At 43.5% G+C, this 1,004,338-nt stretch overlaps 5 protein-coding genes, 2 long non-coding RNA genes, 2 other non-coding genes and 3 pseudogenes across 35 annotated transcripts in view; 6 read left to right on the top strand and 6 right to left on the bottom strand.

Moving 5' to 3' along the window:
* LOC140453925 (dynein axonemal heavy chain 6-like) overlaps nucleotides 1-11,419 on the top strand; it is a 754,975-nt gene extending 743,556 nt beyond the window's left edge. Inside the window, exon 48 of the mRNA XM_072548780.1 lies at nucleotides 11,402-11,419. Coding sequence (XP_072404881.1) covers nucleotides 11,402-11,419 — 18 coding nt within the window. The remainder of the gene's footprint in view (nucleotides 1-11,401) is intronic.
* Nucleotides 11,420-30,350: 18,931 nt separating this feature from the next.
* Nucleotides 30,351-627,700, bottom strand: LOC140455488 (uncharacterized). 9 transcript variants are annotated; one of them, XM_072550428.1, is made up of 5 exons: nucleotides 624,895-627,700; nucleotides 613,847-614,080; nucleotides 593,480-593,713; nucleotides 40,239-40,472; nucleotides 30,351-31,048 (listed from the first exon to the last, which is right to left on the bottom strand). In XM_072550428.1, exons 1-5 carry the CDS (start codon nucleotides 625,008-625,010, stop codon nucleotides 30,907-30,909), a joined length of 960 nt encoding a protein of 319 aa, XP_072406529.1. In that variant the 5' UTR covers nucleotides 625,011-627,700; the 3' UTR covers nucleotides 30,351-30,906. The 9 variants fall into 9 exon arrangements, 1 of the variants encoding a protein (XP_072406529.1); XR_011952885.1 differs by lacking the exons at nucleotides 30,351-31,048; nucleotides 40,239-40,472; nucleotides 593,480-593,713; nucleotides 624,895-627,700 and adding exons at nucleotides 598,307-600,798; nucleotides 616,850-624,886; XR_011952892.1 differs by lacking the exons at nucleotides 30,351-31,048; nucleotides 40,239-40,472; nucleotides 593,480-593,713; nucleotides 624,895-627,700 and adding exons at nucleotides 611,361-611,968; nucleotides 616,850-624,886.
* On the bottom strand, nucleotides 40,853-51,841 carry LOC140455460 (uncharacterized). The gene is made up of 2 exons (XR_011952858.1): nucleotides 51,313-51,841; nucleotides 40,853-43,720 (listed from the first exon to the last, which is right to left on the bottom strand). It is a non-coding gene; the product is annotated as an uncharacterized lncRNA (long non-coding RNA).
* On the top strand, nucleotides 54,281-54,465 carry LOC140472985 (U2 spliceosomal RNA). The gene has a single exon (XR_011958005.1). It is a non-coding gene; the product is annotated as a U2 spliceosomal RNA (small nuclear RNA).
* LOC140472977 (U2 spliceosomal RNA) lies at nucleotides 57,345-57,535 on the bottom strand. The gene has a single exon (XR_011957998.1). It is a non-coding gene; the product is annotated as a U2 spliceosomal RNA (small nuclear RNA).
* LOC140455429 (uncharacterized) lies at nucleotides 58,368-91,959 on the top strand. 9 transcript variants are annotated; one of them, XR_011952852.1, is made up of 4 exons: nucleotides 58,368-61,173; nucleotides 68,898-69,219; nucleotides 71,988-72,221; nucleotides 74,099-74,688. XR_011952852.1 is itself a non-coding variant. In XM_072550303.1 (4 exons), the coding sequence occupies exons 1-4, from the start codon at nucleotides 61,058-61,060 to the stop codon at nucleotides 90,625-90,627; spliced, it is 597 nt and encodes a 198-aa protein (XP_072406404.1). In that variant the 5' UTR covers nucleotides 58,368-61,057; the 3' UTR covers nucleotides 90,628-91,959. The 9 variants fall into 9 exon arrangements, 1 of the variants encoding a protein (XP_072406404.1); XR_011952848.1 differs by having other exon boundaries at nucleotides 68,891-69,219; XM_072550303.1 differs by lacking the exons at nucleotides 68,898-69,219; nucleotides 74,099-74,688 and adding exons at nucleotides 88,530-88,763; nucleotides 90,615-91,959.
* Nucleotides 74,706-88,149, top strand: LOC140455457 (uncharacterized). Its single transcript, XR_011952856.1, has 2 exons — nucleotides 74,706-77,154; nucleotides 77,340-88,149. It is a non-coding gene; the product is annotated as an uncharacterized lncRNA (long non-coding RNA).
* Nucleotides 152,387-152,555, bottom strand: LOC140473036 (U2 spliceosomal RNA; annotated as a pseudogene).
* Nucleotides 522,705-522,873, top strand: LOC140473005 (U2 spliceosomal RNA; annotated as a pseudogene).
* LOC140455424 (endogenous retrovirus group 3 member 1 Env polyprotein-like) lies at nucleotides 525,245-529,730 on the bottom strand. Its single transcript, XM_072550288.1, has 2 exons — nucleotides 529,542-529,730; nucleotides 525,245-527,242 (listed from the first exon to the last, which is right to left on the bottom strand). The coding sequence occupies exon 2, from the start codon at nucleotides 526,744-526,746 to the stop codon at nucleotides 525,793-525,795; it is 954 nt and encodes a 317-aa protein (XP_072406389.1). The 5' UTR covers nucleotides 526,747-527,242; nucleotides 529,542-529,730; the 3' UTR covers nucleotides 525,245-525,792.
* LOC140455465 (uncharacterized) lies at nucleotides 627,570-661,451 on the top strand. Of its 11 annotated transcripts, XM_072550382.1 has the most exons (4): nucleotides 627,570-630,246; nucleotides 630,432-633,762; nucleotides 641,618-641,851; nucleotides 658,472-661,451. In XM_072550382.1, the coding sequence occupies exon 4, from the start codon at nucleotides 658,836-658,838 to the stop codon at nucleotides 660,300-660,302; it is 1,467 nt and encodes a 488-aa protein (XP_072406483.1). In that variant the 5' UTR covers nucleotides 627,570-630,246; nucleotides 630,432-633,762; nucleotides 641,618-641,851; nucleotides 658,472-658,835; the 3' UTR covers nucleotides 660,303-661,451. The 11 variants fall into 11 exon arrangements, 5 of the variants coding, with proteins under 5 accessions (XP_072406483.1, XP_072406452.1, XP_072406473.1 ...); XR_011952870.1 differs by lacking the exon at nucleotides 658,472-661,451 and adding an exon at nucleotides 643,739-645,009 and having other exon boundaries at nucleotides 627,570-633,762; XR_011952869.1 differs by lacking the exon at nucleotides 658,472-661,451 and adding an exon at nucleotides 643,705-645,009 and having other exon boundaries at nucleotides 627,570-633,762.
* A 52,807-nt stretch (nucleotides 661,452-714,258) lies between these two features.
* LOC140472995 (U2 spliceosomal RNA) lies at nucleotides 714,259-714,427 on the bottom strand (annotated as a pseudogene).
* Between the last annotated feature and the right edge of the window lie 289,911 nt (nucleotides 714,428-1,004,338).

The following is a 1,004,338-nucleotide window of genomic DNA, read 5'->3' as shown; positions in this document are numbered from 1 at the left end:
TCCACTTTCAAGGAGCTATGAACTTGCACCCCAAGGTCTCTTTGTTCAGCAACACTCCCTAGGACCTTACCATTAAGTGTATAAGTCCTGCTAACATTTGCTTTCCCAAAATGCGGCACCTCGCATTTATCTGAATCAAACTCCATCTGCCACTTCTCAGCCCTTGACCCATCTGGTCAAGATCCTGTTGGAATCTTAGGTAACCCTCTTCGCTGTCCACTACACCTCCAATTTTGGTGTCATCTGCAAACTTAATAACTGTACCTCTTATGCTCGCATCCAAATCATTTATGCAAATGACAAAAAGTAGAGGGCCCAGCACCGATCCTTATGGCTCTCCACTGGTCACAGGCCTCCAGTCTGAAAAACAACCCTCCACCACCACCCTCTGTCTTCTACCTTTGAGCCAGTTCTGTATCCAAATGGCTAGCTCTCCCTGTATTCCATGAGATCTAACCTTGCTATTCAATCTCCCATGGGGAACCTTGTCAAACACCTTACTGAAGCCCATATAGATCACATCTACTGCTCTGCCCTCGTCAATCTTCTTTGTTACTTCATCAAAAAACTCAATCAAATTTGTGAGACATGATTTCCCACACACAAAGCCATGTTGACTATCTCGAATCAGTCCTTGCCTTTCCAAATACATGTACATCCTGTCCCTCAGGATTCCCTCCAACAATTTGCCCACCACCGAGGTCAGGCTGACTGGTCTATAGTTCCCTAGTTTGTCCATACCACCCTTCTTAAACAGTAGCACCACACTTGCCAACCTCCAGTCTTCCGGTACCTCACCTGTCACTATCGATGATACAAATATCTCAGCAAGAGGCCCAGCAATCACTTCTCCCGCTTCCCACAGAGTTCTCGGGTACACCTGATCAGGTCCTGGGGATTTATCCACATTTAACCGTTTCAAGATATCCAGCACTTCCTCCTCTGTAATCTGGACATTTTGCAAGATCTCACCATCTATTTCCCTACATTCTATATCTTCCATATCCTTTTCCACAGTAAATACTGATGCAAAATATTCATTTAGTACCTCCCCCATTTTCTGTGGCTCCACACAAAGGCCACCTTGCTGATCTTTGAGGGGCCCTATTCTCTCCCGAGTTACCCTTTTGTCCTTAATTTTTTGTAAAACCCCTTTGGATTCTCCTTAATTCTATTTCCAAAGCTATCTCATGTCCTCATTTTGCCCTCCTGATTTGCCTCTTAAGTATACTCCTACTTTCTTTATACTCTTCCAAGGATTCACTCGATCTCTCCTGTCTGTACCTGACATATGTTTCCTTTTTCTGAACAAAACCCTCAATTTCTTTCGTCATCCAGCATTCCTTATAGTTACCAGCCTTCCCTTTCCCCCTGACAGGAATATACTTTCTCTGGATTCTCGTTATCACATTTCTGAAGGCTTCCCATTTTCCAGCTGTCCCTTTACCTGCGAACATCTGCCTCCAATCAGCTTTTAAAAGTTCTTGCCTAATACCGTCAAAATTGGCCTTTCTCCAATTTAGAACTTCAACTTTTAGATCTGGTCTATCCTTTTCCATCACTATTTTAAAACAAATAGAATTACGGTCACTGGCCCCAAAGTGCTCCCCCACTGACACCTCAGTCACCTGCCCTGCCTTATTTCCCAAGAGTAGGTCAAGTTTTGCACCTTCCCTAGTGGGCACATCCACATACTGAATCAGAAAATTGTCTTGTACGCACTTAAGAAATTCCTCTCCAACTAAACCTTTAATACTATGGCAGTCCCAGTTGATGTTTGGAAAGTTAAAATCCCCTACCATAACCACCCTATTATTCTTACAGATAGCTGTGATCTCCTTACAAGTTTGTTTCTCATTTTCCCTCTGACTATTGGGGGGTCTATTATACCATCCCAATAAAGTGATCATCCCTTTCTTATTTCTCAGTTCCACCCAAATAACTTCCCTGGATGTATTTCCAGGAATATCCTCCCTCAGCACAGCTGTAATGCTTTCCCTTATCAAAAATACCACTCTCCCTCCTCTATTGCCTCCCTTTCTATCCTTCCTGTAGCATTTGTATCCTGGAACATTCAGCTGCCAGTCCTGCCCATCCCTGAGCCATGTTTCTGTAATTGCTATGATATCCCAGTCCCATGTTCCTAACCATGCCCTGAGTTCATCTGCCTTCCCTGTTAGGCCCCTTGCGTTGAAATAAATGCAGTTTAATTTATTAGTCCTACCTTGTCCCTGCCTGCCCTGATTGTTTGACTCACTTCTGTTCTCAACTGTACCCATCTCAGATTGATCTCTTTCCTCACGATCTCCCTGGGTCCCACCCCCCCACCTCACTAGTTTAAATCCTCCCAAGCAGCTCTAGCAAATTTCCCTGCCAGTATATTAGTCCCCTTCCAATTTAGGTGCAATCCATCCTTCTTGTACATGTCACTTCTACCCCAAAAGAGATTCCAATGATCCAAAAATGTGAATCCTTCTCCCATACACCAGCTCCTCAGCCATGCATTCAATCCACATGAAGTTCCAGCTGGGATTAGAATGCCGAAGGGTTAACTTCAAAGACACTAATCTTCTAAATCAGTTAAGATTCACGTTCATTTAATAGAGTCAAGAAGTCCATAAATCCCAGACTTTTCCCGACAGCCTTTCTAAATTAAATGTACATTAGCCACCCTCCAGACCTCTGGGCATTTAACCTCATAGACTCATAGAACTCTCCAGCACGTAAACAGATCCTTTGGTCGAACTCATCCATGCCGACCAGATATCCTATATAAATCTAGTTCCATTTACCGGCATTCGGCCCATTTCACTGTAAAGGAGAAAAGGAGAACTGCAGATGCTGGAGACCAGAGTCGAGATTGTGCTGCTGGAAAAGCACAGCATCCCTCATTCCTGATGAAGGGTCCTGTTTGAAACATCGATTTTCCTGCTCCTCGGATACTGCCTGACCTGCTGCGCTTTTCCAGCATCACACTCTCAATCCATATCCCTCTAAAGCCATCATATTCATCCACCTTTTAAATGTTGGCATTGTACCAGCCTCCACTACTCCCTCAGGCAGCTCATTCCATGCACGTACCACCCTCTGCGTGAAAAGGTTGCTCTTTAAGTCCTTTTATACCCTTTTATGTCTTTCCCCTCTCACCTTAAACGTATGCTGTCCAATTTTGGACTTCCCAACCCCAGGGAAAAGACCTTATCTATTTATCCTATCCATGCACAAATTAGTTCGTCTGAGACAGGTAAGAAGGGGTAAGATTAAGGAACCTTGGATGATGAGAACAGAGGAACTTCTCATCAAAAGGAAGAAGGCAGCTTATGTAAGGTGGAGGAAGCAAGGATCTGCACAGCTTCAGAGGATTACAGGCTTGCTAGAAAGGAGCTCAGACGTGGACTGAGGAGAGCCAGAAGGGGCACGAGAAAGTCTTGGCAAGATGGATTAGGGGGAACCCGCAGAATGGTGTGTTGTTTCCCTGGTGCTAGGATCAAGGATGTCTCAGAGAGGGTGCAGAATGTTCTCACGGGGGAGAGGGGCCAGCAGGAGGTCATTGTCCACATTGGAACCAACGACATTGGAAGGGAAAAGATTGAGATTCTGAAGGGAGATTATAGAGAGTTAGGCAGAAATTTAAAAAGGAGGTCCTCAAGAGAAGTGATATCTAGATTACTCCCAGTGCTACGAGCTAGTGAGGGCAGGATTAGGAGGATAGAGCAGATGAATGCATGGCTGAGGAGCTGGTGTATGGGAGAAGGATTCACATTTTTGGATCATTGGAATCTCTTTTGGGGTACAAGTGACCTGTACAAGAAGGACAGATTGCACCTAAATTGGAAGGGGACTAATACATTGGCAGGGAAATTTGCTAGAACTGCTTGGGAGGATTTAAGCTAGTAAGGTGGGGTGGGGGGTGGGACCCAGGGAGATAGTGAGGAAAGAGATCGATCTGAGATGGGTACAGCTGAGAACAGAAGTGAGTCAAACAGTCAGGGCAGGCAGGGACAAGGCAGGACTAATAAATTAAACTGCACTTATTTCAATGCAAGGGGCCTAACAGGGAAGGCAGATGAACTCAGGGCATGGTTAGCAACATGGGACTGGGACATCAAAGCAATTATGGAAACATGGCTCAGGGATGGGCAAGACTGGCAGCTTAATGTTCCAGGATACAAATGCTACAGGAAGGATAGAAAGGGAGGCAAGAGAGGAGGGAGAGTGGTATTTTTGATAAGGGAAAGCATTACAGCTGTGCTGAGGGAGGATATTCCTGGAAATACATCCAGGGAAGTTATTTGGGTGGAACTGAGAAATAAGAAAGGGATGATCACCTTATTGGGATTGTATAATAGACCCCCCAATAGTCAGAGGGAAATTGAGAAACAAACTAGTAAGGAGATCTCAGCTATCTGTAAGAATAATAGGGTGGTTATGGTAGGGGATTTTAACTTTCCAAACATCGACTGGGACTGCCATAGTATGAAAGGTTTAGATGGAGAGGAATTTGTTAAGTGTGTACAAGATAATTTTCTGATTCAGTATGTGGATATACCTACTAGAGAAGGTGCAAAACTTGACACAATCTTGGGAAATAAGGCAGGGCAGGTGACTGAGGTGTCAGTTGGGGAGCACTTTGGGGCCAGTGGCCATAATTCTATTCGTTTTAAAATAGTGATGGAAAAGGATAGACCAGATCTAAAAGTTGAAGTTCTAAATTGGAGAAAGGCCAATTTTGATGGCATTAGGCAAGAGCTTTCGAAAGCTGATGTTCACAGGTAAAGGGACAGCTGGAAAATGGGAAGACTTCAGAAATGAGAAAGCAAGAATCCTCCAAGAATCCAGATAGTCACCCTCCTGTCAGGGTGAAAGGGAAGGCTGGTAGGTATAGGGAATACTGGATGACTAAAGAAATTGAGGGTTTGGTTAAGAAAAAGAAGGAAGCATATGGCAGGTATAGTCAGGAGAGATCGAGTGAATCCTTAGAAGAGTAAAAGAAAAGTAGGAGTATACTTAAGAGGCAAATCAGGAGGGCAAAACGGGGACATGAGATAGCTTTGGCAAATAGAATTAAGGAGAATCCAAAGGGGTTTTACAAAAAATTAAGGACAAAAGGGTAACTCGGGAGAGAATAGGGCCCCTCAAAGATCAGCAAGGCGACCTTTGTGTGGAGCCACAGAAAAAGGGGGAGGTACTAAATGAATATTTTGCATCAGTATTTACTGTGGAAAAGGATATGGAAGATATAGACTGTAGGGAAATAGATGGTGAGATCTTGCAAAATGTCCAGATTACAGAGGAGGAAGTGCTGGATATCTTGAAACGGTTAAAGGTGGATAAATCCCCAGGACCTGATCAGGTGTACCCGAGAACTCTGTGGGAAGCGAGAGAAGTGATTGCTGGGCCACTTGCTGAGATATTTGTCGATAGTCACAGGTGAGGTGCTGGAAGACTGGAGGTTGGCAAACGTGGTGCCACTGTTTAAGAAGGGCGGTAAAGACAAGCCAGGGAACTATAGACCAGTGAGCCTGACCTCAGTGGTGGGCAAGTTGTTGGAGGGAATCCTGAGGGACAGGATGTACATGTATTTGGAAAGGCAAGGACTGATTCAGGATAGTCAACATGGCTTTGTGTGTAGGAAATCATGTCTCACAAACTTGATTGAGTTTTTTGATGAAGTAACAAAGAAGATTGACGAGGGCAGAGCAGTAGATGTGATCTATATGGACTTCAGTAAGGCGTTCGACAAGGTTCCCCATGGGAGACTGGTTAGCAAGGTTAGATCTCATGGAATACAGGGAGAGCTAGCCATTTGGATACAGAACTGGCTCAAAGGTAGAAGACAGAGGGTGGTGGTGGAGGGTTGTTTTTCAGACTGGAGGCCTGTGACCAATGGAGTGCCACAAGGATCGGTCCTGGGCCCTCTACTTTTTGTCATTTACATAAATGATTTGGATGCGAGCATAAGAGGTACAGTTATTAAGTTTGCAGATGACACCAAAATTGGAGGTGTAGTGGACAGCGAAGAGGGTCACCTCAGATTCCAACAGGATCTGGACCAGATCGGCCAATGGGCTGAGGAGTGGCAGATGGAGTTTAATTCAGATAAATGCGAGGTGCCGCATTTTGGGAAAGCAAATGTTAGCAGGACTTATACACTTAATGCTAAGGTCCTAGTGAGTGTTGCTGAACAAAGAGACCTAGGAGTGCAGGTTCATAGCTCCTTGAAAGTGGAGTTGCAGGTAGATAGGATGGTGAAGAAGGCGTTTGGTATGCTTTCCTTTATTGGTCAGAGTATTGAGTACAGGAGTCGGGAGGTCATGTTGCGGCTGTACAAGACATTGGTTAGGCCACTGCTGGAATATTGCGTGCAATTCTAGTCTCCTTCCTATCGGAAAGATGTTGTGAAACTTGAAAGGGTTCAGAAAAGATTTACAAGAATGTTGCCTGGCTTGGAGAATTTGAGCTATAGGGAGAGGCTGAACAGGCTGGGGCTGTTTTCCCTGGAGCGTCGGAGGCTGAGGGGTGACCTTATAGAGGTTTACAAAATTATGAGGGGCATGGATAGGATAAATAGACAAAGTCTTTTCCCTGGGGTCGGGGAGTCCAGAACTAGAGGGCATAGGTTTAGGGTGAGAAGGGAAAGATATAAAAGAGACCTCAGGGGCAACTTTTTCACACCAAAGGTGGTACGTGTATGGAATGAGCTGCCAGAGGAAGTGGTGGAGGCTGGTACAATTGCAACATTTAAGAGGCATTTGGACGGATATATGAATAGGAAGGGTTTGGAGGGATATGGGCCGGGTGCTGGCAGGTGAGACTAGATTGGATTGGGATATCTGGTGGGCATGGACGGGTTGGACCGAAGGGTCTGTTTCCATGCTGTACATCTCTATGACTCTATAACCCAAAGGCATTTTATCATACATGAGGAATAAGAGAATGCTCAGGGTGAAGGTAGGGCTGATCAGGGATGGCAGAGGGAACTTGTGCATGGAGTCTGAGCAGATAGGGTAAGTCCCAAATGAGTTTTTTGCTTCGGTTTTCACCAAGGAAAGGGAACTTGTTGTAAATGAAAACTTAGCGGAGCTGGGACACAGTCTTGACCAGATCAAGATTGATGAAGTTGGTGTGCTAGAAATTTTGGAAAACATTCATATTGATAAGTCCCCAGGGCCAGACCAGATTTATCCTAGGCTGCGCCGGGAAGCGAGAAAGGAAGTTGCTAAGCTGCTGGTGAGGATATTTTCCTCCTCACTCTCCACGGGAGTCGTACTGGAGGATTGGAAGGAGGCGAATGTTGTTCCACTTTTCAAAAAGGGTAATAGGGAAATCCCTGGCAATTATAGACCAGTCAGTCTTATGTCTGTGGTCAGCAAAGTTGTAACATAGAACATAGAACAGTCCAGCACAGAACAGGCCCTTCAGCCCACGATGTTGTGCCGACCATTGATCCTCATGTAAGGTAAACCTAATGTATGAACCCTCAAATTTCTGTGACCATATGCATGTCCAGCAGTCTCTTAAATATCCCCAATGACTTTGCTTCCACAACTGCTGCTGGCAACACATTCCATGCTCTCACAACTCTCTGTGTGAAGAACCCGTCTCTGACATCCCCTCTATACTTTCTGCCAAACAGCTTAAAACTATGACCCCTTGTTTTAACAATTTCTGCCCTGGGTAAAAGTCTCTGGCTATCAACTCTATCTATGCCTCTCATTATCTTGTACAACTCAATTAGGTCCCCTCTCTTCCTTTTTTCCAATGAAAAACGTCCGAGCTCAGTCAACCTCTCTTCATAAGATAAGCCCTCCATTCCAGGCAGCATCCTGGTAAACCTCCTCTGAACCCTCTCCAAAGCATCCACATCTTTCCTATAATAGGGCGACCAGAACTGGACACAGTATTCCAAGTGCGGTCTAACCAAAGTTTTATAGAGCTGCAACAAGATCTCACGGCTCTTAAACTCAATTCCCCTCTTAATGAAAGCCAAGTTGTGGAAAGAATTCTGAGGGATGGGATTTATGACTATTTGGCAAAGCATAGTGTGATTATAGGCAGTCAGCATGGCTTTGTGAGGGGCAGGTCATGCCTCACAAATCTTATTGAGTTCTTTGAGGAGGTGTCAAGACAGGTCGACAACGGTGTATTTGGATTTCAGCAAGGCATTTGATAGGGTTCCCTACGGTAGACTCATTCATAAAGTCAGGAAGTATGGGATACAGGGAGATTTGGCTATCTGGATTCAGAATTGTTGGCTGACAGAGGCAGAGTGTGGTTGTTAATGGAAAATATTCTGCCTGGAGGTCAGTGTCGAGTGGGGCCCCGCAGAGCTCGGTTCTTGGGGCCTCTGCTCTGTAGTTTTTATAAAGGACTTGGATGAGAACGTTGGAGGGTGGGCTGGTAAATTTTCAGATGACACAAACGTTGGAAGTGTCATCGATAGTATAGAGGGCTACTGCAGGCTACAGCGTGACATAGACAGGACGCAGAGCTGGGCTGAGAAATGGCAGATGGAGTTCAACCTGGGTAAATGCGAAGTGATGCATTTTGGAAGATCGAACTCAAATGCTGAATATAGGATTAAAGACAGGGTTCTTGGCAGAGTGGAGGAACAGAGGGATCTGGGTGTGCAAATACATAGATCCCTTAAAGTTGCCACCCAAGCGGATAGGGTTGTTAAGAAAGCATATGGTGGTGTTTTGGCTTTCATTAACAGGGGGATCGAGTTTAAGAGCCGCGAGGTTTTACTGCAGCTCTACAAGTCCCTGGTAAGACCACACTTGGAATTGTGTCCAGTTCTGGACGCCCTACTATGGGAAAGATACAGAGGCTTTGCAGAGGGTGCAAGGAAGGTTTACCAGGATGCTGCCTGGACTGGACAGCTTGCCTAATGAAGAGAGGTTGACTAAACTCAGAATTTTCTCTCTGGAGAGAAGGAGGAAGAGAGGAGACCTGATCGAGATATGCAAAATAATGAGAGGAATAGATAGAGTCAATAGCCAGAGACTTTTCCCCAGGGCAGGATTGACTGGTACGAGAAGTCATAGTTTCAAGAAATTCAGATGAAGGTATAAAGGAGACATCGGAGATAGGTTCTTTACGCAGAGAGTTGTGAACGCATGGAATGCGTTGCTAGTTGGGGTGGTGGAAGTGAAGTCATTGGGGACAATTAAGCAATTGCTGGACATTCACATGGATAGCAGTGAGTTGAGGGGTGCTTAGGTTAGTTACTATATTTTACATTAGGATTAAGTCTCGGTACAACATCGTGGGCCTAAGGGCCTGTTCTCTGCTGTACTTTTCTAAGTTCTATGCATCTCATGATTTTATAAACCTCTATAAGGTCATCCCTCAGCCTCCGTCGCTCCAGGGAAAACAGCCCTAGCCTATTCAGACTCTCACTATAGCTCAAACCCTCCACCTCTGACAACATCCTCATAAATCTTTTCTGAGCCCTTTCAAGTTTCAGCGCATCCTTCATATTGGAGGGAGATCAGAATTGCATCTGACTACTTTATTGACTCAATTAAATGAAAATGAATCTGAATTGATTAAATGATTATTGCTTATGAAGCTAACCGTATCTCATTCTAATCCCAGCTGGAACTTCACGTGGATTTACAGGCTGAATCATGTCACATTCAAATTTCCTCCTAACAGCTCCTTTTTTCAGCTCCTTGTCCGAAAACCCAAGGTCGCTGGCCAACAAATGCTGATCAACCATTTACTTTATTGTCCACCACCATCGATATTGGCCAGATGTCCTGGTTAGCATCGTAAAAGTGGGTGGTTAGACCATCTGTAGTAATCGATCCTTTATTCCAGGTGTTTATTACCCCAATTGCTAAATCTAACTTTCTGAAGGTATAGACATGTTCAGCATAGAAATAAATCCTTGATCCAACTTATTCATGCTGACCAGATATCCCAACCTAATCTAGTCCCATTTACCAGCACTTGGCCCATATCCCTTTAAACCCTTCCTATTCATGTGCCCATCTCGATGCCTTTTAAATATTGTAATTGCACTAGCCTCCACCACTTTCTCATTCCATACACACACCACCCTTTGTGTGAAAAAGTTATCCCTCAGGGCCTTTTTAAACCTTTCCCCTCTCACTTTAAACCTATGCCTTCTATTTTGGAACTCCCCTACCCTGTGGGAAAGGCCTTGTCTATTTATCCTATCCATGCCCCTCATGATTTTATAAACTTGTTTAAAGTCACCCCTCAGCCCCCGACACTCCCAGGGAAAATAGCTCCAGCCAGTTGATAAAGCTGTTAAGGAGGCAAATGGTGTTTTGGCTTTCGTTAGCAGGGGGATTGAGTTTAAGAGCCGCAAAGTTTTGATGCAGCTGTGTAAAACCCTGGTCAGACCACACTTGGAATATTGTGTCCAGTTCTGGCCGCCTCATCAGAGGAAGGACACAGATGCTTTAGGGAGGGTGCAGATGGGATTTACCAGGTGCGACCTGGGTTGGAGGGCGTGTCTTATGAAGAGAGGTTGAGTGAGCTAGGGCTGTTCACACTGGACAGAAGAGGAAGAGAAGTGACTTGATAAAGGTGTGCAAGGTAATGAGAGGCATGGACAGAGTAGATAGCCAGAGACTTTTCCCCAGGGTAGAAATGGCTGACACGAGGGTCATAATTTTAAGGTGATTGGAGGAATGTATAGGGGAGATGTCATAAGACGGTTCTTTACACAGAGAGTGGTGGGTGTGTGGAATGCACAGCCAGGAGTGGTAGTAGAGTCAGAGACATTAGGGACATTTAAGCGACTGCAGGACAAGCACATGGATAGCAGTAAATTGGAGGGTGTGTAGGCTAGGTTGATCTTAGATTAAGGTAAATGCATGGCACAACATTGTGGGCTGAAGGGCCTGTACTGTGCTGTACTGTTCTATATTCTGTATTCTATTCAGCCTCTCCCTGTCACACAAACCCTCCAATCCTGGCAACATCCTTTACTGAACCCTTTCAAGTTTCTACTGCCACCCCTTTTGCTCCTTTCTTACATGGTAACTGAGACAGATCAGCTTTATGACTAATAACATTTGAATTATAATTAGGGCATGGGAGATAATCCAGATCCATAAGTGTATTTGTACGCTGGAGCACTAAATCCACAATCCTCCCACTAGGCAGGTCAATACGTTCTTTTAAGACTCAAGTTTGTTGGTATAAGAGTGAACTGGGTTAACAAGTTCAAAGAAGGTTTGTAGCTCAGCTTGAGGTTCTGGAGTTAAGTTTGCCGCTGAGCTGGAAGGTTCATTTTCAGATGTTTCATCACCATATTAGGTAACATCATCAGTGAGCCTCCGGTGAAGCACTGGTGTTTGTGACCCACCTTCTATTTATGTGTTTTTGGTGTTTGTGACCCACTTTCTTTTTATGTGTTTAGGTTTCCTTGGGTTGGTGATGTCAATTCCTGTGATGATGTCAGTTCCTGTGGAGTAGTAATTTCTTGTTCTTTTTCTCAGAGGGTGGTAAATGGGGTGAACTGAGGTGACCAGGTTCCGTGTATCCTTTGAGCCTGTTCCTGAATCACTGCTAGGTGTTCAGGTAGGAAGGGGATATCATAAGAACACTGGCTCAAATACTGTGTCAAATTATCCTTTCAATTCTCCATGACCTGTAGGTCAACTCTGCCTTTCTTGTATATTTCTGCTAATGCCATTTTCCCTGTTCTTGCTGGTCATTTGGAGACACTGGATACTGCAAAGGCAATGGGCCCTGACAACATTCTTCAATAGTACTGAAGACGTGTGCTGCAGAACTTGCCATTTCCTAGCCAAGCTGTTCCAGTAGTGTTACAACACTGGCATCTACCTGACAATGTGGAAATCTGCCCAGGTATACCCTGTACAAAAAACGCAGGACAAACCCAACCCGACCAATTACAGACAATCAGTCTACTCTCCATCCTCAGTAAAATAATGGAAGGGGTCAGAAACAGTGCAATCAAGCAGCACCTGCTCAGCAATAACCTGCTCAGTGACGCCCAGTTTGGGTTCCATCACAGCCACTCAGCTCCTGACCTCATTCCAGCCTTGGGTCAAACATGGACAAAAGAGCTGAAAATCCAGAGGGGAGGGGAGAGTGACAGCCTTTGATATAAGGCTGCATTTGACTGAGTGTGGCATCAAGGGGCCCTGGCAAAACTGGACTTAATGGGTGTCAGGGGGCAAGCATTCCGCTGGTTAGAGTCATACCTGACACAAAGGAAGATGGTTGTGGTTGTAGAGGGTCTGTCATCTCAGCTCCAGGGCATCTCTGCAGGGGTTCCTCAGGGTAGTGTCCTAGGCCCAACCATCTTCAGTTGCTTCATCAATGACCTTCACTCTATCATAAGGTCAGAGGTGGGGATGCTCGCTGATGATTGTACAGTCACCACCATTTCAAACTCCTCAGATACTGAAGCAGTCCGTGCTAAAACGTAACAAGATCTGGACAATATCTAGGTTTGGGCCAACAAGTGGCAAGTAACATTCATGCCACACAAATGCCAGACAAATGACCATCACCAGTAAGAGGCACTCTAACCACCAACCCTTGACATTCAACGGTATTACCATCACTGTCAACATCCTTGGGGGTTACCATTGACCAGATATTCAACTGGACTCACCACATAAACACAATGGCTACAAGAGCAGGTCAGAGACTAGGGATACTGCGGCAAGTAACTCACTTCCTGACAACCCAAAGTCTAGCGACCATCTGCAAGGCGCAAGTGATGCAGTATTCCCCACTTGCCTAGATGTGTGCAGCTCCAACATCACTCAAGAAGCCTGACACCATCCAGGACAATGCAACCTGCTTGATTGGTACCACACCTCAAGGGTTAAAGTGGTGGCCAGCCTTCTACAAAATTGAATAAAGAGCTGCCCCAGTTGTCACTGTTCTGTTGGCATTAGTTCTGTAGCTCAGAATCAATTGTGTTGAGCTTCAGCTGTGATGAGATCTTCACCTGCCTTCTACCTTTCATATCCAAACAGGCGTGGGCGGCACGGTGGTTAGCACTGCTGCCTCACAGCGCCAGAGACCCGGGTTCAATTCCCGCCTCAGGCGACTGACTGTGTGGAGTTTGCACGTGGGTTTCCTCCGGGTGCTCCTGTTTCCTCCCACAGTCCAAAGATGTGCAGGTCAGGTGGATTGGCCATGCTAAATTGCCCGTAGTGTTAGGTAAGGGGTAATCGTAGGGGTATGGGTGGGTTGCGCTTTGGCGGGTCAGTGTGGACTTGTTGGGCCGAAGGGCCTGTTTCCACACTGTAATGTAATCTAATCTAATCAAAAGGCATGTGTCCTTGGTCATAATAATCACAAACTGTTTGAGCCTTTTAGATGTAATTCCAGGCTTGTCAGATGCTACTTTAACCATTATCTTCACATCAGCTCTCAGTAACTTAGCTTGGTTGATCATAGCATCTTGTTCGAGGTCGCGGATTTTCTGCTGGTCTTTGACCTGCTATCTTGGCCCATTCAACTGTTTGCAGGATTGTCTTGTAAATGGTTTCACTCTCTGTCTCACTGGTCCTACCCTGTTACAATGTTCCCTGGCAGTCTCATAGCCCTTCTTGTCATTAACTCATACGGAGTTAATGTAGTCATTCCGCTTGTTGTTGCTCTGAGTCCCATCAGGATACTGAGAATTAGATCTGCCCATCCTTTCCATGTCGTAGAGTCACAGAGTCCTCCAGCAGGAAGAAAGGCTGTTTGACCCAAACTGGCCCATTCCATCCAGAATGTCCGTCCACGCTAACACCATTTCCCTGTACTTGGCCCATACCTTTCTAAATCTTTCCTATCCATGTATTTGTTCAAATGCCTTTTAAATGTTGTTAATGTACCCACCTCAACAACTTCCACATGCTTACCAACCTCAGTATAAAAAGATTGCCTCTCAGGTTCCCTTTTATGTTTTCCCCTCTAAACTTAACTGTTGCCCTCTGGTCCATGATTCCCCAACCCCTGGGAAAATGATTGAGTACATTCATCCTATCCATGACTCCTGTGATCTTACGCACCTGTATAAGGACCCCCTCAGTCTCCTACGCTCTAAAGAAAAAGTCCTAGCTTGTCCAACCTCTGCCTATAATTCAGACCTTTGAGTCTAGGCAACACCCTTGTAAATTGCTTCTGGTTTCTTTCCAGTTTAATAATGTCCTTCCTATAATAAGATGACCAAAACTGAATGCAATACCCCAAGTGCAGCCTCACCAACTTCCTGTACTACAACGTAACTTCCCAACTTCTACACTCAGTGCCCTGACTGATGAAGGCCAGTGTGCCAAAAGTCTTCTTCGCTGCTTTGTCCACCGGTGACTCCACTTTCAGAGAACCGTGCACCTGAACTCCAAGGTCCCTCTGTTCCACTACCCTCCTTAAGGCCCTACCATTCACCATGAAATTTCTATCTTGGTTTGACTTTTTAAAATGCAAGCCTCACACTTATCTATATTAAACTCCGTTTGCCATTTATCTCGGCTTACTTCCCCAGCTGATCAAGGTCCTGCTGCACTTTCTGATGGCCTTCCTCACTGTACATGATACCAGTTAGTTTAGTAGGAGAAAGTGAGGACTGCAGATGCTGGAGATCAGAGCTGAAAAATGTGTTGCTGGAAAAGCACAGCAGATCAGGCAGCATCCAAGGAACAGGAGAATCAACATTTCGGGCAAAAGCCCTTCTTCAGAATTCCTGAAGAAGGGCTTATGCCCAAAATGTCGATTCTCCTGCTCCTTGGATGCTGCCTGACCTGCTGCGCTTTTCCAGCAACACATTTTTCAGCAGTTAGTTTAGTGTCCTGAATGGCTTTAGCTAAAACCTCCTTAAGGACTGGTTCATTCATTCACCCATGTCTGAACTCTGTGGATGATACAGAATGTGGAACGTTTGCTTCATGCTCAACCGTTTGCAAACTTCCTTGATCAGTTTCCCTGCAACATGTGCTCCCTGATCTGATTCTATCCATAATAAATCCATTAACATTGTTTGAGCAATGTGCCAGTGCCTCATCATTTAAAATATGATTGATTGCTCTTCAGGTCAAAAGATCAAGATTTGAGAAGGGCATGTACCCACCCAGTTGGTCTGATATTTTGGTTGGCAGCCATATCGTCCAATCCAGTTCTCTTCAAATTTCAAATAATAATTTGCCCTTTCCATTTTTCCGGTCAAAATAAACAATCTCGTACCTCTTGACATTAAACTTCATCTGCCAGATTGTGGCCCATTCTCTGAGCTAATCAATATCCATCAGCAAACTCTTTATCTCCTCGTCACTGCTTGCATGCCCACCTATTTTGGTATTGTCTGTGAACTTTGTTGTGTTAGTCTGAGCCTGCTTGCAGATTATTTATATACATGGTAAATAGTTGAGGTCTGAGAACAGAACCCACTAGTTCCAGTTCACCATCCAAAGCAGGATCCATTTATCCTGACACTCTGGTTTCTACTGGTTAGCCAATCCTTTATCCAAGGAAATGTTCTACTCTTAACCTTCTGGATCAGTCTTTTATGCGGCACATCGTCAAATGCCTTCTGGAACTTGAGATATACCACATCCACCAGATCTCCATCATCTACCTTGCTGGTTACATTCTCCAAGAATTCCAGCAAGTTTGTCAATCATGACTTGGCCATCATGAAATTGTACTGACACTGGTGTTCAGTTATTTCCTCCTTTATGATTTGACCCCTGCAACATCCCTACTACAGAGGTCAAACTAAGTGGTCTGTATATTCCCACTTTTTGCTTTGTAGAATAAGATGTCACATCAGGATGTTTGCAATCACCTGATACCTTTCCAGAATCCAGGAAATGTTGGAAAATCTTGACTAACGCATCCACAAGCTCTGCTGCCACCAATTTTAATACCCTAGGCTGCAGGCCGTCAGGCCTCGGAGACTCGTCTGCCTTTAATCTCATCAGTTTACTTAATACCGTCTCCCTAGTTATATTATTTCATCGAGTTCCTCTGCAGTAACTGCAGTATTTGGAAATAAATCATTATTTTCCACCGTGAAACAGATGCAAAATATTGGTTTAGTGTTTCTGCGTTTTCAATTATTATCTCACCATTTTCGACCGATAAAGGACTGACATTTACTTTCACTATTCTCTTCCTCATTATATATTTATAGAAGTTTCTCATATCTGTGCTTATATTTCCTGCTATATTCCTTTTGAAGTTCACTTTAGCTCTTTGATTTTGTTTTTAGTAACCCTTTGCTAATGTTTAAAGTTCTCCTGAACCTCCAAAGTGTTACTAACTTTTGCAATGTGAAATGCCCTGATTTTTGCCTTTATGTTAACCTTGACTTCTTTGTTAAGTCATGGATAATTTTTCACCTTTTTACAATTCCTCTTCCTTTCAGGAATATACTTTGATTGAGATGCATCAAATATTTCTTGCAGCATTTGCCATTGTTCTTCCACTCTCCTACTCTTTTATAGAATATAGATTTTTGCCCAGTCCGCTCAGGCCACCTCCTTCCTCAGGCCTGTAGAATTACTTGGCCTAAAACTGAAACTCACGTATGCAACTTTCTTTTCACTCTTTTAATCTGAATTTGAAACACTAGAATATTGTGGTCATCTTCCAAGAGGAAGACTACAAGACTGTCATGATGAGAACCAGGGCGAGGTGGATCTCATTGACAATGAGATTGGGGTTGTTGACCTGAACCTAACAGGGAACCTTGGCTGACAGATATAAATGTGATGTTAGCATGATTGCTATTTGCCAGTATTCTGGGGGCTTCTGATTAATAAAGAAATATCATCAGGCGATTTAGAAACTCCTGAGTTCAGGGAACTGACTGTGGGTTGGCTGGTCACAGCCAGTGTGTTACTGTTGTATTTGATAACAGATTCCTAAACTGGCTGGTCACAGCCAGTGTGTTACTGTTGTATTTGATCACGGATTCCTAAGCTGGCTGGTCACAGCCAGTGTGTTACTGTTGTATTTGATAACAGATTCCTAAACTGGCTGGTCACACAGACAGTGAATACTGTTATATTTTAGTTCTCATTGGGAACTTGTTTTTGTTTTGCCCCTGTATTTTACTGGATGGTTGCAGTCTGTGTGTTACTCTTTTTCTCTTTTTACTTTTTGAGAAAAGGACAATGTTAATTTTGTGGTAGGGCTTAGCCCTTGGACTCTAGTTTTCTTTGTTTTTTTGTATGTGTCTTCACTGCTTTTGGTGTTTGGACTGAGCCCTTGTGGAAGACATACATTTTACCAGAGGAGCTGTTCCTGTGGGGAGGCCTAGCCCTGGGACTGGGCCTCTGAAGGTTGAACAACTGTGTTCCTGTGAGTGGGCCTGGTTTTCCCAGGCTGGGCCAGGACTCCATGGAGACTGAATACCTGTGTGCTGTGGGGTGTGCATTTGCTGCCTTCAGGAGTGGACTCTGCAGTTTGGAATTGTGAGAAACAAAGCTCACACACTTCAATAATTTCAGTCCGAGACAAAATCTGAATCAGCAGTGTCCTTTATTTTACACTTGCAAGTGGGTGAGATGTCCAGTGCCTATAAGGTAGAGGACATACACACACCAAGTTCAATTCATACATAATATTTATATGATTTGATGTCTTTTGTTTTACATTGCTCCTCCCCTGCTTACATCGTCCACTTCCCTAAGACCGGCTCCCATTACCCCTGTTTATCTCTTGCCTTATCCGGCCTTGTCTGTGACAAAATGCTTATTCCTGGCCTCACAAGGCTGTTTGACCTCATCCTGCTGTAGGTCATTGTTAGGCATATTCTTTCTTCATCATTATCTATCCCCTTCATCTGTGCCTTTCCCGAGGCCGTTCTGATCCCTATGACCCTTTTAATTGGGGTTTGTTCCTGTGTTTTTGTAAAAGTGGGAAGCAGATGTTTATACCTACTGTTTGTACAGGCGTATTTAGCTTAACTTCATCCCCTCACAACATCTTATCTATTTGCCCGTAATGTCTACCATTGTTTTGCTGGCACATCTCATTCTGACATACAATTTTAGCTAATACAAAAACAATTATATATTTCCTCCACGTCGTTTCCATTCTTGTCGACTCAGCTCTTGGCTAAAACAATTACACACTGGTGTGAGCTCATTTACTTTGTAAAATGGAATTGCAGAAGTAACATTATTTCCCACACATCCCACAATTCCCCCTCTTTCTTTAATTACCATTTGTTATCTTCTGCAAATATTTTGTTTTTAAGCATCGCCCCCGAAATTCGCAAGCATCATCCCGGAGATTTCATCCATCTTGGTCTCCCTCATCTCCTCATTATTTAGTCGATAATGTCCTTCAGCCTGATTCTCTTTTAGGGGCATCTGTTTCATTAAGGCTGTTTCAATCAGTCTTTGGGTGAGTCCTCGTATACAGGGTATGATACAACAACCAATGGCCACTAATACCCCGACTACTACTATCAGGGAAGTAAGGATAGAACCACCACCCCCTTCCATTTTCCAAACCATGATTCAAGCCATGCTGTGAGAGATGTATTAACTCCTGAATTCTCAGCCAGTTCCTCTGCTAAGGTAGTCAATCCCCTTAAGGCCTGAGTAATTGAACCATCAGGTGCAGTGTTATTAGGAATAAAGGTTCAACAACTTCCTCCTAACATCACACACACGCCCCCTTTTCCCGCTAAAATCATATCAAGGGCTATTCTGTTTTCCCATGCCATCCTACTTGTCGCATCAAGCTGTTCTGATATTCCTTTAACCGCATCTCTTGTATAATTTATAAATCGCTGTTGATTATAGAAAATGTAACTTATCCAATCTATATTTTTATTAATGATTATCCACCAGAAGAGAGCTGACTCAAAGCCAGCTGCAATCTGGTTATGAGCCTTGAATTCATCCGGTACTCCCCTTGGGACTCCTACCGAATCAAGATAAATCCTGTCATCGAAAGAAGTGTCTAACAGTAATCTCTTACCCCTTCCCTTTTTCCCTACTATCTTTTTCTTCTCAAATGCCAGGGTAAATGGAATTGCCAATTGTACAATTGCACATATCCCTCTCCAATCCGGAGGGAGGGTGGGTCTCAATATTTTGCCCCCACAGTCCCACCACAGATCCGCTCAGGGAACCTTTAATGCTGAGTAGTTCCCTCCCTTCTCCGTTTCGGTGACATTCTTAATCTCTGTACATAGTTTCAGCTCCCCCAAATCTTTCAACCGACTTGTACCTCGTCTACGCACACATGATGTGTGATTTCCAACTGCGGCAGAAAACAGGGGGGGACCTTTTGCATCTTTCTTCTCCAAGGGAGGGAACATCAAAGATCGGGAAGTACAATTCCTATCATTCCATGCAGTCTCATCCTGATACAGGGCTATCATACATTTCATGCCCTTCCTGTCTCGCTTCCACCCGAGCGGAAAGGAAATCACCTGGGCCACTGGCCGACCGGAGGCACATGCCGAGCAATTGCTTTTGTTCAGACTTTTCACAGTATACTTTACCCATTCAACCCAGGCATTTGCATCCCCGTATCCAGTTTCTATTTCAATGGTCTGTTTCAAGTCCTTTACCTCTTTAAATTTTACTACAACTCAGCAGAACAAAGGACACGATACCCAACAGGAGCAAAACTAATGTAGTGTACAAAATCCCATGCAAGGACTGCACAAAACACTACATCGGACAAACAGGAAGACAGTTAACGATCCGTATACACGAACACCAACCAGCCACGAAACGATACAACCAGCTATCCTTAGTAGCCACACACACAGACGACAAGCAACATGAATTCGACTGGGACAACACTACTATTATAGGGCAAGCCAAACAGAGAACAGCCAGGGAATTGCTAGAGGCACGGCACTCATCCACAGACTCTATCAACAAACAAATCGACCTGGACCCAATATACCGGCCACTACAGCGGACAGCTCGAACTGACAACCGGAAGCAGCAGAGACAGGCCACTATAAATGCCGGAGAAAACAGCACAGAAGCGCTTCACAGGAGGCTCCCAAGCACTGAGGATGTCACCTAGACAGGGGACGAAACGTTTGCAAGACAAATTCCCAGCTCGGCGAACAGAACCACAACAACGAGCACCCGAGCTACAAATCTTCTCCCAAACTTTGAACATATATTTTAGTCTGGATTAGTGGTGCTGGAAGAGCACAGCAGTTCAGGCAGCATCCAACGAGCAGCGAAATCAACGTTTCGGGCAAAAGCCCTTCATCAGGAATAAAGGCAGTGAGCCTGAAGCATGGAGAGATAAGCTAGAGGAGGGTGGGGGTGGGGAGAGAGTAGCATAGAGTACAATGGGTGAGTGGGGGAGGAGATGAAGGTGATAGGTCAAGGAGGAGAGGGTGGAGTGGATAGGTGGAAAAGAAGATAGGCAGGTCGGACAAGTCAAGGAGACAGTAACTGAGCTGCAAGTTTGAAACTAGGATGAGGTGGGGGAAGGGGAAATGAGGAAGCTGTTGAAGTCCACATTGATGCCCTAGGGTTGAAGTGTTCCGAGGCGGAAGATGAGGCGTTCTTCCTCCAGGCGTCGGGTGGTGAGGGAGCGGCAGTGAAGGAGGCCCAGGACCTCCATGTCCTCGGCAGAGTGGGAGGGGGAGTTGAAATGTTGGGCCACGGGGCGGTTTGGTTGATTGGTGCAGGTGTCTCGGAGATGTTCCCTAAAGCGCTCTGCTAGGAGGCGCCCAGTCTCCCCAATGTAGAGGAGACCACATCGGGAGCAACGGATACAATAAATGATATTGGTGGATGTGCAGGTGAAACGTTGATGGATGTGGAAGGCTCCTTTAGGGCCTTGGATAGAGGTGAGGGAGGAGGTGTGGGCACAGGTTTTACAGTTCCTGCGGTGGCAGGGGAAAGTGCCAGAATGGGAGGGTGGGTCGTAGGGGGGTGTGGACCTGACCAGGTAGTCACGGAGGGAACGGTCTTTGCGGAAGGCGGAAAGGGGTGGGGAGGGAAATATATCCCTGGTGGTGGGGTCTTTTTGGAGGTGGCGGAAATGTCGGCGGATGATTTGGTTGATGCGAAGGTTTGTAGGGTGGAAGGTGAGCACCAGGGGCGTTCTGTCCTTGTTACGGTTGTAGGGGTGGGGTCTGAGGGCGGAGGTGCGGGATGTGGACGAGATGCGTTGGAGGGCATCTTTAACCACGTGGGAAGGGAAATTGCGGTCTCTAAAGAAGGAGGCCATCTGGTGTGTCCTATGGTGGAACTTGTCCTCCTGGGAGCAGATACGGCGGAGGCGGAGAAATTGGGAATACGGGATGGCATTTTTGCAAGAGATAGGGTGGGAAGAGGTGTAATCCAGGTAGCTATGGGAGTCAGTGGGTTTGTAAAAAATGTCAGTGTCAAGTCGGTCGTCACTAATGGAGATGGAGAGGTCCAGGAAGGGGAGCGAGGTGTCAGAGATAGTCCAGGTAAATTTAAGGTCAGGGTGGAATGTGTTGGTGAAGTTGATGAATTGCTCAACCTCCTCACGGGAGCACGAGGTGGCACCAATGCAGTCATCAATGTAGCGGAGGAAGAGGTGGGGCGTGGTGCTGGTTTAATTACGGAAGATCAACTGTTCTACATAGCCAACAAAGAGACAGACATAGCTGGGGCCCATACGTGTGCCCATGGCTACGCCTTTGGTCTGGAGGAAGTGGGAGGATTCAAAGGAGAAATTGTTCAGGGTGAGGACCAGTTCGGCCAAACGAATGAGAGTGTCAGTGGAAGGGTACTGTTGGGGACGTTTGGAGAGGAAAAAACGGAGGGCTTGGAGGCCCTGGTCATGGCGAATGGAGGTGTAGAGGGATTGGATATCGATGGTGAAGATAAGGCGTTGGGGGCCAGGGCAACGGAAGTCTTGGAGGAGGTGGAGGGCGTGGGTGGTGTCTCGAACGTATGTGGGGAGTTCCTGGACTAGGGGGGATAGGACAGTGTCAAGGTAGGTAGAGATGAGTTCAGTGGGGCAGGAGCATACTGAGACAATGGGTCGGCCAGGGTGGTCAGGCTTGCGGATCTTGGGAAGGAGGTAGAACCGGGCAGTGCGGGGTTCCCGGACTATGAGGTTGGAAGCTGTGGGTGGGAGTTCTCCTGAGGTGATGAGGTTCTGTATGGTCTGGGAGATGATGGTTTGGTGATGGGGGGTGGGGTCATGGTGGAGGGAGCAGTAGGAAGAGGTGTCCTCGAGTTGGCGTTTGGCCTCAGCGGTGTAGAGGTCAGTGCGCCAGACTGAGGTCAGTGCCTCAGCTGAGGGCCACACTCTCTCAGAATTGCAAAGGACCCACTCTCTACTACATCCTCAGGAGAATTCATACTCTCAACAAACAGTATTTCAATTCCATCTCAAACATCAAAAACTGTAAGTACAACAAACTTTTATCCACCCACCTCCATAACCAGCGCTCCTCAAACATTCCAGAAGATTCCCCTGGCCTCGGAAACGCCATTAGCCATGCGGCTGACACAGCTACCACCCCCACGCTGAGTGATGATGTCACTTCCGCCCACATCATGGCCACTCCCACAGCCACTTCCGGCCCTCACATCATCGCTGATGCCACACGCTCAGTGACTTCTGCCACCCCTACTGCCATGATCACCACCACTTCCACCCCCACCAGCGCCACTCACCTGCATTCTGCTGACACGGCCCCCACAGACCCCACAGTCACTATCCCCACCCCCCAGAACCCCGAGGGCAACATCACCCCTGCTCATGCCTTCACCCCCATTCCCCCCACCATCACACCCACTCCAGGTACTGGCTCCGACCCCACTCCCAGCTCCACACCCACACCAGATCCCAGCTCCCGGCCCTGGCGAGTTTTCACCATCCCCCCAGACCTCCCCCTCACTGAGGGCGAATGATCAGTCCTCAGCAAAGGACTCACCTTCATCCCCCTCCGTCCACGCATCAATGAATTTAATACATGACATGACATCGAACAATACTTCCGTCGCCTCCGCCTCCGAGCTTACTTTCACAATCAGGACTCCCGCCCACCTTCCGAGGACCCCTTCGCCCACCTCCAACACACTGCATCCACCTGGACACCCCGCACTGGCCTATTACCTGCCCTCGACCTCTTCATTTCCAACTGCCGCCGGGACATTAACCACCTCAACCTGTCGACCCCCCTCCCCCACTCCAACCTCTCACCCTCACAACGCGCAGCCCTCCAATCCCTCTGCTCCAATCCCAACCTCACCATCAAGCCAGCGGATAAAGGGGGCGCAGTGGTAGTCTGGTGCACTGACCTCTACACCGCTGAAGCCAAACGCCAACTCGAGGACACCTCTTCCTACTGCCCCCTCAACCATGACCCCACCCCCATCACCAAACCATCATCTCCCAGACCATACAGAACCTCATCACCTCAGGAGATCTCCCACCCACAGCTTCCAACCTCATAGTCCGGGAACCCCGCACTGCCCGGTTCTACCTCCTTCCCAAGATCCACAAGCCTGACCACCCTGGCCGACCCATTGTCTCAGCATGCTCCTGCCCCACTGAACTCATCTCTACCTACCTTGACACTGTCCTATCCCCCCTAGTCCAGGAACTCCCCACATACGTTCGAGACACCACCCACGCCCTCCACCTCCTCCAAGACTTCCGTTTCCCTGGCCCCCAACACCTTATCTTCACCATGGATATCCAATCCCTCTACACCTCCATTCGCCATGACCAGGGCCTCCAAGCCCTCCGTTTTTTTCCTCTCCAGACGTCCCCAACAGTACCCTTCCACTGACACTCTCATTCGTTTGGCCGAACTGGTCCTCTCCCTTAACAATTTCTCCTTTGAATCCTCCCACTTCCTCCAGACCAAAGGTGTAGCCATGGGCACACGTATGGGCCCCAGCTATGCCTGTCTCTTTGTTGGCTATGTAGAACAGTTGATCTTCCGTAATTACACCGGCACCACTCCCCACCTCTTCCTCTGCTACATTGATGACTGCATTGGCGCCACCTCGTGCTCCCGTGAGGAGGTTGAGCAATTCATCAACTTCACCAACACATTCCACCCTGACCTTAAATTTACCTGGACTATCTCTGACACCTCGCTCCCCTTCCTGGACCTCTCCATCTCCATTAGTGACGACCGACTTGACACTGACAATTTTTACAAACCCACTGACTCCCATAGCTACCTGGATTACACCTCTTCCCACCCTATCTCTTGCAAAAATGCCATCCCGTATTCCCAATTTCTCCGCCTCCGCCGTATCTGCTCCCAGGAGGACAAATTCCACCATAGGACACACCAGATGGCCTCCTTCTTTAGAGACCGCAATTTCCCTTCCCACGTGGTTAAAGATGCCCTCCAACGCATCTCGTCCACATCCCGCACCTCCGCCCTCAGACCCCACCCCTCCAACCGTAACAAGGACAGAACGCCCCTGGTGCTCACCTTCCACCCTACAAACCTTCGCATCAACCAAATCATCCGCCGACATTTCCGCCACCTCCAAAAAGACCCCACCACCAGGGATATATTTCCCTCCCCACCCCTTTCCGCCTTCCGCAAAGACCGTTCTCTCCGTGACTACCTGGTCAGGTCCACACCCCCCTACGACCCACCCTCCCATTCTGGCACTTTCCCCTGCCACCGCAGGAACTGTAAAACCTGTGCCCACACCTCCTCCCTCACCTCTATCCAAGGCCCTAAAGGAGCCTTCCACATCCATCAACATTTCACCTGCACATCCACCAATATCATTTATTGTATCCATTGCTCCCGATGTGGTCTCCTCTACATTGGGGAGACTGGGCGCCTCCTAGCAGAGCGCTTTAGGGAACATCTCCGAGACACCCGCACCAATCAACCAAACCGCCCCGTGGCCCAACATTTCAACTCCCCCTCCCACTCTGCCGAGGACATGGAGGTCCTGGGCCTCCTTCACAGCCGCTCCCTCACCACCCGACACCTGGAGGAAGAACGCCTCATCTTCCGCCTCGGAACACTTCAACCCCAGGGCATCAATGTGGACTTCAACAGCTTCCTCATTTCCCCTTCCCCCACCTCATCCTAGTTTCAAACTTGCAGCTCAGTTACTGTCTCCTTGACTTGTCCGACCTGCCTATCTTCTTTTCCACCTATTCACTCCACCCTCTCCTCCTTGACCTATCACCTTCATCTCCTCCCCCACTCACCCATTGTACTCTATGCTACTCTCTCCCCACCCCCACCCTCCTCTAGTTTATCTCTCCATGCTTCAGGCTCACTGCCTTTATTCCTGATGAAGGGCTTTTGCCCAAAACGTTGATTTCGCTGCTCGTTGGATGCTGCCTGAACTGCTGTGCTCTTCCAGCACCACTAATCCAGTATTTGATTTTCAGCATCTGCAGTCATTGTTTTTACCATATATTTTAGTCTGCCTACCCTGGGGAGTTCAGTATAATCTACTTGTATACTCTGGAAAGGTCTCAATCCTGGGTCTCTTCCTCCCGGGGTCTGTTTTCTCAAGACTTTCTTATTTATCTTTTTGCGTATGATACATCCCTCACATATTTGTTTAGCAATTGTATACATTCCTTTACATCCATATTCCCTAAGAACTAAATCACACATTGCTTGTACTCCCCAATGGCTGCCTTGGTGTAGGACAGCCATAATCTCATGCATCATCATTTTGTTTCACATTCTCCTTCCATCAGGTAACCTCCAATGCCCATCTGCTGTTTTTACAGCCCCTAAATCTCTCAATTCTTTTTCTTCGCTTTCAGTAAATATGGGAGCTTCCCAGGACCTGGGACAGTAGGTATTAGGGAATGAATCACCACTTCTTGTGGGTTCAGGGCTGCTTCCTTAGCCACTTCATCGGCTAATCTATTTCCCCTAACTTCTAGTTCATTTCCTTTCTGATGACCATTTGCATGCACTACTGCTATTTCTCAGGAAAGTAATTGGGACTGAAAGACCCGTTTAATCAATTCTTCATGTACTAATTCTTTCCCGCGGCTATTGATCAGCCCTCGTTCCTGCCAAATCTTACCGAAAGTGTGCACAACACCAAATGCATATTTAGAGTCAGTGTATACTGTTCCCTCTTTATTCTCTAATGCCCTAAGGGCTCTTTCCAATGCATAGAGTTCACAAGTCTGAGCTGACCACCCATTTGGCAACCTTTCTGCCTCCACCACACTACTGTTTGTCCCGTCTACGACTGCATACCCATTATATCTTTTCCCTTCAATCACCCGGGATGATCCATCTATAAAAAGTTTAGCCCCTGCATGAAGTGGAACATCTCTCAGGTCCATGCGGACCTTAGTTTGGTATTCTATAATGTCAAGGCAATCGTGCCCTGGATTCTGAGGAGAGTCTCCTTCCCCTTTCCAAAGAAAGGCAGCTGGATTTAAACAATTGTCAGTGATCAACACTAGATCATCCTTTTCTATTAATATTGCCTCATATGTCAGAATCCGCGAGTCTGTCAACCATCGCCCAGCTTTTTGGTTTAGGATTGTTCTCACTTGGTGTGGAGTGCTTACTATTAGGGCTCCCCCAAATGTAAGCTTTCTGCTTTCCTCCACCAACAGTGCAGTGGCAGCCACAGCCTGCACACACTCAGGCCACCCCCGGGATACTGGATCCAGTAGCTTCGAAAGATATGCTCCTGGCTGTCTCATTCCTCCCCACCTCTGGGTCAATACTCCCAAAGCCGCTCCCTTATCTACGGTAGCAAAGAGGTGGAAAGGTTTATCTAGAGAAGGTAAGGCTAATACGGGGGCATGGATCAGATCTCTTTTGAGTTTCTCAACTAGTTCTTTTTCCTCATCATCCTAACTTAGACAATTTAGTTCCCCCTCTAATAGTTTGAGATATAATTTCTTAGTCTTCTGTCCATAGGAATCAATCCACAATCTGCAATAACCCGTTAGACCCAAAAATTTGCGTAACTCCCATTTAGTGCTGGGCAGCGGCATTCCCACTATTCCCTCTATCCGTTCCGGGCTTATCTTTGGCTTTCCCTCACTAACTAAATGTCTCAAGTATTTCACTTCTTGCTCCACATATTGTAGTTTGTTTTTAGTCCATGCTGACCCAGGAAATTCAGTAATTTGTTAGTGGCTTCTACTACACTTTCTCTTCTTTTTCCTGTTACTAAGAGGTTGTCTACATACTGCAACAGGGTAGTCCACTTGGGGCTGCTAAATTTCTCCGATATTTGTTCTAACATCTGTCCAAATAAATTCGGGGATTCCATAAACCCCTGGGGACGCACAGTCCACCGGTGTTGCTGTTTCTGTCCTGTCTTAGGGTCTTCCCACTCAAAGGCAATCAAATTCCTACTTTCCTCTGCCAAGGGACAAGCCCAAAAGGCATCCTTTAAATCTATCACACTAAACCATTTGTGGTCATGAGGGATCTCACTTAATAAGGTATAGGGGTTTGGCACCACTGGGTGCCTGATCTGTACTATTCGATTTAATGTTCTCAAATCCTGCCCCGATCGATAAGTTCCATCGGATTTCCGCACTGGTAGTATTGGAGTATTATAAGGAGACATACATGGCTCCAACAGTCCATCTCTAATCAGTCCCTCAATTACTGGCTGCAGTCCTCGTTTACCTTCTATGGAAATGGGATATTGTCGCTCACAGACAACATCCCCTTTCCTTTTTTTTAAAATTTACTTCAAGGGGAGGGATCTGTAGTTTTCCACGATTCCCTTCCCTAGCCCATACAATAGGGTCTATCTCTCTCTCCATATCCTCTGTCAACATTGCCATTTGGACATCTAATTCTTTTTCCTGAATTCCAATCTCCAGTCCTAAGAGGATAATTAAATCTCTCCCTAATAAGTTACTTCCTATCTCAGGGATATACAACAATTCCCCTGTGACCCTATCCTTAGGACCTTCTATCATCATAGGTTCAAATACTGGAACAGTAAATCCCTCCCCTTTAACCCCTGAAACAGTAATTGACCGTGTCGACATTCCTACTTTCTTTGGTTTAAAATTCAGCGATGACCGTGCTGCCCCCGTATCTACTAGGAAGACTACCTCTTCCCTATAGGGTCCCACCTTCAGGTTTATCAAGGGTTCCTGGTTGGCCCCCGAGGGCAGGAACCCCTGACACCCCTCTACTTCATCAAAATTCATAAGCGGAATTGCCCTCTCTTCCCTTTACAGAGCCGGACATTCCCGCTTAAAGTGCCCTATCTTTTTGCAATAATAGCATCCTGCCTGTGGAGACCTCCAGCTCTGCCCCTGTCGCTCGAACCCTCTATCAAACACTCCCCCTTGTCCTCTCTGTCTGACCTGCTGCCACCCACCGCTCCAATTGCTCACTATTGGTCCCACTCTTTTCTTAACTACCTCATCAACCGTAGCTACCATCATTTTCACCTTCTGTTTCTGTCTCTCATCCTCTCTCTTTACAAACACTTTCTGTGCCTCTCTTAATTCATCTAATGGCTTTTCACTCCACCCTTCTATCTTCTGTATCTTTCTCTGTATGTCTGGCCATGCCTTTGTCACAAAATGGACTTTCAAAAGACCCTGTGCCACTGGGTCCTCAGGGTTCATTCCAGAATATTTCCACATTGAGTCTCTTAATCTTTGCAAGAAAGCTGAGGGAGTCTCATCTTTCTCCTGTCTAACTTCAAAGGCTTTAGTCAAATTCTGTGACTTCGGAACTGCCTCTCTTATTCCTTTTAGAATCAGGTCTTTCAATTCCCTCATTTCTTCTCTATGCTCCGGATTTTGATTTTCCCACTGGGGGTCTCTGAGGGGAAACTTCGTCTCTCCCTGTCCAGCATCCCCATCTCCAATCGGATGTTCCCTGTCCCATATTTTAATGGCTGCTCCCCGTATAAGTCCCCTTTCTTCCCCAGTAAATAGTATATTCAAAATAGACATTAACTCAGCCCAGGTATGCAGATTGGGCCCCAAAAATTGATCAATTTGTTCAGCCCCACCGGATCCTCAACCAGGACATTCATTTCTTCTTTAAATGTTCTGACCTCCCCACTGCTGAGGGGGGCACTTACAAACCCAATCTCTTTGTCCCCTATTGGTACCTCCCGAAGGGGATAAGTCGTTACGTTCTTCCCTTTTTTTTTGTTTTCCCCCCCGTAGGCTTTGATTTAGATCCTCCGGAGCCCTCCTCTATACCTACTGTAGCTGTGCTTTCTTTTACTGAGGATTGAGGGTCAGGAACAACAACATCCACGTCCACTGCCCCTTCATCCTCCTCTCGTGAATCATCTGTTTCCTGTCCCTGTCTGTCTGTCTCGCCTCCTCCCTCATTTTCACCTAACCTGATTTTATGGTACGGGGGGGCAAGCAGCCAAGAGGATCCCAGGGACTAGGTGGGACAGAGGGGGAATCCTTTGTCTTTACTACCGTCATTCCCAAACTGCCCTTCCAACAGGACGCATAGTCCGCCTCCTCTTGACTAAAAGGTTGTTTTTTATTCACATACAAATCTAAATACTGACATGCCCAATCCTCGTCCGAACCATACTTTGACCAGAAGACAGCCGGATGAAGGATTGGGTCTTTGGTCCATACGAAACAACAATATTTAATCATTTTCTTTTTATCTTTTGCCCTTGTACAAGTATTGCTTGTCCATTCCCGCAACATCCTCCCCAACGGACTTTCAGGAGGAATGTTACCAGGGACTTTTTCTTCTTCCTGTACTCCGTGACAGCTACTCTGCCTACCCCCCATTTCCCGGGGCCCTCGCTAGTCCCTCAGCGAGTAAATACCCCTTGTCCCGGCCACCAAGACAATACTTAAAAGTCAGGTTTCTTATCTTGGTCTGTGCACAGAGTTGCATGGCCCCTTGTCGCCGTATTTTCTATCGAACGCCTATCCCTGTCTGATTCAGATGTCTCTCTTGTGGGATTCGTACCAGTTGCCCAAGGGAGCAGACCAAACCAGGACACGAGACCGCTCCTCAATGGGGAACGGGACGCGTCTTTCCACTGTCCAAGGCCAGCCACTCCCCCCGGTGATGGAAGAAAATCCCGGACAGCCCCCAATTGTGAGAAACAAAGCTCACACACTTCAATAATTTCAGTCCGATACAAAATCTGAATCAGCAGTGTCCTTTATTTTACACTTGCAAGTGGGTGAGATGTCCAGTGTCTATAAGGTAGAGGACATACACACACCAAGTTCAATTCATACATAATATTTATATGATTTGATGTCTTTTGTTTTACATTGCTCCTCCCCTGCTTACATCGTCCACTTCCCTAAGACCGGCCCCCATTACCCCTGTTTATCTCTTGCCTTATCCGGCCTTGTCTGTGACAAAATGCTTATTCCTGGCCTCACAAGGCCGTTTGACCTCATTCTGCTGTAGGTCATTGTTAGGCATATTCTTTCTTCATCATTATCTACCCCCTTCATCTGTGCCTTTCCCGAGGCCGTTCTGATCCCTATGACCCTTTTAATTGGGGTTTGTTCCTGTGTTTTTGTAAAAATGGGAAGCAGATGTCTATACCTACTGTTTGTACAGGCGTATCTAGCTTAACTTCATCCCCTCACAACATCTTATCTATTTGCCCGTAATGTCTACCATTGTTTTGCTGGCACACCTCATTCTGACATACAATTTTAGCTAATACAAAAACAATTATGTATTTCCTCCACATCGTTTCCATTCTTGTTGACTCAGCTCTTGGCTAAAACAATTACACACTGGTGTGAGCTCATTTACTTTGTAAAATGGAATTGCAGAAGTAACATTATTTCCCCCACATCCCACAGAATGGACTCCATTTTGGACCATGCACCTTAAACTGGAGTGGACTGTACATTTTGAAGACTCTATTTGGACTGTGTACCAGAAAGGACTCTTTTTTTTTGGTAATTAACTGTATTGTGTTGTTTGTTGGGTCTATCACTTGCACTGTCTTGTGTGTTCCTGGGTTTGACAGGCCTTACTGTGAGCTGGGAGGTTCATGGGTCATCCTGAAAGCTGTCACCCCGAAAGCCAGAGGGTGGGTAGGCCATCCTGATGCCAGTCGCCCTGAGAGCCAGATGGTGGGTCGGCCGTTCCGAGCGCTGTTGTCCCGAGAAGGGGTAATCGGGACGGGCTGTCCTAGAGGTGGTCGAAAGGTGTGTCAGAGCAGCCGAGAGCCAGAAGGCGCATCGGGGCAGGCTGAGATCTGGAAGGCATTTGGACTGCCCTGCATGTTGTCGTCCCAGGGGAGGGGACAGGCTGTCCTAGAGGTGGCCGTAAGGTGTGCCAGGATAGCCCACTGGCCGGATGGCGCATCGGGATTGGTGAGAGCCCAATGGTACGTAGGGGCAGACTGAGAGCTAGAAGGCAGGTAGCCGTCCTCATTGCTGTCACCCCGGGCAGGTACCGGGGCGGGCTGTCCTAGAGTCCAAGGGCTAAGCCCTACCACAAAATTAACATTGTCCTTTTCTCAAAAAGTAAAAAGAGAAAAAGAGTAACAGACAGACTGAGGATGGTTAGTGAAGCTGTGGAAGGTGGATCGGCTGTCCTGACCGCTGTCACTGTGGGCAGGTACTGGGGCGGGCTGTCCTAGAGGTGGTCAAAAGGTGTGTCAGGGCGGACCGAGAACTGGAAGGGGCATGGGATGGACTGAGAGCTGGAAGGTGTATAGGGGCGGGCTGCCTTAGAGTGGCCGGACGGTGGGAGGGACAGGGGCTTGCTGGGTCGGTATTGTCTGCACTTTTGTTTGTAACAATATTGTCTCATGTACAAATGTCATTGTCACTGTCTTGTCATATGTGGAACTGGAATTTGAGGTTTATCCTCATCTCTCTGTAAACTGGTTGAACGGTAGGGTTTGGGGCCTGGCTTTGCTGCTCCTCTCCCTTGTAAAATTGCTGTTGTGTACAGCTGTAAATGTTAAGTTTTCCTTTTTGTAAACTGTTTTGTAATGTTTTAATAAAATAGTAAATAAATAAATAAATGAGACGTTAGCATGATTGCTATTTGCCAGTATTCTGGGGGCTTCTGATTAATAAAGAAATATCATCAGGCGATTTAGAAACTCCTGAGTTCAGGGAACTGACTGTGGGTTGGCTGGTCACAGCCAGTGTGTTACTGTTGTATTTGATCACGGATTCCTAAACTGGCTGGTCACAGCCAGTGTGTTACTGTTGTATTTGATAACAGATTCCTAAACTGGCTGGTCACAGCCAGTGTGTTACTGTTGTATTTGATAACAGATTCCTAAACTGGCTGGTCACAGCCAGTGTGTTACTGTTGTATTTGATCACGGATTCCTAAACTGGCTGGTCACAGCCAGTGTGTTACTGTTGTATTTGATAACAGATTCCTAAACTGGCTGGTCACAGCCAGTGTGTTACTGTTGTATTTGATCACGGATTCCTAAACTGGCTGGTCACACAGACAGTGTGTTACTGTTGTATTTGATAACGGATTCCTAAACTGGCTGGTCACAGCCAGTGTGTTACTGTTGTATTTGATAACGGATTCCTAAACTGGCTGGTCACAGCCAGTGTGTTACTGTTGTATTTGATAACGGATTCCTAAACTGGCTGGTCACACAGACAGTGAATACTGTTATACTTTAGTTCTCATTGGGAAACTTGTTATTTTTGCCCCTGTATTTTACTGGATGGTTGCAGCCTGTGTGTTACTTTTTTTGTTTTTTGAGCAAGGACGATGATGGTTTTTGTGGCAGGGCTTTGTCCTTGCACTATGGTTTGTAGTGTTTTCACCTTTCTGCGTGGTTAAGAAGTTTAAGAAAAGCTATTCCTGTTGCATTTGAAGTGAATGAGAAGTGATAATTTGTTTGAAACTTCTTTCAAAATGCCTGGGCCTCAGGCAGAAGTTCTAACAGTGTTTTGTTATTTCAGTTGATAACAATGGACCGTCTGGTGAGCTAGAGATCAGGGGTGGAGTCAGGATGCGATCAGATAAAGAATTGGTCCACCTCAGTGCTCTCACAAGTGAGCAAACCATAATGCCAGAAGTAACCTCAAACCTGTGCAGGAAACTTGGATATCGTATTGAAATTAACAAAAGATTAACAGCTACAAGGGTTTACCAACAAAAATGATGACACACACTCAGGTAAGCGTGATACTTTACGAATCAAATCAAGACCTTTTTGACAGAGATTGTATTTGGACTGAGCTCCTGTGAGTTAAAAAAAATGAAAACGAAACATATAAACAGGGAATACAGAAGGTCTTCTCAGTCGAGGGACTGACCTTGAGCTGTATGGTCAGAGCCCGTGCACTGTGCACATATAAATAAACAGTGACTTGATGATGGGATACTTACCTCTGTGCAATTATTCCAAAGACCATTTATTAGTCCTTCTTTGTTACATAATACCAAATCTAAAGTAGCCAGTTCTCTGGTAGGCTCCATGACAAGTTGCTGTGGGAAACAATCCCTTATACATTCAATGGACCTTGCTTTGAGCCTTCCCTTGCCAAGTTGAATAATCTAATCAATGTTCATGTTCAAATCACCTGTAATTACTTTTGAGTCCTTCTCAATCCCTCATTATTGAAGAACATAGGAACATAAGAACTAAGAGCAGGAGTAGGCCATCTGGCCCTTCAAGCCTGCTACACCATTCAATAAGACCATGACTGATCTTTAATGGCCTCAGCTCCACTTACCCACCCTCTCACCCTAACTCTTAATTCCTTTCCTGGTTTATACTATGCTAAACTTTGGCAGTATTGTTTTGGAGCCTGAAAATTACTCCGAGCAAGGGATCTCTTCCCTTATCTTTTATTTCCACCCTTGACCCTAGTGCCAATATCATTTGTTACCACAGCCTTGATGCCATGCTTAAACAATGAAACAACTCCACCTCCTGCTCTTTCTTGTCTAACCTTTCAGAGTACTGAGTACCCTTGGACATTTAACTCCCAGTTCTGAACTTCCTGTAACCATGATTCAGTAATCCCCACCAGGTATACCCATTTGTCTGTATCTGTGTTATCAGCTCCTTGACTTTATTCCGAATACTGTGTGTGTTTAGGTCCAAGGTTTTTAAATCAATCCTACTTGTTTGTCTTTCTCTTTCAATATTTTCTTGTGCACCACGCTTTCCATACTCTCCATCCTTATTTATTAATTCATAATACTGAACCTCACCTCTGTCATTTACTCCAACTTGCAACTCACATTTTGATCTTTTAAGAATCCTTCTCTCACCATAAATCATTAGACTGACCCTGCCTGTTTGTCCTATTAGTCTTTACTGACTGCATACCTTGTGACCTGTTACATTGGATCCTAACCCTCTGCCTTAATGTATAAATCCATTCAAGTTGCACTAGTAACCATCCCCACCAGGATGTTGGTGCCCCTCCAGTTAAAATGCAACCTGTCTTTTTTGTACAGATCCCACCTAACTTGGATGATGCGGTTAATGCGAAGGTTGATCGGATGGAAGAGATCCCAATCTCCATATGGCCAAGCTCCCTGAACCCTCCGTGCAGGACCTCATCGTTCTTCCTTTCTATGTCATTGGTACAAGTGTGTACCATGACGTCTAGCTGTTCACCATCCCTCTTCAGTATGTCCTGAGCACGCTTAGAGACATCCTTGACTCTGGCAACAGGGAGGCAACACATGTCTTGGTGTCTTGTTTGTGGCCATAGAAATGTCTATCTGTGCCTCTAACTATTGAGTCATTGACTACCACTGTTTACCTGCACTTCAACCTCCCCTGCTGGCACTGTTCTATCTACTGCTGTTGTCATCCCTGATACGGAGTCCCCCTGAACGGTATCTAAAGTAGCTCACCTGTTTGTGATGGGGACAGCCACGGGGCCTCCTGCATTGTTTGTCCCTTGTGACCATCCTGTATCTATCTGCCTCAGCTTTGGTATGGCTACTTCCCTGAAACAGATGTCTATGACCCTCTCGGCCTCCTACCTGCTCAATCTGAGTGCCAGTTAATTTAAACAATCTGTTAAAAACTGTAGCTGTACACACTTCCTCCAAATGTAACCATCTAGGATAATTGAACTCTCCCAGAGGTGTCAAATAGGAGAAAGTGAAGAAGACTGCAGATGCTGGAGATCAGAGTCACTTTCTGACAGAGTTGCCAGATGTCACACATAGAGCACCTGATGCCTCTTACCAATTTTTTCACCTGGTTATGATTTAATCAAGAGAAGTGTCTATGTAAATCTCCCTTATTGTTTTAGCTTTAGCTAATAAAGCAGTTACTTGACCATTTTCTCACTATCTCAGTTCTAAAAGGTCATCCCTTCACTTGGAGGCTGTGCCCTCAGGGCCTATGAATGACAACATTTTCCTTATGCTCACTCAGTCCAGGCCTCTTAATATTCTGTAGATTTCAATGAGATCTTCCTCCTTCTCCTTCAAAACAGCATTGATTATGGACCCTGTGTCCTCAATCACTGCACATGTGACATCTTCCTGTGTGCCAGCTATGTCTCCAACCGGGGAGAGTATGCCCCCGATACTCATTGATTCCAATTTTGCTCAGGCTCCTTCATGCCATTCCTAATCAAATGAGACCCTGCTATCAAGGCCGTCCCTTTCCCCTCCCCTCTGGGTTTCAGCTCTTTTGACCATGTTTGAACCAAGGCTGTAATGAGGTCAGGAGCTAAGTGGCCCTGGCACAACCCAAACCAGGCATCAGTGAGTAGGTTAATGCTGCTTGCACGTGCTGCTTGATATCAATACTGATGGCAATTTTCATTACTTTGCTGAAGATCGAGGGTAAACTGATGGGGCGGTAGCTGGCCAAGTTGGCTTTGTTCTGCTTTTTGTGTGCAGATAAATGCATCTTTACTGTATGATCCAGTGATTCCAGGTGTGACTTTACCACAGCAGCAAGACATCCCTGCTCTATATTTGAACCCTTTTGCTAGGAATGCCAACTTATTTCTTTCCTTCTTTCCTGCCTGCATGCTTATCTTCAGCAACTGGTGCACAAAGACACAGACATCTCTTTATACATTCCCTTCTCTCAATTTATAGCCATTCAGATAATAATGTGCCTTCCTGCTTTAGCTACGGAAGTGGATAACCTCACATTTATCCACATTATACTTCATCTGCCATGTATTTGCCCACTCATTCAGCCTGTCCAAATCACGCTGCATTTGAATGTGATCCCAATCAAGTTCATTCTTTCTATACAGTGAAACTCAAGGAAAGGTAGCAGTATGTCCAACTCAGAATTGATTAGGAAATAAATTTCAATGAAATGAGAAATTGAGAACGGAACAAAAGTACATTTTGCTGTAATTTTTTAGCTTTGGTTGAGTGGTTAAGAAGTTTAAGAAAAGTTATTCCTGTTGCATTTGAAGTGAATGAGAAGTGATAATTTGTTTGAAACTTCTTTCAAAATGCCTGGGCCTCAGGCAGAAGTTCTAACAGTGTTTTGTTATTCCTGTTGATAACAATGGACTGTCTGGTGAGCTCGAGATCAGGGGTGGAGTCAGGATGCGATCAGATAAAGAATTGGTCCACCTCAGTGATCTCACAAGTGAGCAAACCATAATGCCAGAAGCAACCTCAAACCTGTGCAGGAAACTTGGATATTGTATTGAAACTAACAAAGGATTAACAGCTACAAGGGTTTACCAACAAAGATGATGACACACACTCAGGTAAGGGTGATACTTTATGAATCAAATCAAGACCTTTTTGACAGAGTTTAGGAGCTACACAGCTTTGCATTGGAGTTTCTGCAATTTGAATTTGTTGATTATATTGACCTAGCATTTCTGGTGATGCTACTCAACATGGAACCATTCATTCGAATAGTTTACTATTAGCACTCCAATCAACTTCAGGATCCAGATCTGCACATGGAAGGATGTGCATTGCAATTGACAGACAATGGAAAAGATGATTGGTGATCTGTCCGGTTTCACTTGAACTGGCCAACACACTGCTGGTTTGATGGAGGGAGGGTGTGAATGGCGCGGGTGAGGGTAGACTCCCCAAGTAGAGACTGGTTAGTAATGCACTTGAAGGAGTTCCATATACTGGATTAGTGATGCTGGAAGAGCACAGCAGTTCAGGCAGCATCCAACGAGTAGCGAAATCGACATTTCGGGCAAAAGCCCTTCAGTCGATTCCGCTGCTCGTTGGATGCTGCCTGATCTGCTGTGCTCTTCCAGCATCACTAATCCAGTATTTGCTTTCCAGCATCTGCAGTCATTGTTTTTACCTTGTTGAAGGAGTTCCAACCAAGTTTGTTCATTATATTCCCAAATCTCATTCAGGATTTCCTGATGAAGCTCTATCTGTGTTTAGAATTTTGACCTTTCGTAGATAATTTGGTCAGTTAACCTTGTGAGAGAATGGATCTGAAGGTGTTGTTTTTCATTTTTAGTAGTTCAGTATCTGCTGAGTTTGTCAACAAAGACTCACTTGTTAGTTTCCTATTCACCACTGCATTCTGCAAAGCCCTTTCATCAATTAAATCGCCTTGAAATATCCTGTTATGATGCTCAAAATGCATAGTTAATTTTCAAACAACAAAGCTGTCAGCTGGAATATGTGCTCAGTTCTCTGGAGTGATACTTGATCTGATGAAGGGCTTTTGCCCGAAACGTTGATTTCGCTGCTCGTTGGATGCTGCCTGAACTGCTGTGCTCTTCCAGCACCACTAATCCAGTATTTGATTTTCAGCATCTGCAGTCATTGTTTTTACCTAGGTGACTGTTTTGCCAACTAAGTCACAGAGAGTCTGCAGTTTGGAGCTTTATTAATATAAGTCAAATTAATTTTGATTTGTTAATGGTTGTATATTTAAACCAAAACATAGGAGCAAATTGCTGCAGATGCTGGGATCAAAAAATATTCTGATGAAGAGTCACCTCGACTCAAACGTTAGCTTTGAGAGTGTGGTGCTGGAAAGGCACAGTAGGTCAGTCAGCATCAGAGGAGCAGGAGAATCAATGTTTCAGGCAAAAGCGTTGTGTGAGGAATGTTACCTTGCTGTCTCTCCACGGATGTCGCCTTGATTGATGTTCGCATATTAAGTCACAGATCATGTCCCAGCTGTATAGCTAAAACCAGACGTCTTGCTTGTTGGCTTATTAGGCAAATCCACACACATCAAAGACATGGAGGGCTCGGCTGAATCTATTGCTTTCTTCTCTACGTGTCACGTTTCATCGAGGCAGTGTCCTAGGCCCAAGCATCTTCAGCGAGTGGTTAGAATATGCAGTGCACTGCCCGAGAGAGAGGGTGCTGGAGGCAGATTCAATGGTGACTTTGGTCGGAGGGTCGGACACTTATCTGAAGAGAGAATATTTGCTGCAGGGCGAGTGGGACTGGGGAAGTTGCTCGTGCAGAGAGCTGATGCAGACATGACAGGCTGAATGTATCATTCAATGCGTGCAGTTCTGCAGTTGGTTACCGGCTCTTCAAAAACGCTGTGCTGCAAGAACGGGCGTTTTGCTCAAGCAATCAGGCTAGCAAAAGCGCGCGAAAACAAAACATGTAAGCATTCTTATTCAGTTTACAAGTTGCGGAATCACGCTTCCCTTTTCCCATCCTATCACAACCTCACTTGTTTTTCTCTAATTTTCCTCATCTGACTACCCTGCTGTCCTTGTCCTTGTCCTTGTCTGTTACAGCCTGTCTGTTATTTTATCCAGTTCCCCTTGTCATACTATAAGCTTATTGTGAAATGCCCCTACTGCTTCTTTTGTGGTCAGCTACAACACTTTAAAGTTATTTCTTAGTTTAAAACTATTTCTTAAACAAAAACCTCTATATTCGTTAAAATCTTAGCCTTAAGTATGCTGCAAGAATCCCGCCACCGTTTGTGTAATGTTCCCCTTCCCCTCCCCCCACAACACCCCGTCACCCATCTGCAAAAACAACATCTCTAACCACCACCACCACCTGCAGAAACTACATTTCTAATCTCCCACAATCCCCCCTTTTTCTTTTTCTCTAACTGTTGTTTCTGCACTAATTAAGTCTCCTTTAATTCATTTTGTTATGTTCTGCCCTCTTATGCCTTTTGGCGATGAGGTTCACAATCTTATACACTGTATAAAAGCATCTGATGATGTATTTGGGTTCCTTCCCTAAGGGATATCATCAGTCGGCTCATTACCCATTTTAGGACATTGTATCCTACCACCAGACCCACTAATATCAATAATCCATAGATACCCAGATTGACTAACCACCTTCCCCAATTAGCGCACAGGTACCACCTTCCTCTGCCAGAATATAATCTAGAACCATCCTGTTCTGAAGAGTTGTTAGCCTAGTGGCAATCATTTCGGTCGTTATGGCTGCTACTTGGGATTGGGCATCAGAAGTATTGTTGGCCAACTCTTCCAGGGAAGCCGCCAACTTTTGTATTTCTACTCCTGCTCGAGCGGCCCCATACATAGGTATCAAAGTCCAGAGGAGGCGATCTCCTTCGGTTACTTTCCGGGTTACTCACCTTCCTCCCTGTTTATTCCGAGGTATTTTTGGGGCTCTCTTTAACAGCCTCAAGTGGGGAATTATTTAGGCGAGGTAGCAGCAGCCACTCCAGCCTTTCTGGCTTTGAGATAGTGTTTGATCAACATCATAACATACGTGAATTCCTACACATTCGGTCACATTCGGGAATAAATGGATAGGCCTTCAGGCCGCATACCCAATATGTTCAGTTTAATATTTGGGGAATGGTCGTGGCAGTGGCTTGACTGGTGTAGACACAAGATGATTTTCCGAATCAGAAGGGTGCGATATCATTATGATTACAGAAACAAGTGGTATTTACTGCTCCTTTCGGGGGTGGGGGGGGGGATCTCTAAGGCCATCAATAGCACCCAGAGTTTTTGGGGCTGGTCGAGGGAACCATCCTGCAAAGTTATAATTATCCCTGTCAGATCTCCATTTTGTATTGTTTGAGCCCGAGTCAAATTATTGTACATCATACACTTCTCTTTCGGTAAGTGGTATTACCGTGAGAGGAATTCCGGCTTCCCCATGGTGTGGGATCTCAGCCCATACCCAACAGTCGGTATGCCCCTTTAGCTTAGCACAGTTCTGACATAAAGCGGGAAAATGATTTTTCCCATCCCCCCTTAGCAGCTAGTGCCAATATTATCGTGTCAATATAAAGCTGACCACTCATTCCAGCTCACAACCCTATCTGTCTATTCCCTAACCCTTTGTATGCCAGGGAGGAGGGAGTCCATGCAACACTTACAATTGTTTTGGGATACAGTTTTTGAACCAATATTTAATAGTCTCTTATCTCAGTCCATTCTTTTTGCTCAGCTTGACTTTCAGAGGGTTGTCTGTAGGATGAGCTAACCACTCTGCCGAAGGGGAAGGAGCGTCCACGGGGCCCTCAACATGCGTGTGATGACTCCACCCTTTTTCAGCAGTTCGGACGGCTGTTTCAGTAGTCAGGAGGGTTAGGAACGGTCCCTCCCAGCTTGGGTGCAGTTTGGTATCTTTCCAGGTGTTTATCAGGACCCAATCACCCGGTCGTATCTGATGTACTGTGAACTCAAGTGGAGGTGTCTGGGTCAACAGACCCTTCTTCCTAAGGACAGACAAAGAAGAGCAGAGCGCCACAATGTAGTTATTTAAAGAACTTATCATTGAACTCTACAGTTAGTAATTGTCCTGTCACTTCCTCATCATCTCTAATTAGGGTTGGCTGAAAAATAGGCACCAAGAATTCTTCCTGAAGAAGGGCTTATGCCCGAAACTTCGATTCTCCTGCTCCTTGGATGCTGCCTGACCTGCTGCACTTTTCCAGCAACACATTTTCAGCTCTGATCTCCAGCATCTGCAGTCCTCACTTTCTCCACCAAGAATTTTACTCCGGAAACCTTGTGATTCTTGTTAGTCAATTTAACACCGGTAGGTCTTGTGAGAAACAAAGCCCACTCACTTCAATAATTTCAGTCCGAGACAAGATCTGAATCAATAGTGTCATTTATTTTACACTTGCAAGTGGGTGTGATGTCCAGTGTCTATAAGGCAAGGGACATACACACACCAAATTCAATTCATACACAACATTTATATGATTTGATTTCTTTTGTTTTACACTGCTCCCTCCCCTGTTTACATCTTCCACTTCCCTAAGACCGACCCCCATTACCCCTGTTTATCTCTTGCCTTATCCGGCCTTGTCTGTGACAAAATGCTTATTCCTGGCCTCACAAGGCTGTTTGACCTCATCCTGCTGTAGGTCATTGTTAGGCATATTCTTTCTTCATCATTATCTACCCCCTTCATCTGTGCCTTTCCCGAGGCCGTTCTGATCCCTATGACCCTTTTAATTGGGGTTTGTTCCTCTGTCTCTGTAAAAGTGGGAAACAGATGTACCTACTGTTTGTACAGGCGTATTTAGCTTAACTTCATCCCCTCACAACATTTTATCTACTTGCCCGTAATGTCTACCATTGTTTTGCAGTCACATTTCATTCTGACATACAATTTTAGCTAATACAAAAACAATTATATATTTCCTCCACATCGTTTCCATTCTTGTTGACTCAGCTCTTGGCTAAAACAATTACACACTGGTGTGAGTTTATTTTACTTTGTAAAATGGAATTGCAGAGGTAACATTAATTTACCTGTATCCCACAATTTCCCCCTTTTCTTTAATTTCCATTTGTTATCTTCTGCATTTTTCTTTTAGGGGCACCTGTTTCATCAAGGCTGTTTCAATCAGTCTTTGGGTGAGCACTCATATACAGGGTATGATACAACAACCAATGGCCACCAATATCCCGACTACTACTATCAGGGAAGTAAGGATAGAACCACCACCTCCTTCCATTTTCCAAACCAGGACTCAAGCCATCCTGTGAGAGATGTGTCTACTCCTGGATTCTCAGCCAGTTCCTCTGCTAAGGTAGTCAATCCCCTTAAGGCCCGAGTAATTGAACCATCAGGTGCAGTGTTATTAGGAATAAAGGTACAACAGCTTCCTCCTAACATCATACACACACCCCCTTTTCCCGCTAAAATCATATCAAGGGCTATTCTGTTTTCCCATGCCATCCTACTTGTCGCATCAAGCTGGTCTGATATTCCTTTAACTGCATCTCTTGTATAATTTATAAATCGCTGTTGATTATAGAAAATGTAATTTATCCAATCTACATTTTTATTAATTGTTACCCATCAGAAGAGAGCTGACTCAAAGCCTGCTACAATCTGGTTACGAGCCTTGAATTCATCCGGTACTCCCCTAGGGACTCCTACCGAATCGAGATAAATCCTCTCATCGAAAGAAGTGTCTAACAGTGATCTCTTACTCCTTCCCTTTTTCACTACTATCTTTTCCTTCTCAAATGCCAGGGTAAATGGAATTGCCAACTGTACAATTGCACATATCCCTCTCTAATCTGGAGGTAGGGTGGGTCTCAATATTTTGCCTCCACAGTCCCACCACAGATCCGCTCGGGGAACCTTCAGCGTTGAGTAGTTCCCTCCCTTCTCTGTTTCGGTGACATTCTTAATCTCTGTACATAATTTCAGCTCCCCCAAATCTTTCGACCGACTTGTACCTCGTCTACGCACACACGATGTGTGATTTCCAACTGCGGCGGAAAATAGGGGGGGGAGCTTTTGCATCTTTCTTCTCCAAGGGAGGGAACATCAGAGATCGGGGAGTACAATTCCTATCATTCCATGCAGTCTCATCCTGATACAGGACTATCATACATTTCATGCCCTTCCTGTCTCGCTTCCACCCGAGCGGAAAGGAAACCACCTGGGCCACTGGCCTCCCGGAGGCACATGCATAGCAATTGCTCTTGTTCAGACTTTTTACAGTATACTTTACCCATTCAACCCAGGCATTTGCATCCCCGTACCCAGTTTCTATTTCAATGGCCTGTTTCAAGTCCTTTACCTCTATAAATTTTACTACTTTAGGATCAGCGGGAGGGGTGAAAGATTGTATCTTATTACCCAGTAGTTCTGCCCGTTTTTCCTGTCCTACGCTAATTCAAAAACAATAGCCCAAGAAATCCTTCCCATTTGCTTTCATTTCTATCCCAAACGTTTCATTTTGTTGTATCTCATAGGTGCCCCCCCCCCAGGATTGTTTCGTGCCATGTGGTTTTCCTAATCGTTAGGTATATTGGGTTACACTTTTTATCGGGACAGTCGCGAGCTGGTCGGAAGGGGGCCCGGTGTACTGTGACAAGACCATTATACTAAGTACCATCTTCCAAGGCCATCCCCATAGGACTTAAGATGTATCTCAGAGCTGCGGTACTGTCTCTGATTATCTACATCTCCACAATTTACTAAGCTGCATACATCAGCGTCTATTACTTGTGGATTATCAGATTCAGGAACCGTTAATAATACATATGAAAATGATATTTGACGAAATCCCAATACTAAAAGGGCTAGCATCATAATTCTAGCAGCATTCCCAGTATTCTAAACATCATGCTGAAGCACAAAAAGACTTAATATACAATCTTACAGAAATAATCCTGCACTCGTGTCACCACTGTATAATTAGTTACTCAAAGTCTCTTTAGTCTGAGTTTCAGCGGGTCTTGCGTTGATTCGGCTGTCCAGACTTCTTCCTCAACTGGAGATTCCACTGGCCCTTTGATCCGAGTGTAGTGAGTCCAGCCTTTCTCCGTCGTCCTTATTGCCGTTTCGGTAGTAAAAAAAGCCTGGTATGGCCCTTGCCAGTCTGGCTGCAATTTAGTCTCTGTCCATGATTTTACTAAGATTCAATCGCCCGGCTGGATGGGATGAACGGTGAATTCAAGGGGTGGAGTCTGTGCCAATAAACCCTGTTTCCTGAGGAAAAACAAAGAGGAGGACAAGCCCAGTATATACTTCTTTAAAAACAAATCTTTAGTTTTGGGAATTGGCAATTCTCCATTCGTTCCCAAGTAAGGTAATCCAAATAAGATTTCATAGGGGGATAGTCCCAAATCTTTCCTTGGGGCTGTTTGTACTCACAAAAGAGCTATAGGTAAACATTTGGTCCAAGGGAGTCTGGTTTCTATTATCAATTTAGAGAGCTGTCGTTTGAGTGTTTGGTTCATTCTCTCAACCCTTCCCGATGATGGTGGGTGCCACGGAGTATGGAACTCCCAGGAAATTCCCAACCCTTTCATTACCCCCTGTAACACTTTAGAATTAAAGTGAGTTCCTTGGTCGGAATCTATACGATTCACTAGCCCATATCGGGGAATTATGTGCTCCAATATTGTTTTAGACACTCCACTCGCAGTGGCGGTAGCTAGGGGGTATGCCTCAATCCAACTAGATAAATGATCTACTATGACTAGCATATATTTTAGTCTCCCTACCCTGGGGAGTTCAGTATAATCTACTTGTATACTCTGGAAAGGTCTCAATCCTGGGTCTCTTCTTCCCGGGGTCTGTTTTCTCAAGACTTTCTTATTTACCTTTCTGCATATGATACATCCCTCACATATTTGTTTAGCAATTGTATATATTCCTTTACATCCATATTCCCTAAGAACCAAATCACACATTGCTTGTACTCCCCAATGGCTGCCTTGGTGTAGGACAGCCATAATCTCATGCATCATCATTTTGTTTCACATTCTCCTTCCATCAGGTAACCTCCAATGCCCATCTGCTGTTTTTACAGCCCCTAAATCTCTCAATTAATTTTCTTCGCTTTCAGTAAATATAGGAGCTTCCCAGGACCTGGGACAGTAGGTATTAGGGAATGAATCACCACTTCTTGTGGGTTCAGGGCGGCTTCCCTAGCCACTTCATCGGCTAATCTATTTCCCCTAACCTCTGGTTCATTTCCTTTCTGATGACCATTTACATGCACTACTGCTATTTCTCGGGGGAGTAATAGGGATTCGAAGACCCATTTAATCAATTCTTCATGTACTAATTCCTTCCCCCACCTCTGGGTTAATACTCCCAAAACCGCTCCCTTATCTACGGTAGCAAAGAGGTGGAAAGGTTTATCTGGAGAAGGTAAGGCTAACACGGGGGCATGGATCAGATCTCTTTTGCCTCATCATCCCAACTTAGACATTTTGATTCCCCCTCTAATAGTTTGAGATATAATTTCTTAGTCTTCTGTGCATAGGAATCAATCCACAATCTGCAATAACCCGTGAGACTCAAAAATTTGTGTAACTCCCGTTTAGTGCTGGGCAGCGGCATTCCCACTATTCTCTCTATCCGTTCCGGGCTTATCTTTCGCTTTCCCTCACTAACTAAATGTCCCAAGTATTTCACTTCTTGCTCCACATATTGTGGTTTGTTTTTAGATACCCTCAGTCCCTGCTGGCCCAGGAAATTCGATAATTTGTTAGTGGCTTCTACTACTCTTTCTCTTCTTTTTCCTGTTACTAAGAGGTTGTCTACATACTGCAACAGGGTAGTCCCCTTGGGGCTGCTAAATTTCTCCAATATTTGTTCTAACATCTGTCCAAATAAATCCGGGGATTCCGTAAACCCCTGGGGAAGCACAGTCCACTGGTATTGCTGTTTCTGTCCTGTCTTAGGGTCTTCCCACTCAAAGGCAAACAAATTCCTACCTTCCTCTGCCAAGGGACAAGCCCAAAAGGCATCCTTTAAATCTATCACACTAAACCATTTGTGGTCATGAGGGATCTCACTTAATAACGTATAGGGGTTTGGCACCACTGGGTGCCTGATCTGTACTATTCGATTTAATGTTCTCAAATCCTGCCCCGATCGATAAGTTCCATCGGATTTCCGCACTGGTAGTATTGGGGTATTATAAGGAGACATACATGGCTCCAACAGTCCATCTCTAATCAATCCTTCAATTACTGGCTGCAGTCCTCGTTTACCTTCTATGGAAATGGGATATTGTCGCTCACAGACAACGTCCCCTTTCCTTTTTTTTAAAATTTACTTCAAGGGGAGGGATCTGTAGTTTTCCACGATTCCCTTCCCTAGCCCATACAATAGGGTCTATCTCTCTCTCCACATCCTCTGCCAACATTGCTATTTGGACAACTAATTCTTTTTCCTGAATGCCAATCCCCAGTCCTAAGAGGATAATTAAATCTCTCCCTAATAAGTTACTTCCTATATCGGGGATATACAACAATTCCCCTGTGACCCTATCCTTAGGACCTTCTATCATCATAGGTTCAAATACTGGAACAGTAAATCCCTCCCCTTTAACCCCTGAAACAGTAATTGACCGTGTCGACATTCCTACTTTCTTTGGTTTAAAATTCAGCGATGACCGTGCTGCCCCCGTATCTACTAGGAAGACTACCTCTTCCCTATAGGGTCCCACCTTCAGGTTTATCAAGGGTTCCTGGTTGGCCCCCGAGGGCAGGAACCCCTGACACCCCTATTCTTCATCAAAATTCATAAGCGGAATTGCCCTCTCTTCCCTTTTCAGAGCCGGACACTCCCGCTTAAAGTGCCCTATCTTTCCGCAATAATAGCATCCTGCCTGTGGAGACCTCCAGCTCTGCCCCTGTCGCTCGAACCCTCTATCAAACACTCCCCCTTGTCCTCTCTGTCCGACATGCTGCCACCCACCGCTCCAATTGCTCACTATTGGTCCCACTCTTTTCTTAACTACCTCATCAACCGTAGCTACCATCATTTTCACCTTCTGTTTCTGTCTCTCATCCTCTCTCTTTACAAACACTTTCTGTGCCTCTCTTAACAATTCATCTAATGGCTTTTCACTCCACCCTTCTATTTGCTGTATCTTTCTCTGTATGTCTGGCCATGCCTTTGTCACAAAATGTACTTTCAAAAGACCCTGTGCCACTGGGTCCTCAGGGTTCATTCCAGAATATTTCCACATTGAGTCTCTTAATCTTTGCAAGAAAGCTGAGGGAGTCTCATCTTTCTCCTGCCTAACTTCAAAGACTTTAGTCAAATTCTGTGACTTTGGAATTGCCTCTCTTATTCCTTTTAGAACCAGGTCTTTCAATTCCCTCATTCCTTCTTAATATTCTGGGTTTTGATCTTCCCACTGGGGGTCTCTGAGGGGAAACTTCGTCTCTCCCTGTCCAGCATCTCCATCTCCAATGGGGTGTTCCCTGTCCCATATTTTAATGGCTACTCCCCGTAAAAGTCCCCTTTCCTCCCCAGTAAATACTATATTCAAAATAGACATTAACTCAGCCCAGGTATACAGACTGGGCCCCAAACATTGATCAATTTGTTCAGACAACCCTACCGGATCCTCAACCAGGACCGTCATTTCTTTTTTAAATGTTCTGACCTCCCCACTGCTGAGGGGGACACTTACAAACCCAATCTCTTTGTCCCCTATTGGTACCTCCCGAAGGGGATAAGTCATTACGTTCTTCCCCCTTTTTTTTTGAAGAAATATTGCAATATTTCTAGCTCCCCATAACTTCAAACACCAATTCATAACTTTAAAGCCTGTTCCAAACTTTTAAATATATTTATATATTTACGTTCATTTATTCAGTATTTAATATTCAAAATGTAAAATGCATACAGTTCTCAATTTTGAAATCCACTGTAATCACCCAGTTTTAGTCCCTTAATTTAAATCCAAAATTAGTTTTCTTAACTGACCAATCATTGCTCAATTACAATACTATAGGTCGTGAAATAATCAGAGCTGCCTTAAAAGAATTTGTCTATTCAAGTTAAAAAAAAACTTCTGATGCATGAACAATGGCCGAATCCAAGGTCACAGATATTAACCATAGAATTTTGTTTTTACTACAATCTAATGTTGAATTGAAACTTCAACTGTCCTCCATAAATCGCTTTTATGTATAGATAAAAGAGATTAGTTAGAAACTGATAGTAAGGCAGTCATGACCTGTAAGAAGAACAGGAAGTATCATTCTTTTTTTTCATAATCTCTATAGAATCCTTAACCTTAAAAGAAATCATGTTAAGTTTCCATAATAAAAATCAGATTCAAAACAGTCCTGGAACTCAAGCTCCATGGAATAAAATGCAAACATTCAATCACCAACAAACAAATGTGCATTCAAACCAAATCACAAAGGGTTAAACTTTCTACCAGCTGTACAGCTCTTTTCATTCTCTCTCTCTCTCTCTCTCTCTCACTCATTGACAAACAAATACAGATATTTACAAACCCAGTCTTTGTCCGACCTGTCTTTTGGCCAGAAGAGGCGGGACGAAGAATGGATTCCTTAGTCCATACGAAGCAACAATATTTAATCATCTTTTTCTCTTGTACAAGTATTATTTTGCCAATTCCACAACATCCTGCCCAAAGGACTTTCTGGAGGTATGTTGTAAGGGACCCCGCCTCCATTTCCATTGCTTTTTCCTTCTTTTGTTTTCCCGGAGGCTTTTTCCTTACCCACGGCACAACCCATATTGAGTTCCTTCATTAGTCCCTTATTAACTACTAAAACTCAATCCCGGCCACCAAGGCAATACTTAAAAGTCAGGTTTCTTACCTTGGTCTGTGCACAGAGTTGCCTAGCCCCTTTGTGCCGTATTGTCTATCGAGCTCCTATCACTGTCTGATTCAGATGTCTCTCTTGTGGGATTCGTACCAGTCGCCCAAGGGAGCGGACCAAACCGGGACACGGGACCGCTCCTCAATGGGGAACGGGACGCGTCTTCCCAGTGTCCAAGGCCAGCCACTCCCCCCGGTGATGGAAGAAAATCCCGGACAGCCCCCAATTGTGAGAAACAAAGCTCACACACTTCAATAATTTCAGTCCGAGACAAGATCTGAATCAATAGTGTCATTTATTTTACACTTGCAAGTGGGTGAGATGTCCAGTGTCTATAAGGCAGAGGACATACACACACCAAATTCAATTCATACACAACATTTATATGATTTGATTTCTTTTGTTTTACACTGCTCCCTCCCCTGTTTACATCTTCCACTTCCCTAAGTCCGGCCCCCATTACCCCTGTTCATCTCTTGCCTTATCCGGCCTTGTCTGTGACAAAATGCTTATTCCTGGCCTCACAAGGCTGTTTGACCTCATCCTGCTGTAGGTCATTGTTAGGCATATTCTTTCTTCATCATTATCTACCCCCTTCATCTGTGCCTTTCCCGAGGCCGTTCTGATCCCTATGACACTTTTAATTGGGGTTTGTTCCTCTGTCTCTGTAAAAGTGGGAAACAGATGTTTATACCTACTGTTTGTACAGGCGTATTTAGCTTAACTTCATCCCCTCACAACATCTTATCTACTTGCCCATAATGTCTACCATTGTCTTGCAGTCACATTTCATTCTGACATACAATTTTAGCTAATACAAAAACAATTATATATTTACTTTGTAAAATGGAATTGCAGAAGTAACATTAATTTACCTGTATCCCACAGTCTAAAACTTAGGGATGACCGTGCCGCTCCCGTGTCCACCAAAAATACTGCCTCCTCCCCTTCAGGTCCCACCTTTAGACTTATCAAGGGGTCCTGGTGGGTTTCAGGAGGAAGGAACCCCTGATTCCCCTATTCCTCATCGAAGGTCATTAGGGAAACGGTTTCCCTTTCTCGTGCTAATCCTGGGCATTCCCATTTAAAATGCCCCACTTTTCCGCAATGGTAACATCCTGCCTGTTGCCTCCTACCCCGGATGTCTGACCTTTGTCTTTCGTGTCCTCCCCTATCCTTCCTGTTATCCCCTGATCTCATTCTCCTTTTTGTTATTTCTTCTACTGCTGCCACCATCATTTTGTCTTTCTGTTTCTGCTTCTCGTCTTCCCTTTTCACATACACTTTCTGTGCCGCACATAACAGCTCTTCCATCTGTCTCTCACTCCACCCATCTAATTTCTGTAATTTCTTTTGTATGTCCGGCCATGATTTAGTCACAAGAAACTGGACCTTTAGGAGTCGCTGAGCTACCGGATCATCGGGATCCATTCCCGAATATTTCCTTGTGGTCTCCTTGAGCTTAGAAGAAATGCAGAAAGGGTTTCATCCTTCTCTTGTCATACTTCGAAAGCCTTAACAAAGTTTTGTGATCTAGGTGCCGCCTCTTTAATTCCCAATATTACCATTTCCCTTAGATCCCACATTGATTCTCTATTGTGTGTTCTATTATTATTCCAGTGAGGATCGGCATTCGGGAATTTCTGATCTGCCGGGACTACATTTAGTCCGGCCGGATGCCTCTTTTCCCATTCCCGTAAGGCTGCTCTCCTGATCATACCTCGTTCTTCCCCTGAAAATAGGGTTCCTAGAATTGCCATCAGTTCTCCCCAGGTATATAAATTGTGTCCTAGGAATTGATCTAACTGCACAGCCAGTCCCACCGGATCCTGTATCAAACTTTTCATTTCCTTCTTCAGGAATCCTGAAGAAGGGCTTATGCCCGAAACATTGACTCTCCTGCTCCTTGGATGCTGCCTGACCTGCTGCGCTTTTCCAGCAACACATTTTCAGCTCTGACCTCCAGCATCTGCAGTCCTCACTTTCTCCTCCTGTGTGTTTCTTTCCGATTGACATATTTACTTAGATCTTGGCACAGCCAATCTTCATCGGACCCATATTTGGGCCAAAAGAAATACCAGACTCCTTATTGCATTCTTGAGTCCAGACGAAACAACAGTAGTTTATCATTATAGCCTTATCTTTCCCCCGCGTCCGGGAGTTGTGTACCCAATTTCCCAATATTTTTCCCAAAGGACTGTTGGGCGGAATATATTCCCCTCTAACGTTATTTACAGATCGATCGTTACACAGGCAACTCCCCATGCCTCCCATTGTTGCTAATTTAATTAATCTTAACGAGGTCCGGTGTCAGCTTCTTCTGCACCCCCTTCAGGGTCCTGACTAGACACCTTACTTGTCCAATTAATCTGACCAATTATATACTTTTTGAGACTTCAACTGTTCTCCATAAATCACTTTTATGTAAGGATAAAAGAGATTAGTTAGAAACTGATAGTAAGGCAGTCATGACGTGTAAAAAGAACAGGAGTTAACATTTTATTTCCTTAACCTTAAAAGAAATCATGTTAAAATTTCCATAGTAGAAATCAGATCCAAAACAGTCCCGGATCTCAAACTCCAGGGAACAAAGCACAAACATTCAATCACCAACAAACAAATGTGCATTCAAACCGAATCACAAAGGGTTAAACTTTCAACGAGCTGTACAGCTCTTTTCTCTCTCTCTCTCTCTCTCTCTCTCTCACACACACACACATACACAAACACACACACCGTGTCTCACAGACACTTTGAGCTTCCCCCAACGGCTCCTCTAGCTTTTGGATATTTTTCTGGATGTCTGGCCATAAGTTAGTTATGAAGTGTACCCTCAGTAGCCCTTCAGCTACTAGCCCTTCTGACACGAGCTGTTTTCCAATGACATATGCTTTATTTTATATCTCGCCAATTCCCCATACATTTCATACGTCCCCGACCACCAAGGCAATACATAAAGGTCTATTTTCTTACCTTGGTCTGTGCACAGGATTACCTGGTCGTTTCAACGTGACAGTCCTGCGGCAATGCCTGCAGCAACTACCGCTGCCTACCCTGGTCGCCCGGATATATCTTTTAAGACCTTTCATTACCGGGATCTTGTGCACAAGAGTTACCCGACCGAACCCGCCACGTCTGCCAGTCTTGTTTCCAGGGTCTCCCAGTCCGGATCACACTCGCCCAAACCGCGAACAACAAGCAAGGGAGTCAGAGATCACGCATATCGGCGAGGTGCATCTCCCCCGTCGTCCCAAGAGGGTCGAGCAGTCAGAGTTTTGGATCCTGGAACGAGCTCCTACGTGTATGACTTTGGTGAATTTCTGCAAATACCTGGAATGCCCTGCCAGTAGCAGTAGTGGACTCTCCCTCTTTATAGGTATTTAAGCGGGCATTGGATAGGTATGTGGAGGATAGTGGGTTAGTGTAGGTTAGGTGGGCTTTGATCGGCGCAACATCGAGGGCCGAAGGGCCTGTACTGCGCTGTATTCTTCTATGTTCTATGTTCTACCTTGTAGACGGGGCTGTGGCAGGGACCTTATTGGGGTGTCCACGATAATGAGGGCCACGGAGGGCATTTTTGCTGAGTTTGCAGATGGCACAAAGATAGCTAGAGGGACAGGTAGTTTTGAGGAAATGGGCAGGCTGCAGAAGAGCGTGGACATGACGGGCGAGTGGGGAAAGAAGAGAGCGAGTGTGCGGTTTTGCACTTGGGTGGCAAGAACAATCGGGTAGACGATTTTCTGAACGGGGGAAAGGCTTTGCAAATCTGAAGCGCAGAGGGTCTCGGGAGTCCTAGTTCCGTGTCGTTTCAAGATTAACATGCAGGTTCATCCGATGGTTCGGAAGGCAACTGCAGTGTCAGCATTCATTTCAAGCGGGCGAGAAAACAGGAGCAGAGACGTGCTGCTGAGGCTGCATCAGGCTCTGGTCTGAGCACAGGTGGAATATTGGGAGCAGTTTTGTGCCCTGTACTGGGTGATCCACCGGACCAAACCTGTGCTGTACCGGGCAGGAAGATCTCTGAGAGTCTCGCACTCCTCAGGGATACGATCGCCTACGTGCAGGACAGGGGGGTGGACACCTGCCTCATCAGCCTGGACCAGGAGAAAGCCTTTGACAGGATATCGCATACATATATGAGGGATGTCCTCTCCAAAATGGGCTTTGGGGAGGGAATCGGAAATTGGATCAGACTGCTCTACACCAACATTGTCAGTGCAGTCTCAATCAATGGGTGGGAATCAGATAGCTTCCCTGTAAGATCTGGAGTCAGGCAGGGATGCCCCCTCTCACCCGCCTTGTTTGTGTGTTGCATAGAGCCATTTGCCGAATCCATCAGGAAGGATGTGAGCCTGAGAGGGGTGACTATTCCTGGCAGCGGGGGCCTGCAGGTTAAGGCCTCCCTGTACATGGATGACGTCGCTGTTTTCTGCTCGGATCCGCTGTCCGTGCACAGACTCGTGTGCATCTGCGACCAGTTCGAACGGGCCTCAGGGGCCAAGGTAAACCGAGGCAAGAGCGAGGCCATGCTCTTCGGGAACTGGGCCGACCAATCCTCTATCCCCTTCACCGTCAGGACTGACCACCTGAAGGTGCTGGGTATTTGGTTCGGGGGGGCTGGGGCGTGCGCCAAGACCTGGGAGGAGCGGATCAGGAAGATGAGACAGAAACTAGGCAGATGGGGGCAACGGTCGCTCTCCATCGCGGGAAAAAACCTGGTCATCAGGTGTGAGGTCCTCGCAGTATTGCTATATGTGGCACAGGTCTGGCCTATCCCCAGGACCTGTGCCGCCGCAGTCACCCGGGCCATCTTCCAATTCATTTGGAGATCAAAGATGGACCGGGTCCGAAGAGACTCTATGTACAAAGACCGGTGCAATGGGGGAAAAAACACGCCCAATGCCACCCTCACCCTGATGGCCACCTTTGTGTGTGGCTGCATCAAGCTGTGCGTGCATCCCCGGTACGCAAACACCAAGTGTCACTACGTACTGAGGTTCTACCTGTCCCCGGTGTTGCGAAGGATGGGCCTGGCCTCGCTGCCGCGGAACGCTCCGAGTAGTTGGACCGTTCCGTATCACCTGTCCTTCGTGGAGAAATTTATGAGGAAAAACACCTTTGACCACAAGTCCATCAGGAAGTGGTCAGCACGTAGCGTCCTTGAGACCCTTCGGGAAAAGGAGAGGGCGGATCCTGTCGAGCGGTTCCCTGAGCAGACTGTCAAAGCCATTTGGCAGAATGCCTCATCGCCAGAACTTTCCAACAAGCACCAAGACGTGGCTTGGCTGGTGGTGAGAAGGGCTCTGCCTGTGAGATCCTTTATGCACGCCCGGACTCTCTGCCGCACCGCACGCTGCCCTCGAAGTGGCTGCGGGGGGGACGAGACTGTCACACACCTCCTTCTGGAATGTGCCTATGCAGAGGAAGTCTGGAGAGGAATGCAGTGGTGCTTGTCGAGGTTCGTCCCGAGCAGCGCCGTGACGCGGGACTCCGTGCTCTACGGCCTGTTCCCCGGGACTCACACCGAGACGAACATTAACTGCGCCTGGAGGATCATCAACTCGGTGAAGGACGCTCTCTGGGCGGTCCGAAACCTGTTGATCTTCCAGCTGAAGGAGTTGACCCCGACCGAGTGTTGCAGACTGGCACATTCCAAGGTCCAAGACTACGTGTTGAGGGACGCGCTGAAGCTTGGGGCAGCTGCCGCCAAGGCGCGGTGGGGAAAGACCACCGTGTAAGATCGGCCTGCCGAAAGAAGAACAGGGGGCCCATACAGACGTTTTTTTGGGCTCTGCTGATGCCTCAGCCAAATATATGTATATATACAAGATTGAAAAAATGCACAGGATTGTAAAGGACAAGAATAAAGTCGAATCTGTGTTTGTAAATATGGACATATGTATGGCATGATCCAATGTACAGACCATCAAATCATTTATGAATAAAGTATATTTTTGAAATATAAAAAAAAAATCTGTTCTTATCAGTTTAATATCTGATACGTCCCTTATCTGGGGACCATATATTAAATTGATTTTTGGAGCAGGGAGATGGAATAGGGGCTTGCTCCGTCCACTCCACGCATCGACCTGGTATTGCAGTACCTCCGGGAACGGTGCACCCCTCATCTATCAATCTAAAAACAGTTTCATGTTTATAGCTCAGGCTTTTGGTGCTTTGTGTCCGCTGGATGGGTTTGAGTACCAAGTGCTTCATTTCTCACACCTCACAACCGTAGCTGCCCACCAGCTTTTCCTACTCGCGAACGACATTTCAGAAAAACAAGAGAAGGTCGACTGTGCTACCTAACCCTATCCCACGAGAATCTACCTTTTGTAGCAGCCTGCCGTAAGATGTGAAGCGATCCAGAAGAGATTATTGACGCAAAGGTGACTGCACTTAAATGAAAAGTGCTGGGAATGGCAACCGTGATGGAACTCGCAGCCAAGGAAGATCAACACCTCACAAAATGGTGGCTAAGAGTTCACAAAATGGTGGCCCAGGGACAAGCACCAACGCAGACACAAAACTGCCACTGCTGTGGAAACACATGTCAGGCAGCAGCAAATTGCTGGTAGAAAGAAGCTGTGTGCAGAAACTGCAGCATTAAAAAAGAATATATTAAGTGGGTGCGCTTGGGGGACCAAGTACCAATAAGCTGCAGCGAAAGTACAGGAAGAAATCCTAAATGGTACAAAAAGGGTAAGAAGACAAAAGCCCAGACGCACAAACCAATGAGGTGTTGTTGTTGTTACAGATACTGGCGATACCTGCCGACGCCCCGGTCGCTCCCTTACTGAACTGCAAACCGGTAAGAATGGAGGTGGACACCGGTTTCATTGATACGGCTGAGTCACGTTGCGCTGCAACCTTCAGAAACTGCGCGAGGAACACACACAGGTGAAGTGGTGCTTTCACGGTGGGAACGTTCAGTTATACGGTCAGTCTGAAGACACAGCCTGCGCGTCATCAAAGGAAATCTTACAGCTTTATGGGCAAGAATGTGGTTGGACAGAATCAAATTCAACTGGGCCGAAGGCAATCACTAGTCAAGATTCTGAGAGCGACTGATCAAGAATTCTAAAGAAGCACGCTATTGTTTTCAATGGGGTAGACAAGCAGGACGCCGGGAGCCTTTGATAAGGTTCCACGAGGTAGGCTGTTGGAGAAAATGCAGAGGCATGGAATTGAGGGTGATTTAGCAGTTTGGCTTAGAAACTGGCTTTCTGAAAGAAGGCAGCGAGTGGTGGTTGATGGAAAATATTCAGCCTGGAGTCCGGTTACTAGTGGTGTGCCACAAGGGTCTGTTTTGGGACCACTGCTGTTTGTCATTTTTATAAATGACTTAGACGCAGGCATAACATAGGTGGATGGATTTGTAAATTTGCAGACGACGCTAAAGTCGGTGGAGTAGTGGTCAGTGTGGAAGAATGTTACAGGTTGCAGGGGGACTTGGATAAACTGCAGAATTGGGCTGAGAGGTGGCAAATGGAGTTCAATGCAGCTAAATGTGAGGTGATGCACTTTGGGAAGAATAACAGGAAGGCAGAGTACTGGGTCAATGGAAAGATTCTTGGTAGTGTGGATGTGCAGAGGGATCTTGGAGTCCCATGTACGTAGATCCCTGAAAGTTGCCACCCGGGTGGATAGTGCTGTTAAGAAGGCTGTTAGGTTTCACTCGTAGAGGGATTGAGTTCCGGAGCCGCAATATCATGCTGCAACAGTTCACCTGCTGGTGTGTGCTAGGCGGTTTCCTTTCCCCTTGCTCAACGACCTATTTGCTGAACTAGCCGGAGGTCAGCTTTTCAGTAAAATTGAGCCCGGTAAACCCTACCTCCAGATGAGTGTAGATCCTGAGTTTAAATGAATGAGACACAATCTTATTGAAACATATTGGATTCTTACGTGGCTCGACAGGGTAAATGCTGAGAGGGCATTTTCCCTCATGGGAGTGTCTAGGACTGAACAGAATAAAGAGGCACCACTTTAAGAGTGAGATCAGGAGGAACGTCTTCTCTCAGAGGGTTGTGAGTCTTTGGAATTTGTTGTCACAGACAGCTGGCACACGCCGCTTGTGTGAGACTGACTTAGAATGCTGCCAGTTCTGGCTGAGGCAGCAAAGTGCAAAAGAAGGCAAGGGGGTGTTGTGCCAGTCCCTGCGTACACAGCCCAGGTGCCGGATAATCTGCAGTGCTCCTACCTGCCTTATTATCTTTCCAGGCCAGTTCCGGTCAGCATACATTGGTTTGTTTGTTCTACGTTTTCTCACGTGCTGTTGTCGAGTTAGTGCTGTCTCTTTGCTTTTCCCAGTGAGAATTGACTCTCTGAGTAACCTGCCTCTGACTCAGTCATTCGTGATAGCACACACGATTCTGTCGCGGCTCAGTGAATCGGAAAGTGGCTGAAACTCACAGTCCCTTGCCTCGTTTTTCCGGTCAGTCACATGCGTACCTATCGGTTCCGCCTGCCCTTGCACTCTGATGAAAAACATGCGCCTTAAATACGTCCCGATTATTTTTGTCCTAGCTCACAGTGTTCTCGAAATCTCTCTTTCAAGTCATCAAAATCAAAACGACTGAACCCCTAGATAGCTTCATCCCCAGCAGCATGCAGCAACGTAGCACAGTCGACCTTCTCTTGTTTTTCTGAAATGTCGTTCGCGAGTAGGAAAAGCTGGTGGGCAGCTACGGTTGCTGCAACTCCCAAATTCTGACACCACGTGGTGTGATCGGGGCCCGGCGTTGGCGGGACGGTGCAGCACGCAGCAGGGGTGAGGGGATGACATTGAGAGCAAGTGTCAAGGTGCGCAAGAGACAGAGATGGCGAGAGAAGGATAGGGAGCGGGAGCTGAACAGCCACCTTAGAACAGGCGAGTTTGAATCGACTCACGCCCGGCTGGATGTGAGGTGTGAGAAATGAAGCACTTGGTACTCAAACCCATCCAGCGGACACAAAGCACCAAAAGCCTGAGCTATAAACATGAAACTGTTTTTAGATTTATAGATGAGGGGTGCACCATTCCCGGAGGTACTGCAATACCAGGTCGATGCGTGGAGTGGACAGAGCAAGCCCCTATTCCATCTCCCTGCTCCAAAAATCAATTTAATATATGGTCCCCAGATAAGGGACGTATCAGATATTAAACTGATAAGAACAGATACTACACTTGATCTTAGCCAAAAGGCCGAGAAGCGATAACTACAATACCGCGGACTGCCTCAAGTCCCATTTGTCCTCCATGTTTTCAATCAGCTTGATTCTGTTCAAAGACTTGTAGGTCACTGCTGACAGTTTCCCTGTCGCCGTAGTCCTCCCAGGATTTCTAACTAGAGCAGCAGGTCCGTTTACAGCAGTTGCTTTTTTCCCCCTGTCAGTGAACCACTGCCTCATGGTCATGTAGAGATCGTCAGTATCTCACCAATCAGGTGGGTCAGGGCTAAGCTTACGTGACTTCTCACGTGACCAGCACAGCGTTTTTGAGGAGGCGGTAACCAACTGCAGAACTGCACGCATTGAATGATACATTCAGCCTGTCATGTCTGCATCAGCTCTCTGCACCAGCAACTTCCCCAGTCCCTGCAGCAAATATTCTCTCTTCGGATAAGTGTCCGACCCTCCGACCAAAGTCACCATTGAATCTGCCTCCAGCACCCTCTCTCTCGGGCAGTGCACTGCATATTCTAACCACTGGCTGAAGGTGCTTGGGCCTAGGACACTACCTCGATGAAACGTGACACGTAGAGAAGAAAGCAATAGATTCAGCCGAGCCCTCCATGTCTTTGATGTGTGTGTGGATGTGCCTGCAGTTAGTACAGGCCCTTCGGCCCACGATGTCGTGCCGAGCAGTTTTCTTAATCTAAGATCAACCTAACCTACACACCCCTCGATTTACTGCCGCCCAGCGTGTGGCTCGTCCAGCAGTCGCTTAAATGTCCCTGACAGTTTGTGGGAGATTAGAAATGTAGTTTCTGCAGGTGGTGGTGGTTAGAGATGTTGTTTTTGCAGATGGGTGACGGGGTGTTGTGGGGGGAGGGGAAGGGGAACATTACACAAACGGTGGCGGGATTCTTGCAGCATACTTAAGGCTAAGATTTTAACGAATATAGAGGTTTTTGTTTAAGAAATAGTTTTAAACTAAGAAATAACTTTAAAGTGTTGTAGCTGACCACAAAAGAAGCAGTAGGGGCATTTCACAATAAGCTTATAGTATGACAAGGGGAACTGGATAAAATAACAGACAGGCTGTAACAGACAAGGACAAGGACAGCAGGGTAGTCAGATGAGGAAAATTAGAGAAAAACAAGTGAGGTTGTGATAGGATGGGAAAAGGGAGGCGTGATTCCGCAACTTGCAAACTGAATAAGAATGCTTACATGTTTTGTTTTCGCGCCTGATTTTGCTAGCCTGATTGCTTGAGCAAAACGCCCGTTCTTGCAAGGCCGTAAAGAATAAGATGTTCTTGTTTCTAAGGCTTTGCCTCAGGCTGAATTGTGAGTGAGTTTTGTTTCTCACAGTTGCCGAAGGGCCTGTTGTTGCGCTGCTCTGTTCGACGTTCTAAAAATCTCAGCTGTTACCAATGTGAAAAATCCCTGCCTCCCCTCAAGGCAAACGATTGGAGCAGGTTCGAATTCTGACCGAAAAACCTCACTGTCAGGAAATCTCGGCTCACCTTTTCGAACAGAAACTCTTACAGACTAATCCATCTTGTCTTGGAAAATGCGAACTCCCATCCCCCAGCCCACCTCGTGCAAATGAACAGCACGACGGAGGAAGTGAAGATCAATTTACAGCAAATCAGCCTTTATTGGTTCGGCTCCCGCTCCAAACATTCCAATTCGGTCTGCTTCCTTAGAATTGCAAATCAAGATTCAAGAGTGCTAATTGCAGCGCTAACAGCAAGCTAATGGTTTGATAGCGGCTGTGCAATCAAAAAGCAACGTCTCAAATGCAAAACAAGGCAAAACACCCAGTAAGCAAAACCTCAGCATCTGTGGAGAGAAAGCAGAATGAACGCTTCGAGTCCAGTGACCCTTCTCCCGAAGGGTGCAGCGAGTTCTGTTTTCGTCTAGACATTACGACCTGCAGCACCGCGCGTGGAGTCAGGGATCAACTGCACCTTCACTCTATTGGTAGGCACTGAGCACGTACATCGATGCATGCATCAGGACGAGACGGAACCTGAACCAAACGGACGGAGGCTCCGAAGCTCTCTCCCACCCTCTCACCTTCAGTGCGCACTTGGATCCATCCATCCGGCTGCTCCGCATCAGGAAGCATCGGTAGCGCGGCCTCAATCAACAGGTGGGAATCAGAAAGCTTCCCCACACAGTCACACGGCACAGAAGAGGCCCTTTGGCCCTCCGAGTCCGCACTGACAAAGCTACTCTAAGTCTGCTCTAGTCCCACTTTCCGGCGCTTGGTCCGTAGCCAGGAAAAGTTATGACATTTCCAGTGCTCATCCGAGTAGTTTTTCAAGGTTTTGAGGTTCCCCGCCTCGCTACCCTCCCGAGCAGTGCATTCCAGACCGCCGCCATCCTCTGGGAAACAGCTGCTTTCTGTCATGACCCCAAGACCACGGAAGGTCTGGCGGCCCATAAGACGTAGGAGCAGAATCAGGCCATTCGGCCCACGCTCCGCCACTCGGTCGTGGCTCACAGGTTTCTCAACCCCGATTCTCCTGCCCTCTCCCCACAACCCTGGATCCCCTTATAATCAAGAACTTCTCTATCTCTGTCTTAAATGCAACCTCATCTCGGCCTGAAGGGGCGACCCTTCACCCTGAGGCTGTACTTCCAGGTCCTCGTCTCGCCTACTAGTGGGACCATCTTCTTCACGTCCACTCTGACCAGGCCTCCCAGTAGCCCGTAAGGATCAGTCAGATCCCGCCTTACCTTTCGAAACACCATCGGGTAGAGACCCAGAGACCTCATGTGACAAACCCTTCAGCCCCAGGGGGAGCACGCTTGTAAACCTCCTCTAGACTCCCTCCAACACCAGCGCATCCCTTCCTTCGGTACAGGGCACAAAACTGCTCCCAATATTCCACCTGTGCTCAGACCAGAGCCTGATGCAGCCTCAGCAGCACGTCTCTGCTCCTGTTTTCTCGCCCGCTTGAAATGAATGCTGACACTGCAGTTGCCTTCCGAACCATCGGATGAACCTGCATGTTAATCTTGAAACGACACGGAACTAGGACTCCCGAGACCCTCTGCGCTTCAGATTTGCAAAGCCTTTCCCTCGTTCAGAAAATCGTCTACCCGATTGTTCTTGCCACCAAAGTGCAAAACCGCACACTCGCTCTCTTCTTTCCCCACTCGCCCGTCATGTCCACGCTCGTCTGCAGCCTGCCCATTTCCTCAAAACTACCTGTCCCTCTAGCTATCTTTGTGCCATCTGCAAACTCAGCAAAAATGCCCTCCGTGGCCCTCATTATCGTGGACACCCCAATAAGGTCCCTGCCACAGCCCCGTCTACAAGGTATTTGCAGAAATTCACCAAAGTCATACACGTAGGAGCTCGTTCCAGGATCCAAAACTCTGACTGCTCGACCCTCTTGGGACGACGGGGGAGGTGTACCTCGCCGATATCCGTGATCTCTGACTTCCTTGCTTGCTGTTCGCGGTTTGGGCGAGTGTGATCCGGACTGGGAGACCCTGGAAACAAGACTGGCAGACGTGGCGGGATCGGTCGGGTAACTCTTGTGCACAAGATCCCGGTAATGAAACGTCTTAAAAGATATATCCGGGCGACCAGGGTAGGCAGCGGTAGTTGCTGCAGGCATTGCCGCAGGACGGTCACGCTGAAACGACCAGGTAATCCTGTGCACAGACCAAGGTAAGAAAATAGACCTTTAAGTATTGCCTTGGTGGTCGGGGACGTATGAAATGTATGGGGAATTGGCGAGATATAAAATAAAGCATATGTCATTGGAAAACAGCTCGTGTCAGAAGGGCTAGTAGCTGAAGGGCTACTGAGGGTACACTTCATAACTAACTTATGGCCAGACATCCAGAAAAATATCCAAAAGCTAGAGGAGCCGTTGCGGGAAGCTCAAAGTGTCTGTGAGACACGGTGTGTGTGTGTGTGTGTGAGAGAGAGAGAGAGAGAAAAGAGCTGTACAGCTCGTAGAAAGTTTAACCCTTTGTGATTCGGTTTGAATGCACATTTGTTTGTTGGTGATTGAATGTTTGTGCTTTGTTCCCTGGAGTTTGAGATCCGGGACTGTTTTGGATCTGATTTCTACTATGGAAATTTTAACATGATTTATTTTAAGGTTAAGGAAATAAAATGTTAACTCCTGTTCTTTTTACACATCATGACTGCCTTACTATCAGTTTCTAACTAATCTCTTTTATCCTTACATAAAAGTGATTTATGGAGAACAGTTGAAGTCTCTAAAAATATATAATTGGTCAGATTAATTGGACAAGTAAGGTGTCTAGTCAGGACCCTGAAGGGGGTGCAGAAGAAGCTGACACCGGACCTCGTTAAGATTAATTAAATAGCAACAATGGGAGGCATGGGGAGTTGCCTGTGTAACGATCGATCTGTAAATAACGTTAGAGGGGAATATATTCCGCCCGACAGTCCTTTGGGGAAAATGTTGGGAAATTGGGTACACAACTCCCGGACGCGGGGGAAAGATAAGGCTATAATGATAAACTACTGTTGTTTTGTCTGGACTCAAGAATGCAATAAGGAGTCTGGTATTTCTTTTGGCCCAAATATGGGTCCGATGAAGATTGGCTGTGCCAAGATCTAAGTATATATGTCAATCGGAAAGAAACATACAGGAGGAGAAAGTGAGGACTGCAGATGCTGGAGGTCAGAGCTGAAAATGTGTTACTGGAAAAGCGCAGCAGGTCAGGCAGCATCCAAGGAGCAGGAGAGTCAATGTTTCGGGCATAAGCCCTTCTTCAGGATTCCTGAAGAAGGAAATGAAAAGTTTGATAGAGGATCCGGTGGGACTGGCTGAGCAGTTAGATCAATTCCTAGGACACAATTTATATACCTGGGGAGAACTGATGGCAATTCTAGGAACCCTATTTTCAGGGGAAGAACGAGGTATGATCAGGAGAGCAGCCTTACGGGAATGGGAAAAGAGGCATCCGGCCGGACTAAATGTAGTCCTGGCAGATCAGAAATTCCCGAATGCCGATCCTCACTGGAATAATAATAGAACACACAATAGAGAATCAATGTGGGATCTAAGGGAAATGGTAATATTGGGAATTAAAGAGGTGGCACCTAGATCACAAAACTTTGTTAAGGCTTTCGAAGTATGACAAGAGAAGGATGAAACCCTTTCTGCATTTCTTCTCAGCTCAAGGAGACCACAAGGAAATATTTGGGAATGGATCCCGGTGATCCGGTAGCTCAGCGACTCCTAAAGGTCCAGTTTTTTGTGACTAAATCATGGCCGGACATACAAAAGGAATTACAGAAATTAGATGGGTGGAGTGAGAGACAGATGGAAGAGCTGTTATGTGCGGCACAGAAAGTGTATGTGAAAAGGGAAGACGAGAAGCAGAAACAGAAAGACAAAATGATGGTGGCAGCAGTAGAAGAAATAACAAAAAGGAGAATGAGATCAGGGGATAACAGGAAGGATAGGGGAGGACACGAAAGACAAAGGTCAGACATCCGGGGTAGGAGGCAACAGGCAGGATGTTACCATTGTGGAAAAGTGGGGCATTTTAAATGGGAATGCCCAGGATTAGCACGAGAAAGGGAAACCGTTTCCCTAATGACCTTCGATGAGGAATAGGGGAATCAGGGGTTCCTTCCTCCTGAAACCCACCAGGACCCCTTGATAAATCTAAAGGTGGGACCTGAAGGGGAGGAGGCAGTATTTTTGGTGGACACGGGAGCGGCACGGTCATCCCTAAGTTTTAGACTGTGGGATACAGGTAAATTAATGTTACTTCTGCAATTCCATTTTACAAAGTAAAATAAACTCACACCAGTGTGTAATTGTTTTAGCCACGAGCTGAGTCAACAAGAATGGAAACGATGTGGAGGAAATATATAATTGTTTTTATATTAGCTAAAATTGTATGTCAGAGTGAAATGTGACTGCAAAACAATGGTAGACATTACGGGCAAGTAGATAAGATGTTGTGAGGGGATGAAGTTAAGCTAAATACGTCTGTACAAACAGTAGGTATAAACATCTGTTTCCCACTTTTACAGAAGACAGAGGAACAAACCCCAATTAAAAGGGCCATAGGGATCAGAACGGCCTCGGGAAAGGCACAGATGAAGGGGGTAGATAATGATGAAGAAAGAATATGCCTAACAATGACCTACAGCAGGATGCGGTCAAACAGCCTTGTGAGGCCAGGAATAAGCATTTTGTCACAGACAAGGCCGGATAAGGCAAGAGATAAACGGGGTAATGGGGGCCGGTCTTAGGGAAGTGGAAGATGTAAACAGGGGAGGGAGCAGTGTAAAACAAAAGAAATCAAATCATATAAATGTTGTGTATGAATTGAATTTGGTGTGTGTATGTCCTCTGCCTTATAGACACTGGACATCACACCCACTTGCAAGTGTAAAATAAATGACACTACTGATTCAGATTTTGTCTCGGACTGAAATTATTGAAGTGTGTGAGCTTTGTTTCTCACAATTGGGGGCTGTCTGGGATTTTCTTCCATCACCGGGGGGAGTGGCTGGCCTTGGACACTGGGAAGACGCGTCCCGTCCCCCATTGAGGAGCGGTCTCGTGTCCCGGTTTGGTCCGCTCCCTTGGGTGACTGGTACGAATCCCACAAGAGAGACATCTGAATCAGACAGTGATAGGAGCTCGATAGACAATACGGCACAAAGGGGCTAGGCAACTCTGTGCACAGACCAAGGTAAGAAACCTGACTTTTAAGTATTGCCTTGGTGGCCGGGATTGAGTTTTAGTAGTTAATAAGGGACTAATGAAGGAACTCAACATGGGTTGTGCCGTGGGTAAGGAAAAAGCCTCCGGGAAAACAAAAGAAGGAAAAAGCAATGGAAATGGAGGCAGGGTCCCTTACAACATACCTCCAGAAAGTCCTTTGGGCAAGATGTTGTGGAATTGGCAAAATAATACTTGTACAAGGGAAAAAGATGATTAAATATTGTTGCTTCGTATGGACTAAGGAATCCATTCTTCGTCCCACCTCTTCTGGCCAAAAGACAGGTCGGACAAAGACTGGGTTTGTAAATATCTGTATTTGTTTGTCAATGAGTGAGAGAGAGAGAGAGAGAGAGAGAGAGAATGAAGAGAGCTCTACAGCTGGTAGAAAGTTTAACCCTTTGTGATTTGGTTTGAATGCACATTTGTTTGTTGGTGATTGAATGTTTGCATTTTATTCCATGGAGCTTGAGTTCCAGGACTGTTTTGAATCTGATTTTTATTATGGAAACTTAACATGATTTCTTTTAAGGTTAAGGATTCTATAGAGATTATGAAAAAAAAGAATGCTACCTCCTGTTCTTCTTACAGGTCATGACTGCCTTACTATCAGTTTCTAACTAATCTCTTTTATCTTTACATAAAAGTGATTTATGGAGGACAGTTGAAGTTTCAATTCAACATTAGATTGTAGTAAAAACAAAATTCTATGGTTAATATCTGTGACCTTGGATTCGGCCATTGTTCATGCATTAGAAGTTTTTTTTTAACTTGAATAGACAAATTCTTTTAAGGCAGCTCTGATTATTTCACGACCTATAGTATTGTAATTGAGCAATAATTGGTCAGCACTACTTAAGAAAACTAATTTTGGATTTAAATTAAGGGACTAAAACTGGGTGATTACAGTGGATTTCAAAATTGAGAACTGTATGCATTTTACATTTTGAATATTAAATACTGAATAAATGAATGTAAATATATAAATATATTTACAAGTTTGGAACAGGCTTTAAAGTTAGTCAAGCATGAATTGATGAATTGGTGATTGAATTATGGGGAGCTAGAAATATTGCAATATTTCTTCAAAAAAAAGGGTAAGAACGTAATGACTTATCCCCTTCGGGAGGTACCAACAGGGGACAAAGAGATTGGGTTTGTAAGTGTCCCCCTCAGCAGTGGGGAGGTCAGAACATTTAAAAAAGAAATGAAGGTCCTGGTTGAGGATCCGGTGGGGCTGTCTGAACAAATTGATCAATTTTTGGGGCCCAGTCTGTATACCTGGGCTGAGTTAACGTCTATTTTGAATATAGTATTTACTGGGGAGGAAAGGGGACTTTTACGGGGAGTAGCCATTAAAATATGGGACAGGGAACACCCCATTGGAGATGGGGATGCTGGACAGGGAGAGACGAAGTTTCCCCTCAGAGGCCCCCAGTGGGAAAATCCAAATCCGGAGCATAGAGAAGAAATGAGGGAATTGAAAGACCTGATTCTAAAAGGAATGAGAGGCAGTTCCAAAGTCACAGAATTTGACTAAAGTCTTTGAAGTTAGACAGGAGAAAGATGAGACTCCCTCAGCTTTTTTTTTGCAGAGATTAAGAGACTCAATGTGGAAATATTCTGGAATGAACCCTGAGACCCAGTGGCACAGGGTCTTTTGAAAGTACATTTTGTGACAAAGGCATGGCCAGACATACAGAGAAAGATACAGAAGATAGAAGGGTGGAGTGAAAAGCCATTAGATGACTTGTTAAGAGAGGCACAGAAAGTGTTTGTAAAGAGAGAGGATGAGAGACAGAAACAGAAGGTGAAAATGATGGTAGCTACGGTTGATGAGGTAGTTAAGAAAAGAATGGAACCAATAGAGAGCAATTGGAGCGGTGGGTGGCAGCAGGTCGGACAGAGAGGAAGGGGGAAAGGGAGAGGGAGAGGGAGAGGACAAGGGGGAGTATTTGATAGAGGGTTCGAGCGACAGGGGCAGAGCTGGAGGTCTCCACAGGCAGGATGCTATTATTGCGAAAAGAAAGGGCACTTTAAGCGGGAATGTCCGGCTCTGAAAAGGGAAGAGAGGGCAATTCCGCTTATGAATTTTGATGAAGAATAGGGATGTCAGGGGTTCCTGCCCTCGGGGGCCCACCAGGAACCCTTGATAAACCTGAAGGTGGGACCCTATAGGGAAGAGGTAGTCTTCCTAGGAGATACGGGGGCAGCACGGTCATCGCTGAATTTTAAACCAAAGAAAGTAGAAATGTCGACATGGTCAATTACTGTTTCAGGGGTTAAAGGGGAGGGATTTACTGTTCCAGTATTTGAACCTATGATGATAGAAGGTCCTAAGGATAGGGTCACAGGGGAATTGTTGTATATCCCTGAGATAGGAAGTAACTTATTAGGGAGAGATTTAATTATCCTCTTAGGACTGGGGATTGGAATTCAGGAAAAAGAATTAGTTGTCCAAATGGCAATGTTGACAGAGGATGTGGAGAGAGAGATAGACCCTATTGTATGGGCTAGAGAAGGGAATCGTGGAAAACTACAGATCCCTCCCCTAGAAGTAAATTTTTAAAAAAAGGAAAGGGGACGTTGTCTGTGAGCGACAATATCCCTTTTCCATAGAAGGTAAACGAGGACTGCAGCCAGTAATTGGAGGATTGGTTCGAGATGGACTGTTGGAGCCATGTATGTCTCCTTATAATACCCCAATTCTACCAGTGCGGAAATCCGATGGAACTTATCGATTGGTGCAGGATTTGAGAACATTAAATCGAATAGTACAGATCAGGCACCCAGTGGTGCCAAACCCCTATACCTTATTAAGTGAGATCCCTCATGACCACAAATGGTTTAGTGTGATAGATTTAAAGGATGCCTTTTGGGCTTGTCCCTTGGTGGAGGAAAGTAGGAATTTGTTTACCTTTGAGTGGGAAGACCCTAAGACAGGACAGAAACAGCAATACCAGTGGACTGTTCTTCCCCAGGGGTTAACGGAATCCCCGGATTTATTTGGACAGATGTTAGAACAAATATTGGAGAAATTTAGCAGCCCCAAGGGGACTACCCTGTTGCAGTATGTAGACAACCTCTTAGTAACAGGAAAAAGAAGACAAAGAGTAGTAGAAGCCACTAACAAATTATTGAATTTCCTGGGCCAGCAGGGACTGAGGGTATCTAAAAACAAACCACAATATGTGGAGCAAGAAGTGAAATACTTGGGACATTTAGTTAATGAGGGAAAGCGAAAGATAAGCCCGGAACGGATAGAGGGAATAGTGGGAATGCCGCTGCCCAGCACTAAACGGGAGTTACACAAATATTTGCGTCTCACGGGTTATTGCAGATTGTGGATTGATTCCTATGCACAGAAGACAAAGAAATTATATCTCAAACTATTAGAGGGGGAACCAAAATGTCTAAGTTAGGTTTGTGAGGAAAAAGAACTAGTTGAGAAACTCAAAAGAGATCTGATCCATGCCCCCGTGTTAGCCTTACCTTCTCTTGATAAACCTTTCCACCTCTTTGCTACTGTAGATAAGGGAGCGGCTTTGGGAGTATTAACCCAGAGGTGGGGGAAGGAATTAGTACATGAAGAATTGATTAAATGGGTCTTAGAATCCCTATTACTCCCCCGAGAAATAGCAGTAGTGCATGTAAATGGTCATCAGAAAGGAAATGAACCAGAGGTTAGGGGAAATAGATTAGCCGATGAAGTGACTAAGGAAGCAGCCCTGAACCCACAAGAAGTGGTGATTCATTCCCTAATACCTACTGTCCCAGGTCCTGGGAAGCTCCTATATTTACTGAAAGCAAAGAAAATGAATTGAGGGATTTTGGGGCTGTAAAAACAGCAGATGGGCATTGGAGGTTACCTGATGGAAGGGAAATGTTAAACAAAATGATGATGCGAGAGATTATGGCTGTCCTACACCAAGGCAGCCATTGGGGAGTACAAGCAATGTGTGATTTGGTTCTTAGGGAATATGGATGTAAAGGAATATATACAATTGCTAAACAAATCTGTGAGGGATGTATCATACGCAAAAAGGTAAATAAGAAAGTCTTGAGAAAACAGACCCCGGGAGGAACAGACCCAGGATTGAGACCTTTCCAGAGTATACAAGTAGATTATACTGAACTCCCCAGGGTAGGGAGACTAAAATATATGCTAGTCATAGTAGATCATTTATCTGGTTGGGTTGAGGCATACCCCCTAGCTACCGCCACTGCGAGTGGAGTGTCTAAAACAATATTGGAGCACATAATTCCCCTATATGGGATCGTGAACCATATTGATTCCGACCAAGGAACTCACTTTACCTCTAAAGTGTTACAGGGGGTAATGAAAGGGTTGGGAATTTCCTGGGAGTTCCATGCTCCATGGCACCCACCATCATCGGGAAGGGTTGAGAGAATGAACCAAACACTCAAACGACAGCTCTCTAAATTGATAATAGAAACCAGACTCCCTTGGACCAGATGTTTACCTATAGCTCTCTTGTGAGTACGAACAGCCCCAAGGAAAGACTTGGGACTATCCCCCTATGAAATCTTATTTGGATTACCTTATCTGGGAACGAATGGAGAATTGCCAATTCCCGAAACTAAAGATTTGTTTTTAAAGAAGTACATACTGGGCTTGTCCTCCTCTTTGTTTTTCCTCAGGAAACAGGGTTTATTGGCACAGACTCCACCCCTTGAATTCACCGTTCATCCCATCCAGCCGGGCGATTGAATCTTAGTAAAATCATGGACAGAGACTAAATTGCAGCCGGATTGGCAAGGGCCGTACCAGGCTTTTTTTACGACCGAAACGGCAATAAGGACGACGGAGAAAGGCTGAACTCACTACACTCGGATCAAAGGGCCAGTGGAATCTCCAGTTGAGGAAGAAGTCTGGACAGCCGAATCAACGCAAGACCCGCTGAAGCTCAGACTAAAGAGACTTTGAGTAACTAATTATACAGTGGTGACACGAGTGCGGGATTATTTCTGTAAGATTGTATATTAAGTTTTTTTGTGCTTCAGAATGAGTTTAGAATATTGGGAATGCTGCTAGAATTATGATGCTAGCCCTTTTAGTATTGGGATTTCATCAAATATCATTTTCATATGTATTATTAACGGTTCCTGAATCTGATAATCCACAAGTAATAGACGCTGATGTATGCAGCTTAGTAAATTGTGGAGATGTAGATAATCAGAGACAGTACCGCAGCTCTGAGATACATCTTAAGTCCTATGGGGATGGCCTTGGAAGATGGTACTTACTATAATGGTCTTGTCACAGTACACCGGGCCCCCTTCCGACCAGCTCGCGACTGTCCCGATAAAAAGTGTAACCCAATATACCTAACGATAAGGAAAACCACATGGCACGAAACAATCCTGGGGGGGGGGGCACCTATGAGATACAACGAAATGAAACGTTTGGGATAGAAATGAAAGCAAATGGGAAGGATTTCTTGGGCTATTGTTTTCGAATTAGTGTAGGACAGGAAAAATGGGTAGAACTACTGGGTAATAAGATACAATCTTTCACCCTTCCCGCTGATCCTAAAGTAGTAAAATTTATAGAGGTAAAGGACTTGAAACAGGCCATTGAAATAGAAACTGGGGATGCAAATGCCTGGGTTGAATGGGTAAAGTATACTGTGAGATGTCTGAACAAGAGTAATTGCTATGCATGTGCCTCCGGTCGGCCAGTGGCCCAGGTGGTTCCCTTTCCGCTCGGGTGGAAGCGAGACAGGAAGGGCATGAAATGTATGATAGCCCTGTATCAGGATGAGACTGCATGGAATGATAGGAATTGTACCTCCCGATCTCTGATGTTCCCTCCCTTGGAGAAGAAAGATGCAAAAGATCCCCCCCTATTTTCCGCCGCAGTTGGAAATCACACATCGTATGTGCGTAGACGAGGTACAAGTCAGTCGAAAGATTTGGGGGAGCTGAAATTATGTACAGAGATTAAGAATGTCACCGAAACAGAGAAGGGAGGGAACAACTCAGCATTAAAGGTTCCCCGAGCGGATCTGTGGTGGGACTGTGGGGGCAAAATATTGAGACCCACCCTACCTCCAGATTGGAGAGGGATATGTGCAATTGTACAATTGGCAATTCCATTTACCCTGGCATTTGAGAAGGAAAAGATAGGAGGGAAAAAGGGAAGGGGTAAGAGATTACTGTTAGACACTTCTTTCAATGACAGGATTTATCTCGATTCGGCAGGAGTCCCTAGGGGAGTACCGTATGAATTCAAGGCTCGTAACCAGATTGTAGCAGGCTTTGAGTCAGCTCTCTTTTGGTGGGTAATAATTAATAAAAATATAGATTGGATAAATTACATTTTCTATAATCAACAGCGATTTATAAATTATACAAGAGATGCGGTTAAAGGAATATCAGAACAGCTTGATGCGACAAGTAGAATGGCATGGGAAAACAGAGTGGCCCTTGATATGATTCTAGCGGGAAAAGGGTGTGTGTGTGTGATGTTAGGAGGAAGTTGTTGCACCTTTATTCCAAATAACACTGCACCTGATGGTTCAATTACTCGGGCCTTAAGGGGATTGACTACCTTAGCAGAGGAACTGGCTGAGAATTCAGGAGTAGACACATCTCTCACAGGATGGCTTGAGTCCTGGTTTGGAAAATGGAAGGAGGTGGTGGTTCTATCCTTACTTCCCTGATAGTAGTAGTCGGGATATTGGTGGCCATTGGCTGTTGTATCATACCCTGTATATGAGTGCTCACCCAAAGACTGATTGAAACAGCCTTGATGAAAGAGGTGCCCCTAAAAGAAAAATGCAGAAGATAACAAATGGTAATTAAAGAAAAGGGGGAAATTGTGGGATACAGGTAAATTAATGTTACTTCTGCAATTCCATTTTACAAAGTAAAATAAACTCACACCAGTGTGTAATTGTTTTAGCCACGAGCTGAGTCAACAAAAATGGAAACGATGTGGAGGAAATATATAATTGTTTTTGTATTCGCTAAAATTGTATGTCAGAATGAAATGTGACTGCAAAACAATGGTAGACATTACGGGCAAGTAGATAAAATGTTGTGAGGGGATGAAGTTAAGCTAAATACACCTGTACAAACAGTAGGTATAAACATCTGTTTCCCACTTTTACAGAGACAGAGGAACAAACCCCAATTAAAAGTGTCATAGGGATCAGAACGGCCTCGGGAAAGGCACAGATGAAGGGGGTAGATAATGATGAAGAAAGAATATGCCTAACAATGACCTACAGCAGGATGAGGTCAAACAGCCTTGTGAGGCCAGGAATACGCATTTTGTCACAGACAAGGCCGGATAAGGCAAGAGATAAACGGGGTAATGGGGGCCGGTCTTAGGGAAGTGGAAGATGTAAACAGGGGAAGAGCAGTGTAAAACAAAAGAAATCAAATCATATAAATGTTGTGTATGAATTGAATTTGGTGTGTGTATGTCCTCTGCCTTATAGACACTGGACATCACACCCACTTGCAAGTGTAAAATAAATGACACTATTGATTCAGAGACAATGTGTTGCTGGAAAAGTGCAGCAGGTCAGGCAGCATCGAAGGAGCAGGAGAATCGAAGTTTCGGGCATAAGCCCTTCTTCAGAAAGAATTCTTGGTGCCTATTTTTCAGCCAACCCTAATTAGAGGAGATGAAGAGGAAGTGACAGGACAATTACTAACTGTAGAGTTCAATGATAAGTTCTTTAAATAACTATATTGTGGCGCTCTGCTCTTCTTTGTCTGTCCTTAGGAAGAAGGGTCTGTTGACCCAGACACCTCCACTTGAGTTCGCAGTACATCAGATACGACCGGGTGATTGGGTCCTGATAAAGACCTGGAAAGATACCAAACTGCACCCAAGCTGGGAGGGACCGTTCCTAACCCTCCTGACTACTCAAACAGCCGTCCGAACTGCTGAAAAAGGGTGGAGTCATCACACGCATGTTGAGGGCCCCGTGGACGCTCCTTCCCCTTCGGCAGAGTGGTTAGCTCATCCTACAGACAACCCTCTGAAAGTCAAGCTGAGCAAAAAGAATGGACTGAGATAAGAGACTATTAAATATTGGTTCAAAAACTGTATCCCAAAACAATTGTAAGTGTTGCTTGGACTCCCTCCTCCCTGGCATACAAAGGGTTAGGGAATAGACAGATAGGGTTGTGAGCTGGAATGAGTGGTCAGCTTTATATTGACACGATAATATTGGCGCTAGCTGCTAAGGGGGGATGGGAAAAATCATTTTACCGCTTTATGTCAGAACTATGCTAAGCTAAAGGGGCATACCGACTGTTGGGTATGGGCTGAGATCCCACACCATGGGGAAGCCGGAATTCCTCTCACGGTAATACCACTTCCTGAAAGAGAAGTGTATGATGTACAATAATTTGACTCGGGCTCAAACAATACAAAATGAAGATCTGACAGGGGTAATTATAACTTTGCAGGATGGTTCCCTCAACCAGCCCCAAAAACACTGGGTGCTATTGATGGCCTTAGAGATCCCCCCCCCCCCCCGAAAGGAGCAGTAAATACCACTTGTTTCTGTAATCAGAATGATACCGCACCCTTCCGATTAGGAAAATCATCTTGAGTCTACACCAGTCAAGCCATTTCCACGACCATTCCCCGAATATTAAACGGAACATATTGGGTATACGGCCTGAAGCCTATCCATTTATTCCCGGGGAAAAATACATTCGCGTGACCGAATGTGTAGGAATTCACGTATGTTATGATTTTGATCAAACACTGTCTCAAAACCAGAAAGGCTGGAGTGGCTGCTGCTACCTCGCCTTTATAATTCCCCATTTGAGGCTGCTAAAGAGAGCCCCAAAAATACCTCGGAATAAACAGGGAGGAAGGCGAGTAATCCGGAAAGTAACCGAAGGAGATCGCCTCCTCTGGACTTTGATACCTATGTATGGGGCCGCTCGAGCAGGAGTAGAAACACAAAAGTTGGCGGCTTCCCTGGAAGAGTTGGCCAACAATACTTCTGATGCCCAATCCCAAGTAGCAGCCATAACGACCGAAATGATTGCCACTAGGCTAACAACTCTTCAGAACAGGATGGTTCTAGATTATATTCTGGCAGAGGAAGGTGGTACCTGTGCACGAATTGGGGAAGGTGGTTAGTCATGGGGAAGGTGGTTAGTCAATCTGGCTATCTATGGATTATTGATATTAGTGGGTCTGGTGGTAGGATACAATGTCCTAAAATGGGTAATGAGCCGACTGATGATATCCCTTAGGGAAGGAACCCAAATACATCATCAGATGCTTTTATACAGTGTATAAGATTGTGAACCTCATCGCCAAAAGGCATAAGAGGGCAGAACATAACAAAATGAATTAAAGGAGACTTAATTAGTGCAGAAACAACAGTTAGAGAAAAAGAAAAAGGGGGAATTGTGGGAGATTAGAAATGTAGTTTCCACAGGTAGTGGTTAGAGATGTTTTTGCAGATGGGTGATGGGGTGTTGTGGGGGATGGGGAATGGGAACATTACACAAACAGTTGCGGGATTCTTGCAGCATACTTAAGGCTAAGATTTTAACAAATATAGAGGTTTTTGTTTAAGAAATAGTTTTAAACTAAGAATTAACTTTAAAGTGTTGTAGCTGACCACAAAAGAAGCAGTAGGGGCATTTCACAATAAGCTTATAGTATGACAAGGGGAACTGGATAAAATAACAGAGAGGCCGTAACAGACAAGGACAAGGACAAGGACAGCAGGGTAGTCAGATGAGGAAAATTAGAGAAAAACAAGTGAGGTTGTGATAGGATGGGAAAAGGGAAGCGTGATTCCGCAACTTGTAAACTGAATAAGAATGCTTACATGTTTTGTTTTCGCGCGCTTTTGCTAGCCTGATTGCTTGAGCAAAACGCCCGTTCTTGCAGCACAGCGTTTTTGAAGAGCCGGTAACCAACTGCAGAACTGCACGCATTGAATGATACATTCAGCCTGTCATGTCTGCATCAACTCTCTGCACGAGCAACTTCCCCAGTCCCACTCGCCCTGCAGCAAATATTCTCTCTTCGGATAAGTGTCCGACCCTCCGACCAAAGTCACCATTGAATCTGCCTCCAGCACCCTCTCTCTCGGGCAGTGCACTGCATATTCTAACCACTCGCTGAAGATGCTTGGGCCTAGGACACTACCTCGATGAAACGTGACACGTAGAGAAGAAAGCAATAGATTCAGCCGAGCCCTCCATGTCTTTGATGTGTGTGTGGATGTGCCTGCAGTTAGTACAGGCCCTTCGGCCCACGATGTCGTGCCGAGCAGTTTTCTTAATCTAAGATCAACCTAACCTACACACCCCTCGATTTACTGCCGTCCAGCGTGTGGCTCGTCCAGCAGTCGCTTAAATGTCCCTGACAGTTTGTGGGAGATTAGAAATGTAGTTTCTGCAGGTGGTGGTGGTGGTTAGAGATGTTGTTTTTGCAGATGGGTGACGGGGTGTTGTGGGGGGAGGGGAAGGGGAACATTACACAAACGGTGGCGGGATTCTTGCAGCATACTTAAGGCTAAGATTTTAACGAATATAGAGGTTTTTGTTTAAGAAATAGTTTTAAACTAAGAAATAACTTTAAAGTGTTGTAGCTGACCACAAAAGAAGCAGTAGGGGCATTTCACAATAAGCTTATAGTATGACAAGGGGAACTGGATAAAATAACAGAGAGGCTGTAACAGACAAGGACAAGGACAGCAGGGTAGTCAGATGAGGAAAATTAGAGAAAAACAAGTGAGGTTGTGATAGGATGGGAAAAGGGAGGCGTGATTCCGCAACTTGCAAACTGAATAAGAATGCTTACAGGTTTTGTTTTCGCGCCTGATTTTGCTAGCCTGATTGCTTGAGCAAAACGCCCGTTCTTGCAAGGCCGTAAAGAATAAGATGTTCTTGTTTCTAAGGCTTTGCCTCAGGCTGAATTGTGAGTGAGTTTTGTTTCTCACAGTTGCCGAAGGGCCTGTTGTTGCGCTGCTCTGTTCGACGTTCTAAAAATCTCAGCTGTTGCCAATGTGAAAAATCCCTGCCTCCCCTCAAGGCAAACGATTGGAGCAGGTTCGAATTCTGACCGAAAAACCTCACTGTCAGGAAATCTCGGCTCACCTTTTCGAACAGAAACTCTTACAGACTAATCCATCTTGTCTTGGAAAATGTGAACTCCCATCCCCCAGCCCACCTCGTGCAAATGAACAGCACGGCGGGGGATGTGAAGATCAATTTACAGCAAATCAGCCTTTATTGGTTCGGCTCCCGCTCCAAACATTCCAATTCGGTCTGCTTCCTTAGAATTGCAAATCAAGATTCAAGAGTGCTAATTGCAGCGCTAACAGCAAGCTAATGGTTTGATAGCGGCTGTGCAATCAAAAAGCAACATCTCAAATGCAAAACAAGGCAAAACACCCAGTAAGCAAAACCTCAGCATCTGTGGAGAGAAAGCAGAATGAACGCTTCGAGTCCAGTGACCCTTCTCCCGAAGGGTGCAGCGAGTTCTGTTTTCGTCTAGACATTACGACCTGCAGCACCGCGCGTGGAGTCAGGGATCAACTGCACCTTCACTCTATTGGTAGGCACTGAGCACGTACATCGATGCATGCATCAGGACGAGACGGAACCTGAACCAAACGGACGGAGGCTCCGAAGCTCTCTCCCACCCTCTCACCTTCAGTGCGCACTTGGATCCATCCATCCGGCTGCTCCGCATCAGGAAGCATCGGTAGCGCGGCCTCAATCAACAGGTGGGAATCAGAAAGCTTCCCCACACAGTCACACGGCACAGAAGAGGCCCTTTGGCCCTCCGAGTCCGCACTGACAAAGCTACTCTAAGTCTGCTCTAGTCCCACTTTCCGGCGCTTGGTCCGTAGCCAGGAAAAGTTATGACATTTCCAGTGCTCATCCGAGTAGTTTTTCAAGGTTTTGAGGTTCCCCGCCTCGCTACCCTCCCGAGCAGTGCATTCCAGACCGCCGCCATCCTCTGGGAAACAGCTGCTTTCTGTCATGACCCCAAGACCACGGAAGGTCTGGCGGCCCATAAGACGTAGGAGCAGAATCAGGCCATTCGGCCCACGCTCCGCCACTCGGTCGTGGCTCACAGGTTTCTCAACCCCGATTCTCCTGCCCTCTCCCCACAACCCTGGATCCCCTTATAATCAAGAACTTCTCTATCTCTGTCTTAAATGCAACCTCATCTCGGCCTGAAGGGGCGACCCTTCACCCTGAGGTTGTACTTCCAGGTCCTCGTCTCGCCTACTAGTGGGACCATCTTCTTCACGTCCACTCTGACCAGGCCTCCCAGTAGCCCGTAAGGATCAGTCAGATCCCGCCTTACCTTTCGAAACACCATCGGGTACAGACCCAGAGACCTCATGTGACAAACCCTTCAGCCCCAGGGGGAGCACGCTTGTAAACCTCCTCTAGACTCCCTCCAACACCAGCGCATCCCTTCCTTCGGTACAGGGCACAAAACTGCTCCCAATATTCCACCTGTGCTCAGACCAGAGCCTGATGCAGCCTCAGCAGCACGTCTCTGCTCCTGTTTTCTCGCCCGCTTGAAATGAATGCTGACACTGCAGTTGCCTTCCGAACCATCGGATGAACCTGCATGTTAATCTTGAAACGACACGGAACTAGGACTCCCGAGACCCTCTGCGCTTCAGATTTGCAAAGCCTTTCCCTCGTTCAGAAAATCGTCTACCCGATTGTTCTTGCCACCCAAGTGCAAAACCGCACACTCGCTCTCTTCTTTCCCCACTCGCCCGTCATGTCCACGCTCGTCTGCAGCCTGCCCATTTCCTCAAAACTACCTGTCCCTCTAGCTATCTTTGTGCCATCTGCAAACTCAGCAAAAATGCCCTCCGTGGCCCTCATTATCGTGGACACCCCAATAAGGTCCCTGCCACAGCCCCGTCTACAAGGTAGAACATAGAACATAGAACATAGAAGAATACAGCGCAGTACAGGCCCTTCGGCCCTCGATGTTGCGCCGATCAAAGCCCACCTAACCTACACTAACCCACTATCCTCCACATACCTATCCAATGCCCGCTTAAATACCTATAAAGAGGGAGAGTCCACTACTGCTACTGGCAGGGCATTCCAGGTATTTGCAGAAATTCACCAAAGTCATACACGTAGGAGCTCGTTCCAGGATCCAAAACTCTGACTGCTCGACCCTCTTGGGACGACGGGGGAGATGCACCTCGCCGATATGCGTGATCTCTGACTCCCTTGCTTGTTGTTCGCGGTTTGGGCGAGTGTGATCCGGACTGGGAGACCCTGGAAACAAGACTGGCAGACGTGGCGGGTTCGGTCGGGTAACTCTTGTGCACAAGATCCCGGTAATGAAAGGTCTTAAAAGATATATCCGGGCGACCAGGGTAGGCAGCGGTAGTTGCTGCAGGCATTGCCGCAGGACTGTCACGTTGAAACGACCAGGTAATCCTGTGCACAGACCAAGGTAAGAAAATAGACCTTTATGTATTGCCTTGGTGGTCGGGGACGTATGAAATGTATGGGGAATTGGCGAGATATAAAATAAAGCATATGTCATTGGAAAACAGCTCGTGTCAGAAGGGCTAGTAGCTGAAGGGCTACTGAGGGTACACTTCATAACTAACTTATGGCCAGACATCCAGAAAAATATCCAAAAGCTAGAGGAGCCGTTGCGGGAAGCTCAAAGTGTCTGTGAGACACGGTGTGTGTGTTTGTGTATGTGTGTGTGTGAGAGAGAGAGAGAGAGAGAGAAAAGAGCTGTACAGCTCGTTGAAAGTTTAACCCTTTGTGATTCGGTTTGAATGCACATTTGTTTGTTGGTGATTGAATGTTTGTGCTTTGTTCCCTGGAGTTTGAGATCCGGGACTGTTTTGGATCTGATTTCTACTATGGAAATTTTAACATGATTTCTTTTAAGGTTAAGGAAATAAAATGTTAACTCCTGTTCTTTTTACACGTCATGACTGCCTTACTATCAGTTTCTAACTAATCTCTTTTATCCTTACATAAAAGTGATTTATGGAGAACAGTTGAAGTCTCAAAAAGTATATAATTGGTCAGATTAATTGGACAAGTAAGGTGTCTAGTCAGGACCCTGAAGGGGGTGCAGAAGAAGCTGACACCGGACCTCGTTAAGATTAATTAAATTAGCAACAATGGGAGGCATGGGGAGTTGCCTGTGTAACGATCGATCTGTAAATAACGTTAGAGGGGAATATATTCCGCCCGACAGTCCTTTGGGAAAAATATTGGGAAATTGGGTACACAACTCCCGGACGCGGGGGAAAGATAAGGCTATAATGATAAACTACTGTTGTTTCGTCTGGACTCAAGAATGCAATAAGGAGTCTGGTATTTCTTTTGGCCCAAATATGGGTCCGATGAAGATTGGCTGTGCCAAGATCTAAGTAAATATGTCAATCGGAAAGAAACACACAGGAGGAGAAAGTGAGGACTGCAGATGCTGGAGGTCAGAGCTGAAAATGTGTTGCTGGAAAAGCGCAGCAGGTCAGGCAGCATCCAAGGAGCAGGAGAGTCAATGTTTCGGGCATAAGCCCTTCTTCAGGATTCCTGAAGAAGGAAATGAAAAGTTTGATACAGGATCCGGTGGGACTGGCTGTGCAGTTAGATCAATTCCTAGGACACAATTTATATACCTGGGGAGAACTGATGGCAATTCTAGGAACCCTATTTTCAGGGGAAGAACGAGGTATGATCAGGAGAGCAGCCTTACGGGAATGGGAAAAGAGGCATCCGGCCGGACTAAATGTAGTCCCGGCAGATCAGAAATTCCCGAATGCCGATCCTCACTGGAATAATAATAGAACACACAATAGAGAATCAATGTGGGATCTAAGGGAAATGGTAATATTGGGAATTAAAGAGGCGGCACCTAGATCACAAAACTTTGTTAAGGCTTTCGAAGTATGACAAGAGAAGGATGAAACCCTTTCTGCATTTCTTCTAAGCTCAAGGAGACCACAAGGAAATATTCGGGAATGGATCCCGATGATCCGGTAGCTCAGCGACTCCTAAAGGTCCAGTTTCTTGTGACTAAATCATGGCCGGACATACAAAAGGAATTACAGAAATTAGATGGGTGGAGTGAGAGACAGATGGAAGAGCTGTTATGTGCGGCACAGAAAGTGTATGTGAAAAGGGAAGACGAGAAGCAGAAACAGAAAGACAAAATGATGGTGGCAGCAGTAGAAGAAATAACAAAAAGGAGAATGAGATCAGGGGATAACAGGAAGGATAGGGGAGGACACGAAAGACAAAGGTCAGACATCCGGGGTAGGAGGCAACAGGCAGGATGTTACCATTGTGGAAAAGTGGGGCATTTTAAATGGGAATGCCCAGGATTAGCACGAGAAAGGGAAACCGTTTCCCTAATGACCTTCGATGAGGAATAGGGGAATCAGGGGTTCCTTCCTCCTGAAACCCACCAGGACCCCTTGATAAATCTAAAGGTGGGACCTGAAGGGGAGGAGGCAGTATTTTTGGTGGACACGGGAGCGGCACGGTCATCCCTAAGTTTTAGACTGTGGGATACAGGTAAATTAATGTTACTTCTGCAATTCCATTTTACAAAGTAAATATATAATTGTTTTTGTATTAGCTAAAATTGCATGTCAGAATGAAATGTGACTGCAAGACAATGGTAGACATTATGGGCAAGTAGATAAGATGTTGTGAGGGGATGAAGTTAAGCTAAATACGCCTGTACAAACAGTAGGTATAAACATCTGTTTCCCACTTTTACAGAGACAGAGGAACAAACCCCAATTAAAAGTGTCATAGGGATCAGAACGGCCTCGGGAAAGGCACAGATGAAGGGGGTAGATAATGATGAAGAAAGAATATGCCTAACAATGACCTACAGCAGGATGAGGTCAAACAGCCTTGTGAGGCCAGGAATAAGCATTTTGTCACAGACAAGGCCGGATAAGGCAAGAGATGAACAGGGGTAATGGGGGCCGGTCTTAGGGAAGTGGAAGATGTAAACAGGGGAGGAGCAGTGTAAAACAAAAGAAATCAAATCATATAAATGTTGTGTATGAATTGAATTTGGTGTGTGTATGTCCTCTGCCTTATAGACACTGGACATCTCACCCACTTGCAAGTGTAAAATAAATGACACTATTGATTCAGATCTTGTCTCGGACTGAAATTATTGAAGTGTGTGAGCTTTGTTTCTCACAATTGGGGGCTGTCCGGGATTTTCTTCCATCACCGGGGGGAGTGGCTGGCCTTGGACACTGGGAAGACGCGTCCCGTTCCCCATTGAGGAGCGGTCCCGTGTCCCGGTTTGGTCCGCTCCCTTGGGCGACTGGTACGAATCCCACAAGAGAGACATCTGAATCAGACAGTGATAGGAGCTCGATAGACAATACGGCACAAAGGGGCTAGGCAACTCTGTGCACAGACCAAGGTAAGAAACCTGACTTTTAAGTATTGCCTTGGTGGCCGGGATTGAGTTTTAGTAGTTAATAAGGGACTAATGAAGGAACTCAATATGGGTTGTGCCGTGGGTAAGGAAAAAGCCTCCGGGAAAACAAAAGAAGGAAAAAGCAATGGAAATGGAGGCGGGGTCCCTTACAACATACCTCCAGAAAGTCCTTTGGGCAGGATGTTGTGGAATTGGCAAAATAATACTTGTACAAGAGAAAAAGATGATTAAATATTGTTGCTTCGTATGGACTAAGGAATCCATTCTTCGTCCCGCCTCTTCTGGCCAAAAGACAGGTCGGACAAAGACTGGGTTTGTAAATATCTGTATTTGTTTGTCAATGAGTGAGAGAGAGAGAGAGAGAGAGAGAATGAAAAGAGCTGTACAGCTGGTAGAAAGTTTAACCCTTTGTGATTTGGTTTGAATGCACATTTGTTTGTTGGTGATTGAATGTTTGCATTTTATTCCATGGAGCTTGAGTTCCAGGACTGTTTTGAATCTGATTTTTATTATGGAAACTTAACATGATTTCTTTTAAGGTTAAGGATTCTATAGAGATTATGAAAAAAAAGAATGATACTTCCTGTTCTTCTTACAGGTCATGACTGCCTTACTATCAGTTTCTAACTAATCTCTTTTATCTATACATAAAAGCGATTTATGGAGGACAGTTGAAGTTTCAATTCAACATTAGATTGTAGTAAAAACAAAATTCTATGGTTAATATCTGTGACCTTGGATTCGGCCATTGTTCATGCATCAGAAGTTTTTTTTTAACTTGAATAGACAAATTCTTTTAAGGCAGCTCTGATTATTTCACGACCTATAGTATTGTAATTGAGCAATGATTGGTCAGTTAAGAAAACTAATTTTGGATTTAAATTAAGGGACTAAAACTGGGTGATTACAGTGGATTTCAAAATTGAGAACTGTATGCATTTTACATTTTGAATATTAAATACTGAATAAATGAACGTAAATATATAAATATATTTAAAAGTTTGGAACAGGCTTTAAAGTTATGAATTGGTGTTTGAAGTTATGGGGAGCTAGAAATATTGCAATATTTCTTCAAAAAAAAAGGGGAAGAACGTAATGACTTATCCCCTTCGGGAGGTACCAATAGGGGACAAAGAGATTGGGTTTGTAAGTGTCCCCCTCAGCAGTGGGGAGGTCAGAACATTTAAAAAAGAAATGACCGTCCTGGTTGAGGATCCGGTAGGGTTGTCTGAACAAATTGATCAATGTTTGGGGCCCAGTCTGTATACCTGGGCTGAGTTAATGTCTATTTTGAATATAGTATTTACTGGGGAGGAAAGGGGACTTTTACGGGGAGTAGCCATTAAAATATGGGACAGGGAACACCCCATTGGAGATGGAGATGCTGGACAGGGAGAGACGAAGTTTCCCCTCAGAGACCCCCAGTGGGAAGATCAAAACCCAGAATATTAAGAAGGAATGAGGGAATTGAAAGACCTGGTTCTAAAAGGAATAAGAGAGGCAATTCCAAAGTCACAGAATTTGACTAAAGTCTTTGAAGTTAGGCAGGAGAAAGATGAGACTCCCTCAGCTTTCTTGCAAAGATTAAGAGACTCAATGTGGAAATATTCTGGAATGAACCCTGAGGACCCAGTGGCACAGGGTCTTTTGAAAGTACATTTTGTGACAAAGGCATGGCCAGACATACAGAGAAAGATACAGCAAATAGAAGGGTGGAGTGAAAAGCCATTAGATGAATTGTTAAGAGAGGCACAGAAAGTGTTTGTAAAGAGAGAGGATGAGAGACAGAAACAGAAGGTGAAAATGATGGTAGCTACGGTTGATGAGGTAGTTAAGAAAAGAGTGGGACCAATAGTGAGCAATTGGAGCGGTGGGTGGCAGCATGTCGGACAGAGAGGACAAGGGGGAGTGTTTGATAGAGGGTTCGAGCGACAGGGGCAGAGCTGGAGGTCTCCACAGGCAGGATGCTATTATTGCGGAAAGATAGGGCACTTTAAGCGGGAGTGTCCGGCTCTGAAAAGGGAAGAGAGGGCAATTCCGCTTATGAATTTTGATGAAGAATAGGGGTGTCAGGGGTTCCTGCCCTCGGGGGCCAACCAGGAACCCTTGATAAACCTGAAGGTGGGACCCTATAGGGAAGAGGTAGTCTTCCTAGTAGATACGGGGGCAGCACGGTCATCGCTGAATTTTAAACCAAAGAAAGTAGGAATGTCGACACGGTCAATTACTGTTTCAGGGGTTAAAGGGGAGGGATTTACTGTTCCAGTATTTGAACCTATGATGATAGAAGGTCCTAAGGATAGGGTCACAGGGGAATTGTTGTATATCCCCGATATAGGAAGTAACTTATTAGGGAGAGATTTAATTATCCTCTTAGGACTGGGGATTGGCATTCAGGAAAAAGAATTAGTTGTCCAAATGGCAATGTTGGCAGAGGATGTGGAGAGAGAGATAGACCCTATTGTATGGGCTAGGGAAGGGAATCGTGGAAAACTACAGATCCCTCCCCTTGAAGTAAATTTTAAAAAAAAGGAAAGGGGACGTTGTCTGTGAGCGACAATATCCCATTTCCATAGAAGGTAAACGAGGACTGCAGCCAGTAATTGAAGGATTGATTAGAGATGGACTGTTGGAGCCATGTATGTCTCCTTATAATACCCCAATACTACCAGTGCGGAAATCCGATGGAACTTATCGATCGGGGCAGGATTTGAGAACATTAAATCGAATAGTACAGATCAGGCACCCAGTGGTGCCAAACCCCTATACCTTATTAAGTGAGATCCCTCATGACCACAAATGGTTTAGTGTGATAGATTTAAAGGATGCCTTTTGGGCTTGTCCCTTGGCAGAGGAAGGTAGGAATTTGTTTGCCTTTGAGTGGGAAGACCCTAAGACAGGACAGAAACAGCAATACCAGTGGACTGTGCTTCCCCAGGGGTTTACGGAATCCCCGGATTTATTTGGACAGATGTTAGAACAAATATTGGAGAAATTTAGCACCCCCAAGGGGACTACCCTGTTGCAGTATGTAGACAACCTCTTAGTAACAGGAAAAAGAAGAGAAAGAGTAGTAGAAGCCACTAACAAATTATCGAATTTCCTGGGCCAGCAGGGACTGAGGGTATCTAAAAACAAACCACAATATGTGGAGCAAGAAGTGAAATACTTGGGACATTTAGTTAGTGAGGGAAAGCGAAAGATAAGCCCGGAACGGATAGAGAGAATAGTGGGAATGCCGCTGCCCAGCACTAAACGGGAGTTACACAAATTTTTGAGTCTCACGGGTTATTGCAGATTGTGGATTGATTCCTATGCACAGAAGACTAAGAAATTATATCTCAAACTATTAGAGGGGGAATCAAAATGTCTAAGTTGGGATGATGAGGCAAAAGAGATCTGATCCATGCCCCCGTGTTAGCCTTACCTTCTCCAGATAAACCTTTCCACCTCTTTGCTACCGTAGATAAGGGAGCGGTTTTGGGAGTATTAACCCAGAGGTAGGGGAAGGAATTAGTACATGAAGAATTGATTAAATGGGTCTTCGAATCCCTATTACTCCCCCGAGAAATAGCAGTAGTGCATGTAAATGGTCATCAGAAAGGAAATGAACCAGAGGTTAGGGGAAATAGATTAGCCGATGAAGTGGCTAGGGAAGCCGCCCTGAACCCACAAGAAGTGGTGATTCATTCCCTAATACCTACTGTCCCAGGTCCTGGGAAGCTCCTATATTTACTGAAAGCGAAGAAAATTAATTGAGAGATTTAGGGGCTGTAAAAACAGCAGATGGGCATTGGAGGTTACCTGATGGAAGGAGAATGTGAAACAAAATGATGATGCATGAGATTATGGCTGTCCTACACCAAGGCAGCCATTGGGGAGTACAAGCAATGTGTGATTTGGTTCTTAGGGAATATGGATGTAAAGGAATATATACAATTGCTAAACAAATATGTGAGGGATGTATCATATGCAGAAAGGTAAATAAGAAAGTCTTGAGAAAACAGACCCCGGGAAGAAGAGACCCAGGATTGAGACCTTTCCAGAGTATACAAGTAGATTATACTGAACTCCCCAGGGTAGGGAGACTAAAATATATGCTAGTCATAGTAGATCATTTATCTAGTTGGATTGAGGCATACCCCCTAGCTACTGCCACTGCGAGTGGAGTGTCTAAAACAATATTGGAGCACATAATTCCCCGATATGGGCTAGTGAATCGTATAGATTCCGACCAAGGAACTCACTTTAATTCTAAAGTGTTACAGGGGGTAATGAAAGGGTTGGGAATTTCCTGGGAGTTCCATACTCCGTGGCACCCACCATCATCGGGAAGGGTTGAGAGAATGAACCAAACACTCAAACGACAGCTCTCTAAATTGATAATAGAAACCAGACTCCCTTGGACCAAATGTTTACCTATAGCTCTTTTGTGAGTACAAACAGCCCCAAGGAAAGATTTGGGACTATCCCCCTATGAAATCTTATTTGGATTACCTTACTTGGGAACGAATGGAGAATTGCCAATTCCCAAAACTAAAGATTTGTTTTTAAAGAAGTATATACTGGGCTTGTCCTCCTCTTTGTTTTTCCTCTGGAAACAGGGTTTATTGGCACAGACTCCACCCCTTGAATTCACCGTTCATCCCATCCAGCCGGGCGATTGAATCTTAGTAAAATCATGGACAGAGACTAAATTGCAGCCAGACTGGCAAGGGCCATACCAGGCTTTTTTTACTACCGAAACGGCAATAAGGACGACGGAGAAAGGCTGGACTCACTACACTCGGATCAAAGGGCCAGTGGAATCTCCAGTTGAGGAAGAAGTCTGGACAGCCGAATCAACGCAAGACCCGCTGAAACTCAGACTAAAGAGACTTTGAGTAACTAATTATACAGTGGTGACACGAGTGCAGGATTATTTCTGTAAGATTGTATATTAAGTCTTTTTGTGCTTCAGCATGATGTTTAGAATACTGGGAATGCTGCTAGAATTATGATGCTAGCCCTTTTAGTATTGGGATTTCGTCAAATATCATTTTCATATGTATTATTAACGGTTCCTGAATCTGATAATCCACAAGTAATAGACGCTGATGTATGCAGCTTAGTAAATTGTGGAGATGTAGATAATCAGAGACAGTACCGCAGCTCTGAGATACATCTTAAGTCCTATGGGGATGGCCTTGGAAGATGGTACTTAGTATAATGGTCTTGTCACAGTACACCGGGCCCCCTTCCGACCAGCTCGCGACTGTCCCGATAAAAAGTGTAACCCAATATACCTAACGATTAGGAAAACCACATGGCACGAAACAATCCTGGGGGGCGGGCACCTATGAGATACAACGAAATGAAACGTTTGGGATAGAAATGAAAGCAAATGGGAAGGATTTCTTGGGCTATTGTTTTTGAATTAGCGTAGGACAGGAAAAACGGGCAGAACTACTGGGTAATAAGATACAATCTTTCACCCCTCCCGCTGATCCTAAAGTAGTAAAATTTATAGAGGTAAAGGACTTGAAACAGGCCATTGAAATAGAAACTGGGTACGGGGATGCAAATGCCTGGGTTGAATGGGTAAAGTATACTGTAAAAAGTCTGAACAAGAGCAATTGCTATGCATGTGCCTCCGGGAGGCCAGTGGCCCAGGTGGTTTCCTTTCCGCTCGGGTGGAAGGGAGACAGGAAGGGCATGAAATGTATGATAGTCCTGTATCAGGATGAGACTGCATGGAATGATAGGAATTGTACTCCCCGATCTCTGATGTTCCCTCCCTTGGAGAAGAAAGATGCAAAAGCTCCCCCCCTATTTTCCGCCGCAGTTGGAAATCACACATCGTGTGTGCGTAGACGAGGTACAAGTCGGTCGAAAGATTTGGGGGAGCTGAAATTATGTACAGAGATTAAGAATGTCACCGAAACAGAGAAGGGAGGGAACTACTCAACGCTGAAGGTTCCCCGAGCGGATCTGTGGTGGGACTGTGGAGGCAAAATATTGAGACCCACCCTACCTCCAGATTAGAGAGGGATATGTGCAATTGTACAGTTGGCAATTCCATTTACCCTGGCATTTGAGAAGGAAAAGATAGTAGTGAAAAAGGGAAGGAGTAAGAGATCACTGTTAGACACTTCTTTCGATGAGAGGATTTATCTCGATTCGGTAGGAGTCCCTAGGGGAGTACCGGATGAATTCAAGGCTCGTAACCAGATTGTAGCAGGCTTTGAGTCAGCTCTCTTCTGATGGGTAACAATTAATAAAAATGTAGATTGGATAAATTACATTTTCTATAATCAACAGCGATTTATAAATTATACAAGAGATGCAGTTAAAGGAATATCAGACCAGCTTGATGCGACAAGTAGGATGGCATGGGAAAACAGAATAGCCCTTGATATGATTTTAGCGGGAAAAGGGGGTGTGTGTATGATGTTAGGAGGAAGCTGTTGTACCTTTATTCCTAATAACACTGCACCTGATGGTTCAATTACTCGGGCCTTAAGGGGATTGACTACCTTAGCAGAGGAACTGGCTGAGAATCCAGGAGTAGACACATCTCTCACAGGATGGCTTGAGTCCTGGTTTGGAAAATGGAAGGAGGTGGTGGTTCTATCCTTACTTCCCTGATAGTAGTAGTCGGGATATTGGTGGCCATTGGTTGTTGTATCATACCCTGTATATGAGTGCTCACCCAAAGACTGATTGAAACAGCCTTGATGAAACAGGTGCCCCTAAAAGAAAAATGCAGAAGATAACAAATGGAAATTAAAGAAAAGGGGGAAATTGTGGGATACAGGTAAATTAATGTTACCTCTGCAATTCCATTTTACAAAGTAAAATAAACTCACACCAGTGTGTAATTGTTTTAGCCAAGAGCTGAGTCAACAAGAATGGAAACGATGTGGAGGAAATATATAATTGTTTTTGTATTAGCTAAAATTGTATGTCAGAATGAAATGTGACTGCAAAACAATGGTAGACATTACGGGCAAGTAGATAAAATGTTGTGAGGGGATGAAGTTAAGCTAAATACGCCTGTACAAACAGTAGGTATAAACATCTGTTTCCCACTTTTACAGAGACAGAGGAACAAACCCCAATTAAAAGGGTCATAGGGATCAGAACGGCCTCGGGAAAGGCACAGATGAAGGGGGTAGATAATGATGAAGAAAGAATATGCCTAACAATGACCTACAGCAGGATGAGGTCAAACAGCCTTGTGAGGCCAGGAATAAGCATTTTGTCACAGACAAGGCCGGATAAGGCAAGAGATAAACAGGGGTAATGGGGGTCGGTCTTAGGGAAGTGGAAGATGTAAACAGGGGAGGGAGCAGTGTAAAACAAAAGAAATCAAATCATATAAATGTTGTGTATGAATTGAATTTGGTGTGTGTATGTCCCTTGCCTTATAGACACTGGACATCACACCCACTTGCAAGTGTAAAATAAATGACACTATTGATTCAGATCTTGTCTCGGACTGAAATTATTGAAGTGAGTGGGCTTTGTTTCTCACAAGACCTACCGGTGTTAAATTGACGAACATGAATCACAAGGTTTCCGGAGTAAAATTCTTGGTGGAGAAAGTGAGGACTGCAGATGCTGGAGATCAGAGCTGAAAATGTGTTGCTGGAAAAGTGCAGCAGGTCAGGCAGCATCCAAGGAGCAGGAGAATCGAAGTTTCGGGCATAAGCCCTTCTTCAGGAAGAATTCTTGGTGCCTATTTTTCAGCCAACCCTAATTAGAGATGATGAGGAAGTGACAGGACAATTACCAACTGTAGAGTTCAATGATAAGTTCTTTAAATAACTATATTGTGGCGCTCTGCTCTTCTTTGTCTGTCCTTAGGAAGAAGGGTGTGTTGACCCAGACACCTCCACTTGAGTTCACAGTACATCAGATACGACCGGGTGATTGGGTCCTGATAAACACCTGGAAAGATACCAAACTGCACCCAAGCTGGGAGGGACCGTTCCTAACCCTCCTGACTACTCAAACAGCCGTCCGAACTGCTGAAAAAGGGTGGAGTCATCACACGCATGTTGAGGGCCCCGTGGACGCTCCTTCCCCTTCGGCAGAGTGGTAAGCTCATCCTACAGACAACCCTCTGAAAGTCAAGCTGAGCAAAAAGAATGGACTGAGATAAGAGACTATTAAATATTGGTTCAAAAACTGTATCCCAAAACAATTGTAAGTGTTGCATGGACTCCCTCCTCCCTGGCATACAAAGGGTTAGGGAATAGACAGATAGGGTTGTGAGCTGGAATGAGTGGTCAGCTTTATATTGTCACGATAATATTGGCGCTAGCTGCTAAGGGGGGATGGGAAAAATCATTTTACCGCTTTATGTCAGAACTATGCTAAACTAAAGGGGCATACCGACTGTTGGGTATGGGCTGAGATCCCACACCATGGGGAAGCCGGAATTCCTCTCACGGTAATACCACTTACCGAAAGAGAAGTGTATGATGTACAATAATTTGACTCGGGCTCAAACAATACAAAATGGAGATCTGACAGGGATAATTATAACTTTGCAGGATGGTTCCCTCGACCAGCCCCAAAAACTCTGGGTGCTATTGATGGCCTTAGAGATCCCCCCCCCACCCCCGAAAGGAGCAGTAAATACCACTTGTTTCTGTAATCATAATGATATCGCACCCTTCTGATTCGGAAAATCATCTTGTGTCTACACCAGTCAAGCCACTGCCACGACCATTCCCCAAATATTAAACTGAACATATTGGGTATGCGGCCTGAAGGCCTATCCATTTATTCCCGAATGTGACCGAATGTGTAGGAATTCACGTATGTTATGATGTTGATCAAACACTATCTCAAAGCCAGAAAGGCTGGAGTGGCTGCTGCTACCTCGCCTAAATAATTCCCCACTTGAGGCTGTTAAAGAGAGCCCCAAAAATACCTCGGAATAAACAGGGAGGAAGGTGAGTAACCCGGAAAGTAACCGAAGGAGATCGCCTCCTCTGGACTTTGATACCTATGTATGGGGCCGCTCGAGCAGGAGTAGAAATACAAAAGTTGGCGGCTTCCCTGGAAGAGTTGGCCAACAATACTTCTGATGCCCAATCCCAAGTAGCAGCCATAACGACCGAAATGATTGCCACTAGGCTAACAACTCTTCAGAACAGGATGGTTCTAGATTATATTCTGGCAGAGGAAGGTGGTACCTGTGCACTAATTGGGGAAGGTGGTTAGTCAATCTGGCTATCTATGGATTATTGATATTAGTGGGTCTGGTGGTAGGATACAATGTCCTAAAATGGGTAATGAGCCGACTGATGATATCCCTTAGGGAAGGAACCCAAATACATCATCAGATGCTTTTATACAGTGTATAAGATTGTGAACCTCATCGCCAAAAGGCATAAGAGGGCAGAACATAACAAAATGAATTAAAGGAGACTTAATTAGTGCAGAAACAACAGTTAGAGAAAAAGAAAAAGGGGGGATTGTGGGAGATTAGAAATGTAGTTTCTGCAGGTGGTGGTGGTGGTTAGAGATGTTGTTTTTGCAGATGGGTGACGGGGTGTTGTGGGGGGAGGGGAAGGGGAACATTACACAAACGGTGGCGGGATTCTTGCAGCATACTTAAGGCTAAGATTTTAACGAATATAGAGGTTTTTGTTTAAGAAATAGTTTTAAACTAAGAAATAACTTTAAAGTGTTGTAGCTGACCACAAAAGAAGCAGTAGGGGCATTTCACAATAAGCTTATAGTATGACAAGGGGAACTGGATAAAATAACAGACAGGCTGTAACAGACAAGGACAAGGACAGCAGGGTAGTCAGATGAGGAAAATTAGAGAAAAACAAGTGAGGTTGTGATAGGATGGGAAAAGGGAGGCGTGATTCCGCAACTTGCAAACTGAATAAGAATGCTTACATGTTTTGTTTTCGCGCCTGATTTTGCTAGCCTGATTGCTTGAGCAAAACGCCCGTTCTTGCAGCACAGCGTTTTTGAAGAGCCGGTAACCAACTGCAGAACTGCACGCATTGAATGATACATTCAGCCTGTCATGTCTGCATCAGCTCTCTGCACGAGCAACTTCCCCAGTCCCACTCGCCCTGCAGCAAATATTCTCTCTTCAGATAAGTGTCCGACCCTCCGACCAAAGTCACCATTGAATCTGCCTCCAGCACCCTCTCTCTCGGGCAGTGCACTGCATATTCTAACCACTCGCTGAAGATGCTTGGGCCTAGGACACTGCCTCGATGAAACGTGACACGTAGAGAAGAAAGCAATAGATTCAGCCGAGCCCTCCATGTCTTTGATGTGTGTGGATTTGCCTAATAAGCCAACAAGCAAGACGTCTGGTTTTAGCTATACAGCTGGGACATGATCTGTGACTTAATATGCGAACATCAATCAAGGCGACATCCGTGGAGAGACAGCAAGGTAACATTCCTCACACAACGCTTTTGCCTGAAACATTGATTCTCCTGCTCCTCTGATGCTGACTGACCTACTGTGCCTTTCCAGCACCACACTCTCAAAGCTAACGTTTGAGTCGAGGTGACTCTTCATCAGAATATTTTTTGATCCCAGCATCTGCAGCAATTTGCTCCTATGTTTTGGTTTAAATATACAACCATTAACAAATCAAAATTAATTTGACTTATATTAATAAAGCTCCAAACTGCAGACTCTCTGTGACTTAGTTGGCAAAACAGTCACCTAGGAGAAACAATGACTGCAGATGCTGAAAATCAAATACTGGATTAGTGGTGCTGGAAGAGCACAGCAGTTCAGGCAGCATCCAACGAGCAGCGAAATCAACGTTTCGGGCAAAAGCCCTTCATCAGATCAAGTATCACTCCAGAGAACTGAGCACATATTCCAGCTGACAGCTTTGTTGTTTGAAAATTAACTATGCATTTTGAGCATCATACCAGGATATTTCAAGGCGATTTAATTGATGAAAGGGCTTTGCAGAATGCAGTGGTGAATAGGAAACTAACAAGTGAATCTTTGTTGACAAACTCAGCAGATACTGAACTACTAAAAATGAAAAACAACACCTTCAGATCCATTCTCTCACAAGGTTAACTGACCAAATTATCTACGAAAGGTCAAAATTCTAAACACAGATAGAGCTTCATCAGGAAATCCTGAATGAGATTTGGGAATATAATGAACAAACTTGGTTGGAACTCCTTCAACAAGGTAAAAACAATGACTGCAGATGCTGGAAAGCAAATACTGGATTAGTGATGCTGGAAGAGCACAGCAGATCAGGCAGCATCCAACGAGCAGCGGAATCGACTGAAGGGCTTTTGCCCGAAATGTCGATTTCGCTACTCGTTGGATGCTGCCTGAACTGCTGTGCTCTTCCAGCATCACTAATCCAGTATATGGAACTCCTTCAAGTGCATTACTAACCAGTCTCTACTTGGGGAGTCTACCCTCACCCGCGCCATTCACACCCTCCCTCCATCAAACCAGCAGTGTGTTGGCCAGTTCAAGTGAAACCGGACAGATCACCAATCATCTTTTCCGTTGTCTGTCAATTGCAATGCACATCCTTCCATGTGCAGATCTGGATCCTGAAGTTGATTGGAGTGCTAATAGTAAACTATTCGAATGAATGGTTCCATGTTGAGTAGCATCACCAGAAATGCTAGGTCAATATAATCAACAAATTCAAATTGCAGAAACTCCAATGCAAAGCTGTGTAGCTCCTAAACTCTGTCAAAAAGGTCTTGATTTGATTCATAAAGTATCACCCTTACCTGAGTGTGTGTCATCATCTTTGTTGGTAAACCCTTGTAGCTGTTAATCCTTTGTTAGTTTCAATACAATATCCAAGTTTCCTGCACAGGTTTGAGGTTGCTTCTGGCATTATGGTTTGCTCACTTGTGAGATCACTGAGGTGGACCAATTCTTTATGTGATCGCATCCTGACTCCACCCCTGATCTCGAGCTCACCAGACAGTCCATTGTTATCAACAGGAATAACAAAACACTGTTAGAACTTCTGCCTGAGGCCCAGGCATTTTGAAAGAAGTTTCAAACAAATTATCACTTCTCATTCACTTCAAATGCAACAGGAATAACTTTTCTTAAACTTCTTAACCACTCAACCAAAGCTAAAAAATTACAGCAAAATGTACTTTTGTTCCGTTCTCAATTTCTCATTTCATTGAAATTTATTTCCTAATCAATTCTGAGTTGGACATACTGCTACCTTTCCTTGAGTTTCACTGTATAGAAAGAATGAACTTGATTGGGATCACATTCAAATGCAGCGTGATTTGGACAGGCTGAATGAGTGGGCAAATACATGGCAGATGAAGTATAATGTGGATAAATGTGAGGTTATCCACTTCCGTAGCTAAAGCAGGAAGGCACATTATTATCTGAATGGCTATAAATTGAGAGAAGGGAATGTATAAAGAGATGTCTGTGTCTTTGTGCACCAGTTGCTGAAGATAAGCATGCAGGCAGGAAAGAAGGAAAGAAATAAGTTGGCATTCCTAGCAAAAGGGTTCAAATATAGAGCAGGGATGTCTTGCTGCTGTGGTAAAGTCACACCTGGAATCACTGGATCATACAGTAAAGATGCATTTATCTGCACACAAAAAGCAGAACAAAGCCAACTTGGCCAGCTACCGCCCCATCAGTTTACCCTCGATCTTCAGCAAAGTAATGAAAATTGCCATCAGTATTGATATCAAGCAGCACGTGCAAGCAGCATTAACCTACTCACTGATGCCTGGTTTGGGTTGTGCCAGGGCCACTTAGCTCCTGATCTCATTACAGCTTTGGTTCAAACATGGTCAAAAGAGCTGAAACCCAGAGGAGAGGGGAAAGGGACGGCCTTGATAGCAGGGTCGCATTTGATTAGGAATGGCATGAAGGAGCCTGAGCAAAATTGGAATCAATGAGTATCGGGGGCATACTCTCCCCGGTTGGAGACATAGCTGGCACACAGGAAGATGTCACATGTGCAGTGATTGAGGACACAGGGTCCATAATCAATGCTGTTTAGAAGGAGGAGGGGGAAGATCTCATTGAAATCTACAGAATATTAAGAGGCCTGGACTGAGTGAGCATAAGGAAAATGTTGTCATTCATAGGCCCTGAGGGCACAGCCTCCAAGTGAGGGGATGACCTTTTAGAACTGAGATAGTGAGAAAATAGGTCAAGTAACTGCTTTATTAGCTAAAGCCAAAACAATAAGGGAGATTTACATAGACACTTCTCTTGATTAAATCATAACCAGGTGAAAAAATTGGTAAGAGGCATCAGGTGCTCTATGTGTGACATCTGGCAACTCTGTCAGAAAGTGACTCTGATCTCCAGCATCTGCAGTCTTCACTTTCTCCTATTTGACACCTCTGGGAGAGTTCAATTATCCTAGATGGTTACATTTGGAGGAAGTGTGTACAGCTACAGTTTTTAACAGATTGTTTAAATTAACTGGCACTCAGATTGAGCAGGTAGGAGGCTGAGAGGGTCATAGACATCTGTTTCAGGGAGGTAGCCATACCCAAAGCTGAGGCAGATAGATACAGGATGGTCACAAGGGACAAACAATGCAGGAGGCCCCGTGGCTGTCCCCATCTCAAACAGGTGAGCTACTTTAGATACCGTTCAGGGGGACTCCGTATCAGGGATGACAACAGCAGTAGATAGAACAGTGCCAGCAGGGGAGGTTGAAGTGCAGGTAAACAGTGGTAGTCAATGACTCAATAGTTAGAGGCACAGATAGACATTTCTATGGCCACAAACAAGACACCAAGACATGTGTTGCCTCCCTGTTGCCAGAGTCAAGGATGTCTCTAAGCGTGCTCAGGACATACTGAAGAGGGATGGTGAACAGCTAGACGTCATGGTACACACTTGTACCAATGACATAGAAAGGAAGAACGATGAGGTCCTGCACGGAGGGTTCAGGGAGCTTGGCCATATGGAGATTGGGATCTCTTCCATCCGATCAACCTTCGCATTAACCGCATCATCCAAGTTAGGTGGGATCTGTACAAAAAAGACAGGTTGCATTTTAACTGGAGGGGCACCAACATCCTGGTGGGGATGGTTACTAGTGCAACTTGAATGGATTTATACATTAAGGCAGAGGGTTAGGATCCAATGTAACAGGTCACAAGGTATGCAGTCAGTAAAGACTAATAGGACAAACAGGCAGGGTCAGTCTTATGATTTATGGTGAGAGAAGGATTCTTAAAAGATCAAAATGTGAGTTGCAAGTTGGAGTAAATGACAGAGGTGAGGTTCAGTATTATGAATTAATAAATAAGGATGGAGAGTATGGAAAGCGTGGTGCACAAGAAAATATTGAAAGAGAAAGACAAACAAGTAGGATTGATTTAAAAACCTTGGACCTAAACACACACAGTATTCTGAATAAAGTCAAGGAGCTGATAACACAGATACAGACAAATGGGTATACCTGGTGGGGATTACTGAATCATGGTTACAGGAAGTTCAGAACTGGGAGTTAAATGTCCAAGGGTACTCAGTACTCTGAAAGGTTAGACAAGAAAGAGCAGGAGGTGGAGTTGTTTCATTGTTTAAGCATGGCATCAAGGCTGTGGTAACAAATGATATTGGCACTAGGGTCAAGGGTGGAAATAAAAGATAAGGGAAGAGATCCCTTGCTCGGAGTAATTTTCAGGCTCCAAAACAATACTGCCAAAGTTTAGCATAGTATAAACCAGGAAAGGAATTAAGAGTTAGGGTGAGAGGGTGGGTAAGTGGAGCTGAGGCCATTAAAGATCAGTCATGGTCTTATTGAATGGTGTAGCAGGCTCGAAGGGCCAGATGGCCTACTCCTGCTCTTAGTTCTTATGTTCCTATGTTCTTCAATAATGAGGGATTGAGAAGGACTCAAAAGTAATTATAGGTGATTTGAACATGAACATTGATTAGATTATTCAACTTGGCAAGGGAAGGCTCAAAGCAAGGTCCATTGAATGTATAAGGGATTGTTTCCCACAGCAACTTGTCATGGAGCCTACCAGAGAACTGGCTACTTTAGATTTGGTATTATGTAACAAAGAAGGACTAATAAATGGTCTTTGGAATAATTGCACAGAGGTAAGTATCCCATCATCAAGTCACTGTTTATTGATATGTGCACAGTGCACGGGCTCTGACCAGACAGCTCAAGGTCAGTCCCTCGACTGAGAAGACCTTCTGTATTCCCTGTTTATATGTTTCGTTTTCATTTTTTTTAACTCACAGGAGCTCAGTCCAAATACAATCTCTGTCAAAAAGGTCTTGATTTGATTCGTAAAGTATCACGCTTACCTGAGTGTGTATCATCATTTTTGTTGGTAAACCCTTGTAGCTGTTAATCTTTTGTTAATTTCAATACGATATCCAAGTTTCCTGCACAGGTTTGAGGTTACTTCTGGCATTATGGTTTGCTCACTTGTGAGAGCACTGAGGTGGACCAATTCTTTATCTGATCGCATCCTGACTCCACCCCCGATCTCTAGCTCACCAGACGGTCCATTGTTATCAACAGAAATAACAAAACACTGTTAGAACTTCTGCCTGAGGCCCAGGCATTTTGAAAGAAGTTTCAAACAAATTATCACTTCTCATTCACTTCAAATGCAACAGGAATAGCTTTTCTTAAACTTCTTAACCACGCAGAAAGGTGAAAACACTACAAACCATAGTGCAAGGACAAAGCCCTGCCACAAAAACCATCATCGTCCTTGCTCAAAAAACAAAAAAAGTAACACACAGGCTGCAACCATCCAGTAAAATACAGGGGCAAAAATAACAAGTTTCCCAATGAGAACTAAAATATAACAGTATTCACTGTCTGTGTGACCAGCCAGTTTAGGAATCCGTTATCAAATACAACAGTAACACACTGGCTGTGACCAGCCAGTTTAGGAATCTGTTATCAAATACAACAGTAACACACTGGCTGTGACCAGCCAGTTTAGGAATCTGTTATCAAATACAACAGTAACACACTGGCTGTGACCAGCCAGTTTAGGAATCCGTTATCAAATACAACAGTAACACACTGGCTGTGACCAGCCAACCCGCAGTCAGTTCCCTGAACTCAGGAGTTTCTAAATCGCCTGATGATATTTCTTTATTAATCAGAAACCCCCAGAATACTGGCAAATAGCAATCATGCTAACATCACATTCATTTATTTATTTACTATTTTATTAAAACATTACAAAACAGTTTACAAAAAGGAAAACTTAACATTTACAGCTGTACACAACAGCAATTTTACAAGGGAGAGGAGCAGCAAAGCCAGGCCCCAAACCCTACCGTTCAACCAGTTTACAGAGAGATGAGGATAAACCTCAAATCCCAGTTCCACATATGACAAGACAGTGACAATGACATTTGTACATGAGACAATATTGTTACATACAAAAGTGCAGACAATACCGACCCAGCAAGCCCCTGTCCCTCCCACCTTCCGGCCACTCTAAGGCAGCCCGCCCCTATACACCTTCCGGCTCTCAGTCCATCCCATGCCCCTTCCAGTTCTCGGTCCGCCCTGACACACCTTTTGACCACCTCTAGGACAGCCCGCCCCAGTACCTGCCCACAGTGACAGCGGTCAGGACAGCCGATCCACCTTCCACAGCTTCACTAACCATCCTCAGTCTGTCTGTTACTCTTTTTCTCTTTTTACTTTTTGAGAAAAGGACAATGTTAATTTTGTGGTAGGGCTTAGCCCTTGGACTCTAGGACAGCCCGCCCCGGTACCTGCCCGGGGTGACAGCAATGAGGACGGCTACCTGCCTTCTAGCTCTCAGTCTGCCCCTACGTACCATTGGGCTCTCACCAATCCCGATGCGCCATCCGGCCAGTGGGCTATCCTGGCACACCTTACGGCCACCTCTAGGACAGCCTGTCCCCTCCCCTGGGACGACAACATGCAGGGCAGTCCAAATGACTTCCAGATCGCAGCCTGCCCCGATGCGCCTTCTGGCTCTCGGCTGCTCTGACACACCTTTCGACCACCTCTAGGACAGCCCGTCCCGATTACCCCTTCTCGGGACAACAGCGCTCGGAACGGCCGACCCACCATCTGGCTCTCAGGGCGACTGGCATCAGGATGGCCTACCCACCCTCTGGCTTTCGGGGTGACAGCTTCCAGGATGACCCATGAACCTCCCAGCTCACAGTAAGGCCTGTCAAACCCAGGAACACACAAGACAGTGCAAGTGATAGACCCAACAAACAACACAATACAGTTAATTACCAAAAAAAAAAGAATCCTTTCTGGTACACAGTCCAAATAGAGTCTTCAAAATGTAGAGTCCACTCCAGTTTAAGGTGCATGGTCCAAAATGGAGTCCATTCTGTGGGATGTGGGGGAAATAATGTTACTTCTGCAATTCCATTTTACAAAGTAAATGAGCTCACACCAGTGTGTAAGTGTTTTAGCCAAGAGCTGAGTCAACAAGAATGGAAACGATGTGGAGGAAATATATAATTGTTTTTGTATTAGCTAAAATTGTTTGTCAGAATGAGATGTGCCAGCAAAACAATGGTAGACATTACGGACAAATAGATAAGATGTTGTGAGGGGATGAAGTTAAGCTAGATACGCCTGTACAAACAGTAGGTATAAACATCTGCTTCCCACTTTTACAAAAACACAGGAACAAACCCCAATTAAAAGGGTCATAGGGATCAGAACGGCCTCGGGAAAGGCAGAGATGAAGGGGGTAGATAATGATGAAGAAAGAATATGCCTAACAATGACCTACAGCAGGATGAGGTCAAACAGCCTTGTGGTCCAAAATGGAGTCCATTCCAAACTACAGAGTCCACTCCTGACAGCAGCAAATGCACACCCCACAGCACACAGGTGTTCAGTCTCCATGGAGTCCTGGCCCAGCCTGGGAAAACCAGGCCCACTCACAGGAACACAGTACATTGTACAGGTGCAGTTAACTCACAGGGGTTTGATCCACTCCTGAAGGCAAGGTCTTCACCCAAACCTCCAGGATACAGCAAGTGCTCACCTCCCAGCACACACACAGATGTTCAACCTTCAGAGGCCCAGTCCCAGGGCTAGGCCTCCCCACAGGAACAGCTCCTCTGGTAAAATGTATGTCTTCCACAAGGGCTCAGTCCAAACACCAAAAGCAGTGAAGACACATACAAAAAAAGGCACAGATGAAGGGGATAGATAATGATGAAGAAAGAATATGCCTAACAATGACCTACAGCAGGATGAGGTCAAACAGCCTTGTGAGGCCAGGAATAAGCATTTTGTCACAGACAAGGCCGGATAAGGCAAGAGATAAACAGGGGTAATGGGGGCCGGTCTTAGGGAAGTGGACGATGTAAGCAGGGGAGGAGCAATGTAAAACAAAAGACATCAAATCATATAAATATTATGTATGAATTGAACTTGGTGTGTGTATGTCCTCTACCTTATAGGCACTGGACATCTCACCCACTTGCAAGTGTAAAATAAAGGACACTGCTGATTCAGATTTTGTCTCGGACTGAAATTATTGAAGTGTGTGAGCTTTGTTTCTCACAATTCCAAACTGCAGAGTCCACTCCTGAAGGCAGCAAATGCACACCCCACAGCACACAGGTATTCAGTCTCCATGGAGTCCTGGCCCAGCCTGGGAAAACCAGGCCCACTCACAGGAACACAATTGTTCAACCTTCAGAGGCCCAGTCCCAGGGCTAGGCCTCCCCACAGGAACAGCTCCTCTGGTAAAATGTATGTCTTCCACAAGGGCTCAGTCCAAACACCAAAAGCAGTGAAGACACATACAAAAAAACAAAGAAAACTAGAGTCCAAGGGCTAAGCCCTACCACAAAATTAACATTGTCCTTTTCTCAAAAAGTAAAAAGAGTAACACACAGACTGCAACCATCCAGTAAAATACAGGGGCAAAACAAAAACAAGTTCCCAATGAGAACTAAAATATAACAGTATTCACTGTCTGTGTGACCAGCCAGTTTAGGAATCTGTTATCAAATACAACAGTAACACACTGGCTGTGACCAGCCAGCTTAGGAATCCGTGATCAAATACAACAGTAACACACTGGCTGTGACCAGCCAGTTTAGGAATCTGTTATCAAATACAACAGTAACACACTGGCTGTGACCAGCCAGTTTAGGAATCTGTTATCAAATACAACAGTAACACACTGGCTGTGACCAGCCAACCCACAGTCAGTTCCCTGAACTCAGGAGTTTCTAAATCGCCTGATGATATTTCTTTATTAATCAGAAACCCCCAGAATACTGGCAAATAGCAATCATGCTAACATCACATTTATATCTGTCAGCCAAGGTTCCCTGTTAGGTTCAGGTCAACAACCCCAATCTCATTGTCAATGAGATCCACCTCGCCCTGGTTCTCATCATGTCAGTCTTGTAGTCTTCCTCTTGGAAGATGACCACAATATTCTAGTGTTTCAAATTCAGATTAAAAGAGTGAAAAGAAAGTTGCATACGTGAGTTTCAGTTTTAGGCCAAGTAATTCTACAGGCCTGAGGAAGGAGGTGGCCTGAGCGGACTGGGCAAAAATCTATATTCTATAAAAGAGTAGGAGAGTGGAAGAACAATGGCAAATGCTGCAAGAAATATTTGATGCATCTCAATCAAAGTATATTCCTGAAAGGAAGAGGAATTGTAAAAAGGTGAAAAATTATCCATGACTTAACAAAGAAGTCAAGGTTAACATAAAGGCAAAAATCAGGGCATTTCACATTGCAAAAGTTAGTAACACTTTGGAGGTTCAGGAGAACTTTAAACATTAGCAAAGGGTTACTAAAAACAAAATCAAAGAGCTAAAGTGAACTTCAAAAGGAATATAGCAGGAAATATAAGCACAGATATGAGAAACTTCTATAAATATATAATGAGGAAGAGAATAGTGAAAGTAAATGTCAGTCCTTTATCGGTCGAAAATGGTGAGATAATAATTGAAAACGCAGAAACACTAAACCAATATTTTGCATCTGTTTCACGGTGGAAAATAATGATTTATTTCCAAATACTGCAGTTACTGCAGAGGAACTCGATGAAATAATATAACTAGGGAGACGGTATTAAGTAAACTGATGAGATTAAAGGCAGACGAGTCTCCGAGGCCTGACGGCCTGCAGCCTAGGGTATTAAAATTGGTGGCAGCAGAGCTTGTGGATGCGTTAGTCAAGATTTTCCAACATTTCCTGGATTCTGGAAAGGTATCAGGTGATTGCAAACATCCTGATGTGACATCTTATTCTACAAAGCAAAAAGTGGGAATATACAGACCACTTAGTTTGACCTCTGTAGTAGGGATGTTGCAGGGGTCAAATCATAAAGGAGGAAATAACTGAACACCAGTGTCAGTACAATTTCATGAAGGGCAAGTCATGATTGACAAACTTGCTGGAATTCTTGGAGAATGTAACCAGCAAGGTAGATGATGGAGATCTGGTGGATGTGGTATATCTCAAGTTCCAGAAGGCATTTGACAAGGTGCCGCATAAAAGACTGATCCAGAAGGTTAAGAGTAGAACATTTCCTTGGATAAAGGATTGGCTAACCAGTAGAAACCAGAGTGTCAGGATAAATGGATCCTGCTTTGGATGGTGAACTGGAACTAGTGGGTTCTGTTCTCAGACCTCAACTATTTACCATGTATATAAATAATCTGCAAGCAGGCTCAGACTAACACAACAAAGTTCACAGACAATACCAAAATAGGTGGGCATGCAAGCAGTGACGAGGAGATAAAGAGTTTGCTGATGGATATTGATTAGCTCAGAGAATGGGCCACAATCTGGCAGATGAAGTTTAATGTGAAGAGGTACGAGATTGTTTATTTTGACCGGAAAAATGGAAAGGGCAAATTATTATTTGAAATTTGTAGAGAACTGGATTGGACGATATGGCTGCCAACCAAAATATCAGACCAACTGGGTGGGTACATGCCCTTCTCAAATCTTGATCTTTTGACCTGAAGAGCAATCAATCATATTTTAAATGATGAGGCACTGGCACATTGCTCAAACAATGTTAATGGATTTATTATGGATAGAATCAGATCAGGGAGCACATGTTGCAGGGAAACTGATCAAGGAAGTTTGCAAACGGTTGAGCATGAAGCAAACGTTCCACATTCTGTATCATCCACAGAGTTCAGACATGGGTGAATGAATGAACCAGTCCTTAAGGAGGTTTTAGCTAAAGCCATTCAGGACACTAAACTAACTGGTGAAAAATGTGTTGCTGGAAAAGCGCAGCAGGTCAGGCAGCATCCAAGGAGCAGGAGAATCGACATTTTGGGCATAAGCCCTTCTTCAGGAATTCTGAAGAAGGGCTTTTGCCCGAAATGTTGATTCTCCTGTTCCTTGGATGCTGCCTGATCTGCTGTGCTTTTCCAGCAACACATTTTTCAGCTCTGATCTCCGGCATCTGCAGTCCTCACTTTCTCCTACTAAACTAACTGGTATCATGTACAGTGAGGAAGGCCATCAGAAAGTGCAGCAGGACCTTGATCAACTGGGGAAGTAAGCCGAGATAAATGGCAAACGGAGTTTAATATAGATAAGTGTGAGGCTTGCATTTTAAAAAGTCAAACCAAGATAGAAATTTCATGGTGAATGGTAGGGCCTTAAGGAGGGTAGTGGAACAGAGGGACCTTGGAGTTCAGGTGCACGGTTCTCTGAAAGTGCAGTCACCGGTGGACAAAGCAGCGAAAAAGACTTTTGGCACACTGGCCTTCATCAGTCAGGGCACTGAGTGTAGAAGTTGGGAAGTTACGTTGTAGTACAGGAAGTTGGTGAGGCTGCACTTGGGGTATTGCATTTAGTTTTGGTCATCTTATTATAGGAAGGACATTATTAAACTGGAAAGAAACCAGAAGCAATTTACAAGGGTGTTGCCTAGACTCAAAGGTCTGAATTATAGGCAGAGGTTGGACAAGCTAGGACTTTTTCTTTAGAGCGTAGGAGACTGAGGGGGTCCTTATACAGGTGCGTAAGATCACAGGAGTCATGGATAGGATGAATGTACTCAATCATTTTCCCAGGGGTTGGGGAATCATGGACCAGAGGGCAACAGTTAAGTTTAGAGGGGAAAACATAAAAGGGAACCTGAGAGGCAATCTTTTTATACTGAGGTTGGTAAGCATGTGGAAGTTGTTGAGGTGGGTACATTAACAACATTTAAAAGGCATTTGAACAAATACGTGGATAGGAAAGATTTAGAAAGGTATGGGCCAAGTACAGGGAAATGGTGTTAGCGTGGACGGACATTCTGGATGGAATGGGCCAGTTTGGGTCAAACAGCCTTTCTTCCTGCTGGAGGACTCTGTGACTCTACGACATGGAAAGGATGGGCAGATCTAATTCTCAGTATCCTGATGGGACTCAGAGCAACAACAAGCGGAACGACTACATTAACTCCGTATGAGTTAATGACAAGAAGGGCTATGAGACTGCCAGGGAACATTGTAACAGGGTAGGACCAGTAAGACAGAGAGTGAAACCATTTACAAGACAATCCTGCAAACAGTTGAATGGGCCAAGATAGCAGGTCAAAGACCAGCAGAAAATCCGCGACCTCGAACAAGATGCTATGACCAACCAAGCTAAGTTACTGAGAGCTGATGTGAAGATAATGGTTAAAGTAGCACCTGACAAGCCTGGAATTACATCGAAAAGGCTCAAACAGTTTGTGATTATTATGACCAAGGACACATGCCTTTTGATTAGATTAGATTACATTACAGTGTGGAAACAGGCCCTTCGGCCCAACAAGTCCACACCGACCCGCCGAAGCGCAACCCACCCATACCCCTACAATTACCCCTTACCTAACACTACGGGCAATTTAGCATGGCCAATCCACCTGACCTGCACATCTTTGGACTGTGGGAGGAAACAGGAGCACCCGGAGGAAACCCACGTGCAAACTCCACACAGTCAGTCGCCTGAGGCGGGAATTGAACCCGGGTCTCTGGCGCTGTGAGGCAGCAGTGCTAACCACCGTGCCGCCCATGCCTGTTTGGATATGAAAGGTAGAAGGCAGGTGAAGATCTCATCACAGCTGAAGCTCAACACAATTGATTCTGAGCTACAGAACTAATGCCAACAGAACAGTGACAACTGGGGCAGCTCTTTATTCAATTTGTAGAAGGCTGGCCACCACTTTAACCCTTGAGGGACGATTGTTCCTGGCTGTGGAAGCAGTGATTGGTAGCTCAATGTGAGAGGAACTCTGGTGTTACCTCAACCAAAGCAGAATGGAGTGCTGAACATGACCGTAGGGGAACAGATTTGGAAGAGGCGTTTGAATTTATTTGTGAATAGGAAAGGTGTGTTTACATGGGATGGGTAATGGCTTTTGCCATACCCTAAATTCCCCTCCATTCAATGTGAGAGAGGACATTTGAAACCTTTTCGATCACTTGTACTTGTTCGTCAATGGGGGAACAGTGATGATGGATGGATAGGGGAAACCCACCCCGACGAAATAAATGTCACTACAACGTCACCTCCTTCCACAATAAAGACCACAGACAATCTCCTACCTGACAGTTATCATTCCAACTGCACCGCCAAACAACTTGCCACGTCCATGTCTGAGCATGAGTCTTAGACTGAGGAACGGTCTGGTCTTAATCAATGATAATAAAATACTATAATGTACAACGTGAGTTAGTGCCTGTAGTCGTATACATTTCCAGTATCAGCCTGCCCAAGTGGTTCATCCCACACCAGACACTGATATATGACCTTTATTACTCAAATGATGACTGTAGCAGCTCAGTTCGATCGTGGGGTGTAGCACTCAGTGGTCACACCCTGAGTTTTTCAAGGAAAATTAGATCCTAAGGCTAATTCCATAAATCTAGCAGCCCTGGATCAGAACATCTGATACTGAGCCCCCAACTTAAGAAAATCATAACTGAAGAGCAAAGAATTCAAAGCATGAAACTAAATGCCAATCAGAGCCAAACAAAACTGATCCAAAATCTGCCCACTGTATTGGAGAGTCATTCAGTAACCATTAGTTAAGTTCAGGAAAAACATCTCAGATGATGCTAGTAGGAATGATGTCTGTAGCACCAATGGTGCTTGAACAGACACAGGAGAGACTAAGGCAGTTTAATGAGGGTAACAAATGAATATTTATTCAATGTTTCACAATAAAGGAACCACTGGTTGTCAGCTCATGGTTCAGACATATATACACAGCACTAATAGAATCATAGAATCTTCAGTTCAGAAGAACGTCATGCCATCCATCCTGTCTGTACCAGCTCCTAATACAGCTACCCAGCTAGTCCCACCATCCAGCCCTATCTCCGCAGCCCACTAACTGCATCACTTTCAAATACATATCCAGCTGTATGAAACCTCCGATGGAATCTGCCTCCACTCTCCAGGCAGCATGTTCCAAATTATACCAACTCTCGAAGTAAAGAAGGTTCTGCTTATCTCACTCCTAGATCTCTTACTGACAATCTTCAAACTGTGACCCCTAGATTTTTTTATTCATTTGTGGGACTTGGGTGTTGCTGGCTGGCCAGCATTGATAACCCATCCCTATTTGCACTTGAGAATGTGGTGGTAGACTGACCTCTTGAATCGCTGCAGTCCACTTGCTGTGGGTTGACCCACAATTCCAGTAGGGAGGGAATTCCAGGAGTTTGACCCAACGACTGTGAAGGAACAGTGGTGCATTTCCAAGTCAGGGTGGTGAGTGGCTTGGAGGGGAACTTGCAGGTGGTGGTGCTCCCAAGTACCTGCTGCCCCTGTCCTTCTTGACGAAAGTGGTCATGGGTTTGGAAGGTGTTGTCTAAGGATCTTTGATGAATTTCTGTAGTGCATCTTCCAGATAGTACACACTGCTGCTACTGAGTGCCGGTGGAGGGACTGAATGTTTGTCGGTGTGGTGCCAATCAAGCAGGTTGCATTGTCCTGGATGGTGTCAGGCTTCTTGAGTGATGTTGGAGCTGCACACATCTCGGCAAGTGGGGAATATTGCATCACTTGCGCCTTGCAGATGGTCACTAGACTTTGGGTTGTCAGGAAGTGAGTTACTTGCCGCAGTATCCCTAGTCTCTGACCTGCTCTTGTAGCCATTGTGTTTATGTGGTGAGTCCAGTTGAATATCTGGTCAATGGTAACCCCCAGGGATGTTGACAGTGATGGTAATACCGTTGAATGTCAAGGGTTGGTGGTTAGAGTGCCTCTTACTGGTGATGGTCATTTGTCTGGCATTTGTGTGGCATGAATGTTACTTGCCATTTGTTGGCCCAAACCTAGATATTGTCCAGATCTTGTTACGTTTTAGCACGGACTGCTTCAGTATCTGAGGAGTTTGAAATGGTGGTGACTGTACAATCATCAGCGAGCATCCCCACCTCTGACCTTATGATAGAGTGAAGGTCATTGATGAAGCAACTGAAGATGGTTGGGCCTAGGACACTACCCTGAGGAACCCCTGCAGTGATGCCCTGGAGCTGAGATGACAGACCCTCTACAACCACAACCATCTTCCTTTGTGTCAGGTATGACTCTAACCAGCGGAATGCTTGCCCCCTGACACCCATTAAGTCCAGTTTTGCCAGGGCCCCTTGATGCCACACTCAGTCAAATGCAGCCTTGATATCAAAGGCTGTCACTTCCCCTCCCCTCTGGAATTTCAGCTCCTTTGTCCATGTTTGACCCAAGGCTGGAATGAGGTCAGGAGCTGAGTGGCTGTGATGGAACCCAAACTGGGCGTCACTGAGCAGGTTATTGCTGAGCAGGTGCTGCTTGATTGCACTGTTTCTGACCCCTTCCATTATTTTACTGAGGATGGAGAGTAGACTGATTGTCTGTAATTGGTCGGGTTGGGTTTGTCCTGCGTTTTTTGTACAGGGTATACCTGGGCAGATTTCCACATTGTCAGGTAGATGCCAGTGTTGTAACACTACTGGAACAGCTTGGCTAGGAAATGGCAAGTTCTGCAGCACACGTCTTCAGTACTATTGAAGAATGTTGTCAGGGCCCATTGCCTTTGCAGTATCCAGTGTCTCCAAATGACCAGCAAGAACAGGGAAAATGGCATTAGCAGAAATATACAAGAAAGGCAGAGTTGACCTACAGGTCATGGAGAATTGAAAGGATAATTTGACACAGTATTTGAGCCAGTGTTCTTATGATATCCCCTTCCTACCTGAACACCTAGCAGTGATTCAGGAACAGGCTCAAAGGATACACGGAACCTGGTCACCTCAGTTCACCCCATTTACCACCCTCTGAGAAAAAGAACAAGAAATTACTACTCCACAGGAACTGACATCATCACAGGAATTGACATCACCAACCCAAGGAAACCTAAACACATAAAAAGAAAGTGGGTCACAAACACCAAAAACACATAAATAGAAGGTGGGTCACAAACACCAGTGCTTCACCGGAGGCTCACTGATGATGTTACCTAATATGGTGATGAAACATCTGAAAATGAACCTTCCAGCTCAGCGGCAAACTTAACTCCAGAACCTCAAGCTGAGCTACAAACCTTCTTTGAACTTGTTAACCCAGTTCACTCTTATACCAACAAACTTGAGTCTTAAAAGAACATATTGACCTGCCTAGTGGGAGGATTGTGGATTTAGTGCTCCAGCGTACAAATACACTTATGGATCTGGATTATCTCCCATGCCCTAATTATAATTCAAATGTTATTAGTCATAAAGCTGATCTGTCTCAGTTACCATGTAAGAAAGGAGCAAAAGGGGTGGCAGTAGAAACTTGAAAGGGTTCAGTAAAGGATGTTGCCAGGATTGGAGGGTTTGTGTGACAGGGAGAGGCTGAATAGAATACAGAATATAGAACAGTACAGCACAGTACAGGCCCTTCAGCCCACAATGTTGTGCCATGCATTTACCTTAATCTAAGATCAACCTAGCCTACACACCCTCCAATTTACTGCTATCCATGTGCTTGTCCTGCAGTCGCTTAAATGTCCCTAATGTCTCTGACTCTACTACCACTCCTGGCTGTGCATTCCACACACCCACCACTCTCTGTGTAAAGAACCGTCTTATGACATCTCCCCTATACATTCCTCCAATCACCTTAAAATTATGACCCTCGTGTCAGTCATTTCTACCCTGGGGAAAAGTCTCTGGCTATCTACTCTGTCCATGCCTCTCATTACCTTGCACACCTTTATCAAGTCACTTCTCTTCCTCTTCTGTCCAGTGTGAACAGCCCTAGCTCACTCAACCTCTCTTCATAAGACACGCCCTCCAACCCAGGTCGCACCTGGTAAATCCCATCTGCACCCTCCCTAAAGCATCTGTGTCCTTCCTCTGATGAGGCGGCCAGAACTGGACACAATATTCCAAGTGTGGTCTGACCAGGGTTTTACACAGCTGCATCAAAACTTTGCGGCTCTTAAACTCAATCCCCCTGCTAACGAAAGCCAAAACACCATTTGCCTCCTTAACAGCTTTATCAACTGGCTGGAGCTATTTTCCCTGGGAGTGTCGGGGGCTGAGGGGTGACTTTAAACAAGTTTATAAAATCATGAGGGGCATGGATAGGATAAATAGACAAGGCCTTTTCCCCAGGGTAGGGGAGTTCCAAAATAGAAGGCATAGGTTTAAAGTGAGAGGGGAAAGGTTTAAAAAGGCCCTGAGGGATAACTTTTTCACACAAAGGGTGGTGTGTGTATGGAATGAGAAAGTGGTGGAGGCTAGTGCAATTACAATACTTAAAAGGCATCGAGATGGGTACATGAATAGGAAGGGTTTAAAGGGATATGGGCCAAGTGCTGGTAAATGGGACTAGATTAGGTTGGGATATCTGGTCAGCATGAATAAGTTGGATCAAGGATTTATTTCTATGCTGAACATGTCTATACCTTCAGAAAGTTAGATTTAGCAATTGGGGTAATAAACACCTGGAATAAAGGATCGATTACTACAGATGGTCTAACCACCCACCTTTACGATGCTAACCAGGACATCTGGCCAATATCGATGGTGGTGGACAATAAAGTAAATGGTTGATCAGCATTTGTTGGCCAGCGACCTTGGGTTTTCGGACAAGGAGCTGAAAAAAGGAGCTGTTAGGAGGAAATTTGAATGTGACATGATTCAGCCTGTAAATCCACGTGAAGTTCCAGCTGGGATTAGAATGAGATACGGTTAGCTTCATAAGCAATAATCATTTAATCAATTCAGATTCATTTTCATTTAATTGAGTCAATAAAGTAGTCAGATGCAATTCTGATCTCCCTCCAATATGAAGGATGCGCTGAAACTTGAAAGGGCTCAGAAAAGATTTATGAGAATGTTGTCAGAGGTGGAGGGTTTGAGCTATAGTGAGAGTCTGAATAGGCTAGGGCTGTTTTCCCTGGAGCGACGGAGGCTGAGGGATGACCTTATAGAGGTTTATAAAATCATGAGATGCATAGAACTTAGAAAAGTACAGCAGAGAACAGGCCCTTAGGCCCACGATGTTGTACCGAGACTTAATCCTAATGTAAAATATAGTAACTAACCTAAGCACCCCTCAACTCACTGCTATCCATGTGAATGTCCAGCAATTGCTTAATTGTCCCCAATGACTTCGCTTCCACCACCCCAACTAGCAACGCATTCCATGCGTTCACAACTCTCTGCGTAAAGAACCTATCTCCGATGTCTCCTTTATACCTTCATCTGAATTTCTTGAAACTATGACTTCTCGTACCAGTCAATCCTGCCCTGGGGAAAAGTCTCTGGCTATTGACTCTATCTATTCCTCTCATTATTTTGCATATCTCGATCAGGTCTCCTCTCTTCCTCCTTCTCTCCAGAGAGAAAATTCTGAGTTTAGTCAACCTCTCTTCATTAGGCAAGCTGTCCAGTCCAGGCAGCATCCTGGTAAACCTTCCTTGCACCCTCTGCAAAGCCTCTGTATCTTTCCCATAGTAGGGCGTCCAGAACTGGACACAATTCCAAGTGTGGTCTTACCAGGGACTTGTAGAGCTGCAGTAAAACCTCGCGGCTCTTAAACTCGATCCCCCTGTTAATGAAAGCCAAAACACCACCATATGCTTTCTTAACAACCCTATCCGCTTGGGTGGCAACTTTAAGGGATCTATGTATTTGCACACCCAGATCCCTCTGTTCCTCCACACTGCCAAGAACCCTGTCTTTAATCCTATATTCAGCATTTGAGTTCGATCTTCCAAAATGCATCACTTCGCATTTACCCAGGTTGAACTCCATCTGCCATTTCTCAGCCCAGCTCTGCGTCCTGTCTATGTCACGCTGTAGCCTGCAGTTGCCCTCTATACTATCGATGACACTTCCAACGTTTGTGTCATCTGAAAATTTACCAGCCCACCCTCCAACGTTCTCATCCAAGTCCTTTATAAAAACTACAGAGCAGAGGCCCCAAGAACCGAGCTCTGCGGGGCCCCACTCGACACTGACCTCCAGGCAGAATATTTTCCATTAACAACCACACTCTGCCTCTGTCAGCCAACAATTCTGAATCCAGATAGCCAAATCTCCCTGTATCCCATACTTCCTGACTTTATGAATGAGTCTACCGTAGGGAACCCTATCAAATGCCTTGCTGAAATCCAAATACACCGTTGTCGACCTGTCTTGACACCTCCTCAAAGAACTCAATAAGATTTGTGAGGCATGACCTGCCCCTCACAAAGCCATGCTGACTGCCTATAATCACACTATGCTTTGCCAAATAGTCATAAATCCCATCCCTCAGAATTCTTTCCACAACTTGGCTTTCATTAAGAGGGGAATTGAGTTTAAGAGCCGTGAGATCTTGTTGCAGCTCTATAAAACTTTGGTTAGACCGCACTTGGAATACTGTGTCCAGTTCTGGTCGCCCTATTATAGGAAAGATGTGGATGCTTTGGAGAGGGTTCAGAGGAGGTTTACCAGGATGCTGCCTGGAATGGAGGGCTTATCTTATGAAGAGAGGTTGACTGAGCTCGGACGTTTTTCATTGGAAAAAAGGAAGAGAGGGGACCTAATTGAGTTGTACAAGATAATGAGAGGCATAGATAGAGTTGATAGCCAGAGACTTTTACCCAGGGCAGAAATTGTTAAAACAAGGGGTCATAGTTTTAAGCTGTTTGGCAGAAAGTATAGAGGGGATGTCAGAGACGGGTTCTTCACGCAGAGAGTTGTGAGAGCATGGAATGTGTTGCCAGCAGCAGTTGTGGAAGCAAAGTCATTGGGGATATTTAAGAGACTGCTGGACATGCATATGGTCACAGAAATTTGAGGGTTCATACATTAGGTTTACCTTACATGAGGATCAATGGTCGGCACAACATCGTGGGCTGAAGGGCCTGTTCTGTGCTGGACTGTTCTATGTTCTATGTTACAACTTTGCTGACCACAGACATAAGACTGACTGGTCTATAATTGCCAGGGATTTCCCTATTACCCTTTTTGAAAAGTGGAACAACATTCGCCTCCTTCCAATCCTCCAGTACGACTCCCGTGGAGAGTGAGGAGGAAAATATCCTCACCAGCAGCTTAGCAACTTCCTTTCTCGCTTCCCGGCGCAGCCTAGGATAAATCTGGTCTGGCCCTGGGGACTTATCAATATGAATGTTTTCCAAAATTTCTAGCACACCAACTTCATCAATCTTGATCTGGTCAAGACTGTGTCCCAGCTCCGCTAAGTTTTCATTTACAACAAGTTCCCTTTCCTTGGTGAAAACCGAAGCAAAAAACTCATTTGGGACTTACCCTATCTGCTCAGACTCCATGCACAAGTTCCCTCTGCCATCCCTGATCAGCCCTACCTTCACCCTGAGCATTCTCTTATTCCTCATGTATGATAAAATGCCTTTGGGTTATAGAGTCATAGAGATGTACAGCATGGAAACAGACCCTTCGGTCCAACCCGTCCATGCCCACCAGATATCCCAATCCAATCTAGTCTCACCTGCCAGCACCCGGCCCATATCCCTCCAAACCCTTCCTATTCATATATCCGTCCAAATGCCTCTTAAATGTTGCAATTGTACCAGCCTCCACCACATCCTCTGACAGCTCATTCCATACACGTACCACCTTTGGTGTGAAAAAGTTGCCCCTTAGGTCTCTTTTATATCTTTCCCTTCTCACCCTAAACCTATGCCCTCTAGTTCTGGACTCCCCGACCCCAGGGAAAAGACTTTGTCTATTTATCCTATCCATGCCCCTCATAATTTTGTAAACCTCTATAAGGTCACCCCTCAGCCTCCGACGCTCCAGGGAAAACAGCCCCAGCCTGTTCAGCCTCTCCCTATAGCTCAAATTCTCCAAGCCAGGCAACATTCTTGTAAATCTTTTCTGAACCCTTTCAAGTTTCACAACATCTTTCCGATAGGAAGGAGACTAGAATTGCACGCAATATTCCAGCAGTGGCCTAACCAATGTCTTGTACAGCCGCAACATGACCTCCCGACTCCTGTACTCAATACTCTGACCAATAAAGGAAAGCATACCAAACGCCTTCTTCACCATCCTATCTACCTGCAACTCCACTTTCAAGGAGCTATGAACCTGCACTCCTAGGTCTCTTTGTTCAGCAACACTCACTAGGACCTTAGCATTAAGTGTATAAGTCCTGCTAACATTTGCTTTCCCAAAAGGCGGCACCTCGCATTTATCTGAATTAAACTCCATCTGCCACTCCTCAGCCCATTGGCCGATCTGGTCCAGATCCTGTTGGAATCTGAGGTGACCCTCTTCGCTGTCCACTACACCTCCAATTTTGGTGTCATCTGCAAACTTAATAACTGTACCTCTTATGCTCGCATCCAAATCATTTATGTAAATGACAAAAAGTAGAGGGCCCAGGACCGATCCTTGTGGCACTCCATTGGTCACAGGCCTCCAGTCTGAAAAACAACCCTCCACCACCACCCTCTGTCTTCTACCTTTGAGCCAGTTCTGTATCCAAATGGCTAGCTCTCCCTGTATTCCATGAGATCTAACCTTGCTAACCAGTCTCCCATGGGGAACCTTGTCGAACGCCTTACTGAAGTCCATATAGATCACATCTACTGCTCTGCCCTCGTCAATCTTCTTTGTTACTTCATCAAAAAACTCAATCAAGTTTGTGAGACATGATTTCCTACACACAAAGCCATGTTGACTATCCTGAATCAGTCCTTGCCTTTCCAAATACATGTACATCCTGTCCCTCAGGATTCCCTCCAACAACTTGCCCACCACTGAGGTCAGGCTCACTGGTCTATAGTTCCCTGGCTTGTCTTTACCGCCCTTCTTAAACAGTGGCACCACGTTTGCCAACCTCCAGTCTTCCAGCACCTCACCTGTGACTATCGACAAATATCTCAGCAAGTGGCCCAGCAATCACTTCTCTCGCTTCCCACAGAGTTCTCGGGTACACCTGATCAGGTCCTGGGGATTTATCCACCTTTAACCGTTTCAAGATATCCAGCACTTCCTCCTCTGTAATCTGGACATTTTGCAAGATCTCACCATCTATTTCCCTACAGTCTATATCTTCCATATCCTTTTCCACAGTAAATACTGATGCAAAATATTCATTTAGTACCTCCCCCTTTTTCTGTGGCTCCACACAAAGGTCGCCTTGCTGATCTTTGAGGGGCCCTATTCTCTCCCGAGTTACCCTTTTGTCCTTAATTTTTTGTAAAACCCCTTTGGATTCTCCTTAATTCTATTTGCCAAAGCTATCTCATGTCCCCGTTTTGCCCTCCTGATTTGCCTCTTAAGTATACTCCTACTTTTCTTTTACTCTTCTAAGGATTCACTCGATCTCTCCTGACTATACCTGCCATATGCTTCCTTCTTTTTCTTAACCAAACCCTCAATTTCTTTAGTCATCCAGTATTCCCTATACCTACCAGCCTTCCCTTTCACCCTGACAGGAGGGTGACTATCTGGATTCTTGGAGGATTCTTGCTTTCTCATTTCTGAAGTCTTCCCATTTTCCAGCTGTCCCTTTACCTGTGAACATCAGCTTTCGAAAGCTCTTGCCTAATGCCATCAAAATTGGCCTTTCTCCAATTTAGAACTTCAACTTTTAGATCTGGTCTATCCTTTTCCATCACTATTTTAAAACGAATAGAATTATGGCCACTGGCCCCAAAGTGCTCCCCAACTGACACCTCAGTCACCGGCCCTGCCTTATTTCCCAAGATTGTGTCAAGTTTTGCACCTTCTCTAGTAGGTATATCCACATACTGAATCAGAAAATTATCTTGTACACACTTAACAAATTCCTCTCCATCTAAACCTTTCATACTATGGCAGTCCCAGTCGATGTTTGGAAAGTTAAAATCCCCTACCATAACCACCCTATTATTCTTACAGATAGCTGAGATCTCCTTACTAGTTTGTTTCTCAATTTCCCTCTGACTATTGGGGGGTCTATTATACAATCCCAATAAGGTGATCATCCCTTTCTTATTTCTCAGTTCCACCCAAATAACTTCCCTGGATGTATTTCCAGGAATATCCTCCCTCAGCACAGCTGTAATGCTTTCCCTTATCAAAAATACCACTCTCCCTCCTCTCTTGCCTCCCTTTCTATCCTTCCTGTAGCATTTGTATCCTGGAACATTAAGCTGCCAGTCTTGCCCATCCCTGAGCCATGTTTCCATAATTGCTTTGATGTCCCAGTCCCATGTTGCGAACCATGCCCTGAGTTCATCTGCCTTCCCTGTTAGGCCCCTTGCATTGAAATAAGTGCAGTTTAATTTATTAGTCCTGCCTTGTCCCTGCCTGCCCTGACTGTTTGACTCACTTCTGTTCTCAGCTGTACCCATCTCAGATCGATCTCTTTCCTCACTATCTCCCTGGGTCCCACCACCCCACCTTACTAGCTTAAATCCTCCCAAGCAGTTCTAGCAAATTTCCCTGCCAATGTATTAGTCCCCTTCCAATTTAGGTGCAATCTGTCCTTCTTGTACAGGTCACTTGTACCCCAAAAGAGATTCCAATGATCCAAAAATGTGAATCCTTCTCCCATACACCAGCTCCTCAGCCATGCATTCATCTGCTCTATCCTCCTAATCCTGCCCTCACTAGCTCGTAGCACTGGGAGTAATCTAGATATCACTTCTCTTGAGGACCTCCTTTTTAAATTTCTGCCTAACTCTCTATAATCTCCCTTCAGAATCTCAATCTTTTCCCTTCCAATGTCATTGGTTCCAATGTGGACAATGACCTCCTGCTGGCCCCTCTCCCCCGTGAGAACATTCTGCACCCTCTCTGAGACATCCTTGATCCTAGCACCAGGGAAACAACACACCATTCTGCGGGTTCTCCCTAATCCATCTTGCCAAGCCTTTCTCGTGCCCCTCCTGGCTCTCCTCAGTCCACGTCTGAGCTCCTTTCTAGCAAGCCTGTAATCCTCTGAAGCTGTGCAGATCCTTGCTTCCTCCACCTTACATAAGCTGCCTTCTTCCTTTTGATGAGAAGTTCCTCTGTTCTCATCATCCAAGGTTCCTTAATCTTACCCCTTCTTACCTGTCTCAGACGAACTAATTTGTGCATGGATAGGATAAATAGATAAGGTCTTTTCCCTGGGGTTGGGAAGTCCAAAATTGGACAGCATACGTTTAAGGTGAGAGGGGAAAGATATAAAAGGGTATAAAAGGACTTAAAGAGCAACCTTTTGACGCAGAGGGTGGTACGTGCATGGAATTAGCTGCCTGAGGGAGTAGTGGAGGCTGGTACAATGCCAACATTTAAAAGGTGGATGAATATGATGGCTTTAGAGGGATATGGATTGAGAGTGTGATGCTGGAAAAGCGCAGCAGGTCAGGCAGTATCCGAGGAGCAGGAAAATCGATGTTTCAAACAGGACCCTTCATCAGGAATGAGGGATGCTGTGCTTTTCCAGCAGCACAATCTCGACTCTGGTCTCCAGCATCTGCAGTTCTCCTTTTCTCCTTTACAGTGAAATGGGCCGAATGCCGGTAAATGGAACTAGATTTATATAGGATATCTGGTCGGCATGGATGAGTTCGACCAAAGGATCTGTTTACGTGCTGGAGAGTTCTATGAGTCTATGAGGTTAAATGCCCAGAGGTCTGGAGGGTGGCTAATGTACATTTAATTTAGAAAGGCTGTCGGGAAAAGTCTGGGATTTATGGACTTCTTGACTCTATTAAATGAACGTGAATCTTAACTGATTTAGAAGATTAGTGTCTTTGAAGTTAACCCTTCGGCATTCTAATCCCAGCTGGAACTTCATGTGGATTGAATGCATGGCTGAGGAGCTGGTGTATGGGAGAAGGATTCACATTTTTGGATCATTGGAATCTCTTTTGGGGTAGAAGTGACATGTACAAGAAGGATGGATTGCACCTAAATTGAAGGGGACTAATATACTGGCAGGGAAATTTGCTAGAGCTGCTCGGGAGGATTTAAACTAGTGAGGTGGGGGGGTGGGACCCAGGGAGATAGTGAGGAAAGAGATCAATCTGAGATGGGTACAGTTGAGAACAGAAGTGAGTCAAACAGTCAGGGCAGGCAGGGACAAGGTAGGACTAATAAATTAAACTGCATTTATTTCAATGCAAGGGGCCTAACAGGGAAGGCAGATGAACTCAGGGCATGGTTAGGAACATGGGACTGGGATATCATAGCAATTACAGAAACATGGCTCAGGGATGGGCAGGACTGGCAGCTGAATGTTCCAGGATACAAATGCTACAGGAAGGATAGAAAGGGAGGCAAGAGAGGAGGGAGAGTGGTATTTTTGATAAGGGAAAGCATTACAGCTGTGCTGAGGGAGGATATTCCTGGAAATACATCCAGGGAAGTTATTTGGGTGGAACTGAGAAATAAGAAAGGGATGATCACCTTATTGGGATGGTATAATAGACCCCCCAATAGTCAGAGGGAAAATGAGAAACAAACTTGTAAGGAGATCACAGCTATCTGTAAGAATAATAGGGTGGTTATGGTAGGGGATTTTAACTTTCCAAACATCAACTGGGACTGCCATAGTATTAAAGGTTTAGTTGGAGAGGAATTTCTTAAGTGCGTACAAGACAATTTTCTGATTCAGTATGTGGATGTGCCCACTAGGGAAGGTGCAAAACTTGACCTACTCTTGGGAAATAAGGCAGGGCAGGTGACTGAGGTGTCAGTGGGGGAGCACTTTGGGGCCAGTGACCATAATTCTATTTGTTTTAAAATAGTGATGGAAAAGGATAGACCAGATCTAAAAGTTGAAGTTCTAAATTGGAGAAAGGCCAATTTTGACGGTATTAGGCAAGAACTTTTAAAAGCTGATTGGAGGCAGATGTTCGCAGGTAAAGGGACAGCGGGAAAATGGGAAGCCTTCAGAAATGTGATAACAAGAATCCAGAGAAAGTATATTCCTGTCAGGGCGAAAGGGAAGGCTGGTAACTATAAGGAATGCTGGATGACGAAAGAAATTGAGGGTTTTGTTCAGAAAAAGGAAACATATGTCAGGTACAGACAGGAGAGATCGAGTGAATCCTTGGAAGAGTATAAAGAAAGTAGGAGTATACTTAAGAGGGAAATCAGGAGGGCAAAATGAGGACATGAGATAGCTTTGGAAATAGAATTAAGGAGAATCCAAAGGGGTTTTACAAAAAATTAAGGACAAAAGGGTAACTCGGGAGAGAATAGGGCCCCTCAAAGATCAGCAAGGTGGCCTTTGTGTGGAGCCACAGAAAATGGGGGAGGTACTAAATGAATATTTTGCATCAGTATTTACTGTGGAAAAGGATATGGAAGATATAGACTGTAGGGAAATAGATGGTGAGATCTTGCAAAATGTCCAGATTACAGAGGAGGAAGTGCTGGATATCTTGAAACGGTTAAATGTGGATAAATCCCCAGGACCTGATCAGGTGTACCCGAGAACTCTGTGGGAAGCGGGAGAAGTGATTGCTGGGCCTCTTGCTGAGATATTTGTATCATCGATAGTGACAGGTGAGGTACCGGAAGACTGGAGGTTGGCAAGTGTGGTGCTACTGTTTAAGAAGGGTGGTATGGACAAACTAGGGAACTATAGACCAGTCAGCCTGACCTCGGTGGTGGGCAAATTGTTGGAGGGAATCCTGAGGGACAGGATGTACATGTATTTGGAAAGGCAAGGACTGATTCGAGATAGTCAACATGGCTTTGTGTGTGGGAAATCATGTCTCACAAATTTGATTGAGTTTTTTGATGAAGTAACAAAGAAGATTGACGAGGGCAGAGCAGTAGATGTGATCTATATGGGCTTCAGTAAGGTGTTTGACAAGGTTCCCCATGGGAGATTGAATAGCAAGGTTAGATCTCATGGAATACAGGGAGAGCTAGCCATTTGGATACAGAACTGGCTCAAAGGTAGAAGACAGAGGGTGGTGGTGGAGGGTTGTTTTTCAGACTGGAGGCCTGTGACCAGTGGAGAGCCATAAGGATCGGTGCTGGGCCCTCTACTTTTTGTCATTTGCATAAATGATTTGGATGCGAGCATAAGAGGTACAGTTATTAAGTTTGCAGATGACACCAAAATTGGAGGTGTAGTGGACAGCGAAGAGGGTTACCTAAGATTCCAACAGGATCTTGACCAGATGGGTCAAGGGCTGAGAAGTGGCAGATGGAGTTTGATTCAGATAAATGCGAGGTGCCGCATTTTGGGAAAGCAAATGTTAGCAGGACTTATACACTTAATGGTAAGGTCCTAGGGAGTGTTGCTGAACAAAGAGACCTTGGGGTGCAAGTTCATAGCTCCTTGAAAGTGGAGTCGCAGGTAGATAGGATAGTGAAGAGTACAGGAGTTGGGAGGTCATGTTGTGGCTGTACAGGATATTGATTAGGCCACTGTTGGAATATTCTGTGCAATTCTGGTCTTCTTCCTATCGGAAAGATGTTGTGAAACTTGAAAGGGTTCAGAAAAGATTTATAAGGATGTTGCCTGGGTTGGAGGATCTGAGCTACAGGAGAGGCTGAACAGGCTGGGGCTGTTTTCCCTGGAGCATCGGAGGCTGAGGGGTGACCTTATAGAGGTTTACAAAATTATGAGGGGCATGGATAGGATAAATAGGCAAAGTCTTTTTCCTGGGATTGGGGAGTCCAGAACTAGAGGGCATAGGTTTAGGGTGAGAAGGGAAAGATATAAAAGAGACCTAAGGGGCAACTTTTTCACACCAAAGGTGGTACATGTATGGAATGAGCTGCCAGAGGATGTGGTGGAGGCTGGTACAATTGCAACATTTAAGAGGCATTTGGATGGGTATATGAACAGGAAGGGTTTGGAGGGATATGGGCCGGGTGCTGGCAGGTGGGACTAGATTGGATTGGGATATCTGGTCTGCATGGACAAGTTGGACCGAAGGGTCTGTTTCCATGCTGTACACCTCTATGACTCTATTTACAGGCTGAATCATGTTACATTCAAATTTCCGCCAAATCTCCTCCTTTCAGCCCTCAGCAAAATCTTTAGTTATGTTCTCAAAACCTCAAGCTTGTGAGATACAATTCCCATTGTTGATACCAGCTCCAATCCCGCAGGAACCCAGCTCTTCCTCCCTCCACTCAATTTGTCTCGTCCCTTCCCATGTACAGGAGAAAGTGAGGGCTGCAGATGCTGGAGATCAGAGCTGAAAATGTGTTGCTGGAAAAGCGCAGCAGGTCAGGCAGCATCCAAGGAGCAGGAGAATCGACGTTTCGGGCATGAGCCCTTCCGAAAAGTCGATTCTCCTGCTCCTTGGATGCTGCCTGACCTGCTGCGCTTTTCCAGCAACACATTTTCAGCCCTTTCCACTTACACCCATCATTCCTCTGGCACTTTATGTCATGGAATAGAACATACAAAAGTACAGCACAGAACAGGCCCTTCGGCCCATGATGTTGTGCTGAGGATTAATCCTAATCTATAATAAAATAACCTAACCTATGTTCCCCTCAACTCACTGCTATCCATGTGCATGTCCAGCAGTCACTTAAATGTCCCTAATGACTCTGCTTCCACAATCACTGCTTGCAACGCGTTCCATGCCTTCACAACTCTCTGCATCTCCTCTATACCTTCCTCCTAATAGCTTAAAACTATGAAACTATGACCCCTCATGCCAGTCAGTCCTGCCCTGGGGGAAAGTCTTTGGCTATTAACTCTATCCATACCTTCCATTACCTTGTATACCTTGGTCAGGTCACCTCTCTTCCTCCCTCTCCCCAGAGAGAAAAGTCCAAGCTTCGTCAATGTTCTTGTAAGACAAGCCTTCCAGTGCAGTCAGCAACCTGGTAAACCTTCTTTGCACCCTCTCCAAAGCCTCCATATCTTTCCTATAATAGGGTGACCGGAACTGAACACAATATTCCAAGTGTGGTCTCACCAGGGTTTTGTAGAGCTGCAGCAAAACCTCGCGGCTCTTAAACCTGATCCCCCTGTTAATGAAAGCCAAAACACCATATGCTTTCTTAACAACCCAATCCACTCGGGTGGCAACTTTGAGAGATATATGCACCTGAACACCAAGACCCCTCTGTTCCTCCACATTGCCAAGAATTCAGCACTCAAGTTCGACCTTCCAAAATGCATCATTTTGGGGGGATTCAAGATGACGGCGACCCAGTAGGTCTGAGTCTGCTGAGCTCTGCCCAGGACCCAGGCAAAGTGGGGTATCTACCCTCCCCTCACTTTTTAAACTACTAAAAATAGCTGTTTCCCTATAGCTACAGTCATTCTGCATCAAACTTTAACAGTTTGGTACATTTTAAAATGACCAAAGGTAAAGGACCACGAAGTTCACAACAGGCAGGGACCTGGCAATGCTGTGCTTCAGTCATGGAGGGTCTGTGTGTAACTTCGGATCACCCGAAAAAGCAAAAGAATTTTTGGATGCTCTCAAATAGACTGATGGACTTGAACTACATGGACAATGATTTTATTTGACCCCCTTTTTTTCCCTCCCCACTTTCTCTTTTCCATCCTTCCTTGGGGGTGGGGTTCTTTCTTTTAACTCTTACGTATAACTCACTTGGTTTATCCGGCTGTTGGGGGATGTTTCTGAGTTTTCTTTTCTTTAATATTTGCTGGGATTGTAATTTTATTTTTTTAATTTATAGTCCTGTTTTGTAAAGAGTGCCTCGGTAATAATATTGAGAGACGGGTTGGTTGCCCACTTCTAATTTTTGTATTATAAGATATTGGCATTTGTTTATCTTACATTACGATGTCTGGGCCGAGGGCATGGCTCTAGCTGGGAGGTGTTATGGTGGGATTATTGGAAGGTAGGAGTGCCCCCTGTGGACAAGGGGGAAAGTCTCCTCTTGATTATGTCTTACTTTTTTTTAGGAGTAGTTCTTAGTTGTTTTTAGTTGTTTTAAAGGTTGTATTTTTAAGTTAATGTGAATTGTTTATGGTCTCTACTCAATGCTTTTTGATTGGGGTTCTTCCTCCTGGGGGTTCTCAGACTTTCTTGAACGATCATGGCTAGTCATTCCTTTAAATGGTGCACCTGGAATGTCAAAGGGGAGCCACTGGCCAATTAAAAGGAAAAAGATATTATCAAGTCTTAAAAAAGAGAACATTGATGTAGCCCTTTTACAGGAGACACATCTACTTGATCAGGAGTATTCGAAGCTGCAGCAGGAGGATTTGATCAGGTGTTCTTTTCATCTTTTAGCTCAAAAAAGTAGCAGAGTGGCCATTCTTATCCGGAAACATTTTCCCTTCCAAATGCTAAGCCAAATAAAAGATAAGTCTGAACGGTATATATTACTTAAAGCCCTAACATATGGATGTTGAATGTATATCGCCCCCGGCACATCCTTTTAAATTTGTAACAGACGCGCTCTCCAAGTTGATGGCTCTCAGGGTGCCTCACATAACTATAGGGGGAGATTGTCATTGTATTATCGACCCCGAGGTGGACAGGATATGTAGGAGCTCTGCGGGTATATCTCTGAGATCTAGGCAGTTGGCTGATCTGAATAGGGAGTTGGGACTGGTAGATGTGTGGAGGTGTTTTCACCCTGAGGGCAGAGATTTTACTTTCAATTCTAACCCACACAAGTGCCATACCAGAATCGATATGTTTTTTGTCCCCTCGACCTTTCTGAATTCAATATTGTCTTGTAAAATAGGAAATACTACTATTTCAGACCCCGCAGCAGTGTATATGGAGGACTAGTGGTGAGAAGATGGTTTCCCGACACTGGCACATGGACCTTTTCCTATTGAAGGATGGTAAACTCATAGAATATTTCTCACAGGAATTTAAAATTTTCTGGGGTATCAATTCAGGTCTGGCCAGTAACCTATCGGTGATGTGGGAGACTGCTAAGACATATGCACATGGCTTGGTTATCTCATATTCTGCGACCCGGAAAAGACAAAAGGGAGAACAATAGTGACTGCTAGAGGCTCGCCTGAAGGCAGCTGAGTCAGCGTATGCTGATAGGCCATCCACAACTACAGTGGTTAGCACTGCTGCCTCACAGTGCCAGAGACCCGGGTTCAGTTACCGCCTCAGGTGACTGACTGTGTGGAGTTTGCACATTCTCCCCGTGTCTGACTGGGTTTCCTCCGGGTGCTCCGGTTTCCTCCCACAGTCCAAAGATGTGCAGGTTAGGTGAATTGGCCATGCTAAATTGCCCGTAGTGTTAGGTAAGGGGTCGATGTAGGGGAATGGGTGGGTTACGCTTGGGCGGGGCAGTGTGGACTTGTTGAGCCGAAGGGCCTGTTACCACACTGTAAGTAATCTAATCTAATTACAGTGGATTACAGCCCTCAGGGCTACTTTGAATACTGCACTTAGTCAAACAGCAAAGAGGGAGATTCTATTTGTGAAGCAGAGATTATTTGAGGATGGCGATACCTTGCGAGAAAGAAAAAGGCTCCCCAGTCCTTTACGTTTATTAGAGAGAGTGCTGGTACCCTGACTTGTGATCCTAAAAACATCAATGCAGCCTTTAGAAAGTTCTACTTCGAGTTACATAAGTCGGACAGCTCTGAGGATAGAGCGAGGAAGATGAAGGCTTTTTTTAAAAAATCTGGCCCTTTCGGGCTTAACCTTGGAGTAGGTGTCACTTTTGAATGCTGCCCCAAGAATCCTGGAAGTCCAGGAGGTGGTGAGGCAGCTCCAGAGCGGTAAACCACCCAGGCCAAACGAATTTCAGGCTGAGTTTTATGAAGAATTTACAGACGAATTGGCTGGACCACTTACAGATATGTTTAATTATTCATATAGTCAGGGTAGCCTCCCGCCCTCCCTGAGAGAAGCAAATATCTCTCTCATTCTTAAGGAAAAGATCCAGACGACTGTACTTTGTACAGAGCTATGTTGCAGATCTACTAATAATATTAGAAGAGTGTTAAACATGGTATAAGTCTGCCACAGGGAACGATACTGGGATTAGTCGTCTCCCTAGATGCAGAGAAGGCATTTGATCAGGTAGAATGGCCATATCTATTTTATACTATGGAACGGTCTTTGCCAAGTGGGTCGCAGTATTATAAAACGACCCTAGAGCAGCAGTGATTACCAACGGCGTAACATCAGATAGCTTTAGTGTTGGCAGAGGTTGTCATCAAGGGTGCCCTATCTCACCACTACTATTTACACTAGTGATTGAACCACTGGTGGAAGCTATCCAAACTAACCCTAATATAACAGCCCCGGAGGGAGGATCGGGTTTAGCATAAGATCACTCTTTACGCAGACGACATCCTTGTTTTCTTAAATGACCCATCGATATCTGTGCCCCGCTTAATTCAAGTGGTTAACTTGTTTGGTACGTTTTCGGGTTACAAAATTAACTTTATGAAATCAGAGGCCATACTGCTAGGAGGTCTTACCAGCACATCCAATTTTCCAGATGGATCCCGCTTCCCTTTTCAGTGGTCACTGAGAGGTTTTCTCTATTTAGGTATTTTTATTACCCCTGTATTTGGTCAGCTATACAAAGCTAATTATATGCATTAATTAGAGAAAATAAGGCAGGACCTCCAACGCCTGGGAAGATCTCCCGATATCCTGACGAGGAAGAAGAGGTTTGGTCAAGATGAATATTCTACCTCACCTACATACCCCATGAGAATGCTTCCTCTGATGTTGCTGAGACAGGCGCTGCGTAAGCTTTATGGTTGGCTCGGCTCCTTTATTTGGAACCATAGGCAGCCTCTTATTAAATTAGATAAGTTGCACCTCCCACAAGTAAGGGGAGGTCTAGATTTTCCGGATTTCAGAAGGTACCAACTGGGTTCTCTGTTATCATATGTTGCTGATTGGGTCTCTTGTGACATACAATCAATTTGGTTGGATATTGAGGTTTCCCAAGCAAAATGCCCCCTCATCAATCTATTATTTATGGATAAGATGAGAGTTATTACAGATCATTATAAAACCCAAATGTATTAAATACAATCAAAGCTTGGAGGATGATGCGATAGAATGAGGGTAATTTACAAAAAACCTCCCCTTCTACTCCTATAGTGGGAACGTTGGGATTTCAGCCAGGCTTGACTGACGCTGGATTTAAAATTTGTGAGACCAGAGGTATCTACTGTTGGGAGATCCGTTCGATGGGGAGGTCATATTCTCCTTCGAACAGTTGCGCCAGAATTTCGGGTTGCCTAGCAAGGGCCTTTTTCGGTATTTTCAAGTACGAGACTTCATACAAAAAATGACCACATTGATGACCAATCGGAACAAATCAGATATGGAAAGGAGAGTCCTTCGGCCATTGGGTGCACCCTCAGTCAGCAATCTCTACCACTCGCGAGGTAATAAGGTATCGACGGACATGGAACTGTTATGTAAAACCTGGAATCAAGAATTCGGGATGGAAATCTCCTTAGAGATATGGGAGGATAGCTGGGAAAATGCCAGGAAGGTCTCTACCTGTAATAGAACATAGAACATAGAAAAATACAGCGCAGTACAGGCCCTTCGGCCCTCGATGTTGCGCTGACCGAAGCCTACCTAACCTACACTAGCCTACTATCCTCCATATGCTTATCCAATGCCCTTTTAAATGACCATAAAGAGGGAGAGTCCAGCACTGCTACTGGCAGGGCATTCCATGAACTCACAACCCACTGAGTAAAAAATCTACCCCTAACATCTGTCCTATACCTACCCCCCCTTAATTTAAAGCTGTGTCCCCTAGTAACAGCTGACTCCATACGCGGAAAAAGGTTCTCACTGTCAACCCTATCTAAACCTCTAATCATCTCATACACCTCTATCAAATCGCCCCTAAACCTTCTTTTCTCCAATGAGAAAAGTCCCAAGTGCCTCAGCCTTTCCTCATATGATCTTCCTACCATGCCAGGCAACATCCTGGTAAACCTCCTCTGCACTCGTTCCAATGCCTCCACATCCTTCCTATAGTATGGCAACCAAAACTGCACACAATACTCCAGATGAGGCCGCACCAGAGTCTTATACAACTGCAACATGACCTCAGGACTCCGGAACTCAATTCCTCTACCAATAAAGCCCAGTACACCATATGCCTTCTTCACAGCACTATTTACCTGGGTGGCAACTTTCAAAGATCTGTGTACATGGACACCAAGATCCCTCTGCTCACCCACACTACCAAGTAGTCTACCATTAGCCCAGTAATCCATCTTCTTGTTACTCCTACCAAAGTGAATGACTTCACACTTAGCTACATTGAATTCCATTTGCCACCTTACTGCCCAGCTCTGCAACTTATCTATATCCCGCTGTAACCTGCCACATCCTTCTTCGCTGTCCACCACTCCCCCGACTTTTGTGTCATCCGCAAACTTGCTCACCCAGCCTTCAAGCCCCTCCTCCAGGTCATTTATAAAAATGACAAACAGCAATGGTCCCAAAACAGATCCTTGTGGAACACCGCTAGTAACTGCGCTCCAAGATGAACCTATACCATCAACTACTACCCTCTGTCTCCTTCCAGCCAGCCAATTCCTAATCCAAACCTCTAATGCACCCTCAATGCCATATCTCCGTAGTTTTTGCATTAGCTTGCCATGGGGTACCTTATCGAACGCCTTGCTAAAATCCATGTACACCACATCTACTGCTTTACCCTCATCCACTTCCTTGGTCACCTTCTCAAAGAATTCAATAAGGTTTGTGAGGCACAACCTGCCCTTCACAAAACCATGCTGACTATCATTGATCACATTATTCCTATCCAGATGTTCATAAATCCTATCCCTTACAATTCTCTCTAAGACTTTGCCCACAACAGAAGTGAGACTCACTGGCCTATAGTTACTCGGGCTGTCCCTACTCCCCTTCTTGAACAAGGGGACCACATTCGCTATCCTCCAGTCTTCTGGCACTATTCCCGTAGACAACGACGACATAAAAATCAAGGCCAATGGCTTCGCTATCTCCTCCCTAGCTTCCCATAGGATCCTAGGATAAATGCCATCAGGCCCAGGGGACTTATCTATGTTCATCCTTTCCAGTATTCCCCAGACCTCTTCCCTACGTACCTCAAGACCATCCATTCTAATCACTTGTGACTCAATATTCACATCAGCAACAGTGTCCTGAGTGAACTCAGGGTATTCAACTGAAGATACCTCATAGGGCTCATATGGCACCAGAGCAGCTTGCAAAGTTCAAGGAAGGAGCATCCCCAAAGTGCCCTAAATGTAAAATAGAATTTGGGACTCTCACTCATTGTTTGTGGACATGCCATAAGATTCGTAGATATTGGGATAGCGTAGCGAATGCCTTGCCAAAGATTTTGGGATTGGAGATTGGCCTGGACACAGTGTCTCTCTTTTTGAGCTTTCCAAATTTTCCTTCTGCAGATGCATACGGGAAGAAACTATTAATATTCTTTCCTTTTGTGCGAGGAAAAATATTTTAGTAAGTTGGATATTGGAAAGTCCCGCAGGACTTTCAAATTGGCAGAGGGTAGTTATAGATTATACTCCCCTGGACTTCCTTGTAAGTATGGTGCATCAAACAAACAGAATTAGGACATGGCAGTCCTTTTTGAACGACACCGATGCAGATGTATCAGCCATACTGTTTAGGGCCTTTTAGCCGTGAGGATGATGTTCGTTGGTTCAAGGGCCCCTGGGAGGAAGAATCCCGAATAAATACGGGTTTTGTTATGACTTGATATAATTTTATTTTGAATGCATATCTATTTATTTTTTACCTTCCTTTTTTTTCTTTTAGTGTTGTTAGTAATGTACGATACTGTGGGTTTTTTTTATATCGAGAGTCTTCTTTTTTATATCTTATTTTGAGTTTTGGTAGTTTGTCGAGTAGATTAGTAATTAGTTATTTTAAATTTTATATTGGTGCTGTTATTATACTGTAAAGTGGATACACTACTTTGTATTAATTTTGTAATTTTGTAAAGTAATTCAAAAATCTTTTTCTTTTCAGTCAATATATTTACAAAAAAAACATCACTTTGCATTTATCCAGGTTGACCTCCATCTGCCATTTCTCAGCCCAGCTCTGCGTCCTGTCTGTGTCGCGCTGTAGTCTGCAATAGCTCTTGACACAATTATCAGCACCTCCAACCTTTGTGTCATCTGCAAATTTACCAGCCCACCCCTCAACCACCTCAGCAAAGTCATTTACAAAATCTACAAAGAGCAAAGGCCCAAGAACAGAGTCCTGCGGGACACCACTCACCACTGACCTCCAGGCAGAATACTTTTCATCTACAACCACTCTCTGCCTTGTGTCAGCAACCAATTCTGAATCCAGATAGCCAAATCTCCCTGTATCCCACACTTCCTGACTTTATGAATGAGCCTACCATGGGGAACCTTGTCAAATGTCTTGCTGAAGTCCAAGTACGCCACATCCATTGCTCGACCTTCGTCGACCTGTCTTGTCACCTCCTCAAAGAACTTAGTAAGATTTGTGAGGCATGACCTCACAAAGCCATGCTGACTGCCTTTAATCATGCTATGCTTTTCCAAATTCTCATAAATCCTATCCCTCAGAATTCTTTCCAAAAGCTTGCTGACCACAGACCAGAGACTGACTGGTCTGTAATTGCCAAGGATTTCCCTATTCCCTTTCTTGAAAAGAGAACAATATTCACCTCCCTCCAATCCTCCAGTAAAACTCCCCTGGAGACTGAGGAAGCAAAGATCTTTACCAATGGCTTAGCAACTTCCTTTCTCCCTTCCCGGAGCAGCCTAGGATAAATCTGGTGTGAGAGATAAACCTGGTCTGGCCCTCGGGACTTATCGATCTTAATGCTTGCCAAAATTTCCAGCACATCAACTTCATCAATCTTGATCTATTCAAGCCTGTTTCCCAGCTCCTCAAAGTTCTCATTCACAACAAGGTCCCTTTACTTAGTGAAAACCGAAGCAAAAAACTCACTTAGGGCTTCCCCTCTCTGCTCAGACTCCACGCACAAGTTGGCGAAACTGAGGACTGCAGATGCTGGAGATCACAGTCAAGATTAGATCCTGCTCATCGGATGCTGCCTGACCTGCTGTGCTTTTCCAGCACCACTCTAATCCATGCATAAGTTCCTTATACTATCCCTGATCGGCCCTACCTTCTGCCTGACCATTCTCGTATTCCTCATGTATGAGTAAAATGCCTTCAGGTTCTTCCTAATCCTTCCCACTAAGCCGTTTTCGTGACCCCTCCTGGCTCTCCTCAGTCTATATCTGAGCTCCTTTCTAGCAAGTCAGCAATCCTCTAAAGCTGTGCTAAAACCTTGCTTCGTCCGCCTTCTTCCTTTTGATGAGAAGCTTCATTGTTCTTGCTATCCAAGGCACCTTAACCTTACCCCTTCTTGCCTGTCAAAGAGGAACAAACTAGTGTATCACTTGCAACAACTGCTCCTTAAATAATCTCCACAAGTCTATTGTACCCTTTCTGTGGAACAATTGCTCCCAATCTGTACTTCCCAACTCCTGTCTGATAGCGTCATAATTTCCTTTTCCCCAATTAACTATATTTCCAAAGTAACTGTTCCTTTCCCTCTCCAAGGCTATGGTAAATGTGAGGCAGTTGTGGTCACTGTCTCCCACTGCAAGATCTGACACCTGTCCTAGTTCATTGCCGAGCACCAAATCCAAAATGGCCTCTCCCTTTGTCGGTCTGTCTACGTACTGAGTAAGGAAACCCTCCTGAACACACCTGACAAAAACAGCTCCATCCTAACCATCTGCACTAAGGAGATTCCAGTCAATATTGGGAAAGTTGAAGTCACCCATAACAACAACCCTGCTACATCTGCATTTTTCCTAAATCTGTCCACCTATGAGTTCTTCGATCTCCCAACTGCTATTAGGGGGGTCTGTAGAAAACCCCCAATGCGGTGGCTGTTCCCTTGCTGTTCCTAACTTCCACCCATACTGACTCAGTAGACAAACCTTCCTCAACAACCTTCGTTTCTGGAGCTGTGGCGCACTCTCTAATGAGCAATGCTACACCTCCTCCTCTTTTTCCACCCTCCCTTTTTCAAATTATTTTTAAATGTTCTGAACACTGGAGCATCCAGCAACCATTCCTGCCCCTGTGAAACCCACATCTCCGTTATGGCCACAACATCATTGTCCCAAGTACTGATCCATCCTCTAAGTTCGTCACTCTTATTTCTGACACTCCTTGCGTTAAAGCAGACACACTTTAACCAAGCCCTTTGTTTCATCAGATGAAAAACCTTCCTGATAGATTCACTACATCCTGTCATTGCCTCATCTACAAATACACCCCTCTCAGATATGTAGCTCTGAGTCAGTTTCAGCAATTCCAGTTTGCATGCTTCAGCACCTCCCCATCCCCTACCACCCTCCTCCACCCGGCCGAGCTCATCCTCACACTGAAACATCCCCATCCCCCACCACCCTCCTCCACCCGGCCGAGCTCATCCTCACCCTGAAACATCCCCATCCCCCACCACCCTCCTCCACCCGGCCAAGCTCATCCTCACCCTGAAACATCCCCATCCCCCACCACCCTCCTCCGCCCCGCCGAGCTCATCCTCACCCTGAAACATCCCCATCCCCCACCACCCTCCTCCGCCCCGCCGAGCTCATCCTCACCCTGAAACATCCCCATCCCCCACCACCCTCCTCCACCCGGCGGAGCTCATCCTCACCCTGAAACATCCCCATCCCCCACCACCCTCCTCCACCCAGTCGAGCTCATCCTCACCCTGAAACATCCCCATCCCCCACCACCCTCCTCCACCCGGTCGAGCTCATCCTCACCCTGAAACATCCCCATCCCCTACCACCCTCCTCCGCCCCGCCGAGCTCATCCTCACACTGAAACATCCCCATCCCCCACCACCCTCCTCCACCCAGTCGAGCTCATCCTCACCCTGAAACATCCCCATCCCCCACCACTCTCCTCCACCCGGCCGAGCTCATCCTCACCCTGAAACATCCCCATCCCCCACCACCCTCCTCCACCCGGTCGAGCTCATCCTCACCCTGAAACATCCCCATCCCCTACCACCCTCCTCCACCCGGCCAAGCTCATCCTCACCCTGAAACATCCCCATCCCCCACCACTCTCCTCCACCCGGCCGAGCTCATCCTCACCCTGAAACATCCCCATCCCCTACCACCCTCCTCCACCCGGCCAAGCTCATCCTCACCCTGAAACATCCCCATCCCCCACCACCCTCCTCCGCCCCGCCGAGCTCATCCTCACCCTGAAACATCCCCATCCCCCACCACGCTCCTCCACCCAGTCGAGCTCATCCTCACCCTGAAACATCCCCATCCCCCACCACCCTCCTCCGCCCCGCCGAGCTCATCCTCACCCTGAAACATCCCCATCCCCCACCACGCTCCTCCACCCAGTCGAGCTCATCCTCACCCTGAAACATCCCCATCCCCCACCACCCTCCTCCGCCCCGCCGAGCTCATCCTCACCCTGAAACATCCCCATCCCCCACCACGCTCCTCCACCCAGTCGAGCTCATCCTCACCCTGAAACATCCCCATCCCCCACCACCCTCCTCCGCCCCGCCGAGCTCATCCTCACCCTGAAACATCCCCATCCCCTACCACCCTCCTCCACCCCGCCGAGCTCATCCTCACCCTGAAACATCCCCACCCCCCACCACGCTCCTCCACCCAGTCGAGCTCATCCTCACCCTGAAACATCCCCATCCCCTACCACCCTCCTCCACCCAGTCGAGCTCATCCTCACCCTGAAACATCCCCATCCCCTACCACCCTCCTCCACCCGGCCGAGCTCATCCTCACACTGAAACATCCCCATCCCCCACCACCCTCCTCCACCCGGCCGAGCTCATCCTCACCCTGAAACATCCCCATCCCCCACCACCCTCCTCCACCCGGTCGAGCTCATCCTCACCCTGAAACATCCCCATCCCCTACCACCCTCCTCCACCCCGCCGAGCTCATCCTCACCCTGAAACATCCCCATCCCCCACCACCCTCCTAGACCCCGCCGAGCTCATCCTCACCCTGAAACATCCCCACCCCCCACCACGCTCCTCCACCCGGCCGAGCTCATCCTCACCCTGAAACATCCCCATCCCCCACCACCCTCCTCCACCCGGCCAAGCTCATCCTCACCCTGAAACATCCCCATCCCCCACCACTCTCCTCCACCCGGCCGAGCTCATCCTCACCCTGAGCAACTTCTCCTTTCACTCCTCTCACTTTCGTCTGGTCAAAGGGGTGGCCATGGGTACCAGCATGGGTCCAATGCCTGCCTCTTTGTGGGGTCCGTGGAACATTTCTTGTTCCAGTCCTATTCAGGCCCTCACCCACAACTCTTTCTCTGGTATATCGCTGATATTATTGGCACTGCTTCCTTTTCATGTCCAGAATTGGAAAGGTTTATTAATTTCACTTCCAATTTCCACCTGGCTCTCACCTTCACCTAATCCAAAGGGATTCCTCCCATGGCAAAAGTGAGGACTGCAGATGTTGGAAATCAAGAGTCTAGATTAGAGTGGTGCTGGAAAAGCACAGCAGGTCAGGAAGCATCCAAGAAGCAGGAAACTCGACATCTCAGGCAAAAGCCTTCATCTCCCATCCCTTTCTCAACATTTCTGTTGCTATTTCTGGGGATAGGCTGACCACCAATACTCACTACAAACTCACTGACACCCAATTATCGTGACTATACATTCTCACACCCTACTTTCTGTAAAAACTCTATTATCCCAGTTCCTCCATCTCCACCATACCCGTTCTGATAATGTGTTGCTGGAAAAGCGCAGCAGGTCAGGCAGTATCCAAGGAGCAGGAGAATCGACATTTCGAGCATGAGCCCTTCTTCAGGATTCCACGGCACGGCGGCACGGTGGCACAGTGGTTAGCACTGCTGCCTCACAGCACCGGAGACCCGGGCTCAAATCCCACCTCAGGCGACTGACTGTGTGGAGTTTGCACGTTCTCCCCGTGTCTGCGTGGGTTTCCTCCGGGTGCTCCGGTTTCCTCCCACAGTCCAAAGATGTGCAGGTCAGGTGAATTGGCTATGCTAAATTGCCTGTAGTGTTAGGTAAGGGGTAGATGTAGATGTAGATGTAGATGTAGGGGTATGGGTGGGTTACGCTTTGGCGGGGCGGTGTGGACTTGTTGGGCCGAAGGGCCTGTTTCCACACTGTAAGTAATCTAATCTAATTCAAGTCAGATGACCCAGAGCTTTCCAGTAAATCCAGATATGACCTCCACAAGGCCATTAGAAATTCCAAGAGGCAAGACTGGACCAAGTTAGAGTTCCAAACTAACCACACAGGCACCTGTCACCTCTGGCAAGGCCTACATGAAATAATGGGATACAAAATGAAGCAGAGCAAAATAGTAATCAAAAACACAACCCTCCCTGATGGACTCAACACCTTTTATTTTCAGTTCGATCAGAATGTAAGTGGTGTGAAGTCACCTTCCCCGAGAGCCCCGGATTACTTGCTCCCTCAGTCACTGCTTCAAATATCAGATAAGTTTTTGCTGACATCTTTAGTCTCTCTTTCCTACAATCTGAAAACCACCATCATACCAGTTGCAAAGAAAACTCATACAAGCGTGCATCAATGACTACTACCCAGTAGCTCTGACCTCAACAATTATGAAGTGCTTTGGAAGGTTAGTCATGGCCCACATCAATTGTAGCCTCCCAGCCTGCCTTGATTCTCTGCAATTTGCCTATCAATGAAACAGGTCCACAGCGGATGCCATTTCCGTGGCCCTACACCCATCCTGGAACATCTGGATAATACAATACCTATGTCAGGCTCCTACATTATTAACTATAGCCCCATCTTCAACACTATAATCCCAACCAATCTAGCCTCAAAACTCAAGGTTTGTGTAAAGATTTGTAGCTCAATGCTGGTTGTCATAGTTGTGGGTATGTTCGCTGATCTGGGAAGTTGATTTGCAGATGTTTTGTCCCTTGTCTAGGTGATATCTTCAGTGATTTGGAGTCTCCTGTGAAATGTTGCTGGACTGTGTCTTCTGGAATTTATTTGGTTCATTCACATGATTACAATTTAAACACATGTCTCACCAAAATAAAAGTCCCAAAACCCATCATGTGTAAGACAAATGTAATTTTTCCATGCAAAGACTGCACGAAACACTTTATAGGGCAGATAGGCAGCAACTACCAATCCGCATCCATGAACGCCAACGAGCCACTAAATGCCACGACCAGCTGTCCCCAGCAGCCATACACACAGATGACAAAGAACACAAATTCGACAGGGACAACACAATGATCGTAGCACAAGCTAAACAGGACAGTCAGAAAATTTCTAGAAACATGGCACTCAGCCACGGACTCATTCAACAAACACATTGACCTCGACTCAGTATACTGGCCACTACAATGAATAACTGGAACTAGCAACCGAAAGCAGCAGAACTAAAATCAAACAAATTCCAAAAGACACAGTAGTCGCGCTTCACAGGAGGGTCCAAAGCACTGAAGATGTCACCTAGACAGGGGTTTAAAATGTCTGCAAATGAACTTCCCAGCTCAGTGAACATATCCACAACTGCAGTAACCTCAGAACTCTGAGACTTAGGTCTCAGCTGTGCCCTCTGCAACTACGTCCTGAACTGCAAACCACAATCAGTGAAGATAGACAACAGCACCTCCTCCATGATAATCCCTGCAAGGATATGTACTCAGCCCCCTACTGTACTCCCTGTGCACCCATGGCTGTGTGGTCAAATTTCGTATGAATGCCACCTACACATTCGCTGATGACACCACCGTTGTAGGTCAGATATCAAACTATGATGAGTCAGAGTATAGGAAGGAGATAGAATGCTAGGTGTCGTGTTGCAAAGATAACAATCTCTCCCAGTGTCAGCAAAACAAAAGAACTGACTATTCACTTCAGGAAGAAAGGAGGAGGACCATGCCCCTGTCTAAATCAATGGAGATGATATGGAGAGGATTGAAAGCACCAAATTCCTAGAAACTCTCATGTTTATGGAATCACAGGGTATTACAACATAGAATCTCCCTGGATCTCCCGCGTAGATGCAATGGTCAAGAAGGCACAACAATGGCTTTAATTGTCTGGAGGCTTAGGAACTTTGGCATGTCCAAAAGGACATTTATCAACATTTGCAGAAACACCACAGAGAGCACTTTATCCGGATGTATAACTGCCTGATACGGTAACTGCTCTGCCCAGTACCGTAGGACACCATCGAAAAGTGTACTCACTTCAGGCCACCACAAAAGTCAGCCTCCCATCCATGGACTCCTACACTGCTCATTGCCACAGAAAGGCTGGCAAAAACATCAGAAATCCCTCCCATCCCGGTGACACTGTCTTCCAACACCATCAGAGACCCCTCCCATCCCGGTAACACTGTCTTCAAACACCATCAGAGACCCCTCCCATCCCGGTAACACTGTCTTCAAACACCATCAGAGACCCCTCCCATCCCGGTAACACTGTCTTCAAACACCATCAGAGACCCCTCCCATCCCATAACATTCTCTTCCGACACCATCAGAGACCCCTCTCACCTCGGTAACACTCTCTTCATCATCATCACCAGAGACCCCTCCCCCACCCCCGGTAACACTCTCTTCCCTCATTTTCCGTGGGGCAGAAAATACAGAAGCTTAAGCACTTGTACCAACAGGTTGACAAACAGCTTCTTCCCTGCTGTTATTAGATTGCTGAATGGACCTCTCTCTAATTCCAAACCAAATATTGATCTTGCTTTTGTGCACCTCCTGTGCAGCTGTAACCTTGTATGCCTCACTGTCTAATGACCCTATGATCTGTATGTCCTTCTATGTTATGATCTGTCTGTACCGCTTGCAAAACAAATCCTTTCACTGTACTTAGGTACATGTGACAATAATAATCAAATCAAATGAAAATTTTGTTAGCTTTCTGCATGGTCTGTTCCCTCTGGCTCACCTTGGTCCACTCGTCCTTCACTCCTGACACCACCTTGTTCCCTGGCCAACTTCTCTGTCTCAGGTTTGCTGCAATGCTCTAACGAGGCTCAGCAGAAGCAGGAAGAACAGCACCTCATTATCTACCTGTTAACTCTATAGTCTCCTGGACTCAATATTGAGGTTCAACAACTTTGGGTCTTGAGGCACCTTTTCCCATGTCCTTAGCCCAGCATTCTTATCACATGCACTGCTATTACACACATCACATTGTCAGTCATTGATTGTCCCCATTAGCAGCTATTCACTCTCCTAGGCTGACTGTTTTTCCTTCCTTTGTCTGTCCAACTGTTCTTATCTCTCTTTGACCTCTATCTCCACCTATTATTTACTCCTTACCCCCTCCTCCATCATAACTTCTGGACAAAAACTAACTTTTACCTAGCTACCATCAGATCTGAAGAAAGGCACAATATGTTAATTTTGATTTCTCTCCACAGATACTCCAGACCTGCTGAGATTTTCCAACAAATTCTGTTTTAGTTTCTGATTTCCAGTGTCTGCAGTTTTTTTCATTTTTGTATGAGGAGTTGGGACATCATGTTGAGGTTATAGACGACTTTGATGAGTTTTGAAGTACTGTGTATAGTTCGAGTCACACTGCTAAAGGAAGGATATTATTAAATTGGAGAGGGTTCAGACAAGATTTACAAGGATGTTGCCAGGACTGCAGATTTGAGTTCTAAGGAGAGAATAGTCTGGGACTTTTTTCACTGGCATAGGTGGTTGAGGGGTGACCTTAAAGAGGTTTACAAAATCATGAGAGGCATAGATAAAGTGAATGGCAAAGGTTGTTTCCCCAGGTTGGCAGAGTTGAAAACTTTGGGGCATATTTTTCAGGTGAGAGGAGAAAGACTTAAAAGACCTGAGGATATCTTTTTCCTAGGCGGAAGTGGGTACTGCAGATGTTGGAGTCAAGATTAGAGTGGTGCTGGAAAAGCACAGCAGGTCAGGCAGCATCGGAGAAGCAGGAAAATCGACGTTTCAGGCAGGATCACTTCATGAGAAATGTTGACTCTCCTGCTCCTCCGATGCTGCCTGACTGCTGTGCTTTTCCAGCATCACTCTAATCTTGACTGGTAACTTTTTTGCACAGAGGATGATTTGTATGTGGAGTGAACTAATACAGAAAGTGGTGAATGCAAGTACAGTTACAACATTTAAAAGACCTTTGGATAGTTACATGAACAGGAAAAGGTTAGAGGAATATGAGCCAGCTGCATGCAAATGAGATCAGTTTTGTTTCAGAAACTTGAGTCGGACTGAAGGGTCTGTTTCTGTGCTGCATGACTCGATGACTCTATCAGCATTAGTTAGTTAGGCTCCATAAAAATGCACAGATGATGATGTAGCAGGCTGATGGAGTTCCATCAAAATGCAACAAGGCTAAACCAACATTCACCCTGAGGCCTTATCTGGAAATAGAAATGAGGATAACCTCCATACCACACCAAGAAAGACAAAGCAATGGGGTTTAGTTGAGGCAGGGAATGAAGCAAGGCTTTGGGGAGGAGATAGGTTCGCACCTCGGAGGATAGGGAGTGGGGAGACCAAGGGAACAAGTGCCTTGCCACTTTTGGAAAGTGTGTAAAACAGGAAAGTGTTTGTCTTAAACAGACAATTGTGGAATTGGATTAATGTTTCGTTCAGGTGGCTTACAATGTAAAAATACCTGATGAAACCTGTTTGAGTTAGAGTGCAACTTTGGAACCTTTTCTAGGGGAGACTCTCCCAGTGCTGGTTCAATAAATAATTGTTGTACTTCAAGGCTCCTGAGATTATTTGTAAAATAATGAGCCCTTCCTGAAGAAGGGCTCATGCCCGAAACGTCGATTCTCCTGCTCCTTGGATGCTGCCTGACCTGCTGTGCTTTTCCAGCAACACATTTTCAGCTCTGATCTCCAGCATCTGCAGTCCTCACTTTCTCCTGTAAAATAATCTACCACAATAAAATGTTTACTCTTATTTCAAGGGTGTTAGAGTATAAGAGTTGGGAAGTCTGACAGCACCTGTACCACATCTGCAGTATATGAGCAGTTTTGGCCCCCAAATTTAAAGAATGATATTCTTTCATTGGAGGCAGTTCAAAGAAGGTTCACTAGGTATGGAAGGATTGTGTTATGAGCAAGGTTAAACAATGTGGGACTCTACTCACTGGAGTTTAGAGGAGTGAGAGGTGATCTCATTGAAACATGTAGGATTCTTAAAGGGTCTGTGATGCTGGAAAAGCACAGCAGGTCAGGCAGCATCCGAGGAGCAGGAGAATCAATGTTTCGGGCATAAATCCTTCATCAGGAATGAGGCTTATGCCTGAAACGTCGTTGCTCCTGCTCCTCAGATGCTGCCTGACCTGCTGTGCTTTTCCAGCATCTCACTCTCGATTCTGATCTCCAGCGTCTGCAGTCCTCACTTTTTCTTTCTTAAGGGGCTTGACAGGGTAAATAATGAGAGTATGTTTCCCCTCAGGGGAGAGTCTAACACAAGAGGGCAGAATCTCCGCATAAAAAAGCGATAATTTAAAACTGACATAAGGAGGAATTTCTTAGTCTTTGGAACTTTTTGCCACAGAGAGCTATGGGGTTGATGCCCTTGTGTACATTTGAGGCTGAGACAGATAGACTGTTGGTTTTAGGGGAATCATGGGTTTTGGGGAAAAGGCAGGTATGTGGGCATGAGGAATGTCAGATTAGCCCTGATTCTATTGAATGGTGGAGCAAGCTCGAGTTGAACAGCCTACTCCTGTTTTTATTTCTTATGGTCTTATCGATTCCAACAATTTCCTAACATCACACGTTAATCTAACTGGTCTACGGTTTCCCACTTTCTGCCTCCTTCCTTTTTCAATAAGAATGTTATATGTTGGAACCTTTCTTTATGGAATTAGCAAATTTCGCAGTATCATAACCTAATGTGCAGTGGATGTGATCTATATGGACTTCAGTAAGGCGTTCGACAAGGTTCCCCATGGAGACCGGTGAGAAAGGTTAGATCTCATGGAATACAGGGAGAACTACAGTGAGTCTAACGGTTTAAAAACCTTAGTTCAGGTGTGGGGGCTTCCATTTGCCGAGAGGTGCAAGGGAGGAGCGAAGGACGTCTGGGGGGTTTTTAAGTGGGTGAGATCTAACCCACTTAAAAACTCCCCAGAAGTCCTTTGCTCAGGGTAGTTGCATGTTCCTCCTGCAGAATGTGGCAGGTGAGAGACACTTCACATGTCTCTGTCGACTATATTTGCAGGAAGTGCACACCCAACTCCAGCTCCTTGAAATCCGAGTTGGGGAACTGGAGCTGGAGCTGGAGCTGGATGAACTATGGATCATCCAGGAAGCTGAGGAGGAAATTGAGAGGATGTACAGGGAGGTGGTCACTCCCCAGACACAGGATAAGGACAGCTGGGTTACTGTCGGGGGGGGAAAGGGAACCGATGATCACAGCAGGGATCCCCTGTGGCTGTTCCCCTCAGCAATAAGTATACCGTGTTGGATACTGCTGGTGGAGGCAGCCTACCAGGGGAAAGCCATAGTTGTCAGGTCTCTGGCACTGAGCCTGGCACTGTGGCTCAGAAGGGAAGTGAGAGAAATAGAAAAGCGCTCGTAGTAAGGGACTCAATAGTTAGACAGATTGACAGGAGATTTTGAGGTCAGGAATGGGAGTCCCAGAAGGTACGTTGCCTCCCTGGTGCCAGGGTCCAGGATGTCGCCGATCGGGTTCACGAGATTCTTAAGGGGGAGGGTGAGCAGCCAGAAATCGTGGTACATAACGGCACCAATGATATAGCCAGGAAAGGGATTGAGGATCTGAAAAGTGACTCCAGAGAGTTAGGTTGGAAGCTGAAGAGCAGGACGAGTATAGTAGTGATCTCGGGTTTGCTACCGGTGCCACGAGATAGTGAGTTGAGGAACAGTCAGCAAAATGCAGCTTAACACGTGGCTGCGAGGCTGGTGCAGGAGGGAGGGCTTCAGATACCTAGACCATTGGGATACCTTCTGGGGAAGGTGGGACCTGTACATGAAGGACGGGTTGCACCTGAACTGGAGGGGCACAAATGTCCTGGGTGGGAGATTTGCTCGTGCGATTCGGGAGGGTTTAAACTAGTTTGGCAGGGGGGTGGGAATCGGAGCCACATGTCTGAGAGGGGGTCAGCTGCAGACAGGATAGTGACAGGATATATTGAATCCATCAGGAAGGTTTCTCACACGATGAAACAAAGGGATCGGTTAAAGTATGTCTGCTTTAATGCAAGGAGTGTCCGGAATAAGAGTGATGAACTTAGAGCATGGATCAGTCAAACATAAAACGTAGAAAAGTACAGCACAGATGTTGTGAAACTTGAAAGGGTTCAGAAAAAACTTACAAGGATGTTGCCATGGTTGGAGGATTTGAGTTATAGGGAGAGGTTGAATTGGCTAGGACTGTTTTCCCTGGAGTGTCGGAGGCTGAGGGGTGACCTTATAGACCTTATACAATCATGATGGGCATGGATAGGATAAATCGACCAAGTTTTTTTCCCTGGGGTGGGGGAGTCCAGAACTAGAGGGCATAGGTTTAGGGTGAGAGGTGAAAGATATAGAAGAGACCTAAGGGGCAGCTTTTTCACTCACAGGATGGTACGTGTATGGAATGAGCTGCCAGACGAAGTGGTGGAGGCTGGTACAATTGCTGGAGGGATATGGGCCAGGTGCTGGTAAGTGGAACTTGACTGGGTTGGGATATCTGGTTGACATGAACGAGTTGGACCAAAGGGTCTGTTTCCGTGCTTTACATCTCTATGACTATGACTCGATGACCCTATGATGGGTGACTAAGGCTATGGGGACTTTTCTGCTATAAATTACAACCATTTGCTCAGTACGTTTTCCCTAATTATGATGATTGTTCGAAGTTCCTCTTTTTCTATAACCTAAGCATTACCTATTACTATTCGGATAATACCAGCATATTCTGCAGTGAAAGCTGAGGCAAATATTGACTTTGTGTCTCTGTCATTTCTGTGTTCCCACTATTAACTCCCCGGTCTCATCCTACAAGGGACCAGTATTTATTTTAGCTGGCTACGCAGACAATTTCACCCTGGGTGGAGAAAAACTGCTTCAAGCAGGTCAACACGTCTGCTCCATCCGTTTCATTTTGTTTCCCATTTGTGCTTCCTTAATTTACCTTTAGTGATGTCCTGAACTCCCAGCCCTAGTGCAGACTTTGCGTGGCATCCTCCCAACCCAGCATGCCTGTCTCTAGGCCCGGTGTGTCTGTCTCCCAGCCCGGTGTGGTGGTCTCTCGGCCTGGTGTGGCGGTTTATCGGCCCGGTGTGTCTGTCTCCCAGCCCGGTGTGGTGGTCTCTCGGCCTGGTGTGGTGGTCTCTCGGCCTGGTGTGGTGGTCTCTCGGCCCGGTGTGGTGGTCTCTCGGCCCGGTGTGGTGGTCTCTCGGCCTGGCGTGGTGGTCTCTCGGCCTGGTGTGGTGGTTTCTCAGCCTGGTGTGGTGGTCTCTCGGCCCGGTGTGGTGGTCCCTCGGCCCGGTGTGGTGGTCCCTCGGCCCGGTGTGGTGGTCTCTCGGCCCGGCGTGGTGGTCTCTCGGCCCGGTGTGGCGGTCTCTCGGCCCGGTGTGGCGGTCTCTCGGCCCGGTGTGGTGGTCTCTCGGCCCGGTGTGGTGGTTTCTCGGCCTGGTGTGGTGGTCTCTCGGCCCGGTGTGGTGGTCTCTCGGCCTGGTGTGGTGGTCTCTCGGCCCGGTGTGGCGGTCTCTCGGCCCGGTGTGGTAGTCTCTCGGCCCGGTGTGGCGGTCTCTCGGCCCAGTGTGGTGGTCTCTCGGCCTGGTGTGGTGGTCTCTCGGCCTGGTGTGGTGGTCTCTCGGCCCGGTGTGGCGGTCTCTCGGCCCGGTGTGGTGGTCTCTCGGCCTGGTGTGGTGGTCTCTCGGCCCGGTGTGGTGGTCTCTCGGCCCGGTGTGGTAGTCTCTCAGCCCGGTGTGGCGGTCTCTCGGCCTGGTGTGGTGGTCTCTCGGCCTGGTGTGGTGGTCTCTCGGCCCGGTGTGGTGGTCTCTCGGCCCGGTGTGGCGGTCTCTCGGCCCGGTGTGGCGGTCTCTCGGCCCAGTCTGGCGGTCAGCATGACCTCATCCTGCTCTTCTAGCCTTGAGGTGAAGGCCGACACGGTCTGGAGACTGGGTGCTGGCATGGACTGGGTTGGAAGGACTGTTATTCTGAACTTTTATTTCTTCATTTTTCTAACTTGGTTTGCCTAAAAATATGTATTTATAAATCTGTAAATAGGTACCTTTGTACCTAAGATGTCACTGTAAGTGGTGACTTGTAAACTTATCACCGCACTCATTTGAGTACATGTGAGAATAAAGCTAATTCTAACAAACAATTCTCTTCATTTTTTTATACACTTATAGAAGCTGCTTTTATATTTGCTTTGTTTTATTTTGTAATTTATTTTTGCTCTTTTTACATCTTTTTAAGTAACCCTTTAGTGATCTTTGAAAGTTTCCCAATCTTCCGGTATGCCACTCACATTTGCAATATGGTATGCTTTAGCCGTTGTGTTTATATTATCCTTAACCTCCTTGTTTAGTGACCAGTGGAGAGCCACAAGGATGGGTGCTGAGTTCACTACTTTTCATCATTTATATAAATGATTTGGATGCAATCATAAAAGGTATAGTTAGTAAGTTTGCAGATGACATCAAAATTGGAGACAGCGAAGAAGGTTACCTCAGATTACAACGGGATCTTGATCAGATGGGCCAATGGGCTGAGAAGTGGCAGATCGAGTTTAATTTAGATAAATGTGAGGTCCTGCATTTTGGGAAAGCAAATCTTAGCAGGATGTATACACTTAATGGTAAGGTCCTCGGGAGTGTTGTTGAACAAAGAGATCTTGAAGTGCAGGTTCATAGCTCCTTGAAAGTAGAGTTGCAGGTAGATAGGATAGTGAAGAAGGCATTTGGTATGCATTCCATTAATCGTCAGAGCTTGGAGTACAGGAGTTGGGAGGGCATGTTGCGGTTGTAAAGGTTGTGAGTTAGGCCACTTTAGGAATATTGTGTGTCATTTTGGTCTCCTTCCTATCAGAAGGATGTTGTGAAACTTGAAAGGGATCAGAAAATTTTTACAAAGATGTTGCCAGGGTTAGAGGATTTCAGCTAGAGGGAGAGATTGAATAGGCTGGGGCTGTTTTCCCTGGAGCGTCCAAGATTTAGGGGTGACCTTAGAGAGGTCTATAAAATCTTGAGGGGCATGGATAGCATAAATAGACAAGGTCCTTTCCCTGGGGTGGGGGAGTCCAAAACTAGAGGGCATACGTTTAAGGTGAGAGGGGTAAGATATAAAAGAGACCTAAGGGCCAACTTTAGCGTGCAGAGGAGGGTATGTGTATGGAATGAGCTGCCAGAGGAAGTGGTGGAGGCTAGTACAATTGGAACAATTAAAAGGCATCTGGATGGGTATATGAATAGGAAGGGGTTGGAAAGTTATGGGCCAAGTGCTGACAAATGAAACTAGATTAGGTTGGGATATCTGGTCAGCATAGATGAGTTGCACCAAAGGGTGTGTGTTTCCGTGCTGTATGACACAATGGCATTGAAAAGTTTACAGCTGTAGCCTGAACAGTTTTAGCAAAGAATAATCAAGAAAGTTAACAGATTGCTGGCCTTTATATCTAGAAGACTAGAGTAGAACAATGCAAAAGTTATGCTGCAACTATACAAAACCCTAGTTAGACCCTACTTGGAGGATTGTGAGCATAACTTTAAGAATTATTTAGATCCTTAGTAAGGATAGGAAGGCCTAGGAGGGAACACAATGTAGGTTTAAAGAATGATACCATGGTATCAGGTGACAAATTATGCGGTGAGATTATCTAAATTAGGTCTGTATTCTCTAAATTTATGAGGTTTGAACTGATCAGTTGGAAGTCTTTCAGGTATTAACAGAGAAAGACAGGGTAGATAAGAATAAACTATTTCCACTTGCTGGAGATTTTTAAATTTGTTTCTGGGATATTGTTGTTACTGTTCCAGTCAGCATTTCATGTCCATCTACAATTGCCAAGAGGGCAGTTAGGGTCAACCATAATGTTGTAGGTACGGAGTCACATAGAATACAAAACCTGCAATGTGGAAGCAGGCCATTCAGCCCATCGAGGTCACACTGCCCCTCCAAAGAGCATTCCACCCACACCCACACCCACACCCGATCACCATGCATTGCCAATGACCAACCCACACATCCCAGGGCAATATGGGCAATTTAGCATGGCCAATTCACCTAACCTAAATATCTGTGGGAGGGAACCAGAGCACATGTAGGCTAGACTACGTAAAGATGTCAATTCCCTTTCCTAAAGGATATTACTGAACCAGGTGGACTTTTCCTGACAATTAACAAAGGCTTCACATGCACCATTAGACTCTTGATTGCAGATTTTTCCTGAAGTCACATTTCACCATCTGTCTGGGTGGGAACAATTGCCTGCCATTCTGGTTTAATTACCTAGCAACAATGTCACAAAGCCTACATCACCTCTGATTCCAGAGCTGGGGGCATAGTCTAAGAATCAGGGCCACACCATTTAGGAGAGATGTTCAGAAGCGCTTCTATGTGCAAGGGTGGCAGGGCTTGGGAACTCTCTTCCACAAACAGCAGTGGATGCTGGATCAGTTGTTCATCTTAAATCTGAGATGATTTATTGTTAAGCAAAGTTATTAAGGGATCAGACCAAAGGCACCTCTTTGAATGCAACAACAGGTTCAAGGAACTGAGTGGCTGACTCCTTTTCCTATGTTCCAATACAAGTGATGAACAGTGATTGGATGGGTTGAGCTCATTTTCCTTGGAGAAGTGGGGGGGGGGGGGGAACTGAGAGGAGACATTGAGGTACATAAAATTAAGAGAGGCATATACAGAGGAGACACATAGGAACTTTTCCCTTGATGAAAGGATCAATAACCAGGGGGCATCGACCTTAGAGTCACAGAGATGTACAGCATGGAAACAGACATAAAACATAGAACACAGAACAATACAGGGCAGTACAGGCCATTTGGCCCATGGATTTGTGTCAACCTGAGGTACCGACCTGAAGCCCATCTAACCTCCACTATTCCATCATCATTCATATATTTATCTAATGACCACTTAAATGCCCTTAAAGTTGGTGAGTCTCCTACTGCTGCAGGCAGTGTGTTCCACGCCCCTACTACACCCTGAGTAAAGGAACTACCTCTGACATCTGCCCTATGTCTATCACCCCTCAATTTAAAGCTATGTCGCCTTGTGCTAGCCATCACCATCAAAGGAAAAAGGCTCTCACTGTCCACCCTGTCTAATCCTCTGATCATCCTGTATATCCCTATTAAGTCATCTCACCTTTCCTCATAAGACCTTCCCTTCATCCCAGGCAAAATCCTGGGAAATCTCCTCTGTGCCCTTTCCAAAGCTTCCATATCCTTCCTATAATGCGGCAGCCAGAGCTGAGTGCAATACTTCAAGTGCAGCTACACTAGAGTTTTGTACAGCTGCAGCATGACCTCACAGCTCCAAAACTCAATCCCTCTACCAATAAAAGTTAACACACTGTACACCTTAACAATCCTATCAACCTGGATGGCAACTTTCAGGGATCTATGCACATGGACACCAAGATCTCTCTACAAATCCACACAACCAGGAATCTTACCATTAGCCCAGTGCTCTGTATTCCTGTTACTCCTTCCAAAGTGAATCACTTCACACTTTTCTGCATTAAACTCCATTTGTCACCTCTCTGCCCAGCTCTGCAGCTTAGCTATGTTCCTCTATAGCCTGCAACATCCTTCCACACTGTCCACAACTCCACTGGGTTTAGTGTCATCCACAAATTTACTAACCCATCCTTCTACTCATTCATCCAGGTTATTTATAAAAATGACTAAAAGCAGTAACCTTTCAGTCCAACTCGCCCACGCTGACCAGATATCCTAAATTAATCAAGTCCCATTTGACAGAACTTGTCCCATATTCCTGTGAACCCTTCCTATTCATATACCCATCCTTTTACATGCTGTAATTGTACCAGCCTCCAGTACTTCCTCTGGCAGCTCATTCCACACACGCACCACCCTCTGCACGAAAACGTTGCCCCTTAGGTCCCTTTTATATCTTTCACCTCTCATCCTAAACCTATGCCCTCTAGTTCTGGACTCCCCCACCCCAGGGAAAATACTTTATCTATTTACCCTATCCATGCCCCTCATGATTTTATAAACCTCTATAAGGTCACCCCTCAGCCTCCGATGCTCCAGGGAAAACAGCCCCAGCCTGTTCAGCCTCTCCCTATAGCTCAAATCCTCCAACTCTGGCAATATCCTTGTCAATCTTTTCTGAACCCTTTCAAATTTCATAACATCTTTCCAATAGGAGGGAGACCTGAATTGTGCACAATATTCCAAAAGTGGCCTTAGGTAAGGGGCAGTATGTTTAGTGGGGATGTGAGGAATATTTTTCACTCAGATTGCAGGAGGAATCTGGGACTCATTACCTAGCAGGATGGTAGAGGCAGAAACCCGTATAATTTTTCAGAATTATCTAGATGTACACTTGCATTGCCAAGCCATATGAGGCAATGGACCAAGTGCTGGAAAATGGGATTAGAATAGTTAGGTGTTTTCTTTTCAAGAGCACAGACTCAATGGGCTGAAGAGACATACACAGAACATAGAACTCAGAACTTTGCAGTGCAGTACAGGCCCTTCAGTCCTCAAAGTTGCCCCGACCTGTGAAATTAATCTGATGCCCATCTAACCTATACCGTTCCATTATATCCACAGAACATAGAACATAGAATAGAGAACAGTACAGCACAGAACAGGCCCTTCAGCCCACGATGTTGTGCTGACCACTGATCCTCATGTACACACCCTTAAATTTCTGTGACCATATGCATGTCCAGCAGTCTCTTAAATGTCCCAATGACCCTGCCTCCACAACTGCTGCTGGCAACGCATTCCATGCTCTCACAACTCTCTGTGTAAAGAACCCGCCTCTGACATCCCCTCTATACTTTCCTCCAACCAGCTTAACACTATGACACCTCGTATTAGTCATTTCTGCCCTGGGAAATAGTCTCTGACTATCGATTCTATCTATGCCTCTCATTATCTTGTATACCTCAATTAGGCCCCCTCTCCTCCTCCTTTTCTCCAATGATAAAAGTCCGGGCTCAGTCAACCTCTCCTCATAAGATAAGCCCTCCAGTCCAGGCAGCATCCTGGTAAACCTCCTCTGAACCCTCTCCAAAGCATCCACATCTTTGTTATAATAGGGCAACCAGAACTGGACGCAGTATTCCAAGTGCGGTCTAATCAAAGTTTTATAGAGCTGCAACAAGATCTCATGACTCTTAAACTCAATCCCCCTGTTAATGAAAGCCAAAACACCATATGCTTTCTTAACAACCCTGTCCACTTGGGTGGCCATTTTAAGGGATCTATGTACCTGCACCCCAAGATCCCTCTGTTCCTCCACACTGCCAAGAATCCTATCCTTAATCCTGTACTCAGCTTTCAAATTCGACCTTCCAAAATGCATCACCTCGCATTTATCCAGGTTGAACTCCATCTGCCACCTATCAGCCCATCTCTGCATCCTGTCAATGTCCCGCTGCAGCCTACAACAGCCCTCTATACTGTCAACGACACCTCCAACCTTTGTGTCATCTGCAAACTTGCTGACCCATCCTTCAATCCCCTCATCCAAGTCATTAATAAAAATTACACACAATAGAGGCCCAAGGACAGAGCCCTGTGGAACACCACTCACCACAAGACTTCCAGGCAGAATATCTTCCTTCTACTACCACTCGCTGTTTTCTGTTGGCCAGCCAATTCTGTATCCAGACAGCTATGTTCCCCTGAATCACATTCCTCCTGACCTTCTGAATGAGCCTACCATGGGGAACCTTATCAAATACCTTGCTGAATTCCATATACACCACATCCACAGCTTGACCCTCATCAACTTTTTTAGTCAAATCCTCAATGAACTCGATAAGGTTTGTGAGGCATGACCTGCCCCTCACAAAGCCGTGTTGACTGCATTTAATCAAACCATGCTCTTCCAGATGGTCATAAATCCTATCCCTCAGAATCCTTTCTAACATCTGGCAGACGACAGACATGAGACTTACTGGTCTGTAATTGCCGGGGATTTCCCTATTTCCTTTCTTGAAGAGAGGAATTACATTTGCCTCTCTCCAGTCCTCAGGTACGACTCCAGTGGAGAGTGAGGATGAAAAGATCTTCGCAAGTGGCGAAGCAATTACATTTCTCGTTTCCCAAAGCAGCCGAGGGCAAATCTGGTCCGGGCCTGGCAACTTGTCAATCTTAATGTTTGACAAAATTTTCAGCACATCAGCTTCCTCTGTCTCTATCCATTCCAGCATGCACACCTGCTCTTCAAAGGTTTCATTCACTACAAAGTTTGTTTCTTTCGTAAAGACAGAAGCAAAAAACTCATTTAGGTCTTCCCCTACCTCCTCAGACTCCACACACAAATTCCCTATGCTATCCCTGATCGGCCCTACTCTTTCTTTGACCATTCTCTTATTCCTCACATAAGTGTAAAATGCCTTTGTGTTCTCCCTAATCCGTTCTGCCAAGTCTTTCTCGTGCCCCCTCCTGGCTCTCCTCAGACCATTTTTAAGTTCCTTCCTCGCCTGCCTGTAATCCTGTAGAGCTGAGCTTCACCCTAGCTTCCTCCACTTTATGTAAGTTACCTTTTTCCTTTTGACGAGAAGCTCCACTGCCGTCATCATCCAAGGTTCCTTTATCTTACCACTTCTTGCCTGTCTCAGAGGGACATATATATATTCATCACTTGCAACAACTGTTCCTTAAACAGTCTCCACATGTCTATAGTGCCTTTACCATGGAACAATTGCTCCCAATCCATGCTTCCTAACTCATGTCTAATCACATCATAGTTTCCTCTTCCCCAATTAAATATCCTCCCATTTTGCCTAATCCTCTCCTTCTCCATAGCTATGTAGAATGTGAGGCAGTTGTGGTCACTATCACCAAAGTGCTCTCCCACCACAAGATCTGATACCTGTCCCGGCTCGTTTCTGAGCACTAAGTCTAGAATGGCCTCTCCCCTCGTCGGCCTGTCAATGTACTGAGTTAGGAAACCCTCCTGAACACACCTTACAAAAACAGCTCCATTCAAATCTTCTGCTTGAAGGAGGTTCCAATCAATATTGGGAAAGTTAAAGTCACCCATTACAACAACCCTACTACGTCCACACTTTTCCAAAATCTGCCGACCTATGCTTTCTTCCATCTCCCTGCTGCTATTGGGGGGCCTGTAGTAAACCCCTAAAGAGGTGACTGCTCCCTTGCTGTTCCTAATTTCCACCCATACTGACTCGGTAGGCAGATCTTCCTCGACAATGGAAGCTTCTGTAGCTGTGATCCCCTCTCTGATTAGTAGTGCTACACCCCCTCCTCTTTTTCCCACCTCCCTATTGTTTTTAAATGCTCTAAACCCTGGAACATCCAGCAACCATTCCTGCCCCTGAGAAACCCATGTCACTGTTATGGCCACAACATCATAGCACCAGGTAAAAACAATGACTGCAGATGCTGGAAACCAGATTCTGGATTAGTGGTGCTGGAAGAACACAGCAGTTCAGGCTGCATCCAAGTAGCTTCGAAATCGACGTTTCGGGCAAAAGCCCTTCATCAGGAATAAAGGCAGTGAGCCTGAAGCATGGAGAGATAAGCTAGAGGAGGGTGGGGGTGGGGAGAAAGTAGCATAGAGTACAATGGGTGAGTGGGGGAGGGGATGAAGGTGATAGGTCAAGGAGGAGAGGGTGGAGTGGATAGGTGGAAAAGAAGATAGGCAGGTAGGACAAGTCCGGGCAAGTCAAGGGGACAGTGACTGAGATGGAAGTTTAGAACTTGGGTGAGGTGGGGGAAGGGGAAATGAGGAAACTGTTGAAGTCCACATTGATGCCCTGGGGTTGAAGTGTTCCGAGGCGGAAGATGAGGCGTTCTTCCTCCAGGCGTCTGGTGGTGAGGGAGCGGCGGTGAAGGAGGCCCACGACCTCCATGTCCTCGGCAGAGTGGGAGGGGGAGTTGAAATGTTGGGCCACGGGGCGGTGTGGTTGATTGGTGCGGGTGTCCCGGAGATGTTCCCTAAAGCGCTCTGCTAGGAGGCGCCCAGTCTCCCCAATGTAGAGGAGACCGCATCGGGAGCAACGGATACAATAAATGATATTAGTGGATGTGCAAGTAAAACTTTGATGGATGTGGAAGGCTCCTTTAGGGCCTTGGATAGAGGTGAGGGAGGAGGTGTGGGCGCAGGTTTTACAGTTCCTGCGGTGGCAGGGGAAAGTGCCAGGATTGGAGGGTGGGTTGTTTGGGGGCGTGGACCTGACCAGGTAGTCGTGGAGGTTTTTCCAAACCCACCGACTCCCACAGCTACCTGGGTTACACCTCTTCCCACCCTACCACTTGCAAAAATGCCATCCCGTATTCCCAATTCCTCCGCCTCCGCCGGATCTGCTCCCAGGAGGACCAGTTCCACCACAGAACACAGCAGATGGCCTCCTTCTTTAGAGACCGCAAATTCCCTTCGCACGTGGTTAAAGATGCCCTCCAACGCATCTCGTCCACATCCCGCACCTCCGCCCTCAGACCCCACACCTCCAACCGTAACAAGGACAGAACGCCCCTGGTGCTCACCTTCCACCCTACTAACCTTCGCATAAACCAAATCATCCGCAGACATTTCCGCCACCTCCAAACAGACCCCACTACCAGGGATATATTTCCCTCCCCACCCCTTTACGCCTTCCGCAAAGACCGTTCCCTCCGCGACTACCTGGTCAGGTCCACGCCCCCAAACAACCCACCCTCCAATCCTGGCACTTTCCCCTGCCACCGCAGGAACTGAAAATCTGCGCCCACACCTCCTCCCTCACCTCTATCCAAGGCCCTAAAGGAGCCTTCCACATCCATCAAAGTTTTACTTGCACATCCACTAATATCATTTATTGTATCTGTTGCTCCCGATGCGGTCTCCTCTACATTGGGGAGACTGGGTGCCTCCTAGCAGAGTGCTTTAGGGAACATTGTCGGGACACCCGCTCCACCTCATCCTCTGGCAGCTCATTCCATACACGTACCACCCTCTGCATGAAAAAGTTGCTCCTTCGGTCTCTTTCATATCTTTCCCCTCTCACCCAAAACCTATGCCCCCTAGTTCTGGACTCCCCGACTCCAGGGAAAAGACTTTGCCTATTTATCCTATCCATGCCCCTCATAATTTTGTAAACCTCTATAAGGTCACCCCTCAGCCTCTGACGCTCCAGGGAAAACAGCCCCAGCCTGTTCAACCTCTCCCAGAAGCTCAGATCCTCCAATCCTGGCAACATCCTTGTAAATCTTTTCTGAACCCTTTCAAGTTTCACAACATCTTTCCAATAGGAAGGAAACCAGAATTGTACGCAATATTCCAAAAGTAGACTAACCAATATCCTGTACAGCCGCAACATGACCTCCCAACTCCTGTACTCAATACTCTGACCAATAAAGGAAAGCAGACCAAACGCCTTCTTCACTATCCTATCTACCTGCGACTCCACTTTCAAGGAGCTATGAACCTGCACGCCAAGGTCTCTTTGTTCAGCAACACTCCCTAGGACCATACCATTAAGTATAGAAGTCCTGCTAAGATTTGTTTTCCCAAAATGCAGAATTTAGAGAAAATCTAGAAGTAAGTCTGTCAATGATCATGAATCCATTGCTGGGGAAAACATATTTTGTTCACTAATGTCCTTCAGGGGAGGCAACTGCCATCCTGACCTGGCCTGGTCTACATGTGACCCCAGACCCACAACAAGCTGCTTGGCTCTTAACTGCCTCTGGGTAATTAGGAATGGGAAATAAATGCTGGCCTGTGCCTTCATCTCATGACTAAAAACAAATTGATTTTGTTTAAATTTTCAATGATAAGGAGGGAGAGTACATCAGATTAGTGTAGTTGATGAGTGAACATGGATTTCATAATTCCAGATTCCAGCATCCGCAGTAATTTGCTTTTATACTTTTATGGATTTCATAATGACTGACAATTTGAACATCAGAAATCTCCAAACTTACGGAATCAAACAGAGTGGTCACATGATTTTAAACTAGATCAGGAAAAGGAAACAAACAGAAGTGTTAAACAGACTAGGTGCTCTTGAGTTAATACCTTCAAATCCCACCCTGAAGTCCCGTTTAATTCACTGATGGCCCTGAGGAATGGGAATCTGCGTTTTTACCGGGGTGAATCCAGCCTCTCAGTGTCGTGGTTGATAAAGTCTCAGACCCGTTGTTAACGCAATGCAACAGTTTATTTGAGCTTAAAACTCCAGGATCCTGGACAAGTTAGAAAGGAAGGAATATTGATGTGCTGTAAATAATTAATGAATTATTGTAAGATTATTATTGCATCCCTTCTGAATTTCGACAGGACCTGTTTAGGATCTTTCTGCAAACACAACAGGAGGTTTTTACCTGAACAGAAGAACCGGTGATTCCAGGAGTGTCGGCCCAGGAGACAGGACCATTCGGAGGCTGATGCTCCATCGAGTGGATCCATCCACAGGGTCCAGAGGTTAATCCAGAGAGAGAGCTGTGTCCGGGGAAGCCCAGCAGACACCAACACACACAGCCGCCAGGATGACACTGAGATCCAGCACCCCATAGTCTGACCCGATCCCACAGAGTATTTACTCTGAAACAGCAGGTCGGAGGTCACAGTCCAGAGTGTGATGCTGGAAAATCACAGCACCCCAGGGTGTCAAATCTTCATCATTGGAGGTCACTTTAGGGCTGATACCGAAACGACAGTTTTCCTGCTCCTCAGAAGCTGCCTGACCTGCTGTTCTTTTCCAGCGCCACTCTAATCTTGACACAAAGGGCTGACAATGGAAACATCCAATAGAGCACCACGCCCAACAACTGAATAAACCTCCCCCCGCCTTGGCTTTGTTTCAAAATATTAACATGTTGTTAGCATAATGTCCTTGGGGGAGGGGGTAGGGAGACGGATAGATTTGCACCAGCACCAAGCTGGATTCTGAATAACCTTCACTGGGTTTGAAACATTGCTTTGTTTGTGCAGATGCTGCCAGATCTGCTGAGTTTCTCCAGCAATTTGTGGTTTTGTGTGCGCACGTGGTAGGTATGTTTTGTGCAAAATTTGGGGTTTGAATTGCAGACCGACGCAAAGAGAAATGAAGCAGCTTACAAACTTTAAAAAGAAAGTGCGGTTCACACATGCAGACAAAGCACCAAAAACCTGAGCTATATACATGTTTTTAGATTGATAGATGAGGGGCGCACCGTTCCCGGAGGTACTGCAATACCAGGTCGATGTGTGGAGTGGACGGAGCAAGCCCCTATTCCATCTCCCTGCTCCAAAAATCAATTTAATATATGGTCCCCAGATAAGGGACGTATCAGATATTAAACTGATAATAGGATTCTTTTATCTCAAAAATCCACTTTGTTCATAAAATCATTTATAAGTACATACAGAGGTTCTAAATTTGTTCTGCGCATTCTTTGCAGAGAAAAACAAATGGCGCATTCCTCAAAGCATCCGTGCTGTTGCAAAAACAAAGGTATTTCATACTCATACAGGAAACAATTTATGTTAATTTCAATGCAACAAGAGTCTGCTAACTGAACAGACCCTCACGGCGGTTTTTCCCCACTGCATCTCGTCAGTAGCTGCCCTTGTCCCAAGCTTTAGTTTGTCCCTCTTGATGTTGTTTTGAACTTTGGAAAGGACCAGTTTGCAACACTCGGTCAAAGTCAGCTCCTTATCACTGGAAAACCAACAAGTTTCAGAGAGACTATAAAGCAAGTCGATGGTTTGCCAGGCAGTGCATAGGTGTTCTGCTAAATGATTTTTTTAACTGTCTGCTCAGGAAACTATCCACAGGATCAACTCTCTCAAGATGCTACGTGCTGACCCCTGCCTGATGGACTTGTGTTCAAGACTTTTTTTTTAAATCCTTAGTTGGAGGAACAGCTGATACAAATTGTCCAACTATTTGGAGTGTTCTGCAGAAACAAGATCAGACTTATCCTTCACAACATAAATTCTTTACAGTGCGGATAGAGGCCTCTCAGCCAGTTAATTCTGCACTGACCCCTCAAAGAGCATCCCATCCAAACCCAGTGCCCCAAATTATCTCCGTATCCCAGCTATTAACCATGGCTAATCCACATAGCCTTCGCATCCCTGAACAGCCAATCCACCTGGCCTGCACATCTTTTTACTGTGTGGAACCCACACAGACACAGGGGAAATGTGCAAACTCTACACAGCCGGTCAACCAAGGCTGGAATCAAATACAGGTCCCTGGTGTTGTCAGGTAACAGAACTAACCATGGTGCCAGCTCTGCACCAGGGTGAAAGGAACTTCAGTACCTTGTGACATTTAGTGTTTGTGAACCAAAGGTCTGCACACAGCTTGATGCAGACACACACAAAGGTGGCCCTTAGGAGGAGGATATGTGCTCCTCCATTTGGGGTGGTACAGTGGCTCCGTGGTTAGCACTGCTGCCTCACAGCACCAGGGACCCATGTCTGCTGGGCTTCCTCCGGGTGCTCCAGTTTCCTCCCACAATTCAAAGATGTGCAGGTTAGGTGAATTGGCCATGCTAAATTGCCCATTGTGTTCAGGAATGTGCTGCTGGTCAAGGGAGAAATGATTGATCAGCCCAGTTCCCAAGGAAGATAGTCCCCTGGGATGGATGGGATTTATCCAATGATAAATGATTTGGATGCAGGCATAGGTGGATGGGCTAATAAGTTTGCAGATGACACTAAAGTCAGTGGAGTAATGGACAGTGCGGAAGAATGTTGCTGGGGCACTCGGATAAACTGCAGAATTGGGCTGAGAGGTAGTAAATGGAGTTCAATGCAGAAATGTGAAGTGATTCAGTTTGGGAAAAATAACAGGAAGGCAGAATACTGGGTCAATGGAAAGATTCTTGATAGTATAGATGAGCAGCAAGATCTCGGTGTCCATGTACACAGATCCTTGAAAGTTGCCACCCAGGTTGATAGTACCTTTAAGGCTGCATATGGTGCCTTTATTGGTTTTATTGGTCGAGGGATTGCGTTCCGGAGCCGTGATGTCATGCTGCAACTGTACAAAACACTAGTGGTGCCTCACTTGGAGTATTGTGTACAGTCCTGGTTACCCCATTACAGGAAGGATTTGGAAGCATTGGAAAAGATGCGGAGGAGATTTACCAGGATGTTGCCTGGTCTGGAGGGAAGGTCTTATGAGGAAAGGCTGAGGGACTTGGATCTGTTCTCATTGCAAAGAAGATAGCTAAGAGGCGATTTAATAGAGACATACAAAAGATGATCAGAAGATTAGATAGAGTAGACAGTGAGAGTCTTTTTCCTATGATGATGATGTTGTCTTGTATAAGGAGGCATAGCTGAGGGGTGATAGATTTAAGACAGACGTCAGAAGCAGATTCTTTACTCAGAGAGTGGTATGGTGGTGGAAAGAAGGTTTACCAGGATGCTGCCTGGACTGGAGCTTATGAAGAGAGGTTGACTAAGCTCGGACTTTTCTCTCTGGAGACAAGGAGGAAGAGAGGTGACCTGATCAAGGTATACAAGATAATGAGAGGAATGGATAGAGTCAATAGCCAGAGATGTTTCCCCAGGGCAGGATTGACTGGCACGAGGGGTCACAGTTTTAAGCTATTAGGAGAATGGTACACTTCCGAGCAGCGAGAGGCGGGAGCCAGGAGGAGGTGACATTGGTGCGAGGTGATTGTCGGGAAAGCCAGTAAGTATATTTAAACTTCTTACCTTCAGGCCAGCGAGGGAGAAGCGAGCAAAGGACTTCTGGGAAGGGTAAGAAGATCAGTTTATATTTGCGTGGTTGCGTTACCCGAGACACTACTCTGGTAGTGTCTCCCACCCATTGTCCTCTTCTAACCTAAAAAAACATTGTGGGAGCCAGATTGACAAGGTGAGGTAACTAGTTTATTTCTGAATCCTTTTTTTTAGTAGTCACTTCAGGAGTTCGAATAGTGGGAATGGAGTTTAGGGCAGTGGAATGTTCCTCCTGCAGAATATGGGAGGTAAGGATGACCACTAGTGTCCCTGCTGACTACACCCAACACCAGCTTCTCGAAAACAGAGTTAGGGAACTGGAGCTGGAGTTGGAAGAATTTCGGATCATTCGGGAGGCAGGGGTTATTGACAGGGCTTAGAGAGGTAGTCGCTCCCCAGATAAAAGAAAAAGACAGATGGGTGACAGTTAGGGGACAGAAAGGGAACAGGCACGCAGTGCAGGGATCCCCTGTGGCCATCCTCCTCAATAATAAGTATACTGTTTTGGATATTCTTGGGGGGATGACTTACCAGGGGAAAGCAGTGGGGCAACTGCTGCTCAGAAGGGAAGGGGGAAGAGGAGCAGAGCAGTAGTCATTGGGGACTCGATAGTTAGGGGGACAGATAGGAGGTTCTGAGGGGACGAGAGAGACTCACGGTTGGTGTGCTGCTCCCGGGTACCATGGTCCGTGATGTCTCTGATCGTGTTTTTGACATCCTTCGGGGGGAGGAAGAGCAGCCCAAGTCGTGGTCCACATTGGCACCAACGACATAGGTCAGAAGAGAGATGGGGACTTGAGGCAGAAATTCAGGGAGCTAGGATGGAAGCTTAGAACTAGGACAAACAGAGTTGTTTTCTCTGGTTTGCTGCCCGTGCCACGTGCTAGTGAAGTGAGAAATAGGGAGAGAAAGGAGTTGAACATGTGGCTACAGGGATGGTGCAGGAGGGAGGGTTTCGGGTTTTTGGATAATTGGAGCTCTTTTTGGGGTAGGTGGGACCTCTACAAGCAGGATTGTCTTCATCTAATCCAGAGGGGTACCAATATCCTGGGTGGGAAATTCGATACAGCTATTAAGGTGGATTTAAACTAATACAGCAGGGGGATGGGAACCAAAATTGTAGGACAGATATAAGAAGAGGATGAGAGTAGGGAGTTCCCAAATCAAGTATCTGACACTGGCAAGTGAGAACCTGGATTGAAGTGTGTGTACTTCAACGTGAGGAGCATCTAAAATAAAGTGGGTGAACTGGCAGCGTGGGTTGGTACCTGGGACTTCGATGTTGTGGCCATTACGGAGACATGGATAGAGCAGGGATAGGAATGGCTCTTGCTGGTTCCGGGATTCAGATGTTTCAGTAAGAACAGAGAAGATGATAAAAGAGGGGTAGGTGTGGCATTGTTGATCAGGGACAATATTACAGTTGTAGAAAGGATGTTTGGGGACTCATTAACTGAGGGAGTATGGGCTGAGGTTAGAAACAGGAAAGAAGTCACCACGCTGGGAGTTTTCTATAAGCCTCTGAATAGTCCCAGAGATGTAGAGGAAAGGATAGCAAAGATGATTCTCGATAGGAGTGAGAGAGGCAGGGTAGTTGTCATGGGGGACTTCAACTATCCAAATATTGACTGGGATCACTACAGTATGAGTACTATAGATGGGTCAGTTTTTGTCCAGTGTGTGCAGGAAGGCTTCCTGACACAGTCTGTAGACAGGCCTACAAGGGACAAAGCCACGTTAGATTTAGTACTGGGTAACGAGCCTGGCCAGGTGTTAGATTTGGAAGTGGGTGAGCTCTTTGGAGACAGTGATCACAATTCTGTCAGGTTTACTTTAGTGATGGAAAGGGATAGGTGTACTCCACTGAGCAAGAGTTACAGCTGGGGGAAGGGAAATTACAATGCAATTGTAGAAGATACAGTGATACTTGAATCTAGACTAGAAGAGATTGAAATTCACAAGGAAGAGGTATTAGAAATACTGCAGAGTGTGAAAGTAGACAAGTCCCCTGGGCCGGATGGGATCTATCCTGGGATCCTCTGGGAAGCAAGGGAAGAGATTGCCGAGCCTTTGGCATTGATCTTCAAATCATCATTGTCTACAGGAATAGTGCCTGAGGACTGGAGGATAGCAAATGTGGTTCCCTTGTTCAAAAAGGGTAGTAGAGACAACCCTGGTAATTACAGACCAGTGAGTCTCACTTCAGTTGTTGGTAAAGTGTTGGAAAAGGTTGGAAGAGATAGGATTTATAACCATCTAGAAAAGAATAATCTGATCAGGGACAGTCAGCACTGTTTTGTGAAGGGTAGGTTATGCCTAACGAATCTTATTGACTTTTTTGACAAATTGACCAAACAGGTAGATGAGAGTAAACCAGTTGATGTGGTGTATATGGATTTCAGCAAGGCGTTCGAAAAGGTTCCCCACAGTAGGCTATTATACAAAATGCGGAGGAATGGGATTGTGGGAGACATAGCAGTTTGGATCAGTAATTGGCTTACTGAAAGAAAACAGAGAGTTATAGTTGATGGAACATGTTCATCTTGGTGTCCAGTTACTAGCGGCGTACCACAAGGGTTGGTGTTAGGTCCACTGCTGTTCGTCATTTTTATAAATGACCTGGATGAGGGCTTAGAAGGGTGGGTTAGTAAATTTGCGGACGACACTAAGGTCGGTGGAGTTGTGGATAGTGACGAAGGATGTAGCAGGTTGCAGAGAGACATAGATAGGATGCAGAGCTGGGCTGAGAGGTGGAAAATGGAGTTTAATGTGGACAAGTGTGAGGTGAAGAAAGGCTTATGCCCGAAACATTGATTCTCCAGCTCCTTGGATGCTGCCTGACCTACTGCACTTTTCCAGCAACACACTTTTCAGCTCTGATCTCCAGCATCTGCAGTCCTCATTTTCTCCAAGTGTGAGGTGATACACTTTGGACGCAGTAATCGGAATGCAAAGTACTGGGCTAATGGTAAGATTCTTGGGAGTGCAGATGAGCAGAAAGATCTCGGTGTCCATGTACACAGATCCCTGAAAGTTGCCATCCAGATTGACAGGGTTGTTAAGGAGGCATACAGTGTTTTGGCCTTTATTAATAGTGGGATTGAGTTCCGGAACCAGGAGGTTTTGCTGCAGCTGTACAAAGCTCTGGTACGGTCACACTTGGAGTATTGTGTACAGTTCTGGTCACCACATTATAAGAAGGATATGGAAGCTTTGGTAAGGGTGCAGAGGAGATTTACGAGGATGTTACCTGGTATGGAAGGAATGTCTTACGAGGAAAGGCTGTTCTCGTTAGACAGAAGAAGATTGAGAGATGACTTAATAGAGACATACAAGATAATCAGAAGGTTAGATAGGGTGGACAGGGAGAGCCTTTTTCCAAGTATGGGGACGGCAAACACGAGGGGACACAACTTTAAAGTGAGGGGAGATAGGTATAAGACAGATGTCAGAGGGAGTTTCTTTACTCAGAGGGTAGTAAGGGTATAGAATGCTTTGCCTGCAACGGTAGTAGATTTGCCAAGTTTAAGTGCATTTAAGTCGTCATTGGACAGGCATATGGACGTATATGGAATAGTGTCGGTGGGATGAGCTTCAGATTAGAATGACAGGGCGGCACAACATCGAGGGCTGAAGGGCCTGTACTGCACTGTAATGTTCTATGTTCTATGTTCAGAGGGGACGTCAGAGGAGGATTCTTTACGCAGAGAGTTGTGAATGCATGGAATGCGTTGCCAGCGGTGGTGGTAGAAGCAGAGTCATTGGGACATTTAAGTGACTGCTGGACATGCACATGGATAGCAGTGAAATGAGGGGTGTGTAGGTTAAGTTATTATATTTTATGTTAGGATTAATCCTCAGCACAACATCGTGGGCCAAAGGGCCTGTCCTGCACTGTATTGTTCTATGTTCTGTGTCCTAATATGACACTGCTGCTGCCTTGAGTTACCTTGTATCCTGAGGCCAGTTCAAACTTGTTGCAGATGCTCATGAGTCTGCTCTTGGAGGCACAGTGCTTATATGGCCAGCAGTGTTCACTTCCGTTTCTGATCAATGGTAACCCTGGGATAGTGATTGGGAGGTGGGCTTCAATGATGCTGAGTCAAAGAAGGTGGTGCTGAAAAAGTGCAGGCGGTCAGGCAGCATTCAAGGAGCAGGAGAATCGACGTGTTGACCATTAGCTCTTCATCAGCTTATGCTCAAAACGTTGATTCTCCTACCCCCCCCCCCCCCCCCCAACGGATGCTCCCCCCCCAACAGATGCTGCCTGACCAGCTTTTCCAGCACCACACTCTTCGACACTGATCTCCAGCATCTGCAGTCTTCACTTTCACCCCCTTTAATGATGCAACCATCAAATGCCAAAGGTCAACATATTGTCTCTTGTTCTAAGATGGTCATGGCCTGGCACATGTGTGGGACAAATGCTACTTGTCACTTGTCATCACAAATCTCGGGCTATTGTTCAGGTCTTGCTGTCTTTGGACATGCACTACTCCAGTACCTGAGGATTCGGGAAAGGTGCTGAACAACGTGCAGTCATTGGTGGTCTTTGGAGACAGCACTTTCCTGGGTGGCAACATCAGTGTGCCTTGAGACATAGAGTCACATAACATGGAAACAGACCCTTCGGCCCAACTTGTCCATGCTGACCAGGTTTCTTAAAATGAACTCGAGTCATAGAGTCCTACAGCACGGAGACATGTCTTTTGGCCCAAATTGGTCTATGTTGACCAAAATGTCTGCCCTCCATAATCTCATTTCCCTGCACTTGGCCCATATCCTTCTCAGAGAAAGTGAGGACTGCAGATGCTGGAGGTCAGAGCTGAAAATGTGTTCCTGAAGAAGGGCTCATGCCCGAAACGTCGATTCGCCTGCTCCTTGGATGCTGCCTGATCTGCTGCGCTTTTCCAGCAGCACATTTTCAGCCATATCCTTCTAATCCTTTTCTATCCATGTATTTGTTTAAATGCCTTTTAAATGTTATTGATGTATATGCCTCCACCACTTCCGCTGGCAGCTTATTCCATATGCATATCACCCTCTGTGTAAGAAAGTTGCCTCTCAGGTTCCCTTTTATGCCCTCTTGTCCTCCAATCCCCAACCCTGGGAAAAAGACTCAGTGCATTTACCCTGTCCACACCTCTCATAATCTTATACATCTCTAAAAGGTCCCCCCTCAGTCTCCTATACTCTAAAGAAAAACATTCTAACTTGTTCAACCTCTCCCTAAAACTCAGACCATGGAGTCCAGACAATATCCTTGTAAATTTCTTCTGCATTCTTTCTAGATTAGTAACGTCCTTCCTACAACAAGGTGACCAAAACTGAACGCAATACTCCAAGCGTGGTCTCACCAACATCCTGGATAACAGCAACATAACTTCCCAACTTCTATACTCAATGACCTGACTGATGAGAGCCAGTGTACCAAAAGCCTTCATCACTGCCCTGTCTTCCTGAGACACCACTTTCAGAGAACTGTGAACCTGAACTCCAAGGTCCCTCTGTTCCATGACACTCCTTAAGGCCCTACCATTCACCGTGAAATTCCTACCTTGATTTGACTTTCCAAAATGCAAGACCTCCCACTTATCCATACTAAACTCCATAAACTCCCCCAGCTGGTCAAGGTCCTGCTGCAATTTCTGAGAACCTTCCCCACTGTCCATGATGCTGCCTAGTTTAGTGCCAACAGCAAATTTACGAATGCCTTGGACATTTTCATCCAAATTATTGATATAGGTGACAAACAGCAATGGACCCAGCACTGACCCCTGAGGTTCTTCACTATTCACAAGCCTCCAGTCTGACAAGCATCCTTCCACTATTACCCTCTGCGTCCTACCATCAAATCAATTTTGAATCCAGTTTGCCAGCTCACCTTGGATTCCATGTAATCTAGCCTTCAAGAGCAGCCTGCCATATGGAACCTTATCAAAGGCCTTTCTCTAATACATATAGACTATGTTCACTGCCCTGCCATCATCAACCTTGCTGGTCACTTCATCAAAGAACTCTAACAAATCTGTGAAGCATGATCTCCCACTCACAAAGAAACTAGTCCCATTTGCCTGTATTTGGCTCATATTCCTATAAGGTAAAAACAATGACTGCAGATGCTGGAAACCAGATTCTGGATTAGTGGTGCTGGAAGAGCACAGCAGTTCAGGCTGCACCTTGGATGCTGCCATATTCCTCTAAGCCTATGCTAACTAAGTAGCTGTCGAAATTCCTTCTAAACGTTATAATTGTACTCACCCGTACTACTTCCTCTAGCAGCTTGTTCAATATACATACACCCTTTATCTATTGCCCCTCATGATTTTATAAACCTCAACCATGTCACCCCTACATCTCTGCCGATTCAACCTCTCCTTATAACTCAAACACTCCAGTCTCGGTAGCACCTTTGCAAATCTGTTTTGCACCCTTTCCAGTTTAATAACATCCTTCCTGTTGCAAGGTGACCAGAATTGTAAATAGTATTCCAAATGTGGCCTCACCAAACATGACTTTCCAACACCTGTATTCAATGTTCTCACCGATGAAGACAAGTATACCATTTGCACCACCCTGTCTCCCTGACGCCACTTTCAAACAATTATGTCCCTAGATCCCTTGGTCTCCCTGTTTGAGAACACTCCCCAAGAGCCCTTCCATTAACTGTGTAAGTCCTGCCCTGGTTGTCTTACCAAAATGCAATATTTCGCATTTATCTGAATTAAATTCCATCTGCCATTCCTCAGCCCACTGGCCCAGTTGTACTCGTAGATAAATGTCTTCACTGTCCACTATACTCCAATTTCGCTGTCATCTGCAAACTTACCAATCATGCCTCCGTATTTTTAGCCAAATAATTTATATAAATAATGAACAACAGTGGACCCAGCACCGATCTTTGCAGCACACCGCTGGTCACAGGCCTCCAGTTGGAACAACTCTCTCCCACCATTCTCTTTCTCGCACTGTCAAGACAATTTTGTATCTAACTGGCTAGCCCTCCCTGAATTCCTTGTGATCTAACCCGACTTAACCATCTTCCATGCGGAACCTTCTGAAGGCTGTGCTAAAGTCCATGGCAACATAAATGTGTCTGCTATTGCATGGGAATCAACAGGGGACAAAGTCTGATATAGGAGAAAATTTGAAATAGCAGAATCTGAATCTGAATAAGTGCATACACGAGTCAATGCATTGAAATTGAGGAAAGCAAATTTTGAGGAACAGCATTGAATCCCTAACGAGCAACAGTAGGCTAACTGGAAAGAGCAAATTAATGCAAAAGCTGGAATGTGTACTGAAAACAACAAATGTTGGAGGTCAGAGTGGGTCAGACAGCACTGGCGTGCTTTGACTCTCCAAAATAATGCCCTTGTCCACCTTTTCCCTCCAACTCCACATTTGTTATGGTTAATCACCCTAACCTGCACACTGCAGGGGAATTTAGTACAGCCTATTCACCCTACCTGCATGTCCCTGAACTGTGGAGGGAATCCCAAGCAACCACCAGAAACGCACTCAGACATGGGGAGAACATGCAAACTCCACACTAGCCCAAGGCTGAAAATGAGCTTGGGTCCCTGGTGCTGTCAGGCAGCAGTGCTACTAGTTACCTGATGAAGGAGCAGCACTCTGAAAGCTAGTACTTCAAATAAACCTGTTGGGGCTATAGCTGGTGGCATGGTGGCTCAGTGGTTAGCACTGCTGCCTTACACCACCAGAGACCTGGGTTCAATTCCCGCCTCAGGTGACTGTCTGTGTGGAGTTTGCACATTCTCCCCATGTCTGCGTGGGTTTCCTCTGGGTGCTCAGGTTTCCTCCCACAGTCCAAAAAGTGTGCAGGTCAGGTGAATTAGCCATGCCAAATTCCCTGTAGTATTAGGTGAAGTGGGGAATGGGTCTGGGTGGGTTGCACTTTGATGGGTTGGTGTGGACTTGTTGGGCTGAAGGGCCTGTTTCCACACTGTAAGTAATCTAATCTAAAAAATAATGTGGTATTGTGTGATTTTTAACTTTGACCAGCACCAGCATCTCCACATCATAACTACTACACCAACAAAGTTTAAGAAGTATTGAAAGCAATGGCAGCCAGTTGTCAAAATCTGTGTTCTTTTGAATTTTATACCTTCCTGCCCTGATTAGGAAACCTGAAACATTGTTGCCAGTCTTGCAGCACGTGGTATTAACAAGTTTGGATGCTGTTTACCATATCAAAACATTGAAGTGGACAAGAAAGGTATTGGTGTGTAATAACGGAACTACGAAGTTCAGTATAATTTTTGTTTGCTGATTTTAGATGGGCTTTCTCACGGATAACTGCAAACCCTAATTAAAATTACTTGTTCTTTTCTAAGAATCTGTTTTCAGCTATACAGCTGTGACATTATCTGTTACTGATCATTCAAATATCAACCAAGGAATCCATTCCAGGAGAGAAAAGGAACAATTACGTTCTGTTCTTTTGGCTGATTTCCAATAGTTTTGGTTGTTTCTTTTCAGCAAATTGGAAGCTAAAAGCCAAGTCGAACAAGCACAACTTGATTTCGACATGTCAGTGTAATGAAGGGGCAGCACTCTGAAAACTAGCGTTTCCAAATAAACCTGTTGGTCTATAACCTGGTGTTGTGTACAAAGTTAAAAATCACACAACACCAAGTTATACTCTGGCAGGTTTATTTGGAAGCCTAGCTGCCAGAGGAAGTGGTGGAGGCTAGTACAATTGCCACATTTAAAAGGCACCTGAATGGGTATATGCGGAGACATTTCTTCAACCAGAGAGCGGTGGGCCTGTGGAATTCATTGCCGCAGAGTGCAGTGGAGGCTGGGACGCTAAATGTCTTCAAGGCAGAGATTGATAAATTCTTGATGTCACAAGGAATTAAGGGCTACGGGGAGAATGTGGGTAAGTGGAGTTGAAATTCCCACCAGCCATGATTGAATGGTGGAGTGGACTCGATGGGCCAAATGGCCTTTCTTCCACTCCTATGTCTTATGGTCTTATGAATAGGAAGGGTTTGGAGGGATTTGGGCCAAGTGCTGGCAGGTGGGACTATATTGGGTTGGGATATCTGGTCAACATGGACGAGTTGGACCGAAGGATCTGTTTCCGTGCTGTACCTTTCCATGACTCGAAGCACAACTTCAAGTAGTACATTGGTGCAATGTCCTGACTGTATCCAAAGTGGCATTATCTCAACCAGTTTCTTTGATGTTAACCTGTGTGTAGATGAGTGAGCTGCTTCTTTTACAACAATCATTTAAAAGCAACATTGAAGAAACTGGAAACATTACCAATGTGACACCAGTGTGATTAGTTTAAACACTGAGAAGTCCATGCAAGCAAGTGTGAAGTTTATCCATTGGAAACAAAGACATTCCGCAGATCAGGTCTGACATTTCAACATAAAATACCACAAAAGACTTCACACATCTGATTGCTGCATGTTTACACCAACCCAGTAAGTTAAAGATATAAGCTAATAACATGATCAAAAGTAATATGACTTTCATGAATAAAGCTCCAAACTGCAGACTCTCTGTGATGTATTTGGCAAAACAGTCACCTGGTCAAGTATCACTCCAGAGAACTGTGCACATATTCCAGCGAGGCAAAAGTGAGGACTGCAGATGCTGAAAACCAGAGTTTAGATTAGAGTGGTGCTGGCAAAGCACAACAGGTCAGGCAGCATCCGAGGAGCAGGAAAATTGACGTTTCGGGCAAAAGCCCTTCATCAGGACGCTGACAGCTTTATTGTGTGAAAATTAATTTCTGCATTTCCAGCATCTTAATAGACTTGAATATTTCAAAACTATTTAATTGATGAAAAATCTCTGCACAATCCAGTAGGAAAGAAATAAACACATCTTTTTTGAGAAACCCAGCAGAAACTATTAAAAAATGAAAAATAAGAATTCAACTCTCTCACATGGTGAACTGACCAAATTATCTTTCAAAAACTCTGATTTCTGGACACAGAGCATCGGAGTCAAAGAGGGTGGCGCTGGAAAAGCACAGCTGGTCAGGCAGCATCCGAGGAGCAGGAGAATCGGCATTTAGGCACAAGCCCTTTGTGCCCGAAATGTTGATTCTCCTGCTCCTTGGATGCTACCTGACCTGCTGTGCTTTTCCAGCACTACACTCTCGACTCTGATCTCCAACATCTGCAGTTCTCACTTTCTCATAGAACACAGAACATCGTCAGGAAACCCTGAATAAGTTTTAGGAATGAAAAGAAATGAGAGGTTGATTGGGAACTCATTCAAAGACAGTGCTAATCTGTCTTGACTGGGGAGTCTGATCCCCGCGGTGCCCAATGGAAACTGAACAGCGTGTGTCTGTTGAGACTGTGGTGCTGGAAAAGCACAGCAGGTCAGGCAGCATCTAAGGAGCAGGAGAATTGATGTTTTGGGCATAAGCCCTTCATCAGAATGTGCTGGCCAGTTCAAATGGAACCAGACAGATCACCAACCTGTTCCACTGTCTGTCAATAGCAAAGTGCATCCTTCCCTGTGCAGGTCTGGATCCTAAAGTTGATTGGAGTGCTAACAGTAAGCTATTAAAGTGAATAGTTCCATGTGAGTTGCACCACCAGAAATGTTAGCTCAATATATTCAAACTGTAAAACCTCCAAAGCTCCTACTGTCTGTCAAAAAAATTTAGATTCAATCCATAAGTTATCATGCTTACCTGAGTGTGTGTCATCATCTTTGAACCCCACTCCTCCAACCACAACAAGAGCAGAATCCCGCGGTCCTCACCTTCCGCTTCACCAGCATCATCCTCTGCCATTTCCGCCACCTACAAATGGACCTCACCGCCAGAGATATATTTCTTTCCCCTCCCCTATCCACTTTCCACAAAGACCATTCCCTCCACGAGTTTCTTGTCAGGTCCATGTCCTTCACCAACCTATCATCCCCACCTCCCGGCACCTTCCACTGTCACCATAAGAATTGCAAATCCTGCACCCACATCTCCCCCCTCACCTCCATCCAAGGCCCCAAAAGAGTCTTCCACATCCATCAGAGATTTACCTGTACTTCCACACATGTCATCTACTGTATCCGTTGCTCTCTATGTGCTATTCTCTACGTTGGGGAGACAGGACGCCTACTCGCAGAGCACTTCAGAGAACATCTCTGGGACACCCGCACAAAGCAACCCCACTGCCCTGTGGTCGAACACTTTAACTCCCCCTCCCACTCCCCCAAGTACATGCAGGTGCTGGGACTCCACCGCAGCCAAACCCTGACCACCCGATGCCTGGAGGAAGAACGCCTCATCTTCCGTCTTGGGACCCTCCAACCATACGGCATCAATGTGGATTTCACCAGTTTCCTCATTTCCCTCCCCTCACTTTATCCCAGGTACAACTTTCCAACTTGGCACCACCCTCTTAAGCTGTCCTACCTGTCCAACTCCCTTCCCACCTATCTGCTCCAGCCTCTTCTCTCATCTATCACCTTCACCCCACCTTCATCTTACTATCGTGTTCCTAACTACCTTCCCCCCAGCCCCACTTTGCTCCCATTTATCTCTCAGCCCCCTTGGCCCACAAGCCTCATTCTTGATGAAGGGCTTATGCCTAAAATGTCGATTCTCCTGCTCTTCAGATGCTGCCTGACCTGCTGTGCTTTTCCAGCACCACAATTTCAACTCTGATCTCCAGCATCTGCAGTCTTCACTTTCTCATCTATGACTCTTTAAGTGTCACTTGACCCAAAATGTTAACTCTGCTTGTTCTGCACAGAAAGGGAGGAGAAAGTGAAGACTGAAGATGCTGGAGATGATGCTGATCAAGAGTTAATGCTCGAAATATTGACTCTCCTGCCTGACCGGCTGTGCTTTTCCAGCACCACACGTTTTGACTCTTCCTCTGCACAGATGCTGCCTGAGCTGCTGAATTTTTCCAGCAATTTCTGAGTTTGTTTCAGACAATGCTCAAGAAGCTTGACACCATGCAGACCAAAGGAGCCCAATTGATTGTCACTAAATCCATGACAGCTGCACCACCAACACTTAACAGTAGTAGTATTTACCATCAATGAGATGCAACAATTTAGATTTAGATTTTATTGTCACATGTACTCAAATACAGAAGTACAATGAAAAGTGTGCAAAATTGCCATACATTAAGCCATCTTATGTACAAAGATACAATGTAGTAAAAGAAAGAAATAAAGTTAAAAAGCTAAGCAGAGATTCAACAAAGATCTTTGGAAAGCATAGAACATAGAACATTGCAGCACAGTACAGGCCCTTCGGCCTTCGATATTGCGCCAACCTGTGGAACCAATCTGAAGCTCATCTCACCTACACTATTCTATTCTCGTCCAACTTGCCTTTCCAATGACCATTTAAATGCTCTTAAAGTTGGCGAGTCTACTACTATTGCAGGCAATGCGTTCCACACCCCTACCACTCTCTGACATCTGACCTATATCTATCACCCCTCAATTTAATACTGTGTCCCCTCATGCTAGCCATCACCATCCGAGGAAAAAGGCTCTCACTATCCTGCCGATGTAACTCTCTGATTATCTTATATGTCTCAATTAAGTCACCTCTCAACCTTCTCTCGAACAAAAACAGCCTCATTTCCCTCAGCCTTTCCTCGTAAGATTTTCCCTCCATAGCAGGCAACATCCTAGTAAATCTCCTCTGAACCCTTTCCAAAGCTTCCACATCCTTCCTATAATGCAGTGTCCAGAACTGTCCACATTACTCCAGGTGCGGCCACACCAGAGTTTTGTGCAGCTACAGCATGACCTTGTGGCTCCAAAACTCAATCCCTCGACCAATAAAAGCTAACACACTGTATGCCTTCTTAACAACCCTATCAACCTGGGTGGCAACTTTCAGGGATCTATTTACCTGGACTCCAAGATCTCTCTGCTCATTTACACTATCAAGAATCTTACCATTAGCCCAGTATTCCTGATAATGCTAAATTCTGCATTCCTGTTACTCCTTCCAAAGTGAATCTCCTCTTACTTTTCCGTATTAAACTCCAGCTCTGCCCAGCTTATTGATGTCTCTCTGTAACCTACAACACCTTTCGTCGCTATCCACAACTCTACTCAGCTTAGTGTCATCTGCAAATTTACTAACCCATCCTTCTGTGCCCTCATCCAGGTCATTTAAAAAAAATGACAAACAACCGTGGGCCCAAAACAGATCCTTGCGGAACCCCATGTGCACCTGAACTCCAAGGATGAACATTTCCCATCAACCACCACCCTCTGTCTTCTTTCAGCTTGCCAATTTGTGATCCGAGCCATTAAATCATCCTCAATCCCATGCCTCTGTATTTTGTGCAGTAGCCGACCATGGGGAACCTTATCAAATGCCTTACTGAAATCCATATACACCACATCAACCGCTTTACCCTCATCCAACTGTTTGGTCACCTTCACAAAGTACTCAATAAGATTCGTGAGGCACAACCTACCCTTCACAATCCGTGTTGACTATCCCTAATGAACATATTCCTTTCCAGATGATTATAAATCCTATCTGTTATAACACTTCATCCACAACTGAAATAAGACTCACAGGTCTATAATTTTCAGGGTTTTCTCAACTCCCCTTCTTGAACAAGGGGACAACATTTGCTACCCTCCAGTCTTCTGGCACTATTCCTGTAGACAATGAAAACATAAAGATCAAAGTCAAAGGCTCAGCAATCTCCTCCCTGGCTTCCCAGAGAATCCAAGGATAAATCCCATCCAGCCATCTATTTTTACACTTTCCAGAATTGCTAACGCTTCCTGTTTATGAACCTCAATCCCGTCTAGTCTAGTAGCCTGTATCTCAGTATTCTTCTTGACCATATTGTCTTTTTCTCGTGTGAATACTGATGAAAAGTAGTCATTGAGCGCTTCCCCTATCTCCTCTGACTCCACGCACAACTTCCCATTACTATGCTTGATTGCCCCTAATCTTACTCTCGTCATTCTTTTATTCCTGATATGCCTGTAGAAATGGTGTAGGTTTGCTCGCTGAGCTGTAGGTTTGATATCCAGACGTTTCATTACCTGGCGAGGTAACATCATCAGTGGCGACCTCCAAGTGAAGCGAAGCTGTTATATCCTGCTTTCTCTTTATATCTTTCTCCTAAATGTGGTTCCTGGGGTTTGTGGTGATGTCATTTCCTGTTCGTTTTCTGAGGGTTTGATAGATGGCATCTAGATCTATGTGTTTGTTTATGGCGTTGTGGTTGGAGTGCCAGGCCTCGAGGAATTCTCTGCCATGTCTTTGCTTAGCCTGTCCCAAAATAGATGTGTTGTTCCAGTCGAAATGGTGGTTTTTTTCATCCATGTGTAGGGCTACGAGGGAGAGAGGGTCATTTTGTGATGACAAAGGTGTCATCTACGTAGCAGACCCAGATTTTTGGTTTGATGGTTGGTATCCCAACCATCCATCAAACCAAAAATCTGGGTCCACTACCTTGTCATCACAAAACAAAACAAGATAGAAGAGACATTTAGCATCATCAACAACACCCTCACAGGCATAAAGTTCACCAAGGAGGAAGAAACCGACAACAAACTCGCATTCCTGGACGTCACAGTCGAAAGAACGGACAACGGAGAACTACAAACCTGCGTATACAGAAAACCCTACAAACCCTAACCAAATACTTAACTACACCAGCAACCATCCCAACACACACAAACGAAGCTGTATCAGAACACTATTCCAACGAGCCACCACACACTGCAGCACAGACGAATTTCAGAAAACAGAGGAGAACTACCTATACAAAGTATTCAAGAAGAATGGATACTCAAAAAATATAGTGCACAGATTCCTCAAGAATAAACAACGACAAGCAGACCAAACACAGCCAGAAACTCTAACCACCTTACCATACATCAAAGAAGTTTCAGAAAAGACAGCCAGACTACTAAGACCCCTCGGAATCCTAGTAGCACACAAACCCACCAACACCTTCAAACAAAAACTAACAAACTTAAAAAACCCAGTACAACCCATGGACAAAACCAACGTCATCTACAAAGTCCCATGCAAGGACTGCCACAAACACTACGTAGGACAAACAGGAAGAAAGTTAGCCACCAGGATACACGAACACCAGCTTGCAACAAAATGACATGACCCTCTCTCCCTCGTAGCCCTACACACGGATGAAAAAAACCACCATTTCGACTGGGACAACACATCTATCCTGGGACAGGCTAAGCAAAGACATGCCAGAGAATTCCTAGAGGCCTGGTACTCCAACCACAACACCATAAACAAACACATAGATCTAGATACCATCTATCAACCCCTCAGAAAACAAACAGGAAATGACATCACCACAAACCCCAGGAACCACATTTAGGAGAAAGTTATAAATAGAAAGCAGGAGACAACAGCTTCGCTTCACTTGGAGGTTGCCACTGATGATGTTACCTCGCCAGGTAATGAAACGTCTGGATATCAAACCTACAGCTCAGCGAACAAACCTACACCCTAAACCTCAACCTGAGCTAAAATCCTTCACAAACCTTGCACCTGTAGAAAGCTTTAGGGATTTCCTTGCTCTATCCACCAATGACCTCTTAAGTCTCTTCCTGGCTCTTCTTAAATCCCTCTTTAGATCTTTCCTGGCTAACTTATAACTCTCAAGCATTCTAACTGAGCCATCACATCTCATCCCAACATAAGCCACCTTCTTCCTCTTGAAGAGAGATTCAACTTCTTTCGTAAACCACGGCTCCCACCCTCGACCACTTCCTACCTGCCTGACAAGTACATACTTCTCAAGGACACGCAGTAACTTGTCCTTGAATAAGCTCCACCTATCAATTGTGCCCATCCCTTGCAGTTTCCTTCCCCATCCTATGCATCCTAAAACTTGCCTAATTGCATTGTAATTGTCTTTCCCAGTGGTATACACCTATCCCTTTCTATCACTAAAGTAAACACAACTGAATTATGGTCACTATCACCAAAGTGCTCACCAACCTCCAAATCTAACACCTGGCCTGGTTCCTTATCCAGTACCAAATTTAATGTGGCCTTGCCCCTTGTTGGCCTGTCTACATACTGTATCAGGAAACCCTCCTGCACACATTGGTCAAAAACTGACCCATCTAAAGTAGTCAAACTATAGTATTCCCAGTCAATATTTGGGAAGTTAAAGGCCCCCATAACAACTACCCTGTCACTCTCGCTCCTATCCAGGAATATCTTTGCTATCCCTTCCTCTACATCTCTGGAACTATTCAGAGGCCTATAGAAAACTCCCAACAGGGTGACCTCTCCTTTCCTGTTTCTAACCTCAGTCCATACTACCTCAGTACAGGAGTCCTCAAGCGTCCTTTCTGCAACCATAATACTGTTCTTGACTAACAGTACCACATCTTCCCCTCTTTTACCATCTTCTCTGTTCTTACTGGAACATCTAAACCCTGGAACCTGCAATAACCATTTGTGTCCCTGCTCTACCCATGTCTCTGAAATAGCTACAACATCAAAATCCCAACCCATGCTGCAAGTTCACCCACCTTATTCCAGATGCAGCTGGTGTTAAAGTAGCACACTTCAAACCAACTTCTTGCTTGCTGGTGCTTTCTTGCAATCTTGAAATCTTAGTTCTGACTGCAGTACTCTCAACCTCCTGTATAATCAAACGCAAATTTCAGTTCCCATCCCCCTGCTGAATTAGTCTGAACTCCCCTGAAGAGCATTAGCAAACATCCCCCCCACCACAATGGTACCCTTCTGGTTCAGGTGAAGACCATCCTGTTTGTAAAGGTCCCACCTCCCCCAGAAAGAGCCCCCAATTATCCAGAAATCCAAAACTCACCCTCCTGCACCATCCCTGTAGCCACATGTTCAACTCCTCTCTCTCCCTATCCCTCACCTCACTAGCATGGGGCACGGGCAACAAACCAGAGACAACAATTCTGTTTGTTGTAGCTCTAAGCTTCCATCCTAGCTCCCTGAATTTCTGCCTTAAATCCTCATCCCTTTTCCTACCTATGTCATTGATGCCAATGTGGACCACGACTTGGGGCTACTCCCCCTCCCCCTTAAGGATCCCAAAAACACGATCTGAGATATCACTGACCCTGGCACCTGGGAGGCAACACAGCAACCGTGAGTCTCCCTCGTTCCCACAGAACCTCCTATCTGTTCCCCCTAACTATCGAGTCCCTAATGACTAATGCTCCGCTCATCTCCCCCCTTCCCTTCTGAGCAACAGGGATAGACTCTGTGCCAGTAACCTGTGTCCCATTGCTTACCAAGTCGTCTACCCCAATGGGATCCAAAACAATATACTTGTTGTTGAGGGGTATGGCCACAGGGGTTCCCTGCACTGCCTGCTGGTTCCCTTTCCAAATCCTGATGCCCACTCACCTTTTTCTTTTACCTGAGGTGTGACTACCTCCCTGTAACTCCTCTCAATAACCCCCTCCGCCTCCCGAATGATACGAAGTTCATCCAGCCCCAGCGTCCGAATTTCATCAAGTATCTTCTAAACTCTCAACCAGTTTGGATCAGAAATTGGCTAGCTGAAAGAAGACAGAGGGCAGTGGCAGATTGGAAATGTTCATCCTGGAACATTTACTAGTGGTGTACCGTTAGGATTTGTTTTGGGCCACTGCTGTTTGTAATTGTTATAAATGATGTAGATGAGGGCGTAGATGGATGGGTTAGTAAATTTGTGGATGACAGTAAGGTCGGTGGAGTTGTGGATAGTGCTGAAGGATGTTGCAGGTTACAGAGGGACATGGATAAGCTGCAGAGTGGGGCTGAGAGGTGGCAAATGGAGTTTATTGGGGAAAAATGTGAGGTGATTCACTTTGGAAGGAGCAACAGGAATAAAAAGTACTGGGCTAATGGCAAGATTCTTGGTAGTGTGGATGAGCAGAGGGATCTCGATGTAAATATGCGTAGATCCCTGAAAGTTGCCACCCAGGTTGATGGGGCTGTTAAGAAAACATACGGTGTGTGTAATCTTCTATTGGTAGAGGGATTGAGTTTCAGAGCCATGAGGTCATTTTGCAGCTGTACACAACTCTGGTGCGGCCACACTTGGATATTGCGCACAGTTCTGGTCACTGCATTGCAGGAAGGATATGGAAGCATTAGAAAGGGTTCCGAGGAGTTTTCCCAGAATGTTGCCTGGTATGGAGGGAAGGTCTTATAAGGAAAGACTGAGGGATTTGAGGCTGTTTTCATTAGAGAGAAGAAGGTTAAGAGGTGACTTAATAGAGGCATACAATATAATCAGAGGATTAGGTAGGGTGGACAGTGAGAGCCATTTTAGACCATAAGACCATAAGACCATAAGACATAGGAGTGGAAGTAAGGCCATTCGGCCCATCGAGTCCACTCCGCCATTCAATCATGGCTGATGCGCATTTCAGCTCCACTTGCCAGCGTTCTCCCCGTAGCCCTTAATTCCTCTAGACAACAAGAACCTATCAATCTCGGCCTTGAAGACATTTAGCGTCCCGGCTTCCACTGCACTCCGTGGCAATGAATTCCACAGGCCCACCACTCTCTGGCTGAAGAAATGTCTCCGCATTTCCGTTCTGAAATGACCCCCTCTAATTCTAAGGCTGTGTCCACGGGTCCTAGTCTCCTCGCCTAACAGAAACAATTTTCTAGCATCCACCTTTTCAAAGCCATGTATTATTTTGTACGTCTCTATTAGATCTCCCCTTAATCTTCTAAACTCCAACGAATACAATCCCAGTATCCTCAGCCGTTCCTCATATGCTAGACCTGTCATTCCAGGGATCATCCGTGTGAATCTCCGCTGGACACGTTCCAGTGCCAGTATGTCCTTCCTGAGGTGTGGGGACCAAAACTGGACACAGTACTCCAAATGGGGCCTAACCAGAGCTTTATAAAGTCTTAGTAGTACATCACTGCTTTTATATTCCAACCCTCTTGAGATAAGAGACAACATTGCATTCGCTTTCTTAATCACAGACTCAACCTGCCTGTTTACCTTTAGAGAATCCTCGACTAGCACTCCCAGATCCCTTTGTGCTTTGGCTTTATTAAGTTTCTCACCATTTAGAAAGTAGTCCATTCCTATATTCTTTTTGCCAAAGTGCAAGACCTCGCACTTGCTCACGTTAAATTCCATCAGCCATTTCCTGGACCACTCTCCCAACCTGTCTAGATCCTTCTGTAGCCTCCCCACTTCCTCAGTACTACCTGCCTGTCTACCTAACTTTGTATCATCGGCAAACTTCGCTAGAATGCCCCCGGTTCCCTCATCCAAATCATTAATATATAATGCGAACAGCTGTGGCCCCAGCACCGAACCCTGCGGGACACCGCTCGTCACCGGCTGCCATTCTGAAAAAGAACCTTTTATCCCAACTCTCTGCCTTCTGTTAGATAGCCAATCCTCAATCCATCCCAGCAGCTCACCTCGAACACCATGGGCCCTCACCTTGCTCAGCAGTCTCCCGTGTGGCACCTTATCAAAGGCCTTTTGAAAGTCCAGATAGACCACATCTACTGGGTTCCCCTGGTCTAACCTACTTGTTACCTCTTCAAAAAATTCCAACAGGTTTGTCAGGCATGACCTCCCTTTACTAAATCCATGTTGACTTGTTCTAATCAGACTCTGCTCTTCCAAGAATTTAGAAACCTCATCCTTAATGATGGATTCTAGAATTTTACCAACAACCGAGGTTAAGCTGATTGGCCTATAATTTTCCATCTTTTGCCTTGATCCTTTCTTGAACAAGGGGGTTACTACAGCCATCTTCCAATCATCCGGGACCTTTCCTGACTCCAGTGACTCTTGAAAGATCTCAACCAATGCCTCTGCTATTTCCTCAGCAACCTCTCTCAGAACTCTAGGGTGTATCCCATCGGGGCCAGGAGATTTATCAATTTTAAGACTTTTTAACTTTTCTAGCACTATCTCTTTCGTAATGGCAACCATACTCAACTCAGCCCCGTGACACCCTTTAATTTTTGGGATATTACTCATGTCTTCCACTGTGAAAACTGACGCAAAGTACTTGTTAAGTTCTCCTGCTATTTCCTTATCTCCCATCACTAGGCTCCCTGCATCAGTTTGAAGTGGCCCAATGTCTACTTTTGCCTGTCGTTTGTTTCTTATGTACTGAAAGAAACTTTTACTATTATTCTAATATTACTGGCTAGCCTACCTTCATATTTGATCCTCTCATTTCTTATTATACTCTTTGTTATCCTCTGTTTGCTTTTGTATCCTTCCCAATCTTCTGATTTCCCACTGTTCTTAGCCACTTTATAGGATCTCTCTTTTTCTTTAATACATTTCCTGACTTCCTTTGTCAGCCAAGGTTGTCTAATCCCTCCCCGGTTAATCTTTCTTTTCTTGGGAATGAACCTCTGTACAGTGTCCTCAATTATACCTACAAACTCCTGCCATTTTTGCTCTAGTGTCTTCCCGGTTAGCCTCTGCTTCCAGTCTATTTTAGTCAGTTCCTCTCTCATGCCCTCATAATTACCTTTATTCAACTGTAACACCATTACATCAGATTTCGCCTTCTCCCTTTCAAACTCCAGACTGAACTCTACCATATTATGGTCGCTACTTCCTAAGGGTTCCCTTACTTTAAGATCTTTTATAGAGTCTGGTTCATTGCAAAGCACTAGGTCCAGAATAGCCTGCTCTCTTGTGGGCTCCATGACAAGCTGTTCCAAAAAGCCATCCTGTAAGCATTCCATGAATTCTCTTTCTTTAGATCCACTAGCAACATTATTTACCCAGTCCACCTGCATATTGAAGTCACCCATGATCAATGTAACCTTGCCTTTCTGACATGCCTTCTCTATTTCCCGGTACATGTTGCGTCCCTGGTCCTGACCACTGTTAGGAGGTCTGTACCCAACTCCAATTATGTTTTTTTTGCCTTTGTGGTTCCTCAATTCCACCCACACAGACTCCACATCATCCGACGCTATGTCATTCAATACCATAGATTTAATTTTGTTCTTAACTAACAAGGCAACCCCACCCCCTCTGCCCACCTCTCTGTCTTTTCGATTTTCCTTTGATGGTGATGGCTAGGAGGAGGGGACATAGCTTTACATTGTGGGGTGGTGGATATAGGACAGATGTCAGAGGTAGTTTCTTTATTCATAGTAGTTAAGGGCGTAGAAAGCCTTGCCTGCCACAGTAGTAGACTCATCAACTTTAAAGGCATTTAAATGGCAATTGGATAAACATATGGATAAAAATAGAATTGTGTAGGTTAGATGGGTTTCACAGGTTGGCACACATCGAGGGCCAAAGGGCTTATACTGCACTATAATGTTCTGTGCTCTATTATTAAATTGGAGAGGATTCAGACAGGATTTACAAGAATGTTACCAGGATTGGAGGTTTGAGTTCTACGGAATAGGCTGGGACATTTTTTCCCTGGAGTATAGGAGGGTGACCTTATAAAATCATGAAGGACATAGATAAGATTTGGAAAACATTAAGATTGATAAGTCTTGGAAAACCTTAAGATTGATAATTGTCCAGGACCAGACCAGGTTTATCCTAGGCTGCTCCGGGAAGAGAGAAAGGAAGTTGCTAAGCCACTGATGAAGATCTTTGCCTCCTCACTCTCCATGGGAGCTGTACCGGAGGACTGGAAGGAGGCAAATGTTGTTCCCCTTTTCAAGAAAGGTAATAGGGAAATCCCTGGCAATTACACACCAGTCAGTCTTAGGTCTGTGGTCAACAAAGTTGTGGAAAGAATTCTGAGAGATAAGATTTATGACTATTTAGCAAAACATAGCGTGATTAAAGGCAGTCAGCATGGCTTTGTGAGGGGCAGGTCATGCCTCACAAATCTTATTGAGTTCTTTGAGGAGGTGTCAAGACAGGTTGACGACGGTAGAGCAGTGAATGTGGTGTATACGGACTTCAGCAAGGCATTTGATAGGGTTCCCCACAGTAGGCTCAATCATGAAGTCAGGAAGTATGGGATACAGGGAGATTTGGCTATCTGGATTCAGAATTGGTTGGCTGAGAGAAGGCAGAGAGTGGTTGTAGATGGAAAATATTCTGCCTGGAGGTCATTGTTGAGTGGGGTCGCAGGGCTGTGTTCTTGGGGCCTCTTTGTAGTTTTTCTAAATGACTTGGATGAGGAGGTTGAGGGGTGGGTTAGTAAATTTGCAGATGACACAAAGGTTGGAGGTGTCGTCGATAGTATAGAGGGCTACTGCAGGTTGCAATGTGACATAGACAGGATGCACGGCTGGGCTGAGAAATGGCGATTGGAGTTCAACCTGGATAAATGCAAAGTGATGCATTTTGGAAGGTCGAACTCGAATGCTGAATATAGGATTAAAGACAGGATTATTGGCAGTGTGGAGGAACAGAGGGATCTGGGTGTGCAAGTACATAGATCCCTCAAAGTTGCCACCCAAGTAAATAGGGTTGTTAAGAAAGCATATGGTGTTTTGGCTTTTATTAACAGGGGGATTGAGTTGAAGAGCCGTGAGGTTTTGCTGCAGCTCTACAAGTCCCTGGTGAGACCACACTTGGAATATTGTGTCCAGTTCTGGTCGCCCTACAATAGGAAAGATACAGAGGCTTTGGAGAGGGTGCAAAAAAGGTTTACCAGGATGCTGCCTGGACTGGAGGGCTTGCCGTATGAAGAAAGATTGAATAAGCTCAGAAAATTGGAGGTATACTGGACAGCTTAGAGGGTTACCTCAGATTACAACAGGATCTTGACCAGATGGGCCAATTGGCTGAGACGTGGCAGATGGAGTTTAATTCAGATAAATGTGAGGTGCTGCATTTTGGGAAAGCAAATCTTAGCAGGACTTATACACTTAATGGTAAGGTCCTAGAGAGTATTGCTGAATAAAGAGACCTTGGAGCGTAGGTTCATAGCTCCTTGAGTGGAGTCGCAGGTAGATAGGATAGTGAAGAAGGCGTTTGGTATGCTTTCCTTTATTGGTCACAGTGGTGAGTATAGAAGTTGGGAGGTCATGTTGCAGCTGTACAGGACATTGGTAAGGCCACTTTCGGAATACTGTGTGCAATTCCAGTCTCCTTCCTATCAGAAGGATGTTGTGAAACTCGAAATGGTTCAGAAAAGATTTACAAGGATGTTGCCAGGGTTGGAGGATTTGAGCTAAAGGGAGAGGTTGAATAGGCTAGGGCTGTTTTCCCTGGAGTGTCAGAGGCTGAGGAGTGACCTTATAGAGGTTTATAAAATTATGAGGGGCTTGGATAGGGTAAATAGGCAAAGTCTTTTCCCTGGGGTGGGGTAGTCTAGAACTAGAGGGCATAGATTTAGGGTAAGAGGGGAAAGATATAAAAGAGACCTAAGGGGCAATGTTTTCACGCAGAGGGTGGTACGTGTATGGAATGAGCTGCCAGAGGAAGTGGTGGAGGCTGGTACAATTGCAACATTTAAGAGGCATTTGGATGGGTATATGAATAGGAAGGGTTAGGAGGGATATGGGCCGGTGCTGGCAGGTGGGACTAGATTGGGTGGGGTTGTCTGGTTGGCATGGACGGGTAGGACCGAAGGGTCTGTTTCCATGCTGTACATTTCTATGACTCTGTGACTCTATAATAGGAAAGGTTTAGAGGGATATGGGCCAACTGCAGGCAAGTGAGACTACTTTAGTTTGGGATTTTTGATTAGCATGAACAAGTTGGACTGACAGGTCTGTTTCTGTGCTGTATCACTCTATGACCCTATAAATATTATGTGGAGATGAAGATGTTGGATTGGGGTGGACAGGGTAAAAATCACACAACACCAGGTTATAGTCCAACAGGTTTATTTGGAAGCACTAGCTTTCGGAGCATTGCATCAGGTAGCTGTGGAGCAAGATCATTATACACAAAATTTATCGCAAAAGTATGGTGGTCTCTCAGCCCAGGATGGTGGCCTTTTGGCCTCGAATGGTGGTCGCTCAGCCTAGGATGGTGGTCACTCAGCCCAGCATGGTGGTTTTGTGGCCCAGGATGGTGGTCTCTCGGCCCAGCATGGCTGTCCCACCCCAACATAGTGGTCTCTCGTCTTAGGATGGTGGTCACTCAGCCCAGCGTATTGATCGTTCGACCCAGCATGGTGGTCTCTCAGCACAGGATGGTGGTCGCTTGACCCAGCATGGTGGTCACTTGACCCAGCATGGTGGTCTCTCAGCACAGGATGGTGGTCGCTTGACCCAGCATGGTGGTGACTTGACCCAGCATGGTGGTCGCTCGGCCCAGTGTAGTGGTCTCTTGGCCCAGGATGGGGGTCTCTCAGGATGTGTCCTCGCAGCCTGGCGTGGCGGTCACTCAGTCTGGCGTGGCGGTCTCTCGGCCTGGTGTGGCGGTCTCTCGGCCCGGTGTGGTGGTCTCACGGCCTGGTGTGGTGGTCTCTCGGCCCGGTGTGGCGGTCTCTCGGCCCGGTGTGGTGGTCTCTCGGCCTGGTGTGGTGGTCTCTCGGCCCGGTGTGGTGGTCTCTCGGCCCGGTGTGGTGGTCTCTCGGCCCGGTGTGGTGGTCTCTCGGCCTGGTGTGGTGGTCTCTCGACCCGGTGTGGCGGTCTCTCGGTCCGGTGTGGCGGTCTCTCGGCCTGGTGTGGTGGTCTCTCGGCCTGGTGTGGTGGTCTCTCGGCCTGGTGTGGTGGTCTCTCGGCCTGGTGTGGTGGTCTCTCGGCCTGGTGTGGTGGTCTCTCGACCCGGTGTGGCGGTCTCTCGGCCCGGTGTGGCGGTCTCTCGGCCTGGTGTGGTGGTCTCTCGGCCTGGTGTGGTGGTCTCTCGACCCGGTGTGGCGGTCTCTCGGCCCGGTGTGGTGGTCTCTCGGCCCGGTGTGGTGGCTTAGTGACAGGAAACAGTGAGTTATGATAGCAGGCTGATTGTGTGACTGGAGCCTTATTACATGGTGACATCTTGCAAAATGTCCAGATTACAGAGGAGGAAGTGCTGGATGTCTTGAAACAGTTAAAAGTGGATAAATCCCCAGGACCTGATCAGGTGTATCCAAGAACTCTGTGGGAAGCTAGAGAAGTGATTGCTGGGCCTCTTGCTGAGATATTCGTATCATCGATAGTCACAGGTGAGGTGCCGGAAGACTGGAGGTTGGCAAACGTGGTGCCACTGTTTAAGAAGGGTGGTAAAGACAAGCCAGGGAACTATAGCCCAGTGAGCCTGACCTCGGCGGTGGGCAAGTTGTTGGAGGGAATCCTGAGGGACAGGATATACATGTATTTGGAAAGGCAAGGACTGATTCGGGATAGTCAACAGACCAAGCCCCCATTCCATTTCCCTGATCCAAATATCCATTTAATGTATGGTCCCCACGTAAGGGACGTAACAGATATTAAGCCGATAAGAACAGGTTTTCTTTGTCTCAAAAATATACTTTATTCATAAAATCACCAAAAGTACATACAAAGATTCTAAATTTTGTTCTGAGCACTCTTTGCAGAGAAAAGGAGGTCACAGGCCTCCAGTTGGAACAACTCTCTACCACCATTCTCTTTCTCCTACTGTTGAGGTAATTTTGTGTCAAACTGGCTCGCTCTCCCTCAATTCCATGTGATCTAACCCGATTAATCAGTCTACCATGTGAAACCTTGCAGAAGACCGTGCTAATGTACATGGAGATAACAATGTGTCTGCAATTGCATGGATATCAACAAGGTCATCCATGGGAAACTGATAAAGAAGTTAAAGCACTTGGGATTCAGGGTAACTTGGCGAAAGTGAGGACTGCAGATGCTGGAGATCAGAGTCAAGCGTGTGGTGCTCTCTAGTTTCATTTTCCAGCAGCCCAATGTCCACTTTTGCCTCTCTTTTACCGTTTATATATCTAAAGAAAGTCTTACAGTCTTCCGCTATATTACTGGCTAGTTTACCCTCATATTTAATCTTCAAGTAGAGTCATAGAGTCATAGAGATGTACAGCATGGAAACAGACCCTTCGGTCCAACCACCCATGCCGACCAGATATCCCAACCCAATCTAGCCCCACCTGCCAGCACCCGGCCCATATCCCTCCAAACCTTCCTATTCATATACCCATCCAAATGCTTCTTAAATGTTGCAATTGTACCAGCCTCCACCACATCCTCTGGCAGCTCATTCCATACACGTACCACCCTCTGCATGAAAAAGTTGCCCCTTCGGTCCCTTTTATATCTTTCCCCTCTCACCCTAAACCTATGCCCTCTAGTTCTGGACTCCCTGACCCCAGGGAAAAGACTTTGCCTATTTACCCTATCTATGCCCCTCATAATTTTGTAAACCTCTATAAGATCACCCCTCAGCCTCCGACGCTCCAGGGAAAACAGCCCCAGCCTGTTCAGCCTCTCCCTATAGCTCAAATTCTCCAACCCTGGCGACATCGTTGTAAATCTGCCAGCAGTTGATGGTGATGAAGAGATGGTGGAGGCTTTAGTGATGATCCTTCAGGAATTGCTAGAATCAGGCAGGGTCCCAGGAGACTGGAAAATTGCTAACATGACCCCCCTGTTAAAAAAAGGAAAATAAGGCAAAAGCTGGAAGATTACAGACCAATTAGCCTAACCTCAGTCGTGGATAAGATTCTGGAATCCATTGTGAAGGAAGTGTATGATAAAATAGGGCAGAGTCAGCACGGTTTCATCAACAGGTGGTCATGCCTGACAACTCTTTGAGAATTCTTTGAGGAGGCAATGAGCAGGTTAGACAAAGGAGAGCCAATGGATGTTATCTCCCTGAACTTCAAGAAAACATTTGATAAGGTGCCATACAGGAGGCTACTGAGTAAGGTAAGGGCCCATGGTGTTAGGGGCAAGGTGCTAGCATGGATAGAAGCTTGGCTACCAGGCAGAAAGCAGAGACTGGAGTAAAAGGGTCCTTCTCAGGGTGGCAGCTGGTGACAAGTGGTGTTCTGCAAGGCTCAGTGTTGGGACCACAACTTTTCACTTTATACATTAACGATTGAGATGAAGGAACTGAGGGCATTCTGGCTAAGTTTGCAGATAATACAAAGATAGATAGAGGGGCAGGTAGCATTGAGGAGGCAAGGAGGCTGCATAAGAATTTGGACAGGCTAGGAAAGTGGGCAAAGAAGTGGCAGATGGAGTACAATGTGGGAAAATATGAGGTCATACACTTTAGTAGGAAGAACAGAGGCATGGACTATTTTCTGAATGGGGAGAAAATTCAGAAGTCTGAAGTGCAAAGTGACTTGGAGGTTCGAGTCCAGGATTCTCTCATAGTAAACCTGCAGGTTGAGTCAGTAGTTAGGAAAGCAATTGCAACAGTAGCATTTTTTTTTGAGAGGACTTGAATATAAAAGCAGCAATATACGTCTGATGGTTCAGAATTGGATGGCTTTCCATCAGAGGCCATCAAATGTGCAAAAGGTGTCCTGTTAAACCATCTACATGAACTACTGTGCCAGTGCTGGAAACAGGGAGCACTGCTGTATGACATGAGAGACTGTAACATTGTCACCCTATATAAGAATAAAAGGGATAGAAGCGACTGTAACAACTACAGGGGAATCTCTTTGCTGAGCATCGTTGGGAAGGTATTCACCCCATGGTCCTGAACAGACTGCAGAAAATCACCAAAAGGGGATATCCAGAGTCTCAGGTTTCAGGTCAGAACGCTCCACAATAGACAGCTACAATGAGAAATACACAGAGCAAAGACAACCACTCTACGTTGCCTTCATTGACCTCATGAAGGCCTTCGACCTTGCGAGCAGAGATGGCCTGTTCAAAATCCTCACCAGGATTGGTTGTCCCTGAGGCTCCTCAGAATAGTTCAGTCATTCCACACAGACATGAAGGGTGGCGTTCAGTTTGACAGCTCTTCCTGGGAGGCCTTCAACATTTGTAGCGGTGTGAGGTAGGGTTGTGTGCTCGCTCCCACCCTGTCTGGCATCTTCTTCACAGACATGCTGAAGCACACCTTTGGAAGATCAACTGATGGTGTCTACCTCCACACCAGATCGTTTGGGAGGCTGTTCAGTCTTTCCCGGCTGAGGGAGAAAACCAAGGTTTGTTAAGTACTCATCGGGGACATGTTTACACACAACACGGCACTGTCAACACACTCTGAAGAACAACTGCAACGCCTCATGGACAGCTTCTCAAGAACCTGCCAGGACTTCAGCTTGACCATCAGCCTGAAGACGACCAATGTGTTGGGTCAAGATGTTGACCAACCCCCTGTCATTACCATCAACAATTACGAGCTGGAGGTAGTCTGCGAGTTTACATACCTTGGCTGCACCATCACAGACAGTCTCTCCCTAGACTCCAAGATCAAGACAGATCGGACGAGCAGCCTCAACATTGATCAGGCTGACAGATTGAGAGAACAGAAAGCTGATGATGCACACCAAGGTTGCAGTCTACAGGGCCTGCACCCTCAGCACACAGCTGTACGGTAGCAAGACCTGGAGCCTCTACTCCAGATAAGAGCAATGTCTCAATGCCTTCCACCTTCACAGCCTGAGACGCATCCTGGACATGAAGTGGACTGACTGAGTCACCAACAATGAGATTCTGGCCCGGGCCCAGTTACCCAGCCTCTTCACCCTGCTCCAACAATGCTGCCTCCGCTGGCCGGGCCATGTACATCACATGTCAGACAGGAGGGTCCCAAAAGACGTGTTGCATGGGAAACTAGCCTCTGGCAACAGAGCACAAGGGCGGCCCCGTCTTCGCTTCAAAGATGTCTGCAAGAGAGACATGAAGTTCACCAAGCATCACAGCTGGGTCTGCAGGGGCTGACCGGTCCTCCCAGTCACCGCTCATTTCAATTCCCCAAACCATTCCCTTTCCAACATGACCATCCTTGGCCTTCTCCATTGCCAAAACAAACCACAGATCCTATTGGAGGAACAACACCTTATCTTCTGCCTGGGCACCTTACACCCCAAAGGACTCAACATTGAGATCTCCAATTTTGAATGACCTCCCTCCCCATCCCCTGACTTCCTTCCCAGCCCCTTCCCCTCCCTGCCACTGCTCCCAGCCACCAACCGGATCCATTCCTCCCATTGACCAATAGGTCATACCCTCTATCTGTCTTCACCTATCCCCACTTCATCACCCTGTCCCTACCACGCCCTTTATCTGCAGCTTCCCCTACACCCACCCCAGTCTAGAATTAGGGTTACACCCAAAATGTTGACTTCTCCACCTCCTGATGCTGCCTGGCTCACTGTGTTCTTCCAGCCTCCTGCCTGTCTCCTTTAGATTCCAGCATCTGCAGTTTTTTTTGTCTCTATTTAGCAATGGTTACAGCATTACACAACACAATGGAGGGTCTCCTCAATGTGAAGGGAGAATGTCATCTCCAAACAGTCCAAACGTGTGATGGTCACTCTTAACAATAATGTCATGGACACGTGCATCTGCAGCAGCGAAGTGGGGCAGTTGGGGTAAACTATGTTCTTCCCTTGTATTGGTTCCTTCACCAACTGCTGCAGACCCAGTCTGGAATGTATTGTGTCGGGGGTTGGGGGGGAGGGGGCGGAAATTGAGGCAGGCAATGTTACAATCTTTAAAATGTTTAAACTAATGCAGCAAGGGGATGGGAAACTGAATTGTAATCCCAGCCATCCCGTATTCCCAATTCCTCTGCCTCTACCGTATCTGCTCCCAGGAGGACCAGTTCGACCACAGAACACACCAGGTGTCCTCCTTCTTTAGAGACCGCAATTTCCCTTCCCACATGGTTAAAGATGCCCTCCAACGCATCTCATCCACATCCCGCACCTCCGCCCTCAGACCCCACCCCTCCAACCGTAACAAGGACAGAACGCCCCTGGTGCTCACCTTCCACCCTACCAACCTTCGCATAAACCAAATCATCCGCCGACATTTCCGCCACCTCCAAACGGACCCCACCATCAGGGATATATTTCCCTCCCCACCCCTTTCCGGCTTCCGCAAAGACCGTTCCCTCTGCGACTACCTGGTCAGGTCCACGCCCCGCTACAACCCACCCTCCCATCCTGGCACGTTCCCCTGCCACCGTAGGAATTGCAAAGTCTGCACCCACACTTCCTCCCTCACCTCTATCCAAGGCCCCAAAGGAGCCTTCCACATCCATCAAAGTTTTACTTGCACATCCACTAATATCATTTATTGTATCCGTTGCTCCCGATGCGATCTCCTCTACATTGGGGAGACTGGGCGCCTCCTAGCAGAGTGCTTTAGGGAACATCTCCGGGACACCCGCAGCAATCAACCCCATCGCCCATGGCCCAACATTTCAACTCCCCCTCACACTCTGCCGAGGACATGGAGGTCCTGGGCCTCCTTCACCGCCGCTCCCTCATCAACAAGCCTGGAGGAAGAACGCCTCATATTCCGCCTTGGAACACTTCAACCCCAGGACATCAATGTGGACTTCAACAGTTTCCTCATTTCCCCTTCCCCCACCTCATCCCAGTTCCAAACTTCCAGTTCAGCACTGTCCCCATGACTTGTCCTACCTGCCTATCTTCTTTTCCACCTATCCACTCCACCCTTCTCTCTGACCTATCACCTCCATCCCCTCCCCCATTCACCTATTGTACTCTTTACTACCTTCCCCCACCCTCCTCCCTGACCTATCACCTTCATCCCCTCCCCCATTCACCTATTGTACTCTATGCTACTTTCTCCCCACCCCCACCCTCCTCTCATTTATCTCTCCACCCTTCAGGCACTCTGCCTGTATTCCTGATGAAGGGCTTTTGCTCAAAACGTCGATTTTACTGCTCCTTGGATGCTGCCTGACTTGCTGCGCTTTTCCAGCAACACATTTTAAAGTAGTTGTTATGGGGGTCTTTAACTTCCCCAATATTGACTGGGAATACTATCATTGTTTTTACCTGGGAATACTATAGTTCAAGTTGTTTAGATGGATCAGTTTTTGTTCAATGTGTACAGGAGAGTTTTCTGACACGGTATGTAGACAGGCCAACAAGGGGCGATGCCAAATTGGATTTGGTACTTGGGAATTAACCCGGCCAGGTGTTAGATTTGGAGGTAGGTAAGCACTTGGTGATAGTGACCATAAATCAGGTTTACAATAGCAATGGACAGGGATAGTAATATAGCACAGGGAAAGAGGTATAACTGGGGGGAAAGCAATTATGATGTGATTAGGCAAGATTTAAGATGTATCAGATGGGGAAGGAAATTGAAGGGAATGGACACATTGAAATGTGGAGCTTATTCAAGGAACAGCTAGTGTGGGTCCTTGATAAGTATATACCTATCAGGCAAGGATGTAGCTGTGGAGAAAGGGTGCCATGGTTTACTAAAGAAGTTAAAGCTCTTGTCAAGAGGAAGAAGGTTTATGTGAGGATGAGGTGTGAAGGCTCAGTTAGGGGCTGGAGAGTTATAAGTTAGCCAGAAAAGACCAAAAGAGCCAGGAGGATACATGAGAAGTTGTTAGTGGATAGGATTAAGGAAAACTCTAAGGCTTTCTACAGGTATATCGGGAATAAAAGAATGACTAGAGTCAGTTTAGGGCCAATCAAAGATAATAGTGGGAAGTTGTGTGTGGAATCTTAGGGCATAGAGGAAATGCTTAATGAATACTTTTGGTCAGTATTCACATTGGAAAAGGGCAATGTTAGTGAGAATATGAAGATACAGGCTACAAGACTAGATGGGATTGCAGTTGACAACAACGAGGTTTTAGCAATTTTGGAAAATCTGAAACTAGATAAGAAATCTGGGCCAGATGGGATTTAACTTTGGATTCTCTGGGAAGCCAGGGAGGAGATTGCAGAGCCTTTGGTTTTGATGTTTATGTGTCGACAAAAGTAGTGCCAGAAGACTGGAGGATAGCAAATATTGTTCCCTTGTTTAGGAATGGGAGTCAGGACAACCCTGGTATTTATAGGCCAGAGAGCCTGACTTCAGTTGTGGGTAAGGTGTTGGAAAAGGTTGGAAGAGGTAGGATTTATAATCATCTGGAAAGGAATAATTTGATTGGGGGTTTTGTGAATGGGAGGTCATGCCTCACTAACCTTATTGAGTTCTTTGAGAAGGTGAAAAAAACAGGTGGATGAGGGTAAGTCCGTTGATGTGGTGTATTTGGACTTCAGTAAGGCGTTTGATAAGGTTCCACACGGTAGGCTATTGCACAACATAAGGAGTTTCGGGATTGAAGGGGCTTTAACAGTTTGGATCAGAAATTGGCGAGCTGAAAGAAGTCAGAGGGTGTTGGCTGATAGGAAATGTTCATCCTGGAGCTCAATTACCAGTGGTGTTCCACAATGATCTGTTTTGGGACCACTGCTGTTTGTCATTTTTATAAATGATCTAGATGTGGGCAGAGAAGGATAGGTTAGTAAATTTGCAGATGACACTAAGGTAGGCAGAGTTGTGGATAGTGCCAAAGGGTGTTGCAGGTTACAGAGGGACATAGATAAGATGCAGAACTGGGCTGAGAAGTGACAAATGGAGTTTAATGTAGAAAAGTGTGAGGTAGTTCACTTCAGAAGAAGTAACAGGAATGCAGAGTACTGGACTAATGGTAAAATTCTTGGCAGTGTGAATGAACAGAGATATCTTGGTGTCCTGGTGCATAAATCCCTGAAAGTTGCCACCCAGGTTGATCGGGTTGTTAAAAAGGCATATGGTGTATTGGTGTTTATTGGTAGGGGATTGAGTTTTGGAGCCACGAGGTCATGCTTCAGCGGTATAAGACACGAGTAAGGCCGCATCTGGAGCATTGTGTACAGTTCTGGTCACCCCATTATAAGAAGGATGTGGAAGCTTTGGAAAGGATTTAGAGGAGATTTGCTGGGATGTTTCGTGTTATGGAAGGAAGGTCTTATGAGGAAAGGCTGAGGCAACTGAGGCTGGAGAGAAGGAGGTTGAGAAGTGACTTAATTGAGACATATAAGATAATCAGAGGGTTAGATAGGGTGGACAGTGAGAGCCTTTTTCCTCAGATGGTGAAGGCTAACACAAAGGGACATAGCTTTAAATTGAGGGGTGATAGATTTAAGAGAGAGATCAGGGGTAGTTTCTTTACTCAGAGTAGTAGGGGTGTGGAATGGCCTGCCTGCAACAGTTGTAGACTCACAAATGTTAACGGCATTTGAATGGGCATTGGACATACATATGGATAATAATGGAATGGTGTAGGTTAGATGGGCAGCAGATAATTTTCACAGCTTGGTGCAACATCGAGGGCCGAAGGGCCTGTACTGCACTGTAATGTTCTATGTAAATGAATGAGCACTTGAAGTATCATAACATTGCAGACCAAGTGCCAGAAAGTGAGACTAATGTCGATTTAGAGTATTTTTGGTGGGTATAGACTTAATGGGCTGCAGGTCCTCTTCTATACCATACGATTCTATGATTTCTAGGTGTAATTGTATAATTGCAGCAAGGAACCCCTGCTCCTGTACTCGAATCCTCTCACTTTGAGGGCCAATATACCATCTGCCTTCTTTACTGCCTGCTGCACCTACACACTTACCTTTGGTGACTGGTGTATGAGGAGACTCAGATTTCATTACACATCACCCCTCACAATTCACAGCCATTCAGATGATAACCCACCTTGGATTTATCCACGTTATACTTTGTAGAATCATAGAAAATTGCAGTACAGAAGGAAGGAATTTGGCCCATCATATCGGTACTGGATTCCAAAAAAAAGCTTCACAGCTAGTCCCATTCTCCAGCCATCTAATTTTATCCTTTTTAAATATATACCCACTCTCTTTTTGAAACCTTCGATGAAATTCACCTCCACCACTCTCCCAAGCAGTGCATTCCAAATCCCAACAACTAACTGACTAAAGAAGTTACTCTTCATCACTTTCTTGCTGAAAACTTTGAAATTATCACCCTAGTAACTGACATACCAACTAGTGGAAAAATAATCTCCTTTTTTACACTATCATGAATTATTCACCTGCCATACATTTACCTATTAAGGGTTTCCTGACAATGCCATATTTGTATTTAACGTTCAAACCTTTCATGGATAACTTGGCCAGTTTTCCTTGCAAAAAAATGGAACTGCTGATGATTTTCATTTTTAACATTTCACTTTTTGCTGTGTTTATTAACAAAGATGTATTTGTTTTCTTTCTACTCACTACTGGGTTGTGCAAAGTTCTTCAATCTGTTAAATAGCTTGGAAATATTCAGGTCAATAGTGATGCGCAAAATATAGATATTAATTTTCACACAACAAAGTTGCTATCTGGAATATGTGCTCAGTTTTTTGGACTTGGAGGTGCCGGTATTGGATTGGGTTGGACAAAGTTAAAAATCCTACAAGCCCAGGTTCTAATCCAACAGGTTTATTTGGAAGCAGTAGCTTTTGGAGCGCTGCTCTTTCATCAGGTGGTTGTATGGAGTGATGCTTGACCAGGTGACTGTCTTGAAAAATGCATAGCAGGTCAAGCAGCATTAGAGGAGAAGGAGAGTCAATGTTTCAGATCACAAGTAAACCTGTTAGACTATAACCTGGTGTTGTGTGATTTTTAACTTTGTACACCCCAGTCCAACACCGGCATCTCCAAATCATAAACTAATCACATTGTTGTTCCATTGCTTATGTCTCCAGTTACTTCAATGCTGCTGCTAATTGATTGCTGTAAAACAATAGCTCAGACATCTACATACTGTACACATTAACATCAAAGAAACTGCTTGAGATTATGCCACTTTGGATGCAATCAATTCACTGCATCAACGTACTGCTTGAAATTGCCCTGGTTAGGTTTGATTTCTAGTTTCCAATTAATTACCAAAATCCTTGTTGTAAAATTACCAAATGCCAGTGAGATAGAACAGAGAACATTACAGCATAGTACAGGCCCTTTGGCCCTCAATGTTGTGCCAACCTGTGGAACCAATCTGAAGCCTATCTATCCTACACTATTCCATTTTCATCGATATGTCCAGCAACCATTTAAATGACCTTAAAATTGGTGAGTCTACTACTGTTGCAGGCAGTACTATGTCCCCTCGTGCTAGCCATCACCATCCAAGGGAAAAGGCTCTCCCCGTCCACCCTATTAAACCCTCCAATTATCTTATATGTGTCAATTAAGTCACCGCTCAACTTTCTTCTCTCTAACGAAAACAGCCTCAGGTCCGTCAGCCTTTCCTAATAAGACTTTCCATCTACTCCAGGCAACATCCTAGTAAATCTCCTCTGAACCCTTTCCAAAGCTTCTACACCCTTCCAATAATGCAGTGACCAGAACTGTACGCAATACTACAAGTGCGGCCGTACCAGGGTTTCATACAACTGCAGCATGACCTCATGGCTCTGAAACTCAGTCCCTTTACCAATAAAAGCTAACACACCGTATGCCTTCCTCACAACCCTACCAACCCGGGTGGCAACTTTCAGGAATCTATGTACATGGACATCTGCAAATTTACTAACCCACCTTCTATGCCCTCATCCAAGTCAATTATAAAAATGACGAACAACAGCGGCCCCAAAACAGGTCCTTGCAGTACACCACTACTAACTGAACTCCAGGATGAACATTTCCCATCAACCACTACCCTCTGTCTTCTTACAGCTAGCCAATTTAGAACATAGAACAATATAGTGCAGAACAGGCCCTTCGGCCCTTGATGTTGCGCCGACCTGTGAACTTTTCTCAGCTCGTCCCCCTACACCATCCCAAAATCATCCATGTGCTTATCTAAGGATTGTTTAAATCTCCCTAATGTAATTGAGTTGACTACCTTAGCAGGTAATGCATTCCATGCCCTTACTACTCTCTGTGTAAAGAACTTGCCTCTGACATCTGTCTTAAATCTATCACCCCTCAATTTGTAGTTATGCCCCCCTCGTACAAGCTGATGTCATCATCCTAGGAAAAAGACTTTCACTGTCCACCTTATCTAATCCTCTGATCATCTTGTATGTCTCTATCAAATCCCCTCTTAGCTTTCTTCTTTCCAATGAGAACAGACCCAAATCTCTCAGCCTTCCCTCCAGATCAGGCAACATCCTGGTAAATCTCCTCTGCACCTTTTCCAATGCTTCCACATCCTTCCTGTAAGGGGTGACCAGAACTGTACACAATATTCCAAGTGTGTACGCACCAGCGTTTTGTATCGTTGCAGCATGATATTGCGGCTCCGGAACTCAATCCCTCTACCAATGAAACCTATCACACCATATGCCTTCTTAACAGCACTATCCACCTGGGGGGCAACTTTCAGGGATCTATGCACATGGACTCCAAGATCCCTCTACACATCCACACTACCAAGAATCTTTCCATTGACCAAGTACTTTGCCTTCCTGTTACTCTTCCCAAAGTGCATCACCTCACATTTAGCTGCATTGAACTCCATTTGCCAGTTCTCAGCCCAATTCTGCAGTTTATCCAAATCCCCCCTGCAACCTATAACATTCTTCCAAACTGTCCACTACTCCACCGACTTTAGTGTCATCTGCAAATTTACTAATCCATCCACCTATGTTATGCCTGCGTCTAAGTCATTTATAAACAGCAGTGGTCCCAAAACAGATCCTTGTGGAACACCACTCGTAACCGGACTCCAGGCTGAATATTTTCCATCAACCACCACTCGCTGCCTTCTTTCAGAAAGCCAGTTTCTAAGCCAAACTGCTAAATCACCCTCAATTCCATGCCTCTGCATTTTCTCCAACAGCCTACCATGTGGAACCTTATCAAAGGCTTTACTGAAGTCCATGTACACCACATCAACTGCTCTACCCTCATCTACATGTTTGGTCATCTTCTCAAAAACCCTAACCCTAACCCTATCGCAGGTTAGCACTGCTGCCTCACAGCGCCAGAGACCCGGGTTCAATTCCCGCCTCAGGCGACTGACTGTGTGGAGTTTGCACATTCTCCCCGTGTCTGCGTGGGTTTCCTCCGGGTGCTCCGGTTTCCTCCCATAGTCCAAAGATGTGCAGGGCGGGTGAATTGGCCATGCTAAATTGTCCGTAGTGTTAGGTAAGGGGCAGATGTAGGGGTATGGGTGGGTTGCGCTTCGGCGGGGCGGTGTGGACTTGTTGGGCCGAAGGGCCTGTTTCCACACTGTAAGTAATCTAATCTAAAATAAAATGACCTGCTCTTGACGAAACCATGTTGACTACCTAAAATAAAATTGTTGCTTGCTAGATGATTATAAATCTTATCTCTTATAATCCTTTCCAAAACCTTTCCGACAACAGAGGTAAGGCTCACTGATCTGTAATTACCTGTGTCATCTATGCTGCCCTTCTTGAATAAGAGCACAACATTTGCAATCCTCCAGTCCTCAGCTACTAAACCCGTAGACAATGACGACTCAAATATCAAAGCCAAAGTCTCTGCTATCTCCTCCCTAGCTTCCCAGAGAATAGTCGGATAAATCCCATCTGGCCCAAGGGACTTGTCTACTTTCACTCCTTCTGGAATTGATAACACCTGTGCGTAACTAACCTCAATCCTTTCTAGTCTAATATCTGGTACCTCATTTTTCTCCTCTACAATATTCTCCTTTTTCTGAGAAAACACTGATGAGAAATATTCATTTAGCCCCTCTCCGCTCTCCACAGGGTCCACACTCAACTTTCCACTTCTGTCTTTGACTGGCCCTATTCCTAGCTGAATCATCCTTTTATTCCTCACATACCTATGGAAAGCTTTAGTGTTCTCCTTTATTCTATTTGCTAAAGATTGCTTTTGTCCTCACTTTGCTCTTCTTAACTCTCTCTTTAAATCCTTCCTAGCTGATCTGTAACACTCCATCGCCTCATCTGTACCATCTTGCCTCATCAACACATAAGCCTCTTTCTTCTCCTTAACAAGAGATGCAATTTCTGTTGTAAACCACAGTTGCCTTACATTATCACTTCCTCCCTGCCTGACAGGGACATACCTATCAAGGACACGTAATATCTGTTCCTTAAACCAGCTCCACATTCCCATTGTCCCCATCCCCTGCATTTTGCTACCCCATTCTATGCATCCTAATTCTTGCCTAATCACATTATAATTGCCCTTGACCCGTCGATAACTCTTGGCCTGTGGCATGTACCTATCCCTTTCCATTGCTAAACTGAACATAACTGAATTATGGTCACTCTCTCGAAAGTGCTCACCTACAACTAAATCAAACGCCTGGCCTGGTTCATTACCAAGCACGAGATCCAGTGTGGCCTCCCCTCTTGTCAGCTCTTCAACATACTGTATCAGGAAACCCTCCTGTACACATTGCACAAAAATGGACCTATCCGACGTACTAGAGCTATAACATTTCCAATCAATGTTGGGGAAGATAAAGTCCCCCTTAATGTGGGCGGCACGGCGGCACAGTGGTTAGCACCGGGTTCAATTCCCGCCTCAGGCGACTCTCTGTGTGGAGTTTGCACATTCTCCCGTGTCTGCGTGGGTTTCCTCCGGGTGCTCCGGTTTCCTCCCACAGTCCAAAGATGTGCAGGTCAGGTGAATTGGCCATGCTAAATTTCCCGTAGTGTTAGGTAAGGGGTAGATGTAGAGCTTCAAACACTGCGGCATATCCGGGAGGGGGAGAGTTACCTGGACGCTTTGTTTCAGGAGGCAGTCACACCTGGGAGATTAATTAATTCCCACTCAGCTAGTGATCAGGCACAAAAGAGTGTGACTGTAAGTGAGGCAGGTAGGGGGACCCAGAGTTCAGGAGTGGAGGAGCCTCAGCCCTTGACCTCGTCCAACAGGTACGAGATTCTTGCTCCCTGTTCGGATGAGGAAAAGGGCTCTGGACAGGATGAGCCAACTGACCAAGGCACCATGGTGCAGAAGGCCATTCAAGAGGGGGGAGCTAATAGACAGGTAGTGGTTATAGGGGATTCTATAATTAGGGGGACAGATAGTATCCTTTGCAAGCCGGATCGGGAGTCTCGCATGGTGTGTTGCCTGCCCGGTGCCAGGGTGCGAGACATCTCTGACCGGCTTGAAAGGATATTGGAGCGGGAGGGGGAGGATCCAGTTGTTGTGGTCCACGTTGGTACCAACAACATAGGCAAGACTAGGGTGGAGGACCTGTTTGGGCATTACGAAGCACTAGGCAGGAAATTGAAGCACAGGTCCTCAAGGGTCATAATCTCCGGATTACTGCCCGAGCCACGTGCCAATTGGCATAGGGACAAGAAAATTAGGCAAGTAAACACGTGGCTAAGGGATTGGTGTGGGAAAGAGGGATTCCACTTCATGGGGCACTGGCATCAGTTTTGGAACAGGGGGGATCTGTACCGTTGGGACGGTCTCCACCTGAACCGATCAGGTACCAATGTTCTGGCGAAGAGGATAAATAGGGTGGTCAGTAGGACTTTAAACTTCTGAGTTGGGGGGAAGGGAAAGTGAAAGCGACAGGGAGTATGGAGGTAAATGGAAAGATAAGCAGCAGGATAGCATGTTTCCAGGCGGATTTAAAATTGAGGCAGACTGAGAATGCAGAAAAAAGCAAGGATAACTTAGGACATATGACTTACAACATCTCTAATAAGGAAGTTAGCATTAAGGCACTTTACCTGAATGCTCGTAGCATTCATAACAAAGCCGATGAATTAATGGCACAGATAATAGTGAATGATTATGATGTAGTAGGCATCACAGAGACTTGGTTACAGGGGGGTCAGGACTGGCAGTTAAACCTCCATGGTTTTTCGACTTATCGAAAAGACAGAGAGGTGGGCAGAGGGGGTGGGGTTGCCTTGTTAGTTAAGAACAATATTAAATCTATGGTATTGAATGACATAGCGTCGGATGATGTGGAGTCTGTGTGGGTGGAATTGAGGAACCACAAAGGCAAAAAAAACATAATTGGAGTTGTGTACAGACCTCCTAACAGTGGTCAGGACCAGGGACGCAACATGTACCGGGAAATAGAGAAGGCATGTCAGAAAGGCAAGGTTACATTGATCATGGGTGACTTCAATATGCAGGTGGACTGGGTAAATAATGTTGCTAGTGGATCTAAAGAAAGGGAATTCATGGAATGCTTACAGGATGGCTTTTTGGAACAGCTTGTCATGGAGCCCACAAGAGAGCAGGCTATTCTGGACCTAGTGCTTTGCAATGAACCAGACTCTATAAAAGATCTTAAAGTAAGGGAACCCTTAGGAAGTAGCGACCATAATATGGTAGAGTTCAGTCTGGAGTTTGAAAGGGAGAAGGCGAAATCTGATGTAATGGTGTTACAGTTGAATAAAGGTAATTATGAGGGCATGAGAGAGGAACTGACTAAAATAGACTGGAAGCAGAGGCTAACCGGGAAGACACTAGAGCAAAAATGGCAGGAGTTTGTAGGTATAATTGAGGACACTGTACAGAGGTTCATTCCCAAGAAAAGAAAGATTAACCGGGGAGGGATTAGACAACCTTGGCTGACAAAGGAAGTCAGGAAATGTATTAAAGAAAAAGAGAGATCCTATAAAGTGGCTAAGAACAGTGGGAAATCAGAAGATTGGGAAGGATACAAAAGCAAACAGAGGATAACAAAGAGTGTAATAAGAAATGAGAGGATCAAATATGAAGGTAGGCTAGCCAGTAATATTAGAAATAATAGTAAAAGTTTCTTTCAGTACATAAGAAACAAACGACAGGCAAAAGTAGACATTGGGCCACTTCAAACTGATGCAGGGAGCCTAGTGATGGGAGATAAGGAAATAGCAGGAGAACTTAACAAGTACTTTGCGTCAGTTTTCACAGTGGAAGACATGAGTAATATCCCAAAAATTAAAGGGTGTCACGGGGCTGAGTTGAGTATGGTTGCCATTACGAAAGAGATAGTGCTAGAAAAGTTAAAAAGTCTTAAAATTGATAAATCTCCTGGCCCCGATGGGATACACACTAGAGTTCTGAGAGAGGTGGCTGAGGAAATAGCAGAGGCATTGGTTGAGATCTTTCAAGAGTCACTGGAGTCAGGAAAGGTCCCGGATGATTGGAAGATGGCTGTAGTAACCCCCTTGTTCAAGAAAGGATCAAGGCAAAAGATGGAAAATTATAGGCCAATCAGCTTAACCTCGGTTGTTGGTAAAATTCTAGAATCCATCATTAAGGATGAGGTTTCTAAATTCTTGGAAGAGCAGAGTCTGATTAGAACAAGTCAACATGGATTTAGTAAAGGGAGGTCATGCCTGACAAACCTGTTGGAATTTTTTGAAGAGGTAACAAGTAGGTTAGACCAGGGGAACCCAGTGGATGTGGTCTATCTGGACTTTCAAAAGGCCTTTGATAAGGTGCCACACGGGAGACTGCTGAGCAAGGTGAGGGCCCATGGTGTTCGAGGTGAGCTGCTGGGATGGATTGAGGATTGGCTATCTAACAGAAGGCAGAGAGTTGGGATAAAAGGTTCTTTTTCAGAATGGCAGCCGGTGACGAGCGGTGTCCCGCAGGGTTCGGTGCTGGGGCCACAGCTGTTCGCATTATATATTAATGATTTGGATGAGGGAACCGGGGGCATTCTAGCGAAGTTTGCCGATGATACAAAGTTAGGTAGACAGGCAGGTAGTACTGAGGAAGTGGGGAGGCTACAGAAGGATCTAGACAGGTTGGGAGAGTGGTCCAGGAAATGGCTGATGGAATTTAACGTGAGCAAGTGCGAGGTCTTGCACTTTGGCAAAAAGAATATTGGAATGGACTACTTTCTAAATGGTGAGAAACTTAATAAAGCCAAAGCACAAAGGGATCTGGGAGTGCTAGTCGAGGATTCTCTCAAGGTAAACATGCAGGTTGAGTCTGTGACTAAGAAAGCGAATGCAATGTTGTCTCTTATCTCAAGAGGGTTGGAATATAAAAGCAGAGATGTACTACTAAGACTTTATAAAGCTCTGGTTAGGCCCCATTTGGAGTACTGTGTCCAGTTTTGGTCCCCACACCTCAGGAAGGACATACTGGCACTGGAACGTGTCCAGCGGAGATTAACACGGATGATCCCTGGAATGACAGGTCTAGCATATGAGGAACGGCTGAGGATACTGGGATTGTATTCGTTGGAGTTTAGAAGATTAAGGGGAGATCTAATAGAGACGTACAAAATAATACATGGCTTTGAAAAGGTGGATGCTAGAAAATTGTTTCTGTTAGGCGAGGAGACTAGGACCCGTGGACACAGCCTTAGAATTAGAGGGGGTCATTTCAGAACGGAAATGCGGAGACATTTCTTCAGCCAGAGAGTGGTGGGCCTGTGGAATTCATTGCCACGGAGTGCAGTGGAAGCCGGGACGCTAAATGTCTTCAAGGCCGAGATTGATAGGTTCTTGTTGTCTAGAGGAATTAAGGGCTACGGGGAGAACGCTGGCAAGTGGAGCTGAAATGCGCATCAGCCATGATTGAATGGCGGAGTGGACTCGATGGGCCGAATGGCCTTACTTCCACTCCTATGTCTTATGGTCTTATATAGGGGTATGGGTGGGTTGCGCTTCGGCAGGGCGGTGTGGACTTGTTGGGCCGAAGGGCCTGTTTCCACACTGTAAGTAATCTAATCACCCTATTCCTTTCACTCGTACCAAGGATAATGTTGCTAATCCTCTCTTCCACATCTCTGGAACTCTGCAGAGGCCTATAAAAATCTCTAAGAAGCGTGACTTCTCCTCTTCTGTTTCTAACCTCAGCCCAAACTACCTCAGTGGACGAGTCCTCATCAAAAGTTCTCTCAGACACCATTACCTTCCTGATGAAGGGCTTTTGCCCGAAATGTCGATTTCGCTGCTGCTCCTTGGATGCTGCCTGAACTGCTGTGCTCTTCCAGCACCACTAATCCAGAATATGGTTTCCAGCATCTGCAGTCATTGTTTTTACCACCATTATACTGTCCTTGACTAACAAGGCCACGCCTCCCCCTCTTTTCCCACCTTGCCTGTTTTTCATGAAACATTTATTCCTCACCCTGCTCTATCCATGTCTCCGAAATGGCCACAATATTGAAGTCCCAGGTACCTATCCATGCTGCAAGCTGCCTACCTTATTTCGGATACTTCTGGCGTTGAAGTAGATGCACTTCAAACCATGCCACTGTCTGTCAGCATATTCCTGTGACCCTGAAATCCTGGCCCTCTCCTTCCTACTCTCATCCTCCTGTGCACTGCAGCTACACCTCCGGTTCCCATTCCCCTGCTGAGCTAGTTTAAACCCACCCAAATAGCAACAGCAAATTTCCCACCCAGGATACCCCGCTAGTACAAGTGAAGACCGTCCTGTTTGTACAAGTTCCACCTTTCCCAGAATGAGCCCCAATTATCCAAAAACCTGAAACCCTCCCTCTTGCACCATCCTTGCAGCCACGTGTTCAGCTGATATCTGCCCCTATTCCTTGCCTTGCTATCTCGTGGCACAGGTAACAATCCAGAGATGACAACTCTGTTTGTTCTAGCTCTCAGCTTCCACCCTGGCTCCCTGAAATCCTGCCTTACATCCCTATCCCTCTTTCTATCTATGTCATTGGTACCTACATGGACAACGATTAGAGGCTGGCCACCCTCTCCCTTCAGGACCCAAAGGTATGATCTGAGACATCCGGACCCTGCACCTGGGAGGCAACACACCAACCGCGAGTCTTGTTCATTCCCTACAAACCTATCTGAGCCTCGAACTATTCAGTCTCCAATGACTAACACTCTCCTCCTTTCCCTCCTTCCCTTCTGTGCAACAGGGACAGGTTCTGTGCTAGAGATCTCGGTGTCCAGGTACACAGATCCTTGAAAGTTGCCACCCAGGTTGACAGGGTTGTTAAGAAGGCATACAGTGTTCTAGCTTTTATGAATAGAGGGATCGAGTTCCAGAACCATGAGGTTATGTTGCAGCTGTACAAAACTCTGGTTCAACTGCACTTAGACTATTGTGTACAGTTCTGGTCACTACATTATAAGAAGGATGTGGAAGCTTTGGAAAGGGTGCAGAGGAGATTTACGAGGATGTTGCCTGGTATGGAGGGAAAGTCTTACGAGGAAAGGCTGAGGGACTTGAGGCTGTTTCCATTGGAGAGAAGGTTGAGGGGTGACTTAATAGCGACATATACGATAATCAGAGGGTTAGATAGGGTGGACAGGGAGAGCCTTTTTCCAAGTATGGTGACGGCGAGCACGAGGGGGCATATCTTTAAATTGAGGGGTGATAGATATAGGACAGATGTCAGAGGTAGTTTCTTTTCTCAGAGAGTAGTAAGGGTATGGAATGCTTTGCCTGCATCGGTAGTAGATTCGCCAACTTTAAGTGCATTTAAGTTGTCATTGGACAAACATATGGATGTACATGGAATAGTGTAGGTTAGATGGGCTTCAGATTGGTATGACTGGTCGGTGCAACATCGAGGGCTGAAGGGCCTATACTGCGCTGTAATGTTCTATGTTCTATGTTCTATAGAGACCTCAGCCCCACTGCTTGCCCCTGGTAAGTTGTTGCCTCCCGAACAGTATCCAAAACAGTATTCATGTTTATCAGGGGAACGACCACAGGGGATCCCTCCACTGACTGTTTTTCCCCCTTTCGAACAGTTACCCAGCTTTCTTCTTGCCTAGGAGTAACTATTTCCCTGTAACTCCTATCGATCACAGCCTCTGTCCCCCGAATGATCCAAAGTTCATCCAGCTTCCGCTCCAGTTCCCTAACACGGTCTTGGAGGAGCGAGAGTTGGATGCACTTCCTGTAGATGTACTTGGATGGGACACTATTGGTGTCCCTGACCTCAAACATCCTGCAGGAGGAACATTGCTCTCCCTGCACTGCCATCCCTGCTCGTCCCCTAGTCACAAAGTAAAAAAGAGATGCTTACCTGATATGTCCCTGGTCTTTAAGGTTAGAGGAGGTGGTTGGGTGTGAGGCCCTACAAAAGTAGGGTCTCGGGTTGAGAAGACACTAACTTATATAGCAATAAGAAGTCCCTCCTTTCCCAGAAACTTCTGCTCTCTGACTTCAAATTTAAAAGCACAAATCAGTGACTCACCGCTCCCGGAGAGTTTGCTAAATCACCCTCAATCCTAAGCCTCTGTATTTTCTGAAATAGCCTATCGAGGAAACCTTATCATACACTTTACTGTAATTCATTTCCACCGCATCAACTGCATTACCCTATCCACATGTTTGGTCACCTTCTCAAAGAACCAAAGAATCCAACAAACTTTCATTGAAATACATGAACAGCTCAAAAGGACCAACAGTTGGAAAAGGACCAAAGCACCAACAATAAGTTGTAAAAAAAAAATTGCTTGCGGGATATGGGTGTTGTTGGCTAGCCAGTATTTATTGCCCATTCTAAGTTGCCCTTCAGAAGGTGATGGTGAGCTGCCTTCTTAAACCACTGCAGTCCATGTGCTGTCGGTAGACCCACAATGCTCTTAGGAAGGGAATTCCAGAATTCTGACCCAGCGATAGTGAAGGAACAGCAATATATTTCCAAGTCAGGACAGTGAATTACTTGAAGGGAAACTTGCATGGGGTGGTGTTCCCATGTAGTTGCTGCCTTTATCCTTGCAGATGGAAGTGGTCAAGGGTTTGGAAGATGCTGTCTAAGGATTTTGAGTGAATTGCTGCATTTTGTAGATACAGGTAATCCAGTTGCATTCCTCTGCAACCTCACACTATAGAAAATCATGCTGTAGAAGATTGGTAAAAGAAAGTGACTATGCCCATTCAGTAGAAAGTTCGCATTATTGAACAACATCCACAATTCGTCAATCGTGTTATCGCCAATTTGCGCTGACAAAATACATGTCATAGCAGAGCAACCTGTAGTACACAATACTGCTACTGAGTATTGGTCTTGAGGGAGTGGATGCTTGTGGATATGGTGCCAATCAAGCGGGTTTAGAGTCAAGCTTTTGAGTTTTGTTGGAGCATCCAGGCACCTAAGGTGGAATACAGACTACTTTCTTTTATCCAAATGTGAGAATGTGGAACTCACAGGTTGTGGTCAACAGAAATAGCATAGATGCGTTTTTTAAATTCATTTATAGGATGAGGGCAGCACTGGCTAGGCCAGTATTTATTGCTCATCCTAGATTTCCTGGAGGGCAATTAAAAGTCAACTGCATTGTTGAGAGTCTGAGTCACACGCTGGTCAGACCAGGTAAAGATGCAGTTTCCTTCCCTAAAGGATATTAGTGAACCAACTGGGTTTTTCTAATAATCATGAGAAGACTCTTAATTCCAGATGTATTGATTGAATTCAAATTCCACCATCTGCTAGAGTGAGATTTGAGCCTCGGCCCCCAAAACATTGCCTGAGTCTCTCCATTAACAGTTCAGGAATAATGCCACTACATCATCACCTCCCCTTTAAGGAAGGCCAGATAAGCATAAGAGAAGTGAGGGAGAAGAGTCTAGAAGGCTACTTCAAAATATTTAAATGAGGGATGACAGGAGGTTTGAATAGAACATAAACACAAATCGGTCAATTGGCCTGTTCCTATGACATAGATCCTTTGTAATCTTGTAAATCGGGCACTTGGGATGTGAAATAGCTTGTGGTACAATACCTCAGGTTCCAGCATATAGCAGAAGAGTGGCAAGAGATTGGTGTAACTTGGCAAGCCTGTCAGGTTTCAACTTATAACTCTGTTGATATGTGATTTTCCAAACTGGTTAGTGCTAGTGTAAAAGCTGTTATTTCTCTCAAGCTCACAAGCCGAGAGTGGAGCCACAATGTCAATGGAAAGCTGGGTAGTTTATTTGGTAATTCAGTGTTTTAATGGAAAACCACACTTGTATTAAGGGGCAGCCAAACAGAATAAATACCCCGGGCAACACTGCTGGTCAACATGAAACGTGAGCATTTCCTATTCTGGGCCATTTTGACTGGTACCTCTGTAGTCAATGCTGCTGAGCAGACATACACAGGAGTGGCAGGCCTAGCCTCCTACAGCCCAGTTCAATCAGTTGAATAGAAATACCTGCCCACTGCACCTTATAACAATCTTGAACATGATGCTTGAAAGGTTAGGCAAATCAGAGTCAAGAATAGCTTTCAAAGGGAACATTTGCAGGGATGTAGGGAAAAGGCAGGGTACGGGACGAGTTACTTTTTTTATAAAAGGCAAACTCCTTCTGTGGTTTTCATCAGTGAGACAGAGCTCAGGAGTGGAAAAGATAGCTGTCATTGTAAAGCTTCATCTAAAGATTATTTTAGTGTCTGAGTACTGATCAAAAACAAAAAGACAACATTTAATCTGCCGAATTCAGTTCTCTCTTGAACACAACTTAATTAAATCTGTCATGTCATGTTTTTGTTCAGAGTGGGTTCTTTCTTGATTATATGATTTATTGAGCTATGTCGCTTGATTAAACTTAAAATATAAGCCATAAGTACTAATTTAACCTGGAGCAGTGTTTTGTAGAGGAATAAGACAGTGCTATTTCCTCGGTCTGAAAGAAACAAAAATGGCCTTTAGTAAAGTGATATCCTCTTCTTGTCGGATGTGGGAGTTTAGGGAGACTTTACGGGTTACTGAGGATTATATCTGCAACAAAATGCTGTTGGTTGCAAATCCGAACAGGTCAAATAGATCGGTTGGAGAGGTAGTTAGAGGCAATGAGGAATTTACAAGAGCAAGGGGATGTGATGGAAGGCAGTTTTAGGAAGGGGGAAACTCTCAGATACAGTCACATAGATGGGTTAACTCCAGGAAAGGTAAGAGAGGGAGGCAGATAGTGCAGGAGTCTTCTGTGGCTATCCCCATTTCAAACATGTATGCTGTTTTGGAATATGTTGGGGGTGATGGATTTTCAGGGAAACATAGCACGAACAGCCTAGTTTCTGGTATTGAGACTGGCTCTAATGCAATGAGAGGTACATCGTGTTCCAAGTGATTGTGTTAGGGGACTCTCTAGTCCGAGGTACATACAGACGTTTCTGTGGCCAGCGGCGAAAAATCAGAATGGTGTGTTGCTTCCCTGGTGCCAGGATCAAGGATGTCTCACAGGGGGTGCAGAATGTTCTCAAGGGGGAGAGGCACCAGTAGGAGGTCATTGTACACGTTGGAACCAACGACATAGGAAGGGAAAAGGTTGAGGTTCTGAAGGGAGATTACAGAGAGTTAGGCAGGAATTTAAAAAGGAGGCCCTTGAAAGTAATATCTGGATTACTCCCAGTGCTATGAGCTAGTGAGGAGAGGAATAGGAGGATAGAGCAGATGAATGCATGGCTGAGGAGCTGGTGTGTGGGAGAATGATTCACATTTTTGGATCATTGGAAGCTCTTTTGGGGTAAAAGTGATCTGTACAAGAAGGACAGATTGAACCTAAATTGGAAGAGGCTTAATATACTGGTAGGGAGATTTACGAGAGCTGCTCGGGAGGATTTAATCTAGTAAGGTGGGGGGGGGGGGGGGGCGGTGGTGGGACCCAGGGAGATAGTGGGCGGCACGGTGGCACAGTGGTTAGCACTGCTGCCTCCCAGCGCCAGAGACCCGGGTTCAATTCCCGCCTCAGGCGACTGACTGTGTGGAGTTTGCACGTTCTCCCCGTGTCTGCGTGGGTTTCCTCCGGGTGTTCCGGTTTCCTCCCACAGACCAAAGATGTGCAGGCCAGGTGAATTGGACATGCTAAATTGCCCATAGTGTTAGGTAAGGGGTAGATGTAGATGTAGGGGTATGGGTGGGTTATGCTTCGGCGGGGCGGTGTGGACTTGTTGGGCCGAAGGGCCTGTTTCCACACTGTAAGTAATCTAATCTAATCTAAAAAAGAAAGAGATCAATCTGAGACTGGTACAGTTGAGAACAAAGGCAAGTCAAACGGTCAGGGCAGGCAGGGACAAAGCAGAGAGGAAGGTAGGACTGATAATTTAAACTACATTTATTTCAATGCAAGAGGCCTAATGGGAAAGGCAGATGAACTCAGTGCATGGTTCAAAATATGGGACTGGGATATCATTGCAAGTACAGATGCTCAGGGATGGACAGGACTGGCAGCTTAATGTTCCAGGATACAAATGTGACAGGAAGGATAGAAAGGGAGGCAAGAGAGGAGGGGGAAGTGGCATTTTTGATAAGGAATAACATTACAGCTGTGCTGAGGGAGGATATTCCCAGAAATACATCCAAGTTATTTGGGTGGAACTGAGAAATAAGAAAGGGATGATCACATTATTGGGATTGTATTATAGACCCCCTAATAGTCAGAGGGGAATTGAGAAACAAATTGTAAGGAGATCTCAGTTATCTGTAAGAATAATAGGGTGGTTATGGTAGGGGATTTTAACTTTTCAAACATAGACTGGGGCTACCATAGTGTTAAGGGTTTAGATGGAGAGGAATTTGTTAAGTGTGTACAAGACAATTTTCTGATTCAGTATGTGGATGTACCTACTAGAGAAGGTGCAAAGGTTGACCTAATCTTGGGAAATAAGGCAGGGCAGGTGACTGAGGTGTCAGTGGGGGAGCACTTTGGAGCCAGTAACCACAATTCTATTAGTTTTTAAATAGTGATGGAACAAGATAGACCAGATCTAAAAGTTGAAGTTCTAAATTGGAGAAAGGCCAATTTGATGGTATAAGGTAAGAACTTTCAAAAGCTGATTGGAGGCAGATGCTGAAAATGTGTTGCTGGAAAAGCGCAGCAGGTCAGGCAGCATCCAAAGAGCAGAACAATCGACATTTCGGGCATGAGCCCTTCTTCAGGATTGAGGAAAGTGTGTCCAGCAGGCTAAGATAAAAGGTAGGGAGGAGGGACTTGGGGGAGGGGCGTTGGAAATGCGATAGGTGGAAAGAGGTCAAGGTGAGGGTGATAGGCCGGAGTGGGGGTGGGGGCGGAGAGGTCAGGAAGAAGATTGCAGGTTAGGAAGGCGGTGCTGAGTTCGAGGGATTTGACTGAAACCAGGTGGGGGGAGGGGAAATGAGGAGACTGGAGAAATCCGAGTTCATCCCTTGTGGTTGTAGGGTTCCTAGGCGGAAGATGAGGCGCTCTTCCTCCAACCATCGTGTTGCTATGGTCTGGCGATGGAGGAGTCCAAGGACCTGCATGTCCTTGGTGGAGTGGGAGGGGGAGTTGAAGTGTTGAGCCACGGGGTGGTTGGGTTGGTTGGTCTGGGTGTCCCAGAGGTGTTCTCTGAAATGTTCTGCCCAAAACGTCGATTCTCCTGCTCCTTGGATGCTGCCTGATCTGCTGCGCTTTTCCAGCAACACATTTTCAGCTCCGATCTCCAGCATCTGCAGTCCTCACTTTCCCCTGGAGGCAGATGTTCGCAGGTAAAGAGATGCTGGAAAATGGGAAGCCTCAGAAAAGAGATATCAAGAGTCAAGAGAAAGTATATTCCTGTTCGAGTGAAAGGAAGGGCTGGTAGGTATAGCGAATGCTGGATGACTAAAGAAATTGAGGGTTTTGTTCAGAAAAAGAAGGAAGCATATGTAAGGTATAGACTGGATAGATCGAGTGAATCCTTAGAAGAATATAAAGGCAGTAGGAGTATACTTAAGAGGGAAATCAGAAGGGCAAAAAGAGGAGATAGTTTCGGCAAATAGAGTTGAGGAGATCCAAAGGGTTTTTACAAATACATTAGAGACAAAAGGGTAACTAGGGAGAGAATAGTGCCCCTCAAAGATCAGCAAGGCGGCCTTTGTGTAGAGCCGCAAGAGATGGGGCAGAAACTAAATGAATATTTTGCATCAGTATTTACTGTGGAAAAGGACATGAAAGATATAGAAAGTAGGGAAATAGATGGTGATATCTTGAAAACTGTCCATATTAGAGAGGAGGAAGTGTTGGATGTCTTGAGATGCATAAAGATGGATAAATCCCTAGGACCTGATTAGGTGTAACCTAGAACTCTGAGGGAAGCTAGGGAAATGATTGCTGGGCCTCTTACTGAGATATTTGTATCATTGATAGTCAAGGTGAGGTGCCGGAAGAATGGAGTTTTGCTAACGTGGTGCCACTGTTTAAGAAGGATGGTAAGGACAAGCCATGGAACTATAGACCAGTGAGCCTGACGTCGGTTGTGGGCAAATTGTTGAAGGGAATCCTGAGGGACAGGATGTACATGTGTTTGGAAAGGCAAGGACTAATTAGGGATAGTCAACATGGCTTTGTGCGTAGGAAATCATGTCTCACAATGTTGATTGTGTTTGTTGAAGAAGTAACAAAGAGGATTGATGAGGGCAGAGTGGTAGATGTGACCTATATGGACTTCAGTAAGGCGTTCAACAAGGCTCCCCTGGGAGACTGTTAGCAAGATTAGATCTCATGTAATACAGGAAGAACTAGACATTTGGATGCAGAACTCGCTCAAAGGTGGAAGGCAGAGGGAGGTGGTGGAGGGTTGTTTTTCAGACTGGAGGCCTGTGACCAGTGGAGTGCCACAAGGATCAGTGCTGGGTCCACTACTTTTCATCATTTATATAAATGATTTGGATGAGAGCCTTGGACGCTCCAGGGAAAACAGCCCCAGCCTGTTCAGCCTCTCCCTGTAACTCAGATCCTCCAACTCTGGCAACATCCTTGTAAATCTTTTCTGAACCCTTTCAAGTTTCACAACATCTTTCCGATAGGAAGGAGACCAGAATTGCATGCAATATTCCAACAGTGGCCTAACCAATATCCTGTACAGCTGCAACATTACCTCCCCACTCCTGTACTCAATACTCTGACCAATAAAAGAAAGCATACCAAATGTCTTCTTCACTATCCTATCTACCTGCGACTCCACTTTCAAGGAGCTATGAAGCTGCACTCCAAGATCTCTTTGTTGAGCAACACTTCCTAGGACCTTACCAATAAGTGTGTAAGTCCTGCTAAGGTATGCTTTCCCAAAATGTAGCACTTCACATTTACCTAAATTAAACTCCATCTGCCACTTCTCAGCCCATTGGCCCAACTGGCCAAGATCCTATTGTAATCTGAGGTAACCTTCTTCGCTGTCCACTACACCTCTGATTTTGGTGTGATCTGCAAACTTACTAACTGTACCTCTTACGCTCATATCCAAATCATTTATATAAATAACAAAAAGTAGTGGACCCAGCACAGATCCTTGTGGAACTCCACTGGTCACAAGCCTCCAGTCTGAAAAACAACCCTCCACCACCACCCTCTGTCTTCTACCTTTGAGCCAGTTCTGTATCAAAATGGCTCTATGACTCTCAGTGACTTTAACAATTGGTGTCATGTTGGCCCAGATAATCCATTTCAGATGTGAGCTAGGAGAAAGTGAGGACTGCAGATGCTGGAGATCAGAGCTGAAAATGTGTTGCTGGAAAAGCGCAGCAGGGCAGGCAGCAGGTCTTCAGGAAGGGCTCATGCCTGAAACATCGATTCTCCTGCTCCTTGGATGCTGCCTGACCTGCTGAGCTTTTCCAGCAACACATTTTCAGCTAAGGTGTGAGCTGCTCAGCTTGAGACTGTCTGTGTCATAATGGTCAGAATTTGGAGATGCCAGTGTTGGACTGGGGTGTACAAAGTTTAAAATCACACAACACCAGACTATAGTCCAACAGGTTTAATTGGAAGCACACTAGCTTTCGGAGCAACGCTCCTTCATCAGGTGATAGTGGAGGGCTCAATCCTAACACAGAATTTATAGCAAAGATTTACAGTGTGATGTAACTGAAATTATACATTGAAAAATTGATTGTCTGCTAAGCCTTTCAACTGTTAGAATACAGTGATAGTTTCACTTCTTTCATGTGTAAATCACGAAACCTTTTTTTTAAAAGTTGCATTCTCGGGTTAGCTGTTAACAATGGTGATAGCTAGACAATATGTTGAAGGTGTTGGCCCCCTGTGTTCTCTGTCTATGCCATGGCAGGCATAGGCAGCAGAGAAAAGTGGCTGAGCAGAGGCTGATAGCTAAGTTCAGTACCCATAGGGAGGGCCTCAACCAGGACCTTGGGTTCATGTCACATTACAGGTGACCACCATTGTACTATACACACACACAGATACTCCTACACACACACACATTCTCACACACACACAGGCACTCCTATATACACATACACACAGGCACTCCTATACACACGTACACACAGACGTGCACACAGACACCCACACACACCCTTACAGACACACACACTCCCACACTCACACATGCACCCCCTCACAGACTTAAGACACTCTGCACTCACTACACACACATACACTTTCTCATACTCACAACCCCCAACCCAGACAGACACACACACTCAGGCAGACAAAGACCTACATGCACACATATATTTTGTGAGGTGAATTTGTACTTGCAGGGTTACATTGTACTTCGCTCAAAAACTGCATACATTCATGTAGAATTCTGAGCTCAAAAACTGCATGAATTTATGTAAAACTCTGTTAGCTTACTTTTTAGATTAGAATCAATCTAAACATTATGGCATAGACAGAGAACACAGCGGGCCAATACCTTCAACATATTGTCTAGCTATCACCATTGTTAACAGCTAACCCGAGAATGCAACTTTTTAAAAAAAAGGTTTTGAGATTTACACATGAAAGAAGTGAAACTATCACTGTATTCTAACAGATGAAAGGCTTAACAGACAATCAATTTTTCAATGTATAATTTCAGATACATCACACTGTAAATTTTTACTCTAAATTCTGTGTTAGGATTGAGCCCTCCACTATCACCTGATGAAGGAGCGTTGCTCCAAAAGCTAGTGTGCTTCCAATTAAACCTGTTGGACTATAACCTGGTGCTGTGTGATTTTTAATAATGGTCAGACTGATTCTAATCTAAAAAAATGGATTTACAGAATCTTACAAGGATTCATGCAGTAATTGAGCAAAGTAAAATGTAATTCTGCAAGTACAATTTCACCCCACAAACGTAGATGTATATGTGTGCGTGTGTGAGTGAGAGAGAGAGAAAGAGAGAGAGAGAGAAAGAGAGAGTGTGTGTGTATGGTAGGGGGAAAGTAGGAGTGGTTATGAGTGTCTGTGTGAGAGTGTGTGTTTGTGTGTGTGTAAAGGGGTATAAATCTGTGAGAGGGTGTGTGTGAGCATATGAGAGAGGGTCTGCATGAGTGTATGGGTCTGTAGGAGAGTGTGTGTATAATTGCCTGCCTGTAGGAGTGTGTGTGTGTGTGTGTGTGTGGAGGAGAGCGTCTGTGTGTCTGTGTCTATCTGTGTGTGTGCACCTGTCTATATGTGTGCGTCAGTATGTGTGCGTGTGTGTCTATAGTGTAATGGGGTCCCCTATAGTGTGACATGAACCCAAGGTCCAGGTGAAGGCCCACCCCCTTGGGTACTGAACTTGGTTATCAGCCTCTGCTTGGCAACATTTCATTGTTGCTTGTCCCAAAGTCCGCCTTGGAGGATGGTCACCCGAAGGTCCAAGGTTGAATGTCCTGGACCGCTAAAATGTTCTCTGACTGGGAGGGAACACTCCTGTCTGTTGATTGTTGTGCGGTGTCCAATCATCCATTTCCATAGCGTCTGCTTGGTCTTGCCAATGTACCATGCTTCAGGGCACCCTTGCCTGCAGCGTATGAGATAGACAACGTTGGCTGAGTCGCAGGGCAGCTCACACCTTCAATGCATTATCTGGGATGTCATGACACCAATTGTTAAAATTCACTTGAGAATGTAACTTTAAATGTTCTGCGATTTACACATGAAAGAAGTGAAACCAACATGGTCATTCTAAAAGATAAGAGATTTAGCAAACAATCCAGGTCTTTTTCAATATATAATTTCAGTTACATCACACTGTAAACTTTTGCTATAAATTCTGTGTTTTATGATCTTATACTCCTCAACTACCTAATGAAGGAGCAGCACTCCGAAAACTAGTGCTTCGAAATAAACCTGTTGGACTACAACCTGGAGTTGTGTGATTTTTAACTTTGCTTTCTTGATGTAGACATGGATTGATTAACTGCCTGAAGTACCGGTTGATACATTGCTAGAATCACATTCTGGATTAGTGGTGCTGGAAGAGCACAACAGTTCAGGCAGCATCCAAGGAGCTTCAAAATCGACGTTTCAGGCAAAAGCCCTTAATCAGGAATAAAGGCAGTGAGCCTGAAGCATGGAGAGATAAGCTAGAGGAGGGTGGGGGAGGGGAGAGAGTAGCATAGAGTACAATGGGTGAGTGGGGGAGGGGATGAAGGTGATAGGTCAAGAAGGAGAGGGTGGAGTGGATAGGTGGAAAAGGAGATAGGCAGGTAGGACAAGTCCACTTCAACAGTTTCCTCATTTCCCCTTCCCCCACCTCACCCTAGTTCCAAACTTCCAGCTCAGCACTGTCCCCATGACTTGTCCAGACTTGTCCTACCTGCCTATCTCCTTTTCCACCTATCCACTCCACCCTCTCCTCCCTGACCTATCACCTTCATCCCCTCCCCCACTCACCTATTGTACTCTAAGCTACTTTCTCCCCACTTCCACCCTCCTCTAGCTTATCTCTCAACACTTCAGGCTCACTGCCTTTATTCCTGATGAAGGGCTTTTGCCCGAAACGTCGATTTCGAAGCTCCTTGGATGCTGCCTGAACTGCTGTGCTCTTCCAGCACCATTAATCCAGAATCTGGTTTCCAGCATCTGCAGTCATTGTTTTTACCTCATTGTTAGAATCTCAGTCAGGAGAAGCAGCATGCAGAACCCATACTTGGAAACAAATCACTACTGTTTACTGGCCCTCGACTCATCAAATTCTGTAAATTACAATCTATATCCATTCAGCATGACCGCTGAATTTGGTGTACATCCCTCCAAACCCTTCCTATTCATATACTCATCAGATGCCTTTTAAGTGCTGAAATTGTAACAGCCTCCACCACTTCCTCCAGCAGCTCATTCCACACATGCACCACCCTCTATGTGAAAAGAGTTAGTGTGCGGCCACAGGGCAATGGGGTTATTTAATGTGTGTGCCCTGGAGATGTTCTCTGAAATGTTCCACAAGTTGGCGTCCTGTCTCCCCAGTGTAGAGGAGACCACATCGACAGTAATGGACACAATAGATGAGGTGAAAGTGAGGACTGCAGATACTGGAGATTGGAGTAGAGAGTGTGGTGTTGGAAAAGCACAGTAGGTCGGGCAGCATCCAAGGAGCAGGAGAATCGATGTTTGGGCTTCCTGATGAAGGGCTTTGGCCCAAAAAGTCGACTCTCTTGCTCCTCGGATACTGCCTGACCTGCTGTGCTTTTCCAGCACCACACTCTTGAAGGAGATGAGATGTTTGGAATTGCAGGAAAATCTCTGCCGGATGTGGAAAAATCCTTTGGGGCCTTGGACGGAGGTGAGGGGGGAGGTATGGGCGCAGGTTTTACACTTCCAGCAGTGGCAGGGCAAGGTACTGGGAGCAGAGGATGGGACCTTATGAAGGAGTCATGAAGGGAATGGCCTCTTTCGAATGCTAATAGGGCTGGGATGGGAAATATATCCTGGTGGTGGAGTCTGACTGTAGGTGATGGAAATGGCAGAGGATGATGCATTCTATTCCAGAGGTTGGTGGAGTGAAAGGTGAGGACCCGGGGGGCTCTGTCCATGTTGCGGTTGGAGGGGTGGAGTTCAAGGGCGGATGTGCGGAAAGTGAAGGAGATGCGCTGGAGGGTGTTGGCCATGTGGGATGAGACTCCTTGAAGAAGGAGGTAAAAACATTGACTGCAGATGCTGGAAACCAAATTCTGGATTAGTGGCGCTGGAAGAGCCCAGCAGTTCAGGCAGCATCCAAAAAGCTCCAAAATCGACATTTCGGGCAAAAGCCCTCCATCAGGAATAAAGGCAGTGAGCCTGAAGCATGGAGAGATAAGCTAGAGGAGGGTGGGGGTGGGGAGAGAGTAGCATAGAGTACAATGGGTGAGTGAGTGGGGGAGGGGATGAAGGTGATAGGTCAAGGAGTAGAGGGTGGAGTGGATAGGCGGAAAAGGAGATAGGCAGGTAGGACAAGTCCGGACAAGTCATGGGGACAGTTACTGAGCTGGAAGTTTAGAACTAGGGTGAGGTGGGGGAAGGGGAAATGAGAAAACTGTTGAAGTCCACATTGATGCCCTGGGGTTGAAGTGTTCCGAGGCGGAAGATGAGGCGTTCTTCCTCCAGGCGTCTGGTGGTGAGGGAGCAGTGGTGAAGGAGGCCCAGGACCTCCATGTCCTCGGCAGAGTGGGAGGGAGAGTTGAAATGTTGGGCCACGGGGCGGTGTGGTTGATTGGTGCGGGTGTTCCGGAGATGTTCCCTAAAGCGCTCTGCTAGGAGGCGTCCGGTCTCCTCAATGTAGAGGAGACCGCATCGGGAGCAACGGATACAATAAATGATATTAGTGGATGTGCAAGTAAAACTTTGATGGATGTGGAAGGCTCCTTTAGGGCCTTGGATAGAGGTGAGGGAGGAGGTGTGGGCGCAGGTTTTACAGTTCCTGCGGTGGCAGGGGAAAGTGCCAGGATTGGAGGGTGGGTTGTTTGGGGGCGTGGACCTGACCAGGTAGTCGCGGAGGGAACGGTCTTTGCGGAAGGCGGAAAGGGGTGGGGAGGGAAATATATCCCTGGCAGTGGGGTCTGTTTGGAGGTGGCGGAAATGTCGGCGGATGATTTGGTTTATGCGAAGGTTGGTAGGGTGGAAGGTGAGCACCAGGGGCGTTCTGTCCTTGTTACGGTTGAAGGGGTGGGGTCTGAGGGCGGAGGTGCGGGATGTGGATGAGATACGTTGGAGGGCATCTTTAACCACGTGAGAAGGGAAATTGCGGTCTCTAAAGAAGGAGGCCGTCTGGTGTGTTCTGTGGTGGAACTGGTCCTCCTGGGAGCAGATACGGCGGAGGCGGAGGAATTGGAAGTACGGGATGGCATTTTTGCAAGAGGTAGGGTGGGAAGAGGTGTAACCCAGGTAGCTGTGGGAGTCGGTGGGTTTGTAAAAAATGTCAGTGTCAAGTCGGTCGTCACTAATGGAGATGGAGAGGTCCAGGAAGGGGAGGAAGGTGTCAGAGATGGTCCAGGTAAATTTAAGGTCAGGGTGGAATGTGTTGGTGAAGTTGATGAATTGCTCAACCTCCTCGCGGGAGCACGAGGTGGCGCCAATGCAATCATCAATGTAACGGAGGAAGAGGTGGGGAGTGGTGCCGGTGTAATTACGGAAGATCAACTGCTCTACATAGCCAACAAAGAGACAGGCATAGCTGGGGCCCATACGTGTGCCCATGGCTACCCCTTTGGTCTGGAGGAAGTGGGAGGATTCAAAGGAGAAATTGTTAAGGGTGAGGACCAGTTCGGCCAAACGAATGAGAGTGTCGGTGGAAGGGTACTGTTGGGAACGTCTGGAGAGGAAAAAACGGAGGGCTTGGAGGCCCTGGTCATGGCGGATGAAGGTGTAGAGGGATTGGATATCCATGGTGAAGATGAGGCGTTGGGGGCCAGGGAAACGGAAGTCTTGGAGGAGGTGGAGGGCATGGGTGGTGTCTCGAATGTATGTGGGGAGTTCCTGGACTAGGGGGGATAGGACAGTGTCGAGGTAGGTGGAGATGAGTTCAGTGGGGCAGGAGCATGCTGAGACAATGGGTCGGCCAGGGTGGTCAGGCTTGTGGATCTTAGGAAGGAGGTAGAACCGGGCTGTGCGGTGTTCCCGGACTATGAGGTTGGAAGCTGTGGGTGGGAGATCTCCTGAGGTGATGAGGTTCTGTATGGTCTGGGAGATGATGGTTTGGTGATGGGGGGGTGGGGTCATGGTTGAGGGGGCAGTAGGAAGAGGTGTCCTCGAGTTGACGTTTGGCTTCAGCGGTGCAGAGGTCAGTGCGCCAGACTACCACTGCGCCCCCTTTATCCGCTGGCTTGATGGTGAGGTTGGGATTGGAGCAGAGGGATTGGAGGGCTGCGCGTTGTGAGGGTGAGAGGTTAGAGTGGGGGAGGGAGGTAGACAGGTTGAGGCGGTTAATGTCCCGGCGGCAGTTGGAAATGAAGAGGTCGAGGGCAGGTAATAGGCCAGAACAGGGTGTCCAGGTGGATGCAGTGTGTTGGAGGTGGGCGAAGGGGTCCTCGGAAGGTGGGCGGGAGTCCTGATTGTGAAAGTAAGCTCGGAGGCGTAGGCGACGGAAGAATTGTTCAACATCACGGCGTGTATTAAATTCATTGATGCGTGGACGGAGGGTGATGAAGGTGAGTCCTTTGCTGAGGACTGATCGTTCGTCCTCAGTGAGGGGGAGGTCTGGGGGGATGGTGAAAACTCAGCAGGGCTGGGAGCTGGGATCTGGTGTGGGTGCAGAGGTGGGAGTGGGGGCGGAACCTGTAACTGGAGTGGGTGTGATGGTGGGGGGAAGGAGTCCTTCTGGGATATTCTTGAGTGGAATTGCTCTTCCTGGGAGCAGATGGTGGAGGGAGTAAGGGATTGCATTTTTACAGTAGTGGGGGTGGGAGGAGGTGTAGTCCAGGTAGCTGTGGGAGTCAGTGGGTTTGACATAGATTCTGGATTAGTGCTGCTGGAAAAGCACAGCAGTTCAGGCAGCATCTGAGGAGCAGTAAAATCGACGTTTCTGGCAAAAGCCCTTCATCAGGAATACAGGCAGAGTGCCTGAAGGGTGGAGAGATAAATGAGAGGAGGGTCCCGTATTGAGTTGCTCACTGGAAATGGAGATGGAGAGGTCCAGGAAGGGGAGGGAGGTGTTCGGGATGGTTCAGGTGAACTTGAGGTTGGGGCAAAAGGTGTTTGTGAAGTTGATGAATTGTTCAACCTCCTCATGGGAGCACGAAGTGGCACTGATACAGTTATTGATGTAGCAGAGGAACAGGTGGGGAATGGTGCCGGTGTAACTGTGGAAGATGGACTGTTCCACTAACCTACGAAGAAATGGGCAAAGCTGGGGCCCATTTGGGTGCCCATGTCCAACCCTTTGGTCTGAAGGAAGTGAGAGAATTCGAAGGAGAAATCTTTGAGGGTGAGGACAGTTCAGCCAATCAGTTGAGTGTACTGGTTGGATCGGCAGGAGAGGAAGAACCAGAAGGCTTGGAGTCATTCGTCATGGCAGATGAATGCGTATAGAGACTGGATGTCCGTGGTGAAGATGAGGCATTGGGGGCTGGGGAACCAAACGTCGTGGAGGAGTTGGAGGGCATGGGTGGTGTCCCAAATATACGAGGGGAGATCCTGGACCAAGGGGGACAAGGACGGTGTTAAGGTAAGAGCAGATACTTTTGATGGGGCAGGAGCAGGCAGAGACGATGGGTCGATCGGGGTAGTCAGGTTTGTGAATTTTGGGTAGGAGGTAGAACTGGGCAGTGTGTGGGTTTCTGGGACTATGAGTTTGGAGGCTGTGGGTGGGAGATTCCCTGTGGTGATGAGGTTGTGGATGGTCTGGGAGATGATGGTTTGGTGATGGGAGGTGAGGTCATGGTCAAGGGTACAGTAAGAGGAGATGTCTGTGATCAGGAAAGCATACTGTGATAATACTATAAAAATTGAAATTAGTGCTATATGGATATAACGAAGCTAAATGAGGAGTTAGAAAGCACAGTGTACAAAGCTATAACTGTTCGGCCAGTGAAGAATGAGGCCTGGGCTTGGCATTAAGATGTCATAATCCAGAGGAAGAAATACAAAGTGAATCTCACTAAGACATCGATTAAGCTACAGCTTTTCGCTCATATATTATGTTCCCACCTTCCAATATGTATACAGAATTGACATAGTGAATTGATTAAAATCCTTCTCTTCACTGTCGATTTTTCGAAAGGTGCGAGGGAGGAGTGGAGGACTGCTGAGAAGGTGAGTAAAACTGTTTTAAATACTTACCTCAGGTGTCGGGGCCTTCATTCGTCAAGAGGTGCTAGGAAAGAGCGGAGGACTGCTGGGAAGGTGAGTAAAAAACAATTTTTTTGAATAAAGCGGCGAGGAGAGAGGGCGGGGAGAAAGGAGGGCTGCCAGGAAGGTTTTAAGTGCGTGAGATCTAAGGTTGTTGAGGAAGGTTTGTCTCCTGAGTCAGGACGGGGGGAAGTTAGGAACAGCAAGGGTGCAGCCACCTCATTGGGGGTTTTCGACAGATCCCCCCCAATAGCAGTAGAGAGATTGAAGAACTCGTAGACCGGCAGATTTAGGAAAAATGCAGATGTAGCAGGGTTGTTGGTATGGGTGACTTCAACTTTCCCAATATTGACTGGAACCTCCTGAGTGCAGAAGGTTTGGATGGAGCTGTTTTTGTCAGGTGTGTTCAGAAGGGTTTCCTTACTCAGTACGTAGACAGACCGACAAAGGGAGAGGCCATTTTGGATTTGGTGCTCGGCAATGAACCAGGACAGGTGTCAGATCTTGTGTTGGGAGAACACTTTGGGGACAGTGACCACAACTGCCTCACATTTAGCATAGCCTTGGAGAGGGAAAGAAGCAGTTACCAAGGGAAGATATCTAATTGGGGAAAAAGGAAATTATGACGATATCAGACAGGAGTTGGGAAGTAGAGATTTGGAGCAATTGCTCCACAGAAAGGGCACAGCAAACATGTGGAGACTATTTAAGGAGCAGTTGTTGCGAGTGTTGCACGAATTTGTTCCTCTGAGACAGGTAAGAAGGGGTAAGATTAAGGAACCTTGGATGACGAGAACAGACGAGCTTCTCATCAAAAGGAAGAAGGCAGCTTACATAAGGTGGAGGAAGCAAGGATCTAGCACAGGTTTAGAGGATTACAGGCTTGCTAGAAAAGAGCTCAGAAATGGACTGAGGAGAGCCAGGAGGGGACACGAGAAAGGCTTGGCAAGAAGGATTAGGGAGAACACAAAGGTATTTTAGTCATATGTGAGGAATAAGAGAATGATCAGGGAGAAGGTAGGGCCGATCAGGGATAGCGGAGGGAACTTGCACATGGAGTCTGAGCAGATAGGGGGAAGACTTAATTGAGTTTTTTGCTTCAGTTTTCACTAAGGAAAGGGACCTTGTTGTGAATGAGAACTTTGAGGAACTGGGATACAGGCTTGAACAGATCGAGATTGATGAAGTTGATGTGCTGGAAATTTTGGAGGAGAAAGTGAGGACTGCAGATGCTGGAGATCAGAGCTGAAAATGGGTTGCTGGAAAAGCGCAGCAGGTCAGACAGCATCCAAGGAACAGGAAAATCGGAATGAAGAAAGTGTGTCCAGCAGGCTAAGATAAAAGGTAGGGAGGAGTGACTTGGGGGAGGGGCATTGGAAATGCGATAGGTGGAGGCCAGAGTGGGGTGGGGGCGGAGAGGTCAGGAAGAAGATTGCAGGTTAGGAAGGCAGTGCTGAGTTCGAGGGATTTGACTGAGACAAGGTGGGGGGAGGGGAAATGAGGAAACTGGAGAAATCTGAGTTCATCCCTTGTGGTTGGAGGGTTCCTAGGTGGAAGATGAGGCGCTCTTCCTCCAACTGTCGTGTTGTTATGGTCTGACAATGGAGGAGTCCAAGGACCTGCATGTCGGTGGAGGAAGTCCTCGTCTTCCGCCTAGGAACCCTCCAACCACAAGGGATGAACTCAGGTTTCTCCAGTTTCCTCATTTCCCCTCCCCCCACCTTGTCTCAGTCAAATCCCTCGAACTCAGCACCGCCTTCTTAACCTGCAATCTTCTTCCTGACCTCTCCGCCCCCACCCCACTCTGGCCTTTCACCCTCACCTTGACCTCCTTCCACCTATCGCATTTCCAACACCTCTCCCCCAAGTCCCTCCTCCCTACCTTTTATCTTAGCTTGCTGGACACACTTTCCTCATTCCTGAAGAAGGGCTTATGCCCGAAACGTTGATTCTCCTGTTCCTTGGATGCTGCCTGACCTGCTGCGCTTTTCCAGCAACACATTTTCAGTGCTGGAAATTTTGGCAAACATTAAGATTGATCAGTCCCCAGGGCCAGAGCAGATTTATCCTAGGCTGCTCTGTGAAGCAAGAAAGGAGGTTGCTAAGCTGCTGGCGAAGATCTTTGCCTCTTCACTCTCCACTCGGGTCACACCAGAGGATTGCAAGGAGGCAAATGTTGTTCCCCTTTTCAAGAAGGGTAATAGGGAAATCCCTGACAATTACAGACCAGTCAGTCTTACGTCTGTGGTCAGCAAAGTGTTGGAAAGAATTCTGAGGGATAGGATTTATGGCTATTTGGAAAAGCATAGTGTGATTAAAAGCAGTCAGCATGGCTTTGTGAGGTAAAACAAGGACTGCAGATGCTGGAAACCAGAGTCTCGATTAGAGTGGTGCTGGAAAAGCACAGCAGGTCAGGCAGCATCCGAGGAGCAGGAAAATCGACGTTTCGGGCAAAATCCCTTCATCAGGAATATAGGCAGAGTGCCTGCCGAGTGGAGAGATAAATGAGACGGGGCTGGGGGGTGGGGAGAAAGTAGCATAGAATACAATAGGTGAATGGGGGGTCGGGTTGGAGGTGATAGGTCAGAGACGAGGGTCGGGGAAGGTAGCAAAGAGTACAATGGATGAATGGGGGGGGGGAATGAAAGTGATAGAGAGAGAGGGGGGTGGAGTGATAGGTGGAAAAGAAGATAGGCAGGTAGGACAGGTCAAGAGGGCAGTGCTGAGCTGGAAGGTTGGAACTGGGGTGAGGTTGGGGAAGGGGAAATGAGGAAACTGGTGAAGTCCACATTGATGCCCTGGGGTTGAAGTGTACCGAGGCGGAAGATGAGGCGTTCTTCCTCCAGGCGTTGGGTGGTGAGGGAGCGTTGATGGAGGAGGCCCAGGACCTGCATGTCGTCAGCAGAGTGGGAGGGGGAGTTGAAATATTGGGCCACAGGGCAGTGGGGTTGATTGGTGTGGGTGTCCCGGAGATGTTCCCTAAAGTGCTCTGTGAGGAGGCGTCCAGTCTCCCCAATGTAGAGGAGACTGCCTCAGGAGCAACGGATACAATAAATGATATTGGTGGATGGGCAGATAAAACTTTGAGGATGTGGAAGGCTCCTCTGGGGCCTTGGATGGTGATGATGAAGGAGGTGTGGGCGCAGATTTTGCAATTTCTGCGGTGGCAGGGGAAGGTGCCAGGAAGGGAGGGTGGGTTGTTGCGGGGTGTGGACCTGACCAGGTAGTCACAAAGGGAACAGTCTTTGCGGAAGGCGGAATGAGGTGGGGATTTGTGAGGGACTAACAATCCTTAGATAAGCACATGGATGATGATGGATAGTGTAGGGGGACAAGCTGAGAGCAGTTCACAGGCTTTGACGAAGTCCATATACACCACATCCCCTGCTCGACCTTCGTCGACCTGTCTTGTCACCTCCTCGAAGAACTCAATAAGATTAGTGAGGCATGACTTGCCCCTCACAAAGCCAAGGGACTTCAGCAAGGCACTTGATAAGGTTCCCCATGGTAGGCTTATTCATAAGGTCAGGAGGTATGGGAAACAGGGAGATTCGGCTGTCTGGATTCAGAATTGCCTGGCTGACAGAAGGCAGAGAGTAGTTGTAGATGAAAAGTATTCTGCCTGGAGGTCAGTGTTGAGTGGGGTCCTGCAGGGCTCTGTTCTTGGGCCTCTGCTTTTTGTAGTTTTTATAAATGACTTGGATGAGGAGGTTGAGGGGTGGGCTAGTAAATTTGCAGATGACCAACGGTGGGAGGTGCTGTTGATAGTATCATAGAACATTGAACAATACAGCTCAGAACAGGCCCTTCGGCCCTCGATGTTGCGCTGACCTGTGAACTATTCTCAGCTCATCCCCCTACCCTATCCCAAAATCATCCATGTGCTTACCTAAGGATTGTTTAAATCTCCCTAATGTGGCTGAGTTGTCTACATTAGCAGGTAGGGCATTCCACACCCTCACCACTCTCTGAGTAAAGAACCTGCCTCTGACATCTGTCTTAAATCTATCACCCCTCGATTTGTAATTATGCCCCCTCGTACATGCTGATGTCATCATCCTAGGAAAAAGATTTTCACTGTCTACCCTATCTAATCCTCTGATCATCTTGCATGTCTCTATCAAATCCCCTCTTCGCCTTCTTCTTGCCAATGAGAAGAGGTTCAAGTCTCTCAGCCTTTCCTCATAAGACCTTCCCTCCAGACCAGTCAACATCCTGGTAAATTTCCTCTGCATCTTTTCCAATGCTTCCACATCCTTCCCAGAATATGGGGACCAGAACTGTACACAATATTCCAAGTGTGGCCACACCCTAATCATCAGCGTTTTGTATAGTTGCAGCATGATATTGCGGCTCTGGAACTCAATCCCTCTACGAATGAAACCTAACACACCGTATGCCTTCTTAACAGCACTATCACCCTGGGTGGCAACTTTCAGGGATCTACATACATGGGACTCCAAGATCACTCTGCACATCTTTCCATCGACTCAGTACTCTGCCTTACTGTTATTCTTCCCAAAGTGCATCACCTCACATTTAGCTGCATTGAACTCTATTTGCCACCTCTCAGTCCAATTCTGCAGTTTATCCAAGTCCCCCTGCAACCTGTAACATTCTTCCACACTGACCACTACTCCACCGTGAAAATTTACAATCCATCCACCTATGCAGGCGTCTAAGTCATTTATAAACAGCAGTGGTCCCAAAACAGATCCTTGTGGCAAACTACTAGTAAACGGACTAGTATTTTCCATCAACCACCACTCGCTGCCTTCTTTCAGAAAGCCAGTTTCTAAACCAAACTGCTAAATCACCCTCAATTCCATGCATTTTCTCCAACAGCCTACCATGTGGACCTTATCAAAGGCTTTACAGAAGTCCATGGATACCACGACGGTTGGAGGAAGAGCGCCTCATCTTCCGCCTAGGAACCCTCCAACCACAAGGGATGAACTCAGATTTCTCCAGTTTCCTCATTTCCCCTCCCCCCACCTTGTCTCAGTCAAATCCCTCAAACTCACCACCACCTTCCTAACCTGCAATCTTATTCCTGACCTCTCCGCCCCCACCCCCACTATGGCCTATCACCCTCGCCTTGACCTCCTTCCACCTATCACATTTCCAACGCCCCTCCCCCAAGACCCTCCTCGCTACCTTTTAGCCTGCTGGACACACTTTCCTCATTCCTGAAGAAGGGCTCATGCCCGAAACGTCGATTCTCCTGCTCCTTGGATGCTGGCTGACCTGCTGTGCTTTTCCAGCAACACATTTTCAGCTCTGATCTCCAGCATCTGCAGTCCTCACTTTCTCCTCCATGTATACCACATCAACTGCCCTACCCTCATCTACATACTTGGTCACCTTCTCAAAAAACTCAATGTGGGACATGACCTGCCCTTGATGAAAGCATGTTGACTATCTGAAATCAAATTGTTGTTTGCACGATGATTATAAATCTTATCTCTTAGAATCCTTTCCAAAACCTTTCCTACAACAGAAGTAAGGCTCACTGGTCTATAATTACCTGGGTCATCTCTACTGCCCTTCTTGAACAAGAGCACAACATTTGCAATCCTCCAGTCCTCTGGTATCAAACCTGTGGACAATGATGACTCAAATATCAAAGCCAAAGGCTCTACTATCTCCTCCCTAGCTTCCCAGAGAATTCTCGGATAAATCCCGGCCTTGTCTACTTTCACTCCTTCTAGAATTGATAACACCTGTTCATAACTAACCTCTATCCTTTCTAGTCTAATATCTCGTAACTCATTCTTCTCCTCTACAATATTCTCCTTTTCCTGAGTGAAAACCGATGAGAAATATTCATTTAGCCCCTCTCCGTTCTCCACAGGGTCCACACTCAACTTCCCACTTCTGTCTTTGACTGGCCCTATTCCTACCCTAATCATCCTTTTATTCCTCACATACCTATAGAAAGCTTTAGGGTTCTCCTTTACTCTATTTGCCAAAGACTGCTTTTGTCCTCTCTTTGCTCTTCTTAACTCTCTCTTTAAATCCTTCCTAGCTGATCTGTAACTTTCCATCGCTTCATCTGAACCATTTTCCCTCATCAACATATAAGCCTCCTTCTTCTTCATAACAAGAGATGCAATTTCTGTTGTGAACCACAGTTGCCTTACATTATCACTTCCTCCCTGCCTGACAGGGACATACCTATCAAGGACACACAATATCTGTTCCTTAAACCAGCTCCACATTCCCATTGTCCCCATCCCCTGCATTTTGCTACCCCATTCTATGCATTCTAATTCTTGCCTAATCATATTGTAATTGGCCTTGCCCCATCTTTAACTTTTGACCTGTGGCATGTACCTATCCCTTTCCGTCACTAAACTAAACGTAACTGAATTATGGTCACTCTCCACAAAGTGCTCTCCTACAACTAAATCAAACGCCTGGCCTGGTTCATTACCAAGCACGAGATCCTGTGTGGCCTCCCCTCTTGTCCGCCCTTTGACATACTGTGTTAGGAAACCCTCCTGTAGACATTGGACAAAACTGATCCATCTGACGTACTAGAGTTGTAGCATTTCCAAGGACTATTGCAGGCTGCAGCGCGACATAGACAGAGCTGGGATAAGAAATGGCAGATGGAGTTCAACCTGGAAAAATGTGAAGTGATGCATTTTGAAAGGTCGAACTTGAATGCTGAATATAGGATTAAAGACAGGATTCTTGGCAGTGCGGAGAAACAGAAGGATATTGGCATTTAAGTACATAGATCCCTCAAAGTTGCCACCCAAGTGGATAGGGCTGTTACGAAAACATGTGATGCTTTGGCTTTTATTAACAGTGGGATCGAGTTTAAGACTCGTGAGTTTTTGCTGCAGTTCTACAAGTCCCTGGTGAGACCATACTTGGAATATTGTGTCCAGTTCTGGTCGCCCTACTGTAGGAAGGATACAGAGGCTTTGGAGAGGGTGCAAAGAAGGTTTACCAGGATGCTGCCTGGACTGGAGGGCTTGCCTTATGAAGAAAGGTTGAATAAGCTCGGAGCTTTCTCTCTGGAGAGAAGGAGGAAGAGAGGTGACCTGACAGAGATATACAAGGTAATGAGAGGCATAGATAGAGTTAATAGCCAGAGATCTTTCCCAGGGCAGGATTGACTGGCACGAGGGGTCATAGGAGAATGGTGCAGAGGGGACGTCAGACGAAGGTTCTTTACGCAGAGAGTTGTGAATGCATGGAATGCGTTGCCAGTGGTGGTGATGGAAGCAGAGTCATTAGGGACATTTAAGCAACTGCTGGACGTGCACAAGGACAGCAGTGAATTGAGGGATGTGTAGGTTAAGTTATTTTATTTTACATTAGGACTAATGCTCGGCACAACATCATGGGCCAAAGGGCCTGTTCTATGCTGTACTTTTGTATATGTTCACTGTCATATCCTTTTCCAGCCTTGCTCCAACATCTCTCAAAAGAAGTCCTCAAAACATGCAAACTGCACTTTCTACGATTTTATTTTGAGCTCTTTATTCCCCAAACTCTACCAGTATCTTTGAGCAGGGAGGAGAAAATGAGGTCTGCAGATGCTGGAGACCAGAGTTGAAAAATGTGGTGCTGGAGAAACACATCAGGCCAGGCAGCATCCGAGGAGCAGGAGAATCGACATTTCGGGCATAAACCCTTCTTCAGGAATCTGAACTCATTCCTGAAAAAGGGCTTATGCCCGAAATGTCGATTCTCCTGCTCCTCGGATGCTGCCTGGCCTGCTGTGTTTTTCCAGCACCACATTTTTCAACAGTATCTTCTAGCAGCCAAGAACTGAATCCCAACCACCACCTTCCCCCCCCCACCCCCACCGCAACTTTTAGCTGTGTTCACTCGACTTTAGTTTTCTTTTATTTTTCTCCCTCTTCCTTATAAAGGTTCATTAGCAATGGATTCTGAACATGGGCAGCCTCATATAAGTGTGAGTTAAAGAGATTACACAACACAAGTCATTCAGCGATGCCAACTGACAATTCTGAGCCAGTATCAGGCTGTAGCAGACTTTGGCCGAATCATGTGACAATGTCTGGACAGAATAAGTTCATTTCGCCAGAAGGTAAAAACAAGGACTGCAGATGCTGGAAACCAGAGTCTAGATTAGAGTGGTGCTGGAAAAGCACAGCAGGTCAGGCAGCATCCGAGGAGCAGGAAAATCGACAATAGACAATAAGTACAGGAGTAGGCCATTCTGTCCTTCGAGCCAGCACCACCATTCATTATGATCATGGCTAATCGTCCTTAATCAGTATCCTGTTCCTGCCTTATCCCCATAACCCTTGATTCCACTATCCTTGAGAGCTCTATCCAACTCTTTCTTGAAAGTATCCAGAGACTTGGACTCCACTGCCTTCTGGGGCAGAACATTCGACACACCCACCACTTTCTGGGTGAAGAAGTTTCTCCTCAACTCTGTTCTAAATGGCCTAACCCTTATTTTTAAACTGTGTCCTCTGGTTCGGGACTCACCCATCAGCGGAAACATGTTTCCTGCCTCCAGAGTGTCCAATCCTTTAATAATCTTATACTTCTCAATCAGATCCCCTCTCAGCCTTCTAAACCCAAGGATATACAAGCCCAGTCGCTCCAATCTTTCAACGTAAGATAGTCCCGCCATTCCGGGAATTGACCTCGTGAACCTTCACTGTCCTCCCTCAATAGCCAGAATGTCTTTCCTCAAATTTGGAGACCAAAACTGTGCACAATATTCCAGGTGCGGTCTCACCAGGACCCTGTACAGCTGCAGAAGGACCTCTTTGCTCCTATAGTCAATCCCTCTTGTTATGAAGGCCAGCATGCTATTAGCTTTCGTCACTGCCTGCTGTACCTGCATGCTTGCTTTCATTGACTGATGTACAAGAACACCTAGATCTCCTTGTACCGCCCCTTTACCTAACTTGACTCCATTTAGGTAGTAATCTGCCTTCCTGTTCTTGCCACCAAAGTGGATAACCACACATTTATCCACATTAAACTGCATCTGCCATGCATCTGTCCACTCACCTAGCCTGTCCAGGTCACCCTGTAATCTCCTAACATCCTCCTCACATTTCACCCTGCCACCCAGCTTTATATCATCAGCAAATTTGGTAATATTACTTTTAATACCATCATCTATGTCATTAATGTATATTGTAAAAAGATGCGATCCCAGCACTGATCGCTGTGGTACCCCACTGGTCACCGCCTGCCATTCTGAAATGGAGCCATTTATCACTACTCTTTGTTTCCTGTCAGCCAACCAATTTTCAATCCAAGTCAGTATTTTTCCCCCAATACCATGCACCCTAATTTTGCTCACTAACCTCCTATGTGGGACTTTATCATAGGCTTTCTGAAAGTCCAGGTACACTACATCCACTGGATCTCCCTTGTCCACCTTCAGAGTTACATCCTCAAAAAATTCCACAAGATTAGTCAAGCATGATTTCCCCTTCATAAATCCATGCTGACTCTGACCTATCCTGTTACTGCTATCCAGATGTGTCGTAATTTCATCCTTTATAATTGACTCCAGCATCTTTCCCACCACTGAGGTCAGACTAACTGGTCTATAATTCCCTGCTTTCTCTCTCCCTCCTTTCTTAAAAAGTGGGACAACATTAGCCACCCTCCAATCTGCAGGAACTGATCCTGAATCTATAGAACATTGGAAAATTATCACCAATGCCTCCACAATTTCTCGAACCATCTCCTTCAGTACCCTGTGGTGTAGACTACCAGGTCCCGGGGACTCATCAGCCTTCAGACCTAACAGTCTCTCCAACACCATTTCTTGGCAAATATAAATTCCCTTCAGTTCAGTTCCTTCAGCCACTATTACCTCTGGGAGATTACTTGTGTCTTCCCCAGTGAACACAGATCTGAAGTACCAAATCAACTCTTCTGCCACTTCTTTGTTCCCCGTAATATATTTACCTATTTCTGCCTTCAAGGGCCCAATTTTAGTCTTCACCATTTTCTTTCCTTTCACATACCTAAAAAAGCTTTTACTATCCCCCTTTATATTTTTGGCCAGTTTACCTTCATACCTCATTTTTTATCTGCGTATTTCCTTCTTAGTTATCCTCTGTGGTTCTTTAAAACCTTCCCAGAACTCCGTTTTCCCACTCATCTTTGCTATGTTATACTTTTTCTCTTTTGACTTTATATTTTCTTAACTTCCCTCATCAGGCACAGCCAACTCTGCCTCCTCTTAGGATCTTTCTTCCTTTTGCACCATTGAACTTTGGCCAGCTCCTCCCTCATAGCTCCAGAGTTACCTTTATTCAACTGAAATATTGTCACTTCCGATTGTACCCTCTCCCTTTCAAATTGCAGATTAAAGCTTATTGTATTATGGTCACTACCTCCTAATGGCTCCTTCACTTTGAGGTCCCGGTTCAAATCTGGTTCACTGCACAACACCAGACTAGAGCCTTCTCCCTGGTCGGCTCCAGCACAAGCTGTTCTAAGAATCCATCTCAGAGACACTCCACAAACTCCCTTTCTTGGGGTCCAGTACCATCCTGATTCACCCGGTCTACCTGCATGTTGAAATCCCCCATAACAACTGTAGTAATATCTTTGCGACAGGCCAATTTCAGCTCCTTATTCAACTTACACCCTAAATCCAGACTACTGTTTGGGGGCCTGTAGATAACTCCCATGAGGGTCTTTCTACCCTTAGAATTTCTCAGCTCGATCCATACTGACTCTACATCCCCTGATTTTAGGTCCTCCCGCACAAGGGACTGAATATCATTCCTTACCAACTGGGCCATCCCACCCCCTCTGCCCGTCAGTCTGTCCTTACGATAGCAAGTATAGCCTTGAATATTCATTTCCCAGGCCCTGTCCACTTGAAGCCATGTCTCCGTTATCCCCACAACATCGTAACTGCCAATTTCCAAATGAGCCTCAAGCTCATCCATCTTATTTCTAACGCTTCGTGCATTCATATATAATATTTTTAATTTGTTACTGCCCTCACCCTTCCTATCAATCCCTATTTCACTCAACCTTATGGCATGATCCCTTTTTGAGCTTTCTGCTCCATTGATACCGTTGTCTTTCTTGACTTCTCTTGTTCTAACTTTCCTTGCAATTTCCTTCTTAAACCTCCAGTTTGTCCCCTCCCCGCCGTTATTTAGTTTAAACGCAGCTGTGTTGCAGTGGCAAACCTGCCTGCCAGAATGCTGGTCCCCCATCTATTAAGGTGCTCTATAGAATAGAGCTCTATTCCTGATGAAGACCTTTTGCCCGAAACGTCGACTTTCTTGCTTCTGGGATGCTGCCTGAACTGCTGTGCTTTTCCAGCACCACTCTAATCTAAACTCTCATTTCGCCATAACCTCAGTGACATCGTCAGAGAACAATGAAGGAGGCTTCATATCCATCAACCTTGCCTAGGGCCGATCAATGAAATAAAATACAATGGGATTTGGAGAGGATGACACAAAGCTATAAGGGTATGGCTCCCGGAATGACGGACTTCTGTTACGTGGGTAGACAGATGTTGGGATAGCTAAGAGGAGATTCCATTTGAGCTGAAAAATGTGTTGCTGGAAAAGCACATCAGGTCAGGCAGCATCCAAGGAGCAGGAGAATCGACGTTTCAGGCATAAGCCCTTCATCAGGAATGAGGAAGGTGTGCCAAGTAGGCTAAGATAAAAGGTAGGGAGGAGGGACTTGGGAGAGGGTCGTTGGGAATGCGATAGGTGGAAGGAGGTTAAGGTGAGGGTGATAGGCCGGAGAGGGGGTGGGGGTGGAGAGGTCGGGAAGAAGATTGCAGGTCAAGAAGGCGGTGCTGAGTCCAAGGGTTGGGACTGAGATAAGGTGGGGGGAGGGGAGATGAGGAAGCTGGAGAAATCTGCATTCATCCCTTGTGGTTGGAGGGTTCCTAGGCGGAAGATGAGGTGGTCTGGGTGCTTCATCTAGGTTAGAAGTTTGGCACAACATTGTGGGCCGAAGGGCCTGTTCTGTGCTGTATTGTTCTATGTTCTGTGTTCTTCCTCCAGGCATCGTGTTGCCATGGTCTGGCGATGGAGGAGGCCAAGGACCTGCATGTCCTTGGCGGAGTGGGAGGGGGAGTTAAAGTGTTCTGCCACGGGGCGTTTGGGTTGGTTGGTGCTTGTTGGTCTGAACATAGTCCGGAGTCCATGCGGGGTCAGTCGGTCCCGTAGACAGATGCTGAGGAAGGAGATGTGAGTGAGTGAGTCTGTTTGAGGACGTGGCTGAAGAGCTTCAGGGCAGAGATGACCCCCAAGTCCCTCCTCCCTACCTTTTCATCTTAGCCTGCTTGGCACACCCTCCTCATTCCTGAAGAAGGGCTTATGCCCGAAACGTCATTTCTCCTGCTCCTTGGATGCTGCCTGACCTGCTGTGCTTTTCCAGCAACACATTTTTCAGCTCTGATCTCCAGCATCTGCAGTCTTCACTTTCTCCGTGTTGATTTTAACCGACTGTGAATCCCTTTGCATGGATGCCTTCTTTGACGAAGCTTTCTTCCTCCTTCTACAAGGATTTCAGTGAGTCCCTCCTCACTGCACCCCCCAGACATCTCCTCTGCCCTGAAGCTCTTCAACCACATCCTCAAACAGACTCACTACCACAGCCACATCTCCTTCCTCAGCACCTGTCTACGGAACCGACTGACCCCACATGGACTCTGGACTACGTTCAGACCAACAACCCCACCGCATTTCCTCCACTTCCCGCTCCTCCGCCCTTGAACCCCGTCCCTCCAATCGCCACCAGGACAGAACCCCACTGGTCCTACCTACCAACCCACCAACCTCCAGATACATCGTATCATCCTTCGTCAGTTCCGCCACCTCTAAACAGACCCCACCACCAAGGATATATTTTCCTCCCCTCTCCTATCAGCGTTCCGGAAAGACCATTCCCTCCGTGACTCCCTCATCAGGTCCACACCCCCCACCAACCCAACCTCCACTCCCAGCACCTTCCCGTGCAACCGCAAGAAATGCAAAGCTTGCGCCTGCACCTCCCCCCTCACTTCCCTCCAAGGCCCCAAGGGATCCTTCACAAATTCACCTGCACCTCCACACACATCAGTTACTGCATCCGCTGCACCCGATGTGGCCTCCTCTACATTGGGGAGACAGGCTGCCTACTTGCGGAACGTTTCAGAGAACACCTCTGGGACACCAGCACCAACCAACTTAACCTACAATCTTCTTCCCGACCTCTCCACCCCCACCCCCTCTCCGGCCTATCACTCTCACCTTAACCTCCTTCCACCTATTGCATTCCCAACGCCCCTCTCCCAAGTCCCTCCTCCCTACCTTTTATCTTAGCCTGTTTGGCACACCTTCCTCATTCCTGAAGAGGGGATTATACCCGAAACGTCGATTCTCCTGCTCCTTGGATGCTGCCTGACCTGCTGCACGTTTCCAGCAACACATTTTTCAGATCTGATCTCCAGCATCTGCAGTCCTCACTTTCTCCTAGGAGATTCTATTTGACAGGGATATTTAAAACCATGGAATCTTGACCTCGAAAGGGAGAGGTGAACTGTTCCGATTAATGCAAAGATCGAGAACCAGGACAACAATTTCAGGTGACTATCAAAAGAATCAACAGTAACACAAGAGGGAGTTGATGACCTAGTGGTTTATCCTTCTTTTAGCAGTGTGACTTCAATTGTGCACAATACTTCAAAAGTGACCACACCAATGTCCTCTACAACCTCAACATGACGTCCCAACTCCTGATAAAAAAAGGAAAAAACTGTGGACGCTGGAAATCAGAAACAAGAATTCTGGGCAGCATGGTGGCACAGTGGTTAGCAATGCTGTCTCTCAGCGCCAGAGACCTGGGTTCAATTCCCGTCTCAGGCAACTGTCTGTGTGGAGTTTGCACATTCTCCCCATGTCTGCGTGGGTTTTCTCTGGGTGCTCTGGTTTCCTCCCACAGTCCAAAAATGTGCAGGTTAGGCGAATTGGCGATGCTAAATTGCCCGTAGTGTTAGGTGAAGGGGTAAATGTAGGGGAATGGGTCTGGGTGGGTTGCGCTTCGGCGGGTCAGTGTGGGCTTGTTGGGCTGAAGGGCCTGTTTCCACACTGTAAGTAATCTAATCTAAAACAGAATTTGCTGGAAAATCTGAGCAAGTCTGGAGAGAAATCAAAGTTAACATATCGGGTCCTTCTTCAGAACTGATGGTAGCTAGGTAAAAGTTGTTTTTTGTCCAGAAGTTATGATGGAGGAGGGGGTAAGGAGTAAATAATAGGTGGAGATAGAGGTCAAAGTGAGGGAAAAATAACAGTCAGCCTAGGAGAGTGAATAGCTGCTAATGGGGACAATCAATGACTGACAATGTGATGTGTGTAATATCAGTGCGTGTGATAAGAATGCTGGGCAAAGGACATGGGAAAAGGTGCCTCAAGACCCAAAGTTGTTGAACCTTAATATTGAGTCCAGGAGGCTGTAGAGTTAACAGGTAGATAATGAGGTGCTGTTCTTCCTGCTTCTGCTGAGCCTCGTTAGAGCATTGTAGCAAACCTGAGACAGAGAAGTTGGCCAGGGAACAAAGTGGTATCAGGAGTGAAGGACGAGTGGACCAAGGTGAGCCAGAAGGAACAGACCATGCAGAAAGCTAACAAGATTTTCATTTGATTTGATTATTATTGTCACATGTACCTAAGTACAGTGAAAGGATTTGTTTTGCAAGTGGTACAGACAGATCATAACATAGAAGGACATACAGATCATAGAGTTATTAGACAGTGAGGCATACAGGGTTACAGCTGCACAGGAGGTGCACAAAAGCAAGATCAATATTTGGTTTTTTGTACCCCCACACTACCACCTAACAGCAGTAGTGCTTATATTTTCCCCAGCACCCATGATGTGTGTGTGCAGTGAAAGACAACAGGTGTATAAATCTTTATTCATTTCCCACCACCAGGAAGAAAGAAAAAACCCAAGTGGCAAGTGACAAGCAGTGCCCTTCACATCAAAGGGCAATGCTGCATGATCAAAAAGTGAAGGCGAGGGCAGGGATTAAATCAAAATAGAGTTGGAGGGGGAAATAAAACACCACTCCCTGCGGTGCCCACCTCTCCCTGAACAGCTTAAGGGTATCATTAGACACCACGTGCTCCTTCTGCAGAGACACCGGGCTCGATGATCAATATTTGGTTTGGAATTAGAGTGAGGTCCATTCAGCAATCTAATAACAGCAGGGAAGAAGCTGTTCTTCAACTTCTTGGTACAAGTGCTAAAGAGAGTGTTACCAGGGTGAGAGGGGTCTCTGATGATGTTGGAAGAGAGTGTTACCAGGGTGGGAGGGGTCTCTGATGATGATGCAGAGTGTTACTGGGTGGGAGGGGTCTCTGAAGGTGTTGGAAGAGAATGTTACCAGGGTGGGAGGGTCTCTGATGATGATGAAGAGAGTGTTAGTAGGGTGGGAGGGGTCTCTGATGATGTTGGAAGAGATTATTACTGGGGTAGGATGGGTCTACGATGATGATGAAGAAAGTGTTACCGGGGTGGGAGGGGTCTCTGATGATGATGATGCGAGTGTTACCAGGGTGGGAGGGGTCTCTGATGATGTTGAAGAGAGTGTTTACAGGTTGGGATCGGTCTCTGATGATGATGAAGAGGTTTTACCAGGGTAGGAGGGGTCTCTGATGGTGTTGGAAGAGAGTGTTGCCAGGGTGGGAGGGGTCTCTGATGATGATGCAGAGTGTTATTGGGTGGGAGGGGTCTCTGAAGGTGTTGGAAGAGAATGTTACCAGGGTGGGAGGGTCTCTGATGATGATGAAGAGAGTGTTACCGGGGTGTGAGGGGTCTCTGATGATGATGAAGAGAGTGTTACCGGGGTGTGAGGGGTCTCTGATGATGTTCGATGAGTGTTACCAGGGTAGGGAGGGGTCTCTGATGATGTTCGATGAGTTTTACCAGGGTAGGGAGGGTCTCTGATGGTGTTGGAAGAGAGTGTTACCGGGGCGGGAGGGGTCTCCGATGATGATGAAGCGAGTGTTACAGGGGTGGGAAGGGACTCTGATGATGTTCAATGAGAGTGTTACCAGGGTAGGAGGGGTCTCTGATGGTGTTGGAAGAGATTGTTACCTGGGTGGGAGGGTCTCTGATGCTGATGAAAAGTGTTACCGGGGTGAGAAGGGTCTCTGATGATGATGAAGAGAGTGTTACCGGGGTGGGAGGGGTCTCTGGTGATGTTGGAAGAGATTGTTCCTGGGTTGGGAGGAGTCTCTGATGATGTTAGATGAGAGTGTAACCAGGGTAGGAGGGGTCTCTGATGGTGTTGGAAGAGAGTGTTACCGGGGAGTGGGTGGTCTCTGATGATGATGAAGAGAGTGTTACCAGGTTGGGAGGGGTCTCTGATGATGTTGGAAGAGAGTGTTACCGAGGCGGAAGGGGTCTCCAATGATGTTCAATGAGAGTGTTACCGGGATAGGAGAGGCCTCTGATGGTGTTGGAAGAAAGTGTTACCAGGGTGTGAGGGGCCATTGATGATGATGAAGACAGTGTTACCGGGGTGAGAGGGGTCTCTGATGATGATGAAGAGAGTGTTACCAGGTTGGGAGGGGTCTCTGATGATGGTGGAAGTGACTGTTACCTGGGTGGGAGGGGTCTCTAATGACGTTGGATGAGAGTGTTACCTGGGTAGGAGAGGTCTCTGATGGTGTTGGAAGACAGTGTTACCAGGGTGGGAAGGGTCTCCGATAATGTTCAATGAGAGTGTTACCGGGATAGGCGAGGCCTCTGATGGTGTTGGAAGAGGGTGTTACCGGGGTGGGAGGGATCTCTGATGATGATGAAGACAGTGTTACCAGGGTGGGAGGAGTCTCTGATGAAGTTGGAAGAGATTGTTACTGGGGTGGGAGGGGTCTCTGATGATGTTGGAAGAGAGTGTTACCTGGCTGGGAGGGGTCTCTGATGATGTTCAATGAGTGTGTTACTGGGGTAGGAGGGATCTCTCATGGTGTTGGAAGAGAGTGTTATGGGGAGGGAGAGGTCTCTAATGATGATGAAGAGAGTGTTACCGGGGTGGGAAGGGTCTCTGATGATGTTCAAGGAGTTAATTGGGTAGGAGCGGTCTCTGATGGTGTTGGAAGAGAATGTTACCGGGGTGGGAGGTGTCTCTGATGATGATGAAGAGAGAGTTACCGGGGTAGGCGAGGTCTCTGATGGTGTTGGAAGAGAATGTTACTGGGGTGGGAGACGTGTCTGATGTTAGATGAGAGTGTTTCCGGGTTAGGAGGAGACTCTGATGGTGTTGGAAGAGATTGTTGCCGGGGTAGGAAGGGTCTCTGATGGTGTTGGAAGAGAATGTTACTGGTGTGGGAGGGCTCTCTGATGATGATGAAGACAGTGTTACCGGGTGGGAGAGGTCTCTGATGGTGATGAAGAGAGGGTTACCAGGTTGGGAGGGGTTTCTGATGGTGATGAGGAGAGAGTTACTGGGGTAGGAGGGGTCTCTGAAGATGATGTTGATAGTGTTACCAGGGTAGGAGGGGTCCCCGATGTTGATGAAGAGAGTGTTACAGGGGTATGGGGGGGGTCTCTGACGATGATGAGGAGAGTGTTACCGGGGTGTGAGGGGTCTCTGATGATGATGAAGAGAGTGTTACCGGGGTGTGAGGGGTCTCTGATGATGATGACGACAGTCTTACAGGGGTATGGGTAGTCTCTGATGATGATGAAGACAGTGTTACAGGGGTGTGGGGAGTCTCTGATGATGTTGGAAGAGAGTGTCACCAGGTTGGAAGGGGTCTCTGATGATGATGAAGAGAGTGTTACCAGGGTAGGAGGGGTCTCTGATGATGATGAAGAGAGTGTTACCGGGGTGAGAGGGGTCTTTGATGATGATGACGACAGTCTTACAGGGGTATGGGGGGGATCTCTGATGATGTTGGAAGAGAGTGTTATCAGGTTGGGAGGGGTCTCTGATGATGATGAAGAGAGTGTTATCAGAGTGAGAGGGGTCTCTGATGGTGTTGGAGAGAGTGTTACCAGGGTGTGAGGAGTCTCTGATGATGATGATGAAGAAGACAGTGTTACCGGGTGGGAGCGGTCTCTGATGATGATGAAGAGAGTGTTACCAGGTTGGGAGGGGTCTCTGATGATGTTGATGAGAGTGTTACCAGGGTGAGAGGTGTCTCTGATGATGATGAAGAGAGTGTTACTGGGGTAGGAGGGATCTCTGATGGTGTTGGAAGAGAATGTTACTGGTGTGGGAGGGCTCTCTGATGATGATGAAGAGAGTGTTACCGGGGTGGGGGGGGTCTCTGATGATGATGAAGAGAGTGTTACCGGGGTGGGAGGGGTCTCTGATGATGATGAAGAGAGTGTTACCAGGTTGGGAGGGGTCTCTGATGATGTTGATGAGAGTGTTACTGGGGTAGGAGGGATCTCTGATGGTGTTGGAAGAGAATGTTACTGGTGTGGGAGGGCTCTCTGATGATGATGAAGAGAGTGTTACCGGGGTGGGAGGGGTCTCTGATGATGATGAAGAGAGTGTTACCGGGGTGGGAGGGGTCTCTGATGATGATGAAGAGAGTGTTACCAGGTTGGGAGGGGTCTCTGATGATGTTGATGAGAGTGTTACCAGGGTGAGAGGTGTCTCTGATGATGATGAAGAGAGTGTTACTGGGGTAGGAGGGATCTCTGATGGTGTTGGAAGAGAATGTTACTGGTGTGGGAGGGCTCTCTGATGATGATGAAGAGAATGTTACTGGTGTGGGAGGGCTCTCTGATGATGATGAAGAGAGTGTTACCGGAGTGGGAGGGGTCTCTGATGATGATGAAGAGAGTGTTACCGGGGTGGGAGGGGTTTCTGATGATGCCTTCCACTGCTCCAGTATTAGAATTATTTGCAAGGAACTGTTCCCAGTCCACTTTGGCCAGATTCTGCTTTATTTTAATAAAATATGCCTTTCCCCCCACCGTCCAAAGCACCTTTTGCAAGCCATCTTTTCACTTGTCCTTAAGTAATCTGAACAATGTTGTTTTCACTATCACGAAAATGTTCCCCCACTGCTACATCAAACACTTTGACAAACGGTCAGTGAGACTTGAAACGTCAGCTCTTTTCTCTCCTTACAGATGCTGCCAGACCTGCTGAGATTTTCCAGCATTTTCTCTTTTGGTTTCAGATTCCAGCATCCACAGTAATTTGTTTTTACTCATCCAGCTTCTTTCCCCAGAATCAGTTCCAACACTATGCTGTCCTATGTTGCACCTTCTACATGTTGCTACAAAAAAAACCTCCTGGATTACATTCCAAGAAATCCAGCCAGTCTAAACTCTTTCACTTGGTACTTCTGACTGCAGACTGTCATAAATGCTTAGCCTTATCTTTGCACTGATGTGCTCGGGTCCTCCATAATTGAGGATGGAGGCATTTATTCAGTCTTCTCCTCCAGGGAGTTGTTTAATTGTCTGCCTCTATTCACGACCAGACATGGCAAATTGCAGAGCTTAGATCTGAACTGTTGGTTGTGAGATCACTTGGCCCTGTCTATCATTGTGTGCAATTCTGGTCTCCCTCCTATCAGAAGGATGTTGTGAAACTTGAAAGGGTTCAGAAAACATATACAAGGTTGTTGCCAGGATTGCAAGGTTTGAGCTACAGGGAAAGGCTGAATAGGCTGGGACTGTTTTCCCTGGAGTGTTGGAGGCTGAGGCATGCCCTTATAAAATCATGAGGGACGTGGAAAGAGTGAATAGACAAGGTTTTTTCCCCAGGGTGTGTGGGTCCAGAACAAGAGGACATAGGTTTAGGGTGAGAGGGGAAAGACTTGAAGGGGATATAAGGGGCAACTTTTTCCCACAGAGAGTGTTGCGTGTATGGAATGAGCTGCCAGAGGAAGTAGTGGAGGCTGATACAATGATGGGTATACGAACAGGAAGGGTTTAGAGGGATATGGGCAAAGTACTGGCAAATGGGACTAGATTAGATTAGGATATCTGGTTGGCATGGGTGAGTTAGACTGAAGGGTCAGTTTCCATGATGTATACCTCAGAATCATAGAAATGTACATCATGAAACAGACCCTTCGGTCCAACCCGTCTATGCCAACCAGATATCCCAACCCAATCTAGTCCCACCTGCCAGCACCTGGCCCATACCCCTCCAAACCTTTCCTATTCATATATCCATCCAAATGCCTTTTAAATGTTGCAATTGTACCAGCCTCCACCACCTCCTCTGGCAGCTCTTTCCATACACGTACCACCTTTGGTGTGAAAACGTTGCCCTGTAGGTCTCTTTTATATCTTTCCCTTCTCACCCTAAACCTATGCCCTCTCGTTCTGGACTCCCCGACCCCAGGGAAATAGACTTTATCCTATCCATGCCCTTCATAATTTTGTAAACCTCTATAAGGTCACCCCTCAGCCTCCGACGCTCCAGGGAAAACAGCCCCAGCCTGTTCAGCCTCTCCCTGTAGCTCAGATCCTCCAACCCTGGCAACATCCTTGTAAATCTTTTCTGAACCCTTTCAAGTTTCACAACATCTTTCCAATAGGAAGGAAAGCAGAATTGTATACAACAGTCCAACAGTGGCCTAACCTCTATGACTATCTGCTGTTTAGCAAATAACTGTACTTTGTCACTGCATCATGCAGACACATCATTTGTAGGTGTGCCCAGTGCTGCTCCATTGAACCTCTTAATTGTTCGATATGCTGGGCCATGCGATTACAGATTGCCTTCGAGTACAATTTGCTTGCTGATGGCCAACAGCATCTCATGGATGCCCAGAATTGAGTTGCAAGATCTGTCAGAAATCTATTGTATTTAGCAATGTGATAATACTGTGCAATAGGATGAAAGATATTGTCAATGTGGTGTTCCAACTTTGTCTCCACAAGGATTGTAGAATGATCATTGTTAGGTTGAAGTCAAGTACATCTTTTTCCATGTTGTTCAGTCCTTATCACTTGTGCAGACCCAGGCAGGAGGAAGCTATGTGCTTTAGGGTCAGCTCAGTAAGTGGTGTTGTTGCCAAGCCACTCTTGGTGGTTAACATTGAAATGTCCCACAGCCTCCCTGACATTACAAGTGCTGGGCATCGCTTTTCCAATTAATTTTCTTCCCGTGGGGCCCACATTTCTGGTTGGTGTTTTATTCTCTCCCTCAATCTCTGAGTACTCATCCCTTGTCTCCTCGATGGTCTCCCATTGATCACCCGAGCACTTGCGACTTTAATTTTAGCGCCAAGACCAACCGTCAGATCCCGTCTCCATGGCAACTCCCGCCAAGAACCGCCGGCGGGTATTTAAGGCGCGGCCGGTAACACCCTTTCCCCAGAGACTGCCCCGTGCGGGAGAGGGGAGGGGGGAGGAGGGAGGAGGGAGGAGGGAGGAGGGAGAGGGGGAGTGGAGAGTGGGGAGGGGAGGGGAGGGGAGGGGGAGGGAGGGAGGAAGGGAAGGGGAAGGGGATGGAGGGATGGGGATGAAAGAGCGAACAGAGACAGATTTTAAACAAAGAGGGTGGTGCTTGGGGAAAGGGTGCGTGTGGCCTCCGGAAAAAGATAAATTTTGAAGCAAAACATATTCCCGAGCGGTAACGGCACTGGAAAGGCTGGGGGTTGGGGCTGGGGCTGGGGCTGGGGCTGGAGATGTTTGGGGGCTAACGCCCTGATATCATTTATTGTATCCGTTGCTCCCAATGCGATCTCCTCTACATTGGGGAGACTGGGCACCTCCTAGCAGAGTGCTTTAGGGAACATCTCCGGGACACCCGCACCAATCAACCACACCGCCCCGTGGCCCAACATTTCAACTCCCCCTCCCACTCTGCCGAGGACATGGAGGTCCTGGGCCTCCTTCACCGCCGCTCCCTCACCACCAGACGCCTGGAGGAAGAACGCCTCATCTTCCACCTCGGAACACTTCAACCCCAGGACATCAATGTGGACTTCAAATGACCTAGAATCAGGGAATGTAGAGTCAGTGTGGATAGAGCTGAGAAATACTAAGGGTAAAAAGACCCTCTTGGGAGTTATCTACAGGTCCCCAAACAGTGGTCTGGATGTCGGAGGTAAGTTAAATCAGGAGCTGAAATTGGCCTGTCGCAAAGATGTTACTACAGTTGTTATGGGGGATTTCAACATGCAGGTAGACTGGGAGAATCAGGATGGTACTGGACCTCAAGATAGAGACTTTGTGGAGTGCCTCAGAGATGGATTCTTAGAACAGTTTGTGCTGGAGCTGACCAGGGATAAGGCAATTCTGGATCTGGTATTGTGCAACGAACCAGAATTGGTCAAGGACCTCTAAGTGAAGGAGCCATTGGGAAGTAGTGACCATAATACAATAAGCTTCAATCTGAAATTTGAAAGGGAGAGAGTACAATTGGAACTGACAATATTTCTGTTGAATAAAGGGAACTATGGAGCTATGATGGAGGAACTGGCCAAAGTTCAATGGTGCAATACCTTAGCAGGGATGACAGTGGAGGAACAATGGTGTATATTTCTGTGTATAATGCAGAAGTTGCAGGATCAGGTCATTCCAAAAAGGAAGAAAGATCCTAGGAGGAGGCATTGGTGGCCGTGGCTGACGAGGGAAGTGAAGAAACATATAAAGTTAAAAGAGAAAAAAGTATAACATAGCAAAGATAAGTGGGAAAACGGAAGACTGGGAAGCTTTTAACATCAGAGGATTACTAAGAAGGAAATACGCAGAGAAAAAATGAGGTACGAAGGAAAAATGGCCAATAATATAAAGGAGGATAGTAAAAATTTTTTTAGGTATGTGAAAGGCAAAAAAATGGTTAAGACTAAAATTGGGCCCTTGAAGACAGAAACAGGGGAATACATTACAGGGAACAAAAAAATGGCAGAAGAATTGAATTGGTACTTCAGATGTGTGTTCACTGGGGAAGACACAAGCAATTTCCCTGAGGTAACAGTGGCTGAAGGACCTGAACTGAAGGGAATTTATATTTGCCAGGAATTGGTGTTGGAGAGACTGTTAGGTCTGAAGATTGATAAGTCTTCAGGGCCTGATGGTCTACACCCCAGGGAACTGAAGGAGGTAGCTCGAAATTGTGGATGCGTTGGTTATTATTTTCCAGAGTTCGATAGATTCAGGATCAGTTCCTGCAGATTGGAGGGTGGCTAATGTTATACCACTTTTTAAGAAACGTGGGAGAGAGAAAGCAGGGAATTATAGACCAGTTAGTCTGACCTCAGTGGTGGGAAAGATGCTGGAGTCAATTATAAAGGATGAAATTACGACACATCTGGATAGCAATAACAGGATAGGTCAGAGTCAGCATAGATTTATGAAGGGGAAATCATGCTTGACTAATCTTCTGGAATTTTTTGACGATATAACTCAGGAGATCCAGTAGATGTCGTGTACCTGGACTTTCAGAAAGCTTTTGATAAAGTCCCACATAAGAGGTTAGTGAGCAAAATTAGGGCGCATGGTATTGGAGGCAAAGTACTAACTTGGATTGAAAGTTGGTTGGCTGATAGGAAACAAAGAGTAGTGATAAACGGCTCCATTTCGGAATGGCAGGCAGTGACCAGTGGGGTACCGCAGGGATCAGTACTGGGACCATAGCTTGTTACAATATATGTTAATACCATCTTCTATATCATTAGTAATAACATTAGCAAATTTGCTGATGATACTAAGCTGGGTGGCAGGGTGAAATGTGATGAGGATGTTAGGATTTTACAGTGTGACCTGGACAGGTTGGGTGAGTGGTCAGATGCATGGCAGATGCAGTTTAATGTGGATAAATGTATGGTTATCCACTTTGGTGGCAAGAACAGGAAGGCAGATTACTACCTAAATGGAATCAATTTCGGTAAAGGGGCAGTACAGAGAGATCTGGGTGTTCTTGTACGCCAGTCAATGAAGGTAAGCATGCAGGTACAGCAGGTAGTGAAGAAGGCTAATAGCATGCTGGCCTTCATAACAAGATGGATTGAGTATTGAAGCAAAAACGTTCTTCTGCAGTTGTACAGGGCCCTGGTGAGACCACACCTGGAGTACTGTGTGTAGTTCTGGTCTCCATATTTGAGGAAAGACATTCTGGCTATTGAGGGAGTGCAGCGTAGGTTCATGAGGTCAATTCCTGGAATGGCGGGATTACCTTACACTGAAAGACTGGAGCGACTGGTCTTGTATACCCTTGCGTTTAGAAGACTGAGAGGGGATATGATTGAGACATATAATATTATTTAAGGATTGGACACTCTGGAGGCAGGAAACATGTTTCCGCTGATGGGTAAGTGCCGAACCAGAGGACACAGCTTAAAAATACAGGGTAGACCATTTAGGACAGATGAGGAGAAACTTCTTCACCCAGAGAGTGGTGGCTGTGTGGAATGCTCTGTCCCAGAGGGCAGTGGAGGCTCAATCTCTGGATTCATTTAAGAAAGAGTTGGATAGAGCTCTCAAGGATTGTGGAATCAAGGGTTATGGAAATAAGGCAGGAACAGGATACTGATTAAGGATGATCAGCCATGATCATATTGAATGGTGGTGCAGGCTCGAAGGGCAAAATGGCCTACTCCTGCATCTATTGTCTATTGTCATTACAGTAGTACCACAATCCTATGCATCAATTAGCAACAATCTTGTGACATGTTTGCAAGTAACAAGAAATTTATTTATTTAAACTGCTAACCATCCCTTCTGTCCAGATCTGAGCAATAGACGTTTTTTTAAACCCCTGCACCAATTTTTATTTTTTTGTCTCCTTTCCAGGTTTGGGTCAGTCCTACAGCACAGAGATGCCCTTTTGTCCAAACTGGTTCATGCTGACCAAAATGTCAGTCCACACTAACCCCATTTACCTGCAGTTAGCCCATATCCTTCTAAATCTTTCTTATCCACATATTTGTCCAATGTCTTTTTAAATGTTAATGTCTACCAGTTTGGCTGGCAGCTCATTCCATATGTGTACCACCCTCTGTCTGAAAAGAAATTTCCTCTCTGGTTCCCATTTATTCTTTTCACCTTACCTTTAAACTGATGCCCTCTAGTCCTTGGTTTCCCCAACCCTGGTGGAAAAGACTGCATTCACCATATCCATACCTTTTCGTAGACTTCTGAGATTCCCCTTCAGTCTTCTATGCTGTAAAGAAAAACAGCCTGGCTTGTCCAATCTCTATAATTCAGTCCCTTGGGTAAGATATTGCATTGACACAATTGTACTGTTTGCTCAAAAAACTGAGCTTAAAGAACAAGTGTCAAATGTACTTCAGGTGGTCTGTCTGCTATGACGGTAGAGTGAAGTGGAGGTGCTGGGGGTGGATTAGGTCAGAAGTCACATGACATTAGGTTATCGTCCCAATGGATTTATTTGAAATCACAAGTTTTTAGAATGCTGCTCTTTTTGTCAGGTTGGATTACAATCTGGTGTTTTATGATGATTTCTGACCATAACCATTCAGCAGTGTTCTACTTTGTTTCAATCACTTGATAATCTGCCAAAATGTCCATGGCAGTGGAATTTTTCTTCAAGCTTACGATGACTGTTGCTTGTAGAGGGGGAAAGAAGCCACCTGAGAAAGCTTCTCTGCATTTTATACGGATCACGTCTTGGGTTTGAGAGCAATGACATTCGCCCTTACTCCAGACGATATCAGATGGGATGCTTGTTTCCTAACACTAAGGAAACCCATGAGTGAAGCAAGTGACAAGCATAGGCTGAAATTTGAGCCTACCAGCTGTTTATATTGATCAAAGCTTTCTAGTAAGAAACCCTGGGGACTGAGAATTGATGCTTATATTTTGAAGAGTTGCAAATTCAAATTTCATCCTCAATGGTATTCTTCTAATCCATTTCAATGGTGGTGGAAATCAACTAGAGATGGAGCTATTCCATAGGGGCTTTGAGAATAGATAAAGTAATGTGTTTTGTGGTTTTTCAAGCTACTGTCTATTTTTGGGGTGTTCCTTGTTAAATATATTACGGCCAGAGCAGGAGAGAGAATCAACTGACCACATCCTGTTGAGACCTGCTTCTATCACCAATAGGACAGTAGTACTAGCAGAGGATGTAACACTTAATTTCCAGTGGCAAACAAGATTTGGATTTGATGTAGCTCCAGTGCACCTCTGCAATTGATTTGAAGTCCAGACTTTTCAGGACCATGTACCACAAAACTGGATTCTTGGACAGCAAGAGACGAAGCAGTTGAATTTATTGTCAAGTGTACCAAGGCACAATGAAAAGCTTTGTCTTGCGAGCAATACAGGCAGATCACATAGTTAAGGAGCATCGATAAGTAAATAATAGGTAAACCGGCAAAAACACAGGTACAGGCGAATGTGAAGAGTTTGAGTCCATTCAGTATTCTAACAACAGTAGGGTAGAAAATGTTTCAAAACTGGTTGGTGCGTGTGTTCAGGCTTCTATACCTTCTCCCTGATGGTAGAGGTTGTAGAAAAACATTGCCAGGGTGGGATGGATCATTAAGAATGCTGGTGGCCTTTCCTTGACAATGGGTGTGGTAGATGGATTGTATAGATTGGAGATTGGCCTTTGATTGTCTGGGCCGAGTTCACCACTCTCTGTAACAGTCTCTGACCTTGAATGGGACCGTTACCATACCAGGTAGTGATAATCCAGACAGAAAGCCCTTGGTGGCACATCTATAAAAGTTGGCAAAAGTATTTGCCATTATGCCAAATGTCCTTAACTGAGGAAGAAGCGTTGTTTGGCCTTTGTAACCAGTGCGTCCACATGAATCCAAGAAAGCTTGATGTGAATGACCTCACTCAGGAGCTTGACACACTCTACTCGTTCCACCTCCATGCTGTTAATGTAAAAGGGGTGCATGAGTAATATCCTGCCAAAAGTCAATAATTAGTTCCATTGAGAGCTAGGGTGTTGTCAGTGCAGTATGTTTCCAGGTCTTCCACCTCCCATTAGTAATCTGTTTTGTTGCCATCTGAGATGACTATGGTGGTGTCATCAGCGAACTTGTAAATGGCATCAGTCTGACATTGTGACTACAGTAGGGGGCTGAGTACACCCCCCTGGGGGTGGCTCCAGTGCTGAGTGTTTGGATGAAATATTGTCCCCAACCTTACTGAGTTTCCTGTCCCACTGGCCAGAGAGGATCCAGTTGCAGATAGTGGGGCTAAGTCTGAGATCACTCAAGTAATCAGTCTCAAGGGGTTAATGGTGTTGAAGGCTGAACTGTAGTCAATGAGTAGGATTCTTACATAATTGTTCTTGATATGAGGGAGGATTTAAGGGCAAGTGATATGGCATCTGAAGCGGATCCATTGGTCCGACAGACAAATTTGGAGTGGGTCAAGAGTAGTGGGAGAGGCTGGAGTTCATTAATGCCATGACTAGTCTTTCAAAGCACTTCATGACCACTGAAGTTAGGGCCACTGGGCAGTAGGCATTGAGACATACTGCATGAATCACCTTTAGGCACAGGGATGATGTTGGCCCTCTTGAAAACAGGCAGGGATAGTGGCCTGCTGCAGGGAGAGGTTGAAGATGTCCAAGAAGACCTCTCAGTTAATCTGCGCATGCTGAGTGCATGGCCTCGTACTCCGTCTGGTCACATCACTTTCCTTGGATTCGCACAAAGGAAAATTGATCTGACTTCTGATGCAGTGACTGGAATAGGTTTATCAGGAGTTGTCAGAATAGGTATTGCCTCTCCACTGAAGTTCTGCTTAATGTGAACAGAGAAGGCATTGAGACGATTTGGGAAGGATGTGTCATCGTCTGCTATCAGGTGCTATCTCCCAGTGGGCAGTGTAATGGAGCAAACCACCTGGTACTGGGTCGTTGACACACCTACCACACTGATGGATCTCCAGTGGGGAATGGAGATCCAAGAAGTTAGCTCCCCTTTTTGCAAAGGACAGCAAGGTGACTCAGATTCAGTTTTTTACAACTGATTCACCCAGGTTAATTTCTTGGAGTGGTGAGTATCTCGCAGGAAGCGCACTATCTTTTTTTTCCTAACATAGAAATAGGACATAGAAAAGTACAGCACAGAACAGGCCCTTTGGCCCACAATGTTGTGCTGAGGATTAATCCTAATGCGCATGTCCAGCAGTCACTTGAATGTCCCCAATGACTCAGCTTCCACCACTACTGCTGGCAATGCATTCCATGCATTCATAAATCTGTATAAAGAACCTTCCTCTGACATCTGGTCTGTACCTTTCTCCAAATATCTTAAAACTATGACCCTTCGTGCCAGTCAATCTTGCCCTGGGAAAAGTGTCTGGCTTTGATTCTATCCATTCCTCTCATTATCTTGTGCAACTTGATTAGATCGTCCCTCTTCCTCCTTCTCTCCAGAGAGCAAAGTCAGAGCTTAGTCAACCTTTCTTCATAAGGCAAGCCCTCCAGTCCAGGCAGCATCCTGGTAAACCTTCTTTGCACCCTCTCCAAAGCCTCTATCTTTCCTGTAGTAGGGCAATCAGAACTGGACACAATATTCCAAGTGTGGTCTCACCAAGGACTTGTTAGAATTGTAGCAAAACCTTACGGCTCTTAAACTCCATCCCCCTGTTAATGAAAACCAAGCCATCATATGCTTTCTTAACAACCCTATCCACTTGGGTGGCAACTTTGAGGGATCTATGCACTTGAACACCAAGATCCCTCTGATCCTCCACACTGTCAAGAATCCTGTCTTTAATCCTATAATCAGCATTTGAGTTTGGCCTTCCAAAATGCATCACTTCACATTTATCCAGGTTGAACTCCATCTGCCATTTCTCAGCTCTTGTCTATGTCGTGCTGCAGCCTGCAATAGCCCTCGATACTATCAACGGCACCTCCAAGCTTTGTGTCATCAGCAAATTTACTAACTCACCCCTCAACCACCTCATCCATGTCATTTATAAATATTAGTATGTCGGGTCAGTTGCACTTAGGCCTGGTCTTAATGGGTCAGAGTCTGAGTCTCCGTCTCTGCGTTTTCTTTCCTGCCTTTGCTATACAGTACAGGCCCTTTGGCCCTCGATGTTGCGCTGCCCTATCATACTAATCTGAAGCCCATCCCACCTACACTATTCCATGTACGTCCATTTGCCTGTCCAATGACAACTTAAATGCACTTAAACTTGGCGAATCTACTACCGATGCAGGCAAAGCATTCCATACCCTTACTACTCTGAGTAAAGGAACTACCTCTGACATCTGTCTTATACTTATCTCCCCTCACTTTTTAAAGTTGTGTCCCCTCGTGTTTGCCATCCCCATACTTGGAAACAGGCTTTCCCTGTCCACCCTGTCTAACCCTCTGATTATCTTGTATGTCTCTATTAAGTCACCTCTCAACCTTCTTCTCTCTAATGAAAACAACCTCAAGGCCCTCAGCCTTTCCTCATAAGACATTCCTTCCATACCAGGCAACATCCTAGTAAATGTCCTCTGCACCCTTTCCAAAGCTTCCACATCATTCTTATAATGCGGTGACCAGAACTGTACACAATACTCCAAGTGTGGCCGTACCAGAGTTTTGTACAGCTGCAGCAAAGCCTCCTGGTTCCGGAACTCAATCCCTCTATTAATAAAGGCCAAAATACTGTATGCCTCCTTAACAACCCTGTCAATCTGGGTGGCAACTTTCAGGGATCAGTGTACATGGACACAGATCTCTCTGCTCATCTGTGCTCCCAAGAATCTTACCATTAGCCCAATACTTTGCATTCCGATTAATCCATCCAAAGTGTATCACCTCACACTTGTCCACATTAAACTCCATTTTCCACCCCTCAGCCCAGCTCTGCATCCTATCTATGTCTCTCTGCAACCTGCTACATCCTTCGTCACTATCCACAACTCCACCGACCTTAGTGTCGTCTGCAAATTTACTAACCCACCCTTCTAAGCTCTCATCCAGGTCATTTATAAAAATGACGAACAGCAGTGGACCCAACACCGACCCTTGCGGTACGCCGCTAGTAACTGGACACCAAAATGAACATGTTCCACCAACTATAACCCTCTGTTTTCTTTCAGCAAGCCAATTACTGATCCAAACTGCTATGTCTCCCACAATCCCATTCCTCTGCATTTTGTGTAATAGCCTACTGGAGGGAGCCTTATTGAATGCCTTGCTGAAATCTATATACACCACATCAACCAGTTTACTCTCATCTACCTGTTTGGTCACTTTGTCAAAAAACTCAACAAGATTCGTTAGGCACGACCTACCCTTCACAAAACCATGCTGACTGTCCCTGATCAGATTATTCTTTTCTAGATAAGATTTATAACCATCTCTTATAACCTTTTCCAACACTTTACCAACAACTGAAGTGAGACTCACTGGTCTGTAATTACCAGGGTTGTCTCTACTACCCTTTTTGAACAAGGGAGTCACATTTGCTATCCTCCGGTCCTTAGGCACTATTCCTGTAGACAACAATGATTTGAAGATCAATGCCAAAGGCTTGGCAATCTCTTCCCTTGCTTCCCAGAGGATCCTAGGATAGATCACATCCGGCCTAGGGGACTTGTCTACTTTCACACTCTGCAGTATCCACCACCATTAATCCAGAATCTGGTTTCCAGCATCTGCAGTCATTGTTTTGACCTAGTTGATTTTAACCCTACTGCGAATCCTCTTACAAGGATGCCTGCCTTGAAGAAGTTTCTCTCTCTCTCTCTCTCTCTCTCACACACACACACACACACACACACATTCTTTCCACGTTTCAGGCTCTCTGTCTTTATTCCTGATGAAGGGCTTTTGCCCAAAACGTCGATTTTACTGCTCCATGAATGCTGCCTGAACTGCTGTGCTCTTCCAGCACCACTAATCCAGAATCTGGTTTCCAGAATCTGCAGTCATTGTTTTGACCTAGTATTTCTAATACCTCTTCCTTCTGAACCTCAATCTCTTCTAGTCTTGATGCAAGTATCTCCATCTTCCTCACCAGCATTTTCATTTTCATTTTCTATAGTGAACACTGTCGAAAAATATTGATTTAGTGCTTCCCCTATCTCCTCTGACTCCACACACAACTTCCCACTATTATCCTTGATTGGCCCTAATTTAACTCTCTGCATTCTTTTATTCCTGACATATCTATGGAAAGCCTTGGGGTTAACCCTGATCCTATCCGCCAACAACTTCTCTTGTCTCCTCCTGGCCTTTCTGAGCTCTTTTTAGGTTTTTCCTGACTTCCTTGTAACCTTCAAGTGCCCTAACTGAATTTTCACATTTTGTCCTAACATAAGCCGCTGCCTTCTTGACCAGGGATTCCACTTCCTTAGTAAACTACAGCTCACGCGTTCTATATCTTCCTCCCTGCCTGACAGGTACATACTTATCTAGGACAGACAGGAGCTTTTCCTTGAATAAGCTCCACATTTTTAATGTGCCCATCCCCTACAGTTTCCTTCCCCATTCTACGCTTCCTAAATCTTTATTAATTGCATCGTAATGTCCCCCCCCACCAGCTGTAACTCTTGCTCAGTGGAGTACACCTATCCCTTTCCATCACTAAACCTGACACAATTGTGATCGCTGTCTCCAAAGTGCTCACCTACTTCCAAATCCAACACCTGGCCAGGCTCGTTACTAAGTCTAAAGTGGCTTCGCCCCTTGTAGGCCTGTCTACATACTGTCAGGAAGCCCTCCTGCAGACACTGGACAAAAACTGACCCATCTATAGTACTCATACTGTAGTGATCCCAGTCAATATTTGGATAGTTGAAGTCCCCCATGACAACTACCCTGCCTCTCTCACTCCTATCGAGAATCATCTTTGCTATCCTTTCCTCTACATCTCTGGGACTATTCGGAGGCTTATAGAAAACTCCCAGCGTGGTGACTTCTTTCCTGTTTCCAACCTCAGCCCATACTCCCTCAGTTAATGAGTCCCCAAGCATCCTTTCTACAACTGTAATATTGTCCCTGATCAACAATGCCACACCTACCCCTCTTTTATCATCTTCTCTGTTCTTACTGAAACATCTGAATCCCAGAACCTGCAACAGCCATTCCTGTCCCTGCTCTATCCATGTCTCCGTAATGGCCACAACATCGAAGTCCCAGGTACCAACCCACGCTGCCAGTTCACCCACTTTATTTCGGATGCTCCTCGTGTTGAAGTGCACACACTCAATCCAGGTTCTCACTTGCCAGTGTCAGATAATTGATTTGGGAACTCTCTACTCTTATCCTCTTCTGTACCTGTCCTACAATTTTGGTTCCCATCCCCCTGCTGTATTAGTTTAAATCCACCTTAATAGCTGTATTGAATTTCCCACCCAGGATATTGGTACCCCTCTGGATTAGATGAAGACAATCCTGCTTGTAGAGGTCCCACCTACCCCAAAAAGAGCTCCAATTATCCAAAAACCCGAAACCCTCCCTCCTGCACCATCCCTGTAGCCACATGTTCAACTCCTTTCTCTTCCTATTCCTCACCTCACTAGCACGTGGCACGGGCAGCAAACCAGAGAAAACAACTCTGTTTGTCCTAGCTCTAAGCTTCCATCCTAGCTCCCTAAATTTCTGCCTCAAGTCCCAATCTCTTTTCTGACCTATGTCATTGGTGCCAATGTGAACCACGACTTGGGGCTGCTCTCCCTCCCCTCGAAGGATCCCAAAAACAAGATCAGAGACATCATGGACCCTGGCACCCGGGAGGCAACACATCAACTGTGAGTCTCTCTCGTCCCCTCAGAACCTCCTATCTGTCCCCCTAACTATCGAGTCCCCAGTGACTACTGCTCTGCTCCTCTTCCCCCTTCCCTTCTGAGCAGCAGGTGTCCCACTGCTTTCCCCTGGCAAGTCATCCCCCCCCCTCAACAGTATCCAAAATGGTATACTTATTGTTGAGGGGAATGCCTACAGGGGATCCCTGCACTGCCTGCCGGTTCCCTTTCTGTCCCCTAACTATCACCCATCTGTCTTTTTCTTTTATCTGGGGAGCGACTACCTGAATCCTGTCAATAACCCCTGCCTCCCGAATGATCCGAAGTTCATCCAACTCCAGCTCCAGTTCCCTAACTCTGTTTTCGAGGAGCTGGTATTGGGTGCACTTCCCACAGATGTAGTCAGCAGGGACACTAGTGGTGATCCTTACTTCCCACATTCTGCAGGAGGAACATTCCATTGCCCTAAACTCCATTCCCACTATTCTAACTCCCGAAGTGACTACTAAAAAAAGGACTAGGAAATAAACTAGTTACCTTGTCAATCTGGCTCTCACAACCTTTATTTTTCGGTTAGAGGAGGACGATGGGTGGGAGACACTACCCGAGTAGTGTCTCGGGTAAAGCAATCACGCAAATATAAACTGATCTTCTTACCCTTCCCAGAAGTCCTTTGCTCGCTCCTCCCTCGCTGGCCTGAAGGTAAGAAGTTTAAATATACTTACTGGCCTTCCCGACAATCACCTCGCACCAACGTCACCTCCTCCTGGCTTCTGCCTCTCGCTGCTCCGAAGTGCTCAGAGTATTTTGGATGCTTTTTGATATTAGTCTTATGAGCCATTTCCTGAACATAGGGACCTACTGTATCATGGAGGGGGTTCTCCCTGAGTCCCAGAAACCTGGGATGCCCCACTCAGCCCACTTTAGTTAATTGGAGCTGTTATGGAGAAGAGGTACTGCTAATGTCACTGGGCGAGTAATCTAGAAACTGGGATTAAATCCATAGACATGAGGTTCACATCCGACCTTGCCCCACTGAGATGTTCAAGGCTTAAATTGTTCTGCTGACATTAAGAAATTTGATCTCCAGGGGAGTGTGTTTTCTGCCTTGCAGGCAGGATGCAACAATTTAATAATACTCTGTAAATGCTGTTGTTTAAGGAATAACCTAAACACGCACTGCTTGAAGAATAATCTAATCACACATTAGATTATTTCCAGAAATGATTTCACATGTTTTAGGATAACATGTGACTATGGGGGAATGGCAGTGGGTGGTGTATTGCATTCATGACTGACTGACTGTGATGTAAAATCCTGTTTTAAAGGGAGGACTGTTCCCTTAATCGAAGGACATTTCTTGACATGGCTCAGCAAGCCTCGTGAAGAGTATTAAGTGATTCTCCAAAAAAAGCTTGTACTTGCTGAAATAAATTGTGGCTGTTTAAAGCTGGCGTGTAAGAATCTCAAGAAAGGAGCCTAACATTTTGCGATGAGAGTGGGATTCAAACATATATATGAAACCTCTAGGCAGATTTGAGCAAGTGATGGTCTGCATGACAGTAATGGGAGATGATGGGCCCACTAGGTAAAATTTACCTTGATCTCTCACTAAACCTATCACTCATTCGTCCCCTCAGACGCCGTAGTAATGGAATCTGAGAACGTATGCACTTGTACACCAATGAGTTGTCTCAGGAAGGTTAGAGTCCTCAACTATAAGTTCTCAAAGGGAGGTTAGTCCTCCTTGAAATTTGGAGGGTAGAGTCCTTGAATCGTAGTGTTAGGTACATTAGTCAGAGGGAGTTGGGTCTGGGTGGGTTCCTCCACAGAGGGTCGATGTGGACTTTGGGCCGAAGGGCCTGTTTCCACACTTTAGGGAATCTAATCTAATGAAAAAAGTAATATCACTGAGACAATTTTGGATCAATTTGTGCCCCCAGTGGTGGGATGTCAATTTGAGGCCAGAGGATTTTACTCTACCCCTCCAGGCCCCTGATCCATGTAACCCTTTGCTATGATTTCACTGAGCTAGCAGCCACCTTTGCTCCCTTCCTGGGATCCACTGTCACCATTACCATAATGGGCACATTGAATGTAAGAAAGGATCAGTCCTCTTAGTGGACATTCCTGTCCACCTCTGTGTCATCAACCAGGTCTGTTTTTTCTCCGGACCACCTTGTCTGTGAACAAGGGCTATAAAGCAAAGGCCATGGGATTCTTAGCACACTGTTTCCTGCAGCAGTCAGTACCCAGTGTCACTGACATGCCCCAACAACTGACCGAGGGGAATTTAACTGATTTATTCCAGTCCTTTCACCATAGTGGGCCCACTCTGCCACCCTCAACCCCAACACCACCCCTCGGAAGATCCCTTTCCTGATCTCTGTTCGGCCTCGAACATGAGCTAGGATACTTCCCCATAGAGCCTATAAAGATCCAGATTATACCAGGACAAAACTGCCTTCAATACCCCCAGAATCCCCTAAGACCAGAAGCAATAGAAGGGATATCAACCTTGATAGATACGTCCCTCCAAGGTGTTCTAGTCCCCTGCAACACTCTCATTCTACCTGTCCCAAAGCAAGGATGCCCAGATTGGTGATTGGGACAGAGTCTCAGACAGATCAATACAATCATCCAGCCTTTACACCCGGTTGTGCCAAATCCTGCATTGATTCTTAGCAGTATCCCTGCTAGCACCTGTATTTTCACTCTGTTGACCTACAGCATGCTTTCTTCACTCTCCCTGTGAGCAGATTCCCAAGATTTATTTGCCTTTACCTTCTGTCTTGGAAATTAAATCAACTTGACTCAATTATTAACAAGAGCAAAGAAAGGATCTTTATTTTAAATCCGGCAGGATTGACTCATTACACTAAGCCAGATGCCTCAATGCAAGAAGTACTAAACATTGTACAGATGCTTGCCTTATAGCGTTCCTTATCACACTCAAGGGCAAAGACTGGGGGAAACTCAAGTTGTTATCCTCTCATCCCCTGGTCCTAGACGTAACTGTTGTTCAGCTTTCGCTGAGTTTGACTATCGCAAGGTTGAGTTGAATGTTTACCGAATTCAAACAGAGATAAGCTAACTGCAGACCTTCATCAAAGCATCATTTACAAAGCTCAGTACAGCATTGAATTTAGGCAAAGCATTCTCTTTTAAATTTCACAGTTAATGGATAATCAATTTCACAGTAAATGGATAATTTTCCATTACACCTTCAAAGGTCAGCAGTACACTTGGACGTGCCTCCCTCAGGGATTTGTCCATTCACCCACTTTTATTCTTCGGCTCCTGGGCAGTGTCACCTTTGTCCAATACGTTGATGACTTGCTCCTAGCTAGCCTTTCGGAATCGGCTCACTTCAGATACCAACCATCTCCTGAACGCCCTCCATTGTTGGGGATCTGTCATACCAGCCAACAAGATTCAGCGCACTGAGCACAGTCACATTCCTGGGACCCTTGCTGAGTGTTTCTGATAGACAATCGACCCTGGAGCATATTGCACCCATTTTCATGACCGCCCCCCTCTGCCCACAAGCACCAAGCAAATGTGTGCTGCCTTAGGCCTAGTTAACTACTGCTGACAGTGGCTCCCTAATGTAATGTTAAACTCCAAACAGTTAACCACTTTGGCTCAAACAAGGCTTCAAACACCTTCACCCTAAATGAAGAATAAAAGTCAGCTTTCACTGAATTAAGAATGGCCCCTTGCCAGTGCCCCAGCATTCGGAAGATCATTGTATGACAGGCCCTTCCAGCTGTATACCACTACTCTAGAGGACTGTGCAACTGCTGTTTTAACCCCAAACCCACAGGGATAGACAGTGGCCTATTACTCAACTCGCCTTGACCCTATTGCTATGGGCCTCCCACCCTGCTCACAAATTCTCCTGGCTATCTACTCCCTTGTAACGGCTGCTTCCAATATCACTCTCCAAAAACCCTGACTGTCTATTCATCACATGCTATTGTAGTCCTTCTGATTTCCCATCAGACCCAACACCTTACACAGGCTTGACTGAGTCGTTATGAGGTAGCTCTTCTCAATGACCCCCTTCTGACCTTCTACTGCTCAGCTGTGAACCCAGCGACCTTCCTGAGTATCCCTCCAGAGGAGATCCCAGGACACCCAATGATTGCTTTCAGAGCAACCACTTCTTAATCTGCCCTTGACCAAACCTCGTAGGCTCTCCAAAACCCACACCGGATTTTACCCACTTTGTGGATGGTAGTTCCTCTATCACTCTTAGGAGTATCCCATTTAGGACACACAATCATGACCCTTTGCCACCTTGGAATTGGCCTCCTTCAATCCCCCAGTATCTGCTCAGAAAGCAGAACTCTTTGTTCTCACACTGGCTTGTATCCTGGCTACAGGAAAATCTACATACACACCCGCAGTTTGCTTTTGGTGTGGCCCATAACTTTGGCCAGCTATGGTCAGAATGTGGATTTCTAATCTCCTCAGGGACATCTATTCAGAACTCACTATGTCCAAAATCTCCTTAAAGCCATCCTCCTCTCCAAGCAATTGGCCATAATCAAATGTGCTGCCCATGTAATGAACAATATGGACATTGGCAGTGCCAGAGCAGATAGAGCTGCTAAAAATTCTATGGTGTCCTCTGGGAACCGGCAAGTGCTAAGTCAACCACCTACCTCAAACACTGTGCAGTGTTTACAGGGGGACACGCTGACCTAGAAAAACAAATAAGGAAGATGCATGGGTGTTTGCACTCCTTGTCAAAAGGCCTCTGGATCACCTCAGCTGACCAAGTATCTAGGAGAAAGTGAGGACTGCAGATGCTGGAGATCAGAGCTGAAAATGTGTTGCTGGAAAAGCGCAGCAGATCAGGCAGCATCCAAGGAGCAGGAGAATCGACGTTTCGGGCATGAGCCCTTCATCAGGAAGAAGGGCTTATTCCTGATGAAGGGCTCATGCCCGAAACGTCAATTCTCTTGCTCCTTGGATGCTGCCTGACCTGCTGCACTTTTCCAGCAGCACATTTACTGCTCTGGCCAAGTATCTATACCTGATGTTTTATTACCAATGCTTATGAACTGTCTTCATACTGATACCCACCTTGGGAAGGAGGGAATGTGTCACGTACATGTTCGCACCCCCGTCTGGCCGAAGCAACCCAAAACTGTGTCAGATCATGTCTAAAATATCAACAAAATAATGCCTGTTAAGGGTGTGGTGCATGACAGGGGGAACATCCTTGCTTGATGGCCCATGTGTGTATTCAGCTTGCTTTCATTGAATTGCAGTGTGTACATTACTGTAAGTATTGTCTTGGTGATGTATTTAGTAGATGGATTGAAGCCTTTACAACCTCTAATAATAAAGCCTCAACGATAGTAACATTACTGTTGACCAAGATCATAAGGAGTTGGAGTTCCTCTGCAGTTTAGTTCAGACAATGGCCCCCATTTTGTCGGGAAAATCCACAACGAGCTATGTGAGGTGCTGCATATCCAGCAGCAATTCCATTGTGTTTACCACCCACAGGTGGCAGGAATAGTGGAAAGGGCAAATGGACTCTTGAAACCAAACTAAATTAATGTCTGAAACAGGCCTCTAACTGGTTGAAGATCTTGCCTTTGACTCTGCATCACGATCCAGTAGGACCCCTTGGGATGCGCATGCTGACACAGACCCACCTACTCATGTAGACTTTATTATGGAAGAGGAAATGCAAAGATACTTTGAGCAGCTAACATTGTCACCAAAGATTCTCCATTCACAGGTAAAGCACACCTTCGGACCACCATCACAAGCGACGGGTCAAAACTCAGACAACCAGAATGAATCCTCAGATGGAAGACCTCGTGCTGATCAAAGACTGGGATCGCCCCCAAGCTTGGACCCAGGTGGAAGGGACAATTGTAGGTGTGTCTTCAGATGCCAGTGTCAATCAAAGTCCATGGACAGTGACTGGAGTGACTGTAAATGAGGGGCCTCTCAGATGGCCTAAACACTATATTCTCTCTCTGTATGGTTTCATGGCTGCCATCGTGGTATTAGGCCTGGAGGACAGCTTGTTTTATAAAGCCTATGTATATTTACATGGTAATCAAACTGTTACCTGCTTGCCCTGTCAGTGTAGGTGTTATTTGTAGCCATTCCTGGGTGGACCCCCCTCAACCTATACACCACAGATACTTCAGATGCCCCCCCTTCCCCCCCACCCCCCCACCCGTGTAGGTCAAAGCAGGAAGTTTCAGAAGGGTGCCATTAGGATGGTGCATAGAGCTGATAGACTCAGACTCAGACCCCTAGCTGCATAAGGACCCTGGGAAGAAATGGTATGATTTGTTATGATCCCATGAGCTATCCACTTTGCATCTCAGGACAGGAGTGGGGCTGAACCTACGCTTTGGTTCCCATGAATGTTTTTGGGCATGAGGCGATGTGCCGCAGGCATTGTCAGCTTCGAAATCGACGTTTCGGGCAAAAGCCCTTCATCCTTCATCATTCATTCCTGATGAAGGGCTTTTGCCCGAAAGTTCAATTTCGAAGCTAATTGGATGCAGCCTGAACTGCTGTGCTCTTCCAGCACCACTAATCCAGAGTCTGATTTCCAGCATCTGCAGTCATTGTTTTTACCTCGCAGGCATTGTCAGGTGAGCCATGGAATAGTCACCTGCACCTGTGACAAGGAAAGGTGTTTAAATGTCACTGCAGGAAGACCATTTATTTGTGTGCACTGTAACAGAGCCCATGTCAGTTCAGCCGTTTGTTCATATCCTTCGTATGATTACCAACTGATCGGATCAGGAGGAAACTCCAGCCAGGAGAGAAACTGGAGACATAAACAGTTTGCGACTGCCAATAACTGAGCAATAAAATGCTACCAGGCCTAAAGAGGGTTTCTATTCCTTCTCAAGCGTACCTTTTACTCTGGCCACCCCGTCTCTCCTGGTCCTGTTCGCTGTAGGGGCAGTAGAACCACTCACTGCCCCATGCCCACAGAAGGTACTACCTGCCGTAGAATAGTTACACGAGCTGTTAGTGAGGATTTTTGTGTTGATTGGAAGGACCCAGTAACTCTAGGATCTTCCCTTGGCAATGGCTACCAGGGGGCACTGTCCCTCTGAGGGTTAGCAGGAGCAATAGTAACAAAGAACTGGAATTTCCTCACTTGTGGATTAACTATCCTGGGAAACGGTACAGTGAGGGGACTAGAGGCAGTTAATCAGGAATTGGTGGTGTAAGGATTTATGCACAACAGACTAGATATGCAGTAGACTATCAATTGGCCCAACAAGGGGGAGTGTGTACAATAGTAAGAGACAAATGCATCACCCATGATACAGATGAATTATACAACATTACCCACACAATCCAATCTATTAATAACCAATTGGATAACTTTCAGACAAGGACCCAAGAACGGTGATGGCTGGCTAGGGTGGTGACTGGGAGGATCCTGGGGATCCGATCTACTGCATGGACTAGTAATTCTTGTTATAATCGTATGTTGTGTGTCAATAACTTGCTTAAATACAGGCTGTCAGGTTCTTATGAATAAGTTGGTAGTGCTTTCTTCAGCTCCATTTAGTTGGTTAGTGGAATGATAAAAGAAGGGAATGAGATGGTAAAGGGTTAATTTGTTCTGCTGAGATGTAAGAAATTGGATGTCCCTGGTGGTTTTCTGCCTTGCAGGTAGTATGTGACACGGTGGCAAAGTAGTTAGCACTGCTGCCTCACATCACCAGAGACCCACGTTCAATTCCCGCCTCAGGCGACTGACTTGGAGTTTGCAAATTCTCCCCATGTCTGCGTGGGTTTTCTCCGGGTGCTCCGGTTTACTCCCACAATCCAAAAATGTGCAAGTCAGGTGAATTGGTCATGCTAAATTGCCTGTAGTGTTAGGTGCAGGGGTAAATGTAGGGGAATGGGTCTGAGTGGGTTGCACTTCGGCAGGTCGGTGTGGACTTGTTGGGCCGAAGGGCCTGTTTCTACACTGTAAGTAATCTAAATCTAATCTAATTCTAACTGCAGCATTTACAGAGTAGGATTAAAGGAATAACCTAATCTCACACTGTTTTCAGAAACCATCTAATCACAGGTGATACAGAACAGTCCAACTAGATTACATTAGATTCCCTACAGTGTGGAAACAGGCCCTTCAGCCCAACCTGTCCACGCCGACCCTCCGAAGAGTAACCCACCCAGACCCATTTCCCTCTGACTAACGCACCTAACACTACGGGCAATTTAGCATGGCCAATTCACCTAACCTGCACATCTTTGGACTGTGGGAGGAAACCGGAGCATCCGGAGGAAACCCACGCAGACACGGGAGAATGTGCAAACTCCACACAGACAGTTGCCCGAGGCTGAAATCGAACCTGGGACCCTGGTGCTGTGAAGTAGCAGTGCTAACCACTGTGCCACCCCCAACTACTTTGAGCGTTCCGCAGCAGCGAGGCCAGGCCCATCCTTCGCAACACCGGGGACAGGTAGAACCTCAGTACGCAGTGACACTTGGTGTTTGCGTACCTGGGATCCACGCACATCTTGATGCAGCCACACACAAAGGTGGCCATCAGGGTGAGGGTGACATTGGGCGTGTTTTTCCCCTGTTGTCCAGATCTTTTTACATGGTGTCCCTTTGGACCCGGTCCATCTTTGATCTCCACATGAAGTGGAAGATGGCCCGGGTGACTGCCACAGCACAGGTTCTGGGAATAGGCCAGACCTGTGCCACATATAACAATACTGACAGAACCTCACACTTGATGACCAGGTTTTTATCCACGATGGAGAGTGACTGTTGCTCTCATTTACCTAGTTTCTGCCTTAATTTGCTGATACACTCACTCGTCCCAAGACTTGGCGCATGACCCAGCCTCTCAGAACCAAATACCCAGCACCTTCAGCTGGTCAGTCCTAACAGTGAAGGGAATAGAGCAGAGGTGGGGAACCTTTTCATGTTGGAAGGCCACATTATGTTAGTTGTAATCTAATAAGGCCGCATCCAAGAAACTTCAATTATATATTCTTCAAAATTCACATTATTTTTTAAAAGTCTAACTACTATAGTACAAATTAACAAAAAAAATGAAAAAAAAGTTAATTCTAAAGTTAACTAACCTTATAATGACTTTGTTGTGACTGCTTTTTGTATGAAAACATTTGAATATTTGGTTGCCGTGTGGAGGTCTGCAGGTTTAGCTGATCCTTTAGATGGGTATCCGTCATTTGTGACCTTAAGGGCATCTTGATTTTGGTTACATAGGAGAATGTAGATTCGCAGCAATAAGTGGTTGAAAAGCAAGAAAGCATTTTTCGTGCATGTCGCTGAAAGCATGGGTATTCTATTGCATTTTTCCATATTTCAATTTGATCTTTCTCAGCGTCAAATAAGGACTTTAAAATGTCATCTTCTGAGAGCGCAATCATTTCCATCTGTAGTTCTTTAGGAGCCTTGGAGACATCAACTCGGTGAGGTTGAAATGCTAATTTGAGTGTGATGTCATGTTTTTCAAAGTCAGAGAAACTTTCATTGTATTCTCCAATTAATAAGTCTATAACAGCTGCGTATTCTTCAAATGATTCGCAAGAATCCTCCTGTTCATCAATGATCTTTGCTAACTGGGGAAAATGTTCATCTAAAACTTCCTTTTGAAGACGTGTTTTGAAAAAAGATAGCTTTTTTCGAAATGCTTGGATTTGTTTTCCACATTTCTTATATAGACCTAGTTTTACCTTGCAAAGAAATATTCAAGTCATTTTGCTTTGTCATGATATTACACAGAAATGCAGCATTTCTATAGAAATCTTCCATGAATTAGCATTCTGGATTAGTGGTGCTGGAAGAGCACAGCAGTTCAGGCAGCATCCAAAGAGCAGCAATTATCTGTTCTTGCAAAGATAAAATTTGTGCTAACACCTGTTCCTGCGATAGCCAACGCTCTTTAGAATGATACGGCAAATCCACACTGAATACCTCATCATCCAACTTCAGCATGTTACGAAAATGACGATGCCGTGTTGCATTTGTATGAATATAGTTAACAATACTTATAACTCGTTTTTTTTAGATTAGATTAGATTAGGTTAGATTAGATTAGATTACTAACTGTGTGGAAACAGGCCCTTCGGCCCAACAAGTCCACACCGCCCCGCCGAAGCATAACCCACCCATACCCCTACATCTACCCCTTACCTAACGCTATGGACAATTTAGCATGGCCAATTCACCTGGCCTGCACATCTTTGGACTGTGGGAGGAAACCGGAGCACCCGGAGGAAACCCACGCAGACACGGGGAGAACGTGCAAACTCCACACAGTCAGTCACCTGAGGCAGGAAATGAACCCGGGTCTCTGGCGCTGTGAGGCAGCAGTGCTAACCACTGTGCCAGAGTAGTTGGGGGTGGCACAGTGGTTAGCACTGCTGCCTCACAGCGCCAGAGACCCGAGTTCATTTCCTGCCTCAGGTGACTGACTGTGTGGAGTTTGCACATTCTCCCCGTGTCTGCGTGGGTTTCCTCCGGGTGCTCCGGTTTCCTCCCACACTCCAAAGATGTGCAGGTCAGGTGAATTGGCCATGCTAAATTGCCCATAGTGTTAGGTAAGGGGTAGATGTAGGGGTATGGGTGGGTTGCGCTTCGGCGGGGCGGTGTGGACTTGTTGGGCCGAAGGGCCTGTTTCCACACTGTAAGTCATCTAATCTAATCTAAAACTCGTTGCAAAGTGTCACTTAAAATAGTAGATTTAGCACCGAGATTTTGCTGATGTAAGATACAATGAAAAGAAATGAGAGCATCTGGATCTGATAATACTACTTTTTATCTGTGCAATAAACCCTTCATATTTTCCTGTCATGGAAGGTGCACTGTCTGTACATACACTCACTAAATTAACCAAATTCAGTTTAAATTCACGACATTTATCTTGAAAGTTTGTGAAGATATCTATTCCTCGTGTTCTACCTGTAAGAGCGCCCAAAGCCAGTAACTCTTCGTACCAAATAAAATCTTCTGTTATGGCCCGAATGGAGTATAAAACCTGCACTGAGTCAGTAGTATCAGTTGATTCATCCAAAGCGATTGAATAATATGTGCTTTCCTTTTGGAGTATTTGTTGGAGGAGTTGTGTTACGTTGAGGGCTAATTCATGCTGCCGATCAGTTATGGTTCTCCTTGAAAGAAACAGTTGTTTGTACTTTGGAACATTATTGGGGTCTAAGCACCCCACAACTTCGACAATACATTCTTTTACGATTTCCACATCGCTGAAAGGCTTCCCCCTTTTCCCGAGTATATAAGCTACTTTATATGTTGCTTCAGTGGCATTTTCTCCGGGTCTTAATAGTGCTTCAAATAATAGTACTTTTGCTTTTCATCTTTGAATTTCTGCAATGCCACCTTCCACACCTCCCTCTAATTTAAATATTTGTGGACCTTATGAGTGGAATAATGCTGATAAGCATTATATTTCTGAAATGTTGATATTGCAGTATCATCCTTTCTTTAGCAGACACAAAATAGCATTGCAGTTCCCAATCCTCATTAAAACCTGTTTTCTTCCTTCAGCGTTCTCCTGGTCATCTTTGACATGACGGGCTGTTAAGTGACAAAATAAAAAAAAAATCAGTGTTGATATGGTTAGACTGTGTTACCATTCTCAAATTTCACTTCAAATGGAAAGCCAGGTGCACTGTTGTCATAAGTTGATAAACACTGGCGTACTGGATATCCACAGGCTCTCTCCAACCAGCCTCAGGCGGTAGTGGCACCAGTCAGGCGGGGAAGATAACGTACATTCTAGAGTCGCATTATAACTAAATCATGAGCATAGCAGGTGTCGAAATAGCTCTTATGACTTACTAAATTTTTAATTGTGGCGGTCAGTCTGTGAGGATTATTTCATTGAATTTTCTTTTACTCTCTGGTATTTTAAATGCATTCATTTTAAGATCAAAATAAAAATAATAAAGGACAAAAAAACATATTAATAAAAAATAAAAGATTTGTTCTGCAAAATTTGGATTCATTCAAAAGGCCACACACGATGGTCTAGACAGAATGGGACAATTGGGCACAGCCGTTTTGGCGACAGTCGTTGTGGGTCTTGGAAAATAAATGTTGATTGATTCATCATCATTCAAGGGTAGAACTTTAAAGGGTTTTAAAACTAACTTTATTGAAAAATAAAAACATTAAATCTGTTAATCACTAAAAACTGTATCGTAGCTTTATTTAGTTCATTTTGTAATTATGAGCAAGGCTCCTCAAGTACTCGATAACATCCATGTTTTCAAATCTAAGAAGTATTATGTATCCTTCTAGCTGCATCTCTATACTTTTTAAATTTCTGTGGAGGTTCATGCTGAGCTAGTAACCCTTCATAATATGCATCTCTACCCTTCTGTATTTTACACTGGCCATCTATTTGTTTCCATATGGTGGGAGGTTGCATGCGAAGTTCGTATTGTAATTGACGGGGTGGGCTGCCTCCGCATGATTGTTTGTGCGGTCTTTCCCGTTTAATATTCTCTGATGAAGGTTCTAAATCTCATGGAGAAATAGAGGAGTTTGTGTTCCATTTCCTCGTCTGGTCTGACAACCAACATATGTATCTTCAAACCAGTTCAGTAAATCTTGAAGTTCTTGCAGCAGTTCGGTTGCTAGAGCATCCAGATCTTCATCAATCTTGTTCAAAGGTTACAAAGGCAAGGGCAATAATCATTCTAGCTTTTAACCCGAAATCAGGATCAGTGTTATACAAACCAGTGAACCCCAATCTAGCTAAATGTTTTTGCATGTTTTGAGCTAAATGAAAAAAAAAGCATCCTTTTTATTTGATCATCAGGAAATATGTCCTTCATAGCACTGTGCACAGCTTGTTCAAAATTGCAGACGACTAAAATGGGTTTCAAATTGGGTTCCATTTCTTTCAATGACTCTAACATTCTCACGTATGTGGTGTATGAGACCCGGGTTCATTTCCCGCCTCAGGCGACTGACTGTGTGGAGTTTGCACGTTCTCCCCGTGTCTGTGTGGGTTTCCTCCGGGTGCTCCGGTTTCCTCCCACACTCCAAAGATGTGCAGGTCAGGTGAATTGGCCATGCTAAATTGCCCATAGTGTTAGGTAAGGGGTAAATGTAGGGGTATGGGTAGGTTGCGCTTCGGCGGGGCGGTGTGGACTTGTTGGGCCGAAGGGCCTGTTTCCACACTGTAAGTAATCTAATCTGATCTAATCTATTGCTGTTGCTTGTTGGGCAAAAGAACATACACTAAAAGGTTTTTTTTGCCAGAATTACATAAATCTGAGAAAAGAGGCTGGGAGCAATACTGAATGTGCCATTGGCAAACCACATATCAGATGTTGGAGTGGTGGAGCCAGCTCTGTCTTCCGAAGGTTAATATCCGGTCGGGACCTGGTCAGCTATCGCATGGTAAAAAATTTTCTTCCACAACTGTTTGAGGGACATATATTCTGTAGCATTCTGGCACAAATTGTTGCAAATCAGTTGGATTGGTGGGGTGTTCATCCCTGAATTACACTTTCTGCATATTATTTTCCTCAAAGCAGACATATTAGGAATGACGAGGACGGCTGGACTAGCTTGGGATATGTCTGTCAAATATGCATTAACAACTACAGTCGGTGACTCGAGTCTCCTCTGCTCTCTTTTTTTGTATTTTAGTTTTCACAAGTGTAACCTCTAATTGTGCAGCAGAGGCTTCATGCGAATGGTTGTTCAGCTCCCTCACCATCTCTTCAGCTTTAGTATCGAGCCATTATATGCAAATTTTTCTTTACCATGTTTTGTTAATACCTCCTCAGTCAGCCATATGGATAAAACGATTAAAAAAAAATAAAAAGATGGCAAAGGAATGAAACACATGTGGCAGCGCACCCACAGTTAACTCAACTGAGGCTGCGGACTAACTGTAGCTTGAGCAAACAGCTAAACAAGGAGAGAGCTAGATTTTCCGGTTTCCAAATATGTACTAGCTCAATTTATACAAAGGAAATGCAAATAGCAACATACCTATTGGTCTTTTCGAGGCTGCATGCTCAACTACTATCTACAAAAACACTTAGTACAAAAAAACGCATGCAATTATATGTTCATATGTACAAATAGTATATTTATGTTGAAATTAAACTTATCTACACCATTCGATAAACATGCGTGGTTATTCAACATAACAACAGATGGTTATATAACAGATATATTGTAATTTTGTTACACTAAAGCTGTCCATATAGACAGATTTACAAATTAAAGAAATGTTCTGAGCGCCAAAATGTCCATTGCCAAATGGGCTGGCGCCAAATAGGTTTGGCGCCCAAACAGCCGTGCCATAATGCCAGTGCCAAAACGTACCAAACTCGGCCTAGAAGGCCGCATGCAGCCTTAAGGTGGCAAGTTCCTCACCCCTGGGATAGAGGATTGGTTGGCCCAGTTCCTGAAGATCATGGCTTTGCTCTTGCCTCGGTTTACCTTGGCCCCCGAGGCCCGTTCGAACTGGTCACAGATGCACATGAGTCTGTGCACGGACAGCAGATCTAAGCAGGAAACAACAACGTCATCCATGTACAGAGAGGCCTTAACCTGCAGCCCCCGCTGCTAGGAATAGTCACCCCTCTCGGGCTCGCATCCTTCCTGATGGACTTGACAAATGGCTCTATGTAGCACATAAACAAGGCAGGAGAGAGAGGGCAGCCCTGCCTGACTCCAGATCTGACTGGGAAGCTATCTGATTCCCACCCATTGATTGAGACTGCACTGACAATGTTGGTGTAGAGCAGTCTGATCCAATTGCAGATTCCCTCCCCAAAGCCCATTTTGGAGAGAACATCCCTCATATACGTATGCGATATCCTGTTGAAGGCTTTCTCCTGGTCCAGGCTGATGAGGCAGATGTCCAACTCTCTGTCCTGCACATAGGCAATTGTATCCCTGAAGAGTGCGAGACTCTCAGCGATCTTCCTGCCTGGTACAGCACAGGTTTGGTCAGGGTGGATCACTGATCCCAGAGCAGACCTGACCCAGTTGGTGATGACAAGATTTTGTAATCTGTGTTTAATAGTGAGATTGGTCTCCAATTTCTAATTTCCTCCCTCTCCCCCTTCCGCTTGTAGATGAGGGTGATGATGCCTTTCCTCATGGATTCACTCATGGTACCTGCCCGAAGCATACTGACATATACCTCCAGCAGGTCCTGGCCGATCAAGTCCCACAGAGCAGAATAGAGCTCGACCGGTAAGCCATCGCTTCTGGGAGTTTTATCCTTTTGGAAGGACTCTTAAGGCCTTGGTCAGCTAATCCAGGGAAAGTGGCTGGTCCAGCCTCTCTCGTGTCCCGTCGTCTAAGACCTCCGAGATAGAGGACAGGAACAACTGGGAGGTCGTGCTGTCGGTCGGCTTCGAGTCATACAGACTGGCATAGAAGGATTTGCTGATGTCAGCCTGAGATGACATTACCGAGCCATCTTCTTTCTTCAGGCTGCTGAGCACGGAGCTCTCTTTGTGCACCTCCTGGAAGAAGAAACGTGAGCACGTCTCGTCCTGCTCCACTGAGCGGACTCTGGACCGGAAGATTATCCTGGAGGCCTCCGAGGCAAAGAGCGAGGCTTGCTGGCCCTTCACCTCCTGGAAGTCCTCCGTGACATCAACCCCCAATGTCTGCAGCAGGAGCAGGTTTTGCATACTTTCCTGGAGTTGGGGCAGTTTCCCCGCCTCTCTCTCACCTCCTGAACACCTTGAGGATGAAGAACCTCTTCATGTTCCCTTTTACTGTTTCCCACCAGTCAGCCGGAGACTCAAAGAGGGGCTTCATGGTTCTCCAATCTGCGTAATCCCTCTTGCGCTCCTCAATGTTTCCTGGGGACAACAGCTTAGTGTTCAGTTTCTGCGTTCCCTTACCAGCCCGCTGCTCATCCTGTAGGTGACAGTTGGCCAGCAGGAGGCAGTGGTCAGAGAAGAACACCGGCTTGACGTCTGTGGATCTGACCGAGAGCGTTTGTGTCCCGAGCGGATAGACCCGTCTGCCCGTGACCAGGTGTATCTACGCTGTGCTCTGTCTGCAGGGGTGATGAAGACATCGTGCAGCTTGACATCTTTTACTGTGTTCATCAGGGCTCTGGACGTGGCATCCAGTTTACTGTCCCCCCACCCCCCCCCCCCCCGCTGGATCGTCTATCTGCATCAATGATGCAGTTGAAGTCTCCGGCCAGAATGACTGGCCTGGACGTAGCCAGCAACAGTGGAAGCTGCTGCAGGACGGCCAACCGTTCACTCTTACCCACTGGGGCGTACACATTGATTAGTCTCAAGAGGGTGTTTCTGTATTTAACGTCCGCGACGAGGAGGCGCCCGCCCACCACCTCCTTAACCTCGGAGCTGGTGAAGTTGCCTCCTCGCAACAAGATGCCCAGGCTTGAGGAGGGGTTATCATTGCCCCCCGACCAAACTGATGGCCCATAGGTCCACAAGCTCGACCATCTCCTGTAACTGCTGAGGTGCAGTATCCCACACTCCTGCAGAAACAGGACGTCGGCTTTAATGTTGGCCAGGAAGGCCGACGTTGAAACACATCGCGTAGCCGATTTGATGCTATGCACGTTAATACAGGCAATTTTTATCACCATTTTAACAGTTTGAGGTTACCCATGTCCATTTGTTGCTGGTCCTGCCCCTCTGCGGTAGCTGTCTGCATCCCCGTGGTGAACACGAACTGCTGGACCCTCACGGGGCTGAGGTAGCTGTCCAGCTCCTCACTGGGGCCGTTTTCCCGCTCCGGTGTCATCTGGCTGGGACCAGGGTTTGCGCAGTCCGGTTCTATATCTGACAGTGGGGCTGTCAGAGGGTCGCTGCTCCCAGTGAGCTGGAGCTGTGGGGTGCTAGATACCTCCTGGCTTTCACTTTGTGGGGGGTGGTCTTTACCAGTTGCCTCAGGAGGTTCGTCATTTTCTGTTTGGCAGGTGCTGCCCTCCTTTCTCCCTGCAGCGCTCTGTCTCTTTTGGTGATGACCCTCCTGTGCCCGTCCACACCTGCCAAAGAGCTGTCTGTGTCTTCCCTGTGCAGCTGCCATTTCCCCTTTAGGAGGTTTTGGCGGTTTGGTGGGTTTTCTTCCTCCTGTTTTTTACAGGAATCTATTCCTCTGCCTCCTTCATTCCCTCCTCCTCCATTGCGTCTGTCTGTCCTGTCGGAGCTTCGCTTGGCCGCTGTCCCTCTCCAGTAGCTGACATCTGCTCCTCTCCGGCCTGCCCTTCCTTTTGTGTGCCCCCAGACACTGTTCCCTTGCTGGTTAGTGGTGCCTTGCTGTCCTTTTGTGGCCCACCCCTGGCCATCTGCAGGTAGGTGGCGGCCCCGCGTCCTGGGCACGCCTTGTACACGTGGCCCATCTCTCCGCACAGATTGCAGTTCTTAGCCTCTTTGTATTCCTTGGTCGGGTGACCCTCCTGCTTACAGTTCCGACAGATCGTGCCCTTACAATCGGCCGCCATGTGGCCTGACATCCCGCAGGTTTGGCACACTTTCGGCTGCCCTGCGTACGTTATGTGCCCTCTGCTCCCTCCGATAGCAAAGCTGGAGGGTGGGTGGAGGATGGTGCCGACCCTCAGGGTTACCCTGACCTGCCGTTTGCTAGTCCAGATCCCGAAAGGGTCAACCACATTGACGCTTTCTCCCTTTCTGCTGGAACATAGAGGTTGTACATGTGGATCGTAACAACCCGACTCCTCTGTGCAGGAAGCACACACAACGGGACGGCCGACAAGACGGAGAACAGAGGCTCCCCTTCCTTTTCTTTGAAGACCTTCAGGAGCTACTCCTGTTGCTTCACACTCCAGAAGGTGACGTTAAAGTAGCCTGCCCCAGGGAAATCCTGCAGGCAGTACACATCCTTTTTTGTTATTTCAAAAATATACTTTATTCACAAAATTATTTGGATCTCTATACAATCGGTTATGCCATTCATGTGCACAGGCAGTACACACCCTTTTTTAATTTCAAAATATACTTTATTCATAGAAATAAATCTTTGGTACCTGTACAATTTGTCATGTCGTTCATAGATATATCCATTGCATGTCTTAACATTACAGAGAACAGATTGAATTAATCGAATTTACAGTTATCCTATTTACAGTTCCCTTTATTAACCATCCAGTCTCTTATTATTTAGCTGTGTCTCCAGCAGAACCCACCTACTGAGTGGTTGCCCTGTTATACGATAGCAAAGGAACCTTCTTTAACCCCCAGTTTATGGGGTTACCATTGTCCATTTGACTGTCCTGTCTCTGGGTTAGCTGTCTGCAACCCCATGGTGAGCACGAACTGCTGGACCTTGGCTGGGCTGAGGGAGTACACACTTTTTTTTATTTCAAAAATATGCTTTATTCATAAAATACTTTGATAGTCTGTACAGTTGGACATGCCATACATATGTAAATATTCCATTTCTTTGCATACCGAAACAGAGTAATCATTCCTATTTACAGGTCTGTACGATTACATTTTTAGCTGAGGTGTCAGCAGAGCCCAAATGACTGCACGGGCCCCCTGTTTTTCTTTAGGCAGGCAGACGTTACACGGTGGTCTTTCCCCACCGCGTCTTGGCGGCAGCTGCCCCAAGCTTCAGCGCGTCCCTCAACATGTAGTTCTGGACCTTGGAATGTGCCAGTCTGCAACACTCAGTCAGGGTCAACTCCTTCAGTTGGAAGATCAACAGGTTTCGGACCGCCCAGAGAGCGTCCTTCACTGAGTTGATGATCCTCCAGGCGCAGTTGATGTTCGTCTTGGTGTGCGTCCCGGGGAACAAGCCGTAGAGCACGGAGTCCCGTGTGCCGAACCTGCGGGATGTCAGCCGCTTCGAGGGCAGCGTGCGGTGCAGCAGAGAGTCTGGGCGTTGCATAAAGGATCTCACAGGCAGAGCCCTTCTCACCATCAGCCAAGTCCTGGTGCTTGTTGGAAAGTTCTGATGATGAGGCATTCTGCCAAATGATGATCCAGTGATGATCTCTGCTAGCTCTGATGACTCGCAACTCAACACTCGTTCTGATAAGAATAGACATTTGCTCTTCGTCAAAAGGCCGAGAGGTTACCTGGAGCTGTGGGTACCTCCTGGTTCTCCCCGGGTGTGTGCTGGGCTTTACCAGTTCCGTCAGAGGGTTCGTCGTTTCCTGGTTGGGAGGGTGTTACCCTCCTTTCTCCCTGCGGCGCTCTGTCTCTTCTTCTGGTGATGACCCTCATCGCGCCCCTCTTCACCATTTGAAGAGCTGCCTGTATCCTCCTCGTGCACCTGCTGTTTCCTCCTTTGCTGGGAGGTTTTGGGGACCTGGTGGGTTTTCCTTTTCCTGTTTTTCACAGGTATCTATTCTTCTGCCTCCTTGGTTCCCTCCTCCTCCATTGCCTCTGCCTGTCCAGCTGGAGCTTGGGTCAGCTGCTGGACCTCTCCGCTGGCTGCCATCTGCTCCGCCTCAGCCTGTGCTTCCTTCTGGGTGCCCCCAGACTCCGTTTCCCTGCTGTCTGGTTGGATCTGCTGGTCTTTGGGGGTCCACGGCTCACATTGCCACCTCTGGCCATCTGTGTGTAGGTGGCAGCCTGTCGTCTTGGGCCGGTCTTGTACATGTGACCTGCCTGTCCACACGGTTGTTAACCTCCTTACAGTCCTTGGTCAGGTGACCCTCCTGCTTACAGTTCCTGCAGATGGTCACCTCACAGCCCACTGCCATGTGTCCTGACCTCCTGCAGGTTTGGCACACTTTAAGCTGCTCTGCATGTGTGAAGTAGCCCCTGCTCCCTCCGATTGCGAAGCTGGAGTCAGGATGGGGCATGTTCCCACTGGGGTCCACCCTCAGGGTTACCTTGACCTGCTGATTGCTGGTCCAGATTCGGAATGGCTCCACTACATCAGTGCTGTCTCCTCCCACCTGGGCGTACCCTCTCAGGAAGGTCAGGACATCAGCTGCTGGGACGTGGGGGTTGTACATGTGGATTGTAACAACCCGACTCCTCTGTGCAGGAAGCACGCACAATGGCACCGTAGACAGGATGGAGAACAGAGGCTCCCCTTCCTTCTCCTTGAACACCTTCAGGAGCTGCTCACATTGCTTCGCATTCCTGATGGTCACGTGGAAATACCCAGCACTGGGGAAATCCTGCAGGCAGTACACGTCTGCATGAAACAAGGCGAGCCAGTCTAGCTGGATGGCGGTGTCTGGAACTCTGTCACTGATCTATGTTTCCATGAAAACAAGGATGCAGCAGTCTCTGAACTCACAGAGAAACCTGCCTCAGATGGATGCAGTCCAACCTGTTGTCCAGGGAGCAGACACAAGAGCAGAGTGGGTGGGAGAGCTGGCCGGCTAGGGTTTGCTTTTAGCCTAGCATGAACTCCTGCCTGCCTTACCCCGCTTCCCCTTCCTTGTACACCGCTTCCAATGTTTTAACACCCGGCCACCGGCATCAGGCGAGGCTGAGGACTGAAGGCCTGGTCTCTGCAACGAACCAAGATCACGTAACCCTTCAACAGCTATCCATTCGGGTTTGTTTTTGGCTGGATCGTGGACTGTAGCAGTGTTTACAGACTGTAACAGTATCTGCAAACACCAGGTTTCCTGCTCCTGTTCCTTTAGAAAACTGAACATTAAATAGCCCAAGGTCAGGAGAGGCTGCTGTGAGCTGCTGCTGTGCTGCCATTATGTTCTACTAAGGGGGAAAGCTGTTTTCTATCAGTCTGTGTCCTCAACCTTTGATCTCTATAGATCACTCTCTCTGTTCCAAAGAAAACAGCCTGAGCTTATCCAGCCTCCTTTATAGCTGAAATGCTCCATCCCAGGGAACATCCTGGTGGATGTCCTGTATACTCCTTCCTGTCAATCACTTTCTTCCTATAGTGTGGTGACCAGAACTGCACACAGTACTCCAGCTGTGGCCTAACTAGTCCTGGGCAGCTCCAATAGAGCCTCCCTGGACTTTATACTCACTACTATGGTTGATAAACGCAAGTGAATTCTATGCCTTCTCAATTATGAAAATGAGTACGTAGGGTCAGTTGCACTCAGGCCTGGTTTTGTGGGTTAGAGTCTGAGTCTGTGTTGCATTTTCTTTCCTGAATTTGCTGAGGGAGTGTTTTGAATGCTTTTTGGCATTAGCCTTGTAGCCTTCCTGAATATGGAGATGTACTGTATCATGGAGGGATTTTCCCTGAGCCCCAGAAACTTGGGGGATGCTCAACTCAGCCCACTTTAGTTATTTACAGAATGTAGAATGTTACAGTGCAGTACAGGCCCTTCAGCCCTTGATGGATCCACAGGTTGGTGCAACAATCTGAAGCCCATCTCACCTACACTATTCCATTTCTTCCATAGTTTATCCAAATACTGATTAAAATCCCTTAACCTTTGTGAGTCTACTACTGTTGCAGGCAGGCCGTTCCACGCCCCTACTACTCAAAGAACAAAGACAATTTACAGCCCAGGAACAGGCCCTTCGGCCCTCCAAGGTGATCCAAATGTACTGACTAAACCTGTTGGTCAATTCCTAAGCATCTGTATCCCTCTGCTCCCCACCTACTCATGCATCTGTCCAGACGCATCTTAAATGAATCTACCGTGCCTGCCTCTACCATATCTGCTGGCAATGCATTCCAAACGCCCACCACCCTCTGTGTGAGGTACTTACCGCATGTATTTCCCTTAAACTTTCCACCTCTCACCTTGAAAGTGTGATTGAATCCTTCACCCTGGGAAAAAGCTTGTCTCTATCTACCCTGTCTTTACCCTTCAGGATTTTGTAAACCTCAATCAGGTCCCCGCTCAATCTCCTTTTTTCTAGTGAAAACAAACCTAACCTACTCAACCTCCTCTTCGTAGCTAGCACCTTCCTTACCAGGCAACATCTCGTAAACCTTCTCTGCACCCTCTCCAAAGCGTCCACATCCTTTTGGTAAAGTGGTGACCAGAACTGTATACGGTATTCTAAATGTGGCCGAACCAATGTCTTGTACAATTTTAACATGACCCGCCAGCTCTTATACTCAATACCCCGTCCGATGAAGGCAAGCATACCATATGCCTTCTTGACCACGCTATCCACCTGTGCAGCAACCTTGAGGGTACAATGGACCTGCACTCCCAGATCTCTCTGCTCTTCAACTTTTCCCAAGGCTCTTCCATTCATTGTATAATTCACTCTGGAATTGGTCTTTCCTAAATACATCACCTCACATTTGCCTGGATTGTACTCCATCTGCCACTTTTCCGCCCAATTCTCCAGACTATCTATATCCTCCTGTATTCTTTGACAGTCCCCTATGCTTTCTGATATTCCACCAATCTTCGTGACATCTGCAAACTTGCTGATCATACCAACAGTGCCCTCTTCCAGATCATTTATGTATATTACAAACAACAACGGCCCCAACATTGACCCCTGTGGAACACCACTGATCACCTTTCTCCATTTCGAGAAACTCCCTTCAACTACTACTCTCTGTCTCCTGTTGCTCAACCAGTTCTTTACCCACTGAGCTAGAACACCCTGCACACCATGTGACTTCACTTTCTCCAATCGTCTACCAATGGGAACCTTATCAAACGCCTTACTAAAATCCATGTATATGACACCAACAGCCCTTCCTTCATCTAACAACTTGGTCACTTCCTCAAAGAACTCTTAAGTTGGTAAGGCACGATCTCCCCCACACAAACCATGTTGCCTATCACTGATAAGCCCATTCTTTTCTAAATATAAATAGATCCTATCCCTCAGTACCTTCTCCAACTTCGCCACCACTGATGTACAGGGGGACAACATGAGCAACCCTCCAGTCCTCCGGCACCTCACCTGTGTTTAAGGATGTCACAGAGATATCTGTCAGGGTCCCAGCTATTTCCTCTCTCGCCTTCATCAGTAACCTGGGATAGATCCCATCACGTCCTGGGGATTTTTCTACCTTAATAACCTCTAACCTACCCAACACATCTTCCCTACTTATGTCAACGTGATCCACAACATGAACACTGATGCTAAGTAATCATTCAGAATCTCACTCATTCTCTCAGGTTCGATACACAGCCTTCCTTCGTTATCCTTTAGTGGACCAATCCTTTCTCTGGTTACCCACTTGCTTCTTATATAAGAATAAAATGCTTTGGGATTCTTCTTAATTCTGCTCTCTAAAGCTATTTCATGACCCCTTTTCGCCTGCTTGTTTCCTTGTTTAAGACTTGTTCTACTCTTCCGATAGTCTTCTCGGGCCCGTTCTGTTCTTAGCTGCCTAGACCTTATGTACACTTCCCTTTTCCTCTTGGCTAGTCGTACAATTTCTCCTGTCATCCACAGTTCACGAATCTTGCCCTTCCTATCCCTTGCCTTCAACGGGACATGCCTATCCTGCACTATCTTTAACCTATCTTTGAAAGCCTCCAATATCTCAAATGTGGACTTCCCTTCAAATAGTTGTGTCCAATCCACATTTCCCAGCTCCTGCCTGATTTTGATATAATTGGCCAGTTTAGTACTCTTCCCTTCTCTTCTCTTCTTTATCCACGTGTATTCTAAAACTTACAGAATTGTGGTCACTGTTCCCAAAGAAATCCCCCACCGCAACTTCTGCCACCTGTCCTGGCTCATTTCCCAATACCAGGTCCAATGTGGCCCCTTCCCTCGTCAGACTATTGACATGCTGCTCTAGAAAGCTATTCTGGACGCTTCTAACAAATGCTACCTCATCCAGACCTCTGACGTTAAGTGTATCCCATCGCCACTACCCTGTTGCCTCTACATCTTTCCATAATCTGTTTACCTATTTGTTCTTCCAACTCACGCTCACTGTTGGGAGGCCTGTAATACAGCCCCAACAGTGTAACTGCACCTTTCCCTCCATACCAGGCAACATCCCAGTAAATCTCCTCTGAACACTTTCCAAAGCTTCCACATCCTTCCTATAATGCGGTGACCAGAACTGTACCTAGTACTCTAAGTTGACCGCACCAGAGTTTTGTACAGCTGCAACATGACCTCATGGTTCCGAAACTCAATCCCCCTACCCGTAAAAGCTAATACACCGTATGCCTTCTTATCAACCTGGGTGGCTACTTTCAGGGATTTATGTACCTGTACACAGAGATCCCTCTGCTAATCTACACTGCCAAGAATCTTACTGTTAGCCTATTAAACTGTTTATTCCTGTTGCTCCTTCCAGGATGAATCACCTCACACTTTTCTGCATTAAACTCCATTTGCCACCTCTCAGCCCAGCACTGCAGCTGATCTATGTCCCTCTGTAACCTGCAATATCCTTTGGCACTATCCACAACTCCACCAACCTTAGTGTCATTCACAAATTTACTAACCCATCCTTCTAGGCCCTCAAACAGATCACTTATAAAAATGACAAACAGCAAAGGGCCCAAAACAGATCAATGCAGTACACCACTAGTAACTGAACTCCAGGATGAGCATTTCCTAGTGAAGTTATTGGAACTGTTACGGAGAAGAGGGCATAGAGTCATAGAGATGTACAGCAGGTTGTGGGAATGTCACTGGCAGGGACGTTCCCCCAGTGGATCGGTGCTAGCTGAGTAGTGAGGGGTGGCAAAGGTGTGAACAGCACAGTCAGAGGGCCATGGTCAGTGCCACAATCCCAGCAATGATAACAATGAACGCTATCAGTCCCTGTAGTAGGGCTGTACCCCATGACGCCAGCCAAGAGGCTGCCTAGTCCCATAGGTCCCTGTGGGAGCTCTGATCACACAGGACAGAAGCTGCCTCTGGATATATTGGGCCAGGTGTGTGATGTTTTCACTGGGGTCAGGAATGTAAATGCAGCAGTCAGCACCAATGAGGTCATATGTACCACCTTTTGCAGCGAGCAGGTAGTCCAGGGCCATCCTGTTCTGCAGAGCCACAGTACGGAGGGCAACAGCCTCTGCATTCAGCTGGGCGAGTGCGTCTGCTGTGGAGTTCGCCACCTCCTCTAGTGTGGCGGTGAGTTTGTGGGCTCCCATGTGCAACCGCAGGGTTGTATAGGGGGTGTCATCGGGTTGAGGGCAGCAAGGGCACGTCTGCTGTGGGTCATGGGCCTTGGGAATGGAAGGGACTGGGTCGGAATGGATGAATGGGCACTGATTGGGGTGTGAGCAGCACGGCTCTGGCCTGGTCATGCTTTACATTAATGCTGCTGCTGAGGGCTTGTACATAATTCAGCAAGGCCTCTTGTGTTAGGGGAAGGGCTGTGTCCGTGGAGAGCTTTGGGGACCTGGTAGTGGTGGGCATACGTCGCTCCAAGAGCACCTCAAAAGGGGTGAGTCCGGTCATGGGGTTTGCTTGACGACATATAGTGTAAAGAGTTAGCAGCAAGGCATCAGTCCTGTGTTTTGGGGGATCTTGGTCAGTGTGGTTTTAAGGGTGTCATTCATCTGCTTGATCATGCCTGATGTCTGGGGTTGGTAGGGGATGTGGTGTCTCCACAGTAGCCCCAATGCCTCACTAATGTCAGTCGTGAGCCAATCAGTGAAGCGAGTCCCCTGTCTGTCTGTGTTACTGGGGGCCCTGAATCTGGGGATGACATCCCTTAGGAAGCATTTTCCCACTGCCCGTGTGCTACCCTTTTCTTGTTCTCTCTAAATGGATGGAAGCATTCCCCACATGTCGATGATGACAAAGATGTATTTACAATCTTGTTGTTGGAACATGTGAACAAAGTCCATCTGCAAGTGGCTGAAAGGCCCCTCAGGAGCTGGTAATGTGGTTATACCTGGCAACAGGCTTTCCTGTGTTGTTCTGCAGGCTCTGTAACAGCAGGGCTTGGGCAGCTGCAGCAAATCCTGGTGTGTACCAGGATTATGTGACAGCGTATTGTAGTTGTCTCTCTGCTGAAGTGATGAACCCTCTCTGTTTCCAGAGTGTGCCAAAGTTGTGAATGACTCCGAAGTCGGTGTGAATGTTGGCTGTGTGACCTTTATCAATGACACGAGCCCTAGTGAATGCGAACAGCTCTGCAGCCTGTGTGGGTGTGCCATCTGGTAGCGCAGCTGATTCCAGGATTGTGAAAGGTTTGCACACGCCATAACCTGCCAGTGTGCGATGGTCTGAGGGCCTGAAGGATGAGCCATCCGGAGAGAGAATGAGGTCAGGATTGTCTAGAGCTGTTTCAGAGAGGCCGGGGTGCGGTATGATGACCTGCTGAACCAGGTCTAAGCAGTTGTGGTCTTCCGCAATGGCGTCCTGAGTGAATGGGAGCAGGGTGGTGGGGTTCAGGGACAGGTTAGCTTTGAACAGTAAAGCGACCTCATAGCCAGTTCTCCGGGTGGAGTGAAATGTTGGGTTGCTGCTGAATTGAGCAGCAGGGAGACTGAATGGGGAACCAAAACAGTGCATGGGTGATCCAGCACGATGGGAGTGGCCTTCTCTACTGTTACTGTGGCTGCTGCCACAGCGCTCTAACACACCGGCATTCCCCTTACAACAGGTGGGAAGTGTACAGAGTAAAAAGCAACAGGGCACTGGAGATCCCCATGGAGCTCTGTTAAGATTAGATTAGATTGCTTACAGTGTGGAAACAGGCCCTTCGACCCAACAAGTCCACACTGACCCTCCGAAGAGCAACCCACCCAGACCCATTCCCCTACACTTACCGCATTCACCTAACACTACAAGCAATTTAGCATGGCCAATTCACCTGACCTGCACATTTTTGGATTGTGGGAGGAAACCGAAGCACCCGGAGGAAACCCACGCAGTCACTGGGAGAATGTACAAACTCCACCCAGACAGTCGCCTGAAGCGGGAAGCGAACCCAGGTCTCTGGTGCTTTGAGGCAGCAGTGCTAACCACTGTGCCACCATGCTGCCTTGTCATCTGTGTATGTGGCTACTAGGGGCAGCCGGTCATGGCGCTTAGTGGTCAGCTGGTGTCTGTGGATGTGGACCGCCAGCCCTACACCTGACTGCATGCAGTCCTTGCACGGAATCCTGCAAACCATGTCTGTCCTGCACATAATGGGTATAGGATCGTTCAACAACCAAATATTTAACAGATCAACAGAACACCTATGTGCTCTCCCATCTTGGGGCTCATTGCATCACTGCTTCTGCTAAGACTAAAACAAACAGCCCTTCCACAAATCCTACCCAAACTCTGGATGAGATACATGGATGACACTTTTATTATCATTAAGAGAACAGAAATCAACACCTTGGTCACAGGGATCAGATTTACAAGAGAGGAGGAAACCAACAATCAACTCTCATTCCTCGATGTGATGGTGAAAAGAACATGGAATAGTTAATGCACTACAAAAGTGTACAGAAAAGCCGCACACACTGACCAGGTCCTGAACTACAACAGCAACTATGTAAACACACAAAAGAGAAGCTGTATTGGGACCCTGTTCAAAAGGTCTACAGCACACTGCAGCACTCTCGACATATGAAGGGACCTTTAAAGTTTATTTGCCAACTTCATCAGCAGATTTCTCCAGCTTCCTCATCTCCCCTCCCCCCACCTTATCTCAGTCCCAACCCTCGGACTCAGCACCGCCTTCTTGATCTGCAATCTTCTTCCCGACCTCTCCGCCCCTACCCCCTCTCAGGCCCATCACCCTCACCTTAACCTCCTTCCACCTATCGCATTTCCAACGTCCCTCCCCCAAGTCCCTCCTCCCTACCTTTTATCTTAGCCTGCTTGGCACACCCTCCTCATTCCTGAAGAAGGGCTTATGCCCGAAACATTGATTCTCCTGCTCCTTGGATGCTGCCTGACCTGCTGTGCTTTTCCAGCAACACATTTTTCAGCTCTGATCTCCAGCATCTGCAGTCCTCACTTTCTCCTCTTTCATCAGCAGATACCTAACAGACAAACCAATGTGATGAGGACATGCCACGACCTAACTCACTAGCCACTCTACATTAAAAACACCTCAGAACTGACAGCCAGATGCCTCCGGTCACTGGGATTCACGGCAGCCCGTAAACTGACAGCCACACTCGGACAGCAACTCATTAGGACAAAAGACCTGATACTCATCATGTGCCAGACAAATACAATTTACAGGATTCCACGCAAAGACTGCACAAAACACCATACAGAGCCAACAGGCAGACAACCAGCAATCCGCATCCATGAACACCAACTAGGCACCAAATGCCACAACCAAATGTCCCCAGTCGTCGCACACAGACATCATGGGCCACAAATTTGACTGTGCCAACACAACAATCATTGGACAAGCCCAAACAGAGGACAGCCAGAGAACTCCCAGAAGCGTGGCACTCATCCACAGACTTCATCAACAAGCACACAGACCGAGACCCAACATACCGGCCACGACAACGAACAACCTGAACTGACAACCGGGAGTAGCAGGAACGGAACCAAACAAATTAGAAGCGACACAGTACAGCCGCGCTTCACAGGAGGCTCCAGAGCTCTGCAGATCTCACCCAGAAAGAGGACGAAACGTCTGCAAATCAACCTCCCAGCTCGGCAAACATACTCACAACTATGACTGGTTCTGAAAAAATATGGAATTTTTTTTAAAATAAGAAAGTCACAAGAAATTATTCATAATCATTGCATTGTATTTTCATTTATTTATGTTTATGTTTAGAAATATTTGCCTAAAATACATTAATTACATTATTAAAGTATTGGCCTCAGTAATTTATTCATTCTTTACTGTTCGAGGGAATTATATCAATAAACATTAAGTTATTAAGCCAATACTGTCTTGGTTTCAGTGTGCATGCTAATTAAGCTCTCTTGTACTTGCAGTCTCAGTAGCAATTCCAAGTTGGTACTGCTATCCAAATTCATCAGCCTTCTAATTATAAATTCAGCTTTCACATGTCATTCAAATACTTTTCTCTTTATTTGTTGGGTATATTTATTTTCTGAAAGAGAATATCATGGGGCAGTAACTTTTCAATTGTAATGTGGAACAATGGGAAAGACCTGTTTCCTCCCCTGCACACATCACTTTGATCAGCTCAAAATGACAATAACAGAGGCTAGGAAGGTGGATGTGGTCTCAATTGTTCAGCTTCTAGATTTAAAAAACTCATCCTAGTGACAGAAGGCAGTAGTTGGAGCCGTAAGAAGAATGAAGAATGTCCTGCTCACAGCCCTAATGCCATTTTATCAGGTATTAACGATAATAACTTCAGTTCTTGTCTATCAAAGTACTAATCCAAGGTCTCGCAGATTTCATGCATTTCTTTTCTACTCCACCCTCTTCAGATCAACACGTACCTCTGGGCATTGGGATGTTCAGCTGAGAGACACTTTGGCTATACCATCAAACTACTAGATCGTTCAATTTGCTAAATATGATGGAATTCTGCACGCTAGTTTTCCTCTATTGCTGTGGTTCTGTTCGCTGAGCTGGGAATTTGTGTTGCAGACATTTCGTCCCCTTCTAGGTGACATCCTCAGTGCTTGGGAGCCTCCTGTGAAGCGCTTCTGTGATCTTTCCTCCGGCATTTATAGTGGTTTGTCTCTGCCACTTCCGGTTGTCAGTTCCAGCTCTCTGCTGACACGTGGTGTAAGGATTCAATTCTTTCGGCATTCGTGCAGGAACCAGAGTTATTCATATGTGGCGCTTAGGTGGTTGACACAGGATTCCCATTTCCTGGCTTGTCTTAGCATCTCTCACCTGTAGGTGTTCAAAGTTTGTGAGAAGATTTGTAGCTCGGGTGCTCGTTGTTGTGGTTCTGTTCGCCGAGCTGGGAATTTGTGTTGCAGACGTTTCGTCGCCTGTCTGATAACTGAGACAGTAATTGCACAGAAAACACAGCAGCATAGCCATAACAACATTTTGGGAAGAGAGCTCAGGAAACTTTGTGCCAGATTTTAAATTATTTGGATTTCCTATTACAATTTTTGATAATTAGGTTGCATCTTCTGACACAACCAGAAATTATGAAGCAGTAAATGCTGGAAATCAGACAGCACCTAAGAATAAAACAAACCAGATGTTGGATACAAACCCCTCGGATTCACTGACACAGAGGTAGAAGGGCAGAGTATAGTCTGGGACTTCCAGGGCAGGAGCAGAGACCAGTCACTGTTTTAATTCGGTTAATGCCTGTTCCATCTTTGGTGTCCAGTGCACTTTCGTTGGCTGCTTTGGTGAGGTTGCCTCTGGTAGGGGCTGGTCAATGGCACAGTGGTCCGCGATCCAGTGCTTTCAATAATTCACCATCCCCAGGAAAGCCTGCAGCGGAGTTCTTGTGGCTGGCGGGGAAGCTCAGTGATGGCCGTGGCTTTCTCTCTAGATAGTGCCCTGAGGCCATGTGAGAGTTTGTACCCCAAGTACTGTATTGTGTACCGGCAGAGTTGCATTTTCTCCATGGAGACCCTGTGTCCATTCTTTGCCAGACAGCAGAGCAATGCGACAGTGTCCTGCATACATGATTCAGTGGAGGTGGAGGCCAGTAACAAACTCTGTGATTTGGAAGAGGGTGCTGTGGTGTGGCAGGTGTAGGGTGGAAAGGGTATGGTGTAGACTGTGTGGGGCTCTCCATGTAACCCTGGGGAAGCCGTGTCCATGTGTACTGGCAGCTGCCATACATAAAAGCGAAAAGGTACTGACTCGGGACAATTAGATGGAGGAAAAAGGCCGAACAGAGGATGGTCAGTATGGGGCAGCATGGTGGAACAGTGGTTAGCACTGCTGCCTCATAGTACCAGGGTCCCAGGTTCAATTCCAGCCTTGAATGACTGTCTGTGTGGAGGTTGCATATTCTCCCGATGTCTATGTGGGTTTCCTCCCATTGGCCAAAGATGTGTGGGTCAGGTGAATTGGCCATGCTAAAATGCCCATAGTGTTAGGTGCATTAGTCAATGGGTCTGGGTGAGTTACTCTTTGGAGGGTCAGTGTGGACTGGTTGGGTTGAAGGGCCTGTCTCCACACTGTAGGGAATCTAATCTTAAAAAAAATTGTTTCTAAACTTGATACTGAAGATATTGGGTCAGTAAATTTGCAGATGATACGAAGATAGGTGGAGTTGTGGACAGTGAGGAGGGCTGTTGTCGGCTGCAGAGGGACTTAGATATGATGCAGAGCTGGGCTGAGGAGTGGCAGATGGAGTTCAACCCTGCCAAGTGTGAGGTTGTCCATTTTGGAAGAACAAATAAGAATGCGGAATACAGGGTTAATGGTAGGGTTCTTAGTAAGGTGGAGGAGCAGAGGGATCTTGGGGTCTATGTACATAGATCTTTGAAGGTTGCCACTCAGGTGGATAGAGTTTGTAAGAAGGCCTATGGAGTATTATCGTTCATTAGCAGAGGGATTGAATTCAAGAGTCGCGAAGTGATGTTGCAGCTGTACAGGACTTTGGTTAGGCCACAGTTGGAGTACTGTGTGCAGTTCTGGTCGCCTCACTTTAGGAAAGATGTGGAAGCTTTGGAGAGAGTGCAGAGAAGATTTACCAGGATGTTGCCTGGAATGGAGAGTAGGTCGTACGAGGATAGGTTGAGAGTTCTCGGCCTTTTCTCGTTGGAACGGCGAAGGATGAGGGGTGACTTGATAGAGGTTTATAAGATGATCAGAGGAATAGATAGAGTAGACAGTCAGAAACTTTTTCCCCGGGTACAACAGAGTGTTACAAGGGGACATAAATTTAAGGTGAAGGGTGGAAGGTATAGGGGAGATGTCAGGGGTGGGTTCTTTACCCAGAGAGTGGTGGGGGCATGGAATGCGCTGCCCGTGGGAGTGGTAGAGTCAGAATCATTGGCGACCTTTAAGCGGCATTTGGATAGGTACATGGATGGGTGCTTAATCTAGGTTAGAGGTTCGGCACAACATCGTGGGCCGAAGGGCCTGTTCTGTGCTGTATTGTTCTATGTTCTATGTCACAGAAAAGCAGATTGTGGAGGCAGGGATACTCTCATTCGTGTCCGGGAACACTGGCCACCTGGGTTTTGGGATGGGTGTATTACAGGGACTGGTCGTTGGAGCCAGGACACCCTGTAGTAGGAGGGAGTCAGTCACCAGCTTGATCCCTTCTACTGCCGCTGGGAATAGTGGGTATTGCCGTAGAAACGGCAGGATGGCTCTCTGTTTGAGTGTGACTCTGACAATGTGGCGGGGTGAGGCAGACCTCACCTGGCCTGCATGGTTGGGGTGTTGCGCCCATAGTGATGCCGGGAGGTCCGCTAGCAACAGGGGGTTTTTGTAGGAGGGGGCAGTGCCTGGGGTGTGGTTGTAAACATGGCCTGGGGTGTTGTAGGAGCACAGCGTACACAGAACTCATCCTGCCCAAGTTGGGCAACCTCTACCAGGGGGATGGGACCAGACTAAAGGGTGCAAATTGGACGGGTATAGTTATAAAAGAGACCCCAACCCTGGTTCAACCAAAATGACTCTTAAATGCATGTGAACAGGACCAGGTGCAGCTGGACTTAGAAGTGTCGGAGGTTTCAGGACTGTGGGAAATTGCTACCCGCAGCATGGAGTAGTGTCTATGGGATTTCCAGCGTGAGACCCTAAGGGGAGCAGTGGATGCTGGCATCCAACTTGCACAATGTCTGCCCACCCAGGAGGGTCACTGGGCATGAAGCAGAAATTATTGCAGTATTGGGGACAGTGACGGGTCCTATGCTGAAGTTGACAGGATCAGATAGTAACCGTACCATGGGTACTCCATATTCTCTGATGAGATGCAGCAATCTTTAAAGTTATGTGGGCCCCCCAAAAACAAAATTTAATTATGCCAGTATAATTTTCTGAATGCAGTGTTGGTGGTTTGGGAGATCTAGAACAGTCTTTAGAGTCGGTTTTACAATTTTCTTTTGTATTTTAATTAAGCCATATAAAGTTCACGTTTATTCTCATGCAGAATCGTTCTGTACCTCAGTCCAGGATGCCAAGTGTTACTTTCGCTGTATTATACCATATCATTGAATTTTAATGTATTATTTTTTAAATAAACATACTGCCGTAAACTCTAATAGAGAAGCAGTGTACAGTCTGATGCCAATTTAGTTATAATCCAACTGTTTTGATCTACTTTAGTCAATTCTTTGACTCGTTAGAGAGTGCCAGTCATGGTGTCTAAGAAGGGAGGGAGCGTTAATACCTTATTAATAAAACTTAAGCAGAAGTTTCATTTCATAAGCACTAATGGTTCCTTAAAAGAAAAACCATCATGGATCACCAAATGCAAAATAAATCAAGTCATCTCTGGATCTTGAGCTGCAGGGATTGAAACAGACATTCGAACACTAAGCAAATGTGCATACAAGTCCAAACAGAGTCAAAGTTTCTCCAAGGTTTAGTGAGTAATTGCAACCGGGCACTAGGACCCTGTTTAGACTAACATGAACTTTGACAGTCAGTCCCTCTCTCTCCCCCTCACCCCTCTCTCCCTCACTCTCCCTCTCGCTCTCTCCCTCCCTCCATCTCCCCCTCTCTCTCTCTCTCCCCTCTCTCGCTCTCCCTCTCTCCCTCTCCCTCTCTCCCTCACTCTCCCTCTCTCCCTCCCTCCATCTCTCTCCCCCTCTCTCTCCCCCCTCTCGCCTTTCCCTCTCTCCCTCTCTCTCTCTCTCCCCTCAATAACAAGGTAAGTGGTCAGGTCCTGAGAGAAGGGGGCTGGGAGGCATCATTTTTTCCCGAGTTTTCTGGACTCTGATTTAAGGCGGGTGGGGGTTGGGGGGGGGGGGGGGGTGGGGGTTGGGAGGGGAGGGGAGGGGGTTGGGGGGGTGGGGGTTGGGAGGGGAGGGGAGGGGGTTGGGGGGGGTGGGGGTTGGGGAGGGGAGGGGAGGGGGTTGGGGGGTGGGGGGTTGGGGGGTGGTGGGGGTTGGGAGGGGAGGGGAGGGGGTTGGGGGGGGTGGGGGTTGGAGGGGAGGGGAGGGGGTGGGGGGGGGTGGGGGTTGGGAGGGGAGGGGAGGGGGTTGGGAGGGGAGGGGGTGGGGGGGTGGGGGTTGGGAGGGAGGGGAGGGGGTTGGGGGGGTGGGGGGTTGGGAGGGGAGGGGAGGGGGTTGGGGGGGGTGGGGGTGGGGGTTGGGGGGGGAGGGGTGGGGGTTGGGGGGGGAGGGGAGGGGGGTTGGGGGGGTGGGGGTTGGGAGGGGAGGGGTGGGGGTTGGGGGGGAGGGGGTTGGGAGGGGAGGGGAGGGGGTTGGGGGGGTGGGGGTTGGGGGAGGGGAGGGGGTTGGGGAGGGGAGGGGGTTGGGGAGGGGAGGGGGTTGGGGGGGGGTGGGGGTCGGGAGGGGAGGGGAGGGGGTTGGGGAGGGAGGGGGTTGGGGGGGGTGGGGGTTGGGGGGGGGTGGGGGTTGGGAGGGGAGGGGAGGGGGTTGGGGAGGGGAGGGGGTTGGGGGGGGTGGGGTTGGGAGGGGAGGGGAGGGGGTGGGGGGGGTGGGGGTTGGGAGGGGAGGGGAGGGGGTTGGGGGGGTGGGGGTTGGGAGGGGAGGGGAGGGGGTTGGGGGGGGTGGGGGTTGGGGGGGGGGAGGGGGTTGGGAGGGGAGGGGGTTGGGGAGGGAGGGGGTTGGGAGGGAGGGAGGGGGTTGGGAGGGAGGGGGTGGGGAGGGGAGGGGAGGGGGTTGGGAGGGGAGGGGAGGGGGTTGGGGGGGTGGGGGTTGGGGAGGGGAGGGGGTTGGGGGGGGGGGGGGGGTTGCTCACCACTTCCTGAAATTTATTTAACTCAGCGACGGAGAGTTGCCAAACCTACCTTCCCGATTCTGCTCCCAGACAATATTGGCTGGAGACCTACCTTACTCTCTGAATGTAAGTGGTTACCCCGATGCTTGCTACTTCCTTGAGAGAGTCGGTGTCCTCGGTCCCCTGCCTCAGCAGGACAAGTTAGACCTGACCCCTGGGGCAATCCTTCTCCAGAGGTTTAGGGTCCCATAACCTCATGGATCTCTGATTTGAGCTGGGAATGGAGAAGAGACTGCAGCACTGACATATACGGAAACAAACAGGACTAACACAAGACAGACAAACGACAGCAGGGCCCCTGTCAATTTCCCACGATGTGTGGATTTCTTAGTATTAAAGTGTAAATGTAATCGGCGATCTCTGTGTCTATCTTGCCATATTTTCTCTGCCCGACCCTTTTTCCCTGGCTGGATCAGAATCGTGACACATCCTGGCTCCAGTTGGATCACGCGTGAGCCAAATTGTTTCTTTTAAATTTAGTTCATGAATTTGGGAGTCCACTTGACTACCACCTCAGGCCAAGTCTGTGGTTGCTCAACCTTCGAATTGCTGCAGTAGCTGCCAAATCAGTTTACAGTTTTGTTGATTAATTTATTCGCTTACCCAACTACCTCCCCACACAAGTCATGGGAGCTGAAGCCAATTTGCCGCAGTTGCTAGATAAGAATTGTGGCCACCCTCCACAGTCGTCCAGCCTTTCTCTGGTCTGACCCGCTGGGGTAGGGCCGGCTGCCAGTGCCAATTTGAAACATCGTATTCGCTTACCCTGTTGAAAAAAAAAGGGGCAGGTGACTAACGCCAAATTGTTGGAGAAATTAGTCCAATGAAGCAGAGACCACACAAACCAGATCAGGTGAAATTGACAAGCTGTTTATTATAAGTGATATCGCTGGAAGAGGAATTGACGAGGCTGACCCAGAACTGACAGTCAGTGCAGGTAGTTCAAGGGTTCTCTTCCTCGAGCTGAGGGTGAAGCCAGGTTTTATAGGAATCTTGGACAATGAGGTTAATTAAAATGGGGAAAGATATAATGTATTGGGAAATGGAATAATCCCGTTACAATGGTGATAATTGTAAAGCCGTTCTTGGAAGAATGTCCTGATAGTATTGACAATGTAACATCCTGACAGTATCAGTGAGTTCCTGATGGGATCAGGAGATTCCAGCACTCTTTGGTAGGGGAGCATGGCTCTTTTGAAACAGAGGTGTTTCCATTGTTCGTGTCTTGGGAGCGATGTCCTTGGTGATGCCTCTCCTTCTGACGTGTCCTTTGTGTGGCTTAGGTATTGCTGTGTTATGAGACTGCCCTCCAGGCTTTGGGACAGCTGTGTTTACCAGGTATTGATAGTGGGTTTTAGGAAGTGTATTCCCTTGTCTGCAAGTGCTGTCTGGTTTCACTTGTCAGTCTGTTCGGTCACTGCTGAGGCATTCTGGGTTATTCTGGTATAGTTTGGCCAAGTTTGCTTTCCTATATTCTGTGTGGGCCTACAATGGGTAGGCAGGGTGGCAGAGCTTTCCCCACAGTACATAACTCTCATTCCAGCTTTTTTGTCTTTGTGGTTCCTGAACTCCACCCACACAGGCTCCACATCATCTGACTCTGTCATTCAGTGCCATAGATTTAATTTCATTCTTAACTAATTAGGCAAGCTCACCTCTGCCAATCTCCCTGGTTTTTTGATCAGTTGTATATCCTTGGATGTTTAACTGCCAGTCCTGGACCCCCTGCAACCACCTCTCTGTGATGCCTACCACTGATGATTTATGCTGTTAATTCATCTACTTTGTTACGAATACTACGAACATTCCAGTAAAGCACCTTAATGTTAACTTTATATCCTCATGATTTCCATCACCTCTAGTAATATCCTTTTCGCTTCATTCCTAGTCTGCCTCGAACTTAAACCATACACACGTGCTAACCTGCTGCTTATCTTTCTACATGACTCCTTACCCCCGTTGCCCTTTCCCTTTCCCTCTTCCCCACCCCCCCACTCACGAGTTTAAAGTCCTAGTGACCACCCTATTTATCCTGTTCACCAGAACACTGCTTCCAGGTCGGTTCAGGTGAGACCGTCCCATCAGTACAGATCCCGCCCAGTTCTAAAACTGATGCCAATGTCCCATGAATGGAATCCCTCTTTCCCACACCAATTTCTTAGCCATGTGTTTACTTCCCTAATCTTCTTATCTCTATGCCAATTAGCACGTGGCTCGGCCAATAATCCAGAGATTACGACCCTCTAGGACCTCAAGTGTCCATTGTGCAGCTGCCCCTCGTTTTGTTGTGGGGGCCCTGTGTAGTTTCTGGATGGTTTCCAATTCCCCCAAGTGCTTTGTTTCCTCCCCCTCCTCCTCCATTGACTGGATTCTTGGGTGGAGGTTGAGTCGGTTTCTGTGCTGGTTCCCTGTCTCTCCTCTCTCTCTGTCCCTCCTTCTGTGGAATCCTCACTTTGTTTTTTTCCTTCTTGCTGGAGGATGACCCCTTACTGTCGTTTTGGGGGTGCTCTGTTCACATTGCTACTGCTCACCATTTTGAGGATGTGCCCCCCCCCCCACCATGGTCTTGGATATGTCTTATACAGGGTCTGCTCCCCCTACCACAGGTTGTGGTTCCTTGCATTGCTGGCAGTCTCTGGTCAGGTGCCCGTCCTGTTTATAGTTCCTGTACACAGTCATCTTGCACTCGGCCGTGATGTGCCCTGACCTCCCACAGGTTTTCCCCGCCTCTCTCTCGCCTCCTAAACACCTTGAGGATGAAGAATCTCTTGATGTTCCCTTTTACTGTTTCCCACCAGTCTGCTGGGGAATCAAAGAGGGGCTTCACGGTTCTCCAACCTGCGTAGTTCCTTTTGAGCTCCTCAATGTTTCCCAGGGTCAACAGCTTTGTGCTCAGCTTCCACGTTCCCTTATCCCGCTGCTCGTCCTGTAGGTGACAGTCGGCCAGCAGGAGGCAGTGGTCAGATAAGAACACCGGCTTGACGTCGGTGGATCTGACCGAGAGCGTTCGGGACACAAACAGGTAATCTATTCTTGAGCGGATAGACCCGTCTGCCCATGACCAGGTGTATCTACGCTGTGCTCCATCTGCAGGGGTGCTGAAGATGTCATGCAGCTTGGCATCTTTGACCGTTTCCATCAGGGCTCTGGATGTGGCGTCCAGTTTACTGCTCCCCCCCGCCAGGTCGTCTATCTGCATCACTGATACAGTTGAAGTCTCCGGCCAGAATGACCGGCCTGGACATAGCCAGCAACAGTGGAAGCTGCTGCAGGACGGCCAACCGTTCACTCTTACCCACTGGGGCATACACATTGATTAGTTTCGACAGCGTTTCTGTACATGACATCAGCAACGAGGAGGCACCCACCCACCACCACCTTAACCTCGGAGATGGTGAAGTTTGCCTCCTCGCAACAAGATACCCAGGCCTGAGGCATGGCTATTGTTGCCCCACGACCAAACTTCTGCTGCTTGGAATCCATCGCACTCCAACAGAATCTTCTTCACTCACACAGTCTGATCAACTGATGTACACTCCTCCACTACCTTCAGTTACCCTGACTGTGTTCCGAATCCCCTGGCGTGGCCTGTGGGTGGCTGCTGAGGGGCCATTGTTCCAGGTTAGCTTCTCCCTGATTTGGTGAATATGATATATGCCCATGATGCCTATGCCCTAACCCTCCCCAACTTTTTTTACAACTAATGAAACATGATTATGTGAATCCCAGGTGGCAAATTAGATCGGGTTCAGAGGCCTGTTATGCTCCAACCTCTTTCCCATGGTAGGGGTTAGGAGTGTTTAAACGCCCTGACCATGATGTGGTTAGGAAAAAGAACCTGAGATACAATGGTCATGAAGACCAATGTTTCAGAGACGAGTGATTATGCAGAGGACTGCAAGAGATCAATCATTTTAAATAAAAGTGAAAATGGAGCTGACCTGTCGGACAAGAGACCACTTTAAATGTAGGTAATAGAAATGAAGGTGAAAGCAAAGGGGAGGTAGGGATCTGATTTGGAGACTATCCAATGTGCAGAAAATTTGAAGGACTTAGCCAACTTCGAATTTTATCAGTATGCAAAGAAATAAAGTTGTGATGTGGTGGTGCCAGTGTTGGACTGGGTTGAACAAAGTTAAAAATCACACAACAGTAGGTTACATAGGGGAAAAAGTGAGAACCGCAGATGTTGGAGATCAGAGTCAAAGCGTGTGGTGCTGGAAACTCTTAGCTGGTCAGGCAGCATCTGAGGAGCAGGAGAGTTGAGTCCACAGGTTTATTGGGAAGGACGAGCTGTTGGATTGTTGCTCCTTTATCAGGAAGAAGTGAGATCCATTTGAGTTTTGATATATCAGAAACAGTTACACCTTGCCTTGTCTGGCTGTCTGGAGCTGTTTCATCACTTGGATCACTGAATCAGTGCATTTGTCAAAAACAGAGGGTCTGAATCCTTTCTGGGTTAAAAATCACAACACCAGGTTATAATCCAACAGGTTTAATTGGAAGCACTAGCTTTCAGAGCACTGCTCCTTCATCAGGTGGTTGTGGAGGGCTCAATTGTAAGGCACAGAATTTTTGGCAAACGGTTAGTGTGATTTAACTGAAATTATACATTGAAAAATACCTTGATTGTTTGTTGAGTCTTTTATCTGTTAGAATATCATGATAACTTAACTTCTTTCATGTATAAATCACAAAACTTTTTTTTATAAGTTGCATTCTCAGGTTAACTGTAACAATGTGGGTCTTTGTGTCTGTGTGTGTGTGTCTGTCTGGGTTGGGGGATTGTGCGTGTGTGAGAGAGAGAGTGTGTGTGTGTGTATGTTTTTATATGTGTGTGTGTATGTGTGTGTGTATATAGGATGTGTGTCTTACTGTGAGGGGGTACATGTGGGATTGTGTGTCTGGGGTGGGTTGTGAGTGTCAGAGAGTGTATATGTGTGTGCATGAGTGTAGAGTGGTCTAAGTCTCTGAGAGGATGCATGTTTGAGTATGGGAGTGTGTGTCTGTAAGGTTGTGTGTGTGTCTGTGCGTGTCGTGTGTGTATAGGAGTGCCTGTGTGTGTGTGTAGGAGTAACTGTGTGTGCATAGTGCAATGGTGGTCACCTGTAATGTGACATGGACCCAAGGTCCCGGTTGAGGCCCTCCCTATGGGTACCGAACTTAGCAATCAGCCTCTGCTCGGCCACCTTTCGCTGCTGCCTGTCCCGAAGTCTGCCTTGGAGGATGGTCACCCGAAGGTCCGAGGTCGAATGTCCTGGAACACTGAAGTGTTCCCCAACTGGGAGGGAACATTCCTGTCTGTTGATTGTTGTGCAGTGCCCATTCATCTGTTGTCGTAGCCTTTGCTTGATTTCTCCAATGTACCATGCCTCCGGGCATCCTTGCCTGCAACGTATAAGATAGACAATGTTGGCTGAGTCACATGAGTACCTGCCATGTACAAGGTGGGAGATGTTCCCACGTGAAATGGTGGTATCCATGTTCATAATCTGACACGTCTTGCAGCGCCTACCGTGACAGGGTTGTATGGAGTTGTCCTGAGAGCCGAGCAGCTTGCTATGAACAATGATCTGTTTGAGGTTTGGCGGTTGTTTAAAGGCAAGTAGTGGAGGTGTGGAGAAGGTCTTGGTGAGGTGCTCATCCTCACTGATAATATGTTGCAGGTCACAGAGAACATGGCATAGTTTTTCAGCCCCTGGGAAGTACTGAACAACGAAGGGTACCCTGTCAGTCGCAGCACGTGTCTATCTCTTGAGGAGGTCATTACGGTTCCTTGCTGTGGCACGTCGGAACTGGCGGTTGATGAGTTGGGCATCGTACCCTGTTCTTGTGAGGGCATCCCTGAGTACTTCCAGGTCTCTGTCACGTTCCTTCTCATCTGAGCAGATCCGGTGTATGTGTAGGGCTTGTCCATAGGGGATGGCTGTTTTAATATGTTTAGGGTGGAAGCTGGAGAAGTGTAGCATTGTGAGGTTGTCTGTGGGTTTGCGGTAGAGTGTGGTGCTGAGGTGTCCATCCTTGATGGAGACGCATGTGTCCAAGAATGAGGCAGATAGTTGAGAGTAGTCCATGGTGAGTCTGATGGTGGGATGAAACTTGTTGATATCTCTGTGTAGTTTTATCAGTGACTCCTCGCTATGGTCCAGAGGAAGAAAATGTTGTCAATGTACCTAGTGTATAATGTTGGTTGGAGATCCTGCGTAGAGAAAAAGTCTTGTTCGAACCTGTGCATGAAGATGTTGGCATATTGGGGTGCAAATTTGGTCCCCATAGCTGTTCCATGTGTCTGGATGAAGAACTGGTTGTCAAAGGTGAAGATGTTATGATCGAGGATAAAACAGATGAGATGTAGGATGGTGTTTGGAGATTAGCAGTTATTGGTATTGAGTACTGAGGCTGTTGCCGTGATGCTATCATTGTGGGGGATACTGGTGTAGAGTGCGGAAATGACGAGGAATGTTCCCGGTTCGACTGGTCCATGGGTGCTGAGTTTCTGTAAGAAATCTGTAGTGTCGCGACAGAGGCTGGGAATCTCCCGTACAATAGGTTTCAAGATGCCTTTGACGTAGCCGGAGAGACTCTCACAAAGGGTCCCATTGCCTGACACGATGGGACATCCTGGTGTGTTGGCTTCGTGTACCTTTGGAAGGCAGTAGAAGTTGCCGACATGAGAAGTACGTGGGATAAGGGAGCGTAGGGAACTCTGAAGGACTGGATCCAAAGTCCTGATCAATGTGTTTAGTTCACGGGTGTGTTCTTTGGTCGGATCGGCCGGTAGTTGCCTGTAGTGTTCCTGGTTGTTCAGTTGTCGGTACACTTCCTTGCAGTAATCTGTTCTATTCTGAATGACAATGGCTCCTTCTTTATCTGCTGGTTTGATGACAATGTTATGATTGGTTTTGACAGCATGGATGGCATTGCATTGTGAACGGGTGATGTTTTGCTCGACCTTGTGGGTGCGGCTGATGAATCTGGCATTTATATATTACCTGACTGTTTGAGCATACATGTCAAGCCCAGGGCAGCGGCCCTCCGGTGGGGTCCATGTTGACTCGTTCTTTGGTCACTCCTCTACAATAGACAATAGGTGCAGGAGTAGGCCATTCTGCCCTTCGAGCCATTACCACCATTCATTATGATCATGGCTGATCATCCTCAATCAGTATCCCCATAACCCTTGATTCCACTATCTTTAAGAGCTCTATCCAATTCTTTCTTGAAAGTATCCAGATACTTGGCCTCCACTGCCTTCTTGGGCAGAGCATTCCATACACCCACCACTCTCTGGGTGAAGAAGTTTCTCCTCAACTCTGTTCTAATTCTTAAACTGTGTCCTCTGGTTCATGACTCCCCCATCAGTGGAAACATGCTTCCTGCCTCCAGAGTGTCCAATCTTTTAATAATCTTAGACGTCTCAATCAGATCTCCGCTCAGCCTTCTAAACCCAAGGATATACAAGCCCAGTTGGTCCAATATTTCAACGTAAGATAGTCCCGCCATTCCGGGAATTGACCTCGTGAACCTATGCTGCACTCCCTCAATAGCCAGAATGTCCTTCCTCAAATTTGGAGACCAAAACTGTGCACAATATTCCAGGTGTGGTCTTACAGGGCCCCCTACAGCTGCAGAAGAACCTCTTTGCTTCTCTACTCAATTCCTCTTGTTATGAAGGCCAACATTCTATTCGCTTTCTTCACTACCTGCTGTACCTGCATGCTTGCTTTCATTGACTGGTGTACAAGAACACCCAGATCTTGTTGTACTGCCCCTTTACCTAACTTGACTCCATTTAGATAGTAACCTGCCTTCTTGTTCTTGCCACCAAAGTGGATAACCACACATTTATCCACATTAAATTGCATCTGCCATGCATCCGTCCACTCATCCAGCCTGTCCAGGTCACCCTGTAATCTCTGAACATCCACCTCACATTTACCCTGGCACGCAGCTTTATATCATCAGCAAATTTGCTAATATTACTTTTACGACCTTCATCTATATCATTAATGTATATTGTAAAAAGCTGCGGTCCCAGCACTGATCCCTGCGGTACCCCACTGGTCACCGCCTGCCATTCCGAAAGGGAGCCGTTTATCACTCCTCTTTGTTTCCTGTCAGCCAACCAATTTTCAATCCAAGTCAGTATTTTGCCCCCAATATCATGCGCCCTAATTTTGCTCACTAACCTCCTATGTGGGACTTTATCAAAGGCTTTCTGAAAGTCCAGGTACACTACATCCACTGGATCTCCCTTGTCCATCTTCAGAGTTACATCCTCAAAAAATTCCACAAGATTAGTCAAGCATGATTTCCCCTTCATAAATCCATGCTGACTGACCTATCCTGTTAATGCTATCCAGATGTGTCATAATTTCATCCTTTATAATAGACTCCAGCATCTTTCCCACCACTGAGGTCAGACTAACTGGTGTGTAATTCCCTGTTTTCTCTCTCCCTCCTTTCTTAAAAAGTGGGACAACATTAGCCACCCTCCAATCCACAGGAACTGATCCTGAATGTATAGAACATTGGAAAATGATCACCAACACATCCATGATTTCTAGAGCCACCTTCTTCAGTACCCTGGGATGTAGACCGTCAGGTCCCGGGGACTTATCAGTCATCAGACCTAACAGTCTCTCCAACACCATTTCCTGGCAAATATAAATTCCCTTCAGTTCAGTTCCTTCAGCCACTATTACCTCAGGGAGATTGCTTGTGTCTTCCCCAGTGAACACAGATCTGAAGTACCTATTCAACTCTTCTGCCATTTCTTTGTTCCCCGTAATATATTCACCTGTTTCTGTATTCAAAGGCCCAATTTTAGTCTTAACCATTTTTTTCCTTTCACATACCGAAAAAAACTTTTACTTATCCCCCTTGATATTTTTGGCCAGTTTACCTTCATACCTCATTTTTTCTCTGCGTATTTCCTTCTTAGTTATCCTCTGTTGTTCTTTAAAAGCTTCCCAGTCCTCTGATTTCCCACTTATCTTTACTATGTTATACTTTTTCTCTTTTCACTTTATATGTTTCTTAACTTCCCTCGTCAGCCACGGCCGCCCATGCCTCCTCCTAGGATCTTTCTTCCTTTTTGGAATGAACTGATCCTGCAGCTTCTGCATTATACACAGAAATATCCACCATTGTTCCTCCACTGCCATCCCTGCCAAGGTATTCCACCATTGAACTTTGGCCAGCTCCTCCCTCATGGCGCCATAGTTCCCTTTATTCAACAGAAATATTGTCACTTCCAATTGTACCCTCTCCCTTTCAAATTGCAGATTAAAGCTTATTGTATTATGGTCACTACCTCCTAATGGCTCCTTCACTTAGAGGTCCCTGATCAAATCCGGTTCATTGCACAAGACCAGATCCAGAATTGCCCTCTCCCTGGTCAGCTCCAGCACCAGCTGTTCGAAGAATCCATCTCGGAGGCAGTCCACAAACTCTCTTTCCTGATTCTCCCAGTCTACCTGCATGTTGAAATCCCCCATAACTATTCCAGTTCATCAATGGGATCACTGGCACCTTGAAAGAATTCCTGGAGTGTCATTCGTCTGATGAACTCCTCCGTGTCTGCTGCAAGAACCAACCGTTTCGGCGGTGGGGCAGAAGTTGAGATCCCTGCTTAGGACTTCAATCTCTTCCAGTTGAAGGGTGTGGTCTGATAAGTTGATAATAGACTTCCTCGCAGTGATAATGTTGTCTACTGTGGTGTCAGGGTGGGCTTTGCAATTACTGGTGAGAATGCCAAGTTTCACCAGTTTTTTGTTCTTGGTGTGCGTGTACGTGGTGTAGTTTTGTTGCCTTATCTGTTTGGCAATATCAGGTAATTGTAATGCTGTATCCTGAGCGCAGGATCAGAGCGTGGACTCCATCTAATTTTGCGGTTGTGGCGCCTCCGGCATCTCCAAATCCTTTCGCTCTGGGGTGTCTGGATGAAATCCTCCCTGTCCTCCTGTTGGTGTGCTATCAGTCCCCCTATTGGAGAAATGTGGAATTGCCATCTGAGTGTTTGTGTTGGTTGTTTCATCCTTGGTTCCCATAGTTGTGCTTTGCCGTGCCATCTATTGGATACATCTGGAATTACCATCCGGATAGTTTGGTCAGTCTGTAATTCTCTCTGTTTCCCTGTTGGGTAACTATCATTCCCCCTATTGGAGGCACCAGGAATTGCTGTCTAGCAATCTGAGGACTGTTTCTTCAGTCCGTACTAACCTTTTTGCATTGTCTCATGTCCATGGTGCAGGGATGTTGTTAGGGGTCTGAGTTATAGTGAGTCAGGAATGTTCGGTTTGCCTGTCTGTCAGGGAGTTCTTGGGAATCTGTGAATTATCCATATTGTCACTGAGTAGTGAGTGATTTACAATCTGTCAGACAATCTCCTATTTGGCCATTTAAAATCATTAGAACACAAAGCATAGAATGTTACAGTGCAGTACAGGCCCTTCGGCCCTCGATTTTGCATCGACCTGTAAAAATAATCTGATGCCCGTCTATCCTACACCATTCCATCATTATCCATCTATATGGCCAATGCTCATCTAAATGCTCTTAATGTCGGCGAGTCAACTACTGTTGCAGGCAGGCTGTTCCACACCCCTATTACTCTGAGTAAAGAAACTACCCCTGATCTCTGTCCGAAATCTATCACCCCTCAATTTAAAGTTGTGTCCCCTCGTGTTAGCCTTCACCATCCAAGGAAAAAGGCTCTCACTGTCCACCCTATCTAACCCTTTGATTATCTTATATGTCTCACCTCTCAACCTTCTCTCCAACCAAAACAGCCTCAGTTTCCTCAGCCTTTCCTCGTAGGACCGACCATACCAGGCAACAGCCCAGGAAATCTCCTCTGAACCCTTTTCCAAAGCTTCCATATCCTTCCTATAATGCGGTGACCAGAACTGTACACAATACACCAGATGCGGCTGCACCAGTGTCTTGTAAAGCTGAAGGATGACCTCATGGCTCTGAAACCCAATCCCCTACCAATAAACACCAATACACCATAATGCCTTCTTGACAGCCTTATCAATCTGGTGGCAACTTTCAGAGATTTATGCACCTGGACATAGAGATCTCTGTTTATCTACACTGCCAAGAATTTTACCATTAGCCCAGTACTCTGCATTCCTGTTACTTCTTCTAAAGTGAACTACCTCACACTTTTCTGCATTAAGCTCCATTTGCCACATCTCAGCCCAGCTCTGCATCTTATCTATGTCCCTCCTGTTACCCACAACATCCTTTGGCTCTATCCTCAACTCTGCCTACCTTAGTGTCATTTGCAAATTTACTAACCCATCCTTCTATGCCCACCTCCAGATCATTTATAAAAATGACAAACAGCAGTGGCCCCAAAACAGGTTCTTGCAGCACACCTTTGGTAACTGAGCTCCAGGATGAACATTTCCCATCAGCCACCACCCTCTGTTTTCTTTCAGTTCGCCAATTTCTGATCCAAACCACTATTCATTATGATCATGGCTGATCATCCTCAATCAGTATCCTGTTCCTGCCTTATCCCCATAACCCTTGATTCCACTATCTTTAAGAGCTCTATCCAACTCTTTCTTGAAAGTATCCAGATACTTGGCCTCCACTGCCTTCTGGGGCAGAACATTCGACACACCCACCACTCTCTGGGTGAAGAAATTTCTCCTCAACTCTGTTCTAAATGGCCTACCCCTTATTTTTAAACTGTTGCCTCTGGTTCTGGGCTCACCCATCAGCGGAAACATGCTTCCTGCCTCCAGAGTGTCCAATCCTTTAATAATCTTATACGTCTCAATCAGATCCCCTCTTATCCTTCTAAACTCAAGGGTATACAAGCCGATTGGCTCCAATCTTTCAATATATGATAGTCCCGCCATTGCAGAAATTGATTTCCCCTTCATAAATCCATGCTGACTCTGACCTATCCTGTTAATGCTATCCAGATGTGTCGTAATTTCATCCTTTACAATTGACTCCAGCACCTTCCCACCACTGAGGTCAGACTAACTGGTCTATAATTTCCTGTTTTCTCTCTCCCTCCTTTCTTAAAAAGTGGGACATTAGCCACCCTCCAATCCGCAGGAACTGATCCTGAATCTGTAGAACATTGGAAAATGATCACCAATGCATCCATGATTTCTAGAGCCACCTCCTTCAGTACCTTGGGATGTAGACCATCAGGCCCTGGGGACTTATCAACCTTCAGACCTAACTGTCTCTCCAACACCAATTCCTGCCTAATATAAATTCCCTTCAGTTCATCCATTACCCTAGGTCCTTTAGCCACTATTATATCTGGGAGATTGCTCGTGTCTTCCCCAGTGAAGACAGATCCAAAGTACCTATTCAACTCTCTGCCATTTCCTCGTTCCCCATAATAAATGCACCTGTTCGTGTTTTCAAGGGCCCAATTTTAGTCTTAACCATTTATTTCCTTTCACATACCTTTTTAAAAAAAAACAGCTTTTACTCTCCTCCTTTATATTTTTGGCCAGTTTGCCTTCATACCTTGTCTTTTTTCTCCATGTATTGCCTTTTTAGTTATCCTCTGCTGCTCCTCAAAAGTTTCCCAGTCCTCCGGTTTCCCACTCATCTTTGTTATGTTTCTTCTCTTTTACCTTTATATAGTTCTTCACTTCCCTCATCAGCCATGGCCAACCCTGCCTCTCCTTCGGATCTTTCTTCCTCTTTGGAATGAACTGATCCTGCACCTTCTGCATTATACCCAGAAATACCTGCCATTATTGCTCCACTGCTCGGGTATTGAACCATTGAACTTTGGCCAGCTCCTCCCTCATAGCTCCATAGTTCCCTTTATTCAACTGCAATACTGACACTCCCGATTCTCCCTTCTCCCTCTCACATCGCAGATTAAAACTTATCATATTATGGTCACTACCTCCTAATGACTCCTTTACTTTGAGGTCCCTGATCAAATCTGGTTCATTACACAATACCAGATCCAGAATTGCTTTCTCCCTGGTAGGCTCCAGTATAAACTGTTCTAAGAATCCATTTCGGAGGCACTCCACAAACTCCCTTTCTTGGGGTCCAGTACCATCCTGATTCTCCCAGTCTACCTGCATGCTGCAATCCCCTATAACAACTGTAGTAATATCTTTGCAACAGACCAATTTCAACTTCCTATTCAACTTACACCCTACATCCAGGCGACTGTTTGGGGGCCTGTAGATAACTCCCATTAGGGGCTTTCAACTCTGAGAATTTCTCAGCTCTATCCATACTGACTCTACATCCTCTGATTCTATTCCCTCCCCTCTGCAAGGACTGAATATCATACCTCACCAACAGGGCCACCCCACCCCCTCTGCTCGTCAGTCTGTCCTTACGATATCAAGTATAGCCTTGAATATTCATTTCCCAGGCCCTGTCCACTTGAAGCCATGTCTCAATTATCCTCGCAACATCGTAACTGCCAATTTCCAACTGAGGCTCAAGCTCATCCACCTTCGTTCTTATGCTTTGTGCATTCATGTCTAATATTTTTAATTTGTTACTCCCCTCACCCTTCCTATCAATCCCTATTTCACTTGACCACAACGTATGATCTCTTCTTGAGTTTTCTGCTTTGTTGATTCTGTTGTCTGTCTTAACTTCTGTTATTCTCACTCTCTCTTTAACTTAGAACATAGAACATAGAAGAATATAGCGCAGTACAGGCCCTTTGGTCCTCGATGTTGCACCGATCCAAGCCCACCTAACCTACACTATCCTCCATATGCCTATCCAATGCCCGCTTAAATACCCATAAAGAGGGAGAGTCCACCACTGCTACTGGCAGGGCATTCCATGAACTCACGACTCGCTGAGTAAAGAACCTACCCCTAACATCTGTCCTGTATCTACCACCCCTTAATTTAAAGCTATGCCCCCTTGTAATAGCTGACTCCATACGTGGAAAAAGGTTCTCACGGTCAACCCTATCTAAACCCCTAATCATCTTGTACACCTCTATCAAGTCACTCATAAACCTTCTTTTCTCCAATGAAAACAACTCCAAGTGCCTCAGCCTTTCCTCATACGATCTTCCTACCATACCAGGCAACATCCTGGTAAACCTCCTCTGCACCCGTTCCAGTGCCTCCACATCCTTCCTGTAGTATGGCGACCAAAACTGCACACAATACTCCAGATGCGGCCGCACCAGAGTCTTATACAACTGCAACATGACCTCAGGACTCCGGAACTCAATTCCTCTACCAATAAAAGCCAGTATGCCATATGCCTTCTTCACTGCACTATTTACCTGGGTGGCAACTTTCAAAGATCTGTGTACATGGATTCCAAGATCCCTCTGCTCATCCACACTACAAAGTATCCGACCATTAGCCCAGTACCCCATCTTTTTGTTACTCTTACCAAAGTGAATCACCTCACACTTAGCTACATTGAACTCCATTTGCCACCTTTCTGCCCAGCTCTGCAGCTTATCTATATCCTGCTGTAACCTGCCACATCCTTCCTCACTGTCAACAACTCCTCCGACTTTTGTATCATCCGCAAACTTGCTCACCCAACCTTCTAACCCCTCCTCCAGGTCATTTATAAAAATGACAAACAGCAATGGTCCCAAAACAGATCCTTGTGGAACACCACTAGTAACAGCACTCCAAGATGAACCTTTACCATCAACTACTACCCCCTGTCTTCTTCCAGCCAGCCAATTCCTAATCCAAACCTCCAACTCACCCTCAATGCCATACCTCCGTATTTTTTGCAGTAGCCTACCATGGGGAACCTTATCAAACGCCTTACTCAAATCCATATACACCACATCTACCGCTTTCCCCTCGTCCACCTCCTTAGTCACCTTCTCAAAGAATTCAATAAGGTTTGTGAGGCACGACCTGCCCTTCACAAAACCATGCTGACTATCCTTGATCACATTATTCCTATCCAGATATTCATAAATCCTATCCCTTACAATTCTCTCTAAGACTTTGCCCACAACAGAAGTGAAACTCACCGGCCTATAGTTACTAGGGTTATCCCTACTCCCCTTCTTGAACAAGGGAACCACATTTGCTAGCTTCCAGTCTTCTGGCACGATTCCTGTAGACAATGAGGACATAAAAATCAAGGCCAATGGCTCTGTAATCTCCTCCCTTGCTTCCTAGAGAATCCTAGGATAAATGCCATCAGGCCCAGGGGACTTATCTATTTTCACCCTTTCCAGAATTTCCAACACCTCTTCCCTACATACCTCAAAGCCATCTATTCTACTTAATTGTGACTCAGTATTCTCATCTGCAACAATATCCTGTTCCTGAGTGAATACTGATGAAAAGTATTCATTCAGTGTCTCCCCAATCTCTTCAGCCTCCACACGCAACTTCCCACTACTATCCTTGACTGGACCTATTCCTACCCTAGTCATTCTTTTATTCCTGACATACCTATAGAAAGCCTTAGGATTTTCCCTAATCCTACCAACTAAGGACCTTTCATGTCCCGTCCTTGCTGCTCTTAGCTCTCTCTTCAGGTCCTACCTGGCTACCTTATAACTCTCAATCACCCCAATTGAACCTTCACGCCTCATCTTTACATAGGCCGCCCTCTTCCATTTAACAAGGGATTCCAATTCCTTATTAAACCACGGCTCCCTCACACGACCCTTTCCTCCCTGCCTGACAGGTACATACCTTTCAAGGACACTCAAACGTTGCTCCTTGAATAAGCTCCACATATCAATTACGCCCTTGCCTTGAAGCCTACTTCTCCAAGCCACGCAACCTAATTCATGCCTCACCGCATCATAATTTCCCTGCCCCCAGCTATAACTCTTACCCTGCAGTGCACACTTATCCCTCTCCATCACTAAAGTAAAAGTCACCGAATTGTGGTCACTGTCCCCAAAGTGCTCACCTACCTCTAATTCTAACACCTGGCCTGGTTCGTTACCCAGAACCAAATCCAGTATGGCCTCACCTCTTGTTGGCCTGTCTTCATATTGTGTCAGGAAACCCTCCTGCACACATTGGACAAACACTGACCCATCTAACGAACTTGAGCTATAGCTTTTCCAATCAATATCAGGAAAGTTAAAGTCCCCCATAACAACCACCCTAATACTTTCACTCTTCTCCTGAATCATCCTCGCAATCCTTTCTTCTACATTTCTAGGACTATTAGGAGGCCTGTAAAAGACTCCTAACAGGGTGACCTCACCTTTCCTATTCCTAACCCCAGCCCAAACTACTTCAGATGGCGAGTCTTCATCCATCGTCCTTTCCACCGCTGTAATACTATCTTTGACAAGCAATGCCACACCTCCCCCTCTTTTACCCCCACTTCTGACCCTACTAAAACATTTAAAGCCTGGAACCTGCAACTGCCAGTCCTGTCCCTGCTCTACCCATGTCTCCGTAATAGCCACAACATCGAAGTCCCAGGTACCAACCCACGCTGCAAGTTCACCTACCTCATTTCGTATACTTCTTGCATTGAAGTATACACACTTCAAGCCATTCTTCTGTTTACAGGCACCCTCCTTTGACATTGATGCCATATTCCTAACCTCCCTACACTCCAGGTCCTGCACCCTAAGCTACAGTCTAGGTTCCCATGCCCCTGCAGAGTTAGTTTAAACCCCCTCCAAGAGCACTAGCAAACCTCCCGCCAAGGATACTGGTACCCCTCAGGTTCAGGTATAGACCATCCTGTTTATAGAGGTCCCACCTTCCCCAGAAAGAACCCCAGTTATCCAAATACCGGAATCCCTCCCTCCTGCACCATCCCTGTAGCCACGCAGAACTTCCTTCTTAAATTTCCAGATTGTCCCCTCTGCCCCAGTTCTTAGTTTAAACATACCTGTGTTACAGTAGCAAACACGCATGAACACAACCATCAGTGTTGTATCATCTTAAACACAAGAGACAAAAAGGAGAAAGGGGTGAGACTATTTCAATGGATTCACCCCTAAGAGAACAGCGAAACCATTGCACAGAGACACAGGCATAGACATACAAGTGCATACACTCATGTGTATCAGCACACAGACTCAGCTACAAGCACACAGACAGATCGACAGAGATAAAAACATTTGCGGAAACACAGACAAATGCAGAAACTAACAGGCACACACTGAGACACTAACACACACATACGTACACTCATACAGAGACACTGAAACATGCGCACATGCTGACACACACACAGATGTACAAGCGTATGGACACACAGGGAGAAAAGCTGTAACATATAGAGTAAGGGAGAGAGAGAAAGTTCTGGGCCTCTCTCCAGATTGCTCCCTCTGTGTTTAATGTGATACAATGCCACCCTCAGCTGTCTTCCACACACCATGGAACAGTGGAGGGTGAAAATCATCTGGGGTTCAGTCTGAGAGAGTAACTCTCAGCAGTGTCAGCAGAAACACACACACACACACACACACACACACACACACACTATGCTGGTGTGGAGAGGATTGTAATTGTACTGAGGCTCTTCAGAGTGAAACATACTCAGGTTCAGAATTGATTCGGAGATGCCGGTGTTGGACTGCAGTATACAAAGTTAAAAATCACACAACACCAGGTTATAGTACAACAGATTTATTTGGAAGCACACTAGCTTTCAGTGCACTGCTCCTTCATCAGATGGTTGTGGAGTACAAGATTGTAAGACAGAATTTATAGCATGTGTGATGCAACTGAACTTAAATATTCCAGGTGTTTTTCAATATATTAGTCAATATATAAGTGCCTTTTAGAATGAACATGTTGGTTTCAGTTCTTTCATACGTAAATGGAAGAACGTTTAAAAGTTACATTCTCAAGTGAACTTTAACAATTGGTGCCATTGCTGTAGGTTTGCTCGCTGAGCTGGAAGGTTCATTTCTAGACGTTTCATCACCCTACCAGGTAACATCTTCAGTGGGCCTCAGGCGAAGCAGTGTACATGATTCCTGCTTTCTATTGATATGTTTGGTTTACTTTGGGTTGGTGATGTTATTTCCTGTTCTTTTTCTCAGGGGGTGGTAGATGGGGTCTACGGTGTTTTGTCGGCCCAGTTAATGCATGGAAGGTGTGAGGTGCCATGCGTGAAACTGTGTGCCACAACGGTCAGACTGATTTTAATCTAAAATATGGATTTACAGAATCTTACAAGGATTCATGCAGTCTTTGAGCAAAGTAAAATGTAATTCTGCAAGTACAGATTCACCCCACAAACTTGTTTGCACGGGAATGTGTGGTTGGGGGTTGGGGTTTATGAGTGTCTGAGAGTGTGTGTGAATGTAAAGGGGTACAAGTCTGTGAGAGGGTGCGTGTGGAATTGTATGTGTATGTGTGTATAGTGCATTGGTGGTCACCTGTAATGTGACATGAACCCAATGTCCCGGTTGAGGCCCTCCCTATGGGTACGGAACTTAGCTATCAGCCTCTGCTTGGCCACTTTTTGCTGCTGCCTGTCCACCTTGAAGGAGGGAAACCCATAGGTCCGAGGAATGCTGAAGTGTCCTCCGACTGGGAGGGAACATTCCTGTCTGTTGATTGTTGCGTGGTGCCCATTCATTTGTTGTTGTAACCTTTGTTTGGTTTCCCCAACGTACCATGCCTCCGGGCATCCTTGCCTGTAGCGTATAAGATAGACAACGTTGGCTGAGTCACATGAGTACCTGCCGCGTACAAGGTGGGAGGTGTCCCCAGTGTAATGGTGGTGTCCATGTCCACACTCTGACATGTCTTGCAGCGTCCACCACAACAAGGTTAAATGGTGTTGTCCAGAAAGCCAGGTAGTTTGCTACAAACAATGATCTGTTTGAGATTCGGTGGTTGTTTAAAGGTGAGCAGTGGAGGTGTGGGGAAGGTCTTGGTGAGATGCACATCCTCATTGATAATGTGTTGCAGGCTGTGGAGAAAATGGTGCAGTCGTTCAGCTCTTGGGAAGTACTGGACAATGAAGGCTACCCTGTCGGTTGCAGCACGTATCTGTGTCCAGAAGAGGTCACAGTGTTGACTCAGACACCACTATTACACATGGGGACACCTCCCATCATGTACGTGACAGCTACTCATGCGATTCAGCCAACGTTGTCTATCTCATACACTGCAGGTAAGGATGCCCCGAGGCATGGTACATTGGGGAAACCAAGCAGAGGCTACAACAATGGATGAATGGGCACCACACAACAATCAACAGACAGGAGTGTTCTCTCCCAGTTGGAAAATACTTCAGTGGTCCGGGACCATTCAACCTTGGATCTTCAGGTGACCATCCTCCAAGGTGGACCTCTGGGCAGGCAACAACACAAAGTGGCTGAGCAGAGGCTGATAGGCAAGTTCAGTATCCATGGGGATGGCCTCAACCGGGACCTTGGGTTCACGTCACACTGCAGGCGACACCATTGCACACGCACACACAGACCCTATCTCATACACTTGCACACTCACAAATGCACCATCTCACAGACTTATACCCGTTTACACTCACGCACGTACACACACTCTCTCACAGACACTCATAAGCCCTGCATCCCCCCACATGCACACATGTACACATACAAGTTTGTGGGGTGAATTTGTACTTGCAAGAATTGCATTTTACTTTGCTCAAAAACTGCATGAATCCTTGTAAGATTCTGGAAATCCATTTTTAGATGAGAATCAGTCTGACCATTGTGGCACAGACAGCCTCACACAGGGCAGCTAACACCTTCAATGTATTATCTGGGCCGACGTGACACCAATTGTTCAAGTTCACTTTAGAATGTAACTTTTAAATGTTCTGCTGTTTACATATGAAAGAACTGAAACCAACATCTTCATTCTAAAAGATGAGAGGCTTAACAAACAATCCAGGTCTTTTTTTCAATATATAATTCCAGTTTCATCACACTGTAAATTTTTACTATAAATTCTGTGTCTTACGATCTTATTCTCCACAATCTCCTGATGAAGGAGCTGCGTTCCGAAAGCTAGTGCTTCCAAATAAACTTGTTGGACTCTAACCCCATGTTGTGTGATTTTTAACCAAGTTCAGAAGTGCATGTATTTCCTCTGCATTGTCTTTGGGCAATTTTGCTGGCATGATGCACATTAAAGGTTGAAAAGTGTTTGCTGGAAAAGCGCAGCAGGCCAGGCAGTCTGAGGAGTAGGAGAATCGATGTTTCGGGCATAAGCCCTTCTTCAGGAATGAGGCTGGTGTGCCAAGCGGGCTGAGATAAAAGGTGGGGGGAGGGGGAAAATTTGGGGGAAGGGTGTTGGGAATACAATAGGTGGAAGGAGGTGAGGGCGATAGGCCGGAGAGGGGGTGGGAGCGGAGAGGTCAGGACGAAGATTGCAGGTCAAGAGGGCGGTGCTGAATCCAGGGGTTGGGACTGTGACAAGGTGGGGGGAGGGGAAATGAGGAAGCTGGAGAAATCTGCATTCATCCCTTGTGGTTGGAGGGTTCCTAGGCGGAAGATGAGGCGCTCTTCCTCCAGGCGTCGTGTTGCCATGGTCTGGCGATGGAGGAGGCCAAGGACCTTCATGTCCTTGGCGGAGTGGGAGGGGGAGTTAAAGTGTTCAGCCACGGGGCGGTTGGGTTGGTTGGTGCTGGTGTCCCAGAGGTGTTCCCTGAAATGTTCCGCAAGTAGGCGGCCTGTCTCCCCAATGTAGAGGAGACCACATCGGGTGCAGTGGATACAGTAAATGATGCGTGTGGAGGTGCAGGTGAATTTGTGATGGATATGGAAGGATCCATTGGGGTCTTGGGGGGAGGTGAGGGGGGAGGTGTGGGCGCAATTTTGCACTTCTTGCGGTTGCAGGGGAAGGTGCCGGGAGTGGAGATTGGGTTGGTGGGGGGTGTGGACCTGACGAGAGAGTCGCGGAGGGAGTGGTCTCTCCGGAACGCTGATAGGGGAGGGAAGGGAAATATAGCCCTGGTGGTGGGGTCTGTTTGGAGGTGGCGGAAATGACAACGGATGATACGATGTATCCGGAGGTTGGTGGGGTGGTAGGTGAGGACCAGTGGGGTTCTGTCCTGGTGGTGCAGTGAGAGAGGGACTCACTGAGATCCTTATACAGGGAGGAGGAGAGCTTCTTCAAGGAAGGCATCCTTACAAGGGGATTCACAGTAGGTTAAGACCAACTAGGAGAAAGTGAGGACTGCAGATGCTGGAGACCAGAGTTGAAAAGTATGGTGCTGGAAAAGCGCAGCAGGCGCTGCCTGTCATGATGCACATTAAATACAGTATTCCCTTGCAGCTATGTTCATGCACCTTGGATTGAACCATTCTGAAAGGAGATGTGGTGAATTTTATTGCACTTACATTCTCTTTTACGCTGTTCCATCAGTAACCTCCTCAACCTTTCACAAAATCGTAAAATCCCTATAGTGTGAAAACAGGCCACACCAACCTTCCAAAGACCATCCAAACCAGACCCTCCAACTCCATCCGAACCCGATGTGGAAGTACTAAGGACTTGGCACATTGCTGCATGATGGGATACTTGACCACGGTAAAAGGTATCTTGATTTTCAGCGTCTTGCTTACTCAGAAAATACTGCTGGCGATAAAGACTGAGGTTGTGTAATTATAATTTGATGAAATGTAGGGAGTATATCAGAGGCTCGTTAGTGGGGGTGCTTCCTGAGCTCGTTAACTTCTCTGTCCTTGAGCAACAAGGAGAGAGCTGCACTGTCCTTATCTTTATCATGAATTATTGTAAACTGCGGAATGGAAGCAAAGTTGTTTGTATCATTGTTTAAGTATAGGCTGACTTTTCAGCTCAAGAGAGAGTGCAGTGAGACAGTGGAGACGGTCTCAGCCTCTCACTGAATTCATGAAAAAATAAAACTTCTTGAAATAAGACTCGAATTCTTAGTTTTAGTGAAGAAAAAGATGTATGTATGTTTAGATCAGAGTGGTGCTGGAAAAGCTCAGCTGGTCAGGCAGCATCCGAGGAGCAGGAAAACCAATACTTCGGGCAAAAGCCCTTCATCAGGAAAAGAGGCAGGAGGCCTCCAGGGTAGAAAGATAAATGGGGGGGGGGGGTTGTAGGGGAGGAGATAACAAAGAGTACAATGGGTGAATGGGGGTGGAGGTGATAGGTCAGAGGGTTGGATGGAGGGGACAGGTGGAAAGGAAGATAGGCAGGTAGGACAGGACAGGTCATGAGGGCGATGCTGAGCTGGAAGGCTGGAACTGGGGTGACATGGGGGGGGGGGAAAGGGGAAATGAGGAAACTGTTGAAGTCCACATTGATGCCCTGGGGTTGAAGTGTTCCGAGGTGGAAGATGAGGCGTTCTTCCTCCAGGTGTCTGGTGGTGAGGGAGCAGCGGTGAAGGAGGCCCAGGACCTCCATGTCCTCGGCAGAGTGGGAGGGGGAGTTGAAATGTTGGGCCACGGGGCGGTGTGGTTGATTGGTGTGGGTGTCTCGGAGATGTTCCCTAAAGCGCTCTGCTAGGAGGCGTCCGGTCTCCCCAATGTAGAGGAGATCGCATCGGCAGCAATGGATACAGTAAATGATATTAGTGGATGTGCAAGTAAAACTTTGATGGATTTGGAAGGCTCCTTTAGGACCTTGGATGGAGGTGCGGGAGGAGGTGTGGGCGCAGGTTTTACAGTTCCTGCGGTGGCAGGGGAAGGTGCCAGGATGGGAGGGTGGATTGTCGGGGGGCGTGGACCTGACCAGGTAGTCACGGAGGGAACGGTCTTTGCAGAAGGCGCAAAGGGGTGGAGAGGGAAATATATCCCTGGTGGTGGGGGCTTTTTGGAGGTGACGGAAATGTCGGCGAATGATTTGGTTGATGCGAAGGTTGGTAGGGTGGAAGTTGAGCACCAGGGGCGTTCTGTTCTTGTTACGGTTGGAGGGGTGGAGTCTGAGGGCGGAGGTGCGGGATGTGGATGAGATGCGTTGGAGGGCATCTTTAACCACGTGGGAAGGGAAATTGTGGTCTCTAAAGAAGGAGGCCATCTGGTGTGTTCTGTGGTGGAACTGGTCCTCCTGGGAGCAGATATGGCGGAGGCGGAGGAATTGGGAATACGGGATGGCATTTTTGCAAGAGGTAGGGTGTGAAGAGGTGTAATCCAGGTAGCTGTGGGAGTCAGTGGGTTTGTAAAAAATGTCAGTATCAAGTCGGTCGCCATTAATGGAGGTGGAGAGGTCCAGGAAGGGGAGGGAGGTGTCAGAGATGGTCCAAGTAAATTTAAGGTCAGGTTGGAATGTGTTGGTGAAGTTGATGAATTGCTCAACCTCCTCACGAGAGCACGAGGTGGTGCCAATGCAGTCATCAATGTAGCGGAGGAAGAGGTGGGGAGTGGTGCCGGTGTAATTACGGAAGATCAACTGCTCTACGTAGCCAACAAAGAGACAGGCATAGCTGGGGCCCATACGTGTGCCCATGGCTATCCCTTTGGTCTCGAGGAAGTGGGAGGATTCAAAGGAGAAATTGTTAAGGGTGAGGACCAGTTCAGCCAAATGAATGAGAGTGTCGGTGGAAGAGTACTGTTGGGGACGTCTGGAGAGGAAGACAAATTCAGTGACTTCCGCCCCTCTACTGCCATGATCACCACTACTTCCGCCCCACCAACGCCACTCACCTGCATTCTGCTGACACGCCCCCCACAGACCCCACTGTCACTATCCCCACCCCCCAGAACCCCGAGGGGAACACTACCCCTGCTCATGACTCCACCCCCATTCCCCCCACCATCACACCCACTCCAGTTACAGGTTCCGCACCCACTCCCAGCTCTACACCCACACCAGATCCCAGCTCCCAGCCCTGCCAAGTTTTCACCATCCCCCAGACCTCCCCCTCGCTGAGGACGAACGATCAGTCCTCAGCAAAGGACTCACCTTCATCCCCCTCCACCCACGCATCAATGAATTTAATACACTCCGTGACATCGAACACTTCTTCCACCGCCTACGCCTCCGAGCTTAATTTCACAATCAGGACTCCCGCCCACCTTCCGAGGACCCCTTCGCCCACCTCGAACACACTGTATCCACCTGGACACCCCGCGCTGGCCTATTACCCGCCCTCGACCTCTTCATTTCCAACTGCTGCAGGGAAATTAACCGCCTCAATCTGTCTACCATCTCCCTCCCCTACTCCAACCTCTCACCCTCACAACGCACAGCCCTCCAATCCCTCTGCTCCAATCCCGACCTCACCATCAAGCCAGGAGATAAAGGGGGTGCAGTGGTAGTCTGGCGCACTGACCTCTACACCGCTGAAGCCAAATGTCAACTTGAGGACACCTCTTCCTACTGCTCCCTCGACCATGACCCCACCCCCCCATCACCATACCATCATCTCCCAGACCATACAGAACCTCATCACCTCAGGAGATCTCCCACCCACAGCTTCCAACCTCATAGTCCGAGAACCCCGCACTGTCCGGTTCTACCTCCTTCCCAAGATCCACAAGCTTGACCACCCTGGCCGACCCATTGTCTCAGCCTGCTCCTGCCCCACCGAACTCATCTCTACCTACCTCGATGCTGTCTATTCCCCCCTAGTCCAGGAACTCCCCACATACATTCGGGACACCACCCATGCCATTCACCTCCTCCAAGACTTCAGTTTCCCTGGCCCCCAATGCCTCATCTCCACCATGGACATCCTCATGACCTGTCCTACCGGCCAATCTCCCTTCCCACCTATCCAGTCCACCCTCCCATCTGACCTATCACCTCCATCTCCATTCACCTGTTGTACTCTTTGCTACCTCTTCCCCCCCAACCCCCCATTTATCTCTCTACCCTGGAGGTTTCCTGCCTCTATTCCTGATGAAGGGCTTTTGCCTGAAATGTCGATTTTCCTGCTCTTTGGATGCGGCCTGACCTGCTCTGTTTTTCCAGCACCACTCCAATCTAGACTCTGGTTTCCAGCATCTGCAGTCCTCACTTTTGCCTAGATGTATGGATGTGTCTGGTATCGGAAGTAGAAATTGAGTGAATAAATCCCCAGGACCTGATCAGGTGCACCCGAGAACTCTGTGGGAAACTAGAGAAGTGATTGCTGGGCCTCTTGCTCAGATATTTGTATCATCGATAGTCACAGGTGAGGTGCCGGAAGACTGGAGGTTGGCTAATGTGGTGCCACTGTTTAAGAAGGGTGGAAAGGACAAGCCAGGAAACTATAGACCAGTGGGGGGGGGGGACAAACTGGATGTTTAAGAAAGAAATTGAAGGGAAGGTTAGAACAAGGGAAGTCAAGAAAGACAACTGTCTCAATGAGGCAAAAAACTCAAAAAGGGATCATGCTGTAAGGTTGAGTGAAATAGGAGTTGATGGGAAGGGTGAGGGCAGTAACAAATTAAAAATACTATACATGAATGCATGAAGCATTAGAAATAAGATGGGTGAGCTTGAGGCTCTTTTGGAAATTGGCAGATACGATATTGTGGGGATAACTGAGACGTGGCTTCAAGTGGACAGAGCCTGGGAAATGAATATGCAAGGCTACACGTGCTATCGTAAGGACAGAGGGGGTAGGGTGGCCATGTTGGTAAGGAATGATATTCAGTCCCTTGTGCGGAGGGGACCTAGAATCAGGGGATGTAGAGTCAGTGTGGATAGAGCTTAGAAATACTGAGAGTAAAAAGACCCTCTTGGGAGTTATCTACAGGCCCCCAAACAGTGGTCTGGATGTCGGAGGTAAGTTAAATCAGGAGCTGAAATTGGCCTGTCGCAAAGATGTTACTACAGTTGTTATGGGGGATTTTAACATGCAGATAGACTAGGAGAATCAGGATGGTATTGGACCTCAAGAAAGAGACTTTGTGGAGTGCCTCCAAGATGGATTCTTAGAAAAGCTGGTGCTGGAGCCGACCAGGGAGAAGGCAATTCTGGATCTGGTATTGTGCAACAAACCAGAATTGGTCAGGGACCTCGAAGTGAAGGAGCCATTGGGAAGTAGTGACCATAATACAATAAGCTTCAATCTGCAATTTGAGAGGGAGAGGGTACAATTGGAAGTGACAATATTTCTGTTGAACAAAGGGAACTATGGAGCTATGTCGGAGGAGCTGGCCAAAGTTCAATGGTGCAATACCTTAGCAGGGATGACAGTGGAGGAACAATGGTGTATATTTCTGTGTATAATGCAGAAGTTGGAGGATCAGTTCATTCCAAAAAGGAAGAAAGATCCTAGGAGTAGGCAAGGGTCGCCGTGGCTGACGAGGGAAGTTAAGAAACATATAAAGTTAAAAGAGAAAAAGTATAACATAACAAAGATAAGTGGGAAAACGGAGGACTGGGAAGCTTTTAAAGAACAGAGGATTACTAAGAAGGAAATACGCAGAGAAAAAATGAGGTACGAAGGTAAACTGGCCAATAATATAAAGGAGGATAGTAAAAGCTTTTTTAGGTATGTGAAAGGCGAAAAAATGGTTAAGACTAAAATTGGGCCCTTGAAGACAGAAACAGGGAAATATATTACGGGGAACAAAGAAATGGCAGAAGAATTGAATTGGTACTTCAGATCTGTGTTCACTGGGGAAGACACAAGCAATCTCCCAGAGGTAACAGTGGCTGAAGGACCTGAACTTAAGTGAATTTATATTTGCCAGGAATTTGCGTTGGAGAGACTGTTAGGTCTGAAGGTTGATAAGTCCCCAGGGCCTGATGGTCTACATCCCAGGTACTGAAGGAGGTGGCTCGAGAAATCGTGGATGCGTTGGTGATTATTTTCCAGAGTTTGATAGATTCAGGATCAGTTCCTGTGGATTGGAGGGTGGCTAATGTTATACCACTTTTTAAGAAAGGTGGGCGAGAGAAAACAGGAAATTATAGACCAGTTAGTCTGACCCCAGTGGTGGGAAAGATGCTGGAGTCAATTATAAAGGATGAAATTACGACAGATCTGAACAGCAGTAACAGGATAGGTCAGAGTCAGCATGGATTTATGAAGGGGAAATCATGCTTGACTAATCTTGTGGAATTTTTTGAGGATGTAACTCTGAAGATGGATGAGGGAGATTCAGTAGATGTGGTGTACCTGGACTTTCAGAAAGCTTTTGATAAAGACCCACATAGGAGGTTAGTGAGCAAAATTAGGGCGCATGGTATTGGGGGCAAAGTACTAACTTGGATTGAAAGTTGGTTGGCTGATAGGAAACAAAGAGTAGTGATAAACGGCTCCAATTCGGAATGGCAGGCAGTGACCAGTGGGGTACCGCAGGGATCAGTACTGGGACCGCAGCTTTTTATAACATATGTTAATGATATAGAAGATGGTATTAGCAATAACATTAGCAAATTTGCTGATGATACTAAGCTGGGTGGCAGGGTGAAATGTGATGAGGATGTTAGGAGATTACAGGGTGACCTGGACAGGTTAGGTGAGTGGTCAGATGCATGGCAGATGCAGTTTAATGTGGATAAATGTATGGTTATCCACTTTGGTGGCAAGAATACGAAGGCAGATTACTACCTAAATGGAATCAATTTAGGTAAAGGGGCAGTACAGAGAGATCTGGGTGTTCTTGTACACCAGTCAATGAAGGTAAGCATGCAGGTACAGCAGGTAGTGAAGAAGGCTAATAGCATGCTGGCCTTCATAACAAGAGGGATTGAGTATAGAAGCAATGAGGTTCTTCTGCAGCTGTACAGGGCCCTGGTGAGACCACACCTGGAGTACTGTGTGCAGTTCTGGTCTCCAAATTTGAGGAAAGACACTCTGGCTATTGAGTGAGTGCAGCGTAGGTTCACAAGGTCAATTCCCGGAATGGCGGGACTACCTTACGCTGAAAGACTGGAGCAACTGGGCTTGTATACCCTTGAGTTTAGAAGACTGAGAGGGGATATGATTGAGACATATAAGATTATTAAAAGATTGGACACTCTGGAGGCAGGAAACATGTTTCCGCTGATGGGTGAGTGCCGAACCTGAGGACACAGCTTAAAAATACAGGGTAGACCATTTAGGACGGAGATGAGGAGAAACATCTTCACCCAGAGAGTGGTGGGAGTGTGGAATGCTCTGCCCAAGGGGGCAGTAGAGGCCCAGTCTCTGGATTCATTTAAGAAAGAGTTGGATAGAGCTCTCAAGGATAATGGAAATAAGGCAGGAACAGGATACTGATTAAGGATGATCAGCCATGATCATATTGAATGGTGGTGCAGGTTCGAGGGGCAGAATGGCCTACTCCTGCATCTATTGTCTATTGTCAGTGAGCCTGACATTGGTGCTGGGTAAGTTGTTGGAGGGAATCCTGAGGGACAGGATGTACATGTATTTGGAAAGGCAAGGACTGATTCAGGATAGTCAACATGGCTTTGTGTGTGGGAAATCATGTCTCACAAACTTGATTGAGTTTTTTTAAGAGGTAATAAAGAGGATTGATAAAGGCAGAGCGGTAGATGTGATCTATATGGACTTCAGTAAAGCATTCAACAAGGTCTGTCATGGTAGATTTGTCAGCCAAGTTAGATCTCATGGAATACAGGGAGAACTGGCCATTTGGATACAGAACTGGCTCAAAGGTAGAAGACAGATGGTGGTGGTGGAGAGTTGTTTTTCAGACTGGAGGCCTGTGAGCAGTGGAGTGCCACAAGGATCGGTGCTGGGTCCTCTACTTTTTGTCATTTACATAAATGATTTGGATGTGAGCATAAGAGGTACAGTTAGTAAGTTCGCAGATGACACCAAAATTGGAGGTGTAGTGGACAGCGAAGAGGGTTACCTCAGATTACAACAGGATTTGGACCAGATGGGCCAATGGGCTGAGAAGTGGTAGATGGAGTTTAATTCAGATAAATGCGAGGTGCTGCATTTTGGGAAAGCAAATTTTAGCAGGACTTATACACTTAACGGTAAGGTCCTAGGGAGTGTTGCTGAACAAAGAGACCTTGGTGTGCAGGTTCATAGCTCCTTGAAAGTGGAGTCGCAGGTAGATAGGATAGTGAAGAAGGCGTTTGGTATGCTTTCCTTTATTGGTGAGAGTATTGAGTACAGGGAGGCCATGTTACGGCTGTACAGGACATTGGTTAGGCCACTGTTGGAATATTGCATGCAATTCTGGTCACCTTCCTATTGGAAAGATGTTGTGAAACCTTAAAGGGTTCAGAAAAGATTTACAAGGATGTTGCCAGGGTTAGAGGATCTGAGCTACAGGGAGAGGCTGAACAGGCTGGGGCTGTTTTCCCTGGAGCATCGGAGGCTGAGGGGTGACCTTATAGAGGTTTACAAAATTATGAGGGGCATGGATAGGGTAAATAGACAAAGTCTTTTCCCTGGGGTGGGGGAGTCCAGAACTAGAGGGCATAGGCTTAGGGTGAGAGGGGAAAGATATAAAAGGGACCTGGTTGGCATGGACAAGTTGGACCAAAGGGTTTGTTTCCGTGCTGTTCAGGATCCCAATTAATACAGGATCTGAAAAAACAAAAGTAAAGGAGGAAGTGGTGCGTGGGTGAGTCTTGGCTGAAAGGGGGACTGGGCCTCGTGCTCCCCCTCGGGGTGGGGGTGGAGTGTAGAGACTGACTGGCTGGGGACTCCAGCTGAGCCAAGACTATTGAAAGGTTGCGGCAGCATCATGGAGAAGGCTGAATGTGCCTGAGCAGTGAGAGAGACTAATAAGAGACAGCGACCCAGTCGGAATAGGCTCGAGACTTTAAGACCTTGTGGAGAGAAGAGAAATAAGGCTGAGTGCTGAGAGTAGATTCGTGCATAAGGGTGCAAATATTCTCTGTCCTTTTCCTTCCTTGGTCGGAGATGTCTCTGTCTAGATTACGGAAATGGGAAATCAAGCCAGCAGTCAGTGTCTGTCTGCAATCATGGATGTGAAGCACCCAGAAGATGGCACAAAGATGGAAAAATGAACAAAACAAAGAAAACTGTGAGGCAATAAGATCACGGCAACAGGTAGGAGATCCCACTGTTCCATCGGGATCACTGACTGATACGGTGCTTCATGGAACATGAGATTCCAGGAACGTCATTCCTCTTTATAACCATCTTTATGGCTGCTCTCAGGGCCATTGGCTTTTGACTTCAGTAAAATTAAGGAATGGCAAGAAATTACTCAGGAAGGAGTTGGTGATCCCAGTTGGGACAAATGCTATATGATGCATTGTTTTGTTAAATGGTTAGAGGTTGCTAGGCATCAAAAAGTATGTTGCTAGAAAAGGACAGCACCTCAGGCAGCAGCCGAGGAGCAGGAAAGTCAATGTTTCGGGCATTAGCCCTTCTTCAGGAATGTCCTCCTGCTCCTCGGATGCTGCCTGACCTGCTGTCCTTTTCCAGCACCACACGTTTTTGACTCTGATCTCCAGCATTTGCAGTCCTCACTTTCTCCCAGTTGCTAAGCATCATCAACCTCCCAAAGTGAAACCTAAGAAAGATGCTGCTGCACAGAAGGAAGCACCTTCCAGTGCTGCGATGGGGCTAAAGCCCTGGCTTGAATCTCAGGAGGATACAGTTACAGGGAACATTCTCCTGGCAGCGACTGTGCGAGAACAGCAGCCCTGGCCTCGTCAACCTCCACATGACGAGGATGTAGTCTATACTCCACGTGACCAGGGTGTTGTCCATACTCCCCGTGACCAGGATGTTGTCCATACTCCACACGATCAGGATGTAGTCTATACTCCACGTGACCAGGGTGTTGTCCGTACTCCAATGACCAGGATGTAGTCCATACTCCACATGACCAGGGTGTTGTCCATACTCCCCGTGGCCAGATGTAGTCCATACTCCACACGACCAGGATGTAGTCTATACTCCACGTGACCAGGATGTAGTCCATACTCCCCGTGACTAGGATGTAGTCCATACTCCACGTGCCCTGGATGTAGTCCATATTACTGGCCTGCCTACAGCCCCACCTGATTCTACCCAACCCACTCTGATGCGGACTCTCAGTCAGACTGAAATGTGTCACCTGGATATGGCATCTGAGACACCCTCCGCCCTCTGATGCATATAAACCTTCTAGTTCCAGCCCTCCCATCACCGAACCTCCCCGACTGATGGTCAGTGATATAGCAATCCTGAAGCCTTGATCTCCCTCTGAGGTTAGAAGCATTATCAATGAGGCCCCTAACCCAATTAAAGAAGCCAATTCCCTTCCATAGCTGGCTGGTCCAAACCTGCCAAATCTATAACCCCTTGCCTAGGGATGTTCTTCTCCAATGTAAAGCTGCAGATGGCACCTTCTGGGGGATTCCTTTTCAGTCCAGGCCAGGGAAAATGGGGATTGGATCAAGGAACCCACAGAGGAGCAGCAGGGTCAGGGAAATATTCCCCGGGATGAGTGGCTCCAGAACCGAGCTCTGCAGGCCATTCCACATGGGGCCAGGCAGCACAGTGACTCTGGGGAGGTCACTCCATGCCTTCAGAAGAAAGGGGAACCCATGTTGATATCTTATCCTGTTTTAAGGACACATGGTAATCATCCGCAGGAGTGCCTCTGGAAGGAATGATCCTTTGGGAGTACAGACTCTGTTAAATTGTGTTGAGCCCCAGATAGCTCAGACTTTCAAGTTTACCAACCTCACCAGGTAAGGCATGATCTTCCCCGCACAAAACCATGTTGCCTATCACTGATAAGCTCATTCTTTTCCAAATATAAATAGATTTCATCTCTCAGTGCCTTCTCTAGCAACTTCCACAGCACTGACATCAGGCTCATTGGTCTGTAGTTACCTGGAATGTACAGGGGGACAACGTGAGCAACCCTCCAGTCTTCCGGCACCTCTCCTGTATTTAAGGATGCTACAAAGATATCTGTCAGGGCCCCAGCTATTTCCTCTCTCGCCTCCCTCAGCAACCTGGGATAGATCCCATCCGGTCCTGGGGAATTGTCCACCTTAATATCCCTTAGCCTACCCAACACATCTCCCCTACTTATGTCAACGTGATCCAGACTAATCAAACTTCTATTTCTAATCTCAACATTCATCATATCCTCTCCTCAGTGAACACTGATGCAAAGTAATCATTGAGAATCTCACCCATTCTCTCAGGTTCGACACACAGCCTTCCTTCATTATCCTTTAGTGGACCAATCCTTTCTCTAGTTACCCTCTTATATAAGAATAAAAGGCCTTGGGATTTTCCTTAATTCTGCTCACTAAAGCTATTTCATGACCCCTTTTAGCATGCTTGATTCCTCATTTAAGACTGGTTCTACTCTTCCGATATTCTTCCAGGGCCCGTTCTGTTCTTAGCTGCCCAGAATTTATATACTCTTCCCTTTTCCTCTTGGCTAGTCGTACAATTTCTCCTGTCATCCACATTTCACGAATCTTGCCTTTCCTGTCCCTTATTTTCAAAGGGGCCTGCCTGTCCTGCATTATCTTTAACCTATCTTTGAAAGCCTCTCACATCTCAAATGTGGACTTTCCTTAAACTCCAACACACCGTATGCCTTCTTAACAACCCAATCAATCCAGGTGGCAACCTTCAGGGATTTATGCACCTGGACAACGAGAGGTCTCTGTTCAGCCACACTGCCAAGAATTTTACCATTAGTCCAGAACCCTGCATTCCTGTTACTTCTTCTGAAGTGAACCACCTCACACTATTCTGTATTAAACTCCATTTGCCACTTCTCAGCCCAGCTCTGCATCTTATCTATGTCCCTCTATAACGCACAACATCTTTCAGCACCATCCACAACTCTGCCTACCTTAGTGTCATCCATAGATTTACTAACCCATCCTCCTATGCCCACATGCAGATCATACAGACCACAGCAGGGACCCAAAACAGATCCTTGCAGCACACCACTTTTCGTAACTGAACTCCAGGATGAACATTTCCCATCAACCACCACCCTGTCTTCTTTCAGCTAGCCAATTTCTGATCCACTAAATCACCCTCAATCCCATGATTCCCCTGGCCTCTGGACACCTCCATAACCAGTGCTCCTCAAACATTCCAGTAGATTCCCCTGGCCTCTGGATGTTCTGAGACGCCATTAGCCATGCGGCTGGTGCAGCTGCCACCCCTAAGTTGATTGATGATGTCACTTCCGCCCCCATCACGGCCACTCCCACAGCCACTTCCGCCCCTCACAACTCCTCATGCACCACATGTGACATCACTTCCGCCCCTCACATCATCGCTGATGTCACACGCTCAGTGATTTCCACCCCCCCTACTGCTGTGTCTGCCACCACTTCCGCCCCCCACCAACACCACTCACCTGCATTCTGCTGACACGCCCCCCACAGACCCCACTGTCACCATTCCCGGCCCCCAGAACCCCGAGGGGAACTCCACCCCTGCTCATGACTCCACCCCCATTCCCCCACCACCACCGACTCCGGTTACAGGCTCCGCCCCCACTCCCAGCTCCACACCCACAGCAGATCCCAGCTCCCAGCCCTGCCGAGTTTTCACCAGCCCTCCAGACCTTCCCCTCACTGAGGACGAACGATCAGTCCTCAGCAAAAGCCTCACCTTCATCCCCCTCCGCCCACGCATCAATGAATTTAATACACTCCGTGACATTGAACACTTCTCCCTCCGCCTCCGAGCTTACTTTCACAATCAGGACTCCTGCCCACCTTCCGAGGACCCCTTCGCCCACCTCCAACACACTACATCCACCTGGACACCCCGTGATGGCCTATTACAACCCTCGACCTCTTCATTTCCAACTACTGCCAGGACATTAACTGCACCAACCTGTCTACTCTCCTCCCCCACTCCAACCTCTCATCCTCCAGCCCTCCAATCCCTCTGCTCCAAACCCGACCTCACCATCAAGCCAGCAGACAAAGGGGGCGCAGTGGTAGTCTGGCGCACTCACCTCTACACCACTGAAGCCAAACGTCAACTCGAGGACACCTCTTCCTACTGCCCCCTCAACCATGACCCCAACCCCCATCACCAAACCATCATCTCCCAGACCATACAGAACCTCATCACCTCAGGAGATCTCCCACCCACAGCTTCCAACCTCATAGTCCGGGAACCCCGCACAGCCCGGTTCTACCTCCTTCCCAAGATCCACAAGCCTGACCACCCTGGCCGACCCATTGTCTCAGCATGCTCCTGCCCCACTGAACTCATCTCTACCTACCTCGACACTATCCTATCCCCCTAGTCCAGGAACTCCCCACATACGTTCGAGACACCACCCATGCCCTCCACCTCCTCCAAGACTTCCGTTTCCCCGGCCCCCAATGCCTCATCTTCACCATGGATATCCAATCCCTCTACACCTCCATCAGTCATGACCAGGGCCTCCAAGTTCTCCGTTTCTTCCTCTCCCAACGTCCCCAACAACACCCTTCCACCGACACTCTCATTCGTTTGGCCGAACTGGTCCTCACCCTTAACAATTTCTCCTTTGAATCCTCCCACTTCCTCTAGACCAAAGGGGTAGCCATGGGAACCCGTATGGGCCCCAGCTATGCCTGTCTCTTTGTTGGCTACATAGAGCAGTCCATCTTATGTAATTACACCAGCACCACTCCCCACCTCTTACTCCGCGACATTGATGACTGCATTGGCGCCACCTCGTGCTCTCGCGAGGAGGTTGTGCAATTCACCAACTTCACCAACACATTCCACCCTGACCTTAAATTTACCTGGATCATCTCTGACACCTCCCTCCCCTTCCTGGACCTCTCCATCCCCATTAATGACGACCGACTTGACACTGACATTTTTTACAAATCCACCGACTCCCACAGCTACCTGGATTACACCTCTTCCCACCCTACCTCCTGCAAAAATGCCATCCCGTATTCCCAATTCCTCCACCTCCACCATATTTGCTCCCAAGAGGACCAGTTCCACCACAGAACAAACCAGATGGCCTCCTTCTTTAGAGACCGCAATTTCCCTTCCCACGTGGTTAAAGATGCCCTCCAACGTATCTCATCCACATCCCGCACCTCCACCCTCAGACCCCACCCCTTCAACTGTAACAAGGACAGAACGCCCCTGGTGCTCACCTTCCACCCTACCAACCTTCACATAAACCGCATCATCCATCGACATTTCCGCCACCTCCAAACGGACCCCACTACCAGGGATATATTTCCCTCCCCACCCCTTTCCGCCTTCCGTAAAGATTGTTCCCTCCGTGACTACTTGGTCAGGTCCACGCCCCCCTACAACGCACTCTCCCGTCCTGGCACCTTCCCCTGCCACCGCAGGAACTGCAAAACCTGTGCCCCACACCTCCTCCCTCACCTTTATCCAAAGTCCTAAAGGAGCCTTCCACATCCACCAAAGTTTCACCTGCACATTCACTAATATCATTTATTGTATCTGTTGCTCCCGATGTGGTCTCCTCTATATTGGGGAGACTGGGCGCCTCCTAGCAGAGCGCTTTAGGGAACATCTCCGGGACACCCGCACCAATCAACCACACCGCCCCGTGGCCCAACATTTCAACTCCCCCTCCCACTCTGCTGAGGACATGGAGGTCCTGGGCCTCCTTCACCGCCGCTCCCTCACCACCAGACACCTGGAGGAAGAACGCCTCATCTTCCGCCTCGGAACACTTCAACCCCAGGACATCAATGTGGACTTCAACAGTTTCCTCATTTCCCCTTCCCCCACCTCACCCTAGTTCTAAACTTCCAGCTCAGTAACTGTCTCCATGACTTGTCCGGACTTGTCCTACCTGCCTATCTTCTTTTCCACCTATCCACTCCACCCTCTCCTCCCTGACCTATCACCTTCATCTCCTCCCCCACTCACCTCTAGCTTATGCTCCTCTCTCCCCACCCCCACCCTCCTCTAGCTTATCTCTCCACGCTTCAGGCTCACTGCCTTTATTCCTGATGAAGGGCTTTTGCCCGAAATGTCGATTTTACTGCTCCTCAGATGCTGCCTGAACTGCTGTGCTTTTCCAGCACCACTAATCCATGTGCAATAGCCTACCATGTGAAACCTTATCAAATCCCTTACTAGAGTCCATCAACACCACATCAACCGCTTTACCTTCACCTGTTTTGTCACCCTCTTCAAGAACTCAATAAGGTTAGTGAGGCACGACCTACCCTTCACAAAACCGTGTTGACTATCCCTAATCAAATTATTCCTTTCCAGATGATTATAAATCCTATCTCTTAACCTTTTCCAACACATTTTCCACAACTGAAGTAAGGCTCACTGGCCTATAAGTTCCAGTGTAGTCCCGACTCCCCTTCTTAAACAAGGGAACAACATTGGCTATCCTTCAGTCTTCTGGCACTACGCCTGTTGACAATGATGACAATAAAGATTGAAGCTGAATGCTCTGCAATCACCTCCCTGGCTTCCCAGAGAATCCAAGGATAATTCCCATCTAGCCTCGAGATCTTATCTATTTTCAAATCTTCCAAAATTGTCAAAACCTCCTCTTTATCTATCTAATCTTGGAGCCTGGATCTCTATATTCTCACCAACATTGCCCTTTTTCAATGTGAATACTGAGGGGAAAATATTCATTAAGCACTTCCTCGGTGTCCTAAGATTCCACACATAACTTCCCACTACTATCTTTGATTGGCCCTAATCTTACTCTCGTCATTCTTTTATTCCGGATATACCTCCAGAAGGCGTAAGGATTTTCCTTGATCCTATTCACCTACAACTTCTCATGTCCCTTCCTGGCTCTCATCTTTGATCTGTATAACTCTCAATCCCCCTAACTGAGCCTTCACACCTCATCCTCACATAAGTCACCTTCTTCCTCTTGACAAGAGCTTCAACTTCTTTAGTAAACCATGGCTCCCTCTCTCGACAACTACCTCCCTGCCTGACAGGTATATACTTATCAAGGACCCACAGCAGCTATCCCTTGATATCCAGCCCCTACAGTTTCTTTCCCTATCTGATGCATCCTAAATCTTGTTTAATGGCATCATAATTTCCTCTCCCCCAGTTATACCTGTTTCCCTGCGGTCAGGGTTTCCTTGGATGTGGAAGCCAGTGTAGGTGACAGTGGTGGAAGTGTATCATTTCCATCAGAGAGAAGCCTGTGAGAATGTGTCATGGGGTGTCCTTGGTCATATTAGAACATAGAACATAGAAGAATACAGCGCAGTACAGGCCCTTCGGCCCTCGATGTTGCGCCGATCAAAGCCCACCTAACCTACACCAACCCACTATCCTCCATATACCTATCCAATATTATTTGTTTTGAAATCGTGTCACCTGCCATACATACACTAAGTTGGTGAGAGTGGCTATGTTGTGTGCCAAAGACTTTTCACTGGTTTACATGGACCAGCCGGTTTTATCTGTGGCTAGTAGAACATAAGGAGTAGGCTATCTGACCCCTTGAGCCTGCTCCACCATTCGATAAGGTCATGGCTGATCTTTACAGGCCTCAGCTTCACTTACCCACCCTCTCACCATAACCCTTAATTACTTCATTGTTCAAAACATATGTATCTTAGCTTTAAAAACCTTTACTGAAGCAACATCAACTACTTCACTGGGCATGGAATTCCATACATTCACAACCCTCTGGGTGAAGAAGTTCTTTCGCAATTCAATCCTAAATCTGCTCCGTCTAATTTTGAGGCTATGCCCTCTTGTCTTAGTTTCACCTGCCACTAGAAACATCCTCTGTATTCCATTCATAATTTTAGATTTTTTTTTAGATTCCCTACAGTGTGGAAACAGGCCGTTCGGCCCAATAAGTTCACACCGAACCTCAGAAGAGTAACCCACCCAGACCCATTTCCCTACATTTACCCCTGACTAATGCACCTATCACTACGGGCTAATTTAGCACGGCCAATCCACCTGATCTGCACAGCTTTTGGAATGTGGGAGGAAACCGGAGCATCCGGAGGAAACCCATGCAGACACGGGGAGAATGTGCAAACTCCACACAGACAGATGCCTGAGGCTGGAATCGAACCCAGATCCCTGGCACTGAGATAGCAGTGCTAACCACTGAGCCACTGTGCCACCCTTCATGTTTCTATAAGGTCCCCTCCCCTCCATTCTTAAATTCCAATGAATAGAATCCCAGTCTACTCAATCTCTCTTCCATAAGCCAACCCCCTCAACTCTGGAATTAACCTAGTACACCTCCTCTGCACCCCCTCCAGGACTAGTACATCCTTTCTCAAGTAAGGAGACCAAAACAGCACGCAGTCCTCCAGGTGTGGCCTCACCAGCATCCTGTACAGCTGCAATGTAACTTCCTTGCTCTTAAACTCAATCCTTTAGCAATGAAGAACAAAATTCCATTTGCCTTCCTAATTACCTGTTGTACCTGCAGACCAACCCTCTGTGATTCAAGGACACCCAGGTCCCTCTGCACAGCAGCATGCTGCAACATTTTACCATTCAAGTAATAGTCCTTTTTACTATTCTGCTACCAAAATGGATGACTTCATATTTATTAACATTGTATTCCTTCTGCTGGACCTTTGCCCACTCACTCAATGTATCTGTGTTCCTCTGCAAAGTTTCACAGTCCTCTGCCGACTCTGCTCTGCCACTCATCTTAGTGTCATTTGCAAACTTTGACACACTACACGTGGTCCCCAATTCCAAATCATCTATTAATTTTGGTCCCAACACTGAGGCACACCAGAATAGTACTCACGTATTCCCCACTCATTGCTTCATGTTAATCAACCAATCCTGTATCCATGCGAATACTTTACCTGTAACACCATGCATCTAATGCAGCAGCCCTTTTGTGCAGCGCCTTGTCGAATGCCTTTTGGAAATCTAGGTACACCACATCTACTGGTCCCTGTTGTGCACCGTGCTTGTAATGTCTTCATAGAATTTAAAAAGATTTGTTAAACACAATCTGCCCTTTATGAACCCATGCTGTGTCTGCCCAACAGGACAATTTCTATCGAGATGCCTTGCTATTTCTTCCTTGATAATAGACTCAGGCATCTTCCCCACTTCAGAGGTTAAGCTAATCAGTCTATAATTCCCTGTCTTTTGTCTATCTCCCTTTCCACACAATGGCTGTTTTTCAATCTACTGCTCCACAGTCAAGTGAATTTTGGAAAATTACCACCAGTGCACTTGCTATTTCTCCTGCCATTTCTTTTAGTACCCTGGGATGCAGGGCGCGAAGACTTGTCTATCCTTAGCTCTATTAGCTTACCCAACATTACCTCTTCGAAATAGAACATAGAAATGTACAGCACAGAACAGGCCCTTTGGCCCACAATGTTGTGCTGAGGATTAATCCTAATCTAATATAAAATAACCTAACCAACACATCCCTCAATTCACTGCTATCCATATGAATGTCCAGCAGTCACTTAAATGTCCCCAATGACTCTGCTTCCACCACCACCACTGGCAACGCATTCCATGCATTCACAACTCTCTGAATAAAGAACCTTTCTCTGATGTCCCCTCTGCACCATTCTCTTAATATCTTCAAACTATGACCCCTTGTGCCAGTCAATCCTGTCCTGGGGAAAAATCTCTGGCTATTGACTCTATCCATGCCTCTCATTCTCTTGTACACCTTGATCAGGTCTCCTCTCTTCCTCCTTCTCTCCAGAGAGAAAAGTCTGAGCTTAGTCAACCTTTCTTCATGAGGCAAGCCCTCCAGTCCAGGCAGCATCCTGGTAAACCTTCTTTGTACCCTCTCTAAAGCCTCTGTATCTTCCCTACAGTTGGGTGACCAGAACTGGACACAATATTCCAAGTGTGGTCTCACCAGGGACTTGTAGAGCTGTTGAAAAACCTCGTGGCTCTTAAATTCGTTAATAAAAGCCAAAACACCATATGCTTTCTTAACAACCCTATCCACTTGGGTGGCAACTTTGAGGGATCTATGTCCTTGCACACCCAGATCCCTCTGTTCCTCCACACTGCCAAGAATCCTGTCTTTAATCCTATATTCAGAATTCGAGTTCGACCTTCCAAAATGCATCACTTTGCATTTATCCAGGTTGAACTCCAATCCCCATTTCTCAGCCCAGCTCTGCATCCTGTCGATGTCACACTGCAGCCTGCAGTAGCCCTCGATACTATCAACGACACCTCCAACCTTCGTGTCATCTGAAAATTTACTAACTCACTCCTCAACCTCCTCATCCAAGTCATTTATAAAAACTACAAAGAGCAGAGGCCCCAAGAACAGAGCCCTGCTGGACCCCACTCACCACTGTCCTCCAGGCAGAATACTTTCCATTAACAACCACTCTTTGCCTTCTGTCAGCCAACAATTCTGAATCCAGATAGCCAAATTAGATTACAGATTACATTACAGTGTGGGAACAGGCCTTCGGCCCAACAAGTCCACACTGACCCGCTGAAGCGCAACCCACCCATACCCCTACATTTACCCCTTACCTAACACTACGGGTAATTTAGCATGGCCAATTCACCTGACCTGCACATCTTTGGACTGTTGGAGGAAACCGGAGCACCCGGAGGAAACCCACGCAGACACGGAGAGAACATGCAAACTCCACACAGTCAGTCACCTGAGGCGGGAATTGAACCCGGGTCTCTGGCGCTGTGAGGCAGCAGTGCAAACCACTGTGCCACCGTGCCACCCACAAATCTCCCTGTATCCCATACTTCCTGACTTTATGCATGAGCCTACCGTGGGGAACCCTATCAAATGCCTTGCTGAAATCCAAATACACCACATCCACGACTCTACCGTTGTCGACCTGTCTTGACACCTCCTCAAAGAACTCAATAAGATTTGTGAGGCATGACCTGCCCCTCACAAAGCCATGCTGACTGCCTTTAATCACACTATGCTTTGCCAAATAGTCATAAATCCTATCCCTCAGAATTCTTTCCAAAACTTTGCTGACCACAGACGTAAGACTGACTGGTCTATAATTGCCAGGGATTTCCCTATTACCCTTCTTGAAAAGTGGAACAATATTCGCCTCCTTCCAATCCTCCAGTACGACTCCCGTGGAGAGTGAGGAGGCAAATATCGTCACCAGCAGCTTAGCAACCTCCTTTCTCGCTTCCCGGCGCAGCCAAGGATAAATCTGGTCTGGCCCTGGGGACTTATCAATCTCAATATTTTCCAGAATTTCTAGCACATCAACTTCATCAATCTTGATCTGGTCAAGATTGCGTCCCAGCTCCTCTAAGTTTTCATTTACAACAAGTCCCTTCCCTTGGTGAAAACCGAAGCAAAAAACTAATTTAGTTATAGTATTGACATTCAATCAGATAATGAATTTCAGATCAATATTGCATTGCAGTTGGTTAGCAGGCATGTGATCTGTCTGCCCGTACCGGGCCCCAGTCCAACACTGGACCCCAGGCCAACAGCAGGCCCCACTCTGCACAGGGCCCCAGTCCAACACCAGGCCCCAGCCTGCACGTGGCACCAGTCCATCACCAAGCCCCAGTCCAACAATCGGCCCCAACCCCACACCATGCATCAGTCCAACAACAGGCCCCACCCCTGCACCAGTCCAACAATGGCTCCCACTCCCCACTGAGCCTCAGTCTGCACGTGTCTCCCCCTGTGGTGCTTCTCAGTGACTGCTAAAAAGAGAAAAAAAAGAAAAGAAAGCAAAAGAAAAGGCTTTGGGTGGAGGATCCTACTCTGCCATCATGTTGCTGAAAATATTAGGTCAGTGTAATATGCCCTGTTAGAGTGTGGGGTGGGTGTAATGTATCCTGTTAGAGTGTGGGGTGGGTGTACAATACCCTGTTAGAGTGTGGGGTCAGTGGAATATACCCTGTTAGAGTGTGGGGTGGGTGGGTGTACAATACCCTGTTAAGAGTGTGGGGTCAGTGTAATATGCCCTTTTAGAGTGTGGGGTCGGTGTAATATACCCTGTTAGAGTGTGTGTTCGGTGTAATATACCCTGTTAGAGTGTGGGGTCAGTGTAATATACTCTGTTAGAGTGTGGGGTCGGTGTAATATACCCTGTTAGAGTGTGGGGTCAGTGTAATATACCCTGTTAGCGTGTGGGGTCAGTGTAATATACCCTGTTAGAGTGTGGAGCCGGTGTAATATACCCTGTTAGAGTGTGGGGTCAGTGTAATATACCCTGTTAGAGTGTGGAGTCGGTGTAATATACACTGTTAGAGTGTGGGGTGAGTGGGTGTACAATACTTTGTTAGAGTGTGGGGTCAGTGTAATATACCCTGTTAGAGTGTGGGGTCAGTGTAATATACCCCTGTTAGAGTGTGGAGGCGGTGTAATATACCCTGTTAAAGTGTGGGGTCAGTGTAATATACCCTGTTAGCGTGTGGGGTCAGTGTAATATACCCTGTTAGAGTGTGGGGTGGGTGGGTGTACAATACTCTGTTAGAGTGTGGGGTCAGTGTAATATACCCTGTTAGAGTGTGGGGTCGGTGTAATATACCCTGTTAGAGTGTGGAGCCGGTGTAATATACCCTGTTAGAGTGTGGGGTCAGTGTAATATACCTTGTTAGAGTGTGGAGTCGGTGTAATATACACTGTTAGAGTGTGGAGTCGGTGTAATATACACTGTTAGAGTGTGGGGTGAGTGGGTGTACAATACTTTGTTAGAGTGTGGGGTCAGTGTAATATACCCTGTTAGAGTGTGGGGTGGGTGTAATATACCCTGTTAGAGTGTGGGGTCAGTGTAATATACCCCTGTTAGAGTGTGGAGGCGGTGTAATATACCCTGTTAATGTGTGGGGTCAGTGTAATATACCCTGTTAGAGTGTGGGGTCAGTGTAATATACCCTGTTAGAGTGTGGGGTCAGTGTAATATACCCTGTTAGAGTGTGGGGTGGGTGGGTGTACAATACTCTGTTAGAGTGTGGGGTCAGTGTAATATACCCTGTTAGAGTGTGGGGTCAGTGCAATATACACTGTTAGAGTGTGGGGTGAGTGGGTGTACAATACCCTGTTAGAGTGTGGGGTCATAGAACATAGAACATAGAACATAGAACATAGAACAATACAGCACAGAACAGGCCCTTCGGCCCACGATGTTGTGCCGAACCTCTATCCTAGATTAAGCACCCATCCATGTACCTATCCAAATGCCGCTTAAAGGTTGCCAATGAATCTGACTCTACCACTCCCTCGGGCAGCGCATTCCATGCCCCCACCACTCTCTGGGTAAAGAACCCACCCCTGACATCTCCCCTATACCTTCCACCCTTCACCTTAAATTTATGTCCCCTTGTAACACTCTGTTGTACCCGGGGAAAAAGTTTCTGACTGTCTACTCTATCTATTCCTCTGATCATCTTATAAACCTCTATCAAGTCACCCCTCATCCTTCGCCGTTCCAACGAGAAAAGGCCGAGAACTCTCAACCTATCCTCGTACGACCTACTCTCCATTCCAGGCAACATCCTGGTAAATCTTCTCTGCACCCTCTCCAAAGCTTCCACATCTTTCCTAAAGTGAGGCGACCAGAACTGCACACAGTACTCCAACTGTGGCCTAACCAAAGTCCTGTACAGCTGCAACATCACCTCACGACTCTTGAATTCAATCCCTCTGCTAATGAACGATAATACTCCATAGGCCTTCTTACAAACTCTATCCACCTGAGTGGCAACCTTCAAAGATCTATGTACATAGACCCCAAGATCCCTCTGTTCCTCCACCTGACCAAGAACCCTACCATTAACCCTGTATTCCACATTCTTATTTGTTCTTCCAAAATGGACAACCTCACACTTGGCAGGGTTGAACTCCATCTGCCACTCCTCAGCCCAGCTCTGCATCATATCTAAATCCCTCTGCAGCCGACAACAGCCCTCCTCACTGTCCACAACTCCACCTATCTTTGTATCATAATATACCCTGTTAGAGTGTGGGGTCAGTGTAATATACCCTGTTAGAGTGTGGGGTCAGTGTACAATACCCTGTTAGAGTGTGGGGCCAGTGTAATGTACCCTGTTAGAGTGTGGAGTCGGTGTAATATACCCAGTTAGAGTGTGGGGTGAGTGAGTGTACAATACCCTGTTAGAGTGTGGGGTCAGTGTAATATACCCCTGTTAGAGTGTGGGGTCGGTGTAATATACCCTGTTAGAGTGTGTGTTCGGTGTAATATACCCTGTTAGAGTGTGGGGTCAGTGTAATATACTCTGTTAGAGTGTGGGGTTGGTGTAATATACCCTGTTAGAGTGTGGGGTCAGTGTAATATACCCTGTTAGCGTGTGGGGTCAGTGTAATATACCCTGTTAGAGTGTGGAGCCGGTGAAATATACCCTGTTAGAGTGTGGGGTCAGTGTAATATACCCTGTTAGAGTGTGGAGTCGGTGTAATATACACTGTTAGAGTGTGGGGTGAGTGGGTGTACAATACTTTGTTAGAGTGTGGGGTCAGTGTAATATACCCCTGTTAGAGTGTGGAGGCGGTGTAATATACCCTGTTAAAGTGTGGGGTCAGTGTAATATACCCTGTTAGAGTGTGGGGTCAGTGTAATATACCCTGTTAGCGTGTGGGGTCAGTGTAATATACACTGTTAGAGTGTGGGGTGAGTGGGTGTACAATACCCTGTTAGAGTGTGGGGTCAGTGTAATATACCCTGTTAGAGTGTGGAGTCGGTGTAATATACACTGTTAGAGTGTGGGGTGAGTGGGTGTACAATACCCTGTTAGAGTGTGGGGTCGGTGTAATATACCCTGTTAGCATGTGGGGTCAGTGTAATATACCCTGTTAGAGTGTGGGGTCAGTGTAATATACCCTGTTAGAGTGTGGAGTCGGTGTAATATACCCTGTTAGAGTGTGGGGTGAGTGAGTGTACAATACCCTGTTAGATTGTGGGGTCAGTGTAATATACCCTGTGAGAGTGTGGGGTGGGTGGGTGTAATATACCCTGTTAGAGTGTGGGGTCAGTGTAATATACCCTGTTAGAGTATGGGGTTGGTGTAATATATCCTGTTAGAGTGTGGGGTCAGTGTAATATACCCTGTTAGAGTGTGGGGTGGGTGTACAATACTCTGTTAGAGTGTGGGGTCGGTGTAATATACCCTGTTAGAGTGTGGGGGTCAGTGTAATATACACTGTTAGAGTGTGGGGGCGGTGTAATATACCCTGTTAGATGTGGGGTGGGTGTAATATACACTGTTAGAGTGTGGGGTCGGTGTAATTAACCCTGTTAGAGTGTGGGGTGGGTGTAATATACCCTGTTAGAGTGTGGGGTGGGTGTAATATACCCTGTTAGAGTGTGGAGGCGGTGTAATCTCCCCTGTTAGAGTGTGGGGTCAGTGTAATATACCCTGTTAGAGTGTGGGGTGGGTGTAATATACCCTGTTAGAGTGTGGAGGCGGTGTAATCTCCCCTGTTAGAGTGTGGGGTGGGTGTAATATACCCTGTTAGAGTGTGGGGTCAGTGTAATATACCCTGTTAGAGTGTGGGGTCAGTGTAATATACCCTGTTAGAGTGTGGGGTGGGTGTAATATACCCTGTTAGAGTGTGGGGTCAGTGTAATACGGCACGGGGGGCGGCACGGTGGCACAGTGGTTAGCACTGCTGCCTCAGAGCGCCGGAGACCCGGGTTCAATTCCCGCCTCAGGCGACTGACTGTGTGGAGTTTGCACGTTCTCCCCGTGTCTGCGTGGGTTTCCTCCGGGTGCTCCGGTTTCCTCCCATGCTCCAAAAATGTGCAGGTCAGGTGAATTGGCCATGCTAAATTGCCCGTAGTGTTAGGTAAGGGGTAGATGTAGATGTAGGGGTATGTGTGGGTTACGCTTCGGCGGGGCGGTGTGGACTTGTTGGGCCGAAGGGCCTGATTCCACACTGTAAGTAATCTAATATACCCTGTTAGAGTGTGGGGTGGGTGTAATATACTCTGCTAGAGTGTGGGGTGGGTGTAATATACCCTGTTAGAGTGTGGTGGGTGTACAATACCCTGTTAGAGTGTGGGGTCGGTGTAATATACCCTGTTAGAGTGTGTGTTCGGTGTAATATACCCTGTTAGAGTGTGGGGTCAGTGTAATATACTCTGTTAGAGTGTGGGGTCGGTGTAATATACCCTGTTAGAGTTTGGGGTCAGTGTAATATACCCTGTTAGAGTGTGGAGCCGGTGTAATATACCCTGTTAGAGTGTGGAGTCGGTGTAATATACCCTGTTAGAGTGTGGAGTCGGTGTAATATACACTGTTAGAGTGTGGGGTGAGTGGGTGTACAATACTTTGTTAGAGTGTGGGGTCAGTGTAATATACCCTGTTAGAGTGTGGGGTGGGTGTAATATACCCTGTTAGAGTGTGGGGTCAGTGTAATATACCCCTGTTAGAGTGTGGAGGCGGTGTAATATACCCTGTTAATGTGTGGGGTCAGTGTAATATACCCTGTTAGAGTGTGGGGTCAGTGTAATATACCCTGTTAGAGTGTGGGGTGGGTGGGTGTACAATACTCTGTTAGAGTGTGGGGTCAGTGTAATATACCCTGTTAGAGTGTGGGGTCAGTGCAATATACACTGTTAGAGTGTGGGGTGAGTGGGTGTACAATACCCTGTTAGAGTGTGGGGTCATAGAACATAGAACATAGAACATAGAACATAGAACAATACAGCACAGAACAGGCCCTTCGGCCCACGATGTTGTGCCGAACCTCTATCCTAGATTAAGCACCCATCCATGTACCTATCCAAATGCCGCTTAAAGGTCGCCAATGAATCTGACTCTACCACTCCCTCGGGCAGCGCATTCCATGCCCCCACCACTCTCTGGGTAAAGAACCCACCCCTGACATCTCCCCTATACCTTCCACCCTTCACCTTAAATTTATGTCCCCTTGTAACACTCTGTTGTACCCGGGGAAAAAGTTTCTGACTGTCTACTCTATCTATTCCTCTGATCATCTTATAAACCTCTATCAAGTCACCCCTCATCCTTCGCCGTTCCAACGAGAAAAGGCCGAGAACTCTCAACCTATCCTCGTACGACCTACTCTCCATTCCAGGCAACATCCTGGTAAATCTTCTCTGCACCCTCTCCAAAGCTTCCACATCTTTCCTAAAGTGAGGCGACCAGAACTGCACACAGTACTCCAACTGTGGCCTAACCAAAGTCCTGTACAGCTGCAACATCACCTCACGACTCTTGAATTCAATCCCTCTGCTAATGAACGATAATACTCCATAGGCCTTCTTACAAACTCTATCCACCTGAGTGGCAACCTTCAAAGATCTATGTACATAGACCCCAAGATCCCTCTGTTCCTCCACCTGACCAAGAACCCTACCATTAACCCTGTATTCCACATTCTTATTTGTTCTTCCAAAATGGACAACCTCACACTTGGCAGGGTTGAACTCCATCTGCCACTCCTCAGCCCAGCTCTGCATCATATCTAAGTCCCTCTGCAGCCGACAACAGCCCTCCTCACTGTCCACAACTCCACCTATCTTTGTATCATAATATACCCTGTTAGAGTGTGGGGTCAGTGTAATATACCCTGTTAGAGTGTGGGGTCAGTGTACAATACCCTGTTAGAGTGTGGGGCCAGTGTAATGTACCCTGTTAGAGTGTGGAGTCGGTGTAATATACCCAGTTAGAGTGTGGGGTGAGTGAGTGTACAATACCCTGTTAGAGTGTGGGGTCAGTGTAATATACCCTGTGAGAGTGTGGGGTGGGTGGGTGTAATATACCCTGTTAGAGTGTGGGGTCAGTGTAATATACCCCTGTTAGAGTGTGGGGTCGGTGTAATATACCCTGTTAGAGTGTGTGTTCGGTGTAATATACCCTGTTAGAGTGTGGGGTCAGTGTAATATACTCTGTTAGAGTGTGGGGTCGGTGTAATATACCCTGTTAGAGTGTGGGGTCAGTGTAATATACCCTGTTAGCGTGTGGGGTCAGTGTAATATACCCTGTTAGAGTGTGGAGCCGGTGTAATATACCCTGTTAGAGTGTGGGGTCGGTGTAATTAACCCTGTTAGAGTGTGGGGTGGGTGTAATATACCCTGTTAGAGTGTGGGGTGTGTGTAATATGCCCTGTTAGAGTGTGGAGGCGGTGTAATCTCCCCTGTTAAACTGTGGGGTCAGTGTAATATACCCTGTTCGAGTGTGGGGTCAGTGTAATATACCCTGTTAGAGTGTGGGGTCAGTGTAATATACCCTGTTAGAGTGTGGGGTGGGTGTAATATACTCTGCTAGAGTGTGGGGTGGGTGTAATATATCCTGTTAGAGTGTGGGGTCAGTGTAATATACCCTGTTAGAGAGTGTTGTCAGTGTAATATACCCTGTTAGAGTGTGGGGTCAGTGTAATATACCCTGTTAGAGTGTGGGGTCAGTGTAATATACCCTGTTAGAGTATGGGGTTGGTGTAATATACCCTGTTAGAGTGTGGGGTGGGTGTAATATATCCTGTTAGAGTGTGGGGTCAGTGTAATATACCCTGTTAGAGTGTGGGGTCTGTGTACAATATCCTATTGGAGTGTGGGGTGGATGGGTGTACAATATCCTGTTGGAGTGTGGGGTCGGTGTACAATACCCTGTTGGGGTTTGGGGTCGGTGCACAATATCCTATCGGAGTGTGGGGTGGGTGGGTGTACAATACCCTGTTGGAGTGTGGGGTGGGTGTACAATACCCTGTCGGAGTGTGGGGTGGATGGACAATACCCTGTCGGACTGTGGGGTGGGTGGGTGTACAATACCCTGTTAGAGTGTGGGGTTGGTGTACAATACCTTGTCGGAGTGTGGGGTGGGTATACAATACCCTTCGGCGTGTGGGGTCGGTGTACAATACCCTGTCAGTGTGGGGTGGGTGGGTGTACAATATACTGTTAGAGTGTGGGGTCGGTGTAGAATACCCTGTCGGAGTGTGGGGTCGGTGTAGAATACCCTGTCGGAGTGTGGGGTCGGTGTACAATATCCTGTCGAAGTGTGGGATGGGTGTACAATATCTTGTTAGAGTGTGGGGTGGGGGTACAATACCCTGTCGGAGTGTGGGGTCAGTGTACAATATCCTGTTGGAGTATGCAGTCGGTGTACAATATCCTGTTGGAGTGTGCAGTCGGTGTACAATACCCTGTTGGAGTGTGGGGTGGGTGTACAATACCCTGTTGGAGTGTGGGGTGGGTGTACAATACCCTGTTGGAGTGTGGAGTTGGTGTACAATATCCAGTTGGAGTGTGGGGTCGGTGTACAATACCCTGTTGGAGTGTGGGGTCGGTGTACAATACCTTGTTGAAATATGGGGTGGGTGTCCAATACACTGTTGGAGTGTGGGATGGGTGTACAATACCCTGTCGGAGTGTGGGGTGGGTGTACAATACCCTGTCAGAGTGTGGGGTGGGAGTACAATACCCTGTCGGAGTGTGGGGTGGGTGTACAATACCCTGTTGAAATGTGGGGTGGGTGTACAATACCCTGTCGGAGTGTGGGGTGGGTGTACAATACCCTGTCGGAGTGTGGGGTGGGTGTACAATAACCTGTCGGAGTGTGGGGTGGGAGTACAATATTCTGGATTAGTGGTGCTGGAAGAGCACAGCAGTTCAGGTAGCATCCAAGTAGCTTCGAAATCGACGTTTTGGGCAAAGGTACTTCATCAGGAATAAAGGCAGTGAGCCTGAAGCGTGGAGAGATAAGCTAGAGGAGGGTGGGGGTGGGGAGAAACAATGGGTGAGTGGGGGAGGAGATGAAGGTGACAGGTCAAGAAGGAGACGGTGGAGTGGATAGGTGGAAAAGAAGATAGGCAGGTAGGACAAGTCCGGACAAGTTATGGGGACAGTTACTGAGCTGGAAGTTTAGAACTAGGGTGAGGTGGGGGAAGGGGAAATGAGGAAACTGTTGAAGTCCACATTGATGCCCTGGGGTTGAAGTGTTCCGAGGCGGAAGATGAGGCGTTCTTCCTCCAGGTGTCTGGTGGTGAGGGAGCGGCGGTGAAGGAGGCCCAGGACCTCCATGTCCTCGGCAGAGTGGGAGGGGGAGTTGAAATGTTGGGCCACGGGGCGGTGTGGTTGATTGGTGCGGGTGTCCCGGAGATGTTCCCTAAAGCGCTCTGCTCGGAGGCACCCAGTCTCCCCAATGTAAAGGAGATCACATCGGGAGCAACGGATACAATAAATGATATTAGTGGATGTGCAAGTAAAACTTTGATGTTTGTGGAAGGCTCCTTTAGGGCCTTGGATAGAGGTGAGGGAGGAGGTGTGGGCGCAGGTTTTACAGTTCCTGCGGTGGCAGGGGAAAGTGCCAGGATTGGAGGGTGGGTCATTTGGGGGCATGGACCTGACCAGGTAGTAGCGGAGGGAACGGTCTTTGCGGAAGGTGGAAAGGGGTGGGGAGGGAAATATATCCCTGGTAGTGGGGTCTGTTTGGAGGTGGCGGAAATGTCGGCGGATGATTTGGCTTATGCGAAGGTTGGTAGATTGAAAGATGAGCACCAGAGGCGTTCTGTCCTTGTTACGGTTAGAGGGGTGGGGTCTGAGGGCGGAGGTGCGGGAATCCCTGCCCCGATTCCCACCCCCACGCCTAACCCCGCCCCCATTCCCAGCTCTAGCCCCACACCAGGTCCTAGCTCCCAGCCCTATCGAGTTTTCACCATCCCTCCAGAACTACCCCTCTCTGAGGATGAAAGATCAGTCCTCAGCAGAGGCCTCACCTTCATTCCCCTACGTTCCCAGATTAACGAGTTCAACACGCGGCTGACATCGAACAATTCTTCCGCCACCTTCGCCTCCGCGTCTACTTCTTCAACCAAGACACTTGCCCACCCTCTGACGACCGCTTCTCCTGCCTCCAACACCATCCCATCCACCTGGACACCCCGTGCTGGCCTCTTATCTGTCCTCGATCTCTTCATAGCCAACTGCCGCCGCGACATTAACCTCTCCATCCCTCTCACCCACTCCAACCTCTCACCCTCGGAACGCGCAGCCCTCCACTCCCTCCGCTCCAACCCCAACCTCACTATCAAACCAGCAGACAAGGGAGGCGTGGTAGTAGTTTGGCGCACCGACCTTTACACTGCTGAAGCTAAACGCCAGCTCGCGGACACCTCCTCCTACTGCCCCCTTGACCATGACCCCACCTCCCACCACCAAACCATCATCTCCCAGACCATCCATAACCTCATCACCTCAGGGGATCTCCCATCCACCGCCTCCAACCTCATAGTCCCACAACCCCGCACCGCCCGTTTCTACCTCCTGCCCAAAATCCACAAACCTGACTGCCCCGGCGACCCATTGTCTCAGCCTGCTCCTTCCCCACCAAACTCATCTCTGCACACCTCGACACGGTCCTGTCCCCCTTAGTCCAAGAACTCCCCACCTACGTTCAGGACACCACCCACACCCTCCACCTCCTCCATGATTTTCGCTTCCTCGGTCCCCAATGCCTTATCTTCACTATGGACATCCAGTCCCTGTACACCTCCATCCCCCATCACGAAGGACTCAAAGCCCTCTGCTTCTTCCTTTCCCGCCGTACCAACCAGTACCCTTCCACTGACACCCTCCCTCGACTGACTAAACTGGTCCTCACCCTGAACAACTTCTCTTTCCAATCCTCCCACTTCCTCTAAACCAAAGGAGTAGCCATGGGCACCCGCATGGGCCCCAGCTATGCCTGCCTCTTCGTAGGATATGTGGAACAGTCCATCTTCCGCAGCTACACTGGCACCACCCCCACCTTTTCCTCCGCTACATCGATGACTGCCTCGTACTCCCACAAGGAGGTTGAACAGTTCATCCACTTTACCAACACCTTCCACCCCAACCTCAAATTTACCTGGACCGTCTCAAACTCCTCCCTCCCCTTCCTAGACCTCTCCATTTCTATCTCGGGCAACCAAATCAACACGGACACTTACTATAAACCGACTGACTCCCACAGCTACCTAGACTACACCTCCTCTCACCCTGCCCCCTGTAAAAACGCCATCCCATATTCCCAATTCCTTCGTCTCCACCGCATCTGCTCCCAGGAGGACCAGTTCCAATACTGTACAACCCAGATGGCCTCCTTCTTCAAAGACCACAATTTCCCCCCTGACGTGATCGACGATGCTCTCCACCACATCTCCTCCACTTCCCGCTCCTCCGCCCTTGAGCCCCACCCCTCCAATCGCCACCAGGACAGAACCCCACTGGTCCTCACCTACCACTCTACCAACCTCCAGATACATCATATCATACGTCGTCATTTCTGCCACCTCCAAACGGACCCCACCACCAAGGATATATTTCCCTCCCCTACCCATCAACGTTCCGAAATGACTACTCCCTCCGTGACTCCCTCGTCAGGTCTGCAACCCCACCAACCCAACCTCCACTCCCGGCACCTTCCCCTGCAACCGCAAGAAATGCAAAACGTGCGCCCACACCTCCCCCCTTACTTCCCTCCAAGGCCCCAAGGGATCCTTCCTTATCCACCACAAATTCACCTGCACCTCCACACACATCATTTACTGCATCCGCTGCACTCGATGTGGCCTCCTCTATATTGGGGAGACAGGCCACCTACTTGAGGAACATTTCAGAGAACACCTCTGGGACACCCGGACCAACCAACCCAATCACCCCGTGGTTCAACACTTCAACTCCCCCTCCCACTCCACCAAGGGCATGCAGGTCATTGGACTCCTCCATCGCCAGACCATAGCAACATGGCGGCTGGAGGAAGAGCGCCTCATCTTCCACCTAGGAACCCTCCAACCACAAGGGATGAACTCAGATTTCTCCAGTTTTCTCATTTCCCCTCCCCCCACCTTGTCTCAGTCCCAACCCTTGAACTCAGCACCACCTTCCTAACCTGCAATCTTTTTCCTGACCTCTCCACCCCCCACCCGACTCCAGCCTATCACCCTCACCTTAATCTCCTTCCACCTATCGCATTCCCAACCCCCCTCCCCCAAGTCCCTCCTCCCTACCTTTTATCTTAGCCTGCTTGGCACACTCTCCTCATTCCTGAAGAAGGGCTCATGTCCGAAACATCGATTCTCCTGTTCCTTGGATGCTGCCTGACCTGCTGCACTTTTCCAGCAACACATTTTCAGCTCACAGGTAGGAGTGCAGCCTCTTGTGGTTGAAAAGCCAGTGGAAAAATAAGACAACTGAGGTATTTACCTAAATGCTCATAGTATTTGTAACAAAGTAGATGAATTAACAGCAGAAATCATCATAAATGTTATGATGTGGTAGGCATAACAGAGACATGATTACAGGGGGTTCAGGACTGGCAGTTAAACATCCAAGGAAAAGGATAGCAAAAAGATGGCAGAGGAGGTGGAGTTGCCTTGTTAGTTAAGAACGAAATTAAATCTATAGCACTGAATGGCATAGGGTCAGATGATGTGGAGTCTGTGTGGGTGGAGTTGAGGAACCACAAAAGCAAAAAAACCATAATGGGAGTTATGTACAGACCTCCCAGCAGTGGTCAGGACCAGGGGTGCAAGATGTTCCAGGAAATAGAAAGGGCATGTCAGAAAGGCAAGGTCACGGTGATCATGGGGGACTTCAATATGTAAATGGACTGGGTGAATAGTGTTGCCGGTGGATCCAAAGAAAGGGAATTCATGGAATGTTTACAGAACTGCTTTTTGGAACAGCTTGTGATGGAGCCCACAAGGGAGCAGGCTATTCTGGACTTAGTGCTATCTAATGAGCCAGACTTTATAAAAGATCTTAAAGTAAGGGAACACTTAGGAAGCAGCGATCATAATATGGTAGAGTTCAGTCTGCAGTTTGAAAGAGGGAAGGCAAAATCAGATGTAATGGTGTTACAGTTAAATAAAGGTAATTATGAGGGCATGAGAGAGGAACCAATGAAAATTGACTGGAAGCAGAGCCTAGTGGGGAAGACAGTAGAGCAACAATGGCAGGAGTTTCTGGGTGTAATTGAGGGCACAGTGAAGATCTGCGTCCCCTCAAGAGGGGCCTCGTGGTTCAAGATCGGTCAAAGGGATCGACAAATGCGGTCTATTCAAAAAGCAAGGGTCATTAGTTTATTGAATTAAGGTGCCTTGACGCAATTCTATCTAGCAACACAGAGATTGAAGCTTCTGTGTTCCGTGATGAAGTTGCGCAATTACATTTGAAAATTAGACATTATCTATATGTTTTTAAAGAAATAGTACGGCCTTAATTACAAGAAAGACCAATCACATATAATAAGGTGACATGATTTACAGCAAGTTAATCCAATGATACTTCCTGTGAAAGGGTTCTTAATTACAGGAAAGGTTCAATCAACTGTAATAAGGTGACATGATTGAAGACAGGCTAACCCAATGGTATTCTATGCTAAAAGATATCTTATTTATGTAAATTATCATGCCATGTACTGGTTCAAGGTTCATTCAAATGGTCAATTAATGTGTCAGTATTCAGCTTTTGAAAACTCTATTGTCCTCTTATCTCTGAACTGCAACTTAATTCTACAAATCAGCAGTATGTTCACAGGCCATTTTATAGTATTCTTTTAAATCGAGGAACCATCTTGTCATAATTAAAATCTACATATTTTGTTGCCTCAAAATTCAAATTTTAGATCCTCAACAGTACAGAGGTTCATCCCAAAGAAAATAAAGATTACCCGGGGAGGGGTTAGATAGCCAGGGCTGACAAAGGAAGTCAGGAAATGTATCAAAGAAAAAGAGAGATCCTATAAAGTGGCCAAGAGCACTGGGAAATCAGAAGATTGGGAAGGCTACAAAAACAACAGTGGATAGCAAGGAGAGAAAAAAGGAAGGAGAGGATCAAATATGAAGGTAGGCTAGCCGGTAATATTCAAAATGATAGTAAAAGTTTCTTTCAATACATAAGGAACAAACAAGAGGCAAAAGTAGACATTGGGCCGCTCCAAATTAATGCAGGAAGGCTAGTGATGGGAGATAAGGAAATAGCTGGAGAACTTAATAAGTACTTTGCGTCAGTCTTCACAGTGGGAGACGTGAGTAATATCCCAATAATTAAGGAGAGTTGGGGGCAGAGTTGAGTATGGTAGCCATTACAAAAGAGAAAGTGCTAGAAAAACTAAAAGGTCTAAAAATTGATAAATCTCCTGGCCTCGATGGGCTACATCCTAGAGTTCTGAGGGAGGTGGCTGAGGAAATAGCGGATGCTCTGACTGTGATCTTTCAAAAATCACTGGAGTCAGGGAACGTCCCAGATGATTGGAAAATCTCTGTTGTAACCCTCTTGTTCAAGAAAGAATCAAGACACAAGATGGAAATTTATAGGCCGATTAGCCTAACCTCAGTTGTAGATAAAATTCTTGGCAGTGCAGGGTCACATTAGAACAAGTCAGCATGGATTTAGTAAGGGGAGGTCATGTCTGACAAACCTGTTATAATTCTTTGAAGAGATAACAAGTAAGTTAAACCAGGGAAACCCAGTGGATGTTATCGCCTAGACTTCCAAAAGGCCTTTGATAATGTGTCTCATGGGAGGCTGCTGAGAAAGGTGAGGGCCCATGGTGTTTGAGGTGAGCTACTGGTAGTCTGGCGCACTGACCTCTACACCGCTGAAGCCACTCGCCAACTTGAAGACACCTCCTCCTACCCCCCCTCGACCATGACCCCACACCCCCATCACCAAACCATCATCTCCCAGACCATACAGAACCTCATCACCTCAGGAGATCTCCCACCCATAGCTTCCAACTTCATAGTCCAGGAACCCCGCACTGCCCGATTCTACCTCCTTCCCAAGATCCACAAGCCTGACCACCCTGGCCCACCCATTGTCTCAGCATGCTCCTGCCCCACTGAACTCATCTCTACCTACCTCGACACTGTCCTATCCCCCCTAGTCCGGAACTCCACACGTACTTTTGAGACACCACCCACGCCCTCCACCTCCTCCAAGACTTCCATTTCCCTGGCCCCCAATGCCTCACCTTCACCATGGATATCCAATCCCTCTGCACCTCCATCCACCAAGACCAGGGCCCCCGTTTCTTCCTCTCCCCAACTGGACGCCTCCTAGCAGAGCGCTTTAGGGAACGTCTCTGGGACACCCGCACCAATCAACCTCACCGCCCTGTGGCCCAACATTTCAACTCCCCCTCCCACTCTGCTGGTGACATGGGCCTCCTTCACCGCCGCTCCCTCACCACCAGACGCCTGGAGGAAGAACGCTTCATCTTCCGCCTCGGAACACTTCAACCCCAGGGCATCAATATGGACTTCAACAGTTTCCTCATTTGCCCTTCCCCCACCTCACCCCAGTTCCAACCTTCCAGCTCAGCACTGTCCCCATGACCTGTCCTACCTGCCTATCTCCTTTTCCACCTATCCACTCCACCGTCCTCTCTGACCTATCCCCTCCGTCCCCACCTCCATTCACCTATTATATTCTATGCTACTTTCTCCCCACCCCCACCCTCCTCTCACTTATCTCTCCACGCTTCAGGCTCTCTACCTGTATTCCTGATGAAGGGCTTTTGCCCGAAACATCGATTTTCCTGCTCCTTGGATGCTGCCTGAACTGCTGTGCTCTTCCAGCACCACTCTACTCCGGAATATGATTTGAAGAGCATTGTGATATATGGCTTGGAGTGCATTGTGATATATGATCTGGAACACAGCGTGATATATGATATGGGGTGCATTGTGATAAATGATATGGAATACATTGTGATATATGATATGGAGTGCATTGTGATGTCTGATATGGAATACATTGTGATATATGATTTGGGGTGCATTGTGATATATAATATAGAATGCATTGCGATATATGGTATGGAATACATTGTGCTATATGATATAGTGTGCATTGTGATGTATGATTTAGAGTGCTATGTGATATATGATTTGGAGTGCACTTTGATGTGTAATATAGAATACATCCTGAGATATGATTTGGTGTGCATTAATGTGTGTGATATAGAATACATTCTGATATATGATTTGGTGTGCATTTTGATATATGATACAGAATGCATTGGAGTGAATTGTGCTTTATGATAGGGAGTGCATTGTGATGTATGATATAGAATACATTGTGATATATGCTATGGAATACATTATGATATTTGATAAGGAGTGCATTGTGATGTATTCCCCAGGCTGATGGGGACTGCATAAAGATAAAAGAGAAGTGTAACATACCAAAGATGAGTGGGAAGCCAGAGGACTGGGAAACTTTTAAAGAGCAACAGAGGATCTCCAAAAAGGCAGTACGCAGAGAAAAAAATGAGGTATGAAGGCAAACTGGCCAAAAATATAAAGGAGGATAACAAAAGCTTTTTTAGGTATGTGAAAGGAAAGAAAATTGGGTCCTTGAAGACACGAACGGGTGCATTTATTATGGGGAACAAGGAAATGGCAGAGAGTTGAATAGGTACTTTGGATCTGTCTTCACTGGGGAAGACATGAGCAATCTCCCAGATATAATAGTGGCTAAAGGACCGAGGGTAATGGATGAACTGAAGGGAATTTATATTTGGCAGGAAATGGTGTTGGAGAGACAATTAGGTCTGAAGGTTGATAAGTCCCCAGGGCCTGATGGTCTACATCCCAAGGTACTGAAGGAGGTGGCTCTAGAAATCATGGATGCATTGGTGATCATTTTCCAATGTTCTACAGATTCAGGATCAGTTCCTGCGGATTGGAGGGTGGCTAATGTTGTCCCACTTTCTAAGGAACGAGCGAGAGAGAAAAAAGGGAATTATAGACCGGTTAGCCTGATGTCTGTGTGTGAAAGATGCTGGAGTCAATTATAAAAGATGAACTTACGACTCATTTGGATAGCAGTAACAGGATAGGTCAGAAACAGCATGGATTTACGAAGGGGAAATCGTGCTTGACTAATCTTGAATTTTTTGAGGATGTAACATTGAGGATGGTCAATGGAGAGCCAGTGGATATAGTGTACCTGGACTTTCAGAAAGCCTTTGATAAAGCCTTTGATAAGGAGATTAGTGAGCAAAAGTAGGGCACATGGTATTGGGGGCAAAATACTGACTTGGATTGAAAATTGGTTGGCTGGCAGGAAACAAAGAGGAGTGATAAACGGCTCCCTTTCGGAATGGCAGGCGGTGACCAGTGGGGTACCGCAGGGATTAGTGCTGGGACCGCAGCTGTTTGCAATATACATTAATGATATAGATGAAGGCATTAAAAGTAATATTAGCGCATTTACTGATGATATAAAGCTGGGTGGCAGGGTGAAATGTGAGGAGAATGTTAGGAGATTACAGGGTGACCTGGACAGGTTAGGTGAGTGGTCAGATGCATGGCAGATGCAGTTTAATGTGGATAAATGTGTGGTTATCCACTTTGGTGGCAAGAACAGGAAGGCAGATTACTATCTAAATAGAGTCAAGTTAGGTAAAGGGACAGTACAAGGAGATCTGGGTGTTCTTGTACATCAGTCAATGAAGGTAAGCATGCAGGTACAGCAGATAGTGAAGAAGGCTAGTAGCTAATGGCCTTCATAACAAGAAGAATTGAGTATAGAAGCGAAGAGGTCCTTCTGCAGCTGTACAGGGCCCTGGTGAGACCGCACCTGGAGTACTGTGTGCAGTTCTAGTCTCCAAATTTGTGGAAGGACATTCTGGCTATTGAGGGAGTGCAGCGTAGGTTCATGAGGTCAATTCCCGGAATGGCAGGACTATCTTACGCTGAAAGATTGGAGCGACTGGGCTTGTATACACTTGATAAAAACAATGACTGCAGATGCTGAAAATCAAATACTGGATTAGTGGTGCTGGAAGAGCACAGCAGTTCAGGCAGCATCCAACGAGCAGCGAAATCAACGTTTCGGGCAAAAGCCCTTCATCAGGAATAAAGGCAGTGAGCCTGCAGCATGGAGAGATAAGCTAGAGGAGGGTGGGGGTGGGGAGAGAGTAGCATAGAGTACAATGGGTGAGTGGGGGAGGAGATGAAGGTGATAGGTTAAGGAGGAGAGGGTGGAGTGGATAGGTGGAAAAGAGGATAGGCAGGTCGGACAAGTCAAGGAGTCCGTAACTGAGCTGGAAGTTTGAAACTAGGATGAGGTGGGGGAAGGGGAAATGAGGAAGCTGTTGAAGTCCACATTGATGCCCTGGGGTTGAAGTGTTCCGAGGCGGAAGATGAGGCTTTCTTCCTCCAGGCGTCTGGTGGTGAGGGAGCGGCGGTGAAGGAGGCCCAGGACCTCCATGTCCTCGGCAGAGTGGGAGGGGGAGTTGAAATGTTGGGCCACGGGGCGGTTTGGTTGATTGGTGCGGGTGCCTCGGAGATGTTCCCTAAAGCGCTCTGCTAGGAGGCGCCCAGTCTCCCCAATATAGAGGAGACCACATCGGGAGCAACGGATACAATAAATGATATTGGTGGATGTGGAGGTGAAACTTTGATGGATGTGGAAGGCTCCTTTAGGGCCTTGGATAGAGGTGAGGGAGGAGGTGTGGGCACAGGTTTTACAGTTCCTGCGGTGGCAGGGGAAAGTGCCAGAATGGGAGGGTGGGTCGTAGGGGGGTGTGGACCTGACCAGGTAGTCACGGAGGGAACGGTCTTTGCGGAAGGCGGAAAGGGGTGGGGAGGGAAATATATCCCTGGTGGTGGGGTCTTTTTGGAGGTGGCGGAAATGTCGGTGGATGATTTGGTTGATGTGAAGGTTTGTAGGGTGGAAGGTGAGCACTAGGGGCGTTCTGTCCTTGTTACGGTTGGAGGGGTGGGGTCTGAGGGCGGAGGTGCGGGATGTGGACGAGATGCGTTGGAGGGCATCTTTAACCACATGGGAAGGGAAATTGCGGTCTCTAAAGAAGGAGGCCATCTGGTGTGTCCTATGGTGGAACTGGTCCTCCTGGGAGCAGATACGGCGGAGGCGGAGAAATTGGGAATACGGGATGGCATTTTTGCAAGAGATAGGGTGGGAAGAGGAGTAATCCAGGTAGCTATGGGGGTCAGTGGGTTTGTAAAAAATGTCAGTGTCAAGTCGGTCGTCACTAATGGAGATGGAGAGGTCCAGGAAGGGGAGCGAGGTGTCAGAGATAGTCCAGGTAAATTTAAGGTCAGGGTGGAATGTGTTGGTGAAGTTGATGAATTGCTCAACCTCCTCGCGGGAGCACGAGGTGGCGCCAATGCAGTCATCAATGTAGCAGAGGAAGAGGTGGGGAGTGGTGCCGGTGTAATTACGGAAGATCAACTGTTCTACATAGCCAACAAGGAGACAGGCATAGCTGGGGCCCATACGTGTGCCCATGGCTACGCCTTTGGTCTGGAGGAAGTGGGAGGATTCAAAGGAGAAATTGTTAAGGGTGAGGACCAGTTCGGCCAAACGAATGAGAGTGTCACTCTCATTCGTTTGGCCGAACTGGTCCTCACCCTTAACAATTTCCCCTTTGAATCCTCCCACTTACTCCAGACCAAAGGCGTAGCCATGGGCACACGTATGGGCCCCAGCTATGCCTGTCTCTTTGTTGGCAAAAACCGCCTCAACCTGTCGTCCCCCCTCCCCCACTCCAACCTCTCACCCTCATAACGCGCAGCCCTCCAATCCCTCTGCTCCAATCCCAACCTCACCATCAAGCCAGCGGATAAAGGGGGCGCAGTGGTAGTCTGGCGCACTGACCTCTACACCGCTGAAGCCAAACGCCAACTCGAGGACACCTCTTCCTACTGCTCCCTCGACCATGACCCCACCCCCCATCACCAAACCATCATCTCCCAGACCATACAGAACCTCATCACCTCAGGAGATCTCCCACCCACAGCTTCCAACCTCATAGTCCGGGAACCCCGCACTGCCTGGTTCTACCTCCTTCCCAAGATCCACAAGCCTGACCACCCTGGCCGACCCATTGTCTCAGCATGCTCCTGCCCCACTGAACTCATCTCTACCTACCTCGACACTGTCCTATCCCCCCTAATCCAGGAACTCCCCACATACATTCGAGACACCACCCACACCCTCCACCTCCTCCAAGACTTCCGTTTCCCCAGCCCCCAACGCCTTATCTTCACCATGGATATCCAATCCCTCTACACCTCCATCCGCCACGACCAGGGACTCCAAGCCCTCCGTTTTTTCCTCTCCAAACGTCCCCAACAGTACCCTTCCACTGACACTCTCATTCGTTTGGCCGAACTGGTCCTCACCCTTAACAATTTCTCCTTTGAATCCTCCCACTTCCTCCAGACCAAAGGCGTAGCCATGGGCACACGTATGGGCCCCAGCTATGCCTGTCCCTTTGTTGGCTATGTAGAACAGTTGATCTTCCGTAATTACACCGGCACCACTCCCCACCTCTTCCTCTGCTACATTGATGACTGCATTGGCGCCACCTCGTGCTCCCGCGAGGAGGTTGAGCAATTCATCAACTTCACCAACACATTCCACCCTGACCTTAAATTTACCTGGACTATCTCTGACACCTCGCTCCCCTTCCTGGACCTCTCCATCTCCATTAGTGACGACCGACTTGACACTGACATTTTTTACAAACCCACTGACCCCCATAGCTACCTGGATTACTCCTCTTCCCACCCTATCTCTTGCAAAAATGCCATCCCGTATTCCCAATTTCTCCGCCTCCGCCGTATCTGCTCCCAGGAGGACCAGTTCCACCATAGGACACACCAGATGGCCTCCTTCTTTAGAGACCGCAATTTCCTTTCCCATGTGGTTAAAGATGCCCTCCAACGCATCTCGTCCACATCCCGCACCTCCGCCCTCAGACCCCACCCCTCCAACCGTAACAAGGACAGAACGCCCCTAGTGCTCACCTTCCACCCTACAAACCTTCGCATCAACCAAATCATCCAACGACATTTCCGCCACCTCCAAAAAGACCCCACCACCAGGGATATATTTCCCTCCCCACCCCTTTCCGCCTTCCGCAAAGACCGTTCCCTCCGTGACTACCTGGTCAGGTCCACACCCCCCTACGACCCACCCTCCCATTCTGGCACTTTCCCCTGCCACCGCAGGAACTGTAAAACCTGTGCCCACACCTCCTCCCTCACCTCTATCCAAGGCCCTAAAGGAGCCTTCCACATCCATCAAAGTTTCACCTCCACATCCACCAATATCATTTATTGTATCCGTTGCTCCCGATGTGGTCTCCTCTATATTGGGGAGACTGGGCGCCTCCTAGCAGAGCGCTTTAGGGAACATCTCCGAGGCACCCGCACCAATCAACCAAACCGCCCCGTGGCCCAACATTTCAACTCCCCCTCCCACTCTGCCGAGGACATGGAGGTCCTGGGCCTCCTTCACCGCCGCTCCCTCACCACCAGACGCCTGGAGGAAGAACGCCTCATCTTCCGCCTCGGAACACTTCAACCCCAGGGCATCAATGTGGACTTCAACAGCTTCCTCATTTCCCCTTCCCCCACCTCATCCTAGTTTCAAACTTCCAGCCCAGTTACTGACTCCTTGACTTGTCCGATCTGCCTATCCTCTTTTCCACCTATCCACTCCACCCTCTCCTCCTTAACCTATCACCTTCATCTCCTCCCCCACTCACCCATTGTACTCTATGCTACTCTCTCCCCACCCCCACCCTCCTCTAGCTTATCTCTCCATGCTGCAGGCTCACTGCCTTTATTCCTGATGAAGGGCTTTTGCCCGAATCCTTGTATACACTTGAGTTTAGAAGACTGAGAGGGGATCTGATTGAGACATATAAGATTATTAAAGGGTTGGACACTCTGGAGGCAGGAAGCATGTTTCCGCTGATGGTGGAGTCCCGAACCAGAGGACACAGCTTAAAAATAAGGGTTAAGCCATTTAGAACAGAGTTGAGGAGAAACGTCTTCACCCAGAGAGTGGTGGGTGTATGGAATGCTCTGCCCCAGAAGGCAGTGGAGTCTAAGTCTCTGGATACTTTCAAGAAAGAGATGGATAGAGTTCTTAAAGATAGTGGAATGCAGGGTTATGGGGATAAGGCAGGAACAGGATACTGATTGTGGAAGATCAGCCATGATCATAATGAATGGTGGTGCTGGCTCAAAGGGTCAAATGGCCTACTCCTGCACCTATTGTATAATATGTAATACATTGTGAGATATGATTTGGAGTGCACAGTGTTATATGATATACAATGCATTGTGATATATGATTTGGATTGAAATGTGGTATATGATATGGAGTGCATTGTGATGGATGATATGGAATCCATTGTGATATATGATTTCGAACACAGTTTGACATATGATTTGGAGTGCATTGTGATGTGTAATATGTAATATATTGTGATATATGGTTTGGAACACAGTGTGATATATGATATGGAATACATTGTGATATCAGATTTGGAGTGCATTGTGATGTATGGTTTGGAATACATTGTGATGTATGATATGAAACACTGTGTGATATATGATTTTGAATGCAGTGTGATATATGATTTAGAATGCAGTGTGATATAAGATATGGAATACATTGTGATATATGATTTGGAGGGCATTGTGATGTATGATATGGAACACATTGTGGTATATGATTTGGAGTGCATTGTGATGTATGATATGGAATAAATTGTGGTATATGATTTGGAGTGCATTGTGATATATGATCTGGAACACAGTGTTATTTATGATTTGCAATACATTGTGATATATGGTTTGGAACATAGTGTGACATATGATTTGGAGTGCATTGTGATATGTGATTTGGAGTGCATTGCAATGTATGATATGGAACACAGTGTGTTATATGAATGTGAGTGCATTGTGATGTATGATATGGATTACATTGTGATGTATGATGTGGAACACTGACATATGTTGTTCAGTGCATTGTGATGTATGATATGGAATACATTGTGATATATGATTTGGAGTGCATTGTGATGTATGATATGAAATACATTGTGATATATGATTTGGAACACAGTTTGATATATGGTTTGGAGTGCATTGTGATGTATGATATGGAATACAATGTGATATATGATTTGGAACACTGATATATGATTTGCAGTGCATTGTGATGTATGATATGGAATATCATGTGATATATGATTTGGAGTGCATTGTGGTGTATGATATGGAATACATTGTGGTATATGATTTGGAGTACATTGTGATGTATGATATGAAATACATTGTGGTATATGATTTGGAGTACATTGTGATATATGATCTGGAACACAGCGTGACTTATGATTTCGAGTGCATTGTGATGTATGATATGGAACAGTGTGATATATGATTTGGAGTGCATTGTGATGTATGATATGAAATACATTGTGATATATGATTTGGAACACAGTTTGACATATGATTTGGAGTGCATTGTGATGTATGATATGGAATACAATGTGATATATGATTTGGAACACTGATATATGATTTGCAGTGCATTGTGAGGTATGATATGGAATATTGTGTGATATATGATTTGGAGTGCATTGTGATATATGGTTTGGAACACTGATATATGATTTGGAGTGCATTGTGATGTATGATATGGAATACAGTGTGATATATGATTTGGAACACTGATATATGATTTGGAGTGCATTGTGATGTATGATATGGAACACAGTGTGATATATGATTTTGAGTGCATTGTGATATATGGCTTGGAACACTGATATATGATTTGGAGTGCATTGTGACGTATGATATAGAATACATTGTGACATATGATTTGGAACACTGATATATGATTTTCAGTGCATTGTGATGTATGATATGGAATACATTGTGATATGTGATTTTGAGTGCATTGTGATGTATGATATGAAATACATTGTGATATATGGTTTGGAGTGCATTGTGTTGTATGATATGGAATACATTGTGACATATGGTTTGGAGTGCATTGAGACAGATTATCTGGAACACAGTTTGATTTATGATTTCGAGTGCATTGTGATGTATGATATGGAACAGTGTGATGTATGATTTGGAGTGCATTGTGATATATGATATGGAATACAGTGTGATATATGATTTGGAGTGCATTGTGATGTATGATATGGAAAACAGTGTGATATATGATTTGGAGTTCATTGTGATGTATGATATGGAATACAGTGTGATATATGATATGGATTACATTGTGATATGTGATTTGGAGTGCATTATGGTATATTATTTGGAGTGCATTGTGATGTATGATATGGAATACAGTGTCATATATGATTTGGAGTGCATTGTGATATATGGTTTGGAACACTGATATATGATTTGGAGTGCATTGTGATGTATGATATGGAATACAGTGTGATATATGATTTGGAATGCAGTGTGATGTTTTGGAGTGCATTGTGATGTGTGATATGGAACACAGTGATATATGATATATGATATGGAATACATTGTGATATATCATTTGGAATACAGTTTGATCTATGATATGGAATACATGGTGATGTATGATGTGGAACGCTGATATATGATTTGCAGTGCATTGTCGTGTATGATTTGGAATACAGTGTGATATATCATTTGGAGTGAATTGTGATATATGGTTTGGAACACTGATATATGATTTGGAGTGCATTGTGATGTATGATATGGAATACATAGTGATATGTGATTTGGAGTGCATTGTGATGTATGATATGGAATACATTGTGATGTATGGTTTGGAGTGCATTGTGATGTATGATATTGAATACATTGTGATATATGGTTTGGAGTGCATTGTGATATATGGTTTGGAATGCAGTGTGATATATGATTTGGAGTGCATTGTGATGTGTGATATGGAATACAGTGTGATATATGATTTGCAGTGCATTGTGATGTATGAAATGGAAAACATTGTGATGTATGATGTGGAACACTGTTTAATGTGTTGCAGTGCATTGTGATGTATGATATGGAATGCAGTGTGATATATGTTTTGGAGTGCATTGCGATATATGGTTCAGAACACTGATATATGATTTGGAGTGCATTATGATGTATGATATGTATTACATTATGATATGGAATACAGTGTCATATCTGATTTGGAGTGCATTATGATGTACGATATGTATTGCATTATGATATGGAAAACAGTGTCATATCTGATTTGGAGTGCATTGTGATGCATTATATGGAATACATTGTGATATATGATTTGGAACACAGTTTGAAATATGATTTGGAGTGCATCGTGATGAATGATATGGAATACAATGTGATAAATGATTTGGAACACTAATATATGATTTGTAGTGCATTGTGATGTATGATATGGAATATTGTGTGATATATGATTTGGAGTGCATTGTGATATATGGTTTGGAACACTGATATATGATTTGGAGTGCATTGTGATGTATGATCTGGAATACATTGTGATGTATGATATGAAACACTGTGTGATATATGATTTTGAATGCAGTGTGATATATGATTTAGAATGCAGTGTGATATAAGATATGGAATACATTGTGATATATGATTTGGAGGGCATTGTGATGTATGATCTGGAACACAGTGTTATTTATGATTTGCAATACATTGTGATATATGGTTTGGAACATAGTGTGATATATGATTTGGAGTGCATTGTGATATGTGATTTGGAGTGCATTGCGATGTATGATATGGAACACAGTGTGTTATATGAATGTGAGTGCATTGTGATGTATGATATGGATTACATTGTGATGTATGATGTGGAACACTGACATATGTTGTTCAGTGCATTGTGATGTATGATATGGAATACATTGTGATATATGATTTGGAGTGCATTGTGATGTATGATATGAAATACATTGTGATATATGATTTGGAACACACTTTGATATATGGTTTGGAGTGCATTGTGATGTATGATATGGAATACAATGTGATATATGATTTGGAACACTGATATATGATTTGCAGTGCATTGTGATGTATGATATGGAATATCGTGTGATATATGATTTGGAGTGCATTGTGGTGTATGATATGGCATACATTGTGACATATGATTTGGAGGGTATTGTGATGTATGATATGGAATACATTGTGGTATATGATTTGGAGTACATTGTGATGTATGATATGGAACAGTGTGATATATGATTTGGAGTGCATTGTGATGTATGATATGAAATACATTGTGATATATGATTTGGAACACAGTTTGACATATGATTTGGAGTGCATTGTGATGTATGATATGGAATACAATGTGATATATGATTTGGAACACTGATATATGATTTGCAGTGCATTGTGATGTATGATATGGAATATTGTGTGATATATGATTTGGAGTGCATTGTGATATATGGTTTGGAACACTGATATATGATTTGGAGTGCATTGTGATGTATGATATGGAATACAGTGTGATATATGATTTTGAGTGCATTGTGATATATGGCTTGGAACACTGATATATGATTTGGAGTGCATTGTGACGTATGATATAGAATACATTGTGACATATGATTTGGAACACTGATATATGATTTTCAGTGCATTGTGATGTATGATATGGAATACATTGTGATATGTGATTTTGAGTGCATTGTGATGTATGATATGAAATACATTGTGATATATGGTTTGGAGTGCATTGTGTTGTATGATATGGAATACATTGTGACATATGGTTTGGAGTGCATTGAGACAGATTATCTGGAACACAGTTTGATTTATGATTTCGAGTGCATTGTGATGTATGATATGGAACAGTGTGATGTATGATTTGGAGTGCATTGTGATATATGATATGGAATACAGTGTGATATATGATTTGGAGTGCATTGTGATGTATGATATGGAAAACAGTGTGATATATGATTTGGAGTTCATTGTGATGTATGATATGGAATACAGTGTGATATATGATATGGATTACATTGTGATATGTGATTTGGAGTGCATTATGGTATATTATTTGGAGTGCATTGTGATGTATGATATGGAATACAGTGTCATATATGATTTGGAGTGCATTGTGATATATGGTTTGGAACACTGATATATGATTTGGAGTGCATTGTGATGTATGATATGGAATACAGTGTGATATATGATTTGGAATGCAGTGTGATGTTTTGGAGTGCATTGTGATGTGTGATATGGAACACAGTGATATATGATATATGATATGGAATACATTGTGATATATCATTTGGAATACAGTTTGATCTATGATATGGAATACATGGTGATGTATGATGTGGAACGCTGATATATGATTTGCAGTGCATTGTCGTGTATGATTTGGAATACAGTGTGATATATCATTTGGAGTGAATTGTGATATATGGTTTGGAACACTGATATATGATTTGGAGTGCATTGTGATGTATGATATGGAATACATAGTGATATGTGATTTGGAGTGCATTGTGATGTATGATATGGAATACATTGTGATGTATGGTTTGGAGTGCATTGTGATGTATGATATTGAATACATTGTGATATATGGTTTGGAGTGCATTGTGATATATGGTTTGGAATGCAGTGTGATATATGATTTGGAGTGCATTGTGATGTGTGATATGGAATACAGTGTGATATATGATTTGCAGTGCATTGTGATGTATGAAATGGAAAACATTGTGATGTATGATGTGGAACACTGTTTAATGTGTTGCAGTGCATTGTGATGTATGATATGGAATGCAGTGTGATATATGTTTTGGAGTGCATTGTGATATATGGTTCAGAACACTGATATATGATTTGGAGTGCATTATGATGTATGATATGTCTTACATTATGATATGGAATACAGTGTCATATCTGATTTGGAGTGCATTATGATGCATTATATGGAATACATTGTGATATATGATTTGGAACACAGTTTGATATATGATTTGGAATGCATTGTGATATATGGTTTGGAACACTGATATATGATTTGGAGTGCATTGTGATGTATGATCTGGAATACATTGTGATGTATGATATGAAACACTGTGTGATATATGATTTGGAATACAGTGTGATATATGTTTTGGAGTGCATTGTGATGTATGATATGGAAAACAGTGTGATATATGATTTGGAGTTCATTGTGATGTATGATATGGAATACAGTGTGATATATGATATGGATTACATTGTGATATGTGATTTGGAGTGCATTATGGTATATTATTTGAAGTGCATTGTGATGTATGATATGGAATACAGTGTCATATATGATTTGGAGTGCATTGTGATATATGGTTTGGAACACTGATATATGATTTGGAGTGCATTGTGATGTATGATATGGAATACATAGTGATATGTGATTTGGAGTGCATTGTGATGTATGATATGGAATACATTGTGATGTATGGTTTGGAGTGCATTGTGATGTATGATATTGAATACATTGTGATATATGGTTTGGAGTGCATTGTGATATATGATTTGGAGTGCATTGTGATGTGTGATATGGAATACAGTGTGATATATGATTTGCAGTGCATTGTGATGTATGAAATGGAAAACATTGTGATGTATGATGTGGAACACTGTTTAATGTGTTGCAGTGCATTGTGATGTATGATATGGAATGCAGTGTGATATATGTTTTGGAGTGCATTGCGATATATGGTTCAGAACACTGATATATGATTTGGAGTGCATTATGATGTATGATATGTATTACATTATGATATGGAATACAGTGTCATATCTGATTTGGAGTGCATTATGATGTACGATATGTATTGCATTATGATATGGAAAACAGTGTCATATCTGATTTGGAGTGCATTGTGATGCATTATATGGAATACATTGTGATATATGATTTGGAACACAGTTTGAAATATGATTTGGAGTGCATCGTGATGAATGATATGGAATACAATGTGATAAATGATTTGGAACACTAATATATGATTTGTAGTGCATTGCGATGTATGATATGGAATATTGTGTGATATATGATTTGGAGTGCATTGTGATATATGGTTTGGAACACTGATATATGATTTGGAGTGCATTGTGATGTATGATCTGGAATACATTGTGATGTATGATATGAAACACTGTGTGATATATGATTTTGAATGCAGTGTGATATATGATTTAGAATGCAGTGTGATATAAGATATGGAATACATTGTGATATATGATTTGGAGGGCATTGTGATGTATGATCTGGAACACAGTGTTATTTATGATTTGCAATACATTGTGATATATGGTTTGGAACATAGTGTGATATATGATTTGGAGTGCATTGTGATATGTGATTTGGAGTGCATTGCGATGTATGATATGGAACACAGTGTGTTATATGAATGTGAGTGCATTGTGATGTATGATATGGATTACATTGTGATGTATGATGTGGAACACTGACATATGTTGTTCAGTGCATTGTGATGTATGATATGGAATACATTGTGATATATGATTTGGAACACAGTTTGATATATGGTTTGGAGTGCATTGTGATGTATGATATGGAATACAATGTGATATATGATTTGGAACACTGATATATGATTTGCAGTGCATTGTGATGTATGATATGGAATATCGTGTGATATATGATTTGGAGTGCATTGTGGTGTATGATATGGCATACATTGTGACATATGATTTGGAGGGTATTGTGATGTATGATATGGAATACATTGTGGTATATGATTTGGAGTACATTGTGATGTATGATATGGAACAGTGTGATATATGATTTGGAGTGCATTGTGATGTATGATATGAAATACATTGTGATATATGATTTGGAACACAGTTTGACATATGATTTGGAGTGCATTGTGATGTATGATATGGAATACAATGTGATATATGATTTGGAACACTGATATATGATTTGCAGTGCATTGTGATGTATGATATGGAATATTGTGTGATATATGATTTGGAGTGCATTGTGATATATGGTTTGGAACACTGATATATGATTTGGAGTGCATTGTGATGTATGATATGGAATACAGTGTGATATATGATTTGGAATGCAGTGTGATGTTTTGGAGTGCATTGTGATGTGTGATATGGAACACAGTGATATATGATATATGATATGGAATACATTGTGATATATCATTTGGAATACAGTTTGATCTATGATATGGAATACATTGTGATGTATGATGTGGAACGCTGATATATGATTTGCAGTGCATTGTCGTGTATGATTTGGAATACAGTGTGATATATCATTTGGAGTGAATTGTGATATATGGTTTGGAACACTGATATATGATTTGGAGTGCATTGTGATGTATGATATGGAATACATAGTGATATGTGATTTGGAGTGCATTGTGATGTATGATATGGATTACATTGTGATGTATGATGTGGAACACTGACATATGTTGTTCAGTGCATTGCAGTGCATTGTGATGTATGATATGGAATATAGTGTGAAGTGTGATATGGAATACATTGTGAGAAATGATTTTCAGTGCATTGTGATCTATGATATAGAATACATTGTGATATATGATTTGCAGTGCATTGTGATGTATGATATGGAATACATTGTGATATATGATTTGGAACACAGTTTGATATATGGTTTGGAGTGCATTGTGATGTATGATATGGAATACAATGTGATATATGATTTGGAACACTGATATATGATTTGCAGTGCATTGTGATGTATGATATGAAATACATTGTGAAAAATGATTTGGAACACAGTTTGACATATGATTTGGAGTGCATTGTGATGTATAATATGGAATACAATGTGATATATGATTTGGAACACTGATATATGATTTGCAGTGCATTGTGATGTATGATATGGAATATTGTGTGATATATGATTTGGAGTGCGTTGTGATATATGGTTTGGAACACTGATATATGATTTGGAGTGCATTGTGATGTATGATGTGGAATACAGTGTGATATATGATTTGGAACACTGATATATGATTTGGAGTGCATTGTGATGTATGATATGGAACACAGTGTGATATATGATTTTGAGTGCATTGTGATATATGGCTTGGAACACTGATATATGATTTGGAGTGCATTGTGACGTATGATATAGAATACATTGTGACATATGATTTGGAACACTGATATATGATTTTCAGTGCATTGTGATGTATGATATGGAATACATTGTGATATGTGATTTTGAGTGCATTGTGATGTATGATATGAAATACATTGTGATATATGGTTTGGAGTGCATTGTGTTGTATGATATGGAATATATTGTGACATATGGTTTGGAGTGCATTGAGACAGATTATCTGGAACACAGTTTGATTTATGATTTCGAGTGCATTGTGATGTATGATATGGAACAGTGTGATGTATGATTTGGAGTGCATTGTGATATATGATATGGAATACAGTGTGATATATGATTTGGAGTGCATTGTGATGTATGATATGGAAAACAGTGTGATATATGATTTGGAGTTCATTGTGATGTATGATATGGAATACAGTGTGATATATGATATGGATTACATTGTGATATGTGATTTGGAGTGCATTATGGTATATTATTTGGAGTGCATTGTGATGTATGATATGGAATACAGTGTCAGATATGATTTGGAGTGCATTGTGATATTTGGTTTGGAACACTGATATATGATTTGGAGTGCATTGTGATGTATGATATGGAATACAGTGTGATATATGATTGGAATGCAGTGTGATGTTTTGGAGTGCATTGTGATGTGTGATATGGAACACAGTGATATATGATATGGAATACATTGTGATATATCATTTGGAATACAGTTTGATCTATGATATGGAATACATTGTGATGTATGATGTGGAACGCTGATATATGATTTGCAGTGCATTGTCGTGTATGATTTGGAATACAGTGTGATATATCATTTCGAGTGAATTGTGATATATGGTTTGGAGTGCATTGTGTTGTATGATATGGAATACATTGTGACATATGGTTTGGAGTGCATTGAGACAGATTATCTGGAACACAGTTTGATTTATGATTTCGAGTGCATTGTGATGTATGATATGGAACAGTGTGTTGTATGATTTGGAGTGCATTGTGATATATGATATGGAATACAGTGTGATATATGATTTGGAGTGCATTGTGATGTATGATATGGAAAACAGTGTGATATATGATTTGGAGTTCATTGTGATGTATGATATGGAAAACAGTGTGATATATGATTTGGAGTTCATTGTGATGTATGATATGGAATACAGTGTGATATATGATATGGATTACATTGTGATATGTGATTTGGAGTGCATTATGGTATATTATTTGGAGTGCATTGTGATGTATGATATGGAATACAGTGTCATATATGATTTGGAGTGCATTGTGATATATGGTTTGGAACACTGATATATGATTTGGAGTGCATTGTGATGTATGATATGGAATACAGTGTGATATATGATTTGGAATGCAGTGTGATGTTTTGGAGTGCATTGTGATGTGTGATAGGGAACACAGTGATATATGATATATGATATGGAATACATTGTGATATATCATTTGGAATACATTTTGATCTATGATATGGAATACATTGTGATGTATGATGTGGAACGCTGATATATGATTTGCAGTGCATTGTCGTGTATGATTTGGAATACAGTGTGATATATCATTTGGAGTGAATTGTGATATATGGTTTGGAACACTGATATATGATTTGGAGTGCATTGTGATGTATGATATGGAATACATAGTGATATGTGATTTGGAGTGCATTGTGATGTATGATATGGATTACATTGTGATGTATGATGTGGAACACTGACATATGTTGTTCAGTGCATTGCAGTGCATTGTGATGTATGATATGGAATATAGTGTGAAGTGTGATATGGAATACATTGTGAGAAATGATTTTCAGTGCATTGTGATCTATGATATAGAATACATTGTGATATATGATTTGCAGTGCATTGTGATGTATGATATGGAATACATTGTGATATATGATTTGGAACACAGTTTGATATATGGTTTGGAGTGCATTGTGATGTATGATATGGAATACAATGTGATATATGATTTGGAACACTGATATATGATTTGCAGTGCATTGTGATGTATGATATGAAATACATTGTGAAAAATGATTTGGAACACAGTTTGACATATGATTTGGAGTGCATTGTGATGTATAATATGGAATACAATGTGATATATGATTTGGAACACTGATATATGATTTGCAGTGCATTGTGATGTATGATATGGAATATTGTGTGATATATGATTTGGAGTGCGTTGTGATATATGGTTTGGAACACTGATATATGATTTGGAGTGCATTGTGATGTATGATGTGGAATACAGTGTGATATATGATTTGGAACACTGATATATGATTTGGAGTGCATTGTGATGTATGATATGGAACACAGTGTGATATATGATTTTGAGTGCATTGTGATATATGGCTTGGAACACTGATATATGATTTGGAGTGCATTGTGACGTATGATATAGAATACATTGTGACATATGATTTGGAACACTGATATATGATTTTCAGTGCATTGTGATGTATGATATGGAATACATTGTGATATGTGATTTTGAGTGCATTGTGATGTATGATATGAAATACATTGTGATATATGGTTTGGAGTGCATTGTGTTGTATGATATGGAATATATTGTGACATATGGTTTGGAGTGCATTGAGACAGATTATCTGGAACACAGTTTGATTTATGATTTCGAGTGCATTGTGATGTATGATATGGAACAGTGTGATGTATGATTTGGAGTGCATTGTGATATATGATATGGAATACAGTGTGATATATGATTTGGAGTGCATTGTGATGTATGATATGGAAAACAGTGTGATATATGATTTGGAGTTCATTGTGATGTATGATATGGAATACAGTGTGATATATGATATGGATTACATTGTGATATGTGATTTGGAGTGCATTATGGTATATTATTTGGAGTGCATTGTGATGTATGATATGGAATACAGTGTCAGATATGATTTGGAGTGCATTGTGATATTTGGTTTGGAACACTGATATATGATTTGGAGTGCATTGTGATGTATGATATGGAATACAGTGTGATATATGATTGGAATGCAGTGTGATGTTTTGGAGTGCATTGTGATGTGTGATATGGAACACAGTGATATATGATATGGAATACATTGTGATATATCATTTGGAATACAGTTTGATCTATGATATGGAATACATTGTGATGTATGATGTGGAACGCTGATATATGATTTGCAGTGCATTGTCGTGTATGATTTGGAATACAGTGTGATATATCATTTCGAGTGAATTGTGATATATGGTTTGGAGTGCATTGTGTTGTATGATATGGAATACATTGTGACATATGGTTTGGAGTGCATTGAGACAGATTATCTGGAACACAGTTTGATTTATGATTTCGAGTGCATTGTGATGTATGATATGGAACAGTGTGTTGTATGATTTGGAGTGCATTGTGATATATGATATGGAATACAGTGTGATATATGATTTGGAGTGCATTGTGATGTATGATATGGAAAACAGTGTGATATATGATTTGGAGTTCATTGTGATGTATGATATGGAAAACAGTGTGATATATGATTTGGAGTTCATTGTGATGTATGATATGGAATACAGTGTGATATATGATATGGATTACATTGTGATATGTGATTTGGAGTGCATTATGGTATATTATTTGGAGTGCATTGTGATGTATGATATGGAATACAGTGTCATATATGATTTGGAGTGCATTGTGATATATGGTTTGGAACACTGATATATGATTTGGAGTGCATTGTGATGTATGATATGGAATACAGTGTGATATATGATTTGGAATGCAGTGTGATGTTTTGGAGTGCATTGTGATGTGTGATAGGGAACACAGTGATATATGATATATGATATGGAATACATTGTGATATATCATTTGGAATACATTTTGATCTATGATATGGAATACATTGTGATGTATGATGTGGAACGCTGATATATGATTTGCAGTGCATTGTCGTGTATGATTTGGAATACAGTGTGATATATCATTTGGAGTGAATTGTGATATATGGTTTGGAACACTAATATATGATTTGGAGTGCATTGTGATGTATGATATGGAATACATTGTGATATGTGATTTGGAGTGCATTGTGATGTATAATATGGAATACATTGTGATGTATGGTTTGGAGTGCATTGTGATGTATGATATTGAATACATTGTGATATATGGTTTGGAGTGCATTGTGATATATGGTTTGGAATGCAGTGTGATATATGATTTGGAGTGCATTGTGATGTGTGATATGGAATACAGTGTGATATATGATTTGCAGTGCATTGTGATGTATGAAATGGAAAACATTGTGATGTATGATGTGGAACACTGTTTAATGTGTTGCAGTGCATTGTGATGTATGATATGGAATGCAGTGTGATATATGTTTTGGAGTGCATTGTGATATATGGTTCAGAACACTGATATATGATTTGGAGTGCATTATGATGTATGATATGTATTACATTATGATATGGAATACAGTGTCATATCTGATTTGGAGTGCATTATGATGTATGATATGTATTGCATTATGATATGGAACACAGTGTCATATCTGATTTGGAGTGCATTGTGATGCATTATATGGAATACATTGTGATATATGATTTGGAACACAGTTTGATATATGATTTGGAGTGCATTGTGATATATGGTTTGGAACACTGATATATGATTTGGAGTGCATTGTGATGTATGATCTGGAATACATTGTGATGTATGATATGAAACACTGTGTGATATATGATTTGGAATGCAGTGTGATATATGATTTAGAATGCAGTGTGATATAAGATCTGGAATACATTGTGATATATGATTTGGAGGACATTGTGATGTATGATATGGAACACATTGTGGTATATGATTTGGAGTGCATTGTGATGTATGATATGGAATAAATTGTGGTATATGATTTGGAGTGCATTGTGATATATGATCTGGAACACAGTGTTATTTATGATTTGCAATACATTGTGATATATGGTTTGGAACATAGTGTGATATATGATTTGGAGTGCATTGCAATGTATGATATTGAACACAGCATGTTATATGAATGTGAGTGCATTGTGATGTATGATATGGATTACATTGTGATGTATGATGTGGAACACTGACATATGTTGTTCAGTGCATTGTGATGTATGATATGGAATACATTGTGATATATGATTTGGAGTGCATTGTGATGTATGATATGAAATACATTGTCATATATGATTTGGAACACAGTTTGATATATGGTTTGGAGTGCATTGTGATGTATGATATGGAATACAGTGTGATATATGATTTGGAGTGCATTGTGATGTATGATATGGATTACATTGTGATGTATGATGTGGAACACCTGACATATGTTGTTCAGTGCATTGCAGTGCATTGTGATGTATGATATGGAATATAGTGTGAAGTGTGATATGGAACACATTGTGATATATGATTTTCAGTGCATTGTGATCTATGTTATAGAATACATTGTGATATGTGATTTGGAGTGCATTGTGATGTATGATATGGAATACAGTGTGATATATGATTTGGAGTGCATTGTGATGTAAGATATGGATTACATTGTGATATATGATTTGGAGTGCATTGTGATGTATGATATGAAATACATTGTGATATATGATTTGGAACACAGTTTGATATATGGTTTGGAGTGCATTGTGATGTATGATATGGAATACAATGTGATATATGATTTGGAACACTGATATATGATTTGCAGTGCATTGTGATGTATGATATGAAATACATTGTGATATATGATTTGGAACACAGTTTGACATATGATTTGGAGTGCATTGTGATGTATGATATGGAATACAATGTGATATATGGCTTGGAACACTGATATATGATTTGGAGTGCATTGTGACGTATGATATAGAATACATTGTGACATATGATTTGGAACACTGATATATGATTTTCAGTGCATTGTGATGTATGATATGGAATACATTGTGATATGTGATTTTGAGTGCATTGTGATGTATGATATGAAATACATTGTGATATATGGTTTGGAGTGCATTGTGTTGTATGATATGGAATACATTGTGACATATGGTTTGGAGTGCATTGAGACAGATTATCTGGAACACAGTTTGATTTATGATTTCGAGTGCATTGTGATGTATGATATGGAACAGTGTGATATATGATATGGATTAAATTGATATGGATTAAATTGTGATATGTGATTTGGAGTGCATTATGGTATATGAATACAGTGTCATATCTGATTTGGAGTGCATTATGATGTATGATATGTATTGCATTATGATATGGAACACAGTGTCATATCTGATTTGGAGTGCATTGTGATGCATTATATGGAATACATTGTGATATATGATTTGGAACACAGTTTGATATATGATTTGGAGTGCATTGTGATATATGGTTTGGAACACTGATATATGATTTGGAGTGCATTGTGATGTATGATCTGGAATACATTGTGATGTATGATATGAAACACTGTGTGATATATGATTTGGAATGCAGTGTGATATATGATTTAGAATGCAGTGTGATATAAGATATGGAATACATTGTGATATATGATTTGGAGGGCATTGTGATGTATGATATGGAACACATTGTGGTATATGATTTGGAGTGCATTGTGATGTATGATATGGAATAAATTGTGGTATATGATTTGGAGTGCATTGTGATATATGATCTGGAACACAGTGTTATTTATGATTTGCAATACATTGTGATATATGGTTTGGAACATAGTGTGATATATGATTTGGAGTGCATTGTGATATGTGATTTGGAGTGCATTGCAATGTATGATATGGAACACAGCATGTTATATGAATGTGAGTGCATTGTGATGTATGATATGGATTACATTGTGATGTATGATGTGGAACACTGACATATGTTGTTCAGTGCATTGTGATGTATGATATGGAATGCATTGTGATATATGATTTGGAGTGCATTGTGATGTATGATATGAAATACATTGTCATATATGATTTGGAACACAGTTTGATATATGGTTTGGAGTGCATTGTGATGTATGATATGGAATACAGTGTGATATATGATTTGGAGTGCATTGTGATGTATGATATGGATTACATTGTGATGTATGATGTGGAACACTGACATATGTTGTTCAGTGCATTGCAGTGCATTGTGATGTATGATATGGAATATAGTGTGAAGTGTGATATGGAATACATTGTGATATATGATTTTCAGTGCATTGTGATCTATGATATAGAACACATTGTGATATGTGATTTGGAGTGCATTGTGATGTATGATATGGAATACAGTGTGATATATGATTTGGAGTGAATTGTGATGTAAGATATGGATTACATTGTGATATATGATTTGGAGTGCATTGTGATGTATGATATGAAATACATTGTGATATATGATTTGGAACACAGTTTGATATATGGTTTGGAGTGCATTGTGATGTATGATATGGAATACAACGTGATATATGATTTGGAACACTGATATATGATTTGCAGTGCATTGTGATGTATGATATGAAATACATTGTGATATATGATTTGGAACACAGTTTGACATATGATTTGGAGTGCATTGTGATGTATGATATGGAATACAATGTGATATATGATTTGGAACACTGATATATGATTTGCAGTGCATTGTGATGTATGATATGGAATATTGTGTGATATATGATTTGGAGTGCATTGTGATATATGGTTTGGAACACTGATATATGATTTGGAGTGCATTGTGATGTATGATGTGGAATACAGTGCGATATATGATTTGGAACACTGATATATGATTTGGAGTGCATTGTGATGTATTATATGGAACACAGTGTGATATATGATTTTGAGTGCATTGTGATATATGATTTGGAACACTGATATATGATTTTCAGTGCATTGTGATGTATGATATGGAATACATTGTGATATGTGATTTTGAGTGCATTGTGATGTATGATATGAAATACATTGTGATATATGGTTTGGAGTGCATTGTGTTGTATGATATGGAATACATTGTGACATATGGTTTGGAGTGCATTGAGACAGATTATCTGGAACACAGTTTGATTTATGATTTCGAGTGCATTGTGATGTATGATATGGAACAGTGTGATGTATGATTTGGAGTGCATTGTGATATATGATATGGAATACAGTGTGATATATGATTTGGAGTGCATTGTGATGTATGATATGGAAAACAGTGTGATATATGATTTGGAGTTCATTGTGATGTATGATATGGAATACAGTGTGATATATGATATGGATTAAATTGTGAAATGTGATTTGGAGTGCATTATGGTATATTATTTGAAGTGCATTGTGATGTATGATATGGAATACAGTGTCATATATGATTTGGAGTGCATTGTGATATATGGTTTGGAACACTGATATATGATTTGGAGTGCATTGTGATGTATGATATGGAATACAGTGTGATATATGATTTGGAATGCAGTGTGATGTTTTGGAGTGCATTGTGATGTGTGATATGGAACACAGTGATATATGATATATGATATGGAATACATTGTGATATATCATTTGGAATACAGTTTGATCTATGATATGGAATACATTGTGATGTATGATGTGGAACGCTGATATATGATTTGCAGTGCATTGTCGTGTATGATTTGGAATACAGTGTGATATATCATTTGGAGTGAATTGTGATATATGGTTTGGAACACTGATATATGATTTGGAGTGCATTGTGATGTATGATATGGAATACATAGTGATATGTGATTTGGAGTGCATTGTGATGTATGATATGGATTACATTGTGATGTATGATGTGGAACACTGACATATGTTGTTCAGTGCATTGCAGTGCATTGTGATGTATGATATGGAATATAGTGTGAAGTGTGATATGGAATACATCGTGAGAAATGATTTTCAGTGCATTGTGATCTATGATATAGAATACATTGTGATATATGAAATGACATGCATTGTGATGTATGACATGGTATACATTGTGATATGTGATTTGGAGTGCATTGTGATGTATGATATGGAATACAGTGTGATATATGATTTGGAGTGCATTGTGATGTAAGATATGGATTACATTGTGATGTATGATGTGGAACACTGACATATGTTGTTCAGTGCATTGTGATGTATGATATGGTATACATTGTGATATATGATTTGGAACACAGTTTGATATATGGTTTGGAGTGCATTGTGATGTATGATATGGAATACAATGTGATAGATGATTTGGAACACTGATATATGATTTGCAGTGCATTGTGATGTATGATATGAAATACATTGTGATATATGATTTGGAACACAGTTTGACATATGATTTGGAGTGCATTGTGATGTATGATATGGAATACAATGTGATATATGATTTGGAACACTGATATATGATTTGCAGTGCATTGTGATGTATGATATGGAATATTGTGTGATATATGATTTGGAGTGCATTGTGATATATGGTTTGGAACACTGATATATGATTTGGAGTGCATTGTGATGTATGATGTGGAATACAGTGTGATATATGATTTGGAACACTGATATATGATTTGGAGTGCATTGTGATGTATGATATGGAACACAGTGTGATATATGATTTTGAGTGCATTGTGATATATGGCTTGGAACACTGATATATGATTTGGAGTGCATTGTGACGTATGATATAGAATACATTGTGACATATGATTTGGAACACTGATATATGATTTTCAGTGCATTGTGATGTATGATATGGAATACATTGTGATATGTGATTTTGAGTGCATTGTGATGTATGATATGAAATACATTGTGATATATGGTTTGGAGTGCATTGTGTTGTATGATATGGAATACATTGTGACATATGGTTTGGAGTGCATTGAGACAGATTATCTGGAACACAGTTTGATTTATGATTTCGAGTGCATTGTGATGTATGATATGGAACAGTGTGATGTATGATTTGGAGTGCATTGTGATGTATGATATGGAATACAGTGTGATATATGATTTGGAGTGCATTGTGATGTATGATATGGAAAACAGTGTGATATATGATTTGGAGTTCATTGTGATGTATGATATGGAATACAGTGTGATATATGATATGGATTACATTGTGAAATGTGATTTGGAGTGCATTATGGTATATTATTTGAAGTGCATTGTGATGTATGATATGGAATACAGTGTGATATATGATTTGGAATGCAGTGTGATGTTTTGGAGTGCATTGTGATGTGTGATATGGAACACAGTGATATATGATATGGAATACATTGTGATATATCATTTGGAATACAGTTTGATCTATGATATGGAATACATTGTGATGTATGATGTGGAACGCTGATATATGATTTGCAGTGCATTGTCGTGTATGATTTGGAATACAGTGTGATATATCATTTCGAGTGAATTGTGATATATGGTTTGGAGTGCATTGTGTTGTATGATATGGAATACATTGTGACATATGGTTTGGAGTGCATTGAGACAGATTATCTGGAACACAGTTTGATTTATGATTTCGAGTGCATTGTGATGTATGATATGGAACAGTGTGATGTATGATTTGGAGTGCATTGTGATATATGATATGGAATACAGTGTGATATATGATTTGGAGTGCATTGTGATGTATGATATGGAAAACAGTGTGATATATGATTTGGAGTTCATTGTGATGTATGATATGGAATACAGTGTGATATATGATATGGATTACATTGTGATATGTGATTTGGAGTGCATTATGGTATATTATTTGGAGTGCATTGTGATGTATGATATGGAATACAGTGTCATATATGATTTGGGGTGCATTGTGATATATGATATGGAAAACAGTGTGATATATGATTTGGAGTTCATTGTGATGTATGATATGGAATACAGTGTGAAGTGTGATATGGAATACATTGTGAGAAATGATTTTCAGTGCATTGTGATCTATGATATAGAATACATTGTGATATATGATTTGCAGTGCATTGTGATGTATGACATGGTATACATTGTCATATGTGATTTGGAGTGCATTGTGATGTATGATATGGAATACAGTGTGATATATGATTTGGAGTGCATTGTGATGTAAGATATGGATTACATTGTGATGTATGATGTGGAACACTGACATATGTTGTTCAGTGCATTGTGATATATGATATGGAATACATTGTGATATATGATTTGGAGTGCATTGTGATGTATGATATGAAATACATTGTGATATATGATTTGGAACACAGTTTGATATATGGTTTGGAGTGCATTGTGATGTATGATATGGAATATAATGTGATATATGATTTGGAACACTGATATATGATTTGCAGTGCATTGTGATGTATGATATGAAATACATTGTGATATATGATTTGGAACACAGTTTGACATATGATTTGGAGTGCATTGTGATGTATGATATGGAATACAATGTGATATATGATTTGGAACACTGATATATGATTTGCAGTGCATTGTGATGTATGATATGGAATATTGTGTGATATATGATTTGGAGTGCATTGTGATATATGGTTTGGAACACTGATATATGATTTGGAGTGCATTGTGATGTATGATGTGGAATACAGTGTGATATATGATTTGGAACACTGATATATGATTTGGAGTGCATTGTGATGTATGATATGGAACACAGTGTGATATATGATTTTGAGTGCATTGTGATATATGGCTTGGAACACTGATATATGATTTGGAGTGCATTGTGACGTATGATATAGAATACATTGTGACATATGATTTGGAACACTGATATATGATTTTCAGTGCATTGTGATGTATGATATGGAATACATTGTGATATGTGATTTTGAGTGCATTGTGATGTATGATATGAAATACATTGTGATATATGGTTTGGAGTGCATTGAGTTGTATGATATGGAATACATTGTGACATATGGTTTGGAGTGCATTGAGACAGATTATCTGGAACACAGTTTGATTTATGATTTCGAGTGCATTGTGATGTATGATATGGAACAGTGTTATGTATGATTTGGAGTGCATTGTGATGTATGATATGGAATACAGTGTGATATATGATTTGGAGTGCATTGTGATGTATGATATGGAAAACAGTGTGATATATGATTTGGAGTTCATTGTGATGTATGATATGGAATACAGTGTGATATATGATATGGATTACATTGTGATATGTGATTTGGAGTGCATTATGGTATATTATTTGAAGTGCATTGTGATGTATGATATGGAATACAGTGTCATATATGATTTGGAGTGCATTGTGATATATGGTTTGGAACACTGATATATGATTTGGAGTGCATTGTGATGTATGATATGGAATACAGTGTGATATATGATTTGGAATGCAGTGTGATGTTTTGGAGTGCATTGTGATGTGTGATATGGAACACAGTGATATATGATACGGAATACATTGTGATATATCATTTGGAATACAGTTTGATCTATGATATGGAATACATTGTGATGTATGATGTGGAACGCTGATATATGATTTGCAGTGCATTGTCGTGTATGATTTGGAATACAGTGTGATATATCATTTCGAGTGAATTGTGATATATGGTTTGGAGTGCATTGTGTTGTATGATATGGAATACATTGTGACATATGGTTTGGAGTGCATTGAGACAGATTATCTGGAACACAGTTTGATTTATGATTTCGAGTGCATTGTGATGTATGATATGGAACAGTGTGATGTATGATTTGGAGTGCATTGTGATATATGATATGGAATACAGTGTGATATATGATTTGGAGTGCATTGTGATGTATGATATGGAAAACAGTGTGATATATGATTTGGAGTTCATTGTGATGTATGATATGGAATACAGTGTGATATATGATATGGATTACATTGTGATATGTGATTTGGAGTGCATTATGGTATATTATTTGGAGTGCATTGTGATGTATGATATGGAATACAGTGTCATATATGATTTGGAGTGCATTGTGATATTTGGTTTGGAACACTGATATATGATTTGGAGTGCATTGTGATGTATGATATGGAATACAGTGTGATATATGATTTGGAATGCAGTGTGATGTTTTGGAGTGCATTGTGATGTGTGATATGGAACACAGTGATATATGATATATGATATGGAATACATTGTGATATATCATTTGGAATACAGTTTGATCTATGATATGGAATACATTGTGATGTATGATGTGGAACGCTGATATACGATTTGCAGTGCATTGTCGTGTATGATTTGGAATACAGTGTGATATATATCATTTGGAGTGAACTGTGATATATGGTTTGGAACACTGATATATGATTTGGAGTGCATTGTGATGTATGATATGGAATACATTGTGATATGTGATTTGGAGTGCATTGCGATGTATAATATGGAATACATTGTGATGTATGGTTTGGAGTGCATTGTGATGTATGATATTGAATACATTGTGATATATGGTTTGGAGTGCATTGTGATATATGGTTTGGAATGCAGTGTGATATATGATTTGGAGTGCATTGTGATGTGTGATATGGAATACAGTGTGATATATGATTTGCAGTGCATTGTGATGTATGAAATGGAAAACACTGTGATGTATGATGTGGAACACTGTTTAATGTGTTGCAGTGCATTGTGATGTATGATATGGAATGCAGTGTGATATATGTTTTGGAGTGCATTGCGATATATGGTTCAGAACACTGATATATGATTTGGAGTGCATTATGATGTATGATATGTATTACATTATGATATGGAATACAGTGTCATATCTGATTTGGAGTGCATTATGATGTATGATATGTATTGCATTATGATATGGAACACAGTGTCATATCTGATTTGGAGTGCATTGTGATGCCTTATATGGAATACATTGTGATATATGATTTGGAACACAGTTTGATATATGATTTGGAGTGCATTGTGATATATGGTTTGGAACACTGATATATGATTTGGAGTGCATTGTGATGTATGATCTGGAATACATTGTGATGTATGATATGAAACACTGTGTGATATATGATTTGGAATGCAGTGTGATATATGATTTAGAATGTAGTGTGATATAAGATATGGAATACATTGTGATATATGATTTGGAGGGCATTGTCATGTATGATATGGAACACATTGTGGTATATGATTTGGAGTGCATTTTGATGTATGATATGGAATAAATTGTGGTATATGATTTGGAGTGCATTGTGATATATGATCTGGAACACAGTTTTATTTATGATTTGCAATACATTGTGATATATGGTTTGGAACATAGTGTGATATATGATTTGGAGTGCATTGTGATATGTGATTTGGAGTGCATTGCAATGTATGATATGGAACACAGCATGTTATATGAATGTGAGTGCATTGTGATGTATGATATGGATTACATTGTGATGTATGATGTGGAACACTGACATATGTTGTTCAGTGCATTGTGATGTATGATATGGAATACATTGTGATATATGATTTGGAGTGCATTGTGATGTATGATATGAAATACATTGTGATATATGATTTGGAACACAGTTTGAGATATGGTTTGGAGTGCATTGTGATGTATGATATGGAATACAGTGTGATATATGATTTGGAGTTCATTGTGATGTATGATATGGAATACAGTGTGATATATGATATGGATTACATTGTGAAATGTGATTTGGAGTGCATTATGGTATATTATTTGAAGTGCATTGTGATGTATGATATGGAATACAGTGTGATATATGATTTGGAATGCAGTGTGATGTTTTGGAGTGCATTGTGATGTGTGATATGGAACACAGTGATATATGATATGGAATACATTGTGATATATCATTTGGAATACAGTTTGATCTATGATATGGAATACATTGTGATGTATGATGTGGAACGCTGATATATGATTTGCAGTGCATTGTCGTGTATGATTTGGAATACAGTGTGATATATCATTTCGAGTGAATTGTGATATATGGTTTGGAGTGCATTGTGTTGTATGATATGGAATACATTGTGACATATGGTTTGGAGTGCATTGAGACAGATTATCTGGAACACAGTTTGATTTATGATTTCGAGTGCATTGTGATGTATGATATGGAACAGTGTGATGTATGATTTGGAGTGCATTGTGATATATGATATGGAATACAGTGTGATATATGATTTGGAGTGCATTGTGATGTATGATATGGAAAACAGTGTGATATATGATTTGGAGTTCATTGTGATGTATGATATGGAATACAGTGTGATATATGATATGGATTACATTGTGATATGTGATTTGGAGTGCATTATGGTGTATTATTTGGAGTGCATTGTGATGTATGATATGGAATACAGTGTCATATATGATTTGGGGTGCATTGTGATATATGATATGGAAAACAGTGTGATATATGATTTGGAGTTCATTGTGATGTATGATATGGAATACAGTGTGAAGTGTGATATGGAATACATTGTGAGAAATGATTTTCAGTGCATTGTGATCTATGATATAGAATACATTGTGATATATGATTTGCAGTGCATTGTGATGTATGACATGGTATACATTGTGATATGTGATTTGGAGTGCATTGTGATGTATGATATGGAATACAGTGTGATATATGATTTGGAGTGCATTGTGATGTAAGATATGGATTACATTGTGATGTATGATGTGGAACACTGACATATGTTGTTCAGTGCATTGTGATGTATGATATGGAATACATTGTGATATATGATTTGGAGTGCATTGTGATGTATGATATGAAATACATTGTGATATATGATTTGGAACACAGTTTGATATATGGTTTGGAGTGCATTGTGATGTATGATATGGAATACAATGTGATATATGATTTGGAACACTGATATATGATTTGCAGTGCATTGTGATGTATGATATGAAATACATTGTGATATATGATTTGGAACACAGTTTGACATATGATTTGGAGTGCATTGTGATGTATGATATGGAATACAATGTGATATATGATTTGGAACACTGATATATGATTTGCAGTGCATTGTGATGTATGATATGGAATATTGTGTGATATATGATTTGGAGTGCATTGTGATATATGGTTTGGAACACTGATATATGATTTGGAGTGCATTGTGATGTATGATGTGGAATACAGTGTGATATATGATTTGGAACACTGATATATGATTTGGAGTGCATTGTGATGTATGATATGGAACACAGTGTGATATATGATTTTGAGTGCATTGTGATATATGGCTTGGAACACTGATATATGATTTGGAGTGCATTGTGACGTATGATATAGAATACATTGTGACATATGATTTGGAACACTGATATATGATTTTCAGTGCATTGTGATGTATGATATGGAATACATTGTGATATGTGATTTTGAGTGCATTGTGATGTATGATATGAAATACATTGTGATATATGGTTTGGAGTGCATTGTCTTGTATGATATGGAATACATTGTGACATATGGTTTGGAGTGCATTGAGACAGATTATCTGGAACACAGTTTGATTTATGATTTCGAGTGCATTGTGATGTATGATATGGAACAGTGTTATGTATGATTTGGAGTGCATTGTGATGTATGATATGGAATACAGTGTGATATATGATTTGGAGTGCATTGTGATGTATGATATGGAAAACAGTGTGATATATGATTTGGAGTTCATTGTGATGTATGATATGGAATACAGTGTGATATATGATATGGATTACATTGTGATATGTGATTTGGAGTGCATTATGGTATATTATTTGAAGTGCATTGTGATGTATGATATGGAATACAGTGTCATATATGATTTGGAGTGCATTGTGATATATGGTTTGGAACACTGATATATGATTTGGAGTGCATTGTGATGTATGATATGGAATACAGTGTGATATATGATTTGGAATGCAGTGTGATGTTTTGGAGTGCATTGTGATGTGTGATATGGAACACAGTGATATATGATATGGAATACATTGTGATATATCATTTGGAATACAGTTTGATCTATGATATGGAATACATTGTGATGTATGATGTGGAACGCTGATATATGATTTGCAGTGCATTGTCGTGTATGATTTGGAATACAGTGTGATATATCATTTCGAGTGAATTGTGATATATGGTTTGGAGTGCATTGTGTTGTATGATATGGAATACATTGTGACATATGGTTTGGAGTGCATTGAGACAGATTATCTGGAACACAGTTTGATTTATGATTTCGAGTGCATTGTGATGTATGATATGGAACAGTGTGATGTATGATTTGGAGTGCATTGTGATATATGATATGGAATACAGTGTGATATATGATTTGGAGTGCATTGTGATGTATGATATGGAAAACAGTGTGATATATGATTTGGAGTTCATTGTGATGTATGATATGGAATACAGTGTGATATATGATATGGATTACATTGTGATATGTGATTTGGAGTGCATTATGGTATATTATTTGGAGTGCATTGTGATGTATGATATGGAATACAGTGTCATATATGATTTGGAGTGCATTGTGATATATGGTTTGGAACACTGATATATGATTTGGAGTGCATTGTGATGTATGATATGGAATACAGTGTGATATATGATTTGGAATGCAGTGTGATGTTTTGGAGTGCATTGTGATGTGTGATAGGGAACACAGTGATATATGATATATGATATGGAATACATTGTGATATATCATTTGGAATACATTTTGATCTATGATATGGAATACATTGTGATGTATGATGTGGAACGCTGATATATGATTTGCAGTGCATTGTCGTGTATGATTTGGAATACAGTGTGATATATCATTTGGAGTGAATTGTGATATATGGTTTGGAACACTGATATATGATTTGGAGTGCATTGTGATGTATGATATGGAATACATAGTGATATGTGATTTGGAGTGCATTGTGATGTATGATATGGATTACATTGTGATGTATGATGTGGAACACTGACATATGTTGTTCAGTGCATTGCAGTGCATTGTGATGTATGATATGGAATATAGTGTGAAGTGTGATATGGAATACATTGTGAGAAATGATTTTCAGTGCATTGTGATCTATGATATAGAATACATTGTGATATATGATTTGCAGTGCATTGTGATGTATGATATGGAATACATTGTGATATATGATTTGGAACACAGTTTGATATATGGTTTGGAGTGCATTGTGATGTATGATATGGAATACAATGTGATATATGATTTGGAACACTGATATATGATTTGCAGTGCATTGTGATGTATGATATGAAATACATTGTGAAAAATGATTTGGAACACAGTTTGACATATGATTTGGAGTGCATTGTGATGTATAATATGGAATACAATGTGATATATGATTTGGAACACTGATATATGATTTGCAGTGCATTGTGATGTATGATATGGAATATTGTGTGATATATGATTTGGAGTGCGTTGTGATATATGGTTTGGAACACTGATATATGATTTGGAGTGCATTGTGATGTATGATGTGGAATACAGTGTGATATATGATTTGGAACACTGATATATGATTTGGAGTGCATTGTGATGTATGATATGGAACACAGTGTGATATATGATTTTGAGTGCATTGTGATATATGGCTTGGAACACTGATATATGATTTGGAGTGCATTGTGACGTATGATATAGAATACATTGTGACATATGATTTGGAACACTGATATATGATTTTCAGTGCATTGTGATGTATGATATGGAATACATTGTGATATGTGATTTTGAGTGCATTGTGATGTATGATATGAAATACATTGTGATATATGGTTTGGAGTGCATTGTGTTGTATGATATGGAATATATTGTGACATATGGTTTGGAGTGCATTGAGACAGATTATCTGGAACACAGTTTGATTTATGATTTCGAGTGCATTGTGATGTATGATATGGAACAGTGTGATGTATGATTTGGAGTGCATTGTGATATATGATATGGAATACAGTGTGATATATGATTTGGAGTGCATTGTGATGTATGATATGGAAAACAGTGTGATATATGATTTGGAGTTCATTGTGATGTATGATATGGAATACAGTGTGATATATGATATGGATTACATTGTGATATGTGATTTGGAGTGCATTATGGTATATTATTTGGAGTGCATTGTGATGTATGATATGGAATACAGTGTCAGATATGATTTGGAGTGCATTGTGATATTTGGTTTGGAACACTGATATATGATTTGGAGTGCATTGTGATGTATGATATGGAATACAGTGTGATATATGATTGGAATGCAGTGTGATGTTTTGGAGTGCATTGTGATGTGTGATATGGAACACAGTGATATATGATATGGAATACATTGTGATATATCATTTGGAATACAGTTTGATCTATGATATGGAATACATTGTGATGTATGATGTGGAACGCTGATATATGATTTGCAGTGCATTGTCGTGTATGATTTGGAATACAGTGTGATATATCATTTCGAGTGAATTGTGATATATGGTTTGGAGTGCATTGTGTTGTATGATATGGAATACATTGTGACATATGGTTTGGAGTGCATTGAGACAGATTATCTGGAACACAGTTTGATTTATGATTTCGAGTGCATTGTGATGTATGATATGGAACAGTGTGTTGTATGATTTGGAGTGCATTGTGATATATGATATGGAATACAGTGTGATATATGATTTGGAGTGCATTGTGATGTATGATATGGAAAACAGTGTGATATATGATTTGGAGTTCATTGTGATGTATGATATGGAAAACAGTGTGATATATGATTTGGAGTTCATTGTGATGTATGATATGGAATACAGTGTGATATATGATATGGATTACATTGTGATATGTGATTTGGAGTGCATTATGGTATATTATTTGGAGTGCATTGTGATGTATGATATGGAATACAGTGTCATATATGATTTGGAGTGCATTGTGATATATGGTTTGGAACACTGATATATGATTTGGAGTGCATTGTGATGTATGATATGGAATACAGTGTGATATATGATTTGGAATGCAGTGTGATGTTTTGGAGTGCATTGTGATGTGTGATAGGGAACACAGTGATATATGATATATGATATGGAATACATTGTGATATATCATTTGGAATACATTTTGATCTATGATATGGAATACATTGTGATGTATGATGTGGAACGCTGATATATGATTTGCAGTGCATTGTCGTGTATGATTTGGAATACAGTGTGATATATCATTTGGAGTGAATTGTGATATATGGTTTGGAACACTAATATATGATTTGGAGTGCATTGTGATGTATGATATGGAATACATTGTGATATGTGATTTGGAGTGCATTGCGATGTATAATATGGAATACATTGTGATGTATGGTTTGGAGTGCATTGTGATGTATGATATTGAATACATTGTGATATATGGTTTGGAGTGCATTGTGATATATGGTTTGGAATGCAGTGTGATATATGATTTGGAGTGCATTGTGATGTGTGATATGGAATACAGTGTGATATATGATTTGCAGTGCATTGTGATGTATGAAATGGAAAACATTGTGATGTATGATGTGGAACACTGTTTAATGTGTTGCAGTGCATTGTGATGTATGATATGGAATGCAGTGTGATATATGTTTTGGAGTGCATTGTGATATATGGTTCAGAACACTGATATATGATTTGGAGTGCATTATGATGTATGATATGTATTACATTATGATATGGAATACAGTGTCATATCTGATTTGGAGTGCATTATGATGTATGATATGTATTGCATTATGATATGGAACACAGTGTCATATCTGATTTGGAGTGCATTGTGATGCATTATATGGAATACATTGTGATATATGATTTGGAACACAGTTTGATATATGATTTGGAGTGCATTGTGATATATGGTTTGGAACACTGATATATGATTTGGAGTGCATTGTGATGTATGATCTGGAATACATTGTGATGTATGATATGAAACACTGTGTGATATATGATTTGGAATGCAGTGTGATATATGATTTAGAATGCAGTGTGATATAAGATCTGGAATACATTGTGATATATGATTTGGAGGACATTGTGATGTATGATATGGAACACATTGTGGTATATGATTTGGAGTGCATTGTGATGTATGATATGGAATAAATTGTGGTATATGATTTGGAGTGCATTGTGATATATGATCTGGAACACAGTGTTATTTATGATTTGCAATACATTGTGATATATGGTTTGGAACATAGTGTGATATATGATTTGGAGTGCATTGCAATGTATGATATTGAACACAGCATGTTATATGAATGTGAGTGCATTGTGATGTATGATATGGATTACATTGTGATGTATGATGTGGAACACTGACATATGTTGTTCAGTGCATTGTGATGTATGATATGGAATACATTGTGATATATGATTTGGAGTGCATTGTGATGTATGATATGAAATACATTGTCATATATGATTTGGAACACAGTTTGATATATGGTTTGGAGTGCATTGTGATGTATGATATGGAATACAGTGTGATATATGATTTGGAGTGCATTGTGATGTATGATATGGATTACATTGTGATGTATGATGTGGAACACCTGACATATGTTGTTCAGTGCATTGCAGTGCATTGTGATGTATGATATGGAATATAGTGTGAAGTGTGATATGGAACACATTGTGATATATGATTTTCAGTGCATTGTGATCTATGTTATAGAATACATTGTGATATGTGATTTGGAGTGCATTGTGATGTATGATATGGAATACAGTGTGATATATGATTTGGAGTGCATTGTGATGTAAGATATGGATTACATTGTGATATATGATTTGGAGTGCATTGTGATGTATGATATGAAATACATTGTGATATATGATTTGGAACACAGTTTGATATATGGTTTGGAGTGCATTGTGATGTATGATATGGAATACAATGTGATATATGATTTGGAACACTGATATATGATTTGCAGTGCATTGTGATGTATGATATGAAATACATTGTGATATATGATTTGGAACACAGTTTGACATATGATTTGGAGTGCATTGTGATGTATGATATGGAATACAATGTGATATATGGCTTGGAACACTGATATATGATTTGGAGTGCATTGTGACGTATGATATAGAATACATTGTGACATATGATTTGGAACACTGATATATGATTTTCAGTGCATTGTGATGTATGATATGGAATACATTGTGATATGTGATTTTGAGTGCATTGTGATGTATGATATGAAATACATTGTGATATATGGTTTGGAGTGCATTGTGTTGTATGATATGGAATACATTGTGACATATGGTTTGGAGTGCATTGAGACAGATTATCTGGAACACAGTTTGATTTATGATTTCGAGTGCATTGTGATGTATGATATGGAACAGTGTGATATATGATATGGATTAAATTGATATGGATTAAATTGTGATATGTGATTTGGAGTGCATTATGGTATATGAATACAGTGTCATATCTGATTTGGAGTGCATTATGATGTATGATATGTATTGCATTATGATATGGAACACAGTGTCATATCTGATTTGGAGTGCATTGTGATGCATTATATGGAATACATTGTGATATATGATTTGGAACACAGTTTGATATATGATTTGGAGTGCATTGTGATATATGGTTTGGAACACTGATATATGATTTGGAGTGCATTGTGATGTATGATCTGGAATACATTGTGATGTATGATATGAAACACTGTGTGATATATGATTTGGAATGCAGTGTGATATATGATTTAGAATGCAGTGTGATATAAGATATGGAATACATTGTGATATATGATTTGGAGGGCATTGTGATGTATGATATGGAACACATTGTGGTATATGATTTGGAGTGCATTGTGATGTATGATATGGAATAAATTGTGGTATATGATTTGGAGTGCATTGTGATATATGATCTGGAACACAGTGTTATTTATGATTTGCAATACATTGTGATATATGGTTTGGAACATAGTGTGATATATGATTTGGAGTGCATTGTGATATGTGATTTGGAGTGCATTGCAATGTATGATATGGAACACAGCATGTTATATGAATGTGAGTGCATTGTGATGTATGATATGGATTACATTGTGATGTATGATGTGGAACACTGACATATGTTGTTCAGTGCATTGTGATGTATGATATGGAATGCATTGTGATATATGATTTGGAGTGCATTGTGATGTATGATATGAAATACATTGTCATATATGATTTGGAACACAGTTTGATATATGGTTTGGAGTGCATTGTGATGTATGATATGGAATACAGTGTGATATATGATTTGGAGTGCATTGTGATGTATGATATGGATTACATTGTGATGTATGATGTGGAACACTGACATATGTTGTTCAGTGCATTGCAGTGCATTGTGATGTATGATATGGAATATAGTGTGAAGTGTGATATGGAATACATTGTGATATATGATTTTCAGTGCATTGTGATCTATGATATAGAACACATTGTGATATGTGATTTGGAGTGCATTGTGATGTATGATATGGAATACAGTGTGATATATGATTTGGAGTGAATTGTGATGTAAGATATGGATTACATTGTGATATATGATTTGGAGTGCATTGTGATGTATGATATGAAATACATTGTGATATATGATTTGGAACACAGTTTGATATATGGTTTGGAGTGCATTGTGATGTATGATATGGAATACAACGTGATATATGATTTGGAACACTGATATATGATTTGCAGTGCATTGTGATGTATGATATGAAATACATTGTGATATATGATTTGGAACACAGTTTGACATATGATTTGGAGTGCATTGTGATGTATGATATGGAATACAATGTGATATATGATTTGGAACACTGATATATGATTTGCAGTGCATTGTGATGTATGATATGGAATATTGTGTGATATATGATTTGGAGTGCATTGTGATATATGGTTTGGAACACTGATATATGATTTGGAGTGCATTGTGATGTATGATGTGGAATACAGTGCGATATATGATTTGGAACACTGATATATGATTTGGAGTGCATTGTGATGTATTATATGGAACACAGTGTGATATATGATTTTGAGTGCATTGTGATATATGATTTGGAACACTGATATATGATTTTCAGTGCATTGTGATGTATGATATGGAATACATTGTGATATGTGATTTTGAGTGCATTGTGATGTATGATATGAAATACATTGTGATATATGGTTTGGAGTGCATTGTGTTGTATGATATGGAATACATTGTGACATATGGTTTGGAGTGCATTGAGACAGATTATCTGGAACACAGTTTAATTTATGATTTCGAGTGCATTGTGATGTATGATATGGAACAGTGTGATGTATGATTTGGAGTGCATTGTGATATATGATATGGAATACAGTGTGATATATGATTTGGAGTGCATTGTGATGTATGATATGGAAAACAGTGTGATATATGATTTGGAGTTCATTGTGATGTATGATATGGAATACAGTGTGATATATGATATGGATTAAATTGTGAAATGTGATTTGGAGTGCATTATGGTATATTATTTGAAGTGCATTGTGATGTATGATATGGAATACAGTGTCATATATGATTTGGAGTGCATTGTGATATATGGTTTGGAACACTGATATATGATTTGGAGTGCATTGTGATGTATGATATGGAATACAGTGTGATATATGATTTGGAATGCAGTGTGATGTTTTGGAGTGCATTGTGATGTGTGATATGGAACACAGTGATATATGATATATGATATGGAATACATTGTGATATATCATTTGGAATACAGTTTGATCTATGATATGGAATACATTGTGATGTATGATGTGGAACGCTGATATATGATTTGCAGTGCATTGTCGTGTATGATTTGGAATACAGTGTGATATATCATTTGGAGTGAATTGTGATATATGGTTTGGAACACTGATATATGATTTGGAGTGCATTGTGATGTATGATATGGAATACATAGTGATATGTGATTTGGAGTGCATTGTGATGTATGATATGGATTACATTGTGATGTATGATGTGGAACACTGACATATGTTGTTCAGTGCATTGCAGTGCATTGTGATGTATGATATGGAATATAGTGTGAAGTGTGATATGGAATACATCGTGAGAAATGATTTTCAGTGCATTGTGATCTATGATATAGAATACATTGTGATATATGAAATGACATGCATTGTGATGTATGACATGGTATACATTGTGATATGTGATTTGGAGTGCATTGTGATGTATGATATGGAATACAGTGTGATATATGATTTGGAGTGCATTGTGATGTAAGATATGGATTACATTGTGATGTATGATGTGGAACACTGACATATGTTGTTCAGTGCATTGTGATGTATGATATGGTATACATTGTGATATATGATTTGGAACACAGTTTGATATATGGTTTGGAGTGCATTGTGATGTATGATATGGAATACAATGTGATAGATGATTTGGAACACTGATATATGATTTGCAGTGCATTGTGATGTATGATATGAAATACATTGTGATATATGATTTGGAACACAGTTTGACATATGATTTGGAGTGCATTGTGATGTATGATATGGAATACAATGTGATATATGATTTGGAACACTGATATATGATTTGCAGTGCATTGTGATGTATGATATGGAATATTGTGTGATATATGATTTGGAGTGCATTGTGATATATGGTTTGGAACACTGATATATGATTTGGAGTGCATTGTGATGTATGATGTGGAATACAGTGTGATATATGATTTGGAACACTGATATATGATTTGGAGTGCATTGTGATGTATGATATGGAACACAGTGTGATATATGATTTTGAGTGCATTGTGATATATGGCTTGGAACACTGATATATGATTTGGAGTGCATTGTGACGTATGATATAGAATACATTGTGACATATGATTTGGAACACTGATATATGATTTTCAGTGCATTGTGATGTATGATATGGAATACATTGTGATATGTGATTTTGAGTGCATTGTGATGTATGATATGAAATACATTGTGATATATGGTTTGGAGTGCATTGTGTTGTATGATATGGAATACATTGTGACATATGGTTTGGAGTGCATTGAGACAGATTATCTGGAACACAGTTTGATTTATGATTTCGAGTGCATTGTGATGTATGATATGGAACAGTGTGATGTATGATTTGGAGTGCATTGTGATGTATGATATGGAATACAGTGTGATATATGATTTGGAGTGCATTGTGATGTATGATATGGAAAACAGTGTGATATATGATTTGGAGTTCATTGTGATGTATGATATGGAATACAGTGTGATATATGATATGGATTACATTGTGAAATGTGATTTGGAGTGCATTATGGTATATTATTTGAAGTGCATTGTGATGTATGATATGGAATACAGTGTGATATATGATTTGGAATGCAGTGTGATGTTTTGGAGTGCATTGTGATGTGTGATATGGAACACAGTGATATATGATATGGAATACATTGTGATATATCATTTGGAATACAGTTTGATCTATGATATGGAATACATTGTGATGTATGATGTGGAACGCTGATATATGATTTGCAGTGCATTGTCGTGTATGATTTGGAATACAGTGTGATATATCATTTCGAGTGAATTGTGATATATGGTTTGGAGTGCATTGTGTTGTATGATATGGAATACATTGTGACATATGGTTTGGAGTGCATTGAGACAGATTATCTGGAACACAGTTTGATTTATGATTTCGAGTGCATTGTGATGTATGATATGGAACAGTGTGATGTATGATTTGGAGTGCATTGTGATATATGATATGGAATACAGTGTGATATATGATTTGGAGTGCATTGTGATGTATGATATGGAAAACAGTGTGATATATGATTTGGAGTTCATTGTGATGTATGATATGGAATACAGTGTGATATATGATATGGATTACATTGTGATATGTGATTTGGAGTGCATTATGGTATATTATTTGGAGTGCATTGTGATGTATGATATGGAATACAGTGTCATATATGATTTGGGGTGCATTGTGATATATGATATGGAAAACAGTGTGATATATGATTTGGAGTTCATTGTGATGTATGATATGGAATACAGTGTGAAGTGTGATATGGAATACATTGTGAGAAATGATTTTCAGTGCATTGTGATCTATGATATAGAATACATTGTGATATATGATTTGCAGTGCATTGTGATGTATGACATGGTATACATTGTCATATGTGATTTGGAGTGCATTGTGATGTATGATATGGAATACAGTGTGATATATGATTTGGAGTGCATTGTGATGTAAGATATGGATTACATTGTGATGTATGATGTGGAACACTGACATATGTTGTTCAGTGCATTGTGATATATGATATGGAATACATTGTGATATATGATTTGGAGTGCATTGTGATGTATGATATGAAATACATTGTGATATATGATTTGGAACACAGTTTGATATATGGTTTGGAGTGCATTGTGATGTATGATATGGAATATAATGTGATATATGATTTGGAACACTGATATATGATTTGCAGTGCATTGTGATGTATGATATGAAATACATTGTGATATATGATTTGGAACACAGTTTGACATATGATTTGGAGTGCATTGTGATGTATGATATGGAATACAATGTGATATATGATTTGGAACACTGATATATGATTTGCAGTGCATTGTGATGTATGATATGGAATATTGTGTGATATATGATTTGGAGTGCATTGTGATATATGGTTTGGAACACTGATATATGATTTGGAGTGCATTGTGATGTATGATGTGGAATACAGTGTGATATATGATTTGGAACACTGATATATGATTTGGAGTGCATTGTGATGTATGATATGGAACACAGTGTGATATATGATTTTGAGTGCATTGTGATATATGGCTTGGAACACTGATATATGATTTGGAGTGCATTGTGACGTATGATATAGAATACATTGTGACATATGATTTGGAACACTGATATATGATTTTCAGTGCATTGTGATGTATGATATGGAATACATTGTGATATGTGATTTTGAGTGCATTGTGATGTATGATATGAAATACATTGTGATATATGGTTTGGAGTGCATTGAGTTGTATGATATGGAATACATTGTGACATATGGTTTGGAGTGCATTGAGACAGATTATCTGGAACACAGTTTGATTTATGATTTCGAGTGCATTGTGATGTATGATATGGAACAGTGTTATGTATGATTTGGAGTGCATTGTGATGTATGATATGGAATACAGTGTGATATATGATTTGGAGTGCATTGTGATGTATGATATGGAAAACAGTGTGATATATGATTTGGAGTTCATTGTGATGTATGATATGGAATACAGTGTGATATATGATATGGATTACATTGTGATATGTGATTTGGAGTGCATTATGGTATATTATTTGAAGTGCATTGTGATGTATGATATGGAATACAGTGTCATATATGATTTGGAGTGCATTGTGATATATGGTTTGGAACACTGATATATGATTTGGAGTGCATTGTGATGTATGATATGGAATACAGTGTGATATATGATTTGGAATGCAGTGTGATGTTTTGGAGTGCATTGTGATGTGTGATATGGAACACAGTGATATATGATACGGAATACATTGTGATATATCATTTGGAATACAGTTTGATCTATGATATGGAATACATTGTGATGTATGATGTGGAACGCTGATATATGATTTGCAGTGCATTGTCGTGTATGATTTGGAATACAGTGTGATATATCATTTCGAGTGAATTGTGATATATGGTTTGGAGTGCATTGTGTTGTATGATATGGAATACATTGTGACATATGGTTTGGAGTGCATTGAGACAGATTATCTGGAACACAGTTTGATTTATGATTTCGAGTGCATTGTGATGTATGATATGGAACAGTGTGATGTATGATTTGGAGTGCATTGTGATATATGATATGGAATACAGTGTGATATATGATTTGGAGTGCATTGTGATGTATGATATGGAAAACAGTGTGATATATGATTTGGAGTTCATTGTGATGTATGATATGGAATACAGTGTGATATATGATATGGATTACATTGTGATATGTGATTTGGAGTGCATTATGGTATATTATTTGGAGTGCATTGTGATGTATGATATGGAATACAGTGTCATATATGATTTGGAGTGCATTGTGATATTTGGTTTGGAACACTGATATATGATTTGGAGTGCATTGTGATGTATGATATGGAATACAGTGTGATATATGATTTGGAATGCAGTGTGATGTTTTGGAGTGCATTGTGATGTGTGATATGGAACACAGTGATATATGATATATGATATGGAATACATTGTGATATATCATTTGGAATACAGTTTGATCTATGATATGGAATACATTGTGATGTATGATGTGGAACGCTGATATACGATTTGCAGTGCATTGTCGTGTATGATTTGGAATACAGTGTGATATATATCATTTGGAGTGAACTGTGATATATGGTTTGGAACACTGATATATGATTTGGAGTGCATTGTGATGTATGATATGGAATACATTGTGATATGTGATTTGGAGTGCATTGCGATGTATAATATGGAATACATTGTGATGTATGGTTTGGAGTGCATTGTGATGTATGATATTGAATACATTGTGATATATGGTTTGGAGTGCATTGTGATATATGGTTTGGAATGCAGTGTGATATATGATTTGGAGTGCATTGTGATGTGTGATATGGAATACAGTGTGATATATGATTTGCAGTGCATTGTGATGTATGAAATGGAAAACACTGTGATGTATGATGTGGAACACTGTTTAATGTGTTGCAGTGCATTGTGATGTATGATATGGAATGCAGTGTGATATATGTTTTGGAGTGCATTGCGATATATGGTTCAGAACACTGATATATGATTTGGAGTGCATTATGATGTATGATATGTATTACATTATGATATGGAATACAGTGTCATATCTGATTTGGAGTGCATTATGATGTATGATATGTATTGCATTATGATATGGAACACAGTGTCATATCTGATTTGGAGTGCATTGTGATGCCTTATATGGAATACATTGTGATATATGATTTGGAACACAGTTTGATATATGATTTGGAGTGCATTGTGATATATGGTTTGGAACACTGATATATGATTTGGAGTGCATTGTGATGTATGATCTGGAATACATTGTGATGTATGATATGAAACACTGTGTGATATATGATTTGGAATGCAGTGTGATATATGATTTAGAATGCAGTGTGATATAAGATATGGAATACATTGTGATATATGATTTGGAGGGCATTGTGATGTATGATATGGAACACATTGTGGTATATGATTTGGAGTGCATTTTGATGTATGATATGGAATAAATTGTGGTATATGATTTGGAGTGCATTGTGATATATGATCTGGAACACAGTTTTATTTATGATTTGCAATACATTGTGATATATGGTTTGGAACATAGTGTGATATATGATTTGGAGTGCATTGTGATATGTGATTTGGAGTGCATTGCAATGTATGATATGGAACACAGCATGTTATATGAATGTGAGTGCATTGTGATGTATGATATGGATTACATTGTGATGTATGATGTGGAACACTGACATATGTTGTTCAGTGCATTGTGATGTATGATATGGAATACATTGTGATATATGATTTGGAGTGCATTGTGATGTATGATATGAAATACATTGTGATATATGATTTGGAACACAGTTTGAGATATGGTTTGGAGTGCATTGTGATGTATGATATGGAATACAGTGTGATATATGATTTGGAGTTCATTGTGATGTATGATATGGAATACAGTGTGATATATGATATGGATTACATTGTGAAATGTGATTTGGAGTGCATTATGGTATATTATTTGAAGTGCATTGTGATGTATGATATGGAATACAGTGTGATATATGATTTGGAATGCAGTGTGATGTTTTGGAGTGCATTGTGATGTGTGATATGGAACACAGTGATATATGATATGGAATACATTGTGATATATCATTTGGAATACAGTTTGATCTATGATATGGAATACATTGTGATGTATGATGTGGAACGCTGATATATGATTTGCAGTGCATTGTCGTGTATGATTTGGAATACAGTGTGATATATCATTTCGAGTGAATTGTGATATATGGTTTGGAGTGCATTGTGTTGTATGATATGGAATACATTGTGACATATGGTTTGGAGTGCATTGAGACAGATTATCTGGAACACAGTTTGATTTATGATTTCGAGTGCATTGTGATGTATGATATGGAACAGTGTGATGTATGATTTGGAGTGCATTGTGATATATGATATGGAATACAGTGTGATATATGATTTGGAGTGCATTGTGATGTATGATATGGAAAACAGTGTGATATATGATTTGGAGTTCATTGTGATGTATGATATGGAATACAGTGTGATATATGATATGGATTACATTGTGATATGTGATTTGGAGTGCATTATGGTGTATTATTTGGAGTGCATTGTGATGTATGATATGGAATACAGTGTCATATATGATTTGGGGTGCATTGTGATATATGATATGGAAAACAGTGTGATATATGATTTGGAGTTCATTGTGATGTATGATATGGAATACAGTGTGAAGTGTGATATGGAATACATTGTGAGAAATGATTTTCAGTGCATTGTGATCTATGATATAGAATACATTGTGATATATGATTTGCAGTGCATTGTGATGTATGACATGGTATACATTGTGATATGTGATTTGGAGTGCATTGTGATGTATGATATGGAATACAGTGTGATATATGATTTGGAGTGCATTGTGATGTAAGATATGGATTACATTGTGATGTATGATGTGGAACACTGACATATGTTGTTCAGTGCATTGTGATGTATGATATGGAATACATTGTGATATATGATTTGGAGTGCATTGTGATGTATGATATGAAATACATTGTGATATATGATTTGGAACACAGTTTGATATATGGTTTGGAGTGCATTGTGATGTATGATATGGAATACAATGTGATATATGATTTGGAACACTGATATATGATTTGCAGTGCATTGTGATGTATGATATGAAATACATTGTGATATATGATTTGGAACACAGTTTGACATATGATTTGGAGTGCATTGTGATGTATGATATGGAATACAATGTGATATATGATTTGGAACACTGATATATGATTTGCAGTGCATTGTGATGTATGATATGGAATATTGTGTGATATATGATTTGGAGTGCATTGTGATATATGGTTTGGAACACTGATATATGATTTGGAGTGCATTGTGATGTATGATGTGGAATACAGTGTGATATATGATTTGGAACACTGATATATGATTTGGAGTGCATTGTGATGTATGATATGGAACACAGTGTGATATATGATTTTGAGTGCATTGTGATATATGGCTTGGAACACTGATATATGATTTGGAGTGCATTGTGACGTATGATATAGAATACATTGTGACATATGATTTGGAACACTGATATATGATTTTCAGTGCATTGTGATGTATGATATGGAATACATTGTGATATGTGATTTTGAGTGCATTGTGATGTATGATATGAAATACATTGTGATATATGGTTTGGAGTGCATTGTCTTGTATGATATGGAATACATTGTGACATATGGTTTGGAGTGCATTGAGACAGATTATCTGGAACACAGTTTGATTTATGATTTCGAGTGCATTGTGATGTATGATATGGAACAGTGTTATGTATGATTTGGAGTGCATTGTGATGTATGATATGGAATACAGTGTGATATATGATTTGGAGTGCATTGTGATGTATGATATGGAAAACAGTGTGATATATGATTTGGAGTTCATTGTGATGTATGATATGGAATACAGTGTGATATATGATATGGATTACATTGTGATATGTGATTTGGAGTGCATTATGGTATATTATTTGAAGTGCATTGTGATGTATGATATGGAATACAGTGTCATATATGATTTGGAGTGCATTGTGATATATGGTTTGGAACACTGATATATGATTTGGAGTGCATTGTGATGTATGATATGGAATACAGTGTGATATATGATTTGGAATGCAGTGTGATGTTTTGGAGTGCATTGTGATGTGTGATATGGAACACAGTGATATATGATATGGAATACATTGTGATATATCATTTGGAATACAGTTTGATCTATGATATGGAATACATTGTGATGTATGATGTGGAACGCTGATATATGATTTGCAGTGCATTGTCGTGTATGATTTGGAATACAGTGTGATATATCATTTCGAGTGAATTGTGATATATGGTTTGGAGTGCATTGTGTTGTATGATATGGAATACATTGTGACATATGGTTTGGAGTGCATTGAGACAGATTATCTGGAACACAGTTTGATTTATGATTTCGAGTGCATTGTGATGTATGATATGGAACAGTGTGATGTATGATTTGGAGTGCATTGTGATATATGATATGGAATACAGTGTGATATATGATTTGGAGTGCATTGTGATGTATGATATGGAAAACAGTGTGATATATGATTTGGAGTTCATTGTGATGTATGATATGGAATACAGTGTGATATATGATATGGATTACATTGTGATATGTGATTTGGAGTGCATTATGGTATATTATTTGGAGTGCATTGTGATGTATGATATGGAATACAGTGTCATATATGATTTGGGGTGCATTGTGATATATGATATGGAAAACAGTGTGATATATGATTTGGAGTTCATTGTGATGTATGATATGGAATACAGTGTGAAGTGTGATATGGAATACATTGTGAGAAATGATTTTCAGTGCATTGTGATCTATGATATAGAATACATTGTGATATATGATTTGCAGTGCATTGTGATGTATGACATGGTATACATTGTGATATGTGATTTGGAGTGCATTGTGATGTATGATATGGAATACAGTGTGATATATGATTTGGAGTGCATTGTGATGTAAGATATGGATTACATTGTGATGTATGATGTGGAACACTGACATATGTTGTTCAGTGCATTGTGATATATGATATGGAATACATTGTGATATATGATTTGGAGTGCATTGTGATGTATGATATGAAATACATTGTGATATATGATTTGGAACACAGTTTGATATATGGTTTGGAGTGCATTGTGATGTATGATATGGAATACAATGTGATATATGATTTGGAACACTGATATATGATTTGCAGTGCATTGTGATGTATGATATGAAATACATTGTGATATATGATTTGGAACACAGTTTGACATATGATTTGGAGTGCATTGTGATGTATGATATGGAATACAATGTGATATATGATTTGGAACACTGATATATGATTTGCAGTGCATTGTGATGTATGATATGGAATATTGTGTGATATATGATTTGGAGTGCATTGTGATATATGGTTTGGAACACTGATATATGATTTGGAGTGCATTGTGATGTATGATGTGGAATACAGTGTGATATATGATTTGGAACACTGATATATGATTTGGAGTGCATTGTGATGTATGATATGGAACACAGTGTGATATATGATTTTGAGTGCATTGTGATATATGGCTTGGAACACTGATATATGATTTGGAGTGCATTGTGACGTATGATATAGAATACATTGTGACATATGATTTGGAACACTGATATATGATTTTCAGTGCATTGTGATGTATGATATGGAATACATTGTGATATGTGATTTTGAGTGCATTGTGATGTATGATATGAAATACATTGTGATATATGGTTTGGAGTGCATTGTGTTGTATGATATGGAATACATTGTGACATATGGTTTGGAGTGCATTGAGACAGATTATCTGGAGCACAGTTTGATTTATGATTTCGAGTGCATTGTGATGTATGATATGGAACAGTGTTATGTATGATTTGGAGTGCATTGTGATGTATGATATGGAATACAGTGTGATATATGATTTGGAGTGCATTGTGATGTATGATATGGAAAACAGTGTGATATATGATTTGGAGTTCATTGTGATGTATGATATGGAATACAGTGTGATATATGATATGGAATACATTGTGATATATCATTTGGAATACAGTTTGATCTATGATATGGAATACATTGTGATGTATGATGTGGAACGCTGATATATGATTTGCAGTGCATTGTCGTGTATGATTTGGAATACAGTGTGATATATCATTTCGAGTGAATTGTGATATATGGTTTGGAGTGCATTGTGTTGTATGATATGGAATACATTGTGACATATGGTTTGGAGTGCATTGAGACAGATTATCTGGAACACAGTTTGATTTATGATTTCGAGTGCATTGTGATGTATGATATGGAACAGTGTGATGTATGATTTGGAGTGCATTGTGATATATGATATGGAATACAGTGTGATATATGATTTGGAGTGCATTGTGATATATGGTTTGGAATGCAGTGTGATATATGATTTGGAGTGCATTGTGATGTATGATATGGAATACATTGTGATATGTGATTTGGAGTGCATTGTGATGTATAATATGGAATACATTGTGATGTATGGTTTGGAGTGCATTGTGATGTATGATATTGAATACATTGTGATATATGGTTTGGAGTGCATTGTGATATATGGTTTGGAATGCAGTGTGATATATGATTTGGAGTGCATTGTGATGTGTGATATGGAATACAGTGTGATATATGATTTGCAGTGCATTGTGATGTATGAAATGGAAAACATTGTGATGTATGATGTGGAACACTGTTTAATGTGTTGCAGTGCATTGTGATGTATGATATGGAATGCAGTGTGATATATGTTTTGGAGTGCATTGCGATATATGGTTCAGAACACTGATATATGATTTGGAGTGCATTATGATGTATGATATGTATTACATTATGATATGGAATACAGTGTCATATCTGATTTGGAGTGCATTATGATGTATGATATGTATTGCATTATGATATGGAATACAGTGTCAAATATGATTTGGGGTGCATTGTGATATATGATATGGAAAACAGTGTGATATATGATTTGGAGTTCATTGTGATGTATGATATGGAATACAGTGTGAAGTGTGATATGGAATACATTGTGAGAAATGATTTTCAGTGCATTGTGATCTATGATATAGAATACATTGTGATATATGATTTGCAGTGCATTGTGATGTATGACATGGTATACATTGTGATATGTGATTTGGAGTGCATTGTGATGTATGATATGGAATACAGTGTGATATATGATTTGGAGTGCATTGTGATGTAAGATATGGATTACATTGTGATGTATGATGTGGAACACTGACATATGTTGTTCAGTGCATTGTGATATATGATATGGAATACATTGTGATATATGATTTGGAGTGCATTGTGATGTATGATATGAAATACATTGTGATATATGATTTGGAACACAGTTTGATATATGGTTTGGAGTGCATTGTGATGTATGATATGGAATACAATGTGATATATGATTTGGAACACTGATATATGATTTGCAGTGCATTGTGATGTATGATATGAAATACATTGTGATATATGATTTGGAACACAGTTTGACATATGATTTGGAGTGCATTGTGATGTATGATATGGAATACAATGTGATATATGATTTGGAACACTGATATATGATTTGCAGTGCATTGTGATGTATGATATGGAATATTGTGTGATATATGATTTGGAGTGCATTGTGATATATGGTTTGGAACACTGATATATGATTTGGAGTGCATTGTGATGTATGATGTGGAATACAGTGTGATATATGATTTGGAACACTGATATATGATTTGGAGTGCATTGTGATGTATGATATGGAACACAGTGTGATATATGATTTTGAGTGCATTGTGATATATGGCTTGGAACACTGATATATGATTTGGAGTGCATTGTGACGTATGATATAGAATACATTGTGACATATGATTTGGAACACTGATATATGATTTTCAGTGCATTGTGATGTATGATATGGAATACATTGTGATATGTGATTTTGAGTGCATTGTGATGTATGATATGAAATACATTGTGATATATGGTTTGGAGTGCATTGTGTTGTATGATATGGAATACATTGTGACATATGGTTTGGAGTGCATTGAGACAGATTATCTGGAGCACAGTTTGATTTATGATTTCGAGTGCATTGTGATGTATGATATGGAACAGTGTTATGTATGATTTGGAGTGCATTGTGATGTATGATATGGAATACAGTGTGATATATGATTTGGAGTGCATTGTGATGTATGATATGGAAAACAGTGTGATATATGATTTGGAGTTCATTGTGATGTATGATATGGAATACAGTGTGATATATGATATGGAATACATTGTGATATATCATTTGGAATACAGTTTGATCTATGATATGGAATACATTGTGATGTATGATGTGGAACGCTGATATATGATTTGCAGTGCATTGTCGTGTATGATTTGGAATACAGTGTGATATATCATTTCGAGTGAATTGTGATATATGGTTTGGAGTGCATTGTGTTGTATGATATGGAATACATTGTGACATATGGTTTGGAGTGCATTGAGACAGATTATCTGGAACACAGTTTGATTTATGATTTCGAGTGCATTGTGATGTATGATATGGAACAGTGTGATGTATGATTTGGAGTGCATTGTGATATATGATATGGAATACAGTGTGATATATGATTTGGAGTGCATTGTGATATATGGTTTGGAATGCAGTGTGATATATGATTTGGAGTGCATTGTGATGTATGATATGGAATACATTGTGATATGTGATTTGGAGTGCATTGTGATGTATAATATGGAATACATTGTGATGTATGGTTTGGAGTGCATTGTGATGTATGATATTGAATACATTGTGATATATGGTTTGGAGTGCATTGTGATATATGGTTTGGAATGCAGTGTGATATATGATTTGGAGTGCATTGTGATGTGTGATATGGAATACAGTGTGATATATGATTTGCAGTGCATTGTGATGTATGAAATGGAAAACATTGTGATGTATGATGTGGAACACTGTTTAATGTGTTGCAGTGCATTGTGATGTATGATATGGAATGCAGTGTGATATATGTTTTGGAGTGCATTGCGATATATGGTTCAGAACACTGATATATGATTTGGAGTGCATTATGATGTATGATATGTATTACATTATGATATGGAATACAGTGTCATATCTGATTTGGAGTGCATTATGATGTATGATATGTATTGCATTATGATATGGAACACAGTGTCATATCTGATTTGGAGTGCATTGTGATGCCTTATATGGAATACATTGTGATATATGATTTGGAACACAGTTTGATATATGATTTGGAGTGCATTGTGATATATGGTTTGGAACACTGATATATGATTTGGAGTGCATTGTGATGTATGATCTGGAATACATTGTGATGTATGATATGAAACACTGTGTGATATATGATTTGGAATGCAGTGTGATATATGATTTAGAATGCAGTGTGATATAAGATATGGAATACATTGTGATATATGATTTGGAGGGCATTGTGATGTATGATATGGAACACATTGTGGTATATGATTTGGAGTGCATTGTGATGTATGATATGGAATAAATTGTGGTATATGATTTGGAGTGCATTGTGATATATGATCTGGAACACAGTGTTATTTATGATTTGCAATACATTGTGATATATGGTTTGGAACATAGTGTGATATATGATTTGGAGTGCATTGTGATATGTGATTTGGAGTGCATTGCAATGTATGATATGGAACACAGCATGTTATATGAATGTGAGTGCATTGTGATGTATGATATGGATTACATTGTGATGTATGATGTGGAACACTGACATATGTTGTTCAGTGCATTGTGATGTATGATATGGAATACATTGTGATATATGATTTTCAGTGCATTGTGATGTATGATATGGAATACATTGTGATATGTGATTTTGAGTGCATTGTGATGTATGATATGAAATACATTGTGATATATGGTTTGGAACACAGTTTGAGATATGGTTTGGAGTGCATTGTGTTGTATGATATGGAATACATTGTGACATATGGTTTGGAGTGCATTGAGACAGATTATCTGGAACACAGTTTGATTTATGATTTCGAGTGCATTGTGATGTATGATATGGAACAGTGTGATGTATGATTTGGAGTGCATTGTGATATATGATATGGAATACAGTGTGATATATGATTTGGAGTGCATTGTGATGTATGATATGGAAAACAGTGTGATATATGATTTGGAGTTCATTGTGATGTATGATATGGAATACAGTGTGATATATGATATGGATTACATTGTGATATGTGATTTGGAGTGCATTATGGTATATTATTTGGAGTGCATTGTGATGTATGATATGGAATACAGTGTCATATATGATTTGGGGTGCATTGTGATATATGATATGGAAAACAGTGTGATATATGATTTGGAGTTCATTGTGATGTATGATATGGAATACAGTGTGAAGTGTGATATGGAATACATTGTGAGAAATGATTTTCAGTGCATTGTGATCTATGATATAGAATACATTGTGATATATGATTTGCAGTGCATTGTGATGTATGACATGGTATACATTGTGATGTGTGATTTGGAGTGCATTGTGATGTATGATATGGAATACAGTGTGATATATGATTTGGAGTGCATTGTGATGTAAGATATGGATTACATTGTGATGTATGATGTGGAACACTGACATATGTTGTTCAGTGCATTGTGATATATGATATGGAATACATTGTGATATATGATTTGGAGTGCATTGTGATGTATGATATGAAATACATTGTGATATATGATTTGGAACACAGTTTGATATATGGTTTGGAGTGCATTGTGATGTATGATATGGAATACAATGTGATATATGATTTGGAACACTGATATATGATTTGCAGTGCATTGTGATGTATGATATGAAATACATTGTGATATATGATTTGGAACACAGTTTGACATATGATTTGGAGTGCATTGTGATGTATGATATGGAATACAATGTGATATATGATTTGGAACACTGATATATGATTTGCAGTGCATTGTGATGTATGATATGGAATATTGTGTGATATATGATTTGGAGTGCATTGTGATATATGGTTTGGAACACTGATATATGATTTGGAGTGCATTGTGATGTATGATGTGGAATACAGTGTGATATATGATTTGGAACACTGATATATGATTTGGAGTGCATTGTGATGTATGATATGGAACACAGTGTGATATATGATTTTGAGTGCATTGTGATATATGGCTTGGAACACTGATATATGATTTGGAGTGCATTGTGACGTATGATATAGAATACATTGTGACATATGATTTGGAACACTGATATATGATTTTCAGTGCATTGTGATGTATGATATGGAATACATTGTGATATGTGATTTTGAGTGCATTGTGATGTATGATATGAAATACATTGTGATATATGGTTTGGAGTGCATTGTGTTGTATGATATGGAATACATTGTGACATATGGTTTGGAGTGCATTGAGACAGATTATCTGGAACACAGTTTGATTTATGATTTCGAGTGCATTGTGATGTATGATATGGAACAGTGTGATGTATGATTTGGAGTGCATTGTGATATATGATATGGAATACAGTGTGATATATGATTTGGAGTGCATTGTGATGTATGATATGGAAAACAGTGTGATATATGATTTGGAGTTCATTGTGATGTATGATATGGAATACAGTGTGATATATGATATGGATTACATTGTGATATGTGATTTGGAGTGCATTATGGTATATTATTTGAAGTGCATTGTGATGTATGATATGGAATACAGTGTCATATATGATTTGGAGTGCATTGTGATATATGGTTTGGAACACTGATATATGATTTGGAGTGCATTGTGATGTATGATATGGAATACAGTGTGATATATGATTTGGAATGCAGTGTGATGTTTTGGAGTGCATTGTGATGTGTGATATGGAACACAGTGATATATGATATGGAATACATTGTGATATATCATTTGGAATACAGTTTGATCTATGATATGGAATACATTGTGATGTATGATGTGGAACGCTGATATATGATTTGCAGTGCATTGTCGTGTATGATTTGGAATACAGTGTGATATATCATTTCGAGTGAATTGTGATGTATGGTTTGGAGTGCATTGTGTTGTATGATATGGAATACATTGTGACATATGGTTTGGAGTGCATTGAGACAGATTATCTGGAACACAGTTTGATTTATGATTTCGAGTGCATTGTGATGTATGATATGGAACAGTGTGATGTATGATTTGGAGTGCATTGTGATATATGATATGGAATACAGTGTGATATATGATTTGGAGTGCATTGTGATATATGGTTTGGAATGCAGTGTGATATATGATTTGGAGTGCATTGTGATGTATGATATGGAATACATTCTGATATGTGATTTGGAGTGCATTGTGATGTATAATATGGAATACATTGTGATGTATGGTTTGGAGTGCATTGTGATGTATGATATTGAATACATTGTGATATATGGTTTGGAGTGCATTGTGATATATGGTTTGGAATGCAGTGTGATATATGATTTGGAGTGCATTGTGATGTGTGATATGGAATACAGTGTGATATATGATTTGCAGTGCATTGTGATGTATGAAATGGAAAACATTGTGATGTATGATGTGGAACACTGTTTAATGTGTTGCAGTGCATTGTGATGTATGATATGGAATGCAGTGTGATATATGTTTTGGAGTGCATTGCGATATATGGTTCAGAACACTGATATATGATTTGGAGTGCATTATGATGTATGATATGTATTACATTATGATATGGAATACAGTGTCATATCTGATTTGGAGTGCATTATGATGTATGATATGTATTGCATTATGATATGGAACACAGTGTCATATCTGATTTGGAGTGCATTGTGATGCCTTATATGGAATACATTGTGATATATGATTTGGAACACAGTTTGATATATGATTTGGAGTGCATTGTGATATATGGTTTGGAACACTGATATATGATTTGGAGTGCATTGTGATGTATGATCTGGAATACATTGTGATGTATGATATGAAACACTGTGTGATATATGATTTGGAATGCAGTGTGATATATGATTTAGAATGCAGTGTGATATAAGATATGGAATACATTGTGATATATGATTTGGAGGGCATTGTGATGTATGATATGGAATAAATTGTGGTATATGATTTGGAGTGCATTGTGATATATGATCTGGAACACAGTGTTATTTATGATTTGCAATACATTGTGATATATGGTTTGGAACATAGTGTGATATATGATTTGGAGTGCATTGTGATATGTGATTTGGAGTGCATTGCAATGTATGATATGGAACACAGCATGTTATATGAATGTGAGTGCATTGTGATGTATGATATGGATTACATTGTGATGTATGATGTGGAACACTGACATATGTTGTTCAGTGCATTGTGATGTATGATATGGAATACATTGTGATATATGATTTGGAGTGCATTGTGATGTATGATATGAAATACATTGTGATATATGATTTGGAACACAGTTTGAGATATGGTTTGGAGTGCATTGTGATGTATGATATGGAATACAGTGTGATATATGATTTGGAGTTCATTGTGATGTATGATATGGAATACAGTGTGATATATGATATGGATTACATTGTGAAATGTGATTTGGAGTGCATTATGGTATATTATTTGAAGTGCATTGTGATGTATGATATGGAATACAGTGTGATATATGATTTGGAATGCAGTGTGATGTTTTGGAGTGCATTGTGATGTGTGATATGGAACACAGTGATATATGATATGGAATACATTGTGATATATCATTTGGAATACAGTTTGATCTATGATATGGAATACATTGTGATGTATGATGTGGAACGCTGATATATGATTTGCAGTGCATTGTCGTGTATGATTTGGAATACAGTGTGATATATCATTTCGAGTGAATTGTGATATATGGTTTGGAGTGCATTGTGTTGTATGATATGGAATACATTGTGACATATGGTTTGGAGTGCATTGAGACAGATTATCTGGAACACAGTTTGATTTATGATTTCGAGTGCATTGTGATGTATGATATGGAACAGTGTGATGTATGATTTGGAGTGCATTGTGATATATGATATGGAATACAGTGTGATATATGATTTGGAGTGCATTGTGATGTATGATATGGAAAACAGTGTGATATATGATTTGGAGTTCATTGTGATGTATGATATGGAATACAGTGTGATATATGATATGGATTACATTGTGATATGTGATTTGGAGTGCATTATGGTATATTATTTGGAGTGCATTGTGATGTATGATATGGAATACAGTGTCATATATGATTTGGGGTGCATTGTGATATATGATATGGAAAACAGTGTGATATATGATTTGGAGTTCATTGTGATGTATGATATGGAATACAGTGTGAAGTGTGATATGGAATACATTGTGAGAAATGATTTTCAGTGCATTGTGATCTATGATATAGAATACATTGTGATATATGATTTGCAGTGCATTGTGATGTATGACATGGTATACATTGTGATATGTGATTTGGAGTGCATTGTGATGTATGATATGGAATACAGTGTGATATATGATTTGGAGTGCATTGTGATGTAAGATATGGATTACATTGTGATGTATGATGTGGAACACTGACATATGTTGTTCAGTGCATTGTGATATATGATATGGAATACATTGTGATATATGATTTGGAGTGCATTGTGATGTATGATATGAAATACATTGTGATATATGATTTGGAACACAGTTTGATATATGGTTTGGAGTGCATTGTGATGTATGATATGGAATACAATGTGATATATGATTTGGAACACTGATATATGATTTGCAGTGCATTGTGATGTATGACATGAAATACATTGTGATATATGATTTGGAACACAGTTTGACATATGATTTGGAGTGCATTGTGATGTATGATATGGAATACAATGTGATATATGATTTGGAACACTGATATATGATTTGCAGTGCATTGTGATGTATGATATGGAATATTGTGTGATATATGATTTGGAGTGCATTGTGATATATGGTTTGGAACACTGATATATGATTTGGAGTGCATTGTGATGTATGATGTGGAATACAGTGTGATATATGATTTGGAACACTGATATATGATTTGGAGTGCATTGTGATGTATGATATGGAACACAGTGTGATATATGATTTTGAGTGCATTGTGATATATGGCTTGGAACACTGATATATGATTTGGAGTGCATTGTGACGTATGATATAGAATACATTGTGACATATGATTTGGAACACTGATATATGATTTTCAGTGCATTGTGATGTATGATATGGAATACATTGTGATATGTGATTTTGAGTGCATTGTGATGTATGATATGAAATACATTGTGATATATGGTTTGGAGTGCATTGTGTTGTATGATATGGAATACATTGTGACATATGGTTTGGAGTGCATTGAGACAGATTATCTGGAACACAGTTTGATTTATGATTTCGAGTGCATTGTGATGTATGATATGGAACAGTGTTATGTATGATTTGGAGTGCATTGTGATGTATGATATGGAATACAGTGTGATATATGATTTGGAGTGCATTGTGATGTATGATATGGAAAACAGTGTGATATATGATTTGGAGTTCATTGTGATGTATGATATGGAATACAGTGTGATATATGATATGGATTACATTGTGATATGTGATTTGGAGTGCATTATGGTATATTATTTGAAGTGCATTGTGATGTATGATATGGAATACAGTGTCATATATGATTTGGAGTGCATTGTGATATATGGTTTGGAACACTGATATATGATTTGGAGTGCATTGTGATGTATGATATGGAATACAGTGTGATATATGATTTGGAATGCAGTGTGATGTTTTGGAGTGCATTGTGATGTGTGATATGGAACACAGTGATATATGATATGGAATACATTGTGATATATCATTTGGAATACAGTTTGATCTATGATATGGAATACATTGTGATGTATGATGTGGAACGCTGATATATGATTTGCAGTGCATTGTCGTGTATGATTTGGAATACAGTGTGATATATCATTTCGAGTGAATTGTGATATATGGTTTGGAGTGCATTGTGTTGTATGATATGGAATACATTGTGACATATGGTTTGGAGTGCATTGAGACAGATTATCTGGAACACAGTTTGATTTATGATTTCGAGTGCATTGTGATGTATGATATGGAACAGTGTGATGTATGATTTGGAGTGCATTGTGATATATGATATGGAATACAGTGTGATATATGATTTGGAGTGCATTGTGATGTATGATATGGAAAACAGTGTGATATATGATTTGGAGTTCATTGTGATGTATGATATGGAATACAGTGTGATATATGATATGGATTACATTGTGATATGTGATTTGGAGTGCATTATGGTATATTATTTGGAGTGCATTGTGATGTATGATATGGAATACAGTGTCATATATGATTTGGAGTGCATTGTGATATTTGGTTTGGAACACTGATATATGATTTGGAGTGCATTGTGATGTATGATATGGAATACAGTGTGATATATGATTTGGAATGCAGTGTGATGTTTTGGAGTGCATTGTGATGTGTGATATGGAACACAGTGATATATGATATATGATATGGAATACATTGTGATATATCATTTGGAATACAGTTTGATCTATGATATGGAATACATTGTGATGTATGATGTGGAACGCTGATATACGATTTGCAGTGCATTGTCGTGTATGATTTGGAATACAGTGTGATATATATCATTTGGAGTGAATTGTGATATATGGTTTGGAACACTGATATATGATTTGCAGTGCATTGTGATGTATGATATGGAATATTGTGTGATATATGATTTGGAGTGCATTGTGATATATGGTTTGGAACACTGATATATGATTTGGAGTGCATTGTGATGTATGATATGGAATACATTGTGATATGTGATTTGGAGTGCATTGTGATGTATAATATGGAATACATTGTGATGTATGGTTTGGAGTGCATTGTGATGTATGATATTGAATACATTGTGATATATGGTTTGGAGTGCATTGTGATATATGGTTTGGAATGCAGTGTGATATATGATTTGGAGTGCATTGTGATGTGTGATATGGAATACAGTGTGATATATGATTTGCAGTGCATTGTGATGTATGAAATGGAAAACATTGTGATGTATGATGTGGAACACTGTTTAATGTGTTGCAGTGCATTGTGATGTATGATATGGAATGCAGTGTGATATATGTTTTGGAGTGCATTGCGATATATGGTTCAGAACACTGATATATGATTTGGAGTGCATTATGATGTATGATATGTATTACATTATGATATGGAATACAGTGTCATATCTGATTTGGAGTGCATTATGATGTATGATATGTATTGCATTATGATATGGAACACAGTGTCATATCTGATTTGGAGTGCATTGTGATGCCTTATATGGAATACATTGTGATATATGATTTGGAACACAGTTTGATATATGATTTGGAGTGCATTGTGATATATGGTTTGGAACACTGATATATGATTTGGAGTGCATTGTGATGTATGATCTGGAATACATTGTGATGTATGATATGAAACACTGTGTGATATATGATTTGGAATGCAGTGTGATATATGATTTAGAATGCAGTGTGATATAAGATATGGAATACATTGTGATATATGATTTGGAGGGCATTGTGATGTATGATATGGAACACATTGTGGTATATGATTTGGAGTGCATTGTGATGTATGATATGGAATAAATTGTGGTATATGATTTGGAGTGCATTGTGATATATGATCTGGAACACAGTGTTATTTATGATTTGCAATACATTGTGATATATGGTTTGGAACATAGTGTGATATATGATTTGGAGTGCATTGTGATATGTGATTTGGAGTGCATTGCAATGTATGATATGGAACACAGCATGTTATATGAATGTGAGTGCATTGTGATGTATGATATGGATTACATTGTGATGTATGATGTGGAACACTGACATATGTTGTTCAGTGCATTGTGATGTATGATATGGAATACATTGTGATATATGATTTGGAGTGCATTGTGATGTATGATATGAAATACATTGTCATATATGATTTGGAACACAGTTTGAGATATGGTTTGGAGTGCATTGTGATGTATGATATGGAATACAGTGTGATATATGATTTGGAGTGCATTGTGATGTATGATATGGATTACATTGTGATGTATGATGTGGAACACTGACATATGTTGTTCAGTGCATTGCAGTGCATTGTGATGTATGATATGGAATATAGTGTGAAGTGTGATATGGAATACATTGTGATATATGATTTTCAGTGCATTGTGATCTATGATATAGAATACATTGTGATATGTGATTTGGAGTGCATTGTGATATGTGATTTGGAGTGCATTGCAATGTATGATATGGAACACAGTGTGTTATATGAATGTGAGTGCATTGTGATGTATGATATGGATTACATTGTGATGTATGATGTGGAACACTGACATATGTTGTTCAGTGCATTGTGATGTATGATATGGAATACATTGTGATATATGATTTGGTGTGCATTGTGATGTATGATATGAAATACATTGTGATATATGATTTGGAACACAGTTTGATATATGGTTTGGAGTGCATTGTGATGTATGATATGGAATACAATGTGATATATGATTTGGAACACTGATATATGATTTGCAGTGCATTGTGATGGGTGGGTTGCGCTTCAGCGGGGCGGTGTAGACTTGTTGGGCCGAAGGGCCTGTTTCCACACTGTAAGTAATCTAATCTAATCTAATCTAATCTAATGTGTAATCTAATCTAATCTAATCTAATATCTAATGAAATACAGTGTCATATCTGATTTGGAGTGCATTATGATGTATGATATGTATTGCATTAATACTAAATCAATACTTTTCATCAGTATTCACTCAGGAACAGGACATTGTTGCCGATGTGAATACTGATTCACAATTAATTAGAATGGACGGCTTTGAGGTATGTAGGGAAGAGGTGTTGGAAATTCTGGAAAGGTTGAAAATAGATAAGTCCCCTGGGCCTGATGGCATTTATCCCAGGATCCTCTGGGAAGCTAGGGAGGAGATAGCGGAGCAATTGGCCTTGATTTTTATGTCATCGTTGTCTACAGGAATAGTGCCAGAGGACTGGAGGATAGCGAATGTGGTCCCCTTGTTCAAGAAGGGGAGTAGGGATAACCCTAGTAACTATAGGCCGGTGAGTCTCACTTCTGTTGTGGGCAAAGTCTTAGAGAGAATTGTAAGGGATAGGATTTATGAACATCTGGATAGGAATAATGTGATCAAGGATAGTCAGCATGGTTTTGTGAAGGGCAGGTTGTGCCTCACAAACCTTATTGAATTCTTTGAGAAGGTGACCAAGGAAGTGGACGAGGGTAAAGCGGTAGATGTGGTGTATATGGATTTTAGCAAGGCGTTTGATAAGGTACCCCATGGCAGGCTAATGCAAAAACTATGGAGGTATGGCATTGAGGGTGCATTAGAGGTTTGGATTAGGAATTGGCTGGCTGGAAGGAGACAGAGGGTAGTAGTTGATGGTATAGGTTCATCTTGGAGCGCAGTTCCTAGCGGTGTTCCACAAGGATCTGTTTTGGGACCATTGCTGTTTGTCATTTTTATAAATGACCTGGAGGAGGGGGCTTTTCTAATTGGAGAAAAGAAGGTTTAGGGGAGATTTGATAGAGGTGTACAAGATGATTAGGGGTTTAGATAGGGTTGACAGTGAGATGTATGATGTGGAACACTGACATATGTTGTTCAGTGCATTGTGATGTATGATATGGAATACATTGTGATATATGATTTGGAGTGCATTGTGATGTATGATATGAAATACATTGTGATATATGATTTGGAACACAGTTTGATATATGGTTTGGAGTGCATTGTGATGTATGATATGGAATACAATGTGATATATGATTTGGAACACTGATATATGATTTGCAGTGCATTGTGATGTATGATATGAAATACATTGTGATATATGATTTGGAACACAGTTTGACATATGATTTGGAGTGCATTGTGATGTATGATATGGAATACAATGTGATATATGATTTGGAACACTGATATATGATTTGCAGTGCATTGTGATGTATGATATGGAATATTGTGTGATATATGATTTGGAGTGCATTGTGATATATGGTTTGGAACACTGATATATGATTTGGAGTGCATTGTGATGTATGATGTGGAATACAGTGTGATATATGATTTGGAACACTGATATATGATTTGGAGTGCATTGTGATGCATGATATGGAACACAGTGTGATATATGATTTTGAGTGCATTGTGATATATGGCTTGGAACACTGATATATGATTTGGAGTGCATTGTGATGTATGATATAGAATACATTGTGACATATGATTTGGAACACTGATATATGATTTTCAGTGCATTGTGATATATGATATGGAATACATTGTGATATGTGATTTTCAGTGCATTGTGATGTATGATATGAAATACATTGTGATATATGGTTTGGAGTGCATTGTGTTGTATGATATGGAAAACATTGTGACATATGGTTTGGAGTGCATTGGGACAGATTATCTGGAACATAGTTTGATTTATGATTTCGAGTGCATTGTGATGTATGATATGGAACAGTGTGATATATGATTTGGAGTGCATTGTGATATATGATATGGAATACAGTGTGATATATGATTTGGAGTTCATTGTGATGTATGATATGGAATACAGTGTGATATATGATATGGATGACATTGTGATGTGTGATTTGGAGTGCATTATGGTACATTATTTGGAGTACATTGTGATGTATGATATGGAATACAGTGTCATATATGATTTGGAGTGCATTGTGATATATGGTTTGGAACACTGATATATGATTTGGAGTGCATTGTGATGTATGATATGGAATACAGTGTGATATATGATTTGGAATGCAGTGTGATGTATGATATCGATTACATTGTGATGTATGATGTGGAACACTGACATATGTTGTTCAGTGCATTGTGATGTATGATATGGAATACATTGTGATATATGATTTGGAGTGCATTGTGATGTATGATATGAAATACATTGTGATATATGATTTGGAACACAGTTTGATATATGGTTTGGAGTGCATTGTGATGTATGATATGGAATACAATGTGATATTTGATTTGGAACACTGATATATGATTTGCAGTGCATTGTGATGTATGATATGAAATAAATTGTGATATATGATTTGGAACACAGTTTGACATATGATTTGGAGTGCATTGTGATGTATGATATGGAATACAATGTGATATATGATTTGGAACACTGATATATGATTTGCAGTGCATTGTGATGTATGATATGGAATATTGCGTGATATATGATTTGGAGTGCATTGTGATATATGGTTTGGAACACTGATATATGATTTGGAGTGCATTGTGATGTATGATATGGAGTACAGTGTGATATATGATTTGGAACACTGATATATGATTTGGAGTGCATTGTGATGTATGATATGGAACACAGTGTGATATATGATTTTGAGTGCATTGTGATATATGGTTTGGAACACTGATATATGATTTGGAGTGCATTGTGACGTATGATTTAGAATACATTGTGATGTATGATTTGGAACACTGATATATGATTTTCAGTGCATTGTGATGTATGATATGGAACACAGCGTGATATATGATTTTGAGTGCATTGTGATGTATGATATGAAATACATTGTGTTATATGATTTGCAGTGCATTGTGTTGTATGATATGGAATACATTGTGACATATGCTTTGGAGTGCATTGAGACAGATTATCTGGAACATAGTTTGATTTATGATTTCGAGTGCATTGTGATGTATGATATGGAACAGTGTGATATGTGATTTGGAGTGCATTGTGATATATGATATGGAATACAGTGTGATATATGATTTGGAGTTCATTGTGATGTATGATATGGAATACAGTGTGATATATGATATGGATGACATTGTGATGTGTGATTTGGAGTGCATTATGGTACATTATTTGGAGTACATTGTGATGTATGATATGGAATACAGTGTCATATATGATTTGGAGTGCATTGTGATATATGGTTTGGAACACTGATATATGATTTGGAGTGCATTGTGATGTATGATATGGAATACAGTGTGATATATGATTTGGAATGCAGTGTGATGTATGATATCGATTACATTGTGATGTATGATGTGGAACACTGACATATGTTGTTCAGTGCATTGTGATGTATGATATGGAATACATTGTGATATATGATTTGGAGTGCATTGTGATGTATGATATGAAATACATTGTGATATATGATTTGGAACACAGTTTGATATATGGTTTGGAGTGCATTGTGATGTATGATATGGAATACAATGTGATATTTGATTTGGAACACTGATATATGATTTGCAGTGCATTGTGATGTATGATATGAAATAAATTGTGATATATGATTTGGAACACAGTTTGACATATGATTTGGAGTGCATTGTGATGTATGATATGGAATACAATGTGATATATGATTTGGAACACTGATATATGATTTGCAGTGCATTGTGATGTATGATATGGAATATTGCGTGATATATGATTTGGAGTGCATTGTGATATATGGTTTGGAACACTGATATATGATTTGGAGTGCATTGTGATGTATGATATGGAGTACAGTGTGATATATGATTTGGAACACTGATATATGATTTGGAGTGCATTGTGATGTATGATATGGAACACAGTGTGATATATGATTTTGAGTGCATTGTGATATATGGTTTGGAACACTGATATATGATTTGGAGTGCATTGTGACGTATGATTTAGAATACATTGTGATGTATGATTTGGAACACTGATATATGATTTTCAGTGCATTGTGATGTATGATATGGAACACAGCGTGATATATGATTTTGAGTGCATTGTGATCTATGATATAGAATACATTGTGATATGTGATTTGGAGTGCATTGTGATATGTGATTTGGAGTGCATTGCAATGTATGATATGGAACACAGTGTGTTATATGAATGTGAGTGCATTGTGATGTATGATATGGATTACATTGTGATGTATGATGTGGAACACTGACATATGTTGTTCAGTGCATTGTGATGTATGATATGGAATACATTGTGATATATGATTTGGTGTGCATTGTGATGTATGATATGAAATACATTGTGATATATGATTTGGAACACAGTTTGATATATGGTTTGGAGTGCATTGTGATGTATGATATGGAATACAATGTGATATATGATTTGGAACACTGATATATGATTTGCAGTGCATTGTGATGGGTGGGTTGCGCTTCAGCGGGGCGGTGTAGACTTGTTGGGCCGAAGGGCCTGTTTCCACACTGTAAGTAATCTAATCTAATCTAATCTAATCTAATGTGTAATCTAATCTAATCTAATCTAATATCTAATGAAATACAGTGTCATATCTGATTTGGAGTGCATTATGATGTATGATATGTATTGCATTAATACTAAATCAATACTTTTCATCAGTATTCACTCAGGAACAGGACATTGTTGCCGATGTGAATACTGATTCACAATTAATTAGAATGGACGGCTTTGAGGTATGTAGGGAAGAGGTGTTGGAAATTCTGGAAAGGTTGAAAATAGATAAGTCCCCTGGGCCTGATGGCATTTATCCCAGGATCCTCTGGGAAGCTAGGGAGGAGATAGCGGAGCAATTGGCCTTGATTTTTATGTCATCGTTGTCTACAGGAATAGTGCCAGAGGACTGGAGGATAGCGAATGTGGTCCCCTTGTTCAAGAAGGGGAGTAGGGATAACCCTAGTAACTATAGGCCGGTGAGTCTCACTTCTGTTGTGGGCAAAGTCTTAGAGAGAATTGTAAGGGATAGGATTTATGAACATCTGGATAGGAATAATGTGATCAAGGATAGTCAGCATGGTTTTGTGAAGGGCAGGTTGTGCCTCACAAACCTTATTGAATTCTTTGAGAAGGTGACCAAGGAAGTGGACGAGGGTAAAGCGGTAGATGTGGTGTATATGGATTTTAGCAAGGCGTTTGATAAGGTACCCCATGGCAGGCTAATGCAAAAACTATGGAGGTATGGCATTGAGGGTGCATTAGAGGTTTGGATTAGGAATTGGCTGGCTGGAAGGAGACAGAGGGTAGTAGTTGATGGTATAGGTTCATCTTGGAGCGCAGTTCCTAGCGGTGTTCCACAAGGATCTGTTTTGGGACCATTGCTGTTTGTCATTTTTATAAATGACCTGGAGGAGGGGGCTTTTCTAATTGGAGAAAAGAAGGTTTAGGGGAGATTTGATAGAGGTGTACAAGATGATTAGGGGTTTAGATAGGGTTGACAGTGAGATGTATGATGTGGAACACTGACATATGTTGTTCAGTGCATTGTGATGTATGATATGGAATACATTGTGATATATGATTTGGAGTGCATTGTGATGTATGATATGAAATACATTGTGATATATGATTTGGAACACAGTTTGATATATGGTTTGGAGTGCATTGTGATGTATGATATGGAATACAATGTGATATATGATTTGGAACACTGATATATGATTTGCAGTGCATTGTGATGTATGATATGAAATACATTGTGATATATGATTTGGAACACAGTTTGACATATGATTTGGAGTGCATTGTGATGTATGATATGGAATACAATGTGATATATGATTTGGAACACTGATATATGATTTGCAGTGCATTGTGATGTATGATATGGAATATTGTGTGATATATGATTTGGAGTGCATTGTGATATATGGTTTGGAACACTGATATATGATTTGGAGTGCATTGTGATGTATGATGTGGAATACAGTGTGATATATGATTTGGAACACTGATATATGATTTGGAGTGCATTGTGATGCATGATATGGAACACAGTGTGATATATGATTTTGAGTGCATTGTGATATATGGCTTGGAACACTGATATATGATTTGGAGTGCATTGTGATGTATGATATAGAATACATTGTGACATATGATTTGGAACACTGATATATGATTTTCAGTGCATTGTGATATATGATATGGAATACATTGTGATATGTGATTTTCAGTGCATTGTGATGTATGATATGAAATACATTGTGATATATGGTTTGGAGTGCATTGTGTTGTATGATATGGAAAACATTGTGACATATGGTTTGGAGTGCATTGGGACAGATTATCTGGAACATAGTTTGATTTATGATTTCGAGTGCATTGTGATGTATGATATGGAACAGTGTGATATATGATTTGGAGTGCATTGTGATATATGATATGGAATACAGTGTGATATATGATTTGGAGTTCATTGTGATGTATGATATGGAATACAGTGTGATATATGATATGGATGACATTGTGATGTGTGATTTGGAGTGCATTATGGTACATTATTTGGAGTACATTGTGATGTATGATATGGAATACAGTGTCATATATGATTTGGAGTGCATTGTGATATATGGTTTGGAACACTGATATATGATTTGGAGTGCATTGTGATGTATGATATGGAATACAGTGTGATATATGATTTGGAATGCAGTGTGATGTATGATATCGATTACATTGTGATGTATGATGTGGAACACTGACATATGTTGTTCAGTGCATTGTGATGTATGATATGGAATACATTGTGATATATGATTTGGAGTGCATTGTGATGTATGATATGAAATACATTGTGATATATGATTTGGAACACAGTTTGATATATGGTTTGGAGTGCATTGTGATGTATGATATGGAATACAATGTGATATTTGATTTGGAACACTGATATATGATTTGCAGTGCATTGTGATGTATGATATGAAATAAATTGTGATATATGATTTGGAACACAGTTTGACATATGATTTGGAGTGCATTGTGATGTATGATATGGAATACAATGTGATATATGATTTGGAACACTGATATATGATTTGCAGTGCATTGTGATGTATGATATGGAATATTGCGTGATATATGATTTGGAGTGCATTGTGATATATGGTTTGGAACACTGATATATGATTTGGAGTGCATTGTGATGTATGATATGGAGTACAGTGTGATATATGATTTGGAACACTGATATATGATTTGGAGTGCATTGTGATGTATGATATGGAACACAGTGTGATATATGATTTTGAGTGCATTGTGATATATGGTTTGGAACACTGATATATGATTTGGAGTGCATTGTGACGTATGATTTAGAATACATTGTGATGTATGATTTGGAACACTGATATATGATTTTCAGTGCATTGTGATGTATGATATGGAACACAGCGTGATATATGATTTTGAGTGCATTGTGATGTATGATATGAAATACATTGTGTTATATGATTTGCAGTGCATTGTGTTGTATGATATGGAATACATTGTGACATATGCTTTGGAGTGCATTGAGACAGATTATCTGGAACATAGTTTGATTTATGATTTCGAGTGCATTGTGATGTATGATATGGAACAGTGTGATATGTGATTTGGAGTGCATTGTGATATATGATATGGAATACAGTGTGATATATGATTTGGAGTTCATTGTGATGTATGATATGGAATACAGTGTGATATATGATATGGATGACATTGTGATGTGTGATTTGGAGTGCATTATGGTACATTATTTGGAGTACATTGTGATGTATGATATGGAATACAGTGTCATATATGATTTGGAGTGCATTGTGATATATGGTTTGGAACACTGATATATGATTTGGAGTGCATTGTGATGTATGATATGGAATACAGTGTGATATATGATTTGGAATGCAGTGTGATGTATGATATCGATTACATTGTGATGTATGATGTGGAACACTGACATATGTTGTTCAGTGCATTGTGATGTATGATATGGAATACATTGTGATATATGATTTGGAGTGCATTGTGATGTATGATATGAAATACATTGTGATATATGATTTGGAACACAGTTTGATATATGGTTTGGAGTGCATTGTGATGTATGATATGGAATACAATGTGATATTTGATTTGGAACACTGATATATGATTTGCAGTGCATTGTGATGTATGATATGAAATAAATTGTGATATATGATTTGGAACACAGTTTGACATATGATTTGGAGTGCATTGTGATGTATGATATGGAATACAATGTGATATATGATTTGGAACACTGATATATGATTTGCAGTGCATTGTGATGTATGATATGGAATATTGCGTGATATATGATTTGGAGTGCATTGTGATATATGGTTTGGAACACTGATATATGATTTGGAGTGCATTGTGATGTATGATATGGAGTACAGTGTGATATATGATTTGGAACACTGATATATGATTTGGAGTGCATTGTGATGTATGATATGGAACACAGTGTGATATATGATTTTGAGTGCATTGTGATATATGGTTTGGAACACTGATATATGATTTGGAGTGCATTGTGACGTATGATTTAGAATACATTGTGATGTATGATTTGGAACACTGATATATGATTTTCAGTGCATTGTGATGTATGATATGGAACACAGCGTGATATATGATTTTGAGTGCATTGTGATCTATGATATAGAATACATTGTGATATGTGATTTGGAGTGCATTGTGATATGTGATTTGGAGTGCATTGCAATGTATGATATGGAACACAGTGTGTTATATGAATGTGAGTGCATTGTGATGTATGATATGGATTACATTGTGATGTATGATGTGGAACACTGACATATGTTGTTCAGTGCATTGTGATGTATGATATGGAATACATTGTGATATATGATTTGGTGTGCATTGTGATGTATGATATGAAATACATTGTGATATATGATTTGGAACACAGTTTGATATATGGTTTGGAGTGCATTGTGATGTATGATATGGAATACAATGTGATATATGATTTGGAACACTGATATATGATTTGCAGTGCATTGTGATGGGTGGGTTGCGCTTCAGCGGGGCGGTGTAGACTTGTTGGGCCGAAGGGCCTGTTTCCACACTGTAAGTAATCTAATCTAATCTAATCTAATCTAATGTGTAATCTAATCTAATCTAATCTAATATCTAATGAAATACAGTGTCATATCTGATTTGGAGTGCATTATGATGTATGATATGTATTGCATTAATACTAAATCAATACTTTTCATCAGTATTCACTCAGGAACAGGACATTGTTGCCGATGTGAATACTGATTCACAATTAATTAGAATGGACGGCTTTGAGGTATGTAGGGAAGAGGTGTTGGAAATTCTGGAAAGGTTGAAAATAGATAAGTCCCCTGGGCCTGATGGCATTTATCCCAGGATCCTCTGGGAAGCTAGGGAGGAGATAGCGGAGCAATTGGCCTTGATTTTTATGTCATCGTTGTCTACGGGAATAGTGCCAGAGGACTGGAGGATAGCGAATGTGGTCCCCTTGTTCAAGAAGGGGAGTAGGGATAACCCTAGTAACTATAGGCCGGTGAGTCTCACTTCTGTTGTGGGCAAAGTCTTAGAGAGAATTGTAAGGGATAGGATTTATGAACATCTGGATAGGAATAATGTGATCAAGGATAGTCAGCATGGTTTTGTGAAGGGCAGGTTGTGCCTCACAAACCTTATTGAATTCTTTGAGAAGGTGACCAAGGAAGTGGACGAGGGTAAAGCGGTAGATGTGGTGTATATGGATTTTAGCAAGGCGTTTGATAAGGTACCCCATGGCAGGCTAATGCAAAAACTATGGAGGTATGGCATTGAGGGTGCATTAGAGGTTTGGATTAGGAATTGGCTGGCTGGAAGGAGACAGAGGGTAGTAGTTGATGGTATAGGTTCATCTTGGAGCGCAGTTCCTAGCGGTGTTCCACAAGGATCTGTTTTGGGACCATTGCTGTTTGTCATTTTTATAAATGACCTGGAGGAGGGGGCTTTTCTAATTGGAGAAAAGAAGGTTTAGGGGAGATTTGATAGAGGTGTACAAGATGATTAGGGGTTTAGATAGGGTTGACAGTGAGATGTATGATGTGGAACACTGACATATGTTGTTCAGTGCATTGTGATGTATGATATGGAATACATTGTGATATATGATTTGGAGTGCATTGTGATGTATGATATGAAATACATTGTGATATATGATTTGGAACACAGTTTGATATATGGTTTGGAGTGCATTGTGATGTATGATATGGAATACAATGTGATATATGATTTGGAACACTGATATATGATTTGCAGTGCATTGTGATGTATGATATGAAATACATTGTGATATATGATTTGGAACACAGTTTGACATATGATTTGGAGTGCATTGTGATGTATGATATGGAATACAATGTGATATATGATTTGGAACACTGATATATGATTTGCAGTGCATTGTGATGTATGATATGGAATATTGTGTGATATATGATTTGGAGTGCATTGTGATATATGGTTTGGAACACTGATATATGATTTGGAGTGCATTGTGATGTATGATGTGGAATACAGTGTGATATATGATTTGGAACACTGATATATGATTTGGAGTGCATTGTGATGCATGATATGGAACACAGTGTGATATATGATTTTGAGTGCATTGTGATATATGGCTTGGAACACTGATATATGATTTGGAGTGCATTGTGATGTATGATATAGAATACATTGTGACATATGATTTGGAACACTGATATATGATTTTCAGTGCATTGTGATATATGATATGGAATACATTGTGATATGTGATTTTCAGTGCATTGTGATGTATGATATGAAATACATTGTGATATATGGTTTGGAGTGCATTGTGTTGTATGATATGGAAAACATTGTGACATATGGTTTGGAGTGCATTGGGACAGATTATCTGGAACATAGTTTGATTTATGATTTCGAGTGCATTGTGATGTATGATATGGAACAGTGTGATATATGATTTGGAGTGCATTGTGATATATGATATGGAATACAGTGTGATATATGATTTGGAGTTCATTGTGATGTATGATATGGAATACAGTGTGATATATGATATGGATGACATTGTGATGTGTGATTTGGAGTGCATTATGGTACATTATTTGGAGTACATTGTGATGTATGATATGGAATACAGTGTCATATATGATTTGGAGTGCATTGTGATATATGGTTTGGAACACTGATATATGATTTGGAGTGCATTGTGATGTATGATATGGAATACAGTGTGATATATGATTTGGAATGCAGTGTGATGTATGATATCGATTACATTGTGATGTATGATGTGGAACACTGACATATGTTGTTCAGTGCATTGTGATGTATGATATGGAATACATTGTGATATATGATTTGGAGTGCATTGTGATGTATGATATGAAATACATTGTGATATATGATTTGGAACACAGTTTGATATATGGTTTGGAGTGCATTGTGATGTATGATATGGAATACAATGTGATATTTGATTTGGAACACTGATATATGATTTGCAGTGCATTGTGATGTATGATATGAAATAAATTGTGATATATGATTTGGAACACTGATATATGATTTGCAGTGCATTGTGATGTATGATATGGAATATTGCGTGATATATGATTTGGAGTGCATTGTGATATATGGTTTGGAACACTGATATATGATTTGGAGTGCATTGTGATGTATGATATGGAGTACAGTGTGATATATGATTTGGAACACTGATATATGATTTGGAGTGCATTGTGATGTATGATATGGAACACAGTGTGATATATGATTTTGAGTGCATTGTGATATATGGTTTGGAACACTGATATATGATTTGGAGTGCATTGTGACGTATGATTTAGAATACATTGTGATGTATGATTTGGAACACTGATATATGATTTTCAGTGCATTGTGATGTATGATATGGAACACAGCGTGATATATGATTTTGAGTGCATTGTGATGTATGATATGAAATACATTGTGTTATATGATTTGCAGTGCATTGTGTTGTATGATATGGAATACATTGTGACATATGGTTTGGAGTGCATTGAGACAGATTATCTGGAACATAGTTTGATTTATGATTTCGAGTGCATTGTGATGTATGATATGGAACAGTGTGATATGTGATTTGGAGTGCATTGTGATATATGATATGGAATACAGTGTGATATATGATTTGGAGTTCATTGTGATGTATGATATGGAATACAGTGTGATATATGATATGGATGACATTGTGATGTGTGATTTGGAATACAGTGTGATATATGATATGGATTACATTGTGATATGTGATTTGGAGTGCATTATGGTACATTATTTGGAGTACATTGTGATGTATGATATGGAATACAGTGTCATATATGATTTGGAGTGCATTGTGATATATGGTTTGGAACACTGATATATGATTTGGAGTGCATTGTGATGTATGATATGGAATACAGTGTGATATATGATTTGGAATGCAGTGTGATGTATGATATCGATTACATTGTGATGTATGATGTGGAACACTGACATATGTTGTTCAGTGCATTGTGATGTATGATATGGAATACATTGTGATATATGATTTGGAGTGCATTGTGATGTATGATATGAAATACATTGTGATATATGATTTGGAACACAGTTTGATATATGGTTTGGAGTGCATTGTGATGTATGATATGGAATACAATGTGATATTTGATTTGGAACACTGATATATGATTTGCAGTGCATTGTGATGTATGATATGAAATAAATTGTGATATATGATTTGGAACACAGTTTGACATATGATTTGGAGTGCATTGTGATGTATGATATGGAATACAATGTGATATATGATTTGGAACACTGATATATGATTTGCAGTGCATTGTGATGTATGATATGGAATATTGCGTGATATATGATTTGGAGTGCATTGTGATATATGGTTTGGAACACTGATATATGATTTGGAGTGCATTGTGATGTATGATATGGAGTACAGTGTGATATATGATTTGGAACACTGATATATGATTTGGAGTGCATTGTGATGTATGATATGGAACACAGTGTGATATATGATTTTGAGTGCATTGTGATATATGGTTTGGAACACTGATATATGATTTGGAGTGCATTGTGACGTATGATTTAGAATACATTGTGATGTATGATTTGGAACACTGATATATGATTTTCAGTGCATTGTGATGTATGATATGGAACACAGCGTGATATATGATTTTGAGTGCATTGTGATGTATGATATGAAATACATTGTGTTATATGATTTGCAGTGCATGGTGTTGTATGATATGGAATACATTGTGACATATGGTTTGGAGTGCATTGAGACAGATTATCTGGAACATAGTTTGATTTATGATTTCGAGTGCATTGTGATGTATGATATGGAACAGTGTGATATGTGATTTGGAGTGCATTGTGATATATGATATGGAATACAGTGTGATATTTGATTTGGAGTGCATTGTGATGTATGATATGGAAAACAGTGTGATATATGATTTGGAGTTCATTGTGATGTATGATATGGAATACAGTGTGATATATGATATGGATTACATTGTGATATGTGATTTGGAGTGCATTATGGTATATTATTTGGAGTGCATTGTGATGTATGATATGGAATACAGTGTGATATATGATTTGGAGTGCATTGTGATGTATGATATGGAACACAGTGATATATGATATATGATATGGAATACATTGTGATATATCATTTGGAATACAGTTTGATCTATGATATGGAATACATTGTGATGTATGATGTGGAACGCTGATATATGATTTGCAGTGCATTGTCGTGTATGATTTGGAATACAGTGTGATATATCATTTGGAGTGAATTGTGATATATGGTTTGGAACACTGATATATGATTTGGAGTGCATTGTGATGTATGATATGGAATACATTGTGATATGTGATTTGGAGTGCATTGTGATGTATGATATGGATTACATTGTGATGTATGATGTGGAACACTGATATATGATTTGCAGTGCATTGTGATGTATGATATGAAATACATTGTGATATATGTTTTGGAACACAGTTTGATATATGGTTTGGAGTGCATTGTGATGTATGATATGGAATACAATGTGATATATGATTTGGAACACTGATATATGATTTGCAGTGCATTGTGATGTATGACATGAAATACATTGTGATATATGATTTGGAACATAGTTTGACATATGATTTGGAGTGCATTGTGATGTATGATATGGAATACAATGTGATATATGATTTGGAACACTGATATATGATTTGCAGTGCATTGTGATGTATGATATGGAATATTGTGTGATATATGATTTGGAGTGCATTGTGATATATGGTTTGGAACACTGATATATGATTTGGAGTGCATTGTGATGTATGATGTGGAATACAGTGTGATATATGATTTGGAACACTGATATATGATTTGGAGTGCATTGTGATGTATGATATGGAACACAGTGTGATATATGATTTTGAGTGCATTGAGACGTATGATATAGAATACATTGTGACATATGATTTGGAACACTGATATATGATTTTCAGTGCATTGTGATGTATGATATGGAATACATTGTGATATATGGTTTGGAGTGCATTGTGTTGTATGATATGGAATACATTGTGACATATGGTTTGGAGTGCATTGAGACAGATTATCTGGAACACAGTTTGATTTATGATTTCGAGTGCATTGTGATGTATGATATGGAACAGTGTGATATATGATTTGGAGTGCATTGTGATATATGATATGGAATACAGTGTGATATATGATTTGGAGTGCATTGTGATGTATGATATGGAATACAGTGTGATATATGATATGGATTACATTGTGATATGTGATTTGGAGTGCATTATGGTATATTATTTGGAGTACATTGTGATATATGATTTGGAACACAGTTTGATATATGGTTTGGAGTGCATTGTGATGTATGATATGGAATACAATGTGATATTTGATTTGGAACACTGATATATGATTTGGAGTGCATTGTGATGTATGATATGAAATACATTGTGATATATGATTTGGAACACAGTTTGACATATGATTTGGAGTGCATTGTGATGTATGATATGGAATACAATGTGATATGTGATTTGGAACACTGATATATGATTTGGAGTGCATTGTGATGTATGATATGGAATATTGTGTGATATATGATTTGGAGTGCATTGTGATGTATGATCTGGAATACATTGTGATGTATGATATGAAACACTGTGTGATATATGATTTGGAATGCAGTGTGATATAAGATATGGAATACATTGTGATATATGATTTGGAGGGCATTGTGATGTATGATATGGAACACATTGTGGTATATGATTTGGAGTGCATTGTGATATATGATCTGGAATACATTGTGATGTATGATATGGAACAGTGTGATATATGATTTGGAGTGCATTGTGATATATGATATGGAATACAGTGTGATATATGATTTGGAGTGCATTGTGATGTATGATATGGAATACAGTGTGATATATGATATGGATTACATTGTGATATGTGATTTGGAGTGCATTATGGTATATTAATTGGAGTACATTGTGATATATGATTTGGAACACAGTTTGATATATGGTTTGGAGTGCATTGTGATGTATGATATGGAATACAATGTGATATTTGATTTGGAACACTGATATATGATTTGGAGTGCATTGTGATGTATGATAGGAAATACATTGTGATATATGATTTGGAACACAGTTTGACATATGATTTGGAGTGCATTGTGATGTATGATATGGAATACAATGTGATATGTGATTTGGAACACTGATATATGATTTGCAGTGCATTGTGATGTATGATATGGAATATTGTGTGATATATGATTTGGAGTGCATTGTGATGTATGATCTGGAATACATTGTGATGTATGATATGAAACACTGTGTGATATATGATTTGGAATGCAGTGTGATATAAGATATGGAATACATTGTGTTATATGATTTGGAGGGCATTGTGATGTATGATATGGAACACATTGTGGTATATGATTTGGAGTGCATTGTGATATATGATCTGGAATACATTGTGATGTATGATATGAAACACTGTGTGATATATGATTTGGAATGCAGTGTGATATATGATTTAGAATGCAGTGTGATATATGATTTGGAGGGCATTGTGATGTATGATATGGAACACATTGTGGTATATGATTTGGAGTGCATTGTGATATATGATCTGGAACACAGTGTTATTTATGATTTGCAATACATTGTGATATATGGTTTGGAACATAGTGTGACATAAAAATCAAGGCCAATTGCTCCGCTATCTCCTCCCTAGCTTCCCAGAGGATCCTGGGATAAATGCCATCAGGCCCAGGGGACTTATCTATTTTCAACCTTTCCAGAATTTCCAACACCTCTTCCCTACATACCTCAAAGCCGTCCATTCTAATTAATTGTGAATCAGTATTCACATCGGCAACAATGTCCTGTTCCTGAGTGAATACTGATGAAAAGTATTGATTTAGTATTAATGCAATACATATCATACATCATAATGCACTCCAAATCAGATATGACACTGTATTTCATTAGATATTAGATTAGATTAGATTAGATTACACATTAGATAAGATTAGATTAGATTAGATTACTTACAGTGTGGAAACAGGCCCTTCGGCCCAACAAGTCTACACCGCCCCGCTGAAGCGCAACCCACCCATCACAATGCACTGCAAATCATATATCAGTGTTCCAAATCATATATCACATTGTATTCCATATCATACATCACAATGCACTCCAAACCATATATCAAACTGTGTTCCAAATCATATATCACAATGTATTTCATATCATACATCACAATGCACACCAAATCATATATCACAATGTATTCCATATCATACATCACAATGCACTGAACAACATATGTCAGTGTTCCACATCATGCATCACAATGTAATCCATATCATACATCACAATGCACTCACATTCATATAACACACTGTGTTCCATATCATACATTGCAATGCACTCCAAATCACATATCACAATGCACTCCAAATCATATATCACACTATGTTCCAAACCATATATCACATGTATTGCAAATCATAAATAACACTGTGTTCCAGATCATATATCACAATGCACTCCAAATCATATACCACAATTTATTCCATATCATACATCACAATGCACTCCAAATCATATACCACAATGTGTTCCATATCATACATCACAATGCCCTCCAAATCATATATCACAATGTATTCCATATCTTATATCACACTGCATTCTAAATCATATATCACACTGCATTCCAAATCATATATCACACAGTGTTTCATATCATACATCACAATGTATTCCAGATCATACATCACAATGCACTCCAAATCATATATCAGTGTTCCAAACCATATATCACAATGCACTCCAAATCATATATCAAACTGTGTTCCAAATCATATATCACAATGTATTCCATATAAGGCATCACAATGCACTCCAAATCAGATATGACACTGTGTTCCAAATCATAATGCAATACATATCATACATCATAATGCACTCCAAATCAGATATGACACTGTATTCCATATCATAATGTAATACATATCATACATCATAATGCACTCCAAATCATATATCAGTGTTCTGAACCATATATCACAATGCACTCCAAAACATATATCACACTGCATTCCATATCATACATCACAATGCACTGCAACACATTAAACAGTGTTCCACATCATACATCACAATGTTTTCCATTTCATACATCACAATGCACTGCAAATCATATATCACACTGTATTCCATATCACACATCACAATGCACTCCAAATCATATATCACACTGCATTCCAAACCATATATCACAATGCACCCCAAACCAAATATCACAATGTATTCAATATCATACATCACAATGCACTCCAAACCATACATCACAATGTATTCCATATTATACATCACAATGCACTCCAAATCACATATCAGAATGTATTCCATATCATACATCACAATGCACTCCAAATCATATATCAGTGTTCCAAACCATATATCACAATTCACTCCAAATGATATATCACACTGTATTCCAAATCATACACGACAATGCACTGCAAATCATATATCAGCGTTCCACATCATACATCACAATGTATTCCATATCATAGATCAAACTGTATTCCAAATGATATATCACAATGTATTCCATATCATATATCATATATCACTGTGTTCCATATCACACATCACAATGCACTCCAAAACATCACACTGCATTCCAAATCATATATCACACTGTATTCCATATCATACATCACAATGCACTCCAAATCATATATCAGTGTTCCAAACCATATATCACAATGCACTCCAAATCATATATGACACTGTATTCCATATCATACATCACAATGCACTCCAAATAATATACCATAATGCACTCCAAATCACATATCACAATGTAATCCATATCATATATCACACTGTATTCCATATCATACATCACAATGAACTCCAAATCATATATCACACTGTTTTCCATATCATACATCACAATGCACTCCAAATCATATATCACACTGTATTCCATATCATACATCACAATGAACTCCAAATCATATATCACACTGTTTTCCATATCATATATCACAATGCACTCCAAATCATACATCACACTGTTCCATTTCATACATCACAATGCACTCGAAATCATAAATCAAACTGTGTTCCAGATAATCTGTCTCAATGCACTCCAAACCATATGTCACAATGTATTCCATATCATACAACACAATGCACTCCAAACCATATATCACAATTCACTCGAAATGATATATCACACTGTATTCCAAATCATACACGACAATGCACTGCAAATCATATGTCAGCGTTCCACATCATACATCACAATGTATTCCATATCATAGATCAAACTGTATTCCAAATGATATATCACAATGTATTCCATATCATATATCACTGTGTTCCATATCACACATCACAATGCACTCCAAAACATCACAATGCATTCCAAATCATATATCACACTGTATTCCATATCATACATCACAATGCACTCCAAATCATATATCAGTGTTCCAAACCATATATCACAATGCACTCCAAATCATATATGACACTGTATTCCATATCATACATCACAATGCACTTCAAATAATATACCATAATGCACTCCAAATCACATATCACAATGTAATCCATATCATATATCACACTGTATTCCATATCATACATCACAATGCACTCCAAATAATATACCATAATGCACTCCAAATCACATATCACAATGTAATCCATATCATATATCACACTGTATTCCATATCACACATCACAATGCACTCCAAAACATCACAATGCATTCCAAATCATATATCACACTGTATTCCATATCATACATCACAATGCACTCCAAATCATATATCAGTGTTCCAAACCATATATCACAATTCACTCTAAATGATATATCACACTGTATTCCAAATCATACACGACAATGCACTGCAAATCATATATCAGCGTTCCACATCATACATCACAATGTATTCCATATCATAGATCAAACTGTATTCCAAATGATATATCACAATGTATTCCATATCATATATCATATATCACTGTGTTCCATATCACACATCACAATGCACTCCAAAACATCACACTGCATTCCAAATCATACATCACACTGTATTCCATATCATACATCACAATGCACTCCAAATCATATATCAGTGTTCCAAACCATATATCACAATGCACTCCAAATCATATATGACACTGTATTCCATATCATACATCACAATGCACTCCAAATAATATACCATAATGCACTCCAAATCACATATCACAATGTAATCCATATCATATATCACACTGTATTCCATATCATACATCACAATGAACTCCAAATCATATATCACACTGTTTTCCATATCATACATCACAATGCACTCCAAATCATATATCACACTGTATTCCATATCATACATCACAATGAACTCCAAATCATATATCACACTGTTTTCCATATCATATATCACAATGCACTCCAAATCATACATCACACTGTTCCATATCATACATCACAATGCACTCGAAATCATAAATCAAACTGTGTTCCAGATAATCTGTCTCAATGCACTCCAAACCATATGTCACAATGTATTCCATATCATACAACACAATGCACTCCAAACCATATATCACAATTCACTCGAAATGATATATCACACTGTATTCCAAATCATACACGACAATGCACTGCAAATCATATATCAGCGTTCCACATCATACATCACAATGTATTCCATATCATAGATCAAACTGTATTCCAAATGATATATCACAATGTATTCCATATCATATATCACTGTGTTCCATATCACACATCACAATGCACTCCAAAACATCACAATGCATTCCAAATCATATATCACACTGTATTCCATATCATACATCACAATGCACTCCAAATCATATATCAGTGTTCCAAACCATATATCACAATGCACTCCAAATCATATATGACACTGTATTCCATATCATACATCACAATGCACTTCAAATAATATACCATAATGCACTCCAAATCACATATCACAATGTAATCCATATCATATATCACACTGTATTCCATATCATACATCACAATGCACTCCAAATAATATACCATAATGCACTCCAAATCACATATCACAATGTAATCCATATCATATATCACACTGTATTCCATATCATACATCACAATGAACTCCAAATCATATATCACACTGTTTTCCATATCATACATCACAATGCACTCCAAATCATATATCACACTGTATTCCATATCATATATCACAATGCACTCCAAATCATACATCACACTGTTCCATATCATACATCACAATGCACTCGAAATCATAAATCAAACTGTGTTCCAGATAATCTGTCTCAATGCACTCCAAACCATATGTCACAATGTATTCCATATCATACAACACAATGCACTCCAAACCATATATCACAATGTATTTCATATCATACATCACAATGCACTCAAAATCACATATCACAATGTATTCCATATCATACATCACAATGCACTGAAAATCATATATCAGTGTTCCAAATCATATGTCACAATGTATTCTATATCATACGTCACAATGCACTCCAAATCATATATCAGTGTTCCAAGCCATATATCACAATGCACTCAAAATCATATATCACACTGTGTTCCATATCATACATCACAATGCACTCCAAATCATATATCAGTGTTCCAAATCATATATCACACTGTATTCCACATCATACATCACAATGCACTCCAAATCATATATCAGTGTTCCAAACCATATATCACAATGCACTCCAAATCATATATCACACAATATTCCATATCATACATCACAATGCACTGCAAATCATATATCAGTGTTCCAAATCATATATCACATTGTATTCCATATCATACATCACAATGCACTCCAAATCATATGTCAAACTGTGTTCCAAATCATATATCACAATGTATTTCATATCATACATCACAATGCACTGCAAATCATATATCAGTGTTCCAAATCATATATCACATTGTATTCCATATCATACATCACAATGCACTCCAAACCATATATCAAACTGTGTTCCAAATCATATATCACAATGTATTTCATATCATACATCACAATGCACTCCAAATCATATATCACAATGTATTCCATATCATACATCACAATGCACTGAACAACATATGTCAGTGTTCCACATCATACATCACAATGTAATCCATATCTTTCATCACAATGCACTCCAAATCATATATCACACTGTATTCCATATCATACATCACAATGCACTCCAAATCACATATCACAATGTATACCATGTCATACATCACAATGCACTGCAAATCATATATCACAATGTATTCTATATCATAGATCACAATGCACTGAAAATCATTTCTCACAATGTATTCCATATCACACTTCACACTATATTCCATATCATACATCACAATGCACTGCAATGCACTGAACAACATATGTCAGTGTTCCACATCATACATCACAATGTAATCCATATCATACATCACAATGCACTCCAAATCACATATCACTATGTATTCCATATCATACATCACAATGCACACCAAATCATATATCAGTGTTCCAAACCATATATCACAATTCACTCCAAATGATATATCACACTGTATTCCAAATCATACACGACAATGCACTGCAAATCATATATCAGCGTTCCACATCATACATCACAATGTATTCCATATCATAGATCAAACTGTATTCCAAATGATATATCACAATGTATTCCATATCATATATCATATATCACTGTGTTCCATATCACACATCACAATGCACTCCAAAACATCACACTGCATTCCAAATCATATATCACACTGTATTCCATATCATACATCACAATGCACTCCAAATCATATATCAGTGTTCCAAACCATATATCACAATGCACTCCAAATCATATATGACACTGTATTCCATATCATACATCACAATGCACTTCAAATAATATACCATAATGCACTCCAAATCACATATCACAATTTAATCCATATCATATATCACACTGTATTCCATATCATACATCACAATGAACTCCAAATCATATATCACACTGTTTTCCATATCATACATCACAATGCACTCCAAATCATATATCACACTGTATTCCATATCATATATCACAATGCACTCCAAATCATACATCACACTGTTCCATATCATACATCACAATGCACTCGAAATCATAAATTAAACTGTGTTCCAGATAATCTGTCTCAATGCACTCCAAACCATATGTCACAATGTATTCCATATCATACAACACAATGCACTCCAAACCATATATCACAATGTATTTCATATCATACATCACAATGCACTCAAAATCACATATCACAATGTATTCCATATCATACATCACAATGCACTGAAAATCATATATCAGTGTTCCAAATCATATGTCACAATGTATTCTATATCATACGTCACAATGCACTCCAAATCATATATCAGTGTTCCAAGCCATATATCACAATGCACTCAAAATCATATATCACACTGTGTTCCATATCATACATCACAATGCACTCCAAATCATATATCAGTGTTCCAAATCATATATCACACTGTATTCCACATCATACATCACAATGCACTCCAAATCATATATCAGTGTTCCAAACCATATATCACAATGCACTCCAAAACATATATCACACTGCATTCCATATCATACATCACAATGCACTGCAACACATTAAACAGTGTTCCACATCATACATCACAATGTTTTCCATTTCATACATCACAATGCACTGCAAATCATATATCACACTGTATTCCATATCACACATCACAATGCACTCCAAATCATATATCACACTGCATTCCAAACCATATATCACAATGCACCCCAAACCAAATATCACAATGTATTCAATATCATACATCACAATGCACTCCAAACCATACATCACAATGTATTCCATATTATACATCACAATGCACTCCAAATCACATATCACTATGTATTCCATATCATACATCACAATGCACTCCAAATCATATATCAGTGTTCCAAGCCATATATCACAATTCACTCCAAATGATATATCACACTGTATTCCAAATCATACACGACAATGCACTGCAAATCATATATCAGCGTTCCACATCATACATCACAATGTATTCCATTTCATAGATCAAACTGTATTCCAAATGATATATCACAATGTATTCCATATCATATATCATATATCACTGTGTTCCATATCACACATCACAATGCACTCCAAAACATCACACTGCATTCCAAATCATATATCACACTGTATTCCATATCATACATCACAATGCACTCCAAATCATATATTAGTGTTCCAAACCATATATCACAATGCACTCCAAATCATATATGACACTGTATTCCATATCATACATCACAATGCACTTCAAATAATATACCATAATGCACTCCAAATCACATATCACAATGTAATCCATATCATATATCACACTGTATTCCATATCATACATCACAATGAACTCCAAATCATATATCACACTGTTTTCCATATCATACATCACAATGCACTCCAAATCATATATCACACTGTATTCCATATCATATATCACAATGCACTCCAAATCATACATCACACTGTTCCATATCATACATCACAATGCACTCGAAATCATAAATCAAACTGTGTTACAGATAATCTGTCTCAATGCACTCCAAACCATATGTCACAATGTATTCCATATCATACAACACAATGCACTCCAAACCATATATCACAATTCACTCGAAATGATATATCACACTGTATTCCAAATCATACACGACAATGCACTGCAAATCATATATCAGCGTTCCACATCATACATCACAATGTATTCCATATCATAGATCAAACTGTATTCCAAATGATATATCACAATGTATTCCATATCATATATCACTGTGTTCCATATCACACATCACAATGCACTCCAAAACATCACACTGCATTCCAAATCATATATCACACTGTATTCCATATCATACATCACAATGCACTCCAAATCATATATCAGTGTTCCAAACCATATATCACAATGCACTCCAAATCATATACGACACTGTATTCCATATCATACATCACAATGCACTTCAAATAATATACCATAATGCACTCCAAATCACATATCACAATGTAATCCATATCATATATCACACTGTATTCCATATCATACATCACAATGCACTCCAAATAATATATCATAATGCACTCCAAATCACATATCACAATGTAATCCATATCATATATCACACTGTATTCCATATCATACATCACAATGAACTCCAAATCATATATCACACTGTTTTCCATATCATACATCACAATGCACTCCAAATCATATATCACACTGTATTCCATATCATATATCACAATGCACTCCAAATCATACATCACACTGTTCCATATCATACATCACAATGCACTCGAAATCATAAATCAAACTGTGTTCCAGATAATCTGTCTCAATGCACTCCAAACCATATGTCACAATGTATTCCATATCATACAACACAATGCACTCCAAACCATATATCACAATGTATTTCATATCATACATCACAATGCACTCAAAATCACATATCACAATGTATTCCATATCATACATCACAATGCACTGAAAATCATATATCAGTGTTCCAAATCATATGTCACAATGTATTCTATATCATACGTCACAATGCACTCCAAATCATATATCACACTGTATTCCAAATCATACACGACAATGCACTGCAAATCATATATCAGCGTTCCACATCATACATCACAATGTATTCCATATCATAGATCAAACTGTATTCCAAATGATATATCACAATGTATTCCATATCATATATCAAATATCACTGTGTTCCATATCACACATCACAATGCACTCCAAAACATCACACTGCATTCCAAATCATATATCACACTGTATTCCATATCATACATCACAATGCACTCCAAATCATATATCAGTGTTCCAAACCATATATCACAATGCACTCCAAATCATATATGACACTGTATTCCATATCATACATCACAATGCACTTCAAATAATATACCATAATGCACTCCAAATCACATATCACAATTTAATCCATATCATATATCACACTGTATTCCATATCATACATCACAATGAACTCCAAATCATATATCACACTGTTTTCCATATCATACATCACAATGCACTCCAAATCATATATCACACTGTATTCCATATCATATATCACAATGCACTCCAAATCATACATCACACTGTTCCATATCATACATCACAATGCACTCGAAATCATAAATTAAACTGTGTTCCAGATAATCTGTCTCAATGCACTCCAAACCATATGTCACAATGTATTCCATATCATACAACACAATGCACTCCAAACCATATATCACAATGTATTTCATATCATACATCACAATGCACTCAAAATCACATATCACAATGTATTCCATATCATACATCACAATGCACTGAAAATCATATATCAGTGTTCCAAATCATATGTCACAATGTATTCTATATCATACGTCACAATGCACTCCAAATCATATATCAGTGTTCCAAGCCATATATCACAATGCACTCAAAATCATATATCACACTGTGTTCCATATCATACATCACAATGCACTCCAAATCATATATCAGTGTTCCAAATCATATATCACACTGTATTCCACATCATACATCACAATGCACTCCAAATCATATATCAGTGTTCCAAACCATATATCACAATGCACTCCAAATCATATATCACACAATATTCCATATCATACATCACAATGCACTGCAAATCATATATCAGTGTTCCAAATCATATATCACATTGTATTCCATATCATACATCACAATGCACTCCAAATCATATGTCAAACTGTGTTCCAAATCATATATCACAATGTATTTCATATCATACATCACAATGCACTGCAAATCATATATCAGTGTTCCAAATCATATATCACATTGTATTCCATATCATACATCACAATGCACTCCAAACCATATATCAAACTGTTTTCCAAATCATATATCACAATGTATTTCATATCATACATCACAATGCACTCCAAATCATATATCACAATGTAATCCATATCTTACATCACAATGCACTCCAAATCATATATCACACTGTATTCCATATCATACATCACAATGCACTCCAAATCACATATCACAATGTATTCTATATCATAGATCACAATGCACTGAAAATCATATATCACAATGTATTCCATATCACACTTCACACTATATTCCATATCATACATCACAATGCACTGCAATGCACTGAACAACATATGTCAGTGTTCCACATCATACATCACAATGTAATCCATATCATACATCACAATGCACTCCAAATCATATATCACACTGTATTCCATATCATACATCACAATGCACTCCAAACCATATATCAAACTGTGTTCCAAATCATATATGACAATGTATTTCATATCATACATCACAATGCACTCCAAATCATATATCACAATGTATTCCATATCATACATCACAATGCACTGAACAACATATGTCAGTGTTCCACATCATACATCACAATGTAATCCATATCATACATCACAATGCACTCACATTCATATAACATGCTATGTTCCATATCATACATTGCAATGCACTCCAAATCACATATCACAATGCACTCCAAATCATATATCACACTATGTTCCAAACCATATATCACAATGTATTGCAAATCATAAATAACACTGTGTTCCAGATCATATATCACAATGCACTCCAAATCATATATCACAATGTAATCCATATCTTACATCACAATGCACTCCAAATCATATATCACACTGTATTCCATATCATACATCACAATGCACTCCAAATCACATATCACAATGTATTCTATATCATAGATCACAATGCACTGAAAATCATATATCACAATGTATTCCATATCACACTTCACACTATATTCCATATCATACATCACAATGCACTGCAATGCACTGAACAACATATGTCAGTGTTCCACATCATACATCACAATGTAATCCATATCATACATCACAATGCACTCCAAATCATATATCACACTGTATTCCATATCATACATCACAATGCACTCCAAACCATATATCAAACTGTGTTCCAAATCATATATCACAATGTATTTCATATCATACATCACAATGCACTCCAAATCATATATCACAATGTATTCCATATCATACATCACAATGCACTGAACAACATATGTCAGTGTTCCACATCATACATCACAATGTAATCCATATCATACATCACAATGCACTCACATTCATATAACATGCTGTGTTCCATATCATACATTGCAATGCACTCCAAATCACATATCACAATGCACTCCAAATCATATATCACACTATGTTCCAAACCATATATCACAATGTATTGCAAATCATAAATAACACTGTGTTCCAGATCATATATCACAATGCACTCCAAATCATATACCACAATTTATTCCATATCATACATCACAATGCACTCCAAATCATATACCACAATGTGTTCCATATCATACATCACAATGCCCTCCAAATCATATATCACAATGTATTCCATATCTTATATCACACTGCATTCTAAATCATATATCACACTGCATTCCAAATCATATATCACACAGTGTTTCATATCATACATCACAATGTATTCCAGATCATACATCACAATGCACTCCAAATCATATATCAGTGTTCCAAACCATATATCACAATGCACTCCAAATCATATATCAAACTGTGTTCCAAATCATATATCACAATGTATTCCATATAATGCATCACAATGCACTCCAAATCAGATATGACACTGTGTTCCATATCATAATGCAATACATATCATACATCATAATGTACTCCAAATCAGATATGACACTGTATTCCATATCATAATGTAATACATATCATACATCATAATGCACTCCAAATCATATATCAGTGTTCTGAACCATATATCGCAATGCACTCCAAAACATATATCACACTGCATTCCATATCATACATCACAATGCACTGCAACACATTAAACAGTGTTCCACATCATACATCACAATGTTTTCCATTTCATACATCACAATGCACTGCAAATCATATATCACACTGTATTCCATATCACACATCACAATGCACTCCAAATCATATATTAGTGTTCCAAACCATATATCACAATTCACTCCAAATGATATATCACACTGTATTCCAAATCATACACGACAATGTACTGCAAATCATATATCAGCGTTCCACATCATACATCACAATGTATTCCATATCATAGATCAAACTGTATTCCAAATGATATATCACAATGTATTCCATATCATATATCATATATCACTGTATTCCATATCATACATCACAATGCACTCCAAATAATATATCATAATGCACTCCAAATCACATATCACAATGTAATCCATATCATATATCACACTGTATTCCATATCATACATCACAATGAACTCCAAATCATATATCACACTGTTTTCCATATCATACATCACAATGCACTCCAAATCATATATCACACTGTATTCCATATCATATATCACAATGCACTCCAAATCATACATCACACTGTTCCATATCATACATCACAATGCACTCGAAATCATAAATCAAACTGTGTTCCAGATAATCTGTCTCAATGCACTCCAAACCATATGTCACAATGTATTCCATATCATACAACACAATGCACTCCAAACCATATATCACAATGTATTTCATATCATACATCACAATGCACTCAAAATCACATATCACAATGTATTCCATATCATACATCACAATGCACTGAAAATCATATATCAGTGTTCCAAATCATATGTCACAATGTATTCTATATCATACGTCACAATGCACTCCAAATCATATATCACACTGTATTCCAAATCATACACGACAATGCACTGCAAATCATATATCAGCGTTCCACATCATACATCACAATGTATTCCATATCATAGATCAAACTGTATTCCAAATGATATATCACAATGTATTCCATATCATATATCAAATATCACTGTGTTCCATATCACACATCACAATGCACTCCAAAACATCACACTGCATTCCAAATCATATATCACACTGTATTCCATATCATACATCACAATGCACTCCAAATCATATATCAGTGTTCCAAACCATATATCACAATGCACTCCAAATCATATATGACACTGTATTCCATATCATACATCACAATGCACTTCAAATAATATACCATAATGCACTCCAAATCACATATCACAATTTAATCCATATCATATATCACACTGTATTCCATATCATACATCACAATGAACTCCAAATCATATATCACACTGTTTTCCATATCATACATCACAATGCACTCCAAATCATATATCACACTGTATTCCATATCATATATCACAATGCACTCCAAATCATACATCACACTGTTCCATATCATACATCACAATGCACTCGAAATCATAAATTAAACTGTGTTCCAGATAATCTGTCTCAATGCACTCCAAACCATATGTCACAATGTATTCCATATCATACAACACAATGCACTCCAAACCATATATCACAATGTATTTCATATCATACATCACAATGCACTCAAAATCACATATCACAATGTATTCCATATCATACATCACAATGCACTGAAAATCATATATCAGTGTTCCAAATCATATGTCACAATGTATTCTATATCATACGTCACAATGCACTCCAAATCATATATCAGTGTTCCAAGCCATATATCACAATGCACTCAAAATCATATATCACACTGTGTTCCATATCATACATCACAATGCACTCCAAATCATATATCAGTGTTCCAAATCATATATCACACTGTATTCCACATCATACATCACAATGCACTCCAAATCATATATCAGTGTTCCAAACCATATATCACAATGCACTCCAAATCATATATCACACAATATTCCATATCATACATCACAATGCACTGCAAATCATATATCAGTGTTCCAAATCATATATCACATTGTATTCCATATCATACATCACAATGCACTCCAAATCATATGTCAAACTGTGTTCCAAATCATATATCACAATGTATTTCATATCATACATCACAATGCACTGCAAATCATATATCAGTGTTCCAAATCATATATCACATTGTATTCCATATCATACATCACAATGCACTCCAAACCATATATCAAACTGTTTTCCAAATCATATATCACAATGTATTTCATATCATACATCACAATGCACTCCAAATCATATATCACAATGTAATCCATATCTTACATCACAATGCACTCCAAATCATATATCACACTGTATTCCATATCATACATCACAATGCACTCCAAATCACATATCACAATGTATTCTATATCATAGATCACAATGCACTGAAAATCATATATCACAATGTATTCCATATCACACTTCACACTATATTCCATATCATACATCACAATGCACTGCAATGCACTGAACAACATATGTCAGTGTTCCACATCATACATCACAATGTAATCCATATCATACATCACAATGCACTCCAAATCATATATCACACTGTATTCCATATCATACATCACAATGCACTCCAAACCATATATCAAACTGTGTTCCAAATCATATATGACAATGTATTTCATATCATACATCACAATGCACTCCAAATCATATATCACAATGTATTCCATATCATACATCACAATGCACTGAACAACATATGTCAGTGTTCCACATCATACATCACAATGTAATCCATATCATACATCACAATGCACTCACATTCATATAACATGCTATGTTCCATATCATACATTGCAATGCACTCCAAATCACATATCACAATGCACTCCAAATCATATATCACACTATGTTCCAAACCATATATCACAATGTATTGCAAATCATAAATAACACTGTGTTCCAGATCATATATCACAATGCACTCCAAATCATATATCACAATGTAATCCATATCTTACATCACAATGCACTCCAAATCATATATCACACTGTATTCCATATCATACATCACAATGCACTCCAAATCACATATCACAATGTATTCTATATCATAGATCACAATGCACTGAAAATCATATATCACAATGTATTCCATATCACACTTCACACTATATTCCATATCATACATCACAATGCACTGCAATGCACTGAACAACATATGTCAGCGTTCCACATCATACATCACAATGTAATCCATATCATACATCACAATGCACTCCAAATCATATATCACACTGTATTCCATATCATACATCACAATGCACTCCAAACCATATATCAAACTGTGTTCCAAATCATATATGACAATGTATTTCATATCATACATCACAATGCACTCCAAATCATATATCACAATGTATTCCATATCATACATCACAATGCACTGAACAACATATGTCAGTGTTCCACATCATACATCACAATGTAATCCATATCATACATCACAATGCACTCACATTCATATAACATGCTGTGTTCCATATCATACATTGCAATGCACTCCAAATCACATATCACAATGCACTCCAAATCATATATCACACTATGTTCCAAACCATATATCACAATGTATTGCAAATCATAAATAACACTGTGTTCCAGATCATATATCACAATGCACTCCAAATCATATACCACAATTTATTCCATATCATACATCACAATGCACTCCAAATCATATACCACAATGTGTTCCATATCATACATCACAATGCCCTCCAAATCATATATCACAATGTATTCCATATCTTATATCACACTGCATTCTAAATCATATATCACACTGCATTCCAAATCATATATCACACAGTGTTTCATATCATACATCACAATGTATTCCAGATCATACATCACAATGCACTCCAAATCATATATCAGTGTTCCAAACCATATATCACAATGCACTCCAAATCATATATCAAACTGTGTTCCAAATCATATATCACAATGTATTCCATATAATGCATCACAATGCACTCCAAATCAGATATGACACTGTGTTCCATATCATAATGCAATACATATCATACATCATAATGTACTCCAAATCAGATATGACACTGTATTCCATATCATAATGTAATACATATCATACATCATAATGCACTCCAAATCATATATGTGTTCTGAACCATATATCGCAATGCACTCCAAAACATATATCACACTGCATTCCATATCATACATCACAATGCACTGCAACACATTAAACAGTGTTCCACATCATACATCACAATGTTTTCCATTTCATACATCACAATGCACTGCAAATCATATATCACACTGTATTCCATATCACACATCACAATGCACTCCAAATCATATATTAGTGTTCCAAACCATATATCACAATTCACTCCAAATGATATATCACACTGTATTCCAAATCATACACGACAATGTACTGCAAATCATATATCAGCGTTCCACATCATACATCACAATGTATTCCATATCATAGATCAAACTGTATTCCAAATGATATATCACAATGTATTCCATATCATATATCATATATCACTGTGTTCCATATCACACATCACAATGCACTCCAAAACATCACACTGCATTCCAAATCATATATCACACTGTATTCCATATCATACATCACAATGCACTCCAAATCATATATCAGTGTTCCAAACCATATATCACAATGCACTCCAAATCATATATGACACTGTATTCCATATCATACATCACAATGCACTCCAAATCATATATCACACTGTATTCCATATCATACATCACAATGCACTCCAAACCATATATCAAACTGTGTTCCAAATCATATATGACAATGTATTTCATATCATACATCACAATGCACTCCAAATCACATATCACAATGTAATCCATATCATATATCACACTGTATTCCATATCATACATCACAATGAACTCCAAATCATATATCACAATGTTTTCCATATCATACATCACAATGAACTCCAAATCATATATCACACTGTTTTCCATATCATACATCACAATGCACTCCAAATCATATATCACACTGTATTCCATATCATATATCACAATGCACTCCAAATCATACAACACACTCTTCCATATCATACATCACAATGCACTCGAAATCATAAATCAAACTGTGTTCCAGATAATCTGTCTCAATGCACTCCAAACCATATGTCACAATGTATTCCATATCAGACAACACAATGCACTCCAAGCCATATATCACAATGCACTCAAAATCATATATCACACTGTGTTCCATATCATACATCACAATGCACTCCAAATCATATATCAGTGTTCCAAATCATATATCACACTGTATTCCACATCATACATCACAATGCACTCCAAATCATATATCAGTGTTCCAAACCATATATCACAATGCACTCCAAATCATATATCACACAATATTCCATATCATACATCACAATGCACTGCAAATCATATATCAGTGTTCCAAATCATATATCACATTGTATTCCATATCATACATCACAATGCACTCCAAATCATATGTCAAACTGTGTTCCAAATCATATATCACAATGTATTTCATATCATACATCACAATGCACTGCAAATCATATATCAGTGTTCCAAATCATATATCACATTGTATTCCATATCATACATCACAATGCACTCCAAACCATATATCAAACTGTGTTCCAAATCATATATCACAATGTATTTCATATCATACATCACAATGCACTCCAAATCATATATCACAATGTATTCCATATCATACATCACAATGCACTGAACAACATATGTCAGTGTTCCACATCATACATCACAATGTAATCCATATCTTTCATCACAATGCACTCCAAATCATATATCACACTGTATTCCATATCATACATCACAATGCACTCCAAATCACATATCACAATGTATACCATGTCATACATCACAATGCACTGCAAATCATATATCACAATGTATTCTATATCATAGATCACAATGCACTGAAAATCATTTCTCACAATGTATTCCATATCACACTTCACACTATATTCCATATCATACATCACAATGCACTGCAATGCACTGAACAACATATGTCAGTGTTCCACATCATACATCACAATGTAATCCATATCATACATCACAATGCACTCCAAATCACATATCACTATGTATTCCATATCATACATCACAATGCACTCCAAATCATATATCAGTGTTCCAAACCATATATCACAATTCACTCCAAATGATATATCACACTGTATTCCAAATCATACACGACAATGCACTGCAAATCATATATCAGCGTTCCACATCATACATCACAATGTATTCCATATCATAGATCAAACTGTATTCCAAATGATATATCACAATGTATTCCATATCATATATCATATATCACTGTGTTCCATATCACACATCACAATGCACTCCAAAACATCACACTGCATTCCAAATCATATATCACACTGTATTCCATATCATACATCACAATGCACTCCAAATCATATATCAGTGTTCCAAACCATATATCACAATGCACTCCAAATCATATATGACACTGTATTCCATATCATACATCACAATGCACTTCAAATAATATACCATAATGCACTCCAAATCACATATCACAATTTAATCCATATCATATATCACACTGTATTCCATATCATACATCACAATGAACTCCAAATCATATATCACACTGTTTTCCATATCATACATCACAATGCACTCCAAATCATATATCACACTGTATTCCATATCATATATCACAATGCACTCCAAATCATACATCACACTGTTCCATATCATACATCACAATGCACTCGAAATCATATATTAAACTGTGTTCCAGATAATCTGTCTCAATGCACTCCAAACCATATGTCACAATGTATTCCATATCATACAACACAATGCACTCCAAACCATATATCACAATGTATTTCATATCATACATCACAATGCACTCAAAATCACATATCACAATGTATTCCATATCATACATCACAATGCACTGAAAATCATATATCAGTGTTCCAAATCATATGTCACAATGTATTCTATATCATACGTCACAATGCACTCCAAATCATATATCAGTGTTCCAAGCCATATATCACAATGCACTCAAAATCATATATCACACTGTGTTCCATATCATACATCACAATGCACTCCAAATCATATATCAGTGTTCCAAATCATATATCACACTGTATTCCACATCATACATCACAATGCACTCCAAATCATATATCAGTGTTCCAAACCATATATCACAATGCACTCCAAATCATATATCACACAATATTCCATATCATACATCACAATGCACTGCAAATCATATATCAGTGTTCCAAATCATATATCACATTGTATTCCATATCATACATCACAATGCACTCCAAATCATATGTCAAACTGTGTTCCAAATCATATATCACAATGTATTTCATATCATACATCACAATGCACTGCAAATCATATATCAGTGTTCCAAATCATATATCACATTGTATTCCATATCATACATCACAATGCACTCCAAACCATATATCAAACTGTGTTCCAAATCATATATCACAATGTATTTCATATCATACATCACAATGCACTCCAAATCATATGTCACAATGTAATCCATATCTTACATCACAATGCACTCCAAATCATATATCACACTGTATTCCATATCATACATCACAATGCACTCCAAATCACATATCACAATGTATTCTATATCATAGATCACAATGCACTGAAAATCATATATCACAATGTATTCCATATCACACTTCACACTATATTCCATATCATACATCACAATGCACTGCAATGCACTGAACAACATATGTCAGTGTTCCACATCATACATCACAATGTAATCCATATCATACATCACAATGCACTCCAAATCATATATCACACTGTATTCCATATCATACATCACAATGCACTCCAAATCATATATCACAATGTATTCCATATCATACATCACAATGCACTGAACAACATATGTCAGTGTTCCACATCATACATCACAATGTAATCCATATCATACATCACAATGCACTCACATTCATATAACATGCTGTGTTCCATATCATACATTGCAATGCACTCCAAATCACATATCACAATGCACTCCAAATCATATATCACACTATGTTCCAAACCATATATCACAATGTATTGCAAATCATAAATAACACTGTGTTCCAGATCATATATCACAATGCACTCCAAATCATATACCACAATTTATTCCATATCATACATCACAATGCACTCCAAATCATATACCACAATGTGTTCCATATCATACATCACAATGCCCTCCAAATCATATATCACAATGTATTCCATATCTTATATCACACTGCATTCTAAATCATATATCACACTGCATTCCAAATCATATATCACACAGTGTTTCATATCATACATCACAATGTATTCCAGATCATACATCACAATGCACTCCAAATCATATATCAGTGTTCCAAACCATATATCACAATGCACTCCAAATCATATATCAAACTGTGTTCCAAATCATATATCACAATGTATTCCATATAATGCATCACAATGCACTCCAAATCAGATATGACACTGTGTTCCATATCATAATGCAATACATATCATACATCTTAATGTACTCCAAATCAGATATGACACTGTATTCCATATCATAATGTAATACATATCATACATCATAATGCACTCCAAATCATATATCAGTGTTCTGAACCATATATCGCAATGCACTCCAAAACATATATCACACTGCATTCCATATCATACATCACAATGCACTGCAACACATTAAACAGTGTTCCACATCATACATCACAATGTTTTCCATTTCATACATCACAATGCACTGCAAATCATATATCACACTGTATTCCATATCACACATCACAATGCACTCCAAATCATATATTAGTGTTCCAAACCATATATCACAATTCACTCCAAATGATATATCACACTGTATTCCAAATCATACACGACAATGCACTGCAAATCATATATCAGCGTTCCACATCATACATCACAATGTATTCCATATCATAGATCAAACTGTATTCCAAATGATATATCACAATGTATTCCATATCATATATCATATATCACTGTGTTCCATATCACACATCACAATGCACTCCAAAACATCACACTGCATTCCAAATCATATATCACACTGTATTCCATATCATACATCACAATGCACTCCAAATCATATATCAGTGTTCCAAACCATACATCACAATGCACTCCAAATCATATATGACACTGTATTCCATATCATACATCACAATGCACTCCAAATAATATACCATAATGCACTCCAAATCACATATCACAATGTAATCCATATCATATATCACACTGTATTCCATATCATACATCACAATGAACTCCAAATCATATATCACACTGTTTTCCATATCATACATCACAATGAACTCCAAATCATATATCACACTGTTTTCCATATCATACATCACAATGCACTCCAAATCATATATCACACTGTATTCCATATCATATATCACAATGCACTCCAAATCATACAACACACTCTTCCATATCATACATCACAATGCACTCGAAATCATAAATCAAACTGTGTTCCAGATAATCTGTCTCAATGCACTCCAAACCATATGTCACAATGTATTCCATATCAGACAACACAATGCACTCCAAACCATATATCACAATTCACTCGAAATGATATATCACACTGTATTCCAAATCATACACGACAATGCACTTCAAATCATATATCAGCGTTCCACATCATACATCACAATGTATTCCATATCATAGATCAAACTGTATTCCAAATGATATATCACAATGTATTCCATATCACATATCACTGTGTTCCATATCACACATCACAATGCACTCCAAAACATCACACTGCATTCCAATCATATATCACACTGTATTCCATATCATACATCACAATGCACTCCAAATCATATATCAGTGTTCCAAACCATATATCACAATGCACTCCAAATCATATATGACACTGTATTCCATATCATACATCACAATGCACTTCAAATAATATACCATAATGCACTCCAAATCACATTTCACAATGTAATCCATATCATATATCACACTGTATTCCATATCATACATCACAATGAACTCCAAATCATATATCACACTGTTTTCCATATCATACATCACAATGCACTCCAAATCATATATCACACTGTATTCCATATCATACATCACAATGCACTCCAAATCATACATCACACTGTTCCATATCATACATCACAATGCACTCGAAATCATAAATCAAACTGTGTTCCAGATAATCTGTCTCAATGCACTCCAAACCATATGTCACAATGTATTCCATATCATACAACACAATGCACTCCAAACCATATATCACAATGTATTTCATATCATACATCACAATGCACTCAAAATCACATATCACAATGTATTCCATATCATACATCACAATGCACTGAAAATCATATATCAGTGTTCCAAATCATATGTCACAATGTATTCTATATCATACGTCACAATGCACTCCAAATCATATATCAGTGTTCCAAGCCATATATCACAATGCACTCAAAATCATATATCACACTGTGTTCCATATCATACATCACAATGCACTCCAAATCATATATCAGTGTTCCAAATCATATATCACACTGTATTCCACATCATACATCACAATGCACTCCAAATCATATATCAGTGTTCCAAACCATATATCACAACGCACTCCAAATCATATATCACACAATATTCCATATCATACATCACAATGCACTGCAAATCATATATCAGTGTTCCAAATCATATATCACATTGTATTCCATATCATACATCACAATGCACTCCAAATCATATGTCAAACTGTGTTCCAAATCATATATCACAATGTATTTCATATCATACATCACAATGCACTCCAAATCATATATCACAATGTAATCCATATCTTACATCACAATGCACTCCAAATCATATATCACACTGTATTCCATATCATACATCACAATGCACTCCAATTCACATATCACAATGTATTCTATATCATAGATCACAATGCACTGAAAATCATATATCACAATGTATTCCATATCACACTTCACACTATATTCCATATCATACATCACAATGCACTGCAATGCACTGAACAACATATGTCAGTGTTCCACATCATACATCACAATGTAATCCATATCATACATCACAATGCACTCCAAATCATATATCACACTGTATTCCATATCATACATCACAATGCACTCCAAACCATATCTCAAACTGTGTTCCAAATCATATATGACAATGTATTTCATATCATACATCACAATGCACACCAAATCATATATCACAATGTATTCCATATCATACATCACAATGCACTGAACAACATATGTCAGTGTTCCACATCATACATCACAATGTAATCCATATCATACATCACAATGCACTCACATTCATATAACATGCTGTGTTCCATATCATACATTGCAATGCACTCCAAATCACATATCACAATGCACTCCAATCATATATCACACTATGTTCCAAACCATATATCACAATGTATTGCAAATCATAAATAACACTGTGTTCCAGATCATATATCACAATGCACTCCAAATCATATACCACAATTTATTCCATATCATACATCACAATGCACTCCAAATCATATACCACAATGTGTTCCATATCATACATCACAATGCCCTCCAAATCATATATCACAATGTATTCCATATCTTATATCACACTGCATTCTAAATCATATATCACACTGCATTCCAAATCATATATCACACAGTGTTTCATATCATACATCACAATGTATTCCAGATCATACATCACAATGCACTCCGAATCATATATCAGTGTTCCAAACCATATATCACAATGCACTCCAAATCATATATCAAACTGTGTTCCAAATCATATATCACAATGTATTCCATATAATGCATCACAATGCACTCCAAATCAGATATGACACTGTGTTCCATATCATAATGCAATACATATCATACATCATAATGCACTCCAAATCAGATATGACACTGTATTCCATATCATAATGTAATACATATCATACATCATAATGCACTCCAAATCATATATCAGTGTTCTGAACCATATATCGCAATGCACTCCAAAACATATATCACACTGCATTCCATATCATACATCACAATGCACTGCAACACATTAAACAGTGTTCCACATCATACATCACAATGTTTTCCATTTCATACATCACAATGCACTGCAAATCATATATCACACTGTATTCCATATCACACATCACAATGCACTCCAAATCATATATCACACTGCATTCCAAACCATATATCACAATGCACTCCAAACCATATATCACAATGTATTCAATATCATACATCACAATGCACTCCAAACCATACATCACAATGTATTCCATATTATACATCACAATGCACTCCAAATCACATATCACTATGTATTCCATATCATACATCACAATGCACTCCAAATCATATATCAGTGTTCCAAACCATATATCACAATTCACTCCAAATGATATATCACACTGTATTCCAAATCATACACGACAATGCACTGCAAATCATATATCAGCGTTCCACATCATACATCACAATGTATTCCATATCATAGATCAAACTGTATTCCAAATGATATATCACAATGTATTCCATATCATATATCATATATCACTGTGTTCCATATCACACATCACAATGCACTCCAAAACATCACACTGCATTCCAAATCATATATCACACTGTATTCCATATCATACATCACAATGCACTCCAAATCATATATCAGTGTTCCAAACCATATATCACAATGCACTCCAAATCATATATGACACTGTATTCCATATCATACATCACAATGCACTTCAAATAATATACCATAATGCACTCCAAATCACATATCACAATGTAATCCATATCATATATCACACTGTATTCCATATCATACATCACAATGAACTCCAAATCATATATCACACTGTTTTCCATATCATACATCACAATGCACTCCAAATCATATATCACACTGTATTCCATATCATATATCACAATGCACTCCAAATCATACATCACACTGTTCCATATCATACATCACAATGCACTCGAAATCATAAATCAAACTGTGTTCCAGATAATCTGTCTCAATGCACTCCAAACCATATGTCACAATGTATTCCATATCAAACAACACAATGCACTCCAAACCATATATCACAATTCACTCGAAATGATATATCACACTGTATTCCAAATCATACACGACAATGCACTGCAAATCATATATCAGCGTTCCACATCATACATCACAATGTATTCCATATCATAGATCAAACTGTATTCCAAATGATATATCACAATGTATTCCATATCATATATCACTGTGTTCCATATCACACATCACAATGCACTCCAAAACATCACACTGCATTCCAAATCATATATCACACTGTATTCCATATCATACATCACAATGCACTCCAAATCATATATCAGTGTTCCAAACCATATATCACAATGCACTCCAAATCATATATGACACTGTATTCCATATCATACATCACAATGCACTTCAAATAATATACCATAATGCACTCCAAATCACATATCACAATTTAATCCATATCATATATCACACTGTATTCCATATCATACATCACAATGAACTCCAAATCATATATCACACTGTTTTCAATATCATACATCACAATGCACTCCAAATCATATATCACACTGTATTCCATATCATATATCACAATGCACTCCAAATCATACATCACACTGTTCCATATCATACATCACAATGCACTCGAAATCATAAATCAAACTGTGTTCCAGATAATCTGTCTCAATGCACTCCAAACCATATGTCACAATGTATTCCATATCATACAACACAATGCACTCCAAACCATATATCACAATGTATTTCATATCATACATCACAATGCACTCAAAATCACATATCACAATGTATTCCATATCATACATCACAATGCACTGAAAATCATATATCAGTGTTCCAAATCATATGTCACAATGTATTCTATATCATACGTCACAATGCACTCCAAATCATATATCAGTGTTCCAAGCCATATATCACAATGCACTCAAAATCATATATCACACTGTGTTCCATATCATACATCACAATGCACTCCAAATCATATATCAGTGTTCCAAATCATATATCACACTGTATTCCACATCATACATCACAATGCACTCCAAATCATATATCAGTGTTCCAAACCATATATCACAATGCACTCCAAATCATATATCACACAATATTCCATATCATACATCACAATGCACTGCAAATCATATATCAGTGTTCCAAATCATATATCACATTGTATTCCATATCATACATCACAATGCACTCCAAATCATATGTCAAACTGTGTTCCAAATCATATATCACAATGTATTTCATATCATACATCACAATGCACTGCAAATCATATATCAGTGTTCCAAATCATATATCACATTGTATTCCATATCATACATCACAATGCACTCCAAACCATATATCAAACTGTGTTCCAAATCATATATCACAATGTATTTCATATCATACATCACAATGCACTCCAAATCATATATCACAATGTAATCCATATCTTACATCACAATGCACTCCAAATCATATATCACACTGTATTCCATATCATACATCACAATGCACTCCAAATCACATATCACAATGTATTCTATATCATAGATCACAATGCACTGAAAATCATATATCACAATGTGTTCCATATCACACTTCACACTATATTCCATATCATACATCACAATGCACTGCAATGCACTGAACAACATATGTCAGTGTTCCACATCGTACATCACAATGTATTCCATATCATAGATCAAACTGTATTCCAAATGATATATCACAATGTATTCCATATCATATATCATATATCACTGTGTTCCATATCACACATCACAATGCACTCCAAAACATCACACTGCATTCCAAATCATATATCACACTGTATTCCATATCAGACATCACAATGCACTCCAAATCATATATCAGTGTTCCAAACCATATATCACAATGCACTCCAAATCATATATGACACTGTATTCCATATCATACATCACAATGCACTTCAAATAATATACCATAATGCACTCCAAATCACATATCACAATTTAATCCATATCATATATCACAATGCACTCCAAATCATATATCACACTGTTTTCCATATCATACATCACAATGCACTCCAAATCATATATCACACTGTATTCCATATCATATATCACAATGCACTCCAAATCATATGTCACAATGTATTCCATATCATACAACACAATGCACTCCAAACCATATATCACAATGTATTTCATATCATACATCACAATGCACTCAAAATCACATATCACAATGTATTCCATATCATACATCACAATGCACTGAAAATCATATATTAGTGTTCCAAATCATATGTCACAATGTATTCTATATCATACATCACAATGCACTCCAAATCATATATCAGTGTTCCAAACCATATATCACAATGCACTCAAAATCATATATCACACTGTGTTCCATATCATACATCACAATGCACTCCAAATCATATATCAGTGTTCCAAATCATATATCACACTGTATTCCACATCATACATCACAATGCACTCCAAATCATATATCAGTGTTCCAAACCATATATCACAATGCACTCCAAATCATATATCACACAATATTCCATATCATACATCACAATGCACTCCAAATCATATATCAGTGTTCCAAACCATATATCACAATGCACTCCAAATCATATATCACACAATATTCCATATCATACATCACAATGCACTGCAAATCATATATCAGTGTTCCAAATCATATATCACATTGTATTCCATATCATACATCACAATGCACTCCAAACCATATGTCAAACTGTGTTCCAAATCATATATCACAATGTATTTCATATCATACATCACAATGCACTCCAAATCATATATCACAATGTAATCCATATCTTACATCACAATGCACTCCAAATCATATATCACACTGTATTCCATATCATACATCACAATGCACTCCAAATCACATATCACAATGTATTCTATATCATAGATCACAATGCACTGAAAATCATATATCACAATGTATTCCATATCACACTTCACACTATATTCCATATCATACATCACAATGCACTGCAATGCACTGAACAACATATGTCAGTGTTCCACATCATACATCACAATGTAATCCATATCATACATCACAATGCACTCCAAATCATATATCACACTGTATTCCATATCATACATCACAATGCACTCCAAACCATATCTCAAACTGTGTTCCACATCATATATGACAATGTATTTCATATCATACATCACAATGCACACCAAATCATATATCACAATGTATTCCATATCATACATCACAATGCACTGAACAACATATGTCAGTGTTCCACATCATACATCACAATGTAATCCATATCATACATCACAATGCACTCACATTCATATAACATGCTGTGTTCCATATCATACATTGCAATGCACTCCAAATCACATATCACAATGCACTCCAAATCATATATCACACTATGTTCCAAACCATATATCACAATGTATTGCAAATCATAAATAACACTGTGTTCCAGATCATATATCACAATGCACTCCAAATCATATACCACAATTTATTCCATATCATACATCACAATGCACTCCAAATCATATACCACAATGTGTTCCATATCATACATCACAATGCCCTCCAAATCATATATCACAATGTATTCCATATCTTATATCACACTGCATTCTAAATCATATATCACACTGCATTCCAAATCATATATCACACAGTGTTTCATATCATACATCACAATGTATTCCAGATCATACATCACAATGCACTCCAAATCATATATCAGTGTTCCAAACCATATATCACAATGCACTCCAAATCATATATCAAACTGTGTTCCAAATCATATATCACAATGTATTCCATATAATGCATCACAATGCACTCCAAATCAGATATGACACTGTGTTCCATATCATAATGCAATACATATCATACATCATAATGCACTCCAAATCAGATATGACACTGTATTCCATATCATAATGTAATACATATCATACATCATAATGCACTCCAAATCATATATCAGTGTTCTGAACCATATATCGCAATGCACTCCAAAACATATATCACACTGCATTCCATATCATACATCACAATGCACTGCAACACATTAAACAGTGTTCCACATCATACATCACAATGTTTTCCATTTCATACATCACAATGCACTGCAAATCAGATATCACACTGTATTCCATATCACACATCACAATGCACTCCAAATCATATATCACACTGCATTCCAAACCATATATCACAATGCACTCCAAACCATATATCACAATGTATTCAATATCATACATCACAATGCACTCCAAACCATACATCACAATGTATTCCATATTATACATCACAATGCACTCCAAATCACATATCACTATGTATTCCATATCATACATCACAATGCACTCCAAATCATATATCAGTGTTCCAAACCATATATCACAATTCACTCCAAATGATATATCACACTGTATTCCAAATCATACACGACAATGCACTGCAAATCATATATCAGCGTTCCACATCATACATCACAATGTATTCCATATCATAGATCAAACTGTATTCCAAATGATATATCACAATGTATTCCATATCATATATCATATATCACTGTGTTCCATATCACACATCACAATGCACTCCAAAACATCACACTGCATTCCAAATCATATATCACACTGTATTCCATATCATACATCACAATGCACTCCAAATCATATATCAGTGTTCCAAACCATATATCACAATGCACTCCAAATCATATATGACACTGTATTCCATATCATACATCACAATGCACTCCAAATAATATACCATAATGCACTCCAAATCACATATCACAATGTAATCCATATCATATATCACACTGTATTCCATATCATACATCACAATGAACTCCAAATCATATATCACACTGTTTTCCATATCATACATCACAATGCACTCCAAATCATATATCACACTGTATTCCATATCATATATCACAATGCACTCCAAATCATACATCACACTGTTCCATATCATACATCACAATGCACTCGAAATCATAAATCAAACTGTGTTCCAGATAATCTGTCTCAATGCACTCCAAACCATATGTCACAATGTATTCCATATCAAACAACACAATGCACTCCAAACCATATATCACAATTCACTCGAAATGATATATCACACTGTATTCCAAATCATACACGACAATGCACTGCAAATCATATATCAGCGTTCCACATCATACATCACAATGTATTCCATATCATAGATCAAACTGTATTCCAAATGATATATCACAATGTATTCCATATCATATATCACTGTGTTCCATATCACACATCACAATGCACTCCAAAACATCACACTGCATTCCAAATCATATATCACACTGTATTCCATATCATACATCACAATGCACTCCAAATCATATATCAGTGTTCCAAACCATATATCACAATGCACTCCAAATCATATATGACACTGTATTCCATATCATACATCACAATGCACTTCAAATAATATACCATAATGCACTCCAAATCACATATCACAATTTAATCCATATCATATATCACACTGTATTCCATATCATACATCACAATGAACTCCAAATCATATATCACACTGTTTTCAATATCATACATCACAATGCACTCCAAATCATATATCACACTGTATTCCATATCATATATCACAATGCACTCCAAATCATACATCACACTGTTCCATATCATACATCACAATGCACTCGAAATCATAAATCAAACTGTGTTCCAGATAATCTGTCTCAATGCACTCCAAACCATATGTCACAATGTATTCCATATCATACAACACAATGCACTCCAAACCATATATCACAATGTATTTCATATCATACATCACAATGCACTCAAAATCACATATCACAATGTATTCCATATCATACATCACAATGCACTGAAAATCATATATCAGTGTTCCAAATCATATGTCACAATGTATTCTATATCATACGTCACAATGCACTCCAAATCATATATCAGTGTTCCAAGCCATATATCACAATGCACTCAAAATCATATATCACACTGTGTTCCATATCATACATCACAATGCACTCCAAATCATATATCAGTGTTCCAAATCATATATCACACTGTATTCCACATCATACATCACAATGCACTCCAAATCATATATCAGTGTTCCAAACCATATATCACAATGCACTCCAAATCATATATCACACAATATTCCATATCATACATCACAATGCACTGCAAATCATATATCAGTGTTCCAAATCATATATCACATTGTATTCCATATCATACATCACAATGCACTCCAAATCATATGTCAAACTGTGTTCCAAATCATATATCACAATGTATTTCATATCATACATCACAATGCACTGCAAATCATATATCAGTGTTCCAAATCATATATCACATTGTATTCCATATCATACATCACAATGCACTCCAAACCATATATCAAACTGTGTTCCAAATCATATATCACAATGTATTTCATATCATACATCACAATGCACTCCAAATCATATATCACAATGTAATCCATATCTTACATCACAATGCACTCCAAATCATATATCACACTGTATTCCATATCATACATCACAATGCACTCCAAATCACATATCACAATGTATTCTATATCATAGATCACAATGCACTGAAAATCATATATCACAATGTGTTCCATATCACACTTCACACTATATTCCATATCATACATCACAATGCACTGCAATGCACTGAACAACATATGTCAGTGTTCCACATCGTACATCACAATGTATTCCATATCATAGATCAAACTGTATTCCAAATGATATATCACAATGTATTCCATATCATATATCATATATCACTGTGTTCCATATCACACATCACAATGCACTCCAAAACATCACACTGCATTCCAAATCATATATCACACTGTATTCCATATCAGACATCACAATGCACTCCAAATCATATATCAGTGTTCCAAACCATATATCACAATGCACTCCAAATCATATATGACACTGTATTCCATATCATACATCACAATGCACTTCAAATAATATACCATAATGCACTCCAAATCACATATCACAATTTAATCCATATCATATATCACAATGCACTCCAAATCATATATCACACTGTTTTCCATATCATACATCACAATGCACTCCAAATCATATATCACACTGTATTCCATATCATATATCACAATGCACTCCAAATCATATGTCACAATGTATTCCATATCATACAACACAATGCACTCCAAACCATATATCACAATGTATTTCATATCATACATCACAATGCACTCAAAATCACATATCACAATGTATTCCATATCATACATCACAATGCACTGAAAATCATATATTAGTGTTCCAAATCATATGTCACAATGTATTCTATATCATACATCACAATGCACTCCAAATCATATATCAGTGTTCCAAACCATATATCACAATGCACTCAAAATCATATATCACACTGTGTTCCATATCATACATCACAATGCACTCCAAATCATATATCAGTGTTCCAAATCATATATCACACTGTATTCCACATCATACATCACAATGCACTCCAAATCATATATCAGTGTTCCAAACCATATATCACAATGCACTCCAAATCATATATCACACAATATTCCATATCATACATCACAATGCACTCCAAATCATATATCAGTGTTCCAAACCATATATCACAATGCACTCCAAATCATATATCACACAATATTCCATATCATACATCACAATGCACTGCAAATCATATATCAGTGTTCCAAATCATATATCACATTGTATTCCATATCATACATCACAATGCACTCCAAACCATATGTCAAACTGTGTTCCAAATCATATATCACAATGTATTTCATATCATACATCACAATGCACTCCAAATCATATATCACAATGTAATCCATATCTTACATCACAATGCACTCCAAATCATATATCACACTGTATTCCATATCATACATCACAATGCACTCCAAATCACATATCACAATGTATTCTATATCATAGATCACAATGCACTGAAAATCATATATCACAATGTATTCCATATCACACTTCACACTATATTCCATATCATACATCACAATGCACTGCAATGCACTGAACAACATATGTCAGTGTTCCACATCATACATCACAATGTAATCCATATCATACATCACAATGCACTCCAAATCATATATCACACTGTATTCCATATCATACATCACAATGCACTCCAAACCATATCTCAAACTGTGTTCCACATCATATATGACAATGTATTTCATATCATACATCACAATGCACACCAAATCATATATCACAATGTATTCCATATCATACATCACAATGCACTGAACAACATATGTCAGTGTTCCACATCATACATCACAATGTAATCCATATCATACATCACAATGCACTCACATTCATATAACATGCTGTGTTCCATATCATACATTGCAATGCACTCCAAATCACATATCACAATGCACTCCAAATCATATATCACACTATGTTCCAAACCATATATCACAATGTATTGCAAATCATAAATAACACTGTGTTCCAGATCATATATCACAATGCACTCCAAATCATATACCACAATTTATTCCATATCATACATCACAATGCACTCCAAATCATATACCACAATGTGTTCCATATCATACATCACAATGCCCTCCAAATCATATATCACAATGTATTCCATATCTTATATCACACTGCATTCTAAATCATATATCACACTGCATTCCAAATCATATATCACACAGTGTTTCATATCATACATCACAATGTATTCCAGATCATACATCACAATGCACTCCAAATCATATATCAGTGTTCCAAACCATATATCACAATGCACTCCAAATCATATATCAAACTGTGTTCCAAATCATATATCACAATGTATTCCATATAATGCATCACAATGCACTCCAAATCAGATATGACACTGTGTTCCATATCATAATGCAATACATATCATACATCATAATGCACTCCAAATCAGATATGACACTGTATTCCATATCATAATGTAATACATATCATACATCATAATGCACTCCAAATCATATATCAGTGTTCTGAACCATATATCGCAATGCACTCCAAAACATATATCACACTGCATTCCATATCATACATCACAATGCACTGCAACACATTAAACAGTGTTCCACATCATACATCACAATGTTTTCCATTTCATACATCACAATGCACTGCAAATCAGATATCACACTGTATTCCATATCACACATCACAATGCACTCCAAATCATATATCACACTGCATTCCAAACCATATATCACAATGCACTCCAAACCATATATCACAATGTATTCAATATCATACATCACAATGCACTCCAAACCATACATCACAATGTATTCCATATTATACATCACAATGCACTCCAAATCACATATCACTATGTATTCCATATCATACATCACAATGCACTCCAAATCATATATCAGTGTTCCAAACCATATATCACAATTCACTCCAAATGATATATCACACTGTATTCCAAATCATACACGACAATGCACTGCAAATCATATATCAGCATTCCACATCATACATCACAATGTATTCCATATCATAGATCAAACTGTATTCCAAATGATATATCACAATGTATTCCATATCATATATCATATATCACTGTGTTCCATATCACACATCACAATGCACTCCAAAACATCACACTGCATTCCAAATCATATATCACACTGTATTCCATATCATACATCACAATGCACTCCAAATCATATATCAGTGTTCCAAACCATATATCACAATGCACTCCAAATCATATATGACACTGTATTCCATATCATACATCACAATGCACTCCAAATAATATACCATAATGCACTCCAAATCACATATCACAATGTAATCCATATCATATATCACACTGTATTCCATATCATACATCACAATGAACTCCAAATCATATATCACACTGTTTTCCATATCATACATCACAATGCACTCCAAATCATATATCACACTGTATTCCATATCATATATCACAATGCACTCCAAATCATACATCACACTGTTCCATATCATACATCACAATGCACTCGAAATCATAAATCAAACTGTGTTCCAGATAATCTGTCTCAATGCACTCCAAACCATATGTCACAATGTATTCCATATCATACAACACAATGCACTCCAAACCATATATCACAATTCACTCGAAATGATATATCACACTGTATTCCAAATCATACACGACAATGCACTGCAAATCATATATCAGCGTTCCACATCATACATCACAATGTATTCCATATCATAGATCAAACTGTATTCCAAATGATATATCACAATGTATTCCATATCATATATCACTGTGTTCCATATCACACATCACAATGCACTCCAAAACATCACACTGCATTCCAAATCATATATCACACTGTATTCCATATCATACATCACAATGCACTCCAAATCATATATCAGTGTTCCAAACCATATATCACAATGCACTCCAAATCATATATGACACTGTATTCCATATCATACATCACAATGCACTTCAAATAATATACCATAATGCACTCCAAATCACATATCACAATGTAATCCATATCATATATCACACTGTATTCCATATCATACATCACAATGAACTCCAAATCATATATCACACTGTTTTCCATATCATACATCACAATGCACTCCAAATCATATATCACACTGTATTCCATATCATATATCACAATGCACTCCAAATCATACATCACACTGTTCCATATCATACATCACAATGCACTCGAAATCATAAATCAAACTGTGTTCCAGATAATCTGTCTCAATGCACTCCAAACCATATGTCACAATGTATTCCATATCATACAACACAATGCACTCCAAACCATATATCACAATGTATTTCATATCATACATCACAATGCACTCAAAATCACATATCACAATGTATTCCATATCATACATCACAATGCACTGAAAATCATATATCAGTGTTCCAAATCATATGTCACAATGTATTCTATATCATACGTCACAATGCACTCCAAATCATATATCAGTGTTCCAAGCCATATATCACAATGCACTCAAAATCATATATCACACTGTGTTCCATATCATACATCACAATGCACTCCAAATCATATATCAGTGTTCCAAATCATATATCACACTGTATTCCACATCATACATCACAATGCACTCCAAATCATATATCAGTGTTCCAAACCATATATCACAATGCACTCCAAATCATATATCACACAATATTCCATATCATACATCACAATGCACTGCAAATCATATATCAGTGTTCCAAATCATATATCACATTGTATTCCATATCATACATCACAATGCACTCCAAATCATATGTCAAACTGTGTTCCAAATCATATATCACAATGTAATCCATATCTTACATCACAATGCACTCCAAATCATATATCACACTGTATTCCATATCATACATCACAATGCACTCCAAATCACATATCACAATGTATTCTATATCATAGATCACAATGCACTGAAAATCATATATCACAATGTATTCCATATCACACTTCACACTATATTCCATATCATACATCACAATGCACTGCAATGCACTGAACAACATATGTCAGTGTTCCACATCATACATCACAATGTAATCCATATCATACATCACAATGCACTCCAAATCATATATCACACTGTATTCCATATCATACATCACAATGCACTCCAAACCATATCTCAAACTGTGTTCCAAATCATATATGACAATGTATTTCATATCATACATCACAATGCACACCAAATCATATATCACAATGTATTCCATATCATACATCACAATGCACTGAACAACATATGTCAGTGTTCCACATCATACATCACAATGTAATCCATATCATACATCACAATGCACTCACATTCATATAACATGCTGTGTTCCATATCATACATTGCAATGCACTCCAAATCACATATCACAATGCACTCCAATCATATATCACACTATGTTCCAAACCATATATCACAATGTATTGCAAATCATAAATAACACTGTGTTCCAGATCATATATCACAATGCACTCCAAATCATATACCACAATTTATTCCATATCATACATCACAATGCACTCCAAATCATATACCACAATGTGTTCCATATCATACATCACAATGCCCTCCAAATCATATATCACAATGTATTCCATATCTTATATCACACTGCATTCTAAATCATATATCACACTGCATTCCAAATCATATATCACACAGTGTTTCATATCATACATCACAATGTATTCCAGATCATACATCACAATGCACTCCAAATCATATATCAGTGTTCCAAACCATATATCACAATGCACTCCAAATCATATATCAAACTGTGTTCCAAATCATATATCACGATGTATTCCATATAATGCATCACAATGCACTCCAAATCAGATATGACACTGTGTTCCATATCATAATGCAATACATATCATACATCATAATGCACTCCAAATCAGATATGACACTGTATTCCATATCATAATGTAATACATATCATACATCATAATGCACTCCAAATCATATATCAGTGTTCTGAACCATATATCGCAATGCACTCCAAAACATATATCACACTGCATTCCATATCATACATCACAATGCACTGCAACACATTAAACAGTGTTCCACATCATACATCACAATGTTTTCCATTTCATACATCACAATGCACTGCAAATCATATATCACACTGTATTCCATATCACACATCACAATGCACTCCAAATCATATATCACACTGCATTCCAAACCATATATCACAATGCACTCCAAACCATATATCACAATGTATTCAATATCATACATCACAATGCACTCCAAACCATACATCACAATGTATTCCATATTATACATCACAATGCACTCCAAATCACATATCACTATGTATTCCATATCATACATCACAATGCACTCCAAATCATATATCAGTGTTCCAAACCATATATCACAATTCACTCCAAATGATATATCACACTGTATTCCAAATCATACACGACAATGCACTGCAAATCATATATCAGCGTTCCACATCATACATCACAATGTATTCCATATCATAGATCAAACTGTATTCCAAATGATATATCACAATGTATTCCATATCATATATCATATATCACTGTGTTCCATATCACACATCACAATGCACTCCAAAACATCACACTGCATTCCAAATCATATATCACACTGTATTCCATATCATACATCACAATGCACTCCAAATCATATATCAGTGTTCCAAACCAAATATCACAATGCACTCCAAATCATATATGACACTGTATTCCATATCATACATCACAATGCACTCCAAATAATATACCATAATGCACTCCAAATCACATATCACAATGTAATCCATATCATATATCACATTGTATTCCATATCATACATCACAATGAACTCCAAATCATATATCACACTGTTTTCCATATCATACATCACAATGCACTCCAAATCATATATCACACTGTATTCCATATCATATATCACAATGCACTCCAAATCATACATCACACTGTTCCATATCATACATCACAATGCACTCGAAATCATAAATCAAACTGTGTTCCAGATAATCTGTCTCAATGCACTCCAAACCATATGTCACAATGTATTCCATATCATACAACACAATGCACTCCAAACCATATATCACAATTCACTCGAAATGATATATCACACTGTATTCCAAATCATACACGACAATGCACTGCAAATCATATATCAGCGTTCCACATCATACATCACAATGTATTCCATATCATAGATCAAACTGTATTCCAAATGATATATCACAATGTATTCCATATCATATATCACTGTGTTCCATATCACACATCACAATGCACTCCAAAACATCACACTGCATTCCAAATCATATATCACACTGTATTCCATATCATACATCACAATGCACTCCAAATCATATATCAGTGTTCCAAACCATATATCACAATGCACTCCAAATCATATATGACACTGTATTCCATATCATACATCACAATGCACTTCAAATAATATACCATAATGCACTCCAAATCACATATCACAATGTAATCCATATCATATATCACACTGTATTCCATATCATACATCACAATGAACTCCAAATCATATATCACACTGTTTTCCATATCATACATCACAATGCACTCCAAATCATATATCACACTGTATTCCATATCATATATCACAATGCACTCCAAATCATACATCACACTGTTCCATATCATACATCACAATGCACTCGAAATCATAAATCAAACTGTGTTCCAGATAATCTGTCTCAATGCACTCCAAACCATATGTCACAATGTATTCCATATCATACAACACAATGCACTCCAAACCATATATCACAATTCACTCGAAATGATATATCACACTGTATTCCAAATCATACACGACAATGCACTGCAAATCATATATCAGCGTTCCACATCATACATCACAATGTATTCCATATCATAGATCAAACTGTATTCCAAATGATATATCACAATGTATTCCATATCATATATCACTGTGTTCCATATCACACATCACAATGCACTCCAAAACATCACACTGCATTCCAAATCATATATCACACTGTATTCCATATCATACATCACAATGCACTCCAAATCATATATCAGTGTTCCAAACCATATATCACAATGCACTCCAAATCATATATGACACTGTATTCCATATCATACATCACAATGCACTTCAAATAATATACCATAATGCACTCCAAATCACATATCACAATGTAATCCATATCATATATCACACTGTATTCCATATCATACATCACAATGAACTCCAAATCATATATCACACTGTTTTCCATATCATACATCACAATGCACTCCAAATCATATATCACACTGTATTCCATATCATATATCACAATGCACTCCAAATCATACATCACACTGTTCCATATCATACATCACAATGCACTCGAAATCATAAATCAAACTGTGTTCCAGATAATCTGTCTCAATGCACTCCAAACCATATGTCACAATGTATTCCATATCATACAACACAATGCACTCCAAACCATATATCACAATGTATTTCATATCATACATCACAATGCACTCAAAATCACATATCACAATGTATTCCATATCATACATCACAATGCACTGAAAATCATATATCAGTGTTCCAAATCATATGTCACAATGTATTCTATATCATACGTCACAATGCACTCCAAATCATATATCAGTGTTCCAAGCCATATATCACAATGCACTCAAAATCATATATCACACTGTGTTCCATATCATACATCACAATGCACTCCAAATCATATATCAGTGTTCCAAATCATATATCACACTGTATTCCACATCATACATCACAATGCACTCCAAATCATATATCAGTGTTCCAAACCATATATCACAATGCACTCCAAATCATATATCACACAATATTCCATATCATACATCACAATGCACTGCAAATCATATATCAGTGTTCCAAATCATATATCACATTGTATTCCATATCATACATCACAATGCACTCCAAATCATATGTCAAACTGTGTTCCAAATCATATATCACAATGTAATCCATATCTTACATCACAATGCACTCCAAATCATATATCACACTGTATTCCATATCATACATCACAATGCACTCCAAATCACATATCACAATGTATTCTATATCATAGATCACAATGCACTGAAAATCATATATCACAATGTATTCCATATCACACTTCACACTATATTCCATATCATACATCACAATGCACTGCAATGCACTGAACAACATATGTCAGTGTTCCACATCATACATCACAATGTAATCCATATCATACATCACAATGCACTCCAAATCATATATCACACTGTATTCCATATCATACATCACAATGCACTCCAAACCATATCTCAAACTGTGTTCCAAATCATATATGACAATGTATTTCATATCATACATCACAATGCACACCAAATCATATATCACAATGTATTCCATATCATACATCACAATGCACTGAACAACATATGTCAGTGTTCCACATCATACATCACAATGTAATCCATATCATACATCACAATGCACTCACATTCATATAACATGCTGTGTTCCATATCATACATTGCAATGCACTCCAAATCACATATCACAATGCACTCCAATCATATATCACACTATGTTCCAAACCATATATCACAATGTATTGCAAATCATAAATAACACTGTGTTCCAGATCATATATCACAATGCACTCCAAATCATATACCACAATTTATTCCATATCATACATCACAATGCACTCCAAATCATATACCACAATGTGTTCCATATCATACATCACAATGCCCTCCAAATCATATATCACAATGTATTCCATATCTTATATCACACTGCATTCTAAATCATATATCACACTGCATTCCAAATCATATATCACACAGTGTTTCATATCATACATCACAATGTATTCCAGATCATACATCACAATGCACTCCAAATCATATATCAGTGTTCCAAACCATATATCACAATGCACTCCAAATCATATATCAAACTGTGTTCCAAATCATATATCACAATGTATTCCATATAATGCATCACAATGCACTCCAAATCAGATATGACACTGTGTTCCATATCATAATGCAATACATATCATACATCATAATGCACTCCAAATCAGATATGACACTGTATTCCATATCATAATGTAATACATATCATACATCATAATGCACTCCAAATCATATATCAGTGTTCTGAACCATATATCGCAATGCACTCCAAAACATATATCACACTGCATTCCATATCATACATCACAATGCACTGCAACACATTAAACAGTGTTCCACATCATACATCACAATGTTTTCCATTTCATACATCACAATGCACTGCAAATCATATATCACACTGTATTCCATATCACACATCACAATGCACTCCAAATCATATATCACACTGCATTCCAAACCATATATCACAATGCACTCCAAACCATATATCACAATGTATTCAATATCATACATCACAATGCACTCCAAACCATACATCACAATGTATTCCATATTATACATCACAATGCACTCCAAATCACATATCACTATGTATTCCATATCATACATCACAATGCACTCCAAATCATATATCAGTGTTCCAAACCATATATCACAATTCACTCCAAATGATATATCACACTGTATTCCAAATCATACACGACAATGCACTGCAAATCATATATCAGCGTTCCACATCATACATCACAATGTATTCCATATCATAGATCAAACTGTATTCCAAATGATATATCACAATGTATTCCATATCATATATCATATATCACTGTGTTCCATATCACACATCACAATGCACTCCAAAACATCACACTGCATTCCAAATCATATATCACACTGTATTCCATATCATACATCACAATGCACTCCAAATCATATATCAGTGTTCCAAACCAAATATCACAATGCACTCCAAATCATATATGACACTGTATTCCATATCATACATCACAATGCACTCCAAATAATATACCATAATGCACTCCAAATCACATATCACAATGTAATCCATATCATATATCACATTGTATTCCATATCATACATCACAATGAACTCCAAATCATATATCACACTGTTTTCCATATCATACATCACAATGCACTCCAAATCATATATCACACTGTATTCCATATCATATATCACAATGCACTCCAAATCATACATCACACTGTTCCATATCATACATCACAATGCACTCGAAATCATAAATCAAACTGTGTTCCAGATAATCTGTCTCAATGCACTCCAAACCATATGTCACAATGTATTCCATATCATACAACACAATGCACTCCAAACCATATATCACAATTCACTCGAAATGATATATCACACTGTATTCCAAATCATACACGACAATGCACTGCAAATCATATATCAGCGTTCCACATCATACATCACAATGTATTCCATATCATAGATCAAACTGTATTCCAAATGATATATCACAATGTATTCCATATCATATATCACTGTGTTCCATATCACACATCACAATGCACTCCAAAACATCACACTGCATTCCAAATCATATATCACACTGTATTCCATATCATACATCACAATGCACTCCAAATCATATATCAGTGTTCCAAACCATATATCACAATGCACTCCAAATCATATATGACACTGTATTCCATATCATACATCACAATGCACTTCAAATAATATACCATAATGCACTCCAAATCACATATCACAATGTAATCCATATCATATATCACACTGTATTCCATATCATACATCACAATGAACTCCAAATCATATATCACACTGTTTTCCATATCATACATCACAATGCACTCCAAATCATATATCACACTGTATTCCATATCATATATCACAATGCACTCCAAATCATACATCACACTGTTCCATATCATACATCACAATGCACTCGAAATCATAAATCAAACTGTGTTCCAGATAATCTGTCTCAATGCACTCCAAACCATATGTCACAATGTATTCCATATCATACAACACAATGCACTCCAAACCATATATCACAATGTATTTCATATCATACATCACAATGCACTCAAAATCACATATCACAATGTATTCCATATCATACATCACAATGCACTGAAAATCATATATCAGTGTTCCAAATCATATGTCACAATGTATTCTATATCATACGTCACAATGCACTCCAAATCATATATCAGTGTTCCAAGCCATATATCACAATGCACTCAAAATCATATATCACACTGTGTTCCATATCATACATCACAATGCACTCCAAATCATATATCAGTGTTCCAAATCATATATCACACTGTATTCCACATCATACATCACAATGCACTCCAAATCATATATCAGTGTTCCAAACCATATATCACAATGCACTCCAAATCATATATCACACAATATTCCATATCATACATCACAATGCACTGCAAATCATATATCAGTGTTCCAAATCATATATCACATTGTATTCCATATCATACATCACAATGCACTCCAAATCATATGTCAAACTGTGTTCCAAATCATATATCACAATGTATTTCATATCATACATCACAATGCACTGCAAATCATATATCAGTGTTCCAAATCATATATCACATTGTATTCCATATCATACATCACAATGCACTCCAAACCATATATCAAACTGTGTTCCAAATCATATATCACAATGTATTTCATATCATACATCACAATGCACTCCAAATCATATATCACAATGTATTCCATATCATACATCACAATGCACTGAACAACATATGTCAGTGTTCCACATCATACATCACAATGTAATCCATATCTTACATCACAATGCACTCCAAATCATATATCACACTGTATTCCATATCATACATCACAATGCACTCCAAATCACATATCACAATGTAAACCATGTCATACATCACAATGCACTGCAAATCATATATCACAATGTATTCTATATCATAGATCACAATGCACTGAAAATCATTTCTCACAATGTATTCCATATCACACTTCACACTATATTCCATATCATACATCACAATGCACTGCAATGCACTGAACAACATATGTCAGTGTTCCACATCATACATCACAATGTAATCCATATCATACATCACAATGCACTCCAAATCACATATCACTATGTATTCCATATCATTCATCACAATGCACTCCAAATCATATATCAGTGTTCCAAACCATATATCACAATTCACTCCAAATGATATATATCACACTGTATTCCAAATCATACACGACAATGCACTGCAAATCATATATCAGCGTTCCACATCATACATCACAATGTATTCCATATCATAGATCAAACTGTATTCCAAATGATATATCACAATGTATTCCACATCATATATCATATATCACTGTGTTCCATATCACACATCACAATGCACTCCAAAACATCACACTGCATTCCAAATCATATATCACACTGTATTCCATATCATACATCACAATGCACTCCAAATCATATATCAGTGTTCCAAACCATATATCACAATGCACTCCAAATCATATATGACACTGTATTCCATATCATACATCACAATGCACTCCAAATAATATACCATAATGCACTCCAAAGCACATATCACAATTTAATCCATATCATATATCACACTGTATTCCATATCATATATCACAATGCACTCCAAATCATACATCACACTGTTCCATATCATACATCACAATGCACTCGAAATCATAAATCAAACTGTGTTCCAGATAATCTGTCTCAATGCACTCCAAACCATATGTCACAATGTATTCCATATCATACAACACAATGCACTCCAAACCATATATCACAATGTATTTCATATCATACATCACAATGCACTCAAAATCACATATCACAATGTATTCCATATCATACATCACAATGCACTGAAAATCATATATCAGTGTTCCAAATCATATGTCACAATGTATTCTATATCATACGTCACAATGCACTCCAAATCATATATCAGTGTTCCAAGCCATATATCACAATGCACTCAAAATCATATATCACACTGTGTTCCATATCATACATCACAATGCACTCCAAATCATATATCAGTGTTCCAAATCATATATCACACTGTATTCCACATCATACATCACAATGCACTCCAAATCATATATCAGTGTTCCAAACCATATATCACAATGCACTCCAAATCATATATCACACAATATTCCATATCATACATCACAATGCACTGCAAATCATATATCAGTGTTCCAAATCATATATCACATTGTATTCCATATCATACATCACAATGCACTCCAAATCATATGTCAAACTGTGTTCCAAATCATATATCACAATGTATTTCATATCATACATCACAATGCACTGCAAATCATATATCAGTGTTCCAAATCATATATCACATTGTATTCCATATCATACATCACAATGCACTCCAAACCATATATCAAACTGTGTTCCAAATCATATATCACAATGTATTTCATATCATACATCACAATGCACTCCAAATCATATATCACAATGTAATCCATATCTTACATCACAATGCACTCCAAATCATATATCACACTGTATTCCATATCATACATCACAATGCACTCCAAATCACATATCACAATGTATTCTATATCATAGATCAGAATGCACTGAAAATCATATATCACAATGTATTCCATATCACACTTCACACTATATTCCATATCATACATCACAATGCACTGCAATGCACTGAACAACATATGTCAGTGTTCCACATCGTACATCACAATGTATTCCATATCATAGATCAAACTGTATTCCAAATGATATATCACAATGTATTCCATATCATATATCATATATCACTGTGTTCCATATCACACATCACAATGCACTCCAAAACATCACACTGCATTCCAAATCATATATCACACTGTATTCCATATCATACATCACAATGCACTCCAAATCATATATCAGTGTTCCAAACCATATATCACAATGCACTCCAAATCATATATGACACTGTATTCCATATCATACATCACAATGCACTTCAAATAATATACCATAATGCACTCCAAATCACATATCACAATTTAATCCATATCATATATCACACTGTATTCCATATCATACATCACAATGCACTCCAAATCATATATCACACTGTTTTCCATATCATACATCACAATGCACTCCAAATCATATATCACACTGTATTCCATATCATATATCACAATGCACTCGAAATCATATGTCACAATGTATTCCATATCATACAACACAATGCACTCCAAACCATATATCACAATGTATTTCATATCATACATCACAATGCACTCAAAATCACATATCACAATGTATTCCATATCATACATCACAATGCACTGAAAATCATATATTAGTGTTCCAAATCATATGTCACAATGTATTCTATATCATACGTCACAATGCACTCCAAATCATATATCAGTGTTCCAAACCATATATCACAATGCACTCAAAATCATATATCACACTGTGTTCCATATCATACATCACAATGCACTCCAAATCATATATCAGTGTTCCAAATCATATATCACACTGTATTCCACATCATACATCACAATGCACTCCAAATCATATATCAGTGTTCCAAACCATATATCACAATGCACTCCAAATCATATATCACACAATATTCCATATCATACATCACAATGCACTGCAAATCATATATCAGTGTTCCAAATCATATATCACATTGTATTCCATATCATACATCACAATGCACTCCAAATCATATGTCAAACTGTGTTCCAAATCATATATCACAATGTATTTCATATCATACATCACAATGCACTCCAAATCATATATCACAATGTAATCCATATCTTACATCACAATGCACTCCAAATCATATATCACACTGTATTCCATATCATACATCACAATGCACTCCAAATCACATATCACAATGTATTCTATATCATAGATCACAATGCACTGAAAATCATATATCACAATGTATTCCATATCACACTTCACACTATATTCCATATCATACATCACAATGCACTGCAATGCACTGAACAACATATGTCAGTGTTCCACATCATACATCACAATGTAATCCATATCATACATCACAATGCACTCCAAATCATATATCACACTGTATTCCATATCATACATCACAATGCACTCCAAACCATATCTCAAACTGTGTTCCAAATCATATATGACAATGTATTTCATATCATACATCACAATGCACACCAAATCATATATCACAATGTATTCCATATCATACATCACAATGCACTGAACAACATATGTCAGTGTTCCACATCATACATCACAATGTAATCCATATCATACATCACAATGCACTCACATTCATATAACATGCTGTGTTCCATATCATACATTGCAATGCACTCCAAATCACATATCACAATGCACTCCAATCATATATCACACTATGTTCCAAACCATATATCACAATGTATTGCAAATCATAAATAACACTGTGTTCCAGATCATATATCACAATGCACTCCAAATCATATACCACAATTTATTCCATATCATACATCACAATGCACTCCAAATCATATACCACAATGTGTTCCATATCATACATCACAATGCCCTCCAAATCATATATCACAATGTATTCCATATCTTATATCACACTGCATTCTAAATCATATATCACACTGCATTCCAAATCATATATCACACAGTGTTTCATATCATACATCACAATGTATTCCAGATCATACATCACAATGCACTCCAAATCATATATCAGTGTTCCAAACCATATATCACAATGCACTCCAAATCATATATCAAACTGTGTTCCAAATCATATATCACAATGTATTCCATATAATGCATCACAATGCACTCCAAATCAGATATGACACTGTGTTCCATATCATAATGCAATACATATCATACATCATAATGCACTCCAAATCAGATATGACACTGTATTCCATATCATAATGTAATACATATCATACATCATAATGCACTCCAAATCATATATCAGTGTTCTGAACCATATATCGCAATGCACTCCAAAACATATATCACACTGCATTCCATATCATACATCACAATGCACTGCAACACATTAAACAGTGTTCCACATCATACATCACAATGTTTTCCATTTCATACATCACAATGCACTGCAAATCATATATCACACTGTATTCCATATCACACATCACAATGCACTCCAAATCATATATCACACTGCATTCCAAACCATATATCACAATGCACTCCAAACCATATATCACAATGTATTCAATATCATACATCACAATGCACTCCAAACCATACATCACAATGTATTCCATATTATACATCACAATGCACTCCAAATCACATATCACTATGTATTCCATATCATACATCACAATGCACTCCAAATCATATATCAGTGTTCCAAACCATATATCACAATTCACTCCAAATGATATATCACACTGTATTCCAAATCATACACGACAATGCACTGCAAATCATATATCAGCGTTCCACATCATACATCACAATGTATTCCATATCATAGATCAAACTGTATTCCAAATGATATATCACAATGTATTCCATATCATATATCATATATCACTGTGTTCCATATCACACATCACAATGCACTCCAAAACATCACACTGCATTCCAAATCATATATCACACTGTATTCCATATCATACATCACAATGCACTCCAAATCATATATCAGTGTTCCAAACCATATATCACAATGCACTCCAAATCATATATGACACTGTATTCCATATCATACATCACAATGCACTCCAAATAATATACCATAATGCACTCCAAATCACATATCACAATGTAATCCATATCATATATCACACTGTATTCCATATCATACATCACATTGAACTCCAAATCATATATCACACTGTTTTCCATATCATACATCACAATGCACTCCAAATCATATATCACACTGTATTCCATATCATATATCACAATGCACTCCAAATCATACATCACACTGTTCCATATCATACATCACAATGCACTCGAAATCATAAATCAAACTGTGTTCCAGATAATCTGTCTCAATGCACTCCAAACCATATGTCACAATGTATTCCATATCATACAACACAATGCACTCCAAACCATATATCACAATTCACTCGAAATGATATATCACACTGTATTCCAAATCATACACGACAATGCACTGCAAATCATATATCAGCGTTCCACATCATACATCACAATGTATTCCATATCATAGATCAAACTGTATTCCAAATGATATATCACAATGTATTCCATATCATATATCACTGTGTTCCATATCACACATCACAATGCACTCCAAAACATCACAGTGCATTCCAAATCATATATCACACTGTATTCCATATCATACATCACAATGCACTCACATTCATATAACACGCTGTGTTCCATATCATACATTGCAATGCACTCCAAATCATATATCAGTGTTCCAAACCATATATCACAATTCACTCCAAATGATATATCACACTGTATTCCAAATCATACACGACAATGCACTGCAAACCTGTTGGACTACAACCTGGTGTTGTGTGATTTTTAACTTTGCTTTCTTGATGTAGACATGGAACTGAAATTATATATTGAAAAAGACCTGGATTGTTTGCTAAGTCTCTTATCTTTTAGAATGACCATGTTGGTTTCACTTCTTTCATGTGTAAATCGCAGAACATTTAAAGTTACATTCTCAAGTGAATTTTAACAATTGGTGTCATGACAGCCCAGATAATGCATTGAAGGTGTGAGCTGCCCTGCGACTCAGCCAACGTTGTCTATCTCATACGCTGAAGGCAAGGATGCCATGAACCATGGTACATTGGCAGGACCAAGCAGACGCTATGGAAATGGATGATTGGACACCGCACAACAATCAACAGGCAGAAGTGTTCCCTCCCAGTCAGAGAACATTTTAGCGGTCCAGGACATTCAACCTTGGACCTTCGGGTGACCATCCTCCAAGGCGGACTTTGGGACAAGCAACAATGAAATGTTGCCAAGCAGAGGCTGATAACCAAGTTCAGTACCCAAGGGGGTGGGCCTTCATCTGGACCTTGGGTTCATGTCACACTATAGGGGACCCCATTACAGTATAGACACACACGCACACATACTGACGCACACATATAGACAGGTGCACACACACAGATAGACACAGACACACAGACGCTCTCCTCCACACACACACACACACACACTCCTACAGGCAGGCAATTATACACACACTCTCCTACAGACCCATACACTCATGCAGACCCTCTCTCATATGCTCACACACACCCTCTCACAGATTTATACCCCTTTACACACACACAAACACACACTCTCACACAGACACTCATAACCACTCCTACTTTCCCCCTACCATACACACACACTCTCTCTTTCTCTCTCTCTCTCTTTCTCTCTCTCTCACTCACACACGCACACATATACATCTATGTTTGTGGGGTGAAATTGTACTTGCAGAATTACATTTTACTTTGCTCAATAACTGCATGAATCATTGTAAGATTCTGTAAATCCATTTTTTAGATTAGAATCAGTCTGACCATTATTAAAAATCACACAGCACCAGGTTATAGTCCAACAGGTTTAATTGGAAGCACACTAGCTTTCGGAGCAACGCTCCTTCATCAGGTGATAGTGGAGGGCTCAATCCTAACACAGAATTTATAGTAAAAATTTACAGTGTGATGTATCTGAAATTATACATTGAAAAATTGATTGTCTGTTAAGCCTTTCATCTGTTAGAATACAGTGATAGTTTCACTTCTTTCATGTGTAAATCTCAAAACCTTTTTTTAAAAAAGGTGCATTCTCGGGTTAGCTGTTAACAATGGTGATAGCTAGACAATATGTTGAAGGTGTTGGCCCCCTGTGTTCTCTGTCTATGCCATAATGTTTAGATTGATTCTAATCTAAAAAGTGAGATAACAGAGTTTTATATAAATTCATGCAGTTTTTGAGCTCAGAATTCTACATGAATGTATGCAGTTTTTGAGCGAAGTACAATGTAACCCTGCAAGTACAAATTCACCTCACAAAATATATGTGTGCATGTGGGTCTTTGTCTGTCTGAGTGTGTGTTTCTGTCTGGGTTGGGGGTTGTGAGTGTGAGAAAGTGTATGTGTGTGTAGTGAGTGCAGAGTGTCTTAAGTCTGTGAGGGGGTGCATGTGTGAGTGTGGGAGTGTGTGTGTCTGTAAGGGTGTGTGTGGGTGTCTGTGTGCACGTCTGTGTGTACGTGTGTATAGGAGTGCCTGTGTGTGTGTGTGAGAATGTGTGTGTGTGTGTGTGTAGGAGTATCTGTGTGTGTGTATAGTGCAATGGTGGTCACCTGTAATGTGACATGAACCCAAGGTCCTGGTTGAGGCCCTCCCTATGGGTACTGAATTTAGCTATCAACCTCTGCTCAGCCACTTTTCTCTGCTGCCTATGCCTGCCATGGCATAGACAGAGAACACAGGGGGCCAACACCTTCAACATATTGTCTAGCTATCACCATTGTTAACAGCTAACCTGAGAATACAACTTTTTAAAAAAAAGGTTTCGTGATTTACACATGAAAGAAGTGAAACTATCACTGTATTCTAACAGATGAAAGGCTTAGCAGACAATCAATTTTTCAATGTATAATTTCAGTTACATCACACTGTAAATTTTTGCTATAAATTCTGTGTTAGGATTGAGCCCTCCACTATCACCTGATAAAGGAGCGTTGCTCCAAAAGCTAGTGTGCTTCCAATTAAACCTGTTGGACTATAGTCTGGTGTTGTGTGATTTTAAGCTTTGTACACCCCAGTCCAACACTGGCATCTCCAAATTCTGACCATTATGACACAGACAGTCTCAAGCTGAGCAGCTCACACCTTAGCTGAAAATGTGTTGCTGGAAAAGCGCAGCAGGTCAGGCAGCATCCAAGGAGCAGGAGAATCGACGTTTTGGGCAGAACATTTCAGAGAACACCTCTGGGACACCCAGACCAACCAACCCAACCACCCCGTGGCTCAACACTTCAACTCCCCCTCCCACTCCACCAAGGACATGCAGGTCCTTGGACTCCTCCATCGCCAGACCATAGCAACACAATGGTTGGAGAAAGAGCGCCTCATCTTCCACCTAGGAACCCTCCAACCACAAGGGATGAACTCGGATTTCTCCAGTCTCCTCATTTCCCCTCCCCCCACCTGGTTTCAGTCAAATCCCTCAAACTCAGCACTGCCTTCCTAACCTGCAATCTTCTTCCTGACCTCTCCGCCCCCACCCCCACTCCGGCCTATCACCCTCACCTTGACCTCTTTCCACCTATCGCATTTCCAACGCCCCTCCCCCAAGTCCCTCCTCCCTACCTTTTATCTTAGCCTGCTGGACACACTTTCCTCATTCCTGAAGAAGGGCTTATGCCCGAAACATCGATTCTCCTGTTCCTTGGATGCTGCCTGACCTGCTGCGCTTTTCCAGCAACACATTTTCAACATCTGCCTCCAATCAGCTTTTGAAAGTTTTTACCGAAGGCCGTCAAAATTGGCCTTTCTCCAATTTAGAACTTCAACTTTTAGATCTGGTCTATCTTGTTCCATCACTATTTAAAAACTAATAGAATTATGGTTACTGGCCCCAAAGTGCTCCCCCACTGACACCTCAGTCACCTGCCCTGCCTTATTTCCCAAGATTAGGTCAACCTTTGCACCTTCTCTAGTAGGTACATCCACATACTGAATCAGAAAATTGTCTTGTACACACTTAACAAATTCCTCTCCATCTAAACCCTTAACACTATGGTAGCCCCAGTCTATGTTTGAAAAGTTAAAATCCCCTACCATAACCACCCTATTATTCTTACAGATAACTGAGATCTCCTTACAATTTGTTTCTCAATTCCCCTCTGACTATTAGGGGGTCTGTAATACAATCCCAATAATGTGATCGTCCCTTTCTTATTTCTCAGTTCCACCCAAATAACTTGGATGTATTTCTGGGAATATCCTCCCTCAGCACAGCTGTGATGTTATCCCTTATCAAAAATGCCACTTCCCCCTCCTCTCTTGCCTCCCTTTCTATCCTTCCTGTCACATTTGTATCCTGGAACATTAAGCTGCCAGTCCTGTCCATCCCTGAGCATCTGTACTTGCAATGATATCCCAGTCCCATATTCTGAACCATGCCCTGAGTTCATCTGCCTTCCCCATTAGGCCTCTTGCATTGAAATAAATGTAGTTTAAATTATCAGTCCCACCTTCCTCTCTGCTTTGTCCCTGCCTGCCCTGACCGTTTGACTTGCCTTTGTTCTCAACTGTACCAGTCTCAGATTGATCTCTTTCGTTACTATCTCCCTGGGTCCCACCTCACCCCCCCCCCCACCCCCCCCTTACTAGATTAAATCCTCCCGAGCAGCTCTCGTAAATCTCCCTACCAGTATATTAAGCCTCTTCCAATTTAGGTTCAATCTGTCCTTCTTGTACAGATCACTTTTACCCCAAAAGAGCTTCCAATGATCCAAAAATGTGAATCATTCTCCCACACACCAGCTCCTCAGCCATGCATTCATCTGCTCTATCCTCCTATTCCTCTCCTCACTAGCTCAATGCATCAGGAGTAATCCAGATATTACTTTCAAGGGCCTCCTTTTTAAATTCCTGCCTAACTCTCTGTAATCTCCCTTCAGAAGCTCAACCTTTTCCCTTCCTATGTCATTGGTTCCAACGTGTACAATGACCTCCTACTGGTGCCTCTCCCCCTTGAGAACATTCTGCACCCCCTGTGAGACATCCTTGATCCTGGCACCAGGGAAGCAACACACCATTCTGATTTTTCGCTGCTGGCCACAGAAACGTCTGTATGTTCCTCGGACTGGAGAGTCCCCTAACACAATCACTTGGAACACAATGTACCTCTCATTGCATTAGAGCCAGTCTCAATACCAGAAACTGGGCTGTTCGTGCTATGTTTCCCTGAAAATCCATCACCCCCAACATATTCCAAAACAGCATACATGTTTGAAATGGGGATAGCCACAGAAGACTCCTGCACTATCTGCCTCCCTCTCTTACCTTTCCTGGAGTTAACTCATCTATGTGACTGTATCTGAGAGTTTCCCCCTTCCTATAACTGCCTTCCATCACATCCCATTGCTCTTGTAAATTCCTCATTGCCTCTAACTACCTCTCCAACCGATCTATTTGACCTGATAGGATTTGCAACCAACGGCATTTTGTTGCAGATATAATCCTCAGTAACCCGTAAACTCTCCCTAAACTCCCACATCCGACAAGAAGAGCATATCACTTTACTAAAGGCCATTTTTGTTTATTTCAGACCCAGGAAATAGCACTGCCTTATTCCTCTACAAAACACTGCTCCAGGTTAAATTAGTACTTATGGCTTATATTTTAAGTTTAATCAAGCGACATAGCTCAATAAATCATATAATCAAGAAAGAACCCACTCTGAACAAAAACATAACATGACAGATTTAATTAAGTTGTGTTCAAGAGAGAACTGAATTCGGCAGATTAAATGTTGTCTTTTTGTTTTTGATCAGTACTCAGACACTAAAATAATCTTTTGATGAAGCTTTACAATGACAGCTATCTTTTCCACTCCTGAGCTCTGTCTCACTGATGAAAACCACAGAAGGAGTTTGCCTTTTATAAAAAAAGTAACTAGTCCCCTACCCTGCCTTTTCCCTACATCCCTGCAAATGTTCCCTTTGAAAGCTATTCTTGAATCTGATTTGCCTAACCTTTCAAGTATCATGTTCAAGATTGTTATAAGGTGCAGTGGGCAGGTATTTCTATTCAACTGATTGAACTGGGCTGTAGGAGGCTAGGCCTGCCACTCCTGTATATGTCTGCTCAGCAGCATTGACTGCAGAGGTACCAGTCAAAATGGCCCAGAATAGGAAATGCTCACGTTTCATGTTGACCAGCAGTGTTGCCCGGGGTATTTATTCTGTTTGGCTGCCCCTTAATACAAGTGTGGTTTTCCATTAAAACACTGAATTACCAGATCAAATAGACTACCCAGCTTTCCATTGACATTGTGGCTCCACTCTCGGCTTGTGAGCTTGAGAGAAATAACAGCTTTTACACTAGCACTAACCAGTTTGGAAAATCACATATCAACAGAGTTATAAGTTGAAACCTGACAGGCTTGCCAAGTTACACCAATCTCTTGCCACTCTTCTGCTATATGCTGGAACCTGAGGTATTGTACCACAAGCTATTTCACATCCCAAGTGCCCGATTTACAAAATTACAAAGGATCTATGTCATAGGAACAGGCCAATTGACCGATTTGTGTTTATGCTCTATTCAAACCTCCTGTCATCCCTCATTTAAATATTTCGAAGTAGCCTTCTAGACTCTTCTCCCTCACTTCTCTCATGCTTATCTAGCCTTCCTTAAAGGGGAGGTGATGATGTAGTGGCATTATTCCTGAACTGTTAATGGAGAGACTCAGGCAATGTTTTGGGGGCCGAGGCTCTAATCTCACTCTAGCAGATGGTGGAATTTGAATTCAATCAATACATCTGGAATTAAGAGTCTTCTCATGATTATTAGAAAAACCCAGTTGGTTCACTAATATCCTTTAGGGAAGGAAACTGCATCTTTACCTGGTCTGACCAGGGTGTGACTCAGACCCTCAACAATGCAGTTGACTTTTAATTGCCCTCCAGGAAATCTAGGATGAGCAATAAATACTGGCCGAGCCAGTGCTGCCCTCATCCTATAAATGAATTTAAAAAACGCATCTATGCTATTTCTGTTGACCACAACCTGTGAGTTCCACATTCTCACATTTGGATAAAAGAAAGTAGTCTGTATTCCACCTTCGGTGCCTGGATGCTCCAACAAAACTCAAAAGCTTGACTCTAAACCCGCTTGATAGGCACTATATCCACAAGCATCCACTCCCTCAAGACCAATACTCAGTAGCAGTATTGTGTACTACAGGTTGCTCTGCTATAACATGCATTTTGTCAGTGCAAATTGGCGATTGACGAATTGTGGATGTTGTTCAATAATGCGAACTTTCTACTGAATGGGCATAGTCACTTTCTGTTATCAATCTTCTACAGCATGATTTTCTATAGTGTGAGGTTGCAGAGGAATGCAACTAGATTACCTGTATCTACAAAATGCAGCAACTCACTCAAAATCCTTAGACAGCATCTTCCAAACCCTTGACCACTTCCATCTGCAAGGATAAAGGCAGCAACTACATGGGAACACCACCCCATGCAAGTTTCCCTTCAAGTAATTCACTGTCCTGACTTGGAAATATATTGCTGTTCCTTCACTATCGCTGGTCAGAATTCTGGAATTCCCTTCCTAAGAGCATTGTGGGTCTACCGACAGCACATGGACTGCAGTGGTTTAAGAAGGCAGCTCACCATCACCTTCTGAAGGGCAACTTAGAATGGGTAATAAATACTGGCCAGCCAACAACACCCATATTCCACAAGCAATTTTTTTTTACAACTTATTGTTGGTGCTTTGGTTCTTTTCCAACTGTTGGTCCTTTTGAGCTGTTCATGTATTTCAATGAAAGTTTGTTGGATTCTTTGGTTCTTTGAGAAGGTGACCAAACATGTGGATGAGGGTAATGCAGTTGATGCGGTGGAAATGAATTACAGTAAAGTGTATGATAAGGTTTCCTCGATAGGCTATTTCAGAAAATACAGAGGCATAGGATTGAGGGTGATTTAGCAAACTCTCCGGGAGCGGTGAGTCACTGATTTGTGCTTTTAAATTTGAAGTCAGAGAGCAGAGGATTCTGGGAAAGGAGGGACTTCTTATTGCTATATAAGTTAGTGTCTTCTCAACCCGAGACCCTACTTTTGTAGGGCCTCCCACCCAACCACCTCCTCTAACCTTAAAGACCAGGGACATATCAGGTAAGCATCTCTTTTTTACTTTGTGACTAGGGGACTAGCAGGGATGGCAGTGCAGGGAGAGCAATGTTCCTCCTGCAGGATGTTTGAGGTCAGGGACACCAATAGTGTCCCATCCAAGTACATCTACAGGAAGTGCATCCAACTCTCACTCCTCCAAGACCGTGTTAGGGAACTGGAGCGGGAGCTGGATGAACTTTGGATCATTCGGGGGGCAGAGGCTGTGATAGATAGGAGTTACAGGGAAATAGTTACTCCTAGGCAAGAAGAAAGCTGGGTAACTGTTCGAAAGGGGGAAAAACAGTCAGTGGAGGGATCCCCTGTGGTCGTTCCCCTGAAAAACATGAATACTGTTTTGGATACTCTTCGGGGGGGAACGACTTACCAGGGGCAAGCAGTGGGGCTGAGGTCTCTATAGAACATAGAACATAGAACATTACAGCGCAGTATAGGCCCTTCAGCCCTCGATGTTGCGCCGACCAGTCATACCAATCTGAAGCCCATCTAACCTACACTATTCCATATGTTTGTCCAATGACAACTTAAATGCACTTAAAGTTGGCGAATCTACTACCGATGCAGGCAAAGCATTCCATACCCTTACTACTCTCTGAGAAAAGAAACTACCTCTGACATCTGTCCTATATCTATCACCCCTCAATTTAAAGCTATGCCCCCTCGTGCTCGCCATTACCATACTTGGAAAAAGGCTCTCCCTGTCCACCCTATCTAACCCTCTGATTATCTTATATGTCTCTATTAAGTCACCCCTCAACCTTCTCTCCAATGGAAACAGCCTCAAGTCCCTCAGCCTTTCCTCGTAAGACCTTCCCTCCATACCAGGCAGCATCCTAGTAAATCTCCTCTGCACTCTTTCCAAAGCTTCCACATCCTTCTTATAATGTGGTGACCAGAACTGTACACAATAGTCCAAGTGCTGTTGAACCAGAGTTTTGTACAGCTGCAGCATAACCTCATGGTTGTGGAACTCGATTCCTCTATTAATAAAAGCTAGAACACTGTATGCCTTCTTAACAACCCTGTCAACCTGGGTGGCAACTTTCAAGGATCTGTGTACCTGGACACCGAGATCTCTAGCACAGAACCTGTCCCTGTTCCACAGAAGGGAAGGAGGGAAAGGAGGAGAGTGTTAGTCATTGGAGACTGAATAGTTCGAGGCTCAGATAGGTTTGTAGGGAATGAACAAGACTCGCGGTTGGTGTGTTGCCTCCCAGGTGCAGGGTCCGGATGTCTCGGATCATACCTTTGGGTCCTGAAGGGAGAGGGTGGCCAGCCTCTAATCATTGTCCATGTAGGTACCAACGACATAGGTAGAAAGAGGATAGGGATGTAAGGCAGGATTTCAGGGAGCCAGGGTGGAAGCTGAGAGCTAGAACAAACAGAGTTGTCATCTCTGGATTGTTACCTGTGCCACGAGATAGCGAGGCAAGGAATAGGGGCAGATATCAGCTGAACACGTGGCTGCAAGGATGGTGCAAGAGGGAGGGTTTCAGGTTTTTGGATAACTGGGGGTCATTCTGGGAAAGGTGGGACTTGTACAAACAGGATGGTCTTCACTTGTACCAGCGGGGTATCCTGGGTGGGAAATTTGCTGTTGCTATTCGGGTGGGTTTAAACTAGCTCAGCAGGGGAATGGGAACCGGAGGTGTAGCTGCAGTGCACAGGAGGATGAGAGTAGGAAGGAGAGGGCCAGGATTCCAGGGTCACAGGAATATGCTGACAGACAGTGGCATGGTTTGAAGTGCGTCTACTTCAACGCCAGAAGTATCCGAAATAAGGTAGGTGAGCTTGCAGCATGGATAGGTACCTGGGACTTCAATATTGTGGCCATTTCGGAGCAATAAATGTTTCATGAAAAACAGGCAAGGTGGGAAAAGAGGGGGAGGCGAGGCCTTGTTAGTCAAGGATAGTATAATGGTGGTAAAAACAATGACTGCAGATGCTGGAAATCAGATTCTGGATTAGTGGTGCTTGAAGAGCACAGCAGTTCAGGCAGCATCCAAGGAGTAGCAGCGAAATCGACATTTCGGGTAAAAGCCCTTCATCAGGAATATAATGGTGGCTGAGAGAACTTTTGATGAGGACTCGTCCACTGAGGTAGTGTTGGCTGAGGTTAGAAACAGGAGAGGAGAGGTCACGCTTCTTAAAGATTTTTATAGGCCTCTGCAGAGTTCCAGAGATGTGGAAGAGAGGATTAGCAACATTATCCTAGGTAGAAGTGAAAGGAATAGGGTGATTAGATTACTTACAGTGTGGAAACAGGCCCTTCGGCCCAACAAGTCCACACCGTCCCGCCGAAGCGCAACCCACCCATACCCCTACATCTACATCTACCCCTTACCTAACACTACAGGCAATTTAGCATGGCCAATTCACCTGACCTGCACATCTTTGGACTGTGGGAGGAAACCGGAGCACCCGGAGGAAACCCACGCAGACACGGGGAGAATGTGCAAACTCCACACAGAGAGTCGCCTGAGGCGGGAATTGAACCCGGGTCTCTGGCGCTGTGAGGCAGCAGTGCTAACCACTGTGCCACCGTGCCGCCCACAGTGGTCATTAAGGGGGACTTTATCTTCTCCAACATTGATTGGAAATGTTATAGCTCTAGTACGTCAGATAGGTCCATTTTTGTGCAATGTGTACAGGAGGGTTTCCTGATACAGTAGGTTGAAGGGCTGACAAGAGGGGAGGCCACACTGGATCTCGTGCTTGGTAATGAACCAGGCCAGGCGTTTGATTTAGTTGTAGGTGAGCACTTTCGAGAGAGTGACCATAATTCAGTTATGTTCAGTTTAGCGATGGAAAGGGATAGGCACATGCCACAGGTCAAGAGTTATCGACGGGTCAAGGGCAATTATAATGTGATTAGGCAAGAATTAGAATGCATAGAATGGGGTAGCAAAATGCAGGGGATGGGGACAATGGAAATGTGGAGCTGGTTTAAGGAACAGATATTATGTGTCCTTGATAGATATGTCCCTGTCAGGCAGGGAGGAAGTGATAAGGTCAGGGAACCATGGTTTACAACAGAAATTGCATCTCTTGTTAAGAAGAAGAAAGAGGCTTATGTATTGATGAGGCAAGATGGTACAGATGAGGCGATGGAGTGTTACAGATCAGTTAGGAAGGATTTAAAGAGAGAGTTAAAAAGAGCAAAGAGACGACAAAAGCATTCTTTAGCAAATAGAGTAAAGGAGAACCCTAAAGCTTTCTATAGGTATGTGAGGAATAAAAGGATGATTCAGGTAGGAATAGGGCCAATCAAAGACAAAAGTGGGAAGTTGAGTGTGGACCCTGTGGAGAGCGGAGAGGTGCTAAATGAATATTTCTCATCAGTGTTTTCTCAGAAAAAGGAGAATATTGTAGAGGAGAAAAATGAGGTACCAGATATCAGACTAGAAAGGATTGAGGTTAGTTACGCACAGGTGTTATCAATTCTAGAAGGAGTGAAAGTAGACAAGTCCCTTGGGCCAGATGGGATTTATCCGACTATTCTCTCGGAAGCTAGGGAGGAGATAGCAGTGCCTTTGGCTTTGATATTTGAGTCGTCATTGTCTACGGGTTTAGTACCTGATGACTGGAGGATTGCAAATGTTGTGCTCTTTTTCAAGAAGGGCAGCAGAGATGACACAGGTAATTATAGACCAGTGAGCCTTACTTCTATTGTAGGAAAGGTTTTGGAAAGGATTATAAGAGATAAGATTTATAATCATCTCGCAAGCAACAATTTTATTTTAGATAGTCAACATGGTTTCGTCAAGAGCAGGTCATGTCTCATAAACCCCATTGAGGTTTTTGAGAAGGTGACCAAGCATGTCGATGAGGGTAGGGCAGTTAATGTGGTGTACATGGACTTCAGTAAAGCCTTTGATCAGGTTCCACATGGTAGGCTGATGGAGAAAATGCAGAGGCATGGGATTGAGGGTGATTTAGCAGTTTGGCTTAGAAACTGGCTTTCTAGAAGAAAGCAGCGAGTGGTGGTTGATGGAAAATATTCAGCCTGGAGTCCGGTTACTAGTGGTGTTCCACAAGGATCTGTTTTGGGACCACTGCTATTTATAAATGACTTAGACGCAGGCATAACATAGGTGGATGGATTAGTAAATTTGCAGATGACACTAAAGTCGGTGGAGTTGTGGACAGTTTGGAAGAATGTTATAGGTTGCAGGGGGGATTTGGATAAACTGCAGAATTGGGTTGAGAACTGGCAAATGGAGTTCAATGCAGCTAAATATGAGGTGATGCACTTTGGGAAGAATAACAGGAAGGCAAAGTACTTGGTCAATGGAAAGATTCTTGGTAGTGTGGATGTGTAGAGGGATCTTGGAGTCCATGTACATAGATCCCTGAAAGTTGCCCCCCAGGTGGATAGTGCTGTTAAGAAGGCATACGGTGTGATAGGTTTCATTGGTAGAGGGATTGAGTTCCGGAGCCGCAATATCATGCTGCAACGATACAAAACGCTGGTGCGTACACACTTGGAATATTGTGTACAGTTCTGGTCACCCCTTACAGGAAGGATGTGGAAGCATTGGAAAAGGTGCAGAGGAGATTTACCAGGATGTTGCCTGATCTGGAGGGAAGGTCTTGTGAGGAAAGGCTGAGAGATTTGGGTCTGTTCTCATTGGAAAGAAGAAAGCTAAGAGGGGATTTGATAGAGACATACAAGATGATCAGAGGATTAGATAAGGTGGACAGTGAAAGTCTTTTTCCTAGGATGATGACATCAGCTTGTACGAGGGGGGCATAACTACAAATTGACGGGTGATAGATTTAAGACAGATGTCAGAGGCAAGTTCTTTACACAGAGAGTGGTAAGGGCATGGAATGCACTACCTGCTAAGGTAGTCAACTCAATTACATTAGGGAGATTTAAACAATCCTTAGATAAGCGAGAGAGTAGCGAATGTTGTGCCCCTGTTCAAAAAAGGGAATAGGGATAACCCCGGGAATTACAGGCCAGTTAGTCTTACTTCTGTGGTAGGCAAAGTAATGGAAAGGGTACTGAGGGATAGGATTTACGAGTATCTGGAAAGACACTGCTTGATTAGGGACAGCCAGCACGGATTTGTGAAGGGTAGGTCTTGCCTTACAAGTCTTATTGAATTCTTCGAGGAGGTGACCAAGCATGTGGATGAGGGTAGAGCAGTGGATGTAGTGTACATGGATTTTAGTAAGGCATTTGATAAGGTTCCCCATGGTAGGCTTATGCGGAAAGTCAGGAGGCATGGGATAGAGGGAAATTTGGCCAATTGGATAGAAAACTGGCTAACCGGTCGAAGGCAGAGAGTGGTGGTAGATGGTAAATATTCAGCCTGGAGCCCAGTTACAAGTGGAGTTCCGCAGGGATCAGTTCTGGGTCCTCTGCTGTTTGTAATTTTTATTAATGACTTAGATGAGGGAGTCGAAGGGTGGGTCAGTAAATTTGCAGATGATACGAAGATAGGTGGAGTTGTGGACAGTGAGGAGGGCTGTTGTCGGCTGCAGAGGGACTTAGATATGATGCAGAGCTGGGCTGAGGAGTGGCAGATGGAGTTCAACCCTGCCAAGTGTGAGGTTGTCCATTTTGGAAGAACAAATAAGAATGCGGAATACAGGGTTAATGGTAGGGTTCTTGGTCAGGTGGAGGAACAGAGGGATCTTGGGGTCTATGTACATAGATCTTTGAAGGTTGCCACTCAGGTGGATAGAGTTTGTAAGAAGGCCTATGGAGTATTATCGTTCATTAGCAGAGGGATTGAATTCAAGAGTCGTGAAGTGATGTTGCAGCTGTACAGGACTTTGGTTAGGCCACAGTTGGAGTACTGTGTGCAGTTCTGGTTGCCTCACTTTAGGAAAGATGTGGAAGCTTTGGAGAGGGTGCAGAGAAGATTTACCAGGATGTTGCCTGGAATGGAGAGTAGGTCGTACGAGGATAGGTTGAGAGTTCTCGGCCTTTTCTCGTTGGAACGGTGAAGGATGAGGGGTGACTTGATAGAGGTTTATAAGATGGAATAGATAGAGTAGACAGTCAGAAACTTTTTCCCCGAGTACAACAGAGTGTTACAAGGGGACATAAATTTAAGGTGAAGGGTGGAAGGTATAGGTGAGATGTCAGGGGTGGGTTCTTTACCCAGAGAGTGGTGGGGGCATTGGCGACCTTTAAGCGGCATTTGGATAGGTACATGGATGGGTGCTTAATCTAGGTTAGAAGTTCGGCACAACATCGTGGGCCGAAGGGCCTGTTCTGTGCTGTATTGTTCTATGTTCTATGTTCTATGTTCTATGTTCTAAGCACATGGATGATGGTGTCGGGGGACGAGATGAGAAAAGTTCACAGGTCAGCGCAACATCAAGGGCCGAAGGGCCTGTTCTGCACTATATTGTTCTATGTTCTAAATTGGCTCGCTGTAAGAAGACAGAGGGTAGTGCTTGATGGGAAATGTTCATCCTGGAGTTCAGTTACTAGTGGTGTACTGCAAGGACCTGTTTTGGGGCCGCTGTTGTTCGTCATTTTTATAATTGACTTGGATGAGGGCATAGAATGTGGGTTAGTAAATTTGCAGATGTCCATGTACATAGATTCCTGAAAGTTGCCACCCGGGTTGGTAGGGTTGTGAGGAAGGCATACGGTGTGTTAGCTTTTATTGGTAGAGGGACTGAGTTTCAGAGCCATGAGGTCATGCTGCAGTTGTATGAAACCCTGGTACGGCCGCACTTGTAGTATTGTGTACAGTTCTGGTCACTGCATTATTGGAAGGGTGTAGAAGCTTTGGAAAGGGTTCAGAGGAGATTTACTAGGATGTTGCCTGGAGTAGATGGAAAGTCTTATTAGGAAAGGCTGACGGACTTGCGGCTGTTTTCGTTAGAGAGAAGAAAGTTGAGCGGTGACTTAATTGACACATATAAGATAATTGGAGGGTTTAATAGGGTGGACGGTGAGAGCCTTTTCCCTTGGATGGTGATGGCTAGCACGAGGGGACATAGTACTGCCTGCAACAGTAGTAAACTCACCAATTTTAAGGTCATTTAAATGGTCGCTGGACATATCGATGAAAATGGAATAGTGTAGGATAGATAGGCTTCAGATTGGTTCCACAGGTTGGCACAACATTGAGGGCCAAAGGGCCTGTACTATGCTGTAATGTTCTCTGTTCTATCTCACTAGCATTTGGTAATTTTACAACAGGGATTTTGGTAATTAATTGGAAACTAGAAATCGAACCTAACCAGGGCAATTTCAAGCAGTACGTTGATGCAGTGAATTGATTGCACCCAAAGTGGCATAATCTCAAGCAGTTTCTTTGATGTTAACGTGTACAGTATGTAGATGTCTGAGCTACTGTTTTACAGCAATCAATTAGCAGCAGCGTTGAAGGAACTGGAGACGTAAGCAATGCAACAACAATGTGATTAGTTTATGATTTGGAGATGCCGGTGTTGGACTGGGGTGTACAAAGTTAAAAATCACACAACACCAGGTTATAGTCTAACAGGTTTACTTGTGATCTGAAACATTGACTCCCCTTCTCCTCTAATGCTGCTTGACCTGCTGTGCATTTTTCAAGACAGTCACCTGGTCAAGCATCACTCCACACAACCACCTGATGAAAGAGCAGCGCTCCAAAAGCTACTGCTTCCAAATAAACCTGTTGGATTAGAACCTGGGCTTGTAGGATTTTTAACGTTGTCCAACCCAATCCAATACCGGCACCTCCAAGTCCAAAAAACTGAGCACATATTCCAGATAGCAACTTTGTTGTGTGAAAATTAATATCTATATTTTGCGCATCACTATTGACCAGAATCTTTCCAAGCTATTTAACAGATTGAAGAACTTTGCACAACTCAGTAGTGAGTAGAAAGAAAACAAATACATCTTTGTTAATAAACACAGCAAAAAGTGAAATGTTAAAAATGAAAATCATCAGCAGTTCCATTTTCTTGCAAGGAAAACTGGCCAAGTTATCCATGAAAGGTTTGAACATTAAATACAAATATGGCATTGTCAGGAAACCCTTAATAGGTAAATGTATGGCAGGTGAATAATTCATGATAGTGTAAAAAAGGAGATTATTTTTCCACTAGTTGGTATGTCAGTTACTAGGGTGATAATTTCAAAGTTTTCAGCAAGAAAGCTAGGAGAGTGATGAAGAGTAACTTCTTTAGTCAGTTAGTTGTTGGGATTTGGAATGCACTGCTTGGGAGAGTGGTGGAGGTGAATTTCATAGAAGGTTTCAAAAAGAGAGTGGGATATATTTAAAAGGGATGAAATTAGACGGCTAGAGAATGGGACTAGCTGTGAAGCTTTTTTTGGAATCCAGTACAGATATGATGGGCCAAATTCCTTCCTTCTGTACTGCACTTTTCTATGATTCTACAAAGTATAACATGGATAAATCCAAGGTGGGTTATCATCTGAATGGCTGTGAATTGTGAGGGGTGATGTGTAATGAAATCTGAGTCTCTTCATACACCAGTCACCAAAGGTAAGCGTGTAGGTGCAGCAGGCATATGGTATATTGGCCCTCAAAGTGAGAGGATTCGAGTACAGGAGCAGGGGTTCCTTGCTGCAATTATACAATTACACCTAGAAATCATAGAATCATATGGTATAGAAGAGGACCTGCAGCCCATTAAGTCTATACCCACCAAAAATACTCTAAATCGACATGAGTCTCACTTTCTGGCACTTGGTCTGCAATGTTATGATACTTCAAGTGCTCATTCATCTACATAGAACATTACAGTGCAGTACAGGCCCTTCGGCCCTCGATGTTGCACCAAGCTGTGAAAATTATCTGCTGCCCATCTAACCTACACTATTCCATTATTATCCATATGTATGTCCAATGCCCATTCAAATGCCGTTAACATTTGTGAGATTACAACTGTTGCAGACAGGCCATTCCATACCCCTACTACTCTGAGTAAAGAAACTACCCCTGATCTCTCTCTTAAATCTATCACCCCTCAATTTAAAGCTATGTCCCTTTGTGTTAGCCTTCACCATCTAAGGAAAAAGGCTCTCACTGTCCGCCCTATCTCACCCTCTGATTATCTTATATGTCTCAATTAAGTCACTTCTCAACCTCCTTCTCTCCAGCCTCAGTTGCCTCAGCCTTTCCTCATAAGACCTTCCTTCCATAACACGAAACATCCTAGCAAATCTCCTCTAAATCCTTTCCAAAGATTCCACATCCTTCTTATAATGGGGTGACCAGAACTGTACACAATGCTCCAGATGCGGCCTTACCAGTGTCTTATACTGCTGAAGCATGACCTCGTGGCTCCAAAATTCAATCCCCTACCAATAAACACCAATACACCATATGCCTTTTTAACAACCCGATCAACCTGGGTGGCAACTTTCAGGGATTTATGCACCAGGACACCGAAATATCTCTGTTCATTCACACTGCCAAGAATTTTACCATTAGCCCAGTACTCTGCATTCCTGTTATTTCTTCTGAAGTGAACTACCTCACACTTTTCCACATTAAACTCCATTTGTCACTTCTCAGCCCAGTTCTGCATCTTATCTACATCCCTCTGTAACCTGCAACACCCTTTGGCACTATCCACAACTCTGCCGACCTTAGTGTCATCTGCAAATTTACTAACCTATCCTTCTCTGCCCACATCTAGATCATTTATAAAAATGACAAACAGCAGTGGTCCCAAAACAGATCATTGTGGAACACCACTGGTAATTGAGCTCCAGGATGAACATTTCCTATCAGCCAACACCCTCTGACTTCTTTCAGCTCGCCAATTTCTGATCCAAACTGTTAAAGCCCCTTCAATCCCGAAACTCCTTATGTTGTGCAATAGCCTACCGTGTGGAACCTTATCAAACGCCTTACTGAAGTCCAAATACACCACATCAACGGACTTACCCTCATCCACCTGTTTTTTTCACCTTCTCAAAGAACTCAATAAGGTTAGTGAGGCATGACCTCCCATTCACAAAACCCCCAATCAAATTATTCCTTTCCAGATGATTATAAATCCTACCTCTTCCAACCTTTTCCAACACCTTACCCACAACTGAAGTCAGGCTCTCTGGCCTATAAATACCAGGGTTGTCCTGACTCCCATTCCTAAACAAGGGAACAATATTTGCTATCCTCCAGTCTTCTGGCACTACTTTTGTCGACACATAAACATCAAAACCAAAGGCTCTGCAATCTCCTCCCTGGCTTCCCAGAGAATCCAAAGTTAAATCCCATCTGGCCCAGATTTCTTATCTAGTTTCAGATTTTCCAAAATTGCTAAAACCTCGTTGTTGTCAACTGCAATCCCATCTAGTCTTGTAGCCTGTATCTTCATATTCTCACTAACATTGCCCTTTTCCAATGTGAATACTGACCAAAAGTATTCATTAAGCATTTCCTCTATGCCCTAAGATTCCACACACAACTTCCCACTATTATCTTTGATTGGCCCTAAACTGACTCTAGTCATTCTTTTATTCCTGATATACCTGTAGAAAGCCTTAGAGTTTTCCTTAATCCTATCCACCAACAACTTCTCATGTATCCTCCTGGCTCTTTTGGTCTTTTCTGGCTAACTTATAACTCTCCAGCCCCTAACTAAGCCTTCACACCTCATCCTCACATAAACCTTCTTCCTCTTGACAAGAGCTTCAACTTCTTTAGTAAACCATGGCACCCTTTCTCCACAGCTACATCCTTGCCTGATAGGTATATACTTATCAAGGACCCACACTAGCTGTTCCTTGAATAAGCTCCACATTTCAATGTGTCCATTCCCTTCAATTTCCTTCCCCATCTGATACATCTTAAATCTTGCCTAATCACATCATAATTGCTTTCCCCCCAGTTATACCTCTTTCCCTGTGCTATATTACTATCCCTGTCCATTGCTATTGTAAACCTGATTTATGGTCACTATCACCAAGTGCTTACCTACCTCCAAATCTAACACCTGGCCGGGTTAATTCCCAAGTACCAAATCCAATTTGGCATTGCCCCTTGTTGGCCTGTCTACATACCGTGTCAGAAAACTCTCCTGTACACATTGAACAAAAACTGATCCATCTAAACAACTTGAACTATAGTATTCCCAGGTAAAAACAATGATAGTATTCCCAGTCAATATTGGGGAAGTTAAAGACCCCCATAACAACTACTTTAAAATGTGTTGCTGGAAAAGCGCAGCAAGTCAGGCAGCATCCAAGGAGCAGTAAAATCGACGTTTTGAGCAAAAGCCCTTCATCAGGAATACAGGCAGAGTGCCTGAAGGGTGGAGAGATAAATGAGAGGAGGGTGGGGGTGGGGAGAAAGTAGCATAGAGTACAATAGGTGAATGGGGGAGGGGATGAAGGTGATAGGTCAGGGAGGAGGGTGGGGGAAGGTAGTAAAGAGTACAATAGGTGAATGGGGGAGGGGATGGAGGTGATAGGTCAGAGAGAAGGGTGGAGTGGATAGGTGGAAAAGAAGATAGGCAGGTAGGACAAGTCATGGGGACAGTGCTGAACTGGAAGTTTGGAACTGGGATGAGGTGGGGGAAGGGGAAATGAGGAAACTGTTGAAGTCCACATTGATGTCCTGGGGTTGAAGTGTTCCAAGGCGGAATATGAGGCGTTCTTCCTCCAGGCTTGTTGATGAGGGAGCGGCGGTGAAGGAGGCCCAGGACTTCCATGTCCTCGGCAGAGTGTGAGGGGGAGTTGAAATGTTGGGCCATGGGCGATGGGGTTGATTGCTGCGGGTGTCCCGGAGCTGTTCCCTAAAGCGCTCTGCTAGGAGGCGCCCAGTCTCCCCAATGTAGAGGAGATCGCATCGGGAGCAACGGATACAATAAATGATATTAGTGGATGTGCAAGTAAAACTTTGATGGATGTGGAAGGCTCCTTTGGGGCCTTGGATAGAGGTGAGGGAGGAAGTGTGGGTGCAGGCTTTGCAATTCCTACGGTGGCAGGGGAACGTGCCAGGATGGGAGGGTGGGTTGTAGGGGGGCGTGGACCTGACCAGGTAGTCGCAGAGGGAACGGTCTTTGCGGAAGGCGGAAAGGGGTGGGGAGGGAAATATATCCCTGATGGTGGGGTCCGTTTGGAGGTGGCGGAAATGTCGGCGGATGATTTGGTTTATGCGAAGGTTGGTAGGGTGGAAGGTGAGCACCAGGGGCGTTCTGTCCTTGTTACGGTTGGAGGGGTGGGGTCTGAGGGCGGAGGTGCGGGATGTGGATGAGATGCGTTGGAGGGCATCTTTAACCATGTGGGAAGGGAAATTGCGGTCTCTAAAGAAGGAGGACACCTGGTGTGTTCTGTGGTCGAACTGGTCCTCCTGGGAGCAGATACGGTAGAGGCAGAGGAATTGGGAATACGGGATGGCTGGGATTACAATTCAGTTTCCCATCCCCTTGCTGCATTAGTTTAAACATTTTAAAGATTGTAACATCGCCTGCCTCAATTTCCGCCCCCTCCCCCCCAACCCCCGACACAATACATTCCAGACTGGGTCTGCAGCAGTTGGTGAAGGAACCAATACAAGGGAAGAACATAGTTTACCCCAACTGCCCCACTTCGCTGCTGCAGAAGCACGTGTCCATGACATTATTGTTAAGAGTGACCATCACACGTTTGGACTGTTTGGAGATGACATTCTGCCTTCACATTGAGGAGACCCTCCATTGTGTTGTGTAATGCTGTAACCATTGCTAAATAGAGACAAAAAAAACTGCAGATGCTGGAATCTAAAGGAGACAGGCAGGAGGCTGGAAGAACACAGTGAGCCAGGCAGCATCAGGAGGTGGAGAAGTCAACATTTTGGGTGTAACCCTAATTCTAGACTGGGGTGGGTGTAGGGGAAGCTGCAGATAAAGGGCGTGGTAGGGACAGGGTGATGAAGTGGGGATAGGTGAAGACAGATAGAGGGTATGACCTATTGGTCAATGGGAGGAATGGATCCGGTTGGTGGCTGGGAGCAGTGGCAGGGAGGGGAAGGGGCTGGGAAGGAAGTCAGGGGATGGGGAGGGAGGTCATTCAAAATTGGAGATCTCAATGTTGAGTCCTTTGGGGTGTAAGGTGCCCAGGCAGAAGATAAGGTGTTGTTCCTCCAATAGGATCTGTGGTTTGTTTTGGCAATGGAGAAGGCCAAGGATGGTCATGTTGGAAAGGGAATGGTTTGGGGAATTGAAATGAGCGGTGACTGGGAGGACCGGTCAGCCCCTGCAGACCCAGCTGTGATGCTTGGTGAACTTCATGTCTCTCTTGCAGACATCTTTGAAGCGAAGACGGGGCCGCCCTTGTGCTCTGTTGCCAGAGGCTAGTTTCCCATGCAACACGTCTTTTGGGACCCTCCTGTCTGACATGTGATGTACATGGCCCGGCCAGCGGAGGCAGCATTGTTGGAGCAGGGTGAAGAGGCTGGGTAACTGGGCCCAGGCCAGAATCTCATTGTTGGTGACTCAGTCAGTCCACTTCATGTCCAGGATGCGTCTCAGGCTGTGAAGGTGGAAGGCATTGAGACATTGCTCTTATCTGGAGTAGAGGCTCCAGGTCTTGCTACCGTACAGCTGTGTGCTGAGGGTGCAGGCCCTGTAGACTGCAACCTTGGTGTGCATCATCAGCCTTCTGTTCTCTCAATCTGTCAGCCTGATCAATGTTGAGGCTGCTCGTCCGATCTGTCTTGATCTTGGAGTCCATGGAGAGACTGTCTGTGATGGTGCAGCCAAGGTATGTAAACTCGCAGACTACCTCCAGCTCGTAATTGTTGATGGTAATGACAGGGGGGTTGGTCAACATCTTGACCCAACACATTGGTCGTCTTCAGGCTGATGGTCAAGCTGAAGTCCTGGCAGGTTCTTGAGAAGCTGTCCATGAGGCGTTGCAGTTGTTCTTCAGAGTGTGTTGACAGTGCCGTGTTGTGTGTAAACATGTCCCCGATGAGTACTTAACAAACCTTGGTTTTCTCCCTCAGCCGGGAAAGACTGAACAGCCTCCCAAACGATCTGGTGTGGAGGTAGACACCATCAGTTGATCTTCCAAAGGTGTGCTTCAGCATGTCTGTGAAGAAGATGCCAGACAGGGTGGGAGCGAGCACACAACCCTACCTCACACCGCTACAAATGTTGAAGGCCTCCCAGGAAGAGCTGTCAAACTGAACGCCGCCCTTCATGTCTGTGTGGAATGACTGAACTATTCTGAGGAGCCTCAGGGACAACCAATCCTGGTGAGGATTTTGAACAGGCCATCTCTGCTCGCAAGGTCGAAGGCCTTCATGAGGTCAATGAAGGCAACGTAGAGTGGTTGTCTTTGCTCTGTGTATTTCTCATTGTAGCTGTCTATTGTGGAGCGCTCTGACCTGAAACCTGAGACTCTGGATATCCCCTTTTGGTGATTTTCTGCAGTCTGTTCAGGACCATGGGGTGAATACCTTCCCAACGATGCTCAGCAAAGAGATTTCCCTGTAGTTGTTACAGTCGCTTCTATCCCTTTTATTCTTATATAGGGTGACAATGTTACAGTCTCTCATGTCATACAGCAGTGCTCCCTGTTTCCAGCACTGGCACAGTAGTTCATGTAGATGGTTTAACAGGACACCTTTTGCACATTTGATGGCCTCTGATGGAAAGCCATCCAATTCTGAACCATCAGACGTATATTGCTGCTTTTATATTCAAGTCCTCTCAAAAAAAAATGCTACTGTTGCAATTGCTTTCCTAACTACTGACTCAACCTGCAGGTTTACTATGAGAGAATCCTGGACTCGAACCTCCAAGTCACTTTGCACTTCAGACTTCTGAATTTTCTCCCCATTCAGAAAATAGTCCATGCCTCTGTTCTTCCTACTAAAGTGTATGACCTCATATTTTCCCACATTGTACTCCATCTGCCACTTCTTTGCCCACTTTCCTAGCCTGTCCAAATTCTTATGCAGCCTCCTTGCCTCCTCAATGCTACCTGCCCCTCTATCTATCTTTGTATTATCTGCAAACTTAGCCAGAATGCCCTCAGTTCCTTCATCTCAATCGTTAATGTATAAAGTGAAAAGTTGTGGTCCCAACACTGAGCCTTGCAGAACACCACTTGTCACCAGCTGCCACCCTGAGAAGGACCCTTTTACTCCAGTCTCTGCTTTCTGCCTGGTAGCCAAGCTTCTATCCATGCTAGCACCTTGCCCCTAACACCATGGGCCCTTACCTTACTCAGTAGCCTCCTGTATGGCACCTTATCAAATGTTTTCTTGAAGTTCAGGGAGATAACATCCATTGGCTCTCCTTTGTCTAACCTGCTCATTGCCTCCTCAAAGAATTCTCAAAGAGTTGTCAGGCATGACCACCTGTTGATGAAACCGTGCTGACTCTGCCCTATTTTATCATACACTTCCTTCACAATGGATTCCAGAATCTTATCCACGACTGAGGTTGGGCTAATTGGTCTGTAATCTTCCAGCTTTTGCCTTATTTTCCTTTTTTTAACAGGGGGGTCATGTTAGCAATTTTCCAGTCTCCTGGGACCCTGCCTGATTCTAGCAATTCCTGAAGGATCATCACTAAAGCCTCCACCATCTCTTCATCACCATCAACTGCTGGCAGATTTACAACGATGTCGCCAGGGTTGGAGAATTTGAGCTATAGGGAGAGGCTGAACAGGCTGGGGCTGTTTTCCCTGGAGCGTCGGAGGCTGAGGGGTGATCTTATAGAGGTTTACAAAATTATGAGGGGCATAGATAGGGTAAATAGGCAAAGTCTTTTCCCTGGGGTCAGGGAGTCCAGAACTAGAGGGCATAGGTTTAGGGTGAGAGGGGAAAGATATAAAAGGGACCGAAGGGGCAACTTTTTCATGCAGAGGGTGGTACGTGTATGGAATGAGCTGCCAGAGGATGTGGTGGAGGCTGGTACAATTGCAACATTTAAGAAGCATTTGGATGGGTATATGAATAGGAAGGTTTGGAGGGATATGGGCCGGGTGCTGGCAGGTGGGGCTAGATTGGGTTGGGATATCTGGTCGGCATGGGTGGTTGGACCGAAGGGTCTGTTTCCATGCTGTACATCTCTATGACTCTATGACTCTACTTGAAGATTAAATATGAGGGTAAACTAGCCAGTAATATAGCGGAAGACTGTAAGACTTTCTTTAGATATATAAACGGTAAAAGAGAGGCAAAAGTGGACATTGGGCTGCTGGAAAATGAAACTAGAGAGCACCACACGCTTGACTCTGATCTCCAGCATCTGCAGTCCTCACTTTCGCCAAGTTACCCTGAATCCCAAGTGCTTTAACTTCTTTATCAGTTTCCCATGGATGACCTTGTTGATATCCATGCAATTGCAGACACATTGTTATCTCCATGTACATTAGCACGGTCTTCTGCAAGGTTTCACATGGTAGACTGATTAATCGGGTTAGATCACATGGAATTGAGGGAGAGCGAGCCAGTTTGACACAAAATTATCTCAACAGTAGGAGAAAGAGAATGGTGGTAGAGAGTTGTTCCAACTGGAGGCCTGTGACCTCCTTTTCTCTGCAAAGAGTGCTCAGAACAAAATTTAGAATCTTTGTATGTACTTTTGGTGATTTTATGAATAAAGTATATTTTTGAGACAAAGAAAACCTGTTCTTATCGGCTTAATATCTGTTACGTCCCTTACGTGGGGACCATAAATTAAATGGATATTTGGATCAGGGAAATGGAATGGGGGCTTGGTCTGTTGACTATCCCGAATCAGTCCTTGCCTTTCCAAATACATGTATATCCTGTCCCTCAGGATTCCCTCCAACAACTTGCCCACCGCCGAGGTCAGGCTCACTGGGCTATAGTTCCCTGGCTTGTCTTTACCACCCTTCTTAAACAGTGGCACCACGTTTGCCAACCTCCAGTCTTCCGGCACCTCACCTGTGACTATCGATGATACGAATATCTCAGCAAGAGGCCCAGCAATCACTTCTCTAGCTTCCCACAGAGTTCTTGGATACACCTGATCAGGTCCTGGGGATTTATCCACTTTTAACCGTTTCGAGACATCCAGCACTTCCTCCTCTGTAATCTGGACATTTTGCAAAATGTCACCATGTAATAAGGCTCCAGTCACACAATCAGCCTGCTATCATAACTCACTGTTTCCTGTCACTAAGCCACCACACCAGGCCGAGAGGCCACCACACCAGGCCGAGAGACCGCCACACCGGGCCGAGAGACCGCTACACCGGGCCGAGAGACCACCACACCAGGCCGAGAGACCACCACACCGGGCCGAGAGACCGCTACACCGGGCCGAGAGACCACCACACCGGGCCGAGAGACCACCACACCAGGCCGAGAGACCACCACACCAGGCCGAGAGACCGCCACACCGGGCCGAGAGACCGCCACACCAGGCTGAGAGACCACCACACCAGGCCGAGAAACCACCACACTGGGCCGAGAGACCACCACACCAGGCTGAGAGACCACCACACCAGGCTGAGAGACCACCACACCAGGCCGAGAGACCGCCACACCGGGCCGAGAGACCGCCACACCGGGCCGAGAGACCACCACACCGGGCCGAGAGACCACCACACTGGGCCGAGAGACCACCACACCGGGCCGAGAGACCGCCACACCAGGCTGAGAGACCACCACACCAGGCCGAGAGACCACCACACCAGGCTGAGAGACCACCACACCAGGCCGAGAGACCGCCACACCGGGCCGAGAGACCGCCACACCGGGCCGAGAGACCACCACACCAGGCCGAGAGACCGCCACACCGGGCCGAGAGACCGCCACACCGGGCCGAGAGACCACCACACTGGGCCGAGAGACCACCACACCGGGCCGAGAGACCGCCATGCCAGGCCGAGAGACCACCACACCAGGCCGAGAAACCACCACACCAGGCCGAGAAACCACCACACCAGGCCGAGAGACCACCACACCAGGCTGAGAAACCACCACACCGGGCCGAGAGACCACCACACCGGACCGAGAGACCGCCATGCCAGGCCGAGAAACCACCACACCGGGCCGAGAGACCACCACACCGGGCCGAGAGACCACCACACCGGGCCGAGAGACCACCACACCGGGCCGAGAGACTGCCACACCGGGCCGAGGGACCACCACACCGGGCCGAGAGACTGCCACACCGGGCCGAGGGACCACCACACTGGGCTGGGAGGACACATCCTGAGAGACCCCCATCCTGGGCCAAGAGACCACTACACTGGGCCGAGCGACCACCATGCTGGGTCAAGTCACCACCATGCTGGGTCAAGTGACCACCATGCTGGGTCAAGCGACCACCATCCTGTGCTGAGAGACCACCATGCTGGGTCGAACGATCAATACGCTGGGCTGAGTGACCACCATCCTAAGACGAGAGACCACTATGTTGGGGTGGGACAGCCATGCTGGGCCGAGAGACCACCATCCTGGGCCACAAAACCACCATGCTGGGCTGAGTGACCACCATCCTAGGCTGAGCGACCACCATTCGAGGCCAAAAGGCCACCATCCTGGGCTGAGAGACCACCATACTTTTGCGATAAATTTTGTGTAGAATGATCTTGCTCCACAGCTACCTGATGCAATGCTCCGAAAGCTAGTGCTTCCAAATAAACCTGTTGGACTATAACCTGGTGTTGTGTGATTTTTACCCTGTCCACCCCAATCCAACATCTGCATCTCCACATAATATTTATAGGGTCATAGAGTGATACAGCACAGAAACAGACCTGTCAGTCCAACTTGTTCATGCTAATCAAAAATCCCAAACTAAAGTAGTCTCACTTGCCTGCAGTTGGCCCATATCCCTCTAAACCTTTCCTATCATACAGTCACAGAGTCATAGAAATGTACAGCATGGAAACAGACCCTTCGGTCCTACCCGTCCATGCCAACCAGACAACCCCACCCAATCTAGTCCCACCTGCCAGCACCGGCCCATATCCCTCCTAACCCTTCCTATTCATATACCCATCCAAATGCCTCTTAAATGTTGCAATTGTACCAGCCTCCACCACTTCCTCTGGCAGCTCATTCCATACACGTACCACCCTCTGCGTGAAAACATTGCCCCTTAGGTCTCTTTTATATCTTTCCCCTCTTACCCTAAATCTATGCCCTCTAGTTCTAGACTACCCCACCCCAGGGAAAAGACTTTGCCTATTTACCCTATCCAAGCCCCTCATAATTTTATAAACCTCTATAAGGTCACTCCTCAGCCTCTGACACTCCAGGGAAAACAGCCCTAGCCTATTCAACCTCTCCCTTTAGCTCAAATCCTCCAACCCTGGCAACATCCTTGTAAATCTTTTCTGAACCATTTCGAGTTTCACAACATCCTTCTGATAGGAAGGAGACTGGAATTGCACACAGTATTCCGAAAGTGGCCTTACCAATGTCCTGTACAGCTGCAACATGACCTCCCAACTTCTATACTCACCACTGTGACCAATAAAGGAAAGCATACCAAACGCCTTCTTCACTATCCTATCTACCTGCGACTCCACTTTCAAGGAGCTATGAACCTACGCTCCAAGGTCTCTTTATTCAGCAATACTCTCTAGGACCTTACCATTAAGTGTATAAGTCCTGCTAAGATTTGCTTTCCCAAAATGCAGCACCTCACATTTATCTGAATTAAACTCCATCTGCCACGTCTCAGCCAATTGGCCCATCTGGTCAAGATCCTGTTGTAATCTGAGGTAACCCTCTAAGCTGTCCAGTATACCTCCAATTTTCTGAGCTTATTCAATCTTTCTTCATACGGCAAGCCCTCCAGTCCAGGCAGCATCCTGGTAAACCTTTTTTGCACCCTCTCCAAAGCCTCTGTATCTTTCCTATTGTAGGGCGACCAGAACTGGACACAATATTCCAAGTGTGGTCTCACCAGGGACTTGTAGAGCTGCAGCAAAACCTCACGGCTCTTCAACTCAATCCCCCTGTTAATAAAAGCCAAAACACCATATGCTTTCTTAACAACCCTATTTACTTGGGTGGCAACTTTGAGGGATCTATGTACTTGCACACCCAGATCCCTCTGTTCCTCCACACTGCCAATAATCCTGTCTTTAATCCTATATTCAGCATTCGAGTTCGACCTTCCAAAATGCATCACTTTGCATTTATCCAGGTTGAACTCCAATCGCCATTTCTCAGCCCAGCCGTGCATCCTGTCTATGTCACACTGCAACCTGCAGTAGCCCTCTATACTATCGACGACACCTCCAACCTTTGTGTCATCTGCAAATTTACTAACCCACCCCTCAACCTCCTCATCCAAGTCATTTAGAAAAACTACAAAGAGGCCCCAAGAACACAGCCCTGCGACCCCACTCAACAATGACCTCCAGGCAGAATATTTTCCATCTACAACCACTCTCTGCCTTCTCTCAGCCAACCAATTCTGAATCCAGATAGCCAAATCTCCCTGTATCCCATACTTCCTGACTTCATGATTGAGCCTACTGTGGGGAACCCTATCAAATGCCTTGCTGAAGTCCGTATACACCACATTCACTGCTCTACCGTCGTCAACCTGTCTTGACACCTCCTCAAAGAACTCAATAAGATTTGTGAGGCATGACCTGCCCCTCACAAAGCCATGCTGACTGCCTTTAATCACGCTATGTTTTGCTAAATAGTCATAAATCTTATCTCTCAGAATTCTTTCCACAACTTTGTTGACCACAGACCTAAGACTGACTGGTGTGTAATTGCCAGGGATTTCCCTATTACCTTTCTTGAAAAGGGGAACAACATTTGCCTCCTTCCAGTCCTCCGGTACAGCTCCCATGGAGAGTGAGGAGGCAAAGATCTTCATCAGTGGCTTAGCAACTTCCTTTCTCTCTTCCCGGAGCAGCCTAGGATAAACCTGGTCTGGTCCTGGACAATTATCAATCTTAATGTTTTCCAAGACTTATCAATCTTAATGTTTTCCAAATCTTATCTATGTCCTTCATGATTTTATAAGGTCACCCTCCTATACTCCAGGGAAAAAATGTCCCAGCCTATTCCGTAGAACTCAAACCTCCAATCCTGGTAACATTCTTGTAAATCCTGTCTGAATCCTCTCCAATTTAATAATAGAGCACAGAACATTATAGTGCAGTATAAGCCCTTTGGCCCTCGATGTGTGCCAACCTGTGAAACCCATCTAACCTACACAATTCTATTTTTATCCATATGTTTATCCAATTGCCATTTAAATGCCTTTAAAGTTGGTGAGTCTACTACTGTGGCAGGCAAGGCTTTCCACGCCCTTAACTACTATGAATAAAGAAACTACCTCTGACATCTGTCCTATATCCACCACCCCACAATGTAAAGCTATGTCCCCTCCTCCTAGCCATCACCATCAAAGGAAAATCGAAAAGACAGAGAGGTGGGCAGAGGGGGTGGGGTTGCCTTGTTAGTTAAGAACAAAATTAAATCTATGGTATTGAATGACATAGCGTCGGATGATGTGGAGTCTGTGTGGGTGGAATTGAGGAACCACAAAGGCAAAAATACCATAATTGGAGTTGTGTACAGACCTCCTAACAGTGGTCAGGACCAGGGACGCAACATGTACCGGGAAATAGAGAAGGCATGTCAGAAAGGCAAGGTTACATTGATCATGGGTGACTTCAATATGCAGGTGGACTGGGTAAATAATGTTGCTAGTGGATCTAAAGAAAGAGAATTCATGGAATGCTTACAGGATGGCTTTTTGGAACAGCTTGTCATGGAGCCCACAAGAGAGCAGGCTATTCTGGACCTAGTGCTTTGCAATGAACCAGACTCTATAAAAGATCTTAAAGTAAGGGAACCCTTAGGAAGTAGCGACCATAATATGGTAGAGTTCAGTCTGGAGTTTGAAAGGGAGAAGGCGAAATCTGATGTAATGGTGTTACAGTTGAATAAAGGTAATTATGAGGGCATGAGAGAGGAACTGACTAAAATAGACTGGAAGCAGAGGCTAACCGGGAAGACACTAGAGCAAAAATGGCAGGAGTTTGTAGGTATAATTGAGGACACTGTACAGAGGTTCATTCCCAAGAAAAGAAAGATTAACCGGGGAGGGATTAGACAACCTTGGCTGACAAAGGAAGTCAGGAAATGTATTAAAGAAAAAGAGAGATCCTATAAAGTGGCTAAGAACAGTGGGAAATCAGAAGATTGGGAAGGATACAAAAGCAAACAGAGGATAACAAAGAGTGTAATAAGAAATGAGAGGATCAAATATGAAGGTAGGCTAGCCAGTAATATTAGAATAATAGTAAAAGTTTCTTTCAGTACATAAGAAACAAACGACAGGCAAAAGTAGACATTGGGCCACTTCAAACTGATGCAGGGAGCCTAGTGATGGGAGATAAGGAAATAGCAGGAGAACTTAACAAGTACTTTGCGTCAGTTTTCACAGTGGAAGACATGAGTAATATCCCAAAAATTAAAGGGTGTCATGGGGCTGAGTTGAGTATGGTTGCCATTACGAAAGAGATAGTGCTAGAAAAGTTAAAAAGTCTTAAAATTGATAAATCTCCTGGCCCCGATGGGATACACCCTAGAGTTCTGAGAGAGGTTGCTGAGGAAATAGCAGAGGCATTGGTTGAGATCTTTCAAGAGTCACTGGAGTCAGGAAAGGTCCCGGATGATTGGAAGATGGCTGTAGTAACCCCCTTGTTCAAGAAAGGATCAAGGCAAAAGATGGAAAATTATAGGCCAATCAGCTTAACCTCGGTTGTTGGTAAAATTCTAGAATCCATCATTAAGGATGAGGTTTCTAAATTCTTGGAAGAGCAGAGTCTGATTAGAACAAGTCAACATGGATTTAGTAAAGGGAGGTCATGCCTGACAAACCTGTTGGAATTTTTTGAAGAGGTAACAAGTAGGTTAGACCAGGGGAACCCAGTAGATGTGGTCTATCTGGACTTTCAAAAGGCCTTTGATAAGGTGCCACACGGGAGACTGCTGAGCAAGGTGAGGGCCCATGGTGTTCGAGGTGAGCTGCTGGGATGGATTGAGGATTGGCTATCTAACAGAAGGCAGAGAGTTGGGATAAAAGGTTCTTTTTCAGAATGGCAGCCGGTGACGAGCGGTGTCCCGCAGGGTTCGGTGCTGGGGCCACAGCTGTTCGCATTATATATTAATGATTTGGATGAGGGAACCGGGGGCATTATAGCGAAGTTTGCCGATGATACAAAGTTAGGTAGACAGGCAGGTAGTACTGAGGAAGTGGGGAGGCTACAGAAGGATCTAGACAGGTTGGGAGAGCGGTCCAGGAAATGGCTGATGGAATTTAACGTGAGCAAGTGCGAGGTCTTGCACTTTGGCAAAAAGAATATAGGAATGGACTACTTTCTAAATGGTGAGAAACTTAATAAAGCCAAAGCACAAAGGGATCTGGGAGTGCTAGTCGAGGATTCTCTAAAGGTAAACAGGCAGGTTGAGTCTGTGATTAAGAAAGCGAATGCAATGTTGTCTCTTATCTCAAGAGGGTTGGAATATAAAAGCAGTGATGTACTACTAAGACTTTATAAAGCTCTGGTTAGGCCCCATTTGGAGTACTGTGTCCAGTTTTGGTCCCCACACCTCAGGAAGGACATACTGGCACTGGAACGTGTCCAGCGGAGATTCACACGGATGATCCCTGGAATGACAGGTCTAGCATATGAGGAACGGCTGAGGATACTGGGATTGTATTCGTTGGAGTTTAGAAGATTAAGGGGAGATCTAATAGAGACGTACAAAATAATACATGGCTTTGAAAAGGTGGATGCTAGAAAATTGTTTCTGTTAGGCGAGGAGACTAGGACCCGTGGACACAGCCTTAGAATTAGAGGGGGTCATTTCAGAACGGAAATGCGGAGACATTTCTTCAGCCAGAGAGTGGTGGGCCTGTGGAATTCATTGCCACGGAGTGCAGTGGAAGCCGGGACGCTAAATGTCTTCAAGGCCGAGATTGATAGGTTCTTGTTGTCTAGAGGAATTAAGGGCTACGGGGAGAACGCTGGCAAGTGGAGCTGAAATGCGCATCAGCCATGATTGAATGGCGGAGTGGACTCGATGGGCCGAATGGCCTTACTTCCACTCCTATGTCTTATGGTCTTATGGTCTTATGGTCTAAAATGGCTCTCACTGTCCACCCTACCTAATCCTCTGATTATATTGTATGCCTCTATTAAGTCACCTCTTAACCTTCTTCTCTCTAATGAAAATAGCCTCAAATCCCTCAGTCTTTCCTTATAAGACCTTCCCTCCATACCAGGCAACATTCTGGGAAAACTCCTCGGAACCCTTTCTAATGCTTCCATATCCTTCCTGCAATGCAGTGACCAGAACTGTGCGCAATATCCAAGTGTGGCCGCACCAGAGTTGTGTACAGCTGCAAAATGACCTCATGGCTCTGAAACTCAATCCCTCTACCAATAGAAGATTACACACACCGTATGTTTTCTTAACAGCCCCATCAACCTGGGTGGCAACTTTCAGGGATCTACGCATATTTACATCGAGATCCCTCTGCTCATCCACACTACCAAGAATCTTGCCATTAGCCCAGTACTTTTTATTCCTGTTGCTCCTTCCAAAGTGAATCACCTCACATTTTTCCCCAATAAACTCCATTTGCCACCTCTCAGCCCCACTCTGCAGCTTATCCATGTCCCTCTGTAACCTGCAACATCCTTCAGCACTATCCACAACTCCACCGACCTTACTGTCATCCACAAATTTACTAACCCATCCATCTACGCCCTCATCTACATCATTTATAACAATTACAAACAGCAGTGGCCCAAAACAAATCCTAACGGTACACCACTAGTAAATGTTCCAGGATGAACATTTCCAATCTGCCACTGCCCTCTGTCTTCTTTCAGCTAGCCAATTTCTGATCCAAACTGGTTGAGAGTTTAGAAGATACTTGATGAAATTCGGACGCTGGGGCTGGATGAACTTCGTATCATTCGGGAGGCGGAGGGGGTTATTGAGAGGAGTTACAGGGAGGTAGTCACACCTCAGGTAAAAGAAAAAGGTGAGTGGGCATCAGGATTTGGAAAGGGAACCAGCAGGCAGTGCAGGGAACCCCTGTGGCCATACCCCTCAACAACAAGTATATTGTTTTGGATCCCATTGGGGTAGACGACTTGGTAAGCAATGGGACACAGGTTACTGGCACAGAGTCTATCCCTGTTGCTCAGAAGGGAAGGGGGGAGATGAGCGGAGCATTAGTCATTAGGGACTCGATAGTTAGGGGGAACAGATAGGAGGTTCTGTGGGAACGAGGGAGACTCACGGTTGCTGTGTTGCCTCCCAGGTGCCAGGGTCAGTGATATCTCAGATCGTGTTTTTGGGATCCTTAAGGGGGAGGGGGAGTAGCCCCAAGTCGTGGTCCACATTGGCATCAATGACATAGGTAGGAAAAGGGATGAGGATTTAAGGCAGAAATTCAGGGAGCTAGGATGGAAGCTTAGAGCTACAACAAACAGAATTGTTGTCTCTGGTTTGTTGCCCGTGCCCCATGCTAGTGAGGTGAGGGATAGGGAGAGAGAGGAGTTGAACATGTGGCTACAGGGATGGTGCAGGAGGGTGAGTTTTGGATTTCTGGATAATTGGGGGCTCTTTCTGGGGGAGGTGGGACCTTTACAAACAGGATGGTCTTCACCTGAACCAGAAGGGTACCATTGTGGTGGGGGGGATGTTTGCTAATGCTCTTCAGGGGAGTTCAGACTAATTCAGCAGGGGGATGGGAACTGAAATTTGCGTTTGATTATACAGGAGGTTGAGAGTACTGCAGTCAGAACTAAGATTTCAAGATTGCAAGAAAGCACCAGCAAGCAAGAAGTTGGTTTGAAGTGTGCTACTTTAACACCAGCTGCATCTGGAATAAGGTGGGTGAACTTGCAGCATGGGTTGGGATTTTGATGTTGTAGCTATTTCAGAGACATGGGTAGAGCAGGGACACAAATGGTTATTGCAGGTTCCAGGGTTTAGATGTTCCAGTAAGAACAGAGAAGATGGTAAAAGAGGGGAAGATGTGGTACTGTTAGTCAAGAACAGTATTATGGTTGCAGAAAGGACGCTTGAGGACTCCTGTACTGAGGTAGTATGGACTGAGGTTAGAAACAGGAAAGGAGAGGTCACCCTGTTGGGAGTTTTCTATAGGCCTCTGAATAGTTCCAGAGATGTAGAGGAAGGGATAGCAAAGATATTCCTGGATAGGAGCGAGAGTGACAGGGTAGTTGTTATGGGGGCCTTTAACTTCCCAAATATTGACTGGGAATACTATAGTTTGACTACTTTAGATGGGTCAGTTTTTGACCAATGTGTGCAGGAGGGTTTCCTGATACAGTATGTAGACAGGCCAACAAGGGGCAAGGCCACATTAAATTTGGTACTGGATAAGGAACCAGGCCAGGTGTTAGATTTGGAGGTTGGTGAGCACTTTGGTGATAGTGACCATAATTCAGTTGTGTTTACTTTAGTGATAGAAAGGGATAGGTGTATACCACTGGGAAAGACAATTACAATGCAATTAGGCAAGTTTTAGGATGCATAGGATGGGGAAGGAAACTGCAAGGGATGGGCACAATTGAAAGGTGGAGCTTATTCAAGGACAAGTTACTGCGTGTCCTTGAGAAGTATGTACTTGTCAGGTAGGTAGGAAGTGGTCGAGGGTGGGAGCCGTGGTTTACGAAAGAAGTTGAATCTCTCTTCAAAGAGGAAGAAGGTGGCTTATGTTGGGATAAGGTGTGATGGCTCAGTTAGAATGCTTGAGAGTTATAAGTTAGCCAGGAAAGATCTAAAGAGGGATTTAAGAAGAGCCAGGAAGAGACTTAAGAGGTCATTGGTGGATAGAGCAAGGAAATCCCTAAAGCTTTCTACAGGTGCAAGGTTTGTGAAGGATTTCAGCTCAGGTTGAGGTTTAGGGTGTAGGTTTGTTCGCTGAGCTGTAGGTTTGATATCCAGACGTTTCATTACCTGGCGAGGAAACATCATCAGTGGCAACCTCCAAGTGAAGCGAAGCTGTTGTCTCCTGCTTTCTATTTATAACTTTCTCCTAAATGTGGTTCCTGGGGTTTGTGGTGATGTCATTTCCTGTTTGTTTTCTGAGGGGTTGATAGATGGTATCTAGATCTATGTGTTTGTTTATGGTGTTGTGGTTGGAGTACCAGGCCTCTAGGAATTCTCTGGCATGTCTTTGCTTAGCCTGTCCCAGGATAGATGTGTTGTCCCAGTCGAAATGGTGGTTTTTTTCATCCGTGTGTAGGGCTACGAGGGAGAGAGGGTCATGTCATTTTGTTGCAAGCTGGTGTTCGTGTATCCTGGTGGCTAACTTTCTTCCTGTTTGTCCTACGTAGTGTTTGTGGCAGTCCTTGCATGGGACTTTGTAGATGACGTTGGTTTTGTCCATGGGTTGTACTGGGTTTTTTAAGTTTGTTAGTTTTTGTTTGAAGGTGTTGGTGGGTTTGTGTGCTACGAGGATTCCGAGGGGTCTTAGTAGTCTGGCTGTCTTTTCTGAAACTTCTTTGATGTATGGTAAGGTGGTTAGGGTTTCTGGCTGTGTTTGGTCTGCTTGTCGTTGTTTATTCTTGAGGAATCTGTGCACTATATTTTTTGAGTATCCATTCTTCTTGAATACTTTGTATAGGTAGTTCTCCTCTGTTTTCTGAAATTCGTCTGTGCTGCAGTGTGTGGTGGCTCGTTGGAATAGTGTTCTGATACAGCTTCGTTTGTGTGTTGGGATGGTTGCTGGTGTAGTTAAGTATTTGATCAGTGTTTGTCGGTTTTCTGTATGCGCATGTTTGTAGTTCTCCGTTGTCCGTTCTTTCGACTGTGACGTCCAGGAATGCAAGTTTGTTGTCGGTTTCTTCCTCCTTGGTGAACTTTATGCCTGTGAGGGTGTTGTTGATGATGCTAAATGTCTCTTCTATCTTGTTTTGTTTTGTGATGACAAGGTAGTGGACCCAGATTTTTGGTTTGATGGATGGTTGGGATACCAACCATCAAACCAAAAATCTGGGTCTGCTACGTAGATGACACCTTTGTCATCACAAAATGACCCTCTCTCCCTCGTAGCCCTACACATGGATGAAAAAAACCACCATTTCGACTGGAACAACACATCTATTTTGGGACAGGCTAAGCAAAGACATGGCAGAGAATTCCTCGAGGCCTGGCACTCCAACCACAACGCCATAAACAAACACATAGATCTAGATGCCATCTATCAAACCCTCAGAAAACGAACAGGAAATGACATCACCACAAACCCCAGGAACCACATTTAGGAGAAAGATATAAAGAGAAAGCAGGATATAACAGCTTCGCTTCACTTGGAGGTCGCCACTGATGATGTTACCTCGCCAGGTAATGAAACGTCTGGATATCAAACCTACAGCTCAGCGAGCAAACCTACACCATTTCTACAGGCATATCAGGAATAAAAGAATGACGAGAGTAAGATTAGGGGCAATCAAGCATAGTAATGGGAAGTTGTGCGTGGAGTCAGAGGAGATAGGGGAAGCGCTCAATGACTACTTTTCATCAGTATTCACACGAGAAAAAGACAATATGGTCAAGAAGAATACTGAGATACAGGCTACTAGACTAGACGGGATTGAGGTTCATAAACAGGAAGCGTTAGCAATTCTGGAAAGTGTAAAAATAGATGGCTGGATGGGATTTATCCTTGGATTCTCTGGGAAGCCAGGGAGGAGATTGCTGAGCCTTTGACTTTGATCTTTATGTTTTCATTGTCTACAGGAATAGTGCCAGAAGACTGGAGGGTAGCAAATGTTGTCCCCTTGTTCAAGAAGGGGAGTTGAGAAAACCCTGAAAATTATAGACCTGTGAGTCTTATTTCAGTTGTGGATGAAGTGTTATAACAGATAGGATTTATAATCATCTGGAAAGGAATATGTTCATTAGGGATAGTCAACACGGATTGTGAAGGGTAGGTTGTGCCTCACAAATCTTATTGAGTACTTTGTGAAGGTGACCAAACAGTTGGATGAGGGTAAAGCGGTTGATGTGATGTTTATGGATTTCAGTAAGGCATTTGATAAGGTTCCCCATGGTCGGCTACTGCATAAAATACAGAGGCATGGGATTGAGGATGATTTAATGGCTCGGATCACAAATTGGCAAGCTGAAAGAAGACAGAGGGTGGTGGTTGATGGGAAATGTTCATCCTTGGAGTTCAGGTGCACATGGGGTTCCGCAAGGATCTGTTTTGGGCCCACGGTTGTTTGTCATTTTTTTTAAATGACCTGGATGAGGGCACAGAAGGATGGGTTAGTAAATTTGCAGATGACACTAAGCTGAGTAGAGTTGTGGATAGCGACGAAAGGTGTTGTAGGTTACAGAGAGACATCAATAAGCTGGGCAGAGCTGGAGTTTAATACGGAAAAGTAAGAGGAGATTCACTTTGGAAGGAGTAACAGGAATGCAGAATTTAGCATTATCAGGAATACTGGGCTAATGGTAAGATTCTTGATAGTGTAAATGAGCAGAGAGATCTTGGAGTCCAGGTAAATAGATCCCTGAAAGTTGCCACCCAGGTTGATAGGGTTGTTAAGAAGGCATACAGTGTGTTAGCTTTTATTGGTAGAGGGATTGAGTTTTGGAGCCACAAGGTCATGCTGTAGCTGCACAAAACTCTGGTGTGGCCGCACCTGGAGTAATGTGGACAGTTCTGGACACTGCATTATAGGAAGGATGTGGAAGCTTTGGAAAGGGTTCAGAGGAGATTTACTAGGATGTTGCCTGCTATGGAGGGAAAATCTTACGAGGAAAGGCTGAGGGAAATGAGACTGTTTTTGTTCGAGAGAAGGTTGAGAGGTGACTTAATTGAGACATATAAGATAATCAGAGAGTTACATCGGCAGGATAGTGAGAGCCTTTTTCCTCGGATGGTGATGGCTAGCATGAGGGGACACAGTATTAAATTGAGGGGTGATAGATCTAGGTCAGATGTCAGAGAGTGGTAGGGGTGTGGAACGCATTGCCTGCAATAGTAGTAGACTCGCCAACTTTAAGAGCATTTAAATGGTCATTGGAAAGGCAAGTTGGACGAGAATAGAATAGTGTAGGTGAGATGAGCTTCAGATTGGTTCCACAGGTTGGCGCAACATCGAAGGCCGAAGGGCCTGTACTGTGCTGCAATGTTCTATGTTCTATGCTTTCCAAAGATCTTTGTTGAATCTCTGCTTAGCTTTTTAACTTTATTTCTTTCTTTTACTACATTGTATCTTTGTACATAAGATGGCTTAATGTATGGCGATTTTGCACACTTTTCATTGTACTTCTGTATTTGAGTACATGTGACAATAAAATCTAAATCTAAATTGTTGCATCTCATTGATGGTAAATACTACTACTGTTAAGTGTTGGTGGTGCAGCTGTCATGGATTTAGTGACAATCAATTGGGCTCCTTTGGTCTGCATGGTGTCAAGCTTCTTGAGCATTGTCTGAAACAAACTCAGAAATTGCTGGAAAAATTCAGCAGCTCAGGCAGCATCTGTGCAGAGGAAGAGTCAAAACGTGTGGTGCTGGAAAAGCACAGCCGGTCAGGCAGGAGAGTCAATATTTCGAGCATTAACTCTTGATCAGCATCATCTCCAGCATCTTCAGTCTTCACTTTCTCCTCCCTTTCTGTGCAGAACAAGCAGAGTTAACATTTTGGGTCAAGTGACACTTAAAGAGTCATAGAGGAGAAAGTGAGGACTGCAGATGCTGGTGATCAGAGTTGAAATTGTGGTGCTGGAAAAGCACAGCAGGTCAGGCAGCATCTGAAGAGCAGGAGAATCGACATTTTAGGCATAAGCCCTTCATCAAGAATGAGGCTTGTGGGCCAAGGGGGCTGAGAGATAAATGGGAGCAAAGTGGGGCTGGGGGGAAGGTAGTTAGGAACACGATAGTAAGATGAAGGTGGGGTGAAGGTGATAGATGAGAGAAGAGGCTGGAGCAGATAGGTGGGAAGGAAGTTGGACAGGTAGGACAGCTTAAGAGGGTGGTGCCAAGTTGGAAAGTTGTACCTGGGATAAAGTGAGGGGAGGGAAATGAGGAAACTGGTGAAATCCACATTGATGCCGTATGGTTGGAGGGTCCCAAGACAGAAGATAAGGCGTTCTTCCTCCAGGCATCGGGTGGTCAGGGTTTGGCTGCGGTGGAGGCCCAGCACCTGTATGTACTTGGGGGAGTGGGAGGGGGAGTTAAAGTGTTCGACCACAGGGCAGTGGGGTTGCTTTGTGCGGGTGTCCCAGAGATGTTCTCTGAAGTGCTCTGCGAGTAGGCGTCCTGTCTCCCCAACGTAGAGAATAGCACATAGAGAGCAATGGATACAGTAGATGACATGTATGGAAGTACAGGTAAATCTCTGATGGATGTGGAAGACTCTTTTGGGGCCTTGGGTGGAGGTGAGGGGGGAGATGTGGGTGCAGGATTTGCAATTCTTATGGTGACAGGGGAAGATGCCGGGAGGTGGGGATGATAGGTTGGTGAAGGACATGGACCTGACAAGAAACTCGTGGAGGGAATGGTCTTTGTGGAAAGTGGATAGGGGAGGGGAAAGAAATATATCTCTGGCGGTGGGGTCCATTTGTAGGTGGTGGAAATGGCAGAGGATGATGTTGGTGAAGCGGAAGGTGAGAACCACGGGGTTCTGTCCTTGTTGTGGTTGGAGGAGTGGGGTTCAAAGATGATGACACACACTCAGGTAAGCGTGATAAATTATGGATTGAATCTAAATTTTTTTGACAGACACTAGGAGCTTTGGAGGTTTTACAGTTTGAATATATTGAGCTAACATTTCTGGTGGTGCAACTCACATGGAACTATTCACTTTAATAGCTTACTGTTAGCACTCCAATCAACTTTAGGATCCAGACCTGCACAGGGAAGGATGCACTTTGCTATTGACAGACAGTGGAACAGGTTGGTGATCTGTCTGGTTCCATTTGAACTGGCCAGCACATTCTGATGAAGGGCTTATGCCCAAAACATCAATTCTCCTGCTCCTTAGATGCTGCCTGACCTGCTGTGCTTTTCCAGCACCACAGTCTCAACAGACACACGCTGTTCAGTTTCCATTGGGCACCGCGGGGATCAGACTCCCCAGTCAAGACAGATTAGCACTGTCTTTGAATGAGTTCCCAATCAACCTCTCATTTCTTTTCATTCCTAAAACTTATTCAGGGTTTCCTGACGATGTTCTGTGTTCTATGAGAAAGTGAGAACTGCAGATGTTGGAGATCAGAGTCGAGAGTGTCGTGCTGGAAAAGCACAGTAGGTCAGGTAGCATCCAAGGAGCAGGAGAATCAACATTTCGGGCACAAATGGCTTGTGCCTAAATGCCGATTCTCCTGCTCCTCGGATGCCGCCTGACCGGCTTTGCTTTTCCAGCGCCCCCCTCTTTGACTCTGATGCTCTGTGTCCAGAAATCAGAGTTTTTGAAAGATAATTTGGTCAGTTCACCATGTGAGAGAGTTGAATTCTTATTTTTCATTTTTTAATAGTTTCTGTTGGGTTTCTCAAAAAAGATGTGTTTATTTCTTTCCTACTGGATTGTGCAGAGATTTTTCATCAATTAAATAGTTTTGAAATATTCAAGTCTATTAAGATGCTGGAAATGCAGAAATTAATTTTCACACAATAAAGCTGTCAGCGTCCTGATGAAGGGCTTTTGCCCGAAACGTCAATTTTCCTGCTCCTCGGATGCTGCCTGACCTGTTGTGCTTTGCCAGCACCACTCTAATCTAAACTCTGGTTTTCAGCATCTGCAGTCCTCACTTTTGCCTCGCTGGAGTATGTGCACAGTTCTCTGGAGTGATACTTGACCAGGTGACTGTTTTGCCAAATACATCACAGAGAGTCTGCAGTTTGGAGCTTTATTCATGAAAGTCATATTACGTTTGATCATGTTATTAGCTTATATCTTTAACTTACTGGGTTGGTGTAAACATGCAGCAATCAGATGTGTGAAGTCTTTTGTGGTATTTTATGTTGAAATGTCAGACCTGATCTGCGGAATGTCTTTGTTTTCAATGGATAAACTTCACACTTGCTTGCATGGACTTCTCAGTGTTTAAACTAATCACACTGGTGTCACATTGGGAATGTTTCCAGTTTCTTCAATGTTGCTTTTAAATGATTGTTGTAAAAGAAGCAGCTCACTCATCTACACACAGGTTAACTTCAAAGAAACTGGTTGAGATAATGCCACTTTGGATACAGTCAGGACATTGCACCAACGTACTGCTTGAAGTTGTGCTTCGAGTCATGGAAAGGTACAGCACGGAAACAGATCCTTCGGTCCAACTCATCCATGTTGACCAGATATCCCAACCCAATATAGTCCCACCTGCCAGCACTTGGCCCATATCCCTCCAAACCCTTCCTATTCATAAGACCATAAGACATAGGAGTGGAAGTAAGGCCATTTGGCCCATCGAGTCCACTCCACCATTCAATCATGGCTGATGGGAATTTCAACTCCACTTACCCACATTCTCCCCGTAACCCTTAATTCCTTGTGACATCAAGAATTTATCAATCTCGGCCTTGAAGACATTTAGCGTCCCGGTCTCCACTGCACTCTGCGGCAATGAATTCCACAGGCCCACCGCTCTCTGGTTGAAGAAATGTCTCCGCATATACCCATTCAGGTGCCTTTTAAATGTGGCAATTGTACTAGCCTCCACCACTTCCTCTGGGAGCTAGGCTTCCAAATAAACCTGCCAGAGTATAACTTGGTGTTGTGTGATTTTTAACTTTGTACACAACACCAGGTTATAGACCAACAGGTTTATTTGGAAACACTAGTTTTCAGAGTGCTGCCCCTTCATTACACTGGCATGTCGAAATCAAGTTGCGCTTGTTCGACTTGGCTTTTAGCTTCCAATTTGCTGATAAGAAACAACCAAAACTATTGGAAATCAGCCAAAAGAACAGAACGTAATTGTTCCTTTTCTCTCCTGGAATGGATTCCTTGGTTGATATTTGAATGATCAGTAACAGATAATGTCACAGCTGTATAGCTGAAAACAGATTCTTAGAAAAGAACAAGTAATTTTAATTAGGGTTTGCAGTTATCCGTGAGAAAGCCCATCTAAAATCAGCAAACAAAAATTATACTGAACTTCGTAGTTCCGTTATTACACACCAGTACCTTTCTTGTCCACTTCAATGTTTTGAAATGGTAAACAGCATCCAAACTTGTTAATACCACGTGCTGCAAGACTGGCAACAATGTTTCAGGTTTCCTAATCAGGGCAGGAAGGTATAAAATTCAAAAGAACACAGATTTTGACAACTGGCTGCCATTGCTTTCAATACTTCTTAAACTTTGTTGGTGTAGTAGTTATGATGTGGAGATGCTGGTGCTGGTCAAAGTTAAAAATCACACAATATTTTTTAGATTAGATTACTTACAGTGTGGAAACAGGCCCTTCAGCCCAACAAGTCCACACCAACCCATCAAAGTGCAACCCACCCAGACCCATTCCCCACTTCACCTAATACTACAGGGAATTTGGCATGGCTAATTCACCTGACCTGCACACTTTTTGGACTGTGGGAGGAAACCTGAGCACCCAGAGGAAACCCATAGGGAGAATGTGCAAACTCCACACAGCCAGTCGCCTGAGGCGGGAATTGAACCCAGGTCTCTGGTGGTGTAAGGCAGCAGTGCTAACCACTGAGCCACCGTGCCACCAGCTATAGCCCCAACAGGTTTGTTTGAAGTACTAGCTTTCAGAGTGCTGCTCCTTCATCAGGTAACTAGTAGCACTGCTGCCTGACAGCACCAGGGACCCAAGCTCATTTTAAGCCTTGGGCTAGTGTGGAGTTTGCATGTTCTCCCCATGTCTGAGTGCGTTTCTGGTGGTTGCTTGGGATTCCCCCCACAGTTCAGGGACATGCAGGTAGGGTGAATAGGCTGTACTAAATTCCCCTGCAGTGTGCAGGTTAGGGTGATTAACCATAACAAATGTGGAGTTGGAGGGAAAAGGTGGACAGGGGCATTTATTTGGAGAGTCAAAGCACGCCAGTGCTGTCTGACCCACTCTGACCTCCAGCATTTGTTGTTTTCAGTACACATTCCAGCTTTTGCATTAATTTGCTCTTTCCAGTTAGCCTACTGTTGCTCGTTAGGGATTCAATGCTGTTCCTCAAAGTTTGCTTTCCTCAATTTCAATGCATTGACTCATGTATGCACTTATTCAGATTCAGATTCTGCTATTTCAAATTTTCTCCTATATCAGACTTTGTCCCCTGTTGATTCCCATGCAATTGCAGACACATTTATGTTGCCATGGACTTTAGCACAGCCTTCAGAAAGTTCCGCATGGAAGATGGTTAAGTCGGGTTAGATCACAAGGAATTCAGGGAGGGCTAGCCAGTTAGATACAAAATTGTCTTGACAGTGCGAGAAAGAAAATGGTGGGAGAGAGTTGTTCCAACTGGAGGCCTGTGACCAGCGGTGTGCTGCAAAGATCGGTGCTGGGTCCACTGTTGTTTATTATTTATATAAATTATTTGGCTAAAAATACGGAGGCATGATTGGTAAGTTTGCAGATGACAGCAAAATTGGAGTATAGTGGACAGTGAAGACATTTATCTACGAGTACAACTGGGCCAGTGGGCTGAGGAATGGCAGATGGAATTTAATTCAGATAAATGCGAGATATTGCATTTTGGTAAGACAACCAGGGTAGGACTTACACAGTTAATGGAAGGGCTCTTGGGGAGTGTTCTCAAACAGGGAGACCAAGGGGTCTAGGTACATAATTGTTTGAAAGTAGCATCAGGGAGACAGGGTGGTGCAAATGGTATACTTGTCTTCATCGGTGAGAACATTGAGTACAGGAGTTGGAAAGTCATGTTTGGTGAGGCCACATTTGGAATACTATTTACAATTCTGGTCACCTTGCAACAGGAAGGATGTTATTAAACTGGAAAGGGTGCAAAACAGATTTGCAAAGGTGCTACCGAGACTGGAGTGTTTGAGTTATAAGGAGAGGTTGATTCGGCAGAGATGTAGGGGTGACATGGTTGAGGTTTATAAAATCATGAGGGGCAATAGATAAAGGGTGTATGTATATTGAACAAGCTGCTAGAGGAAGTAGTACGGGTGAGTACAATTATAACGTTTAGAAGGAATTTCGACAGCTACTTAGTTAGCATAGGCTTAGAGGAATATGGCAGCATCCAAGGTGCAGCCTGAACTGCTGTGCTCTTCCAGCATCACTAATCCAGAATCTGGTTTCCAGCATCATTTATCTTATAGGAATATGAGCCAAATACAGGCAAATGGGACTAGTTTCTTTGTGAGTGGGAGATCATGCTTCACAGATTTGTTAGAGTTCTTTGATGAAGTGACCAGCAAGGTTGATGAGGGCAGGGCAGTGAACATAGTCTATATGTATTAGAGTAAGGCCTTTGATAAGGTTCCACATGGCAGGCTGCTCTTGAAGGCTAGATTACATGGAATCCAAGGTGAGCTGGCAAACTGGATACAAAATTGATTTGATGGTAGGACGCAGAGGGTAATAGTGGAAGGATGCTTGTCAGACTGGAGGCTTGTGAATAGTGAAGAACCTCAGGGGTCAGTGCTGGGTCCATTGCTGTTTGTCACCTATATCAATAATTTGGATGAAAATGTCCAAGGCATTCGTAAATTTGCTGTTGGCACTAAACTAGGCAGCATCATGGACAGTGGGGAAGGTTCTCAGAAATTGCAGCAGGACCTTGACCAGCTGGGGAGTTTACGGAGTTTAGTATGGATAAGTGGGAGGTCTTGCATTTTGGAAAGTCAAATCAAGGTAGGAATTTCACGGTGAATGGTAGGGCCTTAAGGAGTGTCATGGAACAGAGGGACCTTGGAGTTCAGGTTCACAGTTCTCTGAAAGTGGTGTCTCAGGAAGACAGGGCAGTGATGAAGGCTTTTGGTACACTGGCTCTCATCAGTCAGGTCATTGAGTATAGAAGTTGGGAAGTTATGTTGCTGTTATCCAGGATGTTGGTGAGACCACGCTTGGAGTATTGCGTTCAGTTTTGGTCACCTTGTTGTAGGAAGGACGTTACTAATCTAGAAAGAATGCAGAAGAAATTTACAAGGATATTGTCTGGACTCCATGGTCTGAGTTTTAGGGAGAGGTTGAACAAGTTAGAATGTTTTTCTTTAGAGTATAGGAGACTGAGGGGGGACCTTTTAGAGATGTATAAGATTATGAGAGGTGTGGACAGGGTAAATGCACTGAGTCTTTTTCCCAGGGTTGGGGATTGGAGGACAAGAGGGCATAAAAGGGAACCTGAGAGGCAACTTTCTTACACAGAGGGTGATATGCATATGGAATAAGCTGCCAGCGGAAGTGGTGGAGGCATATACATTAATAACATTTAAAAGGCATTTAAACAAATACATGGATAGAAAAGGATTAGAAGGATATGGCTGAAAATGTGTTGCTGGAAAAGCGCAGCAGGTCAGGCAGCATCCAAGGAGCAGGCGAATCGACGTTTCGGGCATGAGCCCTTCTTCAGGAACACATTTTCAGCTCTGACCTCCAGCATCTGCAGTCCTCACTTTCTCTGAGAAGGATATGGGCCAAGTGCAGGGAAATGAGATTATGGAGGGCAGACATTTTGGTCAACATAGACCAATTTGGGCCAAAAGACATGTCTCCGTGCTGTAGGACTCTATGACTCGAGTTCATTTTAAGAAACCTGGTCAGCATGGACAAGTTGGGCCGAAGGGTCTGTTTCCATGTTATGTGACTCTATGTCTCAAGGCACACTGATGTTGCCACCCAGGAAAGTGCTGTCTCCAAAGACCACCAATGACTGCACGTTGTTCAGCACCTTTCCCGAATCCTCAGGTACTGGAGTAGTGCATGTCCAAAGACAGCAAGACCTGAACAATAGCCCGAGATTTGTGATGACAAGTGACAAGTAGCATTTGTCCCACACATGTGTCAGGCCATGACCATCTTAGAACAAGAGGCAATATGTTGACCTTTGGCATTTGATGGTTGCATCATTAAAGGGGGTGAAAGTGAAGACTGCAGATGCTGGAGATCAGTGTCGAAGAGTGTGGTGCTGGAAAAGCTGGTCAGGCAGCATCCGTGGGGTAGGAGAATCAACGTTTTGAGCATAAGCTGATGAAGAGCTAATGGTCAACACGACGATTCTCCTGCTCCTTGGATGCAGCCTGACCGTCTGCGCTTTTTCAGCACCACCTTCTTTAACTCAGCATCATTGAAGCCCACCTCCCAATCACTATCCCAGGGTTACCATTGATCAGAAACGGAAGTGCTGGCCATATAAGCACTGTGCCTCCAAGAGCAGACTCATGAGCATCTGCAACAAGTTTGAACTGGCCTCAGGATACAAGGTAACTCAAGGCAGCAGCAGTGTCATATTAGCACACAGAACATAGAACAATACAGTGCAGGACAGGCCCTTTGGCCCACGATGTTGTGCTGAGGATTAATCCTAACATAAAATATAATAACTTAACCTACACACCCCTCATTTCACTGCTATTCATGTGCATGTCCAGCAGTAGCTTAAATGTCCCAATGACTCTGCTTCTACCACCACCGCTGGCAACGCATTCCATGCATTCACAACTCTGCGTAAAGAACCTACCTCTGACGTCCCCTCTGAACATAGAACATAGAACATTACAGTTCAGTACAGGCCCTTCAGCCCTTGATGTTGTGCCGCCCTGTCATTCTAATCTGAAGCCCATCCCACCTACACTATTCCATATACGTCCATATGCCTGTCCAATGACGACTTAAATGCACTTAAACTTGGCAAATCTACTACCGTTGCAGGCAAAGCATTCTATACCCTTACTACCCTCTGAGTAAAGAAACTACCTCTGACATCTGTCTTATACCTATCTCCCCTCACTTTAAAGTTGTGTCCCCTCGTGTTTGCCGTCCCCATACTTGGAAAAAGGCTCTCCCTGTCCACCCTATCTAACCTTCTGATTATCTTGTATGTCTCTATTAAGTCATCTCTCAATCTTCTTCTGTCTAACAAGAACAGCCTTTCCTCGTAAGACATTCCTTCCATACCAGGTAACATCCTAGTAAATCTCCTCTGCACCCTTACCAAAGCTTCCATATCCTTCTTATAATGTGGTGACCAGAACTGTACACAATACTCCAAGTGTGACCGTACCAGAGCTTTGTACAGCTGCAGCAAAACCTCCTGGTTCCGGAACTCAATCCCACTATTAATAAAGGCCAAAACACTGTATGCCTTCTTAACAACCCTGTCAATCTGGATGGCAACTTTCAGGGATCTGTGCACATGGACACTGAGATCTTTCTGCTCATCTGCACTCCCAAGAATCTTACCATTAGCCCAGTACTTTGCATTCCGATTACTGCGTCCAAAGTGTATCACATCACACTTGGAGAAAATGAGGACTGCAGATGCTGGAGATCAGAGCTGAAAAGTGTGTTGCTGGAAAAGCGCAGTAGGTCAGGCAGCATCCAAGGAGCTGGAGAATCAATGTTTCGGGCATAAGCCTTTCTTCACCTCACACTTGTCCACATTAAACTCCATTTTCCACCTCTCAGCCCAGCTCTGCATCCTATCTATGTCTCTCTGAAACCTGCTACATCCTTCGTCACTATCCACAACTCCACCGACCTTAGTGTCGTCCGCAAATTTACTAACCCACCCTTCCAAGCCCTCATCCAGGTCATTTATAAAAATGACGAACAGCAGTGGACCTAACGCAAACCCTTGTGGTACGCCGCTAGTAACTGGACACCAAGATGAACATGTTCCATCAACTATAACCCTCTGTTTTCTTTCAGTAAGCCAATTACTGATCCAAACTGCTATGTCTCCCACAATCACATTCCTCCGCATTTTGTATAATAGCCTACTGTGGGGAACCTTTTCGAACGCCTTGCTGAAATCCATATACACCACATCAACTGGTTTACTCTCATCTACCTGTTTGGTCAATTTGTCAAAAAAGTCAATAAGATTCGTTAGGCATAACCTACCCTTCACAAAACAGTGCTGACTGTCCCTGATCAGATTATTCTTTTCTAGATGGTTATAAATCCTATCTCTTCCAACCTTTTCCAACACTTTACCAACAACTGAAGTGAGACTCACTGGTCTGTAATTACCAGGGTTGTCTCTACTACCCTTTTTGAACAAGGGAACCACATTTGCTATCCTCCAGTCCTCAGGCACTATTCCTGTAGACACTGATGATTTGAAGATCAATGCCAAAGGCTCGGCAATCTCTTCCCTTGCTTCCCAGAGGATCCCAGGATAGATCCCATCCGGCCCAGGGGACTTGTCTACTTTCACACTCTGCAGTATTTCTAATACCTCTTCCTTGTGAATCTCAATCTCTTCTAGTCTAGATTCAAGTATCTCTGTATCTTCCTCGCCAACATTTTTATTTTCTATAGTGAACACTGTCGAAAAATATTTATTTAGTGCGTCCCCTATCTCCTCTGACTCCACACACAACTTCCCACTATTATCCTTGATTGGCCCTAATGTAACTCTCATCATTCTTTAATTCCTGACATCCCTATGGAAAGCCTTAGGGTTAACCCTGATCCTATCCGCCAACAACTTTTCATGTCTCCTCCTGGCTCTTTTGAGTTCTCTTTTTAGGTCTTTCCTGATTTCCTTGTAACCTTCAAGCGCCCTAACTGAGTTTTCACATTTTGTCCTAACATAAGCCTTCTTCTTCTTCTTGACCAGGGATTCCACTTCCTTAGTAAACCACAGCTCATGTGTTCTATATCTTCATCCCTGCATGACAGGTACATACTTATCTAGGACACACAGGAGCTTTTCCTTGAATAAGCTCCACATTTTTAATGTGCCCATTCCCTGCAGTTTCCTTCCCCATTCGACGCTTCCTAAATCTTTCCTAATTGCATCGTAATATCCCTTCCCCCAGCTGTAACTCTTGCTCAGTGGAGTACACCTATCCCTTTCCATCACTAAAGTAAACCTGACAGAATTGTGATCGCTGTCTCCAAAGAGCTCACCCACTTTCAAATCTAACACCTGGCCAGGCTCGTTACCCAGTACTAAATCTAACGTGGCTTTGTCCCTTGTAGGCCTGTCTACATACTGTGTCAGGAAGTCTTCCTGCATACTGGACAAAAACTGACCCATCTATAGTACTCATACTGTAGTGATCCCAGTCAATATTTGGATAGTTGAAGTCCCCCATGACAACTACCCTGCCTCTCTCACTCCTGTCAAGAATCATCTTTGCTATCCTTTCCTCTACATCTCTGGGACGATTCGGAGGCTTATAGAAAACTCCCAGCGTGGTGACTTCTTTCCTGTTTCCAACCTCAGCCCATACTCCCTCAGTTAATGAGTCCCCAAGCATCCTTTCTACAACTGTAATATTGTCCCTGATCAACAATGCCACACCTACCCCTCTTTTATCATCTTCTCTGTTCTTACTGAAACATCTGAATCCCGGAACCAGCAAGAGCCATTCCTATCCCTGCTCTATCCGTGTCTCCGTAATGGCCACAACATCGAAGTCCCAGGTACCAACCCATGCTGCCAGTTCACCCACTGTATTTTGGATGCTCCTCACGTTGAAGTACACACACTTCAATCCAGGTTCTCACTTGCCAGTGTCAGATAATTGATTTGGGAACTCTCTACTCTCATCCTCTTCTGTACCTGTCCTACAAATTTGGTTCCCATCCCCCTGCTGTATTAGTTTAAATCCACCTTAATAGCTGTATCGAATTTCCCACCCAGGATATTGGTACCCCTCTAGTTTAGATGAAGACAATCCTGCTTGTAGAGGTCCCACCTACCCCAAAAAGAGTTCCAATTATCCAAAAACCCGAAATCCTCCCTCCTGCACCATCCCTGTAGCCACATGTTCAACTCCTTTCTCTCCCTATTTCTCACCTCACTAGCACGTGGCACGGGCAGCAAACCAGAGAAAACAACTCTGTTTGTCCTAGTTCTAAGCTTCCATCCTAGCTCCCTGAATTTCTGCCTCAAGTCCACATCTCTCTTCTGACCTATGTCGTTGGTGCCAATGTGGACCATGACTTGGGGCTGCTCTTCCTCCCCCCGAAGGATGTCAAAAACACGATCAGAGACATCACGGACCATGGTACCCGGGAGCAGCACACCAACCGTGAGTCTCTCTCGTCCCCTCAGAACCTCCTATCTGTCCCCCTAACTATCGAGTCCCCAATGACTACTGCTCTGCTCCTCTTCCCCCTTCCCTCTGAGCAGCAGTTGCCCCACTGCTTTCCCCTGGTAAGTCATCCCCCCAAGAATATCCAAAACAGTATACTTACTGTTGAGGAGGATGGCCACAGGGGATCCCTGCACTGCGTGCCTGTTCCCTTTCTGTCCCCTAACTGTCACCCATCTGTCTTTTTCTTTTATCTGGGGAGCGACTACCTCTCTAAGCCCTGTCAATAACCCCTCTGCCTCCCGAATGATCTGAAATTCTGCCAACTCCAGCTCCAGTTCCCTAACTCTGTTTTCGAGAAGCTGGTGTTGGATGTAGTCAGCAGGGACACTAGTGGTCATCCTTACCTCCCATATTCTGCAGGAGGAACATTCCACTGCCCTAAACTCCATTCCCACTATTTGAACTCCCGAAGTGACTACTAAAAAAAAAGGATTCGGAAATAAACTAGTTACCTCACCTTGTCAATCTGGCTCCCACAATGTTTTTTTAGGTTAGAGGAGGACAATGGGTGGGAGACACTACCCCAGAGTAGTGTCTCGGGTAACGTAACCACGCAAATATAAACTGATATACTTACCCTTCCCAGAAGTCTTTTGCTCGTTTCTCCCTCGCTGGCCTGAAGGTAAGAAGTTTAAATATATTTACCGGCCTTCCCGACAATCACCTCGCACCAACGTCACCTCCTCCTGGCTCCCGCCTCTCGCTGCTCCGAAGTGTACCATTCTCCTAATATCTTAAAACTGTGACCCCTCGTGCCAGTCAATCCTGCCCTGGGGAAACATCTCTGGCTATTGACTCTATCCATTCCTCTCATTATCTTGTATACCTTGATCAGGTCACCTCTCTTCCTCCTTGTCTCCAGAGAGAAAAGTCCGAGCTTAGTCAACCTCTCTTCATAAGCTCCAGTCCAGGCAGCATCCTGGTAAACCTTCTTTCCACAACCATACCACTCTCTGAGTAAAGAATCTGCTTCTGACGTCTGTCTTAAATCTATCACCCCTCAGCTATGCCTCCTTGTACAAGACAACATCATCATCCTAGGAAAAAGACTCTCACTGTCTACTCTATCTAAACTTCTGATCATCTTTTGTATGTCTCTATTAAATCCCCTCTTAGCTATCTTCTTTGCAATGAGAACAGATCCAAGTCCCTCAGCCTTTCCTCATAAGACCTTCCCTCCAGACCAGGCAACATCCTGGTAAATCTCCTCCGCATCTTTTCCAATGCTTCCAAATCCTTCCTGTAATGGGGTAACCAGGACTGTACACAATACTCCAAGTGAGGCCCCACTAGTGTTTTGTATAGTTGCAGCATGACATCACGGCTCCGGAACGCAATCCCTCGACCAATAAAACCAATAAAGGCACCATATGCAGCCTTAAAGGTACTATCAACCTGGGTGTCAACTTTCAGGGATCTGTGTACATGGACACCGAGATCTTGCTGCTCATCTATACTATCAAGAATCTTTCCATTGACCCAGTATTCTGCCTTCCTGTTATTTTTCCCAAACTGAATCACTTCACATTTCTGCATTGAACTCCATTTACTACCTCTCAGCCCAATTCTGCAGTTTATCCGAGTGCCCCTGTAACATTCTTCCGCACTGTCCATTACTCCACTGACTTTAGTGTCATCTGCAAACTTATTAGCCCATCCACCTATGCCTGCATCCAAATCATTTATCATTGGATAAATCCCATCTGTCCCAGGGGACTATCTTCCTTGGGAACTGGGCTGATCAATCATTTCTCCCTTGACCAGCAGCACATTCCTGAACACAATGGGCAATTTAGCATGGCCAATTCACCTAACCTGCACATCTTTGAATTGTGGGAGGAAACTGGAGCACCCAGAGGAAGCCCAGCAGACATGGGTCCCTAGTGCTGTGAGGCAGCAGTGCCAGCCACGGAGCCATTGTACCACCCCAAATGGAGGAGCACATATCCTCCTCCTAAGGGCCACCTTTGTGTATGTCTGCATCAAGCTGTGTGCAGACCTTTGGTTCACAAACACTAAATGTCACAAGGTACTGAAGTTCCTTTCACCCTGGTGCAGAGCTGGCACCATGGTTAGTTCTGTTACCTGACAATACCAGGGACCTGTATTTGATTCCAGCCTTGGTTGACTGGCTGTGTAGAGTTTGCACATTTCCCGTGTCTGTGTGGGTTCCACACAGTAAAAAGATAAGCAGGCCAGGTGGATTGGCTGTTCAGGGATGCGAAGGCTATGTGGATTAGCCATGGTTAATAGCTGGGATACGGAGATTAGATTAGATTACTTACAGTGTGGAAACAGGCCCTTCGGCCCAACAAGTCCACACCGCCCTGCCGAAGCGTAACCCACCCATACCCCTACATCTACATCTACCCCTTACCTAACACTATGGGCAATTTAGCATGGCCAATTCACCTGACCTGCACATCTTTGGACTGTGGGAGGAAACCGGAGCACCCGGAGGAAACCCACGCAGACACGGGGAGAACGTGCAAACTCCACACAGTCAGTCGCCTGAGGCGGGAATTGAACCCAGGTCTCAGGCGCTGTGAGGCAGCAGTTTGGATGGGATGCCCTTTGAGGGGTCAGTGCAGAATTAACTGGCTGAGAGGCCTCTATCCGCACTGTAAAGAATTTATGTTGTGAAGGATAAGTCTGATCTTGTTTCTGCAGAACACTCCAAATAGTTGGACAATTTCTATCAGCTGTTCCTCCAACTAAGGCTTTTAAAAAAAAGTCTTGAACACAAGTCCGTCAGGCAGGGGTCAGCACGTAGCATCTTGAGAGGGTTGATCCTGTGGATAGTTTTCTGAGCAGACAGTTAAAAAAATCATTTAGCAGAACACCTGTGCACTGCCTGGCAAACCATCGACTTGCTTTGTAGTCTCTCTGAAACTTGTTGGTTTTCCAGTGATAAGGAGCTGACTTTGACCGAGTGTTGCAAACTGGTCCTTTCCAAAATTCAAAACAACATCAAGAGGGACAAACTAAAGCTTGGGACAAGGGCAGCTACTGACGAGATGCAGTGGGGAAAAACCGCCGTGAGGGTCTGTTCAGTTAGCAGACTCTTGTTGCATTGAAATGAACATAAATTGTTTCCTGTATGAGTAGGAAATACCTTTGTTTTTGCAACAGCACGGATGCTTTAAGGAATGCGTCATTTGTTTTTCTCTGCAAAGAATGTGCAGAACAAATTTAGAACCTCTGTATGTACTTATAAATGATTTTATGAACAAAGTGGATTTTTGAGATAAAAGAATCCTATTATCAGTTTAATATCTGATACGTCCCTTATCTGGGGACCATATATTAAATTGATTTTTGGAGCAGGGAGATGGAATAGGGGCTTGCTCCGTCCACTCCACGCATCGACCTGGTATTGCAGTACCTCCGGGAACGGTGCACCCCTCATCTATAAATCTATAAACATGTATATAGCTCAGGTTTTTGGTGCTTTGTCTGCATGTGTGAACCGCACTTTCTTTTTAAAGTTTGTAAGCTGCTTCATTTCTCTTTGCGTCGGTCTGCAATTCAAACCCCAAATTTTGCACAAAACATACCTACCACGTGCGCACACAAAACCACAAATTGCTGGAGAAACTCAGCAGATCTGGCAGCATCTGCACAAACAAAGCAATGTTTCAAACCCAGTGACGGTTATTCAGAATCCAGCTTGGTGCTGGTGCAAATCTATCCTTCTCCCCACCCCCTCCCCCAAGGACATTATGCTAACAACATGTTAATATTTTGAAACAAAGCCAAGGCGGGGGGAGGTTTATTCAGTTGTTGGGCGTGGTGCTCTATTGGATGTTTCCATTGTCAGCCCTTTGTGTCAAGATTAGAGTGGCGCTGGAAAAGAACAGCAGGTCAGGCAGCTTCTGAGGAGCAGGAAAACTGTCGTTTCGGTATCAGCCCTAAAGTGACCTCCAATGATGAAGATTTGACACCCTGGGGTGCTGTGATTTTCCAGCATCACACTCTGGACTGTGACCTCCGACCTGCTGTTTCAGAGTAAATACTCTGTGGGATCGGGTCAGACTATGGGGTGCTGGATCTCAGTGTCATCCTGGCGGCTGTGTGTGTTGGTATCTGCTGGGCTTCCCCGGACACAGCTCTCTCTCTGGATTAACCTCTGGACCCTGTGGATGGATCCACTCGATGGAGCATCAGCCTCCGAATGGTCCTGTCTCCTGGGCCGACACTCCTGGAATCACCGGTTCTTCTGTTCAGGTAAAAACCTCCTGTTGTATTTGCAGAAAGATCCTAAACAGGTCCTGTCGAAATTCAGAAAGGATGCAATAATAATCTTACAATAATTCATTAATTATTTACAGCACATCAATATTCCTTCCTTTCTAACTTGTCCAGGATCCTGGAGTTTTAAGCTCAAATAAACTGTTGCATTGCGTTAACAACGGGTCTGAGACTTTATCAACCACGACACTGAGAGGCTGGATTCACCCCGGTAAAAACGCAGATTCCCATTTCTCAGGGCCATCAGTGAATTAAACGGGACTTCAGGGTGGGATTTGAAGGTATTAACTCAAGAGCACCTATTCTGTTTAACACTTCTGTTTGTTTCCTTTTCCTGATCCAGTTTAAAATCATGTTTGATTCCGTAAGTTTGGAGATTTCTGATGTTCAAATTGTCAGTCATTATGAAATCCATAAAAGTATAAAAGCAAATTACTGCGGATGCTGGAATCTGGAATTATGAAATCCATGTTCACTCATCAACTACACTAATCTGATGTACTCTCCCTCCTTATCATTGAAAATTTAAACAAAATCAATTTGTTTTTAGTCATGAGATGAAGGCACAGGCCAGCATTTATTTCCCATTCCTAATTACCCAGAGGCAGTTAAGAGCCAAGCAGCTTGTTGTGGGTCTGGGGTCACATGTAGACCAGGCCAGGTCAGGATGGCAGTTGCCTCCCCTGAAGGACATTAGTGAACTGTTAGAAACGAAAATCGCTTCTTAATAATCGCTCTAGACAAATTCAGGAAAACAAAGTTTTATTAGCAAGTCTGCAGAGTCGGGCACCCTTCTGAGTAAAAGGCGCGCTGAGGCTTACAAAGTTTCTCATTATATACAGTACAAATCCCTCCCCTCCTTGGCTCTAACAAGCCATGAGGTTCACATTCTTAAAAACATCATTATTCTTCGATTTACACCCTTATCACAAAGTCTGCAACAAATGCCTCCAGACCCTCCCCTTCCTGGCTCTAACGAGCCATGAGGTTCACATTCTTAAAAACATCATTATTCTTTGATTTGCACCCTTATCACAAAGTCTTCAGAGTCTCCAAAGTTGTTTCTCTCACCCTGCAGTATTATCAGTCAAGGACTCATTCTTCCCTGCCTGTGTTAATGGTTTCATCAATCAAGGGCCTGTTTGTTTTTACTCTGCTCACAAATTGTCAGCATTCTGCACAATTTAAACTATTCTACTTTTGAGTATACAAAATGTTTTAGAAAAGAAACAAAAGTTTTGTCTTTTATTATAGATCAGTCTGTGGTCCAGGCACATCTTAAAGTTTAAACCGAAATTACCTCTCACAATTCCACCCTTTTCTTTCTTTAAGATGTGCCTGACCAAGATAGCCCCCCCTCCTCAAGGGCCCGGGAAATCCTTGGTCTTTCGCAGCAACATCACTTTAAGTTCCCGTGTCCCATGTTGTGGAACCACCACTGCCTGGAGTCGGGAAATATTTTTCTGAATTAAAAACTGAATACAGGGAGTTAGGCAGGGTAATACGAGAAGAAGAATCATGCTCCCCCCAACCACCAGCAACGCCGTGCGCCACCAGCTACCACCTAGGAGACCATCCCACCATCCGATGCCACTAAGAGGACGCCAAGATTGTACTGGCACATGGGCCAATTTCCGAATTTCATCGGAAATTTTCAAAACCGCTTTACCATTATCGTCAATTTCTAGACAGCAGTTAGTCAGGTTAAACTTCCCGTACACACCCCCCTCCGAGGCCAACAGATAATCCAAGGCAAGACGGTTTTGATATATAGCAGCCCTCATCTGATCCTGCTGCTTAGCCAGCAACTCCAGGGCCAGGGCAGTCCGGTTAGTAATAACCTCTACGACTGCTTGGAGCCTGATAATTCGATTTAACATATAGATAGGAGTACGGTATCCCCATGATCCGTCCTGTGCCCATGTAGCTGGCCCGTAGTATTCAATAATCCGGGCCGGTGGCCACTCATCCCCCCAATCACCGACTTGGATATCCCTTGGCGACCTACGGAGGGAGTCAAAGAGTTTAACTCCCAAATCATCGCCTTCCTCCCGGGGTAATAGGAAGAACGCCGGTCATATTAGACCCAGGAAGCATACCCCAGCCCATCCCATGGGCAGTGTGGAGTATGCCTGATTACCGCATATCCAAAATAGGCCATCTGGAGCAGGCCCTCCCTGCCTCACAACGTCATCCCACAGCTCCTTTACCACAGGGACGTCCTCATAAGGACTAGGACCACTGCAATTCCAGTAATCAGTCCCCAGCTCGTCAGAGGAGGAATCAGTACGTAATGGAACGCAATTTCCATGATCCCGGTTTGCAATGTACCAAGTAATATCCTCAGGCCACCATACTCGCGTGGTTGCATCCAATACATTCTGACAGGGACTAATCCCTACCTCCAGTGTCCCCTTGCCTTCAATACAGAACCGGCCCTCAGGGCTGTTTGTCAGTCTCCACCCCTGGCTTTTTCTATCGTTGACACAGGTCCAAGTGGTTTGTAGCAACTCCCCTATGTCTAAGCTTTGACCAGTCCACGGCCATTGTTCCGACATATGCGGCCCCCCACAAACCCAGCAATTGCTAACATTTAAAACAGTGGCTATTCTAGAGGTGAGATCAATAAACAGGTTTTGTGTAACATCAGGGAGTTCAATCTTTCCTTCTACCTCTTCGTATACAGATGGCACTTTAGAGAGCACGACCGTTCCCTGACGGTCTTGCTCCTTCCCCAACCCCCGATCAGTGATCTGTATCTTGGTCTCCTTGACTCTGTCAACCTGCTCCCTGAGCAACACGGAGGATATGTCCCACCTCCCAGTTTTGCTAATAGACACCCAGCGGTCATTTATAGGGCATCCACGGATTTTGCCACCGTATCCTTTATTATATACCTGATAATAGGGTCTCCCATCCTCCCAACATTCGTGTCGTGCACTCACATCGTAACACCTATCGTCCACATAGGAATGGGACACAATGTTCCCGAGTAGATTCAAATCCCAAGTCTTACTATAGTTCGACATTTGTCACATCTCCCCTCACCCTCCCCCACATACAGGAGTAAATTGATCAATATCCCCACCAATACAGTCCAAGTAGAGTTCATTATTGCTGTCTTTTCAGTTTTACCACCAACGGCTTGTCCCCTTGCTCGCATGTCCAAGTGCTTTCTTCTTCAGATGGAACAGGCCCCTTTATCCTCGATGCGTGGACCCACCCTTTCTCTTTCGTCCGAACAGCTGCTTCAGTTGTTAACAGAACCAGGAACTGTCCTTCCCACCGCGGCTGGAGCTTTTCGGCCTTCCAGGTCTTAACAAGTACCCAGTCTCCGGGCTCCACCTTATGCAAGAGGAAGTCGAGCGGCGGAGTGTGAGCCAGGAGACCTTTCCTCCGGAGTTCTCTTGGGCAAATTTGACCTCAGTGGGATCCCTCCTGCGCCACGTGGTGTACCACAGATTGAGGTCACCTTTGATATTGACGCAAATGGCATCTTGAATGTCTCTGCTGTGGACAAGAGCACTGGCAAAGAGAGCAAAATCACCATCACCAATAACAAGGGCAGGTTGAGTAAGGAGGAGATCGAGAGGATAGTGCAGGAAGCGGAGAGGTACAAAGGTCAGGATGATATGCAGCGTGAGAAAATTACAGCCAAGAATTCCCTGGAGTCGTACGCATTTAACATGAAGAGTTCAGTGGAGGAAGAGAAAACGAAAGGCAAGATCAGTGAGGAAGATAAGAACAAAGTCATCGAAAAGTGTAACCAGGCCATCTCCTGGCTGGAGGCAAACCAAACAGCAGAGAAGGAGGACTTTGAGCAGCAGTTGAAAGATTTGAAAAAAAAAATATGCAAGCCCATCATTGCCAAACTTTACCAGGGAGGTATGCCCGAAGGGCCATTCTCAGAACAAGTCAGAAAGGACCCTTCTGGTGGACCAACAATTGAAGAGGTTGATTGAAACTTTAACTCTCTTCAAAGTAATATCATTTTCAGTTGGTCTCTCTTCTCCACCATTCCATCCCCCCACCTCCCTGAAATTGCAACAGTCCTTTAGAATTTCTCGGGGCTTCTGTAAACCCAGTTGATTTGGACATTTGCACAGTTAGGTAAATGATGGCCTACATTTCTGAAGTTTGGGTGTTTGAATGGTAGCAATTAAACGTGTCAATGGTGAATTTTTCTGCAAACTGTTTCCTGTATGTTTTATACATTGAGTAGTTTACACCCTTTTAGCTGCTAATGGAGTTCTTTCTCAGTTTTCTGCACACTACAAGAATGCACCGTATGATTCAGAAATTCAGTCAGTTGTCACTAATCCTGAGAAGTTATTGTTTAGACAGGTTATACTTACAGTTAAGCAAGCCAGCTATTCTTTCTGTCATGTAGTTGGAACAGTGTTCCCTTATATACAACAGAGATTCTATTTTCATACAGACCACAAGAAGGTGGTGTTATAACAATTGGCAGCCTTTGCAGACTTAATTTGTATGCAATTATTAGGGAAAGTAATCACAATTAAATATCTTTGGTGGAAAATGCATAACATCCGAGCAGTGGCTATCAATAATACAATTTCTCTCCGTGCACAACCAATTTTCAGATGATGTCCTTTGTGTTCTCCAAAAGCTTGTTTAACCATTTGAATCATTAAGTGGATAGGACCAATTTTCATGCATTGTGTGTCTGTTGCTGTCATAAATGTTTTTTTGTTTGCAGCAAAATTTAAGTTTTTTTTTGATACCTTCCAGACATTGATTCTCTCACAATCTTTTCCATTTTTATGACTTTTCTTTCAACTCTGTCTGTTTTTTTTTCCCTTGGTTAATCATTCTTTGATATTCCCTTCCTGGAATCGTTTTTCCTCACTGAGGAAACTGGGAGTCATGAACTATTTTCATAAAAGTGTGCAGTTGTTCATTAGTTGTCTTTTCTATTAAACTTCTTTCTGAGTCCACTCCAGTTAACTCTGCACAATGCCTACCTTCTTCGAGTTTATAGCACAGTTGTTTTCAACCCAGGTTTCTTACTCTTAACATGAATGCTAACTTCTATCATATTATGGTCACTGTAACCTTTAGAGTTTATTTTTACTTTGTGATCATGTATTAAACCTTCCTCAGTATATATTATCAGACGCAAAATAGCTTGATTCCCATTTGGATGTAGAACATATGATTCTAGAAAAGTGTCCTTCTGACTTCCTTAGGCAACTTGATTTTCCCAATCTACATGAAAATTAAAATCACCAGTGATAAATATACTGCCTGTTTTTTACACACCTTATTTTCTCCCTGAACTATTCTGTCCCAAAGAAAGCTACTGTTGATGGGTCTGTGGACAACTCCCAGCAGCATCTTTACCCATTATTTTTATAAGCTCCCACTTATATGGATTTTACAACATATGTTTCCAAGATCATTTCCTGCTACTTATACTTATTCTATCTACAAATAACAAAACATACCCCAGCCCATCCCTTAATCGCCTTAGATCCCTTATTTCCCATTTCCGAGGACTTCGTATTTCTCCCGTGATAATCTATCACAATGTAGCCAATTCCCGGACCTTCAGTCCCGTGATCGCCCAGGTTCCTTTGCAGGCACCCCCGGTCTTTGGATTCCTGTGTCCTACGTCTCTGTGACACAGATCACAGGCACCCCGTAGGTACACGTTCCTCCTCAAACACGGTCTCTGCAAAATCCCTCACAGGCAAGCCCCGGTCTCTAGATACCTGAGTCCCACGTCTCTGTAGAAAAATCCACAGGCACCCCGTAGGTCCCCAGGCCTCCGGAAACACGGTCCCCGCAAGTTTTTTCTTACCTGGGTTCGGTGCACCGAAATTACTCGATCGTTAACCGTCCCCACTGCCTCGGTTACACCCCTCCTTTGTTTTCCTGAGCCTCCCGGATATCACTCGCTCAAGCCGCGCGGGGCGACAAGCAAGGAATCAGGGACTGCTGAAATCAGCAGGGTGCACCTTCTCCGATGTCCTTCCTCAGCCCCCCCCGCGGCCGGAGTGTTGATCCCGGACGACGAGCCCCCAAGTTGTTAGAAACGAAAATCGCTTCTTAATAATCGCTCTAGACAAATTCAGGAAAACAAAGTTTTATTAGCAAGTCTGCAGAGTCGGGCACCCTTCTGAGTAAAAGGCGCGCTGAGGCTTACAAAGTTTCTCATTATATACAGTACAAATCCCTCCCCTCCTTGGCTCTAACAAGCCATGAGGTTCACATTCTTAAAAACATCATTATTCTTCGATTTACACCCTTATCACAAAGTCTGCAACAAATGCCTCCAGACCCTCCCCTTCCTGGCTCTAACGAGCCATGAGGTTCACATTCTTAAAAACATCATTATTCTTTGATTTGCACCCTTATCACAAAGTCTTCAGAGTCTCCAAAGTTGTTTCTCTCACCCTGCAGTATTATCAGTCAAGGACTCATTCTTCCCTGCCTGTGTTAATGGTTTCATCAATCAAGGGCCTGTTTGTTTTTACTCTGCTCACAAATTGTCAGCATTCTGCACAATTTAAACTATTCTACTTTTGAGTATACAAAATGTTTTAGAAAAGAAACAAAAGTTTTGTCTTTTATTATAGATCAGTCTGTGGTCCAGGCACATCTTAAAGTTTAAACCGAAATTACCTCTCACATGAACAAAATATGTTTTCCCCAGCAATGGATTCATGATCATTGACAGACTTACTTCTAGATTTTCTCTAAATTCTGCATTTTGGGAAAACAAATCTTAGCAGGACTTATACACTTAATGGTATGGTCCTAGGGAGTGTTGCTGAACAAAGAGACCTTGGCGTGCAGGTTCATAGCTCCTTGAAAGTGGAGTCGCAGGTAGATAGGATAGTGAAGAAGGCGTTTGGTATGCTTTCCTTTATTGGTCAGAGTGGTGAGTACAGGAGTTGGGAGGTCATGTTGCGGCTGTACAGGATATTGGTTAGGCTACTTTTGGAATATTGCGTACAATTCTGGTTTCCTTCCTATTGGAAAGATGTTGTGAAACTTGAAAGGGTTCAGAAAAGATTTACAAGGATGTTGCCAGGATTGGAGGATCTGAGCTACTGGGAGAGGTTGAACAGGCTGGGGCTGTTTTCCCTGGAGCGTCAGAGGCTGAGGGGTGACCTTATAGAGGTTTACAAAATTATGAGGGGCATGGATAGGATAAATAGGCAAAGTCTTTTCCCTGGAGTCAGGGAGTCCAGAACTAGGGGGCATAGGTTTTGGGTGAGAGGGGAAAGATATGAAAGAGACCTAAGGAGCAACTTTTTCATGCAGAGGGTGGTACGTGTATGGAATGAGCTGCCAGAGGATGAGGTGGAGGTTGTTACAATTGCAACATTTAAGAGGCATTTGGATGGGTATATGAATAGGAAGGGTTTGGAGGGATGTGGGCCAGTGCTGGCAGGTTGGACTAGATTGGGTTGGGATATCTGGTCGGCGTGGACGGGTTGGACCGAAGGGTCTGTTTCCATGCTGTACATCTCTATGACTCCATGACTCTAGTAGTTTCTTTACTCAGAGAGTAGTAAGGGCGTGGTCCGGCCTGCCTGCAGCAGAAGTAGACCCAATGATGTTAAGGGCATTTCGATGAGCATTGCACATATATTTTGTATGCAATAACCAATGCTGTGGCTTAAATGTAAAATCATTTTGCTTTCATGCTGGGTTATAACATTCAGACAGTTGGCACTTAACAAATGTTAAAATAAATAAATGTTAAAGTAAAAATTAAAAAATTTAATCAAAAAAAAACCAGAAGGTATGTTGCCTCCCTTGTGCCAGGGTCCGGGACGTCTCCGATCGGGTGTATAAGATTCTAAAAGGGTTGGGCGAACAGCCAAAAATCTTGTTACATATTGGCACTAATGATATAGCCAAGAAAAGGATTGAAGATATAAAAAGTGATTTCAGAGAGTTAGGATGGAAGCTGCAAAGCAGGAAGAACAGAGTAGTGTTCTCTAGTTTACTACCGGTGCCACGAGATAGCGAGGCAAGGAACAGGGAGCGGGCGCAGCTTAATACGTGGCTGCGCAGCTGGTGTAGGAGGGAGGGCTTCAGATATGTAGATAATTGGGATGCCTTCTGGGAAGGTGGGACTTGTACAAGAAGGATGGGTTGCATCTGAACTGCAAGGGGAGCAATGTCCTGGGTGGAAGGTTTGCTCGAGAAGTTCGAGAGGGTTTAAACTAGTATGGCAGCGGGGTGGGAACCTGAGCTGTATACCGGAGGTGAGAGTCGATGCAGATGAGGCAATAACAAGAGGTAGACCAGCTAGTGGGAAGGATTTTCCTGGCAAGGAACCAAGGTATCGGTTAAAGTGTGTTTGCTTTAACGCAAGGAGTATCATGAATAAAAGTGATGAACTTAGAGCATGGATCAGTATCTGGTGCTATGATGTTGTGGCCATAACAGAGGCATGGGTTTCTCAGGGGCAGGAATGGTTGCTGGATGTTCCAGGGTTTAGAGCATTTAAAAACAATAGGGAGGGGGGAAAAAGAGGAGGGGGTGTAGCACTACTAATCAGAGGGGGTATCACAGCTACAGAAGCTTCCATTGTCGAGGAAGATCTGCCTACCGAATCAGTATGGGTGGAAATTAGGAACAGCAAGGGAGCAGTCACCTCTTTAGGGGTTTACTACAGGCCCCCCAATAGCAGCAGGGAGATGGAAGAAAGCATAGGTCGGCAGATTTTGGAAAAGTGTGGACGTAGTAGGGTTGTTGTAATGGGTGACTTTAACTTTCCCAATATTGATTGGAACCTCCTTCAAGCAGAAGATTTGAATGGAGCTGTTTTTGTAAGGTGTGTTCAGGAGGGTTTCCTAACTCAGTACTTTGACAGGCCGACGAGGGGAGAGGCCATTCTAGACTTAGTGCTCAGAAACGAGTCTGGGCAGGTATCAGATCTTGTGGTGGGAGAGCATTTTGGTGATAGTGACCACAACTGCCTCACATTCTACATAGCTATGGAGAAGGAGAGGACTAGGCAAAATGAGAGGATATTTAATTGGGGAAGAGGAAACTATGATGTGATTAGACATGAGTTAGGAAGTATGGATTGGGAGCAATTGTTGAACGGTAAAGGCACTATAGACATGTGGAGACTGTTTAAGGAACAGTTGTTGCAAGTGATGAATAAATATGTCCCTCTGAGACAGGCAAGAAGTGGTAAGATAAAGGAACCTTGGATGACGAGAGCGGTGGAGCTTCTCGTCAAAAGGAAAAAGGGAGCTTACATAAAGTGGAGGAAGCTAGGGTGAAGCTCAGCTCTACAGGATTACAAGGTAAAAACAATGACTGCAGATGCTGAAAACCAAATACTGGATTAGTGGTGCTGGAAGAGCACAGCAGTTCAGGCAGCATCCAACGAGCAGCGAAATCGACGTTTCGGGCAAAAGCCCTTCATCAGGAATAAAGGCAGTGAGCCTGAAGCATGGAGAGATAAGCTAGAGGAGGATGAGGGTGGGGAGAAAGTATAGAGTACAATGGGTGAGTGGGGGAGGGGATGAAGGTCATAGATCAAGGAGGAGAGGGTGGAGTGGATAGGTGGAAAAGAAGATAGGCAGGTTGGACAAGACAAGGAGACAGTTACTGAGCTGGAAGTTTGAAACTAGGATGAGGTGGGGGAAGGGGAAATGAGGAAGCTGTTGAAGTCCACATTGATGCCCTGGGGTTGAAGTGTTCCGAGGCGGAAGATGAGGCGTTCTTCCTCCAGGCGTCTGGTGGTGAGGGAGCGGCGGTGAAGGAGGCCCAGGACCTCCATGTCCTCGGCAGAGTGGGAGGGGGAGTTGAAATGTTGGGCCACGGGGCGGTTTGGTTGATTGGTGCGGGTGTCTCGGAGATGTTCCCTAAAGCGCTCTGCTAGGAGGCGCCCAGTCTCCCCAATGTAGCGGAAACCACATCGGGAGCAACGGATACAATAAATGATATTGGTGGATGTGCAGGTGAAACTTTGATGGATGTGGAAGGCTCCTTTAGGGCCTTGGATAGAGGTGAGGGAGGGGTGTGGGCACAGGTTTTACAGTTCCTGCGGTGGCAGGGGAAAGTGCCAGAATGGGAGGGTGGGTCGTAGGGGGTTGTGGACCTGACCAGGTAGTCACGGAGGGAACGGTCTTTGCGGAAGGCGGAAAGGGGTGGGGAGGGAAATATATCCCTGGTGGTGGGGTCTGTTTGGAGGTGGCGGAAATGTCGGTGGATGATTTGGTTGATGCGAAGGTTTGTAGGGTGGAAGGTGAGCACCAGGGGCGTTCTGTTCTTGTTACGGTTGGAGGGGTGGGGTCTGAGGGCGGAGGTGCGGGATGTGGACGAGATGCGTTGGAGGGCATCTTTAACCACGTGGGAAGGGAAATTGCGGTCTCTAAAGAAGGAGGCCATCTGGTGTGTCCTATGGTGGAACTGGTCCTCCTGGGAGCAGATACGGCAGGGGCGGAGAAATTGGGAATACGGGATGGCATTTTTGCAAGAGATAGGGTGGGAAGAGGTGTAATCCAGGTAGCTGTGGGAGTCAGTGGGTTTGTAAAAATTGTCAGTGTCAAGTCGGTCGTCACTAATGGAGATGGAGAGGTCCAGGAAGGGGAGCGAGGTGGCAGAGATAGTTCAGGTAAATTTAAGGTCAGGGTGGAATGTGTTGGTGAAGTTGATGAATTGCTCAACCTCCTCACCGGAGCACGAGGTGGCGCCAATGCAGTCATCAATGTAGCAGAGGAAGAGGTGGGGAGTGTTGCCGGTGTAATTACGGAAGATCAACTGTTCTACATAGCCAACAAAGAGACAGGCATAGCTGGGGCCCATACGTGTGCCCATGGCTACCCCTTTGGTCTGGAGGAAGTGGGAGGATTCGAAGGAGAAATTGTTAAGGGTGAGGACCAGTTCGGCCAAACGAATGAGAGTGTCAGTGGAAGGGTACTGTTGGGGACGTCTGGAGAGGAAAAAACGGAGGGCTTGGAGGCCCTGGTCATGGCAAATGGAGGTGTAGAGGGATTGGATATCCATGGTGAAGATAAGGCGTTGGGGGCTGGGGAAACGGAAGTCTTGGAGGAGGTGGCGGGATAGGACAGTGTCAAGGTAGGTAGAGATGAGTTCAGTGGGGCAGGAGCATGCTGAGACAATGGGTCGGCCAGGGTGGTCAGGCTTGTGGATCTTGGGAAGGAGGTAGAACCGGGCAGTGCGGGGTTCCCGGATATGAGGTTGGAAGCTGTGGGTGGGAGATCTCCTGAGGTGATGAGGTTACAGGATTACAGGCAGGCGAGGAAGGAACTTAAAAATGGTCTGAGGAGAGCCAGGAGGGGGTATGACCAAGGCTTGGCAGAACGGATTAGGGAGAACACAAAGGCATTTTACACTTATGTGAGGAATAAGAGAATGGTCAAAGAAAGAGTGGGGCCGATCAGGGATAGCATAGGGAATTTGTGTGTGGAGTCTGAGGAGGTCGGGGAAGCCCTAAATGAGTTTTTTGCTTCTGTCTTTACGAAAGAAACAAACTTTGTAGTGAATGAAACCTTTGAAGAGCAGGTGTGCATGCTGAAATGGATAGAGATAGTGGAAGCTGATGTGCTGAAAATTTTGTCAAACATTAAGGTTGACAAGTCGCCAGGCCCGGACCAGATTTGCCCTCAGCTGCTTTGGGAAACGAGAAATGTAATTGCTTCGCCACTTGCGAAGATCTTTTCATCCTCACTCTCCACTGGAGTCGTACCTGAGGACTGGAGAGAGGCAAATGTAATTCCTCTCTTCAAGAAAGGAAATAGGGAAATCCCCAGCAATTACAGACCAGTAAGTCTCACGTCTGTCGTCTGCCAGATGTTAGAAAGGATTCTGAGGGATAGGATTTATGACCATCTGGAAGAGCATGGTTTGATTAAATGCAGTCAACACGGCTTTGTGAGGGGCAGGTCATACCTCACAAACCTTATCGAGTTCATTGAGGATTTGACTAAAAAAGTTGATGAGGGTCGAGCTGTGGATGTGGTGTATATGGACTTCAGTAAGGCATTTGATAAGGTTCCCCATGGTAGGCTCATTCAGAAGGTCAGGAGGAATGGGATTCGGGGGAACATAGCTGTCTGGATACAGAATTGGCTGGCCAACAGAAAACAGCGAGTGGTAGTAGAAGGAAGATATTCTGCCTGGAAGTCTTGTGGTGAGTGGTGTTCCACAGGGCTCTGTCCTTGGGCCTCTATTGTGTGTAATTTTTATTAATGACTTGGATGAGGGGATTGAAGGATGGGTCAGCAAGTTTGCAGATGACACAAAGGTTGGAGGTGTCGTTGACAGTATAGAGGGCTGTTGTAGGCTGCAGCGGGACATTGACAGGATGCAGAGATGGGCTGATAGGTGGCAGATGGAGTTCAACCTGGATAAATGCGAGGTGATGCATTTTGGAAGGTCGAATTTGAAAGCTGAGTACAGGATTAAGGATCGGATTCTTGGCAGTGTGGAGGAACAGAGGGATCTTGGGGTGCAGGTGCATAGATCCCTTAAAATGGCCACCCAAGTGGACAGGGTTGTTAAGAAAGCATATGGTGTTTTGGCTTTCATTAACAGGGGGATTGAGTTTAAGAGTCATGAGATCTTGTTGCAGCTCTATAAAACTTTGATTAGACCGCACTTGGAATACTGCGTCCAGTTCTGGTTGCCCTATTATAAGAAAGATGTGGATGCTTTGGAGCGGGTTCAGAGGAGGTTTACCAGGATGCTGCCTGGACTGGAGGGCTTATCTTATGAGGAGAGGTTGACTGAGCTCGGACTTTTTTCATTGGAGAAAAGGAGGAGAAGAGGGGGCCTAATTGAGGTATACAAGATAATGAGAGGCATAGATAGAATCGATAGCCAGAGACTATTTCCCAGGGCAGAAATGACTAACACGAGGGGTCATAGTTTTAAGCTGGTTGGAGGAAAGTATAGAGGGGATGTCAGAGGCGGGTTCTTTACACAGAGAGTTGTGAGAGCATGGAATGCGTTGCCAGCAGCAGTTGTGGAGGCAGGGTCATTGGGGACATTTAAGAGACTGCTGGACATGCATATGGTCACAGAAATTTAAGGGTGCATACATGAGGATCAGTGGTCAGCACAACATCGTGGGCTGAAGGGCCTGTTCTGTGCTGTACTGTTCTCTGTTCTATGTTCAATGTTCTGTGAATATAATGGAACGGTATAGGTTAGATGGGCATCAGATTAATTTCACAGGTCGGTGCAACTTTGAGGACTGAAGGGCCTGTACTGCACTGCAAAGTTCTGAGTTCTATGTTCTGTGTATGTCTCTTCAGCCCATTGAGTCTGTGCTCTTGAAAAGAAAACACCTAACTATTCTAATCCCATTTTCCAGCACTTGGCCCATTGCCTCGTATGGCTTGGCAATGCAAGTGTACATCTAGATAATTCTGAAAAATTATACGGGTTTCTGACTCTACCATCCTGCTAGGTAATGAGTCCCAGATTCCAACTGCAATCTGAGTGAAAAATATTCCTCACATCCCCACTAAACATACTGCCCCTTACCTAAGGCCACTTTTGGAATATTGTGCACAATTCAGGTCTCCCTCCTATTGGAAAGATGTTATGAAATTTGAAAGGGTTCAGAAAAGATTGACAAGGATATTGCCAGAGTTGGAGGATTTGAGCTATAGGGAGAGGCTGAACAGGCTGGGGCTGTTTTCCCTGGAGCATCGGAGGCTGAGGGGTGACCTTATAGAGGTTTATAAAATCATGAGGGGCATGGATAGGGTAAATAGATAAAGTATTTTCCCTGGGGTCGGGGAGTCCAGAACTAGAGGGCATAGGTTTAGGGTGAGAGGTGAAAGATATAAAAGGGACCTAAGGGGCAACGTTTTCGTGCAGAGGGTGGTGCGTGTGTGGAATGAGCTGCCAGAGGAAGTACTGGAGGCTGGTACAATTACAGCATGTAAAAGGATGGGTATATGAATAGGAAGGGTACACAGGAATATGGGCCAAGTTCTGTCAAATGGGACTTGATTAATTTAGGATATCTGGTCAGCATGGGCGAGTTGGACTGAAAGGTTACTGCTATTAGTCATTTTTATAAATAACCTGGATGAGTGAGTAGAAGGATGGGTTAGTAAATTTGTGGATGACACTAAACCCAGTGGAGTTGTGGACAGTGTGGAAGGATGTTGCAGGCTATAGAGGAACATAGCTAAGCTGCAGAGCTGGGCAGAGAGGTGACAAATGGAGTTTAATGCAGAAAAGTGTGAAGTGATTCACTTTGGAAGGAGTAACAGGAATACCTGATGAAGGGCTTTTGACCGAAACGTCGATTTCGCTGCTCGTTGGATGCTGCCTGAACTGCTGTGCTCTTCCAGCATCACTAATCCAGTATAAGGTGTACAGTGTGTTAACTTTTATTGGTAGAGGGATTGAGTTTTGGATCTGTGAAGTCATGCTGCAGCTGTACAAACCTCTCGTGTAGCTGCAGTTGAAGTATTGCACTCAGCTCTGGCTGCCGCATTATAGGAAGAAATGGAAGCTTTGGAAAGGGCACAGAGGAGATTTCCCAGGATTTTGCCTGGGATGAAGGGAAGGTCTTATGAGGAAAGGTGAGGGGCTTGAGGTTGTATTTGTTTGAGAGAAGAAGATTAAAAGATGTCTTAATAGAGATATACAAGATGATCAGAGGATTAGACAGGGTGGACAGTGAGAGCCTTTTTCCTTTGATGGTGATGGCTAGCACAAGGGGACATAGCTTTAAATTGAGGGGTGATAGACATAGGGCAGATGTCAGAGGGAGTTTCTTTACTCAGAGTGTAGTAGGGGCGTGGAACACACTGCCTGCAGCAGTAGGAGACTCACCAACTTTAAGGGCATTTAAGTGGTCATTGGATAAATATATGAATGATGATGGAATAGTGGAGGTTAGATGGGCTTCAGGTCGGTACCTCAGGTTGGTACAAATCCGTGGGCCAAATGGCCTGTACTGCCCTGTATTGTTCTGTGTTCTATGTTTTATGTCTGTTTCCATGCTGTACATCTCTGTGACTCTAAGGTCGATACCCCCTGGTTATTGATCCTTTCATCAAGGGAAAAGTTCCTTTGTGTCTCCTCTGTATATGCCTCTCTTAATTTTATGTACCTCAATGTCTCCTCTCAGTCCCCCCCTCTGCTCCAAGGAAAATGAGCTCAGCCCATCCAATCACTGTTCATCACTTGTATTGGAACATAGGAAAAGGAGTCAGAACCTGTTGTTGCATTCAAAGAGGTGCCTTTGGTCTGATCCCTAAATAACTTTGCTTAACAATAAATCATCTCAGATTTAAGATGAACAACTGATCCAGCATCCACTGCTGTTTGTGGAAGAGAGTTCCCAAGCCCTGCCACCCTTACACATAGAAGCGCTTCTGAACATCTCCTAAATGGTGTGGCCCTGATTCTTAGACTATGCCCCCAGCTCTGGAATCAGAAGTGATGTAGGCTTTGTGACATTGTTGCTAGGTAAGTAAACCAGAAGGGCAGGCAATTGTTCCCACCCAGACAGATGGTGAAATGTGACTTCAGGAAAAATCTGCAATCAAGAGTCTAATGGTGCATGTGAAGCCTTTGTTAATTGTCAGGAAAAGTCCACCTGGTTCAGTAATATCCTTTAGGAAAGGAAATTGACATCTTTACGTAGTCTAGCCTACATGTGCTCTCGTTCCCTCCCACAGATATTTAGGTTAGGTGAATTGGCCATGCTAAATTGCCCATATTGCCCTGGGATGTGTGGGTTGGTCTTGGGAAATGCATGGTGATCGGGTGTGGGTGTGGGTGTGGGTGTGGGTGGGATGCTCTTTGGAGGGGCAGTGTGACCTCGATGGGCTGAATGGCCTGCTTCCACATTGCAGGTTTTGTATTCTATGTGACTCCATACCTACAACATTATGGTTGACCCTAACTGCCCTCTTGGCAATTGTAGATGGACATGAAATGCTGACTGGAACAGTAACAACAATGTCCCAGAAACAAATTTAAAAATCTCCAGCAAGTGGAAATAGTTTATTCTTATCTACCCTGTCTTTCTCTGTTAATACCTGAAAGACTTCCAACTGATCAGTTCAAACCTCATAAATTTAGAGAATACAGACCTAATTTAGATAATCTCACCTCATAATTTGTCACCTGATACCATGGTATCATTCTTTAAACCTACATTGTGTTCCCTCCTAGGCCTTCCTATCCTTACTAAGGATCTAAATAATTCTTAAAGTTATGCTCACAATCCTCCAAGTAGGGTCTAACTAGGGTTTTGTATAGTTGCAGCATAACTTTTGCATTGTTCTACTCTAGTCTTCTAGATATAAAGGCCAGCAATCTGTTAACTTTCTTGATTATTCTTTGCTAAAACTGTTCAGGCTACAGCTGTAAACTTTTCAATGCCATTGTGTCATACAGCACGGAAACACACACCCTTTGGTGCAACTCATCTATGCTGACCAGATATCCCAACCTAATCTAGTTTCATTTGTCAGCACTTGGCCCATAACTTTCCAACCCCTTCCTATTCATATACCCATCCAGATGCCTTTTAATTGTTCCAATTGTACGAGCCTCCACCACTTCCTCTGGCAGCTCATTCCATACACATACCCTCCTCTGCACGCTAAAGTTGGCCCTTAGGTCTCTTTTATATCTTACCCCTCTCACCTTAAACGTATGCCCTCTAGTTTTGGACTCCCCCACCCCAGGGAAAGGACCTTGTCTATTTATGCTATCCATGCCCCTCAAGATTTTATAGACCTCTCTAAGGTCACCCCTAAATCTTGGAGGCTCCAGGGAAAACAGCCCCAGCCTATTCAATCTCTCCCTCTAGCTGAAATCCTCTAACCCTGGCAACATCTTTGTAAAAATTTTCTGATCCCTTTCAAGTTTCACAACATCCTTCTGATAGGAAGGAGACCAAAATGACACACAATATTCCTAAAGTGGCCTAACTCACAACCTTTACAACCGCAACATGCCCTCCCAACTCCTGTACTCCAAGCTCTGACGATTAATGGAATGCATATCAAACGCCTTCTTCACTATCCTATCTACCTGCGACTCTACTTTCAAGGAGCTATGAACCTGCACTTCAAGATCTCTTTGTTCAACAACACTCCTGAGGACCTTACCATTAAGTGTATACATCCTGCTAAGATTTGCTTTCCCAAAATGCAGGACCTCACATTTATCTAAATTAAACTCAATTTGCCACTTCTCAGCCCATTGGCCCATCTGATCAAGATCCCGTTGTAATCTGAGGTAACCTTCTTCGCTGTCTCCAATTTTGATGTCATCTGCAAACTTACTAACTATACCTTTTATGATTGCATCCAAATCATTTATATAATTGATGAAAAGTAGTGGACTCAGCACCCATCCTTGTGGCACTCCACTGGTCACTAAACAAGGAAGTTAAGGATAATATAAACACAACGGCTAAAGCATACCATATTGCAAATGTGAGTGGCATACCGGAAGATTGGGAAACTTTCAAAGATCACTAAAGGGTTACTTAAAAAGATGTAAAAAGAGCAAAAATAAATTACAAAATAAAACAAAGCAAATATAAAAGCAGGTAGTGAAAGCTTCTATAAATGTATTTAAAAAATGAAGAGAATTGTTTGTTAGAATTAGCTTTATTCTCACATGTACTCAAATGAGTGCGGTGATAAGTTTACAAGTCACCACTTACAGTGACATCTTAGGTACAAAGGTACCTGGTCACAGATTTATAAATACATATTTTTAGGCAAACCAAAGTTAGAAAAATGAAGAAATAAAAGTTCAGAATAACAGTCCTTCCAACCCAGTCCATGCCAGCACCCAGTCTCCAGACCGTGTCGGCCTTCACCTCAAGGCCAGAAGAGCAGGATGAGGTCATGCTGACCGCCAGACTGGGCCGAGAGACCACCACACCGGGCCGAGAGACCACCACACCAGGCCGAGAGACCACCACACCGGGCCGAGAGACCACCACACCGGGCCAAGAGACCACCACACCGGGCCGAGAGACCGCCACACCGGGCCGAGAGACCACCACACCAGGCCGAGAGACCACCACACCAGGCCGAGAGACCGCCACACCAGGCCGAGAGACCACCACACCGGGCCGAGAGACCACCACACCGGGCCGAGAGACCACCACACTGGGCTGAGAGACCACCACACCGGGCCGAGAGACCACCACACCAGGCCGAGAGACCGCCACACCAGGCCGAGAGACCACCACACCGGGCCGAGAGACCACCACACCGGGCCGAGAGACCGCCACACCGGGCCGAGAGACCGCCACACCGGGCCGAGAGACCGCCACACCAGGCCGAGAGACCACCACACCGGGCCGAGAGACCGCCACACCAGGCCGAGAGACCGCCACACCGGGCCGAGAGACCACCACACCGGGCCGAGAGACCACCACACCGGGCCGAGAGACCACCACACCAGGCCGAGAGACCGCCACACCGGACCGAGAGACCGCCACACCGGGTCGAGAGACCACCACACCGGGCCGAGAGACCGCCACACCGGGTCGAGAGACCACCACACCGGACCGAGAGACCACCACACCAGGCCGAGAGACCACCACACCGGGCCGAGAGACCGCCACACCGGGTCGAGAGACCACCACACCGGGCCGAGAGACCACCACACCAGGCCGAGAGACCACCACACCAGGCCGAGAGACCACCACACCGGGCCGAGAGACCACCACACCAGGCCGAGAGACCGCCACACCGGGCCGAGAGACCACCACACCAGGCCGAGAGACCACCACACCGGGCCGAGAGACCGCCACACCAGGCCGAGAGACCACCACACCGGGCCGAGAGACCACCACACCAGGCTGAGAGACCGCCACACCAGGCCGAGAGACCACCACACCGGGCCGAGAGACCACCACACCGGGCCGAGAGACCACCACACCGGGCCGAGAGACCACCACACCGGGCCGAGAGACTGCCACACCGGGCCGAGAGACCACCACACCAGGCTGAGAGACCGCCACACCAGGCCGAGAGACCACCACACCGGGCCGAGAGACCACCACACCGGGCCGAGAGACCACCACACCAGGCTGAGAGACCACCACACCGGACCGAGAGACCGCCACACCGGGCCGAGACACCACCACACCAGGCCGAGAGACCGCCACACCAGGCCGAGAGGCCACCACACCGGGCTGGGAGACAGACACACCGGGCCGAGAGACCACCACACCGGGCTGGGAGACAGACACACCGGGCCGAGAGACAGGCATGCTGGGTTGGGAGGATGCCACGCAAAGTCTGCGCTGGGGCCGGGAGTTCAGGACATCACTAAAGGTAAATTAAGGAAGCACAAATGGGAAACAAAATGAAACGGATGGAGCAGACGTGTTGACCTGCTTGAAGCAGTTTTTCTCCACCCAGGGTGAAATTGTCTGCGTAGCCAGCTAAAATAAATACTGGTCCCTTGCAGGATGAGACCAGGGAGTTAATAGTGGGAACACAAAAATGACAGAGACACAAAGTCAATGTTTGCCTCAGCCGTTATGTACCACGATTTCTGGCTGCTCACCCTCCCTCTTTAGAATCTCGTGAACCCGATCGGCGACATCCTGGACCCTGGCACCAGGGAGGCAACATACCTTCTGGGACTCCCGTTCCTGACCTCAAAATCTCCTGTCAATCTGTCTAACTATTGAGTCCCTTACTACGAGCGCTTTTCTATTTCTCTCACTTCCCTTCTGAGCCACAGTGCCAGGCTCAGTGCCAGAGACCTGACAACTATGGCTTTCCCCAGGTAGGCTGTCCCCACCAGCAGTATCCAACACGGTATACTTATTGCTGAGGGGAACAGCAACAGGGGATCCCTGCTCTGATCATCGGTTCCCTTTCCTCCCCCTGACAGTAACCCAGCTGTCCTTATCCTGTGTCTGGGGAGTGACCACCTCCCTGTACATCCTCTCAATTTCCTCCTCAGCCTCCCGGATGATCCATAGTTCATCCAGCTCCAGCTCCAGCTCCAGTTCCCCAACTCGGATTTCAAGGAGCTGGAGTTGGGTGCACTTCCTGCAAATATAGTCGACAGAGACATGTGAAGTGTCTCTCACCTGCCACATTCTGCAGGAGGAACATGCAGCTACCCTGAGTAAAGGACTTCTGGGGAGTTTTTAAGTGGGTTAGATCTCACCCACTTAAAAACTCCCCAGAAATCCTTCGCTCCTCCCTCGCACCTCTCGACAAATGGAGGCCCCGACACCTGAACTAAGGTTTTTAAACCGTTAGACTCACTGTAGTTCTCCCTATATTCCATGAGATCTAACCTTGCTCACCAGTCTCCTATGGGGAACCTTGTCAAATGCCTTACTGAAGTCTATATAGATCACATCCACTGCACATTAGGTTATGATACTGCGAAATTTGCTAATTCCATAAAGAAAGGTTCCAACATATAACATTCTTATTGAAAAAGGAAGGAGGCAGAAAGTGGGAAACCGTAGACCAGTTAGATTAACGTGTGATGTTAGGAAATTGTTGGAATCGATAAGACCATAAGAAATAAAAACAGGAGTAGGCTGTTCAACTCGAGCCTGCTCCACCATTCAATAGAATCAGGGCTAATCTGACATTCCTCATGCCCACATACCTGCCTTTTCCCCAAAACCCACAATTCCCCTAAAACCAACAGTCTATCTGTCTCAGCCTCAAATGTACACAAGGGCATCAACCCCATAGCTCTCTGTGGCAAAAAGTTCCAAAGACTAAGAAATTCCTCCTTATGTCAGTTTTAAATTATCTCTTTTTTATGCGGAGATTCTGCCCTCTTGTGTTAGACTCTCCCCTGAAGGGAAACATACTCTCATTATTTACCCTGTCAAGCCCCTTAAGAAAGAAAAAGTGAGGACTGCAGACGCTGGAGATCAGAGTCGAGAGTGAGATGCTGGAAAAACACAGCAGGCCAGGCAGAATCTGAGGAGCAGGAGAAACGACGTTTCAGGCATAAGCCTCATTCCTGATGAAGGATTTATGCCCAAAACATTGATTCTCCTGCTCCTCAGATGCTTCCTGACCTGCTGTGCTTTTCCAGCATCACAGATCCTTTAAGAATCCTACATGTTTCAATGAGATCACCTCTCACTCCTCGAAATTCCAGTGAGTAGAGTCCCACATTGTTTAACCTTGCTCATAACACAATCCTTCCATACCTAGTGAACCTTCTTTGAACTGCCTCCAATGAAAGAATATCATTCTTTAAATTTGGGGGCCAAAACTGCTCATATACTGCAGATGTGGTACAGGTGCTGTCAGACTTCCCAACTCTTATACTCTAACACCCTTGAAATAAGAGTAAACATTTTATTGTGGTAGATTATTTTACAGGAGAAAGTGAGGACTGCAGATGCTGGAGATCAGAGCTGAAAATGTGTTGCTGGAAAAGCACAGCAGGTCAGGCAGCATCCAAGGAGCAGGAGAGTCAACATTTCTCATGAAGTGATCCTGCCTGAAACGTCAATTTTCTTGCTCCTCCGATGCTGCCTGACCTGCTGTGCTTTTCCAGTACCACTCTAATCTTGACTCCAGCATCTGCAGTACCGACTTCCGCCTAGTGAAAAAAAAATCCTCAGGTCTTTTAAGTCTTTCTCCTCTCACCTTAAAAATATGCCCCATCGTTTTCAACTCTGCCAACCTGGGGAAACAACCTTTGCCATTCACTTTATCTATGCCCCTCATGATTTTGTAAACCTCTTTAAGGTCACCCCTCAACCACCTATGCCAGTGAAAAAAGTCCCAGACTATTCTCTCCTTAGAACTCAAATCTGCAGTCCTGGCAACATCCTTGTAAATCTTGTCTGAACCCTCTCCAATTTAATAATATCCTTCTTTTAGCAGTGTGACTCGAACTATACACAGTACTTCAAAACTCTTCAATGTCATCTACAACCTCAACATGATGTCCCAACCCCTCATAAAAAAATGAAAAAACTGCAGACACTGGAAATCAGAAACTAAAACAGAATTTGTTGGAAAATCTCAGCAGGTCTGGAGTATCTGTGGAGAGAAATCAAAATTAACATATTGTGCCTTTCTTCAGATCTGATGGTAGCTAGGTAAAAGTTAGTTTTTGTCCAGAAGTTATGATGGAGGAGGGGGTAAGGAGTAAATAATAGGTGGAGATAGAGGTCAAAGAGAGATAAGAACAGTTGGACAGACAAAGGAAGGAAAAACAGTCAGCCTAGGAGAGTGAATACCTGCTAATGGGGACAATCAATGACTGACAATATGATGTGTGTAATATCAGTGCGTGTGATAAGAATGCTGGGCTAAGGACATGGGAAAAGGTGCCTCAAGACCCAAAGTTGTTGAACCTCAATATTGAGTCCAGGAGGCTGTAGAGTTAACAGGTAGATAATGAGGTGCTGTTCTTCCTGCTTCTGCTGAGCCTCGTTAGAGCATTGCAGCAAACCTGAGACAGAGAAGTTGGCCAGGGAACAAAGTGGTGTCAGGAGTGAAGGACGAGTGGACCAAGGTGAGCCAGAGGGAACAGACCATGCAGAAAGCTAACAAGATTTTCATTTGATTTGATTATTATTGTCACATGTACCTAAGTACAGTGAAAGGATTTGTTTTGCAAGCAGCACAGACAGATCATAACATAGAAGGACATACAGGTCATAGGGTTATTAGACAGTGAGGCATACAAGGTTACAGCTGCACAGGAGGTGCACAAAAGCAAGATCAATATTTGGTTTGGAATTAGAGAGAGGTCCACTCAACAATCTAATAACAGCAGGGAAGAAGCTGTTTGTCAACCTGTGGGTACAAGTGCTTAAGCTTCTGTATTTTCTGCCCCACGGAAAATGAGGGAAGAGAGTGTTATGGGGGGGGAGGGGTCTCTGATGATGATGAAGAGAGTGTTACCGAGGTGAGAGGGGTCGCTGATGGTGTTGGAAGAGAATGTTACGGGATGGGAGGGGTCTCTGATGGTGTTTGAAGACAGTGTTACCGGGATGGGAGGGGTCTCTGATGGTGTCGGAAGACAGTGTCACCAGGGTGGGAGGGATTTCTGATGTTTTTGCCAGCCTTTCTGTGGCAATGAGCAGTGTAGGAGTCCATGGATGGGAGGCTGACTTTTGTGGTGGCCTGAAGTGAGTACACTTTTCGATGGTGTCCTACGGTACTGGGCAGAGCAGTTACCGTATCAGGCAGTTATACATCCGGATAAAGTGCTCTCTGTGGTGTTTCTGCAAATGTTGATAAATGTCCTTTTGGACATGCCAAAGTTCCTAAGCCTCCAGACAATAAAAGCCATTGTTGTGCCTTCTTGACCATTGCATCTACGCGGGAGATCCAGGGAGATTCTATGTTGTAATACCCTGTGATTCCATAAACATGAGAGTTTCTAGGAATTTGGTGCTTTCAATCCTCTCCACATCATCTCCATTGATTTAGACAGGGGCATGGTCCTCCTCCTTTCTTCCTGAAGTGAATAGTCAGTTCTTTTGTTTTGCTGACACTGGGAGAGATTGTTATCTTTGCAACACGACACCTAGCATTCTATCTCCTTCCTATACTCTGACTCATCATAGTTTGATATCTGACCTACAACGGTGGTGTCATCAGCGAACGTGTAGGTGGCATTCATACGAAATTTGACCACACAGCCATGGGTGCACAGGGAGTACAGTAGGGGGCTGAGTACATATCCTTGCAGGGATTATCATGGAGGAGGTTCTGTTGTCTATCTTCACTGATCGTGGTTTGCAGTTCAGGACGTAGTTGCAGAGGGCACAGCTGAGACCCAAGTCTCAGAGTTCTGAGGTTACTGTAGTTGTGGATATGTTCACTGAGCTGGGAAGTTCATTTGCAGACATTTTAAACCCCTGTCTAGGTGACATCTTCAGTGCTTTGGAGCCTCCTGTGAAGCGCAGCTGTACTGTGTCTTTTGGAATTTGTTTGATTTTAGTTCTGTTGCTTTCGGTTGCCAGTTCCAGTTATTCATTGTAGTGGCCAGTATACTGAGTCTAGGTCAATGTGTTTGTTGAATGAGTCCGTGGCTGAGTGCCATGTTTCTAGAAATTTTCTGGCTGTCCTGTTTAGCTTGTGCTACGATCATTGTGTTGTCCCTGTCGAATTTGTGTTCTTTGTCATCTGTGTGTATGGCTACTGGGGACAGCTGGTCGTGGCATTTAGTAGCTAGTTGGCGTTCATGGATGCGGATTGGTAGTTGCTGCCTATCTGCCCTATAAAGTGTTTCGTGCAGTCTTTGCATGGAAAAATTACATTTGTCTTACACATGATGGGTTTTGGGACTTTTATTTTGGTGAGACATGTGTTTAAATTGTAATCATGTGAATGAACCAAATAAATTCCAGAAGACACAGTACAGCAACATTTCACAGGAGACTCCAAATCACTGAAAATATCACCTAGACAAGGGACAAAACATCTGCAAATCAACTTCCCAGATCAGCGAACATACCCACAACTATGACAACCAGCATCGAGCTACAAATCTTTACACAAACCTTGAGTTTTGAGGTTAGATTGGTTGGGATTATAGTGTTGAAGATGGGGCTATAGTTAATAATGTAGGAGCCTGACATAGGTATTGTATTATCCAGATGTTCCAGGATGGGTGTAGGGCCACGGAAATGGCATCCGCTGTGGACCTGTTTCATTGATAGGCAAATTGCAGAGAATCAAGGCAGGCTGGGAGGCTACAATTGATGTGGGCCATGACTAACCTTCCAAAGCACTTCATAATTGTTGAGGTCAGAGCTACTGGGTGGTAGTCATTGATACACGCTTGTATGAGTTTTCTTTGCAACTGGTATGATGGTGGTTTTCAGATTGTAGGAAAGAGAGACTAAAGGTGTCAGCAAATACTTATCTGATATCTGAAGCAGTGACTGAGGGAGCAAGTACATCCGGGGCTCTCGGGGAAGGTGACTTCACACCACTTATATTCTGATCGAACTGAAAATAAAAGGTGTTGAGTCCATCAGGGAGGGTTGTGTTTTTGATTACTATTTTACTCTGCTTCATTTTGTATCCCATTATTTCATGTAGGCCTTGCCAGAGGTGACAGGTGCCTGTGTGGTTAGTTTGGAACTCTAACTTGGTCCAGTCTTGCCTCTTGGAATTTCTAATGGCCTTGTGGAGGTCATATCTGGATTTACTGGAAAGCTCTGGGTCATCTGACTTGAATGGTGCACACCTGGTCTTTAGTAGGCAATGGATTTCTTGCTTCATCCAAGGTTTCTGTGTGGGGAACAAACGGATTGACTTCTTTAGCACGCAGTCCTCGACACACTTGCTAATGAAGTTTATGATGTTAGTGTCATTCTCGTCTAGGATGTTTGCTGAATTCTTGAATGTGGTCCAACTCACCAATTCCAACAAGGAGGGGAGGGGAACATGTGTCTGGTGGTGGCCTCCTTGGAAGTGACAGAAATGATGGTTAATGATCCTCTGGACATGGATGCTGGTGGGTTGGTGGGCGAGGATAAAGGGAACCCTATTGCTCCTTTGGAAGGAAAGACAGGGAGTTAGGACAGAAGGGCGAGTGATCAGTCAAACTCACCTAAGGGCCCTGTCAACAATGGTGCTGAGGATTCTTCGGTTGAGGAAGCAGGTGGACATTTCGGAGGCCGCCTTGTCAAAGTTGGCATTATCAGAACAGGGAGAAAGTGAGAGCTGCAGATGCTGGAGATCAGAGCTGAAAATGTGTTGCTGGAAAAGCGCAGCAGGTCAGGCAGCATCCAAGGAGCAGGAGAATCGACGTTTCAGGCCCGAAACGTCGATTCTCCTGCTCCTTGGATGCTGCCTGACCTGCTGCGCTTTTCCAGCAACACATTATCAGAACGGGTATGGTGGAGATGGAGGAACTGGGATAATAGAGTTTTTACAGAAAGTAGGGTGTGAGAATGTATAGTCACGATAATTGGGTGTCAGTGAGTTTGTAGTGAGTATTGGTGGTCAGCCTATCCCCAGAAATAGCAACAGAAACGTTGAGAAAGGGATGGGAGATGAAGGCTTTTGCCTGAGATGTCGAGTTTCCTGCTTCTTGGATGCTTCCTGACCTGCTGTGCTTTTCCAGCACCACTCTAATCTAGACTCTTGATTTCCAACATCTGCAGTCCTCACTTTTGCCATGGGAGGAATCCCTTTGGATTAGGCGAAGGTGAGAGCCAGGTGGAAATTGGAAGTGAAATTAATAAACCTTTCCAATTCTGGACATGAAAAGGAAGCAGTGCCAATAATATCAGCGATATACCAGAGAAAGAGTTGTGGGTGAGGGCCTGAATAGGACTGGAACAAGAAATGTTCCACGGACCCCACAAAGATTTGAGTCTAAATTTGAGTGGGAGCAGCGGCCGAGGAAAAGCGAACCCGGGAGACTACAGCTAAGGTAAGACAGTTTGTTTCAAAATTACTTACCTGTAGCGGGCAGCGGAAGTGAGGTTGGAGCGCATAGCTGGGCGGGAAGGTAAGTGATTAGTATTTGAGTGGGTGTGTTCTAGACCCCAGGTCCTACTTTCGTAGGGCCTCCTCTAACCTAACTTTAAAGTCCACAGGTAAGTGACTCAGTGTTATTGACTCAGTGTTCTTGTTTTTGGGACAAAGTGTACAGTCATGGCAACGCAGGCGGTGGAATGTTCCTCCTGCAGGATGTTTGAGGTAGGGGTGACCACCGATACTCCTGCCGACTTCGTCTGCAGGAAATGCAGTCAGATCCTGATCCTCACCGAACGAGTTAGGGAACTGGAACTGGAGCTGGATGAGCTGAGGATTATTCGAGAGGCTGAGAGGGTGATTGATAGAAGCTACAGGGACATAGTTACGCCGGAGAACAGAGGTAGCTGGGTAACAGTTAGAGGTGGGAAGGGGAAGAAGCAGGCAGTGCAGGGTTCCCCTGTGGTCGTTCCCCTAAAAAATAAGTATACAGCTTTGGAAACTGTTGGGGGGGTCAGCCTTGCAGGTGTAAGCTGCAGTGAAGGGGTCTGTGGCTCTGAGACTCAGAAGGGAAAGGGAGAGAGGAGGAGAGCGCTAGTTATAGGGGACTCTCTAGTTAGAGGGACGGACAGGCGGTTCTGTGGACATGGGCGAGACTCTCGGATGGTTTGTTGCCTCCCGGGTGCTAGGGTCCGAGACGTCTCGGACCGTGTCTTCAGAATCCTTAAGGGGGAGGGTGTGCAGCCAGAAGTCGTGGTACACATTGGCACCAACGACATAGGTAGGAAGAGGGGTGGGGAGGTCATTCAAGAGCTCAAGGAGTTAGGCTGGAAGCTAAAAGCTAGGACAGACAGAGTCGTCATCTCTGGGTTGTTGCCGGTGCCACGTGACAGTGAGGCAAAGAATAGGGGGAGAGTGCAGTTGAACACGTGGCTGCAAGGATGGTGTAGGAGGGAGGGCTTCAGATATTTGGACAATTGGACTGCATTCTGGGGAAGGTGGGACCTGTATAAACAGGACGGGTTGCACCTGAACCAGAAGGGCACCAATATCCTGGGGGGTAGGTTTGCTAGCACTCTTCGGGGGGGTTTAAACTAATTTGGCAGGGGGATGGGATCCGGACTTGTAGTCCAGCAAGTAAGCTAGCTGTGTGTCAGGATGCCCAAGACTGTAGGGAGGCTGTGGAGAAGGTAGCACTGACAGGGACTACTTGCGGACACAGAGATGGGCTCAAGTGCGTATACTTCAACGCAAGGAGTATCAGAAATAAGGTGGGTGAACTTAAGGTGTGGATCGGTACCTGGGACTACGATGTTGTGGCCATCACGGAAACATGGATAGATGAGGGACAGGAATGGTTGTTGGAGGTTCCTGGTTACAGATGTTTCAGTAAGATTAGGGAGGGTGGTAAAAAAGGAGGGGGGGGGGTGGCATTGCTAATTAGAAATGGTATAACGGTTGCAGAAAGGAAGTTTGAGGGGGATCTGCCTCTGGAGGTAGTATGGGCTGAAGTCAGAAATAGGAAAGGTGCAGTCACCTTGTTGGGTGTTTATTATAGGCCCCCCAATAGCAGCAGAGATGTCGAGAAACAGATTGGGAAACAGATTTTGGAAAGGTGCAGAAGCCACAGGGTCGTAGTCATGGGCGACTTCAACTTCCAAAATATTGATTGGAAACTCTTTAGATCAAGTAGATTGGATGGGGCGGTGTTTGTGCAGTGTGTCCAGGAAGCTTTTCTAACGCAGTATGTAGAGTGTCCAACCAGAGGGGAGGCCATATTGGATTTGGTACTCGGTAATGAACCGGGACAAATGGTGGGCTTGTTAGTGGGTGAACATTTTGGTGATGGTGACCACAGTTCTGTGACTTTCACCTTGGTTATGGAGAGAGATAGGTGCGCACAACAAGGTAGATTTTACAATTGGGGGAAGGGAAATTACGATGCTGTAAGACAGGATTTGAGGAGCATACGTTGGGAGCATAGGCTGTCAGGGAATGATGTGGTGGAAATGTGGAACTTTTTCAAGGAGCAGATACGACGTGTCCTTGATATGTATGTACCTATCAGGCAGGAAAGAAATGGTCGTGTGAGGGAGCCTTGGTTGACGAGGGAGGTTGAATGTCTAGTAAAGAGGAAGAAGGAGGCTTACATAAGGTTGAGGAAACAGGGTTCAGACAGAGCAGTGGAGGGATACAGGATAGCCAGAAGGGACCTGAAGAAAGGGATTAGGAGAGCTAAGAGAGGGCATGAAAAATCCTTGGCAGATAGGATCAAGGATAACCCCAAGGCATTTTATGCGTATGTGAGAAACCTGAGAATGACGAGAACGAGGGTAGGTCCGATCAAGGACAGTAGTGGGAGACTGTGTATTGAGTCGGAAGAGATAGGAGAGGTCTTGAACAAGTACTTCTCTTCAGTACTTACGAACGAGAGGGACCGTATTGTTGAAGAGGAGAGTGTGAAACAGACTGTTAAGCTGGAAGAGATACCTGTTAGGAAGGAAGATGTGTTGGACATTTTGAACAACTTGAGGATAGACAAGTCCCCCGGGCCTGACGGGATATATCCTAGGATTATGTGGGAAGCAAGAGAGGAAATTGCAGTACCGTTGGCAATGATCTTCTCGTCTTCACTGGCAACGGGGGTGGTACCAGGGGACTGGAGAGTAGCGAATGTTGTGCCCCTGTTCAAAAAAGGGAATAGGGATAACCCCGGGAATTACAGGCCAGTTAGTCTTACTTCTGTGGTAGGCAAAGTAATGGAAAGGGTACTGAGGGATAGGATTTATGAGTATCTGGAAAGACACTGCTTGATTAGGGACAGCCAGCACGGATTTGTGAAGGGTAGGTCTTGCCTTACAAGTCTTATTGATTTCTTCGAGGAGGTGACCAAGCATGTGGATGAGGGTAGAGCAGTGGATGTAGTGTACATGGATTTTAGTAAGGCATTTGATAAGGTTCCCCATGGTAGGCTTATGCGGAAAGTCAGGAGGCATGGGATAGAGGGAAATTTGGCCAATTGGATAGAAAACTGGCTAACCGGTCGAAGGCAGAGAGTGGTGGTAGATGGTAAATATTCAGCCTGGAGCCCAGTTACAAGTGGAGTTCCGCAGGGATCAGTTCTGGGTCCTCTGCTGTTTGTAATTTTTATTAATGACTTAGATGAGGGAGTCGAAGGGTGGGTCAGTAAATTTGCAGATGATACGAAGATAGGTGGAGTTGTGGACAGTGAGGAGGGCATTTGTCGTTTGCAAAGGGACTTAGATATGATGCAGAGCTGGGCTGAGGAGTGGCAGATGGAGTTCAACCCTGCCAAGTGTGAGGTTGTCCATTTTGGAAGAACAAATAAGAATGCGGAATACAGGGTTAATGGTAGGGTTCTTAGTCAGGTGGAGGAACAGAGGGATCTTGGGGTCTGTGTACATAGATCTTTGAAGGTTGCCACTCAGGTGGATAGAGTTTGTAAGAAGGCCTATGGAGTATTATCGTTCATTAGCAGAGGGATTGAATTCAAGAGTCGTGAAGTGATGTTGCAGCTGTACAGGACTTTGGTTAGGCCACAGTTGGAGTACTGTGTGCAGTTCTGGTCGCCTCACTTTAGGAAAGATGTGGAAGCTTTGGAGAGGGTGCAGAGAAGATTTACCAGGATGTTGCCTGGAATGGAGAGTAGGTCGTACGAGGATAGGCTGAGAGTTCTCGGCCTTTTCTCGTTGGAACGGCGAAGGATGAGGGGTGACTTGATAGAGGTTTATAAGATGATCAGAGGAATAGATAGAGTAGACAGTCAGAAACTTTTTCCCCAGGTACAACAGAGTGTTACAAGGGGACATAAATGTAAGGTGAAGGGTGGAAGGTATAGGGGAGATGTCAGGGGTGGGTTCTTTACCCAGAGAGTGGTGGGGGCATGGAATGCGCTGCCCGTGGGAGTGGTAGAGTCAGAATCATTGGCGACCTTTAAGCAGCATTTGGATAGGTACATGGATGGGTGCTTAATCTAGGTTAGACGTTCGGCACAACATCGTGGGCCGAAGGGCCTGTTCTGTGCTGTATTGTTCTACGTTCTATGTTCTATGTTCTATAAAGAGGCAGGCATAGGACCCATGCTGGTACCCATGGCCACCCCTTTGACCAGACGAAAGTGAGAGGAGTGAAAGGCGAAGTTGCTCAGGGTGAGGATGAGCTCGACCGGGCGGAGGAGGGTGGTGGGGGATGGGGATGTTGCAGGGTGAGGATGAGCTCGGCCGGGTGGAGGAGGGTGGTAGGGGATGGGGAGGTGCTGAAGCATGCAAACTGGAATTGCTGAAACTGACTCAGAGCTACATATCTGAGAGGGGTGTATTCGTAGATGAGGCAATGACAGGATGTAGTGAATCTATCAGGAAGGTTTTTCATCTGATGAAACAAAGGGCTTGGTTAAAGTGTGTCTGCTTTAACGCAAGGAGTGTCAGAAATAAGAGTGACGAACTTAGAGGATGGATCAGTACTTGGGACAATGATGTTGTGGCCATAACGGAGACGTGGGTTTCACAGGGGCAGGAATGGTTGCTGGATGCTCCAGTGTTAAGAACATTTAAAAATAATTTGAAAAAGGGAGGGTGGAAAAAGAGGAGGAGGTGTAGCATTGCTAATTAGAGAGTGCGCCACAGCTCCAGAAACGAAGGTTGTTGAGGAAGGTTTGTCTACTGAGTCAGTATGGGTGGAAGTTAGGAACAGCAAGGGAACAGCCACCGCATTGGGGGTTTTCTACAGACCCCCCTAATAGCAGTTGGGAGATCGAAGAACTCATAGGTGGACAGATTTTGGAAAAATGCAGATGTAGCAGGGTTGTTGTTATGGGTGACTTCAACTTTCCCAATATTGACTGGAATCTCCTTAGTGCAGATGGTTAGGATGGAGCTGTTTTTGTCAGGTGTGTTCAGGAGGGTTTCCTTACTCAGTACGTAGACAGACCGACAAAGGGAGAGGCCATTTTGGATTTGGTGCTCGGCAATGAACTAGGACAGGTGTCAGATCTTGCAGTGGGAGATAGTGACCACAACTGCCTCACATTTACCATAGCCTTGGAGAGGGAAAGGAACAGTTACTTTGGAAATATAGTTAATTGGGGAAAAGGAAATTATGACACTATCAGACAGGAGTTGGGAAGTACAGATTGGGAGCAATTGTTCCACAGAAAGGGTACAATAGACTTGTGGAGATTATTTAAGGAGCAGTTGTTGCAAGTGATACACTAGTTTGTTCCTCTTTGACAGGCAAGAAGGGGTAAGGTTAAGGTGCCTTGGATAGCAAGAACAATGAAGCTTCTCATCAAAAGGAAGAAGGCGGACGAAGCAAGGTTTTAGCACAGCTTTAGAGGATTGCTGACTTGCTAGAAAGGAGCTCAGATATAGACTGAGGAGAGCCAGGAGGGGTCACGAAAAAGGCTTAGTGGGAAGGATTAGGAAGAACCTGAAGGCATTTTACTCATAAATGAGGAATACGAGAATGGTCAGGCAGAAGGTAGGGCCGATCAGGGATAGTATAAGGAACTTATGCATGGATTAGAGTGGTGCTGGAAAAGCACAGCAGGTCAGGCAGCATCCGATGAGCAAGATCTAATCTTGACTGTGATCTCCAGCATCTGCAGTCCTCAGTTTCGCCAACTTGTGCGTGGAGTCTGAGCAGAGAGGGGAAGCCCTAAGTGAGTTTTTTGCTTCGGTTTTCACTAAGTAAAGGGACCTTGTTGTGAATGAGAACTTTGAGGAGCTGGGAAACAGGCTTGAATAGATCAAGATTGATGAAGTTGATGTGCTGGAAATTTTGGCAAGCATTAAGATCGATAAGTCCCCAGGGCCAGACCAGGTTTATCTCTCACACCAGATTTATCCTAGGCTGCTCCGGGAAGGGAGAAAGGAAGTTGCTAAGCCATTGGTAAAGATCTTTGCTTCCTCAGTCTCCAGGGGAGTTTTACTGGAGGATTGGAGGGAGGTGAATATTGTTCTCTTTTCAAGAAAGGGAATAGGGAAATCCTTGGCAATTACAGACCAGTCAGTCTCTGGTCTGTGGTCAGCAAGATTTTGGAAAGAATTCTGAGGGATAGGATTTATGAGAATTTGGAAAAGCATAGCATGATTAAAGGCAGTCAGCATGGCTTTGTGAGGTCATGCCTCACAAATCTTACTAAGTTCTTTGAGGAGGTGACAAGACAGGTCGACGAAGGTCGAGCAATGGATGTGGCGTACTTGGACTTCAGCAAGACATTTGACAAGGTTCCCCATGGTAGGCTCATTCATAAAGTCAGGAAGTGTGGGATACAGGGAGATTTGGCTATCTGGATTCAGAATTGGTTGCTGACACAAGGCAGAGAGTGGTTGTAGATGAAAAGTATTCTGCCTGGAGGTCAGTGGTGAGTGGTGTCCCACAGGACTCTGTTCTTGGGCCTTTGCTCTTTGTAGATTTTGTAAATGACTTTGCTGAGGTGGTTGAGGGGTGGGCTGGTAAATTTGCAGATGACACAAAGGTTGGAGGTGCTGATAATTGTGTCAAGAGCTATTGCAGACTACAGCGCGACACAGACAGGACGCAGAGCTAGGCTGAGAAATGGCAGATGGAGGTCAACCTGGATAAATGCAAAGTGATGTTTTTTTTGTAAATATATTGACTGAAAAGAAAAAGATTTTTGAATTACTTTACAAAATTACAAAATTAATACAAAGTAGTGTATCCACTTTACAGTATAATAACAGCACCAATATAAAATTTAAAATAACTAATTACTAATCTACTCGACAAACTACCAAAACTCAAAATAAGATATAAAAAAGAAGACTCTCGATATAAAAAAAACCCACAGTATCGTACATTACTAACAACACTAAAAGAAAAAAAAGGAAGGTAAAAAATAAATAGATATGCATTCAAAATAAAATTATATCAAGTCATAACAAAACCCGTATTTATTCGGGATTCTTCCTCCCAGGGGCCCTTGAACCAACGAACATCATCCTCACGGCTAAAAGGCCCTAAACAGTATGGCTGATACATCTGCATCGGTGTCGTTCAAAAAGGACTGCCATGTCCTAATTCTGTTTGTTTGATGCACCATACTTACAAGGAAGTCCAGGGGAGTATAATCTATAACTACCCTCTGCCAATTTGAAAGTCCTGCGGGACTTTCCAATATCCAACTTACTAAAATATTTTTCCTCGCACAAAAGGAAAGAATATTAATAGTTTCTTCCCGTATGCATCTGCAGAAGGAAAATTTGGAAAGCTCAAAAAGAGAGACACTGTGTCCAGGCCAATCTCCAATCCCAAAATCTTTGGCAAGGCATTCGCTACGCTATCCCAATATCTACGAATCTTATGGCATGTCCACAAACAATGAGTGAGAGTCCCAAATTCTATTTTACATTTAGGGCACTTTGGGGATGCTCCTTCCTTGAACTTTGCAAGCTGCTCTGGTGCCATATGAGCCCTATGAGGTATCTTCAGTTGAATAGCCTGAGTTCACTCAGGACACTGTTGCTGATGTGAATATTGAGTCACAAGTGATTAGAATGGATGGTCTTGAGGTACGTAGGGAAGAGGTCTGGGGAATACTGGAAAGGATGAACATAGATAAGTCCCCTGGGCCTGATGGCATTTATCCTAGGATCCTATGGGAAGCTAGGGAGGAGATAGCGAAGCCATTGGCCTTGATTTTTATGTCGTCGTTGTCTACGGGAATAGTGCCAGAAGACTGGAGGATAGCGAATGTGGTCCCCTTGTTCAAGAAGGGGAGCAGGGATAGCCCGAGTAACTATAGGCCAGTGAGTCTCACTTCTGTTGTGGGCAAAGTCTTAGAGAGAATTGTAAGGGATAGGATTTATGAACATCTGGATAGGAATAATGTGATCAATGATAGTCAGCATGGTTTTGTGAAGGGCAGGTTGTGCCTCACAAACCTTATTGAATTCTTTGAGAAGGCGACCAAGGAAGTGGATGAGGGTAAAGCAGTAGATGTGGTGTACATGGATTTTAGCAAGGCGTTCGATAAGGTACCCCATGGCAAGCTAATGCAAAAACTACGGAGATATGGCATTGAGGGTGCATTAGAGGTTTGGATTAGGAATTGGCTGGCTGGAAGGAGACAGAGGGTAGTAGTTGATGGTATAGGTTCATCTTGGAGCGCAGTTACTAGCGGTGTTCCACAAGGATCTGTTTTGGGACCATTGCTGTTTGTCATTTTTATAAATGACCTGGAGGAGGGGCTTGAAGGCTGGGTGAGCAAGTTTGCGGATGACACAAAAGTCGGGGGAGTGGTGGACAGCGAAGAAGGATGTGGCAGGTTACAGCGGGATATAGATAAGTTGCAGAGCTGGGCAGTAAGGTGGCAAATGGAATTCAATGTAGCTAAGTGTGAAGTCATTCACTTTGGTAGGAGTAACAAGAAGATGGATTACTGGGCTAATGGTAGACTACTTGGTAGTGTGGGTGAGCAGAGGGATCTTGGTGTCCATGTACACAGATCTTTGAAAGTTGCCACCCAGGTAAATAGTGCTGTGAAGAAGGCATATGGTGTACTGGGCTTTATTGGTAGAGGAATTGAGTTCCGGAGTCCTGAGGTCATGTTGCAGTTGTATAAGACTCTGGTGCGGCCTCATCTGGAGTATTGTGTGCAGTTTTGGTTGCCATATTATAGGAAGGATGTGGAGGCATTGGAACGAGTGCAGAGGAGGTTTACCAGGATGTTGCCTGGCATGGTAGGAAGATCGTATGAGGAAAGGCTGAGGCACTTGGGACTTTTCTCATTGGATAGGTACATGGATGGGTGCTTAATCTAGGATAGAAGTTCGGCACAACATCGTGGGCCGAAGGGCCTGTTCTGTGCTGTATTGTTCTATGTTCTATGTTCTATGTTCTAGAAAAGAAGGTTTAGGGGCGATTTGATAGAGGTGTATGAGATGATTAGAGGTTTAGATAGGGTTGACAGTGAGAACCTTTTTCCGCGTATGGAGTCAGCTGTTACTAGGGGACACAGCTTTAAATTAAGGGGAGGTAGGTATAGGACAGATGTTAGGGGTAGATTTTTTACTCAGTGGGTTGTGAGTTCATGGAATGCCCTGCCAGTAGCAGTGCTGGACTCTCCCTCTTTATGGTCATTTAAAAGGGCATTGGATAAGCATATGGAGGATAGTAGGCTAGTGTAGGTTAGGTAGGCTTCGGTCAGCGCAACATCGAGGGCCGAAGGGCCTGTACTGCGCTGTATTTTTCTATGTTCTATGTTCTATTACAGGTAGAGACCTTCCTGGCATTTTCCCAGCTATCCTCCCATATCTCTAAGGAGATTTCCATCCCGAATTCTTGATTCCAGGTTTTACAAAACAGTTCCATGTCCGTCAATACCTTATTACCTAGCGAGTGGTAGAGATTGCTGACTGAGGGTGCACCCAATGGCCGAAGGACTCTCCTTTCCATATCTGATTTGTTCCGATTGGTCATCAATGTGGTCATTTTTTGTATGAAGTCTCGTACTTGAAAATATCGAAAAAGGCCCTTGCTAGGCAACCCGAAATTCTGGCGCAACTGTTCGAAGGAGAATATGACCTCCCCATCGAACGGATCTCCCAACAGTAGATACCTCTGGTCTCACAAATTTTAAATCCAGCGTCAGTCAAGCCTGGCTGAAATCCCAACGTTCCCACTATAGGAGTAGAAGGGGAGGTTTTTTGTAAATTACCCTCATTCTATCGCATCATCCTCCAAGCTTTGATTGTATTTAATACATTTGGGTTTTATAATGATCTGTAATAACTCTCATCTTATCCATAAATAATAGATTGATGAGGGGGCATTTTGCTTGGGAAACCTCAATATTCAATCAAATTGATTGTGTGTCACAAGAGACCCAATCAGCAACATATGATAACAGAGAACCTAGTTGGTACCTTCTGAAATCCGGAAAATCTAGACCTCCCCTTACTTGTGGGAGGTGCAACTTATCTAATTTAATAAGAGGCTGTCTATGGTTCCAAATAAAGGAGCCGAGCCAACCATAAAGCTTACGCAGCGCCTGTCTCGGCAACATCAGAGGAAGCATTCTCATGGGGTATGTAGGTGAGGTAGAATATTCATCTTGACCAAACCTCTTCTTCCTCGTCAGGATATCGGGAGATCTTCCCAGGCGTTGGAGGTCCTGCCTTATTTTCTCTAATTAATGCATATAATTAGCTTTGTATAGCTGACCAAATACAGGGGTAATAAAAATACCTAAATAGAGAAAACCTCTCAGTGACCACTGAAAAGGGAAGCGGGATCCATCTGGAAAATTGGATGTGCTGGTAAGACCTCCTAGCAGTATGGCCTCTGATTTCATAAAGTTAATTTTGTAACCCGAAAACGTACCAAACAAGTTAACCACTTGAATTAAGCGGGGCACAGATATCGATGGGTCATTTAAGAAAACAAGGATGTCGTCTGCGTAAAGAGTGATCTTATGCTAAACCCGATCCTCCCTCCGGGGCTGTTATATTAGGGTTAGTTTGGATAGCTTCCACCAGTGGTTCAATCACTAGTGTAAATAGTAGTGGTGAGATAGGGCACCCTTGATGACAACCTCTGCCAACACTAAAGCTATCTGATGTTACGCCGTTGGTAATCACTGCTGCTCTAGGGTCGTTTTATAATACTGCGACCCACTTGGCAAAGACCGTTCCATAGTATAAAATAGATATGGCCATTCTACCTGATCAAATGCCTTCTCTGCATCTAGGGAGACGACTAATCCCAGTATCGTTCCCTGTGGCAGACTTATACCATGTTTAACACTCTTCTAATATTATTAGTAGATCTGCAACATAGCTCTGTACAAAGTACAGTCGTCTGGATCTTTTCCTTAAGAATGAGAGAGATATTTGCTTCTCTCAGGGAGGGCGGGAGGCTACCCTGACTATATGAATAATTAAACATATCTGTAAGTGGTCCAGCCAATTCGTCTGTAAATTCTTCATAAAACTCAGCCTGAAATACGTTTGGCCCGGGTGGTTTACCGCTCTGGAGCTGCCTCACCACCTCCTGGACTTCCAGGATTCTTGGGGCAGCATTCAAAAGTGACACCTACTCCAAGGTTAAGCCCGAAAGGGCCAGATTTTTTAAAAAAAGCCTTCATCTTCCTCGCTCTATCCTCAGAGCTGTCCGACTTATGTAACTCGAAGTAGAACTTTCTAAAGGCTGCATTGATGTTTTTAGGATCACAAGTCAGGGTACCAGCACTCTCTCTAATAAACGTAAAGGACTGGGGAGCCTTTTTCTTTCTCGCAAGGTATCGCCATCCTCAAATAATCTCTGCTTCACAAATAGAATCTCCCTCTTTGCTGTTTGACTAAGTGCAGTATTCAAAGTAGCCCTGAGGGCTGTAATCCACTGTAATTAGATTAGATTACTTACAGTGTGGTAACAGGCCCTTCGGCTCAACAAGTCCACACTGCCCCGCCCAAGCGTAACCCACCCATTCCCCTACATCGACCCCTTACCTAACACTACGGGCAATTTAGCATGGCCAATTCACCTAACCTGCACATCTTTGGACTGTGGGAGGAAACCGGAGCACCCGGAGGAAACCCAGTCAGACACGGGGAGAATGTGCAAACTCCACACAGTCAGTCACCTGAGGCGGTAACTGAACCCGGGTCTCTGGCACTGTGAGGCAGCAGTGCTAACCACTGTAGTTGTGGATGGCCTATCAGCATACGCTGACTCAGCTGCCTTCAGGCGAGCCTCTAGCAGTCACTGTATTTCTCCCTTTTGTCTTTTCCGGGTCGCAGAATATGAGATAACCAAGCCATGTGCATATGGCTTAGCAGTCTCCCACATCACCGATAGGTTACTGGCCAGACCTGAATTGATACCCCAGAAAATTTTAAATTCCTGTGAGAAATATTCTATGAGTTTACCATCCTTCAATAGGAAAAGGTCCATGTGCCAGTGTCGGGAAACCATCTTCTCACCACTAGTCTTGACCTCCATATACACTGCTGCGGGGTCTGAAATAGTAGTATTTCCTATTTTACAAGACAATATTGAATTCAGAAAGGTCGAGGGGACAAAAAACATATCGATTCTGGTATGGCACTTGTGTGGGTTAGAATTGAAAGTAAAATCTCTGCCCTCAGGGTGAAAACACCTCCACACATCTACCAGTCCCAACTCCCTATTCAGATCAGCCAACTGCCTAGATCTCAGAGATATACCCGCAGAGCTCCTACATATCCTGTCCACCTCGGGGTCGATAATACAATGACAATCTCCCCCTATAGTTATGTGAGGCACCCTGAGAGCCATCAACTTGGAGAGCGCGTCTGTTACAAATTTAAAAGGATGTGCCGGGGGCGATATACATTCAACATCCATATGTTAGGGCTTTAAGTAATATATACCGTTCAGACTTATCTTTTATTTGGCTTAGCATTTGGAAGGGAAAATGTTTCCGGATAAGAATGGCCACTCTGCTACTTTGTTGAGCTAAAAGATGAAAAGAACACCTGATCAAATCCTCCTGCTGCAGCTTCGAATACTCCTGATCAAGTAGATGTGTCTCCTGTAAAAGGGCTACATCAATGTTCTCTTTTTTAAGACTTGATAATATCTTTTTCCTTTTAATTGGCCAGTGGCTCCCCTTTGACATTCCAGGTGCACCATTTAAAGGAATGACTAGCCATGATCGTTCAAGAAAGTCTGAGAACCCCCAGGAGGAAGAACCCCAATCAAAAAGCATTGCGTAGAGACCATAAACAATTCACATTAACTTAAAAATACAACCTTTAAAACAACTAAAAACAACTAAGAACTACTCCTAAAAAAAAGTAAGACATAATCAAGAGGAGACTTTCCCCCTTGTCCACAGGGGGCACTCCTACCTTCCAATAATCCCACCATAACACCTCCCAGCTAGAGCCATGCCCTCGGCCCAGACATCGTAATGTAAGATAAACAAATGCCAATATCTTATAATACAAAAATTAGAAGTGGGCAACCAACCCGTCTCTCAATATTATTACCGAGGCACTCTTTACAAAACAGGACTATAAATTAAAAAAATAAAATTACAATCCCAGCAAATATTAAAGAAAAGAAAACTCAGAAACATCCCCCAACAGCCGGATAAACCAAGTGAGTTATACGTAAGAGTTAAAAGAAAGAACCCCACCCCCAAGGAAGGATGGAAAAGAGAAAGGGGGGAGGGAAAAAAAGGGGGTCAAATAAAATCATTGTCCATGTAGTTCAAGTCCATCAGTCTATTTGAGAGCATCCAAAAATTCTTTTGCTTTTTCGGGTGATCCGAAGTTACACACAGACCCTCCATGACTGAAGCACAGCATTGCCAGGTCCCTGCCTGTTGTGAACTTCGTGGTCCTTTACCTTTGGTCATTTTAAAATGTACCAAACTGTTAAAGTTTGATGCAGAATGACTGTAGCTATAGGGAAACAGCTATTTTTAGTAGTTTAAAAAGTGAGGGGAGGGTAGATACCCCACTTTGCCTGGGTCCTGGGCAGAGCTCAGCAGACTCAGACCTACTGGGTCGCCGTCATCTTGAATCCCCCCAAAATGATGCATTTTGGAAGGTCGAACTTGAGTGCTGAATTCTTGGCAATGTGGAGGAACAGAGGGGTCTTGGTGTTCAGGTGCATATATCTCTCAAAGTTGCCACCCGAGTGGATTGGGTTGTTAAGAAAGCATATGGTGTTTTGGCTTTCATTAACAGGGGGATCAGGTTTAAGAGCCGCGAGGTTTTGCTGCAGCTCTACAAAACCCTGGTGAGACCACACTTGGAATATTGCGTTCAGTTCCGGTCACCCTATTATAGGAAAGATATGGAGGCTTTGGAGAGGGTGCAAAGAAGGTTTACCAGGTTGCTGACTGCACTGGAAGGCTTGTCTTACAAGAACATTGACGAAGCTTGGACTTTTCTCTCTGGGGAGAGGGAGGAAGAGAGGTGACCTGACCAAGGTATACAAGGTAATGGAAGGTATGGATAGAGTTAATAGCCAAAGACTTTCCCCCAGGGCAGGACTGACTGGCATGAGGGGTCATAGTTTCATAGTTTTAAGCTATTAGGAGGAAGGTATAGAGGAGATGCAGAGAGTTGTGAAGGCATGGAACGCGTTGCAAGCGGTGATTGTGGAAGCAGAGTCATTAGGGACATTTAAGTGACTGCTGGACATGCACATGGATAGCAGTGAGTTGAGGGGAACATAGGTTAGGTTATTTTATTATAGATTAGGATTAATCCTCGGCACAACATCATGGGCCGAAGGGCCTGTTCTGTGCTCAACTTTTGTATGTTCTATTCCATGACATAAAGTGCCAGAGGAATGATGGGTGTAAGTGGGAAGGGCTGAAAATGTGTTGCTGGAAAAGCGCAGCAGGTCAGGCAGCATCCAAGGAGCAGGAGAATCCACTTTTCGGAAGGGCTCATGCCCGAAACGTCGATTCTCCTGCTCCTTGGATGCTGCCTGACCTGCTGCGCTTTTCCAGCAACACATTTTCAGCTCTGATCTCCAGCATCTGCAGCCCTCACTTTCTCCTGTACATGGGAAGGGACGAGACAAATTGAGTGGAGGGAGGAAGAGCTGGGTTCCTGCGGGATTGGAGCTGGTATCAACAATGGGAATTGTATCTCACAAGCTTGAGGTTTTGAGAACATAACTAAAGATTTTGCTGAGGGCTGAAAGGAGGAGATTTGGCGGAAATTTGAATGTAACATGATTCAGCCTGCAAATAGAGTCATAGAGGTGTACAGCATGGAAACAGACCCTTCGGTCCAACTTGTCCATGCAGACCAGATATCCCAATCCAATCTAGTCCCACCTGCCAGCACCCGGCCCATATCCCTCCAAACCCTTCCTGTTCATATACCCATCCAAATGCCTCTTAAATGTTGCAATTGTACCAGCCTCCACCACATCCTCTGGCAGCTCATTCCATACATGTACCACCTTTGGTGTGAAAAAGTTGCCCCTTAGGTCTCTTTTATATCTTTCCCTTCTCACCCTAAACCTATGCCCTCTAGTTCTGGACTCCCCAATCCCAGGAAAAAGACTTTGCCTATTTATCCTATCCATGCCCCTCATAATTTTGTAAACCTCTATAAGGTCACCCCTCAGCCTCCGATGCTCCAGGGAAAACAGCCCCAGCCTGTTCAGCCTCTCCTGTAGCTCAGATCCTCCAACCCAGGCAACATCCTTATAAATCTTTTCTGAACCCTTTCAAGTTTCACAACATCTTTCCGATAGGAAGAAGACCAGAATTGCACAGAATATTCCAACAGTGGCCTAATCAATATCCTGTACAGCCACAACATGACCTCCCAACTCCTGTACTCTTCACTATCCTATCTACCTGCGACTCCACTTTCAAGGAGCTATGAACTTGCACCCCAAGGTCTCTTTGTTCAGCAACACTCCCTAGGACCTTACCATTAAGTGTATAAGTCCTGCTAACATTTGCTTTCCCAAAATGCGGCACCTCGCATTTATCTGAATCAAACTCCATCTGCCACTTCTCAGCCCTTGACCCATCTGGTCAAGATCCTGTTGGAATCTTAGGTAACCCTCTTCGCTGTCCACTACACCTCCAATTTTGGTGTCATCTGCAAACTTAATAACTGTACCTCTTATGCTCGCATCCAAATCATTTATGCAAATGACAAAAAGTAGAGGGCCCAGCACCGATCCTTATGGCTCTCCACTGGTCACAGGCCTCCAGTCTGAAAAACAACCCTCCACCACCACCCTCTGTCTTCTACCTTTGAGCCAGTTCTGTATCCAAATGGCTAGCTCTCCCTGTATTCCATGAGATCTAACCTTGCTATTCAATCTCCCATGGGGAACCTTGTCAAACACCTTACTGAAGCCCATATAGATCACATCTACTGCTCTGCCCTCGTCAATCTTCTTTGTTACTTCATCAAAAAACTCAATCAAATTTGTGAGACATGATTTCCCACACACAAAGCCATGTTGACTATCTCGAATCAGTCCTTGCCTTTCCAAATACATGTACATCCTGTCCCTCAGGATTCCCTCCAACAATTTGCCCACCACCGAGGTCAGGCTGACTGGTCTATAGTTCCCTAGTTTGTCCATACCACCCTTCTTAAACAGTAGCACCACACTTGCCAACCTCCAGTCTTCCGGTACCTCACCTGTCACTATCGATGATACAAATATCTCAGCAAGAGGCCCAGCAATCACTTCTCCCGCTTCCCACAGAGTTCTCGGGTACACCTGATCAGGTCCTGGGGATTTATCCACATTTAACCGTTTCAAGATATCCAGCACTTCCTCCTCTGTAATCTGGACATTTTGCAAGATCTCACCATCTATTTCCCTACATTCTATATCTTCCATATCCTTTTCCACAGTAAATACTGATGCAAAATATTCATTTAGTACCTCCCCCATTTTCTGTGGCTCCACACAAAGGCCACCTTGCTGATCTTTGAGGGGCCCTATTCTCTCCCGAGTTACCCTTTTGTCCTTAATTTTTTGTAAAACCCCTTTGGATTCTCCTTAATTCTATTTCCAAAGCTATCTCATGTCCTCATTTTGCCCTCCTGATTTGCCTCTTAAGTATACTCCTACTTTCTTTATACTCTTCCAAGGATTCACTCGATCTCTCCTGTCTGTACCTGACATATGTTTCCTTTTTCTGAACAAAACCCTCAATTTCTTTCGTCATCCAGCATTCCTTATAGTTACCAGCCTTCCCTTTCCCCCTGACAGGAATATACTTTCTCTGGATTCTCGTTATCACATTTCTGAAGGCTTCCCATTTTCCAGCTGTCCCTTTACCTGCGAACATCTGCCTCCAATCAGCTTTTAAAAGTTCTTGCCTAATACCGTCAAAATTGGCCTTTCTCCAATTTAGAACTTCAACTTTTAGATCTGGTCTATCCTTTTCCATCACTATTTTAAAACAAATAGAATTACGGTCACTGGCCCCAAAGTGCTCCCCCACTGACACCTCAGTCACCTGCCCTGCCTTATTTCCCAAGAGTAGGTCAAGTTTTGCACCTTCCCTAGTGGGCACATCCACATACTGAATCAGAAAATTGTCTTGTACGCACTTAAGAAATTCCTCTCCAACTAAACCTTTAATACTATGGCAGTCCCAGTTGATGTTTGGAAAGTTAAAATCCCCTACCATAACCACCCTATTATTCTTACAGATAGCTGTGATCTCCTTACTAGTTTGTTTCTCATTTTCCCTCTGACTATTGGGGGGTCTATTATACCATCCCAATAAGGTGATCATCCCTTTCTTATTTCTCAGTTCCACCCAAATAACTTCCCTGGATGTATTTCCAGGAATATCCTCCCTCAGCACAGCTGTAATGCTTTCCCTTATCAAAAATACCACTCTCCCTCCTCTATTGCCTCCCTTTCTATCCTTCCTGTAGCATTTGTATCCTGGAACATTCAGCTGCCAGTCCTGCCCATCCCTGAGCCATGTTTCTGTAATTGCTATGATATCCCAGTCCCATGTTCCTAACCATGCCCTGAGTTCATCTGCCTTCCCTGTTAGGCCCCTTGCGTTGAAATAAATGCAGTTTAATTTATTAGTCCTACCTTGTCCCTGCCTGCCCTGATTGTTTGACTCACTTCTGTTCTCAACAGTACCCATCTCAGATTGATCTCTTTCCTCACGATCTCCCTGGGTCCCACCCCCCCACCTCACTAGTTTAAATCCTCCCGAGCAGCTCTAGCAAATTTCCCTGCCAGTATATTAGTCCCCTTCCAATTTAGGTGCAATCCATCCTTCTTGTACATGTCACTTCTACCCCAAAAGAGATTCCAATGATCCAAAAATGTGAATCCTTCTCCCATACACCAGCTCCTCAGCCATGCATTCAATCCACATGAAGTTCCAGCTGGGATTAGAATGCCGAAGGGTTAACTTCAAAGACACTAATCTTCTAAATCAGTTAAGATTCACGTTCATTTAATAGAGTCAAGAAGTCCATAAATCCCAGACTTTTCCCGACAGCCTTTCTAAATTAAATGTACATTAGCCACTCTCCAGACCTCTGGGCATTTAACCTCATAGACTCATAGAACTCTCCAGCACGTAAACAGATCCTTTGGTCGAACTCATCCATGCCGACCAGATATCCTATATAAATCTAGTTCCATTTACCGGCATTCGGCCCATTTCACTGTAAAGGAGAAAAGGAGAACTGCAGATGCTGGAGACCAGAGTCGAGATTGTGCTGCTGGAAAAGCACAGCATCCCTCATTCCTGATGAAGGGTCCTGTTTGAAACATCGATTTTCCTGCTCCTCGGATACTGCCTGACCTGCTGCGCTTTTCCAGCATCACACTCTCAATCCATATCCCTCTAAAGCCATCATATTCATCCACCTTTTAAATGTTGGCATTGTACCAGCCTCCACCACTCCCTCCGGCAGCTCATTCCATGCACGTACCACCCTCTGCGTCAAAAGGTTGCTCTTTAAGTCCTTTTATACCCTTTTATATCTTTCCCCTCTCACCTTAAACGTATGCTGTCCAATTTTGGACTTCCCAACCCCAGAGAAAAGACCTTATCTATTTATCCTATCCATGCACAAATTAGTTCCTCTGAGACAGGTAAGAAGGGGTAAGATTAAGGAACCTTGGATGATGAGAACAGAGGAACTTCTCGTCAAAAGGAAGAAGGCAGCTTATGTAAGGTGAAGGAAGCAAGGATCTGCACAGCTTCAGAGGATTACAGGCTTGCTAGAAAGGAGCTCAGACGTGGACTGAGGAGAGCCAGAAGGGGCACGAGAAAGTCTTGGCAAGATGGATTAGGGGGAACCCGCAGAATGGTGTGTTGTTTCCCTGGTGCTAGGATCAAGGATGTCTCAGAGAGGGTGCAGAATGTTCTCACGGGGGAGAGGGGCCAGCAGGAGGTCATTGTCCACATTGGAACCAACGACATTGGAAGGGAAAAGATTGAGATTCTGAAGGGAGATTATAGAGAGTTAGGCAGAAATTTAAAAAGGAGGTCCTCAAGAGAAGTGATATCTAGATTACTCCCAGTGCTACGAGCTAGTGAGGGCAGGATTAGGAGGATAGAGCAGATGAATGCATGGCTGAGGAGCTGGTGTATGGGAGAAGGATTCACATTTTTGGATCATTGGAATCTCTTTTGGGGTACAAGTGACCTGTACAAGAAGGACAGATTGCACCTAAATTGGAAGGGGACTAATACATTGGCAGGGAAATTTGCTAGAACTGCTTGGGAGGATTTAAGCTAGTAAAGTGGGGTGGGGGGGTGGGACCCAGGGAGATAGTGAGGAAAGAGATCGATCTGAGATGGGTACAGCTGAGAACAGAAGTGAGTCAAACAGTCAGGGCAGGCAGGGACAAGGCAGGACTAATAAATTAAACTGCACTTATTTCAATGCAAGGGGCCTAACAGGGAAGGCAGATGAACTCAGGGCATGGTTAGCAACATGGGACTGGGACATCAAAGCAATTATGGAAACATGGCTCAGGGATGGGCAAGACTGGCAGCTTAATGTTCCAGGATACAAATGCTACAGGAAGGATAGAAAGGGAGGCAAGAGAGGAGGGAGAGTGGTATTTTTGATAAGGGAAAGCATTACAGCTGTGCTGAGGGAGGATATTCCTGGAAATACATCCAGGGAAGTTATTTGGGTGGAACTGAGAAATAAGAAAGGGATGATCACCTTATTGGGATTGTATAATAGACCCCCCAATAGTCAGAGGGAAATTGAGAAACAAACTAGTAAGGAGATCTCAGCTATCTGTAAGAATAATAGGGTGGTTATGGTAGGGGATTTTAACTTTCCAAACATCGACTGGGACTGCCATAGTATGAAAGGTTTAGATGGAGAGGAATTTGTTAAGTGTGTACAAGATAATTTTCTGATTCAGTATGTGGATATACCTACTAGAGAAGGTGCAAAACTTGACACAATCTTGGGAAATAAGGCAGGGCCGGTGACTGAGGTGTCAGTTGGGGAGCACTTTGGGGCCAGTGGCCATAATTCTATTCGTTTTAAAATAGTGATGGAAAAGGATAGACCAGATCTAAAAGTTGAAGTTCTAAATTGGAGAAAGGCCAATTTTGATGGCATTAGGCAAGAGCTTTCGAAAGCTGATGTTCACAGGTAAAGGGACAGCTGGAAAATGGGAAGACTTCAGAAATGAGAAAGCAAGAATCCTCCAAGAATCCAAATAGTCACCCTCCTGTCAGGGTGAAAGGGAAGGCTGGTAGGTATAGGGAATACTGGATGACTAAAGAAATTGAGGGTTTGGTTAAGAAAAAGAAGGAAGCATATGGCAGGTATAGTCAGGAGAGATCGAGTGAATCCTTAGAAGAGTAAAAGAAAAGTAGGAGTATACTTAAGAGGCAAATCAGGAGGGCAAAACGGGGACATGAGATAGCTTTGGCAAATAGAATTAAGGAGAATCCAAAGGGGTTTTACAAAAAATTAAGGACAAAAGGGTAACTCGGGAGAGAATAGGGCCCCTCAAAGATCAGCAAGGCGACCTTTGTGTGGAGCCACAGAAAAAGGGGGAGGTACTAAATGAATATTTTGCATCAGTATTTACTGTGGAAAAGGATATGGAAGATATAGACTGTAGGGAAATAGATGGTGAGATCTTGCAAAATGTCCAGATTACAGAGGAGGAAGTGCTGGATATCTTGAAACGGTTAAAGGTGGATAAATCCCCAGGACCTGATCAGGTGTACCCGAGAACTCTGTGGGAAGCGAGAGAAGTGATTGCTGGGCCACTTGCTGAGATATTTGTCGATAGTCACAGGTGAGGTGCTGGAAGACTGGAGGTTGGCAAACGTGGTGCCACTGTTTAAGAAGGGCGGTAAAGACAAGCCAGGGAACTATAGACCAGTGAGCCTGACCTCAGTGGTGGGCAAGTTGTTGGAGGGAATCCTGAGGGACAGGATGTACATGTATTTGGAAAGGCAAGGACTGATTCAGGATAGTCAACATGGCTTTGTGTGTAGGAAATCATGTCTCACAAACTTGATTGAGTTTTTTGATGAAGTAACAAAGAAGATTGACGAGGGCAGAGCAGTAGATGTGATCTATATGGACTTCAGTAAGGCGTTCGACAAGGTTCCCCATGGGAGACTGGTTAGCAAGGTTAGATCTCATGGAATACAGGGAGAGCTAGCCATTTGGATACAGAACTGGCTCAAAGGTAGAAGACAGAGGGTGGTGGTGGAGGGTTGTTTTTCAGACTGGAGGCCTGTGACCAATGGAGTGCCACAAGGATCGGTCCTGGGCCCTCTACTTTTTGTCATTTACATAAATGATTTGGATGCGAGCATAAGAGGTACAGTTATTAAGTTTGCAGATGACACCAAAATTGGAGGTGTAGTGGACAGCGAAGAGGGTCACCTCAGATTCCAACATGATCTGGACCAGATCGGCCAATGGGCTGAGGAGTGGCAGATGGAGTTTAATTCAGATAAATGCGAGGTGCTGCCTTTTGGGAAAGCAAATGTTAGCAGGACTTATACACTTAATGCTAAGGTCCTAGTGAGTGTTGCTGAACAAAGAGACCTAGGAGTGCAGGTTCATAGCTCCTTGAAAGTGGAGTTGCAGGTAGATAGGATGGTGAGGAAGGCGTTTGGTATGCTTTCCTTTATTGGTCAGAGTATTGAGTACAGGAGTCGGGAGGTCATGTTGCGGCTGTACAAGACATTGGTTAGGCCACTGCTGGAATATTGCGTGCAATTCTAGTCTCCTTCCTATCGGAAAGATGTTGTGAAACTTGAAAGGGTTCAGAAAAGATTTACAAGAATGTTGCCTGGCTTGGAGAATTTGAGCTATAGGGAGAGGCTGAACAGGCTGGGGCTGTTTTCCCTGGAGCGTCGGAGGCTGAGGGGTGACCTTATAGAGGTTTACAAAATTATGAGGGGCATGGATAGGATAAATAGACAAAGTCTTTTCCCTGGGGTCGGGGAGTCCAGAACTAGAGGGCATAGGTTTAGGGTGAGAAGGGAAAGATATAAAAGAGACCTAAGGGGCAACTTTTTCACACCAAAGGTGGTACGTGTATGGAATGAGCTGTCAGAGGATGTGGTGGAGGCTGGTACAATTGCAACATTTAAGAGGCATTTGGACGGATATATGAATAGGAAGGGTTTGGAGGGATATGGGCCGGGTGCTGGCAGGTGAGACTAGATTGGATTGGGATATCTGGTGGGCATGGACGGGTTGGACCGAAGGGTCTGTTTCCATGCTGTACATCTCTATGACTCTATAACCCAAAGGCATTTTATCATACATGAAGAATAAGAGAATGCTCAGGGTGAAGGTAGGGCTGATCAGGGATGGCAGAGGGAACTTGTGCATGGAGTCTGAGCAGATAGGGTAAGTCCCAAATGAGTTTTTTGCTTCGGTTTTCACCAAGGAAAGGGAACTTGTTGTAAATGAAAACTTAGCGGAGCTGGGACACAGTCTTGACCAGATCAAGATTGATGAAGTTGGTGTGCTAGAAATTTTGGAAAACATTCATATTGATAAGTCCCCAGGGCCAGACCAGATTTATCCTAGGCTGCGCCGGGAAGCGAGAAAGGAAGTTGCTAAGCTGCTGGTGAGGATATTTTCCTCCTCACTCTCCACGGGAGTCGTACTGGAGGATTGGAAGGAGGCGAATGTTGTTCCACTTTTCAAAAAGGGTAATAGGGAAATCCCTGGCAATTATAGACCAGTCAGTCTTATGTCTGTGGTCAGCAAAGTTGTAACATAGAACATAGAACAGTCCAGCACAGAACAGGCCCTTCAGCCCACGATGTTGTGCCGACCATTGATCCTCATGTAAGGTAAACCTAATGTATGAACCCTCAAATTTCTGTGACCATATGCATGTCCAGCAGTCTCTTAAATATCCCCAATGACTTTGCTTCCACAACTGCTGCTGGCAACACATTCCATGCTCTCACAACTCTCTGTGTGAAGAACCCGTCTCTGACATCCCCTCTATACTTTCTGCCAAACAGCTTAAAACTATGACCCCTTGTTTTAACAATTTCTGCCCTGGGTAAAAGTCTCTGGCTATCAACTCTATCTATGCCTCTCATTATCTTGTACAACTCAATTAGGTCCCCTCTCTTCCTTTTTTCCAATGAAAAACGTCCGAGCTCAGTCAACCTCTCTTCATAAGATAAGCCCTCCATTCCAGGCAGCATCCTGGTAAACCTCCTCTGAACCCTCTCCAAAGCATCCACATCTTTCCTATAATAGGGCGACCAGAACTGGACACAGTATTCCAAGTGCGGTCTAACCAAAGTTTTATAGAGCTGCAACAAGATCTCACGGCTCTTAAACTCAATTCCCCTCTTAATGAAAGCCAAGTTGTGGAAAGAATTCTGAGGGATGGGATTTATGACTATTTGGCAAAGCATAGTGTGATTATAGGCAGTCAGCATGGCTTTGTGAGGGGCAGGTCATGCCTCACAAATCTTATTGAGTTCTTTGAGGAGGTGTCAAGACAGGTCGACAACGGTGTATTTGGATTTCAGCAAGGCATTTGATAGGGTTCCCTACGGTAGACTCATTCATAAAGTCAGGAAGTATGGGATACAGGGAGATTTGGCTATCTGGATTCAGAATTGTTGGCTGACAGAGGCAGAGTGTGGTTGTTAATGGAAAATATTCTGCCTGGAGGTCAGTGTCGAGTGGGGCCCCGCAGAGCTCGGTTCTTGGGGCCTCTGCTCTGTAGTTTTTATAAAGGACTTGGATGAGAACGTTGGAGGGTGGGCTGGTAAATTTTCAGATGACACAAACGTTGGAAGTGTCATCGATAGTATAGAGGGCAACTGCAGGCTACAGCGTGACATAGACAGGACGCAGAGCTGGGCTGAGAAATGGCAGATGGAGTTCAACCTGGGTAAATGCGAAGTGATGCATTTTGGAAGATCGAACTCAAATGCTGAATATAGGATTAAAGACAGGGTTCTTGGCAGTGTGGAGGAACAGAGGGATCTGGGTGTGCAAATACATAGATCCCTTAAAGTTGCCACCCAAGCGGATAGGGTTGTTAAGAAAGCATATGGTGGTGTTTTGGCTTTCATTAACAGGGGGATCGAGTTTAAGAGCCGCGAGGTTTTACTGCAGCTCTACAAGTCCCTGGTAAGACCACACTTGGAATTGTGTCCAGTTCTGGACGCCCTACTATGGGAAAGATACAGAGGCTTTGCAGAGGGTGCAAGGAAGGTTTACCAGGATGCTGCCTGGACTGGACAGCTTGCCTAATGAAGAGAGGTTGACTAAACTCAGAATTTTCTCTCTGGAGAGAAGGAGGAAGAGAGGAGACCTGATCGAGATATGCAAAATAATGAGAGGAATAGATAGAGTCAATAGCCAGAGACTTTTCCCCAGGGCAGGATTGACTGGTACGAGAAGTCATAGTTTCAAGAAATTCAGATGAAGGTATAAAGGAGACATCGGAGATAGGTTCTTTACGCAGAGAGTTGTGAACGCATGGAATGCGTTGCTAGTTGGGGTGGTGGAAGCGAAGTCATTGGGGACAATTAAGCAATTGCTGGACATTCACATGGATAGCAGTGAGTTGAGGGGTGCTTAGGTTAGTTACTATATTTTACATTAGGATTAAGTCTCGGTACAACATCGTGGGCCTAAGGGCCTGTTCTCTGCTGTACTTTTCTAAGTTCTATGCATCTCATGATTTTATAAACCTCTATAAGGTCATCCCTCAGCCTCCGTCGCTCCAGGGAAAACAGCCCTAGCCTATTCAGACTCTCACTATAGCTCAAACCCTCCACCTCTGACAACATTCTCATAAATCTTTTCTGAGCCCTTTCAAGTTTCAGCGCATCCTTCATATTGGAGGGAGATCAGAATTGCATCTGACTACTTTATTGACTCAATTAAATGAAAATGAATCTGAATTGATTAAATGATTATTGCTTATGAAGCTAACCGTATCTCATTCTAATCCCAGCTGGAACTTCACGTGGATTTACAGGCTGAATCATGTCACATTCAAATTTCCTCCTAACAGCTCCTTTTTTCAGCTCCTTGTCCGAAAACCCAAGGTCGCTGGCCAACAAATGCTGATCAACCATTTACTTTATTGTCCACCACCATCGATATTGGCCAGATGTCCTGGTTAGCATCGTAAAGGTGGGTGGTTAGACCATCTGTAGTAATCGATCCTTTATTCCAGGTGTTTATTACCCCAATTGCTAAATCTAACTTTCTGAAGGTATAGACATGTTCAGCATAGAAATAAATCCTTGATCCAACTTATTCATGCTGACCAGATATCCCAACCTAATCTAGTCCCATTTACCAGCACTTGGCCCATATCCCTTTAAACCCTTCCTATTCATGTACCCATCTCGATGCCTTTTAAGTATTGTAATTGCACTAGCCTCCACCACTTTCTCATTCCATACACACACCACCCTTTGTGTGAAAAAGTTATCCCTCAGGGCCTTTTTAAACCTTTCCCCTCTCACTTTAAACCTATGCCTTCTATTTTGGAACTCCCCTACCCTGGGGAAAAGGCCTTGTCTATTTATCCTATCCATGCCCCTCATGATTTTATAAACTTGTTTAAAGTCACCCCTCAGCCCCCGACACTCCCAGGGAAAATAGCTCCAGCCAGTTGATAAAGCTGTTAAGGAGGCAAATGGTGTTTTGGCTTTCGTTAGCAGGGGGATTGAGTTTAAGAGCCGCAAAGTTTTGATGCAGCTGTGTAAAACCCTGGTCAGACCACACTTGGAATATTGTGTCCAGTTCTGGCCGCCTCATCAGAGGAAGGACACAGATGCTTTAGGGAGGGTGCAGATGGGATTTACCAGGTGCGACCTGGGTTGGAGGGCGTGTCTTATGAAGAGAGGTTGAGTGAGCTAGGGCTGTTCACACTGGACAGAAGAGGAAGAGAAGTGACTTGATAAAGGTGTGCAAGGTAATGAGAGGCATGGACAGAGTAGATAGCCAGAGACTTTTCCCCAGGGTAGAAATGGCTGACACGAGGGTCATAATTTTAAGGTGATTGGAGGAATGTATAGGGGAGATGTCATAAGACGGTTCTTTACACAGAGAGTGGTGGGTGTGTGGAATGCACAGCCAGGAGTGGTAGTAGAGTCAGAGACATTAGGGACATTTAAGCGACTGCAGGACAAGCACATGGATAGCAGTAAATTGGAGGGTGTGTAGGCTAGGTTGATCTTAGATTAAGGTAAATGCATGGCACAACATTGTGGGCTGAAGGGCCTGTACTGTGCTGTACTGTTCTATATTCTGTATTCTATTCAGCCTCTCCCTGTCACACAAACCCTCCAATCCTGGCAACATCCTTTACTGAACCCTTTCAAGTTTCTACTGCCACCCCTTTTGCTCCTTTCTTACATGGTAACTGAGACAGATCAGCTTTATGACTAATAACATTTGAATTATAATTAGGGCATGGGAGATAATCCAGATCCATAAGTGTATTTGTACGCTGGAGCACTAAATCCACAATCCTCCCACTAGGCAGGTCAATATGTTCTTTTAAGACTCAAGTTTGTTGGTATAAGAGTGAACTGGGTTAACAAGTTCAAAGAAGGTTTGTAGTTCAGCTTGAGGCTCTGGAGTTAAGTTTGCCGCTGAGCTGGAAGGTTCATTTTCAGATGTTTCATCACCATATTAGGTAACATCATCAGTGAGCCTCCGGTGAAGCACTGGTGTTTGTGACCCACCTTCTATTTATGTGTTTTTGGTGTTTGTGACCCACTTTCTTTTTATGTGTTTAGGTTTCCTTGGGTTGGTGATGTCAATTCCTGTGATGATGTCAGTTCCTGTGGAGTAGTAATTTCTTGTTCTTTTTCTCAGAGGGTGGTAAATGGGGTGAACTGAGGTGACCAGGTTCCGTGTATCCTTTGAGCCTGTTCCTGAATCACTGCTAGGTGTTCAGGTAGGAAGGGGATATCATAAGAACACTGGCTCAAATACTGTGTCAAATTATCCTTTCAATTCTCCATGACCTGTAGGTCAACTCTGCCTTTCTTGTATATTTCTGCTAATGCCATTTTCCCTATTCTTGCTGGTCATTTGGAGACACTGGATACTGCAAAGGCAATGGGCCCTGACAACATTCTTCAATAGTACTGAAGACGTGTGCTGCAGAACTTGCCATTTCCTAGCCAAGCTGTTCCAGTAGTGTTACAACACTGGCATCTACCTGACAATGTGGAAATCTGCCCAGGTATACCCTGTACAAAAAACGCAGGACAAACCCAACCCGACCAATTACAGACAATCAGTCTACTCTCCATCCTCAGTAAAATAATGGAAGGGGTCAGAAACAGTGCAATCAAGCAGCACCTGCTCAGCAATAACCTGCTCAGTGACGCCCAGTTTGGGTTCCATCACAGCCACTCAGCTCCTGACCTCATTCCAGCCTTGGGTCAAACATGGACAAAGGAGCTGAAAATCCAGAGGGGAGGGGAAGTGACAGCCTTTGATATCAAGGCTGCATTTGACTGAGTGTGGCATCAAGGGGCCCTGGCAAAACTGGACTTAATGGGTGTCAGGGGGCAAGCATTCCGCTGGTTAGAGTCATACCTGACACAAAGGAAGATGGTTGTGGTTGTAGAGGGTCTGTCATCTCAGCTCCAGGGCATCTCTGCAGGGGTTCCTCAGGGTAGTGTCCTAGGCCCAACCATCTTCAGTTGCTTCATCAATGACCTTCACTCTATCATAAGGTCAGAGGTGGGGATGCTCGCTGATGATTGTACAGTCACCACCATTTCAAACTCCTCAGATACTGAAGCAGTCCGTGCTAAAACGTAACAAGATCTGGACAATATCTAGGTTTGGGCCAACAAGTGGCAAGTAACATTCATGCCACACAAATGCCAGACAAATGACCATCACCAGTAAGAGGCACTCTAACCACCAACCCTTGACATTCAACAGTATTACCATCACTGTCAACATCCTTGGGGGTTACCATTGACCAGATATTCAACTGGACTCACCACATAAACACAATGGCTACAAGAGCAGGTCAGAGACTAGGGATACTGCGGCAAGTAACTCACTTCCTGACAACCCAAAGTCTAGCGACCATCTGCAAGGCGCAAGTGATGCAGTATTCCCCACTTGCCTAGATGTGTGCAGCTCCAACATCACTCAAGAAGCCTGACACCATCCAGGACAATGCAACCTGCTTGATTGGTACCACACCTCAAGGGTTAAAGTGGTGGCCAGCCTTCTACAAAATTGAATAAAGAGCTGCCCCAGTTGTCACTGTTCTGTTGGCATTAGTTCTGTAGCTCAGAATCAATTGTGTTGAGCTTCAGCTGTGATGAGATCTTCACCTGCCTTCTACCTTTCATATCCAAACAGGCATGGGCGGCACGGTGGTTAGCACTGCTGCCTCACAGCGCCAGAGACCCGGGTTCAATTCCCGCCTCAGGCGACTGACTGTGTGGAGTTTGCACGTGGGTTTGCTCCGGGTGCTCCTGTTTCCTCCCACAGTCCAAAGATGTGCAGGTCAGGTGGATTGGCCATGCTAAATTGCCCGTAGTGTTAGGTAAGGGGTAATCGTAGGGGTATGGGTGGGTTGCGCTTTGGCGGGTCAGTGTGGACTTGTTGGGCCGAAGGGCCTGTTTCCACACTGTAATGTAATGTAATCTAATCTAATCAAAAGGCATGTGTCCTTGGTCATAATAATCACAAACTGTTTGAGCCTTTTAGATGTAATTCCAGGCTTGTCAGATGCTACTTTAACCATTATCTTCACATCAGCTCTCAGTAACTTAGCTTGGTTGATCATAGCATCTTGTTCGAGGTCGCGGATTTTCTGCTGGTCTTTGACCTGCTATCTTGGCCCATTCAACTGTTTGCAGGATTGTCTTGTAAATGGTTTCACTCTCTGTCTCACTGGTCCTACCCTGTTACAATGTTCCCTGGCAGTCTCATAGCCCTTCTTGTCATTAACTCATACGGAGTTAATGTAGTCATTCCGCTTGTTGCTCTGAGTCCCATCAGGATACTGAGAATTAGATCTGCCCATCCTTTCCATGTCGTAGAGTCACAGAGTCCTCCAGCAGGAAGAAAGGCTGTTTGACCCAAACTGGCCCATTCCATCCAGAATGTCCGTCCACGCTAACACCATTTCCCTGTACTTGGCCCATACCTTTCTAAATCTTTCCTATCCATGTATTTGTTCAAATGCCTTTTAAATGTTGTTAATGTACCCACCTCAACAACTTCCACATGCTTACCAACCTCAGTATAAAAAGATTGCCTCTCAGGTTCCCTTTTATGTTTTCCCCTCTAAACTTAACTGTTGCCCTCTGGTCCATGATTCCCCAACCCCTGGGAAAATGATTGAGTACATTCATCCTATCCATGACTCCTGTGATCTTACGCACCTGTATAAGGACCCCCTCAGTCTCCTACGCTCTAAAGAAAAAGTCCTAGCTTGTCCAACCTCTGCCTATAATTCAGACCTTTGAGTCTAGGCAACACCCTTGTAAATTGCTTCTGGTTTCTTTCCAGTTTAATAATGTCCTTCCTATAATAAGATGACCAAAACTAAATGCAATACCCCAAGTGCAGCCTCACCAACTTCCTGTACTACAACGTAACTTCCCAACTTCTACACTCAGTGCCCTGACTGATGAAGGCCAGTGTGCCAAAAGTCTTCTTCGCTGCTTTGTCCACCGGTGACTCCACTTTCAGAGAACCGTGCACCTGAACTCCAAGGTCCCTCTGTTCCACTACCCTCCTTAAGGCCCTACCATTCACCATGAAATTTCTATCTTGGTTTGACTTTTTAAAATGCAAACCTCACACTTATCTGTATTAAACTCCATTTGCCATTTATCTCAGCTTACTTCCCCAGCTGATCAAGGTCCTGCTGCACTTTCTGATGGCCTTCCTCACTGTACATGATACCAGTTAGTTTAGTAGGAGAAAGTGAGGACTGCAGATGCTGGAGATCAGAGCTGAAAAATGTGTTGCTGGAAAAGCACAGCAGATCAGGCAGCATCCAAGGAACAGGAGAATCAACATTTCGGGCAAAAGCCCTTCTTCAGAATTCCTGAAGAAGGGCTTATGCCCAAAATGTCGATTCTCCTGCTCCTTGGATGCTGCCTGACCTGCTGCGCTTTTCCAGCAACACATTTTTCAGCAGTTAGTTTAGTGTCCTGAATGGCTTTAGCTAAAACCTCCTTAAGGACTGGTTCATTCATTCACCCATGTCTGAACTCTGTGGATGATACAGAATGTGGAACGTTTGCTTCATGCTCAACCGTTTGCAAACTTCCTTGATCAGTTTCCCTGCAACATGTGCTCCCTGATCTGATTCTATCCATAATAAATCCATTAACATTGTTTGAGCAATGTGCCAGTGCCTCATCATTTAAAATATGATTGATTGCTCTTCAGGTCAAAAGATCAAGATTTGAGAAGGGCATGTACCCACCCAGTTGGTCTGATATTTTGGTTGGCAGCCATATCGTCCAATCCAGTTCTCTACAAATTTCAAATAATAATTTGCCCTTTCCATTTTTCCGGTCAAAATAAACAATCTCGTACCTCTTCACATTAAACTTCATCTGCCAGATTGTGGCCCATTCTCTGAGCTAATCAATATCCATCAGCAAACTCTTTATCTCCTCGTCACTGCTTGCATGCCCACCTATTTTGGTATTGTCTGTGAACTTTGTTGTGTTAGTCTGAGCCTGCTTGCAGATTATTTATATACATGGTAAATAGTTGAGGTCTGAGAACAGAACCCACTAGTTCCAGTTCACCATCCAAAGCAGGATCCATTTATCCTGACACTCTGGTTTCTACTGGTTAGCCAATCCTTTATCCAAGGAAATGTTCTACTCTTAACCTTCTGGATCAGTCTTTTATGCGGCACCTTGTCAAATGCCTTCTGGAACTTGAGATATACCACATCCACCAGATCTCCATCATCTACCTTGCTGGTTACATTCTCCAAGAATTCCAGCAAGTTTGTCAATCATGACTTGCCCTTCATGAAATTGTACTGACACTGGTGTTCAGTTATTTCCTCCTTTATGATTTGACCCCTGCAACATCCCTACTACAGAGGTCAAACTAAGTGGTCTGTATATTCCCACTTTTTGCTTTGTAGAATAAGATGTCACATCAGGATGTTTGCAATCACCTGATACCTTTCCAGAATCCAGGAAATGTTGGAAAATCTTGACTAACGCATCCACAAGCTCTGCTGCCACCAATTTTAATACCCTAGGCTGCAGGCCGTCAGGCCTCGGAGACTCGTCTGCCTTTAATCTCATCAGTTTACTTAATACCGTCTCCCTAGTTATATTATTTCATCGAGTTCCTCTGCAGTAACTGCAGTATTTGGAAATAAATCATTATTTTCCACCGTGAAACAGATGCAAAATATTGGTTTAGTGTTTCTGCGTTTTCAATTATTATCTCACCATTTTCGACCGATAAAGGACTGACATTTACTTTCACTATTCTCTTCCTCATTATATATTTATAGAAGTTTCTCATATCTGTGCTTATATTTCCTGCTATATTCCTTTTGAAGTTCACTTTAGCTCTTTGATTTTGTTTTTAGTAACCCTTTGCTAATGTTTAAAGTTCTCCTGAACCTCCAAAGTGTTACTAACTTTTGCAATGTGAAATGCCCTGATTTTTGCCTTTATGTTAACCTTGACTTCTTTGTTAAGTCATGGATAATTTTTCACCTTTTTACAATTCCTCTTCCTTTCAGGAATATACTTTGATTGAGATGCATCAAATATTCCTTGCAGCATTTGCCATTGTTCTTCCACTCTCCTACTCTTTTATAGAATATAGATTTTTGCCCAGTCCGCTCAGGCCACCTCCTTCCTCAGGCCTGTAGAATTACTTGGCCTAAAACTGAAACTCACGTATGCAACTTTCTTTTCACTCTTTTAATCTGAATTTGAAACACTAGAATATTGTGGTCATCTTCCAAGAGGAAGACTACAAGACTGTCATGATGAGAACCAGGGCGAGGTGGATCTCATTGACAATGAGATTGGGGTTGTTGACCTGAACCTAACAGGGAACCTTGGCTGACAGATATAAATGTGATGTTAGCATGATTGCTATTTGCCAGTATTCTGGGGGCTTCTGATTAATAAAGAAATATCATCAGGCGATTTAGAAACTCCTGAGTTCAGGGAACTGACTGTGGGTTGGCTGGTCACAGCCAGTGTGTTACTGTTGTATTTGATAACAGATTCCTAAACTGGCTGGTCACAGCCAGTGTGTTACTGTTGTATTTGATAACAGATTCCTAAACTGGCTGGTCACAGCCAGTGTGTTACTGTTGTATTTGATCACGGATTCCTAAGCTGGCTGGTCACAGCCAGTGTGTTACTGTTGTATTTGATAACAGATTCCTAAACTGGCTGGTCACACAGACAGTGAATACTGTTATATTTTAGTTCTCATTGGGAACTTGTTTTTGTTTTGCCCCTGTATTTTACTGGATGGTTGCAGTCTGTGTGTTACTCTTTTTACTTTTTGAGAAAAGGACAATGTTAATTTTGTGGTAGGGCTTAGCCCTTGGACTCTAGTTTTCTTTGTTTTTTTGTATGTGTCTTCACTGCTTTTGGTGTTTGGACTGAGCCCTTGTGGAAGACATACATTTTACCAGAGGAGCTGTTCCTGTGGGGAGGCCTAGCCCTGGGACTGGGCCTCTGAAGGTTGAACAATTGTGTTCCTGTGAGTGGGCCTGGTTTTCCCAGGCTGGGCCAGGACTCCATGGAGACTGAATACCTGTGTGCTGTGGGGTGTGCATTTGCTGCCTTCAGGAGTGGACTCTGCAGTTTGGAATTGTGAGAAACAAAGCTCACACACTTCAATAATTTCAGTCCGAGACAAAATCTGAATCAGCAGTGTCCTTTATTTTACACTTGCAAGTGGGTGAGATGTCCAGTGCCTATAAGGTAGAGGACATACACACACCAAGTTCAATTCATACATAATATTTATATGATTTGATGTCTTTTGTTTTACATTGCTCCTCCCCTGCTTACATCGTCCACTTCCCTAAGACCGGCCCCCATTACCCCTGTTTATCTCTTGCCTTATCCGGCCTTGTCTGTGACAAAATGCTTTTTCCTGGCCTCACAAGGCTGTTTGACCTCATCCTGCTGTAGGTCATTGTTAGGCATATTCTTTCTTCATCATTATCTATCCCCTTCATCTGTGCCTTTTTTTGTATGTGTCTTCACTGCTTTTGGTGTTTGGACTGAGCCCTTGTGGAAGACATACATTTTACCAGAGGAGCTGTTCCTGTGGGGAGGCCTAGCCCTGGGACTGGGCCTCTGAAGGTTGAACATCTGTGTGTGTGCTGGGAGGTGAGCACTTGCTGTATCCTGGAGGTTTGGGTGAAGACCTTGCCTTCAGGAGTGGATCAAACCCCTGTGAGTTAACTGCACCTGTACAATGTACTGTGTTCCTGTGAGTGGGCCTGGTTTTCCCAGGCTGGGCCAGGACTCCATGGAGACTGAACACCTGTGTGCTGTGGGGTGTGCATTTGCTGCTGTCAGGAGTGGACTCTGTAGTTTGGAATGGACTCCATTTTGGACCACAAGGCTGTTTGACCTCATCCTGCTGTAGGTCATTGTTAGGCATATTCTTTCTTCATCATTATCTACCCCCTTCATCTCTGCCTTTCCCGAGGCCGTTCTGATCCCTATGACCCTTTTAATTGGGGTTTGTTCCTGTGTTTTTGTAAAAGTGGGAAGCAGATGTTTATACCTACTGTTTGTACAGGCGTATCTAGCTTAACTTCATCCCCTCACAACATCTTATCTATTTGTCCGTAATGTCTACCATTGTTTTGCTGGCACATCTCATTCTGACAAACAATTTTAGCTAATACAAAAACAATTATATATTTCCTCCACATCGTTTCCATTCTTGTTGACTCAGCTCTTGGCTAAAACACTTACACACTGGTGTGAGCTCATTTACTTTGTAAAATGGAATTGCAGAAGTAACATTATTTCCCCCACATCCCACAGAATGGACTCCATTTTGGACCATGCACCTTAAACTGGAGTGGACTCTACATTTTGAAGACTCTATTTGGACTGTGTACCAGAAAGGATTCTTTTTTTTTTGGTAATTAACTGTATTGTGTTGTTTGTTGGGTCTATCACTTGCACTGTCTTGTGTGTTCCTGGGTTTGACAGGCCTTACTGTGAGCTGGGAGGTTCATGGGTCATCCTGGAAGCTGTCACCCCGAAAGCCAGAGGGTGGGTAGGCCATCCTGATGCCAGTCGCCCTGAGAGCCAGATGGTGGGTCGGCCGTTCCGAGCGCTGTTGTCCCGAGAAGGGGTAATCGGGACGGGCTGTCCTAGAGGTGGTCGAAAGGTGTGTCAGAGCAGCCGAGAGCCAGAAGGCGCATCGGGGCAGGCTGCGATCTGGAAGTCATTTGGACTGCCCTGCATGTTGTCGTCCCAGGGGAGGGGACAGGCTGTCCTAGAGGTGGCCGTAAGGTGTGCCAGGATAGCCCACTGGCCGGATGGCGCATCGGGATTGGTGAGAGCCCAATGGTACGTAGGGGCAGACTGAGAGCTAGAAGGCAGGTAGCCGTCCTCATTGCTGTCACCCCGGGCAGGTACCGGGGCGGGCTGTCCTAGAGTCCAAGGGCTAAGCCCTACCACAAAATTAACATTGTCCTTTTCTCAAAAAGTAAAAAGAGAAAAAGAGTAACAGACAGACTGAGGATGGTTAGTGAAGCTGTGGAAGGTGGATCGGCTGTCCTGACCGCTGTCACTGTGGGCAGGTACTGGGGCGGGCTGTCCTAGAGGTGGTCAAAAGGTGTGTCAGGGCGGACCGAGAACTGGAAGGGGCATGGGATGGACTGAGAGCCGGAAGGTGTGTAGGGGCGGGCTGCCTTAGAGTGGCCGGACGGTGGGAGGGACAGGGGCTTGCTGGGTCGGTATTGTCTGCACTTTTGTATGTAACAATATTGTCTCATGTACAAATGTCATTGTCACTGTCTTGTCATATGTGGAACTGGGATTTGAGGTTTATCCTCATCTCTCTGTAAACTGGTTGAACGGTAGGGTTTGGGGCCTGGCTTTGCTGCTCCTCTCCCTTGTAAAATTGCTGTTGTGTACAGCTGTAAATGTTAAGTTTTCCTTTTTGTAAACTGTTTTGTAATGTTTTAATAAAATAGTAAATAAATAAATGAATGTGATGTTAGCATGATTGCTATTTGCCAGTATTCTGGGGGTTTCTGATTAATAAAGAAATATCATCAGGCGATTTAGAAACTCCTGAGTTCAGGGAACTGACTGCGGGTTGGCTGGTCACAGCCAGTGTGTTACTGTTGTATTTGATAACGGATTCCTAAACTGGCTGGTCACAGCCAGTGTGTTACTGTTGTATTTGATAACAGATTCCTAAACTGGCTGGTCACAGCCAGTGTGTTACTGTTGTATTTGATAACAGATTCCTAAACTGGCTGGTCACAGCCAGTGTGTTACTGTTGTATTTGATAACAGATTCCTAAACTGGCTGGTCACAGCCAGTGTGTTACTGTTGTATTTGATAACGGATTCCTAAACTGGCTGGTCACACAGACAGTGAATACTGTTATATTTTAGTTCTCATTGGGAAACTTGTTATTTTTGCCCCTGTATTTTACTGGATGGTTGCAGCCTGTGTGTTACTTTTTTTGTTTTTTGAGCAAGGACGATGATGGTTTTTGTGGCAGGGCTTTGTCCTTGCACTATGGTTTGTAGTGTTTTCACCTTTCTGCGTGGTTAAGAAGTTTAAGAAAAGCTATTCCTGTTGCATTTGAAGTGAATGAGAAGTGATAATTTGTTTGAAACTTCTTTCAAAATGCCTGGGCCTCAGGCAGAAGTTCTAACAGTGTTTTGTTATTTCTGTTGATAACAATGGACCGTCTGGTGAGCTAGAGATCGGGGGTGGAGTCAGGATGCGATCAGATAAAGAATTGGTCCACCTCAGTGCTCTCACAAGTGAGCAAACCATAATGCCAGAAGTAACCTCAAACCTGTGCAGGAAACTTGGATATCGTATTGAAATTAACAAAAGATTAACAGCTACAAGGGTTTACCAACAAAAATGATGATACACACTCAGGTAAGCGTGATACTTTACGAATCAAATCAAGACCTTTTTGACAGAGATTGTATTTGGACTGAGCTCCTGTGAGTTAAAAAAAATGAAAACGAAACATATAAACAGGGAATACAGAAGGTCTTCTCAGTCGAGGGACTGACCTTGAGCTGTCTGGTCAGAGCCCGTGCACTGTGCACATATCAATAAACAGTGACTTGATGATGGGATACTTACCTCTGTGCAATTATTCCAAAGACCATTTATTAGTCCTTCTTTGTTACATAATACCAAATCTAAAGTAGCCAGTTCTCTGGTAGGCTCCATGACAAGTTGCTGTGGGAAACAATCCCTTATACATTCAATGGACCTTGCTTTGAGCCTTCCCTTGCCAAGTTGAATAATCTAATCAATGTTCATGTTCAAATCACCTATAATTACTTTTGAGTCCTTCTCAATCCCTCATTATTGAAGAACATAGGAACATAAGAACTAAGAGCAGGAGTAGGCCATCTGGCCCTTCGAGCCTGCTACACCATTCAATAAGACCATGACTGATCTTTAATGGCCTCAGCTCCACTTACCCACCCTCTCACCCTAACTCTTAATTCCTTTCCTGGTTTATACTATGCTAAACTTTGGCAGTATTGTTTTGGAGCCTGAAAATTACTCCGAGCAAGGGATCTCTTCCCTTATCTTTTATTTCCACCCTTGACCCTAGTGCCAATATCATTTGTTACCACAGCCTTGATGCCATGCTTAAACAATGAAACAACTCCACCTCCTGCTCTTTCTTGTCTAACCTTTCAGAGTACTGAGTACCCTTGGACATTTAACTCCCAGTTCTGAACTTCCTGTAACCATGATTCAGTAATCCCCACCAGGTATACCCATTTGTCTGTATCTGTGTTATCAGCTCCTTGACTTCATTCAGAATACTGTGTGTGTTTAGGTCCAAGGTTTTTAAATCAATCCTAATTGTTTGTCTTTCTCTTTCAATATTTTCTTGTGCACCACGCTTTCCATACTCTCCATCCTTAATTATTACTTCATAATACTGAACCTCACCTCTGTCATTTACTCCAACTTGCAACTCACATTTTGATCTTTTAAGAATCCTTCTCTCACCATAAATCATTAGACTGGCCCTGCCTGTTTGTCCTATTAGTCTTTACTGACTGCATACCTTGTGACCTGTTACATTGGATCCTAACCCTCTGCCTTAATGTATAAATCCATTCAAGTTGCACTAGTAACCATCCCCACCAGGATGTTGGTGCCCCTCCAGTTAAAATGCAACCTGTCTTTTTTGTACAGATCCCACCTAACTTGGATGATGCGGTTAATGCGAAGGTTGATCGGATGGAAGAGATCCCAATCTCCATATGGCCAAGCTCCCTGAACCCTCCGTGCAGGACCTCATCGTTCTTCCTTTCTATGTCATTGGTACAAGTGTGTACCATGACGTCTAGCTGTTCACCATCCCTCTTCAGTATGTCCTGAGCACGCTTAGAGACATCCTTGACTCTGGCAACAGGGAGGCAACACATGTCTTGGTGTCTTGTTTGTGGCCATAGAAATGTCTATCTGTGCCTCTAACTATTGAGTCATTGACTACCACTGTTTACCTGCACTTCAACCTCCCCTGCTGGCACTGTTCTATCTACTGCTGTTGTCATCCCTGATACGGAGTCCCCCTGAACAGTATCTAAAGTAGCTCACCTGTTTGAGATGGGGACAGCCACGGGGCCTCCTGCATTGTTTGTCCCTTGTGACCATCCTGTATCTATCTGCCTCAGCCTTGGGTATGGCTACCTCCCTGAAACAGATGTCTATGACCCTCTCGGCCTCCTACCTGCTCAATCTGAGTGCCAGTTAATTTAAACAATCTGTTAAAAACTGTAGCTGTACACACTTCCTCCAAATGTAACCATCTAGGATAATTGAACTCTCCCAGAGGTGTCAAATAGGAGAAAGTGAAGACTGCAGATGCTGGAGATCAGAGTCACTTTCTGACAGAGTTGCCAGATGTCACACATAGAGCACCTGATGCCTCTTACCAATTTTTTCACCTGGTTATGATTTAATCAAGAGAAGTGTCTATGTAAATCTCCCTTATTGTTTTGGCTTTAGCTAATAAAGCAGTTACTTGACCATTTTCTCACTATCTCAGTTCTAAAAGGTCATCCCTTCACTTGGAGGCTGTGCCCTCAGGGCCTATGAATGACAACATTTTCCTTATGCTCACTCAGTCCAGGCCTCTTAATATTCTGTAGATTTCAATGAGATCTTCCCCCTCCTCCTTCTAAACAGCATTGATTATGGACCCTGTGTCCTCAATCACTGCACATGTGACATCTTCCTGTGTGCCAGCTATGTCTCCAACCGGGGAGAGTATGCCCCCGATACTCATTGATTCCAATTTTGCTCAGGCTCCTTCATGCCATTCCTAATCAAATGAGACCCTGCTATCAAGGCCGTCCCTTTCCCCTCTCCTCTGGGTTTCAGCTCTTTTGACCATGTTTGAACCAAGGCTGTAATGAGGTCAGGAGCTAAGTGGCCCTGGCACAACCCAAACCAGGCATCAGTGAGTAGGTTAATGCTGCTTGCACGTGCTGCTTGATATCAATACTGATGGCAATTTTCATTACTTTGCTGAAGATCGAGGGTAAACTGATGGGGCGGTAGCTGGCCAAGTTGGCTTTGTTCTGCTTTTTGTGTGCAGATAAATGCATCTTTACTGTATGATCCAGTGATTCCAGGTGTGACTTTACCACAGCAGCAAGACATCCCTGCTCTATACTTGAACCCTTTTGCTAGGAATGCCAACTTATTTCTTTCCTTCTTTCCTGCCTGCATGCTTATCTTCAGCAACTGGTGCACAAAGACACAGACATCTCTTTATACATTCCCTTCTCTCAATTTATAGCCATTCAGATAATAATGTGCCTTCCTGCTTTAGCTACGGAAGTGGATAACCTCACATTTATCCACATTATACTTCATCTGCCATGTATTTGCCCACTCATTCAGCCTGTCCAAATCACGCTGCATTTGAATGTGATCCCAATCAAGTTCATTCTTTCTATACAGTGAAACTCAAGGAAAGGTAGCAGTATGTCCAACTCAGAATTGATTAGGAAATAAATTTCAATGAAATGAGAAATTGAGAACGGAACAAAAGTACATTTTGCTGTAATTTTTTAGCTTTGGTTGAGTGGTTAAGAAGTTTAAGAAAAGTTATTCCTGTTGCATTTGAAGTGAATGAGAAGTGATAATTTGTTTGAAACTTCTTTCAAAATGCCTGGGCCTCAGGCAGAAGTTCTAACAGTGTTTTGTTATTCCTGTTGATAACAATGGACTGTCTGGTGAGCTCGAGATCAGGGGTGGAGTCAGGATGCGATCACATAAAGAATTGGTCCACCTCAGTGATCTCACAAGTGAGCAAACCATAATGCCAGAAGCAACCTCAAACCTGTGCAGGAAACTTGGATATTGTATTGAAACTAACAAAGGATTAACAGCTACAAGGGTTTACCAACAAAGATGATGACACACACTCAGGTAAGGGTGATACTTTATGAATCAAATCAAGACCTTTTTGACAGAGTTTAGGAGCTACACAGCTTTGCATTGGAGTTTCTGCAATTTGAATTTGTTGATTATATTGACCTAGCATTTCTGGTGATGCTACTCAACATGGAACCATTCATTCGAATAGTTTACTATTAGCACTCCAATCAACTTCAGGATCCAGATCTGCACATGGAAGGATGTGCATTGCAATTGACAGACAACGGAAAAGATGATTGGTGATCTGTCCGGTTTCACTTGAACTGGCCAACACACTGCTGGTTTGATGGAGGGAGGGTGTGAATGGCGCGGGTGAGGGTAGACTCCCCAAGTAGAGACTGGTTAGTAATGCACTTGAAGGAGTTCCATATACTGGATTAGTGATGCTGGAAGAGCACAGCAGTTCAGGCAGCATCCAACGAGTAGCGAAATCGACATTTCGGGCAAAAGCCCTTCAGTCGATTCCGCTGCTCGTTGGATGCTGCCTGATCTGCTGTGCTCTTCCAGCATCACTAATCCAGTATTTGCTTTCCAGCATCTGCAGTCATTGTTTTTACCTTGTTGAAGGAGTTCCAACCAAGTTTGTTCATTATATTCCCAAATCTCATTCAGGATTTCCTGATGAAGCTCTATCTGTGTTTAGAATTTTGACCTTTCGTAGATAATTTGGTCAGTTAACCTTGTGAGAGAATGGATCTGAAGGTGTTGTTTTTCATTTTTAGTAGTTCAGTATCTGCTGAGTTTGTCAACAAAGATTCACTTGTTAGTTTCCTATTCACCACTGCATTCTGCAAAGCCCTTTCATCAATTAAATCGCCTTGAAATATCCTGGTATGATGCTCAAAATGCATAGTTAATTTTCAAACAACAAAGCTGTCAGCTGGAATATGTGCTCAGTTCTCTGGAGTGATACTTGATCTGATGAAGGGCTTTTGCCCGAAACGTTGATTTCGCTGCTCGTTGGATGCTGCCTGAACTGCTGTGCTCTTCCAGCACCACTAATCCAGTATTTGATTTTCAGCATCTGCAGTCATTGTTTCTCCTAGGTGACTGTTTTGCCAACTAAGTCACAGAGAGTCTGCAGTTTGGAGCTTTATTAATATAAGTCAAATTAATTTTGATTTGTTAATGGTTGTATATTTAAACCAAAACATAGGAGCAAATTGCTGCAGATGCTGGGATCAAAAAATATTCTGATGAAGAGTCACCTCGACTCAAACGTTAGCTTTGAGAGTGTGGTGCTGGAAAGGCACAGTAGGTCAGTCAGCATCAGAGGAGCAGGAGAATCAATGTTTCAGGCAAAAGCGTTGTGTGAGGAATGTTACCTTGCTGTCTCTCCACGGATGTCGCCTTGATTGATGTTCGCATATTAAGTCACAGATCATGTCCCAGCTGTATAGCTAAAACCAGACGTCTTGCTTGTTGGCTTATTAGGCAAATCCACACACATCAAAGACATGGAGGGCTCGGCTGAATCTATTGCTTTCTTCTCTACGTGTCACGTTTCATCGAGGCAGTGTCCTAGGCCCAAGCATCTTCAGCGAGTGGTTAGAATATGCAGTGCACTGCCCGAGAGAGAGGGTGCTGGAGGCAGATTCAATGGTGACTTTGGTCGGAGGGTCGGACACTTATCTGAAGAGAGAATATTTGCTGCAGGGCGAGTGGGACTGGGGAAGTTGCTCGTGCAGAGAGCTGATGCAGACATGACAGGCTGAATGTATCATTCAATGCGTGCAGTTCTGCAGTTGGTTACCGGCTCTTCAAAAACGCTGTGCTGCAAGAACGGGCGTTTTGCTCAAGCAATCAGGCTAGCAAAATCAGGCGCGAAAACAAAACATGTAAGCATTCTTATTCAGTTTGCAAGTTGCGGAATCACGCCTCCCTTTTCCCATCCTATCACAACCTCACTTGTTTTTCTCTAATTTTCCTCATCTGACTACCCTGCTGTCCTTGTCCTTGTCTGTTACAGCCTGTCTGTTATTTTATCCAGTTCCCCTTGTCATACTATAAGCTTATTGTGAAATGCCCCTACTGCTTCTTTTGTGGTCAGCTACAACACTTTAAAGTTATTTCTTAGTTTAAAACTATTTCTTAAACAAAAACCTCTATATTCGTTAAAATCTTAGCCTTAAGTATGCTGCAAGAATCCCGCCACCGTTTGTGTAATGTTCCCCTTCCCCTCCCCCCACAACACCCCGTCACCCATCTGCAAAAACAACATCTCTAACCACCACCACCACCTGCAGAAACTACATTTCTAATCTCCCACAATCCCCCCTTTTTCTTTTTCTCTAACTGTTGTTTCTGCACTAATTAAGTCTCCTTTAATTCATTTTGTTATGTTCTGCCCTCTTATGCCTTTTGGCGATGAGGTTCACAATCTTATACACTGTATAAAAGCATCTGATGATGTATTTGGGTTCCTTCCCTAAGGGATATCATCAGTCGGCTCATTACCCATTTTAGGACATTGTATCCTACCACCAGACCCACTAATATCAATAATCCATAGATAGCCAGATTGACTAACCACCTTCCCCAATTAGTGCACAGGTACCACCTTCCTCTGCCAGAATATAATCTAGAACCATCCTGTTCTGAAGAGTTGTTAGCCTAGTGGCAATCATTTCGGTCGTTATGGCTGCTACTTGGGATTGGGCATCAGAAGTATTGTTGGCCAACTCTTCCAGGGAAGCCGCCAACTTTTGTATTTCTACTCCTGCTCGAGCGGCCCCATACATAGGTATCAAAGTCCAGAGGAGGCGATCTCCTTCGGTTACTTTCCGGGTTACTCACCTTCCTCCCTGTTTATTCCGAGGTATTTTTGGGGCTCTCTTTAACAGCCTCAAGTGGGGAATTATTTAGGCGAGGTAGCAGCAGCCACTCCAGCCTTTCTGGCTTTGAGATAGTGTTTGATCAACATCATAACATACGTGAATTCCTACACATTCGGTCACATTCGGGAATAAATGGATAGGCCTTCAGGCCGCATACCCAATATGTTCAGTTTAATATTTGGGGAATGGTCGTGGCAGTGGCTTGACTGGTGTAGACACAAGATGATTTTCCGAATCAGAAGGGTGCGATATCATTATGATTACAGAAACAAGTGGTATTTACTGCTCCTTTCGGGGGTGGGGGGGGGATCTCTAAGGCCATCAATAGCACCCAGAGTTTTTGGGGCTGGTCGAGGGAACCATCCTGCAAAGTTATAATTATCCCTGTCAGATCTCCATTTTGTATTGTTTGAGCCCGAGTCAAATTATTGTACATCATACACTTCTCTTTCGGTAAGTGGTATTACCGTGAGAGGAATTCCGGCTTCCCCATGGTGTGGGATCTCAGCCCATACCCAACAGTCGGTATGCCCCTTTAGTTTAGCATAGTTCTGACATAAAGCGGTAAAATGATTTTTCCCATCCCCCCTTAGCAGCTAGCGCCAATATTATCGTGACAATATAAAGCTGACCACTCATTCCAGCTCACAACCCTATCTGTCTATTCCCTAACCCTTTGTATGCCAGGGAGGAGGGAGTCCATGCAACACTTACAATTGTTTTGGGATACAGTTTTTGAACCAATATTTAATAGTCTCTTATCTCAGTCCATTCTTTTTGCTCAGCTTGACTTTCAGAGGGTTGTCTGTAGGATGAGCTTACCACTCTGCCGAAGGGGAAGGAGCGTCCACGGGGCCCTCAACATGCGTGTGATGACTCCACCCTTTTTCAGCAGTTCGGACGGCTGTTTGAGTAGTCAGGAGGGTTAGGAACGGTCCCTCCCAGCTTGGGTGCAGTTTGGTATCTTTCCAGGTGTTTATCAGGACCCAATCACCCGGTCGTATCTGATGTACTGTGAACTCAAGTGGAGGTGTCTGGGTCAACACACCCTTCTTCCTAAGGACAGACAAAGAAGAGCAGAGCGCCACAATATAGTTATTTAAAGAACTTATCATTGAACTCTACAGTTGGTAATTGTCCTGTCACTTCCTCATCATCTCTAATTAGGGTTGGCTGAAAAATAGGCACCAAGAATTCTTCCTGAAGAAGGGCTTATGCCCGAAACTTCGATTCTCCTGCTCCTTGGATGCTGCCTGACCTGCTGCACTTTTCCAGCAACACATTTTCAGCTCTGATCTCCAGCATCTGCAGTCCTCACTTTCTCCACCAAGAATTTTACTCCGGAAACCTTGTGATTCATGTTCGTCAATTTAACACCGGTAGGTCTTGTGAGAAACAAAGCCCACTCACTTCAATAATTTCAGTCCGAGACAAGATCTGAATCAATAGTGTCATTTATTTTACACTTGCAAGTGGGTGTGATGTCCAGTGTCTATAAGGCAAGGGACATACACACACCAAATTCAATTCATACACAACATTTATATGATTTGATTTCTTTTGTTTTACACTGCTCCCTCCCCTGTTTACATCTTCCACTTCCCTAAGACCGACCCCCATTACCCCTGTTTATCTCTTGCCTTATCCGGCCTTGTCTGTGACAAAATGCTTATTCCTGGCCTCACAAGGCTGTTTGACCTCATCCTGCTGTAGGTCATTGTTAGGCATATTCTTTCTTCATCATTATCTACCCCCTTCATCTGTGCCTTTCCCGAGGCCGTTCTGATCCCTATGACCCTTTTAATTGGGGTTTGTTCCTCTGTCTCTGTAAAAGTGGGAAACAGATGTACCTACTGTTTGTACAGGCGTATTTAGCTTAACTTCATCCCCTCACAACATTTTATCTACTTGCCCGTAATGTCTACCATTGTTTTGCAGTCACATTTCATTCTGACATACAATTTTAGCTAATACAAAAACAATTATATATTTAGAACATAGAACATAGAACATAGAACAATACAGCACAGAACAGGCCCTTCGGCCCACGATGTTGTGCCGAACTTCTATCCTAGATTAAGCACCCATCCATGTACCTATCCAAATGCCGCTTAAAGGTCGCCAATGAATCTGACTCTACCACTCCCACGGGCAGCGCATTCCATGCCCCCACCACTCTCTGGGTGAAGAACCCACCCCTGACATCTCCCCTATACCATCCACCCTTCACCTTAAATTTATGTCCCCTTGTAACACTCTGTTGTACCCGGGGAAAAAGTTTCTGACTGTCTACTCTATCTATTCCTCTGATCATCTTATAAACCTCTATCAAGTCACCCCTCATCCTTCGCCGTTCCAACGAGAAAAGGCCGAGAACTCTCAACCTATCCTCGTACGACCTACTCTCCATTCCAGGCAACATCCTGGTAAATCTTCTCTGCACCCTCTCCAAAGCTTCCACATCTTTCCTAAAGTGAGGCGACCAGAACTGCACACAGTACTCCAAATGTGGCCTAACCAAAGTCCTGTACAGCTGCAACATCACCTCACGACTGTTGAATTCAATCCCTCTGCTAATGAACGATAATACTCCATAGGCCTTCTTACAAACTCTATCCACCTGAGTGGCAACCTTCAAAGATCTATGTACATAGACCCCAAGATCCCTCTGTTCCTCCACCTGACCAAGAACCCTACCATTAACCCTGTATTCCGCATTCTTATTTGTTCTTCCAAAATGGACAACTTCACACTTGGCAGGGTTGAACTCCATCTGCCACTCCTCAGCCCAGCTCTGCATCTTATCTAAGTCCCTCTGCAGCCGACAACAGCCCTCCTCACTGTCCACAACTCCACCTATCTTTGTATCATCTGCAAATTTACTGACCCACCCTTCGACTCCCTCATCTAAGTCATTAATAAAAATTACAAACAGCAGAGGACCCAGAACTGATCCCTGCGGAACTCCACTTGTAACTGGACTCCATGCTGAAAATTTACCATCTACTACCACTCTCTGCCTTCGACCGGTTAGCCAGTTTTCTATCCAATTGGCCAAATTTCCCTCTATCCCATGCCTCCTGACTTTCCGCATAAGCCTACCATGGGGAACCTTATCAAATGCCTTACTAAAATCCATGTACACTACATCCACTGCTCTACCCTCATCCACATGCTTGGTCACCTCCTCGAAGAATTCAATAAGACTTGTAAGGCAAGACCTACCCTTCACAAATCCGTGCTGGCTGTCCCTAATCAAGCAGTGCCGTTCCAGATACTCGTAAATCCTATCCCTCAGTACCCTTTCCATTACTTTGCCTACCACAGAAGTAAGACTAACTGGCCTGTAATTCCCGGGGTTATCCCTATTCCCTTTTTTGAACAGGGGCACAACATTCGCTACTCTCCAGTCCCCTGGTACCACCCCAGTTGCCAGTGAAGACGAGAAGATCATTGCCAACGGTACTGCAATTTCCTCTCTTGCTTCCCACATAATCCTAGAATATATCCCGTCAGGCCCGGGGGACTTGTCTATCCTCAAGTTGTTCAAAATGTCCAACACATCTTCCTTCCTAACAGGTATCTCTTCTAGCTTATCAGTCCGTTTCACACTCTCCTCTTCAACAATACGGTCCCTCTCGTTCGTAAATACTGAAGAGAAGTACTTGTTCAAGACCTCTCCTATCTCTTCCGACTCAATACACAGTCTCCCACCACTGTCCTTGATCGGACCTACCCTCGTTCTCGTCATTCTCAGGTTTCTCACATACGCATAGAATGCCTTGGGGTTATCCTTGATCCTATCCGCCAGGGATTTTTCATGCCCTCTCTTAGCTCTCCTAATCCCTTTCTTCAGGTCCCTTCTGGCTATCCTGTATCCCTCCACTGCTCTGTCTGAACCTTGTTTCCTCAACCTTATGTAAGCCTCCTTCTTCCTCTTTACTAGACATTCAACCTCCCTCGTCAACCAAGGCTCCCTCACACGACCATTTCTTTCCTGCCTGATCGGTACATACATATCAAGGACACGTCGTATCTGCTCCTTGAAAAAGTCCCACATTTCCACCACATCCTTCCCTGACAGCCTATGCTCCCAACGTATGCTCCTCAAATCCTGTCTTACAGCATCGTAATTTCCCTTCCCCCAATTGTAGAAACTTCCTTGTTGTGCGCACCTATCTCTCTCCATAACCAAGGTGAAAGTCACAGAATTGTGGTCGCCATCACCAAAATGTTCACCCACTAACAAGCCCACCACTTGTCCCGGTTCGTTACCGAGTACCAAATCCAATATGGCCTCCCCTCTGGTTGGACAATCTACATACTGCGTTAGAAAAGCTTCCTGGACACACTGCACAAACACCGCCCCATCCAATCTACTTGATCTAAAGAGCTTCCAATCAATATTTGGGAAGTTGAAGTCGCCCATGACTACGACCCTGTGGCTTCTGCACCTTTCCAAAATCTGTTTCCCAATCTGTTTCTCCACATCTCTGCTGCTATTGGGGGGCCTATAATAAACACCCAACAAGGTGACTGCACCTTTCCTATTTCTGACTTCAGCCCATACTACCTCCAGAGGCAGATCCCCCTCAAACTTCCTTTCTGCAACCGTTATACCATTTCTAATTAGCAATGCCACCCCCCCTCCTTTTTTACCACCCTCCCTAATCTTACTGAAACATCTGTACCCAGGAACCTCCAACAGCCATTCCTGTCCCTCATCTATCCATGTTTCCGTGATGGCTACAACATCGTAGTCCCAGGTACCGATCCACGCCTTAAGTTCACCCACCTTATTTCTGATACTCCTTGCATTGAAGTATACGCACTTGAGCCCATCTCTGTGTCTGTAAGTAGTCCCTGTCAGTGCTACCTTCTCCACAGCCTCCCTACAGTCTTGGAAATCCTGACACACAGCTAGCTTACTTGCTGGACTACAAGTCCGGATCCCATCCCCCTGCCAAATTAGTTTAAACCCCCCCGAAGAGTGCTAGCAAACCTACCCCCCAGGATATTGGTGCCCTTCTGGTTCAGGTGCAACCCGTCCTGTTTATACAGGTCCCACCTTCCCCAGAATGCAGTCCAATTGTCCAAATATCTGAAGCCCTCCCTCCTACACCATCCTTGCAGCCACGTGTTCAACTGCACTCTCTCCCTATTCTTTGCCTCTCTGTCACGTGGCACCGGCAACAACCCAGAGATGACGACTCTGTCTGTCCTAGCCTTTAGCTTCCAGCCTAACTCCTTGAGCTCTTGAATGACCTCCCCGCCCCTCTTCCTACCTATGTCGTTGGTGCCAATGTGTACCACGACTTCTGGCTGCACACCCTCCCCCTTAAGGATTCTGAAGACACGGTCCGAGACGTCTCGGACCCTAGCACCCGGGAGGCAACAAACCATCCGAGAGTCTCGCCCATGTCCACAGAACCGCCTGTCCGTCCCTCTAACTAGAGAGTCCCCTATAACTAGCGCTCTCTTCTTCTCCCCCTTTCCCTTCTGAATCTCAGAGCCACAGACCCCTTCACTGCAGCTTACACCTGCAAGGCTGTCCCCCCCAACAGTTTCCAAAGCTGCATACTTATTTTTTAGGGGAACGACTACAGGGGAACCCTGCACTGCCTGTTTCTTCCCCTTCCCACCTCTAACTGTTACCCAGCTACCTCTGTTCTCTGGCGTAACTATGTCCCTGTAGCTTCTATCGATCACCCTCTCAGCCTCTCGAATAATCCTCAGCTCATCCAGTTCCAGTTCCAGTTCCCTAACTCGTTCGGTGAGGATCAGGATCTGACTGCATTTCCTGCACACGAAGTCGGCAGGAGTATTGGTGGTATTTCCTCCACATCGTTTCCATTCTTGTTGACTCAGCTCTTGGCTAAAACAATTACACACTGGTGTGAGTTTATTTTACTTTGTAAAATGGAATTGCAGAGGTAACATTAATTTACCTGTATCCCACAATTTCCCCCTTTTCTTTAATTTCCATTTGTTATCTTCTGCATTTTTCTTTTAGGGGCACCTGTTTCATCAAGGCTGTTTCAATCAGTCTTTGGGTGAGCACTCATATACAGGGTATGATACAACAACCAATGGCCACCAATATCCCGACTACTACTATCAGGGAAGTAAGGATAGAACCACCACCTCCTTCCATTTTCCAAACCAGGACTCAAGCCATCCTGTGAGAGATGTGTCTACTCCTGGATTCTCAGCCAGTTCCTCTGCTAAGGTAGTCAATCCCCTTAAGGCCCGAGTAATTGAACCATCAGGTGCAGTGTTATTAGGAATAAAGGTACAACAGCTTCCTCCTAACATCATACACACACCCCCTTTTCCCGCTAAAATCATATCAAGGGCTATTCTGTTTTCCCATGCCATCCTACTTGTCGCATCAAGCTGGTCTGATATTCCTTTAACTGCATCTCTTGTATAATTTATAAATCGCTGTTGATTATAGAAAATGTAATTTATCCAATCTACATTTTTATTAATTGTTACCCATCAGAAGAGAGCTGACTCAAAGCCTGCTACAATCTGGTTACGAGCCTTGAATTCATCCGGTACTCCCCTAGGGACTCCTACCGAATCGAGATAAATCCTCTCATCGAAAGAAGTGTCTAACAGTGATCTCTTACTCCTTCCCTTTTTCACTACTATCTTTTCCTTCTCAAATGCCAGGGTAAATGGAATTGCCAACTGTACAATTGCACATATCCCTCTCTAATCTGGAGGTAGGGTGGGTCTCAATATTTTGCCTCCACAGTCCCACCACAGATCCGCTCGGGGAACCTTCAGCGTTGAGTAGTTCCCTCCCTTCTCTGTTTCGGTGACATTCTTAATCTCTGTACATAATTTCAGCTCCCCCAAATCTTTCGACCGACTTGTACCTCGTCTACGCACACACGATGTGTGATTTCCAACTGCGGCGGAAAATAGGGGGGGGAGCTTTTGCATCTTTCTTCTCCAAGGGAGGGAACATCAGAGATCGGGGAGTACAATTCCTATCATTCCATGCAGTCTCATCCTGATACAGGACTATCATACATTTCATGCCCTTCCTGTCTCCCTTCCACCCGAGCGGAAAGGAAACCACCTGGGCCACTGGCCTCCCGGAGGCATATGCATAGCAATTGCTCTTGTTCAGACTTTTTACAGTATACTTTACCCATTCAACCCAGGCATTTGCATCCCCGTACCCAGTTTCTATTTCAATGGCCTGTTTCAAGTCCTTTACCTCTATAAATTTTACTACTTTAGGATCAGCGGGAGGGGTGAAAGATTGTATCTTATTACCCAGTAGTTCTGCCCGTTTTTCCTGTCCTACGCTAATTCAAAAACAATAGCCCAAGAAATCCTTCCCATTTGCTTTCATTTCTATCCCAAACGTTTCATTTCGTTGTATCTCATAGGTGCCCGCCCCCCAGGATTGTTTCGTGCCATGTGGTTTTCCTAATCGTTAGGTATATTGGGTTACACTTTTTATCGGGACAGTCGCGAGCTGGTCGGAAGGGGGCCCGGTGTACTGTGACAAGACCATTATACTAAGTACCATCTTCCAAGGCCATCCCCATAGGACTTAAGATGTATCTCAGAGCTGCGGTACTGTCTCTGATTATCTACATCTCCACAATTTACTAAGCTGCATACATCAGCGTCTATTACTTGTGGATTATCAGATTCAGGAACCGTTAATAATACATATGAAAATGATATTTGACGAAATCCCAATACTAAAAGGGCTAGCATCATAATTCTAGCAGCATTCCCAGTATTCTAAACATCATGCTGAAGCACAAAAAGACTTAATATACAATCTTACAGAAATAATCCTGCACTCGTGTCACCACTGTATAATTAGTTACTCAAAGTCTCTTTAGTCTGAGTTTCAGCGGGTCTTGCGTTGATTCGGCTGTCCAGACTTCTTCCTCAACTGGAGATTCCACTGGCCCTTTGATCCGAGTGTAGTGAGTCCAGCCTTTCTCCGTCGTCCTTATTGCCGTTTCGGTAGTAAAAAAAGCCTGGTATGGCCCTTGCCAGTCTGGCTGCAATTTAGTCTCTGTCCATGATTTTACTAAGATTCAATCGCCCGGCTGGATGGGATGAACGGTGAATTCAAGGGGTGGAGTCTGTGCCAATAAACCCTGTTTCCAGAGGAAAAACAAAGAGGAGGACAAGCCCAGTATATACTTCTTTAAAAACAAATCTTTAGTTTTGGGAATTGGCAATTCTCCATTCGTTCCCAAGTAAGGTAATCCAAATAAGATTTCATAGGGGGATAGTCCCAAATCTTTCCTTGGGGCTGTTTGTACTCACAAAAGAGCTATAGGTAAACATTTGGTCCAAGGGAGTCTGGTTTCTATTATCAATTTAGAGAGCTGTCGTTTGAGTGTTTGGTTCATTCTCTCAACCCTTCCCGATGATGGTGGGTGCCACGGAGTATGGAACTCCCAGGAAATTCCCAACCCTTTCATTACCCCCTGTAACACTTTAGAATTAAAGTGAGTTCCTTGGTCGGAATCTATACGATTCACTAGCCCATATCGGGGAATTATGTGCTCCAATATTGTTTTAGACACTCCACTCGCAGTGGCAGTAGCTAGGGGGTATGCCTCAATCCAACTAGATAAATGATCTACTATGACTAGCATATATTTTAGTCTCCCTACCCTGGGGAGTTCAGTATAATCTACTTGTATACTCTGGAAAGGTCTCAATCCTGGGTCTCTTCTTCCCGGGGTCTGTTTTCTCAAGACTTTCTTATTTACCTTTCTGCATATGATACATCCCTCACATATTTGTTTAGCAATTGTATATATTCCTTTACATCCATATTCCCTAAGAACCAAATCACACATTGCTTGTACTCCCCAATGGCTGCCTTGGTGTAGGACAGCCATAATCTCATGCATCATCATTTTGTTTCACATTCTCCTTCCATCAGGTAACCTCCAATGCCCATCTGCTGTTTTTACAGCCCCTAAATCTCTCAATTAATTTTCTTCGCTTTCAGTAAATATAGGAGCTTCCCAGGACCTGGGACAGTAGGTATTAGGGAATGAATCACCACTTCTTGTGGGTTCAGGGCGGCTTCCCTAGCCACTTCATCGGCTAATCTATTTCCCCTAACCTCTGGTTCATTTCCTTTCTGATGACCATTTACATGCACTACTGCTATTTCTCGGGGGAGTAATAGGGATTCGAAGACCCATTTAATTAATTCTTCATGTACTAATTCCTTCCCCCACCTCTGGGTTAATACTCCCAAAACCGCTCCCTTATCCACGGTAGCAAAGAGGTGGAAAGGTTTATCTAGGGAAGGTAAGGCTAACACGGGGGCATGGATCAGATCTCTTTTGCCTCATCATCCCAACTTAGACATTTTGATTCCCCCTCTAATAGTTTGAGATATAATTTCTTAGTCTTCTGTGCATAGGAATCAATCCACAATCTGCAATAACCCGTGAGACTCAAAAATTTGTGTAACTCCCGTTTAGTGCTGGGCAGCGGCATTCCCACTATTCTCTCTATCCGTTCCGGGCTTATCTTTCGCTTTCCCTCACTAACTAAATGTCCCAAGTATTTCACTTCTTGCTCCACATATTGTGGTTTGTTTTTAGATACCCTCAGTCCCTGCTGGCCCAGGAAATTCGATAATTTGTTAGTGGCTTCTACTACTCTTTCTCTTCTTTTTCCTGTTACTAAGAGGTTGTCTACATACTGCAACAGGGTAGTCCCCTTGGGGGTGCTAAATTTCTCCAATATTTGTTCTAACATCTGTCCAAATAAATCCGGGGATTCCGTAAACCCCTGGGGAAGCACAGTCCACTGGTATTGCTGTTTCTGTCCTGTCTTAGGGTCTTCCCACTCAAAGGCAAACAAATTCCTACCTTCCTCTGCCAAGGGACAAGCCCAAAAGGCATCCTTTAAATCTATCACACTAAACCATTTGTGGTCATGAGGGATCTCACTTAATAACGTATAGGGGTTTGGCACCACTGGGTGCCTGATCTGTACTATTCGATTTAATGTTCTCAAATCCTGCCCCGATCGATAAGTTCCATCGGATTTCCGCACTGGTAGTATTGGGGTATTATAAGGAGACATACATGGCTCCAACAGTCCATCTCTAATCAATCCTTCAATTACTGGCTGCAGTCCTCGTTTACCTTCTATGGAAATGGGATATTGTCGCTCACAGACAACGTCCCCTTTCCTTTTTTTTAAAATTTACTTCAAGGGGAGGGATCTGTAGTTTTCCACGATTCCCTTCCCTAGCCCATACAATAGGGTCTATCTCTCTCTCCACATCCTCTGCCAACATTGCCATTTGGACAACTAATTCTTTTTCCTGAATGCCAATCCCCAGTCCTAAGAGGATAATTAAATCTCTCCCTAATAAGTTACTTCCTATATCGGGGATATACAACAATTCCCCTGTGACCCTATCCTTAGGACCTTCTATCATCATAGGTTCAAATACTGGAACAGTAAATCCCTCCCCTTTAACCCCTGAAACAGTAATTGACCGTGTCGACATTCCTACTTTCTTTGGTTTAAAATTCAGCGATGACCGTGCTGCCCCCGTATCTACTAGGAAGACTACCTCTTCCCTATAGGGTCCCACCTTCAGGTTTATCAAGGGTTCCTGGTTGGCCCCCGAGGGCAGGAACCCCTGACACCCCTATTCTTCATCAAAATTCATAAGCGGAATTGCCCTCTCTTCCCTTTTCAGAGCCGGACACTCCCGCTTAAAGTGCCCTATCTTTCCGCAATAATAGCATCCTGCCTGTGGAGACCTCCAGCTCTGCCCCTGTCGCTCGAACCCTCTATCAAACACTCCCCCTTGTCCTCTCTGTCCGACATGCTGCCACCCACCGCTCCAATTGCTCACTATTGGTCCCACTCTTTTCTTAACTACCTCATCAACCGTAGCTACCATCATTTTCACCTTCTGTTTCTGTCTCTCATCCTCTCTCTTTACAAACACTTTCTGTGCCTCTCTTAACAATTCATCTAATGGCTTTTCACTCCACCCTTCTATTTGCTGTATCTTTCTCTGTATGTCTGGCCATGCCTTTGTCACAAAATGTACTTTCAAAAGACCCTGTGCCACTGGGTCCTCAGGGTTCATTCCAGAATATTTCCACATTGAGTCTCTTAATCTTTGCAAGAAAGCTGAGGGAGTCTCATCTTTCTCCTGCCTAACTTCAAAGACTTTAGTCAAATTCTGTGACTTTGGAATTGCCTCTCTTATTCCTTTTAGAACCAGGTCTTTCAATTCCCTCATTCCTTCTTAATATTCTGGGTTTTGATCTTCCCACTGGGGGTCTCTGAGGGGAAACTTCGTCTCTCCCTGTCCAGCATCTCCATCTCCAATGGGGTGTTCCCTGTCCCATATTTTAATGGCTACTCCCCGTAAAAGTCCCCTTTCCTCCCCAGTAAATACTATATTCAAAATAGACATTAACTCAGCCCAGGTATACAGACTGGGCCCCAAACATTGATCAATTTGTTCAGACAACCCTACCGGATCCTCAACCAGGACCGTCATTTCTTTTTTAAATGTTCTGACCTCCCCACTGCTGAGGGGGACACTTACAAACCCAATCTCTTTGTCCCCTATTGGTACCTCCCGAAGGGGATAAGTCATTACGTTCTTCCCCTTTTTTTTTGAAGAAATATTGCAATATTTCTAGCTCCCCATAACTTCAAACACCAATTCATAACTTTAAAGCCTGTTCCAAACTTTTAAATATATTTATATATTTACGTTCATTTATTCAGTATTTAATATTCAAAATGTAAAATGCATACAGTTCTCAATTTTGAAATCCACTGTAATCACCCAGTTTTAGTCCCTTAATTTAAATCCAAAATTAGTTTTCTTAACTGACCAATCATTGCTCAATTACAATACTATAGGTCGTGAAATAATCAGAGCTGCCTTAAAAGAATTTGTCTATTCAAGTTAAAAAAAAACTTCTGATGCATGAACAATGGCCGAATCCAAGGTCACAGATATTAACCATAGAATTTTGTTTTTACTACAATCTAATGTTGAATTGAAACTTCAACTGTCCTCCATAAATCGCTTTTATGTATAGATAAAAGAGATTAGTTAGAAACTGATAGTAAGGCAGTCATGACCTGTAAGAAGAACAGGAAGTATCATTCTTTTTTTTCATAATCTCTATAGAATCCTTAACCTTAAAAGAAATCATGTTAAGTTTCCATAATAAAAATCAGATTCAAAACAGTCCTGGAACTCAAGCTCCATGGAATAAAATGCAAACATTCAATCACCAACAAACAAATGTGCATTCAAACCAAATCACAAAGGGTTAAACTTTCTACCAGCTGTACAGCTCTTTTCATTCTCTCTCTCTCTCTCTCTCTCTCACTCATTGACAAACAAATACAGATATTTACAAACCCAGTCTTTGTCCGACCTGTCTTTTGGCCAGAAGAGGCGGGACGAAGAATGGATTCCTTAGTCCATACGAAGCAACAATATTTAATCATCTTTTTCTCTTGTACAAGTATTATTTTGCCAATTCCACAACATCCTGCCCAAAGGACTTTCTGGAGGTATGTTGTAAGGGACCCCGCCTCCATTTCCATTGCTTTTTCCTTCTTTTGTTTTCCCGGAGGCTTTTTCCTTACCCACGGCACAACCCATATTGAGTTCCTTCATTAGTCCCTTATTAACTACTAAAACTCAATCCCGGCCACCAAGGCAATACTTAAAAGTCAGGTTTCTTACCTTGGTCTGTGCACAGAGTTGCCTAGCCCCTTTGTGCCGTATTGTCTATCGAGCTCCTATCACTGTCTGATTCAGATGTCTCTCTTGTGGGATTCGTACCAGTCGCCCAAGGGAGCGGACCAAACCGGGACACGGGACCGCTCCTCAATGGGGAACGGGACGCGTCTTCCCAGTGTCCAAGGCCAGCCACTCCCCCCGGTGATGGAAGAAAATCCCGGACAGCCCCCAATTGTGAGAAACAAAGCTCACACACTTCAATAATTTCAGTCCGAGACAAGATCTGAATCAATAGTGTCATTTATTTTACACTTGCAAGTGGGTGAGATGTCCAGTGTCTATAAGGCAGAGGACATACACACACCAAATTCAATTCATACATAATATTTATATGATTTGATTTCTTTTGTTTTACACTGCTCCTCCCCTGTTTACATCTTCCACTTCCCTAAGACCGGCCCCCATTACCCCTGTTCATCTCTTGCCTTATCCGGCCTTGTCTGTGACAAAATGCTTATTCCTGGCCTCACAAGGCTGTTTGACCTCATCCTGCTGTAGGTCATTGTTAGGCATATTCTTTCTTCATCATTATCTACCCCCTTCATCTGTGCCTTTCCCGAGGCCGTTCTGATCCCTATGACACTTTTAATTGGGGTTTGTTCCTCTGTCTCTGTAAAAGTGGGAAACAGATGTTTATACCTACTGTTTGTACAGGCGTATTTAGCTTAACTTCATCCCCTCACAACATCTTATCTACTTGCCCATAATGTCTACCATTGTCTTGCAGTCACATTTCATTCTGACATGCAATTTTAGCTAATACAAAAACAATTATATATTTACTTTGTAAAATGGAATTGCAGAAGTAACATTAATTTACCTGTATCCCACAGTCTAAAACTTAGGGATGACCGTGCCGCTCCCGTGTCCACCAAAAATACTGCCTCCTCCCCTTCAGGTCCCACCTTTAGATTTATCAAGGGGTCCTGGTGGGTTTCAGGAGGAAGGAACCCCTGATTCCCCTATTCCTCATCGAAGGTCATTAGGGAAACGGTTTCCCTTTCTCGTGCTAATCCTGGGCATTCCCATTTAAAATGCCCCACTTTTCCACAATGGTAACATCCTGCCTGTTGCCTCCTACCCCGGATGTCTGACCTTTGTCTTTCGTGTCCTCCCCTATCCTTCCTGTTATCCCCTGATCTCATTCTCCTTTTTGTTATTTCTTCTACTGCTGCCACCATCATTTTGTCTTTCTGTTTCTGCTTCTCGTCTTCCCTTTTCACATACACTTTCTGTGCCGCACATAACAGCTCTTCCATCTGTCTCTCACTCCACCCATCTAATTTCTGTAATTTCTTTTGTATGTCCGGCCATGATTTAGTCACAAGAAACTGGACCTTTAGGAGTCGCTGAGCTACCGGATCATCGGGATCCATTCCCGAATATTTCCTTGTGGTCTCCTTGAGCTTAGAAGAAATGCAGAAAGGGTTTCATCCTTCTCTTGTCATACTTCGAAAGCCTTAACAAAGTTTTGTGATCTAGGTGCCGCCTCTTTAATTCCCAATATTACCATTTCCCTTAGATCCCACATTGATTCTCTATTGTGTGTTCTATTATTATTCCAGTGAGGATCGGCATTCGGGAATTTCTGATCTGCCGGGACTACATTTAGTCCGGCCGGATGCCTCTTTTCCCATTCCCGTAAGGCTGCTCTCCTGATCATACCTCGTTCTTCCCCTGAAAATAGGGTTCCTAGAATTGCCATCAGTTCTCCCCAGGTATATAAATTGTGTCCTAGGAATTGATCTAACTGCACAGCCAGTCCCACCGGATCCTGTATCAAACTTTTCATTTCCTTCTTCAGGAATCCTGAAGAAGGGCTTATGCCCGAAACATTGACTCTCCTGCTCCTTGGATGCTGCCTGACCTGCTGCGCTTTTCCAGCAACACATTTTCAGCTCTGACCTCCAGCATCTGCAGTCCTCACTTTCTCCTCCTGTGTGTTTCTTTCCGATTGACATATTTACTTAGATCTTGGCACAGCCAATCTTCATCGGACCCATATTTGGGCCAAAAGAAATACCAGACTCCTTATTGCATTCTTGAGTCCAGACGAAACAACAGTAGTTTATCATTATAGCCTTATCTTTCCCCCGCGTCCGGGAGTTGTGTACCCAATTTCCCAATATTTTTCCCAAAGGACTGTCGGGCGGAATATATTCCCCTCTAACGTTATTTACAGATCGATCGTTACACAGGCAACTCCCCATGCCTCCCATTGTTGCTAATTTAATTAATCTTAACGAGGTCCGGTGTCAGCTTCTTCTGCACCCCCTTCAGGGTCCTGACTAGACACCTTACTTGTCCAATTAATCTGACCAATTATATACTTTTTGAGACTTCAACTGTTCTCCATAAATCACTTTTATGTAAGGATAAAAGAGATTAGTTAGAAACTGATAGTAAGGCAGTCATGACGTGTAAAAAGAACAGGAGTTAACATTTTATTTCCTTAACCTTAAAAGAAATCATGTTAAAATTTCCATAGTAGAAATCAGATCCAAAACAGTCCCGGATCTCAAACTCCAGGGAACAAAGCACAAACATTCAATCACCAACAAACAAATGTGCATTCAAACCGAATCACAAAGGGTTAAACTTTCAACGAGCTGTACAGCTCTTTTCTCTCTCTCTCTCTCTCTCTCACACACACACATACACAAACACACACACCGTGTCTCACAGACACTTTGAGCTTCCCGCAACGGCTCCTCTAGCTTTTGGATATTTTTCTGGATGTCTGGCCATAAGTTAGTTATGAAGTGTACCCTCAGTAGCCCTTCAGCTACTAGCCCTTCTGACACGAGCTGTTTTCCAATGACATATGCTTTATTTTATATCTCGCCAATTCCCCATACATTTCATACGTCCCCGACCACCAAGGCAATACATAAAGGTCTATTTTCTTACCTTGGTCTGTGCACAGGATTACCTGGTCGTTTCAACGTGACAGTCCTGCGGCAATGCCTGCAGCAACTACCGCTGCCTACCCTGGTCGCCCGGATATATCTTTTAAGACCTTTCATTACCGGGATCTTGTGCACAAGAGTTACCCGACCGAACCCGCCACGTCTGCCAGTCTTGTTTCCAGGGTCTCCCAGTCCGGATCACACTCGCCCAAACCGCGAACAACAAGCAAGGGAGTCAGAGATCACGCATATCGGCGAGGTGCATCTCCCCCGTCGTCCCAAGAGGGTCGAGCAGTCAGAGTTTTGGATCCTGGAACGAGCTCCTACGTGTATGACTTTGGTGAATTTCTGCAAATACCTGGAATGCCCTGCCAGTAGCAGTAGTGGACTCTCCCTCTTTATAGGTATTTAAGCGGGCATTGGATAGGTATGTGGAGGATAGTGGGTTAGTGTAGGTTAGGTGGGCTTTGATCGGCGCAACATCGAGGGCCGAAGGGCCTGTACTGCGCTGTATTCTTCTATGTTCTATGTTCTATGTTCTACCTTGTAGACGGGGCTGTGGCAGGGACCTTATTGGGGTGTCCACGATAATGAGGGCCACGGAGGGCATTTTTGCTGAGTTTGCAGATGGCACAAAGATAGCTAGAGGGACAGGTAGTTTTGAGGAAATGGGCAGGCTGCAGAAGAGCGTGGACATGACGGGCGAGTGGGGAAAGAAGAGAGCGAGTGTGCGGTTTTGCACTTGGGTGGCAAGAACAATCGGGTAGACGATTTTCTGAACGGGGGAAAGGCTTTGCAAATCTGAAGCGCAGAGGGTCTCGGGAGTCCTAGTTCCGTGTCGTTTCAAGATTAACATGCAGGTTCATCCGATGGTTCGGAAGGCAACTGCAGTGTCAGCATTCATTTCAAGCGGGCGAGAAAACAGGAGCAGAGACGTGCTGCTGAGGCTGCATCAGGCTCTGGTCTGAGCACAGGTGGAATATTGGGAGCAGTTTTGTGCCCTGTACCGAAGGAAGGGATGCGCTGGTGTTGGAGGGAGTCTAGAGGAGGTTTACAAGCGTGCTCCCCCTGGGGCTGAAGGGTTTGTCACATGAGGTCTCTGGGTCTGTACCCGATGGTGTTTCGAAAGGTAAGGCGGGATCTGACTGATCCTTACGGGCTACTGGGAGGCCTGGTCAGAGTGGACGTGAAGAAGATGGTCCCACTAGTAGGCGAGACGAGGACCTGGAAGTACAACCTCAGGGTGAAGGGTCGCCCCTTCAGGCCGAGATGAGGTTGCATTTAAGACAGAGATAGAGAAGTTCTTGATTATAAGGGGATCCAGGGTTGTGGGGAGAGGGCAGGAGAATCGGGGTTGAGAAACCTGTGAGCCACGACCGAGTGGCGGAGCGTGGGCCGAATGGCCTGATTCTGCTCCTACGTCTTATGGGCCGCCAGACCTTCCGTGGTCTTGGGGTCATGACAGAAAGCAGCTGTTTCCCAGAGGATGGCGGCGGTCTGGAATGCACTGCTCGGGAGGGTAGCGAGGCGGGGAACCTCAAAACCTTGAAAAACTACTCGGATGAGCACTGGAAATGTCATAACTTTTCCTGGCTACGGACCAAGCGCCGGAAAGTGGGACTAGAGCAGACTTAGAGTAGCTTTGTCAGTGCGGACTCGGAGGGCCAAAGGGCCTCTTCTGTGCCGTGTGACTGTGTGGGGAAGCTTTCTGATTCCCACCTGTTGATTGAGGCCGCGCTACCGATGCTTCCTGATGCGGAGCAGCCGGATGGATGGATCCAAGTGCGCACTGAAGGTGAGAGGGTGGGAGAGAGCTTCGGAGCCTCCGTCCGTTTGGTTCAGGTTCCGTCTCGTCCTGATGCATGCATCGATGTACGTGCTCAGTGCCTACCAATAGAGTGAAGGTGCAGTTGATCCCTGACTCCACGCGCGGTGCTGCAGGTCGTAATGTCTAGACGAAAACAGAACTCGCTGCACCCTTCGGGAGAAGGGTCACTGGACTCGAAGCGTTCATTCTGCTTTCTCTCCACAGATGCTGAGGTTTTGCTTACTGGGTGTTTTGCCTTGTTTTGCATTTGAGACGTTGCTTTTTGATTGCACAGCCGCAATCAAACCATTAGCTTGCTGTTAGCGCTGCAATTAGCACTCTTGAATCTTGATTTGCAATTCTAAGGAAGCAGACCGAATTGGAATGTTTGGAGCGGGAGCCGAACCAATAAAGGCTGATTTGCTGTAAATTGATCTTCACGTCCCCCGCCGTGCTGTTCATTTGCACGAGGTGGGCTGGGGGATGGGAGTTCACATTTTCCAAGACAAGATGGATTAGTCTGTAAGAGTTTCTGTTCGAAAAGGTGAGCCGAGATTTCCTGACAGTGAGATTTTTCGGTCAGAATTCGAACCTGCTCCAATCGTTTGCCTTGAGGGGAGGCAGGGATTTTTCACATTGGCAACAGCTGAGATTTTTAGAACGTCGAACAGAGCAGCGCAACAACAGGCCCTTCGGCAACTGTGAGAAACAAAACTCACTCACAATTCAGCCTGAGGCAAAGCCTTAGAAACAAGAACATCTTATTCTTTACGGCCTTGCAAGAACGGGCGTTTTGCTCAAGCAATCAGGCGCGAAAACAAAACCTGTAAGCATTCTTATTCAGTTTGCAAGTTGCGGAATCACGCCTCCCTTTTCCCATCCTATCACAACCTCACTTGTTTTTCTCTAATTTTCCTCATCTGACTACCCTGCTGTCCTTGTCCTTGTCTGTTACAGCCTGTCTGTTATTTTATCCAGTTCCCCTTGTCATACTATAAGCTTATTGTGAAATGCCCCTACTGCTTCTTTTGTGGTCAGCTACAACACTTTAAAGTTATTTCTTAGTTTAAAACTATTTCTTAAACAAAAACCTCTATATTCGTTAAAATCTTAGCCTTAAGTATGCTGCAAGAATCCCGCCACCGTTTGTGTAATGTTCCCCTTCCCCTCCCCCCACAACACCCCGTCACCCATCTGCAAAAACAACATCTCTAACCACCACCACCTGCAGAAACTACATTTCTAATCTCCCACAAACTGTCAGGGACACTTAAGCGACTGCTGGACGAGCCACACGCTGGACGGCAGTAAATCGAGGGGTGTGTAGGTTAGGTTGATCTTAGATTAAGAAAACTGCTCGGCACGACATCGTGGGCCGAAGGGCCTGTACTAACTGCAGGCACATCCACACACACATCAAAGACATGGAGGGCTCGGCTGAATCTATTGCTTTCTTCTCTACGTGTCACGTTTCATCGAGGTAGTGTCCTAGGCCCAAGCATCTTCAGCGAGTGGTTAGAATATGCAGTGCACTGCCCGAGAGAGAGGGTGCTGGAGGCAGATTCAATGGTGACTTTGGTCGGAGGGTCGGACACTTATCCGAAGAGAGAATATTTGCTGCAGGGCGAGTGGGACTGGGGAAGTTGCTCGTGCAGAGAGCTGATGCAGACATGACAGGCTGAATGTATCATTCAATGCGTGCAGTTCTGCAGTTGGTTACCGCCTCCTCAAAAACGCTGTGCTGCAAGAACGGGCGTTTTGCTCAAGCAATCAGGCTAGCAAAAGCGCGCGAAAACAAAACATGTAAGCATTCTTATTCAGTTTACAAGTTGCGGAATCACGCTTCCCTTTTCCCATCCTATCACAACCTCACTTGTTTTTCTCTAATTTTCCTCATCTGACTACCCTGCTGTCCTTGTCCTTGTCCTTGTCTGTTACGGCCTCTCTGTTATTTTATCCAGTTCCCCTTGTCATACTATAAGCTTATTGTGAAATGCCCCTACTGCTTCTTTTGTGGTCAGCTACAACACTTTAAAGTTAATTCTTAGTTTAAAACTATTTCTTAAACAAAAACCTCTATATTTGTTAAAATCTTAGCCTTAAGTATGCTGCAAGAATCCCGCAACTGTTTGTGTAATGTTCCCATTCCCCATCCCCCACAACACCCCATCACCCATCTGCAAAAACATCTCTAACCACTACCTGTGGAAACTACATTTCTAATCTCCCACAATTCCCCCTTTTTCTTTTTCTCTAACTGTTGTTTCTGCACTAATTAAGTCTCCTTTAATTCATTTTGTTATGTTCTGCCCTCTTATGCCTTTTGGCGATGAGGTTCACAATCTTATACACTGTATAAAAGCATCTGATGATGTATTTGGGTTCCTTCCCTAAGGGATATCATCAGTCGGCTCATTACCCATTTTAGGACATTGTATCCTACCACCAGACCCACTAATATCAATAATCCATAGATAGCCAGATTGACTAACCACCTTCCCCATGACTAACCACCTTCCCCAATTCGTGCACAGGTACCACCTTCCTCTGCCAGAATATAATCTAGAACCATCCTGTTCTGAAGAGTTGTTAGCCTAGTGGCAATCATTTCGGTCGTTATGGCTGCTACTTGGGATTGGGCATCAGAAGTATTGTTGGCCAACTCTTCCAGGGAAGCCGCCAACTTTTGTGTTTCTACTCCTGCTCGAGCGGCCCCATACATAGGTATCAAAGTCCAGAGGAGGCGATCTCCTTCGGTTACTTTCCGGATTACTCGCCTTCCTCCCTGTTTATTCCGAGGTATTTTTGGGGCTCTCTTTAGCAGCCTCAAATGGGGAATTATAAAGGCGAGGTAGCAGCAGCCACTCCAGCCTTTCTGGTTTTGAGACAGTGTTTGATCAAAATCATAACATACGTGAATTCCTACACATTCGGTCACGCGAATGTATTTTTCCCCGGGAATAAATGGATAGGCTTCAGGCCGTATACCCAATATGTTCCGTTTAATATTCGGGGAATGGTCGTGGAAATGGCTTGACTGGTGTAGACTCAAGATGATTTTCCTAATCGGAAGGGTGCGGTATCATTCTGATTACAGAAACAAGTGGTATTTACTGCTCCTTTCGGGGGGGGGGGGGGGATCTCTAAGGCCATCAATAGCACCCAGTGTTTTTGGGGCTGGTTGAGGGAACCATCCTGCAAAGTTATAATTACCCCTGTCAGATCTTCATTTTGTATTGTTTGAGCCCGAGTCAAATTATTGTACATCATACACTTCTCTTTCAGGAAGTGGTATTACCGTGAGAGGAATTCCGGCTTCCCCATGGTGTGGGATCTCAGCCCATACCCAACAGTCGGTATGCCCCTTTAGCTTAGCATAGTTCTGACATAAAGCGGTAAAATGATTTTTCCCATCCCCCCTTAGCAGCTAGCGCCAATATTATCGTGTCAATATAAAGCTGACCACTCATTCCAGCTCACAACCCTATCTGTCTATTCCCTAACCCTTTGTATGCCAGGGAGGAGGGAGTCCAAGCAACACTTACAATTGTTTTGGGATACAGTTTTTGAACCAATATTTAATAGTCTCTTATCTCAGTCCATTCTTTTTGCTCAGCTTGACTTTCAGAGGGTTGTCTGTAGGATGAGCTTACCACTCTGCCGAAGGGGAAGGAGCGTCCACGGGGCCCTCAACATGCGTGTGATGACTCCACCCTTTTTCAGCAGTTCGGACGGCTGTTTGAGTAGTCAGGAGGGTTAGGAACGGTCCCTCCCAGCTTGGGTGCAGTTTGGTATCTTTCCAGGTCTTTATCAGGACCCAATCACCCGGTCGTATCTGATGTACTGCGAACTCAAGTGGAGGTGTCTGGGTCAACAGACCCTTCTTCCTAAGGACAGACAAAGAAGAGCAGAGCGCCACAATATAGTTATTTAAAGAACTTATCATTGAACTCTACAGTTAGTAATTGTCCTGTCACTTCCTCTTCATCTCCTCTAATTAGGGTTGGCTGAAAAATAGGCACCAAGAATTCTTTCTGAAGAAGGGCTTATGCCCGAAACTTCGATTCTCCTGCTCCTTCGATGCTGCCTGACCTGCTGCACTTTTCCAGCAACACATTGTCTCTGAATCAATAGTGTCATTTATTTTACACTTGCAAGTGGGTGTGATGTCCAGTGTCTATAAGGCAGAGGACATACACACACCAAATTCAATTCATACACAACATTTATATGATTTGATTTCTTTTGTTTTACACTGCTCTTCCCCTGTTTACATCTTCCACTTCCCTAAGACCGGCCCCCATTACCCCGTTTATCTCTTGCCTTATCCGGCCTTGTCTGTGACAAAATGCGTATTCCTGGCCTCACAAGGCTGTTTGACCTCATCCTGCTGTAGGTCATTGTTAGGCATATTCTTTCTTCATCATTATCTACCCCCTTCATCTGTGCCTTTCCCGAGGCCGTTCTGATCCCTATGACACTTTTAATTGGGGTTTGTTCCTCTGTCTCTGTAAAAGTGGGAAACAGATGTTTATACCTACTGTTTGTACAGGTGTATTTAGCTTAACTTCATCCCCTCACAACATTTTATCTACTTGCCCGTAATGTCTACCATTGTTTTGCAGTCACATTTCATTCTGACATACAATTTTAGCGAATACAAAAACAATTATATATTTCCTCCACATCGTTTCCATTTTTGTTGACTCAGCTCGTGGCTAAAACAATTACACACTGGTGTGAGTTTATTTTACTTTGTAAAATGGAATTGCAGAAGTAACATTAATTTACCTGTATCCCACAATTTCCCCCTTTTCTTTAATTACCATTTGTTATCTTCTGCATTTTTCTTTTAGGGGCACCTCTTTCATCAAGGCTGTTTCAATCAGTCTTTGGGTGAGCACTCATATACAGGGTATGATACAACAGCCAATGGCCACCAATATCCCGACTACTACTATCAGGGAAGTAAGGATAGAAACCGCCACCCCCTTCCATTTTCCAAACCAGGACTCAAGCCATCCTGTGAGAGATGTGTCTACTCCTGAATTCTCAGCCAGTTCCTCTGCTAAGGTAGTCAATCCCCTTAAGGCCCGAGTAATTGAACCATCAGGTGCAGTGTTATTTGGAATAAAGGTGCAACAACTTCCTCCTAACATCACACACACACACCCTTTTCCCGCTAGAATCATATCAAGGGCCACTCTGTTTTCCCATGCCATTCTACTTGTCGCATCAAGCTGTTCTGATATTCCTTTAACCGCATCTCTTGTATAATTTATAAATCGCTGTTGATTATAGAAAATGTAATTTATCCAATCTATATTTTTATTAATTATTACCCACCAAAAGAGAGCTGACTCAAAGCCTGCTACAATCTGGTTACGAGCCTTGAATTCATACGGTACTCCCCTAGGGACTCCTGCCGAATCGAGATAAATCCTGTCATTGAAAGAAGTGTCTAACAGTAATCTCTTACCCCTTCCCTTTTTCCCTCCTATCTTTTCCTTCTCAAATGCCAGGGTAAATGGAATTGCCAATTGTACAATTGCACATATCCCTCTCCAATCTGGAGGTAGGGTGGGTCTCAATATTTTGCCCCCACAGTCCCACCACAGATCCGCTCGGGGAACCTTTAATGCTGAGTAGTTCCCTCCCTTCTCTGTTTCGGTGACATTCTTAATCTCTGTACATAATTTCAGCTCCCCCAAATCTTTCGACTGACTTGTACCTCGTCTACGCACATACGATGTGTGATTTCCAACTGCGGCGGAAAATAGGGGGGGATCTTTTGCATCTTTCTTCTCCAAGGGAGGGAACATCAGAGATCGGGAGGTACAATTCCTATCATTCCATGCAGTCTCATCCTGATACAGGGCTATCATACATTTCATGCCCTTCCTGTCTCGCTTCCACCCGAGCGGAAAGGGAACCACCTGGGCCACTGGCCGACCGGAGGCACATGCATAGCAATTACTCTTGTTCAGACATCTCACAGTATACTTTACCCATTCAACCCAGGCATTTGCATCCCCAGTTTCTATTTCAATGGCCTGTTTCAAGTCCTTTACCTCTATAAATTTTACTACTTTAGGATCAGCGGGAAGGGTGAAAGATTGTATCTTATTACCCAGTAGTTCTACCCATTTTTCCTGTCCTACACTAATTCGAAAACAATAGCCCAAGAAATCCTTCCCATTTGCTTTCATTTCTATCCCAAACGTTTCATTTCGTTGTATCTCATAGGTGCCCCCCCCCCCAGGATTGTTTCGTGCCATGTGGTTTTCCTTATCGTTAGGTATATTGGGTTACACTTTTTATCGGGACAGTCGCGAGCTGGTCGGAAGGGGGCCCGGTGTACTGTGACAAGACCATTATAGTAAGTACCATCTTCCAAGGCCATCCCCATAGGACTTAAGATGTATCTCAGAGCTGCGGTACTGTCTCTGATTATCTACATCTCCACAATTTACTAAGCTGCATACATCAGCGTCTATTACTTGTGGATTATCAGATTCAGGAACCGTTAATAATACATATGAAAATGATATTTGATGAAATCCCAATACTAAAAGGGCTAGCATCATAATTCTAGCAGCATTCCCAATATTCTAAACTCATTCTGAAGCACAAAAAAACTTAATATACAATCTTACAGAAATAATCCCGCACTCGTGTCACCACTGTATAATTAGTTACTCAAAGTCTCTTTAGTCTGAGCTTCAGCGGGTCTTGCGTTGATTCGGCTGTCCAGACTTCTTCCTCAACTGGAGATTCCACTGGCCCTTTGATCCGAGTGTAGTGAGTTCAGCCTTTCTCCGTCGTCCTTATTGCCGTTTCGGTCGTAAAAAAAGCCTGGTACGGCCCTTGCCAATCCGGCTGCAATTTAGTCTCTGTCCATGATTTTACTAAGATACAATCGCCCGGCTGGATGGGATGAACGGTGAATTCAAGGGGTGGAGTCTGTGCCAATAAACCCTGTTTCCTGAGGAAAAACAAAGAGGAGGACAAGCCCAGTATGTACTTCTTTAAAAACAAATCTTTAGTTTCGGGAATTGGCAATTCTCCATTCGTTCCCAGATAAGGTAATCCAAATAAGATTTCATAGGGGGATAGTCCCAAGTCTTTCCTTGGGGCTGTTCGTACTCACAAGAGAGCTATAGGTAAACATCTGGTCCAAGGGAGTCTGGTTTCTATTATCAATTTAGAGAGCTGTCGTTTGAGTGTTTGGTTCATTCTCTCAACCCTTCCCGATGATGGTGGGTGCCATGGAGCATGGAACTCCCAGGAAATTCCCAACCCTTTCATTACCCCCTGTAACACTTTAGAGGTAAAGTGAGTTCCTTGGTCGGAATCAATATGGTTCACGATCCCATATAGGGGAATTGTGTGCTCCAATATTGTTTTAGACACTCCACTCGCAGTGGCGGTAGCTAGGGGGTATGCCTCAACCCAACCAGATAAATGATCTACTATGACTAGCATATATTTTAGTCTCCCTACCCTGGGGAGTTCAGTATACTCTACTTGAATACTCTGGAAAGGTCTCAATCCTGGGTCTGTTCCTCCCGGGGTCTGTTTTCTCAAGACTTTCTTATTTACCTTTTTGCGTATGATACATCCCTCACAGATTTGTTTAGCAATTGTATATATTCCTTTACATCCATATTCCCTAAGAACCAAATCACACATTGCTTGTACTCCCCAATGGCTGCCTTGATGTAGGACAGCCATAATCTCTCGCATCATCATTTTGTTTAACATTTCCCTTCCATCAGGTAACCTCCAATGCCCATCTGCTGTTTTTACAGCCCCAAAATCCCTCAATTCATTTTCTTTGCTTTCAGTAAATATAGGAGCTTCCCAGGACCTGGGACAGTAGGTATTAGGGAATGAATCACCACTTCTTGTGGGTTCAGGGCTGCTTCCTTAGTCACTTCATCGGCTAATCTATTTCCCCTAACCTCTGGTTCATTTCCTTTCTGATGACCATTTACATGCACTACTGCTATTTCTCGGGGGAGTAATAGGGATTCTAAGACCCATTTAATCAATTCTTCATGTACTAATTCCTTCCCCCACCTCTGGGTTAATACTCCCAAAGCCGCTCCCTTATCTACAGTAGCAAAGAGGTGTAAAGGTTTATCAAGAGAAGGTAAGGCTGACACGGGGGCATGGATCAGATCTCTTTTGAGTTTCTCAACTAGTTCTTTTTCCTCACAAACCTAACTTAGACATTTTGGTTCCCCCTCTAATAGTTTGAGATATAATTTCTTTGTCTTCTGTGCATAGGAATCAATCCACAATCTGCAATAACCCGTGAGACGCAAATATTTGTGTAACTCCCGTTTAGTGCTGGGCAGCGGCATTCCCACTATTCCCTCTATCCGTTCCGGGCTTATCTTTCGCTTTCCCTCATTAACTAAATGTCCCAAGTATTTCACTTCTTGCTCCACATATTGTGGTTTGTTTTTAGATACCCTCAGTCCCTGCTGGCCCAGGAAATTCAATAATTTGTTAGTGGCTTCTACTACTCTTTGTCTTCTTTTTCCTGTTACTAAGAGGTCGTCTACATACTGCAACAGGGTAGTCCCCTTGGGGCTGCTAAATTTCTCCAATATTTGTTCTAACATCTGTCCAAATAAATCCGGGGATTCCGTTAACCCCTGGGGAAGAACAGTCCACTGGTATTGCTGTTTCTGTCCTGTCTTGGGGTCTTCCCACTCAAAGGCAAACAAATTCCTACTTTCCTCCACCAAGGGACAAGCCCAAAAGGCATCCTTTAAATCTATCACACTAAACCATTTGTGGTCATGAGGGATCTCACTTAATAAGGTATAGGGGTTTGGCACCACTGGGTGCCTGATCTGTACTATTCGATTTAATGTTCTCAAATCCTGCACCAGTCGATAAGTTCCATCGGATTTCCGCACTGGTAGAATTGGGGTATTATAAGGAGACATACATGGCTCCAACAGTCCATCTCGAACCAATCCTCCAATTACTGGCTGCAGTCCTCGTTTACCTTCTATGGAAAAGGGATATTGTCGCTCACAGACAACGTCCCCTTTCCTTTTTTTAAAAATTTACTTCTAGGGGAGGGATCTGTAGTTTTCCACGATTCCCTTCTCTAGCCCATACAATAGGGTCTATCTCTCTCTCCACATCCTCTGTCAACATTGCCATTTGGACAACTAATTCTTTTTCCTGAATTCCAATCCCCAGTCCTAAGAGGATAATTAAATCTCTCCCTAATAAGTTACTTCCTATCTCAGGGATATACAACAATTCCCCTGTGACCCTATCCTTAGGACCTTCTATCATCATAGGTTCAAATACTGGAACAGTAAATCCCTCCCCTTTAACCCCTGAAACAGTAATTGACCATGTCGACATTTCTACTTTCTTTGGTTTAAAATTCAGCAATGACCGTGCTGCCCCCGTATCTCCTAGGAAGACTACCTCTTCCCTATAGGGTCCCACCTTCAGGTTTATCAAGGGTTCCTGGTGGGCCCCCGAGGGCAGGAACCCCTGACATCCCTATTCTTCATCAAAATTCATAAGCGGAATTGCCCTCTCTTCCCTTTTCAGAGCCGGACATTCCCGCTTAAAGTGCCCTTTCTTTTCGCAATAATAGCATCCTGCCTGTGGAGACCTCCAGCTCTGCCCCTGTCGCTCGAACCCTCTATCAAATACTCCCCCTTGTCCTCTCCCTCTCCCTCTCCCTTTCCCCCTTCCTCTCTGTCCGACCTGCTGCCACCCACCGCTCCAATTGCTCTCTATTGGTTCCATTCTTTTCTTAACTACCTCATCAACCGTAGCTACCATCATTTTCACCTTCTGTTTCTGTCTCTCATCCTCTCTCTTTACAAACACTTTCTGTGCCTCTCTTAACAAGTCATCTAATGGCTTTTCACTCCACCCTTCTATCTTCTGTATCTTTCTCTGTATGTCTGGCCATGCCTTTGTCACAAAATGTACTTTCAAAAGACCCTGTGCCACTGGGTCTCAGGGTTCATTCCAGAATATTTCCACATTGAGTCTCTTAATCTCTGCAAAAAAAAAGCTGAGGGAGTCTCATCTTTCTCCTGTCTAACTTCAAAGACTTTAGTCAAATTCTGTGACTTTGGAACTGCCTCTCATTCCTTTTAGAATCAGGTCTTTCAATTCCCTCATTTCTTCTCTATGCTCCGGATTTGGATTTTCCCACTGGGGGCCTCTGAGGGGAAACTTCGTCTCTCCCTGTCCAGCATCCCCATCTCCAATGGGGTGTTCCCTGTCCCATATTTTAATGGCTACTCCCCGTAAAAGTCCCCTTTCCTCCCCAGTAAATACTATATTCAAAATAGACGTTAACTCAGCCCAGGTATACAGACTGGGCCCCAAAAATTGATCAATTTGTTCAGACAGCCCCACCGGATCCTCAACCAGGACCTTCATTTCTTTTTTAAATGTTCTGACCTCCCCACTGCTGAGGGGGACACTTACAAACCCAATCTCTTTGTCCCCTGTTGGTACCTCCCGAAGGGGATAAGTCATTACGTTCTTACCCTTTTTTTTGAAGAAATATTGCAATATTTCTAGCTCCCCATAATTCAATCACCAATTCATCAATTCATGCTTGACTAACTTTAAAGCCTGTTCCAAACTTGTAAATATATTTATATATTTACATTCATTTATTCAGTATTTAATATTCAAAATGTAAAATGCATACAGTTCTCAATTTTGAAATCCACTGTAATCACCCAGTTTTAGTCCCTTAATTTAAATCCAAAATTAGTTTTCTTAAGTAGTGCTGACCAATTATTGCTCAATTACAATACTATAGGTCGTGAAATAATCAGAGCTGCCTTAAAAGAATTTGTCTATTCAAGTTAAAAAAAAACTTCTAATGCATGAACAATGGCCGAATCCAAGGTCACAGATATTAACCATAGAATTTTGTTTTTACTACAATCTAATGTTGAATTGAAACTTCAACTGTCCTCCATAAATCACTTTTATGTAAAGATAAAAGAGATTAGTTAGAAACTGATAGTAAGGCAGTCATGACCTGTAAGAAGAACAGGAGGTAGCATTCTTTTTTTTCATAATCTCTATAGAATCCTTAACCTTAAAAGAAATCATGTTAAGTTTCCATAATAAAAATCAGATTCAAAACAGTCCTGGAACTCAAGCTCCATGGAATAAAATGCAAACATTCAATCACCAACAAACAAATGTGCATTCAAACCAAATCACAAAGGGTTAAACTTTCTACCAGCTGTAGAGCTCTCTTCATTCTCTCTCTCTCTCTCTCTCTCTCTCTCACTCATTGACAAACAAATACAGATATTTACAAACCCAGTCTTTGTCCGACCTGTCTTTTGGCCAGAAGAGGTGGGACGAAGAATGGATTCCTTAGTCCATACGAAGCAACAATATTTAATCATCTTTTTCCCTTGTACAAGTATTATTTTGCCAATTCCACAACATCTTGCCCAAAGGACTTTCTGGAGGTATGTTGTAAGGGACCCTGCCTCCATTTCCATTGCTTTTTCCTTCTTTTGTTTTCCCGGAGGCTTTTTCCTTACCCACGGCACAACCCATGTTGAGTTCCTTCATTAGTCCCTTATTAACTACTAAAACTCAATCCCGGCCACCAAGGCAATACTTAAAAGTCAGGTTTCTTACCTTGGTCTGTGCACAGAGTTGCCTAGCCCCTTTGTGCCGTATTGTCTATCGAGCTCCTATCACTGTCTGATTCAGATGTCTCTCTTGTGGGATTCGTACCAGTCGCCCAAGGGAGCGGACCAAACCGGGACACGAGACCGCTCCTCAATGGGGGACGGGACGCGTCTTCCCAGTGTCCAAGGCCAGCCACTCCCCCCGGTGATGGAAGAAAATCCCAGACAGCCCCCAATTGTGAGAAACAAAGCTCACACACTTCAATAATTTCAGTCCGAGACAAAATCTGAATCAGTAGTGTCATTTATTTTACACTTGCAAGTGGGTGTGATGTCCAGTGTCTATAAGGCAGAGGACATACACACACCAAATTCAATTCATACACAACATTTATATGATTTGATTTCTTTTGTTTTACACTGCTCCTCCCCTGTTTACATCTTCCACTTCCCTAAGACCGGCCCCCATTACCCCGTTTATCTCTTGCCTTATCCGGCCTTGTCTGTGACAAAATGCTTATTCCTGGCCTCACAAGGCTGTTTGACCGCATCCTGCTGTAGGTCATTGTTAGGCATATTCTTTCTTCATCATTATCTACCCCCTTCATCTGTGCCTTTCCCGAGGCCGTTCTGATCCCTATGACCCTTTTAATTGGGGTTTGTTCCTCTGTCTTCTGTAAAAGTGGGAAACAGATGTTTATACCTACTGTTTGTACAGACGTATTTAGCTTAACTTCATCCCCTCACAACATCTTATCTACTTGCCCGTAATGTCTACCATTGTTTTGCAGTCACATTTCACTCTGACATACAATTTTAGCTAATATAAAAACAATTATATATTTCCTCCACATCGTTTCCATTCTTGTTGACTCAGCTCGTGGCTAAAACAATTACACACTGGTGTGAGTTTATTTTACTTTGTAAAATGGAATTGCAGAAGTAACATTAATTTACCTGTATCCCACAGTCTAAAACTTAGGGATGACCGTGCCGCTCCCGTGTCCACCAAAAATACTGCCTCCTCCCCTTCAGGTCCCACCTTTAGATTTATCAAGGGGTCCTGGTGGGTTTCAGGAGGAAGGAACCCCTGATTCCCCTATTCCTCATCGAAGGTCATTAGGGAAACGGTTTCCCTTTCTCGTGCTAATCCTGGGCATTCCCATTTAAAATGCCCCACTTTTCCACAATGGTAACATCCTGCCTGTTGCCTCCTACCCCGGATGTCTGACCTTTGTCTTTCGTGTCCTCCCCTATCCTTCCTGTTATCCCCTGATCTCATTCTCCTTTTTGTTATTTCTTCTACTGCTGCCACCATCATTTTGTCTTTCTGTTTCTGCTTCTCGTCTTCCCTTTTCACATACACTTTCTGTGCCGCACATAACAGCTCTTCCATCTGTCTCTCACTCCACCCATCTAATTTCTGTAATTCCTTTTGTATGTCCGGCCATGATTTAGTCACAAAAAACTGGACCTTTAGGAGTCGCTGAGCTACCGGATCACCGGGATCCATTCCCAAATATTTCCTTGTGGTCTCCTTGAGCTGAGAAGAAATGCAGAAAGGGTTTCATCCTTCTCTTGTCATACTTCGAAAGCCTTAACAAAGTTTTGTGATCTAGGTGCCACCTCTTTAATTCCCAATATTACCATTTCCCTTAGATCCCACATTGATTCTCTATTGTGTGTTCTATTATTATTCCAGTGAGGATCGGCATTCGGGAATTTCTGATCTGCCAGGACTACATTTAGTCCGGCCGGATGCCTCTTTTCCCATTCCCGTAAGGCTGCTCTCCTGATCATACCTCGTTCTTCCCCTGAAAATAGGGTTCCTAGAATTGCCATCAGTTCTCCCCAGGTATATAAATTGTGTCCTAGGAATTGATCTAACTGCTCAGCCAGTCCCACCGGATCCTCTATCAAACTTTTCATTTCCTTCTTCAGGAATCCTGAAGAAGGGCTTATGCCCGAAACATTGACTCTCCTGCTCCTTGGATGCTGCCTGACCTGCTGCGCTTTTCCAGTAACACATTTTCAGCTCTGACCTCCAGCATCTGCAGTCCTCACTTTCTCCTCCTGTATGTTTCTTTCCGATTGACATATATACTTAGATCTTGGCACAGCCAATCTTCATCGGACCCATATTTGGGCCAAAAGAAATACCAGACTCCTTATTGCATTCTTGAGTCCAGACAAAACAACAGTAGTTTATCATTATAGCCTTATCTTTCCCCCGCGTCCGGGAGTTGTGTACCCAATTTCCCAACATTTTCCCCAAAGGACTGTCGGGCGGAATATATTCCCCTCTAACGTTATTTACAGATCGATCGTTACACAGGCAACTCCCCATGCCTCCCATTGTTGCTATTTAATTAATCTTAACGAGGTCCGGTGTCAGCTTCTTCCGCACCCCCTTCAGGGTCCTGACTAGACACCTTACTTGTCCAATTAATCTGACCAATTATATATTTTTAGAGACTTCAACTGTTCTCCATAAATCACTTTTATGTAAGGATAAAAGAGATTAGTTAGAAACTGATAGTAAGGCAGTCATGATGTGTAAAAAGAACAGGAGTTAACATTTTATTTCCTTAACCTTAAAATAAATCATGTTAAAATTTCCATAGTAGAAATCAGATCCAAAACAGTCCCGGATCTCAAACTCCAGGGAACAAAGCACAAACATTCAATCACCAACAAACAAATGTGCATTCAAACCGAATCACAAAGGGTTAAACTTTCTACGAGCTGTACAGCTCTTTTCTCTCTCTCTCTCTCTCACACACACACACACACACCGTGTCTCACAGACACTTTGAGCTTCCCGCAACGGCTCCTCTAGCTTTTGGATATTTTTCTGGATGTCTGGCCATAAGTTAGTTATGAAGTGTACCCTCAGTAGCCCTTCAGCTACTAGCCCTTCTGACACGAGCTGTTTTCCAATGACATATGCTTTATTTTATATCTCGCCAATTCCCCATACATTTCATACGTCCCCGACCACCAAGGCAATACTTAAAGGTCTATTTTCTTACCTTGGTCTGTGCACAGGATTACCTGGTCGTTTCAGCGTGACCGTCCTGCGGCAATGCCTGCAGCAACTACCGCTGCCTACCCTGGTCGCCCGGATATATCTTTTAAGACGTTTCATTACCGGGATCTTGTGCACAAGAGTTACCCGACCGATCCCGCCACGTCTGCCAGTCTTGTTTCCAGGGTCTCCCAGTCCGGATCACACTCGCCCAAACCGCGAACAGCAAGCAAGGAAGTCAGAGATCACGGATATCGGCGAGGTACACCTCCCCCGTCGTCCCAAGAGGGTCGAGCAGTCAGAGTTTTGGATCCTGGAACGAGCTCCTACGTGTATGACTTTGGTGAATTTCTGCAAATACCTTGTAGACGGGGCTGTGGCAGGGACCTTATTGGGGTGTCCACGATAATGAGGGCCACGGAGGGCATTTTTGCTGAGTTTGCAGATGGCACAAAGATAGCTAGAGGGACAGGTAGTTTTGAGGAAATGGGCAGGCTGCAGAAGAGCGTGGACATGACGGGCGAGTGGGGAAAGAAGAGAGCGAGTGTGCGGTTTTGCACTTGGGTGGCAAGAACAATCGGGTAGACGATTTTCTGAACGAGGGAAAGGCTTTGCAAATCTGAAGCGCAGAGGGTCTCGGGAGTCCTAGTTCCGTGTCGTTTCAAGATTAACATGCAGGTTCATCCGATGGTTCGGAAGGCAACTGCAGTGTCAGCATTCATTTCAAGCGGGCGAGAAAACAGGAGCAGAGACGTGCTGCTGAGGCTGCATCAGGCTCTGGTCTGAGCACAGGTGGAATATTGGGAGCAGTTTTGTGCCCTGTACCGAAGGAAGGGATGCGCTGGTGTTGGAGGGAGTCTAGAGGAGGTTTACAAGCGTGCTCCCCCTGGGGCTGAAGGGTTTGTCACATGAGGTCTCTGGGTCTGTACCCGATGGTGTTTCGAAAGGTAAGGCGGGATCTGACTGATCCTTACGGGCTACTGGGAGGCCTGGTCAGAGTGGACGTGAAGAAGATGGTCCCACTAGTAGGCGAGACGAGGACCTGGAAGTACAACCTCAGGGTGAAGGGTCGCCCCTTCAGGCCGAGATGAGGTTGCATTTAAGACAGAGATAGAGAAGTTCTTGATTATAAGGGGATCCAGGGTTGTGGGGAGAGGGCAGGAGAATCGGGGTTGAGAAACCTGTGAGCCACGACCGAGTGGCGGAGCGTGGGCCGAATGGCCTGATTCTGCTCCTACGTCTTATGGGCCGCCAGACCTTCCGTGGTCTTGGGGTCATGACAGAAAGCAGCTGTTTCCCAGAGGATGGCGGCGGTCTGGAATGCACTGCTCGGGAGGGTAGCGAGGCGGGGAACCTCAAAACCTTGAAAAACTACTCGGATGAGCACTGGAAATGTCATAACTTTTCCTGGCTACGGACCAAGCGCCGGAAAGTGGGACTAGAGCAGACTTAGAGTAGCTTTGTCAGTGCGGACTCGGAGGGCCAAAGGGCCTCTTCTGTGCCGTGTGACTGTGTGGGGAAGCTTTCTGATTCCCACCTGTTGATTGAGGCCGCGCTACCGATGCTTCCTGATGCGGAGCAGCCGGATGGATGGATCCAAGTGCGCACTGAAGGTGAGAGGGTGGGAGAGAGCTTCGGAGCCTCCGTCCGTTTGGTTCAGGTTCCGTCTCGTCCTGATGCATGCATCGATGTACGTGCTCAGTGCCTACCAATAGAGTGAAGGTGCAGTTGATCCCTGACTCCACGCGCGGTGCTGCAGGTCGTAATGTCTAGACGAAAACAGAACTCGCTGCACCCTTCGGGAGAAGGGTCACTGGACTCGAAGCGTTCATTCTGCTTTCTCTCCACAGATGCTGAGGTTTTGCTTACTGGGTGTTTTGCCTTGTTTTGCATTTGAGACGTTGCTTTTTGATTGCACAGCCGCTATCAAACCATTAGCTTGCTGTTAGCGCTGCAATTAGCACTCTTGAATCTTGATTTGCAATTCTAAGGAAGCAGACCGAATTGGAATGTTTGGAGCGGGAGCCGAACCAATAAAGGCTGATTTGCTGTAAATTGATCTTCACGTCCCCCGTCGTGCTGTTCATTTGCACGAGGTGGGCTGGGGGATGGGAGTTCGCATTTTCCAAGACAAGATGGATTAGTCTGTAAGAGTTTCTGTTCGAAAAGGTGAGCCGAGATTTCCTGACAGTGAGGTTTTTCGGTCAGAATTCGAACCTGCTCCAATCGTTTGCCTTGAGGGGAGGCAGGGATTTTTCACATTGGCAACAGCTGAGATTTTTAGAACGTCGAACAGAGCAGCGCAACAACAGGCCCTTCGGCAACTGTGAGAAACAAAACTCACTCACAATTCAGCCTGAGGCAAAGCCTTAGAAACAAGAACATCTTATTCTTTACGGCCTTGCAAGAACGGGCGTTTTGCTCAAGCAATCAGGCTAGCAAAATCAGGCGCGAAAACAAAACATGTAAGCATTCTTATTCAGTTTGCAAGTTGCGGAATCACGCCTCCCTTTTCCCATCCTATCACAACCTCACTTGTTTTTCTCTAATTTTCCTCATCTGACTACCCTGCTGTCCTTGTCCTTGTCTGTTACAGCCTGTCTGTTATTTTATCCAGTTCCCCTTGTCATACTATAAGCTTATTGTGAAATGCCCCTACTGCTTCTTTTGTGGTCAGCTACAACACTTTAAAGTTATTTCTTAGTTTAAAACTATTTCTTAAACAAAAACCTCTATATTCGTTAAAATCTTAGCCTTAAGTATGCTGCAAGAATCCCGCCACCGTTTGTGTAATGTTCCCCTTCCCCTCCCCCCACAACACCCCGTCACCCATCTGCAAAAACAACATCTCTAACCACCACCACCACCTGCAGAAACTACATTTCTAATCTCCCACAAACTGTCAGGGACATTTAAGCGACTGCTGGACGAGCCACACGCTGGGCGGCAGTAAATCGAGGGGTGTGTAGGTTTTAACGAATATAGAGGTTTTTGTTTAAGAAATAGTTTTAAACTAAGAAATAACTTTAAAGTGTTGTAGCTGACCACAAAAGAAGCAGTAGGGGCATTTCACAATAAGCTTATAGTATGACAAGGGGAACTGGATAAAATAACAGACAGGCTGTAACAGACAAGGACAAGGACAGCAGGGTAGTCAGATGAGGAAAATTAGAGAAAAACAAGTGAGGTTGTGATAGGATGGGAAAAGGGAGGCGTGATTCCGCAACTTGCAAACTGAATAAGAATGCTTACATGTTTTGTTTTCGCGCCTGATTTTGCTAGCCTGATTGCTTGAGCAAAACGCCCGTTCTTGCAAGGCCGTAAAGAATAAGATGTTCTTGTTTCTAAGGCTTTGCCTCAGGCTGAATTGTGAGTGAGTTTTGTTTCTCACAGTTGCCGAAGGGCCTGTTGTTGCGCTGCTCTGTTCGACGTTCTAAAAATCTCAGCTGTTGCCAATGTGAAAAATCCCTGCCTCCCCTCAAGGCAAACGATTGGAGCAGGTTCGAATTCTGACCGAAAAACCTCACTGTCAGGAAATCTCGGCTCACCTTTTCGAACAGAAACTCTTACAGACTAATCCATCTTGTCTTGGAAAATGTGAACTCCCATCCCCCAGCCCACCTCGTGCAAATGAACAGCACGGCGGGGGACGTGAAGATCAATTTACAGCAAATCAGCCTTTATTGGTTCGGCTCCCGCTCCAAACATTCCAATTCGGTCTGCTTCCTTAGAATTGCAAATCAAGATTCAAGAGTGCTAATTGCAGCGCTAACAGCAAGCTAATGGTTTGATAGCGGCTGTGCAATCAAAAAGCAACGTCTCAAATGCAAAACAAGGCAAAACACCCAGTAAGCAAAACCTCAGCATCTGTGGAGAGAAAGCAGAATGAACGCTTCGAGTCCAGTGACCCTTCTCCCGAAGGGTGCAGCGAGTTCTGTTTTCGTCTAGACATTACGACCTGCAGCACCGCGCGTGGAGTCAGGGATCAACTGCACCTTCACTCTATTGGTAGGCACTGAGCACGTACATCGATGCATGCATCAGGACGAGACGGAACCTGAACCAAACGGACGGAGGCTCCGAAGCTCTCTCCCACCCTCTCACCTTCAGTGCGCACTTGGATCCATCCATCCGGCTGCTCCGCATCAGGAAGCATCGGTAGCGCGGCCTCAATCAACAGGTGGGAATCAGAAAGCTTCCCCACACAGTCACACGGCACAGAAGAGGCCCTTTGGCCCTCCGAGTCCGCACTGACAAAGCTACTCTAAGTCTGCTCTAGTCCCACTTTCCGGCGCTTGGTCCGTAGCCAGGAAAAGTTATGACATTTCCAGTGCTCATCCGAGTAGTTTTTCAAGGTTTTGAGGTTCCCCGCCTCGCTACCCTCCCGAGCAGTGCATTCCAGACCGCCGCCATCCTCTGGGAAACAGCTGCTTTCTGTCATGACCCCAAGACCACGGAAGGTCTGGCGGCCCATAAGACGTAGGAGCAGAATCAGGCCATTCGGCCCACGCTCCGCCACTCGGTCGTGGCTCACAGGTTTCTCAACCCCGATTCTCCTGCCCTCTCCCCACAACCCTGGATCCCCTTATAATCAAGAACTTCTCTATCTCTGTCTTAAATGCAACCTCATCTCGGCCTGAAGGGGCGACCCTTCACCCTGAGGTTGTACTTCCAGGTCCTCGTCTCGCCTACTAGTGGGACCATCTTCTTCACGTCCACTCTGACCAGGCCTCCCAGTAGCCCGTAAGGATCAGTCAGATCCCGCCTTACCTTTCGAAACACCATCGGGTACAGACCCAGAGACCTCATGTGACAAACCCTTCAGCCCCAGGGGGAGCACGCTTGTAAACCTCCTCTAGACTCCCTCCAACACCAGCGCATCCCTTCCTTCGGTACAGGGCACAAAACTGCTCCCAATATTCCACCTGTGCTCAGACCAGAGCCTGATGCAGCCTCAGCAGCACGTCTCTGCTCCTGTTTTCTCGCCCGCTTGAAATGAATGCTGACACTGCAGTTGCCTTCCGAACCATCGGATGAACCTGCATGTTAATCTTGAAACGACACGGAACTAGGACTCCCGAGACCCTCTGCGCTTCAGATTTGCAAAGCCTTTCCCCCGTTCAGAAAATCGTCTACCCGATTGTTCTTGCCACCCAAGTGCAAAACCGCACACTCGCTCTCTTCTTTCCCCACTCGCCCGTCATGTCCACGCTCTTCTGCAGCCTGCCCATTTCCTCAAAACTACCTGTCCCTCTAGCTATCTTTGTGCCATCTGCAAACTCAGCAAAAATGCCCTCCGTGGCCCTCATTATCGTGGACACCCCAATAAGGTCCCTGCCACAGCCCCGTCTACAAGGTAGAACATAGAACATAGAACATAGAAGAATACAGCGCAGTACAGGCCCTTCGGCCCTCGATGTTGCGCCGATCAAAGCCCACCTAACCTACACTAACCCACTATCCTCCACATACCTATCCAATGCCCGCTTAAATACCTATAAAGAGGGAGAGTCCACTACTGCTACTGGCAGGGCATTCCAGGTATTTGCAGAAATTCACCAAAGTCATACACGTAGGAGCTCGTTCCAGGATCCAAAACTCTGACTGCTCGACCCTCTTGGGACGACGGGGGAGATGCACCTCGCCGATATGCGTGATCTCTGACTCCCTTGCTTGTTGTTCGCGGTTTGGGCGAGTGTGATCCGGACTGGGAGACCCTGGAAACAAGACTGGCAGACGTGGCGGGTTCGGTCGGGTAACTCTTGTGCACAAGATCCCGGTAATGAAAGGTCTTAAAAGATATATCCGGGCGACCAGGGTAGGCAGCGGTAGTTGCTGCAGGCATTGCCGCAGGACTGTCACGTTGAAACGACCAGGTAATCCTGTGCACAGACCAAGGTAAGAAAATAGACCTTTATGTATTGCCTTGGTGGTCGGGGACGTATGAAATGTATGGGGAATTGGCGAGATATAAAATAAAGCATATGTCATTGGAAAACAGCTCGTGTCAGAAGGGCTAGTAGCTGAAGGGCTACTGAGGGTACACTTCATAACTAACTTATGGCCAGACATCCAGAAAAATATCCAAAAGCTAGAGGAGCCGTTGCGGGAAGCTCAAAGTGTCTGTGAGACACGGTGTGTGTGTTTGTGTATGTGTGTGTGTGAGAGAGAGAGAGAGAGAGAGAGAGAGAAAAGAGCTGTACAGCTCGTTGAAAGTTTAACCCTTTGTGATTCGGTTTGAATGCACATTTGTTTGTTGGTGATTGAATGTTTGTGCTTTGTTCCCTGGAGTTTGAGATCCGGGACTGTTTTGGATCTGATTTCTACTATGGAAATTTTAACATGATTTCTTTTAAGGTTAAGGAAATAAAATGTTAACTCCTGTTCTTTTTACACGTCATGACTGCCTTACTATCAGTTTCTAACTAATCTCTTTTATCCTTACATAAAAGTGATTTATGGAGAACAGTTGAAGTCTCAAAAAGTATATAATTGGTCAGATTAATTGGACAAGTAAGGTGTCTAGTCAGGACCCTGAAGGGGGTGCAGAAGAAGCTGACACCGGACCTCGTTAAGATTAATTAAATTAGCAACAATGGGAGGCATGGGGAGTTGCCTGTGTAACGATCGATCTGTAAATAACGTTAGAGGGGAATATATTCCGCCCAACAGTCCTTTGGGAAAAATATTGGGAAATTGGGTACACAACTCCCGGACGCGGGGGAAAGATAAGGCTATAATGATAAACTACTGTTGTTTCGTCTGGACTCAAGAATGCAATAAGGAGTCTGGTATTTCTTTTGGCCCAAATATGGGTCCGATGAAGATTGGCTGTGCCAAGATCTAAGTAAATATGTCAATCGGAAAGAAACACACAGGAGGAGAAAGTGAGGACTGCAGATGCTGGAGGTCAGAGCTGAAAATGTGTTGCTGGAAAAGCGCAGCAGGTCAGGCAGCATCCAAGGAGCAGGAGAGTCAATGTTTCGGGCATAAGCCCTTCTTCAGGATTCCTGAAGAAGGAAATGAAAAGTTTGATACAGGATCCGGTGGGACTGGCTGTGCAGTTAGATCAATTCCTAGGACACAATTTATATACCTGGGGAGAACTGATGGCAATTCTAGGAACCCTATTTTCAGGGGAAGAACGAGGTATGATCAGGAGAGCAGCCTTACGGGAATGGGAAAAGAGGCATCCGGCCGGACTAAATGTAGTCCCGGCAGATCAGAAATTCCCGAATGCCGATCCTCACTGGAATAATAATAGAACACACAATAGAGAATCAATGTGGGATCTAAGGGAAATGGTAATATTGGGAATTAAAGAGGCGGCACCTAGATCACAAAACTTTGTTAAGGCTTTCGAAGTATGACAAGAGAAGGATGAAACCCTTTCTGCATTTCTTCTAAGCTCAAGGAGACCACAAGGAAATATTCGGGAATGGATCCCGATGATCCGGTAGCTCAGCGACTCCTAAAGGTCCAGTTTCTTGTGACTAAATCATGGCCGGACATACAAAAGAAATTACAGAAATTAGATGGGTGGAGTGAGAGACAGATGGAAGAGCTGTTATGTGCGGCACAGAAAGTGTATGTGAAAAGGGAAGACGAGAAGCAGAAACAGAAAGACAAAATGATGGTGGCAGCAGTAGAAGAAATAACAAAAAGGAGAATGAGATCAGGGGATAACAGGAAGGATAGGGGAGGACACGAAAGACAAAGGTCAGACATCCGGGGTAGGAGGCAACAGGCAGGATGTTACCATTGTGGAAAAGTGGGGCATTTTAAATGGGAATGCCCAGGATTAGCACGAGAAAGGGAAACCGTTTCCCTAATGACCTTCGATGAGGAATAGGGGAATCAGGGGTTCCTTCCTCCTGAAACCCACCAGGACCCCTTGATAAGTCTAAAGGTGGGACCTGAAGGGGAGGAGGCAGTATTTTTGGTGGACACGGGAGCGGCACGGTCATCCCTAAGTTTTAGACTGTGGGATACAGGTAAATTAATGTTACTTCTGCAATTCCATTTTACAAAGTAAATATATAATTGTTTTTGTATTAGCTAAAATTGTATGTCAGAATGAAATGTGACTGCAAGACAATGGTAGACATTATGGGCAAGTCGATAAGATGTTGTGAGGGGATGAAGTTAAGCTAAATACGCCTGTACAAACAGTAGGTATAAACATCTGTTTCCCACTTTTACAGAGACAGAGGAACAAACCCCAATTAAAAGTGTCATAGGGATCAGAACGGCCTCGGGAAAGGCACAGATGAAGGGGGTAGATAATGATGAAGAAAGAATATGCCTAACAATGACCTACAGCAGGATGAGGTCAAACAGCCTTGTGAGGCCAGGAATAAGCATTTTGTCACAGACAAGGCCGGATAAGGCAAGAGATGAACAGGGGTAATGGGGGCCGGACTTAGGGAAGTGGAAGATGTAAACAGGGGAGGGAGCAGTGTAAAACAAAAGAAATCAAATCATATAAATGTTGTGTATGAATTGAATTTGGTGTGTGTATGTCCTCTGCCTTATAGACACTGGACATCTCACCCACTTGCAAGTGTAAAATAAATGACACTATTGATTCAGATCTTGTCTCGGACTGAAATTATTGAAGTGTGTGAGCTTTGTTTCTCACAATTGGGGGCTGTCCGGGATTTTCTTCCATCACCGGGGGGAGTGGCTGGCCTTGGACACTGGGAAGACGCGTCCCGTTCCCCATTGAGGAGTGGTCCCGTGTCCCGGTTTGGTCCGCTCCCTTGGGCGACTGGTACGAATCCCACAAGAGAGACATCTGAATCAGACAGTGATAGGAGCTCGATAGACAATACGGCACAAAGGGGCTAGGCAACTCTGTGCACAGACCAAGGTAAGAAACCTGACTTTTAAGTATTGCCTTGGTGGCCGGGATTGAGTTTTAGTAGTTAATAAGGGACTAATGAAGGAACTCAATATGGGTTGTGCCGTGGGTAAGGAAAAAGCCTCCGGGAAAACAAAAGAAGGAAAAAGCAATGGAAATGGAGGCGGGGTCCCTTACAACATACCTCCAGAAAGTCCTTTGGGCAGGATGTTGTGGAATTGGCAAAATAATACTTGTACAAGAGAAAAAGATGATTAAATATTGTTGCTTCGTATGGACTAAGGAATCCATTCTTCGTCCCGCCTCTTCTGGCCAAAAGACAGGTCGGACAAAGACTGGGTTTGTAAATATCTGTATTTGTTTGTCAATGAGTGAGAGAGAGAGAGAGAGAGAGAGAATGAAAAGAGCTGTACAGCTGGTAGAAAGTTTAACCCTTTGTGATTTGGTTTGAATGCACATTTGTTTGTTGGTGATTGAATGTTTGCATTTTATTCCATGGAGCTTGAGTTCCAGGACTGTTTTGAATCTGATTTTTATTATGGAAACTTAACATGATTTCTTTTAAGGTTAAGGATTCTATAGAGATTATGAAAAAAAAGAATGATACTTCCTGTTCTTCTTACAGGTCATGACTGCCTTACTATCAGTTTCTAACTAATCTCTTTTATCTATACATAAAAGCGATTTATGGAGGACAGTTGAAGTTTCAATTCAACATTAGATTGTAGTAAAAACAAAATTCTATGGTTAATATCTGTGACCTTGGATTCGGCCATTGTTCATGCATCAGAAGTTTTTTTTTAACTTGAATAGACAAATTCTTTTAAGGCAGCTCTGATTATTTCACGACCTATAGTATTGTAATTGAGCAATGATTGGTCAGTTAAGAAAACTAATTTTGGATTTAAATTAAGGGACTAAAACTGGGTGATTACAGTGGATTTCAAAATTGAGAACTGTATGCATTTTACATTTTGAATATTAAATACTGAATAAATGAACGTAAATATATAAATATATTTAAAAGTTTGGAACAGGCTTTAAAGTTATGAATTGGTGTTTGAAGTTATGGGGAGCTAGAAATATTGCAATATTTCTTCAAAAAAAAAGGGGAAGAACGTAATGACTTATCCCCTTCGGGAGGTACCAATAGGGGACAAAGAGATTGGGTTTGTAAGTGTCCCCCTCAGCAGTGGGGAGGTCAGAACATTTAAAAAAGAAATGACGGTCCTGGTTGAGGATCCGGTAGGGTTGTCTGAACAAATTGATCAATGTTTGGGGCCCAGTCTGTATACCTGGGCTGAGTTAATGTCTATTTTGAATATAGTATTTACTGGGGAGGAAAGGGGACTTTTACGGGGAGTAGCCATTAAAATATGGGACAGGGAACACCCCATTGGAGATGGAGATGCTGGACAGGGAGAGACGAAGTTTCCCCTCAGAGACCCCCAGTGGGAAGATCAAAACCCAGAATATTAAGAAGGAATGAGGGAATTGAAAGACCTGGTTCTAAAAGGAATAAGAGAGGCAATTCCAAAGTCACAGAATTTGACTAAAGTCTTTGAAGTTAGGCAGGAGAAAGATGAGACTCCCTCAGCTTTCTTGCAAAGATTAAGAGACTCAATGTGGAAATATTCTGGAATGAACCCTGAGGACCCAGTGGCACAGGGTCTTTTGAAAGTACATTTTGTGACAAAGGCATGGCCAGACATACAGAGAAAGATACAGCAAATAGAAGGGTGGAGTGAAAAGCCATTAGATGAATTGTTAAGAGAGGCACAGAAAGTGTTTGTAAAGAGAGAGGATGAGAGACAGAAACAGAAGGTGAAAATGATGGTAGCTACGGTTGATGAGGTAGTTAAGAAAAGAGTGGGACCAATAGTGAGCAATTGGAGCGGTGGGTGGCAGCATGTCGGACAGAGAGGACAAGGGGGAGTGTTTGATAGAGGGTTCGAGCGACAGGGGCAGAGCTGGAGGTCTCCACAGGCAGGATGCTATTATTGCGGAAAGATAGGGCACTTTAAGCGGGAGTGTCCGGCTCTGAAAAGGGAAGAGAGGGCAATTCCGCTTATGAATTTTGATGAAGAATAGGGGTGTCAGGGGTTCCTGCCCTCGGGGGCCAACCAGGAACCCTTGATAAACCTGAAGGTGGGACCCTATAGGGAAGAGGTAGTCTTCCTAGTAGATACGGGGGCAGCACGGTCATCGCTGAATTTTAAACCAAAGAAAGTAGGAATGTCGACACGGTCAATTACTGTTTCAGGGGTTAAAGGGGAGGGATTTACTGTTCCAGTATTTGAACCTATGATGATAGAAGGTCCTAAGGATAGGGTCACAGGGGAATTGTTGTATATCCCCGATATAGGAAGTAACTTATTAGGGAGAGATTTAATTATCCTCTTAGGACTGGGGATTGGCATTCAGGAAAAAGAATTAGTTGTCCAAATAGCAATGTTGGCAGAGGATGTGGAGAGAGAGATAGACCCTATTGTATGGGCTAGGGAAGGGAATCGTGGAAAACTACAGATCCCTCCCCTTGAAGTAAATTTTAAAAAAAAGGAAAGGGGACGTTGTCTGTGAGCGACAATATCCCATTTCCATAGAAGGTAAACGAGGACTGCAGCCAGTAATTGAAGGATTGATTAGAGATGGACTGTTGGAGCCATGTATGTCTCCTTATAATACCCCAATACTACCAGTGCGGAAATCCGATGGAACTTATCGATCGGGGCAGGATTTGAGAACATTAAATCGAATAGTACAGATCAGGCACCCAGTGGTGCCAAACCCCTATACGTTATTAAGTGAGATCCCTCATGACCACAAATGGTTTAGTGTGATAGATTTAAAGGATGCCTTTTGGGCTTGTCTCTTGGCAGAGGAAGGTAGGAATTTGTTTGCCTTTGAGTGGGAAGACCCTAAGACAGGACAGAAACAGCAATACCAGTGGACTGTGCTTCCCCAGGGGTTTACGGAATCCCCGGATTTATTTGGACAGATGTTAGAACAAATATTGGAGAAATTTAGCAGCCCCAAGGGGACTACCCTGTTGCAGTATGTAGACAACCTCTTAGTAACAGGAAAAAGAAGAGAAAGAGTAGTAGAAGCCACTAACAAATTATCGAATTTCCTGGGCCAGCAGGGACTGAGGGTATCTAAAAACAAACCACAATATGTGGAGCAAGAAGTGAAATACTTGGGACATTTAGTTAGTGAGGGAAAGCGAAAGATAAGCCCGGAACGGATAGAGAGAATAGTGGGAATGCCGCTGCCCAGCACTAAACGGGAGTTACACAAATTTTTGAGTCTCACGGGTTATTGCAGATTGTGGATTGATTCCTATGCACAGAAGACTAAGAAATTATATCTCAAACTATTAGAGGGGGAATCAAAATGTCTAAGTTGGGATGATGAGGCAAAAGAGATCTGATCCATGCCCCCGTGTTAGCCTTACCTTCTCCAGATAAACCTTTCCACCTCTTTGCTACCGTAGATAAGGGAGCGGTTTTGGGAGTATTAACCCAGAGGTGGGGGAAGGAATTAGTACATGAAGAATTGATTAAATGGGTCTTCGAATCCCTATTACTCCCCCGAGAAATAGCAGTAGTGCATGTAAATGGTCATCAGAAAGGAAATGAACCAGAGGTTAGGGGAAATAGATTAGCCGATGAAGTGACTAAGGAAGCAGCCCTGAACCCACAAGAAGTGGTGATTCATTCCCTAATACCTACTGTCCCAGGTCCTAGGGAAGCTCCCATATTTACTGAAAGCGAAGAAAAAGAATTGAGAGATTTAGGGGCTGTAAAAACAGCAGATGGGCATTGGAGGTTACCTGATGGAAGGAGAATGTGAAACAAAATGATGATGCATGAGATTATGGCTGTCCTACACCAAGGCAGCCATTGGGGAGTACAAGCAATGTGTGATTTGGTTCTTAGGGAATATGGATGTAAAGGAATATATACAATTGCTAAACAAATATGTGAGGGATGTATCATATGCAGAAAGGTAAATAAGAAAGTCTTGAGAAAACAGACCCCGGGAAGAAGAGACCCAGGATTGAGACCTTTCCGGAGTATACAAGTAGATTATACTGAACTCCCCAGGGTAGGGAGACTAAAATATATGCTAGTCATAGTAGATCATCTATCTGGTTGGGTTGAGGCATACCCCCTAGCTACTGCCACTGCGAGTGGAGTGTCTAAAACAATATTGGAGCACATAATTCCCCGATATGGGCTAGTGAATCGTATAGATTCCGACCAAGGAACTCACTTTAATTCTAAAGTGTTACAGGGGGTAATGAAAGGGTTGGGAATTTCCTGGGAGTTCCATACTCCGTGGCACCCACCATCATCGGGAAGGGTTGAGAGAATGAACCAAACACTCAAACGACAGCTCTCTAAATTGATAATAGAAACCAGACTCCCTTGGACCAAATGTTTACCTATAGCTCTTTTGTGAGTACAAACTGCCCCAAGGAAAGATTTGGGACTATCCCCCTATGAAATCTTATTTGGATTACCTTACTTGGGAACGAATGGAGAATTGCCAATTCCCAAAACTAAAGATTTGTTTTTAAAGAAGTATATACTGGGCTTGACCTCCTCTTTGTTTTTTCTCAGGAAACAGGGTTTATTGGCACAGACTCCACCCCTTGAATTCACCGTTCATCCCATCCAGCCGGGCGATTGAATCTTAGTAAAATCATGGACAGAGACTAAATTGCAGCCAGACTGGCAAGGGCCATACCAGGCTTTTTTTACTACCGAAACGGCAATAAGGACGACGGAGAAAGGCTGGACTCACTACACTCGGATCAAAGGGCCAGTGGAATCTCCAGTTGAGGAAGAAGTCTGGACAGCCGAATCAACGCAAGACCCGCTGAAACTCAGACTAAAGAGACTTTGAGTAACTAATTATACAGTGGTGACACGAGTGCAGGATTATTTCTGTAAGATTGTATATTAAGTCTTTTTGTGCTTCAGCATGATGTTTAGAATACTGGGAATGCTGCTAGAATTATGATGCTAGCCCTTTTAGTATTGGGATTTCGTCAAATATCATTTTCATATGTATTATTAACGGTTCCTGAATCTGATAATCCACAAGTAATAGACGCTGATGTATGCAGCTTAGTAAATTGTGGAGATGTAGATAATCAGAGACAGTACCGCAGCTCTGAGATACATCTTAAGTCCTATGGGGATGGCCTTGGAAGATGGTACTTAGTATAATGGTCTTGTCACAGTACACCGGGCCCCCTTCCGACCAGCTCGCGACTGTCCCGATAAAAAGTGTAACCCAATATACCTAACGATTCGGAAAACCACATGGCACGAAACAATCCTGAGATACAACGAAATGAAACGTTTGGGATAGAAATGAAAGCAAATGGGAAGGATTTCTTGGGCTATTGTTTTCGAATTAGTGTAGGACAGGAAAAACGGGCAGAACTACTGGGTAATAAGATACAATCTTTCACCCCTCCCGCTGATCCTAAAGTAGTAAAATTTATAGAGGTAAAGGACTTGAAACAGGCCATTGAAATAGAAACTGGGTACGGGGATGCAAATGCCTGGGTTGAATGGGTAAAGTATACTGTAAAAAGTCTGAACAAGAGCAATTGCTATGCATGTGCCTCCGGGAGGCCAGTGGCCCAGGTGGTTTCCTTTCCGCTCGGGTGGAAGGGAGACAGGAAGGGCATGAAATGTATGATAGTCCTGTATCAGGATGAGACTGCATGGAATGATAGGAATTGTACCCCCCGATCTCTGATGTTCCCTCCCTTGGAGAAGAAAGATGCAAAAGCTCCCCCCCTATTTTCCGCCGCAGTTGGAAATCACACATCGTGTGTGCGTAGACGAGGTACAAGTCGGTCGAAAGATTTGGGGGAGCTGAAATTATGTACAGAGATTAAGAATGTCACCGAAACAGAGAAGGGAGGGAACTACTCAACGCTGAAGGTTCCCCGAGCGGATCTGTGGTGGGACTGTGGAGGCAAAATATTGAGACCCACCCTACCTCCAGATTAGAGAGGGATATGTGCAATTGTACAGTTGGCAATTCCATTTACCCTGGCATTTGAGAAGGAAAAGATAGTAGTGAAAAAGGGAAGGAGTAAGAGATCACTGTTAGACACTTCTTTCGATGACAGGATTTATCTCGATTCGGTAGGAGTCCCTAGGGGAGTACCGGATGAATTCAAGGCTCGTAACCAGATTGTAGCAGGCTTTGAGTCAGCTCTCTTCTGATGGGTAACAATTAATAAAAATGTAGATTGGATCAATTACATTTTCTATAATCAACAGCGATTTATAAATTATACAAGAGATGCGGTTAAAGGAATATCAGACCAGCTTGATGCGACAAGTAGGATGGCATGGGAAAACAGAATAGCCCTTGATATGATTTTAGCGGGAAAAGGGGGTGTGTGTATGATGTTAGGAGGAAGCTGTTGTACCTTTATTCCTAATAACATTGCACCTGATGGTTCAATTACTCGGGCCTTAAGGGGATTGACTACCTTAGCAGAGGAACTGGCTGAGAATCCAGGAGTAAATACATCTCTCACAGGATGGCTTGAGTCCTGGTTTGGAAAATGGAAGGAGGTGGTGGTTCTATCCTTACTTCCCTGATAGTAGTAGTCGGGATATTGGTGGCCATTGGTTGTTGTATCATACCCTGTATATGAGTGCTCACCCAAAGACTGATTGAAACAGCCTTGATGAAACAGGTGCCCCTAAAAGAAAAGTGCAGAAGATAACAAATGGAAATTAAAGAAAAGGGGGAAATTGTGGGATACAGGTAAATTAATGTTACCTCTGCAATTCCATTTTACAAAGTAAAATAAACTCACACCAGTGTGTAATTGTTTTAGCCAAGAGCTGAGTCAACAAGAATGGAAACGATGTGGAGGAAATATATAATTGTTTTTGTATTAGCTAAAATTGTATGTCAGAATGAAATGTGACTGCAAAACAATGGTAGACATTACGGGCAAGTAGATAAAATGTTGTGAGGGGATGAAGTTAAGCTAAATACGCCTGTACAAACAGTAGGTACATCTGTTTCCCACTTTTACAGAGACAGAGGAACAAACCCCAATTAAAAGGGTCATAGGGATCAGAACGGCCTCGGGAAAGGCACAGATGAAGGGGGTAGATAATGATGAAGAAAGAATATGCCTAACAATGACCTACAGCAGGATGAGGTCAAACAGCCTTGTGAGGCCAGGAATAAGCATTTTGTCACAGACAAGGCCGGATAAGGCAAGAGATAAACAGGGGTAATGGGGGTCGGTCTTAGGGAAGTGGAAGATGTAAACAGGGGAGGGAGCAGTGTAAAACAAAAGAAATCAAATCATATAAATGTTGTGTATGAATTGAATTTGGTGTGTGTATGTCCCTTGCCTTATAGACACTGGACATCACACCCACTTGCAAGTGTAAAATAAATGACACTATTGATTCAGATCTTGTCTCGGACTGAAATTATTGAAGTGAGTGGGCTTTGTTTCTCACAAGACCTACCGGTGTTAAATTGACTAACAAGAATCACAAGGTTTCCGGAGTAAAAGGCGAAGAATTCTTGGTGGAGAAAGTGAGGACTGCAGATGCTGGAGATCAGAGCTGAAAATGTGTTGCTGGAAAAGTGCAGCAGGTCAGGCAGCATCCAAGGAGCAGGAGAATCGAAGTTTCGGGCATAAGCCCTTCTTCAGGAAGAATTCTTGGTGCCTATTTTTCAGCCAACCCTAATTAGAGATGATGAGGAAGTGACAGGACAATTACTAACTGTAGAGTTCAATGATAAGTTCTTTAAATAACTATATTGTGGCGCTCGGCTCTTCTTTGTCTGTCCTTAGGAAGAAGGGTGTGTTGACCCAGACACCTCCACTTGAGTTCACAGTACATCAGATACGACCGGGTGATTGGGTCCTGATAAACACCTGGAAAGATACCAAACTGCACCCAAGCTGGGAGGGACCGTTCCTAACCCTCCTGACTACTCAAACAGCCGTCCGAACTGCTGAAAAAGGGTGGAGTCATCACACGCATGTTGAGGGCCCCGTGGACGCTCCTTCCCCTTCGGCAGAGTGGTTAGCTCATCCTACAGACAACCCTCTGAAAGTCAAGCTGAGCAAAAAGAATGGACTGAGATAAGAGACTATTAAATATTGGTTCAAAAACTGTATCCCAAAACAATTGTAAGTGTTGCATGGACTCCCTCCTCCCTGGCATACAAAGGGTTAGGGAATAGACAGATAGGGTTGTGAGCTGGAATGAGTGGTCAGCTTTATATTGTCACGATAATATTGGCGCTAGCTGCTAAGGGGGGATGGGAAAAATCATTTTACCGCTTTATGTCAGAATTATGCTAAACTAAAGGGGCATACCGACTGTTGGGTATGGGCTGAGATCCCACACCATGGGGAAGCCGGAATTCCTCTCACGGTAATACCACTTACCGAAAGAGAAGTGTATGATGTACAATAATTTGACTCGGGCTCAAACAATACAAAATGGAGATCTGACAGGGATAATTATAACTTTGCAGGATGGTTCCCTCGACCAGCCCCAAAAACTCTGGGTGCTATTGATGGCCTTAGAGATCCCCCCCCCCACCCCCGAAAGGAGCAGTAAATACCACTTGTTTCTGTAATCATAATGATATCGCACCCTTCTGATTCGGAAAATCATCTTGTGTCTACACCAGTCAAGCCACTGCCACGACCATTCCCCAAATATTAAACTGAACATATTGGGTATGCGGCCTGAAGGCCTATCCATTTATTCCCGAATGTGACCGAATGTGTAGGAATTCACGTATGTTATGATGTTGATCAAACACTATCTCAAAGCCAGAAAGGCTGGAGTGGCTGCTGCTACCTCGCCTAAATAATTCCCCACTTGAGGCTGTTAAAGAGAGCCCCAAAAATACCTCGGAATAAACAGGGAGGAAGGTGAGTAACCCGGAAAGTAACCGAAGGAGATCGCCTCCTCTGGACTTTGATACCTATGTATGGGGCCGCTCGAGCAGGAGTAGAAATACAAAAGTTGGCGGCTTCCCTGGAAGAGTTGGCCAACAATACTTCTGATGCCCAATCCCAAGTAGCAGCCATAACGACCGAAATGATTGCCACTAGGCTAACAACTCTTCAGAACAGGATGGTTCTAGATTATATTCTGGCAGAGGAAGGTGGTACCTGTGCACTAATTGGGGAAGGTGGTTAGTCAATCTGGCTATCTATGGATTATTGATATTAGTGGGTCTGGTGGTAGGATACAATGTCCTAAAATGGGTAATGAGCCGACTGATGATATCCCTTAGGGAAGGAACCCAAATACATCATCAGATGCTTTTATACAGTGTATAAGATTGTGAACCTCATCGCCAAAAGGCATAAGAGGGCAGAACATAACAAAATGAATTAAAGGAGACTTAATTAGTGCAGAAACAACAGTTAGAGAAAAAGAAAAAGGGGGGATTGTGGGAGATTAGAAATGTAGTTTCTGCAGGTGGTGGTGGTTAGAGATGTTGTTTTTGCAGATGGGTGACGGGGTGTTGTGGGGGGAGGGGAAGGGGAACATTACACAAACGGTGGCGGGATTCTTGCAGCATACTTAAGGCTAAGATTTTAACGAATATAGAGGTTTTTGTTTAAGAAATAGTTTTAAACTAAGAAATAACTTTAAAGTGTTGTAGCTGACCACAAAAGAAGCAGTAGGGGCATTTCACAATAAACTTATAGTATGACAAGGGGAACTGGATAAAATAACAGACAGGCTGTAACAGACAAGGACAAGGACAAGGACAGCAGGGTAGTCAGATGAGGAAAATTAGAGAAAAACAAGTGAGGTTGTGATAGGATGGGAAAAGGGAAGCGTGATTCCGCAACTTGTAAACTGAATAAGAATGCTTACATGTTTTGTTTTCGCGCGCTTTTGCTAGCCTGATTGCTTGAGCAAAACGCCCGTTCTTGCAGCACAGCGTTTTTGAAGAGCCGGTAACCAACTGCAGAACTGCACGCATTGAATGATACATTCAGCCTGTCATGTCTGCATCAGCTCTCTGCACGAGCAACTTCCCCAGTCCCACTCGCCCTGCAGCAAATATTCTCTCTTCAGATAAGTGTCCGACCCTCCGACCAAAGTCACCATTGAATCTGCCTCCAGCACCCTCTCTCTCGGGCAGTGCACTGCATATTCTAACCACTCGCTGAAGATGCTTGGGCCTAGGACACTGCCTCGATGAAACGTGACACGTAGAGAAGAAAGCAATAGATTCAGCCGAGCCCTCCATGTCTTTGATGTGTGTGGATTTGCCTAATAAGCCAACAAGCAAGACGTCTGGTTTTAGCTATACAGCTGGGACATGATCTGTGACTTAATATGCGAACATCAATCAAGGCGACATCCGTGGAGAGACAGCAAGGTAACATTCCTCACACAACGCTTTTGCCTGAAACATTGATTCTCCTGCTCCTCTGATGCTGACTGACCTACTGTGCCTTTCCAGCACCACACTCTCAAAGCTAACGTTTGAGTCGAGGTGACTCTTCATCAGAATATTTTTTGATCCCAGCATCTGCAGCAATTTGCTCCTATGTTTTGGTTTAAATATACAACCATTAACAAATCAAAATTAATTTGACTTATATTAATAAAGCTCCAAACTGCAGACTCTCTGTGACTTAGTTGGCAAAACAGTCACCTAGGAGAAACAATGACTGCAGATGCTGAAAATCAAATACTGGATTAGTGGTGCTGGAAGAGCACAGCAGTTCAGGCAGCATCCAACGAGCAGCGAAATCAACGTTTCGGGCAAAAGCCCTTCATCAGATCAAGTATCACTCCAGAGAACTGAGCACATATTCCAGCTGACAGCTTTGTTGTTTGAAAATTAACTATGCATTTTGAGCATCATAACAGGATATTTCAAGGCGATTTAATTGATGAAAGGGCTTTGCAGAATGCAGTGGTGAATAGGAAACTAACAAGTGAATCTTTGTTGACAAACTCAGCAGATACTGAACTACTAAAAATGAAAAACAACACCTTCAGATCCATTCTCTCACAAGGTTAACTGACCAAATTATCTACAAAAGGTCAAAATTCTAAACACAGATAGAGCTTCATCAGGAAATCCTGAATGAGATTTGGGAATATAATGAACAAACTTGGTTGGAACTCCTTCAACAAGGTAAAAACAATGACTGCAGATGCTGGAAAGCAAATACTGGATTAGTGATGCTGGAAGAGCACAGCAGTTCAGGCAGCATCCAACGAGCAGCGGAATCGACTGAAGGGCTTTTGCCCGAAATGTCGATTTCGCTACTCGTTGGATGCTGCCTGAACTGCTGTGCTCTTCCAGCATCACTAATCCAGTATATGGAACTCCTTCAAGTGCATTACTAACCAGTCTCTACTTGGGGAGTCTACCCTCACCCGCGCCATTCACACCCTCCCTCCATCAAACCAGCAGTGTGTTGGCCAGTTCAAGTGAAACCGGACAGATCACCAATCATCTTTTCCATTGTCTGTCAATTGCAATGCACATCCTTCCATGTGCAGATCTGGATCCTGAAGTTGATTGGAGTGCTAATAGTAAACTATTCGAATGAATGGTTCCATGTTGAGTAGCATCACCAGAAATGCTAGGTCAATATAATCAACAAATTCAAATTGCAGAAACTCCAATGCAAAGCTGTGTAGCTCCTAAACTCTGTCAAAAAGGTCTTGATTTGATTCATAAAGTATCACCCTTACCTGAGTGTGTGTTTCATCATCTTTGTTGGTAAACCCTTGTAGCTGTTAATCCTTTGTTAGTTTCAATACAATATCCAAGTTTCCTGCACAGGTTTGAGGTTGCTTCTGGCATTATGGTTTGCTCACTTGTGAGATCACTGAGGTGGACCAATTCTTTATGTGATCGCATCCTGACTCCACCCCTGATCTCGAGCTCACCAGACAGTCCATTGTTATCAACAGGAATAACAAAACACTGTTAGAACTTCTGCCTGAGGCCCAGGCATTTTGAAAGAAGTTTCAAACAAATTATCACTTCTCATTCACTTCAAATGCAACAGGAATAACTTTTCTTAAACTTCTTAACCACTCAACCAAAGCTAAAAAATTACAGCAAAATGTACTTTTGTTCCGTTCTCAATTTCTCATTTCATTGAAATTTATTTCCTAATCAATTCTGAGTTGGACATACTGCTACCTTTCCTTGAGTTTCACTGTATAGAAAGATTGAACTTGATTGGGATCACATTCAAATGCAGCGTGATTTGGACAGGCTGAATGAGTGGGCAAATACATGGCAGATGAAGTATAATGTGGATAAATGTGAGGTTATCCACTTCCGTAGCTAAAGCAGGAAGGCACATTATTATCTGAATGGCTATAAATTGAGAGAAGGGAATGTATAAAGAGATGTCTGTGTCTTTGTGCACCAGTTGCTGAAGATAAGCATGCAGGCAGGAAAGAAGGAAAGAAATAAGTTGGCATTCCTAGCAAAAGGGTTCAAGTATAGAGCAGGGATGTCTTGCTGCTGTGGTAGAGTCACACCTGGAATCACTGGATCATACAGTAAAGATGCATTTATCTGCACACAAAAAGCAGAACAAAGCCAACTTGGCCAGCTACCGCCCCATCAGTTTACCCTCGATCTTCAGCAAAGTAATGAAAATTGCCATCAGTATTGATATCAAGCAGCACGTGCAAGCAGCATTAACCTACTCACTGATGCCTGGTTTGGGTTGTGCCAGGGCCACTTAGCTCCTGACCTCATTACAGCCTTGGTTCAAACATGGTCAAAAGAGCTGAAACCCAGAGGGGAGGGGAAAGGGACGGCCTTGATAGCAGGGTCTCATTTGATTAGGAATGGCATGAAGGAGCCTGAGCAAAATTGGAATCAATGAGTATCGGGGGCATACTCTCCCCGGTTGGAGACACAGCTGGCACACAGGAAGATGTCACATGTGCAGTGATTGAGGACACAGGGTCCATAATCAATGCTGTTTAGAAGGAGGAGGGGGAAGATCTCATTGAAATCTACAGAATATTAAGAGGCCTGGACTGAGTGAGCATAAGGAAAATGTTGTCATTCATAGGCCCTGAGGGCACAGCCTCCAAGTGAAGGGATGACCTTTTAGAACTGAGATAGTGAGAAAATGGTCAAGTAACTGCTTTATTAGCTAAAGCCAAAACAATAAGGGAGATTTCCATAGACACTTCTCTTGATTAAATCATAACCAGGTGAAAAAATTGGTAAGAGGCATCAGGTGCTCTATGTGTGACATCTGGCAACTCTGTCAGAAAGTGACTCTGATCTCCAGCATCTGCAGTCTTCTTCACTTTCTCCTATTTGACACCTCTGGGAGAGTTCAATTATCCTAGATGGTTACATTTGGAGGAAGTGTGTACAGCTACAGTTTTTAACAGATTGTTTAAATTAACTGGCACTCAGATTGAGCAGGTAGGAGGCCGAGAGGGTCATAGACATCTGTTTCAGGGAGGTAGCCATACCCAAGGCTGAGGCAGATAGATACAGGATGGTCACAAGGGACAAACAATGCAGGAGGCCCCGTGGCTGTCCCCATCTCAAACAGGTGAGCTACTTTAGATACTGTTCAGGGGGACTCCGTATCAGGGATGACAACAGCAGTAGATAGAACAGTGCCAGCAGGGGAGGTTGAAGTGCAGGTAAACAGTGGTAGTCAATGACTCAATAGTTAGAGGCACAGATAGACATTTCTATGGCCACAAACAAGACACCAAGACATGTGTTGCCTCCCTGTTGCCAGAGTCAAGGATGTCTCTAAGCGTGCTCAGGACATACTGAAGAGGGATGGTGAACAGCTAGACGTCATGGTACACACTTGTACCAATGACATAGAAAGGAAGAACGATGAGGTCCTGCACGGAGGGTTCAGGGAGCTTGGCCATATGGAGATTGGGATCTCTTCCATCCGATCAACCTTCGCATTAACCGCATCATCCAAGTTAGGTGGGATCTGTACAAAAAAGACAGGTTGCATTTTAACTGGAGGGGCACCAACATCCTGGTGGGGATGGTTACTAGTGCAACTTGAATGGATTTATACATTAAGGCAGAGGGTTAGGATCCAATGTAACAGGTCACAAGGTATGCAGTCAGTAAAGACTAATAGGACAAACAGGCAGGGCCAGTCTAATGATTTATGGTGAGAGAAGGATTCTTAAAAGATCAAAATGTGAGTTGCAAGTTGGAGTAAATGACAGAGGTGAGGTTCAGTATTATGAAGTAATAATTAAGGATGGAGAGTATGGAAAGCGTGGTGCACAAGAAAATATTGAAAGAGAAAGACAAACAATTAGGATTGATTTAAAAACCTTGGACCTAAACACACACAGTATTCTGAATGAAGTCAAGGAGCTGATAACACAGATACAGACAAATGGGTATACCTGGTGGGGATTACTGAATCATGGTTACAGGAAGTTCAGAACTGGGAGTTAAATGTCCAAGGGTACTCAGTACTCTGAAAGGTTAGACAAGAAAGAGCAGGAGGTGGAGTTGTTTCATTGTTTAAGCATGGCATCAAGGCTGTGGTAACAAATGATATTGGCACTAGGGTCAAGGGTGGAAATAAAAGATAAGGGAAGAGATCCCTTGCTCGGAGTAATTTTCAGGCTCCAAAACAATACTGCCAAAGTTTAGCATAGTATAAACCAGGAAAGGAATTAAGAGTTAGGGTGAGAGGGTGGGTAAGTGGAGCTGAGGCCATTAAAGATCAGTCATGGTCTTATTGAATGGTGTAGCAGGCTCGAAGGGCCAGATGGCCTACTCCTGCTCTTAGTTCTTATGTTCCTATGTTCTTCAATAATGAGGGATTGAGAAGGACTCAAAAGTAATTACAGGTGATTTGAACATGAACATTGATTAGATTATTCAACTTGGCAAGGGAAGGCTCAAAGCAAGGTCCATTGAATGTATAAGGGATTGTTTCCCACAGCAACTTGTCATGGAGCCAACCAGAGAACTGGCTACTTTAGATTTGGTATTATGTAACAAAGAAGGACTAATAAATGGTCTTTGGAATAATTGCACAGAGGTAAGTATCCCATCATCAAGTCACTGTTTATTGATATGTGCACAGTGCACGGGCTCTGACCAGACAGCTCAAGGTCAGTCCCTCGACTGAGAAGACCTTCTGTATCCCCTGTTTATATGTTTCGTTTTCATTTTTTTTAACTCACAGGAGCTCAGTCCAAATACGATATCTGTCAAAAAGGTCTTGATTTGATTCGTAAAGTATCACGCTTACCTGAGTGTGTATCATCATCTTTGTTGGTAAACCCTTGTAGCTGTTAATCTTTTGTTAATTTCAATACGATATCCAAGTTTCCTGCACAGGTTTGAGGTTACTTCTGGCATTATGGTTTGCTCACTTGTGAGAGCACTGAGGTGGACCAATTCTTTATCTGATCGCATCCTGACTCCACCCCCGATCTCTAGCTCACCAGACAGTCCATTGTTATCAACAGAAATAACAAAACACTGTTAGAACTTCTGTCTGAGGCCCAGGCATTTTGAAAGAAGTTTCAAACAAATTATCACTTCTCATTCACTTCAAATGCAACAGGAATAGCTTTTCTTAAACATCTTAACCACGCAGAAAGGTGAAAGCACTACAAACCATAGTGCAAGGACAAAGCCCTGCCACAAAAACCCTCATCGTCCTTGCTCAAAAAACAAAAAAAGTAACACACAGGCTGCAACCATCCAGTAAAATACAGGGGCAAAAAAAACAAATTCCCCAATGAGAACTAAAATATAACAGTATTCACTGTCTGTGTGACCAGCCAGCTTAGGAATCCGTGATCAAATACAACAGTAACACACTGGCTGTGACCAGCCAACCCACAGTCAGTTCCCTGAACTCAGGAGTTTCTAAATCGCCTGATGATATTTCTTTATTAATCAGAAGCCCCCAGAATACTGGCAAATAGCAATCATGCTAACGTCTCATTTATTTATTTATTTACTATTTTATTAAAACATTACAAAACAGTTTACAAAAAGGAAAACTTAACATTTACAGCTGTACACAACAGCAATTTTACAAGGGAGAGGAGCAGCAAAGCCAGGCCCCAAACCCTTCCGTTCAACCAGTTTACAGAGAGATGAGGATAAACCTCAAATCCCAGTTCCACATATGACAAGACAGTGACAATGACATTTGTACATGAGACAATATTGTTACATGCAAAAGTGCAGACAATACCGACCCAGCAAGCCCCTGTCCCTCCCACCGTCCGGCCACTCTAAGGCAGCCCGCCCCTACACACCTTCCGGCTCTCAGTCCATCCCATGCCCCTTCCAGTTCTCGATCCGCCCTGACACACCTTTTGACCACCTCTAGGACAGCCCGCCCCAGTACCTGCCCACAGTGACAGCGGTCAGGACAGCCGATCCACCTTCCACAGCTTCACTAACCATCCTCAGTCTGTCTGTTACTCTTTTTCTCTTTTTACTTTTTGAGAAAAGGACAATGTTAATTTTGTGGTAGGGCTTAGCCCTTGGACTCTAGGACAGCCCGCCCCGGTACCTGCCCGGGGTGACAGCACTGAGGACGGCTACCTGCCTTCTAGCTCTCAGTCTGCCCCTACGTACCATTGGGCTCTCACCCACCCCAATGCGCCATCCGGCCAGTGGGCTATCCTGGCACACCTTACGGCCACCTCTAGGACAGCCTGTCCCCTCCCCTGGGACGACAACATGCAGGGCAGCCCAAAAGCCTTCCAGATCTCACCCTGCCCCTATGCACCTTCTGGCTCTCGGCTGCTCTGACACACCTTTCGACCACCTCTAGGACAGCCCGTCCTGATTACCCCTTCTCGGGACAACAGCGCTTGGAACGGCCGACCCACCATCTGGCTCTCAGAGCGACTGGCAACAGGATGGCCTACCCACCCTCTGGCTTTCGGGGTGACAGCTTTCAGGATGACCCATGAGCCTCCTAGCTCACAGTAAGCCCTGTCAAACCCAGGAACACACAAGACAGTGCAAGTGATAGACCCAACAAACAACACAATACAGTTAATTACCAAAGAAAAGAGTCCTTTCTGGTACACAGTCCAAATAGAGTCTTCAAAATGTAGAGTCCACTCCAGTTTAAGGTGCATGGTCCAAAATGGAGTCCATTCTGTGGGATGTGGGGGAAATAATGTTACTTCTGCAATTCCATTTTACAAAGTAAATGAGCTCACACCAGTGTGTAATTGTTTTAGCCAAGAGCTGAGTCAACAAGAATGGAAACGATGTTTTTGTATTAGCTAAAATTGTATGTCAGAATGAGATGTGCCAGCAAAACAATGGTAGACATTACGGGCAAATAGATAAGATGTTGTGAGGGGATGAAGTTAAGCTAGATACGCCTGTACAAACAGTAGAAAGAAACATCTGCTTCCCACTTTTACAAAAACACAGGAACAAACCCCAATTAAAAGGGACATAGGGATCAGAACGGCCTCAGGAAAGGCACAGATAAAGGGGGTAGATAATGATGAAGAAAGAATATGCCTAACAATGACCTACAGCAGGATGAGGTCAAACAGCCTTGTGAGGCCAGGAATAAGCATTTTGTCACAGACAAGGCCGGATAAGGCAAGAGATAAACAGGGGTAATGGGAGCCGGTCTTAGGGAAGTGGACGATGTAAGCAGGGGAGGAGCAATGTAAAACAAAAGACATCAAATCATATAAATATTATGTATGAATTGAACTTGGTGTGTGTATGTCCTCTACCTTATAGGCACTGGACATCTCACCCACTTGCAAGTGTAAAATAAAGGATACTGCTGATTCAGATTTTGTCTCGGACTGCAATTATTGAAGTGTGTGAGCTTTGTTTCTCACAATTGGGGGCTGTCTGGGATTTTCTTCCATCACCGGGGGGAGTGGCTGGCCTTGGACACTGGGAAGACGCGTCCCGTTCCCCATTGAGGAGCGTTCTCGTGTCCTGGTTTGGTCTGCTCCCTTGGGCGACTGGTACGAATCCCACAAGAGAGACATCTGAATCAGACAGGGATAGGCGTTCGATAGAAAATACGGCGACAAGGGGCCATGCAACTCTGTGCACAGACCAAGATAAGAAACCTGACTTTTAAGTATTGCCTTGGTGGCCGGGACAAGGGGTATTTACTCGTTGAGGGACTGGCGAGGGCCCCGGGAAATGGGGGGTAGGCCGAGTAGCTGTCACGGAGTAAAGGAAGAAGAAAAAGTCCCTGGTAACATTCCTCCTGAAAGTCCGTTGGGGAGGATGTTGCGGGAATGGACAAGCAATACTTGTACAAGGGCAAAGGATAAAAAGAAAATGATGAAATATTGTTGTTTAGCATGGACCAAAGACCCAATCCTTTGTCCGGCTGTCTTCTGGCCAAAGTATGGTTCGGACGAGGATTGGGTCTGTCAGTATTTAGATTTGTATGTGAATGAAAAACAACCTTTTAGTCAGGAGGAGGCAGACTATGCGTCCTGTTGAAAGGGCAGTTTGGGAATGACGGTAGTAAAGACAAAGGATTCTCTCTCTGTCCCACCTCGTCCCTGGGATCCTCTTGGCTGCTTGCCACCCCGTACCATAAAATCAGGTTAGGTGAAAATGAGGGAGGAGGCGAGACAGACAGACAGGGACAGGAAACAGATGATTCACGAGAGGAGGATGAAGGGGCAGTGGACGTGGATGTTGTTGTTCCTGACCCTCCATCCTCAGTAAAAGAAAGCACAGCCAAAGTAGGTATAGAGGAGGGCTCCGGAGGATCTAAATCAAAGCCTACGGGGGGGAAAACAAAAAAAAAGGGAAGAACGTAACGACTTATCCCCTTCGGGAGGTACCAACAGGGGACAAAAGGATTGGGTTTGTAAGTGCCCCCCTCAGCAGTGGGGAGGTCAGAACATTTAAAGAAGAAATGAAGGTCCTGGTTGAGGATCCGGTAGGGCTGTCTGAACAAATTGATCCATTTTTGGGGCCCAGTCTGTATACCTGGGCTGAGTTAATGTCTATTTTGAATATACTATTTACTGGGGAAGAAAGGGGACTTATACGGGGAGCAGCCATTAAAATATGGGACAGGGAACATCCGATTGGAGATGGGGATGCTGGGCAGGGAGAGGTGAAGTTTCCCCTCAGAGGCCCCCAGTGGGAAAATCCAAATCCGGAGCATAGAGAAGAAATGAGGGAATTGAAAGACCTGATTCTAAAAGGAATAAGAGAAGCAGTTCCGAAGTCACAGAATTTGACTAAAGCCTTTGAAGTTAGACAGGAGAAAGATGAGACTCCCTCAGCTTTCTTGCAAAGATTAAGAGACTCAATGCGGAAATATTCTGGAATGAACCCTGAGACCCAGTGGCACAGGGTCTTTTGAAAGTACATTTTGTGACAAAGGCATGGCCAGACACAGAGAAAGATACTGAAGATAGAAGGGAGGAGTGAAACACCATTAGATGACTTGTTAAGAGAGGCACAGAAAGTGTTTGTAAAGAGAGAGGATGAGAGACAGAAACAGAAGGTGAAAATGATGGTAGCTACGGTTGATGAGGTAGTTAAGAAAAGAGTGGGACCAATAGTGAGCAATTGGAGCGGTGGGTGGCAGCAGGTCGGACAGAGAGGAAGGGGGAAAGGGAGAGGGAGAGGGAGAGGACAAGGGGGAGTATTTGATAGAGGGTTCGAGCGACAGGGGCAGAGCTGGAGGTCTCCACAGGCAGGATGCTATTATTGCGAAAAGAAAGGACACTTTAAGCGGGAATGTCCGGCTCTGAAAAGGGAAGAGAGGGCAATTCCGCTTATGAATTTTGATGAAGAATAGGGATGTCAGGGGTTCCTGCCCTCGGGGGCCCACCAGGAACCCTTGATAAACCTGAAGGTGGGACCCTATAGGGAAGAGGTAGTCTTCCTAGGAGATACGGGGGCAGCACGGTCATTGCTGAATTTTAAACCAAAGAAAGTAGAAATGTCGACATGGTCAATTACTGTTTCAGGGGTTAAAGGGGAGGGATTTACTGTTCCAGTATTTGAACCTATGATGATAGAAGGTCCTAAGGATAGGGTCACAGGGGAATTGTTGTATATCCCTGAGATAGGAAGTAACTTATTAGGGAGAGATTTAATTATCCTCTTAGGACTGGGGATTGGAATTCAGGAAAAAGAATTAGTTGTCCAAATGGCAATGTTGACAGAGGATGTGGAGAGAGAGATAGACCCTATTGTATGGGCTAGAGAAGGGAATCGTGGAAAACTACAGATCCTCCCCTTGAAATAAATTAAAAAGGAAAGGGGACGTTGTCTGTGAGCGACAATATCCCATTTCCATAGAAGGTAAACGAGGACTGCAGCCAGTAATTGGAGGATTGATTCGAGATGGACTGTTGGAGCCATGTATGTCTCCTTTTAATACCCCAATACTACCAGTGTGGAAATCCGATGGAACTTATCGATTGGTGCAGGATTTGAGAACATTAAATCGAATAGTACAGATCAGGCACCCAGTGGTGCCAAACCCCTATACCTTATTAAGTAAGATCCCTCATGACCACAAATGGTTTAGCGTGATAGATTTAAAGGATGCCTTTTGGGCTTGTCCCTTGGTGGAGGAAAGTAGGAATTTGTTTACCTTTGAGTGGGAAGACCCCAAGACAGGACAGAAACAGCAATACCAGTGGACTGTGCTTCCCCAGGGGTTTACGGAATCCCCGGATTTATTTGGACAGATGTGAGAACAAATATTGGAGAAATTTAGCAGCCCCAAGGGGACTACCCTGTTGCAGTATGTAGACAACCTCTTAGTAACAGGAAAAAGAAGACAAAGAGTAGTAGAAGCCACTAACAAATGATTGAATTTCCTGGGCCAGCAGGGACTGAGGGTATCTAAAAATAAACTACAATATGTGGAGCAAGAAGTGAAATACTTGGGACATTTAGTTAGTGAGGGAAAGCGAAAGATAAGCCCGGAACGGATAGAGGGAATAGTGGGAATGCCACTGCCCAGCACTAAACGGGAGTTACGCAAATTTTTGGGTCTAACGGGTGATTGCAGATTGTGGATTGATTCCTATGCACAGAAGACTAAGAAATTATATCTCAAACTATTAGAGGGGGAGCCAAAATGTCTAAGTTAGGATGATGAGGAAAAAGAACTAGTTGAGAAACTCAAAAGAGATCTGATCCATGCCCCCGTGTTAGCCTTACCTTCTCTAGATAAACCTTTCCACCTCTTTGCTACCGTGGATAAGGGAGCGGCTTTGGGAGTATTGACCCAGAGGTGGGGAGGAATGAGACAGCCAGGAGCATATCTTTCGAAGCTACTGGATCTAGTATCCCGGGGATGGCCTGAGTGTGTGCAGCCTGTGGCTGCCACTGCACTGTTGGTGAAGGCTTACATTTGGGGGAGCCCTAATAGTAAGCACTCCACACCAAGTGAGAACAATCCTCAACCAAAAAGCTGGGCGATGGTTGACAGACTCGCGGATTCGGAAATATGAGGCAATATTAATAGAAAAGGATGATCTAGTGTTGGTCACTGACAATTGTTTAAATCCAGCTGCCTTTCTTTGGAAAGGGAAAGAAGACTCTCCTCAGAATCCAGGGCACGATTGTCTTGACATGATACAATATCAAACTAAGGTCCGCATGGACCTGAAAGATGTTCCACTTCATGCAGGGGCTAGACTTTTTATAGATGGATCATCCCGGGTGACTGAAGGGAAAAGGCATAATGGGTATGCAGTCGTAGACGGGACAAACAGTAGTGTGGTGGAGGCAGGACGGTTGCCAAATGGGTGGTCAGCTCAGACTTGTGAACTCTATGCATTGGAAAGAGCCCTTAGGGCATTAGAGAATAAAGAGGGAACAGTATACACTGACTCTAAATATGCATTTGGTGTTGTGCACACTTTCGGTAAGATATGGCAGGAACGAGGGCTGATCAATAGCCAGGGGAAAGAATTAGTACATGAAGAATTGATTAAACAGGTCTTGGAGTCCCTATTACTTCCCCGAGAAATAGCAGTAGTGCATGTAAATGGTCATCAGAAAGGAAATGAACTAGAAGTTAGGGGAAATAGATTAGTCGATGAAGTGGCTAAGGAAGCAGCCCTGAACCCACAAGAAGTGGTGATTCATTCCCTAATACCTACTGTCCCAGGTCCTAGGGAAGCTCCTATATTTACTGAAAGCAAAGAAAATGAATTGAGGGATTTTGGGGCTGTAAAAACAACAGACGAGCATTGGAGGTTACCTGATGGAAGGGAAATGTTAAACAAAATGATGATGCGAGAGATTATGGCTGTCCTACACCAAGGCAGCTATTGGGGAGTACAAGCAATGTGTGATTTAGTTCTTAGGGAATATGGATGTAAAGGAATATATACAATTGCTAAACAAATATGTGAGGGATGTATCATACGCAAAAAGGTAAATAAGAAAGTCTTGAGAAAACAGACCCCGGGAGGAACAGACCCAGGACTGAGACCTTTCCAGAGTATACAAGTAGATTATACTGAACTCCCCAGGGTAGGCAGACTAAAATATATGTTCAAAGTTTGGGAGAAGATTTGTAGCTCGGGTGCTCGTTGTTGTGGTTCTGTTCGCCGAGCTGGGAATTTTTCTTGCAAACGTTTCGTCCCCTGTCTAGGTGACATCCTCAGTGCTTGGGAGCCTCCTGTGAAGCGCTTCTGTGCTGTTTCCTCCGGCATTTATAGTGGCCTGTCTCTGCCGCTTCCGGTTGTCAGTTCCAGCTGTCCGCTGTCGTGGCCGGTATATTGGGTCCAGGTCAATGTGTTTGTTGATAGAGTCTGTGGATGAGTGCCATGCCTCTAGGAATTCCGTGACTGTTCTCTGTTTGGCTTGCCCTATAATGGTAGTGTTGTCCCAGTCGAATTCATGTTGCTTGTCGTCTGTGTGTGTGGCTACTAAGGATAGCTGGTTGTATCGTTTCGTGGCTAGTTGGTGTTCGTGTATACGGATCGTTAACTGTCTTCCTGTTTGTCCGATGTAGTGTTTTGTGCAGTCCTTGCATGGGATTTTGTACACTACATTAGTTTTGCTCATGTTGGGTATCGGGTCCTTTGTTCTGGTGAGTTGTTGTCTCAGCGTGGATGACAAATTCAACCCAAAGTCTGGGTCAGATACGTGGATGACACCTTTGTAATAATTAAAAACTCAGAAATAGAGAACACACACCAGATCATCAACGCCACACTCACAGGAATCCGATTCACTAGAGAGGAAGAAAAGGCCAACCAACTCCCATTCCTAGACGTGATGGTACAGAGAACACCGAACGGAGAATTCACCACAAAGGGTTACAGGAAAGCCACACACACAGACCAAGTCCTAAACTATGAAAGCAACCACCCCAACACACACAAACGAAGTTGCATCAGGACACTATTCAAAAGGGCCACAACATACTGCAGCACACCAGAACTACCAAAAGAGGAAGAGGAACCCACCTATACAAAGTATTCGTCAAAAACGTATACCCTCGCAATTTCATCAACAAATGCCTAAGGGAGAGACAACGGAACGAGGACATGCCACAACCCAAAGGACTAGCCACACTACCATACATCAGGAGCATTTCTGAACTGACAGCCAGACTACTGCGACCACTAGGACTCATAACAGCACACAAACCAACAGCCACTCTCAGACAACAACTCACCAGAACAAAGGACCTGATACCCAACATGAGCAAAACTAATGTAGTGTACAAAATCCCATGCAAGGACTGCACAAAACACTACATCGGACAAACAGGAAGACAGTTAACGATCCGTATACACGAACACCAACTAGCCACGAAACGACACGACCAGCTATCCTTAGTAGCCACACACACAGACGACAAGCAACATGAATTCGACTGGGACAACACTACCATTATAGGGCAAGCCAAACAGAGAACAGCCAGGGAATTCCTAGAGGCATGGCACTAATCCACAGACTCTATCAACAAACACATCGACCTGGACCCAATATACAGGCCACTACAGCGGACAGCTCGAACTGACAACCGGAAGCGGCAGAGACAGGCCACTATAAATGCCGGAGGAAACAGCACAGAAGCGCTTCACAGGAGGCTCCCAAGCACTGAGGATGTCACCTAGACAGGGGACGAAACGTTTGCAAGACAAATTCCCAGCTCGGGGAACAGAACCACAACAATAAAATATATGCTGGTCATAGTAGATCATCTATCTGGTTGGGTTGAGGCATACCCCCTAGCTACTGCCACTGCGAGTGGAGTGTCTAAAACAATATTGGAGCACATAATTCCCCAATATGGGCTCGTGAACCATATTGATTCCGACCAAGGAACTCACTTTACCTCTAAAGTGTTACAGGGGGTAATGAAAGGGTTGGGAATTTCCTGGGAGTTCCATACTCTGTGGCACCCGCCATCATCGGGAAGGGTTGAGAGAATGAACCAAACACTCAAACGACAGCTCTCTAAATTGATAATAGAAACCAGACTCCCTTGGACCAAATGTTTACCTATAGCTCTCTTGCGAGTACGAACAGCCCCAAGGAAAGACTTGGGACTATCCCCCTATGAAATCGTATTTGGATTACCTTACTTGGGAACGAATGGAGAATTGCCAACTCCCGAAACTAAAGATTTGTTATTAAAGAAGTACATACTGGGCTTGTCCTCCTCTTTGTCTTTCCTAAGGAAACAGGGTTTATTGGCACAGACTCCACCCCTTGAATTCACCGTTCATCCCATCCAGCCGGGCGATTGAATCTTAGTAAAATCATGGACAGAGACTAAATTGCAGCCGGACTGGCAAGGGCCGTACCAGGCTCTTTTGACTCCCGAAACGGCAATAAGGACAGCGGAGAAAGGCTGGACTCACTACACTCGGATCAAAGGGCCAGTGGACCCTCCCGTGGAGAAAGAAGTCTGGACAGCCGAACCAACGCAAGATCCGCTGAAACACAGACTAAAGAGACTTTGAGTAACTAATTATACAGTGGCGACGCGAGCGTGGGATTATTTCTGTAAGATTGTATATTAAGTCTTTTTGTGCTTCAGCATGATGTTTAGAATACTGGGAATGCTTAGAGTTATGATGCTAGCTCTCTTAGTATTGGGATTTCATCAAATATCATTTTCATATGTATCATTGACTGTTCCTGAATCCAATAACCCACAAGTAATAGACACTGATGTAAGCAGCTCAGTAAATTGTGGAGATGTAGATAATCAGAGACAGTACCGCAGCTCTGAGATACATCTTAAGTCATATGGGGATGGCCTTGGGGACGGTACTTGGTATAATGGTCTTGTCACAGTACACCGGGCCCCCTTCCGACCAGCTCGCAACTGTCCCGATAAAAAGTGTAACCCAATATACCTAACAATAAGGAAAACCACCTGGCACAAAACAATCCTGGGTGGGGGCACCTATGAGATACAATTAAATGAAACATTTGGGATAGAAATGAAAGCAAATGGGAAGGATTTCTTGGGCTATTGTTTTCGAATTAGTGTAGGACAGGAAAAACGGGTAGAACTACTGGGTAATAAGATTCAATCTTTCACCCTTCCCGATGATCCTAAAGTAGTAAAATTTATAGAGGTAAAGGACTTGAAACAGGCCATTGAAATAGAAACTGGGTACGGGGATGCAAATGCCTGGGTTGAATGGGTAAAGTATACTGTAAAAAGTCTGAACAAGAGTAATTGCTATGCATGTGCCTCCGGTCGGCCAGTGGCCCAGGTGGTTTCCTTTCCACTCGGGTGGAAGCGAGACAGGAAGGGCATGAAATGTATGATAGCCCTGTATCAGGATGAAACTGCATGGAATGATAGGAATTGTACCTCCAGATCTTTGATGTTCCCTCCCTTGGAGAAGAAAGATGCAAAAGATCCCCCCCTGTTTTCTGCCGCAGTTGGAAATCACACATCATGTGTGCGTAGACGAGGTACAAGTCGGTCGAAAGATTTGGGGGAGCTGAAATTATGTACAGAGATTAAGAATGTCACCGAAACAGAGAAGGGAGGGAACTACTCAGCATTAAAGGTTCCCCGAGCGGATCTGTGGTGGGACTGTGGGGGCAAAATATTGAGACCCACCCTCCCTCCGGATTGGAGAGGGATATGTGCAATTGTACAATTGGCAATTCCATTTACCCTGGCATTTGAGAAGGAAAAGATAGGACGGAAAAAGGGAAGGGGTAAGAGATTACTGTTAGACACTTCTTTCGATGACAGGATTTATCTCGATTCGGCAGGAGTCCCTAGGGGAGTACCGGATGAATTCAAGGCTCGTAACCAGATTGCAGCAGGCTTTGAGTCAGCTCTCTTTTGGTGGGTAATAATTAATAAAAATGTAGATTGGATAAATTACATTTTCTATAATCAACAGCGATTTATAAATTATACAAGAGATGCGGTTAAAGGAATATCAGAACAGCTTGATGTGACAAGTAGAATGGCATGGGAAAACAGAATGGCCCTTGGTATGATTCTAGCGGGAAAAGCGTGTGTGTGTGTGTGATGTTAGGAGGAAGCTGTTGTACCTTTATTCCAAATAACACTGCACCTGATGGTTCAATTACTCGGGCCTTAAGGGGATTGACTACCTTAGCAGAGGAACTGCCTGAGAATTCAGGAGTAAATACATCTCTCACAGGATGGCTTGAATCATGGTTTGGAAAATGGAAGGGGGTGGTGGTTTCTATCCTTACTTCCCTGATAGTAGTAGTCGGGGTATTAGTGGCCATTGGCTGTTGTATCATACCCTGTATACGAGGGCTCACTCAAAGACTGATTGAAACAGCCTTGATGAAATAGATGCCCCTAAAAGGGAATCAGGCTGAAGGACTTTATCGACTAAATAATGAGGAGATGAGTGAGACCAAGATGGATGAAATCTCCGGAATGATGCTTGCGAATTTCGGGGGTGATGCTTAAAAGCAAAATATTTGCAGAAGATAACAAATGGTAATTAAAGAAAGAGGGGGAATTGTGGGATGCGGGGGAAATAATGTTACTTCTGCAATTCCATTTTACAAAGTAAATGAGCTCACACCAGTGTGTAAGTGTTTTAGCCACGAGCTGAGTCAACAAGAATGGAAACGACGTGGAGGAAATATATAATTGTTTTTATATTAGCTAAAATTGTATGTCAGAATGAGATGTGCCAGCAAAACGATGGTAGACATTACGGGCAAATAGATAAGATGTTGTGAGGGGATGAAGTTAAGCTAGATACGCCTGTACAAACAGTAGGTATAAACATCTGCTTCCCACTTTTCCAAAAACACAGGAACAAACCCCAATTAAAAGGGTCATAGGGATCAGAACGGCCTCGGGAAAGGCACAGATGAAGGGGGTAGATAATGATGAAGAAAGAATATGCCTAACAATGACCTACAGCAGGATGAGGTCAAACAGCCTTGTGAGGCCAGGAATAAGCATTTTGTCACAGACAAGGCCGGATAAGGCAAGAGATAAACAGGGGTAATGGGGGCCGGTCTTAGGGAAGTGGACGATGTAAGCAGGGGAGGAGCAATGTAAAACAAAAGACATCAAATCATATAAATATTATGTATGAATTGAACTTGGTGTGTGTATGTCCTCTACCTTATAGGCACTGGACATCTCACCCACTTGCAAGTGTAAAATAAAGGACACTGATGATTCAGATTTTGTCTCGGACTGCAATTATTGAAGTGTGTGAGCTTTGTTTCTCACAATTCCAAACTGCAGAGTCCACTCCTGAAGGCAGCAAATGCACACCCCACAGCACACAGGTGTTCAGTCTCCATGGAGTCCTGGCCCAGCCTGGGAAAACCAGGCCCACTCACAGGAACACAGTACATTGTACAGGTGCAGTTAACTCACAGGGGTTTGATCCACTCCTGAAGGCAAGGTCTTCACCCAAACCTCCAGGATACAGCAAGTGCTCACCTCCCAGCACACACACAGTTGTTCAACCTTCAGAGGCCCAGTCCCAGGGCTAGGCCTCCCCACAGGAACAGCTCCTCTGGTAAAATGTATGTCTTCCACAAGGGCTCAGTCCAAACACCAAAAGCAGTGAAGACACATACAAAAAAACAAAGAAAACTAGAGTCCAAGGGCTAAGCCCTACCACAAAATTAACATTGTCCTTTTCTCAAAAAGTAAAAAGAGAAAAAGAGTAACACAGAGACTGCAACCATCCAGTAAAATACAGGGGCAAAACAAAAACAAGTTCCCCAATGAGAACTAAAATATAACAGTATTCACTGTCTGTGTGACCAGCCAGCTTAGGAATCCGTGATCAAATACAACAGTAACACACTGGCTGTGACCAGCCAACCCGCAGTCAGTTCCCTGAACTCAGGAGTTTCTAAATCGCCTGATGATATTTCTTTATTAATCAGAAACCCCCAGAATACTGGCAAATAGCAATCATGCTAATGTCACATTTATATCTGTCAGCCAAGGTTCCCTGATAGGTCTCATTGTCAATGAGATCCACCTCGCCCTGGTTCTCATCATGACAGTCTTGTAGTCTTCCTCTTGCAAGATGACCACAATATTCTAGTGTTTCAAATTCAGATTGAAAGAGTGAAAAGAAAGTTGCATACGTGCGTTTCAGTTTTAGGCAAAGTAATTCTACAGGCCTGAGGAAGGAGGTGGCCTGAGTGGACTGGGCAAAAATCTATGTTCTATAAAAGAGTAGGAGAGTGGAAGAACAATGGCAAATGCTCCATGAAATATTTGATGCATCTCAATCAAAGTATATTCCTGAAAGGAAGAGGAATTGTAAAAAGGTGAAAAATCATCCATGACTTAACAAAGAAGTCAAGGTTAACATAAAGGCAAAAACCAGGGCATTTCACATTGCAAAAGTTAGTAACACTTTGGAGGTTCAGGAGAACTTTAAACATTAGCAAAGGGTTACGAAAAACAAAATCAAAGAGCTAAGGTGAACTTCAAAAGGAATATAGCAGGAAATATAAGCACAGATATGATAAACTTCTATAAATATATAATGAGGAAGAGAATAGTGAAAGTAAATGTCGGTCCTTTATCGGTTGAAAATGGTGAGATAATAATTGAAAACGCAGAAACACTAAACCAATATTTTGTATCTGTTTCACAGTGGAAAATAATGATTTATTTCCAAATACTGCAGTTACTGCAGAGGAACTCGATGAAATAATATAACTAGGGAGAAGGTATTAAGTAAACTGAAGAGATTAAAGGCAGACAAGTCTCCGAGGCCTGACGGCCTGCAGCCTAGGGTATTAAAATTGGTGGCAGCAGAGCTTGTGGATGCGTTAGTCAAGATTTTCCAACATTTCCTGGATTCTGGAAAGGTATCAGGTGATTGCAAACATCCTGATGTGACACCTTATTCTACAAAGCAAAAAGTGGGAATATACAGACCACTTAGTTTGACCTCTGTAGTAGGGATGTTGCAGGGGTCAAATCATAAAGGAGGAAATAACTGAACACCAGTGTCAGTACAATTTCATGAAGGGCAAGTCATGATTGACAAACTTGCTGGAATTCTTGGAGAATGTAACCAGCAAGGTAGATGATGGAGATCTGGTGGATGTGGTATATCTCAAGTTCCAGAAGGCATTTGACAAGGTGCCGCATAAAAGACTGATCCAGAAGGTTAGATACCAGGGTGTTAAGAGTAGAACATTTCCTTGGATAAAGGATTGGCTAACCAGTAGAAACCAGAGTGTCAGGATAAATGGATCCTGCTTTGGATGGTGAACTGGAACTAGTGGGTTCTGTTCTCAGATCTCAACTATTTACCATGTATATAAATAATCTGCAAGCAGGCTCAGACTAACACAACAAAGCTCACAGACAATACCAAAATAGGTGGGCATGCAGGCAGTGATGAGTAGATGAAGAGTTTGCTGATGGATATTGATTAGCTCAGAGAATGGGCCACAATCTGGCAGATGAAGTTTAATGTGAAGAGGTACGAGATGGTTTATTTTGACTGGAAAAACGGAAAGGGCAAATTATTATTTGAAATTTGTAGAGAACTGGATTGGATGATATGGCTGCCAACCAAAATATCGGACCAACTGGGTGGGTACATGCCCTTCTCAAATCTTGATCTTTTGACCTGAAGAGCAATCAATCATATTTTAAATGATGAGGCACTGGCGCATTGCTCAAACAATGTTAATGGATTTATTATGGATAGAATCAGATTGGCATTGCTAATTAGAAATGGTATAATGGCTGCAGAAAGGAAGTTTGAGGGGGATCTGCCTCTGGAGGTAGTATGGGCTGAAGTCAGAAATAGGAAAGGTGCAGTCACCTTGTTGGGTGTTTATTATAGGCCCCCCAATAGCAGCAGAGATGTCGAGAAACAGATTGGGAAACAGATTTTGGAAAGGTGCAGAAGCCACAGGGTCGTAGTCATGGGCGACTTCAACTTCCCAAATATTGATTGGAAGCTCTTTAGATCAAGTAGATTGGATGGGGCGGTGTTTGTGCAGTGTGTCCAGGAAGCTTTTCTAACGCAGTATGTAGAGTGTCCAACCAGAGGGGAGGCCATATTGGATTTGGTACTCGGTAATGAACCGGGACAAGTGGTGGGCTTGTTAGTGGGTGAACATTTTGGTGATGGCGACCACAATTCTGTGACTTTCACCTTGGTTATGGAGAGAGATAGGTGCGCACAACAAGGAAGTTTTTACAATTGGGGGAAGGGAAATTACGATGCTGTAAGACAGGATTTGAGGAGCATACGTTGGGAGCATAGGCTGTCAGGGAAGGATGTGGTGGAAATGTGGGACTTTTTCAAGGAGCAGATACGACGTGGCCTTGATATGTATGTACCGATCAGGCAGGAAAGAAATGGTCGTGTGAGGGAGCCTTGGTTGACGAGGGAGGTTGAATGTCTAGTAAAGAGGAAGAAGGAGGCTTACATAAGGTTGAGGAAACAAGGTTCAGACAGAGCAGTGGAGGGATACAGGATAGCCAGAAGGGACCTGAAGAAAGGGATTAGGAGAGCTAAGAGAGGGCATGAAAAATCCCTGGCGGATAGGATCAAGGATAACCCCAAGGCATTCTATGCGTATGTGAGAAACCTGAGAATGACGAGAACGAGGGTAGGTCCGATCAAGGACAGTGGTGGGAGACTGTGTATTGAGTCGGAAGAGATAGGAGAGGTCTTGAACAAGTACTTCTCTTCAGTATTTACGAACGAGAGGGACCGTATTGTTGAAGAGGAGAGTGTGAAACGGACTGATAAGCTAGAAGAGATACCTGTTCGGAAGGAAGATGTGTTGGACATTTTGAACAACTTGAGGATAGACAAGTCCCCCGGGCCTGACGGGATATATCCTAGGATTATGTGGGAAGCAAGAGAGGAAATTGCAGTACCGTTGGCAATGATCTTCTCGTCTTCACTGGCAACTGGGGTGGTACCAGGGGACTGGAGAGTAGCGAATGTTGTGCCCCTGTTCAAAAAAGGGAATAGGGATAACCCCGGGAATTACAGGCCAGTTAGTCTTACTTCTGTGGTAGGCAAAGTAATGGAAAGGGTACTGAGGGATAGGATTTACGAGTATCTGGAAAGACACTGCTTGATTAGGGACAGCCAGCACGGATTTGTGAAGGGTAGGTCTTGCCTTACAAGTCTTATTGAATTCTTCGAGGAGGTGACCAAGCATGTGGATGAGGGTAGAGCAGTGGATGTAGTGTACATGGATTTTAGTAAAGCATTTGATAAGGTTCCCCATGGTAGGCTTATGCGGAAAGTCAGGAGGCATGGGATAGAGGGAAATTTGGCCAATTGGATAGAAAACTGGCTAACCGGTCGAAGTCAGAGAGTGGTGGTAGATGGTAAATATTCAGCATGGAGTCCAGTTACAAGTGGAGTTCCGCAGGGATCAGTTCTGGGTCCTCTGCTGTTTGTAATTTTTATTAATGACTTAGAGGAGGGAGTCGAAGGGTGGGTCAGTAAATTTGCAGATGATACAAAGATAGGTGGAGTTGTGGACAGTGAGGAGGGCTGTTGTCGGCTGCAGAGGGACTTAGATAGGATGCAGAGCTGGGCTGAGGAGTGGCAGATGGAGTTCAACCCTGCCAAGTGTGAGGTTGTCCATTTTGGAAGAACAAATAAGAATGCGGAATACAGGGTTAATGGTAGGGTTCTTGGTCAGGTGGAGGAACAGAGGGATCTTGGGGTCTATGTACATAGATCTTTGAAGGTTGCCACTCAGGTGAATAGAGTTTGTAAGAAGGCCTATGGAGTATTATCGTTCATTAGCAGAGGGATTGAATTCAAGAGTCGTGAGGTGATGTGGCAGCTGTACAGGACTTTGGTTAGGCCACATTTGGAGTACTGTGTGCAGTTCTGGTCGCCTCACTTTAGGAAAGATGTGGAAGCTTTGGAGAGGGTGCAGAGAAGATTTACCAGGATGTTGCCTGGAATGGAGAGTAGGTCGTACGAGGATAGGTTGAGAGTTCTCGGCCTTTTCTCGTTGGAACGGCGAAGGATGAGGGGTGACTTGATAGAGGTTTATAAGATGATCAGAGGAATAGATAGAGTAGACAGTCAGAAACTTTTTCCCCGGGTACAACAGAGTGTTACAAGGGGACATAAATTTAAGGTGAAGGGTGGAAGGTATAGGGGAGATGTCAGGGGTGGGTTCTTTACCCAGAGAGTGGTGGGGGCATGGAATGCGCTGCCCGAGGGAGTGGTAGAGTCAGATTCATTGGCGACCTTTAAGCGGCATTTGGATAGGTACATGGATGGGTGCTTAATCTAGGATAGAAGTTCAGCACAACATCGTGGGCCGAAGGGCCTGTTCTGTGCTGTATTGTTCTATGTTCTATGTTCTATGTTCTATGTTCTATCAGGGAGCACATGTTGCAGGGAAACTGATCAAGGAGGTTTGCAAACGGCTGAGCATGAAGCAAACATTCCACATTCTGTATCATCCACAGAGTTCGTGCATGGGTGAATGAATGAACCAGTCCTTAAGGAGGTTTTAGCTAAAGCCATTCAGGACACTAAACTAACTGGTGAAAAATGTGTTGCTGGAAAAGCGCAGCAGGTCAGGCAGCATCCAAGGAGCAGGAGAATCGACATTTTGGGCATAAGCCCTTCTTCAGGAATTCTGAAGAAGGGCTTTTGCCCGAAATGTTGATTCTCCTGTTCCTTGGATGCTGCCTGATCTGCTGTGCTTTTCCAGCAACACATTTTTCAGCTCTGATCTCCAGCATCTGCAGTCCTCACTTTCTCCTACTAAACTAACTGGTATCATGTACAGTGAGGAAGGCCATCAGAAAGTGCAGCAGGACCTTGATCAGCTGGGGAAGTAAGCCGAGATAAATGGCAAATGGAGTTTAATACAGATAAGTGTGAGGCTTGCATTTTAAAAAGTCAAACCAAGATAGAAATTTCATGGTGAATGGTAGGGCCTTAAGGAGGGTAGTGGAACAGAGGGACCTTGGAGTTCAGGTGCACGGTTCTCTGAAAGTGCAGTCACCGGTGGACAAAGCAGCGAAGAAGACTTTTGGCACACAGGCCTTCATCAGTCAGGGCACTGAGTGTAGAAGTTGGGAAGTTACGTTGCAGTACAGGAAGTTGGTGAGGCTGCACTTGGGGTATTGCATTTAGTTTTGGTCATCTTATTATAGGAAGGACATTATTAAACTGGAAAGAAACCAGAAGCAATTTACAAGGGTGTTGCCTAGACTCAATGGTCTGAATTATAGGCAGAGGTTGGACAAGCTAGGACTTTTTCTTTAGAGCGTAGGAGACTGAGGGGGTCCTTATACAGGTGCGTAAGATCACAGGAGTCATGGATAGGATGAATGTACTCAATCATTTTCCCAGGGGTTGGGGAATCATGGACCAGAGGGCAACAGTTAAGTTTAGAGGGGAAAACATAAAAGGGAACCTGAGAGGCAATCTTTTTATACTGAGGATGGTAAGCATGTGGAATGAGCTGCCAGTGGAAGTTGTTGAGATGGGTACATTAACAACATTTAAAAGGCATTTGAACAAATACGTGGATAGGAAAGATTTAGAAAGGTATGGGCCAAGTACAGGGAAATGGTGTTAGCGTGGACGGACATTCTGGATGGAATGGGCCAGTTTGGGTCAAACAGCCTTTCTTCCTGCTGGAGGACTCTGTGACTCTACGACATGGAAAGGATGGGCAGATCTAATTCTCAGTATCCTGATGGGACTCAGAGCAACAAGCGGAATGACTACATTAACTCCGTATGAGTTAATGACAAGAAGGGCTATGAGACTGCCAGGGAACATTGTAACAGGGTAGGACCAGTGAGACAGAGAGTGAAACCATTTACAAGACAATCCTGCAAACAGTTGAATGGGCCAAGATAGCAGGTCAAAGACCAGCAGAAAATCCGCGACCTCGAACAAGATGCTATGATCAACCAAGCTAAGTTACTGAGAGCTGATGTGAAGATAATGGTTAAAGTAGCATCTGACAAGCCTGGAATTACATCTAAAAGGCTCAAACAGTTTGTGATTATTATGACCAAGGACACATGCCTTTTGATTAGATTAGATTACATTACAGTGTGGAAACAGGCCCTTCGGCCCAACAAGTCCACACTGACCCGCCAAAGCGCAACCCACCCATACCCCTACGATTACCCCTTACCTAACACTACGGGCAATTTAGCATGGCCAATCCACCTGACCTGCACATCTTTGGACTGTGGGAGGAAACAGGAGCACCCGGAGCAAACCCACGTGCAAACTCCACACAGTCAGTCGCCTGAGGCGGGAATTGAACCCGGGTCTCTGGCGCTGTGAGGCAGCAGTGCTAACCACCGTGCCGCCCATGCCTGTTTGGATATGAAAGGTAGAAGGCAGGTGAAGATCTCATCACAGCTGAAGCTCAACACAATTGATTCTGAGCTACAGAACTAATGCCAACAGAACAGTGACAACTGGGGCAGCTCTTTATTCAATTTTGTAGAAGGCTGGCCACCACTTTAACCCTTGAGGTGTGGTACCAATCAAGCAGGTTGCATTGTCCTGGATGGTGTCAGGCTTCTTGAGTGATGTTGGAGCTGCACACATCTAGGCAAGTGGGGAATACTGCATCACTTGCGCCTTGCAGATGGTCGCTAGACTTTGGGTTGTCAGGAAGTGAGTTACTTGCCGCAGTATCCCTAGTCTCTGACCTGCTCTTGTAGCCATTGTGTTTATGTGGTGAGTCCAGTTGAATATCTGGTCAATGGTAACCCCCAAGGATGTTGACAGTGATGGTAATACTGTTGAATGTCAAGGGTTGGTGGTTAGAGTGCCTCTTACTGGTGATGGTCATTTGTCTGGCATTTGTGTGGCATGAATGTTACTTGCCACTTGTTGGCCCAAACCTAGATATTGTCCAGATCTTGTTACGTTTTAGCACGGACTGCTTCAGTATCTGAGGAGTTTGAAATGGTGGTGACTGTACAATCATCAGCGAGCATCCCCACCTCTGACCTTATGATAGAGTGAAGGTCATTGATGAAGCAACTGAAGATGGTTGGGCCTAGGACACTACCCTGAGGAACCCCTGCAGAGATGCCCTGGAGCTGAGATGACAGACCCTCTACAACCACAACCATCTTCCTTTGTGTCAGGTATGACTCTAACCAGCGGAATGCTTGCCCCCTGACACCCATTAAGTCCAGTTTTGCCAGGGCCCCTTGATGCCACACTCAGTCAAATGCAGCCTTGATATCAAAGGCTGTCACTTCCCCTCCCCTCTGGATTTTCAGCTCCTTTGTCCATGTTTGACCCAAGGCTGGAATGAGGTCAGGAGCTGAGTGGCCGTGATGGAACCCAAACTGGGCGTCACTGAGCAGGTTATTGCTGAGCAGGTGCTGCTTGATTGCACTGTTTCTGACCCCTTCCATAATTTTACTGAGGATGGAGAGTAGACTGATTGTCTGTAATTGGTCGGGTTGGGTTTGTCCTGCGTTTTTTGTACAGGGTATACCTGGGCAGATTTCCACATTGTCAGGTAGATGCCAGTGTTGTAACACTACTGGAACAGCTTGGCTAGGAAATGGCAAGTTCTGCAGCACACGTCTTCAGTACTATTGAAGAATGTTGTCAGGGCCCATTGCCTTTGCAGTATCCAGTGTCTCCAAATGACCAGCAAGAATAGGGAAAATGGCATTAGCAGAAATATACAAGAAAGGCAGAGTTGACCTACAGGTCATGGAGAATTGAAAGGATAATTTGACACAGTATTTGAGCCAGTGTTCTTATGATATCCCCTTCCTACCTGAACACCTAGCAGTGATTCAGGAACAGGCTCAAAGGATACACGGAACCTGGTCACCTCAGTTCACCCCATTTACCACCCTCTGAGAAAAAGAACAAGAAATTACTACTCCACAGGAACTGACATCATCACAGGAATTGACATCACCAACCCAAGGAAACCTAAACACATAAAAAGAAAGTGGGTCACAAACACCAAAAACACATAAATAGAAGGTGGGTCACAAACACCAGTGCTTCACCGGAGGCTCACTGATGATGTTACCTAATATGGTGATGAAACATCTGAAAATGAACCTTCCAGCTCAGCGGCAAACTTAACTCCAGAACCTCAAGCTGAGCTACAAACCTTCTTTGAACTTGTTAACCCAGTTCACTCTTATACCAACAAACTTGAGTCTTAAAAGAACATATTGACCTGCCTAGTGGGAGGATTGTGGATTTAGTGCTCCAGCGTACAAATACACTTATGGATCTGGATTATCTCCCATGCCCTAATTATAATTCAAATGTTATTAGTCATAAAGCTGATCTGTCTCAGTTACCATGTAAGAAAGGAGCAAAAGGGGTGGCAGTAGAAACTTGAAAGGGTTCAGTAAAGGATGTTGCCAGGATTGGAGGGTTTGTGTGACAGGGAGAGGCTGAATAGAATACAGAATATAGAACAGTACAGCACAGTACAGGCCCTTCAGCCCACAATGTTGTGCCATGCATTTACCTTAATCTAAGATCAACCTAGCCTACACACCCTCCAATTTACTGCTATCCATGTGCTTGTCCTGCAGTCGCTTAAATGTCCCTAATGTCTCTGACTCTACTACCACTCCTGGCTGTGCATTCCACACACCCACCACTCTCTGTGTAAAGAACCGTCTTATGACATCTCCCCTATACATTCCTCCAATCACCTTAAAATTATGACCCTCGTGTCAGCCATTTCTACCCTGGGGAAAAGTCTCTGGCTATCTACTCTGTCCATGCCTCTCATTACCTTGCACACCTTTATCAAGTCACTTCTCTTCCTCTTCTGTCCAGTGTGAACAGCCCTAGCTCACTCAACCTCTCTTCATAAGACACGCCCTCCAACCCAGGTCGCACCTGGTAAATCCCATCTGCACCCTCCCTAAAGCATCTGTGTCCTTCCTCTGATGAGGCGGCCAGAACTGGACACAATATTCCAAGTGTGGTCTGACCAGGGTTTTACACAGCTGCATCAAAACTTTGCGGCTCTTAAACTCAATCCCCCTGCTAACGAAAGCCAAAACACCATTTGCCTCCTTAACAGCTTTATCAACTGGCTGGAGCTATTTTCCCTGGGAGTGTCGGGGGCTGAGGGGTGACTTTAAACAAGTTTATAAAATCATGAGGGGCATGGATAGGATAAATAGACAAGGCCTTTTCCCCAGGGTAGGGGAGTTCCAAAATAGAAGGCATAGGTTTAAAGTGAGAGGGGAAAGGTTTAAAAAGGCCCTGAGGGATAACTTTTTCACACAAAGGGTGGTGTGTGTATGGAATGAGAAAGTGGTGGAGGCTAGTGCAATTACAATACTTAAAAGGCATCGAGATGGGTACATGAATAGGAAGGGTTTAAAGGGATATGGGCCAAGTGCTGGTAAATGGGACTAGATTAGGTTGGGATATCTGGTCAGCATGAATAAGTTGGATCAAGGATTTATTTCTATGCTGAACATGTCTATACCTTCAGAAAGTTAGATTTAGCAATTGGGGTAATAAACACCTGGAATAAAGGATCGATTACTACAGATGGTCTAACCACCCACCTTTACGATGCTAACCAGGACATCTGGCCAATATCGATGGTGGTGGACAATAAAGTAAATGGTTGATCAGCATTTGTTGGCCAGCGACCTTGGGTTTTCGGACAAGGAGCTGAAAAAAGGAGCTGTTAGGAGGAAATTTGAATGTGACATGATTCAGCCTGTAAATCCACGTGAAGTTCCAGCTGGGATTAGAATGAGATACGGTTAGCTTCATAAGCAATAATCATTTAATCAATTCAGATTCATTTTCATTTAATTGAGTCAATAAAGTAGTCAGATGCAATTCTGATCTCCCTCCAATATGAAGGATGCGCTGAAACTTGAAAGGGCTCAGAAAAGATTTATGAGAATGTTGTCAGAGGTGGAGGGTTTGAGCTATAGTGAGAGTCTGAATAGGCTAGGGCTGTTTTCCCTGGAGCGACGGAGGCTGAGGGATGACCTTATAGAGGTTTATAAAATCATGAGATGCATAGAACTTAGAAAAGTACAGCAGAGAACAGGCCCTTAGGCCCACGATGTTGTACCGAGACTTAATCCTAATGTAAAATATAGTAACTAACCTAAGCACCCCTCAACTCACTGCTATCCATGTGAATGTCCAGCAATTGCTTAATTGTCCCCAATGACTTCGCTTCCACCACCCCAACTAGCAACGCATTCCATGCGTTCACAACTCTCTGCGTAAAGAACCTATCTCCGATGTCTCCTTTATACCTTCATCTGAATTTCTTGAAACTATGACTTCTCGTACCAGTCAATCCTGCCCTGGGGAAAAGTCTCTGGCTATTGACTCTATCTATTCCTCTCATTATTTTGCATATCTCGATCAGGTCTCCTCTCTTCCTCCTTCTCTCCAGAGAGAAAATTCTGAGTTTAGTCAACCTCTCTTCATTAGGCAAGCTGTCCAGTCCAGGCAGCATCCTGGTAAACCTTCCTTGCACCCTCTGCAAAGCCTCTGTATCTTTCCCATAGTAGGGCGTCCAGAACTGGACACAATTCCAAGTGTGGTCTTACCAGGGACTTGTAGAGCTGCAGTAAAACCTCGCGGCTCTTAAACTCGATCCCCCTGTTAATGAAAGCCAAAACACCACCATATGCTTTCTTAACAACCCTATCCGCTTGGGTGGCAACTTTAAGGGATCTATGTATTTGCACACCCAGATCCCTCTGTTCCTCCACACTGCCAAGAACCCTGTCTTTAATCCTATATTCAGCATTTGAGTTCGATCTTCCAAAATGCATCACTTCGCATTTACCCAGGTTGAACTCCATCTGCCATTTCTCAGCCCAGCTCTGCGTCCTGTCTATGTCACGCTGTAGCCTGCAGTAGCCCTCTATACTATCGATGACACTTCCAACGTTTGTGTCATCTGAAAATTTACCAGCCCACCCTCCAACGTTCTCATCCAAGTCCTTTATAAAAACTACAGAGCAGAGGCCCCAAGAACCGAGCTCTGCGGGGCCCCACTCGACACTGACCTCCAGGCAGAATATTTTCCATTAACAACCACACTCTGCCTCTGTCAGCCAACAATTCTGAATCCAGATAGCCAAATCTCCCTGTATCCCATACTTCCTGACTTTATGAATGAGTCTACCGTAGGGAACCCTATCAAATGCCTTGCTGAAATCCAAATACACCGTTGTCGACCTGTCTTGACACCTCCTCAAAGAACTCAATAAGATTTGTGAGGCATGACCTGCCCCTCACAAAGCCATGCTGACTGCCTATAATCACACTATGCTTTGCCAAATAGTCATAAATCCCATCCCTCAGAATTCTTTCCACAACTTGGCTTTCATTAAGAGGGGAATTGAGTTTAAGAGCCGTGAGATCTTGTTGCAGCTCTATAAAACTTTGGTTAGACCGCACTTGGAATACTGTGTCCAGTTCTGGTCGCCCTATTATAGGAAAGATGTGGATGCTTTGGAGAGGGTTCAGAGGAGGTTTACCAGGATGCTGCCTGGAATGGAGGGCTTATCTTATGAAGAGAGGTTGACTGAGCTCGGACGTTTTTCATTGGAAAAAAGGAAGAGAGGGGACCTAATTGAGTTGTACAAGATAATGAGAGGCATAGATAGAGTTGATAGCCAGAGACTTTTACCCAGGGCAGAAATTGTTAAAACAAGGGGTCATAGTTTTAAGCTGTTTGGCAGAAAGTATAGAGGGGATGTCAGAGACGGGTTCTTCACACAGAGAGTTGTGAGAGCATGGAATGTGTTGCCAGCAGCAGTTGTGGAAGCAAAGTCATTGGGGATATTCAAGAGCCTGCTGGACATGCATATGGTCACAGAAATTTGAGGGTTCATACATTAGGTTTACCTTACATGAGGATCAATGGTCGGCACAACATCGTGGGCTGAAGGGCCTGTTCTGTGCTGGACTGTTCTATGTTCTATGTTACAACTTTGCTGACCACAGACATAGACTGACTGGTCTATAATTGCCAGGGATTTCCCTATTACCCTTCTTGAAAAGTGGAACAACATTCGCCTCCTTCCAATCCTCCAGTACGACTTCCGTGGAGAGTGAGGAGGAAAATATCCTCACCAGCAGCTTAGCAACTTCCTTTCTCGCTTCCCGGCGCAGCCTAGGATAAATCTGGTCTGGCCCTGGGGACTTATCAATATGAATGTTTTCCAAAATTTCTAGCACACCAACTTCATCAATCTTGATCTGGTCAAGACTGTGTCCCAGCTCCGCTAAGTTTTCATTTACAACAAGTTCCCTTTCCTTGGTGAAAACCGAAGCAAAAAACTCATTTGGGACTTACCCTATCTGCTCAGACTCCATGCACAAGTTCCCTCTGCCATCCCTGATCAGCCCTACCTTCACCCTGAGCATTCTCTTATTCCTCATGTATGATAAAATGCCTTTGGGTTATAGAGTCATAGAGATGTACAGCATGGAAACAGACCCTTCGGTCCAACCCGTCCATGCCCACCAGATATCCCAATCCAATCTAGTCTCACCTGCCAGCACCCGGCCCATATCCCTCCAAACCCTTCCTATTCATATATCCGTCCAAATGCCTCTTAAATGTTGCAATTGTACCAGCCTCCACCACATCCTCTGACAGCTCATTCCATACACGTACCACCTTTGGTGTGAAAAAGTTGCCCCTTAGGTCTCTTTTATATCTTTCCCTTCTCACCCTAAACCTATGCCCTCTAGTTCTGGACTCCCCGACCCCAGGGAAAAGACTTTGTCTATTTATCCTATCCATGCCCCTCATAATTTTGTAAACCTCTATAAGGTCACCCCTCAGCCTCCGACGCTCCAGGGAAAACAGCCCCAGCCTGTTCAGCCTCTCCCTATAGCTCAAATTCTCCAAGCCAGGCAACATTCTTGTAAATCTTTTCTGAACCCTTTCAAGTTTCACAACATCTTTCCGATAGGAAGGAGACTAGAATTGCACGCAATATTCCAGCAGTGGCCTAACCAATGTCTTGTACAGCCGCAACATGACCTCCCGACTCCTGTACTCAATACTCTGACCAATAAAGGAAAGCATACCAAACGCCTTCTTCACCATCCTATCTACCTGCAACTCCACTTTCAAGGAGCTATGAACCTGCACTCCTAGGTCTCTTTGTTCAGCAACACTCACTAGGACCTTAGCATTAAGTGTATAAGTCCTGCTAACATTTGCTTTCCCAAAATGCGGCACCTCGCATTTATCTGAATTAAACTCCATCTGCCACTCCTCAGCCCATTGGCCGATCTGGTCCAGATCCTGTTGGAATCTGAGGTAACCCTCTTCGCTGTCCACTACACCTCCAATTTTGGTGTCATCTGCAAACTTAATAACTGTACCTCTTATGCTCGCATCCAAATCATTTATGTAAATGACAAAAAGTAGAGGGCCCAGGACCGATCCTTGTGGCACTCCATTGGTCACAGGCCTCCAGTCTGAAAAACAACCCTCCACCACCACCCTCTGTCTTCTACCTTTGAGCCAGTTCTGTATCCAAATGGCTAGCTCTCCCTGTATTCCATGAGATCTAACCTTGCTAACCAGTCTCCCATGGGGAACCTTGTCGAACGCCTTACTGAAGTCCATATAGATCACATCTACTGCTCTGCCCTCGTCAATCTTCTTTGTTACTTCATCAAAAAACTCAATCAAGTTTGTGAGACATGATTTCCTACACACAAAGCCATGTTGACTATCCTGAATCAGTCCTTGCCTTTCCAAATACATGTACATCCTGTCCCTCAGGATTCCCTCCAACAACTTGCCCACCACTGAGGTCAGGCTCACTGGTCTATAGTTCCCTGGCTTGTCTTTACCGCCCTTCTTAAACAGTGGCACCACGTTTGCCAACCTCCAGTCTTCCAGCACCTCACCTGTGACTATCGACAAATATCTCAGCAAGTGGCCCAGCAATCACTTCTCTCGCTTCCCACAGAGTTCTCGGGTACACCTGATCAGGTCCTGGGGATTTATCCACCTTTAACCGTTTCAAGATATCCAGCACTTCCTCCTCTGTAATCTGGACATTTTGCAAGATCTCACCATCTATTTCCCTACAGTCTATATCTTCCATATCCTTTTCCACAGTAAATACTGATGCAAAATATTCATTTAGTACCTCCCCCTTTTTCTGTGGCTCCACACAAAGGTCGCCTTGCTGATCTTTGAGGGGCCCTATTCTCTCCCGAGTTACCCTTTTGTCCTTAATTTTTTGTAAAACCCCTTTGGATTCTCCTTAATTCTATTTGCCAAAGCTATCTCATGTCCCCGTTTTGCCCTCCTGATTTGCCTCTTAAGTATACTCCTACTTTTCTTTTACTCTTCTAAGGATTCACTCGATCTCTCCTGACTATACCTGCCATATGCTTCCTTCTTTTTCTTAACCAAACCCTCAATTTCTTTAGTCATCCAGTATTCCCTATACCTACCAGCCTTCCCTTTCACCCTGACAGGAGGGTGACTATTTGGATTCTTGGAGGATTCTTGCTTTCTCATTTCTGAAGTCTTCCCATTTTCCAGCTGTCCCTTTACCTGTGAACATCAGCTTTCGAAAGCTCTTGCCTAATGCCATCAAAATTGGCCTTTCTCCAATTTAGAACTTCAACTTTTAGATCTGGTCTATCCTTTTCCATCACTATTTTAAAACGAATAGAATTATGGCCACTGGCCCCAAAGTGCTCCCCAACTGACACCTCAGTCACCGGCCCTGCCTTATTTCCCAAGATTGTGTCAAGTTTTGCACCTTCTCTAGTAGGTATATCCACATACTGAATCAGAAAATTATCTTGTACACACTTAACAAATTCCTCTCCATCTAAACCTTTCATACTATGGCAGTCCCAGTCGATGTTTGGAAAGTTAAAATCCCCTACCATAACCACCCTATTATTCTTACAGATAGCTGAGATCTCCTTACTAGTTTGTTTCTCAATTTCCCTCTGACTATTGGGGGGTCTATTATACAATCCCAATAAGGTGATCATCCCTTTCTTATTTCTCAGTTCCACCCAAATAACTTCCCTGGATGTATTTCCAGGAATATCCTCCCTCAGCACAGCTGTAATGCTTTCCCTTATCAAAAATACCACTCTCCCTCCTCTCTTGCCTCCCTTTCTATCCTTCCTGTAGCATTTGTATCCTGGAACATTAAGCTGCCAGTCTTGCCCATCCCTGAGCCATGTTTCCATAATTGCTTTGATGTCCCAGTCCCATGTTGCTAACCATGCCCTGAGTTCATCTGCCTTCCCTGTTAGGCCCCTTGCATTGAAATAAGTGCAGTTTAATTTATTAGTCCTGCCTTGTCCCTGCCTGCCCTGACTGTTTGACTCACTTCTGTTCTCAGCTGTACCCATCTCAGATCGATCTCTTTCCTCACTATCTCCCTGGGTCCCACCCCCCCCACTCCGCCCTCCCCCCACCCCCACCTTACTAGCTTAAATCCTCCCAAGCAGTTCTAGCAAATTTCCCTGCCAATGTATTAGTCCCCTTCCAATTTAGGTGCAATCCATCCTTCTTGTACAGGTCACTTCTACCCTAAAAGAGATTCCAATGATCCAAAAATGTGAATCCTTCTCCCATACACCAGCTCCTTAGCCATGCATTCATCTGCTCTAACCTCCTAATCCTGCCCTCACTAGCTCGTAGCACTGGGAGTAATCCAGATATTACTACCCTCGGGGACCTCCTTTTTAAATTTCTGCCTAACTCTCTATAATCTCCCCTCAGAATCTCAATCTTTTCCCTTCCAATGTCATTGGTTCCAATGTGGACAATGACCTCCTGCTGGCCCTCTCCCCCGTGAGAACATTCTGCACCCTCTCTGAGACATCCTTGATCCTAGCACCAGGGAAACAACACACCATTCTGCGGGTTCTCCCTAATCCGTCTTGCCAAGCCTTTCTCGTGCCCCCTCTGGCTCTCCTCAGTCCACATCTGAGCTCCTTTCTAGCAAGCCTATAATCCTCTGAAGCTGTGCAGATCCTTGCTTCCTCCACCTTACATAAGCTGCCTTCTTCCTTTTGATGAGAAGTTCCTCTGTTCTCATCATCCAAGGTTCCTTAATCTTACCCCTTCTTACCTGTCTCAGACGAACTAATTTGTGCATGGATAGGCTAAATAGATAAGGTCTTTTCCCTGGGGTTGGGAAGTCCAAAATTGGACAGCATACGTTTAAGGTGAGAGGGGAAAGACATAAAAGGGTATAAAAGGACTTAAAGAGCAACCTTTTGACGCAGAGGGTGGTACGTGCATGGAATGAGCTGCCGGAGGGAGTGGTGGAGGCTGGTACAATGCCAACATTTAAAAGGTGGATGAATATGATGGCTTTAGAGGGATATGGATTGAGAGTGTGATGCTGGAAAAGCGCAACAGGTCAGGCAGTATCCGAGGAGCAGGAAAATCGATGTTTCAAACAGGACCCTTCATCAGGAATGAGGGATGCTGTGCTTTTCCAGCAGCACAATCTCGACTCTGATCTCCAGCATCTGCAGTTCTCCTTTTCTCCTTTACAGAGAAATGGGCCGAACGCCGGTAAATGGAACTAGATTTATATAGGATATCTGGTCGGCATGGATGAGTTCGACCAAAGGATCTGTTTACGTGCTGGAGAGTTCTATGAGTCTATGAGGTTAAATGCCAGAGGTCTGGAGAGTGGCTAATGTACATTTAATTTAGAAAGGCTGTCGGGAAAAGTCTGGGATTTATGGACTTCTTGACTCTATTAAATGAACGTGAATCTTAACTGATTTAGAAGATTAGTGTCTTTGAAGTTAACCCTTCGGCATTCTAATCCCAGCTGGAACTTCATGTGGATTGAATGCATGGCTGAGGAGCTGGTGTATGGGAGAAGGATTCACATTTTTGGATCATTGGAATCTCTTTTGGGATAGAAGTGACCTGTACAAGAAGGATGGATTGCACCGAAATTGGAAGGGGACTAATATACTGGCAGGGAAATTTGCTAGAGCTGCTCGGGAGGATTTAAACTAGTGAGGTGGGGGGGTGGGACCCAGGGAGATCATGAGGAAAGAGATCAATCTGAGATGGGTACAGTTGAAAACAGAAGTGAGTCAAACAGTCAGGGCAGGCAGGGACAAGGTAGGACTAATAAATTAAACTGCATTTATTTCAATGCAAGGGGCTCAACAGGGAAGGCAGATGAACTCAGGGCATGGTTAGCAACATGGGACTGGGATATCATAGCAATTACAGAAACATGGCTCAGGGATGGGCAGGACTGGCAGCTGAATGTTCCAGGATACAAATGCTACAGGAAGGATAGAAAGGGAGGCAAAAGAGGAGGGGGAGTGGCATTTTTGATAATGGATAACATTACAGCTGTGCTGAGGGACGATATTCCTGGAAATACATCCAGGGAAGTTATTTGGGTGGAACTGAGAAATAAGAAAGGGATGATCATCTTATTGGGATTGTATTATAGACCCCCCAATAGACAGAGGGAAAATTGAGAAACAAACTTGTAAGGAGATCACAGCTATCTGTAAGAATAATAGGGAGGTATGGTAGGGGATTTTAACTTTCCAAACATCAACAGGGACTGCCATAGTGTTAAAGGTTTAGATGGAGAGGAATTTCTTAAGTGCGTACAAGACAATTTTCTGATTCAGTATGTGGATGTGCCCACTAGGGAAGGTGCAAAACTTGATCTACTCTTGGGAAATAAGGCAGGGCAGGTGACTGAGGTGTCAGTGGGGGAGTACTTTGGGGCCAGTGACCATAATTCTATTCGTTTTAAAATAGTGATGGAAAAGGATAGACCAGATCTAAAAGTTGAAGTTCTAAATTGGAGAAAGGCCAATTTTGACAGTATTAGGCAAGAACTTTCAAAAGCTGATTGGGGGCAGATGTTCGCAGGTAAAGGGACAGCTGGAAAATGGGAAGCCTTCAGAAATGTGATAACAAGAATCCTGAGAAAGTATATTCCTGTCAGGGTGAAAGGGAAGGCTGGTAACTATAAGGAATGCTGGATGGCTAAAGAAATTGAAGGTTTGGTTAAGAAAAAGGAAACATATGTCAGGTACAGACAGGATAGATCGAGTGAATCCTTAGAAGAGTATAAAGAAAGTAGGAGTATACTTAAGAGGGAAATCAGGAGGGCAAAATGAGGACATGAGATAGCTTTGGAAATAGAATTAAGGAGAATCCAAAGGGGTTTTACAAATATATTAAGGACAAAAGGGTAACTCGGGAGAGAATAGGGCCCCTCAAAGGTCATATACTGGATTAGTGGTGCTGGAAGAGCACAGCAGTTCAGGCAGCACCCAACGAGCAGCGAAATCAACGTTTCGGGCAAAAGCCCTTCATCAGGAATAAAGGCAGTGAGCTTGAAGCAGATCAGCAAGGCGGCCTTTGTATGGAGCCACAGAAAATGGGGGAGGTACTAAATGAATATTTTGCACCAGTATTTACTGTGGAAAAGGATATGGAAGATATAGACTGTGGGGAAATAGATGGTGAGATCTTGCAAAATGTCCAGATTATGGAGGAGGAAGTGCTGGATGTCTTGAAACGGTTAAATGTGGATAAATCCCCAGGACCTGATCAGGTGTCCCCGAGAACTCTGTGGGAAGCTAGAGAAGTGAATGCTGGGCCTCTTGCTGAGATATTTGTATCATCGATAGTCACAGGTGAGGTACCGGAAGACTGGAGGTTGGCAAATGTGGTGCCACTGTTTAAGAAGGGTGGTATGGACAAACTAGGGAACTATAGACCAGTCAGCCTGACCTTGGTGGTGGGCAAATTGTTGGAGGGAATCCTGAGGGACAGGATGTACATGTATTTGGAAAGGCAAGGACTGGTTCGGGATAGTCAACATGGCTTTGTGTGTGGGAAATCATGTCTCACAAACTTGATTGAGTTTTTTGATGAAGTAACAAAGAAGATTGACGAGGGCAGAGCAGTAGATGTGATCTATATGGACTTCAGTAAGGTGTTTGACAAGGCTCCCCATGGAAGATTGAATAGCAAGGTAAGATCTCATGGAATACAGGGAGAGCTAGCCATTTGGATACAGAACTGGCTCAAAGGTAGAAGACAGGTTGGTGGTGGAGGGTTGTTTTTCAGACTGGAGGCCTGTGACCAGTGGAGAGCCATAAGGATCGGTGCTGGGCTCTCTACTTTTTGTCATTTCCATTAATGATTTGGATGCAAGCATAAAAGGTACAGTTATTAAGTTTGCAGATGACAAAATTGGAGGTGTAGTGGACAGCGAAGAGGGTTACCTAAGATTCCAACAGGATCTTGACCAGATGGGTCAAGGGCTGAGAAGGGGCAAGATGGAGTTTGATTCAGATAAATGCGAGGTGCTGCATTTTGGGAAAGCAAATGTTAGCAGGACTTATACACTTAATGGTAAGCTCCTAGTGAGTGTTGCTGAACAAAGAGACCTTGGTGGTGCAAGTTCATAGCTCCTTGAAAGTGGAGTCGCAGGTAGATAGGATAGTGAAGAGTACAGGAGTTGGGAGGTCATGTTGTGGCTGTACAGGATATTAATTAGGCCACTGTTGGAATATTCCATGCAATTCTGGTCTTCTTCCTATCGGAAAGATGTTGTGAAACTTGAAAGTGTTCAGAAAAGATTTACAAGGATGTTGCCTGGGTTGGAGGATCTGAGCTACAGGGAGAGGCTGAACAGGCTGGGGCTGTTTTCCCTGGAGTGTCGGAGGCTGAGGGATGACCTTATAGAGGTTTACAAAATTATGAGGGGCATGGATAGGATAAATAGGCAAAGTCTTATTCCTGGGAATGGCTTGTCCAGAACTAGAGGGAATAGGTTTAGGGTGAGGCGGGAAAGATATAAAAGAGACCTAAGGGGCAACTTTTTCACACCAAAGGTGGTACATGTATGGAATGAGCTGCAAGAGGATGTGGTGGAGGCTGGTACAATTGCAACATTTAAGAGGCATTTGGATGGGTATATGTACAGGAAGGGTTTGGAGGGATATGGGCCGGGTGCTGGCAGGTGGGACTAGATTGGATTGGGATATCTGGTCAGCATGGACAGGTTGGACCGAAGGGTCTGTTTCCATGCTGTACTTCTGTATGACTCTATGACTCTACTTACAGGCTGAATCATGTTATATTCAAATTTCCCCCAAATCTCCTCCTTTCAGCCCACAGCAAAATTTTTAGTTAGGTTCTCAAAACCTCAAGCTTGTGAGATACAATTCCCATTGTTGATGCCAGCTCCAGTCCCGCAGGAACCCAGCTCTTCCTCCCTCCACTTGATTTGTCTCGTCCTTTCCCACTTATAGGAGAAAGTGAGGGCTGCAGATGCTGGAGATCAGAGCTGAAAATGTGTTGCTGGAAAAGCGCAGCAGGTCAGGCAGCATCCAAGAAGCAGGAGAATCGACGTTTCGGGCATGAGCCCTTCCGAAACGTCGATTCTCCTGCTCCTTGGATGCTGCCTGACCTGCTGTGCTTTTCCAGCAACACATTTTCAGCCCTTTCCACTTACACCCATCATTCCTCTGGTACTTTATGTCATGGAATAGAACATACCAAAGTACAGCACAGAACAGGCCCTTCGGCCCATGATGTTGTGCTGAGGATTAATCCTAATCTGTAATAAAATAACCTAACCTATGTTCCCCTCAATTCACTGCTATCCATGTGCATGTCCAGCAGTCACTTAAATGTCCCTAATGACTCTGCTTCCACAATCACCTCTAGCAACGCGTTCCTTGCCTTCACAACTCTCTGCATCTCCTCTATACTTTCCTCCTAATATCTTAAAACTATGAAACTATGACCCCTCATGCCAGTCAGTCCTGCCCTGGGGGAAAGTCTTTGGCTCTTAACTCAATCCATACCTCCCATTACCTTGTATACCTTAATCAGGTCACCTCTCTTCCTCCCTCTCCCCAGAGAGAAAAGTCCGAGCTTCGTCAATGTTCTTGTAAGACAAGCCTTCCAGTGTAGTCAGCAACCTGGTAAACCTTCCTTGCACCCTCTCCAAAGCCTCCATATCTTTCCTATAATAGGGTGACCGGAACTGAACACAATATTCCAAGTGTGGTCTCACCAGGATTTTGTAGAGCTGCAGCAAAACCTCGCGGCTCTTAAACCTGATCCCCCTGTTAATGAAAGCCAAAACACCATATGCTTTCTTAACAACCCAATCCACTTGGGTGGCAACTTTGAGGGATATATGCACCTGAACACCAAGACCCCCCTGTTCCTCCACAGTGCCAAGAATTCAGCACTCAAGTTCGACCTTCCAAAATGCATCATTTTGGGGGGATTCAAGATGACGGCGACCCAGTAGGTCTGAGTCTGCTGAGCTCTGCCCAGGACCCAGGCAAAGTGGGGTATCTACCCTCCCCTCACTTTTTAAACTACTAAAAATAGCTTTTTCCCAATAGCTACAGTCATTCTGCATCAAACTTTAGCAGTTTGGTACATTTTAAAATGACCAAAGGTAAAGGACCACAAAGTTCACAGCAGGCAGGGACCTGGCAATGCTGTGCTTCAGTCATGGTGGGTCTGTGTGTAACTTCGGATCACCCGAAAAAGCAAAAGAATTTTTGGATGCTCTCAAATAGACTGATGGACTTGAACTACATGGACAATGATTTTATTTGACCCCCTTTTTTTCCCTCCCCCCTTACCTCTTTCTCTTTTCTATCCTTCCTTGGGGGTGGGGTTCTTTCTTTTAACTCTTACGTATAACTCACTTGGTTTTTCCGGCTGTTGGGGGATATTTCTGAGTTTTCTTTTCTTTAATATTTGCTGGGATTGTAATTTTATTTTTTTATTTTATAGTCCTGTTTTGTAAAGAGTGCCTCGGTAATAATATCGAAGGGACAGGTTGGTTGCCCACTTCTAATTTTTGTATTCTAAGACATTGGCATTTGTTTACATTACATTACGATGTCTTGGCCGAGGGCATGGCTCTAGCTGGGAGGTGTTATGGTGGGATTATTGGAAGGTAGGAGTGCCCCCTGTGGACAAGGGGGAAAGTCTCCTCTTGATTATGTCTTACTTTTTTTTAGGAATAGTTCTTAGTTGTTTTAAAGGTTGTATTTTTAAGTTTATGTGAATTGTTTATGGTCTCTACTCAATGCTTTTTGATTGGGGTTCTTCCTCCTGGGGGTTCTCGGACTTACTTGAACGATCATGGCTAGTCATTCCTTTAAACGGTGCACCTGGAATGTCAAAGGGGAGCCACTGGCCAATTAAAAGGAAAAAGATATTATCAAGTCTTAAAAAAGAGAACGTTGATGTAGCCCTTTTACAGGAGACACATCTACTTGATCAGGAGTATTCGAAGCTGCAGCAGGAGGATTTGATCAGGTGTTCTTTTCATCTTTTAGCTCAACAAAGTAGCAGAGTGGCCATTCTTATCCGGAAACATTTTCCCTTCCAAATGCTAAGCCAAATAAAAGATAAGTCTGAACGGTATATATTACTTAAAGCCCTAACATATGGATGTTGAATGTATATCGCCCCCGGCACATCCTTTTAAATTTGTAACAGTCGCGCTCTCCAAGTTGATGGCTCTCAGGGTGCCTCACATAACTATAGGGGGAGATTGTCATTGTATTATCGACCCCGAGGTGGACAGGATATGTAGGAGCTCTGCGGGTATATCTCTGAGATCTAGGCAGTTGGCTGATCTGAATAGGGAGTTGGGACTGGTAGATGTGTGGAGGTGTTTTCACCCTGAGGGCAGAGATTTTACTTTCAATTCTAACCCACACAAGTGCCATACCAGAATCGATATGTTTTTTGTCCCCTCGACCTTTCAGAATTCAATATTGTCTTGTAAAATAGGAAATACAACTATTTCCGACCACGCAGCAGTGTATATGGAGGTCAGGACTAGTGGTGATAAGATGGGTTCCCGACACTGGCACATGGACCTTTTCCTATTGAAGGATGGTAAGCTCATAGAATATTTCTCGCAGGAATTTACAATTTTCTGGGGTATCAATTCAGGTGTCGCCAGTAACCCATCGGTGATGTGGGAGACTGCTAAGACATATGCACATGGCTTGGTTATCTCATATTCTGCGACCCGGAAAAGACAAAAGGGAGAAATACAGTGACTGCTTGAGGCTCGCCTGAAGGCAGCTGAGTCAGCGTATGCTGATCGGCCGTCCACAACTACATTACAGTGGATTACAGCCCTCAGGGCTACTTTGAATACTGCACTTAGTCAAACAGCAAAGAGGGAGATTCTATTTGTGAAGCAGAGATTATTTGAGGACAGCGATACCTTGCTAGAAAGAAAAAGGCTCCCCAATCCTTTACGTTTATTAGAGAGAGTGCTGGTACCCTGACTTGTGATCCTAAAAACATCAATGCAGCCTTTAGAAAGTTCTACTTCGAGTTACATAAGTCGGACAGCTCTGAGGATAGAGTGAGGAAGATGGAGTCTTTTTTTAAAAATCTGGCCCTTTCGGGCTTAACCTTGGAGTAGGTGTCACTTTTGAATGCTGCCCCGAGAACCCTGGAAGTCCAGGAGGTGGTGAGGCAGCTCCAGAGCGGTAAACCACCCGGGCCAAACGGATTTCAGGCTGAGTTTTATAAAGAATTCACAGACGAATCGGCTGGACCACTTACAGATATGTTTAATTATTCATATAGTCAGGGTAGCCTCCCGCCCTCCCTGAGAGAAGCAAATATCTCTCTCATTCTTAAGGAAAAGATCCAGACGACTGTACTTTGTACAGAGCTATGTTGTAGATCTACTAATAATATTAGAAGAGTGTTAAACATGGTATAAGTCTGCCACAGGGAACGATACTGGGATTAGTCGTCTCCCGAGATGCAGAGAAGGCATTTGATCAGGTAGAATGGCCATATCTATTTTATACTATGGAACGGTCTTTGCCAAGTGGGTCGCAGTATTATAAAACGACCCTAGAGCAGCAGTGATTACCAACGGCGTAACATCAGATAGCTTTAGTGTTGGCAGAGGTTGTCATCAAGGGTGCCCTATCTCACCACTACTATTTACACTAGTGATTGAACCACTGGTGGAAGCTATCCAAACTAACCCTAATATAACAGCCCCGGAGGGAGGATCGGGTTTAGCATAAAATCACTCTTTACGCAGACGACATCCTTGTTTTCTTAAATGACCCATCGATATCTGTGCCCCACTTAATTCAAGTGGTTAACTTGTTTGGTATGTTTTCGGGTTACAAAATTAACTTTATGAAATCAGAGGCCATACTGCTAAGAGGTCTTACCAGCACATCCAATTTTCCAGATGGATCCCGCTTCCCTTTTCAGTGGTCACTGAGAGGTTTTCTCTATTTAGGTATTTTTATTACCCCTGTATTTGGTCAGCTTTACAAAGCTAATTATATGCATTAATTAGAGAAAATAAGGCAGGACCTCCAACGCCTGGGAAGATCTCCCGATATCCTGACGAGGAAGAAGAGGTTTGGTCAAGATGAATATTCTACCTCACCTACATAGCTCATGAGAATGCTTCCTCTGATGTTGCTGAGACAGGCGCTGCGTAAGCTTTATGGTTGGCTCGGCTCCTTTATTTGGAACCATAGACAGCCTCTTATTAAATTAGATAAGTTGCACCTCCCACAAGTAAGGGGAGGTCTAGATTTTCCAGATTTCAGAAGGTACCAACTGGGTTCTCTGTTATCATATGTTGCTGATTGGGTCTCTTGTGACATACAATCAATTTGGTTGGATATTGAGGTTTCCCAAGCAAAATGCCCCCTCATCAATCTATTATTTATGGATAAGATGAGAGTTATTACAGATCATTATAAAACCCAAATGTATTAAATACAATCAAAGCTTGGAGGATGATGCGATAGAATGAGTGTAATTTACAAAAAAAACCTCCCCTTCTACTCCTATAGTGGGAATGTTGGGATTTCAGCCAGGCTTGACTGACGCTGGATTTAAAATTTGTGAGACCAGAGGTATCTACTGTTGGGAGATCTGTTCGATGGGGAGGTCATATTGTCCTTCGAACAGTTGCGCCAGAATTTCGGGTTGCCTAGCAAGGGCCTTTTTCGATATTTTCAAGTACGAGACTTCATACAGAAAATGACCACATTGATGACTAATCGGAACAAATCAGATATGGAAAGGAGAGTCCTTCGGCCGTTGGGTGCACCCTCAGTCAGCACTCTCTACCACTCGCTAGGTAATAAGGTATCGAAGGACATGGAACTGTTATATAAAACCTGGAATCAAGAACTAGGGATGGAAATCTCCTTAGAGACATGGGAGGATAGCTGGGAAAATGCCAGGAAGGTCTCTACCTGTAATAGAACATAGAACATAGAACATAGAAAAATACAGCGCAGTACAGGCCCTTCGGCCCTCGATGTTGCGCCGACCGAAGCCTACCTAACCTACACTAGCCCAATAACCTCCATATGCCTATCCAATGCCCGCTTGAATGCCCATAAAGAGGGAGAGTCCACCACTGCTACTGGCAGGGCATTCCATGAACTCACAACCCGCTGAGTAAAGAATCTACCCCTAACATCTGTCCTATACCAACCTCCCCTTAATTTAAAGCTGTGTCCCCTAGTAACAGCTGACTCCATACGTGGAAAAAGGTTCTCACTGTCAACCCTATCTAAACCCCTAATCATCTTGTACACCTCTATCAAGTCACCCCGAAACCTTCTTTTCTCCAATGAGAAAAGTCCCAAGTGCCTCAGCCTTTCCTCATACGATCTTCCTGCCATGCCAGGCAACATCCTGGTAAACCTCCTCTCCACTCGTTCCAATGCCTCCACATCCTTCCTATAGTATGGTGACCAAAACTGCACACAATACTCCAGATAAGGCCGCATCAGAGTCTTATACAACTGCAACATGACCTCAGGACTCCGGAACTCAATTCCTCTACCAATAAAGCCCAGTACACCATATGCCTTCTTCACAGCACTATTTACCTGGGTGGCAACTTTCAAAGATCTGTGTACATGGACACCAAGATCATTCTGCTCATCCACACTACCAAGTAGTCTACCATTAGCCCAGTAATCCATCTTCTTGTTACTCCTACCAAAGTGAATGACTTCACACTTAGCTACATTGAATTCCATTTGCCACCTTACTGCCCAGCTCTGCAACTTATCTATATCCCGCTGTAACCTGCCACATCCTTCTTCGCTGTCCACCACTCCCCCGGCTTTCGTGTCATCCGCAAACTTGCTCACCCAGCCTTCAAGCCCCTCCTCCAGGTCATTTATAAAAATGACGAACAGCAATGGTCCCAAAACAGATCCTTGTGGAACACCGCTAGTAACTGCGCTCCAAGATGAACCTATACCATCAACTACTACCCTCTGTCTCCTTCCAGCCAGCCAATTCCTAATCCAAACCTCTAATGCACCCTCAATGCCATACCCCCGTAGTTTTTGCATTAGCCTGCCATGGGGTACCTTATCAAACGCCTTGCTAAAATCCATGTACACCACATCTACTGCTTTACCCTCGTCCACTTCCTTGGTCACCTTCTCAAAGAATTCAATAAGGTTTGTGAGGCACGACCTGCCCTTCACAAAACCATGCTGACTATCCTTGATCACATTATTCCTGTCCAGATGTTCATAAATCCTATCCCTTACAATTCTCTCTAAGACATTGCCCACAACAGAAGTGAGACTCACTGGCCTATAGTTACTTGGGCTATCCCTGCTCCCCTTCTTGAACAAGGGGACCACATTCGCTATCCTCCAGTCTTCTGGCACTATTCCCGTAGACAACGACGACATAAAAATCAAGGCCAATGGCTCCGCTATCTCCTCCCTAGCTTCCCATAGGATCCTAGGATAAATGCCATCAGGCCCAGGGGACTTATCGATGTTCATCCTTTCCAGTATTCCCCAGCCCCCTTCCCTCTGTACCTCAAGACCATTCATTCTAATCACTTGTGACTCAATATTCACATCAGCAACAGTGTCCTGAGTGAACTCAGGCTATTCAACTGAAGATACCTCATAGGGCTCATATGGCACCACAGCAGCTTGCAAAGTTCAAGGAAGGAGCATCCCCAAAGTGCCCTAAATGTGAAACAGAATTTGGGACTCTCACTCATTGTTTGTGGACATGCCATAAGATTCGTAGATATTGGGATAGCGTAGCAAATGCCTTGCCAAAGATTTTGGGAATGGAGATTGGCCTGGACACAGTGTCTCTCTTTTTGAGCTTTCCAAATTTTCCTTCTCCAGATGCATACGGGAAGAAACTATTAATATTCTTTCCTTTTGTGTGAGGAAAAATATTTTAGTAAGTTGGATATTGGAAAGTCCCGCAGGACTTTCAAATTGGCAGAGGGCAGTTATGGATTATACTCCCCTGGACTTCCTTGTAAGTATGGTGCATCAAACAAACAGAATTAGGACATGGCAGTCCTTTTTGAACTAAACCGATGCAGATGTATCAGCCATACTGTTTAGGGCCTTTTAGCCGTGAGGATGATGTTCGTTGGTTCAAGGGCCCCTGGGAGGAAGAATCCCGAATAAATACGGGTTTTGTTATGACTTGATATAATTTTATTTTGAATGCATATCTATTTATTTTTTACCTTCCTTTTTTTTCTTTTAGTGTTGTTAGTAATGTACGATACTGTGGTTTTTTTTTATATAGAGAGTCTTCTTTTTTATATCTTATTTTGAGTTTTGGTAGTTTGTCGAGTAGATTAGTAATTAGTTATTTTAAATTTTACATTGGTGCTGTTATTATACTGTAAAGTGGATACACTACTTTGTATTAATTTTGTAATTTTGTAAAGTAATTCAAAAATCTTTTTCTTTTCAGTCAATATATTTACAAAAAAAACATCACTTTGCATTTATCCAGGTTGAACTCCATCTGCCATTTCTCAGCCCAGCTCTGCGTCCTGTCTGTGTCGCGCTGTAGCCTGCAATAGCTCTTGACACAATCATCAGCATCTCCAACCTTTGTGTCATCTGCAAATTTACCAGCCCACTCCTCAACCACCTCAGCAAAGTCATTTACAAAATCTACAAAGAGCAAAGGCCCAAGAACAGAGTCCTGCGGGACACCACTCGCCACTGACCTCCAGGCAGAATACTTTTCATCTACAACCACTCTCTGCCTTGTGTCAGCAACCAATTCTGAATCCAGATAGCCAAATCTCCCTGTATCCCATACCTCCTGACTTTATGAATGAGCCTACCATGGGGAACCTTGTCAAATGCCTTGCTGAAGTCCAAGTACGCCACATCCATTGCTCGACCTTCGTCGACCTGTCTTGTCACCTCCTCAAAGAACTTAGGAAGATTTGTGAGGCATGACCTCACAAAGCCATGCTGACTGCCTTTAATCACGCTATGCTTTTCCAAATTCTCATAAATCCTATCCCTCAGAATTCTTTCCAAAATCTTGCTGACCACAGACCAGAGACTGACTGGTCTGTAATTGCCAAGGATTTCCCTATTCCCCTTCTTGAAAAGAGAACAATATTCACCTCCCTCCAATCCTCCAGTAAAACTCCCCTGGAGACTGAGGAAGCAAAGATCTTTACCAATGGCTCAGCAACTTCCTTTCTCCCTTCCCGGAGCAGCCTAGGATAAATCTGGTGTGAGAGATAAACCTGGTCTGACCCTAGAGACTTATCAATCTTAATGCTTGCCAAAATTTCCAGCACATCAACTTCATCAATCTTGATCTATTCAAGCCTGTTTCCCAGCTCCTCAAAGTTCTCATTCACAACAAGGTCCCTTTACTTAGTGAAAACCGAAGCAAAAAACTCACTTAGGGCTTCCCCTCTCTGCTCAGACTCCAAGCACAAGTTGGCGAAACTGAGGACTGCAGATGCTGGAGATCACAGTCAAGATTAGATCCTGCTCATCGGATGCTGCCTGACCTGCTGTGCTTTTCCAGCACCACTCTAATCCATGCATAAGTTCCTTATACTATCCCTGATCGGCCCTACCTTCTGCCTGACCATTCTCGTATTCCTCATTTATGAGTAAAATGCCTTCAGGTTCTTCCTAATCCTTCCCACTAAGCCTTTTTCGTGACCCCTCCTGGCTCTCCTCAGTCTATATCTGAGCTCCTTTCTAGCAAGTCAGCAATCCTCTAAAGCTGTGCTAAACCCTTGCTTCGTCCGCCTTCTTCCTTTTGATGAGAAGCTTCATTGTTCTTGTTATCCAAGGCACCTTAACCTTACCCCTTCTTGCCTGTCAAAGAGGAACAAACTAGTGTATCACTTGCAACAACTGCTCCTTAAATAGTCTCCACAAGTCTGTTGTACCCTTTCTGCGGAACAATTGCTCCCAATCTGTACTTCCCAACTCCTGTCTGATAGCGTCATAATTTCCTTTTCCCCAATTAACTATATTTCCAAAGTAACTGTTCCTTTCCCTCTCCAAGGCTATGGTAAATGTGAGGCAGTTGTGGTCACTGTCTCCCACTGCAAGATCTGACACCTGTCCTAGTTCATTGCCGAGCACCAAATCCAAAATGGCCTCTCCCTTTGTCGGTCTGTCTACGTACTGAGTAAGGAAACCCTCCTGAACACACCTGACAAAAACAGCTCCATCCTAACCATCTGCACTAAGGAGATTCCAGTCAATATTGGGAAAGTTGAAGTCACCCATAACAACAACCCTGCTACATCTGCATTTTTCCTAAATCTGTCCACCTATGAGTTCTTCGATCTCCCAACTGCTATTAGGGGGGTCTGTAGAAAACCCCCAATGCGGTGGCTGTTCCCTTGCTGTTCTTAACTTCTACCCATACTGACTCAGTAGACAAACCTTCCTCAACAACCTTCGTTTCTGGAGCTGTGGCGCACTCTCTAATGAGCAATGCTACACCTCCTCCTCTTTTTCCACCCTCCCTTTTTCAAATTCTTTTTAAATGTTCTTAACACTGGAGCATCTAGCAACCATTCCTGCCCCTGTGAAACCCACGTCTCCGTTATGGCCACAACATCATTGTCCCAAGTACTGATCCATCCTCTAAGTTCGTCACTCTTATTTCTGACACTCCTTGCGTTAAAGCAGACACACTTTAACCAAGCCCTTTGTTTCATCAGATGAAAAACCTTCCTGATAGATTCACTACATCCTGTCATTGCCTCATCTACAAATACATCCCTCTCAGATATGTAGCTCTGAGTCAGTTTCAGCAATTCCAGTTTGCATGCTTCAGCACCTCCCCATCCCCTACCACCCTCCTCCACCCGGCCAAGCTCATCCTCACCCTGAAACATCCCCATCCCCCACCACCCTCCTCCACCCGGCCAAGCTCATCCTCACCCTGAAACATCCCCATCCCCCACCACCCTCCTCCGCCCCGCCGAGCTCATCCTCACCCTGAAACATCCCCATCCCCCACCACCCTCCTCCACCCGGCCAAGCTCATCCTCACCCTGAAACATCCCCATCCCCCACCACCCTCCTCCGCCCCGCCGAGCTCATCCTCACCCTGAAACATCCCCATCCCCCACCACCCTCCTCCACCCGGCCAAGCTCATCCTCACCCTGAAACATCCCCATCCCCCACCACCCTCCTCCGCCCCGCCGAGCTCATCCTCACCCTGAAACATCCCCATCCCCCACCACCCTCCTCCACCCGGCCGAGCTCATCCTCACCCTGAAACATCCCCATCCCCCACCACCCTCCTCCACCCGGCCGAGCTCATCCTCACCCTGAAACATCCCCATCCCCCACCACTCTCCTCCACCCCGCCGAGCTCATCCTCACCCTGAAACATCCCCATCCCCCACCACCCTCCTCCACCCGGTCGAGCTCATCCTCACCCTGAAACATCCCCATCCCCTACCACCCTCCTCCACCCGGCCGAGCTCATCCTCACCCTGCAACATCCCCATCCCCCACCACCCTCCTCCACCCGGTCGAGCTCATCCTCACCCTGAAACATCCCCATCCCCTACCACCCTCCTCCGCCCCGCCGAGCTCATCCTCACCCTGAAACATCCCCATCCCCCACCACCCTCCTCCACCCGGCGGAGCTCATCCTCACCCTGAAACATCCCCATCCCCCACCACCCTCCTCCACCCGGCCGAGCTCATCCTCACCCTGAGCAACTTCTCCTTTCACTCCTCTCACTTTCGTCTGGTCAAAGGGGTGGCCATGGGTACCAGCATGGGTCCAATGCCTGCCTCTTTGTGGGGTCCGTGGAACATTTCTTGTTCCAGTCCTATTCAGGCCCTCACCCACAACTCTTTCTCTGGTATATCGCTGATATTATTGGCACTGCTTCCTTTTCATGTCCAGAATTGGAAAGGTTTATTAATTTCACTTCCAATTTCCACCTGGCTCTCACCTTCGCCTAATCCAAAGGGATTCCTCCCATGGCAAAAGTGAGGACTGCAGATGTTGGAAATCAAGAGTCTAGATTAGAGTGGTGCTGGAAAAGCACAGCAGGTCAGGAAGCATCCAAGAAGCAGGAAACTCGACATCTCAGGCAAAAGCCTTCATCTCCCATCCCTTTCTCAACGTTTCTGTTGCTATTTCTGGGGATAGGCTGACCACCAATACTCACTACAAACTCACTGACACCCAATTATCGTGACTATACATTCTCACACCCTACTTTCTGTAAAAACTCTATTATCCCAGTTCCTCCATCTCCACCATACCCGTTCTGATAATGTGTTGCTGGAAAAGCGCAGCAGGTCAGGCAGTATCCAAGGAGCAGGAGAATCGACATTTCGAGCATGAGCCCTTCTTCAGGATTCCTGAAGAAGGGCTCATGCCCGAAACGTCGATTCTCCTGCTCCTTGGATGCTGCCTGACCTGCTGCGCTTTTCCAGCAACAGATTTTCAGCTCTGATCTCCAGCATCTGCAGTCCTCACTTTCTCCCTGTTCTGATAATGCCAACTTTGACAAGGCGGCCTCCGAAATGTCCACCTGCTTCCTCAACCGAAGAATCCTCAGCACCATTGTTGACAGGGCCCTTAGCTGAGTTTGACTGATCTCCCGCCCTTCTGTCCTAACTCCCTGTCTTTCCTTCCAAAGGAGCAATAGGGTTCCCTTTATCCTCGCCCACCAACCCACCAGCATCCATGTCCAGAGGATCATTAACCATCATTTCTGTCACTTCCAAGGAGGCCACCACCAGACACATATTCCCCTCCCCTCCTTGTTGGAATTGGTGAGTTGGACCACATTCAAGAATTCAGCAAACATCCTAGACGAGAATGACACTAACATCATAAACTTCATTAGCAAGTGTGTCGAGGACTGCGTGCTAAAGAAGTCAATCCGTTTGTTCCCCACACAGAAACCTTGGATGAAGCAAGAAATCCATTGTCTACTAAAGACCAGGTGTGCACCATTCAAGTCAGATGACCCAGAGCTTTCCAGTAAATCCAGATATGACCTCCACAAGGCCATTAGAAATTCCAAGAGGCAAGACTGGACCAAGTTAGAGTTCCAAACTAACCACACAGGCACCTGTCACCTCTGGCAAGGCCTACATGAAATAATGGGATACAAAATGAAGCAGAGTAAAATAGTAATCAAAAACACAACCCTCCCTGATGGACTCAACACCTTTTATTTTCAGTTCGATCAGAATGTAAGTGGTGTGAAGTCACCTTCCCCGAGAGCCCCGGATTACTTGCTCCCTCAGTCACTGCTTCAAATATCAGATAAGTTTTTGCTGACACCTTTAGTCTCTCTTTCCTACAATCTGAAAACCACCATCATACCAGTTGCAAAGAAAACTCATACAAGCGTGCATCAATGACTACCACCCAGTAGCTCTGACCTCAACAATTATGAAGTGCTTTGGAAGGTTAGTCATGGCCCACATCAATTGTAGCCTCCCAGCCTGCCTTGATTCTCTGCAATTTGCCTATCAATGAAACAGGTCCACAGCGGATGCCATTTCCGTGGCCCTACACCCATCCTGGAACATCTGGATAATACAATACCTATGTCAGGCTCCTACATTATTAACTATAGCCCCATCTTCAACACTATAATCCCAACCAATCTAGCCTCAAAACTCAAGGTTTGTGTAAAGATTTGTAGCTCAATGCTGGTTGTCATAGTTGTGGGTATGTTCGCTGATCTGGGAAGTTGATTTGCAGATGTTTTGTCCCTTGTCTAGGTGATATCTTCAGTGATTTGGAGTCTCCTGTGAAATGTTGCTGGACTGTGTCTTCTGGAATTTATTTGGTTCATTCACATGATTACAATTTAAACACATGTCTCACCAAAATAAAAGTCCCAAAACCCATCATGTGTAAGACAAATGTAATTTTTCCATGCAAAGACTGCACGAAACACTTTATAGGGCAGATAGGCAGCAACTACCAATCCGCATCCATGAACGCCAACGAGCCACTAAATGCCACGACCAGCTGTCCCCAGCAGCCATACACACAGATGACAAAGAACACAAATTCGACAGGGACAACACAATGATCATAGCACAAGCTAAACAGGACAGTCAGAAAATTTCTAGAAACATGGCACTCAGCCACGGACTCATTCAACAAACACATTGACCTCGACTCAGTATACTGGCCACTACAATGAATAACTGGAACTAGCAACCGAAAGCAGCAGAACTAAAATCAAACAAATTCCAAAAGACACAGTAGTCGCGCTTCACAGGAGGGTCCAAAGCACTGAAGATGTCACCTAGACAGGGGTTTAAAATGTCTGCAAATGAACTTCCCAGCTCAGTGAACATATCCACAACTGCAGTAACCTCAGAACTCTGAGACTTAGGTCTCAGCTGTGCCCTCTGCAACTACGTCCTGAACGCAAACCACAATCAGTGAAGATAGACAACAGCACCTCCTCCATGATAATCCCTGCAAGGATATGTACTCAGCCCCCTACTGTACTCCGTGTGCACCCATGGCTGTGTGGTCAAATTTCGTATGAATGCCACCTACACATTCGCTGATGACACCACCGTTGTAGGTCAGATATCAAACTATGATGAGTCAGAGTATAGGAAGGAGATAGAATGCTAGGTGTCATGTTGCAAAGATAACAATCTCTCCCAGTGTCAGCAAAACAAAAGAACTTGACTATTCACTTCAGGAAGAAAGGAGGAGGACCATGCCCCTGTCTAAATCAATGGAGATGATATGGAGAGGATTGAAAGCACCAAATTCCTAGAGACTCTCATGTTTATGGAATCACAGGGTATTACAACACAGAATCTCCCTGGATCTCCCACGTAGATGCAATGGTCAAGAAGGCACAACAATGGCTTTTATTGTCTGGAGGCTTAGGAACTTCGGCATGTCCAAAAGGACATTTATCAACATTTGCAGAAACACCACAGAGAGCACTTTATCCGGATGTATAACTGCCTGATACAGTAACTGCTCTGCCCAGTACCGTAGGACACCATCGAAAAGTGTACTCACTTCAGGCCACCACAAAAGTCAGCCTCCCATCCATGGACTCCTACACTGCTCATTGCCACAGAAAGGCTGGCAAAAACATCAGAAATCCCTCCCACCCCGGTGACACTGTCTTCCGACACCATCAGAGACCCCTCCCATCCCGGTAACACTGTCTTCAAACACCATCAGAGACCCCTCCCATCCCGGTGACACTGTCTTCCAACACCATCAGAGACCCCTCCCATCCCGGTAACACTGTCTTCAAACACCATCAGAGACCCCTCCCATCCCGTAACATTCTCTTCCGACACCATCAGAGACCCCTCTCACCTCGGTAACACTCTCTTCATCATCATCACCAGAGACCCCTCCCCCACCCCCGGTAACACTCTCTTCCCTCATTTTCCGTGGGGCAGAAAATACAGAAGCTTAAGCACTTGTACCAACAGGTTGACAAACAGCTTCTTCCCTGCTGTTATTAGATTGCTGAATGGACCTCTCTCTAATTCCAAACCAAATATTGATCTTGCTTTTGTGCACCTCCTGTGCAGCTGTAACCTTGTATGCCTCACTGTCTAATGACCCTATGATATGTATGTCCTTCTATGTTATGATCTGTCTGTACCGCTTGCAAAACAAATCCTTTCACTGTACTTAGGTACATGTGACAATAATAATCAAATCAAATGAAAATTTTGTTAGCTTTCTGCATGGTCTGTTCCCTCTGGCTCACCTTGGTCCACTCGTCCTTCACTCCTGACACCACTTTGTTCCCTGGCCAACTTCTCTGTCTCAGGTTTGCTGCAATGCTCTAACGAGGCTCAGCAGAAGCAGGAAGAACAGCACCTCATTATCTACCTGTTAACTCTATAGTCTCCTGGACTCAATATTGAGGTTCAACAACTTTGGGTCTTGAGGCACCTTTTCCCATGTCCTTAGCCCAGCATTCTTATCACATGCACTGCTATTACACACATCACATTGTCAGTCATTGATTGTCCCCATTAGCAGGTATTCACTCTCCTAGGCTGACTGTTTTCCTTCCTTTGTCTATCCAACTGTTCTTATCTCTCTTTGACCTCTATCTCCACCTATTATTTACTCCTTACCCCCTCCTCCATCATAACTTCTGGACAAAAGCTAACTTTTACCTAGCTACCATCAGTTCTGAAGAAAGGCACAAAATGTTAATTTTGATTTCTCTCCACAGACACTCCAGACCTGCTGAGATTTTCCAACAAATTCTGTTTTAGTTTCTGATTTCCAGTGTCTGCAGTTTTTTTCATTTTTGTATGAGGAGTTGGGACATCATGTTGAGGTTATAGACGACTTTGATGAGTTTTGAAGTACTGTGTATAGTTCGAGTCACACTGCTAAAGGAAGGATATTATTAAATTGGAGAGGGTTCAGACAAGATTTACAAGGATGTTGCCAGGACTGCAGATTTGAGTTCTAAGGAGAGAATAGTCTGGGACTTTTTTCACTGGCATAGGTGGTTGAGGGGTGACCTTAAAGAGGTTTACAAAATCATGAGAGGCATAGATAAAGTGAATGGCAAAGGTTGTTTCCCCAGGTTGGCAGAGTTGAAAACTTTGGGGCATATTTTTCAGGTGAGAGGAGAAAGACTTAAAAGACCTGAGGATATCTTTTTCCTAGGCGGAAGTGGGTACTGCAGATGTTGGAGTCAAGATTAGAGTGGTGCTGGAAAAGCACAGCAGGTCAGGCAGCATCGGAGAAGCAGGAAAATCGACGTTTCAGGCAGGATCACTTCATGAGAAATGTTGACTCTCCTGCTCCTCCGATGCTGCCTGACTGCTGTGCTTTTCCAGCATCACTCTAATCTTGACTGGTAACTTTTTTGCACAGAGGATGATTTGTATGTGGAGTGAACTAATACAGAAAGTGGTGAATGCAAGTACAGTTACAACATTTAAAAGACCTTTGGATAGTTACATGAACAGGAAAAGGTTAGAGGAATATGAGCCAGCTGCATGCAAATGAGATCAGTTTTGTTTCAGAAACTTGAGTCGGACTGAAGGGTCTGTTTCTGTGCTGCATGACTCGATGACTCTATCAGCATTAGTTAGTTAGGCTCCATAAAAATGCACAGATGATGATGTAGCAGGCTGATAGAGTTCCATCAAAATGCAACAAGGCTAAACCAACATTCACCCTGAGGCCTTATCTGGAAATAGAAATGAGGATAACCTCCATACCACATCAAGAAAGACAAAGCAATGGGGTTTAGTTGAGGCAGGGAATGAAGCAAGGCTTTGGGGAGGAGATAGGTTCGCACCTCGGAGGATAGGGAGTGGGGAGACCAAGGGAACAAGTGCCTTGCCACTTTTGGAAAGTGTGTAAAACAGGAAAGTGTTTGTCTTAAACAGACAATTGTGGAATTGGATTAATGTTTCGTTCAGGTGGCTTACAATGTAAAAATACCTGATGAAACCTGTTTGAGTTAGAGTGCAACTTTGGAACCTTTTCTAGGGGAGACTCTCCCAGTGCTGGTTCAATAAATAATTGTTGTACTTCAAGGCTCCTGAGATTATTTGTAAAATAATGAGCCCTTCCTGAAGAAGGGCTCATGCCCGAAACGTCGATTCTCCTGCTCCTTGGATGCTGCCTGACCTGCTGTGCTTTTCCAGCAACACATTTTCAGCTCTGATCTCCAGCATCTGCAGTCCTCACTTTCTCCTGTAAAATAATCTACCACAATAAAAAGTTTACTTTATTTCAAGGGTGTTAGAGTATAAGAGTTGGGAAGTCTGACAGCACCTGTACCACATCTGCAGTATATGAGCAGTTTTGGCCCCCAAATTTAAAGAATGATATTCTTTCATTGGAGGCAGTTCAAAGAAGGTTCACTAGGTATGGAAGGATTGTGTTATGAGCAAGGTTAAACAATGTGGGACTCTACTCACTGGAGTTTAGAGGAGTGAGAGGTGATCTCATTGAAACATGTAGGATTCTTAAAGGGTCTGTGATGCTGGAAAAGCACAGCAGGTCAGGCAGCATCCGAGGAGCAGGAGAATCAATGTTTCGGGCATAAATCCTTCATCAGGAATGAGGCTTATGCCTGAAACGTCGTTGCTCCTGCTCCTCAGATTCTGCCTGGCCTGCTGTGTTTTTCCAGCATCTCACTCTCGATTCTGATCTCCAGCGTCTGCAGTCCTCACTTTTTCTTTCTTAAGGGGCTTGACAGGGTAAATAATGAGAGTATGTTTCCCTTCAGGGGAGAGTCTAACACAAGAGGGCAGAATCTCCGCATAAAAAAGCGATAATTTAAAACTGACATAAGGAGGAATTTCTTAGTCTTTGGAACTTTTTGCCACAGAGAGCTATGGGGTTGATGCCCTTGTGTACATTTGAGGCTGAGACAGATAGACTGTTGGTTTTAGGGGAATTGTGGGTTTTGGGGAAAAGGCAGGTATGTGGGCATGAGGAATGTCAGATTAGCCCTGATTCTATTGAATGGTGGAGCAAGCTCGAGTTGAACAGCCTACTCCTGTTTTTATTTCTTATGGTCTTATCGATTCCAACAATTTCCTAACATCACACGTTAATCTAACTGGTCTACGGTTTCCCACTTTCTGCCTCCTTCCTTTTTCAATAAGAATGTTATATGTTGGAACCTTTCTTTATGGAATTAGCAAATTTCGCAGTATCATAACCTAATGTGCAGTGGATGTGATCTATATGGACTTCAGTAAGGCGTTCGACAAGGTTCCCCATGGGAGACCGGTGAGAAAGGTTAGATCTCATGGAATACAGGGAGAACTACAGTGAGTCTAACGGTTTAAAAACCTTAGTTCAGGTGTGGGGGCTTCCATTTGCCGAGAGGTGCAAGGGAGGAGCGAAGGACGTCTGGGGAGTTTTTAAGTGGGTGAGATCTAACCCACTTAAAAACTCCCCAGAAGTCCTTTGCTCAGGGTAGTTGCATGTTCCTCCTGCAGAATGTGGCAGGTGAGAGACACTTCACATGTCTCTGTCGACTATATTTGCAGGAAGTGCACACCCAACTCCAGCTCCTTGAAAACCAAATTGGGGAACTGGAGCTGGAGCTGGAGCTGGATGAACTATGGATCATCCAGGAAGCTGAGGAGGAAATTGAGAGGATGTACAGGGAGGTGGTCACTCCCCAGACACAGGATAAGGACAGCTGGGTTACTGTCAGGGGGAGGAAAGGGAACCGATGATCACAGCAGGGATCCCCTGTGGCTGTTCCCCTCAGCAATAAGTATACCGTGTTGGATACTGCTGGTGGAGGCAGCCTACCAGGGGAAAGCCATAGTTGTCAGGTCTCTGGCACTGAGCCTGGCACTGTGGCTCAGAAGGGAAGTGAGAGAAATAGAAAAGCGCTCGTAGTAAGGGACTCAATAGTTAGACAGATTGACAGGAGATTTTGAGGTCAGGAATGGGAGTCCCAGAAGGTACGTTGCCTCCCTGGTGCCAGGGTCCAGGATGTCGCCGATCGGGTTCACGAGATTCTTAAGGGGGAGGGTGAGCAGCCAGAAATCGTGGTACATAACGGCACCAATGATATAGCCAGGAAAGGGATTGAGGATCTGAAAAGTGACTCCAGAGAGTTAGGTTGGAAGCTGAAGAGCAGGACGAGTATAGTAGTGATCTCGGGTTTGCTACCTGTGCCACGAGATAGTGAGTTGAGGAACAGTCAGCAAAATGCAGCTTAACACGTGGCTGCGAGGCTGGTGCAGGAGGGAGGGCTTCAGATACCTAGACCATTGGGATACCTTCTGGGGAAGGTGGGACCTGTACATGAAGGACGGGTTGCACCTGAACTGGAGGGGCACAAATGTCCTGGGTGGGAGATTTGCTCGTGCGATTCGGGAGGGTTTAAACTAGTTTGGCAGGGGGGTGGGAATCGGAGCCACATGTCTGAGAGGGGGTCAGCTGCAGACAGGATAGTGACAGGATATATTGAATCCATCAGGAAGGTTTCTCACACGATGAAACAAAGGGATCGGTTAAAGTATGTCTGCTTTAATGCAAGGAGTGTCCGGAATAAGAGTGATGAACTTAGAGCATGGATCAGTCAAACATAAAACGTAGAAAAGTACAGCACAGATGTTGTGAAACTTGAAAGGGTTCAGAAAAAACTTACAAGGATGTTGCCATGGTTGGAGGATTTGAGTTATAGGGAGAGGTTGAATTGGCTAGGACTGTTTTCCCTGGAGTGTCGGAGGCTGAGGGGTGACCTTATAGACCTTATACAATCATGATGGGCATGGATAGGATAAATCGACCAAGTTTTTTTCCCTGGGGTGGGGGAGTCCAGAACTAGAGGGCATAGGTTTAGGGTGAGAGGTGAAAGATATAGAAGAGACCTAAGGGGCAGCTTTTTCACTCACAGGATGGTACGTGTATGGAATGAGCTGCCAGACGAAGTGGTGGAGGCTGGTACAATTGCTGGAGGGATATGGGCCAGGTGCTGGTAAGTGGAACTTGACTGGGTTGGGATATCTGGTTGACATGAACGAGTTGGACCAAAGGGTCTGTTTCCGTGCTTTACATCTCTATGACTATGACTCGATGACCCTATGATGGGTGACTAAGGCTATGGGGACTTTTCTGCTATAAATTACAACCATTTGCTCAGTACGTTTTCCCGAATTATGATGATTGTTCGAAGTTCCTCTTTTTCTATAACCTAAGCATTACCTATTACTATTCGGATAATACCAGCATATTCTGCAGTGAAAGCTGAGGCAAATATTGACTTTGTGTCTCTGTCATTTCTGTGTTCCCACTATTAACTCCCCGGTCTCATCCTGCAAGGGACCAGTATTTATTTTAGCTGGCTACGCAGACAATTTCACCCTGGGTGGAGAAAAACTGCTTCAAGCAGGTCAACACGTCTGCTCCATCCGTTTCATTTTGTTTCCCATTTGTGCTTCCTTAATTTACCTTTAGTGATGTCCTGAACTCCCAGCCCTAGTGCAGACTTTGCGTGGCATCCTCCCAACCCAGCATGCCTGTCTCTAGGCCCGGTGTGTCTGTCTCCCAGCCCGGTGTGTCTGTCTCCCAGCCCGGTGTGGCAGTCCCTCAGCCAAGTGCGGTGGTCTCTCGGCCCGGTGTGGCGGTCTCTCGGCCTGGTGTGGTGGTCTCTCGGCCCGGTGTGGTGGTCTCTCGGCCCAGTCTGGCGGTCTCTCGGCCTGGTGTGGCGGTCTCTCGGCCCGGTGTGGCGGTCTCTCGGCCTGGTGTGGTGGTCTCTCAGCCCGGTGTGGCGGTCTCTCAGCCCGGTGTGGTGGTCTCTCGGCCTGGTGTGGTGGTCTCTCGGCCCGGTGCGGTGGTCTCTCGGCCCGGTGTGGTGGTCTCTCGGCCCAGTCTGGCGGTCTCTCGGCCCGGTGTGGTGGTCTCTCGGCCCGGTGTGGTGGTCTCTCGGCCCGGTGTGGCGGTCTCTCGGCCTGGTGTGGTGGTCTCTCGGCCCGGTGTGGTGGTCTCCCGGCCCGGTGTGGCGGTCTCTCGGCCCGGTGTGGTGGTCTCTCGGCCCGGTGTGGTGGTCTCTCGGCCCGGTGTGGCGGTCTCTCGGCCTGGTGTGGTGGTCTCTCAGCCCGGTGTGGCGGTCTCTCGGCCTGGTGTGGTGGTCTCTCAGCCCGGTGTGGTGGTCTCTCGGCCTGGTGTGGTGGTCTCTCGGCCTGGTGTGGTGGTCTCTCGGCCCAGTGTGGTGGTCTCTCGGCCCGGTGTGGCGGTCTCTCGGCCCGGTGTGGTGGTCTCTCGGCCTGGTGTGGTGGTCTCTCGGCCCGGTGTGGTGGTCTCTCGGCCCGGTGTGGTGGTCTCTCGGCCCGGTGTGGTGGTCTCTCGGCCCGGTGTGGTGGTCTCTCGGCCCAGTCTGGCGGTCAGCATGACCTCATCCTGCTCTTCTGGCCTTGAGGTGAAGGCCGACACGGTCTGGAGACTGGGTGCTGGCATGGACTGGGTTGGAAGGACTGTTATTCTGAACTTTTATTTCTTCATTTTTCTAACTTTGCTTTGCCTAAAAATATGTATTTATAAATCTGTAAATAGGTACCTTTGTACCTAAGATGTCACTGTAAGTGGTGACTTGTAAACTTATCACCGCACTCATTTGAGTACATGTGAGAATAAAGCTAATTCTAACAATTCTCTTCATTTTTTTATACACTTATAGAAGCTTTCACTACCTGCTTTTATATTTGCTTTGTTTTATTTTGTAATTTATTTTTGCTCTTTTTACATCTTTTTAAGTAACTCTTTTGTGATCTTTGAAAGTTTCCCAATCTTCCGGTATGCCACTCACATTTGCAATATGGTATGCTTTAACCGTTGTGTTTATATTATCCTTAACCTCCTTGTTTAGTGACCAGTGGAGAGCCACAAGGATGGGTGCTGAGTTCACTACTTTTCATCATTTATATAAATGATTTGGATGCGATCGTAAAAGGTATAGTTAGTAAGTTTGCAGATGACATCAAAATTGGAGACAGCGAAGAAGGTTACCTCAGATTACAACGGGATCTTGATCAGATGGGCCAATGGGCTGAGAAGTGGCAGATTGAGTTTAATTTAGATAAATGTGAGGTCCTGCATTTTGGGAAAGCAAATCTTAGCAGGATGTATACACTTAATGGTAAGGTCCTCGGGAGTGTTGTTGAACAAAGAGATCTTGAAGTGCAGGTTCATAGCTCCTTGAAAGTAGAGTCGCAGGTAGATAGGATAGTGAAGAAGGCGTTTGGTATGCATTCCATTAATCGTCAGAGCTTGGAGTACAGGAGTTGGGAGGGCATGTTGCGGTTGTAAAGGTTGTGAGTTAGGCTACTTTAGGAATATTGTGTGTCATTTTGGTCTCCTTCCTATCAGAAGGATGTTGTGAAACTTGAAAGGGATCAGAAAATTTTTACAAAGATGTTGCCAGGGTTAGAGGATTTCAGCTAGAGGGAGAGATTGAATAGGCTGGGGCTGTTTTCCCTGGAGCCTCCAAGATTTAGGGGTGACCTTAGAGAGGTCTATAAAATCTTGAGGGGCATGGATAGCATAAATAGACAAGGTCCTTTCCCTGGGGTGGGGGAGTCCAAAACTAGAGGGCATACGTTTAAGGTGAGAGGGGTAAGATATAAAAGAGACCTAAGGGCCAACTTTAGCGTGCAGAGGAGGGTATGTGTATGGAATGAGCTGCCAGAGGAAGTGGTGGAGGCTAGTACAATTGGAACAATTAAAAGGCATCTGGATGGGTATATGAATAGGAAGGGGTTGGAAAGTTATGGGCCAAGTGCTGACAAATGAAACTAGATTAGGTTGGGATATCTGGTCAGCATAGATGAGTTGCACCAAAGGGTGTGTGTTTCCGTGCTGTATGACACAATGGCATTGAAAAGTTTACAGCTGTAGCCTGAACAGTTTTAGCAAAGAATAATCAAGAAAGTTAACAGATTGCTGGCCTTTATATCTAGAAGACTAGAGTAGAACAATGCAAAAGTTATGCTGCAACTATACAAAACCCTAGTTAGACCCTACTTGGAGGATTGTGAGCATAACTTTAAGAATTATTTAGATCCTTAGTAAGGATAGGAAGGCCTAGGAGGGAACACAATGTAGGTTTAAAGAATTATACCATGGTATCAGGTGACAAATTATGAGGTGAGATTATCTAAATTAGGTCTGTATTCTCTAAATTTATGAGGTTTGAACTGATCAGTTGGAAGTCTTTCAGGTATTAACAGAGAAAGACAGGGTAGATAAGAATAAACTATTTCCACTTGCTGGAGATTTTTAAATTTGTTTCTGGGATATTGTTGTTACTGTTCCAGTCAGCATTTCATGTCCATCTACAATTGCCAAGAGGGCAGTTAGGGTCAACCATAATGTTGTAGGTACGGAGTCACATAGAATACAAAATCTGCAATGTGGAAGCAGGCCATTCAGCCCATCGAGGTCACACTGCCCCTCCAAAGAGCATTCCACCCACACCCACACCCACACCCACACCCGATCTCCATGCATTGCCAATGACCAACCCACACATCCCAGGGCAATATGGGCAATTTAGCATGGCCAATTCACCTAACCTAAATATCTGTGGGAGGGAACCAGAGCACATGTAGGCTAGACTATGTAAAGATGTCAATTCCCTTTCCTAAAGGATATTACTAAACCAGGTGGACTTTTCCTGACAATTAACAAAGGCTTCACATGCACCATTAGACTCTTGATTGCAGATTTTTCCTGAAGTCACATTTCACCATCTGTCTGGGTGGGAACAATTGCCTGCCATTCTGGTTTACTTACCTAGCAACAATGTCACAAAGCCTACATCACCTCTGATTCCAGAGCTGGGGGCATAGTCTAAGAATCAGGGCCACACCATTTAGGAGAGATGTTCAGAAGCGCTTCTATGTGCAAGGGTGGCAGGGCTTGGGAACTCTCTTCCACAAACAGCAGTGGATGCTGGATCAGTTGTTCATCTTAAATCTGAGATGATTTATTGTTAAGCAAAGTTATTAAGGGATCAGACCAAAGGCACCTCTTTGAATGCAACAACAGGTTCAAGGAACTGAGTGGCTGACTCCTTTTCCTATGTTCCAATACAAGTGATGAACAGTGATTGGATGGGTTGAGCTCATTTTCCTTGGAGAAGGGAGGGGGGGGGGGGAACTGAGAGGAGACATTGAGGTACATAAAATTAAGAGAGGCATATACAGAGGAGACACATAGGAACTTTTCCCTTGATGAAAGGATCAATAACCAGGGGGCATCGACCTTAGAGTCACAGAGATGTACAGCATGGAAACAGACATAAAACATAGAACACAGAACAATACAGGGCAGTACAGGCCATTTGGCCCATGGATTTGTGTCAACCTGAGGTACCGACCTGAAGCCCATCTAACCTCCACTATTCCATCATCATTCATATATTTATCTAATGACCACTTAAATGCCCTTAAAGTTGGTGAGTCTCCTACTGCTGCAGGCAGTGTGTTCCACGCCCCTACTACACCCTGAGTAAAGGAACTACCTCTGACATCTGCCCTATGTCTATCACCCCTCAATTTAAAGCTATGTCGCCTTGTGCTAGCCATCACCATCAAAGGAAAAAGGCTCTCACTGTGCACCCTGTCTAATCCTCTGATCATCCTGTATATCCCTATTAAGTCATCTCACCTTTCCTCATAAGACCTTCCCTTCATCCCAGGCAAAATCCTGGGAAATCTCCTCTGTGCCCTTTCCAAAGCTTCCATATCCTTCCTATAATGCGGCAGCCAGAGCTGAGTGCAATACTTCAAGTGCAGCTACACTAGAGTTTTGTACAGCTGCAGCATGACCTCACAGCTCCAAAACTCAATCCCTCTACCAATAAAAGTTAACACACTGTACACCTTAACAATCCTATCAACCTGGATGGCAACTTTCAGGGATCTATGCACATGGACACCAAGATCTCTCTACAAATCCACACAACCAGGAATCTTACCATTAGCCCAGTGCTCTGTATTCCTGTTACTCCTTCCAAAGTGAATCACTTCACACTTTTCTGCATTAAACTCCATTTGTCACCTCTCTGCCCAGCTCTGCAGCTTAGCTATGTTCCTCTATAGCCTGCAACATCCTTCCACACTGTCCACAACTCCACTGGGTTTAGTGTCATCCACAAATTTACTAACCCATCCTTCTACTCATTCATCCAGGTTATTTATAAAAATGACTAAAAGCAGTAACCTTTCAGTCCAACTCGCCCACGCTGACCAGATATCCTAAATTAATCAAGTCCCATTTGACAGAACTTGTCCCATATTCCTGTGAACCCTTCCTATTCATATACCCATCCTTTTACATGCTGTAATTGTACCAGCCTCCAGTACTTCCTCTGGCAGCTCATTCCACACACGCACCACCCTCTGCACGAAAACGTTGCCCCTTAGGTCCCTTTTATATCTTTCACCTCTCATCCTAAACCTATGCCCTCTAGTTCTGGACTCCCCCACCCCAGGGAAAATACTTTATCTATTTACCCTATCCATGCCCCTCATGATTTTATAAACCTCTATAAGGTCACCCCTCAGCCTCCGATGCTCCAGGGAAAACAGCCCCAGCCTGTTCAGCCTCTCCCTATAGCTCAAATCCTCCAACTCTGGCAATATCCTTGTAAATCTTTTCTGAACCCTTTCAAATTTCATAACATCTTTCCAATAGGAGGGAGACCTGAATTGTGCACAATATTCCAAAAGTGGCCTTAGGTAAGGGGCAGTATGTTTAGTGGGGATGTGAGGAATATTTTTCACTCAGATTGCAGGAGGAATCTGGGACTCATTACCTAGCAGGATGGTAGAGGCAGAAACCCGTATAATTTTTCAGAATTATCTAGATGTACACTTGCATTGCCAAGTGTACATACGAGGCAATGGGCCAAGTGCTGGAAAATGGGATTAGAATAGTTAGGTGTTTTCTTTTCAAGAGCACAGACTCAATGGGCTGAAGAGACATACACAGAACATAGAACTCAGAACTTTGCAGTGCAGTACAGGCCCTTCAGTCCTCAAAGTTGCACCGACCTGTGAAATTAATCTGATGCCCATCTAACCTATACCGTTCCATTATATCCACAGAACATAGAACATAGAACAGAGAACAGTACAGCACAGAATAGGCCCTTCAGCCCACGATGTTGTGCTGACCACTGATCCTCATGTATGCACCCTTAAATTTCTGTGACCATATGCATGTCCAGCAGTCTCTTAAATGTCCCAATGACCCTGCCTCCACAACTGCTGCTGGCAACGCATTCCATGCTCTCACAACTCTCTGTGTAAAGAAACCGCCTCTGACATCCCCTCTACACTTTCCTCCAACCAGCTTAAAACTATGACCCCTCGTGTTAGTCATTTCTGCCCTGGGAAATAGTCTCTCGCTATTGATTCTATCTATGCCTCTCATTATCTTGTATACCTCAATTAGGTCCCCTCTTCTCCTCCTTTTCTCCAATGAAAAAAGTCCGAGCTCAGTCAACCTCTCCTCATAAGATAAGCCCTCCAGTCCAGGCAGCATCCTGGTAAACCTCCTCTGAACCCGCTCCAAAGCATCCACATCTTTCTTAAAATAGGGCGACCAGAACTGGATGCAGTATTCCAAGTGCGGTCTAACCAAAGTTTTATAGAGCTGCAACAAGATCTCATGACTCTTAAACTCAATACCCCTGTTAATGAAAGCCAAAACACCGTGTGCTTGTGTGGCCATTTAAGGGATCTATGTACCTGCACCCCAAGATCCCTCTGTTCCTCCACACTGCCAAGAATCCTATCCTTAATCCTGTACTCAGCTTTCAAATTCGAACTTCCAAAATGCATCACCTCGCATTTATCCAGGTTGAACTCCATCTGCCACCTATCAGCCCATCTCTGCATCCTGTCAATGTCCCGCTGCAGCCTACAACAGCCCTCTATACTGTCAATGACACCTCCAACCTTTGTGTCATCTGCAAACTTGCTGACCCATCCTTCAATCCCCTCATCCAAGTCATTAATAAAAATTACACACAATAGAGGCCCAAGGACAGAGCCCTGTGGAACACCACTCACCACAAGACTTCCAGGCAGAATATCTTCCTTCTACTACCACTCGCTGCCTTCTGTTGGCCAGCCCATTCTGTATCCAGACAGCTATGTTCCCCTGAATCCCATTCCTCCTGACCTTCTGAATGAGCCTACCATGGGGAACCTTATCAAATGCCTTACTGAAGTCCATATACACCACATCCACAGCTCGACCCTCATCAACTTTTCTAGTCAAATCCTCAATGAACTCGATAAGGTTTGTGAGGCATGACCTGCCCCTCACAAAGCCGTGTTGACTGCATTTAATCAAACCATGCTCTTCCAGATGGTCATAAATCCTATCCCTCAGAATCCTTTCTAACACCTTGCAGACAACAGGCGTGAGACTTACTGGTCTGTAATTGCCGGGGATTTCCCTATTTCCTTTCTTGAAGAGAGGAATTACATTTGCCTCTCTCCAGTCCTCAGGTACGACTCCAGTGGAGAGCGAGGATGAAAAGATCTTCGCAAGTGGCGAAGCAATTACATTTCTCGTTTCCCAAAGCAGCTGAGGGCAAATCTGGTCCGGGCCTGGCGACTTGTCAATCTTAATGTTTGACAAAATTTTCAGCACATCAGCTTCATCTATCTCTATCCATTTCAGCATGCACACCTGCTCTTCAAAGGTTTCATTCACTACAAAGTTTGTTTCTTTCGTAAAGACAGAAGCAAAAAACTCATTTAGGGCTTCCCCTACCTTCTCAGACTCCACACACAAATTCCCTATGCTATCCCTGATCGGCCCTACTCTTTCTTTGATCATTCTCTTATTCCTCACATAAGTGTAAAATGCCTTTGTGTTCTCCCTAATCCGTTCTGCCAAGCCTTGGTCATACCCCCTCCTGGCTCTCCTCAGACCATTTTTAAGTTCCTTCCTCGCCTGCCTGTAATCCTGTAGAGCTGAGCTTCACCCTTGCTTCCTCCACCTTATGTAAGCTCCCTGTTTCCTTTTGACGAGAAGCTCCACCGCCGTCATCATCCAAGATTCCTTTACCTCACCCCTTCTTGCCTGTCTCAGAGGGACATATTTATTCAGCACTTGCAACAACTGTTCCTTAAACAGTCTCCACATGTCTATAGTGCCTTTATCGTTGAACAATTGCTCCCAATCCATGCTTCCTAACTCATGTCTAATCGCATCATAGTTTCCTCTTCCCCATTTTGCCTAATCCTCTCCTTCTCCATAGCTATGTAGAATGTGAGGCAGTTGTGGTCACTATCACCAAAATGCTCTCCCACCACAAGATCTGATACCTGCCCCGGCTCGTTTCTGAGCACTAAGTCTAGAATGGCCTCTCCCCTCGTCGGCCTGTCAATGTACTGAGTTAGGAAACCCTCCTGAACACACATTACAAAAAGAGCTCCATTCAAATCTTCTGCTTGAAGGAGGTTCCAATCAATATTGGGAAAGTTAAAGTCACCCATTACAACAACCCTACTACGTCCACACTTTTCCAAAATCTGCCAACCTATGCTTTCTTCCATCTCCCTGCTGCTATTGGGAGGCCTGTAGTAAACCCCTAAAGAGGTGACTGCTCCCTTGCTGTTCCTAATTTCCACCCATACTGACTCGGTAGGCAGATCTTCCTCGACAATGGAAGCTTCTGTAGCTGTGATCCCCTCTCTGATTAGTAGTGCTACACCCCCTCCTCTTTTTCCCCCCTCCCTACTCTTTTTAAATGCTCTAAACCCTGGAACATCCAGCAACCATTCCTGCCCCTGAGAAACCCATGTCTCTGTTACGGCCACAACATCATAGCACCAGGTACTGATCCATGCTCTAAGTTCGTCACTTTTATTCATGATACTCCTTGTGTTAAAGCAAACATACTTCAACCGATACCTTGGTTCCTTGCCAGGAAAATCCTTCCCACGAGCTGGTCTACCTCTTGCTATTGCCTCATCTGCATCAACTCTCACCTCCAGTATACAGCTCAGGTTCCCACCCCCCCTGCCATACTAGTTTAAACCCTCTCAAACTACTCGAGCAAACCTTCCACCCAGGACATTGGTCCCCTTGCAGTTCAGATGCAACCCGTCCTTCTTGTTACAGGTCCCACCTTCCCAGAAGGCATCCCAATTATCTACATATCTGAAGCCCTCCCTCCTACACCAGCTGCGCAGCCACGTATTAAGCTGCGCCCGCTCCCTGTTCCTCGCCTCGCTATCTCGTGGCACCGGTAGTAAATTAGAGAACACTACTCTGTTCATCCTGCTTTGCAGCTTCCATCCTAACTCTCTGAAATCACTTTTTATATCTTCAATCCTTTTCCTGGCTATATCATTAGTGCCAATATGTAACAAGATTTTTGGCTGTTCGCTCAACCCTTTTAGAACCTTATACACCCGATCGGAGACGTCCCGGACCCTGGCACAAGGGAGGCAACATACCTTCTGGTTTTTTTTTGATTACATTTTTTTATTTTTACTTTAACATTTATTTATTTTAACATTTGTTAAGTGCCAACTGTCTGAATGTTATAACCCAGGATGAAAGCAAAATGATTTTACATTTAAGCCACATCATTGGTTATTGCATACAAAATATATGTGCAATGCTCATCGAAATGCCCTTAACATCATTGGGTCTACTACTGCTGCAGGCAGGCCGGACCACGCCCTTACTACTCTCTGAGTAAAGAAACTACTAGAGTCATGGAGTCATAGAGATGTACAGCATGGAAACAGACCCTTCGGTCCAACCTGGCCATGCCAACCAGATATCACAACCCAATCTAGTCCCACCTGCCAGCGCCCAGCCCATATCTCTCCAAATCCTTCCTATTCAAACACCCATCCAAATGCCTCTAAAATGTTGCAATTGTACCAGCCTCCACCACTTCCTCTGGCAGCTCATTCTATACACGCACCACCCTCTGCGTGAAAAAGTTGCCCCTTAGGTCTCTTTTATATCTTTCCCGCCTCACCCTAAACCTATGCCCTCTAGTTCTGGACTCCCCCACCCCAGGGAAAAGACTTTGCCTATTTATCCTATCCATGCCCCTCATAATTTTGTAAACCTCTATAAGGTCACCCCTCAGCCTCTGACGCTCCAGGGAAAACAGCCCCAGCCTGTTCAGCCTCTCCCTGTAGCTCAGATCCTCCAACCCTGGCAACATCCTTGTAAATCTTTTCTGAACCCTTTCAAGTTTCACAACATCTTTCCAATAGGAAGGAGACCAGAATTGCATGCAATATTCCAACAGTGGCCTAACCAATGTCCTGTACAGCCGCAACATGACCTCCCAACTCCTGTACTCACCACTCTGACCAATAAAGGAAAGCATACCAAACGCCTTCTTCACTATCCTATCTACCTGCGACTCCACTTTCAAGGAGCTATGAACCTGCACTCCAAGGTCTCTTTGTTCAGCAACACTCCCTAGGACCATACCATTAAGTATAGAAGTCCTGCTAAGATTTGTTTTCCCAAAATGCAGAATTAAGAGAAAATCTAGAAGTCAGTCTGTCAATGATCATGAATCCATTGCTGGGGAAAACATATTTTGTTCACTAATGTCCTTCAGGGGAGGCAACTGCCATCCTGATCTGGCCTGGTCTACATGTGACCCCAGACCCACAACAAGCTGCTTGGCTCTTAACTGCCTCTGGGTAATTAGGAATGGGAAATAAATGCTGGCCTGTGCCTTCATCTCATGACTAAAAACAAATTGATTTTGTTTAAATTTTCAATGATAAGGAGGGAGAGTACATCAGATTAGTGTAGTTGATGAGTGAACATGGATTTCATAATTCCAGATTCCAGCATCCGCAGTAATTTGCTTTTATACTTTTATGGATTTCATAATGACTGACAATTTGAACATCAGAAATCTCCAAACTTACGGAATCAAACATGATTTTAAACTGGATCAGGAAAAGGAAACAAACAGAAGTGTTAAACAGAATAGGTGCTCTTGAGTTAATACCTTCAAATCCCACCCTGAAGTCCCGTTTAATTCACTGATGGCCCTGAGGAATGGGAATCTGCGTTTTTACCGGGGTGAATCCAGCCTCTCAGTGTCGTGGTTGATAAAGTCTCAGACCCATTGTTAACGCAATGCAACAGTTTATTTGAGCTTAAAACTCCAGGATCCTGGACAAGTTAGAAAGGAAGGAATATTGATGTGCTGTAAATAATTAATGAATTATTGTAAGATTATTATTGCATCCCTTTCTGAATTTCGACAGGACCTGTTTAGGATCTTTCTGCAAACACAACAGGAGGTTTTTACCTGAACAGAAGAACCGGTGATTCCAGGAGTGTCGGCCCAGGAGACAGGACCATTCGGAGGCTGATGCTCCATCGAGTGGATCCATCCACAGGGTCCAGAGGTTAATCCAGAGAGAGAGCTGTGTCCGGGGAAGCCCAGCAGACACCAACACACACAGCCGCCAGGATGACACTGAGATCCAGCACCCCATAGTCTGACCCGATCCCACAGAGTATTTACTCTGAAACAGCAGGTCGGAGGTCACAGTCCAGAGTGTGATGCTGGAAAATCACAGCACCCCAGGGTGTCAAATCTTCATCATTGGAGGTCACTTTAGGGCTGATACCGAAACGACAGTTTTCCTGCTCCTCAGAAGCTGCCTGACCTGCTGTTCTTTTCCAGCGCCACTCTAATCTTGACACAAAGGGCTGACAATGGAAACATCCAATAGAGCACCACGCCCAACAACTGAATAAACCTCCCCCCGCCTTGGCTTTGTTTCAAAATATTAACATGTTGTTAGCATAATGTCCTTGGAGGAGGGGGTGGGGAGAAGGATAGATTTGCACCAGCACCAAGCTGGATTCTGAATAACCTTCACTGGGTTTGAAACATTGCTTTGTTTGTGCAGATGCTGCCAGATCTGCTGAGTTTCTCCAGCAATTTGTGGTTTTGTGTGCGCACGTGGTAGGTATGTTTTGTGCAAAATTTGGGGTTTGAATTGCAGACCGACGCAAAGAGAAATGAAGCAGCTTACAAACTTTAAAAAGAAAGTGTGGTTCACACATGCAGACAAAGCACCAAAAACCTGAGCTATATACATGTTTATAGATTGATAGATGAGGGGTGCACCGTTCCCGGAGGTACTGCAATACCAGGTCGATGCGTGGAGTGGACGGAGCAAGCCCCTATTCCATCTCCCTGCTCCAAAAATCAATTTAATATATGGTCCCCAGATAAGGGACGTATCAGATATTAAACTGATAATAGGATTCTTTTATCTCAAAAATCCACTTTGTTCATAAAATCATTTATAAGTACATACAGAGGTTCTAAATTTGTTCTGCACATTCTTTGCAGAGAAAAACAAATGACGCATTCCTTAAAGCATCCGTGCTGTTGCAAAAACAAAGGTATTTCCTACTCATACAGGAAACAATTTATGTTCATTTCAATGCAACAAGAGTCTGCTAACTGAACAGACCCTCACGGCGGTTTTTCCCCACTGCATCTCGTCAGTAGCTGCCCTTGTCCCAAGCTTTAGTTTGTCCCTCTTGATGTTGTTTTGAACTTTGGAAAGGACCAGTTTGCAACACTCGGTCAAAGTCAGCTCCTTATCACTGGAAAACCAACAAGTTTCAGAGAGACTACAAAGCAAGTCGATGGTTTGCCAGGCAGTGCACAGGTGTTCTGCTAAATGATTTTTTTAACTGTCTGCTCAGAAAACTATCCACAGGATCAACCCTCTCAAGATGCTACGTGCTGACCCCTGCCTGACGGACTTGTGTTCAAGACTTTTTTTTAAAAGCCTTAGTTGGAGGAACAGCTGATAGAAATTGTCCAACTATTTGGGGTGTTCTGCAGAAACAAGATCAGACTTATCCTTCACAACATAAATTCTTTACAGTGCGGATAGAGGCCTCTCAGCCAGTTAATTCTGCACTGACCCCTCAAACGGCATCCCATCCAAACTGCTGCCTCACAGCGCCTGAGACCTGGGTTCAATTCCCGCCTCAGGCGACTGACTGTGTGGAGTTTGCACGTTCTCCCCGTGTCTGCGTGGGTTTCCTCCGGGTGCTCCGGTTTCCTCCCACAGTCCAAAGATGTGCAGGTCAGGTGAATTGGCCATGCTAAATTGCCCATAGTGTTAGGTAAGGGGTAGATGTAGATGTAGGGGTATGGGTGGGTTACGCTTCGGCAGGGCGGTGTGGACTTGTTGGGCCGAAGGGCCTGTTTCCACACTGTAAGTAATCTAATCTAATCTCCGTATCCCAGCTATTAACCATGGCTAATCCACATAGCCTTCGCATCCCTGAACAGCCAATCCACCTGGCCTGCTTATCTTTTTACTGTGTGGAACCCACACAGACACGGGAAATGTGCAAACTCTACACAGCCAGTCAACCAAGGCTGGAATCAAATACAGGTCCCTGGTATTGTCAGGTAACAGAACTAACCATGGTGCCAGCTCTGCACCAGGGTGAAAGGAACTTCAGTACCTTGTGACATTTAGTGTTTGTGAACCAAAGGTCTGCACACAGCTTGATGCAGACACACACAAAGGTGGCCCTTAGGAGGAGGATATGTGCTCCTCCATTTGGGGTGGTACAATGGCTCCGTGGTTGGCACTGCTGCCTCACAGCACCAGGGACCCATGTCTGCTGGGCTTCCTCTGGGTGCTCCAGTTTCCTCCCACAATTCAAAGATGTGCAGGTTAGGTGAATTGGCCATGCTAAATTGCCCATTGTGTTCAGGAATGTGCTGCTGGTCAAGGGAGAAATGATTGATCAGCCCAGTTCCCAAGGAAGATAGTCCCCTGGGACAGATGGGATTTATCCAATGATAAATGATTTGGATGCAGGCATAGGTGGATGGGCTAATAAGTTTGCAGATGACACTAAAGTCAGTGGAGTAATGGACAGTGCGGAAGAATGTTGCAGGGGCACTCGGATAAACTGCAGAATTGGGCTGAGAGGTAGTAAATGGAGTTCAATGCAGAAATGTGAAGTGATTCAGTTTGGGAAAAATAACAGGAAGGCAGAATACTGGGTCAATGGAAAGATTCTTGATAGTATAGATGAGCAGCAAGATCTCGGTGTCCATGTACACAGATCCCTGAAAGTTGACACCCAGGTTGATAGTACCTTTAAGGCTGCATATGGTGCCTTTATTGGTTTTATTGGTCGAGGGATTGCGTTCCGGAGCCGTGATGTCATGCTGCAACTATACAAAACACTAGTGGGGCCTCACTTGGAGTATTGTGTACAGTCCTGGTTACCCCATTACAGGAAGGATTTGGAAGCATTGGAAAAGATGCGGAGGAGATTTACCAGGATGTTGCCTGGTCTGGAGGGAAGGTCTTATGAGGAAAGGCTGAGGGACTTGGATCTGTTCTCATTGCAAAGAAGATAGCTAAGAGGGGATTTAATAGAGACATACAAAAGATGATCAGAAGTTTAGATAGAGTAGACAGTGAGAGTCTTTTTCCTATGATGATGATGTTGTCTTGTACAAGGAGGCATAGCTGAGGGGTGATAGATTTAAGACAGACGTCAGAAGCAGATTCTTTACTCAGAGAGTGGTATGGCTGTGGAAAGAAGGTTTACCAGGATGCTGCCTGGACTGGAGCTTATGAAGAGAGGTTGACTAAGCTCGGACTTTTCTCTCTGGAGACAAGGAGGAAGAGAGGTGACCTGATCAAGGTATACAAGATAATGAGAGGAATGGATAGAGTCAATAGCCAGAGATGTTTCCCCAGGGCAGGATTGACTGGCACGAGGGGTCACAGTTTTAAGATATTAGGAGAATGGTACACTTCGGAGCAGCGAGAGGCGGGAGCCAGGAGGAGGTGACGTTGATGCGAGGTGATTGTCGGGAAGGCCGGTAAATATATTTAAACTTCTTACCTTCAGGCCAGCGAGGGAGAAACGAGCAAAAGACTTCTGGGAAGGGTAAGTATATCAGTTTATATTTGCGTGGTTATGTTACCCGAGACACTACTCTGGGGTAGTGTCTCCCACCCATTGTCCTCCTCTAACCTAAAAAAACATTGTGGGAGCCAGATTGACAAGGTGAGGTAACTAGTTTATTTCCGAATCCTTTTTTTTTAGTAGTCACTTCGGGAGTTCAAATAGTGGGAATGGAGTTTAGGGCAGTGGAATGTTCCTCCTGCAGAATATGGGAGGTAAGGATCACCACTAGTGTCCCTGCTGACTACATCCAACACCAGCTTCTCGAAAACAGAGTTAGGGAACTGGAGCTGGAGTTGGCAGAATTTCAGATCATTCGGGAGGCAGAGGGGTTATTGACAGGGCTTAGAGAGGTAGTCGTTCCCCAGATAAAAGAAAAAGACAGATGGGTGACAGTTAGGGGACAGAAAGAGAACAGGCACGCAGTGCAGGGATCCCCTGTGGCCATCCTCCTCAACAGTAAGTATACTGTTTTGGATATTCTTGGGGGGATGACTTACCAGGGGAAAGCAGTGGGGCAACTGCTGCTCAGAAGGGAAGGGGGAAGAGGAGCAGAGCAGTAGTCATTGGGGACTCGATAGTTAGGGGGACAGATAGGAGGTTCTGAGGGGACGAGAGAGACTCACGGTTGGTGTGCTGCTCCCGGGTACCATGGTCCGTGATGTCTCTGATCGTGTTTTTGACATCCTTCGGGGGGAGGAAGAGCAGCCCCAAGTCATGGTCCACATTGGCACCAACGACATAGGTCAGAAGAGAGATGGGGACTTGAGGCAGAAATTCAGGGAGCTAGGATGGAAGCTTAGAACTAGGACAAACAGAGTTGTTTTCTCTGGTTTGCTGCCCGTGCCACGTGCTAGTGAGGTGAGAAATAGGGAGAGAAAGGAGTTGAACATGTGGCTACAGGGATGGTGCAGGAGGGAGGATTTCGGGTTTTTGGATAATTGGAACTCTTTTTGGGGTAGGTGGGACCTCTACAAGCAGGATTGTCTTCATCTAAACCAGAGGGGTACCAATATCCTGGGTGGGAAATTCGATACAGCTATTAAGGTGGATTTAAACTAATACAGCAGGGGGATGGGAACCAAAATTGTAGGACAGGTACAGAAGAGGATGAGAGTAGAGAGTTCCCAAATCAATTATCTGACACTGGCAAGTGAGAACCTGGATTGAAGTGTGTGTACTTCAACGTGAGGAGCATCCAAAATACAGTGGGTGAACTGGCAGCATGGGTTGGTACCTGGGACTTCGATGTTGTGGCCATTACGGAGACACGGATAGAGCAGGGATAGGAATGGCTCTTGCTGGTTCCGGGATTCAGATGTTTCAGTAAGAACAGAGAAGATGATAAAAGAGGGGTAGGTGTGGCATTGTTGATCAGGGACAATATTACAGTTGTAGAAAGGATGCTTGGGGACTCATTAACTGAGGGAGTATGGGCTGAGGTTGGAAACAGGAAAGAAGTCACCACGCTGGGAGTTTTCTATAAGCCTCCGAATAGTCCCAGAGATGTAGAGGAAAGGATAGCAAAGATGATTCTCGATAGGAGTGAGAGAGGCAGGGTAGTTGTCATGGGGGACTTCAACTATCCAAATATTGACTGGGATCACTACAGTATGAGTACTATAGATGGGTCAGTTTTTGTCCAGTGTGTGCAGGAAGGCTTCCTGACACAGTCTGTAGACAGGCCTACAAGGGACAAAGCCACGTTAGATTTAGTACTGGGTAACGAGCCTGGCCAGGTGTTAGATTTGAAAGTGGGTGAGCTCTTTGGAGACAGCGATCACAATTCTGTCAGGTTTACTTTAGTGATGGAAAGGGATAGGTGTACTCCACTGAGCAAGAGTTACAGCTGGGGGAAGGGATATTACGATGCAATTAGGAAAGATTTAGGAAGCGTCGAATGGGGAAGGAAACTGCAGGGAATGGGCACATTAAAAATGTGGAGCTTATTCAAGGAAAAGCTCCTGTGTGTCCTAGATAAGTATGTACCTGTCATGCAGGGATGAAGATATAGAACACATGAGCTGTGGTTTACTAAGGAAGTGGAATCCCTGGTCAAGAAGAAGAAGAAGGCTTATGTTAGGACAAAATGTGAAAACTCAGTTAGGGCGCTTGAAGGTTACAAGGAAATCAGGAAAGACCTAAAAAGAGAACTCAAAAGAGCCAGGAGGAGACATGAAAAGTTGTTGGCGGATAGGATCAGGGTTAACCCTAAGGCTTTCCATAGGGATGTCAGGAATTAAAGAATGATGAGAGTTACATTAGGGCCAATCAAGGATAATAGTGGGAAGTTGTGTGTGGAGTCAGAGGAGATAGGGGACGCACTAAATAAATATTTTTCGACAGTGTTCACTATAGAAAATAAAAATGTTGGCGAGGAAGATACAGAGATACTTGAATCTAGACTAGAAGAGATTGAGATTCACAAGGAAGAGGTATTAGAAATACTGCAGAGTGTGAAAGTAGACAAGTCCCCTGGGCCGGATGGGATCTATCCTGGGATCCTCTGGGAAGCAAGGGAAGAGATTGCCGAGCCTTTGGCATTGATCTTCAAATCATCACTGTCTACAGGAATAGTGCCTGAGGACTGGAGGATAGCAAATGTGGTTCCCTTGTTCAAAAAGGGTAGTAGAGACAACCCTGGTAATTACAGACCAGTGAGTCTCACTTCAGTTGTTGGTAAAGTGTTGGAAAAGGTTGGAAGAGATAGGATTTATAACCATCTAGAAAAGAATAATCTGATCAGGGACAGTCAGCACTGTTTTGTGAAGGGTAGGTTATGCCTAACGAATCTTATTGACTTTTTTGACAAATTGACCAAACAGGTAGATGAGAGTAAACCAGTTGATGTGGTGTATATGGATTTCAGCAAGGCGTTCGAAAAGGTTCCCCACAGTAGGCTATTATACAAAATGCGGAGGAATGGGATTGTGGGAGACATAGCAGTTTGGATCAGTAATTGGCTTACTGAAAGAAAACAGAGGGTTATAGTTGATGGAACATGTTCATCTTGGTGTCCAGTTACTAGCGGCGTACCACAAGGGTTTGTGTTAGGTCCACTGCTGTTCGTCATTTTTATAAATGACCTGGATGAGGGCTTAGAAGGGTGGGTTAGTAAATTTGCGGACGACACTAAGGTCGGTGGAGTTGTGGATAGTGACGAAGGATGTAGCAGGTTTCAGAGAGACATAGATAGGATGCAGAGCTGGGCTGAGAGGTGGAAAATGGAGTTTAATGTGGACAAGTGTGAGGTGAAGAAAGGCTTATGCCCGAAACATTGATTCTCCAGCTCCTTGGATGCTGCCTGACCTACTGCGCTTTTCCAGCAACACACTTTTCAGCTCTGATCTCCAGCATCTGCAGTCCTCATTTTCTCCAAGTGTGAGGTGATACACTTTGGATGCATTAATCGGAATGCAAAGTACTGGGCTAATGGTAAGATTCTTGGGAGTGCAGATGAGCAGAAAGATCTCAGTGTCCATGTGCACAGATCCCTGAAAGTTGCCATCCAGATTGACAGGGTTGTTAAGAAGGCATACAGTGTTTTGGCCTTTATTAATAGTGGGATTGAGTTCCGGAACCAGGAGGTTTTGCTGCAGCTGTACAAAGCTCTGGTACGGTCACACTTGGAGTATTGTGTACAGTTCTGGTCACCACATTATAAGAAGGATATGGAAGCTTTGGTAAGGGTGCAGAGGAGATTTACTAGGATGTTACCTGGTATGGAAGGAATGTCTTACGAGGAAAGGCTGTTCTTGTTAGACAGAAGAAGATTGAGAGATGACTTAATAGAGACATACAAGATAATCAGAAGGTTAGATAGGGTGGACAGGGAGAGCCTTTTTCCAAGTATGGGGACGGCAAACATGAGGGGACACAACTTTAAAGTGAGGGGAGATAGGTATAAGACAGATGTCAGAGGTAGTTTCTTTACTCAGAGGGTAGTAAGGGTATAGAATGCTTTGCCTGCAACGGTAGTAGATTTGCCAAGTTTAAGTGCATTTAAGTCGTCATTGGACAGGCATATGGACGTATATGGAATAGTGTAGGTGGGATGGGCTTCAGATTAGAATGACAGGGCGGCACAACATCGAGGGCTGAAGGGCCTGTACTGCACTGTAATGTTCTATGTTCTATGTTCAGAGGGGATGTCAGAGGTAGGTTCTTTACGCAGAGAGTTGTGAATGCATGGAATGCGTTGCCAGCGGTGGTGGTAGAAGCAGAGTCATTGGGACATTTAAGCTACTGCTGGACATGCACATGGATAGCAGTGAGTTGAGGGGTGTGTAGGTTAAGTTATTATATTTTATGTTAGGATTAATCCTCAGCACAACATCGTGGGCCAAAGGGCCTGTCCTGCACTGTATTGTTCTATGTTCTGTGTCCTAATATGACACTGCTGCTGCCTTGAGTTACCTTGTATCCTGAGGCCAGTTCAAACTTGTTGCAGATGCTCATGAGTCTGCTCTTGGAGGCACAGTGCTTATATGGCCAGCACTTCCGTTTCTGATCAATGGTAACCCTGGGATAGTGATTGGGAGGTGGGCTTCAATGATGCTGAGTCAAAGAAGGTGGTGCTGAAAAAGCGCAGACGGTCAGGCTGCATCCAAGGAGCAGGAGAATCGTCGTGTTGACCATTAGCTCTTCATCAGCTTATGCTCAAAACGTTGATTCTCCTACCCCACGGATGCTGCCTGACCAGCTTTTCCAGCACCACACTCTTCGACACTGATCTCCAGCATCTGCAGTCTTCACTTTCACCCCCTTTAATGATGCAACTATCAAATGCCAAAGGTCAACATATTGCCTCTTGTTCTAAGATGGTCATGGCCTGACACATGTGTGGGACAAATGCTACTTGTCACTTGTCATCACAAATCTCGGGCTATTGTTCAGGTCTTGCTGTCTTTGGACATGCACTACTCCAGTACCTGAGGATTCGGGAAAGGTGCTGAACAACGTGCAGTCATTGGTGGTCTTTGGAGACAGCACTTTCCTGGGTGGCAACATCAGTGTGCCTTGAGACATAGAGTCACATAACATGGAAACAGACCCTTCGGCCCAACTTGTCCATGCTGACCAGGTTTCTTAAAATGAACTCGAGTCATAGAGTCCTACAGCACGGAGACATGTCTTTTGGCCCAAATTGGTCTATGTTGACCAAAATGTCTGCCCTCCATAATCTCATTTCCCTGCACTTGGCCCATATCCTTCTCAGAGAAAGTGAGGACTGCAGATGCTGGAGGTCAGAGCTGAAAATGTGTTCCTGAAGAAGGGCTCATGCCCGAAACGTCAATTCGCCTGCTCCTTGGATGCTGCCTGACCTGCTGCGCTTTTCCAGCAACACATTTTCAGCCATATCCTTCTAATCCTTTTCTATCCATGTATTTGTTTAAATGCCTTTTAAATGTTATTAATGTATATGCCTCCACCACTTCCGCTGGCAGCTTATTCCATATGCATATCACCCTCTGTGTAAGAAAGTTGCCTCTCAGGTTCCCTTTTATGCCCTCTTGTCCTCCAATCCCCAACCCTGGGAAAAAGACTCAGTGCATTTACCCTGTCCACGCCTCTCATAATCTTATACATCTCTAAAAGGTCCCCCCTCAGTCTCCTATACTCTAAAGAAAAACATTCTAACTTGTTCAACCTCTCCCTAAAACTCAGACCATGGAGTCCAGACAATATCCTTGTAAATTTCTTCTGCATTCTTTCTAGATTAGTAACGTCCTTCCTACAACAAGGTGACCAAAACTGAACGCAATACTCCAAGCGTGGTCTCACCAACATCCTGGATAACAGCAACATAACTTCCCAACTTCTATACTCAATGACCTGACTGATGAGAGCCAGTGTACCAAAAGCCTTCATCACTGCCCTGTCTTCCTGAGACACCACTTTCAGAGAACTGTGAACCTGAACTCCAAGGTCCCTCTGTTCCATGACACTCCTTAAGGCCCTACCATTCACCGTGAAATTCCTACCTTGATTTGACTTTCCAAAATGCAAGACCTCCCACTTATCCATACTAAACTCCGTAAACTCCCCAGCTGGTCAAGGTCCTGCTGCAATTTCTGATAACCTTCCCCACTGTCCATGATGCTGCCTAGTTTAGTGCCAACAGCAAATTTACGAATGCCTTGGACATTTTCATCCAAATTATTGATATAGGTGACAAACAGCAATGGACCCAGCACTGACCCCTGAGGTTCTTCACTATTCACAAGCCTCCAGTCTGACAAGCATCCTTCCACTATTACCCTCTGCGTCCTACCATCAAATCAATTTTGTATCCAGTTTGCCAGCTCACCTTGGATTCCATGTAATCTAGCCTTCAAGAGCAGCCTGCCATGTGGAACCTTATCAAAGGCCTTACTCTAATACATATAGACTATGTTCACTGCCCTGCCCTCATCAACCTTGCTGGTCACTTCATCAAAGAACTCTAACAAATCTGTGAAGCATGATCTCCCACTCACAAAGAAACTAGTCCCATTTGCCTGTATTTGGCTCATATTCCTATAAGGTAAAAACAATGACTGCAGATGCTGGAAACCAGATTCTGGATTAGTGATGCTGGAAGAGCACAGCAGTTCAGGCTGCACCTTGGATGCTGCCATATTCCTCTAAGCCTATGCTAACTAAGTAGCTGTCGAAATTCCTTCTAAACGTTATAATTGTACTCACCCGTACTACTTCCTCTAGCAGCTTGTTCAATATACATACACCCTTTATCTATTGCCCCTCATGATTTTATAAACCTCAACCATGTCACCCCTACATCTCTGCCGATTCAACCTCTCCTTATAACTCAAACACTCCAGTCTCGGTAGCACCTTTGCAAATCTGTTTTGCACCCTTTCCAGTTTAATAACATCCTTCCTGTTGCAAGGTGACCAGAATTGTAAATAGTATTCCAAATGTGGCCTCACCAAACATGACTTTCCAACTCCTGTACTCAATGTTCTCACCGATGAAGACAAGTATACCATTTGCACCACCCTGTCTCCCTGATGCTACTTTCAAACAATTATGTACCTAGACCCCTTGGTCTCCCTGTTTGAGAACACTCCCCAAGAGCCCTTCCATTAACTGTGTAAGTCCTACCCTGGTTGTCTTACCAAAATGCAATATCTCGCATTTATCTGAATTAAATTCCATCTGCCATTCCTCAGCCCACTGGCCCAGTTGTACTCGTAGATAAATGTCTTCACTGTCCACTATACTCCAATTTTGCTGTCATCTGCAAACTTACCAATCATGCCTCCGTATTTTTAGCCAAATAATTTATATAAATAATAAACAACAGTGGACCCAGCACCGATCTTTGCAGCACACCACTGGTCACAAGCCTCCAGTTGGAACAACTCTCTCCCACCATTTTCTTTCTCGCACTGTCAAGACAATTTTGTATCTAACTGGCTAGCCCTCCCTGAATTCCTTGTGATCTAACCCGACTTAACCATCTTCCATGCGGAACCTTCTGAAGGCTGTGCTAAAGTCCATGGCCACATAAATGTGTCTGCAATTGCATGGGAATCAACAGGGGACAAAGTCTGATATAGGAGAAAATTTGAAATAGCAGAATCTGAATCTGAATAAGTGCATACATGAGTCAATGCATTGAAATTGAGGAAAGCAAACTTTGAGGAACAGCATTGAATCCCTAACGAGCAACAGTAGGCTAACTGGAAAGAGCAAATTAATGCAAAAGCTGGAATGTGTACTGAAAACAACAAATGCTGGAGGTCAGAGTGGGTCAGACAGCACTGGCGTGCTTTGACTCTCCAAATAAATGCCCCTGTCCACCTTTTCCCTCCAACTCCACATTTGTTATGGTTAATCACCCTAACCTGCACACTGCAGGGGAATTTAGTACAGCCTATTCACCCTACCTGCATGTCCCTGAACTGTGGGGGGAATCCCAAGCAACCACCAGAAACGCACTCAGACATGGGGAGAACATGCAAACTCCACACTAGCCCAAGGCTGAAAATGAGCTTGGGTCCCTGGTGCTGTCAGGCAGCAGTGCTACTAGTTACCTGATGAAGGAGCAGCACTCTGAAAGCTAGTACTTCAAACAAACCTGTTGGGGCTATAGCTGGTGGCATGGTGGCTCAGTGGTTAGCACTGCTGCCTTACACCACCAGAGACCTGGGTTCAATTCCCGCCTCAGGCGACTGGCTGTGTGGAGTTTGCACATTCTCCCTATGGGTTTCCTCTGGGTGCTCAGGTTTCCTCCCACAGTCCAAAAAGTGTGCAGGTCAGGTGAATTAGCCATGCCAAATTCCCTGTAGTATTAGGTGAAGTGGGGAATGGGTCTGGGTGGGTTGCACTTTGATGGGTTGGTGTGGACTTGTTGGGCTGAAGGGCCTGTTTCCACACTGTAAGTAATCTAATCTAAAAAATAATGTGGTATTGTGTGATTTTTAACTTTGACCAGCACCAGCATCTCCACATCATAACTACTACACCAACAAAGTTTAAGAAGTATTGAAAGCAATGGCAGCCAGTTGTCAAAATCTGTGTTCTTTTGAATTTTATACCTTCCTGCCCTGATTAGGAAACCTGAAACATTGTTGCCAGTCTTGCAGCACGTGGTATTAACAAGTTTGGATGCTGTTTACCATTTCAAAACATTGAAGTGGACAAGAAAGGTACTGGTGTGTAATAACGGAACTACGAAGTTCAGTATAATTTTTGTTTGCTGATTTTAGATGGGCTTTCTCACAGATAACTGCAAACCCTAATTAAAATTACTTGTTCTTTTCTAAGAATCTGTTTTCAGCTATACAGCTGTGACATTATCTGTTACTGATCATTCAAATATCAACCAAGGAATCCATTCCAGGAGAGAAAAGGAACAATTACGTTCTGTTCTTTTGGCTGATTTCCAATAGTTTTGGTTGTTTCTTATCAGCAAATTGGAAGCTAAAAGCCAAGTCGAACAAGCACAACTTGATTTCGACATGCCAGTGTAATGAAGGGGCAGCACTCTGAAAACTAGTGTTTCCAAATAAACCTGTTGGTCTATAACCTGGTGTTGTGTACAAAGTTAAAAATCACACAACACCAAGTTATACTCTGGCAGGTTTATTTGGAAGCCTAGCTGCCAGAGGAAGTGGTGGAGGCTAGTACAATTGCCACATTTAAAAGGCACCTGAATGGGTATATGCGGAGACATTTCTTCAACCAGAGAGCGGTGGGCCTGTGGAATTCATTGCCGCAGAGTGCAGTGGAGGCTGGGACGCTAAATGTCTTCAAGGCCGAGATTGATAAATTCTTAATGTCACAAGGAATTAAGGGATACGGGGAGAATGTGGGTAAGTGGAGTTGAAATTCCCATCAGCCATGATTGAATGGTGGAGTGGACTCGATGGGCCAAATGGCCTTACTTCCACTCCTATGTCTTATGGTCTTATGAATAGGAAGGGTTTGGAGGGATATGGGCCAAGTGCTGGCAGGTGGGACTATATTGGGTTGGGATATCTGGTCAACATGGATGAGTTGGACCGAAGGATCTGTTTCCGTGCTGTACCTTTCCATGACTCGAAGCACAACTTCAAGCAGTACGTTGGTGCAATGTCCTGACTGTATCCAAAGTGGCATTATCTCAACCAGTTTCTTTGATGTTAACCTGTGTGTAGATGAGTGAGCTGCTTCTTTTACAACAATCATTTAAAAGCAACATTGAAGAAACTGGAAACATTCCCAATGTGACACCAGTGTGATTAGTTTAAACACTGAGAAGTCCATGCAAGCAAGTGTGAAGTTTATCCATTGAAAACAAAGACATTCCGCAGATCAGGTCTGACATTTCAACATAAAATACCACAAAAGACTTCACACATCTGATTGCTGCATGTTTACACCAACCCAGTAAGTTAAAGATATAAGCTAATAACATGATCAAAAGTAATATGACTTTCATGAATAAAGCTCCAAACTGCAGACTCTCTGTGATGTATTTGGCAAAACAGTCACCTGGTCAAGTATCACTCCAGAGAACTGTGCACATACTCCAGCTAGGCAAAAGTGAGGACTGCAGATGCTGAAAACCAGAGTTTAGATTAGAGTGGTGCTGGCAAAGCACAACAGGTCAGGCAGCATCCGAGGAGCAGGAAAATTGACGTTTCGGGCAAAAGCCCTTCATCAGGACGCTGACAGCTTTATTGTGTGAAAATTAATTTCTGCATTTCCAGCATCTTAATAGACTTGAATATTTCAAAACTATTTAATTGATGAAAAATCTCTGCACAATCTAGTAGGAAAGAAATAAACACATCTTTTTTGAGAAACCCAGCAGAAACTATTAAAAAATGAAAAATAAGAATTCAACTCTCTCACATGGTGAACTGACCAAATTATCTTTCAAAAACTCTGATTTCTGGACACAGAGCATCGGAGTCAAAGAGGGTGGCGCTGGAAAAGCAAAGCCGGTCAGGCAGCATCCGAGGAGCAGGAGAATCGGCATTTAGGCACAAGCCCTTTGTGCCCGAAATGTTGATTCTCCTGCTCCTTGGATGCTACCTGACCTGCTGTGCTTTTCCAGCACTACACTCTCGACTCTGATCTCCAACATCTGCAGTTCTCACTTTCTCATAGAACACAACATCGTCAGGAAACCCTGAATAAGTTTTAGGAATGAAAAGAAATGAGAGGTTGATTGGGAACTCATTCAAAGACAGTGCTAATCTGTCTTGACTGGGGAGTCTGATCCCCGCGGTGCCCAATGGAAACTGAACAGCGTGTGTCTGTTGAGACTGTGGTGCTGGAAAAGCACAGCAGGTCAGGCAGCATCTAAGGAGCAGGAGAATTGATGTTTTGGGCATAAGCCCTTCATCAGAATGTGCTGGCCAGTTCAAATGGAACCAGACAGATCACCAACCTGTTCCACTGTCTGTCAATAGCAAAGTGCATCCTTCCCTGTGCAGGTCTGGATCCTAAAGTTGATTGGAGTGCTAACAGTAAGCTATTAAAGTGAATAGTTCCATGTGAGTTGCACCACCAGAAATGTTAGCTCAATATATTCAAACTGTAAAACCTCCAAAGCTCCTACTGTCTGTCAAAAAAATTTAGATTCAATCCATAATTTATCACGCTTACCTGAGTGTGTGTCATCATCTTTGAACCCCACTCCTCCAACCACAACAAGGACAGAACCCCGTGGTTCTCACCTTCCGCTTCACCAACATCATCCTCTGCCATTTCCACCACCTACAAATGGACCTCACCGCCAGAGATATATTTCTTTCCCCTCCCCTATCCACTTTCCACAAAGACCATTCCCTCCACGAGTTTCTTGTCAGGTCCATGTCCTTCACCAACCTATCATCCCCACCTCCCGGCATCTTCCCCTGTCACCATAAGAATTGCAAATCCTGCACCCACATCTCCCCCCTCACCTCCATCCAAGGCCCCAAAAGAGTCTTCCACATCCATCAGAGATTTACCTGTACTTCCACACATGTCATCTACTGTATCCATTGCTCTCTATGTGCTATTCTCTACGTTGGGGAGACAGGACGCCTACTCGCAGAGCACTTCAGAGAACATCTCTGGGACACCCGCACAAAGCAACCCCACTGCCCTGTGGTCGAACACTTTAACTCCCCCTCCCACTCCCACTCCCCCAAGTACATACAGGTGCTGGGCCTCCACCGCAGCCAAACCCTGACCACCCGATGCCTGGAGGAAGAACGCCTTATCTTCTGTCTTGGGACCCTCCAACCATACGGCATCAATGTGGATTTCACCAGTTTCCTCATTTCCCTCCCCTCACTTTATCCCAGGTACAACTTTCCAACTTGGCACCGCCCTCTTAAGCTGTCCTACCTTTCCAACTTCCTTCCCACCTATCTGCTCCAGCCTCTTCTCTGATCTATCACCTTCACCCCACCTTCATCTTACTATCGTGTTCCTAACTACCTTCCCCCCAGCCCCACTTTGCTCCCATTTATCTCTCAGCCCCCTTGGCCCACAAGCCTCATGAAGGGCTTATGCCCAAAATGTCGATTCTCCTGCTCTTCAGATGCTGCCTGACCTGCTGTGCTTTTCCAGCACCACACTTTCAACTCTGATCACCAGCATCTGCAGTCTTCACTTTCTCATCTATGACTCTTTAAGTGTCACTTGACCCAAAATGTTAACTCTGCTTGTTCTGCACAGAAAGGGAGGAGAAAGTGAAGACTGAAGATGCTGGAGATGATGCTGATCAAGAGTTAATGCTCGAAATATTGACTCTCCTGCCTGACCGGCTGTGCTTTTCCAGCACCACACGTTTTGACTCTTCCTCTGCACAGATGCTGCCTGAGCTGCTGAATTTTTCCAGCAATTTCTGAGTTTGTTCCAGACAATGCTCAAGAAGCTTGACACCATGCAGACCAAAGGAGCCCAATTGATTGTCACTAAATCCATGACAGCTGCACCACCAACACTTAACAGTAGTAGTATTTACCATCAATGAGATGCAACAATTTAGATTTAGATTTTATTGTCACATGTACTCAAGTACAGAAGTACAATGAAAAGTGTGCAAAATTGCCATACATTAAGCCATCTTATGTACAAAGATACCTAGGTAGAAGAAAATCAGATACAATGTAGTAAAAGAAAGAAATAAAGTTAAAAAGCTAAGCAGAGATTCAACAAAGATCTTTGGAAAGCATAGAACATAGAACATTGCAGCACAGTACAGGCCCTTCGGCCTTCGATGTTGCGCCAACCTGTGGAACCAATCTGAAGCTCATCTCACCTACACTATTCTATTCTCGTCCAACTTGCCTTTCCAATGACCATTTAAATGCTCTTAAAGTTGGCGAGTCTACTACTATTGCAGGCAATGCGTTCCACACCCCTACCACTCTCTGACATCTGACCTATATCTATCACCCCTCAATTTAATACTGTGTCCCCTCATGCTAGCCATCACCATCCGAGGAAAAAGGCTCTCACTATCCTGCCGATGTAACTCTCTGATTATCTTATATGTCTCAATTAAGTCACCTCTCAACCTTCTCTCGAACAAAAACAGCCTCATTTCCCTCAGCCTTTCCTCGTAAGACTTTCCCTCCATAGCAGGCAACATCCTAGTAAATCTCCTCTGAACCCTTTCCAAAGCTTCCACATCCTTCCTATAATGCAGTGTCCAGAACTGTCCACATTACTCCAGGTGCGGCCACACCAGAGTTTTGTGCAGCTACAGCCTGACCTTGTGGCTCCAAAACTCAATCCCTCTACCAATAAAAGCTAACACACTGTATGCCTTCTTGACAACCCTATCAACCTGGGTGGCAATTTTCAGGGATCTATTTACCTGGACTCCAAGATCTCTCTGCTCATTTACACTATCAAGAATCTTACCATTAGCCCGTTATTCCTCATAATGCTAAATTCTGCATTCCTGTTACTCCTTCCAAAGTGAATCTCCTCTTACTTTTCCGCATTAAACTCCAGCTCTGCCCAGCTGATTGATGTCTCTCTGCAACCTACAACATCTTTCGTCGCTATCCACAACTCTACTGAGCTTAGTGTCATCTGCAAATTTACTAACCCATCCTTCTGTGCCCTCATCCAGGTCATTTATAAAAATGACAAACAACCCTGAGCCCAAAACAGATCCTTGCGGAACCCCATGTGCACTTGAACTCCAAGGATGAACATTTCCCATCAACCACCACCCTCTGTCTTCTTTCAGCTTGCCAATTTGTGATCCAAGCCACTAAATCACCCTCAATCTTATGCCTCTGTATTTTGTGCAGTAGCCTACTGTGGGGAACCTTATCAAATGCCTTACTGAAATCCATATACACTACATCAATCGCTTTACCCTCATCCACCTGTTTGGTCACCTTCACAAAGTACTCAATAAGATTCGTGAGGCACAACCTACCCTTCACAATTCGTGTTGACTATCCCTAATGAACATATTCCTTTCCAGATGATTATAAATCCTATCTGTTATAACACTTCATCCACAACTGAAATAAGACTCACAGGTCTATAATTTCCAGGGTTTTCTCAACTCCCCTTCTTGAACAAGGGGACAACATTTGCTCCCCTCCAGTCTTCTGGCACTACTCCTGTAGACAATGACAACATAAAGATCAAAGTCAAAGGCTCAGCAATCTCCTCCCTGGCTTCCCAGAGAATCCAAGGATAAATCCCATCCAGCCATCTACTTTTACACTTTCCAGGATTGCTAACGCTTCCTGCTTATGAACCTCAATCCCGTATAGTCTAGTAGCCTGTATCTCGGTATTCTTCTTGACCATATTGTCTTTTTCTCGTGTGAATACTGATGAAAAGTAGTCATTGAGCGCTTCCCCTATCTCCTCTGACTCCACGCACAACTTCCCATTACTATGCTTGATTGCCCCTAATCTTACTCTCGTCATTCTTTTACTCCTGATATGCCTGTAGAAATGGTGTAGGTTTGCTCGCTGAGCTGTAGGTTTGATATCCAGAAATTTAATTACCTCGCTAGGTAACCTCCAAGTGAAGTGAAGCTGTTGTATCCTGCTTTCTCTTTATATCTTTCTCCTAAATATGGTTCCTGGGGTTTGTGGTGATGTCATTTCCTGTTCGTTTTCTGAGAAACACAGACCCTCTCTCCCTCGTAGCCCTACACACGGATGAAAAAAACCACCATTTCGACTGGGACAACACATCTATCCTGGGACAGGCTAAGCAAAGACATGCCAGAGAATTCCTAGAGGCCTGGTACTCCAACCACAACGCCATAAACAAACACATAGATCTAGATACCATCTATCAAACCCTCAGAAAACGAACAGGAAATGACATCACCACAAACCCCAGGAACCACATTTAGGAGAAAGTTATAAATAGAAAGCAAGAGACAACAGCTTCGCTTCACTTGGAGGTCGCCACTGATGATGTTACCTCGCCAGGTAATGAAACGTCTGGATATCAAACCTACAGCTCAGCGAGCAAACCTACACCCTAAACCTCAACCTGAGCTACAAACCTTCACAAACCTTGCACCTGTAGAAAGCTTTAGGGATTTCCTTGCTCTATCCACCAATGACCTCTTAAGTCTCTTCCTGGCTCTTCTTAAATCCCTCTTTAGATCTTTCCTGGCTAACTTATAACTCTCAAGCATTCTAACTGAGCCATCACATCTCATCCCAACATAAGCCACCTTCTTCCTCTTGAAGAGAGATTCAACTTCTTTCGTAAACCACGGCTCCCACCCTTGACCACTTCCTACCTACCTGACAAGTACATACTTCTCAAGGACATGCAGTAACTCGTCCTTGAATAAGCTCCACCTATCAATTGTGCCCATCCCTTGCAGTTTCCTTCCCCATCCTATGCATCCTAAAACTTGCCTAATTACATCGTAATTGCCTTTCCCCCAGCTGTAACTCTTGCCCAGTGGTATACACCTATCCCTTTCTATCACTAAAGTAAACACAACTGAATTATGGTCACTATCACCAAAGTGCTCACCAACCTCCAAATCTAACACCTGGCCTGGTTCCTTATCCAGTACCAAATTTAATGTGGCCTTGCCCCTTGTTGGCCTGTCTACATACTGTATCAGGAAACCCTCCTGCACACATTGGTCAAAAACTGACCCATCTAAAGTAGTCAAACTATAGTATTCCCAGTCAATATTTGGGAAGTTAAAGTCCCCCATAACAACTACCCTGTCACTCTCGCTCCTATCCAGGAATATCTTTGCTATCCTTTCCTCTACATCTCTGGAACTATTCAGAGGCCTATAGAAAACTCACAACAGGGTGACCTCTCCTTTCCTGTTTCTAACCTCAGTCCATACTACCTCAGTACAGGAGTCCTCAAGCGTCCTTTCTGCAACCGTAATACTGTTCTTGACTAACAGTACCACATCTTCCCCTCTTTTACCATCTTCTCTGTTCTTACTGGAACATCTAAACCCTGGAACCTGCAATAACCATTTGTGTCCCTGCTCTACCCATGTCTCTGAAATAGCTACAACATCAAAATCCCAACCCATGCTGCAAGTTCACCCACCTTATTCCAGATGCAGCTGGTGTTAAAGTAGCACACTTCAAACCAACTTCTTGCTTGCTGGTGCTTTCTTGCAATCTTGAAATCTTAGTTCTGCCTGCAGTACTCTCAACCTCCTGTATAATCAAACTACAATTTCAGTTCCCATCCCCCTGCTGAATTAGTCTGAACTCCCCTGAAGAGCATTAGCAAACATCCCCCCCACCACAATGGTACCCTTCTGGTTCAGGTGAAGACCATCCTGTTTGTAAAGGTCCCACCTCCCCCAGAAAGAGCCCCCAATTATCCAGAAATCCAAAACTCACCCTCCTGCACCATCCCTGTAGCCACATGTTCAACTCCTCTCTCTCCCTATCCCTCACCTCACTAGCATGAGGCACGGGCAACAAACCAGAGACAACAATTCTGTTTGTTGTAGCTCTAAGCTTCCATCCTAGCTCCCTGAATTTCTGCCTTAAATCCTCATCCCTTTTCCTACCTATGTCATTGATGCCAATGTGGACCACGACTTGGGGCTACTCCCCCGCCCCCTTAAGGATCCCAAAAACATGATCTGAGATATCACTGACCCTGGCACCTGGGAGGCAACACAGCAACAGTGAGTCTCCCTCGTTCCCACAGAACCTCCTATCTGTTCCCCCTAACTATCGAGTCCCCAATGACTAATGCTCCGCTCATCTCCCCCCTTCCCTTCTGAGCAACAGGGATAGACTCTGTGCCAGAAACCTGTGTCCCATTGCTTACCAAGTCGTCTACCCCAATGGGATCCAAAACAGTATACTTGTTGTTGAGGGGTACGGCCACAGGGGTTCCCTGCACTGCCTGCTGGTTCCCTTTCCAAATCCTGATGCCCACCCACCTTTTTCTTTTACCTGAGGTGTGACTACCTCCCTGTAACTGCTCCCAATAACCGCCTCCGCCTCCCGAATGATCCGAAGTTCATCCAGCCCCAGCATCCGAATTTCATCAAGTATCTTCTAAACTCTCAACCAGTTTGGATCAGAAATTGGCTAGCTGAAAGAAGACAGAGGGCAGTGGCAGATTGGAAATGTTCATCCTGGAACATTTACTAGTGGTGTACCGTTAGGATTTGTTTTGGGCCACTGCTGTTTGTAATTGTTATAAATGATGTAGATGAGGGCGTAGATGGATGGGTTAGTAAATTTGTGGATGACAGTAAGGTCGGTGGAGTTGTGGATAGTGCTGAAGGATGTTGCAGGTTACAGAGGGACATGGATAAGCTGCAGAGTGGGGCTGAGAGGTGGCAAATGGAGTTTATTGGGGAAAAATGTGAGGTGATTCACTTTGGAAGGAGCAACAGGAATAAAAAGTACTGGGCTAATGGCAAGATTCTTGGTAGTGTGGATGAGCAGAGGGATCTCGATGTAAATATGCGTAGATCCCTGAAAGTTGCCACCCAGGTTGATGGGGCTGTTAAGAAAACATACGGTGTGTTAGCTTCTATTGGTAGAGGGATTGAGTTTCAGAGCCATGAGGTCATGTTGCAGCTGTACACAACTCTGGTGCGGCCACACTTGGATATTGCGCACAGTTCTGGTCACTGCATTGCAGGAAGGATATGGAAGCATTAGAAAGGGTTCCGAGGAGTTTTCCCAGAATGTTGCCTGGTATGGAGGGAAGGTCTTATAGGAAAAGACTGAGGGATTTGAGGCTGTTTTCATTAGAGAGAAGAAGGTTAAGAGGTGACTTAATAGAGGCATACAATATAATCAGAGGATTAGGTAGGGTGGACAGTGAGAGCCATTTTCCTTTGATGGTGATGGCTAGGAGGAGGGGACATAGCTTTACATTGTGGGGTGGTGGATATAGGACAGATGTCAGAGGTAGTTTCTTTATTCATAGTAGGTAAGGGTGTGGAAAGCCTTGCCTGCAACAGTAGTAGACTCACCAACTTTAAAGGCATTTAAATGGCAATTGGATAAACATATGGATAAAAATAGAATTGTGTAGGTTAGATGGGTTTCACAGGTTGGCACACATCGATGGCCAAAGGGCTTATACTGCACTATAATGTTCTGTGCTCTATTATTAAATTGGAGAGGATTCAGACAGGATTTACAAGAATGTTACCAGGATTGGAGGTTTGAGTTCTACGGAATAGGCTGGGACATTTTTTCCCTGGAGTATAGGAGGGTGACCTTATAAAATCATGAAGGACATAGATAAGATTTGGAAAACATTAAGATTGATAAGTCTTGGAAAACCTTAAGATTGATAATTGTCCAGGACCAGACCAGGTTTATCCTAGGCTGCTCCGGGAAGAGAGAAAGGAAGTTGCTAAGCCACTGATGAAGATCTTTGCCTCCTCACCCTCCATGGGAGCTGTACCGGAGGACTGGAAGGAGGCAAATGTTGTTCCCCTTTTCAAGAAGGGTAATAGGGAAATCCCTGGCAATTACACACCAGTCAGTCTTAGGTCTGTGGTCAACAAGGTTGTGGAAAGAATTCAGAGAGATAAGATTTATGACTATTTGGCAAAACATAGCGTGATTAAAGGCAGTCAGCATGGCTTTGTGAGGGGCAGGTCATGCCTCACAAATCTTATTGAGTTTTTGAGGAGGTGTCAAGACAGGTTGACGACGGTAGAGCAGTGAATGTGGTGTATACGGACTTCAGCAAGGCATTTGATAGGGTTCCCCACAGTAGGCTCAATCATGAAGTCAGGAAGTATGGGATACAGGGAGATTTGGCTATCTGGATTCAGAATTGGCTGGCTGAGAGAAGGCAGAGAGTGGTTGTAGATGGAAAATATTCTGCCTGGAGGTCATTGTTGAGTGGGGTCACAGGGCTGTGTTCTTGGGGCCTCTTTGTAGTTTTTCTAAATGACTTGGATGAGGAGGTTGAGGGGTGGGTTAGTAAATTTGCAGATGACACAAAGGTTGGAGGTGTCGTCGATAGTATAGAGGGCTACTGCAGGTTGCAGTTTGACATAGACAGGATGCACGGTTGGGTTGAGAAATGGGGATTGGAGTTCAACCTGGATAAATGCAAAGTGATGCATTTTGGAAGGTCGAACTCGAATGCTGAATATAGGATTAAAGACAGGATTATTGGCAGTGTGGAGGAACAGAGGGATCTGGGTGTGCAAGTACATAGATCCCTCAAAGTTGCCACCCAAGTAAATAGGGTTGTTAAGAAAGCATATGGTGTTTTGGCTTTTATTAACAGGGGGATTGAGTTGAAGAGCCGTGAGGTTTTGCTGCAGCTCTACAAGTCCCTGGTGAGACCACACTTGGAATATTGTGTCCAGTTCTGGTCGCCCTACAATAGGAAAGATACAGAGGCTTTGGAGAGGGTGCAAAAAAGGTTTACCAGGATGCTGCCTGGACTGGAGGGCTTGCCTTATGAAGAAAGATTGAATAAGCTCAGAAAATTGGAGGTATACTGGACAGCTTAGAAGGTTACCTCAGATTACAACAGGATCTTGACCAGATGGGCCAATTGGCTGAGACGTGGCAGATGGAGTTTAATTCAGATAAATGTGAGGTGCTGCATTTTGGGAAAGCAAATCTTAGCAGGACTTATACACTTAATGGTAAGGTCCTAGAGAGTATTGCTGAATAAAGAGACCTTGGAGCATAGGTTCATAGCTCCTTGAAAGTGGAGTCGCAGGTAGATAGGATAGTGAAGAAGGCGTTTGGTATGCTTTCCTTTATTGGTCACAGTGGTGAGTATAGAAGTTGGGAGGTCATGTTGCAGCTGTACAGGACATTGGTAAGGCCACTTTCGGAATACTGTGTGCAATTCCAGTCTCCTTCCTATCAGAAGGATGTTGTGAAACTCGAAATGGTTCAGAAAAGATTTACAAGGATGTTGCCAGGGTTGGAGGATTTGAGCTAAAGGGAGAGGTTGAATAGGCTAGGGCTGTTTTCCCTAGAGTGTCAGAGGCTGAGGAGTGACCTTATAGAGGTTTATAAAATTATGAGGGGCTTGGATAGGGTAAATAGGCAAAGTCTTTTCCCTGGGGTGGGGTAGTCTAGAACTAGAGGGCATAGATTTAGGGTAAGAGGGGAAAGATATAAAAGAGACCGAAGGGGCAATGTTTTCACGCAGAGGGTGGTACGTGTATGGAATGAGCTGCCAGAGGAAGTGGTGGAGGCTGGTACAATTGCAACATTTAAGAGGCATTTGGATGGGTATATGAATAGGAAGGGTTAGGAGGGATATGGGCCGGTGCTGGCAGGTGGGACTAGATTGGGTGGGGTTATCTGGTTGGCATGGACGGGTAGGACCGAAGGGTCTGATTCCATGCTGTACATTTCTATGACTCTGTGACTGTATGATAGGAAAGGTTTAGAGGGATATGGGCCAACTGCAGGCAAGTGAGACTACTTTAGTTTGGGATTTTTGATTAGCATGAACAAGTTGGACTGACGGGTCTGTTTCTGTGCTGTATCACTCTATGACCCTATAAATATTATGTGGAGATGCAGATGTTGGATTGGGGTGGACAGGGTAAAAATCACACAACACCAGGTTATAGTCCAACAGGTTTATTTGGAAGCACTAGCTTTCAGAGCATTGCATCAGGTAGCTGTGGAGCAAGATCATTATACACAAAATTTATCGCAAAAGTATGGTGGTCTCTCAGCCCAGGATGGTGGCCTTTTGGCCTCGAATGGTGGTCGCTCAGCCTAGGATGGTGGTCACTCAGCCCAGCATGGTGGTTTTGTGGCCCAGGATGGTGGTCTCTCGGCCCAGCATGGCTGTCCCACCCCAACATAGTGGTCTCTCGTCTTAGGATGGTGGTCACTCAGCCCAGCGTATTGATCGTTCGACCCAGCATGGTGGTCTCTCAGCACAGGATGGTGGTCGCTTGACCCAGCATGGTGGTCACTTGACCCAGCATGGTGGTGACTTGACCCAGCATGGTGGTCGCTCGGCCCAGTGTAGTGGTCTCTTGGCCCAGGATGGGGGTCTCTCAGGATGTGTCCTCGCAGCCTGGCGTGGCGGTCACTCAGTCTGGCGTGGTGGTCTTTTGGCCCAGTGTGGCAGTCTCTCGGCCTGGCGTGGTGGTCTCACGGCCCGGTGTGGTGGTCTCTCGGCCTGGTGTGGTGGTCTCTCGGCCTGGTGTGGTGGTCTCTCGGCCCGGTGTGGCGGTCTCTCAGCCCGGTGTGGTGGTCTCTCGGCCCGGTGTGGCGGTCTCTCGGCCTGGTGTGGTGGTCTCTCGGCCTGGTGTGGTGGTCTCTCGGCCCGGTGTGGTGGTCTCTCGGCCTGGTGTGTCTGTCTCCCAGCCCAGTGTGGTGGTCCCTCGGCCCGGTGTGGTGGTCTCTCGGCCCGGTGTGGCGGTCTCTCGGCCCGGTGTGGTGGTCTCTCGGCCCGGTGTGGTGGTCTCTCGGCCCGGTGTGGTGGTCTCTCGGCCTGGTGTGGTGGTCTCTCAACCCGGTGTGGCGGTCTCTCGGCCCGGTGTGGCGGTCTCTTGGCCCGGTGTGGTGATCTCTCGGCCTTGTGTGGTGGTCTCTCAGCCCGGTGTGGTGGTCTCTCGGCCCGGTGTGGTGGTCTCTCGGCCTGGTGTGGTGGTCTCTCGGCCCGGTGTGGTGGTCTCTCGGCCTGGTGTGTCTGTCTCCCAGCCCGGTGTGGTGGTCTCTCGGCCCGGTGTGGTAGTCTCTCGGCCCGGTATGGTGGTGTCTCGGCCCGGTGTGGTGGTCTCTCGGCCCGGTGTGGTGGTCTCTCGGCCCGGTGTGGTAGTCTCTCGGCCCGGTGTGGTGGTCTCTCGGCCCGGTGTGGTGGTCTCTCGGCCCGGTGTGGTGGTCTCTCGGCCCGGTGTGGTCGTCTCTCGGCCCGGTGTGGTGGTCTCTCGGCCTGGTGTGGTGGTCTCTCGGCCTGGTGTGGTGGTCTCTCGGCCCGGTGTGGCGGTCTCTCAGCCCGGTGTGGTGGTCTCTCGACCCGGTGTGGTGGTCTCTCGGCCCGGTGTGGTGGTCTCTCAGCCCAGTCTGGCGGTCAGCATGACCTCATCCTGCTCTTCTGGCCTTGAGGTGAAGGCCGACACGGTCTGGAGACTGGGTGCTGGCATGGACTGGGTTGGAAGGACTGTTATTCTGAACTTTTATTTCTTCATTTTTCTAACTTGGTTTGCCTAAAAATATGTACAGTAGCGCCTCGACATACGAACGAACCCGTTCACGTACAAATCGGTTTACGAACAGGATTGTACGTAAAATTTTGCTTCAACGTACGTACGAAATTCAAGGTTCAAACGAAGGTACGAATGCAAAAAGCCCATGTGCGACCACGTGGTTTCATTGTTCTGCTTTGCTACACACTTGTTGAACGCAAAAGCTCTCGGGCCCCGCATGATCTCATTCAGCTCGTCTTTAGCGCGTGCGCTGTGAACAGCCGTCCAAGCATTCTTACGCCATCCAAACAATGGGAAAAATCGATTCAGTTCGCGAACTTTTCAGTTTGTGAACCGGGTCCTGGAACAGATTAAGTTCATAAGTCGAGACGCTACTGTATTTATAAATCTGTACATTGGTACCTTTGTACCTAAGATGGTGCTGTAAGTGGTGACTTGTAAACTTGTCACCGCACTCATTTGAGTACAAGTGAGAATAAAGCTAATTCTAACAAACAATTCTCTTCATTTTTTAGAAGCTTTCACTACCTGCTTTTAAAATTGCTTTGTTTTATTTTGTAATTCATGTTTGCTGTTTTTATGGCTTTTTAAGTAACCCTTTAGTGATCTTTGAAAGTTTCCCAACCTTCCAGTATGCCACTCACATTTGCAATATGGTATGCCTTAACTGTTGTCGTTATATTATCCTCAACTTCCTTTTTTAGGCAAGGATATTCTCCTTGCATACAATCTTACAACAAGAAACGGCACAGAAAGGTTTACCAGTATAGCCTGAATATTTTTAGCAAAAAAAATCAAACAAGTAAACAGATTGCTGGCCTTTATATTGAGAAGACTGGAGTAGTGCAATGCAAAATTTATGCTGCAACTGTACAATAACTCACAATATTTACTGATGAGCATGTATCTGATTAATCGCAGATCTGGCATACCCGCATATAAATCGGTCCATTAAATCCTCATTTATAGCTACACCCAGAATCCTGACCCTGACCTGGTCCTGGAGAGAGTGACCTACAGCCTGCAGCCAAATGATACAAAATGCTTCCACCAGCCAACAAAGTGCTAAATGTAGTCAGTCATTATTCTGTCTGAATGTGACGTAATTCTGAAATGATGTGGAGGTGCCGGTGTTGGACTGGGGTAGACAAAGTCAAAAATCAAATAACACCAGGTTATAATCTGGTGTTGTGTGATTTTTAACATAATTCATAAAAACCTGCACAAATGTCTCATGGCAATTAGTGCTGAATCCTGGGAAGGTGATGCCCTAGTGGTATTATTGGGGAATCCATCATTGGGGAAAAGTTGACTCTTAACTGCTCTCTGGCAGTTAGGGATGGGAAATAAATGCTGGACTACCCTGAGATGCCTTCATCTCGTGACTAAAAGAAATTGATTTTGTTTTGGGGGCATGGTGGCTCACTGCTACCTCACAGCACTAGGGACCCAGGTTCAATTCCCACCTCAGGCAACTGTCTGCGTGGAGTTTGCATATTCTCCCGTGTCTGTGTGGGTTTCCTCCCATAGTCCAAAGATGTGCAGTTTAGGTGTATTGGCCATGCTAAATTGCCTGTTGCATTAGTCAGGGGTAAATGTGGGGGGGGGGTTGCTCTTCAGAGGGTCAGTCTGGACTTGTTGGACCGAAGGGCCTGATTCCATACTGTATGACCTCCAAACTTTTGATGATAAGGGGGGAGGGGTGTGGGGGGTGTGAGTACACCAGATTCAGAAATCTCCAAACTTATGGAATTAAACAGAGAGTAGTCACATAATTTCAAACTGGATAAGGAAAAGGAAAAAACACAGAAGTGTTAAACAGACTGGGAGCCTGTGAAGTGTGGTAATTTCACTGGAGCAATCATTCAGAAAAACAAACTTGATGCTCTTGGGTCAATACCTTCAAATCCCACCCTGAAGTTCCGTTTGATTCACTGATGTCCCCAAGGAATGGGAATCTGCGATCTTACCTGGGTGAATCCAGCCTCTCAGTGTCGTGGTTGATAATAAAGTCTCAGACCCGTTGTTAAGGTGATGTAACAGTTTATTTGGGCTTAAAGCTCCAGGATCCTGGACAAGTTAGAAAGCAAGGAATATTAGTATGGTGTTAATAATTAATGAATAATTGTGAGATCATTATTGCATCCCTTTCCGAATTCTGACAGTTCCTGTTTAGAATCTTTCTGCAAACACAGCAGGGGGCTTTTACCTGAACAGAGGAAACTGAGATCCCAGGAGAATGGCCCCAGCAAGAGAGAGAGAGGTCCCATTCTCAGAGGCCCAAAAGGCTGATATTCAGCTCCTCAATGCTGCCTAACTTGTTGTGCTTTTCCAGCACCACACTCTTGGTTCAGGGTAACTTGGCAAGTTAGATCCAAAATTGGCTTAGTGACAGGAAACAGTGAGTTATGATAGCAGGCTGATTGTGTGACTGGAGCCTTATTACATGGTGACATCTTGCAAAATGTCCAGATTACAGAGGAGGAAGTGCTGGATGTCTTGAAACAGTTAAAAGTGGATAAATCCCCAGGACCTGATCAGGTGTACCCTAGAACTCTGTGGGAAGCTAGAGAAGTGATTGCTGGGCCTCTTGCTGAGATATTCGTATCATCGATAGTCACAGGTGAGGTGCTGGAAGACTGGAGGTTGGCAAACTGTTTAAGAAGGGTGGTAAAGACAAGCCAGGGAACTATAGCCCAGTGAGCCTGACCTCAGCGGTGGGCAAGTTGTTGGAGGGAATCCTGAGGGACAGGATATACATGTATTTGGAAAGGCAAGGACTGATTCGGGATAGTCAACAGACCAAGCCCCCATTCCATTTCCCTGATCCAAATATCCATTTAATTTATGGTCCCCACATAAGAGACGTAACAGATATTAAGCCGATAAGAACAGGTTTTCTTTGTCTCAAAAATATACTTTATTCATAAAATCACCAAAAGTACATACAAAGATTCTAAATTTTGTTCTGAGCACTCTTTGCAGAGAAAAGGAGGTCACAGGCCTCCAGTTGGAACAATTCTCTACCACCATTCTCTTTCTCCTACTGTTGAGATAATTTTGTGTCAAACTGGCTCGCTCTCCCTCAATTCCATGTGATCTAACCCGATTAATCAGTCTACCATGTGAAACCTTGCAGAAGACCGTGCTAATGTACATGGAGATAACAATGTGTCTGCAATTGCATGGATATCAACAAGGTCATCCATGGGAAACTGATAAAGAAGTTAAAGCACTTGGGATTCAGGGTAACTTGGCGAAAGTGAGGACTGCAGATGCTGGAGATCAGAGTCAAGCGTGTGGTGCTCTCTAGTTTCATTTTCCAGCAGCCCAATGTCCACTTTTGCCTCTCTTTTACCGTTTATATATCTAAAGAAACTCTTACAGTCTTCCGCTATATTACTGGCTAGTTTACCCTCATATTTAATCTTCAAGTAGAGTCATAGAGTCATAGAGATGTACAGCATGGAAACAGACCCTTCGGTCCAACCACCCATGCCGACCAGATATCCCAACCCAATCTAGCCCCACCTGCCAGCACTCGGCCCATATCCCTCCAAACCCTTCCTATTCATATTCCCATCCAAATGCTTCTTAAATGTTGCAATTGCACCAGCCTCCACCACATCCTCTGGCAGTTCATTCCATACATGTACCACCCTCTGCATGAAAAAGTTGCCCCTTCGGTCCCTTTTATATCTTTCCCCTCTCACCCTAAACCTATGCCCTCTAGTTCTGGACTCCCTGACCCCAGGGAAAAGACTTTGCCTATTTACCCTATCTATGCCCCTCATAATTTTATAAACCTCTATAAGATCACCCCTCAGCCTCCGACGCTCCAGGGAAAACAGCCCCAGCCTGTTCAGCCTCTCCCTGTAGCTCAAATTCTCCAACCCTGGCAACATCCTTGTAAATCTGCCAGCAGTTGATGGTGATGAAGAGATGGTGGAGGCTTTAGTGATGATCTTTCAGGAATCGCTAGAATCAGGCAGGGTCCCAGGAGATTGGAAAATTGCTAACATGACACCCCTGTTAAAAAAAGGAAAATAAGGCAAAAGCTGGAAGATTACAGACCAATTAGCCTAACCTCAGTCGTGGATAAGATTTTGGAATCCATTGTGAAGGAAGTGTATGATAAAATAGGGCAGAGTCAGCACGGTTTCATCAACAGGTGGTCATGCCTGACAATTCTTTGAGAATTCTTTGAGGAGGCAATGAGCAGGTTAGACAAAGGAGAGCCAATGGATGTTATCTCCCTGAACTTCAAGAAAACATTTGATAAGGTGCCGTACAGGAGGCTACTGAGTAAGGTAAGGGCCCATGGTGTTAGGGGCAAGGTGCTAGCATGGATAGAAGCTTGGCTACCAGGCAGAAAGCAGAGACTGGAGTAAAAGGGTCCTTCTCAGGGTGGCAGCTGGTGACAAGTGGTGTTCTGCAAGGCTCAGTGTTGGGACCACAACTTTTCACTTTATACATTAACGATTGAGATGAAGGAACTGAGGGCATTCTGGCTAAGTTTGCAGATAATACAAAGATAGATAGAGGGACAGGTAGCATTGAGGAGGCAGGGAGGCTGCATAAGAATTTGGACAGGCTAGGAAAGTGGGCAAAGAAGTGGCAGATGGAGTACAATGTGGGAAAATATGAGGTCATACACTTTAGTAGGAAGAACAGAGGCATGGACTATTTTCTGAATGGGGAGAAAATTCAGAAGTCTGAAGTGCAAAGTGACTTGGAGGTTCGAGTCCAGGATTCTCTCATAGTAAACCTGCAGGTTGAGTCAGTAGTTAGGAAAGCAATTGCAACAGTAGCATTTTTTTTTGAGAGGACTTGAATATAAAAGCAGCAATATACGTCTGATGGTTCAGAATTGGATGGCTTTCCATCAGAGGCCATCAAATGTGCAAAAGGTGTCCTGTTAAACCATCTACATGAACTACTGTGCCAGTGCTGGAAACAGGGAGCACTGCTGTATGACATGAGAGACTGTAACATTGTCACCCTATGTAAGAATAAAAGGGATAGAAACAACTGTAACAACTACAGGGAAATCTCTTTGCTGAGCATCGTTGGGAAGGTATTCACCTGCATGGTCCTGAACAGACTGCAGAAAATCACCAAAAGGGGATATCCAGAGTCTCAGGTTTCAGGTCAGAACGCTCCACAATAGGCAGCGACATTGAGAAATACACAGAGCAAAGACAACCACTCTACGTTGCCTTCATTGACCTCATGAAGGCCTTCGACCTTGCGAGCAGAGATGGCCTGTTCAAAATCCTCACCAGGATTGGTTGTCCCTGAGGCTCCTCAGAATAGTTCAGTCATTCCACACAGACATGAAGGGCGGCGTTCAGTTTGACAGCTCTTCCTGGGAGGCCTTCAACATTTGTAGCGGTGTGAGGTAGGGTTGTGTGCTCGCTCCCACCCTGTCTGGCATCTTCTTCACAGACATGCTGAAGCACACCTTTGGAAGATCAACTGATGGTGTCTACCTCCACACCAGATCGTTTGGGAGGCTGTTCAGTCTTTCCCGGCTGAGGGAGAAAACCAAGGTTTGTTAAGTACTCATCGGGGACATGTTTACACACAACACGGCACTGTCAACACACTCTGAAGAACAACTGCAACGCCTCATGGACAGCTTCTCAAGAACCTGCCAGGACTTCAGCTTGACCATCAGCCTGAAGATGACCAATGTGTTGGGTCAAGATGTTGACCAACCCCCTGTCATTACCATCAACAATTACGAGCTGGAGGTAGTCTGCGAGTTTACATACCTTGGCTGCACCATCACAGACAGTCTCTCCCTAGACTCCAAGATCAAGACAGATCGGACGAGCAGCCTCAACATTGATCAGGCTGACAGATTGAGAGAACAGAAGGCTGATGATGCACACCAAGGTTGCAGTCTACAGGGCCTGCACCCTCAGCACACAGCTGTACGGTAGCAAGACCTGGAGCCTCTACTCCAGATAAGAGCAATGTCTCAATGCCTTCCACCTTCACAGCCTGAGACGCATCCTGGACATGAAGTGGACTGACTGAGTCACCAACAATGAGATTCTGGCCCGGGCCCAGTTACCCAGCCTCTTCACCCTGCTCCAACAATGCTGCCTCCGCTGGCCGGGCCATGTACATCGCATGTCAGACAGGAGGGTCCCAAAAGACGTGTTGCATGGGAAACTAGCCTCTGGCAACAGAGCACAAGGGCGGCCCCGTCTTCGCTTCAAAGATGTCTGCAAGAGAGACATGAAGTTCACCAAGCATCACAGCTGGGTCTGCAGGGGCTGACCGGTCCTCCCAGTCACCGCTCATTTCAATTCCCCAAACCATTCCCTTTCCAACATGACCATCCTTGGCCTTCTCCATTGCCAAAACAAACCACAGATCCTAATGGAGGAACAACACCTTATCTTCTGCCTGGGCACCTTACACCCCAAAGGACTCAACATTGAGATTTTCAATTTTGAATGACCTCCCTCCCCATCCCCTGACTTCCTTCACAGCCCCTTCCCCTCCCTGCCACTGCTCCCAGCCACCAACCGGATCCATTCCTCCCATTGACCAATAGGTCATACCCTCTATCTGTCTTCACCTATCCCCACTTCATCACCCTGTCCCTACCACGCCCTTAATCTGCAGCTTCCCCTACACCCACCCCAGTCCAGGATTAGGGTTACACCCAAAATGTTGACTTCTCCACCTCCTGATGCTGCCTGGCTCACTGTGTTCTTCCAGCCTCCTGCCTGTCTCCTTTAGATTCCAGCATCTGCAGTTTTTTTTTTGTCTCTATTTAGCAATGGTTATAGCATTACACAACACAATGGAGAGTCTCCTCAATGTGAAGGGAGAATGTCATCTCCAAACAGTCCAAACATGTGATGGTCACTCTAAACAATAATGTCATGGACACGTGCTTCTGCAGCAGCGAAGTGGGGCAGTTGGGGTAAACTATGTTCTTCCCTTGTATTGGTTCCTTCACCAACTGCTGCAGACCCAGTCTGGAATGTATTGTGTCGGGGGTTGGGGGGGAGGGGGCGGAAATTGAGGCAGGCAATGTTACAATCTTTAAAATGTTTAAACTAATGCAGCAAGGGGATGGGAAACTGAATTGTAATCCCAGCCATCCCGTATTCCCAATTCCTCTGCCTCTCCTGTATCTGCTCCCAGGAGGACCAGTTCCACCACAGAACACACCAGGTGTCCTCCTTCTTTAGAGACCGCAATTTCCCTTCCCACATGGTTAAAGATGCCCTCCAACGCATCTCATCCACATCCCGCACCTCCGCCTCAGAACCCACCCCTCCAACCATAACAAGGACAGAACGCCCCTGGTGCTCACCTTCCACCCTACCAACCTTCACATAAACCAAATCATCCACCAACATTTCCGCCACCTCCAAACGGACCCCACCATCAGGGATATATTTCCTTACACACCCCTTTCCGCCTTCTGCAAAGACCGTTCCCTCCATGACTACCTGGTCAGGTCCACGCCCCCCTACAACCCACCCTCCCATCCTGGCACGTTCCCCTGCCACCGTAGGAATTGCAAAGTCTGCACCCACACTTCCTCCCTCACCTCTATCCAAGGCCCCAAAGGAGCCTTCCACATCCATCAAAGTTTTACTTGCACATCCACTAATATCATTTATTGTATCCGTTGCTCCCGATGCGATCTCCTCTACATTGGGGAGACTGGGCGCCTCCTAGCAGAGTGCTTTAGGGAACATCTCCGGGACACCCGCACCAATCAACCCCATCGCCCATGGCCCAACATTTCAACTCCCCCTCACTCTGCCGAGGACATGGAGGTCCTGGGCCTCCTTCACCACCGCTCCCTCATCAACAAGCCTGGAGGAAGAACGCCTCATATTCCACCTTGGAACACTTCAACCCCAGGACATCAATGTGGACTTCAACAGTTTCCTCATTTCCCCTTCCCCCACCTCATCCCAGTTCCAAACTTCCAGTTCAGCACTGTCCCCATGACTTGTCCTACCTGCCTATCTTCTTTTCCACCTATCCACTCCACCCTTCTCTCTGACCTATCACCTCCATCCCCTCCCCCATTCACCTATTGTACTCTTTACTACCTTCCCCCACCCTCCTCCCTGACCTATCACCTTCATCCCCTCCCCCATTCACCTATTGTACTCTATGCTACTTTCTCCCCACCCCCACCCTCCTCTCATTTATCTCTCCACCCTTCAGGCACTCTGCCTGTATTCCTGATGAAGGGCTTTTGCTCAAAACGTCGATTTTACTGCTCCTTGGATGCTGCCTGACTTGCTGCGCTTTTCCAGCAACACATTTTAAAGTAGTTGTTATGGGGGTCTTTAACTTCCCCAATATTGACTGGGAATACTATCATTGTTTTTACCTGGGAATACTATAGTTCAAGTTGTTTAGATGGATCAGTTTTTGTTCAATGTGTACAGGAGAGTTTTCTGACACGGTATGTAGACAGGCCAACAAGGGGCGATGCCAAATTGGATTTGGTACTTGGGAATTAACCCGGCCAGGTGTTAGATTTGGAGGTAGGTAAGCACTTGGTGATAGTGACCATAAATCAGGTTTACAATAGCAATGGACAGGGATAGTAATATAGCACAGGGAAAGAGGTATAACTGGGGGGAAAGCAATTATGATGTGATTAGGCAAGATTTAAGATGTATCAGATGGGGAAGGAAATTGAAGGGAATGGACACATTGAAATGTGGAGCTTATTCAAGGAACAGCTAGTGTGGGTCCTTGATAAGTATATACCTATCAGGCAAGGATGTAGCTGTGGAGAAAGGGTGCCATGGTTTACTAAAGAAGTTGAAGCTCTTGTCAAGAGGAAGAAGGTTTATGTGAGGATGAGGTGTGAAGGCTCAGTTAGGGGCTGGAGAGTTATAAGTTAGCCAGAAAAGACCAAAAGAGCCAGGAGGATACATGAGAAGTTGTTGGTGGATAGGATTAAGGAAAACTCTAAGGCTTTCTACAGGTATATCAGGAATAAAAGAATGACTAGAGTCAGTTTAGGGCCAATCAAAGATAATAGTGGGAAGTTGTGTGTGGAATCTTAGGGCATAGAGGAAATGCTTAATGAATACTTTTGGTCAGTATTCACATTGGAAAAGGGCAATGTTAGTGAGAATATGAAGATACAGGCTACAAGACTAGATGGGATTGCAGTTGACAACAACGAGGTTTTAGCAATTTTGGAAAATCTGAAACTAGATAAGAAATCTGGGCCAGATGGGATTTAACTTTGGATTCTCTGGGAAGCCAGGGAGGAGATTGCAGAGCCTTTGGTTTTGATGTTTATGTGTCGACAAAAGTAGTGCCAGAAGACTGGAGGATAGCAAATATTGTTCCCTTGTTTAGGAATGGGAGTCAGGACAACCCTGGTATTTATAGGCCAGAGAGCCTGACTTCAGTTGTGGGTAAGGTGTTGGAAAAGGTTGGAAGAGGTAGGATTTATAATCATCTGGAAAGGAATAATTTGATTGGGGGTTTTGTGAATGGGAGGTCATGCCTCACTAACCTTATTGAGTTCTTTGAGAAGGTGAAAAAAACAGGTGGATGAGGGTAAGTCCGTTGATGTGGTGTATTTGGACTTCAGTAAGGCGTTTGATAAGGTTCCACACGGTAGGCTATTGCACAACATAAGGAGTTTCGGGATTGAAGGGGCTTTAACAGTTTGGATCAGAAATTGGCGAGCTGAAAGAAGTCAGAGGGTGTTGGCTGATAGGAAATGTTCATCCTGGAGCTCAATTACCAGTGGTGTTCCACAATGATCTGTTTTGGGACCACTGCTGTTTGTCATTTTTATAAATGATCTAGATGTGGGCAGAGAAGGATAGGTTAGTAAATTTGCAGATGACACTAAGGTCGGCAGAGTTGTGGATAGTGCCAAAGGGTGTTGCAGGTTACAGAGGGATGTAGATAAGATGCAGAACTGGGCTGAGAAGTGACAAATGGAGTTTAATGTGGAAAAGTGTGAGGTAGTTCACTTCAGAAGAAATAACAGGAATGCAGAGTACTGGGCTAATGGTAAAATTCTTGGCAGTGTGAATGAACAGAGATATTTCGGTGTCCTGGTGCATAAATCCCTGAAAGTTGCCACCCAGGTTGATCGGGTTGTTAAAAAGGCATATGGTGTATTGGTGTTTATTGGTAGGGGATTGAATTTTGGAGCCACGAGGTCATGCTTCAGCAGTATAAGACACTGGTAAGGCCGCATCTGGAGCATTGTGTACAGTTCTGGTCACCCCATTATAAGAAGGATGTGGAATCTTTGGAAAGGATTTAGAGGAGATTTGCTAGGATGTTTCGTGTTATGGAAGGAAGGTCTTATGAGGAAAGGCTGAGGCAACTGAGGCTGGAGAGAAGGAGGTTGAGAAGTGACTTAATTGAGACATATAAGATAATCAGAGGGTGAGATAGGGCGGACAGTGAGAGCCTTTTTCCTTAGATGGTGAAGGCTAACACAAAGGGACATAGCTTTAAATTGAGGGGTGATAGATTTAAGAGAGAGATCAGGGGTAGTTTCTTTACTCAGAGTAGTAGGGGTATGGAATGGCCTGTCTGCAACAGTTGTAATCTCACAAATGTTAACGGCATTTGAATGGGCATTGGACATACATATGGATAATAATGGAATAGTGTAGGTTAGATGGGCAGCAGATAATTTTCACAGCTTGGTGCAACATCGAGGGCCGAAGGGCCTGTACTGCACTGTAATGTTCTATGTAGATGAATGAGCACTTGAAGTATCATAACATTGCAGACCAAGTGCCAGAAAGTGAGACTCATGTCGATTTAGAGTATTTTTGGTGGGTATAGACTTAATGGGCTGCAGGTCCTCTTCTATACCATATGATTCTATGATTTCTAGGTGTAATTGTATAATTGCAGCAAGGAACCCCTGCTCCTGTACTCGAATCCTCTCACTTTGAGGGCCAATATACCATATGCCTGCTGCACCTACACGCTTACCTTTGGTGACTGGTGTATGAAGAGACTCAGATTTCATTACACATCACCCCTCACAATTCACAGCCATTCAGATGATAACCCACCTTGGATTTATCCATGTTATACTTTGTAGAATCATAGAAAAGTGCAGTACAGAAGGAAGGAATTTGGCCCATCATATCTGTACTGGATTCCAAAAAAAGCTTCACAGCTAGTCCCATTCTCTAGCCGTCTAATTTCATCCCTTTTAAATATATCCCACTCTCTTTTTGAAACCTTCTATGAAATTCACCTCCACCACTCTCCCAAGCAGTGCATTCCAAATCCCAACAACTAACTGACTAAAGAAGTTACTCTTCATCACTCTCCTAGCTTTCTTGCTGAAAACTTTGAAATTATCACCCTAGTAACTGACATACCAACTAGTGGAAAAATAATCTCCTTTTTTACACTATCATGAATTATTCACCTGCCATACATTTACCTATTAAGGGTTTCCTGACAATGCCATATTTGTATTTAATGTTCAAACCTTTCATGGATAACTTGGCCAGTTTTCCTTGCAAGAAAATGGAACTGCTGATGATTTTCATTTTTAACATTTCACTTTTTGCTGTGTTTATTAACAAAGATGTATTTGTTTTCTTTCTACTCACTACTGAGTTGTGCAAAGTTCTTCAATCTGTTAAATAGCTTGGAAAGATTCAGGTCAATAGTGATGCGCAAAATATAGATATTAATTTTCACACAACAAAGTTGCTATCTGGAATATGTGCTCAGTTTTTTGGACTTGGAGGTGCCGGTATTGGATTGGGTTGGACAACGTTAAAAATCCTACAAGCCCAGGTTCTAATCCAACAGGTTTATTTGGAAGCAGTAGCTTTTGGAGCGCTGCTCTTTCATCAGGTGGTTGTGTGGAGTGATGCTTGACCAGGTGACTGTCTTGAAAAATGCACAGCAGGTCAAGCAGCATTAGAGGAGAAGGGGAGTCAATGTTTCAGATCACAAGTAAACCTGTTAGACTATAACCTGGTGTTGTGTGATTTTTAACTTTGTACACCCCAGTCCAACACCGGCATCTCCAAATCATAAACTAATCACATTGTTGTTGCATTGCTTACGTCTCCAGTTCCTTCAACGCTGCTGCTAATTGATTGCTGTAAAACAGTAGCTCAGACATCTACATACTGTACACATTAATATCAAAGAAACTGCTTGAGATTATGCCACTTTGGATGCAATCAATTCACTGCATCAACGTACTGCCTGAAATTGCCCTGGTTAGGTTCGATTTCTAGTTTCCAATTAATTACCAAAATCCCTGTTGTAAAATTACCAAATGCTAGTGAGATAGAACAGAGAACATTACAGCATAGTACAGGCCCTTTGGCCCTCAATGTTGTGCCAACCTGTGGAACCAATCTGAAGCCTATCTATCCTACACTATTCCATTTTCATCGATATGTCCAGCGACCATTTAAATGACCTTAAAATTGGTGAGTCTACTACTGTTGCAGGCAGTACTATGTCCCCTCGTGCTAGCCATCACCATCCAAGGGAAAAGGCTCTCACCGTCCACCCTATTAAACCCTCCAATTATCTTATATGTGTCAATTAAGTCACCGCTCAACTTTCTTCTCTCTAACGAAAACAGCCGCAAGTCCGTCAGCCTTTCCTAATAAGACTTTCCATCTACTCCAGGCAACATCCTAGTAAATCTCCTCTGAACCCTTTCCAAAGCTTCTACACCCTTCCAATAATGCAGTGACCAGAACTGTACACAATACTACAAGTGCGGCCGTACCAGGGTTTCATACAACTGCAGCATGACCTCATGGCTCTGAAACTCAGTCCCTCTACCAATAAAAGCTAACACACCGTATGCCTTCCTCACAACCCTACCAACCCGGGTGGCAACTTTCAGGAATCTATGTACATGGACATCTGCAAATTTACTAACCCACCTTCTATGCCCTCATCCAAGTCAATTATAAAAATGACGAACAACAGCGGCCCCAAAACAGGTCCTTGCAGTACACCACTAGTAACTGAACTCCAGGATGAACATTTCCCATCAAGCACTACCCTCTGTCTTCTTACAGCGAGCCAATTTAGAACATAGAACAATATAGTGCAGAACAGGCCCTTCGGCCCTTGATGTTGCGCTGACCTGTGAACTTTTCTCAGCTCGTCCCCCGACACCATCATCCATGTGCTTAGAACATAGAACATAGAACATAGAACATAGAACAATACAGCACAGAACAGGCCCTTCGGCCCACGATGTTGTGCCGAACTTCTAACCTAGATTAAGCACCCATCCATGTACCTATCCAAATGCCGCTTAAAGGTCGCCAATGCCCCCACCACTCTCTGGGTAAAGAACCCACCCCTGACATCTCACCTATACCTTCCACCCTTCACCTTAAATTTATGTCCCCTTGTAACACTCTGTTGTACTCGGGGAAAAAGTTTCTGACTGTCTACTCTATCTATTCCATCTTATAAACCTCTATCAAGTCACCCCTCATCCTTCACCGTTCCAACGAGAAAAGGCCGAGAACTCTCAACCTATCCTCGTACGACCTACTCTCCATTCCAGGCAACATCCTGGTAAATCTTCTCTGCACCCTCTCCAAAGCTTCCACATCTTTCCTAAAGTGAGGCAACCAGAACTGCACACAGTACTCCAACTGTGGCCTAACCAAAGTCCTGTACAGCTGCAACATCACTTCACGACTCTTGAATTCAATCCCTCTGCTAATGAACGATAATACTCCATAGGCCTTCTTACAAACTCTATCCACCTGAGTGGCAACCTTCAAAGATCTATGTACATAGACCCCAAGATCCCTCTGTTCCTCCACCTGACCAAGAACCCTACCATTAACCCTGTATTCCGCATTCTTATTTGTTCTTCCAAAATGGACAACCTCACACTTGGCAGGGTTGAACTCCATCTGCCACTCCTCAGCCCAGCTCTGCATCATATCTAAGTCCCTCTGCAGCCGACAACAGCCCTCCTCACTGTCCACAACTCCACCTATCTTCGTATCATCTGCAAATTTACTGACCCACCCTTCGACTCCCTCATCTAAGTCATTAATAAAAATTACAAACAGCAGAGGACCCAGAACTGATCCCTGCGGAACTCCACTTGTAACTGGGCTCCAGGCTGAATATTTACCATCTACCACCACTCTCTGCCTTCGACCGGTTAGCCAGTTTTCTATCCAATTGGCCAAATTTCCCTCTATCCCATGCCTCCTGACTTTCCGCATAAGCCTACCATGGGGAACCTTATCAAATGCCTTACTAAAATCCATGTACACTACATCCACTGCTCTACCCTCATCCACATGCTTGGTCACCTCCTCGAAGAATTCAATAAGACTTGTAAGGCAAGACCTACCCTTCACAAATCCGTGCTGGCTGTCCCTAATCAAGCAGTGTCTTTCCAGATACTCGTAAATCCTATCCCTCAGTACCCTTTCCATTACTTTGCCTACCACAGAAGTAAGACTAACTGGCCTGTAATTCCCGGGGTTATCCCTATTCCCTTTTTTGAACAGGGGCACAACATTCGCTACTCTCTCGCTTATCTAAGGATTGTTTAAATCTCCCTAATGTAATTGAGTTGACTACCTTAGCAGGTAGTGCATTCCATGCCCTTACCACTCTCTGTGTAAAGAACTTGCCTCTGACATCTGTCTTAAATCTATCACCCGTCAATTTGTAGTTATGCCCCCCCCGTACAAGCTGATGTCATCATCCTAGGAAAAAGACTTTCACTGTCCACCTTATCTAATCCTCTGATCATCTTGTATGTCTCTATCAAATCCCCTCTTAGCTTTCTTCTTTCCAATGAGAACAGACCCAAATCTCTCAGCCTTTCCTCACAAGACCTTCCCTCCAGATCAGGCAACATCCTGGTAAATCTCCTCTGCACCTTTTCCAATGCTTCCACATCCTTCCTGTAAGGGGTGACCAGAACTGTACACAATATTCCAAGTGTGTACGCACCAGCGTTTTGTATCGTTGCAGCATGATATTGCGGCTCCGGAACTCAATCCCTCTACCAATGAAACCTATCACACCGTATGCCTTCTTAACAGCACTATCCACTTGGGGGGCAACTTTCAGGGATCTATGTACATGGACTCCAAGATCCCTCTACACATCCACACTACCAAGAATCTTTCCATTGACCAAGTACTTTGCCTTCCTGTTATTCTTCCCAAAGTGCATCACCTCATATTTAGCTGCATTGAACTCCATTTGCCAGTTCTCAACCCAATTCTGCAGTTTATCCAAATCCCCCCTGCAACCTATAACATTCTTCCAAACTGTCCACAACTCCACCGACTTTAGTGTCATCTGCAAATTTACTAATCCATCCACCTATGTTATGCCTGCGTCTAAGTCATTTATAAATAGCAGTGGTCCCAAAACAGATCCTTGTGGAACACCACTAGTAACCGGACTCCAGGCTGAATATTTTCCATCAACCACCACTCGCTGCTTTCCTCTAGAAAGCCAGTTTCTAATCCAAACTGCTAAATCACCCTCAATCCCATGCCTCTGCATTTTCTCCATCAGCCTACCATGTGGAACCTGATCAAAGGCTTTACTGAAGTCCATGTACACCACATCAACTGCCCTACCCTCATCGACATGCTTGGTCACCTTCTCAAAAACCTCAATGGGGTTTATGAGACATGACCTGCTCTTGACGAAACCATGTTGACTATCTAAAATAAAATTGTTGCTTGCGAGATGATTATAAATCTTATCTCTTATAATCCTTTCCAAAACCTTTCCTACAATAGAATTAAGGCTCACTGGTCTATAATTACCTGTGTCATCTCTGCTGCCCTTCTTGAAAAAGAGCACAACATTTGCAATCCTCCAGTCATCAGGTACTAAACCCGTAGACAATGACGACTCAAATATCAAAGCCAAAGGCACTGCTATCTCCTCCCTAGCTTCCGAGAGAATAGTCGGATAAATCCCATCTGGCCCAAGGGACTTGTCTACTTTCACTCCTTCTAGAATTGATAACACCTGTGCGTAACTAACCTCAATCCTTTCTAGTCTGATATCTGGTACCTCATTTTTCTCCTCTACAATATTCTCCTTTTTCTGAGAAAACACTGATGAGAAATATTCATTTAGCACCTCTCCGCTCTCTACAGGGTCCACACTCAACTTCCCACTTTTGTCTTTGATTGGCCCTATTCCTACCTGAATCATCCTTTTATTCCTCACATACCTATAGAAAGCTTTAGGGTTCTCCTTTACTCTATTTGCTAAAGAATGCTTTTGTCGTCTCTTTGCTCTTTTTAACTCTCTCTTTAAATCCTTCCTAACTGATCTGTAACACTCCATCGCCTCATCTGTACCATCTTGCCTCATCAATACATAAGCCTCTTTCTTCTTCTTAACAAGAGATGCAATTTCTGTTGTAAACCATGGTTCCCTGACCTTATCACTTCCTCCCTGCCTGACAGGGACATATCTATCAAGGACACATAATATCTGTTCCTTAAACCAGCTCCACATTCCCATTGTCCCCATCCCCTGCATTTTGCTACCCCATTCTATGCATTCTAATTCTTGCCTAATCACATTATAATTGCCCTTGACCCGTCGATAACTCTTGACCTGTGGCATGTGCCTATCCCTTTCCATCGCTAAACTGAACATAACTGAATTATGGTCACTCTCTCGAAAGTGCTCACCTACAACTAAATCAAACGCCTGGCCTGGTTCATTACCAAGCACGAGATCCAGTGTGGCCTCCCCTCTTGTCAGCCCTTCAACCTACTGTATCAGGAAACCCTCCTGTACACATTGCACAAAAATGGACCTATCTGACGTACTAGAGCGACAACATTTCCAATCAATGTTGGGGAAGATAAAGTCCCCCTTAATGACCACTGTGGGCGGCACGGTGGCACAGTGGTTAGCACTGCTGCCTCACAGCGCCAGAGCCCCGGGTTCAATTCCCGCCTCAGGCGACTGACTGTGTGGAGTTTGTACATTCTCCCCGTGTCTGCGTGGGTTTCCTCCGGGTGCTCCGCTTTCCTCCCACAGTCCAAAGATGTGCAGGTCAGGTGAATTGGCCATGCTAAATTGCCTGTAGTGTTAGGTAAGGGGTAGATGTAGATGTAGGGGTATGGGTGGGTTGCGCTTCGGCGGGACGGTGTGGACTTGTTGGGCCGAAGGGCCTGTTTCCACACTGTAAGTAATCTAATCACCCTATTCCTTTCACTTCTACCTAGGATAATGTTGCTAATCCTCTCTTCCACATCTCTGGAACTCTGCAGAGGCCTATAAAAATCTTTAAGAAGCGTGACCTCTCCTCTCCTGTTTCTAACCTCAGCCAACACTACCTCAGTGGACGAGTCCTCATCAAAAGTTCTCTCAGCCACCATTATATTCCTGATGAAGGGCTTTTACCCGAAATGTCGATTTCGCTGCTACTCCTTGGATGCTGCCTGAACTGCTGTGCTCTTCAAGCACCACTAATCCAGAATCTGATTTCCAGCATCTGCAGTCATTGTTTTTACCACCATTATACTATCCTTGACTAACAAGGCCTCGCCTCCCCCTCTTTTCCCACCTTGCCTGTTTTTCATGAAACATTTATTGCTCCGAAATGGCCACAATATTGAAGTCCCAGGTACCTATCCATGCTGCAAGCTCACCTACCTTATTTCGGATACTTCTGGCGTTGAAGTAGACGCACTTCAAACCATGCCACTGTCTGTCAGCATATTCCTGTGACCCTGGAATCCTGGCCCTCTCCTTCCTACTCTCATCCTCCTGTGCACTGCAGCTACACCTCCGGTTCCCATTCCCCTGCTGAGCTAGTTTAAACCCACCCGAATAGCAACAGCAAATTTCCCACCCAGGATACCCCGCTGGTACAAGTGAAGACCATCCTGTTTGTACAAGTCCCACCTTTCCCAGAATGACCCCCAGTTATCCAAAAACCTGAAACCCTCCCTCTTGCACCATCCTTGCAGCCACGTGTTCAGCTGATATCTGCCCCTATTCCTTGCCTCGCTATCTCATGGCACAGGTAACAATCCAGAGATGACAACTCTGTTTGTTCTAGCTCTCAGCTTCCACCCTGGCTCCCTGAAATCCTGCCTTACATCCCTATCCTCTTTCTACCTATGTCGTTGGTACCTACATGGACAATGATTAGAGGCTGGCCACCCTCTCCCTTCAGGACCCAAAGGTATGATCCGAGACATCCGGACCCTGCACCTGGGAGGCAACACACCAACCGCGAGTCTTGTTCATTCCCTACAAACCTATCTGAGCCTCGAACTATTCAGTCTCCAATGACTAACACTCTCCTCCTTTCCCTCCTTCCCTTCTGTGGAACAGGGACAGGTTCTGTGCTAGAGATCTCGGTGTCCAGGTACACAGATCCTTGAAAGTTGCCACCCAGGTTGACAGGGTTGTTAAGAAGGCATACAGTGTTCTAGCTTTTATTAATCGAGGAATCGAGTTCCACAACCATGAGGTTATGCTGCAGCTGTACAAAACTCTGGTTCAACAGCACTTGGACTATTGTGTACAGTTCTGGTCACCACATTATAAGAAGGATGTGGAAGCTTTGGAAAGAGTGCAGAGGAGATTTACTAGGATGCTGCCTGGTATGGAGGGAAGGTCTTACGAGGAAAGGCTGAGGGACTTGAGGCTGTTTCCATTGGAGAGAAGGTTGAGGGGTGACTTAATAGAGACATATAAGATAATCAGAGGGTTAGATAGGGTGGACAGGGAGAGCCTTTTTCCAAGTATGGTAATGGCGAGCACGAGGGGGCATAGCTTTAAATTGAGGGGTGATAGATATAGGACAGATGTCAGAGGTAGTTTCTTTTCTCAGAGAGTAGTAAGGGTATGGAATGCTTTGCCTGCATCGGTAGTAGATTCGCCAACTTTAAGTGCATTTAAGTTGTCATTGGACAAACATATGGAATAGTGTAGGTTAGATGGGCTTCAGATTGGTATGACTGGTCGGCGCAACATCGAGGGCTGAAGGGCCTATACTGCGCTGTAATGTTCTATGTTCTATGTTCTATAGAGACCTCAGCCCCACTGCTTGCCCCTGGTAAGTCGTTCCCCCCCGAAGAGTATCCAAAACAGTATTCATGTTTTTCAGGGGAACGACCACAGGGGATCCCTCCACTGACTGTTTTTCCCCCTTTCGAACAGTTACCCAGCTTTCTTCTTGCCTAGGAGTAACTATTTCCCTGTAACTCCTATCTATCACAGCCTCTGCCCCCCGAATGATCCAAAGTTCATCCAGCTCCCGCTCCAGTTCCCTAACACGGTCTTGGAGGAGTGAGAGTTGGATGCACTTCCTGTAGATGTACTTGGATGGGACACTATTGGTGTCCCTGACCTCAAACATCCTGCAGGAGGAACATTGCTCTCCCTGCACTGCCATCCCTGCTAGTCCCCTAGTCACAAAGTAAAAAAGAGATGCTTACCTGATATGTCCCTGGTCTTTAAGGTTAGAGGAGGTGGTTGGGTGGGAGGCCCTACAAAAGTAGGGTCTCGGGTTGAGAAGACACTAACTTATATAGCAATAAGAAGTCCCTCCTTTCCCAGAATCCTCTGCTCTCTGACTTCAAATTTAAAAGCACAAATCAGTGACTCACCGCTCCCGGAGAGTTTGCTAAATCACCCTCAATCCTATGCCTCTGTATTTTCTGAAATAGCCTATCGAGGAAACCTTATCATACACTTTACTGTAATTCATTTCCACCGCATCAACTGCATTACCCTCATCCACATGTTTGGTCACCTTCTCAAAGAACCAAAGAATCCAACAAACTTTCATTGAAATACATGAACAGCTCAAAAGGACCAACAGTTGGAAAAGGACCAAAGCACCAACAATAAGTTGTAAAAAAAAATTGCTTGTGGAATATGGGTGTTGTTGGCTGGCCAGTATTTATTACCCATTCTAAGTTGCCCTTCAGAAGGTGATGGTGAGCTGCCTTCTTAAACCACTGCAGTCCATGTGCTGTCGGTAGACCCACAATGCTCTGAGGAAGGGAATTCCAGAATTCTGACCCAGCGATAGTGAAGGAACAGCAATATATTTCCAAGTCAGGACAGTGAATTACTTGAAGGGAAACTTGCATGGGGTGGTGTTCCCATGTAGTTGCTGCCTTTATCCTTGCAGATGGAAGTGGTCAAGGGTTTGGAAGATGCTGTCTAAGGATTTTGAGTGAGTTGCTGCATTTTGTAGATACAGGTAATCTAGTTGCATTCCTCTGCAACCTCACACTATAGAAAATCATGCTGTAGAAGATTGATAACAGAAAGTGACTATGCCCATTCAGTAGAAAGTTCGCATTATTGAACAACATCCACAATTCGTCAATCGTGTTATCGCCAATTTGCGCTGACAAAATGCATGTTATAGCAGAGCAACCTGTAGTACACAATACTGCTACTGAGTATTGGTCTTGAGGGAGTGGATGCTTGTGGATATAGTGCCTATCAAGCGGGTTTAGAGTCAAGCTTTTGAGTTTTGTTGGAGCATCCAGGCACCTAAGGTGGAATATAGACTACTTTCTTTTATCCAAATGTGAGAATGTGGAACTCACAGGTTGTGGTCAACAGAAATAGCATAGATGCGTTTTTTAAATTAATTTATAGGATGAGGGCAGCACTGGCTCGGCCAGTATTTATTGCTCATCCTAGATTTCCTGGAGGGCAATTAAAAGTCAACTGCATTGTTGAGGGTCTGAGTCACACGCTGGTCAGACCAGGTAAAGATGCAGTTTCCTTCCCTAAAGGATATTAGTGAACCAACTGGGTTTTTCTAATAATCATGATTAGACTCTTAATTCCAGATGTATTGATTGAATTCAAATTCCACCATCTGCTAGAGTGAGATTAGAGCCTCGGCCCCCAAAACATTGCCTGAGTCTCTCCATTAACAGTTCAGGAATAATGCCACTACATCATCACCTCCCCTTTAAGGAAGGCTAGATAAGCATGAGAGAAGTGAGGGAGAAGAGTCTAGAAGGCTACTTCGAAATATTTAAATGAGGGATGACAGGAGGTTTGAATAGAGCATAAACACAAATCGGTCAATTGGCCTGTTCCTATGACATAGATCCTTTGTAATTTTGTAAATCGGGCACTTGGGATGTGAAATAGCTTGTGGTACAATACCTCAGGTTCCAGCATATAGCAGAAGAGTGGCAAGAGATTGGTGTAACTTGGCAAGCCTGTCAGGTTTCAACTTATAACTCTGTTGATATGTGATTTTCCAAACTGGTTAGTGCTAGTGTAAAAGCTGTTATTTCTCTCAAGCTCACAAGCCGAGAGTGGAGCCACAATGTCAATGGAAAGCTGGGTAGTTTATTTGATCTGGTAATTCAGTGTTTTAATGGAAAACCACACTTGTATTAAGGGGCAGCCAAACAGAATAAATACCCCGGGCAACACTGCTGGTCAACATGAAACGTGAGCATTTCCTATTCTGGGCCATTTTGACTGGTACCTCTGCAGTCAATGCTGCTGAGCAGACATATACAGGAGTGGCAGGCCTAGCCTCCTACAGCCCAGTTCAATCAGTTGAATAGAAATACCTGCCCACTGCACCTTATAACAATCTTGAACATGATACTTGAAAGGTTAGGCAAATCAGATTCAAGAATAGCTTTCAAAGGGAACATTTGCAGGGATGTAGGGAAAAGGCAGGGTAGGGGACTAGTTACTTTTTTTTATAAAAGGCAAACTCCTTCTGTGGTTTTCATCAGTGAGACAGAGCTCAGGAGTGGAAAAGATAGCTGTCATTGTAAAGCTTCATCAAAAGATTATTTTAGTGTCTGAGTACTGATCAAAAACAAAAAGACAACATTTAATCTGCCGAATTCAGTTCTCTCTTGAACACAACTTAATTAAATCTGTCATGTTATGTTTTTGTTCAGAGTGGGTTCTTTCTTGATTATATGATTTATTGAGCTATGTCGCTTGATTAAACTTAAAATATAAGCCATAAGTACTAATTTAACCTGGAGCAGTGTTTTGTAGAGGAATAAGGCAGTGCTATTTCCTGGGTCTGAAATAAACAAAAATGGCCTTTAGTAAAGTGATATGCTCTTCTTGTCGGATGTGGGAGTTTAGGGAGAGTTTACGGGTTACTGAGGATTATATCTGCAACAAAATGCCGTTGGTTGCAAATCCTATCAGGTCAAATAGATCGGTTGGAGAGGTAGTTAGAGGCAATGAGGAATTTACAAGAGCAATGGGATGTGATGGAAGGCAGTTATAGGAAGGGGGAAACTCTCAGATACAGTCACATAGATGGGTTAACTCCAGGAAAGGTAAGAGAGGGAGGCAGATAGTGCAGGAGTCTTCTGTGGCTATCCCCATTTCAAACATGTATGCTGTTTTGGAATATGTTGGGGGTGATGGATTTTCAGGGAAACATAGCACGAACAGCCCAGTTTCTGGTATTGAGACTGGCTCTAATGCAATGAGAGATACATCGTGTTCCAAGTGATTGTGTTAGGGGACTCTCTAGTCCGAGGTACATACAGACGTTTCTGTGGCCAGCAGCGAAAAATCAGAATGGTGTGTTGCTTCCCTGGTGCCAGGATCAAGGATGTCTCACAGGGGGTGCAGAATGTTCTCAAGGGGGAGAGGCACCAGTAGGAGGTCATTGTACACGTTGGAACCAATGACATAGGAAGGGAAAAGGTTGAGCTTCTGAAGGGAGATTACAGAGAGTTAGGCAGGAATTTAAAAAGGAGGCCCTTGAAAGTAATATCTGGATTACTCCTGATGCATTGAGCTAGTGAGGAGAGGAATAGGAGGATAGAGCAGATGAATGCATGGCTGAGGAGCTGGTGTGTGGGAGAATGATTCACATTTTTGGATCATTGGAAGCTCTTTTGGGGTAAAAGTGATCTGTACAAGAAGGACAGATTGAACTTAAATTGGAAGAGGCTTAATATACTGGTAGGGAGATTTACGAGAGCTGCTCGGGAGGATTTAATCTAGTAAGGTGGGGGGGGGGGGGGGGTGAGGTGGGACCCAGGGAGATAGTAACGAAAGAGATCAATCTGAGACTGGTACAGTTGAGAACAAAGGCAAGTCAAACGGTCAGGGCAGGCAGGGACAAAGCAGAGAGGAAGGTGGGACTGATAATTTAAACTACATTTATTTCAATGCAAGAGGCCTAATGGGGAAGGCAGATGAACTCAGGGCATGGTTCAGAATATGGGACTGGGATATCATTGCAAGTACAGATGCTCAGGGATGGACAGGACTGGCAGCTTAATGTTCCAGGATACAAATGTGACAGGAAGGATAGAAAGGGAGGCAAGAGAGGAGGGGGAAGTGGCATTTTTGATAAGGGATAACATCACAGCTGTGCTGAGGGAGGATATTCCCAGAAATACATCCAAGTTATTTGGGTGGAACTGAGAAATAAGAAAGGGACGATCACATTATTGGGATTGTATTACAGACCCCCTAATAGTCAGAGGGGAATTGAGAAACAAATTGTAAGGAGATCTCAGTTATCTGTAAGAATAATAGGGTGGTTATGGTAGGGGATTTTAACTTTTCAAACATAGACTGGGGCTACCATAGTGTTAAGGGTTTAGATGGAGAGGAATTTGTTAAGTGTGTACAAGACAATTTTCTGATTCAGTATGTGGATGTACCTACTAGAGAAGGTGCAAAGGTTGACCTAATCTTGGGAAATAAGGCAGGGCAGGTGACTGAGGTGTCAGTGGGGGAGCACTTTGGGGCCAGTAACCATAATTCTATTAGTTTTTAAATAGTGATGGAACAAGATAGACCAGATCTAAAAGTTGAAGTTCTAAATTGGAGAAAGGCCAATTTTGACGGCCTTCGGTAAAAACTTTCAAAAGCTGATTGGAGGCAGATGTTGAAAATGTGTTGCTGGAAAAGCGCAGCAGGTCAGGCAGCATCCAAGGAACAGGAGAATCGATGTTTCGGGCATAAGCCCTTCTTCAGGAATGAGGAAAGTGTGTCCAGCAGGCTAAGATAAAAGGTAGGGAGGAGGGACTTGGGGGAGGGGCGTTGGAAATGCGATAGGTGGAAAGAGGTCAAGGTGAGGGTGATAGGCCGGAGTGGGGGTGGGGGCGGAGAGGTCAGGAAGAAGATTGCAGGTTAGGAAGGCAGTGCTGAGTTTGAGGGATTTGACTGAAACCAGGTGGGGGGAGGGGAAATGAGGAGACTGGAGAAATCCGAGTTCATCCCTTGTGGTTGGAGGGTTCCTAGGTGGAAGATGAGGCGCTCTTTCTCCAACCATTGTGTTGCTATGGTCTGGCGATGGAGGAGTCCAAGGACCTGTATGTCCTTGGTGGAGTGGGAGGGGGAGTTGAAGTGTTGAGCCACGGGGTGGTTGGGTTGGTTGGTCTGGGTGTCCCAGAGGTGTTCTCTGAAATGTTCTGCCCAAAACGTCGATTCTCCTGCTCCTTGGATGCTGCCTGACCTGCTGCGCTTTTCCAGCAACACATTTTCAGCTAAGGTGTGAGCTGCTCAGCTTGAGACTGTCTGTGTCATAATGGTCAGAATTTGGAGATGCCAGTGTTGGACTGGGGTGTACAAAGTTTAAAATCACACAACACCAGACTATAGTCCAACAGGTTTAATTGGAAGCACACTAGCTTTTGGAGCAACGCTCCTTCATCAGGTGATAGTGGAGGGCTCAATCCTAACACAGAATTTATAGCAAAAATTTACAGTGTGATGTAACTGAAATTATACATTGAAAAATTGATTGTCTGCTAAGCCTTTCATCTGTTAGAATACAGTGATAGTTTCACTTCTTTCATGTGTAAATCACGAAACCTTTTTTTTAAAAAGTTGTATTCTCAGGTTAGCTGTTAACAATGGTGATAGCTAGACAATATGTTGAAGGTGTTGGCCCCCTGTGTTCTCTGTCTATGCCATGGCAGGCATAGGCAGCAGAGAAAAGTGGCTGAGCAGAGGTTGATAGCTAAATTCAGTACCCATAGGGAGGGCCTCAACCAGGACCTTGGGTTCATGTCACATTACAGGTGACCACCATTGCACTATACACACACACAGATACTCCTACACACACACACACACACATTCTCACACACACACACAGGCACTCCTATACACACGTACACACAGACGTGCACACAGACACCCACACACACCCTGACAGACACACACACTCCCACACTCACACATGCACCCCCTCACAGACTTAAGACACTCTGCACTCACTACACACACATACACTTTCTCACACTCACAACCCCCAACCCAGACAGAAACACACACTCAGACAGACAAAGACCCACATGCACACATATATTTTGTGAGGTGAATTTGTACTTGCAGGGTTACATTGTACTTCGCTCAAAAACTGCATACATTCATGTAGAATTCTGAGCTCAAAAACTGCATGAATTTATATAAAACTCTGTTATCTCACTTTTTAGATTAGAATCAATCTAAACATTATGGCATAGACAGAGAACACAGGGGGCCAACACCTTCAACATATTGTCTAGCTATCACCATTGTTAACAGCTAACCCGAGAATGCACCTTTTTAAAAAAAAGGTTTTGAGATTTACACATGAAAGAAGTGAAACTATCACTGTATTCTAACAGATGAAAGGCTTAACAGACAATCAATTTTTCAATGTATAATTTCAGATACATCACACTGTAAATTTTTGCTATAAATTCTGTGTTAGGATTGAGCCCTCCACCATCACCTGATGAAGGAGCGTTGCTCCGAAAGCTAGTGTGCTTCCAATTAAACCTGTTGGACTATAACCTGGTGCTGTGTGATTTTTAATAATGGTCAGACTGATTCTAATCTAAAAAAATGGATTTACAGAATCTTACAATGATTCATGCAGTTATTGAGCAAAGTAAAATGTAATTCTGCAAGTACAATTTCACCCCACAAACATAGATGTATATGTGTGCGTGTGTGAGTGAGAGAGAGAGAAAGAGAGAGAGAGAGAAAGAGAGAGTGTGTGTGTATGGTAGGGGGAAAGTAGGAGTGGTTATGAGTGTCTGTGTGAGAGTGTGTGTTTGTGTGTGTGTAAAGGGGTATAAATCTGTGAGAGGGTGTGTGTGAGCATATGAGAAAGGGTCTGCATGAGTGTATGGGTCTGTAGGAGAGTGTGTGTATAATTGTCTGCCTGTAGGAGTGTGTGTGTGTGTGTGTGTGTGTGGAGGAGAGCGTCTGTGTGTCTGTGTCTATCTGTGTGTGTGCACCTGTCTATATGTGTGCATCAGTATGTGTGCGTGTGTGTCTATAGTGTAATGGGGTCCCCTATAGTGTGACATGAACCCAAGGTCCAGGTGAAGGCCCACCCCCTTGGGTACTGAACTTGGTTATCAGCCTTTGCTTGGCAACATTTCATTGTTGCTTGTCCCAAAGTCCGCCTTGGAGGATGGTCACCCGAAGGTCCAAGGTTGAATGTCCTGGACCGCTAAAATGTTCTCTGACTGGGAGGGAACACTTCTGCCTGTTGATTGTTGTGCGGTGTCCAATCATCCATTTCCATAGTGTCTGCTTGGTCCTGCCAATGTACCATGGTTCATGGCATCCTTGCCTTCAGCGTATGAGATAGACAACGTTGGCTGAGTCGCAGGGCAGCTCACACCTTCAATGCATTATCTGGGCTGTCATGACACCAATTGTTAAAATTCACTTGAGAATGTAACTTTAAATGTTCTGCGATTTACACATGAAAGAAGTGAAACCAACATGGTCATTCTAAAAGATAAGAGACTTAGCAAACAATCCAGGTCTTTTTCAATATATAATTTCAGTTAGATCACACTGTAAACTTTTGCTATAAATTCTGTGTTTTATGATCTTATACTCCTCAACTACCTGATGAAGGAGCAGCACTCCGAAAACTAGTGCTTCGAAATAAACCTGTTGGACTACAACCTGGTGTTGTGTGATTTTTAACTTTGCTTTCTTGATGTAGACATGGATTGATTAACTGCCTGAAGTACCGGTTGATGGCAGACATTGCTAGAATCACATTCTGGATTAGTGGTGCTGGAAGAGCACAGCAGTTCAGGCAGCTTCCAAGGAGCTTCAAAATCGACGTTTCGGGCAAAAACCCTTCATCAGGAATAAAGGCAGTGAGCCTGAAGCGTGGAGAGATAGGCTAGAGGAGGGTGCGGGCGGGGAGAAAGTCGCATAGAGTACAATGGGTGAGTGGGGGAGGGGATGAAGGTGATAGGTCAAGGAGTAGAAGGTGGAGTGGATAGGTGGAAAAGAAGATAGGCAGGTAGGACAAGTCCGGGCAAGTCAAGGGGACAGTTACTGAGCTGGAAGTTTAGAACTAGGGTGAGGTGGGGAAAGGGGAAATGAGAAAACTGTTGAAGTCCACATTGATGCCCTGGGGTTGAAGTGTTCCGAGGCGGAAGATGAGGCGTTCTTCCTCCGGCGTCTGGTGGTGAGGGAGCGGCGGTGAAGGAGGCCCACGACCTCCATGTCCTCGGCAGAGTGGGAGGGGGAGTTGAAATGTTGGGCCACGGGGCGGTTTGGTTGATTGGTGCGGGTGTCCCGGAGATGTTCCCTAAAGCGCTCTGCTAGCAGGCGCCCAGTCTCCCCAATGTAGAGGAGACCGCATCGGGAGCAACGGATACAATAAATGATATTAGTGGATGTGCAGGTGAAACTTTGATGGATGTGGAAGGCTCCTTTAGGGCCTTGGATAGAGGTGAGGGAGGAGGTGTGGGCGCAGGTTTTACAGTTCCTGCGGTGGCAGGGGAAAGTGCCAGGACGGGAGGGTGGGTTGTTTGGGGATGTGGACCTGACCAGGTAGTCGCGGAGGGAACGGTCTTTGCGGAAGGTGGAAAGGGGTGGGGAGGGAAATATATCCCTGGTAGTGGGGTCTGTTTGGAGGTGGCGGAAATGTCGGCGGATGATTTGGTTTATGCGAAGGTTGGTAGGGTGGAAGGTGAGCACCAGGGGCGTTCTGTCCTTGTTACGGTTGGAGGGGTGGCGTCTGAGGGCGGAGGTGCGGGATGTGGACGAGATACGTTGGAGGGCATCTTTAACCACGTGGGAAGGGAGATTGCGGTCTCTAAAGAAGGAGGACATCTGGTGTGTTCTGTGGTGGAACTGGTCCTCCTGGGAGCAGATCCGGTGGAGGCGGAGGAATTGGGAATACGGGATGGCATTTTTGCAAGAGGTAGGGTGGGAAGAGGTGTAATCCAGGTAGTTGTGGGAGTCGGTGTGTTTGTAAAAAATGTCAGTGTCAAGTCGGTCGTCATTAATGGAGATGGAGAGGTCCAGGAAGGGGAGGGAGGTGTCAGAGATGGTCCAGGTAAATTTAAGGTCAGGGTGGAATGTGTTGGTGAAGTTAATGAATTGCTCAACCTCCTCGCGGGAGCACGAGGTGGCACCAATGCAGTCATCAATGTAGCGGAGGAAGAGGTGGGGAGTGGTGCCGGTGTAATTACGGAAGATCAACTGCTCTACGTAGCCAACAAAGAGACAGGCATAGCTGGGGCCCATACGTGTGCCCATGGCTACCCCTTTGGTCTGGAGGAAGTGGGAGGATTCAAAGGAGAAATTGTTAAGGGTGAGGACCAGTTCGGCCAAACGAATGAGAGTGTTGGTGGAAGGGTACTGATGGGGACGTCTGGAGAGGAAAAAACGGAGGGCTTGGAGGCCCTGGTCATGGCGGATGGAGGTGTAGAGGGATTGGATATCCATGGTGAAGATGAGGCGTTGGGGGCCAGGGAAACGGAAGTCTTGGAGGAGGTGGAGGGCGTGGGTGGTGTCTCGAACGTATGTGGGGAGTTCCTGGACTAGGGGGGATAGGACAGTGTCGAGGTAGGTAGAGATGAGTTCAGTGGGGCAGGAGCATGCTGAGACAATGGGTCGGCCAGGGTGGTCAGGCTTGTGGATCTTGGGAAGGAGGTAGAACCGGGCAGTTCCCGGACTATGAGGTTGGAAGCTGTGGGTGGGAGATCTCCTGAGGTGATGAGGTTCTGTATGGTCTGGGAGATGATGGTTTGGTGATGGGGGTGGGGTCATGGTCGAGGGGACAGTAGGAAGAGGTGTCCTCGAGTTGACGTTTGGCTTCAGTGGTGTAGAGGTCAGTGCGCCAGACTACCACTGCGCCCCTTTTATCCGCTGGCTTGATGGTGAGGTTGGGATTGGAGCAGAGGGATTGAAGGGCTGCGTGTTGTGAGGGTGAGAGGTTGGAGTGAGGGAGGGAGGTAGACAGGTTGAGGCGGTTAATGTCCCGGCGGCAGTTGGAAATGAAGAGGTCGAGGGCAGGTAATAGGCCAGTGCGGGGTGTCCAGGTGGATGCAGTGTGTTGGAGGTGGGTGAAGGGGTCCTCGGAAGGTGGGCGGGAATCCTGATTGTGAAAGTAAGCTCGGAGGCGGAGGCGACGGAAGAAGTGTTCAATGTCACGGAGTGTATTAAATTCATTGATGCGTGGACGGAGGGGGATGAAGGTGAGTCCTTTGCTGAGGACTGATCATTCGTCCTCAGTGAGGGGGAGGTCTGGGGGGATGGTGAAAACTCAGCAGGGCTGGGAGCTGGGATCTGGTGTGGGTGTGGAGCTGGGAGTGGGGGCGGAACCTGTAACTGGAGTGAGTGTGATGGTGGGGGGAAGGAGTCCATCTGGGATATTCTTGAGTGGAATTGCTCTTCCTGGGAGCAGATGGTGGAGGGAGTAAGGGATTGCATTTTTACAGTAGTGGGGGTGGGAGGAGGTGTAGTCCAGGTAGCTGTGGGAGTCAGTGGGTTTGACGTAGATTCTGGATTAGTGCTGCTGGAAAAGCACAGCAGTTCAGGCAGCATCTGAGGAGCAGTAAAATCGATGTTTCTGGCAAAAGCCCTTCATCAGGAATACAGGCAGAGTGCCTGAAGGGTGGAGAGATAAATGAGAGGAGGGTGGTGGAGAGATAAATGAGAGGAGGGTCCCGTTTTGAGTTGGTCACTGGAAATGGAGATGGAGAGGTCCAGGAAGGGGAGGGAGGTGTTTGGGATGGTTCAGGTGAACTTGAGGTTGGGGCAAAAGGTGTTTGTGAAGTTGATGAATTGTTCAACCTTCTCATGGGAGCACGAAGTGGCACTGATACAGTCATTGATGTAGCAGAGGAACAGGTGGGGAATGGTGCCGGTGTAACTGTGGAAGATGGACTGTTCCACAAACCTACGAAGAGTTAGGCACAGCTGGGGCCTATTTGGGTGCCCATGTCCAACCCTTTGGTCTGAAGGAAGTGAGAGAATTCAAAGGAGAAATTGTTGAGGGTGAGGACAGTTCAGCCAATCAGTTGAGTGCACTGGTTGGATCGGCAGGAGAGGAAGAACCAGAAGGCTTGGAGTCATTCACCATGGCAGATGAATGCGTATAGAGACTGGATGTCCGTGGTGAAGATGAGGCATTGGGGGCTGGGGAACCAAACGTCATGGAGGAGTTGGAGGGCATGGGTGGTGTCCCAAATATACGAGGGGAGATCCTGGACCAAGGGGGACAAGGACGGTGTTAAGGTAAGAGCAGATACTTTTGATGGGGCAGGAGCAGGCGGAGACAATGGGTCGATCGGGGTAGTCAGGTTTGTGAATTTTGGGTAGGAGGTAGAACTGGGCAGTGTGTGGGTTTCTGGGACTATGAGTTTGGAGGCTGTGGGTGGGAGATTCCCTGTGGTGATGAGGTTGTGGATGGTCTGGGAGATGATGGTTTGGTGATGGGAGGTGAGGTCATGGTCAAGGGTACAGCAAGAGGAGATGTCCGTGATTAGGAAAGCATACTGTGATAATACTATAAAAATTGAAATTAGTGCTATATGGATATAACGAAGCTAAATGAGGAGTTAGAAATCACAGTGTACAAAGCTGTAACTGTTCGACCAGTGAAGAATGAGGCCTGGGCTTGGCATTAAGATGTCATAATCCAGAGGAAGAAATACAAAGTGAATCTCACTAAGACATCGATTAAGCTACAGCTTTTCACTCATATATTATGTTCCCACCTTCCAATATGTATACAGAATTGACATAGTGAATTGATTAAAATCCTTCTCTTCACTGTCGATTTTTCGAAAGGTGCGAGGGAAGGGTGGAGGACTGCTGAGAAGGTGAGTAAAACTGTTTTAAATACTTACCTCAGGTGTCGGGGCGTTCATTCGTCAAGAGGTGCTAGGAAAGAGCGGAGGACTGCTGGGAAGGTGAGTAAAAAACAAATTTTTTGAATAAAGCGGCGAGGAGAGAGGGCGGGGAGAAAGGAGGGCTGCCAGGAAGGTTTTAAGTGCGTGAGATCTAAGGTTCTAGAGGAAGGTTTGTCTACTGAGTCAGGACGGGGGGAAGTTAGGAACAGCAAGGGTGCAGCCACCTCTTTGGGGGTTTTCTACAGATCCCCCCCAATAGCAGTAGAGAGATTGAAGAACTCGTAGACCGGCAGATTTAGGAAAAATGCAGATGTAGCAGGGTTGTTGGTATGGGTGACTTCAACTTTCCCAATATTGACTGGAACCTCCTGAGTGCAGAAGGTTTGGATGGAGCTGTTTTTGTCAGGTGTGTTCAGGAGGGTTTCCTTACTCAGTACGTAGACAGACCGACAAAGGGAGAGGCCATTTTGGATTTGGTGCTCGGCAATGAACCAGGACAGGTATCAGATCTTGTGTTGGGAGAACAATTTGGGGACAGTGACCACAACTGCCTCACATTTAGCACAGCCTTGGAGAGGGAAAGAAGCAGTTACCAAGGGAAGATATTTAATTGGAGAAAAAGGAAATTATGACGATATCAGAGAGGAGTTGGGAAGTAGAGATTTGGAGCAATTGCTCCACAGAAAGGGCACAGCAAACATGTGGAGACTATTGAAGGAGCAGTTGTTGCGAGTGTTGCACGAATTTGTTCCTCTGAGATAGGTAAGAAGGGGTAAGATTAAGGAACCTTGGATGACGAGAACAGACGAGCTTCTCATCAAAAGGAAGAAGGCAGCTTACGTAAGGTGGAGGAAAAAGGATCTAGCACAGCTTTAGAGGATTACAGGCTTGCTAGAAAAGAGCTCAGAAATGGACTAAGGAGAGCCAGGAGGGGACACGAAACAGGCTTGGCAAGAAGGATTAGGGAGAATACAAAGGTATTTTAGTCATATGTGAGGAATAAGAGAATGATCAGGGAGAAGGTAGGACCGATCAGGGATAGCGGAGGGAACTTGCACATGGAGTCTGAGCAGATAGGGGAAGACTTAATTGAGTTGTTTGCTTCAGTTTTCACTAAGGAAAGGGACCTTGTTGTGAATGAGAACTTTGAGGAGCTGGGATACAGGCTTGAACAGATCGAGATTGATGAAGTTGATGTGCTGGAAATTTTGGAGGAGAAAGTGAGGACTGCAGATGCTGGAGATCAGAGCTGAAAATGTGTTGCTGGAAAAGCGCAGCAGGTCAGGCAGCATCCAAGGAACAGGAGAATCAAGGTTTCGGGCATAAGCCATTCTTCAGGAATGAAGAAAGAGTGTCCAGCAGGCTAAGATAAAAAGTAGGGAGGAGGGACTTGGGAGAGGGGGCATTGGAAATGCGATAGGTGGAGGCCAGAGTGGGGTGGGGTGGGAGAGGTCAGGAAGAAGATTGCAGGTTAGGAAGGCGGTGATGAGTTCAAGGGATTTGACTGAGACAAGGTGGGGGGAGGGGAAATGAGGAAACTGGAGAAATCTGAGTTCATCCCTTGTGGTTGGAGGGTTCCTAGGCGGAAGATGAGGTGCTCTTCCTCCAACCGTCGTGTTGCTATGGTCTGGCAATGGAGGAGTCCAAGGACCTGCATGTCGATGGAGGAAGTCCTTGGACTCCTCCATCGCCAGACCACAACAACACGACGGTTGGAGGAAGAGCGCTTCGTCTTCCGCCTAGGAACCCTCCAACCACAAGGGATGAACTCAGATTTCTCCAGTTTCCTCATTTCCCCTCCCCCCACCTTGTCTCAGTCAAATCCCTCGAACTCAGCACCGCCTTCTTAACCTGCAATCTTCTTCCTGACCTCTCCGCCCCCCACCCCACTCTGGCCTATCACCCTCACCTTGACCTCCTTCCACCTATCGCATTTCCAACGCCCCTCCCCCAAGTCCCTCCTCCCTACCTTTTATCTTAGCCTGCTGGACACACTTTCCTCATTCCTGAAGAAGGGCTTATGCCCGAAACGTCGATTCTCCTGTTCCTTGGATGCTGCCTGACCTGCTGCGCTTTTCCAGCAACACATTTTCAGTGCTGGAAATTTTGGCAAACATTAAGATTGATCAGTCCCCAGGGCCAGAGCAGATTTATCCTAGGCTGCTCTGTGAAGCAAGAAAGGAGGTTGCTAAGCTGCTGGCGAAGATCTTTGCCTCCTCACTCTCCACGAGGGTCATACCAGAGGATTGGAAGGAGGCAAATGTTGTTCCTCTTTTCAAGAAGGGTAATAGGGAAATCCCTGACAATTACAGACCAGTCAGTCTTACGTCTGTGGTCAGCAAAGTGTTGGAAAGAATTCTGAGGGATAGGATTTATGGCTATTTGGAAAAGCATAGTGTGATTAAAAGCAGTCAGCATGGCTTTGTGAGGTAAAACAAGGACTGCAGATGCTGGAAACCAGAGTCTCGATTAGAGTGGTGCTGGAAAAGCACAGCAGGTCAGGCAGCATCCGAGGAGCAGGAAATTCGACGTTTCGGGCAAAATCCCTTCATCAGGAATATAGGCAGAGTGCCTGCCGAGTGGAGAGATAAATGAGACGGGGCTGGGGGGTGGGGAGAAAGTAGCATAGAGTACAATAGGTGAATGGGGGGTCGGGTTGGAGGTGATAGGTCAGAGACGAGGGTCGGGGAAGGTAGCAAAGAGTACAATGGATGAATGGGGGGGGAATGAAAGTGATAGAGAGAGAGGGGGGTGGAGTGGATAGGTGGAAAAGAAGATAGGCAGGTAGGACAGGTCAAGAGGGCAGTGCTGAGCTGGAAGGTTGGAACTAGGGTGAGGTTGGGGAAGGGGAAATGAGGAAACTGGTGAAGTCCACATTGATGCCCTGGGGTTGAAGTGTACCGAGGAAGATGAGGCGTTCTTCCTCCAGGCGTTGGGTGGTGAGGGAGCGTTGATGGAGGAGGCCCAGGACCTGCATGTCGTCAGCAGAGTGGGAGGAGGAGTTGAAATATTGGGCCACAGGGCAGTGGGGTTGATTGGTGTGGGTGTCCCGGAGATGTTCCCTAAAGTGCTCTGTGAGGAGGCGTCCAGTCTCCCCAATGTAGAGGAGACTGCCTCAGGAGCAACGGATACAATAAATGATATTGGTGGATGGGCAGATAAAACTTTGAGGATGTGGAAGGCTCCTCTGGGGCCTTGGATGGTGATGATGAAGGAGGTGTGGGCGCAGATTTTGCAATTTCTGCGGTGGCAGGGGAAGGTGCCAGGAAGGGAGGGTGGGTTGTTGCGGGGTGTGGACCTGACCAGGTAGTCACAAAGGGAACAGTCTTTGCGGAAGGCGGAATGAGGTGGGGATTTGTGAGGGACTAACAATCCTTAGATAAGCACATGGATGATGATGGATAGTGTAGGGGGACAAGCTGAGAGCAGTTCACAGGCTTTGACGAAGTCCATATACACCACATCCCCTGCTCGACTTTCGTCGACCTGTCTTGTCACCTCCTCGAAGAACTCAATAAGATTAGTGAGGCATGACTTGCCCCTCATAAAGCCAAGGGACTTCAGCAAGGCACTTGATAAGGTTCCCCATGGTAGGCTTATTCATACGGTCAGGAGGTATGGGAAACAGGGAGATTCGGCTGTCTGGATTCAGAATTGCCTGGCTGACAGAAGGCAGAGAGTAGTTGTAGATGAAAAGTATTCTGCCTGGAGGACAGTGGTGAGTGGGGTCCCGCAGGGCTCTGTTCTTGGGGCCTCTGCTCTTTGTAGTTTTTATAAATGACTTGGATGAGGAGGTTGAGGGGTGGGCTAGTAAATTTGCAGATGACACAACGGTGGGAGGTGCTGTTGATCGTATCATAGAACATTGAACAATACAGCTCAGAACAGGCCCTTCGGCCCTCGATGTTGCGCTGACCTGTGAACTATTCTCAGCTCATCCCCCTACCCTATTCCAAAATCATCCACATGCTTACCTAAGGATTGTTTAAATCTCCCTAATGTGGCTGAGTTGTCTACATTAGCAGGTAGGGCATTCCACACCCTCACCACTCTCTGAGTAAAGAACCTGCCTCTGACATCTGTCTTAAATCTATCACCCCTCGATTTGTAATTATGCCCCCTCGTACATGCTGATGTCATCATCCTCGGAAAAAGATTTTCACTGTCTACCCTATTTAATCCTCTGATCATCTTGCATGTCTCTATCAAATCCCCTCTTCACCTCCTTCTTGCCAATGAGAAGAGGTTCAAGTCTCTCAGCCTTTCCTCATAAGACCTTACCTCCAGACCAGTCAACATCCTGGTAAATTTCCTCTGCATATTTTCCATTGCTTCCACATCCTTCCCGAAATATGGGGACCAGAACTGTACACAATATTTCAAGTGTGGCCGCACCCTAATCATCAGCGTTTTGTACAGTTGCAGCATGATATTGCGGCTCTGGAACTCAATCCCTCTACGAATGAAACCTAACACACCGTATACCTTCTTAACAGCCCTATCCACCCGGGTGGCAACTTTCAGGGATCTACGTACATGGACCCCAAGATCCCTCTGCACATCCACACTACCAAGAATCTTTCCATTGACCCAGTACTCTGCCTTCCTGTTATTCTTCCCAAAGTGCATCACCTCACATTTAGCTGCATTGAACTCTATTTGCCACCTCTCAGTCCAATTCTGCAGTTTATCCAAGTCCCCCTGCAACCTGTAACATTCTTCCACACTGACCACTACTCCACCGTGAAAATTTACAATCCATCCACCTATGCCGGCGTCTAAGTCATTTATAAACAGCAGTGGTCCCAAAACAGATCCTTGTGGCAAACTACTAGTAAACGGACTAGTATTTTCCATCAACCACCACTCGCTGCCTTCTTTCAGAAAGCCAGTTTCTAAACCAAACTGCTAAATCACCCTCAATTCCATGCATTTTCTCCAACAGCCTACCATGTGGACCTTATCAAAGGCTTTACAGAAGTCCATGGATACCACGACGGTTGGAGGAAGAGCGCCTCATCTTCCGCCTAGGAACCCTCCAACCACAAGGGATGAACTCAGATTTCTCCAGTTTCCTCATTTCCCCTCCCCCCACCTTGTCTCAGTCAAATCCCTCGAACTCAGCACCACCTTCCTAACCTGGAATCTTCTTCCTGACCTCTCCGCCCCCACCCCCACTATGGCCTATCACCCTCGCCTTGACCTCCTTCCACCTATCACATTTCCAACGCCCCTCCCCCAAGTCCCTCCTCGCTACCTTTTAGCCTGCTGGACACACTTTCCTCATTCCTGAAGAAGGGCTCATGCCCGAAACGTCGATTCTCCTGCTCCTTGGATGCTGCCTGACCTGCTGTGCTTTTCCAGCAACACATTTTCAGCTCTGATCTCCAGCATCTGCAGTCCTCACTTTCTCCTCCATGTATACCACATCAACTGACCTACCCTCATCTACATACTTGGTCACCTTCTCAAAAAACTCAATGTGGGACATGACCTGCCCTTGATGAAAGCATGTTGACTATCTGAAATCAAATTGTTGTTTGCACGATGATTATAAATCGTATCTCTTAGAATCCTTTCCAAAACTTTTCCTACAACAGAAGTAAGGCTCACTGGTCGAGAATTACCTGGGTCATCTCTACTGCCCTTCTTGAACAAGAGCACAACATTTGCAATCCTCCAGTCCTCTGGTATCAAACCTGTGGACAATGATGACTCAAATATCAAAGCCAAAGGCTCTGCTATCTCCTCCCTAGCTTCCCAGAGAATCCTCGGATAAATCCCGGCCTTGTCTTCTTTCACTCCTTCTAGAATTGATAGCACCTGTTCATAACTAACCTCTATCCTTTCTAGTCTAATATCTCGTAACTCATTCTTCTCCTCTATAATATTCTCCTTTTCCTGAGTGAAAACCGATGAGAAATATTCATTTAGCCCCTCTCCGCTCTCCACAGGGTCCACACTCAACTTCCCACTTCTGTCTTTGACTGGCCCTATTCCTACCCTAATCATCCTTTTATTCCTCACATACCTCTAGAAAGCTTTAGGGTTCTCCTTTATTCTATTTGCTGAAGACTGCACGTGTCCTCTCTTTGCTCTTCTTAACTCTCTCTTTAAATCCTTCCTAGCTGATCTGTAACTCTCCATCGCTTCATCTGAACCATTTTCCCTCATCAACATATAAGCCTCTTTCTTCTTCTTAACAAGAGATGCAATTTCTGTTGTAAACCACAGTTCCCTTACATTATCACTTCCTCCCTGCCTGACAGGGACATATCTATCAAGGACACATAATATCTGTTCCTTAAACCAGCTCCACATTCCCATTGTCCCCATCCCCTGCATTTTGCTACCCCATTCTATGCATTCTAATTCTTGCCTAATCATATTGTAATTGGCCTTGCCCCATCTTTAACTTTTGACCTGTGGCATGTACCTATCCCTTTCCATCACTAAACTAAACGTAACTGAATTATGGTCATCTCCACAAAGTGCTCTCCTACAACTAAATCAAACGCCTGGCCTGGTTCATGACCAAGCACGAGATCCTGTGTGGCCTCCCCTCTTGTCCGCCCTTTGACATACTGTGTTAGGAAACCCTCCTGTAGACATTGGACAAAACTGATCCATCTGACGTACTAGAGTTGTAGCATTTCCAAGGACTATTGCAGGCTGCAGCGCGACATAGACAGAGCTGGGATAAGAAATGGCAGATGGAGTTCAACCTGGATAAATGTAAAGTGATGCATTTTGGAAGGTCGAACTTGAATGCTGAATATAGGATTAAAGACAGGATTCTTGGCAGTGCGGAGAAACAGAAGGATATTGGCATTTAAGTACATAGATCTCTCAAAGTTGCCACCCAAGTGGATAGGGCTGTTACGAAAACATGTGATGCTTTGGCTTTTATTAACAGTGGGATCGAGTTTAAGACTCGTGAGTTTTTGCTGCAGCTCTACAAGTCCCTGGTGAGACCATACTTGGAATATTGTGTCCAGTTCTGGTCGCCCTACTGTAGGAAGGATACAGAGGCTTTGGAGAGGGTGTAAAGAAGGTTTACCAGGATGCTGCCTGGACTGGAGGGCTTGCCTTATGAAGAAAGGTTGAATAAGCTCGGAGCTTTCTCTCTGGAGAGAAGGAGGAAGAGAGGTGACCTGACAGAGATATACAAGGTAATGAGAGGCATAGATAGAGTTAATAGCCAGAGATCTTTCCCAGGGCAGGATTGACTGGCACGAGGGGTCATAGGAGAATGGTGCAGAGGGGACGTCAGAGGAAGGTTCTTTACGCAGAGAGTTGTGAATGCATGGAATGCGTCGCCAGCGGTGGTGATGGAAGCAGAGTCATTAGGGACATTTAAGCAACTGCTGGACATGCACAAGGACAGCAGTGAATTGAGGGATGTGTAGGTTAAGTTATTTTATTTTACATTAGGACTAATGCTCGGCACAACATCATGGGCCAAAGGGCCTGTTCTATGCTGTACTTTTGTATATGTTCACTGTCATATCCTTTTACAGCCTTGCTCCAACATCTCTCAAAAGAAGTCCTCAAAACATGCATACTGCACTTTCTACGATTTTATTTTGAGCTCTTTATTCCCCAAACTCTACCAGTATCTTTGAGCAGGGAGGAGAAAGTGAGAACTGCAGATGCTGGAGACCAGAATTGAAAAATGTAGTGCTGGAAAAACACAGCAGGCCAGGCAGCATCCGAGGAGCAGGAGAATCGACATTTCGGGCGTAAGCCCTTCTTCAGGAATCTGAACTCATTCCTGAAGAAGGGCTTATGCCCGAAATGTCGATTCTCCTGCTCCTCGGATGCTGCCTGGCCTGCTGTGTTTTTCCAGCACCACATTTTTCAACAGTATCTTCTAGCAGCCAAGAACTGAATCCCAACCACCACCTTCCCCCCCCCACCCCCACCGCAACTTTTAGCTGTGTTCATTCGACTTTAGTTTTCTTTAATTTTTCTCCCTCTTCCTTATAAAGGTTCATTAGCAATGGATTCTGAACATGGGCAGCCTCATATAAGTGTGAGTTAAAGAGATTACACAACACAAGTCATTCAGCGATGCCAACTGACAATTCTGAGCCAGTATCAGGCTGTAGCAGACTTTGGCCGAATCATGTGACAATGTCTGGACAGAATAAGTTCATTTCGCCAGAAGGTAAAAACAAGGACTGCAGATGCTGGAAACCAGAGTCTAGATTAGAGTGGTGCTGGAAAAGCACAGCAGGTCAGGCAGCATCCGAGGAGCAGGAAAATCGACAATAGACAATAGGTACAGGAGTAGGCCATTCTGTCCTTCGAGCCAGCACCACCATTCATTATGATCATGGCTAATCGTCCTCAATCAGTATCCTGTTCCTGCCTTATCCCCATAACCCTTGATTCCACTATCCTTGAGAGCTCTATCCAACTCTTTCTTGAAAGTATCCAGAGACTTGGACTCTACTGCCTTCTGGGGCAGAGCATTCCACACACCCACCACTCTCTGGGTGAAGAAGTTTCTCCTCAACTCTTTTCTAAATGGCCTAACCCTTATTTTTAAACTGTGTCCTCTGGTTCGGGACTCACCCATCAGCGGAAACATGCTTCCTGCCTTCAGAGTGTCCAATCCTTTAATAATCTTATACTTCCCAATCAGATCTCCTCTCAGCCTTCTAAACCCAAGATATAAAAGCCCAGTCGCTCCAAACTTTCAACGTAAAATAGTCCCGCCATTCCGGGAATTGACCTCGTGAACCTTCACTGTACTCCCTCAATAGCCAGAATGTCTTTCCTCAAATTTGGAGACCAAAACTGTGCACAATATTCCAGGTGCGGTCTCACCAGGGCCCTGTACAGCTGCAGAAGGACCTCTTTGCTCCTATAGTCAATCCCTCTTGTTATGAAGGCCAGCATGCTATTAGCTTTCGTCACTGCCTGCTGTACCTGCATGCTTGCTTTCATTGACTGATGTACAAGAACACCTAGATCTCCTTGTACTGCCCCTTTACCTAACTTGACTCCATTTAGGTAGTAATCTGCCTTCCTGTTCTTGCCACCAAAGTGGATAACCACACATTTATCCACATTAAACTGCATCTGCCATGCATCTGTCCACTCACCTAGCCTGTCCAGGTCACCCTGTAATCTCCTAACATCCTCCTCACATTTCACCCTGCCACCCAGCTTTATATCATCAGCAAATTTGGTAATATTACTTTTAATACCATCATCTATGTCATTAATGTATATTGTAAAAAGCTGCGATCCCAGCACTGATCGCTGTGGTACCCCACTGGTCACCGCCGGCCATTCCGAAATGGAGCCGTTTATCACTACTCTTTGTTTCCTGTCAGCCAACCAATTTTCAATCCAAGTCAGTATTTTGCCCCCAATACCATGCACCCTAATTTTGCTCACTAACCTCTTATGTGGGACTTTATCAAAGGCTTTCTGAAAGTCCAGGTACACTACATCCACTGGATCTCCCTTGTCCACCTTCAGAGTTACATCCTCAAAAAATTCCAGAAGATTAGTCAAGCATGATTTCCCCTTCATAAATCCATGCTGACTCTGACCTATCCTGTTCCTGCTATCCAGATGTGTCGTAAATTCATCCTTTATAATAGACTCCAGCATCTTTCCCACCACTGAGGTCAGACTAACTGGTGTGTAATTCCCTGTTTTCTCTCTCCCTCCTTTCTTAAAAAGTGGGACAACATTAGCCACCCTCCAATCCACAGGAACTGATCCTGAATGTATAGAACATTGGAAAATGATCACCAACACATCCATGATTTCTACAGCCACCTCCTTCAGTACCCTGGGATGTAGACCGTCAGGTCCCGGGGACTTGTTAGCCTTCAGACCTAACAGTCTCTCCAACACCAATTCCTGCCAAATACAAATTCCCTTCAGTTCAGTTCCTTCAGCCACTATTACCTCTGGGAGATTACTTGTGTCTTCCCCAGTGAACACAGATCTGAAGTACCAAATCAACTCTTCTGCCACTTCTTTGTTCCCCGTAATATATTTACCTGTTTCTGCCTTCAAGGGCCCAATTTTAGTCTTCACCATTTTCTTTCCTTTCACATACCTAAAAAAGCTTTTACTATCCCCCTTTATATTTTTGGCCAGTTTACCTTCATACCTTATTTTTTATCTGCGTATTTCCTTCTTAGTTATCTTCTGTTGTTCTTTAAAACCTTCCCAGAACTCCGTTTTCCCACTCATCTTTGCTATGTTATACTTTTTCTCTTTTGACTTTAGATTTTCTTAACTTCCCTCGTCAGGCACAGCCACCTCTGCCTCCTCTTAGGATCTTTCTTCCTTTTGCACCATTGAACTTTGGCCAGCTCCTCCCTCATAGCTCCAGAATTCCCTTTATTCAACTGAAATATTGTCACTTCCAATTGTACCCTCTCCCTCTCAAATTGCAGATTAAAGCTTATTGTATTATGGTCACTACCTCCTAATGGCTCCTTCACTTCGAGGTCCCGGTTCAAATCCGGTTCATTGCACAACACCAGACTAGAGCCTTCTCCCTGGTCGGCTCCAGCACAAGCTGTTCTAAGAATCCATGTCAGAGGCACTCCACAAACTCCCTTTCTTGGGGTCCAGTACCATCCTGATTCACCCGGTCTACCTGCATGTTGAAATCCCCCATAACAACTGTAGTAATAACTTTGCGACAGGCCAATTTCAGCTCCTTATTCAACTTACACCCTAAATCCAGACTACTGTTTGGGGGCCTGTAGATAACTCCCATGAGGGTCTTTCTACCCTTAGAATTTCTCAGCTCGATCCATACTGACTCTACATCCCCTGATTTTAGGTCCTCCCGCACAAGGGACTGAATATCATTCCTTACCAACTGGGCCATCCCACCCCCTCTGCCCGTCAGTCTGTCCTTTCGATAGCAAGTATAGCCTTGAATATTCATTTCCCAGGCCCTGTCCACTTGAAGCCATGTCTCCGTTATCCCCACAACATAGTAACTGCCAATTTCCAAATGAGCCTCAAGCTCATCCATCTTATTTCTAATGCTTCGTGCATTCATATATAATATTTTTAATTTGTTACTGCCCTCACCCTTGCTATTAATTCTTATTTCACTCAACCTTATGGCATGATCCCTTTTTGAGCTTTCTGCTCCATTGATACCGTTGTCTTTCTTGACTTCTCTTGTTCTAACTTTCCTTGCAATTTCCTTCTTAAACCTCCAGTTTGTCCCCTCCCCGCCGTTATTTAGTTTAAACGCAGCTGTGTTGCAGTGGCAAACCTGCCTGCCAGAATGCTGGTCCCCCATCTATTAAGGTGCTCTATAGAATAGAGCTCTATTCCTGATGAAGAGCTTTTGCCCGAAATGTCGATTTTCCTGCTTCTGGTATGCTGCCTGAACTGCTGTGCTTTTCCAGCACCACTCTAATCTAAACTCTCATTTCGCCATAACCTCAGTGACATCGTCAGAGAACAATGAAGGAGGCTTCATATCCATCAACCTTGCCTAGGGCCGATCAATGAAATAAAATACAATGGGATTTGGAGAGGATGACACAAAGCTATAAGGGAATGGCTCCCGGAATGACGGACTTCTGTTACATGGGTAGACAGATGTTGGGATAGCTAAGAGGAGATTCCATTTGAGCTGAAAAATGTGTTGCTGGAAAAGCGCAGCAGGTCAGGCTGCATCCAAGGAGCAGGAGAATCGATGTTTCAGGCATAAGCCCTTCATCAGGAATGAGGAAGGTGTGCCAAGTAGGCTAAGATAAAAGGTAGGGAGGAGGGACTTGGGGGAGGGGCGTTGGGAATGCGATAGGTGGAAGGAGGTTAAGGTGAGGGTGATAGGCCGGAGAGGGGGTGGGGGTGGAGAGGTCGGGAAGAAGATTGCAGGTCAAAAAGGCGGTGCTGAGTCCGAGGGTTGGGACTGAGATAAGGTGGGGGGAGGGGAGATGAGGAAGCTGGAGAAATCTGCATTCATCCCTTGTGGTTGGAGGGTTCCTAGGCGGAAGATGAGGCGGTCTGGGTGCTTAATCTAGGTTAGAAGTTCGGCACAACATTGTGGGCCGAAGGGCCTGTTCTGTGCTGTATTGTTCTATGTTCTATGTTCTTCCTCCAGGCGTCGTGTTGCCATGGTCTGGCGATGGAGGAGGCCAAGGACCTGCATGTCCTTGGCAGAGTGGGAGGGGGAGTTAAAGTGTTCTGCCACGGGGCGGTTGGGTTGGCTGGTGCTTGTTGGTCTGAACATAGTCCAGAGTCCATGCGGGGTCAGTCGGTCCCGTAGACAGGTGCTGAGGAAGGAGATGTGGCTGTGGTAGCGAGTCTGTTTGAGGACGTGGCTGAGGAGCTTCGGGGCAGAGATGACCCCCAAGTCCCTCCTCCCTACCTTTTTATCTTAGCCTGCTTGGCACACCCTCCTCATTCCTGAAGAAGGGCTTATGCCCGAAACGTCATTTCTCCTGCTCCTTGGATGCTGCCTGACCTGCTGTGCTTTTCCAGCAACACATTTTTCAGCTCTGATCTCCAGCATCTGCAGTCTTCACTTTCTCCGTGTTGATTTTAACCGACTGTGAATCCCTTTGCATGGATGCCTTCTTTGACGAAGCTTTCTTCCTCCTTCTACAAGGATTTCAGTGAGTCCCTCCTCACTGCACCCCCCAGATATCTCCTCTGCCCTGAAGCTCTTCAACCACATCCTCAAACAGACTCACTACCACAGCCACATCTCCTTCCTCAGCACCTGTCTACGGAACCGACTGACCCCACATGGACTCTGGACTACGTTCAGACCAACAACCCCACCGCATTTCCTCCACTTCCCGCTCCTCCGCCCTTGAACCCCGTCCCTCCAATCGCCACCAGGACAGAACCCCACTGGTCCTACCTACCAACCCACCAACCTCCAGATACATCGTATCATCCTTCGTCAGTTCCGCCACCTCTAAACAGACCCCAGCACCAAGGATATATTTTCCTCCCCTCTCCTATCAGCGTTCCGGAAAGACCATTCCCTCCGCGACTCCCTCATCAGGTCCACACCCCCCACCAACCCAACCTCCACTCCCAGCACCTTCCCGTGCAACCGCAAGAAATGCAAAGCTTGCGCCTGCACCTCCCCCCTCACTTCCCTCCAAGGCCCCAAGGGATCCTTCACAAATTCACCTGCACCTCCACACACATCAGTTACTGCATCCGCTGCACCCGATGTGGCCTCCTCTACATTGGGGAGACAGGCTGCCTACTTGCGGAACGTTTCAGAGAACACCTCTGGGACACCAGCACCAACCAACTTAACCTACAATCTTCTTCCCGACCTCTCCGCCCCCACCCCCTCTCCGGCCTATCACTCTCACCTTAACCTCCTTCCACCTATTGCATTCCCAACGCCCCTCTCCCAAGTCCCTCCTCCCTACCTTATATCTTAGCCTGTTTGGCACACCTTCCTCATTCCTGAAGAGGGCATTATACCCGAAACGTCGATTCTCCTGCTCCTTGGATGCTGCCTGACCTGCTGCACGTTTCCAGCAACACATTTTTCAGATCTGATCTCCAGCATCTGCAGTCCTCACTTTCTCCTAGGAGATTCTATTTGACAGAGATATTTAAAACCATGGAATCTTGACCTCGAAAGGGAGAGGTGAACTGTTCCGATTAATGCAAAGATCGAGGACCAGGACAACAATTTCAGGTGACTATCAAAAGAATCAACAGTAACACAAGAGGGAGTTGATGACCTAGTGGTTTATCCTTCTTTTAGCGGTGTGACTTCAATTGTGCACAATACTTCAAAAGTGACCACACCAATGTCCTCTACAACCTCAACATGACGTCCCAACTCCTGATAAAAAAAGGAAAAAACTGTGGACGCTGGAAATCAGAAACAAGAATTCTGGGCAGCACGGTGGCACAGTGGTTAGCAATGCTGTCTCACAGCGCCAGAGACCTGGGTTCAATTCCCGTCTCAGGCAACTGTCTGTGTGGAGTTTGCACATTCTCCCCATGTCTGCGTGGGTTTTCTCTGGGTGCTCTGGTTTCCTCCCACAGTCCAAAAATGTGCAGGTTAGGCGAATTGGCCATGCTAAATTGCCCGTAGTGTTAGGTGAAGGGGTAAATGTAGGGGAATGGGTCTGGGTGGGTTGCGCTTCGGCGGGTCAGTGTGGGCTTGTTGGGCTGAAGGGCCTGTTTCCACACTGTAAGTAATCTAATCTAAAACAGAACTTGCTGGAAAATCTGAGCAAGTCTGGAGAGAAATCAAAGTTAACATATCGGGTCCTTCTTCAGAACTGATGGTAGCTAGGTAAAAGTTGGTTTTTGTCCAGAAGTTATGATGGAGGAGGGGGTAAGGAGTAAATAATAGGTGGAGATAGAGGTGAAAGTGAGGGAAAAATAACAGTCAGCCTAGGAGAGTGAATACCTGCTAATGGGGACAATCAATGACTGACAATGTGATGTGTGTAATATCAGTGCGTGTGATAAGAATGCTGGGCAAAGGACATGGGAAAAGGTGCCTCAAGACCCAAAGTTGTTGAACCTTAATATTGAGTCCAGGAGGCTGTAGAGTTAACAGGTAGATAATGAGGTGCTGTTCTTTTTGCTTCTGCTGAGCCTCGTTAGAGCATTGTAGCAAACCTGAGACAGAGAAGTTGGCCAGGGAACAAAGTGGTGTCAGGAGTGAAGGACGAGTGGACCAAGGTGAGCCAGAAGGAACAGACCATGCAGCAAGCTAACAAGATTTTCATTTGATTTGATTATTATTGTCACATGTACCTAAGTACAGTGAAAGGATTTGTTTTGCAAGTGGTACAGACAGATCATAACATAGAAGGACATACAGATCATAGGGTTATTAGACAGTGTGGCATACAAGGTTACAGCTGCACAGGAGGTGCACAAAAGCAAGATCAATATTTGGTTTTTTGTACCCCCACACTACCACCTAACAGCAGTAGTGCTTATATTTTCCGCAGCACCCATGATGTGTATGTGCAGTGAAAGACAACAGGTGTATAAATCTTTATTCATTTCCCACCACCAGGAAGAAAGGAAAAACCCAAGTGGCCAGTGACAAGCAGTGCCCTTCACATCAAAGGGCAATGCTGCATGATCAAAAAGTGAAGGCGAGGGCAGGGATTAAATCAAAATAGAGTTGGAGGGGGAAATAAAACACCACTCCCTGCGGTGCCCACCTCTCCCTGAACAGCTTAAGGGTATCAGTAGACACCACGTGCTCCTTCTGCAGAGACACCGGGCTCGATGATCAATATTTGGTTTGGAATTAGAGTGAGGTCCATTCAGCAATCTAATAACAGCAGGGAAGAAGCTGTTCTTCAACTTCTTGGTACAAGTGCTTAAGAGAGTGTTACCAGGGTGAGAGGGGTCTCTGATGATGTTGGAAGAGAGTGTTACCAGGGTGGGAGGGGTCTCTGATGATGTTGGAAGAGAGTGTTCCCGGGGTGGGAGGGGTCTCTGATGATGATGCAGAGTGTTACTGGGTGGGAGGGGTCTCTGAAGGTGTTGGAAGAGAATGTTACCAGGGTGGGAGGGTCTCTGATGATGAAGAAGAGAGTGTTAGTGGGGTGGGAGGGGTCTCTGATGATGTTGGAAGAGATTGTTACTGGGGTAGGATGGGTCTACGATGATGATGAAGAAAGTGTTACCGGGGTGGGAGGGGTGTCAGATGATGATGATGCGAGTGTTACCGGGGTGGGAGGGGTCTCTGATGATGTTGAAGAGAGTGTTTACAGGTTGGGATCGGTCTCTGATGATGATGAAGAGGTCTTACCAGGGTAGGAGGGGTCTCTGATGGTGTTGGAAGAGAGTGTTGCCAGGGTGGGAGGGGTCTCTGATGATGATGCAGAGTGTTACTGGGTGGGAGGGGTCTCTGAAGGTGTTGGAAGAGAATGTTACCAGGGTGGGAGGGTCTCTGATGATGATGAAGAGAGTGTTACCGGGGTGTGAGGGGTCTCTGATGATGTTGGAAGAGATTGTTACCTGAGTGGGAGGGGTCTCTGATGATGTTCGATGAGAGTTACCAGGGTAGGGAGGGTCTCTGATGGTGTTGGAAGAGAGTGTTACCGGGGCGGGAGGGGTCTCCAATGATGATGAAGCGAGTGTTACAGGGATGGGAAGGGACTCTGATGATGTTCAATGAGAGTGTTACCAGGGTAGGAGGGGTCTCTGACGGTGTTGGAAGAGATTGTTACCTGGGTGGGAGGGTCTCTGATGCTGATGAAAAGTGTTACCGGGGTGAGAAGGGTCTCTGATGATGTTGAAGAGAGTGTTACCGGGGTGGGAGGGGTCTCTGGTGATGTTGGAAGAGATTGTTCCTGGGTTGGGAGGAGTCTCTGATGATGTTAGATGAGAGTGTAACCAGGGTAGGAGGGGTCTCTGATGGTGTTGGAAGAGAGTGTTACCGGGGAGTGGGTGGTCTCTGATGATGATGAAGAGAGTGTTACCAGGTTGGGAGGGGTCTCTGATGATGTTGGAAGAGAGTGTTACCGGGGCGGGAGGGGTCTCCAATGATGTTCAATGAGAGTGTTAGCGGGATAGGAGAGGCCTCTGATGGTGTTGGAAGAAAGTGTTACCGGGGTGTGAGGGGCCATTGATGATGATGAAGATAGTGTTACCGGGGTGAGAGGGGTCTCTGATGATGATGAAGAGAGTGTTACCAGGTTGGGAGGGGTCTCTGATGATGTTGGAAGAGAGTGTTACCAGGGTGGGAGGGGTCTCCGATGATGTTCAATACCGGGATAGGAGAGGGCTCTGATGGTGTTGGAAGAGAGTGTTACTGGGGTGGGAGGGGGTCACTGACGATGATGAAGACAGTGTTATCAGGGTGGGAGGGGTCTCTGATGATGTTAGAAGCAATTGTTACCTGGGTGGGAGGGGTTCTTGATGGCGTTGGAAGAGAGAGAATCCAGGGTGGGAGGAGTCTCTGATGATGATGAAGAGAGTCTTACTGAGGTGAGAGGGGTCTCTGATGGTGTTGGAAGAGATTGTTACTGGGGTGGGAGGGGTCATTGATGATGATGAAGACAGTGTCACCGGGGTGGGAGGGGTCTCTGATGATGATGAAGAGAGTGTTACCAGGTTGGGAGGGGTCTCTGATGATGGTGGAAGTGACTGTTACCTGGGTGGGAGGGGTCTCTGATGACGTTAGATGAGAGTGTTACCTGGGTAGGAGAGGTCTCTGATGGTGTTGGAAGACAGTGTTACCAGGGTGGGAAGGGTCTCCAATAATGTTCAATGAGAGTGTTACCGGGATAGGCGAGGCCTCTGATGGTGTTAGAAGAGGGTGTTACTGGGGTGGGAGGGATCTCTGATGATGATGAAGACAGTGTTACCAGGGTGGGAGGAGTCTCTGATGAAGTTGGAAGAGATTGTTACTGGGGTGGGAGGGGTCTCTGATGATGTTGGAAGAGAGTGTTACCTGGCTGGGAGGGGTCTCTGATGATGTTCAATGAGTGTGTTACTGGGGTAGGAGGGATCTCTCATGGTGTTGGAAGAGAGTGTTATGGGGAGGGAGAGGTCTCTAATGATGATGAAGAGAGTGCTACCAGGGTGGGAAGGGTCTCTGATGATGTTCAAGGAGTTAATTGGGTAGGAGCGGTCTCTGATGGTGTTGGAAGAGAATGTTACCGGGGTGGGAGGTGTCTCTGATGATGATGAAGAGAGAGTTACCGGGGTAGGCGAGGTCTCTGATGGTGTTGGAAGAGAATGTTACGGGTGGGAGACGTGTCTGATGTTAGATGAGAGTGTTTCCGGGGTAGGAGGAGACTCTGATGGTGTTGGAAGAGATTGTTGCCGGGGTAGGAAGGGTCTCTGATGGTGTTGGAAGAGAATGTTACTGGTGTGGGAGGGCTCTCTGATGATGATGAAGAGAGTGTTACCGGGGTGGAAAGGGTCTTTGATGATGGTGATGACAATGTTGCCGGGGTGGGACTGGTCTCTGACGATGATGAAGACAGTGTTACCGGGTGGGAGAGGTCTCTGATGGTGATGAAGAGAGGGTTACCAGGTTGGGAGGGGTTTCTGATGATGATGAGGAGAGAGTTACTGGGGTAGGACGGGTCTCTGAAGATGATGTTGAGAGTGTTACCAGGGTAGGAGGGGTCCCCGATGTTGATGAAGAGAGTGTTACAGGGATATGGGGGGGGGTCTCTGACGATGATGAAGAGAGTGTTACCGGGGTGTGAGGGATCTCTGATGATGCTGAAGAGAGTGTTACCGGGGTGAGAGGGGTCTCTGATGATGATGACGACAGTCTTACAGGGGTATGGGGAGTCTCTGATGATGTTGGAAGAAAGTGTTACCAGAGTAGGAGGGGTCTCTGATGATGATGAAGAGAGTGTTACCGGGGTGAGAGGGGTCTTTGATGATGATGACGACAGTCTTACAGGGGTATGGGGGGGATCTCTGATGATGTTGGAAGAGAGTGTTACCAGGTTGGGAGGGGTCTCTGATGGTGATGAAGAGAGTGTTATCAGAGTGAGAGGGGTCTCTGATGGTGTTGGAGAGAGTGTTACCAGGGTGTGAGGAGTCTCTGATGATGATGATGATGAAGAAGACAGTGTTACCGGGTGGGAGCGGTCTCTGATGATGATGAAGAGAGTGTTACCAGGTTGGGAGGGGTCTCTGATGATGTTGATGAGAGTGTTACCAGGGTGAGAGGTGTCTCTGATGATGATGAAGAGAGTGTTACTGGGGTAGGAGGGATCTCTGATGGTGTTGGAAGAGAATGTTACTGGTGTGGGAGGGCTCTCTGATGATGATGAAGAGTGTTACCGGGGTGGGAGGGGTCTCTGATGATGATGAAGAGAGTGTTACCGGGGTGGGAGGGGTTTCTGATGATGCCTTCCACTGCTCCAGTATTAGAATTATTTGCAAGGAACTGTTCCCAGTCCACTTTGGCCAGATTCTGCTTTATTTTAATAAAATATGCCTTTCCCCCTCCGTCCAAAGCACCTTTTGCAAGCCATCTTTTCACTTGTCCTTAAGTAATCTGAACGATGTTGTTTTCACTATCAGGAAAATGTTCCCCCACTGCAACATCAAACACTTTGACAAAGGGTCAGTGAGACTTGAAACGTCAGCTCTTTTCTCTCCTTACAGATGCTGCCAGACCTGCTGAGATTTTCCAGCATTTTCTCTTTTGGTTTCAGATTCCAGCATCCACAGTAATTTGTTTTTACTCATCCAGCTTCTTTCCCCAGAATCAGTTCCAACACTATGCTGTCCTATGTTGCACCTTCTACATGTTGCTACAAAAAAAAAACTCCTGGATTACATTCCAAGAAATCCAGCCAGTCTAAACTCTTTCACTTGGTACTTCTGACTGCAGACTGTCATAAATGCTTAGCCTTATCTTTGCACTGATGTGCTCGGGTCCTCCATAATTGAGGATGGAGGTATTTATTCAGTCTTCTCCTCCAGGGAGTTGTTTAATTGTCTGCCTCTATTCACGACCAGACATGGCAAATTGCAGAGCTTAGATCTGAACTGTTGGTTGTGAAATCACTTGGCCCTGTCTATCATTGTGTGCAATTCTGGTCTCCCTCCTATCAGAAGGATGTTGTGAAACTTGAAAGGGTTCAGAAAACATTTATAAGGTTGTTGCCAGGATTGCAAGGTTTGAGCTACAGGGAAAGGCTGAATAGGCTGGGACTGTTTTCCCTGGAGTGTTGGAGGCTGAGGCATGCCCTTATAAAATCATGAGGGACGTGGAAAGAGTGAATAGACAAGGTCTTTTCCCCAGGGTGTGTGGGTCCAGAACTAGAGGACATAGGTTTAGGGTGAGAGGGGAAAGACTTGAAGGGGATATAAGGGGCAACGTTTTCCCACAGAGGGTGTTGCGTGTATGGAATGAGCTGCCAGAGGAAGTAGTGGAGGCTGATACAATGACATTCAAAAGACATCTGGATGGGTATATGAACAGGAAGGGTTTAGAGGGATATGGGCAAAGTACTGGCAAATGGGACTAGATTAGATTAGGATATCTGGTTGGCATGGGTGAGTTAGACTGAAGGGTCAGTTTCCATGATGTATACCTCAGAATCATAGAAATGTACAGCATGAAACAGACCCTTCGGTCAACCCGTCCATGCCAACCAGATATCCCAACCCAATCTAGTCCCACCTGCCAGCACCTGGCCCATATCCCTCCAAATCCTTCCTATTCATACACCCATCCAAATGCCTCTTAAATGTTGCAATTGTACCAGCCTCCACCACTTCCTCTGGCAGCTTATTCCATACACGTACCACTCTCTGCGTGAAAAAGTTGCCCCTTAGGTCTCTTTTATATCTTTCCCCTCTCACCCTAAACCTATGCCCTCTAGTTCTAGACTCCCCGACCCCAGGGAAATAGACTTTGTCTATTTATCCTATCCATGCCCTTCATAATTTTGTAAACCTCTATAAGGTCACCCCTCAGCCTCCGATGCTCCAGGGAAAACAGCCCCAGCCTGTTCAGCCTCTCCCTGTAGCTCAGATCCTCCAACCCTGGCAACATCCTTGTAAATCTTTTCTGAACCCTTTCAAGTTTCACAACATCTTTCCAATAGGAAGGAAAGCAGAATTGTATACAACAGTCCAACAGTGGCCTAACCTCTATGACTATCTGCTGTTTAGCAAATAACTGTACTTTGTCACTGCATCATGCAGACACATCATTTGTAGGTGTGCCCAGTGCTGCTCCATTGAACCTCTTAATTGTTCGATATGCTGGGCCATGCGATTACAGATTGCCTTCGAGTACAATTTGATTGCTGATGGCCAACAGCATCTCATGGATGCCCAGAATTGAGTTGCAAGATGTGTCAGAAATCTATTGCATTTAGCAATGTGATAATACTGTGCAATAGGATGAAAGATATTGTCAATGTGGTATTCCAACTTTGTCTCCACAAGGATTGTAGAATGATCATTGTTAGGTTGAAGTCAAGTACATTTTTTTCCATGTTGTTCAGTCCTTATCACTTGTGCAGACCCAGGCAGGAGGAAGCTATGTGCTTTAGGGTCAGCTCAGTAAGTGGTGTTGCTGCCAAGCCACTCTTGGTGGTTAACATTGAAATGTCCCACAGCCTCCCTGACATTACAAGTGCTGGGCATCACTTTTCCAATTAATTTTCTTCCCGTGGGCCCCACATTTCTGGTTGGTGTTTTATTCTCTCCCTCACTCTCTGAGTACTCACCCTTGTCTCCTCGATGGTCTCCCATTGATCACCCGAGCGCTCGTGACTTTAATTTTAGCGCCAAGACCAACCGTCAGATCCTGTCTCCATGGCAACTCCCGCCAAGAACCGCCAGCGGGTATTTAAGGCGCGGCCGGTAACGCCCTTTCCCCAGAGACTGCCCCGTGCGGGAGAGTGGGGGGGGAGGGGGGAGAGGGGGAGAGGGGAGGGGGAGAGGGGAGGGGGAGAGGGGGGGAGGGGGGGAGAGGGGAGGGGAGGGGATGGGGAGAGGGAGAGGAGAGGGGGAGGGAGAGAGGGGGAGGGGGAGAGGGAGAGAGAGGGGAGGGGGAGGGGGAGGGGGGAGGGGGAGGGGGAGGGGCAGAGAGAGAGGGGGAGGGAGAGAGGGGGAAGGGGAGAGGGAGAGAGAGGGGAGGGGGAGAGGGGGGAGGGGAGGGAGGGGGAGAGGGAGAGAGGGAGAGGGGGAGAGAGAGGGGGGAGGGAGAGAGGGGGAGGGGGAGAGGGAGAGAGAGGGGAGGGGGAGGGGAGAGGGGGGGAGGGGGAGGGGGAGAGAGAGAGGGGGAGGGGGAGGGAGAGGGAGAGAGGGAGAGGGAGAGAGGGGGAGGGGGAGAGGGGGAGAGGGAGAGGGAGAGAGAGGGGAGGGGGGAAGAAGGGAAGAGAAGGGAGGGAGGCTGGGGCTGGGGATGTTTGGGGGCTAACCCCCTGAAAAATCCCCCAAAACGAGTACTCTCTGCGGCCAGACAGAGGGAAACAAATCCCCATTTCAGCAAATCTGACTGCAACAAAACAGGACACTGAGAGGATAAAGATTTATAAATATCTGAGAAAGGAATCAGGAACTGGCTTGAAGCAGTTAAACTTTTCAGGGGCAGGTCTGCAGTGGGACACGATTTTCAAAGACAAAGCGAAGGGGCTGAATGGCCTCATCGTTGCAACAGTCCTGTATGACTTGAGTGGGAGGGAAAATACTGAAATGATTGGGAAGTTGAGAAATTCTCTGAATTGATTCTGCTTTAACGTGACAACCTGGAGGGAAGAAGAAGCTTGTGATAATGTGGGAGATAGGGAAATTAATGTTACTTCTGCAATTCTGCAATTCCATCTTACAAAGTAAAATGAACTCACACCAGTGTGTAATTGTTTTAGCCAAGAGCTGAGTCAACAAGAATGGAAACGATGTGGAGGAAATATATAATTGTTTTTGTATTAGCTAAAACTGTATGTCAGAAGGTAGACATTATGGGCAAGTAGATAAGATGTTGTGAGGGGATGAAGTTAAGCTAGATACGCCTGTACAAACAGTAGGTATAAACATCTGTTTCCCACTTTTACAAAAACACAGGAACAAACCCCAATTAAAAGGGTCATAGGGATCAGAACGGCCTCGGGAAAGGCACAGATGAAGGGGGTAGATAATGATGAAGAAAGAATATGCCTAACAATGACCTACAGCAGGATGAGGTCAAACAGCCTTGTGAGGCCAGGAATAAGTATTTTGTCACAGACAAGGCCGGATAAGGCAAGACATAAACAGGGGTAATGGGGGCCGGTCTTAGGGAAGTGGATGATGTAAACAGGGGAGGGAGCAGTGTAAAACAATAGACATCAAATCATATAAATGTTGTGTATGAATTGAATTTGGTGTGTATGTCCCTTGCCTTGTAGACAGTGGACATCACACCCACTTGCAAGTGTAAAATAAATGGCACTACTGATTCAGATCTTGCCTCGGACTGAAATTATTGAAGTGAGTGGGCTTTGTTTCTCACAATTGGGGGCTTGTCCGGGATGTTCTTCCATTGCCGGGGGGAGTGGCTGGCCCTGGACACTGGGAAGACGCGTCCCGTTCCCCATTGAGGAGCGGTCTCGTGTCCTGGTTTGGACTGCTCCCTTGGGCGACTGGTACGAATCCCACAAGAGAGACATCTGAATCAGACAGTGATAGGAGCTCGATAGACAATACGGCACAAAGGGGCCAGGCAACTCTGTGCACAGACCAAGGTAAGAAACCTGACTTTTAAGTATTGCCTTGGTGGCCGGGATTGAGTTTTAGTAGTTAATAAGGGACTAATGAAGGAACTCAATATGGGTTGTGCCGTGGGTAAGGAAAAAGCCTCCGGGAAAACAAAAGAAGGAAAAAGCAATGGAATTGGAGGCGGGGTCCCTTACAACATACCTCCAGAAAGTCCTTTGGGGAGGATGTTGTGGAATTGGCAAAATAATACTTGTACAGGGGAAAAAGATGATTAAATATTGTTGCTTCATATGGACTAAGGAATCCATTCTTCGTCCCGCCTCTTTTGGCCAAAAGACAGGTCGGACAAAGACTGGGTTTGTAAATATCTGAATTTATTTGTCAATGAGTGAGAGAGAGAGAGAATGAAGAGAGCTGTACAGCTGGTAGAAAGTTTAACCCTTTGTGATTTGGTTTGAATGCACATTTGTTTGTTGGTGATTGAATGTTTGCGTTTTATTCCCTGGAGCTTGAGTTCCGGGACTGTTTTGAATCTGATTTTTATTATGGAAACTTAACATGATTTCTTTTAAGGTTAAGGATTCTATAGAGATTATGAAAAAAAAAATGATAACTCCTGTTCTTCTTACAGGTCATGACTGCCTTACTATCAGTTTCTAACTCATCTCTTTTATTTTTACATGAAAGCGATTTATGGAGGACAGTTGAAGTTTCAATTCAACATTAGATTGTAGTAAAAACAAGATCCTATGGTTAATATCTGTGACCTTGGATTCGGCCATTGTTCATGCATTAGAGGTTTTTTTTAAACTTGAATAGACAAATAATTTTAAGGCAGCTCTGATTTTTTTCAAGACCTATAGTATTGTAATTGAGCAATGATTGGTCAGCACTACTTAAGAAAACTAATTTTGGATTTAAATTAAGGGACTAAAACTGGGTGATTACAGTGGATTTCAAAATTGAGAACTGTACGCATTTTACATTTTGAATATTAAATACTGAATAAATGAACGTAAATATATGAATATATTTACAAGTTTGGAACAGGCTTTAAAGTTAGTCAAGCATGAATTGATGAATTGGTGTTTGAAGATATGGGGAGCTAGAAATATTGCAATATTTCTTTAAAAAAAAGAAAAAGGGGAAGAACGTAATGACTTATCCCCTTCGGGAGGTACCAATAGGGGACAAAGAGATTGGGTTTGTAAGTGTCCCCCTCAGCAGTGGGGAGGTCAGAACAGTTAAAAAAGAAATGAAGGTCCTGGTTGAGGATCCGGTAGGGTTGTCTGAACAAACTGATCAATTTTTGGGGCCCAGTCTGTATACCTGGCTGAGTTAATGTCTATTTTGAATATACTATTTACTGGGGAAGAAAGGGGACTTATATGGGGAGCAGCCATTAAAATATGGGACAGGGAACACCCCATTGGAGATGGGGATGCTGGACAGGGAGAGGTGAAGTTTCCCCTCAGAGACCCCCAGTGGGAAAACCAAAATCCGGAGCATAGAGAAGAAATGAAGGAATTGAAAGACCTGATTCTAAAAGGTATAAGAGAGGCAGTTCCGAAGTCACAGAATTTGACTAAAGTCTTTGAAGTTAGACAGGAGGAAGATGAGACTCCTTCAGCTTTTTTTTGCAGATATTAAGAGACTCAATGTGGAAATATTCTGGAATGAACCCTGAGAACCCAGTGGCACAGGGTCTTTTGAAAGTACATTTTTGTGACAAAGGGATGGCCAGATACAGAGAAAGATACAGCAAATAGAAGGGTGGAGTGAAAAGCCATTAGATGAATTGTTAAGAGAGGCACAGAAAGTGTTTGTAAAGAGAGAGGATGAGAGACAGAAACAGAAGGTGAAAATGATGGTAGCTGCGGTTGATGAGGTAGTTAAGAAAAGAGTGGGACCAATAGTGAGCAATTGGAGCGGTGGGTGGCAGCATGTAGGGCAGGGAGGACAAGGGGGAGCGTTTGATAGAGGGTTCGAGCGACAGGGGCAGAGCTGGAGGTCTCCACAGGCAGGATGCTATTATTGCGGAAAGATAGGGCACTTTAAGCGGGAATGTCCGGCTCTGTAAAGGGAAGAGAGGGCAATTCCGCTTATGAATTTTGATGAAGTATAGGTGTGTCAGGGGTTCCTGCCCTCGGGGGCCAACCAGGAACCCTTGATAAACCTGAAGGTAGGACCCTATAGGGAAGAGGTAGTCTTCCTAGTAGATACGGGGGCAGCACGGTCATCGCTGAATTTTAAACTAAAGAAAGTAGGAATGTCGACACGGTCAATTACTGTTTCAGGGGTTAAAGGGGAGGGATTTACTGTTCCAGTATTTGAACCTATGATGATAGAAGGTCCTAAGGATAGGGTCACAGGGGAATTGTTGTATATCCCTGAGATAGGAAGTAACTTATTAGGGAGAGATTTAATTATCCTCTTAGGACTGGAGATTGGAATTCAGGAAAAAGAATTAGTTGTCCAAATGGCAATGTTGGCAGAGGATGTGGAGAGAGAGATAGACCCTATTGTATGGGCTAGGGAAGGGAATCGTGGAAAACTACAGATCCCTCCCCTTGAAGTAAATTTTAAAAAAAAGGAAAGGGGATGTTGTCTGTGAGCGACAATATCCCATTTCCATAGAAGGTAAACGAGGACTGCAGCCAGTAATTGAAGGATTGATTAGAGATGGACTGTTGGAGCCATGTATGTCTCCTTATAATACTCCAATACTACCAGTGCGGAAATCCGATGGAACTTATCGATCGGGGCAGGATTTGAGAACATTAAATCGAATAGTACAGATCAGGCACCCAGTGGTGCCAAACCCCTATACGTTATTAAGTGAGATCCCTCATGACCACAAATGGTTTAGTGTGATAGATTTAAAGGATGCCTTTTGGGCTTGTCCCTTGGCAGAGGACGGTAGGAATTTGTTTGCCTTTGAGTGGGAAGACCCTAAGACAGGACAGAAACAGCAATACCAGTGGACTGTGCTTCCCCAGGGGTTTACGGAATCCCCGAATTTATTTGGACAGATGTTAGAACAAATATTGGAGAAATTTAGCAACCCCAAGGGGACTACCCTGTTGCAGTATGTAGACAACCTCTTAGTAACAGGAAAAAGAAGAGAAAGAGTAGTAGAAGCCACTAACAAATTATTGAATTTCCTGGGCCAGCAGGGACTGAGGGTATCTAAAAACAAACCACAATATGTGGAGCAAGAAGTGAAATACTTGGGACATTTAGTTAGTGAGGGAAAGCGAAAGTTAAGCCCGGAACGGATAGAGAGAATAGTGGGAATGCCGCTGCCCAGCACTAAACGGGAGTTACACAAATTTTTGAGTCTCACGGGTTATTGCAGATTGTGGATTGATTCCTATGGACAGAAGACTAAGAAATTATATCTCAAACTATTAGAGGGGGAACCAAAATGTCTAAGTTGGGATGATGAGGCAAAAGAGATCTGATCCATGCCCCCGTGTTAGCCTTACCTTCCCTAGATAAACCTTTCCACCTCTTTGCTACCGTGGATAAGGGAGTGGCTTTGGGAGTATTGGCCCAGAGGTGGGGGAAGGAATTAGTACATGAAGAATTGATTAAACGAGTCTTGGAGTCCCTATTACTTCCCCGAGAAATAGCAGTAGTGCATGTAAATGGTCATCAGAAAGGAAATGAACCAGAGGTTAGGGGAAATAGATTAGCCGATGAAGTGGCTAGGGAAGCAGCCCTGAACCCACAAGAAGTGGTGATTCATTCCCTAATACCTACTGTCCCAGGTCCTGGGAAGCTCCTATATTTACTGAAAGCGAAGAAAATTAATTGAGAGATTTAGGGGCTGTAAAAACAGCAGATGGGCATTGGAGGTTACCTGATGGAAGGAGAATGTGAAACAAAATGATGATGCATGAGATTATGGCTGTCCTACACCAAGGCAGCCATTGGGGAGTACAAGCAATGTGTGATTTGGTTCTTAGGGAATATGGATGTAAAGGAATGTATACAATTGCTAAACAAATATGTGAGGGATGTATCATATGCAGAAAGGTAAATAAGAAAGTCTTGAGAAAACAGACCCCGGGAGGAAGAGACCCAGGATTGAGACCTTTCCAGAGTATACAAGTAGATTATACTGAACTCCCCAGGGTAGGGAGACTAAAATATATGTTGGTCATAGTAGATCATTTATCTGGTTGGGTTGAGGCATACCCCCTAGCTACCGCCACTGCGAGTGGAGTGTCTAAAACAATATTGGAGCACATAATTCCCCGATATGGGCTCGTGAACCATATAGATTCCGACCAAGGAACTCAGTCTAATTCTAAAGTGTTACAGGGGGTAATGAAAGGGTTGGGAATTTCCTGGGAGTTCCATACTCCGTGGCACCCACCATCATCGGGAAGGGTTGAGAGAATGAACCAAACACTCAAACGACAGCTCTCTAAACTGATAATAGGAACCAGACTCCCTTGGATCAAATGTTTACCTATAGCTCTCTTGCGAGTACGAACAGCCCCAAGGAAAGATTTGGGACTATCCCCCTATGAAATCTTATTTGGATTACCTTACTTGGGAACGAATGGAGAATTGCCAAGTCCCGAAACTAAAGATTTGTTTTTAAAGAAGTATATGCTGGGCTTGTCCTCCTCTTTGTCTTTCCTCAGGAAACAGGGTTTATTGGCACAGACTCCACCCCTTGAATTCACCGTTCATCCCATCCAGCCGGGCGATTGAATCTTAGTAAAATCATGGACAGAGACTAAATTGCAGCCAGACTGGCAAGGGCCATACCAGGCTTTTTTTACTACCGAAACGGCAATAAGGACGATGGAGAAAGGCTGGACTCACTACACTCGGATCAAAGGGCCAGTGGAATCTCCAGTTGAGGAAGAAGTCTGGACAGCCGAACCAACGCAAGACCCGCTGAAACTCAGGCTAAAGAGACTTTGAGTAACTGATTATACAGTGGCGACGCGAGCGCGGGATTATTTCTGTAAGATTGTATATTCAGCATGATGGTTAGAATACTGGGAATGCTGCTAGAGATATGATGCTAGCCCTTTTAGTATTGGGATTTTGTCAAATATCATTTTCATATGTATTTTTAATGGTCCCCAAGTCTGATAATCCACAAGTAATAGACGGTGATGTATGCAGCTTAGTAAATTGTGGGGATGTAGATAATCAGAGACAGTACCGCAGCTCTGAGATACATCTTAAGTCCTATGGGGATAGCCTTGGGGATGGTACTTAGTATAGTGGTCTCATCACAGTGCACCGGACCCCCTTCCGACCAGCTCGCAATTGTCCCGATAAAAAGTGTAACCCAATATACCTAACAATAAGGAAAACCACATGGCACGAAACAATCCTGGTGGGGGGGGGGGTGGGGGCACCTATGAGATACAATGAAATGAAATGTTTGGGATAGAAATGAAAGCAAATGGGAAGGATTTCTTGGGCTATTGTTTTTGAATTAGCGTAGGACAGGGAAATCGAGTAGAACTACTGGGTAATAAGATACAATCTTTCACCCCTCCCGCTGATCCTAAAGTAGTAAAATTTATAGAGGTAAAGGACTTGAAACAGACCATTGAAATAGAAACTGGGTACGGGGATGTAAATGCCTGGGTTGAATGGGTAAAGTATACTGTGAAAAGTCTGAACAAGAGCAATTGCTATGCATGTGCCTCCGGTAGGCCAGTGGCCCAGGTGGTTCCCTTTCCGCTCGGGTGGAAGCGAGACAGGAAGGGCATGAAATGTATGATAGCCCTGTATCAGGATGAGACTGCATGGAATGATAGGAATTGTACCTCCCTATCTCTGATGTTCCCTCCCTTGGAGAAGAAAGATGTAAAAGTTCCCCCCCCTTTTTTCTGCCGCAGTTGGAAATCACACATCGTGTGTGCATAGACGAGGTACAAGTCAGTCGAAAGATTTGGGGAGCTGAAATTATGTACAGAAATTAAGAATGTAACCGAAATGGAGAAGGGAGGGAACTACTCAGCTCTGAAGGTTCCCCGAGCGGATCTGTGGTGGGACTGTGGAGGCAAAATATTGAGACCCACCCTACCTCCAGATTAGAGAGGGATATGTGCAATTGTACAATTGGCAATTCCATTTACCCTGGCATTTGAGAAGGAAAAGATAGGAGGGAAAAAGGGAAGGGGTAAGAGATTACTGTTAGACACTTCTTTCGATAACAGGATTTATCTCGATTCGATAGGAGTCCCTAGGGGGGTACCTGATGAATTCAAGGCTTGTAACCAGATTGCAGCAGGCTTTGAGTCAGCTCTCTTTTGGTGGGTAACAATTAATGAAAATGATCATACCCTGTATATGAGTGCTCACCCAAAGACTGATTGAAACAGCCTTGATGAAACAGGTGCCCCTAAAAGGAAAATGCAGAAGATAACAAATGGTAATTAAAGAAAAGGGGGAAATTGTGGGATATAGGTAAATTAATGTTACTTCTGCAATTCTGCAATTCCATCTTACAAAGTAAAATGAACTCACACCAGTGTGTAATTGTTTTAGCCAAGAGCTGAGTCAACAAGAATGGAAATGATGTGGAGGAAATATATAATTGTTTTTGTATTAGCTAAAACTGTATGTCAGAAGTTTTATGGGCAAGTCGATAAGATGTTGTGAGGGGATGAAGTTAAGCTAGATACGCCTGTACAAACAGTAGGTATAAACATCTGCTTCCCACTTTTACAAAAACACAGGAACAAACCCCAATTAAAAGGGTCATAGGGATCAGAACGGCCTCGGGAAAGGCACAGATGAAGGGGGTAGATAATGATGAAGAAAGAATATGCCTAACAATGACCTACAGCAGGATGAGGTCAAACAGCCTTGTGAGGCCAGGAATAAGTATTTTGTCACAGACAAGGCCGGATAAGGCAAGACGTAAACAGGGGTAATGGGGGCCGGTCTTAGGGAAGTGGACGATGTAAACAGGGGAGGGAGCAGTGTAAAACAATAGACATCAAATCATATAAATGTTGTGTATGAATTGAATTTGGTGTGTGTATGTCCTCTGCCTTGTAGACAGTGGACATCACACCCACTTGCAAGTGTAAAATAAATGGCACTACTGATTCAGATCTTGTCTCGGACTGAAATTATTGAAGTGAGGGGGCTTTGTTTCTCACAATAACCACCCCTCAGACTTCAACCGTAACAAGGACAGAACGCCCCTGGTGCTCACCTTCCACCCTACCAATCTTCACATAAACCAAATCATCCGCCGACATTTCTGCCACCTCCAAATAGACCCCACCACCAGGAATATATATCCCCCCCCCCGAACCCCTTTCCGCCTTCCGCAAAGACCGTTCCCTCCGCAACTACCTGGCACTTTCCCCTGCCACCGCAGGAACTGTAAAACCTGCGCCCACACCTCCTCCCTCACCTCTATCCAAGGCCTTAAAGGAGCCTTCCACATCCATCAAAGTTTCACCTGCACATCCACTAATATCATTTATTGTATCCGTTGCTCCCGATGGGATCTCCTCTACATTGGGGAGACTGGGCGCCTCCTAGCAGAGCGCTTTAGGGAACATCTCCGGGACACCCGCACCAATCAACCACACCGCCCTGTGGCCCAACATTTCAACTCCCCCTCCCACTCTGCTGAGGACATGGAGGTCCTGGGCCTCCTTCACCGCTGCTCCCTCACCACCAGACGCCTGGAGGAAGAACACCTCATCTTCCGCCTCGGAACACTTCAACCCCAGGACAGGAATGTGGACTTCAACAGTTTCCTCATTTCCCGTTCCCCCACATCACACTAGTTCCAAACTTCCAGCTCAGCACCATCCCCATGACTTGTCCAGACTTGTCCTACCTGCCTATCTCCTTTTCCACCTATCCACTCCATCCTCTCCTCCCGGACCTATCACCTTCTGTAATGTAATGTAATCTAAAAAAAACCTTCATCGCCTCCTCCACTCACCCATTGTACTCTATGCTACTTTCTCCCCACCCCCACCCTCCTCTAGTTTATCTCTCCACGCTTCAGGCTCACTGCCTTTATTCCTGATGAAGGGCTTTTGCCCGAAACGTCGACTTCGAAGCTCCTTGGATGCTGCCTGAACTGCTGTGTTCTTCCAGCACCACTAATCCAGAATCTGGTTTCCAGCATCTGCAGTCATTGTTTTTACCTCGATAACTAGTTTCAATGTTATCTACATTGAAGTGACCATAACTTGAGTGAATATTTCAAAGGTTTCTATTGATATAGAGGCTCTGCATGTGACCCAATAATGCTGTAGTTAACTGAACTTAGGGCAGTTTTAAAAAACTCAACAAGAGATCCCACCCACTTGAACAGTCTGATCCTCCAGTTTAATAATGAATCACCTTTTTACAGAAGCTTGGTTTTACTGCAACTTGTGGAGTTCAGTACTCTGATTTGAAATAATATTTCTCCAACAATTGTCTTGGTGACTAAAAACTGGCCACAAGCAAGAACAAAAGGCTGGGGAGACAGGACTTTTTCTCATCCTGGGATGTGATATTATTCTGTCCTAGTTATTTTAAGAAAATCTGGGGTTCAAAGGTTGTGAGAAGATTTGTAGCTCGGGTGCTCGTTGTTGTGGTTCTGTTCGCCGAGCTGGGAATTTGTGTTGCAGATGTTTCGTCCCCTGTCTAGGTGACATCCTCAGTGTTTGGGAGCCTCCTGTGAAGCACTTCTGTGATCTTTCTCCGGCATTTGTAGCGGTTTGTCTCTGCCGCTTCCAGTTGTCAGTTCCAGCTGTCCGTTGCAGTGGCTGGTAAATTGGTTTGAGGTCGATGTGCTTATTGATTGAATCTGTGGATGAGTGCCATGCTTCTAGGAATTCCCTGGCTGTTCTCTGTTTGGCTTGTCCTATAATAGTAGTGTTGTCCCAGTCGAACTCATGTTGCTTGTCATCTGCGTGTGTGGCTACTAAGGATAGCTGGTCGTGTCGTTTCGTGGCTCGTTGGTGTTCATGGATGCGGATCGTTAGCTGTCTTCCTGTTTGTCCGATGTAGTGTTTTGTGCAGTCCTTGCATGGGATTTTGTACACTGGGGTTTTAAAGTGAGATACATAAGGTAATGTTTGCCCATTCAATCTTGTTCCAACATCACAAATGTTTGAATGTTATAGTGGCAGTTAGACTAGTTAAAAATCAGACAACACTAGGTTTATAGCCCAACAGGCTTATTAATAGTTGCAGCTTTTAGATGCTGCTCCTTCATCAGGTAGTTGTGGAGCAGAATCATAAGACACAATTTATCAGAAAAGATAGTGTCATGCATCTGAAAAGATACATTGGACAAACTTAGATTGCTGTTAAGCCTCACTTTTAGAATGAGTTGCAGGATTTGGTTCATTAGTCTAGGTGGAATTTAGACATTAATCTAGCTCAAGGTTTTTGTCTGGGGACACTGGTTCAAACATGACCATGGCAGCTGGTGGAAATTGAAAGTTAATCCTCATAATGTCCTGAATGCTTCATTTTTAAGTGAAAAATTCATCTGGTTCACCAATGACCCTTTTTAAAAGAGGGCATGGCTTTATTTATTTATTTATTTTTACTTTTTTTTATTTAACCCCCACATTACCGCCTAACTGCGGTAGTGCTTATTTTTCCCCAGCACCCATGGTGTGTGTGTGCAGATGTGAGACACAAAGTGCACGAATCTTTATTCAACTTCCACCACCAGGAAGATAGGAAAACACCCGGGTGGCCAGTGACAAGCAGTGCCCCTCACATCAAAGGGCAATGCTGCGTGATCAAACACAGGGAGGGCATGGCTTTATTTGGTCTGGTCTGTGTGTTCCACAGCTATGTGGTTGACTGTCCTCTGACATGGATTAACGATTCATGCAACACAAGTGTAAGGGGAGATAGGAAAAAAATCTTAAATGCTGACCTTGCCAGCAACATTCTGTGGATGAGGTTCTACAGATTCAAGCTTGGGGGTAGGCAGTAACAAACTAAGGGGACAGCATAAAAAAGGCTGACCACCCAATACTGCATAGAAGAAACAAAGATGTCACAAGTGTCTTGGTTGAGATGTGCTTCAATGTATAGGGGAAAATGGCATTTCTACCACTTATATGAAAAGCAGTCTCTCTCATCTGACCCCCAGTGGATACTGGTTTTAACAGTGGTGTCTGCAATACATTCTCTCATGATTCAGACCCATTGCAGGCATCAGTGTAACAAGACTTGAGGACAGAAATGCATTAGAGATAAGGACGGTGGCCACTCTAGCCATCCCAATAAGACTATCAAAATATCTCGAGAAGGATTTCTTCCAATACAGTGATTATTTTAGTTGTAACAACGCTGGAAATCATCACAGTGTAGTCTTTCTTGAATTTGTTTCTCCTGATCTTTCAAAAACACCAGAACAAATGGATGACATAGGACCCAGTTTTCATCTTCTCCAATGTCTGTGAATAACTAGAGGAGTGGGAATGAAAAATTATGTAGGTGCCAATAAAGTAGAATTGATTGCATACACATTTAGCCCTTATTAAAATTAATTCATGGGCTGTAGATGTCATTGGCCAGGCTAGCATTTATTACCCACCCTTAACTGCCCTCTGGAAAATTGTCAAGTCACTTTGCTATGGGTCTGGTGTCAGTTTATGAATTGACAATTATGGGTTGTGAGAGTAGTGGTGCTGGAAAAACACAGCAGGTCAGGCAACATCTGAGGAGCAGGAAAGTCAACGTTTCAGGGCAAAAGCCCTTCAGGGAATTATAGGTTGCTTTGCCATCTTTGCATATTGCCCACAAAGATCTCTGGTTGACAAAGGGACACTGCTCATGGTCAGCTGGTTTGTGACTAATGCAACATGTTCCTCCATAATCCCCTTTGAGTCTGAATCAAAGCCACTTCAAAGGTTTTGTCTCATTCTACTTATCTGAAGATGTATATGTGACAACTGGGGATACCCTCTGAAATGGTTCTGGTAAAAAGTTTGGGTAACTCCTTTTTTGTTTTGGATACCCAAGTTATCTGTGAATTACACTCTGACCTGCAATGCTTAATACAAATGCTGGAAAAGTCTGTCCTGCATCATTTGAAGTGCATGCTATAACAGTTTATCTAGTCCTGGATGGTGTCGCACATCAACTGTTGGTGTGTACTTCTTCTCTAAAGCATAGAGAGTTCCATTGAGACGTGGCTTCAAGTGGACAGGGCCTGGGAAATGAATACTCAAGGCTACACGTGCTATTGTAAGGTCAGAGGGGGTGGGGTGGCCATGTTGGTAAGGGATGATATTCAGTCCCTTGCGCGGGGAGGACCTAGAATCAGGAAATGTAGAGTCAGTGTAGATAGAGCTGAGAAATACTAAGGGTAAAAAGACTCTCTTGGGAGTTATCTACAGGTCCCCAAACAGTGGTCTGGATGTCGGAGGTAAGTTAAATCAGGAGCTGAAATTGGCCTGTCGCAAAGATGTTACTACAGTTGTTATGGGGGATTTCAACATGCAGGTAGACTGGGAGAATCAGGATGGTACTGGACCTCAAGAAAGAGACTTTGTGGAGTGCCTCAGAGATGGATTCTTAGAACAGCTGGTGCTGGAGCTGACCAGGGAGAAGGCAATTCTGGATCTGGTATTGTGCAACGAACCAGAATTGGTCAGGGACCTCTAAGTGAAGGAGCCATTGGGAAGTAGTGACCATAATACAATAAGCTTCAATCTGAAATTTGAAAGGGAGAGAGTACAATCGGATGTGACAATATTTCTGTTGAATAAAGGGAACTATGGAGCTATGACGGAGGAGCTGGCCAAAGTTCAATGGTGCAATACCCGAGCAGGGATGACAGTGGAGGAACAATGGTGGATATTTCTGTGTATAATGCAGAAGTTGCAGGATCAGTTCATTCCAAAAAGGAAGAAAGATCCTAGGAGGAGGCATGGGTGGCCGTGGCTGATGAGGGAAGTGAAGAAACATATAAAGTTAAAAGAGAAAAAAGTATAACATAGCAAAGATAAGTGGGAAAACGGAGGACTAGGAAGCTTTTAACATCAGAGGATTACTAAGAAGGAACTACGCAGAGAAAAAAATGAGGTACGAAGGAAAAATGGCCAAAAATATAAAGGAGGATAGTAAAAATTTTTTTAGGTATGTGAAAGGCAAAAAAATGGTTAAGACTAAAATTGGGCCCTTGAAGACAAAAACAGGGGAATATATTACAGGGAACAAAAAAATGGCAGAAGAATTGAATTGGTACTTCAGATCTGTGTTCACTGGGGAAGACACAAGCAATCTCCCTGAGGTAACAGTGGCTGAAGGACCTGAACTGAAGGGAATTTATATTTGCCAGGAATTGGTGTTGGAGAGACTGTTAGGTCTGAAGATTGATAAGTCTTCAGGGCCTGATGGTCTACATCCCAGGGAACTGAAGGAGGTAGCTCGAAATCGTGGATGCGTTGGTGATTATTTTCCAGAGTTTGATAGATTCAGGATCAGTTCCTGCAGATTGGAGGGTGGCTAATGTTATACCACTTTTTAAGAAATGTGGGAGAGAGAAAGCAGGGAATTATAGACCAGTTAGTCTGACCTCAGTGGTGGGAAAGATGCTGGAGTCAATTATAAAGGATGAAATTATGACACATCTGGATAGCAGGAACAGGATAGGTCAGAGTCAGCATGGATTTATGAAGGGGAAATCATGCTTGACTAATCTTCTGGAATTTTTTGACAATATAACTCAGGAGATCCAGTAGATGTAGTGTACCTGGACTTTCAGAAAGCTTTTGATAAAGTCCCACATAAGAGGTTAGTGAGCAAAATTAGGGCGCATGGTATTGGAAGGATACATCTTGGAAGCACTAACTTGGATTGAAAGTTGGTTGGCTGATAGGAAACAAAGAGTAGTGATAAACGGCTCCATTTCGGAATGGCAGGCAGTGACCAGTGGGGTACCGCAGGGATCAGTACTGGGACCATAGCTTGTTACAATATATGTTAATACCATCTTCTATATCATTAGTAATAACATTAGCAAATTTGCTGATGATACTAAGCTGGGTGGCAGGGTGAAATGTGATGAGGATGTGAGGAGATTACAGGGTGACCTGGACAAGTTAGGTGAGTGGTCAGATGCATGGCAGATGCAGTTTAATGTGGATAAATGTGTGGTTATCCACTTTGGTGGCAAGAACAGGAAGGCAGATTACTACCTAAATGGAATCAATTTAGGTAAAGGGGCAGTACAGAGAGATCTGGGTGTTCTTGTACACCAGTCAATGAAGGTAAGCATGCACGTACAGCAGGTAGAGAAGAAGGCTAATAGCATGCTGGCCTTCATAACAAGATGGATTGAGTATTGAAGCAAAAAGGTTCTTCTGCAGATGTACAGGGCCCTGGTGAGACCACACCTGGAGTACTGTGTGCAGTTCTGGTCTCCAAATTTGAGGAAAGACATTCTGGCTATTGAGGGAGTACAGCGTAGGTTCACGAGGTCAATTCCTGGAATGGCGGGATTACCTTACACTGAAAGACTGGAGCGACTGGCCTTGTATACCCTTGAGTTTAGAAGACTGAGAGGGGATATGATTGAGACATATAAGATTATTAAAGGATTGGACACTCTGGAGGCAGGAAACATGTTTCCTGCTGATGGGTAGGTGCCGCACCAGAGGACACAGCTTAAAAATACGGGGTAGACCATTTAGGACAGAGATGAGGAGAAACCTCTTCACCCAGAGAGTGGTGGCTGTGTGGAATGCTCTGCCCCAGAGGGCAGTGGAGGCTCAGTCTCTGGATTCATTTAAGAAAGAGTTGGATAGAGCTCTTAAAGATAGTGGAGTCAAGGGGTATGGAGATAAGGCTGGAACAGGATACTGATTAGGAATGATCAGCCATGATCATATTGAATGGTGGTGCAGGCTCGAAGGGCAGAATGGCCTACTCCTGCATCTATTGTCTATTGTCATTACAGTAGTACCACAATCCTATGCATCAATTAGCAACAATCTTGTGACATGTTTGCAAGTAACAAGAAATTTATTTATTTAAACTGCTAACCATCCCTTCTGTCCAGATCTGAGCAATAGACGTTTTTTTAAACCCCTGCACCAATTTTTATTTTTTTGTCTCCTTTCCAGGTTTGGGTCAGTCCTACAGCACAGAGATGCCCTTTTGTCCAAACTGGTTCATGCTGACCAAAATGTCAGTTTATCTGCAGTTAGCCCATATCCTTCTAAATCTTTCTTATCCACATATTTGTCCAATGTCTTTTTAAATGTTAATGTCTACCAGTTTGGCTGGCAGCTCATTCCATATGTGTACCACCCTCTGTCTGAAAAGAAATTTCCTCTCTGGTTCCCATTTATTCTTTTCACCTTACCTTTAAACTGATGCCCTCTAGTCCTTGGTTTCCCCAACCCTGGTGGAAAAGACTGCATTCACCATATCCATACCTTTTCGTAGACTTCTGAGATTCCCCTTCAGTCTTCTATGCTGTAAAGAAAAACAGCCTGGCTTGTCCAATCTCTATAATTCAGTCCCTTGGGTAAGATATTGCATTGACACAATTGTACTGTTTGCTCAAAAAACTGAGCTTAAAGAACAAGTGTCAAATGTACTTCAGGTGGTCTGTCTGCTATGACGGTAGAGTGAAGTGGAGGTGCTGGGGGTGGATTAGGTCAGAAGTCACATGACATTAGGTTATCGTCCCAATGGATTTATTTGAAATCACAAGTTTTTAGAATGCTGCTCTTTTTGTCAGGTTGGATGACAATCTGGTGTTTTATGATGATTTCTGACCATAACCATTCAGCAGTGTTCTACTTTGTTTCAATCACTTGATAATCTGCCAAAATGTCCATGGCAGTGGAATTTTTCTTCAAGCTTACGATGACTGTTGCTTGTAGAGGGGGAAAGAAGCCACCTGAGAAAGCTTCTCTGCATTTTATACGGATCACGTCTTGGGTTTGAGAGCAATGGCATTAGCCCTTACTCCAGACGATATCAGATGGGATGCTTGTTTCCTAACACTAAGGAAACCCATGAGTGAAGCAAGAGACAAGCATAGGCTGAAATTTGAGCCTACCAGCTGTTTATATTGATCAAAGCTTTCTAGTAAGAAACCCTGGGGACTGAGAATTGATGCTTGTATTTTGAAGAGTTGCAAATTCAAATTTCATCCTCAATGGTATTCTTCTAATCCATTTCAATGGTGGTGGAAATCAACTAGAGATGGAGCTATTTCATAGGGGCTTTGAGAATAGATAAAGTAATGTGTTTTGTGGTTTTTCAAGCTACTGTCTATTTTTGGGGTGTTCCTTGTTAAATATATTACGGCCAGGGCAGGAGAGAGAATCAACTGACCACATCCTGTTGAGACCTGCTTCTATCACCAATAGGACAGTAGTACTAGCAGAGGCTGTAACACTTCATTTCCAGTGGCAAACAAGATTTGGATTTGATGTAGCTCCAGTGCACCTCTGCAATTGATTTGAAGTCCAGACTTTTTAGGACCATGTACCACAAAACTGGATTCTTGGACAGCAAGAGACGAAGCAGTTGAATTTATTGTCAAGTGTACCAAGGCACAATGAAAAGCTTTGTCTTGCGAGCAATACAGGCAGATCACATAGTTAAGGAGCATCGATAAGTAAATAATAGGTAAACCGGCAAAAACACAGGTACAGGCGAATGTTAAGAGTTTGAGTCCATTCAGTATTCTAACAACAGTAGGGTAGAAAATGTTTCAAAATTGGTTGGTGCGTGTGTTCAGGCTTCTATACCTTCTCCCTGATGGTAGAGGTTGTAGAAAAACATTGCCAGGGTGGGATGGATCATTAAGAATGCTGGCGGCCTTTCCTTGACAATGGGTGTGGTAGATGGATTGTATAGATTGGAGATTGGCCTTTGATTGTCTGGGCCGAGTTCACCACTCTCTGTAACAGTCTCTGACCTTGAATGGGACCGTTACCATACCAGGTAGTGATAATCCAGACAGAAAGCCCTTGGTGGCACATCTATAAAAGTTGGCAAAAGTATTTGCCGTTATGCCAAATGTCCTTAACTGAGGAAGAAGCGTTGTTTGGCCTTTGTAACCAGTGCGTCCACATGAATCCAAGAAAGCTTGATGTGAATGACCTCACTCAGGAGCTTGACACACTCTACTCGTTCCACCTCCATGCTGTTAATGTAAAAGGGGTGCATGAGTAATATCCTGCCAAAAGTCAATAATTAGTTCCATTGAGAGCTAGGGTGTTGTCAGTGCAGTATGTTTCCAGGTCTTCCACCTCCCATCAGTAGTCTGTTTTGTTGCCATCTGAGATGACTATGGTGGTGTCATCAGCGAACCTGTAAATGGCATCAGTCTGGCATTTGGCAATGCAATCGTGGGTATACAGTGACTACAGTAGGGGGCTGAGTACACCCCCCTGGGGGTGGCTCCAGTGCTGAGTGTTTGGATGAAATATTGTCCCCAACCTTACTGAGTTTCCTGTCCCACTGGCCAGAGAGGATCCAGTTGCAGATAGTGGGGCTAAGTCTGAGATCACTCAAGTAATCAGTCTCAAGGGGTTAATGGTGTTGAAGGCTGAACTGTAGTCAATGAGTAGGATTCTTACATAATTGTTCTTGATATGAGGGAGGATTTAAGGGCAAGTGATATGGCATCTGAAGCGGATCCATTGGTCCGACAGACAAATTTGGAGTGGGTCAAGAGTAGTGGGAGAGGCTGGAGTTCATTAATGCCATGACTAGTCTTTCAAAGCACTTCATGACCACTGAAGTTAGGACCACTGGGCAGTAGGCATTGAGACATACTGCATGAATCACCTTTAGGCACAGGGATGATGTTGGCCCTCTTGAAAACAGGCAGGGATAGTGGCCTGCTGCAGGGAGAGGTTGAAGATGTCCAAGAAGACCTCTCAGTTAATCTGCGCATGCTGAGTGCATGGCCTCGTACTCCGTCTGGTCCCATCACTTTCCTTGGATTCGCACAAAGGAAAATTGATCTGACTTCTGATGCAGTGACTGGAATAGGTTTATCAGGAGTTGTCAGAATAGGTATTGCCTCTCCACTAAATTCTGCTTAATGTGAACAGAGAAGGCATTGAGACGATTTGGGAAGGATGTGTCATCGTCTGCTATCAGGTGCTATCTCCCAGTGGGCAGTGTAATGGAGCAAACCACCTGGTGCTGGGTCGTTGACACACCTACCACACTGATGGATCTCCAGTGGGAAATGGAGATCCAAGAAGTTAGCTCCCCTTTTTGCAAAGGACAGCAAGGTGACTCAGATTCAGTTTTTTACAACTGATTCACCCAGGTTAATTTCTTGGAGTGGTGAGTATCTCGCAGGAAGCGCACTATCTTTTTTTTCCTAACACAGAAATAAAACATAGAAAAGTACAGCACAGAACAGGCCCTTTGGCCCACAATGTTGTGCTGAGGATTAATCCTAATGCGCATGTCCAGCAGTCACTTGAATGTCCCCAGTGACTCAGCTTCCACCACTACTGCTGGCAATGCATTCCATGCATTCATAAATCTGTATAAAGAACCTTCCTCTGACATCTGGTCTGTACCTTTCTCCAAATATCTTAAAACTATGACCCTTCGTGCCAGTCAATCTTGCCCTGGGAAAAGTGTCTGGCTTTGATTCTATCCATTCCTCTCATTATCTTGTGCAACTTGATTAGATCGTCCCTCTTCCTCCTTCTCTCCAGAGAGCAAAGTCAGAGCTTAGTCAACCTTTCTTCATAAGGCAAGCCCTCCAGTCCAGGCAGCATCCTGGTAAACCTTCTTTGCACCCTCTCCAAAGCCTCTATCTTTCCTGTAGTAGGGCAATCAGAATTGGACACAATATTCCAAGTGTGGTCTCACCAAGGACTTGTTAGAATTGTAGCAAAACCTCGCGGCTCTTAAACTCCATCCCCCTGTTAATGAAAGCCAAGCCACCATATGCTTTCTTAACAACCCTATCCACTTGGGTGGCAACTTTGAGGGATCTATGCACTTGAACACCAAGATCCCTCTGATCCTCCACACTGTCAAGAATCCTGTCTTTAATCCTATAATCAGCATTTGAGTTTGGCCTTCCAAAATGCATCACTTCACATTTATCCAGGTTGAACTCCATCTGCCATTTCTCAGCTCTTGTCTATGTCGTGCTGCAGCCTGCAATAGCCCTCGATACTATCAACGGCACCTCCAAGCTTTGTGTCATCAGCAAATTTACTAACTCACCCCTCAACCACCTCATCCATGTCATTTATAAATATTAGTATGTCGGGTCAGTTGCACTTAGGCCTGGTCTTAATGGGTCAGAGTCTGAGTCTCCGTCTCTGCGTTTTCTTTCCTGCCTTTGCTATACAGTACAGGCCCTTTGGCCCTCGATGTTGCGCTGCCCTATCATACTAATCTGAAGCCCATCCCACCTACACTATTCCGTGTACGTCCATTTGCCTGTCCAATGACAACTTAAATGCACTTAAACTTGGCGAATCTACTACCGATGCAGGCAAAGCATTCCATACCCTTACTACTCTGAGTAAAGGAACTACCTCTGACATCTGTCTTATACTTATCTCCCCTCACTTTTTAAAGTTGTGTCCCCTCGTGTTTGCCGTCACCATACTTGGAAACAGGTTTTTCTTGTCCACCCTGTCTAACCCTCTGATTATCTTGTATGTCTCTATTAAGTCACCCCTCAACCTTCTTCTCTCTAATGAAAACAGCCTCAAGGCCCTCAGCCTTTCCTCATAAGACATTCCTTCCATACCAGGCAACATCCTAGTAAATCTCCTCTGCACCCTTTCCAAAGCTTATCATTCTTAAAATGCGGTGACCAGAACTGTACACAATACTCCAAGTGTGGCCGTACCAGAGTTTGGTACAGCTGCAGCAAAACCTCCTGGTTCCGGAACTCAATCCCTCTATTAATAAAGGCCAAAACACTGTATGCCTCCTTAACAACCCTGTCAATCTGGGTGGCAACTTTCAGGGATCAGTGTACATGGACACAGATCTCTCTGCTCATCTGTGCTCCCAAGAATCTTACCATTAGCCCAATACTTTGCATTCCGATTACTCCATCCAAAGTGTATCACCTCACACTTGTCCACATTAAACTCCATTTTCCACCCCTCAACCCAGCTCTGCATCCTATCTATGTCTCTCTGCAACCTGCTACATCCTTCGTCACTATCCACAACTCCACCGACCTTAGTGTCGTCTGCAAATTTACTAACCCACCCTTCTAAGCTCTCATCCAGGTCATTTATAAAAATGACGAACAGCAGTGGACCCAACACCGACCCTTGCGGTATGCCGCTAGTAACTGGACACCAAGATGAACATGTTCCATCAACTACAACCCTCTGTTTTCTTTTGCAAGCCAATTATTGATCCAAACTGCTATGTCTCCCACAATCCCATTCCTCTGCATTTTGTATAATAGCCTACTGGGGGGAGCCTTATTGAACGCCTTGCTGAAATCTATATACACCACATCAACCAGTTTACTCTCATCTACCTGTTTGGTCACTTTGTCAAAAAACTCAATAAGATTCGTTAGGCACGACCTACCCTTCACAAAACCATGCTGACTGTCCCTGATCAGATTATTCTTTTCTAGATAAGATTTATAACCATCTCTTATAACCTTTTCCAACACTTTACCAACAACTGAAGTGAGACTCACTGGTCTGTAATTACCAGGGTTGTCTCTACTACCCTTTTTGAACAAGGGAGTCACATTTGCTATCCTCCAGTCCTTAGGCACTATTCCTGTAGACAACAATGATTTGAAGATCAATGCCAAAGGCTTGGCAATCTCTTCCCTTGCTTCCCAGAGGATCCTAGGATAGATCACATCCAGCCCAGGGGACTTGTCTACTTTCATACTCTGCAGTATCCACCACCATTAATCCAGAATCTGGTTTCCAGCATCTGCAGTCATTGTTTTGACCTAGTTGATTTTAACCCTACTGCGAATCCTCTTACAAGGATGCCTGCCTTGAAGAAGTTTCTCTCTCTCTCTCTCTCTCTCTCACACACACACACACATTCTTTCCACGTTTCAGGCTCTCTGTCTTTATTCCTGATGAAGGGCTTTTGCCCAAAACGTCGATTTTACTGCTCCATGAATGCTGCCTGAACTGCTGTGCTCTTCCAGCACCACTAATCCAGAATCTGGTTTCCAGCATCTGCAGTCATTGTTTTGACCTAGTATTTCTAATACCTCTTCCTTCTGAACCTCAATCTCTTCTAGTCTTGATGCAAGTATCTCCATCTTCCTCACCAGCATTTTCATTTTCATTTTCTATAGTGAACACTGTTGAAAAATATTTATTTAGTGCTTCCCCTATCTCCTCTGACTCCACACACAACTTCCCACTATTATCCTTGATTGGCCCTAATTTAACTCTCTGCATTCTTTTATTCCTGACATATCTATGGAAAGCCTTGGGGTTAACCCTGATCCTATCCGCCAACAACTTCTCTTGTCTCCTCCTGGCCTTTCTGAGCTCTTTTTAAGTTTTTCCTGACTTCCTTGTAACCTTCAAGTGCCCTAACTGAATTTTCACATTTTGTCCTAACATAAGCCGCTGCCTTCTTGACCAGGGATTCCACTTCCTTAGTAAACTACAGCTCACGCGTTCTATATCTTCCTCCCTGCCTGACAGGTACATACTTATCTAGGACAGACAGGAGCTTTTCCTTGAATAAGCTCCACATTTTTAATGTGCCCATCCCCTACAGTTTCCTTCCCCATTCTACGCTTCCTAAATCTTTATTAATTGCATCGTAATGTCCCCCCCCACCAGCTGTAACTCTTGCTCAGTGGAGTACACCTATCCCTTTCTATCACTAAACCTGACACAATTGTGATCACTGTCTCCAAAGTGCTCACCTACTTCCAAATCCAACACCTGGCCAGGCTCGTTACTAAGTCTAAAGTGGCTTTGTCCCTTGTAGGCCTGTCTACAACTGTCAGGAAGCCCTCCTGCAGACACTGGACAAAAACTGACCCATCTATAGTACTCATACTGTAGTGATCCCAGTCAATATTTGGATAGTTGAAGTCCCCCATGACAACTACCCTGCCTCTCTCACTCCTGTCAAGAATCATCTTTGCTATCCTTTCCTCTACATCTCTGGGACTATTCGGAGGCTTATAGAAAACTCCCAGCGTGGTGACTTCTCCTCCTTTCCTGTTTCTAACCTCAGCCCATACTCCCTCAGTTAATGAGTCCCCAAGCATCCTTTCTACAACTGTAATATTGTCCCTGATCAACAATGCCACACCTACCCCTCTTTTACCATCTTCTCTGTTCTTACTGAAACATCTGAATCCCAGAACCTGCAACAGCCATTCCTGTCCCTGCTCTATCCATGTCTCCGTAATGGCCACAACATCGAAGTCCCAGGTACCAACCCACGCTGCCAGTTCACCCACTTTATTTCGGATGCTCCTCGTGTTGAAGTGCACACACTCAATCCAGGTTCTCACTTGCCAGTGTCAGATAATTGATTTGGGAACTCTCTACTCTTATCCTCTTCTGTACCTGTCCTACAATTTTGGTTCCCATCCCCCTGCTGTATTAGTTTAAATCCACCTTAATAGCTGTATTGAATTTCCCACCCAGGATATTGGTACCCCTCTGGTTTAGATGAAGACAATCCTGCTTGTAGAGGTCCCACCTACCCCAGAAAGAGCTCCAATTATCCAAAAACCCGAAACCCTCCCTCCTGCACCATCCCTGTAGCCACATGTTCAACTCCTTTCTCTTCCTATTCCTCACCTCACTAGCACATGGCACAGGCAGCAAACCAGAGAAAACAACTGTTTGTCCTAGCTCTAAGCTTCCATCCTAGCTCCCTAAATTTCTGCCTCAAGTCCCAATCTCTTTTCTGACCTATGTCATTGGTGCCAATGTGAACCACGACTTGGGGCTGCTCTCCCTCCCCTCGAAGGATCCCAAAAACAAGATCAGAGACATCATGGACCCTGGCACCCGGGAGGCAACACATCAACTGTGAGTCTCTCTCGTCCCCTCAGAACCTCCTATCTGTCCCCCTAACTATCGAGTCCCCAGTGACTACTGCTCTGCTCCTCTTCCCCCTTCCCTTCTGAGCAGCAGGTGTCCCACTGCTTTCCCCTGGCAAGTCATCCCCCCCCCTCAACAGTATCCAAAATGGTATACTTATTGTTGAGGGGAATGCCTACAGGGGATCCCTGCACTGCCTGCCGGTTCCCTTTCTCTCCCCTAACTATCACCCATCTGTCTTTTTCTTTTATCTGGGGAGCGACTACCTGAATCCTGTCAATAACCCCTGCCTCCCGAATGATCCGAAGTTCATCCAACTCCAGCTCCAGTTCCCTAACTCTGTTTTCGAGGAGCTGGTATTGGGTGCACTTCCCACAGATGTAGTCAGCAGGGACACTAGTGGTGATCCTTACTTCCCACATTCTGCAGGAGGAACATTCCATTGCCCTAAACTCCATTCCCACTATTCTAACTCCCGAAGTGACTACTAAAAAAAGGACTAGGAAATAAACTAGTTACCTTGTCAATCTGGCTCTCACAACCTTTATTTTTCGGTTAGAGGAGGACGATGGGTGGGAGACACTACCCGAGTAGTGTCTCGGGTAAAGCAATCACGCAAATATAAACTGATCTACTTACCCTTCCCAGAAGTCCTTTGCTCGCTCCTCCCTCGCTGGCCTGAAGGTAAGAAGTTTAAATATACTTACTGGCCTTCCCGACAATCACCTCGCACCAACGTCACCTCCTCCTGGCTTCTGCCTCTCGCTCCTCTGAAGTGCTCAGAGTATTTTGGATGCTTTTTGATATTAGTCTTATGAGCCATTTCCTGAACATAGGGACCTACTGTATCATGGAGGGGGTTCTCCCTGAGTCCCAGAAACTTGGGATGCCCCACTCAGCCAACTTTAGTTAATTGGAGCTGTTATGGAGAAGAGGTACTGCTAATGTCACTGGGCGAGTAATCTAGAAACTGGGATTAAATCCATAGACACGAGGTTCACATCCGACCTTGCCCCACTGAGATGTTCAAGGCTTAAATTGTTCTGCTGACATTAAGAAATTTGATCTCCAGGGGAGTGTGTTTTCTGCCTTGCAGGCAGGATGCAACAATTTAATAATACTCTGTAAATGCTGTTGTTTAAGGAATAACCTAAACACGCACTGCTTGAAGAATAATCTAATCACACATTAGATTATTTCCAGAAATGATTTCACGTGTTTTAGGATAACATGTGACTATGGGGGAATGGCAGTGGGTGGTGTATTGCATTCATGACTGACTGACTGTGATGTAAAATCCTGTTTTAAAGGGAGGACTGTTCCCTTAATCGAAGGACATTTCTTGACATGGCTCAGCAAGCCTCGTGAAGAGTATTAAGTGATTCTCCAAAAAAAGCTTGTACTTGCTGAAATAAATTGTGGCTGTTTAAAGCTGGCGTGTAAGAATCTCAAGAAAGGAGCCTAACATTTTGCGATGAGAGTGGGATTCAAACATATATATGAAACCTCTAGGCAGATTTGAGCAAGTGATGGTCTGCATGACAGTAATGGGAGATGATGGGCCCACTAGGTAAAATTTACCTTGATCTCTCACTAAACCTATCACTCATTCGTCCCCTCAGACGCCGTAGTAATGGAATCTGAGAACGTATGCACTTGTACACCAATGAGTTGTCTCAGGAAGGTTAGAGTCCTCAACTATAAGTTCTCAAAGGGAGGTTAGTCCTCCTTGAAATTTGGAGGGTAGAGTCCTTGAATCGTAGTGTTAGGTACATTAGTCAGAGGGAGTTGGGTCTGGGTGGGTTCCTCCACAGAGGGTCGATGTGGACTTTGGGCCGAAGGGCCTGTTTCCACACTTTAGGGAATCTAATCTAATGAAAAAAGTAATATCACTGAGACAATTTTGGATCAATTTGTGCCCCCAGTGGTGGGATGTCAATTTGAGGCCAGAGGATTTTACTCTACCCCTCCAGGCCCCTGATCCATGTAACCCTTTGCTATGATTTCACTGAGCTAGCAGCCACCTTTGCTCCCTTCCTGGGATCCACTGTCACCATTACCATAATGGGCACATTGAATGTAAGAAAGGATCAGTCCTCTTAGTGGACATTCCTGTCCACCTCTGTGTCATCAACCAGGTCTGTTTTTTCTCCAGACCACCTTGTCTGTGAACAAGGGCTATAAAGCAAAGGCCATGGGATTCTTAGCACACTGTTTCCTGCAGCAGTCAGTACCCAGTGTCACTGACATGCCCCAACAACTGACCGAGGGGAATTTAACTGATTTATTCCAGTCCTTTCACCATAGTGGGCCCACTCTGCCACCCTCAACCCCAACACCACCCCTCGGAAGATCCCTTTCCTGATCTCTGTTCGGCCTCGAACATGAGCTAGGATACTTCCCCATAGAGCCTATAAAGATCCAGATTATACCAGGACAAAACTGCCTTCAATACCCCCAGAATCCCCTAAGACCAGAAGCAATAGAAGGGATATCAACCTTGATAGATACGTCCTTCCAAGGTGTTCTAGTCCCCTGCAACACCCTCATTCTACCTGTCCCAAAGCAAGGATGCCCAGATTGGTGATTGGGACAGAGTCTCAGACAGATCAATACAATCATCCAGCCTTTACACCCGGTTGTGCCAAATCCTGCATTGATTCTTAGCAGTATCCCTGCTAGCACCTGTATTTTCACTCTGTTGACCTACAGCATGCTTTCTTCACTCTCCCTGTGAGCAGATTCCCAAGATTTATTTGCCTTTACCTTCTGTCTTGGAAATTAAATCAACTTGACTCAATTATTAACAAGAGCAAAGAAAGGATCTTTATTTTAAATCCGGCAGGATTGACTCATTACACTAAGCCAGATGCCTCAATGCAAGAAGTACTAAACATTGTACAGATGCTTGCCTTATAGCGTTCCTTATCACACTCAAGGGCAAAGACTGGGGGAAACTCAAGTTGTTATCCTCTCATCCCCTGGTCCTAGACGTAACTGTTGTTCAGCTTTCGCTGAGTTTGACTATCGCAAGGTTGAGTTGAATGTTTACCGAATTCAAACAGAGATAAGCTAACTGCAGACCTTCATCAAAGCATCATTTACAAAGCTCAGTACAGCATTGAATTTAGGCAAAGCATTCTCTTTTAAATTTCACAGTAAATGGATAATCAATTTCACAGTAAATGGATAATTTTCCATTACACCTTCAAAGGTCAGCAGTACACTTGGACGTGCCTCCCTCAGGGATTTGTCCATTCACCCACTTTTATTCTTCGGCTCCTGGGCAGCGTCACCTTTGTCCAATACGTTGATGACTTGCTCCTAGCTAGCCTTTCGGAATTGGCTCACATCAGATACCAAACATCTCCTGAACGCCCTCCATTGTTGGGGATCTGTCATACCAGCCAGCAAGATTCAGCGTACCCAGCACAGTCACATTCCTGGGAACCTTGCTGAGTGTTTCTGATAGACAATCGACCCTGGAGCATATTGCACCCATTTTCATGACCGCCCCCCTCTGCCCACAAGCACCAAGCAAATGTGTGCTGCCTTAGGCCTAGTTAACTACTGCTGACAGTGGCTCCCTAATGTAATGTTAAACTCCAAACAGTTAACCACTTTGGCTCAAACAAGGCTTCAAACACCTTCACCCTAAATGAAGAATAAAAGTCAGCTTTCACTGAATTAAGAATGGCCCCTTGCCAGTGCCCCAGCATTCGGAAGATCATTGTTTGACAGGCCCTTCCAGCTGTATACCACTACTCTAGAGGACTGTGCAACTGCTGTTTTAACCCCAAACCCACAGGGATAGACAGTGGCCTATTACTCAACTCGCCTTGACCCTATTGCTATGGGCCTCCCACCCTGCTCACAAATTCTCCTGGCTATCTACTCCCTTGTAACGGCTGCTTCCAATATCACTCTCCAAAAACCCTGACTGTCTATTCATCACATGCTATTGTAGTCCTTCTGATTTCCCATCAGACCCAACACCTTACACAGGCTTGACTGAGTCGTTATGAGGTAGCTCTTCTCAATGACCCCCTTCTGACCTTCTACTGCTCAGCTGTGAACCCAGCGACCTTCCTGAGTATCCCTCCAGAGGAGATCCCAGGACACCCAATGATTGCTTTCAGAGCAACCACTTCTTAATCTGCCCTTGACCAAACCTCGTAGACTCTCCAAAACCCACACCGGATTTTACCCACTTTGTGGATGGTAGTTCCTCTATCACTCTTAGGAGTATCCCATTTAGGACACACAATCATGACCCTTTGCCACCTTGGAATTGGCCTCCTTCAATCCCCCAGTATCTGCTCAGAAAGCAGAACTCTTTGTTCTCACACTGGCTTGTATCCTGGCTACAGGAAAATCTACATACACACCCGCAGTTTGCTTTTGGTGTGGCCCATAACTTTGGCCAGCTATGGTCAGAATGTGGATTTCTAATCTCCTCAGGGACATCTATTCAGAACTCACTATGTCCAAAATCTCCTTAAAGCCATCCTCCTCTCCAAGCAATTGGCCATAATCAAATGTGCTGCCCATGTAATGAACAATATGGACATTGGCAGTGCCAGAGCAGATAGAGCTGCTAAAAATTCTATGGTGTCCTCTGGGAACCGGCAAGTGCTAAGTCAACCACCTACCTCAAACACTGTGCAGTGTTTACAGGGGGACACGCTGACCTAGAAAAACAAATAAGGAAGATGCATGGGTGTTTGCACTCCTCGTCAAAAGGCCTCTGGATCACCTCAGCTGACCAAGTATCTAGGAGAAAGTGAGGACTGCAGATGCTGGAGATCAGAGCTGAAAATGTGTTGCTGGAAAAGCGCAGCAGATCAGGCAGCATCCAAGGAGCAGGAGAATCGACGTTTCGGGCATGAGCCCTTCATCAGGAAGAAGGGCTTATTCCTGATGAAGGGCTCATGCCCGAAATGTCAATTCTCTTGCTCCTTGGATGCTGCCTGACCTGCTGCACTTTTCCAGCAGCACATTTACTGCTCTGGCCAAGTATCTATACCTGATGTTTTATTACCAATGCTTATGAACTGTCTTCATACTGATACCCTCCTTGGGAAGGAGGGAATGTGTCACGTACCTGTTCGCACCCCCGTCTGGCCGAAGCAACCCAAAACTGTGTCAGATCATGTCTAAAATATCAACAAAATAATGCCTGTTAAGGGTGTGGTGCATGACAGGGGGAACATCCTTGCTTGATGGCCCATGTGTGTATTCAGCTTGCTTTCATTGAATTGCAGTGTGTACATTACTGTAAGTATTGTCTTGTTGATGTATTTAGTAGATGGATTGAAGCCTTTACAACCTCTAATAATAAAGCCTCAACGATAGTAACATTACTGTTGACCAAGATCATAAGGAGTTGGAGTTCCTCTGCAGTTTAGTTCAGACAATGGCCCCCATTTTGTCGGGAAAATCCACAACGAGCTATGTGAGGTGCTGCATATCCAGCAGCAATTCCATTGTGTTTACCACCCACAGGTGGCAGGAATAGTGGAAAGGGCAAATGGACTCTTGAAACCAAACTAAATTAATGTCTGAAACAGGCCTCTAACTGGTTGAAGATCTTGCCTTTGACTCTGCATCACGATCCAGTAGGACCCCTTGGGATGCGCATGCTGACACAGACCCACCTACTCATGTAGACTTTATTATGGAAGAGGAAATGCAAAGATACTTTGAGCAGCTAACATTGTCACCAAAGATTCTCCATTCACAGGTAAAGCACACCTTCGGACCACCATCACAAGCGACGGGTCAAAACTCAGACAACCAGAATGAATCCTCAGATGGAAGACCTCGTGCTGATCAAAGACTGGGATCGCCCCCAAGCTTGGACCCAGGTGGAAGGGACAATTGTAGGTGTGTCTTCAGATGCCAGTGTCAATCAAAGTCCATGGACAGTGGCTGAATCGATTGGAGTGACTGTAAATGAGGGGCCTCTCAGATGGCCTAAACACTATATTCTCTCTCTGTATGGTTTCATGGCTGCCATCGTGGTATTAGGCCTGGAGGACAGCTTGTTTTATAAAGCCTATGTATATTTACATGGTAATCAAACTGTTACCTGCTTGCCCTGTCAGTGTAGGTGTTATTTGTAGCCATTCCTGGGTGGACCCCCCTCAACCTATACACCACAGATACTTCAGATGCCCCCCCTTCCCCCCCACCCCCCCACCCGTGTAGGTCAAAGCAGGAAGTTTCAGAAGGGTGCCATTAGGATGGTGCATAGAGCTGATAGACTCAGACTCAGACCCCTAGCTGCATAAGGACCCTGGGAAGAAATGGTATGATTTGTTATGATCCCATGAGCTATCCACTTTGCATCTCAGGACAGGAGTGGGGCTGAACCTACGCTTTGGTTCCCATGAATGTTTTTGGGCATGAGGCGATGTGCCGCAGGCATTGTCAGCTTCGAAATCGACGTTTCGGGCAAAAGCCCTTCATCCTTCATCATTCATTCCTGATGAAGGGCTTTTGCCCGAAAGTTCAATTTCGAAGCTAATTGGATGCAGCCTGAACTGCTGTGCTCTTCCAGCACCACTAATCCAGAGTCTGATTTCCAGCATCTGCAGTCATTGTTTTTACCTCGCAGGCATTGTCAGGTGAGCCATGGAATAGTCACCTGCACCTGTGACAAGGAAAGGTGTTTAAATGTCACTGCAGGAAGACCATTTATTTGTGTGCACTGTAACAGAGCCCATGTCAGTTCAGCCGTTTGTTCATATCCTTCGTATGATTACCAACTGATCGGATCAGGAGGAAACTCCAGCCAGGAGAGAAACTGGAGACATAAACAGTTTGCGACTGCCAATAACTGAGCAATAAAATGCTACCAGGCCTAAAGAGGGTTTCTATTCCTTCTCAAGCGTACCTTTTACTCTGGCCACCCCGTCTCTCCTGGTCCTGTTCGCTGTAGGGGCAGTAGAACCACTCACTGCCCCATGCCCACAGAAGGTACTACCTGCTGTAGAATAGTTACACGAGCTGTTAGTGAGGATTTTTGTGTTGATTGGAAGGACCCAGTAACTCTAGGATCTTCCCTTGGCAATGGCTACCAGGGGGCACTGTCCCTCTGAGGGTTAGCAGGAGCAATAGTAACAAAGAACTGGAATTTCCTCACTTGTGGATTAACTATCCTGGGAAACGGTACAGTGAGGGGACTAGAGGCAGTTAATCAGGAATTGGTGGTGTAAGGATTTATGCACAACAGACTAGATATGCAGTAGACTATCAATTGGCCCAACAAGGGGGAGTGTGTACAATAGTAAGAGACAAATGCATCACCCATGATACAGATGAATTATACAACATTACCCACACAATCCAATCTATTAATAACCAATTGGATAACTTTCAGACAAGGACCCAAGAACGGTGATGGCTGGCTAGGGTGGTGACTGGGAGGATCCTGGGGATCCGATCTACTGCATGGACTAGTAATTCTTGTTATAATCGTATGTTGTGTGTCAATAACTTGCTTAAATACAGGCTGTCAGGTTCTTATGAATAAGTTGGTAGTGCTTTCTTCAGCTCCATTTAGTTGGTTAGTGGAATGATAAAAGAAGGGAATGAGATGGTAAAGGGTTAATTTGTTCTGCTGAGATGTAAGAAATTGGATGTCCCTGGTGGTTTTCTGCCTTGCAGGTAGTATGTGACACGGTGGCAAAGTAGTTAGCACTGCTGCCTCACATCACCAGAGACCCACGTTCAATTCCCGCCTCAGGCGACTGACTTGGAGTTTGCAAATTCTCCCCATGTCTGCGTGGGTTTTCTCCGGGTGCTCCGGTTTACTCCCACAATCCAAAAATGTGCAAGTCAGGTGAATTGGTCATGCTAAATTGCCTGTAGTGTTAGGTGCAGGGGTAAATGTAGGGGAATGGGTCTGAGTGGGTTGCACTTCGGCAGGTCGGTGTGGACTTGTTGGGCCGAAGGGCCTGTTTCTACACTGTAAGTAATCTAAATCTAATCTAATTCTAACTGCAGCATTTACAGAGTAGGATTAAAGGAATAACCTAATCTCACACTGTTTTCAGAAACCATCTAATCACAGGTGATACAGAACAGTCCAACTAGATTACATTAGATTCCCTACAGTGTGGAAACAGGCCCTTCAGCCCAACCTGTCCACGCCGACCCTCCGAAGAGTAACCCACCCAGACCCATTTCCCTCTGACTAACGCACCTAACACTACGGGCAATTTAGCATGGCCAATTCACCTAACCTGCACATCTTTGGACTGTGGGAGGAAACCGGAGCATCCGGAGGAAACCCACGCAGACACGGGAGAATGTGCAAACTCCACACAGACAGTTGCCCGAGGCTGAAATCGAACCTGGGACCCTGGTGCTGTGAAGTAGCAGTGCTAACCACTGTGCCACCCCCAACTACTTTGAGCGTTCCGCAGCAGCGAGGCCAGGCCCATCCTTCGCAACACCGGGGACAGGTAGAACCTCAGTACGCAGTGACACTTGGTGTTTGCGTACCTGGGATCCACGCACATCTTGATGCAGCCACACACAAAGGTGGCCATCAGGGTGAGGGTGACATTGGGCGTGTTTTTCCCCTGTTGTCCAGATCTTTTTACATGGTGTCCCTTTGGACCCGGTCCATCTTTGATCTCCACATGAAGTGGAAGATGGCCCGGGTGACTGCCACAGCACAGGTTCTGGGAATAGGCCAGACCTGTGCCACATATAACAATACTGACAGAACCTCACACTTGATGACCAGGTTTTTATCCACGATGGAGAGTGACTGTTGCTCTCATTTACCTAGTTTCTGCCTTAATTTGCTGATACACTCACTCGTCCCAAGACTTGGCGCATGACCCAGCCTCTCAGAACCAAATACCCAGCACCTTCAGCTGGTCAGTCCTGACAGTGAAGGGAATAGAGCAGAGGTGGGGAACCTTTTCATGTTGGAAGGCCACATTATGTTAGTTGTAATCTAATAAGGCCGCATCCAAGAAACTTCAATTATATATTCTTCAAAATTCACATTATTTTTTAAAAGTCTAACTACTATAGTACAAATTAACTAAAAAAATGAAAAAAAAGTTAATTCTAAAGTTAACTAACCTTATAATGACTTTGTTGTGACTGCTTTTTGTATGAAAACATTTGAATATTTGGTTGCCGTGTGGAGGTCTGCAGGTTTAGCTGATCCTTTAGATGGGTATCCGTCATTTGTGACCTTAAGGGCATCTTGATTTTGGTTACATAGGAGAATGTAGATTCGCAGCAATAAGTGGTTGAAAAGCAAGAAAGCATTTTTCGTGCATGTCGCTGAAAGCATGGGTATTCTATTGCATTTTTCCATATTTCAATTTGATCTTTCTCAGCGTCAAATAAGGACTTTAAAATGTCATCTTCTGAGAGCGCAATCATTTCCATCTGTAGTTCTTTAGGAGCCTTGGAGACATCAACTCGGTGAGGTTGAAATGCTAATTTGAGTGTGATGTCATGTTTTTCAAAGTCAGAGAAACTTTCATTGTATTCTCCAATTAATAAGTCTATAACAGCTGCGTATTCTTCAAATGATTCGCAAGAATCCTCCTGTTCATCAATGATCTTTGCTAACTGGGGAAAATGTTCATCTAAAACTTCCTTTTGAAGACGTGTTTTGAAAAAAGATAGCTTTTTTCGAAATGCTTGGATTTGTTTTCCACATTTCTTATATAGACCTAGTTTTACCTTGCAAAGAAATATTCAAGTCATTTTGCTTTGTCATGATATTACACAGAAATGCAGCATTTCTATAGAAATCTTCCATGAATTCGCATTCTGGATTAGTGGTGCTGGAAGAGCACAGCAGTTCAGGCAGCATCCAAAGAGCAGCAATTATCTGTTCTTGCAAAGATAAAATTTGTGCTAACACCTGTTCCTGCGATAGCCAACGCTCTTTAGAATGATACGGCAAATCCACACTGAATACCTCATCATCCAACTTCAGCATGTTACGAAAATGACGATGCCGTGTTGCATTTGTATGAATATAGTTAACAATACTTATAACTCGTTTTTTTTAGATTAGATTAGATTAGGTTAGATTAGATTAGATTACTAACTGTGTGGAAACAGGCCCTTCGGCCCAACAAGTCCACACCGCCCCGCCGAAGCGTAACCCACCCATACCCCTACATCTACCCCTTACCTAACGCTATGGACAATTTAGCATGGCCAATTCACCTGGCCTGCACATCTTTGGACTGTGGGAGGAAACCGGAGCACCCGGAGGAAACCCACGCAGACACGGGGAGAATGTGCAAACTCCACACAGTCAGTCACCTGAGGCAGGAAATGAACTCGGGTCTCTGGCGCTGTGAGGCAGCAGTGCTAACCACTGTGCCAGAGTAGTTGGGGGTGGCACAGTGGTTAGCACTGCTGCCTCACAGCGCCAGAGACCCGAGTTCATTTCCTGCCTCAGGTGACTGACTGTGTGGAGTTTGCACATTCTCCCCGTGTCTGCGTGGGTTTCCTCCGGGTGCTCCGGTTTCCTCCCACAGTCCAAAGATGTGCAGGTCAGGTGAATTGGCCATGCTAAATTGCCCATAGCGTTAGGTAAGGGGTAGATGTAGGGGTATGGGTGGGTTGCGCTTCGGCGGGGCGGTGTGGACTTGTTGGGCCGAAGGGCCTGTTTCCACACTGTAAGTCATCTAATCTAATCTAAAACTCGTTGCAAAGTGTCACTTAAAATAGTAGATTTAGCACCGAGATTTTGCTGATGTAAGATACAATGAAAAGAAATGAGAGCATCTGGATCTGATAATACTACTTTTTATCTGTGCAATAAACCCTTCATATTTTCCTGTCATGGAAGGTGCACTGTCTGTACATACACTCACTAAATTAACCAAATTCAGTTTAAATTCACGACATTTATCTTGAAAGTTTGTGAAGATATCTATTCCTCATGTTCTACCTGTAAGAGCGCCCAAAGCCAGTAACTCTTCGTACCAAATAAAATCTTCTGTTATGGCCCGAATGGAGTATAAAACCTGCACTGAGTCAGTAGTATCAGTTGATTCATCCAAAGCGATTGAATAATATGTGCTTTCCTTTTGGAGTATTTGTTGGAGGAGTTGTGTTACGTTGAGGGCTAATTCATGCTGCCGATCAGTTATGGTTCTCCTTGAAAGAAACAGTTGTTTGTACTTTGGAACATTATTGGGGTCTAAGCACCCCACAACTTCGACAATACATTCTTTTACGATTTCCACATCGCTGAAAGGCTTCCCCCTTTTCCCGAGTATATAAGCTACTTTATATGTTGCTTCAGTGGCATTTTCTCCGGGTCTTAATAGTGCTTCAAATAATAGTACTTTTGCTTTTCATCTTTGAATTTCTGCAATGCCACCTTCCACACCTCCCTCTAATTTAAATATTTGTGGACCTTATGAGTGGAATAATGCTGATAAGCATTATATTTCTGAAATGTTGATATTGCAGTATCATCCTTTCTTTAGCAGACACAAAATAGCATTGCAGTTCCCAATCCTCATTAAAACCTGTTTTCTTCCTTCAGCGTTCTCCTGGTCATCTTTGACATGACGGGCTGTTAAGTGACAAAATAAAAAAAAAATCAGTGTTGATATGGTTAGACTGTGTTACTATTCTCAAATTTCACTTCAAATGGAAAGCCAGGTGCACTGTTGTCATAAGTTGATAAACACTGGCGTACTGGATATCCACAGGCTCTCTCCAAACAGCCTCAGGCGGTAGTGGCACCAGTCAGGCGGGGAAGATAACGTACATTCTAGAGTCGCATTATAACTAAATCATGAGCATAGCAGGTGTCGAAATAGCTCTTATGACTTACTAAATTTTTAATTGTGGCGGTCAGTCTGTGAGGATTATTTCATTGAATTTTCTTTTACTCTCTGGTATTTTAAATGCATTCATTTTAAGATCAAAATAAAAATAATAAAGGACAAAAAAACATATTAATAAAAAATAAAAGATTTGTTCTGCAAAATTTGGATTCATTCAAAAGGCCACACACGATGGTCTAGACAGAATGGGACAATTGGGCACAGCCGTTTTGGCGACAGTCGTTGTGGGTCTTGGAAAATAAATGTTGATTGATTCATCATCATTCAAGGGTAGAACTTTAAAGGGTTTTAAAACTAACTTTATTGAAAAATAAAAACATTAAATCTGTTAATCACTAAAAACTGTATCGTAGCTTTATTTAGTTCATTTTGTAATTATGAGCAAGGCTCCTCAAGTACTCGATAACATCCATGTTTTCAAATCTAAGAAGTATTATGTATCCTTCTAGCTGCATCTCTATACTTTTTAAATTTCTGTGGAGGTTCATGCTGAGCTAGTAACCCTTCATAATATGCATCTCTACCCTTCTGTATTTTACACTGGCCATCTATTTGTTTCCATATGGTGGGAGGTTGCATGCGAAGTTCGTATTGTAGTTGACGGGGTGGGCTGCCTCCGCATGATTGTTTGTGCGGTCTTTCCCGTTTAATATTCTCTGATGAAGGTTCTAAATCTCATGGAGAAATAGAGGAGTTTGTGTTCCATTTCCTCGTCTGGTCTGACAACCAACATATGTATCTTCAAACCAGTTCAGTAAATCTTGAAGTTCTTGCAGCAGTTCGGTTGCTAGAGCATCCAGATCTTCATCAATCTTATTCAAAGGTACAAAGGCAAGGGCAATAATCATTCTAGCTTTTAACCCGAAATCAGGATCAGTGTTATACAAACCAGTGAACCCCAATCTAGCTAAATGTTTTTGCATGTTTTGAGCTAAATGAAAAAAAAAGCATCCTTTTTATTTGATCATCAGGAAATATGTCCTTCATAGCACTGTGCACAGCTTGTTCAAAATTGCAGACGACTAAAATGGGTTTCAAATTGGGTTCCATTTCTTTCAATGACTCTAACATTCTCACGTATGTGGTGTATGAGACCCGGGTTCATTTCCCGCCTCAGGCGACTGACTGTGTGGAGTTTGCACGTTCTCCCCGTGTCTGTGTGGGTTTCCTCCGGGTGCTCCGGTTTCCTCCCACACTCCAAAGATGTGCAGGTCAGGTGAATTGGCCATGCTAAATTGCCCATAGTGTTAGGTAAGGGGTAAATGTAGGGGTATGGGTGGGTTGCGCTTCGGCCGGGCGGTGTGGACTTGTTGGGCCGAAGGGCCTGTTTCCACACTGTAAGTAATCTAATCTGATCTAATCTATTGCTGTTGCTTGTTGGGCAAAAGAACATACACTAAAAGGTTTTTTTTGCCAGAATTACATAAATCTGAGAAAAGAGGCTGGGAGCAATACTGAATGTGCCATTGGCAAACCACATATCAGATGTTGGAGTGGTGGAGCCAGCTCTGTCTTCCGAAGGTTAATATCCGGTCGGGACCTGGTCAGCTATCGCATGGTAAAAAATTTTCTTCCACAACTGTTTGAGGGACATATATTCTGTAGCATTCTGGCACAAATTGTTGCAAATCAGTTGGATTGGTGGGGTGTTCATCCCTGAATTACACTTTCTGCATATTATTTTCCTCAAAGCAGACATATTAGGAATGACGAGGACGGTTGGACTAGCTTGGGATATGTCTGTCAAATATGCATTAACAACTACAGTCGGTGACTCGAGTCTCCTCTGCTCTCTTTTTTTGTATTTTAGTTTTCACAAGTGTAACCTCTAATTGTGCAGCAGAGGCTTCATGCGAATGGTTGTTCAGCTCCCTCACCATCTCTTCAGCTTTAGTATAGAGCCATTATATGCAAATTTTTCTTTACCATGTTTTGTTAATACCTCCTCAGTCAGCCATATGGATAAAACGATTAAAAAAAAATAAAAAGATGGCAAAGGAATGAAACACATGTGGCAGCGCACCCGCAGTTAACTCAACTGAGGCTGCGGACTAACTGTAGCTTGAGCAAACAGCTAAACAAGGAGAGAGCTAGATTTTCCGGTTTCCAAATATGTACTAGCTCAATTTATACAAAGGAAATGCAAATAGCAACATACCTATTGGTCTTTTCGAGGCTGCATGCTCAACTACTATCTACAAAAACACTTAGTACAAAAAAACACATGCAATTATATGTTCATATGTACAAATAGTATATTTATGTTGAAATTAAACTTATCTACACCATTCGATAAACATGCGTGGTTATTCAACATAACAACAGATGGTTATATAACAGATATATTGTAATTTTGTTACACTAAAGCTGTCCATATAGACAGATTTACAAATTAAAGAAATGTTCTGAGCGCCAAAATGTCCATTGCCAAATGGGCTGGCGCCAAATAGGTTTGGCGCCCAAACAGCCGTGCCATAATGCCGGTGCCAAAACGTACCAAACTCGGCCTAGAAGGCCGCATGCGGCCTTAAGGTGGCAAGTTCCTCACCCCTGGGATAGAGGATTGGTTGGCCCAGTTCCTGAAGATCATGGCTTTGCTCTTGCCTCGGTTTACCTTGGCCCCCGAGGCCCGTTCGAACTGGTCACAGATGCACATGAGTCTGTGCACGGACAGCAGATCTAAGCAGGAAACAACAACGTCATCCATGTACAGAGAGGCCTTAACCTGCAGCCCCCGCTGCTAGGAATAGTCACCCCTCTCGGGCTCGCATCCTTCCTGATGGACTTGACAAATGGCTCTATGTAGCACATAAACAAGGCAGGAGAGAGAGGGCAGCCCTGCCTGACTCCAGATCTGACTGGGAAGCTATCTGATTCCCACCCATTGATTGAGACTGCACTGACAATGTTGGTGTAGAGCAGTCTGATCCAATTGCAGATTCCCTCCCCAAAGCCCATTTTGGAGAGAACATCCCTCATATACGTATGCGATATCCTGTTGAAGGCTTTCTCCTGGTCCAGGCTGATGAGGCAGATGTCCAACTCTCTGTCCTGCACATAGGCAATTGTATCCCTGAAGAGTGCGAGACTCTCAGCGATCTTCCTGCCTGGTACAGCACAGGTTTGGTCAGGGTGGATCACTGATCCCAGAGCAGACCTGACCCAGTTGGTGATGACAAGATTTTGTAATCTGTGTTTAATAGTGAGATTGGTCTCCAATTTCTAATTTCCTCCCTCTCCCCCTTCCGCTTGTAGATGAGGGTGATGATGCCTTTCCTCATGGATTCACTCATGGTACCTGCCTGAAGCATATTGACATATACCTCCAGCAGGTCCTGGCCGATCAAGTCCCACAGAGCAGAATAGAGCTCGACCGGTAAGCCATCGCTTCTGGGAGTTTTATCCTTTTGGAAGGACTCTTAAGGCCTTGGTCAGCTAATCCAGGGAAAGTGGCTGGTCCAGCCTCTCTCGTGTCCCGTCGTCTAAGACCTCCGAGATAGAGGACAGGAACAACTGGGAGGTCGTGCTGTCGGTCGGCTTCGAGTCATACAGACTGGCATAGAAGGATTTGCTGATGTCAGCCTGAGATGACATTACCGAGCCATCTTCTTCCTTCAGGCTGCTGAGCACGGAGCTCTCTTTGTGCACCTCCTGGAAGAAGAAACGTGAGCACGTCTCGTCCTGCTCCACTGAGCGGACTCTGGACCGGAAGATTATCCTGGAGGCCTCCGAGGCAAAGAGCGAGGCTTGCTGGCCCTTCACCTCCTGGAAGTCCTCCGTGACATCAACCCCCAATGTCTGCAGCAGGAGCAGGTTTTGCATACTTTCCTGGAGTTGGGGCAGTTTCCCCGCCTCTCTCTCGCCTCCTGAACACCTTGAGGATGAAGAACCTCTTCATGTTCCCTTTTACTGTTTCCCACCAGTCAGCCGGAGACTCAAAGAGGGGCTTCATGGTTCTCCAATCTGCGTAATCCCTCTTGCGCTCCTCAATGTTTCCTGGGGACAACAGCTTAGTGTTCAGTTTCTGCGTTCCCTTACCAGCCCGCTGCTCATCCTGTAGGTGACAGTTGGCCAGCAGGAGGCAGTGGTCAGAGAAGAACACCGGCTTGACGTCTGTGGATCTGACCGAGAGCGTTTGTGTCCCGAGCGGATAGACCCGTCTGCCCGTGACCAGATGTATCTACGCTGTGCTCTGTCTGCAGGGGTGATGAAGACGTCGTGCAGCTTGACATCTTTTACTGTGTTCATCAGGGCTCTGGACGTGGCATCCAGTTTACTGTCCCCCCACCCCCCCCACCGCTGGATCGTCTATCTGCATCAATGATGCAGTTGAAGTCTCCGGCCAGAATGACTGGCCTGGACGTAGCCAGCAACAGTGGAAGCTGCTGCAGGACGGCCAACCGTTCACTCTTACCCACTGGGGCGTACACATTGATTAGTCTCAAGAGGGTGTTTCTGTATTTAACGTCCGCGACGAGGAGGCGCCCGCCCACCACCTCCTTAACCTCGGAGCTGGTGAAGTTGCCTCCTCGCAACAAGATGCCCAGGCTTGAGGAGGGGTTATCATTGCCCCCCGACCAAACTGATGGCCCATAGGTCCACAAGCTCGACCATCTCCTGTAACTGCTGAGGTGCAGTATCCCACACTCCTGCAGAAACAGGACGTCGGCTTTAATGTTGGCCAGGAAGGCCGACGTTGAAACACATCGCGTAGCCGATTTGATGCTATGCACGTTAATACAGGCAATTTTTATCACCATTTTAACAGTTTGAGGTTACCCATGTCCATTTGTTGCTGGTCCTGCCCCTCTGCGGTAGCTGTCTGCATCCCCGTGGTGAACACGAACTGCTGGACCCTCACGGGGCTGAGGTAGCTGTCCAGCTCCTCACTGGGGCCGTTTTCCCGCTCCGGTGTCATCTGGCTGGGACCAGGGTTTGCGCAGTCCGGTTCTATATCTGACAGTGGGGCTGTCAGAGGGTCGCTGCTCCCAGTGAGCTGGAGCTGTGGGGTGCTAGATACCTCCTGGCTTTCACTTTGTGGGGGGTGGTCTTTACCAGTTGCCTCAGGAGGTTTGTCATTTTCTGTTTGGCAGGTGCTGCCCTCCTTTCTCCCTGCAGCGCTCTGTCTCTTTTGGTGATGACCCTCCTGTGCCCGTCCACACCTGCCAAAGAGCTGTCTGTGTCTTCCCTGTGCAGCTGCCATTTCCCCTTTAGGAGGTTTTGGCGGTTTGGTGGGTTTTCTTCCTCCTGTTTTTTACAGGAATCTATTCCTCTGCCTCCTTCATTCCCTCCTCCTCCATTGCGTCTGTCTGTCCTGTCGGAGCTTCGCTTGGACGCTGTCCCTCTCCAGTAGCTGACATCTGCTCCTCTCCGGCCTGCCCTTCCTTTTGTGTGCCCCCAGACACTGTTCCCTTGCTGGTTAGTGGTGCCTTGCTGTCCTTTTGTGGCCCACCCCTGGCCATCTGCAGGTAGGTGGCGGCCCCGCGTCCTGGGCACGCCTTGTACACGTGGCCCATCTCTCCACACAGATTGCAGTTCTTAGCCTCTTTGTATTCCTTGGTCGGGTGACCCTCCTGCTTACAGTTCCGACAGATCGTGCCCTTACAATCGGCCGCCATGTGGCCTGACATCCCGCAGGTTTGGCACACTTTCGGCTGCCCTGCGTACGTTATGTGCCCTCTGCTCCCTCCGATAGCAAAGCTGGAGGGTGGGTGGAGGATGGTGCCGACCCTCAGGGTTACCCTGACCTGCCGTTTGCTAGTCCAGATCCCGAAAGGGTCAACCACATTGATGCTTTCTCCCTTTCTGCTGGAACATAGAGGTTGTACATGTGGATCGTAACAACCCGACTCCTCTGTGCAGGAAGCACACACAACGGGACGGCCGACAAGACGGAGAACAGAGGCTCCCCTTCCTTTTCTTTGAAGACCTTCAGGAGCTACTCCTGTTGCTTCACACTCCAGAAGGTGACGTTAAAGTAGCCTGCCCCAGGGAAATCCTGCAGGCAGTACACATCCTTTTTTGTTATTTCAAAAATATACTTTATTCACAAAATTATTTGGATCTCTATACAATCGGTTATGCCATTCATGTGCACAGGCAGTACACACCCTTTTTTAATTTCAAAATATACTTTATTCATAGAAATAAATCTTTGGTACCTGTACAATTTGTCATGTCGTTCATAGATATATCCATTGCATGTCTTAACATTACAGAGAACAGATTGAATTAATCGAATTTACAGTTATCCTATTTACAGTTCCCTTTATTAACCATCCAGTCTCTTATTATTTAGCTGTGTCTCCAGCAGAACCCACCTACTGAGTGGTTGCCCTGTTATACGATAGCAAAGGAACCTTCTTTAACCCCCAGTTTATGGGGTTACCATTGTCCATTTGACTGTCCTGTCTCTGGGTTAGCTGTCTGCAACCCCATGGTGAGCACGAACTGCTGGACCTTGGCTGGGCTGAGGGAGTACACACTTTTTTTTATTTCAAAAATATGCTTTATTCATAAAATACTTTGATAGTCTGTACAGTTGGACATGCCATACATATGTAAATATTCCATTTCTTTGCATACCGAAACAGAGTAATCATTCCTATTTACAGGTCTGTACGATTACATTTTTAGCTGAGGTGTCAGCAGAGCCCAAATGACTGCACGGGCCCCCTGTTTTTCTTTAGGCAGGCAGACGTTACACGGTGGTCTTTCCCCACCGCGTCTTGGCGGCAGCTGCCCCAAGCTTCAGCGCGTCCCTCAACATGTAGTTCTGGACCTTGGAATGTGCCAGTCTGCAACACTCAGTCAGGGTCAACTCCTTCAGTTGGAAGATCAACAGGTTTCGGACCGCCCAGAGAGCGTCCTTCACTGAGTTGATGATCCTCCAGGCGCAGTTGATGTTCGTCTTGGTGTGCGTCCCGGGGAACAGGCCGTAGAGCACGGAGTCCCGTGTGCCGAACCTGCGGGATGTCAGCCGCTTCGAGGGCAGCGTGCGGTGCAGCAGAGAGTCTGGGCGTTGCATAAAGGATCTCACAGGCAGAGCCCTTCTCACCATCAGCCAAGTCCTGGTGCTTGTTGGAAAGTTCTGATGATGAGGCATTCTGCCAAATGATGATCCAGTGATGATCTCTGCTAGCTCTGATGACTCGCAACTCAACACTCGTTCTGATAAGAATAGACATTTGCTCTTCGTCAAAAGGCCGAGAGGTTACCTGGAGCTGTGGGTACCTCCTGGTTCTCCCCGGGTGTGTGCTGGGCTTTACCAGTTCCGTCAGAGGGTTCGTCGTTTCCTGGTTGGGAGGGTGTTACCCTCCTTTCTCCCTGCGGCGCTCTGTCTCTTCTTCTGGTGATGACCCTCATTGCGCCCCTCTTCACCATCTGAAGAGCTGCCTGTATCCTCCTCGTGCACCTGCTGGGAGGTTTTGGGGACCTGGTGGGTTTTCCTTTTCCTGTTTTTCACAGGTATCTATTCTTCTGCCTCCTTGGTTCCCTCCTCCTCCATTGCCTCTGCCTGTCCAGCTGGAGCTTGGGTCAGCTGCTGGACCTCTCCGCTGGCTGCCATCTGCTCCGCCTCAGCCTGTGCTTCCTTCTGGGTGCCCCCAGACTCCGTTTCCCTGCTGTCTGGTTGGATCTGCTGGTCTTTGGGGGTCCACGGCTCACATTGCCACCTCTGGCCATCTGTGTGTAGGTGGCAGCCTGTCGTCTTGGGCTGGTCTTGTACATGTGACCTGCCTGTCCACACGGTTGTTAACCTCCTTACAGTCCTTGGTCAGGTGACCCTCCTGCTTACAGTTCCTGCAGATGGTCACCTCACAGCCCACTGCCATGTGTCCTGACCTCCTGCAGGTTTGGCACACTTTAAGCTGCTCTGCATGTGTGAAGTAGCCCCTGCTCCCTCCGATTACGAAGCTGGAGTCAGGGTGGGGCATGTTCCCACTGGGGTCCACCCTCAGGGTTACCTTGACCTGCTGATTGCTGGTCCAGATTCGGAATGGCTCCACTACATCAGTGCTGTCTCCTCCCACCTGGGCATACCTTCTCAGGAAGGTCAGGACATCAGCTGCTGGGACGTGGGGGTTGTACATGTGGATTGTAACAACCCGACTCCTCTGTGTAGGAAGCATGCACAATGGCACCGTAGACAGGATGGAGAACAGAGGCTCCCCTTCCTTCTCCTTGAACACCTTCAGGAGCTGCTCACATTGCTTCGCATTCCTGATGGTCACGTTGAAATACCCAGCACTGGGGAAATCCTGCAGGCAGTACACGTCTGCATGAAACAAGGCGAGCCAGTCCAGCTGGATGGCGGTGTCTGGAACTCTGTCACTGATCTATGTTTCCATGAAAACAAGGATGCAGCAGTCTCTGAACTCACAGAGAAACCTGCCTCAGATGGATGCAGTCCAACCTGTTGTCCAGGGAGCAGACACAAGAGCAGAGTGGGTGGGAGAGCTGGCCGGCTAGGGTTTGCTTTTAGCCTAGCATGAACTCCTGCCTGCCTTACCCCGCTTCCCCTTCCTTGTACACCGCTTCCAATGTTTTAACACCCGGCCACCAGCATCAGGCGAGGCTGAGGACTGAAGGCCTGGTCTCTGCAACGAACCAAGATCATGTAACCCCTTCAACAGCTCTCCATTTGGGTTTGTTTTTGGCTGGATCGTGGACTGTAGCAGTGTTTACAGACTGTAACAGTATCTGCAAACACCAGGTTTCCTGTTCCTGTTCCTTTAGAAAACTGAACATTAAATAGCCCAAGGTCAGGAGAGGCTGCTGTGAGCTGCTGCTGTGCTGCCATTATGTTCTACTAAGGGGGAAAGCTGTTTTCTATCAGTCTGTGTCCTCAACCTTTGATCTCTATAGATCACTCTCTCTGTTCCAAAGAAAACAGCCTGAGCTTATCCAGCCTCCTTTATAGCTGAAATGCTCCATCCCAGGGAACATCCTGGTGGATGTCCTGTATACTCCTTCCTGTCAATCACTTTCTTCCTATAGTGTGGTGACCAGAACTGCACACAGTACTCCAGCTGTGGCCTAACTAGTCCTGGGCAGCTCCAATAGAGCCTCCCTGGACTTTATACTCACTACTATGGTTGATAAACGCAAGTGAATTCTATGCCTTCTCAATTATGAAAATGAGTACGTAGGGTCAGTTGCACTCAGGCCTGGTTTTGTGGGTTAGAGTCTGAGTCTGTGTTGCATTTTCTTTCCTGAATTTGCTGAGGGAGTGTTTTGAATGCTTTTTGGCATTAGCCTTGTAGCCTTCCTGAATATGGAGATGTACTGTATCATGGAGGGATTTTCCCTGAGCCCCAGAAACTTGGGGGATGCTCAACTCAGCCCACTTTAGTTATTTACAGAACGTAGAATGTTACAGTGCAGTACAGGCCCTTCAGCCCTTGATGGATCCACAGGTTGGTGCAACAATCTGAAGCCCATCTCACCTACACTATTCCATTTCTTCCATAGTTTATCCAAATACTGATTAAAATCCCTTAACCTTTGTGAGTCTACTACTGTTGCAGGCAGGCCGTTCCACGCCCCTACTACTCAAAGAACAAAGACAATTTACAGCCCAGGAACAGGCCCTTCGGCCCTCCAAGGTGATCCAAATGTACTGACTAAACCTGTTGGTCAATTCCTAAGCATCTGTATCCCTCTGCTCCCCACCTACTCATGCATCTGTCCAGACGCATCTTAAATGAATCTACCGTGCCTGCCTCTACCATATCTGCTGGCAATGCATTCCAAACGCCCACCACCCTCTGTGTGAGGTACTTACCGCATGTATTTCCCTTAAACTTTCCACCTCTCACCTTGAAAGTGTGATTGAATCCTTCACCCTGGGAAAAAGCTTGTCTCTATCTACCCTGTCTTTACCCTTCAGGATTTTGTAAACCTCAATCAGGTCCCCGCTCAATCTCCTTTTTTCTAGTGAAAACAAACCTAACCTACTCAACCTCCTCTTCGTAGCTAGCACCTTCCTTACCAGGCAACATCTCGTAAACCTTCTCTGCACCCTCTCCAAAGCGTCCACATCCTTTTGGTAAAGTGGTGACCAGAACTGTATACAGTATTCTAAATGTGGCCGAACCAATGTCTTGTACAATTTTAACATGACCCGCCAGCTCTTATACTCAATACCCCGTCCGATGAAGGCAAGCATACCATATGCCTTCTTGACCACGCTATCCACCTGTGCAGCAACCTTGAGGGTACAATGGACCTGCACTCCCAGATCTCTCTGCTCTTCAACTTTTCCCAAGGCTCTTCCATTCATTGTATAATTCACTCTGGAATTGGTCTTTCCTAAATACATCACCTCACATTTGCCTGGATTGTACTCCATCTGCCACTTTTCCGCCCAATTCTCCAGACTATCTATATCCTCCTGTATTCTTTGACAGTCCCCTATGCTTTCTGATATTCCACCAATCTTCGTGACATCTGCAAACTTGCTGATCATACCAACAGTGCCCTCTTCCAGATCATTTATGTATATTACAAACAACAACGGCCCCAACATTGACCCCTGTGGAACACCACTGATCACCTTTCTCCATTTCGAGAAACTCCCTTCAACTACTACTCTCTGTCTCCTGTTGCTCAACCAGTTCTTTACCCACCGAGCTAGAACACCCTGCACACCATGTGACTTCACTTTCTCCAATCGTCTACCAATGGGAACCTTATCAAACGCCTTACTAAAATCCATGTATATGACACCAACAGCCCTTCCTTCATCTAACAACTTGGTCACTTCCTCAAAGAACTCTTAAGTTGGTAAGGCACGATCTCCCCCACACAAACCATGTTGCCTATCACTGATAAGCCCATTCTTTTCTAAATATAAATAGATCCTATCCCTCAGTACCTTCTCCAACTTCCCCACCACTGATGTACAGGGGGACAACATGAGCAACCCTCCAGTCCTCCGGCACCTCACCTGTGTTTAAGGATGTCACAGAGATATCTGTCAGGGTCCCAGCTATTTCCTCTCTCGCCTTCATCAGTAACCTGGGATAGATCCCATCACGTCCTGGGGATTTTTCTACCTTAATAACCTCTAACCTACCCAACACATCTTCCCTACTTATGTCAACGTGATCCACAACATGAACACTGATGCTAAGTAATCATTCAGAATCTCACTCATTCTCTCAGGTTCGATACACAGCCTTCCTTCGTTATCCTTTAGTGGACCAATCCTTTCTCTGGTTACCCACTTGCTTCTTATATAAGAATAAAATGCTTTGGGATTCTTCTTAATTCTGCTCTCTAAAGCTATTTCATGACCCCTTTTCGCCTGCTTGTTTCCTTGTTTAAGACTTGTTCTACTCTTCCGATAGTCTTCTCGGGCCCGTTCTGTTCTTAGCTGCCTAGACCTTATGTACACTTCCCTTTTCCTCTTGGCTAGTCGTACAATTTCTCCTGTCATCCACAGTTCACGAATCTTGCCCTTCCTATCCCTTGCCTTCAACGGGACATGCCTATCCTGCACTATCTTTAACCTATCTTTGAAAGCCTCCAATATCTCAAATGTGGACTTCCCTTCAAATAGTTGTGTCCAATCCACATTTCCCAGCTCCTGCCTGATTTTGATATAATTGGCCAGTTTAGTACTCTTCCCTTCTCTTCTCTTCTTTATCCACGTGTATTCTAAAACTTACAGAATTGTGGTCACTGTTCCCAAAGAAATCCCCCACCGCAACTTCTGCCACCTGTCCTGGCTCATTTCCCAATACCAGGTCCAATGTGGCCCCTTCCCTCGTCAGACTATTGACATGCTGCTCTAGAAAGCTATTCTGGACGCTTCTAACAAATGCTACCTCATCCAGACCTCTGACGTTAAGTGTATCCCATCGCCACTACCCTGTTGCCTCTACATCTTTCCATAATCTGTTTACCTATTTGTTCTTCCAACTCACGCTCACTGTTGGGAGGCCTGTAATACAGCCCCAACAGTGTAACTGCACCTTTCCCTCCATACCAGGCAACATCCCAGTAAATCTCCTCTGAACACTTTCCAAAGCTTCCACATCCTTCCTATAATGCGGTGACCAGAACTGTACCTAGTACTCTAAGTTGACCGCACCAGAGTTTTGTACAGCTGCAACATGACCTCATGGTTCCGAAACTCAATCCCCCTACCCGTAAAAGCTAATACGCCGTATGCCTTCTTATCAACCTGGGTGGCTACTTTCAGGGATTTATGTACCTGTACACAGAGATCCCTCTGCTAATCTACACTGCCAAGAATCTTACTGTTAGCCTATTAAACTGTTTATTCCTGTTGCTCCTTCCAGGATGAATCACCTCACACTTTTCTGCATTAAACTCCATTTGCCACCTCTCAGCCCAGCACTGCAGCTGATCTATGTCCCTCTGTAACCTGCAATATCCTTTGGCACTATCCACAACTCCACCAACCTTAGTGTCATTCACAAATTTACTAACCCATCCTTCTAGGCCCTCAAACAGATCACTTATAAAAATGACAAACAGCAAAGGGCCCAAAACAGATCAATGCAGTACACCACTAGTAACTGAACTCCAGGATGAGCATTTCCTAGTGAAGTTATTGGAACTGTTACGGAGAAGAGGGCATAGAGTCATAGAGATGTACAGCAGGTTGTGGGAATGTCACTGGCAGGGACATTCCCCCAGTGGATCTGTGCTAGCTGAGTAGTGAGGGGTGGCAAAGGTGTGAACAGCACAGTCAGAGGGCCATGGTCAGTGCCACAATCCCAGCAATGATAACAATGAACGCTATCAGTCCCTGTAGTAGGGCTGTACCCCATGACGCCAGTCAAGGGGCTGCCTAGTCCCATAGGTCCCTGTGGGAGCTCTGATCACACAGGACAGAAGCTGCCTCTGGATATATTGGGCCAGGTGTGTGATGTTTTCACTGGGGTCAGGAATGTAAATGCAGCAGTCAGCACCAATGAGTCATATGTACCACCTTTTGCAGCGAGCAGGTAGTCCAGGGCCATCCTGTTCTGCAGAGCCACAGTACGGATGGCAACAGCCTCTGCATTCAGCTGGGCGAGTGCGTCTGCTGTGGAGTTCGCCACCTCCTCTAGTGTGGCGGTGAGTTTGTGGGCTCCCATGTGCAACCGCAGGGTTGTATAGGGGGTGTCATCGGGTTGAGGGCAGCAAGGGCACGTCTGCTATGGGTCATGGGCCTTGGGAATGGAAGGGACTGGGTCGGAATGGATGAATGGGCACTGATTGGGGTGTGAGCAGCACGGCTCTGGCCTGGTCATGCTTTACATTAATGCTGCTGCTGAGGGCTTGTACATAATTCAGCAAGGCCTCTTGTGTTAGGGGAAGGGCTGTGTCCGTGGAGAGCTTTGGGGACCTGGTAGTGGTGGGCATACGTCGCTCCAAGAGCACCTCAAAAGGGGTGAGTCCGGTCATGGGGTTTGCTTGACGACATATAGTGTAAAGAGTTAGCAGCAAGGCATCAGTCCTGTGTCTTGGGGGATCTTGGTCAGTGTGGTTTTAAGGGTGTCATTCATCTGCTTGATCATGCCTGATGTCTGGGGTTGGTAGGGGATGTGGTGTCTCCACAGTAGCCCCAATGCCTCACTAATGTCAGTCGTGAGCCAATCAGTGAAGCGAGTCCCCTGTCTGTCTGTGTTACTGGGGGCCCTGAATCTGGGGATGACATCCCTTAGGAAGCATTTTCCCACTGCCCGTGTGCTACCCTTTTCTTGTTCTCTCTAAATGGATGGAAGCATTCCCCACATGTCGATGATGACAAAGATGTATTTACAATCTTGTTGTTGGAACATGTGAACAAAGTCCATCTGCAAGTGGCTGAAAGGCCCCTCAGGAGCTGGTAATGTGGTTATACCTGGCAACAGGCTTTCCTGTGTTGTTCTGCAGGCTCTGTAACAGCAGGGCTTGGGCAGCTGCAGCAAATCCTGGTGTGTACCAGGATTATGTGACAGCGTATTGTAGTTGTCTCTCTGCTGAAGTGATGAACCCTCTCTGTTTCCAGAGTGTGCCAAAGTTGTGAATGACTCCGAAGTCGGTGTGAATGTTGGCTGTGTGACCTTTATCAATGACACGAGCCCTAGTGAATGCGAACAGCTCTGCAGCCTGTGTGGGTGTGCCATCTGGTAGCACAGCTGATTCCAGGATTGTGAAAGGTTTGCACATGCCATAACCTGCCAGTGTGCGATGGTCTGAGGGCCTGAAGGATGAGCCATCCGGAGAGAGAATGAGGTCAGGATTGTCTAGAGCTGTTTCAGAGAGGCCGGGGTGCAGGGTGATGACCTGCTGAACAAGGTCTAAGCAGTTGCGGTCTTCCGCAATGGCGTCCTAAGTGAATGGGAGCAGGGTGGTGGGGTTCAGGGACAGGTTAGCTTTGAACAGTAAAGCGACCTCATAGCCAGTTCTCCGGGTGGAGTGAAATGTTGGGTTGTTGCTGAATTGAGCAGCAGGGAGACCGAATGGGAAACCAAAACAGTGCATGGGTGATCCAGAACGATGGGAGTGGCCTTCTCTACTGTTACTGTGGCTGCTGCCACAGCGCTCTAACACACCGGCATTCCCCTTACAACAGGTGGGAAGTGTACAGAGTAAAAAGCAACAGGGCACTGGAGATCCCCATGGAGCTCTGTTAAGATTAGATTAGATTGCTTACAGTGTGGAAACAGGCCCTTCGACCCAACAAGTCCACACTGACCCTCCGAAGAGCAACCCACCCAGACCCATTCCCCTACACTTACCGCATTCACCTAACACTACAAGCAATTTAGCATGGCCAATTCACCTGACCTGCACATTTTTGGATTGTGGGAGGAAACCGAAGCACCCGGAGGAAACCCACGCAGTCACTGGGAGAATGTACAAACTCCACCCAGACAGTCGCCTGAAGCGGGAAGCGAACCCAGGTCTCTGGTGCTTTGAGGCAGCAGTGCTAACCACTGTGCCACCATGCTGCCTTGTCATCTGTGTATGTGGCTACTAGGGACAGCCGGTCATGGCGCTTAGTGGTCAGCTGGTGTCTGTGGATGTGGACCGCCAGCCCTACACCTGACTGCATGCAGTCCTTGCACGGAATCCTGCAAACCATGTCTGTCCTGCACATAATGGGTATAGGATCGTTCAACAACCAAATATTTAACAGATCAACAGAACACCTATGTGCTCTCCCATCTTGGGGCTCATTGCATCACTGCTTCTGCTAAGACTAAAACAAACAGCCCTTCCACAAATCCTACCCAAACTCTGGATGAGATACATGGATGACACTTTTATTATCATTAAGAGAACAGAAATCAACACCTTGGTCACAGGGATCAGATTTACAAGAGAGGAGGAAACCAACAATCAACTCTCATTCCTCGATGTGATGGTGAAAAGAACATGGAATAGTTAATGCACTACCAAAGTGTACAGAAAAGCCGCACACACTGACCAGGTCCTGAACTACAACAGCAACTATGTAAACACACAAAAGAGAAGCTGTATTGGGACCCTGTTCAAAAGGTCTACAGCACACTGCAGCACTCTCGACATATGAAGGGACCTTTAAAGTTTATTTGCCAACTTCATCAACAGATTTCTCCAGCTTCCTCATCTCCCCTCCCCCCACCTTATCTCAGTCCCAACCCTCGGACTCAGCACCGCCTTCTTGATCTGCAATCTTCTTCCCGACCTCTCCGCCCCTACCCCCTCTCAGGCCCATCACCCTCACCTTAACCTCCTTCCACCTATCGCATTTCCAACGTCCCTCCCCCAAGTCCCTCCTCCCTACCTTTTATCTTAGCCTGCTTGGCACACCCTCCTCATTCCTGAAGAAGGGCTTATGCCCGAAACATTGATTCTCCTGCTCCTTGGATGCTGCCTGACCTGCTGTGCTTTTCCAGCAACACATTTTTCAGCTCTGATCTCCAGCATCTGCAGTCCTCACTTTCTCCTCTTTCATCAGCAGATACCTAACAGACAAACCAATGTGATGAGGACATGCCACGACCTAACTCACTAGCCACTCTACATTAAAAACACCTCAGAACTGACAGCCAGGCGCCTCCGGTCACTGGGATTCACGGCAGCCCGTAAACTGACAGCCACACTCGGACAGCAACTCATTAGGTCAAAAGACCTGATACTCATCATGTGCCAGACAAATACAATTTATAGGATTCCACGCAAAGACTGCACAAAACACCATACAGAGCCAACAGGCAGACAACCAGCAATCCGCATCCATGAACACCAACTAGGCACCAAATGCCACAACCAAATGTCCCCAGTCGTCGCACACAGACATCATGGGCCACAAATTTGACTGTGCCAACACAACAATCATTGGACAAGCCCAAACAGAGGACAGCCAGAGAACTCCCAGAAGCGTGGCACTCATCCACAGACTTCATCAACAAGCACACAGACCGAGACCCAACATACCGGCCACGACAACGAACAACCTGAACTGACAACCGGGAGTAGCAGGAACGGAACCAAACAAATTAGAAGCGACACAGTACAGCCGCGCTTCACAGGAGGCTCCAGAGCTCTGCAGATCTCACCCAGAAAGAGGACGAAACGTCTGCAAATCAACCTCCCAGCTCGGCAAACATACTCACAACTATGACTGGTTCTGAAAAAATATGGAATTTTTTTTAAAATAAGAAAGTCACAAGAAATTATTCATAATCATTGCATTGTATTTTCATTTATTTATGTTTATGTTTAGAAATATTTGCCTAAAATACATTAATTACATTATTAAAGTATTGGCCTCAGTAATTTATTCATTCTTTACTGTTCGAGGGAATTATATCAATAAACATTAAGTTATTAAGCCAATACTGTCTTGGTTTCAGTGTGCATGCTAATTAAGCTCTCTTGTACTTGCAGTCTCAGTAGCAATTCCAAGTTGGTACTGCTATCCAAATTCATCAGCCTTCTAATTATAAATTCAGCTTTCACATGTCATTCAAATACTTTTCTCTTTATTTGTTGGGTATATTTATTTTCTGAAAGAGAATATCATGGGGCAGTAACTTTTCAATTGTAATGTGGAACAATGGGAAAGACCTGTTTCCTCCCCTGCACACATCACTTTGATCAGCTCAAAATGACAATAACAGAGGCTAGGAAGGTGGATGTGGTCTCAATTGTTCAGCTTCTAGATTTAAAAAACTCATCCTAGTGACAGAAGGCAGTAGTTGGAGCCGTAAGAAGAATGAAGAATGTCCTGCTCACAGCCCTAATGCCATTTTATCAGGTATTAACGATAATAACTTCAGTTCTTGTCTATCAAAGTACTAATCCAAGGTCTCGCAGATTTCATGCATTTCTTTTCTACTCCACCCTCTTCAGATCAACACGTACCTCTGGGCATTGGGATGTTCAGCTGAGAGACACTTTGGCTATACCATCAAACTACTAGATCGTTCAATTTGCTAAATATGATGGAATTCTGCACGCTAGTTTTCCTCTATTGCTGTGGTTCTGTTCGCTGAGCTGGGAATTTGTGTTGCAGACATTTCGTCCCCTTCTAGGTGACATCCTCAGTGCTTGGGAGCCTCCTGTGAAGCGCTTCTGTGATCTTTCCTCCGGCATTTATAGTGGTTTGTCTCTGCCACTTCCGGTTGTCAGTTCCAGCTCTCTGCTGACACGTGGTGTAAGGATTCAATTCTTTCGGCATTCGTGCAGGAACCAGAGTTATTCATATGTGGCGCTTAGGTGGTTGACACAGGATTCCCATTTCCTGGCTTGTCTTAGCATCTCTCACCTGTAGGTGTTCAAAGTTTGTGAGAAGATTTGTAGCTCGGGTGCTCGTTGTTGTGGTTCTGTTCGCCGAGCTGGGAATTTGTGTTGCAGACGTTTCGTCGCCTGTCTGATAACTGAGACAGTAATTGCACAGAAAACACAGCAGCATAGCCATAACAACATTTTGGGAAGAGAGCTCAGGAAACTTTGTGCCAGATTTTAAATTATTTGGATTTCCTATTACAATTTTTGATAATTAGGTTGCATCTTCTGACACAACCAGAAATTATGAAGCAGTAAATGCTGGAAATCAGACAGCACCTAAGAATAAAACAAACCAGATGTTGGATACAAACCCCTCGGATTCACTGACACAGAGGTAGAAGGGCAGAGTATAGTCTGGGACTTCCAGGGCAGGAGCAGAGACCAGTCACTGTTTTAATTCGGTTAATGCCTGTTCCATCTTTGGTGTCCAGTGCACTTTCGTTGGCTGCTTTGGTGAGGTTGCCTCTGGTAGGGGCTGGTCAATGGCACAGTGGTCCGCGATCCAGTGCTTTCAATAATTCACCATCCCCAGGAAAGGAGTTCTTGTGGCTGGCGGGGAAGCTCAGTGATGGCCGTGGCTTTCTCTCTAGATAGTGCCCTGAGGCCATGTGAGAGTTTGTACCCCAAGTACTGTATTGTGTACCGGCAGAGTTGCATTTTCTCCATGGAGACCCTGTGTCCATTCTTTGCCAGACAGCAGAGCAATGCGACAGTGTCCTGCATACATGATTCAGTGGAGGTGGAGGCCAGTAACAAACTCTGTGATTTGGAAGAGGGTGCTGTGGTGTGGCAGGTGTAGGGTGGAAAGGGTATGGTGTAGACTGTGTGGGGCTCTCCATGTAACCCTGGGGAAGCCGTGTCCATGTGTACTGGCAGCTGCCATACATAAAAGCGAAAAGGTACTGACTCGGGACAATTAGATGGAGGAAAAAGGCCGAACAGAGGATGGTCAGTATGGGGCAGCATGGTGGAACAGTGGTTAGCACTGCTGCCTCATAGTACCAGGGTCCCAGGTTCAATTCCAGCCTTGAATGACTGTCTGTGTGGAGGTTGCATATTCTCCCGATGTCTATGTGGGTTTCCTCCCATTGGCCAAAGATGTGTGGGTCAGGTGAATTGGCCATGCTAAAATGCCCATAGTGTTAGGTGCATTAGTCAATGGGTCTGGGTGAGTTACTCTTTGGAGGGTCAGTGTGGACTGGTTGGGTTGAAGGGCCTGTCTCCACACTGTAGGGAATCTAATCTTAAAAAAAATTGTTTCTAAACTTGATACTGAAGATATTGGGTCAGTAAATTTTCAGATGATACGAAGATAGGTGGAGTTGTGGACAGTGAGGAGGGCTGTTGTCGGCTGCAGAGGGACTTAGATATGATGCAGAGCTGGGCTGAGGAGTGGCAGATGGAGTTCAACCCTGCCAAGTGTGAGGTTGTCCATTTTGGAAGAACAAATAAGAATGCGGAATACAGGGTTAATGGTAGGGTTCTTAGTAAGGTGGAGGAGCAGAGGGATCTTGGGGTCTATGTACATAGATCTTTGAAGGTTGCCACTCAGGTGGATAGAGTTTGTAAGAAGGCCTATGGAGTATTATCGTTCATTAGCAGAGGGATTGAATTCAAGAGTCGTGAAGTGATGTTGCAGCTGTACAGGACTTTGGTTAGGCCACAGTTGGAGTACTGTGTGCAGTTCTGGTCGCCTCACTTTAGGAAAGATGTGGAAGCTTTGGAGAGAGTGCAGAGAAGATTTACCAGGATGTTGCCTGGAATGGAGAGTAGGTCGTACGAGGATAGGCTGAGAGTTCTCGGCCTTTTCTCGTTGGAACGGCGAAGGATGAGGGGTGACTTGATAGAGGTTTATAAGATGATCAGAGGAATAGATAGAGTAGACAGTCAGAAACTTTTTCCCCGGGTACAACAGAGTGTTACAAGGGGACATAAATTTAAGGTGAAGGGTGGAAGGTATAGGGGAGATGTCAGGGGTGGGTTCTTTACCCAGAGAGTGGTGGGGGCATGGAATGCGCTGCCCGTGGGAGTGGTAGAGTCAGAATCATTGGCGACCTTTAAGCGGCATTTGGATAGGTACATGGATGGGTGCTTAACCTAGGTTAGAGGTTCGGCACAACATTGTGGGCCGAAGGGCCTGTTCTGTGCTGTATTGTTCTATGTTCTATGTCACAGAAAAGCAGATTGTGGAGGCAGGGATACTCTCATTCGTGTCCGGGAACACTGGCCACCTGGGTTTTGGGATGGGTGTATTACAGGGACTGGTCGTTGGAGCCAGGACACCCTGTAGTAGGAGGGAGTCAGGCACCAGCTTGATCCCTTCTACTGCCGCTGGGAATAGTGGGTATTGCCGTAGAAACGGCAGGATGGCTCTCTGTTTGAGTGTGACTCTGACTCTGTGGCGGGGTGAGGCAGACCTCACCTGGCCTGCATGGTTGGGGTGTTGCGCCCATAGTGATGCCGGGAGGTCCGCTAGCAACAGGGGGTTTTTGTAGGAGGGGGCAGTGCCTGGGGTGTGGTTGTAAACATGGCCTGGGGTGTTGTAGGAGCACAGCGTACACAGAACTCATCCTGCCCAAGTTGGGCAACCTCTACCAGGGGGATGGGACCAGACTAAAGGGTGCAAATTGGACGGGTATAGTTATAAAAGAGACCCCAACCCTGGTTCAACCAAAATGACTCTTAAATGCATGTGAACAGGACCAGGTGCAGCTGGACTTAGAAGTGTCGGAGGTTTCAGGACTGTGGGAAATTGCTACCCGCAGCATGGAGTAGTGTCTATGGGATTTCCAGCGTGAGACCCTAAGGGGAGCAGTGGATGCTGGCATCCAACTTGCACAATGTCTGCCCACCCAGGAGGGTCACTGGGCATGAAGCAGAAATTATTGCAGTATTGGGGACAGTGACGGGTCCTATGCTGAAGTTGACAGGATCAGATAGTAACCGTACCATGGGTACTCCATATTCTCTGATGAGATGCAGCAATCTTTAAAGTTATGTGGGCCCCCCAAAAACAAAATTTAATTATGCCAGTATAATTTTCTGAATGCAGTGTTGGTGGTTTGGGAGATCTAGAACAGTCTTTAGAGTCGGTTTTACAATTTTCTTTTGTATTTTAATTAAGCCATATAAAGTTCACGTTTATTCTCATGCAGAATCGTTCTGTACCTCAGTCCAGGATGCCAAGTGTTACTTTCGCTGTATTATACCATATCATTGAATTTTAATGTATTATTTTTTAAATAAACATACTGCCGTAAACTCTAATAGAGAAGCAGTGTACAGTCTGATGCCAATTTAGTTATAATCCAACTGTTTTGATCTACTTTAGTCAATTCTTTGACTCGTTAGAGAGTGCCAGTCATGGTGTCTAAGAAGGGAGGGAGCGTTAATACCTTATTAATAAAACTTAAGCAGAAGTTTCATTTCATAAGCACTAATGGTTCCTTAAAAGAAAAACCATCATGGATCACCAAATGCAAAATAAATCAAGTCATCTCTGGATCTTGAGCTGCAGGGATTGAAACAGACATTCGAACACTAAGCAAATGTGCATACAAGTCCAAACAGAGTCAAAGTTTCTCCAAGGTTTAGTGAGTAATTGCAACCGGGCACTAGGACCCTGTTTAGACTAACATGAACTTTGACAGTCAGTCCCTCTCTCTCCCCCTCACCCTCTCTCCCTCACTCTCCCTCTCGCTCTCTCCCTCCCTCCATCTCCCCCTCTCTCTCTCTCTCCCCTCTCTCGCTCTCCCTCTCTCCCTCTCCCTCTCTCCCTCACTCTCCCTCTCTCCCTCCCTCCATCTCTCTCCCCCTCTCTCTCCCCCCTCTCGCTTTCCCTCTCTCCCTCTCTCTCTCTCTCCCCTCAATAACAAGGTAAGTGTCAAGTCCTGAGAGAAGGGGGCTGGGAGGCATCATTTTTTCCCGAGTTTTCTGGACTCTGATTTTAAGGCGGGTGGGGGTTGGGGGGGGGGGGGGTGGGGGTTGGGAGGGGAGGGGAGGGGGTTGGGGGGGGTGGGGGTTGGGAGGGGAGGGGAGGGGGTTGGGGGGGGTGGGGGTTGGGAGGGGAGGGGAGGGGGTTGGGGGGGTGGGGGTTGGGGGGGTGGTGGGGGTTGGGAGGGGAGGGGAGGGGGTTGGGGGGGGTGGGGGTTGGGGGGGGGGGTTGGGAGGGGAGGGGGTTGGGGGGGGTGGGGGTTGGGAGGGGAGGGGAGGGGGTTGGGGAGGGGAGGGGGTTGGGGGGGTGGGGGTTGGGAGGGGAGGGGAGGGGGTTGGGGGGGGTGGGGGTTGGGAGGGGAGGGGAGGGGGTTGGGGGGGGTGGGGGTGGGGGTTGGGGGGGGAGGGGTGGGGGTTGGGGGGGGAGGGGAGGGGGTTGGGGGGGTGGGGGTTGGGAGGGGAGGGGGTGGGGGTTGGGAGGGGAGGGGAGGGGGTTGGGGAGGGGAGGGGGTTGGGGGGGGGGTGGGGGTCGGGAGGGGAGGGGAGGGGGTTGGGGAGGGGAGGGGGTTGGGGGGGGTGGGGGTTGGGGGGGGGTGGGGGTTGGGAGGGGAGGGGAGGGGGGTTGGGGAGGGGAGGGGGTTGGGGGGGGTGGGGGTTGGGAGGGGAGGGGAGGGGGTTGGGGGGGGTGGGGGTTGGGAGGGGAGGGGGTGGGGGTTGGGAGGGGAGGGGAGGGGGTTGGGGGGGGGAGGGGGTTGGGGGGGGGAGGGGGTTGGGGGGGGGAGGGGGTTGGGGGGGGGGTGGGGGTTGGGAGGGGAGGGGAGGGGGTTGGGAGGGGAGGGGGTGGGGGTTGGGGGGGGGGGTTGCTCACCACTTCCTGAAATTTATTTAAACTCAGGCGACGGAGAGTTGCCAAACCTACCTTCCCGATTCTGCTCCCAGACAATATTGGCTGGAGACCTACCTTACTCTCTGAATGTAAGTGGTTACCCCGATGCTTGCTACTTCCTTGAGAGAGTCGGTGTTCTCGGTCCCCTGCCTCAGCAGGACAAGTTAGACCTGACCCTGGGGCAATCCTTCTCCAGAGGTTTGGGGTCCCATAACCTCATGGATCTCTGATTTGAGCTGGGAATGGAGAAGAGACTGCAGCACTGACAAATACGGAAACAAACAGGACTAACACAAGACAGACAAACGACAGCAGGGCCCCTGTCAATTTCCCACGATGTGTGGATTTCTTAGTATTAAAGTGTAAATTTAATCGGCGATCTCTGTGTCTATCTTGCCATATTTTCTCTGCCCGACCCTTTTTCCCTGGCTGGATCAGAATCGTGACACATCCTGGCTCCAGTTGGATCACGCGTGAGCCAAATTGTTTCTTTTAAATTTAGTTCATGAATTTGGGAGTCCACTTGACTACCACCTCAGGCCAAGTCTGTGGTTGCTCAACCTTCGAATTGCTGCAGTAGCTGCCAAATCAGTTTACAGTTTTGTTGATTAATTTATTCGCTTACCCAACTACCTCCCCACACAAGTCATGGGAGCTGAAGCCAATTTGCCGCAGTTGCTAGATAAGAATTGTGGCCACCCTCCACAGTCGTCCAGCCTTTCTCTGGTCTGACCCGCTGGGGTAGGGCCGGCTGCCAGTGCCAATTTGAAACATCGTATTCGCTTACCCTGTTGAAAAAAAAAGGGGCAGGTGACTAACGCCAAATTGTTGGAGAAATTAGTCCAATGAAGCAGAGACCACACAAACCAGATCAGGTGAAATTGACAAGCTGTTTATTATAAGTGATATCGCTGGAAGAGGAATTGACGAGGCTGACCCAGAACTGACAGTCAGTGCAGGTAGTTCAAGGGTTCTCTTCCTCGAGCTGAGGGTGAAGCCAGGTTTTATAGGAATCTTGGACAATGAGGTTAATTAAAATGGGGAAAGATATAATGTATTGGGAAATGGAATAATCCCGTTACAATGGTGATAATTGTAAAGCCGTTCTTGGAAGAATGTCCTGATAGTATTGACAATGTAACATCCTGACAGTATCAGTGAGTTCCTGATGGGATCAGGAGATTCCAGCACTCTTTGGTAGGGGAGCATGGCTCTTTTGAAACAGAGGTGTTTCCATTGTTCGTGTCTTGGGAGCGATGTCCTTGGTGATGCCTCTCCTTCTGACGTGTCCTTTGTGTGGCTTAGGTATTGCTGTGTTATGAGACTGCCCTCCAGGCTTTGGGACAGCTGTGTTTACCAGGTATTGATAGTGGGTTTTAGGAAGTGTATTCCCTTGTCTGCAAGTGCTGTCTGGTTTCACTTGTCAGTCTGTTCGGTCACTGCTGAGGCATTCTGGGTTATTCTGGTATAGTTTGGCCAAGTTTGCTTTCCTATATTCTGTGTGGGCCTACAATGGGTAGGCAGGGTGGCAGAGCTTTCCCCACAGTACATAACTCTCATTCCAGCTTTTTTGTCTTTGTGGTTCCTGAACTCCACCCACACAGGCTCCACATCATCTGACTCTGTCATTCAGTGCCATAGATTTAATTTCATTCTTAACTAATTAGGCAAGCTCACCTCTGCCAATCTCCCTGGTTTTTTGATCAGTTGTATATCCTTGGATGTTTAACTGCCAGTCCTGGACCCCCTGCAACCACCTCTCTGTGATGCCTACCACTGATGATTTATGCTGTTAATTCATCTACTTTGTTACGAATACTACGAACATTCCAGTAAAGCACCTTAATGTTAACTTTATATCCTCATGATTTCCATCACCTCTAGTAATATCCTTTTCGCTTCATTCCTAGTCTGCCTCGAACTTAAACCATACACACGTGCTAACCTGCTGCTTATCTTTCTACATGACTCCTTACCCCCGTTGCCCTTTCCCTTTCCCTCTTCCCCACCCCCCCACTCACGAGTTTAAAGTCCTAGTGACCACCCTATTTATCCTGTTCACCAGAACACTGCTTCCAGGTCGGTTCAGGTGAGACCGTCCCATCAGTACAGATCCCGCCCAGTTCTAAAACTGATGCCAATGTCCCATGAATGGAATCCCTCTTTCCCACACCAATTTCTTAGCCATGTGTTTACTTCCCTAATCTTCTTATCTCTATGCCAATTAGCACGTGGCTCGGCCAATAATCCAGAGATTACGACCCTCTAGGACCTCAAGTGTCCATTGTGCAGCTGCCCCTCGTTTTGTTGTGGGGGCCCTGTGTAGTTTCTGGATGGTTTCCAATTCCCCCAAGTGCTTTGTTTCCTCCCCCTCCTCCTCCATTGACTGGATTCTTGGGTGGAGGTTGAGTCGGTTTCTGTGCTGGTTCCCTGTCTCTCCTCTCTCTCTGTCCCTCCTTCTGTGGAATCCTCACTTTGTTTTTTTCCTTCTTGCTGGAGGATGACCCCTTACTGTCGTTTTGGGGGTGCTCTGTTCACATTGCTACTGCTCACCATTTTGAGGATGTGCCCCCCCCCCCACCATGGTCTTGGATATGTATTATACAGGGTCTGCTCCCCCTACCACAGGTTGTGGTTCCTTGCATTGCTGGCAGTCTCTGGTCAGGTGCCCGTCCTGTTTATAGTTCCTGTACACAGTCATCTTGCACTCGGCCGTGATGTGCCCTGACCTCCCACAGGTTTTCCCCGCCTCTCTCTCGCCTCCTAAACACCTTGAGGATGAAGAATCTCTTGATGTTCCCTTTTACTGTTTCCCACCAGTCTGCTGGGGAATCAAAGAGGGGCTTCACGGTTCTCCAACCTGCGTAGTTCCTTTTGAGCTCCTCAATGTTTCCCAGGGTCAACAGCTTTGTGCTCAGCTTCCACGTTCCCTTATCCCGCTGCTCGTCCTGTAGGTGACAGTCGGCCAGCAGGAGGCAGTGGTCAGATAAGAACACCGGCTTGACGTCGGTGGATCTGACCGAGAGCGTTCGGGACACAAACAGGTAATCTATTCTTGAGCAGATAGACCCGTCTGCCCATGACCAGGTGTATCTACGCTGTGCTCCATCTGCAGGGGTGCTGAAGATGTCATGCAGCTTGGCATCTTTGACCGTTTCCATCAGGGCTCTGGATGTGGCGTCCAGTTTACTGCTCCCCCCCGCCAGGTCGTCTATCTGCATCACTGATACAGTTGAAGTCTCCGGCCAGAATGACCGGCCTGGACATAGCCAGCAACAGTGGAAGCTGCTGCAGGACGGCCAACCGTTCACTCTTACCCACTGGGGCATACACATTGATTAGTTTCGACAGCGTTTCTGTACATGACATCAGCAACGAGGAGGCACCCACCCACCACCACCTTAACCTCGGAGATGGTGAAGTTTGCCTCCTCGCAACAAGATACCCAGGCCTGAGGCATGGCTATTGTTGCCCCACGACCAAACTTCTGCTGCTTGGAATCCATCGCACTCCAACAGAATCTTCTTCACTCACACAGTCTGATCAACTGATGTACACTCCTCCACTACCTTCAGTTACCCTGACTGTGTTCCGAATCCCCTGGCGTGGCCTGTGGGTGGCTGCTGAGGGGCCATTGTTCCAGGTTAGCTTCTCCCTGATTTGGTGAATATGATATATGCCCATGATGCCTATGCCCTAACCCTCCCCAACTTTTTTTACAACTAATGAAACATGATTATGTGAATCCCAGGTGGCAAATTAGATCGGGTTCAGAGGCCTGTTATGCTCCAACCTCTTTCCCATGGTAGGGGTTAGGAGTGTTTAAACGCCCTGACCATGATGTGGTTAGGAAAAAGAACCTGAGATACAATGGTCATGAAGACCAATGTTTCAGAGACGAGTGATTATGCAGAGGACTGCAAGAGATCAATCATTTTAAATAAAAGTGAAAATGGAGCTGACCTGTCGGACAAGAGACCACTTTAAATGTAGGTAATAGAAATGAAGGTGAAAGCAAAGGGGAGGTAGGGATCTGATTTGGAGACTATCCAATGTGCAGAAAATTTGAAGGACTTAGCCAACTTCGAATTTTATCAGTATGCAAAGAAATAAAGTTGTGATGTGGTGGTGCCAGTGTTGGACTGGGTTGAACAAAGTTAAAAATCACACAACAGTAGGTTACATAGGGGAAAAAGTGAGAACCGCAGATGTTGGAGATCAGAGTCAAAGCGTGTGGTGCTGGAAACTCTTAGCTGGTCAGGCAGCATCTGAGGAGCAGGAGAGTTGAGTCCACAGGTTTATTGGGAAGGACGAGCTGTTGGATTGTTGCTCCTTTATCAGGAAGAAGTGAGATCCATTTGAGTTTTGATATATCAGAAACAGTTACACCTTGCCTTGTCTGGCTGTCTGGAGCTGTTTCATCACTTGGATCACTGAATCAGTGCATTTGTCAAAAACAGAGGGTCTGAATCCTTTCTGGGTTAAAAATCACAACACCAGGTTATAATCCAACAGGTTTAATTGGAAGCACTAGCTTTCAGAGCACTGCTCCTTCATCAGGTGGTTGTGGAGGGCTCAATTGTAAGGCACAGAATTTTTGGCAAACGGTTAGTGTGATTTAACTGAAATTATACATTGAAAAATACCTTGATTGTTTGTTGAGTCTTTTATCTGTTAGAATATCATGATAACTTAACTTCTTTCATGTATAAATCACAAAACTTTTTTTTATAAGTTGCATTCTCAGGTTAACTGTAACAATGTGGGTCTTTGTGTCTGTGTGTGTGTGTCTGTCTGGGTTGGGGGATTGTGCGTGTGTGAGAGAGAGAGTGTGTGTGTGTGTATGTTTTTATATGTGTGTGTGTATGTGTGTGTGTATATAGGATGTGTGTCTTACTGTGAGGGGGTACATGTGGGATTGTGTGTCTGGGGTGGGTTGTGAGTGTCAGAGAGTGTATATGTGTGTGCATGAGTGTAGAGTGGTCTAAGTCTCTGAGAGGATGCATGTTTGAGTATGGGAGTGTGTGTCTGTAAGGTTGTGTGTGTGTCTGTGCGTGTCGTGTGTGTATAGGAGTGCCTGTGTGTGTGTGTAGGAGTAACTGTGTGTGCATAGTGCAATGGTGGTCACCTGTAATGTGACATGGACCCAAGGTCCCGGTTGAGGCCCTCCCTATGGGTACCGAACTTAGCAATCAGCCTCTGCTCGGCCACCTTTCGCTGCTGCCTGTCCCGAAGTCTGCCTTGGAGGATGGTCACCTGAAGGTCCGAGGTCGAATGTCCTGGAACACTGAAGTGTTCCCCAACTGGGAGGGAACATTCCTGTCTGTTGATTGTTGTGCAGTGCCCATTCATCTGTTGTCGTAGCCTTTGCTTGATTTCTCCAATGTACCATGCCTCCGGGCATCCTTGCCTGCAACGTATAAGATAGACAATGTTGGCTGAGTCACATGAGTACCTGCCATGTACAAGGTGGGAGATGTTCCCACGTGAAATGGTGGTATCCATGTTCATAATCTGACACGTCTTGCAGCGCCTACCGTGACAGGGTTGTATGGAGTTGTCCTGAGAGCCGAGCAGCTTGCTATGAACAATGATCTGTTTGAGGTTTGGCGGTTGTTTAAAGGCAAGTAGTGGAGGTGTGGAGAAGGTCTTGGTGAGGTGCTCATCCTCACTGATAATATGTTGCAGGTCACAGAGAACATGGCATAGTTTTTCAGCCCCTGGGAAGTACTGAACAACGAAGGGTACCCTGTCAGTCGCAGCACGTGTCTATCTCTTGAGGAGGTCATTACGGTTCCTTGCTGTGGCACGTCGGAACTGGCGGTTGATGAGTTGGGCATCGTACCCTGTTCTTGTGAGGGCATCCCTGAGTACTTCCAGGTCTCTGTCACGTTCCTTCTCATCTGAGCAGATCCGGTGTATGTGTAGGGCTTGTCCATAGGGGATGGCTGTTTTAATATGTTTAGGGTGGAAGCTGGAGAAGTGTAGCATTGTGAGGTTGTCTGTGGGTTTGCGGTAGAGTGTGGTGCTGAGGTGTCCATCCTTGATGGAGACGCATGTGTCCAAGAATGAGGCAGATAGTTGAGAGTAGTCCATGGTGAGTCTGATGGTGGGATGAAACTTGTTGATATCTCTGTGTAGTTTTATCAGTGACTCCTCGCTATGGTCCAGAGGAAGAAAATGTTGTCAATGTACCTAGTGTATAATGTTGGTTGGAGATCCTGCGTAGAGAAAAAGTCTTGTTCGAACCTGTGCATGAAGATGTTGGCATATTGGGGTGCAAATTTGGTCCCCATAGCTGTTCCATGTGTCTGGATGAAGAACTGGTTGTCAAAGGTGAAGATGTTATGATCGAGGATAAAACAGATGAGATGTAGGATGGTGTTTGGAGATTAGCAGTTATTGGTATTGAGTACTGAGGCTGTTGCCGTGATGCTATCATTGTGGGGGATACTGGTGTAGAGTGCGGAAATGACGAGGAATGTTCCCGGTTCGACTGGTCCATGGGTGCTGAGTTTCTGTAAGAAATCTGTAGTGTCGCGACAGAGGCTGGGAATCTCCCGTACAATAGGTTTCAAGATGCCTTTGACGTAGCCGGAGAGACTCTCACAAAGGGTCCCATTGCCTGACACGATGGGACATCCTGGTGTGTTGGCTTCGTGTACCTTTGGAAGGCAGTAGAAGTTGCCGACATGAGAAGTACGTGGGATAAGGGAGCGTAGGGAACTCTGAAGGACTGGATCCAAAGTCCTGATCAATGTGTTTAGTTCACGGGTGTGTTCTTTGGTCGGATCGGCCGGTAGTTGCCTGTAGTGTTCCTGGTTGTTCAGTTGTCGGTACACTTCCTTGCAGTAATCTGTTCTATTCTGAATGACAATGGCTCCTTCTTTATCTGCTGGTTTGATGACAATGTTATGATTGGTTTTGACAGCATGGATGGCATTGCATTGTGAACGGGTGATGTTTTGCTCGACCTTGTGGGTGCGGCTGATGAATCTGGCATTTATATATTACCTGACTGTTTGAGCATACATGTCAAGCCCAGGGCAGCGGCCCTCCGGTGGGGTCCATGTTGACTCGTTCTTTGGTCACTCCTCTACAATAGACAATAGGTGCAGGAGTAGGCCATTCTGCCCTTCGAGCCATTACCACCATTCATTATGATCATGGCTGATCATCCTCAATCAGTATCCCCATAACCCTTGATTCCACTATCTTTAAGAGCTCTATCCAATTCTTTCTTGAAAGTATCCAGATACTTGGCCTCCACTGCCTTCTTGGGCAGAGCATTCCATACACCCACCACTCTCTGGGTGAAGAAGTTTCTCCTCAACTCTGTTCTAATTCTTAAACTGTGTCCTCTGGTTCATGACTCCCCCATCAGTGGAAACATGCTTCCTGCCTCCAGAGTGTCCAATCTTTTAATAATCTTAGACGTCTCAATCAGATCTCCGCTCAGCCTTCTAAACCCAAGGATATACAAGCCCAGTTGGTCCAATATTTCAACGTAAGATAGTCCCGCCATTCCGGGAATTGACCTCGTGAACCTATGCTGCACTCCCTCAATAGCCAGAATGTCCTTCCTCAAATTTGGAGACCAAAACTGTGCACAATATTCCAGGTGTGGTCTTACAGGGCCCCCTACAGCTGCAGAAGAACCTCTTTGCTTCTCTACTCAATTCCTCTTGTTATGAAGGCCAACATTCTATTCGCTTTCTTCACTACCTGCTGTACCTGCATGCTTGCTTTCATTGACTGGTGTACAAGAACACCCAGATCTTGTTGTACTGCCCCTTTACCTAACTTGACTCCATTTAGATAGTAACCTGCCTTCTTGTTCTTGCCACCAAAGTGGATAACCACACATTTATCCACATTAAATTGCATCTGCCATGCATCCGTCCACTCATCCAGCCTGTCCAGGTCACCCTGTAATCTCTGAACATCCACCTCACATTTACCCTGGCACGCAGCTTTATATCATCAGCAAATTTGCTAATATTACTTTTACGACCTTCATCTATATCATTAATGTATATTGTAAAAAGCTGCGGTCCCAGCACTGATCCCTGCGGTACCCCACTGGTCACCGCCTGCCATTCCGAAAGGGAGCCGTTTATCACTCCTCTTTGTTTCCTGTCAGCCAACCAATTTTCAATCCAAGTCAGTATTTTGCCCCCAATATCATGCGCCCTAATTTTGCTCACTAACCTCCTATGTGGGACTTTATCAAAGGCTTTCTGAAAGTCCAGGTACACTACATCCACTGGATCTCCCTTGTCCATCTTCAGAGTTACATCCTCAAAAAATTCCACAAGATTAGTCAAGCATGATTTCCCCTTCATAAATCCATGCTGACTGACCTATCCTGTTAATGCTATCCAGATGTGTCATAATTTCATCCTTTATAATAGACTCCAGCATCTTTCCCACCACTGAGGTCAGACTAACTGGTGTGTAATTCCCTGTTTTCTCTCTCCCTCCTTTCTTAAAAAGTGGGACAACATTAGCCACCCTCCAATCCACAGGAACTGATCCTGAATGTATAGAACATTGGAAAATGATCACCAACACATCCATGATTTCTAGAGCCACCTTCTTCAGTACCCTGGGATGTAGACCGTCAGGTCCCGGGGACTTATCAGTCATCAGACCTAACAGTCTCTCCAACACCATTTCCTGGCAAATATAAATTCCCTTCAGTTCAGTTCCTTCAGCCACTATTACCTCAGGGAGATTGCTTGTGTCTTCCCCAGTGAACACAGATCTGAAGTACCTATTCAACTCTTCTGCCATTTCTTTGTTCCCCGTAATATATTCACCTGTTTCTGTATTCAAAGGCCCAATTTTAGTCTTAACCATTTTTTTCCTTTCACATACCGAAAAAAACTTTTACTTATCCCCCTTGATATTTTTGGCCAGTTTACCTTCATACCTCATTTTTTCTCTGCGTATTTCCTTCTTAGTTATCCTCTGTTGTTCTTTAAAAGCTTCCCAGTCCTCTGATTTCCCACTTATCTTTACTATGTTATACTTTTTCTCTTTTCACTTTATATGTTTCTTAACTTCCCTCGTCAGCCACGGCCGCCCATGCCTCCTCCTAGGATCTTTCTTCCTTTTTGGAATGAACTGATCCTGCAGCTTCTGCATTATACACAGAAATATCCACCATTGTTCCTCCACTGCCATCCCTGCCAAGGTATTCCACCATTGAACTTTGGCCAGCTCCTCCCTCATGGCGCCATAGTTCCCTTTATTCAACAGAAATATTGTCACTTCCAATTGTACCCTCTCCCTTTCAAATTGCAGATTAAAGCTTATTGTATTATGGTCACTACCTCCTAATGGCTCCTTCACTTAGAGGTCCCTGATCAAATCCGGTTCATTGCACAAGACCAGATCCAGAATTGCCCTCTCCCTGGTCAGCTCCAGCACCAGCTGTTCGAAGAATCCATCTCGGAGGCAGTCCACAAACTCTCTTTCCTGATTCTCCCAGTCTACCTGCATGTTGAAATCCCCCATAACTATTCCAGTTCATCAATGGGATCACTGGCACCTTGAAAGAATTCCTGGAGTGTCATTCGTCTGATGAACTCCTCCGTGTCTGCTGCAAGAACCAACCGTTTCGGCGGTGGGGCAGAAGTTGAGATCCCTGCTTAGGACTTCAATCTCTTCCAGTTGAAGGGTGTGGTCTGATAAGTTGATAATAGACTTCCTCGCAGTGATAATGTTGTCTACTGTGGTGTCAGGGTGGGCTTTGCAATTACTGGTGAGAATGCCAAGTTTCACCAGTTTTTTGTTCTTGGTGTGCGTGTACGTGGTGTAGTTTTGTTGCCTTATCTGTTTGGCAATATCAGGTAATTGTAATGCTGTATCCTGAGCGCAGGATCAGAGCGTGGACTCCATCTAATTTTGCGGTTGTGGCGCCTCCGGCATCTCCAAATCCTTTCGCTCTGGGGTGTCTGGATGAAATCCTCCCTGTCCTCCTGTTGGTGTGCTATCAGTCCCCCTATTGGAGAAATGTGGAATTGCCATCTGAGTGTTTGTGTTGGTTGTTTCATCCTTGGTTCCCATAGTTGTGCTTTGCCGTGCCATCTATTGGATACATCTGGAATTACCATCCGGATAGTTTGGTCAGTCTGTAATTCTCTCTGTTTCCCTGTTGGGTAACTATCATTCCCCCTATTGGAGGCACCAGGAATTGCTGTCTAGCAATCTGAGGACTGTTTCTTCAGTCCGTACTAACCTTTTTGCATTGTCTCATGTCCATGGTGCAGGGATGTTGTTAGGGGTCTGAGTTATAGTGAGTCAGGAATGTTCGGTTTGCCTGTCTGTCAGGGAGTTCTTGGGAATCTGTGAATTATCCATATTGTCACTGAGTAGTGAGTGATTTACAATCTGTCAGACAATCTCCTATTTGGCCATTTAAAATCATTAGAACACAAAGCATAGAATGTTACAGTGCAGTACAGGCCCTTCGGCCCTCGATTTTGCATCGACCTGTAAAAATAATCTGATGCCCGTCTATCCTACACCATTCCATCATTATCCATCTATATGGCCAATGCTCATCTAAATGCTCTTAATGTCGGCGAGTCAACTACTGTTGCAGGCAGGCTGTTCCACACCCCTATTACTCTGAGTAAAGAAACTACCCCTGATCTCTGTCCGAAATCTATCACCCCTCAATTTAAAGTTGTGTCCCCTCGTGTTAGCCTTCACCATCCAAGGAAAAAGGCTCTCACTGTCCACCCTATCTAACCCTTTGATTATCTTATATGTCTCACCTCTCAACCTTCTCTCCAACCAAAACAGCCTCAGTTTCCTCAGCCTTTCCTCGTAGGACCGACCATACCAGGCAACAGCCCAGGAAATCTCCTCTGAACCCTTTTCCAAAGCTTCCATATCCTTCCTATAATGCGGTGACCAGAACTGTACACAATACACCAGATGCGGCTGCACCAGTGTCTTGTAAAGCTGAAGGATGACCTCATGGCTCTGAAACCCAATCCCCTACCAATAAACACCAATACACCATAATGCCTTCTTGACAGCCTTATCAATCTGGTGGCAACTTTCAGAGATTTATGCACCTGGACATAGAGATCTCTGTTTATCTACACTGCCAAGAATTTTACCATTAGCCCAGTACTCTGCATTCCTGTTACTTCTTCTAAAGTGAACTACCTCACACTTTTCTGCATTAAGCTCCATTTGCCACATCTCAGCCCAGCTCTGCATCTTATCTATGTCCCTCCTGTTACCCACAACATCCTTTGGCTCTATCCTCAACTCTGCCTACCTTAGTGTCATTTGCAAATTTACTAACCCATCCTTCTATGCCCACCTCCAGATCATTTATAAAAATGACAAACAGCAGTGGCCCCAAAACAGGTTCTTGCAGCACACCTTTGGTAACTGAGCTCCAGGATGAACATTTCCCATCAGCCACCACCCTCTGTTTTCTTTCAGTTCGCCAATTTCTGATCCAAACCACTATTCATTATGATCATGGCTGATCATCCTCAATCAGTATCCTGTTCCTGCCTTATCCCCATAACCCTTGATTCCACTATCTTTAAGAGCTCTATCCAACTCTTTCTTGAAAGTATCCAGATACTTGGCCTCCACTGCCTTCTGGGGCAGAACATTCGACACACCCACCACTCTCTGGGTGAAGAAATTTCTCCTCAACTCTGTTCTAAATGGCCTACCCCTTATTTTTAAACTGTTGCCTCTGGTTCTGGGCTCACCCATCAGCGGAAACATGCTTCCTGCCTCCAGAGTGTCCAATCCTTTAATAATCTTATACGTCTCAATCAGATCCCCTCTTATCCTTCTAAACTCAAGGGTATACAAGCCGATTGGCTCCAATCTTTCAATATATGATAGTCCCGCCATTGCAGAAATTGATTTCCCCTTCATAAATCCATGCTGACTCTGACCTATCCTGTTAATGCTATCCAGATGTGTCGTAATTTCATCCTTTACAATTGACTCCAGCACCTTCCCACCACTGAGGTCAGACTAACTGGTCTATAATTTCCTGTTTTCTCTCTCCCTCCTTTCTTAAAAAGTGGGACATTAGCCACCCTCCAATCCGCAGGAACTGATCCTGAATCTGTAGAACATTGGAAAATGATCACCAATGCATCCATGATTTCTAGAGCCACCTCCTTCAGTACCTTGGGATGTAGACCATCAGGCCCTGGGGACTTATCAACCTTCAGACCTAACTGTCTCTCCAACACCAATTCCTGCCTAATATAAATTCCCTTCAGTTCATCCATTACCCTAGGTCCTTTAGCCACTATTATATCTGGGAGATTGCTCGTGTCTTCCCCAGTGAAGACAGATCCAAAGTACCTATTCAACTCTCTGCCATTTCCTCGTTCCCCATAATAAATGCACCTGTTCGTGTTTTCAAGGGCCCAATTTTAGTCTTAACCATTTATTTCCTTTCACATACCTTTTTAAAAAAAAACAGCTTTTACTCTCCTCCTTTATATTTTTGGCCAGTTTGCCTTCATACCTTGTCTTTTTTCTCCATGTATTGCCTTTTTAGTTATCCTCTGCTGCTCCTCAAAAGTTTCCCAGTCCTCCGGTTTCCCACTCATCTTTGTTATGTTTCTTCTCTTTTACCTTTATATAGTTCTTCACTTCCCTCATCAGCCATGGCCAACCCTGCCTCTCCTTCGGATCTTTCTTCCTCTTTGGAATGAACTGATCCTGCACCTTCTGCATTATACCCAGAAATACCTGCCATTATTGCTCCACTGCTCGGGTATTGAACCATTGAACTTTGGCCAGCTCCTCCCTCATAGCTCCATAGTTCCCTTTATTCAACTGCAATACTGACACTCCCGATTCTCCCTTCTCCCTCTCACATCGCAGATTAAAACTTATCATATTATGGTCACTACCTCCTAATGACTCCTTTACTTTGAGGTCCCTGATCAAATCTGGTTCATTACACAATACCAGATCCAGAATTGCTTTCTCCCTGGTAGGCTCCAGTATAAACTGTTCTAAGAATCCATTTCGGAGGCACTCCACAAACTCCCTTTCTTGGGGTCCAGTACCATCCTGATTCTCCCAGTCTACCTGCATGCTGCAATCCCCTATAACAACTGTAGTAATATCTTTGCAACAGACCAATTTCAACTTCCTATTCAACTTACACCCTACATCCAGGCGACTGTTTGGGGGCCTGTAGATAACTCCCATTAGGGGCTTTCAACTCTGAGAATTTCTCAGCTCTATCCATACTGACTCTACATCCTCTGATTCTATTCCCTCCCCTCTGCAAGGACTGAATATCATACCTCACCAACAGGGCCACCCCACCCCCTCTGCTCGTCAGTCTGTCCTTACGATATCAAGTATAGCCTTGAATATTCATTTCCCAGGCCCTGTCCACTTGAAGCCATGTCTCAATTATCCTCGCAACATCGTAACTGCCAATTTCCAACTGAGGCTCAAGCTCATCCACCTTCGTTCTTATGCTTTGTGCATTCATGTCTAATATTTTTAATTTGTTACTCCCCTCACCCTTCCTATCAATCCCTATTTCACTTGACCACAACGTATGATCTCTTCTTGAGTTTTCTGCTTTGTTGATTCTGTTGTCTGTCTTAACTTCTGTTATTCTCACTCTCTCTTTAACTTAGAACATAGAACATAGAAGAATATAGCGCAGTACAGGCCCTTTGGTCCTCGATGTTGCACCGATCCAAGCCCACCTAACCTACACTATCCTCCATATGCCTATCCAATGCCCGCTTAAATACCCATAAAGAGGGAGAGTCCACCACTGCTACTGGCAGGGCATTCCATGAACTCACGACTCGCTGAGTAAAGAACCTACCCCTAACATCTGTCCTGTATCTACCACCCCTTAATTTAAAGCTATGCCCCCTTGTAATAGCTGACTCCATACGTGGAAAAAGGTTCTCACGGTCAACCCTATCTAAACCCCTAATCATCTTGTACACCTCTATCAAGTCACTCATAAACCTTCTTTTCTCCAATGAAAACAACTCCAAGTGCCTCAGCCTTTCCTCATACGATCTTCCTACCATACCAGGCAACATCCTGGTAAACCTCCTCTGCACCCGTTCCAGTGCCTCCACATCCTTCCTGTAGTATGGCGACCAAAACTGCACACAATACTCCAGATGCGGCCGCACCAGAGTCTTATACAACTGCAACATGACCTCAGGACTCCGGAACTCAATTCCTCTACCAATAAAAGCCGGTATGCCATATGCCTTCTTCACTGCACTATTTACCTGGGTGGCAACTTTCAAAGATCTGTGTACATGGATTCCAAGATCCCTCTGCTCATCCACACTACAAAGTATCCGACCATTAGCCCAGTACCCCATCTTTTTGTTACTCTTACCAAAGTGAATCACCTCACACTTAGCTACATTGAACTCCATTTGCCACCTTTCTGCCCAGCTCTGCAGCTTATCTATATCCTGCTGTAACCTGCCACATCCTTCCTCACTGTCAACAACTCCTCCGACTTTTGTATCATCCGCAAACTTGCTCACCCAACCTTCTAACCCCTCCTCCAGGTCATTTATAAAAATGACAAACAGCAATGGTCCCAAAACAGATCCTTGTGGAACACCACTAGTAACAGCACTCCAAGATGAACCTTTACCATCAACTACTACCCCCTGTCTTCTTCCAGCCAGCCAATTCCTAATCCAAACCTCCAACTCACCCTCAATGCCATACCTCCGTATTTTTTGCAGTAGCCTACCATGGGGAACCTTATCAAACGCCTTACTCAAATCCATATACACCACATCTACCGCTTTCCCCTCGTCCACCTCCTTAGTCACCTTCTCAAAGAATTCAATAAGGTTTGTGAGGCACGACCTGCCCTTCACAAAACCATGCTGACTATCCTTGATCACATTATTCCTATCCAGATATTCATAAATCCTATCCCTTACAATTCTCTCTAAGACTTTGCCCACAACAGAAGTGAAACTCACCGGCCTATAGTTACTAGGGTTATCCCTACTCCCCTTCTTGAACAAGGGAACCACATTTGCTAGCTTCCAGTCTTCTGGCACGATTCCTGTAGACAATGAGGACATAAAAATCAAGGCCAATGGCTCTGTAATCTCCTCCCTTGCTTCCTAGAGAATCCTAGGATAAATGCCATCAGGCCCAGGGGACTTATCTATTTTCACCCTTTCCAGAATTTCCAACACCTCTTCCCTACATACCTCAAAGCCATCTATTCTACTTAATTGTGACTCAGTATTCTCATCTGCAACAATATCCTGTTCCTGAGTGAATACTGATGAAAAGTATTCATTCAGTGTCTCCCCAATCTCTTCAGCCTCCACACGCAACTTCCCACTACTATCCTTGACTGGACCTATTCCTACCCTAGTCATTCTTTTATTCCTGACATACCTATAGAAAGCCTTAGGATTTTCCCTAATCCTACCAACTAAGGACCTTTCATGTCCCGTCCTTGCTGCTCTTAGCTCTCTCTTCAGGTCCTACCTGGCTACCTTATAACTCTCAATCACCCCAATTGAACCTTCACGCCTCATCTTTACATAGGCCGCCCTCTTCCATTTAACAAGGGATTCCAATTCCTTATTAAACCACGGCTCCCTCACACGACCCTTTCCTCCCTGCCTGACAGGTACATACCTTTCAAGGACACTCAAACGTTGCTCCTTGAATAAGCTCCACATATCAATTACGCCCTTGCCTTGAAGCCTACTTCTCCAAGCCACGCAACCTAATTCATGCCTCACCGCATCATAATTTCCCTGCCCCCAGCTATAACTCTTACCCTGCAGTGCACACTTATCCCTCTCCATCACTAAAGTAAAAGTCACCGAATTGTGGTCACTGTCCCCAAAGTGCTCACCTACCTCTAATTCTAACACCTGGCCTGGTTCGTTACCCAGAACCAAATCCAGTATGGCCTCACCTCTTGTTGGCCTGTCTTCATATTGTGTCAGGAAACCCTCCTGCACACATTGGACAAACACTGACCCATCTAACGAACTTGAGCTATAGCTTTTCCAATCAATATCAGGAAAGTTAAAGTCCCCCATAACAACCACCCTAATACTTTCACTCTTCTCCTGAATCATCCTCGCAATCCTTTCTTCTACATTTCTAGGACTATTAGGAGGCCTGTAAAAGACTCCTAACAGGGTGACCTCACCTTTCCTATTCCTAACCCCAGCCCAAACTACTTCAGATGGCGAGTCTTCATCCATCGTCCTTTCCACCGCTGTAATACTATCTTTGACAAGCAATGCCACACCTCCCCCTCTTTTACCCCCACTTCTGACCCTACTAAAACATTTAAAGCCTGGAACCTGCAACTGCCAGTCCTGTCCCTGCTCTACCCATGTCTCCGTAATAGCCACAACATCGAAGTCCCAGGTACCAACCCACGCTGCAAGTTCACCTACCTCATTTCGTATACTTCTTGCATTGAAGTATACACACTTCAAGCCATTCTTCTGTTTACAGGCACCCTCCTTTGACATTGATGCCATATTCCTAACCTCCCTACACTCCAGGTCCTGCACCCTAAGCTACAGTCTAGGTTCCCATGCCCCTGCAGAGTTAGTTTAAACCCCCTCCAAGAGCACTAGCAAACCTCCCGCCAAGGATACTGGTACCCCTCAGGTTCAGGTATAGACCATCCTGTTTATAGAGGTCCCACCTTCCCCAGAAAGAACCCCAGTTATCCAAATACCGGAATCCCTCCCTCCTGCACCATCCCTGTAGCCACGCAGAACTTCCTTCTTAAATTTCCAGATTGTCCCCTCTGCCCCAGTTCTTAGTTTAAACATACCTGTGTTACAGTAGCAAACACGCATGAACACAACCATCAGTGTTGTATCATCTTAAACACAAGAGACAAAAAGGAGAAAGGGGTGAGACTATTTCAATGGATTCACCCCTAAGAGAACAGCGAAACCATTGCACAGAGACACAGGCATAGACATACAAGTGCATACACTCATGTGTATCAGCACACAGACTCAGCTACAAGCACACAGACAGATCGACAGAGATAAAAACATTTGCGGAAACACAGACAAATGCAGAAACTAACAGGCACACACTGAGACACTAACACACACATACGTACACTCATACAGAGACACTGAAACATGCGCACATGCTGACACACACACAGATGTACAAGCGTATGGACACACAGGGAGAAAAGCTGTAACATATAGAGTAAGGGAGAGAGAGAAAGTTCTGGGCCTCTCTCCAGATTGCTCCCTCTGTGTTTAATGTGATACAATGCCACCCTCAGCTGTCTTCCACACACCATGGAACAGTGGAGGGTGAAAATCATCTGGGGTTCAGTCTGAGAGAGTAACTCTCAGCAGTGTCAGCAGAAACACACACACACACACACACACACACACACACACACTATGCTGGTGTGGAGAGGATTGTAATTGTACTGAGGCTCTTCAGAGTGAAACATACTCAGGTTCAGAATTGATTCGGAGATGCCGGTGTTGGACTGCAGTATACAAAGTTAAAAATCACACAACACCAGGTTATAGTACAACAGATTTATTTGGAAGCACACTAGCTTTCAGTGCACTGCTCCTTCGTCAGATGGTTGTGGAGTACAAGATTGTAAGACAGAATTTATAGCATGTGTGATGCAACTGAACTTAAATATTCCAGGTGTTTTTCAATATATTAGTCAATATATAAGTGCCTTTTAGAATGAACATGTTGGTTTCAGTTCTTTCATACGTAAATGGAAGAACGTTTAAAAGTTACATTCTCAAGTGAACTTTAACAATTGGTGCCATTGCTGTAGGTTTGCTCGCTGAGCTGGAAGGTTCATTTCTAGACGTTTCATCACCCTACCAGGTAACATCTTCAGTGGGCCTCAGGCGAAGCAGTGTACATGATTCCTGCTTTCTATTGATATGTTTGGTTTACTTTGGGTTGGTGATGTTATTTCCTGTTCTTTTTCTCAGGGGGTGGTAGATGGGGTCTACGGTGTTTTGTCGGCCCAGTTAATGCATGGAAGGTGTGAGGTGCCATGCGTGAAACTGTGTGCCACAACGGTCAGACTGATTTTAATCTAAAATATGGATTTACAGAATCTTACAAGGATTCATGCAGTCTTTGAGCAAAGTAAAATGTAATTCTGCAAGTACAGATTCACCCCACAAACTTGTTTGCACGGGAATGTGTGGTTGGGGGTTGGGGTTTATGAGTGTCTGAGAGTGTGTGTGAATGTAAAGGGGTACAAGTCTGTGAGAGGGTGCGTGTGGAATTGTATGTGTATGTGTGTATAGTGCATTGGTGGTCACCTGTAATGTGACATGAACCCAATGTCCCGGTTGAGGCCCTCCCTATGGGTACGGAACTTAGCTATCAGCCTCTGCTTGGCCACTTTTTGCTGCTGCCTGTCCACCTTGAAGGAGGGAAACCCATAGGTCCGAGGAATGCTGAAGTGTCCTCCGACTGGGAGGGAACATTCCTGTCTGTTGATTGTTGCGTGGTGCCCATTCATTTGTTGTTGTAACCTTTGTTTGGTTTCCCCAACGTACCATGCCTCCGGGCATCCTTGCCTGTAGCGTATAAGATAGACAACGTTGGCTGAGTCACATGAGTACCTGCCGCGTACAAGGTGGGAGGTGTCCCCAGTGTAATGGTGGTGTCCATGTCCACACTCTGACATGTCTTGCAGCGTCCACCACAACAAGGTTAAATGGTGTTGTCCAGAAAGCCAGGTAGTTTGCTACAAACAATGATCTGTTTGAGATTCGGTGGTTGTTTAAAGGTGAGCAGTGGAGGTGTGGGGAAGGTCTTGGTGAGATGCACATCCTCATTGATAATGTGTTGCAGGCTGTGGAGAAAATGGTGCAGTCGTTCAGCTCTTGGGAAGTACTGGACAATGAAGGCTACCCTGTCGGTTGCAGCACGTATCTGTGTCCAGAAGAGGTCACAGTGTTGACTCAGACACCACTATTACACATGGGGACACCTCCCATCATGTACGTGACAGCTACTCATGCGATTCAGCCAACGTTGTCTATCTCATACACTGCAGGTAAGGATGCCCCGAGGCATGGTACATTGGGGAAACCAAGCAGAGGCTACAACAATGGATGAATGGGCACCACACAACAATCAACAGACAGGAGTGTTCTCTCCCAGTTGGAAAATACTTCAGTGGTCCGGGACCATTCAACCTTGGATCTTCAGGTGACCATCCTCCAAGGTGGACCTCTGGGCAGGCAACAACACAAAGTGGCTGAGCAGAGGCTGATAGGCAAGTTCAGTATCCATGGGGATGGCCTCAACCGGGACCTTGGGTTCACGTCACACTGCAGGCGACACCATTGCACACGCACACACAGACCCTATCTCATACACTTGCACACTCACAAATGCACCATCTCACAGACTTATACCCGTTTACACTCACGCACGTACACACACTCTCTCACAGACACTCATAAGCCCTGCATCCCCCCACATGCACACATGTACACATACAAGTTTGTGGGGTGAATTTGTACTTGCAAGAATTGCATTTTACTTTGCTCAAAAACTGCATGAATCCTTGTAAGATTCTGGAAATCCATTTTTAGATGAGAATCAGTCTGACCATTGTGGCACAGACAGCCTCACACAGGGCAGCTAACACCTTCAATGTATTATCTGGGCCGACGTGACACCAATTGTTCAAGTTCACTTTAGAATGTAACTTTTAAATGTTCTGCTGTTTACATATGAAAGAACTGAAACCAACATCTTCATTCTAAAAGATGAGAGGCTTAACAAACAATCCAGGTCTTTTTTTCAATATATAATTCCAGTTTCATCACACTGTAAATTTTTACTATAAATTCTGTGTCTTACGATCTTATTCTCCACAATCTCCTGATGAAGGAGCTGCGTTCCGAAAGCTAGTGCTTCCAAATAAACTTGTTGGACTCTAACCCCATGTTGTGTGATTTTTAACCAAGTTCAGAAGTGCATGTATTTCCTCTGCATTGTCTTTGGGCAATTTTGCTGGCATGATGCACATTAAAGGTTGAAAAGTGTTTGCTGGAAAAGCGCAGCAGGCCAGGCAGTCTGAGGAGTAGGAGAATCGATGTTTCGGGCATAAGCCCTTCTTCAGGAATGAGGCTGGTGTGCCAAGCGGGCTGAGATAAAAGGTGGGGGGAGGGGGAAAATTTGGGGGAAGGGTGTTGGGAATACAATAGGTGGAAGGAGGTGAGGGCGATAGGCCGGAGAGGGGGTGGGAGCGGAGAGGTCAGGACGAAGATTGCAGGTCAAGAGGGCGGTGCTGAATCCAGGGGTTGGGACTGTGACAAGGTGGGGGAGGGGAAATGAGGAAGCTGGAGAAATCTGCATTCATCCCTTGTGGTTGGAGGGTTCCTAGGCGGAAGATGAGGCGCTCTTCCTCCAGGCGTCGTGTTGCCATGGTCTGGCGATGGAGGAGGCCAAGGACCTTCATGTCCTTGGCGGAGTGGGAGGGGGAGTTAAAGTGTTCAGCCACGGGGCGGTTGGGTTGGTTGGTGCTGGTGTCCCAGAGGTGTTCCCTGAAATGTTCCGCAAGTAGGCGGCCTGTCTCCCCAATGTAGAGGAGACCACATCGGGTGCAGTGGATACAGTAAATGATGCGTGTGGAGGTGCAGGTGAATTTGTGATGGATATGGAAGGATCCATTGGGGTCTTGGGGGGAGGTGAGGGGGGAGGTGTGGGCGCAATTTTGCACTTCTTGCGGTTGCAGGGGAAGGTGCCGGGAGTGGAGATTGGGTTGGTGGGGGGTGTGGACCTGACGAGAGAGTCGCGGAGGGAGTGGTCTCTCCGGAACGCTGATAGGGGAGGGAAGGGAAATATAGCCCTGGTGGTGGGGTCTGTTTGGAGGTGGCGGAAATGACAACGGATGATACGATGTATCCGGAGGTTGGTGGGGTGGTAGGTGAGGACCAGTGGGGTTCTGTCCTGGTGGTGCAGTGAGAGAGGGACTCACTGAGATCCTTATACAGGGAGGAGGAGAGCTTCTTCAAGGAAGGCATCCTTACAAGGGGATTCACAGTAGGTTAAGACCAACTAGGAGAAAGTGAGGACTGCAGATGCTGGAGACCAGAGTTGAAAAGTATGGTGCTGGAAAAGCGCAGCAGGCGCTGCCTGTCATGATGCACATTAAATACAGTATTCCCTTGCAGCTATGTTCATGCACCTTGGATTGAACCATTCTGAAAGGAGATGTGGTGAATTTTATTGCACTTACATTCTCTTTTACGCTGTTCCATCAGTAACCTCCTCAACCTTTCACAAAATCGTAAAATCCCTATAGTGTGAAAACAGGCCACACCAACCTTCCAAAGACCATCCAAACCAGACCCTCCAACTCCATCCGAACCCGATGTGGAAGTACTAAGGACTTGGCACATTGCTGCATGATGGGATACTTGACCACGGTAAAAGGTATCTTGATTTTCAGCGTCTTGCTTACTCAGAAAATACTGCTGGCGATAAAGACTGAGGTTGTGTAATTATAATTTGATGAAATGTAGGGAGTATATCAGAGGCTCGTTAGTGGGGGTGCTTCCTGAGCTCGTTAACTTCTCTGTCCTTGAGCAACAAGGAGAGAGCTGCACTGTCCTTATCTTTATCATGAATTATTGTAAACTGCGGAATGGAAGCAAAGTTGTTTGTATCATTGTTTAAGTATAGGCTGACTTTTCAGCTCAAGAGAGAGTGCAGTGAGACAGTGGAGACGGTCTCAGCCTCTCACTGAATTCATGAAAAAATAAAACTTCTTGAAATAAGACTCGAATTCTTAGTTTTAGTGAAGAAAAAGATGTATGTATGTTTAGATCAGAGTGGTGCTGGAAAAGCTCAGCTGGTCAGGCAGCATCCGAGGAGCAGGAAAACCAATACTTCGGGCAAAAGCCCTTCATCAGGAAAAGAGGCAGGAGGCCTCCAGGGTAGAAAGATAAATGGGGGGGGGGGGTTGTAGGGGAGGAGATAACAAAGAGTACAATGGGTGAATGGGGGTGGAGGTGATAGGTCAGAGGGTTGGATGGAGGGGACAGGTGGAAAGGAAGATAGGCAGGTAGGACAGGACAGGTCATGAGGGCGATGCTGAGCTGGAAGGCTGGAACTGGGGTGACATGGGGGGGGGGGAAAGGGGAAATGAGGAAACTGTTGAAGTCCACATTGATGCCCTGGGGTTGAAGTGTTCCGAGGTGGAAGATGAGGCGTTCTTCCTCCAGGTGTCTGGTGGTGAGGGAGCAGCGGTGAAGGAGGCCCAGGACCTCCATGTCCTCGGCAGAGTGGGAGGGGGAGTTGAAATGTTGGGCCACGGGGCGGTGTGGTTGATTGGTGTGGGTGTCTCGGAGATGTTCCCTAAAGCGCTCTGCTAGGAGGCGTCCGGTCTCCCCAATGTAGAGGAGATCGCATCGGCAGCAATGGATACAGTAAATGATATTAGTGGATGTGCAAGTAAAACTTTGATGGATTTGGAAGGCTCCTTTAGGACCTTGGATGGAGGTGCGGGAGGAGGTGTGGGCGCAGGTTTTACAGTTCCTGCGGTGGCAGGGGAAGGTGCCAGGATGGGAGGGTGGATTGTCGGGGGGCGTGGACCTGACCAGGTAGTCACGGAGGGAACGGTCTTTGCAGAAGGCGCAAAGGGGTGGAGAGGGAAATATATCCCTGGTGGTGGGGGCTTTTTGGAGGTGACGGAAATGTCGGCGAATGATTTGGTTGATGCGAAGGTTGGTAGGGTGGAAGTTGAGCACCAGGGGCGTTCTGTTCTTGTTACGGTTGGAGGGGTGGAGTCTGAGGGCGGAGGTGCGGGATGTGGATGAGATGCGTTGGAGGGCATCTTTAACCACGTGGGAAGGGAAATTGTGGTCTCTAAAGAAGGAGGCCATCTGGTGTGTTCTGTGGTGGAACTGGTCCTCCTGGGAGCAGATATGGCGGAGGCGGAGGAATTGGGAATACGGGATGGCATTTTTGCAAGAGGTAGGGTGTGAAGAGGTGTAATCCAGGTAGCTGTGGGAGTCAGTGGGTTTGTAAAAAATGTCAGTATCAAGTCGGTCGCCATTAATGGAGGTGGAGAGGTCCAGGAAGGGGAGGGAGGTGTCAGAGATGGTCCAAGTAAATTTAAGGTCAGGGTGGAATGTGTTGGTGAAGTTGATGAATTGCTCAACCTCCTCACGAGAGCACGAGGTGGTGCCAATGCAGTCATCAATGTAGCGGAGGAAGAGGTGGGGAGTGGTGCCGGTGTAATTACGGAAGATCAACTGCTCTACGTAGCCAACAAAGAGACAGGCATAGCTGGGGCCCATACGTGTGCCCATGGCTATCCCTTTGGTCTCGAGGAAGTGGGAGGATTCAAAGGAGAAATTGTTAAGGGTGAGGACCAGTTCAGCCAAATGAATGAGAGTGTCGGTGGAAGGGTACTGTTGGGGACGTCTGGAGAGGAAGACAAATTCAGTGACTTCCGCCCCTCTACTGCCATGATCACCACTACTTCCGCCCCCACCAACGCCACTCACCTGCATTCTGCTGACACGCCCCCCACAGACCCCACTGTCACTATCCCCACCCCCCAGAACCCCGAGGGGAACACTACCCCTGCTCATGACTCCACCCCCATTCCCCCCACCATCACACCCACTCCAGTTACAGGTTCCGCACCCACTCCCAGCTCTACACCCACACCAGATCCCAGCTCCCAGCCCTGCCAAGTTTTCACCATCCCTCCAGACCTCCCCCTCACTGAGGACGAACGATCAGTCCTCAGCAAAGGACTCACCTTCATCCCCCTCCACCCACGCATCAATGAATTTAATACACTCCGTGACATCGAACACTTCTTCCACCGCCTACGCCTCCGAGCTTAATTTCACAATCAGGACTCCCGCCCACCTTCCGAGGACCCCTTCGCCCACCTCGAACACACTGTATCCACCTGGACACCCCGCGCTGGCCTATTACCCGCCCTCGACCTCTTCATTTCCAACTGCTGCAGGGAAATTAACCGCCTCAATCTGTCTACCATCTCCCTCCCCTACTCCAACCTCTCACCCTCACAACGCACAGCCCTCCAATCCCTCTGCTCCAATCCCGACCTCACCATCAAGCCAGGAGATAAAGGGGGTGCAGTGGTAGTCTGGCGCACTGACCTCTACACCGCTGAAGCCAAATGTCAACTTGAGGACACCTCTTCCTACTGCTCCCTCGACCATGACCCCACCCCCCCATCACCATACCATCATCTCCCAGACCATACAGAACCTCATCACCTCAGGAGATCTCCCACCCACAGCTTCCAACCTCATAGTCCGAGAACCCCGCACTGTCCGGTTCTACCTCCTTCCCAAGATCCACAAGCTTGACCACCCTGGCCGACCCATTGTCTCAGCCTGCTCCTGCCCCACCGAACTCATCTCTACCTACCTCGATGCTGTCTATTCCCCCCTAGTCCAGGAACTCCCCACATACATTCGGGACACCACCCATGCCATTCACCTCCTCCAAGACTTCAGTTTCCCTGGCCCCCAATGCCTCATCTCCACCATGGACATCCTCATGACCTGTCCTACCGGCCAATCTCCCTTCCCACCTATCCAGTCCACCCTCCCATCTGACCTATCACCTCCATCTCCATTCACCTGTTGTACTCTTTGCTACCTCTTCCCCCCCAACCCCCCATTTATCTCTCTACCCTGGAGGTTTCCTGCCTCTATTCCTGATGAAGGGCTTTTGCCTGAAATGTCGATTTTCCTGCTCTTTGGATGCGGCCTGACCTGCTCTGTTTTTCCAGCACCACTCCAATCTAGACTCTGGTTTCCAGCATCTGCAGTCCTCACTTTTGCCTAGATGTATGGATGTGTCTGGTATCGGAAGTAGAAATTGAGTGAATAAATCCCCAGGACCTGATCAGGTGCACCCGAGAACTCTGTGGGAAACTAGAGAAGTGATTGCTGGGCCTCTTGCTCAGATATTTGTATCATCGATAGTCACAGGTGAGGTGCCGGAAGACTGGAGGTTGGCTAATGTGGTGCCACTGTTTAAGAAGGGTGGAAAGGACAAGCCAGGAAACTATAGACCAGTGGGGGGGGGGGGACAAACTGGATGTTTAAGAAAGAAATTGAAGGGAAGGTTAGAACAAGGGAAGTCAAGAAAGACAACTGTCTCAATGAGGCAAAAAACTCAAAAAGGGATCATGCTGTAAGGTTGAGTGAAATAGGAGTTGATGGGAAGGGTGAGGGCAGTAACAAATTAAAAATACTATACATGAATGCATGAAGCATTAGAAATAAGATGGGTGAGCTTGAGGCTCTTTTGGAAATTGGCAGATACGATATTGTGGGGATAACTGAGACGTGGCTTCAAGTGGACAGAGCCTGGGAAATGAATATGCAAGGCTACACGTGCTATCGTAAGGACAGAGGGGGTAGGGTGGCCATGTTGGTAAGGAATGATATTCAGTCCCTTGTGCGGAGGGGACCTAGAATCAGGGGATGTAGAGTCAGTGTGGATAGAGCTTAGAAATACTGAGAGTAAAAAGACCCTCTTGGGAGTTATCTACAGGCCCCCAAACAGTGGTCTGGATGTCGGAGGTAAGTTAAATCAGGAGCTGAAATTGGCCTGTCGCAAAGATGTTACTACAGTTGTTATGGGGGATTTTAACATGCAGATAGACTAGGAGAATCAGGATGGTATTGGACCTCAAGAAAGAGACTTTGTGGAGTGCCTCCAAGATGGATTCTTAGAAAAGCTGGTGCTGGAGCCGACCAGGGAGAAGGCAATTCTGGATCTGGTATTGTGCAACAAACCAGAATTGGTCAGGGACCTCGAAGTGAAGGAGCCATTGGGAAGTCGTGACCATAATACTTCAATCTGAAATTTGAGAGGGAGAGGGTACAATTGGAAGTGACAATATTTCTGTTGAACAAAGGGAACTATGGAGCTATGTCGGAGGAGCTGGCCAAAGTTCAATGGTGCAATACCTTAGCAGGGATGACAGTGGAGGAACAATGGTGTATATTTCTGTGTATAATGCAGAAGTTGGAGGATCAGTTCATTCCAAAAAGGAAGAAAGATCCTAGGAGTAGGCAAGGGTCGCCGTGGCTGACGAGGGAAGTTAAGAAACATATAAAGTTAAAAGAGAAAAAGTATAACATAACAAAGATAAGTGGGAAAACGGAGGACTGGGAAGCTTTTAAAGAACAGAGGATTACTAAGAAGGAAATACGCAGAGAAAAAATGAGGTACGAAGGTAAACTGGCCAATAATATAAAGGAGGATAGTAAAAGCTTTTTTAGGTATGTGAAAGGCGAAAAAATGGTTAAGACTAAAATTGGGCCCTTGAAGACAGAAACAGGGAAATATATTACGGGGAACAAAGAAATGGCAGAAGAATTGAATTGGTACTTCAGATCTGTGTTCACTGGGGAAGACACAAGCAATCTCCCAGAGGTAACAGTGGCTGAAGGACCTGAACTTAAGTGAATTTATATTTGCCAGGAATTTGCGTTGGAGAGACTGTTAGGTCTGAAGGTTGATAAGTCCCCAGGGCCTGATGGTCTACATCCCAGGTACTGAAGGAGGTGGCTCGAGAAATCGTGGATGCGTTGGTGATTATTTTCCAGAGTTTGATAGATTCAGGATCAGTTCCTGTGGATTGGAGGGTGGCTAATGTTATACCACTTTTTAAGAAAGGTGGGCGAGAGAAAACAGGAAATTATAGACCAGTTAGTCTGACCCCAGTGGTGGGAAAGATGCTGGAGTCAATTATAAAGGATGAAATTACGACAGATCTGAACAGCAGTAACAGGATAGGTCAGAGTCAGCATGGATTTATGAAGGGGAAATCATGCTTGACTAATCTTGTGGAATTTTTTGAGGATGTAACTCTGAAGATGGATGAGGGAGATTCAGTAGATGTGGTGTACCTGGACTTTCAGAAAGCTTTTGATAAAGACCCACATAGGAGGTTAGTGAGCAAAATTAGGGCGCATGGTATTGGGGGCAAAGTACTAACTTGGATTGAAAGTTGGTTGGCTGATAGGAAACAAAGAGTAGTGATAAACGGCTCCAATTCGGAATGGCAGGCAGTGACCAGTGGGGTACCGCAGGGATCAGTACTGGGACCGCAGCTTTTTATAACATATGTTAATGATATAGAAGATGGTATTAGCAATAACATTAGCAAATTTGCTGATGATACTAAGCTGGGTGGCAGGGTGAAATGTGATGAGGATGTTAGGAGATTACAGGGTGACCTGGACAGGTTAGGTGAGTGGTCAGATGCATGGCAGATGCAGTTTAATGTGGATAAATGTATGGTTATCCACTTTGGTGGCAAGAATACGAAGGCAGATTACTACCTAAATGGAATCAATTTAGGTAAAGGGGCAGTACAGAGAGATCTGGGTGTTCTTGTACACCAGTCAATGAAGGTAAGCATGCAGGTACAGCAGGTAGTGAAGAAGGCTAATAGCATGCTGGCCTTCATAACAAGAGGGATTGAGTATAGAAGCAATGAGGTTCTTCTGCAGCTGTACAGGGCCCTGGTGAGACCACACCTGGAGTACTGTGTGCAGTTCTGGTCTCCAAATTTGAGGAAAGACACTCTGGCTATTGAGTGAGTGCAGCGTAGGTTCACAAGGTCAATTCCCGGAATGGCGGGACTACCTTACGCTGAAAGACTGGAGCAACTGGGCTTGTATACCCTTGAGTTTAGAAGACTGAGAGGGGATATGATTGAGACATATAAGATTATTAAAAGATTGGACACTCTGGAGGCAGGAAACATGTTTCCGCTGATGGGTGAGTGCCGAACCTGAGGACACAGCTTAAAAATACAGGGTAGACCATTTAGGACGGAGATGAGGAGAAACATCTTCACCCAGAGAGTGGTGGGAATGTGGAATGCTCTGCCCAAGGGGGCAGTAGAGGCCCAGTCTCTGGATTCATTTAAGAAAGAGTTGGATAGAGCTCTCAAGGATAATGGAAATAAGGCAGGAACAGGATACTGATTAAGGATGATCAGCCATGATCATATTGAATGGTGGTGCAGGTTCGAGGGGCAGAATGGCCTACTCCTGCATCTATTGTCTATTGTCAGTGAGCCTGACATTGGTGCTGGGTAAGTTGTTGGAGGGAATCCTGAGGGACAGGATGTACATGTATTTGGAAAGGCAAGGACTGATTCAGGATAGTCAACATGGCTTTGTGTGTGGGAAATCATGTCTCACAAACTTGATTGAGTTTTTTTAAGAGGTAATAAAGAGGATTGATAAAGGCAGAGCGGTAGATGTGATCTATATGGACTTCAGTAAAGCATTCAACAAGGTCTGTCATGGTAGATTTGTCAGCCAAGTTAGATCTCATGGAATACAGGGAGAACTGGCCATTTGGATACAGAACTGGCTCAAAGGTAGAAGACAGATGGTGGTGGTGGAGAGTTGTTTTTCAGACTGGAGGCCTGTGAGCAGTGGAGTGCCACAAGGATCGGTGCTGGGTCCTCTACTTTTTGTCATTTACATAAATGATTTGGATGTGAGCATAAGAGGTACAGTTAGTAAGTTCGCAGATGACACCAAAATTGGAGGTGTAGTGGACAGCGAAGAGGGTTACCTCAGATTACAACAGGATTTGGACCAGATGGGCTAATGGGCTGAGAAGTGGTAGATGGAGTTTAATTCAGATAAATGCGAGGTGCTGCATTTTGGGAAAGCAAATCTTAGCAGGACTTATACACTTAACGGTAAGGTCCTAGGGAGTGTTGCTGAACAAAGAGACCTTGGTGTGCAGGTTCATAGCTCCTTGAAAGTGGAGTCGCAGGTAGATAGAATAGTGAAGAAGGCGTTTGGTATGCTTTCCATTATTGGTCAGAGTATTGAGTACAGGGAGGCCATGTTACGGCTGTACAGGACATTGGTTAGGCCACTGTTGGAATATTGCATGCAATTCTGGTCACCTTCCTATTGGAAAGATGTTGTGAAACCTTAAAGGGTTCAGAAAAGATTTACAAGGATGTTGCCAGGGTTAGAGGATCTGAGCTACAGGGAGAGGCTGAACAGGCTGGGGCTGTTTTCCCTGGAGCATCGGAGGCTGAGGGGTGACCTTATAGAGGTTTACAAAATTATGAGGGGCATGGATAGGGTAAATAGACAAAGTCTTTTCCCTGGGGTGGGGGAGTCCAGAACTAGAGGGCATAGGCTTAGGGTGAGAGGGGAAAGATATAAAAGGGACCTGGTTGGCATGGACAAGTTGGACCAAAGGGTTTGTTTCCGTGCTGTTCAGGATCCCAATTAATACAGGATCTGAAAAAACAAAAGTAAAGGAGGAAGTGGTGCGTGGGTGAGTCTTGGCTGAAAGGGGGACTGGGCCTCGTGCTCCCCCTCGGGGTGGGGGTGGAGTGTAGAGACTGACTGGCTGGGGACTCCAGCTGAGCCAAGACTATTGAAAGGTTGCGGCAGCATCATGGAGAAGGCTGAATGTGCCTGAGCAGTGAGAGAGACTAATAAGAGACAGCTACCCAGTCGGAATAGGCTCGAGACTTTAAGACCTTGTGGAGAGAAGAGAAATAAGGCTGAGTGCTGAGAGTAGATTCGTGCATAAGGGTGCAAATATTCTCTGTCCTTTTCCTTCCTTGGTCGGAGATGTCTCTGTCTAGATTACGGAAATGGGAAATCAAGCCAGCAGTCAGTGTCTGTCTGCAATCATGGATGTGAAGCACCCAGAAGATGGCACAAAGATGGAAAAATGAACAAAACAAAGACAATTGTGAGGCAATAAGATCACGGCAACAGGTAGGAGATCCCACTGTTCCATCGGGATCACTGACTGATACGGTGCTTCATGGAACATGAGATTCCAGGAACGTCATTCCTCTTTATAACCATCTTTATGGCTGCTCTCAGGGCCATTGGCTTTTGACTTCAGTAAAATTAAGGAATGGCAAGAAATTACTCAGGAAGGAGTTGGTGATCCCAGTTGGGACAAATGCTATATGATGCATTGTTTTGTTAAATGGTTAGAGGTTGCTAGGCATCAAAAAGTATGTTGCTAGAAAAGGACAGCACCTCAGGCAGCAGCCGAGGAGCAGGAAAGTCAATGTTTCGGGCATTAGCCCTTCTTCAGGAATGTCCTCCTGCTCCTCGGATGCTGCCTGACCTGCTGTCCTTTTCCAGCACCACACGTTTTTGACTCTGATCTCCAGCATTTGCAGTCCTCACTTTCTCCCAGTTGCTAAGCATCATCAACCTCCCAAAGTGAAACCTAAGAAAGATGCTGCTGCACAGAAGGAAGCACCTTCCAGTGCTGCGATGGGGCTAAAGCCCTGGCTTGAATCTCAGGAGGATACAGTTACAGGGAACATTCTCCTGGCAGCGACTGTGCGAGAACAGCAGCCCTGGCCTCGTCAACCTCCACATGACGAGGATGTAGTCTATACTCCACGTGACCAGGGTGTTGTCCATACTCCCCGTGGCCAGATGTAGTCCATACTCCACACGACCAGGATGTAGTCTATACTCCACGTGACCAGGATGTAGTCCATACTCCCCGTGACTAGGATGTAGTCCATACTCCACGTGCACTGGATGTAGTCCATATTACTGGCCTGCCTACAGCCCCACCTGATTCTACCCAACCCACTCTGATGCGGACTCTCAGTCAGACTGAAATGTGTCACCTGGATATGGCATCTGAGACACCCTCCGCCCTCTGATGCATATAAACCTTCTAGTTCCAGCCCTCCCATCACCGAACCTCCCCGACTGATGGTCAGTGATATAGCAATCCTGAAGCCTTGATCTCCCTCTGAGGTTAGAAGCATTATCAATGAGGCCCCTAACCCAATTAAAGAAGCCAATTCCCTTCCATAGCTGGCTGGTCCAAACCTGCCAAATCTATAACCCCTTGCCTAGGGATGTTCTTCTCCAATGTAAAGCTGCAGATGGCACCTTCTGGGGGATTCCTTTTCAGTCCAGGCCAGGGAAAATGGGGATTGGATCAAGGAACCCACAGAGGAGCAGCAGGGTCAGGGAAATATTCCCCGGGATGAGTGGCTCCAGAACCGAGCTCTGCAGGCCATTCCACATGGGGCCAGGCAGCACAGTGACTCTGGGGAGGTCACTCCATGCCTTCAGAAGAAAGGGGAACCCATGTTGATATCTTATCCTGTTTTAAGGACACATGGTAATCATCCGCAGGAGTGCCTCTGGAAGGAATGATCCTTTGGGAGTACAGACTCTGTTAAATTGTGTTGAGCCCCAGATAGCTCAGACTTTCAAGTTTACCAACCTCACCAGGTAAGGCATGATCTTCCCCGCACAAAACCATGTTGCCTATCACTGATAAGCTCATTCTTTTCCAAATATAAATAGATTTCATCTCTCAGTGCCTTCTCTAGCAACTTCCACAGCACTGACATCAGGCTCATTGGTCTGTAGTTACCTGGAATGTACAGGGGGACAACGTGAGCAACCCTCCAGTCTTCCGGCACCTCTCCTGTATTTAAGGATGCTACAAAGATATCTGTCAGGGCCCCAGCTATTTCCTCTCTCGCCTCCCTCAGCAACCTGGGATAGATCCCATCCGGTCCTGGGGAATTGTCCACCTTAATATCCCTTAGCCTACCCAACACATCTCCCCTACTTATGTCAACGTGATCCAGACTAATCAAACTTCTATTTCTAATCTCAACATTCATCATATCCTCTCCTCAGTGAACACTGATGCAAAGTAATCATTGAGAATCTCACCCATTCTCTCAGGTTCGACACACAGCCTTCCTTCATTATCCTTTAGTGGACCAATCCTTTCTCTAGTTACCCTCTTATATAAGAATAAAAGGCCTTGGGATTTTCCTTAATTCTGCTCACTAAAGCTATTTCATGACCCCTTTTAGCATGCTTGATTCCTCATTTAAGACTGGTTCTACTCTTCCGATATTCTTCCAGGGCCCGTTCTGTTCTTAGCTGCCCAGAATTTATATACTCTTCCCTTTTCCTCTTGGCTAGTCGTACAATTTCTCCTGTCATCCACATTTCACGAATCTTGCCTTTCCTGTCCCTTATTTTCAAAGGGGCCTGCCTGTCCTGCATTATCTTTTACCTATCTTTGAAAGCCTCTCACATCTCAAATGTGGACTTTCCTTAAACTCCAACACACCATATGCCTTCTTAACAACCCAATCAATCCAGGTGGCAACCTTCAGGGATTTATGCACCTGGACAACGAGAGGTCTCTGTTCAGCCACACTGCCAAGAATTTTACCATTAGTCCAGAACCCTGCATTCCTGTTACTTCTTCTGAAGTGAACCACCTCACACTATTCTGTATTAAACTCCATTTGCCACTTCTCAGCCCAGCTCTGCATCTTATCTATGTCCCTCTATAACGCACAACATCTTTCAGCACCATCCACAACTCTGCCTACCTTAGTGTCATCCATAGATTTACTAACCCATCCTCCTATGCCCACATGCAGATCATACAGACCACAGCAGGGACCCAAAACAGATCCTTGCAGCACACCACTTTTCGTAACTGAACTCCAGGATGAACATTTCCCATCAACCACCACCCTGTCTTCTTTCAGCTAGCCAATTTCTGATCCACTAAATCACCCTCAATCCCATGATTCCCCTGGCCTCTGGACACCTCCATAACCAGTGCTCCTCAAACATTCCAGTAGATTCCCCTGGCCTCTGGATGTTCTGAGACGCCATTAGCCATGCGGCTGGTGCAGCTGCCACCCCTAAGTTGATTGATGATGTCACTTCCGCCCCCATCACGGCCACTCCCACAGCCACTTCCGCCCCTCACAACTCCTCATGCACCACATGTGACATCACTTCCGCCCCTCACATCATCGCTGATGTCACACGCTCAGTGATTTCCACCCCCCCTACTGCTGTGTCTGCCACCACTTCCGCCCCCCACCAACACCACTCACCTGCATTCTGCTGACACGCCCCCCACAGACCCCACTGTCACCATTCCCACCCCCCAGAACCCCGAGGGGAACTCCACCCCTGCTCATGACTCCACCCCCATTCCCCCACCACCACCGACTCCGGTTACAGGCTCCGCCCCCACTCCCAGCTCCACACCCACAGCAGATCCCAGCTCCCAGCCCTGCCGAGTTTTCACCAGCCCTCCAGACCTTCCCCTCACTGAGGACGAACGATCAGTCCTCAGCAAAAGCCTCACCTTCATCCCCCTCCGCCCACGCATCAATGAATTTAATACACTCCGTGACATTGAACACTTCTCCCTCCGCCTCCGAGCTTACTTTCACAATCAGGACTCCCGCCCACCTTCCGAGGACCCCTTCGCCCACCTCCAACACACTACATCCACCTGGACACCCCGTGCTGGCCTATTACAACCCTCGACCTCTTCATTTCCAACTACCGCCAGGACATTAACTGCACCAACCTGTCTACTCCCCTCCCCCACTCCAACCTCTCATCCTCCAGCCCTCCAATCCCTCTGCTCCAAACCCGACCTCACCATCAAGCCAGCAGACAAAGGGGGTGCAGTGGTAGTCTGGCGCACTCACCTCTACACCACTGAAGCCAAACATCAACTCGAGAACACCTCTTCCTACCGCCCCCTCAACCATGACCCCAACCCCCATCACCAAACCATCATCTCCCAGACCATACAGAACCTCATCACTTCAGGAAATCTCCCACCCACAGCTTTCAACCTCATAGTCCGGGAACCCCGCACTGCCCGGTTCTACCTCCTTCCCAAGATCCACAAGCCTGACCACCCTGGCTAATCCATTGTCTCAGCATGCTCCTGCCCCACTGAACTCATCTCTACCTACCTCGACACTGTCCTATCCCCCCTAGTCCAGGAACTCCCCACATACGTTCAAGACACCACCCACGCCCTCCATCTCCTCCAAGACTTCCGTTTCCCCGGCCCCCAACGCCTCATCCTCACCATGGATATCCAATCCCTCTACACCTCCATCAGCCATGACCAGGGCCTTCAAGTCCTCCATTTCTTCCTCTCCCAACGTCCCCAACAATACCCTTCCACCGACACTCTTTTTCGTTTGGCCGAATTGGTCCTCACCCTTAACAATTTCTCCTTTGAATCCTCCCACTTCCTCCAGACCAAAGGGGTAGCCATGGGCACATGTATGGGCCCCAGCTATGCCTGTCTCTTTGTTGGCTACGTAGAGCAGTTGATCTTCCGTAATTACACCGGCACCACTCCCCACCTCTTCCTCCGCTACATTGATGACTGCATTGGCGCCACCTCGTGCTCTCGCGAGGAGGTTGAGCAATTCATCAACTTCACCAACACATTCCACCCTGACCTTAAATTTACCTGGACCATCTCTGAACCTCCCTCCCCTTCCTGGACCTCTCCATCTCCATTAATGATGACCGACTTGACACTGACATTTTTTACAAACCCACCGACTCCCACAGCTACCTGGATTACACCTCTTCCCACCTACCTCCTGCAAAAATGCCATCCCGTATTCCCAATTCCTCCACCTCCACCATATTTGCTCCCAAGAGGACCAGTTCCACCACAGAACAAACCAGATGGCCTCCTTCTTTAGAGACCCCAATTTCCCTTCCTACGTGGTTAAAGATGCCCTCCAACGTATCTCATCCACATCCCACACCTCCGCCCTCAGACCCCACCCCTTCAACTGTAACAAGGACAGAATGCCCCTGGTGCTCACCTTCCACCCTACCAACCTTCACATAAACCGCATCATCCATTGACATTTCCGCCACCTCCAAACGGACCCCACTACCAGGGATATATTTCCCTCCCCACCCCTGTCTGCCTTCCGTAAAGACCGTTCCCTCAGTGACTACTTGGTCAGGTCCATGCCCCCCTACAACCCACTCTCCCATGCTGGCACCTTCCCCTGCCACCGCAGGAACTGCAAAACCTGCACCCACACCTCCTCCCTCATCTCTATCCAAGGCTGTAAAGGAGCCTTCCACATCCATCAAAGTTTTACCTGCACATCCACCAATATCCTTTATTGTATCCGTTGCTCCCGATGTAGTCTCCTCTACATTGGGGAGACTGGACGCCTCCTAGCAGAGCACTTTAGGGAACATCTCCGGGACACCCGCAACAATCAACCACACCGCCCTGTGGCCCAACATTTCAACTCCCCCTCCCACTCTGCCGAGGACATGGAGGTCCTGGACCTCCTTCACCGCTGCTCCCTCACCACCAGACGCCTGGAGGAAGAATGCCTCATCTTCCGCCTCGGAACACTTCAACCCCAGGGCATCAATGTGGACTTAAACAGTTTCCTCATTTCCCCTTCCCTCACCTCACCCTAGTTCCAAACTTCCAGCTCAGCACCATCCCCATGACTTGTCCGGACTTGTCCTACCTGCCTATCTCCTTTTCCACCTATCCACTCCACTCCACCCTCTCCTCCCTGACCTATCACCTTCATCCCCTCTATGCTACTTTCTCCCCATCCCCATTCTCCTCTAGCTTGTCTCTCCACGCTTCAGGTTCACTGCCTTTATTCCTGATGAAGGGCTTTTGCCCAAAACGTCGATTTTACTGCTCCTCAGATGCTGCCTGAACTGCTGTGCTTTTCCAGCACCACTAATCCAGAATTTTGTGCAATAGCCTACCATGTGAAACCTTATCAAATCCCTTACTAGAGTCCATCAACACCACATCAACCACTTTACCTTCACCTGTTTTGTCACCCTCTTCAAGAACTCAATAAGGTTAGTGAGGCACGACCTGCCCTTCACAAAACCGTGTTGACTATCCCTAATCAAATTATTCCTTTCCAGATGATTATAAATCCTATCTCTTAACCTTTTCCAACACATTTTCCACAACTGAAGTAAGGCTCACTGGCCTATAAGTTCCAGTGTAGTCCCGACTCCCCTTCTTAAACAAGGGAACAACATTGGCTATCCTTCAGTCTTCTGGCACTACTCCTGTTGACAATGATGACAATAAAGATTGAAGCTGAATGCTCTGCAATCACCTCCCTGGCTTCCCAGAGAATCCAAGGATAAATCCCATCTAGCCTCGAGATCTTATCTATTTTCAAATCTTCCAAAATTGTCAAAACCTCCTCTTTATCAAATGCAATCCTATCTAATCTTGGAGCCTGGATCTCTATATTCTCACCAACATTGCCCTTTTTCAATGTGAATACTGAGGGGAAAATATTCATTAAGCACTTCCTCTGTGTCCTAAGATTCCACACACAACTTCCCACTACTATCTTTGATTGGCCCTAATCTTACTCTAGTCATTCTTTTATTCCGGATATACCTCCAGAAGGCGTAAGGGTTTTCCTTGATCCTATTCACCTACAACTTCTCATGTCCCTTCCTGGCTCTCATCTTTGATCTTTATAACTCTCAATCCCCCTAACTGAGCCTTCACACCTCATCCTCACATAAGTCACCTTCTTCCTCTTGACAAGAGCTTCAACTTCTTTAGTAAACCATGGCTCCCTCTCTCGACAACTACCTCCCTGCCTGACAGGGAAACACTTATCAAGGACCCACAGCAGCTATCCCTTGATATCCAGCCCCTACAGTTTCTTTCCCTATCTGATGCATCCTAACTCTTGTTTAATGGCATCATAATTTCCTCTCCCCCAGTTATACCTGTTTCCCTGCGGTCAGGGTTTCCTTGGATGTGGAAGCCAGTGTAGGTGACAGTGGTGGAAGTGTATCATTTCCATCAGAGAGAAGCCTGTGAGAATGTGTCATGGGGTGTCCTTGGTCATATTATTTGTTTTGAAATCGTGTCACCTGCCATAAATACACTAAGTTGGTGAGAGTGGCTATGTTGTGTGCCAAAGACTTTTCACTGGTTTACATGGACCAGCCGGTTTTATCTGTGGCTAGTAGAACATAAGGAGTAGGCCATCTGACCCCTTGAGCCTGCTCCACCATTCGATAAGGTCATGGCTGATCTTTTCATGGCCTCAGTTTCACTTACCCACCCTCTCACCATAACCCTTAATTCCTTCATTGTTCAAAACATATGTATCTTAGCTTTAAAAACCTTTACTGAAGCAACATCAACTACTTCACTGGGCATGGAATTCCATACATTCACAACCCTCTGGGTGAAGAAGTTCTTTCGCAATTCAATCCTAAATCTGCTCCGTCTAATTTTGAGGCTATGCCCTCTTGTCTTAGTTTCACCTGCCACTAGAAACATCCTCTCTATTCCATTCATAATTTTAGATTTTTTTTTAGATTCCCTACAGTGTGGAAACAGGCCGTTCGGCCCAATAAGTTCACACCGAACCTCAGAAGAGTAACCCACCCAGACCCATTTCCCTACATTTACCCCTGACTAATGCACCTATCACTACGGGCTAATTTAGCACGGCCAATCCACCTGATCTGCACAGCTTTTGGAATGTGGGAGGAAACCGGAGCATCCGGAGGAAACCCATGCAGACACGGGGAGAATGTGCAAACTCCACACAGACAGATGCCTGAGGCTGGAATCGAACCCAGGTCCCTGGCACTGAGATAGCAGTGCTAACCACTGAGCCACTGTGCCACCCTTCATGTTTCTATAAGGTCCCCTCCCCTCCATTCTTAAATTCCAATGAATAGAATCCCAGTCTACTCAATCTCTCTTCCATAAGCCAACCCCCTCAACTCTGGAATTAACCTAGTACACCTCCTCTGCACCCCCTCCAGGGCTAGTACATCCTTTCTCAAGTAAGGAGACCAAAACAGCACGCAGTCCTCCAGGTGTGGCCTCACCAGCATCCTGTACAGCTGCAATGTAACTTCCTTGCTCTTAAACTCAATCCTTTAGCAATGAAGAACAAAATTCTATTTGCCTTCCTAATTACCTGTTGTACCTGCAGACCAACCCTCTGTGATTCAAGGACACCCAGGTCCCTCTGCACAGCAGCATGCTGCAACATTTTACCATTCAAGTAATAGTCCTTTTTACTATTCTGCTACCAAAATGGATGACTTCATATTTATTAACATTGTATTCCTTCTGCTGGACCTTTGCCCACTCACTCAATGTATCTGTGTTCCTCTGCAAAGTTTCACAGTCCTCTGCCTACTTTGCTCTGCCACTCATCTTCATGTCATTTGCAAACTTTGACACACTACACGTGGTCCCCAATTCCAAATCATCTATTAATTTTGGTCCCAACACTGAGGCACACCAGAATAGTACTCACGTATTCCCCACTCATTGCTTCATGTTAATCAACCAATCCTGTATCCATGCGAATACTTTACCTGTAACACCATGCATCTAATGCAGCAGCCCTTTTGTGCAGCGCCTTGTCGAATGCCTTTTGGAAATCTAGGTACACCACATCTACTGGTCCCTGTTGTGCACCGTGCTTGTAATGTCTTCATAGAATTTAAAAAGATTTGTTAAACACAATCTGCCCTTTATGAACCCATGCTGTGTCTGCCCAACAGGACAATTTCTATCGAGATGCCTTGCTATTTCTTCCTTGATAATAGACTCAGGCATCTTCCCCACTTCAGAGGTTAAGCTAATCAGTCTATAATTCCCTGTCTTTTGTCTATCTCCCTTTCCACACAATAGCTGTTTTTCAATCTACTGCTCCACAGTCAAGTGAATTTTGGAAAATTACCACCAGTGCACTTGCTATTTCTCCTGCCATTTCTTTTAGTACCCTGGGATGCAGGGCACGAAGACTTGTCTATCCTTAGCTCTATTAGCTTACCCAACATTACCTCTTAGAAATAGAACATAGAAATGTACAGCACAGAACAGGCCCTTTGGCCCACAATGTTGTGCTGAGGATTAATCCTAATCTAATATAAAATAACCTAACCTACACACCCCTCAATTCACTGCTGTCCATGTGCATGTCCAGCAGTCACTTAAATGTCCCCAATGACTCTGCTTCCACCACCACCACTGGCAACGCATTCCATGCATTCACAACTCTCTGCATAAAGAACCTTTCTCTGATGACCCTTCTGCACCATTCTCTTAATATCTTAAAACTATGACCCCTTGTGCCAGTCAATCCTGTCCTGGGGAAAAATCTCTGGCTATTGACTCTATCCATGCCTCTCATTCTCTTGTACACCTTGAGCAGGTCTCCTCTCTTCCTCCTTCTCTCCAGAGAGAAAAGTCTGAGCTTAGTCAACCTTTCTTCATAAGGCAAGCCCTCCAGTCCAGGCAGCATCCTGGTAAACCTTCTTTGTACCCTCTCTAAAGCTTCTGTATCTTTCCTATAGTCGGGTGACCAGAACTGAACACAATATTCCAAGTGTGGTCTCACCAGGGACTTGTAGAGCTGTTGAAAAACCTCGTGGCTCTTAAACTCAATCCCCCTGTTAATGAAAGCCAAAACACCATATGCTTTCTTAACAACCCTATCCACTTGGGTGGCAACTTTGAGGGCTCTATGTACTTGCACACCCAGATCCCTCTGTTCCTCCACACTGCCAAGAATCCTGTCTTTAATCCTATATTCAGAATTCGAGCTCGACCTTCCAAAATGCATCACTTTGCATTTATCCAGGTTGAACTCCAATCCCCATTTCTCAGCCCAGCTCTGCATCCTGTCTATGTCACACTGCAGCCTGCAGTAGCCCTCTATACTATCAACGACACCTCCAACCTTCGTGTCATCTGAAAATTTATTAACTCACTCCTCAACCTCCTCATCCAAGTCATTTATAAAAACTACAAAGAGCAGAGGCCCCAAGAACAGAGCCCTGCGGGACCCCACTCACCACTGTCCTCCAGGCAGAATACTTTCCATTAACAACCACTCACTGCCTTCTGTCAGCCAACAATTCTGAATCCAGACAGCCGAATTAGATTACAGATTACATTACAGTGTGGGAACAGGCCTTTGGCCCAACAAGTCCACACCGACTCGCCGAAGCGCAACCCACCCATACCCCTACATTTACCCCTTACCTAACACGACGGGCAATTTAGCATGGCCAATTCACCTGACCGGCACATCTTTGGACTGTTGGAGGAAACCGGAGCACCCGGAGGAAACCCACGCAGACACGGAGAGAACATGCAAACTCCACACAGTCAGTCACCTGAGGCGGGAATTGAACCCGGGTCTCTGGCGCTGTGAGGCAGCAGTGCAAACCACTGTGCCACCGTGCCACCCACAAATCTCCCTGTATCCCATACTTCCTGACTTTATGAATGAGCCTACCGTGGGGAACCCTATCAAATGCCTTGCTGAAATCCAAATACACCACATCCACGACTCTACCGTTGTCGACCTGTCTTGACACCTCCTCAAAGAACTCAATAAGATTTGTGAGGCATGACCTGCCCCTCACAAAGCCATGCTGACTGCCTTTAATCACACTATGCTTTGCCAAATAGTCATAAATCCCATCCCTCAGAATTCTTTCCAAAACTTTGCTGACCACAGACGTAAGACTGACTGGTCTATAATTGCCAGGGATTTCCCTATTACCCTTCTTGAAAAGTGGAACAATATTCGCCTCCTTCCAATCCTCCAGTACGACTCCCGTGGAGAGTGAGGAGGCAAATATCGTCACCAGCAGCTTAGCAACCTCCTTTCTCGCTTCCCGGCGCAGCCAAGGATAAATCTGGTCTGGCCCTGGGGACTTATCAATCTCAATATTTTCCAGAATTTCTAGCACATCAACTTCATCAATCTTGATCTGGTCAAGATTGCGTCCCAGCTCCTCTAAGTTTTCATTTACAACAAGTCCCTTCCCTTGGTGAAAACCGAAGCAAAAAACTCATTTAGTTATAGTATTGACATTCAATCAGATAATGAATTTCAGATCAATATTGCATTGCAGTTGGTTAGCAGGCATGTGATCTGTCTGCCCGTACCGGGCCCCAGTCCAACACTGGACCCCAGTCCAACAGCAGGCCCCACTCTGCACAGGGCCCCAGTCCAATACCAGGCCCCACTCTGCACAGGGCCCTAGTCCAACACCAGGCCCCACTCTGCACCGGGCCCCAGTCCAACACCAGGCCCCAGCCTGCACGTGGCACCAGTCCATCACCAAGCCCCAGTCCAACAATCGGCCCCAACCCCACACCATGCATCAGTCCAACAACAGGCCCCACCCCTGCACCAGTCCAACAATGGCTCCCACTCCCCACTGAGCCTCAGTCTGCACGTGTCTCCCCCTGTGGTGCTTCTCAGTGACTGCTAAAAAGAGAAAAAAAAGAAAAGAAAGCAAAAGAAAAGGCTTTGGGTGGAGGATCCTACTCTGCCATCATGTTGCTGTAAATATTAGGTCAGTGTAATATGCCCTGTTAGAGTGTGGGATGGGTGTAATGTACCCTGTTAGAGTGTGGGGTGGGTGTACAATACCCTGTTAGAGTGTGGGGTCAGTGGAATATACCCTGTTAGAGTGTGGGGTGGGTGGGTGTACAATACCCTGTTAAGAGTGTGGGGTCAGTGTAATATGCCCTTTTAGAGTGTGGGGTCGGTGTAATATACCCTGTTAGAGTGTGTGTTCGGTGTAATATACCCTGTTAGAGTGTGGGGTCAGTGTAATATACTCTGTTAGAGTGTGGGGTCGGTGTAATATACCCTGTTAGAGTGTGGGGTCAGTGTAATATACCCTGTTAGCGTGTGGGGTCAGTGTAATATACCCTGTTAGAGTGTGGAGCCGGTGTAATATACACTGTTAGAGTGTGGGGTGAGTGGGTGTACAATACTTTGTTAGAGTGTGGGGTCAGTGTAATATACCCTGTTAGAGTGTGGGGTCAGTGTAATATACCCCTGTTAGAGTGTGGAGGCGGTGTAATATACCCTGTTAAAGTGTGGGGTCAGTGTAATATACCCTGTTAGAGTGTGGGGTCAGTGTAATATACCCTGTTAGCGTGTGGGGTCAGTGTAATATACCCTGTTAGAGTGTGGGATGGGTGGGTGTACAATACTCTGTTAGAGTGTGGGGTCAGTGTAATATACCCTGTTAGCATGTGGGGTCAGTGTAATATACCCTGTTAGAGTGTGGGGGTCAGTGTAATATACCCTGTTAGAGTGTGGGGTCGGTGTAATATACCCTGTTAGAGTGTGGGGTGGGTGTAATATACCCTGTTAGAGTGTGGAGGCGGTGTAATCTCCCCTGTTAGAGTGTGGGGTCAGTGTAATATACCCTGTTCGAGTGTGGGGTCGGTGTAATATACCCTGTTAGAGTGTGGGGTGGGTGTAATATATCCTGTTAGAGTGTGGGGTCAGTGTAATATACCCTGTTAGAGTGTGGGGTCGGTGTAATATACCCTGTTAGCATGTGGGGTCAGTGTAATATACCCTGTTAGAGTGTGGGGTCAGTGTAATATACCCTGTTAGCATGTGGGGTCAGTGTAATATACCCTGTTAGAGTGTGGGGTGGGTGGGTGTACAATACTCTGTTAGAGTGTGGGGTCAGTGTGATATACCCTGTTAGAGTGTGGGGTCAGTGTACAATACCCTGTTAGAGTGTGGGGTCAGTGTAATGTACCCTGTTAGAGTGTGGAGTCGGTGTAATATACCCTGTTAGAGTGTGGGGTGAGTGAGTGTACAATACCCTGTTCGATTGTGGGGTCAGTGTAATATACCCTGTGAGAGTGTGGGGTGGGTGGGTGTAATATACCCTGTTAGAGTGTGGGGTCAGTGTAATATACCCTGTTAGAGTGTGGGGTGGGTGTAATATATCCTGTTAGAGTGTGGGGTCAGTGTAATATACCCTGTTAGAGTGTGGGGTGGGTGTACAATACCCTGTTAGAGTGTGGGGTCGGTGTAATATACCCTGTTAGAGTGTGGGGGTCAGTGTAATATACCCTGTTAGAGTGTGGGGGCGGTGTAATATACCCTGTTAGATGTGGGGTGGGTGTAATATACACTGTTAGAGTGTGGGGTCGGTGTAATTAACCCTGTTAGAGTGTGGGGTGGGTGTAATATACCCTGTTAGAGTGTGGGGTGGGTGTAATATACCCTGTTAGAGTGTGGAGGCGGTGTAATCTCCCCTGTTAGAGTGTGGGGTCAGTGTAATATACCCTGTTCGAGTGTGGGGTCGGTGTAATATACCCTGTTAGAGTGTGGGGTCAGTGTAATATACCCTGTTAGAGTGTGGGGTGGGTATAATATACCCTGTTAGAGTGTGGGGTGGGTGTAATATACCCTGTTAGAGTGTGGAGGCGGTGTAATCTCCCCTGTTAGAGTGTGGGGTCAGTGTAATATACCCTGTTCGAGTGTGGGGTCGGTGTAATATACCCTGTTAGAGTGTGGGGTCAGTGTAATATACCCTGTTAGAGTGTGGGGTGGGTATAATATACCCTGTTAGAGTGTGGGGTGGGTGTAATATACCCTGTTAGAGTGTGGGGTGGGTGTAATATACCCTGTTAGAGTGTGGGGTCAGTGTAATATACCCTGTTAGAGTGTGGGGTGGGTATAATATACCCTGTTAGAGTGTGGGGTGGGTATAATATACCCTGTTAGAGTGTGGGGTGGGTGTAATATACCCTGTTAGAGTGTGGGGTCAGTGTAATACGGCACGGGGGGCGGCACGGTGGCACAGTGGTTAGCACTGCTGCCTCACAGCGCCAGAGACCCGGGTTCAATTCCCGCCTCAGGCGACTGACTGTGTGGAGTTTGCACGTTCTCCCCGTGTCTGCGTGGGTTTCCTCCGGGTGCTCCGGTTTCCTCCCACAGTCCAAAAATGTGCAGGTCAGGTGAATTGGCCACGCTAAATTGCCCGTAGTGTTAGGTAAGGGGTAGATGTAGATGTAGGGGTATGTGTGGGTTACGCTTCGGCGGGGCGGTGTGGACTTGTTGGGCCGAAGGGCCTGATTCCACACTGTAAGTAATCTAATATACCCTGTTAGAGTGTGGGGTGGGTGTAATATACTCTGCTAGAGTGTGGGGTGGGTGTAATATACCCTGTTAGAGTGTGGTGGGTGTACAATACCCTGTTAGAGTGTGGGGTCGGTGTAATATACCCTGTTAGAGTGTGGGGTCGGTGTAATATACCCTGTTAGAGTGTGGGGTCAGTGTAATATACCCTGTTAGAGTGTGGAGCCGGTGTAATATACCCTGTTAGAGTGTGGGGTCAGTGTAATATACCCTGTTAGAGTGTGGAGCCGGTGTAAGATACACTGTTAGAGTGTGGAGTCGGTGTAATATACACTGTTAGAGTGTGGGGTGAGTGGGTGTACAATACTTTGTTAGAGTGTGGGGTCAGTGTAATATACCCTGTTAGAGTGTGGGGTGGGTGTAATATACCCTGTTAGAGTGTGGGGTCAGTGTAATATACCCCTGTTAGAGTGTGGAGGCGGTGTAATATACCCTGTTAATGTGTGGGGTCAGTGTAATATACCCTGTTAGAGTGTGGGGTCAGTGTAATATACCCTGTTAGAGTGTGGGGTCAGTGTAATATACCCTGTTAGAGTGTGGGGTGGGTGGGTGTACAATACTCTGTTAGAGTGTGGGGTCAGTGTAATATACCCTGTTAGAGTGTGGAGTCGGTGCAATATACACTGTTAGAGTGTGGGGTGGGTGGGTGTACAATACCCTGTTAGAGTGTGGGGTCATAGAACATAGAACATAGAACATAGAACATAGAACAATACAGCACAGAACAGGCCCTTCGGCCCACGATGTTGTGCCGAACTTCTATCCTAGATTAAGCACCCATCCATGTACCTATCCAAATGCCGCTTAAAGGTCGCCAATGAATCTGACTCTACCACTCCCTCGGGCAGCGCATTCCATGCCCCCACCACTCTCTGGGTAAAGAACCCACCCCTGACATCTCCCCTATACCTTCCACCCTTCACCTTAAATTTATGTCCCCTTGTAACACTCTGTTGTACCCGGGGAAAAAGTTTCTGACTGTCTACTCTATCTATTCCTCTGATCATCTTATAAACCTCTATCAAGTCACCCCTCATCCTTCGCCGTTCCAACGAGAAAAGGCCGAGAACTCTCAACCTATCCTCGTACGACCTACTCTCCATTCCAGGCAACATCCTGGTAAATCTTCTCTGCACCCTCTCCAAAGCTTCCACATCTTTCCTAAAGTGAGGCGACCAGAACTGCACACAGTACTCCAACTGTGGCCTAACCAAAGTCCTGTACAGCTGCAACATCACCTCACGACTCTTGAATTCAATCCCTCTGCTAATGAACGATAATACTCCATAGGCCTTCTTACAAACTCTATCCACCTGAGTGGCAACCTTCAAAGATCTATGTACATAGACCCCAAGATCCCTCTGTTCCTCCACCTGACCAAGAACCCTACCATTAACCCTGTATTCCGCATTCTTATTTGTTCTTCCAAAATGGACAACCTCACACTTGGCAGGGTTGAACTCCATCTGCCACTCCTCAGCCCAGCTCTGCATCATATCTAAGTCCCTCTGCAGCCGACAACAGCCCTCCTCACTGTCCACAACTCCACCTATCTTTGTATCATAATATACCCTGTTAGAGTGTGGGGTCAGTGTAATATACCCTGTTAGAGTGTGGGGTCAGTGTACAATACCCTGTTAGAGTGTGGGGCCAGTGTAATGTACCCTGTTAGAGTGTGGAGTCGGTGTAATATACCCAGTTAGAGTGTGGGGTGAGTGAGTGTACAATACCCTGTTAGAGTGTGGGGTCAGTGTAATATACCCTGTGAGAGTGTGGGGTGGGTGGGTGTAATATACCCTGTTAGAGTGTGGGGTCAGTGTAATATACCCCTGTTAGAGTGTGGGGTCGGTGTAATATACCCTGTTAGAGTGTGTGTTCGGTGTAATATACCCTGTTAGAGTTTGGGGTCAGTGTAATATACCCTGTTAGAGTGTGGGGTCGGTGTAATATACCCTGTTGGAGTGTGGGGTCAGTGTAATATACCCTGTTAGAGTGTGGGGTCAGTGTAATATACTCTGTTAGAGTGTGGGGTCAGTGTAATATACCCTGTTAGAGTGTGGGGTCAGTGTAATATACCCTGTTAGCGTGTGGGGTCAGTGTAATATACCCTGTTAGAGTGTGGAGCCGGTGTAATATACCCTGTTAGAGTATGGGGTCGGTGTAATTAACCCTGTTAGAGTGTGGGGTGGGTGTAATATACCCTGTTAGAGTGTGGGGTGGGTGTAATATGCCCTGTTAGAGTGTGGAGGCGGTGTAATCTCCCCTGTTAGACTGTGGGGTCAGTGTAATATACCCTGTTCGAGTGTGGGGTCAGTGTAATATACCCTGTTAGAGTGTGGGGTCAGTGTAATATACCCTGTTAGAGTGTGGGGTGGGTATAATATACCCTGTTAGAGTGTGGGGTGGGTGTAATATACCCTGTTAGAGTGTGGGGTCAGTGTAATATACCCTGTTAGAGTGTGTGGTCAGTGTAATATACCCTGTTAGAGTGTGGGGTCAGTGTAATATACCCTGTTAGAGTGTGGGGTCAGTGTAATATACCCTGTTAGAGTGTGGGGTCATTGTAATATACCCTGTTAGAGTGTAGGGTTGGTGTAATATACTCTGCTAGAGTGTGGGGTGGGTGTAATATACCCTGTTAGAGTGTGGTGGGTGTACAATACCCTGTTAGAGTGTGGGGTCGGTGTAATATACCTTGTTAGAGTGTGGGGTCAGTGTAATATACCCTGTTGGAGTGTGGGGTCAGTGTAATATACCCTGTTGGAGTGTGGGGTCAGTGTAATATACCCTGTTAGAGTGTGGGGTCGGTGTAATATACCCTGTTAGAGTGTGGGGTCAGTGTAATATACCCTGTTAGAGTGTGGGGTCTGTGTAATATACCCTGTTAGAGTATGGAGTTGGTGTAATATACCCTGTTAGAGTGTGGGGTGGGTGTAACATATCCTGTTAGAGTGTGGGGTCAGTGTAATATACCCTGTTAGAGTGTGGGGTCAGTGCACAATATCCTATCGGAGTGTGGGGTGGGTGGGTGTACAATACCCTGTTGGAGTGTGGGGTGGGTGTACAATACCCTGTCGGAGTGTGGGGTGGATGGACAATACCCTGTCGGACTGTGGGGTGGGTGGGTGTACAATACCCTGTTGGAGTGTGGGGTGGGTGTACAATACCCTGTCGGAGTGTGGGGTGGATGGACAATACCCTGTCGGACTGTGGGGTGGGTGGGTGTACAATACCCTGTTAGAGTGTGGGGTTGGTGTACAATACCTTGTCGGAGTGTGGGGTGGGTATACAATACCCTTCGGCGTGTGGGGTCGGTGTACAATACCCTGTCAGTGTGGGGTGGGTGGGTGTACAATATACTGTTAGAGTGTGGGGTCGGTGTAGAATACCCTGTCGGAGTGTGGGGTCGGTGTAGAATACCCTGTCGGAGTGTGGGGTCGGTGTACAATATCCTGTCGAAGTGTGGGATGGGTGTACAATATCTTGTTAGAGTGTGGGGTGGGGGTACAATACCCTGTTGGAGTGTGGGGTCAGTGTACAATATCCTGTTGGAGTATGCAGTCGGTGTACAATATCCTGTTGGAGTGTGCAGTCGGTGTACAATACCCTGTTGGAGTGTGGGGTGGGTGTACAATACCCTGTTGGAGTGTGGGGTGGGTGTACAATACCCTGTTGGAGTGTGGGGTGGGTGTACAATACCCTGTTGGAGTGTGGAGTTGGTGTACAATACCCTGTTGGAGTGTGGGGTGGGTGTACAATACCCTGTTGGAGTGTGGAGTTGGTGTACAATATCCAGTTGGAGTGTGGGGTCGGTGTACAATACCCTGTTGGAGTGTGGGGTCGGTGTACAATACCTTGTTGAAATATGGGGTGGGTGTCCAATACACTGTTGGAGTGTGGGATGGGTGTACAATACCCTGTCGGAGTGTGGGGTGGGTGTACAATACCCGTCGGAGTGTGGGGTGGGTGTACAATACCCTGTTGGAGTGTGGGGTGGGTGTACAATACCCTGTCGGAGTGTGGGGTGGGTGTACAATACCCTGTTGGAGTGTGGGGTGGGAGTACAATACCCTGTTGGAGTGTGGGGTGGGTGTACAATACCCTGTCGGAGTGTGGGGTGGGTGTACAATACCCTGTCAGAGTGTGGGGTGGGTGTACAATACCCTGTTGGAGTGTGGGGTGGGAGTACAATACCCTGTTGGAGTGTGGGGTGGGTGTACAATACCCTGTTGAAATGTGGGGTGGGTGTACAATACCCTGTCGGAGTGTGGGGTGGGTGTACAATACCCTGTTGAAATGTGGGGTGGGTGTACAATACCCTGTCGGAGTGTGGGGTGGGTGTACAATAACCTGTCGGAGTGTGGGGTGGGAGTACAATATTCTGGATTAGTGGTGCTGGAAGAGCACAGCAGTTCAGGTAGCATCCAAGTAGCTTCGAAATCGACGTTTTGGGCAAAGGTACTTCATCAGGAATAAAGGCAGTGAGCCTGAAGCGTGGAGAGATAAGCTAGAGGAGGGTGGGGGTGGGGAGAAACAATGGGTGAGTGGGGGAGGAGATGAAGGTGACAGGTCAAGAAGGAGACGGTGGAGTGGATAGGTGGAAAAGAAGATAGGCAGGTAGGACAAGTCCGGACAAGTTATGGGGACAGTTACTGAGCTGGAAGTTTAGAACTAGGGTGAGGTGGGGGAAGGGGAAATGAGAAAACTGTTGAAGTCCACATTGATGCCCTGGGGTTGAAGTGTTCCGAGGCGGAAGATGAGGCGTTCTTCCTCCAGGCGTCTGGTGGTGAGGGAGCGGCGGTGAAGGAGGCCCACGACCTCCATGTCCTCGGCAGAGTGGGAGGGGGAGTTGAAATGTTGGGCCACGGGGCGGTGTGGTTGATTGGTGCGGGTGTCCCGGAGATGTTCCCTAAAGCGCTCTGCTAGGAGGCGTCCAGTCTCCCCAATGTAGAGGAGACCGCATCGGGAGCAACGGATACAATAAATGATATTAGTGGATGTGCAAGTAAAACTTTGATGTTTGTGGAAGGCTCCTTTAGGGCCTTGGATAGAGGTGAGGGAGGAGGTGTGGGCGCAGGTTTTACAGTTCCTGCGGTGGCAGGGGAAAGTGCCAGGATTGGAGGGTGGGTCATTTGGGGGCGTGGACCTGACCAGGTAGTAGCGGAGGGAACGGTCTTTGCGGAAGGTGGAAAGGGGTGGGGAGGGAAATATATCCCTGGTAGTGGGGTCTGTTTGGAGGTGGCGGAAATGTCGGCGGATGATTTGGCTTATGCGAAGGTTGGTAGATTGAAAGATGAGCACCAGAGGCGTTCTGTCCTTGTTACGGTTAGAGGGGTGGGGTCTGAGGGCGGAGGTGCGGGAATCCCTGCCCCGATTCCCACCCCCACGCCTAACCCCGCCCCCATTCCCAGCTCTAGCCCCACACCAGGTCCTAGCTCCCAGCCCTATCGAGTTTTCACCATCCCTCCAGAACTACCCCTCTCTGAGGATGAAAGATCAGTCCTCAGCAGAGGCCTCACCTTCATTCCCCTACGTTCCCAGATTAACGAGTTCAACACGCGGCTGACATCGAACAATTCTTCCGCCACCTTCGCCTCCGCGTCTACTTCTTCAACCAAGACACTTGCCCACCCTCTGACGACCGCTTCTCCTGCCTCCAACACCATCCCATCCACCTGGACACCCCGTGCTGGCCTCTTATCTGTCCTCGATCTCTTCATAGCCAACTGCCGCCGCGACATTAACCCCTCCATCCCTCTCACCCACTCCAACCTCTCACCCTCGGAACGCGCAGCCCTCCACTCCCTCCGCTCCAACCCCAACCTCACTATCAAACCAGCAGACAAGGGAGGCGTGGTAGTAGTTTGGCGCACCGACCTTTACACTGCTGAAGCTAAACGCCAGCTCGCGGACACCTCCTCCTACTGCCCCCTTGACCATGACCCCACCTCCCACCACCAAACCATCATCTCCCAGACCATCCATAACCTCATCACCTCAGGGGATCTCCCATCCACCGCCTCCAACCTCATAGTCCCACAACCCCGCACCGCCCGTTTCTACCTCCTGCCCAAAATCCACAAACCTGAGTGCCCCGGCGACCCATTGTCTCAGCCTGCTCCTTCCCCACCAAACTCATCTCTGCATACCTCGACACGGTCCTGTCCCCCTTAGTCCAAGAACTCCCCACCTACGTTCAGGACACCACCCACACCCTCCACCTCCTCCATGATTTTCGCTTCCTCGGTCCCCAACGCCTTATCTTCACTATGGACATCCAGTCCCTGTACACCTCCATCCCCCATCACGAAGGACTCAAAGCCCTCTGCTTCTTCCTTTCCCGCCGTACCAACCAGTACCCTTCCACTGACACCCTCCCTCGACTGACTAAACTGGTCCTCACCCTGAACAACTTCTCTTTCCAATCCTCCCACTTCCTCTAAACCAAAGGAGTAGCCATGGGCACCCGCATGGGCCCCAGCTATGCCTGCCTCTTCGTAGGATATGTGGAACAGTCCATCTTCCGCAGCTACACTGGCACCACCCCCACCTTTTCCTCCGCTACATCGATGACTGCCTCGTACTCCCACAAGGAGGTTGAACAGTTCATCCACTTTACCAACACCTTCCACCCCAACCTCAAATTTACCTGGACCGTCTCAAACTCCTCCCTCCCCTTCCTAGACCTCTCCATTTCTATCTCGGGCAACCAAATCAACACGGACACTTACTATAAACCGACTGACTCCCACAGCTACCTAGACTACACCTCCTCTCACCATGCCCCCTGTAAAAACGCCATCCCATATTCCCAATTCCTTCGTCTCCACCGCATCTGCTCCCAGGAGGACCAGTTCCAATACTGTACAACCCAGATGGCCTCCTTCTTCAAAGACCACAATTTCCCCCCTGACGTGATCGACGATGCTCTCCACCACATCTCCTCCACTTCCCGCTCCTCCGCCCTTGAGCCCCACCCCTCCAATCGCCACCAGGACAGAACCCCACTGGTCCTCACCTACCACTCTACCAACCTCCAGATACATCATATCATACGTCGTCATTTCTGCCACCTCCAAACGGACCCCACCACCAAGGATATATTTCCCTCCCCTACCCATCAACGTTCCGAAACGACTACTCCCTCCGTGACTCCCTCGTCAGGTCTGCAACCCCACCAACCCAACCTCCACTCCCGGCACCTTCCCCTGCAACCGCAAGAAATGCAAAACGTGCGCCCACACCTCCCCCCTTACTTCCCTCCAAGGCCCCAAGGGATCCTTCCTTATCCACCACAAATTCACCTGCACCTCCACACACATCATTTACTGCATCCGCTGCACTCGATGTGGCCTCCTCTATATTGGGGAGACAGGCCACCTACTTGAGGAACATTTCAGAGAACACCTCTGGGACACCCGGACCAACCAACCCAATCACCCCGTGGTTCAACACTTCAACTCCCCCTCCCACTCCACCAAGGGCATGCAGGTCATTGGACTCCTCCATCGCCAGACCATAGCAACATGGCGGCTGGAGGAAGAGCGCCTCATCTTCCACCTAGGAACCCTCCAACCACAAGGGATGAACTCAGATTTCTCCAGTTTTCTCATTTCCCCTCCCCCCACCTTGTCTCAGTCCCAACCCTTGAACTCAGCACCACCTTCCTAACCTGCAATCTTTTTCCTGACCTCTCCACCCCCCACCCGACTCCAGCCTATCACCCTCACCTTAATCTCCTTCCACCTATCGCATTCCCAACCCCCCTCCCCCAAGTCCCTCCTCCCTACCTTTTATCTTAGCCTGCTTGGCACACTCTCCTCATTCCTGAAGAAGGGCTCATGTCCGAAACATCGATTCTCCTGTTCCTTGGATGCTGCCTGACCTGCTGCACTTTTCCAGCAACACATTTTCAGCTCACAGGTAGGAGTGCAGCCTCTTGTGGTTGAAAAGCCAGTGGAAAAATAAGACAACTGAGGTATTTACCTAAATGCTCATAGTATTTGTAACAAAGTAGATGAATTAACAGCAGAAATCATCATAAATGTTATGATGTGGTAGGCATAACAGAGACATGATTACAGGGGGTTCAGGACTGGCAGTTAAACATCCAAGGAAAAGGATAGCAAAAAGATGGCAGAGGAGGTGGGGTTGCCTTGTTAGTTAAGAACGAAATTAAATCTATAGCACTGAATGGCATAGGGTCAGATGATGTGGAGTCTGTGTGGGTGGAGTTGAGGAACCACAAAAGCAAAAAAACCATAATGGGAGTTATGTACAGACCTCCCAGCAGTGGTCAGGACCAGGGGTGCAAGATGTTCCAGGAAATAGAAAGGGCATGTCAGAAAGGCAAGGTCACGGTGATCATGGGGGACTTCAATATGTAAATGGACTGGGTGAATAGTGTTGCCGGTGGATCCAAAGAAAGGGAATTCATGGAATGTTTACAGAACTGCTTTTTGGAACAGCTTGTGATGGAGCCCACAAGGGAGCAGGCTATTCTGGACTTAGTGCTATCTAATGAGCCAGACTTTATAAAAGATCTTAAAGTAAGGGAACACTTAGGAAGCAGCGATCATAATATGGTTCAGTCTGCAGTTTGAAAGAGGGAAGGCAAAATCAGATGTAATGGTGTTACAGTTAAATAAAGGTAATTATGAGGGCATGAGAGAGGAACCAATGAAAATTGACTGGAAGCAGAGCCTAGTGGGGAAGACAGTAGAGCAACAATGGCAGGAGTTTCTGGGTGTAATTGAGGGCACAGTGAAGATCTGCGTCCCCTCAAGAGGGGCCTCGTGGTTCAAGATCGGTCAAAGGGATCGACAAATGCGGTCTATTCAAAAAGCAAGGGTCATTAGTTTATTGAATTAAGGTGCCTTGACGCAATTCTATCTAGCAACACAGAGATTGAAGCTTCTGTGTTCCGTGATGAAGTTGCGCAATTACATTTGAAAATTAGACATTATCTATATGTTTTTAAAGAAATAGTACGGCCTTAATTACAAGAAAGACCAATCACATATAATAAGGTGACATGATTTACAGCAAGTTAATCCAATGATACTTCCTGGGAAAGGGTTCTTAATTACAGGAAAGGTTCAATCAACTGTAATAAGGTGACATGATTGAAGACAGGCTAACCCAATGGTATTCTATGCTAAAAGATATCTTATTTATGTAAATTATCATGCCATGTACTGGTTCAAGGTTCATTCAAATGGTCAATTAATGTGTCAGTATTCAGCTTTTGAAAACTCTATTGTCCTCTTATCTCTGAACTGCAACTTAATTCTACAAATCAGCAGTATGTTCACAGGCCATTTTATAGTATTCTTTTAAATCGAGGAACCATCTTGTCATAATTAAAATCTACATATTTTGTTGCCTCAAAATTCAAATTTTAGATCCTCAACAGTACAGAGGTTCATCCCAAAGAAAATAAAGATTACCCGGGGAGGGGTTAGATAGCCAGGGCTGACAAAGGAAGTCAGGAAATGTATCAAAGAAAAAGAGAGATCCTATAAAGTGGCCAAGAGCACTGGGAAATCAGAAGATTGGGAAGGCTACAAAAACAACAGTGGATAGCAAGGAGAGAAAAAAGGAAGGAGAGGATCAAATATGAAGGTAGGCTAGCCGGTAATATTCAAAATGATAGTAAAAGTTTCTTTCAATACATAAGGAACAAACAAGAGGCAAAAGTAGACATTGGGCCGCTCCAAATTAATGCAGGAAGGCTAGTGATGGGAGATAAGGAAATAGCTGGAGAACTTAATAAGTACTTTGCGTCAGTCTTCACAGTGGGAGACGTGAGTAATATCCCAATAATTAAGGAGAGTTGGGGGCAGAGTTGAGTATGGTAGCCATTACAAAAGAGAAAGTGCTAGAAAAACTAAAAGGTCTAAAAATTGATAAATCTCCTGGCCTCGATGGGCTACATCCTAGAGTTCTGAGGGAGGTGGCTGAGGAAATAGCGGATGCTCTGACTGTGATCTTTCAAAAATCACTGGAGTCAGGGAACGTCCCAGATGATTGGAAAATCTCTGTTGTAACCCTCTTGTTCAAGAAAGAATCAAGACACAAGATGGAAATTTATAGGCCGATTAGCCTAACCTCAGTTGTAGATAAAATTCTTGGCAGTGCAGGGTCACATTAGAACAAGTCAGCATGGATTTAGTAAGGGGAGGTCATGTCTGACAAACCTGTTATAATTCTTTGAAGAGATAACAAGTAAGTTAAACCAGGGAAACCCAGTGGATGTTATCGCCTCGACTTCCAAAAGGCCTTTGATAATGTGTCTCATGGGAGGCTGCTGAGAAAGGTGAGGGCCCATGGTGTTTGAGGTGAGCTACTGGTAGTCTGGCGCACTGACCTCTACACCGCTGAAGCCACTCGCCAACTTGAAGACACCTCCTCCTACCCCCCCTCGACCATGACCCCACACCCCCATCACCAAACCATCATCTCCCAGACCATACAGAACCTCATCACCTCAGGAGATCTCCCACCCATAGCTTCCAACTTCATAGTCCAGGAACCCCGCACTGCCCGATTCTACCTCCTTCCCAAGATCCACAAGCCTGACCACCCTGGCCCACCCATTGTCTCAGCATGCTCCTGCCCCACTGAACTCATCTCTACCTACCTCGACACTGTCCTATTCTCCCTAGTCCGGAACTCCACACGTACTTTTGAGACACCACCCACGCCCTCCACCTCCTCCAAGACTTCCATTTCCCTGGCCCCCAATGCCTCACCTTCACCATGGATATCCAATCCCTCTGCACCTCCATCCACCAAGACCAGGGCCCCCGTTTCTTCCTCTCCCCAACTGGACGCCTCCTAGCAGAGCGCTTTAGGGAACGTCTCTGGGACACCCGCACCAATCAACCTCACCGCCCTGTGGCCCAACATTTCAACTCCCCCTCCCACTCTGCTGGTGACATGGGCCTCCTTCACCGCCGCTCCCTCACCACCAGACGCCTGGAGGAAGAACGCTTCATCTTCCGCCTCGGAACACTTCAACCCCAGGGCATCAATATGGACTTCAACAGTTTCCTCATTTGCCCTTCCCCCACCTCACCCCAGTTCCAACCTTCCAGCTCAGCACTGTCCCCATGACCTGTCCTACCTGCCTATCTCCTTTTCCACCTATCCACTCCACCGTCCTCTCTGACCTATCCCCTCCGTCCCCACCTCCATTCACCTATTATATTCTATGCTACTTTCTCCCCACCCCCACCCTCCTCTCACTTATCTCTCCACGCTTCAGGCTCTCTACCTGTATTCCTGATGAAGGGCTTTTGCCCGAAACATCGATTTTCCTGCTCCTTGGATGCTGCCTGAACTGCTGTGCTCTTCCAGCACCACTCTACTCCGGAATATGATTTGAAGAGCATTGTGATATATGGCTTGGAGTGCATTGTGATATATGATCTGGAACACAGCGTGATATATGATATGGGGTGCATTGTGATAAATGATATGGAATACATTGTGATATATGATATGGAGTGCATTGTGATGTCTGATATGGAATACATTGTGATATATGATTTGGGGTGCATTGTGATATATAATATAGAATGCATTGCGATATATGGTATGGAATACATTGTGCTATATGATATAGTGTGCATTGTGATGTATGATTTAGAGTGCTATGTGATATATGATTTGGAGTGCACTTTGATGTGTAATATAGAATACATCCTGAGATATGATTTGGTGTGCATTAATGTGTGTGATATAGAATACATTCTGATATATGATTTGGTGTGCATTTTGATATATGATACAGAATGCATTGGAGTGAATTGTGCTTTATGATAGGGAGTGCATTGTGATGTATGATATAGAATACATTGTGATATATGCTATGGAATACATTATGATATTTGATAAGGAGTGCATTGTGATGTATTCCCCAGGCTGATGGGGACTGCATAAAGATAAAAGAGAAGTGTAACATACCAAAGATGAGTGGGAAGCCAGAGGACTGGGAAACTTTTAAAGAGCAACAGAGGATCTCCAAAAAGGCAGTACGCAGAGAAAAAAATGAGGTATGAAGGCAAACTGGCCAAAAATATAAAGGAGGATAACAAAAGCTTTTTTAGGTATGTGAAAGGAAAGAAAATTGGGCCCTTGAAGACACGAACGGGTGCATTCATTATGGGGAACAAGGAAATGGCAGAGAGTTGAATAGGTACTTTGGATCTGTCTTCACTGGGGAAGACATGAGCAATCTCCCAGATATAATAGTGGCTAAAGGACCGAGGGTAATGGATGAACTGAAGGGAATTTATATTTGGCAGGAAATGGTGTTGGAGAGACAATTAGGTCTGAAGGTTGATAAGTCCCCAGGGCCTGATGGTCTACATCCCAAGGTACTGAAGGAGGTGGCTCTAGAAATCATGGATGCATTGGTGATCATTTTCCAATGTTCTACAGATTCAGGATCAGTTCCTGCGGATTGGAGGGTGGCTAATGTTGTCCCACTTTCTAAGGAACGAGCGAGAGAGAAAAAAGGGAATTATAGACCGGTTAGCCTGATGTCTGTGTGTGAAAGATGCTGGAGTCAATTATAAAAGATGAACTTACGACTCATTTGGATAGCAGTAACAGGATAGGTCAGAAACAGCATGGATTTACGAAGGGGAAATCGTGCTTGACTAATCTTGAATTTTTTGAGGATGTAACATTGAGGATGGTCAATGGAGAGCCAGTGGATGTAGTGTACCTGGACTTTCAGAAAGCCTTTGATAAAGCCTTTGATAAGGAGATTAGTGAGCAAAAGTAGGGCACATGGTATTGGGGGCAAAATACTGACTTGGATTGAAAATTGGTTGGCTGGCAGGAAACAAAGAGGAGTGATAAACGGCTCCCTTTCGGAATGGCAGGCGGTGACCAGTGGGGTACCGCAGGGATTAGTGCTGGGACCGCAGCTGTTTGCAATATACATTAATGATATAGATGAAGGCATTAAAAGTAATATTAGCGCATTTACTGATGATATAAAGCTGGGTGGCAGGGTGAAATGTGAGGAGAATGTTAGGAGATTACAGGGTGACCTGGACAGGTTAGGTGAGTGGTCAGATGCATGGCAGATGCAGTTTAATGTGGATAAATGTGTGGTTATCCACTTTGGTGGCAAGAACAGGAAGGCAGATTACTATCTAAATAGAGTCAAGTTAGGTAAAGGGACAGTACAATGAGATCTGGGTGTTCTTGTACATCAGTCAATGAAGGTAAGCATGCAGGTATAGCAGGTAGTGAAGAAGGCTAGTAGCTAATGGCCTTCATAACAAGAAGAATTGAGTATAGAAGCGAAGAGGTCCTTCTGCAGCTGTACAGGGCCCTGGTGAGACCGCACCTGGAGTACTGTGTGCAGTTCTAGTCTCCAAATTTGTGGAAGGACATTCTGGCTATTGAGGGAGTGCAGCGTAGGTTCATGAGGTCAATTCCCGGAATGGCAGGACTATCTTACGCTGAAAGATTGGAGCGACTGGGCTTGTATACACTTGATAAAAACAATGACTGCAGATGCTGAAAATCAAATACTGGATTAGTGGTGCTGGAAGAGCACAGCAGTTCAGGCAGCATCCAACGAGCAGCGAAATCAACGTTTCGGGCAAAAGCCCTTCATCAGGAATAAAGGCAGTGAGCCTGCAGCATGGAGAGATAAGCTAGAGGAGGGTGGGGGTGGGGAGAGAGTAGCATAGAGTACAATGGGTGAGTGGGGGAGGAGATGAAGGTGATAGGTTAAGGAGGAGAGGGTGGAGTGGATAGGTGGAAAAGAGGATAGGCAGGTCGGACAAGTCAAGGAGTCCGTAACTGAGCTGGAAGTTTGAAACTAGGATGAGGTGGGGGAAGGGGAAATGAGGAAGCTGTTGAAGTCCACATTGATGCCCTGGGGTTGAAGTGTTCCGAGGCGGAAGATGAGGCGTTCTTCCTCCAGGCGTCTGGTGGTGAGGGAGCGGCGGTGAAGGAGGCCCAGGACCTCCATGTCCTCGGCAGAGTGGGAGGGGGAGTAGAAATGTCGGGCCACGGGGCGGTTTGGTTGATTGGTGCGGGTGTCTCGGAGATGTTCCCTAAAGCGCTCTGCTAGGAGGCGCCCAGTCTCCCCAATATAGAGGAGACCACATCGGGAGCAACGGATACAATAAATGATATTGGTGGATGTGCAGGTGAAACTTTGATGGATGTGGAAGGCTCCTTTAGGGCCTTGGATAGAGGTGAGGGAGGAGGTGTGGGCACAGGTTTTACAGTTCCTGCGGTGGCAGGGGAAAGTGCCAGAATGGGAGGGTGGGTTGTAGGGGGGTGTGGACCTGACCAGGTAGTCACGGAGGGAACGGTCTTTGCGGAAGGCGGAAAGGGGTGGGGAGGGAAATATATCCCTGGTGGTGGGGTCTTTTTGGAGGTGGCGGAAATGTCGGTGGATGATTTGGTTGATGTGAAAGTTTGTAGGGTGGAAGGTGAGCACCAGGGGCGTTCTGTCCTTGTTACGGTTGGAGGGGTGGGGTCTGAGGGCGGAGGTGCGGGATGTGGACGAGATGCGTTGGAGGGCATCTTTAACCACATGGGAAGGGAAATTGCGGTCTCTAAAGAAGGAGGCCATCTGGTGTGTCCTATGGTGGAACTGGTCCTCCTGGGAGCAGATACGGCGGAGGCGGAGAAATTGGGAATACGGGATGGCATTTTTGCAAGAGATAGGGTGGGAAGAGGAGTAATCCAGGTAGCTATGGGAGTCAGTGGGTTTGTAAAAAATGTCAGTGTCAAGTCGGTCGTCACTAATGGAGATGGAGAGGTCCAGGAAGGGGAGCGAGGTGTCAGAGATAGTCCAGGTAAATTTAAGGTCAGGGTGGAATGTGTTGGTGAAGTTGATGAATTGCTCAACCTCCTCGCGGGAGCACGAGGTGGCGCCAATGCAGTCATCAATGTAGCAGAGGAAGAGGTGGGGAGTGGTGCCGGTGTAATTACGGAAGATCAACTGTTCTACATAGCCAACAAAGAGACAGGCATAGCTGGGGCCCATACGTGTGCCCATGGCTACGCCTTTGGTCTGGAGGAAGTGGGAGGATTCAAAGGAGAAATTGTTAAGGGTGAGGACCAGTTCGGCCAAACGAATGAGAGTGTCACTCTCATTCGTTTGGCCGAACTGGTCCTCACCCTTAACAATTTCTCCTTTGAATCCTCCCACTTACTCCAGACCAAAGGCGTAGCCATGGGCACACGTATGGGCCCCAGCTATGCCTGTCTCTTTGTTGGCAAAAACCGCCTCAACCTGTCGTCCCCCCTCCCCCACTCCAACCTCTCACCCTCACAACGCGCAGCCCTCCAATCCCTCTGCTCCAATCCCAACCTCACCATCAAGCCAGCGGATAAAGGGGGCGCAGTGGTAGTCTGGCGCACTGACCTCTACACCGCTGAAGCCAAACGCCAACTCGAGGACACCTCTTCCTACTGCTCCCTCGACCATGACCCCACCCCCCATCACCAAACCATCATCTCCCAGACCATACAGAACCTCATCACCTCAGGAGATCTCCCACCCACAGCTTCCAACCTCATAGTCCGGGAACCCCGCACTGCCTGGTTCTACCTCCTTCCCAAGATCCACAAGCCTGACCACCCTGGCCGACCCATTGTCTCAGCATGCTCCTGCCCCACTGAACTCATCTCTACCTACCTTGACACTGTCCTATCCCCCCTAGTCCAGGAACTCCCCACATACGTTCGAGACACCACCCACGCCCTCCACCTCCACCAAGACTTCCGTTTCCCCAGCCCCCAACGCCTTATCTTCACCATGGATATCCAATCCCTCTACACCTCCATCCGCCACGACCAGGGACTCCAAGCCCTCCGTTTTTTCCTCTCCAAACGTCCCCAACAGTACCCTTCCACTGACACTCTCATTCGTTTGGCCGAACTGGTCCTCACCCTTAACAATTTCTCCTTTGAATCCTCCCACTTCCTCCAGACCAAAGGCGTAGCCATGGGCACACGTATGGGCCCCAGCTATGCCTGTCTCTTTGTTGGCTATGTAGAACAGTTGATCTTCCGTAATTACACCGGCACCACTCCCCACCTCTTCCTCTGCTACATTGATGACTGCATTGGCGCCACCTCGTGCTCCCGCGAGGAGGTTGAGCAATTCATCAACTTCACCAACACATTCCACCCTGACCTTAAATTTACCTGGACTATCTCTGACACCTCGCTCCCCTTCCTGGACCTCTCCATCTCCATTAGTGACGACCGACTTGACACTGACATTTTTTACAAACCCACTGACTCCCATAGCTACCTGGATTACTCCTCTTCCCACCCTATCTCTTGCAAAAATGCCATCCCATATTCCCAATTTCTCCGCCTCCGCCGTATCTGCTCCCAGGAGGACCAGTTCCACCATAGGACACACCAGATGGCCTCCTTCTTTAGAGACCGCAATTTCCCTTCCCATGTGGTTAAAGATGCCCTCCAACGCATCTCGTCCACATCCCGCACCTCCGCCCTCAGACCCCACCCCTCCAACCGTAACAAGGACAGAACGCCCCTAGTGCTCACCTTCCACCCTACAAACCTTCACATCAACCAAATCATCCACCGACATTTCCGCCACCTCCAAAAAGACCCCACCACCAGGGATATATTTCCCTCCCCACCCCTTTCCGCCTTCCGCAAAGACCGTTCCCTCCGTGACTACCTGGTCAGGTCCACACCCCCCTACAACCCACCCTCCCATTCTGGCACTTTCCCCTGCCACCGCAGGAACTGTAAAACCTGTGCCCACACCTCCTCCCTCACCTCTATCCAAGGCCCTAAAGGAGCCTTCCACATCCATCAAAGTTTCACCTGCACATCCACCAATATCATTTATTGTATCCGTTGCTCCCGATGTGGTCTCCTCTATATTGGGGAGACTGGGCGCCTCCTAGCAGAGCGCTTTAGGGAACATCTCCGAGACACCCGCACCAATCAACCAAACCGCCCCGTGGCCCGACATTTCTACTCCCCCTCCCACTCTGCCGAGGACATGGAGGTCCTGGGCCTCCTTCACCGCCGCTCCCTCACCACCAGACGCCTGGAGGAAGAACGCCTCATCTTCCGCCTCGGAACACTTCAACCCCAGGGCATCAATGTGGACTTCAACAGCTTCCTCATTTCCCCTTCCCCCACCTCATCCTAGTTTCAAACTTCCAGCCCAGTTACTGACTCCTTGACTTGTCCGACCTGCCTATCCTCTTTTCCACCTATCCACTCCACCCTCTCCTCCTTAACCTATCACCTTCATCTCCTCCCCCACTCACCCATTGTACTCTATGCTACTCTCTCCCCACCCCCACCCTCCTCTAGTTTATCTCTCCATGCTGCAGGCTCACTGCCTTTATTCCTGATGAAGGGCTTTTGCCCGAATCCTTGTATACCCTTGAGTTTAGAAGACTGAGAGGGGATCTGATTGAGACGTATAAGATTATTAAAGGGTTGGACACTCTGGAGGCAGGAAGCATGTTTCCGCTGATGGTGGAGTCCCGAACCAGAGGACACAGCTTAAAAATAAGGGTTAAGCCATTTAGAACAGAGTTGAGGAGAAACGTCTTCACCCAGAGAGTGGTGGGTGTATGGAATGCTCTGCCCCAGAAGGCAGTGGAGTCTAAGTCTCTGGATACTTTCAAGAAAGAGATGGATAGAGTTCTTAAAGATAGTGGAATCCAGGGTTATGGGGATAAGGCAGGAACAGGATACTGATTGTGGAAGATCAGCCATGATCATAATGAATGGTGGTGCTGGCTCAAAGGGTCAAATGGCCTACTCCTGCACCTATTGTATAATATGTAATACATTGTGAGATATGATTTGGAGTGCACAGTGTTATATGATATACAATGCATTGTGATATATGATTTGGATTGAAATGTGGTATATGATATGGAGTGCATTGTGATGGATGATATGGAATCCATTGTGATATATGATTTCGAACACAGTTTGACATATGATTTGGAGTGCATTGTGATGTGTAATATGTAATACATTGTGATATATGGTTTGGAACACAGTGTGATATATGATATGGAATACATTGTGATATCTGATTTGGAGTGCATTGTGATGTATGGTTTGGAATACATTGTGATGTATGATATGAAACACTGTGTGATATATGATTTTGAATGCAGTGTGATATATGATTTAGAATGCAGTGTGATATAAGATATGGAATACATTGTGATATATGATTTGGAGGGCATTGTGATGTATGATATGGAACACGTTGTGGTATATGATTTGGAGTGCATTGTGATATATGATCTGGAACACAGTGTTATTTATGATTTGCAATACATTGTGATATATGGTTTGGAACATAGTGTGTTATATGAATGTGAGTGCATTGTGATGTATGATATGGATTACATTGTGATGTATGATGTGGAACACTGACATATGTTGTTCAGTGCATTGTGATGTATGATATGGAATACATTGTGATATATGATTTGGAGTGCATTGTGATGTATGATATGAAATACATTGTGATATATGATTTGGAACACAGTTTGATATATGGTTTGGAGTGCATTGTGATGTATGATATGGAATACAATGTGATATATGATTTGGAACACTGATATATGATTTGGAGTGCATTGTGGTGTATGATATGGAATATCGTGTGATATATGATTTGGAGTGCATTGTGGTGTATGATATGGAATACATTGTGACATATGATTTCGAGGGTATTGTGATGTATGATATGGAATACATTGTGGTATATGATTTGGAGTACATTGTGATGTATGATATGAAATACATTGTGGTATATGATTTGGAGTACATTGTGATATATGATCTGGAACACAGCGTGACTTATGATTTCGAGTGCATTGTGATGTATGATATGGAACAGTGTGATATATGATTTGGAGTGCATTGTGATGTATGATATGAAATACATTGTGATATATGATTTGGAACACAGTTTGACATATGATTTGGAGTGCATTGTGATGTATGATATGGAATACAATGTGATATATGATTTGGAACACTGATATATGATTTGCAGTGCATTGTGAGGTATGATATGGAATATTGTGTGATATATGATTTGGAGTGCATTGTGATATATGGTTTGGAACACTGATATATGATTTGGAGTGCATTGTGATGTATGATATGGAATACAGTGTGATATATGATTTGGAACACTGATATATGATTTGGAGTGCATTGTGATGTATGATATGGAACACAGTGTGATATATGATTTTGAGTGCATTGTGATATATGGCTTGGAACACTGATATATGATTTGGAGTGCATTGTGACGTATGATATAGAATACATTGTGACATATGATTTGGAACACTGATATATGATTTGGAGTGCATTGTGATGTATGATATGGAATACATTGTGATATGTGATTTTGAGTGCATTGTGATGTATGATATGAAATACATTGTGATATATGGTTTGGAGTGCATTGTGTTGTATGATATGGAATACATTGTGACATATGGTTTGGAGTGCATTGAGACAGATTATCTGGAACACAGTTTGATTTATGATTTCGAGTGCATTGTGATGTATGATATGGAACAGTGTGATGTATGATTTGGAGTGCATTGTGATATATGATATGGAATACAGTGTGATATATGATTTGGAGTGCATTGTGATGTATGATATGGAAAACAGTGTGATATATGATTTGGAGTTCATTGTGATGTATGATATGGAATACAGTGTGATATATGATATGGATTACATTGTGATATGTGATTTGGAGTGCATTATGGTATATTATTTGGAGTGCATTGTGATGTATGATATGGAATACAGTGTCATATATGATTTGGAGTGCATTGTAATATATGGTTTGGAACACTGATATATGATTTGGAGTGCATTGTGATGTATGATATGGAATACAGTGTGATATATGATTTGGAATGCAGTGTGATGTTTTGGAGTGCATTGTGATGTGTGATATGGAACACAGTGATATATGATATGGAATACATTGTGATATATCATTTGGAATACAGTTTGATCTATGATATGGAATACATTGTGATGTATGATGTGGAACGCTGATATATGATTTGCAGTGCATTGTCGTGTATGATTTGGAATACAGTGTGATATATCATTTGGAGTGAATTGTGATATATGGTTTGGAACACTGATATATGATTTGGAGTGCATTGTGATGTATGATATGGAATACATAGTGATATGTGATTTGGAGTGCATTGTGATGTATGATATGGAATACATTGTGATGTATGGTTTGGAGTGCATTGTGATGTATGATATTGAATACATTGTGATATATGGTTTGGAGTGCATTGTGATATATGGTTTGGAATGCAGTGTGATATATGATTTGGAGTGCATTGTGATGTGTGATATGGAATACAGTGTGATATATGATTTGCAGTGCATTGTGATGTATGAAATGGAAAACATTGTGATGCATGATGTGGAACACTGTTTAATATGCTGCAGTGCATTGTGATGTATGATATGGAATGCAGTGTGATATATGTTTTGGAGTGCATTGCGATATATGGTTCAGAACACTGATATATGATTTGGAGTGCATTATGATGTATGATATGTATTACATTATGATATGGAATACAGTGTCATATCTGATTTGGAGTGCATTATGATGTACGATATGTATTGCATTATGATATGGAAAACAGTGTCATATCTGATTTGGAGTGCATTGTGATGCATTATATGGAATACATTGTGATATATGATTTGGAACACAGTTTGATATATGATTTGGAGTGCATCGTGATGAATGATATGGAATACAATGTGATAAATGATTTGGAACACTAATATATGATTTGTAGTGCATTGTGATGTATGATATGGAATATTGTGTGATATATGATTTGGAGTGCATTGTGATATATGGTTTGGAACACTGATATATGATTTGGAGTGCATTGTGATGTATGATCTGGAATACATTGTGATGTATGATATGAAACACTGTGTGATATATGATTTTGAATGCAGTGTGATATATGATTTAGAATGCAGTGTGATATAAGATATGGAATACATTGTGATATATGATTTGGAGGGCATTGTAATGTATGATATGGAACACGTTGTGGTATATGATTTGGAGTGCATTGTGATATATGATCTGGAACACAGTGTTATTTATGATTTGCAATACATTGTGATATATGGTTTGGAACATAGTGTGATATATGATTTGGAGTGCATTGTGATATGTGATTTGGAGTGCATTGCAATGTATGATATGGAACACAGTGTGTTATATGAATGTGAGTGCATTGTGATGTATGATTTTGAACACTGACATATGTTATTCAGTGCATTGTGATGTATGATATGGAATACATTGTGATATATGATTTGGAGTGCATTGTGATGTATGATATGAAATACATTGTGATATATGATTTGGAACACAGTTTGATATATGGTTTGGAGTGCATTGTGATGTATGATATGGAATACCATGTGATATATGATTTGGAACACTGATATATGATTTGCAGTGCATTGTGATGTATGATATGGAATATCGTGTGATATATGATTTGGAGTGCATTGTGGTGTATGATATGGCATACATTGTGACATATGATTTGGAGGGTATTGTGATGTATGATATGGAATACATTGTGGTATATGATTTGGAGTACATTGTGATGTATGATCTGGAACACAGCATGACTTATGATTTCGAGTGCATTGTGATGTATGATATGGAACAGTGTGATATATGATTTGGAGTGCATTGTGATGTATGATATGAAATACATTGTGATATATGATTTGGAACACAGTTTGACATATGATTTGGAGTGCATTGTGATGTATGATATGGAATACAATGTGATATATGATTTGGAACACTGATATATGATTTGCAGTGCATTGTGATATATGGTTTGGAACACTGATATATGATTTGGAGTGCATTGTGATGTATGATATGGAATACAGTGTGATATATGATTTTGAGTGCATTGTGATATATGGCTTGGAACACTGATATATGATTTGGAGTGCATTGTGACGTATGATATAGAATACATTGTGACATATGATTTGGAACACTGATATATGATTTTCAGTGCATTGTGATATATGGTTTGGAACACTAATATATGATTTGGAGTGCATTGTGATGTATGATATGGAATACATTGTGATATGTGATTTTGAGTGCATTGTGATGTATGATATGAAATACATTGTGACATATGGTTTGGAGTGCATTGAGACAGATTATCTGGAACACAGTTTGATTTATGATTTCGAGTGCATTGTGATGTATGATATGGAACAGTGTGATGTATGATTTGGAGTGCATTGTGATATATGATATGGAATACAGTGTGATATATGATTTGGAGTGCATTGTGATGTATGATATGGAAAACAGTGTGATATATGATTTGGAGTTCATTGTGATGTATGATATGGAATACAGTGTGATATATGATATGGATTACATTGTGATATGTGATTTGGAGTGCATTATGGTATATTATTTGGAGTGCATTGTGATGTATGATATGGAATACAGTGTCATATATGATTTGGAGTGCATTGTGATATATGGTTTGGAACACTGATATATGATTTGGAGTGCATTGTGATGTATGATATGGAATACAGTGTGATATATGATTTGGAATGCAGTGTGATGTTTTGGAGTGCATTGTGATGTGTGATATGGAACACAGTGATATGTGATATATGATATATGATATGGAATACATTGTGATATATCATTTGGAATACAGTTTGATCTATGATATGGAATACATTGTGATGTATGATGTGGAACGCTGATATATGATTTGCAGTGCATTGTCGTGTATGATTTGGAATACAGTGTGATATATCATTTGGAGTGAATTGTGATATATGGTTTGGAACACTGATATATGATTTGGAGTGCATTGTGATGTATGATATGAAATACATTGTGATATATGATTTGGAACACAGTTTGATATATGGTTTGGAGTGCATTGTGATGTATGATATGGAATACAATGTGATATATGATTTGGAACACTGATATATGATTTGCAGTGCATTGTGATGTATGATATGGAATATCGTGTGATATATGATTTGGAGTGCATTGTGGTGTATGATATGGCATACATTGTGACATATGATTTGGAGGGTATTGTGATGTATGATATGGAATACATTGTGGTATATGATTTGGAGTACATTGTGATGTATGATCTGGAACACAGCATGACTTATGATTTCGAGTGCATTGTGATGTATGATATGGAACAGTGTGATATATGATTTGGAGTGCATTGTGATGTATGATATGAAATACATTGTGATATATGATTTGGAACACAGTTTGACATATGATTTGGAGTGCATTGTGATGTATGATATGGAATACAATGTGATATATGATTTGGAACACTGATATATGATTTGCAGTGCATTGTGATATATGGTTTGGAACACTGATATATGATTTGGAGTGCATTGTGATGTATGATATGGAATACAGTGTGATATATGATTTTGAGTGCATTGTGATGTATGGCTTGGAACACTGATATATGATTTGGAGTGCATTGTGACGTATGATATAGAATACATTGTGACATATGATTTGGAACACTGATATATGATTTTCAGTGCATTGTGATATATGGTTTGGAACACTAATATATGATTTGGAGTGCATTGTGATGTATGATATGGAATACATTGTGATATGTGATTTTGAGTGCATTGTGATGTATGATATGAAATACATTGTGATATATGGTTTGGAGTGCATTGTGTTGTATGATATGGAATACATTGTGACATATGGTTTGGAGTGCATTGAGACAGATTATCTGGAACACAGTTTGATTTATGATTTCGAGTGCATTGTGATGTATGATATGGAACAGTGTGATGTATGATTTGGAGTGCATTATGATATATGATATGGAATACAGTGTGATATATGATTTGGAGTTCATTGTGATGTATGATATGGAAAACAGTGTGATATATGATATGGATTACATTGTGATATGTGATTTGGAGTGCATTATGGTATATTATTTGGAGTGCATTGTGATGTATGATATGGAATACAGTGTCATATATGATTTGGAGTGCATTGTGATATATGGTTTGGAACACTGATATATGATTTGGAGTGCATTGTGATGTATGATATGGAATACAGTGTGATATATGATTTGGAATGCAGTGTGATGTTTTGGAGTGCATTGTGATGTGTGATATGGAACACAGTGATATATGATATATGATATGGAATACATTGTGATATATCATTTGGAATACAGTTTGATCTATGATATGGAATACATTGTGATGTATGATGTGGAACGCTGATATATGATTTGCAGTGCATTGTCGTGTATGATTTAGAATACAGTGTGATATATCATTTGGAGTGAATTGTGATATATGGTTTGGAACACTGATATATGATTTGGAGTGCATTGTGATGTATGATATGGAATACATTGTGATATGTGATTTGGAGTGCATTGTGATGTATGATATGGAATACATTGTGATGTATGGTTTGGAGTGCATTGTGATGTATGATATTGAATACATTGTGATATATGGTTTGGAGTGCATTGTGATATATGGTTTGGAATGCAGTGTGATATATGATTTGGAGTGCATTGTGATGTGTGATATGGAATACAGTGTGATATATGATTTGCAGTGCATTGTGATGTATGAAATGGAAAACATTGTGATGTATGATGTGGAACACTGTTTAATGTGTTGCAGTGCATTGTGATGTATGATATGGAATGCAGTGTGATATATGTTTTGGAGTGCATTGCGATATATGGTTCAGAACACTGATATATGATTTGGAGTGCATTATGATGTATGATATGTATTACATTATGATATGGAATACAGTGTCATATCTGATTTGGAGTGCATTATGATGTATGATATGTATTACATTATGATATGGAACACAGTGTCATATCTGATTTGGAGTGCATTGTGATGCATTATATGGAATACATTGTGATATATGATTTGGAACACAGTTTGATATATGATTTGGAATGCATTGTGATATATGGTTTGGAACACTGATATATGATTTGGAGTGCATTGTGATGTATGATCTGGAATACATTGTGATGTATGATATGAAACACTGTGTGATATATGATTTGGAATACAGTGTGATATATGATTTGGAGTGCATTATGATGTATGATATGTATTACATTATGATATGGAACACAGTGTCATATCTGATTTGGAGTGCATTGTGATGCATTATATGGAATACATTGTGATATATGATTTGGAACACAGTTTGATATATGATTTGGAATGCATTGTGATATATGGTTTGGAACACTGATATATGATTTGGAGTGCATTGTGATGTATGATCTGGAATACATTGTGATGTATGATATGAAACACTGTGTGATATATGATTTGGAATACAGTGTGATATATGATTTGGAGTGCATTGTGATGTATGATATGGAAAACAGTGTGATATATGATTTGGAGTTCATTGTGATGTATGATATGGAATACAGTGTGATATATGATATGGATTACATCGTGATATGTGATTGGGAGTGCATTATGGTATATTATTTGAAGTGCATTGTGATGTATGATATGGAATACAGTGTCATATATGATTTGGAGTGCATTGTGATATATGGTTTGGAACACTGATATATGATTTGGAGTGCATTGTGATGTATGATATGGAATACAGTGTGATATATGATTTGGAATGCAGTGTGATGTTTTGGAGTGCATTGTGATGTGTGATATGGAACACAGTGATATATGATATATGATATGGAATACATTGTGATATATCATTTGGAATACAGTTTGATCTATGATATGGAATACATTGTGATGTATGATGTGGAACGCTGATATATGATTTGCAGTGCATTGTCGTGTATGATTTGGAATACAGTGTGATATATCATTTGGAGTGAATTGTGATATATGGTTTGGAACACTGATATATGATTTGGAGTGCATTGCAATGTATGATATGGAACACAGCGTGTTATATGAATGTGAGTGCATTGTGATGTATGATATGGATTACATTGTGATGTATGATGTGGAACACTGACATATGTTGTTCAGTGCATTGCAGTGCATTGTGATGTATGATATGGAATATCGTGTGAAGTGTGATATGGAATACATTGTGATATATGATTTTCCATGCATTGTGATCTATGATATAGAATACATTGTGATATATGATTTGCAGTGCATTGTGATGTATGACATGGTATACATTGTGATATGTGATTCGGAGTGCATTGTGATGTATGATATGGAATACAGTGTGATATATGATTTGGAGTGCATTGTGATGTAAGATATGGATTACATTGTGATGTATGATGTGGAACACTGACATGTTGTTCAGTGCATTGTGATGTATGATATGGAATACATTGTGATATATGATTTGGAGTGCATTGTAATGTATGATATGAAATACATTGTGATATATGATTTGGAACACAGTTTGATATATGGTTTGGAGTGCATTGTGATGTGTGATATGGAATACAGTGTGATATATGATTTGCAGTGCATTGTGATGTATGAAATGGAAAACATTGTGATGTATGATGTGGAACACTGTTTAATGTGTTGCAGTGCATTGTGATGTATGATATGGAATGCAGTGTGATATATGTTTTGGAGTGCATTGCGATATATGGTTCAGAACACTGATATATGATTTGGAGTGCATTATGATGTATGATATGTATTACATTATGATATGGAATACAGTGTCATATCTGATTTGGAGTGCATTATGATGTATGATATGTATTGCATTATGATATGGAACACAGTGTCATATCTGATTTGGAGTGCATTGTGATGCATTATATGGAATACATTGTGATATATGATTTGGAACACAGTTTGATATATGATTTGGAGTGCATTGTGATATATGGTTTGGAACACTGATATATGATTTGGAGTGCATTGTGATGTATGATCTGGAATACATTGTGATGTATGATATGAAACACTGTGTGATATATGATTTGGAATGCAGTGTGATATATGATTTAGAATGCAGTGTGATATAAGATATGGAATACATTGTGATATATGATTTGGAGGGCATTGTGATGTATGATATGGAACACATTGTGGTATATGATTTGGAGTGCATTGTGATGTATGATATGGAATAAATTGTGGTATATGATTTGGAGTGCATTGTGATATATGATCTGGAACACAGTGTTATTTATGATTTGCAATACATTGTGATATATGGTTTGGAACATAGTGTGATATATGATTTGGAGTGCATTGTGATATGTGATTTGGAGTGCATTGCAATGTATGATATGGAACACAGCGTGTTATATGAATGTGAGTGCATTGTGATGTATGATATGGATTACATTGTGATGTATGATGTGGAACACTGACATATGTTGTTCAGTGCATTGTGATGTATGATATGGAATACATTGTGATATATGATTTGGAGTGCATTGTGATGTATGATATGAAATACATTGTGATATATGATTTGGAACACTGATATATGATTTGGAGTGCATTGTGGTGTATGATATGGAATATCGTGTGATATATGATTTGGAGTGCATTGTGGTGTATGATATGGAATACATTGTGACATATGATTTCGAGGGTATTGTGATGTATGATATGGAATACATTGTGGTATATGATTTGGAGTACATTGTGATGTATGATATGAAATACATTGTGGTATATGATTTGGAGTACATTGTGATATATGATCTGGAACACAGCGTGACTTATGATTTCGAGTGCATTGTGATGTATGATATGGAACAGTGTGATATATGATTTGGAGTGCATTGTGATGTATGATATGAAATACATTGTGATATATGATTTGGAACACAGTTTGACATATGATTTGGAGTGCATTGTGATGTATGATATGGAATACAATGTGATATATGATTTGGAACACTGATATATGATTTGCAGTGCATTGTGAGGTATGATATGGAATATTGTGTGACATATGATTTGGAGTGCATTGTGATATGTGGTTTGGAACACTGATATATGATTTGGAGTGCATTGTGATGTATGATATGGAATACAGTGTGATATATGATTTGGAACACTGATATATGATTTGGAGTGCATTGTGATATATGATATGGAACACAGTGTGATATATGATTTTGAGTGCATTGTGATATATGGCTTGGAACACTGATATATGATTTGGAGTGCATTGTGACGTATGATATAGAATACATTGTGACATATGATTTGGAACACTGATATATGATTTTCAGTGCATTGTGATGTATGATATGGAATACATTGTGATATGTGATTTTGAGTGCATTGTGATGTATGATATGAAATACATTGTGATATATGGTTTGGAGTGCATTGTGTTGTATGATATGGAATACATTGTGACATATGGTTTGGAGTGCATTGAGACAGATTATCTGGAACACAGTTTGATTTATGATTTCGAGTGCATTGTGATGTATGATATGGAACAGTGTGATGTATGATTTGGAGTGCATTGTGATATATGATATGGAATACAGTGTGATATATGATTTGGAGTGCATTGTGATGTATGATATGGAAAACAGTGTGATATATGATTTGGAGTTCATTGTGATGTATGATATGGAATACAGTGTGATATATGATATGGATTACATTGTGATATGTGATTTGGAGTGCATTATGGTATATTATTTGGAGTGCATTGTGATGTATGATATGGAATACAGTGTCATATATGATTTGGAGTGCATTGTAATATATGGTTTGGAACACTGATATATGATTTGGAGTGCATTGTGATGTATGATATGGAATACAGTGTGATATATGATTTGGAATGCAGTGTGATGTTTTGGAGTGCATTGTGATGTGTGATATGGAACACAGTGATATATGATATATGATATGGAATACATTGTGATATATCATTTGGAATACAGTTTGATCTATGATATGGAAAACATTGTGATGTATGATGTGGAATGCTGATATATGATTTGCAGTGCATTGTCGTGTATGATTTGGAATACAGTGTGATATATCATTTGGAGTGAATTGTGATATATGGTTTGGAACACTGATATATGATTTGGAGTGCATTGTGATGTATGATATGGAATACATAGTGATATGTGATTTGGAGTGCATTGTGATGTATGATATGGCATACATTGTGATGTATGGTTTGGAGTGCATTGTGATGTATGATATTGAATACATTGTGATATATGGTTTGGAGTGCATTGTGATATATGGTTTGGAATGCAGTGTGATATATGATTTGGAGTGCATTGTGATGTGTGATATGGAATACAGTGTGATATATGATTTGCAGTGCATTGTGATGTATGAAATGGGAAACATTGTGATGTATGATGTGGAACACTGTTTAATGTGTTGCAGTGCATTGTGATGTATGATATGGAATGCAGTGTGATATATGTTTTGGAGTGCATTGCGATATATGGTTCAGAACACTGATATATGATTTGGAGTGCATTATGATGTATGATATGTATTACATTATGATATGGAATACAGTGTCATATCTGATTTGGAGTGCATTATGATGTACGATATGTATTGCATTATGATATGGAACACAGTGTCATATCTGATTTGGAGTGCATTGTGATGCATTATATGGAATACATTGTGATATATGATTTGGAACACAGTTTGATATATGATTTGGAGTGCATCGTGATGAATGATATGGAATACAATGTGATAAATGATTTGGAACACTAATATATGATTTGTAGTGCATTGTGATGTATGATATGGAATATTGTGTGATATATGATTTGGAGTGCATTGTGATATATGGTTTGGAACACTGATATATGATTTGGAGTGCATTGTGATGTATGATCTGGAATACATTGTGATGTATGACATGAAACACTGTGTGATATATGATTTTGAATGCAGTGTGATATATGATTTAGAATGCAGTGTGATATACGATATGGAATACATTGTCATATATGATTTGGAGGGCATTGTAATGTATGATATGGAACACGTTGTGGTATATGATTTGGAGTGCATTGTGATATATGATCTGGAACACAGTGTTATTTATGATTTGCAATACATTGTGATATATGGTTTGGAACATAGTGTGATATATGATTTGGAGTGCATTGTGATATGTGATTTGGAGTGCATTGCAATGTATGATATGGAACACAGTGTGTTATATGAATGTAAGTGCATTGTGATGTATGATGTGGAACACTGACATATGTTATTCAGTGCATTGTGATGTATGATATGAAATACATTGTGATATATGGTTTGGAGTGCATTGTGTTGTATGATATGGAATACATTGTGACATATGGTTTGGAGTGCATTGAGACAGATTATCTGGAACACAGTTTGATTTATGATTTCGAGTGCATTGTGATGTATGATATGGAACAGTGTGATGTATGATTTGGAGTGCATTATGATATATGATATGGAATACAGTGTGATATATGATTTGGAGTTCATTGTGATGTATGATATGGAAAACAGTGTGATATATGATATGGATTACATTGTGATATGTGATTTGGAGTGCATTATGGTATATTATTTGGAGTGCATTGTGATGTATGATATGGAATACAGTGTCATATATGATTTGGAGTGCATTGTGATATATGGTTTGGAACACTGATATATGATTTGGAGTGCATTGTGATGTATGATATGGAATACAGTGTGATATATGATTTGGAATGCAGTGTGATGTTTTGGAGTGCATTGTGATGTGTGATATGGAACACAGTGATATATGATATATGATATGGAATACATTGTGATATATCATTTGGAATACAGTTTGATCTATGATATGGAATACATTGTGATGTATGATGTGGAACGCTGATATATGATTTGCAGTGCATTGTCGTGTATGATTTAGAATACAGTGTGATATATCATTTGGAGTGAATTGTGATATATGGTTTGGAACACTGATATATGATTTGGAGTGCATTGTGATGTATGATATGGAATACATTGTGATATGTGATTTGGAGTGCATTGTGATGTATGATATGGAATACATTGTGATGTATGGTTTGGAGTGCATTGTGATGTATGATATTGAATACATTGTGATATATGGTTTGGAGTGCATTGTGATATATGGTTTGGAATGCAGTGTGATATATGATTTGGAGTGCATTGTGATGTGTGATATGGAATACAGTGTGATATATGATTTGCAGTGCATTGTGATGTATGAAATGGAAAACATTGTGATGTATGATGTGGAACACTGTTTAATGTGTTGCAGTGCATTGTGATGTATGATATGGAATGCAGTGTGATATATGTTTTGGAGTGCATTGCGATATATGGTTCAGAACACTGATATATGATTTGGAGTGCATTATGATGTATGATATGTATTACATTATGATATGGAATACAGTGTCATATCTGATTTGGAGTGCATTATGATGTATGATATGTATTACATTATGATATGGAACACAGTGTCATATCTGATTTGGAGTGCATTGTGATGCATTATATGGAATACATTGTGATATATGATTTGGAACACAGTTTGATATATGATTTGGAATGCATTGTGATATATGGTTTGGAACACTGATATATGATTTGGAGTGCATTGTGATGTATGATCTGGAATACATTGTGATGTATGATATGAAACACTGTGTGATATATGATTTGGAATACAGTGTGATATATGATTTGGAGTGCATTATGATGTATGATATGTATTACATTATGATATGGAACACAGTGTCATATCTGATTTGGAGTGCATTGTGATGCATTATATGGAATACATTGTGATATATGATTTGGAACACAGTTTGATATATGATTTGGAATGCATTGTGATATATGGTTTGGAACACTGATATATGATTTGGAGTGCATTGTGATGTATGATCTGGAATACATTGTGATGTATGATATGAAACACTGTGTGATATATGATTTGGAATACAGTGTGATATATGATTTGGAGTGCATTGTGATGTATGATATGGAAAACAGTGTGATATATGATTTGGAGTTCATTGTGATGTATGATATGGAATACAGTGTGATATATGATATGGATTACATCGTGATATGTGATTGGGAGTGCATTATGGTATATTATTTGAAGTGCATTGTGATGTATGATATGGAATACAGTGTCATATATGATTTGGAGTGCATTGTGATATATGGTTTGGAACACTGATATATGATTTGGAGTGCATTGTGATGTATGATATGGAATACAGTGTGATATATGATTTGGAATGCAGTGTGATGTTTTGGAGTGCATTGTGATGTGTGATATGGAACACAGTGATATATGATATATGATATGGAATACATTGTGATATATCATTTGGAATACAGTTTGATCTATGATATGGAATACATTGTGATGTATGATGTGGAACGCTGATATATGATTTGCAGTGCATTGTCGTGTATGATTTGGAATACAGTGTGATATATCATTTGGAGTGAATTGTGATATATGGTTTGGAACACTGATATATGATTTGGAGTGCATTGCAATGTATGATATGGAACACAGCGTGTTATATGAATGTGAGTGCATTGTGATGTATGATATGGATTACATTGTGATGTATGATGTGGAACACTGACATATGTTGTTCAGTGCATTGCAGTGCATTGTGATGTATGATATGGAATATCGTGTGAAGTGTGATATGGAATACATTGTGATATATGATTTTCCATGCATTGTGATCTATGATATAGAATACATTGTGATATATGATTTGCAGTGCATTGTGATGTATGACATGGTATACATTGTGATATGTGATTCGGAGTGCATTGTGATGTATGATATGGAATACAGTGTGATATATGATTTGGAGTGCATTGTGATGTAAGATATGGATTACATTGTGATGTATGATGTGGAACACTGACATGTTGTTCAGTGCATTGTGATGTATGATATGGAATACATTGTGATATATGATTTGGAGTGCATTGTAATGTATGATATGAAATACATTGTGATATATGATTTGGAACACAGTTTGATATATGGTTTGGAGTGCATTGTGATGTGTGATATGGAATACAGTGTGATATATGATTTGCAGTGCATTGTGATGTATGAAATGGAAAACATTGTGATGTATGATGTGGAACACTGTTTAATGTGTTGCAGTGCATTGTGATGTATGATATGGAATGCAGTGTGATATATGTTTTGGAGTGCATTGCGATATATGGTTCAGAACACTGATATATGATTTGGAGTGCATTATGATGTATGATATGTATTACATTATGATATGGAATACAGTGTCATATCTGATTTGGAGTGCATTATGATGTATGATATGTATTGCATTATGATATGGAACACAGTGTCATATCTGATTTGGAGTGCATTGTGATGCATTATATGGAATACATTGTGATATATGATTTGGAACACAGTTTGATATATGATTTGGAGTGCATTGTGATATATGGTTTGGAACACTGATATATGATTTGGAGTGCATTGTGATGTATGATCTGGAATACATTGTGATGTATGATATGAAACACTGTGTGATATATGATTTGGAATGCAGTGTGATATATGATTTAGAATGCAGTGTGATATAAGATATGGAATACATTGTGATATATGATTTGGAGGGCATTGTGATGTATGATATGGAACACATTGTGGTATATGATTTGGAGTGCATTGTGATGTATGATATGGAATAAATTGTGGTATATGATTTGGAGTGCATTGTGATATATGATCTGGAACACAGTGTTATTTATGATTTGCAATACATTGTGATATATGGTTTGGAACATAGTGTGATATATGATTTGGAGTGCATTGTGATATGTGATTTGGAGTGCATTGCAATGTATGATATGGAACACAGCGTGTTATATGAATGTGAGTGCATTGTGATGTATGATATGGATTACATTGTGATGTATGATGTGGAACACTGACATATGTTGTTCAGTGCATTGTGATGTATGATATGGAATACATTGTGATATATGATTTGGAGTGCATTGTGATGTATGATATGAAATACATTGTGATATATGATTTGGAACACTGATATATGATTTGGAGTGCATTGTGGTGTATGATATGGAATATCGTGTGATATATGATTTGGAGTGCATTGTGGTGTATGATATGGAATACATTGTGACATATGATTTCGAGGGTATTGTGATGTATGATATGGAATACATTGTGGTATATGATTTGGAGTACATTGTGATGTATGATATGAAATACATTGTGGTATATGATTTGGAGTACATTGTGATATATGATCTGGAACACAGCGTGACTTATGATTTCGAGTGCATTGTGATGTATGATATGGAACAGTGTGATATATGATTTGGAGTGCATTGTGATGTATGATATGAAATACATTGTGATATATGATTTGGAACACAGTTTGACATATGATTTGGAGTGCATTGTGATGTATGATATGGAATACAATGTGATATATGATTTGGAACACTGATATATGATTTGCAGTGCATTGTGAGGTATGATATGGAATATTGTGTGATATATGATTTGGAGTGCATTGTGATATGTGGTTTGGAACACTGATATATGATTTGGAGTGCATTGTGATGTATGATATGGAATACAGTGTGATATATGATTTGGAACACTGATATATGATTTGGAGTGCATTGTGATATATGATATGGAACACAGTGTGATATATGATTTTGAGTGCATTGTGATATATGGCTTGGAACACTGATATATGATTTGGAGTGCATTGTGACGTATGATATAGAATACATTGTGACATATGATTTGGAACACTGATATATGATTTTCAGTGCATTGTGATGTATGATATGGAATACATTGTGATATGTGATTTTGAGTGCATTGTGATGTATGATATGAAATACATTGTGATATATGGTTTGGAGTGCATTGTGTTGTATGATATGGAATACATTGTGACATATGGTTTGGAGTGCATTGAGACAGATTATCTGGAACACAGTTTGATTTATGATTTCGAGTGCATTGTGATGTATGATATGGAACAGTGTGATGTATGATTTGGAGTGCATTGTGATATATGATATGGAATACAGTGTGATATATGATTTGGAGTGCATTGTGATGTATGATATGGAAAACAGTGTGATATATGATTTGGAGTTCATTGTGATGTATGATATGGAATACAGTGTGATATATGATATGGATTACATTGTGATATGTGATTTGGAGTGCATTATGGTATATTATTTGGAGTGCATTGTGATGTATGATATGGAATACAGTGTCATATATGATTTGGAGTGCATTGTAATATATGGTTTGGAACACTGATATATGATTTGGAGTGCATTGTGATGTATGATATGGAATACAGTGTGATATATGATTTGGAATGCAGTGTGATGTTTTGGAGTGCATTGTGATGTGTGATATGGAACACAGTGATATATGATATATGATATGGAATACATTGTGATATATCATTTGGAATACAGTTTGATCTATGATATGGAAAACATTGTGATGTATGATGTGGAACGCTGATATATGATTTGCAGTGCATTGTCGTGTATGATTTGGAATACAGTGTGATATATCATTTGGAGTGAATTGTGATATATGGTTTGGAACACTGATATATGATTTGGAGTGCATTGTGATGTATGATATGGAATACATAGTGATATGTGATTTGGAGTGCATTGTGATGTATGATATGGCATACATTGTGATGTATGGTTTGGAGTGCATTGTGATGTATGATATTGAATACATTGTGATATATGGTTTGGAGTGCATTGTGATATATGGTTTGGAATGCAGTGTGATATATGATTTGGAGTGCATTGTGATGTGTGATATGGAATACAGTGTGATATATGATTTGCAGTGCATTGTGATGTATGAAATGGGAAACATTGTGATGTATGATGTGGAACACTGTTTAATGTGTTGCAGTGCATTGTGATGTATGATATGGAATGCAGTGTGATATATGTTTTGGAGTGCATTGCGATATATGGTTCAGAACACTGATATATGATTTGGAGTGCATTATGATGTATGATATGTATTACATTATGATATGGAATACAGTGTCATATCTGATTTGGAGTGCATTATGATGTACGATATGTATTGCATTATGATATGGAACACAGTGTCATATCTGATTTGGAGTGCATTGTGATGCATTATATGGAATACATTGTGATATATGATTTGGAACACAGTTTGATATATGATTTGGAGTGCATCGTGATGAATGATATGGAATACAATGTGATAAATGATTTGGAACACTAATATATGATTTGTAGTGCATTGTGATGTATGATATGGAATATTGTGTGATATATGATTTGGAGTGCATTGTGATATATGGTTTGGAACACTGATATATGATTTGGAGTGCATTGTGATGTATGATCTGGAATACATTGTGATGTATGACATGAAACACTGTGTGATATATGATTTTGAATGCAGTGTGATATATGATTTAGAATGCAGTGTGATATACGATATGGAATACATTGTCATATATGATTTGGAGGGCATTGTAATGTATGATATGGAACACGTTGTGGTATATGATTTGGAGTGCATTGTGATATATGATCTGGAACACAGTGTTATTTATGATTTGCAATACATTGTGATATATGGTTTGGAACATAGTGTGATATATGATTTGGAGTGCATTGTGATATGTGATTTGGAGTGCATTGCAATGTATGATATGGAACACAGTGTGTTATATGAATGTAAGTGCATTGTGATGTATGATGTGGAACACTGACATATGTTATTCAGTGCATTGTGATGTATGATATGGAATACATTGTGATATATGATTTGGAACACAGTTTGATATATGGTTTGGAGTGCATTGTGATGTATGATATGGAATACCATGTGATATATGATTTGGAACACTGATACATGATTTGCAGTGCATTGTGATGTATGATATGGAATATCGTGTGATATATGATTTGGAGTGCATTGTGGTGTATGATATGGCATACATTGTGACATATGATTTGGAGGGTATTGTGATGTATGATATGGAATACATTGTGGTATATGATTTGGAGTACATTGTGATGTATGATCTGGAACACAGCATGACTTATGATTTCGAGTGCATTGTGATGTATGATATGGAACAGTGTGATATATGATTTGGAGTGCATTGTGATGTATGATATGAAATACATTGTGATATATGATTTGGAACACAGTTTGACATATGATTTGGAGTGCATTGTGATGTATGATATGGAATACAATGTGATATATGATTTGGAACACTGATATATGATTTGCAGTGCATTGTGATGTATGATATGGAATATTGTGTGATATATGATTTGGAGTGCGTTGTGATATATGGTTTGGAACACTGATATATGATTTGGAGTGCATTGTGATGTATGATATGGAATACAGTGTGATATATGATTTGGAACACTGATATATGATTTGGAGTGCATTGTGATGTATGATATGGAACACAGTGTGATATATGATTTTGAGTGCATTGTGATATATGGCTTGGAACACTGATATATGATTTGGAGTGCATTGTGACGTATGATATAGAATACATTGTGACATATGATTTGGAACACTGATATATGATTTTCAGTGCATTGTGATGTATGATATGGAATACATTGTGATATGTGATTTTGAGTGCATTGTGATGTATGATATGAAATACATTGTGATATATGGTTTGGAGTGCATTGTGTTGTATGATATGGAATACAGTGTGATATATGATATGGATTACATTGTGATATGTGATTTGGAGTGCATTATGGTATATTATTTGGAGTGCATTGTGATGTATGATATGGAATACAGTGTCATATATGATTTGGAGTGCATTGTGATATATGGTTTGGAACACTGATATATATTTTTGGAGTGCATTGTGATGTATGATATGGAATACAGTGTGATATATGATTTGGAATGCAGTGTGATGTTTTGGAGTGCATTGTGATGTGTGATATGGAACACAGTGATATATGATATATGATATGGAATACATTGTGATATATCATTTGGAATACAGTTTGATGTATGATATGGAAAACATTGTGATGTATGATGTGGAACGCTGATATATGATTTGCAGTGCATTGTCGTGTATGATTTGGAATACAGTGTGATATATCATTTGGAGTGAATTGTGATATATGGTTTGGAACACTGATATATGATTTGGAGTGCATTGTGATGTATGATATGGAATACATAGTGATATGTGATTTGGAGTGCATTGTGATGTATGATATGGAATACATTGTGATGTATGGTTTGGAGTGCATTGTGATGTATGATATTGAATACATTGTGATATAAGGTTTGGAGTGCATTGTGATATATGGTTTGGAATGCAGTGTGATATATGATTTGGAGTGCATTGTGATGTGTGATATGGAATACAGTGTGATATATGATTTGCAGTGCATTGTGATGTATGAAATGGAAAACATTGTGATGTATGATGTGGAACACTGTTTAATGTGTTGCAGTGCATTGTGATGTATGATATGGAATGCAGTGTGATATATGTTTTGGAGTGCATTGCGATATATGGTTCAGAACACTGATATATGATTTGGAGTGCATTATGATGTATGATATGTATTACATTATGATATGGAATACAGTGTCATATCTGATTTGGAGTGCATTATGATGTACGATATGTATTGCATTATGATATGGAACACAGTGTCATATCTGATTTGGAGTGCATTGTGATGCATTATATGGAATACATTGTGATATATGATTTGGAACACAGTTTGATATATGATTTGGAGTGCATCGTGATGAATGATATGGAATACAATGTGATAAATGATTTGGAACACTAATATATGATTTGTAGTGCATTGTGATGTATGATATGGAATATTGTGTGATATATGATTTGGAGTGCATTGTGATATATGGTTTGGAACACTGATATATGATTTGGAGTGCATTGTGATGTATGATCTGGAATACATTGTGATGTATGATATGAAACACTGTGTGATATATGATTTTGAATGCAGTGTGATATATGATTTAGAATGCAGTGTGATATAAGATATGGAATACATTGTGATATATGATTTGGGGGGCATTGTGATGTATGATCTGGAACACAGTGTTATTTATGATTTGCAATACATTGTGATATATGGTTTGGAACATAGTGTGATATATGATTTGGAGTGCATTGTGATATGTGATTTGGAGTGCATTGCAATGTATGATATGGAACACAGTGTGTTATATGAATGTGAGTGCATTGTGATGTATGATATGGATTACATTGTGATGTATGATGTGGAACACTGACATATGTTGTTCAGTGCATTGTGATGTATGATATGGAATACATTGTGATATATGATCTGGAGTGCATTGTGATGTATGATATGAAATACATTGTGATATATGATTTGGAACACAGTTTGATATATGGTTTGGAGTGCATTGTGATGTATGATATGGAATACAATGTGATATATGATTTGGAACACTGATATATGATTTGCAGTGCATTGTGATGTATGATATGGAATATCGTGTGATATATGATTTGAGGTGCATTGTGGTGTATGATATGGCATACATTGTGACATGATTTGGAGGGTATTGTGATGTATGATATGGAATACATTGTGGTATATGATTTGGAGTACATTGTGATGTATGATCTGCAACACAGCATGACTTATGATTTCGAGTGCATTGTGATGTATGATATGGAACAGTGTGATATATGATTTGGAGTGCATTGTGATGTATGATATGAAATACATTGTGATATATGATTTGGAACACAGTTTGACATATGATTTGGAGTGCATTGTGATGTATGATTTGGAACACTGATATATGATTTGCAGTGCATTGTGATATATGGTTTGGAACACTGATATATGATTTGGAGTGCATTGTGATGTATGATATGGAATACAGAGTGATATATGATTTTGAGTGCATTGTGATATATGGCTTGGAACACTGATATATGATTTGGAGTGCATTGTGACGTATGATATAGAATACATTGTGACATATGATTTGGAACACTGATATATGATTTTCAGTGCATTGTGATGTATGATATGGAATACATTGTGATATGTGATTTTGAGTGCATTGTGATGTATGATATGAAATACATTGTGATATATGGTTTGGAGTGCATTGTGTTGTATGATATGGAATACATTGTGACATATGGTTTGGAGTGCATTGAGACAGATTATCTGGAACACAGTTTGATTTATGATTTCGAGTGCATTGTGATGTATGATATGGAACAGTGTGATGTATGATTTGGAGTGCATTATGATATATGATATGGAATACAGTGTGATATATGATTTGGAGTGCATTGTGATGTATGATATGGAAAACAGTGTGATATATGATTTGGAGTTCATTGTGATGTATGATATGGAATACAGTGTGATATATGATATGGATTACATTGTGATATGTGATTTGGAGTGCATTATGGTATATTATTTGGAGTGCATTGTGATGTATGATATGGAATACAGTGTCATATATGATTTGGAGTGCATTGTGATATATGGTTTGGAACACTGATATATGATTTGGAGTGCATTGTGATGTATGATATGGAATACAGTGTGATATATGATTTGGAATGCAGTGTGATGTTTTGGAGTGCATTGTGATGTGTGATATGGAACACAGTGATATATGATATATGATATGGAATACATTGTGATATATCATTTGGAATACAGTTTGATCTATGATATGGAATACATTGTGATGTATGATGTGGAACGCTGATATATGATTTGCAGTGCATTGTCGTGTATGATTTAGAATACAGTGTGATATATCATTTGGAGTGAATTGTGATATATGGTTTGGAACACTGATATATGATTTGGAGTGCATTGTGATGTATGATATGGAATACATTGTGATATGTGATTTGGAGTGCATTGTGATGTATGATATGGAATACATTGTGATGTATGGTTTGGAGTGCATTGTGATGTATGATATTGAATACATTGTGATATATGGTTTGGAGTGCATTGTGATATATGGTTTGGAATGCAGTGTGATATATGATTTGGAGTGCATTGTGATGTGTGATATGGAATACAGTGTGATATATGATTTGCAGTGCATTGTGATGTATGATATGGAATGCAGTGTGATATATGTTTTGGAGTGCATTGCGATATATGGTTCAGAACACTGATATATGATTTGGAGTGCATTATGATGTATGATATGTATTACATTATGATATGGAATACAGTGTCATATCTGATTTGGAGTGCATTATGATGTATGATATGTATTGCATTATGATATGGAACACAGTGTCATATCTGATTTGGAGTGCATTGTGATGCATTATATGGAATACATTGTGATATATGATTTGGAACACAGTTTGATATATGATTTGGAATGCATTGTGATATATGGTTTGGAACACTGATATATGATTTGGAGTGCATTGTGATGTATGATCTGGAATACATTGTGATGTATGATATGAAACACTGTGTGATATATGATTTGGAATACAGTGTGATATATGATTTGGAGTGCATTGTGATGTATGATATGGAAAACAGTGTGATATATGATTTGGAGTTCATTGTGATGTATGATATGGAATACAGTGTGATATATGATATGGATTACATCGTGATATGTGATTTGGAGTGCATTATGGTATATTATTTGAAGTGCATTGTGATGTATGATATGGAATACAGTGTCATATATGATTTGGAGTGCATTGTGATATATGGTTTGGAACACTGATATATGATTTGGAGTGCATTGTGATGTATGATATGGAATACAGTGTGATATATGATTTGGAATGCAGTGTGATGTTTTGGAGTGCATTGTGATGTGTGATATGGAACACAGTGATATATGATATATGATATGGAATACATTGTGATATATCATTTGGAATACAGTTTGATCTATGATATGGAATACATTGTGATGTATGATGTGGAACGCTGATATATGATTTGCAGTGCATTGTCGTGTATGATTTGGAATACAGTGTGATATATCATTTGGAGTGAATTGTGATATATGGTTTGGAACACTGATATATGATTTGGAGTGCATTGCAATGTATGATATGGAACACAGCGTGTTATATGAATGTGAGTGCATTGTGATGTATGATATGGATTACATTGTGATGTATGATGTGGAACACTGACATATGTTGTTCAGTGCATTCCAGTGCATTGTGATGTATGATATGGAATATCGTGTGAAGTGTGATATGGAATACATTGTGATATATGATTTTCCGTGCATTGTGATCTATGATATAGAATACATTGTGATATATGATTTGCAGTGCATTGTGATGTATGACATGGTATACATTGTGATATGTGATTTGGAGTGCATTGTGATGTATGATATGGAATACAGTGTGATATATGATTTGGAGTGCATTGTGATGTAAGATATGGATTACATTGTGATGTATGATGTGGAACACTGACATGTTGTTCAGTGCATTGTGATGTATGATATGGAATACATTGTGATATATGATTTGGAGTGCATTGTGATGTATGATATGAAATACATTGTGATATATGATTTGGAACACAGTTTGATATATGGTTTGGAGTGCATTGTGATGTGTGATATGGAATACAGTGTGATATATGATTTGCAGTGCATTGTGATGTATGAAATGGAAAACATTGTGATGTATGATGTGGAACACTGTTTAATGTGTTGCAGTGCATTGTGATGTATGATATGGAATGCAGTGTGATATATGTTTTGGAGTGCATTGCGATATATGGTTCAGAACACTGATATATGATTTGGAGTGCATTATGATGTATGATATGTATTACATTATGATATGGAATACAGTGTCATATCTGATTTGGAGTGCATTATGATGTATGATATGTATTGCATTATGATATGGAACACAGTGTCATATCTGATTTGGAGTGCATTGTGATGCATTATATGGAATACATTGTGATATATGATTTGGAACACAGTTTGATATATGATTTGGAGTGCATTGTGATATATGGTTTGGAACACTGATATATGATTTGGAGTGCATTGTGATGTATGATCTGGAATACATTGTGATGTATGATATGAAACACTGTGTGATATATGATTTGGAATGCAGTGTGATATATGATTTAGAATGCAGTGTGATATAAGATATGGAATACATTGTGATATATGATTTGGAGGGCATTGTGATGTATGATATGGAACACATTGTGGTATATGATTTGGAGTGCATTGTGATGTATGATATGGAATAAATTGTGGTATATGATTTGGAGTGCATTGTGATATATGATCTGGAACACAGTGTTATTTATGATTTGCAATACATTGTGATATATGGTTTGGAACATAGTGTGATATATGATTTGGAGTGCATTGTGATGTATGATATGGAATACATTGTGACATATGATTTGGTGTGCATTGTGATGTATGATATGAAATACATTGTCATATATGATTTGGAACACAGTTTGAGATATGGTTTGGAGTGCATTGTGATGTATGATATGGAATACAGTGTGATATATGATTTGGAGTGCATTGTGATGTATGATATGGATTACATTGTGATGTATGATGTGGAACACTGACATATGTTGTTCAGTGCATTGCAGTGCATTGTGATGTATGATATGGAATATAGTGTGAAGTGTGATATGGAACACATTGTGATATATGATTTTCAGTGCATTGTGATCTATGATATAGAATACATTGTGATATGTGATTTGGAGTGCATTGTGATGTATGATATGGAATACAGTGTGATATATGATTTGGAGTGCATTGTGATGTAAGATATGGATTACATTGTGATATATGATTTGGAGTGCATTGTGATGTATGATATGAAATACATTGTGATATATGATTTGGAACACAGTTTGATATATGGTTTGGAGTGCATTGTGATGTATGATATGGAATACAATGTGATATATGATTTGGAACACTGATATATGATTTGCAGTGCATTGTGATGTATGATATGAAATACATTGTGATATATGATTTGGAACACAGTTTGACATATGATTTGGAGTGCATTGTGATGTATGATATGGAATACAATGTGATATCTGATTTGGAACACTGATATATGATTTGCAGTGCATTGTGATGTATGATATGGAATATTGTGTGATATATGATTTGGAGTGCATTGTGATATATGGTTTGGAACACTGATATATGATTTGGAGTGCATTGTGATGTATGATGTGGAATACAGTGTGATATATGATTTGGAACACTGATATATGATTTGGAGTGCATTGTGATGTATGATATGGAACACAGTGTGATATATGATTTTGAGTGCATTGTGATATATGGCTTGGAACACTGATATATGATTTGGAGTGCATTGTGACGTATGATATAGAATACATTGTTACATATGATTTGGAACACTGATATATGATTTTCAGTGCATTGTGATGTATGATATGGAATACATTGTGATATGTGATTTTGAGTGCATTGTGATGTATGATATGAAATACATTGTGATATATGGTTTGGAGTGCATTGTGTTGTATGATATGGAATACATTGTGACATATGGTTTGGAGTGCATTGAGACAGATTATCTGGAACACAGTTTGATTTATGATTTCGAGTGCATTGTGATGTATGATATGGAACAGTGTGATGTATGATTTGGAGTGCATTGTGATATATGATATGGAATACAGTGTGATATATGATTTGGAGTGCATTGTGATGTATGATATGGAAAACAGTGTGATATATGATTTGGAGTTCATTGTGATGTATGATATGGAATACAGTGTGATATATGATATGGATTAAATTGTGATATGTGATTTGGAGTGCATTATGGTATATTATTTGGAGTGCATTGTGATGTATGATATGGAATACAGTGTCATATATGATTTGGAGTGCATTGTAATATATGGTTTGGAACACTGATATATGATTTGGAGTGCATTGTGATGTATGATATGGAATACAGTGATATATGATATGGAATACATTGTGATATATCATTTGGAATACAGTTTGATCTATGATATGGAATACATTGTGATGTATGATGTGGAACGCTGATATATGATTTGCAGTGCATTGTGTATGATTTGGAATACAGTGTGATATATCATTTGGAGTGAATTGTGATATATGGTTTGGAACACTGATATATGATTTGGAGTGCATTGTGATGTATGATATGGAATACATAGTGATATGTGATTTGGAGTGCATTGTGATGTATGATATGGATTACATTGTGATGTATGATGTGGAACACTGACATATGTTGTTCAGTGCATTGCAGTGCATTGTGATGTATGATATGGAATATAGTGTGAAGTGTGATATGGAATACATTGTGAGAAATGATTTTCAGTGCATTGTGATCTATGATATAGAATACATTGTGATATATGATTTGCAGTGCATTGTGATGTATGACATGGTATACAGTGTGATATATGATTTGGAGTGCATTGTGATGTAAGATATGGATTATATTGTGATGTATGATGTGGAACACTGACATATGTTGTTCAGTGCATTGTGATGTATGATATGGAATACATTGTGATATATGATTTGGAGTGCATTGTGATATATGATATGAAATACATTGTGATATATGATTTGGAACACAGTTTGATATATGGTTTGGAGTGCATTGTGATGTATGATATGGAATACAATGTGATATATGATTTGGAACACTGATATATGATTTGCAGTGCATTGTGACGTATGATATGAAATACATTGTGATATATGATTTGGAACACAGTTTGACATATGATTTGGAGTGCATTGTGATGTATGATATGGAATACAATGTGATATATGATTTGGAACACTGATATATGATTTGCAGTGCATTGTGAGGTATGATATGGAATATTGTGTGATATATGATTTGGAGTGCATTGTGATATGTGGTTTGGAACACTGATATATGATTTGGAGTGCATTGTGATGTATGATGTGGAATACAGTGTGATATATGATTTGGAACACTGATATATGATTTGGAGTGCATTGTGATGTATGATATGGAACACAGTGTGATATATGATTTTGAGTGCATTGTGATATATGGCTTGGAACACTGATATATGATTTGGAGTGCATTGTGACGTATGATATAGAATACATTGTGACATATGATTTGGAACACTGATATATGATTTTCAGTGCATTGTGATGTATGATATGGAATACATTGTGATATGTGATTTTGAGTGCATTGTGATGTATGATATGAAATACATTGTGATATATGCTTTGGAGTGCATTGTGTTGTATGATATGGAATACATTGTGACATATGGTTTGGAGTGCATTGAGACAGATTATCGGGAACACAGTTTGATTTATGATTTCGAGTGCATTGTGATGTATGATATGGAACAGTGTGATGTATGATTTGGAGTGCATTGTGATATATGATATGGAATACAGTGTGATATATGATTTGGAGTGCATTGTGATGTATGATATGGAAAACAGTGTGATATATGATTTGGAGTTCATTGTGATGTATGATATGGAATACAGTGTGATATATGATATGGATTACATTGTGATATGTGATTTGGATTGCATTATGGTATATTATTTGAAGTGCATTGTGATGTATGATATGGAATACAGTGTCATATATGATTTGGAGTGCATTGTGATATATGGTTTGGAACACTGATATATGATTTGGAGTGCATTGTGATGTATGATATGGAATACAGTGTGATATATGATTGGAATGCAGTGTGATGTTTTGGAGTGCATTGTGATGTGTGATATGGAACACAGTGATATATGATATGGAATACATTGTGATATATCATTTGGAATACAGTTTGATCTATGATATGGAATACATTGTGATGTATGATGTGGAACGCTGATATATGATTTGCAGTGCATTGTCGTGTATGATTTGGAATACAGTGTGATATATCATTTCGAGTGAATTGTGATATATGGTTTGGAGTGCATTGTGTTGTATGATATGGAATACATTGTGACATATGGTTTGGAGTGCATTAAGACAGATTATCTGGAACACAGTTTGATTTATTATTTCGAGTGCATTGTGATGTATGATATGGAACAGTGTGTTGTATGATTTGGAGTGCATTGTGATATATGATATGGAATACAGTGTGATATATGATTTAGAGTGCATTGTGATGTATGATATGGAAAACAGTGTGATATATGATTTGGAGTTCATTGTGATGTATGATATGGAAAACAGTGTGATATATGATTTGGAGTTCATTGTGATGTATGATATGGAATACAGTGTGATATATGATATGGATTACATTGTGATATGTGATTTGGAGTGCATTATGGTATATTATTTGGAGTGCATTGTGATGTGTGATATGGAATACAGTGTCATATATGATTTGGAGTGCATTGTGATATATGGTTTGGAACACTGATATATGATTTGGAGTGCATTGTGATGTATGATATGGAATACAGTGTGATATATGATTTGGAATGCAGTGTGATGTTTTGGAGTGCATTGTGATGTGTGATATGGAACACAGTGATATATGATATATGATATGGAATACATTGTGATATATCATTTGGAATACAGTTTGATCTATGATATGGAATACATTGTGATGTATGATGTGGAACGCTGATATATGATTTGCAGTGCATTGTCGTGTATGATTTGGAATACAGTGTGATATATCATTTGGAGTGAATTGTGATATATGGTTTGGAACACTAATATATGATTTGGAGTGCATTGTGATGTATGATATGGAATACATTGTGATATGTGATTTGGAGTGCATTGTGATGTATAATATGGAATACATTGTGATGTATGGTTTGGAGTGCATTGTGATGTATGATATTGAATACAGTGTGATATATGATTTGCAGTGTATTGTGATGTATGAAATGGAAAACATTGTGATGTATGATGTGGAACACTGTTTAATGTGTTGCAGTGCATTGTGATGTATGATATGGAATGCAGTGTGATATATGTTTTGGAGTGCATTGTGATATATGGTTCAGAACACTGATATATGATTTGGAGTGCATTATGATGTATGATATGTATTACATTATGATATGGAATACAGTGTCATATCTGATATGGAGTGCATTATGATGTATGATATGTATTGCATTATGATATGGAACACAGTGTCATATCTGATTTGGAGTGCATTGTGATGCATTATATGGAATACATTGTGATATATGATTTGGAACACAGTTTGATATATGATTTGGAGTGCATTGTGATATATGGTTTGGAACACTGATATATGATTTGGAGTGCATTGTGATGTATGATCTGGAATACATTGTGATGTATGATATGAAACACTGTGTGATATATGATTTGGAATGCAGTGTGATATATGATTTAGAATGCAGTGTGATATAAGATATGGAATACATTGTGATATATGATTTGGAGGGCATTGTGATGTATGATATGGAACACATTGTGGTATATGATTTGGAGTGCATTGTGATGTATGATATGGAATAAATTGTGGTATATGATTTGGAGTGCATTGTGATATATGATCTGGAACACAGTGTTATTTATGATTTGCAATACATTGTGATATATGGTTTGGAACATAGTGTGATATATGATTTGGAGTGCATTGTGATATGTGATTTGGAGTGCATTGCAATGTATGATATTGAACACAGTGTGTTATATGAATGTGAGTGCATTGTGATGTATGATATGGATTACATTGTGATGTATGATGTGGAACACTGACATATGTTGTTCAGTGCATTGTGATGTATGATATGGAATACATTGTGATATATGATTTGGAGTGCATTGTGATGTATGATATGAAATACATTGTCATATATGATTTGGAACACAGTTTGATATATGGTTTGGAGTGCATTGTGATGTATGATATGGAATACAGTGTGATATATGATTTGGAGTGCATTATGATGTATGATATGGATTACATTGTGATGTATGATGTGGAACACTGACATATGTTGTTCAGTGCATTGCAGTGCATTTTGATGTATGATATGGAATATAGTGTGAAGTGTGATATGGAATACATTGTGATATATGATTTTCAGTGCATTGTGATCTATGATATAGAATACATTGTGATATGTGATTTGGAGTGCATTGTGATGTAAGATATGGATTACATTGTGATATATGATTTGGAGTGCATTGTGATGTATGATATGAAATACATTGTGATATATGATTTGGAACACTGATATATGATTTGCAGTGCATTGTGATGTATGATATGAAATACATTGTGATATATGATTTGGAACACAGTTTGATGTATGGTTTGGAGTGCATTGTGATGTATGATATGGAATACAATGTGATATATGATTTGGAACACTGATATATGATTTGCAGTGCATTGTGATGTATGATATGAAATACATTGTGATATATGATTTGGAACACAGTTTGACATATGATTTGGAGTGCATTGTGATGTATGATATGGAATACAATGTGATATATGATTTGGAACACTGATATATGATTTGCAGTGCATTGTGATGTATGATATGGAATATTGTGTGATATATGATTTGGAGTGCATTGTGATATATGGTTTGGAACACTGATATATGATTTGGAGTGCATTGTGATGTATGATGTGGAATACAGTGTGATATATGATTTGGAACACTGATATATGATTTGGAGTGCATTGTGATGTATGATATGGAACACAGTGTGATATATGATTTTGAGTGCATTGTGATATATGGCTTGGAACATTGATATATGATTTGGAGTGCATTGTGACGTATGATATAGAATACATTGTGACATATGATTTGGAACACTGATATATGATTTTCAGTGCATTGTGATGTATGATATGGAATACATTGTGATATGTGATTTTGAGTGCATTGTGATGTATGATATGAAATACATTGTGATATATGGTTTGGAGTGCATTGTGTTGTATGATATGGAATACATTGTGACATATGGTTTGGAGTGCATTGAGACAGATTATCTGGAACACAGTTTGATTTATGATTTCGAGTGCATTGTGATGTATGATATGGAACAGTGTGATGTATGATTTGGAGTGCATTGTGATATATGATATGGAATACAGTGTGATATATGATTTGGAGTGCATTGTGATGTATGATATGGAAAACAGTGTGATATATGATTTGGAGTTCATTGTGATGTATGATATGGAATACAGTGTGATATATGATATGGATTAAATTGTGATATGTGATTTGGAGTGCATTATGGTATATTATTTGGAGTGCATTGTGATGTATGATATGGAATACAGTGTCATATATGATTTGGAGTGCATTGTGATATATGGTTTGGAACACTGATATATGATTTGGAGTGCATTGTGATGTATGATATGGAATACAGTGTGATATATGATTTGGAATGCAGTGTGATGTTTTGGAGTGCATTGTGATGTGTGATATGGAACACAGTGATATATGATATATGATATGGAATACATTGTGATATATCATTTGGAATACAGTTTGATCTATGATATAGAATACATTGTGATGTATGATGTGGAACGCTGATATATGATTTGCAGTGCATTGTCGTGTATGATTTGGAATACAGTGTGATATATCATTTGGAGTGAATTGTAATATATGGTTTGGAACACTGATATATGATTTGGAGTGCATTGCAATGTATGATATGGAACACAGCGTGTTATATGAATGTGAGTGCATTGTGATGTATGATATGGATTACATTGTGATGTATGATGTGGAACACTGACATATGTTGTTCAGTGCATTGCAGTGCATTGTGATGTATGATATGGAATATAGTGTGAAGTGTGATATGGAATACATTGTGAGAAATGATTTTCAGTGCATTGTGATCTATGATATAGAATACATTGTGATATATGATTTGCAGTGCATTGTGATGTATGACATGGTATACATTGTGATATATGATTTGGAACACAGTTTGACATATGATTTGGAGTGCATTGTGATGTATGATATGGAATACAATGTGTTTTATGATTTGGAACACTGATATATGATTTGCAGTGCATTGTGATGTATGATATGGAATATTGTGTGATATATGTTTTGGAGTGCATTGTGATATATGGTTTGGAACACTGATATATGATTTGGAGTGCATTGTGATGTATGATGTGGAATACAGTGTGATATATGATTTGGAACACTGATATATGATTTGGAGTGCATTGTGATGTATGATATGGAACACAGTGTGATATATGATTTTGAGTGCATTGTGATATATGGCTTGGAACACTGATATATGATTTGGAGTGCATTGTGACGTATGATATAGAATACATTGTGACATATGATTTGGAACACTGATATATGATTTTCAGTGCATTGTGATGTATGATATGGAATACATTGTGATATGTGATTTTGAGTGCATTGTGATGTATGATATGAAATACATTGTGATATATGGTTTGGAGTGCATTGTGTTGTATGATATGGAATACATTGTGACATATGGTTTGGAGTGCATTGAGACAGATTATCTGGAACACAGTTTGATTTATGATTTCGAGTGCATTGTGATGTATGATATGGAACAGTGTGATGTATGATTTGGAGTGCATTGTGATATATGGTATGGAATACAGTGTGATATATGATTTGGAGTGCATTGTGATGTATGATATGGAAAACAGTGTGATATATGATTTGGAGTTCATTGTGATGTATGATATGGAATACAGTGTGATAAATGATATGGATTACATTGTGATATGTGATTTGGAGTGCATTATGGTATATTATTTGAAGTGCATTGTGATGTATGATATGGAATACAGTGTCATATATGATTTGGAGTGCATTGTGATATATGGTTTGGAACACTGATATATGATTTGGAGTGCATTGTGATGGATGATATGGAATACAGTGTGATATATGATTTGGAATGCAGTGTGATGTTTTGGAGTGCATTGTGATGTGTGATATGGAACACAGTGATATATGATATGGAATACATTGTGATATATCATTTGGAATACAGTTTGATCTATGATATGGAATACATTGTGATGTATGATGTGGAACGCTGATATATGATTTGCAGTGCATTGTCGTGTATGATTTGGAATACAGTGTGATATATCATTTCGAGTGAATTGTGATATATGGTTTGGAACACTGATATATGATTTGGAGTGCATTGTGATGTATGATATGGAATACATAGTGATATGTGATTTGGAGTGCATTGTGATGTATGATATGGATTACATTGTGATGTATGATGTGGAACACTGACATATGTTGTTCAGTGCATTGCAGTGCATTGTGATGTATGATATGGAATATCGTGTGAAGTGTGATATGGAACACATTGTGATGTATGATTTTCAGTGCATTGTGATCTATGATATAGAATACATTGTGATATGTGATTTGGAGTGCATTGTGATGTATGATATGGAATACAGTGTGATATATGATTTGGAGTGCATTGTGATGTAAGATATGGATTACATTGTGATATATGATTTGGAGTGCATTGTGATGTATGATATGAAATACATTGTGATATATGATTTGGAACACAGTTTGATATATGGTTTGGAGTGCATTGTGATGTATGATATGGAATACAATGTGATATATGATTTGGAACACTGATATATGATTTGCAGTGCATTGTGATGTATGATATGAAATACATTGTGATATATGATTTGGAACACAGTTTGACATATGATTTGGAGTGCATTGTGATGTATGATATGGAATACAATGTGATATATGATTTGGAACACTGATATATGATTTGCAGTGCATTGTGATGTATGATATGGAATATTGTGTGATATATGATTTGGAGTGCATTGTGATATATGGTTTGGAACACTGATATATGATTTGGAGTGCATTGTGATGTATGATGTGGAATACAGTGTGATATATGATTTGGAATGCAGTGTGATGTTTTGGAGTGCATTGTGATGTGTGATATGGAACACAGTGATATATGATATGGAATACATTGTGATATATCATTTGGAATACAGTTTGATCTATGATATGGAATACATTGTGATGTATGATGTGGAACGCTGATATATGATTTGCAGTGCATTGTCGTGTATGATTTGGAATACAGTGTGATATATCATTTGGAGTGAATTGTGATATATGGTTTGGAACACTGATATATGATTTGGAGTGCATTGTGATGTATGATATGGAATACATAGTGATATGTGATTTGGAGTGCATTGTGATGTATGATATGGATTACATTGTGATGTATGATGTGGAACACTGACATATGTTGTTCAGTGCATTGCAGTGCATTGTGATGTATGATATGGAATATAGTGTGAAGTGTGATATGGAACACATTGTGATGTATGATTTTCAGTGCATTGTGATCTATGATATAGAATACATTGTGATATGTGATTTGGAGTGCATTGTGATGTATGATATGGAATACAGTGTGATATATGATTTGGAGTGCATTGTGATGTATGATATGGAATACAATGTGATATATGATTTGGAACACTGATATATGATTTGCAGTGCATTGTGATGTATGATATGAAATACATTGTGATATATGATTTGGAACACAGTTTGATATATGGTTTGGAGTGCATTGTGATGTATGATATGGAATACAATGTGATATATGATTTGGAACACTGATATATGATTTGCAGTGCATTGTGATGTATGATATGAAATACATTGTGATATATGATTTGGAACACAGTTTGACATATGATTTGGAGTGCATTGTGATGTATGATATGGAATACAATGTGATATATGATTTGGAACACTGATATATGATTTGCAGTGCATTGTGATGTATGATATGGAATATTGTGTGATATATGATTTGGAGTGCATTGTGACATATGGTTTGGAACACTGATATATGATTTGGAGTGCATTGTGATGTATGATGTGGAATACAGTGTGATATATGATTTGGAACACTGATATATGATTTGGAGTGCATTGTGATGTATGATATGGAACACAGTGTGATATATGATTTTGAGTGCATTGTGATATATGGCTTGGAACACTGATATATGATTTGGAGTGCATTGTGACGTATGATATAGAATACATTGTGACATATGATTTGGAACACTGATATATGATTTTCAGTGCATTGTGATGTATGATATGGAATACATTGTGATATGTGATTTTGAGTGCATTGTGATGTATGATATGAAATACATTGTGATATATGGTTTGGAGTGCATTGTGTTGTATGATATGGAATACATTGTGACATATGGTTTGGAGTGCATTGAGACAGATTATCTGGAACACAGTTTGATTTATGATTTCGAGTGCATTGTGATGTATGATATGGAACAGTGTGATATATGATTTGGAGTGCATTGTGATATATGATATGGAATACAGTGTGATATATGATTTGGAGTGCATTGTGATGTATGATATGGAATACAGTGTGATATATGATATGGATTAAATTGTGATATGTGATTTGGAGTGCATTATGGTATATTATTTGGAGTGCATTGTGATGTATGATATGGAATACAGTGTCATATATGATTTGGAGTGCATTGTGATATATGGTTTGGAACACTGATATATGATTTGGAGTGCATTGTGATGTATGATATGGAATACAGTGTGATATATGATTTGGAATGCAGTGTGATGTTTTGGAGTGCATTGTGATGTGTGATATGGAACACAGTGATATATGATATATGATATGGAATACATTGTGATATATCATTTGGAATACAGTTTGATCTATGATATGGAATACATTGTGATGTATGATGTGGAACGCTGATATATGATTTGCAGTGCATTGTCGTGTATGATTTGGAATACAGTGTGATATATCATTTGGAGTGAATTGTGATATATGGTTTGGAACACTGATATATGATTTGGAGTGCATTGTGATGTATGATATGGAATACATAGTGATATGTGATTTGGAGTGCATTGTGATGTATGATATGGATTACATTGTGATGTATGATGTGGAACACTGACATATGTTGTTCAGTGCATTGCAGTGCATTGTGATGTATGATATGGAATATAGTGTGAAGTGTGATATGGAATACATTGTGATATATGATTTTCCGTGCATTGTGATCTATGATATAGAATACATTGTGATATATGATTTGCAGTGCATTGTGATGTATGACATGGTATACATTGTGATATGTGATTTGGAGTGCATTGTGATGTATGATATGGAATACAGTGTGATATATGATTTGGAGTGCATTGTGATGTAAGATATGGATTACATTGTGATGTATGATGTGGAACACTGACATATGTTGTTCAGTGCATTGTGATGTATGATATGGAATACATTGTGATATATGATTTGGAGTGCATTGTGATGTATGATATGAAATACATTGTGATATATGATTTGGAACACAGTTTGATATATGGTTTGGAGTGCATTGTGATGTATGATATGGAATACAATGTGATATATGATTTGGAACACTGATATATGATTTGCAGTGCATTGTGATGTATGATATGAAATACATTGTGATATATGATTTGGAACACAGTTTGACATATGATTTGGAGTGCATTGTGATGTATGATATGGAATACAATGTGATATATGATTTGGAACACTGATATATGATTTGCAGTGCATTGTGATGTATGATATGGAATATTGTGTGATATATGATTTGGAGTGCGTTGTGATATATGGTTTGGAACACTGATATATGATTTGGAGTGCATTGTGATGTATGATGTGGAATACAGTGTGATATATGATTTGGAACACTGATATATGATTTGGAGTGCATTGTGATGTATGATATGGAACACAGTGTGATATATGATTTTGAGTGCATTGTGATATATGGCTTGGAACACTGATATATGATTTGGAGTGCATTGTGACGTATGATATAGAATACATTGTGACATATGATTTGGAACACTGATATATGATTTTCAGTGCATTGTGATGTATGATATGGAATACATTGTGATATGTGATTTTGAGTGCATTGTGATGTATGATATGAAATACATTGTGATATATGGTTTGGAGTGCATTGTGTTGTATGATATGGAATACATTGTGACATATGGTTTGGAGTGCATTTAGACAGATTATCTGCAACACAGTTTGATTTATGATTTCGAGTGCATTGTGATGTATGATATGGAACAGTGTGATGTATGATTTGGAGTGCATTGTGATATATGATATGGAATACAGTGTGATATATGATTTGGAGTGCATTGTGATGTATGATATGGAAAACAGTGTGATATATGATTTGGAGTTCATTGTGATGTATGATATGGAATACAGTGTGATATATGATATGGATTACATTGTGATATGTGATTTGGAGTGCATTATGGTATATTATTTGAAGTGCATTGTGATGTATGATATGGAATACAGTGTCATATATGATTTGGAGTGCATTGTGATATATGGATTGGAACACTGATATATGATTTGGAGTGCATTGTGATGTATGATATGGAATACAGTGTGATATATGATTGGAATGCAGTGTGATGTTTTGGAGTGCATTGTGATGTGTGATATGGAACACAGTGATATATGATATGGAATACATTGTGATATATCATTTGGAATACAGTTTGATCTATGATATGGAATACATTGTGATGTATGATGTGGAACGCTGATATATGATTTGCAGTGCATTGTCGTGTATGATTTGGAATACAGTGTGATATATCATTTGGAGTGAATTGTGATATATGGTTTGGAACACTGATATATGATTTGGAGTGCATTGTGATGTATGATATGGAATACATAGTGATATGTGATTTGGAGTGCATTGTGATGTATGATATGGATTACATTGTGATGTATGATGTGGAACACTGACATATGTTGTTCAGTGCATTGCAGTGCATTGTGATGTATGATATGGAATATAGTGTGAAGTGTGATATGGAATACATTGTGATATATGATTTTCCGTGCATTGTGATCTATGATATAGAATACATTGTGATATATGATTTGCAGTGCATTGTGATGTATGACATGGTATACATTGTGATATGTGATTTGGAGTGCATTGTGATGTATGATATGGAATACAGTGTGATATATGATTTGGAGTGCATTGTGATGTAAGATATGGATTACATTGTGACATATGGTTTGGAGTGCATTGAGACAGATTATCTGGAACACAGTTTGATTTATGATTTGGAGTGCATTGTGATATATGATATGGAATACAGTGTGATATATGATTTGGAGTGCATTGTGATGTATGATATGGAAAACAGTGTGATATATGATTTGGAGTTCATTGTGATGTATGATATGGAAAACAGTGTGATATATGATTTGGAGTTCATTGTGATGTATGATATGGAATACATTGTGACATATGGTTTGGAGTGCATTGAGACAGATTATCTGGAACACAGTTTGATTTATGATTTCGAGTGCATTGTGATGTATGATATGGAACAGTGTGTTGTATGATTTGGAGTGCATTGTGATATATGATATGGAATACAGTGTGATATATGATTTGGAGTGCATTGTGATGTATGATATGGAAAACAGTGTGATATATGATTTGGAGTTCATTGTGATGTATGATATGGAAAACAGTGTGATATATGATTTGGAGTTCATTGTGATGTATGATATGGAATACAGTGTGATATATGATATGGATTACATTGTGATATGTGATTTGGAGTGCATTATGGTATATTATTTGGAGTGCATTGTGATGTATGATATGGAATACAGTGTGATATATGATTTGGAGTGCATTGTGATGTAAGATATGGATTACATTGTGATGTATGATGTGGAACACTGACATATGTTGTTCAGTGCATTGTGCTGTATGATATGGAACACATTGTGATATATGATTTGGAGTGCATTGTGATGTATGATATGAAATACATTGTGATATATGATTTGGAACACAGTTTGATATATGGTTTGGAGTGCATTGTGATGTATGATATGGAATACAATGTGATATATGATTTGGAACACTGATATATGATTTGCAGTGCATTGTGATGTATGATATGAAATACATTGTGATATATGATTTGGAACACAGTTTGACATATGATTTGGAGTGCATTGTGATGTATGATATGGAATACAATGTGATATATGATTTGGAACACTGATATATGATTTGCAGTGCATTGTGATGTATGATATGGAATATTGTGTGATATATGATTTGGAGTGCGTTGTGATATATGGTTTGGAACACTGATATATGATTTGGAGTGCATTGTGATGTATGATGTGGAATACAGTGTGATATATGATTTGGAATGCAGTGTGATGTTTTGGAGTGCATTGTGATGTGTGATATGGAACACAGTGATATATGATATATGATATGGAATACATTGTGATATATCATTTGGAATACAGTTTGATCTATGATATGGAATACATTGTGATGTATGATGTGGAACGCTGATATATGATTTGCAGTGCATTGTCGTGTATGATTTGGAATACAGTGTGATATATCATTTGGAGTGAATTGTGATATATGGTTTGGAACACTGATATATGATTTGGAGTGCATTGTGATGTATGATATGGAATACATTGTGATATGTGATTTGGAGTGCATTGTGATGTATAATATGGAATACATTGTGATGTATGGTTTGGAGTGCATTGTGATGTATGATATTGAATACATTGTGATATATGGTTTGAAGTGCATTGTGATATATGGTTTGGAATGCAGTGTGATATATGATTTGGAGTGCATTGTGATGTGTGATATGGAATACAGTGTGATATATGATTTGCAGTGCATTGTGATGTATGAAATGGAAAACATTGTGATGTATGATGTGGAACACTGTTTAATGTGTTGCAGTGCATTGTGATGTATGATATGGAATGCAGTGTGATATATGTTTTGGAGTGCATTGCGATATATGGTTCAGAACACTGATATATGATTTGGAGTGCATTATGATGTATGATATGTATTACATTATGATATGGAATACAGTGTCATATCTGATTTGGAGTGCATTATGATGTACGATATGTATTGCATTATGATATGGAACACAGTGTCATATCTGATTTGGAGTGCATTGTGATGTATGATATGGAATACATTGTGATATGTGATTTGGAGTGCATTGTGATGTATGATATGGATTACATTGTGATGTATGATGTGGAACACTGATATATGTTGTTCTGTGCATTGTGATGTATGATATTGAATACATTGTGATATATGGTTTGGAGTGCATTGTGATATATGGTTTGGAATGCAGTGTGATATATGATTTGGAGTGCATTGTGATGTGTGATATGGAATACAGTGTGATATATGATTTGCAGTGCATTGTGATGTATGAAATGGAAAACATTGTGATGTATGATGTGGAACACTGTTTAATGTGTTGCAGTGCATTGTGATGTATGATATGGAATGCAGTGTGATATATGATTTGCAGTGCATTATGATGTATGATATGTATTACATTATGATATGGAATACAGTGTCATATCTGATTTGGAGTGCATTATGATGTATGATATGTATTGCATTATGATATGGAACACAGTGTCATATCTGATTTGGAGTGCATTGTGATGCATTATATGGAATACATTGTGATATATGATTTGGAACACAGTTTGATATATGATTTGGAGTGCATTGTGATATATGGTTTGGAACACTGATATATGATTTGGAGTGCATTGTGATGTATGATCTGGAATACATTGTGATGTATGATATGAAACACTGTGTGATATATGATTTGGAATGCAGTGTGATATATGATTTAGAATGCAGTGTGATATAAGATATGGAATACATTGTGATATATGATTTGGAGGGCATTGTGATGTATGATATGGAACACATTGTGGTATATGATTTGGAGTGCATTGTGATGTATGATATGGAATAAATTGTGGTATATGATTTGGAGTGCATTGTGATATATGATCTGGAACACAGTGTTATTTATGATTTGCAATACATTGTGATATATGGTTTGGAACATAGTGTGATATATGATTTGGAGTGCATTGTGATATGTGATTTGGAGTGCATTGCAATGTATGATATGGAACACAGTGTGTTATATGAATGTGAGTGCATTGTGATGTATGATATGGATTACATTGTGATGTATGATGTGGAACACTGACATATGTTGTTCAGTGCATTGTGATGTATGATATGGAATACATTGTGATATATGATTTGGAGTGCATTGTGATGTATGATATGAAATACATTGTGATATATGATTTGGAACACAGTTTGATATATGGTTTGGAGAGCATTGTGATGTATGATATGGAATACAGTGTGATATATGATTTGGAGTGCATTGTGATGTATGATATGGATTACATTGTGATGTATGATGTGGAACACTGACATATGTTGTTCAGTGCATTGCAGTGCATTGTGATGTATGATATGGAATATAGTGTGAAGTGTGATATGGAATACATTGTGAGAAATGATTTTCAGTGCATTGTGATCTATGATATAGAATACATTGTGATATATGATTTGCAGTGCATTGTGATGTATGACATGGTATACATTGTGATATATGATTTGGAACACAGTTTGACATATGATTTGGAGTGCATTGTGATGTATGATATGGAATACAATGTGATATATGATTTGGAACACTGATATATGATTTGCAGTGCATTGTGATGTATGATATGGAATATTGTGTGATATATGATTTGGAGTGCATTGTGATATATGGTTTGGAACACTGATATATGATTTGGAGTGCATTGTGATGTATGATGTGGAATACAGTGTGATATATGATTTGGAACACTGATATATGATTTGGAGTGCATTGTGATATATGATATGGAATACAGTGTGATATATGATTTGGAGTGCATTGTGATGTAAGATATGGATTACATTGTGATATATGATTTGGAGTGCATTGTGATGTATGATATGAAATACATTGTGATATATGATTTGGAACACAGTTTGATATATGGTTTGCAGTGCATTGTGATGTATGATATGAAATACATTGTGATATATGATTTGGAACACAGTTTGACATATGATTTGGAGTCCATTGTGATGTATGATATGGAATACAATGTGATATATGATTTGGAACACTGATATATGATTTGCAGTGCATTGTGATGTATGATATGGAATATTGTGTGATATATGATTTGGAGTGCATTGTGATATATGGTTTGGAACACTGATATATGATTTGGAGTGCATTGTGATGTATGATGTGGAATACAGTGTGATATATGATTTGGAACACTGATATATGATTTGGAGTGCATTGTGATGTATGATATGGAACACAGTGTGATATATGATTTTGAGTGCATTGTGATATATGGCTTGGAACACTGATATATGATTTGGAGTGCATTGTGACGTATGATATAGAATACATTGTGACATATGATTTGGAACACTGATATATGATTTTTAGTGCATTGTGATGTATGATATGGAATACATTGTGATATATGGTTTGGAGTGCATTGTGTTGTATGATATGGAATACATTGTGACATATGGTTTGGAGTGCATTGAGACAGATTATCTGGAACATAGTTTGATTTATGATTTCGAGTGCATTGTGATGTATGATATGGAACAGTGTGATGTATGATTTGGAGTGCATTGTGATATATGATATGGAATACAGTGTGATATATGATTTGGAGTGCATTGTGATGTATGATATGGAAAACAGTGTGATATATGATTTGGAGTTCATTGTGATGTATGATATGGAATACAGTGTGATATATGATTTGGAGTTCATTGTGATGTATGATATGGAATACAGTGTGATATATGATATGGATTACATTGTGATATGTGATTTGGAGTGCATTATGGTATATTATTTGGAGTGCATTGTGATGTATGATATGGAATACAGTGTCATATATGATTTGGAGTGCATTGTGATATATGGTTTGGAACACTGATATATGATTTGGAGTGCATTGTGATGTATGATATGGAATACAGTGTGATATATGATTTGGAATGCAGTGTGATGTTTTGGAGTGCATTGTGATGTGTGATATGGAACACAGTGATATATGATATGGAATACATTGTGATACATGATTTGGAATACAGTTTGATCTATGATATGGAATACATTGTGATGTATGATGTGGAACGCTGATATATGATTTGCAGTGCATTGTCGTGTATGATTTGGAATACAGTGTGATATATCATTTCGAGTGAATTGTGATATATGGTTTGGAGTGCATTGTGTTGTATGATATGGAATACATTGTGACATATGGTTTGGAGTGCATTGAGACAGATTATCTGGAACACAGTTTGATTTATGATTTCGAGTGCATTGTGATGTATGATATGGAACAGTGTGATGTATGATTTGGAGTGCATTGTGATATATGATATGGAATACAGTGTGATATATGATTTGGAGTGCATTGTGATGTATGATATGGAATACAGTGTGATATATGATATGGATTACATTGTGATATGTGATTTGGAGTGCATTATGGTATATTATTTGGAGTGCATTGTGATGTATGATATGGAATACAGTGTCATATATGATTTGGAGTGCATTGTGATATATGGTTTGGAACACTGATATATGATTTGGAGTGCATTGTGATGTATGATATGGAATACAGTGTGATATATGATTTGGAATGCAGTGTGATGTTTTGGAGTGCATTGTGATGTGTGATATGGAACACAGTGATATATGATATATGATATGGAATACATTGTGATATATCATTTGGAATACAGTTTGATCTATGATATGGAATACATTGTGATGTATGATGTGGAACGCTGATATATGATTTGCAGTGCATTGTCGTGTATGATTTGGAATACAGTGTGATATATCATTTGGAGTGAATTGTGATATATGGTTTGGAACACTGATATATGATTTGGAGTGCATTGTGATGTATGATATGGAATACATTGTGATATGTGATTTAGAGTGCATTGTGATGTATAATATGGAATACATTGTGATGTATGGTTTGGAGTGCATTGTGATGTATGATATTGAATACATTGTGATATATGGTTTGGAGTGCATTGTGATATATTGTTTGGAATGCAGTGTGATATATGATTTGGAGTGCATTGTGATGTGTGATATGGAATACAGTGTGATATATGATTTGCAGTGCATTGTGATGTATGAAATGGAAAACATTGTGATGTATGATGTGGAACACTGTTTAATGTGTTGCAGTGCATTGTGATGTATGATATGGAATGCAGTGTGATATATGTTTTGGAGTGCATTGCGATATATGGTTCAGAACACTGATATATGATTTGGAGTGCATTATGATGTATGATATGTATTACATTATGATATGGAATACAGTGTCATATCTGATTTGGAGTGCATTATGATGTATGATATGTATTGCATTATGATATGGAACACAGTGTCATATCTGATTTGGAGTGCATTGTGATGCATTATATGGAATACATTGTGATATATGATTTGGAACACAGTTTGATATATGATTTGGAGTGCATTGTGATGTATGATATGGAATAAATTGTGGTATATGATTTGGAGTGCATTGTGATATATGATCTGGAACACAGTGTTATTTATGATTTGCAATACATTGTGATATATGGTTTGGAACATAGTGTGATATATGATTTGGAGTGCATTGTGATATGTGATTTGGAGTGCATTGCAATGTATGATATGGAACACAGTGTGTTATATGAATGTGAGTGCATTGTGATGTATGATATGGATTACATTGTGATGTATGATGTGGAACACTGACATATGTTGTTCAGTGCATTGTGATGTATGATATGGAATACATTGTGATATATGATTTGGTGTGCATTGTGATGTATGATATGAAATACATTGTGATATATGATTTGGAACACAGTTTGATATATGGTTTGGAGTGCATTGTGATGTATGATATGGAATACAATGTGATATATGATTTGGAACACTGATATATGATTTGCAGTGCATTGTGATGGGTGGGTTGCGCTTCAGCGGGGCGGTGTAGACTTGTTGGGCCGAAGGGCCTGTTTCCACACTGTAAGTAATCTAATCTAATCTAATCTAATCTAATCTAATCTAATGTGTAATCTAATCTAATCTAATCTAATATCTAATGAAATACAGTGTCATATCTGATTTGGAGTGCATTATGATGTATGATATGTATTGCATTAATACTAAATCAATACTTTTCATCAGTATTCACTCAGGAACAGGACATTGTTGCCGATGTGAATACTGATTCACAATTAATTAGAATGGACGGCTTTGAGGTATGTAGGGAAGAGGTGTTGGAAATTCTGGAAAGGTTGAAAATAGATAAGTCCCCTGGGCCTGATGGCATTTATCCCAGGATCCTCTGGGAAGCTAGGGAGGAGATAGCGGAGCAATTGGCCTTGATTTTTATGTCATCGTTGTCTACGGGAATAGTGCCAGAGGACTGGAGGATAGCGAATGTGGTCCCCTTGTTCAAGAAGGGGAGTAGGGATAACCCTAGTAACTATAGGCCGGTGAGTCTCACTTCTGTTGTGGGCAAAGTCTTAGAGAGAATTGTAAGGGATAGGATTTATGAACATCTGGATAGGAATAATGTGATCAAGGATAGTCAGCATGGTTTTGTGAAGGGCAGGTTGTGCCTCACAAACCTTATTGAATTCTTTGAGAAGGTGACCAAGGAAGTGGACGAGGGTAAAGCGGTAGATGTGGTGTATATGGATTTTAGCAAGGCGTTTGATAAGGTACCCCATGGCAGGCTAATGCAAAAACTATGGAGGTATGGCATTGAGGGTGCATTAGAGGTTTGGATTAGGAATTGGCTGGCTGGAAGGAGACAGAGGGTAGTAGTTGATGGTATAGGTTCATCTTGGAGCGCAGTTCCTAGCGGTGTTCCACAAGGATCTGTTTTGGGACCATTGCTGTTTGTCATTTTTATAAATGACCTGGAGGAGGGGGCTTTTCTAATTGGAGAAAAGAAGGTTTAGGGGAGATTTGATAGAGGTGTACAAGATGATTAGGGGTTTAGATAGGGTTGACAGTGAGATGTATGATGTGGAACACTGACATATGTTGTTCAGTGCATTGTGATGTATGATATGGAATACATTGTGATATATGATTTGGAGTGCATTGTGATGTATGATATGAAATACATTGTGATATATGATTTGGAACACAGTTTGATATATGGTTTGGAGTGCATTGTGATGTATGATATCGAATACAATGTGATATATGATTTGGAACACTGATATATGATTTGCAGTGCATTGTGATGTATGATATGAAATACATTGTGATATATGATTTGGAACACAGTTTGACATATGATTTGGAGTGCATTGTGATGTATGATATGGAATACAATGTGATATATGATTTGGAACACTGATATATGATTTGCAGTGCATTGTGATGTATGATATGGAATATTGTGTGATATATGATTTGGAGTGCATTGTGATATATGGTTTGGAACACTGATATATGATTTGGAGTGCATTGTGATGTATGATGTGGAATACAGTGTGATATATGATTTGGAACACTGATATATGATTTGGAGTGCATTGTGATGCATGATATGGAACACAGTGTGATATATGATTTTGAGTGCATTGTGATATATGGCTTGGAACACTGATATATGATTTGGAGTGCATTGTGATGTATGATATAGAATACATTGTGACATATGATTTGGAACACTGATATATGATTTGGAGTGCATTGTGATGTATGATATGGAATACAGTGTGATATATGATTTGGAGTGCATTGTGATGTATGATGTGGAACACTGACATATGTTGTTTAGTGCATTGTGATGTATGATATGGAATACATTGTGATATATGATTTGGAGTGCATTGTGATGTATGATATGAAATACATTGTGATATATGATTTGGAACACAGTTTGATATATGGTTTGGAGTGCATTGTGATGTATGATATGGAATACAATGTGATATATGATTTGGAACACTGATATATGATTTGCAGTGCATTGTGATGTATGATATGAAATACATTGTGATATATGATTTGGAGTGCATTGTGATATATGGTTTGGAACACTGATATATGATTTGGAGTGCATTGTGATGTATGATGTGGAATACATTGTGACATATGATTTGGAACACTGATATATGATTTTTAGTGCATTGTGATGTATGATATGGAATACATTGTGATATATGGTTTGGAGTGCATTGTGTTGTATGATATGGAATACATTGTGACATATGGTTTGGAGTGCATTGAGACAGATTATCTGGAACACAGTTTGATTTATGATTTCGAGTGCATTGTGATGTATGATATGGAACAGTGTGATGTATGATTTGGAGTGCATTGTGATATATGATATGGAATACAGTGTGATATATGATTTGGAGTGCATTGTGATGTATGATATGGAAAACAGTGTGATATATGATTTGGAGTTCATTGTGATGTATGATATGGAATACAGTGTGACATATGATATGGATTACATTGTGATATGTGATTTGGAGTGCATTATGGTATATTATTTGAAGTGCATTGTGATGTATGATATGGAATACAGTGTCATATATGATTTGGAGTGCATTGTGATATATGGTTTGGAACACTGATATATGATTTGGAGTGCATTGTGATGTATGATATGGAATACAGTGTGATATATGATTTGGAATGCAGTGTGATGTTTTGGAGTGCATTGTGATGTGTGATATGGAACACAGTGATATATGATATGGAATACATTGTGATATATCATTTGGAATACAGTTTGATCTATGATATGGAATACATTGTGATGTATGATGTGGAACGCTGATATATGATTTGCAGTGCATTGTCGTGTATGATTTGGAATACAGTGTGATATATCATTTCGAGTGAATTGTGATATATGGTTTGGAGTGCATTGTGTTGTATGATATGGAATACATTGTGACATATGGTTTGGAGTGCATTGAGACAGATTATCTGGAACACAGTTTGATTTATGATTTCGAGTGCATTGTGATGTATGATATGGAACAGTGTGATGTATGATTTGGAGTGCATTGTGATATATGATATGGAATACAGTGTGATATATGATTTGGAGTGCATTGTGATGTATGATATGGAAAACAGTGTGATATATGATTTGGAGTGCATTGTGATGTATGATATGGAATACAGTGTGATATATGATATGGATTACATTGTGATATGTGATTTGGAGTGCATTATGGTATATTATTTGGAGTGCATTGTGATGTATGATATGGAATACAGTGTCATATATGATTTGGAGTGCATTGTGATATATGGTTTGGAACACTGATATATGATTTGGAATGCAGTGTGATGTTTTGGAGTGCATTGTGATGTGTGATATGGAACACAGTGATATATGATATATGATATGGAATACATTGTGATATATCATTTGGAATACAGTTTGATCTATGATATGGAATACATTGTGATGTATGATGTGGAACGCTGATATATGATTTGCAGTGCATTGTCGTGTATGATTTGGAATACAGTGTGATATATCATTTGGAGTGAATTGTGATATATGGTTTGGAACACTGATATATGATTTGGAGTGCATTGTGATGTATGATATGGAATACATTGTGATATGTGATTTAGAGTGCATTGTGATGTATAATATGGAATACATTGTGATGTATGGTTTGGAGTGCATTGTGATGTATGATATTGAATACATTGTGATATATGGTTTGGAGTGCATTGTGATATATTGTTTGGAATGCAGTGTGATATATGATTTGGAGTGCATTGTGATGTGTGATATGGAATACAGTGTGATATATGATTTGCAGTGCATTGTGATGTATGAAATGGAAAACATTGTGATGTATGATGTGGAACACTGTTTAATGTGTTGCAGTGCATTGTGATGTATGATATGGAATGCAGTGTGATATATGTTTTGGAGTGCATTGCGATATATGGTTCAGAACACTGATATATGATTTGGAGTGCATTATGATGTATGATATGTATTACATTATGATATGGAATACAGTGTCATATCTGATTTGGAGTGCATTATGATGTATGATATGTATTGCATTATGATATGGAACACAGTGTCATATCTGATTTGGAGTGCATTGTGATGCATTATATGGAATACATTGTGATATATGATTTGGAACACAGTTTGATATATGATTTGGAGTGCATTGTGATATATGGTTTGGAACACTGATATATGATTTGGAGTGCATTGTGATGTATGATCTGGAATACATTGTGATGTATGATATGAAACACTGTGTGATATATGATTTGGAATGCAGTGTGATATATGATTTAGAATGCAGTGTGATATAAGATATGGAATACATTGTGATATATGATTTGGAGGGCATTGTGATGTATGATATGGAACACATTGTGGTATATGATTTGGAGTGCATTGTGATGTATGATATGGAATAAATTGTGGTATATGATTTGGAGTGCATTGTGATATATGATCTGGAACACAGTGTTATTTATGATTTGCAATACATTGTGATATATGGTTTGGAACATAGTGTGATATATGATTTGGAGTGCATTGTGATATGTGATTTGGAGTGCATTGCAATGTATGATATGGAACACAGTGTGTTATATGAATGTGAGTGCATTGTGATGTATGATATGGATTACATTGTGATGTATGATGTGGAACACTGACATATGTTGTTCAGTGCATTGTGATGTATGATATGGAATACATTGTGATATATGATTTGGTGTGCATTGTGATGTATGATATGAAATACATTGTGATATATGATTTGGAACACAGTTTGATATATGGTTTGGAGTGCATTGTGATGTATGATATGGAATACAATGTGATATATGATTTGGAACACTGATATATGATTTGCAGTGCATTGTGATGGGTGGGTTGCGCTTCAGCGGGGCGGTGTAGACTTGTTGGGCCGAAGGGCCTGTTTCCACACTGTAAGTAATCTAATCTAATCTAATCTAATCTAATCTAATGTGTAATCTAATCTAATCTAATCTAATATCTAATGAAATACAGTGTCATATCTGATTTGGAGTGCATTATGATGTATGATATGTATTGCATTAATACTAAATCAATACTTTTCATCAGTATTCACTCAGGAACAGGACATTGTTGCCGATGTGAATACTGATTCACAATTAATTAGAATGGACGGCTTTGAGGTATGTAGGGAAGAGGTGTTGGAAATTCTGGAAAGGTTGAAAATAGATAAGTCCCCTGGGCCTGATGGCATTTATCCCAGGATCCTCTGGGAAGCTAGGGAGGAGATAGCGGAGCAATTGGCCTTGATTTTTATGTCATCGTTGTCTACGGGAATAGTGCCAGAGGACTGGAGGATAGCGAATGTGGTCCCCTTGTTCAAGAAGGGGAGTAGGGATAACCCTAGTAACTATAGGCCGGTGAGTCTCACTTCTGTTGTGGGCAAAGTCTTAGAGAGAATTGTAAGGGATAGGATTTATGAACATCTGGATAGGAATAATGTGATCAAGGATAGTCAGCATGGTTTTGTGAAGGGCAGGTCGTGCCTCACAAACCTTATTGAATTCTTTGAGAAGGTGACCAAGGAAGTGGACGAGGGTAAAGCGGTAGATGTGGTGTATATGGATTTTAGCAAGGCGTTTGATAAGGTACCCCATGGCAGGCTAATGCAAAAACTATGGAGGTATGGCATTGAGGGTGCATTAGAGGTTTGGATTAGGAATTGGCTGGCTGGAAGGAGACAGAGGGTAGTAGTTGATGGTATAGGTTCATCTTGGAGCGCAGTTCCTAGCGGTGTTCCACAAGGATCTGTTTTGGGACCATTGCTGTTTGTCATTTTTATAAATGACCTGGAGGAGGGGGCTTTTCTAATTGGAGAAAAGAAGGTTTAGGGGAGATTTGATAGAGGTGTACAAGATGATTAGGGGTTTAGATAGGGTTGACAGTGAGATGTATGATGTGGAACACTGACATATGTTGTTCAGTGCATTGTGATGTATGATATGGAATACATTGTGATATATGATTTGGAGTGCATTGTGATGTATGATATGAAATACATTGTGATATATGATTTGGAACACAGTTTGATATATGGTTTGGAGTGCATTGTGATGTATGATATGGAATACAATGTGATATATGATTTGGAACACTGATATATGATTTGCAGTGCATTGTGATGTATGATATGAAATACATTGTGATATATGATTTGGAACACAGTTTGACATATGATTTGGAGTGCATTGTGATGTATGATATGGAATACAATGTGATATATGATTTGGAACACTGATATATGATTTGCAGTGCATTGTGATGTATGATATGGAATATTGTGTGATATATGATTTGGAGTGCATTGTGATATATGGTTTGGAACACTGACATATGATTTGGAGTGCATTGTGATGTATGATGTGGAATACAGTGTGATATATGATTTGGAACACTGATATATGATTTGGAGTGCATTGTGATGCATGATATGGAACACAGTGTGATATATGATTTTGAGTGCATTGTGATATATGGCTTGGAACACTGATATATGATTTGGAGTGCATTGTGATGTATGATATAGAATACATTGTGACATATGATTTGGAACACTGATATATGATTTTCAGTGCATTGTGATATATGATATGGAATACATTGTGATATGTGATTTTGAGTGCATTGTGATGTAAGATATGAAATACATTGTGATATATGGTTTGGAGTGCATTGTGTTGTATGATATGGAATACATTGTGACATATGGTTTGGAGTGCATTGAGACAGATTATCTGGAACATAGTTTGATTTATGATTTCGAGTGCATTGTGATGTATGATATGGAACAGTGTGATATATGATTTGGAGTGCATTGTGATATATGATATGGAATACAGTGTGATATATGATTTGGAGTGCATTGTGATGTATGATATGGAAAACAGTGTGATATATGATTTGGAGTTCATTGTGATGTACGATATGGAATACAGTGTGATATATGATATGGATTACATTGTGATATGTGATTTGGAGTGCATTATGGTATATTATTTGGAGTACATTGTGATGTATGATATGGAATACAGTGTCATATATGATTTGGAGTGCATTGTGATATATGGTTTGGAACACTGATATATGATTTGGAGTGCATTGTGATGTATGATATGGAATACAGTGTGATATATGATTTGGAATGCAGTGTGATGTATGATATCGATTACATTGTGATGTATGATGTGGAACACTGACATATGTTGTTCAGTGCATTGTGATGTATGATATGGAATACATTGTGATATATGATTTGGAGTGCATTGTGATGTATGATATGAAATACATTGTGATATATGATTTGGAACACAGTTTGATATATGGTTTGGAGTGCATTGTGATGTATGATATCGAATACAATGTGATATATGATTTGGAACACTGATATATGATTTGCAGTGCATTGTGATGTATGATATGAAATACATTGTGATATATGATTTGGAACACAGTTTGACATATGATTTGGAGTGCATTGTGATGTATGATATGGAATACAATGTGATATATGATTTGGAACACTGATATATGATTTGCAGTGCATTGTGATGTATGATATGGAATATTGTGTGATATATGATTTGGAGTGCATTGTGATATATGGTTTGGAACACTGATATATGATTTGGAGTGCATTGTGATGTATGATATGGAATACAGTGTGATATATGATTTGGAACACTGATATATGATTTGGAGTGCATTGTGATGTATGATATGGAATATTGTGTGATATATGATTTTGAGTGCATTGTGATATATGGTTTGGAACACTGATATATGATTTGGAGTGCATTGTGACGTATGATTTAGAATACATTGTGATGTATGATTTGGAACACTGATATATGATTTTCAGTGCATTGTGATGTATGATATGGAACACAGCGTGATATATGATTTTGAGTGCATTGTGATGTATGATATGAAATACATTGTGTTATATGATTTGCAGTGCATTGTGTTGTATGATATGGAATACATTGTGACATATGGTTTGGAGTGCATTGAGACAGATTATCTGGAACATAGTTTGATTTATGATTTCGAGTGCATTGTGATGTATGATATGGAACAGTGTGATATGTGATTTGGAGTGCATTGTGATGTATGATATGGAATACATTGTGACATATGGTTTGGAGTGCATTGAGACAGATTATCTGGAACACAGTTTGATTTATGATTTCGAGTGCATTGTGATGTATGATATGGAACAGTGTGATATGTGATTTGGAGTGCATTGTGATGTATGATATGGAATACAGTGTGATATATGATTTGGAATGCAGTGTGATGTATGATATCGATTACATTGTGATGTATGATGTGGAACACTGACATATGTTGTTCAGTGCATTGTGATGTATGATATGGAATACATTGTGATATATGATTTGGAGTGCATTGTGATGTATGATATGAAATACATTGTGATATATGATTTGGAACACAGTTTGATATATGGTTTGGAGTGCATTGTGATGTATGATATGGAATACAATGTGATATATGATTTGGAACACTGATATATGATTTGCAGTGCATTGTGATGTATGATATGAAATACATTGTGATATATGATTTGGAACACTAATATATGATTTGTAGTGCATTGTGATGTATGATATGGAATATTGTGTGATATATGATTTGGAGTGCATTGTGATATATGGTTTGGAACACTGATATATGATTTGGAGTGCATTGTGATGTATGATATGGAATACAGTGTGATATATGATTTGGAACACTGATATATGATTTGGAGTGCATTGTGATGTATGATATGGAACACAGTGTGATATATGATTTTGAGTGCATTGTGATATATGGTTTGGAACACTGATATATGATTTGGAGTGCATTGTGACGTATGATTTAGAATACATTGTGATGTATGATTTGGAACACTGATATATGATTTTCAGTGCATTGTGATGTATGATATGGAACACAGGGTGATATATGATTTTGAGTGCATTGTGATGTATGATATGAAATACATTGTGTTATATGATTTGCAGTGCATTGTGTTGTATGATATGGAATACATTGTGACATATGGTTTGGAGTGCATTGAGACAGATTATCTGGAACATAGTTTGATTTATGATTTCGAGTGCATTGTGATGTATGATATGGAACAGTGTGATATGTGATTTGGAGTGCATTGTGATATATGATATGGAATACAGTGTGATATTTGATTTGGAGTGCATTGTGATGTATGATATGGAAAACAGTGTGATATATGATTTGGAGTTCATTGTGATGTATGATATGGAATACAGTGTGATATATGATATGGATTACATTGTGATATGTGATTTGGAGTGCATTATGGTATATTATTTGGAGTGCATTGTGATGTATGATATGGAATACGGTGTGATATATGATTTGGAGTGCATTGTGATGTATGATATGGAACACGGTGATATATGATATATGATATGGAATACATTGTGATATATCATTTGGAATACAGTTTGATCTATGATATGGAATACATGATGTGGAACGCTGATATATGATTTGCAGTGCATTGTCGTGTATGATTTGGAATACAGTGTGATATATCATTTGGAGTGAATTGTGATATATGGTTTGGAACACTGATATATGATTTGGAGTGCATTGTGATGTATGATATGGAATACATTGTGATATGTGATTTGGAGTGCATTGTGATGTATGATATGGATTACATTGTGATGTATGATGTGGAACACTGACATATGTTGTTCAGTGCATTGTGATGTATGATATGAAATACATTGTGATATATGTTTTGGAACACTGTTTGATATATGGTTTGGAGTGCATTGTGATGTATGATATGGAATACAATGTGATATATGATTTGGAACACTGATATATGATTTGCAGTGCATTGTGATGTATGACATGAAATACATTGTGATATATGATTTGGAACACAGTTTGACATATGATTTGGAGTGCATTGTGATGTATGATATGGAATACAATGTGATATATGATTTGGAACACTGATATATGATTTGCAGTGCATTGTGATGTATGATATGGAATATTGTGTGATATATGATTTGGAGTGCATTGTGATATATGGTTTGGAACACTGATATATGATTTGGAGTGCATTGTGATGTATGATGTGGAATACAGTGTGATATATGATTTGGAACACTGATATATGATTTGGAGTGCATTGTGATGTATGATATGGAACACAGTGTGATATATGATTTTGAGTGCATTGAGACGTATGATATAGAATACATTGTGACATATGATTTGGAACACTGATATATGATTTTCAGTGCATTGTGATGTATGATATGGAATACATTGTGATATATGGTTTGGAGTGCATTGTGTTGTATGATATGGAATACATTGTGACATATGGTTTGGAGTGCATTGAGACAGATTATCTGGAACACAGTTTGATTTATGATTTCGAGTGCATTGTGATGTATGATATGGAACAGTGTGATATATGATTTCGAGTGCATTGTGATATATGATATGGAATACAGTGTGATATATGATTTGGAGTGCATTGTGATGTATGATATGGAATACAGTGTGATATATGATATGGATTACATTGTGATATGTGATTTGGAGTGCATTATGGTATATTATTTGGAGTACATTGTGATGTATGATATGGAATACAGTGTCATATATGATTTGGAGTGCATTGTGATATATGGTTTGGAACACTGATATATGATTTGGAGTGCATTGTGATGTATGATATGGAATACAGTGTGATATATGATTTGGAATGCAGTGTGATGTATGATATCGATTACATTGTGATGTATGATGTGGAACACTGACATATGTTGTTCAGTGCATTGTGCTGTATGATATGGAACACATTGTGATATATGATTTGGAGTGCATTGTGATGTATGATATGAAATACATTGTGATATATGATTTGGAACACAGTTTGATATATGGTTTGGAGTGCATTGTGATGTATGATATGGAATACAATGTGATATTTGATTTGGAACACTGATGTATGATTTGGAGTGCATTGTGATGTATGATATGAAATACATTGTGATATATGATTTGGAACACAGTTTGACATATGATTTGGAGTGCATTGTGATGTATGATATGGAATACAATGTGATATGTGATTTGGAACACTGATATATGATTTGCAGTGCATTGTGATGTATGATATGGAATATTGTGTGATATATGATTTGGAGTGCATTGTGATATATGGTTTGGAACACTGATATATGATTTGGAGTGCATTGTGATGTATGATATGGAATACAGTGTGATATATGATTTGGAACACTGATATATGATTTGGAGTGCATTGTGATGTATGATATGGAACACAGTGTGATATATGATTTTGAGTGCATTGTGATATATGGTTTGGAACACTGATATATGATTTGGATTGCATTGTGACGTATGATTTAGAATACATAGTGATGTATGATTTGGAACACTGATATATGATTTTCAGTGCATTGTGATGTATGATATGGAACACAGCGTGATATATGATTTTGAGTGCATTGTGATGTATGATATGAAATACATTGTGTTATATGATTTGCAGTGCATTGTGTTGTATGATATGGAATACATTGTGACATATGGTTTGGAGTGCATTGAGACAGATTATCTGGAACACAGTTTGATTTATGATTTCGAGTGCATTGTGATGTATGATATGGAACAGTGTGATATATGATTTGGAGTTCATTGTGATGTATGATATGGAATACAGTGTGATATATGATATGGATTACATTGTGATATGTGATTTGGAGTGCATTATGGTATATTATTTGGAGTGCATTGTGATGTATGATATGGAATACAGTGTCATATATGATTTGGAGTGCATTGTGATGTATGATATGGAACACAATCATATATGATATATGATATGGAATACATTGTGATATATCATTTGGAATACAGTTTGATGTCTGATATGGAATACATTGTGATGTATGATGTGGAACGCTGATATATGATTTGCAGTGCATTGTCGTGTATGATTTGGAATACAGTGTGATATATCATTTGGAGTGAATTGTGATATATGGTTTGGAACACTGATATATGATTTGGAGTGCATTGTGATGTATGATATGGAATACATTGTGATATGTGATTTGGAGTGCATTGTGATGTATGATATGGATTACATTGTGATGTATGATGTGGAACACTGATATATGTTGTTCTGTGCATTGTGATGTATGATATTGAATACATTGTGATATATGGTTTGGAGTGCATTGTGATATATGGTTTGGAATGCAGTGTGATATATGATTTGGAGTGCATTGTGATGTGTGATATGGAATACAGTGTGATATATGATTTGCAGTGCATTGTGATGTATGAAATGGGAAACATTGTGATGTATGATGTGGAACACTGTTTAATGTGTTGCAGTGCATTGTGATGTATGATATGGAATGCAGTGTGATATATGTTTTGGAGTGCATTGTGATATATGGTTCAGAACACTGATATATGATTTGGAGTGCATTATGATGTATGATATGTATTACATTATGATATGGAATACAGTGTCATATCTGATTTGGAGTGCATTATGATGTATGATACGTATTGCATTATGATATGGAATACAGTGTCATATCTGATTTGGAGCGCATTGTGATGCATTATATGGAATACATTGTGATATATGATTTGGAACACAGTTTGATATATGATTTGGAGTGCATTGTGATATATGGTTTGGAATGCAGTGTGATATATGATTTGGAGTGCATTGTGATGTGTGATATGGAATACAGTGTGATATATGATTTGCAGTGCATTGTGATGTATGAAATGGAAAACATTGTGATGTATGATGTGGAACACTGTTTGGGGCGGCACGGTGGCACAGTGGTTAGCACTGCTGCCTCACAGCACCAGAGACCCGGGTTCAATTCCCGCCTCAGGCGACTGACTGTGTGGAGTGTTCACATTCTCCCCGTGTCTGCGTGGGTTTCCTCCGGGTGCTCCGGTTTCCTCCCACAGTCCAACGATGTGCATGTCAGGTGAATTGGCCATGCTAAATTGCCCGTAGTGTTAGGTAAGGGGTAGATGTAGGGGTATGGGTGGGTTGCGCTTCAGCGGGGCGGTGTAGACTTGTTGGGCCGAAGGGCCTGTTTCCACACTGTAAGTAATCTAATCTAATCTAATCTAATGTGTAATCTAATCTAATCTAATCTAATATCTAATGAAATACAGTGTCATATCTGATTTGGAGTGCATTATGATGTATGATATGTATTGCATTATGATATGGAATACAGTGTCATATATGATTTGGAGTGCATCGTGATGAATGATATGGAATACATTGTGATATATGATTTGGAACACTGATATATGATTTGCAGTGCATTGTTTTTTAGATTAGATTACTTACAGTGTGGAAACAGGCCCTCCGGCCCAACAAGTCCACACCGCCCTGCCGAAGCGTAACCCACCCATACCCCTACATCTACATCTACCCCTTACCTAACACTATGGGCAATTTAGCATGGCCAATTCACCTGACCTGCACATCTTTGGACTGTGGGAGGAAACCGGAGCACCCGGAGGAAACCCAAGCAGACACGGGGAGAACGTGCAAACTCTACACAGTCAGTCGCCTGAGGCGAGAATTGAACCCGGGTCTCCGGCGCTGCAGGCAGCAGTGCTAACCACTGTGCCACCGTGCCGCCCATTGTGATGTATGATATGGAATATCGTGTGATATATGATTTGGAGTGCATTGTGATATATGGTTTGGAACACTGATATATGATTTGGAGTGCATTGTGATGTATGATATGGAATACAGTTTGATATATGATTTTGAGTGCATTGTGATATATGGTTTGGAACACTGATATATGATTTGGAGTGCATTGTGATGTATGATATGGAACACAGTGTGATATATGATTTTGAGTGCATTGTGATATATGGTTTGGAACACTGATTTGGAGTGCATTGTGATGTATGATGTGGAACACAGTGTGATATATGATTTTGAGTGCATTGTGATATATGGTTTGGAACACTGATTTGGAGTGCATTGTGATGTATGATGTGGAACACTGATAAATTATTTTCAGTGCATTGTGATGTATGATATGGAACACAGTGTGATATATGATTTTGTGATGAAAGGTAGTGCCATAGTTATTGGGGACTCAATAGTGAGGGGCACAGATAGGCGGTTTTGCGGGGGCGACAGAGACTCACGATTGGTATGTTGCCTCCCAGGTGCAAGGGTACGGTGATGTCTCTGATCGTGTTTTCCGGGTCCTTAAGGGGGAGAGGGAGCAGCCCCAGATCGTGGTCCACGTTGGCACCAACGACATAGGTGGGAAGAGGGGTGAGGATGTTAGACAGGCTTTCAGGGAGCTAGGTTGGAAGCTCAGAGCTAGAACAAACAGAGTTGTTGTCTCTGGTTTGTTACCCGTGCCACGTGATAGAGAGTCGAGGAATAGGGAGAGAGAGGAGTTAAATGCGTGGCTACAGGGGTGGTGCAGGAGGGAGGGATTCCGGTATTTGGATAACTGGGGTTCTTTCTGGGGAAGGTGGGACCTCTATAAACAGGATGGTCTACACCTGAACCTGAGGGGCACCAGTATCCTTGGGGGGAGGTTTGCTAGTACTCTTTGGGAGGGTTTAAACTAACTCTGCAGGGGCATGGGAACCTGGAGTATAGCTTTAGGGTACAGGACCTTGAGTGTAGGGAGGTTAGGAACATGGCATCGATCTCGAAGGAGGGTGCTAGTAAACAGGAATGTGGCTTGAAGTGTGTATACTTCAATGCCAGAAGTATAAGAAATAAGGTAGGTGAGCTTGCAGCATGGATTGGTACCTGGGACTTCGATGTTGTGGCCATTACAGAGACGTGGGTAGAACAGGGACAGGAATGGCTGTTGCAGGTTCCAGGGTTTAAATGTTTTAGTAGGGTCAGAGATGGGGGTAAAAGAGGGGTAGGTGTGGCATTGCTTGTCAAGGATAGTATTACAGCAGTAGAGAGGGTGATGAAGGAAGACTTGCCATCTGAGATAGTTTGGGCAGAGGTTAGAAATAGGAAAGGTGAGGTCACCCTGTTAGGAGTTTTCTACAGGCCTCCTAATAGTCCGAGAGAAGTAGAGGAAAGTATTGCGAGGATGATTCAGGAGAAGAGTGAAAGTAGCAGGGTGGTTGTTATGGGGGACTTTAACTTCCCAAATATTGACTGGGAAAGCTATAGCTCGAGTTCGTTAGATGGGTCGGTGTTTGTCCAATGTGTGCAGGAGGGTTTCCTGACACAATATGTAGACAGACCAACAAGAGGTGAGGCTATACTGGATTTGGTTCTAGGTAATGAACCAGGCCAGGTGTTAGACTTGGAGGTAGGTGAACACTTTGGGGGCAGTGACCACAACTCGGTGACTTTTACTCTAGTGATGGAGAGGGATAAGTGTGCACTGCAGGGCAACAGTTATAGCTGGGGGCAGGGAAATTATGATGTGGTGAGGCATGACTTAGGATGCGTGGATTGGAAAAATAGGCTTCAAGGGAAGAACACAAATGATATGTGGAGCTTGTTCAAGGAACAGCTAATGGGTGTCCTTGATAAGTATGTACCAGTCAGGCAGGGAGTAAAGAGTCTTGTGAGGGAGCCGTGGTTTAACAAGGAATTGGAATCCCTTGTGAAAGGGAAGAGGGCAGCCTATGTAAAGATGAGGCGTGAAGGTTCAGTTGGGGCGATTGAGAGTTATAAGGTAGCCAGGAAGGATCTAAAGAGAGAGCTAAGAGCAGTGAGAAGGGGACATGAAAAGTCCTTAGTTGGTAGGATTAGGGAAAACCCAAAGGCTTTCTATAGGTATGTTAAGAAGAAAAGGATGACTAGGGTAGGTATCGGTCCAGTCAAGGATAGTAGTGGGAAGTTGTGTGTGGAGGCGGAGGAGATCGGTGAGACACTAAATCAATACTTTTCATCAGTATTCACTCAGGAACAGGACATTGTTGCCGATGTAAATACTGATTCACAATTAATTAGAATGGACGGCTTTGAGGTATGTAGGGAAGAGGTGTTGGAAATTCTGGAAAGGTTGAAAATAGATAAGTCCCCTGGGCCTGATGGCATTTATCCCAGGATCCTCTGGGAAGCTAGGGAGGAGATAGCGGAGCAATTGGCCTTGATTTTTATGTCACACTATGTTCCAAACCATATATCACAATGTATTGCAAATCATAAATAACACTGTGTTCCAGATCATATATCACAATGCACTCCAAATCATATACCACAATTTATTCCATATCATACATCACAATGCACTCCAAATCATATACCACAATGTGTTCCATATCATACATCACAATGCCCTCCAAATCATATATCACAATGTATTCCATATCTTATATCACACTGCATTCCAAATCATATATCACACAGTGTTTCATATCATACATCACAATGTATTCCAGATCATGCATCACAATGCACTCCAAATCATATATCACACAATATTCCATATCATACATCACAATGCACTGCAAATCATATATCAGTGTTCCAAATCACATATCACATTGTATTCCATATCATACATCACAATGCACTCCAAATCATATGTCAAACTGTGTTCCAAATCATATATCACAATGTATTTCATATCATACATCACAATGCACTCCAAATCATATATCAGTGTTCCAAATCAAATATCACATTGTATTCCATATCATACATCACAATGCACTCCAAACCATATATCAAACTGTGTTCCAAATCATATATCACAATGTATTTCATATCATACATCACAATGCACTCCAAATCATATATCACAATGTGTTCCATATCATACATCACAATGCACTGAACAACATATGTCAGTGTTCCACATCATACATCACAATGTAATCGATATCATACATCACACTGCATTCCAAATCATATATCACACTGTATTCCATATCATACATCACAATGCACTCCAAATCATATATCAGTGTTCCAAACCATATATCACAATGCACTCCAAATCATATATGACACTGTATTCCATATCATACATCACAATGCACTCCAAATAATATACCATAATGCACTCCAAATCACATATCACAATGTAATCCATATCATATATCACACTGTATTCCATATCATACATCACAATGCACTCCAAATCATATATCACACTGTATTCCATATCATATATCACAATGCACTCCAAATCATATATCACACTGTTCCATATCATACATCACAATGCACTCGAAATCATAAATCAAACTGTGTTCCAGATAATCTGTCTCAATGCACTCCAAACCATATGTCACAATGTATTCCATATCATACAACACAATGCACTCCAAACCATATATCACAATGTATTTCATATCATACATCACAATGCACTCAAAATCACATATCACAATGTATTCCATATCATACATCACAATGCACTGAAAATCATATATCAGTGTTCCAAATCATATGTCACAATGTATTCTATATCATACGTCTCAATGCACTCAAAATCATATATCACACTGTGTTCCATATCATACATCACAATGCACTCCAAATCATATATCAGTGTTCCAAATCATATATCACACTGTATTCCACATCATACATCACAATGCACTCCAAATCATATATCAGTGTTCCAAACCATATATCACAATGCACTCCAAATCATATATCACACAATATTCCATATCATACATCACAATGCACTGCAAATCATATATCAGTGTTCCAAATCATATATCACATTGTATTCCATATCATACATCACAATGCACTCCAAATCATATGTCAAACTGTGTTCCAAATCATATATCACAATGTATTTCATGTCATACATCACAATGCACTGCAAATCATATATCAGTGTTCCAAATCATATATCACATTGTATTCCATATCATACATCACAATGCACTCCAAACCATATATCAAACTGTGTTCCAAAACATATATCACAATGTATTTCATATCATACATCACAATGCACTGAACAACATATGTCAGTGTTCCACATCATACATCACAATGTAATCCATATCATACATCACAATGCACTCCAAATCACATATCACAATGTATTCCATATCATACATCACAATGCACTCCAAATCATATATCAGTGTTCCAAACCATATATCACAATTCACTCCAAATGATATATCACACTGTATTCCAAATCATACACGACAATGCACTGCAAATCATATATCAGCGTTCCACATCATACATCACAATGTATTCCATATCATAGATCAAACTGTATTCCAAATGATATATCACAATGTATTCCATATCATATATCATATATCACTGTGTTCCATATCATACATCACAATGCACTCCAAATCATATATCACACTGTATTCCATATCATACATCACAATGCACTTCAAATAATATACCATAATGCACTCCAAATCACATATCACAATTTAATCCATATCATATATCACACTGTATTCCATATCATACATCACAATGAACTCCAAATCATATATCACACTGTTTTCCATATCATACATCACAATGCACTCCAAATCATATATCACACTGTATTCCATATCATATATCACAATGCACTCCAAATCACATATCACACTGTTCCATATCATACATCACAATGCACTCGAAATCATAAATCAAACTATGTTCCAGATAATCTGTCTCAATGCACTCCAAACCATATGTCACAATGTATTCCACATCATACAACACAATGCACTGCAAATCATATAACACAATGTATTTCATATCATACATCACAATGCACTCAAAATCATATATCATGCTGTGTTCCATATCATATATCAGTGTTCCAAATCATACATCACAATGTATTCTAAATCATACGTCACAATGCACTCCAAATCATATATCAGTGTTCCAAACCATATATCACAATGCACTCAAAATCATATATCACACTGTGTTCCATATCATACATCACAATGCACTCCAAATCAAATATCAGTGTTCCAAATCATATATCACACTGTACTCCATATCATACATCACAATGCACTCCAAATCATATATCAGTGTTCCAAACCATATATCACAATGCACTCCAAATCATATATCACACAATATTCCATATCATACATCACAATGCACTGCAAATCATATATCAGTGTTCCAAATCATATATCACATTGTATTCCATATCATACATCACAATGCACTCCAAATCATATGTCAAACTGTGTTCCAAATCATATATCACAATGTATTTCATATCATACATCACAATGCACTGCAAATCATATATCAGTGTTCCAAATCATATATCACATTGTATTCCATATCATACATCACAATGCACTCCAAACCATATATCAAACTGTGTTCCAAATCATATATCACACTGTATTCCATATCATATATCACAATGCACTCCAAATCATATATCACACTGTTCCATATCATACATCACAATGCACTCGAAATCATAAATCAAACTGTGTTCCAGATAATCTGTCTCAATGCACTCCAAACCATATGTCACAATGTATTCCATATCATACAACACAATGCACTCCAAACCATATATCACAATGTATTTCATATCTTACATCACAATGCACTCAAAATCATATATCACAATGTATTTCATATCATACATCACAATGCACTGCAAATCATATATCAGTGTTCCAAATCATATATCACATTGTATTCCATATCATACATCACAATGCACTCCAAACCATATATCAAACTGTGTTCCAAATCATATATCACAATTTATTTCATATCATACATCACAATGCACTCCAAATCATATATCACAATGTAATCCATATCTTACATCACAATGCACTCCAAATCATATATCACACTGTATTCTATATCATAGATCACAATGCACGGAAAATCATATATCACAATGTATTCCATATCACACTTCACACTATATTCCATATCATACATCACAATGCACTGCAATGCACTGAACAACATATGTCAGTGTTCCACATCATACATCACAATGTAATCCATATCATACATCACAATGCACTCCAAATCATATATCACACTGTATTCCATATCATACATCACAATGCACTCCAAACCATATCTCAAACTGTGTTCCAAATCATATATGACAATGTATTTCATATCATACATCACAATGCACTCCAAATCATATATCACAATGTATTCCATATCATACATCACAATGCACTGAACAACATATGTCAGTGTTCCACATCATACATCACAATGTAATCCATATCATACATCACAATGCACTCACATTCATATAACGTGCTGTGTTCCATATCATACATTGCAATGCACTCCAAATCACATATCACAATGCACTCCAAATCATATATCACACTATGTTCCAAACCATATATCACAATGTATTGCAAATCATAAATAACACTGTGTTCCAGATCATATATCACAATGCACTCCAAATCATATACCATAATTTATTCCATATCATACATCACAATGCACTCCAAATCATATACCACAATGTGTTCCATATCATACATCACAATGCCCTCCAAATCATATATCACAATGTATTCCATATCTTATATCACACTGCATTCTAAATCATATATCACACTGCATTCCAAATCATATATCACACAGTGTTTCATATCATACATCACAATGTATTCCAGATCATACATCACAATGCACTCCAAATCATATATCAGTGTTCCAAACCATATATCACAATGCACTCCAAATCATATATCAAACTGTGTTCCAAATCATATATCACAATGTATTCCATATAATGCATCACAATGCACTCCAAATCAGATATGACACTGTGTTCCATATCATAATGCAATACATATCATACATCATAATGCACTCCAAATCAGATATGACACTGTATTCCATATCATAATGTAATACATATCATACATCATAATGCACTCCAAATCATATATCAGTGTTCTGAACCATATATCGCAATGCACTCCAAAACATATATCACACTGCATTCCATATCATACATCACAATGCACTGCAACACATTAAACAGTGTTCCACATCATACATCACAATGTTTTCCATTTCATACATCACAATGCACTGCAAATCATATATCACACTGTATTCCATATCACACATCACAATGCACTCCAAATCATATATCACACTGCATTCCAAACCATATATCACAATGCACTCCAAACCATATATCACAATGTATTCAATATCATACATCACAATGCACTCCAAACCATACATCACAATGTATTCCATATTATACATCACAATGCACTCCAAATCACATATCACAATGTATTCCATATCATACATCACAATGCACTCCAAATCATATATTAGTGTTCCAAACCATATATCACAATTCACTCCAAATGATATATCACACTGTATTCCAAATCATACACGACAATGCACTGCAAATCATATATCAGCGTTCCACATCATACATCACAATGTATTCCATATCATACATCAAACTGTATTCCAAATGATATATCACAATGTATTCCATATCATATATCATATATCACTGTGTTCCATATCACACATCACAATGCACTCCAAAACATCACACTGCATTCCAAATCATATATCACGCTGTATTCCATATCATACATCACAATGCACTCCAAATCATATATCAGTGTTCCAAACCATATATCACAATGCACTCCAAATCATATATGACACTGTATTCCATATCATACATCACATTGCACTCCAAATAATATACCATAATGCACTCCAAATCACATATCACAATGTAATCCATATCATATATCACACTGTATTCCATATCATACATCACAATGAACTCCAAATCATATATCACACTGTTTTCCATATCATACATCACAATGAACTCCAAATCATATATCACACTGTTTTCCATATCATACATCACAATGCACTCCAAATCATATATCACACTGTATTCCATATCATATATCACAATGCACTCCAAATCATACAACACACTGTTCCATATCATACATCACAATGCACTTGAAATCATAAATCAAACTGTGTTCCAGATAATCTGTCTCAATGCACTCCAAACCATATGTCACAATGTATTCCATATCATACAACACAATGCACTCCAAACCATATATCTCAATTCACTCGAAATGATATATCACACTGTATTCCAAATCATACACGACAATGCACTGCAAATCATATATCAGCGTTCCACATCATACATCACAATGTATTCCATATCATAGATCAAACTGTATTCCAAATGATATATCACAATGTATTCCATATCATATATCACTGTGTTCCATATCACACATCACAATGCACTCCAAAACATCACACTGCATTCCAATCATATATCACACTGTATTCCATATCATACATCACAATGCACTCCAAATCATATATCAGTGTTCCAAACCAAATATCACAATGCACTCCAAATCATATATGACACTGTATTCCATATCATACATCACAATGCACTTCAAATAATATACCATAATGCACTCCAAATCACATATCACAATGTAATCCATATCATATATCACACTGTATTCCATATCATACATCACAATGAACTCCAAATCATATATCACACTGTTTTCCATATCATACATCACAATGCACTCCAAATCATATATCACACTGTATTCCATATCATATATCACAATGCACTCCAAATCATACATCACACTGTTCCATATCATACATCACAATGCACTCGAAATCATAAATCAAACTGTGTTGCAGATAATCTGTCTCAATGCACTCCAAACCATATGTCACAATGTATTCCATATCATACAACACAATGCACTCCAAACCATATATCACAATGTATTTCATATCATACATCACAATGCACTCAAAATCACATATCACAATGTATTCCATATCATACATCACAATGCACTGAAAATCATATATCAGTGTTCCAAATCATATGTCACAATGTATTCTATATCATACGTCACAATGCACTCCAAATCATATATCAGTGTTCCAAGCCATATATCACAATGCACTCAAAATCATATATCACACTGTGTTCCATATCATACATCACAATGCACTCCAAATCATATATCAGTGTTCCAAATCATATATCACACTGTATTCCACATCATACATCACAATGCACTCCAAATCATATATCAGTGTTCCAAACCATATATCACAACGCACTCCAAATCATATATCACACAATATTCCATATCATACATCACAATGCACTGCAAATCATATATCAGTGTTCCAAATCATATATCACATTGTATTCCATATCATACATCACAATGCACTCCAAATCATATGTCAAACTGTGTTCCAAATCATATATCACAATGTATTTCATATCATACATCACAATGCACTGCAAATCATATATCAGTGTTCCAAATCATATATCACATTGTATTCCATATCATACATCACAATGCACTCCAAACCATATATCAAACTGTGTTCCAAATCATATATCACAATGTATTTCATATCATACATCACAATGCACTCCAAATCATATATCACAATGTATTCCATATCATACATCACAATGCACTGAACAACATATGTCAGTGTTCCACATCATACATCACAATGTAATCCATATCTTACATCACAATGCACTCCAAATCATATATCACACTGTATTCCATATCATACATCACAATGCACTCCAAATCATATATCACAATGTATTTCATATCATACATCACAATGCACTCCAAATCATATATCACAATGTAATCCATATCTTACATCACAATGCACTCCAAATCATATATCACACTGTATTCCATATCATACATCACAATGCACTCCAAATCACATATCACAATGTATTCTATATCATAGATCACAATGCACTGAAAATCATATATCACAATGTATTCCATATCACACTTCACACTATATTCCATATCATACATCACAATGCACTGCAATGCACTGAACAACATATGTCAGTGTTCCACATCATACATCACAATGTAATCCATATCATACATCACAATGCACTCCAAATCATATATCACACTGTATTCCATATCATACATCACAATGCACTCCAAACCATATATCAAACTGTGTTCCAAATCATATATCACAATGTATTCCATATCATACATCACAATGCACTGAACAACATATGTCAGTGTTCCACATCATACATCACAATGTAATCCATATCATACATCACAATGCACTCACATTCATATAACATGCTGTGTTCCATATCATACATTGCAATGCACTCCAAATCACATATCACAATGCACTCCAAATCATATATCACACTATGTTCCAAACCATATATCACAATGTATTGCAAATCATAAATAACACTGTGTTCCAGATCATATATCACAATGCACTCCAAATCATATACCACAATTTATTCCATATCATACATCACAATGCACTCCAAATCATATATCACACTGTATTCCATATCATACATCACAATGCACTCCAAATCACATATCACAATGTATTCTATATCATAGATCACAATGCACTGAAAATCATATATCACAATGTATTCCATATCACACTTCACACTATATTCCATATCATACATCACAATGCACTGCAATGCACTGAACAACATATGTCAGTGTTCCACATCATACATCACAATGTAATCCATATCATACATCACAATGCACTCCAAATCATATATCACACTGTATTCCATATCATACATCACAATGCACTCCAAACCATATCTCAAACTGTGTTCCAAATCATATATGACAATGTATTTCATATCATACATCACAATGCATTCCAAATCATATATCACAATGTATTCCATATCATACATCACAATGCACTGAACAACATATGTCAGTGTTCCACATCATACATCACAATGTAATCCATATCATACACCACAATGCACTCACATTCATATAACATGCTGTGTTCCATATCATACATTGCAATGCACTCCAAATCACATATCACAATGCACTCCAAATCATATATCACACTATGTTCCAAACCATATATCACAATGTATTGCAAATCATAAATAACACTGTGTTCCAGATCATATATCACAATGCACTCCAAATCATATACCACAATTTATTCCATATCATACATCACAATGCACTCCAAATCATATACCACAATGTGTTCCATATCATACATCACAATGCCCTCCAAATCATATATCACAATGTATTCCATATCTTATATCACACTGCATTCTAAATCATATATCACACTGCATTCCAAATCATATATCACACAGTGTTTCATATCATACATCACAATGTATTCCAGATCATACATCACAATGCACTCCAAATCATATATCAGTGTTCCAAACCATATATCACAATGCACTCCAAATCATATATCAAACTGTGTTCCAAATCATATATCACAATGTATTCCATATAATGCATCACAATGCACTCCAAATCAGATATGACACTGTGTTCCATATCATAATGCAATACATATCATACATCATAATGCACTCCAAATCAGATATGACACTGTATTCCATATCATAATGTAATACATATCATACATCATAATGCACTCCAAATCATATATCAGTGTTCTGAACCATATATCACAATGCACTCCAAAACATATATCACACTGCATTCCATATCATACATCACAATGCACTGCAACACATTAAACAGTGTTCCACATCATACATCACAATGTTTTCCATTTCATACATCACAATGCACTGCAAATCATATATCACACTGTATTCCATATCACACATCACAATGCACTCCAAATCATATATCACACTGCATTCCAAACCATATATCACAATGCACTCCAAACCATATATCACAATGTATTCAATATCATACATCACAATGCACTCCAAACCATACATCACAATGTATTCCATATCATACATCACAATGCACTGAAAATCATATATCAGTGTTCCAAATCATATGTCACAATGTATTCTATATCATACGTCACAATGCACTCCAAATCATATATCAGTGTTCCAAGCCATATATCACAATGCACTCAAAATCATATATCACACTGTGTTCCATATCATACATCACAATGCACTCCAAATCATATATCAGTGTTCCAAATCATATATCACACTGTATTCCACATCATACATCACAATGCACTCCAAATCATATATCAGTGTTCCAAACCATATATCACAATGCACTCCAAATCATATATCACACAATATTCCATATCATACATCACAATGCACTGCAAATCATATATCAGTGTTCCAAATCATATATCACATTGTATTCCATATCATACATCACAATGCACTCCAAATCATATGTCAAACTGTGTTCCAAATCATATATCACAATGTATTTCATATCATACATCACAATGCACTGCAAATCATATATCAGTGTTCCAAATCATATATCACATTGTATTCCATATCATACATCACAATGCACTCCAAACCATATATCAAACTGTGTTCCAAATCATATATCACAATGTATTTCATATCATACATCACAATGCACTCCAAATCATATATCACAATGTAATCCATATCTTACATCACAATGCACTCCAAATCATATATCACACTGTATTCCATATCATACATCACAATGCACTCCAAATCACATATCACAATGTATTCTATATCATATATCACAATGCACTCCAAATCATATATCAAACTGTGTTCCAAATCATATATCACAATGTATTCCATATAATGCATCACAATGCACTCCAAATCAGATATGACACTGTGTTCCATATCATAATGCAATACATATCATACATCATAATGCACTCCAAATCAGATATGACACTGTATTCCATATCATAATGTAATACATATCATACATCATAATGCACTCCAAATCATATATCAGTGTTCTGAACCATATATCGCAATGCACTCCAAAACATATATCACACTGCATTCCATATCATACATCACAATGCACTGCAACACATTAAACAGTGTTCGACATCATACATCACAATGTTTTCCATTTCATACATCACAATGCACTGCAAATCATATATCACACTGTATTCCATATCACACATCACAATGCACTCCAAATCATATATCACACTGCATTCCAAACCATATATCACAATGCACTCCAAACCATATATCACAATGTATTCAATATCATACATCACAATGCACTCCAAACCATACATCACAATGTATTCCATATTATACATCACAATGCACTCCAAATCACATATCACAATGTATTCCATATCATACATCACAATGCACTCCAAATCATATATTAGTGTTCCAAACCATATATCACAATTCACTCCAAATGATATATCACACTGTATTCCAAATCATACACGACAATGCACTGCAAATCATATATCAGCGTTCCACATCATACATCACAATGTATTCCATATCATACATCAAACTGTATTCCAAATGATATATCACAATGTATTCCATATCATATATCATATATCACTGTGTTCCATATCACACATCACAATGCACTCCAAAACATCACACTGCATTCCAAATCATATATCACGCTGTATTCCATATCATACATCACAATGCACTCCAAATCATATATCAGTGTTCCAAACCATATATCACAATGCACTCCAAATCATATATGACACTGTATTCCATATCATACATCACATTGCACTCCAAATAATATACCATAATGCACTCCAAATCACATATCACAATGTAATCCATATCATATATCACACTGTATTCCATATCATACATCACAATGAACTCCAAATCATATATCACACTGTTTTCCATATCATACATCACAATGAACTCCAAATCATATATCACACTGTTTTCCATATCATACATCACAATGCACTCCAAATCATATATCACACTGTATTCCATATCATATATCACAATGCACTCCAAATCATACAACACACTGTTCCATATCATACATCACAATGCACTTGAAATCATAAATCAAACTGTGTTCCAGATAATCTGTCTCAATGCACTCCAAACCATATGTCACAATGTATTCCATATCATACAACACAATGCACTCCAAACCATATATCTCAATTCACTCGAAATGATATATCACACTGTATTCCAAATCATACACGACAATGCACTGCAAATCATATATCAGCGTTCCACATCATACATCACAATGTATTCCATATCATAGATCAAACTGTATTCCAAATGATATATCACAATGTATTCCATATCATATATCACTGTGTTCCATATCACACATCACAATGCACTCCAAAACATCACACTGCATTCCAATCATATATCACACTGTATTCCATATCATACATCACAATGCACTCCAAATCATATATCAGTGTTCCAAACCATATATCACAATGCACTCCAAATCATATATGACACTGTATTCCATATCATACATCACAATGCACTTCAAATAATATACCATAATGCACTCCAAATCACATATCACAATGTAATCCATATCATATATCACACTGTATTCCATATCATACATCACAATGAACTCCAAATCATATATCACACTGTTTTCCATATCATACATCACAATGCACTCCAAATCATATATCACACTGTATTCCATATCATATATCACAATGCACTCCAAATCATACATCACACTGTTCCATATCATACATCACAATGCACTCGAAATCATAAATCAAACTGTGTTGCAGATAATCTGTCTCAATGCACTCCAACCATATGTCACAATGTATTCCATATCATACAACACAATGCACTCCAAACCATATATCACAATGTATTTCATATCATACATCACAATGCACTCAAAATCACATATCACAATGTATTCCATATCATACATCACAATGCACTGAAAATCATATATCAGTGTTCCAAATCATATGTCACAATGTATTCTATATCATACGTCACAATGCACTCCAAATCATATATCAGTGTTCCAAGCCATATATCACAATGCACTCAAAATCATATATCACACTGTGTTCCATATCATACATCACAATGCACTCCAAATCATATATCAGTGTTCCAAATCATATATCACACTGTATTCCACATCATACATCACAATGCACTCCAAATCATATATCAGTGTTCCAAACCATATATCACAACGCACTCCAAATCATATATCACACAATATTCCATATCATACATCACAATGCACTGCAAATCATATATCAGTGTTCCAAATCATATATCACATTGTATTCCATATCATACATCACAATGCACTCCAAATCATATGTCAAACTGTGTTCCAAATCATATATCACAATGTATTTCATATCATACATCACAATGCACTGCAAATCATATATCAGTGTTCCAAATCATATATCACATTGTATTCCATATCATACATCACAATGCACTCCAAACCATATATCAAACTGTGTTCCAAATCATATATCACAATGTATTTCATATCATACATCACAATGCACTCCAAATCATATATCACAATGTATTCCATATCATACATCACAATGCACTGAACAACATATGTCAGTGTTCCACATCATACATCACAATGTAATCCATATCTTACATCACAATGCACTCCAAATCATATATCACACTGTATTCCATATCATACATCACAATGCACTCCAAATCATATATCACAATGTATTTCATATCATACATCACAATGCACTCCAAATCATATATCACAATGTAATCCATATCTTACATCACAATGCACTCCAAATCATATATCACACTGTATTCCATATCATACATCACAATGCACTCCAAATCACATATCACAATGTATTCTATATCATAGATCACAATGCACTGAAAATCATATATCACAATGTATTCCATATCACACTTCACACTATATTCCATATCATACATCACAATGCACTGCAATGCACTGAACAACATATGTCAGTGTTCCACATCATACATCACAATGTAATCCATATCATACATCACAATGCACTCCAAATCATATATCACACTGTATTCCATATCATACATCACAATGCACTCCAAACCATATATCAAACTGTGTTCCAAATCATATATCACAATGTATTCCATATCATACATCACAATGCACTGAACAACATATGTCAGTGTTCCACATCATACATCACAATGTAATCCATATCATACATCACAATGCACTCACATTCATATAACATGCTGTGTTCCATATCATACATTGCAATGCACTCCAAATCACATATCACAATGCACTCCAAATCATATATCACACTATGTTCCAAACCATATATCACAATGTATTGCAAATCATAAATAACACTGTGTTCCAGATCATATATCACAATGCACTCCAAATCATATACCACAATTTATTCCATATCATACATCACAATGCACTCCAAATCATATATCACACTGTATTCCATATCATACATCACAATGCACTCCAAATCACATATCACAATGTATTCTATATCATAGATCACAATGCACTGAAAATCATATATCACAATGTATTCCATATCACACTTCACACTATATTCCATATCATACATCACAATGCACTGCAATGCACTGAACAACATATGTCAGTGTTCCACATCATACATCACAATGTAATCCATATCATACATCACAATGCACTCCAAATCATATATCACACTGTATTCCATATCATACATCACAATGCACTCCAAACCATATCTCAAACTGTGTTCCAAATCATATATGACAATGTATTTCATATCATACATCACAATGCACTCCAAATCATATATCACAATGTATTCCATATCATACATCACAATGCACTGAACAACATATGTCAGTGTTCCACATCATACATCACAATGTAATCCATATCATACACCACAATGCACTCACATTCATATAACATGCTGTGTTCCATATCATACATTGCAATGCACTCCAAATCACATATCACAATGCACTCCAAATCATATATCACACTATGTTCCAAACCATATATCACAATGTATTGCAAATCATAAATAACACTGTGTTCCAGATCATATATCACAATGCACTCCAAATCATATACCACAATTTATTCCATATCATACATCACAATGCACTCCAAATCATATACCACAATGTGTTCCATATCATACATCACAATGCCCTCCAAATCATATATCACAATGTATTCCATATCTTATATCACACTGCATTCTAAATCATATATCACACTGCATTCCAAATCATATATCACACAGTGTTTCATATCATACATCACAATGTATTCCAGATCATACATCACAATGCACTCCAAATCATATATCAGTGTTCCAAACCATATATCACAATGCACTCCAAATCATATATCAAACTGTGTTCCAAATCATATATCACAATGTATTCCATATAATGCATCACAATGCACTCCAAATCAGATATGACACTGTGTTCCATATCATAATGCAATACATATCATACATCATAATGCACTCCAAATCAGATATGACACTGTATTCCATATCATAATGTAATACATATCATACATCATAATGCACTCCAAATCATATATCAGTGTTCTGAACCATATATCACAATGCACTCCAAAACATATATCACACTGCATTCCATATCATACATCACAATGCACTGCAACACATTAAACAGTGTTCCACATCATACATCACAATGTTTTCCATTTCATACATCACAATGCACTGCAAATCATATATCACACTGTATTCCATATCACACATCACAATGCACTCCAAATCATATATCACACTGCATTCCAAACCATATATCACAATGCACTCCAAACCATATATCACAATGTATTCAATATCATACATCACAATGCACTCCAAACCATACATCACAATGTATTCCATATTATACATCACAATGCACTCCAAATCACATATCACAATGTATTCCATGTCATACATCACAATGCAGTCCAAATCATATATCAGTGTTCCAAACCATATATCACAATTCACTCGAAATGATATATCACACTGTATTCCAAATCATACACGACAATGCACTGCAAATCATATATCAGCGTTCCACATCATACATCACAATGTATTCCATATCATAGATCAAACTGTATTCCAAATGATATATCACAATGTATTCCATATCATATATCATATATCACTGTGTTCCATATCACACATCACAATCCACTCCAAAACATCACACTGCATTCCAAATCATATATCACACTGTATTCCATATCATACATCACAATGCACTCCAAATCATATATCAGTGTTCCAAACCATATATCACAATGCACTCCAAATCATATATGACACTGTATTCCATATCATACATCACAATGCACTCCAAATAATATACCATAATGCACTCCAAATCACATATCACAATTTAATCCATATCATATATCACACTGTATTCCATATCATACATCACAATGAACTCCAAATCATATATCACACTGTTTTCCATATCATACATCACAATGCACTCCAAATCATATATCACACTGTATTCCATATCATATATCACAATGCACTCCAAATCATACATCACACTGTTCCATATCATACATCACAATGCACTCGAAATCATAAATCAAACTGTGTTCCAGATAATCTGTCTCAATGCACTCCAAACCATATGTCACAATGTATTCCATATCATACAACACAATGCACTCCAAACCATATATCACAATTCACTCGAAATGATATATCACACTGTATTCCAAATCATACACGACAATGCACTGCAAATCATATATCAGCGTTCCACATCATACATCACAATGTATTCCATATCATAGATCAAACTGTATTCCAAATGGTATATCACAATGTATTCCATATCATATATCACTGTGTTCCATATCACACATCACAATGCACTCCAAAACATCACACTGCATTCCAAATCATATATCACACTGTATTCCATATCATACATCACAATGCACTCCAAATCATATATCAGTGTTCCAAACCATATATCACAATGCACTCCAAATCATATATGACACTGTATTCCATATCATACATCACAATGCACTTCAAATAATATACCATAATGCACTCCAAATCACATATCACAATTTAATCCATATCATATATCACACTGTTTTCCATATCATAATGTAATACATATCATACATCATAATGCACTCCAAATCATATATCAGTGTTCTGAACCATATATCACAATGCACTCCAAAACATATATCACACTGCATTCCATATCATACATCACAATGCACTGCAACACATTAAACAGTGTTCCACATCATACATCACAATGTTTTCCATTTCATACATCACAATGCACTGCAAATCATATATCACACTGTATTCCATATCACACATCACAATGCACTCCAAATCATATATCACACTGCATTCCAAACCATATATCACAATGCACTCCAAACCATATATCACAATGTATTCAATATCATACATCACAATGCACTCCAAACCATACATCACAATGTATTCCATATTATACATCACAATGCACTCCAAATCACATATCACAATGTATTCCATGTCATACATCACAATGCAGTCCAAATCATATATCAGTGTTCCAAACCATATATCACAATTCACTCGAAATGATATATCACACTGTATTCCAAATCATACACGACAATGCACTGCAAATCATATATCAGCGTTCCACATCATACATCACAATGTATTCCATATCATAGATCAAACTGTATTCCAAATGATATATCACAATGTATTCCATATCATATATCATATATCACTGTGTTCCATATCACACATCACAATGCACTCCAAAACATCACACTGCATTCCAAATCATATATCACACTGTATTCCATATCATACATCACAATGCACTCCAAATCATATATCAGTGTTCCAAACCATATATCACAATGCACTCCAAATCATATATGACACTGTATTCCATATCATACATCACAATGCACTCCAAATAATATACCATAATGCACTCCAAATCACATATCACAATGTAATCCATATCATATATCACACTGTATTCCATATCATACATCACAATGCACTCCAAATCATATATCACACTGTATTCCATATCATATATCACAATGCACTCCAAATCATACATCACACTGTTCCATATCATACATCACAATGCACTCGAAATCATAAATCAAACTGTGTTCCAGATAATCTGTCTCAATGCACTCCAAACCATATGTCACAATGTATTCCATATCATACAACACAATGCACTACAAACCATATATCACAATTCACTCGAAATGATATATCACACTGTATTCCAAATCATACACGACAATGCACTGCAAATCATATATCAGCGTTCCACATCATACATCACAATGTATTCCATATCATAGATCAAACTGTATTCCAAATGATATATCACAATGTATTCCATATCATATATCACAATGCACTCCAAATCATATATCAGTGTTCCAAACCATATATCACAATGCACTCCAAATCATATATGACACTGTATTCCATATCATACATCACAATGCACTTCAAATAATATACCATAATGCACTCCAAATCACATATCACAATTTAATCCATATCATATATCACACTGTATTCCATATCATACATCACAATGAACTCCAAATCATATATCACACTGTTTTCCATATCATACATCACAATGCACTCCAAATCATATATCACACTGTATTCCATATCATATATCACAATGCACTCCAAATCATACATCACACTGTTCCATATCATACATCACAATGCACTCGAAATCATAAATCAAACTGTGTTCCAGATAATCTGTCTCAATGCACTCCAAACCATATGTCACAATGTATTCCATATCATACAACACAATGCACTCCAAACCATATATCACAATGTATTTCATATCATACATCACAATGCACTCAAAATCACATATCACAATGTATTCCATATCATACATCACAATGCACTGAAAATCATATATCAGTGTTCCAAATCATATGTCACAATGTATTCTATATCATACGTCACAATGCACTCCAAATCATATATCAGTGTTCCAAGCCATATATCACAATGCACTCAAAATCATATATCACACTGTGTTCCATATCATACATCACAATGCACTCCAAATCATATATCAGTGTTCCAAATCATATATCACACTGTATTCCACATCATACATCACAATGCACTCCAAATCATATATCAGTGTTCCAAACCATATATCACAATGCACTCCAAATCATATATCACACAATATTCCATATCATACATCACAATGCACTGCAAATCATATATCAGTGTTCCAAATCATATATCACATTGTATTCCATATCATACATCACAATGCACTCCAAATCATATGTCAAACTGTGTTCCAAATCATATATCACAATGTATTTCATATCATACATCACAATGCACTGCAAATCATATATCAGTGTTCCAAATCATATATCACATTGTATTCCATATCATACATCACAATGCACTCCAAACCATATATCAAACTGTGTTCCAAATCATATATCACAATGTATTTCATATCATACATCACAATGCACTCCAAATCATATATCACAATGTATTCCATATCATACATCACAATGCACTGAACAACATATGTCAGTGTTCCACATCATACATCACAATGTAATCCGTATCTTACATCACAATGCACTCCAAATCATATATCACACTGTATTCCATATCATACATCACAATGCACTCCAAATCACATATCACAATGTATACCATGTCATACATCACAATGCACTGCAAATCATATATCACAATGTATTCTATATCATAGATCACAATGCACTGAAAATCATTTCTCACAATGTATTCCATATCACACTTCACACTATATTCCATATCATACATCACAATGCACTGCAATGCACTGAACAACATATGTCAGTGTTCCACATCATACATCACAATGTAATCCATATCATACATCACAATGCACTCCAAATCACATATCACTATGTATTCCATATCATACATCACAATGCACTCCAAATCATATATCAGTGTTCCAAACCATATATCACAATTCACTCCAAATGATATATCACACTGTATTCCAAATCATACACGACAATGCACTGCAAATCATATATCAGCGTTCCACATCATACATCACAATGTATTCCATATCATAGATCAAACTGTATTCCAAATGATATATCACAATGTATTCCATATCATATATCATATATCACTGTGTTCCATATCACACATCACAATGCACTCCAAAACATCACACTGCATTCCAAATCATATATCACACTGTATTCCATATCATACATCACAATGCACTCCAAATCATATATCAGTGTTCCAAACCATATATCACAATGCACTCCAAATCATATATGACACTGTATTCCATATCATACATCACAATGCACTCCAAATAATATACCATAATGCACTCCAAATCACATATCACAATTTAATCCATATCATATATCACACTGTATTCCATATCATACATCACAATGAACTCCAAATCATATATCACACTGTTTTCCATATCATACATCACAATGCACTCCAAATCATATATCACACTGTATTCCATATCATATATCACAATGCACTCCAAATCATACATCACACTGTTCCATATCATACATCACAATGCACTCGAAATCATAAATCAAACTGTGTTCCAGATAATCTGTCTCAATGCACTCCAAACCATATGTCACAATGTATTCCATATCATACAACACAATGCACTCCAAACCATATATCACAATGTATTTCATATCATACATCACAATGCACTCAAAATCACATATCACAATGTATTCCATATCATACATCACAATGCACTGAAAATCATATATCAGTGTTCCAAATCATATGTCACAATGTATTCTATATCATACGTCACAATGCACTCCAAATCATATATCAGTGTTCCAAGCCATATATCACAATGCACTCAAAATCATATATCACACTGTGTTCCATATCATACATCACAATGCACTCCAAATCATATATCAGTGTTCCAAATCATATATCACACTGTATTCCACATCATACATCACAATGCACTCCAAATCATATATCAGTGTTCCAAACCATATATCACAATGCACTCCAAATCATATATCACACAATATTCCATATCATACATCACAATGCACTCCAAATCATATGTCAAACTGTGTTCCAAATCATATATCACAATGTATTTCATATCATACATCACAATGCACTGCAAATCATATATCAGTGTTCCAAATCATATATCACATTGTATTCCATATCATACATCACAATGCACTCCAAACCATATATCAAACTGTGTTCCAAATCATATATCACAATGTATTTCATATCATACATCACAATGCACTCCAAATCATATATCACAATGTAATCCATATCTTACATCACAATGCACTCCAAATCATATATCACACTGTATTCCATATCATACATCACAATGCACTCCAAATCACATATCACAATGTATTCTATATCATAGATCACAATGCACTGAAAATCATATACCACAATGTGTTCCATATCACACTTCACACTATATTCCATATCATACATCACAATGCACTGCAATGCACTGAACAACATATGTCAGTGTTCCACATCATACATCACAATGTAATCCATATCATACATCACAATGCACTCCAAATCATATATCACACTGTATTCCATATCATACATCACAATGCACTCCAAACCATATCTCAAACTGTGTTCCAAATCATATATGACAATGTATTTCATATCATACATCACAATGCACTCCAAATCATATATCACAATGTATTCCATATCATACATCACAATGCACTGAACAACATATGTCAGTGTTCCACATCATACATCACAATGTAATCCATATCATACATCACAATGCACTCACATTCATATAACACACTGTGTTCCATATCATACATTGCAATGCACTCCAAATCACATATCACAATGCACTCCAAATCATATATCACACTATGTTCCAAACCATATATCACAATGTATTGCAAATCATAAATAACACTGTGTTCCAGATCATATATCACAATGCACTCCAAATCATATACCACAATTTATTCCATATCATACATCACAATGCACTCCAAATCATATACCACAATGTGTTCCATATCATACATCACAATGCCCTCCAAATCATATATCACAATGTATTCCATATCTTATATCACACTGCATTCTAAATCATATATCACACTGCATTCCAAATCATATATCACACAGTGTTTCATATCATACATCACAATGTATTCCAGATCATACATCACAATGCACTCCAAATCATATATCAGTGTTCCAAACCATATATCACAATGCACTCCAAATCACATATCAAACTGTGTTCCAAATCATATATCACAATGTATTCCATATAATGCATCACAATACACTCCAAATCAGATATGACACTGTGTTCCATATCATAATGCAATACATATCATACATCATAATGCACTCCAAATCAGATATGACACTGTATTCCATATCATAATGTAATACATATCATACATCATAATGCACTCCAAATCATATATCAGTGTTCTGAACCATATATCGCAATGCACTCCAAAACATATATCACACTGCATTCCATATCATACATCACAATGCACTGCAACACATTAAACAGTGTTCCACATTATACATCACAATGTTTTCCATTTCATACATCACAATGCACTGCAAATCATATATCACACTGTATTCCATATCACACATCACAATGCATTCCAAATCATATATCACACTGCATTCCAAACCATATATCACAATGCACTCCAAACCATATATCACAATGTATTCAATATCATACATCACAATGCACTCCAAACCATACATCACAATGTATTCCATATTATACATCACAATGCACTCCAAATCACATATCACAATGTATTCCATATCATACATCACAATGCACTCCAAATCATATATTAGTGTTCCATATCATATATCACAATGCACTCCAAATCATACAACACACTGTTCCATATCATACATCACAATGCACTCGAAATCATAAATCAAACTGTGTTCCAGATAATCTGTCTCAATGCACTCCAAACCATATGTCACAATGTATTCCATATCATACAACACAATGCACTCCAAACCATATATCACAATTCACTCGAAATGATATATCACACTGTATTCCAAATCATACACGACAATGCACTGCAAATCATATATCAGCGTTCCACATCATACATCACAATGTATTCCATATCATAGATCAAACTGTATTCCAAATGATATATCACAATGTATTCCATATCATATATCACTGTGTTCCATATCACACATCACAATGCACTCCAAAACATCACACTGCATTCCAATCATATATCACACTGTATTCCATATCATACATCACAATGCACTCCAAATCATATATCAGTGTTCCAAACCATATATCACAATGCACTCCAAATCATATATGACACTGTATTCCATATCATACATCACAATGCACTTCAAATAATATACCATAATGCACTCCAAATCACATATCACAATGTAATCCATATCATATATCACACTGTATTCCATATCATACATCACAATGCACTCCAAATCATATATCACACCGTATTCCATATCATATATCACAATGCACTCCAAATCATACATCACACTGTTCCATATCATACATCACAATGCACTCGAAATCATAAATCAAACTGTGTTCCAGATAATCTGTCTCAATGCACTCCAAACCATATGTCACAATGTATTCCATATCATACAACACAATGCACTCCAAACCATATATCACAATGTATTTCATATCATACATCACAATGCACTCAAAATCACATATCACAATGTATTCCATATCATACATCACAATGCACTGAAAATCATATATCAGTGTTCCAAATCATATGTCACAATGTATTCTATATCATACGTCACAATGCACTCCAAATCATATATCAGTGTTCCAAGCCATATATCACAATGCACTCAAAATCATATATCACACTGTGTTCCATATCATACATCACAATGCACTCCAAATCATATATCAGTGTTCCAAATCATATATCACACTGTATTCCACATCATACATCACAATGCACTCCAAATCATATATCAGTGTTCCAAACCATATGTCACAATGCACTCCAAATCATATATCACACAATATTCCATATCATACATCACAATGCACTGCAAATCATATATCAGTGTTCCAAATCATATATCACATTGTATTCCATATCATACATCACAATGCACTGCAAATCATATATCAGTGTTCCAAATCATATATCACATTGTATTCCATATCATACATCACAATGCACTCCAAACCATATATCAAACTGTGTTCCAAATCATATATCACAATGTATTTCATATCATACATCACAATGCACTCCAAATCATATATCACAATGTATTCCATATCATACATCACAATGCACTGAAAATCATATATCAGTGTTCCAAATCATATGTCACAATGTATTCTATATCATACGTCACAATGCACTCCAAATCATATATCAGTGTTCCAAGCCATATATCACAATGCACTCAAAATCATATATCACACTGTGTTCCATATCATACATCACAATGCACTGAACAACATATGTCAGTGTTCCACATCATACATCACAATGTAATCCATATCTTACATCACAATGCACTCCAAATCATATATCACACTGTATTCCATATCATACATCACAATGCACTCCAAATCATATATCACACTATGTTCCAAACCATATATCACAATGTATTGCAAATCATAAATAACACTGTGTTCCAGATCATATATCACAATGCACTCCAAATCATATACCACAATTTATTCCATATCATACATCACAATGCACTCCAAATCATATACCACAATGTGTTCCATATCATACATCACAATGCCCTCCAAATCATATATCACAATGTATTCCATATCTTATATCACACTGCATTCTAAATCATATATCACACTGCATTCCAAATCATATATCACACAGTGTTTCATATCATACATCACAATGTATTCCAGATCATACATCACAATGCACTCCAAATCATATATCAGTGTTCCAAACCATATATCACAATGCACTCCAAATCATATATCAAACTGTGTTCCAAATCATATATCACAATGTATTCCATATAATGCATCACAATGCACTCCAAATCAGATATGACACTGTGTTCCATATCATAATGCAATACATATCATACATCATAATGCACTCCAAATCAGATATGACACTGTATTCCATATCATAATGTAATACATATCATACATCATAATGCACTCCAAATCATATATCAGTGTTCTGAACCATATATCGCAATGCACTCCAAAACATATATCACACTGCATTCCATATCATACATCACAATGCACTGCAACACATTAAACAGTGTTTCACATCATACATCACAATGTTTTCCATTTCATACATCACAATGCACTGCAAATCATATATCACACTGTATTCCATATCACACATCACAATGCACTCCAAACCATATATCAAACTGTGTTCCAAATCATATATCACAATGTATTTCATTTCATACATCACAATGCACTCCAAATCATATATCAGTGTTCCAAACCATATATCACAATTCACTCCAAATGATATATCACACTGTATTCCAAATCATACACGACAATGCACTGCAAATCATATATCAGCGTTCCACATCATACATCACAATGTATTCCATATCATAGATCAAACTGTATTCCAAATGATATATCACAATGTATTCCATATCATATATCATATATCACTGTGTTCCATATCACACATCACAATGCACTCCAAAACATCACACTGCATTCCAAATCATATATCACACTGTATTCCATATCATACATCACAATGCACTCCAAATCATATATCAGTGTTCCAAACCATATATCACAATGCACTCCAAATCATATATGACACTGTATTCCATATCATACATCACAATGCACTTCAAATAATATACCATAATGCACTCCAAATCACATATCACAATGTAATCCATATCATATATCACACTGTATTCCATATCATACATCACAATGAACTCCAAATCATATATCACACTGTATTCCAAATCATATATCACAGTGTTTCATATCATACATCACAATGTATTCCAGATCATACATCACAATGCACTCCAAATCATATATCAGTGTTCCAAACCATATATCACAATGCACTCCAAATCATATATCAAACTGTGTTCCAAATCATATATCACAATGTATTCCATATAATGCATCACAATGCACTCCAAATCAGATATGACACTGTGTTCCATATCATAATGCAATACATATCATACATCATAATGCACTCCAAATCAGATATGACACTGTATTCCATATCATAATGTAATACATATCATACATCATAATGCACTCCAAATCATATATCAGTGTTCTGAACCATATATCGCAATGCACTCCAAAACATATATCACACTGCATTCCATATCATACATCACAATGCACTGCAACACATTAAACAGTGTTCCACATCATACATCACAATGTTTTCCATTTCATACATCACAATGCACTGCAAATCATATATCACACTGTATTCCATATCACACATCACAATGCACTCCAAATCATATATCACACTGCATTCCAAACCATATATCACAATGTATTCAATATCATACATCACAATGCACTCCAAACCATACATCACAATGTATTCCATATCATACATCACAATGCACTCCAAATCATATATCACAATGTATTCCATATCATACATCACAATGCACTCCAAATCATATATCAGTGTTCCAAACCATATATCACAATTCACTCCAAATGATATATCACACTGTATTCCAAATCATACACGACAATGCACTGCAAATCATATATCAGCGTTCCACATCATACATCACAATGTATTCCATATCATAGATCAAACTGTATTCCAAATGATATATCACAATGTATTCCATATCATATATCATATATCACTGTGTTCCATATCACACATCACAATGCACTCCAAAACATCACACTGCATTCCAAATCATATATCACACTGTATTCCATATCATACATCACAATGCACTCCAAATCATATATCAGTGTTCCAAACCATATATCACAATGCACTCCAAATCATATATGACACTGTATTCCATATCATACATCACAATGCACTCCAAATAATATACCATAATGCACTCCAAATCACATATCACAATGTAATCCATATCATATATCACACTGTATTCCATATCATACATCACAATGAACTCCAAATCATATATCACACTGTTTTCCATATCATACATCACAATGCACTCCAAATCATATATCACACTGTATTCCATATCATATATCACAATGCACTCCAAATCATACATCACACTGTTCCATATCATACATCACAATGCACTCGAAATCATAAATCAAACTGTGTTCCAGATAATCTGTCTCAATGCACTCCAAACCATATGTCACAATGTATTCCATATCATACAACACAATGCACTCCAAACCATATATCACAATGTATTTCATATCATACATCACAATGCACTCAAAATCACATATCACAATGTATTCCATATCATACATCACAATGCACTGAAAATCATATATCAGTGTTCCAAATCATATGTCACAATGTATTCTATATCATACGTCACAATGCACTCCAAATCATATATCAGTGTTCCAAGCCATATATCACAATGCACTGCAAATCATATATCAGTGTTCCAAATCATATATCACATTGTATTCCATATCATACATCACAATGCACTCCAAACCATATATCAAACTGTGTTCCAAATCATATATCACAATGTATTTCATATCATACATCACAATGCACTCCAAATCATATATCACAATGTAATCCATATCTTACATCACAATGCACTCCAAATCATATATCACACTGTATTCCATATCATACATCACAATGCACTCCAAATCACATATCACAATGTATTCTATATCATAGATCACAATGCACTGAAAATCATATACCACAATGTGTTCCATATCACACTTCACACTATATTCCATATCATACATCACAATGCACTGCAATGCACTGAACAACATATGTCAGTGTTCCACATCATACATCACAATGTAATCCATATCATACATCACAATGCACTCCAAATCATATGTCAAACTGTGTTCCAAATCATATATCACAATGTATTTCATATCATACATCACAATGCACTGCAAATCATATATCAGTGTTCCAAATCATATATCACATTGTATTCCATATCATACATCACAATGCACTCCAAACCATATATCAAACTGTGTTCCAAATCATATATCACAATGTATTTCATATCATACATCACAATGCACTCCAAATCATATATCACAATGTAATCCATATCTTACATCACAATGCACTCCAAATCATATATCACACTGTATTCCATATCATACATCACAATGCACTCCAAATCACATATCACAATGTATTCTATATCATAGATCACAATGCACTGAAAATCATATACCACAATGTGTTCCATATCACACTTCACACTATATTCCATATCATACATCACAATGCACTGCAATGCACTGAACAACATATGTCAGTGTTCCACATCATACATCACAATGTAATCCATATCATACATCACAATGCACTCCAAATCATATATCACACTGTATTCCATATCATACATCACAATGCACTCCAAACCATATCTCAAACTGTGTTCCAAATCATATATGACAATGTATTTCATATCATACATCACAATGCACTCCAAATCATATATCACAATGTATTCCATATCATACATCACAATGCACTGAACAACATATGTCAGTGTTCCACATCATACATCACAATGTAATCCATATCATACATCACAATGCACTCACATTCATATAACACGCTGTGTTCCATATCATACATTGCAATGCACTCCAAATCACATATCACAATGCACTCCAAATCATATATCACACTATGTTCCAAACCATATATCACAATGTATTGCAAATCATAAATAACACTGTGTTCCAGATCATACATCACAATGCACTCCAAATCATATACCACAATGTGTTCCATATCATACATCACAATGCCCTCCAAATCATATATCACAATGTATTCCATATCTTATATCACACTGCATTCTAAATCATATATCACACTGCATTCCAAATCATATATCACACAGTGTTTCATATCATACATCACAATGTATTCCAGATCATACATCACAATGCACTCCAAATCATATATCAGTGTTCCAAACCATATATCACAATGCACTCCAAATCACATATCAAACTGTGTTCCAAATCATATATCACAATGTATTCCATATAATGCATCACAATACACTCCAAATCAGATATGACACTGTGTTCCATATCATAATGCAATACATATCATACATCATAATGCACTCCAAATCAGATATGACACTGTATTCCATATCATAATGTAATACATATCATACATCATAATGCACTCCAAATCATATATCAGTGTTCTGAACCATATATCGCAATGCACTCCAAAACATATATCACACTGCATTCCATATCATACATCACAATGCACTGCAACACATTAAACAGTGTTCCACATTATACATCACAATGTTTTCCATTTCATACATCACAATGCACTGCAAATCATATATCACACTGTATTCCATATCACACATCACAATGCATTCCAAATCATATATCACACTGCATTCCAAACCATATATCACAATGCACTCCAAACCATATATCACAATGTATTCAATATCATACATCACAATGCACTCCAAACCATACATCACAATGTATTCCATATTATACATCACAATGCACTGCAAATCACATATCACAATGTATTCCATATCATACAT

Source organism: Chiloscyllium punctatum, chromosome 3 (assembly GCF_047496795.1).
Source record: "Chiloscyllium punctatum isolate Juve2018m chromosome 3, sChiPun1.3, whole genome shotgun sequence".
Taxonomy (NCBI): Eukaryota; Metazoa; Chordata; class Chondrichthyes; order Orectolobiformes; family Hemiscylliidae; genus Chiloscyllium; species Chiloscyllium punctatum.
Note: the sequence above shows the minus strand (reverse complement) of the source record. Positions and strands in the feature narration are given on the sequence as shown.

Bases quoted from the DNA above. Each gene is read 5' to 3' on its own strand.
- LOC140455429 (XM_072550303.1), top strand. From the start codon at position 61,058: ATGAAACGTCTTAAAAGATATATCCGGGCGACCAGGGTAGGCAGCGGT. The intron at 61,174-71,987 runs GTAAGAAAATAG...GTCTGTCCTTAG, and splicing joins AATCCTGTGCACAGACCAAG to GAAGAAGGGTCTGTTGACCC. The intron at 72,222-88,529 runs GTTAGCTCATCC...GTCTGTCCTTAG, and splicing joins CCTTCCCCTTCGGCAGAGTG to GAAGAAGGGTGTGTTGACCC.
- LOC140455465 (XM_072550382.1), top strand. From the start codon at position 658,836: ATGATGTTTAGAATACTGGGAATGCTTAGAGTTATGATGCTAGCTCTC.
- LOC140455488 (XM_072550428.1), bottom strand. From the start codon at position 625,010: ATGAAACGTCTTAAAAGATATATCCGGGCGACCAGGGTAGGCAGCGGT. The intron at 614,081-624,894 runs GTAAGAAAATAG...GTCTGTCCTTAG, and splicing joins AATCCTGTGCACAGACCAAG to GAAGAAGGGTCTGTTGACCC. The intron at 40,473-593,479 runs GTAAGCTCATCC...GTCTGTCCTTAG, and splicing joins CCTTCCCCTTCGGCAGAGTG to GAAGAAGGGTCTGTTGACCC.
- LOC140455424 (XM_072550288.1), bottom strand. From the start codon at position 526,746: ATGTCGAACTATAGTAAGACTTGGGATTTGAATCTACTCGGGAACATT.